The following is a 972,975-nucleotide window of genomic DNA, read 5'->3' as shown; positions in this document are numbered from 1 at the left end:
GAAGATGTCGTCAATGTACCTTTTATAAAAAAGTGGCGTTAATGTTTGACTACTCAAGAATTCTTTCTCCAGCACACCCATGAAGATATTAGCGTAATTGGGGCCAATTTTAGTCCCCATGGAAGTCCCGTTCACTTGTACGAAATGGTCATCGTTGAATTCAAAGTTATTGTATTGAAGAATTAATTTCAATAATGTTGCTAATGTTGCGCCATCTATAGAATGGTCGGAGGCCGAACGCTCGTATTCCTGACGAACAGCTTCGATTCCGTCCTTGTGTGGAATGTTTGTATATAGGGAACAAACATCCAGAGTAACCAAGAGGGATCCTTCAGGAATAATTAAATCGGCAATGTCGCTCAAGAATTGGCCTGAGTCTTTGATGTAGGACGGGTAAGTTTGCGGAATATGGCTAATGAGGGTGTCAACAAAACTGGAAATCTTCTCAGTTACGGAACCGATAGCCGAAACTATTGGTCTGCCGGGGTTGCCTGTCTTATGAATTTTGGGTAGTAGATAAAACCTTCCTGCTGAAGGACTTAGCGGGAGCAAGAAAGATAGGTCCTTGACTGTTAACTTTTTATCTGCCACGAGTTGTTCTAATTCTTTTTTGATGACACATTTAAAATCGTTAGTGGGGTCCATTTCCAAGCGTCTGTAGAAGGTGTCATTTCGTAACTGTCTGTAAGCCTCTGAAATATAGTCAACTCGATTCATAAGAACAATGGCGCCTCCTTTGTCTGCTTGCTTGATGACAATGTCGGTATTGTTAGCCAAGCTCTTTATTGCCTCCTTTTCCTTAATAGAAATGTTGCTCTTAAATGGTTGTTGTTTTTGATATGCTTCGAGTAGATCTCGCTGGACCGCTTCAATGTAAAGATCTAGGCATTTCTCGCGTTGAATTGGAGGTGTCCATCGCTTATTCGAAAACAAAGGAGCAGTAGAAGTACTCGACGTAGGCATATTATAGAAAAATTCTCGAAGCCTCATGTTGCGGGCGAAGTTGTCTAAATCTTGTAGGAACTGAAATTCGTTATACCCACCGGAAGCGGGGCAAAAATTGAGGCCACGTGATAATACAGACTTCTCGTCATCTGACAAACAGTGATTGGAAAGGTTTACTATGTTATCATGCTCGGATGTTCTACAGGAAGTTCTTGACGTAGCCCGTGACGCGACAGTCGTCAGAGAGGCCGGTATAGGTACATTATCACGCGCAAGTTTGCTCATCTTAATCTTGACAATCTCATCTCGTTTCTTAAGCCGATACTCATCGAGAAGTATTACTTGTTCTGATGATAACCTTGATTGGGAAAGCAGTTGTCGTACAGTGTTCGACAAAGATTTTGCTGAGTGTTCATAGTGATTTAGGATGATACGGGTCAAATTCAAGGACGCATTCTTTAGTGCATCGTCCCATTTTGCTTGGTGAGTGGGCGACAATTTAACGGCTGGATGATGCACAATCATGAGACCTTTAGGAACCACTGATTCTGACACGTAAGCATTCAATGCGGAAACATGCAACTCTGATCGTATCGTTTTTTCAACTACCTTTCTAGTGCGCAAAAAATAGGTATTGTTGGAGGCAGAATACGTACCATTGCTAACATGTAGTCATTCGGGCTGTAACGTAGTGGCATCAGAGTTTCTGCACTGAACGAATGGGTTGCCAAGAAAACCAGAGGATGCAGCGCTTGGGGGAGAAGCGGTGGCCCGATGGCCACTAGGTGGAGAGGAGGTCAGGTTAGGTCGGACAGGTGGGGGGCTTGGAGAACCAGAGTCAGAAGGACGTCGAAGACGCTTGTTGGTCCTCGCGGGAGGGGCACAACTAGAAGGGCCAGGAAGCGAAGAGGATTGACGGTGTGCACCAAGAGACCCAAATGTTGGTGTACCAACAGATACACGGGAAGAGTTCAGAGTAGAACCGGAAGGAAGTCTGGAAGAGGTCATTGACGCAGGCGCTGTAGTGGAAGGAAGGGTGGAAGACTGGGTAGAGGCGGGCACGAAGGTGTCGACTGGAAGCCGCAGCAAAGGACTTGGCGATGGGTGCGCATTTGACACGGCAGGTAGAGCAGGGAATTCGGAAGTGAAATCGGCATTTGGTAAAGCGTCAACCGAAGAGGAATCGCGCCATGAAGAGGGCGTGCTTCTAGGAAAAGGACCGCACAGCCTGCGAATATGGCTGGCGATTAAAGCGACTCCTTCAAAACTTGGATGTAATCCATCCATGCATAGTGTGCGGCTGGGGGGAAGCCATTCCAACCCATGATCAATGAAGAACACTTGTCGGGAGAATCGGCAATGGTTGCGTAGCAAAAAATTCAAGTGACATGCTTCTCGATTGCAACGGCGAATGAATGCTCTATTCCTAAACTTTCTTCGACGACTTTCGGAACGTGGAAGAATAAGGCTTACGTAAATGCGCCTGACATTAGGGTGCTGTGCAATCACCGCTTCTAGTAGCGAGCAGTACTTTTTGAAGGCGAAGCGACCTGAAGAGGACGCAAGGTCATTTGTGCCGACATGGATAATCACAGTCTGTGCCGTATCCGGGATGAAGTCGAGCAAGTTGTGAACGTCATCAATGAGAGCACCGCACAACGAAACAAATGCAGGTGTGCCGGGAACAACGGGATCGAAATGTTGATGCAAATACTTGGTCTGCGAATCACCCAACACGATTGTGGAAACCTGGCATCTTGGAAACATCCATGATATTCTTTTCACTGTGGGTCGACCGGAATCCAGAGTAAGAGACATTGGAGGAGCGTTTGTCGCCGGATCCGGGAATAATAGGAGAATAAAAGGAGTTTGACTCACAAGTGAAAAGATTTTTTACTTGACGTTTCGACCGTGGGCCCGGCCTTCGTCAGAATGAAACAAAACACAGCAATGGTAACCACTTATATGCCAGTTGGTCACATGGATTGTAGATAGGTACAATCAATACACGTGGAAAAAATGCGTTCAAAATGTATCAACATACTGTTCGTCAGTAACATACTCGCGTAACAAGAAGATTCAACAGCAATTGACAGCTCATGTGGTGACGAAAAAAAAAAAACACCGATAACAGAAAATTAACACGTGAAAAACAGCACCTACACTGTTACGGACAATTTTCAAGGATATAATAATAAAAGGTGATCAATGCGCATGACATATTACTGGCGCAAGAACGTTAAGGTGCCGGGATTTTCGTTGAGACCGAAAGCAATGGTACTGAATTTGTGGATGAGATATGATTCCCGGACTTCTCTGTCACGATGGGAGCTAAAGCCTGACTCTAGAATTGTAGCTTTTATCTTGCTGAAGGAATGACCTGGAAGCGCAACGTGTTTCGATAACGGTAAGTTAGGAAGGGAAATCGCGTGTGCTTTATGATTATTAAAACGTAGACGAAAGCTGGTCTCGGTTTGTCCAATGTATTGCATACCACATACAGAGCACTCCAGAAGATAGATTACGTTCGATGTGTAACAGCAAAAGTTACCCTTTATTTTAAGACTGAAACCGGAGGCGGTACTCTGAGCTGAAAGTGATGTTGTCATATGTGCACAAATTTTGCAGCGTGATTTATTGCATGGATGGCAACCCGAATATTGCGGTTTAGTAACTTTAGAGGATGTGACTAAGTCGTGTAAATTTTTAGAGCGTCTGTAGATTACTTTAGGTGGAATCGGGAAGATTGTTCGGAGACGTTGGCTTTGCAAGAGGATATTATGATGCTTTTGAAGAATACAGTTTACTCTGGGAGCCGAAGCTGAATGAGTGAGGACCAGGTTGGTTAGGCGTGAGGTGGCAGTCTTTTTCGGTGCCTTTAATAAGGTCTTGCGTTCGACGAGGTCAGCCTTTTTGAAAGCGTCTTCTACGAGACGGACAGGATAATTCTGTTTAACTAAAGATTCCCTCAGGGAAGTGCAGTTCTGGTGATAATCAGACTCATGTGTACAAACGCGTTTGAAACGGAGTGCCTGACTGTATGGAATGCTGGTCTTCCAGTGCTTTAAATGACTACTGTGAAAATGAAGATATTGGTGCCTGTCTGTGGGCTTCTTGAAAAGCGTGGTGCTTAGTCTGCCGTTCCGCAAAAAAACAGTAATGTCAAGAAAATCTGCGCGCTTGTCCGAGAATGAATGGGAGAATGATATGGAACTGTGAACATTGTTGAACGCTGTTATAAATGAAAGTAATGCAGGCTCCCCGTGTTCCCAAATCAGGAAGATGTCGTCAATGTACCTTTTATAAAAAAGTGGCGTTAATGTTTGACTACTCAAGAATTCTTTCTCCAGCACACCCATGAAGATATTAGCGTAATTGGGGCCAATTTTAGTCCCCATGGAAGTCCCGTTCACTTGTACGAAATGGTCATCGTTGAATTCAAAGTTATTGTATTGAAGAATTAATTTCAATAATGTTGCTAATGTTGCGCCATCTATAGAATGGTCGGAGGCCGAACGCTCGTATTCCTGACGAACAGCTTCGATTCCGTCCTTGTGTGGAATGTTTGTATATAGGGAACAAACATCCAGAGTAACCAAGAGGGATCCTTCAGGAATAATTAAATCGGCAATGTCGCTCAAGAATTGGCCTGAGTCTTTGATGTAGGACGGGTAAGTTTGCGGAATATGGCTAATGAGGGTGTCAACAAAACTGGAAATCTTCTCAGTTACGGAACCGATAGCCGAAACTATTGGTCTGCCGGGGTTGCCTGTCTTATGAATTTTGGGTAGTAGATAAAACCTTCCTGCTGAAGGACTTAGCGGGAGCAAGAAAGATAGGTCCTTGACTGTTAACTTTTTATCTGCCACGAGTTGTTCTAATTCTTTTTTGATGACACATTTAAAATCGTTAGTGGGGTCCATTTCCAAGCGTCTGTAGAAGGTGTCATTTCGTAACTGTCTGTAAGCCTCTGAAATATAGTCAACTCGATTCATAAGAACAATGGCGCCTCCTTTGTCTGCTTGCTTGATGACAATGTCGGTATTGTTAGCCAAGCTCTTTATTGCCTCCTTTTCCTTAATAGAAATGTTGCTCTTAAATGGTTGTTGTTTTTGATATGCTTCGAGTAGATCTCGCTGGACCGCTTCAATGTAAAGATCTAGGCATTTCTCGCGTTGAATTGGAGGTGTCCATCGCTTATTCGAAAACAAAGGAGCAGTAGAAGTACTCGACGTAGGCATATTATAGAAAAATTCTCGAAGCCTCATGTTGCGGGCGAAGTTGTCTAAATCTTGTAGGAACTGAAATTCGTTATACCCACCGGAAGCGGGGCAAAAATTGAGGCCACGTGATAATACAGACTTCTCGTCATCTGACAAACAGTGATTGGAAAGGTTTACTATGTTATCATGCTCGGATGTTCTACAGGAAGTTCTTGACGTAGCCCGTGACGCGACAGTCGTCAGAGAGGCCGGTATAGGTACATTATCACGCGCAAGTTTGCTCATCTTAATCTTGACAATCTCATCTCGTTTCTTAAGCCGATACTCATCGAGAAGTATTACTTGTTCTGATGATAACCTTGATTGGGAAAGCAGTTGTCGTACAGTGTTCGACAAAGATTTTGCTGAGTGTTCATAGTGATTTAGGATGATACGGGTCAAATTCAAGGACGCATTCTTTAGTGCATCGTCCCATTTTGCTTGGTGAGTGGGCGACAATTTAACGGCTGGATGATGCACAATCATGAGACCTTTAGGAACCACTGATTCTGACACGTAAGCATTCAATGCGGAAACATGCAACTCTGATCGTATCGTTTTTTCAACTACCTTTCTAGTGCGCAAAAAATAGGTATTGTTGGAGGCAGAATACGTACCATTGCTAACATGTAGTCATTCGGGCTGTAACGTAGTGGCATCAGAGTTTCTGCACTGAACGAATGGGTTGCCAAGAAAACCAGAGGATGCAGCGCTTGGGGGAGAAGCGGTGGCCCGATGGCCACTAGGTGGAGAGGAGGTCAGGTTAGGTCGGACAGGTGGGGGGCTTGGAGAACCAGAGTTCCACGCTTTTCAAGAAGCCCACACCAAGCACCACGCTTTTCAAGAAGCCCACAGACAGGCACCAATATCTTCATTTTCACAGTAGTCATTTAAAGCACTGGAAGACCAGCATTCCATACAGTCAGGCACTCCGTTTCAAACGCGTTTGTACACATGAGTCTGATTATCACCAGAACTGCACTTCCCTGAGGGAATCTTTAGTTAAACAGAATTATCCTGTCCGTCTCGTAGAAGACGCTTTCAAAAAGGCTGACCTCGTCGAACGCAAGACCTTATTAAAGGCACCGAAAAAGACTGCCACCTCACGCCTAACCAACCTGGTCCTCACTCATTCAGCTTCGGCTCCCAGAGTAAACTGTATTCTTCAAAAGCATCATAATATCCTCTTGCAAAGCCAACGTCTCCGAACAATCTTCCCGATTCCACCTAAAGTAATCTACAGACGCTCTAAAAATTTACACGACTTAGTCACATCCTCTAAAGTTACTAAACCGCAATATTCGGGTTGCCATCCATGCAATAAATCACGCTGCAAAATTTGTGCACATATGACAACATCACTTTCAGCTCAGAGTACCGCCTCCGGTTTCAGTCTTAAAATAAAGGGTAACTTTTGCTGTTACACATCGAACGTAATCTATCTTCTGGAGTGCTCTGTATGTGGTATGCAATACATTGGACAAACCGAGACCAGCTTTCGTCTACGTTTTAATAATCATAAAGCACACGCGATTTCCCTTCCTAACTTACCGTTATCGAAACACGTTGCGCTTCCAGGTCATTCCTTCAGCAAGATAAAAGCTACAATTCTAGAGTCAGGCTTTAGCTCCCATCGTGACAGAGAAGTCCGGGAATCATATCTCATCCACAAATTCAGTACCATTGCTTTCGGTCTCAACGAAAATCCCGGCACCTTAACGTTCTTGCGCCAGTAATATGTCATGCGCATTGATCACCTTTTATTATTATATCCTTGAAAATTGTCCGTAACAGTGTAGGTGCTGTTTTTCACGTGTTAATTTTCTGTTATCGGTGTTTTTTTTTTTTCGTCACCACATGAGCTGTCAATTGCTGTTGAATCTTCTTGTTACGCGAGTATGTTACTGACGAACAGTATGTTGATACATTTTGAACGCATTTTTTCCACGTGTATTGATTGTACCTATCTACAATCCATGTGACCAACTGGCATATAAGTGGTTACCATTGCTGTGTTTTGTTTCATTCTGACGAAGGCCGGGCCCACGGTCGAAACGTCAAGTAAAAAATCTTTTCACTTGTGAGTCAAACTCCTTTTATTCTCCTATTATTCCCGGATCCGGCGACAAACGCTCCTCCAATGTCTCTTACTCTGGATTCCGGTCGACCCACAGTGAAAAGAATATCATGGATGTTTCCAAGATGCCAGGTTTCCACAATCGTGTTGGGTGATTCGCAGACCAAGTATTTGCATCAACATTTCGATCCCGTTGTTCCCGGCACACCTGCATTTGTTTCGTTGTGCGGTGCTCTCATTGATGACGTTCACAACTTGCTCGACTTCATCCCGGATACGGCACAGACTGTGATTATCCATGTCGGCACAAATGACCTTGCGTCCTCTTCAGGTCGCTTCGCCTTCAAAAAGTACTGCTCGCTACTAGAAGCGGTGATTGCACAGCACCCTAATGTCAGGCGCATTTACGTAAGCCTTATTCTTCCACGTTCCGAAAGTCGTCGAAGAAAGTTTAGGAATAGAGCATTCATTCGCCGTTGCAATCGAGAAGCATGTCACTTGAATTTTTTGCTACGCAACCATTGCCGATTCTCCCGACAAGTGTTCTTCATTGATCATGGGTTGGAATGGCTTCCCCCCAGCCGCACACTATGCATGGATGGATTACATCCAAGTTTTGAAGGAGTCGCTTTAATCGCCAGCCATATTCGCAGGCTGTGCGGTCCTTTTCCTAGAAGCACGCCCTCTTCATGGCGCGATTCCTCTTCGGTTGACGCTTTACCAAATGCCGATTTCACTTCCGAATTCCCTGCTCTACCTGCCGTGTCAAATGCGCACCCATCGCCAAGTCCTTTGCTGCGGCTTCCAGTCGACACCTTCGTGCCCGCCTCTACCCAGTCTTCCACCCTTCCTTCCACTACAGCGCCTGCGTCAATGACCTCTTCCAGACTTCCTTCCGGTTCTACTCTGAACTCTTCCCGTGTATCTGTTGGTACACCAACATTTGGGTCTCTTGGTGCACACCGTCAATCCTCTTCGCTTCCTGGCCCTTCTAGTTGTGCCCCTCCCGCGAGGACCAACAAGCGTCTTCGACGTCCTTCTGACTCTGGTTCTCCAAGCCCCCCACCTGTCCGACCTAACCTGACCTCCTCTCCACCTAGTGGCCATCGGGCCACCGCTTCTCCCCCAAGCGCTGCATCCTCTGGTTTTCTTGGCAACCCATTCGTTCAGTGCAGAAACTCTGATGCCACTACGTTACAGCCCGAATGACTACATGTTAGCAATGGTACGTATTCTGCCTCCAACAATACCTATTTTTTGCGCACTAGAAAGGTAGTTGAAAAAACGATACGATCAGAGTTGCATGTTTCCGCATTGAATGCTTACGTGTCAGAATCAGTGGTTCCTAAAGGTCTCATGATTGTGCATCATCCAGCCGTTAAATTGTCGCCCACTCACCAAGCAAAATGGGACGATGCACTAAAGAATGCGTCCTTGAATTTGACCCGTATCATCCTAAATCACTATGAACACTCAGCAAAATCTTTGTCGAACACTGTACGACAACTGCTTTCCCAATCAAGGTTATCATCAGAACAAGTAATACTTCTCGATGAGTATCGGCTTAAGAAACGAGATGAGATTGTCAAGATTAAGATGAGCAAACTTGCGCGTGATAATGTACCTATACCGGCCTCTCTGACGACTGTCGCGTCACGGGCTACGTCAAGAACTTCCTGTAGAACATCCGAGCATGATAACATAGTAAACCTTTCCAATCACTGTTTGTCAGATGACGAGAAGTCTGTATTATCACGTGGCCTCAATTTTTGCCCCGCTTCCGGTGGGTATAACGAATTTCAGTTCCTACAAGATTTAGACAACTTCGCCCGCAACATGAGGCTTCGAGAATTTTTCTATAATATGCCTACGTCGAGTACTTCTACTGCTCCTTTGTTTTCGAATAAGCGATGGACACCTCCAATTCAACGCGAGAAATGCCTAGATCTTTACATTGAAGCGGTCCAGCGAGATCTACTCGAAGCATATCAAAAACAACAACCATTTAAGAGCAACATTTCTATTAAGGAAAAGGAGGCAATAAAGAGCTTGGCTAACAATACCGACATTGTCATCAAGCAAGCAGACAAAGGAGGCGCCATTGTTCTTATGAATCGAGTTGACTATATTTCAGAGGCTTACAGACAGTTACGAAATGACACCTTCTACAGACGCTTGGAAATGGACCCCACTAACGATTTTAAATGTGTCATCAAAAAAGAATTAGAACAACTCGTGGCAGATAAAAAGTTAACAGTCAAGGACCTATCTTTCTTGCTCCCGCTAAGTCCTTCAGCAGGAAGGTTTTATCTACTACCCAAAATTCATAAGACAGGCAACCCCGGCAGACCAATAGTTTCGGCTATCGGTTCCGTAACTGAGAAGATTTCCAGTTTTGTTGACACCCTCATTAGCCATATTCCGCAAACTTACCCGTCCTACATCAAAGACTCAGGCCAATTCTTGAGCGACATTGCCGATTTAATTATTCCTGAAGGATCCCTCTTGGTTACTCTGGATGTTTGTTCCCTATATACAAACATTCCACACAAGGACGGAATCGAAGCTGTTCGTCAGGAATACGAGCGTTCGGCCTCCGACCATTCTATAGATGGCGCAACATTAGCAACATTATTGAAATTAATTCTTCAATACAATAACTTTGAATTCAACGATGACCATTTCGTACAAGTGAACGGGACTTCCATGGGGACTAAAATTGGCCCCAATTACGCTAATATCTTCATGGGTGTGCTGGAGAAAGAATTCTTGAGTAGTCAAACATTAACGCCACTTTTTTATAAAAGGTACATTGACGACATCTTCCTGATTTGGGAACACGGGGAGCCTGCATTACTTTCATTTATAACAGCGTTCAACAATGTTCACAGTTCCATATCATTCTCCCATTCATTCTCGGACAAGCGCGCAGATTTTCTTGACATTACTGTTTTTTTGCGGAACGGCAGACTAAGCACCACGCTTTTCAAGAAGCCCACAGACAGGCACCAATATCTTCATTTTCACAGTAGTCATTTAAAGCACTGGAAGACCAGCATTCCATACAGTCAGGCACTCCGTTTCAAACGCGTTTGTACACATGAGTCTGATTATCACCAGAACTGCACTTCCCTGAGGGAATCTTTAGTTAAACAGAATTATCCTGTCCGTCTCGTAGAAGACGCTTTCAAAAAGGCTGACCTCGTCGAACGCAAGACCTTATTAAAGGCACCGAAAAAGACTGCCACCTCACGCCTAACCAACCTGGTCCTCACTCATTCAGCTTCGGCTCCCAGAGTAAACTGTATTCTTCAAAAGCATCATAATATCCTCTTGCAAAGCCAACGTCTCCGAACAATCTTCCCGATTCCACCTAAAGTAATCTACAGACGCTCTAAAAATTTACACGACTTAGTCACATCCTCTAAAGTTACTAAACCGCAATATTCGGGTTGCCATCCATGCAATAAATCACGCTGCAAAATTTGTGCACATATGACAACATCACTTTCAGCTCAGAGTACCGCCTCCGGTTTCAGTCTTAAAATAAAGGGTAACTTTTGCTGTTACACATCGAACGTAATCTATCTTCTGGAGTGCTCTGTATGTGGTATGCAATACATTGGACAAACCGAGACCAGCTTTCGTCTACGTTTTAATAATCATAAAGCACACGCGATTTCCCTTCCTAACTTACCGTTATCGAAACACGTTGCGCTTCCAGGTCATTCCTTCAGCAAGATAAAAGCTACAATTCTAGAGTCAGGCTTTAGCTCCCATCGTGACAGAGAAGTCCGGGAATCATATCTCATCCACAAATTCAGTACCATTGCTTTCGGTCTCAACGAAAATCCCGGCACCTTAACGTTCTTGCGCCAGTAATATGTCATGCGCATTGATCACCTTTTATTATTATATCCTTGAAAATTGTCCGTAACAGTGTAGGTGCTGTTTTTCACGTGTTAATTTTCTGTTATCGGTGTTTTTTTTTTTTTCGTCACCACATGAGCTGTCAATTGCTGTTGAATCTTCTTGTTACGCGAGTATGTTACTGACGAACAGTATGTTGATACATTTTGAACGCATTTTTTCCACGTGTATTGATTGTACCTATCTACAATCCATGTGACCAACTGGCATATAAGTGGTTACCATTGCTGTGTTTTGTTTCATTCTGACGAAGGCCGGGCCCACGGTCGAAACGTCAAGTAAAAAATCTTTTCACTTGTGAGTCAAACTCCTTTTATTCTCCTATTATTCCCGGATCCGGCGACAAACGCTCCTCCAATATATATATATATATATATATATATATATATATATATATATATATATATATATATATATATATATATATATATATATATATATATATATATATATATATATATTTATTTATTTATAATCAGGTTGGCCAATTTTTGATTTTGAGATATGAATGTTAAAGTAGATCTTGCTTGTCATCCAGAATTAACTCGACAAGAAAGTAAAAACAACTTCCTCGGCCGCCCCAGTTACACCCCATGCTTCGACAGGCATTGTTTCGTTTCATTCTTGCACATTCATCGCACAAAGGTATTTATTACCCGCGCCACACTTTAGCAAATTGTGTGCAGGAACAGATGACGTATACTGTCAAAACTTACCTTTCCAGCAAAAAGTGCACTCACACTGACGACGCCTGCGGCGTTCAGCACAGCAGAGCCCAGTGCCGTGCTTACGCCCATTTCTCCCTGTAAGCATGAATATAATCATTGGAGTACGACATGCTTTTTGGATGTGACTTCAACATAAACTTCCTAAATGCAAATAAGCATTCCCTTGAAAGGCTAAGTAGGATCCGAGCTAGTGGTCTCTAAACAGTCGCTGCCTTACCAACGGGCATAACAGAACATAGCCAATCTGGGCTCGATAACTTCATAGTAAATTTAGACATTTGTGTTCACTGTGTGAGTACAATAACCGCAGACGTAAGTGATCACCATCCTATTGTTCTTACATATTCAAGCCCAAAAATGCAAGATGATGTTCCTGAACCGTTTGTAAGATACAGGTTCATGACATCTCAAAATATGGACTTATTTAAGGAGCGCATCATTAAAGCAGATTGGTCTGTAGTATACACAAAAACTAATCCTTCTGATGCCTATGTAGAATTCTTATCCGCAAGTAACCAACATTTCATTTCCATATAAATGCCTCAAAAACAAAAAAAAAACATTGGGAAACCGTCGGTTAGACCGGAGTACATTAAAATGATCGACAAAAACATCAACTTTCTAAACAGGTCTTGTCATTGAGATATCCTTGCTAGTTGGAAGCTTTTAAAACGTACCGAAACAAGTCAAACTTGAAGAAAAAAAGCAAATGCGTTGTATTACAGGAACCATTTTCGTGATTTATTGCATAAACATACCGGCAGAGCGTAGAAAGTTATCAACGAAGTCTCGAAACGCGGAAACACATATAATATCAGAACTAACCATTGATAACAAATGGCTATCTGGGTCAGCTTTGGCCGAACATTTCAACTTCCACTTTGTAAATATGTTGAAGCCATCACATTTTTTATTACGTGGGCCTGACAAATTCTTACAATAAAGTATTTTTAAGACCACAATTCTGCTCAAAATTTGTGAATTAATTATGTACCTAAAGGACAGTCGGGCTGTGTATACGTTGATGATGTACAGATTTACTGGTGAAGTATGTGATTGATGTAATTTCCCTTCCTCTCATGCACGTATTTAATCTGGCATTAGAACCTGGTTGTTTAACAAGTGCTATAAAATGTGCCACGGTCACTGTTATTTATAAGGGTGGTGGAACGAATCTTGTGACCAAGTATAGACCCCTATCTACACTCCCTGTACTTTCTAAGTGTCTCGGAAAAGTCATTCTTAACCATTTAAACAACTTCTTCATGAAACACAACATAATTTCCGATTGTCAGCATGGGTTTCACAAGGGAAATTCGACGTAAACAGCCTTACTAAAAAGAATCATTCCTAATAACGTCGAGAAAAAAAACCAAGCGACTCTTGGTGTGTTTATAGACTGCACAAAATTCTTTTTCTGTCTAAACCACAATACTCTACTAAAGCAATTGTATTGCTATGGCGTACATGCTGTAGCTCATTCCTTGCTTGATGAGTACTTCAGTCATCGTCAGCAGTGCATTTCAAATAATAACTGCCGGTCCTCTTTTAAAAATATTACCTCTGGTGTTACACAGGGAAGCGTCACGGGGCCATTTCACGATTTAATGTATAAGGTAAACGATTGGACAAAAATAAACAATGACATTCTGATTGTAATGTACGCATATGACACAAGACTGTTCGTAACCGCCATGATATAAATAAAGATTTTACAAAGTCTCAAAAATCACTTTCATATCTACCGCAGTAGTCGAGCAATACACTACCTTGAAATCGATGCTGGTAAAACAAAAGCAACCTTATTCAAGCCCAGAAGCAAACTTGTCCGCCTGCCAGCAGACTTGTGTCTTGGTGGGTGTCAAATTGGGCTAGTAGAAACGCATAAATCACTAGGTGTCATCCTTTCTGCTGACATGACGAGGACGGCTCCTATTGACTATCTTGCAAGATCACTGTCTTCAGCTACGGCGACGCTATCATTGTGCCGCCATTTCTTTTTCAGCCGCCGCAGCCAGAATTCAATTCCACGACCTGGGTGTCAGCAGCCGAGTACCTTAGTCATTAGACTACCACTCTGTGGCTTTTGCACACTTGTGTGGGGAATAATAACGCTGACAAATCTGCACACAATCCTCGTGCTACACAAAAACGCATTGCGATGCGTTGACAACGTCTCCTATGCTCATCCCACTCGACAATTCTTTCTTCACTATCACATAATAAACACCACTTTGATTTATCAATACCACCTATTATACTCGTTCTTCTTCTGAGATGATATTACAAAGAGTGTTTTAAAGAAATTCCAATGCATGCAAAAAATAAAGTTCAGAGATCGAATACAGGCAGCCTACGTGTCAGTGAAGTGTTCTACCACAGGGCCACGCCACTGTTTAAAACCTCTTTTGGAAAAATGCCTCTATAGAGATATTGATATGGGAGAGAGAGAGACGAAATGATGTCACATCAGGCGTCAAAGCATGCGGGCTGCTTAACAAGTGAGCGCTTCAACGCTGCCCCCCCATTTGAAAGAGCTCTGCTATAATTCATCACCACCCGAAGAGTGCGAAGCTACGTAGGTGCCCGTATTGACTTACTGGCGCGTATGCTGGCAAAACAAATTATGCCGTACTTCGTAACTGTAGCTGCAGTGGGTGCCCTTGGAGAGTTTACAACGGGAAATATCACCCTCAGAGGCATTCGTTTCTCCGTCGCATGGTTGAGGTGTCAAGAAAAGCGAAGCATGCTAGGCGATGCAAACCACGTTATTGACCCTTCGAGGAGTTTGGGATAAACTGTTGCCTTTCTTCTGACGCAATTTTTTTTGTAATTTCTCTCTCTCTTAGCAACATTTCTTTTTACCATATTTCATTCCCCTCACCCCTTTCTCCAGCACAGGGTAGCCAGCCGGTTTAAGAACTGGCTAACCTCCCTGTCTTTCCGCTTAAACTTTCTTCCTCTTCCTGTTGGGATGGACTTGCTAGGACCATTTCCGACGTCCACATCTGACAACTGTTGGGTCGTAGTTTATCTACGGAATAATAGCGAAAGTTGGGCTAGTTAGTGGCTCACGCTTTGGATGTAAAAACAGCGCAAAAAATATAGACAAGGACAGAGGAATAGAATCAGCGTGGGGTCGTCTCTTCCTCTGTCCTTGTCTATATTTTTGCGCTGTTTTTACATCCCAAGTGTCTACGAAAAACCTAGGCCGAAACTATAGAGGAAGGCCAGTGTAGGGGCATGTTGGTTTTACGTGGTTGACACTCGCGACGCGCTGAATCCTACACGAAAAGACACACGGGAAGGCAAAGGAAGGATACACATGAACGATTGTGTGTGTCCTACCTGTGCCTTTTGTGTGTCTCTTTTTTTTAGTGTGCAATTCAGCGCGTCGCGAGTGTCAACCACAAAACTATAGGGCCTTGCTTGAAGGCAATATTCGTCGAGAACGTCCTCCCGCGTCACGGCAACCCTCCACATCGATAGGTACGGCAGACCTGACGCAACTGATAATTGTCGCAATGTTGTACTCCAGCAGGTAAGGATGCGTGCCCAGAAACGGAAGAAGCGACACAAACATTGGCGTCGTGGCGGCCCTCATGACTTCGAATCGTCTGCGCTGCCACTGTGATGACGTTACATCATCGAGTAGGACCTCGTAATCCAGTTCGCCACAACATCGTATTATCTTATCGGGTCCGAGGTATCACCGCAGAAAATTTCCGCTCTGCTCACCTCATTGAATTCGTGTCCAGACCAAGACACGGTTGCGAGGTTGGAAGTCCATGCTCTGTGGTCGAATGTCACAGTAACTGCTGCCAACCCTCTGCTGGTCTTGATTCGCAGGCAGGCGAGCTGTAGAGCTTTTTTCGGTGCACTGCACGTAGGTAGCGACGTCGCAATTTTCCTCGTTGGTGATGGTCCGCAGCATACCGTCGAGCTTCGCTGCTGTCCTTCCGTAGACCAACTTGTATGGCGCTATCTCCGTCGTTTCTTGCATGACCGTATTGAAAGCGAAGATTAGGTACGGAAGGATGACATTTCACGTCTTGTATTCGACGTCGACGTACATGGCCAGCATGTACGTGATGGCCTTATTTAGTCTGTGGCCATTGGTCTGTGGGCGGTCTGGTCGTTGCTTGTCTTGCTGTATCTCAGGAAGTGAGGTACACAGTATCGGTGATAAGGACCTCTGGGACGCCATGAGACAAAACGGTGTTCTAAGCAAGGAACACGGCTACGGCACTGAATTGAGCATGGCCCTTAATTGTTTTGGCGTAGCGGGTGACTTAATCGGTAGTAACTACTACTAAATTACTTGCGGAATTCGACGTTGCGAACAGTCCCAGTGGCTCCATAGCAATTTGCAGGAACGATCGCCGAGGTAGGTTCATATACTGCCGAAGTCCTGCTGACTACCACTTCAGCGATGGTGTGTACGTATCAACTACAGAGGCGCATCACGCGCGGTGTGTTTCTTCAAACAGTTTGAAACGCAGTGTGCACATTAGTACAGGCTCACTGAGTGGACAAATAGCGGTCATATAACTTCATTGTGCTGAGTAATGATGAATACGTTCCTGCAGGCGCTACCACGTCCGACGATCGTTCAACGTGCTGCGTTGCGGGATTAACCTCAGTAGTATTATTGATATTTGATGAAAAAATTTGGCATGAATTTCGAGCCTATTATTTAATTTTGTTTCTTGCAAGAATTGAAACTGACTGATTGCAGAATATTTAGATAGTTGTTACTCAATAAATATTATTGATTACTGAAAGCTTCTCAAAAGGCACACTTTCTCATTTTCTTTATTGAGATGTATTATTGACTGCCTTCGAATAATGGTGTGTATATAACACATTTCTGGACAGTTCAAGGTATCTAGCCATCGGGTCGTCATGCAAAACTTCCAAAACCTTTGGACGTAATGCTGACAGTACAAAGAGGAGGTAGTGGGCCCTGAATTTCTGCATGGGAGAGCTCATGTCGCTCGAAAAGAGACGCCAGCCCTGGCTTGAATGCCTTCCGAACAATGCTGGTCTTGCCCTCGAGGTAGTGTAAACGGCACCAATGTTGAATTCTTGAATTGCTGCTGATAATTACGATTAACTATGTCTGTGCGGATTGTAACTGGTTGGCCTTTAGACCAGCCATTCCTTCCGCGATTCACATATTTTGATATCTGATGCAATTCTACACTTCTGCCACGCAAAGCGTAAAAATTTACTGGCACGTTTTCTTTCTTAGACACAGTAATAAGGAGAACTGACAGACGACAGTGAAAGCTTGTAACCGGAAAGGATCAAACCTGTGACCTTTGATTGACGCGTCCGATGCTCCGCTGAGCTACGGTGGCGGTCATTCCTCCGTCCACTTTTATTGGATATATATGTACAGTTTCACAAGGGAACGTCAGTCCTCGACGCCAGTAGAGACTGCGGCGGGTGTGGAACACCAGTTTTGCCTGTTGGCGTAACGCCGCACGTAATCTTATGATGAGCTGGCAGCTGACCGATAACCCCTCGCATACCTGAAGGTATCAGGTCTGTCAGAAGGAGACCCCTGTTACGTATCATAGAAATAAGTGTGAAAATTCAAGGTCTCGCAAAATAATAATTTTAACTGATAAACAACAATGCCGAGGAAATCATAGACTTTTTAACCGTGGCAGCCGGCATATTGCCTAGCTGGACACGCCGTACCTGGTCTGGCGACTTCCTGGAGCATGCCAGAATTGTGCGAAGCTCCGCGTTTTTATGGAAGGTATTCGTACTGTTGCACTTCCACTCGGTTTTTTTTTTTCGCGTCCTGAATTTCTTCTCAAATGGTGCAATATCGATGGGAAATGAGTCTGTGAGATTTCCTGAGAGGTTTTGACCTGTGCGGCGTCAAATATTGTGTGCGACGGCCCAAACGTGTCGCAAGTGGTCGGTGTCGTACGTTTTTGCACCCATTCTGTAGGAAAAACGTAAAAATATTTCTACTAGTTCAAGCAGGGCAACCAAGTGCTGATACCTTTTGAAGATACAATGAAATGTTTTCCCGAACTGTAACATTTAAGTTTATTTTTTCACGCGTGATTTGCTTGTGCTGTCACAGCGACTACCACCCGTACATGCGATCGTGCGTGAGCGTGCAGTTGCGATTTCTGGTCGATCATGGCATTTCTTTCTTGCTCACTAACTGTTGTCTATCTCTCGCTGGACATTTATTGAACCCTTATTACTCGCTCATTCATTGCCCACTGGAGTAGATGAAATTATAACTGGCAGTGCTGCACAAAAATCGATGCTGCAATTTACATGCCAGTACGTTTTTTTTTTTCTATTTAGGGGTGAAGCTCCTTATAGCCTAACCATGTGACAAGTCACGCATAACCGAGAAAAGAACATACTCGAAAGCAAAGGAGACAAAAGAAATGGATAACCATTTTTCGTCTCATTTCCTAGATGGCGTTACTCTGCCACTACTCTCTGATTGGCTGCTGCGCGCACTTTGCCAACGAGTGCCTCTCTCAGTCGACTCTCCTGGATAGTCGCCACACGTGGCAAATCGTTGGTGGGCCATAGACGGAGCAGAGCAACGGGCGCGTCGAAGACGCTTGCGCTCGGCTTTCTTGGCTCGCGTCTTGTCGGTGTTACCCGCGCGCCATCTGCATTCTCGAACGTGATCGGACGCATAGATGCATGCACGAACAGATGGACGGATGGACGCTTTACCCCACTCATCATTAATAACTATATGGATATGCCGTGATTTTTTTTCTTTTTAAAGTAGTGACGTTTGATTCGATTGAGGCGGCAATAAAGTGAAGATGGTTAAAGTTTTCTCCGCCGATGAGGCACCAAGTGCAGCCGGCGGGCTCGAGCCTACGATCGGCACAAGAGCGGTTTTGAGTTTACTTTTTAAAAATAATTTTGTCGACCAGATGGTACGGCTTTTGCGAAATCTCGGTTGTCATTCGCGAAGCTAAGGAGCGAACTTGACATTTGTAAAAACAATAGACAACCGCAACAACGTGGTTGAAATTTGTTTTGCTTTCAGCAAGACTTGTCACGCATGGTTTTTAACTACACAAAAAAATGTCATCCTGAAACAGTTATTCCAAACACGAATTGAGAGAACTCCTCTGGTGCAATTTTTTTTCTTTTTTGCTACTCGAATTTCATATCGCACAGTGGGCACGATACATACCACCATTTTACGTAAGTTGTACACTCACGACAAGGATTCCGCCACGTCATTGCCATGTAAAATTCAGTGAATATCCGGGTTGCACAAGCACGGGGCGGCCAACAAATTAAATGTATCATGCCGGTTACCCCGCTGCAATGTTAGGGGTTTTTGTCCGTGTTAATACAGCCACATCAACTGCATTGATCACCATGCTGAGCTGGGTTACGGGGCTAATTGTTTTGGCCAAACCCATCATACTTAAATATAATATTACGAAGCGAAAATGACGTGTGGCTACATGAGTGGTGCTTAGATGTTTTGTAATGGCCATATGCATGGCTGTACATCACCGCTCATGTTTGGTCGCCGATCTAACCACGTCCAATTGTTATTAGGCCGAGTGGAACACTGCGCATTCCGGGTATTTTGCAGCAATTGCCGATAAAGAACTTGTCACGTAACGCAAACGATGTGTACCGTGAAGCAACCGCAAAAGCTGAGCATTTGGTGATGTGTGCTGCATATATTAGTACAGAGTTTCCTTTTGTTTCTGTGTTTTTTAGAACAACTAAAGAGACACGTTGGCTTCCCGTTTACCTTTAACTAGCTGACATCGCTACAAAAAAGAAAAAAGTCCGCAGTTCGGCTTAAAACTTGCTAAATTGTTCGACAACGCCACTGATCCAAACACCAGACAGTACACTCCGCGCCGTCGGCACGCTCCAGAAAGGAGAAAAGTGCTGGTTGCCAGTCCGGTCCTTCTCGCCGGTGGAATGCTTTATATAGGGGATGTATTAACCCGATAGCGTCAGAGAGCTCGTGTCGCCGAAATTCCGCCGTCGGCGTCGGCACCATTGGTTGGGAACAAAAAATCGAGAACGAAGCAAATACAATAAAGAATGAAATTTTCGGTCCCATCGAGGATCAACCCCGGGCCGTTCGCGTGGCAAGCAGGTGTCCTACCACAAAGCGAAGATGTTACTTGCAGCTGCTTCGGAAAAAAAAAAAAAACACTACATAAATGTCATCTAGAGGAAGGAGTCTCCTTAACGCATTTTGTTCGACTGGTGTCACGACGAAAGCGAGCCCATTCGGCCAATTGTAAGCGAATGTGGGAGACCATCAAAATACGTGAAAAAGGCTGGGATAGTGCAGCCTTCGCCGCTAAAAGCACACAAGAACTTTCAAACAGCTCTAAAAGTGGACAACTATGTCCATCTAGGGGAAAACATATCATGCCTTTCCAGAGGCATTGATGAAGCGAACAGCAAGCGCTAGATAACGTGCTGCCATCTGTAAAGCTCTTTATGGCCTCCAATAGTTTAGGCGCGTGGCGCGTATCTTGGAGGCCATGCGACTCTTGCTTCAGATCAAAAACCATTCGCGCGCGCGCGCGTGTGTGTGTGTCTGTGTGCCATCTGTGAGAAATTGTGAAAAACGTCTCTCGACTACAGCAGAGCGCTGTTCTAGCAGAGGGAAGTCGCCACACCGCACAGTCTTGCTCATCAATGAGTGCCTGTAAGACATTCATGTCAAGTAGCGTCCACAACAAGCGAGCTATGAATTTGTAATAAAAGGGCTGTTAAATAGATCTAAAACCTGTACCATTACTCTAAATCCGTTGCGCTTGCTCTCGCTCTCTCTCCTCGCGCGCAGGCGCACGCGTGTGTGTGCGTGTGTGTGCGTGTGTGCGTGCGTGCGTGCGTGCGTGCATGCGTGTGTGCGTGCGTGCGTGTGTGCGAGTGTGTGTGTGTGTGTGTGTGTGTGTGTGTGTGCGTGCGTGCGTGTGTGCGTGTGTGTGCGTGCGTGTGTGCGTGTGCGTGTGTGCGTGTGCGTGTGTGCGTGTGTGCGTGCGTGCGTGTGTGCGTGTGTGCGTGTGCGTGTGTGCGTGTGCGTGCGTGTGTGTGTGTGTGTGTGTGTGTGTGTCAAAACATTTAATACGTGTGCATTAGTTGTTGAATGGCGCACTACAGGAGCCGGAGTTCGCTATCGCGTTCAACGCTTAAAGGCGAAGCTTATAGGTCTCCCAATTCTTAGAAGTGGTTATCGGTCGCCTGGCAGCTCGTAATAAGATTACGTGCAACGCCATGCCAACGGGAAAAAAAATGTGTTTTTTGACACTTGGCACACTCGCTACTGGTGGCGCTGACTGACGCTCCCACGTTTAAATGCTCACATAATATAAATGTGAATGGAGGTATGGTTGCCACCATCGCGCAGTAGTAGGTCATCGGACGCTTTATTTGAAGGTGGCAGGTTTGCTCCCTGCCGGCAAAAATTTATCTTTTTGTGAAGTTTTCTTCTTCATATTTACACTAGTATTACTTCTTAAACCCTTAAACTTTCTTTTGGATCATTGTCTGTTAGTTCTCAGCAATATTATTACATGCTCAGCATCCTGGCACTACATGACACTCGTATACACAAAATTCATAAGGAAGCTGCCATTTTAGCCGCTGAAGCACCGTCTAGTGTATGCGATGTTTCGCAGCCTAGCCCGTGTGTGGGTTCCGCTGCGATTTATGCAGCGTGTACACCCATTCACAGTTAGGTGTGTTTCTCAATCCCCTTAAAAAACAGACTGGTATCATCTGCGCATACAACAGATTTCACTGTATCATCGATTGTAGAAATTTCGTTAATTTAAAGTAAAAATTAAAACGTTAAGTGTAATAAATAAATGTTTAAGTGTGATGTAAAAGAGGTACATATCTTTTTTCCCTGATCAATTTTCGATGTTCTTCGTGGTACACTGGCAAAACACCACAACGCTTCGCAAGTGCAAAAGGTGGTATAGTAAGTAATCGCTAAGCTGTCCGCTTCAAAATGACTGGCACGAAAAGCCGTGGAAACCCACGAAACGTTCCAGCAGTGGGGCCGACAATAGACATACATAGGAGGTGAGTATAAAATTTCAGTGCAGTTCCTAAGCAGCCCTTGTAAACAGGTGATTGGTTAGTATATGTTTTATTATAGCTCGCCTTTACGGGTTCTTGGAGTATGTACTACATGCGCATTCGGTGTTTGTAAACAAACTGGCTCGCACCGAACGCTGCCTGCCCAAGAAGACTTCCGGAGCACCACTTTCGGCAATGCTTTACCAATGATTCTGATGTTTTTGTGGGGTCTGAGTTTGCTGCTTTGTTATTTCTGGCGCATTCCTTAGGATATATTTAGAGCAACTTAGCGGATAAATGTAGGGGATCAACGTTGCGTACGAGAGAGGTACAGACAGAAAATGCATTAACTGCAGGAGAAGATTTTCAGCCCCTAATTGGTCCACTTGGTTCTTCCTGTCGACGATGTGGGTGCGCTTTGAAGATGCGGACAAGGAAGCCACCGGACACACCTGTCTTTTCCATGTTCTCGTCTACAAGTGCACCCACATTGTTGACATGCAGAAGAAAATTGCCAGACTCATAGTGAAGTTGCACACTTCAGCTTTTCGACTAGAGCTGAAAACTAGTCTCTTGCCAAATCACGACCATATTTTTGTTTTCGTCTAAGCACACAGCCTGGGGTAAAATGCTTATGTCTGCGCCTGTGTCACTCCGGGCACTTTTTATAGAGATCAGCAGCGATCGGAATTGATCGCGATCCAAAGTGTGCAGTGTGGCTGAGAAATTATAAAATCTGCTCACTATGCCATGACATCAACTGCTGCTGGGTCACGTGAACTATTATGGTTTACTGACAAGTAAACTGAATCAAACCTACGCGCTCTTTGTGCGAATCGGGTTTTCTTGCGCGATCACTGCAATGCAGACGTTTTTTTTTTTTCTATCTGCGTCGGTTCTCTGGAGAACAGAACGTTTTAACTAGCACATAAAATTAGTTAAACTGACACACTGCATGCTGGCTTGACACAGCTGTGCCCGAGTTGCAAGCGCTTCATCGGAACAATTCTATCCGCATAAAACATCGACACACAAGCACCCGCAGCCAGCAACAAAGGTTAAAGGAACGCAAAAACAAGCCAAACAGGAAGTTTCTAAGGGCATGGGATTGGCAAAGCGATTGGCTTCGACTGGCTACGCCTTTTCAAGTGACTTTGAGCTCACGTGAGTGAGTGAGTGAGTGAGTGAACTTTATTTGGTCCGGCAAAAAGCGACAAAACGCGCACCTGGCTAATCCCACGACGGAACAGGTCTAGCCTGCCGGCTCCATCACGGGCACGTTGGACGGCCAGAAGCTCACGTGACAAATAAAAAAAAAAGAAGGTGCGTCTTGGTGAAATCATGGTGACACTGTTTAAGGTTATCTTGCATTCTTGTGGTCCTCATCAAAATAATTTAAAAACGTTGGTCGTCATCCCCACTGTGTACATATAGTTCGTTCACTTGGCAGCTTGATGACAATTTGCTCCGTTGCGCCACGATACCCTGGATACCCTGTTTTCTTCCACGTTGCACCAATTCATGCCGCGTCGCAACTCGACCGAAGGGTAATATTTATGTGTACCTAGAGTTCAGCATACGGATCTCAAACATATTTTTCTCCGTCGAAAATGCTGCTGTCGTGGATTCCGTCCTGCAACCTTCGGATCACCTAGGCAGGAACCAGAGCCGTCTTACTGTCGAGCATGGTGTGTTGCCGTGTGAGTTCGTAACGTGGTACAGTGCAGGTCACTGGTCAACACGTTGGTCTATAACACTGAACAGGCGCGCTGCACTTATGACGTTTGATGCCTGCCACTGCTTTGAAAGAGCCCAAATTCTCGCATGCAAAGCCGATAAGGTTAAATGCTTAAGTGTGGGCTATCGACAACTAGATATCGGTATACATAGCACCCGACAGTGCGGGGTCATGCCTTTCCGGCGTTCTAGACACGTTTCCTGACCTCTGTAGGTTGTCCACTGCTCACTAGTTACTTCTTCAGATAAATGAGAAGCGGCTATCTGTGTAACGCCACGAGGCTCAACCGAATGGCTATCGGGAGGGCTTGGGGCTGCACCTGTAGACTTCCGTAGATTCCTTCGATGTAAATCATGTGGCGTTAACGGCCGTATCAGCAAATACCGGCAAACATACCTGTTTCTAGGTTTCCTAGGTATGCTTGCCGCCACACAAGTAGCCTACATGACCAGTCGTTCGTGTAGACTTCCTACACACAACACCCTTGGAGCATTGTCAAGCTGAAGCCACTTATTACCCCGTCCCAAGCCCTTACTTGTAACTGAATGCAGTAAATTAAAATTCAAACTGAAGTTTGGTTCTCCTCTCGTCAACACTTATTACCTACGCAACTACACATGACACGTCCATGAGCGCCACAGCAGTTTTTTCGACTACGCGGGCTTCCTTTGCGGGGCTCTTTAATCCGTCATGGCACGCAGTGTGGAAGCGTGTTGATGGCAACAACAACGACTGGTGAAAACCAAAGCCTGCCCCATCCTCGGTTAGTTGAGGTAGTATTCTTACACAATCACTTCGGAAGATATCGCCATAATATCGCTTTCAATGCGCACAGATTGACTGCGCTGAAGAGAGCCGGGCAGGTAGTGACACCGATACGTGGACACGCGAGCCTACTTTATTTGATTTAATGCCAGTGCAAATTTGCGCTCTTCATGGGGAACCATCCGTCCGCCGTAGTTAAAGGGGTGGTCCTACTGCAAAGGTGCATGAGAGGTTGCACTGCTTGCGTCACGCGTGATTCCGAGCGTTTTTCCATGGAGACGCGCTAGACGTGTTTCTCTCCAATATCATGCGTGTGTCAGATTTGTTCCTTCATGATCCTTCTTTGTTGCTGGAAGCAATGCCGCCATGACTTCCCAGCGCTAGTTATGCAGCGGTGTCACGGTGACGTGTCCCCATTGGTTTAGGGTTCCTCGATACGCGCGTCCCATCTGCCGCCTTGGAGGGTGGCGGCAAGCGCGTCGTCTGCTACGGTGTTCGTCATTACGATTCCCTCTCCGCATGCCACCTATAGCCGTGATTGCCAGCCAAAGAGTATCGCGCGGCTGCAAAAACTTACGAACAGCCAAAAAACCTGGACAACTATGTCCATTTAGCGGATATATACTAAGCAACAGGCAAACACTAGACAATGTCAAAAATAAACATTTTCTAGGCAGCTGGCGATTTCCGATCAAAGCGCTTTCGGCCTCGACAACCCGGCCGGCCGATCGCTGGCCAGCGGACTGCTGCAGGCGAAGCCTAAGGGTTAATAAGAAAAAAAAGTGAAAGATTGTCGGTTTATTTTAAAAACAGGGACAATTAAAAATGATTCTTTAACAATGAACTGATGGGATACGTGCTTTCAATATAGTGTTACAAAAACAAACACTTGAAGGCGCCGGTATCAACAAGCGCACATTACGTAGGCGCACATCTACATGCAATCGCAGCCTCTGTAAAACAAGCGATTAAGAACAAAGCATTCGGTGCTGCCCGAAATGAACGAGTTAAATAAGCATGTACACAGTATCCAAATGAATGTGTATTGCATCCGGCTGCACTAGTGATCGCGATTAGCCACCATCAGGATCAAATTTCTAAACAGTGCACGATTGGCGTATTTCTGCAGCTGGCGTAAGAGAGTCAGACGCATAAGGCTCGATCGCGCTCAAAAGTGCCCGAGTGACAGCGCTTTCGGTTATAACTCTCAAAATGCTGAAATTGCATAACGTACGCTGCACAAACACGAACGGTCCGTCGGTTCAAGTGTCACTCCTCACGCTTGATCTTTACCACACAAGAGTCACCTTTTCGAATCTTTCGGAAATCTGAACATCCCATTTCGCGAGTGGTTTGTGCACTGTGGCCGGCAACACCCGGGCATTTTGCCCGAGAAATGTCGCGCACGTGTCTCACTTAGAGTTACTGTATATGCTACCTGGAGCATATACATTAACTCTAGTCTTACTCAACCAGCCGCGACGATAAGAGAGGAGCCGAATGCCGGCCGCTGATCGGAAGGTGGCACTCACCCCTTCAAAAAGTGAGTCCACCCTGCAAAGGGGCGCGTGCATCGAGGAACCCTACATTAGTTTCCCGCATCGCGCCCCGATAGGTGACACGCTATCTCAAAACACCGCATCTCTTACAGAGCCAGCGTAACCACCAACATGGTGATCCCGAAGAATGCAAGACGCTGCCCCGTGGATCCGTACGCAACAAAACAAAAGATACTTCATGTTGTTCCCGTCGTGAAGCACTGCATGAGGGGCTTTCTTTCCCATGACCGCAAAACACACGTGAATGCTAGGCGATAGGCAAGAGCAGGAAAGGACTGGAAGAAACGGAGATGAACGGCTGGATCGGGTGCATCTGGCTGGCATTGACAAACTAGAGGAGGCACCGACTCAATCATATTGTTCATTCCTTACTTTTTGTTACGTTTTTTTGATGTAGTTAGTTGTATTTATTCTTCTGCCTCATTCAGTTTTTTTGCTATGTTTGGATTGTATTATCCTTTTTATTCCTTGTTTTTTATGTTGTACACTGCCCGTTCCCCTCTGAAATGTACTGTGTACCCTGAGGGTAAAATAAATAAAAAAAGTGATCGCCCCAGAAACGGACCACTGGCACTTGCTGCTGAGGCATGCGCCTTACGGGTGACCAGAGTAATTGCTGTTAGGAAATGTGCATAATCCATATCGTTGACGGCTGACCATATCTACGCCGGCGGTAACATGACACCGTCCTGCATGATGCCACGGGAATGCACACTTCCTATTATCTTCACTCAGAACAAGATTTACGTGCTGATGGGCAAAGTCAATGAAAGGTCTCAACGCATGCACAGTAACAAAAGTCTCAATTAAAACCGAAATCTACACGCAGCACCTGCCTTGGCCACCATGATGGCGATGATCGAGGCAGCGATGGCTGGGACCGAGCTGGCCGCTGCCATGAACGTCGCACCAGCCACATCTGGGTCCACATGCAACACTGAAATGAAGTGATCATCATGCAAAGCCACGAATTATTACTTCTGCGAAAAATTATCTAGCTCATGCAAAACACGTCTCACCTGCAGTCTTCTCAATCAGTAAACTAGAATTGAAGTGTCATTAATTGGTCTCCCATTGTCCACTGCTCACATTTAGACATGCATGCATGCTATACTCTCGTGCAAATGCCAGTTTATTTTTCTTCCTTTTTTTCGGGTGTCCAACGCATGCGCACGTTACATAAAATGCGCCAGTTTCTATTACTTGTGAACTAGGAAATGAAACAATAGAGAGGCGAGCTTTGGCGTTTCTCACCGTGCTTGAACAAATGGCCTACAAAAAGTTTCCCGAAAGCTAATTACCAAGCACCATGTGTACTACGAGATCTCACTCGATCACGCGATGAACGCCCAAGTTAGCATGCCGTTGCCTCAATGCGTTTCTTCAACGGACGCGATATCCGACGAGAAGATACCGCCCACCAAGCCTCCGCCCCAGCAGCGGCATCGTGTAAGAGAACAGACAGGCAGGCCCCGGAAACAGAGGATTTCAAGTAACATGTGCACTCGTTGCGGTTGCCGGTTGTCCTAAGATCATGGTTGAACGAAGCGACGTTGATGTGTATGTTTGCTTTTGTGGTCTCACACGAGTTTTTGCCAATGAATAAGTTTTATGGAATGGTAAATAACTCTTGTTTATTTACCCTTTTTCTTATTTTGTGAATAATTAATCGGTGAATTGGCTGGTAGACTTGCGTTCTTACCGCTTTTCTTCGCTCATTCCTGGCACTCGCTCAGTGATATCACAAGTTGCATCCCGCTCGGTGGACGTGGGAGAACGATGTGCAACCATTTTGAACAATACGCTCATCTAGTCATTGCCTCTTCGAGGCCCAGCAATGAACTACCACATGTGACCCCTTATGATCTTTCTCCAATGAGCCCTATTATTTTTGAGTCTGCTGGCTTTAAAAAATTAAGAACTTAATGGGGCCCTAAAACATTTTTTTCAAGTAACCATGGAATGGACTCTCTCAAAGAGCTTATTGCCTCACCAATCAAACAGCGCAAAAATTTTTGAAATCCGTCCAGTGGAAGTGGAGTTACAAAGGCTTGTCGCATTCTGCAATTGCATTCTCGCTTCTCTCGTCCCGACGAAATCGCTGCAAGATAAGCATAGAGGTATGGCAGGTGCAAAGAAAAATGTCACGCACACCTCGTGATCTTGAGCACTTTTCTTCTTTCTTTTCTTCGATTGCGTGGCTTCAGTGTTATCGTGCGTGTATGCGTTGACAAGTCGTGGCCTCCCGCGGCAATCTCTGTAACGACTGAGCGCGCCATGTTCAAATCCGCCAATGGCTCATAGAAGGAGCTACTACGAGTGATTTTCGGGCTTATTCCGTGTGTGTCGAGAAAAGAGGAAGCAGTTTTTAGCTCTCTTTGATAATTTATTGGGAATTCCAGGTCACGTGCTGCGCTATATTTGGCTCGCATGTTGTCAGGAGCCTTTACACTACCGATAGGCAGCGCTTTCTGAGAATGCTCAAAAGGTGTTGCAGGACCCCTTTAAAGCTTAGCTCGTCTTGTAGAGCCGATGGTATCACCTCAAAAGTTTTGAAAAATACCATTGAGTATTGCTCCGTCGTCTTAGAATACATCTTTTCAAAATCATTGCAGTCTGCCTCATTACCCCAGGACGGGAAGATAGGAAAGGCTGTGCCAATCTTTAAACCCGGTGAAACTCATAGTCCTCTTAACCATCTACCAATATCTTTAACTTCAATATCATGCAAAATGATGGAACATGTCATTTTCACTCATGTAGTTAAGTTTTTTTGAAAACAATAATTTCTTCTCAAACTTTCAACGTGGGTTTCGCAAATCTTTCTCTTGCGAAACACAGCTGCTTTCATTTACTCATGACCTGCACACTTACCTTGACTTTGGCTTTCCCATTGACTGCGTATTTCTTGACTTTTGTAAAGCCTTTGACAAAGTAAACCATCTGCTCTCTTGTGTAAACTAAGCGTACTAAATATATACCCTGCAATCGTTAACTAGATTCGAGCGTTTCTTGTGTCTCGACTTCACTTTGTCGCCACCAATCATAGCATGTCTGATATGGCCCCTGTTGAATCCAGCGTTCCTCAGGGGTGCTTTCCGGGTCCTCTTCTGTTTTAATATATATAAATGAACTACCCGATAACATATCCTCCCAAATTTGTTTATCTGCAGGCAACTGTGTGATATATCGATGGATAACTACTACCTCTGACGTCACTAATCTACAGTTCAATCGGAAGCACGTCCACAACTGCATGGTGCGTCACTTGGCGCATGGAGCTCAATGCTAAGAAATACAAATACATGCGAGTTTCGCGGTCTAACGCAGTATGTCCAACATATGTGAATAAGAACTCCATTCTCGAATCTATCAAATTATACCGTTACCTTGGCGTCCACATAAATAATGATTTGTCATGGAAACATCACGTCGAACACATAATATTCAAAAGTAACCGTACTCTGGGACACCTAAAAAGAAATCCTTTTCTCGCTTCACCTTCACTAAAATTACTGCTGTACACCCTGTATATTCGTCTTCAGCATGAGTATGGATAATAGGTTTGGGATCCGCATCAACTCTAATTAATTGACGCAACCAGGGGCGTAGCCAGAAATTTCTTTCGGGTGGTGGGGTTCACACCAACCCGACTGGGGGGAAGGGGGGACGCAGGCATTCGCTTTCCTCTGTGACCTGGCCATCGGCAGTAGTTTGGGCAGATTGTGTACATGTATATCAAAGTCGTGAGATTTTTTCATGTTTGTGAAGAAAGTAGGTAAAAGTAAAGTCATCATCATCATCAACTTGACTACGCCCACTGCAGGGCAAAGGCCTCTCGCTTGATCCACCAATCAACCCTGTCTTATGCTTTCTGCTGCCGCGTTGTACCTGCGAATTTCTTAATCTTATTGGCCCACCTAACTTTCTGTCTCCCCTTCCTGCGTTTCCCTTCCCTGGGAATCCAGTCAGTTATCCTTAAATGACCATCAGCTATCTGCCTACGCGCTATATGGCCGGCTCATGTACCTTTCTTCTTCTCGATTTCAACTATGATACCCGGAACCCCGGTTGGTCCCCTGACTCGCTTTGCTCTCTTCTTGTCTCTTAAGGTTACACTTACCATTTTTCTGTCCACCAGTCGCTGCGTTGTCCTCATGAAGCTGGACCCTCTATGTGCGCCTCCAAATTTCTGCTTCGTAGGTAAGTACCAGCAAGATGCAGATTTTATATATCCCCCCCCTCTCTTACATACGTCAGACTGTCCAAGCGGCGCAGCGTAAAACGCCGCCACCAACGCGGCGCCGGCTCTAACTGGATAGTGCAAAGAGAGCCGTCCGCAAGAGAACGTGCATAGACCCTTCTCTTTCTTCGGTGTTGACGCACGGTTCCCTTTAATCAAGGACCTGGCAAGCTACCTCCTTCAGTCTAACCTCGCTTCGGAAAATAATGAAGCTCATCAAGACGAACTGCGGGTACAATGCAATAGATGTTTCGGATATTTCGGCGTGCTGCAGCTCGCAATTCAAGTGCAAGCGAGCATCGCATAACATCGAGTTCGAGGCAATTAATCACTTCAACGTGCTTTTTGTAACGCCTAATTGCATTAAACTTAAGCATAGACATGACGTGAAAGCAATGAGGTGCATGTACGATCAACTTATCTTAAGGTCAGTGGTATGAAGCTCGCTTTATCCGGCGCGAATGGTCCTGGCGATTTTCATATTTGCAGTTGCCTTATCCATCGATCTCTCGCTCCCTAGCTGTTAAACTGCTTTATTACGCACGCTAGAATGTTCTGTTGCCCCACCGCGGTGGTCTAGTGGCTAAGGTACTCGGCTGCTGACCTGCAGGCCGCGGAATCGAATCCCGGCTGCGGCGGCTGCATTTCCGACGGAGGCGGAAATGTAGGCCCGTGTGCTCAGATTTGGGTGCACGTTAAAAAAAACACCAGGTGGTCGAAATTTCCGGAGCCCTCCACTACGGCATCTCTCATAATCATATGGTGGTTTTGGGACGTTAAAGCCCCACATATCAATCAATCAGAATGTTCTGTTTGCAGTTGTCTCCAGTTTGTATATACTACAAGTGGGGATACATGCGTGTACACTTCCTTGATGTACAACGACAGGCAAAACCGAGGCTTCCGAGATAGCTCCGGCAATTGCGTGGACCAACAGCAAGAAAAACCTGATTGTGCTCGCGATAGTTCTGCTATTTAACTGTATGACGCAAGTGCTCGCATTTCCTAGTTAAAGTCAGAACTTAGAGCCTTCAAAGCCCTACGTGCGTAATAATGCGTTGTGGCGACAGCTTCAGATTATCGGGGGTCGCGGCGTGTGCGCTGTTTATCGCGCGCGTCACCTGTCATACTGTTGCGCGGCGCGCACCGCGGTCAGAGGCTCTGTTAAGCTTCATTATCAAACTTACCACGGTTCTCTGTCAAGGATACAAAAACTATAACAGGAGACCTACATTATCACACTTTCTCGTGCGACCGGCTGCAGAGAACGCGACTAATATGCTTACCTAACACGTTCGCAACCACCCGTATCCAGCACTCTCACCGTTCTTCGATTGATTGATTGATTGATTGATTGAATAAAATTTAAAGTTCAACGTCCCAAAGACACCATTTGACTATGAGAGACGCCGTAGTGGAGGACTCTGGTAATTTAGAACACCTGTGGTTCTTTAAAGGGCTCCGAAATTTGAGCACACGGGCCTAAGGACTTTCTCCTCCATCGAAAATGCAGCCGCCGCAAACGGGATTCGATGCCGCGACCTGCGGGTCTACAGTCGAGTACCTTAGCCACTAAACCACCGCGGCGGGGCCTCTCGCCGCTTCGCAAAAGCTGCAGAAATCAGTAAAACAGAAGTCATTTACGTCCGTGGCGATTCACAACGCAACAGTAGAGCGTCGACTAAGGTCTTTTTTTTCGTAGAGCGCGGATCTGTTGCGTCTTCTCTTGTTGTCACCGTCGTTCTGGTACTCGAGTGAACAAGCAAGCATTTCATGGAGGTTCAGGGACACGTCCAACTAGTGGAGTGGTCAATGCGCAAATACACCTAATATTTTGCTAAATCGTTTCGTACGCTGTAGTTGCACCTGATTGCGCCGCAAACTGTGCAATGGAGTCGGGCTTTGCACTACTCAAAACTGTGTCGACTGGTGACACGTCCGCAAATATATACCTAGGCGAGAACACGACATACGTGTTCACCCATTACAAAGGGCGAAGCCAGCAATCAGCATCATCATCACTCCAGAGTCTGACGTCTATACTCTCCACCTATGACCGGAACAGAGTGCGATCGCCAGAGTACATGTTCAGATTTGACCAAGATGTACGAGTATATCGTGAGTAAGCCTGCACCGCAATGACATGCCGTTCGCTTCGGCTACTGTTTACATATGCCGCGTGTAAAAACTGATGGAAAAAACAACGGTCCAAACACGCAGCATTGCTGCGACCACTTATTTAATTATGTTCAGCATAGAAAGTCCTGCCTGCGCGCATGCTAGCAAAAAAAAACTGGCAGATCCCGCGTACTGTGGGAATCGACTATATGCGAAGCACGAATGAGTAAAGTTGATACGTCACTTTAAAATGAGCAGAGCGTTTCGAGGCAGACGTAAATTATGCCGTACATGACTTCCATACCATGATTATTAAGTTTGGATGTGTCATTTACCTTCATCGTCTATTCACGTCGCTTAATACTAAATTTCATATATATGGAGCTGGCGAAACAGCCGCACGCGTACTATGAGTGTAGCATGAAGTCATGTTTTACATGACACGCATGTCATGATTATCATGTTTGCACCAGTCGTGTATCTTCGTCGTCCATTCTCGTCCCGTAATACCAAATTTGGTATATGTGAAGCTAGCGAAACAACCGCAAGCGCACAATGAGCATGACGTGTAGTCATGACTAGTCATAACATAAAAATCATGACATGTATGTCAAATTTTTGCGTTAGGATGTTGTCCTCCGTGCAATCATGTCATACCATACCAGTTTTGCAAAATGTCATGTGAACGAAACCACTGCAAGAGCAGCAAGACCATGAAATGTAAATCATGACATTCATGATATACACGTCATGATTTTCATCGCTAGTCAGTTATGCTCGCCATACAGTCATGTTGTGCCATACATATTTTGGTATCGATACCATTATTGAAACGGCCAGGAGTGCTAAAAGTCGTAGGCGGCTAAATAGATAGATAGATAGATAGATAGATAGATAGATAGATAGATAGATAGATAGATAGATAGATAGATAGATAGATAGATAGATAGATAGATAGATAGATAGATAGATAGATAGATAGATAGATAGATAGATAGATAGATAGATAGATAGATAGATAGATAGATAGATAGATAGATAGATAGATAGATAGATACGCTTAAAGTCGCCGAGTTCGCTAAGAAACGTTTCGCACTTAAAAATCTGCATGCTTTACAAATTCCACTGTGGAAAGTAACACTTGCTCGCGAATGCATGCAGCGACCGACGCCCGTATGCCAAGCTCGCTTGTCAACCTGGCACGCTTGAAATAAAGGTGCGTATAATTGTCGAAGGCCGTTTGCACCGCCTGCCAGAACACCCGAGGTGGTTGGCATTTGGGTTCGCCCTGTTTTCGACGCTTTCTTCGTCGCTTGGGCTGGTGGTGATGGGGCCGAAGTCGAAAAGTGCGGTGTACGCACAGTGTCAATTTTTATGAAAGGAAACACGCCGACGCATGGCCTGCGCTCTCCGGCGGCAGCTGGCAGCGCGTTCAAGCGGGAGCGATAGCAGCCACAGTTTCTCTTCGCGTCATCTCGCGGCGAGCAAAACAACCATTCGTTGCTGATATGGAACCAGCGGCAAAATTTAGATCCCCTCCCTCTTCAAGGCGATTACGCGAGAACCGCTAATCACCTTGAAGGGTGAGGGGTTGCAATCTTGAGGGGTTGCAATCAGCAACGAATGCTTGTTTTGCACAACACGAGATGACGCGAAAAGAGACTGTGGCTGCTCTCGCTCCCGCTTGAACGCGCTGCCAGCTGCCGCCGGAGAGCGCAGGCCATGCGTCGCCGTGTTCCCTTTCATAAGAATTGACACTGTACATGACCTCATGCTTTTTTTTAAAGAACACTAAGCCTGCAGCACATTTCAATTTTTAAGGCAAAAATAAGGAAAATTATAACAAAAGTTAATAAACCATCATAATAATTAAAGAGTAGTGCCTTGAGCTTAAGGTTAGAACTTCTTTCGTATAATATAGTTGCTCTGACGACTGATAATAGAAAAATCATTCAGCGCAATAGATAAATCACACGTATATATATATATATATATATATATATATATATATATATATATATATATATATATATATATATATATATATATATATATATATATATATATAATGACACGGGGTCTTGACGTGGCATAGGGCAGGACACTGGATTTTCAGATCAAACTGTTTATCACAGGTGAACCTGTTCCCGGTAAATGAAAAGTCGGGTTACAGTAGCAGACTTGCACTGATCGCGGCGAACGGAGCGTCGGCCGTCGATCAACTAACTGACAAGCGCCGAAGCGTGTTGGCATGTATACCCTTGCCATTGAATGTTCTAACGTTATCGCGAGCGGTAACCTATGTTTCAGAATAATTTGTATAGTTCGCGGAGTGGAAGTAATCTTATCAAAATGATCTACTACAGTCCTGAAGCTTCTCGAAGACTGCTGGCGTGGTTTGCGCTGAAAGTTGAGTAGTGTGTTGGGGCGATAACAAAACTTGAGAAAAGTAGCATGGCATTGCCCTCCTCTGAAAAAGGTATTGTCCCAATGCTTTAACGTAAGATGAAAGTACAACAATAATGCAAGAAAGTACAAGGAATAAATTACAATACAGCAATAACACAACAAAAAACACTGTTTCCGTTCGTTAACGCGCATGAAACAGCTTGACGCGCGTGACATGGACGACTTCCGGTCACGATTGGCGTCGTTGAGAGTTCGTGATACCATCGGGGACAACCTCGGGATTGGCCCCGCCGCGGTGGTCTAGTGGCTAAGGTACTCGGCTGCTGACCTTCAGATCGCGGGTTCGAATTCCGGCTGCAGCGGCTGCATTTCCGATGGAGGCGGAAATGTTGTAGGCCCGTGTGCTCAGATTTGGGTGCACGTTAAAGAACCCCAGGTGATCGAAATTTCCGGAGCCCTCCACTACGGCGTCTCTCATAATCATATGGTGGTTTTGAGACGTTAAACCCCACATATCAATCATTGACCTCGTAATTGAGTCGGCCGAGACGTCGAACCACCCTGTACGGTCCGAAGTACCACTGCAGATGCTTTTCGCTGAGTCCACGTCGGCCTCGCCATCATCTGGGCTATGTCGAAATTTCCTGCTACCTCTATGGCAGGCCGTTCAAAGTTGTGAGCGACCACCACGCCTTGTGTTGGCTAGCTACATTAAAGGACCCTTCAGGTCGCCTTGCTCGATGGAGCCTGAGACTCCAAGAATATCCCATTACAGTCGTTTACAAGTCCGGCAAGAAACACTCCGACGCCGACTGTCTCTCTCGTGCGCCTGTCGACCAACCACCGCCCGACGACATGGATGATGACTACTTCTTGGGAACGGTAACTGCCGACGACTTCGCTGAACGACAGCGGGCCGACCCGGAACTTAGGGCCCTAATAGAATACCGCTATGATAGGATCGCCGAAGCGCGCACTAGCGTCGTTCTTCCTGCTGAACGGTCTTCTCCAAAAGAAAAACTTCTCACCGCTTCGAGCCAAGTACCTCCTTGTGGTGCCTTCAGCTCTGCGGCCAGAACTCCTGCAGGCCCTGCACGATGATCCGATGGCAGGACACCTTGGTGTTTCCCGCACGCTCGCGAGGATACAAGAAAGTTACTACTGGCCACGTCTTCCCGCCGACGTCGCTCGTTATGTGAGATTTATTGATGTGTGGGGTTTAACGTTTCAAAACCACCATATGATCATGAGAGACGCCGTAGTGGAGGGCTCCGGAAATTTCGACCACCTGGGGTTCTTTAACGTGCACCCAAATCTGAGGACACGGGCCTACAACATTTCCACCTCGATCGGAAATGCAGCCGCCACAGCCGGAATCCGAACCCACGACCTGCGGGTCAGCAGCCGAGTACCTTGGCCACTAGACCACCGCGGCCTCGTTATGTGCGAACATGCCGGGACTGCCAGCGACGGAAGACACCACCGACAAGGCCAGCGGGATTTCCGCAGCCCATTGAACCACCTCGCCGACCATTCCAGCAGATTGAATATGGACCTACTCGGGCCGTTCCCGACGTTGGCTTTCGGAAACAAGTGGATCGTGGTAGCTAACAGCTACCCAGCACCTCCACCAGACGTCACGGGGTTGTGACGTGCCTGAAGGCAGGAGAATGGATTGTCAGGTCAAACGGTTTATTTGGGCGAAGCTGTGCCCGGTAAACGAAAAGTTGAGTTACAGTAGCAGACTACAGTCCTGTGCTTCTCGATTACTGCAGGCACGGTTTGCGCTGAGAATTGCGTAAGGTATTGGGGTAATAATAAAACTTGAGAAAAAAACGTGGTAATATATATATATATATATATATATATATATATATATATATATATATATATACGGAGCAAAACAAAGCTTTCGCGAACGTGCGCATAATTGAGCGAATGCACCCATCAACCAAATTCCAAATTTCAACAACACTGATAGACAAAGCAGCCGCAGTCTACATCAGTGAGCGCCTGTGACCGTGTGGCGCTTGACAAGACAAAGCCGAGCCCTGTGGCTCGCAGAGCCTACCGTCGCAGATGACTTCCAGTGAAGGTACGAAGTAGTCTTCGCAGATGATTGACAGCGCGGCAAACATGTAGAGAGCGGCCAGCAGGTGCACCCCGATGGCTCCCCGCTGGCGCAGTTCGGGGCTCATCAGGGGCCGCGGGAACTGCTCGATGGCGGCCACGGTGCAGTTGGGCTGCGCCGCCGCCACGACGCATGCCGCCAGAGCCGGGAACAAGAAGCGCACGACCACCATGTCCACATCGAGCTTCACGAGTGAGCTTATCTCTGCTTCAGTGATGGCAATCCGTTACGCGCGTGACAACCCCGCAATTACGTCCAAACGACACCTTATCGCTCAGCTTCGTGGATTAAAACGGAGATGAGCTGTGTGCACCGTTGTAACGCCTTCAAATCGCACAAAAAATGCAACAGCTTTGTGGCACAGAGCATTGCTTTTATCTTTATATTTACGAGAAGATGTAAGAACAGTTATACTATGTATTCGGAGTGTATCTGTGATTGGAAAATCATTGACAGACTCATAGGCATATCATTAGAGGGGGGGGGGGCATCCGCCCCCCACTGAGAAAGGTGGGGCGAAGCCCCCTTCGCACTTTCGACAGTGGTCACTCTTGGCTGCACTATGGGGAAACCAACAAGTCAGGCAAAGTTTTCCGAAACAACAGTAATCACTCAATTATGTTGTTATGGAAGAATATAGCCCCGCCGCGGTGGTCTAGTGGCTAAGGTACTCGTCTCCTGACCCGCAGGTCGTGGGATCGAATCCCGGCTGCAGCGGCTGCATTTCCGATGGAGGCGGGAATGTAGGCCCGTGTGCTCAGGCTTAGGCGCACGTTAAAAAATCCAAGGTGGTTTAAATTTCCGGAGCCCTACACTACGGCGTCTCTCATAATCATATGGTGGTTTTGGGACTTTAAACCCCACATATCAATCAATCTTATGGAAGAATAAAAAATGTTACAAGGCAATGTCACAACGTATCGAAATTTCACCAATATTTTCACTGTGATAATTTTTCCTGTAAGCTCTTTGCAGTGCGGGTCGCCTATGCGACGCTTTCGCGTCTTGTGCTGTAGTATTGCAGAGCAGGCGAGCACTTAACAGGGTCCCTATATTATCACATCACTTGTTCATGCTTTTCTTGTATTTTGACATGTCGATGCAGTTACGGTTGGGATGGAGCACACTTTTTATGGACCGGTCAAAGCATTTGCTGCTTGCGGAAAACCATTTTCTTCGGAAAGGACATATCATCACCGCTGCCCTGTCGAAGTGGTTGCGAGCCGATAGGTGTGACGAATCATTTTTTTTATTTTTAAGTTTTTCTGTACGTAAACGCTAAAATTGTTTTCGGTTTAGTCTCTGATAAACCTGATTAGCCTTGCTTGTGGTGACTTGGAGCTATAGCGGCAGCTTGCAAAGTGGCCACGAATAATTCAGTGGACTCGAGCTCAGTAGGAAGCTCAGCTTTTAAGCTTGTCCCACAACTTCACCCACCGGGCCAGGAAAAAGGTGAAAGACCGTGGTTTTTAGCACTATGGAGGCTTGGTTAAGAACGGGCTAGTTGGTTTTCATTCAACTTGAATTGTCTTTTACAGCTCAACAGACATCTCGGAAAGCAAAGAAGCACACACGTGCAGTGCTGCCTGTTTCTCTCTATTCCTCTTTCCCTCAGCAAGTGTGAGCTCGCAGAGATGTATACACGCACAAACTACTCAGCATCACTATGCCGCTATGCCGCAAGTGGAAATATTTCATTAAATTTATAATTCATGTAGCCAGCTGCTATATATAGCCGCTGCTTGTGTGGTTGGTAGCTAGCCTACTTGAATTACATTTAGAATGCTCTCCGGCCTCATTACGTCTTGTGACAAGCAGGCGATATTGTGGCACACATTAAATTAAAAATGGCGAAAAGCTAATGGCCGAAAATCTATCGTATTGAAAATAGTTTGTTCTCTTATTTTTTACGTGGTCGTGCATAAGTGGTCATTTCCCAATGAATCACTTTCACTTCATTTATTGCCTCGCATAACAAGCTGATGCTGTGTACATGACAAGTTTACACCAATCATATACAGCTGACAACCATTTCAAGAGAAAGCAACGAGGGGTAGTTCAACGTTATAATCGCCCACATTTTGCTCTTTCAGAGAAAAGTTTTGTTTACCCCGTTGGTATTGGCGTAATTATTAAGGTGCCTGGGGGCCCGTTAAGGAATTTCAGGACAATTACAACAAGACTGAACAATAGTGTGAAAGCCCCGAACATCTCCAGTTATACAGTTAAAAGAAAATGGTTGAAAGTTGATAATAAGTTAACAACATTAATATAACAATAGCAATAATAATAATTGAACGCTCCAAAAACAGTGTTCAGTCTATTAGCAAATAAGGCAATTTATAATACGCAAACACAAAAAACTAATACTTCTTATGAAAAAATATAACACAAATCATTCGTTGAAAAAACATGGTTGATCCTTCCGTCATATAAATATGCATAAAACACGAAAGTAAAACTTGCCTTTACGAGGGTAATTACATGTTTACTGTGGATGGATAACGGAGGGTTTGCCAAATGTATGTTTCGGTGTTTGGCAGCTGTTGCCCCTTTCAACGCTGATGTATTCTCGCTGATGCTTGGTACGTCTTCATCCCGACAACTAACATCCATGATAAATTTATTAAACAAACTATTGTGGTATTTGTATATGCTGAACGCCAAAGTATAATTAGAGAAAAAGGCGTGATAGCGAGATGAGCGTCGAATATTGGACGCGGAAATAGGGCTAAGGGCGCCATTCCTCGGCCTGTTAAAGTGTAAATGCAAATTCATATCAAAGTGCCAGCGCGTCGATGACGTTCGCTCTCTATTCCACACGCACAAACACACACACACACACACACACACACACACACACACACACATATATATATATATATATATATATATATATATATATATATATATATATATATATATATATATATATATATATATATATATATATATATATTGTTACGGATGTGATGGGTTTATTTTCAATGAAAAATGTCAGCGCTCTACCGTCACTGCCGAATCACCATCGCTCGAGCGCGTCCGATCTCTTCTTCTTCCTCGCTCTTTCAGTCCGCGTTACATTTCCCTCCGGGCCAGACGAAGCTCACCGAGCGAGTAGAAGCGATCGGTTGTTGTAGGGCTTCAATCGGGCAATGTGCACAATTTGCGTCTTGCGCGAACGCCGGTTCTGAGCTGTCACTCTCGCGACAGCGTAAGTGATGTCACTTAAGCACTGAGTAATCACAAACGGTCCTGAGTACTTAGAAAGAAACTTCTGGCAAAGTCCCTTTTTTCGAACAGGCGTCCACAGCCAGACCAAATCACCTGTAGCGAAAGTCACGGGCGGGTGTTTTGCGTCGTAACGGTCTTTCGCGCGAGCGTGAGCGGAAAGAGTTCGGAGCTGAGCAAGTCGACGAGCTTCTTCGGCGCGACACAAAGTCTGCGCGACACTGGCATTTTCGTTCGTCGAAAATGTAAGTATGGTGTCAAGGAAACTTTGCGGATGACGAGCATAGAGAAGAAAGAAAGGCGTATAACCTGTGACTTCGTGTTTCGCGGTATTAAAGGCGTATGTAACAAAAGGTAATACGGCATCCCAGTTCTTGTGATCCGCTGCGACGTACATTGAAAGCATGTTGATGATGGTACGATTGGTGCGCTCAGTGAGGCCGTTGGTCTGAGGGTGGTATGGCGTAGAATGGCGATACTGACACCCACAAAGCCGTAGCAACTCTTCGACAACGTCAGCGGTAAACTGACGGCCGCGATCACTTATCACCACACGAGGAGCCCCGTGACGAAGTATGATCGAGTGTAGAAGAAACCATGACACATCAGATGATGTGGCTGAAGCAACCGCCATCGTTTCAGTATACCGCGTCAGGTAATCTACGCACACAATAATCCAGCGGCGGCCGGTGGTATACTTGGGGAAAGGGCCCAGTAAATCTATGCCGACTTTTTCGAATGGTGATGTCGGTGGCTTAACCGGCTGCAGTGGGCCGGCCGATGGTGTGGTAGGTTGTTTGTGGCGTTGGCAGACATCACAACTTGCGACGTAGTGCTTGGTGGTCTTCCAGAGTCGAGGCCAGTAAAAACGTTGGCGGATACGGTGAAGCGTTCGGGCAAATTCAAGGTGCCCAGACGTGATGTCATCGTGCATGGCTTGGAATACCGCAAGACGCAGGCATTCTGGCACGACGAGTAGTAGTGTGGAACCATGGCTGGAGTAATTCTTGCGATATAGTAGGGCGTCATGAATCACGAATGGCGTGGCGCGTTTAGAGCTACGAGCCACATCAATCATTGGTTTCAGCGAAGGGTCACGCTGTTGTTCGTGACGAAAGACATCCAAACTTGGGAAGTTGGATGAGATTGCGGCCAGGTAGTTGTCAAAATCATCATCATCAGCATCCACAGTTGGAGATGGAAGACGAGATAAGCAGTCGACATCTGCGTGACATCGACCGCTCTTGTAGGTCACAGAATAATTATATTCTTGAAGCCGTAAGGCCCAGCGAGCCAACCGACCAGCTGGGTCACGTAGTCCGACAAGCCAACAAAGCGAATGATGATCTGTGACGATCTTGAACTGCCGGCCGTACAAATAAGGTCTGAACTTTTGGATGGCGAAAACAACTGCAAGACATTCCAGTTCGGTGACCGTATAATTCCTCTCCGCCTTAGTCAAAGTACGACTTGCATACGCCACGACGTGCTGCCGGCTATCGTGATATTGAACTAGCACGGCACCAACTCCGATACCACTAGCATCTGTATGCAGTTCCGTGAGTGCCTCCGGGTCGAAATGGCGCAAGAGGGGCCCGGAAGTAAGCAAATACTTCAGCTGCTCGAAAGCAGCCTCACACTCAATGGTCCATCGAAATGGAGTGTTTTTGCGGAGCAACTCTGTCAGGGGATGAGCAAGCTGGGCGAAGTCTTTGATAAACCGACGAAAATAAGAACACAGGCCCACGAAGCTACGGAGATCCTTCAAAGACGTCGGTTGCTTGAAGTCTCGGACAGCACTGATTTTGTTAGGGTCTGGTCGTATACCGTCCTTGTCAACTAGATATCCAAGCACAAGGGCTTGACGCTCACCAAAATGACACTTCTTTGCGTTTAAAACGAGACCAGCTTGTTTGACGCAGTCTAGAACAACGCTAAGCCGATGGTTGTGTTCGTGGAATGTCTTGCCAAAAATAATTACATCATCGAGATAACACATACATATCTCCCATTTGAGACCGCGAAGGATTGAGTCCATGAATCGCTCGAAGGTAGCTGGGGCATTGCATAAGCCAAACGGCATAACGTTGAATTCAAATAATCCATCAGGCGTGACAAAAGCAGTCTTCTCTTTGTCAGACGGATGCATTGGTATTTGCCAGTATCCAGACCTTAGGTCGACAGACGAAAAGTATGCGACCGAGTGCAGACAATCAACAGCATCGTCGATGCGTGGTAGCGGATACACGTCTTTCTTTGTGACGGCGTTGAGACGGCGGTAGTCTACACAGAATCGCCAAGAGTTGTCTTTCTTTTTTACCAATATAACAGGAGCTGCCCAGGGACTGCTTGACTTTTGAATAACGCCTTTCTGCAGCATGTCGTTGACCTGATCGGCGATCACTTGCCTCTCTGACGGGGATACGCGATAGGGTTTCTGGCGTATCGGTGTAGCATCTCCCGTGTTGATGCGGTGGTGCATACGGGATTCGGGCAACATGGAACAACGCTTGTTTTGAGCGAAATCAAAGACTCCCGCGTAGCGTGTAAGTACCTCCTCAAGGACATTCTGCTCGGAAGAAGGCAACGACTTGTTGATCATACGTTTAATCTCGGCTGAGTAGTTGGGCGCAGTCTGACTGATAGCTGGAGACTCTGAGACCATTCTCACGTCAATTGTGGCCTGCTCCTCGAACGTACCCAGTTTGAATCCGGCTGGTAGAACAACAGGCTCTGAGGCTGCGTTGAGTGCCCACAAGCAAGCATGTCCGTCGATGGCTGTAAGGACAGACCGTGGGACCAGCACATTCTTCTTAATGGCGTTTGCATGATCAGGCTCCACAAGTCCAGTGCAGGGTCCTGAGCGGACATGAGAAGAGCATACGGGTACAAACACTGCTGTCCGACCAGGGATCGTCACATCTTCAGACAACGAAAGAGCATCGATGGGCAGAGTCGGAAAATCGTCAACTATTGCAGCGGGCAACGTATTTTGTAGAAGAATCTCTCCAGTTCCACAGTCAAGCGTAGCGCCGCATTCATGAAGGAGGTCTATCCCTAAAATGATGTCATGAGTTGCGCGAGCCAGTACGGTGAATTCAACTCGGAAATTTTGTCCACCAATCGTGAGTACAACTGAACAAATACCAACAGGGCATAACGTTTCGCCTCCAACTCCACGAAAAGTTTCTTTACGATTCCACGCGAACATAACTTTGTGACCCAAGAAACGATGTTTGAAACGAAGGCTCATAACCGAAACAGCAGCACCAGTGTCTACAAGAGCAAGAGTATCTACACCGTCTATACACACACGCACTTTGTTCATCAACATCACAGCAGAAGGAGGAATTGGCGAAACTGACCGTTCCGCGACCGCACCTCCATCGGTCGCACCAGTTAGTTTCCCAGCTGATGCGGGGAAGGTGACCGACGACGCGGAGACGGCGACCGGCGGGACCGTGTCGGAGGCGGGGTCAGGCTTCTCTCGGAGGCAGGGGACTCGCTGCGAAATTCGTTAGGCCATTGCTGTCGGGGACGGTGGTCGGCCGAGTGAGAGGTCCAGGTTTCGTGCATACGAGGCGGGTGCGTCGAAAAACGTGGCGGCACAGGCGTTTCGTACATACGAGCCGGATACGTCGAAAAACGTGGCGGTGCAGGCGGCCGTCTGGGACAGAAGCGCGAAATATGCCCTGGGAGACCACATGTGTATCAAACGGGGACTTGTCGACTTACGTTAGCCGGAGCAGAGGTGGCAGAAGTACGCGGAGACGGGTCGTGCTCCGCAGGAACATTTTGTGATGAAGCATAGTAATCTTCTGGTAGAGGCCTGGTTGACGACGGTCGGGGGTCCGCAGCGGCACGTCGAGATGATGACATCCGGTGGTGGCCACGACCCGTCGGGGAAAACGGAAGCCGCGGGGTAAAATCTGCAGTTTCTGTGCGTGGTCGGTTTTCGACGTGACGCTCTCGCATCCAGTAGGGAGGCGGTTCGGGGCACGCGGCGAACGAGCATTGGTGGTGAACGTCACCTGCTTGAAGTCGTACGAGCTCTTCTCGAACTACCCGACGTACGAGGTAGGAAATGTCTTCGCAGGTGGCGACGTCCATACTTGCGACAGTGGGAACATTGTCCAAGCGCCCGAACTTGGGTAAAATTCTTCGGGTCTTCAACGCCTCAAATGCGCGACACTGCTGCCTGAAAATCGAAGGAGTGTTCAAGTTTTCTTTTGCTATCAAAAAATTGTACACGTCCTCGGCGATGCCTTTCAACAAATGACCGACTTTGTCTTCGTCAGACATATTTGCGTTGACAATTCCGCAAAGCTTCAACACTTCTTCAATGTAGGTTGTGCACGTCTCGCCGGGCAACTGAGCCCTACGTGACAGCGTTTGCTCAGCTTTCTTTTTCATGGAACTCGTGTCCCCAAAGCAGGCCTTCAGTTCCTTAACAAATATATCCCAAGTGGGGAGGACATGTTCATGGTTCTCAAACCAAAGCAGGGCTGTCCCGGCAAGGAAGAATACTACGTTCACGAGCTTCGCCGGTGCGCCCCATTCGTAGTAGCGGCTCACTCTCTCGAAGTGTTTTAGCCAAGCGTCCACGTCTTCGTCAGTTTTACCTGAGAAAATTCGTGGCTCAGGTGCCCAGTAGTCTGGTTGTCGAGGTCGACGGCCACCTTGTGCCGTGTCGGTGGCACTGGTGGATGCAGCAGCATAGTACGTCAATGGGATTGCTGTGTCGTCGTTCATGGTGATGTTGTCCGGAGGTAGGCCAGCTAAGCGTCTGCTTCTTCGAAGAACTTCTGCTGCGGGGTCCAGGATGGCAAGTTACCCAGCACCGCTCCACCAAAGCTGTTACGGATGTGATGGGTTTATTTTCAATGAAAAATGTCAGCGCTCTACCGTCACTGCCGAATCACCATCGCTCGAGCGCGTCCGATCTCTTCTTCTTCCTCGCTCTTTCAGTCCACGTTACAATATATATATATATATATATATATATATATATATATATATATATATATATATATATATATATATATATATATATATATATATATATATATATATATATTCTAATGAATCTTAATAACGGACGCTCTGCTGGTAATGAAGACGACGATGATGATCGGTGGCTGCAGTAGTAGCTCGCGCACGCCGCTCGCCATTAGCCAGACCTGCCTGATAAAGGACATTTTGCCAAGCTACGTCTGAACCTTTCTCGACGTACAACATCTCTATTTTAAGTGGTGGAGGAGCCGGGGTTCCCATCAACCTGGAACTTCGCAATCGGACGCTACCCTCACCGTTCACCATGACTGCTCCTGGCCCTTCTCAAGCTGCCTTACCAACGACAGTCTACTGTACTGGCGCGCCTCGGCAACGCGACCCACCAATTTTTCGTGGCATTGACGAACAAGACGTCGAGGACTGGTTCGTCGAGTACGAAATCGTAAGCGCTTCCAACAAGTGGAACGCCTGCGACCAGCTCACAAACGTGCGCTTTTACCTCGCTGATGTGGCCAGCCTCTGGTTCAAGAACCACGAAGGCGAAATTACCAACTGGTCCGCCTTCAAGACCACCATCGCCGCGGTCTTCGGTCGTCCCGCCGTGCGCCGGCTTCGCGCGGAACAGCGTCTCCGTAGTCGAGTCCAGCGCAGGGACGAGACCTTTACGAGTTACATTGAAGATGTCTTGTCTCTTTGCAAGCGCGTCGATGAATCTCTAACCGAACGCGACAAAATCAAGCACATCATCAAAGGAGTTGACGACGACACCTTCCAGAAGCTCGTCGCTAGGAATCCACAGACCGTCACCGATGTTGTCCAGCTCTGTCAGGAGTACGACGAGTTGCGTAAGCAGCATGTCTCGACGCGCAGGGCCGCAGAAGATACGGCTGAAGTTTCCGCCCTCGTACACGACGTCGCTGCTGATCACACCGTCTTACTGCCCCAAATCAAACAATTCATTCGTGAGGAAGTTGCGCGTCAGCTTTCTCTTGTGGCCGAAGCATCCGCGCCAGTGACCTCGTTAGACCCACGTCTACGCCAGGTCATCGAGACACAGGTCACGCAGGCACTGCCTCCATCGCCATCTGTCCCTACGCCGCTAACCTACGCTGCCGTCGTTGCTAGACCCCCAGCCCCACCTATCTCTGGCGCATACCGGGGCACCGGGTCCTCCTACCCTACGACGCTGCCTACATACACGGCACCCCATCCCGTTTCGCCCCCTGCAGCTTCTGTCGTTAACCCATGGCGCACCTTGGATAATCGACCCATCTGTTTCCCATGCGGTTTCGTGGGACATATAGCACGCTACTGTCGCCGTCGCAACTTCCAGCCTCCAGACCATGGGAATTCCGCAAATTACCAGGCTGCCCAGAATCCCCAGCGACCATCTTCTCCTATCACCGACTCATTGTCCCCTCGACGCCCCGTCGATTCTCGCCGGTCATTACCACCCCGTCGTCGATCTGTCTCCCCGATGCTTCGGCGCACGAGCCCCGCTCGAGAGGAAAACTGACAGCCGCAGTTCCGGAGGCAAGAACTGCGTCGTCGTCGAGCTTTCTAAGACCTCCTTTTTGTCCGACCAACGAAATTGATGTGCTAGTAGAAGGTGTTGCTGTACGTGCACTTGTCGACACTGGCGCTGTCGTTTCTGTAGTTATTGAAAAACTGTGTCGCGATTTGAGAAAAGTTACAACGCCGCTTACGAATCTTGCTCTGCGCACAGCCACCTCCCATCTCATCGCGCCGACAGCTCAGTGCACAGCACGCGTTCTTATTCAAGATGTTCGGTACGCCGTCAAGATTGTTGTTCTCCCACGTTCATCTTACGACGTCATACTAGGATGGGACTTCCTTTCTACCCATCAGGCCCTCGTCGACTGCGCTCGTGCAGAACTCACGTTGACGAATCCGTGCCTTGATATCGACCACCACAGTCGCTCGAAAGTGTTTGCCGCAGCTGACGTCCGCATCGCGCCGTTGTCCGCCGTCCTAGTGCCTGTGTTTTCCCCTGCTGCCACTAACTCGACGCTCCTGTTCCAACCAACTATAGCTAGTGTGCAACACCGAACCATCGTCCTCCCGTTTGCCGTCATCAACTTTTCCAATGGTTCGGCGGTACTTTATGCGTGCAACGTTTCTGCTTGTCCGTACATCCTGCTACGCGGTGAGTGTCTGGGAAGCCTCGAGACCTTAAATTGTATTTTCGAAGATCCGATCTATTCAGACAAGCCATTTTTACCGACTTGTGCCATTACACCCACAACTGACGCCAATGAACCTATGGATGTATCCCGCAAGTCCATTGATTGTAACCTCATTCCTGGGCAGCAGAAACAGCTGATCAAGCTCCTACAGCGTTTTCGAGCCTCGTTTGACCGCAATCAGCCTTCCTTAGGTCGAGCGTCATCTGTTGTTCACCGTATAGATACCGGCCAAGAGACGCCATTACGGCAGCGTCCATATCGTGTGTCAACTACCGAATTCCGTGCCATCAATGAACAGGTTGACGACATGTTGACACGTGGCATATTCGAACCGCCAAGCAGTCCCTGGGCCTCTCCAGTTGCGTTGGTGAAGAAGGACGGATCCATCAGGTTTTGCGTGGACTACCGGCGTCTCAACCGAATCACGCGCAAGGATGTCTATCCGCTGCCACGCATTGACGATGCCTTGGACTGCCTACAGGGAGCCGAATTTTTCTCTTCTTTAGATCTGCGCTCTGGATACTGGCAGGTACCCATGGCAGAGGCCGATCGTGAAAAAACTGCTTTCATCACGCCCGACGGCCTTTATGAATTCACAGTCATGCCCTTCGGCCTCTGCAACGCGCCAGCTACTTTCGAGCGGATGATGGACTCTATCCTTCGAGGCCTCAAATGGAACGTTTGCCTTTGTTATTTAGATGATATTGTCGTCTTTTCAACTGATTTCGCAACCCATTTAACCCGCCTCGAGAATGTCCTCTTGTGTATTTCTGCCGCGAGGCTGCAACTGAATCTGAAGAAGTGCAATTTCGCCGCTCGAAAGCTTACGATCCTTGGCCACGTGGTTTCAAAAGACGGCATTCTTCTTGAACCTGCCAAACTTACAACCGTTTCAGCGTTTCCCAAACCAACCACCATGAAAGAGCTCCGAAGCTTCATAGGCCTTTGCTCTTACTTCCGGCGCTTCGTCCACAATTTCGCGAGGATTATCGCTCCTTTGACCAAGCTCCTCACCGGCTCTAGAGACCTTTCAGCCTGGTCTGCCACCTGTGACGACTCTTTCAATGAACTGCGCCGCCTCCTCACGTCGCCGCCTATTCTGCGACACTACGACCCATCGGCACCCACAGAGATCCACACTGACGCTAGTGGTGTCGGGCTAGGCGCTATTCTTGCACAGAAGAAAGACGGCTTCCAAGAGTACGTGGTTGCCTACGCAAGCCGAACTCTTAGCGAAGCCGAAACCAACTATTCTGTCACTGAAAAGGAATGTCTCGCCATTATTCGGGCGATAGAGAAATTTCGACCTCACGTGTACGGGCGCCCTTTTGACGTCGTGACTGACCACCACACCCTCTGCTGGTTGTCGTCACTTAAGGATCCAAGCGGTCGCCTCTCCCGATGGGCATTACGCCTCCAAGAATATAATATTCGCGTGGTCAACATTCAGACGCAGACGCCCTATCCCGTTCGCCTCTACCCCCTGACCCGGACTGCTGCGAAAGTCTAACCTGTGATGCCACTGCCGTCACAATCGCCGACATGCCATCTGAGCAACGCAAGGACCCTTGGGTTGCTTCGATTCTAGACGTCCTGGCTGGGCGGACGGCTTCCCCCCCTTCTCGCACGTTGCGTCGGCAAGTCGAGCATTTCGCCACTCGCGACGACGTGCTGTACTGACGCAACTACGCACCCGGTGGACTTCAGTGGCTACTCGTGATTCCACGTCATCTGCGCTCAGAAATTTGTTCCACGTTTCATGACGACCCCCAATGTGGCCACGCAGGTTTCCTGAAGACTTATTCTCGCATACATCTCCGATATTACTGGCGTGGCATGTACCGTTTTATACGACAATACGTTCGGGCCTGCTCGACGTGCCAGAGACGAAAAACTCCCCCTTGTCACGCCAGCGGTACCTTGCTACCCTTACCATGCCCATCCCGACCATTCGACCGCGTCGGCATCGATATCTATGGTCCCCTTCCCAACACTGCTGACGGTAACCGCTGGATCATAGTTGCCGTCAACCATCTCACGCGGTATGCCGAAACTTCATCCCTTCCCTCGTCTACAGCAAAAGACGTTGCTACTTTCGTTCTTCACAACATCGTATTACGTCATGGAGCACCTCGGGAGTTACTGAGCGATCGTGGTCGCGTATTCTTGTCAGACGTCATCACAGCATTGCTGCGTGAGTGCCACGTCGTTCACCGCACTAAAAGCGCCTATCATCCCCAGACCAATGGAATGACAGAGCGCTTCAACCACACCCTTGGTGACATGCTGTCTACGTATATCTCGTCAGACCACTCCAATCGGGACCGAGTGCTCCCGTTTATCACGTTCGCTTATAATACCGCCATTCAAAGCACTACTGGGTTCTCTCCTTTTTTCCTCCTTTACGGTCGCGAACCTTCTTGCACTATGGACACCATTCTTTTGTACAAACCTGACTCCTCAGAGTCCACGACTTTGTCTCAAGCCACTACATACGCTGAAGAATGCCGCCAACTGGCAAGATCATTCACAACCCAAAACCAAGGACACCAAAAGCACCACCATGACGCATCAAATAACACTACTTACTATGATCCAGGTTCACTCGTCTGGCTGCATGTCCCTTCAGCTACACCTGGCCTTTCTACCAAGTTGGTTCCCAAGTATCACGGCCCATATCGTGTGCTACAAAAAACGTCACCGGTGAATTACCTCATCGAGCCACTGGAACCATCTTCTGACCAACGTCGTCGTGGCCAGGAAATCGTGACCAAGTGCTCAGATTTGTGTGCACGTTAAAGAACCCCAGGAGGTCGAAATTTCCGTAACCCTCCACTACGGCGTCACTCATAATCATATGGTGGTTTTGGGACGTTAAACCTTACATATTAATCAATTATCAATAACTGTTGCAGATATAAGAACCTCACAACAAGGATGTCCTATTTACAAGTTTTAATAGGGGCAAACTTGTGTGCCAAAGCCAAAGGCATGACACAGCAGCTGGGAAAAGGAACCGAACGTCCGTAGTCCTCGCGAACCTCTGCCTCGAGCACCACTGTTTTCGTCTTCACGCGCGCTGGCCGCTCAGGTCAAGCTCGTGCGCATGCAGGACCCGCTCACCCATTGCGGCTGGCTTCTTCGCTTGTAGCGGTGCCGTCAGCGCTTCTCTTCTTCGCGATGGCTGCCTTACACAGAGCGTTGGCAGTTTCCCGTGGCATCATCCCCCGTCTCAAGAGGCATCGCCCCGATGCGTGCAATGCGGTTGTAGCATAGCAAGCGTTTGGTGTGCTAGTCTTCGTATCGGTCGTAGTAGGGCTTCATGCGTGCAATGCGTACGCGCTCCATGGGATTTCGTCGTCTCGAATGGACGTGGCCTGCAGGCTTGACTTCATAAACGAGGTCACTGAGTCGGTGTACTATCTCATATGGGCCAAAATATCGGCAAATGAGTTTTTCAGACAGGCCTCGTCGGCGTACTGGAGTCCATCTTCACACTTTGTCGCCCACATCATACCGCGTTTCACGTCTTTCACGGTTGTAGCGGTCTGTGTCGAGCCATTGTTGGCGACATATTCGGTCCCTTGCTAACTGGTGGGCCTCTTCCACTCTTTGTATAAAGTCGTCCAGATCAGGGGGAGAGTCGTCTTGGTCTATCGGTAACATGGCGTCCAGTGCGCGACCATAAACAAGTTGGAACGGGGTAATCTAGGTGGTCTGTTGTACGGCGGTGTTGTAGGCAAAGGTGGCATATGGTAAAATTTCATCACCGTTTTTGTGCTCGACATCCACATACATGGATATCATGTGCGCAAGAGCTCTGTTAAGACGCGTCGTCAGGCCATTGCTTCGAGGATGACATGTGGTTGTTTTTCTGTGAATAGTGTGAGTCATATTGAGGAGACACTTCATAAGTTCCGCTGTGAAAGCCGTTCCGCGATCGGTGATTACAACTGTTGGAGCGCCATGGCGGAGAACGATGTTGTGTACAAAAAAATTGACCACTTCATCCGCCGTACCCTGTTCCAAGGAGTCTGTTTCAGCGTATCTTGTTAAGTTAAGTAATCGGTCACGACCACGATCCATTTCCTGCCGAATGAAGACGTCGGGAAGGGTTCAAGGAGGGCCATTCCAACTTATTGGAAAGGCGCTTTCGGTGGGTCTATAGGTTGTAGAAGGCCCACCAGTTTAGCACTAGGTGTTTTCCGTCTTTGGCATTCGTGGCATGTCTTAACATAGCGCTATACTGAAGCTAAGAGCTTGGGCTGATAGCAGTGCAGACTGATCCTTGCAAGCGTTTGAGTCACGCCTAAATGTCTAGACGTAGGCTTATCGTAGCACGCTCGTATCATTTCTTGTCGCACAGATGTTGGAACGACAAGCAGGAACTTTTCGTTGTTGCGTCTTAAAATGTTTTTTTGTAGAGAACATTTTTCCGGAGGCAGAACGATGTGAGGCTTCGGGATTATATACGCGGCACTTGTACGTCGACTCCTTCCAGGTGTTTGATGACGGGGAGCAATTATTCGTCAGCACGTTGAAATTCGGCTATTTGAGTAGTTTTCGCAATGCCTACGAATGGAAAGTCCTCGTCTATTGATAGTGCTGTGTCTACAGGCACCCTTGACAGTCAGCATCGGTGTGCTTCCTCCCAGATTGGTATTCGTCCAGATGGATCCTTGATGTTCGCCAGCCAGCAAAGGGCATGATTATCGCTGACTGCCTTGAATGGCCTACAATATAGGTGAGGCCGAAATTTACTCATGGCCCAGATAGCTGCAAGAGATTCTTTCTCTGTGGCCGAATAGCTGGTCTCTGCTTTTGTTAGAGTCTGGCTGGCGTAAGCTATGACTTTTTCTTCACCAATCTGCCTCTGCATTAGAACGCATCCAAGCCCTATGTTACTCGCATCTGTGTGTATTTCCGTGTCAGTCGTCTCGTCAAAATGAGAAAGAATTGGGGGCTTTTCCAACCGTTTTCGTAATTCGTTGAAGGCTCTCTGTTGCTCATTTTGCCACTGAAAAAGCTGATCTTCCCTCGCGAGTTTCTTTAAAGGCTCTGCGATTTTCGAGAAATTTCGCACAAGCCGTCTGTAGTACGCACACAGACCTAAAAATCTCCGTACTGACTTTCTGTCTGTTGGCACTGCAAACCTTGCGACGATGGCTGTATTTTCGGGATCAGGTCGAACACCTTGGGCGCTAACAACGTGCCCGAAAAATCGAAGTTCTTCGAAGCCGAACTGTTATTTCTCTGGCTTGATAGTCAACTCTGCCAAACGGATTGCCTATAACACAGACCGAAGGCACTTCATGTGCTGCTAGAATGTTGCGGCGAAGATAACCACATTGTTAAGGTACACTAAGCAATACTACCACTTTAATCCAGAAAGTACAGTGTCCATCATGCTTTAGAACGCTGCCGGCGCGCCACAGAGTCCAAAAGAGAGAGCCTTAAATTCAAACAGTTCACCAGGGGTAATAAACGCAGTCTTCTCGCGATCACGTTCATAAACTTCGATTTGCCAGTATCCACTTTTGAGATCTAGTGATGAAAAGAACTTTGCACACCGAAGTTGATCTAACGTGTCCTCGATGCGCGGAAGGAGGTATACATCCCGTTTAGTCACAGCGTTCAATTTTCTGTAGTTGACACAAAACCGTAGCCTGTTATCCTTCTTCTTGACAAGCACCACGGGAGATGCCCACGGACTGTTAGAAGGCTGGATAACATCATCTTGAAGCATCTTTCGTACCTGATTCTTTATAACTTCCCTTTCCTTCGGTGAAACGCGATACGGGTGCTGGCATACTCACCTGGTTGTCGCGTCCGTTATAATCCTGTGTTTCGTAATCCTCGTGCGCCGTACCTTTGAACTATAGGAGAAACAGCTGCGGAATTACCGTACTAGGTCACATAACTGTCGACGTTGAATCGATGAAAGGTTAGGATTGACAGATATGACGTCGCAGATGTCAGATGTTAGTTTCGTATCGGTTGGTGTATTTTCGAGACTGGCTATTTCGGTCACTTCGCGGAACTCGTCAAGAAAGGCTATGGTTGTTCCTTTTGCAATATTTTGGAATTCGTTCCCACAGTTTGTGAGGAGGATGTCTGCACACCCGTTCCGCAGCTTGATAATCCCCCGTGCCACACAAACACCTTTCTTCAGGAAAGCATCCATCTTGTAGTCTGCCACACCTTCATAGTCGCTAAATGTATCATTTTTGACAAGAACCATTACACTCTTTCGTAATGGTACCCTTACATCATCATGGACGACCCGTAGTGGAGTGCTGTATCACTCCTCTGCTCGTGCTGCTCCTATAGCGTGTTCCGTCGAAAATTACACGCTTGACCTCTGCAAATTAATAATGATACCATTAGCTTTTAGTAAATCAATTTCAAGTATGACCTCCCTCGAACACACGGGCAGGACGACAAAGTCACCGACGTAAATGAAGCCCCGTATGACGACCCTTGCGGCACATCGGCCGAAAGGGGTTATGAGATGACCGCCTGCAGTATGTACTTTAGCTCTATTCCATTCGGTCAGAACTTTCCCGAATCGCTTCGCTAATTTGTAACTTATCACAGAATAATCCGCACCAGTATCGATCAAAGCATTGAGCTCCGTCAATCACCAATGGCAAGTCTGATGTAATTTTCCCTCTACTGCACTCATTTACCTGGAAACAGTCGTCGTCGTCACGCACGTATCGCAGTGGAGGATCTTCATACCTCAGGTCGCCAGCGGTCTCGCCTCCATTGGTCGCCCTCTTCAGTTTCCCGGATTTGGGTTAGGCGAACGATGCCTAGACGTGTTTGGGAAGGGGTGTGGGCTGGACGAGCGGTAGCGCATAGGGGATGGTGAGCGTGGTTGAGGACGACGAGGCAGCTTGAAGTTCTGACTAGCAGCATAGGTATTCTTCAATATTGGAAGGTCTTTAGCCATTTCACGGACACGGTGCGTTGATAGCGAATCCCCTAAGACCAACTTGACGATATCGGCTGAATCAGTACAGGTAGCCAGCTTCGCCGCAGTAGAAGCACAAGGGCCTACGTGCGGCATCTCGCCATACATCGCTCTTCCGTGGCATTGTCTCTGTCGCGCGAGGTGGAGTGCGTGCTGCTTCTACGATTTCAGGTGGGCTGCGCATTGTCTGCACATATGTACTTGGTGTCTCGATCGGTGCACAGTGCAAAGCAGGTCGCCTAAGCACCTCAGAGTACGTCGACGCCTGTAGTGTCCCTGGCACATCACTCCGCGGCTCCCGCATAGCCTGCCGAATTTATTCTCGGACAACTTCAGGAAGAGACAGCTCGGGGGGGGGGGGGACATCAGGTGACTACAATTTCTTTAATTCCTCCCTGACGACAGACCGGACAAGCTCTCTAAATGCGTCAAGATTATCCACTACGCCTGCCGAGTAAACTCCTGCTGATGCACCGGGTACGTCGTGGTTGTACTGTCGGGCTCTCTGATGCAGCGTCGTTTTGATGGTTGTTGCTTCAGACCGAAACTCAGCAACCATACGGGGCGGATTGCGGACGAGTCCCGCGAACAACTCTTGCTTTACCCCGTGCATGAGGTGGCGCACCTTTTTGTCCTCCGTCACGCCGGGAGCAGCTCGCTTGAAAAGGCGGGACATATTTTCGATGTACATCGCGACTGTTTCGTTCATTCGTTGATTTCGTGTGCAAAAAACTGCTTCCGTCTTTTCCCGGCGATCACTGTAGTCGAACGTACTCCGTAGCTGCCGCCGAAACTCTTTCCACGACGTCAGAGATGCCTCGTGTTTTTCGTACCACACTCACGCAGAGTCTTCCAGCACAATGCAGACGTTGCGCAGCTTGCCCTCCTCGTTCCTCTGATTTAGATTGCCCACTCTCTCGAAATGCTCTAACCAGTCTTCCGCGTTCTCATATGGGTCACCGTGAAACGTCTTTGGAATGACCGGTTGGCTTACAATTAGTTGTCCCGGCGTAATTTGGCTCGTCATAGGGGTGGTGTCACTTGCCTCCCTCACTGATGTCCTTGAGACAGAAGGAAGTGGTCCGAATTCTGGCGATTCTCCTCGGATACGACGGCTGACTCGTTGGTGTACCGGTGTAAGCTCCACAGGATGCGGCTGTTCAGTGCTTGGACTTCGCTTTCGTGTGGGGCTCAGAATCATTTACCCCGCCTCTCCAGCAGAAAATGTAGCGGATATAAGAACCTCACCGCAGGGATATCCTGTTTACAAGTTTTAATAAGGGCGAACTTGTGCCCAAGCTAAAGGAATGACATAGCAGATGGGAAAGGGAACCGAACGACCGTAGTCCTCGCGAACCTCTGCCTCGACCACGGTTGTTTTCGTCTTCACGCGCGCTGGCCGCTCGGTCGAAGCTCGTGCGAATGCAGGACCCACTCGCCCATTGCGGCTGGCTTCGTCTCTTGCAGCAGTGCCGTCAGCGCTTCTCTTTTCATTTCATCTCATTTCATTTATTTACTCTCAAGGCACTGGGTAGTACATAGAGGAGTGGGACAACCAATATCAATAAGAAGTAAAACAAAACAACAGGTTAGAATAAATTATAATGCACTTTCAAAAATGATTGATTTGAATGCGTTGGCGTCTGTGATTGAAGCGATCGATGCGGGAAGGCGGTTCCAGTCAGTACATGTTCTAGGGTTGGAAGAGTTGAAGTGCTGGTTCGTATGGCAGAAGGGAACCCCAACCTTGTATTGATGGTCATTGCGTGCTGATATGTAGGCTGGTGGAAAAAACAGTAAATCAGAGAGGGTTCTGTTAGTGTGATAGATCTTATGAAAGAGACAAAGACGTAAATTTTTGGGTCGTATTGAGAGGTTATACAAATTTATTTGAGCCTTCATTAATGTGACACTTGCAGTTCGAGAGTAATTGGACAATATGAAACGTGCTGAGCGATTCTGAATGGATTCAATGTTGTCTATGAGCATATGAATATGAGGATCCCAGATAGACGACGCATATTCGAGTTTTCGCCGTACTAATGATTTATACAGGAGAAGCTTTATGTTAATTGGAGCAAGAGAAAACTTTCGACGTAAATAGCCAAGAGTTCGATTAGCGTTGCATGTTATGTAGTCAACGTGAGCGTGCCATGACAGGTTGTTAGAAATGTTAACACCGAGGTACTTGTGAGAAGAAACGTTGCTTAGGGGAGTATTATTAAGTAGGTACGAGTGGGACGCAACGTTTGAAGGTTTACAAGCTATCCTCATTGATGTGCATTTATTTGTGTTAAGTTTCATTAGCCAATTATTACACCACGAAGAAATATTGTCTAGGTCAGATATTGTCTAGGTGTCAGTGTCGTTAGAGGTGAAAATTTCACGGTAAATAACACAATCGTCAGCTAATAACCTAATGGGGGAGAAAATGTTATGAGGCAAATCATTAATATATATTAAAAAAAGTAAGGGACCCGAAACAGAGCCTTGAGGCACACCAGAGGTTACGGCAGTAGGAGGAGAGTTACATTCATTAGCAGTCACAAATTGCTTGCTGTTACGTAAGAAGCACTCGATCCATTTTAAGATGTGTGGGTCAATATTTAGTTTACTTAATTTAAAAGTAGTAATTTGTGCCATACTGTGTCAAATGCTTTAGAAAAGTCGATAAATACACAATCAATAAAAGTACCACGATCAATAGCAGAGAACAAATCATTAGTAAAGCATAAGAACTGAGTTTCACACGAGTAACTTTTTCTAATGCCATGTTGAAAGTTAGTAAAAAAAGAATTATTCTCAAGAAAGTTGACTAACTTGGAGTAAATGACATGTTCTAATAGCTTACATGGCACACTAGTTAGTGAGATGGGTCTATAATTGTGGGGATCGTTGGTGTTACCTAACTTGTGAAGAGGAACCACCTTCCCCACTTTCCAGCCGTTTGGCAGGGTACTGGATTCCAAAGACTGTGAAAAAATTCTGCACAGTATTAAGGACGAAAACAATGCGGTGTTTTTGAGAAACTTGGCGTTAATTCCGTCATCTCCGGGGGAAGAAGAAGGCTTGAGATTTTCAATTAATTTCTTTATGCCCTCCCAATCAAGGTGTACTGGCTCCATTTGATGGTAGTTGTGAATAGACAAGTTAGGAACAGTGGTAGGCGCCACGTTTACAAATGAAGATGCGAATACACTGTCAAGAGCTAGGCAACAATTTTCCCTTGGAATAAATGATTCGCTCCCTGAAACTAGGTCAATTTGTTTTTTGTTATTTCCCCCAATTACCTGCCAAAATCTACGAGGGTTAGTTACTAACAAAGAAGGCAACGTTTGTTCAAAATATGAGTGCTTGACAAGTGAGATTGCGCGTGCGTACTCGTCGGCTATACTACGATAATCATCCCATCTTTTGATGTTGCCCGAGAGCTTTGCACTTCGAAAGATGCGCTTCTTTTTATTAATTAGCCGCCTTAAAGTAAGCGTGAACCAAGCAGACCGATTGTTATCGGTTATTTTACGGCGTGGTATGAAGCGGTTGGTAAGTTCTTCGATTTTAGCTCTAAAACGTAGCCAGTTTTCGTTTACCGAGTGTTCAGAAAAGCTAGAAAAAAATTCCTGTGAAAATGTCTCCAGTTCAGCATTAATTAACGTGTAGTCAGCTCTCCCATAATCTCTGATTATTTTTGTAGTTTTACTAATTTTTGACGGCATGTTTGGTACGAGAAAGTGAATAGCAGAGTGATCGCTGAGACCTGGCACGATTGACAGAAACTGGATGAAATCAGGGTTATTTGTGAACACCAGGTCTAATATGGTAGAACTAGTAGACGTGATACGGGTTGGGGAGTTAACCAACTGGCTAAGGTTAAACTCTAAGCATGTATTAATAAAAAAGGTGGATTCGGAATTATGGAGCCAGGTAAGGTACAAGGCAAATTCCAATGGATGTCGGGGAAATTAAAATCGCCTAAAAGAATAATATGCGAGGTTGAAAACCAAACATGAAGCATGTTAAGGGCATCCTACGAATCTGAAGAAAAACCAGCAGGTACATTAGGAGGCCGATAGCACACACAAACGAGAGCGTCTTTATTGTGTAGGCGAACATTAACGCACACTAATTCTAGAGGGCAAACTAGAGCTACGTGCGATGAAACCAGATCGTCTGCAACAGCTATGAGGACACCACCTCCGGAACACAATCCACGATCGCATCGATAAAACTTGTATTTTTTTTCACAATTTAGAATTTTTGAGCTATCTACTTCCGCGGAAAGCCACGTCTGTGTCAATACGACGACGTCTGCAAGACTGGTGTCAACAATCAGAGATGACAGGGCGTCTCGCTTGCCCTTCTCACATTACTAAGCAGAAAGGAACAATTGCGTTTGATAGTACCACGTCGTGGATTTGTTTTTTGCTACGAAGACGCTTGGACCGACAAGCTAGGAGGATTTAGGTTAGTGTCGTTTTTGTTGTTATCGTCAACTGGAACAACAGACAAGGCAAGATCAGTGACTGGGCAGTACACATAACTTTTCTTGCTAATAACAACCTTGTTGTATTTTACTGAATACTTTTGACCGCTGGCTTTACCGAAATCAGTTAGTTTTTTCCTGGCTGTCCGTGTGGCTTTACAGAAATCTTCGTTAATGATAATGTTCGTACCGCGCAACTTTGCTTTTTGGGAGAAGATGTTATCCCTAACTTTGAATGACGCAAACCGTACAACAGGGCGGCACTTGTTTGTTACAAATGCTCCTAGTCTGTGGGCTCGAGATATCGCGTCATCTGAAAGCTGCATCTCGAAAGAACTTCAAAGAATTTTCCTAACCTTTACTTCTGTGTCTGACCATGTTTCGGCTGCAGCATCAGTAATTACGCGGAAGATTAAATTGTCTCGACAAGATCGGTCTTCGTAATCGTCAAGTCGTGCGCGAAGAGTAGCATTCTCATTACGAACCACTGACGCAATCCAAACAGAACAATCAGAACGCGATCCCTCGGATACGTTTTCCAACGCCTTTACCTTTTCTTCAAGGTTTGCTGAACGTGTTGTAAGGTCGGACGCTTTGTTATCAAGAACCTTTTGGTTATATTTGACTATTTCAATGGATGCTAGAAGATTGTCGTGCCGCTTATCGAGATGCTCTGTTAGGCGACCTATAGCTAATAGGACTGCATTATCCTGTACTTTGGGGTGTGGCTTTGGGGGACCAGGATTTATTTCAACGTCACCTCCTAACAAAAGAAATTTCAAAACATGAACACATTCACCAGCAGTAACCATTAAAACGTGTGGGCATGGGAATAGCAGCAAACATACGTTATTGATATATAGGGTTTAACGTCCCAAAACCACCATATGATTATGAGAGACGCCGTAGTGGAGGGCTCCGGAAATTTCGACCACCTGGGGTTCTTTAACGTGCACCCAAATCTGAGCACACGGGCCTACAACATTTCCGCCTCCATCGGAAATGCAGCCGCCGCAGCCGGGATTCGAACCCGCGACCAGCGGAAACATACGTTATTACATCTTCTACAGTAAATAGAATAACAACCAACCTGGGTGAAAAGACAGAAGTGGTTTTTAGGACCATTGTCGCTGCTGCCCTCCCATGCCCACTGAACGGGTGATGCTTCGAGGACGACCTTAGACCTTATGTAGTCCACCGTTGTCGCTGTCGATGTCGTTGCGGCCTTCCTTAAACGCTCCGGTGTCAAATCACACAGTTTGCAATGTCTGCCTTACACAGAGCATTGTCAGTTTCTCTTGGCAATATATATATATATATATATATATATATATATATATATATATATATATATATATATATATATATATATATATATATAGCCACAAAGCAGTAATGGGATTGGGGCATAAAGCGGTAGAGGGTCCCTGCCTGAAAGAAAAGACTACGAAGTGGATAGAGACTGGTCCCAGCCCGCCAGCGTGTCAACCATTGCCATCGCATGTAAACATCGTAAACATCGTATTATACCTTTCCTTGTAAGATTGTCCTACACTGTGCACCTTGGAAGTAGGCAGTATACATGAGCTTCTTAGTCGTGTTAGCATTTTAATGATGATATCTCATCTCAGTGGTGCATTTTATGTCAACATTTCATTCTGTGCGTTTAAGTTAAGGTTGTCATTTTTATTCGAAGATGTGAGCAAATTGTTTTTATCGAGGACGTTGACTGGAACGAGTTCCAAGTGTATAGGGAATGAGACAGATTTATAATTCGGGAAATCAATTCTGTGGCTTCAAAGCCGGCACACACACGATTAAAAGGCACGCCATAAAATGAGACTATAAATATTTGTAACCAAACATCAGAAAAATAAAAAATGCCCTCAATAAATAAGTATTTTTTTTTCGCATAGGACTCCCAAGGACCCAGACTAACCAAAATTTTGCTGAACCGAACTAAGAACTCGCTCGAACTCAGACTCACCATAGTAAAACTCAGCCGCGCCCACTCGTAATGAGGCTTACCTAAGTATAACTCAGCCGGACTCACTCGGACTCTGACTCACGCCTCAATCTGAGTCTTTCAATTCCTCTGATAGACTCATCAGTCAGTTTGCCTAGTTATAATCGAAACACATTTCTCGTTCACGTCACTAGTTCATGAAGAGCTTTTGTGTGCGTTACGAAAGAGAAATATGGGAGAATGAGGAAGGGGGTTGCTATGCCCACATGACGATAATAGGGATGATATTTACCGATCTACATAAGAAGAAATCTACAAAAAACATGAATTCAGCGTAGTAACCAGAGAAGACAAGTGCTGGACTTGAAACGAAATGTTATTAAAGAAAGGCCCTACAAAAATGAATCAGAAGCGCATACTTAAAAAGGCTATCTAAAGCACAGTTGCACAAATAACCATACATTTTTTAACAAATGTTTCAAGGTGGTGGTATGAAGCAGCCGATATCCATGGAACACCAAAATATCAACGCCAAGTTATTTGTGAGGAAAGCTGGGGGATCACTCATACATGACACTTCGCTCTGTTTTTATTTCGAAGGCTTCACGAGTTTCACGTTTAATCTTTTTTTTTTCCTTTAAAAATGACATTCAATGATTTGAAAGAAATTCCTTTGTCATGCGGCCGTGTCTGGAGAGATCAGACCGGTCGAAACCTAGTGACACCTATAGGCAGTGTGAACATCTTTTAGGCACAAAACTGACCTCTTCGCTAGTCTCTGCGTCCCCAATTTATCAGTGTCATCGGCAAAGGAAGAAATAGATTGAACGTGAAGATATTGAAACCTTAAACAAACCAAAATGATCAATGTGCAACGCATGTATAAGTGATCCTTCAGTTGTCCTTACAGCTAGATAAGGGAATCGCGTTGCTGGATAGCGGGTGCACGTGGCATTGATCATGGAAGTGTGCGGTTTGTACCATTTTTACACGCTTCTTGCCTTTGTAGTGTTAGGTGTTCAGCTGTAGAACGCCTCAGCCTATTTTTCATGAATGCGCTTCGTGTATATCGCTTTGCGGAGTTTTCGCCATAAACATTTCGCTCGATGTCCTGTCAGGTTGAGCTCCTTAGTTTGTTCTAAAAAATAATATTAACAAACTCACCGAGCACGCTACATCTGTGGTGTTCTTTTTGAAACACTGTTGAGACAAACCGGCATCTGTAGTTAGTTGAATTTATACCGAGATGAAAATTGGTGAAGGAAACGCAGATTACTTCGTCTGTTAGCACGGCGTGGAGCATGGCATGGTGGGCAAGACAAAGCGCGTTGGCAATGCAAGCCCGCGCTTCAGTGTATAGTTCGCTTTCATCTTCTGTGCGTTACTTCACAGTTTACACAAACTTAATTACTTATGATCACCATTTCGTCATATATTGTTGATCTTGCTCAACCTGTAGATGCAATGGGGATCGTTTCTGTTTGATAGAACATTTCGTATATTAATTGTTATTCTACCGTTCTTTGTTCAATAAAGGCCTTGCGTGTGGTCCAGTATCCTAACTGATTTTTTGTAAGTATGCCCTAAATAACTATAGCCCTTCCTCAGTAATAACAATATCTTCCATAAACATCGTGCTTCTACCTTGCCCGTCCCCAGTTCTGGCCCCCACCTTTCGCATTTGAACTCCCTTTGTTCTTCGACTCACTTGCACAGTCATAATTATGAATATTTCAGTACCCACTTTCCACACTTTTCATCAATGTTGAAATCCCGCCTCACGTATTACATGTTCTCGTCAGCTAGAATTTGTCGAAAGTCATCGCCAAACACCCCCGTTGGCGCTGTCACTGACCGCGATTCGCTGAAATATAGTGAACTCAAAAATATCTTAAAATTCTCGTTTAAATGTAATCCAACATTATCAGGAGCACTCTACAAGTTTTCTTTTGTTATAGTTGACTTATTTAACTTGAAATGGCGGGTGAACCAATTTCGATGCGTTTGCAAAGTGGACAGAATGAAGGCCGGACTGGTTACAGAAGGTGCAAAATAAAGGTAGGAAAGCTGAAACAAAAAACAAAATCCTATTTAAATGGCGCGCCGAAAAAACACGTCGGCGGCAGCGGCGCGCCAATCGGTTGGCGTCGGTGGTGGCGGCGTACCAAAAATTGTTGGCGGCGGCGCGCTGACCCCTTGGCGCACACCTCTAGTGGCTCGTGCGCTTGAAGGAAGTATAGTGGCTATAAAGGTTTTCCTAGTGTCGTGGACAAGGCGGAGAAGCTGAAAGATTTTACAATACAGACGCCAGAGGACGAAACCGCTCGCTGGCACGCGGCATTTACGTGTCTGAGTAAATGCCGCGTTAAACTCCACAAATGAATCATAAACCAAACTTCGTGATTCATATGTGAAGTTTAACATCCCAAAATCGCCATATGATTGTGAAAGACGCCGTAGTGGAGGGCTCCGGAAATTTCGACCACCTGGGGTTCTTTAACGTGCCCCCAAATCTGAGCACACGGCTCTACAACATTTCCGCCTCCATCGAAAATGCAGCCGCCACAGCCAGGATTTGATCCCGCGGCCTGCGGGTCACCAGCCAAGTACTTTAGCCACTAGACCACCACGGTGGGGTGCCAGACTTTGTGGTAACGGTACAAACTCGCTGTGCTCGTCACAGATAGTGCCAATAAATTGTAAACGAAAGAAAAAAAAAAACAGACTTTCGGAGTATGCTGCCAGGTTATCTTCATCTGAACAGCTCATACAAGCTGGATATATAGCGCGTATGGAACGAAGATTAAGGAGATTCAGGCCTTCAGTCCCAGTTTATTATCATTCTTTTCCACACAGTTGCGTTTGAGCATAAAGACATCAATATCTATATACATTTACAGCGCTTTCCTAAAAAACAAAAAACAACAACCAGATAAAAAAACGCGAAGACAAGTGTTTTTATGCAGAATGTGGGTGAACACTGAAAAAAAAAGAAAGATGGGCATAGCTCAGTGAAATGAACACCAAGTCATAAATAATAATTAAAAATGAGCATATGCCCGCAATAAATTGAAATTCATGCACTCATGAGGAATACATATTACACATATTGGGGAAACTGCGGCAAGCCAAATGTACATACATTAAGATGAAAAAGGAAAAGCAATAATTAAAAGTCAAACAACAGCTGGATGCAAACTTCGATTTCCCAGTGCCCCTGTTTGCACTGACACATAGCAAAAAGAAAAATCAAAATTGTTGCGTGAAGTTTAAGTAGTGGTTACTGGCACCACCACATTTTCAGGTGTTTTTCTTTGTCCAGTTTTGAGGCTACGTTCTTATTCAGTGACTTCGTGAAAAAGTGCAGCCTGCAGGTGAGTGCATAAAACTTTATCACGTCCCCAGTGAGCCACCGCTTATGTATTGTGCAGCCGAATTGTTCGAGTTCACAACCTTGAAGAAAAATCAAAATGCAAGTCGTTCGCGAAAAATTCCTACCTACAACATCGCCGTTGATCACGTGCTTGAATACTGACATAGCGGTCATAAAAATGCCGTGAACACACCACACACGTCTCGCCAAGCTTCTTGTCTATTTTCTTGATGTTTCGTGTCCATTCTTGCAGGCATGCTGGGTCCATGGGAGCTCTGAATAAGGATACCTTTTCTTCGCAGGACTTGAATCCGCCTTTGCATAATGGCACGAGACAAGTTCCCTTCTTCTTTTTAGCCATATGGTACGTTGGAGTGGCTAGACAGATTCGCAGTTGCAGGCGCGCACAGCACGAACCTCTCAAGACGCAGCTCAAAATAAAATTGTAGAAACCACCGAAGCTCTACTGCTAAATTCCAACAGGACCCTCTCCCCCCCCTCCCTCCAACTAGTGATGGCGGCTTTCCCACTCCCCTTCCACGTACGATCTAGACAAGACATACTGGTCGTCAAAGTAATTGACACGCTCATTTTCAAGTAACTTTTCCGCGGCTGCTTTCTGCGTGCGTAGAAAAGCGCAATAAAGCGGGTACAGTTCCCAAATTAAGAATTCGTACAGACAGCTCCAAGTAGAAAAAAAACAGGTGCGTCCCAGATCTGTTCCATACTTTTTTCATCAGTCTGGCAGTCAGTAGTTGACCATTACAGCCTTTTTAAGCTGAAACATCCACTACAATTGGGGTGCGGTGGGGGGCAGAGAGCACAGGTAAAATTGCATTTTGAGGAAGATGTCTTGCTAAGACAATTAAATTGTTTGCGCGGGGCAACAATATGTCGAACTGCTAGTTCTTGCACCTGTAGAAGGCTATGTGGTTAGTAGAAATTATATTTGTTTTCTTCTATCCCTGCTGCGAAGCCACTAAGCGATAATGTCTACGGTTGAAATGAATGTTTTGGGAAGTAGTTTTGCGACAGGGACGCAGTTTCGATGCCACCAGCTGCAGGCCATCGTCAACCTTCACAACCCCTCACCAGCACGGATGGATGGATGGATTGATTGATATGACTGTACCCTTTCGATCGGACGGTTGCTAACGCCACCAAGCCGTGATACTAAATGAATCAAAAATTAGATTTCTTTTTTTTTTCTTTAAATACAGAGGTTGAGGACTCGTACTTTGCAGTGAAGGGTGTAATGTTCACTCATGCATTGACTTTAGCCACCAATCAGATAACCTCCTTCTAGTTAATTCTACCCGCTCAAACTCTATTTTGCCCTCCCTGTCCCTACACCCCAGTGCTTTGAAAAACTCTGCGCCATCATCCTGAACTACAGGGTGAAGCCTTTTACAGAACATTATCAAGTGTTCGGCAGTTTCTTCCTCTCCACACGCACTGCATACCGTGTCTACCCCTTCGTATTTGGCCCGATATGTCTTTGTTCGCAATACTCCCGTCCTGGCCTCAAACAGTAGAGAACTACCCCGATTATTATAACAAATCCTTTCCTTGGCAATTCCCTGCTTTAAAGTTTGATATATCTCAAATTGGGACTTCTTAATCTTGCAAATTCTCCACGTATCGGTCTCAGCTTCGTTCACCTTCTTCTTAACCGATAAATATGTTTGGTTTGGCCCCCTTCTGTTTTCTGAGTATTCACCAGTCAATTTTCTAGTTCGCTTACTCCATTTTGTATCGACATTCTTCATGTACAAGTAGCTGAATACCTTCCTAGCCCAACGCTCCTTCCCCATTTCTCTAAGTCGCTTCTCAAATTTTATCTTGCTGCTAGCTTCTATGACCTCAAATGATGTCCATCCCATATCACCTTGTACTCCCTGATTTGGTGTATTCCCGTGAGCCCCTAAGGCAAGCCTACCTATTCCACGTTGCTTAATTTCTAATCTTGCTTGAACTTCTGATCTCATTCACAAGACCGCATTGCCGAACGTCATACCAGGAACCATGACCCCTTTCCATATTCCTCTCACAACATTATACCTATTGTATTTCCACAGTGCCCTGTTATTCATAACCGCTGCATTCCCGTTACCTTTAGTCGTCACGTATATTTCGTGTTCCCTTAGGTAGTCGGTCCAATTGCTTATCCACACACCCTGATATTTGTATTTATCTGTTATCGCACGTCAGCAACAGACAGCGCCGCGTCGCGATGCATAGAATTTGGTGGCATAGAATTTGGTACCACTCCTACGCCTGCGGTGAGAGGAGCGGTACGGACGGAAGGACAGCGTTACACGGGCTAGTCAAAGAGCTGCTTCGCATCTAAAACGGAGACAAGCCTTGCAAAGTGGTCTCCGTCCATGCATATGGCATCAAAGGCACAATGCTGTGCCATGATAGTGACTCCCTCGTCTTCATTTTCTGGCTGCGTGTTGGGTGTTGTATTAAGCTAGTGCAGGCTGACATGGCCCCATCCTTAAGTCTGTACTGCTACGATGCCACGCAGCCCACATCTGTACTAAAACAAAACAAATAAAAACAGATTCAGTGGTATCTGCGTCGATTTTCTTTCCTGGCATCGTATGTACGCCCTGTCCGTGGTAAGTATTCACAGGACGTTGATCAAGCAAGCCACCGCGACAGCATATTGCATGTGTGGTGTCACGCTGCTAAGCTTGAAGGTGTGGGTTACATTACCGACCACCGCAGCTGAAATCCGATTGGGGTGAAATACAAGAAACACATGAGAACCAAGATATATAGGTGCATTGGAGAACCTAGAAAGGTCAAAATTAATCCTGATAGCCCATACTACCACGTGCCTCAAAATGATATCTTGTTTGGCACATGAAAGGCTAGCTAATATTGATGTTGAACAGACACCTTTCTTATAAGCCGACACATGCAAGCGGAAAAACTGAAAGTGTACGTTAGGTGAACTAAACGACGAGGAAAAATTGAACACATTCGATATTTCTCTAGCTAGGCATGAATTCTGTGGTTACTTAGTCAGGGCAGCCACAGAAAAAGAAGCTTACCGCATCGGCTGACTCCATAAAGCTAACCTTCGAGTACTCCGCTGCTTTGTTCGTAACAAGAGCCCTGTTTTTGGCACAAACTAATTTAAACAGAGCCATCTCAGCATGAATTATTTTCCGCGAGAGTATATTTTAAAACAGTTCAGAGGCTTAGGTGAATGTGCCCCACAAAAAGCTTGTCGATAAGACAGCTTGCCTTTATACGTAACTCTTTGCAGAAAATGTACGCTACTGGCTGTATTATTCGCTTCACGCGATAGCATCAGATGGAGTTTTGAGATCGTGATCATATGGTTGGATGTATAATAATACATACATGAGTGGGAGCGGCGGCACTACAGCAGCAATGTCGCTGAAACATGCCTGGCTTATCTTGCAGATGGTGCCGCTCGTGCTCAGTGCTCCAACATCGACCGACAAAGTCCCGGCCCTGCCCAGATTATCCCCGACAGCATCCCGTGGCGTCATCGGGGCCAACCTATGGAACTGGAAGACTTCGGTGACGTCACCACGCGAAGAAGACATAAAACCTCGTCCGCTTCAGCGGCACCTCAGTGGGAGCGGCGGCACTACAGCAGCAATGTCGCTGAAACATGCGTGGCTTATCTTGCAGGTTGGTTATTATGCTCCTGCATCTTCCTATCGTTCCTGCAATCTTTTTTTGATTGTGCTGCCGCTCCCAGTGAATTGTTTTGACGTTTTGTTCAAGTTGTGGTCAGAATTGGTGCTAATGCTTTCCGGGGACATTGAACTCAATCCCGGACCAACTGTTGAGGAAATGCTAGAGACAATCTTAAAGACACAAACTCAAATACAAGCTAGGCTAACTCAGATAGAAGAAAAATTGGAACCTTTGTCTGAATATGCTACTAAGATAAATAACCTTGACATTGCTGTTGAAAGCCTCCAGCGCACGATTGAACAACAGCAAGAAAGGTTAATCGAATTGGAAGACAGGGCTAGAAGAAATAATCTTCTTGTTTTTGGTGTCACTGAGACTGATAAGGAAACACGACAGGACATTGAAGAGAAAGTATTAAAAAAACATATTCTCAACGCGCCTTGGTGTTACAGTGTCCTCAGTAGAAAGAATTCACCGCATTGGTCAGAAGAAAAGCAAACAGGACAGACCAGTAATTGTAAGATTTTATGACTACAATGAAAAGATGGCCATATTTAGGAGCTGCAAAAAATTGAGAGGTACTAATATTGCAGTCTCGGACGACTACTCAAAAGAAACATTAGAAAAAAGGAAGTCCCTTTGGCGCTCTGCTCTTGATGATAGGCGCAATGGTGCGAAGGTGAGGCTTGTTCGAGATAAGCTTTACATCGACGACGCTGCTTATACGTGGGATTCCCGTTCCCATACACGCGTGAAAGTTAAGAACGCTCAAAGCGAAGCACGCAGCCCGGTCTGACAAAAGAAGCAGTGCGACATAAAGCTGATAAACGTGAATGCACGAAGCGTTTTGAAAAAAACAGAAGAACTAGAATCGTTGACACTAATTTATGACCCTGACCTCGTGGCTGTAACAGAAACTTGGCTAACAGAGGATGTTGCAGATACGGATGTTTTTCCCATTTCATTTCATGTACTGCGTAATGACAGACTAACCCGAGGCGGAGGCGTTGCTTTACTGATTAAGAAAACTCTTCGGTACGAATTATTGCCGCCCATTAAAGACTGTGAAAACGTGTGGTGCAAATTATTTATGGGAGATATCACGTTACTTATAGGGGTTCTCTATAGGCCCCCCGGAACTTCAGTTGATATTTTTGAGAAATTGGATGACTACTTGCTAACAATGACAAACAAACGAAGCAGAGTAATAATCACAGGCGATTTTAATTTACCAGGTGTTGACTGGAATGCACGAGTTGCTGGGCCGCTTAACAGGCCTCTTGCAGAAAATCTGCTTGACATCATGATCAAGTACGATTTGGTTCAGGTAGTTGACAAGCCCACTCGAGTTCAAGGAGAAACCGAGACATTGTTGGACTTACTATTTTTGTCACAGGAAGTGTTTGATTATGAAATAAGTATCGAGGATGGAATCTCGGATCATAAGGTGGTTGCAGCAACTCTTAAACCAAATAAAAAATTAGAAAAAATAACCAGAGTAAAGGTGTACAATTTTCAGGCCGCAGATGATACCTCAATTCTTGATTACTTAGAAATGGCTTTTGACGCTATCCCGCCTACAGATGATGTAAATGACCTCTGGGAATACTTTAAGAAGGTAGTAAACGACTGTTTGTCACGTTTTGTTCCCCAAAGAGAAAAAAGAACTGCAAAAGCTAACCCATGGATTACCAGAAGCATCATTCACCTAAAACGACGACTATGTCGCGCCCGTCAGAAAATACCAAGAAACTCGTCTGTTATTGCTCACATTAGTGCTCAGGTACGAAGAGAAGTCAAGCAATCTAAAAGTAATTTTCTAACTAATATATTGTCTGAATACATATCCAACTCTCCCCAGAAATTTTGGCGGTACCTGTCCAGTTCGCAGTCTGAAATAACTGGGCTTTCTATAGACGGGACCTCCTATAGTGAACCGATTCAGATTGCCGAAGCATTCAATCATTACTTCAGTACCGTTTTTTCTCCAAGTATTGATCATTCAAAAAAAGGCTGTACGTTCGATGATACTAGTTCCAATCTTCTTACCGTATCTAAAGAGGGCGTAATGGCTTTACTGCTTGAATTGGATCATAAAAAATCACCTGGTCCGGATATGATTCCCAACGAATTTTTGAGGCGCTACTCTGATTGGGTTTCTAGTTTCTTAGTTAAAATTTTTAATTTATCTTTGTGTACTGCCGCTGTTCCGATTGATTGGTTATTAGCAAGAGTTGTGCCCATTTTCAAAGCTGGTGACCGCCTTAATGTTTGTAATTACCGTCCAATTTCTATCACATGCACGGCATGCAAAGTAATAGAACATATAATTTCAAAATATATATTTCAATATATAGAAAACAATAATCTGTTTTATAATAAGCAACACGGTTTTAGAAAAGGCCTTTCAACCGTCACTCAGCTTTTTTAATCTGTTCATGCTTTCGCTACAGCGATAAACTCAAAAGAACAAGTCGATGTCATAGCAATTGATTTATCTAAGGCCTTTGATAGAGTATGTCATCAGAAACTTATTCAAAAAATGTTAATACTTGGTATTGATCCCGCAATTGTAAGATGGGTTGAAGCGTACTTGCGCAATAGGTTGCAGTTTGTTGAAATAAGTGGCGCACGTTCGTCTCTTTTACGCGTATCCTCAGGTGTGCCACAAGGCTCCGTGTTGGGACCTCTACTCTTTTTAATTTATGTGAATGATATTGCAACGGTTGTGCCTCCTTTTGTTGATGTAAGGTTATATGCAGATGATTGTCTCTTGTTTTGTCATGTGAAAAGTGTTTCTGATCAAATGCTCCTCAATGATGCTCTTCGATGTATTGACAACTGGTGTGAAAAATGGGACATGAAAATTAATTTTGATAAAACTGTGTGCATGACAATTTCAAATAAAAAAAACCCCCTTAACTATAAATACACAATAAACAATAGAGAAATTAAGAGTTCTAATGAGCTTAAATACTTAGGTGTTACTATATCCAGCAGTTTAAAGTGGGACAAGCATATTGACAATATTACAGGACTGGCGAAACGAAAGCTGGGTTTTCTGAGAAGGAAACTCCGTAATGCACCGCCCTCTGTTAAATTGTTGGCGTATAAGACTATTGTTAGACCAACGCTGGAGTACGCAGCTATCATCTGGGATCCGCATACTAAAACTGAAATTAACAAACTTGAACGAGTACAAAGATTGGCCGCGAGGTTTATTTATTCAAATTACATGAGAACACAGTCTGTATCACTTTTGCTTGCTAGGGCTGACCTTCAATCGTTAGCTACACGTAGAAAAATAGCTCGCTTAAAATTTATTTATGACCTGTATCATAAAAACTACAAGCTGGATCCCAGTATATACCTGCGCCCCCCAGGACGAGTATCGGCTCGTACCAATCACTCATTTTCTGTCCAAGCTTATGTACCGCGGGTGGATGTATTTAAGTTTTCGTTTCTGGTGCGATCTATTGTTGACTGGAATGCGCTTCCTCCCGAGGTACTTACAGGATGTAGATCCTCACAGGATTTTCAACGACGGCTGGACTTGTTTTTTGCCTAACATTGTTTGTGTATTGTTAACCTGTTCACCTCCCACCCCTGCTACAGCCCGCAAGGGCTAGCAGTATTGTAAATAAATAAAATAAAATAAATAAAATAATATTTTTTTTAATCCTGAGGTGCACTACTCTACGCTCTGCAGTCTAGATAAAAAGAAAATTACATAAGCCGTATCCAAAACTATTACGCTCGTTAAATTCGACTGTTTCGCCCTGGTTTTCACTGGTGGCCGCCTTCAATATCGAGAGAATATAGCAGACACGCATCATTCGGCTTAGAAACCAGCCCGACACAACTTGACAGGAGAGCGAGAGGAGACCACACCTTGCTCGCCTGCCCTCGTGGATGCAATGCCTGCTTCTTTCCTATTGATATCAATAAGGAGAAACTTCATATTGTTTCATTTGAATTCGCAGCAGTACCGCAAGCGCCCTTTGGTTTTGTTGTGACGATGCGCTCCTCCACCGGCTCTATTATTAGCCACTGTCGTTTGCGGGAGCGGCTGAGAAGTGCGCGCTTTGACCACCAGCGCGGTCGTGAAAACTACAGCAATGGTTCCCAATAGACGAGTTGGGAGACATCCAGCAGCTACGGGCGCAAAACAGTTTCATACAAACTGCCTACACGTAAAAAGCAGAAAGAAGGAGGGAGCGCGAAACCTCCTCTCTCACTTGTAGTATTTTCCTCTATGGATATTGAAAATGCAATTAACACGCAACTCAGCGGTTCACCGTAAACCGGAAAACCGTTGAAATAAACCATGAGGCGTCGCTCGCTGACATAAGCTGCTTCTCCCATAGTTACTTTGCCTCTTTTTCTCCGTTTTCGCACCCCGACTGCTCCTGCTACAAGCAGGAATTTCGGAGGCGCTGTGCACTGCCTTTATATAGCAATGGGAGCCCCCCGGCCGTCCCAGACAAGTGTGTTTTGGTGACGTGTCTAACAATTTAGAGTACGTGGTACTCTACAATGGGAGAGCATGAAGCCGTCCCGTAAGCCTCAAACTTGCTGAGGCCGTGCCGGCAATATTTACGCCGTGCACGAGCTCATGGCACCTCCTTAACTACATTTTTACGACATCGGTACCACTAGGAATGCACCTACGTGGCGCGAAAGACACAGTAGAGAACCTCTATGCTGGGAAGAGCTTTCAATGTTGAATTCTGCTTATCACTGCACAAATATTTGCTCCAACCTGAACAAAACAAGCACCACAAGTTGATGATTCATGATGACATTCAATCCTTTAACTAAGCAAATCACTTCAGCCTTTCTCAGTCCTGCCAGAAACAGACGCTCAAGTATGTTGTCACTATTCTACGAAGAAACGGGGACACCGTGTTCTATGAAACGTACCATCAAAAAATATGACATTTGTGGCTTTCGTGTGGTAGATACAGGTCATGCATGTGTGCGTGGGCAATAGTTTTTATTTACGTATAAATTATTAGTGCCTATAGGGAGCCAAAGCTCAAATTTGCGCAGCGACGACAACGCCGCGCCTGGCTCTGGAATCAAGCTGCGGGGAATTTGAGGATAGCGACGGCCGGGCCATGCAACGCTGCACCAGCGCGCGCTCCTTACGGCCTTCTCACCGATTGTAAAAGCAATAGGAGATTTTTCGGGTACGTTTCGCCACCCGTCGGTGACAGGGGCGCCGCGACCCTGATCTCGCATCTCCTGCACCGCGTACGCGGCACGAGAGTGTTACTCGACGTGCAACCACGGGATTGGGGTTCATGATGGAGAGGGGGAAAAGTATTATTTAGGATGTGGGGGAGGTAGGGCAGAGTGACGATCGTCTCCTTTGAAATAAACAAGAAAACTAAAGCTATCAGACTGCTCATCGCATAATGTAGGTATATGCATGTGCTCGTAGATATTACCCGCTGAAACAATAAAAACACGGAAGAATCGGTTGACGAGGCATAATGCATGAAGCCTAAAACAACCGGGAACGATCAGAGAGAGAGAGAGAGACAAGCAACACTGCATCTGTTCTGCCAGCAGAGAGTACCAAATACCTTTGGCCTTTGGATTCGTTTGACAATGAGGCCACAATTAAGAGAGTTCGCTTACAGAAAAGTTGAGTAGCATTCTATTTGATAGCTATTTTCTATTTATTTATTTTCGCAAATGCAACAGAAGTGGTTTTGAGGGCTAAAAGCTGTGGTCTGCTTCTTGACAGCCCTTTGAAACACCTACGTCAGTTGTATCTCTAATGGTTGAAAACAACTGTGTATAGGAGAAAGAAGGTAAAGAGGAGAGAGAGAGGACTGTTGCTGCTGAATAACCCCTTGTGATCGCATGCCCTAAGAGCAGTCGTGTGGATTGTGAAGGTGTTAGCACCACCTGGAAGCACAAATTCTGCGGACCCCAAGCTCTATTGCGTTCCTTCGTACTGCAGCCACATCAATAAAGAATGCGAAGCACGCCAGCTAACGCTCGCCAGCCGCTTGGCCTAAAACTAAAGCTCTCTGGCGCAAAGCTGTTCTGCGCTTTCCTTCGAGTTCATGGAAGAAAATGTTTAGCAAGAGAAACTGACAACGTTCCAACTTTTCGGCAAATAAGCAGCTTTTTTCCCCCAAGAATTCCGCATGAAATATCTCGTGGCTTAGTGCTATACTAGCAGGTTGTTGTCAATTTCTCTTTCTGACTAGCGTGGCTTGCTTTTTTGTGCGATTTTCCCACTGCGGCTGCATTTTGTTCGGTTTTTCTCTAGTGTTAACTATGCAGTGATTTCTCGACTCGAGAATATGGCCGTGCAACCTTCAGGACACACTGTACGCACGTGTATATATATTAGCTGTGTGATAGTGCATTGTTGTGTTCCGTATTGCTAGTGCCGTTTGGGCAAAACGCCCGGTGTTTATTTTTACCTATTTCCAAGCAATGTTGAGATATGCGCTTAATGGTCGAAGAATATTGCGAGAGGCAAGCTTATCATCAGTGACAAGTCCGCATCGACTGTCTCATGCAGCCGACATTTCGGCAATGAAGACTATGCGCCTGCGTGTAGTATCAGAAAACTTCTCCCCGACTCCACGCTACTCTCTTGAAGGACTTTCTTTCCTACTTGATTCCATGTGCAAAGAAGCCTCGCATATATAATATTTCTTGAGCTTTGCTCCCGTGTCAAACATCATGAAAGCGAACTTCCGTCCATGCGTCCGTCCATCCACACGCTTCGCCCCTCTTGTCATCATTCAGCTCGTGGATATGCTGTGATTTTTTTCTCGGCTATTTGTGTGTTGCTTCAAACAGGCGTTGTCATCAATATGCCAAATTTCTTAGCTAGAAATAATAGAAAGTTGAATCGTCTAAGTTTTTATACAAAATTATGTCAGGGAAAGTTACCTTAAATGTACCTTGTTGCGTTCAGCCAGCCACTGCCAGGAATACCCGCCGTAAACAACATGATGATCGATCCTTGGCACCCATATCTGCACGAACGAATGCTTACAAATAGTTATTTTCCCAGAACAGTTGATGACGGCAACTGACTGCCTCACGAGATTTTTTTGGCTGACAATTTTGCTGGAACGTCTACATCGCTGGAACGTTATTTACTTGGTAATTAGAGTGTTCGAATGTGTTATCAATTTCGTTGCTGTTTCACAGACATGTGACCTTTGTTAGCGTATGAATACACGTTTTCTTTTTTTTTTTTTTTTTGCTGTTACGAATCACTTGGTGCTTCATATACCCCTCCTGCCTGGACCGAAATGCTAGTCTGCAGTATGTTTAAATAAATAAATGAAATATTTAAAATATAAGCTCCCACTTCATCACCTCGCACGCACCTCGGCAATCGTCAAAAATGCACAACTCTAGTCTGCTTTCGCTGCGAACAATCACGTGGGATGACAGCTTCTCGATCGCGCTTTTTGTCATTGTTAGGATTCGTTTTTTGTTCGAGAAAACAAATAAATGGATGAATATAAATGACACTAATTGGCGCTTGTTTCCACAGGGGCATTTATTTATTTATTTATTTATTTATTTATTTATTTATTTATTTAATTATTTATTTATTAGGAGGAGAATAAGCACAAAAATTATAAAAGGAAAGTGGTTCATCGAAAGAAGGAAAAAAATACAGAGGCGTAACGAAAAAAGAAAGCTATAACCCGGTGATAGTGAAAGTGAGCCGTTTTTTAGGAGACCGTGACCGCAATTGTTTTGGTCACCCCTGCATTAGCATGTCTTGCATTCTCCCAATAAGAAAACTATATTATCTTTTATAGCAGTGTCACATGGGTTCTTATGACCGCGGTCAGTCAGTCCGGATAGGATTTTTCGGTCACTATAAACGCGCAGATTATGATTACATTCCTTCTGAAGAGTTTCTCCTCTCACAGGTAACCCCATCGCTAGTTTTTTTGGACATCAACGTCAACACACAGTTCTAATAAATTATTTTCTGATATTGTGGTAGATAAGTCACTTTTGAGGACACTTAATCGTATTGGCATTTATCAAAAGTCTTCTTCAGTTTGGAGTTTAATGCTAGAATCTTATCTAGTGAGGCAACTCTAGCTGTACTATTCGAGGAGCTAGAGGGTGCTAAATTGGATATAATAGGGCTCAATGAGGTTAGGATGACAGATGAGGCCTATACGGTACTACAGAATGGGCACGTCTTTTGCTATCAAGTATTGGCTGACAGAGGAGAACGGGGAGTGGGGTTCCTAATTCACAGAAGCATAGCTGGCAACATAGAAGAATACTATAGCATTAATGAAAGGGTGGTAGGTATCGTAATTAAACTCAATAAGAGATACAAGATGAAATTCGTTCGGGCTTACGCGCCTACATTCAGCCATGATGACGCTTCAGTTGAAAGGTTCAATGAAGACGTAAAAACGGCAATGAGTAAGGTAAAATCACAGTATATATACTATACTGATGGGAGACTTTAATGCAAAGGTAGGGAAAAGGTAGGCTGGAGACCAGGCAGTAGGAGATTATGACATCGGTACTAGAAATGCCAGAAGAGACCTACTAGTAGAATTCGCAGAACGCAATAATTTACGGATTTTGAATACCTTCTACCGAAAACTAGGAAACTGCAAGTGGACATGGAGGAGCCCTAATGGCGAAAATAAGAACGAAATAGACTTTCTAATGAGTGCACACCCAGGAATCGTGAAGGATGTGGAAGGGCTTGGCAAGGTACGATGCAGTGACCATAGAATAGTACGGTCTCAAATTCGCCTAGACTTGAAGAAGGAACGACAGAAATTGATACGCAAGAAGCCAGTCAATGAGAGGAAAAGTACAGGAATTCCGAGTACTGAGAGGAAAAGCACTGAGAGGAAAAGTACAGGAATTCCGAGTCTCGCTTCAGAACAGGTATTCGGCTCTTATTGAGAAAACCAACCTTAGCATAGATACAATGAATGATAATATGACAAGTATCAGTATGGAGTGTGCAGCGGAAGTTGGTGGCAGGGTAGTTAGACAGGACCCCGGAAAGCTTTTCCAGGAAACGAAGAATCTCATTAAGAAGCGTCAAAGCATAAAAGTCTCAACTACAACAGACAAAATGGAACTGTCAGAGTTTTCGAAGTTGATTAATAAGCGTAAGGTATCCGACGTAAGAAGGTATCACATGGAGAGATTTTAACACGCTCTGAAAAACGAAGGAAGCGTCAAAGCAGTAAAGAGGAAACTTGCGATAGGGAAAAGACGTATTTATGCACTATGGGACAAAGAAGGCAAAATAAGTACCAATATGGATACGATATTAAAAATAGCGGAGGAGTTTTACAGTGATCTGTACAGTAGCCGTCACAAACACAACCTTAATACTATAAGATCTAGCAGTAACCCAGATCACACCCCACCAGTAATGATAGAAGAAGTCAGAAAAGCCTTGGAGAGCATGCAAAGAGGCAAAGCTGCTGCTGAGGCTCAGGTAACTTCACATCCGCTGAAAAATGGAGCACAGATTGTGTTATAAATACTAGCCACCCTGTTGACAAGGTGTCTCCTGACGGAAAGAGTACCGGAGTCTTGGAAGAATGCTAACATCATCTGAATACATAAGAAAGGAATTGACAAGAACGTAAAAAATTACAGGCCGATCAGCTTGCTCTCCATAGTATACAAGCTATTTACAAAGGTAATTGCTAACAGAGTTCAGAAAACATCAGAATTCAATCAACCAAAGAAAAAGCATAATTTAAAACAGGCTACTCAACAATCGACCACATTCATACTATCAATCAGGTAATAGAGAAATGCTCAAAATATAACCAACCACTAACATAGCCTTCATAGATTACAAGAAGGCGTTTGATTCAGTAGAAATGTCAGCAGTCATGCAGACACTGAGGAATCAGGGCATGGATGAAGCATATATAATCATCCTGGAAGAATGCTACAGGGGATCAACTGCTACCATAATACTTCATAAAGAAAGCAAAAGAATACCAATCAAGAAGGGTCTAACGCAGAGGGATACAATGTCCCCAATGCTATTTAGCGCGTGCTTACAGGAGGTTTTCAGAGGCCTAGAATGAGAACATTTAGGGATAAGAGTTAATGGAGAGTACCTTAGTAGCCTGCGCTTTGCCGATGACATCGCATTGCTCAGTAACTCAGGGGACGAATTGCAATTCATGATTACGGAGTTAGACATGGAGAGCAGAGAGGTGGGTCTTAAATTTAATCTGCAGATAACGAAAGTAATGTACAACAACCTCGGAAGAGAACAGCGCTTTGAGATAGGTAATAGTCAACTTCAATTTGTAAAAGACTATGCCTACTTAGGGCAGGTAATAACCGCGGAGCCGAACAACGATATTGAAGTAACTATAAGAATAAGAAGGCGGTGGAACACATTTGGCAAGCACTTTCAAATTGTGACAGGTAGATTGCCACTATCCATCAAAAGGACGGTATATAACAGCTGTATCTTGCCGGTACTTAGCTATGGAGCTGAAACCTGGAGAATTACAAAAAGGGTCCAGCTTAAACTGAGGACGACGCATCGGGCAATGGAAAGAAAATGGTAAGTGTAACCTTAAGAGACAATAAGAAAGCAGAGTGGATTAGGGAAGAAACGGGGGTTAAGGACATAATAGTTGAAATCAAGAAGAGGAAATGGACATGGGCCGTGCATGTAGCGCGTAGACAGGACAACCACTGGCCATTAAGGGTAAGCAACTGGATTACCAGAGAAGGCAAGAGCGTTATGGGGTGACAGAAGGTTAGGTGGGGAGATGAGATTAAGACGTTTGCGGGCATGAATTGGCAGCAGCAAGCACAACACCGAGTTAACTGGCGGAAAATGGGAGAGGCCTTTGTCCTGTAGTGGACGTGGTCAGGCTGATGATGATGATGATGACCCCACATATCTATCTATCTGAGACTGTGGCTCGTGGGATCGCCAGTGTCTCAGCGTAGCGTGTTTTTTTATTCCCACGTACAGTGAGAATCCATCATATGCGAAGGACAAATGAGAAATCTTGATGTCACTTTATTATCAACGCAACGTTACGAGGGGGACGTGAATTATGCCACACGTGACTTCCATGTCATAATTACCATGTTTTGACGTGTCATTTTCCTTAGCCGTCTATTCACGCCATGTTATACCAAATTTAGTACATGTGGAGCTAGCGAAATGGCCGCAAACACACTATGAGAGTAGCATGTAGTCAAGTTTTACATGACACGCATGTCGTAATTGTTATGTTTGGACGTGATATTTACCTTTGTAGTCTACTCACGTCACGTGATTCCAAATTTGGTATGTGTGAATCTAGCAAAATGGCCACAAGCACGATAAGAGCATAGCATGTAATCATTTTTTACATGAAACGCATATCATGATTATCATGTTCGGGCGTGTCATTTACTTTCGTCATCCATTCACGTCACGTAATACCAACTTGGGTGTATGGGGAGCCAGCGAAACGGATGAGGCGCCACGCCGGCCTTCATCGAACGTACCTCCAGTATGGTTGGTGTTGAACCCGTGACCTGGGATCAGCAGCCCATCACAGCGGTGGACGTAAATCGATCATTAAACTGTTTCGTGTAAACTTCGTGAAGTCTTTTTGATGAAGCTGAGTCTTGATGCAGCTTGATACTCATATTTAGGTTAGGCAACACAAACTACGTGACATTACCACCTACGTTTTCTCAGGTGGTTTCGATAAAGACATTGCCACTTGCCCACTAGGTACGGCGAGCGCGAGCCATGGCTTCCCGATAGAATGGAAGAAGATGTTATGTGGCAGCACGCGCTCTGGCTAGTTGTTGTTGTTGAGTCAGCCTTCTTGCATTTTTTTCTGTACGTCTTCCTGCCGGCTCAGTTCTTCTGAGTTAAAGACCTTTCTTAGCACATGACAACTGGTGTAGATGTAGGGTAGCTCCCAGCCGATGTTCCAAACGCCTTCAGATATCCCTGTACCTTTAGTGACAAGACCTGTTCACCGCACAAGCCGAAGACTCTGAGGGCTACCTTCTGAGCTCGGACCTCGGCCCGGGTGAAGTCAGTGACATCCCCGAGTGCTGTGGAAGGCGCTGCAGCCTCCAATGCTCTGGAAGGCGCTGCCGCCGCGCCTCCTATGCTGCGGAAGCCACGTGTGCCAAAGGTGTTCCACGGTTCCGTCTTAGAGGATGTCGAAGACTGGCTAGCTCAGTTCGAACGCGTCTCAGATTACAATGGTTGGACCGACTTCGAAAAGATGACAAACGTGTATTTTGGCTTGGAGTACGGCACCCGTACTTGGTACGAAAACCGTGAGCCCTTTTCCACGTGGAGCGCCTTTAGCCGTCAGTTGCTCGCAAGCTGGGCCAATGACAATCACCGTCAACGAGCCTAGCAAACGATTCAGTCACGCATACAGATGCCGAACAAGCGCGTCATGATGTACGTCGAGGACATGACAAGCCTCTTTCATCGAGCTGATCCCGACATGGCAGAAGAAAAGGAGCTCCGCCATTTAATGCGAGGAGTAAAGGAGCAACGTTTTGCTGGCCTCGTTCACTGTCCCCTAAAAACCGTGGAGGAATTTCTGACCGAATCCACAACTATGGAAGGAGTGTTGCAGCAGTGCTCTACTATGTACGACCGGCAAGTGAGTGCAATTGCTTCGTCAGTAGGCCAAATTTCAGGTGTGGGAAGCAGCATCAACATCGAATCAGGAAGCAGCATTAACATCGAATCTCTCTGCGACCTCATTCGATCGGTGGTGCGCGACGAGCTACAAAAGATTCAGTGCCAGTCCCAACATACTGCGGCGACCATCTGCAGCATCATCCGAAGCGAAGTACAAGCTCTACAAGTGTCGTTTTCCACACTCTAAGGGAAAAGGGTACTAAAAAGTGCGTGGTTCGTCTTTTTGGGAACTAATGGGGCTGCCACAACCATTAATCTCTTTAAGGACTAACGCCACCGGGTCTAACAGTTAGTCCCCACAGACGAACATAAGGGACAAACATTTAGCCCTCGCATTCACACCTTAGTGGGTAACCGTTAGTCCCAAAATTTACTTCAAAGGACTAATATTGAGTCCTCACATTGGCACCTTATACCGCAACTGTTATTCCCCACATTTACATCTTACCGGGCAACCGTTAGTCCTTACAGTTGCACCTTGCCGGACGAACGGTTGATCCACTCAAATACTTCAATCGGATGACCTTTTTATCCCCAGTTCAAACATAGTTTTTTATTTGTTTTTCGCCAGGCCTAATACTTATTTCGCTTGTTTTTCTCCACAGTGGGCAGCAAATAGCGCAGAAAAGAACACGCGAAAAATTAGTTAGCCACCTATGTGTAACTGCTTTCACAGTCACGGCAGCAACGAAAGGCAAAAGTGAGACATCGAAATCTTTTATTTTCCTAGGTACACATGGAGTTTTTACATTCTTTTCAGTGAAGTCATAGTGAAATGTACAAGTCCAGTCTCGTTGTCGCGTCTTGTTCACTCCTTGTGGAGCTCCTCCGACGTAAGCGATAAATGACAGGCATTGCACACGCAAGCGCACGCCTGTTGTGTTACCACGGCTGTACGTACAATAAGATAGTAAAAATAGTTAGACACACGTGACAGAAGATGAAAATGCACGCATATGACAAGTATACGTGCAAGGTAATATAAAAACACGCGTGTAAAATATGACAGAAAAATAACTTTACCTTCACATCTCGCACAGTACTTCTGAAACTGCTCTGACGAAAGAGATGGATGAGAGGCATCGCCGAGTTCAGCGCACACAGCCTTCAGCACGGTGTGTGCCCACGGCTTCTCAATAAGTATGTAAAATAGTGAGTCACACGTGACAGAGGATGAATATGAATGCATATGAGAAATACGTGCAACTTGAAATAAAAACATACTTGAGATATGACATGCTAATATTTTCAACGTGATGTCACAAATCGTCAAACTCATTTCGATTCCCGTAGCGCAAAAGCTTAGGAGCAGCGGCCGCAGCCACAACTGCGCGAACCATCATGCCGCCAACATGTCGGCGAGTTCTAAGCGAGCGACGTCGTTCAGCTCGAGCAAGCGAGCGCGAGACCAAACACGGCGCTGCTCGCGGAATGTCAGCCGCCAGCGAACTTTGAACAGGAGAGCAAACGTACGCTTGACCGCCGCCACGAACATCGCCGAGCTGGTTTGGAGCTAGCGCCGAAGAATTCGACGAAAATGCGGCCCTTTTCCACAAACTCCAGCGAGTGCAGCGCGCAAGCGCGAGTCCGCCGCCGCGGCCAACGGACGGTGCCGAGCTGCCTGCCACCTACTGACGGGGAAGCCCACTGTAATGGTGACCAGTTTTAACTGAGTTCCGACGCTAGCGAAAGCCCCGCCAGCCCGGGCTGGTGCACTTTCAGCGCGCGACATACTACAACCAAGCTCGTTACGACAACCCACAACGTGTTTTCGATGACTCCCAACACAGCGACGAGGTCTGTCTCAGCCCAATATCGTGAGCCCGGAGCTCATTGCGGCGGCGAAGACAGGCGAGCACTCGATGAGCGAGCGTATGGGAGGCCGGTGGCAATGGCGGCCAATTTCCAGGTGGTCGCAAAGCACAGGCGAACTGCAGACGCCCAAGCTGACCTTGGAGGTGCATTTCATGCTTGCGATATACAACACGACCGAGCCCGTTGCCGGCAAGCGCGATCCGTATCACACACGCGACAAGTTGAGTAGAATAAAGAATGATCACCTATTTGCGAAAGAACCCAGCCCTGTTTTCTGCCCTGAGTCGAACTGAAGTATATATCCGATAAGCCTGGTCTTCTCGGCCGCCATATTTGCCTTCCCAACTGCTGCTGTCGTGTGCTGGTCATGACTATCTTGAAGCCAGAGATATACAGCGTGGCGTGGTGACCTGTCGAGGCTTCCTCCAGACTTAATGGGTGCAGCAAAACGCTAAAGCAGCAGCCCACGCTCATACAGGCATACACACAAGCACCACGTCGTAATTCTTAGATCGTCTAATCCAGGCGGCCGTGGTCGAGCACTCCTAGCGCGATGCTATGCAACCACCACCGGCAAAATACGAGGAAAGACTGAGCCAGCAGAGGAAGAGAAGGGCATATGTTCTGTGGAGAAGGAGGGTTGGTCACCTCGGCAACGCTTTTCGCGCTGCCTGCAATGCCTGGGCGGTTCATCCCTATTGGATACTAAATGGTTTCGCGTGACACCCTTCCCTTTGTGGTTGCTCCTCAACGGTCTATCCGTTCATCGCGCGCGCCTATTGGGCTACGTTGCTCCTTTTTCGGGTAATTTTCCCTTAGAGTGCAGGAAACGAAGAGTCTCACTAAGAAGCGTCAAAGCATGAAAGCCTCAAGTACAACAGACAAAATATTTTTACGGCGTAAAGGCGACGGAGAAATATGTTTACTATCGAGAAAACAAGCAGGCATACAAGATGGAAGTCAGTCTGCACTATAGCTCCCACATCGTCTTCTTCCTTACCGAGTTTCGAGTTATCCGTGGTGCCACGTAGCATCACCCCCCGGCGGCGAAGGCACCGTCTCGGTGCTCGGTTGGTCCGAGTGGCATCGCTTCAGCCGAGAGACGTGCACAACGTCAGAACACAGGTGAGTGCTGGTGCTGTGAAATAGTTCAATTTCATATGTCACGTCGGTAACTTGGCTCACGATACGTTGCGGATCAAAGTATGGCGAAGTCAGGTTTTCGCACAGGCCAACTCGCCTTGATGGCGTGCTGAGAAGGATTGTGTCACCACGCTGGAAGCTAACATCGTGGTGGCGGGCTTTGTACAGCAGTCGTTGGCGGTCTTGCACTGAGATGCAGGCGAGCAATTTCACGTGCCTGTAGAACTTTAGAAATAGCATTGCGGGCGTAGTCCGATGTGTGGGTAACGGTTGGGAGGAGCGTGCCAAAAGGTAGCGTGGGTTCTCGTCCATACATGAAACAAATGGCGAGAAACATGCAGTATAACGCCGGGACGTATTATAGGGAAATGTCACAAATGGCAGTACCGCGTCCCAGTCACGATGGTCGGTGTAAACGTTTATGGCGAGCATTTCTGTGATAGATCAATATAGCCGTTAGGTGAGCCCGTTGGTTTGAAGGTGATAGGCTGTTGTGCACTTGTGTCTTGTATACAAGAGTGCAATATGTCTTGTATAACCTGGGATAGGAAGTAGCGACCCCAATCGGTAAGTAGTTGTCGAGGGGCGCCGTGGTGTAGTATGACGTCGTCTAGGAGAAAGTCGGCGACGTCGGTTGCACAACTGGTAGGAAGGGCCCGCCTGATGGCACACCGAGTGGCGTAGTCCGTGGCGACTGCTATCCACTTGTTCCCACTCACCGATAAAGGGAAAGGTCCAAGTAGGTCAAGACCTACCCTATAAAATGGTTCCGATGGTATCTGAATGGGCTAAAGGCGTTCTGCTGGAGGGGTTGTTGGCTTTTTGCGGTGTTGACAAGATTTACAAGAAGTGACGTAGCGATGAAAGGATCGGTACATACCAGGCCAGAAGAAGCGACTTCAAACACAATCATAAGTTCTTGAGACTACTAAGTTACCAACCATTGGGATGTCATGTAACTGCGCGAGGACAGTCTGGCGCATATGATGGGGTATGACCAGTAGCAGCTCAGGTCCGTCAGGATGCATGCTGTAGCGGTATAATACACCGTCTTGTAGCAGGAACATACGTAGAGACGGAGGAGTTGTGGGACAAGTCAGCCGAAGGTTGATATCTCTCAAGTGAGGATCACGACGTTGCTCATCTCCGATGTTGCCGAAGGCGGAAAGTGCCAGCACACAAATAGACTCGCCACTCTCAAGAACGTCCGGTGGGTCGACTGGATGACGCGACAAGCAGTCGGCATCTTCATGGTGGCGGCCCGATTTGTAAACTACTGTGTACAAATATTCTTGTAGCCATAGAGCCCACCGGCTGAGACGTCCACTAGGATCTTTTAAGGACGACAGCTAGCATAAGACGTGATGGTCAGTGACAACTGTGAATGCCCGTCCATACAAATATGGCCGAAATTTACCCACTGCCCAAACGAGCGCAAGACATTAACGTTCAGTGATTGAGTAATTTGGTTCTGCTGGCGATAAGACACGGCTAGCGTATGCAATGACGCGCTCGTAGCCATGCTGTCTTTGTGCCAAAACTGCTCTGATTCCATGGCCACTTGTGTCGGTGCGCACTTCGGTTGGAGCGGACATATCAAAGTGTCCGAGAATCGGTGGCGTCGTAAGTCTGGCGGTCAGCTCAGCGAATGCTCTTGCTTGTTCAGGTCCCCACACAAAAGTCACATCTTTATTCAGTAGTTCCGCGAGTGGGCGCACGACGTGAGCGAAATTCTGCACAAATCTGCGAAAGTAGGAGCAGAGGCCCAGAAAGCTTTGAACGTCGTTCGTGGAGGTCGGCAAAAGGAAATCTTTGACTGCGCGGATTTTCTCGGGGTCGGAACGAACGCCAGAAGAATCAACAAGGTGACTGAGTACAGTGAGTTGGCGGCGGCCGAAGTGACATTTGGACGAGTTAAACTGAAGCCCTGCCTTGCGGAAAGCGGAAATAATAGTCGAGAGACGCTTGTGGTGTGTTTCAAAAGTCGGTGAGAAGACAATGATGGCATCAAGGTAACACAAGCAGATTGACCATTTAAAACTGTGAAGGATAGCGCCCATCATTCGTTCGAATGTAGCTGGGGCATAACATAACCCGAACGGCATTACATTAAACTGATAGAGTTTGTCGGGAGTTATGAATGCTGTCTTTTCACGCTCCATGTCATCAACTGCTATCTGCCAGTAGCCGGAACGGAGGTCGATGGAAGAAAAATAATTTGCTCCACTAAGGCAGTCAAGGGCGTCATCTTTCCGCGGCAGGGGATACACGTCTTTTTTCGTCACCTTGTTAAGATTCCGAGTTCCGGTAACGTGTACGGTTGTACGGATCGCAGGGCATATCAGGTACACTAGGTAATTGGTCAGGTCTGTTGACTAGGCAGAGCGTCTGTAGTCCGGTGTTGGCCAGTTTCTGGTGGACAACGCTCTGTAGGTAAGAAATTGTTGCACGAGAATCGTCTGTGGCCCGGGCATGATCAAAAATAGGAGATGTTGCCTCGATTTCATGGCGGACGATGCGCACAATGTTGTCGGTAATAGCAGCGGCTGAACGGAGATGAGCGTCTTCGCAGGTAGACGTGGCGGCCGTGTTGGGAAGACGCGAAAATTGGGGAGTAATACGACGACTTTTCGCTTCTTTAAAGCGTCGGCATTCGTTAATGACGTCGTCCACTGTCGAAGAGTTGTGGAACACAAGGAAAGTGAAGGCATCATCCGCGATTCCTTTGAGGATGTGCGCGACCTTTTCGGATTCCGGCATTTTGTCGTCAACCGTGCGGCAGAGGGCGAGCACATCCTGAATGTATGTCACGTATGACTCGGTGCAGGACTACAGTCAGCACGCCAGTTCTTTCTGCACCGAACGACGACATCCAATGGGCTTGCCAAAGAGGTCGATGAGCTTGTGTTTGCAAATATCCCAACTCGTGATTTCTTCCTCATGGTTGGAAAACCAGACTTTGGCCGTGCCTTCAAGGTAAAATAGAAGATTGGCCGACATGAGCGTCGGGTCCCAGTTGTATAGTGCACTGACCCGTTCGTATAGTTGAAGCCATTTTTCGGCATCCTTGTCGTCGTTGCCGGAAAAGGTGCCTGGGTCATGTGGAGTCATCAGAACGACGGTGCGGTTAGTGACGGCTGGATGCGACGCTGTTGGACGCTGCGCGGTCTGACGAGGCACGCTTGGGGAAGGTACTGACGAATCCTCGTTCTCGTCGTGATCAGCCATCGTAGAGGCAGTCAAGGAACGCCCGCTTCGAAGAATCGTCGTGGATGTTGATTCTGGGAGGACCCGCACTCAGCACCAAAATGTTACGGGGAAAAGGCGTCGGAGAAATATGTTTACTATCGAGAAAACAAGCAGGCATACAAGATGGAAGTCAGTCTGCATTGCTTGCTTGCTTGTTCCTTTCTTTTGTGGCTCTCACCCACTAAGGGGGATTGGCCAAGAAGCCGGTGGTTAATGCAAGTAAATACCTGTACATTTTCTAGATTAGGGGAATACGAATACTGTGTTTTGACTGTGAAATTAATTTGGCGCAATGTTAAAAAAAAGAAAAAAAGGGGGGGGGGGAAGAAATAATAGAATTTGTTAAATATCTGTGGTGAAATCGTTATATGAAATTCTCCTGAAAGTTGAATCATTGCAGTGTATCAGCTAAATAGTAAGTGGTAGTGTGACTAGTAAAATTCGAGAGCTGATGGCTGACTCAGCAAGGTAATCTTCTTCACTAGAGCTCCCACATCGTCTTCTTCCTTATCGAGTTTCGAGTTATATTCGTGGCGCCACGTAGCAATATAGTTGGTAGAGCTTTGCAAGTTCATTATTAAGCGTAAGATATCCGATGTAAGAAGGTATAACATGGAGAAAATTGAACATGCTCTGTAGTTTGAAGGAAGCGTCAAAGCAGTGAAGTGAAAACTTGGGACAGGCGAAAATCGGATATATGCGCTAAAGGACAAGCAAGGCAAAATAATTAAAAATATGGATAGGATAGTTAAATTAGCAGAAGAGTTTTTTAGGGACATGTAAAGAAGCCTGGACAACCATGACTTTAATGTAAGAACTAGCAGTAACCCAGATGACACCCCAACCAGTAATGATAGAAGAAGTCAGAAAAGCCTTAGAGTGTATGCAAAGAGGCAAAGCTGCTGGTGAGGATCAGGTAACACCAGATCTACTGAAAGATGGAGGACAGATTGTTTTAGAAAAACTAGTAACCCTGTTTACGAGGTGTCTCCTGACGGGAAGAGTACCAGAATCTTGGAAGAATGCTAACATCATCTTTTGGCATAAGAAAAGAGATGACAAGTACTTGAAGAATTAAAGGCCGATGAGCTTGCTCTCCATAGCATAAAAGCTATTTACAAAGGTAATTGCTAACAAAATTAAGAAAACATTACAATTCAACCAACCAAAGGAACAAGCAGGATTTTGAACAGGCTACTCAACAATCGACCATGTTCACACTATTAATCAGGTAATAGAAAAAAAATGCTCAGAATATAGCCAACTATATTACAGAGCCTTTATAGATTATGAGAAGGCGTTAAGTAGATACATCGGCAGTCATGTAGACACTGCGGAATCAGGGCGCCGACGAAGCATATATAAATATCTTTGAAGAAATCTACATGGGATCAACTGCTACATAGTGCTCCATAAAGAAAGCAACAGAATACCAATCAAGGAAGGTGTAAGGCAGGGGGATACAATCTCCCCAATGCTATTTACCGCGTGCTTACGGGAGGTTGTCAGGGACATAGAATGGGAGCAGTTAGGTATAACAGTTAATGGAGAGTACCTTAATAACCTGCACTTCGCCGAGGACATTGCATTGCTGAGTAACTCAGGGGACTAATTGCAACTCATGATTACAGAGTTGGACAAGGATAGCAGAAAGGTAAGTCTTAAAATTAATGTGCAGAAAACGAAAGTAATGTACAACAACCTCGGAAGAGAGCAGCGCTTCGAGATAGGAAATAATGCAGTTGAAGTTTTAAAAGACTATGTCTACCTATAGAAGAGGTAATAACCGCCGATCCGCACCACGAGGTTGAAGTAACTAAAAGAATAAGAATGGGGTGGAGTACATTTGGCAAGCACTCTCAAATCATGACAGGTAGACTGCCACTATCACTCAAGAGGAAGGCATATAACAGCGGCATCTTGCTGGTACTTAGCTATGGAGCGGAAATCTGGAGACTTGCAAAGAGGGTTCAGCTTAAATTGAGGACGACGCAGCGAGCAATGGAAAGGAAAATGGTAGGTGTAACCTTAAGAGAGACGAGAAGAAAGCAGAGTGAATTAGGAAAGAAACTGGGGTTAAGGATATCATAGTTGAAATCAAGACTAATTTACATATACACAATCTGCTCAAACTACCGCCAATAGTCACGTAACAGAGGAAAGCTGATGCCTGTGACCCCCTTCCCCCTCAGGCGGGTCGGCGCGACCTCCCCTCTCCCCCGAAAAAAATATACTAGCTAAATCCCTGGTTCTCTGTACCCCATGACCGCAAAGCACACGCGAAGGTTAGTTTACAGTGTACTTCTAGTACACTATAGCTAGGTGATGTGCGAAAACAGGATAGGGCTGGAGGAGAGGGTGGCGAACGGCTGCATGGATCGAGCGCATCTGTCTGGCATTGGTGAAATAGGAAGGTGTAGGCACTTCACGCTGCTGGCAAGCCTACCACATTGGCTTTGCGGAGTTACCCTTTAGGATCCGCAACCCAGCCATGGTAGCCGCTCTGTGTTGTATATATTGGGTTAATAAACCCGAGTCTGTTGACAAACTGCCTCGAGTGTCTTTTCGGCACCGTGTTGAAGAGTCGACTAACAACGCCGCCGCGTCTCTCTACCGGGCGGTAGAGTACGTCACGACCCTTCCCGGTCTTCCCGGTCGGTGGAGTCCTTCAGCGCTACAACCCATCTGAGGAAATTCTCCAGGAGTGTTTCAAGGTGAAGGTACACCGCAGTCTCCGGAGAGCCACCTTATGATTTTTACGGCGCGCTCGCTTTCTTTACGCCCAGCGCACTGATGGCACTATTTCCGCAGTCGGGGGGGGGGGGGGGGCGCTTTGAGCCAACTCGCCGCCAGCCGTTGCGGAGACAAGCGCGCGCAATTAGGCAAAAAAAATGACAGAAAACGTCTTCTTTTCAGATAATAACTCTGAATTATGTCAGACTCACTGTACGTCGTTTGCTTACCGTTTACTGAATTTATGTTTGACTTTCCCTACCAAAGACTCCAAAACGGCTGCTCGGTATCTTAAGCCTGGCTATGCCTTTCGGTTGTCGGCTTGCTTGAAAGAGAAGAGTTTGGAGCTTTTCATTCTTTGCATGGTTTCTTTTATAGGGCACAAGGTACAACGGGTATCCTCGAAATACCGTAGGCACCATAGTGCGGGTACGTTTTTCTTTAATTTTGCGTCCGCTGACCTAGTCAATCTCAAGAAAATGCTTGCTGCAAACGACGGTGGAAGCAGACTTGTTATTATACACGAGATTTTCCCGGGGAACGTTTTTTTTTGCCACTTCGCACATAGTTTCTCATTCGCATGAAATTAGTCAAATGAGACGCCGGCAGTCTTTCCAGCCCGCGACTTCCAAAACAGCACACAGTGCTTGCACGCGCTGTGCGAACGCTCCACCAGAGCATCAAGCACACATTAAACTCACTTCATAAAATCAGGCAGGCAAGAACGCAAAAAAACACACTTTGGAAACCCACTGCAACTCACACACACACACACATATATTATATATATATATATATATATATATATATATATATATATATATATATATATATATATATATATATATATATATATATATATATACCCTCTTGGAAAAAAAACGAATGGTGGGCATGGTGTAAACCACCAACCACCATTATAGTGGATTAATGGGAAACGCCCACCATGGCGCATGGTGGGATGTGGTGGGCGCTGCTGTGCCGGCAACGCTTGAGCGCGAAATGGCGTCAGAATCACCATGATCGCCACAAAAATAAAAAAGAATTCTATAAAAACGGTCTAAAAAAACACCCGCCCCATTTAAAAAAAAACAAGCTGCCCCGGAGGATCGACCAAGAAACCTGCGGATTCCCATTCGGAGACACTAACCACTGCGCCATGCCAACATGAGGTTGGTAGTGTGTTAAATAGTTAGTTGCCATACAAACTTACGGTTCAACTTCAGTTATGTTTGTCGTGTACACGAAATAGACGAGATCTGCATTTGCTACTAAAGATTGCACATTTATTAAACAGAAGCAACTGCTACCTGTAACGATTGCCACTGTGTTAATGGCACCAGTGCTATTTTTTTACAATTAACAACTGCAAGAAAAAAAAACCAAGTGGACTGGGGAGCAGCAACAGTTTACCGGCGGGGTCTGCCAAGTTTAATATCCGTTTCTCGCTCGTTCAAAAGGGCGACATCCGCTCACGCTTTATGACGCCTCTAGGCTCATTTTATCTATACGCCCTCCTAAGTTAATTGATTGTGTATTGGGATGCTTTTCGCACAACGAAGAGTGCAGTCGTGCCAGCGCAATGCTGTAGCCCTACCACTATAGCAACAACCACATAACGGCTTGGCCAAAACAAATGCAGCGTGCCGGAAACATTATGCTATCATATTGGTTCCCGAAGCATACCAATCGCCCAGCCTGTTTTCTCGCATGTAAGCTAGAGAACTGCCGGCGAGTATGACCTGGAATCGCGTCGCATTGATGTTTGTTGTTTTTTCGTGTAATACAATGAAAAATGTTTCATTTAGGTTACTTGATGCTGTATTGTCATTCTTACTCGTCGAAATTGTGTATTCTGAAACCCAGAAGCGCAGATAACACAATTGTACGGGCTTCGTCGGTAGGCCTAAGCTTTGGTAGAAATCATGGTGGTAGAAGATGTGTACAGATCCCAGCTTGGTACACTATATATATTGCCCACCATTATAAGCACACCTATCATCTACTTACTGCTTCCCAGCATTATCACAATGGTGGGCCGAGCTTCTCAGCTTGGTACACCATGTGGCCCGCCATAATAAGCACCACCCATCATCTGCTTAGTGCTTCCCAGCATTATTGCAATGGTGGGAAGAGCTTCTCAGCTTGGTATACCATGTGCCCCACCATAATAAGCACCACCAACCATCTGCTTAGTGCTTCCCAGCATTATTGCAGTGGTGGTCAGAGCCTCCCAGGATTGCCCACTATGTAGCCTCTACGTTCCACGATCGTTTTCACTTTACCCATCTTCTCTGCGCCATGCCACTCAGTATCTCCCGGCATATCCACCATAATTTCCACTACGTCCCACCATATGCACCACAATTTCCACCATACCCACTATTATTTCCACTACGCACACCGTGTTTTCCAGTATCCACCATTGTAGTTTTTCTGATAGGGATATATATATATATATATATATATATATATATATATATATATATATATATATATATATATATATATATATATATATATATATATATATATATATATATATATATATATATATATATATATTGTGGCCATTTAGTACACTTCTCGCCGACCAGCAATGGGCTGTCCAGCAGGCCCACGAAGCGGCCGCCAGGTACTCCCTGTCGGTCCCTACGTGGGAGACGCCCGCTACGCACTAAGCGCGTCCTGCAGGACCGAAAAAAAGTTTTTTCATTCCATTCCATTATACGCATCCTCTTCACCGGTACATTATCATCATTATCATGTGTGGCTCATGCATCCTCATCGTTGTCGTATAGCATCGTCCTCTTGGCTCATTCATCGTAGCTGTCGGCTGCCGGCTCCTCGGGCCTAATAAAGGTAATCCAAACCAAGACTTCATACGTGGTGGAGCATGCTGTTAGATCCCCCGCCATCCTCTCGACCACTCTACCCCCTAGAGCTACGTTCAGGTCGCCGCTTGGGCCAGGTGTCCGGAAATATGTCGCACCAAGATGAGGCCGGTGCTGCAGCCGTTCCCACTCCACCACCGCGTGCCGGCGCCTACTCACGTCATCAACAGCCTCCAGCGTGAGCCCCATCCTTTCGCTGGAATGCGCGGGGACGATGTGGAGGAATGGCTGGACGATTTCGAACGTGTCGGTGCTGCTAACCAGTGGGATAACACCTACAAACTCGCACACGTGTGATTATACCTCACGGGTGTCGCCAAGACGTGGTTCCTCAACCACTTCATCGACATCCCCGACTGGTCAGCCTTCAAAGATCAGCTTCGCCATGTCTTTGCCACACCGGCTGTTCGTTCGGCTCTCGCAAAAAAAGCTCTCGCGACTCGGAAACAGCACATCGGGGAGTCGTATACATCCTACATCGAGGGTGTTCTTTCACTTTGCCGCCGGGTTGACACACCAATGACAGAATCAGACAAGGTGCGCCAGCTTCTTAAGGGAATTGCACCCGTCGCATTCAATGCCCTTGCAATCCAGAATCCGGCTACTGTTGCTGACGTTGCGACAACCTGTCAGCGCCTCGAAGAACTTGAGTCTATGCGCCTACAACTAGACAGTGACGCGGCCCGTATTACGACAGATCCAAACCTGCGAGACACGATAAGGGCGATTATACGCGAAGAATTAGAATCAATAGGATTCACACTACCTTCAGTGTGTCCCATTGAGTCTTCTTCAACGTCATTGCGGGATGTCATCAGGGAAGAGCTCACGTCTATGACCCACATGGCCAACCTGCAGCCCACTGTCTCTCGTACTTTCCCATCGTTCTCACACACCGCCGCCGCGCCACCAGGCACCGTCAGCTCGACGTCCCCGCCACGAACGTACGCGTCGGTTGCGGCCGCACCTCCCACAAGCTTTCCCACGAGCTTTTCATCACCACCGCCTGAGCCGTCATCTGTCCCTCTGACTGCTCTCTCTCCCAGTGCAGTTAGCGCAAGCTACTACCCTCCTTATCGATCGACTCGGCCTACGTGCTATTATTGCGGCTATCGTGGTCACATTTCACGCTTTTGCCGCAAGCGCCAGCAAGACGAGCGCTGAGGGTATGACATACGCGAACGGGACTATACCACAAGAGCCTTGTACCAGGGCCGCCGTTATTCGTCACCGCCGCGTCGGTCTCCATCTCCGCCATCATCGGGTGAACTGCGCAGTAGTCACCGATCAAACCAACGCCGTTCACCGTCGCCCTACCGTCGCTCCCCTATCGGAAAAAAACGAATGGTGGGCATGGTGTAAACTAGTGGATTATTGTAGTGGGTGAATGGTGGGACACGCCCACCATGGCGCATGGTGGGATATATGGTGGGTGCTGCAGTGCCGGCAAAGCTTGAGCGCGAAATGACGTCAGAATCACCGTGACGAGCTGCCACAAAAAATAAAAAAGAATTCTATAAAAACGGTATAAAAAACACCCGTCCCGTAAAAAAAATGTGCCACGGAGCATCGAACGTGCAACCTGCGGATTCCCATTCGAAGACGCTAACCACTGCGCCACACCATTTTTTTTCTTTATTTCCGGTACTCTTCACAAACGGGTTCCTACGCCTAATATATTACAATTCACAACGAACAATACAAAAAACTTGAAAATAACTAAGCCCGTCAAGCATTACTATAACACATCACGTTCTAGAATTCCTTCATGGTCAGTAGGGCTTCTACCCTTTCTACCCATAAAGGTACACATTCGTCTGTTCTTACTACCTCGAGTAATCTTGAGATGCTTTCTTTAAAATACTCTCTTGCTGGTCTTCTGTCTGGGTCACAATGAAATCCAGCCATTATAGAGCGCCATATACTGTGCAAGGCAGTCATCATAATAAAATCGAAAGGTAATCCATCCTCATTCTCTATATCCAAATACCTGATCCCATGAGGATCTAACGGGAACTCTTTTTTGATTGTCCTTTGTAATACGTCCCAAAAATAAACTCCTTCCCAACAGTGCAGAAAAACATGGTCAATAGTTTCCGGTTTCTTACAGATTAGACAGTGAGATCCCCAAGGCATATAAAACCCACGCTCCTCTAGGAAGGTTCTTACAGGAAGTGTTCCAGTGTGTAATTTGAAAAAGAACGTTTTCGCACTTCGAGCTGCTGGCATTTTTTTAACTCGTTTAAGTACATTCTGACCATCGCGTGCTGTATATAGCGCTCTGTACAATGGGATGGGGAGCATCGTGTCACATAAATCTTTGTACAGTTTTTTCTTTCCAACAGACCACAGGTAGTCAGTTAGGTAGCCACAGGTAGCCACAAGTAGAACACACAAAAACCGCACGCTGGCCACAACTTCCTTCATGTATCCTTGCACAGCCCCTGTGGTAACATGAGTGCTCACAACAAACTCGGGCAACACTCTACTTAGTCTTGTTTGACACACTGTTAGTAGGAAAGAATCTCTTGTCTCGCGAAAAAAGAAAAACCTATTTACTAACTGCTTGATAAACAGATGTCCTAGCCCAAGGCCTCCACACTTCACTCATCTAAACAAATTCGTGCGACTGCACATTTCCCAGTTAGAACCCCACACAAATACTGCAAACACCCGACGTAATTTTTGCACATTGACCCGGGAACAGTACAGCACTTGCATCACATACCACAGCTTAGACACAAAAAACCAGTTGCATGCAGTAGCCCTAGCAAACATGGACAGATAGGTTGCATTCCACCTATTCGCTTTCTCTTTAATTTCTTTCGTTTGCTGTGTCCAATATTCATCAGTACTTTTGTATGACTCGAGCGGTACACCGAGATATTTAACTGGCGTTTTTGTCCATTTAATGGCTGCAAAAAATTCTGGTGTTGAAGGCCAATATCCATGCCATAAACCGAGGCATTTACCCCAGTTTATGTGGCTTCCTGTAACTTCGGCGAAAGATTTAGAAACTCTGATTGATCACTGCGCCACACCAACATGACGTTGATTTTGTGTTAAATACTTAGTTGGCATACAAACTTACGGTTCAACTTAAGGTATGTTTGTCGTGTACACAACATGGACAAGATCTACACCTGCTACTAAAAATTGCACATTTATTAAACACAAGCAACTGCGGCCTGTAACGATTGCCACTATGTTAATGGCACTAGTGCTATATTTTTTTAGAATTCACAACTTCAAGAAAAAAAAAACCAAGTGCACTGAGGAGCAGCAACAGTTTGCCGGCGGGGTCTGACAAGTTTAATATCCGTGTCGCGCTCGTTCTAAAGGGCGACATCTGCTCACGCTCTATGACGCTTCTAGGCTCATTCCATAGATACGCCCGCCTAATTTATTTGATTGAGTATTGGGATGCTTTTCGCGTAATGTAGAGGGCGGTTGCGCCAGCGCAATGCTGTAGCTCTTTCGCTAAAGCAACAACTACATAACGGCTTGACCGAAACAAATGCAGTGTGCCGGAAACATTACGCCATCATATTGGTTCACGAAGCATGCGAATTGCCACGTCTGAGTTCTCGTACAAAAGCTAGAGAAGTGCCGGCGAGTGCGACCGGCGGCTGTCAGTGAGAAGACACGTTCTCTGGGAGTGCTTTATTCGCGTCGCATCGATGTTTGTTGCTTCTTGAGCGGATACCATACACAATGAAAAATGCTTCATTTAGGTTAATTGATGCCATGGCTGCGCTGTATTGTCATACTTAATCGTGAAAATCGTGTATTCTGAAACCCGGAAGCCCGGATAAACCAATTTTACGGGCTCGGTTGGTAGGCCTGACCTTTGGTGGAAATCATGGTGGTATAACATGTAGTGTACAGCTCCCAGCTTGGTACACTATATAAATTGCCCGCCATTATAGGCCCACCCATCATCTGCTTACTGCTTCCCAGCATTATCGCGATGGTGGGCAGAGCTTCTCAGCTTGGTACACAATGTGGCCCACCATAACAAGCAGCGCCCATCATCTCCTTAGTGCTTCCCAGCATTATCGCAATGGTGGGAAGAGTTTCTCAGCTTGGTACACCATGTAGCCCACATAATGAGCACCACCCACCATATGCTTAGAGCTTCCCAGCATTATCGCAATGGTGGGCAGAGTGTCCCATTATTGCCCACTATCTAGCCTCTGCTTTCCACCATCACTTCCACTTTACCCATCATCTGTACACCATACCACCCAGTATGTCCCGGCATAACCACCATATTTTCCACTACGTCCCACCATAGCCATCATAATTTCCCCCACGCCCACTATTATTTCCACTACGCCCACCATGTTTTCCAGTATCCATCATGGCAATTTTTCCGTTAGGGTCCTCTTCTCCTCTTCAGCCTGCTTCCCTTACTTCTGATCGGCGTCCGGAAAACTAAGCGATGCAGTTTTTGGAGGACAAACTGCATTCCAACACAGGACTCCAATTCCTCCAGCACGCACCTACAATATGATTGCGGTCACAGTTGAGGGAGTGGACGTTGATGCTTTGGTGGACACTGGGGCTGCGTTTTCTGCTATTCGTGCTGATTTGTGTGCCCTTCTTCAAAAAGTCACGACGCCTTATGATGGACGGACACTGGTTACAGCCCAGGGAACAATGATTCGCCCTTCCGCTCTCTGTACTGCCCGTGTACTAATCGACGAAATTCTTCATCATATAGAATTTGCTGTGCTATCCCCGTGCTCCCATGAACTCATTTTATGCTGGGACTTTCTTTCCTCTGCTTCTGCGGCTATTTGTTGTGCACAACGTGTCGTCCATCTTACTGACACGGACCACTTGCTCAACAACCAAACCTACAGGCCACTTCGACTCATCGCTGCTGTAGACATCGAGTTACCACCAAACGAACATCAATTAGTCACAGTTTTGTCCAACGACGTCGACTCTGGTGACATTTTAGTCACTCCGTCACCGCGTTGCCTTAATAAAGGCATAGCTCTCGCATCAGGTGTGGCTCGCTTCAACAATGGATCTACTGTCCTCGCTGCTACCAACACCACACAAGATAAAAATTTTTTGCCACGGGGCACTACTGTCACCTGCGTTGCCGATCTGGAGCCTGTGTACGTTGTGCCTCTTACCCCTGTCTCCTCTAAAGGCCATCCTGCAGATCATGCTGCTTCCTCGGCCTTTACAGCAGCCATCAACAAAGACTTGACAGACTCACAGAAGCAGCAGCTGCTTGATTTGTTGGAAAAGCATGCAAACTCCTTTGACGTTTATTCATCCACCCTGGGTCAGACAACCGCTACAGCACATCGTGTTCAGACCGACGGATCATCCATTGTGCACCGCCGTCCGTACCGCGTCTCTCTAGCCGAACGAAAAATCATTGAAGAAAACGTAGACGATATGCTCCAACGGGAGATAATCCGATCCTCAACCAGTCCTTGGTCGTCGCCCATCGTTCTGGTGCGTAAAAAAGACGGTTCCGTATGATTTTGTGTCGATTACCGAGCACTCAATAAGATCACTAGGAAGGACGTATACCCCATGCCACGCATCAATGACGCCCTAGATTCCTTACAGGGTGCTGAATACTTTTCAAGCCTCGACTTGCGTTCCGGCCATTGGCAAATCCCCATGCACGAAGATGATAAAGAAAAAACTGCGTTTGCAACCCCGGACGGCCTATACGAATTCAATGTTATGCCGTTCGGTCTATGCAATGCGCCCGCAACTTTTGAGCGCATGATTGACACCGTGCTGCGTGGCCTGAAATGAAAGACTTGCCTATGTTACCTCAATGACATTGTTGTCTTTTCATCGGTGTTTCCTCAACATCTGCAATGCTTGGGCGAGGTCCTGACTTGTCTTGCGGGCGCTGGTCTTCAAATTAACACCAAAAAGTACCATTTCGCCAGCAGATCAATCAAGGTACTCGGTCATGTTGTGAGCAAGGACGGAATTCGTCCAGACCCTGGTAAAACTGCTGCAGTGCTTCGCTTTCCTCGCCCTGACAAACAAAGATTTACGAAGTTTCCTTGGTCTCGCCTCTTACTTTCGGCGATTCATACAAAACTTTGCCTCCATAGCCGCACCACTTCGGTATGCCCTTTCAGTGGCCTCAGGAATGTGAATTGGCTTTCGACAGGTTGAAGAGTGCCCTCACGATTGCCCCTGTACTTTCTTATTTTCGCGATAATGCACCGACCTTCCTGCACACAGACGCTAGCGGCCTCGGTTTAGGAGCCGTGCTCCTGCAACGCGACAATTCTTCGCGAGAGCGAGTCGTTCATACGCCAGCCGCGTCCTCTGCGCATCCGAGAGGAACTACACGATCACCGAGCAGGAATGCCTCGCCATCGTTTGGTCAGTACAGAAATTTCTTCCATATCTGCATGGCCGCCATTTCACCATTGTGACCGACCGCCACGCTTTATGTTGGCTTTCGACACTCAAGAACTTGTCGGGACTCCTCGGACGCTGGATTCTACGCCTCCAAGAATATGATTTTGAGATCGTATACAAGTGTGGCAGGAAGCATAGTGACGCCGACGCTCTTTCTCGCTGCCCACTACCATGCGACTCCACTCGGGGTTTCCGCAATCAATTTGCACAACACGCCCTCGGAGTCCACGTCTACGGCGGTTTCCTCTCTCGCCTCTATGGACCAGCTGCCTTCGGACGACCTCCACGATTTTCCTTCTCGACAGTTGGCTGAACCATATTGTCGACGTATTATATGTTACCTCACTGGCAGTTCCCGTCCACCTAATGCAAGGCTCCGTCGCCAACTCTCGCAATTTAAGCTGGACAACTCGGTGCTGTACCGCAAAATTTGCCATCCTGACGGTCAGCGCTGGGTTCCCGTCCTACCCCGATCACTTCGGTCCGAAGTCCTCAGAGTGCTTCATGACCATTGGACTGCTGGTGACCTTGGTTACCATAAAACCTACGATCGCCTTCGAAGTCGGTTTTATTGACCAATCATTACCACTAGTGTAGCTTGGTACGTCGGGTCCTGCACTACTCGTCAATGTAGAAAACTACCAACATCTGCTCCCGCCGGTACACTACAGCCTCTTCCGTGCCCAGCCACACCATTCGAAGTTGTAGGCGTCGATCGTTATGGCCCCCTCCCAGTTAGTGCTGCTGGAAACCGGTGGATAGTAACAGCCGTTGATCATTTGACGCGCTACGCCGAGACGGCATCCATTACTAGTGGTTCAGCTTCTGAAATTGCCGATTTCATCCTCCGAGCCATTATACTGCGTCATGGTGCTCCACATGTGTTGCTCAGTGACCGTGGAAGGCTCTTTCTTTCACAGCTAGTGAACGAACTTCTTCACGCCCCCGGCACAACTCACAAGACTGCCTCTAGTTATCATCCCCAGAACGGCCTCACTGAGCGATTCCACCGCACTCTTGCTGACATGATCGCCGCCTATATTCAACCAGATCACAAAAACTGGGACGTAGTTCTACCATTCGTCACTTTCGCCTACAATACGGCCATTCAGCGGACAACCGGCTACTCGCCATTTTACCTAGTTTATGGGCGCTCCCCTACTTCTTTCCTGGACGTCTCTTTCTTTACCTGCCAAGCGAATTCGTCTCCATCCTCTTCAGAGGAATACGTTTCACGACTCGCACAGTGCCGCCAACGTGCTCGTATAAACGTGCTCGTATATAAAGTGGGCATGGCGGCAACGCCATGATACGGACTTCAAACCCGATCATGTTTTTCGTACAGGTTCTGCTTGGATTGCTGTTTGTCCCAGCGTGGCTATCACCGATGAACAACGCCCCTTCATCGCCAGCTATGTTCTCGGTAACCGATCAAGAAAAGCCGATGCCCGTGGTCTTTCATCGGCTAAACATCGTTCCCGGAGGAGCACAGATGACGTCATCGGATCCACCAGGGGCGTTAACGGATGCATTCGTCAACGGGACTATAAAACGGCTCTTCACCGCGGCACCTGACAGTGGGCATGGCGGCAACGCCATGATACGGACTTCAAACCCGATCATGTTTTTCGTACAGGTTCTGCTTGGATTGCTGTTTGTCCCAGCGTGGCTATCACCGATGAACAACGCCCCTTCATCGCCAGCTATGTTCTCGGTAACCGATCAAGAAAAGCCGATGCCCGTGGTCTTTCATCGGCTAAACATCGTTCCCGGAGGAGCACAGATGACGTCATCGGATCCACCAGGGGCGTTAACGGATGCATTCGTCAACGGGACTATAAAACGGCTCTTCACCGCGGCACCTGACAGTGGGCATGGCGGCAACGCCATGATACGGACTTCAAACCCGATCATGTTTTTCGTACAGGTTCTGCTTGGATTGCTGTTTGTCCCAGCGTGGCTATCACCGATGAACAACGCCCCTTCATCGCCAGCTATGTTCTCGGTAACCGATCAAGAAAAGCCGATGCCCGTGGTCTTTCATCGGCTAAACATCGTTCCCGGAGGAGCACAGATGACGTCATCGGATCCACCAGGGGCGTTAACGGATGCATTCGTCAACGGGACTATAAAACGGCTCTTCACCGCGGCACCTGACAGTGGGCATGGCGGCAACGCCATGATACGGACTTCAAACCCGATCATGTTTTTCGTACAGGTGAGCAAACGATACGGAAAGTGTCACCGTAGCAATAACGTTTGCTTATTCTTGCTGCCATGCCCATGGTCAATGTGCGAAATGCTTACTAACGTGACTGATTCTCTTCGCTACCTGTTGTTACTTAGTGGCGACGTAGAAACTAATCCAGGGCCTACAGAGGGCGATTGGTCAAAGCAACTAAAGGCAATCGCAGACGACATAAAGGAAATCAAGAAAGAAAAATCCGTCACAAATCAGAAACTAACTGCAATCGATAAGAAACTTGAAAAAATTAGTGGACTGGAAAAGCAGGTTTCTGATTGCGTAAAGCGAATAGTGGAACTAGAAAATAACATCAAAGGCATGAATAGGAAAATCGAAGAACTAGAGAACAGAAGTCGGAGGTCCAACCTGATTGTGTACGGAGTTGAGGAACAACAAAACGAGTCCTTTCAAGAGCTTCATAACCTCGTATCAAAGGAAATATTTGAAGATATACTAGACGTAAAGAGTGCAGGCATTGAACGTATCCACCGACTTGGTAGAACTAGAGAAGGCGATCCGAAAAACAGGCCAATAATTCTCAAGTTGCTCGATTATCGCGACAAAGTTAAAATACTCCAGTCCTGTTCCAAACTGAAAGGGAGCGGTTACTCAATAAGCGAGGATTACTCGTTTGGCGTGCGTGAAACTAGAAGAAAACTGTGGAAAATCACGAAAGAAAACCGCGATAGAGGGGAAAGGGTAAGGCTTATTTTTGACAAAGTTCAGATAAACGGTCGTCTTTTTACTTGGGACGAAGACAGTAAAAATATCGCACAAGTAAATAAAAAAAACGAAGAGCAACTACCAACGGCGCAGTCTTCTCGACGACAACGCCCATAACCCTTCTAAATGTAAACGCGCGAAGTCTTGTGAACAAGGCAGAACAATTTGAAGCTGTTTTATTGGCCCAAAAACCTGATATTGTTACTGTGAGTGAAACGTGGCTACATTCAAATATATATGACCATGAAATTGTGCCACCGAGCTACACAATTGTCCGCAAAGATAGGGACACTAGAGGCGGAGGAGTAGCAATTGTTTTACGGCAGGGAATCGCTTACACGGTCATGCCAGAGGTGAACAGTGTCGAAGCGGTTTGGTGTAAGCTTCTCCTGAAAGACGGCTACGTGTATGTTGGCGCCGTTTATAGGCCCCCGAACGCCGATGCGTCGTACCTAAACCCCCTTCTGGATTATATGAATTTACATATGCTCGGTGGCAGGATTATCATGGCAGGTGACTTCAACCTACCTGATGTAAATTGGTCCTCATTAAGTCCAGGTCCCCTGTCGAATAATATAGTCATCGACTTCTTATTTGCTTTTAACCTAACTCAGCTTGTTGTCGAAAATACACGAACACAAGGACAGTCGCACTCAGTGTTAGACCTTGTATTTGCAAGTGATCACTTTTCCACCGACAGTGCAAGTGTTGAAACAATTAATGGCATATCGGATCATAAAATAGTTTTGTGTACTTTGCCTTTAGCAACTCCAATACGGCAATCTGGCCCAGTGCAATATGTGCCCTCCTTCAATAAAGCTAATGATGCGGCGATAATGAGTTACCTGTCGCACGAGTATCCCGAGTTTTCTGAGCTATGTGCAGATAACACGAGCATAGATGAAGTGTGGGCACAGTTTAAGCATCATATCATGCATTGTATTTCTAACTTTATTCCCAAACGAAAACTGGTTACAAGAAAGCACAACCCATGGGTTACCCGCGACATAATTCACCTTAAGCGCAAAATCAAGCGTGTAAGGAAGGCAAAAAAAACGCTAGGAAGTGCTAGCTCACAAATAGCAACGCTGACATCGACCTTAAAAGGAAAGATACGAGACGCAAAACGGCATTTTTATGGATACACCCTACAAAAGTTTATTAAAAGCGCACCCGATAAATTCTGGCGCTACATAAGCGTAAAACGGTCGACATTATCGGTGTTTCCAGCTGAAGAGGGCAAGAAAAAGGCGAATAATTTCAATTCTTACTTTCACTCTGTTTTTAGCACTGATAACCTCCGAAAGATTACACCGGGTTCCCGTCACGATGACCAAGGCAGATCACTTCCGTCGTTAAATATGACAGTACCTGGCATTCTTTCACTGCTATTAGACCTTGATGAAAAGAAAAGTAGTGGCCCAGACGAAATACCAAACACCTTCCTTAAACGCTATGCTGAACCCATTAGCAAGTACCTCCATCTCATATTTACAAAGTCAATTAGCGATTGCCGTCTTCCGGCGGAGTGGAAAATCGCGAAAGTTGTGCCAGTGCACAAATCTGGTGATACTTCTATCCCAACGAACTACCGGCCAATTTCTTTAACTTGCACTAGTTGCAAAATTCTCGAGCACATTATCTTAAAGTTATTAACCAAGCATGTAGAAGAAAACAACCTCATCTCTCTTTCTCAGCATGGGTTCAGAAGTGGGCTATCTACTGTCACTCAACTTGCAGAGGCTATACATGACTTCGGGCTGGCAATAAATGAACAATCACAAATCGATGTAATTTTTTTAGATTTCTCTAAGGCCTTCGACCGCGTGTCCCACTCTAAACTCATCACTAAACTCATAGACAAACTAGGCAATGGTCCAATAGTTGAATGGATTAGTGATTACCTTTCAGACCGCTACCAGTTTGTGCACTATAATGGACAAAATTCTGACACTGTTAAAGTTCTTTCGGGCGTTCCGCAGGGATCCGTTCTCGCTCCGCTCTTGTTCCTGTTATTCATAGATGACATTGTTGAATCAGTAAACGTTAAAATTAGACTGTTTGCAGATGACTGCATGATTTACAGTGAAATCAAACACATTGACGATCAGGTTGCCCTTAACGATTCCCTAAACAACGTAGCCCAGTGGTGCCATGATTGGCAGATGGTTATTAATTCCGAAAAAACGGTCGTGATGAACATAAGCAGAAAGAAAAACAAACTATTATTTCCATACTCACTTAATGGTGTCACCCTTCGCACAGCAACTCAGTATAAATATTTAGGGCTTCTAATATCATCTGACCTCAAATGGACTGCGCATATACATCAGGTGACGAAAAAGGCAATAAACAAGTTGATTTTTCTAAAACGGACCCTACGCTACGCTACCACAGATACCAAGCGCTTATCTTACATTTCCTTTATAAGACCTATGCTAGAATATGCGAATATAGTGTGGTTTCCTTCAACAAATACTGACATAGCTTTGCTCGAGAGCGTACAGCGCAAGGCGGTAAGATTTATCTTTAACCGCTATAGGCGAACGGATTCCCCTTCCGAGCTTCTGCTCCGAGCAGAGCTACCTACGCTTCGCGATAGAGCAAAAATACATCGGTTGAAGTTCTTTTATCAACTGTTGCACGGCCACTTTAAAACTAATGCCTCCGTCTTCACTACTATAAAAGAAAAAGGGAAAGTGCGCCAAAAACACGACCTCATCTTCAAAGAATATTTCTGCAGTAACAATACCTTCAGGTTTTCATTTTTCCCTCGCGTAATAAGAGAATGGAATGCGCTTGATCCAGATACTGTAGCACAGCCAACACTTCAAAAATTTTTAGAAAGCGTTGAAAAACTCATGTCTGTGCTCCCAAGTTCCAGGTGTTAACCTAATTGCGTTCGGGAGAAAGCATCCACACTGTAACATTTTATTTTATTTTTCTTCATCATTTGGTTCAAGGCAACTATGCCTGTATGATGTATACATTACTTATTATCATGATCGCGCGTTTCTTATGTACTCTTCTTGTATTGCCACTATATTGCCTTGCTTGTATAATGTTTGTATCCTTTCCACTCCTGTAATAACCCTCAAGGAGGGTTGACAGTATTTTGTAAATAAATAAAAATAAATAAACACTGAAGCCCGACAGCAAGACAGAAAGCTAGTTTATGACGAATCGCATCGCGCTGTATCCTTCCAACCTGGAGACGAAGTGCTCCTTTTGACGCCTGTTCGCACACCTGGTTTGTGTGAAAAATTTCAGCCTCGGTTTATCGGGCGTACACAGTTCTTGAAGAGACTTCACCAGTGAATTATCGCGTGACGCCACTTGTAGCAGATCGCCTATATATAGATATATCTAGATATATCTCACACACACACACACACACACACACACACACACACACACACACACACACACATATATATATATATATATATATATATATGAGATATAACAGACAATAATGCCAAGGAATGTAAGGGGAAGTTATTACACCCAATTGTAATGTAAATGTGAAGAAAGAAAAGTGGGTGCAAAGATAACTTCCCATGAGCAGGAACTGAACCTCCGACCTTCGAATAACTTTTATTTCTTCACACTTACACTGAACCCACACCAGCACAGGTCGAAGTTTTTGACTAGACAATAGACAGTTGTATACCGGGCGTACCGTGATGGCGAGTGGTATCGAAGTACGCATGCACAGATACGTACGTTACCCATACCGCTTACCTTACGTTACCCATACCGCTTACCGTACGGGCGCTGTGCTTCTAGTAGTTACCCGAAAGAGTGTTTAGAAAAGGCTCTGACAGGCCGCTCTTCCAGTCTTCGCCGTGAATATGTTGCGTGTTCCGCGCAGATCTGGTGGCTGTAATGGAAGTGCTGCTCCGATTCGTCTAAACTGCTCCAAATATTAATTTACCTTAGGAATCGCTCGGAACCTGCTCCGAAATAACACCTATAGAATGAGAATGACGAATTTTTGTGTTTGACCGACTAGAAAAACTGAAAAGAATATGTGTACTATCATCCCAGTGTGCTACATGTGTGCAGCATTATCAGCTCTGATCTCATTTGCGTGACAAAAACTGGCATATTAAGCATATATCTCATTTGGCTGTTCTTTCTTTTTCTCTGTTAGACATGCAGGCTAGTGTGGTAAAATGTGAAAATTAGCAGGATTGTGTTTACCTCGTACTGATTTTCTACTGCTGTTTTGGCAACACTTATATGGGACTGTGGTTACTTCTAAAATATGGCACTCAGCTTTTTTTGGTTTGATTTGATTTCTGCCACAAATACTAGTATTTCGAATTGTGGCTTATTTCGGGGCACATTTTTGACCACCTGCGATTATATCCTTCATGAAATTTAGCTTTATTATTGCCTCTTGAATATATTAGCATTTACGAGATGCTTCGACAATGCTCTCAACTTCTTTATAGTGTGGGCGATTTTCTCCTGCTAAAATACCAGTGGCTACTCTTAGTTAGCATTTTCTTCTGCTCCGCAATGGCTGCTCCAAATTATTACCCTTCCTGTAAAATGTTAAAAGTTACTTCCATCACTACAATGACGCATGCCTTCGAACTTTCAGAATAAAGTTTTCCGACAACAAACTTCCATCTCTGTGGTATTTTTTTATTTTTTTTTCAATGACCGGGAATACTTGAAGCATATGTTTAAAGCACAAAGAGATCTCCTGAAGATTATTCAGCAATAGGTAAAGAGTTTTTTTGTGTGTGTGTAATAGTTCACTTGAGTGAATTTCGCCCTGAAGGGACAGACAAAATCAGTTGGTATATCCCGTAGGTTAAAGGGGAGAACGTACATCGCTTACTCATTTAGCAGCATTTGCCCTAGTTGTAGCGTGTCCTTCATATATTATGTGTTGAAAGGGTGAAAATTGAATTTTACTGTCTAAACTTAGCAGACAAACATCCCTTTTCAAGCAGGAAATACACTATTCCATCTTTACTTCTGGTAATAAAAAAATATGAAGCCAGAAAACAATAAACTTTTCATTTGATGTTACGCAACCCTCTTATGCAGCACTTTAGCACTATAAAGAAGAAAATATGTCCTGCATACAACTGCCAGCGCACTTACTGTCCTCCATTGATCGAAGGACTTCTCAGTAACCTCGAATGGGATGTTGACACATATCATATGAACCACTGCCTGTCTGTCCTGCTATACATGTGATTCTGTGTAATGCTGAGAATATATGTCAAGCAGCTTCTTGCCACTAGTTCAACAAGTAATAAAAATTTTCGCTTGCAGGTGCACTCTTGATTAGACTTACAGTGGTGTGTCATTGTTTTCATTTGCTTTAACTTGCCCTATGTGGTCGCCATCTTTTTACGCCGATGGTGCTAAACATTAGTAAGATTGGTCCCGACTAGGTTACTGTGAACGCTGCTTTTGTATTGTTTGTTTTATCTCAAATTGCGCAGCCTAAGGTGTGTTTGAACAAATGTTACCTAAAAAGAAAAGAAAAGAAGGCATGCTTTATAATGGGACAAAACCTGTCATTATTTCATGTGAGCATATTCGTTATTGTACTAAAATCTACCTCGGGCAGGTAAAAAGAAAGCGATTGCAGATGATGTGTGATTAATGCATTCACTGTTCGTCAAGCAGCTGGTTGCAGTGCAAACTTAGCACAAAGACAAAAGGAGGCACGAAGAACACGTGCACACCTACGGTAAATGCAGGAGAGTTGGATGCTGCTGCTACTATCAGAACCATCGTTTAAACCCCTATAGTTACCGGTAAAATAGGCAATCGCTGGGAACTGTGGGATACAACGGCTTCCGGTTCGACGCACTACGCGGGCGGCACGGCCTTATTTTTGTACCCCCCCCCCCCCCCCCCCCATTGAAAACAGCACCTCTCCATGCAATGTCAGTGCTTCAGAAGTTGTCTTTTTTTTTTTGTTTCTGCAAACCGTGACTGCGACAATGACAAGCTACGAAAGCCATGAACGGTTAGGAAATTTTTTATCCCACCAAAATGTTCTGCAATGCTTTTATGCTGCTCGGGGGTACTGTCAGTTTGGCTATCAGTCGATACAGAAGACAGCTTTCATTGTATGATATACGTTACTCCAGATAAAAAGTCACCATTTTAAAAATCTCAGGGGATAGGGATGACTGTAGCAGTGTGCTAAGAGTTCATTTCGGGATCGCTGCTTCGGCCGACATCGTCGGTCGATCGGCATGAAGCACAGCACTTATCGAGCGCGTTGAGATATCTTTTTTTTTTAAATCATCAGCGCGCGATAAGATGCATTTCTTAGTCGAAACCCTATGATTAGTTGAACGCTGATCTTGCTCAAGCTGCGTGACATGGCGGCAAATAAACAATACAATCAGACATAGACGGCGCCGAAGAATCCAAACCCTGCGCTTGTTTAACGCACTTCTTCCTTTGGGATCCATCCTGGCGCACAGTTTGACCAAGATAAGCACGAATGAACCCGTCCAGTGCTTTGTGTAAACTTGATTGATGATTGATTGATTTGTGCGGTTTAACGTCCCAAAGCCACCATATGATTATGAGAGACGCCGTAGTGGAGGGCTCCGGAAATTTCGACCACCTGGGGTTCTTTAACGTGCACCCAAATCTGAGCACACGGGCCTACAACATTTCCGCCTCCATCGGAAATGCAGCCGCCGTAGCCGGTATTCGATCCCGCAACCTGCGGGTCAGCAGCCGAGTACCTTAGCTACTAGACCACCGCGGCGGGGCTGCTTTGTGTAAACTTACTCTTGAGTGAAGTTTTCGCATTTTTTTTGTCATGTATATGGAAGGCCCCGCCGCGGTGGTCTAGTGGCTAAGGTACTCGGCTGCTGACCCGCAGGTCGCGGGTTCGATTCCCGGCTGCGGCGGCTGCATTTTCGATGGAGGCGGAAATGTTGTAGGCCCGTGTACTCAGATTTGGGTGCACGTTAAAGAACCCCAGGTGCTCAAAATTTCCGGAGCCCTCCACTACGGCGTCTCTCATAATCAAATGGTGGTTTTGGGACGTTAAACCCCACAAATCAATCATGTATATGGAAGCAATGCTCCGCGCTCATCTCATATGACAGGTAGATTTCATCCGTGCATTCCCATAATATAGAGTCATAGTATACCAGGTTTACCGTGATACCGGGCGTACCGTGATACCGGAATCGAAGTGCGCATGCGCAGATACGTACGTTACGCGTACCGCTGACCGTACGCACGGTATTTTTTCAGATTTAAGGTAGCGTAGGTGGACGTAGTGTAGGTAAACATGGCGGTGCTCTCGGACGCCCGCTTCGAAGTGATTTTGGCGTAGTTGTTGAAAAATTCACCTTGTTCGCAGCAAACGACTGTTCAAAGTAGCTTCGCTTGCCTTCAGTTAGCTTCGATGACTGAGTATTACGAATAAGTTGACGTAGTTTTTTTGAGATAGCTTCCCATTTCGAACGTGCCTAGGCCTAACTACAAGATCAATGTAAACAAATCGGCAACGTAGATGTTTTCGCGTTTTGTACGTGGTTCATAATTATTTACTTTTATTATCACAAAAATAAACTTCTAACAATGCTTCGCGCGGTGGCATAGGCAAACATTCTCGTTTTATTTTCATTTTCACTGTTTAACTTATTAACCATCTAATAGGTGGCGTAACCATCCCACTTGGGGGCACGTAAACCATGTAAGAACTATTTCGCTAAACTATAAGACGCTGCCTACAACGAACGTTTGCTGCACGGTAGCGTCATTCCCTTAAACTACGCTATCACGCTAACGCTAAACTATAACTGTCTAATATCTTTGCTAGGCGCACCTGCGTGACTATTTATTTTTCAACATAGCATTCGCATCAAATTAATGCGCAAGGTTTTTATTATTGTGGAATACACACATATCTGTGATAAAATTGTTTTCGCACACTCTATTCAACGTTCCGTATTCAAAGGCTGCCGCTGTGGCTCTCTTCACAGCTGCGGTCCACCGCATTTTTCCATCTCCGTTCCATGGGAATCCAAACATGCGTTTGCCTTTCACGCTCGAGTTGGAACAGCCAACGACTGAACAACCGACCATAATTTAGCAGGACAAAGATAAAGAGGCGACCGCGAGCGCGAATTCTGAACAATGTGAGGCTTGCGGTGGAGCGTTTCGCCGTCGTCTACTCTCCTCGAACCGGAAGCCGGCAGCAGACGATGCATCCCACAATCTTTCGCTTTTTTACTGGTAACCTCTTGAGGTCGGGCACATGCTAGAGGACCAGCCAAGTTCAAATTATATTGCAGAGTATATTTTAAGGTCAAAATAATATAACTTTTGTCCTATAAAAATGTATTTGCTGGGATTCAGGATTTGCTATTTTATTCGACCAGTATTGTGTCTATTTGCTATGAAAATAGTCACTGAACAAGTTTTTCCAGATTGCTCAACATCATTACATTATATCTGCATCATCAATTGAGATAGAGAGTGCTCCTAAAATTGTTTGGTTCCATCAGGATGGCCATCTACGAGCTCCGAGAAAACGCAGCGGTAGGTTAAAGGCAGTAAACACGTAAAAAATAAAAAAGTTCCAGTTTCACCGCAAGGGCGAAGCAATAAATGCGGCAGCAACAACTTGGAATGTAACGCTGAAAACGGCAAGCAGATCGAAACGTGCATCGTGCTGCTCACACAAAAATGACGCACGAAAACGATACTCGCAGGACGAGAACGAACTAAGAACGTTTAACGCTCGACACATAACACGCTGTTTAAACAAAAACGATGCACGATGCGTAATCACAGGTACAGATGCGTACAAACTAACAAGTGTCTCAGTTTTTACACCTCATTGTGTATGAAAAGCGCGCTGTTTTCTCAATAGGGGCCTGTGCAAAGACCAAAGTGACCTTTGTGGGCCGGCAACCACCGCTTTCGTTCTAGTGAAAGCCGATGGCACACGATTCCCCCACCAAAGCATAAGCGCTCGCGCACAGGCATCCATCCATGGGGCAAAGTACATACACGTGCATGCGAGATAAGCACGCGTCGGCGCATCGCGATGAGCTGAGCGCCGAGTGTGGGCGGCTTTTTTTTTTCATTGAGTGTTCGTTATATAGATACGTTCACATATACGGTGAATGACGGCGGCGGTGGCGGCGGCAAAAAAAAAAAAACCTGGATTGTTCATGTGCCATAAATACCCGCGTATATGACGATGTTTTTTTTTAATATTAGTGTTCCAAATGTTCGCTTCGTACTATGTGCGGATCCGAACGAAAACTTGCCCAAAAAACAAAAATTGTGCTTCAAGTTTTGGTTTCGTAACTGCCGTTTGGCTACGGCTTCGTTTTGTCTACGAGTGGCAACGACTTGGATGGATGGATGGATGGATGCTATGAGCGTCCCCTTTATAACGGGGTGGTGACAAGTATGCCACCAGGCTCGACAAAAAAAAAAAAAAAACCTTTTTTCTTTTTTTTATGTTGGCCTAATGCCTCTACTTCGATAAATTCTATCTTAATGGAAAAAAGGGTAAATTTTCAGCTTAAGTTCTCTGCCATTTACGGCACACTGTCCATATTTTATTTTTCCAATATTTATTTTTGTCCTTTCTCTCTAATTATCTGCCACCAATACTCTAACCGTCTCTTACTTATTTCAATCGCGGGTGTGTTCAGCTTTCCATTGTTGTCCCTAAAACCCAAGGCTTCCTGTAGGCTCGTGCCCAAACGTACACCTGGGTGGATATCTCCACATTCAATCAGAACATGCTCCGCCGTTTCCTTATCTTTCCCGCAGCATGTGCATTGTTCTTCTTCTTTACTGAATCTTGCTTTATAACTACGCGTTCTAAGGCAACCCGATCTCGCTTCAAACAGTAAAGCGCTTCCCCTTGAATTATCGTAAAATGCCTCCCTCCTTATTTCATTTTTGCCCTTTCGGTAGTTACTCAAAGCCGGTTTTTTCTCCATAGCTGCCATCCAGTAAATCCTCTCCGCCTCCCTGACTTTTCCCTTAACGCTCTTTGTTGACATATGGCTCACAATACCAGCCGTATATTTACTAGTGAGTCTTCTAGTTCTTTTTCTCCACTGTGTGTCCACGCTCTTCCTATACAAATAACGGAACACCTTCTCTGCCCATCTACTCTCCTTCATATTTCTTAGCCTTTCTTCGAACCTTATTTTGCTCTGCGCTTCCCTCGCCTCAAAACCTGCCCACCCCATATCGCCCTTTACAGCCTCGTTTGTCGTCTTCCCGTGAGCACCCAACGCGAGGCGTCCCACAGTCCTTTGATTTGACTTTGACTTGACTTTTTATCTTCGCGCCCTCGCGTGTCAAAAGTGAGCGCTAGCGCCATTTCTCTCTTTGTTGTTGAGTTTTTGGGCGCTTGGACAGCGTACGGGCGGACGTATGAACCTCGCTGTGGTCTGTGCATCATTTCGCAAAGGTGCAACATGCCAGGGCATCGCAACCAGTACTCGGCTGCATTCAAAAGAAAGGTCATCGAAGCTGCCGAGGAAATCGGCAACAGTGCGGCCGGACGACAATTCGGAGTCACCGAGGGAAATGTCCACGGACGGACGGACGGACGGACGGATGGATGGATAGATGGATGGATGGATGGACGGACGGACGGATGGATGGACGGATGGACGGATGGATGGATGGATGGATGGATGGATGGATGGATGGATGGATGGATGGATGGATGGATGGATGGATGGACGGATGGATCGACGGATGGACGGTTGGACAGATGGATGGATGGATGGACGGACGGACGGACGGACGGACGGACGGATGGATGGATGGATGTGGCTGTACCCTTTAGATCGGGCGGCGGCTAAAGCCACCTAGCCGTAATACTCAGTGAACCACTAACAAGACAACAAGATTTATCTTTTCCTTTTCTCTAAATGAAGTATAGGACTAGTACTTCGCAGTGAATGGTTTAATTTACACTCGTGCCTTGATTTTAGCCACCAATCATATTGTCACGGGCTAAGTAGATGCCTGAGGATGACGACGACGAAGTGCTGAACGGGAACGTGCTCGGACTGCAGCAGCGTCGTACGCATTAGCTCGCCAGTATATTCGCCAGTACACATTTGTTCATCAGTGTATACTTTATTCCCCGTAACATCATAGGTGGAAGGTGCGGGGTACCACTCGCTATACAGCCCAACGAGCTGGATCTTCGCAGCGGACGGCGCATTGCAGCTACCACGATGACTGACCAGGCTACTCAATGTCAACAAGATCCGTCAGCCCCGCAGCCGATCGTTGTGGTGCAACCTCGTGACCCAGGTCCATTCAACGGCACAAGTGGCATAGACGTCGATGACTGGCTTGTTCAATATGAGCGCGTCAGCAGCAGCAACCATTGGGGTCCAACGCTTATGCTGGCGAACATCATCTTCTACTTGCATGGCACGGCAAAACTCTGGTACGAGACACATCAAGAAGAGTTGACTAGCTGGGACGTCTGTAAGCAGAAATTGCGCTATCTATTTGGGAAACCCATCGGACGTCAAGTGGCCGCAAAGAAAGAGCTTGCGACTCGTGCCCAGACATCCACGGAGCCGTACATCGCGTACATCCAGGACGTGTTGGCTTTGTGCCGCAAGGTCGACAAGGACATGCTCGACGAGGACAAAGTCGGACACATCCTGAAAGGAATTGCGGATGATGCCTTCAATTTTCTCCTGTGCAAGGACTGCTCGACGGTGGAGTCGGTCATCGAAGCATGTCGTCGCTTCGAACAGGCAAAAAGTAGGCGCATAGTTCACCGATTTGACCGCCTTCCCAACACGGCGGCTACGTCCTCTTGCGAAGATTTGCCCACACTACACCAACCACCAGCGCCAGAAAACGTCACCAGAATAGTCCGTCGGGAACTCGAGGCCATGGCTCCCGCTATGTCTAGCGTCAGCGCGCCAGGACACAACCTCGGTGCTGTTTCAATGATACAGGCCGTGGTTCGCCAAGAGATCGCGAATATGGGCATTTCGCCACCTCATCAAAATGCCTCTGCTACTTCCAGCTCGGCTCCAGTCGTTGCGGCTGCCACTCCGAACCGCACGTTCGCGCCACGACGAAACCCAGCTGAATGGCGCACTCATGATGATCGGCCCATATGTTTTACGTGCCATCGGATAGGACACATCGCTCGCCATTGCCGCAGCCGGTGGACCTCATCACCTCGACCGAGCTTCTATGATTGGCGGCCTCGCTCTGAACGTGCACCTTATGCCCCGTCCTACCGTGCTGAGACAGGTGCAGAGTATAATCCAGAACGCCGGACCAGCCGCTCGCCATCGCCCGTGCGTCGTCAGTCCCGCTCGCCCCAACCCCGCCGTTCTCGGTCTCCTTACGACCGTCGCTCGGAAAACTAGCCGGTGCAGCCCCCGGAGGTGACGCTGCATACACGACTTGGACTGCAAATCCTCTGATTACTCCCGACCAGCGGTGCAACCTCCTAACAATTCTCGTTGATGATTTACCTATAACGGCTCTTATTGATACCGGTGCACAAATATCTGTGATGAGCTCAGACCTCCGCCGCCGCCTCAAAAAAGTTCTGACGCCTGCGATTGCACCTACCGTTCGTACCGCGGATGGGAGTACTCCTGCTGTGCTTGGAATGTGCACTGCGCGATTAACAATTTCTAAGCATCAAACTTCAGTTTTGTTCGCTGTACTGGAAAATTGCCCTCATGACCTAATCCTTGGACTCGACTTTCTGACTTCACACGCTGCGCTCATTGACTGTTCCAAAGGTCTTCTTCAGCTCGAACTACCATCCTTTTCGGAGACCGTCTCTACCAGCCCACCTCGTCTACGCTCTGTCGATTTCCTTAGACTTCCGCCGCAAGCCGCAGTCCAAGTCCAACTCTCGCCATATCCTGCAGTACCCGATGGTGATTATGTTGCTGCCCCGATTTCTGACGTCGCCATGACACGCAATGTTGCACTCCCCAACACGGTGGTTACCGTTAAGGACAACCGAACTTCGTTTCCCGTCCTCAATTTCGGCCTCTCAGCGCAAGTTATTCCTCGCGGCATGTCACTTGCGCATCTTACACCACTGGTCGACCACACAGTTTCCGCTCTAACCACCAATTCGCCACCCGATTTTTCATCAACGTCGTTCTCGTCACGTTCCTGTTCCGACCTTTTCAAGCCAATGCTATCTGACAAGCTCACCTCTGAACAAGTCTCTGCTTTCTGCCGTGTGCTTGCTCCTTATCAGGACATCTTTGACTTCGGCTACCGTAATTTGGGCCAGACATCTGTAGTAACCCATCGCATCGACACCGGTGACGCTCGACCCATTCGCCGACGACCCTACCGTGTGTCAGCCCCGGAGCGTGCTATTATACAGCGAGAAGTCGATAAAATGCTTGATAAGGGCATAATCGAACCCTCATCTAGTCCCTGGTCCTCACCCGTTGTACTTGTTAAAAAGAAGGACAATTGCTGGAGATTCTGTGTTGATTACCGCCATCTCAACCATATTACCAAGAAAGATGTCTATCCCCTACCGCGCATAGATGATGCACTCGATTGCTTGCACGGTGCCAAATATTTCTCTTCAATAGACCTTCGCACAGGCTACTGGCAGATCGCTGTGGACGACAAAGACAGAGAGAAGACGGCCTTCGTGACTCCTGATGGTCTTTATCAGTTCAAGATGATGCCTTTTGGATTATGCAATGCCCCCGCGACATTTGAGCGCATGATGGGCTCTCTCCTTCGAGGCATGAAGTGGACCATCTGCCTCTGCTATCTTGACGACGTTATTGTTTTTTCGACTACTTTCGACGACCATCTTACCCGTCTGTCCGCAGTGCTTGATGTTTTTCGACGTGCCAACTTGCAACTTAACTCGTCCAAATGCCGCTTTGGGCAACGCCAAATTTGCGTACTCGGCCATCTTGTTAACGCTGCGGGCGTTCAACCAGACCCTGCGAAAGTCCGAGCAGTTCGCCACTTCCCCACACCCCGCTCAGTCAAGGACGTCCGAAGTTTTCTGGGACTGTGCTCCTATTTCCGTCGTTTTGTCGAGAAGTTCGCTGAAGTAGCCCGTCCTCTAACCTGCCTCCTCAAAACGGATGTCGCATTCACCTGGGGCCAACAGCAAGCAAACGCCTTCTCGTCGCTCGTCGACATTCTCACCAATCCACCAGTCCTAGCACACTTCGACCCATCTGCTGCTACGGAGCTTCGTACTGACGCCAGTGGCCACGGCATAGGCGCAGTGCTCGCGCAGCGGCAACAAGGAATGCACCGCGTCGTCGCGTATGCAAGCCGTCTGTTGTCGCGCTCGGAACAAAATTATTCCATCACAGAACGCGAGTGCTTAGCTCTCGTCTGGGCCATTGCGAAATTCCGACCGTACCTGTATGGCCGACCATTCTCAGTTATTACGGACCACCATGCGCTTTGCTGGCTCTCCTCGCTCAAGGACCCTACGGGACGCCTTGGTCGCTGGGCGCTGCGCTTACAAGAGTACACTTTTTCCGTATCCTATAAATCCGGACAACTTCACAAGGATGCCGACTGCTTGTCCCGTTACCCAGTCGATCCCCCTGACACGAGGGAAGATGAGCAAGAGGCCCTCGTTCTTTCAATTACCGACTTCACCGACATAGCTGCTGAACAACGCCGCGACCCCTCTTTGCGTGCTATTATCAATGGTCTGCACTCTCCCCACCCTGACCACTCCTTACAACTGTTCGTTCTTCACAACGACATCTTGCACCGCTACAACACCCGCCCTGATGGTGCTGTGCTTTTACTCGTTGTTCCTGTGCATCTTCGCTCAGACGTTTTGGCCCAGCTGCATGATGCCCCCTCCGCTGGACACCTAGGGGTGTCACGCACGTATGACCGCATTCGCCGCCGATTCTTTTGGCCTGGCCTCTACCGTTCTGTGCGACAGTACGTTGCGGCATGCGACCTCTGCCAGCGCCGCAAGACACCTGCTCTGAGACCTGCTGGTACCCTCCAGCCCATTGAAGTACCAGATGAGCCATTTTTCCGAGTCGGCCTCGATCTTCTAGGACCCTTTCCCGTGTCGGCCACCGGTAATAAGTGGATTGCTATTGCTACCGACTACGCAACGCGGTATGCCGTTACACGCGCCCTCCCCACCAGCTGCGCTACTGATGTAGCCGATTTCCTTCTTCATGACATCATTCTGCGTCATGGTGCTCCTCGTCAGTTGATCACCGACCGCGGCAGCTGTATTCTATCTAAAGTAGTCGACGAGCTCCTGCGATCCTACTCTACCCACCACAAGTTCACTACAGCGTACCATCCGCAAACCAACGGCCTCACGGAACGCCTCAACCGTACCTTGACGAATATGTTAGCGATGTACGTTTCCAAGGATCACAAAGATTGGGACATCCACTTACCTTTCGTTACCTTCGCATACAACAGTTCACGTCATGATACAGCTGGATTTTCCCCTTTTTACCTACTGTTCGGTTATGACCCGCCTTTGCCCATGGACACCATGCTCCAATCTGACGCCGCCTCATCGACTGCTTATGCTCGTGATGCCCTGGCCCGAGCTGACATCGCCCGCCAAGTCGCCTGGGATCGTTTATGTGCCTCGCAGCTTAACCAAAAGAGTGCTTACGATCGCCGGCACCGCGACGTACAGTACTCTCCGGGGTCACTCGTCTTGCTGTGGTTACCATCACGTCGTGTTGGTCTCAGCGAAAAACTGATGTCCCGTTACGTTGGCCCCTACCGCGTCATACGCAAGGTCACCAGCGTGACCTATGAGATAGCTCCACTCCATACCACGTCAGTACCAGCTTCAGTTCCGACCGATATAGTGCACGTCTCACGGCTCAAGCCATACTTCTCACGCCCCGAGAATTGATCGCACCGGGACGGTGCTTCTGCCGCCGGCGGGTAATGTCACGGGCTAAGTAGATGCCTGAGGATGACGACGACGAAGTGCTGAACGGGAACGTGCTCGGACTGCAGCAGCGTCGTACGCATTAGCTCGCCAGTATATTCGCCAGTACACATTTGTTCATCAGTGTATACTTTATTCCCCGTAACATCATAGCCTCCTTCTAGATACCCGCCTAAAGGGGTCGTGAAACGGTTGCTTTACAACGACAATGCAACACCATCGGCAGACACATGTGCTGACTATATCATCAGTCCGAGTGGACCTGCATAGACGCTTTGCCTATCTCGGTACGCGGAACTATATTGGGCATATCGAGCGCGCGGAAGAGGCGCTCATCGGCGTCTGCCATGCACGATCCGCGTCCCACAAGAACGCTGCCTAATATGACGTCAGAGTTCAAGGTAGTGCAGATTGCGTATGGCAAAGACGCTGATGGGTGTTCCGGTTTCACACACTCGCAAGTTCCGAAGAGTCCCGTGTTCCTAGATAGGCAAATCATTACTTATGATGACGTCACCAAGTTAGTGCGTGTGGATGCCGGTGGCTTCGCATTGTCGCTTTAGAGCGAGCGTTTAACGACCCCTTTTTTAGGGGGACCCACAGCCCTGAGGCCAACAGGGCTCTGGGCCAACAGCTTTTGGCCCCCAGACCTGAGGCCAACAGCTTTTTTAGGGGGACCCAGAGCCCTGAGGCCAACAGCGTAACCAAAGACGGTTCTAAAGGGGCACAAATATTCAAGCCACACAGAGTCCATGAGAGAAGAAATTGGCGTAAGCACAAGGGCCGAGCTAAGTTAGATGTAGGTTGCCCCGCCGCGGTGGTCTAGTGGCTCAGATACTCGGCTGCTGACCCGCAGGTCGCGGGTTCGATTCCCGGCTGCGGCGGCTGCATTTCCGATGGAGGCGGAAATGTTGTAGGCCCGTGTACTCAGATTTGGGTGCACGTTAAAGAACCCCAGGTGGTCAAAATTTCCGGAGCCCTCCACTACGGCGTCTCTCATAATCGAATAGTCGTTTTGGGACGTTAAACCCCACAAATCAATCAATCAAATCAATCAAGTTAGATGTAGTCTATATTAACATGCAGCGTGGCAGGAATAGGTTAAAGTGGGAGAAAGTGGTTAAAGTGGAAGAAAGTGGGAAGAGCAGTTGAGGCAGGAGGAGCTGATGGTATATGGGGTTGTGGGGATACATCTTCGGGACATGGAGCAACCACCTTGCAATCCGGACTACGTAGGGGAATATTGAAATATTGGGAACAGAAGACAGCAAAAAGGGGGGTGGAATTGGTGCATTCATAGATAAAAGTATGGATTGGCATGGAGTCAAGCAGTGATGCATGGAACATTTATGGTTAAGAGGGAAAGTAGCTGAGCAGATGACACTCTTTGGTTTGGTGTACTTGTTGACGGGAGCAAAGGCCAGAGAGGAAAACCAGGCAATGGTGGAGTGTATATCAGAGGACATTGAGGAATTAGGAGGAGAGTGCGAGATAATTATACTAGGAGATACGAATGCGCACATAGAAGATATAGATGGGTATACTGACCCAACAGGCAAATTGATCATGGCTATGTGTGAAAGGCATGATTTCATCATTTGCAACAGTACTGAGAAGTGTGAAGGGCAAATAAAATGGGAGGTAGGAAGGCTGTAGTCGACGATAGATTGCGCACTGATGTCACATAGGATATATGATAAGCTAGGGGGAATGCACATAGATGGAGGTGGCTCCAGAAGTCTGGGTAGTGATCAGGAACATATCAAGCTAAGTTTTGGAAGAGCAGTGAAAGTGGGAAGGAGACAAGATGAGCAACCACAGGAAAATTTTTATTCAGAAAGGCAAAATGAAAGAGCCACTAGACAAATTGAGAAAGTAATCACTGAGGATAATAAAGCAGTGTGGACATACACCAATCTAATTAGACTGAGCTGGAGCTTGCTGAGGCTTGTGACAAGTCCCCTCGGAAAAGAAGACACAAACCCAAGCTTTGGCGGGATGAGGAAGTTAAGAGAGCCATCGCAAAAATGTCAGGAAGCCTCTAGGAAACATAGACATGCTAAGCAGAGTGGTGAAGCAAGGGGTTATGTTGAAAGAAAATGGGACATCTTTCCAAGCTGAAGAAGGGAAGCATCCCTTCTGATAATGAAAAGATTAGAAGAAAGGGGGTGCAGTGGCTGGCAGAAGTACATAAAAAGGATAGAAAGGCAGCTGCGAAATTTTGGAACCATCTAAACTTCCTGAGAAAAGAGACAAGCCTAGAACAATGGCTTATAAGTACAGCTCAAGGTGCTAGGCTAGAAGAGCACAAAGCTATAGAACATATAAGAACAAGAGTGACAGAAAAATTTCAACAAAGAAGTGCCTTATGCACCACAATAGACAAGGATGGATCAAGTGGCGCAATGGCTCCATTTTCACAACGAGAGTGGGAAAAGGCTGAAAAGAGGGTTCCTAGTAGTACATCAACAGGCCCAGATACCATTCCAATTATGCTGATAAAGACACTGGGTCCGAAGACTAAACAGACTTTGAGAGAGGCAGGGAGCAAAACAATAATCGATGGTGAAGTCCCCGATGGATGGAAACTTAGCAGGATGAGCATGATCTATAAAGGAATGGGGGACAAAGCTGACATAAACAACTACCGTCCTATAACAGTGACATCAGTGGTCTTTGTCATCGGCCCTTCTCATTCCTGACGGTGATTATACCATTACGCCGATTACTGACGTTCGGCTGACACGCAATGTTACTGTACCCCATACCATCACGACCATAGTGGATAACTGTGTGTTCCTTCCACTCCTTAACTTTGGTTTCACCCCTCAAGTGTTGCCCTGCCAGATGTCGCTAGCCCAGCTAACTGCCATAACAGACGACGATGTCAGTATTGTCGCTGTATCTGCTTCTGATCGAAGTGCAGTCTCGCGGTCACCCAGCTCAGACTATGCTATTTTTCGAAAGACGATTGGATCGGAGCTTTCGCCTCACCAGACCGATGCTCTCTGCCAGGTTTTGACCTCATACAATGACTTTTTCGACACCCACGATTGTCTCTTGGGCCAGACTAAAATTGTCACTCACCAACCCAGACAACGCTCCGACAACCTGAGGTTGTCCTGAGGATGACCTACACCGTACGAAAGTATGACCTGAGGAAGCCCTCAAATGAACCTCAAGTGGTCCTAAACCAGTCCGTTTGTCCGGCCTCAGATCGTCCTCAGGGCATCCAGAAAAGAGCACATTATGATGAGTCTAGTACTTTTTGAGGACGAAGCATACAAGACCTAGGCACTCATCAGACCTTACGAAAAGTTGCTCTAATTCTTCTTTTGGAGCGCTGAAATGACAACTGATCAATCAAAAGTGCCTGAACATGCACACTCTTTAAAGCACTGCCTGTGAGGTTTCAGTAACAATTTCTTCAAGTATAGCAATAAAAACAGCAATGCACAGAAAACATGTTTATTTTCAGGAATGAAACTTGGCAGTTTTCACTAGATGAGACTTCTTGCCCTGTGCCTTCAGAGGTCTTCATCCGATGGGCTTGACAACGCGACACTTTGAAGACATTCTGTAGTAATAGAAAGCAGCATATCTTGAAGCACAAGTGAATTTAGAGTATCAATAAGAATATTAAGACAATAACAGCATGCCAGATTTGAAAGCATAAAATGAAAATTATATTACCATAATGTGCAGGTACGAACTAGCCATTATATAATGGTGAAAATGATTTATATAGTTCATGCTTGCATACACATCAAAATTCGAGTAAGGCAAGAAAATTATTTAAACTATAACAGCAAAAGTATCATATGTTATGATAGCTTCAACAGCACAGATAATAAAACTCACCCTCATGGTGAGTGCGAGAAGTTCTTAAGCGCTGCTTCTGGAGCTTTTCCCCAGCATGCCGAAGCCACACTTTAATCACACACTCGATGTCATTTTTTTTTGTTTCCGGAAAATTTCGCCTCACGGCCTCTGAAAAAGTACAAAGTTCATAAAACAGGAATTACACAAACATAATACATTAATATAATGCTACATAGGTTGTTTGAAGAAGTACCTCTAGTCAGCATGATCGACATTTTGATAGGTGGGCACATCATCATTAAAGGTCCTTGCCATCCTTCCCCATGTTAATTTCAAGAGTACTGACATTGACACTATGTGTTGCATTACAAGAAGAACACCACGAAGAAGACATCATTGTAACTTTTTTGAAACCTAGCATGCAAAGAATGATGAGGCGCCTTTGACGAAAATACGTCCATGTATGAAAATGTTGACCAGCTTGTCTTAGGTACTTATTCCTGTTTAGAGATCCTCAGTGATCACTATGAGCTTCCATCTGTTAGTTTTCATCTGTACATAAGATTTCCACTACAGTTAAGAATGCCTAGTAGTGCTACCTGATAATAACTTCTGCAAGTAGTGAATGCTTGCGTATGTGTGCCATGCAAGTATACTAGTGTGCTTGAAGAAGCTGCAGGGTTTCTTACTGACAACAGATATTTCATGCTAAAAATTTTCCACGTTTAAGCACATAATTTTAATTAGCAAGCATCCTAAAAAATTTAATGCTTTCATGAAAAGATTGTTCTTTTGCTATTGACTTCAAATGAAAGATAATGTGGATAACAGACTTAGAAATGTCTGTACTCAAACACGGCTCTTGCAGCACATGGTGTTGTGAAACAAATTACTCACTGCAAATGACATCTGTGACACCTAGATCCACAAACTTCCTTTTGCCTTTTTGGCCTGCCCAGCTGAACTGCACAGCAACCTCAAGGCTTAGCAGAAGCTCCAGCATCCTCCTGGCTGCTGCCCCAAAAGTTGAGCCACCAAGGCCAGCAAGCTGCTGTATCTGTACAGTTTTGAGGTCATTATTTTTTTTAGAAGAGTAGCTTAATGCAGTGACTAGAAAAAAAAATTATAGAAAAATATAATGAATGACGTACAAGCTTTAGCTTAATGTTGCCATCAGCAGCAAGTCTCCCCTCAAGACTTAGAAATTGGTCAATATCCTTGACCGGTGTCAAAACCACATCATCATTTGTCTCATCTTGAAGCCTCACTGTTGTGTTGAAAAGGTGCTGCTGCATGGCATCAACCTGTCGTCCCAGCTGCTCTAGCCTCATCAGGATAGTTTGCGAAATTCGCATGAGTTGACGCACGTATTCTGTAAAGACGTGTTCATGAAGTAATAGCGCTGAATTGCAACATATAAAATGGCAAAAGCTGAGATAACATTGAAAATGAGAAGTGCTACTAAACACAGCAAAACAAGCACACAGTTGTTTATGGCTTCTCTGCACATTATTGTCGGTTTTAGAAATTTGTGCCTACATGGCTTCAGTTATTTTGTTAGCATGCTCAGTGATGCCTTTTTAGGACCTGAATACGCATGCAGAGTTGACACTGAGATGAAGCACCTTCATTGCGTGCTGTGATTCAGTGTACCCATATATTTACAACCTAGTTTTCAACAAAAACTTGGAATAAGTTCAGAAAAATTGTTGAAAGTTAGGTTATTAAGTGAATTTGTGAAAAATAGAATAAGCAGAAACAGATACTTTAATGTTTTAAGCACTGAAACAATGTGTGACCAGACCATACATATAACAGTTGCCATAGTTTTTGCAGCAAAGTGATGCCACTATCACTTTCCCAACGAAAGCAAAAAAAAAATGTTTAAAATATAACTCTTCATTTATGGGGTAAAAGCGTGCTCATCGCCATCAAAGTGACACACAGTCCTCATTTCCACTGTGATCAAGAGGCATGTTCTCTACACTAAATAGGCGACAACAGTTGTTTATGAATTAAAAGTATTAATTGTGGCACCTTCGCTTCAATTTTTCTGAGACATCAGGTATTTACACTTGATAAAGCAACTACAGTTAGTACATTGTTCCGAAATTGCAAATAAGCAATTATGCTGCTTACGACTGGCACAGCTATAAGACAAAACGTTTTGCTTAGCACTTGCAAAGATTTTAATCTAAAGAGAAAAAAAACTGTATTCCCTAGACAATAAATACAAAGATTGTCTTCACCTCTGAAGTGGCACCCGGGTAAGAAAGCTTTAATGTTACTTACCAGGAGGTGAGCTTCTATTGCTAGAGGGGAAGCCTAATGAAGACCCATGGGTATTATTGTGTGCAGTCCCTACAGAAGCATAGATGAAGGTTTTAAGATGCACTTCTAAAAACTAGCTCTGAACATTTCATCGAAAGTATTCTTACATGAAGGGCCTTGCTGACTACTGTTATGTTGCTGCAACACTTGCCTTTCAAGGTTGTCTGCATGCTCTGTAAGTGACAGTTCCTACAAGTGACAGTTGCCATTGTTTTTGCTACAAAGTGATGCCACTGTCATTTCTGTCTACTGAAAAAAAAATATTTTTTTTTTGATTATGGGGTAAAAGCGTGCTCATTGCCATCGAAGTGACACGCAGTTTTCTCATTTCCACTGCGATCAAGAGGCATGTTCTGTACACCAAAAAGGTGATAACAGTTGTTTATGTATTAAAGCTTTAATTACTGGCACCTTAGCTTCAATTTTTCTGAGACAACAGGCATTTACACTTGATAAAGCAACTACATTTGGTACATTGTTCCGAAATTGCAAATAAGCACCCTATGTTGTTTACCACTGGTGCAGCTATCAGACGAAACGTGTTGCTTAGCACTTGCAAACCTTTATAACGTACAGGCAAAAACACTTTGTATTCCCCAAACAATGAATATAAAGGTAGTCTGCATCACAATAGGTGCCGATCTAAGGAAGCTCTAATGTTACTTACCAAAAGGTATGCTTCTAGTGCTAGGGGAATTGGAAGGTGTGTGTCTACTGGTAGGAGAATTCCTGATGACATTTTGCCCCTCATTATATCCTGCTCTCTGAGCAGGCATAGATGATGTTGAGGGAAAGCCTAAGCCAGGCTCGTGGCAATTATTGGGTGCAGTCCCTGCAGAAGCATAGATGAGCCTTTTAAGCTGCACAATTCTAAAAACAGCCCCTGAGCATTTTATCAAAAATACCGTCTTACATGAAGCCCCTTGCTGACTGCTGTAATGCTGCTGAAATGGTGGCCCTTCAAGATTGTCTGCATAAAAAAGAAAAGGGACAAGAATCAGAGTGATGGGACAGTTATTTTGGCCAGTTACGCGAAGCTCCCACCATCTTTCCATCAACACTTGCTGCAAAGCTTTAGTTGCAAAGTGATGCAAAGCTTTAGTTGTTCCAGAGTTTAGAAGGCTGGAACTACATTTACACTTGACACACCAACTACAGTTAGTAAGTTGCTCCAAAACTGAAAAGAAGCATCCATGCCATTTAGCTCTACCATAGCTTTAGACTAAACATATTGCTTAGCATATGGAAAACTTGGTGCCTAAAGTAAAATAACAACTTGCATACATAACACACAATAAATATGAAGGTAGACTTCACACGTAAAGTGACACCCATGGAAGGCAGCTTTTGTATCACTTACCCAGAGGTCTGCAGTTGTTGCTGTATGAACCTCTGTAAACATTTTGACCCTCAGGTGATGCCATTCTCGGTGAAGGGGCTCTTTGTGATGGCCTAATGCCTGCTGGTGAACTGGAGTCGAACGCAGGCACTTCACTGATATTGGATCTAGTCACTGCAGAAACATAAGTGAAGCTTTGAAATGTAATTCTACACATGCACTTTGAGCTGTTCATCAAACATAGTCTTACATAAAGCCCCTTCCTGGCCTGTGGTGCGATGCTGCTGCAGTGGTTGCCGCCCTGCCTTGTCTGCATACCCTGTTAGAAAACAGAGGCAAGAAAAAATCAGCGGGTAATGGGACAGTAGAATAGTCATGTGAAGATTAGACAAATTTTCCATTGTTTCTTCATGGCTCCTGAAAACCTGCAAACCTTGCATGAAATCAGCTCCGTCTACAACATAATCAAAGTTACAAATCTGTGCAGTGAGAATGATATAAAAAATGAATTTCAAGCGCTAGCATCACTCTGTCGTGGAATACTCAACACCAAGCAAAGGGCAAGTGTCCAAATTCGATACGACCCTGGGTATTTCTCTTCTCAGTTTTAATTTTTTGTGTCTATCAGTTACTTTTTCATGTCCATCAGGCCACTGATGGCCATGGCGACCCCACTCAATGCAAGAACGGGTGTTCAAGAGCTGCTCTAAAACTGATGTGCATGGTTTACGTACAATATCCCCTTTGGCAAAAACTCTTGGTTGGAAGCGAGTACTTAAATGCGTGCTGACATTCTCAGTTATCGCAGGTCAGAAGCATGTCATATGCTATTTGACATGACATTTTGGAAAGGAAAATGAAAAGTAAATAGAGGTTAACATGGAGTTATTAACCAGTTTGCCACCCTGCATAGGGGTGTAGAAAAAGGGGTTGTAAAGAGGAGAGATAAATAAAATAGCAAGAAAAAAAAACAGGATTTTATCCCAGAAGCATATCACCTTCATGTTCCAATGACCGTGGCTGGGTGGGCAGTGGCCGATTCTCTAAATTTCTTGGTCGCTTGTGTTTTCTCCCTAAGAAAGCAAGCCAGAATCAGCATTTCACAGCCCTAAAGCCAGATAACCCAGTGTTACTTTTGGCGGTAGATAACAGAAAACAGTGTGAGCAATTCCGTGGGGCTATCATTGTAAAATAGGCATTGCAGGATGTAAAAAGATTCAATACTATTAAAAAACATAAGTACAAGCAGTTCACTTTACGTAAAGTTCAAAAATGGTGTTATACGTCTTATCATTGAAGCTGGAGGTGATGGTGCCCCTTCATCATCTTCAGACTCATAGGATCTCTTATTTTTTTTTCTTCTGCCTTTCCCAAGTTCTGCCTCGCCGTCCAAGTTGGATCCATTTTCTACCCTTGGCAGATTTGCCCGTGCTTCGGCATATGTATCTGCAGAAAGAAGGGCAACAACTACTAATTAAATGATAAGCATGATCATTTCTCAGATCTGTCACACATAACAAGTAGAACTCCAATTCCTTTGCATAAGTCATTACCAAGCAGGTACTAAGAGTCACCCATGATATTAAAATGGATCATTTAAATTTTGCTGCAATGACAGCTGACATGCAAGTATTCACAAAATATGAGATACTTGATTTCGCATAATTGTTCTTTTTTTCCTGATATTCTCGAAGCTATCTTCTGATATTCTTCGAAGCCATCTTCTGATATCTTTTCCTGATATTCTCGAACCCATCTAAACTTTTAAGAAGTTACTTTGATCTAAAGTGGCAATTAGAGTTACAATGCTGAAATTGCAGTTTATTACATACCTTTTACTTCATTGCTGACCAAATCGCTGAAAAACGTGCAGTAAAACAGCATAAATAAGGAATAATTTACCAAATTCTCGGACAACAGTGCAAGGCACTTCTATCCAGTCAGCCCCTGGAGTCGCTTTCGCCTTCAACAAACTATGTACATATTTAGTTTGTCGAGGCCACAGGCAGCCGTCGCCTTTCAGCCAACTTTTGAGGATGATCCCAGATGTATCATCCTCTTCTGGGAAGAGAACGACAACGTATTGACCTTGCAAAAGAAAGAGAAGCCAAATTCAAATTCTGTATACATTCTGACACAGTTGTGAAAGTTTATTACATGTGCACTGTAGCATGCAAAAGAGGGAAAACAATGCTTTTCCTTTTCAAATACACTTTCAGGCATTTCTGTGAGATGTTCTTCAGAGGCCAATACCGCAGACTAGAAGGCTGAGACACTGAGTAAATTCCCAGTATGGAGGAAGGGCATGGCAGAGAATAAAAATCTTCACACTTGAGGAACTTCCTTCCAATTATGCATGGCTCACCGCACGGGAGATGAGCAAAATTGTCAATAACGACGATTGACCCATCACTTAGCCTACAGCACCCATTTCTCTTTTCAGCTCTAAGAATGACATTGCCAGGCAATGTTACTTTTTTAAACTCGGGGCCTCGGCATGGAGCAACAAGTGGCCCGTCAGCATGCTCTGCAGCAAATACGACATGGCTTTCAGTTTTCTTATGCCTCAGAGGACGGTGTGCCTGCTCAGCAAGCCTGTTGCAAAGTTGCTCCAAGGGAAGGTCTGGCTTTCTCAGCATTCTCTTTAACGAGGACATATGGTTTTCAAATGGGAAGGCACTCCATGAGTCCAAGGGGCCAAGGTGTGTAACATCATCTGCCAAATGACACAGGCCATGCACATTGTGTGAAACATGCTCTTTGCCATAAATGCTTATGAATGTCCGGATAAAAAACTTGAGCATGTTTCCGGCATACTCTATCTCACTTGCAGGTGCAGCTGGTGTGGAAAGAACAGAGATCCCCACATGTAAAGCTAAGAAGTTCTTGTACATGTGTGCAGGAATCAGTGATGACAAAACAACGGGTCCTCCATATAAAAGAAAAAAGCGAAACTCAGTCGCTTTCCACCGATCAAGTTCAGCAATGCTCCTCGGCTTTCGGCTAAAATCACATGGAACACACCGTGCAATTTGAGAATTTTTTTCCGACATCTCAAGACGCACTTTGCTTCCAAGTCTGGTCACTTTTGGGCCACGTACCCACAGTGTCAAGAGCTTGTTCATGACACCCAAGCACACAAGGTGCATGTAATCTAATGGTATATCTTTCACTAGGTCAAAAGGAAGTTCCTCAAGAATACTTTCGCCTGTGTGATGCTCCTCCTGGACTTTTAAGCGAAAGCTGTCATCTGTTCGCTTGCGAGCATTGACGTTTGGGAAGCACACCCTGCCCTCACAGTAGACACCTTTTACGTCACATTTGGTGCAGCTGTAATAGCCTGTGTGGCTTCTGACATATAATACAAATGCCTTTGCTGGTGCATCACATATGAGGGCATACAAGCTAACAGGAATTGCAGTTTCTCCAATGGTAATCCCTGTTGTGATAGCAGCATTTATGTCACAAACAAATGGTCGCAAAAAATCATTCGCGTTGTTGGGCTTGCTGCTTCCGAAAAAAACACCCACTATAAATGGTGCTTTGTCCTCCAAATTACTTATGCGTCCCAGTATGCACCAAAATTGGCCCCGTGAACTTTTTGAAACCGGCAGACCGTCAATGTTGAAGCTAAGCTTCAAAATTCTTGGTAGTTCTGCACAATCTTGCAGCACTCGCTGTAGGCCTGCACTGAGGCCGAAATGATGGTATTTCCCGCCGGCCAGCTGCAACACTTCCAGGCACTTCTTGGGCGTCTGTAACAATGCCCTTGCAGTTGAAGGGAGCGCGCTGAAGCATTCGTGGGACTGTAGTACTCTCAAGAGCGATGTAACTGAAGTGTGCGATGCGCGAGATTGTAAGGCCCACGCTTGCAGTCTCTCACGAAAGGCCAGCAAGCTGTCCACACTGCCGCGTTCACAAACTTGCTCTTCGTTACTCCCAGTCGGTGCCAATTCGAAAGAATCCCTCTGCCTCACCTGCGAGGTCGCCGAAGTCGAAGCCGCAGCGCTGCTGTCATGGAAGGCACGCCGTTCGAAGTCTGTGTGATCGTGAGGCACAGAAACACTGCAGCCGCTGGGGTAGCACGCGTCGCCAGAAATCAAAACGTGTCCTTGGGGCACATCCGTTTCTGGAACGATCGAGGAGTGTGCCGAAGGCCGTTCTCTGTCATGAACACAAAGGCGACGATGGCCGTCTTCGAGGTCGACCGCACAAGCCTCGGAGGGCAAGTCGCTCTCTCTTTCGGCGTTGCGGGAATCTCGGTCAACGTACCGCGTGTCATTTATGACATCGGCCTCACTGTCAATAAGCTGAAAACTAGCATTGACGCGCCGATTAATTTCACGCCGAAATTTGCGATCCGCGCTCTCAGCCATCTTGAACAGCACAGAGCACAGTAGAATGGTGGCTAGACCAAAGAACACCCACCACCAGAACACGTTGTTAGGCTAGTCAGTTGGTTTGTACATACATACATGAATAAGCAGTAAAGATATACAGCGCGAGGCTGAAAATCAACTGTCCTCTCTTTTTTTATTTATTTACCTTTGCGGCTTACAACTTCAATATGAAAATTTAACAGAAGACACTCACCTGGCATGCTTACGATTCTTTGAGGGCTTCTGCGAGAAGCTTCCTCTATGGCGAGAAGTGTTGTATTGGAATGTTGACTCGACCAATGACTCGACTTGACTTACTGCAGGCCCATAATGATGATGATGATAGTTGCGTCACTTTAAAATGGGTAAACAGTGTCGTAGACATCCAGATTTAAAAGCACCTTGACTGCGCATGGTGACCGCATTAAGGTACTGCTTTTTTTTTGTTAGCACCACCACAACTTCAGTCGCCCATTCGTTTTCCCACAGCGTTCTAGTTCCAATGCTGCTCTATTCACGATAACCTAGGCCAGCCCAGTCGTCAGCATGGTCAGTTGTCGTCTGCTCGATGGGACCGTGCGGCATTGCAACACTGGACACTCGAGAATAACGTGCTCGCTATTCACAGTTTTCACGCCTGCATTCATTTTGGAGCCGACACCGTTTATACTCGCACCAAACTTGGTCTGCCGCACGTGCGTTCATTGGGGAAACGGGTCAGACCACAGTCAGTGCGATATAATTCCGTATGCACGTCGGCGGTAGATCACGACCAACGAAAACGTGCAGGCAGAAAGTTTGGCCTACGATCACTTACAAAGTAAATAAATAAATAATAAATAAAAGAACACGTCTTTCTCGTGTTGGCTTGAAGTGCTTCCTCGTGTAACTATCTCATTTTAATGATCGAGAAGTACTTTACTATTATGACTCGAAAGTAGGCATACGAAATCCCGTGGACTTATTCGTTAACAGCCAGAAAATTAACCAAACACGAATTGCGAAAGCTGCATGCACCTACGAAACATGCATATCCTCAAAACGTCCTCGAGCAGACGATATCAGGACAATTCTTCGTCCTTAAAAAGGTCTCAAAGGGGCATTTTGGGGATAATCCTGCAAGTGTCGACTAGAGGACCAAATGAGGACGTCCTGAAACTGCCGAGGACGTTTGTACCATATGAGGACGACCTCAGGTCGTCGAGTGTTGTCTGGGAAACCAACACTGGTGACTGCGCCCATTCACCGTCAGCCGTACCGCGTGTCGGCGCCCGAGTGAGAAGTGATTTAAAAAGAAGTGGCCAAAATGCTTACCGAAAACGTAATTCAATTATCATCAAGCCCTTTGGCATCTCCCGTGGTATTAGTAAAAAAAGAAAGACGGCTCATGGCGTTTTTGCGTTGATTATCGCCACCTCAACAAAACTACCAAAAAAGGCGTGTAGCACATACCACGCATTGACGTTGCCCTCGATTGCCTTCATGGCGCCACCTTCTTTTCATCTCTCGACCTCCGATCTAGCTACTGACAAATTGCTGTAGATGACATGGACCGAGAAAAGACCACCTTCCTTACTCCTGACGGTCTTTACCAATTCAAGGTCACGCCCTTCGGTCTCTGCAACACTCCAGCGACCTTCGAGAGAAAGATGGACGCTCTCCTACAAGAATTTAAATGGTCGACATGTTTGTGTTACCTGGACGACATGATCATTTTCTCCCCTACCTTCGCAACCCACCTTGAACACCTTTCGACCATTCTATCCATATTTCGGCGGGCCGGCCTGCAGCTCAATTCCTCCAAGTGCCACTTCGGTCTTCGTCAGATTACCATGTTGGGTCACCTTGTTGACGACGCTGCCGGCATACGACCAGACCCGGCGAAAGTACGCGCTGTAAGAAACTTCCCAATTCCATGCTCTGTCCTTGATGTTCACAGTTTCGTGGGCCTCTGCTGCTACTTTCGACGGTTCATAAAAAACTTTGCGGCACTCGCACGGCCACTCACCGACCTTCTCAAACAAGACGTCCCGTTTTGTTGGGGCCCTCTTCAATATGACGCCTTCTCTCAGCTAACCACTGCTCTAACGACACCTATTCTTGCACATTTTGACCGCGATGCTCCTACAGAAAGCGAACAGACGCGAGTGGTCATAAAATTGGTACAGTTTTGGGACAAATTCAGCGGGGCAACGACAGTGTAATCGCGTATGCAAGCCGTCTGCTTTCAAAGTCTGAATGCAATTACTCTATAACAGAACGGGAATGTCTCGCCTTTGTCTGGGCGGTTTCGAAATTCCTTCCTTACTTGTATGGCTGCCCTTTCCGTGTCATCACAGATCATCACATGCTGTGTTGGCTTTCTTCTCTGAAGGACCACACTGGATGACTTGGCCGTTGGGCATTATGCCTATAGGAGTATTCCTACTCAGTTTCTCACAAGTCTGGATGTCTCCATCTGGACGCCGATTGCTTGTCCCGCTATCCTGTTGATCAGCTTGACAAATCAGACATCTAGCCGAGCCTCAGCATCATGTCAATGTCCCAGTTTCTTCAGATTGGTGATGAACAATGCGCATTTTTGTCCCGAGTGATAGACGATCTTTTGCGCTATTCTTCGACGCAGCACAAGTTGACCCCTTCCTACCATCCCCGAACAAATGACCTTACCGAACGCCTAAATCACACCCTCACAGACATGCTCGCGATGTATGTGTCCTCCGACCACCATGACGCGCCACGATACCAGTGGTTATTCACTCTTTTATTTGCTCTATGGCCGTGATCTGAAGTTACCACTCAACACCCTACTTCCAAACACTGCAACGCCATCAACTGAGAAGTTGTTCTCTCGCTACATGGGTCTTTACCGTATCATCCGCCAGGTAACCGACGTCACCTATAAGATCATTCCTGCATCACAGACCACAAGCCTGCCTGCAACCACACCCAGTGATGTTGCGCACGTCAGCAGGCTAAAACCTTACCACCTGCCTTCTGAAGACCATAATTAATGTGCACCGAGACGGCGCTTTTACCGCCGGGGGTAATGCTACGTAGCCGACATATCAGCGGTCAGAAGACGACAACGAGGAAGTGGTCTGTCGGTAGTGCGTGCTGTCCTCCATCTTAGTTGATGCTATACGCATCAGTGTCAATATTGATTCTAAACAGACACGCCTCGTGTCATTTTTACGTAACAATATTTTTATAGTACACTTCCCATGTAGCTACTTTAGCTTTTTGTTTCATTTCCGATCATGCAGCTTCGAAAAAAAGCAGCAAATCACCGTGTGAACCTGTTCTAAGGCTTCAAAGCAGTGTTCCATGCCCGGGTACAAATAAGATAAGAAGTGGCTCCTACAATGCATCATTTTAAAGATGAAAAGCCCACACTTATATGAGCATCTAAGGTGTCACAATGTCCTTGCCGTGCCAAGTTGCGTATGCCTGCAGAAACATATGAATGTTTGTATCCACTGCATCGTACCACACACATGCCAGTGCATTGCCACGGAAAAAGCTGGCAGCGCCTCCGACAACAGTGCCACCACTGCGTATCGCAAATGAGGTCAACTTGGAGCGGCCGGTTTTCACACCTCCCAATTCTAGCTACCCTACTCATGGTGCACTCGCAGCGGCCGTATCGCTAGCTTCATATAAATGAAGATAGGTATTGTGGGATGTAATTGTGTAAGGATAAGGAACATGAATGACAGGTGGTAGCATGTAGATCATAACGCACGTCATGTAAGGCACGATTTGCATGCTACGCTCATAGCGACTGTATGGGGAATAAAAATAACTGGTGTTAAAAGAATGACATACATGGCGTGACCTTCATGCTAGGCTCATTGTTTGCTCACGGTCAATTTGCTAGTTTGGTATACACCATAACTAGCATATATTGCCCGACGTGACTGTACAATGAACGTTATTATCAGTTCCCGAAATTAAAATGCTAGCACCACACATATACTATACGGCATGATTTACATGCCATGCTCACTGTGCACTTGCCACCAGTTTGCTAGGTTTACGTACCACAAAAATTGGTACTGCGAGATGTGACTGAATGATGAAAATAAGTTACATGTGGTAACACAAATAAAAGAATGGTAGTTTTAAAGACTTTTTTTTTGTGTTACACACAATATGAATGAGATTTTAACAGACAGTATAAGGGATGCTAGTAGTAGGAATTGTAATGTAAATGTAAATCAAGTGGATGGAATGATAACTTGCCGCCGGCAGGAACCGTACCTTAACAACTCGTCCGCAGCAGTCGCATTTTGACAGAGGCAAAATGGTACAGGCCCACGTATTGTACATGTCAGGGCACACGTTAAGGCACACCAGATGGTCAAAACTTCCGGAGCCCTCCACTATGGCATCTCTCTTAAGTTGTCCCTTTGAGACGCAAAACCCCACATATCGTCACATAACTTGATTATAAAAAAAAAAACGCATCCGATGATGCTATATGATGAGCACAAATGGTAGATCCCAACATGCAAATCCCGACATGCGCGTCACAATGCATATTACACCAGCTAAACTGGCATGGCATGAGTGCGTGACAATTATAAATGACAGGTCATGCATTGTGTATACCAGAATATAAATTCATATAGTTATGGTATATACCCTATCATACATGCATGCAAGGTAAACATGTTATATTATAATGAAGTAGACATCCCAACATGAATTCATTCATTAGCCTTTAAGACAAACAAGGCCATGTATCTAGCTCGTTGCTGGCTGCTTCACATTACATTGATTCCCACCAATGCGTTGGATCTGCTGGATCTTCTGGTGGTTAATTTTGCTCTAGTTCTCTTCAGATTAAAGGCAATCCTAGTCCTCTCTAATCTGTGATCTGAATGCTGACGCGTGCCTATTATATTCCACTGACACACACTTTCGATGCTCATTGAAACATCGAAAACCATGAGCATCATTGGCTCTTTTTTGCACTGTCACGGAAATAAGAAAATGAGGTTTATGTACTTTTACTGGTTCTTTGATGTGAGCATGTCCACAAGTCACTATTATTCAGTGTTGGCACTGAAGCCGAACAGCACATTTGGAATGGTGACAACAAACCTTTCCTGGTATTTCTTATCGGCAAACTGTATCTGTTTACAGACACATAAGAAGTATGTAACCACAATACCAAGGCACAATCTCTTTATTGGAAAAAATTTTCACACGATTTTGCAAACTCCTTTTATCACTGTCTATAACTTTGATTTGGCTCCAGATAGAGATGGCTGCACATTGACACATGCCTTTGGTAATGGGTACAAGCCCAGGCTCCTTTTGAACTCTGTGATGTTCGTTATCCACATGGGTCCCTGCAACAGGTAACACAGCACAAGCTACCGTAACTTGCTTATAACCATGTGGTATGCTCACGAATTGATGATGCATAAAGACTATCACTTCCAAATGTCAAAAGTGACCCCGGTACCTGTGGTCAACAATGGTACGTATCTATGGAATCTATTGCTCAGTTAAAGGAAGTGAATTCATTAACCAGGCAGTACAGACTACCGTTTCTAAACTGCCTACAAGCAGTATAATCAGATTTTTAACAACCATTCAAGAGCTTAGGAATATTCATGAGGTATTAGACATTCTTAGTCTAAGTGAAGGTACCTGCATCAATGTAAACTAGTTAAGGCCATGCTTTTGAACCTCCACAGAATGGCTGCTCCCCAAATTGTACACAACCTACCAATCAAGCGCTCGTTTCAATCATCTATTCCCCTCACAGAAAAAAAATTTGCACTGCCAGCACAGACACACTGCTGCAGAAATGCAGTTACAAAGATTGGCGGCAAGGTGCTGTGGTAGTTACCGAGCTACGGAGCAGCATGAAATTCCACCCTCTGTTCAGTCTTTGTTCTGGGATGTGCCACTCTAATTGGTCTCCTCAGACGGGGGGGGGGGGGGGGGGGGGTGTACTTTGTATGCATTCTATGGGGAAATGAAATTAAACATTACAAGAGATTGAGAGAGAGCTGCACAAAGTTGGTTGCGGCCTCTCTGATGGTAAGGCACGAGAATAGCGACCGGGAGTAAGTGCTGTCAAACATTTTCGCACAAAAAGGATGGAGACCCAATTCCAACCAATAGAAAGGATGTAAAACAGTCTCCGGATGACTTTCATTGGATTGAAACGTAAATGCTGGAGCTCGAAATCATGTTAGCCTGATTTGAGTCTGGCTCACTTCAATCATGTGCCCATGGAAGAAAAAAAAAGGAAGCAGCACACCTAGCGTCCACAAGCCAACTTTCTCTGAAGCCCCTTGCTTTTTGCGTTCGTTTCCCATGATGCTCCTGTTCCATCTCCTGTTCTGGTGAGTTCATGAACCAAAACAAACATTGAAGAGAGCATATACCTATCATCCACAAACCAACGTCCTCGGATGCTGCTTCTCCCCTTGTTTACAGGGCTCAATTCTAGCATGCTCCTGTTTCATTTTTTATGGCCTTACTTTAAAATTTTCACCTGATGCTCCCTTTTAGTTTTTTTTTTCTACATGCCCACACTGATACTTTGCAAAATTGCAAGCATCCATACACCCTCACGCCCCCCCCCTGCAAACGACTCGTCAAATTGCAAAAACACCTAGCATCCACTTTAGAGACTAACACGAATAAATTGTTGATCATCACATTCTTCAATTTCAAGCTTTGACAAGCAGTGCCTGCCAATATTGATGTTCAGCTATAATATATATTTCTTCATGCGTTAAAAGCACTTCTGAATTCCTCAGCTCGCCTGTTCGCTTCTCGTGACATTTCGTTTTGTTCTGCCACGGAACACGTACAAAAAGCCACCCTCGACCTGCGCTGCGGGAAACTGCATGTAGACCCAATCTTCTTGCTACATGACCATGCTGCCCCGTGGTAGTTATGAACGTTCTCATTTTTCTCCTAGTGTGTTCCAACCTTTCTTCACCACCTATACTAATTTCCTCTGGTGGCAAAGTAAAGCTGTTTCCACTTTTGTCCCCTTATTCGGGTGGAGAAAGCTATCCTTGGGAGCCAGTGGCCTAAGGTGTGCACTCGCTTTCACCTATTTGCAAGGCCCACTAACTATAGGTGGCATGCTGTATGATTTAAGATGGCGCCCGGAGGAGGGTCACTTGTTTGTTAGCATAGAAATAGATAGGTCGCACGGACATATGGACTGTGTCACTTTCACTGAATAAAGTCATGAGCTGCACTGAAATGTATGAGACCAAGATACTTTCTGAAACCACAGAAGCTCGCCACCTGGATATTTTCCATGGTGTAAGAGGCTATATTTAAGCTCCATTATCGTGCATGAATGATGCTTTGTGAAATCCTATGCCTGCTACAGAAAACTGTATTAACTAGAATTGACGTATGAACTGAATGGCCCCCCAAGGTCGTATGTACCGAGCCTTCCTTACAGATTTGCGGCAGTTGTAGGCCACTAGCAAATAGTGTCATCTCTACAGCATGGGACTGGTAGGAGTCTGAACGACAGGCTTAGGGAGCACAAGAACATTGTTGGAAAAACTGCCATTTCAGGCCACTTGTCGTTACACTATTGGGCAGAGTGAGACAGTGTTGGGTGATCAGGAAAGAGAAGGATAACATAACCTAAAAGGTAACAGAAGCATATGAAATTGATAATCACAAAGAAAATTGCATGAGCACTTCATCAGCGACAGTCCCAAAAATGGAGATAGAATTTTCGAGTGCTGATTGGCCATAGGCAGAGTGCAAAATGATGAGTGTTCAATTCTAACTTTATTCCCTGTTAAAAGATAATGTGCGTTATTTCTTCAGCATATTAGGTGAAGCTGCACATCTCTGTTCAGTTTCTTGAGCTTATTTTAACTGTCCAACTAATTTTATGCAGGCCAATTATTTTCTGAGATATTTAGTAACTACATTACATTGTTTGCTTAAACCATGAAAATTTATGTACATAAAATTACACCGTCATCAACTCATATATGGATACTAGAAAGCCTAAGGAAGGCAACACTGCAAGCTGATCAAAAATTGAAGTACATCTCAAATTTCAGCACAATAAAGTTCATTGTCTGCATGTAACCAAACACATTTTTTTTTACATTTAAAACGAAAATGGAGCTGCACATTAAAAATCAGATCTCAGCATTGCTGGCGACCACTCAGTTGACCGCCATGAGTTCATTATTCTCATTGTCCTGAGCCATATTGGGGCTCTTTCTGAATTTCTTGGCAAGCGATCCTCGCACAGGCTTCATAAACTTGTGCAGCGCGGACCATCTCGCAAGCAGCAGGCAGTTGACAGCACTACGACAAAATCGCACATGCCCGTGCACGTCTCGACGATGAACCAAATGCCAGAAATGCCACTGGTATTGTCATGTGTGCCAAGAAGCCAATAGAATTGCGCGTTGGTGCTTCTTAATGACGCGTTTTTGCTGAAAAGCCAATGAGCAAGATGAGCCAGCGGCAGGGGGAAACTGAAGATCAAGAAAGACCCTTCCAAGCTAGACTAAGATGGCCACGAAAGCTCATGCATAATGGCAACAGTTCGGCGCAGACAAAGCGCGATTTTAGCTTTTATTTGCACTGACCTTCAAAAAGTCACTTTTTTCGTGATTTTCGGCTTTCTAAGATCCGTGTTCCCCCTTGAGACGCTGTCACTGGCTTGTTAAGCCCATACAAGTGTGTTCAATTAGAAATAAAGTATCACCAGTAGTTCAGCGCTATGTCTTTTGTGTTCTTCCTTTGTCTTTGTCTATGTGCCATATGACTTTTAAAAATGCAGTGAACTCTCATTAAACTGAACCTGAAGGGACGAGAATGTTCCATTTAATGGGAGTTCCATTTACTGAAAGATGAACACGGATGGAGAATACAAGCCCGAAACCAATCTTACCACAAGCACTTGTTTCATTTAAACAGCAGTTCCGTTTAACAGATTTCTGTTCACTGAGAATCGACTGCAGTTTAATTCAGGGTTTGAAATTCGAGTTAAGACAAAATTTACCAGAATGGCTTGAAATTCCAATGCAATTTCCTTTAAAAAATTATTGTTTATTGTACACTGCAGCAAGTTTACTTATCAATGACAATTACTTATCAATGACAATTACTAGTTTGGCAAACAATTTTTAAAATTTTGAGAATCATTTTACATACATAACTTTTCACACAATAAAGTATGGGCAGAAAGAAGCTATGGCACTGTTTCCACCTCAGCACATATAGTTTTTTTTAAACAGATCTTTTATAAAAAAGCCCAGGACAGTAAGGCTCCTTTTGTTTTTTTTCACAGTAAATCTACATCAAAGCGGACATATTTTCTCCAGCTGACATGACACTGTTCAACAAAAGTGAGTTTGGACATACCCAGTTTGGACACTGAAAAGTGACTAGCCGGGTGCATAAATTTTGTTGAGATTGCCATGTCTGCAAAGTAATACACTATGTATGAACCATAAAAACAAAAGGAAATTGAAACACAGGCCAACATTTCTTGGATGAGCCACTCGGCCTGCAAGCAAATTAAAATTGTTATATACATATAGAACAACATTAAGTAAGATGGAAAACTGGGTGACTTTGAACTGGTGGAGTGGGTGGATGGATGAGTCACGAGGTGTTTTGTTTGTATGCTATATATGTTCCTGTTTTTCAATAAACATTCAGTTGAAAGTGAGCGCTGTGCTATGTGCACTTCTAGTCTATATCTGTGCTTTTGTGCTGTTAGCCACAGTGGATCTATGGAATGTCTGGTTCACAGAAAACCCCTATGTCATGACATCAGTGGAGTAACTTCATAGAGCTAAACTTATCAAAAAGCCTGATTACCAAAACTACATACATTAGTTGGGCTTGTTTCTTCAGACGTGTCACCCTGTCCACTGCACTTGATGTGTACAGAGAGTTTCTTTCTATACGGTGCTCCAGCAGCAATGTGCTCCTTGTTTAAAGAAAAAAAAGAAAAGCAAGGTTGTATTAGTTGCATACTACACACACTTGTTGTTAAACAATTGACAGGCCTTAAAAATCAATGACTGAAATATTTAGGCTTAACAGTAATAAGAAAAGTAACAAATACAAAATCTATACAGAAACTTCTACTCAAAACTCGAGGGCAATTCAAATATGTATAAAGAATGCTGCAGGTAAAAATTGTCCAGAAGCGACAATCCTTACCACACAAACCTCTCAGTTTTCAAAAGTCTTCTCAGTTGCAATTCTGTGCAGTTATGAAACAATTCAGCTGCCCACATACTTAAAGCTCTTCAGATGCTAGGTGTAATGATATCAATCACTTTCAAGCCTGAACTAAATGGTGGCAGTAGTAGGATGTAGCTTAGCAGCATTTGGAAACTAGCAGTGTGTCTTTGCTCCTATTAACAATACTCATCACATTAAAGGGAAATAGATGAAACAAGATTTATTCCTAGAGAAAGGAAAGGTTAACAGAAAGAGAGGGAGAAATAACGTTTACTTGCATCCGTCGAGTGACGGATGCAAATGAATGAGTGATTTGCATCCTCCTAGCCGTTGACCGGAATCTCTTGGGACTCGGCGGCGGTCAGGGCAAGACCGATTACTATACGTTTTTCTGCAAGCTAGCCTGGCATCACTGGAGAATACGTGCACAAGTCACACATTGTTTTTCATAAAGAAGCACTGGGGCTGGTGGTGAAAATGTATGCATTTGCATAGCAACCATACCATTTAAGCTCTCATGATAAATGACTTCAATAAAATGGTAAATTAATTTTCAATCACGTCTTTCCCATAGCACATTCCATTGACATTAACAGTCGGGTTGGGCCGGTCAGTCAGTGCAACTGCCTAAGACTGTGCTCCCCTGACCATTAGGTTACCGTATTTACTCGCATAATCCTCGCATTCGCATAATTCTCGCACCCCCCACATTGGCCAAGAAAAATACGGAAAAAATTTTTCCTCCGAGTAATTATCGCACCCCCGAAAACTGCCGCAATAATGTCGTCTGCTCGTTCCAGCCACTGATGATAATAGCGCGCGCCATTTGGCGCCATCTCTTAAGCATCAAGCGTACTATTGCACAGAGATTCAATTCAATCCAAGCCAAGCCGAAGTGGCCAGTGCGCGTTGCGGTGTGTTTTGTATGTTGTGTTGGTTATCTTGGCACGTTATGGGGCGATACTGAAGCCACACGGCTGCTTCAAGTTGCAAGCGATAGATCATACGCTAAACAACGGCAACAGGGATGCCGGTAGGCCCTTCGGAGCCTACGAGTTTTGTGTTCGCTACTGCTGACGGCAGCTGAAAGCCACCAAGACAAGTTGGGCCTGCCGTGTGCCTAAAACTGGGATTGATGGTAAACTTTATTTCTTCAGAAGGAAACTGCGGACGATTCTGTTAAATAGCCATCAGCCCAATACTGACGACCTACGCTTACCTTTTGAGGGCTCCTGTTGAGCGCCGACCGCTACCGCTACGCCCACAACGCCCACAAGCTTCGCGTATGGTATTCTAATTCTCGACTATTTGCTTCCAATTTTTATGTCTCAAATAAATCTTGCCTTGTGTTGAACCTCTGCTTTTATTGTTGAGGTAAGTTCTAATTAGTACTTTGTAAAGCTTACTGTAAGTTGCTGGTGTGAGAATCCCGATTTGCGGCCACTTCGTTTTTTTTTTTTTTCGCTCTCTGCGTTTTCGTGGAAAGTTTTCCCCGCGTAATTCTCGCACCCCCTAACTTTGCAACAGGTTTCCGGCAAAAAAAGTGCGAGGATTATGCGAGTAAATACGGTATATGAATGCATACAGTTTGTATGAAATGACATGACTATATGACAAACATAAATGACAGGTCCTAAGAAGAAAATCAAGACATGCATGTCATAGAAAACATGATTAACATACCACAATCTTGGTGTTTTGGTGGCCACATCGTTAGCTGGATATGTATAATTTATCGTGTGATAGAGTGTATGACGAACATAACTGCCAGGTTTTAACAGGCATATGATGTACAGCACATTTTTCATGATGTGACCTCGGAAGGCTTGTGGCCGTTTAATTAAGTGCATATATACAGTAATAGCTTGTTTATTCGAACTCTCTTAATTTGAAACCTACAGTTGATTCGAAGTGACGCCTTGGCCCCAACACAACCCTGTGTATTTTTATAAGATAAAATGCCTAATAATTCATACTGAAGCTTGAGCACGCGCACACGAGGACACAATCGAAAGGGACACAAGAACCTTTTTCATTTGTGTCCTCGTGTGTGCATACTAAAGTTTCAGTAAGCAGCAATACCAACTAGCCCGACTCTTCATATTACTTTAGCCCAATAATTCATAACCAATTTACTAAAGATGCAAAACAAAATAGCAGCATGTCTCTAGAGATGAGAACTCGAATGCTGTGCTGAAGCCAAGTCTTGGGCAAGGTGCAAATGATGTCTATCGAGCCGTAATTTCCACTGAAGCTTAGAGAACAGCACGTAAAGCATATAGATGATCCCCAGCAGCGTCCAAGCTAAACAGGCGCTGTTGTTTACTTCCTCTTGTTGTTGGTGGCCATGTTATGTCTTTTGGCAGTTTTAGATTTTTTTTAAGGCAAGGATGAAAGTGGTGGATATGCGTTTACAATTACGAAAACTGTTTCTACGGCAATCACTACATGCAAACCTGCATCTGCACTGCAACATGCTCATCAAAGTGCATTCCCATGTCACAATTTCTACAGTTCTGCATGTTTTTCAAACCTGTTTGCAAATAGCAACAGATGTAGCTGTGGTTAAAAGACAAGAGAATACGCTACTGCAGCAACATGATTTTCCACAGAGACCACCACTGTGAGAGGAGTGTGTACACGCTTCGTCACTACCGGAGGCCTCTATTGCCAGTAGATGGCCTCCACTTCCGCCCCAGTAGAAGCTAGTATGAGGAACTTTGACTAGCCGCAGCCCAAGCACCTGGCGCATTTGCTCCAGCTTATCCTCACCCGCCAACTTGGTGCTTCACTGTGTGGACACCATGTGAGACCAAGAATCTTGGTCATCCGGGGAGAGGTGATTGATTGATATGTGGGGTTTAGCGTCCCAAAACCACCATATGATTATGAAACGCCGTAGTGGAGGGCTCCAGAAATTTCGACCACCTGGGGTTCTTTAACGTGCACCCAAATCTGAGCACACGGGCCTACATTTCCGCCTCCATCGGAAATGCAGCCGCCGCAGCCGGGATTCGACACCCGCGACCTGCGGGTCAGCAGCCGAGTACCTTAGCCACTAAACCACCGCGGCGGGGCCGGGGAGAGGTGAAATGTGAGCAATGTAATAACGCGCTTAGTGGGAACCATTTAAACAGTTGGTCACAGTGGCCCCCGCTTGTGAGATCAATGTGGGCGAGCAGTGAAGCCATTGATGCTGAGGCTTGAAAACGTGCCTAGCCATGTACAGTAAAACCTCATTGATACGTTCTTGCCCAATAAAATTTCCTGGCTGCTACACTCGGAAACGTACAAATTAAATTAACCCCATTCCAATACAAGTCGGATCGTACATTTTCCAAATCATACGGTTATTTTGCGCATTTTTTTTTTGAAAACATATTCATGAGGTTTTGCTGTATATCTAAGCCATGTGTTTCATTAAAATAGTTTAAGCTGAGAGCTTTCCTTGGACTAGCACAAGCCTCATATTGCATCAGCGAACAATCCAGACCCTCTGTGATGGGATAAATCTGATTAGTTTTAGCGTTATGCGAAATTTTCATGAAAATAACTGGCAACTCGCACTTTTGATGATAACCCACCGAGTACAAATATCAGCTTTGGGAGGATTTCTGTAGCCACGCAGGTTAATTAAATGTTATTGCCCGACTTCTTCAGTTGACACTCGCCTTATTTTGCTTACATATAGCATTCGTCTGTGCTTTGGTAGTGCATGAATCCCATAACATTGTACGAAGAAAGTCATGTGGGCTTGCGATTTGCTCTCTTATAACTGAGTAATATTGAAGTAAGCCAGTGCTGCACCGCTTGGTTTTGTATATTCGTTGATAGATGGCAGCACACCACAACCAGATTGCTTGATGGGTTTTACAGCGAAATTGGCAAAATGTTCACCTCACCCAACTGAACATGGTGATGTGGTGTTGATTGTTTTGTCAATGTGCTTCGGCGGAGGGAATTTCTCCGATTGCTTTCAGCAGTGATGTTCAAAGAAGCTATCATGACGACGAAGATTTTTTACTGGATGTAGAAGGCTGTGAATGCATCAAGAGTGACAGCGACAATGAACAATCAGCTGCTAACTCACAAGGAGCGAGTTGCACGTCACGTCCCCTCGAGCCTTAATGTTTTTTAGTGTTCGAAAGTCACTTTAATTGTATTTAATGCATAGTTTCCTTCAGCGAGGTCAAAATGAAAGCATAGTTTTTCTTGTGCATTGCATGTGGCATAATTACTGTAGGTATTATGGAGCGCAGCATACCGTCAACACGCTCAAGCTCAACCAGCAAGGCGAAATGGTTACAGCGATGAAACACGTAGTTACAGCTACAATCCATGCCTCTCTGCTAACTTCCGTACTACCGGTACCTTCTGAATGGTGCTGTTCATTGAATTTTTTCAATTTCTATGTTCCAAAGTGTATACATGTGTATTCTTTTCAGTATTCACATTTCCAACCTGTTGATCGAACCTGCAACATCAGAGTGCAGTGAATGGTGTACAGCTAGAGTCTGAGCATGGCTTAGACAAGCGCGACTCAATAGAATGTTAAATAATTAGTTCCGCTGACGAAGCAACTCCGTGTCCTGACAGCCCAAGTAATGGCGATGGCATGCGTTTGCACGCTATCACCGTGTTAATCATTCAGTCTCCGTGCGGTAGCGAGTTGACGCTATTCGCTAGCAGTATACTAATGCGGAAAATCTGTCAGGTAGGCTCGATACATACTATTTCTGAATGCCATTCAGTCCTTACGTCACTTCTAGTTGATGCAGTTTTCTGTAGCACGCACAGGATTTTGCGAAGCATCGTTTAAGCATACACTCCAACCTCATTATCACAAAGTTGCATATTACAAGAAAATAAGCTCATTATATACAAAATTAGTAAGAAACCTTATTCTTAACACTGTATCTATTGCAAGACTGTTTTTCATTTACTTCGTTATAACCAATATTTCCTTATATTCGTGTTTCTTATACAGTTAAACCCCTTTAATTGAGGCCTACTCCGGGCTGCAGTTCTTGTCTTTTATACGAGATGTCTCTTATAAGCAGGGGACCTTGCATGCATTTTCCTATCCCCCGTATTTCAGTATAGGCACACTGGTGCCTCTTGTAGAAAACAGATGGAAGATGGAGCTCGGAGGCGAGGAAGAAGAAGCAGCCAGGGTCACGCTCTGCATTTTTTTTCCTGTTCTGTCAACAATAAACCGAAGACGTATCGGTTCTGCGGTCTCTCTGGTCCTTCTGAAACATGGTGCCGTGACCAGGAGGATCTGAAGACAGACGCACAGACTTCAACCCCATTCGCAACAACGGGTTGAAGAACGAAGCAGCGGCGTCTGGCTCAAGGACGAACCGTCGAGAGAAGGACCACGACCGACGACTGTTGGAGACGCACATAAAAGGCAAGAGCTCTTTCAACACATTTTAGCATGAATAAAGAGGTCCTATTGAAGAAGCGGAAGACGCTTCGAGCAAATGTGACGACGCTTACGAGCGAAATCGATAAGAAGATAGAAAAAGACGCCGATCGAGCGCAACTTATGACGCTTCTGAACCAGATGAAGAGCGTATCACAGACGCAAAGACAAGTTAACGAACAGATAGAACCGTTCATTGAAGAAGACGACGCGGAGGCAGAACTTGAAAGAGTTTTGCATTATGAGATGAAGATCGTCGCTGCAACGACCAAAATAGAGGAGCGATTACGCGAGTTAGAACAAGCGACGCAACTGACTACGAGAATAGTCACAGAACAAGCGAGTTCAGTGCAAGGTACTGACCAAATCTCGGAGACGCAAGAGCTTGTTAAGTTGCCACGTCTTGAGATGATCAAGTTTGATGGGAAAAAAACAGCATGGCCAAGGTTTTGGCATCAGTTCGAGACATCGGTGCATAACAGAGTGAACATGCCGAAGAATCAAAAATTTAATTACCTTCTGGCGTCTCTGAGCGGGCAGGCTGCGTCCCTTATAGAAGGTTTGCAGTTTTTTGAACAGAATTACGAGCATGCAGTCGCTCTTCTGAAAGAAACCTTCGGACGAGAAGATAATTTGAAAGAAACCTACATAAAAGAGCTTGCAAACTTGGAAGCAGTGAAGAGTCCTAAAGATGTAGATGGGTTGAAGAAACTCTTCCAAAAGTTGCAAGTGAACACACGAGCACTGCAGTCGTTAGGAGTGGAAATGGATAGTTACGCCACAGTGATAGCTCCTGTTGTAAAATCTGCGCTACCGGTGAATATGAGGATTGAGATGAAGATGAAGAAGTTAAAGAAAGGTGACAACAGACCAGCAACTACGGAATCAGACTCAGCGTCAAGAGACAGCACGAGCAGTTTGAAAGAAATTATGGAGTTTTTAAACATATATATACGCAGCAGAGAAGAAACTCGAGAGGAAAAATACGACGTGACCCAGTCACCGCACAGTATAAGGCGGACTAGAACATCTACGCTTCAAAGCATATCGATTAAGAAATGCATCTTCTGTGAGATGACTGGACACTACACGGAAGATTGCAGAAGAAGCATTAGTATGCAACAGAAGAAAGAAGCCTTACAACGGGAACGAAGGTGCTTCAGATGCACCAGACCTCACCACACGGCGAAGATATGCCGTGCTAACGTACGCTGCAAAACATGCAAGGGAAGGCACGCGACATCCATGTGTCGACCACGTATGCCTGCAGGAAAGTCAGCACAGCAGCAAAGCGGGGATGTTGAGCAAGTGCTTAAAAGCGCGCAACCTGACCGGTTAGACACCAGCAAGTCCTGCAACATGCACGCACAGCAGCCTGATGAACACAAGTGCATACTACTGCAGACAGCCTTTTCGTGGACGGAGGGAGAAGACAGCGGGTGCTACGCACGGATTCTGCTGGACAACGGGAGCCAGAGGAAATTCATCCTCAAAAGATTGGCAAGAAAACTAGCGTGCAAGGTAAAAAGATGTGAAAGGATTACTGTAGGATCATTTGGAGGAGGAGAGATGGAACTAGACATGAAAGTCGTCGAGGTCAGCGTGAGGAAGGATCCCACATCAGAGCCAGTCACGATTGAGGCACTGGAGATAGAAGTTATATCCTGTGACGTGCTACCATTGCCACCATTGACAATACACGAAAGAGCAAGATCGATGGGAATTCGTTTGGCTGATGACAACCAGAAGACGGACAAAGAAAGAAAAAATATGGAAACTTCTATATTAATTGGAGCAGATTATTACTGGACTGTCGTCACTGGTCGCATTTGCGAGATTCATCCAAAAGTAATGGCAATAGAAACAATATTGGGATGGACGGTCCAAGGTCCTGTAGGACTTCAATGTGTGCCAATGAAATCATCGATGGTTATGGTACTCAAGGTCAGTGCCAAGTCGGACACGACTGCGAACGAACTGCAGAGATTCTGGGACTTGGAAAACATGGGCATCAAGGAGAACCCAGAAACAAAGATGAGCGATGAACATGTGCTAGAGTACGTCCGACAAACAATGGAGTTCAAGGCAGGAAGATACCAAGTGCGGCTGCCATTTAAGGAAAATGTGACATTGGACGACAACAACACCATTGCAGAGAAGAGGCTTATCGAGGTGACCAAGAAATTATGCAAGGATAAAGATGAGTTCCTAGCCTATGACAAAGCTATTCGAGAGTACTTTGAGCAAGAAATAGCAGAAAACGTCGAAGAAAATGCTGGATCCGATATACAGAACAAATTTATATACTACATGCCGCATCAAGCAGTAATTAAGAAGGACCGAACAACGACAGAAATACGGATCGTCTTTGATGCATCGTCAGGCCAGAATCCAGGTGAATCCTTGAATGACAACTTGGAAAAGGGGCCAAACCTAAACCCCGACATCACAAGCTTGCTGATGAACTTTCGACATCACAAGATCGCTATGTCAGCCGACGTGGAAAAAGCATTCTTGCAGATCAAGATACATGAAAATGACCGAGACGCACTGCGATTCATGTGGTGGGAAAGAATACCCAGCGAAGATATGCCAACCCCGAAGATAAAAACTTTGATGACAAGGGGGATGAAGGTGAAACGTTTGCTGGAAAGTGAATTATGGTGGAAAGGCCCCACGTGGATCAAGAATGAAAAACAAAGACCTGATTATGACATAACGCAAGAATTTTATGAAAGACTGATCAGAAGCTTTAAGACATCCATGGCAAAAACTATAGGTGCTCGACTTTTGGATGAAGAAGAACTACGGACTGTGGTTGTTGAAGCAGAAGGAGTACTTAACAACCCGCCTCTTACTTATGTGTATGACGATCCTAACGAGCCACAACCCATCACACAGGCGGACATTATAGGAGGCAGGCAAGCAAGGAACAAGCAGGAAGAAAACAGACTCGGTGAATACAGTTTGTTGAATTACTGGAGTGCGAGAAAACAGGCAATGATAACATGGTGGATCAGGTGGAAAAAGAAGTACCTGAGGAAGCTTAAGTGTGCCAGCAGAAAAATAGAGGGTCACACAAATATCCAAGAAGGAGATGTACTTCTGCTTGAAGAAGCACGAAAAAGAACACGGTGGAAACTCTGCAAGGTTAAAAAGATTTTCCCAGGCAAGGATGGACTAGTAAGAACATGCTTGCTTCGTACACCTGAAGGAAAATTAGTCAAGAGGCCGATTCAACTGTTGTATTCGCTCGAAGGTTGCTTCGGTTGAATCTGGCCGGCGGGAAGATGTAGAAAACAGATGGAAAATGGAGCTCGGAGGCGAGGAAGAAGAAGCAGCCAGGGTCACGCTCTGCATTTTTTTTTCCTGTTCTGTCAACAATAAACTGAAGACATATCGGTTCTGTGGTGTCTCTGGTCCTTCTGAAACACCTCTTATACCCATTTGTCTCTTATAAAGGGGTTGGTTCAACTGTATTGAGGTTTGAGTGTAGTATTACAGCTGAAATATAAACTTTCACACCATGGTAAATATTCAGGTTGCAAGCTTCCATGGTTTTAGAAAGTACCTTGGTCTTCTGTTCCTATGCTAGCACACGAGTTAACCCTCCTCGGGGCGCCATCTTGAATCGTGCAGCACGCCACCTATAATTTGCGGGCATTGCGAATAGAGTTGCCTTGTTGGTCCCGCTCTTAAAGGTGCTGCTTATCAGCTCTTCAGACCTTTTGACGAAAACCACCACAGGACAACTCTTCACACTCGTGATCAAGCATGAAGTATTTTGAATCATCGGGCATCGTGGTTACGCACATTGCAACTGAGCTTTTTGCTTGAAGTCGTGGCTAGGCTCCGAAATTCGTGGACAACGCCATCGCGCTAGCGGACATGCGAAAGCGAAGAAGTCATAAGGTGCTTCATCGAAAGCAATGAATTATATTGCTCATGGGTCCCTCAAAACTGCAGATGGCCATTTGCACATTGGCAGCAGCGAAGCTCACCATGCAGCGACCACTCGGAGCAGCGGTGGCCACGGCAAGCAAGTCGCGTGTCAGCGCCCAAGAACGCAAGACCAAGCATGCTGCATTTTTCATCATCGTAGTTAGCCATAACTGATTATTAACGAACCAGGAATTGGTGGCCTTCATTTTTAAATTGGTACGTCAATACCCACAGCGCGGTGTTTCCATACCGAAAGTATAAAAAGCAATGTTTGAAGTTATTGAATTTATAATGCCCATGGTAGAAAAGTCTCCTGTAATGGTGTCTTGATTACCTTGCTCGCCTAACCATTCAGTCACTTATATGCGAACGGCTGTTGTACCAGTATCTGTAGTAGATGAAGTTCAATCAATGGAACAAATAGAGAGGCCAGCATAACGATGCCAATTGGTATGTAATGTTTGAATGTCTATTGTAAGCAAATCCACTGTAACCAGGTTAAACAGTTAAACCTGCATACAACAAAATTGACAAATTCCCGGAACAATTTGTTATAAAGAGGATTTCGTTACATGCAGGTTTGGTACGAAAATTCGGAAAATAATTGTGCAAATTAAGCAAAAGGGGGCTGAAGGCAGAGCTAACACAAAACACTTATTTCACAGTAAGAATTACGTAATTATTGCGATAGCGATTGCACGGACAGTCTCAGCGGGTTTTTGCCGTCGCCGCCATGTTCAGTAACAAGTCGAAATTGATAACATGCCCCCGCGCATCGTAACTTTTACGAGCGGGTAAAGGCGCGCGAGCACTGCTGAAGCCGAAATCAAACGACTCAGCCCATCTCTATGGCCTGAAAAGTGCATAGTATAACATCTCGCGCATGTCAGAACTGCCGTAGAATGCTCAAAGTAAAGCACCTGTCTTGAACAAGCATGAAATAACACGGCGAGGGGGGGATCGCTCGAGTAGAAATAATAAACTTGGATTTTAAGGGGAGACGCTCCTCGAAAAAGTTTTTATTTTATTTCTAGTAATAGAGACTTGAAAAGTTTGTTATTAGTATAGTTTTTCATGCAGATTTCAAATATGCAATCATTTTTTGTGTAGCTGCTATAATTATTGAGTTATGCCATAAACAATAACAAAATGTTACATTTTTTGCGGGCACTCTTTTCTGTACTAAACTTTCAGTAAAAGCAATGTGTCTGATCTTATTTGACTCTTGGTAGATTGAAAAGTGCAAATATCTATATAGATATGTCACAGAAATATTGGAACCAAGAAAAAAAATTGTATTGAATGACTTATTTTCAATCTCCCTTGAAACAATAAGCTAATATTTTCACAACTAATGCTGGTAGGCATTGCAATTTAGAGTAGATATTTGCATTCTGCATGTGTTGAAGAATATGTGTGCCAAGTTTCGTTACTATACAATGAATATAAGTTTCTAAAAGGCTGCCCGGAAAACGTGAAACTGTCAGAAAAAATGAAAATGAGAAAAACAAGTTTGAAAGTTCGCAAAGTTGGCATTTATTAGGAAATCATTCTTTTTGCATCAAATTGGGGCACAATGAAAAGTACCTTGCCTTGAATGCACTGCAAGTGTCTAGAAGTCCCCTGCACCATAGCTTGGTCCTTCACGGCTCTTGCGGTCAGTGTCCTCAACACAAGCTCTCTTCGCTGTGTTGTGACGGTGTGCCCTCGCTTCTGCAGTTTGCTTCAGGTTCATCTTCCTGATGCGCATGACGTCACAGTGGTCACCATGTGTGGCCAGATCTTGTGAGGGGAGAATTCCAATGCCTTCGAGCACTTCTTCAAAGCCCCTGTGGCCTTTGTTGTACCAGAGTACAGCAAGAGCGGTGGCTGTCTCCACAGTTGTTCTGGAGGCGAACTTTGTTTTTGGACATAGCAGCCATATCTTGCTGTTCAGCGATTCGGCTGCATTCTGTGTCTTGCCATGAAGGCACCGAATAAGGAGTTTCTCCTCTGTAAGGCGCTTGTAGATAGGCATAATTGCCAATCCTTGAGCCTTCCTCAACAGTGGGGTGTGGCGTGGTGCAGGCTCCCCCAGTGTTCCGCACGCTTGTGCTTGCACCACGAATTTGGTCCCGTGGGGCAAAAGTTGTGGCTACTGGCACCATCACTGGAGCAGCAATGAAAATACGATGCCCATATGGCAGTGTACATATTTCGGACACTGTCCTTGTTGCTCGTGATGGCGATCTTGTAATATGTTTGTAGTTTTATTATTGTCGCATCTTTCAGTTTTTCGCCTCGTGGCAGTGGCGTTGCCAATTTCCGTAGGGCAGTTCCCAAGCGCTTTGCAACGTGGTTCGTGCACTCTTCTTTGTCAATGGGGGTGTCACAGTATACATTTGCCTCGCAGACTGCAGTGTAGGCCTTGCTGTCACCATCACTTAGGAAGCTGGTGAATCGCAGTGGAGTTTCATAAGACAAGGTCCTCTGCCATATATTGACAGCTGCCGCAGGTTCCATTGCATGGGATGAGCAGTCAGTGTTTTTTTGGCAAACTGGAAGATGAAAAGCTCGCCATATCTCTTCATCCTCCCCAAGGTCCCTGTGTATACTGCAAGCATGGCAGTAGTTCGAAAGAACTTCAAAATCGAGGCAGAGCCTTGTGTCCAGGGACACGACTGTGCCCACTCCATTGTGGCTTTTATGACCTCTTTTCTGCCAGGTGCCATCAAACATGACTGGCACATCTCTGCCGCCGACTGCGTCCTTCGTGATGTTTCGTGCCTGGTGCAAGTTTTTGCTCACTGCCGTCATCGCCGCACCATGGAGCTTCTTGCAAATGCCGTTGAATGTCTTGTGATGCATCGGGCTCGGAAGACCGAGAATCGCACAAAATCGTGAAAGTTGGTCGTGGCCTGCGCCTATAGCGCGTGCTGCCAGAACTGCCTTCACGTTTACAGCAAAGCTGTCACGCGAGCTGCCGCTGTCAAAACGAGCGCTCGTTCCTTGGTCCCCGGCCCAAGCAGTACGTCTCGACGTGTGCGTGAACGAAAGTGCAGATTCAGGGCAATCAGAATTTTGACAGCACAGTTCGAGGAATGCCGAAAGTCCTTTGCGCTTTCCAGCTGCCTCTCGCACGCCGAGCTTCCGTTCGCGGCAGGTTGGGCATTGCGCACCCGCCACAAGGGCCGTCAGCGCATCGATTTCGCAAAGCAGCATGTTCGCAGTAGCAGCATCTACCGGTCTACGTTCACTCTCGAAGAATCCAATCTTCCTTTGGGATGCACTGACGAATTCCACGGCAGCGGCTATTTCACAACCACTGTCGCAGGGTTCGGTGACGGTGTTAGGCCTATCCGACTGCGCGAAAAGAGCACTTCTCCCTGGCGAAGCCGTATTTGCTCACACCAGCGTTTTGTAGGAGTTCCGCGATATCAGATAAACACCCGCGAATGCACCCGCGGCGGCGAGAGCGGCAGCAACGCCGGCTCATGGGGTGCAGATTGTGCAGGCCCGCCTCGTGCTCACCCACGTGAACAAGCGCTCGCTCTCGCCTGGTGCGCCGTGAGCGCCGCTTCGCGCTTCGTCGGCAGCGGGGCCGCCGCCGAAGACGCATGCTCGTACCAAAATGCGGAACGACATTTCTAGATTGTCCACGGGCAAAATTCATTGTATTGCCGCATTCAACCTGCAGAGGGGAGCTCGCACAGCCAGAGAAGAAGACGAAGCTCTTGCCCGGTCCTTTTTCCGAGCGCCTTTCATTTTTAATTAAAGTGAGCTCTTCTATATCGAACTCCTGCTGTGTCTGCGTCGTGACACTGGTGGAGGAGCTGGGTACATGTCCAGGACACCTTCCAACAGCCCGGGATCTAGTCCACAAAGACTTCCGCTCGTCGAAACACCCGTTCACCGCGCCAGCCGCCGCCTGTTAGGCCTGAGCCCAGAGTTCGGTCCTTGGACGGAAAACATGACCGCGCCGGGAAGCAGTTGCCCCACCATGACGAGCCCAAGCACGACACAGGTGACTGTTTTCACCCCTAAAACTCCTGTGGACTTTCATGGCAACACATATGAGGACGCAGATGACTGGCTTGAGGAGTTCGAGCGCACAGCCAACGTTAACGGGTGGAACGCCGCACAGAAGTTGGGGTACGTGTATTTCCCTCTTCAAGACGGGGCTCGCACGTGGTTCACGAATCGCGTGTGGTCAACGTGGGACGAGTTCCGGCGGAAGTTCCTGGACACCTTCGCAAACACCGAAAGGCGGGAGCAGGCACAACGACTCCTTGAATCACGGATACAAAAGCCCAACGAGTCTGTTGCAATGTTTGTTGAGGACATGGCTCGTCTCTTTCATCGAGCCGATCCCGATATGTCCGAGAACAGAAAGATCAGCCACCTCATGCGTGGTGTTAAAGAGCAGCTGTTTGCTGGTCTCGTACGAAACCCACCTTCAAGCGTCGACGAATTTTCGAAGGAGGCGACCGCCATAGAACGCGCACTACAGCTACGGTACCGCCAGTACGACCGTCCAAACAACAGCGGACAAATCAGCGCAACCGCCGTGACCACCGTGACACCTGACGAGCGTTCTTTGCGTGACCTGATACGCGAAATTGTACAAGAAGAGGTGAAGAAGCTCGCTGCCACACCGAATGACTGCGCGATTGCGTCGGTCACAGAAGTTGTTCCCAAGAAATAAGGCAAGTGCTTTCACTTCCCGAGCCGAACACTGAAATAGTTAGGCCAACATATGCAGATCTTCTCCGTCGACAGCCTAGATCTAACGTGCCGCCACCTCAACAGTACCACCAGCAACAGCCACCGACAGTGCCTTGGTACTACAGGGAAACGTCGACGCCGATGCGACCCCCACTCCGCAAAACCGACATATGGCGTACCCCTGACTACAGGCCCCTGTGCTTCCATTGTGAGGAAGCAGGCCACATCGTGCGGTATTGTCCTCATCGCGTTGCCGGGTATCAAGGATTTCCGTCCACTACCCCTCGGCGCTATTTTGACGGAAGACGCAACGTTGAAACGAGCGCGAATATCCCGCGAGACGTTTCTCCTGGGTTCCGGTCACGCTCGCCCTCCCCAGGTCATTTTCCCCGATCTAATAGGGGTAGCACTACGGACATGGCGAGAGGAAGGTCTCCCAGTCCACGCCGGGGAAACTAAAAGCAGCGACCTTAGGGGGGAAGGTTGCGAATTGCCGAAGATTTGAAAATCCCCCATTACCGCCGCATGAAGTGCCGCACATTTCGAATGAACCGACGAAAGACGAGATTGTCACCGCCGACATTATACTTTCAATTGACGGTCACGACGTGACTGCACTGGTCGACACTGGTGCGGACTTTTCAATAATGAGTGCGAATCTGGCCGACCAACTCAAGAAGGTAAAAATGGAATGGACGGGGCCGCAAATTAGAGGAGCCGGAGGCCAGCTGCTGACACCTACCGGAAAGTGCACCGCACGAATCAAGATTGGGGATTCATCATTCGTGGCAACCTTCGTTATTCTTGCTGAGTGTTGTAAACAGGCCATCTTGGGTATGGATTTCCTGCGGGAGTACGGTGCCATTATAAATATACCGGACGGTGTACTGACCTTCTCAGCGGACTATAGCGCAGTGCTGCAGCGCAAGCCCATGCGCGTGATTGACGACGTGACCATGCCACCGTTGTCATGCCGCCTCGTCTCTGTCACGTGTAACACGCAGCATAGTGGAGAAGGTGTCGCGGAACAAATATCGACGCTTTTACTCTCTCGAGGAATCGCTATTGCCAGAAGTCTCGTCAGTGTAGTGTCTGGGCAAGCAGAGGTCCTGTTGACAAACTTCAGCAACGAGCGTCGACACATTGCAGAGGGTACCAAAGTTGCATACTTCGAAGAAATTGTAGAATTCCGGGAGTGCTTCGCAGTACAACAGGCAGAGACACCGGCCGCTTCAACACCACTGCCTGTCGACGTGAGCACAGATTTATCGCCAGCGCAGAGGCACAGTCTTCTAGATATTCTCGGCCAGTTTGAAGATTGTTTTTCGTCGAACTCGAGGGTAAATCAAACGCCACTGACAAAGCACCGAATTATAACGGAAGAGACGGCAAGACCAATTCGACAAAACCCATACCGCGTGGCACCGAAAGAACGCGAAGCAATCCAAGAACAAGTCCAGGAAATGCTCAATGATGACATCATTCAGCCGTCAAAAAGCCCTTGGGCATCACCGGTAGTGCTAGTTAAGAAGAAAGACGGCAGCTTACGCTTCTGTGTGGACTACCGCAAGCTGAACCGCGTGACAAAGAAAGACGTATATCCACTACCGCGTATTGACGATTCACTTGACAGGCTGAGGCATGCACGCTTCTTCTCGTCAATGAACCTGAAAAGCGGTTATTGGCGAATCGAGGTTGATGAGCGGGACAGAGAAAAGACTGCTTTTGTTACGCCTGACGGGCTTTACGAGTTTAAAGTCTTGCCCTTCGGATTGTGCTCAGCCCCAGCAACATTTCAGAGACTGATGGATACTGTCCTATCAGGCCTTAAGTGGCAGACGTGTCTGGTATACCTCGACGACGTCATTGTTTTCTCACCAACATTCGAGGAACATCTAAGACGGCTGCTTTTAGTATTTCGAGCAATACGGTCCGCTGGCTTATCGCTGAAACCTGAGAAATGTCATTTCGGTTTCAAGGAACTCCGATTCTTAGGACATGTGGTGAACCATGAAGGTGTTCGTCCGGACCCCGACAAGATCGACGCCGTCCGAAAATTTCCGGTGCCAACGGAAAAGAAGGCCGTAAGACGTTTTCTTGGCCTTTGCGCCTACTACCGCAGATTTATCGCCAATTTCTCGCACATAGCGTCGCCCTTAACACGCATAACGAGAGACGATGTTCGATTTTTATGAGGCGAAGAGGAACAAGCAGCATTTGACGGTCTACGACAGCGCCTGCAGACACCCCCTGTGCTTGCTCACTTTGACGAGGACGCTCCAACCATGATCCGCACTGATGCCAGCAACGTAGGTTTAGGCGCTGTACTCGTCCAGTGGCAAGACTAAGCCGAAAGAGTGATTGCATATGCAAGTAGGACGCTTTCCCGTGCCGAGTCCCATTATTCCACAACGGAAAAGGAATGTCTTGCTGTAGTATGGGCAGTTCTGAAGTTTCGCCCATACCTCTACGGCCGTCCCTTCCACGTAGTCAGCGACCACCACTCTCTTTGCTGGCTGACCAACTTGAAGGACCCATCCGGTCGGCTAGCGCGCTGGAGCTTACGCCTACAAGAATTCGATATGACGGTCGTCTATAAGTCGGGACGACAGCACTCTGATGCTGATTGCTTATCCAGGTCGCCTATAAAGCAAGATGATGTCTCAGAAGATGATGACATGGCATTTTTAGAAGTGGTCGACACGGTCACCATTTCGTCTAAGCAGAAAGAAGACAGTGAGTTGCTCCATCTTATTAATTTTCTTAACGGCCAGTCTACAAGCGTTCCCAAGATATTTGCAAGGAGCCTGCCATCATTCTGCTTGCGCAGTGGTGTCCTATACAAGAAGAACTTTGCCCCCAGCGGAAATGCCCACTTACTTGTCGTCCCGACATCCATTCGCGATGAGATCCTGAGCGCTTGCCACGATGAGCCAACCTCTGGCCACCTTGGCACATTGGCCAGAATCCAACAAAAGTACTACTGGCCGAAGCTTCCAGGCACTGTAAAGCATTACGTCCGCACGTGCCTCGATTGTCAACGACGAAAATCACCACCTTTAAAACCAGCCGGATTGTTGCAACCCGTTCAAGTGCCCACCATGCCTTTTGCACAAATCGGAATGGATCTCCTTGGACCATTTCCGACTTCGCATACTGGAAATAAGTGGGTAATTGTCGCTACGGACTATCTTACTCGCTACGCAGAAACAAAGGCTTTATCAAGTGGAACCGCAGTAGAAGCGGCACGATTTTTCATTGAAAATATCGTTCTGAGGCATGGCGCTCCTAGAATTATAATAACAGACAGAGGTACCGCTTTCACGGCTATGCTCCTCAAGTCAGTGCTTGAGTTTAGTGGAACAGCGCATCGAAAAACTACCTCCTACCACCCACAAACCAACGGCTTAACAGAACGCCTCAACAAGACAATTGCTGATATGCTTAGTATGTACATCGATGTGGATCATAAAAATTGGGACGACGTTCTACCATACGTGACGTTTGCCTATAATACGGCGCAGCAGGAAACTACACGAAGCACGCCATTTAGTCTTCTTTATGGCCGTGAAGTGACGACATTGCTTGATGCCATGCTGCTGCACGACTGCGAGGATACAGACACGGATGTTCAAGCCTTTACCCAACGAGCTGAAGAGGCACGGCAGCTAGCACGCGTGCGAATCGCCCGACAGCAGAGTTACGACGCACAACGTTATAACCTGCGACACCGATACGTCACTTATCAACCAGGCGAGAAACTGTGGGTCTGGAGCCCTATTCCCCGACGCGGCCTTTGTGAAAAGTTACTGAAGAAGTACTTTGGTCCCTACAATGTTATACGGCGCCTAAGTGACGTGAATTATGAGGTCATCCCTGACAGTTCTTCGCGAGCTCAAAAATCTGAAATCGTACACGTTGTGCGGATGAAGCCATATTGCACTGAGCTAGTTGCGTAATACGTAAACTATAGATACACCGCGTATTCTGTAGCCGAGCATCGGGTCGATGCTCTTCCTAGAGGGAGGCAAATGTCGCATTCAACCTGCAGAGGGGAGCTCGCACAGCCAGAGAAGAAGACGAAGCTCTTGCCTGGTCCTCTTTCCGAGCGCCTTTCATTTTTAATTAAAGTGAGCTCTTCTATATCGAACTCCTGCTGTGTCTGCGTCGTGACAGTATAAAGTTTGCCTCCCGCTGTTACTTTGTTACATAGAGGTCACAAATACATATGCTTCTATGGAGCAATGGCAGGGAATAGAAAAACGTTATATCGAAGAGTTCGTTATAAGCAGGTTTAACTGTACTGTATGACATGCAGTTAATGATATTCATGTTACCACCTGTCACTTATGCTCGCCATACGGTCAGGTCATGAAACACGAATCTTGGCGTACCTCAAGCCATTTGATTGCTTGCGAGCATACAATGTGAGTATGGCATGCTATATATGACCCGTGTCATCGTTTTCACGTTACCACTTGTAATTCATTATGTTCGTCTACAGTCACATTTCACAATACAGCGAAAACCCGTTAATACGTATCTGCGGGGTACGGCGGCATAAATACGCACTAAATGTACTACACAATCACCAGCTACAAGTTTGCCTCTCCTGACGTGCACAAATTCGCATATTCTGACATGCGCCATTGCCCCCGCCGCGATGTTCTAGTGGCTCAAGTACTCGGCTGCTGACCCACAGGTCGCGGGATCAAAACCTGGCTGCGGCGGCTGCATTTCCGATGGAGGCGGAAATGTTGTAGGTCCGTGTGCTCAGATTTGGGTGCACGTTAAACAACCCCAGGTGGTCCAAATTGCCGGAGCCCTCCACTACGGCGTCTCTCATACTCATATCGTTGTTTTGGGACGTCAAAGCCCACATATCAATCAATCAATGCGTCATTGCCGTCAACAAAAGAAACAACTCAGTGCCAAAGAAAATATTACCTGAAGTGCCCACCGCAAAGCCATTTATTTCTTTTTGCCAAAGTACAGAAAAGTTTCCGACTCTCGCACTACCGCCCAATAGCACGCGGTGACGATGCCGATGAACATTTTGAAACTACAGCGGGATCCGGGATAGGCAGCGTCGTACAGCCCCAAAACGGACACGATCAGCTGTCCGTGATAGTTTTTTCGCGGTCTGCATATTAGCAGAAACTGAAGCAGCTTTCTTTTTTTTTTTCGCGGTACAGTCGCAGAGAGCCAAATCGTTTACTTAGTCGCAGAAAGCCAATCGCGCAGAGTGAGCGTGTAGTCCTTCGCTCACTCTGCGCCCACCGTGACTGCCGATCCGCTAGCTGTATACACCATCTCCGCTTCTGGCCACGCACATATTCGGTGAGTAAACGCGACAATGTACCGTGAACGGTTTTCCATCATGTTGATAAGTGAGGAGGTCCGCCGATAAGTTGTTCCAACTTCCGCGCGATTGCAGCGATGACGTTGCCAGGAATCATTCGGAAAAAAACGAAGGCAAGGTAGCGACCACCGAAAAACGTGCCGGTAAGACTTATCGCCGCCAAAAAGCTTTATCACAGTAAGAATCCCTGGTTATCTGCTCGGGCACGTGTGTGGTTTAGCGCCACTTTAAGCCTACTGCTACTACCTGAACGCGCTGGGCCGCCGATTACTGCCACTTTGTTTTCCGGGACCGTGTTCAAGCGTGCAAGGTTTTACACACAGCAGCGCACTGTCACGGAGTTCGCGAAGTCGCGGACACGACAAACCTTGCTGTATTATGCCAACAGGTGCACCGCACAGTGCGTAGCGCCGTTGTTACCATGCTGTACGCTTTTATTTAGTGACAGCTCAAATGCGCCTCTCCGCTGCCAGAACTGCTACAGCATCGCGGAGAGCGCATTGCTTGCGGAAAGCTCATCGCCGCCGCGCAGTTAGTGCGCACTAACCGGTAGGCATAAGCCGAACACTACGGGTAGAGTGTCTAGAAATATATTTCTAGGCACTATACTACAGGTGCGTTCACACTTGGCCTTGAAGAGAGCGAAAGTGGCGAAACCCTCCGGCAACTGGCTTGCTTCGCTGCCCAAGCAGCCAGAAAACTACGCCGCGCATTCGACGCGCAAGAATCGGTCCGAGACCAATTTTCCCGCCACGCGAAAGCGCATCTTGTTTCCACTTCACGGCTTTGGCTGCGCTAGATCAAACCACACGATCTAACCAGCCCGTGATTGGGCGTTCTCTGACGCAGATTCAACATGGCGGCAAAGGCGTCGGCGGTGACTTGCATCGGCTCAAATCGCAAAACGACGAAGCTTGACGGCCTCAACGAGGACGCCTTCATCGAGAGTTGGATTACGATCGCCGAGAACTCTGGAATTAGATGGTGTAGCAGCAGTGAGATGGCATGCCCCAACGTAGATCGATTTTGTGTACAGCCGGTTGAATTCGCCGCTACGGTTGCCAGTGCGTTTGCTTGCGTCGTTTCTGCTGACATGTCTTCCTAAGCAACGTTTGAAAAGGTGCGAGCTGTTTCTTTTCAGTACTTTACGTGAATAACTAGAATTTGGTACGAACTTTAGTTATCAGAAAGTAGGCAAAATCGAATTAATTGTCAAGGTAGCGACGGCGGCGGGATGGGGCAGTACGAATGTGAACCTCGACACGCGCGGTTGTTTTTCAGGCTACTTTGGCGTTTTCGTTTTCACTTCACTTCTCAAGTGTGAACGCGCCCTACGGCTTAAGCGGTCCGCGAATGCCGCAACTACATTTTAACCGTTAGCATGTTTAAAGCGGGTACGCACCAACGAGGTTTGACAGCACGTGCGGCGGTCGCACGCTTACTTCCGAAGCTTTGAGCACGCTGCTCTCGATCGGCCTTTGTTTGACGGTTTCAGTACTCTAAAGTTCGTATCACACGTCGCAACCAGGAAAAAACTTCGGAACATTTGAATTTCGGACTAATAGGCACATGACATTGGCTGGGGAATTTCACGAAAATCGTACTGCCGCTGCTTCGCATAACAAACTCTACTGTACGTTTAGATTAACGCCTCTAAAATTCGTTTATAATAAAATGTGGTTGGCTCGCAGAAAGCCCGAAACAGATTGACCTGCATTTTTGTCGAAGCGGCCAGATCTCACACACAAAATACGATTTCCGGGAGATTTTCATAACAACCGGACAAACTGAAAAAATGATAGAAATCCGGGAATCACCTCGTCAATGCGGGAGACTTGGCAGATGATGATAATACCAATACATGTTGTTCTCTCCTGGTGGCATCCTTTTTGTCGCCTTCGGGAATAGCTACGGCAATGCACTGTAGCCAATCACGGAGACTACGCTATTTTACTAGTTTTATTTTTTATCAGAAATGAAATGTTTTTCCTAATATTTCAGGCAAGATTCGTAAAATCGTAAGCGCGGTCAAAATTTGTACATTTTACGGAAAAATCGGAAGAGTTGGCAGGCATGCATGTGGTACATGACATGCATGTATGATTTTCAGGTTACCATCTGTCAATTCTGTTCCTCATAATTCTGTACGTCACGTAATACTCATTCTCTTGTATATCAGGCTAGTAAAATCGCCGCAAGCGTTAGATGAGAATGGCAAGTAAGTCATGCGGCACAGGACATGCATGTAATCATCTTTGTCACCACTTATCATTTATGTTCATCATACAGAAATGTCCCATCATACGAATTTTGGTATATATACATGGTCTTGGGCCACAAGTGCCCCAAGACCATGTCATGAAAATCACACCGTATGTACGGCATGAGTGTCATGATGTTCACATTAGGACCTGTCACTTACGTTCGTCAAACAATTTAACGCGATAGCAATGAGGAGCTCATTTCGCAGAAATTCCGGCGTCAGAGTCGTTGGTTGTGAGCTAAAAATCATTATCTTATGCGTGACCGAAAAATCGAGAACGATGCATATAAAATAAATATATGATAAAAATCCTGGAGCAGAGTGGGGACCGAACCAGGGTTGCTTGGGTTCAAGTGGGGATTGAACCCAGGTCGTTTGCGTTGCAAGCGGATGTTCTACCACACGGCCACGCCTCTGCTTGTGAAAAGAGTGAAAATAACTTCCTCCGCTTGGAAATGCAGTTAAAGTAGCTTTCATGCTTCACAAACGCACATGTCCTGTATAAGTGCTTCACAATGCAACATGAAATATTGCAGTAATAATATGTGGTACGAGCGTCCATTGCCAACAGGCGTCAAAATATGTGATTTATTCACATTATAATAATGGCTCTGTGGCTGAATGCTGGTACCTCACTACAAAAGGCTCACACGCTACTGCGCCTATCCTCTTAAAGCCACGTAGTGGGTGCATAGCAAATTCGAAAAGGTTTCATGCACTAATTGTTTGAAGTACGCACTAGGAACATGATGTCGCTATCGCGTTCAACTAATAAAGGCAGAGCTTTAGTAGGGTGGCTAGAATGAGAAGGTGTGAAAAGGGGAAGCCAAAACTGGTCCCAAAAGCACGCCGATGCCGCTTCGCGTACTGCCCGCACTGGCACAGGTAGTCTCGAGCAGGTGACATATGAGTGATATTCGCAGTAGAGCAGCAGGTGTGTTAAAGGACGTTAAATCACTGGAAGGCTTCATTTTAATTTGAACATGCTAAACTCATTCAACCAAGAGCAGAAATTTCTGTACCACAGCCCAGTTTTGATGACCGTAGACATAGTCATGTGTAAGCCGCAACTTGAATATTCAGCTAGCATTAAATTATAGTTTTCCGAGTATAGCAATTTTAGCGGCGTACAGTTACTCATCAACTCATATGAGCGCAATAACCATGTCCCCTTCAGGAGACATTGAGCAAACAGTTTTGTACAAAAACACTTCATTTACATGCATAGGTGTTCGTGCAATACAGCACACGCAGGTTTACTCTTCACCCTTTTTTTTTTATCTTGTGTTTGGTTCATGCCTTTCAAAACAAAAGTGGACCCCAGTGATGTATTAATATTTCACCACACTTTATGTCAAGGCAGAAGCATTTTTTGGACAGTCAATTTGTTGCGTCTCGCATATCCCTTTCAGCATTTCTATGGTCGATTTTGCGTGAAGTCGGGATGTGCTAAATAAACGAGCAATATTGTGTTCTCAAGGCTCGGGATGAGGCTATATTCGACAGATACGAAATTTCACAAGATAATACTGTTGTCTGCGCTGGAAGATTTCTTGGCGCATTTACTTAGTAACCAAAAAAAAAGTAAAAGATACATTACTCATTAGGCTAACAAAAAGTAATCGGATAACTACCCTACGTTACCTAATAAAAAAATAGGGCTTTGCCATTACCGAAAGAAAAGTAGCGCACGTTACTTCTGTTATTACTCCAATATCAGAAGTTTGAATCAGTGCACCCTCACTGTGGGAGCCAGAATAACCATCCCATATTTATAATTCACATAAAGCCTCTGACCAAAACAACTATTTTAGGCGAATTACTGATATAACTAGGAAACTTAACAAAAGACGTTAGACATATTATAAATGAGAGGTGTAATATTTATCGTACAGTTTTATGTCATGGCTCATAACATCGTGGGACATGTTAAATCGATTTTTCCTTGTCAAACCAAGCAGAAAATGTGATTTTATCGTCAGCACTCTCCGAAAAGAAATCACCACGGATCTCTTAATGAATTTACAGTAATTCTGGCTGCGTGCATCTACGAGCAGACAAGACATAAGCGCAGTTATTGTTTGAATAAAGATATCCCTAACTTATCTAGCCACACGCAAAAAGATATTTGCAGCATAAATAATTTTTGCGCCTTTAATTCAGGTAATGTATGAATTAACACCATTTATGCGAAAGTGTTCAAGGCGAGCCTCGCTTTCCTAAGTGTTCAACAACTTTTCCGTGACCTGTAGGCAGCAGCAGAAGCAAATTTTATTTTAAAAACAGGACTCATAAATAGGGCTACCGTATACGTATTGATGTGACGACTTTCTGAAAACTTCAACTTGCAGATTTTAGGCAACACCTCTGTATCTGTAACGAGTACTTTAGTAGCTAAATTACCAAAAAAAGTAACATGCTATACAATAATGGTGGTACTTGTAATGAGTTACCGCAGACACTGAGAACAAGGTGGGCCTTCTTTCTCTGATCCCAATTATTACTAATTAGTACAAGCTTTCTCGCAGCATAGTCTGTCACATAATACCGTATTTATTCGCGTAATGAACCCACTTTTTTTTTTTCAGAAAAGTTGACTCCAGTTTGGGGGAGGGTTCATTACGCAGGATAAAAAGTCATGGGAGTTATAACAGCGAAATATTTGCATGGCGGTCTTGCTTGTCTTGGTCCACAAAATGCGTGGCAAATAGTTTTCGTAGCTCGAAGCTCCTCTTATTTTTTATCATAATGAACAGATCGTTTAAAACCAGCCACGCAGATAGTGTACCAGCCAAACGCGCTTTGCGCAGTAGGTGTCCATTTAAATTCACTACAACAAACCGGACAACGAAAACGCAGCCTTGGACGGCAGCGCACTAACGTTGTGGGAGCACAACATGCCATCAGCACGGTTGTGCGTTGCATAGCCTTTAAAATGGAGGGCACAAGGCGTGAACTCTATGGTGGCGTGTTTCTATGCAGCAAAAACGCCGTCAAGGAGATCATGCGCTTTGTTTTTTGCTTTGTTTTCTTGCCGCTGTGCTTGCTTGGCGTTGTAAGCAAAGATGTTTTTCCTGCGTAGGATAGATGCGCTTTGCCGCAAAAGGCGCAACTTTTAAGTTTTGATTGACGTCGTCCGAAATTGCGCTGCTCGTAAATGTTTAGCATGGTTGTTAAACTATCTTTTGACTTTCATTGCATCATTATTTTATGATACAATGGCTTGATTTAACGTTGTTTCAACCGTCAACAGCACCTGGTTATCATATCGAAATAACATGAGAAGATAAATTAAAAATTTTTTTTCTTTTTCCAGGGATCAAGTTGGGGGGGTGGGTTCATTATGCGAGTGGGTTCATTACACGAGTAAATGCGGTATACAAGGCGACCGTTCCCCGTTCAGCAGTCCACGATCATCATATGAAAGTCTTTTGTTGTCTTTGTCGCTATATTCCGTATTATGCCATATTTCTTCTACAGACAAAAGACTCCACCGCTATGGCCGCTACATTGCCACCCTTGGGACTCTTAGCCAGGTTGAGCTGAGGCATCAAATGTCGCACACAGGCACAATGCATTGACGCCGTTTTTTTTTTTTTTTTTTTTTGTCGTTGAAAATTTTATGCATTTCAGAGAAACACAGCAGCGCAAGCACTGATTTACTAAATGCTTGCAAAGCAGCGAATGCCTGTAAAGAAAATAACAGGGCACCGGACAAAAACGCAGCGAAGTGTGCCGCTCACTACCCGCGTCACTGCTATCCGCGCCCTAGCGACATTGACGCGATGAAGGGCCCTCACCGCACCTCCCCATTCTAGCCACCCTAGCTTTAGGGTCCCCTAATTTTTGTCACCCGACACCAGTTGTGGTATATATGACATGGGTGCCAGAGCACCAAGATGGCATGTATATCATGTTTTCATGACATTCATGTCATGATATCAGGAGTTAAGTGCTACACCAATTTGACCTGCTGTGCCTAAATGGCAATTTGCATGTGCAATGCCAACTTTAGTCTAGTTTTATCATCGACCGAGCAACACGCGTGTGCTACACAAAGGACACAACCGTGTCTGAATGAAATCAGTTCGGTCACGTCTATTGATTCTAGTTCGCTATAGTCCCATCGTATTTCAATTCATGCATGAATCTTGTTAAGGTGGTGTTTGTGTGCATACCTCCTTATGCGACTCTATATATGTTTTAACAACAAAGCTGTTAGCCGAACTATATAAAGTAAAAAAAAATTTAAATCAGTTTCACCGGCGAAGCGATGACTGTAATAGCAACAATTTGTAATGGTAATGCCGCAGGCGCTCCTTTCTAATTTTGCTACCGCACTATTATGTGTGCTATCCTGCCTTGCGCAAACCGCGCCCAAATGAGTGGGAGCAATCTAGATAATCTTAGAACTTTCCGATAAGATTATGCGCACATGTACATTAGAGTTTGTTCTGGAACTTACGCTGCCTCTAGCGATAACGCTGGAATCTTCGATGAAACATGTATAAATGCCGGCGCACTTTGCTGCTTGGCAGATTATCGATGAAACTGAGAAACCAACTTAGGGACGCGTACACAAGAACAGAAGACGACACACACACGCTTCTTCTGTATGCGTCCCTAAGCTAGTTTCTCTGTTTCTTCAAGTATGTACCAACAGGCCCAGCAACAGATTCTCCCGCAATTATCGATGGCCGTCGCTCTCGTTTGCTGCTATCAGTATCAGTATTGCTGGTAGAGTGACCTTTTCAGGGCGCAGGTTCGCCCAAACGAAAAGTTCACCCATGGAAACAGCGGCTGCTGCCTTCATCAAGATCACCATCCCGTGACAATGCGAAGACTGGAAACTAATTCTTTGGTTCTGACATCGCGATACTCTACAAAACGCTCGTGTAAGAGAATAAGTGTGGCCACTCCAGGGAGAAATGCTCTTATCGCACAATCTCTTCCCGTTGAGAGTGCACAACGTAGAACGGTTTACGAGTCGCGCACATCAGCTTATCGCAACCACACCCTTAGAATCAAAGTTCACCGCTGCTGCTTGAGTACCCCCGCCTTTCCCCTGTGTCTTTTTTCATTCTCGTTCAAGACGGGTGGCGTGTTTCATCCCTGCTTGAGCCTTCGACCGCAGGTCTAACATGCAGTGGGATGGTATCGTGTACATCCCCCCAAGCGATGAAGATCATCAGCCGCCTCATTTAATCTCTGTTTGAGCAGTGCTCACCACCCCAGCTTGCGTGATCTCACGCGCGGGTAGAAAGTACGATGTGCGGTGATGTTACCAACTTGTAGTTTATATAGAACAAGGCGGCGAAGGCGAAAATTCGTCGAGTGTCCATAGAGTTCTTATCGCAATAAAAAAGTTTCATTTAATTGCCTAGCAGTAGCGAGGTGAGCTGATATAAATTTTTTCGCGGTTCTCATGACGACTGTGGCACTTCAATGACTGGAACATAAGTTTTTTACATTTATTTTTATAGAGTCCTAATGTTTATTAAAATAACATTTATTATATTAGTTCATGTCTAGTCTAATTGAGTTGCTGTTCATGTTGGATGCGGTGTTTTATTCACATTTTGAGCATTGCTACATTTTAACATCAAATGTTTTTACTCGTATGAGGTCTAGTAGCTGTCAGAGTGCCGCTTATGTTTTTTTCTTTGAGTTTCTATACTTTCAGCTTTGATGTTGGAAGGTTTATTATATATATATATATAAATTTGGGTTAAGTCTGGTCACTTGATCAGCATCGAATGCTTAGTAAAAACCACTGAAATTTTTTTGTTTATGAGAAAGCGAAAATTCTAATTAACAGTGATGAGTGACTTGAGAAATCTGCTCCAAAGCTGCTCTAAAACTCCTTTTTTACTGCTCTAAGTCTGCTCCAAAACTAATATTCCTGCTCCCAAAGCTGCTCCAAACGACTGAAGTCCACTTCCACCCCCGTGATTTTCATGCTATGACCCATCATTTATGTATGTCATACAGTTATGTCGTGCTATACCAAATGGCCAAGAGAGCACAAAGTCATAGGTGGCTGGATAGATACAGTTAAACCAGCCTATAACAAGCCTCCATATAATGAATTTCTCGATATTACGAAGTTTTTCTATTCCCCACCATTACTCCACAGAAGTTATGTATTTACAACTTCTATGTAACAAAGTAACAGAGGGACACACCCATGATATAATGAATTTTCGTCATGGACGATCCAAGAAATTTCCCAGGATTTTGCCATTTGGGGACAAGCATGCATCTTCCGTAATTGCCCCGCTGTCGACAAAGGGCAAAGTGGTGTTGTCATGCACGATGTGCTTGATCGTCGACTACAAGTCGAGAGTGAGCGCTCGTTACCATAGATCAGCAAAACTTGTGGAGCTTACTCAGGCACACTCATGAAATATATTTTGAGCTTTAGACTTACTCAGATTCACATTCACGAAAATTTTATTCAGTCAGACTCACTCAGACTCAAACTCACAAGGACATTACTCACCAGGACTCACTCAGACTCTCGGCTCAATTTGAGTCTGAGTGAATTCGTCAGCCTAGAATTAGCTTGCTCGACCATGGTGTCAATTCTCTTTAATACAAATATCTCATGCAATCGGTGCTCTTCTTGGTGCTGCTTAAAATTGTATCTGCGAAAACAAATTCTGAATGCTTCCAAACCACTAAGGCAATTTTTCTCGGAAGAGATGACAGAGCAAGATATAATAATCAAAAAACTCCCAGGAAGAGTTGGATGGGAAGATCAAAGCATCCCCCTACGTAATTCACACCTCTAATTAATAAATATTGCGACAGTGTATGAACGACACTGCTTTGTTAAATACCTGCGAGTAGACGCGAGTATAAATGTGAATCCAAGTAAGGCTAATAGCAATGCAAAAAACGACTAGATAGGACCGTAGATCGGCAAAAGAAAGTGGAACTCACTCAGACTACCTAGAGAAGTATATTTTGCACTTTGGACTCGCTTGAACTCAGGCTCACCAAAAATTTCCTCAGCCAAACTCACTCCGACTCACGAAAATATTACTCACCCGGACTCACTCAGACTCGTACTCACGACTCGATCTGATACCGAGTGAGTTGACTTGTGAGTGAGTTCGCCGACCTATGCTCGTTGCTGCACGTGGGTGCACGCGAGGCGGCCAGGTGGGCCTGCGCTTCTCAAGCCGGCATTGCCGCCATTTTTCCCACCACGGGCGCATGCGCGAATGTGCCCTCTCCTCCCTCCAAACAAAAAAGTAACAAATAAAAAAGAAAATGACTTTTGCGTTGGCAGTGACTTCTTTGATTACTGCAGATGTTTGAACTGCACTTGTTAAACACGCGATGCCACTTAACTCTTTAATTACCGCATGAAAATGCGATGCCACTTAACTCTTTAATTACCGCATGAAAACGGTTATTTTTGCATGCCTCAGGAAGATGGTTTTTACCAGTTTGAAAAGAACTTCAGCCCGCATTGCAGCATACTAAATTTCGCACAATGAAATGCTCTCTTCAAAAAATATATGTTGTAGAGAAACAAAGATATTTTGAGATAATAATAACGTGAAAAGTGTGTGACTTTTGGTTGCCAGCTGGTAAACAGTGCAATAAAAAATACTATACATGGAAAAATATTTAAAACAAACAATATTCATAATGTACATGTTGAAATAAATAACCCCGGAACAGTACAAAAAATAATGAATGTTGTATGTACAAAATGTTTCTATTCACATAGACATAGAAAATTGATTGATATGTGGGGTTTAACGTCCCAAAACCACCATATGATTATGAGAGATGCCGTAGTGGAGGGCTCCGGCAATTTGGACCACCTGGGGTTGTTTAACGTGCACCCAAATCTGAGCACACGGACCTACAACATTTCCGCCTCCATCAAAAATGCAGCCGCCGCAGCCGGGATTTGATCCCGCGACCTGCGGGTCAACAGCCGAGTACCTTAGCCACTAGACCACCGCGGCGGGGCCAGACATAGAAAATTGGAACCAATATGACGCTTCATTGTTTGTGCTATGAGGTGAAGCATTGCTTGGCTTTTCGAGAGACACAAATGAACTTGTACATTTTTCTCAGAAAATTCAGTTTTTTTTTTTTTTTTTTAGATAAGAGCCTGCCGGCATTTCAGTATATATAGATGCCCATGGTGTGCATAATCTCTCTATGAATCAGATATCCAATGAACTTCGCTATTTTGTCTAGCATCACCTCCTTCCATTAGCAACCTCACTCCGCATAAGTCGGCGTTTCAATACATGCATCAAAGCATATTTCTTTGCATTTTTGCACATATAGTATTGAAAAAAAAGAACAATCTCATGCACTGTTCTAAAATGTTTCACACTGCTCTGTAGTCAGGGCCGAGTGCAAAACATGTGCTCTGTGGGCCTTCTTGTCATTAGGAGAAGCTCAGCAGTCAGCGCCAGGACACCGCGCTACTTAGAGCTACTCTTGGAGCGACTCTGGCTAAGTGTGTCTCAGCGAACGTAACCAGAGTAGCTCTAAGATTGTGCACAAAGGTCAGAAGCTATACGCACTTGCGGTGGAGGAGACAACTTGAGGCCGTAAACAAAACAAACCTGTGAACGACTGAAGATGACTCGGGCTGACGCAAAACAATGTTGCCATAAAACTTGAAGCCCAGGTACTGTCATCCTCGGACCCTAAGCCCATCCTCACTCAATTCAGGTGCGGTTGCAAGACAGTTTTGAGCAGCGCATGTTTTTTGCAGTGCAGGTGTTCACCCATGCATGCTCGATAATGTTGCCATAGAAGTGTCTAGTGACACTAGATGAGACCCTGTGTCTGATATAGCAATACAAGCGAAACCAAAGGTGCTGGAAACTGGCTGAGAAGGCCACCTCTACACTATATATACGGTGGACCTTTGAAAATATTTTTTTGTAGAACAAATTTTCCTGACTCCTAGTAACAGCTCTCTATTGAATAGCTGGCACATATTTCTGGAATTTATTACTGTTTAGCACAGTCAGATTGCGAATCTGACACCTTAATTTGATATTTGACTTGCAAAGGTTCTTTTTATTACCGAATTTGATGTTATATGATAGCATAATGACGAGGAGCGCACACTTCTTTAAAGTTTTTTGCGAGCCAAGTGCATTTTCTCAACAACACATGCACATTGGTTTGCGCATAGATCTGTCAAAAATCACTATGTAGGCTAAACGGGCAAATTCAAATTGATTCTGAAAGTTGAGTGGCTGGACTAATTACTTGAAAGTGCTGGGTGCATGAGAAACAAATTCAACACGCCAAAATTGATGATACAAAGCGTCGATGAAGGGTGATCGACTCGAATAGGCATGGTAACAAAAGAGCTTTTAAAAAAATCTTGTCTCGCTTCATTACGTTTTTAGTCACCATCACATGTGGGGCTGTGCTGCCTATAAAGCACGCCTTACTGAATAATATTCCACGATGTCCGTGTTCTTTGCTCTTCATTTACGATGCCATGCCCGCGTGCATGGTTTCAGTTTGTGCGCATAGAGTGGTCCCCGACGATGTTTAGAGTTTTTTTTTTTAATTTTCAGAAATTTTTTAATGCGGACAATCATGTCATTTCTACCGAGGAGTTGTCAGTTTAGGCGCTGATGGGCACTCTCCGATACCACGGTGACGACGAATCTTCGGAGGTCAACTCGTCACACGCTTTGCTGTCTTGCACCGTGCCGTGAGTTTGCTAGACCATAGCCTTCGCGATTAGCCGACTGGCTTTGGCAACACATTGGCGCGATGAATGCAATGCAATGAATGCGGTGGCAACAAAATGCCATGTTATACGAAGTAAGGCTCACAGCCAACTGTTTTGGATCTGATATTGCGTAACGGCGCAAAATGCTGACGTATGGCTGCTCGAGGGAGAAGTAATCTTTTCACACAGTGTTTTCGCATTGAAAGAGCACTAATGTCTTTCGAGACTGTACGCGCGCCAGTGATCGTGCCCTTGAAATCAAAGTTCATTGTTGCTACCCGAGCGACCCCCCTTTTCCACACTTTTTCATGCTCGTTCAAGACGAGTGAGGTGTTTCTTCTCTGAGAGTTTGATGGCAGGTCTAACTTACGGGGTGATGTTGTTGCATGCACCCTGCAGGGGATAGAGATAGGGTAGCTCATTTGATCTTTGCTTCAGGAGCACTCGTCCCCCGAACTCGCAATGCACGAGGGTATGTTATCAATTTAAACTTGTTACAGAACATAATGGTTATGGCAAAAACCAGTCAAGAGTTTCCATATAATTGCTATAGCAATAATAACACACTTTTCTACAGCTAAATAAGTGTTCTCGGCTAGCTATGCTTCAGCTGTCCTTTTGTTCAATCTGTGCATTTTTTAAATTTTTGTGCTGAAACTCCATATAACGAAAACTTGTTAGTAGTGATTTTTTTCCAGCAATTTGTCGATTTCGTTATATCCAGGTTTAACTGCATACAGATAGACAAGTACGCTCAAAGTCGCCGAGGTTAGCTAAGAAATACTTTGCTTTCTAAGAACACCATAGCTCTCAAGGTTAGGCGATAGTATTTATCATCAGATACAACTTTAGAAATATGCGGCATTTGCTTCTCAAATGCAGATTCTGACAAGCCTGCACCCTTGGCGCGTACTCCAGACTGACGTCAAGAGTTGGACGGCCTGTGACCCCCCTTCGATGAACATTGCCGAGTGCACGAGTGGTACCACTTTTTTTCTCTTTTTGTTAGTCACGGAGGCAATCGGCTGCCGTGCTTTGTTCGTCTGAGCAGGGCCTTTTTGGACTTCTAGTATATTTTGAAGTTACCTATACACTTCTTTTCCCAGGCAAGTTGTGCCTAATTGTGTGAATCTGTAGGAATGATGATACCTGCAGCACAGATTTCAACCCAAGCCACACAGCATTGACATGACACACAGTGCCCACCCAATTGCTGTGCGCACTTAAGCATGATAGCTGCAAATCTAGGATGCAATGCTTGACCTCACCTACTACTAGCTTTTGCGGCAGTTTTATGAGCTTCTGGTCGGCAAAATGTGGGGGAATGCCACTTTATGGCCATCACAGATGGCTACATGCCATTTCCGATTTGTCGCAATATTAATTAGAACTAACAGACAATGATGCCAAGGAAAGTATAGAGAATGTCATTAGTATAGTAGACTCATGATAATTTCAACTCTGATAATTCATACTTTCAGTTAATTCAAATAAAATTCAATTTTTTGGTTGGTCCTCAATTCTTTCAATGTATTTAAAAGCCTCTTAATTTAAACCCCATCATTTGGTAAATTCATAATTTTTGCAGGCCCATACCAGAAAATATCTGCTGCTTTCCCACTACTATTTAAAAATTTGTGTGCTTATATAATCCTAACAGTCCTAAAAATGAAATCCTATAATCCTAAAAATGAAAAATAGCACCTGAGGCCTTAAGGAAAAAAAATTTGCAAGTAAACAAATGTTTCAAACGAAGCACACGCATGGCAAACCATGATGCTCCTCAACTGGTATAGAGAGCTTTGTGCTGAAGGCATATACCTATAACAATTAAGCAGTTGGCATTTCAAGATTTCTCTCAATGGTCTGATCAGCAGTAAATTTCCAATAAACTTGGGGGCTTTACACCTCAGCTTTCCGTTCACTGTGTGCAGTTAGGGCTTAAAAACATTTAAGAAATTTTCAAATGTGATAAAATTGATGCCTAATCATAATGTGTCGTGTCACTACACCCAGAGTCATTCGAGAACTGACAATTCAAACAAAATTCGGAGGTCCCTTCGAGTTTCAATTAACGGAAGTCGACTGTAGTAGGTAACTGTAATGTTATTGTGAAGAATGAAAAGTGGACGAAAAGATAACTTGCCGCCGGCAGGGATTGAACCTGTGAACTTCGAATAACGTGTCCGATTCTTTACCAACTGGGCTACCATGGCGGCTATCTTCCCACCTACTTTATCGGGTATATATGTGCATTTAAACGTGGGAGTGTTAGACAGCACCAGCAGTAGCCATGACTGCAAGTGTGGAACCACCTTTTCTTGTATGTTCGCGTCCTGCAGCATGTGATCTCATTACAATCTGGCAGCTGATTGATAATCCCTCAAATACTACTTGAAGGCATCAAGTAGGCCAAATGGAGACCTTTGCTATAAATAAAGGAAAGAAGTGTAAAGTTAACCCTTTCAAATGCCAACTACGAAGAACTATCTGTAAATGCATCAATTTGACACAGCATGATCTCAAGGCACTTGATAGTCTACAGCAACAACTACAATTTTTATAATACATTAATTTATGCATTTTATAACAGTTAATCAAAATGAAGGTTGGATTAAATATCTACTTATTCTGCAGACATTCATGCTGTGTTCTTGCATATATAGAATCAAATCTCAGGCAAGAAACATAACGTAAATTGGTTTCTGGTTTTGTTGATTTTGAGAAAAGAAAAAATGTATTTCCAGGTGGCTACAGAGAAGTGCCAAGTCGAACGACTCATCGACCATGGTATAGTGCCTTGATTGGTTGATTGATATGTGGAGTTTAACATTCCAAATCACCATAAGATTATTTATTTATTTATTTATTAGAATACCCTCAGGGCCCGTAGGGCATTACAGAGGGGGTGGGTACAACATATATAACACACAAGAAAAAAAAAAGACAAAATAAAGAAACAAGTATCAGATGCGCAAATCAGGAAGGCAACATAAGTCAACTAAAAATGTATAAGAATTCAAGCACATACAAGACAAAGATAGATAATAGAAACTGCGTATAGTTACAAGCATTGCTGAGAAATTGCAGTCTTGAATAACAAAGGGTCTGTTATTGATACAACGGAAGAGGGAAGGTGGTTCCAATCGGCGGCTGTTTTCAGTAAGAAGGCTGCTAAAAATAATTTGGTGCGGCAAAACGGAATGGCAACCTTATGCTGATGATCAATGCGCGATGAGTGGTATGACGGTTGTGAAATGAGGTCTCGCTTCATTGATGGATTGTGAAAAAATATCTTATGAAAAAAATGCAGTCGCGCCAGTTTCCTCCGGACTGTTAAATTGGGTAGGTCAAGGTTAGATTTCATTTCTGATATGCTAGCAGTACGGGAATAATTAGAACAAATGAGAGACACTGTAGTGGAGGGCTCCGGAAATTTCGACCACCTAGAGTTCTTTAGAGGCAAACTGAAGAAATTTTAGAATTCAATGAAACTTCATGTTTAGGAAGGACTGACATTATTATTTACGATGTCACAATTGTTTTTGCGGTTGTAGCGGCAAGAGTTTTAGAACAGGTGAAATAAAAGCTTGTCTTGCTCCGCCCCTGCGAGTGCGCTGAAAGTCTGGGCGTGGAAACATACATCGTCTTCATTTCCTCTGGCCTAGAGCAAGTGTTCTTTCTTATCTTCAACCACGGCCTACGTGACTAAACCATGATATGCCGTTGCCGGAGCTAATCAAAGAGGCCACACTTAAGCTGTGCTACTGTTGCAGATGACGCGGAATCCGAAAATGACGTCACTGTGTTAGCTCAGCGTCTAAAGAAGCCCGGCGGCCACAGCCATTGTTTTTTCATCAAAAAGTGCTGTTAGCATTCACTTTTGAGAACTCTCACATTGTTTTTCGAGATCAGCAGGGACCAAACTGTCCTCACCTTCTCCTAAGTAACTTTTTTTAGAAGAAAAGTGCTTCAGCTTCCCTGTAATGTGCACCCAAATCCGAGCACACGTGCCTACAACATTTTCGCCTCCATCGAAAATGCAGCCGCCGCAGCCGGGATTCGATCCTGCAACCTGCGGGTCAGCAGCTGAGTACTTTAGCCACTAGACCACTACGGTGGAGCGGCGGTCTACTGTTGCATATCATCACTTTGCTGAAGGTATAGTGCTGTCAGCAAAGTGATGATATGCAACAGTACGATGAAAACTGAAGTTAAATGAAACAAGTTTATTAGACAGGAGGTTCGTTTCATCTAAACCTCATTGTATCTTGCACTTTTTTTAGCCCCTAGTCGACACAAGCAAAAACAAGTGATGCACAAAAGTGTGTACAAAGCATCTGAAAGGGGTGAAGGCTCGTTTAATTTGTTAGGCACAAGTTTCTTGTTTGCGTAATTTTATTCACAAGACATGCACGGCAGCTTCTTTGCTGCTCGAACGTTTCATGCAAAAGGACATGTACAGGTGACATTGGAATCAGCCCAATTTATCCAGATTTTTGCTTAGTTTACTAGCCCCAGAGGCTCCAAGTGTAAATGGCTGAAACAGCTGAAAACTTTGTTAAATTGACAATATTTGGTGACATTGCTTTGTTAAATGGTGGAGAAAAGCACATTTTTCAATGAAACAAAAATTGACGATTAAATATATTTCATTGAATACATAATTTCGTTAAACCAAGGCTTTTGATATTGAGGTGTGAATGCAGTCACATTGCCCTGAAATGGTGAGTTGATGCAATCCTGACAACAGAAGGTGGGAATGGAAACACAGACCTAGGAGAGGAGAACGAAACAGCACAAGCACGGCTTTTGTTGTCTTGTTCTCTCCTTCTGCATTTGTGTTTGCATGCACACTCGCTTTCATAATGAATACTTAGAAACTAACACAACTTCCTGTCATTCTAATATTAAATGCAAGTTGAGAAAAGTTGCAGAAAAAGGAGAAGAGTGAAAATATACCTTGAAGAATGTGAGCAAATCGTCTTTTGTCAAAGCTTCTAGGCAGGCAACTTCAATCTTGTCTGCAAGAGTTGAAAAATTCAAATAGTGAAACACTGTCCTTATACACAATTTCTAATGATTTTGCTTAACACACATGTGCTGTGAATATGCTGTGAATGTTTTGTGTTTTGTCAGAGTTTTCAGGGCTTTTACCATGCTTAGTGAGTCAGTGTATATGTTACTGCACTTTGCAGATTTATCATGTAATATGTTCGACGGCCGCAAATATCGCATAGGCCACTGCCGTGAAGGTGCTTGTATTGAGGGGCACAACGCTGACAACTGAAAAAGATGGACTGATCACTGCATAGGACATAGAAGTGTGTGACTTCGAAGCATCCGTAAAAAGTTCTAGACCAAGCGTATTTGTGCTGGAGTTTAAGAAAGCATGTATGGATACAGTTGAACCCCTTTATAAAAGACCTTAATATAAGAGACAAATAGGTATAACAGGCACCACTGTGCTTACAGTAAAATACGGGTTGATAAGAAAATGCATACATAGTACTCTGCTTATAAGAGAAGTATTGTTGCCCAGAGTATGCTTCTTTAAAGGGGTTTAACTAGTGCGAGCTTTATCATAGCCTGTAAGCTGCAACTGCCATGGCAGGAGATGTGCAGCGGGAGCCATTGGTGTTCATGTAGTGACTAATCCCATTCTTCAGCTAATTGATATGTGATTGATATGCGGGGTTCAATGTCCCAAAACCACCATATGATTACGAGAGACGCCGTAGTGGAGGGCCCCAGAAATTTCGACCACCTGGGGTTCTTTAACGTGCACCCAAATCTGAGCACATGGGCCTACAGCATTTTCGCCTCCATCAAAAATGCAGCCGCCGCATCCGGGATTAGATCCCGCGACCTGCGGGTCAGCACCCCATTCCACAGCTAGACTTCTCAAACGAAGTGAGTAGGGTTGTCTCAACAAAGGATGGTCGTCAAACAGGGCTGAACAGGGCAGATAATTGATTGTGGAGTGTGAGGGGTGTTCCTTGTCAGCATTCACTTTAACATAATAAAGAAAGAGCATGTAAGATCTCTGCAGGTGTATCATCAACCACTCGTTCAACTAAACGTCAAGGCTTTGTACGGGGCTGGTACGAAAAGCACCCACAGAAAGACTAATGCCTAAACAGGGTCAAGTGTCTTCAAGGGGTTTATTGCCGCAGACTAGTAGACTATAACCCCATAATCAATTGGGGGTGTGTATGAGGCTTTTATAGGGATACTTAAGACCTTCACTATCACTACTCCATGATGTAAATGACAAAACCTGTATTCATAGCTTTCAGGAGCTTGTTTTTGAGATTTTTCTACTTTATGTCTGGGTTTTAGCGCTGCGAGCCACAATGAGGTAAAAATATCATGACAAAACCTATATTCATAATAGCTTTCAGGAGCTTGTTTTTGAGATTTTTCTGTTTTTTTGAGATTTTTCTATTTTATGTCTGGGTTTTAGCGCTGTGAGCGACAATGAGGTAAAAATATCAATTTCGTGCCTAAAGTCATGCCTAAAAATTTGTGTTCAGTTTTGACAGGTAGCCGCTGGCCCTTCACGTCAATCTTCATATCAAGGTGGGAGCCTCTCTTTCTGGAGAATAACCACACTTTTTTGGAGATTAACTTTTTGTGGTTGAAAATCCCACACGGCCGTAGCGGTCCATTGTCGAGCAATGCCCGACGAGCGTGTTCCTCGTTTAAATTTCGAGATTTTCTCACTGCAAGTCGCGCACATTTTTAAAAATACATGAAGCGCCATCTCTCGAGAAATTAGTGAGCTTTGTTGATGTTTACTTTATTTACACTATGATGCAGCACTATGTTTAGCATGGAACCTAGAGCATATCCACTCGCACATGGTTCGTTGAGAAGCATGGCCACATTTTCACCGTGTGCATTTTACGATGGCGTTTTTAGCGAAAGCGAAGATGACTTTAGTGAGGAAGAGAATTACGTGCCCCCATCAGACAGTGATTCGACCGAAGTGAGTGACAAAGACGACGACGACGGTGGTGGAGACAACACGTCTGTTGACATACAGGGGAACAGTGCGCGACCACGTGCTGCGGACTGGAAGGTTTACTTGAGTAATTCACTGTTTCATTTCACTCGTTTTCCCTTCACTGTCACGAACCCAGGATCACAAGTGCTTACAATCACACCAATGAACTGGATTATTTTCACCTGTTTTTTACCGACCAGCTGATGGACAATATTGTGCGCGAAACAAACCGCTATGCGTGTGAAAAAATTTCGAGTGCCGGTGAGCTTCCAAAGTAGTCAGTTTGGAAGCACTGAGAAAATCTGACTGACAGAATTCAAAGCCTTTCTTGGTGTAATTATAAACATGGCCTTGATTCCAAAAGCGGTGCTGAAGGAGTATTTTAGCCAAGATATTGTAAACAAGACACCTCTCTTCCTGCACGTTTTTTGCCAAAAGCGATTTCTGCAAATTTATTGACTGTTGCACGTTGCCCCATGCCATGATGCTTTTCAAATCAGCTGCCAACTCGTGGAAGCAAAATCAGAGACATTGTGCAATACATTGACGCGAAATACCGAGAGCATTTGAGAGCCGGCCCCAAGATTTGCATTGACGAGAGTATCGTTGAATTAAAGAGTCGTGTCTCTTTCAAATGCTACAATCCAGAGAAGCCGACCAAATGGGGCATGCGTATTTACGCACCTGCCGACTGCCAAACGGGGTATACTGCGGCATTTGAGTCCTACTATGGCAGCATAACAACTGACAGTCTCAGCTGCCCCGAGCTGCCCTTGACCTGCCAGATTGTTTTGCACCTGCTCCAGAATGTGCAGCAAGATAAACCGGGGAGTGGCTACCACCTCTCCATCGACAGATTTTACACTTCGTTAATGCTTGCCGAGGAGTTACCAAGACAGAAAATATTTTTGACAGCTACCGTGATGCCGAATCAAATGCAAATGATATGCAAATGCAAATGCGAAGCAAATGCCACAGCAGGTCAGGAAGAAGCTAAAGAAAGGTAAAGTGGCGGCTTACAGGAAAGGAGACTCCTACATGGTGCTTGCTTGGAGAGACAAACGTCATGTCACCATGCTTAGTTCTGCCCACAATGTATCTATGATAGAAGTCACAAGGACACAAGCAGGAGGAAAGAAAGTGTCGAAAAAACCGGTGGTTATATGCGACTACACAAAAAACATGGGTGCAGTTGACCGTGGAGATCATCACTGTGCCAGCTACGCATTTTGTCGCAAGACGATGAAATGATGGTGCAAGCTTTTTTTTTTGGATTCTGGAAGTTTCTATTGTCAACAGTTCTACTTTGAGGTGCACACAGTTGCAGATACATGGCCAGCACGAACAGCAACACCTGCAGTACCGCCACAACCTCATCAGCTTGTGAGTGACGTGAGGGCTGGAGCCCGACAGCGGGGCCTGTCTGCACGGAACGATTGTTAAGAAAGGCTAAATGGAAGGAGCTACTTCATCTACAAGCTCCCAGGGCAAAGCAGCAAGGACTGCGCTGTTTGTAGCGATAGGCAAACTAAAGAAGACAGGAGGAAAACACTGCTTTTTTGCAAAACCTGCAGTAACAACCCTGGCTGCACCCAGGAGAATGCTTTGAGCAGTATTACACGCTGCTTAAATGTCGCTAAAGGAGTTGCCAGCAGAATGCAAAAGCAAAAATAAATATCCTGCGAGTTTTTCTTTCGCAGTTTGTTTTTCTTCGCGGTGCCAGAAACTGGCAAAATAGTTTCGGACCGGTAGAGATGGAAAGTGCGTAAAAGTTTAGGACCGCAAAGAGTGAAGATTAAACCCAATCTCATCTGCCCATTTGGTTACCTTATCAAAAAAAACTGTTTTGGACAAAAAATGGCACCACTGCAGTGTAGAGAACCTTGATATAGGTGGTGCAAGCTGTATAGAAATGGTTACAGCAAGGCACAAAAAATTTCACAAGCCCCACAATGGGGCCACCACTGCATGCACTTTTCCCTGTACATGAAATAACATTGTACTTTGAGTTCTATCACTCCTCTCTACACTAAGGTTCCCTCAAGTGTGCTGTATGTACTGTGAAGAAGTGAAGCAAGTAAATGCAGAAAATAAGTTTATTGCAGTGCAGACACAGGAGTCAATTGCAGTATGCAATAATAAAAAAAAGTTTGAAAGCTATTATTACAGTGCTACAGCCATAAAAAAAATACCATAAAAAATACCAGACGATTCCAGCAGCAATAACATTTAAGAGGAGCTCAGACAGCAGCATTGCTCAATTTGAGTTTGAGTTTATTCAACCACGTGACAAGTACACAAAAATACGCTGTATACGTGGTTTGGTGTGAAGAGAAAAAAGCTGCATTTCACAGCTTGACTGGCCCCTTTACCCAGAAAAAAAATCTAAACTACAAATTTACAAAAAGTTACAAAAATTACAGGCAGCGTAAAGCAACAATACAAAAAGAAACACGCATGTGGCCCATGACAGCAAATAATAGAATCACAACTCTAAAATACACACAAAAATATTCATAACAAAGCAATGCAGGAAAGAATAAAAACTGAATAACCATTAGAGAAATCACCCAAAACATTCATTTACAACACAATCAGCACATCCGATTTAACATTTCAGTTTTAGACAATATACGCAGATTATCAGTTGTTATTTCAAATGAAATAGCACACTGATATATTCCCCCATGTTCTGTAGAATTCGCAAGGTTTATTAACTCAAGCAGGGCTGGTTTATCTAATGAAGACTTCATACAGTAACCATGAATGCACTTACGTCACACCCCACATGAAAGCATATCATGTGAAGGGAGGCTAATTTCAATGAGTATTAACACGATTATAAGTCGGCTCGGATGTAGGTCAACCCCCCTAATGGCATCTTGGCCTGGCGGCACCGGTGGCATTTTCAGTGCACTCGTGCGGTTCTGTATGTTCATTTGGGCACCACGAATGCGGTGCCGCACGTTCGGCTGGCCTGGCCAAGACCTGAGTGCACACCATCGCGGAACCGCGGAGGTCGACAGCGGAGCGTGGGGCTATCCCATCAGCCCGCCAGACGTTCCATCATTGCAGGCGTAATTTGCAGCTGGTGCTGCTGCAGAACACAGTCGGACAAGAAGGAAAACATGCATGAGCCTACATCGTCCGACTGTACTCTCAGATGGTTGCCGTATTTACTCGCGTAATGAACGCACTCGCTTAAGAAATGCACCTCGAACTTCAATCATAAAAATATGGATCCCCCCCCCCCCCGCATAATAATTGCACCCCCTACATTCATCCCCTGCAGTCCCAGACACCTGGCGCCTCCTCACTCGTTGGCTCTCTTCTGTTTTTTATTACTTTGCTGTCCTCCCTCAACTACATGGGCTCGCTTCTGCCCCCTCGCCCATTGCCCCATGCCTATTGCTTTTAGTGCTTTTCTTTCTATCTGTGCGTCACAGCACGGTTCAGGAGCAGTGCATGTGTAGAGACATCGCAGCTCATAAGCACACAGCCAGTGAAGGTCGTCAAACTGCCCACCCCAACCCACGTCGTCCATCGCTTCCTGTGAACCCCCTACCCCCCCTGTTTTTTGGCCTACTTTTTTTTTTCTTTACTCTGTCCTTTCATTCCCCGTTCCCTCATGAGTGCACGCTTTTGGGTGCCCCTAGAGATCACAAGCAGATACCACTGTTGTGGTTAAACGATTGCGAGAAGAGATAGTCACAAAGTGTTTTTATGGCGGGGGCTGGCCCGGGACAGCTTACAGAAGATAGGGCCATCAGCCATCAACCACCGAAGATGAGTAAAGTGCAACAAAGAATCTGTTTACAAACAGTGTACGCGCATGTAAATTGCGAAAGGCTAAGCGACCCAATTTTTTTTTTGCATTACCGCACTCTTTTCTTCTCCCGAAAAAGTTTTCATAAAATTTACCCCGCGTAATAAATGCCCCCCCCCCCCCAACTTTGCTCCGATTTTTCGAGAAAGGAAGTGCATTCATTACTCGAGTAAATGCCTTACTTTTGCCTCCGGGATTGCACTGAAGATTGAAGGCGATGTGAAATTACCGTAACCATCTTCCAGTTGGAACAGAACTGATGTAGCTGAACCACCTGGAGAACAGACGTGCATCCACTGGACACGTAGCATCTCGCAAGTATGTCTCATTGTTTGGTTTTGCATTGATTGCGCTCTTATTCCCTGTGCAAACAGAATGCTGGAAATTGTCTGCTTAATGGCATCTCTCACAGATGGCACTGCTGTCATGGATTCGCGTTTTGTGGTTCACAGGTTTATCTGGCTAGTAGCAGGCGTGAAACTTGAGCAGCGTTTGACTTGACTTCCCTTCGACCGGCACGGTGCTAATGCACCTCAGCCGGAGACTCCATAAAATAACACAACAAAAGAGGAGACCACAAGCACATTTCACACAAAAAAAATTATTTACGATGTCTCCGAAGAAAAAAATCGAACTCCAGTGTGCCAAGGTGGCTTCACGATAGTGCTTGAAGCTGCGCAGAAAAGCTAACTTCGCAGAAATATGCAGCAATCATTTTCAAAAAGACTTTCGCACAGACACTAGTTTTCGATACTAGGTCAAGCCCCCAACTTCAGATTTCAAATAAGAAAAAATGTGTTAACCTACAATTGTGTAAATACGGTATGCTGTATCCTGATATATGCTGTGTTTGTAGCATTGCCCACTTTATTTTGCAGTGGTTTTCTAATATATTTTTTCTGGGTTTGTCTTGAAACACCATTAGCATGTGTAGTTTTCTTTCTGAGCATACCACAATACCAATGTATATAAAGGGAGCATTTTCCAGTCGCGATTGAGTCTCTTCTCCTTAGCTATGTATTTGTGCATGCATGTGTGGAATAAAATCTCAGAAGACTGCCACTCACCTCTGTCAAAGTTGTACTGTTGAGACAATATCTCCATCCAGTACTTGCTGGCCAACTGAGCTAGTTTCTTGGGTTTCTCAAGGCGCCGTGCTGCTAGGGCAGTTTTGTTAGACTCAAACTCTGCGTCACTCATTTCTTGAATGTAATTCTGCAGAAATTATGATTGACTTAACATCAACGAAACAAGATTACCAGCAACAACATACTTTTAATCTATATTGAGTGCTAAAGTGCTTGCAACACACTCTTACTGATGATAAATAAACGTGTCTGAGAAGTTCTTCAAATTCTATGACAGGTAATTATACAATTGTATTGTGACAATCAATCAACCTACCTGAATATACACAAGGAACGCTTCTATACGGCTATCCAAAAAGAGGGGTGGTCTGTCTGATTGGACGATGATACGTATGCCTTGAACACCATTCGATCGACGCGGTCCACTTGCAACCAAGTAGCCTTGGACAAAAGGGGACAAGTGAAACGTAAATCAGACATAATAATTCATTGTTGCTGATGAGTATACCTTCTAATACAAAAGAATTTAGTACTTATAGGATGACAGTTTTACAACCCACATACTGTTTCACAGTGAATGAGCTCACTGTTAGGTGCTTACAACCCACACACTGTTTCACATCAGTGAATAAGCTCACTGTTAGGTGCGACAGCTTGAGTGTATAGTGGAAAAAATTTATAGCTGCAAGCTGACCATGATGAAATGTTGCACAGATGAGTGCAAGATGAGCTCTGAAACCTGAACTTCTGATAAGATTTGTTTTGCCATATGTGTCTATACCTACAGTGAATCCCTTTTGCTCATTATTGTTCATATGGCTTTTCTTGTGAGCATAAAGGGAATGCATTTTCAGTTGCCCCTTTTCTGATGGACTTACACTCACGTCAAGCCAGGTGAATATTCCTCAAAAATTTTTCTAGTGGACTCAAACCTTTTTATAAGCACTACCAAATGTTTATAAATATGGACAATTTGCATCAGACTCAGTGAAGTTCATCATAAACAAAAAGAAGGAAGACTTTGCATTAACAAAAGGGGCACAACAGGGAGAAATTTATATAAGATGTATTAATAAATTATTGTCCTTTCTACAACACAAAAGAAAAACTCTTGTACTATCAAAAAAAGCAAGGTAAGTCTCTCTTTCCCACACACACACGCACATGCACGCACACACACATATAGAAAGAGGATCAGAAATGAAAGACAGAGAGAATCGCCACCGATTTATTGATATGTGGGGTTTTAAGTCCCAAAACCACCATATGATTATGAGATACGCTGTAGTGGAGGGTTCTGAAAATTTCGACCACCTAGGGTTCTTTACCGTACACCCAAATTTGAGGACACGGGCCTACAGCATTTTCGCCTCCATCAGAAATGCAGCCGCCGCAGCCGGGATTCGATCCCACGACCTGCGGGTCGGCAGCCAAGTAGACCATCGCGACAGGGCTGCCACCATAAAGTTGCTGCACTGGCTCATATAGAGACATGATAAAATTTTGATGACAAGTGCTCTGCCATAATTAATATTTTGATAGTAAGCAAGAACCAAATAAGAATTGAAAAGAGCCAATTGAAAAGAGCCCAAGACTGAACTTGCAAATTTAATTAACTATGACAAATCACACAGCAGCCCACATGTAAAACAAATACTATCTCTGGTGCTCCTCCACAATTCCTGGCCTCTGAACCACTAACCGGAACCCAACCAGAAGTGTGCCATATGGCAGGTGAGAAGGCATTCCTCCCCCCGCTCCCCCCCCCAAAAAACCCACACTGGCTGTCTTTAAAACATAGATGGCCAGAAAGACAAAAAAAAAATATCCCGTAATTATTTCGAATTGTGACATCTATTAATCAAACTAATATTTTTTCATGAAATCCACAGAACAACATTTAGGATGATTTAAGAAAATGCTTCACACTTTTCTCAAAAAAGACTGCAGAATAGATTTTGAGAAGTAATACATACATGTATCGCAGTCTTCATAGCATGGCATACACAAAACTGGAATATAGATTGACCCTCCAAACTTTGAATCTCCCAAAAATAAATTTTTAAAAACCACAGAGTATCACAGTGCACCCTTATCTTGGTAAATACGCAACACAACCAGCTGCACTGTGGTGACATTTCTTTTTATTTGGACACTGATCTTATGTAGTTAAGCGCCAGAAGGCCACAAAGTGCTGTCACTCAGACTTGCCTGAACTTGAGCCCGATGACTGTTTTTCACTAGTAACGTCCCAGAGTGCACTGTACTCCGTTACATCTAATGCATTACTGATGCAGCATTTGCGGAAAGACAGAAGTATGCCTCCTCAGGCCCTGCGTCCCATTGTCAACAGAGGTGTGCTACAAAGAATGTGGCCAGAGTGTGACACATTCCTTTTCTTCCGCATTTCGGGTCGCGGTGTTGTGTCAGGGCAGAGGTGATCTCAGTCATACTTTTTGTACGCTCGCATGTGTGTTTGTACGTGTGCACGTATGTATGCACATGCAGAACTGCAATATACCTCGACTGCCGGGTGGAGTTAAGCAGCTGCTCCCTCTTTCCTGGATACGCCGCTGGTGAGGACTCCCACATGAGCCATCAAGTTGTTAAAAAGTATACAGCATAATATAATATGTTACTCACAACATAAAGACTGTCGACTCGACTACCAGTTTATTAAGTGTATAAAAGACACTGCATTTGCAGAACTCCCCAGAAAAGTAGAATTTGTGAATTTATATCTCTAAAGCTGAATAGTTCATTTGCAAGTCGCCACACTGACTCCATTCCTTGTGGCGCACCTCTGTTTGCAATGGAACCTAGATGATGGCCCAATTTCCTTTTCGGTTGCCTTATAGCTAGCACCAAGTCTGCTGTCTGCATACCAGGTTAGTGGGCTTCTGCTGAAGATTGCTCTTGTGAGTGCATCATGCCACTAGGGTTACGTAGGCAAAAAACTGGTGGAAATATATAATTTCAAAAACAAGCTTAAAAAATAATACCCTCTAGTAACCTCACTTATTTTTAGTTTAATACGTTGGGCTTTCAAATGAGATATTGAGCATACTTTTAGTCTTACCACCAAGGCAAGTTTTTTCACGCTGAATGCAAAGATTTCTCCCAGAAATGTGATATTCACAATTTTTTTTCAGGCTATATGCTGTAACTTCAGCGTCTAAAATTATTTTTAATTTGCAGCATGTTAAACAGGTAACCAGCACATATTTCATTTGTGTCCTTTGAGCTTGCCAATTTTTTGAAAAAAATCTCAAATTTGCCAATTTTATTCAATATTGCTCATGCGAAAAGCCCTCGAAAAATTGATATATACAAGTAAGTCATTATTTTTACAGTAAGATCTTTTCATTACCTTACCGCAAATACTATTTTATCAAGTGCTTTTGTAAAACATCTTTTGAAAAAAAAATTGTTGTTTGACGCCCTCTGGCTCAGCCAGCACCATACTACGGACTCTCATAAATAGAGAGGAAAATTTTCGGCAACAGAAATAAACGACCAGGATGAGTTTCCAACTTCGAGAAACATGTGGAAATTTTTTCAGCCATATTCGTGATGGTCGGAACAACGCTGGATGATTCGGCATGGAATGACCCATATGTACCGCTGTCCTCCAGCGGTGCCAACTACAAACAAATTTCTGAATAGGAACATTGTTTATAAATTTAATGAAGCTGTTTACTTTTCGAGTTGCTTCGAGAATTCAATGCACAGCAAAACTTGGTATTTTCTGCACAAATAGCTGCTGTGCATTTATGCCGAGGACACACAGGCGACCTGCAGCATGCATACATCCGCCCACGTGATTGAAGACTACAGTGATTAGATACACCTAAAACAGACTGCAATTGATGCCACTTGTTCAAATAAAAGTTCCGCTGCAAATACATAAATGTGCTGCCCATGCGCAAATGTACCAGTGCAATAACTGTTGTTTTAGGGCTAAAGCCATCAGCCAAAATAAAGCGAAAAAACGGTTAGTTGAAGAAAAGTGAATAACAACAACAAAAAACTCTGTGCTGGAAGTGAATCTTTAGGTTCTGTATAGTAAATGGGTAGAATGAGATTTTTCGCAGACACGTTGAAGAGACATTTTCAAGGTGCTCATTTAGCCCACAGCAGTAGAGAGCTAGAAGTATTGAAGGCATGCACAAGTACAAAATCCAGTTTGCCATCCATGTGCCACGTTGTCACAAAAGAAAAATTTATAACACCCTTAATCTATACCTTCGTAGATAGTACTACAATGAAGAGCGGCGACAATTTCCACTATTTTATTTATTATGGGCATTTCAAGTGCACTGAGAAAGTGGTAAACATTTGTACCACTGTCCTAGAAAGAATTAATGCCACCTGAGCGAAAATTTCACATGTGTGAGCAGCATACATGTGAATCGAAGCCTGATCGTATTTACCGTACTTATTTGAATCTAGGCCAACAGTTTTTTTTTTTTTCAAGTTTATTTTTATCAAACACTAGGGTATGCTTAGATTCGAGGATTTTGAAAAACATGCCATTTTTCAATGAGAAAAGTAGTGCATAACTAGCGCCACCTACATGGTAGTGTAGCCATTCATAGCCAAGCCAACACGTGGCTTAAGTACACACGTGAGGCCGTCATTTTCACCTTTGTACCGAAAGTTCAGGTGAGCTGTTTGTCATTTCGAGTCGCATTTCGAGTGGTCTCTGTGTGGCGTAGCTCAATGGCACCAAAAAGGTGGTGTCATTAGAGTGCCGTGTACAAAAGAAAAGTTGTCCTAGCTGCGGAGTCACCGTCCAACGCTTAAGCCAAGAGAGATTTCGGAGTGAACGAAAAAAAAAAAAATATGTGCGTCGCTGGAGGGGCTGCAGCGTGGGACGTCATCCGAGGAAAATTGATTGCGTGCTTTTTTTATGCCCTTGATGGCACCGAGAATTACGCACTGTTTGATTGATTTGTGGGGTTTAACGTACCAAAACCACCATATGATTATGAGAGTCGCCGTAGTGGAGGGCTCCAGAAATTTCGACCACCTGGGGTTCTTTATCGTGCACCCAAACCTGAGCACATGGGCCTACAACATTTCCACCTCCATCGGAAATGCAGCGACCGCTGCCGGGATTCGATCCCGCGACTTGCGGGTCAGCAGCTGATTACCTTAGCCACTAGACCACCGTGGCGGGGCAATTACTCACTGTTTGAAGACCACGAAAAAGAAGTCAGTGACGAGAGAAGCAGATATTACGACTTGGAATTAGATCTTTACGATTCAAATAACTAGACGCAGCACGAACAAAGCAACAAAGAAACACACACAACAGGACTAGCGGCTGTATGTTCCTCGAGTTATTTGCATTAGGAACCAACTACTTTGTTTCATCTTTATGTTCAATAAATGTTTTCTCTTTGTGAAGGCTGTCTTCTTTGTTTCGTTTGGCCTATATTCGCAGTAAGCTTTTTTTTTCCTTCCTGGGCTTAGGCCTTTTGGGGGTCGGCCTAGACTCGCGTAAATACGATACTTTATTCACAAGCTGTCTTTATAATTAAAAAGCACCCCCTCCCCACCACCACTACCATCTTAAACAAAAATATAAAACATCAAAAGCCCCACCGAGTTGCTCTTGAGTGCGCAGGATGTTGTAGCAAGGTTCTGTAATCAGCTGGCAAAGCAGTTCCACCAGCATGTTAGCACGTGTCTCCTGGGGTCCACACTGGAAATACGTCTGAATTGATGATGTGTGGTGGACTTCATTCACCTGCTCGTAGACGTACTCGCCCCCTGCAACATCATAAACATGCAGGAGCTTAAGTCTAGCTTGCTTTTTTTAATTAATTAGATTTGAGGAGTGCCAAAAAGAACTTGGACAGAAAGCTATTTAGAATCATGACAAAAACTAACAGATTGCTTCACTGATGCATAATATACATTAAGTGTGCTTTGACTGCTCAGTACATGTCCGGCCAATTTAGGATTTGAAGCAATAATTGGAAAACTGTTTTGGAGGTTATCCTGAGCAGTAAAAATTGTGCTTTAGAGAAGTATAACAACAGTAAGTGCATGACTACACTGTGTAGGTACATCCATTGCAGTGAAAACAGGAAATGTTGCTCTATGTAAACAAAGAAACAAGCCAGAGAGCAGCCTATAATGAGCTTCTTCTCTACACAGCACAATGCTATATGCTGCTAAGGCACGTTGCCGGGCCAGTTGGTTGGGGTTCATCATTTATAAGGGTATACGCTGGCTTCACCACAATGTGTAAAATGTGCATTTCGATGAGGCATTATATATGGTCGCAAGTTACAGGTATCAAAACAATACTATTAATAAAGGATGTTATTGGAAGTAATAGCAATGGTAAAATAGATTAATGATTAATCGATTAAGGGTGCACAGTTAATGAAATAATTGTAATTGATTTCTGTCTTTCAATTGATCGATTAAAACATTTTGATTAATTGATAAAGGCAAGCACCGCCCCCCCCCCCAATACCACTTTTGGCCGGTGCGCGCGAGTCCAAGGCAATCAATGCCAGGATGCAGAAGTCGAGCACGCCCAATCTTTTCCTCTACAGTGGATACTTGTATGCTAGTAGAAGGAGCCCAGAGCCGTCTACGACCCTACTTCATAGAGACAGAAATGAATTTGCCCTAGTCTCCGTTGCTTATGGCATTCAAGCCATACTTCAAATCACGCTGATGATTTAAATGCTGGAAATCTAATATGGTCGTGAATGACCGTGCGGCAAAATCATCTAACAATTTTTCTCCTAAATCTAGCACCTATAATGAATTTGGTTGCTGCCAAAACCTGAATTACCGGGCCATTCAAAGATGACATAGCTGGAGCATCTGTCATTTTTTTCATAATTTAAGCCCTTGCACCCTGGAACTCAAGCTAACTTGATTAAGTTTATGTGCAGTAGAACCAATAAAAACAAATTAATTTAACCAGCGAACTCGACGAAAACGCCTCCGATTTCGGTGTGGTCGAGTAGGCAGGCTTCGAAAAAATAGGACCAGCTGCCGAATTGTCCATGGATAATGACTGTAGATCCTTTATTCTGCGACGACAGTTCACCTGTGTCCACTAGGAGAAAGTGCAAATTTTCACTAAGGCGTAAATGTGCACATGTTAAGTTTAGTGCTTCTGATAGACATCGGTCGAGATCAAACAAATAACAACTTGTGCTTCGTTTATTGCTCTGTTTCGGTTTTGTTTGAAAGGAAAGAACAAATTCTTTTGAACTTCGTGAGTTGATTTGAAATAGTAAGCCTGAAAGATTAAGGTGGTGAAGCGCAACTGCTGAACATTTGCTGATTTTTGTTTCATGACAAAACAGCTTCAAGCAACGCGAACCCAAATAAAGCCGGAAGTATGAAGATTAGAGAGATCTGTGTACTAAGCATCATTTCCATGCTCAATGAAGTGCGTTGCAGCTCCCACAGACACTAGCGCCAGAGTTCCCTCCAGTGTATTTATAGAAAACTCTATGGTTCAAACAAAGGCTCATCTGCCGGATATAAGAACTTCCACATAATATCGGGATCTCATACTCCACTCTGCATCTGAATGAGACATAGTTGTCAAGTGCTTGTTTACACCACGCTTGCTGTCTGTATTCTTCTAACCTTCTTGCAAAGGGAACTCGGTTTGTTGGGAGCTGAGAGTACAATATGAACTCCTGCCTGCCCAGTGATCTTCTCAATGTAGTGGGAGACACTATGCAAGCAAAGAATAACCACAAAGTTGTAATGTTTCAGGCTTGGCCAACAACATTCTTTCGGTGACTATCATCATCATCATCAGCCTGACTGTGCCCGCTGCAGAGCAAAGGCCTCTCCCATGATCGGCCAACCAACCTGCTCTTGTGCTTTCTGCTTCCACAATATACCTGCAAACTTTTTAATTTCATCGGCCCACCTTACATTGTCTCCCCCCTTGCGCGTTTGCCTTCTCTGGGAATCTAGTCAGTTACCCTTGATAACCACCGGTTATCCTGCCTACGTGCTACGTGCATGGCCCATGTCGATTTATTCTTCTTGATTTCAACTCTCTTCTTGTCTCTTAAGGTTACTCCTATAATTTTCCTTTTCATTGCTCGCTGCGTCGTCCTCAATTTAAGCTGAACCCTTTTTGTAAGCCTTGGGGTTTCTGCACCATAGATACATAAGTACAGGCAAGATGCAGCTGTTATATACCTTCTTCTTGAGGGTTAGTGGTAGATTACCATTCATGATTTGAGAATGCTTGCCAAATGTGATCCACCTCATGCCTATTTAGTTATTTCACTCTCATAGTTCCGCTCAGCGGTTACTACCTGTCTTAGGTAGACATATTCCTTTACCACTTCCAACAACTCTCCACTTATCTCAAAACACTGTTTTCTGGCGAGAATGTTGCACATAACTTTAGTTCTATGCATATTAATTTTCAGGCCTACTCTTCTGCTTTCCGTGACCAGTTCTGTAATCATAAGCTCTAATTTGTCCTATGAGTTCCTTATCAAAGCAATGCCATCAACGAATTGCATGTTGCTAAGATACTCTCCATTAACTCTTATCCCCAACTCTTCCCGATCTAGGGCCCTGAAAACCTCCTGTAAACATGCAGCGAATAGCATTGGAGAGATTGTGTCTCTCTTCCTTACACCCTTCTTTAGTATTAGGATTCTGTCGCTTTCTTTGTGGAGAACTGTGGTAGCTGTAGATCCGCCGTAAACTTCTTCAATATGTTTATGTAGGGTTCGTCGATGCCCAGATTTCGTAGTGCCTGGATTACTGCTGCAATAATAGCATTGGAGAGATTGTGTCTCTCTTCCTTACACCCTTCTTTAGTATTGGGATTCTGTCGCTTTCTTTGTGGAGAACTATGGTAGCTGTGGATCCACTGTAAATTTCTTCTAATATGTTTATGTAGAGTTCGTCGATGCCCAGATTACGTAGTGCCTGGATTACTGCTGATGTCTCGAATCTATGAAGGCTATGCATCGGGGTTGGTTGTATTCCGCACAATTCTCTATCACCCGATTGATAGTATGAATATGGTCTATTGTGGAGTAGCTCATACAAAATCCTCCTTGTTCTTTTGGTTGATTGAATTTTTATGTCGCCCTAATTTTATTAGCTATTATTTTTGTAAGTAGTTTGTAAAGAATAGAGAGTAAGCTTTTCGGCCTGTAATTTTTCAAGTTCTTGACGTCTCCTTACTTATGAATTAAGATGATGTTGGCGTTTTTCCAAGATTGGGGTACTCTTCTCGTCAAGAGGCACTTCGTATATAAGGTGCCCAGTTTTTCTAACACAATCTCTCCGCCATCTTTCAGCAGGTCCGTTCTTACGTTATCCTCACCCGCGGCTTGGTCTCTTTGCATTCCTTCAAGGGATTTCCTCACTTTCCCTGTCGGTACTGATAGAATGTCGAATTTTTTTGGGCTATTATTGCTTCTTTATTATCATCTTGGTTGTTTTGGCTTCTGCACAGCTCTCTGTGGAACTCCTCCACGACCTCGACTATCCTATCCATATTGGTTATGACATTGACATCCTTGCTCCTTAACGCATACATCCGATTTTTGCCTATACGCAAGCTTGCCTTCGCAGCTTTCAGGCTTTTTCCGCTTTTTACTGCATGTACGATTCTCTCCATGTTTTACCTTCTTACGTCGGCTACCTTAGGCCTATAGATTGACTTCGAAAGCTTTTTTTTTTTTTATCAAGTGTATTGATTATTTTTTCTTGCATTTTCATAGGTTGTTCACTGTGTACTTATCTGTATTCCAATGATTTGTTGCCTATTCTTTTCTCTATTTTTGCTGTCTTTACCAATTACTTGTTATAATATATATCTGAACCTTAGTCTGTATTTAATTTGAATTTTTGACCTTTTTTTCATTTTTGACGTTTATTGTTTGTAATTTTGCTCATGTAACCCCCCCTATGTAATACCCTCTCACGAGGGCCTTTAGGGGTATTATGAATAAATAAATAAATAATACTAGTTGTATTATGTCTGCTGTTTGAGTTTTTTTGATGGCTTGACATTTCTTGACAAGATTTTTCGTCTCCAGGGATAGTTTGCCAGTGTCCTGTCTAGTGAATGCACCACCGACTTTCATTGCACACTCTTTGATTATGCTAGTCAGATTATCGTTCATTGTGTCGATAGTAACATCAGTTGCCTCGTTTAGAGCTGCGAATCTATTTTGAAGCGAAACTCTGAATTCCTGTACTTTCCCTCTCAACATTAGCTCATTAATAGGCTGTTTGCTAATCAGTTTATGCTTTTGCTTTTTTAGGTCTAGGTGAATTAGAGCTATTACCATTCTATGATCACTGCATCAGATCTTGCCAACTACTTCTACATCCTGTAAAATCTCTGAGTGGGCGCACAGAATGAAGTCAATTTCATTTTTAGTTTCACCATTAGGACTTCGCCACGTCCACTTACGGTTAGCCCGTTTTCTGAAGAAGGATTTCATAATTCGTAAATTATTACGTTCTGCGAACTCTACTAATAACTCCCCTTTGGCATTTCTAGAGCCGATGCCATATTCCCCCACTGCATGGTCTCCGGCCTGTTTCTTGCCTTCTTTGGCATTAAAGTCGCCCATCAGAATAGTATACTGTGTCTTTACTTTATTAATGGCTGACTCTACGTCTTCATAAAAGCGTTCAACCAAATGATCATCATGGCTCAATGTATAGGCACATAAACCTGTACCACCTTCACCCTGTACCTTTTGTTAAACTTAATTATGATACTTGCAACCCTCTCACTGATGCTATAATATTCCTCTATATTGCCAGCGATATTCTTGTGTACAAGAAAACCCACCCCTAGTTCTTTTCTGTCAACTAATCCACGGTAACATAGGACGTTTCCATTCTTCAGCTCTGTATAAGCCTCACTTGTCCTCCTAACTTCACTGAGCCCTATTAGATCCCATTGAACACCCTCTAGTTCCTCGAATAGCACAGCTAGACTAGCCTCACTAGATAGCATTCTAGCGTTGAACGTAGCCAAGTTCAGATTCTAATGGCGGCCTGTCCAGATCTAGGTTTTCTTAGCACCCTTCACTGTGTCGCAGGTCTGACTGCCGCCTTACAGTTTGTTCGACTTAAAGCTAAGGGCTAATCGGTAATTTTATCAGAGGTAGTGGCCAAGTACTGCACCAGGGTGGCCAATCCTGCTCTGGTGAGGGAGTGCATTGCTTGCAGGTGATCGCAGTGAGGCCGCACTCCAGGCCCCCTATTTTTTTTTTTTCTTTTAACGGTTCCGTCATCACACGTTGTGATTGAATATATGGTTGGGAATTGTCTAGCACCGGCATTCGAACCACAAACCTCTTGCATGCTAGGCTAATGCGCTATATCTTAGTTTGGGTTCCGTTGTACTATCTTAGCACTGTAGAATACTACATAACTGCTTATTAGTCCTCAATTTCACATTACTCGTAGCTCTCTCAAAAGAGCTGTCGTCAATGCAAACAGCAGACACTCCAGGTAGACCCTCTTCTTCAGCCTTAGAACTTGAGACCCATAGCTGGTTGAAGTTGATTTTCGTGGTGACCAAGAAGTCACCACAAACGCCAACAATCTGAAGACAGGCAGCAGCAGCAATTGGCCATCTACAGTTCGAAGTGTGGCTGTATACCACATTTTGAAGAGATCCGGGTTCTGTGCTAATACGAAAACCAGAAAGCATGTAAATTGTTCAAAGCCTCTAGGATGCAAGTGTAAAGACACAGCAAGTGTTAGTGTGCCCTTGAATAATATGACAAGGAGTGCGGCTATCCGTACCCTAATCTCTGTTAACTGAACAATTTTGTGCCACTGGATGCATGGGCCAGTTCTACTAGAACCTTTATGAATTTCCCCTCCCCCTTGTACCCCATTTCAATGTACTGTACATCTACACGTTTCACAATAAACCAAACACTTGGCAGTCAGCGCTAGTACTGTGAGCTTCTTGTCAGCGTTTACCTTGTGGTGTCTTTTTTAACTATGGATAGGTCAACTGGCGTGCATCCACACACTGTTCGGTCTGCCGTAACGAGGCCCTTCCTATGAATAAGCGAAGAAAGGGCATTTTATGGGCTTGTTTATTTGTTTGGTATGCCCTAATGAGAACTAAAAGACAATGAAGCCAAGGAAGGTATAGGAACAATATTTGCATGGGTTTAAGTTTTATAGTAGTAATTATGATATAGACATGAAGCAAGTAGAGTGGACAAAGATACAACATGCCATAGGCAGGGAGCGAACATTTAGGCACACTAGTTGCAGCCCTAGCTTTAGTTTAGCTAGGCTGTATGCTACTCCCATGCACGAAACAAAGTACTCTTCGGGAGTTGGTAGTGTTCTTTCATGCCGGATGGTGCTTGAGGTGGTAGATGTTGCTTTAGTAACTTTATTTCACAGTTTATGTGACACACAGCACTGATCACCTGAACATTCTTTATCACTCGACCAGCTCGCACAATCACTGCATATTCGTTCTCTGCATCATTGCATACTGGTAATCTGTCTGTCAGGTAATAGCTTCACATGACTGTCTACCTTGCTTATCTAAAACATTTTCAGCCACTTCCTTCGGACTGTCCACAGCTTGGAAGACAAGAAAACAAGGGGGGGCGGCGGCTGTTGAACAGAACGGTATTAAGCCTTATCTCTGCATTTAGCAGTGTCACTGGAAGCATCGATAGAAATTAAGAAAAGCAGCTCTACACAGAATGACACTAGTAGAGTGTATATGTGGCTTTCGATGTTTGATGACGATTGATATGTGGGGTTTAACGTCCCAAAACCACCATATGATTATGAGAGACGCCGTAGTGGAGGGCTCCGGAAATTTCGACCACCTGAGGTTCCTTAACGTGCGCCCAAATCTGAGCACACGGGCCTACAACATTTCCGCCTCCATCGGAAATGCAGCCGCCGCAGCCGGGATTTGATCCCGCGACCTGTGGGTCAGCAGCCGAGTACCTTAGCCACTAGACCACCGCGGCGGGGCGGCTTTTGAGGTTTGATTACAACTCTGTGCTTCAAAGGAGCACTGACACGAAATTTTGAAGGTGAGATTAATCAGCGAAATAGATTATTCTAGAGGCATACACACCATCTTCGAAAATTCAAGGGCAAATAGAGCCTAGAACATAATTAAAATCGATTAGTGCATGCCACGTGACTGAGTGAGATGTGGAGGCTCTCGCGACACCAACATCAAAGTGGGGGAGGGTAAACAGATTGATGCGATGTGCTTGTGTTGGCTGTTTGCTTGGCCCGTGCCCTGTGGTTTTCTACTCCATGTCCATGGCTTTGTGCGTGCTTGCTGTGGTAGCTGTCAATGTGGGGCCCACTTGCACGTGGCTCCCATGTCACAGTTTTGCGCAGTTACATTGCCAGCTGTGTTTACCTTGCTACCATAACTGCTCCTGCTTAGCTCTTCTCCTTAAAACAGAAACTACCTATGGGCACTCTAAAAAACGACTGTAAGTAAATAACAGCTACGCACTCGTGCACACAAGGCTTCCAGCCGTGGTTAGAGGGTTATAAGCTACCTATTGCAACAAGACAAACAAGGTACAAAGTTTTTCTGTCAGTGTTCCTTTAGGTTAAATGTCAGGCGTTGCTCAAACAAAAAGGGATATACGTACTCTCTAGTAACTGGTGCTCCCTGTGTCCCACCAGTTCACTTGGAAGAAGAGACCTCCTACCCATAGAGGCCTGCAGGCTTCTTTCCACAATACTGACCAGCTCCAAGGCATGCTGCACAATGCCAAACTTCACAGTGAGAAAAAAATTCAAACAGGTGTAGGGACATACTCAAGCTTGTGGCAGCAGTGGCCTACAGCTCTCAAAAAATGCTGACAAAGCCAAGGAAGTAATACGCACAACCAAGAGCACTGCGGAATGCTGCACCATTTCTGCCAGTCTGTGCCTAAACGGCCATTTGTGTGTGCAACGCCAAATTTAGTAGAGTTTTATCATCGACAGTGGAACACGTGTGAGCTACACAAAGGACGCAATTGCGTCCATATCAAATTAGTTCAGTCACACTGCATTTCCATTCTTGCATAGATCTTGTTAAGGTGGCATTTGCATGCATACCTCATTATGCGACCCTATACATGTTTTCAAAGCAAAGCTGTTAGCCGAACTGTCTAAACATTTTTTATTGTGAGGTAAAAAAAGTAAAACATTTTCAGCCCGCACTATAAACTTATAGCAGGCAGAACCATCTAAACAGAAAAAAAAATGAAAATCAGTTTCAACAGCGAAGCGATGACTGCAATAGCAAGAATTTCTTATGCCGCTGCGCTCCTTCCTTTCTATTTGTGCTAGCGCACCATTATGCGTGTAATGCTGCCTTGGGCAAACCACTCCCAAATGACTGGGAACCATCTAGATGATGACTGGGAACCATCTAGACGCCGTGGATATAGGGAATAACGACGAAGTTTCGTTTCCCACGTCCCTTATCCTTTGTATGGTTCTGAGCATTATTTTCTGGGCTCGTTCTGATTTCTTTGAGTAGACACTCAGCAACGGCGGTCAAAACGTACATCGGGAAACCAGCTTCTGTAAGGCGTTTAGTTTGCTTATTAAAGCTGGACAGAATTGTGTGATAGCAGGACTTTCGCAAAGCGTTTGTGTAGCAAGTATTAGCTACAGAGAAATCAGAACGAGCCCAGAAAATAATGCTCAGAACCGTACAAAGGATAAGGGACGTGGGAAACGAAACTTCATCGTTATTCCCTATATCCACGGCGTCACCCACAATCTCAAAAAAGTAGCCAGCAGGTGCGACGTAGACCTGGTTTTTTCTGCCCCAGAAAAACTGGCTAGGTTGTGCAGAGCCGTGAATCCTGGTTCGAGGGGCGAGCGAGGCTGCAAAGTCAAGCATCGAAAGAAGTACGTTCCATGCATTGAAGGAGTGGTGTACTCACTACCCCTGTCTTGCGGCAAGTGGTACATCGGCCAAACAGGCAGGTGTTTAAATGAGCGGCTGAAAGAGCACGCTCACAACGTCTCCTCTACAGTTTCGGGCCACCTCGGCATTCATTGCCGAGACTGCGGCTGTGTCCCTGATTTTCAGCTTTGTACCGTCATTAGGCGGCATCGGGACCAGTTGATACGTGAAATTTATGAGGCTTCAGATATAGAAAGGCTGGGCAGTGCATGTGTCAGCAGGCCTTCGATTGCGCTATCATTAAAAGAAATAGATTTCCTTCGGCACGTTAGCACACCTGCTGCTCATGGTGCGTTGTGAAGATGACTATGTGGTGGTTAGGTGGATTCTGTTTTGTTTGTTTTGTATTTTCTTTTTTTGTTAGATACTGCCCAAGTATATATTGTGCGGTTCTGGCAAATAAATCTTGTTGTAAGTTCAGTGCCGCTGTCTGTCTCCTTCTTTTTCTCGTCTCTCGTTATTGGCGCTGTTTTTTATGTGAATCATGTCGTACCAACTCGCCCAAGCAACCACGTTAGCTGTGAAGTGAACGCTGTTCCTCTGTCGGTTATCACTGTAGATGATAGCCGTCGTCAAGCATTTCTCGAACTTGCGTACGAATGGCTTCTCGTTCCTTCGCTGACACACGGTAAGGCTGTTGGTGTACTGGGCGGGCGTCTTCGTAAGTGATGATTCTGTGCCTAGTGATCGAAGTCTGGCGCACCTTAGAGGAAGTAGCGAAGCATGACTTGAATTCAAGCAAGAGTTTTCGCAGTGCTGTCTGGTTTTCTGGTGTGAGGTTAGAATTAATATCGATATTGTTTAGAGACGTATCGGCGGCCTCCACGGCATCCGACGAGAAGCAGATGGGAACGGTACCTAATTCGTCTGCAAACGCTAACGAAGTGCCACGGAAAAGGTGTCGGTGTTCGTTACTGAAATTTGTAACGAGCAGTTGAGATCGGCCATCACGTAGCTGTATGATACTCCTAGCCACACAAACACCTTGAGTCAGCAGGTGTTCAAAATTACTTTCTGGAATCGCTTCACCATTTCGCAATCCACAGCATGTGACGTCGACAATAACACTGGCTCTTGGAAGAAGCGTTATACTTTCAGCAGAAACACGAAGAATGTCGGCACGTTGTTGGTCGTCCTGCTTGTCGATCGCTCGGTCGGCTGAGAAGGTGATGCGACTCTCTTGAAGGTCAATGACAGTTCCATACTCCTGCAGGAAGTCAACACCAAGAATAACGTCGCGTGAACATTCACGGAGCACAAGGAAACTTGCTACAAAAGTATAACCACAGACCCGAACTCTACTCGTGCAGGTTCCAAGCGGAGAGACGGTGTGGCCACCAGCCGTTCGAATCACAGAGCCATGCCAGGGCGTGATTACCTTCTTTAGTAGTCTGGTCATTTTCCCGCTTAGTATAGAGTAGTCAGCCCCGGTATCAACTAAAGCACCTACTGCATAGCCGTCTATCAGCACCGGTATATCCAGAGAAAGCCGCACATATCGCTCAGTCGAATCCACACCCTTTACTGTTAGCGTCGATCGGAGGTCTTCAGCACGTCGACTGCCAGCGACCTCGCCTCCAAGGGTCGCTTGCGTTAGTTTTCCCGGCGGGGACTGGGGGACCGTGAGCCAGCATGGCGCTGTGGCGAAGATGAAAAGCGCCTCGGCGACGGTGAGCGTGGCTGCCGTCCAGAAGGCGGTGGCATGCGCTGTTGAGCCAGGTAATCCTCAATGTCCCGGGGTCGCTGGCCATACCGAGGAGGCGCTGAATATACTGAAAAGCCGCGCAGCCCGAGGCACCGGTATGGACACTGGCGGTACAAATGGTCCGCTTCACCGCAGTGGAAGCACAAAGGTCGGCGATCAGGAGTGCGCCAAACATCCGATTTCCGAGGCAAAGCACGTCTGTCGTCAAGGTAGTGTGCTGGTTGTTCCGCAAGATGCACAGGGTTGGCGTAAACGAGGGGTGAGGGCGTGCGTGTGTTCTCGTAGTACCGTAGAGGCTGCGCCGACTGAAGTGAAACTGTAGGAGGTGCCTGAACAAACAGCGGGGAAGAGGAAGCTGGGCACTTGAAGGCTTCCGCATAAGTCGCACGGTGGTAGTCGGCCAGGGTGGGTGTGGCGTTATCCAGACTCACAGCGTCACGCAAGGCATGATGCAGCTCGTCTTTGACGATACTTGCAATAGAACTCACTGTAGGTAGTGGTGGTGTGGCAGCCTTTTGCAGCTCCTCACGTACTATAGAGCGAATAAGGTCGCGCAGACACTCGGTGTTGCTCCCAAAAGTCGTGAGAACTTGAGCAGTGGACGTGTTCACTTGCCGCTCATACAGGGTGGATCGATGCTGAAGCATCTTTTCCATCGTGACGGCTTCAGACAAAAACTCGGCGACCGTGTTCGGAGGGCTCCGTACAAGGCCAGCGAAAAGCTGCTCCTTAACTCCCCGCATTAGGTGACGCAACTTCTTCTCTTCTGTCATACTTGGATCAGCCCGTCGGAACAGACGCGTCATATCTTCCACATAGGTCATGACAGTTTCGTTGGGCATCTGGATGCGGGCCTGGATCGCTCGCTCCGCTCGTTCGTGGCGATCAGCACTTCTGTAAGTGTCCAACAGCCGGCGGAGGAATTCGGGCCACGATGTCATCTGTTCCTCGTGATTCATGTACCAAGTACGTGCTCCATCCTCCAAATAGAAGTAAACACGCCGTAGTTTGGCCGCGTCGTTCCAGTCGTTCAAAGCAGCCACGCGTTCAAAGCCGACCAACCAGTCCTCGACGTCTTCGAGCTCGGTCCCATGAAACGGTGTCGGAACCTGTGGACTTTCGAGGGTGTACCGAGTCACCGGGGGGTTTTTCGTACCTGTTAGAGTGGTTTGATCGGACGTGCTCATCATACTTGTGTGAACTGTAGGGTCAGCTTCAAGTGGCAATCCCCTGATCCTGCGGCTTGTCCGATGAACGGGAGTGTGGACTCGCACTGGGCTTGTGGTGCCGCTTCCAGGAGGGGTCTGAAACATCCGTGAGGGGCTACCCCGCACCTCCACCAATTGTCACGTCGCTCCAGGGGGTGTCGACAACAAGGTTTATTGATGTCCGAGCAACAGGGCTCTAACCAAGCGCGTCGGTTGGGTTAGTTTGCCAGAGCAGGGGGGGGGGGGGGGGGGGTCCATGCGCATTTCTTTCTTCTCTGTGGTGTGTGCCTTCACCTTGGCATACGACCCACTACAAGCAAGAAGTAGGTGGCAATATCTTCGATGGCACATGTAACATGTATAAATGCCGACACACTTTGCTGCTTGGCAGATTATTGACGGCCGATGCTTTGGTTTGCTACTATCAGTCTACAGCTTGTATTGCTTGTAGAGCGACGTTTTGTTTTCCGGGCACAGGTTCGCCCAAATAAGGTTCCCTCATGAAAACAGCGGCTGCTGCCTTCGTCAACCTCATGAGCCCGTGGCAATACGAAGGTTGAAAGCTAACGCTTTTGAATTTGACATCCCGACACTCTGCAAAACGCTGGTGTAAGAAAATAAGTACGGCTACTCTAGGGAGAAATGCTGTTATCGCACAATCTCTTCTCGTTAAGAGCGCACCACGTAAAGCGGCTTATGAGCCATATGCTGATGCTTGCCGATAGCGCGAGCGCCAGCTTATTGCAACGACACCCTTAGTATTAATGTTCATCGCTGCTTCTCGCGCGACATCCCCTTTCCCTCGCGTCTTTTTACATTCTCGTTCAAGACGAGCAGCATGTTTCATCTCTGCTTGAGCATTCGACGGCAGGTCTAACACGCGGTGGGATGCTATCATGTGCGCCGTCCGAGTGACGGAAATTGGCCGCCTCATTTAATCTCTGCTTGAGCAGCACTCACCACACTAGCTTGCCCAATCTTACGTGCGGATAGAACGTACGATGCGCGGAGAATGTTACCAACTTGTAGTTTATGTAGAACATGGCGGCGACGGCAAAAATTCGTTGAGTGTCCATAGAGTTCTTATCGCAATAAAAAAAAGATTCACTTATTTACCAGGTGGCAGCTACAATGCATGCACTGGCCTTGCTGTTTTTTCAAAAATAAGTACTGCCATTATGCTTGCGACCCTTTCCATCATTCTAAAGAGACAAGGCATGCAAATACGGACACATGAAGGAAGTTGGGAAGTACCCGTGTTTGCATGCCCTGTCTCTTTAGAACGAAAACCTACAAACTAGCTCAGCTCTCCCTTATTCCTTGCCATCATTTTTAGGCGCTTGGTCATCAAGCAGGGTGCACGTCTCGAGAAAGCATGCTTACAGCAACAGCAGAGCAGCATCCTCTGCAATTGTTTATTGTGCTGACTTAGCAGCAACGGCTACTCTTGCTCCAATGTGCGCACAACATCGTGCAACAGTCTGCCAACACCACTGATGCAGCCTCATCATGCATTAACCAAATGAGCAGTCATTAACACCTTTGAGATCCCAGTGTCATTAAGAAATCCAAATGAAAGTATATAAGGTCATTCTGCATCAATGGTCCCAATGTTGGTGCACAGCCACCTGAGACTTATTTTTAAAAATTTTCAGTGCTTTTGTAGAGCCCAGAATGTTACTTGGCATAACCTACCTCACACACACAAAAAAAGCTATACCGGTTCAAGCGCTACCTGTCATTTTACGTCCCACAAAAAAATATGATTTAGAATGGCACTGTCAGGAACTTCTTTCCATCCTTAAAAAGGCAAAACCAAGTTTGTTTGTTTGTTTGTTTGTTCAGAAAAGTAGAGAGGCTATACATCCAGATCTAAAGCTATGAATTATTAGCATTTTTTCATCTTTATATAGATCTTTAAAAATTAGCAAAACAGAATACATCAGATAATTGTACAGATGCTATGTCAGTCTAAGTGAAATCAGTGGTTGAGCACAGAGGAAGATGGGACAAAAGAAGGCACGATGGACAAAGAAATGCCCAAGTTCCCAGTGTGTCGTCCACTTTACCACCCTTGACGACTTTACTCAAGAGCTTCAAATGCACACAAGCAAAGCTTTCAGGGCTTGTACTTTGCAGGGAAAATGCTTTCAGATGGATGTGCTATGCATACAAGGTGTGTTAGAAAAGTAATGAGACCGAGTTTGTACTAGCTAAAGTCTTCAGTTTTTTTTTTTTTTTTGCTATCAAACAACGATACTATCCCCTTCAAAGTAGCTCTGTTGGGAAGCTATACACACCGGCGGAGTTGTTCCCACTCTTGGTAGCAGCACTGAAAGTCTACAACTCATATGGCTTTGAACTGGTCGATCACAGTCTGTTGAATGTTCTCCAGAGTTACGAAATGACGTCCCCTTAGGACATGTCAGGAAAAGAAAAGCCGCAAAGACTCAAATCAGGTGAATAGAGGTTTGGGAATAACAGTAATCGGCTTTGATATAAAAAATCCAGCAATGAAAAGGGCCATGCAACACGGTGCATCATCATGATGAAGCATCCACTTGTTTGCATTGTCTCCTTGAGCAACAGAGGCATAGGCAGAAATATTTTTTTGAGGGGGGAGGGGCACACCTTTAATTTGGTCATTTTTCACTCTGTATAACATGGAGAAAAACAGGGCGAGGGACGCAGCTTGATGTTCCAACCCCTGGCTACTAGCACCTGCTGAGCGAAAGTTTGTCTTCAATATGTTCAACAAGTGGCGTTAAGCTGACGCGATGCCTGCATCACAAGAGTACATATGCAATGTTTTCAAAATCAGATAGTAGCCAGCACTGCAACCACAATTGATGTGTCACCAACATTATGCCTGCATAGGGTCTTTTAGGGGCGAAGCTCCTTAGGGCGTGGGCTGTGCGTCCCCTGTAGCCTGTATGTAGCCACCTCTAGTTTAGTTCTTGCAGTGTTCACTAGATGGCGGTACCGTCCCCTGTATGTAGCCACCTCTAGTTTAGTTCTTGCAGTGTTCACTAGATGGCGGTACCGTCTCCTGTATGTAGCCACCTCTCGTTTAGTTCTTGTAGTGTTTACTAGATGGTGGTACTTGTAGCTGATGATGAAAAGATGCAAGATATTATAAACTAGAAAGCGGTACTTGTAGTTTATGAAAGACGCGAGATCTTATAAAATAGGAATGATGTCACATATGGCGCGTGTCATTGGTTGAAGGCAATCGTTCGATTTACTGCGGCGACGTACGCTAGGGGGAGCGATGTAATAAAATCGAGTGGGCAAAATGTACAGAGGATTCATGGTTTACCAGGTTTACCTCCGGAGCTTCGCCCACTCATCATCATTCACTTCGTGGATATGGCGGAATTTTTTTCCAAAGTGGTTCTGAGAGCTGGTGTGGCTCTGTAGCAGAATACTTCACCACCACACAGAATGCTTGGGTTCAATTCCTGCTGAGACCCTGATATTTAATCTTCTCATTCATCGGGTCAACGCTGTAGATGTCAGTTTTAACACTAGTGTATTTAAATTACCAATGTCTGTTCCAATCGTTCCTGGGTAGATATAAACTGTTAAACTCCACAGCCAATCATCGCACTTGTTTTTAATTTCAAATAAATGTCAGTCAGTATACCAAGTGAGTCTTTAGGCACTCAGCAAGGCACTTCGCTGGTGCCTTGCAGTGCAAGCTGATCGAGCCAGAGGCTACATTTTTGGCTCAACCAGCTTCGACCTACACACCCCCATATCATCCATGACAGCCTGTGTTTAGTTTTCAGGTAATGGAAACAGTCATGCATGCCTTTCTGTGGACTCAAGGACTGTGGATTAACCACAGTCCACGAAACGATGGTGCACTGCGCCATAGTCCTCTGTTCAGTGCAGTGTCACAATGGTGTCACTGCAGTGCAATGAACTTGTGTGCCTTCTTGTGTAGTGGTACCGTCAAGATGTAGCTTGAAAGCAGGCGATATGGGGATTATGGTGTTTATCCTGAATTACTTCCCGTGGTGGAGTAGAATGATGCACTGATTGCAGATGGCAGAGCAAAACTTACAATGGCTAGTGAGTGACTGAGTCACTTGGTGCATCAACGGTGAATTGTGATGGTAAACTTGTGTTTATCGTATTTAGGTATATAAGAGCATGCAGTGGACAAAGCATAGGAGTCCCAGAACAAAGGTTGGTGCAATCAAAAGTAGCAGCAGTTGCAGTGCCATCAACTGTTGCCTCAAATTTCATGCCCACTGCTCCCATGTTGTTGTAGCAGTTACAAATCCTGTTTGGTTCATGTGAACATGACAAACGCCGACTTAACACAACATAATGTATAACGCATAATCTCTTCGTTTTCCCTCTCCGAGTTAACAAGCTGATTGATTGTTAGGGTTTACCGTCTCAAAACCACCAGATCATTACGAGAGACACCTTAGAGGAAGGCTCCGAATATTTGGACCACCATTTGGACCACAAGTGCAACCGGGCGCAGCAGGTCATGTTGCCGCAGAATGGCGCAATTGGCACAGCACTTCCACCCCTGTTTACAGCACCAGTTCAGTGCACAACACAGAAATCGAACGCACGATATTACAAGCCTAAGGAACTCAAGTGCAAATGAAGACTGTTATTTGAAGCTGAGCACATGCTTTTAAAGCTTTCTGATTATGCATGGAATTCAGTGTAGTAAACATACATGAACTATGTAAAAGTCAGTTCTTTTTTTTTTTGCGATTTTTGTCTCGATCCCTTGCAAGATTGCCAACTTTGGCATTTCTGCACCAGGCACTTTGTGGCCTAACAGTGTGCGGGTACATACTAGTTGTTTAATCATAATCAGCATATTAACTGCAAAATTACAAGGGACACAATACAACATTGCTTTGTTTAATCTTTTTCTGTGCCTTGTGTGCGCTTGCGGTTACCTTTGGTGGCGGTGGTGGTAGTGATTCTATTATTTCCCCTCCCCCCCCTCCAAATTTTTTTAAATGTAGGGGACCAGTACAGAGACTGGTCGCGCTATTTCAGAGAAGGTCGGCCAGGATCCATTGGGATACTGCAGCCTCTACCGCGTGCTGTATGAGCAGCTGTTGGTCTTCTGGCTCATCCAGCGCGCGATCTTCTGGTATGTGTTGTGTGTGTTGTAATGCATGCACGTTCACACCATAAGTGTGACTGTCGCCGGATATGAGCAATGTTTGTACCTTGGCACTATCTGTTTATGTGGCCCTTAAGATTAAAAACATCTACCCTTCAAGCAGAACTAATGAATCAGGATAAACAAACAATACACAGCAAAATAAGTGCAGTTAAAACTCAATATAACGAAACCCTTTGCAAAGCTCCAAATCTGATGAGATAATTTCCATTTCCTGGCAAATACCCATGGAGTTAAGAGTTATGTGCTGCAATCAAGCCGCAGGAACGAATTAAAGAGGGGGAAAAGTGAGCAAACCCCCCCCCCCCCCCCCGGCCCTAGAAGTTATCCCCCTCCCTAAAGCGTGAGACTGAGTGTGAGTTAACATTATGATGTGATAAGATTTTGTGAATCCATTAACTACTTAAAACAAAAAACCAAGAGCCCCCCCCCCCCCCCCCTTTCTAATATATAACAAAATGAGTGGCTGGATCCACCTCTGATTATGTCGGAAGATCTAGATGACCTAGTCACGATACCAGCATTGTTTTCACAAGGCTGCATATCATGCCAACACAACACACGAAAAATGAACCTAGCAGCCTTTTCATTTTCTACTATACAGCCAGCAAAGAGCACAATTAGGCCTAAATTCACCATACCTGTTGACTGAAATTTCCATGCACAAGGCACTCAATATGCATCCTAGACAGCAGCTTCGGAATCATGTCTTGGACACTCTCTCTGGTGAGCTCTGAAAAAAAAAAGAAGAAGAGAGACACCGATGCCACACGATAAGCAAGAACTAACCAGAGGATACTCGCCAGCGTTTATTCGTAAAGTGAGGCACATAAAAATAAGAACAAATTGAGAAATGCAAACAAGAGAATATGCAGTGATTAATATCCACAGTTGCAGCTATTTATGAAAAATTACTGAGGGCATGAAATCAACCACTGTGCTAAGAAAACAAAAATAACTTCCAAAAACGAAGTATTTGGGTATATTGCACTAATCAATAATGCCTCTCTCTCTCAAAACTGGTATAGCAAAATGACCGAACATGCAACTGCTCAGATCAGTGAAATGAGCACAACTCCCTCGGAATGTATTTGTTGCCCAGAGCTTTAAACTCTATATAGTTAAGTATTTTGAAAGCCTTGCTGAGATTTGTCAAAATTCTACTCAGCCAAAGCTCACTAGTCAGAGTTGTCAGAATCAGACTCAGGCAGGCTCACCTACACTCTACCTTAACCTCAAATTCACTGGGCTTTAAAGTTTATAACTATATATGATCTGACTGTATTCTCGTACTTCACTTCTGCAGGGGCCCGAAGAGGGCCTGCATTATCTGTAAATAAAAAACTGCACATATATGCTAAGCCAGTGGTTCTCAGCCACGGATGTGTCGGGGACCCCTTGTGAACTGGTGGAAGTGATGGGGGACCCTTTGCAATGGAGGGTAGGCAGGGGAGTACGTAGATAAATTAACACAACTGAAGCGTGAAACAGGGGCCTTTTATTGCTGCCGAAAACATCAATAAACGTGCCACATCGCTTCATTTTGGACAGTTCATCAATACCTGGCAAAGTCACGCTTAAGGAAAAGTGAGTGTATCACGTATCATAAAATAGCTTCGCGGACCCGCGTACCCCCATTTGAGAACCACTGTGCTAAGCAATACGATTAATAATTTTTGCAATTTTCATGCCAAAACCATAACATTATTACGAGGCACCCACAGTGAAAGAAGACCAATAGCAAACACACATCTTCAAGGTCAGCACCCAAGCACCACCAGGGCACGTTATTTAAGAACAGAATAATGGGCTCAGAGAACACTGAAACTCATACTTATGTGTGCTCCAGAATACTCTCACACTTGAATATTGGAGCACTTTCTCAACACCGTGGCCTATTAGCTACTGTGAAACTTTGATTGCGATAGCATTAAAACACCCCTGTCGCAGAAATTTTGGTGTTGGCGTCTGCGTCAGCAGCGTTGTCCGTTGATGAGAAATCATGGCTGATGCTAAGAATAAAAATCGGAGGTTCGAGGCGGCATTGAACCCAATCATTCTGCATGGCAGTCAGGCATTATGCCTGACTGCTACAAAACTACACTGATGCTTCAAATGAAATAAAACTATTTCGTCCACAAGTTTGTGTGTTGTAGAACACGAGGGCTCGAGAAAAAGTGAAACTATCCACTTGAGAAGCTTTAAACCCCCGTTTTACAGGGCATACAGTGAAAGCGCACAATACATATAAAGTTTTTATGGAACATAACACGTATACTAATGCTAGAGAACAATACAATAGTTGCAAGGAATACCATATAATACGATATTTATACAATGATAAATCCTTCGAAAATTATGACAACAAAATGAGCTTTCCTTTACACGATTTTCAGGTGAACGAAAAGAAAAAAAAAAACAGTAAAATTTGGAAGTGTATCGAACAGAGGCTGTACCCTTTACAAAAAGGAAATGCATTAATCCTTGGTGACAAAAAACACTTTGATTGCATGGTTTGCAGTCGTTTTTAAATGAATACCACATTTATGGAGTTCATTTAACAGTTTTGGAAGTGCATGACGAAGCATTTGTTCTGTTAACATGATGCGTGAAAATGGCATTTTCCAGATATCACCATTGCCGGAATCGTAAGCCCTTGTAAGCGGTGTCAATTTGGATAATGTACAAAGTAGTCCTTCTGTATCATGCTTATACTTCCTGGCTAGATTTAATAGGTGCAAGTTATGAACTGACGTAATATTGTATTCGATATACAAGGGTTTTGTGTGCGCAGTTTTTTCAATACTCGCAGTGTGAAGTAGTGCTTTTTCAGTAATATAATCAGCTGGTTGAGGTTCGTTCACATTGTTGTGCCCAAAACTAGACAGCAATAGTTTAAATTTTAAAAAAAAATTGTGCATTGTAAATATGAACCTTGACGGCTATCGGCAAGTAGAATTCAAATTTCACCAATAATCCTACTACCTTAGCTACCTGTGCAACAATATGATCAATCTGATTGTCCCAATATACATTCTTTTGAAAAAATACGCCGAGTGATTTTAATGAGTCAACAATTTCTATACGTGAGTTTCCTTAAGTAAGATTCAAAATGTGTGGTTCAGGTTGTCGGGAGGTGAAGATAATGGCTTCTGTTTTGGTGTGTTGATATCAAGAGAATTGATTACGCTCCGCTTGTGCAAGTCACCGAAAGCTATGTTAATGATACTTTGAAGAGTATCATAAAAATTTCTGCGACAGAAATTGGTTGTATCATCTGCATAAGTGATGTATTTTGCTCCGTGGTCAGTTTGTGAAATGTCATCTATGTAAAAGGTAAATAGCAGTAGTCTGAGGATGCTTTCTTGAGGTACACCTGAGGCAATTGCTTTGTGCAGAGATAAATTGCCTTGAATGCAAATTGCATTCTATGTTGCAGATAGGACGTTATAAGTTCAACTGGTGTTCCTCTGATTCCATATAATTCAAGTTTTTTTTTTTTTTTTTCCCAGTGTCAAGTGATTTAGACGGTCGAATGCCTTAAAAAAATCAATATACATACCTAAACTGTTTTCGTCAAATGCTTTTAGAATGATTTCTTTTTGCATGACAAGGGCAAAAGTTCTGTTGATCTACCTTTTCTGAATTCGAATTGGGTAGGGCTGACTGATTAAGTTGTACTTGTTTGCAAACCCGATTTGATTGGCTGATTTGTGTATTTGTAACGTTTAACATCCGACAACTATGATATGATTATGAGATAAGATACGCCATAGTGGAGGCCTCCGGAAATTTCTACCACTTCGGGGTTCTTTAACGTGAACCCAAATCTGAGCACACAGGTCTACAGCATTTTCTCCTCCATCGAAAATGCAGCCGCTGCAGCCGGGATTCGATCCCGTGACCTGCGGGTCAGCAGCCGAGTGCCTTAAGCACTAGACCACCGCGGCGGGGCTTGTTTGCAAGCCCAATTATTCTGGTATAAATGACCTTTTCTAAGCCTTTAGAAAACGTGGGAAGTATAGAAATTGGTCCATAATTTGATAAATTGTTCACGTCTCCACCTTTAAATAATGTAACTTTTGCTATTTTCATTTTCTTCAGAAATACACCTGTAGAGAGAGCAAGATTATAAATATGCATGAGTTGAGATAGTATGATGTCAAGAACATACTTGACTGGCCCGATTTGAATGTTGTCAATCTTAAATTATCTATTTCACTTTCAGTTGTTGGATTCAATACATGCTTGCTGAGTTTCTGCAAATGCCATTTATTGCCTCTGGGGAATGAGATTGAAACTAGACTCACAAAATAATTATTTAAGTCTTCTGCGAACTTGGCTCCTTGTTTAACTTCATTGTTCAGTGTTAGTTGATGAACCTCTCATTTCTTGATACTCTATTTAGTAGTTTATTGATTTTCTTCCACATTAGATCCATTTTTTAATTCCCAATTTCGAAGTACCTAGTTGTACAGATAGTTTCATTTAGCATTACGCAGAAATGCATTAGTTTGTATCTATGCAGCTAAAATGTATCCAAGTCAGCCGCACTACGCATTTTCAGGAATCTATTAAAAAGTTTATCTTTCTTTTTAATCATCTGAAGGCACTCTTTATTTACCCAGGGCTTACGCACATTTAAAATTTTTTTATGCATGATTAATGGAAACGATTTCAAATATGATTCAGGAAATAGGTGCAGAAATTCATCATATCCACTGTCAGAGGTGTTAGATTCGTACACAGTATCCCATTCTATTTCTGTAAAGCTATTGCGAAACTTCTGCAAGGTTTTTTCGCTGATGTCCTGAATTTTTTTCTTCAGTATAACTGTATATGCATGTGCATTAGGGGAGTGGATGCAGAGTGGATTAGGGGACAAACGGGGGTTAAGGATATCATAGTTGAAATAAAGAAGAGGAAATGAACATGGGCCGGGCATGTAGCGCGTAGACAGGATAACCGCTGGTCATTAAGGGTAACTACCCTTAATAACCCGCTTCCCTTTCTGGATTCCCAGAGAAGGGAAGCGGGTTAGGGGGAGACAGAAGGTTAGGTGGGCAGATGAGATTAAGAAGTTTGCGGGTATAACTTGGCAGCAGCAAGCACAGGACCGGGTTAACTGGCGGAACATGGGAGAGGCCTTTGTCCTGCAGTGGACGTAGTCAGGCTGATGATGATGATGATGAATGATAGCTGTATAGTTAGAATTAGGTGTTTTCATCAACAAACAAATAGATAAGTGATCACCAATGCTTGATGCCAATACACCACTGATAACTTTGTGCTCTGATAGGTTTGTTAAAAATAATTCAATAATTTCGTTGTCTTTGTCATTTGAGTGCATTCCCTAATCACAATATTTGCGCAGGATGAAGATAACATGGTGTATAACTTGTGCTTAGAATTTGAGTAACATAACATGTCTATGTTAAAATCTCCACCTAGTATTAGCACTAGGTCGTTTTCGCTTGCATAGTTCTATAGACCTTCCAAAAAATACAATGAATTCATCGACGATTCCATCTGGAGGGTAGTATGTACATGACAGCTATGATATATTTTTGTGATACAATTGCAAGACACTCTGCATCCAGCATTATAATACAATATTCAGGAAGTAGGTCACATGCGGTGCACTTTTTGATATTTAGCAGCACCACACCATCACTCTTCTCCTTGCGGTTTAGATGAAAAGTGTGGTAACTGTCATATACTATAGCCTCGCAGTCCGAATTCATCCATGTTTCAGTTAGCATAATTATGTCAAATTCAAAACAAAATTGGTCTAAGAAAGTGTTTAGCAAGTCCTGTTTATGACAAGCAGATCTGATGTTTAGATGGAAGCACAATAGTCCACCAATAACTTTGGAAGCTGTGAGTCTGTTTGTTTACATCTTCGGGTTGCAGTGCCATTTTGGGTAAAAGTCGTGGTCAAAGGCATATTACCATTTTTGCAATGTCACTCTCACTGTTCACGCAAAGTACCCTGGACTGTTCGTCCTTACAAGCGAAAATCTTCCTATCCCTTGACCAAAACGAATTTCCACTCGCATGCCTTTTTCTTGCCGATTGCCATACCAAGAAACCTTTTGAGCATAGGACAGAGATGCTCGTTAAGAAATACTGACTTATTTGTTGAGTGACTAATGTCATTTGTTGATAGCCTAGTTTTCCTTTTCTTGCGCAAGAAGGCGTCACGCTTTGAGCAACTCTTAAATTGCACTATGATGTTCGAGCAGGAAGCATCGTTTTTGGTTTTAACTCTATGGCAAACATCAATGTCACTTGCTGTTATTGGCTCATTCAGAACTGAACCCATTTGAAAGAGCATTGTATGCAGATTCTCATTACTCCCCTCTTCAATTCCCTCAACGGCTTTAGGAAAAGCCTTATGCAGGTGCCATGTAGGGTGAGAACTCTCATTAAAGGGGTACTGACACAAGAATTGGCCTCAAATTTCTTTTTACTGCAATGTTTACCTTTAGAATGACTGCCAGTTGGTCATGTTGGTACGAGTTCATGATGAAACAAGCGTCAAATAGTACAAACACTCAGAAAAGACACAGAACGAGCGCTTACTAGCAACTGAAAATTTTTATTTCGAAACAAACACTTATAGAAGCATAATATGCATGTGCAAAAACTGTTGCAGGGACCTTTAATTAAAAATAAAAGATAATCGTGAACCCACTCCACCCGTAGGTTCTACTTCAAGCAACAGCCTCCCTTAAAATGACTGGCTTATTCCACTACTGATGGATGCTGTCATATCTCACATGCTACTTGTCAACTCACGAGTATTGAACTGAACGAGTGTTGCAGCTCTAGTGACGGGCAAGGAGATCCACAAACGCAAGGGTATCTTTCTTCCATCTACCCTTGCATGTCACACGCGGGTTCACAATGTTGTGCAAATAAAAATCAGTATCATGACTTTTTATTATTATCATTATTACTACATGGTACCTGCCTAATCGTTTTTATGGCCACTGTGCAATTGTCCCACAATGCATCATTAAAAAAGTGTTAGACTACACTCCTCATCCTTGCTGAACACATAAGATGCAGAGATTGGCTGAAAAAAATCCTCCGATCAGTCAGTGCACGTATAGAAGTATAACAAAACTTGCTGCTGTGCTAGTTGGTTCATAATATAACACTGTATAGTGCAGACTTGACACAGAAAAGAGAAAGAACACTAAACACTTGAACGTGTCCTGCACATTGTTCTTTCTCCGCACTGTGTCGAATCTGCACTATTCAGTATGTTCAGTCCTGGTCAAAAGTTCCCAGGCCACGCTTCCATAGAAATACATGGGATAGTAACCTGGGATCTTTTGACTACCCCCCATACTTATGACAAAAGCTCTGAACTTTTTTTTCCAAAACACTATAGCAACACGAATTTACCTTCTGTGGCTTCCAGCATTTCACTGTGTGACCACACTTTTTGGGCCAGGAGCATGTAAGTATAATAGACTGCATGCTGATGAGGCTGTTCAGCACTGAAGTTCTTGAGACCACGGATGTACTGCATCACAAAGTAATCTTTGCATTATGGCATTCAATAGGTAGCTCAACACAAGAATTTGATATGGCAAAGCAGCACTATTGAAAGTGCCTAAAATGGGCTACCTGTGCAGTGTTCTACTTGTTTCAGCATATTTACACACACAGTCCTCTAGCAACAGCATGCATCTAGAGAATGCTATGCCCTTATTAATGATGCGCCATCTGTCTATCCCAATCGCCCACTGCAATGGCATGGTGTGCACTCCTAGGTGAAACATTAATAGTATAACTAACTGTGGGGGTTGCATGCCCCAAAAGCACTATGTGATTATGAGGGACGGCATAATAAAGGGCTCCAGAAATGTTGACAACATGGGGTTCTTTATTGTGCACCAAAATTGAAGTAAATGAACCTCAAGAATTTTCACCACTATCAAAAATGCAGCTGCAGTGGTAGTTATTGACTCAACAACCACTGGGTGAGCAGTCAAGTACTATAACCACTACACCACCGTGATGGGACAACTGCAGTGGTGCTGCTGCTGCAGAACAAGACCACGCGGATGACGACGTTCCTTTGGCTATGTTCTATGGCTCTGTTCCAATTCTCCGCAGCATCATAGACAGTCTATGCAGACAGCTTAGAAGACAGCACCAAGTCCATGTTGTCCAAATAAAACGCGTCTAAAAGATGTCTACGCAATGTGATGCCACCTCGCGTCAAGAAGAGAAAGCTAAGAGAAGCAAGCATAATTGCTATTTCTTTAGTTTTTTCTTCAAATCTACAAAAAATTTAGCACTATTCCCATTGAGTGCCTGGAAAAGCATGTGCTTGCGTGCCGACGACCATACCGGTGAGATCAGAGCTATCCGACGGCTTTGCTGAGCCGCCATGCTGTTTGTACAGTCAAGTAGCCTGCATCATTTTTGTCTATGATGTAGTATTATTGAAGCTATGGTGGATAGAAGGGGCAGTGCGACGGGCAGGGGCCAGCAGGTGTACATACGAGCAATTAAAAATGGTGGTGAGCTTAGGTGGTGCTGCGCGCATTGGGAGCGCGTTCAGAGGGGTTGTTAGAGCGCTGGTGCAGCTAGTATATTTTGAAATTTTGCTGGTGGAGTGGCATGCATTCGTTGCCTATTTAATTCCTCATATGTTACGCAAAGGAGAAACTTTATCGAGTTACCAGGGGAAGAGCGGGTGACAGAAGCCATTGTTTCTTATGCCAATTTCTGTGTTGGGCGTCCGTCCTAGATACAACATTCTGAACTTTTTTTTTTTGCTGTTGTTGCCTCGTTCACTTGCCACAGTAATCTTGTGGTTAAGGCAGTCGGCTGCTGACCCGCAGGTCACAGGATCGAATCCCGGCTGCGATGGCTGCATTTTCGATGGAGGCAAAAATGCTTGAGGCCCCTGTGCTGACACTTATGTGCACGTTAAAGAACCCCGGGTGGTCGAAATTCTTGGAGCCCTCGACTATGGCATCTCTCATAATCATATGGTGGTTTCGGGACATTAAACCCTAACAGTTCTTATTAACTTGAATGTTTCGAATGGGGCTACATTCCCGTAACATTTATATATGGTGCATGTCACGACACTACATTTTGGTCATTCTACAACCACTAAGTATATCCGAAAAGAGTTTCTGGCTGTTTAAAAAAAAAATGCTTGTACGATGCATCTAGCCGGTTCTGCAAATACATTTTATTTTTTCTACATGATCATGCATAGGTTGAACACGGCAAGAAAAAGTTCGACACTGGGCAAAAAAAAAAAAAAAAAACTATCAGCAGCTATCAGGTGGCGGCGAGTGTTTGCATGCCTTGTAAAGCGCTTAACTGAAACGGCACGCTTCCTCGCTGAATTCCGTGCCGACCGGTTGTGCCCTCGCGATTTTCGGCGTCAGCGTAGCTCTGGTCGACTAGGCTCGCCCTACGCCATCTCCTGACGCCGACAAGAACTCTCTCAAGTGGCGCCCCGTCCTCGGACTTCTGTGATCGTGTTTTCATCTTTCCTATCTCTCCTATCCCCTCGATATGTCGTCACTCTCACGCTTTCACGCTTACCTCATATCTCTCTCTCTCTCTCTACACCTTTATTCCTATCCTTTTAATCCCTCCTCACCCCCATCCCTTGTGAGCTACTGTTGTGGTGTCGCTCCCTGAAGCAGACAGTTACAGGGCTCACTTTTCTTTTCCTTCTTACAACATAACCACTCCCCCCCCCCCCTTCATGACTACTGATTTTGCAAAAGCTTTCATAGATACTTGCAGTGCATGCGAGGACCCTTGCTTACACTGCGCTTAGATGAAAAGTACGAGCCAGCAAAAGACTCACATTTTTCAAGTGTTCGGTTTTATACCACAGCCAGCACATAAAATCAGAGAATGTCTTCTCCTAAAATCAGAGAATATCTTCACAACACTTCAAAATAACAAATAGCGATTGTAAAAAGTTACTCGTGGCTGTAAAAATAATGCCTAGCTCTATACCCGCCACTAACATCATCATCAGAATGCCTGCATATACCTCTATTTTCCCACCTTATTCAAACGTGCGATAGTCCCATCACCATCGTCATCGCCTGTTACTTGTTTTGCGCAATCAGGTTTCGCCCCGTTGCCTTTGCTTTCGTCGGGCAGTTTTATCTGTGCGATTGTTACAAGGCTATGTTCTAGCCTTTTGGTTGGAGCTTGAATGTTCAAGATGAGCTCCCGAAGCAGCATGAAAGGAATGCTACGTCAGTGAAAAATGCAATGCAAGTGACCTATGGGATGAAGTCATCCATGATTACCCGTGCATGCTTCACTAATGCTCGAACACTACGCGCAGTGCGATGACAAAGCATGCTCGTGAGCGTAGCTTATGACCGATATGATCCATACTATATGATGTGGTAAGGAAACGGCGACGAGTGCAAAGACGACATTGAAACGGCGCATGCGAAGCAACGTGAAGAATCGGTATTCAACACCGATGCTTTTCAGTGCATAAGAACGATGCGCATGCTTAAGGGTTCATCTTTTCAGCAGTCACGCTGCCCACATCTGAATAGATCGCGCTCTTCCTCAAATAAATGTGTACTGGTACCGTAGTATTTTCGTGTTTTTTTGGGGGGGGCTTTATTAGGGCTAACGTGGTCGCGAGTGTATACACAGTACAGGTAGGCGACTCACATGTTCACATTTAAAATTTTTGCGTAAATGTTTAACACTTCCACTACGACTTTTCAATATGACGAATAATTTTTAGAGGTCCTTTGAGATTCGCTGTACCGAAATTTCACTATAACTAACTTTTATGCTGACATACATGTAGGGCAACCACAACACCTTCAACCTAATTTATCAGCTTTTTCCCTTGGTCTCCTGCAACACCATTGGCCTAAATAAATCAAGAAATGAAATGAAAAATGAAAATCTCAACGCTTGAACACTACCACATGTGTGCACGAAAGGCGTGCAGGGGGAAGCGAGATTTCTCCAACACATTCACAGAAACATTGTTTGCTACCGAATCGTGCCAGCTTCCCGAGAGAGAGCAGTCCCATACTATATTAGCGCCCCCACCATAAAGCGGCAGCCACTGTTAACTTTTTTTTTTCACAGCTGGCTACATGCAGGCCACATGCGTGTGAAGCAGGCCACATGCGTGTGTGTTCCATTAAGTGGCTGTGGCTAGAGTAGCAAATGGTGCTAGCCATATCCAGTTCACTATTTGATTCTATAATTACCTGGACAAAGCTACTTATTTACTGCAATTTTATAATTTACTCATAACAATTACCACTCACCGATTCCTTGAGAATGTCAAAGCGCTGCTGGTCAACTACGAAGTTTGTCAACTTGTCCATAATCTTGGACAAAAGTACATGCTGCTTATCATTGTAGCCCCTAATACTCAGCTGAAAAACAAAAAGTACAGCGATCAATATTTAAACAACTTGGTTTATTGCAACAATGTTGTGAAGATACATTCAGAGAAAACATAAGCATGGACCCACATGAACTGTGACCATGACAAAAGCTTCTGACTAAATGTTCTTTAGCTTGCTTTTTATCTCAAGATAATTTTCTGCACAGCCATTTTTCTATTTATCCACTCGCAACACAGGATAAAAAAAAAAGCAATGGTAACTATGGGTTCATTAAGTTTGCACAAGTGAAACACCAAATCTTCATGAACCAAATGGGCTTCTCACAAATATTCTGACCTATTTTACACCCACTGTATTTCATTATGTCCAAAATAAGTATCTTAAACACTTTATTTTTTAATATAATTAAAATTAGCAAACAATTACAATAACAAAAAAGCGTTATGCATTTTTAAATGGCACTAATATCTATTATTATCTGGCTCACCAGCAAAGTTTAGCAACAACTTCAAATTTTGCTATCACAGCACCAAAGAAAATTAAATCAAGTTGAGATTTGGTAGGGCAAACAAAGTATATAGAAATATAAAAAAAACCAGGTACCTTGAGACGGTTTTCGCAGACTACCAAATCCCCATTTTTAATAGCCCCCAAAGACCACCTTGCCCTTGCTGCTCTACAAAAACAATTAGAACTAATTACCATTCAATACCCTCATTGTGAGATGTGCAAAAATGTCAAGAATGGAACACTGCAATACTATATTTGCATAATTCAGAGTTATTAAGGTTAAAGCCTTATATGTCATACAAGATGAAAAATTTGGCATCAAGTGTTAACAACATGAACAATATCAAAATTATGTCACATGATGTCATCAGTGATGCCAGCAACAACGATACAGATGGCCAGAATTCGCTTCATCATTACGCTAGTGAAAATATTTAAAAGCTTCAAATGTTCCAACAATTCGTAGAGTATTTGAATTTGCTTCGAGTGGAATTTAAATTATTGGAAATTTCTAAGTATTCGCAGTGAACGAATAGATGTACATTATTCTGCATGTAACCTCTTGTAAAGGTGGTTTCACTGCAGTGTAGAGATGCTAAGCAGTAAAAACACCTACCAAAGAAAAATCCGCTTTGTCACGATGCCTCCCATCAAACTTAAAGGGGCCCTGCAACACTTACTCAGCATGGTCATAAACGCTGTCGATCGGTAGTCGAGGCTACCGAGAACACGCGAGCAAAATAATATAGCACAGCACGCTGCCTGCAATTCTTATTACTCAAAGTCAGCTGAAAATTGCTCTCTTCTCTCAACAAATGACACTACAAGCTCAAAAAACACTTGTCACAGCCATTAGCCGATTTGAGCATCGCGCACTCGGTCGTTACTGAAGCTACTGAGGGAGGCCGCCGACGATTACAAGAAAAAAATAAAAGAGAAAGTGCTTAAGGTCTCGACGTGCACGTGACGATTTTTTTTCTTTATGCCATCACTCCCTGCATAGCTTCCAGCTCTTTCGTCGGGATGAGAAGAGAGAATGCAATTGCAATGTACAACAAATCTTTGGAACTCCACTCATACTGGACTGACTCTAAAAATCAATTCATCACTTTATTAAGCTCAAAAGCTTGTTATGATGACTTACATGCTCCAAGTATAGTAAATTTTAAGATGTTACGTTGTTGATCATTTTTCACGTTCCGGGATGGGACAAGGAAATGAGGAAGAAGAGCGCGAGCAAAAGAGAAACGCGGGGACGCTCAAGCGACAGCGGAGCGCTTCAGAACGCAGTTAAATAAACAAGTATTTTTTGCCTTATATCTTAAAGACGGAGTTGAGTCTGATCACAGTGTCTGGAACGCCATCGTCTTAATATTTGGTGCCGAAGAACTGGGACTGAAAACCAGGACCCTACGGACGACTACCAGTCATCTGCAGCGGCATGGACCAACTGAAGTCGAAGTGGACGTCATGGCGAGCACAGAACACGAGGATTATAAACGAGGCAAATGCTCTCCTCACTAACAACTCTGCCTCCTATGACCAGCTCAATTCTATATATGAGAGGCTGAAGGCTAATAACGAAGAGGTTAAAAACTTGAACAACGAGTTTGAGCAGCATATACCTGACGAGGAGTTTGAAGTCGGGTATAACGCTGTTTTAAAATACAAGGACAGTGCTACGCGCATTCTCGCAGAGATTCTCAGCAAGAAAGATCGCATGCTAAGGACATCGACCGGAACTCAAGAAACAGTTGCCCAGACAGTCACAGCACCATCAGACAGAACTGGAGTTAAATTGCCTAAACTGACAATAGCTCCTTTCTCTGGGGACCAAAGCAAGTGGACCGCATTTCGGGAACAATGTGACCGAATTGTTCATAGTAACACTCGCACCACTGCCACAAAGAAGTTTCATTACCTGCGACTGTATCTGAAAGGAGACGATGCATCAGTAATTGCGGGCCTTCCGACGACAGAAAGTTGCTGCAGCGACACCATCAACATGCTACAGAAGTGATTTGGGGACAAGATGTGCCTGGAGCAAGAATATTTTACCAAGCTACGGATGTTAAGCCCTCTCCGCTCATCGACTGACACTAAAGCGCTACGCAGCTTGTACGACCAAGTTCTCGTTAATATCCGAGGCTTAGAGACTTTGGGTGTGCACAAGTCGTCCTTTTCGTCAATGCTCTGCGACATCCTACTGCGTGATCTTCCACGGGATAGAGTCGTGCAGTATCATCGATCGTGTGCCGTCCAGTTGGCAAATGACTCGAGAGCTGAAGCTACACCCGTGGGACTGGACCGTGTGCTCAACCTCCTGTGTATCGAGCTGGAAAGCCTGGAGAAGAGTGATTTTAAGGATGCCAGAGGACGAGAACATGGAGCACTCCCCGTGGCCAGTCAGTCGACGTACTCTCGGCGTGGGAAACCGACGTCATCTGTGCTTCACAGCAACTCAGTATGAGAAAAAAAGTACAACTGCGTATTCTGCTCGTCCAGTCATCACGGATCGGAAGCCTGCACAGCTGACTTGTCACTGACGCAGAAGAAGGAACTGCTTTCCAACGACAAAAGGTGTTTCTGCTGCACCACCAAAGGACATAGGGCACGGGACTGCAAAAAGAAGATTTCCTGCTCCAGATGCCAAGCTCGACACGCTACAAGCATGTGCGATCCCGATAGATGTTCGCGGAAGTCAGACTATGCTAACAAGAACAATGAAAAAACTACGACAGTCTGCGCATCACTTAGAAGAAGACCCATCAAGGAAGACTCTACCAGTTCCGTTTTTCTTCAGACTTTCAGAGCATGGGCCATGAATGATGACACCTGCCGCTACATACGAGGCGTTTTCGATGGTGGCAGTCAGAGGACTTTCGTAACAGAAGATCTGTCCAAGCACCTCCAGCTGAAAAGTGTGGGAACAACTCGAATAGCCTTCAATACTTTCGCAAGTGCATCGGACCAAGAGGCTAAGAGGCGTCGCATCGTAGACCTACAACTGCGAAGTCAGTTTTCCGACACGGAAATAGTCTTGACTGCAATAGAGATCCCAAGCATCTGCCAGGACATCGCAGAGACTGCAATGAACGTAGCCTTCGTCGCGTCTTTCAAGAAGCTGGGAAAGGATGTCGCCAATGAGCTCAAACACCCATCTATCATCACTAAGAGTGGCATCAGCGTACTTATTGGGTCAGATCAGATGTGGAAAGTGTTGACCGGCGAAGTTTCACAATGCGAAGACAAGGAATCATTGATCGCACTGAATTCCAAGCTTTGATGGACCTTCCAGGGAAGCACATCGCACTTGGTGTCCCGACCAACTACTTCACAAATGATGGTGTGCGTGCTAAAAGCTCAAGCTACTGCTTCCGACGAGATCGTGCACTCCTTTTGGGAACTTGAAAACATAGGAATTACGGACACGATAAACAAGGCACCTGAAATGAGCAACACCATGATGCATTTTGAACAAACGATTAGCTTTATGAACGGAAGATATGAAGTGGCCCTCCCTTGGAAGAATAATTTCGAGCTTGCAAGCAACAAGCAAGTCGCCGTTACTCAACTGGACAAGCTTGATGATTAGTGGAGTTTATTGGCGCAAGGGCCACATGTGGCCAAAGAGCGCCAGAGCGATGATAATAAACTGTGCGATGTTCAATGTAGATAAAACAGATGTGACGTGGCTGTAAATGGGCCTAAAAACAGTCGCTATGGGTGCGTAAAAATATATACATAGTAAAATTATGGCAATGACAAATGATGTGTGCTATAGAGACATGAAATGGTTTAAAATTGATATGTATGTGAAATAAAAACTTTGCATGGAGCACCAGTGCCTCGACAGAGCCCTTAAAACAAGAGCATGGAGGCCTGGGCTTATTGAAAGCTGCTATCGCAGCGGCATCCTCTGAACAGAGGATGCGCTATGAACCTGTTGGGCTAAAAACATTCAATACTACATCCTTTAAAAAGCTTAAAACTGATTTTGCATCAAAAAGCGGTTCTTCACCGAGAAACATCATCGGATGTAAAGGAAGATTACAGCGGTATGCTAAAGCAAAATATTTCTTTCTCTCACTTTCAGCTTCCGGACAATCCAGGAGGACGTGGAGGACGGTTAGCCTCTCACCACATCTACCACAAGTAGGAGGTTTATCGCCAGTCAGCAGAAAGCTATGGGTACCATAAGTGTGCCCTATTCTGAGGCGACAGAATAGGACATCAGTTCGCCGTGTTCTTGTAGCAGAGGGCCAGTAACCCAACCGCGGCTTAATCAAGTGAAGCTTATTATTTATTTCTGTGTCCCACAAGCGTTGCCAGTGGTTTCGCAGTTTCTTACGTAGGAAGGGTTTTAAATCTGTTGCAGGGACAGTAGCTGTGGGGTTAATAGCGCGCAATATAACTGACGTGGCCATTTGGTCAGCTAACACATTGCCCTTGACGTTTCTATGGCCAGGAACCCAGCAAATAGTAACATGCTGATTGGACATATACGCTGTACACAGAACGGAATACAGCTCAATTATTACCGGATTTCTGTATCTGAAAGGGCATCTTAATGCATTTACGACGCTTAACGAGTCTGTGAATATAATTGATTTTTGTATGTTTGATTTCCGTATATGCTTCACAGCCGACAATAGTGCATAACCCTCAGCCGTAAATATACTTGTTTCCGGGTGCAACACACCGGATTCCGAGAAGGATGGTCCGACGGCTGCATAAGCCACCCCTGCATGCGACTTAGAAGCGTCATTATAAAACTCAATGCATGACTAGTTGGACTGGAGTTGTCGGAAATGCATTTTAATATGTGCTTCTGGTGCATGTTTAGTGATCTCGGTAAAGGAAGTGTCACAATGTATTAGCTGCCACTGCCACGGCGGTAAATGTTTTGTTGTGGGCATAGGACAAAGTTCTAGCAGCGAAACACCCATTTCCTCACTTAAGCTTCTCACACGCAAAGAGAACGGCTTTCTCGCTGCGGGTCGATTATGGTAGAGGGTGGCAGCGGTCATATCGTTTATAGCTGAATAAGAAGGATGCTTTATGTTTGCACATACCTTTATAAAATAAGTAAAACTGCTATAGGATCGCTGCAGGTGAAGTGACCACTGATTCGACTCTACATAGAGACTCTGGATCGGACTTGTCCTGAAAGCACCGGTTGCAAGTCGGATACCCAGATGGTGAACGGAGTCTAGGATTTTCAAAGCACTTGGCGTTGCAGAATGATAAATTATAGAGGCGTAATCAAGGCGTGACAAAACAAGGCTTTTGTACAAGTTCAAGAGACACTTCCGATTACTACCCCATGTTGTACGTGATAGGAGCTTTAGGAGGTTCATCTCTTTCAGACATTTCATTTTTAAATGTTTAATATGGGGAATAAACGTGAGCTTAGAATCTAAAGTGGTTCCTAGGAATTTATGCTCGCTGCTCACAGAGAGTTGGTCTCCCTTGATCACAATACTTGGTACTGGCATTACCCCTCGTTTGTTGCCGAAGAGTACGCAAGTACTTTTCTGGGTGTTTATTTTAAAACCATTCTCATCCGCCCATTTAGAAAATTTATTCATTCCAAGCTGCACTTGTCGATCGCAGATAGACATATTGCATGATTTGAAACTCATCTGCCCATCATCAACATACACACAATAAAACATCGCGCTTGGAATGGCAGGGAGTTCATTTTTACAAGAAAGAGTGTGCAACTAAGCACGCCCCCTTGCGAAACACCAGTCTCTTGGGTGAATGATCTAGAGAGAGCATTTCCCACTTTTACGCGAAAGGTTCGGTTGGACAGATAACTTTTAATTGTGTTTAGCATATTTCCATGGATGCCCATGGCGGCAAGATCGCGTAGGATCCCGAATCGCCATGTGGTATCGTACGCTTTCTCCAGGTCTAAGAATACCGAAAGTACAAACTGCCTATGAATAAATGCATCTCTGATGTATGTGTCTATGCGAACAAGGTGGTCTATTGTCGACCTCCCCTCTCTGAAACCACACTGAAGGGGGTCTAGTATACTGTTACTTTCTAGGAAGTGGGTTAAGCGCCGGTTTAACATTTTCTCATATAGTTTGCATAAACAGCTCGTTAACGCTATTGGCCTGTAGCTGGCGGCCAAGGACGGGTCTTTGCCTTGTTTAAGTACCGAGATGACTATCGCTTCTTTCCATGACAATGGAATATATCCAGCTTCCCACATTGTATTGAAGAGGGTTAGGAGCGTTTTCAGTGCTTCTGGGTGAACATACTTGATCATTTCGTACGTTATACGATCGCCACCTGGCGCTCAATTGTTGCAGTACACAAGAGACGCCTTAAGTTCAGCTAATGAAAATGGGCAGTTGTAAGCCTCCCTGGATGGACGTTTACATTTAAGGGATTGCCGCTCTTTGCGTTCTTTGAATCTTAAGAACGTTTCTGTGTAGTGCGATGCACTTGAGACGTATTCAAAGTGTTCGCCTAGGCAGTCCGCCTGCTCCTCAAGGCTCTCCCCTCGGCTACTTACCAAAGGTAGGGGGTGCGTCTCCCGACCCATTAACTTGTTTACCCTATTCCAAACCTTCGTTTCGTCGGTGTAAGAATTTATACCGGAGATGTACCTATTCCAACTTTCTTTCTTTGCAAGACGACGCGTTCTTCTGGCTTGGGACTTAACCTGTTTGAAATTGTTGAGGTTTTCAGCTGTTGGGTAATTTCGGAGTAGTCGCCAAGCTTTATTTTGTCTATTGCGCGCTTTCCGACAATCGTCGTTCCACCATGGAATGCGACGTTTATTGGTCATTCCGTTGGTTTGCTTGATACATTTCACTGCAGCGTCAATAATAAAACCTGTTAGGAATGCTACAGCATCGTCTATATTAAAATCAGCAATCTCATCTCCGTCTAAAAATGTAATTTCTCGAAACAGTTCCCAGTTGGCTGACTTGGTGTTCCAGCGAGGAAAGTCAGGCGAGCATGTATCTTCTTTTGTTAACTTTAACATTATCGGGAAGTGGTCACTCCCAAAGGGATTCTTGAGAACAGACCACTCCAGATAAGGAATTAGTGTACTCGAGACAATACTCAGGTCTATAGAAGAGTATGTGTTGTGCGTAGTGCTATAATATGTTGATTCTTTTTTGTTAAGTAAACACGCACCTGCCGAAAACAGAAAGTGTTCTATTAGGCGTCCTCGTGCATCCAAACGGGAGTCGCCCCATAAAGGATTATGTGCATTTAGATCAACAACGACTATATATGGCGGAGGAAGTTCATCAATGAAGCTTTGAAATTCTGTCTTCGAAAGTTGATAGCACGGAGGAATGTTAATAGAAGTAATTGTTAGTAGCTTCCCGAACAGCACTGCTCGGACAGCAACTGCCTCAAGAGAAGTTCGGAGGTTTAATTGCTTACAGGCAACACCTTTATCAACTATTATAGCGACACCGCCCGACGAGGCGGCAGCGTCGTCACGGTCTTTGCGGAAGATGGCACATTGTTTTAGAAAATTTGTTTGAGTGGACTTAAGATGTGTTTCCTGAACACACAGCACCTTTGGAGTATGTTTATTAAGGAGTTCTCTAATATCATCGAGGTTATGGAGAAGTCCTCTCACATTCCACTGTAAAATCTGCGTGTCCATTTTAGATGTGTTTTGTGCTGTGTGCTCAAGGATGAAAAATTAGCTCACGGACTCTTTCCAGGGGCCGTGACACGAGATTTTTCTTTTTTGGATCGGTCGACGGAGTCACGCCGATCCTTAGGCGCTTGCTGCGCCCTCACGCTCGGAGTTGTGTCCATTACCTCTAGCGAAGCACTGGACAAGCGCTCTTGCGAGCGCTGCAGTTGTTTTGAGGGCCTCGCCTCTAAAGACAAGGCCTTCGCGGCCCCCAGCTCGGAGGTTGGTGGGTCCTTCTTCGATGGCGGAGCAGCACCGGCTGCAACCGCCGAGGGGGCGGATGGCGTCACGGCTGGCTCGCTACGCGTGTGCCAGACAGGCGCCGAGGGCCGTCGTGGCGCTGCCCCCTGACGCGCCACTTCGGCAAAGCTGGTTTCTGGCAGGTAGGACACCTGCCTTCGTGCCTCCCTAAATGAAATGTTTTGTTTTACTTTAATCGTGACAATTTCCTTTTCTTTTTTCCAGCTGGGGCATGACCGTAAGTATGCGGCATGCTCCCTGTTACAGTTCGCACAGTGAGGAGAGTTTTCACAAGCATCAGATGTGTGTTCATCAGCACTGCATTTCGCACAAGTTAGGCGGCCTCGGCAGTTCTGAGAACTGTGGCCGAACCGCTGGCATTTGAAACATCTGAGAGGGTTCGGTATATATGGCCTCACTCGAAGCTTGATGTACCCTGCCTCAACGGAGTCGGGCAGTACACTTGAATTGAAAGTAAGCATCAGGTGCTTAGACTGGATTTCTTTGCCATCGCGCCTCATCCTAATTCGTTTCACGTTGATGACATTCTGTTCGCTAAAACCCTCCAGGAGTTCAGCCTCCGTCAGCCCTAACAGGTCGTCATCAGAAACAACGCCACGGGTGGTGTTCATGGTTCGGTGTGGGGTTACTATTAATTTGGTATCTCCAAATTTCCCTAGATTAGACAATTTTTCATACTGTTTCTGGTCGCGGAGCTCCAACAGGAGGTCACCACTTGCCATTCTCGATGCTTTATATCCTGGGCCAAAGATTTCTGTCAAAGACTTCGAAACAAGAAAAGGTGAAATAGTTCTCTCTGGTTTGCCGGGTGTGTCAGCGTGGATAACGTGGAATCGGGGAAAGGATACTCTCTGGTGACCAAAAAACTGGAATACTTCATCGGTGCGCCCTCTTTTCTGAGGGCGATCAGGGAGTGGGGGGAAGGAACAAGCCATAAGAAAAGGTTTATTTTCGGCAGCGGCGCCAGCCACCCACCATGGAGTCCTACAAGGGGACGCTGCAGGGTCTGTAAGCACGGGACCTGCAGACGCAAGCTGTGCACCACCACTATAACCGAATATGGTATATCCAAGGTAGGATAGCCACACAGGGTTAACCCTTGCCGCCAGGAAACACGGAAGTCAACGGAAGAGAGTAGAGGACAGGACAGATTTAAAGTAAGAGAAAAGACGAAGATGTGAAGGCGAGACAGGAAAAGGCGACTGCCGATTCCCCCCGGGCGGGTCAATCCGGGGGTGACGTCTACGTGAAGCCGGGGCCAAAGGGGTGTGTTGCCTCTTCCGGGGGGCCTTAAAGGTCCAATCACCCAGCGCCGGCTCAACCCCCAGGATCCCCTTTTCCCCGGACACGGCGCAGCCATGCACGGCTAGGCGTGGGAGGGAGCCAAAACTCCCCCATTAGCTCGGGTCCGTGGTGTCGCTACACACCAAACGCCTACTTGTGCAGGCACCCCTGCGGGGAACTGGACAAGCTTGTCAACCGTCTCGACTCCAAGAAAGGACTGCTCGAAACCTATGATCGTACCATAGGAGAGTACTTGAGGGCAGGACATGCCGAAGTAGTCAGTAATGTACATGCAGAGGTAACGAAGTTATATTACATGCCGCACAAGGAAGTCATGCTTGAACAAGCACTGACGACGAAAATGAGAGTGGTGTTTGACGCTTCGACACATGCCAAAGAATGCAAGTCCCTTAATGACTGCCTTGAAAAAGGTGACAACTTATACCAAGACCTCAGCAAATTCTGCTATGCTTCAGAACGCACCCGGTGGCAGTTGTTGCGGACATAGAAAAGACATTCTTTCAGATTGCGATTCGGAAGGACGGCAGAGACGCTTTCCGCTTTCTCTGGTTTGCAGAAGGAGATTTATCCAAGGGCAAGCCGCAAGAGTGGAGGATGACACGAGTGCCTTTTGGAGCTACATGTAGCCCATTTTCGCTCACAGCAACTATTCTATACCACGTGAAAAGAGCACCGGCTGTCATAGCACAAACAGCGCAAACTCTTGCCGAGTCGTTTTACGTGGGTGACTTAGTCACTGATGCCGACACAGAAAAGGAAGCCGCTAAACTTTGCCAAGAAGTGCGCACAATAATTAAATCGGCTGGCATGACATTGCGGAAATGGACAACAAATTCAGGAAATTTGATGCGCACGCTTGAAAATCAAGTAGAATCTACTAGTAATGAGATGGTCGTTCTTCACAAAATGGCAGCCAAGGTCCTGGGTTTGGTTTGGAATCCTGCAAAGGACGAATTCAACTTTTCAGTTGAAAATCTACTTCGGTTTTTGACAGCACAGACGAACACAAAACGATTTGTCTTGCAGTCAGCATCAAGAATATTTGACCCGTTAGGACTTGTAGGAACATAATGATGATGATGTTTGATGTTCTGTGGCGCAAGGACCATTTTACGGCCAAAGAGCGCCAGTTCATCTTACTAAAGATATGGACAAGCAGCTGTATAAGGGCCATAAAATTCCTCGCGGTAAGGCGGGTAAAAACATACAAGTAATAAAATCATGACCATGCCGTGAAAGATGTGTGCGGTGTGAATAGATGACAAAAGTTGGTGATAATAGAAAACGATGGTGGACATGTATGGCATTAGCACAAGTGCCTCACTCGTTTATACCCTTGCGTCCAAGGGCCGTGAGGCAAGTGCTTTGTTTTGTAGCCACCACAGCGAAAACCTCTCTAGAGAGGTCGTGCTACGGAACGCTCGGGTATATGATATGAAAACTACGAATTTCTTTCAAAAATGCTAACAATGATTATGACTAAAAAGCGGTTCCCTACCGACGAACATTGCAGGGTGTAAAGGTATATGTTGTCGGTAGGGTAATGGAAAGTGTTGTTTTCTTAGAGTTTCTAACTGTTTGCACTGGATTAACATGAGAAGAACTATTAATGCTTCACCACATCTGTCACACAATGGTGGATCGCCACCGGGCAAAAGATATGTGTGTGTCGTGTATGTGTGTCCTATCCTGAGCCTCGTTAGTATTACCTCTGTATGACGCGATTTTGATACTGGCAGCCAATGGCCAAGGTGTGGCTTAATAATGTGTAGTTTGTTTTGTGTGTGCATCCTACTTTCTCTGCCAGTAGTCCCTGAGGTTTCGTTTGAGAGACGGCTTAAGATCAAGGGCCGGGATTTATATGGGTGTAGTGGCAGTGCTTTCGTGGACGGATGCAGCAAGCTGATCCGCCCTCACTTTGCCTTGGATCTCACGGTGCCCTGGCACCAAGCACACTACAACATGTTGTTTGAGTGTGTAGAGTGCATAAAATGGAGTAAAGTGAGACGAGGACAGGGTGTTCTTGTTTTTTAAGGGTTTGCAGAGCCATTACCACACTGAGGGAGTCTGTATATATTACTGCTTTTTGTATTTGTAATTGCTTGATGTGTTTAGCCGCCACAAGTATCACATAAGCTTCCGCTGTGAAGTTACTTGTGCCTGGATGTAGAGGGCCAGCATCCGAAAAGGATGGGCCGACAGCAGCCTAGGACGCAGAGGAGTTAGACTTGGAGGCATTTGTAAAGAACTCAGGACGTGTGTATTTGTGTTGAAGTTCCGGGAAGTATGTTCGGATATGGGCAATAGGCGCATGTTTTGTAACTTCCAGAAAAGACACATCGCAGTCTATAGTCTGCCACTGCCACGATGGTGGGTATGCTACAGGAGCCATTAAACTGCGTTCAAGTGACACTCCAGTTTCCTCAGCTAGACCCTTCAGGCGAACTGGGAAGGGCTGCCTCATCGAAGGCCTGTTTTGAAACAGAATGGAGCTCGACAAATCATTAATAGTAAAGTATGAGGGGTGCTTCTTGTCTGCTTTCACCTTAAGGAAATATACAAAGGACATGTAAGTTCTCTGCAGATGAAGTGACCACTCATTTGACTCAACGTAAAGGCTTTTTACGGGGCTGGTGCAAAAAGCACCCGTAGAAAGGCGGATGCCCAAATGGTGCACGGGGTCCAGCATTTCCAAAGCACTTTGAGTCGCAGACTGATAAACAACGACCCCATAATCTAAGCTGGTGCGAACGAGGCTTCTATACAGATTCATGAGACATTGCCTGTCACTACCCCACGTAGTACGTGACAACACTTTTAAAACAAACATTCATGGCTTTTAAACATCTTGTTTTTAAATACTTGATGTGCAGTACGAAGGTCAACTTGTCCAAGATTAAGCCTAAGAATTCATGCTCCGCATTAACAGACAGATGTTGACCGTTCAGTTCAATGTCCGGTTCCAAGTGCATGCCTCTGTTTCGGGAGAAGAAGACACACATGCTTTTTTGTGGGTTCAGTCGGAATACGTTTTCCTCTGCCCATTTGGAGGCCTTGTTTAAACCTAACTGAACCTGCCGCTCACATATTGCCAGATTGCAAGATTTAAAGCCAAGCTGGACGTCATCGACATATGTACAATAAAACATATTGCGAGAGATGGACAAGCGCAAGGAATTCATTTTGATGAAAAAAAGTGTGCAGCTAAGTACACCACCATGCGGCACGCCTGTTTCCTGTACAAATGTTTGGGAAAGAACGCTGCCCACTCGGACAGGAAATGTCTGGTTTGACAGGTAAAGTTCGATTATGTGAAACATTCTTCCGCGCAAGGCAAGGTGCAACAGGTCTCTTAGAATTCAAAAGCGCCATGTTGTATATATAATAAGCCTTTTCGATATCGAGGAACACAGAGAGAAAATATTGTTTATGGACGAAAGCGTCTGTGATCTGTGCCTCGATACGAACAAGGTGGTCTGTGGTGGATCTACTCTCTCGAAACCCGCACTGAAATGGGTCGAGCAAATCGTTTGTTTCAAAGAAATGTACAAGTCGGCAGTTTATCATTTTTTCGAAGACTTTGCACAAGCAGCTTGTAAGTGCAATAGGCCTATAACTCGAAGCTAAAGAAGGGTCCTTGCCCTCTTTCAAAATGGGAATAATAATAGCCTCTTTCCAGGAGGTAGGGATAGTCCCAGAAAACCAGATAGCATTGTACAAACAAAGTAAGGTTTTTGGCGTTTCGATGGGTAGGTTTTTTAACATTTTATACACCACACGGTCAGAACCTGGGGCGGAAGTACTGCAGGAGTTAAGAGATGTTCGGAGCTCAGCTAGACTGAAAGCTTGGTTATATGCCTCGTATATAGTGCATTTGTGTTCGAGTTTCTGCTTTTCTATTCTTGTTCTGTATTTTTGGAAATTGTCAGTATAGTGGGACGAGCTGGACACCCGTTCGAAGTGTGCATCGAGGAAGTTTGCCTGATCTTTCAAGGTATCACCCTGAGTGTTTACGAGTGGAAGTGTGTGTACTTGTTTTCCTGCTATCCTACCGACCATGTTCCAGACTTTATCCTCCTGTGTGTATGAATTGATCCCTGACAAAAACTTCTGCCAGCTTTCTCTTCTGGCCTGCCGACGCGTTCTCCTGCCTTGAGACCTCATTTTCTTGAAGGTATCAAGATTTTCGGCTGTCGGTGAGTTCCAAAGCAACCTCCATGCTCTGTTTTGCTGTTTGTATGCGTTTCGGCATTCAGAGTTCCACCATGACACATGCCGTTTTTCAGGGTGTCCATTTGTTTGTGGGATGCATTTTGTTGCAACATCAATCAAAAACACTGAAGTAGTTGACACCAACATCAATGTTCAAAGTACATATGTCACTCCAACCTAGACGAGCGATGGTATAAAACTGTTCCCAATCGGCTCTGTTTATGAGCCACTTGGGAACACGTAGTGGAGACTCAGTTACTGTATTTGTGCTCAAAACTACGGGGAAGTGGTCACTTCCGTACAGATTGCTGACGACTTTCCACTGGAGTAGAGACACAAGAGATGGAGATACTATGCTTAGGTCTATGGAGGAATAGGTGTTATTGGCGAGATTATAATAGGTTGGTTCTTTTCGATTTAGGAGACACGCGCTCGACGAGAGAAGAAACTGTTCGATCAGTCGACCTCGCGCGTCATATCGAGAGTCACCCCATAGCTTGCTGTGCGCATTAAAGTCTCCAAGGAGAACATAAGGTTCCGGAAGTTGATCAATTAAGAAGTGTAAATCACGTTTTTGCAGCTGATAGCTAGGAGGAATGTAAATAGTGCAGATTGTGATCAGTTTATCAAAAAGAAGTGCTCGAACAGCCACTGCCTCAAGGGAAGTTTGTATTTGTAAGTGTGTGCATGCAGTTCCTTGTTTCACTATGATGGCAACACCTCCGGATGATGTCATGGCATCATCACGGTCCTTTCGAAAAATAACGTATTTACAAAGAAAATTTGTGTTTTTTGAATTAAGGTGTGTTTCTTGTACACACAGCACTTTTGGTGAATGTTCGTGTAAAGGTTCTTGAATGTCGTCAAGGTTTCTGAGAAGGCCCCTGACGTTCCATTGTATAATTTGAGTGTTCATGGTGAATGTAAAATAGCACTGTGTGTATGAAAAGTGAGTGGCTATTTAGACAGGGAGTTTGAGTTCACGTAACAGGGCCATCACCAGGCCCTGTTATCTGCTTTTTTGTTTTCTTGGCGCTCCAAGGAGCCACGCCGCTCTTTCGGCACCAAGGGTATTGACGTAGCCATTGCCTCCTCGAGGCACTGGATGCCCGCACGTATGGGCTGTTAGTTCGAATTTCGGGCCTCGCCTGGCGAGGCCCAAAACTACAGCCGCCTTGGGGGCAGGTGCCACAACCGCCGGCTCGGTATGCGCGGGCCAAAGGAGTGGCGAGGGCTGGTGCGGCATTGCCTCCTGACATGCTGAATCAGCGTATGTAGGTCCATAGTATGGTGCTACTCTTCGCCGTGCTTCCTTAAATGAAATGTTCTCCTTCACCTTCAATGTAATTATTTCTTTTTCTTTTTTCCAGTATGTGCAGGAGCGTGAATATGCGGTATGGTTTCCTTCGCAGTTTATACAGTGTGGCGGTTGTTTGCAGTTCTCAGACAAGTGGCCTAGGACTCCACATTGTGCACAAGTCTGGCGACCACGACAGGTTTTAAAGTCATGGCCGTACTTCTGGCATTGGAAGCAACGACGAGGGTTTGGTATGTACGGCCTGATAGATGTCTTCGTGTACCCTGTTTGAATAGATTCTGGTAGTTTACTGGATGCAAACGTGTGTATTAAGTATTTCGTCGGTGTTTCCTTTTTATCTCTTTTGATGATAATTCTCTGTACATTAGTGACATTTTGGTTCTTCCACCCCTCCAAAAGTTCAGTTTCGGTCAGGTCAAGTAAGTCTGCATCAGATACCACTCCGCGAGTGATTTTCATAGATCTGTGTGGTGTTACGGTGATCGGTACGTCACCAAACGTTGAGAGGCTGTCTAGCTTTACAAATTGTGCTTTGTCCCGAATTTCGAGGAGAAGGTCTCCACTAGCCATTTTGGTTACTTTGTATCCAGCCTCGGGAGTTTCAGTAAGACGCCTGGCAACTACGAAAAGAGATACGGTCCTGGCTTGCTTTCCGGTTTTTTCACAGTGATTGATGTGAAAATGGGGAAATTTTTCTATTGGCTGGTTAAAGAAATTAATGTCATCCGTGCGTACCCGCTTTAGGCCGGTACGATCAGACAGTAGGGGGAATGCTCCATGCATGCCGGTCTTATTTATGTTCAGCAGCATTGGCGGCCACCCACCACAGAGCCGAACAAGGGGACGCTGCAAGTTTGCAGGTGCTGAAAGCTTGCAGACGTCAGCCGTACAACACTGCCATAACCCAATGCGCCTAGACGAAGGTAGGCTATTTGCACAGGGTTAACCCTTGCCGCCAGGAAAATTGGAAGTAAACAGAAGAGATAAGTAGACAGGACAGACTAAAAGTGAGAGATAAAGACGAAGTTGTAAGGGAGAGAGATAGGAAAAGGCGACAGCCGATTTCCCCTGGGTGGGTCAGCCCAGGGGTGCCGTCTACGTGAAGCCGGGGCCAAAGGGGTGTGTTGCCTCTGCCGGGGGGCCTTAAAGGTCCAATCACACGGCGTCGGCTCAACCTCCAGGATTCCCTTTTCCCCAGACATGGCAAAGCCCCGCACGGCTAGGCGTGGGAGGGAGTCGAAACTCCCCCATTAGCTCGGGTCCGTGGTGTCGCTACGCACCAAGCGCCTACTTATGCAGATGCCCCTGAGGGGATCTGTAGGACCATATACTATTGCCATACGAATGTTGTTTCAGAAGCTGTGAATACGAGGGATTGGCTGGGATGAAGTACTACCCAATGACCTGAAAAAAGAATGGAATGATTGGGTCATCCAGCTGCCGCAACTGCAAGATGTCATCGTTCCTCGCTATCTGGGCGGCGGAGCAAAGAAGCCCAATCTGCTTCAAGTACATGTTTTCTGCGATGCCAGTCCAGCGACATACGGAACAGCGATATACGCCGTGTTAAGTCCTGAGGAGCCGAAATTGTTGATTGCAAAGTCCCGTGTAACACCCATTAAGGAGACAATGCTGCCGCGATTGGAGCTGCTGGCTGCCTCAATCGGCTCAAGAATCTTGGCATACGTGAAAAGCACTTTGAGGAATGTTCAAGTTGACTACACGATGTGGACAGATTCCGCCATTGTGTTGCATTGGATAAAAGGTGATGTCAAAAAGTGGAAACAGTTCGTAGCCAACAGAACCATGAAAGTGGAGATACTGTCCTGGAATGGACGACCCGGCTGACCTACTCACGCGTGGCGCAACGCTAGAGAGACTGCTGTGCAGCTCTAAATGGTGGCATGGTCCCGAGTGGCTAACTAAACCGATGTCTGGATGGCCCCTACAGTTCAGTGAACTAGACATAGCAGAAGCCACCCAAGCTGAAGTTACAACAGTCCACGTCGCACGAATGACACGCTTCTTAGTTCCGATAATCGACATTTATTGGTACAGCAGGCTTCAGCACCTACTCAGAGTCAATGCGTGGGTTTTCAGATTTACTGACCGATGCAGAAAAAAGACGGATCATACAGGAAGGACATCTCGTGGCAACAGAAATCCTGAAGGCTGAACAGTATTGGATAAGATGCACACAAGAGCAAGGCTTTCTTGAAGAACTCACCGCTTTGACCAACAACCAACCAGTCGAGTCTACATCACGAATCGCTGAACTACGCCTTTACATAGACAAAGACGGAATTTTTTGGGTTGGAGGCCGTTTATACCTCATGCATTCCACACAAGATGTCAAGCACCCAATCATAATGCCGTCAAGCCACCACTTTCCGGCACCTATGGCAAACGGAGCCCATCTTCAAGTCCTACATGAAGGAGTTAGAGATACACTTACGCAGCTTCGGGAATGCTACTGGATTTGTCGAGTTTGCTCTTTGGTACAGAGAGTACTGCAGGGCTGTAATATGTGCAAGCATTTCAGTGCGGGCCCAGGAAGTGCAGAGACAGCTCCGTTAACAAGTCATCGAGTGTCACCAACGAACCCATTCGAAGTTGTAGGAGTCGACTTTGTGGGCCCTCTGTATGCATGCACGGAGAAAGGGGACACGAAATGCTACGTTGCACTTTTTACGTGCGCCGTATCTAGAGCCGTGAATCTCGAGCTTGTCTTGGAAATGACATCCAAGGCTTTACCGCTGTGCCTATGACGATTTGCAGCTCGGAGAGGACTACCTAGGGTGATCTATTCTGACAACGCACGAAGCTTTCACAAGACATCGGCAGACATAAAGCGACTACACCGAATGTTCTCTGAAGAGGACGTCGCTGTTCACCTCAGCACCAACGGCATTTCGTGGAAGTTTATTGCACCAAATGCTCCTTCGTGGGGTGGATGGTGGGAGCGCCTCGTACGATCAATGAAGCTTCCGCTGCGAAACATTATCGACAAAGCTCGTCTGAACTACGAAGAAATATCGACAGTGCTGGCAAAAGTTGAAGCAGTCGTAAACTCTAGGCCCTCGACTTTCATCGAGACAGATGCAGGAGAACCTTGCACTTTGACACCAGCCGAACTTCTCCTTGGACGAAGGTCGACTTCCATACCGTATGCGACCGCTGACAAAGTCAACAGTAACTCCAAGCAAGCAGACGCCATACGCAGACACAACTACAGAAAGCTGCTGGTTGAAAGTTTTTGGAAGCGTTGGCAAAAAGAATACCTGTTGCAATTATGATCGGCACACTTTGCCGACACGAAATCAACTGCAGCATTGAAGCAAGGGGACATCGTTCTCGTGCATGCGGACAACATGCCACGCCAGCTATGGAAGCTTGCAAGGGTCACAGAAGTGTACCGCAGTGCCGACGGTCTCATTCGTTCCTGCAAGATCAAGTTTCAAGGCGGTCACCTTGCGATCAGGCCGATACAAAGACTGTACCCACTTGAACTATGTGTTTAACTTTGTGCGGCCGGGAATGTTGATTATTTTTCACGTTCCGGGCTGGGACAAGGAAACGAGGAAGAAGAAGAGCGCGAGCAAAAGAGAGATGCGGGGATGCTCAAGTGACAGCAGAGCGCTTCAGAGCGCAGTTAAACAAACAAGTATTTTTTGCCTTATACCCTTAAAGACGGAGTTGAGTCTGATTGCAGTGTCTGAAGCGCCATCGTCTTAACAACGTATTTTACACGTTATCACTCGCATCCTACTGAAACTCAAATCCCGCTACTACTCAAGGTTGTTGTGACTTCCTTTGAACGAAAAAAAAAAAAAAGATTCGCATAGAGCCCCTACTTATACTTAAAAAAAGGTATTGTGCAGGTTAGTTGGGTCATGACAAATAATCCCATTTTTTCTTATGTAATACATTCTATCTGAATTTGACTCAAAATCATTCGACCAAAATCACTATACGCATCGAACCTGAAATTCACTACTCGCACAAGCCTAAATATCATCCATGACAACATGACATGACACCATCCCTTGGCCAAAGGGGGTAAGTTCTGGGAGGGGCAGAAGGCCTCAGGTGCGAAGATACAATGTGTAACTAAAAGACTATGTCGAAGTAATTTACAAAGTATCCCGTCAAACATAATGCTTATGCATATGCTTCCCTTAGCATAGCCTAAAAAGAGCGACTTTTTTTGCTGTACCGTGATCTATATACTTAGCGAAACTTGACCTTTCAAAAAATATTTTTTCTTTACCACAATAAGGTTGCATGCAGTGGATCATTAACTGGCTATACTTCAGCGCAGCGCTTAGCCCATTTGACATTTGCAGTGACTGGCCATTTGCAGTGACTGGAGAGTGACTGGCGAGATGCACGTATCTGGCGAGTAACCTGTTGGATTAATGTGGCGGCGATGAGCCTCGATGGCAGGTGGAGGCACATTTGGGCTGTCACCTAATGAAAGCGTGAAACATGATTACAACAACCCTACACTTGTGTTGCACGCGTGTGCTTAGCGCAATACTGTCAATACAGCGGAGTTTCTTAGTGCCTGCGACTTGCAACGCTCGACGAGTTGCTTTCGTTTCTGCAAACGGGGTGAGTGCAATACGATCCCGCACAAAAAGGCTGCAGCGATAGGCAGTCCAATGCGTTCTGGTAGTCTCCTAATAAAACATGCAGTAGGCTTAAAGTAGCGCTACGCCACACGCGTGCCCCAGCGGACAGCTGAGAATACATTGTGTCATAAGACTTTTCGTCAGCAATAAATCATACCAGAGCGTTTGTCCGTGGTCGTCACCATGCCTTCTTTCTCTCCCGGTGATCACCCGCAAAAGCACCATCACAATTGAGCGGAAGTCGGAATGACTGATCGACCAATCTCCACATGTTTCGAAACGACCAAAAACCATTTGTGACACATTGTGGCGTCAGAAGTTCAGCGGCGCAGTAAACCTTTATGACAGAAAAAGTGATCGCTGTGTGCAGCTGGTATGCACTAAATGGTAGGCATAGGATGAATCGCTACGGCTTAAGCGGTCTCGGAATGTACTGACCTCTATGGGACTTTATTGGTGGTTTGTCGCAACTACGTTTTAACCGTCAGTGCATTTAAAGCGGGTACATATTAACGAGGTTTGACTATAATAGCTTTGCTGAGATAATGTCCACGCATATACACGAACAAAAGCTCACCTACAGGTGAAAGGCTAGTTGAAGTTAAAAGTGTTACAAAATCACTTACTTTGCATGCTGGGTGTTTTCTGAGCAACACTCTTCATTGCAACCGATTTTGTAGGCCATACCTACATTCCTTAGTGCCATGTTTCGGTCATCGTGAGGAAAAATCTTTTTCTGTATTTTGCGCAGTGAATTAACTAAAGGTGTTGAGACCTAGCATACTAGCCCGTGAAGCTCCAAACATTCATTTCAGCACAAAATTCGCACGTCCACTCAACTTCAAACACATAAAACACTTCTAGATTGCAACATTAATAGGACAAAGATGCCTGCAGTTCTCTCTGAGTGCTAAAATTGTTCAACTCCATACTTGAAAATGCAGTCATCTGTACCCCCTGCAACTAGCAGTTCAAAACGAAAAGTAACATGAAAATTGTTTGGATTAACATTAGCACTGTAGTAGCCAGCACACAGTGATGAAAAAAAAAATGCAGGACCCCTCCTACCACCTAAATTTTTGGTAAGATTTCACGTTGCTGACTAAGTTCTGACATAAACTTTCAAAACAGTGATGTGCCCTTCATTCGATTGCTCAGTGTGCGTAAATACTCTTTGCCAAATTTGAATCGCATCCGTTGCATGGAAGTTATTTTATTTTAATGGCAAACAGCATACGAGAGTTTAACAGAAAATGGAGTGCCTTTATGACATCGACACTAGCGCTATGTGTTCGGTGTGATACATTCCATGTATACCATCCTGAGTGACGATGCGCTAGTAGCGATGACGACTACGATCCGAGTGTTCTTATCCTCGCGCTGAAGCCTAGAAACGCACTTTTCCGTCATGTCAGATGATTACGCTGAAGATCGGCAAAGGAAAAAAGCACGATTCAACATGTGCTCGTCAGTCAGGGCATCAGGGAACCATTGTCAGTTGCAGTCGTCTGGTTCAAAGCGCGGAAAAAGCATAATGAGGGTGTCTTTTCATTACGAGTATGTTACATACCAACACGACCACAGGCTATCGAAGTGGAGTAACGTACAGACAGATATCATCGCTAACAACTAACACGCAGGTATCGTTAACAGTAAATTTTAGTTCATCCGTAGACGTCTTTGCGTCCGCGTAATACTGGGTTACTGCCGCCGCCACCGTGAGAGGCTGAAATAGGTGGGGCCATCTGAAAGCGCAAAGAAGGACCTGGCAGTAGGTAACGTATTCCATTTCTCCGCTGGTGCGCTTCCCCTATACTGTTATATTTATTAACCCTTGTGTGTATACCTGAATGCTGTGCACACCACACACACAAATATAGTTAATTTAGACGCACGAGCGAGCATGGCCAAAGCATGCATCCTCGGGCACATTCTCGCTGCTGCTTGGAACAGCGCCCATCTTTGAATCTCTGTCCTACAAAGGGTCGATCGAAGCAAAAATTATTCACGCCGCCGCGGCAGTTCCCTGCTTCAAACTGTCGTATTCAACCCTAGTCGACATTTCATACGGCAATGACAGCAATCCAGGTGACAAGACAAGACTGAATGTGTGTACCTAGCAGCCGAAATGTTTTCGGAGCAGTATGGCACGACGTCACTCTTTTCTGTGCAGAAGTGGTCAGCCGTGGCGCGGTCTGAAGGTGACCACACAGTAGTGTCACTAGTAGCGCTCCCAGAGCTAAAAATGGCAGCATCACCAGTCATTTTGAATTGTGCTAGATACCAGTGACATAAATCAATAAAACTGATTGTTATTTGTCCCTCAGTTGCGTTATAGGTCGTGAATCGCTACGAAGGGGTTGATAGCTACTCATTGACGCAAAAATATTGACATAAATAAATTTGATGTTAGTGCTCCTTTAAGTGTTAGGGCGCTTTTTCTGTTGTTGGCGTCCCATTCCTGACTTCAAGTATGTTTTAGGCATGAAAAAAAAAAGGAGGAAAATTCAAGGGCTGATTTTTCTAAGACCTAATCGAAGTGACAACAAAAAGACAATCAAGCCTAGGAAAGTATACAGGACAATAATTGTAATAACCATGATAAACCTGAAAAAATGAGTGTTGACAAAAAGACAACTTGCCAACCGCAGGTACCAAAGCTGCACCTTCAAATAATGCATCTGATACTCTAGCAATTAAGCTACGAAGGCAGTCATCCTCCTGTTTACTTTACTGGGTGTACATAATGGTGCATTTAAACCTGGGTGTGTTAGTCAGCTCTGCTCTCATCCAGGAAGGCGAATGTGGAATGTTCTTTTTTTTTTTTTTGCCTGCTGGCGTCACATAGCACATGATATTTTTATGAGCTGGCAGTGCCAGCCCAAAACAACGAGGCCACTGAAACTATAGGTGCCGTAATGTAGACTGTCACCTAATTTCTGTGCTATTTTTAGAGCAAGGCTATCCTATGTGGCTTTTGCAGCACCCAACAGGTTTTGATGCTGTGTTCATCAGAAACGGGTTAACCGTGCCTATGAGATCTGTCATACGTGTCACAATTGAAGTGCATGTATCAATGCATGTGTGTTCCAAACACTAAGAGGTTTTGCTTTCTTTAAACCTCATGAGCTTAGTCCATGGCAGAAGTATGTGTAAAATTTAGACTATGGTTCCAAATATATAGCAATGAATCATACAGACATAGATATAAATAACGGCTGGCTTTCTGATAATCAGGAGTAGATGCTAGCATGATATGGCTACCAGCAAAGCTGATTGGTAGGAGAAAATACTAGCCAGTATGGCACTATGGTGCATGCCACACAGTGCCATTTCTCACAGGAGGCTGTAATCCCCACCACGAAACAGTTGCCTTCCTGATTAGCTCTGGCTAGGTGCAGCCAGCAGTGTTTATAAAAACACAAGCATAGCGCTCTGTTTGAAAAGGGGCGAATCCGCCTTTTGAACACTACTGCTCAAAAGTGCAAATGAAATTTCAGCACACTAGATGTTGCACCTTCAGTGACAGTGTGAACAAACAGTGAGGAGCACTCAGAAGCACTATTTTTCGTAACCTGTTTAAGAAGTAACCAGTGTACGTCATGCAGTCCTTCATAAAGGGTTACCAACCAGAGACTACATTTCTATTTTTTATTTTGACCGAGTGCCCAAACATTCAAACTTTGTTCTCGCGACGATTCCCGAATGTCTCATCTGTGTGCCCAAATAACGGCAGTGTCTTTACACACAAGTTCACTTGACAGCCACCTAAAATGGGAGCTTGAAACATTTGATTGAGTTGGTGTAAATATTCGAGCAGTTTGAAACGAAAGGACAACTACTGCATTGACAACTAGTCTATTTCATGGTCAGATGTGATACGCTTTCATACATATATTATTAACCATGTTTGCCTTCTAAATAAAGTAGTTGCAAGTGCAGCGGTTGTCCTGTCATTTTGTTTTTTTCTGTGCCTTGTCTTCGTGCACTCCTTCACACCTAAACATGAACTATCACCATCTCGCCTAACTGTCAACTTTACTGATATTATACAGGTTATCCTAGCATTCTATCTTAAGTCAAATGCAGCTTACTATTCCATGTTGCTTCCACTACCTTGAAACCAAAAAGAACGGCATTTGTACACGGTTGCCTTAATTTTTCAAAGAGACAGTAAGCAGGTTCCAACTTTTTTTAACATCTTGTTACAGTAGAATGCAGCGGTAATATTGTTACGCACATATCTTGAAAATATTACAGCACTGCATATCGCGCAGATCCTCCATTTTGAAAAACGATCCCCGCGCTTCTTTCCTTCGACCGACCAATCGTCCTTGCACGTGCAGTGACAAAAACTTGCCCATGGGCACTTCACACACCCCTGCGCTTGTCAAAAGGTCATTTGCCCTACGAAATGGCACATTGGCTCTGTGGTGATGCAGTTCTGGCTGCCCAGTCCGCGTTTTCATTTTCCTGTGCTGCCCTCTGCCGCTTTGTAGAGCCCAGGACTATAGGGAAAAGCGGTATTGCCAGAACGAAAGCCTCCTAGGTAAAGAGATGTCTCGATACTTTACGACTAGGGGAAGCGTCCTCCTTGCATCAGGCTTCCTCCCACACCGCTATAACTTGTGCTTATGTGAAGAAACCTCTGTTCTGTCGCTAGCTGCCTGCTGTTGTTGTATGGCTGACCTCGTGTTTCATTGACAAAGTGGGCGTAGTCACAACAACGGTCTATGCCTACTCCTCTGCACTGGAAGAAAAGGTGGGAAGGACGAGCGAGACCCCGAAACTAGCCAAAGCGGGTCATTCCATGCCCTGTAACCTCCTTATTACAGCACATAGTATTCACAAAGTTCTTTCAGCAGCATATTCACATTGTGCATATTCACTGGCGCAGCAACTTCTACATTCGAAATTTTGAACCCACTAGTTGTTTACAGGCCCATAAAAATATTGAGGAGGTTAGTTGGGAAATGACAAGTATGCTTATTTTTCTACATAATGTATATACAGTGCAGACCACTTATAATGTAACTACTTATAGTGCAGGACCGGTTACAACATGGTCTTTTTTTGACTCCCATTTCCTTTTTCATAGAACACCGTGTATACGCATACCACTTAATTTGCAGTCCCCAAAGATGAATGCGTAAGGTTATAGCGTAGGTCTGTTTGAGCATGAAGAAAAAGAAGCCAGTAAAGGAGGAAAATACATACGACAGAATGAGTGCTGAACTTCCAACTTTTGTTTATTGTATGACACCATAGCACATTATATAGCTAACCTGGTTGAACACGTATACCGTACACATTACCATACTTTTGTAATGTGTACCGTACCGTACACATTACAAAAACCTTAAGCGTGTGGTGCAGCACATGTGACAGAAAATATAGCTTTAAGTTTAAACGGATGGCGTAATCACACACAGCTTCGCACATTTTGCGATAGAGTTTGCTTCAATTATTTCTAGTGTCAACTGGTTATGGCTGCGGCCCAAAATAATACATTGGCCAAGCAATGGAGTGCATGCACACATCTTACAATGTATTGCCAAAAAACTAACAGATGACACCTTGTTGTTTACCTTGTTACAGTTGCGCAGTCTATCCTTGACACGCCTACCAGTCTGTCCTATGTAAACAGTGTCGTGCGACAGAGAGAACATGTACACGACAGTTAGAGCACATTCAACAAATCTAGACACATACTTCTTCCCACAGGCGCGTTGCGACTCCTTCTTAGGATTCGTAAACTTGCATAGTCGACTTGATTTTTCAGAAGTCGAGAACACTATGCAAACATTTTCTCTCAGGGCTATCTTTTTCAAACTTTCTTCACACTCAGACAGAGCTGTGCTATAACCTTACAATTTCATCATGCACCAACTCACCTAATCTGCAGTACTTGTCAAGATGAAAGACCAGTTATAATGCGAATGCCGGAAAAACTTTGACACAAACGCAGTAGCGAGTGCGTTTCAGAAAGGAGGTGTGCTGGGTGTACTGCTTGGGAATGAGTAATGAGGTTGTTACGGAGGAGTGGGAGACGGGGAGTGAACAAACAAACGGCAGAGGTAGGAAAAAAGGACTGTGGCACGCTGCCCGGGTTTGCCAAGTAACGAAGCAGGGCGGTTGCCTCGGCGACGAACAAGCCTTTGTGCCTGCACTGCTACAGTGTACTAGCATGGCTCTAGCCGCTTGCTGCCAGGCACGCGTGGCTCAACATGGCATGTGCGATACAATTCTTATCAAGCTTGCAATAGATATCGCGTTTTTACCTTGTCTGTAAACTTAAAACTTTTATGATGTTAGGACGAGAGCTTTTGCCTTTGCTACCAGTGCGCGGCTTACATACGCTTGGAAGGTTTTTGTCATCGGTGATCTCCCGGCCGCAAACGCAAACTTCGTATGATGAAAGCTCTTCTTGGTTCAGTGCTTGAGTGCGATCTTTTCGACACCCGATCTTCATGTCTTCGGCAAACTTCCCACAACAACATGCCTAACAGCAGCTTAAAGCTCATCAGTGTTGGTTGCATTTCGGCAGCAGTCGTGTGCAACCTAAGTTGAGCGTTGGTACGGAATCAAAGTAACTCCTTGTGATGGCTGCACTTGAAGGGAAGGAAGATATAGTTATAATGAAAACAAAGGTGGCACATGTAGCACTTCAATGGTGGTTCGTGATTCGATGGCGATTTCTTGAAATCTGGAGCGTGGCCGTGAAACCGTACAATCAGAGTCTGTCAGCGCATAAAATTTCAAATGTGATTCAACATAGTTTCTGTGTAATGTGCGTAATCAAGGCGATCTGAGAAGTAGTCGGCGAATTTCCGCGATTGTGCTTTCTTTTGTTAGGCACTCCCCCACCATTTTGCATTTATGTTATCTGCTCGTGTGATGAACACACTCGCATAATAAACGCACCCCTAACTTCAGTCATCAAAATTTAGATTTTTTTCCCCCCGCGTAATAATCACACCCCCTACATTCATCCACTGCAGTCCCGCTAACCGACACCTAGCGCTCCCTGACCCGTTGGATTTCTTCCGTTTTTAATTATTTTGCCGACCCCCTCCCCCGACCACCTTGGCTCGGCTCCCTCCCTCTCTCATCCCCTCCCCCCCTGTCGCCCGCTACCGTGCGCCGTATAGTTTCTTCTATCCATGCGTGGTATGTCCCCCATCTTATCTATGCCCCCCAGGGGGGTTCACAAACAGTGTCAGTGTGGAGGCATCGCAGCTGATAAGCACACAGAGAGCGAAGGTCACGAAACTGCCCATGACAACCGATCAAAGGTCGCTTTCTGTGACTATGAAAAAGCCCAACCACGTGCACGCCATTTTTCACCGACGACGACAGGAATGGCTGTCGCGAAGGGTCATTCGTCGCTTTCGCGTCACAGGTTTTTGGAAAAGCAGAAGAAAATGATTGTCGTTTAGAAAAGATCGTGACGATTTCCGCAACATGGTAGCACCCCCCAATTTCTCCCTTCGCTTGTTATCCATGCGTAGAGGAACTTCTCATATAAGCGAAGTGGCTGTCGTATTTTGTCGTTAATCTTGTTATTGACGGTTTGTTTTTCTGCTTTGGGAGTAGCTTGCAACAATGTTTCTTACTTGCTACAATGTTAACGGTGTCGTCACGGTCTTCATGCGAGATTGCCGCGAAGTTGGCAAAGTGCGTCGTAGCACACGTTTTTGGGCGCCCCTCGAGATTACAGCAGATACCACTGTTGCGGTTAAATGATTGCAAGAAAAGATAGCTGCAAAACGCTTTTATGGCGTGTGTAGGTGGCCCAGGGACAGCTTGCAGAAGATAGCGCCATCAACCACGATAAGTAAAGTGCAACAAAGAAGTTGTTTCCAAACAGTGTACGCATATGTCAATTGCGAAATGCTAAACGACCAAACTTTTTTTTTTTGCATTACCGCATTTTTCGCTCCCCCCATAAAAGTTTTCATTAAGTTTACCCCGCGTAACAAATGCACCCCCCAACTTTGCTCAGGTTTTTTTAGAAAAAAGTGCGTCCATTACGCGAGTGAATACGATATTTCGTTCGCAATGTGGGAATTCGGATGTGATATTTTTATCATATTCAGAAATTTAAATGGTTTTGAACACTATGCAATGCATGCTTCAATTCTCGGCCTCAAGAGACTGCATGCTTGACAGAATTTTCGCAACTACTGCCCTTGAAAAAGGTTGTTTTTCTTTTATTGTGATACAGCTTATAGTGTGGACATTCGTGATTCCTATGACTCTGTTAAAAGTAATCTACACTGTATATACTATTTGTATTCGATTTGAAATTATTCGAGCAAATCACTATTTGCTTTGAAATTGCTTCAAACCTAAAATTTAATATTCAAAAAAGCCTACCTTTCATGCTTAAAAAGAAACTGATATTTCCCTTGTGCAAAAGCCACACTCCATGCCTACTCCATCTTCTATCAACTGGACTTGACATTTTAATAAACACACAATGCCACGACAAACATGACATGCTCACTAATGCACTCACCACGATCCCATATATGGTGTTGTCAAGGGAGTAGCTGAGGCCAGCCTGCATAGCTGCATACGTGTACTCATTTAGTGCATCAGTGAAAAGCCGCACAAACATGTGGGTCATATTGGTGTGGTGAGGATCTTGGTATGCAACAGGGCTGAAAAGAGAGAATATCGATATTATTTACAGGCACAATTGCTCAACACAAATAATGAACACACAACACAATATAAGACATGACATCATTCATAATTCCTCTTAGGAAAGTGTACCACTGTAAGCAAGCAGAGACAATATATGTCAAGAGCTCTAACACACCCATATTTCACCAGATTTACACAGGGTTTCCGGCACTGTGTTCCTTAGTATAGGAGAAAATTCTGCAGACAATTTTTTTATTCGGGCTTTCATTTTTTAAAAACCAGATGCAAATATCCAGAAATAGTCTATTTTTCAACATTCTGCTATTCTGTGTCATCTTCTGAATAAATTAGCTAATCATCTTAATTTAGCCCACAACATTCATATTCTCCTACTTTCCATATTTTTTTGTCTTAATTGTCATGTATATCAAGCCTCCAGTTTGCACGTTCCAGGCTCCGAAAACGTTTTGCAGGCTTCAAAAGACCTTGGCTAGGTCTACAAAAATATAAAATTACTGGCCTACAAGACATACATACAACCGCTCCTAGAATACGCCACTGCTGTCTGGGGCCCTTAGACCCAATCAAACATAAGCAATATCGAAAACATACAGCGAAAAGACAGCTTTATCTCCTGTGTTTTCGCATAGCGTCAAGATTCTTAAATACTGTTATTAGATAGATTTCACAGATTTGTTTTTAATTAGGTTCAGAGATTGTTCAACATTTTCTTTTGTACAATTCACTCCTGCCTATGGCTTGTAATACAAGCTGGCAATATGAAATAAATAAATATAATAAAATAAAAACCAGCTGTGTAGCTAGCATACTGGCCGAACAGGCATTGCGCAGCAGGTGTCCTCAACTAAGTTCACTACGACAAACCCGACAACAAAAACGCAGCGTTGGATGGCGGCGCACAAACGTTGCAGGCGAGGCGCTGTCAGTGTGGTGGGCTCTTTGCATGGCCTCCGAGATGGCGGGTGCGTTGCATGTTTCTACGCTGCACGCCCGCCATCTCGAAGGCCATGCGTTTGTTTTTTGCTTTGTTTTCGTGCCGCTGTGCTTGTATGGTGCTGCACTCAAACCTCGTTATAACAAAGTTGAAGGGAAGCCGTAATTATTTTGTTATATCCATTATTTCGTTATATCGATTATAACAGTTTGTGGCAATGCATGCTCAGATGGGTGCACACCTATAAGCATGCAAAGAAGGAAACCGCCTCGCGGCCCCATGTACTGCTACGCGACCATGCATGCATCAAAAAGTAAACACAGTCGAACCTCATTAATTGGAACACGCTTAACTCGAACTTCGAGTTAATTTGAACTCGCACCGAGGTCCCGTCAAAGCTTTCCAATGGGCCAAAACGCCCTGTAGTTCGAACGTTGAAGCACTTGCGATGATTCAATTCGAACATACCGCGCTCGGAAAAATGCTTTCAGCACCATGCCCGATCCCGCGGCGGCACCTCTCAACGGTGCTCGCGAAGAAGGAAAAGAAGAAAAAAAACTGTGACGGATTGTTTGCTCCCTCTCAAATGCTGATCTCAAATGCTGATCTGCGACGTGCCTGTGCCACACTTCTCCCTTTTCCGTCTCTGCACCTAGAGACCCTTCTCCTTTTAAGGCCCCATCCGGAGAGAGAGAGGGAAAAAAAAAGTCCCGGAGAGTCCTCTTTTCTCGGTGCAGAGGGTAGCAGCGGAGACGCAGTCGTTGCCGTCGTCTTTTAGGAACGGAGATGGAAATCGCTTTGCAACACAGCGCCTCTTCTAGGTCACGTGATCCGCTGAGCGCTTCCTCAATCCTCTCTGCTGGCTGCGCGAGGAGGGGGGCTCTCTCGGCCGCACGTGGCATGGAGGTCGGCGCGGTAGTTTTAAAATAGCCGCTTCGAACAAGCGTCAAACTCCGCAGAAAACGGTATGCTTAACACACTACGGTCGGTTTTTTTAACAGATTTGATAGAGTAATTTAGTTCATTATGTCCATTTAACTGTCAATTTTACTTTGTTATGACGAGGTTTAAATGCATGGTTCTCAATGGAGCTTTCCAGGAGAATTTTATTTACTTCATTATATCCATTATTCCATTATATCCCATTAAGTTATAACGAGGTTTGAATGTATAAGCAAAAAGGTTTCTCCTGTATTCGGGAGATGACGCTATGGCACAAACAGTGTGACTCTGAAATTTTGATTGATGCCGCCTGCGTTCGCGCTGCTCGTAAGTCTTAGAATGGTTGCGAAACCATGCTTTGATTACTATTGTGTCATTTTGTGATATAATCATTTGATTTATAGTTTTTTCAATCATCCACGGCACTGGCTATCGCACAGAAATAAAATGAACAGATACATTAAAATTCTTAATTTTTTTTTTTTTTTAAGAGTAAGGTGGGGGTGGGTTCATTATGCAAGTAAACATGGTAGATTCAGGTCGCATTTGTGGCTGGCGTTTTACAGATGCCACCTGTGCGTTTTTATCAGTGAAATTAGGAGTCAAATTGTGTTACGATTATGTGTCAAGACTCCTCTCAGGCAAGCATCCTGGGCTTTCCATTTCTTTAAAGCCCATCATTATGCTCTTTCTTCGCCAAATTTTCTTTGTAGAGCTGCCATCTTTGTCTACTAGTTATCCACAACAAATAATGCTTCGCAAAACCCATTACACTTTATCTGAATTGTCTGTTCTCCACCAGTTGCCAGAAGTTTTGTCTTGTTGATGATTAGAAAGAGACCAGCCTTCTTTCACTTTCATAACGATTAGGATAAGTAACAGAAGTGTCTTCACCATACCTTTTGAACTCAAAATGAAGCACAGCTTTGGGCAGGTTGTATGTGTGATCCTGAACAAACCACACACGAGTACCTTGAGTGTTCTGAAATTAAAGTAAGCATTAAAGTCTGAATAATTTAAAGCCATTAAAGCCACAAGACCCTGATGTGGGATTTATACATACCTTGATTATCACAGGCAGTTGTTCACCCTGCATAAAAAAATGGTATGCTATGCACATTACTGCTCAAATAGAAATGTGTATACAATCAAATCCACTTCGAAAAGTACTAAACGTGCCCTGAAATTTTCATTGTTATAACTGATTATTGCTACAGATGGGCTGCCCGAAAAAAAAAAAAAAAAGCAATGCAAGAGACAGCAGGCTGTTGCGAGAAAACTAATATCATGTGGCATATGCCAAGAAACATCAGTGATAAGAATGACGAAGCTGCAGTTTTTTTTTACCATGTCTGAAAATTCTGACACTTTCAAGAAACAAGCCTTATGGAGCCAATCTATAACAATGCCTGAAGTTTCAGACACAGAACTTTCCCAAGTGTGAACTTTTTGCTGAAATTACATGTCTGAAAATGCATTAACAGAAGCCACCTCTGCAACCACGCAGTAGCGAATTTCCAAAACTCACTTTCGTAACAATGCTACCACGCTGTGGGATGAACCACAACGTGAATCCAAAGGGCGCTGGGGGGTGTTGGGGTTGAGGGCAGAGGTTCAGTCGCTAGAATTTTTTTTGTTCTCTTTTCTTTTCATTGATTTTGCACTCCATTACCTTTTAGCACTATAAGCAATAATGTAGCAAACAGGCATATTGCTGTAAGTGGGTTATTTTACCATAGAAAACATACAAAACTTGATGGTCCAGCAGCTTTTATTGGTTATAAGCTATACAGGATGTTTTTTTTTTAAACACAGATTAAAAAAATATATTTGTGACAGTAAAGATCCTGTCATTTCCCCACAGGCACTCCACGCCAAGCCGGAAATACTTTGTCATAGTTAACATAGACACTGTTGTGAGTAATTAGCGAAAATTCATTACCTTTTTTATTATTGACCTCAGTGCAGGTGTTTATATTACAAAGTTGTGTGCAGGAATTTCTGGTCTACCTATTTTTTATAAATCGAAAAAGTTGCACGTAGTTCGAGATATTTGGCCTCGAACTTGAAGGGTGAAATCAAAACTAATCATGCAAAATTCACTCGAAGTGTGACAGCTCTGCTACGTCAGACCATAACTACCAGTCCCATGAGAGCAACAAAATTCAAATGAAGGTGCGCTGTGGCTACACTTTTTGATGAAGATGAACAAGTCATTTTGATTGGGCTGGCGCATCGCCTTATTTTTGTGCTTATCTGTTTTTGTAGAACTGTTTCGTGCTTATCTATTTAGTAGAAATGTGCTCAAGAAAACCGGCATAGCAACTTTTTCTTTGTCTGGGAAGCATAAACCTCTGGGAGCAGCCACTGCAGCGTTTACAGCCAAAGTATGTTTTCACGCCTCTTTATAGTATAAGTAAGAAACATATCCACAACCCACCACACGCAGACATAAAGCATTCTGCCAGCATACTTCAGCAGAATGCTTGCCGATTCTGACCAGATCTTCCTTTGGGATGCCTTCATTAAAATTTCGCCACTTCCCTGTCGCATGTCACGCTCGTGTTCTGTCGTCCTTTGTGCGCGCCAGTTTGATCAGTTTTGGTTTCGCCCGCCAAGTTCGTTGATGAATATCTCGAACTATATGCAAATTCTCTTATTTCTAAAAAAAAAAAGAAAGAGGTATACCATAAACTGGCATGCCCAACAACTTTGCATAGAACACCTTCCTTCATGGCAATACGGTAAGTTAAAAGCTAATTAACGAATTTTGTTAATTAATCACAGTCATATTGCAACCACAAAGTAATTTCATCTGAACGTGGAGTTGCTGAGCAAAAACGACAGAAGCCTCGCTCTCGTAGGGTCTTTATAAAAAATCTGTAAAACTTGAAAACACACCCTATATATTATTATTATTATTATTTATTTAAAAATACTGCCAATCCCTTGTCGGGATTTTCGCAGAAAGGACATCGGGAAAACACACAATAAAAGCACACAATAAAAACATCCGTAAGTTATACATCGTTTAGAATACGCGTTACATTGATGCTACCAAGTTCTCACAATTTCTAACAATCAAATTCAAACAAATTCTAACCGAATTCTAACAACAAAGTTCTAACAGTAATTGTACTATATCCAAATGATTAAAGTGTGGAAGAGTCAAAATAACACAGTCTAAAACAATGGATTTTGCAAAGATGACCACAATAGCGCATTATTAGGGTTCCAAGCGCAAATGTTCTTCAACAAGACGTGAAAAAATATTTAAAGAATTGCTGCTAGTAATCATAGCTGCTAAGCTGTTCCATTCCCTTATTGATGCTGGGAAGAATGAGTGTTTGAAACATTCCGTACGGAATGCGTATTCTTGTAGCATTTCGGGGTGCTTCTTACGGGTGGGTCGTGATTGTTGAAGTGTAATGTACCTGGAGGCATCGATGTTGGTTTGCTTATGGCGTAGCTGGTACATGAATCGTAGGCGTGCTAGTCTTGCTCGTTTTTGCAGCGTTAGCATGCCCGCTTCTTCGAGCATTTCAGTTGGTGAGTCTGTTTGCCTAAACTTGTTAAAGATAAATCGAACAGCTTTTCTTTGCACGCCTTCTAGCTTCGCAATATGTTTTTTTGTGTACGGGAACCAAACAATGTTCGCATATTCAAGAACAGATCTCACGTACGTGTTGTAGGCTAACAGTTTAATTTCAGAAGGTGCTAGTCGAAGGCATCGTCTCAGAAAAAAAAGTCGTTTCAGTGCGGTAGCTGTAACGTTAGAAACGTGGGCATCCCATCTCAGATCGCTAGTAAAGGTGAGGCCAAGGTACTTATGATGACTTGTTCTAGGAAGTGGGATACTATTGATGGTATATGAGAACTCTGACCATTCCCTTTTTCTTGTTACTGTCATTATAGCTGATTTTTTAACATTAAGTATCATTTGCCAATCTGAACACCAGTTTGATACTATTTCGAGGGCTTTGTTTAAGGCAAGATGATCTTCTGCAGAGTTTATTTCATGATAAATTATACAATCATCCGCGCAAAGTCTGACGTGGACGGGAATTTGACAGGGTAGGTCATTGATAAAAATTAGGAATAAGGTCGGAGCAAGAACACAACCCTGGGGAACACCGGATTTGACGGGAACTGTTGTGGATACTTGTCCATTGAAATCAACAAATTGTGTGCGACCGGTAAGATAGTTTTTTATCCATTTCGTAACGGAGCCATTGCCTAAGGTACATTCTAGCTTTTGTACTAGTTTTTTATGCGAAGCCTTATCAAAGGCTTTTGCAAAGTCCAATAGGATAAGGTCCACCTGTTTTTGGTTGTCCACACTTAAGGATAAATCATGGGTTAGTTCTGTTAGTTGCGTGACTGTAGAAAGCCCCCTACGGAAACCGTGTTGAGAAGGCGACAGGATGCGTTCGTTTTCAAGATATATATTGATATGTTTTAAGATAATATGTTTAAGAAGTTTGCTGCAAGTGCAAGTAAGAGATATAGGCCTGAAGTTATTTACGTCATCTTTTGGGCCTGATTTGTGTATCGGTTTAACTTTCGCTTTTTTCCAATCATCCGGTATGGTGCATGTTGCTAGGGATTTATCAAATACTATGATGCACAGATATTTTGCCATCCACTCCGCATATCGGTTGAGAAACAAATTTGGAATGTTATCTGGTCCTGAGGCTTTTTTTGTGTCAAGTTGGAGGAGCAGATGAAAGATACCTTGTTCGGTTATCCCGGGCAGTTCCAATGGTTCTTTGTTCAAAATGTCGATTGGTGGTTGATTGCCGTCATCGGCCGTGAAAACTGATTGGAAGTGCTCATTGAGCGAAGAAGGGGTAATAAGGCCATCTTGAGGATGACTAGCGTTTTCGCTAGACTTTGAATTTTTAAGAAAGCCCCAAAATTTTTGCGGCGAGTTTTTGATGAAACTAGGAAGGGTGTTAGTGAAATAGTTCTTTTTTGCGGTTCTTATTTTTAATTTCATGTCGGTGATGGCAGTTGTGAGAGCAGTCTTAGAATTGCTTTTACTTAGTTTTAGGGATTTCCTGAGTCTTTTAACTTTGCGTTTCGCGTGAATGATATCACGATTAATCCAGGGATTATATTTCTTTGATCTTTTTGTTTTATTTGGTACATATAATTTCATACAGTGCGTTATGGTATGTTTAAATTTTAACCACAATTCATCGACACTTATGGATGCGCGTTTCGAATCTTCTTCAAACGGTGCTAATTCCATTGATAGATGATCAATTATGCTGGTGTCATCTGCATTCTGAAAATCTGGAACGTTTTTTTGCGAGTGGCAGTGGCTTTTTTTGGCACAAATTGATGCGCTGCACACGATTAGCTTGTGGTCCGATATCCCATCGAGAATTTCTACACTGTGTTTGTCACTTGGAAAATGGTCGCTTAAGAATACCAGGTCAAGTATACTGGAGCTCTCCGCCTGCACCCGTGTTGGCTCCATTATTATCTGATTGAGGTTAAAAGATAGCATTGCATCAAAAAGGGTTTCTGAGTTTAAGCACTCGTGCTGCATGGTCCGCCAGTTTATGTCGGGCAGATTAAAGTCCCCCAAGAGGATTAGTCTCTTGCCTTTCACATTGCACTGCATGTATGCGTGCAGTGATTGCATAGCGATATGGTCTGACCTTGGACTGCGATAAACACAACCAACTACGATTGAAAATGAGCCGCACAATAAATTGCAGAACACCGCTTCAGCACCCTCAACAACAGGCATCTGTGTGAATCGAATACGTTTGTTAATAAGAATGGCAACTCCACCACCGCGTGTTGCTCGGTCCTTTCTCACAATGCAGTAGTTTGGAGGTGCTATTTCGGCGTCTCCAATCTCGTTTGAAAGCCACGTTTCCGTCACAGCCAAGAAGTCAGGGTCGACAGTAAGAAGTACTGATTCTAGCGAGTCGGAGTTTGTTCAGTATGCTGCGTGCATTCACATTGACAAAAACTATTTTGGACGTGGTTGATGGCGGCGAGTGCGCATGGGTGGTGTTCCTTCTTGGTTTTTTGGGTTCTTTTGATTGGAGGGAGCATTGCGTTCTGTTTTGATCTCAACCTTATCGCCCGCGGTATCATTCCAGCGGTAAAGTACTCGATTGATACTAATCTTGTCGTATACCAACCATACTTTGTCACCAGATTCTTTGTTAGATTTGGCGCTATCCCACAGCTTTTTCATTATGCTACGAACACGAGCTGAAAAGTCTTCACTAATCGCTAATTTAGTTCCTTTGAGCTTTTGGCAGTTTTTTAGGATTTTGATTTTGTCACGCGTGTCGAGAAGTTTTAAAATAACTGGCCTGGTTTTATTAGCGTCTGGCTTTCCGAGCCTGTTAATTCTTTCGATTGCTACAGGCTCTAGTTCCAGTGTTTTCTTAATAATCGTGTTGTTAACAGTTTGTTCGAGTGAGACATCATCCTCATCGTGCTTTTCGGGAATGCCGTACACAATCAGGTTCCCTCTTCTAGAACGATTTTCCAGGTCGTCAAGCTTTAGTTCAAGGTCTGAAACTACTTTTTGCAGGTGCGTTACTTGATCCGTGCAGATTGTTATTTTGCTATGAAGCGAGTCCAGCAATTCTAGTTTCTTATCTATGGCGGTTAGCCTCTCCTCTTTTATTTCTTTTAAGTCATCTGCAATTACCTGCAGTTGTTTCGCGATGTGCGCTAAGTCTGGACCGGGATTTGTCTCTACATCGCCAGCAAGCAACAATACGTTCACAATATGAGATGACAAGTCATACAAAAATAAACATAGCAGCCTTGGGCACGGCAGCACAAGTAGGCACAAATCGTTCGATCGATAGCACTTTCCATAACGTTTTCTTACCTGCGCAAGAAAGACGAAAGGGTTAGACTTCATTTCTGCGGTGCCACCGTGCCCAATGTCCAGCAGTGATCCTCCGGCGGCGTATATGTTGGGCGCGAGGTGCGCCCCCTGGGCTCTGCCGCATAATTCGTCAACGCTGATGGTCGCCGCTGTAGGGCTTCCGTGCCGATATCCGCTGTGATGGCACATGTGCTGCGCGGACGACACACCAAAACTGGATTCGGCGACGAGCTGCGTTGTGTTGCCTCGTTGTGGTTCGCTTCTTCCATCCTGCGCAGCCGGTATCAGCAGCAGTGTGGTGAGCAACTGCGCAAGAAAGACGAAAGGGTTAGACTTCATTTCTGCGGTGCCACCGTGCCCAATGTCCAGCAGTGATCCTCCGGCGGCGTATATGTTGGGCGCGAGGTGCGCCCCCTGGGCTCTGCCGCATACTGCGTCGAAGCTGATGGTCGCCGCTGTAGGGCTTCCGTGCCGATATCCGCTGTGATGGCACATGTGCTGCGCGGACGACACACCAAAACTGGATTCGGCGACGAGCTGCGTTGTGTTGCCTCGTTGTGGTTCGCTTCTTCCATCCTGCGCAGCCGTTATCAGCAGCAGTGTGGTGAGCAACTGCGCAAGAAAGAAGAAAGGGTTAGACTTCATTTCTGCGGTGCCACCGTGCCCAATGTCCAGCAGTGATCCTCCGGCGGCGTATATGTTGGGCGCGAGGTGCGCCCCCTGGGCTCTGCCGCATACTGCGTCGACGCTGATGGTCGCCGCTGTAGGGCTTCCGTGCCGATATCCGCTGTGATGGCACATGTGCTGCGCGGACGACACACCAAAACTGGATTCGGCGACGAGCTGCGTTGTGTTGCCTCGTTGTGGTTCGCTTCTTCCATCCTGCGCAGCCGGTATCAGCAGCAGTGTGGTGAGCAACTGCGCAAGAAAGACGAAAGGGTTAGACTTCATTTCTGCGGTGCCACCGTGCCCAATGTCCACCGTGCCACCGTGCAGGTGGTATATTGTTAAAGCACTAAACATTATAAGTGATTTGAAAAATTTAATGTCCCCAAACCACCATATGATTATGAGAGACGCTGTAGTGAAGGGCTCCCAAAGTTTCAACCACCTGCGCTTCTTTAATGTGCATCCCAATCTGAGCGCACAGGTTTACAGCATTTTCGCCTCCATCAAAAATGCAGCCACTACAGTTGTCGTTTGTTACAAGTGGGTTCGACTGTGTTACCAACTACAAACAGCCACATTGCCAACGCCACGGACTACAGGTTTCCATGTATAAAGAACACAATAAAAATGTATATGAATTAAGGAAGGCAGGTAACAAAATCTGGTGATTTAGAAATCTGAGTACAAGCCCCATTACAGTAAAACCCCTATAATTCGGACTTCACGGGACCGCAGAAAATGTACGAATTAACCGAGGGTACGAATTATTGCGAGTCGAACAAACCACTCGAAAAATGTCTCCTACACTATCAGACTTATTTTTTTAAAAATTCTGGGATCGCGGTTTGCTTCACGGACGCAATGTGCGACGATGTCACAATTTTGCGAAGTTCCTGCAGGTGGCTTAGGCCGCGCACACTGTCCAAGGAAAGCATGCATATGTCCTCCAAAACGGGCAACGCATGCACAGCCTCTGTCATAGTGTGGTGTGGACGCTCGTCAGCATCACTTAGGTCCTCGTCAGCCAATTCCCCTTCGCCGTCCAAGACTTCGGGGACGATATCCCTGTCGGTCACTGTGCTAGTCACGGCAACATCGCTGTCAATTGGGAAGCAATCGCTCAGGGGCACATCAGCTGGCATGATGCTCGAATAGCGGCCATCTTTCTTTCTGCCGGTTTCCTCATCGGCCACCATTCCCGGATCAGCAGCGTCGTGCACGAAGCCACTATGCCTAAAGCAGTTTGCAACTACTGCAGGCTGAGTGTCGTTCCACACGTATGCCGCATAATGATTGCGCTTAGCAGGCTTACTTTGTACTGCTTGCCTGACTCCATGCAGAGCAACATCCGCACGAGTACCTGTCGTCGATAGTGGCTTTTCACAAACTGTACGATTCCCTGGTTCATCCGCTGCAGGGAAGCCGTTGTGCTCGGAGGCAGGAATAGCAGTTCAATTTTCTCGACCCCGGACACCTTCGTTTGTGCCCTACAGTTGTCTAGCGGGAACAACACCTTCTGAGCCTTGGCCGCAAAGCGGCGGTCGAGCTGACGCAGCCAGGCTTGAAAGCGTTCGGCAGTCATCCAAGCCTTTCTATTGAACCAGTAGTCGACAGACAACTGCTTAATATTCTTAAAACATCTTGGCTTCGCGGCCTTCCTGATCACCAGCAGTGGCAGTCGCTCTGTGCTGGTCATGTTAGCAGCCAGAACTGTTACACGCTCTTTACTTTGTTTTCCACTGACGCACTGGTCCCCCTTAAACGTGATTGTCTTGTCAGGATGAGGCTTATAGAACAGTGCTGTATCATCAGCGTTGAAAATGTTGTACAACTCGTATGTATAAAGGCACACGAATAGTCCGGACCGCCAGTCCTGCACAACACTTTCGTCAACCGCACCTCTTTCACCACACACATTACGGAACACCAGCCCGTGTCGCATCTTGAAGCGGTTGAACCAGCCTTCCGACGCATTGAAGGAGTCAATGTTCATGGTCACTGTGAACTTCTCTGCTTGTTCGCAGATAATGGGGCCGCTCAAGGGCAAACCCGCATCGTGCGAAATGGCAATCCAGCGCAACAGCGCTTCTTCTAGCTTGGGATGCGCTGGTCTTCAAAGCCTCTTCCTTTGGCTGCCAAACATGTCCCCATCATACGCTTGCATAATTTGCTTTTCGTTCTTCATGTAAGTGCTCAGCGTGCTTCTCATCACATTGAACTTTTTCATCACTTCTTTTCGAGATGCTCCCGCTTGCAATACCTTCAATATTTTCACTTTCGCAGCGAAATCCTTTGCTTCGTACTTCGCCCTTTTTGCTGTGGGAGTTATGGCGGTTGGAGCCGCAGGAGACAGAGGGGAAGCCATCCCGGCATCGGGTGGGAAGTCATTTTGATTGGGCTGGCGCATCGCCTTATTTTTGTGCTTATCTGTTTTTGTAGAACTGTTTCGTGCTTATCTATTTAGTAGAAATGTGCTCAAGAAAACCGGCATAGCAACTTTTTCTTTGTCTGGGAAGCATAAACCTCTGGGAGCAGCCACTGCAGCGTTTACAGCCAAAGTATGTTTTCACGCCTCTTTATAGTATAAGTAAGAAACATATCCACAACCCACCACACGCAGACATAAAGCATTCTGCCAGCATACTTCAGCAGAATGCTTGCCGATTCTGACCAGATCTTCCTTTGGGATGCCTTCATTAAAATTTCGCCACTTCCCTGTCGCATGTCACGCTCGTGTTCTGTCGTCCTTTGTGCGCGCCAGTTTGATCAGTTTTGGTTTCGCCCGCCAAGTTCGTTGATGAATATCTCGAACTATATGCAAATTCTCTTATTTCTAAAAAAAAAAAGAAAGAGGTATACCATAAACTGGCATGCCCAACAACTTTGCATAGAACACCTTCCTTCATGGCAATACGGTAAGTTAAAAGCTAATTAACGAATTTTGTTAATTAATCACAGTCATATTGCAACCACAAAGTAATTTCATCTGAACGTGGAGTTACTGAGCAAAAACGACAGAAGCCTCGCTCTCGTAGGGTCTTTATAAAAAATCTGTAAAACTTGAAAACACACCCTATATATTATTATTATTATTATTTATTTAAAAATACTGCCAATCCCTTGTCGGGATTTTCGCAGAAAGGACATCGGGAAAACACACAATAAAAGCACACAATAAAAACATCCGTAAGTTATACATCGTTTAGGATACGCGTTACATTGATGCTACCAAGTTCTCACAATTTCTAACAATCAAATTCAAACAAATTCTAACCAAATTCTAACAACAAAGTTCTAACAGTAATTGTACTATATCCAAATGATTAAAGTGTGGAAGAGTCAAAATAACACAGTCTAAAACAATGGATTTTGCAAAGATGACCACAATAGCGCATTATTAGGGTTCCAAGCGCAAATGTTCTTCAACAAGACGTGAAAAAATATTTAAAGAATTGCTGCTAGTAATCATAGCTGCTAAGCTGTTCCATTCCCTTATTGATGCTGGGAAGAATGAGTGTTTGAAACATTCCGTACGGAATGCGTATTCTTGTAGCATTTCGGGGTGCTTCTTACGGGTGGGTCGTGATTGTTGAAGTGTAATGTACCTGGAGGCATCGATGTTGGTTTGCTTATGGCGTAGCTGGTACATGAATCGTAGGCGTGCTAGTCTTGCTCGTTTTTGCAGCGTTAGCATGCCCGCTTCTTCGAGCATTTCAGTTGGTGAGTCTGTTTGCCTAAACTTGTTAAAGATAAATCGAACAGCTTTTCTTTGCACGCCTTCTAGCTTCGCAATATGTTTTTTTGTGTACGGGAACCAAACAATGTTCGCATATTCAAGAACAGATCTCACGTACGTGTTGTAGGCTAACAGTTTAATTTCAGAAGGTGCTAGTCGAAGGCATCGTCTCAGAAAAAAAAAGTCGTTTCAGTGCGGTAGCTGTAACGTTAGAAACGTGGGCATCCCATCTCAGATCGCTAGTAAAGGTGAGGCCAAGGTACTTATGATGACTTGTTCTAGGAAGTGGGATGCTATTGATGGTATATGAGAACTCTGACCATTCCCTTTTTCTTGTTACTGTCATTATAGCTGATTTTTTAACATTAAGTATCATTTGCCAATCTGAACACCAGTTTGATACTATTTCGAGGGCTTTGTTTAAGGCAAGATGATCTTCTGCAGAGTTTATTTCATGATAAATTATACAATCATCCGCGAAAAGTCTGACGTGGACGGGAATTTGACAGGGTAGGTCATTGATAAAAATTAGGAATAAGGTCGGAGCAAGAACACAACCCTAAGGGAACACCGGATTTGACGGGAACTGTTCTGGATACTTGTCCATTGAAATCAACAAATTGTGTGCGACCGGTAAGATAGTTTTTTATCCATTTCGTAACAGAGCCATTGCCTAAGGTACATTCTAGCTTTTGTACTAGTTTTTTATGCGAAGCCTTATCAAAGGCTTTTGCAAAGTCCAATAGGATAAGGTCCACCTGTTTTTGGTTGTCCACACTTAAGGATAAATCATGGGTTAGTTCTGTTAGTTGCGTGACTGTAGAAAGCCCCCTACGGAAACCGTGTTGAGAAGGCGACAGGATGCGTTCGTTTTCAAGATATATATTGATATGTTTTAAGATAATATGTTCAAGAAGTTTGCTGCAAGTGCAAGTAAGAGATATAGGCCTGAAGTTATTTACGTCATCTTTTGGGCCTGATTTGTGTATCGGTTTAACTTTCGCTTTTTTCCAATCATCCGGTATGGTGCATGTTGCTAGGGATTTATCAAATACTATGATGCACAGATATTTTGCCATCCACTCCGCATATCGGTTGAGAAACAAATTTGGAATGTTATCTGGTCCTGAGGCTTTTTTTGTGTCAAGTTGGAGGAGCAGATGAAAGATACCTTGTTCGGTTATCACGGGCAGTTCCAATGGTTCTTTGTTCAAAATGTCGATTGGTGGTTGATTGCCGTCATCGGCCGTGAAAACTGATTGGAAGTGCTCATTGAGCGAAGAAGGGGTAATAAGGCCATCTTGAGGATGACTAGCGTTTTCGCTAGACTTTGAATTTTTAAGAAAGCCCCAAAATTTTTGCGGCGAGTTTTTGATGAAACTAGGAAGGGTGTTAGTGAAATAGTTCTTTTTTGCGGTTCTTATTTTTAATTTCATGTCGGTGATGGCAGTTGTGAGAGCAGTCTTAGAATTGCTTTTACTTAGTTTTAGGGATTTCCTGAGTCTTTTAACTTTGCGTTTCGCGTGAATGATATCACGATTAATCCAGGGATTATATTTCTTTGATCTTTTTGTTTTATTTGGTACATATAATTTCATACAGTGCGTTATGGTATGTTTAAATTTTAACCGCAATTCATCGACACTTATGGATGCGCGTTTCGAATCTTCTTCAAACGGTGCTAATTCCATTGATAGATGATCAATTATGCTGGTGTCATCTGCATTCTGAAAATCTGGAACGTTTTTTTGCGAGTGGCAGTGGCTTTTTTTGGCACAAATTGATGCGCTGCACACGATTAGCTTGTGGTCCGATATCCCATCGAGAATTTCTACACTGTGTTTGTCACTTGGAAAATGGTCGCTTAAGAATAACAGGTCAAGTATATTGGAGCTCTCCGCCTGCACCCGTGTTGGCTCCATTATTATCTGATTGAGGTTAAAAGATAGCATTGCATCAAAAAGGGTTTCTGAGTTTAAGCACTCGTGCTGCATGGTCCGCCAGTTTATGTCGGGCAGATTAAAGTCCCCCAAGAGGATTAGTCTCTTGCCTTTCACATTGCACTGCATGTATGCGTGCAGTGATTGCATAGCGATATGGTCTGACCTTGGACTGCGATAAACACAACCAACTACGATTGAAAATGAGCCGCACAATAAATTGCAGAACACCGCTTCAGCACCCTCAACAACAGGCATCTGTGTGAATCGAATACGTTTGTTAATAAGAATGGCAACTCCACCACCGCGTGTTGCTCGGTCCTTTCTCACAATGCAGTAGTTTGGAGGTGCTATTTCGGCGTCTCCAATCTCGTTTGAAAGCCACGTTTCCGTCACAGCCAAGAAGTCAGGGTCGACAGTAAGAAGTACTGATTCTAGCGAGTCGGAGTTTGTTCAGTATGCTGCGTGCATTCACATTGACAAAAACTATTTTGGACGTGGTTGATGGCGGCGAGTGCACATGGGTGGTGTTCCTTCTTGGTTTTTTGGGTTCTTTTGATTGGAGGGAGCATTGCGTTCTGTTTTGATCTCAACCTTATCGCCCGCGGTATCATCCCAGCGGTAAAGTACTCGATTGATACTAATCTTGTCGTATACCAACCATACTTTGTCACCAGATTCTTTGTTAGATTTGGCGCTATCCCACAGCTTTTTCCTTATGCTACGAACACGAGCTGAAAAGTCTTCACTAATCGCTAATTTAGTTCCTTTGAGCTTTTGGCAGTTTTTTAGGATTTTGATTTTGTCACGCGTGTCGAGAAGTTTTAAAATAACTGGCCTGGTTTTATTAGCGTCTGGCTTTCCGAGCCTGTGAATTCTTTCGATTGCTACAGGCTCTAGTTCCAGTGTTTTCTTAATAATCGTGTTGTTAACAGTTTGTTCGAGTGAGACATCATCCTCATCGTGCTTTTCGGGAATGCCGTACACAATCAGGTTCCCTCTTCTAGAACGATTTTCCAGGTCGTCAAGCTTTAGTTCAAGGTCTGAAACTACTTTTTGCAGGTGCGTTACTTGATCCGTGCAGATTGTTATTTTGCTATGAAGCGAGTCCAGCAATTCTAGTTTCTTATCTATGGCGGTTAGCCTCTCCTCTTTTATTTCTTTTAAGTCATCTGCAATTACCTGCAGTTGTTTCGCGATGTGCGCTAAGTCTGGACCGGGATTTGTCTCTACATCGCCAGCAAGCAACAATACGTTCACAATATGAGATGACAAGTCATACAAAAATAAACATAGCAGCCTTGGGCACGGCAGCACAAGTAGGCACAAATCGTTCGATCGATAGCACTTTCCATAACGTTTTCTTACCTGCGCAAGAAAGACGAAAGGGTTAGACTTCATTTCTGCGGTGCCACCGTGCCCAATGTCCAGCAGTGATCCTCCGGCGGCGTATATGTTGGGCGCGAGGTGCGCCCCCTGGGCTCTGCCGCATAATTCGTCAACGCTGATGGTCGCCGCTGTAGGGCTTCCGTGCCGATATCCGCTGTGATGGCACATGTGCTGCGCGGACGACACACCAAAACTGGATTCGGCGACGAGCTGCGTTGTGTTGCCTCGTTGTGGTTCGCTTCTTCCATCCTGCGCAGCCGGTATCAGCAGCAGTGTGGTGAGCAACTGCGCAAGAAAGACGAAAGGGTTAGACTTCATTTCTGCGGTGCCACCGTGCCCAATGTCCAGCAGTGATCCTCCGGCGGCGTATATGTTGGGCGCGAGGTGCGCCCCCTGGGCTCTGCCACATACTGCGTCGACGCTGATGGTCGCCGCTGTAGGGCTTCCGTGCCGATATCCGCTGTGATGGCACATGTGCTGCGCGGACGACACACCAAAACTGGATTCGGCGACGAGCTGCGTTGTGTTGCCTCGTTGTGGTTCGCTTCTTCCATCCTGCGCAGCCGTTATCAGCAGCAGTGTGGTGAGCAACTGCGCAAGAAAGAAGAAAGGGTTAGACTTCATTTCTGCGGTGCCACCGTGCCCAATGTCCAGCAGTGATCCTCCGGCGGCGTATATGTTGGGCGCGAGGTGCGCCCCCTGGGCTCTGCCACATACTGCGTCGACGCTGATGGTCGCCGCTGTAGGGCTTCCATGCCGATATCCGCTGTGATGGCACATGTGCTGCGCGGACGACACACCAAAACTGGATTCGGCGACGAGCTGCGTTGTGTTGCCTCGTTGTGGTTCGCTTCTTCCATCCTGCGCAGCCGGTATCAGCAGCAGTGTGGTGAGCAACTGCGCAAGAAAGACGAAAGGGTTAGACTTCATTTCTGCGGTGCCACCGTGCCCAATGTCCACCGTGCCACCGTGCAGGTGGTATATTGTTAAAGCACTAAACATTATAAGTGATTTGAAAAATTTAATGTCCCCAAACCACCATATGATTATGAGAGACGCTGTAGTGAAGGGCTCCCAAAGTTTCAACCACCTGCGCTTCTTTAATGTGCATCCCAATCTGAGCGCACAGGTTTACAGCATTTTCGCCTCCATCAAAAATGCAGCCACTACAGTTGTCGTTTGTTACAAGTGGGTTCGACTGTGTTACCAACTACAAACAGCCACATTGCCAACGCCACGGACTACAGGTTTCCATGTATAAAGAACACAATAAAAATGTATATGAATTAAGGAAGGCAGGTAACAAAATCTGGTGATTTAGAAATCTGAGTACAAGCCCCATTACAGTAAAACCCCTATAATTCGGACTTCACGGGACCGCAGAAAATGTACGAATTAACCGAGGGTACGAATTATTGCGAGTCGAACAAACCACTCGAAAAATGTCTCCTACACTATCAGACTTATTTTTTTAAAAATTCTGGGATCGCGGTTTGCTTCACGGACGCAATGTGCGACGATGTCACAATTTTGCGAAGTTCCTGCAGGTGGCTTAGGCCGCGCACACTGTCCAAGGAAAGCATGCATATGTCCTCCAAAACGGGCAACGCATGCACAGCCTCTGTCATAGTGTGGTGTGGACGCTCGTCAGCATCACTTAGGTCCTCGTCAGCCAATTCCCCTTCGCCGTCCAAGACTTCGGGGACGATATCCCTGTCGGTCACTGTGCTAGTCACGGCAACATCGCTGTCAATTGGGAAGCAATCGCTCAGGGGCACATCAGCTGGCATGATGCTCGAATAGCGGCCATCTTTCTTTCTGCCGGTTTCCTCATCGGCCACCATTCCCGGATCAGCAGCGTCGTGCACGAAGCCACTATGCCTAAAGCAGTTTGCAACTACTGCAGGCTGAGTGTCGTTCCACACGTATGCCGCATAATGATTGCGCTTAGCAGGCTTACTTTGTACTGCTTGCCTGACTCCATGCAGAGCAACATCCGCACGAGTACCTGTCGTCGATAGTGGCTTTTCACAAACTGTACGATTCCCTGGTTCATCCGCTGCAGGGAAGCCGTTGTGCTCGGAGGCAGGAATAGCAGTTCAATTTTCTCGACCCCGGACACCTTCGTTTGTGCCCTACAGTTGTCTAGCGGGAACAACACCTTCTGAGCCTTGGCCGCAAAGCGGCGGTCGAGCTGACGCAGCCAGGCTTGAAAGCGTTCGGCAGTCATCCAAGCCTTTCTATTGAACCACTAGTCGACAGACAACTGCTTAATATTCTTAAAACATCTTGGCTTCGCGGCCTTCCTGATCACCAGCAGTGGCAGTCGCTCTGTGCTGGTCATGTTAGCAGCCAGAACTGTTACACGCTCTTTACTTTGTTTTCCACTGACGCACTGGTCCCCCTTAAACGTGATTGTCTTGTCAGGCAGAGCCTTATAGAACAGTGCTGTATCATCAGCGTTGAAAATGTTGTACAACTCGTATGTATAAAGGCACACGAATAGTCCGGACCGCCAGTCCTGCACAACACTTTCGTCAACCGCACCTCTTTCACCACACACATTACGGAACACCAGCCCGTGTCGCATCTTGAAGCGGTTGAACCAGCCTTCCGACGCATTGAAGGAGTCAATGTTCATGGTCACTGTGAACTTCTCTGCTTGTTCGCAGATAATGGGGCCGCTCAAGGGCAAACCCGCATCGTGCGAAATGGCAATCCAGCGCAACAGCGCTTCTTCTAGCTTGGGATGCGCTGGTCTTCAAAGCCTCTTCCTTTGGCTGCCAAACATGTCCCCATCATACGCTTGCATAATTTGCTTTTCGTTCTTCATGTAAGTGCTCAGCGTGCTTCTCATCACATTGAACTTTTTCATCACTTCTTTTCGAGATGCTCCCGCTTGCAATACCTTCAATATTTTCACTTTCGCAGCGAAATCCTTTGCTTCGTACTTCGCCCTTTTTGCTGTGGGAGTTATGGCGGTTGGAGCCGCAGGAGACAGAGGGGAAGCCATCCCGGCATCGGGCGGGAAGCCATCCCGGCATGCGCGGTGGTCACGCGCATCCGCGCCCGCGCACGCACACACACACACACACCCACACACAAACACACAAATGCACGGTGATAAAAACAAAATAAAAATTGGCAAACTTTTCAAAAAACAGCAGGCAGTAAGACTGCAGATTGCACTGATCACGTAAATAATTTAAAGCACACTAGAGGTGAGCAATTCAACTCAATCGTCACGCAAACGTGTTCGACGCGCAAGAATAAAAAAAAGGAAAATCCGGAGGTTGCCCTTTGCTGATAGCAGTAGCAATGCACTGTTTTCTACTTTGGTTGTTTAAACCGCCATGTGTTTTTTTTGGGGGGGGGTGCCTCTGAAATGTACTATCCATGGACGAAGTTGTGAATCTCGGAGGCCGCAATCCGACACCAAAGTTGTTTAGGTGCGCCGTCGATTTGGCCGGAATTTCGCTGCTGCTTAAACTATTTAGCGAGAATATTTAGCAAAATCTTAGTGCGTGTATCATGCTTCTTCGATCTATAGAAATACTTATAGCAAAGAACATGCAAGCCACAAATATGATGGTACCACCCCTTTAAAATATTTTTTTTTTAATTTCTTAATTGATTTTGATTAGGGTGTGTGCATATTCAAACTTTCATATATTTTTCAAATAATGTTTGCTATTAGATTCAATTCCCACCAGTATTTTACTATTTGATGCGTTCAAACTTCTAGAAGAGTGTATAACAATTTATGATAAGGCAAAATAAATATACAAGGATAACAGTGTGCAGTGTGCTTGGTCTTCAATTCAGCAAAATCACTGAAACACCAGTGGAAGCGGCCAGCAAAATCGCTGGCCGCTTCCACCGGTGCTTTGAGCGGTCGCTACGCAATGAGCTTCGCTGCCAATGCTTACGATGCCTATTCACAGTTCCGAGGAGCTAGCCGGCAATACTATTTGTTGCTTGCGACGAAGCACTTTGCGGATTCTTTGCTTTTGCATGTTTTGTGGTGCACTGTTCTTGCCTGCAAAGTTCGGATTAGTCTCATACATCAGCGTAATAAGCAGAGTTTGGCCTAGCCACAACTCCGAACAGTAAGCTCAGTCGTGGTGTGCCTTGCCACGGTGCCCGGTATTTCAAAGTATGTCATGCTCGGTCACGAGTACAAAGAGCCATCCCGCAATGGTCTCCATCATGATATCCGAAGTGCTGATAAGCAAAACATCTTACTGCAGATACCATGTGTTAGCATTAGATAAAGTTATTACAAGACACGCGTCTGCAATGTTCACAATATGCAAAGTGCCCTGTCATAATCCGATGAGTGAGCTTTTGCTTGGAGTTGCCAAGCTAAACTTATATTTTTTCCAAATCTATAACCAAGGGGCCCAGAAGTCTTTATTTTGTCCTCGCAAATACTTGGTCAGCATTATATTCAAGGAAAAAGGGCAATTTTTTTTTTCCTAGGGGGTATCAGAAAGTAGTCGTAAAATTCGGTCATATAATTTAGGTTTTTCATCCATTATTTCTACAGTGGTCTTGAAACAACCAAAGGAATTTGATGGGAAACATGCGTCGCAAAACTGAAGGAATAATTGAGGTTCCACTTTATTTTTCTAGTGTAATGAGTAGTTTTAAGATACAAATATGTTATGTACCTTTTTTTTGAAGAGCACAGTTTTTTTAAACTATGAGAATGACAAAGTAAATCAGCATATTACAATAATCTCAATTCATGAATGTGTGCAATGCAAAAAATGGATGTTTCTAAACCCATCTAAAATTTTAAAAAAATTATGGTATGTTGAATATTCATGAGTGAAATCGCAGCTCAAAATGGACTCCCTCACGAATGCTCAATGTATCGTAATTTTTGTTCCAGTAGGTTTATAACATTCATTCTTGTTGCCCATTCAAGGGCAACAGAATGGATCACAAGTTTTACCAATAAAGTAACTTGCACTTGTACTCAAAAGATATAAAGTAGTCAGGGTGTAGAATAGAGTTTCGAGTAAGTAGGCTTCCTGACTAGCACAAACAACTTTACAAGCAGACCGCACAATAAAAGAAAATCAAGTTACCTCTCCTTCACGTGGACACTGGTCAAAGTTGCTTGGAATGAACTCATTATGAGGTGGCAACTTGAGGTTCTCATTTATACCAGCATCACGCCACATCTGTTCAAACAAAAATGCAGTCAAAGCAAAATAATGAAACTTTATTACAAACTTAAAAAAATCTCACAAAATATTGAACAGTCACCCAGGCAATTAAAACAAAACAGTTTAATGATATTCACAAACAATATTACTTGGCTGGCTCAACTATTTAATGACTAAATTATGAAACTGCTGAACAAAATAAAAATTGTTTTCATTTTCAGCTTTAAATAGCAACTTTTAACTGGTTCTACAGTTAAATCGTATAAATTGCAACTTTAATACATACTTTTATGTATTTCATGAATTCTCCATTCGCCACAAAAGTGAAGGACCTTACAACAAAAAACCTTCAGAACTACATAACATGTCATGTGCCATCTCTTAGGTTCATACACACCAAATAAACAAAATTATTGAAGATAAAATTCATGTCTAACAGGCGAGAAATAATGAAGACGTGAGGGATGTTACACGCGCTTTGCGCTCTCCGCCATCAGCTATAAAACAATTGCTTCTAGCATAAAATACTTCAGATGAGACTGCGCTAGATTTTTTTCATGCTGAAAGTTGCGATCCCCGCGAGTACTTGACCGCTGCTATTAAAGGTGGTATGCATTTTGTGACTTGCTTGCTCGAAGTTTTTCGGTATATCACGAATTTGTGACACTCGGCATTAAAGGTTGCTGTATCCACAGGTTGGCAAAGCATAGCAACTCCCTTCATTGAAAATTATATTTTTTGGTTAAGGGCCATTTGGACATAAGACTTTATACAGTTACGCTCGATTAGACCTCAGGCTCAGATCCAACAAAAACTTGGGAGGATGCTTGAGTATCACCTTCAACAGTAGCAAGCGGCGATATACTGTATTTATTCGCGAAATAAGCCCACTCATATAATTAACCCACCCTCCACCTTGGTCATTGAAAAAGAAAATTTTTAATGTATCAGTTTATTTTACTTCGATATGATAGCCAGTGCCCTTGATAGAAAAAGCGTTAAATGAAGCCAAGACAAGCAAAACTGTCATGCAAAATTTTCACTGTTATAACTTCTGCAACTTTTTTCTTATGCGTAATGAACCCTCCTCCCAAATTGGCGGCAACATTTTTTAAAATAAAAAGTGGGTTCGTTGTGCGAGCAAATATGGTAATTGGGCCCCGTTTGCATTGCCTTCAACATGCTGCAAGCAAAGGAACATTTGTGCACATAACATTGGTCATTTCAAGCTATCTTAGAATGCCTACTCGATGTACAGTTGGAAAGTGCCCATTATATCATAATTCTTCCTTTTGCCAACTGACAAAGCACTCACTGCGTGTCCGCAAGGTGCCACGCGCACCAGCACATTTGGTAATTGTGGGTTCCAAGGCACCAGATCCATATTACATCCCAATAAAGAAAATGCAGCAACACATTGTTTTGTGCAACATTAGATAATTAATGCTAATAAGTACATAATCATCTGATTCTGCCATCGCACAACCTCAATTCTTACATTTAAAAAATCCAATATTAGAGTCAAAATTCATGCAGTTTACTTTCTGGGTACATTCATTTTAAGCAAAGAAAATTAACACCCTTGACATTGGTCCTGAAACGCGGTACCTCGAATGATCATCGAACATCAGAGTGTCTCCAGCAAAGTGTCCCCTGGAGCAATATGCAGTACAATGAACTTAATTGATTGCTAGTTGTCTACTCCGGAAGCCTGTGCAAGTGTGCACCCTGTCTTAATGTAGGAACAGCGCAACCTGGAAGTAGTTACTTTGTAACTACAAAAGCGAAAAAAACAAGGACAGAAAAAAGCGCGTAGGCAAGACCTTGACACGGATGCAGTAGGCGAAGGACCTAGCTTGCCAGGGCGATACGACTTATTAAAACACTGAGAGGAACAAAACAACAAAGGAGCCCATTGTACTAGAAATGAAGTTATGAAGCGTGGAAACTTGGGCAAGTTGGTAGGATATAACTGAATGGAGGAACAGCGCAATCTAGAAGTAGCTACTTCGTAACTACGGAAGCAAAAAAACAAGGACAGAACAAGGACAGGTTACCGTAGTTACGAAGTAACTACTTCTAGGTTGCGCTGTTCCTACATTCAGTTATGTCCTACCAACTTGCCCAAGTTTCCACGCTTCATAATGTGCACCCTGTATTTCAAGCCATTCAAAGAAACACGCAGTGTGTGAAGCACTTCCGAAGTTGATGTGTACACTTGTACACCTCCACCGCTGAAGGATTTAAACCACCCACTATTGTGCAATTTACATGTTTTTACATCATCATGCCATTCTACAATTCTTTCATGTGATAATACATGCACTAAGGAGACTCCATTCACTACATGACATTCTTACACTGTTCTTTCATTCACAAAGCACTTTCAAGCACTGACGAGGGTTTGTGGTAAAACAGCTGCTCGCCGCATAAAAGGCCTGGGTTCCATTCTTGCCAAGACCGAACATTGCTATCTTTTATTTATCTGCATTAATCACAAATTTTCACTCAAGGACAGCAATGATTTTTGGTTCACAACCAATGATGCCAACGCGGACAAAGACACCAAAATTACTGGGGAACGAGCTCTTTAACACTGCTGCATTGGAATTCTACTCTGCTTGGTTCATTCTGATATTACTAGGCTAGAAGACTTATCCAAACAAGGACACTGAAGAGTCTGATTATGAGCTTGTCTCCTTGAAGGCAAATAAATTGTGCATCACAATGTTTTTGCCTTATGCACCAACAAAATGAAAGGTGGAGACAGTAATCTAGTGGCATGTAATACCTACAACCAAACACCCATCAAAGTTACACCCCTGACATTCTCAAGATGTATATGTGTTGTTTTATTGACCAGTGTACGTGAGTCTATTGACCAATTATTAATGGCAAACATTGCTTTTAAGACCCTTTAATGTGGTTTAAAGTAAGCATGAGTGCTGTATTCAAATGGCAGTACCTCGTGACATTCCTATCAGTATGATGTAGAGATGTCTGTTGTGCTAAGTGGGCAAAGCAAGTGTGTATTGCCAATGCCACAGAAAAGTGAGTATCTTGTGCAAAGGACTGGCGACGTGGAAAAGGTCATCAGTTGTGCTAGCCGGTCGCTATCCAAGACCGAGGCCAACTATTTCACAACAGAAAAGGAGTGCCTTGCCATCATCTGGGCAGCGTCAAAGTTTCGCCCCTACGGCAGGCCTTTCAAAGTTGTGAGCGACCACCACACCTTTTGTTGGCTAGCTTAACTTGAAAGACCCTTCGGGTCGCCTTGCAGGATGGAGCCTCAGACTTCAAGAACTCGACGTGATCGTCATTTACAAGTCTGGAAGAACACACTCTGACGCCGACTGCTTGTCTCGTGCTCCCGTCGAACCACCGCTGCTCAACGGCCTGGATGAGCACAGCTTCTTTGGAACAATGACTGTCGATGACTTCACTGAGCAACAGCGAGCTGACCAGGAACTCTGAAGCCTTGTGGAATACCTCGAGGGTAGCAGCACGACTGTTCCGAATGTTTTAAAAAGAGGACTGAACTCGTCGCTCTTGCGAAAAGGAATTATTTTAAAGAAGAACTTCCCACCCCTTCGAGCCAACCACCTTCTCGTGGTTCCTTCAGCATTGAGACCAGAAGTACTCGAGGCCCTACACGACCCAACGGCTGGACACCTCGGCGTTTCCCATATGCTTGCAAGAATACAAGAAATTTACTACTGGCCACGACTTTCCGCCGACGTCACTCGCTACATCAGGACCTGCTGCGGCTGTCCACGACGAAAGACACCGCCGACTAGGCCAGCCGGACTTCTCCAGCCCATCGAGCTACCTCGCCAGCCGTTCCAGCAAATCGACATGGACTTATGGGGCCGTTCTCGACGTCAAATCCTGAAAACAAATAGATCGTCGTAGCTACTGACTACCTCACACACTACGCCGAAACAAAGGCCCTCCCCAAAGGCAGTGCCTCCAAGGTAGCAAAGTTCTTCGTCGAGAACATTGTTCTGTGTCATGGAGCTCCACAGGTCCTCATTACTGATAGAAGTAGTACAGCGTTTACGGCGGACCTAACTCAAGCAATCCTGATGTACAGCCAGACAAATCACCGCTGCACCACCGCCTACCATCGACAGACCAACGGCCTCACCGAACGTCTTAAGACCATCGCTATTATGCTGGCTATGTACGTCCTTCCTTCCGTACGTGACCTTTGCGTACGATACGGCCGTCCAAGAAACGACACAGATGACTTCGTATAAGTTGGTCTATGAAAGGAGCCTGGTAACGACACTTGACGCTATGCTTCCTAACGTCGCTGATGAAGAAAACCTTGACATCACCACCTACCTTCAGCACGCGGAAGAAGCTCATCAATTCGCTCGCCTGCACACCAAGAATCTGCAAGCGACCGACAGTTGCCGTTACAATCTTCAACAAAGCTTCATTGAGTACCAGCTCAGGAACCGAGTCTTGGTATGGACGCCAATACGCCAACGTGGACTCGGTGAAAAACTTCTGCAATGGTACTTCAGACCGTACAGAGTAGTTCGACGTCTGGGCCCACTCGACTACGAGGTTGTTCCCGACAGCATACGAACTCTGAACGACACTGTGCTCGACCTGAAGTCGTCCATGTCGTACGCCTCAAGGGATTCCATGCGCGAACCTGACGACTGTATTTTGTTGTTGTTGCTGTACTTATTGTTTATTGTCTCTATTATTTTACCTTCGTCTTTTGTTAAAGCGTCGGGACGATGGCTTTTTCGCAGGGGGGCAATGCCACAGTCCTTTCCTCAAGTTTTGTTATGATCACATTACACTACATTCAGCGCAAACCGCGCCTACGATGTTCGAGAAGCTTCGAGGCTTTAGTAAATCATTTTGTTAAGACTACACCCACTTCGGGAAAATCGCAGATTATTTGGGACCCTAAGTCGGCGCTAACGTTAACGCTGGAATATTCGATGGCAAGGGTATAAATGCCGACGCGCTTCACCGCTTGTCAGTTGATCGACGACCAACGCTACATTCGCTGCTATCAGTGCAAGTGTGCTACTGTAACCCGACTTTCCAATTACCAGGCACAGGTTTGCTCAAATAAACAGTTTCACCTGACCATCCTGCCTTCAACACCATCACGACCCCGTGACAATAGCAACCAGGGTGTAAGCTTGGGTAGAGTATGAGGTTAGGCTTCTTATTGACACAAGTTGTAGATTTGTCTATATGTGGACAATAAAGCATTGCCGTGATCAAAAACGGTTCGATATAAAAGACAATTCGATTTACCCGGGTTATATAGAGTTTAGAGTTTAGCCCTTTTAAAAAACCTGGTACACTAGATGCTAAACTATCAAAATTGAAAGTTTACCTGCATTACAGAGTCGGGAATAGGTTCCAAATGGTACTGCGTGCCATACCACTTCTCCACAGAATCTGCCTCCCCCACGAAGCGTTTGGCAACCACAGTAATCCTAAAAAACAAATTTGCAGCCATGTCTTCAATACGGCCATCCATCCATCCCATCAGCGCCTATTTTTCCACTGCTGCTGGGTAAAAATTAGCACACATGCAGGAACAGCCTTCACATTTTTACAGTAGAGTAAATCACCAAATAGTATATATAGTATTTACAATCAGTATAAGTAGCATTACGCAGTAAGCTTGTGCCATATTCTGTGATTATGAATGTGATAACATACAAGCTACTGTTACATACTATATTCACCCGTGTAATGTACACACTCGCATAATAAACGCACCTCCAACTTCAGTCGTCAGAATTTGGAATATTGTTTTCTCTGGCCTAAAAAATGCACCCCCTGCATTCATCTGCAGTTTCGCTAACCGACAGCTTCAGTTTTTTTGCTCCCCCCCCCCCCCCACTGCTGCGCACCATATTATTTTTCTTTCTATCTTTGGCAGCACGTTCCCTGTCTTTTTAATTAACGATGCGAGTGTAGAGACATCGCTGTTGATAAGCACACAGCGAGTGAAAGTCACGAAACTGCTCGCGTAACGGACAGTTGCTTCCTGTAAATACAATACTTAAAGACCCAACTACATGCAGGCAATTTTCGAGCGATGATTTCAGGCCCATAGCTGTTGCGAAGGGCCACTCACCACTATCATGTCGTATGTTTCTGGAAAACTAGAAAAAAAAATAACACTTGTCACCCAGTAAAGATCGTGACGATTTCCTCAACAAGGTAGCTACCCTTTCTACACCAACTTCTCACAGCGAGGTGGCGGTTGTATTTTGTCGTTAATCTTGTTATCAGCAGTTTGTTTTGATGCTTCGGTGGTAGCTTGCTGCAATGTCAATGGCGTCATCGCGGTCGTCGTACGAGGTTGCCACGAAAATGGTTAAGTGGGTCGTATGCATGCTTTTGGGCGCCCCTCGAGATCACAGCAGATACCACTGTTGCAGTTAAACAATTGCGAGAAACGAAAGCCTTGACATGCTTTTATGGAGTGCGCAGGCGGTGCAGGGACAGCTGCAAAAAGATACCACCTTCCAACCACCAAAGGTGAGTGAAGTGCAACGAAAAAAAGCCGTTTCCAAACAGTGTTCATGCATGTCAATCGCGAAAGATTAAGCAACCTAACTTGTTTTCTTTTTTTTGCATTATTGCAATTTTCGCTCATCCTACAGAAGTTTTCATAAAATTTGCCCCATATAATAAATCCACCCCAACTTCGCTCCAATTTTTAAAGAAAAAAAGTGCGTTCATTACGCGAGTAACTACATTCCAAAACAAATAAGAACTTGAAGCTGAGAAGTTTGAATAAAATATAATCAAACTTTCACACAAACTGTCTGTCGATGCAGAGTAAATACACACAGCTGTCTTATCACTACTGAAATGACTAATTATTTATGGCCACAGTGATGTGTCTTATTCTTAGTTCGTTACTACTATGCTTTATTACAGTGAGTATGTTACTACTTGTATAATAATCACCACTTAAGGGGGCACATGGTACTTTAAAAAAACTTCTTTATTTCTAGATAAATTTTGATGAAACTTAGCAAGTGTATGTATATGTGTGTGCTGATATCAAATGTGAAATTATTTTTTTTGTCAAGAAGAGTTTTTAAATACTAAATATTTCATGTGCCTTTTGGGAAGCAAGTTTTTGCCTATACTAAGAAAGTTACAAAGTAAATAAGCATATCAAAATAATTTGGAATCAAAGCTGGTTGAAATGCAACAAAAAATTAATGTTTAATGTTTTAAACCAACTAGAAGGAAAGTTACGGTATCTCGAACCCTTGCCAGTGAAATTCTAGCTTGAAACCTACTCGGACACAAATGTTCAATGTACCATAACTTTTGTTCAAATTTATTTAGAACATCCATTTTCGTGGCATTGCACACGGTTCCGATTTCAGATTATTGCGATATGTCAGCTTACTTTGTAGCTCTCTTAGTTAAAAAAAAATCTTGCTCCCCAAAGGCACATTGAATATTTTGTATTTTAAAACTACACCTTATACAAGAGAAATAATTGTATATTTAAAATCAGCACACATATATATACATAAGCACACCATGTCTCATCAAAATCAATCAAAAAAGAAAAAACATTTTAAAAGAGTAGTGTCTCCCCTTAAGCATTTTGAACCGAGTTCATGGTACTGGAGTCTCTCATTCACAATGGTATTGAAAGGTAACCATGAAATGCAGGGAAATAAATCGCACAGATGATGTGACTCGACAATTCTAATAGCCTGAAAAACTCACTGAACAAGATCATTGTTTAACACGCACCTCCTCCCCTGTCTGCCTCCATTCTGAACATCCTGCTCTGAATTTCGTACAGCAATGCAGCACCTTACTATCACTCGTGAACGTTGCGCCATACACATTACTCATCCGTTGATGAACTCGAACTTCCACTGCACTGTACCCCTTAGAATGCAGAAGTCTAATTACTGCAAACACTTCACTCTTCATGGCAAACTCGGTTATTCGAGGCATGTTTGCAGGCCCACTGTGTGCTCAGAACACAAGCTGCGGCCGACCTCATGCAGAGGGTGGGTATAGCAAGGAGATGGTGCAAAATGTATACACGTTGCATCATCATACTTCCCTGGTTTTTATTTAGTGGCCAATAGGATATAGCAAAAAAAAAAGCTGTGTTCTTCCATATATCTATAGATATACACACTGAACTAGTATTCAGGACACCTAGAAAAGATCTACACTTCACAGAGAACATACTACACCAAAACCCAGAAAGTGAGAGTCAAGATTCTAATGAATAAAGAAACAAAATGACAGTTAGAACTTACCGCACATTGTCAGGCCTGAGGTAATTCAGCAAATCATTAATCAAATCTGGTCGGTACTCTTCTAATAAATATGGCCCTGCAAGAACGTCTTGGAATGGAAAAAGCTGAACAAGAAAGTAAAAGTTGATTAGAATCACACACAAAGAATATATATGTACACAAATACTCTGCAGCAGCCACATGGTCTCAGACAGTATAGTAAATACCGCAGCAGGCGTAAATTATAAACATGACATCTGAAGCAGGCGACACCCCAGAAAAAGAGCGCTGGGCACATGGTGTGATCAGTGCATTCAGCAACAGTCCTATAGCCCAGGTCCACAGACCACAAAGTACTGCAACTTTTTGTCATGGTAGACTATTCAATCAAGTGGCTGAGCTATACTTCTTTTGTGCACAGTGGATAGTCTTGGAAGTGTTTAATAGAGGTACAGTATAGACTGCTGATAAGTCACCAGAGTAGTGAATATCCGCACTATAAGCGATACCATACTATAACTAAAACAATACTTTTGACAAGCTGCACGTGTGCAAGAGACAGTCACGGAATCTTACTATAGGGGCATACAACTGAGACACAAGTTTGCATTTGCAGGGACACTACAGAGAAAAACAATTTGTAGTGTATTAGTAAAATACGATTTCACAATCTTGAAAACACCACTCTCACCACGAGATTATGCTTGGTAATCGAGAAAACTTGTGAGAAGAAAATGCCAGTGGTGAGACCACCTTGAGATTCACGCACCAAACACAGTGACGTTAGATTCTCAAGGCATCTACTGGGTCCTTTGTAGCTTGTAATTGATAAAAATGAAGTAAATTGCCATCTTTGGGTGTTATGGACCTAGCGTACGAAGTTTCAGAAAATTTCATCAGGCCCATGTTGCGAAAATATGAAAAATACATTTCAATATTAGTGATCTGACGCCCAGAGATTTCGGCACAAAATTTAAAAATGAAACTTGAACCTTGATTTTCTCCGCAAATAACGGGCTGATGATAGTGAAACATATAGTGTTCTAGTTCGCGGAGTGCAGTTCATCAATTTAAACCAAGTTACTGTTGCTCTTTAGTGTCCCTTTAAATTTGAAAATGCTGAATGGTTTGCGTTCGCGGACATGCGGTGCCGACATAACAAATGCAAAAAAAAGGTGCCACAAAGAAATGACGCTAACTAACCTTCCGGATCCCCTTATTAATGTAGACTTCACCACAGCACCACAATGCACAGAAACTGTGTGTCAAATGGCAACTGAAATTTCTACACTTCTTCGATTTTTCAGATGCGTGCCCTGTGTCAAAAACAGTGGCAACCACAAACTGCCTCTCAAGTGCTACATACACAGACCCTAATTTTCGTTGAAAATGCAACAAGTGTGAAATGACTCCGTTGACTCGGCACCACATCTCAAATTAGATAGTTTGCAGCCATTATGAATGAAGCAGCTATCGTTCGTTAAGCTTAGAGCATGGATTGCAATGTGGGATGCCGTGACGAAAGGTTTGCCAAGAAAACACTAAGATCGGGCTTAGAAAATATTGCACTCACGAGCTAAACCGAGGGAAGCACGCATGAAACAAAGCTTCAGTTTGCAATCGGGAGAACTGCCGCCCAGCTATCCTGCGAAAAATCTTCTGAACTTGGAAGTTTGCGTGTTGGTGGTCAAAAGTGAAAGCTTGATGACACCTCAAAGCATTGTCACTAGTGCAAGAATCGAAATCGCATGCACAAAATCTACACTCTACGATGATGCAACTATTTTCTCGATAGAAAAAACGAAGAAAAAATGTGCTGGACGCGGGTGCCCGTTCGCAGCAGGGCGCGCATGACAGGCACCCAAAGCAGAAGCGGTAAAGGCTTCCCTGTCGCCAATGCAACCACTCCCTTTCTTCACAACCTGCACCTTCGCAGCTGCACCTCCATCACCACCCTTTTTTGCTTTACCCCCCCCCCCCCCCCTGTTACAGGATCGCTCTTTTTACATCCCCTCTTTCGTAAAGTCATCGTCACTCTGTCCCTGGCTAGCACACCTGCACTGATTGATTGATTGATTGATTGATTGATTGATTGATTGATATGTGGGGTTTAACGTCCGAAAACCACCATATGATTATGAGAGATGCCGTAGTGGAGAGCTCCAGAAATTTTAACCACCTGGGGTTCTTTAACGTGCACCCAAATCTGAGCACACGGGCCTACAACATTTCCGCCTCCATCGGAAATGCAGCCGCCACAGATGGAATTCGATCCCACGACTTGCGGGTCAGCAGCCAAGTACCTTAGCCACTAGACCACCGCGGCGGGTTAGCACACCTGCCCTGAGAAGCATGCTCTCTCCTTTGCTTCTCTGAGAATTTTCAGACCACTGCATTGTAACCAGTCTTTCATCGCGGGGGGGATTGCACAATAAGCAGTAATCATACATAGAGTCCTATGGGAGGGTAAACAGGAGTCAGAAAAAAATGCATTTTAGCCGGTACTGCACTGTAAGCAGTTACGTTAGAAATGGTCTGCACTGTATTTAAAACATTTGACTTTCCTTCAAAGTTGGTTACAAACAATGCTATTTATTGTAGCAGCAGCCTACTCTAAGAAACTGGTCTTGCTGCTGGTATAAGCAGATGGCAACTTGCAGTTTAGCAGATAAATGAAAAAAGAGTCAATTACAGTCTGAAAGCAATGCTGATTGCACACACAAAGTGGCATATAGCCTATGTTACCAAGCTTACACGAGACAGTGTTTTTTGCGACAGCAGCTGTTCATCATTACACTGACTTCATAACTCCCACAATGTTTAATTTCAGATGCAGGCTACTTATGTCACCAATATTATACATCTTCCTTTGGTAGTTCTAGTATACTAAATCGTGTTATGCTAGCGTACGTTTTTTTCAGCTCCACTTAACCTGCTGCACATGACAGAATAGATTTTTTCGGGGTAAAAATGCAAATTCTAAGTTTAGTTAACCGCATTTCACTTAGCAGGCTTTCATCAGATGGGTGCACCTTCTAGTGTGTCAGTGCCAACTGTGGCTGTTTTTCGATGCCAAAGGATCTCTCTCAAATTTGATGGGTGCATTGCCGTGCACACTCTTATTTATGCAAAACAACAGGCGCATTGAAAGATGTGCAGATTTTCTACAAATGAGTCTTAGTTATTACCTTGAGCCCCCACTAGGCATCTCACAATTACTGAACACATTATGCATGAAGTCTATTGATGCACAAACAAGGCATGCCAAGGGTTATAAACAGACAGCGAACATAAAACAAAACTTTATGGATACAGTTCACTAATGCACCTAGTGTGTCTTCATTAGTTTCCCCCATAGTTCTCGTCTGGTTCTGTGCTTCAAGGTTATCAGACATGGCTATACTTACGTGAAGCATGCCAGCCAAATCCCGCACGTAGCTCTGTGGTGTGTCTTTACCCTTGAAGCGAAAGGCCATGCGCCACAGTTCCTGTAGCTCCTGGAAAATCCAACGCTGGGGACCTTCAGCGCGCAGCATGTTCAGGTACTGAAACACTAGATGAACTATGTCGTCTGTGTGGTCTGGCACCAGCATGCAAATAGAACAATAATATTACAATTAACAAAAGGAGATAGAGCACTAGCAATACGATTTGTAAATTTTCACATCGTGACCATAAAAGCCACAAAACTCATAATACAAAAATGCTCACACAGAATTCAATGGGCAAATGCCATTATTTGTAGCAGCAACAAAACTAACATTACCAAGCTAATCCCATTCACTGCTAATCACATTACACGTGCCGCGTGACAGGGAACAGCATTGCGGAAGACAAATGAGCATGCAACTGTTGGGTTGGTGCGTACAATGTTTCAGGGCCGTTGCGATATACAGAACAAGAAAACACCGGCTTAACAGTCAAAAATGGCAGCACCCATATATGTAATTATCACCTTTTTTTTATTTCTTTTCAGTCTAGGTACATAAGTGATCTCTATTTGAACCATTTTTTAAATAATACACTTTCACATTTGTAAACTTCCAGCAATTTTGTTTAGGCAGCTATTCAACTTGTACAGCAAGAATAGGGGCATTTGTGAGTTCAATTTCATAATATTGTCCCATTATAATGAGCAGAAACTCGTAACTGGAGGTTGGCCGAACGTCAGCCTGGTCCGCTCACTGGCAAAGCGAAGCCATTATCTTCATTCGCGCACTATTCTTCCTCGTCTTTTCTATAGCGGCACATACAATTCCGCCAGAAATGATACTACGTAATACATGCCTGTCGCGAGCATTATCGCTATGCAGATGCATGAATACAAGAGAAAGCTGTGGGGGAGCCCGAACCCGTGTAGCTGCAGTGAGACGAGCTACGGATAGGGGACGTTAATCGTGCACGGTATGACTGTGTGCGGCTGAGGCTTTAGTTAGGCTTCTGCATCAGTCGTACGTAGGACGGACCCCTACAAAGTGCATAGACACACAAGCTGACGATGACTGAGGGTTTCCATTGATTGACATATGTGGGGTTGAACGTCCCGAAACCACCATATGATTATGAGAGACGCCATAGTGGAGGGCTCCGGAAATTTCGACCACCTGGTGTTCTTTAACGTGCACCCAAATCTGAGCACACGGGCCTACAACATTTCCACCTCCACCGGAAATGCAGCCGGGATTCGATCCCACGACCTGCGGGTCAGCAGCGGAGTACCTTATGATGATGATATATGGTGTTTTTTGGCGCAAGGGCCATTTGATGGCCAAAGAGCGCCAGTTCATGAGACAGGAATGTGGACAATGGTTGTGATTAGCGGCTGTATAAGGGCCATAAAATTCCTCGCAGTAAAGCGGGTAAAAACATACAAATAATTAAATCATGACCATGCCGTGAAAGGTGTGTGTGGTGTGAATAGGTGACAAAAGTTGGTGATAATGAAAAATGATGGTGGACATGTATGGCATTAGCACAAGTACCTCACACGTTAGTACCCTTGCGTGCAAGGGCCGTGAGGCAAGTGCTTTCCTGTGTAGCCACCGCAGCAAAAACCTCTCTAGAGAGGTCGTGCTACGGTATGCCCGGGTATATGATATGAAAATTATGAATTTCCTTTAAAAACGCTAATAATGATTTGTGACTAAAAAGCGGTTCCCTACCGACGAACATTGCAGGGTGTAAAGGTATATGTTGTCGGTAGGATAGTGGGAAGTGTTGTCTTTTTAGAGTGTCTAAATGTTTACATTGAATTAAAACGTGAAGCAACTGTTAATGCCTCACCACATTTATCACACAATGGTGGATCACCACCGGACAAAAGATGTGTGTGTGTCGTGTATATGTGTCCTATCCTGAGTCTTGTTAGTGTTACCTCTGTTAGACGTGATTTTGATACTGGTGGCCAATGGCCAAGGTGTGGCTTGATAATGTGTAGTTTGTTTTGTGTGTGTGTATCCCACTTGCTCTGCCAGTAGTCCCTGAGTTTTCGTTTGAGAGACGACTTAAGATCAAGGGCCGGGATTGATGTCGGTGTAATGGCGCTGCTTTCGTGGGCGGATGCAGCAAGCTGATCCGCCATCACGTTGCCTTGAATCTCACGGTGCCCTGGCACCCAGCACACAACATGTCTGTTGAGTGTGTAGAGGGTGCATAAAATGGAGTAAAGTGAAACGAAGACAGGGTTTTTTTGTTTTTTAAGACTGTGCAGAGCCGTTACCACACTGAGGGAGCCTGTATAAATTACTGCTTTTTGTATTTGTGATTGTTTGATGTGTTTAGCTGCCACAAGTATCGCGTAAGCTTCCGCTGTGAAGATACTTGTGCCTGGATGTAGAGGGCCAGCATCCGAAAACGAAGGGCCAACAGCAGCGTAGGACACAGAGGAGTTAGACTTAGAGGCATCTGTAAAAAACTCAGGACGTGTGTATTTGTGTTGAAGTTCCAAGAAGTATGTTCGAATATGGGCAATAGGCGCATGTTTAGTAACTTCTAGAAAAGACACATCGCAATCTATAGTCTGCCACTGCCACGGTGGCGGGTATGCTACAGGAGCCATTAAACTGCGTTCGAGTGACACTCCAGCGTCCTCAGCTAGACCCTTCAGGCGAACTGAGAAGGGCTGCCTCATTGAAGGCCTGTTTTGAAAAAGAATGGAGTTCGACAAGTCATTAATAGTAGAGTATGAGGGGTGCCTCTTGTCTGCTTTCACCTTAAGGAAATATACAAAGGACATGTAGGTTCTTTGCAGATGAAGCGACCACTCATTTGACTCAACGTAAAGGCTTTTTACGGGGCTGGTGCGAAAAGCACCCGTAGAAAGGCGGATGCCCGAATGGTGCACGGGATCCAGCATCTTCAAGGCACTTTGAGTAGCTGACTGATAGACAACGGCCCCATAATCTACGCGGGTGCGAATAAGGCTTCTATGCAGGTTCATGAGGCATTTCCTGTCACTACCCCACGTAGTACGTGACAACACTTTTATAACATTCATGGCTTTTAAACATTTTGTTTTTAAATACTTTATGGGGGGTACGAAGGTCAGCTTGTTGTCCAAGATTAAGCCTAAGAATTTATGCTCGGCTTTGACGGACAGTTGTTGCCCGTTCAGTTGAATGTCGGGTTCCGAGTGCATGCCTCTCTGTCGAGAGAACAAGACACACGTACTTTTTTGTGGGTTAAGTCGAAATCCGTTTTCATCTGCCCATTTGGAGATCTTATTTAAACCCAGCTGAACCTGCCGCTCACACATGGCCAAGTTGCATGACTTGAAGCCAAGCTGAACGTCGCCGACATATGTACAATAGAACATATTGCGGGGAATGGACAAGTGCAAAGAATTCATTTTAATAATAAAAAGTGTGCAACTAAGCACACCACCTTGTGGCACGCCTGTTTCCTGGACAAATGTTTGGGAGAGCACACTGCCCAGACGGACACGGAATGTCCGGTTTGACAGGTAACTTTCGATTATATGAAACATTCTTCCGCGCACACCAACGTGGGACAGGTCTCTTAGAATTCCGTAACGCCATGTAGTATCATAAGCCTTTTCGATATCGAGGAACACAGAGAGAAAATATTGTTTATGGACGAACGCGTCTCTGATCTGTGCCTCGATATGAACAAGGTGGTCTGTGGTGGATCTACTTTCTCGAAACCCGCACTGAAATGGGTCGAGCAAATTATTTGTTTCAAGAAAATGTACAAGTCGGCAGTTTATCATTTTTTCGAAGACTTTGCACAAGCAGCTTGTAAGTGCTATAGGCCCATAACTCGAGGGTAAAAAAGGGTCCTTGCCCTCTTTCAAAATGGGAATAACAATAGCCTCTTTCCAGGAGGTAGGAATAGTGCCAGAAGACCAAATAGCATTGTACAAACAAAGTAAGGTTTTTCGGGTTTCGTTTGGTAGGTTTTTTAACATTTCATACATCACACGGTCAGGACCTGGGTGCAGAAGTACTGCAGGAGTTTAGAGATGTTCGGAGCTCCGCTAGACTGAAAGCTTGGTTATATGTCTCGTATCTAGTGGATTTGTGTTCGAGTTTTTGCTTTTCTAATCTTGTTCTGTATTTTTGGAAAGTGTCAGTATAGTGGGACGAGCTGGATACCCGTTCAAAATGTGCCCCGAGGAAGTTTGCCTGATCTTCCAAGGTATCACCTTGAGTGTTTACGAGTGGAAGTGTGTGTACTTGTTTCCCTGCTATCCTACCGACCATGTTCCAGACTTTGGCCTGTTGTGTGTAAGAATTGATCCCTGACAAAAACTTCTGCCAGCTTTCTCTTCTGGCCTGCCGACGCGTTCTCCTAGCTTGAGACTTTATTTTCTTGAAGGTGTCAAGATTTTCGGCTGTCGGTGAGTTCCGAAGCAGCCTCCAAGCTCTGTTTTGCTGTTTGCGCGCGTTTCGGCATTCAGAGTTCCACCATGGCACACGCCGTTTTCCAGGGTGTCCATTTGTTTGTGGGATGCATTTTGTTGCAGCATCAATTAAAAACGCTGTGAAAAAGTTGACAGCAACATCAATGTTCAAAGTACATATGTCATTCCAACCTAGACGAGCGATGGTATAAAACTGTTCCCAATCGGCTCTGTTTATGAGCCACTTGGGAACACGTAGTGGAGACTCAGTTACTGTATTTGTGCTCAAAACTACGGGGAAGTGGTCACTTCCGTACAGATTGCTGACGACTTTCCACTGGAGTAGAGACACAAGAGATGGAGATACTATGCTTAGGTCTATGGAGGAATAGGTGTTATTGGCGAGATTATAATAGGTTGGTTCTTTTCGATTTAGGAGACACGCGCTCGACGAGAGAAGAAACTGTTCGATCAGTCGACCTCCCGCGTCATATCGAGAGTCACCCCATAGCTTGCTGTGCGCATTAAAGTCTCCAAGAAGAACATAAGGTTCCGGAAGTTGATCAATTAAGGAGTGTAAATCACGTTTTTGCAGCTGATAGCTAGGAGGAATGTAAATAGTGCAGATTGTGATCAGTTTATCAAAAAGAAGTGCTCGAACAGCCACTGCCTCAAGGGAAGTTTGTATTTGTAAGTGTGTGCATGCAGTTCCTTGTTTCACTATGATGGCAACACCTCCGGATGATGTCATGGCATCATCACGGTCCTTTCGAAAAATAACGTGTTTACGAAGAAAATTTGTGTGTTTTGAATTAAGGTGTGTTTCTTGTACACACAGCACTTTTGGTGAGTGTTCGTGTAAGAGTTCTTGGATGTCGTCAAGGTTTCTGAGAAGGCCCCTGACGTTCCATTGTATAATTTGAGTGTTCATGGTGAATGTAAAATAATGCTGTGTGTACGAAAAGCGAGTGGCTGTTTAGACGGGGGAGTTTGAGTTCACTTAACAGGGCCACCACCAGGCCCTGTTATTTGCTTTTTTGTTTTCTTGGCGCGCTCCAAGGAGCCACGCCGCTCTTTCGGCACCAAGGGTGCCGACGTATCCATTGCCTCCTCGGAGGCACTGGATGCCCGCACGTGCGGGCTGTTAGTTCGGATTACGGGCCTCGCCTGGTGAGGGGAGGCCTTGAGACCCGAGGACTCTGGAGTCTCCGGTCTCTGTTTGGGAGTAGGCGGTGTAGCCTGGGCTACAGCCACCTTGGGGGCAGGTGCCACAACCACCGGATCGGTATGCGCAGGCCGAAGGAGTGGCGAGGGCTGGTGCGGCGGTGCCCCCTGACGCGCCGCATCAGCATATGTTGCGCCGTAAAATGGCGACACTCTTCGTCTTGCTTCTTTGAATGTGATGTTTTCTTTGACTTTAAGAGTGATTATTTCTTTTTCTTTCTTCCAGTTAGGACACGAACGCGAATACGCGGCGTGTTCCCCGTCACAATTCACGCAGTGAGGCGTATAACACAGTTATCAGATGGGTGGCCGTGGCTACCACATCTTGCACAAGTTTCCTTACCCCGGCAGTTCTGCGAGCCATGACCAAATCGTTGACATTTGAAACACCGTCTTGGATTGGGAATGTAGGGACGGACAGATAGTTTGATGTAGCCTGTGTCTACAGATGAAGGCAGTGTGCTAGCTGCGAAGGTGAGTATTAAATGTTTGGTAGGTATTTCTTTGTTTTCTCGTCTGATGACGATTCGTTCCACATCTGTGACATTTTGCTCTTTCCACCCTTCAAGCAGTTCCTGTTCAGACATTTCAAGAAGGTCTGCTTCTGAAACAACTCCGCGTGAGGTGTTCATTGATCTATGAGGTGAAACAGATACTGGGATATTACCAAATGCTACGAGACTGCCAATTTTTTCATAGTGGTGTTTTTCAGGCAGCTCAAGGAGAAGGTCTCCGCTAGCCATTTTTGTAACCTTGTATCCTGGGCCAAAGACCTCAGTCAGAGATTAAGCAACAAGAAATGGAGATATGGCTCTGGCTTGTTTTGTTGGGTTTTCGCTGTGCACAACATGGAATTTGGGAAAACACTGTCTGGGTTGGCTGAAAATTGAGATGTCATCGGTGCGTCCCCTCTTAGGTGGAGGACGATCTAGTAGACGGGGAAATGCAGGTGTTCCCATAGTAGTGTACTTTTTTTTCGGCAGCAATGGCGACCTCTCACCATGGAGTCCAACCAGGGGACGCTGAAGCACTTAATTGCATAAGGATGCAGACGCCAGCCGTACATTGCCACTATAACCAAATATAACTACTCAAGGTTGAGTAATTACACAAGGTTAACCCTTGCCGCCAGGAAAAATCGGAAGTAAATGGAAGAGAGAAGAAGACAGGATAGATTTAAAGACGAGAGAAGACTAAGATGTAGGAAGAGAGAGATAGGAAAAGGCGACTGCCAATTTCCCCTGGGTGGGTCAGCCCAGGGGTGCCGTCTACGTGAAGCCGGGGCCAAAGGGGTGTGTTGCCTCTGCCGGGGGGCCTTAAAGGTCCAATCACCCAGCATTGGCTCAACCCCCAGGATCCCCTTTTCCCCGGACACAGCAAAGCCATGCACGGCTAGGCGTGGGAGGGAGCCGAAACTCCCTCGTTAGCTCGGGTCCGTGGTGTCGCTACACACCAAACGCCTACTTGCGCAGGCCCCCCTGCGGGGAGCCGAGTACCTTAGCCACTTGACCACCCATCGGGGCGACTGAGCGTTCCCAAAGTCACGCATAGGTTTAACGGGTAGTCACTGTTGGTAGAATGGTTTCATCCTGGAAATGTGGATGATGTCTGGCTGCGGTAAGCGACAGGATCGACGTGCTGTATCTTTGGAAATAATTTCATAGTTCATTTCACTGCGACGCAGGAGAACTCTATAGGAACCAAAGTAGCAGCGCAATAGCTTTTCTGAACAGCCCCGTTGGTGAATGGGGGGTCCACAGCCAGACTTGATGGCCGGGTTAGTAAATAACCATGGCAATGATGATCCTTGTACCGCTGGGAGTCGACGCATTAGTGGTTATAGATTCTTTCAAGTACGAGCTTGCAAGCTGCGCACGCGAGTCAGATGAGTGTTCGTTTGTGTTGACATTAACGATGCACCTGTCAGGTAGGAGCATGACATCCAGCATAGTGGCTGCCTCCTTGTCATGAAGCAAACGGAACAGTGTGAACCCCATAGTTTCTTGAACAGCAGTGTTGTATGTGAACGTGATGTATGGCAAAATGTCACCCCAGTTCTTATGGCCGCAATCAATGTACATGGAAAGCATGTCAGTAATCGTCTTGTTTAGCCTCTCTGTAAGGCTGTTGCTTTGCGAGTGATATGCAGCTGTTTTCCTAGGTGCGGCTCCACTTAGCTGCAGGACATCCTCCATCATCTGGGCAGTAAAGGCTGTTCCCCAATCAGTTATGACTGATGGCGCTCCGTGGCGGAGAACGATGTTTTTCATGAAAAAGTGTGCAATCTCACTGACGATGTCTCATGGTAGTGCTTTGGTTTCACAATATTGTGTCATATAATCAGTGGAAAAGCTGATTCAGCGGTTTCCATCGTGAGCCTTGGGGAAAGGTCCGAGCGGGTCCATACCAATCTGTTGGAATGGTTGTGCTGGCGGGACAATAGGCCTTAGAAAACCGGCTGGGCGCTGAGGTGGTGCTTTACGGCGCTGGCACTCAGGACACGTCCTAACATAATGCTGCACATCCTGTGCGAGTTTTAGCCAGCAGTAGTGCTGCCGAATCTGAGCCAAGGTGCGTGTGAATCCAAAGTGGCCGGACGAAGAATCATCATGACGGGTCGATAAAATATCTGCATGTAGCACGGATGGAACAATGAGCAGGTGTTCAGTCACGTAGTGGTTGAAGTTCTGATAAAGAACATTGCTGCGCAGACAAAAGGACAATGGCAAACGCTGTTGGAGGGCACGAATCACACCCTTGAAGATAGTCGATAAATAGTTGATATGCGAAATGCGCGGTGCCATCTCGTGCACAAATTTAGAGTTAGGTCTGCCATCTTGATAGCGCCAACGAAGCGGAGACTCCGCTCAGTCCTCTGCCATACGGCGTACACGACGAAACCCGCACGGATTCAGAAAGCGCGAAAGAGTGTTCTCTTGCACAAATCGACCAACATCGGAAATGCCAACACACTGTTGTGTACCCTGTTGTAAACAGTGAGGACCTAAGCATCCTGGCGAGAATAAGGTGCGTGTATGTTGCTTCACACGCATCGTTGCTGTGTTGTTTATACGCAAGCAGACGACAAAGCGAACGAACGCCTTTCCCTGAAAGACGTGCAACGGTGTGGAGAAAAAAAAACAACGAAAGGGCAACTTTCTTTTCTTTCTTTTTGTTGAAACGCCGACGCTGCAGGTTTACAAGCATGCCCAGAGGCGAGGGCAACACGGGAGGGCAAGGTCAGCGAGGCAGAGTGGGAGTTGCGAGGCAGGAAGCATGGGTGCGGAAAACCTGAGACAGCGAGAGAGCAGAAAACAAAACGTGAGGAATTTTCTTTTTTAGAACTTTTTTTTCTTCGAAAGAGGCGATGACAGCCGAGAGACGCTTGGGGTTTTTCTTTGGAGGCCTTGTTTTTTCAGTCGTGTTCATCTCTTTTCAGTGATTACTTATCGTGTCCGCAAAGCAAGTCGGCGTTCGCACTGCGGTGATACTACAAATGAGTTCATCTCTGCTTGCGACGAAGAAGCGAAAGCAGTTTTCGCTAAGTGAGACAATGGATATTCTTCGGCAACTGGAAGGCAAAAAGCAGGCTGTTGTGACCAAAGAACCGAATCGCACCACTGAAAAGTGGATGAGCTGGGGGTCTTCGCGCTGCAAAGTTCGTGCTGCTTGCTTTAAAAAAAAAAAAAGTCACATACTTCTTTAATGTAAACGAACATTTTTTGGTGTTTACTTGTGCATTTGTTTTTTTTTCTCTTGAAGAATGAGTTCAAAGACCCACCGTTGTAAAGGTAAGTCGTTTCGGTGAGTGAAAAATAAGTATTTATGGTTAATTTACGAGCTTTCTCTATAACGACCTTTCAATATAACGAACAAATTTCCGCGGTCTCCTGAAGTTCATTATACCGAAATTTCACTGTATATAGGTAGTCTAGCTAGAGGTATTGCTGCTTGCCAAACGTCGCCTTCAAAATACAAGTGCTTACCTTAGAAAAAACCTTACAAACGACGGTATTTTTGATACCGAAACTAGAAAAAAACCGACGCATTTATGGGTAACTGAAAGTGACATGAATGACAGAGGAATCGTCTGCTTCGCGCTCCTCTAGCACGCACATCGCGGCCACACCTTAGTTTTTTTTTTTTTTTAATGTCAACCAAACAAAGCTGCTTGAACATGCACTGTGAGGGAAAGATTGTGATGGAAGTGTGTCAATGCCTGAATAGACTACGACAACCCGCCTGGCCCGTCTCGAGGGCCGAGGAACAGCAACGCAGCAACGACATCCGGCCAAGCCCGAAACGCGTGAGCGTGTTGGTTCTCTGAACTCACTCCTAAAGACGCTTGTAGTGTTCATTACCTTTCTATGCTTTGTATCTTGTGTTGTTTGCCTAATTCTGTGTTCTGATAGTTCTTTCTCCGTGGCTCTAATATATGTTTGTGTGCCATGCCACTTGCGTCCTGTTCCTTGCAGCCCTAACAAGCTTGCTCCTCGAACTTGTTTCATAACAAGCATGGATAGACGCATGCTCCTAGAGGTTATTCGATATTGTTTTTCTTGCAGGACACAGCTGGCGGCCTTTTGCTTGCGGCACATATACAAACTTACAGGCTGTAGTGACAATCGGTACAACTAGGTTAAATGCTCTGTGCATGAAGTCGTCATCTTTGAAGTGCGTTGAGTGAAGTGCAGCTCCCTTGGATGGCTTCCAAACCTTTCGCGTGACTGCGATAGTCCACAGGTTCCAGATCTTTACGCCTTTAGGAAAAATGTGAAAGCTGATCCCCGCCGTGGCATACATGCTCAAGCAGCCTACGACCACGCATTGCATTGGCATCGTACTTCAGAATTTTCCGAGTCAACCGCTCGCGGACGGGCGTCCCACAGAAAAGAGATTCAGCGGCAGGGAGGATGGCTCGCAAGGAGCGATGCTCTTCAGTTTTCGTCATGCTCGGTTCTGTACAATTTGACTGGGCACACCGCTAAAGCTTCGTGTCGTCTGCTTGCTGGCAATTAGAACAATTATAATTTAAATATGTGACAGCTAGATTTTTCACTGTCATTATCATAACTTACCTTCAATGTACTACGCATTTCTGACCGATTTCACTCAAGTCAAATTTCGTTGCAGTTGGCTTTTAACTATGTAATTTGGTTCAAAGCAAACAGTGGTATATACATGGGCGTTGCAATGTTGATTTATAACCAGTTACGGGTGGTTACCGATACAAAAATACAAGAAATAAGACGTAAATGTGATGAAGAATAAACACATTACTTGTTGATGTGAAGTAGCAGATGCTCAACAAGGGCGAATGCCTGAACTTTGCTCACTGTAAAATAATTATATCTGGAACTGTGTTTTGCTCAGCAAGCATGTGGGTTGCCTACACCCTATAGCTTTGGTAGTGCTCAACGGTACTGGTGAGATGGAGGATAGGTAAACTTATGTACTTCACTAACATTGGTCCCAAGTTAGCCGACCGTATTCAAGCTACTGAAAGCAATGTCGATTGCCCAGTCATTCATGCGAGGTTTTGCTTGGATCAAATAGGGGAACATACCATAACCTCAATTATATCAGGTATGCCTTGTTACAGAGCTACTGGCCACGATGGCATTACCGCGAAAGCATTGAGCATATGAATGTTCTAGCCATGAGCACTAAAAGTCATCAAAACCTGTTATTTACGCCGATGACACCGCGCTATTATTCTCAGGGAAAACCCTTTGTGAACTGCAGAGCACAATAAATAGAGAGTTATCAAATGTATCCCCTTGGTTTGCAAGTAATAAATTAACCTTAAGGGGGGAGGTGGCTTTGAAAAAAAACTTTTTTATTTGTTGACCTACAGCAATGAAATTTGGCATGCATACTCATAAGTGTCTAGAATAGGGAAATATGCAGTTTCATCATGATAGCTTCAGTAGTTCTCAAGTTACATAATGCTACACGATCCAATTACATGGTCTGCTCGTGGAAAGCCTAGCGCTGCAACAAAACATGCCAGGAAGCTGCGAATGATGTTGATCTTTACTCAAAAGAAAGCTACAGGGTATGACACTCTCGGAATTTTTAAATAAGTTCTCGTTTTTTTTTTAGAGATCATCATGGCTGCCGACACACATTGTCAGAAACAATGGCACGGACAAATCATCGTCTAGAAAAATAACACGGCCACGAAACAGAAATTGAAGATTGCTGTACCCACAAGCAGTGTTCAGGGATTCAGGGAAAAAAAAAACAGAATCAAAATCGGTCCAGTCATTCTCGTGCTACTCTTTCCACGAGCGATGCACAATGTCCAAAACACACTTGTGAGAAAAAGCCTGTCGAAGTTTTCGACAGGCTTTTTTTCAATGAACTTTTTTGTTTCTCGTTGAATATTGATGAAAATTGGCACAGACACTAAGAATAACCTCACAGTGCTTTCATAAAAATTTTGAAGCGATACTACAAATACTTTACGAGAAACAAATTATTTTTTCACTGAACCATGTGAAGGGGCTGAGCATAATGTCAAAAAAAAAAAAACAGTATTGAGAAAGCTGCGTTTAAAGTTTCAACTTTTCTTTACGTCTCTAAGACACCTAAAAATTGTGATCTCAGGTTTGTCTTGTGATATTTGACTTCTTTTCATGATTTACTCCTTTTCATGAGTTACAAAGAACAAGTATGAATTTCAAACCAAGTTCTTTGTATGAAGGAGTGGTGTGATAAGTATGACAGAAAAGATTGTAATTGAATGAAACCATATACTGAAATTATTAAACATACTTTTTTGTGCTGAAGTTGTAATTAGCGTAATTAAGTACTTGATTACAAATATTCACTGAACTTTTTTTTATTTGGAGAGAAGTTTATTGCATCAGAAAAATGGATCACACCATGACGGCCTATGCCTTCTTTCCAAATAACAAAGTTATGGGCAGGAGACTGGTGGCACGGGAATTTCTAGCAGTATAATTAATGACACGAAACGGGCATATAAAAATTCGTGCCCCTGATTCACACATGCTCTTTCGCCGCTCTAGCCGTGAAACGCATCATCATACAGCCGGTCGCGGAAATTCTAATCTACAGCAATTCATTAACCTCGGAACATTCATAGACGTTCGTGGAGATATCAAGCACGGCTCCAAGCACGTCTGAATCGCATTACAAAAGCTTACTGACGGCACTCCATATGACCGTGGGGTGCGCGGCCGCGTGGACAGTGCAGCCGGCGCGTAATGCACTTGCCGGCGGCGTTCGATGACGATCCGCGAAATGAGTAACTACGAAGACAAAAGATCGGCACGCACTGCACTTGGCATCGCATTTTCGAATGACGACGCGCGAAACTGCTAGCCGCTGTTCCGAGCGATCCTTGGCAGTGAAGGGGGGGGGGGGGGAGGGGGGGGTGACGAGCTTGACTGTGTTGTCCGCTGCCGATGCGTAAAATGCCCGTACAATATTCGGAGGAGCTAGCGAGTGATGTGGTACATTCCTTGCGAAGAAGCGCGTCACCAAGAGTGCGCTTGCGCGTCGTTCCTGCCCGCAGTCTCGCTGTCAGCGGAGTTAGGCCTAAAGGCGACTCCGATGACGCGCCGCACTCGTAGACCGCCGCGCGCCCGCTCGTAGTCATCTGATCGTGCATCCGGTGCGGCCACTCGTAGTAATCAGATCGTGCCGCCGCTTACAGCTTCGTTGCTTGCGAAGAAACACGTCGCCACGAATGCGCTAGCGGGTCGTTCCTGCCCGCAGTCGGCGGAGTTAAGCCCAAACTCCATACGCGCGAAAATGCACGCGACAGCGACGAGCGACGCTATGAGCGACGAAACATGGCGTTCGCGCGACGTGTCGCGTGCTCGTTTTCGCGCGATCGCTCGGTTCTCCAGATTTGGAAACCGTCGCTCATCGCCCGGAAGTGCTGGGCTCAAGCAGCCAATAGCGAAAAACCGGAAAAGACGAAGACTACATAGGTGCACGTGACCCTGCCCGAGTCACGTATGCGCAACAAGAAATAACGCAATGTTTATTACGCATGCGCATATAAAAAATGCTGCAAGGCAATAATAAACACTTTCCGTTTCATTACACAACAATATATCTTATTTTTAAATTGGAAACCGCTCGCTACGCGGTTTTCTTGGTGCTAGTTGACGGCCTCATGCCAGCAACAGTGGAATTCGCTCGCCGAAGCCGTCGCGTGAATGGAGTTTGCCTGCGCGAGCGACTGATCGCGCGACGCCGATCTACGTCGCGTCGCTCGTCGCTGTCGCGTGCATTTTCGCGCTTATGGAGTTTGGGCTTTAGGGCTAAAAACGACTTCAATGACGCGCGGCGCTCGTAGACCGCGCTGACGCTCGTAGTAACCTGATTGCGCATCCGCTTACTGCTCGTAACTAAAGCGTAGTTATATCTTAAGTGATTATCAAGCCGTGAACACGTCACGAAGTGGCGATTTTCGAGAGCCATGTCCTCGCGACGCACAAGCAGCAGACGACGATCTCCCGGAGCGAGCATCGGGCCAATGGCGAGGCGAGCTGAGGCAACATGGCGGCCACGGCCAATCAAGGGCCTCAAAACGACCTTCAAACATTTGCTTTTTGCTCGCTTGTTGTTAAAGGGAGGAGCCAGCTGAGGCGGGAAAGTTAAACACAGAAAAATGCTCTTTCCTATGAGCCCAAGAAGCCGGCTCCCGGCCCAAGCATAGCGAAGCTATTTTTTGAAAATCGCCGTTTTCTCGCCATTTCCAGAAATATTTTTCCTACCTAGGTGGGTGAAACGAATTTCCCGAAGCACTTCTGCGCGGTTTTCAGTGTAGATATTTTGGAACCAGATAGAAAAAGGGTTCCAAAAACTGAAAACTTGAGTTTCAAAAAATCGATTTTTTTGCCATTTTTCGCGATCCCAAAGCCGCGTCCCCCCTTAAATGAAGACAAGACAAAGTACAGAGTTCCACTTCTGTTATGCTAAGTGTGACAGAATAGACATGCAAATTCAGTTTGTAGGTGGAACCATAGAACAAGTACAGATTATAAAATATTTAGGGGTATTATTGGACTCTTACCTTGAACTGGAGACCACACATATCTAGTACTATATGCACCAAATTAGCTTCAGCCTGCTTTTTGCTAATGAAAAGCAGAGATTGTCTTAATCTTAACATACTGAAAATTGTTTACTTATCAATATTTCACTGCCACATCATATACTATTCTGAATCATGCATGGTCTGGCACATGTAAACATACTTAGATCCCAACATTCGCCTACAGAAAAGGGCCTTACGCATTACAACATAGACAAGACCGCACGATGATAATAGCTTGCCTTTCACAACTCGGTATACTACCATTCTCTATAGCATGCGAAATGAAAGTGGCCATTCTGGTGAACAATATTTTACGTGGGAATCACTTGCTATCACCAAGCCTGTTCATTGTGCCTAATCACAATGCAACGCAAGGAACGCAACAAATAGAAATATCAATCTACCAGCTACTCGCAACTCGTACGGCCGACTGCTCGAGTTTCATGGCGCCAAAATTTGGAACGCAGTGCCCACTAGAGTGAAAATGGCTAGTCATTTCAAACCTGCTGTGAAAAAGCTGTACCTCTCAAAACTTAAGTGATTTACCCCCAACTTCCTTGAGTCTCAAATGTTTCACACTGTGGTAATTATTTCTTTTTGGAGCTATTGTACAATGCACTCCTTCCTTTTGTTTGATGTTTGAGTTTATGTATTTTGCCTCACTATTAGTATTCTATTACTGATAATTAGATATTGACATGACGTTGTAGCTGCTATGTTTATATAGACTATGGGCCTACACTAGCCTTTGGCTACTGGCCCAACAGTTCTTTGTACAAGAATACTGTATGAATAAAAAATTGTATTGAATGTGAAGCCATTGCCCTTCCAAGTAATAATTCCCTGCGACTCAAACTTCAAGGCGAGTCAAGATTTATGCTCACCAATCAAGCAGATTGCCTGGCTCTCATTTGATGGGCATAACAGTTTATTTCTGTACTATGAATTGAGAAGTGTGGCTATACTTGTATATAGTCTGCCTGTTTTATGCAATAAACTACAGATAATAAACTACTAAAGCTAGCATTGGCATTCATTGAGTATACAACACTATGCTTCATCAACAAGCCCAAAAAACAACTATTGCATTCTATAAAACAAAGCCTGCCAAACTAGAGCAATGAGTAGCTGATCTAGCATAAAAGTGCGGCCTGTGGGTCCTGTGGATGTGGCACTTAGATTCATTGTGAACTTGATTAGAGAGAGAGGCATCAAAAACATAAAACATGTGTAGAGTGACAAAAATGTGGGCTTGCTAAGACGGCGAAGAAGACGTTTGTTGTGGCAGAGGCTCATGCTGCTGCAGCTGCTGTTGAAACCGCTGGCTGCTGTCTCGCTGCTGTTCGGCCCATTAAACGGTTGCATCACCCCGGCGTGGCGTCTAACAGTATTCTTACATTTGGTGGAGAGTGCTGGTTGTCTCAAACTGGAACTCCGTTCCCGGACTCTACCTCAACCACCCGCTTCGCCAATGCCTGACGACATGACCCAGCCATCTGCAGTCATAATCCCATCCGTCACCTGTTTTGGAATGCCAAGACAGCGAGATCCAGTAATTTTTAACGCGACAGACGACCAAGATGCCGAAGACAGGCTGTCCCAGTATGAAGCGGTAAGCGCCCACAATAAGTGGGATGACACCGACAAGCTCGCTTACCTTCATTTCTATCTGGTGGATGTGGCAGAACTGTGGTTTCACAACCACAAAGTGGAAATACCCTTTTGGTCAACCTTCAAGACGTGCTTTGCAGAAGTCTTTGGCCGACCCGCTGTTTGCAAGCTCTGCGCCGAACAGCGCTTGCGCGGCCGCGCACAGCGCTCTGGCGAGACCTTTACCTCGTATATTGAGGATATTCTGGACCTATGCCGTCGTATCGATTCCCACATGTCTGACACTGACAAAGTTCGGCACATCATGAAAGGTATCGAGGACGACGCCTTCCACATGCTCGTTGCAAAAAACCCGCAAACCATCGTCCAGCCTATTCAACACTGTCAGAGTTTCGACGAGCTGCAGAGAGAGCGCATTTCTACTCGACGTCCAAACCTCGACACGAGCTCTACATCTGCGTTGACCATTGGCGCTGTTTCATCAGAACAAAGCACCGTAATGCAGCAAATTCAGCAGTTCGTCCGAGAAGAAGTGGAGCGCCAATTGTCTCTTGTGCCGCATTTTCCGACCAGTGTGCACACACTGACCCCAACGCTCCGCAAGACAATCGAAGAGCAAGTTTCTGATGCCGTCTCCTACATACCTTCCTTCGCCTATCTCCGCCCCTCTCACTTACGCTGAGGCCGCCAGACGATCGCCCCCGTCGCTACCAAACGCCACGGATCTTGCTAGACAGCCCCGTCCCATCTACGCTGTAAGTCCCCCTATCCATCCCCACCCACCTCCTGTTCGCCACGCTGCGCTACCAACTAACCCTTGGCGCACTCCGGACAACAGGCCGATTTGCTACTTCTGCCATCTTCCCAGTCATGTAGCACGCTATTGCCGCCGTCGGAATTATAACCCAACTGCTGGTGAGGCGACTTACGGCTATCGTCCAGAGCCACCACAGTCGTCTTCGTTCCACTTCACGTCGGAACAGTCGCTGCCACGTCGCCGCGGCTTCGACAGGGATCGGTCGCCCTCACCACGGCGCCGTTCAATTTCTCCTATGCTTCCTCGATCAGCCCCCATCCAAACGGAAAACTGACCATCGCAGTTCCCGAGGCAAGAGCTGCACATATATCGAAACTTTTAAGGCCTCCGTTTCTACCTGCTAATGAAATAACTGAGCATATTGATGGTGTACCGGTGCAAGCGCTCGCTGATACTGGTGCTGCCGTGTCTGTGCCAAGTGGTGAACTGTGCTGCAAGTTGAAGCTTACACTGCCACTTTCCGATGTCTCTCTCCGCACGGCCACTGCGAATCACATCCAACCTTTTGCAGCGTGCACAGCTCGACTGGTCATCCAAAATATTTTGTACGTAGTCGAATTCATTGTGTTTTCCCCATGTTCGCATGATATCATCTTAGGCTAGGACTTCCTCTGCGCTCATCATGCCGTCGTTCACTGTGCGCGTGCCGAACTAGAGTTGTCGACGATGTCTGAACTGCCCCTGTGTGAAGCGCCGACGTCTGAAAGACCTTTGTGAGGGTGCCGACACCTCCCCCCCTGTAAAGTTGTCTGCGCCGCGTGACGCACGTGTCTCGCCCCAAGGCTTTGTTTCGGTGGTGACCACCACCGGGCGATAGATGGCGTTGTGTTCGCTTTGAGTACCACTGTTGGTAGAGTGGTAGCGCCGGCGGTGGCCCCTGGCGGAAGGCAGGCCTTGGTGGTGGGCGAGAGTTGAGCGAGCCTCTTCTGCGCGTGGCGGCTGCCGCGAACGGTTGTCTGTAGCGTGGGTCCCCGGTGCTCGGCACCGCGAGCTTCCCGCCGGGGTCCCACGTGGAAAGTCAGGCGTTGGCGCCGCCGCCTTGGGTATGTGTTAGTGTGTTGGGTGTGTTTATCATGTTATTGTGTGTTTAGAGTGTCACTGCATTATGTTGTTTGTATGGTAGCGTGTCAGTTGAAATTGGTGTAACATTCGGCGGATGATATCGTCATCTAAATTAGTTAATAAATGTATGTATGGGTGTGCTTTGTACCGACCGCGTCTGCTGTGTCCGTTCACTCCAAGAGCGTGGCGTGGCGATGCGCTCGTTCGCTTCGCCGAGACCCCACACCTTTCAAGCCGCTATCTTCCCGAGTCACCGTGGCCGCGGACACTCACATCCCTCCTCTATCCTGTGTTCTTGTGCCACTCTTCTGCGACGACGCGCCCTCTGTCACCGCCCTCTTTTACCCCTCCGACGCCTTTGGCTCTCGCAAAAGCTTCCTTCTCCCGTTCGCAGTTGTCACCGTAGAAAACTCCCGTGGCTCCATTTATATAACGAACTCGCTTCCTTCCCCAGCCATATTATTCCGTGGCGAAGTCCTCGGTCACCTTGAGGAAATTGATTCTGTTTCGTCCAGTCACCTACCTGACGACTTGCCATTATCTCACTTAAACACCATTACCTCTGATACCACTCCCACTTCATCTCCGGAGGCTTTTTTCCCAGCGATTGACCCTCAACTTCCCGCTGCTCAGCGCACCCAACTCCTGGCTCTCCTAGATCGCTTCAAGATGTCATTTGACCATAGCCAACCTTCTTTGGGTCGCACATTTGCAATCGTTCACCAAATCGACACCAGTAGCCGTGCACCTTTGCACCAGCGCCCATATCGAGTTTCTCACGCTGAACGCCGTGCCATTGATGATCAGGTGAACGATATGCTTCGACGTGGCGTAATACAACCTTCAAGCAGCCCTTGGGCCTCTCCGGTTGTACTGGTAAAAAAGAAGGATGGTAGCATCAGATTTTGCGTTGATTACAGGTGTCTTAATAAGATCACGAGAAAAGATGTTTATCTGCTGCCAAGAATCGATGACACCCTCGATTGCCTACAAGGAGCAGAGTTCTTTTCTTCTTTAGACCTTCGATCGGGCTACTGGCAGGTTTCTATGAATGAAGCCGACCGCCCCAAGACTGCGTTTGTAACGCCTGACGGATTGTATGAATTTAACGTGATGCCATTCGGCCTCCGTAATGCGCCTGTCCCCTTCGAGCGTCTCATGGACAACATCCTTAGAGGCTTTAAATAGAACACATGCCTGTGCTATTTGGATGACGTCGTCGTTTGCTCGAAGGACTTCGACTCCCACCTCAGCCGCCTCGCAAGTGTCCAGACTTGTTTTTTGGACGCTGGACTGCAGCTGAATTTGAAGAAATGCCACTTCGCTGCCCGCCAGCTTACCATATTAGGGCATGTTGTTAGCAAGCATGGTGTTCGTCCTGATCCAGCCAAGCTTAGCGCTGTCGCCGACTTTCTCAGGCCAGCTACACTAACCCCCGAATGCAGAGATGTTACTTGACTCGTACTTGACTCGTTCTTGACTCAAGACAGTCTTGCCGGTCGCCATAAATCGTTCTCGAACTTGCGGATGACTTGAAGGCGACTTAGCTCGGTCGAAGTCAGGACAAGTTTCAAGTCAGCTGCGGGGCTTGCTTGAAAGAGACTTCACGCGTTATTCCAATATGGCCACCTCTCGAATGGACGTCGCGTGAAAGGTGGCCGCTTTTGAGTTTGATTGCCTCGCCATAAGCGTAGCATTTTTTGAGGCGCACTGCCTGCCGAAGATTCTTGGAACCGCTTTACGTGACCAAGGAAATCCGATGGAGTTGTACGACGAGCAACAATTCCACGCTAGGTACAGATTCATGAATGCCGTGGGACAGCTGCTCGTTATGTTGCCGCTCCGTGAAAGTGGGGACAACCGAAGACAGCCCGTGCATCCAGTGTTACAGCTACTGATGGCTCTCAGGTTTTACAGCGCTGGCACATACCAACCAGTCACCGGAAATTTCGTCCGCATTCCGCAGTCGACAGTGTGCCGTGCAGTCGGAAAAGTTACGCTACTCATCGCAAAGCACTTGTACGCGACCCTGGTGCGCTTTCCGCAGCCGGCGGACTGTTATGAAGTGGCTGAGTTCCCTTGCGTTAGAGGTTGTGTCGACTACACACACCTGCGTATTAATAGCCCCGGTGTCGACAACGCCAAAGTGTTCCATAACCGCAAAGGCTATTTCTGTTTTTCTATAACACGACGACACTTTCCGTCTCTTTCGGTAAAAAAAAAAAATTGACTTAGTGCTGTGTCCGTGTGCCTCGTCTATCCTTTCGTCCCGTCTAGGGCGCTGTTTCTCGCTCAGAAAGGCATCCCTTGTAACACAACGCTACGTAAAATTACACACACACAAAAAAGAGGTGCCCCTATCACAGGTTTTTTTATCCGCGTCACCATCATGCAGCGATACATTGCTGCACCCCGCGAGACAGAATTCTGCTGAGGCAATGTCCTGGCCCCCGCTTTTTCTCTTGTTTACCAAGCTCAACAAAAGGATATGAATCACATTTGTTCCCAGAACTTGTTTTTTTTTTTTTTTTTCGTAATAACTGCGACCTAGCCCATTACAGGCATGCACACAGGCGAACAGAAAGGCAAATACCGTGAAAATCGCGTCACCTCGTGAGCCAGGTCAGCACAAATACATGCCATGGCGTTCGATTGAGAAAAAAAAAACGACAAAAGAACCCAACGCGATGCTTGTTTCTCCTCCAAACAAGCAACCGTGGAGAAACGCACCGCATTTGGGTGGCCACTAAAACCAGCGGGCAACAAACGCTTTACAGAATCAACACTGCGTATCGCTGTGGTGGCAGGCACCACGTGCCGCTCGTTAGCCGTAAAATGGCAAGAATATGCTTGTGGCCCTTCGTTTTTATAGTTATTTTAAAATGCAGGGTCTTTTTTTGGTGTAATGCATGCCTTACGCGAAGAACTTCATTATTACCCTCGTTAGCAGGCGTGCAGCGTGTTTCTGCTTTGAAGCTCGTTCTTGACTTGACCAAGCAAGACAGCCTGAGCATCTATGAAACGCGAAGGCTGACTGGGGCGTTTTGAAATCCGTTGCTTGCTTCGCGCCGACTTGCTCAAGTTAAGTTGAAGTCGCGAGCCAAGTAACATCTCTGCATTGGGGGTAAAAGAACTCCGCAGCTTCATCGGCCTCTACTCATACTTTCGCCGTTTCGTGCGCAATTTCACCACCATAATTGCACCCCTGACGCAGCTACTTGCCGAAAACCAAGACATTTCGGCGTGGTCCCCAGCATGCGATGAAGCATTCGCCTCGTTACGGCATCTTCTGACATCACCACCTATCTTACGCCACTTTGATCCAGACACTCCAACCGAAATCCATACGGACGCCAGTGGAGTAGGCCTCGGCGCTATTCTTGCTCAGCGTAAATGTGGCTTCGATGAGTATGTTGTATCTTACGCTAGTCGCACCCTTACTAAAGCGGAAAAGAACTATTCAGTCACTGAGAAAGAATGCCTTGCCATTGTTTGGGCAATCTGAAATTCCGACCTTACGTATATGGCCGCCCATTTGACGTCGTGACTGATCACCACGCATTGTGTTGGTTGTCGTCATTAAAAGACCCATCTGGTCGCCTAGCTCGCTGGGCACTACGTCTCCAAGATTATGACATTCGTGTAATTTATCGGTCAGGCCGCAAGCATTCGGACACCGGCGCTCTTTCTCGCTCGCCATTTCCCCACGATTATGCTACAGCGTGTTTCCCGCTACGAATGTTCTTCACTTGAACATGTCGACATGTCCTTTGAGCAACACCAGGACCCATGGATAGCGTCTCTCTTAGAGTACCTGCCTCAGACGTCTTCAAGTACCGACAACCGTTTACTTCAACGAACTGCTCGCCATTTTACCATCCGTGACGGTCTTCTGTATCGGCGAAACTACCTATCTGATGGCCGCAAATGGTTGCTGGTGATACCTCGCCACTTACGTTCTGACGTCTGTGCCTCCTTCCACGCAGATCCGCAATGCGCCCACGCAGGTGTAGTGAAGACGTATGCTCGCCTACGAATTCGATATTACTGGCGCGGAATGTACCGCTTTATTAGGCAGTACGTCCATTCATGTACCTTGTGCCAACGCCGGAAGAGCTCCCCTCACACAATCACAGGACCGCTCCAGCCACTGCCGTGTCCTTCTCGGCCTTTCGGCCGCATCGGAATCGACTTGTACGGTCCCCTACCATACACACCAAATGAAAACCGCCGGGTCATCGTAGCCGTGGACCACCTTACGCGCTACGCCGAAACTTCGGCGCTTCCCGAGGCCACTGCGCGTGAAGTCGGCTTGTTCATTCTGCACAACCTCGTCCTCCGGCATGGTGCGCCCAGTGAGCTTCTTAGTGACCGTGGGCGTTCCTTCTTGTCGGAAGCTGTAGAAGCCCTCCTACGCGAATGCAACATTGTGCATCGAACAACCACCGCATATCACCACCAAACCAGCGGGATGACCGAGCGATTTAATCGCACGCTGGGTGACATGCAGTCCATGTATGTTTCCGATGACCATACGAACTAGGACCGCGTACTGCCATTCGTTACATACGCTTACAACAGCGCAATTCAATCTACAACTGGATTTTCCCCGTTCTTTCTTCTTTATGGTCGGGAACCTTCATCGTTCTTGGACACTATCCTTCTGTACCACCCAGACCCTTCAGAATCGACGACTTTGGCCGAAGCCGCCACATATGCCGAAGAATGTCGGCAGCTCGCACGTGCGCTTACTACGCCCGATCAGGCTCGCCAGAAGGACTACCATGACCAACGCTCATCTCCATCGTCATACGCGCCTGGAACAATCGTGTGGCTCCGTGTGCCATCGTCTGCCCCAGGCCTTTGCTCAAAGTTCACACCCAAGTATGACGGTCCGTACAGGATCTTGCGCCAGACATCACCAGTCAACTACATGGTTGAACCTATTCAGCCACCTACAGATCAACGGCGCCGCGGGCGAGAACCTGTGCACGTCGACCGTCTACAACTTCACTACGACCCACCAGTCGTGTCTGTGCCATAGGTCGCCAGGATGGCTCTTTTTGCACCGGGGAGTCAATGTAGTGACAAAAATATGGGCTTGCTAGAGACGACGAAGAAGACGTTTGTTGTGGCAGAGGCTCGTGCTGCTGTAGCTGCTGCTGCTGAAACCGCTGGCTGCTTTCTCGCTGCTGTTCGGCCCATTGAACGGTTGCATCACCCCGGCGTGGCGTCTAACAGTATTCTTACACATGTTTCATGTACAATTCAATGACCACTGAATAATACACGAAAACAAGTGAAGTTAATATCTCGACTTATGAAAATTGTGTATTTTTGTATGGACTTAAACACGCTCAGCATCCTTGCAGGTGGCAATGCAATCTTGAAATGCCTGCCCCAGCCAGCTGTGATATATTTTGACTGCATCTATTAAAGTTTTTTATCGAAGAAAATGAGGCACCTTGCCCTTTGAAAAGGTCAGAGGCTTAATTCACAGTTCCTGAAAATTTAATCAAATAGGGGCTAAAATGATAGCAAAATGCTTCGAAAAATTTCAAACATAGTGCTCACGTTCATATGCATAGACTATGGCGTGGATTCTTAAAAATGGCACTGCCAACTTTATTTTCTGTTCTAATAATGAAGTTATGGCAAAATTAACGGCAGTGAAGTTTTCGTTAATGACTTTTTCAATAAAACATATTCATTGCTTCACTTTAATGTCTCTTCAAACCAGATGGTTATCATTACTGTGCCGAAGGCACAGTTAAGCATGGGTCTCGAAACTCCTTGCAGTGCAGTGTAGCCATCTAAAATGGCGGTGTGTGGTAAATAAACGTGCTGGTTAGCAGTACATATGTCCATCTGCTCCTAACCAGTAACATTTGTAAACTAAAGCCACACTGGTACCGAAATATGCTTATTTCACTCATGAAAGTACAACCTTGAAAATGACCTTCATGCTTCTGAGAGTAGAAAATGTTTCCATTACAACAAAGGCACATGGTTCGAAGAAGCTCTTGTGTCATGTGCAAAGTATCAAACCACTTTGAGAAAGTCAAATAAACATTTTTATTATTTACCACATATTGTACTGACTGAATAAACTAACACCACTAATACCCCTGTGACACGGGCAGCCTTAACTGCAGTTAAGCTAACTGTGGTTACAGTTAACCGTGGTTAGAGGTAGCTACACTGCAGGAGTAACCACAGTTAGTCTCCTAATCATAGTTATCGCAAACTGAGCTAGGCAAGCACGACTTACTCTCACAAAACGAGGAGCTGCTGGTGCACCAGCCGTGAACCGGCGCAAGTCAATCCACAGCTTCATGGAGGGTATTCACAGAACGTGATTACAGTCGGTGAACAACAGCCAAAGAAAACTCGTCGAAAACGAGGCTCGCCGTGGAAAGGCCATCAAAGGTGCTGTCGAAGGCAAGGTTCTGAGAGGGTATTGTATTATTGCTGCTGGTTTCTTGGGGGGGAAATGTAGTCGAAGGTGACAAAACACCCACTAGATGACCAGCACGTGATTTCGTTGGCTTGCCCAACTGAGCTAATTGAGCCCATGTAGCAACGGCAAACTCACGTTTCCGTTAACTGCGGTTAGTCTCATGAACCACGCTTATTAAGCATAACCACAGTTACAGCTGCCTGTGTGGCAAAGGTACTACACATTTCAGAATACCCAACTTCTTTTCACTGCATTAGTGCAGTGATCTGCCACATCACATGGCTTTATAAAACATGAGCTGATTTGAACATATTAATGGAACAAATGCGCAGTGCCCATCACAGCAAAAACAACATAAGCCAAATGTATTTCCTACAGTCCTATTAAGTGCCTTCATTACGTAGTATATATGGTATATCTGCTTTGAATATCTGAATATCAAGTGTTGACAACACGAATAAGCGAGTGTTCCGAAGCACACGAGCTTTTCTACTAGAAACCTAATAAGATAGATTGGCAAACGAAAAAAAAAAAGAAGCACTTAAATTAAAAATTTAAACTACGATTTCCCTCACCTCAATATAAACCAGCGCAGGCATAGTTCAGTTCTGTAATCAAGTGAATGGCATGCGTACTCAACTTTTGACGGGACCACGGAACTCAATGGAATACATGCAGTCCGCAGCACGAGTCTCAGCATAGTGACCTCGACAAGCGTTAAGGCCTTGCCTGTACCAGTGCAGAAACACAGCGCAAAAGTGCTAGCACCTTTCGGAGAGGCCTGCTACATGTGAGCAGTTGCCTTCGTCAACCTCGGGCTCGCTTGACAGGTTCTTCAACAAGTAAATCTGATGCGGTTTGCCAAAAAGGTTTGATGTTTGCATGCACAGCGGGTCTATTTCCACTGTTTCGCCAGTGAAATCCATTAAGCCACTGTGAACGAGGTGGTCCAGGGCCAGCACTCTTCAGTCTTTGATGAAGCAACGAGGTGCGACGCAATAAGCAAAAAAACTTCAGCACAGCACCAAGAAAAAATGCCACGTTAACACTTCTAAGCGTAGCCACCTTTTTTTTTTCAACCAGTGTGGCCAGCACACGGAGCACTTCATGGAGCTGTGAATAGTTGCGCGTCCAGGAGGGAGGGACAATAGGCTGGTTGGTGCAAATTCCAGTAGACAGCAGTCATGGCATTGCTGCGCATTTTTCTAATGGGAGTGCCCATACGGGCAGGTTCAGACACAATTTGCATTTGCTTGCTGCGTGCATGTATCTCTTGCAACGCTTCTTCCACTGCAGTTTATCTCTTGAACAAAACCTATTTAGCAGCCATGATAAAAAGTTGCAGAACCTTTTTTTTTTTTCAACATTGCCATGTAATGTGCCACAAAGAAAAACGGAGCCTCGATGCTTTGCTTTAGGCTGCCACAGGCGCTAGGCATCGAAATATATCTAGCTTAGTATGTGTACCTAAATCTCCGTGTTACAAGCTGCTTTAGATAGGAGTGCTGGAAGTACTGTATTGACTGTGATTGTATGTTTAGCGTGTATTTTTTAGTGTGTACTAAAAAAAATACGCCAATGCAGCTCGCTCCGAGCGTCATGCCCGACTGTATGAGTTGAAGATGTGGCACATATAATTGTTTTGCTATTAATATCTCAGCTCAAATTTTCAGAACAGCTTGTACTCATCAGGAAAGCCGTGAAATCAGGTAAGGGACTGCCGGAATTATTTGGTTTAGGTGCGGTTGTATAAGTGACAATAATGCAAAAAAATTTTACAACCATCAAGATGCATCTATCAAGGCTATTATTTAATTGTACGCCTTCTCGCATATGACTGAGTGCAGACGTCGCTGTGCACTCTTGTGTAGCTTGTGAAAACACGCAATTTAAACGTTGTACTAGATATTGCACCACAGAAGCGAAACGTGAACAGATAAGTTGAGTTTGCGCAAAAGGTCATAAAAAAAATTCAAATAACCACTGCCGCAGGCAATGTCACAAACTGTACAGTCGACGAGTTCGTAGGTCTGAGGCAATTCATCTAGCAGACAATGTTTTGTTAATACAGTGGAGTCCCATTAAATTAAACTCGGTTAAACCGAAAAGCCACACAAACGAAACTATCCAGGCGCATTTGGTTGGTTTCCTATATATATAATGATAAAAAGTTTTGGCTAATCAGAACATTATTTTTTCGCTTATGTGGGTTAAATGGAACTAAAACGAGCAAACTCTATAAACGGTAGAAGTGGCCATGGCAGTCTACCAACCATGAAACAAATGCCAAAGTTAGCCTAGCCTAGCCTAGCCAATCCAGCGATTGCACAAGTCCGTGCGCACTGAGCAGCAATCGACGTCTCGTCGTGAACTTGAGGACAGCCTTAGGACCTACAGCTGAAGTTCAAGATGAGGACCTGTGCTCAAATGGCGATGAGATGGTGTGTGATCCTGAGCTCATTTCAGTGGCTGACAGTACAGCAAGAGATGCTGTCATCCTGTTGCAGCCCTACTTTGAACACAATGGTGGCACAGAGTTCCTGCCCTGCCTTTCAGCAATGCACTCCTATGTGAGAAAGTGCTTGAATAAGGCCGAGCAAATTGTTATCACCTCTTTTTTTTTCCAGAGTCGGCAATATTAGCAACATTTTTCTTTCTAATCAACTATAGTGAGTTGTATACTTCCAAATCTTTTTGTTCATTCAGCGACAGTTGATGCTTTTGAAATAGTCATATTTAATTCATTTTGTGGGCCTTGCTTAAGTGAAACTTCTTATAAATAAAACAAATTTTCTTGCCCCTTAGAGTTCCATTTAAGAGGAGTCCACTGTAGTAGTGTGTTGATACAGTTTTCAGACATTTTCTAAAATGAAATATTTTTGTACAGAAATCTAAGAACCTACGGTATAAGAACGTGTAGAAACGCCGACAGTGTTCAACACAAGGGCGGAGAGTGTGGCTGGTTGACTAGAAAAAAGCACAGCAGCGGCACCTGACGGAGTCTACACAAACGGGAACACACACTCTTTTCCAGATGCATGCGCACTATAGTCTGAACCATGCCGCCTACGCCATTTTGCAAGGCAGCAAATGAGAAAGAAAGAAATCATAGTCCAAACAAAAAGATAGCGAGGGACAACCACATGGTCTCAGAATGGTATGCGCGCAAAGTTTTTTGATTTCGGCATTTGGGCCCGTTTTGAAAGCCGCAGCAACCTAAAAAATGACATTTTTTCTTTCTTTTTTTTTTTGCACTTTGCAGCTGAATTAGGTGCTGATAATTACAGAATGGTCAGTTGGTAAGAAATACAACTCAAAAATATGATTTTTCAGAGCTCGACTTTTTTTGCAATTTTTTTTTTGTTTTTTGAGGGCAGTGTCACCCTTTCACCTTTATTGGTTTTCATTGTGTATGTACCATATCGAATGAATTCAAGAGCCCCCTTAGATTATACCTGCTTACAGAGTTATAACCTTATACATAACTATAGAGTAAATATGGTACACAAACTTGACTTATGGGATACCTTATAAACGAACGGTGATGTCTGTTTGCATAAAGCCCCGTGTCATTTTTTATTCTTGGTGACATGAGGATACATCAGCCAGCTCATAAAGTAAGCTGTCATACAATCTACCATGACTTATAGTAAGACAGAAGAACTAAACTAACTTGCTTTATCAACACATTTTACATTTTTTTTGTCCGAGATTTGGGACTTTATGAGTGCAAACGAATGTGACAAAGCCGGCTCATAAAGTAAGCTGTCATACAATCTGCTATGACTTACAATAAGACATCAGAAGAACTAAGCTAACTTGCTTTATCAACACATTTTACATTTTTCTGCCCGAGATTTGGGATTTCTATGAGTGCGAACGAATGTGGCAAAGGTTTTCCTCTAGAGAGAGAGAGACGGTAACCAGCCGCTAGCTGGAGCTGTTGTAAATCAATGGGGTCCACCGTAAGATAAGAGTGTGTTTGCTTACCTAGGCCTTCTTCAGTGAGGTCAACATTCACAATGGTAAAACTGAAGCCCCGTGCCCCGTCTTTCTCTCCACCTACCAAAGAATTGACCCAGCCTGCAAAAACAAATTTCAGTCCATGTTCACCAAACAAGCTTTTAGTAATAAAAATATCTGAAAATGAGTTTTCACATAACGTAAACATGTAATGCCTTTGTGGCATTAAGGGAATGAAATGAACACTCACTCAAAAAGCTCTGAACATCATTCTTCCTTTTCATTATACGTCATAGTATAGCATGGGGCAAATATTTGAGTGCTTCAAGTATTCAAATGATTATTACAGCATTTGCATTTACTTTGACAAGAATGTGAAATTTCAGAAGTTTTAAAAGTATTCAACATGAACAAATAGATGTGCATTTTACTCGCAACGCCCTGCCGTTCATGGGTTCGCTGCAGTCTGAGGCTGCTATGTTACAAACTGCCTTTTTGAGTGGAATAATGCAATGTTACGAAACCACACTTAAGTGTACAAATTGCCAGCATCTCGAATATTGTTTTTCTTTCAAACGTGAAGGTGTTTTATGCCGGGATCTACTATGGCTCTGCTGACATATTTTCACCATGGGTATGACTGTGTAAAATATAGACTAACAACTTGCAAAAAAAAGAAGAAAAAAAGGCACAGGTTTGCCGCAAAGGTGAAGCGTCGTGAAAGCTTCACCTTTGCGGCAAACGCGATAGCAACAATTTGAAAGGTCACGCACAGAATGAAAAGCAGATCGAAACGTGCCCCGCATTTCTCGTGCACAAATTATGCACGAAATGTACTCACAAGTACGGATACACGCGAATAGGCGTCTCATTTGTTACTTCGCCGAGTCTGAAAAGCACGTGCTTTTCGCAAACGGAGGCTGCAATGATTGCAGTGACCTTTGCGCACCCGGTAACTACAGCAGAATCGTTCCACGTAAAGCCCGAGGCCAGCCAAGGCATACAATCCTCCCCTCCTCGCCAGAACAAGATAAGAGCACGTGAGGGAGCGTCGCTCCCTTTTTCTAAGCCGGAAAAAGTACGCGTAGGAAATTAGAGCGGGCACCGCAACACGATGCGGGGACGTGCGCTCATTGCATCATCTTTCTGGTATTGCCGAAAACACAGCAGCAGTAAGTGCTAGATATAAACAGCTTGCCATTTGAACGGTGAAGAACGTTCTCCGGAGTGGTTCAGTGGTTAACGCCTCGCTTTCACGACGCAGAGGTGCCACGTTCGATTCCGCGCACCAGAGTGCCTTTTTTCTGAATTTTTTTTCTTGCGTTTTCATGTATATAGATACGTATACATATACGGTGCATGACATCGATGCCGGCGTCGACGCCGGTGGCAAAATCCAGCCGAGAGTGTCCATATGATTGCTATCGCAATATAAGTTCCACAGCTGGACGTCGAACTTATGGCCACTCTCTCTGCAGCACGTGGTGCTACCACTAGGCAACGAAGCCTATGTTGTCCAGCTTGCTAAGGGCGAGCTATTTACATACACCTTATACCATTGGCAGTCCTCATAGCTTAGTAGCTTTAGCTTGTTTACTTTAATAGTAGCAAAATAGCACCATGTTGGGCTATCACCGAAGCTCGTCGCCCAGTACGCTGCGATGCGCACGCACGCACCTTAACAGGGCAGCGTTCCTTGTGCGGGCTTATCTCTTGATGAGGGTGGTTTGTATGTGTTGTGTTTTCCACGCAACTTCGAGAAGTTAGAGACAGTAAGAAGGTCACTTTGTTCAAAGCAACGCCCACTATTACGAAAGGAGCGTGCTGCTCACACATGTAGAGGAATTGTGACAGTTCACGTTCATCCTGTGTATACTTATGCGTTCATTTTGTGCATGCATTTGTTTGAGCAGTGTGCTTTAAAGGGTCACTCACCAGGTTTGACAATTTTGAGCTGACAAGCGCAATGCGTACACGAGGCGTTCATGATCACATCTGCCAAAATTTGCAACGCTACGCGCCGCATAAATGGGTCAAATTTCAAGATGAATGCTGCTCCCCCTCCCCTGCCGGCGCACGCCTAGAGAATGAGGGCATGACGTGGCCGTATGAATGGCCCTACGTACACGGCAATGCAATGATGTTGGTCCTTTACATACATGACTGCTCTGACATTGTCAATAGTATACCACGTGACATGGCAAAAAGTATTTCACACATGCGTAGTTTATGTATTTGTTGCTTTAAGAGAATAATAAAACGTGAAATAAATAATGAGACGCAATAAAAAATTGTGCGCGTTTTTCTTTCATTTTTTCCCGTGAAATGCTACGAGATGCGGGGCTAATGTGCCAGCGTTTCGCATGCATTCATGTCCCCGCGGTCAGCGCATGGAGCAGACGACTGCCATGGAACACTCCTACGCGTTCACGCACTCATTGTGATCATCTACTCTATCGTGTCTAAGCCAGCGTTTTCAGCGTTTCCAAACCATCCCCCAGAAACAGGCACAAGACCAAAAAATAACGCTGGTCGACAAAGCAACGCTGCTCACGTGTTCGGGGGTTGGACTTGTTTGGGTATGTCATGCGCAAGTCACCTCATGGTCGGATGCTTGAGAGGGTGGGGAAGAGATTTGGCTTGCAAAGGCTACACAGAGGAGTGGCAAAGGTTTCGAGACGCCTCCTTTCAGCCTCATTTCGCGCCGCTTCAAAAAACCTGTTTTCTCCGCTCGTGATGAACCGATTTGAAACATTTTTGAGGCAAAATGTCCCTCATCGGACACCCAACAACTTCCACTGTCTAACTGAAATTCGGTATAGGGCCTGGTGAGTGGCCCTTTAAAGGGGTACTGACACAAAAACTTTGGCCTCGCGTTTTTCTGCTGCAATGTGTTGCTGGGGGCCAGTTAGTCATGACACGACACATGGTTTGCAGCAGAACCAGACAGATAATTAACTACAGGCCCCTTATTAACGATCAGTTTCAGTTTTAGTTTGAGAGAGCTCCGAAAACTGGGTGCAACTGTCGCCACCTAGCGTGTGCAGATCTTGACCACGTCACCACACAGAACTATGACACACTTCCGCACGGTCCGCATCATGAATTACTTTCGAATAGGAAATTGTACTGCAGTGTCGCCAAACACAAATCTTTCTAAGTGTGTGCCATGGCCACGCACTCGCAACCACCTGCCAAAAAGTATAGACTGCGAGAACAAACGCGGCAAAAAAAAAAAAAAAAGGTGGCTATGATGTCATCATAACTCGTTGTGTTGACTGCAGCGGGGTGACGTGGGGTAAGTAGGAAGTCACCTCAGGGTCCCCTTCGATGGTGTCAATAGCGCGATGGAGTCAAAGCTCACGCAAACTTCAAAATTCTTTTAAAATAATTTCCCAGCTATATTGGCTGTTGATACTTTGCAGATGATATACGAATGTTCTTGGGAATCGACCCCACAGGCTATCTCGGCCGCGAAATTTTGTGTCAGTGCTCCTTTAAGTGTGGAGCTGTGACAGTTATTCCGCACTCGTTCTGTGAATGCTCATTACATGCGTGCTTTCTTCTTGAGGTGCACAGTGCAAGCTTCGAGCTGCTTGGTGTTCTTCGTATGGAATTACAATATGTTGCTGTGCATTTATTCTTTTGCCCTTGTGGGAAAACCATGCACAATAAACATTCAATTGCCACTGTGAAGACAAGTTTCACTTCCGTGCTACGTATACCGATTTCAAGACGGAGAGATCAGCCACGTTTTTAAAATTTAACAGCATGTTTTATAGCCTTGCATGCACTCGCTATAGCAAAACTTAAAATTTAATCCACTTTATTATTAACTTGCAATCACTGCCATCCAAATCCTGCTAATATTGTTCTAAAGAGCCTTGTTCTAATTTTTAAAATACTGCAGAAGTAAGTTAGGTCATGACAATATGCTCATTTTTCTTTACAATGTATGATATATACTATTAAAATTACTGTATTCAAAATCATTCAATTAAATCACTAGTTGCTTCAAATTCACTTCAAACCTCAAATTTACAGTTCACCCATTTACAACTGTAACCCTAATTTCAAGAACTTTTATGGTATTTTTATCCTATAAATAATTGCAATAGAAGCTTAATTAACTTACCCCGAGACTTCAGCTCAGAAAGCAAGCTCCCTGGGCCTTCATGTCCGATAAGGTGAGCGACATAATCTCCAGGCTACAAAGACAAAAAAATGTACAATGTAACATCCACACACAAACATCACTATCATCAGTATCGAAGACTGATGATAACTGACGACTGACAATGTCTGCTGATACAAAAGCAAATGGCAAAAACTGTACACTGAGGAAGACAGGGAACTGCTGAAACCGCAGCTTAATGTCAGTCAACACCTTGCAGAAAAAATTTTACAATTGCAGTCCAAAAGTTGCAATTATACTTTTTGCTTATTTGGTAGTTTGAAAGTTAGAAGTGTAAAAAAAGAGCACCAGCAGTCATAACCATAAAAAGGTTGGTGTGATTCAAGTGCCACTTGCCATTTAGGTAAAAAGGACTATAACATTCAAGCCAAGGTGCTTTATCGTAAATTAAGATGATATCCAGCAGGTTTGATTTTCACACAGTTGGACATAACACAAAAGTTTCGGCTCCTTTTTTAGTCATTCTGCTTGAGTGCACAGTTCCGTATGTAACAAAATATTGTGAGAAACTTGAATTGCCAGTAAATAAATATGCACTGAGGTGTTCACTACTTCAAGACATTCAAGAAACGTTTGGAGCTGCAAATGCTTGACTGGTATACTTTTATGGATTATGATAGTTACACCACCAGATGATTTAGTAGCATGCTCACTACAATTATGGTAAATGATGCACTACTGGAGAAAGTTTGTGAGGATTGGACTTTGGAGCGTTTCTTGCACACACAGCCCTTTTTGCTCAAATTTTTTTACAAGTTCTTGAATGTCATCAAGGTTGTGCAATAAGCCAATATTGCATTAAATTTAAGTATCCATGTTGAAGTTAACCTGTTCTGTGGATGGGCGACTCAGAAAGACTGTTGACTCAATTATAGAACCTTTTCGGGCCTTATAATTGGGGTTTGCTCTTTCTTCAAGCAGTAAAGAGAGGCTTGCCACTTCTTGGTTGTTGTCTGCCATTCGACTAGGTACGGTACCCACAGCTTCAGACGAAGCGTTGGACATTGCTCTAGCAGTGCTTTCTAGGCTTCGCTTCTAAAGACGAGGCCTTTAACTACATTGTGCCGGGTGTCAATAAGACATCCTTGGTTCCTACACTGCCCTGGCTGTTGCCACACGTTGCAGAGGCCTCCAGTGCAGTCAGTTTTGGGGGAGATAGGGCTGCTCCCACCAGGTGGTGTTAGCTTTGGAATGCTGTGCATGGTCCAGGCAACCTTCAAAGGTTTTAGTAGTGCCACTCCTCATTGCACCACACTGCACAACATTAGCGAAAGATGTTCCATTAGGAAATGCCAACAAAATATGCTGTCACATCTCATAGACCAATATTGACATGCTGGCTTCTACATCAACATTGAGCACGAGATGTGGGATGCAATCTTTCTGTAAGTGACTTTTCGATACAACATGGCCATCTAAGAAACGACGCAGATGACGACATACATGTTGGTCTACGAAAAGAATCCGGCAACGACGCTCGACACTATACTGCCCAATGTCGCCGATAAAGAAAACATCGACGTAACTGTCTACCTTCTGCCGATGAAGCTCGACAACTCATCCGCTCATACCAAATTAAAAATAATCAGACGACCGACAGTAGTCGCAGTTACAATATTCGACAACGCTTCGTGGAATACTATCCTGGTGAATGTTAGGGGTGGACGCCAATACGCCTATGTAGACTCCATAAAAAGCTTCTGCAACGGTACTGTGAACTGTACAGGGTATTTCGAGGTCTTAGCACACTTGACTATAAGGTTGTTCCCAACAGCATTATGAATTCTCAACAACGGCGTGCATGGCCTGATGTTGTCCATGTTGGGCGCGCTAACAAATCAAAAGAGCGTATTTTTTGTTTTATCACTTTATTATTATGCATTTCTTCTTGGAAACGTTTCGATGCACACACAATAGATTAAAAAACGAAAAGCAAGAAGACAAATGACCGCAAACTCACTTCAGTTTATTGAAGGAAGTACACGAAATATATACCCCACGGTAGCTTAAGACCATGTGCATTAAAAAGAATGAAACAAGTAAAAAAAGAAAACACCATGACAGTAATTATTTGATATGTGGAGTTTAACGTCCCAAAACCACCATATGATTATGAGAGACGCCGTAGTGGAGGGCTTCGAAAATTTCGACCACCTGGGGTTCTTTAACGTGCACCCAAATCTGAGCACACGGGCTTACGACATTTCCTTCTCCATCAGAAATGCAGCCGCCGCAGCCGAGATATGACAGTAATTATTTACAGAAGTGGCATCTACAATGTGCAGAAGTATGTAAAAATCAAGTATGGCTCAAGAAGAACTCCACGTCAGAACAATTCATGGGCTGCTTATGCATTTATCAACACACCTTCCGATATGAAAGGCTTCTGCTATTTCGCGAGTTAGCTTGTCTTGGTGATGAAAAAAAAAATATTTGTGTCACACCAAACAGGATAATATTACCAGCTGCTGTAATGCTAGGACAGGTAAATTGCATATGTTCATTAAATAGGTCAGACTGGCCGGTGCTTAACAGTCGCCGAGCATATGAAATCTTTGGAAAATAGCAATTGCTCCCATCTAGCCGAGCATTGCAGCAGCTGCCAATGTTATCTTGTTTGATATGACACAAACATTTTCTTTTATCACGAAAACAAGCTAACTCGGGAAATAGTAGGAGCCTTGCATTTCAGAAGATATGCTAATAAATGCGTAAGCAGCCTATCGTTTGTTATAATTGACAAGAAGTTCACCTTTTTTTTAGCCATACTTGACTTTTACATACTGCTGCTTGTTGTATATGCCACTTAAGTAAAAAATTACTGTCATGGTGTTTTTGTTTGTTTTTTTTTTTCTTGCTTGTTTCCATTTAATGCACATGGGCTCTTGAGCTAACCTGGGATATATGTTTTGTGTTTTTCCTTCAATAAACTGAATTGTGAGTTCCAAGCCCATTTGTATTCTCCAATTCGGTTTTTTTTTTCTATTGTGTGTGTATCAAAATGTTTCCAAGAATGTCCTGACACCAACTTGGCCAACTTTCCGTACTAGTGCACTTATTGTTTGCACTTTCTTTGTCATTGTACTTCCACCTTCTGTTGGAGTATCAGGATGATGTATTTTCAGAGGGGGAAATGCCACACACTCCTTTTTGTGTCTTACGTTTCCGGTGTATTGCACGTGTAGATTTTACCTAGCACATCCCGCACCAGAATGTCTGAAAGTATTCTAGATAGTTTTTGAATAATCTGTTCGACTTGAGTGTGCAAACACGAACAGCTGAGTTTATTCTAGAACAAACTCAGCTACCAGCAATAATGCTCGAATGTTCAACGTCCCATGTATAAATGCCGATGTGCATTGCCATGTATCAAATTCGACGGGCAACACTCTGTTGGCCGAGGTCAGTGTACAGCGTGCATTGCTTGCTGAAATTTTGAATTTCAGTTTTTTCGCAACAAGTTCCGCCAAATAAAGAGTTTCACTTAGGACATGCCGACAGCTACCTTTGCCAATGTCACGACCCTGTGACAATATGATCGGCGTGTACTGCTTCTAGGCCCCATAACCCTCCCATTAAATTGAAGGCCAGCAGCGTCATGTGTTTCTTAATACTGTCATGAGAAGTTTTCACTCTTATAACTACAGTGACCTTTTTTCTCTTGAGTAATTAATCCTACTCCCAAATCGGCATCGACATTTCTGAAAAAAAAAAAATAAAATTCGGTTAATTGCAGGTAGTAAATATGGTATCATGAGCTTCTGATCAAGAATGACAACTTTCTAGATTAAGGATGAAACAGCAAACTACAAATAATGTCGGTCACATAAAACAAGCCAGAACTGCTACATTACGCCCTATCAGCACTCGCTGGAACACAATTTTCTTTCTTTGCCTCACTTTCTCCGCTTTATATAAGCTGCACTGAGTCTATACACTCCATACCTGCCAAGTTCAAGAAATCTGAATGCTGGAGATTTTTGCAACGGGAAGGTGGGGGTGGTGGCGGGGGGTCTGTAAACATCAAGTTGCAGTGTTATTATGGCTTGGAGTGGCCAAACACACATGGGTAGAGTTTCCCAACTATAGTAGAAGGATCCTATCTCAAAGGCAGTGCGCAAGTATTCGTATCTCTCAAAATTTCGCGTCATCAAAACAACTAGCAAGGTCTATTTCTGTGAAAAGACCATGTGTATGTCTTCTTGGGAAACATGTGAACGGACAAGACAGCGCAGCCGGCTGCAGGAAAAGTGCGGGTCGAAGCTTCGCTTAAGGCCAACAGAAAACTGAATGTCAAAGTATAGCCAAAGCACACAGATCGACCAAAACAAAGTTGCGAGATTCTTTGGACAGGAACCCCAAAATGCTTCTAGCTTTTTTTAAGTTTTTATTGCATTTTATCTACCGCTGCATGAGCTGTGTGCTCTCGAACCTCATAGTTCACTGCGGCTTTGTGCGAGGCTGTTGTGAAAAATGGTAATTCCATTTTCAATCAGCATGCGCTGACTGCGCGCTTGCTTTCAAAACAACGTCGTTTTTTTTTTTTTTTTTGCTATTTATGATTGCATCTCTCGCGGTTTTGTCCCTAGCGTTAGTGGAAAGTAATGTCACTTTGACTGGTCGAGCATTGGATGCGTGTGAACTTTCAGAGTTCTGTCAGTTACGTCGTCGCCATACATGATCGTGTCAAGAGCGACCCGGTTTCGTTCATAGCAGTTATGGCAAATGATAACCACAATTCTGACAGTGCATGCTCTGGCCCCGCGCATCTTTCTGAAGCTTCGAGGACGCTGCCCTCGGCCTTCGTTCGACGGTTTTGGTACTGAAGTTCATACGACCCGCCACGATGAGGAAGTGTTCAAAACATCCGAATTTTGACCCAATGACCCAGTGCATTTGGCTGGGGAATTTCACGAGTTCGTATCTGCAGGTTTTGCACCATTGAGAATCTACTGTATGTTTAGATGAACGTCTCCTAAATTCGTTTACAATACAACGCAATGGGTTCAAAAAAAGCCTGGATCAGATTGGGCTGCATTTTTGTCAATGCAGCCAGACTACGCACAGAAATTTTCCTGCCAACCGTACAACCCTAAAAACTGGTCGAAACCCACACTAATGCCCTCGGAAAACAGCCGTGAGTGCATGTTATCTAGTTAGGCTAAATAAGATATTGCTTCATCTTTTGTCAAGTGCACTTCCAACATGATTTTAGCACGATATATTTCTCCAATTTTGAAAGAACACCCCTAGCTGCATGCTAAAGCTTCTTCAAGATTCAGAAAAGGGGAAAGATACCATAAATCTAAAACTTTAGCTATCTTGCACGCAATGTAACACCACTTGTATAGAAAAGTTAAACAGCACAAAACAAAACTAACCTGAGCGTATCACCAAATACCATGCATCGCAAATGTGCCAAACATGTTTTTGTGGTTTCTTAATAATTTGTAATACGTATACTGTAGCGGAAAAGAATTGAGCTGATGGCAACACAAAGCGGTGGAGAAAGCTTTTACTGAAAAAGAAAAAGTGGGACACATTCGTCCCATTATCCCTCAAAGGGTCAAAACAACACTTTCAGTTGCGATGTAGAGAAAGTGGCTTGTCAGTGATGGTGTCATGGCAGTGCGAGTCATGGGGAGGCAGTAACTTGCGATGTACTAGCAGTGGATCTGTCATCTCCTCAAGGCACACAAACAACTATGAGCAAATGGTCGTCAGGTGACCCCGACAATCACTTCAGCGATCGAGGCTGCACGCAAGATGCAGTGTTCGCAAACTCAGTTGAACTGTGTTGACTTGGTGAAATAATGTTCACTGCAGTGTGGCTGGTTGGCTGATGCTTTGCTATGAAAACTTTGACATTAAAATAAAATATTCTATACATGTTGTCCGACTCCAGCATACAGACAGTGTTGTCTCAAAATGTGTAAGTCATCCTTGAATGGCTGATAACCATAAATGCTTAATGGGAAAGAACATACATGCAAAAAAACTATTTTACACATTGTCATGGTACAAAACGAAAACTAAACTATGCAACTTACTTATGAAACTAACTACATATATGAAATCGGCATAAAAACTTGCGTAAATAAAAATATCTTATTACCCTAAGCTACAGATTGAAGGTAATTTTTTTAGAGTAGCATTTACTGTTAAATGGAACAAATTTTCCTGCTCCCTTTAGGTTCTCTTAAATGAAAGTGTACTATAATTGTCTGCACAAAAGCACACTGACTTAAAAGAAACGAGTGGAATGAGAAGCACCCTGAGGTTTCTTCAAGGAGAGAAAATTTGAGGGTCCTGCGTGTGATAAGGGTAAGAGTTGAAAAACTGTAATAGCATAAAAATAGCTGTAGTTTCAGGCAAAACCATTTCCCAAAAGCCCCAAAGGTATGCGTCACACTTTGATAACTACTTCCACATCTTGCTAACTTATAGAGGTTAAATAAAAAATGGTTACTATTAAGCAAAAAAACATACACACAGTTGTGAAGCAAGAGCTTACAGCCCAGTCATGGCTGTTTTGCCTTTACTGTACAGTATTGATGGTGTCATAGCATCATCGGGAAATAAAATTATATATGACATAGCAACTTCTGCCATAGATAAGTGTTAGATAAACACGCTCTTTTTAAAATGCATCTTAGGAACTGCAACGCAACCAAAAGAGCTCTTACCCCAGCTTTGTAGAATTTCCTCAGGTCTGGTGTGGGAAATGTAATGTACAGGAACCGGTTGTCCTTGACAGGCACCACATGGGCTTGCAAGCCGAGCTGTTCAGGTCCATACGGATGTTGTGGCCATGTTGGTCGCACTACACCCTTGTTGGGCACAGCTGAGAACAGCGGCACTACCATACGCGCTAATTCATCCAAGGACTCTGCAAGGGGTCATCATACATGCTGAAAAACAATGCATCTTCAAAGGTCTCAAATGCTTTTATCATAAAAGGCGAGACACGGCTTGATACCTCATTATAACCGATTGATTGATTGATTGATTGATATGTGGGGTTTGACGTCCCAAAACAACCATATGGTTATTAGAGACGTCGTAGTGGAGGGCTCCGAAAATTTCGACCACCTGGGGTTCTTTAGTGTGCACCCAAATGTGAGCACCCGTGCCTACAGCATTTTCACCTCCATCGTAAATGCATCTGCCGCAGCCGGGATTTGATCCCGCGACCTGCTGGTCAGCAGCCAAGTCCCTTAGCCACTATACCACCGTGGCGGGGCTACCTCATTGTAACTGATGGCATACATATGTCAAGAAAAGACACTACAGCTCAAGCATAAGGCATTAGTTTAAACCCTGCAACATGAACTGAATTTCTGACAGGAACACTACAAGTAGCATTAATCAGTTTATCCTTTACCCTATTAAACGATTATTTATCCCACATAAGAGCACTAATTACTAGCAAAGAAAATAAAGGTCAATCTTTCCGTTAGGCACAACAGTTCTCGAACCTCTTTGGTTCTTTGGAGAACAATGCAGTCATTCACACTAATACTGAACTCGGCTGAAGCAGACAATGACAATATTTATGTCATCATAGCATGCTGGCGCAGAAATTTCAGAGTTGCAACAACGCTATGCTTTCACTTATGCATCTTTTTAGCATATCAGGTCACCTACTTTGTTGAGAGCTGTTGCCTTGCCATTGTTACCTTGCCATCCTACTACAGTTAAGCCCGGTCCTGATGAACAGCAATTTGTTCCATATAACAAGCATTTTGATATAACAGCTGATCAAATTCCAGCTTTTTATGCTGGAATTCGATCAGCTCTTAGTTCATTAAACAGAATACTGTGAAGTCAGACAAAAATACACAATCAAAATCAATGCCACGGCCATCATGAAGTAAAATATGCACAAAGCACTATTTATTGCCCCATAATCTGCACTTACTTGCATAAGAAAGTGATCTTGGCTTATACCGTGCACCAGCCAGATCAACGTAGGCTATATTTTTAAATCATGAAATAATGCCAACCAATTAAAGTCTGCTCCCACAGATATCATCCCACTAGCACTGCAGCACACCTGTCAAGAATACTACTTCAGCAAATGTTGAGCATAGCTAATCATCCTCCAGCAGCATCCCCTCTTCTCCGTTTTCTATGTAACCAGAAGCTACGAAATCTACAACACTTTTTGCATTCAGGGAGCTTGCCATGACTGCTACTACATCATCAACCATGGCAAAATATTCAAAGCCAACTTCCTGGGACATGGTGCCTTGAGGCTCCCTGTCGAGAAGGCAGGCAAGTTCCCACAAACAGCAATAAACTCGCTATTTTGAGCTGCACTTGTGACCTCGGTATCCACCCAATACGATAAAGGTGAACACATTCAACAAAGATTTGTCCGGCTGAGTGACAATTCCTACGAATAAAATAAACTTTGCACAGCAAGCCGAAAACAGTTCTTGATAGTAGCACATGTTACATTTGCCAAGTGCCACTGATCATCGGAATCGTGGCTAGCAAAGTTATCTTAAATTTTTGCTTATCCACAACTTCACGAATCCTACAATGTCCACAGGTTTGTCCTGAGATTGTTTTAACTGTAGACCAGCTTTTATACGCAAAGGCCATTGGTGTTTGGTTGTTTTTAGTGCATTGAATTGCCTTGAATGGTCACCTTGTTTTTGAGGATCATGTTCAACGTGACTTTCGCAGTCCTAAAATGTGTTGCTGCGGTAAATCGGTGATTAATGCCAGGCACTGTTTCCCACGCCCTGCTTATCCGTTATCTCACTCACCACTTGAAGAATTCATAAGCTGCTCTGACGACCTTTATTTGTTCACCAGCAGCCAGGTTCCAGAACGGTTACTTTGGTATGTAATAAAGGCATACTGCTCAACTGGCTGGCTTTCTAAATGCGGTGTGGGTCACCCACAACATAAAATGGTGGCAAAGATAGAATTTTGGAAGAAGTATTCTGGCTGAGGACTTCAGGGCATCTGCGGTAACAAGGATTGCGGAGCTAACAAGCACGCCCACGGAAAGAGCCCAGCCGAGGCAATGATGCAGTGGAGTGCAAAAACACATCATGGCTGAGCAGCTCGGGCAAGTAGAACCTTTCGAAAAAGCCTCTTCCAGTGATTTGCCAAGTTATGAAGAGCATTCAGGCATTTTTGCGAACTAACAAGATTGACAAGAAGCTTAAAGTGGACGTTTTCATAAGCACGATAGGGCCACAGATGTATACCTCATTAAAGTCTCTAACTGTCTCTGTGGCACGGTCCAATAAATGTTTGTAGAACTGCTAACAGAGCTGCGCAATCACCTGTTGCTGAAGCTATCAGTTATCGAAGAAATAGTGAAGTTTCATTGCCTCTCTCAGCAAGAACAAAAAACAATGGTGCAATTAGTTGCTGACCTTAGGTTCTTAGCACAAACTTGTGAGTTTGCCGCATTTTTGGATAAAGCATTAAGAGCCCAGTTGGAGAACCCACACGCTAGAGCTTCCACAAGACTCGTCGCATGCAGGGGGATGAGTCCACATCCACGCAACAAGGTACTCGCTCATGGCGAAATGCACGCGCATGTTTAGGTCACCGCACACAGTAGTGTTGACATGATTCACATGAAAACAGCAGCGACCTGAGAAATGCACTACGCACAAAGAACCTCAGAGTCAACCATGCTACGCATGGCACTCAGTTTTTGTGGCTAAGTCGGTGGTTCTCGCTAAGCGACAGTGGTGCCAAAACACGCAGCCTAGCTAGCAGAAGCAGCATGCTCAATGCGCAGCAGGACATTTTTACTGGGTCATGCATATCTACAACAGTCCAGAGGAGATTATTTATAACAGTCCAGAAGAGATTATGGCGGCACCATGAGAGCCTTAGTCAGCAGAAAGGTGCCAAGTAAAAAACATGCTTGAGCACGTTTTATTTTTTTGGTATTCCTGGTGCTGCTCTGAAAATAATATAGTCAACTAAGCCTTTTTTCCCCACTGAAGCTGAGGTTGTCATCAAAATTCTTGCTTTTGAGGCTGTTTCGGAGCAGTTTGGTGCAATTTTCTGACTTTTTATGCTTTTGGAACAGCTTGGCGCAAGAAAATAAGAACTCATCAAGAATGTGCAATATGCGCAGCTGCCTCACCCCTAGTAATGGTATGCTTTTTTTGTTCATCAATCAGGACCACAGCAGCACGGCCCGGGTGGCACAATGCATCATTGACCGAGGATGTATATCAATCGTGAGCACTAAAGCTGTATTTTCAATGACATTCAACAGATAGAGCAGTGCAGAAACCAGTTCAGCAAGATCCACCGACAGCCTTCTCCATGCCAATCGATCCTGGACGAATTTTAGTGGCAGTTGCCAATGGATTCCCTTGTGGCAGACTAATCTGAGCACGTCTCCAATTTGAAAAACCATTTTCTATGATTAATGCGCTTGAAGAAGTCTGCTTTTGTAAGAACCTGTACTTTTCCACAAGTGCCACTAAAAGCACAAAAATTGTTGTCAAAAGCAACACTCTATCTTAACTTACTGATTTTTGTTATACTAGACATTGCATCCTCGGAGAAGGGTTACTAGTTTCTCAATGGCCAAGCTTCTTGCGCTCTTGCCGAGCAAGACAAATGCGTCCTGTCGCTCATGGAACCCATTTTGGGAACCCATGTGCATGCACCAGAGCATGCAGGAGACGCGTCACATTCAAGTAAATTACTCCACGTTTACAGTTACTCGCTCACGGCAAACCCGTATGCGTAGCAGCATCAGCATGATAACCGCAGCCACCGAAGGTATGCGCTACGCACAACAAAGAACCTGCTTTGATGGAAGCAACTTTTTACTTTTTGGAGCAGATTCTGGAGCAGAAAAAATGGTGCTTTGGAACAGCCTTACGTGTTTTAGGAGCAGAAAAAATTCTATACCTTAGAGTTGCAATTGGTGTTTTCGGAGCAGATGCATGCTCTTAATGACACCTAAGTCTAAAACATCGCTTCGGCATCTAATAAATACTTATATTTCTTAGTAAACATGCCGTATGCCAGTATCTCAACAATCGAGCCCATTTATACAAACAATCAGGTAATAAAGAAATGCACAGAATACAGCCAACCACAATACATAGCCTTCATAGATTACGAGAAGGCATTTGATTCAGTAGAAATATCAGCGGTCATGCAGACACTGCGAAATCAGGGCGTTGACGAAGCATATATAAACATCCTGGAAGAAATCTACAGGGAATCAACTATAACCATAGTGCTCTATAAGGAAAGCGACAAAATACCAATCAAGAAGGGTGTAAGGCAGGGGGATACAATCTCCCCAATGCTATTTACCGCGTGCTTACAGGAGGTTTTCAGAGGCCTAGAATGGGAAGAGTTGGGGATAAGAGTTAATAGAGAGTAGTACCTTAGTAACCTGCACTTCACCGATGACATTGCATTGCTGAGTAACTCAGGGGATGAATTGCAACTCATAATTACGGAGTTGAACAAGGAGAGCAGAAAGGCAGGTCTAAAAATTAATCTGCAGAAAATGAAAGTAATGTACAACAATCTCGGAAGAAAACAGCGCTTCGAGACAGGTAATACTGCATAGTGCACTAGAAGTTGTAAAGAACTATGTCACTTAAGACAGGTAATAACCGCGGAACCGGACCACGAAATCGCAGTAACTAAGAGAATAAGAATGGGGTGGAGCACATTTGGCAAGCATTCTCAAATCATGAATGGTAGATTGCCACTATCTCTCAAGAGTAGTAACATGTATAACAGCTGCATCTTGCCGGTACTTAGCTATGGAGCAGAAACTTGGAGACTTACAAAGAGGGTTCAGCTTATAAAGACGTAGCGAACAATGAAGAGGAAAATGATAGGTGTAATAACAGACAAGAAAAGAGCAGAGTAGATCAGGGAACAAACCGGGGTTAGGGATATCATAGTTGAAATCAAGAAGAGGAAATGAACATGGGCCGGGCATGTAGCGCGTAGACAGGATAACCGCTGGTCATTAAGGGTAACTAACTAGATTCCTAGAGAAGGCAAGCGAGTTCGGGGGAGACAGAAAGTTGGGTGGGCAGATGAGATTATGAAGTTTGCAGGTATAAAGTGGCAGCAGCAGGCACAGGACTGAGTTGACTGGCGGAACAAGGGAGAGGCATTTGTCCTGCAGTAGATGTAGTCAGGCTGATAACGATGCTAATATGCAGCTAGTATACACACAGTGTAGCAACATCACAGGCGTAAATCATGAAGGGGGTGGGGTCATGGGAGTCGGGACTTTTCTTCTATTCAGACTGTGGAGGACAGCCCTTGCAAGTGTCCCCCTTGAGATTTAGATTTATCACGTGATATAATTGAGTTAACAGTTAAGTATAGCACAATTAACTTTTTAAAAGGCATTTATCTTTTACTGCATACCTGTGTTAAATGCCCCTCAGCTGCACGAAATATGAAAATTGCAAAAGGTGAAAAAAAAAGACTAACCGAACAATGCAATAGCTTGAGCTTGGACTCTATACTCGTTTTTGAATTGTCTATTTGAAAGCATAATTTATTTCTTATATAAATAAAAATACAACCCAAATTAAAAATACAAATGGACCATGTGTGTCACCTCTTGCAATTTTTCTGGATTTTCACCACTGAGTAGCATACCAGAATAATACTGTATACAGCTTGCTTTTGGTTTCGCTTACGGTCACTGAATGGTCCAATGGTTCAACTTCATTCTTTTTAGTTTGACAACACCATTTTGGAGAAAGTTTGGAGCAGTTACTAGCAAACATTGCACTTTGGAGCAACATGGAGCAGAATTTCCTTATGGAGAAGTTGGGAGCAATTGGAGCAGCACTTCCATCACTGAACCTGCGAGTCAACCCCGCTATGCTTGCCACTCGACTCTGGTTTGCATAAGACAACCGTGGCACCATAATACACAGCCTAGCTTGTAGAAGCAGCCCGCTTGATGCACGGCAGCACATTTTTGCTGGGTCACATATATTTACAACAGTTTAGAGGAGATTTTGGCGGCACCTTGGAAGCCTTCGTCACCAGAAAATCGGAAAGCAAAAAAAAAAAAAAAAAAAGATTGGGCCTGTCTTATTAGTCAACTCAGCCCTTTTTCCCTATGAAGCTGAGGTTGGCATCAAAATTCTAGCTTTCGAGGCTGTTTTGGAGCAGCTCCGCGCAAAAAAACGGAAATGTATGAAAAATGCGCAATATGCGCAGCCGTCTCACCCCTGCAAGTGGCACAGTGTTACTTTTAACAGCGCAGTAGGCGAGCTTGTGCAATCAATGAGGAATTTCGTCAGCAAAATTCCACTTATCGCAGACGGTGGATTTCCCAAAATAAACAGGTTTTCTATATTTAACGTACAGCTCAATATAGAAATTACATTTTTACAAGAATAATGCTGAGGCGGGTTCCACTTATTTGACAGAAATCACAATGAACTGCACCTGTGTTCGTTATAAATGGGTTTGACTATACTAAATCTAAACTTAACATATTGCTTTTTAGTGTTCTATAGTTCACGTCCATGCAGGAACACGCAGCAATTAATGACTCTGCTACTGAAACAAGTAGTACCAATAGCATTAGATGCTTAGTAAAATGAATGATATGCAATAGGGACATGCTTTACATAGTGCATATGATTTTAATTAGTGTTCTCACCTTTGGGCAAAAACATCATGCGGATAACCTAAGTCTACAATGTGCTTAACCTGGTGCCTCGAAGATTGCTGTTCGCAGAAATTACTGCATATTAACAAGATCAACAGCGTACTTGTAGTGTCCTGGTAGGAGTAAATGCCATGCATTCACAGTGTGGGTATTATTACAAGACTAGTTCTTTTAACAATTTGAACATGCAGGTCCTAACAAAAAACACACCACACTTAATGAAGACACACTGAAATCACAAAAAATAAATCAGTATGACTTCACAAAATTGACAACCTATGACAACCTCACCTTTGCCAAGAACCACGAGTGACATGATGTTGGAGGAGTACAACAGCTGGTGGAACTTGAGAAGCTGGTCTCGCACCATCAGCCCTTTTGATTTGGGAATTGTGTCAAGTGTAGTCAAGTTCCCTATAAAGGACAGGGCAGTTGATGGACCTTTTTGATTATCTCCTCTCCAATCTACATGCCAAAATTACTGCAGTGATGCTACCGAGATTTTCTAATTTGGAGCATTTTTAGGGCAGCAATTTCATTTTGGAGCACTTTGGAGCAGCAAAATTTTCTATTTTGGAGCACTTTGAAGCAAAGAAATTTTCCATTTGAAGCAATTGGGAGCACCTAACTTCACACACTGGAGGAGAAGCAAGTTGCATTTACATTTAAGGACGTGAATAAGTATTTTGGGGCTCTTGTGAAGAGCTAGAAATATTTCGATTCATTGCAAATCTCATGAAATCAAGTATCTTAGGAGCATTCCCTATTTCAGTTGATAATGCATCAATAATGGCATCCTGCTGTTGAGAATTCTGAAAAAACATGTTCAGTGATTATCTCTGCAGCAAATAAACAGAATAATGGCTGAATAAATTCTACTTTATGAAATAACATTCTAAATTGTGGGGTCTAAGAATGGAGCCCTATGCTCTCAGAGCAAGCGAACACAATAAACGCAGTTGAAACAAACCAAACAACACATGTTTACTGAACTACTTTTGAATTGACGATCTAGTCAGCCAAATTAAATACATCACTAGTGATCAACCCCCTAAAATGCATACACTCAATCAGCATAACAATAAACAATGTAACACGAAGGTGCCATCACCAACACTCATCTCACCATGAGGACCCATGAGTGACCACCCGCAGTGCAGTCCCTATGAACCCACCGCGAGAGACAACCGTTCAGACCAACCGCCACACGCCAAAGAGACTCGCCAGTCTTTTCTGTTTGCCCATCTAACCTCGTCGCCAAGTATCACCGCTAGCGCTACCGCGCTAACCATAATAATGATGAAGGTGATAAACGCTTGCGAGCACAACGCCACCTACCTGTAGATGGTTGCGAACAATAAATGTGGCCTATGCGCGAAACACGTGTGCACCACGACGTGCAAACAGCTTTACAGGGGGTGTTAACACCCCCACAATATACACCTACGCAGTTATCGGCAAATACGGTAGACAAACACTGTGCTGTACAATGCTAGAGACTCCCACAGTCTCAATGTGCAATTGCATTTCCCTAGAATGACTTCAAGGATAAGGAAAGGCTCTTTTTTTTCTTCACAACTTATTACAGTGCTGAGCATAACACGATATTTAGCTAGTCTAGTAGAGCCAATCTCATCCGGCACTAACTCTCTGTCCTGAAACTACACGATTTAACAAACTTCATTTTCCTTTTGCAGGGATATTTTATGTGGCTAGGGCATATCCTCTAGAAACCAGTGAATAATAATACAAAAAAAAAACTCGCAGGGTACCTTGTGCATGCATACGCCTAAGACGACTTGATGGCGAGAGCTGTTTTGTTTTTATTGTGATAGCAATTAAACGGACATTTTCGACTGGTTTTTGCCATTGCCAGGGGCATAGACAGGATTTTTTCTGGGGGGGGGGGGGGGGGGGAAGATGGGGTGTGCACCTTGATCTGCAGGGGGGGGGGAAGGAGGCAAATGTTCATTTTAATACCATGGCGAAAAACTTGGGGGGGGGGGGGGGGGCAGGTTCTAGATGTCCCCTCCTGGCTACGCCACTATCTCTTCCAGTTATGTTTTGTGTAATGTCCCAATCAATAACATCCCCCTACGCATTGCGTTTTATGCGCGGGTAAAAGAGTGCGAGTGGGGCGATGAACGCAGCTAAAATAGAGCTAACAAGAGTAGACCTATCTCCTTTGCACAGGGGGCGGATGCAATAACATCACCTCACGTGCCAGGCCTGCCATCAAATGTTCCTTAAGCAAACGCGTCACCCGTCTTCAAGGAGCAGGAAGGAACTAGGAATGCAGGGCGGAGGAGGGAGGTTGTTGTGAAATTTTACTTGAAAGATGTGATCACTGGCACGCGCGCTATTTCGACAGGCATCAAAGACAGTGGTATATTCTGCTACCTTGTACTCTCAATGCAAACAGACTGTGCGAAAAGTACTTCACTTTCTACAGTGACCATCGAAGGGTATACACTGAGCCTTGATCTCAAGGCAGCCACACCATCGTCATGCCATTTTGGAGGTCCATTTGTACGTGCCGTTCGTGCTGTACAGATAGAATCACACTTATTTAGAGCAGCGGAGGCATTCCTGTTGACAATGTTGTTGGCCATGGCTTCTATCTTACGTTGGCTACAAGCTTCCGTTGATTCTTACATTATAGCACAAGGACCTAACAAGCAGTGTAACCATGTTTGGTATCATAACGAGGTTTCTCTTTACATACTTCTAAAGAAAACAGCAGCTGCAGTGGCCGGCTGGGCGCTCTAGACAAGTCTGATTCCATCTGTACGAGCATCAGCGTGCACAAGGTGTTCCAGGGTCTCTAGTGATCCAAGTCGCTGTAAGGATATCGAACACTGCACGTGCAGCAAGTTTTTGCGAGTGCGGCCAGTGTGCAGACCTTCAAAATGGCAACCCCATCGCTATCACTCATCGCGGATGACATCAAGCCGTATCGTTTGGTATAACAATACAATCTGTTGGTATCGCGTTCATTGCTAAGAGCTTGAGTGAAACTAACAAATTGTATCTTTTGGACCCGATATCGCGTAACTGAAAAGAACACTGGCTAAAGGGACTATGATCACTACAGTTGCCGAAGCGGTTTTCATGCTGTCAGTTATTTAAACGCAAAGCAGAGGTTGGTAGAACAGAATGTTTGCGAGCAGTCTCATTATGCCTCAAGATAGCGAGCGCCAGGGACTCTGCCCTTCAAGCGACGCAGCCTCCCCCCCCCCCCCCCCAAAAAAACACAAAGTAATGAATGCGATGCTGTTATGTCAATTTTTTTTAACTGTCAGTTATTGTACCCATAAAGGGACAGGCGAACGTGTAACAAGGCATAGCTAAAGTCCCTGAAAAAAAAAAAAAAAACTAACGTAGCCCCATTCATGTCAATGTGCAGGCTCCTCTCCTCTCGCATGCATAGCATATAGTAAACGACGCTAGTTGAGGGGCTGTATGGCTCCTGGCCGTAAATATGGGAGAGAACTAATCTTTCCATTAGAGCTCATTTAGGCGCTGCGGTTGTAGGCAATACACCGAAAGAGTGCTTGAGAAGGAAAAAAAATATGATAAGTAACGTTAAATATAACGATGTGACGTGTATATAAGCAAGTGGCATGCAGTGGCAAAAAATCACAGCACATCCACATAGTGAATGATTATGAGTGGACCAAAGCGTCCGTCAGTCTGTCCGTTCATTCTTGCCTCCGTCCATCCGTGCGTCCATCCATCTGTGAATTTGTTTGTCCATGCGTCCGTCTGTTCATTCGTGCGTTCATCCGTGCGTTCATCCGTGCATTCGTTCGTCTGCCCACCCGTGCGTCCATCTGTCCACCCCTGCTTTCATCCTTGTCTTCGTTCATCCTTCGATGCATCGATCTATCTGTCCATGCTTGCGTCCTTCCATGCGTCCATCCTGTCGTGCGTGCATCCATTCGTGCATGCATTCGTCCGTGCATCTGTCTTTTTTTTTCATTCGTCCACCTGTCCGTGCGTGCATCCGTCCATCCGTGCGTCTGCTTGTCTGTCCATCCATACGTCCATCTAGTGAACACTACAAGTACCGCTATCGTATCTTTTCATCATGTATTCATTATATAGAAGTACCACCATCCAGCGGACATTCCAAGGTATAAATAAAGGGTGGCTACCTACTACAACTACTACTACTACTACATACATCGCAGACGCATGACCCACATCTTAAGGAGCTTCGCCCCTTAAAACATCACCACAAGTACGCAATACTCAATGTGATAGCCCACCGCTTGCGTGCAGACGGGCTCAGCGGTGACGCTCTTGATGGCAGCGCCACTGGTTTCAGTGTAAAGTCGGCAGTGCTAAAAATCTGCAGCATGACACACTAGCTTTTGTGAAGGTATCACAAATGCCATATTGTTTGTCCACTTCCGCGAGTGTGCGGTCCACGAACAGACGCCACGGGCGTACCTTTTCAGCATACCCGACGCAGGGCCGCTCGATGAATATACGGTGAAGCAGTGCCAGAGCTGCCCAAGCATCTGGCACATCTAGTGTATCTGCGTGCTTTCGCGTTCGTAGTTTTCTGGTGGACACACAAGATGTGCTGCTGTGGTTGCTGGGAGAAGAGGCCGAGGTGAAAGGGGAGCCGTTGGCGCTACTTTTTTTGTTTTTGTTTTTTCAGTGACTTTAGTCGTAGCCGCTTCATATTATACCTTCGCAGTGGCACTAGCGATGGCCTCACTACTGAAAGCTGCATGTATTAAAACCGAACTTCAGTTGCTTTGACAAGGAAGCATACTTTTATTTATGAGATGAGATTTTGAAAAAGGACAAAAAAATTTCGAATTCGGACTTTAGCAATTTCGAGTTCAAGAGGGCAGGGGTTTTTAGGGGCTTTTACTGCAACAGTGATTACAAATGCAAATGTGCTGGTGGAAGTAATTAAGAAATAGCACTTCTGGATGAAGATACATGAATAAAGTACATGAAATGAAAATTTCAATGTGTTCCCACAGTTCACATGTTCTTCTGTGAACGCGAAGCAAGGAAAATTGTGTCCAGAATTTATTGATTGATTTGTGGGGTTTAACGTCCCAAAACCACCATTTGATTATGAGAGGCGCCGTAGTGGAGGGCTTCGGAAATTTTGACCACCTGGGGTTCTTTAACCCAAATCTGAGCACACAGGCCTACAACATTTCCGCCTCCATCGGAAATGCAGTCGCCGCAGCCGGGAATCGAACCCGCGACCTGTGGGTCAGCAGCCGAGTACCTTAGCCACTAGACCACCGCGGCGGGGCTATGTCCAGAAGTACATGTGACAGACATTCTGGTGGCACGCATGTAGTTATTAGTGAAAATTGCTTTAATTACTGCTGTGCAACTCTTCAAACTAGCTATCAGCAGTATTCCTATAACAGGCGACGTCTGACGACGTATCGCTGCCACAGTTTCATGCTACAGATTGAACTAGCCAACACGAGCCCCTTCGGAGAGCGCGCTTGGCCATTAAGCGGACTTGCACAAAAGTAGTGCCGGCATCAAACATAGCATCGTGGATTACTTAGAACGCATGCGCCACCACTGTTTATTCAGCAGAATTATTTTGTGTACGCGATTGTGACTTAGGTGGCATCGAGAAGAAATGTGCACGTTTTGATGCGCGGGCGTAGCTACTGCTGGTGATAAACGCTCCCGAATCCTACTTTGGCACAATTTCTGTTGATATTATAAGGATGACGCAGTAAATCTGATTTGGTGCACTTTGGCGTAGTTGGCGCACGAATGGAATGCCTGTTACTGCCAATTATTTAAAACAATCTCTTACGTTGACAATGGTTATGTATACAATATATAAAAAATTGTTCTGCAAAGAACAATAAACACAGGGGCATCTAGTTCTAATCAACCGTTGTGGATACAAACGCCTTTGAATTATCGGGTGTTTTTTCCCACAGATGTACACGGGGTAGATTGATTCATTGATTTGTGGGGTTTAACGTCCCAAAACCACCATATGATTATGAGAGACGCCGTAGTGGAGGGCTCCAGAAATTTCGACCACCTGGGGTTCTTTAACGTGCACCCAAATCTGAGTACACGGGCCTACAACATTTCCGCCTCCATCGGAAATGCAGCCGCCACAGCCGGGATTTGATCCCGCGACCTGCGGGTCAGTAGCCGAGTACCATAGCCACTAGACCACCGTGGCGGAGCGTACACAGGGTAGAGCCGAAACCAGCAATGAACTGCGAGATCAAATGAACAGAGTTTAAATTAACAAGCTTTTATTGCACTGTTTCAATTTTTAGCACCCTATCTTTTATAATGTCATCCCCTACAGTTCAGTCAAATTACAAAAATTATTTTTGATGCCAAGGGTTGTGTTGTTCTATTATGGATCTTCATCTTTATATCACTGTTAGGTACTCCATACATATGCTTTAACAAGATGAAATGAGTGATGCAAAACATGATTACACCTCATTACCTGTGCCAAATTTGCAGAAGTCATGTTGAGGGTCTGCAGTTGACATTTCAAGTTGTTTTAAACGCCAGGAGTCATTCTGTATATTCTTGGCATGTTCAGAGTGAATGGCATTCACCTCTCGGTCAGTTGCATCTTCGTTGAACAACGGGCACACAAAGAATGCAGCAAACCTGCATTAACAACCGCCATGAGCATCCCACTACATCAGCTACAGCACCAGATGTGGCCCACTTGGTTTAGTGGCCCCTAAATAAGAAAGCTAAGAGTAGGTACATGGCAGTTTCATTCCAAAATACAGTGGACTCTCATTAAATGGAACTAGAAGTGACCACAAAATGTGTTCGGTTTAACAGGAGTTTCATTTACTGAGAGGTGAACTGGGGTGCAGTATGCAGGGATGAAACTGATCATATCAGAGGCAGTTGTTCCGATTAGGCAACAGTTCCATTTAACAGATTTCCGTTTACCAAGAGTCCACTATAATAATAATAAAATAATAATAATAATACTCATAAATATGTGGGCTTTAAAGTCCCGAAACCATTATATGATTATGAGAGACATAGTGGAGGGCTCCAGAAATTTTGACCACATGGGGTTCTTCAACGTATAAACAAATCTGAGCACACGGGCCTACCGCATTTTCGCCTTCATCGAAAATGCAGCGACTGCAGCCAGGAATCCAGAAACCTTCAGGTTAGCAGTTAGCACCATAACCTATACACCACCGCGGCTGGGTGGCTGTTTCATTCAAAATTGTCATGCACTTGAAATCAATACCACTACACTTTGTAAGGCACTTTTTTTTTCCCAAATTCCCCCTGTAGCATCTAGCATCTTTCAAGTTTGCATTTAACAAATCACAACTGAATAATGTTCCCAAATTAATTAATATTAACCAACTTTTTCTTACAACCCACTGACAGGAGTGGTTGCCACAATCACAATCTTATGATAACGTTGTAGAGAAATTTTTGTTCTGAAGTTACCGCTATGATTAGTCACTCTAATGATGTGGATGGACCAAAGCAGTCATAGCAAACATTCTGTAGCAGCAAATACGTCCCTTTGAAGCAGCAACTTAACCTTTTGGAGCACATTTTTTAAAGCATATATTGAAGTCTCTAAGTTGCAGTCACAGTACCCAGTTCAACAAACTGACATATGAACACATGTGTGCATGTTTACTTACATCATGAAATTTACAAGATGACATTAACTTACTACTGCTCCCTGTTTTCCTAGACAGTATTAAGTTTCATTAGTTGTCAAAATTCTATGATTGCATACTTATAATTCAATGAGGCTTTCTCTTATGCTTTAGCTACACTACTGGAAGCGCGAGATGCCGATGTTTTTAAAGTATTCTTTTTACTATTAAAAAGCCATTAACTTATACGGCTCTTAACGCATATAGATAGAAGCTACTACAGGCGGACTGGTAGAGGACTCTAAGTTTAAATGATACTGACAGTTTTAAATATATTTACAAAAATGTTAACAAATTTCACTTTCCTGTTAAATATGCAAAAGAGAAAAATTAGGAGCCCATAGATGATGCACAAGCTTTACCAACAAATGAGAACAAAGGACAAGCTCTATGGATAAATTCTCAAATTAACAATCTTTATGACCTGACCAATTAAAAAAAAGAATTACAGTATATTAATACAGAACCTACGTATCGCATGAAGAATACTTGTTTTTCGTAGATGTAAAAAACACGCCAAGCAAGCTGCTTTGGACAGCTTAACGTGCTCTGCATCATGGTAATAATCCTAACAGCCTAAGCAAATATACAACTAAAGGAAGAGACTTGTATGTGGGGGGGGGGGGGGGGGGGGAATCTGCTGATGCTTTTTAACAATCTTTTCTTACAAAGATGAGTACTTTAGTAAGTCCCGCAGATGCATGTCAATATATCAACATAAGGAGTCATAAAACTTTATTTCTGCAGGCAGTCACAGAGCAGGAAGTGATTTCAACAATGATAGATTAAATAAAAAAAACAGCAGCAGTAGTAATATGGACAAAATTCAAATAAAACCCGTGAAATTTCTTGGAGACAATCGCACCAGTTTTTGCAAACATATTCCATACACTTTTAACTGCATCAAGATTTCCAATAAAGATGCAAATAAGCAGTGCTATTAAAAAAGGTAAAAAGAGGAATACAGTAGAATCTCGGTGATACGAATTCGAAGGGAACACAAAATATTCGTATCATTCTGAATTCTGATCAACCAAAAACAAGTTAAAGCTGAATATGAAGATGAACAATAACTTTATTGGGTCCACCCACTTCTTGCTGAAAAAAGTCTATGATGTTCTTTTGAACTTTCCTACTTTCACCATCTCTCAATAAAGTGTCTTGCTTTTCTCACTCATACTGCTGGCGCTATAAGGCGCGTTCATGTTTGGCATCAAAGGGAGTTAAAGCGGAAAAAATTCACTCACTTCGCCACATACGCGGCCAGAAAAACGCACCACAAAGACGATAAGAAAAAAATAAGTTCAAGAGAATTTACATTCGAGAATTAAAGCGAGAACGCAAGAGCAGCCACAAAACCACGTCCGTGCCCATCGAAAATGTTCACATTCGTTCTGCCCCTCGTATACATGCCACCGCCACCATCTTCACCACTTCATTATTTATTCCTGAGCTTATTAATCCCCACTGCGTTCTAGTTATGCATGCAAAGCACTAAAAAGAGCAGTTCACACTTTTACAAATGTTCTTTCAGGAAGAACCCCAAAAGAATTGACACGAGAAAACGCACCGGCAGCAGCAGCAACAAATTCAGTCGGCAGCGCAAAAGAGAGACACGTTAGGGCATGCCAACTTGGCTGCTGCATCATCTTCTACTTCCGGTGTTCGCAGAAATCGTAATCCAAACCAGGCTCTTGATAAACGCGTCTTTTTCAAGGTCATGAGCTTTGTTGTGCTGCGCGGAAATTCGTGACTGCGTCGACGTGAGCCACCACACCCGCTGACGCCTTCGCTGCCATCTTGAATATAAGGCTGGTTGTTTACATCACGTGCTTTGAGACCTAGCGCAGCCGGTGTAGCCAAAACCATAGTAGAAAGGCAATCCGCTATCATGTGGTTACAAGATTCGTCTCGGACCAATTTTTTCTCGGCATCGTTTTTCGGCGACTTTTTTGGTGGCGAAGCAAATGAAATTTCGGCGACTTTTCTGGTGGCGAAGCAAGGGAAATTATAGGGAGTTTTGCAACATTCGCTCCTTTCGAGGCAAAGTGTGAACAGGCCTTCCTCCCACAGACAAGCCGCATTGTGCCGCTCGCGTGCAGAGGTCAATTGCGCGTTCATAACATCCGTGGTTGAAGGGGAAACTGTTTATAACACCCGAATCACGGTGTATGTTATATAATGTAATCTATTCATAGCAATTTTAAAATTTGCATCTTCATAAAATTTGCAGCAACCATAATTGTATCATCAAGATTCCATTATAGAAATTAATTCGATGAATGCCAACCTGTATCCTTTAGACTTTTTTTTTTCACAGCATCTAGAAGAAATAATTCATGCAGGCTATCTATTTTTGTCAGAAGCTCTAGTATATCATCACATTATTTGGGTTCCAGAAAAATAGGTTAACAAAATTAATTAGCTTTGCCTTCCCTGAGAGAATATGATTTACCAAAATTTGAAAGCAAGAGAACAGTAGGTAATTGGATTATACTTTAGGAATGGGCAAATATCCAAAATTTTGAATCATTTTCCAACAGTATTTCTTATTCGATTCAATTTGCAGTAAAATTTTTACTATTCAAGCTTCACAAAAAAAAATGCAGTCAACATCGAATTGAACCTGATTGATGATTGATTGATTGATATGTGGGGTTTAACGCCCCAAAACCACCATATGATTATGAGAGACGCTGTAGTGGATTGAGCGATTGATATGCGAGGTTTAACGTCCGAAAACCACCATATGGTTATGAGAGACGCCGTAGTGGAGAGCTCCGGAAATTTCGGCCACCTAGGGTTCTTTAACGTGCACTCAAATCTGAGCACACGGGCCTACAGCATTTGCGCCTCCATCAGAAATGTAGCCGCCGCAGCCGGGATACAATCCCACAACCTGCAGGTCAGCAGCCGAGTACCTTAGCCACTAGACTACCACGGCGGGGCGCCATAGTGAAGGGCTTCGGAAATTTCGGCCCCCTGGGGTTGTTTAACGTGCACCCAAATCTGCCAATTGGCAGATTTGACCCCTTACTGACCCCTTACGATTTTAAATATGCTTTACCTCATCACATTCTCTTATTGCGGCAAAGTTGCCCTTCATATTCCACTACGTTTGAACTCGCAAATAGAACGTCGAATTGAAATAATCTTTTCAATTTTTTTTTCTATGCTTCACCTCATCACACTCCCGTGTTTTGGCAAAGCTGCCTTTTAAGCTCCACGACAATCACAAATGTATGGACTCAAGAAAGAACTGGTTTCAACATGGAGATGATATATGTGGCACAAGTAGGGGCTCAACTAATGCCATCTCCGACCTGAAATTTCGACATGAAGTCTCAAAAGTAGGTCGCTGATGATTTTTAGCATCCAAAATTTCAAATGTTCTTGTATGTTGATATCTACAAAGCAGATTTGGAACTCCTCTAACTCGAAGGGAGCACCACCTTGACTGCCACATCAGTAGGGCTTCCACAGAAGTTGGAAGAGGAAGAGAGGCTCAGCAAAATAATAGTGTGGCCTTTCACGTATGAAGTCTTGTCAGCAACACTTTGATTGCACCAAATCAAGTACTAATACCACTCTGCCTCTTATTGCATCACTCTTGATGAGACAACTATAAAATACCATGCCACGTTTCATCAACCTTGCGAAAAGAAACACTTTCAAGTTGGTGTATCTTGTGAAAACATGGTTAAGAATCCTCTAAAACTTTTTCCCCATAATTTGCTTTGAACTAGCCGAAAGAATTTCTTGAATTATCGAGAAATAATTGAGAAATATTCATTTCGCACTGACACTTCAACATTTGAATTTGCTTTGCACCCAAACTTTTGCTATTCACACAGGTCTAGTTTATTTGTTGATTTCTCCAGACTTCGTAAATCATGAGGTCTAGTTAGGTAAGTTATATATTTATTATATGTGGTTGTGGGTTATATTTACTACGTTCATGCTAATTCCATTGGTGACCAATTGTTCAAATAAATAACTTGCAATAGCGAGTCCTGCCACTGCTTTGTGGTGTTCTACAGGGAAGTATTTGCTATTCAATCTATACAAAAATGACATTGTCAACATTAATAATAACGCCCCGTTTATCATATATGCAGATGACACAACCATATTTTTCTCTAGCAATAACATTGACTACCTTATTTCTAATTTAATGCCACATTAGTTCAAATGCAATAATGGTGATCGTTCAAATAAATAAGACTAACGAAAATAAAATAAAGGCAGTTATATTTCGTGCCAAAAATAAACCGATTCCTCCTCATGCAGATATCATTTTCGATTTCCTTCTAGTTGATACTGTTGACCAAATTAAGTTCATTGGCATTGTATTTAGTGCGCACATGTAGTGGGAGTCTCAGATAAATTTGGCACCAACAAAAGTAGCTTGAATAACTCGAATAGTCGGTCAAATCAGACACATTCTACCTCGAAAACTTAAAATATTAATAATTCCTTTTTTTATTCACATGTTACCTAATGCAAACTTCTCTGGAGGTACAACTAGATTTTCTAGTCTACAAAAAATTTATGTTTTGCTGATATGATATGTACATAATGTTTACCATACCGAGTACTATAATGCAACAAATACAGGCTTCTGTCATAAATCCTATATTATAACAGCTCATAATCTGCTACAAAACAAGACATAAAAAGCATTGGAATGTTTTCAAACCCTGTTTGAATACTACTATAGAGCTTTTATGTTATTCTTTACTGTTATTGTTACACTGTTTGCAGTTTTGATTTGTTTGATCGCTCCTGAGCACAACTTAGATCTATGTTTGTAGAAGAAAATTAATACCATTTATCCTGGTGTCCTATTTTTGTATGCTTTCTTTATCAGACTATTGTGTATTACTTTTATTTTGCACAAATCAAATGTTTTTGCTTGTTAATTGGCCATTTTTCTTTGCAGTTGGCCACTTGCTATACATTACGTTGGACTGCTAAATGGTGAAGCTGCCTATAGGCAGCTTTTTTTTCATTAGCTTTCATCAGTGAGATGCACAGTGAGAACAAAAATTTCATAGATTACTGTTGATGCTCATGTTATTCAATTAACAATGCTTCTCCGTCGGAATAAACATGTTCTTGAACTATAACTAGAAGCATGCTACCAGCTGTATAACAAATTCACTGCAAAGTGGGAACAGAGAAGGGGAGCTTATAATAAAGTATGTACACAAGAGCTCTTACCGATCCAAAACTGGTTCCAAGTTTTCAGGTGCAACATCGAAGAAATAACATGTGTGGTCACTGGCAGTGAATGCATTACTGCTACCCGCATGTTGGCACAAGTACTGTAACAAGAGAAATCAGATAAGAGCAGGACATCCACTAGAAGAGTCTTAAAGGTTAAAATTACCATACTTGCACAAATTTATTGCAACTTTTTTTTTGCTTGGTTCCTGGCCTGGTGCGCTCAAGGCAAGCTCAACCACCTGATAACTAAGCTCTTCACAAAAGAAAACTTCTTTCCAGAAAAAGGCTCTGTATTCATGCATGGCTAGTGCAGCGAAAATGATCTGGGGTCACTGAGGTTACAGTTCAAGTAGTCCAATTATTGTGGTCCAATTATTTTTTTTTTTACAGATACAGCAATGCACATCCATCTTGCATCAAAGACAAAGCTTCTACTGCAGCAAGTGCTTGCCATTCACATCGGTGCTTCAAATATGGTGCAACTGTTGCATGGTAACAGAAAGCACAATGAAAAGTGCCACCGTTTGCACTAATTTTGTTTGTGGCATGTGTAGCAGAAATTACAAGAGCCATTCTATGCAAAGTTGCCAATCAGAACTTTTTGCCTAGGTTTAAATATATAAAGTGACTTGCAGCCTATAATAAAATATGCAGGGCTATTTGTGTCCTCCCAAAATTAGGCCACACTGTGAAAGTCATTGAATACCATGGCAAGCTGGGAATATCAAAGCAATTCAGTGCAACTCTCAACTAGACACACAGCACCCTCCGTCTCAACTATGTTGGCTTCTTCAGTGTATTGTAGGCTTCACCAGTAATGCTCCAGCCGTTTTATTTGGCTGTTGTGCATGCATTGTCAGCATATCTTGATCCTTGCTCATCTTGTCACAAGATGATTGCAAGGGTACTGAAGACTATGACTTCACATTACAGGCAAGAACAGTGTGCCACACTTTGAATATAAGGCGAAACTTAAAACATGTGATGATATGCAATGTTGTGGAAAGCATAAACTGCATTCATTTTTGCAAATGGCTCCAGCAGCAAGACTGCGAGACAGAGCATCAATAAGCATAATACAGTAAAACCTCAGTGATACAAACCTCACAGGGGAACAAAAAATATACATATCATCCCAAACTTTTATCACCACAAAACATGAAAAATCAGTCTGAGGTGCCATCCGCGGCTGCGCGGGCAGCACCTGTCCGCACATATGTGATAGTGCACAATCACTTCAAATTTCACGTGGGTGAAAAATGGTTCGCAACAACCGTACTTCCTTACACTTCAGGCTAATGGGCCTTGCTCGTGACTACAGAAAAATTCCTATTACCCCGAAATTCGTACAAGTCATAATCATATCACCAAGGTTCCACTGCAGATGTGAGAGGATGTGGCTGACATTCCTTAAACTTAATGAAGCAGGTCACGCTTTCATAAATACAGGAAGCGTTGATCTGGGGCACTGTCCTGCACTATGAGGAGAATGGCCATGGTTATGAGACTGCCAATAACTGAGGCAGAAGTTCACAAAAAAACAAGCAGTTCACAGGAAAAATAGGAGGCTGAACCAAAAAGTGACCAAGTACAGTAGACTCTCAGTAAATGGAACTGCTGCTTGAACGAACAACTGCCTTTGATATGATTGGTTTCATACCTGGATGCTGCAACCCAGTGTACCTCTCTATAAACAGAACTCCTGTTGAATAGAACACATTTTCACGGTTCTTTCAGGTTCCGTTTATTGATAGTCAACTGTAGATGAACAACAGCAATATTCTGACAATAGGCATGTCAGATTTAGAGCACAACAATACCTCAGTACATGCACATCAATGAAGAAGCAACAATGTGATCTTATTGTAAAAGTTAACTTGTGTAAACAAGGTCTTGTTTTGTTCCAAATCCCCATAGGACCCCCATCATTTTCTATTTGTGCAAATATGGTATGCAGGAGCCCATTTCGATGCACCATACCTTGTGGTATTCATTTTCAGTCGGGTACTGCAAGAAAAAGGATAATAGTGATGTAATGCACTTTAAACAAACCTCAAAAGCCCACAAAACACTCAATTAAATGAACTGAGCCCACCTTTTCTGTACCCAAGAACAGCATGTGCTCACAGAAGTGAGCTAATCCGGGCAGATCCCAAGGGTCCGACATGTAGCCTAGATAACAATCATTGAGTGTCATGCTCATTTGCAAAAGTAATGTTTCCATATAAATACATCATACACAAATTACTAACTTTAAGGGACGCCATAGTAAAGCAATAGGTTAGATTAGACTGATAAATTATATTCTAAAAACCTCAGTTTCATTAATTTCACAATCATAGGTTCATCCTTATATGAGAGTCAACTTGAAAAGATGATCGTTTCAATTACTCACCACAATTTTCTTATGAAGACATCAAGGGCTTCGACAGAGAACAAACCTAGCAAGGGGTTTTGTTCTAACTGGTGAACATTAGAAGCTTTAAAGGAGGTTGTACATTATTCCCTCATTACCCGACTTTGGGCCACACTAGAGCAAAGCAGACATGCAAACTGGCTTCCTGGTCCCTTATTAAGAGCAAAGCAGACATGCAAACTGGCTTCCTGGTCCCTTATTAGTAGATGATGTTAAGACAGGAATGCAACTACTCAAGCAAAGAGACTTGATTATCATTAATGTCATCATAAACATCATTAATACACAGAATGACATGGCCAGAAATTTTTTAGGCAGACAACAGACATATTTAAGAGCGGGCCTCTGTAAAACATTGATATCAATCAAGACATAGCTTTAGGCTAGGTGGTTCATAATGGCAGCAAAGCAGCACCACCGAACACCAGAAAAAGTGAATGAAAATTCAACCCCCATAAGAACATAAACAAGGGCCACTGACCCACTTGGACATTCAGTGCAGCAGCAGACTTGTCTGTGGTTGGGTCACTTATCAGAAGCACTTTCATGCCATTGCTAAGCTCAAGACCTCGGTAGAGGTTTTTGTCCGATTCAGACTGTATGATATGATCATACACACGAGCTCCATGGTCAGCATCAAGAGATGGCATAGTGAAGACTTTTGAGGAGGCTTTTCTGATAGGCGAAAACCTGAAAAAGGCAGTGGTTGGTGCTTTAGCAAGTACAGTGAATTATTGATTGCATCACATGCTTCATACACTCTGTAATTATGAATGAAGAAGGCACACAAAAAGCAAAAGCATAGCACTTTATGTCAGATCCAAGATTTTCGCCGATCCAATGACTTTGGGGGAAAGAAATCATTACATGGCAAATGTTATATTGCTTCCACATTAGAAACGAGTAGGGAAGAAGAGTGCCCTTCATCGAAGGAGACAGTCGGAAACACATCATTCTTCCGAAGTCATAGCAGAGACAAGCCCTCATGCCAGCCCTCATGCACTGTCGACGGGTTGAAGCACGTAGAGCGCACTCTGTAATCGCACATCGAAAGTCACTTTCTAACAGTTAAGCTTAGCAGAGCGCACTCTGTGGCTAGAGCCCTCTTGAGCTCCTTAAAAGAACCCTGAAACGATTTTGACGACTTCATACAAACACATTGGACCGTCAGACTATTAATTTACAGGTCGATTCAAGCTCTCTGGAAAAACTGTGTCATTTGTTACAACACTTCAAAGCTGCGCAATGCTGCAGGTCACTGCCGGCTCATCCTAACACATTTTCAACAGTCCCTTCAGAACATGACATCCTTTGTAGCATCATGTCACCCAGGCTGCTGATATGATTGGTTGTGAAATGCGTAGATCTACTGGTAGGGTGGCGGCACTGTTGGAGCAGATACGAACTACTCTGTGATTTTCATCTGTTGCTAGATGACGTGTGTGCTGCCGAGTGCACGGGGTGATGGCCTCCACTCCAAGACTGCATGCAACCTGTTAGAATGTGATCTCAAAGGTCTAAACTAGGCAAAGCTCAAATCGAGTACGCTCGATGGCAGCTCTGCGATCATTTGCTATGCCAGCGTGTCTCATGAGTTGAGGAGATGCAGCAGGGGTGAGACGGAAGGTATGATGGCAAGGTTCTGTTTAGTGTCAAATAAGTCGGTTGGCAAACTTGAGGGTATTTGCCCCTGGAGTTCGGGCTTTCCCATATGATTACTGTGTCATGTGTCATCTATTGTGCCTGCTGTGCGGTCTATTGACATCAGCCATTTTACTTAGCGGCCCTGTGTGTTGCAGAAGTTTGAGCCCCCTTTTCTTACTGTACATTCCATTCCCAAACAACCAGATCGGACTCAAGCGTGCCTCGGAAGTAGGCAATTTAGGTGTTCAAACTCCAGGGTGTCTCAAAAGTGGGAAGTATACGGGCATGACGAATTTACTGGAGAAACTGAACAGTGTTGCAAAAAGTGCACACAGAGCGTGGGCAGCATTCCAATACATCATTGGTGCCAAAGTACGGAATACCTTGCGTTCTGGCTCCCCAGTGACCCAGGCGACATGGGCTCATCACAAACACTGGTAAAATACTAAGAAACTGGAAGTGGCACGTAGCTTACGGGTGCCCCAGTGACACCAGCACATCACGTACACTTGAAAAACAGCCAGAGCCAATGAGAAAACATTACAGAAAAGCTGGAACTGTACGAGCAAATATAGCCACCAGATTCGGTGGCAGTGTGACAACACTAGCCCCCAAATCTGGCAACTGACTTCTGCGACACCAAATAGAACCTTGCCAGACCATAGACTGTCGCGCCGCCGAGCCGAATTCAGGGGCATCCTCTCAAGGATGGTCAGTAGGCAAATGCTCCTTTGTTGGGCTGTAGTAGCCTCAGCGCCAACACACTAGCAAGAAACGAACACTACACTATCCACTTTGCATATTTCGTGCATCAGCTAATAAATAAGACCTTCCGTGAGACAATAAATCTGATTCACTTTTGCAAGATGTGAAGTTGTCGTGAAGTGAAAAACATGGTAACTCGCACTTTCGATTATAACCTGCAGTGTACACATATCAGCTTCCCGAAATTTTCTGGGGCCACATAGTTACTTAGATGTCATCGTCAGATCTTTGAAGATGAAACTTGCCTTGTTTTACTTGCATATAGCATCATCAGTGCTTTTGTAGTGCATGAATCCCACAACACTCATTGTATGCGAATAGTCGCGCGCGGGCTCATGACTTGCTCTCAAGAACATTGCCAACGCTGTGCCACTTTTTTTGTGTGTTTGTTGATACATCACAGCACACTGCCAGCAATTCGCTTGTGAACGGGTTTTAGAGTGAAAAGTGGTAGGTGTTCTTTGGCGAAATGTTCTTCGTGCCCAGATAAGTGTGGTTAGTGACACGGTGTTGGCATAGTCGAAGTCATTCGGCGAAGGGAATTCCTCAGATTGCTTTCAGCAGTGATGTTGACAGAAACCATCGTGACGACAATTTTTTTACTGGACACAGAAGATTGTGAACACACTGATAGTGACAGCAAAGATGAACGGTTGATCAGCTGCTAACTCACGAGGAGCGAGTTGAACTTCACATCCCCTAATGCGTTGATGTTTTTTCACGTTAAAATTCACTTTGATAGTATTTAATGTATATTATCCCTCAGCAAAGCCAAAATAAAAGCAGTTTTTCTTGTGCATTGCATGTAGCTCTATTACAGAGTATTTTATGGAGCGCTGCATATCGCCAACATGCTTGAGCTTAACCAGCGAAGCAAATGGTCAGAGCGATGAAATGTGCAGTTACGACTACAATTCACCCCTCTCTGTTAACTTCTCCAGCACTTAACCAGTACCTTCTAAACTGCGTTGATCAACAAATTTCCGCAGTCTTGATGTTGTGAAAAGCATACGTGTGTATTTTTTTCGATAACCTTGTTTCGATCACACTGATGGAATCTGCAATATCTGAGTGCAGTGAATTGCACATGGTAAGAGTCTGAGCATGGCTGTGACACAAGGGCTACTTAATGGGAAGTTAAATGCTTGTGTTCCATTGAAGATGCTACTTTATGTTGCGGACAATGCACAATAGCGATTGCATAATATGTTTGCAAACAATTGCCATGTTAAACATTGAGTCCCACGCAGCCGCGATGCCACGCTACTCGCCAGTGACCTACTACTGCGGTAAATCCATTAGGCAGGCTCGGTACCAATTAACTCAGAGTGCCGTTCAGCTCATACGTCAATTCCAGTTTGCCCAGTTTTCTGTAGCACGCACAGGCTTATGCAAGGCATCGTTGATGCATGGTAAGTCAAGCGTTGCAAGAATACCCATACGACGGCCCGGTATCTCGAACCGAAAGTCAATGCAGACGAGTGCCGTAGCCCGAAATCCGTTGAGTGGGCCACGATTTTGCTATCCACGTATTGACTGTAGTGGCCTTGGTACAGGCTGTTTCATACTTAAGGTAAAACTCTGAGTGCCTGGAATCGCGATGCGACTAGCGTTGCAATCGCACGCCGGCAGAAGCTCAGGCATGCGCAGTCGTCGCTTCAAAGGTGTAGAGTTGAATCGCCTCGTCTGCTACGGCAAGGTGCGAGCCGCATTGTTTGCCAGGGCACGGATATCATTTTTAATGCGGCAACTAGGCTGATACTCTGCACTAATCATTTTCAGAAATGTCTGCACCGCATGATAAAATACGGAGAAACAAGAAGCTACAAACTCACGCTTGATTTCCTACTTCGTGGCCCCTCTACCCCCCCCCCCCCCCCTCCTGCACAGTTTTTTTTTTTTTTTCAGGTGTTCCATCACCAACTTGCTCAAATTTCAATGCTTGTCAGCACTAGACGTTGTGCAATACCGATCCCTCTGCCTTTATTCGTGATAATGGGACAAGAAACAGTATCTGACCGCATACCTTCTTGGCTATACCGAAACATCGTGGCACTGTGTGCGTTCACAAATGTTTCTTCATTGTGTGCGCCCTGCAGTAAGCTTGGATGAGGAAGACACGATAATGAGCATGTACCGTGCGTGGTCTCTATTTGACTTGAAGTAAAACAAAACACTCAGTGGTGACTGCTGAGCAACTGAGCGGGCTTAACACAACAAAACGAATGGAAATGAATTCAGGAATGATTTAGGATAGAACAACCATCTGAACGAGCTTATTCTTGATATTTCACAACAGAAAGGTCTAGCTCCTGGCGCCGAAATGCACTCGTGACGCTTCCAAGTTGATGTCCCTAGCGGCAGTGATGATAGCGCTCATTCTAGACGGCAGTGAATGCACGGTGTCAGCGATGTGTTTCGCGGCAGCATGCCCCATTCATTGAAGATGGGGACGTGGCATCACAAGATTCAGATTGAGCTGAATTAAACAGGTGCTCGTCTGCCATACGTTTTCCCATTTTTTCTTGTCTGAAAAGAGCAGTACTACATTCTTTGCCAGATTTATCAAGTCCCGTATACCAGAAAAACAGCGACTTAAGATTATTGAAGTATGCTCTAAAACTGCACAGCGCGAGCTGCTGACGGCGCGTGGTTGCAGCGCTGGCCCCATCACGATGCCACGCGCTTCGAGATTTCCTCTAAGCGCGAAACAGCCTGTACATGACATGCTAAATTTGTGGTGCGAATGGTTTGATGATGCCGTAGCCTAAACGTTAACAAAACTTCAAAAAGTGTTTCAGGGTTTTTTCAACTTAACGCGCCTAATCACACCATGTCCTGTCACAACTGAAATGATTAAAATAAAACTAATAAGGTTAGATTTACTAATTTCTAAGTTGAAAAACACTGAAAATAGTGGTGCGAAACTACAGATCGCGGAATGCGCGCCCCTGAACTTCTCCGAAGCTGCCACAGGGGCACTGGTCATTGCTTCGTGCGACGCCCATATCGCACGATGCATTTTCTGTCGTACTGACCCACCAGGACATAAAAGTCTCTTGCGATTAGCACACTTGCGCAGGCTACAGAAAGTGCACAACAGTGGTCGAGCCAAATGAAAAATGCATCACGCGACACTTAGAATCGGCAGAGAAGCGACATGTATAAAATTACAGCTCAAATAATTCCATTGCTTATCAAAAGTTGTGGCACTGTACCTCCGTTCACGCAGTACACAACTGCTGTAGAGTCTTCGTAACGGCGAAGCTGCGCTGGCTGTGCGTCGACTTAAGAAGCTCCAGCCACAGCAAACGAACATTACAGGGGAGCCCGCTTAAAGAAAGAACGGGCCGACCACCTGCTTCCCGTTCATTTATCACTGTCGAAATGCCGAAGCCTAAAAGCAGCGGCCGGTCTGCTTTTACAAGTAGATCATGTACCCACCGCAAGCGTACACGCACTGCATAGCACAGTAACCACAGCCAACACGCCTAGAGCACAGGACAAATCCTATCCTAAACCCACGTAGAAAAAGAAAAAGCGCACGCTTTCAGTGTTGCTGAATGACTGAAAAAAAAAAGTCAATTGTGTGACTTTTCAAAAATTGTTTCCAGAATGTTTGTAAATCAAATATTTATTTTCACCATGTATAAAATTTTAAATAAAAACAGGTGTCTAATGGCAGCTTCACTACTATGTAGTTGTTTTTTTTTTATATGGTCGTTAAAACGGAGATTTTCTCCATGATGGTAAACACCCATTCTGCAGCATTTACAGTCGATCCAATCCAATTTAAAACAGCAGTCAACAGTTCAAAGTTTCTATATACTTTTCTTCATTACGAAATAAGTAATTATGAACAGCGGTGCGACAGAACAAGCCGTAGTTAAAGCTGTACACTGAAGATTTCAACTTGGTTATTGACTAGGTTAGGAAGCACATACTTTATTTCATGTTTTTCATTTGTTTTCCTACGGAACTATGTCATCGTTAAAGCACCCCTCTTTAGAGAAGCGCATTGATGATTCCGCAGCTAATCCTGTAATTAAAAAGATTTCTTCGAGAATTTTGCCTGGTGCCTTAGCACCTGCAAATAAAGATGCTGTTGACTGGTAAGCTCACGCCAATATTTATATCTTTTGATCGGACACTGCTTGCGGCTTAAAAGGGATGTTGGGTCATTTGGGATAACTACCACATTTCACTTACAATACTTTTAAGTGATTGATCGAACTAATTATTTGCTTTCAGGAATTTCGAGTCGCTTCTTGCGTATGGTTGTCACAAGCACGTAGTTGTTATCGACACAAAGTATGCACAGGTGAGCACGACAGCTGGTAATGACGATTGTATTTTGTGATAGCACCGCGGCCTGACTGTTGCCTGCAAATATTTACAGGTCTTCCAGACTTTGACTGAGCACCAGCACAATGTGACCAAGGTATGGCCTAGTGAAATATGACAAAGTTTCGCTGAAATGTGCAGGTTCGAAAAAGATCGAGGCATTTCTTGCCTACACACTCCTATATATCCCTACACTTTTTAAATGCTGGAACACTAGTTCATAGAATAATCTGTGTGGTACCATAATGTAAAGGATCTTAATTATTCAGTGATTACGGTGGTGTCAAACTATGCACTAGTCGGATCAGTACGTACGAAAGAATGCCATTGTGATTTTCTATGTAGCCTTGAAAAATTTCAAACAATAACTGCCCTGTCAAGTGCCTTTGATGCTACGGGAACATTATATTTAACTACGAAATGATTTGTTAAGCAGGGGGGCTTCACCGCATTGGGAAACCTTGTTGCTCCATTGCTCAGTGCCCTGTGGAAACATATTATTAGACGTTAATTAGAAAAATATTAGCACGGAATTGTTTCAGTGGAAAGGCATATCTTGGGGTTGCCAGTACTGCTACTTACACACACGAACAAAAGGCTTCAGAACAGGGAACATGATACAACTATTTTAGTGAGCGAAAAAAAATGATGCGGGCATGCAGACATGAACACAATTAGAAGACAAATGTTCACTGTCAACTAAAGGGGCACACTGAGGTGTAAAAAAATAGTTTGACAGGTCATGTTGCAGTGGTCTAGTGGTTAAGGTACTCGGCTGCTGACTCGCAGCCAAGTACCGAGGAATCAAATCCCGGCTGCAGCGGCTGCATTTTTGATGGAGCGAAAATGCTGTAGGCCCGTGTGCTCAGATTTGGGTGCACGTTAACGAACCCCAGGTTGTTGAAATTTCCGGAGCCCTCCACTTTGGTGTCTCTCATAATCATATGGTGGTTTTGGGATGTTAAACCCCACATATCGATCAATCAAGAATAGATTGAGAGAGAACTGAGCTTTTTGATTGAGAGAACCAACAGAGAACTGAGCTCATTCAAAAATAGAAACATGTACACAAGAAGGAAATTAAGACCATATATAAGCGTAAGATTTGTAACTCACTCAAGAAATTTATTTTACACTTAGAGACTCACTGAAGTCTTCCTCAATGGGACTGGCTCGCACTTGGATTCAACAAACTTTTTGCTCACCCAAGCTCACTCCCCCTTGCCTCACTCATGGCTTGACCCAAGTCTGAGTTAGCATCGAGTTAGTTGACTCATAAGTCCGCTGACATAAAATTAGCTTTTCCAGTCATGGTGTGAATTCTCTTTAATGCCAATAGGAAATTTAGCTTGGATGTATACTGAACCGTTTTACCGGATTGTGTTCACCGTGCTACTGAAATGCGTGCTTTTCAATGTTCTGGCTTTCCATACGTAAAAGTTTGTGTACGTATGTAAACTTATGCATTTATGTGAATCATAAATGTTCATGGTAACTGCATTTAAACTATATTCAACTTAGATAAGATTGAATCACCATTGCTGCAAAATCACGAGAAATGTTCTGCCAGTACAGTATTCTCGTATGCTCAAAGGGGTGAAAAAGTACAAGGTTATTGGATCGTGATGTCGACATCTTGTGACACTTCATGCAATTACAGTCATGAACACATTCGTTTTGGCCCTAATGATTTTTAGGTGAAACATGAATAAAAAGGTAACTCATTCACAAAAATATGGACCATCTCCCCAAAAGGAACCCCAATGGGATGTGAAGCAGCAGCGGTGCGCATGGCGTTGACCCCATTGAAACGGGCATCGACGCGGGTGCTGGAAGCGAAACTCGGTGTAGTGTTTACTTTGGTATACGTTTGTTTGAAATGGAAAGACACAGGAAGTGGTTTGGGTTTCGTGTAAGTTTCATCGCAAATAAATGAGCCGAAAGAGTAGACAGAATTAGTCACATGTCCGCAGCAGTGGTACGGATGCAGCCTGCTAGCCATTTGTAATAACAGGCCACGTCCGTACGGCTGCTGGGGACGCGCAAATAAATCTGTCTAGTGTTTCTAGTCGACGTTCGGTTGAGCATTGCGGCCGGTGGAGAGGGCACCCCTTAATTACTTAATGCCGCTGATCAATAAATATTTAAATCATGTATGAATGATACTGCTTTACAATACATCTGAGTAGATGTGAGTATACACATGAATACAGGCCAGGCCGATAGTAATGCTGAAGATGAGTGTATAGGAATCCCATAAACCAGCAATAAAAAAGTGGAACTCACTTGGAACTCAGACTTGCCAAAATTTTCGTGAGCAGCACTCACTTGGACTCACACTCATGAAAATTTTCTTCTATCCGACTCACTTGGACTCAAATCACCGAAATCTTCGGAACTCACTCAGACTTACCCCCGTATTCAAAAACACTCCTCGACTAGACTTTCACCCTTCACTTGACAGAGTGGAGCGCTGCGCCACTTCTCGGCTGAAAATGACGCTGTGCTGCTCGAGAATCGAACCACATTATTGCTGATATGCAGTGACTTGCCGTACCAAGAGAGGGTGCTTCCATTGGCTTTCTCAAGTGAAGGTGAAGCGTTGAGTGAAGGGACGTTCTAGAATACGGGGGTTAGACTTACGGCTGGATCTTAGTCTGAGTGAGTCAACTCATAACTGAGTTCACCGACCTGTACTTCACTGTCTCTTGCTTGTTATGCTAGCATGTGCTTCTCCTGACTTGTGAACAAATTTACGAACAAAGAATACAAGTTCAACAATATCTAGTCCAGAAAAGTAGTGAGTTTTTTTACTAGCTTATGACTCTTTTTGGCTTACTAATGGAAGTAAGCATACACAATTGTTTTTTACATATATGCAGGTTAGCTGGTCCCGCAACTTGCATTACCATGACCTGGTGAACCCATATCACCTGAAGCTGGCCAGTGCAGATACTTCTGGCACAGTGCTGGTGTGGGATGTCACCCAGGCTACAGTTCGTAGTACCCTCACGGAGCCGGATCGAACAATTCTCGGCAAGTACTTGGGGAAGTTTTAAGATAGTCAGACATTTTTTTTTTTTTCCAATTCTAGATGACTTAATATAGCCATTAGCATAGAAAGAAACAAAGACTTCCTATTTTTTTAATTAAGAAAATTAGTTAACTTTTGAAAGGTTTATAGTGAAGTGCCTAAATAGGAAATAACTGTAGTAGTACTTGCTGTTGGGCTAGTTGGTGCATGTCTTAATTCAATAGTCAATCTAATGGTAATATCACGACCTTGCTGAAATATGCAAAAACACATACACAGGACGGGGGCTTACTTCTAGCTGCTTAATGTTGGAGGAATACAAGCTAATAAATCCACTTCTCGCCAATGCAAGCGCAACGTGTTTGGGCCATCGTCTACCCAATCACTATCTGACACTTTCCGGGTACCGCACTTTCAACTTGGACAGATTGATTGAAGTCTCGCTTACACATTACTACCCTACTTCTGTAGGAAAAATGACTCCGAAATTTGCCGTGCTGCCTTGTTCTTTATTTGTCCCTAAATGCAAACCTCCTTGAAGTGTGGCATGTATCCACATGATGTCACATGTGTGCTGAAACGCGCACTGTCCTTATTTCTTACAGTGAGAGTGTTCTCTTGCTCGTTTATTTACACAGCGCCCTGTCTGGTGAACATAGCTCTTTCCGCGCATTAGAGGTATTTCACAAACCACTTAAGTGAAAGAGGGTGAACTTCATCGCCGAATAAAGCAGCTGCTCGAAGACAACGAAAGATCTGTCGAGGGCGCGCTGTTATGTGAGTTGTTTTTACGACGACTACTGGGTAACGTGCTGATGGTTCTGGTGACAGCTTCTACCATGGACTTCACTAGACTTACTGTGTTGGCAAACATGATGAGGGAAGTAGCCACTATAGCCCCAACCATCACAGCCACAACAGCCTCAACTGGTGAAAGTACAACCATGTTGTGAACTCTGGCCTCTTCTGCGACAGTACAATAACCACTCTACGACCTGTGTGAGCATCTCGTACTCATTATCTCTGCAGCATAAAAACACCACGCCTCACCCTGCTGTTCATGCATCCGAAATTTGTGGGGAAGCGCACGTGCCCATGCTTCCTTTTACTTTACGGCAGCCCGGCTAGTAGAGCTGCGAAGACACATCGATCCCTTTGAGATACAGAGATGAAGTCTTTTCCGGAGGGTCATTCACCTCGCGGCCAGCACGCGCTATCTCCCTTCTCGGCTTGCGGAATGAGTTATTCTTCCTCGATATGGGGAAGCAACCCTCGCTGGTGAAATGAAAACGGGACAGTGAGCAAAACAAGCAAGCATAGATGAGAAGAGCTCTCTCTTGCACCAGTGATGGTACAAGGACGACCGACCGGGAAACCCTGCGAGCCACGGCGATCGGCCAAAGGTGTAAGCCTACTTTTTTTTATCTTCATAGAGCACTACCTCTACGCAACATTCATGCGTTATTGCTAACATAGCAATAAATTGCTGTTTTGTTGAACTAGCCTGTTGCCTTATTCGCCCAAACCTGTCATAGCTATGATAACTCGAGCTACGGGAAGAAGATGTTAATCGTGCACGATACTACTGTGTGTGGCTGGAACATTAGCTAGGCTTCCGCACCAGCCGTGCATAGGCCAGACCCCTTCAAATTCCAGCCAGCCGAGTATGCATATGAGGTCTGTTAAAAAAGTATCTGATTTTTGGTGAAAGAAAAAGAAATTGGCATGCATAATTAGTGTGTGGGAAACCAAATTGAGTTATTTCTGTTATGGCTACAAGAATGATGATTGCTTTGTCGTTGTGCTGCAGTGCCCCAAAGTGACTTTTTCTGGCTTTACCTCGTTGTGTCTACTGCTTTCCGGCGATGTAGATGAACCCAGGACCTGTGGGGTCTCGAAATGGTCAGCGCCACGCCACGCTCTTGGAGTGAACAGACACAGCAGACACGGTCAGGACAAACCAAACAATACACACATTTATGTACCTGCTTTTAGAGCGATGATATCGTCAGCCGAAATATAACATCAGTTATGATCCACACGCTAAACAACCTTACACAATATTACCATACACTCAACAACATAACATATACAAGGCGACGAATGCTTGACTGACCACGTGGGCCCACCGCAGATGGCCGGCAGTGCCGTCCACGGCAGACCCACCGCTGGAGGCAATCGTCTGCACTACCGCCCAACACCACTAGAGACCAGCCTATTTCTTGCAGCTTATCTGTTGCGCGCCACCACCAAGGCATCCCGCCAGGCGTCGCCGCCAGTGCTAACGTTTTCTAACCATGATGATGATGGTGGCGATCACCGCACGTGAAGCTAACGTTTTCTAACCATGATGATGATGGTGGCGATCACCGCTCGTGAACACAATGCCACCTACCAGCCGTGACCCCGAAATACGGCTTCTGCGCGAGACACATGCGCCATGCGGCGCAAACAACTTTACAGGGGGTGTCAGCAACCCCACAGGCCAGAAACGAAAACAATGTTAAATTGATTGATTTGTGGGGTTTAACGTCCCAAAACCACCATATGATTATGAGAGACGCCGTAGTAGAGGGCTCCGGAAATTTTGACCACCTGGGGTTCTTTAACGTGCACCCAAATCTGAGCACACGGGTCTGAAAACAATGTTAAAGGAGTTGTGTGATAGGCAAAAGGCGATACAAGCCGATCTAGAAAGCTTGAGCAAGCGGCTGAAGCAGCCTTAAAGCGATTAAAAAACAAGCGAGTATGATAGCTCAATTTTAAAAAACAGTTAAGCAATTATAGACTACGCTTCGTAAGTAGCAAGAAAGAATACGACAGCTTCGAGGGCAGAAGTAGGTGGAATAACCTAATGGTATTTGGAGTACCAGAAACCGACAAGGAATTTGTCGCCGACCCTGAAGCGAAGGGGCTAGTAAACGTATTCCAGAAAAGGCTTGGTGTCAACCTGAGTACCGTGGATCAAATACCCAGGATAGGAAAGAAAAGTGCGAGGCGTTGACCTGTCATTCTCAGGTTGTACGACTACAGAGAAAAAGCTGAAGTTTACAAGCAGTGTAGAAAGCTGAAAGGCAGTGGCATGTCTATATCGGATAACTTTTCGAAAGAAACATTGGCAAAACGTAAGATGCTCTGGGGTTCTGTGGAACAAGAAAGGGACAGTGGGCATCATGTGCACTTGAATTATGACAAACTTCACATGGACTTGGACATGTACACATGGAATCATTCAAAGAACAGCCGCGTGAAGGTTCAGCGTCTGAAAAGACATGATGCTTCTGTCAAGGATGACTGACAGGAATAAAAATGTGATCTGAGTACATTATGCTTGATTAATTTGAATGCAAGAAGTCTGGCTAACAAGGTTGGACACCTGGAATACATCCTGGCTTACTATTATCCTCATGTCATCACGATTACTGAAACTTAGCTGCGGCCCAAAATAAAAGACCAAGAGCTTGTACCAGCGAACTATGAATTCATTCGCAGGGACCGTGATGCAAGTGGTGGCGGAGTTGCTCTAGTGATCAAAGCTGATATAGACTGTGTACAAATGCCTGGTATTTGAACACACGAAAGTGTTTGGTGCCAAATTAAAGTAGGAAAAACAACGATAATTCTTGGCACAGTATATAGACCACCTAACTCCCCTATTTTGTATCTCGAAAACATACAGCTTTACTTGAAAGGCCTATAGATTCGCAGCTCTAGAATTATTATTTCTGGGGATTTCAACTTACCAGACATCGACTAGTCTAAGCTTGGCGCGGAGCCTTGCGAAAAAAAAAAAAAAATGGAAACTGTTCCTAAAAATAGCCTTCAGTCATTATTTACAACAGGTAGTTGAAGAGTGCACACTTTTAATTGGGAAATCGGGGTTGATTTTGGATCTGGTGTTCCTGGACGGATGATTTGAAGAATATGATGCATTAGCATAGGCTGGCATTTCAGATCATAAGTTAGTTTGTTTGGAGATAAAGCATACCACCTTGTGCTCAACGACTGACAGCACAAATATGCATGTCCTAAATTTTGTCAGACGTGATTATACAAGCATTATTGATCACCTTTCGCTATGTTTAGTTAGCTTCAGTCAAACGAATGACATCAATGCAATGTGGGCTGAATTTAAAAATGTTGTATTTCACGGCATCGGTAGATTTGTACCAATGAGAAAAAAGAAAAAACATAATCAGCTATGAACAGAAATTAGCCATGAACGATAAAAGTTAAGAAAAAATCACAATCAAATTTTGGCACTTAGCACTGCATTGCGCACGAAGCTGACTGCTGCTAAGAAAACCTTCTATGATGTTACATTGACTGGTTTTATGAAGGACGATTCACACTGTTTCTGGTGCTATGTGTCAGTGGATAATGAGGGTCCTAAGAACATTGTCATTAATGATAACTTGTGACTAAATGCTCTCGTGTTGCAACTTGTTTTAATGATTTTTTTCTAATCTGTCTTTACTGATAGTTCTGAAAATTATTTTTTATTCTTTGCACTACAATCCCTATACATTTCACCAGTGTCTGAGGTAAATGTGTCCTATGAAGGTATTGTAGCACTTGTGCTTGATATTGAAGATAAGAAATCCATAGGTCCTGATGGTATACCATATGCGTTTTTACGCAGGTATTCCGAATAGGTAGGCCGCTATAATGAGATTATATTTGAGGCATCGCTAGCACAGAAACGAATCTCAGATGTGTCGCAAAAGTTTTGTTCCGGTCCACAAATCAAGTGGAAATCAAGACATAGTAAACTATGGGCCCATTCATTTTGGTGGGTGTTCTGCAAGCTTCTTGAGCACATAATATCAAAATCAATCCATGGTTACCTTGAAAATAAGAAGGCGTTTTTTTCTGATCAGCACGGCTTTCGACAGAACCTATCCACTGTTACACAATTGATAGAAACAATTAACAGGGTGTCTACAAACCTGGAAAAGCTGGAAAAGTCAGGGAATTTAGACCCTTCTAGAAAAGTAGTGGAAAAGTTGGGGAATTCCTGAAAAATCTGGCCTGGTCATGGAAACTGACTGTAGCCTGTGCGACCGTTAGAAAAATAAGCATTACCATAGATCAAAGCTTGAAAAGCCACTCTTTTGGCTGCAACTATAGTGAACAGCTAAAAGTTGTGTGAAAAAAAAAAAGCGCAGTGCGCAACTGTTGCTTCTTAGTGAACACGCGAAAGGATACACCTATTAAAAGAATACAAATGAATGAATGAATGAATACAAAGTTTACTGACATTATGGCACCCGCTACGAAAAAGCCATAAGAAAAGCACAGCATCCCACTACAGTTTTTTCTTTACTTTGGGACCCTTGCCTGCATATTTGTTGATCTTATAACATTTTTTTTAAACAATAAACTGAAAATGAAAAAAATGAAATGAAGTACGCCTAAGTACAAAACGTAAGCAACGGAAGTACTTTGTTGGAAGTGTCCAATCACTCCTGTTTAGCATATGTGCAATTGTCTGCATGTGCTGGTATTTCAGGTGCAGGCATGATGCAAGCTTTCCTTTGGCCAGAACACGCACACTTGAACCAGTCAGTTTGGTGGCCTGTAGAATCCACATGTTTAGCAAGGGCATATGAGGTCACGTAGTTTCCAGACATTATATTCGTGTTTTTTTTTAACAGCAAGGAACATAAACTTTTGGTAGTTGGTCGATACTGGGTGATAATGAATGAGGAGGGGTTTTAGCTCTTACCTTGAAATCAGTGGTCTGACCGATGTACTGGTTGTCACAATTGTGGCAGCCTAAAGCAACAAAGACAGTGGAAATTTTTGCTTGGCAACTTGTCCTTCATGTTGTCTAAAGTGTTCCCTAGCTTCCATGTTTGTTCATACACTATGTGAATGCCTGTTACTTCTACATATCATGCAGCATATTTGACTTTCCAACCACAACATAATTCACGTAGTCAAATTTGTGCATGTTTGTCTTGACCATGATTAGGCTCGGCTTGAAGCCGAAATTGACATTAGCAGAGGCTTGCCGGGCTATATTATGCCTTTTGTTATTATTAATATTACTATCATCATTATTATTGGCGATACAACAGCAAACGTCCTCAGCTACACACTTATTGCTGGTAGCTCATGTTTTAAAAGTAGAGTTTGGTAACTTCATCTAAATTTCTCATTTCAGTTTCTTGAGATGGTATTATTAAATCTGTGATTACTTTTTAGCGTTATATCCATAAGAAAGCATTATATCTATAAGAAAATACACAAATTAAGGAAACCCACCTGAATCTGTGAAAAATCTATGGAATTGAGGAAGTTATTGTGCCCTCACAAATTCCTTCTTGCCAGCACATGTTCAAACTTTATATCGCTTTAAACGCTACCCCTAGCTTTCATAGGAGGTATTTCAGTGTTTTGTTGAACTCTAAGTGTCTGAGCTCAGAGAAATAAAACATCAAAATGCATGTGCTCGTCGTGGAAAAGAAAAGAATGAAAAAAAGAAAATCATGCAGTAAAGCTCTGTTCTTGTGACGTTAGTCATTCTTCAATGCAAGGTGCACAGAATACCCAAGTAGTAGTGTTTTTGTTTTTTTTCCTGAAAAGTATGTACAGAAGATGTGCAATTTCTTTGGGGATGCAAGCCAATAGTAAATGCAGTAATCCATGTTCGATCAGATCCCATCCAATCCACATCTTAAGACAGTAAATACAGGTCAGTCTAGTCCAATCCACATTCAAAGCAGCCTGGGCTGTAACCATTGTAGTGAACTAGAATATATTCCAGTGGTGGAACCTACCGGGCTTCGACGGTTTTTTTTTCCACAGATGCCACAAGATGGTGCCATTTCTCTGTTTTCTAGCAGCTTTAGTTGCATTGTAGGACTGTCGTGGGCTCCCTTAAACATTTAGCTGCTGTTAATTTTAACTCGTGTGTTTGCTTTCTAGTTCTTTCAAACATTAAACAGCCAACTTGCTTACTCTCTCACTTGGAGATTTCATTTTGGCGACATGTACATATTTTTTATGTTTACAGCATGTGCTCAGAACATTCTTAGTATTTGTAGTACATTTATGTACTTATTTTATGGGAGTGCCTGATTTTTTTCCATCACACGAGGGTCTGTTTCCAGTTCACAGAGTTTTCCAAGCAGCAGACGTAAGGGTCATGCAATTTGCTTCAAATCATCATGGTAAACCTCGAAAAGTCAGGGAATTTTGAGAAAGCAAATTGGTAGACACCCTGGCTGGGTGTCTACTAACCTGGAAAACCTGGAAAAGTCATGGAATTTGAACCCGTCTGGAAAAGTCAGGGAATTTCTGAAAAACCTGGCCAGGTCATGGGAACTGATGGCAGTTCTGTGCGACCATCACAAAAATAAGCATCACCATTGATCAAAGCATAAAAACTCGCTCTTTCAGCTGCAACTACAGTGAGCTGCTAAAAGGCGCGTGGAAAAAAAAATACGGTTCACAACTTTTGCTTCGTAGTGTAAACCCTTAAGGATACACCGACCCATAGAACACTGAGATGTTTACTGAGATGTTTCAGCACCCGATATAGGAGGGAGCCTTGTTCACAATAAAAGCTTTAAGTTTAAGTACGCCTAAATATGTGACGTAAGCAGTGAGAGTACATTGTCATAAGTGTCCCATCACTGCTGTTCAGCATATGTACAGTCATCTGTATCTGGATTCCAGGTGCAGGCATGATGCAAGCTTCTTTAAATGCGAACTATTTTATAGTGGCATCTACTTGCAAATCTGGTGTCGGCCGTGGTGTCTACACCCCTACTGCGCATGCTGTCGCCTCGTGTCTCGTGCCAACTGTCGCTCCTTTTCCCCTCTCTCGCTTCGCAAGGCTGATGCAGGCAGCATCTGCTAGTAAAAACTGACTGCTTGCGTTGCAAAACCCGTCACTGACCACCCCGTATATTAAGGCACTGGATCGCGTGTTCGGTCGCAATTCAGGCAAGTGCGTCTTTACATGGCTTTCGCTTGACTTGATGTTTTGCTTGACTCAAGTAGATGCGATGGTAGCGACAGGACCTTCAACTAGTAGTGGGGCACAACCCAGTAGTGTCTCAACACTCATTAAAGGCAACACTTCTCCTTTATTCAATAAATACAAATAATGAGGATGAAAAACAATTAAGCATTCCCAAACCATACCCAATTATACAATATTTACTCAATACCCCCCCCCCCCCCTCTTATGGGAAGATGTGGGTTTTTTCTTTGTTCACAATACACACGTTCTACAAGTCTGTTTGGCCGTCTGTAGATTCCGCGTGTTCAGCAAGGGCAGTTGAGACCACGCGTCATTTCGTGGCGTCAAGTTTGTGTTGGTTAACTGTTTTCTTAAAATCACTTTCACCGATGTACTGGTTGTCACAATTGTGACAGCCTATGGCATAAGCACCAGCGTTCCGCTCACACCAGCGTTCCGCTCGTGGGGAACGAGGCGGTTTACGCTGCGGCTCGAGGTCTCACTCGCCGAGCCGCAGCTCACTATGTGGCCGCCGCCTCTGACTCCGAGAGCGGGGCGATGCATCTGCTGGATCAAGGCACTTTGATAGGCACGCAGCAACAAGATTCAGAATGGTCATGGGGTGATCGTCTTACAACGTTCCGTGACATCACCCAACACTACAAGTTTGAAAGGCTTAGGTTCCCGCCACCGTACGAGAAATCAAACAGGCGCGATGCCGTAAGCTTTCGCTTACTCCAAGCCCATTCCTACCCTAGCCCGGTTGTTCTACGCCATCTATACCCGAACATATACCCCACCAATATGTGTAAAGCATGCGGGTACAGAGCAACGCTGAGCCACATGCTCTGGGAATGTGCTGGCAAGGACAGTCGTGAAAACGCCACCAATCGCGATGCGCCTATAGCGGCCGTCAATACCAAATCACAAAGAGCCTCGAGCTCACTCGTTCCGGCCACCGCCCCGGCTGTGGGAGCTGCGGGGGACCTTCTTCATCGGCGTCGCCGCCGCTGGGAGGCGGCCCTCCAAAGCCCAGAGCTGAACGACCAACTCTGGGCCGTCCGGCAGGCCGAGGATGCCGCCCGTGCCCAGGGACAACGAGCCGCCACCTAAACCCACTGAGACCAAATTGCCGGTCCATTGTGTCTAATAGAAGAGCAGCGATGGCGTGAAGAGCAGCGATGGCGTAGTGGTTAGAGCATCCGCCTCGCATCCAAAAGGTCCGTGGTTCAAATCCCGGTGCCGCGCAGAAACTGATACGCAAGAAGCCAATCAATGAGCTAGCACTGAGAGGGAAAGTACAGGAATTCAGAGTGTCGCTGCAGAACAAGTACTCGGATCTTAGTGAGGAAACCAACCTTAGCGTAGATACAATGAATGATAATCTGACGAGTATCATTACGGAGTGTGCAGTGGAAGTTGGAGGCAGGGTAGGTAGACAGGACACTGGCAAGCTTTCCCAGGAAAGGAAGAACCTAATTAAGAAGCGTAAAATCATGAAAGTGCCAAGTACAACAGACAAAATAGAACTGGCAGAGCTTTCGAAGTTGATTAATAGGCGTAAGGTATCCGACGTAAGAAGGTATAACATGGAGAGAATTGAACACGCTCTGAAAAACGGAGGAAGCGTCAAAGCAGTGAAGAGGAAACTTGGGATAGGCGAAAATCGGATGTATGCACTAAGGGACAAACAAGGCAAAATAACTACCAATATGGATAGGATAGTTAAAATAGTGGAGGAGTTTTACGGAGATCTGTACAGTAGCCGGGACAATCACGACTTTCATACTATAAGAACTAGCAGTAACCCAGATGACACACCACCAGTAATGATAGAAGAAGTCAGAAAAGCTTCGGAGAGCATGCAAAGAGGCAAAGCTGCTGGTGAAGATAGGTAACATCAGATCTGCTGAAAGATGGAGGACAGATTGTGTTAGAAAACTAGCAACCCTGTTTACGAGGTGTCTCCTGACGGAAAGAGTACCAGAGTCTTGCAAGAACGCTAACATCATCTTAATACATAAGAAAGGAGATGACAAGGACTTGAAGAATTACAGGCCGATCAGCTTGCTTTCTGTAGTATACAAGCTATTTACAAAGGTAATTGCTAACAGAGTAAAGAAAACATTAGAATTCAATCAACCAAAGGAACAAGCAGGATTTCGAACAGGCTACTCAACAATCGACCACATTCATACTATCAATCAGGTAATAGAGAAATGCTCAGAATATAACCAACCACTATACATAGCCTTCATAGATTATGAGAAAGCGTTTGATTCAGTAGAAATATCAGCCGTCATGCAGACGCTGCGGAATCAGGGCGTCGATGAAGTATATATAAACATCCTGGAAGAAATCTACAGGGGATCAACTGCTACCATAGTGCTTCATAAAGAAAGCAACAGAATACCAATCAAGAAGGGTGTAAGGCAGGGGGACACAATCTCCCCAATGCTATTTACCGCGTGCTTACAAGAGGTTTTCAGAAGCCTAGAATGGGAACAGTTAGGGATAAGAGTTAATGGAGAGTACCTTAGTAATTTGCGCTTCGCCGATGACATTGCATTGCTGAGTAACTCAGGGGACAAATTGCAACTCATGATTACGGAGTTAGACAAGGAGAGCAGAAAGGTGGGTCTTAAAATGAATCTGCAGAAAACGAAAGTAATGTACAACAACCTCGAAAAAGAGCAGCACTTCGAGATAGGTAATAGTGCACTTCAAGTTGTAAAAGACTATGTCTACTTAGGGCAGGTAATAACCGCGGAGCCGAACCACGAGATTGAAGTAACTTGAAGAATAAGAATGGGGTGGAGCACATTTGGCAAGCACTCTCAAATTATGACATGTAGATTGCCGCTATCCCTCAAGAGAAAGGTATATAACAGCTGTATCTTGCCGGTACTTAGCTACGGAGCAGAAACCTGGAGACTTACAAAGAGGGTTCAGCTTAAATTGAGGATGACGCAGCGAGCAATGGAGAGAAAAATGGTAGGTGTAACCTTAAGAGACAAGGAGAGAGCAGAGTGGATTAGGGAACAAACGGAGTTAAGGATATCATAGCTGAAATCAAGAAGAAGAAATGGACATGGGCCGGGCATGTAGCGCGTAGATGGGATAACCGCTGGTCGTTAAGGGTAACTAACTGGATTACCAGAGAAGGCAAGCGGGTTAGGGGGAGACAGAAGGTTAGGTGGGCAGATGAGATTAAGAAGCTTGCGGGTATAAATTGGCAGCAGCAAGCACAGGACTGGGTTAACTGGCCTTTGTCCTGCAGTGGACGTAGTTAGGCTGATGATGATGATGATGGCATAAGCAAGACCAAGGAAATTTCTGCTTGGCTACTTGTCCTTCACATTGGCTAAAGTATTCCTTAGCTTCCATGTTGGTATATCCATTATTTTGATGTCTGTTGCTTATCTATATCCGACTTTCGAACCACAACATTGCTCACGTCTGTAAATTGATGCATGTTTGTCTAGGCCACGATTTCGGCTTGGCTTGAAGGCCGTCTGGTTTGTCTAGCCTAGAACTGCCATCAGCAGAAGCTTGCCGGGCTACTCATGTCTATTATTATTATTATTATTATTATTATTATTATTATTATTATTATTATTATTATTATTGGTGATGCAACAGCAAACGTTCTCAGCTATACACTTCACTTATTGTTGGTAGCACGTTTCAAGGCAGCACTTGGGTAATTTTAGCTAAATTTCTCATTTCAGTTTCATGAGATTTTAAATCTGCAATCTTTTTTCAGCATCATGTGGAATCATGGAAGCTGTTGCACCTTGACAGATTCCTTCTTGCAACCACATATTCAAATGCCGGCACTTTAGAAACGCTTTCCCCAGCTTTCATTGCAGCCGTCTGAAGACTTCTGTTGCACTTCAAAAGAGTCAAAGCCCAGTGGCATAAAATACAAATATATACGTGCTCGTTGGAAAAAAGAGAGAAAAAGAAAAAAATTGCAGTACGTCTCTGTTTTTGCAATGTTGCCATTACTCGTTGCTAAGGCAAGGTACACAGAATACCTCAGTAGTAATTATTATTTTTTTGTTTGCTGAAAAGTATATTGTAGAGGTGCGCAAATTAGGCGGGGAGGCAAATCAGTAGTAAATACTGCCATATAGGTCGAATCAGGTCTAATATAATTCACATCATAAATAGTTGAGTCAGTAAATACAGCAGTTCAGGTCGATCTAATATAATTTGATCTACATCCTAAGCGGCGTGGGCTACAGCCATTACAGTAAACTAGATTATACTCCAGTGGCAGAACCGGGCAGGCTCCTGTGTCCTCATTTTACACGGATGCCACGAGATGGCACCATTTCTACGTTTCCTAGCTGCTTTGACCAGGCCCCGGAAACTCGGTGTTAGTTTCGGTTTCAAGGAACATGCACACTCGGAGCAGTTGCGGCATCCTAAGGTCTGGTTGAACGGAGTGAAGTTAATGTGAATGTTCGCATTTAGTGGCTTTCACAAGTTTTTACAAACAAAAAATTTGATACGCCCGTAAAAAAAGTTTTCTTTTATTTATGTCTGTTTTATTTCTTATTTCATGAATTTTAATTCAGGCGAAGTGTGGGAAGTGACTGGCTTGCATTCGTAGCGCTTGCCTCTGCTCTTTGTAGCCCCTCGCTCAGCAATATTAGTAGTTGGATTGTGCTAGGTTATCTCACATGGTTGGCGTGTCACCTATGGGAAAGATGAAGACAGCAAGTTTGGGCGAGTGTGGCTAAGGTACTCGGCTGCTGACCCGCAGGTCGCGGGATCAAATCCCGGCTGTGGCGGCTGCATTTCCGATGGAGGCGGAAATGTTGTAGGACCGTGTACTCAGATTTGGGTGCACGTTAAAAGAACCCCAGGTGGTCAAAATTTCCAGAGCCCTCCACTACGGTGTCTCTCATAATCATATGGTGGTTTTGGGACGTTAAACCCCACAAATCAATCAAGTTTGGGTGATCAGAGAACGGAAGCTGCAGTGAGCTACGCCGAACGAGTCAACCATGCATTCATCCAAGAAGGCTTAATCGGGCAACACATGTTTTGCATGGCTTTGCTGAGTGCTAACCAGGGGATTTCTAGCTCCGCGAAGGTTTTTCAGCATTTCCTAAAGGCAACGGGTGAGCACAAGAATTTGGACCCATTTTTCGAGCAAGTGTTGATTTTACATCAGTACATGTGAGTAAATCCAGTTCTCTGAAAAGCCTGACTGGACTAACAGAAATGCAATGTCGCTTGACTAATTGGTGAAGACGGCATCTAAGCTCCTGTCGGAAAAATGCATTTACATATTGAAAGGCTAGAATTCGAGTTGACTTGGCTACATAGTTTTAGTCTATTTTACTTTTGGCGTGTAGTTCATATGTCAAGTAATTATAGGCTGCTTCCTGCTCATGAAATTCTTGTAGCCATTGTTTGAAAATTTGGGAGTCTTTAGTTCTAATAGTGTCACTCGAATACTTGTGATGGACTAAATGCTTCTAAAAATTATTACAGGTAATGTCGATGAAGCCAACGTTTTGACAAGTGAACTTCTTCGTCAAGGCAACGCTGTTGCCCTGACCAAGACAAGTCAACTTGAAAAAACACTGTTTGCAGCGACATTGTTTCTCCAAAAACTTTTGATTCCTTCCAGCTTCTTTGTGCCTCTGAACTTCAGTATCGCTTGGTACACAAATTCTGTAAGAAAGCTATGTGCGCTGTCGTAACAAACGTGATCGAGTCAAATAGGACGTGTCCTACTCATGATTGTTGAAAATTTTCACATTGGCTCAGGTATTCTGGGTTCAACGTATGCTCCTAATGTTCATATGTCAGTTGTAAATTAAAGCTGCGTTTATAGATTGACACCTATACACTGCGTGTATGTATGTTTTTTTTATACAGAACATTCGAGTTTGTCCGTCTTGCTGAGAAATCAGTCAGCTTAACTATCACCTCATTATAAAACATGAACAAAATTGAAAAAAAGAATAACAAGATTTTATGGCCGCATTGCCCAAGCGGCCAGCGGACTTAAAAAAAGGCAAGAGTGCATTCCACTTGCGGTGCAAAGTGGGAAAAAGGGGCTTCCGTGGCAACCCTCCTCCTCCCAATTTTTCCTCCTTTCCCTCTGTTTGGGAACCTCACCTAGTTACGTCACAATAGAAATTTTCTTTTTGTGATTTATTTGTAGTAGAATGCCCAGCAACAGCAAGTGGTAAAAACGGCGCTACCGCTGCCGAGAGCGAACACATGGGAGGTATAGGGAAGTTCCGTCCCTTGCTTTGACTGCGATGTCAGACTATCGCACGCTCCTTCAAACTTTCATCTGCGGTTACTTTTAACTTGTGCGCTTGCTTCCTGGCTCTTCCGAACATCAAACAGCTGACTTGCTCACTGCCTGTCTCAGGGGTTTTATTTTGGCCAGATATACATATTTTTTCACATTTACCGCACGGGCCCACAACATTCTGAGTGCGTCTGGTAAATATTTTTAATTATATGGAGCACCTGATTTTTTTTTACTACTCGAGGGTTTATTTCTAGTGCACAGTTTTCCATGCAGACGTGGCGGTCATGTGATTTGCTTTTAATCATTATGAAAAACCTGGAAAAGTAAAGTCAAAGAATTCAGAAATATCAAATTGGTAGACACCCTGGGTCGAGGAAGTAGCACTCGTCTTTCATGTGTACAGTGTTGTCGGCAACACTTTGCTTGCACCAAATTGTGTACAATAATAGAATTGTCCTCTGCATTGTCTCATTCTTTATAATTAGAAAACACCACCTCGCCAGCACTTCGGCAACTTAGCCAAAAGAAATGCTTTCGTGGTGCTATCTCATCAGAATATGTTTAGGAATTCTCACCAACATTTTTTTTTTTGCAATTTCACTTTGGAGTATTCGAAAAATAGTTCAGAAATATTCTAAAAATAATCCATTCGATTGGCACTCAAGCTTCAATATTGAAATTTGCTTCCCCTTCAAAATTTTCTTATTTGCACAGCTCTAATATTAAGCGCTCGACCAAATGTACTGTAATTTTGCTAGCTTGTTAGTAAAGACCCAAGGATTAACTTGCATAACACAGATTATTGCTGAAAATTAGGTGTCCTTAAAAAAATTAGGCTCCTTTAAAACCCAAACAGAAGTGCTTAGAGAGCTTAGGCTGCTAAGCTATTCTTGCAAATTGTTTTCCCTTAGTTCTGCCGCTGTAGGGTGATTGCAGAAAAAAAAATTATGCAGTGTAAGTAAGCTTTTATTTTTTGTGCTTAAAAGTTAGCATAAAGCGTAGTTGTGACCTCACAGATTTCAAAGCCTTTTTTTTTTCTTGAATAGATGCAAAGAGCTGTTCAAAGTATTAGTAGTATCATGCTTGAGCCTTATGAAGTGTTTAAATTTATTGTGTCAATCAAGAAGAAACTTTTCCCCTGCAGAGCTTGGTTGGCTTCTGGGAGGCGATAGCAACCACCACCTGCTGCTTGTTCTGTACTCCTTGGGAACACTGGTTCTCTGGCATGCGGACACAGGTGCCCAACTCTGGAGGAAGTGCTACCCTGAGCCCCTCCTTGCATTCTCTTTGGACCCATTCTGTGAAAGTACAGTTTTATGTAAGTGGGTTTTATACTGATCACACTTATTTTCCTCTCTTATTTTAGTAGTTAAAACTGTAGAGGGGGATAATGAGATGATCTGGTGGCAACATTGTCACAGTTCATGCAGGAGAAAAAAATAAAAATTGACAAGCCCTACAAGCTGAGATCGTCTTACAGGCTGAAACTACTAATTTTTGTTAGCTTATTATTCAGAGAAACAAAAAAATGTCGAAGTTACAAAAGGCAGATGTGCTCGCACATGTGGGGACCCCAGCAGCCAAATGCACAAGAAAAAAAATTTTATTCACTATCAAGCATGCATATGATCGTACATGGCATTGTTCTATTCTTTGCTGGTGTGTTTTTTTAAATGCTTTATTGTTTTCATTGTGCTATTGCTTTCATGCAATATTGATTGGCTGTATCAGAAACTTTACAAGCACTGTCATCACTCCTTTATTTCACATTCCTTCTTCTGGGAAAGGAAAGGGGCAAATGTTTGGAGAACACAAAGCTGCTAAAAAGTAGGCTGCCGCCTATGTCTAGGCACAGAAGGGAGTAAAGTTAATCATACAATTATACAGTGAACATAATGAATTCACATAAAGCAACACATGTGAATATGTAGTGATATAGATTTGTACGAAAGGAACACTGCGTGGAAAACGCAGTGTTCTCTTTATCGTACTCGTGCATTAGAATCTGCCGTTAACCAGAGCGCAAGTCGAAACTCTGGAAGTACTCTGCAACAGAATAGAAAGTTGGGCGAGTTGGTGTATATTCATATTAAAAGAAAAGCGGCGCACAAAAAGACGGAGACAAAGAAGAGAACCACACGCAGCGCTGTGTGTGGTTCTCTTCTTTGTCTCCGTCTTTTTTTGCGCCGCTTTTCTTTTAATATGAAAGTACTCTGCACCTTGTAAAGTATCAAGAGCTTCGTTCATGCGAAGCATGGGATAAATGTTTTTAACAGTAATTTTGTTCGGTGCTCTTTAATCAATGCAAAATCGCACTGATCTATCCTTTTTTTAACGAGCACAACAGGATTAGACTATGGGCTTGCCGAAGGCCTGATGACGTTGTGTGCAAGCAGGTTCATTTGTTTCTTTATGAACTTGCGTTCAGAAGTTTACAGACCGTAAGGGCGGCAGCGAATGACACAGGATCCGTTCGTGCCTGTTCATGACGATACGATGAGCGGCCACCGTTGGTTGACCCAGGCCATCAGAACAAACGTCAAAGCAAGTTTTGTGTCTCATTAATAAGGTTAGCGAGGCACTAGTCTGTGTTAGAATGAAATGTTCACACGAAGTGGCCTTGAGAGCAGAAGGTGAATCTTTCGAGGGCATCGAGGGCATACACTTTGAGAATGATTAAGCAGACGAAACAGTGATGACACGTACTGGTGCCTCTTTGGTAAGGCTGGCAACAGTGGTCCCCTCTGGCAGCAGTAGTGGTTCTGGCATTCTGTTGTAAGCAGTGATGCTTGCGTAATGATGTGAGAACCGCACTAGACAAAATGCGATTGGGATGCGAACGGGGAGATGGATGGGGCGGTGAACGGGAAGGATGAGGGACAGTTTTGGATCGTAAAGGGGAGGGTGACCGACGGGAGGAGGATAGATACGCTGAAGGAACATAGGCATCAGGTCTGGGGACAAAGTTTCTTTCATGAGCAGAATAGCCACGTCATTCATCCGGCTGATGGTGGCGACAAAAACGTGATATATGGCCTCGTATGCCACTGTAGAAGCAAACGGTGCATGACAGATTCCAGGTAGAGATTGGCACCTGTGCTGCCATCGAAGCCCAATGATCGCATTCTACGGCCACCGGAACAGTTGGAACAGGTGCATGGGCCTATGAAGCAACTTCTGCGTACAAGTGCGCAGGAGAGGGTAAAGGAGATTGGGCATGTGCGACGCTTGTCATCGATGCCAGTTCGTTCTTGATAATTTCACACAGCAGTGATGCTACCACTTTGCCAATCACGCCAAACTGCGTCGAAGTGCCCTGGCTGCTACATCCTGCTACATTTCCTCAAAACTTTACGAGTGTGCTCCCAACTTGTGCGAAAGTGTGTTTTCAGACTTTCAGCAACAAAACTAATTACTAACGGTGTCTCTTTAAAAGCGACGTCACGATGGACCCTGCGTATGACGCAACATGAGCTAAGCCAAGTTAAACTGAACAAAAGGTCACTGTCGCAATATGGCCAATGTCCGATTTCTTGAACTACCTAGGGACCACGAAATCATCCGAAAAAATTAATTTGTGTTGTGTTTATTCCGCTCAATCTCAAGTGGTCAGATCACCGAAGCCACGGCCAAAATAGTTTCAGTGACTTCCAGTAGACTTATCAGGCACTCTTGTGCACGGCCAGGCTCTCGTAAATGCATTTGGGACTTGCCGCGAACCCCTACCACGTCGCAACCATAACTTGGGAATTTGCATCTTGTGATGAGTGCTGCCGATACCAGCAAAGCGCGAATGATATTATGGCCTTCGCACATAGAGCGCCTCGAAACTATGGCTGGCATACTAAGACAGAAAAGTGCACTACCCGTTCGAATTGTTTAGACTTCCCAGATGTGAGTTAGCATGCAAAATCTCCGCTGACAATTTGCATTTGCTGCCGCGTGAAGCCGATTGTTTCCAGTTGTGTGCAGCACATCCCAAACTCCTTTGGCGCCGTTATTGCCAGGGTGCTTTCTGGGCCGTAAGCTTGATTTTGTCATAAAGGTGTCCTTTATGCCCATTCTATTTCTAATATCTCACGGATGTCGCGATGAAGATCTTCTTTTGCTAGGGAAGTGGTGTTGCACAAAGAGGCAGCGTGAACTGCCATGCGGCGCTTTTGGGTTCTCTCTTATTAAAAAGCATGCAGTATGCTTACAACTGCACCAAGCCACATGCACTACCGAGCAGCTAGCTGAAGATATTTATCACAAAGGGGTTTTGCCTATTAAATCGTACTGGCGCGTTTCCTGCGTTGCCGCCACTTGCCTCTGTGCGACTTCTGTGCGTGCTTAACAGTAAGTATGTATATCGCCGCGCTGCGCTGTGGTAGTGGCCCCTTTTGATTTTTGGTCTGTTTTTCCCCATACCACCTAAGCTTAGCGGCAAAGCTGACTTTCGAACATTGCTGTGGTGGCAGGAAAGGGCTGATTCAAGCCCATGAAATGGTAGGCGTAGCAGAGGTGGGGCTTTAAGTAATGCCATTTTGGACCTGAAATGTGAGTGGACTGTATGAAAAATTGGGCACCGAAGAGCTTTGGCATCCGAAATTTCAGAAGTTCTTGTACATTGCTGTGTGTGGGTGCTGAGACTTAAAAATCTAAATTTTTAAGTCGACTTCTGGAAAATCGACACTTGGCTGTATTTGCTAATATATACGTGGCCAGCATGCGCATTTCTGAATGCACATCGAGACGGCTACTAGATGTCACCAAAGCTCTTCACGAGTGTGGCGATCCAAGTCAACCAAGCCAACTTTGGAATTTACTTAATCAGGAAGCTTCCTGCTTGGTGCTCATGCGTCAAATACAGGGACTCTTTTTGTGTTTGGGGGCATGCTTAAAGGCGTTCCTTACTTTTGGATTGATACAGTAACTGCCCTGTGTCTGAAAATATTTACTCTCAAAAGATCATTCAAAAAAATCTAAAACACCCTACACAGTTTCTGATAGTCTTAGGCTCCAGCTTAAGAAGTGTGTGGTCAATGAACTTAAAGGAACACTAAAGAGCAATACAATTCTTACAGATTAGTAAAGTACAATTTGACAATCCTGAAAACACCACTTTTACCGCGACACGATACTTGGTAAGCGAGAAAACTGGCCAAGAAAAATGCGGGCGGAGATGCCACCTTGAGATTCCCGCAGCAAACACCATGGCTTCATAAATCTTGAAGGTGTCTACTGGGCCCTACATAGCTTCTAATCAATAAAAATGAAGTACATTGTTACCTGTGGGTGCCATAGACCTAGCATACGAAGTTTCAGAAAATTCAATCTAGCAGATGTCATGAAAATACGATAGATACATTTCTAAATTTCCAACGTCAGGCACATAGATTTTGACACGAAATTTAAAATGAAACTTCAGCCTTGATTTTTTCAGTTAATAATGAACCTATTATAATAAAACATAGCACATTAGTGTTCTCGGAATGCAGTTTGTCGGTCTAAACCAAGTCATTGTTTCCCTTTCACAAGCTATATGTGTCTTCTATTGCTATTGATAAAACACACATATGTCACCACAGATGTTTTTATGATATTTGAATGTACAAGCTAATCTGTAATAATTAGGTAACTTTTATCCATTTTATAACAAGGTGCTATGATTTTATATTTCACCGTTAGCTTTCTTTACTAGGTCAGGTTAGCCATGGATGACATTGATAATTCCGTGCATTTTATATTTTTATTATGCTTGAATAGCGCGCAGCAAATCGCACTTTAATTGGTCATCTGTCATGGACGCAATACATGTCTTAAAACTGATTCTTGCAACATGTGTTCCTATAGTCAATTTTGCTTCTCCAAAACAACCTGAGCCAGTAGCATCACCAACACAGGTTTGGAGGAGGAGTGCGGACAGGTGAAATGGCCGGGTTAGATGCAACAAGGCTGTGGAGTTCCTCTCTGGCAATGGTGCAGATTAGGGCTCGCAATTCATGCTCTCCAGTAAAGCGAGCATAGCAGGAGGTGTGTGGAACGCTCATAGAATAGAGTGCGTCCAGATGCTAACATGTGGTGATGATGTCCTGAACTGTATTTGGGCTTTGGATGACAAGCATTGAAGGCCACAGAGTTGACACCTTTCAATATGTGATGGATGCGATCGGCGTCTATCATGTCACTTGGGCATGGCAACAGCGAGCCAGAACGTCTTCAGTGTACGGAATGTATAATTCGTTGGGCCCTTGGATGCGGGTAGCAATCTTCTGTTTCACCTTTCGGAGCACCCTGCAGACATGCCAAATATCTGATGAAATTGCGCTGTGAAGGCCGCCCAATCAGAAGAGTCACTTTCGTGGATGTGGAACCACGTTTTAGTGACCTCTTTGAGGTAAAAAAAAAAAGTCTAGCGCAGTTTGTGTGCCTCATCCCAATGAAAACACTGGTTCAGAAATAATTTTCTAGCCATTTTTTGACGTCCTCACGGCGAAGGCCAGAAAATACCGGAGGGTATCGTTGCGATGTACTCACGGATTAGTTGGCCCAACTGACTGAGAAGAGGCGGTTGCAGCTGCCGATGCATTGGGTTCTGCCATCTCTCTTGCTCGTCAACAATCATCAACCAGACCCGAGCTCTAGGGGTCACCGGTAGAGCAAGAGGATGTGGTAATGAAAGCACGCTCCCCCATTTATGAGACTACGTCCGGTACGGCAGTAGCAAAGTTGCATCCCTTTCCTACTCAAATTTTTTCTAGGCCAGAAAAAAAGTTTTAATGTTCTTTTCGCGCTAAAAGGCCATTGAGAAGCATGCAAAAAACTAAAAAAGGCTGTAAGTACTACGGTCTTCACAGGAGAAGCATGTCCAGTATACTGGACACTGGGATTAATTTGTTGCACATATGGGTACACACACTCTGCTATTTTCCTTTAGAGAGTGCCCCGTCACGGTGGTCTAGTGGCTAAGGTACTCGGCGGCTAACCCGTAGGTCGCGGGATCGAATCCCGGCTGCGGCGGCTGCATTTCTGATGGAGGCGGAAATGATGTAGGCCCATGTGCTCAGATTTGGGCACACCAAGTGTTTCAAATAAAATAACACCAAGTGGTTCAAATTTCCGGAGCCCTCCACTACGGCGTCTCTCGTAATCATATGGTGGTTTTGGGATGTTAAACCCAACATATCAATCAATCAATCAATCAATCCTTTAGAGTGTGCTGTTATTGGCCATGTCAGAAGGTTAACCATCTTATAAAACACAAGCAGGTTCGTTTTAACCTGTGAACAAGTTTCTCATAGTTAGCTGTTGCACATAGCACTCAGCACTGCAAAGGGGAAAAAAAATACCTAAAGGGCCTTGCGTCCACTAGCCTACTTTATCAGACGCCGCTCCCTCCTAGTGCTTCATGCTCTTGATAGATTCTCAGCGTGCCCCAGTTTTATTTTTTATGACTGGGCTTCAAGATTGACATGTGATGCCCCTTCTTGTTTTCTTTTCCCCCTCTATGTTTAGCACGATGTACGCCAATGGCATCATGGGGTTCAGTGTACTAGACATAAATAAATTCTCGCATTACCTGCAAACTCCAGCTACCTTTTTGCAACACTGTTTCAAGAAGACATAACACAGCTCGTCGCATGATTTAAATAATTTGAATTGTGCAAAGGTAGCTCCTGAAGTAATTAAAGATACTTGGCCACATCATGCACGCGTGTTCCCGCGCGGATGGCGCCATTACTTTTAGGTGCCCACATATGAAAATGGGGCTGAAGGAGGAACTACATTTAAAAACATATTGCTCAAGTCTTTGCTAAAATGTTTTATGTTGCTGTGCTTATTTTCTGCATCGCTATTATTTGTCATGTTCAGTACACTGGTCGCAGAGTTGGAAAAGTGTATCGCAATGCAGTCGTGCGAGGCAAAAGCGGGGCTAGCCAGCGTGACGAACGATGATGATTATTACAATGTTCTTGAATATAGATGAAGATGATGAAGTACATTGTCAGTGCTCATAATATTAATAGCCTTTCAACATTCAGTGTATGAATTGAATTGTTTAAGCACGCACTATTTAAGTTATATTCGTCTATGCAATTATTTGGGCCCCGCCGTGGTGGTCTAGTGGCTAAGGTACTCGGCTGCTGACCCGCAGGTTGCGGGTTCGAATCCCGGCTGCGGCGGCTGCATTTCCGATGGAGGCGGAAATGTTGTAGGCCCGTGTGCTCAGATTTGGGTGCACATTAAAGAACCCCAGGTGGTCGAAATTTTTGGAGCCCTCCACTAACGGCGTCTCTCATAATCGTATGGTGGTTTTGGGACGTTAAACCCCACAAATCAAATCAGCAATTATTGGGGCACCCTGATTTTCGTATACGCGGCAGTTGGGTAAACAAATATCTTTAGAAAACATTTAGCAGTTGCTGTTTTGCATCAGTGTCAATTTGCCTGAGCATGCTGGACAGCAAGATGCCCTTTGTGTATTTTGGCTGAGCTGGCATGTTGAATGGAGGAAGAATTGAATTGCAGTGTGAAACAGTGGTTGTCCTTCAGTCCTGCCGAGTTGTAAAGTGATAGTTGATGCTCCTAAGGAACAAACTCTAATGTGATATCGCATCTATTATTTAGGCACGCATCAGAAAATGGGTGCATAGGGAGTTAAAGATCTTTATTTTGTAGCAGTATTTGCCTCCTTGAAGGTGATATTTATTTTCTCTTTGCAGTTTTGATTCACCACATCATTTGAAAAAAAGAAAGATGTTTGAGAAGCTTTCTAGATTTCTGCAGAACTTTTGCAGAAATGTTGAGCGCAACTTTGCTTGTCTCTTGCAGTTTTGGCAGCCGACCATCTTCTCCTTGTGGATGACCTAAATGGACAGCAGGCACCTGCAGGTAATGGCCAGAAGTGGTCTCTGGCAAGTGTTGCTTACAGTACGAGTGATGCTACTGCCGAAGAGAGGAGCAAGTCTAGGAGCCGGCTCATCAGCGGGGTCAAATCGCTCATTCGAACAGGAGACAACCAAACAGGGTCAGCACATAACTTGGAAAATTAAATGTTTTTCATGTCGGAGGTGGCTCGTAACATTGATGCAATGTCTACACTTTGTTTCTTGCTTAGTAGGCAATACCGCCGAAGCAGCATAAACCAGTTTTCTATGTAAGGCCAGGTTGTTAATGGCTGGGTTTGTTAACATTCAATATGTATTATTTTTTGCAGTGCACCTAGAAAGCCCCAGCGAATATTTTAGCGATATGCAGCTTTTCTTCAAAAAGAAAATAAAGTTTGCTTTATGTTGTGTCTTCGTTAATTGCAATTTAAGACACTTTTGCAGATGCTCAGCTTTAGGCAAATCTCGATCTTTCAGGCAACCCAACGCATGCGCAAGCGATACCGTAGAAGCAGTGCAACAATGTTCTTACTTCAGCACAGAGAGGCCTCAGAAGGAGGGACAGGAGTGGAGAAAAAAGTTGGCTTTGTTAGCCTATTTAAGCAATGTCATGCTGCAGCCAACAATATAATCGATTGAGGATGGTAAAAAACGTGGCTTTCGCCTTTGAGTCCTGTCAGCGGAATGCATTGCCCATCATCATTGAGGCAGTCTTGTATGTCATGGTGTTCGTCTGCCACTGTTGCTGTTAACTACTTAGACTGTTACTTCATGAAATACAATTTCGAAAAAAAAAATTTTTAATTGCTGAAGAGGTTATTTCAGAACACTTAACTGCATGACACCCTCTTTTTTGCATTATTGAGTAAAATATAGAGTGCTCCTGGGAAGATTTTCTCTGTGGGATTTGTGATAAATCGACAAATAATTATTATTCATCTGCCTGAATGTAGATGCAACTTGCTTCTCGAGTCTACTTCACTACTCCACAGTGTGAAATTAGCTGCTCAAAAGTGCTCCAAGATGAAACTTTTTGCTGCTCCTAAATGCTCCAAAACAAAAATTTTGCTGCTCTAAAAATTGCTCCAAATCAGAAGTACTCAGTAGCATCACTGCAGGGTTCAGCGTCTATGTGATCATGTTCTTGTTTCAAGTGTATTGTACTTGTTCTCAATTGAAATCCTGAATTTCTCTGCCTTTAAAGTGGCCATGACATCCAATTTTCGCTCATAATATGTGTTATGAGGGCTAATCCTTAGGTTTTCACAAACAAGCTTGCAAAATTTCAGCGCATTTGGTCTAGAACTTACTATGTAATGAGCATTTTTAAAACACTCGAGCAGCCCAACAGTCTGGCAACACTGGTGCACTCACGTGCTGTGACATAACAAGCTGCTTACTTGCAAGCGTCTGTATTCCAACCAACAATCTTGTTTTCTGGTCAGCGGTGCGTACAGAGGAGCTATTAGAGCTTGTTTGAATTGTGATTCAGAAGTGAACGATTTGCAGCGGCTCAAATTTAGGTAAAGGACTATGGCTTCACTCAATGATGCACATGATGTCACACACGTCATGTCAAAATGGTGGTCGTTGGCAATGGTTGGGGCTTATGGCCGTCGAATTCTAGGTGTCATGACTCATTTCCCAATGAAATATTTTTTAAAAGTCCATTTTTCATATATGTAGAATAGACCGTCTACTTCTATTTTTTGCTGAAAACAGAAATTTGATGGCTAATCGTGTCATGGCCCCCTTAACTTGTATAAATCTAAGTTGGCCTATTTTTAGCAAATAATTTTGTTCTGTCTCTCAATAGGATGTGTGTGATCTTTGCCTTCACCAGCTTGTAATCAAACGCTCCTCTCTTGCTTACTGCTTCTATATGCTGTATTACACTTGGATCCCTGCACATAATATATTTAAAGCTGTTCTGTATGTGAAGACTGTTTCGTTTTGTGAATTACAGTAACATCTCTCCTCTACTAAGCCTAAAATCTATATCACATTTCCTGATTGCTTCTCTTTTCTGCTTTGTTCCTACATTGAAATCACCCATTACTATAATGTTCTGGGTTTTTGTCTTTTTCATCGCTAATTCTGCTTAATATTACTCAATATTCTTGTCAATATTATACTTTCTTGTCATCAAGGCTGGACGTTGGAGAGCAACTTTTATTTACTTTCAGTTTATATTTCCTGTTTAGCTTTAACTTGACGTCTGCTGCCCTTTCATTGAGGCTGTAGTATTCCTCAACGTTGTCATTTCATACCATTGAAAAGATACAAAAGTTGATGGTGCAGCAGCTTCTCATTGTTATAACCGATATATTGTTAGAACTGGTAAAATGTGTGTTTGTGTGTGTTTAGTACTACTAGTAGTTGTAGTAGTAGTACATAGCATAAACACATACTAGTACTAGTAGTAGTAGTAGTACGTGGCATAAATACACACTACTAGTATTAGTAGTATTCTTCATCTTAGTCTTAATAAAGAGACCAGGAAACTGAGAGATGAACTGACTGAAAGTTTACTGCGAGATGAACATAACTGAAGAATTCAAGTAGGAAACCAATCATGCTTGAGAAAGTTGTTCTGTTAAAGCAGTAGTTTCACTTAAGAGATTTCAGTTTACTGAGAGTCTACCATGTGTGTGTATGTACACACGCATGCACGCACACCGTATATACTCGCATAATAGGCGCACTTTTTAATCCGTCTCGAAGTTAGGGGTGCGCCGATTACGCAGAGTAAACTTTTCGAAAATCTGCACATTTGTCAAGTAAAAGGTGACTTTATTGTTTAGCAATTAATTCAGCATGAAACAAACACACCTACGTACCTTTTAATGAACAAGCAAGAGCCGTCAACTGCACACACACACGTAAAATTTATTTACACAAAAGTCGTAGGTGTTCCTCCTTTTCTCTATTCGGAGTCAGAGTCGGAGAGCACACATTCATACTCGCCGAGCGGGGATTCGTTTTCAGTGTCTGAATCATCCGCAACCTACAACATGTCATCCTCACACTCGCATCCAGTGTGTTCGAGATACCTGTCTTCTTGAAACTTTTCCTGACGACTTCGTCGGAAATCGCGTGCCACGCTTCCACGATCCAAGCACACAGCATTTCCACTCGCAGCCTCTTAATCCTACCTGATGGAGCCAGCTGATGTTGTCCTCCAGCCATCCTGGTGGTGTACAGTCTTCGAACATGGTCCTTGAAAGGCTTATTCAAGGACACGTCCAAAGGCTGCAGTATCGATGTGAGGCCGCCCGGAATCATTGCCAGATCTATGTGCAGCTCCTTTAGCTCATCTCGTACGCGGTCTACTAGGTGCCCACGAAAACTGTGCAAAACAAGCATGGACGGCAACAACAGACCACCCGACCACCGACCCCAGACTGTTTTCACCCAATGTACCATAAGTTCTATGCTCATCCAGCCTTTTTACTGGACTCTGACATAGATGCCTTGAAGGAAGTTTGCCTTTGGGAGCGTCTTAGGTTTAAAGATAACGTAAGGCGGTAGCTTGCGCCCATCCGCTGTCACCGCCAGCATTACGGTGCATTGTTGTTTATTGGCGCTAAACGTTCTGATGATGACGCTCCGTGCACCTTTCTCCTTCACTGTCGTGTTCTGCGGCATATTAAAGCAAAGGGGGGGTTTGATAATCGTTGCCGATCTGGTACAAAATGAAGTCCTGTCGTCGGATCTTTATAACGAAACGGTGGAAGTCCACCATTTAGTCCTCATATGCTGCGGGCAAGCTATGGCACAAGGTGGTCCACCTTCGCAGTGCAAAGCCATGGCGCTGCATGAAATGAGTTGTCCGTCTGGAGCTGGCTTCGAGCTCTTTTGCTTCGATGTGCTGCGCTCGGGCTATTCTGCGCGCCTCAGTCTGCACAATATCCAATGACACAGCACAGCCGTCTTCTCGTAGCTCCCGTATATGTCGGACCAGTTGCTCTTCAACGTTTGGATACCTGGCAGTCTTGGCACCGCAGAAAGCCCGTCCTGTCTTCTTCGTTGCCTTAAGTTTTCCTTCTTGATCCCTCCAGTACCGAATACTGGTTTCTCCAACACCGAATGCCTGCTTGCAGCCCGGTTGCTGTGCTTCAGTGCATACTGCACTGCCTTCAGGTTAAATCCAGCCGTGTAGCTTATGTACTTCCCTATGGTGGAACCAAAGAATACACAATCACAACGTACGCACAGCACTTGCAAAATGGCATTTCTTTTTCTCTGATGGTGGTGATGGCGATCGAGCCCCCGGCATTGTACACGTGACCTCCAAGGAGAGCGGCGATTTGGGAGTATCAATAATTGATGGTACAGCATTTATTTTATTTTTTTTGCTCATGGACGTTTTTTTTTTTTTCCAAGTTTCATTTCGACAAAGACGTTGGTTAGAGCGTTGCACTTCGAATTTTTTTTTATTTGCTCGTCGATTTGCCTTCTTTTTTTCTTCAGGGTACGGGGACCACCACGTTACCGCTGGGGGGCAGAATCATTTCTGATCATGGCCAAGTTCGGGGGGCGTCTATTATGCGCAGAATTGAAACAATCGAATTTTTCGTGACCAAACTACGGGTGCGCCTATTATGTGAGTGCGCCGATTATGCGAGTAAATAGGGTATATATATATATAGGGTATCATTATCATCAGCCTGACTGCGGTGCTCACTGCAAGGCAAAAGCCTCTCCCATGATCTGTGAACCAGGTCTTGTGCTTTCTGTTTCTATTTTGTACCTGCAAACATTTTAATCTCATTGGCCTACCTAACTTTTTCTCTCCCCCTCGCATGTTTGCCTTCTCTGGGAATCCAGTCAGCTACCCTTAATGACCAGCGGTTATCTTGCCTACGTGCTACGTGCCCGGCCCATGTCCATTTCTTCTTCAATTGAATATGATATTCTTAACCCGGGTTTGTTCTCTGACCCACTGTGCTCTCTTCTGGTCTCTTAAGGTTACTCCTATCATTTCCTTTCCATCGCTCGCTGCGTCGTTCTCAATTTAAACTGAACCCTCTTTGTAAGCCTCCAGGTTTTTGTACCGTAAGTATCTACGGTATAGTGCCTAGAATATACTGGCTAGTGAGCCGTCCGCGGCCTTCTAGCTGGCACCAGATTGGATGAATGCCAGTACTGCCGCGGCGTCGCCCGCTTCTCGTAGCCCACCGTGTTTTTCCAGCATTGGCGAGCATGCCATTGCAGGTTTCGTTTTTATCAAATCGCACCGGTTATTCTGTTCTCCTGTTAAAGCGTGACCAGTGGTTTAAGCCTTTGTTTTAATAAAAATACGCTTACTGAGAGTTTTGCCCTTCGGTGCAAAGCGTGAAGTTGTCAGGCTCATCGAGCGTCGAACTGCGGCAGCTGGTTTAACGCAAGCAAAGGGAAAATTTTACTTGTATTGTAATGCCGCGTGCAGCATTTTTTTGTGAAACGAACTTATGCTGTTTTGTTTCAATGAAATACATTAATGCGGGTGTATGTATAAGCGCGCCGGTAAGATTTTGTCTAGAGCAGTATGTGGGGCAGTAGCCGTTAACACCAATGCACTAAAGACTTCTAGTCACCTTACCCCAGCTTGTGTGATTAGGCGCTTAGCCATGTCGCTGATGACGGAGACTGAAAGAAGTGAGACAGCCCCCCTTTTCCTCTTCTACTAAATAGCCACTTATATATTTATTTATTTCTTTTATTTATTACATACTGCAGACCCTTAGGTCCAAGCAGGTGGGCAGTTACAAGGGGACATAGTCGAACAATAAGTGGCATAAAGATTGTTTGGGGTGAGTGTTTCATACACTCATAGTGAACACAAGGAGCGACATAGCAAATTATTTCATAATAACGCATGTACCGGACAAAGGAAAAAAAAACACCACAAATTCATACTTCATATGATGTGCGATTAAAGTAAAAATAAATACATAACAAATACAAAACAATAAACACAATTATTTTCACCGTTCAAGCCAAGAAAGCAATGAATACATAAGTATGCAATAAGTACAGCACATACAAGATGAAAAAGAAAATGAAAAGAAAATAAAAACGCTGTAATAAAAGATCGGAAACCTGAATTTTCAGGACAATGCTATTTAGAGCGAAGGAGAAATAGATTCTCTGAGGATGCCTGAGTTGTTCCATTCCAATCTGAGACCGTGCGTGGAAAATATGAGAACTTATAAGCATCTGTCCTGCAGAAATAGGGTGTTAGAGATTTGGCGTGATGATGCCTTGTGGGTCTGATTGATAACGATTTCAGGTACGGCGATGGGTCAATCGCAAGTTTGTGGTTCAGAAGAAGAGAAAGAAGGTCAAGTCTTATCTGTTTTCGACGTGTGCTAAGAAGGGAAATGCCATTGACCTTCATTAATTCAGAAGGAGAGTCGACTCGTGAGAACTTGTTAAAAATGAACCGGACGGCTTTCCTTTGTATTCTTTCCAGGCAGTTGATGTTAGTTTGAGTGTATGGGTCCCATACTGCACTCGCGTATTCTAATTTAGGTCTTATTAAAGAATAATAGGCCAGTAATTTAACATTGCTGGGGCATTACGAATCTTATGTTTTACAAAGCAAAGTTTTCTGAATGCAGAGGAGGAAATAATATTTATATGTTTATTGCATGATAAGGTAGTTGTTATTGTAACACCTAAGTATTTAAAGCTATCGACTTGCCTAAGTGGCGAAGAACCAAGCTGGTAAGTAAAAGACAGGGGTGCCTTTTTACGCGTTATAGGGAGCAGTATGGTTTTATCGGCGTTCAAAACCATGCCCCATTTTTCGCACCACTGCAATACGTTATTTAAATTGCTATTTAACTCAACCTGATCATCAAGATGAAAAATTTCTTTGAATAATACGCAGTCATCTGCAAATAATCGAATTTGAACACCAAGGCTTACTACGCTAACAATATCATTAATATAAACCAAGAAAAGCAGGGGGCCAGGGACACTGCCTTGTGGCACCCCTGAAGTGACTGCCAAACTTTCAGAACGTTCACCTCCAATGTCAATATATTGGTTCCTGTTAGTCAGGTAAGCAGAAATCCATCTGATGAAGTGTTCAGGGACGCCAAGAATTCTTAACTTTATGATTAGTTTATTGTGCGGAACTTTGTCAAAAGCTTTACTAAAATCAAGAAATATTACATCTACTTGGCCATTAGAATCAAGAGATGAAGCGAATGAGTGAACTACTGTTATTAGTTGGGTTATCGTTGAATACCCTTTTCGAAAGCCATGCTGATGTTCTGTTAGTGCAGCATTATTTTCTAGAAATCCACGAACACAGTTGGCTATAATATGTCCCACAAGTTTGCAGCATTGAAATGTCAGTGAAATAGGACAATAATTTTGTATAAGTGTCCTGTCACCTTTCTTGAACACAGGAACAACCCGGGCTGTTTTCCAATCAATAGGCAGTTGTGCAGTGATGACTGAGACACGAAACAAGATTACAAAAAACTTTGCAAGAAGCTCGGCATATCGTTTGAGAAATATGTTAGGGATTTCATCGGGACCAGAAGAACTCTTAGTTTTCAAGTTAAGAAGCATATTAAATACCCCAGCATACGATACAAAACTCATATTTAATTGTTTGGAGAATGTGCCGTCACACGCGCATACAGTTGCGCTAGAGAATACATCTTGAAAATAGTTGTTGAAGTGTTGAGCAATCTCACTCTTATCTGTCACCGGCTTCCCGTCAACTGATATTTGAGTAACTGGTTTCTTGCTATCTTTTATGTAGTGCCAAAACTTATCAGGCTCATTTTTTATGAAGTTAGGAAGCGATATTTCGAAATAATAATCTTTTGCTGTGCGAAGTGCACAAGCGAGGTCATCTTGCATCTGCCTTATTTTGTCATTCTGCACATGTTTCTTTTTATATCTATTTATTCTGCGTTTTAGTTGAATGATTTTCCGATTCATCCAAGGCGTTTATTTTTTTAACTTTCTTCAGTTTATTAGGGACGAAATTATCCAGGCAATAGTGACACGTGTCTTTGAACTTGTTCCAAAGTAATTGAGCGTTGTTGCCCTCGAAATCAATCAAACAGTTTTGCAAGTAATTGATAATGCTTGGGTCATTGGTGTCGTGTTGCGCCCTAGCGAAAGGCCATGCGCATCCGGGCCGGCCGCAGGAGCTGAGAAAGGGACAGAGCCGCTTCCGATGCACGCGAGATAACGTCCAACCTTTATTCCATGCAACCAGCATACATATATAGCAGACACTCATGTGACCAATGACGTCACGTACAAACGACACTTTACAATTGCGGGCGACAGCGCCAGATAACGCGGACACTTGATGCGCCTGGGCGCTATCACCACATCTCCCCTTCTTTAACAATACGCTGACAGTATCAACAAACTTCGCAGCACTGCCAGCGAAAGAACACTTTGCAGAAACAAAAAATGCGCAAGAACAATACAGTCAATTACTGAACCCGTAGCGGTCCGGCCGTCGAACAAGACGACCAGATCGCGTTCGGTATTCAGGAAGGTCAGTTCCCGGCAAGGAAGGGCTAGATAGATCGTCAGGCGCCATGCTGTCTGTAACGCGATTAGAATTCTGTTCCGTTTCTACCCGACTATCATCTGCCTGAGGAAAATCATCGCTATCTCCCTCATCCTCACCTTCTTTTGGCTGTGAAACAAAGCGCACCAAGGATTTCCTGTTTCTTTCTAGAACTACACCAGAGGAAGTTCTAACCACATACGACCTCGGCCGCTCAGCAAGTCGCAAGACTTGCGCTTTTGCTTTGCAGTCCGTCACCCAGACTTCCGCGCCCGGTTCGAGTGCTCGCAACGAAGTAGCCCTACGACGAAGGTTGAAGTTCCTATGCTGCCGCTGTCGGGCGGTCGTATCATGGCTTCTGAACTTTCTCAGGTTCACCGTCTGAGGCAGAAGGCTTGTGGGATGGACAGGCACCGTTGTGCGTAGCCGCCTGCCCATTAGAAGTTCTGCAGGGCTTTTCCCAAGTGGCCCCGGAGTGTCCCTGTACGCTAGGAGAGAAAGATATGGGTCCTTCGCTTTTGTAATGAGACCTTTGATTGTCTGGATCATCCTCTCTACTTCACCATTTGCCTGGGGGTACCTTGGGCTAGACGTCACAGCGCGAAACCCGTAGTTGCGAGCGAACAACTTGTATTCCTGCGACACAAACTGCGCTCCATTATCAGACATAACTTCTGGTACGCCATGTCTTGCAAAGAAACTTTTAAGGTGCGTAATGATAGTGGCACTCGTTGTAGATGATAACAAAGCAATCTCTGGATACCTAGAAAAATAATCTACGACTACCAAATACCATTTTCCTTGAACATGGCAGAGATCAGCTCCTAGTTTTTGCCAAGGACGCTGTGGAGTGGTTGTCGGGATCATTGGTTCTGGCTTTTGGTGTCTGTGCTCGGCGCATACGCGGCAATCGGTAACCAAAGCTTTCAGCTGGTAACTCAACCCCGGCCACCATACCGACTCTTTGGTTCGAGCTCTGCATTTTTCGATTCCCAGGTGACTCTCATGCAAGCGTATCAAGACCTCTGCGCGTAATTTTCGAGGAATCACTAACCTCATACCTTTAAGTAGCACGCCTTCAGCAACTGTAAGCGTGGCTCTTTCCTGCCAATATGGACGCAAGACCATCGGAAGAGATGAGAATTTTGGCCACCCTTTCCGGCTGAATTTTACGAGTGCTTGACAAACTTCGTCAGCGGCTTGTTCTGCTTTCACTCTCTCAAAGAGGCTGGCCTCAACCGCGTTTGACAAGCATCCTGAAACGTGCTTGCTGACGTCACTAATAGACAGTGCATTATCAGTTTCTTTTCCCCGAATCGGGGCCCTCGACAACACATCTGCAGTAACTAAGCTCTTGCCCGGGACATGCACGACTTCATAGCTGAACCGCATGAGCCTCATGCGAAAACGCTGAATGCGAGGTGGTAAAACATCTAAAGGAGATTTTCCCAGCAAGGTTACAAGAGGTTTGTGGTCGGTTTCACACACAATTTCAAGACCTTTGATGTACCCTTTGAATCGTTCTGCCGCCCACGTCATTGCTAGTGCTTCTTTTTCAATCTGGGAATATCTGGTTTCGGCAGGCGTCAACGATCGCGATGCAAAGGCAACGGGTCGTTTTTCGTTGTTTGGTTGAACTTGCATCAGTACCGCCCCCAAACCGAATGATGACGCATCGGCGGAAAGAATCGTAGGGTACTTTGCATCATAGTTAGCCATGACACGCGCCGAACCGATAACGTCTTTAACATATGACAGCGCTTGCTCTTGGGCTGGTGCCCACGTCCATTCGGAACTCTTCAAAAGCAAGTGACGTAACGGCGCCGTTTTTGAAGCCAAATCTGGTATGAATCTTGCCAGATGATTAGTCATACCGAGCAGCCGTCGAACGTCAGACACGTTATTTGGCGTCGGCAGTTCTTTGATGGCCCGGACCTTTTCAGGGTCCGGCCTGATTCCATCTCGACTTAGAACACAACCAAGAAACTTTATCTCGGTTACTCCAAAACAACACTTTTCTTTGTTTAGCGTAACACCAGCACTCATGAGACGGTCTAAAGTAAGACGCAGACGCTCATCATGTTGAGCTTTGTTGCAGCCATAAATGAGCACATCATCCATCATGTTTACCACGCCTGGGATTCCTTGCAGAGTCTGCGACATTTTCTTTTGAAAAAACTCAGGTGCTGACGTTATTCCAAACGGTAGCCTCTGAAAACAGTATCGCCCAAATGGCGTAATGAAGGTAGTCAACAATTGGCTTTCCGGCGACAACTTGATCTGATAAAATCCAGAATTAGCGTCTAGCTTCGAAAAAACCGATGTTCCACTTAACAGACCAAGGCTATCTTCAACCGTTGGCATAACATAGCGCTCGCGAAGTACACTTTTATTTAGTTGCGTCAAGTCAACGCAAATACTAACGTCTCCAGAAGGTTTGAGTACTGGTGCAATACCTGCGCACCATTCTGTTGGTTCGTCTACTTTGCGGATTACGTCATCTCGCTCCATACGCTCGAGCTCCTGCTTCACTCGGTCCCGCAGGGGTAAGGCAATGCGACGCGCAACCGGAATAGCAAAGGGTACCGAGTTCGGCTTCAGTCTGATATTGTATTCCCCTTTCATAGCTCCCAGACTACCGAAAAGCTGAGGGTAGGAAGCTTCGATGGCTGTTGCGCTACTGACCGAGTCAGCGAACTTGATCAGCTCAAGGGCTTCGAGCGCTGCGAGACCCAAAAGTATCGAGCGACAAGCCCAACAGTTTGTCGGACAATGCGTTGTCTCCACTGTATAGTGGCAAGAAATTTTCCGAGAACATGCAGTGGCTCATTCGCAGGGCCTGTTAAGGTTATGTCGCACTTGTCTAATTTGGTAGGCAATCCCGGAAATGTTGAGGGTACAACGGACACTTCTGCACCCGAGTCAAGTTTAGCGAACACCGGAGTGCCGTTAATGATAACTTGAGCATACCGAGAATTGGAGTGCTCCCCATTTACCGCGCCTACGAAATACGCCCCTTTTTCCATATGGAGAGAAGAAATCTGTACCTTCTTTCGCTCGCCTGCAGCCTTTTTCCGACACACCACTGCAAAATGTCTGGAACAACCGCAGTAGTTGCATTTCGCAGCTCGTGCCGGGCAGGAGGTCCTCGGGTGCTCTCCTTGACCGCAGTTCGGGCATGAACTGGATGTGAGAGGTCGGTAGGACTGTGGTCTAGTGCGTTGACCTTGTGTGACCGGTGCACTGGTCCTTGACGAGGTGCCGGAACGCTGTCCTGAAGAATTCTTTCGGGGCTCCCGTTGTTTGTTGACCGCGTCCAGGTTGCTGGCTGGCACTGCCGAAGGTTCGTCGCTGGTTTCTCGTAGCTGTTGCTGCTGTCGTTGGACGGTCTCCTTCAAGCGAGCTTTTGCCAAAGCGCTGGCGAGTGTAAGATTTGCATCCATTTTCAGAGACTCCGAGAGCTTGGCATTACTGAGGCCGACTACAAACCGGTCGCGGATCATGGGTTCCTTTTCCTTGTAGTCGCACCAGTCCGCCAGTGTATGCAACGCGGTGATGAATTGGTCGACTGACTCGCCTGGTTGTTGTATGCGTCGGTGAAAACATGCGCTCTCGTAAACGAGGTTCCGTGCGGCCATGAAGTGATCGTCGAACTTTTTTCTGACGACTTCATACTGCTTCTGCTGTTGTTCAGATAGTGTGAAGGTCGAAAAGATCTCTCTCGCTTGCCTGCCCATTGTGTAGAGTAGAGTCCGGACTTGCGCTTCTTCACTTCGCTCATTTAAGCCAGAGGCAAAGCGGTAGTCGTCGAATAGTTGGATCCAGGAGGGCCATTCGGACGCTCGGTCGAAGTCAAACGCTGGCGGAGCTGGAACCGCGAACATGCCGTGAACTGGCTTGACTTCTTTGTCTTCTGACATGGCGCCACTTGACGAAGACTGGTGCAACGCCCCTCGAATATCAGAAGAATCCCACTTCTGACACCATGTCGTGTTGCGCCCTAGCAAAAGGCCATGCGCATCCGGGCCGGCCGCAGGAGCTGAGAAAGGGACAGAGCCGCTTCCGATGCGCGCGAGATAACGTCCAACCTTTATTCCATGCAACCAGCATACATATATAGCAGACACTCATGTGACCAATGACGTCACGTACAAACGACACTTTACAATTACGGGCGACAGCGCCAGATAACGCGGACACTTGACGGGCCTGGGCGCTATCACCACAATTGGCATGAGAAAAGTCCTTAAAAGAACGTGCAGGGACGTGTTTATACTTTTTAAGTGGTTGAAGGGGTAATGATATGCTTACGAGATGGTGATCAGAGAGCCCTGGCTCCACTTCTACAGTGCAATCAGAAAAATCACGACTGATAAACGCCAGGTCTAACACAGAGCTAGATGAAATCTGTACACGAGTTGGTTCATGGACTACCTGCATTAAATTATACCTTAACATAATATCGAACATAATTCTAACGTGTTTATTATATGAGCTACTGGCAGCAATGCCTTGCCAATCTACTCCCGGCAGGTTAAAGTCACCGAGAAGAACAATTTTCTTGACAGTTTTCTGTTCACTTCTCTATCCTTCGTCTCATTCTGCGAGATGTGCTTCGTGTGATGGTGTCATGAATAACCATATTCGCTATTAGTTTGAATGGTATAACCAGTAGTACAGAGCGGTACGAAGCAGGTCCTTTTCGTCGATCGCTCTGGATTTCACACTCCATGTAGAAACACGACAGCCGCTCACTCACCCTTTGTCGACATGAACAACAAACGCAACCCGGTAATAACACTGAAAATACGAACACGAAAATCCACACAGCCACTACAAATCGGCTGTGCAGAGCAGACGACATACACTGTCGGCACCCTCCCACTTTGCAGCGCTTCCCGCGGCCACCATGGGCATCTATCCAAATTGGTGCCACCTTTTTCCATTGAAAAGAGCTGGCAAACGGCACACCAGCCAGTATATTCTAGGCACTATAGTATTGGCGAAATGCAGCTGTTTTATACCTTCCTTTTGAGGGCTAGTTGTGGATTACCATTCACGATTTGAGAATGCTTGCCGAATGAGACCCACCCAATTCTTATTCTTGTAGTTACTTCGCTCTGATGGTTCGGCTCCACTGTTACTACCTGTAATAAATAGACATATTCCTTTACGGCTTCCAACGACTCTCCACTTATCACAAAGTGCTGTTTTCTGGCAAGACTTGCACATCACTTTAGTTTTATGCGTATCAATTTTCAGGCCTACTTTTCTGTTTTGCTTGTTCAGTTTTCATGAGCTGTAATTCGTCCCTTGAGTTACTCATCAAAGCAATGTGATGATATCAAGTCACAGCTTTGTCGCAAAGGCGAAGCAATGAACGCGACAGCAACAAATTGGAAAGTCGTGTGCAGAATGGCCAGCAGATCAAAATGTGCTCCACATTTCTCACGCACAAATAACGCAGGAAATGTATTCACAGGTACAGATGTACGCGAATAAGCGCCTCAGTTGTTACTTCACTCTGTCTGAAAAGCGCACCCTTTTCTTAAACGGAGACTGTGCAACGATTGCAGTGACCTTTGTGCGCCCGGTAACTATAACAGAATTGTTCTGGTGAAATCTAAAGGCCAGTCAAGGCGTACGATTCTACCTACCGCGAGATAAGGGCGCGTGAGTGAGCATCCATCCTTCTCCGCACCGCGAGGCAAAGTACGCGTGGAAGATGAGAGCGCTCGTGGCCTCGTCATGACGATTTGGCGATGCGCGCTGATTGCGCCATTTTGCTGGTTATGCTGCAAACACGATAGTTCCTCCCAAAATGGTCTTGAACAGCGGCAAGTGGTAGATATAGATAGCTTGCCGTTTGAACGTTCAAGGAGGTGCTCTGGCTCAATAGTTAACACCTCGCATTCACGACGCAGAGGTCCCACGTTCTGTTCTGCGCGCCAGAGTCTTTATTTTTCGATTATTTTTCTTTCTTGTATCTACATATATATATATATACGTATACATATATGGTGAGTGATGCCGACGTCGGCGGCAAAATTTCGCGGAGAGTGTCTATATAATTGCTATCGCAATAATACATACTGCGGACACATGGTCCATGCAGGGTAAGTAAAACATATCAAAAAGTAAAACAATCTTGTTTAGTTGAACTATACAGTCTTTAGCATACAACTAAAAAAAGAACCAGAAAAATAAAACACATTTTAAGTCACCCGCCTATATATATAAATTCTTGGTGTGTGGTTGCCTATCAGCATTCCATATTAACTGCAAACAACAGGAACTCCATACTTACTACAAATTAAAAAAAAATTGAATTAACAGTTGTGTCTGAATTCAAAAATCTGCTCCGAAACTCCCCTTTTATTGGTCCAAAGCTACTTATTACTTCTCGTTGAGCTGCTTCAAAAGACTGAAGCCCGCTTTTACCCCTGAGCAGCTCATAAGGTAGATTGACAAAATAAATTTTTCAAGCCTGTGAAATAGATAAAATCAATGTTAAGTTTGTCAGCACGTTATCCTTGTCACAGCCAGATAAGGAAATTAGATTTCTCGATTCTTTAGCCTAGTTAGGTGTCAATTGGTTGTGATTGCGGCAAAACGTGTGCGTTTAGGTTCAGGTTTTTGTTTCTTGTTTTGTTTTCACCTACTCGCACGGGGGAAGGGGTCAAAAGTTCCCCAGCCACTATCCCGAGTATTTTTGTGAAAGCGTGGCTTTGGAACTTTTGACCAGAACTGTATATATACGTGTCATGGGCTCATAAAAATAAATGCTTCCAGTCGAAAATCAGTGCTGTGTGCATGCATGTGTTGGTCCGTGTTTTTCTCCGTGTTCAATCGTGCTACTCAAGCTTATTATGATAAACCAACGCGCCAATACATTTTAGCCATCTTTCTTATGTTTGAAGCTAACTGTAGGTTTTTTCAATTGGTGTAATATTTTAAATACTAAGGATTAACATTTTAAAAGTGTCTTTTAAAGTGTTTTAAATAATTCTTTTTTGACGTGCACTGGTTTCTCATTGGTTTTTTGAACATGTGTTAAGAGGTTGCTCCTTTTTATTTAAAAAAATTTCTGAGTTTTTGTGACTCTAAGGCCTAAAAGTTTGAGAAATTTGTTGGTAATCGAGAAAGAAGCTGTATTAATTGTGCTTTTTAATGATAATTACTGACACCAATATGCGTGGATGACATTTACTCAATACCTGGGGCTACCTTACATCTAGTAGCCTTTCCTTTTTTTTTTTTTTGTGACAAACTGTTGGATGCAGAAGGAAGTGAAAAATGTTTGTGTTGAAAAACCAACACCTTTTTTTTAAAGACCATTGTTTTGTTCTTTCAACAGTATTGAAGAAGCACTTCTACTCAACGAGTGTTTGCAGCTGTGTTACCATCGAGCCGTACGGCATCAGCTCTTCCTAGTTTACCCAAAAAGGATATTTATAGTGGACACTGAAGTGCAACAGGTTTGTAGTCACTGTATTTTGACTTTCAGAAAAACTCCAAGATTGTGTAAATTCAGGGGTGCAACATCTACGCCACTTTGATACATTACCCCATTGTTGGGCCAAGCTGTGCCAAAATCACGAAATTTTCTGAAATTGTGCCACATTGCACCATAATGCCCAACCAGTCTCAATATTATCTCAGGTGCACTGATTTTGGCGAGAAATGCAGGCCACATTGGCCACCTGCTCTTTGCGTCGTCAATCAAACCAAGCGTGCAGACGGTATATACTTGTTAGGTGAGGAGACTCACGAGATGCGATCAATCTGGCAAAGTACTGCAGTAAAAAACGCCGCGCTTTCATCGGTCTGTTGACCACTGTCGATACATGGCAGGACAATGGAAGTTCAAACTAAAAAAGAAGAAATGCGTTGCCATAGCCATCAACGCAGAATATGAATATGAATTTTCTTCAAACACTGTTATGGCATGTTAGAGAATGTATGCTACATTTTCTGCACGAACGACGTCAACGTGCTGCGAGCGCTTTCATTGCCAGCCACCACGTTGGTTGCCATAGCAGCGGCACATGAAAGAAACATTTTTCTGGCTTGAAGTTGTGTCGTCCGGATAATAGATATCCCGCGCTGGGACAACAGGCACGTACCATTGTTACTTTATCTGGTCGCACGTGTCTTGCAAGCGAGCCAAAAAGTTATGCCTTAAACCTAACCCCACTGTGGAAAAAAAAAAAAAAAACGTGTGGGCGGAATTCTGAAGAGGTGAGGGGAAGTGTCGCAGTTCGAATTCGAATATTGCTTGGCCATGTTCTAATCGACGCAGAATGCTGCTTAGAGGGGCCGTGAAACATTTTTTTGAGTAACCATTGTAAGTAACCACTTTTTCAGTAACCAGCTTATTGCCTCATGAACTCGATGCCGCAAAAATTTGAAGAATCCATCCAGTGCGAGTGGAGTTCTAAATATTTGTCGGATGCTGGCATTCTCTCTTCTCTTGTCCCAACGAAAGCGCTGGAAGCTAAGCAGGGAGGGATGGCAGGGCAATGAAAATACGTCACCCACGCCTTGTGACCTTGAGCACTTTGTTTTCTTTCTTTTTTTCTTCGAACGTGCGGCTTCTTCAGTGTGATTGCGTGCGTACGCATAGACAAGTCGTGGCCTCCCGTGGCGGTCTCTCTAACGACTAAGCGCGCTATGTTCTAACGAGCCAATGGCTAATAGGTGGGCTTTTTACGAGTGATTCTTGAGCGCCTTCCGTCACTTGTCAAGTGAAGAGAAAGCAATTTTTAGCTGACTTTGATAATTTATTGTGAACTCCAGGCCATGTGCTGTGATATAATGTTTGGCTCGCGCTTTGTCGGGAGCCTCTACTACCAATTGCGTTTTTTGACCATGCTTAAAAAGTGTTGCAGGGCCCCTTTAAGCCACCTTCGCCAAAGTACACTGGTGTCCCGCAAAAAAGTGTATTTTAATTTGAAAGGGGCTGTTAGCGCTAGTCACGGGACACAGCACAATTACTCATGCCTGTACGCGCCGCATAATTGTGAGTACTAGTATCATCACTGGCATCTAAAAACAGTTACTGGCAATCATTTGGAGTAGCGAATGACATTTCTATTGCTCTAAATAATAAAAAAAAACTTTTTAATCGCAAGGTTGCTAGCTTGGCAAAGCCACATTTGAATTCGCAGAATCTGTCAAAGGATTCGACAGGTGTGGCAAATGCTAATGTGGATTTTATTTTTTGCTCAGTGGGATGACTCAGAATACTACTTCAATTGAAATAACACAGCTCATATTCACTTTGCACGATCTGGGTGGGTTGAATGCTTTGTACATATATTTTTTCTCTAAATGTATGTCATCTTTTTTTTATACTGCTCCAAACTAAGTTTTTCATGATGAACATTTTCTCTTTTTTTTTGTGTAACCTGCTCCAAATTGGGATTTTAGTGCTCCAGGAGTGACATTTTGTTGGTCTATAAGTTGCTCCAAATTATATTTTGGCTGTTGCACTCTGTAAGTGTTACTACCTAAAAGCATTACAGTAGATCCCTGTTAATTTGATCATTTTCAGTTACCATATATATTTGCCTAATGAATACACTTTTTTTTTCAGAAAAAACCAAAGCAATGTTGGGGGGCACGTTTAATATGCGGGGCAAATTTTGTGAAAACTTTTTTGGGGTGCATAGAAACACAGTAATACAAAACAAAAGTTTGGTCGCTTAACCTTTTGCAATTCGCATGCATGTACACTGTGTGTAGACAGCTTCTTTGTTGCACATCACTCATCTTCGGTGGTTGATGGCACAATTTTCTGCAAGCTGTCCCTGTGCTGCCCGCACACTCCACAAAAGCGTTTCGCGGCTTTCTTTTCCCGCAATCATTTAAATGCAACAGTGGTATCTGCTGTGATCCCGAGGGGTGCTCAGATGTGCGTGCTATGACACACTTTGCCAATTTCGCAGCAACCTCACATGATGATCGCGACAACGCTGTTGACATTGCAGCAAGTAACCAACATTGCAGCAAGCTACCATTAAAGCATCGAAATAAACCACCTATTACAAGGTCAACGACAAAATACGGCCGTTGCATAGCTGTCTTCATGAAAAGTGGCTGTAGAAGAAGTAGCCTATCCATAGTGTTCATGTGACGTCAGAGACAGGTTCTCGATGCTGGTTACTCAGACATAGTGACCATGACTTTTTATCTCATTAGAGTGTGTTGGTGCATTGGAGGACATGCAGTCATTCAGCCCCTCCTTTCTTCTGTTCACCAGCCGTGCCAAGGGTGAACACAAGGGAACACGAGGGGCACCGGCACTAATCCGATGTCACAGTTTCTTGCTCTATGTGTTCGAGTAAGAGTGCACTTGGTGTCTCGACACCCAGTCATGGTGTGGCCACAGTGACATGTCTAGGTCACCATGGCCGCCATAAAGATGGGTTATTTGAAAGTGTGCACAGATTTTTAATTTTTTTATTTATCATATACTGCGGAAATGTATCCAAGCAGGGAGAGCAATAAAATGGTACAACAGGGAACATCTTTAGGAGAAGAAAATAAAATAACAAACAAAACAAGAAGAATAATACAGAACTAGTGGCAATATGTTTGGCAAAATGCTGTAAAACAAAGCAGTAATAGTCAGTATTATGATGTATAATAAAAAAAAGAATTCTTAAATGTGTTTGTTCTCGGTGTTAATTCATCTTGTCTACGGTGACGCGTGGTTCGAATTAATAGGGGTGATAGGTATAGAGATGAGTCAAGTGATGAATTGTTCACGTATTTCAAGAATTCCAGTCTCTGCTTCGGTCTTCTCATCTTGGCGGGTTCAGTATGGTTAGCTTTCATAAGTTAACAGCCTTTCGCTGCACTCTCTCGAGGTTATTGATAATAGTTTAACCCCAATATTCTAGAACGTCCCTCCACTCAACGCTTCACCTTCACTTGAGAAGGCCGATGGGAGCGCCATCTCTAAACAGGGAAAGTCGCTGCATATCAGCGATAATCTGCGGTGATTCTTGAGTAGCGTAGCGTCACTTTCAGCCGAGCAGCGGCGCAGTGCTCAACTCTGTCAAGTGAAGGGTGAAAGTCGAGTCCAAGAACGTTTGTGAATACGGGGGTTAGTATACGGATCCAAAACGATACATGCTTATTCTAGTTTAGTTCTAATTAAGGTGTTATAGCATTGCAGTTTTACATCGGAAGGTGATTTTTTTTAAGTTTGTGCCTCAGGAGACCTAATTTTCTGAAGGTTGAGGTGCTAATATTACTTATGTGGTCATTCTATGTTAAGATGTGATTAAAGGTGGCTTTGACCACGTTTGACTATTTTTGACCACGTTAACAATGTCGTTAATATATATAATAAAAAGAAGAGGGCTGAAGACACTGCCCTTCGACACGCCTGATGGGACTGGAAGGGAGCTCGATTTTCCTCTGGTTTGACTAATATGCAACAACCCAACAAATAAACAATTCTGGAATTCCGGCATTTTTAAATTTTAGAATTAATTTATTCTGAGAGACGGTATCGAAAGCTTTTCGAAAAAAGTTATGTCGATTTGTTCATTTTTTGTCAGGAGTTGACACAAAGGAATGAACTACAGTGATCATCTGTTGGACAGTGGAATGCCCCCTCATAACAAGCATGAAGAGCTATTGCAACTGAAGCAAGAATCGGGGGTGCTATATTGCTATAATAAGGGGTGCTATGAGCGATTTTTTCTGGTTTTTCAGAAAGCTGTGACACGATGGCGACAACAAATCCTGTCATTTTCGCTCGAAAATCGTGTCTTTGGAGTTGGGCCTTAAAGTTTCATATTTGTAGGAAGCAACTGTTGGTTGGTGCGAGCAGTTTCACCACCTTCGCTCACTGTGTGCTTGTCAGCTGCGATGTCTCTACACTCGTGCCATTCCTGAACCTCGCTGTGGCGCACAGATAATTACGACGAGGGACGTACCATACAAATATAGAAATAAAAACAGCGAGGGGGAGGGTGGGAGAGAGCAAGCTGAGGGGGTCGGCATAATAAAAACGGAAAAGATCCAACGGGCAAGGAGGTGCCATGTGTCCAAGATAATTATTCATGTTCTTGAATGTAAATGCTATTCGCTTCTCCTTCAGGATGTAAAGTTAGCTGCTCGAAATTGTGCCAAAATGGAAAATTTTGCTGCTTCAAAGTGCTCTAAAATAGAAAATTCTACTGCTCCAAAGTGCTCCAAAATGCAAATTTTGCTGCTCAAAATTTTTGCTCCAAATCAGCAGACCTCCGTAGCATTGCATGAAAGACTGAATGGAGTTGTCCCAAATGAAAATAAGTACCAGTACGTTTGATTTTGTTGCTGCTGAGGATGATGCCTGAGAATACAGGGAATGTCAAGCACATAGTCGAGTGAAAAAGCTATATGAAAGCTTGTCGCATTCACACTATAGCGGCCGAATAATTTTATCTAAATGTAGCTGTTTCTTTGTCTAACAAAGAGGCTCTCATCATTCTGGACTGCAAGGATACCTTTTGTCATTATTTTTCATTGTCACATGTCTAGGGCAGTGGTTGTTTACACTTGCAGATAGATGTCGGTGCACTAAAGGCCACACGAGCCAAGGGTGTCGTTACAGAGCACACAGATATACTTGCAAAAAAGTAAGTGTGGCGGGACATAGTACACACGAAAAGAAGCTGAGCCTTGATTGCCATGATTGACATGATTGAAACCTTCATAAAAAGTTGTGAACATCCACAGTCCTTGCTTGCAACAGCTACCTTGCATGCTAAACCCTGAAACTGACATGTTATACAAGTCAATAAAAGGGCAATGTTCTCATGGTGCTATTGATCTATCAGGGTTCAACTGGCAGGCTTTGTGAAGTCAGTGCTGTTAGCTCTTTCTGGTGGAAGCTGGGAGGGCATGAAGAGGTGTGGTTGACAAATAGCTGAGGCTGGATCGAAACTGGGCCAAGGGCCAGGAGATAGGACTGTCTGGTAGGTCATCTAGACAGTCTTTCATACCCTGACCTGTAGTTCAAGAGTTGTTTTTTCTATCAACCACCCCTAACCTTGGCTGTGCCAGAATGCCAAGTGACCCTAAGCCCTACTCTTACTCACCAGTGGCCAGTTTACTGTCATGAAGACTGGCTCTGAGTCTTTAGAGAACATAGGGGTCTCTGTTAGAAGAGATATCTGGCAGATGGCTACCCCCTGCCGTCTTATTATCCCTGCCATCACAACTATTGCCCAGCAAATGCAAATATCACTGGGTCTTTACTCATTGGTCCATGTTGCATAAGCATACGGCCCAATCACAGCGCCACATGCCACCTAACCTACTTTGCCATATTTCGTTTCACAGAATTTTTTTTTTTTTGCATGCTATATATACAGCACTTCATCTTTCATGCAGGACTGTAAATAGTCTATTGGGTACTCATGTCCTGTTTGAACTGAGATGGAGTTTGGTGGCAACAGTAGCATCAAGCGGAGTTGGAGTAGTCTTCGAATGTAATGATAGCTACTTTTGTTCTGCCTGCATAAGTATGCATGTGTCATAAAATCTTCCCGGTTACAGTTTTGGGTGAAATGTAGATTTTAGCACATGCCACAATCGGTTACTGACTTGCCTTAAAACTCGTGCATGACGAGCTCATATTTCAGAATAGCACTACTACTGCACTACTACATTAATGAATCATAGATTGCCTCATAGTACGAGCATTCCATGTTGCGACTGTAAAAACAGGGTAAATCTGTGTAGCTGACACAAATGTAGCTCTTGTGTCATTATAAGGAATTGCTGAGAATATTAAAAAAACTATAATGTAGTCCATAAATTTTGTGCCAAGTGACAACTACAAGTGTGGAAATTCGGGCTAGTTGGTAGTTCATGACGATTATTATAGTGCAAGCTCAGGACGACGACAAAGGGACAAGAAAGGGCCAAAATGGGCAATCTACTGCAGAAAAAGTTAGAAGGCATGCATGGCAACAAAGTATTTAGATAGGTAGATGATTTTTACAGCGAAAACTGTTAGGAGATCACAACAAGGGTCACGTGTGTCGTAGTTGTCTGCTGCCATCCGTAGCCACTATCGCGCGAAAGTAAGAAAAAAAAAAGTATGTAAAAACATCAAAAACAGGATAGGATTCGAACCAGGGTTCACTGCGTACCAGCCCAGCATTCTACAAGCTTGTGCTTGAAACTCCGTTCCAAACTGACCTTAGGCAAGCTTGATGTGGGTAAAGGAATTGCGTTAATATGAGTAATAAGGCGTTTTAGAACAACCAAGGCACAACCAGCCATCACACAATGTGAATTGTGTGATGGCTGGTTGTGCCTTGGTTGTTCTACACAAGCGTGTCATCGAATGCTCCAATCGTTACTAAAGCTTGTTTGTGTTAACCTATTAACTGTGGCACATACTCACCCCACCTGTGGAGGAAAGCTTCTCGCATAATTCTTCATCGTCGTCAGCCACAGCATAAAAAATTGCAACAAAATATCTTGCAAGTGTGTAGTGGTATGGGGCTTCTTCAAAGAATGATGAAGGACGGTATAGTAAATGTCTGCCTACTACATGAAAATTTAGATGATTGATGGTGTAGTGGGTACACTGCAAGTGCGGTTGTGGCAGTTACCCAAAGAGTGTTTAAAAAGAGCTTTTAAAGGACGCTTTTCCAGCTTTCGGTGCAACTGTGCTGCACGTTGCACGCAGACCTGGCAGTTTATTTGGTTGTTCTGAAGTGTAATGCTTCTATGTTCCACTCGCTATTGGCCCAAACGATAAGCATGTTTGAAGATTGTTTCAAGCCTCTTGTGCTGACACAAGAGATGCCTGATAATCACGCTTTATGCTTTTAGATTTAATAACATGGGGACAATTTTGTGCGTGAAATTTTAGGCTTACTTCAGTCAGTGTAGAATACTTAAATGATGCAGTGAGAGCATCATAATCTAGCAACCAAATAGTTCATTCCTTGTTAAAAAAAGTATTGTAGCTATCCCCTAAAGGCCTTTCTTTTCATGGCTTTACAGGTGTTCGGGGTTATGTCTCTGGAGCGTAATGGTTCACCATTTGTGCGCTGTCATCCATGCTGGGAATGCGACTTCCTCTTGTGCCTGCATGAGTCTGGTTCTGTCAGTGCTCGCTTTCGACACGAAGACAATGAGTCGCTAGCTGGAGGTACGTGTGCTTGTCAACCCTGTGGGCAGTTTACAGAGGCTGGCATAGGAGTTCGGATGGAGTTAGGAAAAGTAGTGATGGATGGGAAATTCTGTTATCATTTGTGTAATAATATTACGTCACATCATTTTCTTGGCCTATTTGAATATTGAGCAAAAGCATTTTTCAGTTGGCCATTAATGAAATCAATGCTGGATAATCACCTAAGTTTATTATTTATCCTAAAGATCATCGAAACTCGAGAGTAACAAAGCTTTTCTGCTCCTTTTTCTTTGCATTATTTGTGAATTTTCGTTAAAGAGACTGTCTACCACTCAGAAACCTTTTTCTTATTGTGGCGAAAATGAGAAGATTGTTCACCATATCAGCGGCAACGAACACGCTATTGTACTTTAAAAAATAAATTATAATTTTAATTTGTTGTTGAAAGTTGACAAACAATAACCGCTAGGCGTCCCCAAACAGCAATATAGTTCAATCTAATGGTAGGACAAGAAATTCTCGCTGGTAGACTCATTTTGCTCAAAAACAAGCATGTATAACTACTCTTGAAATCGTATTTTACACACTTAAGGTTGCTTTATCTTGCGCAAGAGAGTAATTTTTCCTTTTTATCAGATGTGTTCGAAGTGGCATCCTTAGTGAAGCCTGCAACAACTGCAGGTGGTATCAATTTTCGACTTTCGCCGGCACTACATTCATCATTGGCTCCACCGACCAGTGTGGTGTTCATTCACCATACCATTAGAAGAAGACCAAGCAAAGAATAAAAAATTCTGTTCTAAAAAAATTTTATTATCTCCCGCTAAAGGAAACCCTGTGTAGATGCGAACAGGGATGCAACAGCTGCGTCAATTGAGCCAATTCGATACAATTTCTGATTGTTGCACCCAGCTGCTCCTAAATCGTGAAATTTGCTGAAATTATGCCACGCTGCGCCAAAATGCTCAGCCAACCTCAAATTTTCTCAGGTACGCTAATTTTGGCGACAAATGCAGGCTATGTTGGCCACCTGCAGTTTGCACAGTTGGTCAAAGCTCGCAGATCCTAGCGATTTTGCCAAGAATATTAACGTGAGCATAGGGCAGGCTACGCTCGCAAGACGCGGTAGACCAGATAGAGTTACAACCCTGTGCGCCCATTGGTCCGCCGACAGCAGCTGATACCTATCGGCAAGACGACGGAATTTCAAGATTGAAATGCGTTGCTGTGGCCGATAACACTTTGGGGGCCTGAAAACGCAGCTCTGCTTGCTAGGAACTAAAGCTGGAAGCGTACGCTGCGTCTTCCTTGGGCGAGCAAGCTCGACGTGCTGCGAACGCCGGCATTGCCGGTGACCACGTCGATTGCCTTAGCAATGGCACACAATTCTTTGTCTTGAAGTTGCGTTGTTCCAGCCAAGGTCGTGGCGATAGATATCAGGTAGCGTCGCCAGACAAATGGGCATGTGCCGTAGTTCCTTTACGTGGTGAAACGTGCCTTGCAAGTGAGCTAAAGTGGCACCGAACCCCATGGTGAAAGAAAAAAAAAGGGGGGGGGGGGGGTGGCGGAAGTAGTGAAGCCCCTGAATATAATAAAAGTAAAGACATGTATTGTTGTTTTCACCTGCTCTCCTCTCCTGCACTTTTTCTCGACGCTCGGTGCTCCCATTGGCTGAATGCCATCACATGCTCCTCACGTGTCTTCTATTGCTTGTTTTTTGTTCCTTTTGGGCTCGAGCTCCATAGCGGTTGCCAACACGACGAGCTTTACATACATGCAGCGTCTCTCGCGCCTCTTTTTCGAACTTCTGCTGCATGGTTTCTGGCCGTGTGTGTTTTCAGGGGTGCAACAGCTGCGCCAATTGTGCCACTTTAATACGATTCCCCATTTTTGTGCCGAGCTGTACCAAAACCATGAAATTCGCTGATGCTTTGCCAAAATGCCCATTGTGCTTCGAAATTTTCTCAGTTGCGCTAATTTCAGCAAGAAATGGAGGCCGTGTACGTTGCCCACCTGCAGTTTGAGTCATCAATCAATCCAAGCGCACAGACTTTAACCTTAAACCACAATAACCTAACCACACTAACCTTAATCCCATTAGGTCAGGGCACTAAGGTCAGGGACCAGATTCCATTAGGTCAAGGACCAGATAAAGTAACAAAGCCGTGTGCCCATCGGCCTACTGACCACAACAGATACCATCGGCAAGACGACGCAACTTCAAGACAAAAATTCGTTGCCGTAGCCACAAACATTTCGCGGAAAATATGAACTTCCTAGTCAGCAAAAGTGGCTATGTTGGCAACTAGAGCTCGGAGCGCATACCGCATTTTTCGCGCTCGAACAGAATCACCATGCTGCGAACGCCAGCGTTGCCGGCGACCACGTTGGTCGCTTAGCAACGGCACATGAAACATTTTTTTTGTCCTAAAGTTACGTTAGTTGCGGCATCTTGACGCTACCCGGTGCTGTCACCGGACCAGTGGTGTGCGTCACTGTTATTTTGTCTGGTAGAATGTGCCTTGCAACGAGCCGAAATATTAGGCCCTAAACCTAATACTTATCATAGAAAAAAAAAAGGATGGTGGGGGGAAACATAGCAGTGTTTTAAAAAGAATTTCTTGGTCTTGTTGTAACTCTTGCAAAACACTGCTTGAACTACCTTCTTCGCAATACACCGGTGCCCTGCAAAAAAAGCATATTACAATTTTCAAGGGGCTGTTGGCACTTCTCACGGGACGGCAAATTTTGTTCAATTACCGTAAAAACCCGCGTATAGTTGGGACCCGCGTATAGTTCGAGGTGTAACTCGGGGATAGCAAACGCGAGAAAAAACATTTTCACGCGAATATTGTTCGAGGAAAACAGAAAAAATGCATTTATTTGCCTACAGCAGCTCGATGTGCCCAGCTAGTTGTGCAGCTCGTTGCTCCCGAACAAAGTCCGTCAGTTCTCGTTCCACGTCTGGAAATGCTCCATTTTTCGGTCCCCGGAAACTTTTTCTCTTGCCGCAGCATGCAAAAAGGGCTTCCTTCTGCTTCCGCCAACCGCGAATGCTCCGCTCATTCACGCCGAACTGCCGAAAGCAGAAATAACTTTCCTCTTAAAGGCAGCCGAGTACTGCCTGCGCGGTCCCGACATGGCTTAAAATCACGGAAGTAAAATCGTGGCCGTCGTGATGTGCGCCAAGTGATTGCAATGGCCACTGTTGCTCGCCTGATGCACGCCTGTACCTGTAGGTCTCTAGGACTAACGCCGCTCACGCTACCACGCCACCTAACGTAGAAGTGCGCAGACACCTGATAATGATGATAGCACCAACCAATGCCGAAACCAAAACTGAATTCGGGCCGGAACTTTTTTGGGATCCGCATATAGTACGGGGCTGAAATTTCGCACCCTAAATTTTAGAAAAAAACCCCGGGCTATACGCGGGTTTTTACGGTACTTATGCGTGTATACTAACGCATAATTGTGAGCACTAGTACGATCCCTGACGTCTGAAAAAGTTACTGGCAATCATTTGGAGCAGTGTATGACACTTCCGTCGCCCTAAAAAAACTGCTTAAGTTTTTTTGATTTTTTTTCGCCACCCCGACTCCTCAATTTTACGAATTCTTTGAATTTCAAGGTACCCTGCTTCACAGGCCTACATCATAATTCATGGATTCAGTCAAAAGATTTGAAAGGTGCGGCAAATGGTAATGTGAACTTTATCATTGCTTGCTCAGTGGGGTAGATTGAATACTAGTTTTATTGAAACGACAGTGCTCATGCTTACTCTGCAAGATTTAGGTGCAGTTGAATCCCTTGAACATACTTTTTTTTTTAATGTAAGTCTTCTCTGCTCCAGATTTGGTCTTTTTGTAATAAAAAATAGATGTCCTGTTTCCCGCAACCTGCTCCGAATTTGCATTTTAGTGCTCTAAAAGTAAAATTCTGCTTTTCCAAAAATTTCTTCAAATTCTATTTTGGTTGTTGCCCTCCTGTGTTTGCAATTTTTCTTTAGTGTACTTGCAGTTATTGCATACGTTAAAGTGATGGCAAGCTACTTTTGGATTACGTTTGAGAAACGAGAAGCGCCACGGTGGAAGATCTGGCTGCATAGAGTCTGTTGGGATGACTTCAAACCGTGTTGACTCTGTAAGGTAGGCGGGCGTTTCTTCGCTTTTGACTAACATCGTTAGGTTTTCTTCCTTCTAAGAGCCATATATTAATTTTTGTGTTTATTTTTAATGCTTGTCCATGGCTTCCTTGAAGTAGTTCTCAAACACGTTTCTGTTAACCATAGTGAAGGATGCATGCTTTTTAGAAGACTCTTCTTGGCTTGCACACAAGGCGCGTTCCATGGCAACACCGACGTCCACTGCATGTGGCATTTTTTTCATGTGGAAAACGTCGCATGCGTTTTCAACTGCAGGTGCTGGTGTGTAATTGCCGTATTCTTTACTAATAAATTCAGATTTTTTTCACAGCGCCAGTTGCTTCGACGAAGCGTTTTTTCTCGGCGTGTCATCCCGCCGATAGTTATCCACAGCCGTCAACAGTCCAATAAAAGCTGCTGTGACGCACGGTTGTATCTCACCTCCACCCAAGCGCAACATTTTGATGTCCTCTCACCCTGCATTGCAGCTTGCTGCGGTGTCTCGGGCTGCCGATGTCATCTCCGCGAAAGGCTTGCATGGCCGTGTAAATGTGGGGGCATGAGACTGCACGGTGGTCCAAAGACTTGAGGAAGTCGAAACACACTTTCCAATAAATTTTTTCAGTCTGTCTATCTGTTGATGTCCTCTCATTGTGTTTTGGCAGTCTTCACATAACTTCACATAAAAGAAATTTCACCGAAATACCAGCTGACGAGCGCGAACGCTTCCTGGCAATAGCGTTGGACGGGCAGAGCGTCTGCTAGCTATGCACCGCGCAGGCGGAGCCATGGTCAAAAAAAGAGAGTGCGAATGCTGGCGCAGGAGGAGGAAAGAGAAGTTGTCGTTACTTTTATTTTATTCAGGGGCTTTAGGAAGTGGGGGTGTTAGGGGTGTGGCAGTTTAAAAATTTCTTGCCTTGACGAAATTACCAAGCACTACAGATTAGGGAGGCAGCATTACCCGCCACCACACTCCTCATTAAATAAGCAGCAGGCGACAGCGTGGCGCCTATTACAAACAAACACGTTCCCAAACCCAATCGCTTATAATCATTGTTACCCGGACCTCTACTCAGACAGATGTAAACACTGCAATCAGCGGGCGGACCTCAAACACATTATCTGGGCTTGCCCCAACATCGTGAAGGGGCCAAACTCATACATGAATACGGAGCAGTGGGAGACCGCGCTGCTAAGCTCAAGCATCGAGGACCAACTACAGGTCATCAGGCAAGCCGAAGATGCCGCTAGGGCCCAAGGACTCCTAGCTGCCATCTAAGGGAGGGGAGTCAACTCCTCTAACACTTGCCGTTTCAATAAAAGTTGTTTCTCTCTCTCCTTGGCTCTAACCATGCAGAGAATGCTGCTTAAGCCACCTTTGCTGCAGTACACCAGTTATTAGCAGAAAAGCATATTGAGATTTGAAAGGGTTCGCTAGCGCGAGTCACCGGACACTGGACGTTTTGTTGAGTTACTCATGAATTTGTATGCCGCATATTTTTGACTACCAGTATAATCACTGACATCTAAATAGGTTACTGGCAATCATTTGGAGCAGTGTATGACATTTCTGCTTGCCTAAAAAACAAACTAAATTCTTGACCAATTTGTTTTTTCGCCACCGCTACTTCTCGGTTTTACAAATCTCCCGAATTTCAAAGTCGCAAGCTTGGCAGATTTGTATTTAAATTCGCAGCGTTCGTCAAATGATTTGAGAGGCACAGCAAATGCTAATATGGACTTTATCATTGTTTGCTGAGAGGGGGGGGTGGTTCAAAATGTGACTTTCATTGTAATAGCTGTACTCATGTTCACACTGCACGATTTAGGTGATGTTGAATGGGTTATACACACTTTTTTTTCTAAATGTAAGCCTTCTATCTTATATTGCTTCAAATTTGTGTTTCATCATAAAAAATTCATGTTTTTTCCCCTCAATCTACTCCAAATTTGCTTTTTAGTGCTCCAATAATAGAATTTTGCTTCTTCGAAAATTGCTCCAAATCGTATTTCGGTAGTTGCATCCCTGTGCAAAAGAGCAGGCGCTAAAGCTTACACTGGCGGCGACATTGATGCTGGCTCTCATCAGGGCGTAGCGCAGGAGAGAAACCTGGCAAGGCGCAAAGCACGTAGTGATGGATCGGTGTTTCCTACTGGAAAATGCCAATCACTGCTAAAGGGTTTCGAGAGATGGAAAGCTCCGATTGGACTGCTTTTATGTGTATTTTTACTCTTCAACAATGCGCATAAAAAAAATTTGTCAAAACTTTTGTCATGTTTGCCAGCCAAGTGCATTTGGCCAACAACACACGCCCATTGGTTCGCGCAAAGGTCTGTGAAAAATTACTGTGTTGCCAAAACCGGTGAATTCATATTGATTCTGAAAGTTGAGTGGCTGGACTAACTAGGAAGTGCTGGGTGCATGAGAAACAAATTGAACATGCCAAAATTGACGATCCAAAGCATCGATCACTGGTGATCCACTTGAATAGGCAAGTTAATATAAGGACGGTATCTCAAGCAAACGTGTTTTATTGAAGGTACTTATAGCATTAATATTACTTAATTGCAGATAGCATTAACATTACTTAATTTCAAATGTTCACTAATATACGTTAGTTCATGCTTCTGTTTGCTGAGAGTGGCTTTGAGCAGCCTGTACACGTTTATATTGTAATTCGTCCCAAAAGTAAATAAGCATGTCTACCTTAAGCTTGTCGTGTGTAAGTGACACCTTCTTTCCTTGAAGTTTATCATTTTTTTTGCACTTTCCCACAAAAGCTTGCGCTTCTTTAATGTGGATTACGAATAGTCATTTTGAGTGGAAATGCTAGTTCTCTTTAATTCTTTAGCATTCTGAAGTATTTCTTTCTCTTCATTGAAGTTCTAAAGGTATAAAATTATCAGTCGCCTGTCTCCTTGGCTGTCGAACCTATGAATACGACCGAGTGATTGACACTCTTCATTTAGTTTATCATTAAATACACCCTTGACTACTTACGTTATTTTTTAGTTTATCTTCTGTCTTGTTTTAAATTTCGGGCATCCCACAGCTTATTATGAACCTCGAGATCTGTCTGCTTCTTAGCCTGGAATGTTATAATATGTTCAATGAATTGTAAGCTATTGTTACTTGCTGCTGGATTATCTGTTGTCTCAGTTATCTGGGTCTGCATTTTGCCAAACATAACGCAAAACTCTATAACCAGTTTCTACGTTTTCAGCAAATGGGTTTGAAGCTTCTGTACCGCATTACGAAGTTCAGTCTGCCCATCAGCTAACTGCTTAAGCATTTCGGACTGAATAGCACCAAGATTAACATCAACGTTGCTGCAAAGTGGCAGTTTACACACAAATAGACACTCATAAGTCGTAGCAAAACATCGCCTTGAGCACGGCAGGACCGTGGGCACAGCAAAAATTAACAACTGTTACAGCAGAAGGTCTCTTCAGGCGGGCAATTCAAATGGGTGATGGTGTGCAGACCCATAAACTTTATTTTCTTTCAAATTACGCATTTATTTAGCACAAAACAAACACTATGAGGTTTTCGAAATGTTTTTTTCAACTATCCAAATTGACTTGACATTTGCCCTCTATGTCCCTTTTTTGATACGCTAAAAGACTGGGAACATTTAACGTGTTGACATGACATCCACCCGACTGCATGCTCTACTCTTGCCCTCTCCCAATTGTACTGGCTGTGCACCAGTTTAGACAGCATGCTCCGCACTTACTTTACAGGACAGCACTTGCATAAGGTACACTTGCTCCAGTGCTCCACAGTCGTCGTGTGCCTCATCCTTCCTCCTTTCCTCCCGCATATAAAAGCGTTCACCTGTTTACGTCAGCAGTTGCTCTTCTGGGTGCGCTGTACAGGGAACTAGAAAAGGGGTAGTGAGCTCATTGGCGTCAAACGCTTGACGCGCTGTCTCCTTGAGGAAAGCGTTAGTCAGAGACACTGCATTGATCTCGATGATTGTGACAAGTGGTTGGCTGCAGTGTAAGCACCCTTTGTTTTCTTTGGGTTTTGTCTCTCCTCTAACACTGTTGCATACCAAGTGTAGCAACAGTATAGTTTTAATGATCAGTGTCAACATCAGTGGCCTCAACTCTCCCATAGCCGCTGCCGCATAGCGAGCCTGCTACCCCTCTTCTAGTCCATTGTAGTTGCGGAAAAGACGACTGTGCGCATGCTTTTTCTATTTCTCTGCAACGTCGATTTGTCTGCTTGCATCACGAGTTGCTTTTCTAAGTGTGCTTGGTATAGTAGTGAAGTAGAAGGGGTGGGGGGGCTCACTGGCATCAAACGCTTGCTGCCACCGATGTCTCCTTGGGGGCAACCATTGGTCACAGATGCTACATTGATCTTAACAATCGTGGGTAGTGATGAGCCCCAATGTAAGCACCCTTTGTTGGTTCCCGCTGTGTCTCCTTCTAGAACTGCTGCACTCCAGCTGTCGTGACCATCGATGTCAATGTAGCTTCTGTGACCATGGGTAACAGGCCTGATGAGCCAGCACTACTACCAGACACCTAAGGCAAGGGTTAGGGTGGCCTCCAAATTTTTTGCTTTACCAAACATTGCAGCAACATCGCAGTCCACTTATGTTTTTAAGCAATGAATGCGATAGCAACGAAATGGAAGGTCACGCGCAGAATGGCAAGCAGAATGAAACATGCCCCGCATTTCTCACACACAAATGACGCTGAAACGTACTCACAGGTACAGATAAATGGGAATAAGTGTCTCAGTTACTTTGCTGGGTCGGAAAAACGCGCTCTTTTTGCAAACGGAGACTGTGCAACGATTGCAGTGACCTTTGTGTCCCCAGTAGCTACAATAAAATTGTTCCGGTGAAAGCCCAAGGCCAGCCAAAACATACGATCCTTCCTACCGCAAGATAAGGGTACGCGAGTGAGCGTCCACCCCCTCCACTCCACGCGTCGTGACGATGTGGCGACGCCCACTCATTGCGCCATTTTGCTGGTAATGCTGAAAACACTATAGCTTCCCCCCTCCCCCAAGATGCCCATCACCAGCATTAAGTGGTAGATATGAATAGCTTGCCGTTTGAATGTTGAAGGACGTGCTCCTTCGTGGCTCAGTGGTTAACGCCTTGCATTCACTATTCGGAGATCCCACGTTTGATTTCGCCCGCCGCAGTCGTTTTCTGGATTATATTTTCTTGCATTTTCATATCTAACGTATACATACACAGTGAGTTACGGCCATGCCCACATCGACGCCGCCGGCAAAAATCAGCCGAGAGTGTCCATACAATTTCTATCACAATAAAAGAGTAGGGTAACAGATGCACGATCGGTGGGGCAGAGAAGGCCAAAACTGGCTGTCTTGCATAAGCACACAGCATGCGGTATGCAAATGTGTACAGCAGCTCGTGCATGTATTATTTTTTTTTTTCAGAGATTTTATGTTCATTTTCTTATCCACTTATACACCCGATTACACCAAGTCACCATAACGTGTTTTTGCAGCCGATGATGGTGCCTGAGAACATGTTTTTATTTCACGTCGGAACACATGAGCAACTCGTCATTGCATTGGGCATTTTTTATTATACCCAATATTTTGTTCTAAATGGTACTGTTACCAATGGGCTCCACTGTGTCTTTTGCGTGACAATATTAATTTGTAAGAGCTAAGATTCACTTTTTTTGTATTTTTATATTCATGTCCTAGGACTCGAGGCCATCACCTAGGCTGATGTGTTTGTGGCCCCACCCCGCTAAATATAACCAGACATTAACAAAGTTTTTACTCGCTTTTATATTGAGGTTGTACTGCATTTCAAAATTAGTTCAATTGAAATTAACTAGCCAACCAATATGCATATGAAAACATGAAAATATTTTCAGGACAAGTACATATATTATGCTATCATCGGTTGTGATTGCATAAGATTTACAACATTTATTGCAATAGCAATTATATGAACACCCTTGGCTGGTTTTTGCCTTCGGTTTTATTGTTGCCATCATGCCTTGTATATGTATATTTATGTATTACAGTGGCATCCCATTGATACATTTTCATGGGAACGGGAAAATAAAAATTAAAGTGCAAAATTTTGTTAACCAAAGACATTGGCAGAACAAAAATATAAACGTACAAGGCTGAGAAACATATGCAGAATTTCAGGTGCACGTTAGAGAACCCATGGTTGTCGAAATCTGGAGCCCTCCACTACGGCATCTCTCATAATCATATAGTGGTTTTGGGTTGTTAAACCCTAATTAATAATCAATCAAATCATATTATGCAGAATTGTAATAACAGTATATTATTGTACATATGAAAGCCACAAAGAAAAATAATTCAGATAAATGTATTTCGGACTGCATGGCAATGGATTTAAATTTGCGACCCCTCACTCTGCAGGGCACAGCATTAAACGACTTAGGCATGGAGTGCACGTCCCTCAGCATACTTACTGTGAGCTATTCATATACATCATTTACCGCTGGTGGCACTCAAAGCTCGCATGCACTTCCACTCTATATCATCGCATCTCTCAGAATAATATGATGGTTTTGGGACGTTAAACCCCACGTATCAATTATCAACTCTATATCATCAGTGAAATGGCTTGAAGGGCTCGCTAAGAAAAGATGAGGGTCTTAAAAAAAGTCTTTTTATTTATAATGCTATCTCAAAGGGAGATGCGAGTCGAAAAATGCGAGTTTTTTTTTTTTTTTTTCAAAATTACTGATTCTTTATTTTTGCCTGTTTTGACAAGATTAGTACCTCTACTGTTATGAAAAAAATATAACAGGTCGAGACTTAACTGAAAATGCTTTAAAATTGCATCTAAAAAGCACAAGGTGCCTGTTAAAAGGTCCAAAGTGTGCAGTCTTCAAGCACCTTGCCGCCGATAATGCGCCGTTGCTCGCCATTGTTGATCGCATGAGTTGAAGAGTCGAGCCTCACTCTTCAAATAACAACAGTTTCTCTCGCTGATGCAGCGCAAGAAATAATAAAAAGAAGCACTCTTTTGCGCGTTTTTCAAGCGCCATGACTGGCTTATCACATGGTACGAATTGGGGACCGCCATTGGTCGCTGCGCGCCTGCATGTGCTGTAAAACCTATTTGCGGGGTCCATGTCTTGTCGATCAGCGCAACTGAACAATGCTTTTCTCTCTTGTAATTATCTCTGTTATGAATGAAAAAAGGCATTGCTCGCAAGTGAAAGCCGTTGTACGGCGCGCTCTGTAGGAGTAGGCTACGAGCAGCTGGTCCGATTTGCGGCAGTTGTTGGCTTGTAAAAGCCAATGCATCAAAAGTCGTTCTCACCCATCGATTGATTGATTTATTGATCTCTAGAATTTAACGTCCCAAAACCACCATATGATTATGAGAGACGCTGTAGTGGAGGGCTCCGGAAATTTCGACCACGTGGGGTTCTTTAACGTGCACCCAAATCTGAGCACACGGGCCTACAACATTTCCGCCTCCATTGGAAATGCAGCCGCCGCAGCCGGGATTCGATCCCGCGACCTGCGGGTCAGCAGCCGAGTCATTCACACCCGTCAGCCGGAAAGTTCGTGATGCGGCAATGGATGACGTCAGCGCCAATGTTGAGAGGTCGAAAGAGCTTGCAGTAAGAGAACTAAGCAGGGACGACATTGCCATTATGTACGATGGTATGTGGCACAAACATGGCTGCAAAATGGCATGACCCTGGACTTAGTTTGGATTTCGCAGTCTTGTTGAACTTCTTCCTAGCTTGCAGTTGGCCCAAGGCTGCCAGAGGGAGTGGAAGTTTGGCAAGCATTTCATGGCCCTGTCTGTGAGCGAAATGTCTGTGAGGAGTCGACTCGAAAAAGGCGAGAGGGACAAACTCATAGTGCTAGCGTATTTTAGTCGCAGTGGCCACTACAAGAAAGATTTTTCTTTTTGGTGTGCGAATTTCATCTGATTTAATGATATCTATCATAAATAAAAACTCAATTTTAACTTTAAAACTCGTTTTTCTCAAAACACAAATTTCGCCATTTTTTCCAATGTGCCCCTCTTTTTTCGGGCACTTCTAGTGCTCGGATCTGCATGAAATTTTACCCAAGTTTTTTTCCAAAGTATGACAAATGCAATTATCTAGTTTAAATTTCACTATTTTATTGTATAATAAAAAATTGTATGTATACCTTTACTGGGGTAGGTGAAATATGGACTTTTTACGTCTATTATTTTTCACGCGTACTACATATTTTGTATGTGCTTCCTAGTTAGTTATTTGCACTCTACGCTTTATTTGAAACATTATGAACTATGAATGGTAAAAAAATTACAGAAGTTTAGGGATGAAAAGAGAGTGGGCAAAAGGGTTAAGGTTCTCACTTTGTCATGTCGCAGAGCTAAAAGTGTGTAACTTGCAAGAAAACTAATTATATATTTGAAATCAGCATAAAAAGTTTCATAAACAGCTCAAGTTTCATTGCTCTAGGGTGAACATTAAAAAAAAAGTGTCTTCGAGTAGCATCTTCTTTTAATAAAAATAACTATACATGTGTATTTTTGAATGGAAATTTCGAATTTGCAAGCAGATTTCAAATATCTCATTCGTAAAGTAAGTAATTTCAAATTTTCTTTTCATAATTAGGTAATTTCTCATGGTTTTTATGGCGTCTTGCCATACAAAAAGTTAGTTTTCTAAACTACACGGTTCTTCTGAGGGGTCTATCCCACAGGCTAAAGCAAACTATATGTGAAAACAGCAGTTTCCTTGAACAGAAATACTTTCCAAACTTGCAAGGGAAAAATGAGCATCCATTGATTAGCTGGTATTTATCAAATAATTACAATGCCATCAAAGTTGAGAGAAATGGAAAAGCCTTAGCCTATAGTTCAAGTGCTGCTGAAAAAAATGAAAACAAGTTTGTTTAAATATGTTCACAGAAATTTTCTCAAACTTCCATTAGACAGATTCACGAAAAAAAAAAGAAATAATAAAGCGAAGAAAATTATGTTCCAAGTTTTTAAAATACCTGTAACTAAATCTATTGAGCCTTTAACAAAAGGGATGGTATTTTGCCAATATTTTTTCAAAATATATGCTCGTGGCAATGCACACACTCCTTCTATATCTACCACCGGTACATTGCCTTACAGGGTGTGGTCACCCGTACACATGCACTTATGTCGTGATGAGCGAGTGGTTTGCATTGTGCTTTCTCTGTAAAGTTTGCATTAAAATAACAAAGTACAAGTAAGTCGTTTGACTCCTTGCAGCGACCACATTTGTAAAAGGAGCATGTTTTTAAACATGAAGCATTGTGACAGTTGTTACTTTGCACTCATCCTGTGTATACCTGAACGTTTGTTTCATGTGTCCTTTTTTGTGTTTGAGCAGTGTGCTTTAAGCGTTGAGCTGTGACAGTTGTTAGTTTGTGCTTTGCCCATGTGTGTGTTTTTTTTTTTTGTGCATCTTTTCTGCTTAAGCAGCACGCTGCAAGTTCCAATCTGTTTGTCATTCCTTATGTGACATTTCATTTTTTTCCAGTTGTATTCATTGTTTTACCCTTTCAGTGAAACTGACGTTTTACCAAAGCTTGGTTATATAGCTGCATAAAATTCCCACTGGGACAGTTCATGAATGGGAAAGTGGGCAACAACTTGGAAGTATCAAGTAGTTGTAAATGATTCTAAGTGTGTTTCAGTTGTAGCTGCATAGCTATTTTCAGATAGATGCCAATCAGCCATTACATAAATTTCACTAAACTTTTGCAGAACTTCTTTGCTCAATACAGCTTGAGTTAACTTTTTGCTTCAGTGAATGTCAAACATTTTTGTGAATTCTTCTTTGCATCTCCCACCACCAGAGTTGGACCATGCATCAGGATTGATTACATATGACACAGTCTGCATATCTGAAGCTCTGCGATTAAGTAAGCATTCCAAAGTGAATGGCATGGCAGTGTGCCAAAGCAGCCAGTGCAAGGTGGCTCTCCTTCTGGGCGATGGTCGCATTGTGTTCCTCAAACTGGCTTCAAATAAGAAGGTGTGTGCATCTTTTTCTTTTGCGGTGTAATGTGGTGATGCTATTATGGTTATATAGGCAAACGCTTCTTAAAGTTTATAATGAGCCAATGTAGAATAGAAAGACTTGTCTATAAATGTGCTCTTTTTTTTTTATTACAAAAGCCATGTCTTTCGAACATATTTTTTTATACAGTTGAGCCCCTTTATAAAAGACATGCATTGGCGATGCGAGGTGTCTCTTATAAGCAGAGTACCATGTAAGCATTTTTATTAACCCCATTCCAATGTGGGCACACTAGTGTCTCTTATACCCAATGGTCCGTTACATCAGTGTCTCTTATAAAGGGCTTCGACTGTACCTCACATTGCACAAGCCTATTCATTGCTGGCTGCTATGTTTCAAGCTCTTACATTTCTTTTTGTTATGAGCTTTTCGGCAAAGTATTTGCCTAAAAGATGGTCGGCTAGCAAACACACGAACAAAAAAAATATCCTTTCTGGCTAGGTATTTTTGCATGTCACTGATGGGCTCATATTATTGTACAAATAAAAATATTATTTCATTAATAATAATAATAATAATATTTATTTATTTATTTATATGTGAGAAACATCCATATATTACTCTGTAAAGTTTTTTTAAGTCACGTGCATTTTACTGCGAGAAAAAGTATACATATACCGTGAGTGATGCTGACGTCGGCGCCAAAACCCAACCGAGAGTGTCCATATAATTGCTATTGCAATAAAACGCAGCATCGAATGGCAACGCACAAGCGTTATGGGTGCACAACGTGCCATTGGGGCGATGGGTGCTGTTGCGCTTTGCATGGCTTTCGAGATGGCAAGTGTGCAGCGTGTTTCTACGCTACGCGCGTGCGCACCAGTTTGTAGGCCACGCACTTTGTTTTTGTGCCTTTGTGCTTGTGTGGCACTATCAGCAAAGAGTTCTCTCCAGCATTCGACAGATAGCGCTTTGGTGTTAAAGGCGCGACTTTCAAATTTTGATTGATGTTGTTCGCGCTCGCGCTGCTCACAACTGTTTAGCATGGTTGCAAAACTATGTTATGACTTTTATTGCATTGTTATTTTGTGATATAATGGCTTGATTTAATGTTGTTTTGATCGTCAACTGCACTGGCTATCATACCGAAATAAAATGAACAGGTACATTACAAAAAAGTTTTCTTTTTCTTTTTTTTAACGCCAAGGTGGGGGTAGGTTCATTATGCGAGGGGGTTGATTACGCGAGCAAATACGGTATTTGTAAATGGGGTGTTCATCGCATCCGATAATCTAGTGCTTTGCAGGACCGTGTCATGAAAGACTCTGTCAAAAGCCTTATTAATTTCTAGCGCTAGTAGGATTGAGGACGTCTCTTCACCAAGCTCTTCACAAAGCATGGGGAAGACACATTGAGTGGAAATGCCTTTATGAAAACCCACCATAGAGTCTCGCAGGAGGTCTTGTGGCTCTATGTGGTATTCCAGGTGCGTGAGGAGGACTTTTTCAAAAAAGATTTCCTAGACACGATGTAAGAGATATTGGCCTTATATTGTTCAAGTCCCAGGGCCTGCCTGGTTTTGGAATGAGAACAATAGTTCTCTCCTTCCAGTGTTGCGGTATGCTTCCTTCTGGTGACCAGACTTGTTCGTTTAATAAGTCTGTGAGCTGTTGGAAGATTGGGTCGCTTAAATTTCGCAGCATTGCGTTAATTATCCTGTCCAGTTCTACAGCTGTGTTTATATTCTAAAAGCTTGTGCAGCGGCATAAAGTTCCAAAGTACTGATGTCGGTGTACAAGGCAGGTTTTCTAGGACCTTGATATCGACCGACGGATTTTATCCCGACGTGCGCCACATTATTGGTACCAGTGTAGTCTCGTTTTAACGGCATAATCAACTCTTCCTGCAAACTATCGTACTTTTCCACAAGTTTGGTGGCATGATGTGCGATTGCTGTGCACGTTTCGATGTAGTGGGCAAGATTGTTCCAGTGCCCAAAAAAGGTCCTTCATCTCTTTGCAGCAGTTATCGCCCCATTTCCCTTACTAGCGTTTGCTCCAAACTAATGGAGCATGTTATTTACTCTAACATCGTCAAGTTCTTAGTCAGCAATAACTATTTTCATTCCAGTCGGCACGGCTTTCGCTCAGGATTTTCATGTGACACACAACTAGCTTTATTTTATCGTGATATCAGTTCCAGGCTCGACATAAATATACCTGTTGACGCCCTCTTTTTAGACTTTGAATAAGCATTCGACAAAGTCCCGCATTAACGGCTACTACTAAAGCTTTCTCGTCTAAACATTAATACAAATGTATTTAATTGGATTCGCAGTTTCCTTACCAATCGCCAACAGTTTGTGCATGCTAACTCCGTCTCATCTAGCCGTTCCTCTGTTATCTCTGGTGTGCCGCAAGGTACAGTGCTCGGACCATTACTTTTTCTCATTTACATCAATGACCTTCCATCAAACATCTCTTCGAGCATTCGCCTCTTTGCAGACGACTGCGTCGTATACCGTCCCATAGCAAACAGCGCTGACACTACTACACTTCAAAATGACCTCAATCTAATTGTATCCTGGTGTGATAAGCGGTTAATGTCTTTAAACATAAAGAAAACTTCATTGGTATCTTTTCATCGCAGGCCCCATCACCAGTCAGCAGAATACACCATTTCCGGCACTGCAGTCTCACCCGCTGAATCATACAATATCTTGTTGTCACATTTTCAAGTAACATTTCCTGGTCAGCCCACGTGACTAACATAACCAACTCCGCGAATCACACTCTGGGTTTTCTACGTAGACACTTAAGACTTGCATCAGTTAAACTAATATTGTATGTCACACTTGTTCGTCCAAAATTAGAGTATGCATATTCTGTCTGGGATCCCCACCAATCTCACTTATCCAACATTCTCTAATCGATTCAAAACCGTGCTGTGCGTTTTATCTACTATGAATATACCTATCATTCCAGTGTTTCCAAACTTAAAACTCGTGCTCATCTTTCTAATCTAGAATTACGACGTCACATATCTCTACTATGCCTTTTTCACAAATTTTATCATGCCCCCATCGAAGTTCCAGCCATCCTGCCAGTCCATCGCTCATCAAGCCGCACGAACCATTCAAGCGCAGTGTATCCTCCACCAGCCCAAAGCACCGCACATCTTCACTCCTTTTTTGTGACAACCGCACGGGACTGGAATCGTCTGCCTACAACTACCGTGCACCACTCCGACCCACATCAATTCAAGATTGCCCTCGAATCACTTTTTTTATTCTGTAATTAATACCCATCCCTCATGTAATACCTCAGCTGGGGCCTTTGAGGTATTCAAAATAAATAAATAAATAAATAAATAGTCTAACATTCTGCGTAAAATATTCCATGTCTTTTCAGTCTCAAGGGTACCCCGCAGCGAGTTGCAAAAGCTATGCTAGTTATTTGTATATAAAGTACTCGCGTGTACGACTGTGGCATCTGTCACTTCTTGAATCCGTTTGCGCTCCGGAGCATCCTGTTTTGATTCTGCTATCCAACGTTTTATGATGCTGCGACGGGCATCCCACAAGTGCAGGAGGTGTGGGTTGATCGCAGGTGTTCACTGTGTCATCTGGACGGTCTTGGTGATTTTCTTTGAGATAGATTTTATTAGGTGCGCAGTTTCCTTGATACCTGTTGCCGATTTTGGAACTTATTTCAATTTGTAATTCTTGCTTTGCCCAGAGGTCTGCACATTTTGCTTGTAAAAATTCCAGTACTGATTATATATTGAATCGCTTGCCAGGGTCTCTTCAAGTCTTTGCCAGGTGGTGTGCCGGTCAGCGTTAGTGAAGGTGAGATATGGTGTTATGTCGCATTCCACGCTGTTTCTTATTCTAGTGGGAGAGTTCAAGAGGTTTATGATTGTCAGGTTGTGTTGCTCTGTGGCATGGAGGAGCCATTTTCTTTTAGCAGTATTCTTTAGGTATCCCCATTCTGTGTGAGCAACGTGTAAGTCACCTAGACGAAGAAAGGAGCAAATCTCTGTGCGGTGCTGTGGCCGTTGGTGCGTACGTGGGCTATAAAAATATGTCGCTCTGTGCCTCGGTGGACTGTAGACAATTAAAAATGCATTTTGGTCTACCTCTTTTGACGGGCCATTTTAGGATGAGTTGCGCAAAATATTCATCCCGGGAATTTCGCTAGTACTAATCACAAGATCCTTTCATCCGTAACTTACCACGAAGCTATGGGTTTCGCTGGTGTAGCGCGTAGATTCTGAAAGGTTTTGACTGTTTTTTTCCACCTTCCTCCAGGCATAGGATGTGCACAGGAACCAGGGCCACCTGCATGAATTGTACGAGTGTTGCATGTTTGTTACAAAAGGTCTGACAGTTCCACTGCCATATAGTAAGACTCTCTTCATGTCCAGTTTTTGGTTAGACAGAATAGGTAGAGTTATTGGCATCTGCTGTGTCTGTCCTGAGGCCTACACTTGGTTCCCTTTCATCAGAGGAGTCAGGGTTCATGCTGGTCTTTGAAATCTTTGAAAACACTTGAATTTGAAAAGCTTGTTTTCAAGGCCTTGAAAGGGCTGGAATTCTCACGAATCCTTTAAAATTCTTAAATTTCCTTTCTGTTTTTTTTTTATGAACAGTGTCGCACAATTCATAGTGCATTATTTAAGATGCTGTAAATGTAGCAGGTGGCACATGTAATGTGTCCACTTCAAAAGAAATGAGAACGTCAGTAGCTTCGGCACGCAACCAACACTGTCCATTTCTGGAAACTCAGAAAGGCATCTCACACTCAAAAAAGGCAGGAGCAAGAGGATGAGAAATAGAAAAAAAAATGTTGCGGTGACGAGGAGATCGTAATGCTTACAAAAAAAGAAAAGGCAACTGGAAGCCGCTGTTAAGGCACAGCTACAGCAGACTGATATGCAAAAAAGGGAGAGACTATGAGTGACCTCGCGTACATCAAGTCCAGTAGCCTTAGGAAGACACAAAGACTAGGCTTGTGCGAATAATTGAGCACAAGTAGTAGAATATTCGAACGAATAGTAGAATATTCGAATTTGTTTCAATCAGAATTTAAGTTATCGAATATTTCAAAGTATTCGACATGAACGAATTGATGTATACTAAACCACATGTAAACGCTTGTAAAAATGTTTTCACTACAGTATAGGGGTGCTAAGCTGTGAAAGCATCTTTCCAGGAGAAATTTGCTCTGCCGCGAAGTCTTGCTTCAAATTTAAAGGGGCCCTCCAACACTTTTTGACCATGGTCGGCACACGCTGCCAATCGGTAGTTGAGGCTACCGAGAACACGCGAGCTAAATATTATAGTGCATCAAGAGACCTGTAATTCACAATAAATCTTCAAAGTCAGATAAAAATTGCTCTCTTGGTATATCACGCCGCAATGCCAAAAATCGCTAGTCACAGCCATTGTACCAGCCATTGGCTGATTTGAGCATGGGGTGCTTGGTCGTTACTGGGGCGGCTGCGGGCGGCTACGACATGTCCATGCGTACATGCGCGGTCGCACTGAAAAGTCGAAAATTCAATTAAAAGAGGAGAAAGAAAGAGTGCTCAAGGTCACGACATGCATGTGACGTATTTTCTTCCCTATGCATGCCATCTCTCCCAGCTTTGCTTCATTTTATTGGGACGAGAAGAGGGAATGCAATTGCAGCATGTGGCAAATCTTTGCGACTTCACTCATGCCGGACAGTATCTAAAAATATTTATGGCAGTTAATTCATCAGGAAATAAGCTTTTTTAATGAATTCACTCTATCAATACTTGAAAAACTGCTGCAGGGTTCCTCTAAATGAACATATTATCCTCAAATCGACTTATTTTTTTAAGCTTAAAAGCTTGTTTTGCCAGCTTATACACTCTAACTGCCATGAATAATGTTATGTATTTTACAGGTTATCACTTGCATCCTACTGAAAGTCAAATTCTGCTACTTCTCAAAGTTGTTTCGACTTCCTTTGAATGAAAAAAAAATGAACGTGCTTTTATAGAGGCCATGTTTCAAAAAAAGAATTGTGCAGGTTATGATAAATAAGTCCATTTTTCTTTATACGGAATATATTCTATTCAAATTCGATTCGAAATTATTCGACCAAAATCACTATTCGCTTCGAACCTAAAATTCACTATTCGCACAAGCCTAATCAAGACCAAGCAGCAGGAGACAGTGGATAATGATATGAAAATTCAGAAAAACCAACAAGCCTTGCATAATAACTGCTCCTTAGTTTTTTCTATCTGAATAATTGTTTGCAACATGGGTCATACTGAAAGTAATTACCTATGCAACTTTAAGAAATTATGATTGAAAGTTTGGTAGAAAGAAAGAAGATGCCACTGGACTTATGTTTTTGGGGTCTGCTTCAGTGGTGTTATCCTTTTATCCTTTTTCGATGAAATCATTATTTTAAGCCTTTATCTTCTGCTGAGCATGTGTTAATTGGGTTTCTAACAGACAATGTGGTCCTCAAAAATTCGTACACATAGCCTTGAAACTTGAAAACCCTTGAATTTTGGTCGTGTAAACAAGCATGAACCCTGAGAGTGGTGGCCGATAGAGCGTTTGTATTTGTGGCGAGAGTTTGTGTCTGCGCCAGTTGTCTCTATGGTACATTTGAGATGTTGAATATCGAGAGCGAAAAGCTGAAATTGCTGATTCATGTGGGTGATTCCACGAGAGATCGACACGGGTCCAAAAGTTGATATTTTAGATTTCATTGAGTATTTTATATTTCGTGCACCTCTCACCAGGTAGCCCGAAAGTCAACTTCGTTTTATGATTATTGGCATAACTTACGAGAAAAAAAATATCAAACTTCACCAACACGGAGGCACCAACTTCGTCACCTGTCATTTTAGAAAATTGCAGATGCTATAAAAAGACAAATATTTTTGTTTCAAGGAAGATATTTTTACCTGAAATGTATGTCTAATGAAGAATGAATTCATACGGTTTCAAGTTTGCAGACCTTAAGAAAATAGCTTTTAAAAATGTCTAATTTTGCGACAGTTTAAAATAAGTTCCGTATTCCCCTTTTTCTTTTCTCCAAAAATGCAAGCAGCATTTTCAAACTTGACACGTTTTAAGGATATAGTGTGTTCATTAGGTACATAAATTATTGCTGCCGTAGGGCAAATGCAAATTTTGATATATTGCCTCAAAGTTCTCATATTGGCAAAAGTGTACTCCACTGAAATTTGAATAATAAAAAAAACCCATCTTCGATTTTTCTTAAAATCTCGTAAATAGACAACCGAAGGCCATCATACAGTAATATAGAAAAACATGTTGCATTATTTTGTTTTTAGCGACAATATTCGTGGTACAAATCAGAGCTTTTCGAGAATGCGCTGATAAGTTGAGAAATCTAGAAATCGGAATGGAAAAGCGACAATAAGCTTCAAACGCGAGTAAACGTGGCCGCATTTGGTGAAGAAAGGCTGTTTTAGCACTGTGACAAATACGTACCCATGAAGGCGCACTTATGCTCCTGATAACACAGCTCTAATGGAGGAAATCTTCAATAATGTACCTCAGTTGCAAAACATCTGTCTATATTTGCAGATAAACTCAAACATGAAAATGTTCCTATGCAAGTGTTGGGTCTTGCTAGAAAAAGCATATGCGCTTGATGTACCCTCACTGGTATTTTGGTTGTGACTGCGTGTGAAACAAGAGATGCGCTCAAAATGGCTCCATCTTTTGCAGATCACATTTAGCAGTACGTGACGCTAACAAAACACGACCACGATCAGTGCCCTCAGATGTGCTTAGCCAAACATGCCAAGAACATATGCCTGGAACATGTGGCAATAATTTCCACGGGCTCTTCTTAAACTGACGGAATGTTTCTAGCTCGTCTGCATTTGCACACAGCAGCTTGACATTCTTGAGCTTCGCACTCATTTGCGCCACCATTTGGGATGCTAACATAATCACAGCTGAGCTTGCCGCTCTGAGGTTGTAGAGCGTAGCCTGATGCTTTAGTAGGCCACCAACGCCGTCACAAAAGCTCTTGCCATGTCCTGTGGCCGAAAAAATCCACTTTGTTGATATATGATCTTTCTGACATAACTCGAACAACTGGTACTTGTTTTTGAAGTGACTGCATGCACCATCAGAAACATAAGTAACATGCGTGTCAGGCTTAAGTTGTTCCTTCATATAGTTGTGGATTATTTGTAGAGCTAAACAGGCATGTGCAGCATCATGGCATGTGTCATCACTGATGACGGCAAAACTTTGAATTGATTGCTTCCTTGTGACGACACACATGAATATAGACACCTGTCTTTTGTGCCAGTGGTACCACTTTACCTCATTCGGTAAAATGGCTGTCCAATTTTCAGCGAAATCAAAGTGAAAAATGCAAGATTCTTTTTCTTGGTTCTCTTTCACCTGGCGTATTGCTGATTCTTGAATGTATCTTATGTAATCATGGGTAATCCACTTCACGAACCATACACTTAGCTCTCGCAGAAAGCACTTGCCTGGGCTGTTTTTTTTTTACTAGATCGCCATTTTCTCATACTGCATAGGCTACCTCAATATCTTCAGGTTTTCCTAAACATGTGGCTGTCAGAGCGTCCTCCTTAGCACAATAGTCACAATGGCCTAAAAACAATCACTTGTAGGGGAGCTGCAAAGACATAGTTCTTTCAAGAAGTCCGCCGTGTAGGCACCATCGGTGATGTCTTGTAAGGCAGAAACACACTCCGTGGCATTAGCACAGTATATACAAAGGCACACTTCTTGGTGTGGTGCAAGAAAAACTCACTTCGGTCTCAGTTAATAAAACTTTGAGAGCCCAATAGACGTGTTCGGATTAGCTTCTCTAAAGAGACGGTAAGCCTCTCGCACCGAATGGGTCATAAACCTTTTCGAAACAAGCTCCTTTTTTCCGTCAATGATAACAGATACTACATCTTTTTTATTGGGACTCTACTGAGAGCAGCTATACTCATCTTTGGAGTAGTAAGCCATAGCTGCCTGGACGTCCATTGGGTTCAGCCGTGTCCTTTTTACCACATTTGGTGCTAACCATATCCCGTGTTTTGCGCGCCAGCTTCGGGATCTGTATATCGTGTAAGCTGATAAGTTTGGTATAAGCACTTGGAGTTTTCGGCACTCTATATCGCTCGGCAACAGCGTCAACAAACGCATGCGCTCTTGATACAAAGAACACCCTTCATAGGCTTGCTTGAAGTTCTTGAACCACTGGGCACACACACTGCATTTTAGATCTGATTGCTGAAAGTGGCGGTTGCACACGTTACGGTGGCATTTCACGGTTACTGTGGAATTGCTGCTAAGTTGTCTTGGCTCTGCATGAACTTTGCTATTTTGCGCATGCAGCTTCTCCAGTCGCATATGTGACAATGCTTCAGGCGTGTTAACGCACTGCTCTTGGCTTCTGCCTTTTTCTTCTTCCGGCAAAAACTCATCAGCTGTTTCAGCTGAGGAGCCATTAGACGAAGACAGCATATCTCTGAGGCATCTGAAGCAGTTCTGGCAGACGTGGTCGTTGTTATGTGCATGGCGGGCAGCTTTCGGCAAAAGCTTCTGGAGGGCAAACGGGCCGATGTCTTCGACCTTGCGGAAGTTTCTTTGATAAGGTATTTTCTTTTTATGTAACATGAGGTAATCTGAACAAAAAACTCTATCCCGGCTGAAGTGGTCAGCCATTGCCACGCTCCTTGAGGCTCAAATTACTGGCAATGCAACTATGCGTGAAACCAGCAGCACGAATGTGATCTATCTGTCGTCTGTTCCTATGTCTCTCACCTTTAATGAGAGCAGGCATAAAACAGTGTGCGCAAGTATCCGCAGTGCGAATGCAAAACTGAAGTATAGTACGTTAAAATGAATTTCACAGTGTTTTTGTCGATAAAATTACGGGAGGCGTAATCTTTGTCCCTACTTTGAACCATATGATCTAAAAGCATTGCCTCCGAGATGCTGCGCACAGCAATTCATCTGTAGAGCAGACGACAGATGACAACTTGCCCTAAAGCGTGTTCTTCAGTCTAATGCGGCAGTGTCTGTGCCCCAAATGATAAAAATTTGTTATGAATCATTTATGAACTCATTCAACATTCAATTCTCTTACCCAACGTGTTGCAAACGCATGGCCGTCACAGCGGCTCTATCTGTGCGTCAGTAATGGAGAGGCATCACATATTAGAAGTCTCAGTGCTCTACGTATAAGAGTGAATTCAGATACTGTAGAATATTGTGTTCAAAATAGTTATCCTATCTGCTAACACAGCCTTTCTTCACCAAATGCGGTCACGTTTACTCGCGTTTGAAGCTCATTGCCACTTTTCCGTTCCGATTTCTAGATTTCTCAACTTATCAGCGCTTTCTCGAAAAGCTCGGATTTGTACCACGAATATTGTCGCTAAAAACAAAATAATGCAACATGTTTTTCTATATTACTGTATGATGGCCTTCGGTTGTCTATTTACGAGATTTTAAGAAAAATCGAAGATGGGGATTTTTATTATTCAAATTTCAGTGAAGTACACTTTTGCCAATATGAGAACTTTGAAGCAATATATCAAAATTTACATTTGCCCTACGGCAGCAATAATTTATGTACCTAATGAACACACTATATCTTTAAAATGTGTCAAGTTTGAAAATGCTGCTTGCATTACTTTTGGAGAAAAAAAGGGGGAATACGTAACTTATTTTAAACTGTCGCAAAATTAGACATTTTTAAAAGCTATTTTCTTAAGGTCTACAAACTTTAAACCGTATGAATTCATTCTTCATTAGACATGCATTTTAGGTAAAAATATCTTCCTTGAAACAAAAATATTTGTCTTTTCATAGCATCTGCAATTTTCGAAAATGACAAGTGACGAAATTGGTGCCTCCGTGTTGGTGAAGTTTGATATTTTTTTTTCTCGTAAGTTATGCCATTAATCATAAAACGAAGTTGACTTTCGGGCTAACTGGTGAGAGGTGCACGAAATATAGAATACTCAATGAAATCTAAAATATCAACTTTTGGACCGTGTCGATCTCTCGTGGAATCACCCATGTATATGGTTAATGTGTCTAACTTAGTGTGTAGTTACTACACTGACTGCAATGAGCTCGCTATTTCAAAGTGTTCGATGTCTCTTTCCGCATTCATTGTTGCGTTAGCATCGCCATTCGCTGGTGCAGTAGTGCAAGTTTGCTTTTTAGGTTATCAAGCATTTCACAAAGCTGTTTATTTTCAGCAATGACTTTTTTGTATTCTACATGTTGTGTTATTGGTGCGTTATGGCTGGTCATGCCAGACGCGACCCTCACCTTGCTTACCTGTGGCATGGCTGTGCTCGAAGTCCTTCCTTTCGTGTTTTTTTTCCTTTGCAATCTGTTAGTATATGTTTTATGTCATATCTTGGATGGAAGTACGTCAACGGAGCTATGGTGAATCGCGGCATAAAATGCTTTTGAGTTTTTTGTGTAGAAAAAAATAGCCGCTATTTTTTCGCTCTTGAGTTGTACACTGTGCAAGAACAGCAAGTGCAGATTCAGCTTTCAAGTACATCTGGGCTTAGTTCACTCACTGCAGCATTCCTACTTTTTTCTTACTTTCTGCATTAGATTGTGTTTCATGGTGTGTTTTGGGTGGCGTAGTCCTTACTATGCCAGCCGTGTGCATCGTCAGACAGTGCTGCATGACTTATCAAAATGGAAACATCTTTAAGGGGCCACAATTGGGACAGTATGATGCTACAAACCTTGGTCAACTATGGTTCAGCAAACATCACTGTGTCACCATGTTTTTTCAATGACAAGAGCTGTTCATTGGCTGGCTTAAAGTGATGTCAGCTGTACAGTTGTGGGGGACATGAGTAGGGGAATCAAACTTGTGTATTTATAGGTATTAAGTGAACATGGACGATGACATGAGTCGAGATGTAGTATTAAATCGGTGGTGAGGATTCTAAATACACACTTGAATATTTACAAAAAAAAATGTCTTACGACCCTTTTAATCTCCAGAAAATCTTTTTTTCAGGAGTAGACTCTCTTCCTATTGATTTAGTTAAATACACCCATCCTTGTCTGAATGCTTAAGACTGGTTGCCAATTTTAAATTCTTGTTCTCTTACCAGGTAACTTTGTTTGGGTGCCTTTCATATATGAGTACTACTTTTACTTGCATAGTGCTTGCTCACTCTGTTGAGAGAAGAACATGCCTTGCAGGTTTCACTAGTTGAGAAGAGGGAAAATCTGGCCTCTATGATGGAAAGCAGCAACACTGGCACTTTACGCCTCATAACTACTGGACTTCTAGAAGCCTTGGCTCCTGGTCCACACCTGTGTCGCATGTGCCCACCAGTTACATTTGGCAACTGGAGCAGCTACAGGCCTTTGCTGGCTGTTGGTACGTAATGTTAGTTTGAATGGTTGGATCAGGTATTTTTTCTATTCTCCTACAGTGTTAATAAAGAAATAATCTGAGGGGGCCAGAGTGATATCTCATAAGTGGCACGATATTTTGCATGGAGAAAGGATAATTTAGGAGGCAGAACTCGTCCAGTCTCCACTTGACCTCAAATGAAGTGAACACTGCAAAACTCATGGTAATTTTCTTGCTTCGCCGCCAAAATGGCTGGAAAACCAGGCTGAGGGGTTGGCGGGAAAAAAATCAGTCAGAGACACATTTTTTCGCCACGCGATAGCAAATCGCCTTTTTGCTTTACGACTTTTGGTACATCGGCTGCACTAGCTCTCAAACCACGTGATGCGAGCCGCAAATTCAACATGACGGCATAGGCGTTGGCGGTGGGTTGTGTCGGTGCAATCGCGAACTACCCCTGCAGCACGATAAATAAAGCTCACAGCCTTGGTAAAGACACATTCATCGAGAGCCTGGTTTGGATTACGATCGCTGTGAACACCAGAAGTAGTAAATGCAGCAGCACTGAGTCGGCATACCCTAACGTGTCTCACTTTTGCACTGCCCGCTGAATCCGTTGCTGCCGCTGCTGATACGTTCGCTCGAGTTGTTTCTGCTAGCGTATCTCCTGAAACGTTTGTACAGGTGTGAAATGTTTCTTTTCAGTGCTTTGCATGCATAACTAGAACTCTGTACGAAATTTAATGCACAGGAAACAGGCAAAATGAAATTAATTTTCAAGTGGCGGCGGTAAGTGTGAACACTTTCGAGAAGCTTTGCGACCACTCCTATATTTTGGCTTGAATTTTACTCTGTGAGCGATTTTTACGGCCAGTGTGGCATTTTTTTTTAATTCTCTTCTGTGAGTGATTTTTTTCGTGTCGGCCATGGGGTGCGTTTTCCCAGCTGCTTAAACGGCGAAGCGAGTTAATTTCCAGTAAGGTTTATCTCTTTCCCTCTCTTTGCTGCCAAGTGTGAACGAGCTTTAAATGACTGCATCATGAGTGAGGAAACCGTGGCACTTTATAGAGAAGGGTTGAAAGCAGGAAAGTTCAAAAGAACATCATGGACTCTTTTTCAGAAAGAAGTAGTTGACCCCAATAAAGTTCTTGTACATCTTCATGATCAGCTTTAACTTGTTTTTTATTCATACAAATTTGGGATGATACGAACATTTTGCGTGCTCCCTTCAAATTTTTATCATGGAGATTGTACTGTAATATGTTCATTAATCTCTGTGGACAAGAGCTATGAGTTACAAAAGCATATAATTGACTGACTTAATTTTCAGGAAACACAACAGGCAGTGTTCAAGTGTTTGACTTGTCTTCGGGTACCTTAGAGAAAGAGCTCAATCTGCATGCTACACCTGTGAGGTGAGTTTTCCACCCAGGCTCTCAATTCAAACGAGAAATGCAGCAAATATAGGCAAATCATAGAGTAACCTTCTGTTGTTTTTTTTTTTTTCTAAATATGCATATTCATCAGCTGAATGTGACAGCTTGCGATTTTTATGTACTCTTACTAATTGGTAATGTCTTTGTGTGTCCCGAGCACTTCTACAGAGGGAAATCGCAGACATGCAGGTAATTATGGAAGTGCAGCTTAGCTAAAAAAAAGCAAATTTGTGGCAATAGTTTTTATATTTTAAACACTGTAGAAAGACCCTTCACATTAATAGAGACAATTCTCATTATTTTCTATCTAAACACTGTAGAGGCCATTGTGGATGTAAAGCATGCATTACTCCAGTGATTGGTCAGGGTGAACTTTTCTTCTGTGCATCTGTGATGTATGTTTTTGGGAATTGAGCTGTAGCCATGTTTTTTATGATTATATTCTTTCTTTCTTTTCATTTCAATCTATTGTTATGTAGCACATTAAATGGCAATGCAGTAACAGGCCGACTGACTCATTAGAAGAGGGAAAATCTGGCCTCTGTGATGGAAAGCAGCAGCACTGGCACCTTGCGCCTCCTAACCACTGACATTAGCTCATTAGCTATTGACTCATTAGCTATTGAGTTGTAAAATAAATACAGGAAAATTCACAGAATTTGTGCTATACCTTACTAATATTTATATGACCAAGGTTATTTAGAAGCCAAACATTTTTTGTAACATTCCTTGTTGGGCATTGCACTTTTCCACTAAGCCCTACACTGCAAGAGGTGCACTGTACGATAAATTTATATTATGACTATACCATTCGATCACTCAGCAGCACTAGGCAAAGTGAAATTTTTCTTCACTTTTCTACACTGGTGTCTAATCTAGGTTCACCAGGCTGAAACATTATGATCCACTTGTAAAGCACTGTAGAAATTTTAATATAAAAAGTTAGCACATAGGTTTCTTGGTATTGGGTAAAGAATAAAGAGCTGGGTGAAAATTTAATACAATGGAATCCCATTTTTATCCAGGCTCACATCTGGTTGGACCTGATACTCTAATCACAAAGCACATTGTAATGCTATTCGGAATGAACCAGATTGTGTGTTCATGCTCTTTTAATGGCTGCTGCATAAGCACAACGAATGACATCCGCAGCTAGTGACATTCACCCATTAAATGTGTTTGCTGAACTCATGCATGTGTATCTTGTGCAATTCATCAAAGTGGGAAGTTTGACAACTCGGTAATTAATCGCTACATCCTGTGGCTGAAGCATTGAACTGACAAGGATTAAGTAGAAGGACACGACACTCGCTGACTGTCGAGTTTTCGCGTGTACGGTAGACTCCCTTTAAGATGAACTCCAAGGGACCTCGATCATTTGGTCGTCTTATCAGAAGTACCCCCAAAAACCAAATGCTAACATGCCAAGTATACCTAAATATGTTGCTTGAAAACACGGAATGATGTATACTTACAAGAGGGAGGAAAGGAAAAAGAATGAGTCCCGGTCTTTCTGTCCGCATCTAAGTAGTGCGCTCTCATTTCAAAACAATCATGTATCACCAACTCGCCCAATCAATCATATTGAACAAGAAAAAGCATTTATTTGGCTCAGATTGATGGAAACTATGCTTTCAAGTAGAGTATTTAGATTAATCTAACGAGTACTCGTTTTCACGATTTTATAATAAGTATGTCCATGAATAAATTGCTACTACATTTTAACAATAAAACTGTAGAACGACCATGTAGCACGACCATTTCTTCACTTACAGGCTCGGGGTCAGGAAGATACCAGCTCTATGGGCTGACCTTTCTTTTCTACTTTTTTCGCTTTTTTGATCCACGTCACAATTAGCTTTGATATGCTTTGAGTCTTGGTGCCAAATGTCCTCCCTCTCTTTTTTTTTTCATTTTGCTTTGTTAGTTCTCCTGAATGCCCCCATTAAGACTATATAGTTCATTGCGTAGAATCTTCGTCATTGTTGGTCGCTGTGAGAGTTCGTCTTAACAAAAGAGGTGTGTTACGCAGTTCGTCTTAAAGCAGATTTTTTTGCATTGAGTCTATGGGAAACCAAACAAACACTCCCATGCTGTTAGTCTTAAGCAAGAATTCGTCTTGGTTGCTAGCTAAACTATTCTTCTATGTTGCTAATGGCTCCTGTCGGCCATGTTTCTTTACAAACTGTTCTCTGTGTCAGTGAAGTAATGGTGGCTTTATGTCTTTTGGTGGATATGCCTTTATAGACATAATCAAATGAAACCAACAAACAGTGAAGCAAAAGAAAGTATAGGGGACTATATTTTATAGAGGAAGAGAGGGTAGAGACAACACCAGTACACTAGGCTAGTCATTCTTTTTCTCTGACTTTGTCCTTCTCTTTGTCGCACTGACTGAACTTGAAGGGCCCTAGCTCAATTGCCAATTTTCGTGATTTCACTCAGTGATGGCCGTGAGCACGTCAAGCTGCCGAAATCGACAGTGGGAGGCGACACTGGCTGTGTTGTGGTGGTTGGTCATATGTATGCCACAGCTTGTCCTGCTGAACTGCCTAAAATTTTGGTGGATGACACTGTCTTTGTCAGGAGGTTCTTCCAGGTCTTTTCCATTTTGTGAATTATTGTGGTAAGTTGTAGCATGTTGTGTTGGCAGTTGGTACTGACTGATGCAGTGTGGCAGTTCTGATAGCTGTGTGAGGGCATGCAAGAGCTGAGTGACACTGTCAGGGGAGGCACCCAATGAGCGAGAATTGCATCCATGATGTATGCGACAGTCGCAGCACTCATGAAAACAAGATCCTCTGCCGAGGAAGTTTAGATGGCACCCCTTGGTGGCTGAGATGATGGTAGAGTCTTGGTCATTGAAAGTCCTGGCCACAAGAACAGTGATTGATGTCCCAAAGCAAGAGGAGTCAATGCACATTCTTGGCGCAACATAGCATGGTGCCCATAAAATAATTCCGTGGAACCACTGAAGATATCTGGACACCGTAGGATATCTGGACACCGTCCGCTGGTGCTGGGGTCGACACTTGCGTTTGTGATTGACTTGTGGGTTCCATCACAGTAAAGATGGCAGTTCCACTTGTGGAAGAGCATATGCTAGGCAAGCGCAAAATAGGAAGACGAGGCCAGAATAAAACAGCCAGCCGACAGCGAGAGTGCTGCATCTATGTCACTTCCTTTAAAATGGCACGGTTATCCAAAAGCTTTTTCGAATCCCAACTTCTAGTTCGAGATAGCGTGTCTTCCTCAGGGAAGCCATCATGATCCCATGGTGGTGGAAGTCGCAAGTCAACAATCACTGTAAGTATCTATCTCACCAATCACAGTCCTCCTCAATGGCTCCAGGGAAGTACTTGACCAGAGCCGCACGACTTTGCTTCAGGAATATGCTGATCCTCTCGGCTGGGGACGTCGTTCACACTTTCCGTGGCCAGTATATCATGACGAAGACTCTACTGTCATTCAAGTCACTGAATGGCACCTATCACACTTCCTTGGCCATGTATTTCACCGTCATCAGTGCGGTGACCACTGCGTACTACGTGGACGTTATCCCTGGCTTATCTTGTGCCTCATCTGACAGCGGCATGCAACTCTTGCTTACCCTTTGGCACGACCACTTGGTGACGTTGGGCGCTGGCTTCTGGCCAGATGTGTTACCAGCTCCGGCTCTCTCGGAGCTAGCAGAATTCCACCATCAATGCTCATCAGCCCCGCCACGGTGGTCTAGTGGCTAAGGTACTCGGCTGCTGAGCCGCATGTCGCAGGATCAAATCCCGGCTGCAGCGGCTACATTTTTGATGGAGGCAAAAATGCTGCAGGCCTGTGTGCTCAGGTTTGGGTGCACGTTAAAGAACCCCAGGTGGTCGAAATTTCTGGAGCCCTCCACTATGGCATCTCTCATAATTATATGGTGGTTTTGGGATGTTAAACCCCACATATAAATCAATCAACCATCAATACTCTAGACTCTTGCCACACCCGGCTGGAAATTCAAAAATGGTTCGTGGCTATCTTCCACCTGCATCATGCTGCAGAGGCATGGCACAAGCAGATGGGACTAAAGCATTGGTCCTGGAGGGAAAAGAGTGGCAGGCTCATTGCTCTGTTTGGCTAGGTTTTGCATTGCTGCAATCGCGTCTCCATGGCCAAAGAGGCTCAAAAAGGGAACCACGCCAACAGATTAGTTCTATACTGCCTTGCTCAGCCATCTTTTAGCAAGCAACCTAGCTTGGGTATGACATTGTCATGACAGTGCAATAACATCTGCTGCTGGGCTAATTGGTGCATAGCTGAGATGGAATTCATAGGTGCAGAACTAAGAAAACAAAAAAAAGTGAAAAAGAGACATGAACAAGTGCACTTGTTCATGTTTTTTTTTTTTTCATTCTTAGTTGTGCACCTACGAATTCCATCTTGACAGTGCAGCTGTGCACTGTGCCACCAGCCCTCTTTCGGATATAGAACTTGTGGGCAGCACCTCGATTGTCCATAGGTTCTCTAGAGCACCTGCGCAGGTAGCATGGCATACTGCCCACAAGACACTGCAGTTCGCAATGTGGCCTCCATTCTCACCAGCGCTTGAGCTTGTGCACGTTACAGATCTTTCAGTGTCTGACACATTCAAAGTAAAGGAACCAGGCAAGCCCATGTCAACCATCAATATGCTCTCAGGCACACCAGGGCATCTACCGCAGATTCAAGAGCAGTCACTGCACCATTGCGCAGTGGTCATTCTGTGCGGGTCAGGATCGAGGAATATAATACGACAAGCATGACTAAAAACATCGGAGACTTGTACATGTCTTTTATGTCTTTCTGTGTGTTAAGATCACAAGCATTGGGGCACACACACCTGTCCCCATTGTAGAATCCTGAAATAATGGATGCCCCGTTTCGGCAGCGCCGCACATTCCATCCAGGTTATGCAATTGGGGCGCCGAACGTATTTCTTCAAAGCTGCACAGACATGCCTGACTACTGACCGCTGGATCAATCTGCAGCCACCCCACATCGATTTGGTCGCCTACCATTCGTTGTAACATGGCATCCACGATGGCAGGCGCATGGTGTGTTTCTCTCCAGCTGATTTAATCAGCTCGCTCCCTAGCGAAAGCAGTGGTTATTGCATCACGCGCCCGGCTACCGCGGGAGGGCACATTGAGTGAGGGTGCTGGTAGTGGCCGAGACCATGACATACAGCTGAGCGCACATGATTATAGCGTGCGAGCTGTAACCATCCTCAATGAGCAAGAATCACCGCCAGAATCTTCTGGCTGAACTGAAGGAAAGTATTTTTTTCCTGGTACTGCGCTTATTTTGGTCCACTTTGCAAAGGAAAGCATGGCAACTGCTGCATTTTCCTGGTAGTTAATTGTAAAGAGTTATCAATTTGTCTTTGGCAATACTATGTTTCTTTTTTTTTTACGGTTTGTTTTGTCTAGATGCTAAATACCTCCTTTGAGAAATATAAAAGCACTCTAGTATTCCTCTTTTTCTCTGGAGGCTTGTATGGGAAAAAAGTGGACTAATTATCGTCGTTGAATCGTAATGCTCTTCTATCCTGAAAAGGAAGGAGGAAATAACTTTATTAAAAAAAAAACGGCTAGATGTGGAAGAATTGTCTCCTTCCCGTAGGTGGCAGCCATGAGTCCTTGAGCTCTGGCAGCATCCTCGGCTTGCCAAAGGACGTCGAGTTGCACTTCTGGGTCTGCGCTTAGCAGTGCGGTCTCCCACTGCTCTCCATTGCTGCATTTTTTTATATTGCCCTGTCACTGATGGGCAAGCCCACACTATATGATTGAGATCCGCCCTTTGATTGCAGAACTTACACAAATCTGAGTATATCTCTGGGTAGATGTAGTGAAAAGTTACTGGGTTCGGGAACGTGTTGGTTTGTAAGAGGCACCATGCCGTTGCCTGCTGCTTGTTGAGCGAGGTATGTGCCGGCGGTAATCGGACCCTTCCTAGCCTGTAGTGTTTTGTTATCTCTTCATAACTAATCTTGTGGTCCCTCTCCACCCCCAGACTTTGCGCTGCGCCTGCACGGCCGGCCAGTTTTCAAGCCAGGTCGTGCGCGATTACGTTTTCGGGGAGGGAGGAGTGAGCAGGTGCCCATATAATATGAACTACCCGCTCGTCGCAAAAGTTAGCCGAGCGGGTAGTTCATATTATATGGGAACCTGCTCACTCCTCCCTCTTCAAAAACGAAATCGCGCACAACCTGGCTAGAGAACTGGCCGACCGAACAGGCGCAGCGGGAAGTCCGGGGGCAGAGAGGGACTGCATGATTAGTTATGACTCATAATTTTACTATTATATTGCGTACAAATATTTGTGAGGTGGTCAATTGAAGCACAGTTAAAAAACGATCAATTTGTCTCTGCTATTTAATACCGCGCTATTTCATATCAGGTAAATCAAACTCTAAATGCGTGTTGTGTACTTGTTGAACAAGCGAAACATTTTAATGTTCGTTATTACATTGCCCAACACATATCCACTGACTACCATTAAACTCACAGTGCGAATGTGTGACCATAACTGTCCAAAACGTTCCTGTAACCAGCCCGTGGTTGTCGCAGAACCAGCGAAGTTCAGTCTAGACATGGTCTAGACGCATGGCGACCGCCTGCACCCTCCTCCCTGTATCCTGATTCTCGAAATGGCTTTAAAATGAAAAGCAGCGCTAGTTCCATGAAAGGGAAGAAAAAACAACCCTTTTAATTGAGTCTCGCCCGTGAACGTAGAACACGGCACTCTTCTGATTTCGCTTGTTGATCCGGCTGTTTTTTTTTTTTTCTTTGCCAGTGCCCTCCATACTATACCGCCTGCAAACTTCGAAGTGGAGTAAGTTTCCAGCACATGCGGATCTCTTGCAGAGGCATCACAATTATAAGTGCTCTAATATGGGCGGCACAAATATAAAGCAAAAAAAAAGGTTCATTTGAGAATATATACGCCCAAGCGTATATATTCTTTGCCTCACGTACACCTTGGCCTGACATACAAATGAGTGCGAAGTTATATAAAAGCTCAAAACCATTTTTTTATCGCCACATGCAAGCTTTGCCAACAGTGCTGCAGTCTTTCCTGCCATACAAAGAAGTGCCGCGGTGCGGAAAAAAGAGTGGGCCAGGCCCACCTCTGGAAACATGCACTCTCCGTGCAATTGGGATGGCCGGAGAAAAACCCGCCGCACACATGTCAGCTCGGAAGCCATGGTTCTAAATTCCCTGCCATGCATTCATAAATGCGACAGGCAAAGTGATAGTGGCAGCTTAGCTCTTCCTACAATAGCAAGCACCATCTGCCTGAAACATCTGCACTTCACCAAACACAGCCACACAAGGACCGGGGCCTGCAAAGAGTTACTTGGAAAAGCTCATTCCACCCATCAGAAACATTTTAGATAGAATTTGATCATCATGCAGTGCTTTAGCATGGCCAAGTGTGAGGAAGGCAGCAGCACTCATGCAAGGGTACATGCTAGGCATGTGCAAAGCAGAGAAAGGCGAGGCCGGAGTAGAAAGCCAGGACATAGCAAGAGCGCTGGGTGCAATGGACAGGCGCATGTACTCTGACAGGGCTCTCTTACCTCTCGTTTCTTTCTTTAACCCCCTCACCCCTTACTCCTAGTGCAGGGTAGCAAACTGGACGTGCGTCTCGTTGATCTCCTTGCTTTTCACGTCTTCCCTTCCTTCTCCTCTTAACTGCAGCGTAGTAATTATGACATGAATGGAAACAAAGTAGACAACAAATCATCTTTGGCACTCATGGGTACCGAACTTACAACCTTAAGATAATGTGTTCAATGCTTTACCAATCGAAAAATGGTGCCAGTTGCCCTCCTGTCCACTTTGTGAAATATATCCGTTTGTGTAAACCTGAAAGTGCTAGCCAGCGTCACATAGCCTGTGACCCCAGCTCTGCAGAAATGTGGTGGTTAGTGTTAGATGGTTAAAGCATATGCATCTTGGTAGTGAGTATAAACCATTACATCTTGGTTCTTAATTTAGCATGTTAAACTTGCATGCATCTTGGACAGCTTCCGTAGTGGGTGTGAACCATTCCCTCGCTGCCTTTAGTGGGAAATTGTAAAAGCACCTGCACCTTTAGAAATATTTCACAGGGCTGAACGTGATAGTGTTGTGCAAAGACTAGCCCGACTAGCCCAACAACAACTCTTCCCCTGTAGAGCGGGTTAACCGTTTCTTTGTCGGGGAGGCTAAAAACTGCGACGCTTTACTTAAAGGAAAGAAATGAAAATTTAAGCACTTTTTTATGTGTTAGACACAATGTTAATGACAACTAAGAGACCCTGATGCCAAAGAAAGTATAGGGGATGCTATTTGTAGTAATTATGACATAAATGTGAAGAAAGAAAAGTGAATGAAACGATCACTTTCTACTGGCAGGCACTGAGCCTGCAACCTTCGAATAACAAGTCCGGTGCTCTATTAACTGAGCTACTGCGACAATCATCCCCCTTGTTCACTTCATGGTGCATATATGTTCATTTAAACCTGAGAATGTTTGTCAGTACCACTAGTAGACACGACGGCAAGGCTACTAGTATCTTGGAGTCATGGCTACTAAAGGCGCATTCCTGTTTATAGTCAAACCAGGGTGGTGTTCAGAAATAAAAATATTTTAACTAGAGAGATCTAGAGGCAGTCAAATCGCTTCTTTTGGGGGGAAGCATGCTTCAGCAAGCCTTCCATCAATTTATAAAGAAAGGAAGTTTATTATTTTTTCTATGCAGGTGCACTTGTAAGATAACATTTGCAACTGTCTAACTTTGTCACTTGATTGAGTTTATGTGCAAGGCTTGTCTCATGTTTTTTTCTTTAGTTTTATAGTTTCTTTATTACATATATGTGTCTTTTCCGAATGAAAAATTTTAGTGGGAAGTCAGGGCTAAGCCATGTAATCTTCCTTCATGTGTTTTTTCATGCTGTAGAACATTTCTTTTTTTTGACGATCTATGACCAAATCGCCCAAATACTTGCATTAATTGGTCACACACCTTAGTAAAGTGGATTAGCCCGCAATTTTTTTCTCCACCTAGTTGATGCAACTTAACGGTTCATCCATAACTCACAGAGTTTGGCACTAGTTTCTGTTTTTGGTATTAGTAGAAATTCAACATTTCACCGAATTAAAGGAGTATTGACACGATTTTCAGTGATCGAAAAAGGAACATTTTTCGTTTCCTTGGTATGCAGTGTTGACACTCTCCACACACTGCAGTCTACTAGCACATATAAAATATTTTTAAAAAAGTTTTTTAAAGGCTTTGGTGCTGAGGATCAGCAAGCCAGCCACATTGCGATGAACATTATTCTAACAAGTCAACTCAGCTCCACTGAGTTTGTGAATTATATGTCCTGCAAGCAGTCTGAACCTCGGAAATCACTATTGGAGTCTCTACAGACAGTGTATTTATCATTGTTTACGTGTACCACAAGCAGATTCACGAGCCCCGCCGCAGTGGTCTAGTGGCTAAGGTACTCTGCTGCTGGCCCGCAGGTCGCGGGATCGAGTCCCAGCTGCGGCGGCTGCATTACCGATGGTGGCGGAAATTTTGTAGGCCCGTGTGTTCAAATTTTGGTGCACGTTAAAGAACCTCAGGTGGTCGAAATTTCCGGAGCCCTCCACTACGGCGTCTCTCATAAACATATGGTGATTTTGGGACGTTAAACCCCACATATCAATCAAGCAGATTCACGTAACGTCTCACTGACATGGCACTTCACGGAGAACCCAGCCCCTCGATATCGAAACTTGAATTGTCTTCTTAAAGAAGTGGTATTAAATATATGTACGATGCATTCCAAGGCACCCCGGTACCCCTTTTGGGTTTCTCGAAACCAATGTTCTTATTTAGAACAATAACCCCAAGATATTTAATAATATTCATGTCAGTATCCCTTTAAGAGCTATGCTGTCAAGGCTCCGCCGCGGTGGTCTAGTGGCTAAGGTACTTGGCTGCTGACCCGTTGGTTGCGGGATCAAATCCCGGTTACTGCGGCTGCATTTTCAATGGAGGCGAAAATGCTGTAGGCCTGTGTGCTCAGATTTGGGTGCACGTTAAAGAACCCCAGGTTGGGGAAATTTCTGTAGCCCTACACTACAGCGTCTCTCATAATCTTATGGTGGTTTTGGGACGTTAAACCCCACATATAAATCAAATCTTCAGCTATGCTGCCAAGTGCATTTGAGAGCCACCACATGCCTGAATGGTACTGAGTAATCATCATCATTAGCCTATGTCCACTGCAGGACAAAGGCCTCTCCCATGTTCCGCCAGTCAACTCGGACCTGTGCTTGATGCTGAATATTTAGGGTTTTTTTAATTTTAAACTTTGTGGCCACTTCTTTTTGTGTTGTGCAGCATTTTCATACTTCCCCATGCACCGGCTGTTTTGCAGAGGAATTGAATGGGTGAGCCTTACCTCATTCCTGTCCTTTGCCTATGCCAATCTTGTAACGGTTGGCAGCAAAGTGCGAAATGAGATCGTCCTGACCAGCATCACGTCAGGCCGAGTGCAGCAGGTTCGTGCAGACACCAATGAAGAGTCGCCAGTTACCTGCATTAAGGTGTCCCACTTAAAGTAAGTCTTCATTACAAGTGGTCATTTTATCAAGCTTGTCATGTTTGTTACTAATGGGCCCCGCCACACACTTTTTGAGGATAATCAGAAAGGGTTGCTGATCTATATTAAGGCCCCTATAAGCATATGACTTAAATGTTATTGCGCTGCATAAAGTAGGGATTATGCAACATCATGTCAAAGAGAGCCAAAGCTTGCTTGCTTTTTCCTCGGACAAATACAATGCAGGCAGGCCGACTACTCAGTAGGCGGGACAGAAATGTGCTTTTTTTTTTCCGTGATTGTGAGGTCATCATTATAATACTCCTCTTGTCAATTTTGACTTTAATAAATAAGAAACTATACATGTCTGTACATTTAAAAACACAGAGTATCTCTTCTTTCCACTTATGGTCTCAAGCAATGGATGTCTTAATGTTTTCTTCCCTTCTACATTCGTGTGAGGTGGCAACCAGTATACTACATGCAGGCTTCTGTACTATGTGCCTGTGTTAGTCACATGTCTCATACTGAACCGATTCGAATAATAAGTGGGCAAATAATAAAGTAGTGTCTCCAAAGTAATACCTTTATTTCTGTCTAACAGATAGCACTGATAGACGTACCAGCCTATTAGTGATAGAGGTATCAATGACATACACTGTCAGCTACAAGTGATGGTATCGTTTTTCAACTTACCTAGTTATCAGTATGGTAAATGTACTCACGTCAACGCAAAACAAGCTTTTTCATGCTGCCGGCAAAGAATTGTGGCAGCTGCTGGTCATACCACTACCGCACTTCTGCTTCCACCTCTATGTCACAACTGAAGCAATGGCCCCTAAGGTCATCCTTACCAAGGTGGTAATGTAAGCAAGTTAAGAATGGTAAAAGCACACTATAGACAATCACACAAGGAAGAAACACTTATACACACACATAATATCATCTGTGTGCAGGTTGTGGCAGCCTCGATACTATAAATCACCGCGGGTTGAGGCTTTGAGTGTCACAAGGCCACATATACTGTCGCCTGCTCACGTGTAGTGCACAGCTTCACACGGGAAGAACTAGCAAAGTGTTTAGCGCCGCACAGCAAAATAGAGAGTGTTTAAACACTTGATTGCCTTTGGCGCACCTCAAACACAGTACAACGTCTGCACCAGAGATGCGGCCAGCGAAGGGCTCCTGCATGCGGACAAACACAAAAAGGGAAAACTGCGAGCACATCAGCTGGCAATGGCGAGCTTTGACATGTTGGTCAGAAAAAGGTCCCTCGCAGCTATGCTGCAAACTCGCGCGATGGCCACTAAGCTTGGTTGTGAGAGCTAGGGCAAATCTCGTACACATAGGCCTCCGAAAAGTGCGGCTGTGCATGGTAGGCCCACACACGAGCACTAGGCACCGCTGTTTGGCTTACCGAATGGAAGCGGAGCTAGCACAAAGGTGTCCACCAAGAATGCCGTGGCACCCAAGCAGGTTACAATGCGGTGATTCTCAAGGAAGATGCAGAGGAAGGGAAAAAACAGGCTTACTCAATACCTCTTCTAGAAAGATGCCTGGCATGTCACTTGCTTTCCTATGGGGATGGGAGTTTTCTCATGGTTCAGTGCTTTCTCCGGGAGGAGTGCTCGCAGCTGACACTACTACTTCCTCTGAATTCAGAAGTGACACCATCACAGAGGCATGACTGTGTTGTTTCCAAGACGGCAGTTGACATTGCTTTAATCTCAGAATACGCGAGGTTTAATCCGGCCACCGCAGTGAACGCTTGCAGCCGACACTGCTTGAGGGAGTGGAGGAGAAAACAAGAGAGGGCCAAGAACCAGCTCTTCGGCTCACGTCGCAGGCATCTTTCTAGAGGAGGCATTGGCTTACCGTGCACTGCCCGAGGAGAGAGAGAGCTCTAGAGCTGACTCTAGAGAAAAAGCCCCCCTTAGGGCCTATGCATTAAAACCTATAACCACTCTGGTGCCGTCATACAGGAACGATACTCAGCTTTCGGGTGAGGTCGACTCACACTTCCCACAGTCATTTTGTTCTGTTTCATGGCACTCTGTTGCATCGCAAGAAAAGACTGTCACATGAAGTCGAGTTGACTCATGGCAATAAAAGATACTGATGACAAGGCTCTGTACACGACTCGCCCTGTGCACAAGCAAGCCAGCACTATCGGCCGCACGACTACGCTCTCAAATAATGATACGGTACAAGGATGGTGGTGCCATCTCGTGAAGAAACCTGCAAATGCTCCTTTTTGCATGCAGTAAATTGCATAAGTGGTCAATGTATCTTTTTAAAATTTAGTTTATGTTAAGCACACACAGTTTCTGTCCATTTATAATATGTGAACATGCTTGTTTATGAGTTATACTGCGAGAATTTCAGTGTTTTTAATTCCTATATATAGTGCTTCTTTAAAGTATTGTAAAACATTCCAACATGTCCGCACATTGGTGGTTATAGTTTTTCCAGCCCATCTTTTCCTCTAGAGTCTGTATGTTAACTCTATGAAGAGAGCGTCCCGGCTCGCACCTGACTCGGTCTCACGGACAGTGATGCCAACCAAAAACAACATTTTACCTCTAGATTGAGCCTTGAAAATTCTCTACATTACAATAAATATCCCTAGATCATATTTCTATGTTATTATTCAGGCTAATTGGCTTAACCAAGTATTTAGACAGTGTGCTCTGTGGCCAAGTTTTTTTCAACCTTGTTGAAAGTAAAAAGAACCGTATTAACCACATTCAAGGTCTTTCCTCACGTTCTGTGAAGTTGTATATAAAGTTCTTGCAGATGGCACCATTTGCCACAGAAACAAATTAGTCTGTCAGGTTCACTTTGCACACACATTGAAGGCACTTTGCGCACACATTGAAGGCATAGATGTGACCATTTAGGTCAACTGCAAGTCTGTAGTACCTTTTTTATACCTGCAGGTGACATGTGACTGACCATAGTTAATTTTCCACATTTGTAATCACTGTTGCATTATTTTCAGTTGACGTAATGACATGGGCCTTTTTTAACTGGCTGATAGCTATGCCTTTCCACTGCACTTTCAATCAGGTCCTCGTTTAACAAAATATTTTCATCACCTTTGCACTCTCATTTAAAGGTCACGATGGAAAGACTAAGAACACTCGAACAAATCTCCTTGTCTCTTTTCATCATGCTGTTTCCACAATAATGAACCTTACCACCTTATTCATTCTTAGTTTTGCTCTGTTATTCTCTCAGCTTCATGATTAAGTTGTCTCACATGAACACATTGCTCAGCCAAGGGATCCAGTAAGCGTAAACACGTGTTTGTGTATGGTACAACACAAAGTTTATTATTGTTTCACAGAGCAGCAATCGCTCAAAGCACTAATGATATCCATGTGCATCCTTAACTCTTAACGACAACAGAGTCTCATTTCCCACCGCATTCAGACAATAATAGTCTCACTTTATAGAGCTGCTATTCCCTTCACTCAGGCTGGCAGAACACCAAGACTGTCTTAAATAAACAGAACATAAAATAGCCAACGGTATCGTCTTTTACAGCCATTTTAGTTGAAAGAGCATGATTACTAATTTATACCTTTATGAGGGCAGTAATGTGTCATTTCCAGAGCCTTATAAAAATCCCTAGATTAAACAAAAAAATATGCAAAATTCTTAAGAGAGGTAGAAAATCCTTAAATGTAGAGTGAATTCATAGGGTTGGCATCACTGCTGAGTCATCGACTCTCGCAGCTTGAAGTAAAGCCCCTATATCTTCGGAAAAGTACAGCGTTCTTTTGAGCTGCGCCGCTTCCTCTTCTCCCAGCCGGAGCTTCTTTTCTCTTCGGGTGGATGCGGCCAAGAACCGGTTTTCGCCGCTTGGTGCCATTTTGGATGTGCCAAAGCACCACTGTTTTGCTTGTTCGCCGCATGCAAAGTAAGACGTGAGAGAGCCTTTCTCTCAAAAGTGGTTAATGTTTCGAGTTTTATGATTATCGCGGCTGTTCTCAAGCGCAGCCCGTGTCTGCAACAGTGTGCACGTCGCGTGTACTCTTTATAAAATTAACGGCTGGTACTTGCAAAAATAATGAAAAAAAAAAGCTTTGTTGCAATACTTATGCCGAACTTTTTCAATGCTTTGAGGTGATACTGTGTGTTGAGTTTAGAGAATATATCGCTAGACATGGGCAAGTGGTAATTTTGACAGCGATGACGCGACTGCGTTTTTAGACCTTACATCACAGCCTCATCTTGGCCGTCCAGCAATTTGAAATAGTTTCCGTGCGCAAGAGCGACCTTTATTACCTACATTATCTACAATGCCCATGAAGACATGTAAAACCTCGAGACAATGCTTGCAAACTGCACCGCAGATGACAAACATCCCAGAACGGCGTACTGCGTGCACAAGTCATTGGACAGGCAGAGGAAAGATAGCATGTGAAATATCACAAAGTTCTGAGCGAGCACTTCTATGGGCATTGTTTACATTGCTGCAGTTAAAAAATATCAAGATAGTTTGTACACACGGGAACTATTCCTTCCCAAACGGCATGGCTCAAGACACTGCAGCTGTAATTTAAATATTTCTAACCGGTTCAATAATTACCGTGCCGTGTTTCATTATCATCATCATCATCATCAGCCTGACTACGTCCACTGCAGGACAAAGGCCTCTCCCATGTTCCGCCAGTTAACCCGGTCCTGTGCTTGCTGCTGCCAATTTATACCCGCAAACTTCTTAATCTCATCTGCCCACCTAACCTTCTGTCTCCCCCTAACCCGCTTGCCTTCTCTGGGAATCCAGTCAGTTACCCGTAACGACCAGCGGTTATCCTGTCTACGCGCTACATGCCCGGCCCACATCCATTTCTTCTTCTTGATTTCAGCTATGATATCCTTGACCCCCGTTTGTTCCCTAATTCACTCGGCTCTTTGACATTGCTGCAGTTATAAAATATCTGTACACACGGGAACTATTCCTTCCCAAACGGCATGGCTCAAGACACCGCAGCTGTAATTTAAATATTTCTTACCGGTTAAATAGTTAGCGTGCCGAGTTTACTGAATTTAAGTTCAACCTGTTCTCAATAAACCCAGTTATGTGTATCAAGGCCAGATACACAAGGAAACACTACGCTGCGAAAAGTTTAAATGACGTGCAATTCGCTACAGCTTGTGCATAACTTGCAGCAGCTCTTCTGCCATAATATTGATGGTGAATGCACCCAGTCTTGCTGAGAAAATCAATGCAGAAGAATTATTACATAAAGCCGTATGCGAGGCATGGCCATGGCTGTACAGGAGCGGCTGTAACTATTGCAGCAGCGATAGCACGCCATCGGCTCGAAAGCAAACTGCATGCTCGTGGCGCATTACAGGGGGCGCCAGTGTCACAAGTGAAAAAAGAAAATCACAGCATATGCACGGAGTCAATGATGATGAGTGAGGCAAAGCCATCGTCAGCCCGTCCGTGCTTTCGTCTGTTCGTTCTTGCTTTCATCCGTCCACGCGACCATCCGTGCTTTCATCCATGCGTCCATCCGTCTGTCCGTGCATCCATCCATCCGTACGTCCGCGTGTCCGTCCATCTGTTCATCCGTCTTTTAGTCTGTCTGTCCATCCGTACGTGCGTCCATCTAGTGAACACTCCAAGTACCACATTCTCACATCCCCTGTGGCACATACCTGCTCCGCGCGTCCGTCCATCCGTCCGTCCGTCTGCTAGTCTGTCTGTTTGTCTGTCCATGCTTCCGTCCGTGCATCCATCTAGTGAACACTCCAACTACCGCCATCTCCCATCTCGAATCCCAGTAGCTACGTACGACAACGACAAAGGATGGACAGACCCACGCCTTAAGGAGCTTCACCCATAAAAAGCAATGCGCCAGAGAGGAGGCCGTGTGGGGGAGAACAGATGGCGGTACTTTTACGAAGTATTGGGGTTTTAGCCTGAAACCAAACGCGGTGCCATCTATTGCCACGTGCTATCACGAGAGCACGGGAAGAGGCAAGGGGATCGGCAGTATGGCGAAAATGCCTGGCAAATGGTCGCGGGTGCACAGGAGCTAGCACAAAAGTAAACATGCCCACCAAGGCACCCAGGCAGGCTACAGTCCGGTGATTTCCAAAGGGTACACGTACGAAGGGAAAACACATGCTTACTGTGCACTGCCTGCCCCGCCGCGGCGGTCTAGTGGCTAAGGTACTCGGCTGCTGACCCGCAGGTTGCGGGATCAAATCCCAGCTGCGGCGGCTGCATTTTCGATGGTGGCGGAAATGTTGTAGGCCCGTGTGCAGAGATTTGGGCGCACATTAAAGAACCCCAGGTGGTCGAAATTTCTGGAGCCCTCCACTATGGCGTCTCTCATAATTATATGGTGGTTTTGGGATGTTAAACCCCACATATCATCATCATGCCGTGCGCTGCCTGAGGAGAGAGAGAGCGTCCCCAGCGTGCATGAGACTTGGTCTTGCCGACTCTCGCAGCCCGAGACTATGCACCCGCGTGTAGCGCCATCTATCACCATGCACCGTCACGAGTACGCGTGAGGAGGCAAGGGGAGTGGCACTACGGCAAAAATGCCTGCAAAGTGGTCATGGGGGAACCGGAGCTAGCACAAAGTTAAAAAACATGCCCGCGGAGAATGCTAAGGCACCCAGGCAGGTAGGCTACAGTCCAGCGATTGTTAAAGAGGACGCGGATGAAGGGGAGAGAGAGAGCGGCCCTGGCGTGCATGTAGCTCGGTCTCACCGGCTCTCGTGGCCTGAGACCACGAACTATGCTTGAATGCCTCGATGTCCTCCTCGACCTCAGGTCATCAGGTGAGGAGGATATCGAGGCACCCGACGCTTGTGCGGCGTCATCTATCGCCACGCACTGTCACAAAAACGCGGGAGAAGGCAAGGGGAGCGGCAGTACGGCGGAAATGCCCGCGAAATGGTTGCAAGCACACCTCAGATTCCCACGAGGTGTGTGCTTTCTAGAGCACCTTTACTGTTCTTAAAAAAGAAATCCCTAAGTTTGAGGAAGAGCCAGAAGTCGTAGGGTGCAAGAACTGGACTATTGGCAGGATGAGGCAGAATGTATATTAACCTAAGTTTGTGGCTTGTGTGCAGACTAGCATTGCAGCAATATTGGCTGAATGAGATTGCGTGTAAATCTGACCTGCAGTCACTCTCGGGTGCCAGCTTATCAGCCTGACTTTATTGTCTCAGCATTTTTCAAAACTTCACTATGCTCGTTGTTTAAAGGGGCCCTGCAACACTTTTTGAGCATGGTCAGGAAGCGCTGCCGATCAGTAGTACAGGCTCCCAAGAACACGCAAGCAAAATGTTATATCGCAGCACGCAGCCTGCAATTCACAATAAATCATCAAAGTCAGCTAAAGATTACTTTCTCTTCGCTCAACGAATCACGGAATAAGCCCAAAAATCACTCTTAGTAAGCCCATCTATCAGCCATTGGCTTATTCGAACATGGCGCGCTCGGTTGTTGCAGAGATCACCGCGAGAGGCCGTCACTTGTCCATGCATGCCCGCGATCGCACTGAAAAAGCCGCATATTAGAAGAAAAAAAAAAAGGAAAAAGTGCTTAAGGTCACAAGGCGCGCAGGACGTTTTTTTTTTTTTTTTTTTTTTTTTGCCCCTCCCATCCCTCCCTGCTTAGCTTACAGCGCTTTTGTCGGGACGAGAGAAAAGAGAATGCCATTGCAGTGTATGACAAATCTTTGTAACTCTGCTCGTACTGAACGGATTTTTAATATTTTTGCAGCATGGGATTTGTGAAGTAGTACGCTTTTCCAGTGAATTAATTCTATGCTTACTCAAAAAAGTGTTTCAGGGCCCCTTTAAAGGGACCTTGACAATTTTGTACAAACACATTTGGGCTTGTAGACCGAGGGTTGTTTAGAGACACATTTGAGCTCTCTGTGTAAACTGTGTAATTTGTTACGTTTCTGAGAGACTTGCGCTACCACAACCGCTATCTTGGAATCACTGTTAAAAATCACTGCCACTCAGGGGAAAAACACTAACTACGCTAGAAACTACACATTAGTGCTTACAGAATGTGCTAGGTGGTGCAACTAGTTCATAAGAACACCAGTATTTTTATTTTTTTCTCTTGGCGTGTTCAAGGTACCGCTGACTTATGTTCTATAGGTGTGATAACGAAAGAGTTGATGGTATTGCACTGTATATTGAACTTGTGTAGCGAAAAATGTCTTTCTTTTATATCAGTAAATGGTCTAATAAGTGGGTAGGTTTGACTGTTTATTAACCCTAATCCTGCTTCATTTTCAAAAAAAAGTGCATGAAGTAATAGTATGACTTTTATTAAACTTTTTGACGTGGGCGCCGTCATAGTGCCTAGCGGGCGGCTCCGTCCCTGGTCTGGCAACTCACTGGAGCATGCGAAGCTCCATGTTTCTATGGAAGGTATGCATACAATTGCAGTTGCAGTCATTTTTTTTTTTTTTTCGTTCAGGCATGCTGAATTCCGTCACAAATGGTACAGCATATGTAGAAAATGAGTCTGTGAGACATCCTGGAAGTTTTCATTCATTTAGGGGTCAAATATGATAATGGTTGCCAGTCCGGCCCTCTTCGCCCGATGGAATGGTCTATATAACCAATCGCTGAATGCACTAAGCATTCTTCATAATGCATCCTCAATCGCCACAAATATTTTCTACTTCTTGTTCTTTTGGTGTATATAATATAACATGGGAAGCTTTGATATATGCTGACCTTTTCTAGTCTTTTACAAAGTTTTGAATTTTCCACTTTTTTTATGTGCAACACTATTTCAGGCAGTACTTCGTAGTGCTCTTCAAAGATCAGCCTTTTGAACTGTGGGATTTACGAAGCCTGACCCTTCTACGAACCATGCCAGACAGCTTTCCCTGTGTAACAGCATTAGTAAGTTTTGGTGAACTTATTCTGGCCTGCTATTCTTTATGTACATGTAATGTGTGTCTTCACATTTTGCATACACACGGTCATGGCACTGAATGACAACATTGAGGTGAGCACCAGAATGTGTGTGGGCTGCCACAGGGACGTAGGCAGATTTTTTTTGTGTGTGTGGGGGAGAGGAGGTTAGACCACTACAATTTGAAGTGGTGCCTGGTCCGTAGATGTGATCGAGCGTCATTCTGTGCTTTGTATAATATGGGGGGGGGGTGAATTTGAGAAGGGGGGGAGGGGCATGGGCCCGGTGTGCCAACCCCTGACTACACCACTGGGCTGCAGCAACGTTGTATGCCTAGCCCTACTAAGTGTAAGCTGTGTATACATAGCATCTATCCAATGACAGCAGCATGATGAACATGTTGTGATATGTGGAGTTGAGGTGGGGCATTGGCATGCTAATGTTTTTGTCATATTAGCACAAAATTAAATATCAGTCATACTTTACTAGCCCATTGAGCCATTTCTTTCCTTCACCTGTGGTAGTAATGTAAATGTAGCAGGTAGATCAATACAGTATAGACCGCTTCTAACGGAAGTTGTGGGAGTTGTGAATATCGACACTATAAGCGATATCGCACTTTAATCAAAACAACCTTCTTCAAGGGCCGCACTTGTGAAAAATGTGTTGAGCATGCAGCTTCGCGTGTCCAAGAATTGAAGCATTCGATGCGTGGTGCTTACAACCATCTAAATTTTGAAATCTTAAAAAAAATAGTGTCCAAAGACACACGTTGCCAACAAAGTGAATGTGAAAAGGGGGGTGTCTAACAAAAGAAAACATAGTTGTAGGTATTTGTTGACTACTTCTCAGATCGCCTCGACTATGTGCATTGCGCATAAACTACGTCGCATCAAGTTCGAAATTTCGAGTGCTGAAAGACGCCGATTGTTTGATTTCACAGGTGCGCAGCCGATTTCAAGTAATCACAAATCACTACTCAAGTGCTACACGTGCCACTCTCGTTTTTATTAGCAATATGCATCCCTTCTCTTGAAATGCAGCCACCTCAAAAAGTTTTGTTAATTCTGTACCAACCTCAACATATAAATAGCACATCACTGCAACCGTCACCAAAACTCAACCAACACTGATTAGGCCTAGCCTGCCGTTCAGTATGCTGTCGCGGGAAGTTTGTCCAAAACATGATGAAGAGCTGGAGTAAAAAAAATCGCACTCAAGCACTGAACCATGAACAGCATGCTACGAAGTTTGAGTTAGCGGCTGAGAGATCAAGGACGATGAAAACTCGCCAAGCTTACATAAGACCGCATTCTGGCAGCAAAGGCAAAAGCTTGTGTCACAAAGCGGTAAAAGGTTTTAAATTTACAGACGAGGTAGCAAATGCAGTATCTGTAGCAAGCTTGATAACGACGACACTTTTACTAACAGGAAACTGTTAAATGCCAACTGCAACGAAGCTGTGCACCCTCCAAAAAGCCGATTCATAAGCAGTCTAGCTGGAGACAATGCTGCTTGTCAAATTTCACTATCGAAATGCAAGTAGTTTACCCAAGAAAAACACTTGTTACCAACGCAATTTCCGATACCGGAAATGACACCATTACAGTTGACCGGAAGTGAGGTAGACAGCAGCTCAACAGATCAACAGATGCAGGCGAATTGTCTGCTCTGCATTCTGAAGTATTCACTTCGCAGCCGTGTCCCAGAGTTTTCTCTTTAAGTAGTAACCAAAAAACCAAAAATGTCAACATGCACTGTGAAGAATACATTATCAAAAAAGCTCATTAAGGCACGTAACAAAATAACGGCTGCCCGCTTCGTGCCTACCGACTTGTCCTGCTGTTTTGGTGAAGTCGCTGGTTCACAATGAATGATGTCAATCGCTTACACTTCGAATATTCTCACTTCATTAATAGGCTACGAATGATAAGACGGCGTTGTTTCTTATACTGGTGCTCGGTTTGACGCACTCTCATGTCTACCAAAAGCATCCCTTCATTTCTGAAAACACTTGTCTGACTGCACCAAAAAACTTTACATTAAACCTATTGTCGCAGTTCAACATAAGCAGTGCACCGAGACGTTGAGTCCGAGAACCGACGGCGTGTGTTTTTATGCAGGAGGCAAGAGCAGGCGAGCAAAACAAAAGCACGTCGTCTTCTTCAGTCCCCCTTTTCACGAGGCTGTTGGTGCGCACATCGTCTTCGTTCTTTGTTTCGGGCGCGGCATTTGCCTCCCCTTAAAAGAGCATCGCCCCAATGCTATAGCTGAGACAGTAATTTGCGCATGAAGTCACTTTGTAGAAGCGACGGTGCCTCACAGAGTCACTCGCTGACGTATGGCTTAATGCGCACTACGTGCACAAGCTCAGGTCGGTGCTGGCGACGCCTTGAACATTTTGGGCTATCCGGGACGACTTCATAGGTAACGTCACTTAGTACCTTCTGAGCAATTTTTCGGATAGTCCCCATCTTCATACAGGCGTCCACACCCATACCCTGCCCCGGTTTCGTATGTTACAGGTGTGGGACGTTGGTTATAGCGGCCTGCGTCGTACTCTTGCTGTTGGTATATTCGCAGACGTGTGAGCTGCCTGGCTTCCTCTGCGCATTGAGTAAACGCGTCAGCACTCGTTTCGTTGTCATCGCATTCGTGTGGCAGCATCGCGTCTAACATCGTTCTTACTTCTCGTCCGTGAACAAGGCTGAATGGGGTCATCCGTGTGGTTTCTTGTTTCGCATTATTGTATGCGAACGTTATGTAAAGGAGAATCTCGTCCCAGTTTTTGTGTTCGAAGTCCACATACATTGAAAGAATGTCTTCCAGAGTTTTGTTAAGTCGCTCGGTCAACCCGTTGGTTTGTGGATTGTAAGCTGTCGACTTGCGATGAATAGTACCGCTGAGCACCAACACATGATCTAAAAGCGCGGCCGTGAATGCGGTTCCGTGATCTGTTATAATGATAGATGGCGCACCGTGTCTCGGCACAATGTTCTCTATGAAGAACCGGGCTACCTCCTCTGCTGTGCCTCTCTGAGTGGCTTTTGTCTCGGCGTAGCGAGTAAGGTAGTCGGTCGCCACTATAACCCAGCGGTTACCAACACTAGAGGTGGGAAGTGGGCCCAAAAGGTCCATTCCGATCTGGTCAAATGGCGTTGTCGGGATCTGGACAGGGTGTAGCAAACTGGCTCGTTTCCTTGGAGGTGACTTGCGCCGCTGGCAATTGAGGCAGGTCCGAACATGATGCTTCACCGTAGCGGTGAGTCTAGGCCAGTAATATCTCCCTCGAACTCTGCTTAGTGTGCGCGTGTAGCCTAAATGTCCAGATGTTACCTCATTGTGGCACGCTTGCAACACCTCAGAACGAAGAGTGGTAGGGACGACAAGCAGGTAGGTGGACCCGTCTGACGAGAAGTTCATTTTGTAAAGGACATTGTTTTGCAGACAGAACGACGATAGTCCTCTTGTAAAGGCTGTGGGTGCATTCTGGCTTCGTCCTTCTAAATAATTAATCAAGCCAAGTAGCTCAGGATCGTCATGCTGGTGATCTGCGATGGTTGACGTGTCGAGGATTCCGAGGAACGCTGTCTCTTCATCAAAAGCAGCAGCCTATTGGTGATCGAGATAGGCAGTCGGCGTCCGTGTGTCGTTTTCCCGACTTTGCCGTCCTTCTTTTTCACTAGAACAACAGGTGATGCCCAGGGGCTTTTTGACGGTTAAATGACGTCATCTTCAAGCATTTTTGTTACCTGCTGTTCTATTGCTTCTCGTTCTTTTGAAGCCACACGGTACGGATTTTCATGGATTGGTCTAGCCGTGTCCTCTGTGATGATTCGGTGCTTGGTCAAGGACGTCCGGCCAACTTTCGAGGTCGACGCAAAACAGTCATGGAACTCGTCTAGCAGCACAAGCAGGCGTTCCCGCTGTTGCTGAGTTAAAGTAGGGCTGATTTCAAGGTTAGGTGCTAGGTCACGTGGGTCTTGTGCAGGTATTGCTTCGAGTGCTGAAAAGCAGTCACAAACATCTGCGATCTCGTCGAAATGTGGCAACGTTGTGCGTTTTGGAAGGTGCCGTCGCTCGGAGGTGAAATTGGTCAACAGCAAGTTCGTTCGGCCGTCGGTGACATTGAATATTCCTCTTGCTACGGAAATCCCGTGTGTGAAAAGCAGCGAGGTTAGTTGGTCGGCGACTCCTTCACCGTCGAACGGTACGTCACATGCTACTGAAACGAGGATACATGATCGAGGCGGCACGACTATATTGTGGTCTTTGAGACGAAAGGATTTGTGCTCTGGTGACGTAGGATCAGTCAGACGAGCACTCTCGTAAAATGAAACCACGCGGTCCGGGATGTTGATTATTGCGCCATGCTCCCTGAGAAAGTCCATTCCTATAATTAAATCTTTGCAGCACTCTGGGAGAACAATGAAAGTCGCGACGAAAGAAGAATCTCCTATGCTGATTCTTGCTGTGCATCTTTCAGTAGGGAGCAGCAATTGACCACCCGCTGTTCTTATATGTGGTCCTGTCCATGGCGTTCTTACTTTTCTAAGATGATCAGCCAGCTTGCGACTTATTATGGAAAAATCAGCACCCGTATCGACTAAGGCCGTCACTTGCTCTCCGTCAATAATTACATTGAGGTCGGCGCTCACCATTTCGTCGTTGTTAATATTCGTCGGCGTCAAGTCGTTCTGTAGCGGCAGTACTGGGTACTTTTTATCGTCTTGTGGTCGGGCTGCGACCTTACCCCGAGAGGTCGCCGCCTTTAGTTTCCCCCTGTAAGGGCTGAGCGACCTTGTTCCCCGAAGGTCAGCAAAAGTACGTCGATTCGGTGACGATGCCTGGGCAGGGGATGGAGAGCGTGACCTGTGGGCGGAATTGGGCTGGCGATTAGGAGGCGACTCGTGATAGGGAGACCACGTTGTTGTAGGTCCTCGAAAACCAGGGTCGTCATGGCGAACAATGTAGTCGTCATTGGTCGGCGACCGTCGTACCCTGGACGAGACGGGCGAAGCGATGTGTCGCGGTACCAACAATAGCGAGCTATATGGCCGGCAGCACCACAGTTGAAGCAGAGAGGGCGCCGATCGACGGTGCGCCAAGCGTCCGTTCTGCGGAATTGTGGGCGTCTTATGTCCTCTCGTGGTGGTGAGTAAGGCGCGGCAAGTGGTGGCTGGTAGCATGGAGACATCGGAGACATGGGCTGACGTCTGAAAGCCTCCTGCAATGGTTGCGACGAAGGTGCGGCTGTAGGTGGCTGGTAGTATGATGTAATAGGTGGGACGGGTGGTGGTCGGCGGACAGCGTCGGCGTAACTCAGTTGACACTGATCACGACCAAGATCAGCTGCTGAAAAAGCGTGCCTAAGTTCGTCACAAACGACTGCGGCAACGGCGATCACTGGTGTATCCACTGGAGGAGTCCAAAGCTTCTGAATTTCTTCGCGGACAATATCTCTGATAAGGTCACGTAGGGAGCCCTGATTGTCCAGAGTCAATGAAGCGGCGTTGATTGGGGTGGTAGTGGACGAGTGATCATATTGCCTCGATCTTTGGTGCAGAGCATGCTCAATGGCAGTGGCTTCTCTTATAAAATCGGCCACGGTAGTTGGGGCATTGCGCACAAGTCCAGCGAACAGTTGTTCTTTCACGCCGCGCATAAGGTAGCGCAACTTCTTCTCCTCGGACATGTTGGGATCAGCCCGACGACAGAGGCGCGTCACGTCTTCAGCAAACATTGCCACAGTTTCGTTAGGTTTTTGAAGCCTTAACTCGAGCAACTGCTGAGCCCGCTCTCGACGGTCGACGCTAGCAAAGGTGTCAATCAGCTGCTGACGAAAGTCATCCCATGTATATATACGGCCTTCTCGATTCTCAAGCCACGTGTGAGCGCCGTCATCAAGAGTGAAATACGTGCGGGCGAGCTTCTGTTGAGCATTCCACTGGTTGATGTCGGCAACGCGTTCGTAATGCTCAAGCCAATCTTCAACATCTTCGTGTGGGGCACCACTGAAGCGATCAGGCACAAGTGGCTGAAGAAGTGTTACCTGGGCTGGATTGGAAACGGGGCTGCCTTGTATCCCTTGGACCAACTGTGGCTGGCTAGCGGAGGCCATTGGTAGAGGTACGTAATGCCTGGTAGAATGTTCGTCGAAGGAGGTCAGCTCAGGAGATAGGCCTAGCAACCGCTGACTGAAGCGGTGCACTGGTGTCGTAACAGGTGGCTGCGTGTCGGGATTTGATGAACGGCTCCCAGATGGGGTGTTGAGCATCGGCAGGCTTGCTACCCAGCGCCTCCACCAGTGTCGCGGTTCAACGTAAGCAGTGCACCGAGACGTTGAGTCCGACAACCGACAGCGTGTGTTTTTATGCAGGAGCCAAGAGCAGGCGAGCAAAACAAAAGCACGTCGTCTTCTTCAGTCCCCCTTTTCACGAGGCTGTTGGCGCACCCATCGTCTTCATTCTTTGTTTCGGGTGCGGCACTATTGTAGCTTAATTCATTTTTTTATAATACATTTATGGGCTTAAACTGCTTTGAACTGAGCAAAATAACATTTCTCTGCTTTGACTACTTTCAACTAGAAGCGGCGAGCCGATCAGTTTTTGGAGCTTCGATTACACGATCATGGATGGCACAGCTAGTCTAGCACTTCGCGGGGCATTGTTTTATCTTCTTTTTTTAGTAGCATTACGCTGTAATTTAGCGAACATAACTAGCTAACACAGGCATTTTGTGCTAGACTGAAGCTGTCTAATATGAATACATGTCGTCGTTGGCGCTTCTCCAAACTCCGGTCGGGGCTTCTCGCTGTTGTGTAGGTCATGGTTCAATGTTGAAGGCACTGCTTCAGGATCAACGTTCTTTTCAGTTTCTATAGTATTTGGGTGGAGAGGCATCGGTAGTGTTTACATTCGTCATCTTCGAAGTGCGCCACGTAAAGCACCACGCTCTTCAACACATCCCATTTTTTTCTCCAATTCCCTCCCCCCTCCAGCTTTTGGAGCTTCATGTTTCCCGAAAAAGTGTGAAAGCTGGTCCCCAGCTGTAACATATGTTCCAGCAGTCTACGGCCCCGCATTTCGTACTACAAAAGAGTTAAATCCTCTGAATTATCTACTTGTAGAGGTGCATCACGCATAAAAGGAAAAAATGCGGCTGCAGGGAGGTCTGCTCACGAGCGATGGTCAGCTGTTACTGACATCATTTCTTTTTTTGCTCTATTTGTCTTGGCATACCGCTAGAGCTCCGCGTCATCTGCTAGCTGACCATTAGAGCCTGACTATAAATTAAGTATGTGATTGCAAGCTTCTTCACTCATTGTCATTGTTTACCCAACATATACTACGTATTCTGGGCCAATTCTGCCCTGGTAAAATTTCATTGCAGTTGGCCTCTAAGCGCAGTTGATAAGAATGGGATAGCACGTGCCCTGTTGAGCTGCACATGACCAGTACAAACGCTTATCCTACGCAGAGGAAACTACCCTCCTGGCCAGAAATGAACGCAGAATTGAAAGTCTTCATTATGAGATGCAAAATATGCTAAAAGTATGCCAAGCTCAGCAAACAGAAACTCTCTGGCTACATCCAGAACCAAGCTATCCATGGGAATGGGTTAAATGTGACATCTTCGAATTCAAATGAAAGAATTTTCTGGTTAAAGTCAATTATTACTGCAACTATTGGGAAGTGAACCAAATGAAATCATGGCCTCAAACTAAGTGATACTGAAACTAAGGACCCACTTTGCAATGTGCTGGGTATCAAGAATCCTGATAAGCATGAATGACCTGCCATTCAGCAGCAAAGAATTCAAAAACGACGTCAAGAGCTGGAACTTCGAACACAAAACGTGAAGCTCAGGTTACCCACGGGAAAATGCAAGGGCTGAATCAGCCATCATGAGGGCGAAAATGCTTCCTACAAAAAGCACATGGAAGCCACTCAGACCCACGAATGGCATTTGTTGATTAACTAAACACACCACTGCAAAAATAGAATGGTAGTCCAGCACAACTGTCAATGAATTGCCACACTAAAGATAGTGTAGCAACAGCTTTACAGCTACTGCTACCCGAAACAGTTGATGTGAGTTAAATAAGAATGCAGAAGAGGTGAACTACCATGATAGAAGGATACAACTACCATGAAGCGAAGGATTCACCAAGCCTTAAGAAAAGGTCAGTGGATGTCTTAGTTCAAACACTGAAAACAGGAGCGTGGGTCAAAGACACAATAATTAAGAGAATTTATGACAGGTCGTATGAAGTTCAGACAGAAGACAGCATCCTGGCAAGAAACCGAGTATTCATTAAAGCAAGCCCTTCCTCAGACAAACACAATGAAGTGAGTCAGCCAACTAGAGAGACAGATCAATCGAAGCACACTAAAACCTATGCCGAACCTCGAATAACCGTATAGCCGCCAAAGAGGCTCGTGTATTTCACCATAAGTTGAAGGATTTACTTCAGAAAAGAATGGATATAACAAGAAAAATCGACAGATGACACAACCATTGTTTTTAGTGTCTTACACAAGCCACATGCTCTTTTGGAATTCTCCACTTCCTCCTTCTCTAAGCAGGCACTGGGTTCAGTCTAGTTAGTACTGATCCATAACTTTTGTAAGTGCTAAATGCACGTATGTAAAACGATCGAAGCACTTGTTCTGTGTCCTTCACTCAGCTTACAGTTTATGTATGCGCATCTAGCACTTACAAAAGTTATGGACCCCCCTTCTCTGTCCATTTTCACCTCCTTCTTTTTGAGCTCACGAAGTATCAAGTGTCTGCTCCTCTGACTCGGCTTGTGGGTGGCCCTCTCACCTGAACTCTCCAGTCTGCATTCCTGCCTTCATATAGCCATACCTATACTTGAACTTCAATGCTTATTTAACGGCATCTTGCTTAATTAACGGCACCGTGACGATGAAAGGGAAATTAGTAAAGCACCACCCGAGTTTCACGTCTTGCTACGGGTCAGACGAATCTGTGAACCACAAAACTCGAATCCGCCTACTGCAGTGCTGTAAGCGAGAGACGCCATTCAGATGACAATTTCCAGCATCCTGTTTGTACTGGTAATAATAGAGGAAACAACATAAAATCAAACAATGAGAGACACTTGCGAGATGCTACGTGTCCAGTGGTTGCACGTCTGTTCTCCTGGTGGTTGTTGCTGCACCGATTGTGTACTAACTAGATAAGCGTTACGGTAATTTTCGCATTGCCGTCGGTGGCAATGCGAAAATTACTGGCAGCAAAAGTAGCCTTGTCCGAGCACAGTCGGACGATATAAGCTCACGCACGTTTCCCATCTCGTCCAGCCGTGTTCTGGTGCAGCGCCAGCTGTAAATTATACTTGCAATGATGGAACGCCACCACGTCGTCTGCCAGCACGGGTGGCCTGACGGGATGGCAGCACGCTCCATGGTCGACCTCCGCGGTCCCGCTGTGGCGTGCACTCGTGTCGTGGCCGGCCCAGCCGAACATAAGGCACCGCACGTGTGGTGCCTAGACGAACATACGACACCACACGAGAGCACAGAAAACGCCACCAATTTGAGCACGTAGGCTTGTACCACCTTCATCTTGTACCTTTTGTTAACCTAATTATGCTACTTGCCACCCTCTCACTGATGCTATAATATTCCTCTATGTTGCCAGCGATATTCTTGTGTACAAGAAAACTTGGTAGCATAGGACGTGTCCATTCTATGGCACTGTATAAGCCTCACTTGTCCTCCTAACTACGCTGAGCAGTATTAGATCCCATTTAACACCCTCTAGTTCCTCGAATAGCTCAGCTAGACTAGCCTTCCTAGATAGCATTCTAGGGTTGAAAGTAGCCAGGTTCAGGTTCTAATTGCAGCCTGTCCGGACCCAGAGATTCCTAGCACCCTCCGCTGCATCGCAGGTCTGACCGCCGCCTTGGACAGTTGCTTCGCAGCCGCTGGGGACTGATAATGAAGGGTTAATTCGTACTTTCATAAGGGAGGTAGTGGCCAAGTTCTGCATCAGGGTGGCCAATCTTGCTCTGGTGAGGAACTGCATTACTGCCAAGTGATCACCAGTAAGGTTGCACTCCAGACCTCTTCTTTTTTTTCTTTTTAATGATTCCTTTATCATGCTTTTTAAGTAAATGTACTATTGGGAATAGTCCAGTATCTGCATTCAAACCGAATTTCGTCATTACATGCTAAGCTGCTGCGCTAGCTCTAATTAGAGAGCTCTGATGCACTTTCTTAGCACTGTAGAATACCACCTGACAGCCTAGCAGCTCTCAGCTTTGTGGGGGTGCTAACACTTCTTGTAAAGTTGGTTGCGTTTTGTGGCGCACGTGTCTCGCGCAGAAGTCGCATTCTGTGGTCGCAATTATCGAGTTGTAGGTGGCGTGCTCACGAGCGTTTATCACCACCATCTCATCATCATGGTTAGATCGGTAATGCCGGCGGTGATGCCTGGTGGCAAGCCTGGGTGGCGGCACATCAGAAAGGAGCGGCGATTTTTGCGCGTGGCATTTGGCGTGAACGGTTGGTTGTCTTTCGCAGTGGGTCCCCGGCGCACGGCACCGTGGGTCGCCTGCCGGGGGCCCTCATGGTGAGTCAAGTGTTCACTGCCTTGTGTACGATATGTTTTTGAGTGTATAGTAATATTGTGCAAGGTTGTTTTAGCGTGTATAGTAATATTGTGTAAGGTTGTTTTAGCGTGTTGGTCACAATTGATGTATATTGATTCGGCTGACGATATCGTCGATCTAAAATCAGTTAAATAAATGTGTGTTGTTTGGTTCATTTTGACCACATCTACTGTGTCCGCTCACTCCGAAAGCGTGGTGCTCTCTTCATGTCGAGACCCCACAACTTCACATGAGTCATAGCTCGCCTGGCCTTTTCCTAACTGTTTGAAAGTCTATATTCCTGCATTCCCATCAGGAGTTATGTGTTTCGAAGAGAAGCAACTTGCCTTTCAGGGACAGCACCATATTATGTAGCAACAAAATAAGAAAAGATAACATGCTTAAAAAAATGGAAGTTTGGTTTTCTGCCTGTTTGAAATGATAAGTACTTTCTTAACAAGATTCAGTGCCCTACACATTTTTGCACCCTTTGATTGAGCCAAAAATACCAGGTTTTTGAGACCAGCTGACAAGAAGCCTAGCCCTTTTTTTGTTTCATATGGTGTACAACCTGAGCTTACTGCCTCAAGTGATTTTTTAAGATCAAATTTGGCAGTTTTTTAAGCTTCGCAGGTTTAAAAATAAGGTATTCTGGCTGCTTCGAAGCACACGGTGCAGCTTTATTTAACATACGGGCCGGTTACCAAGTCGAGTTACCTTATGTGTGGGAAACTCGCACGTAGACATGGTTTTGGGCGTTTATTATGAGTTCAGCTGTGCCTTTGTTGATTTTGTTGCGATTGCAAAGATATTCTCGTGTTGAAAAATAAAGTAAACTGTTTACAAAGTGCAGAATAAGTGGAAATCGACAAGCTTCGGCTACTAACAGAAACAAGACCAGGAGCACGCAAGCTGTGCTGTTACTGCTTGCCCATGTTCGGCATGTGAGGTCACAACGGATAGCTGGGCGACAACGGTGTGTGCGAACCTACCCTTACCATGTGAGGTCTCCTGGAATATGTGTTATCAACTGGCACAATGAAGAAGGGTTTTTTTTTTCATTTGTGTGACCTTGAGCATAGCTTGTCTATTGTTTATTGATACACGCATACACGTTGCGCTCGTATGCAGTGTCACGACATGGTGTCAGAAGTGTTGACTGGCCAACTATTTCACTGAGGCAGTGGACGGCAGATTTCCCTCAAGATGTCAGACAAACCTGTAATGGTGATCCCAAGGCTCCAGCAGCCACCACCGCGGGATTTCGACAGAACGTCGGAGAGGCCGACGTGGATCTACCACTCCAATGACCACCGCTTTGCAACAGTTCTCAACGGATGGTCAGGAGAGGCCCAGGTACACACGCTACTTTAGACAATGGGCCGGCAAGTTCGCGAAGTATTCGCAACATTTAAACTGACCGGCAAAGAACCAAAAAGTTATGACGTCGTCAAGCAAGAGTTGGACAGTCATTTCATCAAAAAAGGGAACATTTTTCATGAAGGTGCCTGCTTCCACATATGCAAGCAACAGCAGAAGAATCAGTGGATCAGTTCATAACCACACTTCACGTGCTGGCAGACCACTGCGACTTCACGGATATGAAGAAGAGACTCACTTGAGACTGGTTTTTTGACGGGCTCCGAAATTTTCAACTATCCGAGGCCTTGCAGATGGATCTGCAGCTGACATTGGCTACGGCGCTGGCCAAGCCCCACCTCAAGAAAATCGTTCAGCAGCAGCAGCAGAACCTTCGACCGGAAGGGATCGATAGCCTGCCTGAACTTTAGGACCAAAGCGCCATCGTGGGCGCCATCAGCCGCAAGAAACACTCGCAACACAATAAGGGTCACGGTGTCCATACTGCGCCGGCAACAAGCATTCGAGGTCGACGTGCCTAGCCAGAGCTTCCAAGTGCCACTACGGTAATGACAAACGACATTTTTCGAGAGCCTGCCTCGAGAAAGCCAAGCCAGTAGATCGATCGAAAGGTACGCGTCTGGGCTGTCGAATGTGACTCTAGAGAAACTTTCATTGGCGCGGCCAGAAAAGCGTGCTATGTGCATGTTCTGATAAACTCTGTGCCTATCCTTGCTAAAGTTGATTCAGGTGCCGAAGTGTCGGTTCCGCCTTCTACATTTCCGGGGTTGTCCACCCACCTGGATAACACAGACCAGATGCTATGGTGGCTGGCGGCAACATGCTCAATGTTCTAGGCAAAACGCTACGGGGGCTGGAAGCAACATACTCAATGTTCTAGGCAAAATGGTGAGGCGAGCGAGTTAGTACTGATCTCTAACATAAGCGCTTGTGGTGTGCCCTTTCTTGTCTGTGTTTTTTTGCGCTACATTTACGGTGTTATGGTTCTAGGAAAATTTGTCGCAGAGATTGCGTGGAAAACGAGGAGTGTCCGTTAAACGTACTATGTCATTAGCCCTCTTCGTGACATATTTCTCGGGCTGCCAGCCTTAGTGGCTTTAGGCGTCAAATTTGCCGACGCGCTTAGTGCAGACGAGCAATGGTGTCCCAGGAGAGTACACTATTGGGCTGAAACCAGGCTCCATTCTGCATATCGTAACGGTTTCACGATAAGTGCCGATTCTACTCATAGGGAAGCTAAAGCATGAAATCGGGAAACTCGTGCACACGGTTATAATTAGAAGAGTAGACAGCTCTACCGATTGGTGCACAGGAATAGTCCTGGTTATGAAACAGTCTGGGGAGCTGACCCCGCAGGGGCGCCTGCGCAAGTAGGCGCTTGGTGTGTAGCGACACCACGAACCCGAGCTAATGGGGGAGTTTTGGCTCCCTCCCACGCCTAGTCGTGCGTGGCTTTGCCGTGTCCAGGGAAAAGGGGATCCTGGGGGTTGAGCCGACGCTGGGTGATTGGACCGTTAAGGCCCCCCGGCAGAGGCAACACACCCCTTTGGCCCCGGCTTCACGTAGACGGCACCCCTGGGCTGACCCACCCAGGGGAAATCGGCAGTCGCCTTTTCCTATCTCTCTCTCTCTACATCTTCGTCTTTATTTCTTACTATCTATCTGTCCTGTCTTCTACTCTCTTCTGTTTACTTCCAAACTTCCTGGCGGCTAGGGTTAACCCTGTGCAAATAGCCTACCTTGGTCTAGGCGCATTGGGTTATAGTGGCGTTGTACGGCTGGCGTCTGCAGGTTTCAGCATCCGCAAACTTGCAGCGTCCCCTCGTTGGGCTCCGTGGTGGGTGGCCGCCAACGCTGCTGAACAAAAATAAGACAGGCATGCATAGAGCATTCCCCCTACTGTCTGATCGTACCGGCTTAAAGCGGGTACGCACCGATGATATAAATTTTTTCAACCAGCCAAAAGAAACATATCCTCACTTTCATGTTATCCACTGTAAAAAAACTGAAAAACAAGCCAGGACCGTCTCTCCTTTCCTAGTTTCTAGATGTCTTACCGAAACTCTTTTTTTGGCACAGGATACAAGCTAACCAAAATGGCTAGTGGAGACCTTCTCCTCGAAATCCGTGACAAAGAACAATTTCAAAAGCTAGACCATCTTTCAGATTTTGGTGGCATACCAATAACCATAACACCACATAGATCAATGAACACAACTCGCGGAGTGGTATCTAAAATGGACTTACTTGACTTGACTGAGACTGAACTTTTGGAGGGGTGGAAGAGCGAAAATGTCACTAATGTACAGAGAATCATCATCAGAAGAGATCATAAGGAAACACCGACGAAACACCTAATACGTTTGCATCCAGTAAACTACCGGAATCTATTCAAACAGGGTACACGAAGACATCTATCAGGCCGTACATACCAAACCCTCGTCGTTGCTTCCAATGCCAGAGGTATGGCCATGGCTCTAAAACCTGTCATGGTTGCCAGACTTGTGCACAATGTGGAGTCATAGGCCACGTATCTGAGAACTGCAAACAACCGCCACACTGTGTAAACTGCGAAGGAAACCATGCCGCATATTCACGCTCCTGCACATACTGAAAAAAAGAAAAAGAAATAATTACGTTGAAGGTGAAGGAGAACATTACATTTAAGGAAGCACGGCGAAGAGTCGCTTCATTCTATGGACCTACATATGCTTATGCGGCGCGTCAGGGGGCACCGCTGCACCAGCCCTCGCCACTTTTCCGGCCCGCGCATACCGAGCCGGTGGTTGTGGCACCTGCCCCCAAGGCGGCTGTAGCCCAGGCTACACCGCCTACTCCCAAACAGAGATCGGAGACTCTAGAGTCCTTGGGTCTCAAGGCCTCACCTCATCAGGCGAGGCCCGAAATTCGAACTAACAGCCCGCATGTGCGGGCATCCAGTGCCTCCGAGGAGGCAATGGATACGTCGGTACCCTTGGTGCCGAAAGAGCGGCGTGGCTCCTTGGATCGCGCCAAGAAAACAAAAAAGCGGATAACAGGGCCTTGTGACGGCCCTGTTAAGTGAACTCAAACTCCCTGTCTAAACAGCCACTCGCTTTTCGTACACACAGCACTATTTTACGTTCCCCATGAACACTCAAATTATACAATGGAACGTCAGGGGCCTTCTCAGAAACCTTGACGACATCCAAGAACTCTTACACGAACACTCACCAAAAGTGCTGTGTGTACAAGAAACACACCTTAATTCAAAACACACAAATTTTCTTCGTAAATACGTTATTTTCCGAAAGGACCGTGTTGATCCCATGACATCATCCGGAGGTGTTGCCATCATAGTGAATCAAGGAATTGCATGCACACCCTTACAACTCCAAACATCTCTTGAGGAAGTGGCTGTTCGAGCAGTTCTTTTTGATAAACTGATCACAATCTGCACTATTTACATTCCTCCTAGCTATTAGCTGCAAAAACGTGATTTACACTCGCTAATTGATGAACTTCCGGAGCCTTCTGTTCTCCTTGGAGAATTCGATGCGCATAGCAGGCTATGGGGTGACTCTCGGTATGACGCGCGAGGTCGACTGATCGAACAGTTCTTTCTCTCGTCGAACGTGTGTCTCCTAAATCGAAAAGAACCAACCTATTATAATCTCGCTAATAACACCTACTCCTCCATAGACCTAAGCTCAGTATCTCCATCTCTTGTGCCTCTACTCCAGTGGAAAGTCGTCAGTAATCTGTACGGAAGTGACCACTTCCCCGTAGTTTTGAGCACAACTATAGTAACTGAGTGCCCACCACGTGTTCCCAAGTGGCTCATAAATGGAGCCGACTGGGAACAGTTTTATACCATCGCTCGTCTAGGTTGGAATGACATATGTACTTTGAACATTGATGTTGCTGTCAACTACTTCGCAGCGTTTTTGATTGATGCTGCAACAAAATGCATCCCGCAAACAAATGGACACCCTGGAAAACAGTGTGTGCCATGGTGGAACTCTGAATGCCGAAACGCGCACAAACAGCAAAACAGAGCTTGGAAGCTGCTTCGGAACTCACCGACAGCCGAAAATCTTGACACCTTCAAGAAAATAAAGTCTCAAGGCAGGAGAACGCGTCGGCAGGCCAGAAGAGAAAGCTGGCAGAAGTTTTTGTCAGGGATCAATTCATACACACAGGAGGCTAAAGTCTGGAACATGGTCGGTAGGATAGCAGGAAAACAAGTACACACACTTCCACTCGTAAACACTCAGGGTGATACCTTGGAAGATCAGGCAAACTTCCTCGGTGCACACTTCGAACAGGTGTCCAGCTCATCCCACTATACTGACACTTTCCAAAAATACAGAACAAGAATAGAAAAGCAGAAACTCGAACACAAATGCACTAGATACGAGGCATATAACCAAGCTTTCAATCTAGCTGAGCTGCAAACGTCTCTAAACTCCTGCAGTACTTCTGCCCCAGGTTCTGACCGTGTGGTGTATGAAATGTTAAAAAACCTACCAATCAAAACACGAAAAACCTTACTTTGTACAATGCTATCTGGTTTTCTGGCACTATCTCTACTTCCTGGAAAGAGGCTATTATTATTCTCATTTTGAAAGAGGGCAAGGACCCTTCTTTACCTTCGAGTTATAGGCCTATTGAACTTACAAGCTGCTTGTGCTAAGTCTTCGAAAAAAAGATAAACTGCCGACTTGTACATATCCTTGAAACAAACAATTTGCTCGACCCATTTCAGTGCGGGTTTCGAGAAAGTAGATCCACCACAGACCACCTTGTTCGTATCGAGGCACAGATCAGGGACGCCTTCGTCCATAAACAATATTTTCTCTCTGTATTCCTCGATATCGAAAAGGCTTATGATACTACATGGCGTTTCGGAATTCTAAGAGACCTGTCCCACCTTGGCGTGCGCGGAAGAATGTTTCACATAATCGAAAGTTACCTTTCAAACCGGACATTCCGTGTCCGAGTGGGCACAGCTCTTTCCCAAACATTCGTCCAGGAAACAGGCGTGCCACAAGGTGGTGTACTTAGCTGCACACTTTTTCTCATCAAGATGAATTCCTTGCACTTGTCCATTCCTTGCAATATGTTTTATTGTACATATGTCGATGACGTCCAGCTTGGCTTTAGATCTTGCAATCTGGCAATGTGTGAGCGGCAGGTTCAGTCATGTTTAAACAAGATCTCCAAATGGGCAGAGGAAAACGGATTCCGACTGAACCCACAAAAAAGCACGTGTGTGTTGTTCTCCCGAAAAAGAGGCATGCACTCAGAACCCGACATTTAACTGAACGGTCAACGTCTGTCTGTTAATACGGAGCATAAATTCTTAGGATTAATCTTGGACAACAAGTTGACCTTCGTACCGCACGTCAAGTCTCTAAAAACAAAATGTTTAAAAGCCATGAATGTTTTAAAAGTGTTGTCACGTACTAGGTGGGGTAGTGACAGACAATGTCTCATAAACCTATATAGAAGCCTCATTCGCAGCCGCTGAGATTATGGGGCCGTTGTTTATCAGTCTGTGACTCAAAGTGCTTTGAAGATGCTGGGCCCCGTGCACCATTTGGGCATCCGCCTTTCTACGGGTGCTTTTCGCGCCAGCCCCGTAGAAAGCCTTTATGTTGAGTCAAATGAGTGGTAACTTCGTCTGCAGAGAACTTACAGGTCCTTTGTTTATTTCCTTAAGGTGAAAGCAGACAAGAAGCACCCCTCATACCCTACTATGAATGATTTGTCGAGCTCAATTCTGTTTCAAAACAGGCCTTCGATGAGGCAGCCCTTCTCAGTTCGCCTGAAGAGTCTAGCTGAGGAAACTGGAGTCTCACTTGAACACAGTTTAATGGCTCCTGTAGCATACCCACCACCGTGGCAATGGCAGACTATAGACTGCGATAGGTCTTTTTTAGAAGTTACAAAACATGCGCCTATTGCCCATATCCGAACATATTTCCTGGAACTTCAACACAAATACACACGTCCTGAGTTCTTTGCAGATGCCTCTAAGACCAACTCCTCTGTGTCCTACGCTGCTGTTGGCCCTTCCTTTTCGGATGCTGACCCTCTACATCCAGGCACAAGTATCTTCACAGCGGAAGCTTACGCGATACTTGTGGCAGCAAAACACATCAAACAATTACAAATACAAAAATCAGTAATTTATACGGACTCCCTCAGTGTGGTAACGGCTCTGCACACTCTTAAAAAACACAAAAACCCAGTCCTTGTCTCACTTTACTCCATTTTGTGCACACTCTACACCCTCAAACAACATGTTGTAGTGTGCTGGGTGCCAGGGCATCGTGAGATTCAAGGCAACGTGAGGGCGGATCAGCTCGCTGCATCCGTCCACAAAAGCACTGCCCCTACACCCATATCAATCCCGGCCCTTGATCTTAAGTCGTCTCTCAAACGAAACCTCAGGGTATACTGGCAGAGCAAGTGGGATACACACACACAAAACAAACTACACGTTTTTAAGTCACACCTTGGTCATTGGCCTCCCGTATCGAAATCGCGTCATACAGAGGTAATACTAACGAGACTCAGGATAGGATACACATACGTGACACACACTTATCTTTTGTCAGGTGACGATCCACCATTGTGTGACAGATGTGGTGAAGCATTAACAGTCCTTCACATGTTAATCCAGTGCAAACACTTAGAAACTCTAAGAAAACAACATTTTCCATTACCCTACCGACAACTTATACCTTTACACCCTGCAATGTTCGTCGGTAGGGAACCTCTTTTTAGTCATAAATCATTGTTAGCGTTTTTAAAAGAAATTCATAGTTTTCATATCATATACCCGGGTATTCCGTAGCACGACCTCTCCAGAGAGGTTTTTGCTGCAGTGGCTACACAAGAAAGCACTTGCCTCACGGCCCTTGGACGCAAGGGTATGAACGAGTGAGGCACTTGTGCTAATGCCATACATATCCACCATCGTCTTTTATTATCACCAACTTTTGTCATCTATTCACACCACACACACCTTTCACGGCATGGTCATGATTTTATTACTTGTATGTTCTTATCCGCCTTACCGCGAGGAATTTTATGGCCCTTATACAGCCACTTATCACAATCATTGTCCATATTTTTAGTAAGATGAACTGGTGCTCTTTGGCCGGGAAATGGCCCTTGCGCCACAAAACATCAAACATCATCATCAGTCTGGGGAACTGAGAGTATGCGTTGACTTTACAAAGTTAAATAAGGGCGTCGTTTGTGAGCGTTTCACGCTACCAACGGTGGATCATTAGGCTGTCTGGCCAGTGTGAAATGGTTTTCGAAGCTCGACACCTGCTTGGGATTCCACCAAGTCCAATTAAGCAAGAACTGTGAAGAACTAACTACGTTCTTGGCTTCATTCCGGAGGTACTGTTTTACCAGACTACCGTTTGGAATTACGTTTGCTCCGGAGTATTTCCAGAAAAGGATGTCTGAAATTTTGTGTAATCTGCCACGTATTTTCAACGTCCTGGATGACATCCTAATGTCATACCTACAAAATGAAAACGTGACTCTGAACAGGGAAAAGTTCCAGTTTGGTGTTAACAAAGTGAAATTTCTGGGCCATATCCTGAATGAGAATGGAATGAGATAACCATGCCAAGGCAAGTGTTGGGGATGGTATATGAGGTAATTGTAATGTAAATCTGAAGAAATAAAAGTGGATGCGGCCTTCGTATAATGCGTCCGATACTCTACCAACTGAGCTATCATACCGGCTATCCCTCCATCCAATTTATTTTCTATATAAATGATTCAAACGTGATGTGTCAGATAGCGCTGCCTGTAGCCATGACGGCGCATTTGGAACACTCTTTTCCGCCTGGTTGGCAGGTTCGGTCCCTGTCCACGGAAAGTTATCTTTTCATCCACTTTTCTTTCTTCATATTTACATTATAATTATCTCATATAACATCGCAAATACTTTCTTTGGTATAATTGTCTGTCAGTTCTCATTATTATTGTTTATGACAAAATAACGAGCCTTTAAGTTTGTCGTGTACAGCGTACCCCAAAGGAGTATGACCACTGGCATGAATTCAGTTTTAGCGAGCGGCAGGGCCATGTTCACCATCGCCTCGTGTGACTAACGCCGCTGCACACACGCGTTTGGACAGCCAAGGCGCCGAGCGCAGCGTGGCAAGTCACAGTACTGCTCTCCAACAAGTTGGAACACTTTATTGCCTGCAGCAACACCAAAAGCGCAGTATAGCACCCGTTGCAAAAGGGGACGAGACAGTGAATGAGGCTTATCCACGCCACGGGCAAAAAATACAACTCAAAGGGTGTCGCGAGCACGTCTCCGTGGGAAAAAGGGATTCGCGGTGACACGCTGCTGAGAAAAATGGGTCCGCGTGACTATACCGCGTGCTCTCATGATCTGCGACTGCAGGGCCAGGTCGCTCGAGCGAGGGCAAACTCAGCTCGCGTTGGCTTCAAGAGGTACGGGTTGGTGCAGTACGACTACGCGCGAGGACACTGCACCGCTCTTCGGCCTAGCGTTCGGAAGGGGCAACGAAACATAAGCATTCGCAGCAGGTGCAAAGCGACGTTGACAAGTTCGAGCAAGCTCCAAACAAAGGGAGGCGACAGGCGGAAAGAAAACGTGTGCTCACCATTCGATGTCCACAGAGGTCTCTAACTGACTCCCGAAACACGCGCGCGAAACGTCCGGAGAGACTGTAGCACAGTGCCACGGTCGGCATCCGAGTGAGAGGGGTCAACATCACTCCCGCTTCCCCAGCGCCGACGGACCGTGGAGGAGGGACAAGTCCTGTTAGAACACGGGAACGGCTACAAAACCCGCACAATGGCGGCAGGCTAGCCTCAATCTCCACAAGTTTACCCTTCTTTCCTTCATTCATACCAAGGGTCTTGTTCTGGCAGACTTAGTGCCTTCAGGTGGTATGTGAGGGATTATTGGTCGGCTGCCAGTTTGTAATAAGATCACGTGCTACGTGACGCCAATAAGCAAAAAAAAAATGATTGTCTCACACTCGTCGCAATGGCCACAGGCAGTGTTATCTGATACTCCCATGTTTAATGCACATACATACCCCATAAAGTGGAGGGGGGATAGCCGCCGTGGTAGCTCAGTTAGTAAAGCATGGTATGAATTATTTGAAGGCCGCAGGTTCGCTCCCTGCCCACAGCAAGTCATCTTTTTATTCACTTTTCTTTCTTCACATATACATTATAATTATCTCATATAGCATCCGTTATATTTGTCTGGGCATGCTTGTCTGTTAGATCTTATTAATATTGATGTCTAACAAAGAGAACGAGCCTTTAAAGGGATACAGACACAAAAACTTTGGCCTCGCGTTTTTCTGCTGCAATGCGATGCTGTAGGGCTGTTAGTCATAGCACACGACAGATAACTAATTACAGGCCCCTCATTATCGATCAGTTTCAGTTTCGGTTTGAGAGAGTTCCAAAAACTGGGTGCAACTGTCGCCACCTAGCGTGTACAACTCTTGACTAGGTCAGCACACAGAACTGTGACGCACTTTTGCACAATTACTTTCAAATAAGAAATGGTACTGGAATGTCGCCAAACACAAAACTTTCTAAGCGTGCGCCATGGCCACGCACTCGTAACCAGCTGCCGAGAAATATAGACTTCGGGCACTAACGCGGTAAAAGCAAAATGGCAGCTATGACGTCATCATAACTTGTTTTGTTGACCGTAGCGTGGTGACATCAGGGAAGTAGAGGGTCCCCTAAGGGTCAACTCCATTGGTGTCTGTAGCACTTTGTAGTCGGTCGCTCACGCAAACTTCAAAATTAATTTAAAATACCTTCCAAACTATATTCGCTCTTGATATCTTGCAGATGATATACTAATGTTCACGAGAATCGACCCCGCAGGTGATCTTTGTTCAAAATTTTGTGTCAGTACCACTTTAAGTGAACACTTCTTTTCTTCAAATATAAATCTAGTTCATAGCAAGAAGTGACACCTACAAATAAAATAAAAGAAATCTGAATGTTCTACGTATATTAGTTTTAGAAAAATTGAGTCTTAAAGAAGCCTCAAAATACATAGGAGGTATAGGGCCCGCCTTGTGCCCTTACACTCAGTCACTCTTTTATTACCGCGCGAAAATGATTGTTTTTCACATGTGTCGGGAAGATCGTTTTTGCCAGTTTTAAAAGTACTCCAGCCACATAGCAGCATGCCAAACTTCACACAAGGAAATGCTCTTTTCTAAAAATATATGTTGTAGAGCAATGACATTATTTTAGAAAGAATAAAAATGTAAAAAGTGTGGAATTTTTGTCATCAGCTGGTTAACAGTGCAATAAGAAACACTATATATGCAAAACATTCAAAACAATAAAAATTCAGAATATATATTTTGTAGATAAATGGCCCAGGAACAGTATAAAAAAGAATGAATGTTTGCAAAATGTTTCTCTTCACATAGAGTAAAAAAACCAGAACCGAGATGCTGCTTTGATGCTCGTGCCATGCAGTGAAGCATTGCATGGTTTTTTGTGAAGCATAAGTGCACTCGTACACTTGTCTCAGTGAATTTTTGTTGTCTTGCAATAAGTCTCCAGGTCTTCCAACATAGATGAACACCCGTGATGTGAATGATCCGTCTATAAAAGAGATGTCCTATGAGCTTTGCTATTTCACCTCTTCCCATGAGCCACCTCACTCTGCATAGATTGGCGTTCCAATATATGCATCCAAGCATATTTTGCATGTTTGCGCATATTGTAATAAAAAAATCGGCCCTGTATCTGCATGTTACACAGCAAATGTCGTCGAAAGACGTTAGTCTTGTGTTTGGAGAGAGTGAACAAAACGTTTATTTGACGTTCTGTGCAGGAAAATAGGTGAATGGTGAATAGGTGAATGGGGGGAAATAGGGGAATGGCGCTGGGTTAGAGTGCCTTGAGCGTGCAGCGGAGGCGGACGAGCACATCAAGTCATGTCACATGTGAGACATGAGCGCTAACTGGCAGTTATCTTGGAAAACAAAGCACAGGGCATGCGCGCCTGTTTTGAGGTGATAATGTGTAGAACGCAAGGTGACGGGTAGGTGCCACCATCGTGTCGTCTTAGCAAAGCGTTGGAAAAACTTGCCTTTTTGTGCATGCGTTGCATGGTCGGCACAGCGTGAAGAACGCTAAGGTCCTTAGAATTACTTATGTATACCTTTTCTAGTAAAAGACACACAGAGTATTGACGTGTTGTTATGGTGCCTCAGATATGCGCAATAATTGTTTTTTAATTGACAATGGCACAAATATAAATGCTGAATCTTGAGCAATATTGGTGGGCGCTGCGGATGGGGTCAGCTGTTTGGGATATTGTCTGGGGCTGTTTAGGGGCGGACAAACAGACAAATGTACAAACAGACAGACCAAAATTTTTGCGTCGAAGGTCCCCAAGAGAGACTATCGTAAAGACAATATTGTGTGCAGTTCTAAAACATTTCGGACAGCTCCGTAGTCAGGGCCAAGATGTGCTCCTGGGGCCTTTTTTTCGTTAGGAGGAGCTCTGCCACCAGCACCAACACACCGTACCCCAGCAAAGTTTGTACTACATACGTAACCAGAGTTTGTGCACAAAGGTGCTCGGCTGCTGACCCGCAGGTCGCGGGATCGAATCCCGGCTGCAGCGGCAGCATTTTTGATGGAGGCGAAAATGTTGTAGGCCCGTGTGCTCAGATTTGTGTGCACGTTAAGTAACCCCAGTTGGTCGAAATTTCCGGAGCCCTCCACTACGGCGTCTCTCATAATCATATGATGGTTTTGAGATGTTAAATCCCACATACTTATCAATCAATCAATCAGAAGCTATAGGCACTTGCGTCGAAGAAGACAACTTGAGTATGTAAACAAAACAAACCTATTAACGACTGCGGATGTCTCAGGCTGATGCAAAACACCATCGCCATAAGATTTGAAGCTGAGGTTCTGTCATCTTCAAATTCTAGCTCGTCCTCACTCAGCTCAGGTGGGGTGCAGGACAGTTTCAAGCAGCGCATGTGTTTTGCAGCGCTGGTGAGCACTCATGCATGCATGACGACGATGTCATAGAGTGACACCTGATGCAACAACACTAGATGTCTGATATAACGATGCAAGCGAAATCAAAGCTGTGGTAAACTATCGTAGAAGGCCTCTTTGACACTTTAAACATGCAGCAGGCCTTCGTAAATATTTTTTTTAGAACAATTTTTTTCTTGCTTCTAGGGACAGCTCCCTATTGAATTACTGGCGTGAATTTCTGGCAATTATTACTGCTCAATATAATCAAATTGTGAAGCTGACACTTTAATTCAATGTTTCGCTTGCAAAGGTTCTTTTCACAACACAACTTTGATGTTACTGTAGCATAATTACAAGGGGCGTGCACTCCTGTAAAGTGTGCCAGCCTAGCACACTTTTCCAACAATACACGCTTGTTGGTTTGTGCAAAGGTCTGTAAAAAATCACTATGTGGCCAAAATGGGCAAATTCAAACTTATTCTGAAAGTTGAGTGGCTGGACTAACTACTACGAAATGCTAGGTGCACGAGAAGCAAATTTAACACGCCAAAATCGATGATTCAAAAGCGTCGATCATCGGTGATAGATTTGAATAGGCGTGGTAACGAAAGAGTTAAACCGAACTTGAAGGAACAAGAAAATTGTCTTCTGTTTAACAAAATTTTGTCTACTGAGAAATGAACAGGGGTGTGGAAGTCCAGTACAAAACTTATCATTTTACAACTAGTGGTTTCATTTAAATGGCAGTTTCTTTTCAAGGGACCTTGAAGTTTTTTTGACGAATTCTTATAAAAGCTTTGGGCTGCGTGAAAGGCCCGTAGTTTGGGGGAGGGGCATGCCCTTCCTGTCCAAACGTGGGTGTGGCCTGCAGCTGACCCGCCCTTTTGAGGGGGTTACGTTTGACCCTGCACTTCATTGTGGCAGACGCCATTGTGCGTGAGCCTGTCTGCAAGAACGCTTTCAGCTCGATATTGGCGCCTGGTCAGAAGCATAAAGTATGACATTGTCCTGCAGGTGGACTAGGCAGTTCTCTGTGGTCGGGTTACATGGAATCCAACGGAGGTGTCGGGAACAATCCTTTGTTGAGTGTGGTCGAATAGTGTGAGACAGCATGGCTGTTGCTCTTCTCGTGGAGTCAATATCTCAACCCAGTCATTGTCGCCTACACTGGTCGTGACAGAACACTGACAGTTCGGCAGCATGGGACGGCGTCGCTGTAGCAGTTTTTCACACCTTGCTGAGCTCCCCTCCGCCAAACTGACAGAAGCAGGCCGGAATCGCAAATGTGGCGGGACTGCGGAGTTCAGCTGGTAGGTTGTGCACGTTGTAGTCTCGGGCAGACTGCGATGGCCATGGGTATGATCGAAGAGTGAAGGACAGCTGTAAACTGGACAGTGTAACACAGGAATTTTTTAAGGGCATTTTCGTTTATTTTTGTTTTTAAATAATATACCTACGTTATCTCCTCGGTTAGTTTTTTTAGCTATGCAGTTTTGGGTTTTAAAGACGATAGTCTTTCTTGGCGACCTTCGACTCAAAAATTTTGGTCTGTCTGTCTGTCTGTCTGTCTCTCTGTACACTTGTCTGTTTGTCCACTCTTAACGGCACGGGGTACTTGAAACGGCCGACCCTATTTGCAGCAACCACCAATGTTGCTCAAGGTTTAGCGTTCATACTTGTGCAATTGTCAAATAATAAGCAATTATTGCACAAGTCTGCGGCACCATAACAACACGTATATATTCTGCATGTGCATCTTTTACTAGAAAATGCATACATAAGTAATTTTAAGGACCGTAGCGCTTATCACGATTGCTTTGCTAAGACGTGATAGTCGTGGCTCCTACCCATTCCCTTGCGTTCCTCACCTTATCACCTCTGAGACGGGCGCACACACCCGTCTCAATGCCACGCACTTCGTTTTCCAAGAAGACTGCTAGGTGGCGCTCATGTCTCACGTGTGACGTGACATGATGCGCTCGTTCGCCTCCACTGCACGCTCGAGGCACTCTAACGAACACCTCCAAAATACCATTCACCAATTTTTTGCGCAGGACATCAATTTGTTATAAGAGTTTCAGTTGAGTTGTTCAGCGTTATGCGGAAGCAGTAACCCACAACAGTCAGCCGACTGCTTGAAATTAGTTTTCTTGGATGTAAGAGCATGTTAGTCGTGAATGAAGACTTTTACGGCCTCTAATTTTGAAAGCATGGTAGCGTTTGTCAAGCGCAGCCGAAGTTTGCGTGCTTTGTGCCCTTTTTGTGTAGCACGAAGTTGTATACCATCTTGATGGAGTAAATTAGCATTGTTAAGGAAAGTTTTAGAATAAAACCAATAGCGGATTTTGAAATGCTCATCTTTGAGAAACATTTGGTACAGGATTTCACCACAAAATTAACCCAGATTTTGTCAGGTGCTTCTGATGTGTTCAGCATCAAGCATTTCTTTCATTGCATGTTGTTCTTTAAGAACATTTAAGTTCAGACATGTGTTAAGTTGAGCTTAGCTTATAGGAATATGGCCTATGGTTAAATGTGTGTTAGTATGTTAGTATTCTATGAATGGGAGTATGATGTTGAGCTAGGGCAGATATATGAGTCCTGTGCATTCTTTAAAAACATAGGCTAACATGAGGCTGCATTCATCAAACGAGCGTGTTAGTACGCGAGGTTCATTATCTTTACATTGTTATTTTAGTGTGTGCTTATGGATTGTGTGGTTACCTGAGCTGAGCTTTATGCTTACCGAATGTTGAGATTAGGGATACATTTCAGGTATTTATAAGTCGCAGTTCGATTTGTTGTGAGAGTTTGAGTTTGTGTCAGGGTGTCCCACAAGTAGGTAATAGGGACTATGTTTTGAGAGAATAAAAAATGCACACAGACATCTTGTGTAGGTTTCAGGCTGCATTCATGTGGAAACCTTGTAGTTGGTTGTATTTCATTAAGTTAGTGATGAGTTAGCAAATGTGAGTACAAATGTGAGGAGCAGACTAGTTTTGAAAGGGGTTGTTTTCAGTGATTTGGGGTGAAATTATATTTGCTTTTGTGTGCTTTTCTTGAATAGACAATTGATCCGTCTTCAATAAACATTTCCACATCCATGAATGTTGTAGCTTTTGCGGCACGACATTCCATCAAAATTTGACGGTAGCGTATTTTTTCTTATTTCATTTGTATATGTATCTTGGCGAGCCTGGAGTATTTTAAACGAGTTCAAGGCACTTGACTGTGGCATGGCATTGTGTTGTGTAGTTCGCTTTGCTGTTGTCAATCATTGAGAGGCGGTTTGGTAGTTGGTTACGAGTTCACAGCTGGAGGTTTGAAATCAGGCCATCGTCCTCCTTACCAGCCATTCGCTTCATGCCCAGCGGTTGGGAGTGCTGGCCAACCGAGATTTTTTGGGTGATGGAGGAGCTGTTGCGTTTGGCCTTGCAGTTCGTCATGGCAGACATCATTGTGCGTAAACCTGCCTGCAAGAATGCTTTCACCCCGATATTGGCGCTTGGTCGGAAGCACGAAGTGTGACATTGTCCTGCAGGTGGACCAGGCAGTTCGCTGTGGTCGGGTTGCATGGAACCCGACGTAGGTGTCGCAATCAACCCTTTGTTGAGTGGGAGTGAACAGTGCGAGACAGGATCGCTATTGCAATTTTTATCGAGTCAACATCTCAACTAAGCTATTGTCGCTTACGTGTGGTTGTGACGAAGCTCCAACAGTTAGGTAGTGTGGGACAACGCCGCTGTAGCTGTTCTCAGGGATACAGCAACTGAACGCAGCCATGGAATGCTGCTGACGTTCCTGTCAGCGGCCGTCTTCTCCACAAGGAAGCTCAACTCCCCCCTTTTCCCCCCCGCTCTATCGAACTCGCGCCCTCACACTGCTTTGAGTCTTCAAGGCGTGGGCCGGGTGTGTCATTGTGTGGCGCACTCGTGCTACCCATTGGACCTTTTCGCCCATGTTACTCTTCAAATGAGTGGCCCATGCTTTCTGCATGCTTTCGTGGGTGGACAACTGAGACGTCAAGTCACTTGATTCGCAACAGCAATGGTCCTTCTTCAGACCTCCGTGTTGTAAAAACAACGGGCCATAAAAAGCCGAAGACATTTGTACAGAATAGCTATACAGTTCTTTTTCTCATGCATCATGTAAATAAACCTACATTCTGTCTGTAAGAATGTGTCTCCTCACTGGTGAACATTGGCTATGTGGACAACGGCGGGGAGCCAGCTACCCTAAAGAGACCCTTAGTCTTTATAAGGGGCATCAGCTCTTCAGAACTATTTATGAATAAAGTTCATTGACTGACTGACTGACTGACTGACTTACTTACTTACTTACTTACTTACTTACTTACTTACTTACTTACTTACTTACTTACTTACTTACTTACTTACTTACTTACTTACTTACTCACTCACTCACTCACTCACTTACTCACTTACTTACTTTACTTTACTTTACTTATTTACTTTACTTTACTTTACTTTAGTTACTTACTTACTTTGCTTACTTTACTTTACTTACTTTACTTTACTTTACTTTACTTACTTACTTTACTTTACTTTACTTACTTACTTACTTACTTACTTACTTACTTACTTACTCACTTACTTACTTACTTTACCTACTTTACTTTACTTTACCTCACTTACTTACTTTACTTACTTACTTACTTACTTACTTACTTTACTTTACTTACTTTACTTACTTACTTTACTTACCTACTTACTTACTTTACTTTACTTTACTTACTTGCTTACTTACTTACTTACTTACTTACAGCTAGAAAAGTAAGTCCTAAGGATAATTTGAAAACTTATTTAAGCTCTCTGTGTAAATAGTGTAATTTATTGCAAGACTTTAAACATGTTAATTGCTGCTAACTGCAGCTGCTCAGCTGAACGAGTTTTTAAATTTGGACGCCTTTGTAGAAATCTTCCAGTCCATGTAGCACACGGTCGCTGATCTTGTTGGATATTTCAGTCTACTTCACGGAACTTCCTGTGGGCAGCAAGCATCGTCTGCTTATGTTACAACCTGCTGTACATCGACATGAGCTGAGTGACAATGTGTATCTCGTGGTTTCTTTTCGGGGTCACAATGAGTTACCCTAGCTGTGTTGTGTTTCACATCTCCAGCAATCAGTGACTTGTGAAGCTGTGACATTGCTTAATATTGTGAAGTATCTGGTGAATGCATTCGCTTTAGCTTGTCGATGCAATGAGTGTCGCGCTCTCGCTATCCGGTCAACGCTACAATCTATGTGTCTGCGGTTGTAACTTCATTCCTCAAGGCACAACCACATTGCTCGAGTTAACGCTTATCGGTGATCGTTCTCGAATTTTTTTTGTTTGTTCGCATGCCTTTGCAGGTTGTCGCCGTACAGGAGTATACGATAAGATGGTCTGCTAGTGTGGCAGCACTTGTCGAAGCGGATATCAACCACTCTGTGATCTTCGTCTCTGTTACCAGATGTGCGTGCTGCTGGGCGCACTGGGCTATGGCCTCCAAGATAGCGCACGAACTGTCGGCGCTCACTCTCGGAAGCCATGACTGGGTGAAGCTCAAGCGTCGAGTGCGCTCATGAAAGTTCTGCGAACACTAGCGGTGCCAGCTTGTCTCATGAGTTGAGGAGGCAAGGCAGGGGTGAGAATGAGGGTAGAGATATAATTGTTCGTAGCAGCCTTGGTACACGGCGTGTCGATAAATTTGTTGTGCAAACAATTTGATGATGCTGTAGCCTTAACGCTGATGAAACTATAAAAAGTTGTTTTAGGGTCCCTTTATTGAAAGAATTTTGTTTACTGAGAGTGCTGTATAAAAGCAATCTACCAATGTGCGCACAAGTGGTAACGAGAAAAGGGTGTTCGTCAGAGCAGCCGCCAACGTTACTAGATACTTTTTTCAGTTTGCAAACTGCGGCGCCGCGAGTGTCACCCTTCCCTGTACCGGTCAAAAAGCCGCAAGCGCACCCCCTCTCGGCGGTGCCCAGACCCACGCCGGCGGAGTTACTGCAGTTGTGTTCTTATGCCGGGTGCTGCTTTGTTGCTTTCAAGTGTGCTTCGTAGTCATCACTGTCACTGAGTCCCAGCAAGATTTATTTCGACGTAACTCGCGTAGTGTGTGCTCTGGCTGCAACTTACTACGGTAGCGATCAACGTGGTGCCCGGCGTGGCACCGACGCTGTCAGCGTTGGCGTGATCTGCATGGTGCCGGGTGTTTTTTAATGTCTTCAACTCAGTCATCGCTTTCCCTGTGAGCTACACAGCTCACATGTGTCATGTGACAGTTCTTGAATGTGAGAAAACATGCCTCGCTGCTTTGTGACTGGTTGCCGAAGTGGGTACGATTCGACGAAATCCGCGGCCGAAAAGAGACATTTTTTCAAACCTCCCGCTGACGAGGTGCGCCTTCAACTGTGGCGACGGGCTATACCGAGATCGAATAAGGAACTGACAAGCTCTTGCGCTGTTTGTGACCTTCACTTCCGAGAGGAAGATATTGCGAAGGACTACGTGCACCACGTTCTTGGTGACGTAGTTCTCATTCCGCGTGGTAAGTGGGCTCTTAATGAAGATGCTGTGCAGCGCATTTTTCTGGGCTTTACACTTTAACATATCCGGCGTCATTAGATGGCTGTAGTGCGTGGCTCATCGTACAATAATATCGAAGGTTCTACGGGCCAAAACCACGATATGATTATGAGGCACGTCGTAGTGAAGGGCTTTGGAAATTTTAACCACCTGGGGTTTCTCTAACGTGCACCTGAATCGAAGTGCATAGCCCTCTAGCATTTAGACTTAATGCTGTGGCCCACTGTCAATGGTTTTTTTTTTTACATAGGCAATCGAATTTTAAAGAACAGGAACGCAAAAGAGCTGTATGAACAGAAGTCCCGCAAGATTCGGGCATCGCGCTCACGTCTCTGCCGTGTGGCATCGCCTTAGCGGCTCAACTGGTGATTTACTTGCACACTCGTAATAACCTTCGCTCACCCTCTCGGGAAATAACTCCCATTACACAAAATTAACCGCGTAAATTCCGTTTAACATTGCGCGAAGGCTCCGTTACGATGCTGCGACCGGTCAAATGGCGTCGGAAGCGCCACCTAGAGAGCGGGAAACGAAGGGGGCCGCGTTTCGCCGCCGCATCCCGGCGGAGTTTGTAAACTGAGGTAATCTAGTAACGTTGGCAGCCGCCACAACGAGAGCGCAGGCTTCCCATGCTTTACCTTTCCACTTGTGTCATTCCAGGACTTCTTAGACGCACTGGATTTCACAAGACGCAACATATATTACTCTGTCATTCAATCACGAACATCAGTGTTCAGCTGCGAAAGCCTCTTGATGATTTCCATCGGTCCCACTGTAGTATCAGCTGAGCGACTCAGAAGTGTCATTTTTTTTTTTTGCCAGTGCGTTACGGCAAAAATGAAAAAATATATACATATACAACTCAATTGCCTATGAGATGAACGAGTAGTCTTAGATTTGTGGAAGCATTTGGAACCAAAGTCCTTTGACACTGTCGATCAGTACAATGGGAGGTTCTAATTTTTAAAGAGTACTAGAAAGTATAGTTGGCATTTATTAAAATAAGATACATTCTCTGAACAGCATTTGCATTGCTCGCATCATATATGTAACAAATGATAAATATCTGCTAACCTTTATTGGCATTATAACTGTAGGTTGGAATTGTACTTAGAGCAAAAAGAAAAAATTCAGAACAAGAAAGCCATTACACACACCATGTAGCGCTCAATCACAACTAAAAGTTTATTACAGGCGGGAACAAAAATTTTAAAAATTTGGGGTGCAGCGTGTATGTCGTAAAGAGGCACAGCAAGTCAAGCAATGAAGACGGGTGCTTACTGATGAATTACTTGTCTTGTAACAACTAGGAAGGTCAACTTACACGAAGTGCGGCATTATTTGTGACACGAATGAAATTCGATGTTCGCTGGGCACTTATCGACCAGTCTGGCCGATGTACATTTGGACAAAAAGAAAAAGTGGAGAAATTTGGGTTGAACTTTTACACAATAACTTCGTAAACAAGTGACCTGACTCTGACCACATTTTTCTTTGCCCACTGCATACTCTTGAACTCTTGCAACCTTTTGTGCACTGCAGAACAAATGCGACTCATCTTATTTATGATGGCAAACACAACCCTCACCCGACGTCGCTTCCTTACATTGTTCAGGCCTTGTGACTTTTTATACATATGTGAAATAATTACAATATTTCTAGCTCATTCATTATTTACGAGTGAAGTACATTCGTATCTATCGTTGTGTGCCATGCGAACCGATTTTTGCAAACGAATGCAACGATACGCAAGATACCCCACTTCTTTGAGGCGATCTATTTGCAGCTGGAAACTACTGCTCATCTTATGTGCGCAAGTTTTGTTTTGATGCCGTGCGTAGCATAACATCAAATTGCTTCATTTAAAAATATTTGAATGAGCCTATGCAAAATTAAACACTGGTTTCACTCAACCCACAGTGAAACTTTAAACCTTGTGCCAATAAACTGCAAATTATCAGAGCAAGGAACTTCACAAATGAATGCTAGTTCTATTCTTTTTGTTGAAACACATTTAGAATGTGATCACTTCTTTGTACAGCGCATGACTTGGGAATTCAGATGAAACAGTATTCATTATACCAGAACACTGTAAAACCTCTCTGCAGCTTGGTTACACCCGATCATAGACAATTAATTGTTCATCTTGTGAACAAGTAATTGTTCAATAGTTATGACTTCAGTGTTCCAGCTCACATTGCTTATGATAGCATGTTTCGACTGCGTGTATCGGAACTCCCCAATGGATGCAGTAGAGAAAATAGGAGGAGGGAAGGTAACAGGTCAGAACGCAGCTCTGTATTTGGTGACAATCTACCTTTTCATTTTCTTGTGCTACACTCTGCCATTTTGATAGAATGTTGATAGGGCTCTGGACCACCGGTATCGACAGATCAAAAGTCTCCAAGATCTAGAGATGTTACATGACTTTTCCACTAGGAGAAGCGTGCATTCACCGTAGCATCATTAAAAAGGCAGGTTGTCAAGAGATTGGGTATAGCTGGCATCAGTGCGATACCCCTGGGTCAGCTCACTAAAGGAGTGCATGTGCTTGTGGGAAGAGCTTGGCTCCAGTTCTACTGGCACTCAGTAAGAACTTGCACATGGTCATTGGCGACTTCGTTGGCCAGAATGCACAAGCACCCAGAACAAGCAACCAGATCTGCTTCACATTGGCAGAATGGTTTTTTCGGAGAAGAGCTAGTGTCCTGTGGCCTCAAGAGTGTTGAAAGAGTGTTGGTTGTTAGACACGTTGGTACATACTTGAAGAAAGCCACTGAAACGTTAAAAAAAAAAGAAAAGAAAACCTGGGAGGCAAAAGCAGAGGCAGTGAGCACAGAGGTGGCCACTAACAACTGATGTTTATTTTTAAAAAATTCCTCCTCTTAAGTACGTACAGAGCATGTACAAAGCATTATACTAGACCACTGTGTCTATCTTAACCATGCAATTCACCACTGTTCAAAAATGTCACACTGTTTCCGGCTCTAAAACACAGAAGCTGCACTTCCACATTTTTCGGGACCAAATTTCCAAATATGGTACACCTTAAGTAATCCTGTTTCACGTTGTGGACTTGTTCTCATGCAAAATTGAGGAGTCCAGTTTTTGAGCCAATAAGGATGTACCCGGCAATAGCATATGTGATGGCAGACATGAATGCTGTCTAGTTGCCCTCTAGTCCATAATTATTCTCAAGTATGTGTAATTTGTCTTGTTAATATTATTTTAGTTGCAGCAAAGCATTTGCATCCCAACTTAAAATACAAATGGGAAGGCAACTGGAGTGTGATGGTTGCAGGACTCTTAATTAAAAATCTGCATTGACTAAGAAAAAAAAAACACACACTGCGTACCCCAACCTCTTAAGACCCTGCACCTTCTATTACAGAAAGTATATAATGAGGCTGAATATTCTCTCCTAATACCTCTTCATACATGTCTTATATTTTTCCACTGTAATGAAGACCCTTTTCTTCTGGTAATTTTTGCTAAAAGGATGTTTCAGTATTGTGCTTACAGTCATCATCATCATCAGCCCAACTATGCTCATGCAAGGCAAAAACCTCTACCATGTTCTGCCAATCAACCCTGTCCTGTGCTTTTTGCTACCACGTTACACCTGTGAACTTCTCAATTTAATCTGTCCGCCTAATTTTCTGTCTCCCTTTCACACGTTTGCCTTCTCTTGGAATCGAGTTATAACCAGTGCTTATCCTTCCTACATGCTACGTACCTCTCCCATATTCATTTCTTCTTGATTTCTACTATAATATGCTTAACCCCCATTTGTTCTTTGACCCACTCTGCTATTTTCTTGGATCTTAAGGGTACAGCTATAATTTTCCTTTCCATCACTGGCTGTGTCGTCCTCACTTGCTCGCAGTTGTGTGTTCAAAGAAGAGCATTATGCCACCAGAATTTTTTTCAATTTATTCATTATGAGCTGAGGAAACGAGTGTTTTGAAGCGGCACTAAACTATGATGAGAGGAGGCAAGCTCGAAACCCTTACTGCTCACCCCTTTGCAAGCCAAGTTTCTTCCCTTTCCTCTCTGGCATCCAAGCAAATGGTCATGTGCACATGACGTCCCCGAGCACGCGAGTGGCGTTGTTTTGTTGACCAGCGTTATTTTGTGGTCTACTACCTGTTTTGCAGGATGGATACCTCGGTGTGCACTCGTTTGGAAGCACTGGCTTACATTGAATGCTCGAATATGCACGACCATTCAATTTCGTTTGCAAGGCTGGCATCTGCTCGGTGCGCTAACCGCGAGGGCATGAACGCATGTGAAATGCAGGCACATTAGCCCTACATCTCATTACAATTCACAAGGGGAAAATGAAAAAACGCCCACATTCCCTTTCTATTTAAAAGAAATATTTTTGTTCACTGTAAGTTTTATTTATCTATTCAAGCAACAAATTACACAAGCTTACATGTGTGAAATAGTTTTTGCCCTGTCACATGCTACTTGTTGGCGTCGTCAAAGCACAGTCGTCTACATAGAGGACCGACGTCATAGCACTACCGTCTACGTAGGGTAATTCTTACGTCTGAATCATGCTCTCATTCTCTGGGTGCGCGCCTGTGAAAGGAAGGGCAAGCAGCGTTCATCTTGAAATTTGACTTATTTCCACGGCACGCACATTGCAAATTTTGGCAGACGTGATCGAGAATGCCCCATGTATGCATTGCACTCGTCGCCTCAAAATTGTCAAATCAGGTGAGCCGCCCTTTAAAGGTGAAGCTTAAGGGCCCCCCAATTTTTCATTTGACTTCATTGCAGGATGTTTTCAAATAGTCTGGAACAGTAAGTGTTTTAAATGTGTTTAGCATGAGTGAGTGAACTTCAGGTCTTTTCAGTTGATTTGGATCAGTGAGGTCAATATAAGTCGGGAAGCAAATTAAGTTTTGTTTGGTCAGTAGAGGTCTACTATATCACTGTGATGATCTGCTGGCTGTGGCTTTGTAGAGTTACTGGGAGGATAGCAAAACAGTCAGAGTGGACAGTAGATGCTACAGTCATATTGAGTGTGCACCTCTTGTCAAAGCTGCAGTAGTTCTTCACAATGCTATAGCATGCTTTTTTTTTTTTTTTTTTTGTAGGAGTGGTCACCCTTGGTTAGCAGTAAAGCTCAACTTCGGGCACGTCATCTGGCTAATCCCAAGGATGTCGAGCCCATTTTTGCCAACTCTGCCACCGAGCAACTTGAGAGGCAATTGTAAGCAGGCTAATATCAAATTTTTGCTTTCCAGATCTTAGTTTATGTCACTAGTAAATTACTGCGAACTCTTATGGAATACTGGCACGCACACAGCCTTGCAAAAGCTCTGTCTTTCAAAAGAAAGATTCCTGTATCATTTACAACATAGCCATATATCATCTTTCTACATAGTTCTAGAACTTCAAACTGCTGATATTCCAATGGTTTTTAATACTTATGACTTATGCCTAGTTCTTGGATATAAATACAAAATAAAGAACAATATGTCAATGCTAACAGATATAGCAGAGTTAGCCAAATACTTTTCTGTGTATTACATATAGCTTGTGGATAAATTTGAAACCAGAACACCATATACAAATTACAGGGCCGAGATACTGAGAATATATTTACCCTCTGTAGTAAATTTTTTAAAACAAAATGGTTTAGATAGATCGTGTCACAGGTTTGTGCTTCTTGCTTTCTTCATGAGCTCATATCAAAAAATGTCAGATGTGAAGTTTGTCTTTAATGTAATGTGTTTTAATTTTTCTCGCGCTTTTTTCTCTAAATGTTGTGTGCTTGTCGCATACTATATATTTTTTTTATGATCATGTACAAGGATGATGTATGCTCTCTTAGTGCTTATGCTTATGTGTGTCAATTTATGTATGCCATCACTGCATGCTGCTGAACTGTAATCAGCTGGGAAGCTTGGCAAAGCTAGAAGGAACTTTGTTTCTCCTGGCCTCCACTTCCTGAGGTAGTAAAAGTGACTGACCTCGGAAGTAGTGATGTGCACAGCCACAGGGACCTTTGCATACAGGGGTCAGCAGGGAGCCAGCCCACTGCTGCGGGAGCAGCTGGTGTTTACCGACACGGAGGCCCAGCTATATTATTTCAGCGTTGAAGGAAATGTCGTTCGAGACTGCACTCGAAATCCGCCTGAGGTACATGCTATTTTTATTTCTTTTTTTATTATTTTTACTGACTTGTTTTTCTTTTTACATGTGACAGGATTTCACTGAGTAAAACTGTCACGTCTGATATATATTACGTTCTAAACAAGCTGAACCTGACCGTATCGGAATGTTGCAGAATGTTTTCAGTTCTTCTAATCAGACTGCATACACGGTCTATGCAGCAGTCATTTCCTGATGATACATAAGCAATACCATCTTTATTGGAATGAACCTTGACTTGCATAAATAGTTGACACAAGTTATTCACTGATCAGATTGTCAATGACTGACTATAATGCTTGCCATTGTCATTGTATTAAGGGTTTCATTTTGCTGGGTACAGGTTCGCTCAATAAAAGGCTAAATTTTTATTAATTTGACTACTTTGTTCTTCGCTCTCAAGACCATGTTGTGATATAAATTGCATTTCTTGGGCTAATGTGACTCATATCGAATGGGCAGACAATCTTTTTTTTTACTGTGACATTGCCCCCACACAAGTATGCACGTGCGTGCGAGTGTTCTCACACAGATGCGCGCAGCCACTGCAACACATATATTCAATGAATAAATGTGAGTAAACATAACTTAATATGTTACAACAGTAGGATTGTGGGCCTCTAGTACTGAAGCTCGATGTTCGAGCCACAATGCCACAGATGCGTGCCTCGTCAGGCATATTGAATGGCTTTAAAAGTGTTGGACATGCGAGCGCGCAAGTTCGTACGCTTGCCATGTATTCAAAAACGCTCGGGATTTCCTCAAGAATTCCTGCGGGCTAACTGAAGCGTTAATATGCTTTCAGAATTTTCCCAACTCTTACAGAATATTATTGAGCTACTGTTATATAGTTCATGTAAGATTTTTACTAGCATAGTATAATGATATCCGTCACTTTCTCAGACATATTGAAATTACCTTTATTGCTGTTATCCTCACCTGATAACTATTGCACCCAATGAGTTTATGAGATGGAGTAACGATGAGCTGATGTAAAATTCATGTATCTAGCATTTTGTTGTTGCCCGGCCATTACTATTACATCTTCTGCCAGCTGTGTGCACACGGCTGTCTGTGTTATGAATATAGGCTGAATTACGTTTATTCAAACTTTTGGTACATTTTGTAGGTCATTCAGTAAGCACCTGGTTGAGGTAAACTGTTGTTCTTCTTCAAGAGCTTAAATTTAGCATCTGCTCTACGTATACAGTAGAATCTCGATAATACGAATTTGTAGAGAGCACGCAAAATATTTATATCATTTCAAATTTGTATGAACCAAAAACAAGTTAAAGCTGATCATGAAGATGAACAAGAACATTATTCACTACTCGCTGAAAAAATTTCGTGATGTCTTTTGAACATTCCCGCTTTCATCATCATCATCATCAGCCTGACTACGTCCACTGCAGGACAAAGGCCTCTCCCATGTTCCGCCAGTTAACCCGGTCCTGTGCTTGCTGCTGCCTCTCAAAAAAGTGCCACTGGTTGCTGACTCATGCTTCTGGCGCTATAAGGTGCATTCACACTTGGCATCAAAGGGAGCAAAAGTGGCAAAACACATTGAAAATTCACTCGCTTCACAGCTTAATTGGTTGGAAAAACGCACTGCGAAGTTGAAAAAAATCAGTCCAAGATTCACACGCGAGAATTCAAGGGAAAACGCCAAAGCAGCCGCGAAACTACGTCCGCGCCTGTTGGAAATCTTCACATTCGTTCTGACCCTCGTGTACAGTATGTTCTACTGTTAGGGCAAACAAACCAACACATAGCTGCGGCCCGCGTGGCACGAATTGGTGGCGAGATTTGCAAACGTGGCGCACGCGCATAAAAGTGCGAAGGTGGCGCTTGTAGGATTTCGTCTGCTACTTTCCGCTCCTGCGCTTGCCGAGCCCTTTCGTTTTTCCGCGGAGCGATTCATGCCGCCGCCGGTTTGTCGGCACCCCTTCAGGTAGTCAGCAGGCACATAAAAAGTCCCGCTTGCTTCTTGTGTGGTATCTCGCCAGTTTTGAAACCATGTGATTAACAACCACAGCGGTTGAATTTTGATTAAAGGTGATATACAATGAAATGCCAAGTGATTATATCTAGAAGCACGTAATAATCACTTAATAATAATAAATGTTGGAATTTAACATTACAGAACAGAGGTTCGATTCTGAGCGACGAAGTGCAAGGTACCAGAAATTTCAACCACCTGGTGTTGCAATCAAAGTACACGGGCCTCGAATATTTCCACCTTCATTGATAATGCGGCTGCCACGGCTGGAATTTGATCCAGTGACCTCAGGCCAGCTGTCGGGTACCATAACCCCTATACCATCGTGGCGAGTTAAGAGAACACTTGAGGATGAAATCTCTTCGAAGAATCAATATGGCGTGATTCCTATGTTCTGGCTCTGGCTTGCTATATCCCAGCAAATATTAGTATTAACGTTCTAAATCTTGCGAGTTTTTTTATTAAAGATGCAACATTTGAAGAAGCTCCATATTTCGAATTGCGATAACATGCACTTTTATGAAAAGTATGGCGCTTCCGCAAATGTGTGCGCATGAGAAATGAAGTGCCTAAAAAGCGAAAGAAAAAATTTATTCATGATATTTTTGTGACAAAAGATGGAGCAGGCCAAATCTACGGCATCTTAACGTTAAAAGAATGAAAAGCTTCGTTCAGTATCGGGTGATGTCACCTCCAGCGTCGAGTACGGCCTTCATCCCTCCAGGCGGAGACACGTAAAGAGCTATCGTGAAGGATGAATCGCGTTTCAGCCGCCCACACTCTTCATTTACGGAAGCCCAGAGGTCATTCATAAATCTGACGTGGAGAGTTTAGCTCAAGAGAGAGAGATGATGCCATTCTGTCCCGCACAATTTCAATTAAGTTCAATCAGGTGACTGGGGGGAAGGGGGCACATAAGCACCGTCACGGTCTTCAGTGGCCTGCTTACTACAGCACACTGATGGTATTCTTTAGTGTAGAGCTCGACTATGAGAAGCCTTTCATCTTCAGGTGGTCTGGCCGTACCACATATAAAAGCTGGCACCGCCGAAAATTTGTTCAGCAAGGAATTACGCGCGCAGCTGTAGAATTCTGTGAAAGTGATAATGAAGCTCATCACTAGCGCAATCTATAGTGTCAATGCTCACGAAAATGTTAGTCGTAAGCTTAAATCTTCACAACGCTCGAACCAGCTTTTGATAACAGACAAGGAAATCGGTGCTTCATGCAATGAGCATAGCTGGCTTCTTCCAACCACTGAAACACAGTATGGCGTTAGCGTGCGCCGAGCGCTAGCGTGGGGAAGTAGCAGATGACGCAGGGCACGAACCACTCTTGCGATTCTGTGCGCATGCTCTGCGTTTCCAAATCTCGACAGCAGTTAACAGAACGCCCCACGGACCGCCGGCTGCGTGCTCGCGTGTTCCCCCTAACAGTGGATCGCACTGTACATGCCACCGCCACCGTCTTCGCCGCTTGAAAAATCATTTTTAAGCATTAAAATCTCTATCGAGTTATAGTAATGTGTGCGAAGCACTAAAAAAAAGTGCATATCTTTACAAACTTGTTTCGGGAGATATGTCAGAATAAATGAAATGAGCAGACCCAGCCGGCAGTGCAAAAGAGAGACACGAAAGGGCATGCCGACTCACTGCTTCTGCACCTTCGTCTACTTCCGGTGTTTGCAGTGATCGTAATCCATCTTGATGAATGCGTCTTTTTCAAGGCTGTGAGCTTTGTCGAGTTGCACAGATAATTTGCGATTGCACCGAGTCATCGACGCGAGCCACTGCATTCGCCGACACCTCGGCCGCCATCTTGAATGTAGGGCTGGTTGTTTACATTACGTGGTTTGAGATCTAGTGCAGCCGATGTAGCCAAAGCCGTAGCAGAAGGGCAATTCACTATCGCACGATGGCAAAATCGGTCGCGGATCAGTTTTTTTCGCCACGTTCACCTTACGTCATGTTTTTCTGGCCACTCTTCCAGCAATGAGACAACGAAAATTACGATGCGTTTTGCTGTATTCGCAACCTTCGAGCCAAAGTGTGAATGGGCCTTTCTCTCACAGAAAAGCCACGTTGCGCCGCTCGCGTGCAATGGTCAATCGCACATTTGTATCACCCGCAATTGCTGGGAAAACCGTTCGCATAACGCCGAATCACGGCGTATTTATATATTATATATTGTAGTTAATCTAAAGGAACCTTATAATTTGTATCATCGTGAAAATCTCTTTAACCATAATCGTTTCATCGAGACTCTACTGTAATGCGAATTTGATGCGCACAGCAAAGTGAGGTCGCATGTGAATAAAAAAGTTGCAAAAGTGGTCATGGTGCTTGCACATTTCACTGAGTCAGGTTCTTTCTCCGTGCAAAAGTTGGGCATTTATTTTAAATCTGTGTCGAAAAGTTCAATTTTTGCTTTTGGGTATTATGCCATTCCATCGAAATAATTTTCAAGTGAAAATTTTAACAATCAAAATATTATGAAGTAATAATTAATTAATAGATTTTGTGACTGATAACTCTTGATTGAAAGTTGCCTAATTATAGTAGAAAACAGCACGATACAACAAAGACAAAAAAAATGAAACAAGTCTGTTGTGCTGTTTTCTAGTGTAACATTGTACCAACATGCTCAAGGGCATACACTTGAGAAGTATGAGCACAGGCTTTTTTCATCTCTTTGGACTACCAGGATCATGTGCATCTCAAATAGGGAAAAACCAGTTGCTTATACTGAAAAAAATATATATATAAGTTGGGACTTGAAGGTCTTCACTAGCATTGTCTTTTCACATATTTTGGTGGCTTCTAAGGTTCTGGAAAATAGTATAGATTTCTTAAAGCACTTCATTTCAGTAGTTTGTAGCGGCAATGCGGAAGCTGCATGCTCTGCTGCTAGGCAGGAAGGTGAGCACATCCTTAGGTTTGTCTCTTTGCAGTTTGTTATATGTAGTACTCTCTGTCTTCTTGCTCACTCAGTGAGTTTATGAATGTTCAGCAAGCCAATGAAAACAGCAAAGTAGGATACCTGCTAATCTACCAGCGCTAGCAAAAATGCAGTCATGATAGTCATGCATCTTTCCTTCTTTCCTTTGACATCTGGCATGTCTTTGCCAAGCCAACACCCTGCTTTTTTTAGACTGTGAGACTGACTTTTTATTATTGTTATTTATTTTAAAAGTGATAGTCTTTCTTGGCATACTTTGACGCAAAAATTTTGGTCTGTCTGTCTGTACATTTTTCTGTTTGGCCGCCGTAACGATGCCTCAAACGGCACCAAACGAGATACCCCAAACGGCCTAACTCATCCGTAGCACCCACCAATAATCCTCAAGTTTCAGCATTCATACTTTTGCGCTGGTCAACTACAAAGCAATTATTGCGCATATCGGAGGCACCATAAGAACGCGTCAATATTTTGTATGTGTGTCCTTGCTAGAGAAGGCATACATAAGTAATTCTAAGAACTGTAGCGTTTATCACGCTGCGCTGACAATGCAACGCGATGCTCAAAAAGGCAAGTGTTTCCAACACTTTGCCAAGACGACATGGTGGTGGCACCTGCCCGTCGCTTTGCGTTCTACACCTTATCGCCTTCGAGACAGGTGCACACGTCTTCTTTCGTTTTTGAAGATAACTGCCAGATAGCGCTCATATCTAACGTGCCTCGATGCACTCGTTTACCTTCGCTGCATGGATCGAGACTCTCTAGCGCAGCACCTCCAGAATACAATTAACCAATTTTCTTGCCCAGAACATCAAAGAAATGTTTTCTTCACTCTCTCCAGCCGCAAGACTATCGTATTTTGACGACATTGCTGTTAAACATGCAAATAGGAGGCCAATTTTTCAATTTTATTTTTGTTTTAAAAATACATATGTGTTATAGTGCACAAATATGTGTTATATTCAATACAAACTGCATAACCTTTGAAATTACTGTGCCTCTAAAGCCTGAAAAGTGCTGTCAGTATGTTGCATGAATTTTATTATGTCTCATTGTGCATTCATCACTGAAACGCCTGTCCATGCAAGTACTGTATCTGAGCGCACTAGGATGTGCACCTGCAGGCCTTGTAGCTTTGGCTGTTCAATGCGAAACTATTGGAATTGAGTGTAGAGCCTAGGAATGTCGGGTACTCAGTCATATTACATGAGCCTTTGTCATATGTGCAGGCAGGAATGGCCAGTGTTACAAGCATTGCCTGGAAGAGTGACCACATTGTGCTTGGTGATGCTGAGGGTACACTTACAGTTTGGGATCTCAAAGGCAAAGTACTGAGGTACTAATCCAGTGTTCACCGATTGCTGGCAAAGTGCAGTATTTAGCTGCACTTTCACTAAGAATTTTGCAAGCAGAAGTAAACCTGTTTTGTAAATAGCCCTTATGATTACTTCATTGATCGAAGTGGTTTTCGTTGTTTTGGAACAACAAAAAAAGTAGTTTAAAGCAGAATTGTATTGGTTTTGAGTAGGAAAAGTTTACGTTCAGAGCATTGCAGTGTTCACATTCAGTAGTACGCGGTGTATGCAAATGATATGGCACAAGTCAACTTTTTCGTTACCGCTCCTACTCAAATCGATCACTGGTGATCGACATTTTGGATCGATTTTGACAGGTTGAATTTCTTTTTCGCGCACCAAGCACTTTCTAGTAGTTAGTCGAGCCACTCAGCCCTCAGAAGCAATTTAAATATTTATGTTTTGGCGAAATAGTGTTTTTTGATATACCTTTGCGCTAACACTGTGCCGTGTGGTTGGGAGAATTCACTTGGCTGGCAAACTTGACAGAAGTACATGTCCCTCGTGGGTATGCTACAGTAACATCAAAGTCCTGGAAGAATCTTTACAAGTAAAATATCAAATTAAGCTGTCAGCTTCACAATCTGACAGTATTGAGCAGTAATAATTGCCAGGAATTATGCCAGCTATTCAATAGCGAGCTGTTGCTAGGAGTCAGGGAAAATTTATTCTACAAAAAAAATATTTCCAAAGTTCTGCTGCATGTATAAAGTGGGGAGGTGGCCTTCTCAGCCAGTTTCCAGCAGCATTTGTTTCGCTGGTATCATTATATCGAGCACAGGACTGCATCTAGTGTCCCTAGTCGCTCCTGTTGGCATCGTCGTCACGAGCGCATGGGTGTACACCTGCACTGCAAAAAAACATGTGTTGCTGGAAACTGTCTTGCGACTGCACCTGAATTGAGTGAAGACAGACTTAGAGTTCGAGGACGACTGCACCTCAGCTTCAAAATTGATAGCGATGATGTTGTGCATCAGCCTCAGGGATCCGCAGTCGCTCATGGGTTTGTTTTGTCTATGGCCTCATGTTGTCTTCTTCACAAGTGTGTAGCTGCTGACCTTTGTGCACACTCCGATAGCTACTCTGGTTCCATGTGCGAGGTTTTCACGTCGCTAGGGCGCAGTATACTGGTGCCAATAGCAGAACTTCTCTTCCCGACATGAAGGCCATCTGAGCGCATCTGTGCCCTGACTACGGAGCAGCGTGAAACATTTTAGAACTGTGCGTGATATGTTTGCCTCGGTTTTGAGAGTGGAATCACGTATTCTGTATTTTTGCAAACATTTTTTTTCTAGCATTGCATACTAAAGAATATGATGTTATTGATGCTTTTGTCCCCCTTTACATAATAATGACCATGCTTTGATGCTTGTGTCCCCCCCCCCCTTATATAATACCCTGGAAAAGGCCTTTAAGGGTAAAATAAATGATGAAATGATGACTATGTTTGGTGCATATGACATGTTACATATTAGAGCTGTGCGAAGTGAATTCAAATATTAAAGTTTGGGTGCAAGTCAAATAGGATATTTTTGTGAATACTTTTGGAATATTTTGGAGAGAAATTACAGATATGGTTGGAAGGAATCTCCTAGCGTGATTTTAGGCGATAGCCATATGAAAGTTTTTCTTTTGGCTCAGTTGGTGAAGCGCTGCAGGGGTCCTAGTTGTTGATATTTGTCAAGACTGAGGCCAGATTGTGTTTTTTTACTGATGTGCAACTAATAATGTGTAGAGAACAGATCACACGTTAAAGGAAAAGATGCTACGTTCTTAACCTCTGTAGAGGCCCAATGATGCGGCAGACAAGGGCATGCTTTCTTCTTATTCTGCCCTGTAGATATCAATGTATCGTTAAGTTTCTGGCAAAATTTTATGCAGTAGCGCTGCTCCAGTCACTCCATCATTTGCCTTGCAATGAAAAACAGACGAGAGCACTGCACACTACCTCACTTAAACGCTGTGTCGCAGTGGCTGATGCTATTGGCAGGCGGGAAAAAATTCACGATTGCGCATGAAGGTTCAAGGTTAGCTGATGCAAGCGTGCTTGTTTCAAATCCATCAAGTGCTCATAAAAAAAAATGGCAGATACTTTTCCAACAGACGTCGTAATTGCCCAAAATGTTAATTGCTATTTAGGTTGTCTGTGTATGGTGCCATTTAGTCAAATACGTACTAGATCAAAAATGTTTAAAAAAGCGAGCATCCCAAGGCTAATTTTTAACTGGTTTTTAATGGTTTGTTTTGTATCTAATCCTATTTCTGTCTCCGATAGTATCTTCTATTCTATTTAAAATAATGATTATAGTAAAATATTTGTGGTTGAAGTTATGTATGGGAATACTATGGTAATTATGACAACATAAGGATAGATCACCTTAATCTTGGTGATAAGAGTGTTATAACTCCAACTATTATTCAGTTGAATTTACAATCAGTGAATAATATACAGTAATGTCAACTTATGCCTTTGAAAAACTTCCTGTGATTGGGAATTGAGGTGTTTCTTTTCAGTTCTGTTGTTTTCTTTTTAGTGTTTTTTTATTGAGTACTATGTATACAGACTACTCATGATACCTTCATTTGTGTTCTTGGTGCAAAACTTTTAACAGAAAATTTTCATAATCAAATATCATACACATTGCAGTAAAAATGGAATGTTTCCATTTATATTTACATTGGAATATTGATTTCTCAAAAGATTTTGGTGCAACCTATTTACTTCTTTCAAGGCTATTCACAAAAGTGGGAACTTGTGCAGGGCTCTCCCCACACAGCGTGGGCATGTCAAGAAGCTGAAGTTTGCTCCAGGCAAGGGGAATATGAAAATATTGGCTCTTTTCACGGATGGCATCAGTGCCTGGGACGCTCAAGATGTAAGTAGTTTCATGGACTTCCCTTTGTAGGAGCAATATTAATAGAATTTGTTTAATCATCATCATCACTGAAGTGGATTCCATCTATTGAGGAAGTTCCCGAGCCTTGTAAAAATCACTCTTGTGCCAACTAGCACTGTATATACGATCTTCGTCAAATAAAACCCAAACAGCGGCAAGCTTTCATGATTTTGTAGTGGGTGCCATCTACTTATCACTATGGACAGGCACGCATATATATGCGCAGAGCTGCCCAATAGAATGCGCGGACCTGTCAATCATGATAACTGGACGGCGCACACTATACCATTGCGAAAGCTTGCCTTCGCGATGTTCGGGTTTCACTTGACGCTGATAGTACATTGTCAATTTCAAAATGGTTGTGGTTGTAATCATGTCGCTATGATCACGCCCCGCCGTCCAACCGAGGCTCGCGCACTGTGTTCGACGGGAGTCGTCGAACGCACGACCACATCTGTCTGACGCCAATGAAGAAAGAGTGCGAGGCACTTCGTTTTTTATTCTTCTTCATTTTTCAAATACATTATGTTGTTGGCTGAATAGCCTGTTTTACTACTCTGAAATCAGTTAACAGACGTTCTATGGATTACCACCAGATGACCTCACTTGACTTCATCACATCATCCCCTCCTTGAAGATAAGCTCTTTATTAATGAAATCAAAATAACACTGTTACATTATAAACAACAAACATGTCTGAAAATGTGGCATTCCCACACACAAAGTAGAAAAATCTTGATAAAAACAAAAAAGTCTAAAATAATGAAATGAAAAAAAAATACTACACGACAGACACATTAATACACAGCACAGAAAAACTACAAGACCTTGCATCAAGAGGCTAAAAACTACATATTGTAGCCCTTCTTTCATTTTTGAGGGTGGCGCTTGTGTACTGATCGTCCAGTTCCAGCGTTTGAATTCGTCTGTTCACTGCCACTGTCAGCTGATGAGGGCGTTGTGTTACCTTCCTCCTCCTCGTTGCAGAAGTCTGCTGTGGTAGATGGGAGGTATTCAGGCGTCGGCACATCCATCTCAGTAAGAGTATTGTTGTGGGATATAATTGTGGCATTATCAGTTCCACCAAAGTGTTGTTCTGCAAGTGAAAGCTATAGCGAGCTAGTCCGGCATATGAATAATCAGTTAGTGAAAGGCATTCATCATTCTCTGAACGGGTGGAATTTGCACAAATTTTGAAATGTTCCAAGTCTTACCATCATTAATCAAAAGTAAGTTTTTACCACTCCTCTGCATGACTTCATGGGGTCAAAAACCTGCTTGTACCTGTGTGTTATGACTGAACTTTAAAGGGCCAGTAAACAGGCCCCGACTTTTTTTTTACACCCCCCATACAAGCTCGGCAATTCGTAGATTAGGCCGCAGCGATCACGTAGCGGCTCTGGACGCCACGCAGAGCCGCTATTTTGAAAAACAATTCTCGCGCATCTTTCTTACGCCTGACTGACCTCCTTGCACGCGCAGTGACGTCAATTCGGCGATCGGCGACGTGACGTAGCACGCAGCTCACCAATTGCGCTAAATCAGGTGTGAAAAAACAGTAGTGAACGTCAGTTCCTGTTTCCACCCACACCTACGAAACTGACTCTTGTTTCTTGGCACTGCGTCCAATAACCAGCCTCGAAGTTCTCGCGTGCACGTGTACACTCCTCGCTCCACTACAGCGCCTGTGCACACGTATGAACCTACTTCGCCCTTGACGTGAGCAACATGGATAAAAAGCGTTGCTCTGTCGTCAGCTGCAAATCGAGCAACTGGGCAGCTAAGAAACATCGGCACCGGGTGCCTCACGATAGGGTCTTGCGCGCTGCATGGCTGAAGCGAATCGGCCATCCAGCAACGTACGTCGGGGACCTGATCGTTTGTGGTCGACACTTCGCACCTGACGCTTACACGGTTGACACACGGCTGGTGCGGCAAACAGTAAACAAACAACCACGCTTCGCAGCAAGCGGAAGTGCGTTGCGACTGATCGAATTCGCTGATGAAGTCAATCGCTGACGTGGTGTCACGTTGCCAAAGTGGGTGGAGTCACGACCATGGGCTACATCTTCCCCTTTCATCGAAGGCAGAAGGGGGGCAAGGCCGCGCCAAAATTTGAAACCAGCTAAGACTGATGTTGTAACCTGTGTATCTTCCTTAATATAGCACATATTCGCAAAATTTTTGCAGCAGCATGTGTCGTGTTGCGCCCTAGCGAAAGGGCATGCGCGTCCGGGCCGGCCGCAGGAGCTGAGAGAGAGACTGAGCCGCTTCCGATGGGCGCGAGATAACGTCCAACAACAACCTTTATTCCATGCAACCAGCATACATATATAGCAGACACTCATGTGACCAATGACGTCACGTACAAACGACACTTTACAATTGTGGGCGACAGCGCCAGATAACGCGGACACTTGACGCGCCTGGGCGCTATCACCACATCTCCCCTTCTTTAACAATACGCTGACAGTTGCAACAAACTTCGCAGCACTGCCAGCGAAAAAACACTTTGCAGAAAACAAAAAATGCACAAGAACAATACAGTCAATTACTGAACCCGTAGCGGTCCGGCCGTCGAACAAGACGACCAGATCGCGTTTGGTATTCAGGAAGGTCAGTTCCCGGCAAGGAAGGGCTGATAGATCGTCAGGCGCCATGCTGTCTGTAACGCGATTAGAATTCTGTTCCGTTTCTACCCGACTATCATCTGCCTGAGGAAAATCATCGCTATCTGCCTCATCCTCACCTTCTTTTGGCTGTGAAACAAAGCGCACCAAGGATTTCCTGTTTCTTTCTAGAACTACACCAGTGGAAGTTCTAACCACATACGACCTCGGCCGCTCAGCAAGTCGCAAGACTCGCGCTTTTGCTTTGCAGTCCGTCACCCAGACTTCCGCGCCCGGTTCGAGTGCTCGCAACGAAGTAGCCCTATGACGAAGGTTGAAGTTCCTACGCTGCCGCTGTCGGGCGGTCGTATCGTGGCTTCTGAACTCTCTCAGGTTCACCGTCTGAGGCAGAAGGCTTGTGGGATGGACAGGCACCGTTGTGCGTAGCCGCCTGCCCATTAGAAGTTCTGCAGGGCTTTTCCCAAGTGGCCCCGGAGTGTCCCTGTACGCTAGGAGAGAAAGATATGGGTCCTTCGCTTTTGTAATGAGACCTTTGATTGTCTGGACCATCCTCTCTACTTCACCATTTGCCTGGGGGTACCTTGGGCTAGACGTCACAGCGCGAAACCCGTAGTTGCGAGCGAACAACTTGTATTCCTGCGACACAAATTGCGCTCCGTTATCAGACATAACAACTTCTGGTATGCCATGTCTTGCAAAGAAACTTTTAAGGTGCGTAATGACAGTGGCACTCGTTGTAGATGATAACAAAGCAATCTCTGGGTACCTAGAAAAATAATCTACGACTACCAAATACCATTTTCCTTGAACATGGCAGAGATCAGCTCCTAGTTTTTGCCAAGGACGCTGTGGAGTGGTTGTCGGGATCATTGGTTCTGGCTTTTGGTGTCTGTGCTCGGCGCATACGCGGCAATCGGTAACCAAAGCTTTCAGCTGATAACTCAACCCTGGCCACCATACCGACTCTTTGGCTCGAGCTCTGCATTTTTCGATTCCCAGGTGACTCTCGTGCAAGGGTATCAAGACCTCTGCGCGCAATTTTCGAGGAATGACCAACCTCGTACCTTTAAGTAGCACGCCTTCAGCAACTGTAAGCGTGGCTCTTTCCTGCCAATATGGACGCAAGACCATCGGAAGAGATGAGAATTTTGGCCACCCTTTCCGGCTGAATTTTACGAGTGCTTGACAAACTTCGTCAGCGGCTTGTTCTGCTTTCACTCTTTCGAAGAGGCTGGCCTCGACCGCGTTTGACAAGCATCCTGAAACGTGCGTGCTGACGTCACTAATAGACAGTGCATTATCAGTTTCTTTTCCCCGAATCGGGGCCCTCGACAACACATCTGCAGTAACTAAGCTCTTGCCCGGGACATGCACAACTTCATAGCTGAACCGCATGAGCCTCATGCGAAAACGCTGAATGCGAGGTGGTAAAACATCTAAAGGAGATTTTCCCAGCAAGGTTACAAGAGGTTTGTGGTCGGTTTCGCACACAATTTCAAGACCTTTAATGTACCCTTCGAATCGTTCTGCCGCCCACGTCATTGCCAGTGCTTCTTTTTCAATTTGGGAATATCTGGTTTCGGCAGGCGTCAACGATCGTGATGCAAAGGCAACGGGTCGTTTTTCGTTGTTTGGTTGGACTTGCATCAGTACCGCCCCCAAACCGAATGACGACGCATCGGCGGAAAGAATCGTAGGGTACTTTGCATCATAGTTGGCCATGACGCGCGCCGAACCGATAACGTCTTTAACGTATGACAGCGCTTGCTCTTGGGCTGGTCCCCACGTTCATTCAGAACTCTTCAAAAGCAAGTGACGTAACGGCGCCGTTTTTGAAGCCAAATCTGGTATGAATCTTGCCAAATGATTAGTCATACCGAGCAGCCGTCGAACGTCAGACACGTTATTTGGCGTCGGCAGTTCTTTGATGGCCCGGACCTTTTCAGGGTCCGGCCTGATTCCATCTCGACTTAGAACACAACCAAGAAACTTTATCTCGGTTACTCCAAAACAACACTTTTCTTTGTTTAGCGTAACACCAGCACTCATGAGACGGTCTAAAGTAAGACGCAGACGCTCATCATGTTGAGCTTTGTTGCAGCCATAAATGAGCACATCATCCATCATGTTTACCACGCCTGGGATTCCTTGCAGAGTCTGCGACATTTTCTTTTGAAAAAACTCAGGTGCTGACGTTATTCCAAACGGTAGCCTCTGAAAGCAGTATCGCCCAAATGGTGTAATGAAGGTAGTCAACAATTGGCTTTCCGGCGACAACTTTATCTGATAAAATCCAGAATTAGCGTCCAGCTTCGAAAAAACCGATGCCCCACTTAACAGACCAAGGCTATCTTCAACCGTTGGCATAACATAGCGCTCGCGAAGTACACTTTTATTTAGTTGCGTCAAGTCAACGCAAATACGAACGTCTCCAGAAGGTTTGAGTACTGGTACAATACCTGCGCACCATTCTGTTGGTTCGTCTACTTTGCGGATTACGTCATCTCGCTCCATACGCTCGAGCTCCTGCTTCACTCGGTCCCGCAGGGGTAAGGCAATGCGACGCGCAACCGGAATAGCAAAGGGTACCGAGTTCGGCTTCAGTCTGATATTGTATTCCCCTTTCATAGCTCCCAGACTACCAAAAAGCTGAGGGTAGGAAGCTTCGATGGCTGTTGCGCTACTGACCGAGTCAGCAAACTTGATCAGCTCAAGGGCTTCGAGCGCTGGGAGACCCAAAAGTATCGAGCGTAAAGGCGAGACTACGTACACAGTTTGTCGGACAATGCGTTGTCTCCACTGTATAGTGGCAAGAAATTTTCCGAGAACATGCAGTGGCTCATTCGCAGGGCCTGTTAAGGTTAAGTCGCACTTGTCTAATTTGGTAGGCAATCCCGGAAATGTTGAGGGTACAACGGACACTTCTGCACCCGAGTCAAGTTTAGCGAACACCGGAGTGCCGTTAATGATAACTTGAGCATACCGAGAATTGGACTGCTCCCCATTTACCGCGCCTACGAAATATGCCCCTTTTTCCATATGGAGAGAAGAAATCGGTACCTTCTTTCGCTCGCCTGCAGACTTTTTCCGACACACCACTGCAAAATGTCCGGAACAACCGCAGTAGTTGCATTTCGCAGCTCGTGCTGGGCAGGAGGTCCTCGGGTGCTCTCCTTGACCGCAGTTGGGGCACGAACTGGATGTGAGAGGTCGGTAGGACTGTGGTCTGGTGCGTTGACCTTGTGTGACCGGTGCACTGGTCCTTGACGAGGTGCCGGAACGCTGTCCTGAAGAATTCTTTCGGGGCTGCCGTTGTTTGTTGACCGCGTCCAGGTTGCTGGCTGGCGCTGCCGAAGGTTCGTCGCTGGTTTCTCGCAGCTGTTGCTGCTGTCGTTGGACGATCTCCTTCAAGCGAGCTTTTGCCAAAGCGCTGACGAGTGTAAGATTTGCATCCATTTGCAGAGACTCCGAGAGCTTGGCATCACTGAGGCCGACTACAAACCGGTCGCGGATCATGCGTTCCTTTTCCTTGTAGTCGCACTGGTCCGCCAGTGTGTGCAACGCGGTGATGAATTGGTCGACTGACTCGCCTGGTTGTTGTATGCGTCGGTGAAAACATGCACTCTCGTAAACGAGGTTCCGTGCGGCCACGAAGTGATCGTCGAACTTTTTTCTGACGGTTTCATACTGCTTCTGCTGTTGTTCAGATAGTGTGAAGGTCGAAAAGATCTCTCTCGCTTGCCTGCCCATTGTGTAGAGTAGAGTCCGGACTTGCGCTTCTTCACTTCGCTCATTTAAGCCAGAGGCAAAGCGGTAGTCGTCGATTAGTTGGATCCAGGAAGGCCATTCGGACGTTCGGTCGAAGTCAAACGCTGGCGGAGCTGGAACCGCGAACATGCCGTGAACTGGCTTGACTTCTTTGTCTTCTGACATGGCGCTGCTTGACGAAGAAAGGTGCAACGCCCCTCGAATATCAGAAGGATCCCACTTGTGACACCATGTCGTGTTGCGCCCTAGCGAAAGGGCATGCGCGTCCGGGCCGGCCGCAGGAGCTGAGAGAGAGACTGAGCCGCTTCCGATGGGCGCGAGATAACGTCCAACAACCACCTTTATTCCATGCAACCAGCATACATATATAGCAGACACTCATGTGACCAATGACGTCACGTACAAACGACACTTTACAATTGTGGGCGACAGCGCCAGATAACGTGGACACTTGACGCGCCTGGGCGCTATCACCACAGCATGTTCGAAAAGAAAAACTGCTCATATATTTCTTTTTTAAAATTTTTCGACCTCAGGGCTGTTTACTGGCCCTTTAATGAAATCTCTAACTTTCACTGCGGGGTACTTGGCGCCTCTACGTTTATCGACATAGGCTTTCATCTGCTGTGAGTTTGCAATTTCAAAAATATACCGTATATACTCGCATAATGATTGCACTTTTTTTTATATTGACTTCAACTTAGGGATGCGATCATTATGCACGGTAAATTTTCCGTGAAAAAATATTCCGAGCACCGAAATGGAAAAAAGTCACAACGACGTTCGCTGCCTCAGCGACAGTCCATTCTGCCGCATGAAGCGTGTCGTCCAGCCGGAACTGGCGTGGAAGTCCTTTGTGGCCAGCCTTCAGGAAACTGTGTGCGCCTGCGTCTGTATCATGTCTTACGACACTGCACAACCGTCCTTGCGCATGTCCTTCACATATTCGAGGACTGCCATTTCAATGTCAGAGAACTTGCCAGATTTGGGTCCGCGGAAAGCCCGTCGCGTGCTGTTAGTAGCCATGAGCTTGTCACGCTGTTTTTTGCAATATCGTATCCGGATTTCGTCGACGTCAAAATGTCTGCCGGCAGCGCGGTTGCCGTGCTCTAGCGCGTAGTCAAGCGCCTTCTGCTTGAACCCGACAGTAAAGCTCGCATACCGCCCCATGGTGAAACGGCGCTTCAACAGACGATCACAAAGCACACAAAAAAAAAATGTGGTCTCAGGAAAAAAAACATTGCTGTAGGATAAACACAGGTCGACCAACAAGCGGCCGCCGCTGTAACAGTGCGGGATGTCAAAACAAACATGGTGGCTGACGGAGGGCAGAGACCGCATTTTTTTTTTCTTCTTTTCATCACTTATGGAGGTTGTGAGTACATCACCCGCGTCAAAACAGTTTCTTCGATCTAAATAAGGAATGCTTTCATTTAAATCAGTAAATTTATGGCATTATCATAGTGGTGCCTGCTTTCAGATCACAGAAACAATGATCAGATCACAGAAAGAAATGGCACGTTTCTGCCAACGGTAGGCAAAAATTAAGAATATGTTTCGTGCGTGCAGTTTGCGAGTTTCATTCGACAGATAATAAAGGCGATGATCATCGGCTAGACTTGGCACATGACATATTGATGCGGCAAGTTCGGGGTGCGATCATTACGCGGGGGGGAAAAAATCGAATTTAGACGACAAAATTTAGGGGTGCGATCATTACGCATGTAAATGCGGTATTGTCCTCTGATTTCTCTCCATGATGTCTATGTTACTCAAATCTAATTTTGTTCAAAGTTGTCTGCCATGTAAAAATACTGCAGGCAAAACTTCCATTGTGGCATGCGGGAAAAATAGATACGACACTAGATACTCGAGAATATTCTGTTTCACTGCTTTGCCCTCCAGCTGTGATATATGTATTGCTTCCTTCAGTACTCAATTAAACTATTCGGTTAAGCTAATGGATTTTGGATAATAATTCGATGGCTTGCAATGCTGAATGCCTCTTTCCTTTAGAAAATTTTGAAACGTTTTAAAAATGAATTGGGGGCAATTGTTGGTAACGATTTGACTGGCAATCCCTCTTATCTGAAGAGAGATTCAAGAAAATCTATGATGTCGTGCGATGTCATGGAGGAAGTGAAACATACTTCTGGCCATCGAGACTAATAATCCATAACAGTTACCGTATTTACTCGATTCTACCGCGTCCTTGATTGTAACACACACCGGGTTTCCACAACGAAAAAAAAAAGTAAGACATCGATTGCAACGTGCACCCATTTTTCTCGTTGGCCCGCACGATCACACCACTCGGGAAAACGACTCCTTTTCGCGAGCGTCTTCCGTTTAAATATGAGGTACGGGGGAAGCTTGGGCCTATATGACGTGCAAGGGAACATTGCCGTCACTCTAGTTTTACCGTGGCCCGATGTCAGCACGCGAACTTGCTTCACCCCCTTCTTCTCGACGGTTGTGGTGCCAGGCATGTCGAAGTAAAGAGGCGTCTGATTGGCATTCCCGATTTGCCCAAGCAGGTAGCCGTTGTTGTGCCGCAACTTTTGGCATATGCCCGTTCGCCTTCGGAGGGAAAAGCCTTTCCTCTTCATAAATTTAGTTAGCCAGCTCTTGCTCGTATTAAACTGGCTCTGCATTAGCCTTTTTGTAAGGCTAACTGCGTAGCCTCTACTTGGAGCAGTTCTGTCGTCACGGGCCGCTGGCTGCTCAAGCACATACTCGCCGAGTAGCTCTTCAATTTGCGGAAACCGACCCTGCTGTGGTCCACTGAAGCCTTTGTGTGAATGTTTGCTGTCGACAATATTCTGCTTTTGTTTCCGCCAGTCCCGCACACACGTTTCAGGAACTCCGAACGACCGCGATGCGGCCCGATTTCCGCCCGTTTCGGCACACGCGATGACATTTCTTTTAAAAGCGGCATCGTGGTTCACTTGTCGAGTTTTTGGAGTCGGCCCTTCCATGCCGTCGATGCTAATGCGCTACAAGATGATGAACTCCTCAGCACACGTACGAAGTACCGCGCATGGGAAACACATAGGCAGAAATGGCCGACGCGCCATGCAGACGCACGTAGGGGGCGGCCATTTTGGAAATCCCGATGGCAATAGAATGACCGTATTCATTTTTTTTCATACTCGATTCTAACGCGCATGCGATTTATGAACTCGCTTAACCGAAAAAAGGTGCACGTTAGATTCGAGTAATTACGGTATTGCATAAGTTGGGCTTCGAAGTTGGGCTAGGTTGGTACCTGATGTACCAACGAAGCCCAACTGATGCAATAACTGTCTTGTTTAAGGGTTCAACTTTATCCATGGCTAACTCTTTCCAGGGCTGATCTGGCGAAGAAACAGGTTGTAAAGGCGCAAAGACCGGTTTGGCCAACTTATTTTAACACGAAATTTTAACACGAAAATGTTTTATGCCAGGGTCCACCAAGACTTCAGTGACGTATTTCTGTCACAAAAATACAAATAAATAAAATGCAAAAAGAAATACAAATCAGTTCACCGCAAGGGCACAACAATGAATGCAGTGGCACTTAATTTTAATTTTATACGAATTAAGACTGGCAGCTAACTTTTGGATCCGGTATCGTGTAACTCTACAAAATGCCGTAAGAGAATATGGCTGCTCCAAGGAGAATTGATCGTTTTGCAAACACTCTTTGTGTTCAGGATGCAGCACATAGAAGGGTATGTATATGAGCCCTGCATTGATGCTTGCCGAGATAGCGCGCGAGCCAGCAATCGTGACCGTGCCCTTGGAATAAAAAGTTCACAGCTGCTGCTTCAGCAAACCCCCCTCCTTTCGCCGTGTCTTTACACACTTGTTGATGCGATAACATCCCACCGTCTTAATGGCGGACTGTTACCGCATTTGTTCTTTGAACAACGAAAATGGGCCAGCTCTTTTGACCTTTGTTTGAGCAGTGCTCATCACCCACGCTCGCACACTTTTACTCGCGGGTAAGAACATACAATGTGCGAGGAAATGTCAACTTCCAGTTTACATGAAAAGTGACGACGACAGCAAAAACCCGTCGAGATCGCATCAAATAAAAATTGCCGTGCCATCGCCTAGCAACGGCGCAACGAGCATATTGCTTATCTATGTTTTCCTCGTGGTTCTCATTTCAGTCGTGGCCTTTTAGTGTCTCGAGCATAAGTTTTTATAATTGATATTTACAATGTGGTAGTTGGAACATAGAATGATAGGAATACTAACATTGAGAGATCTGAGGTTGGCAGAAAGGGTAAGAAAACAGACAGGAGTTGCAGATATTCTAGCCGACATCAATTGAAAAAATGGACTTGGGCTGGTCTCGTAATGCATAGAACATACAACCAGTGGGCAGTAAGAGCAACAGATTGGTTACCAAGGGATGAGAAACGTAGTAGGAGAAAGCAGAGGGTCAGATCGAATGATGAAACTACGAAGTTCGAACGGATAAAATGAGATCAACTTGCACACGATAGGGTAAACTGGAGATAATTGGGAGAGACCTCTGTTCAGCAGTGGACTAACACAGGCTGAAAATGATGATAATCATGATTTAGCATTATTGGGTTTACAATGAGAATAATTTTTTTAGCTCATCTCTGGTCATCAGTTGCTGTTCATGTGTGATGCGGTGTATTATTCAACAGTTCGACATTTTAACATTTACATTTTTCATTCGCCTGAGATCTATAGATGATTTTCCTCAACCTCGTAAAGGCACTGCTATGTTCTATCACCTGATCATAACTGGCCTTCTTCCAGCCAGTTGCCCCAGCCCCATTCAACGCATTGGGCCAGCGAAGTGGCTGTGGCCATAAGTGCCAGTGGGGTTAGAAGCCAACATGGCAGCTCCCATGTAGACGCGATGACCCGCTTCGATTCCAACTCGCGCTTGCTACTCGCCCACTACTTGTCATCAAGACAATAAATAAATGAAATTAGTGATCGCGTTGAGTCATCTCACACTGAGGACAAAGCATCAGGTGTGTTGAGTCGTTATTGCTGAGATTAGTAGAGTTTATTCGGCCATGCCTGCTAAGCCTTGCCTCCAAGAATTTGAGTATGAATTTCGGAAACACTGCAAAATACTGACGTGTACATTGCTCTCGAAGCTCTAGAACGTAAATAAAAAGCCAATAAATCATTGTTTGCGAACTTACGGGCCACACAGCGCAGGCCGACGACGTGATGAATACGAGGCAGAGGGAAACTACATCTACAGGTGCCGCCATGTTGACTTTCCCTGCGCTGCCATCTGCTTGCTTTTACTCTGATGTGCAGACAACACTACGCGAATGGAGACATATTGAGCAGCACTTCCATAAGCTACGGTAGGGAGACGGCCACAGTGTGGTGTATTATCTAGTTTGGATTCAACAAACCAGCTGCAGAAAAGCGTCTGTAATAGCTGTAGCATCGCTTACGTCTTGTTCTTTATTTTTTAAATTCTTAGCTTTCAGCTTTAACATTTTAATGTTTTAACCACTCAAATTTTTCATATGTGAAGCAGTTTTTTAACTATCCTGTGCAATGCTGTTCCTCTGTCCGCACTGCTCCCCTCGCCGCAAGTGTTGGAGCGATGCCATGTAGCTCACACCCTTCTAGCAGTGCGTGATGACGTCTCTCTCTCTCGCCTGCCGCCCGCTCACTGGGTGCCACCTCTCTCTCACTTCATCCTCTCCATCACTCGCAACGCTAGAGTCCACTCCCCACGTGGGCATTATCCCATCTGCGCCGCCTCTTTCTATCTGTCGGCGAAAAGCCACGAGCTGGCGTGTGCACGCGATGCGTACGCCTCGAGGGTCTCGCGGTGCCGACAATGTGGACAGCGCGCCACTGCTTGCCGCGCGATCGCACGGACAGGTGGGACGCCCTCGCAGCATGCTTCGCGCTAGTGTGGCGTACCTTATCTGGCTGTCGCAGACGTTGCGAGGGTTAGCAAAGCCAATCACAGTCACGAATGGCGACATCAACACTGACAAAGCATGAGCCAGGGAAGCCAAACGCCAGCATCAGCAGTCGAAGACCAGCGACACCGACGAGGTGAGACTCAAGAGCACCGATCACGCTCGAGATTACAGATGACGCGCGGGTAACAGCGATGAGGTGGAAGCCAAGGAAGCCGAGTGCAAGCGTCTTCAACGCATCCCACCTACTTTGTCTTTGCGTTTCAAACAAACGTTTACTCAAGTAAACACTACACCGTGTTTCGCTTCAAACCATTTTTCCAGCGGCCGCATCGACACTCGTTTCAATCGGGTCAACGCCGTGTGCACCACTGCTGCTTTGCATCTTATCAGGGTTCCCTTCGAGGAGGTGGGCCCTTGGTTTTTTGTGTTTACCAGATAGAAAAACACTTCTTAAACACTGATGTGTGACCCTAGATATTCGTTTTGAAGCTAACTTGCATTGCTCCAAAACAGCATTATTCCTGCTCTCTGAGCTGCTCCACACGACTAAAGCCTGCTTCCACCTTTGTGTAAACGTTTAATGTTTCTATCAGCTACAAAGAGATGCCCAAGTATATTGAATTTCTGGACAAACCTCATGTGTATTTGTTTCAAATGAAGGGCAGTGAAATGAAAACTTTGTTTCTTTAATTTGCCTTGTTAGCTAATTGTTATGTTTGTAATTTTGGTAGGAATCTTTAATTCCTGATGCACCTGGCAAATAGTTCATTGTGTGATGTTTTTACAACCTTTTTAAAACATATTCTGTACATGGCTTTTACCGTGAAAAATGGTGTGCATTACATCGTAGATATCAGCTGGGGAATTTGGTAGTGTGCAACCACTGGGCCTTTTGGAACACAGAGCACCCTTCTCATCTCCTTTTTCTTTCTCAACACAAGCTCATACACTCTTGTTGTGATCATAGGGTGGTTGAATGCGTTGCAACAGGCTTACCATGCTGTTGCTACAAACTCAAATGCAGTCGAACCCTGCTACAACAAACGCCGCTTCACGAAATTTCCACTACAACCAAAAATTCACGATTCTCCGTCAACAGTCCATAAGAGTCAATGCATAAATATTGTTGCCACAACGAACACTTTTTTTTTTTTTTCTGCCGTCCTGCTTCAACGAAATTTCACGATGCAATTTCAGGCTCGGATATTTATTGCTATACAGAAAACCCAATCTTTAACATTTTGATGCACTTTCAGAACCTGAAAATACGCCAATGAAGTTTATAAAACACGCGTTGGCACCACCAGAAACCGCTGCTGTTCAGCAAGCATAGGCGCCGCCATTGCTTGATAGCGATGGCAATGATACTGCTCTGCCAGGCCCTGCTTTTGCCACTGGTTTGCTTTCGAGCCGCAGATGATCCGAAGCTAAAGCTCAGTCGCTCAGTTCATGGTTTCCTTCATGTAGCTGCTGGGTGCAACCGCATAGCAATGCTTTTTCCGATTCCAATGCTTATCATTTTATTTGAGCTTGGCCAGTGTGGTACCAAATCAGAGCGGCTGTTCATCCGTATTATCAACCAAATCGGCTAGCTGTTAGTGATGGATAACAGTCACTGCTTCATGATAACCTGCCCCCATCTAGGCGTTGTCAGATAAACTTTGACGGCGGACAGGACAGCGGTTGGTGTTAACGTGTTAATGCAACTGTTTGGTACGTTTACGAAAGCGGTTGTAAGCATTGTTTCAGCATCATCTTCACCATGGCCTTGCTATGCATGACTGTGAATCACATCATGACGCTGCTGGGGAAGAATAGGAAGCAGTGGACACTTTTTTGATTTTAAGAATAAACGTTCTTTTGTTTTGCTAGTTCAGATCAGCTATATTTTTTCGATTTTACTACGATGAAATTCTCGCTTCAACTAAAAATTTTCGGTGCCCGGTGAGTTTCGTTGTAGCAGGGTTCGACTGTAGCTCTGCTCCTGCAGCCTGCTTCGTGCATGAGCGCAACACACACCTTGCCTTGTGCTTATTTTTAATTCACTGCATGCAGTGCTGTCGTAATACGTTATTTCCCTTATTCCCAAGCTGGCAATAATTGCCACCTAATAAAGAATGTTGAAATTTTTTTGCTGTAATTTTGCAGTTGGCTTCCATAATTAAAAAAAGAGAAAAGATTGTCATCTTGCTTGCTCATCGAATCATTCTACGTACAATCTACTACTAACACGATAAATTAGACACGGGGTTCACGCCCATAGGTACACACAAGCGTATTGCATCTTTCGACGCATATAAAATAAAATACCACGATGCATTCAGTCATTGTGAACAAGGCACCTCTATCGGGTGCCAAAACGTCGATTCTGTTCTTTCGTGTTCTTTTTAATTGGCAAGTGTACATTTTGTTGAACCATGATCTTTTCTTGCCAGATGAATTTTCGTCAAACCTTAGACTACAATTTTGCAGTAGTGTATCACAATATTTTGATAATTAATGGTTATTTTGCATCTTACTTTTTATTATTATATTGTTGCACAAAACTTGTTACAGCTGTACAAAATTGTCATAATATTGTTACACGACATCGGCAACGAAAGAGCATCATAGACGACGAAGACGATAAAAGCGACTGTGCTCAAGTTTTTGTTGCTGCTATTCTTCCATCTTGGCTGCAGCTGCCTCTGACTCTCCCTGTATGTTTTGTAAATATATTTATATTATTCATTCTCTCACCCCCGTAATATTTGGTGGTGGTGCGGGGTACAACACGATATAACGGAGCTCCGCAGTGGCTGACGCTTGGATTTTTCCACCATGGCAAACCAGAGACCGACTCCCGCCGAGGCGACTACAACAACAACTGTTGTCCTTCCACAGCTAAAAGATCCTGGCACGTTCTGTGGCACGGATGATGTCGACATCGAGGAATGGTTGCCGTTGTACAAACGTACAAGTAAGAATTACCGCTGGGATGAAACTTATGTTACCCAATATCTTGTTCTACTTGAAAGGAACAGCAAAAGTGTGGTAACCACGAAGATGAAATTGGAAGCTGTGGGATGTGTGCAAAGAAAAGATGCGCGCCCTTTTCGGCAAGTCTGTGGGTAGAAAGGCAGCGGCCAAGAAGGAGTTGGCATCTCGTGCGCAAACGTCATCAGAGTCCTACGTGACTTACATACAGGACGTGCTTGCCCTTTGCCGAAAAGCGGACAACGGTATTGAAGAAACCGAAAAAGTAGCTCACATATTGAAAGGCATTGCAGATGATGCATTCAACTTTCTCATATGCAAGGTCTGCAACACGGTCGATGCCTTCATCATGGAGTGCCAGCGTTTTGAGGCCGCAAAAAGTCGACGTATCGCCCATAATTTCGCTCGACTACCAAACACAGCGGCAACCTGGTCGTGCAAAGACAGGCCTGCGCTATAGACGCCGTTAACTGCTGAGCATGTGACCAAGATCATCAGACGTGAACTTGAAGCTCTGTCGCCTGCGTCCACGTGCTCCCATGCCTGTGACTCTAGCCCTCAGATGGTGCCACTGGTACATGCCATTGTGCGACAAGAGCTTTCCAATGCTGGACTGGCCTCCGAGTGCACTACATCTCCCTCTCAGCCGATCAACCGTCATCGACCCCATGTTTCGTATGCCCAAGGCCAAAACCTTCCGGCGCGCCCTCGCAATCCAGCCTAGTGGAGGACTGCTGACGATCGCCCGATTTGTTTCAACAGCCACCGTATCGGATACGTGGCCCGCCATTGTAACACGCGGTGGTATTGGCATCAGGCATTCTATGGGTACCCCCATCGGCCAGAGAGGGATCATGGACGCTTTCAAACTTACTGGGAGTCACCTCAGGTCACCAGTGAAGACGTTCCTTCTATGCCGCCATATCGTCGTCGCTCTCCATCTCCGCATGCTCACCAGTCCCGTTCACCGCTCTCCCGTCGCCCATCGTCTGACCACCTGCCGCGGGAAAACTAGATGATGCAGCTCCCGGAGGTGATGCTGCATCGACCACTTGCCCGCCAAATTCTCTGACCATGCTGCCGACTCAACGCAACCTTATTGACGTTGAAGTAGATGACGCACCCGTTGTTGCACTGGTGGACACAGGGGCTCACATATCAGTGATGAATTCAGAACTTCGTTGCCGCCTTAGGAAAGTTTTAACGCCACCCACAGTGCCACTCATCCAGGTCGCCGACGGCGGCACATTTCCCGTGCTTGGAATGTGCTCCGCGCGTATAAGTGTGGCTGATCGCTCCACAACAGTGCTATTTGCTGTGCTCGAGAAATGTTCCCATGAACTTATCCTCGGCATGGACTTTTTATCCGCCCACTCTGCCCTTATTGATTGTGGAACCGGCATGCTTCAACTTGATTTACCGTGTTACCATGACGATCCAACACCAGCTCAACCCCGTCTGTGTTCTGCAGATCACGTTCGCCTAGCACCTCAAGCCGTTCCTTACGTGAACCTGAGATCTGTCCCTCCTGTTCCCAATGGTGACTATATGTTGACACCTATTGCTGACGTTCTGCTGGCCAAAAATGTTGCCGTGCCTCACACACTTTTGACAGTCACGGGAAATACAGCATCGCTTCCGATCCTAAACTTCAGCTGGTGCGCTCAAGTTATCCCAGATGGTATGACTTTGGCAAAAGTTTTTTTTATGATGCTGCCATTTCGGCGTTCGTTGCCAAATCTTCTTCATCCTCTGCTCCGTTTTTATCCTGGAAGAGCGCAGCGGATGCCACCATCGACAAGATGATCGCTCCGGACCTTCTTCCAGCGCAGACAGCTGACATCCGGCACCTGCTGAAATGCTACCGCGACATCTTTGATTTTGATGACCGCCCTTTGCGTCAGACACCCTTTGTAACTCATAGGATTAACACTGGAGACGCCAGCCCTATCCGACGACGTCCTTATCGCGTGTCTAATGCGGAGCGACAAGTTATCTAGCACGAAGTTGAAGAAAGGCTCACAAAAGACGTCATTGAACCTTCCTGCAGTCCATGGGCATCGCCGGTCGTGCTAGTCAAGAAGAAGGATGGCAGCTGGCGCTTCTGCGTAGACTACTGTCACTTAAACAAAGTAACACGTAAGGACGTGTATCCACTGCCGCGGATTGACGATGCTCTCGACTGCCTACATGGGTCTGCCTACTTTTCATCTATCGACTTGCGATCAGGATACTGGCAGATTTTTGTCGATCATCGAGACCGTGAGAAAACCGCATTCATCACACCGGATGGACTTTTCCAGTTCAAGGTTATGCCATTCGGATTGTGTAATGCGCCAGCTACATTTGAAAGAATGATGGATTCTCTCCTGCGTGGATACAAATGGACCACGTGCCTGTGCTATCTCGATGACGTCATCGTATTTTCACCTACATTCGAAAGCCACCTTAGCTGCCTAACGGCTGTTCTTGAGGTTTTCCGGAAAGCAGGACTTGAGCTCAACTCTTCCAAATGTCGCTTTGGCCGTCGGAAAATCACTGTGCTCGGCCACCTTGTCAGTGCTCGAGGCGTGCAACCAGATTCTGACAAAACTCGAGTTGTCAAAGATTTTCCCATACCACGTTCCGCAAAAGATGTACGGAGTTTTATCGGCCTTTGTTCTTACTTTCGACGTTTCGTGAAGAATTTTCCTGACATTGCTCGACCATTTACGGAGCTACTGAAAAAGGACATGCCTTTTTATTGGGGTACTGATCGAGCAACTGCTTTCAGCACCCTCACAACATTACTTACTTCTCCACCCATCTTGGCCCATTTCGACTCGTCAGCCCATATTGAAGTTCACACCGATGCCAGCGGACATGGAAATGGTGCTGTTCTCGCCCAGCGGCAACGAGGACAAGATCGCGTCATTGCTTATGCCAGTCGCCTCCTTTCTCCTTCAGAGAGCAAGTTTTCCATTACAGAGCGTGAGTGCCTCGCACTAGTCTGGGCAGTCGGAAAATTTCGACCATACTTGTTTGGCCACACCTTTTCGGTAATTACAGATCACCATGCCTTGTGCTGGCTGTCGTCCCTTAAAGATCCAACAGGACGACTTGGCCGTTGGGCCTTGAAACTACAAGAATACAGCTTCGACGTGGCATACAAATCTGGCCTAATGCACCAGGATGCCGACTGTCTATCCCGTCACCCCGTGGAACCACCTGGCCTTTCAGCACATGATTCTGACCCTTGTGTCTTCGCTGTCGGCTTTCGCCAACATACGCAAGGAACAGCTCAGCGATGTCCACTTGCGGTCTATCATGCAGTCTACGCTTGCCCCACGTAGACCCGTCGCTACACTTGTTCGTTCTACACGATGGCATGCTTTACCGACGCAACACCAGCGCCGAAGGACCAGAGCTACTACTCGTAGTTCCTACGACACTCCGTTCTGCTGTACTTGAACAGCTTCACGACGCCCCAACCGCGGGACATCTCGGGGTCACGCGCACGTACGATCGCGTGAGGCGTAGATTCTTTTGGCCAGGCCTTTACCGTTCTGTGCGCCGATACGTTGCTGCATGTGAGTCCGGCCAGCGCTCCAAACATTCCACCTTTCCACCAGCTGGTCCGCTCCAACCAATAGACATACCCACCGTTCCCTTCTACCGCGTCGGTCTTGATCTCGTTGGACCATTTCCTACTTCTCTCACTGGAAACAAGTGGATAGCCGTAGCCACTGATTACGCCACGAGATACGCTATCGCACAAGCGCTACCGACAAGCTGTGCCACTGACGTCGCGGACTTCTTGCTTCATGACGTAATTCTTCACCATGGCGCTCCTCGACAGCTGCTGACTGATCGTGGTCGCTCATTTCTTTCAAAAGTAGTAAGTGACATCGTTCGCTCGTGTTTGACGCGTCACAAGCTCACTACGGCCTATCACCTACAAACAAATGGTCTTACCGAGCGCCTAAATCGAACATTGACAACAATGCTCTCCATGTACGTTTCCAAAGATCACCTTGATTGGGATAGTACTTTGCCTTATGTGACATTCGCGTACAATTCGTCACGCCACGACACCGCTGGCTTCTCCCCCTTCTATTTATTGTTCGGCCGCCATCCAGCGTTACCCTTCGAGACTGTTCTCCCATCAACTACGCAAACGGTTAGAGAGCACGCCCGGGATGCCACTGCTCGGGCTCAAGTGGCCCGCCAAATCGCAAGGGAACATCTTTTTGGCTCGCAGCTCTCTCAGAAGCCCCGCTACGATAGCCATCACAGAGTAGTTTCCTACTCTACAGGTTTATTGGTCTTCTTCTGAACACCGTGCCGCCACGTTGGCCTCTCTTCAAAGCTTACCGATGTCACATACGAGATTGCTTCGTTGGACAGTCAATCATCATCGTCCGCACCCGCTACTGACGTCGTCCACGTGACCCGCCTCAAACCGTACATATCCGCATATGACCCTACTCTCCTTTAGGCACCGAGACGGCGCTATCAGCAGCGGGGGGTTATATGTTACACGACATCGGCAACGAAAGAGCATCATAGACGACGAAGAGGATGAAAGCGACCGTGCTCGTGTTGTTGTTGCTGCTGTTCTTCCGTCTTTGCTGCAGCTGCTTCTGACTCTCCATGTATATTTTGTAAATATATTTATTTCATTCATTCTCTTACTCCCGTAACAATACGTTCGAGCACAACTTATTAAATCATCGAATTCTGCATTTGAAATTTTGCTTACACTTCATCTGCGCTACCCCCACCCCTCCCTACATCTTCTGTAATTCCCAGCCCACAATTTAGGTTGTTTGGCTGTGTAGAAACATTTCAGCTGTTGTAGTTTTGGCATTGATCCTTATACGTACCTTTTGTGGGGTAGAATCGTGTGGCTTCCTAATTCACCTTGCCACTGTAAAATTTCAGCAGCAGGTTTTTCAAGGTCTGTATGCATGCAATGTTTTAACCATGTACACCAAGCAGTTCTTTTAAGATATTAATGCACTTTCAAGATGTATTTTTGAACAAGTGAGGTCAGAAAGCGTTTGATGAAATGCTATAGCTTTTTACCCAAAGTGTAAGGGTCTAAATTGAGCATGCTTGCGTGCAGGTGCAGCTGTTTGTGCAAGCGCGTTGTCCTCAAGATTTGCCTGGTATAACTGATGTTGACTGGGCCAAGTCTGACAAGCTGGTTGTGGCTACTTCTGATGGCTGCATACGTGTCATGGACATGGAAATGAAAAGCTGCTCATCACCCATTTCCAATCACCTGCAAACCAACCGTGAGTTGCTACTTTTTATGCAAGAAAAGTATACAAGTAAGTTTTATCTCAACTGCACAAAAGTGATTTGTGATAGGCCTTAATCAAAAATCAATGGGTAGAAATTAAGCATGAAATTTTTTGTGCTTGAAAATTTTCTTACAATGTGCAGTAGCAGAGAGCTGCAGTGGCGATTTTGACTAGGAAAAAAAAAAACGTCCCAGTCAAAAACTAAGAGCAGTATCAGCAGGATGTTTTATTTTTGTGCACATCCAACTATTTGGTTGACACATAACCAAAACATCTTATAATATTCAGCATCAGAACAAGTATGCTTTGAAGTAGGAAATGTAAAAAGAAACATTGTCAAGAAAACACAAAAGTAGTGGCAGTGTATTTATTGTACTAAAACAAGTCGTTTCGGTGCAGCACTTATTTAAGAAATAGTATGTACCATCATGACAAGTGAACGAGGGACAGCCGAGCAAGCGCAAGTGTCCCGATGCACCAACACCGAACATTATTTTCTTTCTGCCTGAGAGTGACACCTGCTGCCTATCAAAATGGTGCCGGTATTCGTTATTTCATATCCCCTCCAAAAAAAGCCATTTTGAGGACTTAGGGGCAGGAGACTACAATAGGGTCGTAATTAGGATTCAGCCAGTCTAGATGCACAGTCACACATCCACGAGGTCGTTGATCAGGAGACAGTGCTGGCGGCTCAGTGATAAGGTTATGGGTGGTGATGGCTGGATGACACGGTAAGGGCCGTGGTACTTCTGGAGAAGTTTCAATGATGGTGTGGAAAGGACCCAGAGCCACACAAGAAAACCAGAAATATAAGATGCTGGAGCCTTCAAGCCGTCGCAGTGATGTTTGAGGCTTTGTTGATCTTAGTGGTGAGGGATCGAGGAAACTGGCAACACTCTTCTGCATATTTAGCTGCTTGGGGAATGGTTGTCAACTCAGTTATGTCAAGAAAGCAGGGAACGATGTTGTCTAACGTGCAATAAGTCTCATTTCTGTAAAGTATAGAGACGGGGAATATCCTCTGGTTTTTGTAGTCGCAGTATTGTGCACGTTCATCACAAAGGTGAACACGGTCTAGGTTTGAGTGAGCAGAATCCAACCCACATTGACAGCATGTCACTCAATGTTCGGTTAAATCGTTCTGTCAGGCCATTAGTCTAATGATGGTATGCATTGGTGGTGCGGTGAATGATGTGACATTTTTTTAGAAGTGATTCGACGGCTTTGGACAGAAATATGTGCCCTCGTTCACTGAGCAGCTCATGGAGTGCGCCATCACGTAGAACAAGGTAATGTAAAATAAAAGAACCGACATCACTCGCCGATGCAGATGGCAGTTGGGAATTTTCTGCGTAGCGGATGAGATATCACTTGCAACAATTATATAGCGGTTTCCAGTAGGAGTGATGGCAGAGGTCCATACACACAAATGCTGACACTTTCAAAAGATAAGGTGGAGACTGCAGAGGAGCTGAAGAATGGGGAGGCGTATTCTTGTGCCATTTGCAAGCGAGACAGGAGTGCAGTTAGGGGTGGACAATGTGGTACATTCCGTGCCAATGGTAGCAAGCGGCGCAGGCTTGTGTACATTTTCAGTACTCTCACATGCGCTCAGTGTGAATTGGCGTGAAAGGAGGCGCATATACCTGATCAAAAATGTTGGAGAATGACCATGAGTCATTTGTGCCCTTTTTAAAGGTAATTTTGACAATACAGCAAACCATCTTGATTACGAAAGTGATGTATTTGTTGCCATAGTTCTCTAAAGGTGAGGTGTGGTGAACATCTACATAACAGATACATAAAAGAAGCAACCCAGGTATCTTTCTTTTGCTCCAGACGCATGTCGTGGACAGAGGGGGAAGATGTGTCGTAAAAGGATGCAGACGGGGACAAATCATCAGATGGAAGAGGTGACTGGGGCAGAGCATTGGCATCATAATGTTTACGTCCAGATCGGTAAACGACGTTGAAGTCCTACTCCCAGAGATGTAGTGCCCAACGGGCGAGTTGGCTGTATGGCCAGCAAAAAGCCAGCATAATGCGTGGTGACCTGCAACCACTCTAAATGGGCATTCGTAAAGGTAGTGTCAAAACTTTTCTATGACCCATATGATGGCTAGGCATCCCTTTTTGGTCACAGAATAATTGGTTTCAGTTCTAGTGAGTGCACGGTTGCTGTATGAGACGATTATTTTTGGAACATTGTTATGGCACTTTCCATATAATAAAGAAGATTTCTTCAGTGACCAAGTGACTATATTTTATGTAAAGGCCAAATTTATATGTCATGAAATTTCACTTTAAGGGGAGATGCGAGTCGAAAAATCGCGTTTTTAGCGAAATTTCTCGTATTTCTGATTTTTATTGCATTGTAATCTTCAAACCTTCTTCTTTCATCTGTGAAAATTTCAAAACTAAATTCGAACCGCAAAATGCAAAAAGATGTGTATGAAGGCATCGCGGTGGCTCAAAATTTCGTGAATTTGCGCCGATATTGGCCATCTTTGACTGCGCGCTGCTCCCCGTTGCAGTGCCGCCCGCCATCGCGATCGGTTGGGAAAGTTGCGTCCGGCCTTCTTCTTACAGCTCCGACGACCGCCAGTTTCGTACGTGGGCAAAAAAAAAAAAAAAACGAGGCCTTTTTATCACGTGGTTTGAGCGGTTTGAAACGCGCGGCACCCTAAGCTGCATCGCCATTGGCTACCGAGTCATTGTCAGCTGTGTTGGTGGCGGCCATCGGCATTTGGCCCGTCTGCTTTTCTGCGCGTCTACGCATATTTTTGCGATGACAAGCCCGAAAAAGTGCAACGTGAGACCGCAGAAGTTTCGAACGAAGCACAAGTTCAAGGGAAGGCGGTGTAAAGCGACCCGAACGACGGCGACGAACGAGAACGCGCCTACGTGTGCTAGGCCTGACGACGGCATCGACGAGTGCGCGAGCGACAGTGGCTGCGATGAAGGGACTGACGCTGCGCTTTCTTTCGTCAGTGCTTCGGAAAAGAAGCTCGGCTTCTTCGAAAAAGACGAAAGACAGCGCGATGAGGTTTGTGCAACGACAGTTTTGTGCGACACCCTCTGGCTGACGGCACTTGTGGCAGGTGCGGCATGCCCTGCTTGCGGTATTCAAAAACTTGCCGTTCGGGAGCCGGCAGAAAAGCGCAAGGGACTTTCGTCGCTCCTCGAACTTCATTGCGAAAACAGCGAATGCTCAGCGACTGTTCTTTCGTGCGCCTATGCGTCACTGCGTGTTACGGCGGACGGCAGCAGCCGAGTGAGCCAACGGTACGACAGTGGAAGCTCCCGAGATATTTTCGCTGTAAATGTGAAGGCGGTGGTGGCTGCACTCGCTGTCGGCATTGGGCATGAGCAATTGTCGAGATTTTGCTCCATTATTGGACTCCCAAAACCAATGCACCACCGAGGATTTTTTTCGATAGCAAAGAAGGTGCACACCGCTGCCATGGCAGCTGTGAGTGAAAACTTGCGCCGATCCAGAGAGTTGACGAAAGAAGTAGCAGGCGAAACTGATGTGGCTGTTATGTTCGACGGCACTTGGCTGAAGAGGGGCCACAAAAGCCACAACGGGATTGGCGCAGTTATCTCCTTAGATACTGGCCTCTGCTTAGACTTCAAGGTCATATCAAATTACTGCCTGACATGCAGTAGGCACAAGGATATGGGCCCAGACGAGGTGGCAGGCATCCATGGCCCAGTCTGTGAAAAAAATGCTGACTGTTCCTCCCATGCCATGGAAACGGAGGCTGCAATGCGCATTTGGCAGAGAACATTGACTTATGACACCCCACTGCATTTCATGACATTCTTGAGTGACGGTGACAGCAAAGCATATAGTGCAGTTGCAGAGTCAAAAGTCTATGTTGCTGTCAATATAGAAAAAGAAGACTGCACTAATCATGTGGCCAAGAGACTTGGCACCGCGCTACGGAAGCTGCATGTGCCATTACCACGAGGGCAGAAAATGAAAGAGCCAGCCATTCAGAAGCTCCAAACATACTATCAGATTGCCATAACAAGCAACAGGGGGAGTGTATGGGATATGTACACTGCAGTATGGGCTTCGTACTTCCACTCATGCTCTACTGACAGTGCTGGCAGCCACAAGTTTTGCCCTGCAAGAACAGAGTCGTGGTGCAAACATCATTGCGCTGAAGCACTTGGTGAACCTGCACCACGCCACACACCTCTCCTGACAAAAGCACAGGAATTGGCTGTTTTGCCCATTTATAAGCGGCTAACGGATGAGAAGCTCCTTGCTCGATGCATCAAAGGGAAAACCCAGAACGCATCGGAATCCCTGAACAGCAAAATTTGGCTACTTTGCGCCAAGACTAAGTTTGTCTCCCGAACGCTGAAGCACTTGGTGAACCTGCACCACGCCACACACCTCTCCTGACAAAAGCACAGGAATTGGCTGTTTTGCCCATTTATAAGCGGCTAACGGATGAGAAGCTCCTTGCTCGATGCATCAAAGGGAAAACCCAGAACGCATCGGAATCCCTGAACAGCAAAATTTGGCTACTTTGCACCAAGACTAAGTTTGTCTCCCGAACGGTTGTCGAGACTGCCGGAGCTATGGCGATCCTGTGGTTCAACAAGGGTCATGCTACTTTCGAGCACATCCTGGAAGAGCTGAACATACTGCCATCTAGAGATCTAGTTACTTTCAGTGATTCCCGCCATGCGAGGCGCATCAAGAGAATGTCCGAGCGTCTGACAGCAGAAGCAAGGGCCCACCGTCGTCGTGGAGTGAAAAGGGCACGGCTAGAAGAGAGTGCTCGCAAGGACCGTGAGGGCACAACCTATGCTGCAGGACACTTCTAGTAACTTGCAGTGCTTTTCAAAGTTCTGTTGAACATTATGGCCAAAGGTTATGCATTTCTAACAACTCTGTGATAAAAAAAAAAGGTCTCAAACTTTCAAATGCGTTTTTCTCCTTTTGCAGTTTTGTGTGATCTGTGCTTCTTATACACGCTAGTTCGTATACTTAGAATTGTCATACCTCTATGAAATTTTGCACATAGCATGATGAAGGCCCACAGAGTGCAAGTATCTATTCAGATTGTCAGTGCTGCTTGATTATGTTTTTCAAAAATTACATAACATTCAAAGCCCTTGGCAACTAGAGCCATAGTAAACGTTTCTATTTTATTATTGTATTTCACCTTTTTACACACAAAATTTATATAGTTTTTTGCACTCTACAGTTCCAAAGGATCATAGTCAGCTATATCTGCATGCTTTATCTCAAATTTTTATAGGTCATAATTGTTGCATAACAATGGCCATAATTTTGCAGTATCTGACCTACAGAAAGAAAACCAAGCAATCTACATGAAAATAAATGACATATTTGAAAAGAGGAGAAAAAACTCTATTAGCATGCCAATTTGTGTTAAATTCAGACTCTTACTAAAGAAAATCGTTTTTCGAGTAGCATCTCTCCTTAACAAACCAAGTTTCTGATTTTACCAAATTTATTATACCGAGGTTTTTGTTTCATTAACATGAGTGCAGGTAAGCTGCTGGCTCCTATTAGATTGAGATCTCAGCTGGCCTGGTTGGCTCTTTGCAGGTTTGCCATTCATTCCTCAGTTGCTACCACCCAAAGCTGCCCTGCAACTCAAGTCATTGCTCCAACACCCTGATATGGGCTTTGCTACAGTTGCTGCACCACTGTCTGAAGCTAGCCTGCAAGAGCGTTTACAGCAAGCTAGCTTCCAGTACAAGGTTCCGAGCAAGGCCGGCGTCATCGAGAGAAGTGCAGCTGTGGCCAGGTCTGAATGAATCTTAACTACTTGGTGATACTTGATATGTGGGGATTTAACGTACCAAAAACACCCTATGATTATGAGAGGTGCCGTAGTGGAGGGCTCTGGAAATTTCGACCATTTGGGGTTCTTTAATGTGCACCCAAATCTGAGCACACGGAATCTTAACTGCTTGACTAGGGCAATATTGTAAAGGGAAAGCGCTGGTATGTCCTATACGTGTTGCAGAATGGTTTTTAAAAAATTCAGCGTGTTCATACATTTCCTAACCTTTTAGAAGGAGCACTCAATGAAGAAGCAGTGTTTCTTCAAATAAGTTCCAAGTATTATTACACAGCACTAACTTTATGGTAAGATAAGAGAAACAAGATGTGCATACGCTATGCAAATTACCTTAAGCGCAACTTATTGATTGAAAAATTTTATATTCTAAAATATTTTCATTTTCCTACAACGCTTTCATAAAATTCACAATGAAAAAACTTGTGCAAGGGACAGCAGTGTGCAAAGTGGAGAAGAAATGAGCACACTTGCTTGCACATGCCTTCTCATAAATCATGCACCAAAGAACGCAACAAGATACTTGCAGTACTATGCATTATTATTCTCTATTTGCCAGAAGTAGATTTCTGTTGCATAAAACTTAAGCTTGGCAAAGCCTTTGCACATTATTATGAGCCCACTCACACACACAAAAAAAGCAGCACCCTCAAACAGACTCACTGGTGACAGAAATAGGGGATAGGCTATGATTTGATTTTTCATGCCCCTCCCGTGACGTCATGTCCTTGCCATGTTAGTGCAGCATATCTGTCATGGTGATCTAGTGATAATGGTGGTGCACTGCTGACCTGCAAGTCACAGAATCGAATCCTGGCCATGGTGCCCGCAGTATCGATAGAGACAAAAATGTTTGAGGTCCGTGTGCTTAAATGTAGGCTCATGTTAAAGAATAACAGATGGTCAAAATTTTCCTCTTATTATATTGTGGTTTTGGGACATTAAGCCCCAATAATTATTATGTTAGTACAGAGTAAGCACTAATCATTGTTGAAGTTGATGCATCATTGAAAAAGCGTCCATACACTCTTTTTTTTAGCAGTGCGCCTAGCTGTTGTTGTGAGCACTTGCCAATGAACCTTTTATTCGGCAGTGCTTTCTGGTGCAAGTAGGTACATAGTTGCATGATTATACAGTGAAACCTCATTAATACTAAACCTACTACACATTAATCTCCAGCTACAAATTCGCATCACCTGACGTGCACCATTCTCACCACCAAAGGAATAAGTACAGAGCCAAAGCAAATGTTGCCTGAAATGCCCACCGCAAAGCAATTTCTTTTGTTTTGCCAAAGTGCAGAAAAGATTCTGTCACTCTCGTGCATTCTTCTGATAACACGCAGGGGCGACGCCAAGGACCATTTCAAAACTACTTTGGGGTCTGGGATACGCCGCATGGTATAGTGACAGAATGAGCATAATCATCTGTCCAGGGTATATGTGTTCTGTGGTGTGCTTGTGAGCAAGAACTGACGCAGTTTTTTAAAACACGGTACGATCGCAGAGAGCCAAATCGTCTGCTGGCTAATTGCAGGCAGGGATCGCCTACTAGGCGCACATTTTGACTGCCAATCTGCTTGCTATAGCAAGTACAGATACGGTGAGTAGCCTGCTGGGTTAATTTTTTTTTTTTTTTTTATTTATTTTACCCTCAGGGCCAAATGGCATTACAGAGGGGGGTGGGTTATTTACAATAAAATATTGAATTTAACAAAAAAAGCAGTGAATACGGTTAAATCGTACAAATAAATTTGGAAGAGCACAATGTTTGTTAATATGCTGTATAATAATACATGTTAGGTAATACAACAACAAGCCTAAATATACAATGTTAGCTGTTGCAACAAAACACAAAAAAAAGAACTTATTACACAATGTTAGCTAAAGCATCACGGAACAAATTGTTATCAGTAATAGCAACAATGTCACCGGGAAGTCTGTTCCACTCCTTTGATGTGCGAGGCAAAAAAGAATTGAAAAAAGTTTTTGTGTTGCATGAAGGGATGCCTACTTTGTGATGGTGGTCAATGCGGTGGGAAATGTGCTGTGGGCGAAGTAGTAGTTGGGCATGCAAGATGGGATGATGGTAGATCTTGTGAAATAGAGTTAGACGGGAGACTTTTCTGCGAGATGCTAAGGAAGGAAGTGCAAGTGAAGTTTTCATGGTTGAAATGCTAGCGGTTCTGTTATAATTGGACAATATAAAACGAACGGAGTTATTCTGAACAAGTTCAAGGGAAGTTACCAGGTTATTATAGGTAGGGTCCCACACGGTTGTAGCATATTCTAGTTTAGAGCGTATTAGTGTTTTATAAAGTAGCAGTTTTAAACCATGTGGAGCGTTAAAAAAGTTACGTCGTAAATAGCCAAGCATGCGGTTAGCATTGATAATGATGTATTCAATATGAGTTGTCCAGTTGAGGTTAGTTGTTATGTGAACTCCAAGATACTTATAAGAGTTAACAGAATCCAAAGGAATGTTATTAAGATAGTAAATAGGTGAAGTAGTGCAACTTCTTGATACACGCATGATTTTACACTTTTTAATGTTTAGGTCCATTAGCCATTTATCACACCAGTTAGATATAGCGTTAAGGTCAGACTGCAATATATTAATGTCATTATCGGTAGTAATTTCTCGAAAAATAACACAGTCGTCAGCAAATAGATGAATTTTTGATGATACAACTGATGACAGGTCATTAATATAAATGAGAAACAACAAGGGACCTAAGACGGACCCTTGCGGAACGCCAGAATGAACTTCGCGAAATGGAGAATTATGACAGTTGGCAGTAACGAATTGTGATCTGTTAGTGAGAAAGCATTCAATCCACATTAGTAGGTTACCGTCAAGGTTTAGTTGGTGTAGTTTGTAAAGTAGAAGTCTATGGCAAACCTTGTCAAAAGCTTTTGAAAAATCTAAAAAAATACAGTCAGCATGGGATGATTTATCAAGGATCTGATGTAAGTGATGAGTGAATGATATTAGCTGTGTTTCACATGAATATGTTTTACGGAAGCCATGTTGTGCTGACGTGAAAAATGAATTTGATTCTAAAAAATTGACTATGTTTGTAAATATTATATGCTCGAGCATTTTACAACAAATACTGGTTAAAGAAATGGGACGATAATTATTCGAAGAGTGTTTATTACCAGATTTATGGAGTGGAACGACTTTTCCGATTTTCCATTGACTAGGAATAGTAGAAGTATCTAGTGACTGTTGAAAAATTTTAGTAACTATAATGGAACTATAAGCGCTAGTATTTTTTAAAAATTTTGTGTTAATACCATCATAACCAGGAGATAACGTGGCAATGAAGAGTTTTCTGCAAGCCATGCGCACTCCGTGATGCTCCAGCTGTTCTGGTTGAGGACAGAGATATGTTTGGGCTGGTGCTTAAGAAAAACGTGCGGTATTTTTACAGTGTACTAAAAGGGGGCAGTGGGATGAACGAGGCAGCCGCACCGCATCTCGGCTGATTCTCCGGTGGGTGACAGTAGCGACGGCACTGTAGTTCCATGGTACTGAAGATCTCAGGAGTGTCTGCATTGGTAGCGCGTGTGCCGTAGCTTGCCAAAGTGTGTAATTGCTCGTTTTTAGCACGTTTAATGTGTTTCTGAGTCTTTATCGGTGTATGCTCACCTACTAAGCACCACGGTGCACGAGTGAATATGCAGGTGTGCCAAAACTGTGTCGATACATTCACTGTTTCAAGAGCCTGCCGACCCACAAGAAAGAAAAAAAAAATGTCAACCGGACTTTGCATGGATCCACCTAGCTTCTCACTCGAAAGTGTGGCAGCATGGGCTACTTGGTATGGCATGACGATAGTTATAGCGCGAGAACAAAACGACGACAAAGAGACAAGAAGGAGTGTCTTTCGTGTCCTTCTTGTCTCTTTGTCGTCATTTTGTTCTCGCGCTATAACTATCGTCGTTCTCACTCAAGCAACGCTTTGAGCTGCGCTACATCAAAGGTGGCTACTGGTGAACTACAAAGAGAGGAGAAGTATCAAAACTGCGATTAAATCATACGCTCATTTTGTTGGCAGTCTCTACAATATCCACAGCATAGTGTTCCTCATATGAACTTGCATGCACTCGATTTTTTCACGAGAAAATCGAGTATAAGTAACATTGTCACAACATTTATATCAGTGACGACTCAGTTTTATCATGCCAGTTTTGCAGATGATAATAATTATTGCTTTCCGAAAGGCCTATTACATATTAAACACATTAAAAACAACACACAAACATATTAAAAAGTGCCGATTGTATATAAAGCCCGTCTGTTAATCTGAGTGAATTCATTGTAACCAGTTCTCATTTTGTACCGGTAGCTCAAATTGTGCTGCTTTCGAAACATTCTATTGGCGTAAGGCCATTGCAAGCCAGCAAATTTATGAAAATGTTGTGTATTATAAGCGTAGTTCTATTATTAAGTGTCAAAAGTGTAGGCAGGTAGTGGTGCATCTTGTTTTGAGAAATTTAACTTGTATATGTACAGAGTAAACACACACACACACGCACGCACACACACACACACACACACACACACACACACACACACACACACACACACACACACACACACACACAGAGAGAGAGAGAGATCCACAAGTGCACGCATTTAAGTAGCGCGTCACCGTCCCATTAACAATATCCATGAAATGCCCAGCTACTATTTTTAGGTGGTGCATTTCTTGTCCGACTACGTTAGACTTGAACTAGTTTTAAGATGCCATACTGTCGAAAAGGTAAAATATACAGTGTGCACTTGTACAGGGACATGCTATATTCAGCTTCGCCAACTGTAAACGTTCGGCGCAAGGCTACCCAGAATTTTCTTTTCTTTTTTTTCTTTTTTTTTTTTGAGGGGAAGGGGTTGTAGCAGGACAACTAACTTAGGCAATCAGTGGTCGCTGTGAATGCGTGTAAATATTTTATTATACCCTGAAAAGTTACATCACGAAAACATTTCATGGTGCAGGGAGTTCAGATTCCCTTCCTCTCCCCTCTTTAGTTATGGCTTCCTGGTACTGCGTGCGTTTGACACAGTATTTGTTTTTATTCAGTTTTTTAATTCGTTTTTTAGTGGAAGCTAGCACAGCTAATTTTCTCTATATCGGTTCAGTCTTTCTGAATATTTTAGATGCCTAACCAACGAAGAAAGAGTTAAGGCAGAAGAAATCAGTATAAGACACGCCCTTTCTGAATTATTTTCGATCTCTCGCAAGAGCTTTAATGGAGCTCAAATTCAGTAGGCTGGCGTGTCTTATTTCTAAGGCTATGACATCATGTGCTAGACATGAATAATGGGCAGGCACGAAGAAATCTACATCAAGAAAGCACTATGGAGGAGCTGAAGCGCATAGCAGTTCCTGCATGCGGTGCGCGGCTCTTCGAGTAATATTTAACTGCAGCGCCGTTGCTGCAGGCAATGCGGAAAGGATCAGGCGGCGACGCACGGTCACACCACTCAAAACTTCTTGTACACTCTAGTATAGTTACAACCATAGGCATGCGCACGCCTATGGTTGTCATCTGTAGGGGGGGGGGTGAAAATTCAGCCCAGTACATTGACATAATAGAGGAAGCACTGTGATCACCCCCCCCCCCTTGTGAAGAATAACCCTGCACACGCCTATGGTTACAGCAGTGCTTGCACATGTTAGCATCAATACAGCATGGTTTCTCGATGCCCATGACCTGCAACGCTAAACTCCGGGACAGTGAGCCGCTTTGCGTTTCTGCAAAGTGGTTCACGCTTGAACACGGACCCACAACGAGGCAGCAGAGATCAGCGGCCTAGCGCGTTCAAGTAGTTGCCTGTCGAAAGCGTGCCTGAGTAGATAACTGGAGATGGTTACTGTGACAAGTCTTTTCCTAGGCACAAAGTCATACCGGCGTTTTTGTCAGTGGTTGCCACCTTCCTTCATTTTATCTTTATCATTACCCGCAAGGGCATCTCCGCAATTGTGCAGAACTCTGAATACTTGATCCGCCGACGTTCGCACTTGTAAAATGATGAAAGGCTGCTTGCGGTACATTGTGGCATCTGCAAGTTCAGCGGGGCACTAAACCTTTACGGCACAAAATGTCATCGCGGTACGGAGTTGGTACGCAATAAACGGTAGGCATCAGAAAACCACTACGGCTTAAGTGGTCCATAAATGCATTAGTCTCTATGAGACTCAGTCAGGGACTCATTGCAACTACATTTTAACCGTTAGTATGTTTAAAGCGGGTACATACTATTGAGGTTTGCCTGTAGAAAGGTTTTAACCTGAGCTTGTTGGCACTGCTTCATTAAGGGGGAAGGCTATCCGGAAACCGAACTTTTTCATTTTTTAAGATATCTTCAAGAAACTTTCAGGGTATGCTCACTACATTAAATCTTGAAAAACTGCAAGGTTTCATGAAATTGTATTCAGGGATTCTAGGAGTTACTGAGGTCTAACTGGGTGGTTCACTTGTGTGCCTAGGAAAAGCTGGAATAAATCTGAGGACATACCGGAAGGCTGAAATTTTTTGTGGTCATCCCTGGAGAGATATCCTAAGGCGCTAAAGAGCCGTATTTTTCAATATCCCCTCCAAAAAAATTTTATGCAACTTTGAATTTGATGTAGCCAGTAAGTATGATATTTATCAAAAAATAATTGTTTATTAATAATTAATGGCACCAATTTTTAAAAAAAAGCTTGTTACACCCTGACAAGATCACCCAGGAGCAGAATAAGAGAAACGGCAAGCAAATCTGATAAGCAGTTCTTGAGAAATCCCTTTCCTCAGCACCACAACTAGCTAAAAATTTCATTTTGAGATGGATGGATGGAAAGTCGTTTATTAAAAAAAAAAGAAAAAAGAAGGGGAGGCACAGGACCTCTGTGGGGATAAGCAGGACTTTCTAACTACACTATTAGTTCAGTGTCACGGGTTTTATGCTTATTGTTTTCACCATTACTGGTACTGAGGCGGTATAGGGTCAGTACTGTGGTTTGTCAGACCCCCTAAACCACTCTGATCAGGCCGCTCTGACTTCCATATTAGGCAAATAATAACTGTGTGTCCGGGTTCGTAAAGAGCGCTTCACGATAATTTGTCGTTTGTAAAGCTTGTATGGCCATTCGCCCTTTTTCAATTGCGAAACACTGCCACAGTAAGTGGTGAAGGTCTGCGCGGCAGCGCCGCCCGCAGTGATTGCACGTCACTGTCGCAATGTCCGGTAGTCGCCATTTTGCTAAAGAGTATGGTGTGTATGCCGAATTCGCGTAGACCTTATTAATGAAGACTTCTTGGAAGCCTGAAAGCATACATTTGCTGGAAAATAGGACTGGTGGGGTAACCTGCGGATGTTTCCAGGCGGATGTGGTGTCGAGTGTTGGCTTCACGGATGACGTCTTGCAGAGGGGGCAAGCCCCCTGCGCTTTTAAGGGCGGATATCTTAGTGTGTTTAGGGAGCCTCGTGATGGTACGGAGAGTAGCTCGATGAAGGCGTTCCAAATTTTGGATGTTCGTTAGAGAGAATGTGTATATGGGTGTGCCGTTTGATTGTATAGTGTGTGATCCAATATGGTGTGAGATACACATTTTCGGGTTGGTGCGATTCTTGCCGTCTATGCTTATAAGTTCTGTCTTATGTGGAGCCAGCTGCAGGCCTACTTCCTTAAGAGTGGACTCTAAACTAAGGAGGGCTGCCTGCAGCTCGGTCTGCATTGATTCTTTGTCAGAATAATCCACTGCCTCTGTCCTTATAGTAATATCATTGGCATAGATGGCGAATCTAGCCAAGGTGTCCCATTCAAGGTTTTCTGCTACCCTGCTCATGGCCAGATTAAACAGCGTCAGTCCTAAAATAGATCCCTGTGGAACACCTCTGTTTAAGTAGTAAGTCTTTGGGCTCCATCCAGGTGGTGCACCGCTTAAACGAATGGGCCGAGTGGCAAGGAAATTTTTAATTCATGTCTGCGCACGCTGACTTGGGTAGCGCTTAGCTAGTTCTTCAAGAATAGCGTTATGGTGAAAATTATTGAATGCTTTCTGCATGTCGACGGCCAGCAAGTAGTCAGGTAACATCTTCGTTGAGGTACGATTGATAACGCGCCGTGGCAGCCAAAGGCAGTCATGGGTGCCGAGGTTAAGACGACAACTCGCCTGGGCTGGATGGTATCCCGGCCAGGTTATCTCGAGGTAATGGGACATGCATGTGCGAATCATGCGTTCAATGAGCTTACATAAAGTAGACGTTAAAGATATTAGCCGGAGGTTCTTGCAGAGGGTCTTCTCTTTTTTTTCATGTTTCGGAATAGGATAAATGAGAGACAGCTTAAGGTTCTCTGGAACATTTCCTGAGGCCTAGAGGTCATTGATTACCGCCAAAAGTTCGTCCTGGGCTTCATCTCCGAGGTTGTGGAGTTCTTGCCATGTGATTCGGTCGTGGCCAGGCGCCGATCGAGGAAGCCCGTGTTTGATGGCTGCTAGCATTTCTTCCATGCTAAATGGGTGATATAGATCCGGATCAGGTTGCGTTAACTTATGGTGCAGGCTTTCGGAGATGTAGGCGGAGTGAGTGAAGCGTGAGGAAAGAAAGTGGTAATAACTTCGTCTTCCACAACTGATGAGGAATAGCTCGGCCAGAGGAAAGTTGGCCTTTCCTTTCCCGCTGAGGCTAGGAAAATGTGCCATAGACCTTGGAGGCCCGGTGCACGGCCAAGGCATTCGCAAGTGGATTGCCAGGCTTCACTTTGAAGTTGGAGCTGATATTCATTGATAAGTTTAAGTTGGCGCTTAATTTTCATGAGGTCAGAGTGTCGTTTGCCGTGCGAGCGGTATCTTCTGACTAAATAGTCTGCAGTTTTCCATAAATTGCCTAAATGGTTATCCATCGGTTGAGTATGGTCTTCGCATGGCACTGTTTCGTGTGCCAGCTCACATGCTGTTGAACAATGTCCAGAAGGCCCTCAACTGCTGAGAAGAATTCAGTAACATTACTACGAAAAGTATTCCAATTAGTCATCGTTGTTGTTGTTTTGATCCGGAGGCGTTTTAGATGAAGTGCGACGAATATCAGGAGATACCACTGCCCCATGACTGGCTGGAGACTGTCCAGTGCCGTACAAATTGGGGGCTAGCGAGGGTAAGATCTGAGGTCGTGTCTTTCTGCGCTCTATGTAGTCCTATTCTTGTAGGGGTGTCGGGGACGTTATAAATTTCTACAGAAGAGAGTTCAATAGCATCATAAAGATATTTTCCGTGTTTTTTCGTCTTTCGGGCACCCCCGGCAGAGTGATGAGCATTAAAATTACCTCCAATGAGCAGAGGGAGGTTCTTAGATGCTTGCCTTAGCGTCTCCAGCCATGTGTATGGTCGAACTGAAATATTTCCTGGGTGAAAATACGCAGAAACAGCCACGAAGGGCTTTTGGCCAGGAGGACAAATTTTAACAGCTACTATTTCGCGAGCATTAGAACTGAGATCAGGCATGTCTAATTGAGTGGCAGGGCAGTCATTACGCACCAGAAGCGCTGCCTGGCCTTTGGGAAGCTGCCGCTTATGTTTTATGGTTGGTGTCTGAAAAGCACGGTAACCAGGTAGCGAGCACGTGCCGCGCGTCTCTTGAGAAGAAGGAACAGGGAGCGATGCCTTTGAACATAATTATGTATAGTGGAGCACGTTTGGTTAAAACTACGACAATTCCACTGGACCCCCTGAGCGAAAGAGCTCATGAGGAAGCCCCTGGTTTGCGGCGCTTATTGTCATCAGCGAGGACATTGCGCTGCAGTTCATCAAACATATTTTGAAACCGAGTTTGCATGGTATCAAGGGCTTGTGTTAGAGTGTTAACCATCTCCGACCGAATCGAATACTCCAGCCTACTATGAAAACGACCACGGCATGCAGAAGCGTTCCAGTGAACTCAAACGATTTCCCAACGCTATCTGACGAAAGATTCTTGAGCCCATTCTTGTCGCAGAAGCCAAATAATGTGAGAATAGGCGGAGTCTTTGTCTGTGACGGGTTTAGAACGACGTGTCGGAGAACGGCTCTTTCTTTTATTTCGAGACCGACTGCAGCTTGGCGTTGGGGACCGATTCCCTTTCTTTTGGTCCAGCATGAGGTCGCGAAGTCTCTGATTTTCCTGCCATAATTCCTGTACTTCTTGGTGAAGGCTGTTGATAAGCTGAGTCAAATCGGAAGAAGCGGCTGTTTAAACCCTGGTTACTTTCCGAGGCGTTGGAGGGGTAGGCTGTGTGGCAGATGTCGTAGATGATGAATCATTAGTGTTGCGAGGAAGGGCTGATTCAGATATATTTCGTTCAGGACAATGAGGGCTGAGTGAAATGTGTGTGGACGCTCCACAAGCCACGCAATGAGGAAACTGCTTACTGTTTGGGTCGACCTCATGCGGAGCTGGGCCACAGTCATGGCATACTGGCGGGAAGGAACAGTATTTGGCAACATGGCCCAAACGATGACAGTTGTAGTATGAGACCGGGCGAGGCCGATATTCGTGAACACAGATAACTTCATATTCAAACACCAAGCATTTCTGTAAGGAGTCTGTATCAAATGTCAAAAGCAGCAGCTGTGTTTTACCGAACATGTGCACATAGGTGATTGTTGGCTGTTCACAGCACAGATGCGCTTTGATGTACTCAATTGTTAGGCCGGGTCTGATCTTTATTACCTCATGAGAGCTGCCGACTGCGTGTGGCTGAAGAGGCGATGTGTCGACAACAATTACTCGCATGCTATCATTGACTGTTGCCACTAAGCCCGAGAGTGTACATAGTTTGCGAAAATGACCTTCGTCACGAAGTGTGATCCGTACGCAGTTACTGGTTATGTCAAAGCGGAGAATTGACATTTCTGCAATAAAGGTTGACAGAGCGCTTTGCTCTATGGCATCTGTATGGGCTTGTTTCGGAATGTCTGTCATATGCACTTTGTTTAGCGGCCTGATCAAAACAGTATGGCGAGGCCGACTCACCTGTTCGGTGACACTTGGCGTCGGTAGTACAAGGGGTTATTCTTTTGTACCCCGTTGTCGAGAAGTTCGGTGGTGCCGGTAGAAGAGCCCGCTGCCGTGTTGTGCACACGAGGTCCGGTAGACAATTCTGATGACAACGTAGACTGCGTTGCACCATTATCTCATTTTCGTCAGATAGCGTTGGGAAATCGCTTGAGTTGGAACGCTTGAGCATACCGTGGTCGTTTTCATAATAGGAGTCTTGAGATTCTGAGTGAAACGCGCCGGGCATAACAGGTTCACCAGGCACGGCACGGTCGCGCGAACGCGGTGCAAACGCAGTGCGAACGCAGCCGCTGGCAGCTATGCCCTAGGCCAGTCCGAAGCTTAGGGTGGTCAGTTCACAAAACACAGAGAAAAAGAGAAAAAGGTTCTCCAAAAGCGCTGTCTGTGCCACACAGACTCACCGTGTAACTGGCATTCATTTCTGCGGCAACGAACCGTGGTGTATCAGCTGAAAAAACTAGTCAAACTGCCAAGAAAACAAGGAGCCGAGGTCAGGCACGTCTGCCATCGTGGGCGCTCAGCAGCGCCCCCCTCTCATTTTGAGAAAACGGGCTTTGAAAGTTCAGCACATGTGTTTTCCTCAAAAAGCTCCAGCAGAGTAGCTTGAAGTGTCCTTGTGCTTTTTTTTCTTCTTTTGTCTTTCCTCCATGTTCTCTAAGTGCCGTTCAGAATTTTTTTCAGACGTAGGGCATCTTTTTGAAGAGCCGGCTGCATCAGTTGAAATTTTTTCTGCATCGCTGGCGTAGATTCAAGTTCAGCGCGAACGGCGTCTGGACGTCTCGAAATCGCACCGATTTCTTCCTTAGTTAAGAAATGCGTCCTTAGATGATGAGTCAACGGCCCATGCACGCTATTAGCCCCAATGCAGACGAAGTGCTGGGTCTGGCGATCTTAGCAATACTCGGTGTCAAGCTCGTCGGTACCAATTCAGAGCACGTGCTGGTTCCGGCGATGGCGGATACGCTTGATGCATTCGCGGTTCCAGGTACACACGATTTGTCGGATTCTGGACTGGTGGCAGCACAGTTTCACCGGTGCAAGCATATATGCACTGGGTCTTTGCAGCAGAAAAGTGGAATTTCTATTCTCGTGGAATCCGCATTACGCTTTTCCGCGCTCCGAACTAGCACACTGTCTTCGGCTTCGTTGCCGGCATCACGCACAGCAACAAAAATAAAGGGCACAGAACTTGTGCAAAAAGAAAAAAAAAGAAGAGAAACTGATCTAAACTACAGCGCAAGGCAAAAAGCGGCCTGTAAGCAAACGTCTATCGAAGCGGACAGAGCAGAGAGCTACAGCGAGACGAGGGTGCCGAACGTGATATCGCCAAAAGGGACCCCCCCCCCCCCCCCCCCCCGTTTCCAGTGCAGCAGCCAATGGCTGCCGCGCTTTCGCCCGCGAGATATAAATGAGCTGCTCTGGCCAATGAGCGCTCCGCATCGCATCCTGTAGAAACACGAATTGCATCTCAACCGCACTGTTGATGCCATTTTGAAAGGCAGCAAACGAGAGAGAAAGAATTCACAGTCAAAACAAGACCAAGATGGCGCGGGGCAGCCGCATGGTCTTGGAATGGCGCACGAGCGAAGTTTGGTTTGATTTTGGCTTTTGCGCGTGTTTTGGGCGCTGCGGCGGCCTCGAAAATAGCATCTTTTTTGCACTTATGGGGTTGAATTAGGCACTGATATTTACAGAATAGGTAGTTTATGTGACATACAAACCATTAAATATGGTTTTTCAAAAATACTTTTTTGCGATTTTTCAGTTTTCAAGGGCCACGTCCCCCTTAAATAAAACAGTGCAACAAAGACTGGACACAAGAAAAGACAAAACAAGCATTCATTCTTCTCTTTTCTGTGTCCTGTCATATGTTGCTCTCCTTTTCATTATTATTATTATTATTATTATTATTATTATTATTATTATTATTATTATTATTATTAACGCAACAGCACAGAAGAGCTTGTTTCCCAGAAGTTCCGGTGTCGGTGTTGGCATCGGTGTAGGCATCGGTGTAATTGGTTGTGAGGGAAAAATCATCATTTTATGTGTACCTGAAAAATCGAGAACGATGCAAATCAAATAAATAAATGATAGAAAATTCTGGAGCAGAGTGGGGGTGGAACCAGGCTCTTTTGGGTCCAAGTGGGAATAGAACCCAGGTCATTTGCGTAGCAAGCAGATGTTCTACCACACGGGCACGCCTCTGCTTGTGAAAACAGTGAAAAGAGCTTCCTGTGCTTGGAATTGCAGTGAAAGCAGCTTTCACGCTTCACAAACACATGCGTCCTGTATACGTGCTTCACAATGCAACATAAAATATTGCAGTAATAATTTGTGTTAAAAGCGTCCATTGCCAACAGGCATGAAATTATGTGATTATCATAGTGCCGGTACCCCGCTACAAAAGGCACACAGGCTACTGCGCCTATTCGCTTAAAGCCACGCTGTGGGTGCATGGCGAATTTGAAAAGGTTTCAGGCACTATGTGTTTGAAGTATGCACTACGAACAAGATGTCGCTGTCGCGTACAGCTCCTAAAGGCCGGGCTTTAAGGTCCCCTAATTATTATAATTATTATTATTATTATATCACATATTTTTCACTATCGATTTTTCTTGGGAAATACACAATCGGTCAGTTGGCTAAACGGCAGATTATTAAACAAGAGAGAGGGCCTGTGAGAAAAATAACTTCTCAAACTTGTTCAACCATTTTATATACGCTCTTCTCTACATCACACTCACTTCACCAGATGGTCAAAAATTCGCCCTCTGCCTATTCATATGAACATCTTCAGAATGGTTTCTTGTCACCTGGCTCCATAACACGGTCTCGAAGTTGATGGGAGCCCACCCAAATGTATAGTATATTAGAGGCTCCAAAAATCCTCGACCAGAAGATGCATATTTACTAAGCTTAAGGTTAACCCTTTCATCCAACCTAAACAAGCTTTCTCTGCTGAGGTAGCCAAGTGATGTATATGGCAGCTTCTCCACAATATAACCACATGTGGAGAGTGGCTTGTGCACAAGTGCGGCACCACCACTACAATAATCTAGCTGGCACACTTTACATAGATGGCACAGCATACCCCTAACGGCAACATAATTTCGTTCCCACCACAGTCACACTAGAAGGAGAGTCGACGGCTGTAGCCTCTATACACTTGCAGTTGTCAGAGGAGGTAGTCGGAGGTAGTCATAGGATCTGCTCTCACTATACCTCCACTCACCAGTGTCATCAGTAATTCCAATTCAGCCATACATGACTACATAGCCAGATGCATTGGGGTACTGGCATGAATAATTGCCTGCAAATCCACAATTCAGTTGGACATTACACTTGTTTGGACTGTTGTGCACAAATGTCTTATCAGACAACAAAGCTGCTTTGCCTGTGCCTGAGGACACCGACACTACTAGGAAAAGTTGAGGTGAGCGCTTTGCGTGGTAGGCTCATTACATATCGCAACATCTTAAAGCACAGTGAGTCATCTCTGCATACTTTACCCCTCTCACTCATTCCCATGTGAGGGAGTTGGAATCCTGTGAAGACAGTGTAGACATATATACCATCACTACTTCAATCCTTCATGAGTTAAACTTAGGTCAGTTTCTGAATTCCAGCTGTACAGCTCCTTATACAAACTATACTTACACAAGCTGGTCTATCTTGTTATTCGGAAAGCTCCGATTAACGTCAAAATCTGGTTGGGGACCTCGATTTCTCAAAGCAGGTTTGGCAGCATTGATATGGGCAAAAGCATTGCTGGCCTCTACAAATTCATCCATGTAAGTGACCGTTATACCAATGTTGAGGTGCCTTGTCATGAGTAAAGGATAAGCACGAGGCGCATGCTGATGCACGAAAAGAAAAAGAGCCACTCGAGAGCATGCGCACTAGCCGCTTAAACGCAAGAGATTGGTCAGAAAAATTCTCATGGCATGCGACCCGGGCCGTGAAGAAAAATTCCAGAGGATGAGCTGGTACTGCGCGTTGTGACGCCGAGCTGTGAAGACATGGAAAACAAGCGTCACTACATTCACGAAAACAGTATAGCCGCCCGGTGAGAGCGAATGTGGCCACTGACGGTCACTGCTGTGCGCTATCACTTGTCTATTACAGCAAACACCAATCCAGGCCACAGTGACTTGTGCTGGTCTGTTGATCTTCCTCAAAGTATGCAAATTTTTTTCAAAACTACACATTCTTGTTTTTAATTGCTTTACAAGTTTAATTTCTCTACTTCTAAGACAAAAAAAATAAAGGTTGTAGTTAAACTCAAAGTAGGTTGAAATCACCTATTTAACGAGCACAACTTGACTATAAAAAAAACTAAAAAGACCTTATTGTCACCTGGCTGCTTGCCATTGCATTTCACATGAGGAGTTCACTGAAGCTCTTTTAAAGCATAGTATCAATAATATAATTATTATAAACTTAAAGTAAGCATTTAAGATGGGCTGAACATTTAATACTTCTCACATTATGATTTTTCTTGTTAATTTAAATGTTTTGTATGCACTTTCTCAATAGTTATTTGCATTCTACAGTTAATGCTGGACAATAAAAACCATTAATGACTCATAATTATAAAGTTTAGTGGCGGGAAGCGTCTGCCCAAAGAAAGCTATATTTTATGAATTGTCATGGTTCAAAACGAAAACTGTGCAACTTCCATTATAATTGAATGCATATTTGAAATCAGTATATAAACCTATGCAAACAGCAAGAACTTTATTGCCTTAGGCTACAGATTCAAGAAACTTTTTACTTTTCTTTTCACTGCTTATCTCCCTTTAATAACTGTAGCAGTGCTTTCATTGTTTTTAGCTGTGATGACTTATGATGTATGATAGAGATCATAGATCAAAGCAAGCTAGGGCAGTGGAGGTACAAGTGAGCATCCTTGTACATTATAATGAGGTCGAATGTGTTTAAAAAATTTGCTTGTGACCACAGTACTAGTCATAGGTACTAGTTGCAGGCATTAACTGGTGCCAATTTCAGTTTTATACAATTTAGGATTTGAGGCTGAAATTTTTTAAATGTGTTGATGTCACACTCTTGTTAAACTGACTACTCATGAAAGCACAGCATGTGTGGTGATCATCAAAAAGTTGCTTGCGGTGTTTTGGAAGCTAGCATGTCACAAGAATTCTCACAAACATTGAGCAAAGCCAGTGTTTGTCGCCCTGCTGCGTCTTCTGCCATTGTCATTCAGTTCAGTTGCCCCATCAGAATGTTTTGCGGTTACTGAAATTGTCAAATGTAACATCTTTCAACAGAATCTCTAATGGGTCTTCACACTGCATTCTGCTATCCAAAAGGGGATGAGAAAAGTTTGTATTGCTTGATCTTTATATGTGTTGTCTAGACAGATGAGTACATGTCAACATATGGTATACAACAAAAATAAATGGTAAGCTTCACTGAGGTAGATGTTAATTAATTGCACAAATATTGCTTTATTAAAAATGCTCATACACACGCATTATAGTATGGCAGTGAAGGAAATTAGAGTTGAAGCCAAAGTTGTGTCTACTTTCATAAAAGTATAGCATGTTGAAGTTTCCAGGGTCTATGCTTGCAGTTCCTGTGCTAAAATTGATTTTTTTTATTTGTTGATTTAAATTTCAAGCGAGCCAGCAAAAGGTGCAGTATGACCGTAGAGTTTGGGCGAAAACTAGTATTCTGTTCAGTTTTCTTAGGCCACTCTGCACTTATCATTGACATGCAGCACGAACTAACCAAGTTCGACATCACTTTCATGCATACTATATAGCTGGTTTGGAGATGAAGAAGGATTCCACTTCTGGAGTGTGACTTGCTACTATCTCACAAAAAAACAGCGAAGCCTCAATGCTGCTGATAAAACGTCGCTGCCACTGTGCTATGATATGCTGTGCCCTGATGCTGAGTATAAGGTGAGTTAGCTGTCTGGATGCTTCATCACTTTTCATGACATTTCAAGATTTTCACTCAGTATACAATATTTCTGGTTGGACAGAGTGATGGCAGGCAGATTTTTCAAATTACAGGGCAGCAGTTTCACCTCAGAATAATGTGGGTCAGTTTAGAAACTGTATTATGGTGAAGCTTTCTGCATCTCACTGATTTGTCTGGAAGGACTGAAATGCTCTGTTAGAAAGCCAACTTACACAAGGAAACTGTCTGCGCATCTGTATACATATTGACTATGGCACATGACATACATATCAGAATGCTACGGTTTATGTTTGCAGTTGTAGCAGTAAGAACAACTACAACAGCAACGTCACACAATAGGTTGCGGGCCATCACCATGGGTAGGCCGTAGGTGTGGCCCACAGCAGAAGAGGCTGCCGTACACTAACTCAAGTGCGAGCGCAATTGTGCCCGTAACTAGGCCATGCTAGGTCACTACTCATGCTAGATCATGCTAGATTGCTACTCATTGAAGCCCAAGACGCTACACAGACCCATGACGCGACACAGCTTTTGCATTGATCTCATGCTTGCAACCAGGCTGTGTCACGTTACAATAGGAGGGCCTCTGACCGTCTAGCACTGCAGTCACAAGGCAATACTGTGCAAGTGTATAGTTCGTGAAAGTGTGACTACATACATGTAATCAATAGCTAGATTATCTAAAAAATAAAGTCTATGCAACTTAATAAAATGTGTCTTCATTCAACATCAAAGTTAAAAAACTACAAGTTTAACCCTTCGTGGGGCATCAGGAGTCATATGTCCCACTTTTTTCAGGATGTTCTAATATATTTTTTTTAGATCAAAACCACTAAATCGGTTGGTTGCTTTCAAACTTCTATTTCAACTGTGTTGATGTTCTAGAAATCGGTTTTGATAGTTGTTTCGATGGTATTCACAAGGCGGAAGCACACACACATTACAAGCAAACCATTTTGTCTGTATGCACTGAATCCCTTTCATCTGATTTTGGCATGCTTTTCACCCAATTTGGCATAAAAGTCAAGCTTTGAAAGTTTATTTATTACTCACAAGTTCCTAAATGTGCTATTACCGTACTTTCCTTTGTTTCTGCCCATACATTTTCCAGAATTATGTGTGCAATGTGAAATTGACAACCATTCAATGATATATTTCTGAAAGTGTAGCCAGTCTAACATTTTGTACAGCTGATTGCAGTATTCAATTTTCATTCATCTTCATGCAGGGAAGTGACTTTCTATGAAAAAAGCAGTTGAGCTTTCTCCATGGACAAAAATTAGACTGTTGCAAGCATGCCCAGTACCTGCTCAAGTGCTGTTATAATGAGTCGATGTACAGTAGACATTTAGTAAACATTTCTGGGATAGGGAATCAGTGCTTGTAGGCTCTGTTCATTTTTGATTGTAAGGCAACACCAAGTTCGCATAAAAAAAATAAAAGCACTTTTTTAATCTCTGAAACTACTGTCTTCCAGTGGGCAGTGGGAGACATATGTCCCACCTTTTTATATACACTCAACAGCAGTTGGAAAAGCCTTCATAATAGAGAGCTCAAATTTTGTACATATTTGTAAGAAGGTAATACAAACGAAAATGCCAACCTCAATAGTTGGTGTGCATTGTTCATTAGGCCTGATAAAGGGTTGAACAAATCATATATGAATCAAATCATATATGCATCGCATCATGTCACTCAGCATTTCCTGGCTTCGTTGCATACTAAATGGCTTTATGCTTTGACATTTATTCAGTATGCATGGGAAAAAGCTTTGCATTCAATCATCTTTGTTTAAGAAAAGGGCTCTGAATTTACCTATTATCTCATTTGAATTGACTTACTCGATAATGATTGCATCATTGTCATGGTTGTATCGCAAAAAGCCGCAGTAAGTCACCTTACTAAGCCTCTAGCACCACCCATGTAACATTTGTCATTCTAAGCTCATTAAAGTGCTTAACCATACTTAAAACACATGAAGACTCCTAGGTCTCAATAGGGATTGCTAATAAAGCTTGTGGATTGGGTAAATGATTTATCACAATCAATACATGACACCAAAAAAATTAAAAATGAAGTATTAGTACACAGTTAGGAATGTGCAAATGTTCGACAGTAATTTATCCTGCTGAAATCTCCCTTGAGTTTTACAGGACCTGAAAAAAATTTCTACTAATTTAGATTGTATAATATAACAAAGAAAGAGTTAGGCTTCAACAGATCTATATTTAGCAAAAAAAGGTTTGCTTCTCTAGTTTGTTTTTTCTTTGAATCATCATCATCATCAGCCTGACTACGTCTGCTGCAGGACAAAGGCCTTTCCCATGTTCCGCCAGTTAACCTGGTCCTGTGCTTGCTGCTGCCAATTTATACCCTCAAACTTATTGATCTCATCTGCCCACCTAACCTTCTGTCTCCCCCTAACTTACTTGCCTTCTCTGGGAATCCAGTTAGTTACCCTTAATGACCAGCGGTTATCCTGTCTACGCGCTACATGCCCGGCCCATGTCCATTTTCTCTTCTTGATTTCAACTATGATATCCTTAACCCCCGTTTGTTCCCTAATCCACTCTGCTCTCTTCTTGTCTCTTAAGGTTACACCTACCACTTTTCTTTCCATTGCTCATTGCGTCGTCCTCAATATAAGCTGAACCCTCTTTGTGAGTCTCCAGGTTTCTGCTTCGTAGCTAAGTACCGGCAAGATACAGCTGTTATATACCTTCCTGTTGAGGGATAGTGGCAATCTACCTGTCATAATTTGAGAGTCCTGGCCAAATGTGCTCCACCCCATTCTTATTCTTCTAGTTACTTCAATCTCGTGGTTCGGCTCCGTGGTTATTACCTGTCCTAAGTAGACATAGTCTTTTACAACTTGAAGTGCACTATTACCTATCACGAAGCGCTGCTCTCTTCCGTTTCTGCACATTAGTTTTAAGACCCACCTTTCTGCTCTTTTTGTCTAACTCCGTAATCATGAGTTGCAATTCGTCCCCTGAGTTACTCAGCAATGCAATGTAATCGGCGAAGCGCAGGTTACTAAGGTACTCTCCATTAACTCTTATCCCTAACTGTTCCCATTCTAGGCTTCTGAAAACCTCCTGTAGGCACACGGTAATTAGCATTGGCGAGATTGTGTTCCCCTGCCTTACACCCTTCTTGATTGGTATTCTGTTGGTTTCTTTATGAAGCACTATGGTAGCAGTTGATCCCCTGTAGATTTCTTCCAGGATGTTTATATATACTTTATAAACACCCTGATTCCGCAGTGTCTGCATGACTGCTAATATTTCGACTGAATCAAACGCCTTCTCGTAACCAATGAAGGCTATGTATAGTGGTTGGCTGTATTCTGAGCATTTCTCTATTACCTGATTGATAGTATGAATGCGGTCGATGGTTGAGTAGCCTGTTCTAAACCCTGCTTGTTACTTTGGCTGATTGAATTTTAATGTTTTCTTAACTCTGTTAGCAATTACCTTTGTAAATAGCTCTATATACTACAGAGAGCGAGCTGATCGGCCTGTAATTCTTCAAGTCCTTGTCTTCTCCTTTCTTATGTATTAAGATGATGTTAGCATTCTTCCAGACTCTGGTACTCTTCCTGTCAGGAGACACCTCTTAAACAGGGTGGCTAGTTTTTCTAACACAATCTGTCCTCCATCTTTCAGCAGATCTGATGTTACCTGACCCTCGCCAGCAGCTTTGTCTCTTTGCAGGCTCTCCAAAGCTTTTCTTACTTCTATCATTACTGGTGGGGTGTCATCTGGGTTACTGCTAGTTCTTATAGTATTAAAGTCGTGGTTGTCCCGGCTACTGTACAGATCTCTGTAAAACTCCTCCGCTATTTTAACTATCCTATCCATATTTGCAGTTATTTTGCCTTCTTTGTCCCTTAGTGCCTACATCCAATTTTTGCCTATCCCAAGTTTCCTTTTCACTGCTTTGACGCTTCCTCCGTTTTTCAAAGCGTGTTCAATTCTCTCCATGTTATACCTTCTTACATCGCATACCTTACGCCTATTAATCAACTTTGAAAGCTCTGCCGGTTCTATTTTGTCTGTTGTACTTGAGACTTTCATGATTCGACGCTTCTTAATGAGATTCTTCATTTCCTGGGAAAGCTTGCCAGTGTCCTGTCTATCTACCCTGCCTCCTACTTTCACTGCACACTCCGTAATGATACTCGTCAGATTATCATTCATTGTATCTACGCTCAGGTTGGTTTTCTCACTAAGAGCCGAGTACCTGTTCTTAAGCAAGACTCTGAATTCCTCTACTTTCTCTCTCAGTGCTAGCTCATTGATTGGCTTCTTGCGTATCAGTTTCTGTTGTTCCTTCTTCAAGTCTAGGCGAACTCGAGACCGTACCATTCTATGGTTACTGCATCGTACCTTGCTAACCACTTCCACATCCTGCACGATGCCTGGGTGTGCACTCATTATAATGTCTATTTTGTTCTTATTTTCGACATTAGGGCTCCTTCATGTCCACTTGCAGTTTCCTCGTTTTTCGGTAGAAGGTATTCAAAATCCGTAAATTATTGCATTCTGCAAATTCTACTAGTAGCTCTCCTCTGGCGTTTCTAGTACCGATGCCATAATCTCCTACTGCCTGGTCTCCAGCCTGCTTCTTCCCTACTTTTGCATTAAAGTCTCCCATCAGTATAGTATACTGTGTTTTTACCTTACTCATTGCCGATTCTATGTCTTCATAGAAGCTTTCAACAGAAGCGTCATCATTGCTGGATGTAGGCACGTAAGCCTGTATCACCTTTATCTTGTATCTCTTATTCAGTTTAATTACGATACCTACCACCCTTTTACTAATGCTATAGTATTCCTCTATGTTGCCAGCTATGTTTCAGCGAATTAGGAACCCCACTTCCAGTTCTCTTCTGTCAGCCAAGCCCCGATAGCAAAGGACGTGCCCATTTTGTAGCACCATATATGCCTCATCTGTCCTCCTAACATCACTGAGCTCTATTATATCCCATTTAACACCCTCTAGCTCCTCGAATAGTACAGCTAGACTTTCCTCACTAGATGAAGTTCTAGCATTAAACGTTGCCAAGTTCAGGTTTGGGCTACACCTTCCCCCTCCCTATAGTAGAGATGGGTGGCAAGGCCGCGCGAAAATTTGAAACCAGCTGAAATGAATGTTCTATGAATACTGTGCTTTATTACAGTTCTCAGGCTATGCCAGTACCAATAAGTTTAGGAATTCTTTCTTTCTTGGAACACCAACATAAATTAACAGACTAAAACATGTATCTCATAAGCATGCACCAAACAGTCACCTTGAGTAGCCTGTTTGGGATGGTATACCTATTTTTCGTTTTGCCGTGCCGAAATTATGTACAATTTCCATTTTTTCTTTTCTTTTATTTGCCTTCCGTGCCTGGACACAGACACTATACATGCAGGCAATTTCTCTTGGCTACTAAAGGGCCAGTGAACCGGCTCCGATTTTTTTTGACACTCCTCTAACAAGCTCGACAATTCTTTCAGTATATCGTGTCGATCACATTTTCTGAAAACATATTACGTCCATGCATGCCGCACTAACCCTCCTTTTCGAAAAACAATTTCTGCACTCATATCGTTCACCTGACCAATCCTCCTTGTACGTGCAGCGACGCAAACATGCCCATGGCCAACTTGACAAACACTGAGTGCATTGGCCCTTTGCCCTACAAAACAGTGCCTTGGCCGTGCGGTGATGCAGTTTTGGTTGTGCAGTCTGCATTTTCATTTTCCTGTGCTGCCCTCTGCCATAGAAGCAGTATTGCCAGAATGAAAGCCTTTAGCGCTATGGGATGGATGCTCTTTGCACCGCGCTTCTTCCCGACGTCAATGACATATTTCTGACGTCGTGTCACGTTGCCCAAGTGGGCATAGTCACGACGACGGTCTACACCTTTCTCCTCCCTATTGTAGAGATGGGTGGCAAGGCCACCCATCTCTACAGTAGGGAGGAGGAAGGTGTAGACCGTCGGGAGGAGGGAGGAGGAAGGGAGGAAATTTGAAACAAGCTCGAATGAATGTTCTAACCCCTCTAGCTTCCTTATTAAATCATGTACTCACAAAATTTTTTTGGCATCATGTTCACATAATAAAAGTGCTTGTATTTCTCTTCATTGCAATTTTTGGACCTTGTGGTTGTTTACTGACCCTCTAAGGGAAATATAGGGGAGGTGCTCATGTACATGTACTCCAACGGGAAGTAATCTGGTCGACATGTGCATTTTTTTTTCACTTCAGTTTTTCTGCCTTGCCTAGCTTTTTTGCTTGTATTCGGGTAGACAGTTCAGCATAATTTTAATAATGAATGGATGATTATAGACATTCCTATCCTTGAGGGCTCAAGTAACTAAATTTGTCATTGAGGTGCATAAAATATATATACACTCAAACCTTGCTATAACAAAGTTGCATCTTAAAATGAAAATAAGTGTTATGTATCTGAAAATTCGTCATAAAGGTTTATTCCTAACACTATATCTATTGGAAGACTATTTTTCATTTGCTTCGTTATAACCGATATTTTGTTATATTTGGTTTTATTATACAGAGGTTTGTGTGTATTTCATCACACTGTTCAGAAATTATGTGGCATGTGCCGCATTTTAATGTTCATTTCTTTCAGTTACAATGTTTTATTTTAATATGAGATGCAACTAATACACTCATATTATTTCCTATTAATTTTTTGGGTTCAGTTTGCTGATGATAACATGAAAATATTATGATAGAGCTAATGTTTTTAAAACTGGGGACATCACAAACTTTAGAGTACAAACCACTGAGCTTTACATTTAAGTTCTCGGAGGAGGGGTAGCTTCACTTAAAGCAACAAGCTTAACTGCAACAGTGGGCAACAATGGTGACAAAAAGAACACTGACCTATAAACAAAAGTGTTTTGGCTTCATCAGCAGCAATAAACGTTCCCTGACAGGCTTTGCTGCACAGCTATTGCCTTTTCTGGCTAAGAGATGTTGCAGATGTGGAGATGGGCTTTGGTGAGGCTCATCTTGCCTGTGCAACTAGAAAGGGACACAGTGCTCTTCCACCCCACTGCGCTCTAAGATGCTGCAACCAGTTCATTGGCTCTCTGACGTATTACATAAAAGGCAATCAAGCCAAGAAGTAAAAAAAAAATGTGGCTTTAGTCATGGATAATGTGGCACTGTGCAACAATCAATGATTGCAGGCGAAGCAAGGTAACCCTGTGAGACCGATCAAGTATGTGTGCTTGCGGCGCTATTGGTCACCACACATCGGAGACCACTAAGCACTCAAATGAGAAGTCACCTGCTAAGGGGTTTTGTGATCCTCTCATTACGGGTGTGAGAAAATTATAGTCGGGAGTGAACTAGTGCCAACCAGGAAAGAGCTCAGGTCCGAAGAGGAGACCCGTTGGTGATTGGAGGTCACTGAGGTAGGCTGCAGAGACAGTGCTGGGATGTCTCAATGCCAAGAGCATGACTTGCGTGGAAACAAAGCTGGTGCCGGGGCCTCCATGTTGCCATTAAACAGCAGTTCCCAGTCATCAAGCCATACTGGGCTGCACAGTGTGATAGAGGAAGGCACTCTCAATCCCCATGATGTATGCAATCGTACATGACACCTACTCTCCCTTACACTGTTAATTGCTGTGTGAGTATATGAAAGGGAAAAGCCTGTCTGTTTTAAACATCTTTGACCTTCTCAATTGCTTCAGCCCTGTGGATTGGGGCTTATAAATAGTCACACTCTTATTGATGATTTAGATATTGGGACATAGATATGGTGCTCCTGACATTTTACAGCAAAGCTGTCTCGGTCTACCTGTGCCATTGTCCTCATAGTAGCAATAGTGGGTATTGCACAGCTCACATGACCTCAGTGGTGAGAGTGGGTCTTGGCAGAAAGGGGGAAAGAGTTGTGCCTCCTCTTGAGTGGTGAGAGGCCAGAGAGGATTCAGCACTCCTGCATATCATACTTGTGCTTGTGACATGCTTGCAGTGCTTCATCATTTGCTGTCTCACACGACATAACAAGAGTGGTGTCACCAGTGAAACACTACCAGCATGAGCAGGCTTTTCATGCAAGCAGTAGCAGCGCTTGCAATGCTGTTTGCATTCCAGCACAACCGTAATTGTAATACGGGGTCTATTATAAAAGTAATGCAATTTTTTTAGGAAAAATATGTTTATTCATGGGACATGTTCAAATTGTTGAAATGCTTCAGTATACTCTCCCCTTACATCAGTAAACTTGCAGAAACCACGCCTGCAAGACATCCTGAAAGTCCTCAGCAGGAATGTCTTCAGGAACGTGGTAACATGCTTTTAGATGTTTTCCATGATCTCCTATTGCTTTCCTTTGAACTCTCTCTTCAGTTAGAAAAAAAAAGTCACACACAGCCAAATCAGGACTGTAGGAGAAATGGGGGACTACCGGGGGGTTGGTAACTATGAAGTACATGTGGCTGGGGGCAGTGGCGGGGTCGAGCTTGACCGTTTTTTTTTATGTTAGCCCTCACGTATGTGACCCGACGATTCAGTTTTTTTTTTTACCTTCTCCAGATAAAAGGTTTCGTTGACAGTTGCTCCTTGTGTCAAAAACTTAATTTGTTAGATGCTTAATGAACTGTGAGAACAAAAAGCTTCAAGCACACAATCTACATTTTTGTTGTTTCTGGTCGTCAAGCATACAGAAAGGGGTTCGTCATAACCTCCTTCTGGCCCTCCTTGAATGCCTTGTGCTGTCTCCTGGACTGTATGTAACCTTGAAATTTAATAATACTTCTAGGCCTCTTGAAGCATCTACAATGTTTCAGTTGCATTCTTTTAAGCGTCATGAAAATTTTGCTAGCATATCACTGCTGATGTGAACATTCTATCTCACCGTGCTACAAAGTCAAAAACAATGTTTTGCATGGGGGCACATCTTTCCACTCACGGCTTGGAGTAAACTGGCGACCAACTCTGTTGGAAGGGCAGACCCCTTCCACATTGCCCAAGCTGTTTTACCATGCTGCCACGGATAATCTCGTCACAATAAAATTATGCACATTATTTCGTAACGGATGCTGTGCATGTTTTGTGTGAGGGGACTGATGGAATGAGCCACAGCTGCAATGGAACGGTAACTTAGCATTAAAGTGCAGGCATGAATGAGCATATCATCACTGGTATCCGCATAGCTTAATCTGAAGAACTAAGAAACAACAAAGAAGTCCTTGGTGAAAACTTTGCTGTCTGATAGCTTACATGACGTCCAGCAGGCTGAAATATTTTTTTTTCTTTGTTTATTGCATGTCTACTTACACAATGTGTGGATAGTTAGTCTGGGGTAAGATCAACATTGAAAACTCAGTGAGGCGATTTTTCCTGCCCCCTGCCTTCCGTGTATGAAGCGCCACGCGCTTCCCTTGCAAGAAATGGTTCCCCTGCGTGCCGATGCCGTTAGGAGTGCTGCATGGCACAGTCACCGCCGTCGCAAATTACCCGAAAGAAGCCTAGCACTTGACAGCGCATTTGTCTTTTTTTTTCCTTTCACGAGGTTTTTATTGCATGTGGCTTATACATTTTTGAGCAGTGAGGACAATGCCTTATGAAACGATAAAGAAAGCTTAACGTTCTTGCTTCATTACTGACAGAAACTTTGGGTGCAGGTAGGGGTCTGTGAAAAGTTCTATAAGCTCAAATAACGAACTAAATGGTGTTTATTCAAATCAGTTTTTGCAAATCGAATAGCACATGTTCAAAATGCCGAGTATTTTTTCAATTATTGAGCACTGGTGGAAAAACCCCAGAGGAGCAACACTTATTAGAATGAGACAGCACTTATTTGCTTTAATTGATGGATTACCATGATACAGACCAATCGTTTAAAGAACTATGGATTCCGTGCTGCTCACAAATGAAAGTGCATATATTTGAAACTTAATTGTCGCCAAGCGATAGTGTCATCCTCAATCCGCTATGCATAAAATTCATGATGTTGATTCAGCAAACATCTTGTTGATTTTTGTGCTTCAGTTTTATTTGAAAGGTGGCGACGAAGTGCCTCTTCGAAGTCTGTATTAACCACTGTATTTCAACGAATAGTTGAAAAAATTTCATTGGCTGTCACTGCCTATAACAGTTTACCCAAGTTAACTTAACAATGGCATTTTTTGACACTTAAAATTAATTGTACTGATCATTCTGGTATTATTTCTGGCTATTAATTCCAAGTCATTGTTGAAGCATATAACTGTTCTGAAAATTGTTTCCTTACTATTCGAAAAATATTCTATTTGTATTCGATTCGTTGCCATTTATACTATTTAATTCTTATTCAATCCGGTTCTAAAATTGGCTATTCACACAGCCCCATAGGTATAGGTTGTCAATAGAAAAAGCATCTGTTCGCGGCACTGGCATGTAGAGAGCTGTTTGTGACGTGGCCTCATGTGATACCGAGAGTAGATGCTGAATAAGTACTGCCCACCTTGTCTGTTGCATTGCGCACAACGCAGTATGTTCATTGCATCAACTGGGAACTAAGCAAAACAGTTTGCCTCAACATCAAAGGAAATTGCACCTCAATTCTGCTGACGGAGACAGTGGGTCAGTACACCCTGTCAGGCAGGGTGTACATGCCACTTCACTCACTCGCTTGAGCACAAGCTGCCCATTTTAACGCGATAGCAATAGAGAGATCGTGTCGCAAAAGTTCTGCTGTCGACATTGGCACCATTGGTTGTGGGTGAAAATTTGACAAAGAAGCAAATAAAATAAAGAATGAAATTTTCAATCTCTTTGAGGATTGAACCCGGGCCATTCACGTGACAAGCAAGTGTCCTACCACAAAGCCACAATGTTACTTGCAGCTGCATTGGGAAAAAACACTACATAAATGCCATGTAGTGGAAGGAGTTCCCTTAACGCATTTTGTTTGACAGGTGTCACAACGAAAGCGAGCTCATTCAGCGATTTGTAGGCGCATTTGGGAGGCCATCAAACTTTGTCGAAAAAGGCCGGGATAGTGCATCTATCGCCGTTAAAACTGGACAACTATGTCCATCTAGCAGAAGACATATCATGCCTTTCCAGAGGTGTTGATCAAGCAAACAAACGCTAGATAATGTGCTGCTATCTGTGAGACATTGTGACACTCTTTATGGCCTGCGAGATGGCAAGCGCGCGGCGTGTATTTTGGAGGCCATGCCACTCTTTCTTTAGATCAAAAACCTGTATGTACCATTTGCACGTGCTCGCTGGTACAATCTACTGTGTGCTTGTGTGTGTGTGCATGTTTATGTGTGTGTAACAAAACATATTAATAAGTATGCACTGAGCGGTTGAAAGGCACACCAGGAACCTGATTTTGCAATTGCGTTCAACTATAAGGCGAAGCTTAAGGGTCGCCTAATTTTCTTTAGACCGTGTGCATTCACACAGCCTCTTGCAGACATGTATCAAAAGATTGGGCAAATGTCGCAGGTCAGCTGCTGTGAGCATATAGTTATGTTAACGTTGTGGCGAAGCCTTCGAACAGTCGGTCGTCCTCTCCAGCGCCTTCTAGTGGGTCGCCCTTTTAGCAAAAAGAAGAGCAGCTCGTGTAGCCACTACTGCGTGTAGTTGACGCGATTGACAGCCTGCATTCTTTTCATCTCTCGATTTGCGCTCAGGGTACTGACAAGTGCCTATGGCTGAGGGCGCTCGACCGAAGACCGCTTTTGTCACTCCGGACGGCTTGTACGAATTCAACGTCATGCCGTTTGGGCTGTGCAATGCGCCCGCCACCTTTCAGCGCATAATGTATACCGTTCTGCGTGACCTGAAATGGCACACGTGCCTGTGCTAGCTCGATGACGTCGTCGTTTTCGCTCCGGATTTCTCCACGCATCTTCAACGCCTGCGACATGTTTTAACGCGTCTGAGTGACGCCAGTCACTCAGACGCGTTAAAACATGTAAGCTCTGTAAGGTAGTAGAAAAGTAAGATGGTGTAATATATATGCTGTATCTTTTGTGACTATTCTTTAAGCTTTGATATTGTACCGTTCACTTAAAAACCAAAATCAGCCTTCATGACTGCTTGTCTGGCTTCTGTCATCCTTGCTGACCTTCAAATGAGAGATCATAAATTGACGACAACAAGCAAAAATTAAACTTAACTGTATGTTTCACAAGCATAGAACTTACCAATCGTAAAATGCCGAGCAAGCATCTTCACCAAAGCAAGTGCCCCCCCCCCCCCCCCTTCTTTTTTTTTTTTACAGAGATCTGAAATAAGCGCCAATGATCGGTTTGGGACCGAGGAAGTGCCCCCTTCCGAAATCTGGTCCGATTATCCTTCACCAAAAGGGGGGGGGGGCACTTGCTTGGCATTTTATGGTAATCTGCACAAAACTACAGATTATAAAGATTGAAATAATGCCATTGTAGCTGTTGTTTTTATGGAAGAGAAACTTAAATAAAAAGAGTGAGGTTTTCTTTTACAATTTTTTATAAGCTTTGATAAGAATTTTATGAAACCATTTTGAAGGCAGTCTAGCCTGGTTCGTGCATCTCGTTAGGAGATGAGTTTTATATATCATGTGCATTGCATTCTGTGCAGGCCTTACAGCTCAAGCGGCTGCTTTTTCATGAGCGACAGCGCGCGGTACACAGCCACACACAGCGATGCGTGTGCCGTTTGCTCCTGCTGGGTCAGGCTGACCAGGCAGTGCAGCTGCTGCTTGAAACTGAGCCAGCTAGTGAGCACTTCTACAGTGATTCACTGCGGTAAGTATTGTTTCGGATCCTCATTCGGGTGTGCCATACTTGCCCCCTCCCTTCTTCCTCAAGGGCATTTGCGCAAGCAGGCGTTTTGTGTGTAGAAACACCACAGACCCGAGCTAACAGGGACATTTGGACCCCTCCCACGCCCAGCCGTGCAGGGCATTGCCGTGTGCTAGGAAAAGGGTATTCTGGGGGTTGAGCTGACGCCCAGTGATTGAACTGTTAAGGCCCCCAACAGAAGCAACACACACCTGTGGCCCCGGCTTCAAGTAGATGGCACCCCTGGGCTAACCCACCCAGGGGATATGGGCAGTTGCCTTTTCCTTTTTCTCTCTGTCCTTACATCTTCGTCTTTTTCTTCTTATTAATCTTACCTGTTCTTTCGTCACTTCTATTTACTTCAAGTTTTTCCAGCGGCAAGGATTAACCCTGTGTTAGATAACCAACCTAACTAGGTTATATCATATGTGGTTATAGTGACAATGTACGGGTGGCATGTTAGGGCTCACTTTACACCCCTGTCACACGTGGCTACTTTAGGTATCAGGCCAAGTGAAAAAAGTGATTTTTTGCTAAAAATGTCATTATCGGATTTTTGGTTATGTTAAATGCCCAATTTATTGCCCATCATTTTGCTGCATAAAACTTCCATTTAAGCAGTTTCTTTCCAAAGATTCGAGCAAAAATGTTCAGCACCCATCACCTATGAAATCGAAACTGAAAGCGCCAATTATGTGTCAATCATAGGATTATTGATATGTAGTATTTGGTTGGTTATTTAGCACTTATATCAAGAGCGAACTTTTAATAATGTTCTGAAAACGCGGTCAACGCATAATTTTTAGTCGTAAAAGTCAAAATCTTATCAGGGGAACACGTAGCGTAATAATTGGGTTTTTCATGGTCAAAGACACCTATGTGAGCTTGTAAACTATCAAACTTGCTTTGTCTAACAATTTTCATGATTTTAATAATGGCAACAGAAGCACATTTGATATTTTAAGGCTAATTGGGATCGATCCTGACTCTCTACATTGAAAGAGCGTGCCTCATGGACAATCGACATCGTAGCGTGAGAGCACCTCGTCATGCTACTGTTGCTGCAAAACAAGCTAAAAAAAAAATTAGACTTCCCGCTAGAGAAAATACATGTGTGAAGAAGAAGATGTGCCTGCAGCAAGCAGCATCGCCAACGCCCGGCTCTCTCGGGTCGTGCTTCGGTTCATTGCTGTGCCGATCGCTGGACGGTTCTTCACGCTGTGTCGTCGCTGTCTTTGACGGCTAATAAACCTCCGCACATTTGGTGGAAGGTGCTGTTAATCCCCGTTGCTACACTCTGGAGCTGCGAAGCCGCACGCTACCACCTGTCATGACTACCAACGCCACTACATCGACGCCTTCTCTCCAGTTCAACTGCCCTGGCCATCCTAGGCTACGGGAGCCGAAGGTCTTCAGCGGTGCGGATGGGACCAACGTCGAAGACTGGCTCGAGCTCTACGAACTGGTGAGCGCCAACAATAAGTGGGATGAAGCCGACAAGCTGGGCCACGTGATATTTTATCTGACTGGCGTCGCCGAATTGTGGTTTAATAACCACAAACACAACATCCCCACATGGAGCGTCTTCAAGACGTCATGTGCTGAAGTGTTCGGTCGGCCGGCTGTCCGCAAGCAGAGGGCAGAACAGCGCTTGCGCGTCTGCTCTCAGCAGACTGGCGAGACCTTTACCAGCTATATCGAGGACGTCGTCGACCTTTGTCGACGTGTGAATGACACCATGCCCGAATCTGACAAGGTCAAAAACATCCTGAAGGGCATCGACGACGGCGCATTTCAAATGCTCTTGGCAAGAAATCCGAGCACAGTTTCCGAAGTCGTCAGCTTGTGTCAGAGCTACGACGAGTTGAATAAGCAACGCACTCTGACTCGGCAGCCTCAGCATGGTGGTGAGTCACTGTCCAGTTTCGACACCCTGCCGGACAATTCACCGCTGCTTCAGCAAGTTCGAGCCTTTGTCCGTGAGGAAGTCGCCCGCCAACTTTTCCTAGTGCCTTTCACTCACGAGACCATCACCCGTCTACCTGCCCCGCTTCGCACTGCTATTTCGGAAGAGGTTGCCCAAGCTGTTCCTGTTGCGCACCACGAGCCGCCTCTATCCAGCCTTGCCCACTGCCAGCGTGCCGCGCAGCCGGTAGGCCCTCCTGTCGGCTATCCGCCAGCTGTGCAGCCTGTGGCCGCGCCCCTAACGTATACAGCGCAGTCTGTGGCTCCTCCTGTCGCCTGCTCGCAAGTGATGCAGCCTGTAGCAGCACCGTTCACATATGCAGACGCTGTGCGTAGGCTTCCGCAACCACCCTACACCTCGCGCTCACAGCCCGCACACCCGGCTGCTTATACTGCACCTTGGGCGGCACCACCAGTAGCCAATTCTTGGAGGACGCCCGATAACCGACCGATATGCTACGCCTGCTTTACTCCCGGACACGTTGCCCGCTACTGCCGCGTCGACCTCAGATGTTCGGCGACTATGTCCGATCGTCGCAACCCGGCAGCCAACCCTTCGCGCAATACGGGCCGGTCTCGTCACCTCGCTATGCCCCTCCTAACGACCCCGACTTCGTGACGCCGCACGCACCCTCTCCTCGTCGGCGATCGCCCTCCCCAATGCGTCGCCGGCCCAGACCTTCTGACCAGGAAAACTAAGCACCGCAGTTCAAGAGGCAAGAACTGCACCATTTTCGAACTGTCTAAGCCCTCGCCCCTCTCCTGCTAACGTGGTCGCAGTAACTGTTGAAGGTTATTCTACTTTCGCCCTTGTAGACACCGGCGCCGCTGTTTCTGTTATTACCGCTAATGTCTGCCGTGTATTACGTAAAGTCACGACGCCGCTTTCGGGACTGTAACTCCACACCGCAAGTGCACAGCAAGTAACGCCTCTCGCAGCCTGCACTGCAAGAGTGTCCATCGAAGGCATTGTTTACACTGTGGAGTTTATTGTTCTCGCTGTCTGCTCGCATGATGTCATCCTCGGATGGGACTTCCTATCCCGCCATAATGCCGTCATCGACTGCGCACGCGCTGAAGTTGAGTTTTCACCCTTTTGTGATGTCCCATTACTTGGCGCTCTTCATCAGCCGCCGAAGTTGTTCGTGCATGAAGACACCGATATTCCACCCGAAAACTTCGCACTTGTTCCAGTTTCATGCAACGCCTACACTGACGCTACAGTCTTTTTTATGCCTTCCGATATCTTCACGAGTCGTCAAGCTCTGCCGCTGCCTTTCGCAACGATTGATCTTGCCGCCGGAAGAAGCAATATGTTCATACTCAACCCGCTTTCCACACCTGTCACTTTGCTTGCGGGGGAATGTCTCGGCCGCGTGCAGGATCTCGACCCTTCGTCTTTGGTTGATGTCCCGGATGACTACTGCGACCACCCAAAATCACTGTCGGCCCTCGAGGAGTCGTCCAAGGATACGTTTTTCAGCGCCATCGCCAACACCCTCACTCCCACCGAACATGCCGACCTGCTCGATCTTCTGCATGAGTTCCGGAATTCCTTCGATGTGTCCCAACCTCAACTAGGCCGCACGTCGCAAGTCAAGCATCATGTTGACACCGGCCTACACCAGCCACTGCATCAAAGACCATACCGTGTCTCCACTGAAGAGCGCCGCGTCATCAACGATCAAGTCGAAGATATGCTTCGTAGAGACGTCATTCGACCATCTCACAGTCCCTGGGCGTCTCCTGTCGTCCTGGTGTGTAAGAAAGATGGATCTATCCGATTTTGCGTAGACTATCGTCGTTTGAATAAGATAACCCGCAAGGACGTATATCCTTTGCCGCGCATTGATGACGCCATTGACACCCTTCACGGAGCGGAATTCTTCTCCTCGCTGGATTTGCGGTCTGGCTACTGGCAAGTTCCAATGGCTGAAGCCGATCGCCAAAAAACTGCATTTATTACACCTGACGGACTATACGAGTTTAACGTCATGCCCTTTGGGCTTTGTAACATGCCCGCCACGTTTGAACAACTTATGGATAATATGCTACGTGGCCTCAAGTGGAATATGTGCCTCTGCTACCTCGACGATGTCGTGGTTTTCTCGCATGACTTTTCTACGCACCTCCTTCGCCTCAGGCAGGTTTTGACTTGTCTGACCAACGCTGGCCTGCAGCTTAACCTGAAAAAATGCCGCTTCGCTGCACGCGAGCTCGTCATCCTAGGCCACATCGTGTCGAAGCACGGCGTATTACCTGACCCAGCAAAACTTCGAGCAGTCGCAGAATTTTCCAAGCCGACGACCATGAAGGAACTTCGCAGTTTTGTAGGCCTATGCTCATATTTTCGGCGCTTTGTTCGCAATTTTGCATCTATCATGTCACCATTAACTCAGCTTCTTTGCGGTGACGTGAACCTCTCCTCCTGGTCCCCTGCATGTGACGTTGCCTTCACTACTCTGCGCCGTCTGCTCACCTCGCCACCTATTCTTCGCCACTTCGACCCGACGACTCCTACCGAAGTGCACACCGACGCCAGCAACGTCGGGCTAGGTGCTGTCCTCGCCCAACGAAAACCCGGCTATTCAGAAAACGTTGTAGCCTACGCTAGCCGCACTCTGACGAAAGCCGAAACTAATTACAGCATGACAGAAACAGAGTGTTTGGCTCTGGTGTGGGCGCTTGGAAAGTTCCGGTCGTACTTATACGGCCGCCCGTTCGATCTAGTAACTGATCACCACGCGCTTTGCTAGCTCTCCACGCTGAAAGACCCTTCTGGCCGCCTTGCGCGATGGGCACTCCACATCCAGGAGTACGACATTCGCGTCGTATACCGCTGTGGACGCAAACACTCTGACGCTGACGCCCTGTCCCGCTCATCTTTGCCACCAGATCCGACGTGCGGAAACACGTGCCTCCAGTACTTGTCATCATTAAATCTTGACTCAATTGCCACCGAACAACGTCGTGACCCGTGGATCGCATCTCTTCTCGAATATCTATCCGGTACGCCCAACCTTCCGGTATCTCGATCCCTCCGACGTCAAGCTTTCCATATTGCCATCCGCGATCAACTTCTCTATCGACGCAATTACTCTCCTGGTGGCCGCCGGTGGCTACTGGTCATTCCACGCACTTTGCGATCGCAGGTATGCGCTTCTCTTCACGACGATCCACACTGTGGCCACGCTGGGGTGTTCAAAACATATGAACGCCTTCGCCATCGCTATTACTGGCGCGGCATGTACAATTTCGTGCGCAAATTTGTGCAGTGCTATCCTGACTGCCAGCGACGCAAATCAACACCGCTACGTGCTACTGGCGAACTGCAGCCACTTCCGTGCGCTGCCGAGCCTCTTGATCGCGTTGGCGTTGACCTCTACGGCCCCCTTCCATTGACATCAGATGGCAATCGGTGGATTATAGTGGCGGTCGACCATCTAACACGCTATGCCGAAGCAGCCGCTTTACCGAGCGCTACCGCTCAGGATGTCGCCTCTTTCATTTTACGTCAATTTATCCTTCGACATGGCGCACCTCGAGAGCTCCTTAGTGACAGAGGCCGCGCTTTTCTCTCCAAGGTCGTCGAAGCTCTGCTTTCGGCATGCCACGTCATTCATCGGAAAACGACAGCATACCACCCGCAGACTAATGGGCTAACGGAACGGTTTAACCGCACGCTGGGTGATATGCTCTCGATGTACGTGGCATCTAATCATAGCAACTGGGACCGTGTTCTTCCATACGTGACATTTGCATACAATACTGCAATACAAACAACCACGGGATTTTCACCTTTCTTTCTTCTTTATGGACGTGACCCTTCCCATACAATTGATACTCTACTTCCCTACCGTCCTGATGCTTCCGAATGTCCATTTATCTCCGATGCTGCTCGACAAGTCGAAGATTGCCGCCAGCTCGCCCGTGCGTTCACCTCGGACGAGCAGCAACGCCAGAAAGAAAACCGTTGCACCTCTCTTCCGGATCCCAACTATGCCCCAGGGTCTCTCGTGTGGCTTGCCATCCCATACCAAACTCCGGGACTTTCATCAAAACTTGTCCCCCGGTACGAGGGGCCTTACACTGTTTTAGAGAAAACCTCTCCGGTTAATTACCTAATTGAGCCAGTTTCCCGATCGGATGACATGCGCCGGCGTGCACGTGACATCGTCCATGTTTCCCGCCTAAAACCGTATCATGAGCCTCTCCCTGAAACTTCTTAGGTCGCCAGGATGGCTCTTTTTTCAGCGGGGGCGATTGTGAAGAAGAAGATGTGCCTGCAGCAAGCAGCATCGCCAACGCCCGGCTCTCTCGGCTCGTGCTTCGGTTCGTTGCTGTGCCGATCGCAGGACGGTTCTTCACGCTGTCTCGTCGCTGTCTTTAACGGCTAATAAACCTCCGCACACATGCAATAGTAAGGTCTATGATGGAACTGGCTACAAATATTGAGAATTATAGCCCTCCCGAGTATTTTGTGTAAGCAGTGCACCTGTTTCAAATCTGTTTTGTTATTTTTCTCAAATCTTACATTTCTTACATTTTCTCGTGTGCGAACAGTCATAGCGCTTTTGCTAATCAAGATATTTCATTAAAAATTTGCACACTTCTTTGTCGCATTATGAGGTACGCAATGAACCTAAATGAGCAAAATCCTGCCACAAGATTTATTATGGCTGCCTATTATATGAAGGTGCCCTTAGTGTTAGTGCATACTTATTTGGCTATTTATTTACTATGATTTTACTATTCATCAAATCCTGTTTCTTTTGGTTTATTGCACAGGCCAAAGCATTTTATATATGCCTGTAAAAAACTAAAAAATTTTCTAATGAGCAGAGCTTGTGTTAGGAGTGTTTCAGTAAGGCGTACTTTAAATGAAATTTTTAATTATGAGAAATTATTATATAATATTACTGTGTTTATAACACTCATATGTGCCTAAAAAAATGTGCTTTATTTTGCAGACTAATAGTTTCTAGTTATTACTGCTTTCTGAAAAAAAATTTTCGTCACTTGGCCTCATACCTTGAATGCACTTTGAGCGAGTACACATTGCTGTGAGTGTCTTTTGCGGGCTGTCACACGAGAATGTTATGTGTCACTTGCTGCAAAGTAGACTTGTTGGCAAGTGTGTTCCCCAAATCACTTTGCTGCAACGAAGTGTGCAGCCTCAGTACCAGTGACTTGCAAATTAATTCACTGTTGCCTAAAGCAGTGGTCATACTATTTTTGAACTATTGTTTTCATTATAAGGGATACTGCTATGTATTGAAACAAGTCACAAATCAACAAAAATCCTCACTACTCTCGCCCTCGGGCAGTTTGCGGCAACATCTGCTAGAGGGATGCGACAGCACATGCTGTGCAATGTCTGCATCTCTCGCATTGTTTACTTCCAGGCACACTTGCACATTTGTAGGCGAGTCGTTTTCTAGTCGTTTACAATGGCATGTGCCACTGGTGCTATCATTCTTATGGGTATAGCGCCCTACAACAAGGATGCAGAAGAGACACACACACACAGCGTTAACTTGCAACTAATGTTTTATTTCAAAGTACTTTATACAAATCACCAAGAAAGAAGGAATCATTTCATCTAAACACAATCATACATCATTTCAAAGATCAGTAGATATATTACAAAGCGTTGCATATAGGCCGAAGAAGGGATAAATTATCAAAATACTATTCAAGAACAATGCTTGCTATTCAATGCAAAACACGGAAATCTTACACGACGATGGCGTGCACTTGTAATCGCATGCATGTGACATAATAATAATAAGAAGAAGAAGAAGAAGAACGAGCATACAAAGCATTGTATGCTCGTTACTCTAAACCATATATCAGTGTTACTCTAAATAGCAGTCCTTACATATAAGTTCTCCCCGGTAGTGCTGCATAAAGTACGGGTTTTTGATTTAAGCTCTGATCTTTGTATTACTGAAGTGCCTGTGAAATTTTTTTCAATTTAATAGTGAGTGCTTGCAATTTATACAACTGTCTTTCCTGATTGCCTAGGGCTTGTTTAGTGGCGTCACTCAAAACTGAAAGCAATCCGCAGTCAGTCGTGAAGCTGGTTGCCACAAACCTGATTGCGAATGGTCGCACATGGGATGGTGTTCAGCTGCTTTGTCTCATTGGCAAAGGCCTTGATGCCTGTCGTTACCTTCAGGCAGCTGGCCAATGGGAGGATTCCGTCTGGCTAGCAAAAGTAAGTATCTGTTGGATCATAGAGATTCATGATGTATGTACTTTGCCACAATGAAAACCAGCTGATAATGATGTCAAGGAAGGTATAAAGAATAATAATTGTACAATTTCAAGAGTATTCTTATAATTGTGATATAAGTACAAAAAATGTAAAGTAGATGAGAATACGAACTTGCCGCTAGCGGATACCATACCTGTAACCTTTAGTTTAGTATTACACACCCTAAGCTCCTAGCAACTAAGTAACAGCAGTTGTCGTCCTCTAGTCCACTTATTGAGTATTTATATGCATGAAAACCTTGGCAGTGTTAGCATCACTCATAGAGTGGTGCCGACTAACACTACCAAGGTTTACATGCATATTCATTTCCTGCATACCTTTAACAGTTTTTGATGGGCAAAGAGAGAGTTGAAAAATTGAAAGATTTTTTATGTACTGATGGCACCATAACTATGCCACATTGACTATTTGGGACAATTTTGAAGTATTACTTTTAAGAACTAGTAGGGTGGGGGGGAAGTTGCAATAGAGAAGCCTGGTTTTGTTGTTAGTATCAAATTGAGAATGCTACTACAACTAATGTATATCATGATCGGCAGCGTTACTGAGTCAGAGAGGAAGCTGATCATTAGTCAACAGTGTCTAACATAAGTAAAGAAATTCACCAGACTGTGACAAAGACTGTAATAATAAAGGTGGCTTTACATTTTATAATTATAACTAGGAATGTGGAGATCTCCTAGTTGAAACAAAGCATATGAAAGAAATCGTGTACAAACTACAGTAAACTCTTAGTAAGATGAACTCTGTTAAGCCGAATTCTTGTTTGTTTGATTTCCCATGGACTCGATGCAAAAAAATATGCTTAAGATAAACCACGTAACAGGCCTCCTCTGTTAAGGCAAACTATCGCAGTTACCAACAACAATGGTGATTCTGTTCAATGAACATTTAAGTCCTTATGGGGGCATTCAGGCGAACAAGAGAAAGCAAAACAACAAAAAAAAAGCTTCCTGGCACAACGACTCAAAGGAAATAGAAAGTAAATTGCGACATGGAAGAAGAAAGTGAGATGGGTGAAAAAGAAAGGTCAGTGCATATAGCTGGTATCTCCCTCACCTCTAGTCTGTAAGTGGAGAAAAGGCTGGCTTTATCAGTAAAAAAAAGCAACAAAACGCATTCGTCCTTTCGCATTCTCCTCGTCTTCTTTAGTTCCCCAATAAGAGTGCAGCAGACAACATCTCCCTCACCTCTAGCCTGTAAGTAGAGAAAAGGCTGGCTTTATCAATAAAAAAAGCAACAAAATGCATTCGTCCTTTCGCATTCCCCTTGTCTTCTTCAGTTCCCCAATAAGAGTGCAGCAGACAACAGAAGAACACAAAAGCTTGGCTTGAGGGAAAAATGCAATTGAAGGGGTGTAAAAAAAGCCAAATGAAAGTGAAAACGCAAACAAATATGGTGTGTATATTGTAATCACGGGAAACAGAAACCACATATGCAGCACTAGCACTCCCATCAGAGGAGTCAGATACATTGTCATCCTCATCACACAATAGTACTAGAGCACATATTGTGGTCAGTTTGCATTGTTTTGCATAGGGCCTCTGTGCATTGTATCTGTTCCCAGTGAAATACAGCAAATTGTGATGCATCATTTTCATTATGAAAGTGCATGACAAAGAAAGCTTGTCATTTTGCACACTGAATATAGCTGCGTCGTGTCTTTTTTGTGTGCCCGAGGCCTGTGATTGTGAGTAGCATAAACGGTGATCTTCAGCTGCAGGTCGTTCAGTAAATGTTACTGCGGGCTGAAAATAAGAAAATATTCCAATCCCATGAAAACCTTGCAGACTTTTATTAGCAATTTGACGTGTATATTGGCTTTGTCAAGCTAGCGAGTGGTATACAATGGAGGTTGTTCCAGAAGTGATAGCAAAACCAGTAAAACAGCTTTTTAGAAGGTGAACAGCCAGAAGAATAAATCTTCTATTCTTTGGAATAAAATGTGCTTGTCTTTCCATTTTCATCTTTTTCTAATAATGAAAATAGGGTTGTGCAACAGTTTTATCATTAAATTGTGATAGCAATTTATTATAAGCATTATTATATGAACACGCAAAATAGAGTACTCATTAGATTAGTCTAAATACTCTTACTTGAAAGCATAATTTTTATCAAGCTGGGCCAAATAAATGCTTTTTTTTTATTTTTCCTCTGCATTATAACTATATTTCATTCAGTGTTCTCAAGCAACATATTTTGGCGTACTTGGCATGTTAGCATTTAGTTTCTAGGGGCACTTATGATTAGACAAACTTCTGACAAGACGAACAAACGATTGTGATCGCCCTGCCACGGTGGTCTAGTGGCTAAGGTACTCGGCTGCTGACCGACAGGTCGCGGGATCGAATCGCGGCTGTGGCGGCTGCATTTCCGATGGAGGCGGAAATGTTGTAGGCCCGTGTGCTCAGATTTGGGTGCACATTAAAGAACTCCTGGGGTTCGAAATTTCCGGAGCCCTCCACTACGATGTCTCTCATAATTATATGGTGGTTTTGGGACGTTGAACCCCACATATCAATCAAACGATTGTGGTCCCTTCAAGTTCATCTTGAAGGAAGTCTACTGTACGTAGATTGCGTCATGCAGTTCATTGACATCGGTGGATGTTCTTCCTAGCCACCACTCGTGCACCTACAAAGCAATAACAAAGCTTTCGAACATCTAGCAAGCATCTTCAACCTGTCCTAGAAGTGTTTGCTCTCAATTTCAAAGCAGGTCCCCGCTGCATTAGTGAAATCGAAATAACAGCAAAGGTTCTCCGCTCAGAGGTAGTTGAACTAAGACAGCACAGCAACCATTTCAAGCAGGAGTTTCAAATCAGTGCTTAGCAGTTAGTGTTAGTGCCACTTATGATGGACTTACCAGCATTCTCACAGCAAAATACTGCTGCCGAGACGTGGGCCACAGCAACAGCATCTTCTTGCCACATTACTGCAGTAGCTCAAGGTGAACTATGCACCTCTTTCAAAGAAAATGTTAACCCCACTCACTGAGGTACAGGTTTTCCATGTAAGAGGGAGGAGGAGCGCATGTTTTTTAGAATTTTGTTCAGCCAATTTTACTGCATATGGCAGGTAAGGTACATGCGACCTTGTCAGCAGTGATAAAGCAGGAGTGGAAGTGCTGTGCCATTTGCACCATTCTGCGCCAATCTGACCTGCTGCGCCTAAACGACAGTTTGCATGTGCAACGCCAAATGTAGCCGAGTTTTACCATTAACCTAGCAACACGCGTGGGCTGAAGGGCGCAACCACGTCCATATCAAATTAGTTCGGTGACGTCGTATTTCGGTTCATGCATAAATCTTGTTAAGGTGGTGTTTGTTTGCAAAGCTCATTATGCGACTCTATATATGTTTTAGCAGCAAAGCTGTTAGCCAAACCATATAAACTGAAAAAAAAATCAGTTTCACCAGTGAAGTGAGGATGGCAATAGCAAACATTTGTAATGGTAATGTCACACGCGCTTTGTATTTTTGCTACCGCACCATTACGCGTGTAACACTGCCTTGCACAATCTGCTCCCAGATGACTGGGAACAATCTAGATAATCTTAAAACTTCGCGATGAGATTACATGCATAACATGTATATTAGAGTTTGTTCTGGAACTTACACAGCAGCTATCGATAACAGTAACGCGGGAATCTTCGATGGCACATGTATAAATGCCAATGCACTTTTCTGCTTGGCAGATTATCGACGGCCGGCACTCTGGTTTGCAGCTATCAGTCTACAGCTTATATTGCTTGTAGAGTGACGTTTTGTTTTCTGGGCACAAGTTTGCCCATACAAGGTTCACTCATGAAAGCAGCGGCTGCTGCCTTCGTCAACCTCACGAAAGATCACCGATGCCGCTAGAGTGACCCCTCCCCGTCCCCCCTTTCCGCCGCGTATTTTTTCATGCTTGTTCAAGATGGGCGGCCTGTTTCCTCCATACTTGAGCATTTGACGGCGTAGTATCGCGTGCACCATCCAAGCGATGCGACGGAGATCGGCTGCCTCGTTTAATATCTGCTTGGGCAGCGCTCACCACCCTGGCTAGCACAATTTTACGTGCAGGTAGAACGTATACGCGGGGAATGTTACCAACTTGTAGTTTACACGGGACATGGCGATGACGGTGAAAACCCGTTAAATGCCCATGTAGTTCCTATCCTAATAAAAAGAAGAACGAGGTTATATGCACTACAGGGTGCGGTGGCACCAGAAATGGTTATATTGTAGCGATGTTGAAGGACTCGGGTGTATAATAAAACGTATTTATTGAAAGGGCGAACCTGTGCCCACAACTTGAAGTGACTATGGCCGTAGAACTACGTGTCAGTTGCACACCAAAGATGTCCTTCAGCTGCCTTCTTTCTTTTTCATCAGAAGTCCCGAGCACGTGGCGCACATCAGGCGGGTCCAGCTGGGTGCTCATGCCATCGTCGTCTCTGCCCAACACAAGACTGCGCACAAGTGTGCCCCTGTGCGTGCGGTGATGGGCGCGTTGTTTGAATGCAGGCAAGATGTCGCGGCATAATTTTCCTCCTCATGCGCATCGTCCCGATGCATCAGGCAATGAATATATTATCGGTATGCGTCACTGGTTTTTCGATGGTCTTTCATAGTAAGGCTTCATCCGGGCTACATGTACAACCTCTGTAGGGTTGTGGCGTTCTGAGCTCCCGTGTATAGCGGATTTCACTTGGTACGTTACATTGCTTACATGATGAAGTACTTTGTGAGGTCCGAAGTATCGGCGGAGAAGTTTTTCAGAAAGTTCACGGCGATGCACTGGGGTCCATATCCATACTTTGTCGCCGGGCTGATAATGCACTACGGGACGATGCTGATTGTACCAATAGTAATCGATATGCTGTTGGCTGCGTATTCTGTATCTCGCCATCTGTCGTGCTTCCTCGGTTCTTTGCAAGAAGTAGTCTAGGTCAGGTGGATTGCTGCTTTCATCATTCAGTGGTAACATGGCATCCAGTGGAGTGGTGACTGTTCGGCCGAATACAAGTTCAAATGGTGTCACTCGCGTTGTTTCTTGAACAGCTGTATTATATGCGAACATGATGTAGGGCAATATTTCATCCCACAGTTTATGTTCGACGTCGACATACATTGAAAGCATATCAGTCAGAGTTCTGTTCAGGCGCTTCGTTAGGACATTTCTTTGAGCATGGTATGCCATAGTTATTCTCTGGTCTGTATGGGTCATTCGCATCAGACATCTCATTAGGTCTGCAGTAAAAGCTGTTCCACAATCTGTAATTACGACGCCGGGTGCACCATGCCTGAGGACTATGTTGTTGATGAAGAACTTGGCAACTTTAAGAGCTGTTCAACTGTACAGCAAGTCAGTCTCAGCGTAACGAGTGAGATAGTCCGTGGCTACGACTATCCACTTCTTGCATGCAGTCGATGTCAGAAACGGGCCTAGGATATCCATACCGACTTATTGGAATGGGGCATCCGGCGGTTCTATTGGCTGGAGGAGGCCTGCTGGTTTCGCGGATGGAGTTTTGCGTCTTTGACACTCACGGCAAGTTTTCACATAGTGCTGAACTGATGCTAACAGCTTCGTCCAGTAGTATTTTAGATGAATTCTGGCGATTGTACAGCTGACACCCATATGTCCAAATGTTGGCTCATCATGACATGCATGCAGAATCTCGTCTCATAAAGATGCAGATAAAACCAGTAAAAACTTGTCACTATTGGGCTCGAAGTTGCTCTTGTAAAGGACCCCTTCTCGAAGACAGAACGAAGGGAGTCCTCTGGATAAAGTGGGCGGTACTTTAATGTTGAGTTCTTGGAAACGCTATATAAAAGGCAGCAAATCGGTGTCATTTTGTTGTTGTTGAGCGATTTCTGATGCCTGGACGACGCCTAGAAAGGGGAAGTCTTCTTCTTTCGGCTCACTTGTCTCCACTGGTGCGCGTGACAGGCAGTCAGCATCGCTGTGCTTTTTCCCAGATTTGTACACCACGGTAATATCGTACTCTTGTAGCCTAATGCTCCATCTTGCTAGTTGACCAGAGGAATAGTTAAGATTCGCCAGCCAACACAGGCGATGGTGGTCACTGACTGCTCGGAATGGTCTACCATAGAGGTATGGCCAAAACTTACTTATGGCCCAGATGACTGCGAGACACTCTTCTTCGGTTGCAAAATAGTTTGTCTCAGCTTTCGAAAGCTTGCGGCTGGCATACGTTAGCACTTTTTCTTGGCCATTTCGCCACTGGACTAGAATGGCTCCGAGGCCGACGTTACTCGCATCAGCATGAACTTCAGTTTAGGCAGTCTCATCGAAGCGGGCAAGGATTGGAGAAGCTTGTAGGCGTGTTTTTAACTCATCAAATGCTTCCTGTTGTTCACTTTCTCACATAAAGGGCACGTCGTCTTTTGTTAGATTAGTAAGTGGTTTAGCAATGTTCGAAAAATTTTTCAGAAATCGCCGATAGTATGCGCATAAACCCAGGAAGCAACGTACTGACTTCTTGTCTCTGTGTGTTGGGAACTTCGCGATAGCAGCTGTCTTTTCGGGATCTGGACGAACGCTTTCGGAGCTGACGACGTGTCCGAGGAACCGCAGCTCTTCAAAACCGAAGTGGCATTTTTCTGGCTTGATGGTCAAGTCTGCTGAACGAATGGCTTCTAATACTGTGCAGAGTCCTTTTCAAAAACGCCCCCCTGGGTGCCGCCATAGTCCTCTTTGGGCTGCGCAAATTGGCGTGACCCCTCAAAAATGCACTGACAAGGCTGCGCTCTAAGCCTTTGTACTCCTGCGCGCAGCCCATTATGGCGGTGTTTTTTTTTTTTACCCTCCTGTGAAAAGGTGAATATGTTGGTCAAATGTAGCGGAAAATACGAAACATCCAAGTACACCAAGTAGGACTGCCGTGTCAATCCCACGAGGACAGCGTTCATCATTCTCTGAAACGTAGCTGGCACTGTGCACAGGCTGAATGGAAGTGCTTTAAATTCATAGAGGCCGTCTGGGGTTATGAATGCCGTCTTTTCACGGTCGCGCTCATCCACCTTAATTTGCCAATATCTGCTCTTGAGATCAAGGGAGGAGAAGTATTTTGCACTCTGTAGTCGATCGAGTGTATCGTCAATACGTGGCAGAGGGTATACATCCCGTTTCGTTATGCTGTTCAATTTCTGATAGTCGACGCAGAATCGAAGGCTGTTATCTTTCTTTTTAACAAGCACTACGGGAGACGCCCATAGACTGCTGGAAAGCTGGATCACGTCATCTGAAAGCATTTCCTTCACTTGTTTCTTGATGAAATCTCTTTCCTTTTGTGATACTTGATATGGGTTCTGGCAAATCGGTCTCGTGGCTTCTTCTGTTATAATCCTGTGCTTTGCAATAGCCGTGCATCGCACCTTAGAGGAGATTTAAAAGCAGTCTGAAATTTTTTTTATAAGGGCAAACAATCATTTCTTTGACATTTTGGGAGCCTATGTTTGATGTTAACTGATGCGTCGACGTTGCAGGTCTCTTGTGGAGTGGTCAGCATTTTTGCTAAGCTTCATAGTTCGGTCGCCATGCCGAACTCGTGGAAATAGGCGATAGCCATACCTTGCATGATGTGCTGTCATTCATTTCCGAAATTCGTAAGTAGGACAACTGAGCGGCCATTCGTTAAGTGAATGAGACCCCTCGCCACGCATATTCCTATGTTTAAAAAGAGCTCAACATTTCCATCCGCTATTCCTTCGTGCGTGGTCACAAAATGCCTTATTTTCGACAAGCACCATTACACTACAGCGTGGTGGCACTGTGACGTCATCAACAACAACGCGCAGAGCAGTAAGACGTCGGTTTTTCGATTCCTCTACCGACATAGCTTGTTCGGTCAAAAATGTTACACTGGATCGGCGCAGAATAACTATGGCTCCATTGGCTTGCAGAAAATCCATTCCTTATATAAGCTCCCTTGAACATTCCGGCAGTGAGATGAAGTCAGCAACGTAAGTAAAGCCTCTTATTTCGAGCCTTGAGGTGCATCTGCCAAGCGACGTAATAGTGTGGCCACCTGCCGTGTGTATCTGTGCCACACTCCATTTCGTCACAACCTTTTCCAGTTTCTTTGCCAATTTGGGACTCATTATTGAATAATCAGCGCTGGTGTCAACTAAAGCATTCAGCTCGTATCCGTCTATTTTTAACGGCAAATCTCAAGTAGTCTTCGCACTGCTGCGCTTATCCTCTGCAAACAAAGCATCGTCATCTTGAAACCGTGATGGAGGATTTTCGCAACTCTAGTTATCAGCCGCCTCACCTTCTCAGGCCGCTCGCTTCAGTTTTCCGAGTGTGGGCTTGTAGAACGGTGCCCAGGCCGTGCGAAAGAAGCACGTGGGCTGGGTGATCAGTAACGCCTGGGCGAAGGCGGCGTTGGCTGATGTTTGCCTGGAGTAAGTGGACTCTGGCACAAGGACAGGTACTCTTCGATCTCCGCTGGCTGTTCACCGTTTCGAGGGCATGGTGCGTATAACGAAAAGCCCCTTAATCCTGCCTGACGATAAGGGCAGAACATATACAAGGGACGTGCTTCCCCGCAATGGAAACACGAAGGCCTGCGCTCATGGTCACGTCACATGTCCCTTTTCCGGGGCCTTTGATCCACATAGCGAGCTACATTATGGGCTCGTGGCAGGTAGGTAGCCCTCGGTTCCAGTGGACGAGGTGCACTGCGTACCGTCTGTGGGCAAGGAAAAGCCATCGCAACTGCTGCATTGGTGTGCGCCGCGAGTTGTCTAAGTATTTCAGAGTACGTTGGGATGCATTGGATCAGCTGTGGCGCACGCTCCGGCTCACGCGTAATCTGCCTCAGTTCATCTCGTACTACGTTGACGACAGACAGTGTTGCTCTAGTATGAGGTGCTTGCACCTTGCTGAGCTCTTCCCTGATCACCGACCTGATGAGTTCTCGCAGGGCGTCCATGTCACTTTGCTAGCCTCGAGAGAAGTCATCGGCAGGTGCGTAGTTTGTCTCGATTGTACTGTCGAGCCTGCTGTTCTAGCGTTTTCTCGATGGCTGTCGCTCTCGTATGAAACTCCGCAACTGTTAACTGTTCGTGGTGGGTTGCGGACGAGAACAGCGAATAGCTCTTGCTTCACCCCACGCATGAAGTGACGCAGCTTCTTATCTTCAGTCATATGGGAATCTGCGCGCTTGAACAGGCGGATCATGTCCTTGATGTACATTGCGACATTTTCGTTGGTGAGTTGGTTTCTGGTTTCAAGCGCAGCCTGCGCCTTTTTTTTGTGATCCGTGCTAGCATAAGTAGCCAGAGCTTGTCGCCGAAATTCATCCCAGGTGGTAAATGAGGTTTCATGGTTCTCATCCCAGGTCTTTGCAAAGTCCTCCAAAGCAAAGTATATGCGGTGGAGCTTCTCTCTCTCTCGTCCCAACCGTTCAAACTTCAAATGTTCAAACACTTTCTCAAAGAGGTTCAGCCAATCTTCTACGTCTTCATACGAGCCGCCATGAAATACTGGTGGCTGGTGAGGCTGATTGATCACCACGTGTGCCGGTGTTACCTGGCTTGTCACAGTGGTGGCGTTCATTGACTGAGTTCCCCTCGGCATGAAGTGGAGTGGACTGAATTCCGGTAAGTCACCTCGAAGACGGCGACTGGTCCTCTGATGAACAGGTGTTAGCTCCATAGGATCAATTCGCTGGTTGTCGGGGCTATGCTGTCTTGCATTCGTAGGGCTTCAATTCATTACCCAGTAGCTCCACCAGAAATATAGTGATGTTGAAGGACTCGGGGGTATAATAAAACGTATTTATTAAACGGGCGAACCTGTGCCTACAACTGAAAGTGATTGTGGTCGTAGAACTACAAGTCAGTCGCACACCAAAGATGTCCTTCAGTTGCCTTCTTCTTCCTTGTTCATCAGAAGTCCCGAGCATGTGGCCCACATCAGCCGAGTCCAGCTGGGTGCTCGTGCCATCATCGTCTCTGCGCAGCACAAAACGGCGCGCATGTGTGCCCCTGTGCACGTGGTGATGGGCCTGTCGTTTGAATGCAGGCAAGATGTCACGGCAATGTCATAGCCTCCTAGATTTCCTTTGCCTGTCGGATGAGCGCAATACGCCCATCATCTATGGCGGCGCTACCTACGTAAGGGTAAGGGTCTTTGTACTTGGCCTTTAAGATCGGCAATTTTGGAGTTAGCTCATTTCAGAGGCTACGCCTTGTATTGAAGGGGTTGCCTGCTGAATGAGCGCAAAATGCCTGTCATCTATGGCGGCGTCACTTACGTAGGGTTAATTATAGTTGCATTTACGCCTTTTTCAAACTTTTTTACGTTTTTTTTTGTCGCATATAAGCTCCAAAAGCATAAAAACTTATTTGAAAACACCCCTACTTAAGTGGCGCCACTACCATAGTTCTGACAACAGCCGCTTCCCAAGTGACCGCCGATAATCTGACAGGCAAGGGAAGTCTGGGAGGCTATGGTTATATGCACTACGATGCATGCAGCGCCACGTCGAGAAAGCGGTTGCAATCGGAAACATCCGCCAAAGCACGCTGAGGCTGCTGACAAGGCACGATGCGCATGTGGATATTTAGAAATTTAGACACTCTGTAAGGGGTGTTTAAAGCTATGAAGCGAGTGCTTGTCTTCGTGTGCCTTTTTTCTTTGTCCCGAGTTCCTAAACGTCGAAAATCGACGAATGCGGCTCGACTTCCTCGGCGATATAGACTAGGGCGCCTGTAACCCGGCCGTTCGCTCGGAGCGACCTGCAAGCTCGCCGTAAGCAGAATGTAGCTCCGGTACCGCTAATTACGCTAGTAACGTTAGTGTTGCAAGTTTTACTCACGTAGCTATCTTAGATTATAAGAACGATTAACTTAAACCCAGTAATTTACACGATAAATTGCTCTATTTATCTTGCAGGTGTGTAACACGACCGTGACCTTCAAATTTCCCAGTAATATAAGGTTAACAGCCCAGCAAGCTCGCAATAAATTGACAATCTGTGGAATTACACTTCAGGAAGTGTAAGTCGCGTTAGCGAACTCACGCTTCAAGTTCGCCGCTGTCGATGAGAGATGCGCATTGACCACGTCGACTGACTTGCTTTATTTCTTAACAAAGTATTTATGGTCACTTCAAACGAAGAAACTGATTTTCAGGAGCTGCAAAAGACTGAAATCTCTCTCACATTTTCATCGTCATGGTTTTACTACGAGCAACCGTATGGGCGCTTGAAATCACAGCCAGGCGACGTTTCCACGAGCGAAGGCCAGAACAAAATGCAGGCTAATGCACGCGGTGGCAAGCTATCACATGTGCTGGTAACCTGAAAAACTTTTCCCGTAGTGTGCTAGGTTGCGTTCTTGTACTCGCGCCAACATAAGATCTCCGGATAATTATGCGGGTACATTACACCGCCACGTCGATTTAGGTGGTGGTGGCCGGACGGCTGAAGCCAGTGGCCGGGTTCTCGTAGTCGTCGTCACAACGCCTCGCTGAGCAAGTATAGCCCCGTTTGTCGATTTGTTTGCGTTTGGGAACACGTCGGGCGAAAACTTGGCGCGCGCAAGGCTGAATGTAAAAGTATGCAAGCGTTAAGTTTATGCGGCCTGATGAATGTGCGAACTCAGGACAAACAAACAAAGATGAGCACTCGCATACGTAGCTTCAAGTACCAGTTACAGTAGCGAGGTGTTGTTCTCTGGTGGTGCGTGTAAATATCCACGTGCGCATCGTCTGCTGTCGGCTGTCTCGACACGCTTCGGAGAAGGTTTCCGACTGCAACCACTTTCTCGACATTGCACTGCGTGCATTGTTGTGCATATAACCACTTCCGGCACCACCGCACTCCGTAGTGCATATAACATCATTCTAAAAAAAAAAAATCACTCGATTCCCTAGCAGTGGCGTGGCGAGCCCATCTAAATTTCTTCGCGGTTCTCATGTCCACTATGGCACTTCAATGACTGGAACATAAGTTTTTTTTACATTTATTTTTTAGAGCCCTATTGGTTTAGTATGAAGATAACTTTTATTATAGAAGTTCATCTCTAGTCTTGAGTTGCTTTTCATGTTATATGCGGTGTTTTAATTACATTTTGAACATTGCAACATTCTAACATTAAATTTTTTTATTCATCTGAGTAGCTTCAGAGCGCCACTTATGTTTTTTTCTTTGAGTTGCTGTGCTTTGAACTTTATTGTTGTAAGGTATATATATGTATGTATATATATATATATCTATATATATATATTAAGTATGGTCACTTGATCAGCATTAAATGCTTAGTAAAAACTGCTGAATTTTTTCGTGTTGATAAGAAAGCAAAGAGAAAATATTATTCCAATTAACAGTGATGTGTGACTCAAGAAATATGCTCCAAAATGCCCCTTTTACTGCTCGAAAGCTACTCTAAAACCGTGTTATTCCTGCTTCCAAAAGCTTTTCCTAAAGACTTAAGCCCGCTTCCACCCCTGTAAAGGGAAGGGAGTGGCTGGTTAGTACCAAAATTATGGGCACTAAGGCAGCTGCTTGTGGTTTCATGAATGAGTGCAGCATTATTTAATCTATAGTTTTTTTGAGTGTGACTAGCAATCTAATTTGGTTTACAGAATGAGCTATTGTGAGCTCACAAAAGCAGCTAATTTTAGAGGAAATGTTGAAGGCCACCCCCGATGTCTGTTGTAGCTATTTAGATAAAAAAAAAGGAAGGGGGGGAGGGGGGGGGGTTGAATCAAATTTCCACCCTGGCATTCTGCGTTATAGTTAAGTATTCTACCACAGCACTCCACCAGTGCTTTTATGTTCTCAGACATAAAAAAAGAACTTATACAAGTGCCAGTAATGTTGAGCGAAAATTCATGTTAATAATAGTGTGTGGAAGAAGAGTAGAATTGTACTAGGCATCATGCCGTGTGAATTGCATAAATAGGGGGGGGGGGGGGGGGAGAGCTTAAAGCTGCCCACCTTTTGCAAAGGGCGGATGTAATTCATCATTATTACTATCAGTTATACCATCCACAGAATGTGCAGCCACATAGGTGCTCACATTGCCTCACGGATTTTGTGGTCTATGTCCACCCATGACCTCGTTGCTTGCCGTGTGTTAGGGAGGCTTGCGTTCTGCTCTAGTGAAAAACGTCACCTTTCTCTTTTGTCGAGCCTGCACTCATCATTAAGATTAATAAATATTGAATTGAATACAAAAAACCCATTTTCTTCAGCATACAAAAATTTAACCCTTGAAGGTGCGCCAGTCACACGCATGTGACTGGTGCACCTCTTGAGATTCTGAACTTGTTGGCAGTCAGCTGCCAGCATTTTTTTAAGATTAATAAAAGCGTAGTAGGCACGCCCCCATGCCACACCTGCAACCAATCGCAGCTGTAACCAATTACAGCCGTTTTCGCTTTCTTTGGTGCTAGAAAGACAAAAAACAAAAGCACAGTAGGTCAGGCTCATGCACTTCAAGCATCTTTTTTCCTATTTTTGTTTATAGGGAAAAGGCCCGGAAAAATTTTTATGCAAAGCTTTCATAGCTCAGAGATTACGGTGGTGGTGTACTCGAATAACCCGGCACCAGCAAATGTACATAAATGTGGCCCTCAAACGTATGCTGGTCACATGTGTATCTGTTTGCACCACTTTCCTTTAATTGATGCTCTCTCAATCATGGGCTTGTCAGTGCTCAGCTGTTTTTGAATTATTGCAGCTTGGTGTCTTATTGAGGTGATTTGTGATTTTTTTGTTTGCCATAGAGTTTGATGTTTCCCTACACATGACCATCATTATAGCCGGTAACAACCAGAGCCATATATATCCTTTGGGAAAGTCTGATGGTTCTGTCATTTTACCACTCTTCGAACCCTGCCCTAACGCCACCTACTTTTCAGGACATATATCCACTCTCTTTCCCAACCACAGCAGTGCTCTGCATAGTGACAGAAACGAGCTGCCATATTTGTGCCACTTTAGAGCAGCACGTTGAGAAAATGTATGGTATTCACGGCAACTGATCCTGGTATTCACATGTGAACTCGTTGTGTGAATTGATTGCTTTATCTGTAACCATAAAGGAGTCCATTTGGTTAAGCATAAAAAAAATTAAAAATAAGTGGAGGCTCTTTTGAATTTAATATATTTGTTGCAACAGAGCCAAGCTAATCATCCCAAATGTGCTGCTCCAAGGTAATTGTGCATTTCGTTTCGATATTGCTGACAAGGGGATATTGAAGCACTGCACCATTGCCCAAAAGTATGATTCGTTGTGTGGTGCAGTCATATTTTGCTCAGAAGCATTGAAAGTTATTTGTATATGCTAAAAATATGGGTTGTAGAATTCCCATATCGAAAAAAATGAAATAAAATTGTGCAGCATTCACTAGTGATGCAAGGCTAGAACCATCTAGGCATGTGAGTAAGGGTATGTGACTTTGGCGAGAGCATGTCACGTGATTAGTGTTATGTAAGCCTGGCGGGGAGATGTACATGACTAGTGCTATGGGATTTCACGTCATGTGATCAGTACTGTTAAGTGATTTAGTCAGAAACATGTCAGACGACTAGTATTTCATGATTGAATGCCACGTGATCAACGTGACATGTTTACGTCACGTGACTAGTGTTATGTGATTTCGGCAGGACCATGTCGAGTGCTTAGTGTTGGGACGCTGTGCGACTTGGCACTCTTGATTGGATAAACTGCCCATTTGGATGACAGATAGTTCTCGCAATCCCCACATCGTCCAACAAAAATACGATTTCTTTTTTTCCTCTAGTAATTATCGCTAGTAATTATCGCACCCCTGAAAGCACGCAATAATGTCGTGTGCTTGTTCCAGCCACTGATGATATCATGCACCATCTGGTGCCATCTCTTAAGCATCAAGCGTACTATTATGGCCCGGAGATTCAATCCACTCCAAGCCAAGGCAAAGTGGCAAGTGCGCGTTGTGGCGTGTTTTGTATGTTGTGTTGGTAATCGTGTCAAGTTATGGGGCAATACTGAAGCTTCACGGCTGCTTTCAAGTTAAAAGCGATAGATCATGCACTAAGCAACGGCAACAGGGCCGCTGGTAGGCCCTTCGGAGTCTACAAGTTTTGTGTTCGCTACTGGTTACGGCAGCTGAAAGCTACAAGACGCGTTGGGCCTGCCGTGTGCCTTAAACTGGGATTGATGGTAAACTTTATTTCTTCAGAAGGAAACTGCACACAATTCTGTTAAATAGCCATCGACCCAATACTGACGTCCTACGCTTACCTTTTGAGGGCTCCTGTTGAAAGATGAACGCTACCGCTACGCCCACAAGCTTTGCGTATGATATAGAATAACGTTTGCAGGGGCTAGGGGCATGGCTGGCGCTATATGAGCTTTAGAATAGCGTTCGCTCCCCCTAGAGAAAAGTCTAGAGACTTTCACCCCGACTGCAAACCCAAATGCACGGAAGCTACTCACAGCACTTTACGGGTCACAATCGTCGCACGCTATTTCGGATTTTCTGTGTGCGGGCCGCAAACGCAGGCGGCCACTCGCGTTACGACGCGTGCGCAGTTGCAGTGACCACACCGCAAGGGCTCGCGGTGCGCTATTCTAAAACCCCCTACTCTAATTCTCGGCTATTTGTTTACACTTTTTGTGCCTCAATTAAATCTTGCCTTGTGTTAAACCTGTGCTTTTATTGTTTAGGTAAGTTTTAATTAGTACTTCTAAAAGCTTGCTGTTAGTTGCTGGTGTAAGAATCCTGATTTGTGGTCACTTCGTTTTCCTTTTTGCTCTGTACGTTTTTGTGGAAAGTTTTCCCTGCGTAATTCTCGCACCACTCCAACTTTGCATCGGTTTTCCGCCAGAAAAAGTGCGAGGATTATGCGAGTAAATACGGTACTTATTGCATGCTTCTGTAATACTAGCAAATACACACATTGACTGCACGGATTGACTCAGTGCAACGGCAGTTGTTCTTCTAGTGTGTAGCCTTTTTGCGTATTCGCTACTACTGCTATAGAATCATTCAGAAGACAGTCTGGCATGATCTCTCCAAAAATCAGATGTTTTAAAGCATCAGCAGCTTATTTGTGCACATCTTTTTGGATATCAGATTTACAGGTGGGCTTCTGCACACATCTAAGTACAGACGAATTGAAGAGGCTTACATTCATAGCACGAAAAGTGCCACATATTTTATGAAATGTAGTTGACTAGGAATTCATGTATACAACTTTAGAAGTCAATATTTTTATGATCTGAATATTATTGCACACCTGATCCTGTTCATACTCCGCATTAATGCTGTATATTGCAATGTTCCTGCACTATCTTGCTTTCAGAATTTGTTGATCAGCACTACAGTTCCAACGTAAACAGCTCACGAATAAGCTTGGCTCTGAGGCCATCGTGCAGGTGGCATAAATATGTCGAATGTCACCGAAATGGGGTTCCTTGGAGGTGCAATGATGATGTGGCCAGTGTCATTAGTGCACCATGTCTCCATACATGGCTTCTGTAGCAGCTGAAGTATTCCACTGGCAAAGGACGTGGATAAAGATTCAATTCCCGGCACAAAGGAAGCGAAGAGTTAGGAGGGAGTATTGCTCAATGGTGATGAATAGAAAGAAAGAAAAATAGTACCTGAGGCATACAGATACAAAGCTTCACTTGCCACCATTTTTTCTATGGAACAAGGGCTTCTAAATTTTTATTTATTTTACACACTTTGTGGGCAAATTTCTATGTTCATTACTGCACAGAACTCACGAGAGCTTCGGCATCAGCATACAGAGTGAAGCTGATCACTCATAATACTCTGCTAAAGTATGTCAACATGGCAAGCAGAGGTGCCAGTTGTAGAAAAGTCAGGAGGAGGCCTCGCATCCTCCAAACCTCATGCCTCAGCATCCTTAAAGGCCCACAGACCACCTTCAATAATTTTTAAACATTTTATGCATAAAGTTCAGAATCCCGTCACTACCAGCAATACCAAATGCAGCAGTTGCAGCAGTGCTACGAGCCATAGGCATATACAGTCGATCCCGGATATGCCGAACCTGGATATATCGAATTATTGTATATATTGAACAGTCTAAACATCCCCTTGGAAATCCCATGCAAAAGTATAGCGCGTGTGTTGTAGGCGTGTATCGAAGTCCCAGTCACCGCCACATGCGATATTTCAAACACTCCCGCGCGTCAAGCGCCCCTGCAAGTGCGCTTCGCCGCTCCTCCTGGGAAGGTTCCGGCGACGAGTTCTCGTGCGCGCTCCCACGCTCGGTGAGAGAGAGGCTCCGTCGCGTCGCTAGAGTGACCTTGGACGCCTCAGCCGCGTGATAAAGAATGCGGGCGAGAGACAGTTGAGGAGGAAGGAAAATCCAGTTTCTGCGCACTTGAGCCTGTTTGCTTGAGAGGCGGAGTGGTCCGCTCTCGCCGCTTGGCCAGTGGCAGTGGTTGCTCCGTCGGCAAACTCGTGAAGTGTGGTGCGTGTTCGTTTTGTTTTTGCGGCGCCAGGTCACGCATTTCGGAGCTATGGACGCAAAAAAACGTAAGAAGTTATATTTCTCAACGAAGGCAGATATCATTGAACGGGTGGAAGCTGGCGAAAAGAAGTCGTCAGTTGCCAAGGAATTCGGAATTTTTCAGAGCGCCTTAAGCACAATACTGCGCCACAAAGCAGATGTGAAGGCGAAGGCAGCGCAGTGCGGCCGTTCTGGAGCGTGTCGTGTGCGTGCACCGGAATACGATAAGGTTGAGAAAGCCCTGTACACCTGATTCTTGGAGTCTTGGGCAAAAAACATTCCTGTTGACGGCCCAATGCTCATGGAAAAGGCAAAGTGGTTTGCAACTGCGCTAGGTGAAGACAACTTCACTGGTGGCACAGGATGGAAGCAACGCTTTAAAAATCGCTACGGCATCGTCGGGAAGACCCTCTCGGGTGAAAGCAGGGCAACCAGCCGCAGCAACAGCAACAGCATTGAGAAGTGGCTGTCCGATTAATGGCCAGACATTTGCAATAGCTTTTCGCCGTCGCAAATATTTAATGCCGACAAAACTGTCCTGTTTTGGCAGATGCTGCCAAGCAAGACGTTGGACTTCAAGGGCGGCAAATGTCATGGCGAAAAAATGAGCAAGGTGCGCATCTACATTTTGCTCGCTGCAAATATGGACGGCTCGTGCAAACTTCAGCCGTTCGTTATCGGCAAGAGCAGATCGCCACGCTGCTTCAAGAATGCAAGAGGTCTCTCGGTGCGCTACGCATCCAGGAAAAAAGCGTGGATGACACGCGATCTGTTCACGGAGTGGCTCCGGGCATGGGATACCGAGCTAGAGAAGTCCGGCCACCAAATCTGTCTCCTTGTCGACAATTGTTCGGCCCACAACGTCACCATTCCACTGAAAAACATCACCGTGAAATTTTTGCCGGCCTACACTACGGCGAAGCTGCAGCCTCTCGACCAAGGCATTATCAAAGCCTTCAAGGTTGGGTACTGGCGAGGACTAGTGCAGAGACCCCTAACGAACTTTCGTTTGGGAATCGAACTCAAAGTTGACCTTCTTGGAGCTACACAGATTCTGACAGGCGCTTGGAATGACGTGAAACAAACCACAGTCATAAATTGCTTCCGCAAAGCGGGCTGTGTGGCGACTCCTGACGAGGCGTGTTTGGATACCGAAGACGACGGCGTTGAGTGCTTCGACAGTGAATTTTAGGTGCTGGCAGCAACAGCGCGGGATTTTTTAAGTGCTGACGATGACGCACAGGCTGTGGCGGATCTTAACGATGCCGAGATCGTGGCGGACATGGCAATTGCCGCCGCCGAAGAAGGGGCAACAAGCGACTCCGATGAAGATATCTACCCGCCTACTGCAGCTGAGCTTGCGTCGGCGTTCAGCGTGATTCGCCGCTGTTGCGGCGCAATGGAAGGCGCCGGGCTTTCGCATTTGGACAGCGTCAGCAAACTTGAAGACAGTTTAATGAACTTCATGGCGCAAAAGAAGAAGCAGTCCAAGCTCACGGACTTTTTTCATGCCAAATAAAGGGCCATGGTAGTTGCGCTGTGTTTCGTATTTTCCGTGCTTTGGAGAACAAGTCAGTTACAAACCGCTTGTCGCAATCTCCGAAAGCTCTCAGTGATGTGCGGAGTATTCAGGTAAGCTTCAGGTAGGCATATTTTATGTTTCGAATCATCGATATATCGAACTTTACAATCCCCTTGGAGTTCGATATATCCAGGATTGACTGTACTACCATTTTCCAACAAACAATACTCTTCAGGCTTTTTGGCATATCTCATCTCCTCAATGCTCGCCGTAATGTCATCATGCCATCTGCCCGTCATCCTTAACAGCTGTTTGTCTACTCACAAATATGCACGCTTGCTGCTCTTCCTCCTCGCATCGTAGAGAGGAAGACTTGGCCAGGACGAGCCGATTAACAGATCACAGCGAAGGACAAAGTGGAACAAGCGATGGTTGCTCATATCCTCAAACTCCACTATTACAGCATTGTTACGAAAATTTTTTTCCGTTACATGCTTATTGTAGACTTGCACAACTGCAACACCACAACTAAATTTTGACCTCTCAGTGATTTAGGGGCCCTTAAATTAGTGCCTGCATCTTGTTTTAGACATGTAATATGCATTAAAATGAACCTTGCACAAATGAATTCTAAATTGCAGTGACTACAGAGCCAGGTTTTTTTTTTTGCACACTCCACTCTCAATGCGGTCCAGCTTGACCTCCGCTCTCTTCCCCAGGCTAATCAGAAACCTATGACTCTGTTGGCAGCCATTGGTTCATTATCCTAAAGTTTAGACTGGGGATTGCTGTGAACAGTAGAAACAAATGCTTTCTGTACAATAAGAACATTCTCATGTTCAGATTTTTGAGGTGATGTATTTTTGCGTGTATTGTGGGCTTTGTGGGAAAGGCATGTCTTTTCGAATGATCACGAATATTGCTTCGCAAAACAATATTCTTGAACAAATTTTGGGTGTATTCTTGACCAAAATTTTGAGTGTAAAGCAAAATTGTAAAGAAGAAAGTCACAGCTTTGCCACAAAAGCGAAGAAATGAACGCGATAGCAAGAAGTTGGAAGGTCATGCGCAGAATGGCAAGCAGATCGAAACGTGCCCTGCGTTTCTCACACACAAATAACGCACAAAACATACTCACAGGTACAGATGAACGCGAATGAGCGTCTCAGTTGTTACTTCGGTGTGTCCGAAAAGCGTGCCTTTTTCCCAGAGGCTGTGCAATAATTTCAGTGACCTTAGTGCACCCCGTAACTACAACCGAATCGTTTCAGTGCAAGCCCAACGCCAACCAAGACGTATGATCCTCGCCACCGGGATATAAGGGCTTGCGGAAGATTGTCCACTCTCCTCCTCTCCACAGCCAAAGTACGCGTGAGAGAGGAAAGCTGCCGTGCACTCATTGTGCCATCTTCCTGATAGTGCTGAAAACCCCCTGCCCCTTGAGATGCCCGCCAAGGGTGGTAAATGGTAGATATAAATAGTTTGCTGTTTGAACGTAGAAGGATGTACCCCTCGGTGACTCGGTGATTAACTCCTCGCATTCATGAGGCGGAGGTCCCACATTCGATTCTGCACACCCGAGTTTTCTTTCTGGATTTTTTTTCTTTCTGGCGCTTTCATATATATAAATACATATACGATGCATGACATCGACGCCGATACCGGTGACAAAATCCAGCCGCGAGTGTCCATATAATTACTTCGCAATAAAAGTCGGAGAGGATTTCTAAGCATATTCTTGTGAGATGGCAACATCAAAGCGTTTCCTTTGGCTAAGTTGATGAAGTGGTGGCGGTGTGGTGTTTCATTGTTGTCTTAAGCAGAGGCTAAATTGTATTTATATATACAGGATTTGGTGCAAGAAAGGGGTTGCCGACAACACTTTACAAATGATAGACAAAGATGATATTTCTTCAGCCTCTCCTCCTCTTTCAGCTTGATAGAGGTGAAAATGCTTTAGGTCCGTGTGCGTAGATTTAGGTACACGTTAAAGAACCCCAGATGGTTGAATGTTCCAGAGCCCTCCACTACATTGTCTCTCATATTTATATGGTGGTTTCGGGATGCTAAATCCTAGCAATTATTATTATATTATTATCATCTTTCAACTTCTGTTGTAATTCAACTGATATTGCCAGTCCACCATAATGGATCAGTGGCTACGGTGGCAGTGGTGCTTGGCTGCTGACCTCAAAGTCGTAGGTTCAATCACTGACCTGGCCGTATTTTGATGGAGATGAAATGGTAGAGGCCCATGTACTATGCGATTTCAGTGCATGTTAAAGAACACCAGAGCGTCAAAATTTTTAGAGCCGTTCATTACGAGATCTCTCGTAATCATATCGTGGGTTTGAGATCTAAGCTCCTAATTACTATTATTGTTTCAATTAATGTGCTAAACAAGGGTGTGAATCTTCGAGCCCAGAGTTGCGAATATGCCTCATTGATGTCAAAATGTAAGAAAATATAAAATGTTGCATGCAAAAAATCTTTGGTGGTGTTTGGTTTTCAGACTTTTTGCCCAAATTGCAGGTCCAAAAGAGCATTATTTGAGCCCGCACCTCTGCCACATTTTCATATCTATGTTGGAACCAGCATTTTCTGGAGTCAAAAGATTTGTTATTGTAGTAGAGCCTGAAAGGCAGCTTTGCTGCAATATGATGGCGGGGTGCATATTAAAAATCTGAAGGGGCCATTGCCAATCGGACGTTGGCTGTATTCGTCTTCAGGAAGTCGAAATCATTCAAATAGTAAAATTCTGGAGCGAATCGAATTGAATAGCAAGCCCTATTCAAAATATATTTGAAATTTGGAATATCCGCATACCCCTAATTTTTTACTTGCATTTACATTAGTAACACTCAATTGAAAGTAACTTACTTGTGACAAAAAACATTCTCCTAGAAGTAAACTGCAGAATTTATGAGTGTCATTAGGTGTGTTCAATGCCATATTCTTTTGCAGTGCACTCTCAGTGATACCGCCAACTGCGAGGTGATTAGCAAGTGGGCAGAACATCTGATCCAGCTGAATCAGAAGGTAAAAAGAGTCAATGATAGGGCCCTTTCAGCTTGTCAACGTGGCATCTATAATTTTGCAACAGGGCAAAGCGGTGCTGGTGTTGCTGAGTGTGGGCCAGTTCACTCGTTGCCTCCAGACACTCCATGCTGCACGAATGGTTGAAAGGGCTGCCCTCTTCCTTGATGCCTGTTTAGAGCATGGTGCACTGCTCCAGGAACACTGTATCCTTTATTTTTTTTGCTTGTGTGTATTTTTATAATTCTTGCAGTGATATAAAAATGCCATGACTAAATTGTTGGCAGCTGATGCTCATCCAGCATTGATCTACTTTATAAAACTATATTCGATAGGAGCACCAGGAGTACCCTGCAGTCAGCTACAATAATATTTGTAGCACCTCACTCTTTTAAGTGTGTTTTATTCATGTATAATAATTCCAAACATCTAAACATAGCACAAAAACTTGATAGACCAACTGATGACTCATTCCCAGCTTAACTGATAGACAAGGGGGGCAGTACAGTTTCTGATGTTCCATTGTCCGCAAACCATCACTTTGTAGTGGTGGTTTCTCAAACTGGTTAAAATAACTTAATTATTATTGAAATGAGCATTATAAGCACATCGAAACACTGCTTTACAGAGTCAACAAAAGAAGAGCAATAAGTCCATTTCTTTTGAAACCACTTACAGTCAAAGCAATACAATCTTGTGGCACTGTGCATGCACAAGGTATATTTTGCATTGCCACCACTCCTTGGTAGTAGCAATTTTGATCAAGTAATCTTTCTGAAACGGCACTATCCTTCAGGTCTGCCAAAATTCATCATTTAAAAAAAAGCTGTATAATGTTTATTGTGAATAGCAGCACAAAAAAATACAAGCAGAGGCACAGAAAATGGACTCAAAAGAGGACTGACTGCAAACGGAAGCTTTTTGGTCAAAACACACATGTATAATACCTCTGTCACAATGTACCTTTTAATGTCATATGAATGTACTGATGAAAGCTTCTATGAAGACGTGGATTTGGCAATGAGTAAGGTAAAAACACAGTATACTATACTGATGGGAGACTTTAATGCAAAGGTAGGGAAGAAGCAGGCTGGAGACTCGGCAGTAGGAGATTATGGTATCGGTACTAGAAATGCCAGAGGAGAGCTACTAGTAGAATTCGCAGAACACAATAATTTACGGATATTGAATTCCTTCTACCGAAAACGAGGAAACTGTAAGTGGACATGGAGGAGCCCTAATGACGAAAATAAGAACGAAATAGACTTTATAATGAGTGCACACCCAGGCATCGTGCAGGATGTGGAAGTGGTTGGAAAGGTACGATGCAGTGACTATAAAATGGTACGGTTTCGAATTCGCCTAGACTTGAAGAAGAAACAGCAGAAACTGACACGCAAGAAGCCAATCAATGAGCTAGCACTGGGAGGAAAAGTACAGGAATGCAGAGTCTCGCTTCAGAACAGGTACTCGGCTTTTATAATAAAGCAACCTTAGCGTAGATGCAATGAATAATAGTCTGACAAGTATGATTACGGAGTGTGCAGTGGAAGTTGGAGGCACGGTAGTTAGGCGGGACACTGGCAAGCTTTCCCAGGAAACGAAAAATCTCGTTAAGAAGTGTTAAAGCATGAAAGTCCCAAGTACAACAGACAAAATAGAACTGGCAGAGCTTTCGAAGTTGATTAATAAGCGTAAGGTATCCGATGTAAAAAAGTATAACCTGGAGAGAATTGAACTAGCTCTGAAAAACGGAGGAAGCGTTAAAGCAGTGAAGACGAAACTTGGGATAGACAAAAATCGGTTGTATGCACCAAGAGACAAAGAAGGCAAAATAACTGCCAATATGGATACGATAGTTAAAATAGCAGAGAATTTTTACAGAGATCTGTACAGTAGCCAGGACCACCACAACCTTAATACTATAAGAACTAGGAGTAACCCAGATGACACATCACCAGTAATGATAGAAGAAGTCAGAAAAGCCTTGCAGGGCATGCAAAGAGAAAAAGCTGCTCGTGAGGATCGGGTAACATCAGATCTGCTGAAAGATGGAGGACAGATCGTGTTAGAAAAACTAGCAACCCTGTTTACGAGGTGTCTCTTGACGGGAAGAGTACCAGAGGCTTGGAGGAATGCTAACATCATCTTAATATATAAGAAAGAAAATCACAAGGACTTGAAGAATTACAGGCCGATCAGCTTGCTGTTCATAGTATACGAGCTATTTACAAAGGTAATTGCTAACAGAGTTAAGAAAACATTAGAATTCAATCAGCCAAAGTAACAAGCAGGGTTTAGAACAGGCTACTCAACCATTGACCGCATTCATACTATCAATCAGGTAATAGAGAAATGCTCAGAATATAGCCAACCACTATACATAGCCTTCATTGGTTACGAGAAGGCGTTTGATTCAGTCGAAATATTAGCAGTCATGCAGACACTGCGGAATCAGGGCGTCGATGAAGCATATATAAACATCCTGGAAGAAATCTACAGGGGATCAACTGCTACCATAATGCTTCATAAAGAAAGCAACAGAATATCAATCAAGAAGGGTGTAAGGCAGGGGGACACAATCTCCCCAATGCTATTTACCATGTGCTTACAGGAGCTAGGTTTTCAGACGCCTAGAATGGGAACAGTTAGGGATAAGAGTTATTGGAGAGTACCTTAGTAACCTGCGCTTCGCCGATGACATTGCATTGCTGAATAACTCAGGGGACAAATTGCAACTCATGATTACAGAGTTAGACAAAGAGAGCAGAAAAGTAGGTCTTAAAATTATTCTGCAGGAAACAAAAGTAATGTAGAACTACCTGGGAACAGAACAGCACTTCGAGATAGGTAATATTGCACTTGAAGCTGTAAAAGACTGTCTACTTAAAACAGGTAATAACCGCGGAGCCAAACCACGAGATTGAAGTAACTAGAAGAATAAGAATGGGGTGGAGCACATTTGGCAAGCACTCTTAAATTATGACAGGTAGATTGCCACTATCCCTCAAGAGAAATGTATATAACAGCTGTATCTTGCCGGTACTTAGCTACGGAGCAGAAACCTGGAGACTTACAAGGAGGGTTTCAGCATAAATTGAGGACGATGCAGCGAGCAATGGAAAGAAAAATCGTAGGTGTAACCTTAAGAGACAAGAAGAGAGCAGAGTGATTTGAGAAAAAATGGGGTTAAGGATATCATAGCTGAAATCAAGAAGAGGAAATGGGCATGGACCGCACATGTAGCGCGTAGACAGGATAACCGCTGGTCATTAAGGGTAACTAGCTGGATTCCCAGAGAAGGCAAGCGGGTTAGGGGGAGACAGAAGGTTAGGTGGGCAGATGATACTAAGAAGTTTGCGAGTATAAATTGGCAGAAGCAAGCACAGGACCGAGTTAACTGGCGGAACATGGGAGAGGCCTTTGTCCTGCAGTGGACGTAGTCAGCTGCCTGATGATGATGATGATGAATGTACTGATATTCGTATCTAATGACATTATGCAGCTACTACACAAAGATATGTAATGTCATTAGAATCATATGATTTAAGCGATCGAATGAATTCCAGAAACGCATTCACTGTCGCAGTCGAACAGAAGCAATACCTTCTACCCAGAGACTACTTAAAAGGTGGCATTCAGCAATGACCCGCATTCAAGCAAACAGGCTATTGATGTTGTTTTTTAGGGCATCTATCATTTCAACCAAAACAGGTGTGCGGAATTGTGTCATAAAATGTCCTTGCTCTCCATCTCAGTGGTGTCTGGCTGCCGGCACTGTCAGCCATGATGGTAGCCATGGCAGTCGTCCCTGCGCATGTGTATGCATGTACCTGCAGTGATGGCATCAGCTGCACGAGCGGGAACGAACCCAGGCGAGAAGTTTGCTTTTGTAAGGCTACGACAGTTCCGTTGCGAACTGTTTACCCACATGGACGTGCACAAGACCGTGTTTTAAAGCGAACAAATGCGGAAATAAGTGTGCTGTTGCACTGCCAACTGTACCATGTGCGCATCTGCTTCTTCGCATTTTAGGAAACCTAAATAAGCCACGCACGTCATGCTAGTTGTATTCATTATATCAGCCATGGCTACTGGCTAAGCAGATTGTCTTGGCTTATGGTAGCCGTATATTCTGCTATATAAAATTTCTGTGCACATTTATTGAACGAAGTGACTTTCCATCTTTTAAAATAAATAACATAGCTCTTTACCGCTCAACAGTCACCTTTTTGGTCTGGTTTGGTTTGCTTTATTCAAGGCAAAATTGAACAAGATTGCCTTGGGGGACACGACTAAAGGCTAAGTAAAAGCCTGACTTGGTCGTGCCACACTGGCAGCAAAGCAGAAACATACCGCAAGTACAGTACTCAGAAAATCACAACATCACGTGTTATCTTACACGGGTACCATAGTTGAACAGGAACTGCCAGAAGTGTGAATAAAAGAATAGAAATATAAACAGTCCTTATTCGAGTGGTGGCAAATACAAACAAATGCATGTTTTCTATCAAATAAATTAACAAGAGACATCTTGACTAGGAAATCGAGTTGCTCTACAAGACAAATTAGAGTATAATAAACAACAGGCAAAGGGACAATAATGAACAAGGTGCAACGAATACAAAAACATCATTAACTACAAATTTCAAAAATCAAGAAAAGCATCGCTTTCATCCACTAGGAACTCTTTCGTTATTTTTTTTTTAATGATCTAGCTGAAATTCCGTCTTCCAGTAAATGTAATATAGTTGGGTGTTTGTTTAGAATATTTGGAATTTGTGACGCTAATCGTTGGTCACTGTAGTTCGTGCGTGATCTATATTTGTATATTGGGCTCTTTCTCAGCTCGTATGGTGTTTGTTTCACATAATATGTGTCCAAGAATAGTGATGTATTTAGTTTATACTGGTGTAATATCTCTAGACATAGCTTATGTCTGTATAACAGTTTTATAGGCAATACTTTGTACATTTTAAAATATGGTCGAGCACTTTCGTAAAGGGGAGTGTTAGATATAGCACGTATAGCACGCTTTTGTAATATCAACAGAGAATTAAGGTTTGTGGTGGTCGTTGTTAGCCACACCAAGGAGCAGTTTGTTAGTCGTGAATGTACTAGTGCGTAGTAAATTTACAGCTTGACATTTGATGAGACGTAGTATCTCAGTCTATTTAAAATGCCGATTCTCCTGGAAAAATCTTTTTTTATCGCGTCAATGTGAGGAGACCAAGAAAGTTGTTCTTGGAATAGAACTCCTAGAAATTTTATTGTTGTTGTGCACTGAATCTCGGTGCTCTGGAAGTAAATTGGAGTGCATGGTGTATGAGCTACTCCTTTAGGCTTGAAAAACATGTACTTTGTTTTGGCGATATTCAATTGAAGTTTATTTGCGTTTAACCATAAATTTAGTTTCTCCATTCAAATGTTGGCTTCTTTATATAGTTCACATACGTTTGAACCTGCAAAAAATACATTTGTGTCATCAGCGTACAATATTATTTTCTTGTGTCCCTCGATATTTACGATATCATTAATGAACAGCAGGAATAGAATAGGTCCAAGAATCGATCCCTGGGGGACACCATACTTAATGTGTTCAACTTGAGAGTGTGTATTATTTACAATGCTATATTGTTTTCTAGACGCGAGATAACTTTGTATTAATTGAGCTGTGGTACCCCGAATGCCATAATACGGTAGTTTTCGTAAAAGTAGATCGTGTTGTATACTGTCGAATGCCTTTCTAAATTCCAGAAATATTCCTAGTGTAAATATTTTGTTTTCAATGTTGTCTAGAATGTATTCTTTGATGCTGAGTAGAGCCGACTCAGCAGACTTGTTTTTGCAAAATCCATACTGGTCTTTTGCTATCATATTGTTTGCGTTTAGAAAGCCCGTAATCCTCTTATATATAACTCGTTCAGCCATTTTCGTGAACAGAGAGAGTACAGATATAGGTCTGTAATTGTTAAGCTCATCAAATGACCCACCTTTATGGATGGCAGTTACTTTCGCAAGTTTCATTTGATCGGGAAAAACACCTGAAGATAGCGTCAAGTTATAAATGTGCGTTAGTGGTGTAGCGATAATGTGACTTATAGCCTTTAACGGCTTTGGCTTAATGTCATCTGGGCTGCGAGCACAGTTATCCTTTAATGACGTGATTAGCTTTACCACTTCTTGTTGATCAGTAGAAAACAGGAATACACTAGACGGGTAATTTGATGCTATATAGTTCTCGCAACACGTTTCCGTGCTGTCTGTTGTAAACTCACCAACTGTTAAAAAGTATTTGTTAAAGGTGTCAGCGATTTCTAATTTACTCATGCCTAGTTTATCAAATTTTATTCGTCTGGATATCTCCTTTTTTGTTAATGAGCTGATTTATTGTGTCCCACAGCAGGCGGGCGCCTCCTGCATGAGTGGTAAATTTACTAATGTAGTATTCCGTCTTGGCTATCTTCAAATCTTTGTTCAGTGTATTACGAAATTTTTTGAAATTATGTAAATCGTTTTCGTCTCTGGAAGATAGGAAAACTTGAAAAAGGTTGTTTTTGACTTTAATTCTGTTGTATATTTTACACTGTCACCCATGGTTTTCTGCATTTTCTGTGTTTTTTGCAGGGCTTAAGAGGGAAGCACGCGTCATATAAAGATGTCAAGTGTTTTAAAAATATGTTGTATAATTTATTAGGATCTCTTTCTTCTATAACCGTGCTCCAGTCAATTCCAGAGATAAGGTTCTCAAAAAGTTTGATGTTGCGGCTAGAATAACTCCTAAAGAGCATTTCATCCTTCTGCAACTTTTCCAGCCATTTTTTTTTCTGAGTTATCGACATTGATATCATGAATGGATGTCATTACTTTGTCCTGTGTAGCACCACCACGGATCGAATGACATTTGATGCTTGGAATGACATTTGAACTTGATGACATTAACACATTCAGTTTGACAGGGGTATAACACGTACAAAAATGACTGAACCCAGCTCTAGGTGAAAAAAAAAACAGATTATCAAGAGGACTACAAAATTTTAATATGCACAACTAATGTGGAAAACTATGACAAAGCCAATCGTCAAGGGAAATTCAGATACTAAGAAACCAAGGACAAATGTTATATTGCAAATTTCGCACATTCGCGCATTGCCTTGTACTTTTTGTGTTTGCCGTTTTATATAGTACAACCATGCTCTTCAGACATGAGAAGCTATCACAAGAATTAATTGAGGCGTACCACATAAGAAAGAAAGGAACAGATTGAGTGAGCTAGCCCTCCATTTTTTTACTTGATAGGAAAATTGCCTCATTATGGGTAAACAGCACATATTGTGTCATGCCAGTGAATTTATTTCTGTTGTGCCTGTAAAATGTAAATGCTTAATAATTATTATTGAGGATGGTGGGAAGTTCGCACCAAGGAAACTTTCAAATAGAGCAGGGAGAGATAGTAAAAAGAACGAATATTTCTGTTTTAAAGGACCCTGGAAGTGATAGTTTTGTTTGCAACTTTTTACAGTAATCTGTAGCTTTACATCTGGTAATGGCGAAGTTGAATCAAATTCCCTAATGAATCATATAATTAATGTTAGCATCGTTAATTCTGAATGATTTTGTGTCAGAAACTAGTGTCCCACAGCAGGGCAGTGCCTGAGATTACAAGCACTCAAGCTTCAGTGGCGCTAAACACGCTATTTTCAAATAGAATGACCCACGGGCGGTGAAGAAGGAAACGATGTGGGTGCTTTGAGCGCGTCTCTTTCAGAAAAAAGAAAAGCATTCCTGGCATAAGCAGCCTAAACCACAGTGAGAGCAGCTAACTATAAGAGCAAGAGAGGTGACGAACAATAGTCTTAGTCGGGTACCAGGCAGGGTATTGTGCGGGCCCTGCAAATACTCTCTGATGCCGGCAATACTTCCTTGACCTCTGCAATGTCACCAGGGGGCCTCTGTTTACGTCAAACCACAAAAGATGTCGATCTGACTTGAATACTCGGATGAGTACGCACCCTTTCTATATCGCTGCTCTTCCCGAACATTGATGTGACCGCCACTGCCAGAAGTTTTTTGTAGTAGGGTAGGCACAATTTATATGTGGCTTGTTTTTTAAACCTGAAAGGTATTTAACATTGAAAGAAGTTTATTGGATATCATATTTGTGGGGGGTGCCATTGCAATCCTGACAAATCCTGTCTCACAGTGTTCAATTCTTCTATGTTCTTGTGCTCTAGGATACGGGCAAAGCATTATACTTATTCGATGGTGCCAGTTTATAAATTTGGCAATGCCCAGAGCACGAAAGTGCGTCTTTTAAAACAAAGTGTATTTGCATGCGCCGATTTCTAGTAACTGGTGCCCTTTCAATCGTGGGATAGTCGGTGATCAGCCGTTTGCTATAGAGTGATCTGTTGTTTTACCGAGGCGAATTCTTATGTCATGTATACTTCCACAGAAAACATGGAGATGGGCGATAAGAAAGGCACCTTTGTGATGTTATCGTGGGTTCAGGATTCGCTCCAGAAAGAACGTAGCACGCAGGTGGACGAACACGCGTAAGACACCTTTACAGACACGACAGGACTCAACGAATAGGGAAAAACAGTTAAATTTGACATGAGGGCTGTTACGCGAAATAGTCAAGCAGTAGCGTACAGTTTGTTGTCGGAGCCGATGAAGTTGCCGAGTTGAAGGCGCGGTGCGTAAACCATCTGTCCGATGTTGTAGCTCGGTGTTTGGTTTGCCCGCGTGAAGTTCAAGAAGGTCTACTCTGTGGACTCTGCGCCCAAGGGACCCGCTCCACGGTGGACGCTCTCGGCCTGTGCGTGCTCGTAGGCCGAACCCTGAGTGTGCCCATCTGCCCACAGCGTCGAGACCTTGGCCCGGCCTCGTGCACGTTCCCTGGCCCGATCTCCTCGTAGTGGAACAGGCGGGAGCGCTCTAAGTCGAGGCAGCAGGAGGTAGGGCTCCGGGTTCTCCCATGGACCAGACGCCCAGCGAAGGAGAGCCCAGCCTTGCAATTCCGACTCTCCTGCACGGCCCACGCTGTCTCGAGACACGCCGTGCACACGATCGCTGTCCTCTTCGCCATCACATGGCACATACACGATTTGCCCCCGCACGGCGCACACATTCAAAAGGCCACACAAGTCGCCTCCGCACGGCACATACGCGATTCGCGATTCGCCCCGCACGGCGCACACATTCAAAAGGTCACACAAGTCGCCACCGCACGGCGTACTGTTTTGTTTTTGCACATTTCAACCCGCGCGCACCATATAATATGACAACCTTTAATTTACTTTGACCTGGCTACGATTGATGCGTCACCAGCAGGGCGAGCTTGGGCCCCTAGCGTTATCTCGCCCAAGACAATTATCGATCTCTTTCTTTTTTTCCTTCGCCAGCATCCTCATACTATACAGCCCGTAAACATCATGGTATAGTGCGTTTCCAGCACATGCGGATCTCTTAGCTCATTATCTACATAAAAAAAAGTTCATTAGAGCATAAATATGGCCCAGCATAAACTTTGGTTGTCGTTCATCTTGACTTGACATTTCCAATTCAGTGGGAGGTTATAGACTGTTCAATCGGGCGAGGAGGACAGGACTGGTAACAAGCGTTTTCTTCCTTTCTGGAGCGTGCCGGCAGTGCGGAGCGTACTGGCTGGTGCTTGGATGAGCGGCGTTGCCTTACAATTTAGCATGTTTTAGATCGAACTGCGGTTTTCTTTCTCTTTTATGGCGATGTCAGCGAGTGAAGGGTCAACAGGAAGCCACCGTGCCTCTTTGGTTGTTCTAAGAAATGCAGAAAAAAAAGTTGCGGTTTCGCCGCTAGAGGGGAGCAATAAGTGCGGTAGCTACAACTTGGAATGTATCGTTGAGAACGCCATGCAGATCGAAACGTGCAGTGCGTTTCTGATGCTCAAAATGACAAAAAAAAAGGGCTCATTGCAGCATCTCACTGGTAATGCTGAAAACACTCTATTTCCCCTGTAATAGATATAAATAGCTTGCTCTTTCAGCGTTCAAGGAGGTGCTCTTTCATGGCTCAGTGGCTAATGCTGCGCACTCACGAACGAAAAGTCAGGCCTTTGATTCCATATGCCGTAGTCTTTTTCTGGATTATTTTTCTTTCTTGCGTTTTCATATATATAAATACGTATACATATACGGTGCGTGATGGGGACGCCGGTGGCAAAAACCAGCCAATAGTGTCCATATGATTGCTAACGCTATAAAAAAGGAAACTGCCATCTGAATAGTATGCGGCACGCATCACCAAACACGCAGCGTTTGTGGTTGCTTCATGGTACACATCGCTTGTGTTACGTGACAAGTTCTGTATCGACAAGTGCCGCAATATACCTGGATTGCCTAGTGTTCCACTCGGCCAAATGACAATCGGACATGGTTAGATTGACGATCAAACATAAGGGGTGAAGTACAGCCCTGTCCGTTACAAAACATCTAAGCACCACTCGTGTAGCCACTCGTATTGTTTTCGCTTTGTTTTATTAATATATTTTAGAATGCTGGGTTTGGTCAAAACGATTAGCCCCGTAGCTCGGCTCAAAACTGTGGTCAATGTAGTTAATGTGGCTGTATTAACACCGACGAGAAGCTCCTTACTTCGTAAAGAGGTAAACGGCATGAGACTTTTAATTTGTTCTGTGCACCGACCTCGTGCAACCTGCACATTCACTGAATTTTAGATGAAAATTGTATACGTGGCGGATTCCTTGTCGTGAGTGTAAAACTTGCGTAATACAGCGGGATGTATCGTGCACGCTGTGCGATATGAAAGCCGATTCGTGAAAAAAAAAAAGAGTCTGACACTTTGTGTTTGGAATAACTGCCTCAGGAAGACAATTTTTCGCGCGGTCAAATACCCCGTCTGACAAGTGGCGCGATGATATACAACACAGTTATTTCTCTTCTAAGAACAAAACAAAATAAACCACGTGTTGCGGTTGTATATTGTTTCTATAACTGTCAATTTCACTGCTTAGCTTTCGGAATGACAACGACGATTTTGGAAATGCCGTACAACTGGTAGAGAAAATTTTTTTTAAGTAAACATAAAATCGCTCTTATGCCGACCATAGACACGAGCCTGCTGGGTACGCTTGGTGGCTCATCTGCAGAAGAAACTTTAACTATCTTCACTTTATTGCCACAGTGTTTCCTGACGTTTTCATAAATTTGAAGTTAGCGACGCAAAGTGATGTTGCATAAATTGTGATCACTGCTTACGCATAAAATATTAAGTTTGTGAATTCTGTGACAACATACAATCAATTTTACACTGCGTATCATGTAGATTTTGAGTATCACCAGTGAATATGTATGGCTAATAAATCACAGAGAGGCTTAAAATTGTCAACATAGTCAACTTTGTAAAGCAGCTTTGTAGGTGTTGATTTATTTCTTTTTATTTTTCATGTGCAGATATGGTTTCTAATGCCTTGTGTCAGGATTAGGCAGGGTCTACGTTGATGAACTTACAGGTTACAATTTGTGGTTTAGCCAAAGTTAGTGACTAAAATAGAAGTGAGAAAGGCGAGATCGGGTGGCCCTGCTCTCAGTGCTCTGTCCCCCGCTTCTCGCAGCACGACGCCCCTACTTAGGACTGTCCTCCCATAGAATTTTTCATGAGAGGTGGCTGGAGTATTGGGGGCAGAAAGCTAGAGACAAGAGACAATAAAGGAAAAAAAAAACTTAGACATTTTGTCGTTAAGGGGTAGAGATGAAGGGGTAAGGGGTGACGTTTTTTAGTATATATATTTTATTAGTTTTTCTGGGACCTCGTGACACACGTCATGCCCCCGTAGTACAAAGGATGCTCATAGCATCCATCCTTCATCCATTCCTGTGCTGGCTTAAGCACCATGCATTGCAGGCTTGCAGCTCTCACAGACACTAGTGACAGATTATCCAATAGTGTATTATTAGAAAACTCTATGCAGCTAAATATCCGGCTACGCTAAGCGTTTAACAACATGCGTGCACCCGAAGTGCTTGTAAAAGATATGGCAGGCAATGAGAGGGCATGTGAAGCGAGTAAGCCAATCGGAGGTGCTGCGCAGAAAAGAGATGTGATGCTCTAAATTTTTCCTGCAATTTTATAGCGAAGTATAAAGTATATTTCCTCTTGTCTGATTAAGAGTATGAAGCATCCACTGGAGAAAAGGTTCTAAAAGAAAGTGAAATGACAAGGATGTTTCAGTGTTTATTATTGCAATCGCAGAATTCCTATGGTAAATCTACAGTGAAGTGCAGCTATTCACATTTTTTTTTTCCTGGCAGCTGAAAACCTGATGTCCTCTGTCTTCCTTAATGTATGTTCAGCGAGCCTCTTTCAAACTGTGTGGCTGGATTACGCTAGGTATCTACACTCCTTGGGAAACAAAAGAGCCAGCTTGCGCTACTGCTCTCTAGCTGGAGAAGCAGCGGCAGACCTGCGCAGAGAAGTGGAAATGCTGCTCGATGAAGAAGGTCTTGCCCTTTCTGAACAAGCACAATAAATATGATAGCGTTGTCTTCTCTCACTGCAGTTCAGAAAGTTGATGAATAAATAAAGCATATATACAAGGTGTTTCTTTGTCTCCCATACAACTTGGCATCTCTGTTTTGTTAGTGTCTCAATGCAGTGCGGTTGTTAAGATGTTCTAGTGTCAGGCTGCGCCCTAATTTGTTTATTTTTTTTTGTGTGATCGTAGTTCACCCACAAACACTGTTATCACCGCTCGTCGAACGCCGGGCCACCATGTTTAGAAACATCTGCAGTTTAGACTGGTAAGGTAATGCAGAGGTCAGGAGTGTGCAAGCTTTTTCTAGGCCTTACGTCTGCACCAGAAATAATGCTGGAAGATTCGATAAGGCATGCATAAAACTGATGCTTTTCACAGGTCGCGTCAGAGCCAAGAGTTGATGACAGAAAAGTATATTCTGAGCTCCTCCTCGGGACTTTAATAATTAAATTCGTCATACTGACTGACTGACTCAACCAACAAAAAACATCCTACATGCATGCACACTTTGCTTGGTCAAGTCACAATACAACTTCCATGGCCATAACAACAATGGTGTCACAACCCCGGGAATGAGGAGGCGATCCCCATGAAACACAAAGTTATTTTACGTCTAAAGAACATCTTGAACGACTAGCCGTAGACAACTATCCGACCGTTGGATAGCCCTGCTATTGTGTGATGCTAAAAGTTGTCCATAAAGTGTCTTTATAAGGTCAAGCCAACAGTATGGTTTTTGTAATTTCTTACATCTGGAAATATAAAACAAGCTCATATAATTCTCTTTGTAGCATGTTTTGTCAACAGCTAGGGATTCAAATAATGCAGGGACTGAAAAGAGCTGCCGCGAAAGCTCATTCACATTTCTGCCATTTCCTGTCAGCCATCGTGCAGGTGACAAAACAATCGAGAAACATTGACATACCTGTTCGTTCACCCATATGTCCTCACTGTTGCATCTATAAATATTCGAGGTAGGGTTTACTCACGTCTTTTGTGGACTGATTGAAGTTCTTCCACTCGTATAACGGTGTCGTGTGCCGGGAATAACGGCTAAACTTCACATTGAACACATCGATTTATTATCTAACAAATAATAAATCTAAGCATGTAGAATATTCATTCACATGCACTTCGTGAATGACATTCAGTGTATGACACGCAAAAATAATCATCTTTATCAGCAGCAGTTATCCCACTATCTTATAAGAGCAGGTTTAATAATGAAAATAGCAGAACGGAATACTTTGACACAAGGTGAGTACGTGAGGTAACGCTGATAGCTACTTCAACATAAATTCAAGTTTTGCATGAATCTACTCCATGTGCCGTCAAAAAAGCTGAACTAACTTGCGCATTCACTGCCGTGGTCTCGCGCGCGATGCCTTGTAATAACAGCAGCAAAAAAAGCTGTGTTCAAGGAAAAGCAAGTGAGCTAGGTGATCGAGTTTCAATTTATTCCAGGTCACTGCAGCGGATGACAGCTAACCTGTAATGTCGCCAAAGACAAATGGTTCGACGAAAAATTTAAAAGTTCAGACTTATACTTAATCTACCCTTGCATAAAACTAAGCATCCCATCAGAGTTAAGAGAAAATAGAAGATTTGAAACATTCGTTCACTGCCTATGGCTTGGTATAGCATTTACGCGACACTTCCTACACAGGATAAAGCATGCGCCTTGTACAGAGCGCTCCTGCGGACACCCTGACGAAGATTTACTTCACCTGCTTCTGGAGTGCCTGAAATATGAAATACTACAGGCAAGTATTACGAGGAAATTTGCAACTTTTAGATAGGAGACCCTTGACAATGACAAAAATACTAGGTCTATGGCCAACTGCAGGTCTTCAGAAAAGAGCACTTGTTGCCTTCAAGACGTTTCTTGAGGAATCAAATATTTTATGGAAATATTGACCTACCGTATGCGATGTCATCTTCATGTAAAAAGAAGTATGTAATATTTATATAGTATGTCTCATATGTATAATTGTCTGTCTCAGTGTGAAGTGACCTTTTATGTGAAAATTGTGTACATATGTATCTAGCGTGAAGTGACCTTGTATGAGGATATTTGTACATATGTATCTATTAGGCGAATCTGAACTGTCATGTGAGGTTAACTATCTTTGTGTGTGGAACATATATATGAACCTACTAATGAACTGACCTGTGAAGTTTTATTAATGTGTACTTTCACATCGCATGTTGCACAGACTGGTATTTTGTGCCCTTCTAGTTGACATAACGACATATCTTGTCTACAAAAAAAGAGGAGTAGCCGGTGCCACCATAATGGCACCTACCTCTCTTATTTCATCATTCTAGGTAAAGCTAGGTATGGTTTACAACAAATATCATCGTCATTCTAAAGACAGATACCAGTTACAGTGTGACGAAATGATTTGTATTTATTTATTATCGACAATCAATCATTGCTGCACTCAAGCGAGACAGCTATTGTTACAATTAAGTAGTGTGCATTGAGGGGGCAGGGGCTAATTGGCACGACATTAAAACACAAATAAAACTGCAAATGAGTTCTGCGGAAACCCGCATAAATGAGAAAGAGAAACCCACTCATTTGTAGCACGAAGCCACGAGGAAATCTGTACGGATTTCTCGGAAAAAAAGCTCTCCTTAGTTGCCGAAAAATTCGTCTTGGCCCGGGGTTCAAATCCGGGACCGTCACCTATTCAAAGCGGTCGCTCTAGAGTTACTGTATATGCTACCTTTAGGTAGCAGAGTTGCGCCACTGTTTTCCGGGCGCCGCTCGCTCCGCCTGCAGGAGTTCAGTGCTGCTATTCGCCGAGTGCCATTACGTGGTCATAGGTGGTTCATTTGCACTGCGGAGAAGCCAACGCTACGCAGATTCCGGGCAGATCAAGTGGGGTTGACAGCAGCTGTTGTCATTCTCGCCGTGCTTCTTCGGTAATGTAGCCATGCTGCCTGTCGGTTACGAGAAATGCGGCAGCAAATGCATTCTGTGTTGAATCGTACTACGTAGAGCCTATGCGATTAGACGCTGGTGGAGCAGGTGTTGCTATTGAAAGATTAGTGTTCAGTCGGAAGGAATAAACCCTTGGCCGTTGTCGTCTGCAGGATTTTCTCTTGGAGGATGCAAACCATTGTTGCATCGCGGTTTAAGGAGAATGATTCACAGGTCTAGCTTGGGTGAGGGCAAGTGCTAACGTGGCTTGAGGGGGGCAAGTGCCCTTCTTCCACTTCTCTGCTGATACCCATGCGCTTGGCTTTTTTTTTTTTTTTTAATCTGTCCACAGCACCGCAAAACTTGCTCTATTTGTATTAAGCACAGATGCAGTAGTGAATATGTTATACATGCAGAGTTGACCAGCGTGTGCCAGCTGCATGCGTCCAAATTGGTCTGGCGGTTGACACGCTAAAAAATAAAGGAAGAATTCAAACTAGTATAACTATTTGAATCGGCAAGGTGTTGCTGCTAGTTCGTGAATTGAATGCGGCTTTGAAACCTTAAGTGAAAAGAATGTTGCACACGACAGGGTTGTTGAACAACGATTCACATTAATTGTCGTGAGCTGTGATTGTGATACAAGCGCAATACGAGAGCCACACGAAATGCAGGCGTCGCCTGGCCACTCTCAATCGCTATTCAGCTCGATTCAGTTGAAGACTACAAGTATTTAGCTCGTTAACTCACACAGTTAACGAATGAGCCTAACGCAATGAAAATATTCTATCCCTAACTTCCTTGATAGCGATCAAGTGTGAAAAATAATTTTATACGTGTAAATGGGAAAAACAACGCAAAATATTTCGAAGCTCATGTGTGGCTTACTATAAATATACATAAGTATCACTGGTTCAACGAGCTGATGCACGTTTTTTCCTTGTTACATACCAAAAACGTAAACATAAAATCAAGGCTTCCAGGCATGACTAGAGCAACTGAGTTTTTCTGGTACTTTCATAAAAAAAGAAGAGTAAAGAAAGCGAAAAAATAAATAAAGCAACGCTATAATACTCTCAAGTGCGAGCGCTGCTCCTACGCGGGTGATAAGTGGCTTTCCCGCAAGACATTTGAACCCAAGATGGCGTACCTTGGCGCAATAATTCTACCTCTTTTCCCTAAAGGGGAGACGTTGAATTCACAACTCGAACGTCTAGGGCGGGGCCCTTGCATCGGCAGTTTCGGCTGCGTCACCCATCACGTGTGCAGCAGTACTTTTTTTTTTTCCTGTTTTTGTTGGACTAGGCGGCTCTGTGCAAACCACAGCGAAAAACCCCTGTTGTGTGGAAAAATTGCACAGGATCGATGCGTCATCCCACGTCTGACATGGTATGAAATTTATCGCATTGTTTTTTTGCCAGGTATGGTCTATCGTAAAGGTCTTTGCGATCAATGTGAAGGAACTACATCTAGATAGAATGAGGGGAGCTTGGTGTTCAGCAAGTTTTCACGCTTGACTGTCTCTATTAACAACTAGTTCTCGCCAATGTAGATTTTGGAGTATTGATTATTTATTTTGCAGAAGCTGAGAAACTCACCCAGCCACAGCAGTGGAAACAAACAAAATGGCTTGACTAAAACTAAATAGAATTGAAGCAGATTAGCAAAATATCAAAAGTGAAGATGTCATTCGAAATTATAATTTGTTGTCATTGCTCTTGTCGTATTTTCTATGGTTAATCCGGCCTTAGACTGCTTTATACTTGCACTAGGCAGAAAAGGCATTGCAAAACGGTGCTGCAATCTTGCGAAATGGGGTTCTATTTTCAGAATGCGATTGAACAAGTGTTGAAGCCTTCTGCTGATTGCTGCACTCATTGGCTATGTGTAGTAATTGATTGATAATGGGGTTTAATGCGCCAAAACTACACATGTCATGAGGTGTGCGCTGTAGTGGAGGGCTCCGGATTAATTTCGCCCAACTGGAGATCGTTATCGTGCGCCGAAATCTCGAACACACTGGCATTTCTACTTTTCGCCTCCATCAGAAAATTGGCCGCCGCGGCCAGGAATCTAACGCTTGTCCTTGGGTTCTTATGTGCAGCAATTTATGTGGCATGAAAACTACATTTTCAGCTCTCAACGCACCTCTACATAAAAAAAAACTCGGATGTCCTTCTTGAAGCTTAGCGCCTGCTACATTGCTCGCCGCTTTGAACTGGGGTATCCCCGCTTGCACCAGTCTGTGTTCTTATGGGGACTAAAAGTTGAAAGAATAGACAAGTCACACCTATGTTTTGCCGGATGGGAAACTAGATAAATGGGAAGGATGGTATGTTAAAGAAATTGCTGACATTTGTGCTGGGCAAGTGCTGAATAGAATTGACGTCAACACCAATGCTGACAATTTCTGTGCTTCGCAGCAAATAAAAAGACGGCATAATTGCAGCACAACTGACATTTATTTAAGTGACACACATTCTCCTGCATACATATTCTATTTCTTGTCATGGAGCTTCCAAGTGTGCTGAATGTTCAGGATAAAGTTGACTGAGCTCGATAAAACTGTTCACACAATAAGGCCATTTAACAATAAACCAAATACGTAAATGATTGCACTGGAATAATATTCTCAAACAAAGGAGAGCTTAACAATACACCAAATACATAACATATTGTGCTAGAACAATATTCTGAAACAAAAAAGAGCAATTGTGCAAGTGCAATAAACTGACAAGTATAAAAAGGAAAAAAAATAATGTCTACACTCGCACAAACAAATATACTTTGTTGGTTATTGCACTGCACTATGGAAACAATGATGCAGGCACATTTAATATAAATACATGAACATGTGGCCATAAATACTTATAGAAGTCACGAAATTTTATGGCACTCGAGGAATATTGCGAAACCAAGGACCGATAGCACAAGTGCCGTAAACTAAGAAATGCAAGAAAAGTACTGTGTTTATACAAACAAAAGCATCTTATTTGTGGCGACATTTGCGGTACAAGAGCGCTTGGACATAAATACCATTGAAAATTCTGATTTTTTTGCCATTCTATTGAATCCAGCAATCTTGGCTCAAGCTACCTTCTGAGAACTTAGCAACGCCGTCTTCGCTTTGGCAAGGCTTTAAGGACGAACAACCTTTTGTTGGAGAGCCCCTAACTTGCAGGCCAGAAGACTGTGGCGCAGCCTTTGCCATAACACTAAAACTGGACTCAAGGAAACTTTGCACTACGCAATACTTGAACAGCATCACAGTAATGAAGAACTGAGTGACATTTAACCCACTGTGCAATAATTTCCTTACGCAGTGTTGAGACACCTGCATGCGTTACACTTGTTTGTGTAATTGCAGGCTCGGAAAGCACTTCTGCAGAGATGACTTCATTGTCGCTATGTTCAATATGTGGGTCCATATCTGAAGAGTGCAATGTCACCTGTGGCCCCTCAAGGTACCCTTGCGGCACGGAAAGAAAGGGCCACCCTTCAATGTGGTCAAAAATAGCACAGAAGTGCTTGCACGGATATTTGCTCTTTTCAAAATCAAAGCAAGTGCACGATGGTGTGTTGAAATCAACTGTGTTTTTCCTTAGTGTTCTTTTCAGAGCGAACAGCAAATGTACCTTAAACGCCGAGCTCCTCTATGTAGTCAAGGGTACATTCAACTGCATTCATATGTCGTCTCAACATGTGCTTGACAAAACTGTGGGGCCTGCCATATAGATATGTGGGAACATTTTCATTCCACTGTCTATACAGTGCCGACTGTTTCATTGTTACTTGATGATATCTTTTTTTCATTCTGAGGTAGATAGCTAAACACAAGAACACTTATCAGAGAATGCAGTGATCGTTTCCCACTAGCACTCTTTGTGTGTTGTGCTTTCAGCACTTTGTTTTGAGCCTCTATGCCGTTGTTGGTGCTCAAAACTACATCAAAACCTAGACGGTAGTAGACCACCTAGAGCTCTTTGGCAGGCAGCCACACAGTTTCAAAATAGTTCTGAAGCTTCTCATTCTTCCAATGGAGAGAACTGAGAAGATCCTCTTTAGCCTTTTCAAAGCTCTTCTCACTTTGAGAGTTGGCAATCTGCTTCATCAGATGCAGGACGACGCTTAGATGTTCAACATTATTCTCTTTTCGACAAAGCCACCTATTCCAGGCTTGAAGTCAGTGCAAGTCACATAAAGATATGTGACTGCTGGGAAATGCCTCTCGAATTTCACTTATTTCAGCTTGACTGAAATCTACCATGAAGTACTGAGGAGAAATGCCAGACGAATGAAGATGAAAGAAAATTAAGCGAAATGAGATTAAATCACACCGTAGCAGCGACTGGCCCGAATTTCTATGATGTAACAACTGCGACAGCAGTATGTATCACCGCCTTCACCGATGTTCGCTCACCTGGCTTCCTTCTAGACGAACGCACAGAAAATTTTACATGGCAGCAGAGAGGGATCTTTCCAGTTGTTTGACGTCGTCTTCCGTCGTTAGGTACCCAGACCAAACACTGTCTTGAAGTTTCAACTCCTGCAGGTGCCTCCTAAGGATAGGCCCCTGAACATCAGTGACGTCGCTCATAGCGTCAATAAGACTTCGCTCATTGCATCGAGTCAACGCATCGAGTGTTCCAACATACGTGAATACACGAATGGACTCAACGGTGGACCACAGAACAGGAAGTTAACTAACCGCGCCACCACGCCAACCACGCGCTTTTCTCACGCGCCGTGCTCGCCGACCGCACACGTGACGCGTGACGTATACGAAGCTGCTGGTCCACAAGCCCCGCCCTAGACGTCCGAGTTGTAAATTCAACGTCTCCCTACCTAAAGATAGCATATACAGTAGTAACTCTAAATATACTTGCGCTACAGTGTACTAGAGTCCAACTCGCTTGCTGGATTCTGTGCCGAATGGTTGTGCCCTCGCGATCTCCGTCGTCAGTGTAGCTCTGGCCGACTGGGCTCGCCCTACGTCATCTCCTGACGCCGACGACCTTCGACGACAGTGTAGCTCTGACTGACTGGACTTGCTCTGCGCTATCTACTGACACCGACAAAAGCTCTCCCAAGTGGTGCCCCGTCCTCAGACTCCTGTGACCGTGTTTCCATCATTCCTATCTTCTCGATTTGTCGTCGCTCTCTTTGGCTTACCACCTTACACCTCTTCCTCTTTTCTACACCTTTACTCCTACCCTTTTAATCCCTCCTCACCCCGATCCCTTGTGAGCTACTGTTGAGGTGTCGCTCGCTGAAGCAGACAGTTACGGGGCTCACTTTTCTCTTCCTTTTTCTCTTAAAGACCACGTATTAGTAGTGTACTAGAAGGGGGCAGTGGAGTGAACGAGGCGGCCGCGCGGTATCTCGGCTGATTCTCCGGCGGGTGACAGTAGCGACGGCGCTGTAGACTCATGGTACTGAAGATCTCTGGAGCCTCTGCATTGGGAGCGCGCATGCCGTAGCCTGCGAAAGCGTGTATTTGCTCGTTTTTAGCACGTTTATTGCGTTTCCGAGTCTTTATCAGTGGTCGCACACCTGCTAAGCGCTATGGTGCACGAGTGAATAAGCAGGCACGCCAAAATTGCGTCGACATATTCACTGTTTCAAAAGCCTACCGAGAAAAAAAAATGTACAATCGGAATTCGCACGGATCCGCCTAGCTTCTCACTCAAGCAGCGTGTTGACTTCGCTACATCATAAGTGGCTACTGGCGAACTACAAAGAGATAAGTATTAAAACCTCGATTAAGTCAAGCGCTCGTTTTCTCGGCAGTTTCAATATCAAGAGCACTGTTTCTCATATAAGTCCACATGCTCTCGATTGTTTCATGAGGAACCCGAGTATATAAGTAACGTTTCCACAACACTTACATCGGTGACGACTCAATTATATTATGCCACTTTTGCGGAAGATAATAATGCTTTCTGGAAGGCTTTCTTGTTCTAACCGCATGCTTTCGTGCTCACTTTGCTTTTTTTGTGCAAACTTCAGGAGACCGAGCCAGGGAGCTGAGCTGAAGGAATTCCTGTACTTTCTAATCAAGAACTCTATGTGAAAGTGGTGATCCTAAATATATTAAAAAGTGCCAGTTGTATATATATTGCCCGCTTGTTAATTTGCGTGAATTCAATGAAACCAATTCTCATTTTGTATCGACAGCTTAAATTGTGCTGCTTTCCAAATATTCTATTGGCGTAACTCCATTGCAAGCCACCAAATTTATGATGATGTTTAGTATAATGGGTATAGTTTTTATTAAGTGTCAAAAGTGTAGGCAGGTAGTGGTGCATTTTGTTTTGAGAAATTTAGCTTGTATCGTGGAAACAGTAAACACACACACACACACACGCATATATATATATATATATATATATATATATATATATATATATATATATATATATATATATATATATATATATATATATATATATATATATATATATATATATATATATATATATAGTCCAGTAGATCCTCCGTGAGTGGTCACAACGTGGTTTATTTCGACGTTTATTTATTTATTTATCATATACTGCGAACCATTTAAGGTCCAAGAAGGAAGGGTACAGCAAGTTCAAAGGTAAAATAAAGGTACAACAAAGTTACAACAAAATTGATACTGGTATACACGAAATGTAAGAAAAACATAGCAATCACCATCAAATTATACTCGTTTCCAGAGGGCTGAGTACACCCACTGCAACACAATCCATAAGCAAAGCACCACACTCTTAGGCACACAACAAGTTGTTAAATCAATCAAGTATTGTGAAAGCCAGGAAACACAAGGCGCATTTCATGGTGAAGAGGAAAGAAGAGTAGAGTTTCGGGGCAACAAGTTCCACTCAGAGATTGATTTCGGGAAAAAAGAGTGTTTGTATAAATTAGTTCTTGCGAAAATTGGCTTGATGCTACAGCTGTGTTTGTGACGGGAAGGCCTGGAAGAATCATTTGCCATGTAGTTTTCTGGCTTTATTTCGAGTTTAGAAAAATATATTAGACGGAGTAAGTTAAGTCGAGCAGCTCGTCGTCTGTCCTCAAGAGGTTCAAGGTTTGCCAACTGCAACATCGCAGAGGGGCAATCGCGGCGTCTATACCTACTGTAAATAAAACGGGCTGCTAGGCGCTGAATTTTTTCTATCCTTTGTATATTGCTTTTTGTGTGAGGGTCCCATACTACGGAGGCGTACTCCAAGGAAGGCCTTACCATTGTTTTGTAAGCTTTAAGCTTTAAGGAACTGGGGGCATTAGCTAATCGATGCTTTAGAAACCCTAGTTTTTTACGTGCGGAAGAGCATGTATTTACTATATGGGTTGTCCAGTTGAGGCTTGAGGTTATTGTAACACCCAAATATTTATATTATTCGACTTGTGTAATCTGTGACCCTTTTATATCATATTTAAAGTGAAACTTGTTGATTTTGTTGGTGATACACAAGTGAGCAGTTTTTTCTAGATTAATTACCATGTTCCACTCGGAACACCAAGTTTCCAAGTTACCGATGTTTCTGTTTAAAACTTGTTGATCTGCCGTTGAGTTTATGACTTTGAAAAGAATGCAGTCGTCTGCGAACAGTTTAACTGATACGCTGGTATCTATTGCTTGAACCAAATCATTAATATAAATGTTAAATAAAACAGGACCGAGTACGGACCCCTGCGGTACTCCGGAAAAAACGTCTAAAAAACGCGAGCGCGAACCCTCAATCTCTACGTATTGTTTACGGTTTAGTAGGTAAGATGTGACCCATTTTGTTATATCTGAAGGAACGTCAATTGACTTCAGTTTATTTATTAATTTTTTATGGGGAACTTTGTCGAACGCCTTCGAGAGGTCAAAAAAGATCACGTCAACCTGGCTACCAGCATCTAGGGCCTTCGCAAATTCATTAATTGTAGTTAATAACTGCGTAGTAGTAGAAAGACCTCGTCGGAAACCGTGTTGGTGCTCAGTGAGAATATTTTGGGATTGAAGAAAGTTATTGAGGTATTTTGCGATAATATGTTCCAGCAGTTTACAACAATGACAGGTGAGAGAGATGGGCCGATAGTTACAAAAATTGAGACGGTTACCCTTCTTATACACAGGAGTCACACGTGCAATACGCCAATCATCAGGTATCGCACCAGACGAAACGGATTTCTGCAAAATGACTACAAGGAACCTGGCTAACAGTGTAGCATAGCGTCTGAGAAATGCGGAAGGGATATCGTCAGGGCCTGTCGATTTTTTCGGATCCAATCGCAAAAGCAATTCTGTGACACCTTCCAAAGAAATCTGAATGACATCACAATCACCATTTTCACAAACAGCCCCGTTTAAAGGATCTGACGTTGAAAACACACTTTGGAAATACTCGTTAAACACCTGCGCCACTTCTCTTGGATAAGTAAGTACCCGATCACCCTTGGCGATTTGATCAAGCCTCGTGCCACCCTTATTTGATAAAAATTGCCAAAATTTAGAGGGACTTTCGGATACAAAACGACTGAGTGTCACATTAAAGTAGTGATCCCTAGAAGTAGCTAATTTGGACTTTAATGTAGCCTGTAAATCAAAAAATGTCTGCTTGAGCAGCATTGGAACGTTTCCGCAAGCGTTTTAATTTGCGCTTCACATGAATTATTTCTCTATTTATCCACGGATTCGTCCTGCCAACTTTTTTCACTTTATCTGGAATAAAATGCTGGATACAGAAATGACAGTGCGCTTTGAACTTTGTCCATAATGTATTGATGTCATTACTATCATCAAACAAAACAATGGCTTCCTCGAGATAATTAGTTATATTTGCATCATCTGCAGATGTGTACTGCTTTATAGTAATAGGTTTGTATTGGGGTGGGTTGGATTGACGTGGGAGCAATGACGTAAAGTATACCAATTTATGATCTGAAATTCCCTCACAAATATCGGTAGTAATGTCAGTTATAGTTGAGGAGCACAAGACGAGATCTAGAATCGAAGGCGTACAGCTTGTCACCCGAGTGGGAAGTAAAACGGTTTGGGTCAGATTAAACGCCAAGAGCATGTCCAGAAAAATTTCAGAATTCGGTATGTCTGTTGGGCCGCACTTTAGCGTTTCCCAATCAATACAAGGCAGATTGAAATCCCCAACAACTAAAAGAATTTGGTTGCGATACTGATTTAGCTTGTCGTAAAGTTTTAACAAGAAATCTGGCTCAGCATTGGGTGGTCTGTACAGACCTACGACGATGATTTGGTTTCCTAAAAATTCACATCTGCAAAGCACACTTTCGTGGTCGACATCAATCTCGGGCAATTGATATGACGGCACACCACTTTTGACAAGAACTGCAGTGCCACCGCCCCTTGTTTTGCGATCCTTACGATAGCACGTATATGAAGGCGGAAACACGCAACTATCTCGATCGTCAGGGTGCAACCAGGTTTCTGAAATGACGGCTATGTGAGGGTCATAGGATAGCAGAACATGTTCAAACTGTTCTTGTTTGTTCCGCAGGCTCTGTGCATTGAGGTTTATCAAACTGTTGTAGCACCGAAAGGCGGGCGAGTTGGAACTTATCCATAGTGGGCAGCGCACAAAAGGAAACACACAAGAGAAGCGCTTCCAGCGCTTGTCCTGATTCCTTCTCTTGTGTGTTTCCTTTTGTGCGCTGCCCACTATGGGTTTATCAAACGAAGCCGTTTGTGCGCTAAGGTTTGCTCGTCACCGTGATGTCAATCTTCTGAGCGCGCAGCGCTGCGCAACAGTTTCCTACGGTTTTGATGCTCGTCCCATACGTAGACGTCACCATTGATGTAAAGCTTATCATAAACTAAGTACGCCTTATCTCCCTGACTTCTGTTGTCCTTTACTGTTTTTCAGAGCTTTTTTCGTAGCTGAAGTGTTGCTTGCGAGTAGTCGTGAGATATTGATACACCCGAATCTTTTAGTATGCTACACTTCTTGAAAAGCAAAAAGTTTTTCGTTGTAGTTGTACAACCGCACAATGACCGGCCTTGGGCGTTGTTCATTCACCCGTCCAATTCTATGAATGCGCTCCACGGAAGTAACTGTGACCTTTAGGGTGTCTTGGAAAACTTTAGAAACAACTTTGTCTTCCAAAATTTCTCTGTTTTCGTCTGGTCCTTCCGGTATGCCGAATACGACCAAATTATTCCTTCTTGAACGATCTTCGTAATCGACAAGCTTTTTGTCTTGTCCTGTCAGGGCTTTTTCTACGCGCTCTATTCTTCCCTCCAGTTTCTTTATTTTTTCTTCGTTCGCCTTTCATACCTTTAATACTTCGTCTAGTTTGGAAAGTTTTTTGTTAATATCTGAAAGTATGGTGTCGCGTTTCTTTTGTTCCTCTTTAGATTATTTTAGTTCAGCTAGTATACTATTTATAAGTTCCTCAAGATCTGGACCAGGGTTGCTCTCCACATCACCACACAGCAAAATCGTTAAGACAGACCAGCAATCGTCAAGAATTTGGGCACATTGCCGAGGGCACGGCAGAATCAAAAGCGCGTAGCAACTAGTACGGACAGATGAATTAGGGGTGTGAAAACTGACCTGCACGACAATCCAAGCAAGCTTAGACATGTTGTTTTGAAGAACGTTGCCGTGCCCTCTGAGGCGGAAGGCGAAATCTTGGTGCTTTATACTCGGCTCCACTGACGTCACCGATGACTGAAGCCAACGGCGTGGTTCACTGGAGACGAGGGTGCGTAGCTGCGATGTCGACGGTGCTTTCCACATGCCTGGAGCGCGATCCAGCGGCGCATAAAGGTGTGCGCCGAGGCGATTTCGACCGGCGGCGGCGTGGGGGTCGTTCAGAGTCGGCGGCGGCGGCGTCGTCGGCGCACGCCGGTTATTTCATCGGCGGCGGCGCGCGGCCAATTTTCATCGGCGGCGGTGGCGCCGGCGGCGCGGAAACCGAAACTAAAAATTCAAAAGGTTCTTCTGCCACAGGTTACTGAATTAGTTGAAATTCAAGGATTTTCATCGAAATAGCACTAATGACACTACACAGATGTGTCTACATCACGATGAATGCAAAGCGTTTTATAAAATAGTTTTTATTTCGCTTTCATAATAAAATACGCGTATTTCAATATATGTCGATGTTCTACCACGAATGTGCAGCACTTTGCTTGTTTTTTTTTTAATTTAAGATGCAGCAGTTTGTTTCTTTTGTTGGCTACGTCATACTTCATGAAACCTTCTTTCATTGAACATTGAGCAAGCACCGACGCACGTCACTCAGTTCGCTTTTTCCGAATCAGATCTCACTTTTACTCTGTACGCTGCACACACACAAAAAAAGAAGCACCTCTGCCACGAGTTTTCTTAATGCGATTGCAGAAAACCGCTCTTTTGAGTATCTGTCATGCTTTCAATGTTACTTTCCTTCAAACAAATCGACTTACCTACTTTTCACAATATGAGAATGTTTTATGTAGTGGTATAAGATGCGGAATAAAACAAATCTGCGCATTTAGTCAACTAGTCCTCACCGCAGCGTTAAATGAATGAATTGTAGACATGGGCGTGGGAGAGGCTGGTGGTGCAAAAGGGGCACTTGACCCCTTCAAGCCGCACCAGCACTTGCTACCCACTCTAGCGACTTCAACACGACCCCCTCCCTCAGCCATGATGCAAGTTGAAAAAAGGGTTTGCTTACCCCCAAGACAAAAACCTGTCGATGGCCATATGTGCAGATGAGAGCAAATGCAATATTTGCTCAGATACACAGTCCATACTGGTCACGACCTTGAGGGCCGTTGACCACGCCTGCAGAGAACGTTGACTCCCGACCCCTTTGTGCTCGGTCAGGGGAGGGGAACACCCCTTGCAAGTGGGCCCCATTAAAATTTCTCTTAAAAACGTCACAAATAAGAATGCTTGATAAGTATGTATAAAACATTCAACTTTTAATGCTTTTTTGTAACGTGTACACGTGCTCAATACCCATCAGGTGTATGAGACAATTAAAATCGCAACTGCCACTCTCGAGTGGTTCCGGAAAAGACTCAATAGAAGAATGCAATTACGAGTGCTGGGAACCTACGTTCGTTTGTCAATTTGATTTCTCGGCATGATTTTAATTGTTTTATAAACAAAAATAAAACCTGCAAAATATTAAAACAAAATGGCTGCTATTGCAAGATGTGTGTCCCCCTTCGTGATTTTTCTAGACTTACGCGTCCGCAAGCCTCATCTGGTGTCACAAACTTGCAAGTGCCCCCCCCCCCCCTTCTCCCCACGACATCTCCCAATACCCCCTCCCAAATAAAAAGGCATCAATGTAGGCCTCCGTAGGCCTCCGTGATTGCCTACCGGCGCACGGTGGGCCATTTCGGTTGCTAGGACGAACAGTACCGATTTCGACATGCTTTATTGAAGGTGCTGAAGGATCAAGAAAAGGCCGATTGTTGTAAATTTCTTGAGAGTTCGATGATAGCTTCTTTGTGAATACCGTAGATTATTGAACCTCACTTAGCGTATAATGCTCCAAGGAAAAAAAAATGGTTTCACCCTGTGTCACTGCAGAGCCAGAAGCCATCACATGGGCAGGCGTCATTATGCCTCTATATAACATTGCTAAGGTTCAGCACATTTGTACAAATAATTCTCGTCAATTGAACATTGAGTATAATCCTTGCTTGGGTTAGTATGTGTGAAACATAAATTTGAAATTTAAAAATTCTCATTGTGGGTTTCTGCGGCAAAGACACATTGAATAAAACTGATGATTACGGAGCTACAGCAGAGGTAACATTCGTTATGTTTTTTTTTGTTACGGTAATGGTAATGCGTTACCTTTTATATATATATATATATATATATATATATATATATATATATATATATATATATAAATATATATATATATATATATATATATATATATATATATATATATATATATATATATATATATATATATATATATATATATATATATATATATATATATATATATATATATATATATATATATATAAATATATATATATATATCTATATATATATATATATATATATAACGTGAAGCCGTGAAACGTTCCCTTTCTTTTATTAGAGTAACGAGTAACGTATTTAGTTACTTTTTACTGTAACGGATACAACCCTAAATATATAGACTTACAGGAGTGATGTCGGCCCACACCGTCAGTTGTGGTTGCAGTCTATAGGCTGGCTGTACACATTACATAAATATATTCCTTTCATCTAGCACGTGATAGTGATGGTTTGCTCGACCATTGATTATCTCGACCTTTGAGGAATACACAACAGCTTCTTAATAATATGCATATCATCCAACAGAAGCGTGCACTTCGTTTCGCTAAAGTTTACAGTCAACGTGAGTGCTGTCGTCACGCCGTATGTTTCAGGTAGAAACTTAGCCTACTCAAAATACCCAAAGATGTCGATCCACCTAGCAACGCGTGGCTACCCGCTGACGGTTCTGTATGAAAATAGCATCCACAGTGGAGCTTGTCGCATCTGCTGAAATTTTATCGCAACGTTATTATACTGCCACTTCGCTTGTATTTTTATGTCACGGCCTAGCGCAAAGGCACCGCCATTGTGGTTCAGTAGCTAAGGTACTCGGCTGCCGACCTGCAGGTCGCACGATCGAATCCCGCCTGTGGCGGCTGCATTTTCAATAGAGGCGAAAAGGCTGTAGGCCCATGTGTTCAGATTTGGGTGCATGTTAAAGAACCCCAGGTTGTGATAATTTCTGGAGTCCTCCACTTCGGCATCTCTCATAATCATATGGTGGTTTTGAAACGTTAAACACCACATATTAATCAATTGCCATGTGCAAAGCACGCTTGGCTGTCTGCGATAATTCTAGATCATTTTAGAATCTTCTGATAAGCTTGAGACACCTACAATACTGATGATGTTCGGTGCCACGGGTATATATAGCGACGTACCTTCACGCAGATCATAGTACCGACGACCAATGCTCTAATTACCGCTATCCGCGTAAAGCGTGAATTTCTAGTACTTTGTACTTTTCTAGGCACACGTTCACGAAATAAAAAGTGTCGTCTTGAGGAACCCAAGTACCATATTCTTTGCCGTCGCAACCACGTGGCAATATGGTGAGATGAGAATGGTGAAATGATTGATACAAAACAGTGAGATGGGGCGTAAGTACACGGCCAAGTTTTATTTAAGATGCATATACCACAAGCTATCTTCTTCTATAGAACCAATATAATGCGAATTTGTTAAATTACTGTGAAGTCGAATGTCAAGAAAGGAAGAACACGAACTTGGAAAGAGACAGTGGAGACGAAAAGTGCTAGGTATCGACGTAAAGTTTGATCGGTCATTCCACGCCGAACGTCCAAGGCGTTTTGGTGACTACCTCAGGTGTATTCGAAAAATGTCGGGCTGATTTACTCCATGAAAGCAGTCTATTGTGAAAATGTTTTGCAGAGAAAAATGGTTTTGGTCATTTATATATGTGACAAAATACCGGCTATAGGCTGGGCCCTATATCGAGTCCTAAGATAAAAGCACATTTACTGAGCGAGTCTATATAGGCTCCATTTATTTTGCCAACCTATGGTTCCGAATATTTAAAACCTCCTACTATGGCGTGCCTTGTTGCCGTATTGACGTTCCGGCTTGTAAAGCCGAAAAATTTATTTTTCAAATGATAAAACTGTTCATATCTCCCCCTCCCCGGAACTCATTCTAGGTCCTTTGATAAACGCCAGTCATCTATCTTTTAAAAATGCTTGGATATCAACTATTCATAACTCTCATTTAAGGATGTGGAAATGAAATGACCTTCACTAAATGACCGATGAGGTGAAATATTAACATTTGCGTGCTTATGTGCGTGTGTCTGTAGATGTTAAGATCGGCCTCCCTGGCTGGGCGCCGCTTTGACGCGGGGGATGATTGCAGCTAAGCCTACCCTGATTTGTTCCGGGTCCACGCTCTCGAGGTGCGCCCAAAGTGGGGACAACACGAAAGTCATACTTCGAATTCTTTAGGGCTGTTGGCTCCCCTCGTCAAAAACTCTTTGGACACGCCTGACTGACGACGGCCTAGGAAGAGCTGTTTGAAATCGAGGCTGCTTGATTTTTTCGACGTGCCACGAGACGCGCTTGGGATCCGTCGTCAGGTATGTTTCCCACACTCTGTGGTGCTTGGAAGTCTTCCATTCCCTCAAGCCCTAGCCTGCCTAGCACTACAGACCCTATTCTGCACGTGCGATGCAATGTTATTCCACTGTGCTGCGTTGTGCGTATTATTGCACTGTGACTTACGTTGTGTTTCTCTCTCACCGTGTGGCGAACTGAACGTGCATTCTCTCTCTTTCCTGGGTTGAAAAGAAGGCAGTGTTTGACTTTTTCTCGCTTTCTCCCTCTCTCGTTCTTTTATCCTTATTCGCTGCGCCTTGCGCTCCCTGCTGGGCTGCAGAAATTAGGCGGACTCGCTCGCAGGATTTCAAGCTGGACGGTTGTGCCCTCGCGATCTCCGACTTCAGCGTAGCTCCCGCCGACTGGTTCGCCCTCCGCGGTCTCCTGAAGCCGTGCAGCTCTCGCATTGTGGTGCCCCGCCCTTGGACTGCTTCGACCGGATCCCCACTTTCCTATCTCCTTCTTTTTCCTCTCGTTGGCTGTCTTCTTCTCCGTCTATTTTCCTTCTATTCTTTTTATCCCTCCTTCCCCCCAACCCTACAAGGCACTGCGCCGTGTTGCCTGAAGGCAGACAGAAATTAGGTGCCTTTTTCCTCTTCATAGTAACCACTACCACCACCAAATTATCCGCCTTCTTCTAACCGCTACCCCCCCCCCGCCCCCAGTTCGGCGGACGGAGATGAAGACGACAATAGACCTCCACCGGGGTACGTCACCGCGTGACGTCACCGGTGCACATGCAAAGCGGTGGTCGGCAAAACACTCCTGCCGGTGCCTGTGTGGGTGCAGTCGCTCGGTGCTTGGGGCAATTTTTTCTTCCTTTTGAAAGCGTAATCTTCATCTCACAGTGGCAACATTAGCTGTGGCATGTGTCAGAGAACATCTAGGTGTGTGATAAAGTGCGTGATGAAATGTTCGCTACGCTGGCCGGCTGGCTGTTTGTTTATCTACGAGAAGTGAACACACGTGGCGGTCTGTGCGAGGAACAGCGGCATCTTCTTTGAAAATGTGCAGTGTTGACGGTGACGTGTAGTGTGCGTTAAAAGGCATCGACAATATTGGTTCATCTTTACAGACGGTAAAATTGGGAATATTGTGCATGGTGTGTGCAGTGTGAATAATGCGATGCGTCCTGTTTGCGAAAACACTGGTATTCGTTGTGGGCCGGTTTCAGTATCAGATTATCGTTATAACTTTACGATCTAACATTTTAGTCAAGGTAAAAATGCATTTGACGCGATTATCCGCGAGTGGGTACATCTCAACGTATGCGTGGCTTGCAGAAAAATAAAAGTACATGATCTCCTGGTGATATATACGACTACGCATGAGCTATAAGCATGTTGTAGCGTTGCCGAATCTGAATATATGCTTCACCACGGCTATAACTCGTAATATCGGATACCTGATATTTGTTAATGGAAACAGCGAAGATTTTGGTTTCTCATCTACTTTGTACTTTTACGACTCGATCCTTATGAAGTGAAAATTCGCGTTAGAAATTTGTGTATCAGGCCTAAAGGAGCGATAGGTACGAAAACACGTTATAGGTGTCAAATGCAGCAAGATAACTGTGCCAGATAATATTATATATAATATCAAGATGTCGGGTTTTACATAACATGAATTTTTACTAGGTTATTGAGAAACGCAGCGGCAGAACTTCACTTTAATTTTCACGAGGATATGTTAACCTCAGTCTAACCAACGGAAAGAAGTGGTGTTTTTTTCATTCATCTCCGATGAGACTTTTGGGCAATGAGTGAGAATCTTATCCGTGACTTTGCGCACAGCAGTTCAAAACCATGCTGCCGCCAATGCTGTACCTCGTATTGCACATGCCACGATGGAAATAGAGTAAGTTTACAGCCATGCCATGCAAATATTTCTCAAAGAGCCAGTAATCGTGTACATTCAAAAGGTTCGCTTTCAAAAAAGATCACACTTTTTTATGGCTATCATCTACGTGGGTGAAGCCCACTGCATGTTAGTCGCGTCTCTCAGTACTCTAAACAGTTTCTCCGTCCATCCAACTGCGATGAGCAAATTTGCACACTATGGGCAGTAACCCTTCAGTGACGCCCTTCTTTCAAAAGCTGTAACTTTAGAACATAGCAATGTAGAAATTTCTGTCGAAAGAATGCAGACAAGCCGCTCTGCTATGCACAAAGATGCCACCGGAGGAACTTTCTTGCCAACCAGCACCTGTTTCGAGAGAGGGTGTAGGGGGCGGGGTGCCCGCAGTGACGTCACACTGTTTACAAAAAGGGAGAGGTCTATTCCTTTGGACTGCCCTGAACTGAATGGACATGCAGTCTGTCAGTTTACAGTGATCTGCACGGTGGCTCTCCTGTAAGGTTTGTTTTTCAACAAAAACTCTCGTTTACAGACTGCTTTTCTTTCTCATTTTGAGCCCACGAGTACAACAAAATATCACCTCTCCAAATTCTAGCGAAGGCACGCGAGTACAACAAGATCTCAAAAAGGGGAATGGCAAAATGAAATGAGCGAGAAAAGCAGTCTGTGAACGAGAGTTTTGAAAAACTAACCTTGCAGAAAAGCTGCCTTGCAGATTATTGCAAACTGTCCATTGTTTTCTCCTGCAGAGAACTTTAGGAAGACCAGGGCTTAAAACGCGAGCACAGAGACGCTCTGATACAGCTCTCAAAAGCTCCCATCAAGCTTCCATGATGCTACCATCAACATAAAGTGTTACGCTACCTTTAGTCTGTAAATAGTGTATATAAACGCTCCTCTTATCAGCCCCGGCTACTCTGCTCGACTTCTACCCGAGACTTGGCTAGCTCCTTCGAATGCATCACGAGCAAGCGAAAGGACACGGAGTTGTGGAGGCGAAAATGTGCAACATCACATCGCTTTTATTACGTGACGTATTCGTTCTCCGCTGCATTCCCCCACTCGCGTCCGCAGATAACGTTCCAGTTTTCATAGCGAAGACAAACCGTTGATTGCGGTCACGTCATTGAATATCAATTAAACAGCAGTTGCATTATTTATTTGCAAATTACTTCACCATAAAGTATGGTGAAGTAATTTATTACTTGGCCACCTGAGGAGCTTTCTAACTTTACTTACTGTTTATCAAGACCTGAATATAATGTTAAGATTTATTTTGTTGATTCTGAGCATTACCTTCGCAACAGAAGTACATCACCACTGCCCGCAACAATTATTATTCATCTTTCCCAGTGCCTGTAGGTCCGTTGAAGTTACGTGATGAAAATATGTTTGCTGGACTACGTTATATATGACATGCCGCTTAAGTGTCTGTCTCCGCATTATTGACGAATCCAGCCGTCTCTTGTAAACTTTCTGCTGGCAAGTTTTTAAAATTTTATTTTGTTATTTTTAAAACTGGTGGCCTCAGACAAGCTTAATACGCCTCTGCTCACCACTGGATAGCGTTATTACGCGCGGCGCCTGGGCTGACGGGGGAGAGAGGCGTTCTTTGTTCATCAAGCAAGTCACCAAAGGGCTGCCAGCCTGCTGTCCGCCGTGTTTTGTCCATCTTAGCCGGGAATTGAGGTGGCATTCCGACACCATAAGACGTTCGACGAGACGACCACAATGGTTTCTTGGCGTCACAGGTCCAATGTGGTGACCACGCCCCAATCAAAGACGTTGACTTGAGCGAGTGTGAGCGGCACCGTCAGAAATGGTGTGTATGTCCCATGATTCAACAGCACATTCTGGACCCATTACATGATTAAGTCAAAACGTACACTTTATAGTGAGCCACCCAGCTCATTCGCAAGAGATCTCTCACCCTGTCTATACAGAACGTAATAAATCCTCTGTTAAGTTTGCCATCTTACTCCTGAGTGCACATGCGTTTTCTTTTCTGTTTCTCTACACCCCCTTTCTTGCCCCTATTTCTCCACCCCCAGTACTGGGCAGCAAACCGGATGCCAAGATCTGGTTGATCTCCCAGCCTTCCTTTCTCTCTCTTGCCATCTTACTGCCTTGGCATCTTCATCCCGGATATCTGATGTCTGAAAAGGCCGGTACCAACGGAGGTTAAAGAATAAAACAGATGGTGAATATTTCCGCAGCATGTTGAGATGCTGCATATGAGTGGTCATCCTCGAAAATCATCAACTTTAACACTACGGACAGGTGATGATATACCCTGAATAGGTTCGAGCATGTATTATGCCTCGATGCTTTTAATCTCCATTAAACTTCTCCCTTTCGATTTCATCCTTCGGGGCTTTGTGTAGTCCTTCACCTAACGCACTGCATTTGTGCTGCACTGCTACTACTTCATTTCTTCTGTATATACGCCCTGTTCCGGGCACGATCACAGACTGCCATCTTGGACTGACAATGACGCCGTTTTGCATCCATATAAACATTCGAATAGTGCTACGGTGAACTCGCATGCATCAACACGCTGGGCCAATACATTCAACGTCATATGACCATAATCATTGCTAATTACGACATATAAAACCAGCAAAAATTGCTTTTAAGCCTAAGATGGCAGCGTCTATGCTTTACTGTAACTGTTACATTTATTTTTTGTCAATTTGTCCAATATATCATTTCATGCAGCGGCCGCAGAACTTGTGCAGCTGTTCATAGTGGTACTCTCGGTCTCTCAAGCTGGATGAAGATAACTAAGAAGCCTGGTTTATACTGGCTACATAAAATGCGAAACGAAGCTATATATTAAGATGAAAAAGAAAAATGTGTGAAAAGTCAGTATTGGCGCATAAATGGCGCGCCGATTGCGCCGATGAAAATCATCGGCGGCGGCGGCGGCGGCGGCGCGCCGATCAGTTCGCGTTGGTGGCGGCGACGCGGTGAAAACTCTTGGCGGCGGCGCGCCGACCAGTCGGCGCACACCTCTAGCGGCGCATGCTCAGAGTGGGATGGCCGTCCAGTATCAGGCAGCTGACCAGGCTTGACAAGAAGAAACACCTGCACGACAAACCATGCAAGCTTAGACATGTTCTGAAGAACGTTGCCGTGCCCTCTGAGGTGGAAGGCGAAATCTTGGTGCTTTATACTCGGCTCCACTGACGTCACCGATGACTGAAGCCAACGGCGTGGTTCACTGGAGACGAGGGTGCGTAGCTGCGATGTCGACGGTGGTTTCCACGTGCCTGGAGCGCGATCCAGCGGCGCATGCCCAGAGTGTGATGGCCGTCCAGTATCAGGCAGCGGACCAGGCTTGACAAGAAGAAACACCTGCACGACAATCCATGCAAGCTTAGACATGTTGTTCTGAAGAACGTTGCCGTGCCCTCGGCAACGTTTGATTGATTGATTTGCGGGGTTTAACGTCCCAAAACCACCATTTGATTATGAGAGACGCCGTAGTGGAGGGCTCTGGAAATTTTGACCACCTGGGGTTCTTTAACGTGCACCCAAATCTGAGTACACGGGCCTACAACATTTCCGCCTCCATCGGAAATGCGGCCGCCGCAGCCGGGAATCGAACCCGCGACCTGCGGGTCAGCAGCCGAGGTGCCCTCGGCAACGTTTCGGCCTAGAGTCTGGCCTTCATCAGGATTAAAGGTACAGTTTGTTGTTGCTCAGCTTTATACAATCTCAAATGAGACGGAAAGGAAAGAGAAAAAAGACAGAAAAAAAGAAGAGAAAGGAAAAAAAGATAAAAAGAATATAAGGTAGACTCCCCTCGGGTGCCCCCCTTCCTGCACTTCCCCCTTCATCTCTCTCCCCTTTCTCCCCCTCACCTTTCTGATGTCAGCGGTCTGTGTATGCTTCCTTTCACTAACGCATTCTTACCGACCAACGCATGTGCCACTTCGTCTTGAGGCCCTTGTCGATTCGCGCAGGACTTTCGAATGCTTGAGGACTGCTTAGGAAATTGACGATAGTGTGCAGTTGTCTCTTGATGGTTGGCAATGAGTAGGTCTTGGTCATAGTCGTTAAAACGGGTAATCATCTCCTCTTTGTTTTTTTGCCATGACTCGTCGTTCTCGAATATGTGAATTGGGTAAAATTTAAATGCCTCACCGGTGACGTAATCGCTGAAGTTCGAAACCATCTCCCGTTCCAACCAAGATGCAGCGGTAGCGTGGAGTTCTAACAGGTTGAACCAGTCCTGTACCGGTCCGTCGTCAGCTGATCCGGTGTACTTGGGGATGTCGAGGTCGTCTGGTGGTGCTGTCATGATGCTGGTCTTGGTGTGGAGTTGGGACCTACTTTTGTGGTCCACGTTCGGTCACTGCGTCTTGCTGAGACGTTCGAAGATGGTAAGCGGTTGATGAAGTGGCCGCCAGGTCTTCATCCTGTCGACTCGTGTGACGCTATGATGAATGGCAGACGTGGCCTGGCTCATACACCATTTTTATTCTAATGTCACTTCTTCTTCCTCTTCAGCTTCTACCAACCATCGCTTCATATGTCATATATATATATATATATATATATATATATATATATATATATATATATATATATATATATTGTAGGCATCTATTATGCGCTTCATCCTCATCTGAATAGCAGTCAATCATCATCATATGTTCTGGCTGACAATCATCATCTGCTTGACACGAGCGCTTCTTTGTCGGGTCCGTTGCGCTTGTTCGTTCTCGAGTTCACGACGAATAAACCTCGTTACAACCGAGTCGTCATACGTGGTGGAGGTGGATTGACGTTCCCAGTACCTCTCCTTACAACGCCTACTCGCTGGAGCTCCGTTCAGGCCGCCGCTTGGACCCTCAGTCCGCCAACATGTCTCAGAGTGAGTGGGTGGATGCCTTTTCTGCTCCCGTCTCTGCGCCGCAAGCCCCTCCTCTTTACATCGTAAACCACCAGCGTGACCCTCCGATCTTCGCTGGTCTCCGTGGCGAAGATGTGGAGGACTGGCTCGATAACTACGAGCGAGTAAGCGCAACTAATCACTGGGACGACTCTAACAAGCTCCGCCGAGTATCGCTTTATCTCACGGGCGTTGCCAAGACATGGTTCTTGAACCATGAGATCGACCTCACCGACTGGCCTGCCTTCAAGCAGCAGCTTCGCCAAGTATTCGGCACGCCAGCCGTTCGATCCGCTCTAGCTAGGAGGGCCCTAGATACTCGCCAACAACATCCCGGCGAGTCATACACATCTTATATCGAGGATGTACTTGCGCTTTGCCGGCGCGTCAATTCTTCGATGTCCGAGTCAGACAAACTGCGCCACATCCTGAAGGGCATCGGAAGCATTGCCTACAATTCCCTTGTTGTCCAGAATCCTTCCACTGTCACTGACGTCGTCTCTACGTGTCAGCGTCTCGACGAACTTGATTCTGTTCGCCTTCAGTAGGGCAATAGTGAACACCGTACAGCAGACCGGGACCTGCGTGACATGATACGGGAGATCATACGAGAAGAACTTCAATCAATGGGCATCTCACAACCTTCTCCATCTGTCACACAGCCTTCAAGCATGGCCCTCCGTGACATCGTAAGGGAGGAACTAACATAATTCACCGGTCCAGCCTACGTCCAGCCACCTCCGCCTAGCCCTCCAACGTACGCGCAAGTTGCGGCCGCGCCTCCTCGCAACGTAAACTCTACTTCACCGCTGCCATCATTCACGCCGGTTGCTGCTGCACCACCGGTCCACTTCCGGCCAATCCCACCCGACCCTCCGTCAGTCCACTTGAGTGCGCTATCTCCCGGTGCGCCGAACGCCCTCTATTACCCGCCTTGGCGCCCGTCCCGCCCAACATGCTTTTACTGTGGATATCGTGGCCATATATCTCGCTTCTGCCGCAAGCGCCAGCAGGACGAGCGTCGCGGGTACGACATGCGCGAACGGGACTTTTCCCGAGGGGATTCTTACGCTCCGCGTTATTCATCTGGACAGCAGCGGTCTCCATCTCCGCCCGCGTCGACTGAGACGCGGAACACTTACCGTTCAAGCCGACGCCGATCACCTTCGCCCTTCCGTCGCTCCTCCTCTCCTCTTCGGCCAGCCTCGTTTACTACTGACAACTGGTCGGAAAACTAAATGATGCAGTTTTCGGAGGAGAAACTGCATGTAACAGTAGGACTCATGTTCCTCCAACACGCCCGTTCAACATGGTTTCTGTTACGGTGGAAGGAGTTCTCGTGGACGCTTTGGTGGACACCGGTGCTACAGTTTCTGTGATTAGGTATGATTTGTGCAAACGCCTGAAAAAAGTAATGACACCTTATAATGGACCCAATCTGGTCGAAGCCCAGGGGAACGCTATTCGCCCTTTTGCTCTTTGTACTGCTCGTGTGTTTATTGATGACATTTTGCATTACATCGAGTTCACTGTGCTTACCCGGTGCTCTCACCAGCTAATTCTAGGGTGGGACTTCCTATCTTCTTCTTCAGCCGCTATATGTTGTGGTGAACGGATTCTGCACCTAACTAATACGGACTCCATGTTCGACGAAGGCGTCTACAAGCCTCTACGCCTGTTCGCTCGCGAAGATCTCGAACTACCGCCACATCAAGAACGAATTGTGACCCTGATCTCTAAGGACATTGACCACGGTGACGTCTTGGTGTCCCCTTCGTCGACTTGCGTCGCAAAAGGCATAGCCCTTGCATCAGGTGTCGTACGCTTTCACCATGGCTCCGCGCTCGTCATTGCTACGAATGAAACGCCAGAGAAAGTTCTCCTGCAGTTGCCTGTTTTGTGGATGCTGAGCCTGTCAGCGTCACGCCACTTAACCCTGCCTCTACCAACGACCGTTCTATGAGTAAGCCTGTCTCATCCTCTCCCTTCACAGCTCTTATCAGTGATGACTTAACAGCTATGCAGGCGCAGCAGTTGCTTGCGTTATTAACGAAACACGCCGATTCTTTCGACACCTGCTCCTCAACGTTGGGCCGAACTACCACTGCAGCGCATCGCATTCAGACGGAGGGAACATCTATTGTACATCGCCGCCCGTACCGCTTGTCTCTCGCTGAGCGAAAAATCATCGAGGAAAACGTCGCTCACATGCTCCAACGAGAAATAATTCGTCCATCAACTAGCCCTTGGTCATCCCCTGTTGTTTTGGTACGAAAAAAAGATGGCTCCGTGCGCTTTTGCGTTGATTACCGGCACTTAACAACATCACACGCAAGGACCTATACCCCATGCCACACATCGATGACGCCCTTGATTCACTGCAAGGCGCCGAATACTTTTCAAGCCTTGATTTGCGTTCGGGATATTGTCAAATCATGCACGATGACGACAAAGAAAAAACGGCATTTGCAACCCCCGATGGCCTATACGAATTTAACGTGATGCCTTTCGGGCTCTGCAATGCGCCCGCGACGTTTGAACGCATGATCGACACCGTCCTGCGTGGTCTGAAATGGAAGACGTGTCTCTGCTACCTTGATGACATTATCATCTTTTCATCAACGTTTTCTCAGCACCTTAGCCGCTTAGATGACGTCCTAACATGCCTCGCCGGTGCGGGTCTGCAGCTCAACACTAAGAAGTGCCGTTTCGCCACCAAATCCATCAAGGTTCTCGGTCATGTCGTCAGCAAGGACGGTATTCGCCCTGACCCTGCAAGGACGGTATTCGCCCTGAAAAGATCGCTGCCGTCCTTCGATTTCCATGCCCCACAAGACTTAAGGATTTGCGAAGTTTTCTTGGCCTCGCATCATATTTTCGTCGCTTCATACGAAATTTCGCTTCAATAGCTGCGCCACTTCACAAACTACTTGCATCTAATGCACCCTTTGTGTGGTCCGAGGAATGTCAGTCGGCGTTTCACCTATTGAAGAAAGCTTTGACGTCAGAGCCTGTACTCTGCCATTTTGATGACACCGCCCCAACACTCCTGCATACCGACGCCAGCGGCTGCGGTATAGGTGCTGTTCTCCTCTAACGCGATAACTCTGGACGGGAAAGGGTCATCGCATATGCTAGCCGAGTGCTAACTTCTACCGAAAAAAACTATACCATCACTGAGCAGGAGTGCCTCGCTGTGGTTTGGTCCATACAAAAGTTCCGTCCTTATCTGTACGGCCGTCAATTCCCCATTGTAACGGACCACCACGCCTTATGCTGGCTTTCTACAATGAAGAACTTGTCCGGACGCTTGGGTCGTTGGATTTTACGCCTACAGGAGTATCAGTTTGAGATTATTTATAAATCGGGCAAAAAACACCAAGACGCCGACGCTCTTTCTCGTTGCCCACTACCTACGGCGTCGTTCGACACTCCAGCTGCCACCTCCAACGACACCAGTGCGGACGTGACTCCCACTTCTGTTGCCTTGCTCGCCTCGCTGCACCAACCGCCAATCGACGATGAACAACCCTTCAGTTCTCGCCAGCAGGCTGACCCGTATTGTCGGCGCATTATAGACCACCTTTCAGGAGCTACGCGTCGACAACTCGAGCACTTCAAGTTTCAGGACGGTGTGCTATATCGTCACATATATCATCCTGACGGCCAACGCTGGGTACCTGTTCTGCCACGTGCTCTTCAACATCATGTACTTAACGCCTTTCATGACGATTTGACTGCTGGCCACTTAGGCTTTCAGAAAACCTACGACCGCATTCGAAGCCGCTTTTATTGGCCTGGGATTTCTACCAGCGTAGCAAAGTACGTGGGTTCCTGCTCTCCATGCCAACTTCGCAAACTTCCGACATCTCCCCCGGCTGGTCAGTTACAGCCAATGACGTGCCCTACAACACCTTTCGAGGTCGTCGGTGTCGATCTTTATGGACCCCTTCCTGTTACTGGTGCTGGAAATAGATGGATAGTCACCGCCGTAGACCATATGACACGCTACGCCGAGACAACTTCAGTAGCTACTGGTTCAGCATCGGAAGTGGCTGACTTCGTCCTTCAGGCCATAATACTACGTCATGGTGCTCCTCGTGTACTTCTGAGTGACCGTGGAAAGGTGTTCTTATCACAGCTTTTAGGTGAAGTTCTTCGCGTTTCTGGTACCACACACAAGATGGCGTCTAGCTACCATCCTCAAACAAACGGTCTGACCGAGAGATTCCATCGAACCCTTGCCGACATGATCGCCGTATACATTCAACCGGATCACAGAAACTGGGATAAACTTCTACCGTTCCTCACTTTCGCCTACAACACCGCTGTTCAGCGCACAACCGGCTACTCACCGTTTTATCTCGTTTACGGACGTTCACCTACTTTCTTTATCGATGTTTCCTTCTTCACCAGCAATGGCCCTTCATCACCATCTTCTTGCGAAGAATATATTTCTCGCCTTGCCCAGTGCCGCGAGCGCGCTTGTATGAACACGGAAGCTACGCAACAAGCAAGGAAGGCCGTCTACGACACCTCTCATCGTGTGGTATCATTCCGACCGGGTGACGAGGTGCTGCTGTTGACACCAATTCGCACACCTGGTCTCTGCGACAAGTTCCAGCCTCGATTCATCGGCCCATATGTTGTTTTAGAGCAGACTTCACCTGTCAACTATCGTGTGACGCCTCTTGTCGTGCCAACTGACCGCCGTTACCGCAGCACCGAAATTGTACACGTTTCCCGCATGAAGCTTTTCACACGACGTTCCTCGTCACCTTGACTACCCGCCCGCAGCGGCCAGGCTGGCCGCTTCCACGGGGGGGGGGGGGGGGGGGGGGAATCACTGTAGGCATCTATTATGCGCTTCATCCTCATCTGAACAGCAGTCAATCATCATCATATGTTCTGGCTGACAATCATCATCTTCTTGACACGAGCGCTTCTTTGTCGGGTCCGTTGCGCTTGTTCGTTCTCGAGTTCACGACGAATAAACCTCGTTACAACCGAGTCGTCATAATATATATATATATATATATATATATATATATATATATATATATATATATATATATATATATATATATATATAAGGGAAAGAAGTGTATACCTAAGGGCTCGTTTTTCCGTGTTTTAACACAATATTAATGAGATCTAACAGACAGTAATGCCAAGGAATGTACAGGGAAAGTTATTAGAACCAATAAAATGTGAATAAGAAGACAGAAAAGTGGATGAAAAATTAACCAGCCGTGAGCAGGAATCGAACCTAGTACCTTCGAATAACGCGTTCAATGCTCTAACCACTGAGCTACCACAGCGGCCTTCTCTCCATCCACTTTTTTTTTTGGGGGGGGGGGGGGGGGGTTATATGTGAATTTAGAAGTAGGAGTGACAGTCAGCGCCATCTATAAGCCAAACGACGAGTGTGAAAACACTCTTACGCGCATGTTTGGCGTCACGTAGCACGTGAACTTATTATGAGCAGGCAGCTGATTAATTGTCCCTCTTATACAACCTAAACACACCAAGTCTGCCAGTACGAGACCCTCGTGCAATGAAAATAAGGGAAAGAAGTGTATACTTAAGGGCTCATTTTTCCGTGTTTTAACACAATATTAATGAGATCTAACAGACAGTAATGCCAAGGAATGTACAGGGGAAGTTATTAGAACCAATGGAATGTAAATAAGAAGAAAGAAAAGTGGATGAAAAAATTACCAGCCGTGAGCAGGAACCGAACCTATATATATATATATATATATATATATATATATATATATATATATATATATATATATATATATATATATATATATATATATATATATATAAATTCATGCAATGGCTCTTAGAACACCCGCTATTTTTACGCGGTGCATTTCTCGTCCGGTTACGTTAGACTGGAACTAGTTTTGAGCCCTCATAGTGTTGAAAAAGTGAAACTTACGGTGCGCATTTGTACAGAGGCACGCTATATTCAGCTTCACCAACTGGAAACGTTCGGTGCAGGGCTACCCAGGATTTTTTTAGGCGGGGGTGCAGCAGAACGACTAACTTTGGCAATTGACACTCGTTGTGAATACGTGTGAATATCTTAGTATACCCTGAAAAATTAAATCACGAAAAAAAAATTTGGTTGTGTAGGGGGTCCAGATTCCCTTCCACTTCCTTCTTTTTTTACGGCCTCCTGGTTCTCCGTGCGTTTGACATGGTATATCTTTTTTTTTTTATCTCACAGCTTTCCGAGCACAGCTAACTTCCAATAAATAAGCTCAGTGATTCCTAATATTGTAGACACCTGCCCAACGAAGAAAGAGTTAAGACAGAAGAAATCACAATAATACACGCCCTTTCTAAATAAATTTCGATCTCTCACAAGGACTTTTATGGAGCTCAAACTCAGCAGATTGGCGTGTCATACTTCAAGGGTTATCACAACATGCGCTAGACATGAATCGTGGGCAGGTAGGAAGATATCTCCATCAAAAAAGCTCACCGGAGAAGCCGAAGCCCATAGCAGTTCCTGCATGCACCGCGTGGCTCTTTCAGTACTACTCGACTGCAGCGCCGCCGCTACGGGCAACGTGGAAGGTACTTAGGTACCACGCGGCGAGGTGCGGTCACGCCACTGAACAGTTCTAGTTACATTCTAGTACACTGTAGTTCTAGTACACTCTAGTTGCGCTACACTCGAAGAGGAAAGTGTGATGAGCGGCAAGCGGTGCCTACGGAGCGCACTAAAGTCTCCGAGGAGGAGCCGCGTGGGGGCACACGCAATCGTTTATACGTTGTTTGCACGTTTCAGACAGTTTCGTTGGGCGCGTTCGTCCTCGTTTTTTTTTTTTTTTTAATTGCGGTGGCACTCTGACACCAATGCTTCTGTATGCACTCTCATGGCGCGAAAACAAAGCCATTGCTTCGTCCCGGGGTTCACTACAGGCTACAAGTCAGCTAAAAAGAAGCACGCGTTGTTCGGCGTACCGATGAACGAAGCTCTGTTAGCGCAGTGGTGGAGAGCGATCCCGCGCGTTGACAAGTCAAGCTGCTTCAAGAAAACTCGGCTGTGTGCGAGCTGCACTTAGATGAGAGGTATATCTCCCGGCATTTCGAGCGCACTGTGATTGGCGAAATGGTCCACATTGAAGGGGACTGGTAGACCCATGGGCGCGCTTGCCGATCAGGGGGGGGGGGGGGGGGCGAAGGTTTATTGCGGGGCACCTTCTTCCTATTAAATCAGTGTATGAGGCAGATTTTACGCCCCCCTTTTAGAAAACTAAAAGAGTGACCCACTGCCTAGTCAATGTATAGACCAGAATTAGTGCCCTCCTCCCAGGTGGCCAGCCGCTTTTGTCCCTCTCGTGCGGGCGTCTATGGGTAGGCCTTTCGGAGAAGCTGTTCGCGTTTGTAGACGCCTTTGAAACCACTTTTTCAAAGGGCTTTAGCTACAACGATCTTCACATTGACAGCTTGCAAAAGCTTGTTTCCTGCATGAAAAAAAAAAATGTCACACTGGACTGCGAACAACATGGTCCGAGCCTTGCCAATCAAGTAAAGTTTTTTTCTGCTCACCCATTGCATTTTTACACAAAGGTACTCCACAAGGAGCGAGCATCTTTTCGTGAAAAGAGGAAGTACCTGACGCTCAGGCGCATTCCCTAGGCTTGCAGCCCAATGTTCTGTGAGGCGCTTGTGAACTATAAAACTTTTTTTTCTTGGGGATGAAAAAGGACGTGCGACAAATTATTGAGAATGCATTGTTGTAAACAGATAGTGAGTCACTACTCGGAAATGCGTTGTATGACGTGTGTGCAGAAAATAAAAGAATTCCATTTAGATGCCCCGCAGGTCGCGGGTTCGAATCCCGGCTGCGGCGCCTGCATTTCCGATGGAGGCGGAAATGTTGTAGGCCCGTGTACTCAGATTTGGGTGCACGTTAAAGAACCCCAGCTGGTCAAAATTTCCGGAGCCCTCCACTATGGCATCTCTCATAATCATCAGTGGTTTTGGGACGTTAAACCCCACATATAAATCAATCCATTTAGATGCCACTCGTGATTATTGTCTCTTAGTATGACGTTTTGAATTATGGGCTTTATTTACAGAGTAGTGCTTGATTAAATGTTGGTTCGCCGTGGAAAGTGTCGCAAGCAATGGATCACAACTGAGTTCATCGTTCACTCTTCTACCACTTCACATCGACAAAGTGTTTCAGTGCCGCCACACGCTCACTTTCGGCATCTTGTCAACCTGACGATATTACAGTTTAGTCGCGCGCCTGCGTAGGCATCCTGTTTTTCAGAAGCTAACGAACATATTTTCTTGGTCGCCATTTGAGGCCATGCACGAGCAAAAAAAAATATTTTTTAAATGTTTCACATTGGCCGCGCGCGCGGTTGATTGCGGTCTCTGTGCAGCGCATCGCCGCCTTGGGTGACGTGTAAACGTGTGCCAGCGTCATCTTTTGGTTTCCTTTCAAGGCGTTACGCACTAGCCGGCGCGTTCATCACACTTTTCTATTCTAGCCACTGCACCCCCACACAGAAACGCCTGCTGCGCCGCACGGAAGTGACGTCATGCACTTTTTCGGTTAGGCGTTTTGTTTGAATAGTCGGAGTGTTTAGCGGTACGTCTAGACGTAATGATAGAAGGAGTAGAAGTTACGTCGAAACGTAAAAGTAAAAAAAAATGTTAGGTCCAGCATGACAAGAATACAAAACCGTCTTGTTAATCGTTCCGAACCGATAGGCAGCTGCGGGGTAGTAGGTTGAAGCGCCACAATTAGAACTGGTGAGGTCGGTGGTTCGAGCCTTACTGCAGTCTTTGTTACTACTTTTTTTTGTTCACGCATGTATTGTTTTAACATATGCGCATCCTCATCGGCCTCCCGTCAGCCTGACTTGCTGCTGGTGGTGGTGGTCCTATCCACATGCCCTTTAATATTGGACGTTTGATGACTCTCGATGAATCGGGTATATTTACTATGATTAAGTGTTTTGAAAAATTATTGCTCTTAATCGGCGAGACGCAAATGGACACGCCCTTATCACTATCTCGGCTAGTGATAAGGTATCCCATGCCTTACTATAAAAGTTTGTTAAGACTTTCGCCTAACTCAGTTTATTACGAAGCCTATACAAATTGTAGGTTCTGATTTTGATGAGATAAACCTTGAAACTTCTTTTTCTGAGAGCCTTTTAGCTCTATGTTCTCCCCATTTTTTTTAACAAAATTAGACGCCGCTCAAAACTACCCGAACTCATGATATGACACATACCTGTTACAAAAGTACGGTGTAGTAAATGTGCATTTTGGCCTCAAAGAGCCAATAAAAAGAAGAAACAAAAATGTCTGTGTAGGTCTACACTGTACCCTATTAATCCTTGGGAATTCAACAGCAAGGGATATGGATTACAGAAAAATGCTCAAAGCCTCAAGCCGTCAGTTGAGGTGCTGTCCACTATCATCATCAGCCTGACTACGTCCACTGCAGGACAAAGGCCTCTCCCATGTTCCGCCAGTTAACTCGATCCTGTGCTTGCTGCTGCCACTTTACACACACAAACTTCTTGATCTCATCTGCCCACCTAACCTTCTGTCTCCCCCTAACTCTCATGCCTTCTCTGGGAATCCAGTTAGTTACCCTTAATGACCAGCAATTGTCCTGTCTATGCACTACATGCCCAGCCCATGTCCATTTCCTCTTCTTGATTTCAACTATGATATGCTTAACCCCGTTTTGTTCCCTGATCCACTCTGCTCTCTTTTTGTCTCATAAAGTTACACCTAGCATTTTTCTTTCTATTGCTCGCTGCGTCATCCTCTATTCAAGCTGAACCCTCTATGTAAGTCTTCAGGTTCCTGCTCCATAGCTAAGTACCAGCAAGATACAGCTGTTATATATCTTCTTCTTGAGGGATAGTGGCAATCTACCTGTCATAACTTGAGAGTGCTTGCCAAATGTGCTCCACCCCATTCTTATTCTTTTAGTTACTTCAATCTCTTGGTTCGGCTCCGTGGTTATTACCTGCACTAAGTAGACATAGTCTTTTACAAAAAACTCGCGCTCAGCTTGACGACTTAACTCAACGCCGCAGAACTGCCCGCCTTTCGCTTCTCCACAAGCTCTATCATCACCCATACCTTCACCGCATTTTCGAAGCACCAACAGTCATCTTTCCACGCACAGACCATATCTTCAAGATAAAATGTATAACTTGTCGCTCAGCTCATTACGCTAATTCCTTCATTCCCCGAACAATAGTTGCATGGAATAGCTTGCCATCCCACATTGCCACTCAAGCAGATTTCCCAACATTTAACGAACTTTTACACAACATTTCCGACTAGATATCCACCGCGCGTACTCTCATTAAGCTTCTTCATATGTACATCAGTGTTTATTTTTCTTGTTATCATGTGTTAATGTTTTTCACGACCATTGTACACGCTTGATTTGTATTATTTATGTGTTCATTGCGAACTTTTGTATCTTAAGATCATGCCATCATTTTAGTTTTTTTTCCTTGTATACTGTATTTGTTTGTGCCCTTAATTTATGTTTCCAGTATTCAATATTTCATCTCTACTTAATTTTTCTTTTTTTCATAGTATCTGATTTTGGTTGTTGTTGTTGCTTTTTATATTTAGCTCGCTTTCATTATTTTGTTTAATCTTGTTTTTAGACTGTATAAGCGTACAAAAATTTGTTTCATGTGTCCGTTCCCCTATGTAATACCCCTTCGGGGGCCTTTAGGGGTATTATGAAATAAAAATAAATAAACAACTTGAAGTGCACTATTAACTATCTTGAAGCACTGCTCTCTTCCGAGGTTGTTGTACATTACTTTCGTTTTCTGCAGATCAATTCTAAGACCCACCTTTCTGCTCTCCTTGTCTAATTCTTTAATCATGAGTTGGAATTAGTCCCCTGAGTTACTCAGCAATGAAATGTCATCGGCAAAGCGCAGGTTACTAAGGTATTCTCTATTAACTCTTATCCCTAACTGTTCCCATTCCAGGCCTCTGAAAACCTCCTGTAAGCACGTGGTAAATAGCATCGGGGAGATTTTATCCCCCTGCCTTACACCCTTCTTGATTGGTATTCTGTTGCTTTCTTTATGAAGCATTAGGACAGCAGTTGATCCCCTGTAGATGTATTCCAGGATCTTTGTATATGCTTCATCGACGCTCTGATTCCGCAGTGTCTGCATGACTGATGATATTTCTACTGAATAAAACGCCTTCTCGTAATCTATGAAGGGTATGAATAGTGGTTGGTTATATTCTGAGCATTTCTCTATTATTTGATTGATAGTATGAATGTGGTCGATTGTTGAGTATCCTGTTCGAAATCCTAGCTGCTTGTTCCTTTGGTTGATCGAACTCTAATGTTTTAATAACTCTGTTAGCAAGTACCTTTGTAAATAACTTGTACACTATGGACAGCAACCTGGTCGGCCTGTAATTCTTTTAGTCCTTGTCATCTCCTTTCTTATGTATTAAGATGATGTTAGCATTCTTCCAAGACTCTGGTACCCTTCCCGCCAGGAGACACCTCGTAAATAGGGTGGCTAGTTTTTCTAACACAATTTGTTCTCCATCTTTCAGCAGATCTGATGTTACCTAATCCTCACCAGCAGCTTTGCCTCTTTGCATGCTCTCTAAAGCTTTTCTGACTCCTTCTATCATTACTGGTGGGGTGTAATCTGGGTTACTGCAAGTTCTTATAGTATTAAGGTCGTGGTTGTCCTGGCTACTGTACAGATCTCTGTAAAACTCCTCCGTTATTTTAACTATCCTATCAATATTGGTAGTTATTTTGCCTTCTTTGTCCCTTAGTGCATATATCCAATTTTTCCCTATTCCAAGTTTCCCCTTCACTGTTTTGACGCTTCCTCCATTTTTCAGAACATGTTCAAATCCCTCCATGTTATACCTTCTTACATCGAATACCTTACGCCTATTAATCAACTTCGAAAGTTCTGCCAGTTCTATTTTGTCTGTTGTACTTGAGACTTTCATGCTTTGACGCTCTTTAATAAGGTTATTCGTCTCCTGGGACAGCTTGGCAGTGTCCTGTCTAAGTACCGTACCTCCAACTTCCACTGCACACTCCATAGTGATACTCTTCAGATTATTATTCATTGCGTCAACGCTAAGGCGGGTTTCCTCGATAAGAGCCGAGCACCTGTTCTGAAGGGAGACTCTCAATTCCTCTACTTTCCCTCACAGTGCTAGCTAATTGATTGGCTTCTTGCGTTTCAGTTTCTGTCGTTCCTTCTTCAAGTCTAGGTGAAATCGAGACCGTACCATTCTATGGTCACTGCAACACACCCTGCCAACCACTTCCACATCCTGCACGATGCCTGGGTGTGCACTCATTATAAAGTATATTCCGTTCTTACTTTCCCCATTAGGGCTCCTCCATGTCCACTTACGGTTTCCTCGTTTTTGGTAGAAGGTATTCAAAATACGTAAATTATTGCGTTCTGCAAATTCTACTAGTAGCTCTCCTTCGGCATTTCTAGTACCGATGCCATAATCTCCTACTGCCTGGTCTCCAGCCTATCTTTGCATTAAAGTCTGCCATCAGTATAGTATAGTGTGTTTTTACCTTACTCATTGCTGATTCCACGTCCGTCTTCATAGAAGCTTTCAACTGATGCGTCATCGTGGCTGGATGTAGGCGCGTAAGGTTGTATCCTTCATCTTGTATCTCTTATTGAGTTTAATTACGATACCTACCACCCTTTCATTAATGCTATAGTATTCCTATGTGTTGCCAGCTATGTTTCTGTCAATTAGGAACCCCACTCCCAGTTCTCTTCTGTCAGCCAAGCCTCGATAGCAAAGGAGGTGCCCATTCTATAGCACCGTATAGGCCTCATCTGTCCTCCTAACCTCACTGAGTTTTATTATATCCCATTTAACACCCTCTGGCTCCTCGAGTAGTACAGCTAGACTTCCCTCACTAGATAAGGTTCTAGTGTTAAACGTTGCCAAGTTCAGGTTCCAATGGTGGCCTGTCTGGATCCAGAGATTCTTAGCACCCTCTGCTGCATTGCAGATCTGACCGCCGCCGGGGTCAGTTGCTTCGCAGCTGCTGGGGACTGAGGGCCGTGAGTTATTTGACGTATGCATGTGGGAGGTAGTGGCCAGATACTGCACCAGGGTGGCCAATCCATCTCTGGTGAGAACCCCCCCCCCCCCCCCTTAGCTCGGGTCCGTGGTGTCACTACACACTAAACACCTGCTTATGCAGACGCCCCTGCGTGTCCACTGTGCTATGTAATAAACCCTGGTGATTTTGGAATGTAATATAAGCCGCATTTATATCCTGATCCATCTGAACATTGACTAGCTGAATGGCGTCTATTCTGCCTATCTTATTATAAAAGCGTTCTCATCTGTTTTCACTCTTGAAATGGTTACTCCTTTTCGAATCTTTAGTTCATTTCATGATTTCTCTATTCTATGCAATAAGTTTGTAGTCGTCAGTAAAGATGGTATTTTTTCTTTATTTAGAAACAATAAAAATGCTGCAAGTATAGATCTCCTTGTTTTTAGGCCCCGCCACGGTGGTCTAGTGGCTAAGGTACTCGGCTGCTGACCCGCAGGTCGCGGGATCAAATCCCGGCTGTGGCGGCTGCATTTCCGATGGAGGCGGAAATGTTGTAGGCCCATGTGCTCAGATTTGGGTGCACGTTAAAGAACCCCAGGTGGTCGAAATTTCCGGAGCCCTCCACTACGGCGTCTCTCATAATCATATGGTGGTTTTGGGACGTTAAACCCCACAAATCAACCAATCAATCCTTGTTTTTAGCCACGATATATTAAAATATATTTGGAAGCATTTTTGAAGCCTTTACTGCACTTTTTTTATTGATCATTATCCTTTTGCTGCATTCCTCATCACTGGTGTGAAGCCAAGTTATGAAATGTTCTAATCAGGCACCTGCCCTGATTCTCTAAACTACAGACTCATTTCTTTCACTTACACTTTTTCCAAGCTCCTCGAAGGCATCATTCAAACTCAAATAAATAATTATTTCAAAGATTACATCATGTTTAATTAGCACAGTTTCTGTAAGAAATTTCCTTGTGATCATCAGCTGACATAATTTACTCATGGCTTATTAATAGACACTGGCTTTCAAGTAGAAACCTTGTTTCCCAGTTTTTTCGGTGCACTGATTGGGTCTCCGACCATAGGCCTGTATTCACTAACCATCCTCGGTGTTACCTCAAGTTTTTGTTATCGGTTGTAAGCCTTTATTGCCCTTGATGTACAATGTTGGCCAGTATTCGTGAACCAGTCTTGTTGTAGTTTTTTACCTCCTTACCATTTTTGTGCCTTTATAACACAAGTAGAGGGTAAGAAAGCTTGAGGAGAACTCGAGGAAAGGCCAAGGTTGGTTTGTGAATACGGGCCATAGACTCTGTAGTTAACACAACTGAACATTCACACACACATCTTAGTATACAAGGGTTCCTCTGATATCACAGTCAATTCACCTCTGTTAATGGCTCTTACTCTTCGACAGCTCAAGTAACATTCGGCACTCCGCAGGGAAGTTTCCTTGGTCCCCTGTTCTTTTCTAATATTTGTTAATGATTTGCCTGAATGTATTTTTTCTCAAACTAGACTTTTTCACTGATGACCTCATTTGTAGTGTACTGAGCCATGAGAAGTAACTCTGGCTATCAGTTATTATAAAGCAACCTCTGTTCAATTACAACTTGGTGCTCATCATGGCTACATTTCTAAATAAGTGTATAAGGCTCAACTTGTCACGTTTACAAAAAGTTTTATGCTGCTTTCTGAACTTCACATACTCCAAATACATAAATGTTGATTCAGCTTGCACTGACAACTATTTAAATGTTCATTCTATGTTTGACCTGACATGGAGCCGTCATACCTATTTCGCTTTGTAGTTGCCACTACCTCTCTGCCTCTCAAATTGTAATCTACAACATGCTCCTGCACAGGTGCTTAATCTCACCCACTTTACTTTAATTCATCCTAAAATATAGAGTATACTTCGTAGATGTGGCACCTGAATTAGGCCTACATCATAGGTAACATCGATCTCTCCAAAAAAATGTAACATATTTTTTTTTTTTTCTGATTACTACCATTTCATTGGTGTGTCAGTCCTAAAGGCTTGTGCTGGTCTTGATAACCTTTACCATCATTGTACACTAGTTTGTTTACCTCTTTTTTATAAAATATACTGCCACTCATTACTTCATTTTTTTTCCAATCATATTTCCACATCACCATCGTCCTTTCAAAATTAAACACATAGCTTGCAGTACTTCCATCTTTGCTAAATCATTCATCCCTAAAACCATTATCGAGTTGAACTGGCTGCCTCCTTATATTACAACTAAAATTAATACACTTAAATTTAATAAACTTATTAAAAATATTACCCATTTGTAGGCTGTCTCACTAGAGCTTTTCTATTTTCAGAATTGCATTTTTGTATATTTTGTTTGTTATGTCACACTTTTTTAGGTGTTTGTTTGATGAGTATTGTTGTTCTGCTGTTTATTGATGCTATAGCCTATCTGTTTTTCCCTCCTCTTTATGTAATATATCCCTACAAGTAAGGGCCTTGAGGCATTTCTTGCAAGAAAATCAGTAAATGACAATTCTAATGTACCAAAGTCTCCTTCCCTTTTAAATGAAACCGCTTTATGAATTTTTAGGCTGGTTAGTCATTATCAATAAAGTTTGTGAATGTCTTTTTTATGCCATTTCTAAGCCTGAAGAAAAAAATAGCGAGAAAATACTTTAGCCACAAAAAAATCATTTTTTATTCAAGAGAAGCATTTGCATGTATAGGCTGGTGCACATGTATGCACTTATATTTTCAGAGGTGGTGCCGCTTCAGTGGCTCATACAGTACTCGCCTACTCACCCAATAGATGCAGCTTTGATTAATCCAGGCACCATGGTTGCATTTCTGTAGAAGTGAAATCCTAGAGAACCACGTCAGGTGGAATACTAGGGCACAATAAAGAACCCAATGGGGTTCAAATTGTCTGGAGCCTTCCAATACACTGTCTCGAAAAGGTCGTACTACTTTGTTAAAGTCTGTAACCTAAATTTAGAGGCAAAACTCTAAAGTAAATGATAACAGTACACTGATGAAGTCATGCAATAAAAGTTTGGACACAGCATGGTAGAGTTGACGTGTCAGAATTAATGGTGTGAAAGTATTTGAAAAGTGCAAGTAATATTGTGCAGTACCATTCAATTTGGTCTTTTGTTTGAATAACTCTAGGGGAATATTTTTTGATTGTTTAAAATTACATCAAAATCTCAATAGTATCAAACAAACACGAGATAAAGGTATGATAAATATAATCCAAAAGGCCAGAATTTGTTAGATATAGACAGCAATCACTTATACTTTTTAAGGAGAGTCACCAGATATTTTAGGCCCATGGCAAAGTAGCTCCAGTGCGTTACATGCCACAAAAGTGCTACTGACATTCTTTTGGGCCCCAAATCTGAATGAAACATCGTAAATAGTGTAGTGCACATGTGTGAGTGTATGTGTTATGTGTTTATCACTGCATATATCATAGTTATCACCCAGTATCTGGAGTAACATGTCAGGCGAAAAGCCAGACAAACATCTACAACTCTCCACTAAAATGATACTCACTCTTCAACAGCTTTTTGCAAAATCTGGCTAAAAAATCACCAAATTTTTCTTTGTGTTTAAAACTTGCTCTGCTTGCTAATTTCTGTAGACGAAAATTTTCTTGCCTGTTCGTGCTAGTTTACAGCTTTTCACCGACTCAGCTAGAGAGTATCAAACAACAATTTTCATTCAAAGGATGTCTATAGGATGCACTCGATAAAATGGTGTTTATGGCAAGCTAATGAGATAATGTAACTGTAAATAAATTACTTTTTTATGTATATAAACTCATTAAGATATTTTGGCACGAGCCAAATTGAATAAATTTGTGAAATTCGATATTCACTGTAGAAGCATGTCAAAATAAAACGGCACAAATAATATGTCATAGCAGCCTGTTCAACATGCTATGAAGTAAAAACGATTAAGGTGCTCAAGATATATCGACTGAAAAATAAATTCCAATTTCGCTTTTTTTTTAGAAGAAAGCTCAGTGTCACTTAGTGGACTAAAAGTATTCATAAAGTTATATATATTACCTAAAAATATGTGAAGTTACAGGGAAGTATTGTTTTTTGAACTCGAGAAATACTTTATTTTTTTTCTATTTTGTAACACTGTAAACTTTTTGACGATGTAATGCAAGTGGCAACACGCGTTCGCAACAGCAGCCTTCAGCCCCAGCCCACTGATCTGGGATGTAGGCAGTAAGCTTGGCATGTCTATGAACGAAATGGGGTTGTCATTGGCGTTTTATTGCCAACAGAGGCAATACAAGCAATGTGGTAAGAGAGTGACAACATCTCAATGAGCCATCCAGCCATTACAGATTTACGATCATAACATGCTACTTTCTTCAGAGGGTTCTGCAAATGAACTGGGTGTGTTTTTTATATTTATATAACAATAAATTAAATAATATGCATTTAATAAGCCAGATAGAGCACTGGTGCCATTCACGCAATATACTAATAAAAGCTGACCTTTTACAATTGTTTAACTTCAAGTGCAATGCGTTTCTTAGTGAACTTCTGTGACTTTGAATCAATCAATCATACAATCAAACGATCTCTCTCTCTCTCTCTCTCAATATATATATATATATATATATATATATATATATATATATATATATATATATATATACCTATCTATCTAGCCGCCTACGACCTTGTGCACTCCTTAGCATGTCATTAAAAGAATGTACACAACAAAATTGGTATACATACCGTTATACATTGATTGGTACACTCGCAGCCGTTTCATTACATAGATATATGCCAAATATGATATGACGAGATATTTTTGTGCAAATAACATAAATTAATGGTGTGGTAATGGAAAAACCATGACATGCATGTCACGAATGGGCTCACATGCATGTCACGTTCATGGTGTGCTTGCGGTTATTTTGCTATAGCTTGGTTTATACCAAAATTAATATGACGTGACCATAGGTCAGCAAAACTTATGCAGCTCATTCAGACTGAGGCTCACAGCTTGATCTGAGTTTGATTGAGTCGACTCGTGGGTGAGTTCGTCAACCTATGGACGTGACTGCATGATGAACATAAGGAGGAAATGGTAACATGTAAATTATGAAATACAATCATGCACCACGTGATTTACATGCCGGGCTCTTGGTGTGCTTGCGGCAATTTCGCTAACTTAATATACAGTGAAATTTGCATTGCATACCACTGTATGATGACCATAAATGACATTTCCTAACATGCAAATCATAATATCCACGTCTTAATTGTACAGCATGGTTTCCTCCTTCCTGGCTGCTTCGCATTATGCATCGATTCCTGTATACTGTGCATGGGATCTGCCTTTTCTTTTTCTTTTCAAGAAAAGCATCCTGCTCCTTGGGAGCCAAAGAATGTCATAAAACTAAAATATAGTCTAGCCTTATGACGCTGTTTATATTACAGTAACATGATGCACTGCGAGTGTCAAGGAAAGCTACTGTGCATGCTCCTCACAGCAGCCAACCCATGAGTGGGGCCATGTGTATATGTCAGGTTGTTAGAATGGCGTGTATGAATTGCTGTGTGAATATATATATATATATATATATATATATATATATATATATATATATATATATATATATATATATATATATATATATATATATATATATATATATATATATATATATATATATATATATATATATATATATATATATATATATATATGTAACGTAAGAAGGTAGCGATAGTTAGGAGTTAGTAGTAGAGGTCGAGAAGGAAGAAGTGAAAATGGAATAAACACGGAGTATGAGCCAGGCCACGTCTCCGATTCATCATAGCGTCACACAAGTCGACAGGACGCTATGATGAATCGGAGACGTGGCCTGGCTCATACTCCGTGTTTATTCCATTTTCACTTCTTCCTTCTCGACCTCCACTACTAACTCCTAACTATCGCTACCTTCTTACGTTACAGAATTCCCCCTCCCCCGAAAGAAGTCGCGTCAGATGAACACGAATGAAAACTGAACATGCACGGCTTAGAACTGAACACTGTCAAAAAGAGAAGATCATTCCAAGTCCGAGGAAGTTTCCGTTAACACACTATAGCTTCACAGGAGAGGACAGCAATCCTGGGTATCAAGTACAGCTCTGGAGGGCGAGGCTGGCTGCTGCGCTCTGGACAACATAAGCATGCTTTGAGCGTGAAATCAGATGGAAACACAGCTGGTATTCTTGCGATGAATGAACGTGGTGTGATGGCTTTGAAGCATTGGCTGGATGATTTGCGCAGGTGTCGTGCTATTTGTCTTGATTGGAACCCATGCATCGCCACTCGTTTGCGTGCTTGTTGACCGAGGCTAGTGCGGTGATTTCTGCGTCCTTGCGGAATACAGGGTAGGGTTCGGCGCCTTTCTCGACGTTGTATGTCGTGTTGCCTGAGTCTTGATCTCGACTGAAGAAAGCTTACTCGACGTTCCTTGGGAAAATATCTTGGATTCGATGCTTTCTTTGTTTCGAGTGAGAAATCTTGAATATGTCGTTGGCTTGGTTGACACGTTTGTAAACGGCTTTCCATAAACCGCGTGTGTTCTTCCGAAGATGATTCCATTCGTCGTCGTCCTTGTTGGTATAGCCCTTGGAATCTCTGTTGTTCTTGGACTTGCTGGAATTGATGATGTTGCTGCGAAAAGACTTGAGGTGGCAGCCCTTTTTTACCATGACACTGACTTTCTGGGCAATTGAATGTGGTGTCGAGTGGGCAGGTAGTAGTCTCTAGGCTGTTGTGCTGCATTTCGGGTAATGAAGGTAATGCTTCAGAGTTGATAGATACATCATCAGGGGCTTCTTCACTGTTCGCTGCGAGTGGTTCTTGCAAGTCTGAATCTGGATGGTAGGTTCAGGGCTTGGCTGAGTATTCTCCGAGCTCCACAGCTCTATCCCGACCATTGTGAGCGTGCTAGATGTGAGGTGGGCGTTGTGAGCGACGAAAGAGCCAAGTGGCGGAAAACCAGGAGGTAGCCCAATTGTGCTGGATGGAAAATAAGCTGATCCAATGTGTGAAGACTGATTTTCACTCTTTGAGTCGTCATGGCGTTGTTCGGCATTTTCCTCATGTGTCAGCTGGTCTACCATGAACAAGGCGTCCTTATGACACGAATAGTGACCGTTAGGAGCCTTTGAAGAGCTGCGTCATAGAAAACCAGGTGGTGGACCATGTATGCCAGACGAAGCATGAAAGGCATCAGTAGGGTGAGCGACGTCTCGTGTCGTATGTTGAAGCGATGACTTCGGAAATGCTGACTTTCGCGCAGAAGGGATGCGTGCTTGACGGTTAGGTTTTTCCGAATATACGCATGGCCTTCTGTAAGTAAACGCATGTGCCACTTCGTCTTGAGGCACTTGTCGATTCGCGCTGGACTTTCGAATGCATGAGGACTGCTTAGGAAATTGACGATAGTGTGCAGTTGTCTCTAGATGGTTGCCAATGAGTAAGTCTTGGTCATAATCATTAAAACGGGTAATCATCTCCTCTTTGATTTTTTGCCATGACTCGTCGTTCTCGAAAATGTGAATCAGGTAAAATTTGAATGCCTCACCAGTGACGTAGTCGCTGAAGTTCGTAACCATCTCCCGTTCCGACCAGGATGCAGCGGCGGCGTGGACCTCGAATAGGTTGAACCAGTCCTGTACGGGTCCGTCGTCCGCTGATCCGGTGTACTTGGGGATGTCGAGGTCAGCCGATGGTTTTGTCATGGTGCTGGTCGTTGTCCTTCTAGGCGATGATTCGGTAGTCAATGTATGGGCAGGGTGTCTTCTGTAGAACTGCGTCGATGCTGAGCGACTGATGAAGGGGCAGGCAGGTCTCCATCCTGTCGACTTGTGTGACGCTATGATGAATCGGAGACGTGGCCTGGCTCATACTCCGTGTTTATTCCATTTTCACTTCTTCCTTCTCGACCTCTACTACTAACTCCTAACTATCGCTACCTTCTTACGTTACATATATATATGCACCTGCAGCAATGTTTTTCAGTGTTCTGCTGTAACAATGCTTCAGAAACAGGCGGGAACTCTGGATTAGTGTCCACCGTGTAAATTTACAGGTGATTTTGCGGGTACATTTATAAAGTACATGTAGCTATAGTTCGTAGTATGCTCCATGTAAATTAACTGATACTTTTAATGTGCTGAACCAAATGGCAGCCGGTAATGTGATCTAGAGTCTGCAGCCTACATTTCCTTGGCGGAAAATCTTCGACTGCAGATCCAGCAATTTTCTCTCGTACACTGGGGCCACTTTAGATGCCAAGCGTGTTATGGTCGAGTTCAATGCTGTGTGCGGCGTGACCACCCTTGCTGCGCATGCGCGTCCCCTCCCCGTCTCTCTTTTCTCCTACACTCCCCCTTCTCTCGACTCGCACCATCGACGCAAGCAGCATCTGATAGCGAGTTCCTTGATAAAAAAAAAAAAAATGACTGCTAGCACTGCACAACCGTTCACTGGCCATCCCGCTTTAGGCACTGGATATTGACCTCCAAGGTAGTGCTGGTGATAGATTTCTCTTGTGCGTTGTTGAACAATGAAAATGAGCAGAGTGCGCGTTATACTTAGTTAAAAATGTACTGAGGGTCTCTGCATTTAATAAGAGTCTTGTGTCTCTCACCCATTAGCAGTGATTGGCATGTTACAGAAAGAAACACCGGTCCATCACTGCGTGCTTAGCGCCTCGTCCCCAGGTTGATCTCCTGCGCAACGCCACGATGAGAGCCAGCGTCCACGGCGCCGCCTGTGTAAGCGTTAGCGCCCGCTGTTCACACGTATGCATGGTTCCCTTTAGTGGGAGAGAGCAATTTTTCTTCCACCATCAGTTTGTCTATCGGCGCAGATCACAGACTGCGCAGCTCGTAAGCAGGAGCCGTACATTAGGAATAAGCCCTGCATGCCTTACCAAATGCATCGCGTACCACGAGATTTTAAATATTTATTCCCCATCTGCAGCAGTTAACCTAAACAGCACTGCGCGCGCAATCAAAGCCACGCCACGTCAATGTATCTATATAACTCGGTGACAGCTAAGACTTCATGTGCGAAGATGGCACGTGGCTAAGTTACTCAAGGACTCATGCAAATTCAACTTGCGATCAACCAGCTATAGTTCCCAAAGTGAGCAATTAAAGAAATGTAACAACTATTATCACATCAGGTATTGCCTCTCACTCACATGATAGCCTGTCAAATGTGAGCAGCTTTAATACACCAACAGGTGCGTACGACGAATAAGGCATATATCCTTTGATTGCTGCACATCATTTACTTATAGGCTTTACCGCAACGCTTTCGCAATGCAGTGAAGCTTATTCATCTTTTGGTAATTGTCTTTTTGTCTGTTTGAAAAGGACTCGCCAAGATGCATACTTGGCCTGAGCAGTCGCAAATGCTTATTTTTATTTGATGCACAAGTGGCCTGTGCATGCGTTCATTTCGTATCATGTAATGCTCTTCTGCTCACGCTGGCTTTACCACAGTGCTTTTTCCATGCAGTGAAGCTTAATCATCTTTTGGTAATTGTCTTTTTGTCTGTTTGAAAAGGACTCGCCAAGATGCATACTTGGCCTGAGCAGTCGCAAATGCTTATATTTGTTTGATGCACAAGTGGCTTGTGCATGCGTTCATTTCGTATCATGTAATGTTCTTTTGCTCACGCTGGCTTTACCGCAATGCTTTCGCAATGCAGTGAAGCTTAATCATCTTTTGGTAATTGTCTTTTTGTCTGTTTGAAAAGGACTCGCCAAGATGCATACTTGGCCTGAGCAGTCGCAAATGCTTATTTTTGTTTGATGCACAAGTGGCCTGTACATGCGTTCATTTCGTATCATGTAATGCTCTTCTGCTCACGCTGGCTCTACCGCAGTGCTTTTTCCATGCGGTGAAGCTTGATCATAGTTTGGTATTTGTCCTTTTGTTTGCCTGAAACGGACGTGCCAAGATGCATATTTGGCCTGAGCAGTCGCAAATGCTTATATTTGTTTGATGCACAAGTGACTTGTGCATGCGTTCATTTCGTATCATGTAATGTTCTTTTGCTCACGCTGGCTTTACCGCAATGCTTTCGCAATGCAGTGAAGCTTAATCATCTTTTGGTAATTGTCTTTTTGTCTGTTTGAAAAGGACTCGCCAAGATGCATACTTGGCCTGAGCAGTCGCAAATGCTTATTTTTGTTTGATGCACAAGTGGCCTGTACATGCGTTCATTTCGTATCATGTAATGCTCTTCTGCTCACGCTGGCTTTACCGCAGTGCTTTTTCTATGCAGTGAAGCTTGATCATAGTTTGGTATTTGTCCTTTTGTTTGCCTGAAACGGACGTGCCAAGATGCATATTTGGCCTGAGCAGTCGCAAATGCTTATATTTGTTTGATGCACAAGTGGCCTGTGCGTGCGTTCATTTCGTATCATGTAATGCTCTTCTGCTCACGCTGGCTTTACCACAGTGCTTTTTCCATGCAGTGAAGCTTAATCATCTTTTGGTAATTGTCTTTTTGTCTGTTTGAAAAGGACTCGCCAAGATGCATACTTGGCCTGAGCAGTCGCAAATGCTTATATTTGTTTGATGCACAAGTGGCTTGTGCATGCGTTCATTTCGTATCATGTAATGTTCTTTTGCTCACGCTGGCTTTACCGCAATGCTTTCGCAATGCAGTGAAGCTTAATCATCTTTTGGTAATTGTCTTTTTGTCTGTTTGAAAAGGACTCGCCAAGATGCATACTTGGCCTGAGCAGTCGCAAATGCTTATTTTTGTTTGATGCACAAGTGGCCTGTACATGCGTTCATTTCGTATCATGTAATGCTCTTCTGCTCACGCTGGCTTTACCGCAGTGCTTTTTCTATGCAGTGAAGCTTGATCATAGTTTGGTATTTGTCCTTTTGTTTGCCTGAAACGGACGTGCCAAGATGCATATTTGGCCTGAGCAGTCGCAAATGCTTATATTTGTTTGATGCACAAGTGGCCTGTGCATGCGTTCATTTCGTATCATGTAATGCTCTTCTGCTCACGCTGGCTTTACCGCAGTGCTTTCACAAGGCAGTGAAGCTTGACCATACTTGCTTTTACGTGCCTTGCGACTTATCAAAGTTTTGTAATAGCTCAACTGTTGACGCTAGAAGTGATGCATTCTATGTGAAAGTTTTATACTTAACTTCGGGGATTCATGTTTTCATAAAGTTTTCACAATATATCAGTAAGGTCGAGTTGGAAACTATGCATTTTTGGAAAACGCCCACGAACACGACGGAGACACGAGATTAGAAAGACTCAGTACTTCGCCTTTGTCTTGTCCCTCCGTCGTTTTCACGTTCATTTTCAAAGTATCTATCAAAATGCTGACAACGCTGTTTCACTGCCAGCAACCTTTGGCGTGTAAGAAAGGGAGCTAAATTTTCTCTCAGCCTGTAAACCAAGCAATTGCGGCTACTTGATGTGCGATAAATAAAAGACCAAAATTAAGAATGACCAGCTGATGTTGATAACAGGTGCTCATAGCAGCACTTTTTTTCTGTGCACTTGAATTCCTGTCTTATGTAATGTTATGGTCCGTGAGTACACAATGACACTACTACAACCAAGAAAAATTTTACTATTTATTTGTAAAATAACTGCTACAAAATAGAATTCTGATCCCCTTCTTAGTAGTTGCATAATTTAGCTAGAAGAAGACAGCATCATCCAACTTCCTGATGACTTGACAACAGGGTGAGTCCACAATGTACTGGACCTGTACAAGATGAAGAAAACAGACGAAAAAAACAACAGATAAATCAAAGAGTTTAAAAAATGGCACCTGAAACTTTCAACTTGCCCACCACAGCAGTGAAAAGACTCCTGTTGTCATATGTATTTTCTGCCTGTTGGTCCGCGGGCACAAGTGCCAGTCTTGTTTATTAATAGAAGCTGCTTAGCATCACTTCATTGCAAGACTTTTCTCTATCCGCCACCCGAGAACGCGCTCTGTAGCGGTCAGGCTCCGCCTAGAGACTTGTGGCAGTGTGACGTTAATGTGGGCAATATATACACAGACTTTGGTTGCTTAATTTGTAGCAAACTCATTGTGAGCAAATTTCATAGTTGCATTCATAAAATATTTGAATGTTATATTGTAATATAACACTAAAATGCTGAGGCTTTAGAGCATTACAAACTCAGCCTGCCTACATTAACAATCCCAGTGCCACAGGCATGCAAGAACTGCTTGCATAATCATGAATCAACTAAACCATTTTGATATATTGACAGGTTTTCAAAAATGACTATTTTTGAAAATTTTATATTCATATTTTTCTCTTAAAGGGCAAGTTACTGTTGCTGAAAAGAAAAAAAAGCAAATCGTATACAATATCTGATACTTTTTGTTTGCAGTTTACAGCTGCACATGGTAAAAGGCTGCATGCATGAGTATTTGCTGTGTGCCATTCATGGTAGTATTTCCGAAATCCTTATTCAATTGACATTTAGTGATCAGCCTATAAATTTTCTTGTTTTTTATTTTTTATTCCGTGCATTAGATATGAATATATTTTAGTTCAGAAAAATTTGCTCAACAAAGGGAAGTTTTCTACTTTTGGCAAAAAAACAAAACAAAGCAAGAACTAGTTCTAGAAGTTTTATGAAAGAGACAGGTGTGAGGTTTGACGTGATGAGAAGTCAATAAAGAAGGAATGCCACAGAAAGGATTGCCTCAACAAAGGAATTTGGTTCGTTGGGGTAACATACATTTGGCAATGTTTTTATGTACTTCTAGTTAACGCTCCACCACTAGCTTACAACAAGGAAAAAAAATAAGGTGGTGCATGCAGAAAGTTAACTCATCACATAATGTGAAAATTTGACCCAGAACAAGAGAAGGAACAAAGACGAGTGCTCACCTCCAACAAGATTTATCTTGAAGAGCAAACATATATACTCTTGAAATGCAAAAAATAGACAAATCATTCAAAAAGCCCACAACTGCCATGCACGAAAACCTTACATCCTCAGCAAAGACAATTCGTTTTGACAAATCCCTAGAGACAGAGTGAGAGAAAGTACTGATGCAGTTCAGCTCTAGTCTACAAATCTTTTTCGCCACGACAATTTCTCTTGTAGTTTTTTTTTTCCCAATGATAATGGTGTCACACAAAAGTGGTTTGGAGCCACACCTGCTACAGTGCAAGGCCAAGAAACGATTGCGACCATTCTTGAGGTTACAAGGGTGTTTATTGCAGCACGTGTGGCTGCAAAATGATTTTGCGGGACATCATTATTGCTGGAAGAAAAAACAACAAATAAAATGACAAGAGAAATTGTCGAGGCAAAGAGGATTTGTAGACTAGAGCTGAACTGCATCAGCACTATGTCTCGGGCTTTGTCAAATTGTCTTTTTTGAAAATGTAAGATATTTATTTGCGCATGGCAGTTGTGGGCGTCTTGAATGATTTGCCTGATTTTCACATTTCAGGAGTATATATGTGTTTGCTCTTCAAGATAAATCTTCTTGGAAGTGAGCACTCGTGTTTGTTCCTTCTCTTGTCCTGGGTCAAATTTTTGTGCTATGTGATCCGTTATGCATTACCAATATGCCTAACTTCATACTTTCGATCCCTGAAGTCAGTCCCTAAAGGGCCACTCACCAGGTCCCATAACAAACTGTGGAAGTTGTGTATCTAACGGAGAGCATTATACCACAAAAAGTTTTTCAATCGGTTCATTACGAGCTGAGAAAACAGTTTCTTCTTTTTTTAACAGCAGGAAACAAGGATGAAAGGAGGCAAGCTCAAAACCCTTGCCACTCCCCCGTGTAGCCTTCACAAGCCAAATCTCTTTCCTACCCTCTCCAGCATCCAACCAAGAGGTCACGTGCACATGACGTGCTCAAACAAGCCCAACCCTCGAACGCGCGAGCGGTGTTTTTTTGTTGACCAGCATTGTATTGTGTCTACTGCCTGTTTTTGCGACATTGTTTGGAAACGCTGGCTTTGATGCGGTTGAAAAGATGAGCATAATGAGTGCTCGAATGCGCAGGACCATTAATTTCTTTTCCAGGACAGGAGTCTGCTTGATGCAGTAACCGCGGAGACACAAACGCATGCGAAACGCCAGCACATTAGCTCGGCATCTCGTTGGAATTCACGGGGAAAAAATGCAAAAGACAAACGCATTCTTCTATTGCGTCTCAATATGTATCCCAAGTTTTATTAATCTCTTCAAGCAACAAATTACATTAACTACGCATGTCACGTTAAATAATTTCCGTCATGTCACGTGCCACTGTTGGCAGCGTCAGAGCACAGTCGTATACATATAGGACCAACGTCACTGCACTGCTGTGTATGTAGGGCGATTCATACTTGCACATCATAACCTCCTTCTCTGGGGGCGCGACCCAAAAAAAAGGGGGAGAAGCGTTCGTTTTGAAATTTGACCCATTTCCACGTCGCATAGAGTTGCAATGTTTGGCAGACGTGACCATAAACTCCCGATGTACGCATTGCACTTGTCAGCTCAAAATCGCCAAACCCGGTGAGTGGCCCTTTAAAGAAAAGCAAAAATTAGACGAGGAGACATGAAGAATGCTTAGAAATTTTGCCATATGTCTACACCAAAATGGAATGCTATTATTAATTAGAAGAATGTATCTTTTCCTTGGCAACCAGCAAACATGACTGAGAACAGACGAATACTTTTTTGTCCAAGTTAGCTGCTAAAGAGCCGAGACAAGCTCCGTGAAATCCTCTTGAACAACTTGCACAAGTAATGTCCAATACTACCCCACTATATTGTGGTTGCCGGCAGACACAATGTAACTTGTAAATACTATCTCTTGGCTGTACGCGAGCAGCCATGGAGTTTATGAGGGGAAAGTCTTCGATCATACCATTCTGTATGCATTGCAGCAAATGTTTGCGTAGCATAACTTGGTTAAGGTTCAAAGTTTCTGGTTTTCTGCCTGACGCTATATAATACATGTTGGCAATTGCAAACAAGCCACAGTCAAGTGTGTTGCACTGGTTTTGTGCCTTCATTGTTTGAATGGTTAATGTTGGCGATTGTAATTTTAGAATATGACAGATTTGCCTAACAGCGTCAGGAGGGGTATCTTGATCAATTGAATCATATATGAAGACTGTGTTTTTGTCCGCACCAACATTTGTTACTGTAAGCCAATGATTGGGGTTCTGAACATGCAAGATTTGAACGAAAGGGCCTTTGATTTGAGTGAATTGTAAACATCGGCCCAGTAAGACATCTTGAAAGCCAACACAAGTAGGATACTTTTTCTGAATTAAATACTGTGCGACATTGATTACGCTATCTGATATGGAGGTGCCCTGTACCAGAACATTTAAATCTGCATCTGAAAGAGAATACCGTTTGTAGACATTTAGCATGTCTACTTTAACAGTTGCAAGGCCTACCTTTTTTACTTGATTTGGGAAAAATTTACGCTTGACAGCTCTCACTTTTTTTGGCCGCCCCCTTCTTGCTTTAACCAAAGGTACCACAAGTTTTGTACTGTTAGAATGCCCAAGATAACTTGTGGCAGTAGTTTGCGCTAACTGAGCTGGTGCAGTCTTTATGGCTGCTGAAGTTTGGTTACGAGGAAATGTGGTTAAATTTCTGAAGAAAGCCTCGCAGGACGAAAGTTTTTCCATTAACTCCTTCTCACCACAATTAGATAATACGTTAGCCACGGTTTTTGACATTTCGCAAAGACTCTTATAAGCATAAGTATACTTCTCTTATGCAGTGTCAAGCTTCACACAGGGTGTTGACTGAATGCTGCTTGTTACCACTGGTGTGGCACTAGTGGTTGTGCAGCTGTCACTCAGGAAATGATCCTTGCACCACCTGTCTGGTATGCAAGCCTTGTCGAAAAGATCTTGCTTAGTAAAGTCACGCACTGCTAAAATATGTGCACAAGGCAGAGTGTACTGGTTATAAAAAGCACATGTGCAAGAAGCCAAGCACAATGAAACACTGTACTGTGATCTTGGTGAACTACAACATAAGAATTAGGAGTGGAAGTGACTTGATAACTTACATTTTTAAACTTCTCATACTGCTCTAGTACTTTACTTGTAGCCTCAGAAGTGCAATTACGGGACAATTCTAGCTGAAATGGGTCATTGAAATCATTTATGTTTAGGTTCAGCTTCATTTCTTTATGCTTAGAGAACTGTAGAGATAAAGAATCATTATCAATGTAACCTACCAATGCTTCTATTGCTTGAACCAAATGCATGCTTGAAGAGAGATAATTTTTAATCTTTTGATTGTGGCACTCAATGCGATTATTAGTATTATTACCAAATGTAGGAAGGGCTTGCCGATATGCATGTACCCACATTTCCTTACACAAGTGCCAGTTATGCATATAGTAAGAAATGAAATCTGTGCAAGTCATAGCTTGGAGGTTAGCAAGCTTATCGAAGTAGTCTTGCTCAGTGGGGGAATAAACTAAGCTTTTTAAGAGAGGAAGCAACTGATCACGTTGCTGTCTAGCTTTTTCATTAACCTTTTGCTGGAAACAATGCAACACATGCCACGTACACAAAAGTATGTTAGAATTAGGAAGAATATTGGTTAAAATGCGCAGTTCATTGAGATCTTTATCAATCATCACTACTTTGCAAGCAGACACAACAAATGGGTTGAAATCTACAAACTTTGTGAACATGGGCTCAACAATTTCAGTTGTCTCATTTCGTAAGAAGGCATAACACACAGGTCTTCCACGACCACGACCATCTTGAACTAATATAGAGTAAAGAATATAACCCTCAATATTCACTTTATACGTTCCATCAATAAATAGAATCTCTGGATACTTTTCCAAAATCTCACGCATGTGCGTTGTTTGAAGAAGTATGAATTGCAGGTTATTATTTTGATTCATTTCATAGTGAATAACCCAGTTTGGATTATTTTTTAGCAAGGTCTTTACCTTCTCTAAAACCATTTCACCATGAGCCTGCTCATTGCGGATAGGAATAGAAAATCGTTGCTTGTAATTATTAATGTCCTTTGTAGTTAACTTCTTACCAGTTTTTTGCTCGACCAAGTTTTTAAAATCCTTTGCGCCAATATTACATTCAGCTAAGTCAAAGAATTCTTCTTTTTCTCCATGATTCAGGAGCCTCTTCTGAGGATACAAATCATAATATTCTGTGGGATGGTTATGCTTAGCTTGTAGTTTAGTTATCTTGTAGTGCAGAGTAGGCGATTTACATAGGCTTACCGATACTGTCATTTCACAGCCAGTACCATTGTAAGCTTGCTTTGGTCGCTTTCCTATCCCCCTGGGCTTTATTGTGCGACCGTGAATGCAGCTATATTTAATCCTAATATACTCGAAGTCCTTATCTTCTGATGTGAATGGACTTTTATTACTCTTATTTATCATGACTACATGCCTGCCCTCCCTGCACCACTCATCAAAGCTTTTCTTAAAAGAAGGAAAGTTATCAAATGTTGCATTTAAATAAACTTTGCTACCCCCACCATATAGTGTATTTACTGGGTTATTGAGGACGGTTGGGTTGGCACCAGTGTTTACACAAATAGCCTGGGCACCAAGGCTGACAGGCCTGCTTCTGGATGTCAAAGCAGCCTCACAATACTTGTACTGCACAGCTGCAGTGCACCCAGCTTCCATAGGGTCACCAGCCTCTGTGCCAGGATCGCGCTCAATTCGCATGCAATCCCGAGTCAGTGCTGGTAGATGGCTTTTGCAGACAGAAACCTCGTTCACAGCGTCATTCGTGACAGATTCACAGTGAGTCGCGGAACTAACTGAGCAGTCTTTCAACTGCTTGCTAGGAACACGCTGCACCTTTTTAAAACTATCACGAATGACGTTGTGCGAGACACTGGCTCGTCCTTCAGGCTTTCTACCACAGACAGCGGAAGAAGCAGACTGAATCTGTTTCTGGCTCACAACTGCTGTCATAGGTGAAGTGGACCTGATGGACTTGGCAGCTGTCACAGCAAGAACTTTGCCTTCACTGTCTGCACACAGTTTAGAGCTCTGTTCTTGCTTGTGCAGTGCCGCAGCCTTCCGCCGGCTCTTCTTTGACTGCACCAGTTTCCACTCACTGTCGCCACACTGGCCGACAGCCTGTGGCACAGCTGCTTTTCCAGCACTGGCCTCCTCTTCCCCCACAGAAGAGCGCACAAGAGCACTCTCATGCTCCTGTGAGGCTCTCCTTATTTTCCTGTCACAAGTGGTGCTTGCACCTCGACTAGGGATCATTGGCTGAATAGGCCTCTCCCCAGTGTTTCCCTTGCATGGTACACTTGTGCCATGGAAAATGGGGGAAGGCAGGCTGTCCCAGGTCCACCAAGCCTTGCTTCCCTTGCAGCGAACGCGGACACCGCCAACGAGCGTAAAGCCAATACCATGAATGGTACTGGCCAGTTGGTCAGTGTCGTGTCTCTGCATGAGAGCACTGCTGGTTTTCCAGACAGGAGCTGGTGCAGCGGAAGGTCCACCTGCTGCTGGAGAATATTGAACTGCATGCATACCAAGTGCTGGAAAATTGACTTCCAAGTTGATGGAAAAGTGCTCCTGCCGAGCCCACCCACTCCATGCAGATGCCTTGGACTCCTTGTAGGACTGTTGGATGTGTCTCCTCTCTAGTTGGGTGGACAAGGCACAGGCCTCACGGTACAGGAAGTCTGCCAGCACCTTGTTGCCAAGCCGGCTGGGGTGGACACCATCCCTGCTCAGGAATCCAGGCCAGCTGTCCACAAGACTATCCAGGATAGTGAAGCCCCTCTCCAGGCAAAGTTGTGCGAGTGCGGCATTCACATTCCTGTAGTGGTCATTCAAATGACAAACATCACACAACTGTTCTTCTCCTTGGCGGTACCGATTCTGCCCCCGAGGAAGAATGGCAGAAAAAGCTACATGCAATGTGGGATTGCTTTCGATGATTCCCTGAGCGAGCTGGCGATATTTGTCCATGCACATGTTGACACTGTCAACAGTGTTGTTCGTGCCAACATGTACAATGACAACATCAAAACTGGCCAGCTTGTCAGCAATCATTGAGAGCAAGTGCTCAATCCTTATTCCTCTGTGTGCGGCAACGCTAACAGACAAGCCACGGCGCGATGGGAAATACTGGTCGACGTATTTCACCATTGAATCGCCCGCTACTAACACACGCGTCATGTTGCGCACACTTTCAATTCAGAATTACACCATGAAAAAAAAAAAAGAAACAAGAAAGTGAATATTTAGTCTAAAACACGGCTGTCAACTACGCAAATGCACTACGACACAGATACGAAGCACGTTAACACGGATGACCAAAGAAAGGGCCACGCACAGATACTGCTAAATCAGCCTATACGCGAAAAATCACAAAAATACGTATTGGGATGGTTATAAACAACGTTAGTAAATATAAAATAGCAGTGAAAATAAGCGGTTGAGCTTAGATGAAGATGATGTTCGAGGCTTGCGAATATGTAGCAGAACAAGGCCTGTAGACAGCTCGCAGAAGCAGCAACCAGCCGTACTCCAGCAGCAGCAGCAGCAAGTGAGCGTCTGCTGGCCAGCTGAGCCACGTTCCGATTCGGTAAATTCGAACAACGCGCTAAATCGGAAACGACGTATGTCATGACAATTTTTGTGACGTCACTTTCGTGCGGCGCAGCAGCCAGTTCTGTGTGGGGATGGCTGGAGCGCCGCGCTTAGAAAAAACCATTGACTTTATTGGGACCTTCGCAGCTTACTAAGTTTAGTGTCCTCGCAAAGGGACATTGGGTTCATGTGCGTGTTTATATTGAAGTCAGATGGCCGACTAGCACATTCTTTCTTATGAAAGTTTACCAGTAAGAATTCAAGTCTAGCTTCCCGTTGCTTTTGTAATTTCAGGCTTATCCATCAAAAAGGTTCCTTTTGGCGTTGCATAAGTGGTTGCCAGACTGGAAAGATGGTTGTCCAGAATGCCGCTAAATTTGGCTAAAAATATTTTCCTGTAGTTGTGTCTTTTTTGTAAGAGTTTGGTGCTTCCCGCGGTGCATTTCTTGGCTGAAAATTTTTCTCCTGTAGTTATGGCTTCTCCGTAAGAGTTTGGTGCTATCCGCGGTGCATTTCTTGGCTGAAAACTTTTCTCTTGTAGTTGTGGCTTCTCCGTAAGAGTTTGGTGCTATCCGCGGTGCATTTCGCGAGTGCATGGGCGACGCTGGCCGTTTTAATTAACGGAATGAACCGAGCCTAGCAGAAGTCGAGCGCGGCGCTGCTGCGCAATTAAGAGGCCGTTGTAATTAACGGAATGAACCGCGCCTAGCCGAAGTCGAGCGCGGCGCTGCTGCGCAATTAAGAGGCCATTTTAATTAACGGAATGAACCGCCCATTACAGAAGTCGAGGCGCGTTCTCTTGCTGTGTGTGCAGCTGTGCGATTGAGATATCGTATCTCAGTATTAGGGATTACGGGAAAAACTGAATAGAGTCCCAGGAGGTGATGCGCTGCCCACCTCCCCCCTTACTTTTCTTTTTTTTTTTCCTCTCTCAGCTGATCCTGTCACGTCGACCGCGCGCTACCACGGGGGACGCTACGCTTCCCCTAGCTGTGTCAGTACAAGACATATCGTTCGGACTCGTATATACATGTGATGAATAAGCGTTCCAAGGCTGGTTAATTGGGGTACGTCGGATATGCTACAGCTATGTACGCCTGGAAGGCTGCTTTATCGAAGCAGATGGAGTGAATTAAGCGCGACTTGCGCGTACCTGTAAATGGGACCCGGCCGCCGAGCCGCCGTCGTTTACAGGGCCCCACCCACAATAAGCACAAATCGTCTCTCAGCTCAAGAGCGCAGTATAAAACAATAGGGTGGGTACATAAGAATAAAATGGCATAATATGTCTCAGTACACGCTCATCACTCACGATATGGCAGGGATCCCTAAACGGGATATTGGTGAGCAATCACCTTCATTAATCGAAGGAAAGGGTTTTTCACGTTGAGACGTGCAACGACCAAGTACGTCTCGAGAGGCAAAAAAAAAGGAGCTTTGCCCCTGTCTACCTTGCATCGTGAGTGTCCCGCGGAGCTGGGACAGCTAACTGTTTCCTGCAACCATTGTACCTGCATGAAGTGTGGGTCTGCTCGTTTTTTTGCCGGGGCGATTGTACGTGATGACTTACTGCATCCTGGGTCACCATAATTAAGCCGAGTTCCTTGCGAATTCCCCATCACTCGATGTCAGCGGCCGCTTCTGTGCTGTTCCCGACTATCTGCAGGTCGAACTGCCGCTCGAAGCGATGGCGTCTTCGACAGTTTGATAACGCGACGGCTCCTGCTATGGTGACAATGTACTTTGCACAACTAACGTTACGGCAATTCGTAAGGATCACGATCCTAAAGCTTAGGGATTGCGACCGAGATAGGGAGCATCAAATAAGGAAATTTAAGAGGTTTACGTGAGCAAGTTTGGCCATGTATCGACGCCCAATGCACCGAGGTGGAGTACGTGCCCTGGGTGGTGTACTGTTTATGTGATACGTCGGTCACATCACGTAGCATCACGTAACGTCGTTCGCACTCCCGCTCAAGTCACCGTTGCTGTGGAGAAGGAGGGGCACCGAAGTGGAGTACATAACCTAGGTGTTGTACGATTCGAGGCGTCTTCGCCTATCCCGTATTTTCACACATATGCTCGCGTCGCGTTGGCGCCGTGACCCGCCCCTCTTTCTCCGCAGACACTCGCGTCACGTCGGGTCGGCGCCATGTCAACCAAAGTTAGAGGTACAAAAAGGTTTTTTATGTTTTTTTATTCCAGGCGTCTTTGCCAACCCACTCTTTCTTCGCAGACACTCGCGTCGGGTCGGCGCCATGTCAACCAACGTTAGAGGTCCAAAAAGGTTTTTTGTGTTTTTTTTTAATTCCAGGTGTCTTTGCCCATCCCATCTTTCTCCGCAGGTGCTCGCGTGGCGTTAGGGCCGTGGCCCATCCACTCTTTCTCCGCAGATGCTCGCGCCACGTCGACCCACCCCCTCTTTCCCCGCTGATGCTGCATCACGTAGGCGCCCTGTCAACGTTAGAGCGCTCTATCCCCCTTTCACCTCATGACCCTTATAAAATGCCGTAACGTTAGCCTGCAAGCTACACTGTTACCAGTTCAGGAAGCGTCTCGTCATGGCCACGCCACAGATAGACCCCAGCATTGTCGAAATCGCCAGCATCATAAGGTACCCTGCCTCGGAAGAGGCCTTTCTTCGTGAAATCGGACTGTCGCCTGTGCCATCGCTTCGACCGGTAGCACATTCTTCCCGGGACGACGGTGTACAGCGACGAGTGGGCCGCGTACCAGTGCATACCCAGACTTGTGGATGCCAACGGAACACCGCTAAACTTGGACTGGCACACTGTGAACCACAGTGTCAACTTTGTTGATCCTACGACAGGCGCCAACATGCAAAGGATTGAAAGTGAATGGCAAAAGGCCAAGCGCCGTCTCGTTCGCAACAGCAACAAGACGACTACCTTACTTATGCCGTCTCACCTCGCCTGGCTTTGGTGGAGATCAATTAACGCATGTCCCAACGTGAAAGACCCTTTTCTTCTATTAATAGAGGTAAGTGCTAGCTGGTATCCAGTTTAATTGTGATTAGCACGTAGTGAGACATATTGTCATTTTATTCTTATGTTTATGTTGTCATTATATTGTATTATTATTATTGTCATTATTATGTTTATTATGTCATTTTATTCTTATTGTTGTATACTAAGCTCTTGAGCTGAGAAACAATACACAATCATTATTTGGAATTTTGGTAGTTTGTGCTTATTGTGGGTGGGGCCTTGTAAGCGACGGTGGCTCGTCGGCTGGGTCCCATTTACAGGTACGCGCAAGTCGCGCTTAATTCGCTCCATCTGCTTCGATAAAGCAGCCTTCCAGGCGTACATAGGTGTAGCATATCCGACATACCCCGATTAACCAGCCTTGGAACGCTTATTCATCACATGTATATACGAGTCCGAACGATATGTCTTGTGCTGACACAGCTAGGGGAAGCGTAGCGTCCCCCATGGTAGCACACGGTCGACGCGACACGATCAGCTGAGAGGAAAAAAAAGTAAGGAGGGAAGGGGGCAGCGAATCACCTCCTGCGACTCTTATCAGTTTTGCCCGTAATCCCTAACACTGAGACGCGATATCTTAATTGCACAGCTGCGCACACAGCAAAAGAACGCGCCCCGACTTCTGCTAGGCGCTGTTCATTGCGTTAATTAAAACGGCCTCTGAATTGCACAGCAGCCCCACGCTCGTCTTCTGCTAGGCTCGGTTCATTCCGTAAATAAAACGAATTCTGTAATGCGAGGTTCATTCCGTAAATAAAACGGAATTGAAACGGCCTCTTAATTGCACGGCAGCACCTCGCTTGACTTCTGCAAGGCTCGGTTCATTCCGTTAATAAAAACGGCCAGCGTCGCTCATGCACTCGCGAAATGCACCGCGGATAGCACCAAACACTTACGAAGAAGCCACAACTACAGGAAAAAAATTTTCAGCCAAGCATATCACCGCGGATAGCACAAAACTCTTACGAAAAAGCCACAACTACAAGAAAATACTTTTTAGCCAAATTTAGCGGCAGTCTGGCAACAACCACCGCAAAGTCTGGCAACAAATTTATGCAACGCCAAAAAGAACCTTGCCGGCAGACGAAGTATTGCAATCAATTTGCGACCGGGAAACTTCCGATATTTCTGACTCCGAGAATGAAGACGACGTTGACGCCGTGAGTGCCGCGTATGATTCCGACACTGAGGAGTATGCTGGTTCATCTTCTGATAGTGACGACGACGGCTCCAGCGGCGTAGGAATTTCGCAAAGGCGTCCTCTGTGGAAGGCAGCGAATTCTTCACCAGCAAATAATGTGCCTGTTCTCGAGACGGGGTGTGTTTTTTTCGGAAGCTAGATTGGAGTTCTCGCCTGCCACTACTACAAGCATTATGTAGATGACATGCTCGAAAAAATGGCCAAGAAAACAATCCAGAGAATTCTGAGAAAGCGTGGAATCATATCTAAAATCACAGGTCAGGAAGTTAAACAGTTTCTGGGTTGTTCCATGCTGATGGGAGTGATTGGCTATCCAAGAATACGATTTTTTTGGAAGAAGGGCCTGGCTGTTAGCTCAGTAGCCGACACCATGCCACGAGATCGTTTCTTCTTACTGCGATCTAACCTGTGCTGCCAACTTGACGACGACATCAGTGATGACGACAAGAAGAGCGAGAGACTTTGGAAGGTTGCGCCTTTCGTTGAGATGGTGCGAAAGGGCTGCTTGGGCTTGGAAAGATCCAACTGCTTCTGTGTGGATGAACAAGTCATCCCATTTTCCGGGCGCTGTCCTATGAAGCAGTATATCCCTAACAAACCAAATCCTGTGGGCCTGAAAAACTTTGTTATCGCAAGAAAGGACGGGTTGATTTATGATTTTGCAATTTACAAAGGCAAAGAGACGTTTCCAGACTTTGGCCTTGGCATATCGGGCAACTCAGTCTTGAAGCTGGTTGAGACAGTGCCTGCATGCTCCACGCTTTACTGTGACCGTTGGTTTTCTTCGGTCAGTTTGATAGATGAGCTCATGAAGAAGGGCATTTTTGGCACCGGCACTCTGATGAAGAACAGAATGCCAAAAGAGGCCCATTTCACAAATGACAAGGATTTGGTGAAGAAATCTCGGGGCACTTCGGAGCAGCGACTGCAACAAGACAGCAGGCTTGCTTGCACAAAATGGGTCGACAAAAAGCCCATTGTGATGCTGTCGGCTGCCTTTGGAGTGGAGCCTGAAGATAAGTGCAAAAGATTGTGCAAGAAAGACAAAAAGTTTCTGGATGTCCCGCACCTATCCGTCCCAAAAGTGATTTTTTGTGCTCTAAATGTGTCACCGAAACTAATAAAAATGAATTTATTCTTTCTTTCTCTAAAGTCCATCCTCGAAACAGTTATTTGCGGCCCTTTCCAAATACACAAAAATGCATACGTATTCCTAGCAATGCCTAAGGATAGACCCAGTGTCCCTGCAGGGGGACAAACAATTACTTGTTGTTAGGCTCTGTGCACATTCAAAATAATTTTTGGGGGGGTTCTATGTAACACAAAAATAAGTATAAGAACTTGGTCAAAGTTATTTCTCTGTGCCATTACTCTCAGGTCTGAGGAGGTTAATGAGAAAATTGGAACGGCGTTATGTAATCCTCAAGGTAATGCGGTCCGTGGCTGTTGCGGGTATTGTACGTGATATATGCGCTCACAGAGCAACGTAGTTGCGCACAGGAGGGTTATGTGTTGCGATCATGCGTGGTACAGATCTCGTGTCGTGCAGCCCCGATTGCGAAACTTCGCAGGGTCACACGTGTCTTGAGTATCGGTGTTAATGAAAGGTAGGTGTTTTTTTTTTCTCATAAAGATATGTAAAAAAATGTACGCAGACATGTTCAACGGTCAAATGTTTACTGTTGCGTAATGAAGCCAACAGTGACATGGATGTCATCAACACCAGAAGCGGGAAGCTGATATGTAGCGCTTGTGCCGGCGCGGACGGCGGCTCTGTGCCAGAATACTTGGTTGCAACGCAGAACGATGAGGTTAATTGGATTCGTGCAGGCCCCGACATTTTTCCTCTACACATTCGTCCACTCGACGCAGCTGGCGTAAGCTGGGTGATTCCACGTAAGATCGAACACAGCATGGCTGGTCGACCTCTTAAATTTCATTCAAAATATTATATATTGCTGCCTAATCTGTGTAAAGAAGAGATTCGCAATTTGTTTTGCCATAAAAATTTTCTTTGAAGCACAGTAAATCAATGAATGACAGAGATGTGGAGTGCCAAGTTTAATTATCTACTCTGTGGCGTTTTTTGAATTTGCCGTTTAAATAATTACACAAAATATTATAATAATTGGTACCTCAAATTTGTTTGGCTACATATAGACGTACTGGTCCTTACGCTCAATCACATTTCGAGTGTCAGCGTAATGTAGATTTTGTTATAAAAATTCCCAAATTTAACATAAGAAGTTTTTCTGCAGAGTTTGCAGGCCTTTATTTCACAAAGGGCGCATAGCAGATGGGTGAAAATTTAGCATCACTTTCTCAGCATGCCTATTTGTAAAACTGATAAACGTTATATTAATATCACTTTTCAATAAAAAGGTATAATCGCGCTAACTTCAAGAGAACAGCATGCAAGAGAAACTTCTGACGACGATTAAAATATCATTTTTGATATTTTTTATACTTTCCCCACTTAATTCACTGCACTTCAGTATTCACAATCAATAAAAACTTGTTGCATTATATGATTTTGCTTCCATTTACGGCCCGTCAAAAATGCCCTTGAGCAAGGATGGGCAATGGTAGATGAAAGTGGTAGGTGTTCTCTGCATATTAACAATGGTTCTCTGGCCGCATCGCATCTCGACTGATTCTCCGGAGGGTAACAGAAGCGGCGGTGCTGTAGTCTCATGGTGCTGAAGATCTCAGGAGCGTCTGTCATTGAAGCTGATCGGTTCTTCTGACCTTTGTAGACACGGCTACATCACAAGGAATTTCGAAACTCGCGTACGTCTGCACTGCAAAGGATGTAGCTGCACGCCCCTGATTTCAAGTCAGGGTTCCATAAAAAAAGGAATTGAGAATTAACATTTAATATGAAAGTCGCGAAGCCTATTGATATAATAAAAAAGGCAACGTGATATGTGTGATGCGAACCCTTAGTTTTTAGTCAACGGGTGCACGTGGCATTGATATTTTGGCTTTGTGGAAATGCGCTGTTTGCGCCACCTTCACATGCCTAATTCTTGGCTTTGTATTGTTAAATGTGCACATAATAGGCTCAGATAGCTCATTTACGGATGCGCTGATGGTTCATGCGTGTGGGAGCTTTGTTTAATAAATATTTCGTTGTTAGTCCAGCACTTGTCCTGTCTGGTTCCTTCGCTGTTTCCGTGCTTTTTGATGGTTTCTTATAAAGTATAGTTCGCTAAAGAATATCACTTTTATCGTCATGCGAGTGATGTAATAACTGTCCTCACACACTTTTTCTTTTCTCCTGATAACTTCCCATCATGCGCATACCCGAATAGACTTCATCAACACACGAGGTGATCTGTTTCACCATTCATCCACAAGCTATACAGACCGATCGCACTCCTTTTAGCATGTTGCACGAGATATTCAGATAAATAATTTGAATTGTGCATAGTGTTTGTTTGAATTGTGCATAGATTATCGCCATGCGAGTAATTGAATAATTGATAAAACTGCCAAATGGAAAAAGAACCCTCTATAGGACATATTCCGAAACGGCATTAAACTCTGCAGAGATATCAGCGGTTCTGGAGGTTGTTGAAGTGTTGTGTCTGATTGTTCTGGCACAGCAGAATTGCAAAGACGGGGTCGAGGCAGCTTGAAGATACTAAATTTCCTTCAGTAGAAGGAAACTTGACGTTTATTTAAAATAATCTCAGGACAAGCATTTTGCCGCGTGATGGGCATATCGTGAAACCGGACGAAGATGTCCCCACTGAGCCCACGCCCGCCTGCAGGTTGACGTTTTTTACTAGGCATTGCCACCACAGTTTAACGTGTCCCTTTTTTGATGTGAGAAGGGCTGGTGCATAGGTCTCACGCTCGTGCAATGAAACAAGAAAAGGACAGGAGGCTGAGGCGCCTCGCAGAGGTATTGAGAACGAGGCGTGCTACAGAGCGCGAGAAGACGATGCGCACAGTACTGCACTGAAAGCTGAGCCGAGTCGTAAAGAGGTTGAGAACGACGCGTGCTGAAGAGTGCGAGAAGACGAGGCGCACCGAAATGCACTGGAGGCTGAGGCACGTCATAAAGATATTGAGAAAGAGGCATGCTACAGAGCACGAGAAGACGATGCGCACCGCAATGCACGGGAGGCTGAGGCACGTCATAAACAAGTTCAGAACCCCACGTGCCACCCGCAGAGCGCGAGAAGGCAAGGAGCACCCTAATGTGCTAGAGGCTGAGGCACGTCGTAAGGAGGTTGAGAACAATGCGTGCCGCAGAGCGCGAGAAGACGATGCGCACCGTAACGCACGGGAGGCTGAGTCGCGTTGTAAAGATTTACTAAACGATGCGTGCCGCAGAGCGCGAGAAGACGATGCACACCGCAATGCACGGGAGGCTGAGGCGCGTCATAAACAGGTTCAGAACCTCACGTGCCACCCGCAGAGCGCGAGAAGGCAAGGAGCACCGTAATGCGCTGGAGGCTGAGACGCGTCGTAAGGAGGTAGAGAACAATGTGTGCCGCAGAGCGCGGAAGACGATGCGCACCGTAATGCACGGGAGGCTGAAGCACGTCATAAACAGGTTCACAATGACACGTGCCGCCCACAGAGCGCGAGAAGGCAAGGAGCACCGTAATGCGCTGGAGGCTGAGGCGCGTCGTAAAGAGGTTGAGAACAATGTGTGCCGCAGAGCACGAGAAGACGATGCGCACCGTAATGCACGGGAGGTTGAATCGCGTCGTAAAGATTTTGTAAACGACGCGTGCCGCAGAGCGCGAGAAGGCAAGGTGCATCGTAATGCACTTGAGGCTGAGGCACGTCGTAAAGATTTTGTAAACTATGCGTGCCGCAGAGTGCGCGAAGGCGAGGTGCATCCTAATGCACTGGAGGTTGAGGCACTTTGCGAAGAGTTTGAGAACGATGCGTGCCGCAGAGCGCGAGAAGACGATGCGCACTGCAATGCACGGGAGGCTGAAGCACGTCATAAACAGGTTCACAATGACACGTGCCGCCCACAGAGCGCGAGAAGGCAAGGAGCACCGTAATGCGCTGGAGGCTGAGGCGCGTCGTAAAGAGGTTGAGAACAATGTGTGCCGCAGAGCACGAGAAGACGATGCGCACCGTAATGCACGGGAGGTTGAATCGCGTCGTAAAGATTTTGTAAACGACGCGTGCCGCAGAGCGCGAGAAGGCAAGGTGCATCGTAATGCACTTGAGGCTGAGGCACGTCGTAAAGATTTTGTAAACTATGCGTGCCGCAGAGTGCGCGAAGGCGAGGTGCATCCTAATGCACTGGAGGTTGAGGCACTTTGCGAAGAGTTTGAGAACGATGCGTGCCGCAGAGCGCGAGAAGACGATGCGCACTGCAATGCACGGGAGGCTGAGGCACGTCATAAACAAGTTCAGAACCCCACGTGCCACCCGCAGAGTGCGAGAAGGCAAGGAGCACCCTAATGCGCTAGAGGCTGAGGCGCGTCGTAAGGAGGTTGAGAACAATGCGTGCCGCAGAGCGTGAGAAGACGATGCGCACCGTAACGCACGAAAGGCTGAGTCGCGTCGTAAAGATTTACTAAACGATGTGTGCCGCAGAGCGCGAGAAGACGATGCACACCGCAATGCACGGGAGGCTAAAGCAAGTCATAAACAGGTTCACAACGACACGTGCTGCCCGCAGAGCGCGAGAAGGCAAGGTGCACCGTAATGCGCTGGAGGCTGAGGCACGTCGTAAGGAGGTTGAGAACAATGGGCGCCGCAGAGCGCGAGAAGACGATGCTTACCGTAGCGTACAGGAGGCTGAGGCGCGTCTTAAAAAGGTTGAGTACAACGCTAGCCTCAGAGCGTGAGAATACGAGGCGCACCGTAGTGCACTTGAGGCTGAAGCGCGTCGTAAAGGTGTTGAGAACAAGGCGTGCTACAGAGCATGAGAAGATGAGGCGCACTGTAATGCACTGGTGGCTGTGGCGTATCATAAAGCAAGGTGTTCAGAATAGAGCGCTCGACACTGTCCAACGCTTTATCTATGTCAAGAGTTACTAATGCGTCGTATTGTTTCCTTTAACGAGCAAGCTGTATTCGACTCTCTAAATCCGCATGGGCGCACCAAATTGAGCATTCACTGCGAAAAACAATTTGGTTTGGCTTTAATATTAACCCATTTGTCATCCACAAGTTCATTCGGCCATTTAGAACCCTCTCTACGAGTTTCGCCATGTTAGAAGTTATCAAGATGGGTCTGATATTTTCAATGCTAAAACCTGATCCTTGCTTTTTTATTACTGGGATTGCCTTAGCTATTTTCCTGTGATACGGTATCCAGGCGTTCTTTAACGAGTAGTTTATAAGATTGAGGACGTCGCCGTGGGATAGCTTGAATAAAATTGTAATCAGGAACTGTGATTCCATCTGGAGCAGGAGCTGACGGGGGTAGATCTCTAATTACTTTTGATGCTTCAGACAGCGTTACGTTTTCGAAGTCAGTGTTACCCTAGACTTTTGCCAGTTGAAAGCCATAGTCGAAGAAACTCTAATTTCTAGACCTCTGCCAATCGACTCTTAAGAGTTCTTTGTTTATTCCAATGATAGTTTTTCATATTCAGTATTTACTGTAGACGGCAGGATTTTACGAGATCGCATATATCAAAATAAAGCTTTCTTATCTTTAGCTTTCGAGAGAAAATCGAAAAGTCTTTTATCACATTTTTATTTAGCTTGGGCCACCGTGGGTTTATATACAGCGACAAGAAATTTATAATTTCACCAGTTCTTAGAGGACTGATTATGTATTAGCTTCTTCCAATCTGCCTGTCGTCGTCCGTGATCTCCTGAACAGTCGGAATTCCACCAGGGGCTATAGGGTACTCTCTTTGCTGATTGAACAGCAAATTAAGCGTTTTTGTATGCCCTCCTAATTACTGCGCTTAATTTGATAGCTTTAGTATCATCACCATCTTGAGAGCGAGAGTCTAAAGCAACATTTAGGTTATGTTGAAATTTTGGATAATATATATATATTATAGATCCGGGCATGGAAGCATGATGGTTTAACGGGGCAAGCAATCTCTAACATAATAGGAAAGTGGTCACTGTTAGAGGCGCAATCAAGGGTTGGCCATGATGTACTAGCAATAGTCGAGCTTACAAAGCTTAAATCTAAACGGGGCGTGAATGACCTCGAATAAATGTGGGTGTTCTAGCATTAAGGCACAATAAATTGTTGTCTACCGACCAGTCCCACAACCGTTGTCCACATTGATCCGTTCTAAAACCCCAGCATTTATGGTGAGAATTGAAGTCGCCAACTATATATTTTTTCTTTGCAGCCTGAATCAGCAGCCATATCTCACAATCTTGTGTCTTGAACGCCTGCAGGAAAGTGGACGTTTATTAGCGGGAAAGGCAAGTATCCTGGCAAGGTAATATCCAACGTGAAAATTTCGCATTCAGAAGACATACATTTGTATGAAATTTTAACTTTTAAACGAATTAGCTTATAAAGAACGCTAAACCACCGCCTTTGAATGGGCGGTCTAGACGAAAAGCTTGGAAGCTGGGTAGGTGAAACAAGTGATGTGTGGAAAGCAAAGTTTCTTGTAATGCAATACTAGCCGGATCGAATTTGGAAGACAGGTATAAGAGATCTGTTATGGCTGAGTGAAGAGATCGGCAATTCCAATGTATAATATTAAGAGGCCCTATTATTTCGTTAGAATGGTTTTGGAAACTACCTTATCTAATATACTTTCTTTTAGAAAATCGGTTTTTGAGAGGTTGTCCTTCTGGTATTTTTTGCTTTTTAATTGGTTCGGCGAGGCAGGTTTTTTCGATACAGGTACTCTAGAATGCTTCAAGCATTTGACATCCGTGTCTACATCTTGTGTATCCTGAGAAGCTTCCTGTGCACCATCGCTTTGTCTCTGAACGCCTTCTCCAGAGGGCTCTGCAGACTGTGCATCTGACGGAGTCATCTCAGATTCTGCCTCACTTGTCAGGTGTGCAGACTCGGTGTTTTCTGAAGCCGTACTTATATCTGTCTGCGCTCCATAGACTGGTGCAATTTGGTTATTTATCATATGTGACAGCGACTTACACAGGGTAGTAGCAAGGCGTTGCATAGCCTTATGCACAGCCTTCTCGATCATGTCCGCAATCGGTAGGAAAAATGATGCTTTCATTGCTATGTTATGACAGGCAGCTACTCCTGCGTACCCTTGAGTTCTGGCCTGAATTTCAGCAATGGTATCCTTTCGGGAGCATCGTCTTCCGTCTACAATTTCAAGAATTTGGATTTCACGTGCCTTGGCTGAGCAATTTGGGTTATCACCACAGTGTGCTTCAAGGCAAAGACAGCACTTTTCTTCATTACTTTTACAAATGTTTGAGTTGTGCGTCTGACCACAAATTCTGCATCTACGTAATGACCTGCATCCTTTCACCGTGTGCCCATAACGGCAACACTTAATACACTGTAGTGGACAAGGTGATAGCGGCTCTTCTTTTCCTTCGTCTTTCTCCTCATCTAGACGGGTATGACCTGTGCCTGAGCATTGCTTTTTTATTGTTACACCTGGTAATTTTACGTTTGCGCAAACAAGCAAGCAAATGTGCGTTAGAAGTAATCACATCCGCCGCTCTGAAAGAGTCCGTGACGCCCCAACAGAAGCTGGCATGGATGGATGTATGGATTGATATGGCTGTACCCTTTAGATCGGGCAGTGGTTAACACCACCAAGCTGTAATACTTGGTGAATCAAAAACTATATTTATTTTTTCCCTTTAAATAGCGAGGTTGAGGACTCGTACTTTGCTGTGAAGGGTTTAATTTTCACTCATGCCTTGACTTTAGCCACCAATCAGGTAACCTCCTTCTAGTTAATTTTACCAGCTTGAAGTCTATTTTGCCCTGCCTGTCCCTAAACCCCAGTGCTCTGAAAAACACTGTGCCATCACCCTAAACTAAAGGGTGAAGTGAAGCCCTTTACAGAACATTATCAAATGTTCGGCAGTTTTCTCCTCCTCTCCACACACACTGCATACTGTGTCTACCCCTTCGTATTTGGCCCGATATGTCTTGGTTCGCAATACTCCCGCCCTTGCTTCAAACAGTAGAGAACTACCCGGAGTATTATCATAGATCCCTTCCTTGGCAATTTCCTGCTTAAGAGTTTGATAGATCTCTAGTGCGGACTTCTTAATCATGCCAATTCTCCACATATGCGTCTCAGCTTCCTTCACCTTCTTCTTAACCGATAATTCTTTTTGGTTTGGTCTCCTGTTGTTTTCCAAGTATTTACCAGTCAACTTCCTGGTTCGCTTCCTCCATTTTGTATAGACATTCTTCATGTACAAGTAGCTGAAAACCTTCCTAGCCCAACGCTCCTCCTTCATTTCTCTCAATCACTTCTGAAATTTTATCTTGCTGCTAGCTTCCCTGCCCTCAAACGATGTCCATCCTATATCACCTCGTACTCCCTTAGTTGGTGTATTCCCGTGAACTCCTAAGGCAAGCCTACCTATTTTTTGTTGCTTAATTTCTAACCTTGCTTGAACTTCTGATCTCATGCAAAAGACCGCATTGCCGAACGTCAGACCAGGAATCATGATCGCTTTCCATATTCCTCTCACAACATCATACCTTTTGTGATTTCACAGTGTTCCATTTTTCATCACTGGTGCATTCCTGTCACGTTTAGTCCTCACATATATTTTGTGTTTTCTTAGGTACTCGGTCTCATTGCTTATACATATGCCCAGATATTTGTATTTATCTGTCATCTCTAGTGCAACCTCCTGTATTCTAAGCTCAGTATCTTCATTATCATTAAAAATCATGACTGCCGATTTTTCTTTACTGAATTTGAAATCTAAAATATCTCCCTCATTATCGCAGATGTCCATCAATCTCTGCAAATCTTCCTTGTTGTCGGTTATTAGCACTATATCATCTGCGTACATATGCTGGTAGTGCTTGGCATGGCATGAATGGATGGATGGATGGATGAATATGGCTGTACCCTTTAAATCGGGCGGTGGCTAGCGCCGCCAAGCCGTAATAATTAATGAACCCAAAACTATATTTTTTTCCCTTAAAAAGAGAGTTTGAGGACTCGTACTTTGCTGTGAAGGGTTTAATTTTCACTCATGCCTTGACTTTAGCCACCAATCAGGTAACCTCCTTCTAGTTAAGTCTGCTTGCTTAAAGTCTATTTTGCCCTCCCGGTCCCTAAACTCCAGTGCTTTGAAAAACTCTGCGCCATCATCTTGAACTATAGGGTGAAGCCCTTTACAGAACATTATCAAGTGTTCGGCAGTTTGTTCTTCCCCTCCACACGCACTGCATACTATGTCTCTCCTTCGTATTTGGCCCGATATGTCTTGGTTCACACTACTCCCGTCCTTGCCTCAAACAGTGGAGAACTACCCCGAGTATCATCGTAGATCTGTTCCTTGGCAATTTCCTGCTTAAAAGTTCGATAGATCTCTAGTGCGGACTTCTTAATCATGCCCATTTTCCACATGTCAGTCTTAGTTTCCTTCACTTTCTTCTTAACCGATAGTTCTTTTTGGTTTGGCCACCTGCTGTTTTCTAAGTATTTACCAGTCAACTTCCTGGTTCGCTTCCTCCATTTTGTATCGACATTCTTCATGTACAAGTAGCTGAAAACCTTCCTAGCCCAACGCTCCTCCTTCATTCCTCTCAATCGCTTCTCAAATTTTATCTTGCTGCTAGCTTCCCTGCCATCAAACGATGGCATGAAAAGTAGCAGCAGCGCCACCTGGCAGCATCCGCGTAAAAGGTGACATTTGATCTCGGTCGGTCGCACCACTCGAGCATATTCTAGTTCACTATAGTTCTGGCTTTGCAGTAACCGTTAGCCCAGCCTATAAGAATGAAATAATCAAAAAGCAAAGAATTGGGTGAAATACACTTCACATATACTCACAGTTTTGGCTTTCCAATATGGCTTTCCAGCAGCTATTTCTTACCACTACTCACCTGTATAAGACTCGGGATAGCGAATCTTATGCCACATGCAGCTCAACGTTTCAAGAACAATTGAAGAGTGAGCAAAAGATTGCGTAAGTCAAGACTAGTCCAGAATGGGTTGGAGTCTACAGATGTCCTTTATTAAAAGGCACCATCAGATGCAAGCATGGAAGAAATGAAGGATGGCATAGACAGCTTTAAAAGAAAATGGTGGCAACAGCAGCTACTTGGAGCGCCGAGTGGGCTCAGATGCTGTGGGTGGAGGTGGTGGTCCCCTGCGGTCAAGATCTTCAACATATGCCATTAAGAGCTTGCGCCGCTCATCAGGTATGCAGCCGAGCACAAGGTATCGTTTGTCTTTCTGTAAAGCACACAAAGAAACCAATTAGCACCTATTTTTTCTTTTCATATGAGTGTCTCAATTCTTCTATATGCTTAAAAAAAAAAGAATGGCTACCAAAGAATAGAAAATGCAGCTGAGAACAGGAGAAGGAAGGTTAAATGGTGAAATTAATGAATTTACAGGCACAAATGGAATCTGCTCCCGCAGGTCAGGATAAGTTAGAGATGTGAAGGAGGCCTTTACCCTGCAGAGCACACAGAATAGGCGAATGATGATAAACCAAATTTTACCTTCATTTAATTTTATCTGACAAACTCACTATATCTGCTCTCATTAGACAAATGGTTTGGCTGTTTTAAATGTACGCAACAAACTGCCTTTTACATATACCAATAACCTTTGCAAAATCACATTCCTAGTTAAAAAAAACAATTGCCTATACCTTTTCAATAGAGAATAGTGATTACTTTTTTCGCAAAAGATTTTGAAGCTATGCAGATATTAAAGAGCAATGTTTTAAATGGTGACATCGTACATCAGGTACATACCTCAAGGACCTTTTGAATATCTAACAAATGCTGCTCAGACTCCTCAATCTGCTTTTTGGACCTGCACAACAAAAATAACCATGAGCTCCAAGCTACTATGAAGACACCAAAATTGTTACTAACTTGTAAGTTATTGTCTTGGTTTCTTTTAGCAGTTCACGAAAATCAGACTTGGCAGCAGTCATTTTATCCTTGAGGTACTCTTTGAACTCCTTTTCACACTTCCGTTCACTCGATGAAAACTTGGCATACCGTGGGTCCTCACGTATCACTTTTTTAACCTGCAAAGAAATTAAGATGAAAGAGCTTGTAAGAATGCACTAGTTCCTTACAGTAGCTTTGAAAAACCTGTCGAAGGCAAGATGTAAATCAACAGCTCCTGCTATGTATTTTACTCAGTACACCGAGCTGTGAATGTGGTACTTTATTGCGCATCACTTTACATGAAAACAACAGATCTAACCACTAGGTCTCATTCTGCCAGTACAGTCTACACTCATTATAACAAACCCACATAAAGTTTGATCTCTGTGTTAAATTAATGAGGCAAACTTAGCTTTTCACGGACCACAACACAATGAACTATCAGCTACAATAGACAAAATGAGAGTAAATTTTCGTTGATATTTGACACATAAAGCATACTTTTGCCGTGTTGACACAGGCTGACAACTGACTTGACCATGCCGCCACGCTGGCTACATTGGTAGCTTCCGGTCAAGCCAAGCCTCGAGCCAAGCCAGTTTTATTTATTTATTTTTAATTTACAAATACTGTTGGCTGTCATGGCCGTAACAGGGTGTGCACAGTAAATTTTATCATACAACAAAAACAAGTACAACATTTAGTAATGAAGACGTAACTAGAAAAATACATTTTTTTTCAAAACAAAAAAACATTTAAAAACGCTGTAGAAAGGCGTAACGTACATACAGACATTGCAATGGTATGTAATATGAAGTAATTACACGATGTATTTCTGAACAACATGGCAATGTATGTGTATCACTAGCATTAGTCAATGTTACGATATATTTTTAATGCACTCTTCAAAGCTTTCAATGCTCTTCGAATTCAGTACAGATACTGGCATCCGATTTTCCACTGTTATTGTTAGTAGAAAAAAACAAATACGCGTACACATCAGGATTAGACACGACGTTGGTCACACCAATTATTCAAATGTTGCAGTTGACTGAAATGCCGCACAGAGTGATAGCATCATTGTTCAAGGGTGCTTACCAGTCTCTTATCCCAACTGTCTTTTCAAGCTAAGTGTAAATAAGAAGCTTTTGTTTGTCTTTTGCACTAAATGTGTGTCGTTCATTACAGTAACATTGTTAGGCATTGGGACAAAAGCTTTAAAAGTAAGACATTCTGGTGCTCTAAGCAGATGAGTTCTACTGTCAAATTAGAGTAATAACGTGAGAAGTGTTTCAGTGCTGCTCAGCTCAGAACTCTCATACCAACTTCGGAGCATCCAGCGAGCCGTTGACACTGCGAAAAAGCAACAGCTCTCAGCGCCGAATTTAAGGTGTGTTGCCATACTTGAAAATGTTTCTTCAAAAAAAAACTCAACCTTTTTTAATATTTTAAGAATGTACAGAAATTCTGAGTTGAGCTGCAGTAAAAATGAAGTTTCTATCTACTTCCGATAGAGAGTTGTGCTCATTTTTATAGGTACTGGTAGACCTCTGGGCAACCAAAACTGATATTTTGTGAAAATTCACAGGATACATGTAAATTAGTTCATGGTGTGAAGCATACTAAAGCCTAATAAATTTAAGCAATGGGAGCAATGGCAACTGCGATTAATTTTTATTCAAATTGCGTCAATTGCCATGCAGAGGCACATGAGGTGTCACAGTGTTTACACTGCACCGGCATGTCGTACTGACATTTTGAAAGCTATTTTTTCGTCACTTCAGCATCCTAGGTTGCTGCCTTACAGAATATAACAAGAAATGGCTAAGGTCTGAGTGAAAGAAAGGCAGAAACTCAAAGTGTGGAAAATTGATGTGAACACAACCACAGACTTAATACTATACTGACTTTAGAGGAAAAGCTCCCCATAGAGCGCATGCATTTAAACTTATAACAACACAGATATTGCCATGACAGAATGATTCTCTGATTTCGGGCGATGTCTCACTCCCACTCGCTACTGCATGCTACGTTCACACCAGGAATTTACCGTATTTACTGGTGTAATGAACGCATTTTGTTTTATAAAAAAATCTGAGCAAAGTTGGGAGTGTATTTAATATGCGGGGCAATTTTTATAAAAACCTTTTCAAGATGAGCAAAAAATACCATCATAGAAAAAGAAAAGAAGCTTTGTTGCTTAGCTTTCCGGAACTGCCATTTGAGTACGCTGTTTCGATATAGCTTTTTTGTTACCCTTGGCTTATCTTCGGTGGCTTATGGTGCTATTGTCTGCAAGCTGTCTCTGCGCTGCCCGCGCACACCATAGAAGCGTTTTGCGGCTATCTTTTCTCACAACCATTTAAACACAACAGTGGTATCTGCTGTGATTTATGACGCACTTGCTATGACGCACTTTGCCAACTTCGTAGTAAACTCGCTCAACGACCGCGACAACACCATTGACATTGTAGCAAGTAACCCAAATTGCAGCAAGCTATCACTAAAGCATCAAAATAAACCGTCGATAAGAAAATAAACGACAAAATACAGCCGCCGCCTTGCTACCCCTATGAGATGTTACGGGTGGATAACAAGCACGAAAAGCAAATTGCAACTAAAGCGAGAATCAGGGGTGCTACACCATGTTGCGGAAATAGTTGCAATCTTTTTTGGGTGACGAGCGTTTTTTTTTTCTTCTTGTTTTCCAGAAACCTGTGGTGCAAGAATGACGAATGGGTCTTCACGATAGCCATGGCGACCGCAAATCCTGTCATCGTTGCTCGAAAATCTCGTGCATGTGCCTGGGCCTTGAAGTTTTGCAATCGCAGGAAGCAACTGACAGTTGGCGCGGTCAGTTTTGCTACCTTCACTCTCTGTGTGCTTGTCAGTTGCAATGCCTCTACACTCGCACTGTTTGTAAACGTGGCGTGCACATATAGAAAGAAAAACAATACGACAGTGGGCGAGGGGAGAGCGAGCCGAGGCAGGTTGTCATAAAAATTTAAAAACGGAAGAAATCCAATGGGCAAGGAGGCGCAAAGTGTCAGCGGGACTGCAGAGGAAGAATGCTGGGGGTGTGTTTATTATGCGAGTGTGTTCATTACGCGAATAAATACAGTATCCTGCTTTACGACTTTTAGCTTGATCACAGTTCAAGACTGTCACATAAGGTTGAGTTGGCTATTGGCAACGAAATACGTGGACAACGAGAGACTACGATTCTCACAATGCGCAAGCAAGCCAGTGCAATCGGTCGCACAACCATGACTTCAAACGTTGATAAGGATAATGGCGCCATCTAGCATGCAAGCCTGCAAACACACTTTTTCCACGAGCAATAAATTGCATAAATAGCTATTTAATTTTTTAAAATATAGTCAATATAAACATCAAACAATTTCTGTCAGTTTATAACACGTGAACACACTTGTTGATGATTTATGTTTTGCAAAAATATGTTTTTGAAGCACTATATTTAGCACTTCTGTAAATTACTGTAATGGCAACCAGGACAATGTAATAACATGTCGCTGCTCTTATAGTTATAGCTTTATTGGCCCAGATTTTTTTCTATAGTCTGTTAAGTTAACTCTATGGGTGCAACCAAGTGCAAGCTCTAGGTAAACGACAAAACAGGCACAGGAGAGGTATTTACAAATACGTCTTGAACAAAGGCAAGGCTGCTTATGCTGACATCTGTTTAGATGATAAATTTCATGGAATATGTATGACGGGAAACCCATAATGCTAATGAATGCTTCCATGAGATGCGTTGGCAGCGTGTGCTTAAAGATGTTAATGTACGCCCGTGCACTGTTTTGTTTGTGGTACAGTCGACAACTGACTTCCTCGACCCTCAAGAAACAGTGAAAACGTCCAGAAAACTGAGCAGCCTGGAAAAACAATTGCAAGAGAAAACACTTTTTAATAGGTATTTTTTGCTGACGGAGTGGGAAAAAGGCAAACATTTTTTTTTACATGGCACTTCACTTGCCTACGATGATGTTTGCCTTAATTTCAGTTCACGTAATGCTGTCACTGTACACCAATGACAGTGTCAGTGGTTGCGTCATCACTGAGCATGTTGGCTGTATAGACACTGCCTCTTCTATTTCGGCGTCGGAGTTGTCAGAATCCTCCGTAACTTGACGAATGATTTTGTCATCGGTAAATTCTGCTCACAGCTCGAGGTTTTTGCCAGCGTCGGCGAAGCCCTTCGGCTGGGATCGAAACACCGGCAATGTCCGCAAGTGGTAGATCATCGCTCACGCTGTCCACTCCGGGCGAAATGGCCATCTTGGCAACCAGTATGAAGCTTGCGTGGCAAAAACAGTACCGAAGGGTCTTCCTTGCCTTTCTGTATCGAAGGGTCTGTGGCGTAACCCACTTCCACGATTCTGCATGTGTGCCAATGGTAGACCATAGTTAAACAGCATAGCTTGTCTTGCTGTCGGAGCCCAGCCTGCACAGCACCATGAAGCTACGACTGGCAACGAATTAGCCCCTGCACTGGATTGCAGCCTTTTTATTTTCGAGGGTACGACAGCCACCAATGTTATTAGATCCTGTCAGTTGTAAAACTGCGCCTGGGAGCAGGGTGAAAATGTGGCTCTCTGCCGTCTTCTCTCACGAGGTGGCGCCACCGCCGCGATCAGCCCAGTTGCTACGAAAGTTTCGCAAAACAGCAGCGCGCCACCATATGAACATTCCTTCTCTTTATCCCATTCACTTATCGTATTTAATCGATTCTACCGCGCCCTCGATTGTTACGCGCGCCCGGTTTCCACAAGCAAAAAACACACACATCGATTGCAACGCGCACCCATTTTTCTCGGTGACCCGCTTGATCACACCACTCGGGAAAACGACTCCTTTTGAGAGCGTCTTCCGTTTAAATATGAGGTATGGGGGAAGCTTGTGCCTATCTGACGTGCAACGGAGCACTGCTGTCACTCTAGTTTTACCGTGGCCTGATGTCAGCACACAAACTTGCTTCGCCCCCTGTTGCTGTGCCGCAAGCCGTTGTTGTGCCGCAAGTTTAGGAGGAACCTCTGAAGACTGACGCTTTTCTTCGTACTCCTCCAGCAACTTCCGGCATATGCCCGTTCGCCTTCGGAGGGAAAAGCCTTTCCTCTTCATAAAGTTAGTTAGCCAGCACCTGCTCGCTTTAAACTGGCTCCGCATTAGCCCTTTTTCTAAGGCTAAGCGCATAGCCCGCACTTGGAGCAGTTCTGTCGTCACGGGCCGCTGTGCCGCTCACTGCTTAATCACATACTCGCCGAGCAGCTCTTCAATTTGTGGAAACCGACCCTGCTGTGGTCCACTGAAGCCTTTGCGTGAATCTTTGCTGTCGACAATATTCTGCTTTTGTTTCCGCCAGTCCCGCACGCACGTTTCGGGAACTCCGAACGACCGCGATGACTTTTCTTTTAAAAACAGCACTGTGGTACACTTGTTGAGTTTTTGGAGTCGGCCCTACCACGCCGTCGATGCTAATGTACTACAAGATGACGAACTCCTCAGCACACGTACGAAGTGCCGCACATGGGAAACACATAGGCAGAAATGGCCGACGCGCCATGCCGACGCACATAGGGGGCGGCCATTTTGAAAGTGCCGATGGCAATAGAATGACCATATTAATTTTTTTTTTCGTACTCGCTTCTAACGCACATGCGATTTATGAACTCGCTTAACCGGAAAAAAGGTGCGCGTTAGATTCAAGTAATTACGGTATGTTTCACTGCTCTTCTTAGCATTAGGTATATAAGAAATATCCTTCTTTGTGCACTCTGTAAAAAACAGCTAATGGGTGAATGAACAAGACACTAAGACTTTTTGTGCAAGGTATATTATTTTATGCGCACGTAAAACGGCCCGGTGACATAAAAATACAAAAGTTCGTTTGGCAATATTCACAAAAGACGCGCTTTCTTGTTTGCTACAGTTACCTTGTGACTGTTTTCTAGATGAAAATTCGTATCCGTCACGTAAAAATGCATACACATCACAATAAATAAATTCACTTCGTGCATTAATGCGAGCATATGGTCTGCGCAGCCACCCAGTGGGAGGCAGTACCTCTCTAGATTATCTAAAACCTTCCCGAATATGTCTCCGCATTCTTTCTTTCTGTCTTGCACTCTTTCAGTCACTCTAGCGATGGTCGAAAGCTCGTCGAAGAGTGATGCAGGGTTTTATATGGCAATCGCGTCGTCTGTGGAGCACACTTGTTCACCATGGTCATAATCAGTGGGCACTGCGTTTACATTTTCACCTTCATTTCGATTCTTGCTGCGCTTAACATCAAGGGCTGGCTGCACGATAGGAAGCCTGCACTTCTTGTGGGCTTTGATAAATATTTCAGGCAACTATGAACAAAACATACAGCATCTTAGCGTCCACTTATCACGTGGTATGATGACCACTTTATTCATTTATTTATTTATGTATTTATCTATTCATAATACCTCAAAGGTCTTGCACGGGACAATGCATCAGGGACATGTGGTGACATTACACTTCACCATTAGCGCTGTGGACAAAATACCCAACGAGGTCTTCTGACTGGAAGTGCAAGTTACACACGCCACAAGAGCTGGTAAGTATTTTGTCGAGCCCCAGAATGGTGCACTGCCATTTGCTAAGACATGAAAAAGTCTTCGGCGGCCTAAAAAGGTGAATCTTCTTGCTAGAAGATCACAATAAGTTGTAGCCACTTCTACAGCTGGTCACAAAACACCAGGAGCATAGCCAGGGGGTGCCTTCCCCAAAATAAAGGAGATTCTCCCCCCCCCCCCCCCCCACCTGAAAAAATTTCTGGCTACACGCACCGAGGCATATTAGACGCAAAGCATCTTAGAGCGGGGTTACATCTGATGCTCGGCGTGACCAACCCTACTGCTCATGAGCAAAAGCTGGCCCAAGCACAGGCAGAACGCGCTACCGCGTCCGGCCTGTGTAAGGGGCTAGGGAAGGCCCTGTGGCCTGACCTAAAACCTCACCCCCTAACACCCCCTCAGCAAACAAGTGATGGCGTTGGGGAACAAAATTATGGAGACACAGGATGAAGCAACGCCAAGTCAGAACGCACTGAACTGTCTAGCCTATTCGAACCTGCGTAAGTAGCTGTGTGTAAGAGGCTGTGGCCTCTCTCCCTTACGCTCTAGCTCTCAGCATTTGATGCCTGGCGAGATTGCGGAGAAACGGAAGGCTCGACGTGCTGAAGCGCAACCTAAACATTGGCAAGCGGACCCCGAGCTCCGGTCTAAGGAAACACAGCGCAAACAGACACAGCGGAAAACTGCTACGAATGAAACACGGGCTCGACATGCCAAAACACAACAGCAGCGTCAGCAAGCAACCCCGTGGTACGCAACACCGACGTTGAAGCCAAGCAACACCGTCAAGCCCACCCGTGGTCTGTCCACAGCCAACGCGAGTCCAATGGCCATGCAGAATGCCTCGCTAGACAACTTTAACACCGGGGCTTCAATGGTGCCAATGCCACTAAATAACACCGAATACGGCAGTAACATATAACGAAAACACTCAGTCAAACCGATGCAAATGCGGCGTACACCACCGGTGCTGCTTCGCATCGCCTCTGGTCCCTTTTAGCGGGTGTTGGTGGTTTTTTTATCACAAAGTCCGCCGCATTGTCCTGGCGCATAGATAACTAATGTGAGAAAAAAAGTGTGCATTTCGGCACCGCTCCACGGGCGCGACAAAAAGGGTTCAGGCGCCGCGGCGGAGTTTACAACTTAAAGTATTTAGCAACATTGGCAGCCGCGGCGTGGTGGGTTCGAGGGTTGGAAAACAACCAAAATGACTGTGTCGATAGAGACTTCAAGTCTGCGGTTAGTGGAAAAAGTCCGGAAATTCGCATGGTGAAGGCTATAAATGTCCGGAATTTCGGGCATCTGAGAAATCGGGCGTTGACTGTATAGGATTGTATATGAGAGTCAGTTGTACTTGTTACAACGAGGCTTAAAATGCATGGTTCTTAATAGAGATTGATTGATTGATATGTGGGGTTTAACGTCCCAAAACCACCATATGATTATGAGAGACGCCGTAGTGGAGGGCTCCGGGAATTTCGACCACCTGGGGTTCTTTAACGTGCGCCCAAATCTGAGCACACGGGCCTACAACATTTCCGCCTCCATCGGAAATGCAGCCGCCGCAGCCGGGATGCTCTCAATAGAGATTTCAAGGAGAATTTGATTTACTTTGTTATATCCATTATTTTGTTATTTCCCGTTACGTTATAACGAGGTTTGAGTGTAGCTGCTGCAGCTGGAAACACAGCCATCCACATGAGAAAGAGTTGGCAAAAGTAAATTAAAGACTATTTTTCTTCGAAGTGATCTACCAGCTGGTGTGCTGAATTTGGTGGAAATAAGTGCATTGTTCTTTATTATTTTGCCTTTTTTTGCCTTTCAACGGCCGTTTTTCTCTGCACCTGCAACGATATTTGTTGGTGAGTAGATTCTCTCTTGCTGGCTAATTGTCGGTAGAAATGCATATTGGCTATGACAAACTAATGTTTAAAACAAAGTAGTTAGGACTCCCCCTTCAACTTCGTTGTAACGAGGCTTGACTGTAGCAACCTCCCATGGCTTCCACCAAATGCTTCTGTAAAATTGAAGCTGCACGCTAAGTATGAATGAACAATTCCATACATTTTTTATCGGGCTTAACCAAGACCCACCTGTTTCCAAGTGGAGCTGAGCGTGATGCTTGGCGTTTCATCAAGCAGATCTCGATACTTGTCCTTTTTTTTGCGCTGCAGCTGCTCCAGGTGCTCAGCAAACAGCTTGTCACGTTCTTCCCGCTCCAGTGATTCCACTAGATCCCAACGGTGGTCTTTACGCAAAGTGCGTTTAGCCTCACGCCATGAGGAATCTGGATTTCGGACCTGCAAAAATAATGCGTGCCTGTACTTTTCCAGCAGGATCACACAATATTGTAACAATGAACCTGCACTGTGGATCGGTGATAAGAATAGCAGTAATGACAATTATGTTGTGATAAACTTGCTAATAATTTGTGTATTCATCTACCAGATTGACTGGGTAAACTAGAGTATATAAAATATCCTAGACAATCTGCTGCTCATATACACAGCAGATGAGGCATTCATTTCCCAAACTATAGACGGTTTTCAAGACTATAGACGTGGAAACATGCCGCGCGCCAGCCATCTTGTACATCTTCATGTGGCTGAACATGCCCTTTTTACACCACGCACTGCCAATAGCTGTTGCTGCATGACTGGAGTGGACAATTAACATGCAGTGACTCAAACAAAAAACACTCCTCTACGTGTTATTGCCACTTCTCCATCAAGAAAAACTAGCTTCCAGAATATTGACGCTGTACTTAACTTCCAACAATGGAGGTACATGCGGTGCCACAGAGGCTCAATATAATGACAAAAGATACATCACTGAAATACTAAGAAAAGGTGGCAATATGGAAAAGCTCTTGGTGTGTTTAGTGCCAGACCCAGAATATTTTGGGCCAGAAATACTGCTTGACAATATCTCCAAAGGTTGTACAAGGACTAAATTGATTTGTCATCAAATTCAGGTCATGTCATGACTGGTGAATACATAAGCAAGATTCCACTGTACTGTATTATGGTGCTCAGACGTGCTCAAGAAATATATTTGGAGCTTAGGGATCACTTGTACATTATTCTAAATTTTTTTTCAACTGGATTCACTTGGGCTCAAGCTCAACAAAATATTACTCATTCGATTTCACTCAGACTCAGTGACACAGCTCGAACCGAGTCTGAGTGAGTCAGACCCAGGGCGTTAACTTCGATTGTGGTGTCATTGCTTTTTACCGCTAATATCTCACGTAATTGGTTCTCTACATGGTGCCTCTTATGACTTTATTATCCTTGGCAGAACTTATCAGTACTTGCAATTTAGTTGGAAATTGTCCATGAGGGAACATGAGATGTTTTTATTAATAATTTATTGTGAAAGAGTTGGAGAGTTCATAGTTCGCACCTCTGATCAATTGCACCAAACGAACGCTAGTGCGCTATTAGACGTGAGCGAGTAGACATGAGCATAAACAAGAGCCGACATAAGACTAACAATATTGCCTAAAATGAGAAGACAGGAGAGTATAGGTCGGGGAAAAAAAGGGGGATCTCACTAAGACTCACTCAAGAAATGCATAAATCTTGCGCGCTCGGTGCTCCCTTAGACTCTAATAAACTTTCCAAGCTAGACTCACTCAGACTAAGACTCCCGAGCTAGTATGCTCGGCTAAGCTATCCTGGAGTTGCACTGTTATGTCCTTGTGGCTACGCAAGTATTATAGACAATTCCTTACCAAGTCAGTGAGCAAGGCGATGAAATGCTGAACAGCCTCATCATGCTTATGTTGCTCGCGTTCCTTGTCGCGCTCACGCAAATGCGTGGACAATGTCCTTTGCACCTCCTTTTCCCTCTCACGCAAGCTTGCTTCAATTCGTTCCTGCTTTTCTCGTTCCCGCGCGCTCTCATCTTCATCCTCATGGCCTTGCTGAAAACAAAGAACACAAAACGTGCCTCGAATCAGTTTACTGCCACCTTCTCATCCAAAACCACTAGATAATTGCAGAGAAACATTGCATGCAGAAAGCTACAGCTGTCGCTGCGTTGACGCAACAATTTACCCACTTTACCTATGCACGGATTTAATGGTATGAACACTCTCATAAGAAATGCACGTAGGGTGACTGCATGCAGCAGCATCGATGCTAAAGCTGTAGTGACCAAAGGAACGCACTATGCACAATGACAAAGAACCGGAGAGTTATCTTCACTACGCATACCACTTGATAGTTTGGGCTAAGAGACAGTGCCAGAACACACAGCCTAGGGAACAGAAGCAGCACGCTCGGAGCATGGTAGCACATTTTTTTTTTTTTGGGGGGGGGGGGGGGGCACACATATTTACAACAACATAGAGGAGATTATGGCGGCAAGTCTCATGAAGGCTTGGGCAAGTCTGTGTTCTCCAAACATACCATTTTCTAGGAACTCCTGACGCTGCTTGGAATATCATGTAGTCAACTCAGTCTTTCTTTCCCCACAGAAACTCATGTGGTCATCAAAACTTTTGCCATTGAGGCTCTTATAGAGCAGTTTGGCACAATTACAGTAAACGTTATTTTTTGAACTCAGTTCATTCAAACTGACGGCCTGGTCCTGAATAAAACACAATGGTGGGCTACGTTCGCATCCATGAATTGTGAGTAAGCGTGAACAGACAAGGACGTAGAAGAGAACTGACACGGACAGAGCGCTATTTCGACTGATCTTTTATTTTTGCACGAACCGAGCAGGTGTACAATGCATTATCACAACATAGCAAAAAATATTTCATGTCACTGCATCAAATCAAGGTAATGAAGTTATTTTTTAGAAAGCGATACTGAAGGTTGGCTAATGCACATATGTGATAATCTCCCAATTTCATACGCCTCCATAATCTTCCTCATCATCTTGCCAGGTGCCTTACATAAGATTGCCATGTGTTTTAACAAGAGCTTGCATTCACAATCTCGGTAATGAACGTTCAAATGACTTAAGATTGCTTTCGTGACATTATAATGATGCTCTTTCAATCTGATTGATACATAGGCCGGTCTGAACAACAGAGGTTCTTGAACAGGAAAGCAGAACAGCATAAAAAACATTACAAGCACACTTTACAAAATGTGTCCTATGAATAACGAGACAAGCATTTACACTGTTACATTCTGGTTTAACGTGTTGACGTAACTTTTGTAGGTGTCCGACAGCGGGAAAGAGCACGTCCACCCCTGACTTTGCAGCGATTCTTCTGAGATTGTGTGAAAGGCCATGCATGTATAGCACGACGGCTACTTTTTTGCTGTCACCACTTTTGCATTTAGATGGGTGTTTTAGCTTTCTGCTCATGCCCTCTGTGACCGAGCTCAGCACACATACTGGGTAACTTGACTTTGCTAAGCGCTTGGTTTGGTTCAGAAAACTGCCTTCCACTTTCGGGTTACAGAACTTCATAAGGGACTTACTAAAACAGGTTTGTACAATGGCATTTTGAACGAGCTTTGAATGGGCGCAGGAAAACGGCAGTACGAGCTTTATTGACTCTTGGCTCATTACTCCAGCAAACTTTCTGTGATGAAAAGTGGAGTCCGAGGTTTAAAACCTAATGGAAATTGCCCTCGGGCACTTGATGCATCAACACCGATGGGGACAGGGCCTCCGTGAATGTGGTTGCGATTTTTGAGACCTCGCAGTCAAAACTACTTCATTCATTATTTAAAACAACTAAGAAATCATCCGCAAATCTTAATACAAGCACAAAGTCGGGGTAATCATTGAGGCGACCGTGAAGAGCCAGGTCACGATTGCCTAAGTGCAAGTCACTTGAGCAGTTAAGCAGGGAGCAATACAAGACCCAATACAGATTCTATTCTTTTCTTTAACAACAGTGTCATCCCATGTCACGTGAGTAGAATTAACGTGCAAATAAAGAAGCTCCAGAAATGAATCGCATGTCAGACCAGAAGTGCTTTGAAAAGCTACTACTCTACACTTATCTAAGCAATGGCCTACACATTTCATCAAGTCACCTTGAGGTAGAGATTAGTGAAGATCTTTCAGATCAATAGAGGAGGCCGCAAGGTTTCTGTCTTGATTGTTTTTAATTAAATCAACAACATGTTTATAGTTGCGTACTAGAAACGGGCCTTCGACTGACAAAATTTTCAAGGACTCTTTTAAGAGAACAGGATAAGCAAATATATTTTTAAAAAAAGTTTTGCCTTATTTGAAATTTGTAGCCTTTTCTGAACCAGAATCAGTCATTTGTCTGTCTTAGTACGACTTTTTTCCACTAAAATGACATATTTAAAAACATGTGTGGTAGCCTGCCTAGCCCCCATACTTATGTAGCAAGAGATTCCTTGCCGTTCAAGCATCATAGCCTTATGAAGAAGTTACAGTTTGCAAGCTGGAGTGCATTTGGCATGTTCAGAAAAAAATGGGCCCAGAATTGCGGAAACGAAAGAAATCAGAGGCATCAAGCTTTTTGTCAGAAATATATATCTGGTTGGCGATGTCTTAGTGGTGTCGTCATTGGCAGGCACCAAAATTATTATCGTTAGGCCATTCAAACAAATAGACCCAGCTTTGAGGACATGTGAAAAGCTGTCCGATCCACATACACATATTTCCATGGGACCAAAAAATATCAATCAATCCACCAACAGAATTTGCTCGAAGGACTCCGAAAATTTGTGTAAAATCAACAAAGCCCAGTTGAATGGTGAATCATACGTTCATAAAGAACACCTTCCAGCATCTGTTATTGAGGCTGTTGTGCCATATTATCTGGAACTAGCTAATCCAGAATTACTTCCTAAATGACTCCGAGGGAAAACTCAAAACCACAACGATTCGTTGGACTGTCGTGTGCGAGCGTGTTCCTAAAAATGTTTTCGTGAAGCTCCAAAGACTGTAACTATGCATTCTTGATGCTGTGTTCACTTTTAATGATGCCAATATAGCCCGTGTGAATGTGCTGAACTATTTTAGAATTTTACCAGGGCACTTCACAGTTCCGGGCCTCCGCACCATCGAACTGCGTCGACAGTACTATGCTGGCATGGCTCCATAGCAAGTGACAAATGAAGCCCGTCAGGAAAGACGTTTCAATACAAAAAACAAAAACAATAATATTGGTGATAAGTATTTGGCTGGTGCCTATTTAACAAGTCCGTCAATTTACTGTTATCTCGTTGTAACTGAAGTAATGCAGATTTTGAACATTAAATGCGATTATCTCAGAACATGCCTTTTCTGTTTTTATGTTCCTTTTTCTCAGCAACCACAGTATCTGGAATCATAGTTTTCGGCCAGTATTTAAATGACATAATGGGCAATAAAACAGAATTAATGTTGTGTGAGAAAGTGCTATTTTGCAACATGACATCTAATCTTATAGCTAATATTGAGTGGTAATTAGATACCTGAAGTATATAATTTACAAAAAATTAGCATTACAATTTTCAGAGGAATGACTCATGATTACAATATTAGTAAAATAATTACTGTATCTTTTATGATTAGGGAGAAAAAGACACTTAAACTTCAACTAAAATACCACGCTGGTATAGGGCTTACCCTGTTCCCTTAAAAAAGTTGCTACATGTTTCTGCCAGCTTGGATTATCAGACACTATCACACAGAACGGAAAATAAGGCTTGTGCGTCTTTGCAGAAATAAACACATCATGGGGATTTTTCGTGCTCTTTTTCAACTTATCGAGACAAATGATTCAGTTTGAAGCTTCTGCACAGCTTTTGGGGGTCATTTTGAACTTTCTTAAGGGCTAAGTCTTTATGAACCTGAAAAATAGACGAAATGACTTCATGAGCTTTTGAATTATAAGTAGCCTTATCTAACACAATAAAAAACCACCTTCCTTATCTGCGAGAACAAGTGTGAGCGAGGAAAACTTTCCTACGAGGGGACCTAAATGCATAACCACATCCACTCCTTCCGATAAACACTTTTCTGACTCGGCGTTATGCAAAAGCTTCAAACTGGACCATTTATTTCGGTCGATTGAAAAGAGCACAAAAAAATCACCTTGATTTGTTTTTTCTGCAAAAACTCACAAATCTGATTGCACGTTCTATGTGATGGTGTCTGAAAATGCAAGTTCGCAGAAATATGAAGTAACTTTAAAAAAAAGTACCGTAATTACTCGAATCTAACGCGCACCTTTTTTCCGGTTAAGGGAGTTCATAAATCGCATGCGCGTTAGAATTGAGTACGAAAAAAAAAATGAATATGGTCATTCTATTGCCATCGGCATTTCCAAAATGACCGCCCCCTACGTGCGTCGGCATGGCGCGTTGGCCATTTCTGCCTATGTGTTTCCCATGTGCGGCACTTCGTACGTGTGCTGAGGAGTTCATCATCTTGTAGTGCATTAGCATCGACAGCATGGAAGGGCCGACTCCAAAAAACTCGAGTGCACCACAATGCTGCTTTTAAAAGAACAGTCATCGCGTGTGCAGAAACGGACGAAAATCGGGCCGCATCGCGGTCGTTCGGAGTTCCCGAAACGTGCGTGCGGGACTGGCGGAAACAAAAGCAGAAGATTGTCGACAGAAAAGATTCACGCAAAGGTTTCAGTGGACTACAGCAGGGTCGGTTTCCGCACATTGAAGAGCTGCTCGGCGAGTACCGTAATTACTCGAATCTAACGCGCACCTTTTTTCCGGTTAAGCGAGTTCATAAATCGCATGCGCGTTAGAATCGAGTACGAACAAAAAATTACGGTCAATCTATTGCCATCGGCAAATTCAAATGGCCGCCCCCTACGTGCGTCGGCATGGCACGTCGGCCATTTCTGCCTATGTGTTTCCCATGTGCGGCACTTCGTACATGTGCTGAGGAGTTCGTCATCTAGTAGTGCATTAGCATCGACGGCGTGGAAGGGCCGACTCCAAAAACCCGAGTGCACCACGATGCCGCTTTTAAAAGAAAAGTCATCGCGTGTGCAGAAACGGACGGAAATTGGGCCGCATCGCGGTCGTTCGGAGTTCTCGAAACGTCCGTGCGGGACCGGCGGAAACAAAAGCAGAAGATTGTCGACAGCAAAGCTTCACGCAAAGGCTTCAGTGGACCACAGCAGGGTCGGTTTCCGCAAATTAAAGAGCTGCTCGGCGAGTATGTGCTTGAGCAGCAAGGCGAGTATGTGCTTGAGCAGCAAGCGGCACAGCAGCCCGTGACGACAGAACTCCAAGTGCGGGCTACGCAATTAGCCTTAGAAAAAGGTCTAATGCGGAGCCAGTTTAAAGCGAGCAGGTACTGGCTAACTAACTTTATGAAGAGAAAAGGCATTTCCCTTCGAAGGGCAATGGGCATATGCGAAAAGTTTTGCGGAGGAGTACGATGAAATGCTTCACAGTTTTCAGAGGTTCGTCCTAAACTTGTGGCTCTTTACTTCGACATGCCTGGCACCACAATCGTCGAGAAGAAGGGGGCGAAGCAAGTTTGCGTGCTGACATCGGTCCACGGTAAAACTACAGTGACGGCAATGCTCTGTTACACGTCAGATGGGCACAAGTTTCGCCCGTACCTCATATTTAAATGGAAGACACTCTCGAAAGGAGTCGTTTTTTCGAGTGGTGTGATCGCGCGGGCCAGAGAGAAAAATGGGTGCGCGTTGCAATCGATGCCTTACTTTTTTTTTTCGCCTTGGAAATCGGGTGCGCGTTACAATCGAGGGCGCGGTAGAATCGAGTAAATACGGTACTTGAAAATCTTGTCAGTCGAAGACCCGTTTAAAGTAAGCAACTCTGAACATGTTGTTCATTTCTTCAAAAACAATCAAGACAGAAACTTTGCGGATCTGAAGGATCTTCACTAATCTCTACCTCAAGATGATTGGATGAAATGTGTAGGCCATTGCTCAGATAAGTTTGGAATAGTAGCTTATCAAAACGCTTCTGGTTTGATATGCAATCCATTTCTGGAGCTTCTTTATTTGTACACTAATTCTACTTATGCAACATGGGATAGCACTGTTGTTAAACAAGAGAATAAAACCTGTATTGGGGCTTTTATTGCTCCCTGCTTAACTGCTTAAGTGACTTACTTATGCAATACTGACCAGGCTCTTCACGATCACCTCAAAAATTACCCTGACGTTGTGCTTGTATTCAGATTTCTGGACGATTTCTTAGTTGTTTTAAACAATGAATCATGTAGTTTCAACTGCGAGGTCTCAAAAATCATAACCATATTCACGGAGGCCCTGTTCCCATCGGTGTTGACACATCAAGTGCCCAAGGGCAATTTCATTAGGTTTTTAGACCTGGGACTCTACATTTCATCACAGAAAGTTGCTGGAGTTATGAGCCAAGAGGCAGCAAGCTTGTCCTGCCGTTTTCCTTCGCTCATTCAAAGCTCGTTCAACTAGCCATTCTACAATCCTGTTTTAATAAGTTCGTTATGAAGTCCTGTAACCCCAAGATGGAAAGCAGTTTTCTGAACAAAGCCAAGCGCTTAGCAGAGTCAGGTTACTTGGTATGCGTGCTGAGCTTGGTCGCAGAGGGCTACAGCAGAAAGCTAAAACACCCATCTAAAGGCAAAAGTGGTCACACAGCAAAGAAAGTGACCAACATGCCATACATGCATGGTGTTTCAGACAATCTCAGAAGAATCGCGAAAAAGTTAGGGGTAGACGTGATATTTTCCGCTCCCGAACGTCTACAAAAGTTATGTAGACGCGTTAATTCAGAATGCAGTGATGCCACCGAGGTCTCTTATATTGGAGCAATTTTTGGGCACATTGGAGCAGCAAAATTTTCATTTTGAAGCACTTTGGCGCAGCAAAGTTTTCCATTTTGGTGCAATCTGACGCAGCTAATATAGTCAAGAGTCTGTTGGAATCCTGTCTGGTCGGGGACAAACATAGTGCAAAATTACAAAAACGCCGACCAAGGTGAACTACACAAAACTTAAAAACACATTTTGGCTCCCCACACGGGAGCCTTGTTCACAGTGACCGCAAATGGCGTAGTGCACTTTTCTTCTTCTTACGAAAGTAGCTTCGCAAGTAGAGAAGCTACTTTCGTAAGAAGAAGAAAAGCGCACTACGCCATTTGCGGTCACTGTGAACAAGGCTCCCGTGTGGGGAGCCGAAAGGTCTTTTTAAGTTTTGTGTATTTCACCTTGGTCGGCGTTTTTGTAATTTTGCACTGACGCAGCTAACTTCACATCCTGAAGGAAAAGCACGTCGCACTTTCATTCAGGGGCATGAATATTATTTTGGGGCTCTTCTCTCCTGTGAAGAGCTAGAATATTTCCATTCCTTTCGAATCTCATGAAGGCAGTTATTTTATAGGAGCACTCCCTATTTTAGTAGATTCACACTCAGCTCAGCATGCCCTCGGCTCAGCAATTCGCACTCGGCTCTGCATGCCCTCCGCACGCGTGCGGAAGCGCGAAAACGGCTGTTATTTGCGCGAAACGAATCACGAAATATGAAGTTCATGAGGCCACGCAAACCTGCCGGCGCAACAAAACGGTTTTTTTTTACCACGGCCGTCGATTCTTTGAACACTGCGCGCGCACCGATTCAGGCAGCCATGCACTCTTTCAAAGTTTTTCTACGTGGGAGTTTCGCGGCCCTCTCAAGCAAGCTACCCAACCTGCCTCCTTCCCGTATGTTTTGGTTTTCAAGGTCGCCCTCCTGCCACATCCTCCCCTGTCTTTATCGCAACTCCTTGCCCTTCTCTCACAAGTCTGCTCTCCCCTCAGTGCATACCAACTATATGCTTCTACATGCGGCGCTCTCATTGTGAGGAGAATGAACTAAAAGGGTAGCTTTCCCAGAAGCGGAACTATTATTTGCACCAGCTTTTTGTAGAGTTACACGAGATGTGATCCAAGAGAGTTTAGCTGACAGCCTCACTTCAGTAACGTTACAATTTCTTGCTATTGCATTCATTTCTTAACCCTCATGCGGAAACCAACTTTATCAGTTATGAACAGCAGCCCCCCTTTTCCTTTTTAAGTGAATCTGCGAGCGTCAACCGCGAGTCCATAAGTGCCGTATAGTGGAGCACAGTAGTGAAATGAATGAAAATACACAGGTGCACTCGATAAGCAGTCTCGCATCATTTCTAGGCTGTTCTGGCAAAAAGTACACCAAACCCCTTGTTTTGAGTACTGTTACAGTCATCCTTTTTGCTTTTCTAAATGCTGGCATGTAGTTAAAAACAGAATCACTGCAAGGTCGAAGCAATCAATGTGATAGCAACAAACTGTAATGTTACACGAAGTAAACCTGGCAGCTATTTTGAAACCGATATCGCATAACTCTACAAAACTCTGCTACAAGAAAATACAGCCAAGCGAGGGAGAGATGCTCTTTCCCGATTGCCTCTCCGCGTTGACAGAGCAGCACATTGAAGGCTTTAGGAGCCATTCGAGCTGACAATTGCCAAAACAGCGTGGGCGCCAGCGATCGCGAGTGCACCTTTAGAATCAAGGTTCACAGCTGCTGCTTGCGCGATCACAGCCTTGATGAAAACGAAACTGTAACCATTTCGATGAAACCGGAAGCAAGATGTTTCAGCCACATTTTTCGGGTATTGGCCTTTATGGGTGTTGCACCTTGAGAGTGAATTCGAGCGCTGAGGTGTAACAGGGATGGTTCGGCGCAGGCAAAACAAGTTTGGCACACATTGGCGCAAATAGAGCAGCTGTTCTACCCATGCATCTAGAGCAATTGTAGCATCGCCTTAAGACTTTGTAATGCCCTAACCAAAGCATTAATTGATTGATATGTGGGGTTCACCGTCCCAAAACCACCATATGATTATGAGATGCGCCGTAATAGAGGCCTCCGGAAATTTCGACCACCTGGGGTTCTTTAACGTGCACCCAAATCTGAGCACACAGGCCTACAACATTTCCGCCTCTATCGGAAATGCAGCTGCTGCAGCCGGGATTCGATCCCGCGACCAGCGAATCAGCAGCCGAGTACCTTAGCCACTAGACCCTCGGGGCAGGACCGTAACCACAGCATTACGCAGAAGTTTCCCATCCAAAAAAAAGCCCTGTGACCCCCTTAAGACATTGCAAGGGTACTTGTTCTTTACTGCAAGCACAAAAAGAAAAGATCATAAAAGCAGCCTTGCTGCAGCCTACCCAAGTGAAAAATTTAATAAGCTTTCAATGCTGCTGGCATAGCATTTTATTTCTTTCAGCCTGGCCAAGTGCTGAAGCAACTATGCAGTGAATATGATCAAGAAATTACTCACCGGTGTCGGCAGTTTAGACACATACTCCTTGAACCACTCTTCACGCTGGGTGCTGCTTTCCACTGCTCGGTATCGAGCATCTTCAGCCACATTCTTCTTAACATCACCCCATCGGGAGTGTTTGTCCAATGTTTTCTGCTCTTTAAGCAGCTCAAGAAAATCTTTTTTCATCTACATGAAGAAAAAAAAAAGTACAAAGATAAGCAGTGAAATCAAGATGGCGATTAAAAGGAAAGTGGTTCGTAAATATTAGGCCTTCTTAGGCACAGCTTACACCTATCTAGACACACAGGTACTATACAAGAGGATAATCACAAAGAAAATATATATTTTTGAATCGAGTTTCGAATTCATGTAAAGTAATCTGAAAAACAAAAAAGTTATAAAACACTATATAACTTGCTCCTAATGTCTGTACTGGAATATCTAACCCTTTGCAATCAACAGCCGACAAGCACCAATAAAATCTTGAATTTATTCACATAAAGCTACAAATCAGCATAAAAAGAGAATGCAGAAATCCCAGCTTGGACGAACATAAACAGACAAATGTGGCTAGTGCACTAACTTTGCATATTGAATTTTCAAGACAAAAAATTTTCTGGATGGTTGCAAAATGCCATGCTCTAAATGCATTCAACAGCTGTTTTGATTCTCTTCAAGATCATGACAAAAAAAAAAAGAGAAAGCAGAAAACCAAATGGGTGCTGATGCCCCATTTTCATAAAACTGCTCATGTTCCTTTGTTTTGGTCATTCTAAACAATGTTTTAACATGGAAAACTTATAGGCCACTGCGCCACCGTCAATGCAAGACCTCTGTGCTATTCAGCAATTTCAAGTTCCTTTTCTAGTGCCTGAAATCTTGAGTTACAGCACATAGGAATGCTACCCAGTGAACTGATGGCAATACATTAAAATTAAATGCATTCCCTTGTGAAGAAAAAATATGCATACATATACCTGCTGGTTACAGGTTGAAACAATGCCTAAGGAGTGCCAATTCATGACATGATGCTAGTATATTTAAGCCTTATGTGATAGCTCCCACATTTCTGCTTGTACAAGTACTCTCGTGCTATTGTAGCAAATAGCAATATCTTGCGACCAAATTAACATTATATTTGGGCTTCCGTCAGTGCCATACTTTGTTGCATGCGCATAATTGCAATAACTGGATTTGTAGAGCGCAGGGGTCTTTCTCAGCAAAAGGTGCACCATTGCAGTTGTCGCCAGTGCACCAACTTTTTTTTCACCAAAAACTGAAAAATTCCAATACACAAAGTTCTAGGCCTTTGCAATCTGCTGCTGTAATGAATACAGGTGCCATAAAAGGGGGTTTCGGTATCATGAAGACATCATCGACATACAAACGCCACTGCTCAGAATTCAAACTTTAGGAAGCATTGCCAAAATTTTGAAAAATAAATTTCAGAAAAGCCATTTACGAAACTACAATTAAATGCTCCCATTACTTGTGAGGAGTGATTAACAGCGTACGGCTTCTTCGACACCACCCCCTTACATTATAATAACTGCCTACTGTGTTTTGAGACACTCCAAGGACTTGAGTGCATAATAGTAATAATAATACTAACTTAACTAATACTATCACTAATAATATTATCTATGCTTTCACATTTAAAGATCATGATATGATTGAGAGGGCTAAAGAAAATTTGACCACCTGGTGTTTTTCTAACGTGCACAGAACATGGGCCTTAAACATTTCGCCTCCATCACAATGCGACCACCGCAGCCGGAACCAAACCTGGGACCCTAGGTCGCAGATACAGCAGCCATGCTCCATAACTACTGTTTCGATACATGCATTGTCGACTGAGAGGCCATTGAAAAGCTGCTATGATATGCTTACCATCTGTGCTATTTTGTCAAGCCATATACACTCAAACCTCGACACAACGAACCTGGATATAATGAAATATTGGTTACGATAAAATAAATGAAGAACAGTCTTGTAATATATATAGTGTTAGGAATACACGCTTAAAACACCTCGCCGCGGTGGTCTAGTGGCTAAGGTGCTCGGCTGCTGACCTGCAGGTCGCCGGATCGAATCCTGGCTGCGGCGGCTGCATTTCCGATGGAGGCGGAAATGTTGTAGGTCCGTGTGCTCAGATTTGGGTGCACGTTTAAGAGCCCCAGGTGGTCAAAATTTCCGGATCCCTCCACTACGGCGTCTCTCACAATCATATGAAGGTTTTGGGACGTTAAACCCCACATATCAATGAATCAATCACCTTTATAAGGAACTTTCAAATATAATGCACTTATGTTTGTGTGAGATACAACTTCGTTATAATGAGGTTTGAGTGTACACTACTTCAAGAATTTAGCCTAGGTGAAATAAATTCCACTGTAGTTTAGGTTTAATGCATTGCATTTCATGCTTCTCCTTTTACCTTTCAAGTGCAAATGCCAACGTCACAACTCTAAAACCTATGTGTAAACAAGTGGTTGAATTCAAACTGTCCTGATGTGAATTGAAATTATACAAGCAGAACATCTACAAATGAGCATACTAAATTAAGCTTCGGTGTCCTTTCTAAACTAATCATTTGTTGAGAGCCCAATAGTGGCCCCTGCTTGATGCAAACTTGCATGTTTAGCCAGAGAGATAGTTACCTGGTTTGTAAATAAATGTTAATAGTCAGAAAGCAAGCTGCTGAACTTTGTATACAAACTGCACAAGTAAGACTGTCAGACCATAATCAACAAACTTAGCAATCTACATGACCGCTCTCCCTCATTCACTGGGCACATTCTCATGCGCTGTGTTATCAATCATAACAGGAAAAACAAGCTATCAAGTCTTTTTACAAAAAACATATAAATACATAACATTAAAAAACTATACCCAGTACTATCATAAGTTCCACTGTTGCTGCTGCTGCTGCTACACACTTCGATACTAGCGTAATACAAAATAAAACAACTATACAAAGACAAGTCGCAAGCACAGCAGCACAAATTCCAGAGTGTGCAATGGGGCTGCTGCTTATAGAGCATGATATCAATGTTGTCACAGTGGTCCCTATTATAGATGTACAGATGTCCGCAATGTGCCTCACACTTACAATCTGAAGAAAGTAAGTCGAAACACCAAAGAGGAGCAGGCTCCTCAGCAGAAGCAATAGTCTAAGGCTTCAACATCTGATTGGCTAGTGAATAAAGTGTACATAGATATGAGCTTTGTAAATACAGTTATACGTAGCATTCCAATTGAATAATTCCAAAAAACAACACCCAAAATAGCTTTGAACTTAATAGATGCTGCTAACATACACGATGCACACTTACCATATTTCTGCACGAACTAGCAACTACTTTATCAGCAGCATGCTTCCACAATGACACAAGTATTCTTTGTAATGCAACCATAAATCTGCACACTGCTGACATTACCTACACAGACCAAGAGAGCAGTATGAGAAAAGCCAAAACAACTGATGAAGAGGACTTGAGTGACTGCCAACACCACCGAGAAGCAGGACCAGTTTTTCTTACCATGCCACGGGTTCATCCTGCACCTAATCAAAAAAATTGCATTAGCCAGGTCCCATCATAGTTTGGGCAGGCTAAGTCCCCCAATGTTTCGCAGTAACAAATACACCATTATAAACAAAAATATTAACAGACCCATTAGCCACTACACAGAGGTGTAGTGACCCCTATTGGACTGAAATGTGCAAAAATGATGGAAACAGAGGTTTGCAAATGCTTGAATTTTAAATAACTGATCAGTAAAATACCTTAACTCAGTTTCAGTACACCCAATACTCCAGTTCACAAATTATTCAAGCGTAGTCAACCAAGTCCCACAACAGCAGGTCTCTAAAGTTACAGCACCACAACATTGTTGACTTGCAGCACATTGACCTTTGACATTAAAACCAGCAGGACTCGGAGCCGCCAGAGAGCGCAGGGTTTCTAGTGGAATACCTGTCACATATTCTGCTAGCCAGTAGCGAGCGAAAAGGTGACTCCGTGGAAATGAATCGTTACCACATATAGCTGTTACTGACCTGTATCCCAAGCAGATATGCTGAAGTTTTAGGCTCAAATATGGATGTGGTTAGAGTAAAGAACACTATTCCAAACACCACTGTGTGTGTAGTAAAGCGTATCAACCTTGATAATAACACAGGCCTTATGCTTTAATTTTCTTTTCCTACATCATAAAACTGAGCTAGGTGACATGCAAATGCATAAAATTTATCTGTAACTTCAAAGTAGATTAGCTTTGATCCTTTTTAATTATTTTATCTACAAGCTACATACATTAGGCTGGCACAGAAGTTTTCGATTACTTGGTAAAAAGCCTTGCATGAGAAATTAGTGTTAGAAATAAAGATTTTTTAAAATTTGAATTATGAGTTTGCAGTGCATATTTGTGACCAAAAAAGTAAGTGATCCAGGGGTTCTGGAAAGAGGAATCTGGAGATTTTTCTCATTGTGTAGCTTACAAGCACTTGGCATGGCATAAATTACTGAGAATTTGTGACTCTCAAACATGCCAAAATGATTTTTGCTAATGAACTCTGGGTGCTCATGGGCGCAATGGGGAAACTGGCTCCGGAAGAGGGTTCTTTTTTTCAGCGCACAGTCATGTAGCTTGGATGCAAAGATTTGGCATTGAAGCCCTCACAAAGCATTTGCGAATTTTTAGTTCTCTGTCAAAGTTGCTTGAAAATCTTTTTTCCCCTGCTGTACTTTGGGTGCATGTACTGTTGATCATAGATGTACAATGAAACTTACACAATGCTCTTCCTAGTATTAACGTCATTTTCGATGAATATTTTTGCAGGACTTATGCCCGAGACATCCAGCGTAAAATCAGGTGATTAATCCTCTCCCTACCTAGTTGCTTGGAGGAAAACGATACAAAAATAGTTAAGTTAGCCTATTTGATTGTACATACTTTGAAACCAGTCAGAAAAACCATTTAAAAGTGGTTTGTTCACAAGACACAAGTAGAAAAGGACTTGCTTTGCTGTAGTGCACCAGCGAACATGCCCTAGTCTCCCTGGTCATCAGCACACAAAAAAATCACCTTGAAATTAAAAATAAAATAATAAAGCGCTGGCTCAAGCGGGTCCATGAAAAACAAGAAAATCTATGCATCTGAACGCAGTGAATCATGACGAGTGGGCGAAGCTAGGTCCTAAGGTCCATAATGTCTATGTTGAAGTCGCGAACTAGTAAAAGACTGTTTTGTACATGTTTTATATTGTTCCATCACAATTATGATTGATAATAAGTCTATGTGAAACCTTTTTTGTGTGTGTGTGTCTCACATAAGTTACCCAAGCATTGCCTGATATAATGTAAATTGAGTGACATAAAGTGACACAAAAGTCAACCAACCACAAAGCTAGGTTCTAAGGTTCATAATGTCCACATTGAAGTCACATACTAGTATAAAGGGTTTGTTGTGGTGTTTTATATCATTCCATTTGATATTAGGCTATTGTTATTGTTAAAGCTTTTTTTTTGTTCCACACGTGCGTTTCAACTATAGCTATGACAAGGGACACCATGGACAGACAAGCTAAGTCTTAAGGTGCTTCGACCCTTAAATAAAATGCTTTGGAAGCACCAGTATAGGTTTTGTTTACATCTATCGACATTCACTGTAGATATATCGGTCGAGCCACAGCCATCGTCCAAATTTGATGGTTTATATAAAATGTGATGCTCTGCGTAGTTGCTGCCATACTTGCAAAATTGATATCCCACACATTCCACAAAACTTCTAAATAGAACTGTTGCTGGCACACTCGCACCATGCCTAAAAAAAGGAGGATGCCCTCTTCAGATTCTGGTTACCAGTGTCAAGTCCTTTCTCAACCAGAATGCATGTTCTGAGCAAGTTAAAAAAAAAAAAATTTGTTACTGCACCACCTATTCAAGTAAAAAAGAACTCAGCAGAATGCACCACAATAGCTTAACTGCGGCACCCCCAAATGCTTCTATTGACACAGACTAGCTAATCTTCTGTGGTATACATACCATGCGGATAAGTTCAGCTCATTTTCGATAGGAAAAGGGTTAACATAACGATTACATAAGAAGTGCTGTGCAAGCCAAGAGTCAGAAAATCAAGGGTAAGAGCTGCACTTATGAAAGATGCTACCGATCCAGCAGCCAGCTTAATCTAAAAAGTTAGCAAGCTTTGTAAGAGGCTAAAGTGAGTCCTCTCCCAAAACTTAGGTGCCATGCGGAGATATAGGAAATGTCGTGTTTATCAATATATGTCTCCATAACATATATTGAAATGAAAAGTGGGCAAAACATGACCTTTTTCGAGGTTGGGGTCTAGGCCAACAACCTACGAATAGACTCTCAGTAAACGTAACCTGATGGGACCAGAAAAATATGTTTTATTTAGCAGGAGTTCTGTTTACTGAGAGGGGAAAATGGGTGCAGAATACAAGCCCGAAACCAAGCATTACAGAGGCAATAGTTCCTTTTAAGCAGTAGTTCCGTATAACAGATTTCCGTTTACTGAGAGTTTACTTACATACCTAAAGCTCTACTACCTGAACTACCATGGAAGGTGCTTCCCCGTCCACTTTGTCATGTGCTTCTGTATCTGTAATCCCTGGGAGCTCATTGGCCAATTCTGCTCCTACCAAAGGCACCGAGTGCGGAACACTCTTTTTGCCAGAGGGCGTCAGGTGGCTTGTGAGGCAGCAGCTGACCAATGAAACCACCTCATGCTCGCTGTGAATGAACCCCAAGGGTTCTGCTAAACGCATATATTTGTCACTAAAAAAGACATGAGAATGAAGGAGGGGTGCTGCAATGTTTTAAGCATTTTAGTGCCCAGCCTTCAAGCGACCTAGAGAGCAGTTATTCTGGCACTTCAAACGAGACAACCTGGCATTAAGATGAGGCAATATGGGCATCTTCTACAGGCATCCAGGAAAATCTTTTGCAGTCGTCCCCTTCTTACAGGACTACATTACACACCATGGCAGCAGTCTAACCAAGTTAGAAAGTACATTGCCTCACAGTTCTTCCAGTGTTTGTTTGCTCACCAAGCAATGAAGCTTTCATAATTTCTAGACTGTAACTTTATAAACATGTTACAACAGCAACGTTCCAAGGGCAGATTGGGCACCATACACTAGCTCTTTTAAGTGCCAGCACCTAGCATGCGTGCTTTTAAATGGAGCAGTGATCAGGTAAATAGTTGTGCGATGCCAAGTTTTCATACTCTTCTGACACATGGCACCAAGGTGCATGCAGCCCACCAGATTGTGGCAAGCTGGTGAACCGCATGCATCCTGGCACACGTGGCCACATACGTTACGCAAAGCCCAGTAGTTTTATGGCGCAAGATACCACATTCTTCCGAGAACTGGCATCACAATGAGTGTGGCACTCCAGCCTGCTGTCACGCTGTGGCTGCATGGCCACACCAGCTCTATACCCTAGGCAAAGCTTAAAAGAGCACAGACATCAAATTTCAAGATCGAGATGTGCCCATCATTCAATAACTTGGTATGCATAGGTCTTCTCGGCCAAATTTGAATGGCGTCCGTTGCGTCGAAGTTATTTTATTTCAACGTCAAACAGTGTATAAAAGCTAAGGAGAAAAAACTAAAAATACACTGCCCTACGACATTGACACTAGTGCTACATGTTCGGTGTGATGCATTCCACAAATACCTTCCTGAGTGACGATACGCTAGTAACGATGATGTCGACAATCTCAGAGTGTGTTTGTAGCCGACTCCCGGCCATGCTCTCACTAGTGGCTCTCCTTGCTGTGTTAAAGTGTGCATGCGATTCATTGTGTCGCATCGACAGATTTGCGTTGTGCTCCACTGCGTGTGACTACGATCATTCAGGGCGATAATAGATGCCAGAATGTCGGGGAACCACTGCGTAGTGAGAACCTGCACGTCGAGGCACGAAAAAAGCGGAAAGTGCGTGGGATTTCATGCATTTGCAAGCCACGAACCTAAAGGCAGCCAGTGGGTTGACTTCGTACGCGCTGTGCCGATGGACAGAGGGACTGGACGCCTGTGAAGAACAGCCACATTTGCTCCCTTCACTTTGCGGCGAGCTGCTACAGGGTAAAGTCTGTGTTGGCGAACCAGTTGGGTTTCACTGGCAGTACTAGGCCTCTTCTCGAGGCCGGGGCTATTCCTACCGTGGGGCTTGCTGCAGCTGAAAGCAACGATTCACTCGCCAAACGTCAGCAACCCGAGGTGCATAGTTGGTGTTCCTGAGCTCTAACAGCACGGCCGGGACTGACAAATACATTGCATATAACGCGGAGCTTGTCAAGCAAAGATCGCCGCGAATCGTGTCGATACCCGATTCCAGGTCAGCACTGGCAGCGGCCTCAACGTGGCCGCTGCCAGCACTACAATTTGGTGGGCAACAGAAATGTCATAAACAAATTAGTTCCAGTAAGGTTTGTATACATCAGCAGTCATACTGCTACTTGTAATTAGGCAGTGCATGTATGCATGAACAGTTAACAAGACACAGTCTGCTGTGTCTTGTTACAACTTGTATGCCCTTGCCACACTTTAAACGCTCTTCTGCATGACACCCGTGTACTGCAGTGAAAGTGACTTCAGCATTCAACATGCGATTACAAACCTGTAGAACTGATATCTAGTGTAATTTTCTTTTCAAGGTGGCACTGGCGTTGTTTTCTAGTAGCTTTATGCCCATGCCCGTACAATTGGAAGAATCGCTCAAAATTCTGGAGTTTCCTAAACAAATCTGATGGGGTGGCAAGTACGCAAATATTTCATTTATACAATGAAACCTGGAGGGGGGGGGGGGGGGGGCAAGCATGATAAAAACTATTTCTGGCTCCATATCTGTATGGCTCATCAATTGTCCATAGTACAAAGTGCCATTTTCCAGAGATTGCATTGCCGTAAGTTGCAGTGGCACTTGTCAATGATAAGTGCTAATTGATGCAGTCATGCGTTTGTCTCCCATACCACCTTGCTGCAATCAATAGGTCAAGGACACGAAGGTTATAGGCAGAAATAGAAGCCTGTGTGAAGGACAGCTGGCCCACAGTATGGCCCTGTTAAGCCCTTCGGAAAGATACTGGCATGAGCTTAAGACTGAACCAAGACTGTCAGCGAAGATAAATACAGCTCTTTATGACTCGGAAAGTGCCTTGTCATGAACTTTTGTGTATTGAAGACATTAGTATCAAATATTTAGTTGTATTATCTAGTTAGTCTCGTTGAGTAGTTTGTCTTCAAGCAAAGGAAGAGAATGTAAAATGTGCAGTGAAACCTGCACCATTTTCCTTTTCTTTATTTTCCTTTTACCTGAGCTACTGTTGCCTTGCCTCTTGCTCTATCCCAATCTCAGCATGGACTTGAGATTTTCATCGAAATGTCCAGTGGTAGCGACTCGTTAATGACTGTTAATGTCAGCCTGAACACCGGGTCATCTCATACGCTTTCAGTAAAATCATATTTACAGTAAATTCAGTCAAAAAATTACAGTAAAATCAGTCATATTTTGGCGATGTTGAATCAGAGTGAGCTTGGTTTAAAAAAAAGTTTCGAGAGCGGGAGTCCGAGTGAGTCTGGCTTACGAAAATTTTGGTGAGCCCGAGTCCGAGTGCGTAAAAGTGCCAATTGTATTTCATGAGTGAGTCCGAGTGAGCTCCACAGGTTTTGCTAACCCACGATTGACACAACAATGGCACGCCCACTTCATTGAATTACAGCTATGTCGGACCTTTCTACTGGCCCATTTATAAAGCCATAACCACGGTTTACTGTATGTCCCATTTTGGGAATAGTCTAGAAAATTGTGACTTTTACATCTAGATGTCTACAGCATAATGATGCCATTTATTAATTCAAACTACATTTGCTGAAAAACTCCACTATTTGCACACCTGTAAAGTAGTCAGCCAGCTTAACAAACCCCTACGTGCAGTTCTATAGGCCAGTTCAATAAAGTTGCATTCATTCAGATATAACAAACTTGGGAAAAGTGCCAGGGTTGAGTATAGTACCGCTATTTTCATGCCACCTTTTTTTTTTAAAATAAAAGTCACAACCTATCTTGCTTGCACTAATCACAAGTATACTTGTACCTGTGACTACTTCGTAAGCACCACCTAACTGGTTTCGAACATGACCTGTTTTGCACAAAAATGAGCACTCTAACCGCAGATGTTTGGTCTTTCACATCGAATGGTAACTAGAGCTACTTGGTGATTGAGCATCAACATGTTTGCACAGTGCACAGTGCATCAACAAAGACAGATGAGAGGACAGAACAGATGCACTGTATTGTGTCCCCTTTTTGCATAGTACAAATATATCATCTCTCCTGTGCTGGTGTATCTGGTTGATTCTCCGGATTGGGGTACATTTAGTGTAACAGCTGCAAAGGCTATTCAATCATTAAAAAATGTTTTCCACAAAAACGATAAGCCTGAAACATGAGGAATTACAAATTTAGGTTTTACAAGTGTTGATGTTTGCAAATGCTTTTCAACAAGTATGCTAGCTGAACCATGCTTGAGTGCACACTCAGTGGGCATTTGATATAGGGCCGGCAAAGAACATGTGGCATTCATTCGTGACTATCATCAACAGCTTCAATCTGATAACAAAAAATAAAGGCAGAGGAAGTGATGAGGACAACTAAATAAAAAGAGTTATAGTCTGCTAGTGCTTGCATTTGCTTGCACAAAACTATTACTGCACTTTGACACCTGAGTTAGAAACTGCAAGCCTTTGTAGAAGGCTTTTACCCCTCAATAGATCTGGGAAATAATGTCCTTTAGGTGAATAATAAGCATATATGTAGTTTCCAAAGAAGAAGGTCAACGGCATGAAATATGAATAATTACAAAAGAGTACACTAATGAATGCTGGCGACCAGCATATTTTGTTTATTGAAAATTATAGCAGCTGCTCCTCATTTCATGCTTCTAAAATTAGTAGTTCTTTAATCGTATAAGCGAGTCTGCAGACATGACACGCTATTTACAAAAACAAGGCAGAATCAATTCACTACTAACCTGTGAAAGTGCACACCAAGAGAGGTAAAAATATCTTGGGGTAATGAAAGGCAAGCATGTAGCACAAGGCTATTGACACACAATGCTGCCTCAAATAGTTAAATAGTTATTCTCAAAATACCCTCTCTGTTTGAGGCACACATGAGCACTTCAAAACAGACACACCTCAGAGCAGCAGCAACAGCAGCATCTCAGCAGAGCCAACTATTTCACATAAATTATGCTTTGTGCATATATAAAAATAGCTCGGGCTTCACACTTATAGCCTGCATCTTTTGTTGATCTATTCATGTCTGTCATGACTGAAGCTTATTTCTTTCTTTAATGTAGTGCATATTTGCCTACAGAGGCATCAAATTTGAAAAAAAGAAAAGACACCACAAAGTGGAAAAAAAGTGAATTAGAAAAAGAAAAGCCTCTTTTTAAAAATATTTCTTGCGACAGTGCTGTAGCTCACATTATGCATTACCAAGGCAATCAGCAAATTTATATGCCCTCTATCATGCAGATGTTACTTGACTTCTATGCCTTATGCTCATTTATTATGAATGCCTTGATAGCCTATTTCACAGCAGTGCACATTTCAAAGCTGGAATATTCGTACTAAATGCCTTCCATGCTTTCAGAGAATGTTCCCTCTAACACTTCCTTTTTAAGGTGGACAGCCATTATAAAAAGAGAGCAAATGGCACAATAGTTAGAGAAGCTTTTAATGGCAAAACTTCCTTTCAGCAACAAAAGATACCTAGCAGAAAGCTAAATCTTCTACTTATTCGCAGTGTGGTGACTCAATGCAAGTGAAAGCAAATAAATAGCATAAACGTGTGGAACATCCTTGTACTGACTCTCCAACTACACGCAGAGTTTGGCTGACATAGATGCCCATTAAGTGACATCACGAGCACAGAAAGAAAAACGGCTATAAATACGATACTAGATGGTAACTAAACGTACAATGAATGACTATGAGACACACTGCCATTTATTACCTAAAATTTCTTGCACAAATAAACTGTATCAGAAAAAAGGTTAATCTCTACTGATGAGACTACATGTATACTTACAAATAAGTGTTATTAAACATAATTAACTTTGCCAGGTAATGCTGCCCATAATGAAGCCATGGTGAACAATCCCTGCATAAACTGCTCGACAGATTGACAGACCGAAAAAAAATTGTATATTAGATGGTATACACAACCCGCACTTTGTCATAAATAACACTCGTGCTTCACCCCTGCTTAAACACCCAAGGAGCGTTAATGTTATCTGAAGGAGGTCCACACGTCAACATGTTTTGCTTTTAAGATCAATTATGCACAGAGAGTAAAAAACTACAGACACAATGGGCTTACACAATATCATGATCAATCATGCCATGTAATCCCGTCCCCTAGAGACAAGCATCAGAACAATACGGGTCGGGAACAGCCCATGCTGTCCTGTATGAAGAACAATGGGCGACCTGATCAAGGCAAGCCACAGGTTACTCTCCGTGCATCACAAAATCACCATCAACGACACTGCAAGGCCTCAGCTAGCACTGGAAAAATGGGGCTACTTCTAGCAAGTCTGTAAAGGAAGGGAAAGCTGTCAGAATAAAAGCAGTGTACCCCAATGGCACCAGCACTGCCAACAACCCAATTGCTCAGGAGGCCACACTTTTCAGGTAGCAACAATATTTGAAAAATACCAGAAAAGGCCTCATGCTTTTCCCTATATTAGCCATAGTTTTTATAGATAAGGTCAAGGCTGTCATTGCATCAATGAAGGCGTTTAAAAAAGCGCAGAAAATCATATGCTTAATGCAAAAAACATGATACAGTGGAATTCCGATAATTCAAAATGATACAATTTGCACGAACAAACTTACATTAATCTTATCTAATCATAAAACACCTCAATAACAATTCTAATGAATATGACTATGCATGACAAGCAAATTCAAACCGCACCTGTCACTATTAATATGCACAGAGAAGCACATTATGATTGTCTTACTCTGCAGCCTCTGAAGAAACCCATATTTTTTACACACCCCCATATTGAACAGGCACTCATATTTTATAGCCTCCAAGTTAAAAATAATTTTCCATATGACAATGAAAAGTCTACACTACGCTAAAGATGAATGCACACCCAATTTTAACAGTTGATATGCAACTTATGATCACAAAACTTATCTAAATACAATTAAACCTCAGCAAAACTAATCCTGAAGTAAAAATATGGAATTTATAGCGAAAGATAGTGTGGGTAACAATGGTTAAGTGGTTGAACTGCCCACAGCTGTATGTATGGCAATGACAGCCCAAATTAGGATAGTGCATAATGAAGTGTTTGCAAATCATGACCAGTTTTTTACAGAGTATCTCTAGCCAAACTTCATATAAAACTGTAATGCTTATGTGTGAGCTCTGAAAGAGGGCAAGCACTGTGGTATGGGACATTGCAGGGCACACAGGAGGACCCTTTCCCCTCAGTTCACATACTACACCGAACACACCCAAGCATTTATCCCGATACATAGCATAAGCCTTAGTATATATATGGTTCTGTAGCAGTATTGACCTCCGGTAGTGTATTTCTTAGCCAAACGCTCTTCTTTTTAGATGCGAAGCAGCACTTTGGCTCACGTGTGTAACGTTGTATGAACACGCCGCAACGCGTTCCCTTTATTCTTTATTCAATGATTACCCCGCTTAGCCCGAAGGCGCTGCAGCAGGGGTGTTACAATGTCGAGAAAAACACATCTTCATTAATACAGCACACTTGTTCATTTGATAAGTGATTCCATTCTCTAATGGAACGAACAAAAAATGAATTAGCATACAAATTAGATCTGGTACGGTACTCTAAAATCTTGAAACAATGATCATTTCGTGAAGAGATATAATGAGAACTGTGAAGGTACTTTTCTTTTCGAATGCCGGTTTTACCATGAAATATTTGGTACAGGAGCTTTAGCTGCAGTTTCTTTCGACGCGATGAGAGTAATTCCCACCCTAGTTCATTTTTCATACTGGTGCAACTGTCATTTCTTGAGTACCGGCTTAGGACAAACCTTGCAGCTCTATTTTGTATTTTTTCAAGTTTGTAACTTAAAGTACTTTGCCAGGGGTCCCACACGGCCGAGGGTTTCAGCTGAACGTTGACGTGGCGCTACCCTCGAACACTTCCTCACAGGTGCACTCCGCCATCACTCTCTCCCTCACCCACAACATGCTCGCCGCAGCTGCCGGCTCCTCCGCCCGCCCACAACACACTTCTCTCTCACTTCACCCTCTCCACCACCCGCAACACTCAACCACACGTTGAGTGAAAACACTCTTTCAGTTCGTTTATCTGTGATAAAACTTACACAAAAGCCAACCCGCCTCCCGTGTTTTTGAGTTTCAAACAAACGTTTACTTAAGTAAACGCTACACCAAGTTTCGCTTAAACTGCTCTTCCAGCACACGCATCAACACCCGTTTCAACTGGGTGAATGCCGAGTGCACCGCTGCTGCTTCGCAACCCATCAGGGTTCCCTTCGGGGAGATGGTCCATGATTTTTTTTTAAAGAAATGTGGCCCTTTCCTAAAATTTGTCTGAGTAAGGAAAAATACACTACCTTGCATGAAATGACATGCAACAACATGACGTTAGCAAGTTTTCCATTTCATTTCACTTACACAGAAAAACATACTCATTTAAAAAAAGAGTGATAAAGAAAAGTTCAGTGGCTTTCTGCTGTATCTGTACCAGCTTGTAACAAATTGTGTAAGTAATGTGAGATCAACGAATTTTTGTAAAACTAAATCTGTGTAGGCTGTGTTGTGAACACCACAGCCATTAATGCAATTTTTACTGTTTGAGTTACCTCAGACATTTTTATAACCAAGAATAAGAAGAAGACGGTGTTTAATGAAAAGAAGGGGGAGAGGTCAACCTGGAAAGCGGGTTTGTAGCTTGCCATTCCTCAAGGGGATAAGAGATAGAGGAGGCCATGATGAGGGGCGATTGAACTATAGCAGAATGAGCCACTTCCCACACTGTCCAGTTCGGTGTAGTACACGCACAGAAGTATCTGCATTAGCTATAATAGCAGGTGCTCTAAAATGGGAACAACTAAAATGTGGCATGTGGTGACCAAGGAAGACTGAACTTGACACTTTACATCCCTGAACTATGTTCTGTGGAGTTAAAGGTCAGATGTGGGGCAGCATGGTCATACAGAAAATGAATTAACCAAGAAAATGAATTAACCAGAGTGATAAATGAAATTTGCATTACTTGAATGACGAATGTAGTTATCATAAGAGATTTGTGATCAAGAAGTTTCACAAGCGCAATCAAGACGTTTGTTGCATTGCCACACTAGACAGTTTTACAACAACTTAAGATCAATAATACGAGTTTCACTGAAACCCTCGACTCACCGACGCCACAATTCACCGTAAAAAAATCTCCCATCTTTTTGGCCATAGCAAAGCAAGGTCAATAAATAACAATGACTTCCGGTGCTTTCATGACGATGCTTTCATGGATAAACATCACAAATGAGCGAAGGTGAGGTGGCAGCTGGCGATGAACGTGCCATTATGACTGATCGTTGATGACCTTATTGCAGCAATCTGAAACTATATGCTTAACGGCGCATGTGGTATAAACCATGCGGATTGATGGCAATACAAACGCACCATGCCACCGCTTGCAAGATTGCTGCCACCACGTTGTGCAAGATCTCTTACACATTGTTTCCAAGATGCTCATCTTCATCGCGTAGACTGAACAGGCAACTCGCAGCACCATGCACATCCCAGAGTGAAGCATGCACGAATGCAGAAACGCGCACGTACATTAGACAGTAAACGGTCCGGCGATTACGGCATAAGCCAAGTACACTCTGAAAAAATATAGAGTAAAAAGGGTGTCTTTTTGTCCCACAACAATAATCGTCATCAGGCTTGCGTGCGCTTCCTTTCTTGAAAACTCGGCGCTGGCCACTTTCCTATCGAGAATGCAATGTAACCCTGATAATGGGCATGTCGATCGTGACCGGAATGTACCGGGCGCGGGGCGATAGCGCAAGGATGGAACGCAATATAAATGACGATTATTGTAGTGGGACAAAAAGACACCCTTTTTACTCGCTCTATTTTTAGAGCGTAGGCAACGGCTGCACGCAACTCACCAGGGCTGATCGGCTATATGTGGCAGTATCACATTTCAGTGAAACGGTGTCAGTTCATTGAAAAGGCAGTTGAACTAGCTTTTGAGCTCATAGCAGGTGTCACTTTATGCGCGAAAAGGCCCAACTTGTCAATGAAGGGGTTACTAGCACTTTTTAATAAAAATGCGCACAGGAGGAAAAATAATAAAAAAAAGGCTTGGTCACTAACCACTGTATTCACAAACTAACTTTCACTTATCGCAGTAAGGCTACTAACAAAAGGATGAGAAAAGTATAAGAAAAATACAAGGTGCATCCTGTCATAAAGGCGCCTTATGAAAGACGTCCTTAACTCTTTAAGCATAGGCTCTGGGTGCAAGGGTAGGTAAATTTTTGCTACAAAATCATCACCTCGAGCAGTAATAAACTAGCTTTACTGCAAGAAATCAATAACAGTATGCACAGAAGCAGCCAAACCTAAACAGTAGCAATATTTGTTTAGGCACTGGCAGTTTTCAGCGAAATACACGTTTTTCGTGTGGCCACTTTTTTGCAACTGCCGTCGAGCAGGGGGCTGGTCAGGTCACTTTTGTCATTTCGACGTCTTCTATGTTTTTGCTGTGTTCGGTGGTGTTATGATGCTGGCTTCAACGTTTGCTGTTTTCTTTCTTGTTTTCTTAAAATTTCGTTGGATTTATTTAAAAGTTCGAGGAGGTTTACAGCATTTTTTTTACAAAGTTGCATTTACTGTGGAACAGTGCACTGAAGTGAACTTCACCGACAAAGTGGCTGCATCCTGACAGATTTTGTGAAGAAGTACCAAGATGGACGCAGTGTGCCTTCAGAGAAAATGAAAAACGTGGAAGCAGCTCGCGACATAATTCCACAGCGAACATAATGTGCATCCGTGAACAGCCGACCAAACAACTAGAAAATTGTTTGCGCCACTTTGGGAAGTTTTACCAGTATGGGAAAAAGTGTTTTTGCAACCATAGCAGATATCCGATGGACTGTATACTCGTGACACAGTCGACTATGAGACATTGACAAGGCCGTCGCTGCCAAGTTGAAACATGCCAACTCCATGAAAGTGCAATGCGATGAGCAGCTGCATGAGATGGGGTACAACGAACCCTCGACCATGGATATTTTCCTGCAGAAACAGCACAGCGAGGAGGTTCTTCACAACACTTTTTGTAAAGCAAGGGCAGCACGAAAATTCCTGCTTAGTGTAGGTTCCAACCAGGTTCCGCCAATCGTTGAGGACTCGCCGTGGCGGTGACATGTATTGTACACTGTGCCGTTTCAATATTTCTTCTTTGCGGTCCACATAATAGACAAAATATGCAAAGTTGTCTTTCCCCGCCATGTTGTTTAAGGAAGCCTTAAGGTAGGTCATAAGCTACCTGAACCAAGCCTTAATTAAGTGTGAGGAAAGCTCGGTGATAAGTACAAGGTAGGTTCTTGAAATGCGTTAAGGGCGAACTTATGGCTAAGGTTGGCCTAAGTCATAAGAATATGATAAGGTTAGATTTGTGAATACAGGGAAAGTGCCCATTTTTAAGGGCAAAGCCATATGCAAGGAACTACTTATATGACGACAATTTTTCTGGCATTTTTGAGTAAGTTTTAAACAGTTTAGACTGTATAGGTGCAAAGAATAAATGGAATCCTAATTGCACATAGTCCTTGAGGAATTTGATTGTTGCGATCAGTGTGTGCCGACATGACGTACGCTAGATGACAAGTTTAATGCGTGTAACGCATGCACAGTTTAAAATATATAGTGTACTTCTGTGCACAAAAGTACACTACATAAGTATCTTGCAAGCTTAACAGTTAGGTAGCGTTAAAACTGGATATAACAAAATATTCCCCAAAAAAATTCGTTATAAAAAGGATTTTGCTGTACAAAGGTTCCGTACCAAAATTCGAAAAAAAAAAAACACAAATTAGACAAAAGGGGAACCGAAAACAGAGCTCACTCAAAACATATATTTAGCGGTAAAAACCTGCGTTATTATTGCGATGGTAATCATAAGGACCCTCGAGTATTTGCCGTCGCCGCAATGGTTTGTCACAAGTCTAAATTAATAACATGCCCCCGTGCATCATAACTTTTATGAGTGGGTAGAAGTGCGCGAGCGCTGCTGAAGGGGAGATCGAATGAGCCGGCTCATTTCTATCGCCTGGAAGGCCCATGCGATAATATCTACCCACGTGTTGGAACTGCCATCGAATGCTCAAACAAAAAGGAAATCACTTGTCTTGAACGAGCATGAAAAAACCGCAGTGGGGGGGGGGGGGGGGGGGTAGCTCGAGTACTAACAGTGAACTTTGATTTTAAGGGCGCGGTCACGATCGCTGGTGCACCTGCTATCTCGGCAAGCATCAGTGCTCACACATGCTTCCACTCAAGGAACATACACCACAGAAAGCACTGTGTGTGGTCAGCGTTTTTTGAGTGGCAGCATGTGTGAGTGTGAGAGTGCTCCGAAGAAGTACCAGGCTGAGCTAAGTACTCATAATCTTATTCTGTCGAGATGTGCCCTTTGTGTCTGAGTTTGGAATTTGAGGACAAGATGGCGGATGATGTTTGCGACATTGTCGACAGATGGCAGAAGCATGTTTGAATGTGAGAGTGCTTAGAAAGAATTACCAAGTTGCGCTAAATACATAAAGTATCAAGTGTTACCGACTACTAGCCGAACAACAAGTTTTGATAAGGAGAAGGTTAGACTTAATTATGTTGCACCATGGCAATCCTTTTGTAGCACAGCACCTGTTCTCAATTTCAAAGAGCGTAGTAAGGTTTGCTAACCCCTTCCCAGTGGATGACAAAGACATTTTCGGCAACCACTACCTTTCAGCTAAACCTTAGTGCTATCTGTGCTCCTACTTCATGTGTTAGCAGATGACTCTGCAACAGCAAAACTCAAAATGGCAGACATGCTGAGTGTAGAAGATACCAAAAGCGTTATAAATATCCTCTATCGTGATTGTTAAGATCCAATGCATACCAAGAAAATGGACAGAACTTGATCATCTAAACTTCTCAAAATAGCTCTGTCTGAATTTGCATGTCTGCATAGTACCTTTTTTCATTTTAACACCTGCTATTCCACTTCATTTCTGGGCTAATCCAACACCTCCTAGACACGTTTTAAGGCCTGCGCATAAGAATTTGATGTCACAAGCCGCCGGTCATCCAACCGGTCCGACCAGTTCGTCTACCTTGCCTTTCAATCCCCAGTCTCCCCAGTGACCCTGCATGTGTGTCCGCGTCGTTGCTGAGGGCATGTTTCATGTGTTTCTGCCTTCGCTGACTTGATTTTGATAACATCGAGCAGAAGATGACAGTGTCAAAATTCCGAACAAGTGTTGTGTCCCTGAATGTTCCGGGAACTATGCCAGGAAGAAAAAGTTCCACGTATTCTCTTTTCCGAAGAACGAAAACATGCGGCAGAAATGAATCCGTGCTATCACGAAGAAGAAGTTTGTGCCGACTATATATATAAAGGTATGATGCTTTTTACGGCTCGATATCTCTACTTATTCATTTTTCGTACGAGTTTTGAATTTATAACCCAGAGGCAATAATTAAAACGTTAATGCTCAAAGTATTTAGTGCTAACATACATGTCGGGTTTTGTGAACTGCAAGCAGGATTTTTTTTTTTCTTTATTATGGTCACCGTGCCACTAAGGGCATACTTCCGTTTGTGCAGGTATGTGCAGATTATTTTCTACCGTCTTGCTTTCGCGATCCCCTTCGAGTTCGATATATCCGGGATCGACTGTATTGTCTTTGTACCTCTTTCGTTTTTGTACCGCTATATTGAATGTGTGTGTCTGTGTGTGCAGATAATCTACTGCATCGTTTCGCAGGGGCAATGTCAAGTGCACTGTTTATTCGATGTTTCTGTAAGGAATAAAAACCCGCTTTCGCCAAGCAATTTACCTGTGTTAACAGAAACTGAAAACTCGGCGAGAGCCTCACTGCCGACCTCTCGAGCGAGAGTGAGCGAGTGGGTAGTGCACAGTCTACGTCACCTCATGTGACGCGCAGGCCTGAAAACCTATAAGAGGTGTTGGCTAATTCCATCGGCCAGTGACATGACATTGTGTGGCAAAAAAACTTTCAAAGCTATGACTAGGATGCCGTGAACCTAATGATGTAACTTTGTCCAAACTCATGGCTTACTATTATTTTGCTTTGAAGGAGGTCCCACTTGTCTCAACTATACTTTATCCTCATGCATTATTGATATCACTCAAGCTAGAATTAACGAAATTCCACTGTAACACCCTTCTTAGCATCCTTTAAATTTCAGAAGCACGACATAGAGGTAAGTTAAGAAATGTTCAAGGCTGTTTACCTAATGTATAGGCTCATGAGTGAGTAAAATGGTCCTATGAAAGAAATAAGAGTCTGTTCTCGTTCTGAAGCTTTTCACATGCATTCTGAAAACAACACAATTGTAAGCACTTTCCCTAAAAGTACCGACATGACATGTAGAACATCACTTTTCTAATCACAAGTTTTAAAAGTCTCAACACTTACGGCTTTAACAACAGCAAAAATACAAGCAGTAAGAAGTAAAAAGCTCTTAAATTACTGGTATTCAGTGTAAAGAACAATGTCAGAGATAGTCTTGTACAACTTTAGAAGGCAGCAGCATTTGGACTGGCAATTACCCTGCTGAGGAAGAATGTGGCTTAGAACCTTGAACTCACCAAATATAAGTCAAGACCACATTTAACGGCCCCACTTAAAATGAACTTGCATTCAAGGAGAGATGTGGGTCAAAAAACGAGATTTTTCTTGCAGATTTTTTTGTTTTCACCTGTTTTGATAAGATTAGTACCTATACTATTCTGGAAAAAAAAAACATCTTGAGACTCAACTGGAAATGCTTTAAAATTGCATCTAAAGAGTACAAGGTGGCTATTCAAAGGCTGACAAAGTGCAGTCTTAGAGCACGTTGCCGCTGGTAATACGCCACCACTCGCCATTGTCTATCGCATGAGACGAAGAGCCGAGCCTCACTCTTCAAATAACGACCGTTTCTCGTGCTACTGTGGTGCAAGAAATAATAAAAAAAGAGCATGCTTTTACTGCGCTTTTAGTGCCGCAATCGGTTTTTAAACCACGTGGTACAGATCTGGGACCGCCATTGTACACTGTGTGCCTGTATGTACTGTTTAGCCTATTTGCGGGGTCCATACCTTGTCGCGTAGCACAGCTGAACAACTCTTTTCTCGTGTGTTTATCTCCATTATGGATGAAGCAAGCCGTAGCTTGCGCGATAGCTACACTGTCAACGTGAAAGCTGTTGTGGTGGCACGTTATCTAGGAATGGGCTACGAGCAGTTGGTCCGATCTGCAGCAATTGTTGGCTTGCAAAAGCCAATGCATCAAAAGTCAATCACAGCCATTAGCCGGAAAGTCCACGATGCGGCAATGGATGCCATCTGCACCAATCTTGCAAGGTCTAAGAAGCTGACTTGACAGCGAAATAAGTCAACGGTGACGACATTTTGCGTTATGTATGACGATAGGTGGCACAAATGCAGCCACAAAATAGTATCGGCATTATTGTGTTCCTCGACACTAGACTTTGTTTAGATTTCAAAGTCCTGTCGAACTTCTTCCTAGCGTGCAGTCGGCACAAGGCTCTGCCAGATGGAGCAGAAGAAGTTTGGCAAGCGTTTTATGGCGCTGTCTGTGAGTGAAATGTATGCGAGGAGTCGGCTAAAAAGAGCCGTGAGGGACAAACTTACAGTGTCGGTGGATTTTAGTGGCAGTGGCCACTACAACAAGGATTCTTCTTTTTTGTGTGCAAATTTCATTGCATTTAATGGCATCTTTCATAAAAGAAACATACAACTTTACAACTCTTTTTTTTTGCAAACACAGATAATGCCATTTTTTTTTTCTATGTGCCCCTCTTTTTTCGGGTACTTCTGGTGCTCAGATCTGCATGAAATTTTACCCAAATTTTTTCCAAAGTATGAGAAATGCAATTATCATGTTTAAAATTTAATATTTTTTAAAACATTCTAAGTAAACCTTTAATAGGGTAGTAGAAATATGGACTTTTTCCCATCTATCGCATATTTTGTATGCACCTCCTAATTAGTTTTTTTTTAGCCTTAATACTTTATTTAAAATATTATGAACTATCAGAGGTAAAAAATTATGAAAATTTAGTAAGGTGGAAAGAGCAGAGGGCAAGAGGATTAAGGTTTTGACTTTGTCATGTTGCAGAACTAAAGGTATACAACTTGCAAAAAACCTAAAAGCTCAATAACAGCAAAAGTTCCACTGCTCCAGAATGGATATTAAAAAAAAGTGTCTTCAAGTAGCATCTCCCCCTAAAACGAATAATACCCGCGTGACGGTACTAATGTTGGGCGCGAGGCCCACCACTGGAGGCACGAGCGCTGCAATCGCTGTGACGTTCAGTGTTGGATCCCGTGATCTTGCCTCGCTCTGGCGAGGGAAAGCTGGCGGTTGGATGCGTTGCTTTTAACCGCGATTTTGCAGTGTTTTCATTTTTGAACAGCGTTGTATTGCTCTGGCTTAAGGTGCGCAGACTTCTGCAGACTACGTGATGCGAAAAGTCGCCGTAAAGGTTACCGGCGGTGTGCCACAGTTCGCTACGTATGCGATGCCACTGTCACGGCCGCTGGCAGTGCTACTGTCCCCTCTCTCTTTCTTTGTTGTGGTTGTTAGTTCAAGCTCAAAGGGTTAAAATGAGCGCAGACCATGAATGTTCACGTAAAAGCACATCGCTTCAGTTTCTGCATGGAAGCCTCGTTCAGAACGAAAAATGAATGTGCAAACGGCTCGATTATCTATATTTAAAAATAGGATGTAGGAGCGTACATGTGGAGGAAGCTGCCGTTATTATATTAAAGATGTGCGTCGTCTGAACTTTCAGAAAGGCAAAATATCCCGGAAGCCCAATTCTTCTCTCTTTATTTTTCGCTATTTTCACCGTATCTATTTCATGGTCGGGTTTCTATCTGCCATTGGTATAGCCAGGGGGTAGCAATACAAGCTTATGCCCCCCCCCCCCCCCCAAAATTCCCATGGTATATGCACACAAAATAATGGTGTACCACCTTTGCCTGCCCGGGCCCAAATCTAATCAAGGTGGTACCCCGTCCGAAAAAAAAAAAAAGTTTCTGCCAATGCCCCTGCCGTCCGCGACTTCAGCTTGCAAATTTAATTCCTTGCTTATAGACAACGTCTGTAGAATGGGCACATAGCCACTGTCACTTCCTCTGTATGTTGTTTTGATCAACAGGCGAAAACGCAGTCAGCTTCGAGAACTGATTCATCTTCTAGGAGCTGCGTGAAATATAACACAGCTTATGAATGAAGCTGTAAAAAAATGAACATTGGCAATTTTACTGAAACATGAAATTACCGTTTAGATCACGATACGCAAGACCTAGAAGCATGCACATTCAAGCACGCAAAATGATACGGCTGGCTGATCGCATATCATAATTTACCCCTTTATAGAAGCTCTTGAACTGAACCAATCATTCATAATTTTGACCCATGTGTGGCTTGATGGTGATCGAATGTGCTAGGCGTGACCACAATAGAAATTTCGAGCGTTAAGTATTAGAATCATGCCGCGGAGAAAAGTTACAACTCTGAACGAGGCCCGCAAAATTTCCATGGTGTGACCACCATGAAAATTTTCTGCAACAAATATTAAAATTGTGCTGCAGAGGAAAGTTACAATCCTGACTAAGGCATGTGTGTGCGTGATTCTCACATTTGCTTGCAATGATAACAGAAACGCTGCGGCTGCATGAGGCCGTAAGAATGCAGTGCTGCTTCACACAAAACGGCGAATCTGCTTGCGCTGTGCTTTGTAGGGCTATGTGTTCTAAACAAAAATTTAATTTGCGCATGCCTGTCATGTCAACCGCGGCTCCTCTTTAAACGCAAGCCTACAATGAATGAAGTAGCGTGGTTGCGCATATTTCTTGCAGTAAAGGTAAGCTGTTTTACTTTTAATACCCATTTGATACTTCAGTTTGGAACGAAATGAGTTGCCCCTTCTTACAGAGGCGGCGCGCTCGACCCTCGTTTTCATTCAGGTGGCCATAGCAGATGAAGCCGGAAGTCAGGCATTATGAGAGACGTAGAACTTCTCCAGGGCAGTTATTTAGCACTTCGTACAGTCAGGGAAGAAGCTGCAGCAGTTTTTTTCTGATTTGTTTGAGTCAAGTATAAGAAGATATTATTAAAAAAAAAAAGACGCGAAAGCAGCTGGGGGCAGCATGCAAGAGGGCGGCGGAGCAATCCAACCACGTACGTCACAGGGACACCTTCGCATGGTGGCGCCACGGTATGTCCTCGGGCTCAATACATTGTTTCAGTAGCACAAAATGACACTTAAAATAAATGCCTCTGAGCGCCGCCGATTGGTTACAAGAAATAGAGTCTGCACTCCTGCGATTTCCCGGGACACCACTTTTGACCACCGATAAGCAATCAGGGAAGTGCCCATAGATTCTTATTGTTATACCTGTATCACAAGTGGCAACTTAAGTGCACTTTGAGTGAGTGCACATCACTGCGAGTGTCAATTGTGCCTTGTCACGCGAGAAAGTTTAGTGGCACTCGCTGCAAAGTACACTTGCTAGTATGTGCATCCGCCAACCTGACTTCACTGCGCAGAGTGTGTAGCGCAGAGTGGCTTGCACCTAAATGCGCTGTTTGCATAAAACGGCACTCGTATTTTTAAACCATTGTTATCAATATTAGGAATACTGCTGTGTATTAAAACAAGCCATACTAAAACAAGAAATCTCTATACTCTCACCCTCAGGCAGTTAGTTTGCGGCCACTTCTGCTAGAGGATAGCAAAACAACATACCGTGTAATGGCCGCCTGCGTGGTGTTGTGCACGTGTGCCCATCAGTCGTTTTCTAGTCATTACAATGATGTGTGCCACTGGTGCTACTACCACGAAGAGAATGCGGCCTGACGCAGAGACACAGGCGCAAAAGTAACAAATATATGCTGCACTAGTAATCTGCCAATTGCCACTGCCATCATTTCCTACTACACTTCGCTTTCTCGTGCAGTAGCGCACTGCCGATGTGACGCTTAGCGAGTGCAAGTGTACTCGCTCCGAGTGCACTTGTGTTGGCAAGTGTGACGAGGTTACTAAATGCCAACCCTGCCTCGCTTCTGCAGCCCTCCAGTTATTGCTCTCTCTGACAATTTTTTGCTGCACATCCCTCTGTCCTTTGTCCGCCTGCTACTCTGACAAGTCCGCATAGCCAGACAAAGCCTATGTTTTCACACTGCCACTGCTTTTTCGAAGACTGGTTGGCTGACTAGACTTCCCAGAGTTTTTTGATCGCTGGTGTAGCAAGTGAGCAGCCTAGAGTGACGAGATCAGCTGCAACATTGTCAGCAGCTGAATGAACCCGATCATCTGTGTCTGCGTCTTGTCTAGATCAGTATTGTATTATCACAGTACACACACTTGTACTACCCAACTGACCGGGATATTTCGCCATTTGTTTTGTGTTAATAAGGACCTGTTCTCGCTGACTTCGCACTCCGTTCAGAAAGTGTTAGAATGGCTGTTACACGATATGAATCACAAATAATCAGGTCGGTGGGACCGCACAAGACTGCTGGCACCGCAATGAGGTTCTTTGACCTCTGCACGAGCAGGTGACTCACCCCTACACGTTGGTTGCGTGTTTCGTGGACCTTTCAAGCAAGCTACTCGACTTGCCTTCTCGTGTATTTTGGTTTTCAAGGTCGCCTTCCCTCCATATGCTCCCCTATTTTTACTACATCACAACTTATTCGCTTGTCTCTCGCACAAGTCTGCTCTACTTTCCACATTACAACTCCTTCAATCGCCTTTACTGTTCCACGACGTCAGCCACGCTGGCTTGAATTAAGAAGTTTCTTTTTTTTGGCTAGAAACTATCCCAGAAAAGGTCCATGCTTCCTGGCTTGTATGTCGCATCTTGCTCACTGTTGGTGTGCATGTGTGGTCAGGATGGTGAACAGGAGGCCTTCGTGCCTATTCCTGCCATTCAACACAATGCCAAAGTACAACCGCTTGGCTTGATGTAAGCCGTACGTTAAGACGGTGCTGCATTGTGAAGCACTTGCTCATAGCTGTTGACCGCGTGACACCCAACTGGCTGCTTCTGGTGTGCCAGTATTCATCTGTGGAGATGGTGAAGGCTGCGTGAGTGGAGGTGACGGCAACTTGTGCGCGGAACTGTTCTCGCGAGGCCGACATTGTCGGCGTCTGACTCGATGCCAAGCCTGAAGCTTTCGAACAGGCCCACTCCGGCGGCAATTTGTGGCAGCGCGTCATCGACTCGGACATTTGAGGGTCGGACATCCGTTGTGATGATTTCATATTGCCATGATGATGCCGATACTGTGGAACCGTGCACAGATGAGAGCATTGTGAATGAAGGGCACCGCCAGGGTGATTTGGAGAAATCAAATGATGACGAAACGCAACGAAACTTTGAAGCCAGTGCCCACAAGCGTGCCTTTAGCAATTGGCCACATTATAAGTCTCGCGCAGCTTGTACATGCTAAGGGCCTTCAAATAAACTCAAGACCACCCCAATCACTTCTACTCTTTGAAACACAAGTTTCCAGACTTCTTTGCAAAAAGAAAAAATTATTTCACTTAGAACGGTTTTAAAGCTGTTTCATTTACTACGATCCTCGGAATACAACTAACGGATGCCGCATCACACTCAGGTTCCTTACAAGCAGGCTGAAGTGTATGCGTGTTTCGTGGCAGGGGAAATCTGTTGCCACATTTTAGTAATCTATGTGGAGCCTCTCCTGCCTTCTAAAGCTGTACCTGACTATAGCTGATATGCACACACACAGTAAACGCAAGCAGTCAAAAGGCACTAGATATCTATTGAGGTGGACCTGAAATAAATAAATGTTAGCAGCAGAAACAGAAAATGTACAGAATCTCTATTGTACACAAAGGCCATAAAATGAAAATGAAGACCTGTGGAAGTTAATTCAATCAGCGACAGATTAGCAACATTCAAGCGACAACACAACAAAGAAGGTCAATGGACAAACTGTAAGGCATGCATGTAAATAAAGTGCTTTTTAATCTATGCAATAAACTTGGCTGGAACGACCACTAGCAAGATTGATCGTAACGACACACATTCATCTAACATAAACAAACTTCAATCTATCTCAAATGGACAGGTGCCATCAGCTTTGTAAAAAATAGGTTCATTCAAAGAAAGTTACGTCCTACAAACAACTAACCACAAGTTCCGACTATTAACACTTTTCTGATGACACAAAAGACTGAAGCTGATTAGCGACATTTGACAGCCTGTCTTTTATATACCCTTCCGAAATATTGGTGCATGTTTGGCCCCAGAAATGTTGGGTATTGCAGTGAAAGCAATGGGACACCAGCAACTTGGCAGCGCAAACAAACGGGACAAAGTAAGAAGGTACACAATCAAGCGTACACTAAAGCTTGTATTTAACTGCAGCAGAAATACGTGCAAGAAAAGATGATGGGGAAAAAGGGTTACAGGGGGAAGGATCATCAGGTACAGTCAAGAAACGCAATCTCACCATTTAAAAGTGACACAGATGGTGTACTGACACAATTATTAGTGTTCTTTATAAAAAGGGCTTCAGCTATGTCCTTAGTTCTCTTGTCATGGTGGATGTACAAAACAAAGGTGCGTGGAAATTCTGGTGTGCAACCACACTTTTGTGCAATGTGCAGACCAGTGCGAACCAGGTGCAGACTTTAGCATGTGACATTGCTTTCACAAGCGCATTAACTGTCAAACAAACCTGGTTTACAGCATTCCATTTTTTTGCAGCAAGGTATATAGCGGGCAGCCTGGACGCTGCCTAAATGTGCGCTTGCAAGAGCACTGCCACATGCTAAAGTCTGCAGCTGGTTTGCACTGGTCTGCACATTGTGCAAAGTGTGTTTGCGCACCAGATTTTCCATGCACCTCTGTCTTGAATGCCCATCATGATGCGAGGAATAGGGAGATAGCTGAAGCCATTTTTATCAAGAAAAACAGTAATAAGTGTGTCAGTACACCATCTGTATCAGCATTAAATGGTGAGATTGCGTTTCTTGACTGCACCTGATGTTGATCCTTCCCCCTGTAACCCTCTTTTCCCCCATCCTTTTTTGCGTGTGGACCTTTCTAGCAAACTACCCGATCTGCCTTCTCACAAGTTCTGCTTTTTAAGGTCGTCTTCTTTCCGTATGCTCCCCTCTCTTCGCTCTATCGTAACTCTTTTGCCAGTTTCTCGCAAGTCTGCCTTTTATCACAACTGCACCACCTGTTTCTGCAGCTCTAAGACACGGTCTGTTTGTGCAAGGTTCATTCCGCCCTTCTACTGCATCTCCCACTAGCATTGACACAAATACAAAAAAAGTGAGTAAACTAAATAGGTCATTATTTTCACTGTATATGAAAATGAAAGTAAAGAACTAATGTTGATTTGCTGACAATTTATCTTCCAAATTCAATTACAAGTGCTCTAGAATAAAAGCTACAGAAGCAGTAATATCCCTACACTTTTTTTGAAGCCCTTCATGACCTCTCTGTTCAACGTCCACAAATACTCCTGTTTAACTGTCTTTGGACACACGATGCCATATAAATTAAAAAAAAAACAGCAAAACATCATTATTCCACTCAGTGATGCTAAGAGCAGGTGTGGCTCTGGTCATTCAAGTTATCTAAGGAAGTGGAACACACCACTTGAAATAATTTGACAACTAAATCATTCCAATAAGACATTAGATGAGAAGACACACACAAAAATAGAGAGAAATATACTTAGCAAGAAGCCACAGATAATTCACCAAAAAAGAAATTCTGTCAAATTCATGCAAATGGAATGAAAAGATGACACGACCGACAATGACGCAAAGAAGTGGTGCCCATGTAACTGTTTTAAGGTATAAAGTTTATCATAAATGTAACAATAGTGGAAGTTTTTTTCAGACTTCCTGATATTTAGATAGCAGTATTTTCTCATTAGATGCTAAGGCCAGTAACGCAAGCCAGACTAGAGAAAGACATTTAAATGCAGCTTTACATTTCTTGGAACAAAAATAAACTATCTGAGGCACTCAACAGATTAAAGTAACACCCCAAACAAGAATGGACGGCACATATTAAAGAAAACGCCTCAGCAAGAGATAAGTGACAGAAGAGATTACAGCACTTCAATTGTAAAGATGACATGATAGTCCTACAAATGCATGTGCCTCATGTAATAGAAAAAGTGTTCAGCATTAAAAAGACTCATAAAATGAAGTCACAAAAGCTTTGCTTATCCAGACATAAAACATTATGCCCCAGATATTTTTTTTTCTATTTCTTCTTTCGAGCCGTAGAAATGACCTTCCTGTATTTATGACATACACACATATATGCATGTAGCTTGTTTATCCTGATGCCTAAATAGATGAATAAGCCTGACTAAGAATCACAAAGTTAGCAACTAGGCATTACTGACATTAATGCTATCACCATAGACACCGTCTTACCATAATAAAAATATTGTGTGATCCGACATATGCTGCTAATTCTTTATGCAAAATTGACGTATAGCTAATTTATTAAATAATTGCTCAAATGACAATCCATTTGCATTTGCTAGCCTACACACTATCCTAAGCAATGTAAAGTGGAAATAAAAGGAGTGAAAGAAGAGAGCCTTAATTTTCATTTAGGAAATGATAGTAGTGAGAATATGTAAGGTAACTTCAGGTGCCTTGTTGGAGAAATAATTATGAATGTTAAAAAGTATATATGCAAGACAGCATACATACTGCGCTGCATAAAGCTGCAACTGGTGGTACATTTTATCAATTCCCTGCTTTATTGACAAAAATAATAAAAACATCAGAATACTAAGTAAGTTGAGAATAAGAATGAAAATCAGGCCTCTCAGTTTCACGAGTTGGACAGTTGTGCAATGTATTTATCCATTCTAATTGGCAATAGTGCGAAAACAAACTCAAATAAAACTCAGCCACGAAGTGATTAACACTGCAATTGTGCATCTGTGTAAAAAAAGATGTTGCAAGTAAGCAGTACAACAAGAGAGAATGCATGCCTGAGATATTGATAGACTACCCTCGAGAGCACTGCCTGAAGTAGTATAGGCTTGCATACCCACCTTTTCTCTCTGGCTCAATCTCTCTTCTCGTTCCAGCTTTCGAAGCTCCTGGACAAAGTCGTTGAACATGCTTTCTCGCTCCCGCATCTTCTCTATATTCTTGAACCTCTCATCCTTACCATATTTTTGTGCAAAGTCACTGAATGTCGACCTGTAAGTATAAACAAGGCACACAACGTAAGAAAGCTCAGCATAAATAGTTCTAAGAAATTCCAGTCAAAGGTACAGGCATACTTCACCACTACACACCTAAAAACTGTGGCATATGCAGTTAAACCTTGAAATAACAAAGGCTGTAGAATCGGCACCAAAAGTAGAGCCCACAAAAGATCCATTTTTACATGAAAAGTGCCACAAGAATGTACAAATAATACTGCAGCAAGAAAATATTTTCAATATTATACAAAAAATAAATTTGATTGAACCAGAGATCCAGGCAACATGGTTTAACGCCACAGTGGCAAAGTTCTTTTCATAGCATTTGTACATACTATCTAGCACAAGGCGAGAGAAATGAGCCAGCAAGGCTGCGAATTGTTTGCTGGCATAGCTGAGCTGTTGGTTCAAAGAACCAGGTCTCTCACTTTGTAGTGGACTATCTGATGCCAGTGGTTGCAGTGTGCCTTGTGGGGGAGCACACGTTTCATTGATGGAGGCACGACCTGTTTAGCAGGCGAGGACAGCCCGATCCCTCAGACTGAGACACTAGAGCTTTTCTGCCAACCCCTTCAAACACACAGCCAGCGCATGCCATTCCTCACATTCCTTATTCGTGGGAAAGAGTGCTCTTCCTCATTGAGGGAAACAACCTTCACAGGGGAGAGGTAAACCAGTATTGCGGACAAAACCAACAAGCAGACAGGGGTACGCTCGTAGTTGTACCAGCCAGCAGCCATGAATGCTTCACCTCCAAAACCCCTGCCAGCCGGCCATCACCTAAAGAACCAAGCCTTACCCTTTCCTCTAATCATAGAGAGGACTATCTCTCTACACAACATTTACACATTATTGGTAATGTAGCGACTAAGCGTTGTTTTGTTGATCTAGCCTGTTGCCTTACTCGTCCCAACCTGGTCTAGCTGTGATGACTCGAGTTACAGGGAGGGGTCGCTGATATGCACACAGTGTGACTGTGTAAGGCTGAAACCGAAGCTGGGCTTCTACACAAGCCATGCATAGAGCAGACCTTTTCAGCCTTCCGACCTGTATAGGCTCCTTCCATGTATAACTTCAGGAAATTGCTGGGTAGTCATCATCACAAACCATTTGACATGATGCAGTGAAACCTGTTTAATATGTACCTGTCGGTAGTGGCGGCCTAGCTATACACTAAACTTACTGTGTATTAACCACCAGCTACAACATGAAGATAAAACAAAGCAGTTGGTTCATGATGCAAATAACTCAAGAAACGTACAGCCTCAAGTCCTATTGCGTGTTTCTTTGTCATTTTTTTTCACCCTGCGTCCAGTTGCATCATAAAGATGCCGCGCTTTCCAATGCCCCGCTTGCCAATGCCACGCTCATTCTGAGCTGTCACTGCTTCCCTCGTCAGTGGCTTATCTGCCACTGTCTTGAAATAGTGCGCGATTCTCGCTGCCATCAAGCATATTGGATAGATATGCCGACACTTTTTAAAGGAGCGCACAAGTTCCCGGGTCGTCGTTCCCCGCTGCAGCTCCTCCAACAATGTTTAAAGTACCGCCCGGCTTGAACCTTGAATGATGACTACGTGGCTAAGACAAGGTTCCTTTTATAAGCGGCACTGTAATGACACTGGCTGTTTGGTGCGAATAAGCTATGCCCCACACAGATCACTCGAGGCGCAACTCGAAATGACGAACGCTCGCCCCAACGCTCGCCACAATGATCAAAATGGCAACCTCACGTGCATACCATGGATGGCTTGGCTACTAACGGACTTTGATGCCAAGAAATTAAAAAAAAAAACTTTAAGCCAAGACTAAATAAATATGGTATTTGAAGCCGTGAACACCATGCCAATGTTTGCCCGAGCACCCACTTTTTTTAGGTTGCCCAAGGAATGCTTGGCTGCAGTAAGAATCACAGAGCATTCTAGCACTTTGCTGTGATTGGCACAGCTGCACCACCCATGAGAGTCACTTCACTCAAATATGCAGCTCAAAGTATTTTCCCAGAGAAGCTTCTTGTCATGAATAATTAAGAAGAAAGCTTCTAGCCACTGGAAGGAACTTGTAGCACACATTACAGCACATAATCGCACAGTCAGTTGGAATTTTTAAAAAATTGCAACATATCCAAGAGTGAATGACGGTGACTGGGTGCAGCTTTGGAAGAACAGTGGTTAACCATGAAGCCTTCGTAAATATTGCCAACTTAATTGTCATGTAAAGACGTGACAAACACTTTGTGCGCTTTTCACCGCCACTCTGTGGGCTCTCAGCTTAGGATCGTCTTGCTGACACTCTCATGCGCCTTCGGCTTCGCGGGCTCTCACTGCAGCACGTGCTGCAGCCACTGCAGACAAAGACGGCGGAGGGTTTGTCGCTCATACGTGAAGCACACAGACTGCCAGAAAACAGGAGTGAGCGCCGCAGCACCTTCTAGCGGGCTAACCGAGTACTAGCGGTGTGAGCGCCACAGAGCCATCGCTATGGCAGTGGCTACTGCAACTACTACGACGCCGGATAAGCCTATGCCTTAAAGCTATGCTCCTAAAAATTGAGCATGTCACTTACTTGCTGTTGAGGCCAGCTGTTTCAAGCAGCTGCTGGAACTGGTCCTTGCGTTCACGCATCTTGTTTCGCTTCTCCCGTCGTTCCTCCTCGGCACGCTCCTTCACATATTTTTCAAATACCTGTTTGCGCTCCTTAGACGTCAACAGCAGGTACCGACTGTCGAATACAATCTTGTGCAGCTCCTTTTCCCAAGTTGAAAATGCCGACACCTGCACCAATAATTATAGGCACTTAGCAATTAAAAAGGTGAACTTCTTCAAGGGAAAACTTTACTGTAATACGCTAATTCTGCCCTCACATTGAGCTGGGTTTTAGCCAGTGAGCTTTGCTTCAATTTAATCAAGATGAACACAAGTTGCCCAGCTCAATCAGGGCTTCACGCGTTTCACTCTTTGACGCAGCTCAGGAAACAGGAATTATGCTATTTTCGAGCAGCTTTGAAGCACCAAAAGTTCTGTATATTGAAGAAGCAACCAGACATGAGAGCAAGTCTGGTTCGGTTGCTTCATCAGTATTCAATATTTAGTAAAAACCACTGCAATTTACAAACACACACACAGCACACGCTGAACATTATGACATCAAAGCTGAATGTGCACCAACTCCAAGTCAACAAAACATAAGCAACACTTTATTCTTTATTCGAAGTATACCTGCAGCACCCTAAGGCGTTATAGCAGGGGAGTTACAGATTCGGAAAAAAAAAAAAAAACAAATTTTCATTTACAGCAGACACTTGTACACTTGTGAGCCCATTCCACTCATGTATTGTTCTGACAAAAAAAGAATTTGCAAAAATTCCAGTCCTGGGACGGTATTCCCTTAGTTTAAAAGGATGATCAATTCGATTTGACAAATAATACGGCGTCTGTAAATACATATCCTTATTGATTCCAGTTTTATTATTAAATATTAGATATAAAAGTTTTAATTGCAATTTTCTTCTACGCGATGAAAGCAGCTCCCAATTCAATTCTTGTTTCATAGCTATTAGACCTCAGACTAATGAAACTAATGAAAAATGTCCACGACTGAGCCACCTAAAAGTTTGTGGTTTTCAACAAAAACTAGTTGTAAAGATTTATTTTGCCAATACAGACTAGAAAAGTGGGCTGTAAAATAATATTCAAGTGCAAAATAAGGCTTAGAAGTCATCAGTTCTAAGCCCCGGCGACCACCATTTTACCATGGCGCATGTGGCGTGATGTGCTAGATGGAGCACAGCCGTCGTCTTCTACCAAAGTTTCAGCCACTGAAAAATGTTCAATTTCAGTGCCAAGCTGAAGAAGGCTACATTATCTTAATTCCACATGCATCTCACCATAGAACAATATCGGTCGCTAAAAAGCAAACGCTCGCATGGCTAGGTGCTTGTTACATTACAGAAAGTTAATGAGTGGTCTCATTATGCCTCGAGATAGCGCGCGCCAGCAACTTCAAGCGACGTAGCAGCCTCAACTCCACCCCTCCCTTCAAAACAAAGCAACAAATGCGATGCCGTGATGTTAATTTTTTTAACAGTCAGCTATCGACCCTGGAAAGCGAGAGGCGGACGTGTAACAAGGCATAGACACTTCAAAGGCTTTCCGACACCAGAGCCGTCAGCGATGGCTTTATGCTTTTATAAATGAGATGACATTTAAAAAGAAAGCATGCGAGAATTTTCCATTCAAACCCTAGCAACCTCGAGTTCGAAAGGGTAGGGTCTTTTAGGGGCTTTTATCGCCGCAGTGATTATAAACACGGATGTGCTGGTGAAAGGACTTACAAAAAAGCTCTTCTGTAAGATGATTCATCGATAAAGTATATTAGAAAAAAAGTGTCAACGTGTTCGCACAATTTACATGTATTCTGCATACACAAAGCACGAAAAATTAGATAGAGATGTACAGACATATATGTGACAGATATTCTGGCGATACGCGCGCAGTTATTAGTGAAAATTGCTTTATTACACGTTGCGCAACTCTTCAAACACACTACCAGCAGCATTCCTGGAACGGACGACAAATCGCCTTCATGTTACCACTTGGACTAGACGTCACGAGCCCCTGCGGAGAGCGCGTTTTGCCATTAAGCGGACTTGTAAAACAGAGTTGTGTGGGCACCACAGCTAATTCAACGAAATAAAATAAGAACATAATTGTGACTTTGGTGACCCCAAGAACAAGGTGCTCATGTACTGACGCGCCGGCGTGGCTATTGCTGGTGATAGATGCTCCCAAATGTGACTATCGTAGCTTATCGCAATTTCCGTTGATATTATCAGGATGGCACAGTAAATCTGATTTGGCGTACTTTGGCACAGTAGGTGTAGGAGCGTGATCACTAGAAAGTGCATTGTGCTGCTGTTTTTTAGGAGCAAAGCTCCTCACAGGGTCGATGCTCGTTTAAATGAGAAAAATTCAACGGTTTTCAAGTACTTTCAGGTCAAAGCGAGTGAATTTGCCATTGTCTGTTAGAAACCTAAATAACGCATGTTCGGGGGAGGATAAAAACTTGAAATAACTATAATTTAAAAAAAAAAGAGGGTAACATCACTTGAGCAGATGTCCAACATGGCTCCAATTTTTATTCAGATAGGAAAAAATAAGGAACAGTCATTATGCAATGCCCTTTTGCTTTTTCTGAATTTTGATATCAACATCCACTATCTCCTGCTGCATGGTCTTCGCAGTCTTCCTAAGGCTGTTTGACTTGATGATGCACGTGAGATCCCCAATTGTCTCTGCCTTTTCAGCATATGAGTCTGCTGTAGCTGTTAATTCCTTAATGGCGGCTGCTAGTTTCTTTTTCTTTTTTGTAAGCATTTTGACCACCTCCTCAATTCAACATTTCTTTTTCTGTTTCTCATCCTCCTACTCCTGCTTTTTCTGAGTGTCCAGAAATGCACGGTGTTGGTTCCGTGCAGAAGCTACTGATGTTCTCAATTCTTTTGTGATAGGCCCATTACATATGCCACCTGCTACATTTATGGCGTCACAAATAATCAGCCGTGAAATCTGCAGTTTATTTAAAAAAGAAAAAAAGCAAATTCAAGGATTTTCAAAGATATGCGAAAATTCCAGCACTTTCAAGGCCTTGAAACAAACTTTTCAAATTCAAGGGTCTTCAAGGGTTTCAAGGATGCACATGAACCCTGTCCTTAGGCCCACACTCTGCATTCGGAGCTCCCTGCATTGGGCAAGCATGCCTAGCAAAACCACAGGTGCACGTTTCGGGAACAGAGAAAGCACAGGCACAGCGGCAGATGGCTTGCGCTGCGCGCGATGTACACTTACTCGTTCAGTCATTCCTGCCACTGAAACCAGCTGACACTCTAGCCTGCCCCTCCCTACCTACTGCCTTCATAAAGGCCAGCAGCGAGATCAGGCACATAGTCGTTTGTGTCCCATTTCTAACGAGCTTCGCTCAGCGGTTGTATTCAAACATGAAACAACTGCTAGTTTCTTCTTTTTTCCCTTTCAAATTTATGACAAGCAGTCAGTTGTTGCGTGGTGTGCGTGAGCATGTGTGATTGCTGGATTGGCTTGGCTAGCTTTCGTACTTGTTTCATATTGCTAGACTACCATGGTCATTTCCAATGTTCATTTCACTCATTTCAGTTACATTTAACTGATTTAAACAAAAGGAATATTCAGATAACTCGAAACTTTATAGCATTAAATATATTTTTCATATAACTGTGTTTTGTTTAATGGGAGTGCACTGTATGTCACTCAGTGGGTGCATGCGATAACTTCCCACGTGTTTGACCCCGCCAAATGCAGACGTGGCGGAAGAAGGCAACAAGAGGGGGGGGGGGGGGGTGAGTCGCTTGAGCAGCAGCTGTGAACTTGGATTCTAAGGGCACATTCGCTATCACTCAACGTTACTAGAATAAATTCAGTTTCAAAGCTCCGTATCACCGCCAGTGGAGGAAAATGAGCCGAACGGCAGTCGCGAGAACTAGTGGCGCTGCAGTTTGATCTTGCGCAACTCTTGGTGCATCGTCTATCATCTGGTACGGCGGCATACTGCGGCAGTTCGCTGCGCTGTTCCTTGCAATGGCTTTCCTATTGTGCCGTTATCGAACTTAACCACTCATTATGCGCTTCCAGTCGACATTCTTGCGTTGCATTTGTGGACTAGACAAGGTCTCCTGTATATATTGGCACAGACGTCTTGCTCATTGCAAGTTGACTAATAATCGACGTCCCGCCTATATTTGCGCTGTCTGCATTCGGTTTAACCTCCAAGTATGGGAAATTCTACGTGAATGAACATTTTCGTAAAAATTCTATGACGACTGCTAGCATTTTAACTACTGTCATCTTGCCTAGACGAAAAACAACCCAATACATCTGTAAAAGCCTCTAACAAGTTAACTTACTGAAATACAAAAATTCTCTATAAACATAGTACTCCTGTTTTCTACTAGTTACAAGAAATAAAATACTTTCTTTAAGAATTCACACTGTTCATTGGACAAGTCTTCGCGACGGCTACCAATCGAGGGCAGAGTGCAAAGTGTTGCAGCAACTTCCCCTCCTTTCTCGCATTTCCTTCCTTTCCAGAAAGCTCCTGATTGGTTTTCTTGTAAAAAAAAAAAAAAAACAAACAAACATTCACGAACAATGTAAAACATAACCCTCACATTCTCATGAAAAGGATTATAACTCAAAAGATGCAGTGGCAGCCACTCCAACTTTTCAAGCACAATACAGAAGAGGTCATCAACCAGGGGGTTTTAGTGAAAAGCCTCCCAACAGTTTTTTCAATTGCTTTTAAAGTAGAAAAAAGGCCGTGTAAGGCATGATCTAGACAGCCTTGTTGAAAACACCTCATTTGAATGAGTGCACTTTCGTTTGGTTTGGGCCCACCTGCTGCAGGGGTACTTGTGAAAAATACTAGAGGCCCTCTTTGCATGTTGTCACTTATTCAATTTTTTATAAAGGTACCCACAGATGTAGTACACTCATGGTGAGCTACTTCCAGGTGCGCTTCGCTGCACTGAGAAGTGACACCGACGTGTGCCACCGTTACCTGCTCTAAGATCCAGAAACGAGAACACTGCGATTGAGAGAAATATCTACTGCTGTATTATGAAGGAAATGTAACAAAACCTGGTCACTGGCAGAACACCATCACTTGCATACGTTTGTATTGCTTGATAAGAGAAACATATAATAAAGCAAAAATATCCTCTGCTTTTAAGGCAGCGGGATAGTTGGGAATTGCTCGAACGTAAGTATCGACAGCGTTACTCGTCGAGTGCCTTTCGTCTTGCTGTTTTATTTCTGGCGGCTCCTCCAAACTGGGCCCTGAGCATTCAAGGGGTGCCATGTATTTTGAGGAGGGGGTGGGGGGTGGGGGTGTTGGTTATGAACATTTCGGCTTCAATATATGGGGTGGAATCGCTCACAAGCGCGAATGGGACACCGAGTGCGAGCTCCCACTTTCCACGTGTGATCAAGACAGACTACTTCTCGAGCAAGACATGACGGTTGTGCGTTACGATGCCGTCATTCTCACACTGCGCATCATAGACTTTGCGTTTGCCAGTGAGCTTTCTATCTTTGCGACGCAAAGCTTGGTACCACCTTCTGAACTGTGCCGGATTTTTTTGGAGGTCTGTCACGGTCAACATCAATTGGTTTACACCCCAATTAAGACAAAATGTTGGCATGCAACTGATTCACTTTGCTACACCTGATTTAAAAGTTCTACTACAGTAACATGGTCTTAAACTGTTTCGATCTTCTGGGAACTCTCCCGGGTCATTTTTGTTGGAGGTTGGAACTGCCTTTAAGTCTGTGCTTTGATCATGCTCTCAAATTAAGTTGTAGAATAAATGACAGTCTCTTTCCCTATACTAATATTTATAATTTTTATGCATTGTATATTATTTGAACACGATAGCTTTATTGAGCTCGTATCGCAGAAATTCCGGTGTTGGCGTCGCCATCAGCGCCTCCGGTTGTGAGTGAGAAGAAATCATCTTGCCCGTGACAAAAAAAAAAAAAAAAAAGCCAATAAAAAAAACAATAAAAACAATAAGACAATAAAGCGAGCTCTTATGTTTACAATTATATTGCTCATTTAGTAGAAGGAATTTTTTCAATCCACGCAGTATTAACTGGTACAAGCATAGAATTGCGCCAGGCGTCTTAAACATGTGAAATGGGCAACGAGTGAGTGTTAGAAAATCCCAGCCCTTACAGGGCGCTCAAACTTATGTTCACGTGTTGCTTTACGCATGCGTAAAGGCCCCTTAGCCGATTCGCAAAAGGAACAATTATGGCGCTATGGGCACTTCACAACTATACATGCAGTAGACATTCTACGATAGTTTGAGGCGGCCAGTGTTGCACGCTGTGGGAATTGAGGCTCACCTGCTGCCTTTGCGCGGGCTTTGCCGCCTTTTCTGCCGTTCTTACGTACCGACATGTCTCCCCTTCTCCGCTGTCTGCCGCGCTGAGAGAGCGAGTGACGTTTAACCCCCTCACCTGGTAGCGGATGTTGACTGTGGCGCCGCGCGCAGAGTCTCCCGAGAGGTATTGCGCGCGAGCGTCGGCAGTACAGAGAGGCCTCTTCAGGGACGACATGGGGGTAAGCACGCTTTTCTTTCCCGTCCGTCAGCTCCCTGTGGGGCTCGTTCAGACTTCGCCAACAGCGCCCTGCGCCCGCGGCGAACGCTTACCTTTTTTCGCCACCCCCCCCCCCCCACACTCCCGAATGCTAGGCCAAAGAGTGGTGCGGGTTCCTAGTGCGTGGTGTTATGCCAGCGAGTCCTCGTCAAACGACCGTGCCTCTGAAAAAGGCAATCTGGGTCAAGGCCAGCCCGCAGTCTGCCTGGCGCGATCACCTCGACGGCGTGAACACGCGCGGCGCTCCTCTGGCCCACGTGCAGTGAGTCAGTTGCGCACGTGACAGCGAGCCGGCGTCCTCGTGTCAGGTGGTCTGACGCATGGCGCGGCGGCCCCATTGGTGGAATCTGCTCGGACGACCAGCGGCGCTTCTGATTGGACATTTTGGTTGGACCCGGTGTAAATAAAAGAAGCCCTGCGGCGCGTCGCGATCGGAGGTCCTACGAGAGAGGAGTCCCCGTGTCGGAGTGCCGACATGTGTGTGAGTCAGCGGTCTTAGGCGAAAGGCTGACCTATGTGTTAGAGAGGAGAGTTCGGCTCTTCGAGTCTCTGTCGGCCCCAGTGCCGAAATTGTAACGCCTCTGTAAATATGCTGTACATAAACCTTGTTTAACTCACCGTCGTCTCGTCCGCTCGTCTTATCAGCTCTGCAGTCGCGAGCTGATAAACATACGCTACCAAACGGCTGGTGACCTTCCCGGCGGAGTTGAAAGCAGTGGCGCCTCCGGAGCCGTGTTGGCGTCGCCGTCTTTCTCAACAGTGGTGGCTTCGGCGGGATCGGTCCGTCGTTCTCAACAGTGGAGGTCAGCGGCGGGATTTCGGAGGTGGCTTCGCAACAGTGGTTGGCAGCTGCGGGATCGGCCGGCGTCAGCGACATCGATGCGGTGAGTGCCTGATGTTTTCCCCTCAGTTCACCAGACTACTCTAGCTCAGGTTGTAGTAGTTTAGAGAAAGGGCTGTGTGAAGCATTGAAGTGAGCTTTGATCGTTTCAAGCCAAGTTGAAGTGCTTTGAAACCAAAGTTAATGCGGAGGGGGTAAACACGGGAGTGTGAAAAATTGCTTCGCGTCTTGCTAGTAGGCTTATAGTGGGTACGGCAAGTAGATTCTTAACAGGGGCAAACAGCAAGAGGCTAGTGTGAACGATGGAGAACCTTAAAGTGAAGGAACTCATCGAAATTTGTGAGGAACTCGGCATTACTTTGGGCCGTGCGAAACGAAAGCAAGTGATCCTTGAGATCATGAAGGATGAGGGAGTGTCGGCTGAGGAAGTCGATGAGGCCTGGGTGGATATCAAAGCACGCCGTGAGGAGGCTGAAAGGCGAGAAGTAGAAGCTCGCGAACGTGAGGAGGCTGAAAGGCGAGAAGCTCGCGAACGTGAAGAAGCTGAAAGGCGCGAACGTCGCGAGCGCGAGGAGGCCGAGAGACAGGAGCGCCTCGAGATGAAACGAATAGAATTGGCAATCCTACAGTGTTCGCAGGCGCCTAGCGTAGCTTCTCCAACAGTTCAGGTTAGCGGTTTTAGAATTCGGGACCAACTGCCACCGTTCGTAGTAGGCGAGGACATGGCTAAGTATCTCGTCAAGTTTGAACACGTCTGTGAGCGAAACGCTTTGGAGCGGTCTCTTTGGGCGCAGTACCTGTTAGCTCTTCTTCCCGACGAAGTGTCCGACGCATTAACTTGCTTGTCTAGGGAAGCGTTTGAGAGCTATGACGAGGTTAAGGAAGTGCTCTTGAGACGTTATAAGTTGTCACCCGAGGCTTTCAGGCAAAGGTTCCGGTATGCTGAAAAGGGGAATGAGTCACACGTTGACTTCGCGTTTCGTCTTAAAGCCGATTTAATTGAATGGCTCAAGGGCGAAGGTGTTTATGACGACCGCGATAAAGTGGTGGAATGCGTTGCATTGGAGCAATTCTACCGCTGCATCGAGGATAATGTCAGGCTTTGGCTGCAGGACAGACTTGGGGAAGTACAGTTAAATAAGGCAGCTGAGTTAGCTGAGGAGTATTATACTCGCCGAAAGTTGCATAGCAGGGCAGTGCGCGTTGAAAAGGATGAAAGGAAAGAGGGCTTTTCAAGGAAACCTGATCAACGGAAACCCGCTCCGCACCGTAATTTCAAGAAGGACCCGTCTCTTACGAAGGACAGTGTAGGGGAAGGGCAAACAGAAGCGGAGAAATCGAGTGAGGTTTCTACCACACAGGCATTAGAACCGGAGAACAAACGGAAGCCGCTAATCTGCTACAACTGTAAAAAGGAAGGGCACATCGCGAGAAACTGTCAGGAAAAGTTTGCCTTCGCAACGATCCGAGAATCAGAAAAAACATGCGGTTGTTGGAGCCGTATCTCCAAGAAATTAGGGTCAATGAGAAAACGTGCCGAGCACTTAGAGACTCAGCGGCAACCATGGACGTTGTCCATCCTTCATTGGTGTCTCCGGATGACTTCACAGGAGAATGCGTGTGGATCAGGCAAGTCGCCGAGGAGCAGAGTGTTCGCTTACCAATCGCCACCGTTGTCATTGAAGGCCCGTTCGGTAAGCTTTGCACCGAAGCGGCTGTGTCTGCCGCGCTGAATGGTCGTTTTTCTTATCTTTTCTCCAACAACTCGGAGCAGCTTCTCAAAGAGCAGGGCAAATCGTTCTTCCCCAACTTAGCGTGCATGGCCCTCACGCGATCGCAAGCGCGAAAGCTTTCGCGGAAGCTGGACCTGGTTCCATGCGGTGAACTCTCAAGTGACCTTGTCGGCGGGTCGACGGAACCCCAGAAAGGAAAGTTTCCGCATGAGTCATGTGAGCAGTCACGCGAGCGGCCCGTCGCCGACACGACCGGCGCGGTTTCCGGAGAAAGGGGAGACGACATGGCGCCATTGGATCAGAGAGAGAGGGCTGCAATGCTCTCGCCTGTAGCGGAAAGTTGGAGCGAGCTGCCGAGAGTTGATCGAGAAACGCTCATTCGAGAGCAGAGTGAGGATCTCTCGATTGATGCGCTAGCGGAAAGCCAAATTGAAGCGCTAGTGGAAAGCCAGAAAAACGCGGCAAAAGTGCTGTCGAAGGAGCACTACGGGGAATCGGTGAAGAAGCGTGCTTTTGAAGTAGGGAGTCAGGTAATGCTGCTGCAGCCGTTCAAAAGGAACAAGCTTGAGGTTGATTGGGAAGGGCCCGCCGAAGTATTATCGAAGCCTTGCGATACAAATTATGAGGTGCAAGTAGGAAGGCGGCAGAACAAAATTTACAACTTGAAAGCAGTCGTCAATCAGCTGTTGAATGCTTCAGAGGAAGAGGGAGCAGAAATTTGGAGTTCTACTGATATATTCGAAGGGGGATCGAAAGTAATCTGGGAGGAGTTGAACCTAAAGCCTAGGTTAAGTGAAGTCCAGGAGGAGGACCTGAAAAGGATTGTTTCCGAGTTTGGATATGTGTCCTCGGACCGTCCCGGAGACACGACGGTGATCGAACACGAAATAGAGCTAACTTGTGAGGAACCAATCCCTAGCAAGCCGGATCGTTGTTCTCCTGTGGAACGTCGCAAGTGTGAGCCGCTCTTGGTGCCGCATAGGTATCGTCGCCTAAAAGTGGCCAGTTACTGAAGTGGGGCATGTTGCTCCACAGCGCAACTTTGACGTTCGCTAAAGAAAAAAAAAAGGGAAAAGGTAAACGCTAATGCAGGTGCATTGAGCAGTGCGTTCCAGCTAGTAACTTCTCAACCCTTCGGTTTCTGGCTGGCGATTCGGGGCAAAATTTTGACCTCATCACGACCTGGGCTGAGCGCTCTCGTTCAGAGTGATCTCAAGGGGCCAACTTTATGTGGTATTCTAATTCGTTACGTTGTTGTACGTGGAAAAAAAAAATTGAGTTGTCATTTTAAGAGTCTTGTGTCCCACATGTGCCTCTTGATGTAGAGGGAACAAAATTCCGATAGACACGTAGATAGGTATATGTTGTACTATACTTTGTCTGGTGTTCTGTCGGGTGACCGAAGGCACTTGCGTGTGTCGTGTGTTGTCTGTTGTCGATCCGTTCTTGGCAAGTTGCAGAACCATCGACAAGTGCTGAAACCGAAGATGGTCAGAAGAGACGAGTGAAGCTGGTCAGCAAGTTGTGGCGACAAGCCAGTGGGGCTGGGATCCGTCGTCAAAATGGGATGTGTTCCCGGAACAGTCTGGAGCTGTAGTCTCCCCATGGCCCTGGAGGCGAACCTGGAGGGACCTGGCGAACGAGCGCACCTGACATCCGAGCCCCGTGGAAGCAGCTCGTCTTTCCGGTGCATTGTCTGGCGGCGGGGGTGCTGTTATGCCAGCGAGTCCTCGTCAAACGACCGTGCCTCTGAAAAAGGCAATCTGGGTCAAGGCCAGCCCGCAGTCTGCCTGGCGCGATCACCTCGACGGCGTGAACACGCGCGGCGCTCCTCTGGCCCACGTGCAGTGAGTCAGTTGCGCACGTGACAGCGAGCCGGCGTCCTCGTGTCAGGTGGTCTGACGCATGGCGCGGCGGCCCCATTGGCGGAATCTGCTCGGACGACCAGCGGCGCTTCTGATTGGACATTTTGGTTGGACCCGGTGTAAATAAAAGAAGCCCTGCGGCGCGTCGCGATCGGAGGTCCTACGAGAGAGGAGTCCCCGTGTCGGAGTGCCGACATGAGTGTGAGTCAGCGGTCTTAGGCGAAAGGCTGACCTATGTGTTAGAGAGGAGAGTTCGGCTCTTCGAGTCTCTGTCGGCCCCAGTGCCGAAATTGTAACGCCTCTGTAAATATGCTGTACATAAACCTTGTTTAACTCACCGTCGTCTCGTCCGCTCGTCTTATCAGCTCTGCGCAGAAGCAGTCGCGAGCTGATAAACATACGCTACCAAACGGCTGGTGACCTTCCCGGCGGAGTTGAAAGCAGTGGCGCCTCCGGAGCCGTGTTGGCGTCGCCGTCTTTCTCAACAGTGGTGGCTTCGGCGGGATCGGTCCGCCGTTCGCAACAGTGGCCAGGCAAAGCCGACCCGTATCGCTCCGAAGCCAACGGGAGCGCCTTTGCCCTCGCTCGAGCAACCGGGCCTTGGTCCCGGTGTCTCTGTGAATCACTTTTACCATGGAGACGTGCTCGTGGCACCCTGTGTACTTTGCGCCCGTGGCGTGGGTAAGCCCATTTGCTTTCCCGCCGCGCCTTTGCAACGGGCTGTACTGCGTTTTAGTGTTGCCACAGACAATAAAGTGTTGCGACTTTAAGCAGTATCGTGTTCTCGCCATGGCGACGGTTAACGCGTGCCCTGCGGCTCGCTAAGACCGGACCCACGCTAGTGGCCGTACTCCTTCATTCCCTCACAGCACGGTTGAGGCATACACCGAGACAGAAGCTCGGCTAGTAATTGAGAAGGTGGTTGGCGCAGGGCCCGGTTACGCTATTGCAGTCTACTCTTGAAGGTGAAGCTCAAGCGTCCCCCAAGTTTCGTAATTGTTGTGATAGTGTTGTGTAATTGTTGTCGCACAATATACATAATACCATGGTCCTTCAATATTTTTCTGGTCATGAAACTCCCGCGTCACTCAATGGGAGAGCTTCATATACCGCCCGCACTTTCCGCGCCGCGGCGCTGGCGTAGCTAGACGGGGGACGAGGAAGCCGGCCCGGCCGGCTGCTCTGTTGGCCGCCATTAGCGGACTGTTGGCGCGGAGTTGTGGTGGTCGTGCTGATCGCCCCCCTTTTTAGCTTTTCGCGGTCGCATCGTGTTGACAGCGATGCCCAACACCTGCTGCGTGCCGGGCTGTCATTCTGGATACAAGGGCACCGTCGAAAAAGTTTCCCTGTTCTGTTTACCAGCCAACGCAGAACAACGCGTCAGGTGGAAACGTGCGATCCCGCGACAGGAGACTGCCGGATTTTCGTTCGAATCAAAGTACGCTCGCGTGTGTGAAAAACATTTCGACGCCAGTGACATTGTACGTGCGGACGTGTGCACTGTGAACGGAGACATCGTTTCGCTGCCCCGAGAACGACCGAGACTGGTGGAAGACGCCGTACCAAGGATTTTTGAAGGTTTGCCTTCCTACCTCTCGAAACCAAAGCAGCGTTCGCGTGCAACGAAGGGCCCACCTCTAAAAAGGCCGCGAGAGCTTTCTCCGGATTGTGATGCGACAGTCGCGAATGCAGACGTCTCCAGTGCAGCCGACAAAGAAATCGAAGGTAAGTCTGGCACAAAGTTTGCAAGTATCCTACCCGCTCACCACGCTAACAAAATTCGCTCACTACGCTAACCAAATTGGTTCCTTCCCTTATAAATATTGCCCTTTCTCACTCTTTGCAGATGTTGTGAGAACTGAGAATCGCAATGGCTACGCTGATGCAGAGTGTCAAACAGAGGTCACCGTTTGTTCAGCGTCGGAGCTACAGAGAGTGAAGGCCCAACTTCGCAGCGTGAAGCAACAGCTTCAGTCATGTCAGCGGAAACTCACAAAAGCGGAGGCGCACGCGAATAGAAAGAATGGAGTGTATGCAGATATTCACAAGCTTTCAGACCGCGAGAAGCTCATTATAGACCAGTGCATCATGAAAGCAAATATGAAGTCTGCGAAAGCAGCACGGTAAGATCCGGTTTGTAAAGTTTGTGTGTGTGTGCAATTTTATGTGAAGTGCGATGTTCGGTGCGCATTCGTTTGCTTTCTGGATATTGACAGAAACTACTAAGTGAAGCCGTGGGACAAAACGCAATATTTTGTTTTACTTTGATGGTGCTGTTTGCTTGAGCTGTAGCAGAATCGTGACCACAAAAATTGCATTTTATTTATTGCAGGTATAAAAAGGAATGGCTTTACGATTGTTTACTGCTGAAAATCAAATCCACAGCAGTTTATACATTTCTTCACGAGAATAATTTTCTGCCTCTACCACACCCTCGCACACTCTACTCCTATCTGAAAAATCTGAAGGCCGGCTTCGGATTTGATGAAAATTTATTTGACATCCTCAAAGACAAAGTGGAAAAGATTCCAAAGAGAGAACGGCGAGGTTTTTATCTTTTTTTTTCTTTTGCATTTGATTTTTCTGGACTCTAGGTAAAGAGCTGAAATATTTTTTTTTCTTTAGGTGTCCTCATGTTTGATGAGATGAGCGTGAGAAAGAGCCTTCACGTCAGGGAATCGGATATGGCACTGCTTGGAAAGGTGGACTTAGCAGAGCACACGAAGCCGACTGACCAAGTGAAAGATGGGGACCACGTGTTGGTGTTCCTTTTCCGACCATTCCTTGGTGGCTGGTCGCAGACTGTCGGAGCGTTTTGCACGTCCGGGGCTGCACCAGGATCCACTGTTGCCAAACTGATCCTGCAGTGCATTGTACTCCTATCGAATGCCGGCGTCATTGTGGAGGCAGTCACTTGCGATAACTCAACTTCGAACCGATCAGCACTGAACTCCTTGGGTAAATATTTGCAGTCATTATTTATTTTCAAGGTATTTAGTAAGTGATTTTAATAATAGAAATGCCTTTCTTTTAGGTGTCAGTGGTGATGTCACAAGAGTATCAACATCGTTTGAGCATCCATGTGACTCCTCCAAAGTCATTCAGGCTATAATTGACCCGCCGCACATCTTCAAGTGCATCAGGAATAACCTTTTGAAGGCCGGAAAGTTCCTGGTGCGTAAAACAGTTTAAGATAAGTCATCACAGTGCTCTGGCTAACTTTGTCTCACAGCCTTTTTATAAATGTAACAGTTGCCTGGTGACAAAGAAGTACAGCATTCCCACTTTGAAGCTCTGCTGGACTACGAGGAGCAGCAAGCTGGACTTCGGGCTGTGCCAAAGCTTACGAAAGCTCACATCAGCCCCAACGCTTTCCAAAAACTGAGTGTGAGACTTGCTGTCCAGGTAAGACATAACAGCTGCTCTAGCATGAGTCATTAATCAGTATGTGTAACAAAAAGTGGTGTTGCTTCATCAGAATACAACACTCTGCCATATAACTTCTCTAAAACATTTCAGCTCTTCAGTGAAAGCACTGCTTCAGCAATGGACTTCTATCGCAGTAGAGAAGAATGTGTGAAACTTCGTGGCTCCAAAGCAACTTCGGATTTTGCGAGGCGAATGAATAGTCTATTCGACTGCTTCAATTCTAAAAGGCCACAAGATGTGCAGTACAATGAAGCGGAACACATTTCTGTAAGCCCTAATATTTCAAACCTACTGTCACATCCTTTGAAGTTCCACTTAAATCAGATTGTTTTTCAGACGCTGAAGGAGAACATCGAATGGCTTGACAGGTGGCACACTTACAACCAGAGTTTACCAAAGCAAAAGCAACTCTTCTTTCTCAGCAAGCCAACATGCAATGCTTTGAGAATGACTTTGCACAGCACAGTGACGCTTGTTGAAAAGCTGCTGAATTGTGGCTTTCGCTATGTTTTAGTTGGCAACTTTGGACAAGACCACCTCGAGGTACATTTAAACGTTTTTGCTCGTTGAAGACGTTTTCTTCACACTTTTATATTTTTCAGAGATTTTTTGGCATCGCAAGACATGTCGCTGGAGCAGGGGGACAGCCAACTGTTCAGCAATTTTTGTTCATTTACCGGTTGCTCTCGGTGAACAACTTGATCCGTCCTCCACAGAGAGCCTCGGTTGAAGGGGATGGTCCGCGTCTCCTCTTGAAAATGCAGGATCTCTTTCAACATAAAGAGCCTACTGTTAATCAGGTAAACATTTGAATAGCACCCACCAATGCTGCTTGTAGGGTGTTTGTGCATCGTAAACGTGCTGAATGTCGTCTAGCTTTTTGATGCTAATGACATGCACGTCTGGTCGTATGATATAGAACAGACTTTTATTCTGCTTAAGTAAAGTGTGGGATTGGGCTAGTTGGTAATCCATATAAAACTTCTAGGCGCGTAAAACTTCAGACAACTAACATAAGAGACGAGGACGAGCGCAGACTTTCAACTGATTTATTACTACTACGACACACATATATATATTAGAAAGAAGATAAGATCACTTGCTTAAGCAAAAAAAAAAAAAAAAAAAAAAAAAATTTTTTTTTTTTTTTTTTTTTTTTTGCTTAAGCGCCTAGAAGTTTTATTCTGCATTTTTATATTTTACTTTACAAATTTCTCACTCTGGCCATTGTGATAACGCAAAATATGTTTCAGATTGATACCTTGGCAGTTCTTTTTGACGATATACTGCTGGAGCCTGCTGAATGCATGCAAGACATGATTCATCCCGAGTCAACGAGGGACTGTATTTTGGATTACCTTGGTGGGTATGTAGCAAAAAAGTTTGCTAAAATAAGCTGCAAGGACTGCCTCCAAACACTCAGAAGCAACTCCCGAGAGCCAACTGCATTGACTCAAATCAAGACAAGAGGATTTTTGCAAGTGCCATCGGAGAAATTACTGCGGCTCTTGCAAATTGTGGAAGAACATGTGGAAATGTGCACGGTGGACAAAATAGCCTGTGCCAGTGTTTACATGAACATTGTTGAGAACATCCTGCTGGACGACCGCACTTCTTCGGCCAGTGTTGGCTGTGGCTCACATTTCGTGAGCACTACGGCAGAAGTTGTGCACTTTTTTATTAAGTGCCGTCTGCATTTTTTTACGCGTGAGCAGAACAAACTGTTTCGTGCTGGCGGACGTCGTTTATCCTGCCCGGCCAAAGGAGGGAGGAAACCAGGGACATAAATTTTTTCAATGATTTTTGTTGTGTCATCCACTCCGTCTCCCAACTTTCATCCACAGTTTTGAAACGCAGATTTGAATAAACTATGTGCCTGTGCTCATGGCAGTTTCGAATTCTCGACGATTGCCGCGTAGCGTAGTTGCCAAATTCAAAATGTTACCCCCTGCTAGGTAAGTGGCACACAGATTTGCTTTCGTTAGGCAGAAATATCTCGCACATAAAAAGCTCAAGTTGGATTGAAAGAGATATCTAAGTGCATAAAGAAAATCTCTAGAAATATTCAAAAAGAGCAATGCAGTTTCATGTACAACTGATTCGTTTAAACTGAATAACTGGGTTGAAGGAAGATCCTGGTTGATTTCTATGTGCGCGTAGAAGGAACAGGGTGGCTAATTAGAACGCGGACTTAGAAGTCGTGGTCATTGGGAGAGTACATGGGAATGGATAAAAAAAAAGCCGCGTATATCAAAACTCGGCTGCGTTATCAAATCTGCATGCGTAAAAACAAAAGCTCTCGCTTCGAAATAGCACGTAGTGCCTATATCTAGCAGCTCACAACAGTTTCATCTCATTTTTTAATCTTTAAAATCAGGGGCGCTAATTATGACATCAAAGAAAAAAAAGAAAAGAGCACAACTTGAGCATCCCTCTCTGTCTTGTGGTGTCTCATTCTGAGCTTTTAATTTTTCAGCTATGTTTCACTAACGATATCCCTCAAGAGGTACTTCAAGGCTATTAATGTCAAGTCACCCTGATACACAGATTTGTTTATTGGCACGCGAACTTCTATTGGCTGCTTCGTGATGCCATATGGAATAAAGTGATAGTTATTCCGAAAATGAACGTTACGTGCAGCCAGAGCACGGCTGCTCCGCAATCTCTAGCGCAAAATATGTTAACCTTTCAGTCATCTAGAACCAGTCACAGTGTTCGGTTTAAGCCCCAAAAGCGGCTATGCAGGAATCGAGAAATTTAGGAACGCTACGAATGCGCGTCACTTGACAGACGAACTCAGTTAAAACATTGCCAGCAGTCAAAGACTTAGGCAATTTGACAACGCGCATCATGGACCACTTTGACAATACTAATAGCTGCTATGATTTGTTAGCGATAACACGGAGAAGGAAAATATCTGAAGAAGTGTATTTGATGGGAAACGCTTCCGCGAACGCGCTACAGCCCTGCCAAGCGCGGCCGATCGATGCCCTCCTGTTTACGGTGGCGCCTCTGGTGGCCACTTGTGTCCCTATATGAAACTTTCGCGGGAGTTTCATGACCAGAAAAAAGTATTGAAGGACCATGATAATACTCAACAGCGTCACCTCTGCCATATCGGCCAAGTGCTAGAAGAAGAAGAATTTTTATTTTCGCTACAATATGAATTCTCTCGTGTAACGTACAAGGCTAGACAGCAAATTTGTTTACGATCGTTCGTCTGCATGCCCGTCACTGCTGGGTGAAAGAAATTGGATGCTACATAAAAGCTTCTCAAGCTGCTTATAGCAGCTTTTATGTTGGCCCACGCCATTGTGTAACCATGTTTACACAAAAAATAAATTCATTAATAAACAAATGAATAAACAAGTTGCATGAAGCGGCGTCATTGCGGTTGTCGCTGTTGGAGCCTGGCGAAAGTTAGTCTGTGTACCTCAATGTAGATAAATCTGCTCCTGCTCGCTACGCCTCGTACATGACAAACACGTTTTCGTACAAGAAACTATGCAGTGCCAATAACAGCCCGAGAAGTGATGTGGGAATACAACACACCATTCGTGGTAGCCGCTTGCAGGTCGCCACCGCCGATCACAACACGCACGCCCCGCATCGCTGCAGCAAAATCGTACTGCAGCGCCATTAGTTTTCATGACCGCCACGCGACCCACTTCTCCAGCGGAGCTTTCAAACTGAGTTTATTCTAGTAACGTTGGCTATCACTAGAATCAACGTTGTCTTGGGAAGCAACAGAGCATGGCTCGTATAACCTTCTAAGTGCTGCGCTGCGAACATGGTGAAACCGTGCGAAAACAGCATTTCTCCCTGGAGCGGCCATATTCTCTTGCACCAGTATTTCGTAGATTTACACAATATTGGATCCAGAAGAGTTAGCTGCCAGCTTTACGTCGAATAATGTTCAATTTGTTGCTATTGCATTCGTAGCTTCACCCTTGCCCCCTTCATCGCAGAGCGCATGCTGTCATCAGCGGTTGCTTGGCAATGACGTGGCGAGTTTTTTGCAACACCACTGTCATCTTTAGAGTTTGACTAACAGTTTCACAGTTAAAAAATAGAGTTGCATAATGAGGTCTGCTCAGAAACGTCACATTAACAAGATTAACGCATTTGGTTCAAATGGCGCAAGATTCATGCTTGGTGTTTAGTTTACACGTCGTGCAAGCACTATACCTCAACCGAAATACGACGTGAATGACGTGGTATATGGACGCAATTGCGTCCTTTGTGTATTCCGAAATACGACGTGAATGACGTGGTATATAGACGCAATTGCGTCCTTTGTGTATTCAATGTGTGTTGCTCCGTCAACGATAAGACTCTGCTAAATTTGTTGCTGTACATGCTTAGTGCCATCTCTGCACAGCTTGGCACAGCAGGTCAGATGGGTGCAACATAGTGGAATTGGCACAGCACTTACAGCCCTGCTCAATCGCAAATCCTTGTACTGACAGTGTAACTAGAACAAAATAGAACCTACCTCTTTTTCAACCAGCATGTCTCGGAAGCGCTGCATGCGCAAATCCAATGGAATGGCCGCTCGTTCCTTGGCTGCCCGCAGTTCTGCTTCCATGGCAGACTCCTTACCCTGTGCCCGCAGAGCTGTCAATAAGGGCTCCTCTGTCTTGGTCTCAGTGGCACCATTCTGGGCTTCTGTCCCTTCAGCAGCACCTTCTTCCCCTTCTTCAAGCCTTAGAACACAAAGCATTCCATGCTTAAAAGTAGGTTTCCTAGAAGATAGTGTCAGCTTATACCAATCTTCTGAATTTTACCCCACAAAAGGATAGTAAACATGTTTTTTCACCAAGACCTTTAGTCCAAAAGAGAGCTAAGGCAACTAAAGTGCTAATACAATACTGTTTTTTAACAGAAATTATGGGGAATTGTCTTTTTTTTCTAACACTAGCGACCATGCATCAAAATGAGGTTGTGACCTGAACGCTACCGAATACCACATTATTTAAGACTTCAGACTATGCAAATAGCAAAATTTTTGGGTGCCAATCAATTACAATATTTTCTGAATATTGCAAGAATACTTTCCGAATTCTTCGAAGTGAATTGCAAAAGAAAAGTTGCAGAAGATCCCTCAGCATATCCTTACAAGATAGGAACATGAAAGCGTTTCGTTTGGCTACGTTGGTGAAGTGCTCGATGGGTGCTCATAGGTGGTTATTTAGTTAGTTCAGCTTTTATGGCGCAAAAGCAGGCGAGGATATGCTGTGCCAGGCACAAGGTGATAGGTAATTAAAGCTGAACTAATGTTATTTAAAGCTTACTTAAAAAGTCACATTCTTTTAAAAAGTTCAGCACAGAACTTGAAGGTACATCTCTGACAGAGTAGAGTAAACAGGCGTGTGTTTGTATGTCTGGCCAAAAAATTTTCGTCTGTGGGTTGCAGTGTTGGGACATGTGATCAGTACGTGTACAACTGTTAAGTACTTGACACTTTTCACCTGTTGGTTGTTGTTCATTTGTAAGCAAAAAGTAGTGAGTCAGGTGTGTGTGCCGAACACTGAGCTGGAATAAAATTACTTTATGAACCATTCTTGGTGACGACAAGTCTTCCATTCTCCAAGTACGTGCTTCACTTGATGAATCTCATTTGTGTGTGTGTCCCACTCTTACTGCTATTTAGCTAACAATGACGTGTGAACTGTTCGCTGGCTGCCCTTAAAGGCCAACTCCAGTGGTTTTTCGACCATGTCATGGCAATGGTGTTTCTATGTTCCTGAAACACTCTTGTCACGAGCCCACTAGCTGAAATGCTTAGGAAATTTGAAAATATTTTTTAATAAGCAAAAAAGATGCAATACCAAAACCGAAACCTAACCGGGTGCCCTGTCTGCATATGATGTATGATTTGATGAGAGCTGGAGGCCGTATACTGGTCTCGCCGACGCGGAGTATAAAAACTATAAAAGCCAGACCGGCAAAGCGCCGGCCTAACACCACAGAGGAAGGAAGAAAGTTTTTTCGTGCTATACCCGTAAGAAACACCGCCGCCGCCGCCTTTTGGCCAGCACAATAAAGACTGTAGCGGCCAAAGTAACTATGCGTCACTTCTGTTGGCATGTCAAACATGTCACACAGACAGAGCAGCTAATAACTCCGGAAAACGAGGCGAGCTTTTCGAGGCAATCTTTAAAATTAATTTGCAAGCAATCAGCACATCTCTCAAGCCTGTAATTCGGCATACATGACGGAAATGTGCAAGGGAGCGTACCCAGTGAATTTCATTGAGATCCATTAATCTCGAAAAATCGCTGGAGTCGACCTTTAAGGAGAATTTGTTTCTTCCGTTACTGTTCGGCACGCTGCCAAAGAAGCAGATATTTAATGGCTGCTAACAGTGCTACCAGCGTTATGGAGCACCATCAAATAAATGCTTGAGCGCAGCGGGATCATGGGGGACCCAGGAGCCTGCATGTTCCAAACTCCTCTGTTCAAATAAAGTTTTCTTCCTCTTCCTACTTTCTTATATCTAGATATTCTCATATCTAGGTGATTCAGCAGCGCCCATCGGCAGGGCTCGTTGCTCCCGCTTACGCACTTTAACCAGAGAGCAGAATTTTTTTATGCGTGAGGATGTTATAAATTTCGACTTTAATAGAACATGGCTACGAAAATTTGTTGAGAGTGTCCACATAATTGCTCTCACAATAATACAGCTGTTTATGCCATTAAATATTTTATGCGAGCTCTATCTTCAGTTCCACTTTTGTTTATTTGTGCTTTCCTCATCCAAATTTTCGCACTGAAACTGCATGAAGCAAAAACATGTTTATATTAAAATTTTTTTCAGGAATTTGTCAATTTCATTATACCCAGGTTTAACTGTATATACTCTGCCAACAACTCTACCAGTAGACACACCAACGAAAAAATAAAAATAAAGGGGGGGGGGAGCAAAACGTGCAAATCTGCAGCATATGACAGATCAACCCTTATACCCCAAACCACTCTTGTGCTGCATGATCGCTTCACCCGTGAGAGCAGCATGTGTAGAGCAGCCTTATTCCTCAGCAAAGAGGGGTAAACACTGTCGCTCCATACCCTTCAATACATACACCAACACGGCAAGGAGTGAAAACATGTGCTTCTAGGAAGGTTCGACTGATAGCATAACCTGTCAAAGCACACAAGATACACTAGTTTTGCACTCTGGCATGAATCCTTGAATGAAAAACAAAGATCATACTAAAGTGTCAGTGACACTGTGGGAAAGAAACGAGAGAACATACCAGTATGCCAAAGACAACAAAAGGGTTCAACACCAGAACTATCTAAATAACAAAAGTTTGGATGCGAAGTGAATTCGTACATTGAAGTGTGAGTGCAAATTGTGGGAATCACGGCTAGTCTGCCATTGTAGTGCGGGCTTTGACACCGTTCTCGTGACTTAACATGACTCCCCTTCTTCGCGGTCCGTCGGCGCTGGGGAAGCAGGAATGACGTAGACCCCTCTCACCTGGATGTAGAATGTGGAGCTGCACTCGAGTCTCTCGGGACGTATCGCGCACACGCACGTCTGGAGTCAGTCGGAGAGACCTTTTGGACATCGAAGGGTGAGCAGACGTTTTCTTTGCGTCCGTCGGCTCCCTTTCTTTGGAGCTCACTCGAACTCGTGAACGGCGCCTTGCGCCCATGGCAAATGCTATCAGTGTCCCTGCGTTGCTGTAATCTGACCTTCAGTTTCATGGCCACATGTTCGGCCGAATAAAAAGTCTCATCTGAGCATTCAATCGTTTGCCTCAGTCCACGTGACACTTAACCACGTTTATTCTGAGCTTTACAACTATTTTTGAAAATAACAAGCCATTACAATGAGACGATGTGGCTTTATACAGTTTCCCTGTATTTCTACCGCGTTGCGTAAGCGTGCGCCCAAGGTTGATGTGCCTGTTTCATGGATGGCTTGACCTGTCGTTACTCTCTCGACACACGGGCCAAGTCAAGTCATCAAAAACGTCACTTTATGTCATTACTGAGACAAAGTGTAGGTAAGAAAACCACATCACTCTAAAATCTTAGCGACCTTGACACTTTGTGCATGCTTTCATCATGTAGAAAAGTTGCTCAATAGTGCTGAGAAGCGCGGGATCATCATGTCATGCGGAGGCAGCGCCAATTTATTGCGCGTACTTACTCAGGCCTATAAGTACATTTTTATTTATGGAGTAATATCTTTTACTATAAAGAAGCAAACAATATTTCAACACTAACCAGAATATTGTTGACCGCTTACACTCGTTTACAACCGCGTGACAGGCCAGCTCGAATAATTGAAGTTTCTGTCTCCAGGTAGCGCCACAGGCTATTTTTTGGATTTTCAATGAAAAAATTAAAATATAAATTCACTTCTTACGAGAAAAACAAGCTTGGTTTTAGTCACTATAAAGGACAATCTTTCCATCCATGCAGTCATCTCATCTTCTGGGCAGTTGACAGTCCCTTTAAAGCGTTGCCATCCCAAACGCAACTTGCTCGTATCGGTCTATTTATTCTAAATGTAGTGAATAAGAAAGACGTTGATACCATCAGGTCAGCTATCATCAGCACAAGAAAAAGGCACGAGATCGGCGATCAAGCACCGTCATCTGGGTTCGCCTGCCTTCCTTTAGAGCTACGACCTACTTGCTGAGTCCTTCAGTAAACCCCCTTTACATTTGGTGGATCGTGCTGGGTAACTGCATCACCTACACCCTGGAACTCCGATCCCGCACCCTGCCGTCGACCATGCAAGTTGACACTGCCCAACAGACAGCACCTCTCGCGGCTCCTACTTGCCCCGGCCCGGTTCACTAGCGAGACCCCCCGATCTTTTTGGGCGCCGAAGACCAGGACGTCGAGGACTGGCTGTCGTCCTACGAAAAAGTCAGTGGACCAAACAGGTGGGATGACGCTGCTAAGTTGAGCACCGTCAACTTTTACTTGGCTAATGTGGCGAAACTGTGGTACACAAACCACGAATCCGAGTTCGAGAACTGGGCCACTTTCAAGCAGGCAATATCCTCGGTTTTCGGTCGCCCTGCCGTGCGGAAGTTGCGCGCCGAACAACGCCTGCGCTCACGGGCACAAGAACCTGGCGAAACGTTTACCGCATATATCGAAGATATACTCGATCTCTGCAAGCGCGTCGATGCCGCAATGAGCGAAAGTGCCAAGATCCCGCACATTATGAAAGGTGTTGATGACGACGTCTTTCAAATGCTCTTGGCGAAGTCTCCTGGCTCGGTGTCTGAAGTGGTGAATCTGTGCCAGAACTACGACGAATTGCGACGGCAACGAGCTCTCACCCGTCGTCCATTTCAGCCTAACCAACCACTCGCTGCACTGGACATCGTACCTGACCACTCCCGCCTTCTAGCACAAATGAAAGACTTTGCATGTGAGGAGGTCGCACGTCAGCTTTCCCTCCTGCCGTTTGGTCAGCGCCAAGAGCTCCCGCAGCAGCAGCAAGAGCAACCACCGACACCGTTAGCTCCCATGCTCCGACATGCACTTCAGGACCAGATTGCCGAGGCTATGCCAGTGCCCTTTCAGCAGCAAGTTGTCGCCGCGCCTCTTACTTATGCTGACGCATTAAAGAGGCAGCAGCCACACCAGCCCTCGCCGTTCAATGGACTGCCGCATATCACCGCTCCTACTCAGTTTTCCGTCGCATGGGCTCCTCCCCTCACTACCACAGCCTCAACTCAGCCGTATGCCGCGTGGGCGGCGCCCCTTGCTGCAAATGCCTGGCGAACGCGCGATAACCGGCCGATCTGTTTTGCGTGTGGCGGACCTGGCCACATCTCCCGATACTGCCGTCGTCGCATGCCCGCCTACACAGACGTCCGACCACGAAGCAACTACATGGACCGACCACCTTTTTGGTTATGAAAGTTCGGATCGTCAGTCAAACACGTCTTCCCGTGACTATCCAGCAACATCGTCTCGTCGCTCACCTTCACCCAATCGACGCTCCTTGTCACCCATGCGTCCACGACCTGCCCCTCAAAATGAAGCAAAATAGCCGTCGCGGTTCAAGGGGCAAGAACTGCGCTATCGAAATCTTCAAGTCCTCGCACCTTGCCGTCAAATATCGTCGAAGTTTTTGTAGACGGCGCCCATGCATACGCTCTTGTGGATACCGGTGCCGCTGTGTCTGTTATAGATGCCAAACTTTGCCGCAAGCTCCGAAAGGTGACCACGCCGCTTGATATGTTCTTACGTGCAGCAAATGGAGAAGCTGTTCGACCTATAGCCGCCTGCACTGCCCGACTCCGAATTGCGGAGGACCACTACATTGTTGAGTTTATCGTCCTTTCCTCGTGCTCTCATGACATCATACTTGGCTGGGATTTCCTATCGGGTAATCGTGCCGTTATAGATTGTGCCCGTTCCGAACTTGAACTGCTTCCGTTGTTTGACCAGCCCTACGACCACACTAATCAAGCCGTGCACAAGCTAGTTGTCAAAGAGGACACTGACATTCCACCGACAACAGCTGTTTTGCTCCCTGTGGTCTCCGACGGCATGCGTGATGAAGTAGCACTTTTTGAGCCATCAAGCCTCTTTCTAAGTCGGAAACCACTTCTTCTCCCTTATTCAGCCCTCTCAATTTCTAATGGAGCCAGTGCTTTCTGCCTTACCAATCCCTTTCCGCATACCATCAAACTGTTTAAAGGCGAGTCTCTTGGATGCGTACAGCCCATTGATAACGGACAAATTTTTACCGTGCCGCAAGAATCATCCCAAAGTGACCTCGCCGCCGTCAGTGCTCTTAACCACTCTCATCTACAGGCTTCAAAAGTGTTCGATTCGGCGATCGCAGACGGACTGTCACCATCTGAACGATCTGAACTCCTACAACTGCTGTACCAGTACCACGAATCTTTCGATGTTGTTCAACCTTCACTTGGCCGCACTTCTACCACTCTACATTACATCGATACCGGCTCCCATGCGCCACTACGACAGCGACCATATCGTGTTTCTGCGGCGGAACGCCAAGTTATTACCGAACAGGTGAACGATATGCTCCAACGTGGCGTCATTCAACCTTCACAAAGTCCATGGGCGTCACCTGTAGTGCTCGTTAAAAAAAAAAAGGATGGTTCCGTTCGCTTCTGCGTGGATTACCGGCGCCTAAATAAGATCACTCGAAGAGACGTGTATCCTTTACCCAGGATTGACGATGCCCTTGATACTTTACAAGGTGCCGAGTTTTTTTCATCATTAGATTTGCGCTCAGGGTACTGGCAGGTCCCCCTTGCAGATGCTGATCGACCAAAAACAGCCTTCGTGACACCGGACGGTCTGTATGAGTTTAATGTCATGCCCTTCGGCCTCTGCAATGCGCCTGCCACCTTTGAGCGCATGATGGACTCGGTTCTTCAAGGTTTTAAGCGACGAACACTTCTCTGCTATCTCGACAATATTGTCGTTTTTGCGCCAGACTTTGCAACACATCTCGAGCACCTGAAACATGTCCTCACGTGCCTGAAGAATGCTCAGCTCCAAGTCAACCTCAAGAAGTGCCACTTCGCTGCTCGGAGACTTACACGATTCTCGGTCACGTCGTATCAAAGGACAATATACTTCCAGACCCGGCTAAATTACGTGCTGTCGCCAACTTCCCCAAACCAACGACTGTGAAGCAGTTACATAGTTTCGTGGGGTTATGCTCCTCCTTTCGCCAATTCGTGCGCAACTTCGCCTCTATCATTGTGCCTCTGACCGAACTTCTAGGCAGTGCCACTGATATTTCGTCATAGTCTTCCGAGTGTGACCAAGCCTTCTCCACCCTTCGTTGTCTCTTCACTTCACCACCACTATTGCGTCACTACGATCCTACGGTGGCAACTGAGGTCCACACAGATGCCAAAAAGTCGGCCTCGGTGCGGTTCTTGTGCAACGCAAGCCTGGATTCACCGAGTATGTCGTCGCCTAAGCCAGCAGAACTCTTACCAAGGCTGAATCAAACTACAGCGTCACTGAGAAGGAATGCTTGGCGATCATTTGAGCGCTTGTCAAGTTCCGCCCATACCTTTATGGCCGTGCTTTTAATGTAGTAACGGACCACCACGCATTATGCTGGTTATCTTCGCTTAAGGACCCATCGGGTCGTCTTGCCCGTTGGGCTCTTCGGGTTCAAGAATATGACATTCGCGTGGTATATCGTTCCGGCCACAAGCATGCCGATGCTGATGCACTGTCAAGATCTCCCTTATCCCCGGACATCGCATCTGTTTCCCCGGACAACACGTTGTCAGCGCTTGACGAGGACACCATCTCTTCTGCACAACGCAATGACCCATGGATCGCTTCGCTTCTTGACGCGTTATCCGAGGCACCGACACTTCCAACCACTCGAACCCTGCGCCGCCAGGCTCCGCATTTCAGTATTCGGGATGGCCTTTTGCACCGGCGCAACTATTCAGCAGATGGTAGGAAATGGCTACTAGTCATTCCCCGAACGCTGCGCTCTACCATCTGCGCGTCGTTTCATTCCGACCCGCAATGTGCTCACGCCGGTGTTTTCAAGACCTACGAGCGCCTATGAAAAAGGTATTACTGGCACGGAATGTTTACCTTCGTCCGCGGCGGAAAAGCCCGCCACATCCTGCAGCAGGTTCATTGCAGCCACTTCCATGCCCAGACCGCCCATTCGACCGAGTAGGAATTGACCTCTACGGACCACTACCATTAATAACGGCAGGCAACCGATGGGCTATCGTGGCAGTGGATAATCTAACACGGTACGCTGAAACTGCTGCTCTCCCCACAGCTGCAGCACAAGACGTCGCAACTTTCATACTCAATCGTTTTGTGCTTCGTCATGGTCCTCCTCGAGAACTCCTCAGTGACCGAGGGCATGTTTTCCTCTCCGATGTAATACAAGCACTTCTTCAACAGTGCCATATGGTTCACCGGAAGAGTACAGCCTACCACCCATAGACGAACGGCTTGACTGAGCGGTTTAATCATACTCTGGGGGACATGCTCGCTACGCATGTCGCTTCTGATCAAACAAACTGGGACCTCGTTCTCCCATTTGTTACATACGCGTATAACACCGCTACGCAAGTCACTACCGGGTTTTCCCCATTTTTTCTCCTGTACGGTCGCGAACCATCACACACCATCGACACTTTACTGCCATACTCGCCAGATCCCTCGAATACAAGCCTGTCTCGGAAGCCGCTCGTTACGTAGAAGAGTGCCGCAAGCTAGCCAAGCGGCTTACTACATCTGACCAACAGCGCCAGAAGGAGATCCGTGACAATGACCATCGTTCTGCACCAACGTTCGTTCCTGGAGCACTTGTATGGCTTCATGTACCGCCCTGCGCCCCTGGTGTATCACCCAAGCTACTCTCCAATTATCATGGTCCCTACCGCGTGGTCGAGCGCACTTCACCCGTGAACTACGCCATTCAACCCCTCACGCCACCGAGCGACCGTCGTCGGCGTGGACGTGATATCGTTCACGTAAACTGTCTGAAGCCGTACTTTGACCCGCTTGTCCCCACGTGTTAGATCGCCAGGATGGCTTCAGCTTTTTCGCCGGGGGTAATTGTAGTGGATAAGAAAGACGTTGATACCATCAGGTCAGCTATCATCAGCACAAGAAAAAGGCACGAGATCGGCGATCAAGCACCGTCATCTGGGTTCGCCTGCCTTCCTTTAGAGCTACCACCCGCTTGCTGAGTCCTTCAATAAACCCCCTTTACATAAAGAACTTCATTACAACCAGACCCCTCCTCCCTTGGGAGAATGGGAATCTCTTTCAGCAACGGAGAGCTAGTGAAGGCTCAGCAAGGTGATCCGTTTCAGGTCTCGGAGAGATGGACTGCCGTTACGCTGCTTGCTCTACAGTAGGCGCGGAGCCCCGTAACGCTGCTTGCTCTGCAGCGGACATGGATAAGGGGCTGAAACCAGCATGTGTCTCTGAGTCCTCAGCAGATTCATTTTGGTGGACCATGACGGGCTCTTGCTGAAGTATATAGCAACCGACAAAAAGTCTGCAGATCCACTTAAAGTGGTTTTGCCCAAAAGTCTTAGAGCTGCACTGTTGCGATCCTTTCATGACAAACCCATGGCCGGTCACCCGAGCGGCTCGAAGGTTTTTCCGCAAAACTGAGCAACATGGTGACCTGGCCAGGCATGAAGTGAGACATTTATCGCTATTGCCGTGCCTGCTACGTCTGACAAACGGTGGAACCAAAGGGTGGCAAGCCGCTCGGGTCTTATGAAACCGATTTTTAGTGAGCAATCGTGGCATGTACTTGCTGAAGAATCGTCTTTTTGGGAAAACTCAGCCGTGCCCCTATCACAGACTTAAAACTCTTTGTATCACGATTTGATGAGCTCGCGCCAGCACCCAGTGGCACTTCGCGCAAGCAACAGGGCACACCTGAAGCGGCAAACAGCATTCGAACCACGCACCAGTATAATATGAGAAAGCGTTCACCTTTGTGATTTCGCGCCACGCTATTTTTTTTCATACCCGAAGGCACTCAGTTTACTGTCTAGCCTCAGTATAAGTTAGCTTTTTTATGGCTTGTTCTCGTAAAGGAGCCGGCCCCGCCCAGCATCTGCCAATGTTTCTGTTTAAATATTCATTTGTATTTTATGTTTTCATGTTCTTTGACCAAATACTAAGTGTCATTGTTGCTTGGTTTAACATTTTCTCCTGTTTTATTACTTTTGTCAGCGAAGGTAGTTGTGAATACTGGTGCTTATGGAGTGGAGAGAGGGACGAAGAATGCTTTGCACCTTCACTCGTGCACAATCATTGGAAGTGCGTGCGTGCGTGTGTGATGTTTCTGTGCGTGCCCAGAAGAGTGCACGTCGTGGCCTTATTCCATCGACGTGGACATGCAAGATGCTCGGGGCCCTGACCCACTGACAACAGAAAGTCCGACTATGTCCTGCTCTCGGCCGTCGCCGAGAAGCCTTGCTGCCCCTCCACTATGGCTCCTGCGCGAGGCCAGTGGACATAGTCGCCATTCATGCTGTCTTCCAACACCAAGACGCCTCGCAGCCAATTTCGGTTGGGCCTCCCTGATACTTGGAGAGGCCCAACTTCCACGCTAAGTTCCCCCACCATGCAGCCAGGAATTCAGGACGTCTGAACCACCACCGAAGCGGCATTCCTTGGACTTGCTGACAAATAAACAATAGCAGTAACGAGCTATCAGAGAGCTCCTTCCGTGGTTCTTACCTGGCAACCTGGCACCCGGATATCGCACCCAGCGGACATTATTACGATCTAACCCGCTCGAGCAATCGGGCCCTGCAGTCACAAATCGCGAGACCACGCAGCATAGTCGCAAGGGCATGTTTCCCTCAGTGGCAAGCCACTGTAAATCCCTTTTGCCCACGAAGATGTGCTCGTGACACCCTTTGTGTTGTACTTTTCACCCGTGGCGTGGATAAGCCTCGTTTGCTTTCCCACTACCCTTTTTGCAATGAGCGCTGTACTGCGTTTTTGGTGTTGCCACCGGCAATAAAGTGTTGCAACTTGTTTGAGAGCAGCACTGTGTACTTAAGACGCTGCAATTGGGGCCTTGGCTGTCTGAACGGGCGTGCAGCGGCATTAGTCAGGTGAGGCGACGTTGAAAGCCGCCCTGCGGCTCGCTACGACATAACCCACGCTAGTGGCCGTACTCCATCATAATACGCTGTACACTACAGAATCGAATGAATTATTTTTGTAATATTTTTAAACCTCGAAGCAAAACTGTAGAGAGAAAGTTAGATCCTAAGCATATTATTATGAGATGGCAACATGAAAGTATTTCGTTTGGCTGGTTGGATGAAGCCCTGGCAGGGTGGTGTTTCATAGTTGTCATCGAAAATGAAGCAATGCACATGCTGAATTGTATTTACGTACATGATTTGACACAACAAAAGTGTTGCTGTTGCCAACAACCCTTAACACACATAAGGCAAATAATACTATTTCCTCAGCCTCTCCACCTCTTTTAAGAGCATGCTCACTTTCAGTCAAATGTTCCAAATATGCCTCATAGATGTCAACACCGAACATTTTTTATACTAAATATCTTCGGCATTTAATTTTTCTGACTTCCTTGTTAAATTTTAGGTCTAAAACAGTATTAATTGAGCCCCCACTTTTGCCCCATCTATCATCTTTATGTTGGAAGCAACATTTTCATGAGTCAATATATTTGCCATTGTAACAGAGCTTAAAGGACCCCACACACCAAACTTGGAAACTCGAGATGCTTGTGTTGTGTCATAGTCCTACACGCGACGCCACCTCTGACCGATTATTAGTGGCGAGCATACCCTAGATAATACCAGAGTCCTTCAATGCTTTTCTGGTCACGAAACTCCGCCCGAAGGTTGATATAGGGACAAAATCTGTCGCTAGAGGCGCCACCCGTCGTATGGGGGCCACAAGCCGCCGCCACTGCTGGGCTTGTATGCGTACTGCGGCCGACGTTTCGACGCGAATATGTGCGTGCTGTTCTTCCTGTTACCTTTTTTAAACGTCTCTGAACGCATCAATGCCACCAGATAAATAAGTTGAAACGGGATCCAGTGTCGTCGACGAATGAGAGCTGTTTACTTTGGAACGCACGCGTAGTTTACTTGGAAGTGCGGGCCCACCTTATAAACAGCAGCGCATTAAAAGTGTTCTCACACCGCGCGATAACGCATTGTGTCAATAATTGTCTCATAGGCCAATCATATGCATACTTACGATGCCTCGAAGTGGTACTTGCGAGCTATAGCTCGCAAGTGTTGAAAGATGATGCTTATGCTCCATGCTCTTGATGCGAGCAGCTACTGCTTGATCTGCTCGACAACATGTTTGTATTTGCGCCCGGCCAAAGGGCGATTATGTTTATGCAGTAGGTGAGCTTTATATTCTGGTAGGGCCGCTAATAGGGGGAGGAAGGTGAACGAAATGAAACACGACCGGGTAGTACAGGAGCAATCACATTGGTTTATATCCGGCTCGCCTCTCGCGCGCTACTACCCAAGTATTCAAATGAACTGAATGGTTCAGCCAGAAGTTTTATTCCAGACCTTTCAGTTGAGTTTATACCCAAATGCGCAGTTGTTTTGGACACACGTTTGTGAGCGCCGATCGCTTTTTTGACGCGGGGACTTTCGATGCCGAGGGCTTTCGCGACCGCTCTAAACGTGCCCAACATTTGATTGATCACTTCTTTCCACGCAGTTTGCACGGGACATCCGCCGCTTGACGTTTCCTTGTGTTTACTGTTTAGGGCATTATTATTTACCGGCCGACAACCCATGATTTCTTTGGGAACGGAAGTACAGCAGCCTAATCTGGAAGTTCCTTTTGATGCCAGTGCTAGCCGCTTGGCCGCCTCTGCCACTACCGAGGTACCTCATCACACATTTGTTTATATTTTTTGGGTGGGAGGGGGGTAAGGGCGGTTATCATGCAATAAATCTTAAATTTGGTGCTAATGATACGCCGCCTAGTAGTCAGGTGTGTACTTATGAATGGGAGTTTAACATATGGTGCATGTAATGGGGAGAAAGTTGGAAAACATTTATTTACACAAAATACACTGAGAACAACACTTTGGAGAAGAAAAGCACTAGAAACTATTGCAGCTGTTCTGAGCAATGTTACACAATCTGTGACTCTACTGTACAATGTGTATTTCGTTTCATTAACAGCTGCACTCTGCCTTAGCTCACTGCCTAAATATACTGTATTTGAATATACACTATTTACACTATATGCAGATAAATATGAATAGTACGAAAATATTACAGTGTAATGTATACAAGACATACAACACTATATACAAATGGGAAGGCGTGCGCACATACACAGCCATTATGCTTAACACTGTGGCTTCCACCCACCACTTGCAGGGCATGAACTGCGCACAGTTGCCCGCGAGGCTTTGTTTTTTTCTCGAGTGAAGAAATGTAATCTACATCTCAAAAAAAAAGTGTACAACCTCAGCTGTTGTCCCTAAAAAGTGCAACAGACAACCTACACTTGCTGACGCTGTGCGGCTGTCGAGCAAAATGCCCTCAACAATCCTCGCGTACACGTCACCGCATGCAATGTTTTGCACCGTGTACGTCTCTACATGTTCTTCAACAATTTTCAGGAGAGCAAGAAGACGGCTGCTTGGTACTTTCAAATAGCCCCTCGATTCTTGGAAAAATTCTTGGAATGGCGTTCGTGCGAAGCCTCGGTCTCTCTCGCTGAAGCGACACGACCACCCCGTTCACGATGTGCTCGTCGGTTCTCACAACGTCGCTAGCATCAAAATGCTTTTCGCACACCCGAAAGTTCTTACTTTCGAAGCTGAAACCGCCAGTTTCAAACCGCGGTATAGCTCGCTTCCATTTCTCTCGGAGTTCGGCGCTACTTGGGAAACAGAAGAGCGACGCCTTTTCTTTGTTGCTTCGGTATCCGGAGCTGCAACCCGTCACACAGCATGTCTTAGGCATTGTTCATTCAAATTTTCCTGCCGTCCACCTTGAGCACGGTGCACTGGCACATGAAGTTCGCGTTTCGCTGATGCAGAAACCGCGAGCTGCCACCACACAACGCCTTCGGGATGCCGCCGCGGCCAGTGCGTTCCGCCGGGCGCAGCGTGGCGATGGCCCCCCTAGGACGGCTTGCGCCGCGTAGCGGCCGCTCTTGGCACCATATCAAGCTCTCCCATAGAGTGACGGAGAAGTTTCGTGACCAGAACGGTATTAAGGGACTGTGATAATACTTTAATTTGGTTTTAAAGTAAGGGTGCACGCTCTTTCGACTATTCAGGTGCAATTGACATTTTCTGTGGTTCCATGTAGACCGAGACTTCTCTTGTGACGTTGCAAAGGTCAACATCGGCGGGGCGCGCACAATGCCTCGACTAACACCAGGCGAGGAATATTGCTCGTCACCCCTCTCGCTCTGTTCTCGGGCTGCTCTCAAGGTGTTAGGCTGCTTACGCCAAGAATGCTTTTCTTTTTTTCTGGGAGGACAAGCTCAAAGCACCCAGATCGTTTCATTCTTCACCGCATGCAGTTCCACCTATTTGAAAACAGCGCATTTCAGCGTCACCAAAGATTGAGTGCACTGTCTCAGACACTGCTCCGCTGTGGGGTGATGGTGGAAATTTGGAACTGACGTAATATCCTTTTGAATTAATGTCGCCAGCATTAATTAAATGGTATGTTAGGAAATTTGCGACATAATTTCGGCATTACCTGACGCAGGGCTACAAATTACTGTAAAAAATTCGCAAACAAAACTTTTGCTGTCAGGAGTTTTTTTTTTTTTTTTTTTAAATGCAGCTTTTCCACAATCCTAGAATGTGATGAGGTGAAGCATACTTAAAATCTAAAGGGAAAACTGCCAATTTGATGTTGACTGTGTTGTTCAGTTCTATCATAATGAAGCCTGAAGGCTTGCTCACACCTAAGGCGAGGCAGCCAAAGCGGCTAGGCGGCAAAGCGGAAAGCAAGAAAAGCCTTCTCTCCAGATGGCCACAGCGGGTGGAAAATGGGGTGGAGAGTGCGATTGCTTCCGGAGCAATTTTTTGCTGCCCGCCAAAGCTCGCCACTTTGCCACAGCCAATCAGAGTTCTACACAGTGGAGGCGGGGTGGTGTCGCACATGTATATTAGAGAAAAGCAATGCCACATGATAGCGACACAGGCACACAAGCGCAAGATGGCCACCCCTTCTGCCGCACAGCCAGCCAAAAGAGGTGTGTCGTCCGAACAGATGCACGCACTTTCTGCCTCAACACTTCGAAAAGCCCACTCCCCCTTTTTGCCATGCCACCTCCAGTGTGAACGAGCCTTGAAAGGCAGCTTTGCTCCAATATTTGAATGTAATGAGGTGAAGCATACTGAAAAACTGAAGCGGTCACTTTTAATTTGACGACTGTATTTGTCTTCGGGGAAGCTCGAATAGCCAAATTCCAGTGCGAATCGAATTACAGAGACTATTAAAATATTTAAAATTTCGAGTATTTCCACACTACTATTCTATTCAACACTTTTTGAAACCCCTATTCAACATTTTCCACAAGAGAGCCAACATGTGGGAGAAACCTTCAGAATCTTCCTCACCTCGACGTCATGCATTTGCAGCAACTCTTTGAGTCCATCTTTTCTATTCGCACTTTTTTCTAGGTAAAAAAATAGCAATCAGTCTCATTAACCTTTACAGGACGACATGACACTCCTTTTTGAGCAGTCAAGTTGATCAAATGGCAAGGACAACTACACCCCCATCAAAGCAGGTTGAGCTTCTCTCGACACCATTGGCAAGCTGTTCTTCTTTACAACCATAACATTGGCATTGTCTCAAGACATGGCCTACAAGTTCTTGATAGGTAAATTTTGGGACCTCATCGCATCCAAACTTAGATGCCCAATGTTTTGAGAAATCGTTTCGCCTAGAATTGTGCCAAAACAAGCACAACCCTGTTCTCATTGACAAAATATGTCGCAACAATGGAGTACAGCTGCATATCTCTATTATTGCTGCCATCCACAGGGATTTAAAGTATATTTACTGTTAAATGGTGCATTCAGACAACGAAACCAATCCAGATTTGGAGGTGCGGACACACATGACCTTCCATTTGATATCGTTCTCCTACGTGCCTCGTCCTCATGGCTCGCGGACCGATTTGCCCAACCTGTTTTTCACATCAGGTTTCTTGCGGCGGAAAGCCGCAGCTTCAGCAGGCACACAAGCTAGCAAGCAGTACACTTTTCTTGTGCTCAAGCTATATGGCTGTCCTCGAGGTTGATTTCAGCTATGCTGGTGCTTTGTTCAAGTTATTTCTGGGGCAGTATTCTATGATCTCGTTTGAGATATCTATCACTTTAAATGCACGCTTATGGGCAGATTGGAAGGTAAGTTGCGGCTTTAACCAATGGGCATGCAAGATTCCATGAAAGGCAAAGCGGCGATGTCGGCACATGTTTTTGAACACTGATTTTAAGGTCAAGATGTGAATTAACGGAAGGCAACATATTGTGCAACAAACAGTGCAATGTCCACTGTCACTACCAGTTATCCATAAAAGATAAAAAGAGTGCCGACATCAGCACATCACTGTATCCTCCCTTTGTATGCGGCGCCCCATGCACAGCAGCAGCGATGTCATTCTTCAACAGAACTCTGCGAAGAAAAATTGTCTTCCCATTTTGCCATTCCGCCAACAAAACTGTTTTCCCCAAAACAAATTACACTCCTCGACAACGCTCTAAGCTCGAAAAAGCTCGGTGAGCTTTGCATTCTGTTGGCCTTCATGTTGTTGAATACACTTAAACCGATCTACTGGCAGGTGAGCACAAAGGCTGCAGTCGAGAATAATCTGGCTGTTCTTTTCTGTGACACCATCTGTCGTGCGAATGGGCCTGCAGGTGGATCGTACTCAGTTTCGCAGTCCACATCCATGACAACGAGAATGCAGTCCGTCATCTGAACGTAACATTAAGGGTATACAGCAAAGGAGTCTGTGTTGGCAGCCATGTCCCCATGATTGCCGCTGTCTTTGTCGCCCACAGGCGTAGCATTTCCATGCTCCACACTTGCAAAATATATTTTGGAAAGGTGGCCTAGTGTGATCGCCAACACTACATGCGATCCCATGTTCAACTCAAATGCCATGAACAAACACTCTGCGTGAATAACATTTAAATCACAGTCAATGCACACAATACAATAGACTGTCAGTAAACACAAATCTGTTACACGGAACTACTGCTTGAACAGAACTATTGCCTCTGCAACGATTGGTTTCGGGCTTGTATTCTGCACCCATGTTCACCTCTCAGTAAACAGAACTCCTGTTAAATGGAACATATTTTCCCGGTCCCTTCAGGTTTCATTTACTGAGAGTCTACTGTACTTGCCAGACTTTGCTAGTTGTCTGCGTCTTGCATGTATGCCTAATAATTTTTCAAAGCAATGTGGATCTTGATATTGGACTTGCCACCATGCTAAATCTTCATGTCACTGGCACATATAGTGTAAGAACCAAACTTCTTCCATTTTTTCAGCAACGCAATGCACAGAAACTCTATGTACAATTTCAAGAACACTTCGTAATGTTGTCTTGGCTTTGAACCTGCCATTGCACTGCGAAGCCACTATGGCTAAAACCCTGCGGTGCCACTGCATTACATGCAGCAGCTGGTAACACGTAAAGCGACACAAACAGTGAAGCACGAACCGACAGCCCATGGAAAAACCACTGCCACATGTTTGTGGAAGCGCTGATGCAGTGTTGATTTGTTGCCGCCCTCAGAAAAGACGACAAAAGTCACTAAATGTTGAAGCGGCTGCTGCTACTGATAATAATTACAAGAGTACATATCCTCTCGTAGCGACAGAAGGTACCACAATGCAGTTTTCGCCAGCATGTTGCCGTAGCTAATAACAGAGGCCACGTTTTAAGGTTTTCAGCTTTATTTTTTGAAAATAAAATATTTCTCCCAAAATTTCTGAAATTGCAGACAAGATGGAAATTTGTACATTTTACAGAAAAATTCAAAACATTTCACAGTATAACTGTGTATGTCCAAATTGTTAACCAGCGACTGCCGTGCTTCAATCAACAGGAGGCAAGCTTGTCTTTTGAAAGGTTCGAGCTACTCACTTTGTCTTCTTAGCCAGTGGTTCTCCATCATTAGACGCCTCTGCAAAAAAAAAAAAAAGAAAAAAAAGGAAACAGGCATTATTTCTAATTTATTTCACATTATTCGAAAGTCAGCGTTCTTTGGCTGCATGAACTGTTCTACAGTTAACAAATCACTCACAGAAACGTCTGCGACGCCACACAGTTTCCACAGTAAGCCCATTTTTGTGCATGGATTCTCAACTTGAGAGACACGATAAAGTCTGATCTCCACTGTACAACGACACATAAATGAAAGGTGTGGGAATCTAAGGTACGCTGGAGCCATTTCTCTGGTATTTCGCCAGTTCGTCGGCCCCCTCCCTTTCACATGCTCTCGTGATGGCACAGTGTCTTTGCACTTGAGATGTAACCAAGCATACGATTTGCAGCCGGTCAACCACAATTATAATTTTGGCAGTTTATAAATGTGCCAAGACATTTGATTGATATATGGGGTTTAACGTCCCAAAACCACTATATGATTATGAGAGACGCCGTAGTGGAGGGCTCCGGAAATTTAGACCACCTGGGGTTCTTTAACGTGCACCTAAATCTGAGCACACGGGCCTACAACATTTCCGCCTCCATCAGAAATGCAGCCGCCGCAGCCGGGATTCGAACCCGCGACCTGCGGGTCAGCAGCCGAGTACCTTAGCCACTAGACCACCACGACGGGGCCATACGCTCATGCATATGTATGTAGGTGGGTGCCTTTAATGCGTGTTCATGCGCAAGAGTACCTATGTGCGTGTCTATTTGTGTTGCGCGTGCATGTATGCGCCTCATGTGCCTGTGTACATGCATATGTATCACATGTGTACGTGCATATGCATTATGTATGTATTATGTATTTGCACCCTGTGAATGTAACTGACAGCGGCGTCAGTACAGAAAGGCATCAGGCCTGCTCATGTCGGCCCCTACATTTTTTCTTGGCTACCTTTTTTGAGCTCACTGATTGACCACAATTATAGAAGAAATTTTCACCTATGCGCTTAATAATTGCAATAGTGACATACCAATAAAATAATAATTGATGGGCTTTAATGTCCTAATACCATGATATGATTAGGACACCGCTGGGCGTCAACTGGCTGAAGCACACAAGTGTGGATTACTCCATCGTACGTCTGCTATATAGCCACGTTGTACTTTTATGTGCGCATATGCCATGCACGTTTTGAAAGGGTGGTTTGTCCAGTTACTTCAGTGCGAGTGTAACTGCTTGCACGTATGCCTGAAACGACATATGAAGGCATTTGTCCTTTCTTAGCTGCTAATGCATCGTAAAAAGATCGGCGAGTGCAACTTTCCAGAGTGCTGTTTATTGTCATCGTACCCTCCACACACCACACAAACCCAGGGCAAGCATCCCTTTGAGAGGCAGAATGCCCTTTACCCTCTGGTAATGGTAACATTGCATGAGCTTCGTGCACAGATTCAGAAAGAGCGCAGATATTGCTACATGCATGCACATTAATATTCTAGGGGGCGACGCGCGTGGGTGCCTGACGAGGAAAACGAAGGGTTGTCTCCGCTCGATCGCTGGTGAACCGGTCACGCCATTACCGCCGGTTTTAAATACATCTAATCCCCAGCCTCGTCGATACGGCGTCTCTTCTTTTTCGTAACATATTCGGTGGAGGTGGAATGTCCCTTGTCTTTACCACGAAGCTTGGCAGTGGCCGCACCATTCAGTCTCCGGCCATGGCTACCAATGACAACCCGTCAGCATCTCCATCTATAGCTCCAGCCACTACATACCTGACGATGCCCTACCCCCGTGATCCCGGTACATTCTCCGCACAACCTGAGCTTAACAGTGACTACTGGCTCTGTATGCACAAGCGTGTTAGCCAGACACCCCAATGGGACCCTACCCTGATGTTCGCCAATGTAATATTTTACTTGGACAGCACCCCACGTGCCTGGTTCGATGCCCATGAGTCCGAGCTCACCAGCTGGGATATCTTCAAGGAGCGACTACGCGACCTTTGCGGACCTGTCCGGTCGCCAAATGGAAGCGCGAAAAGAACTCGCCACTCTTGTGCAGTCCTCAACTGAGTCGTATGCCTCATACATACAGGACGTGCTCGTGTTGTGCCGGAAAGTGGAGGAGCAAATGACAGGGAGTGACAAGGTGGGCCACATACTCAAGGGCATCACGGATGATGCCTTCAACTTGCTCATGTACACTAACATCACGACCGTAGATATTACTCAGGAATGTCGCCGCTTCGAAATGGCCAAAAGCCGCCATGTTCTGCCTCAATTTACGCGGCAACCTGTAGATATTACTCAGGAATGTCGCCGCTTCGAAATGGCCAAAAGCCGCCATGTGCTGCCTCAATTTACGCGGCAACCTAACACGGCTGTTACATAAACCTGCACTGATCTCGGTGCCGCACCATCCATGCAAGAAAGCGTGACACGTATAGTCCGACAGGAGCTTGAGGCGTCAAGTCCGGCACCATTTCTTCCACTTTCACTTGACCATGGCGCCGCACAAATGCCTCCGGCGGTCTCTGTTATTCAAGCCAGTGTGAGGCAGGAAATTGCAAAGCTCAGTTTTCCTGTGGCCTGCTCTGTCTCCCGACCCAACTCCAGACCAATGACAATAAATGCACCATGCCATGACACATCTTTTTCCGCGGTCCCGCAATCGGACAGAATGAAGAACTGCAGACGACAAATCAATCTGCTTCCGCTGCCACCGAGTTGGCCATATCTCTCGCTACTGCCACAGCACTTGGACACCCTCAAACTGGAGCCCATTTTCCTCTTCTCGCCCATACGAGGACTCCCGTCGGTATTCGCCCAGTCATGTGTACCCTTCTTCTGACGTCGCTCACAGCCACTCCACCGCTTGTTCGTCGTCACCTCAACGCCGCCGTTCCCCATCGCCTCAACCACGCCGCTATCCGTCGCCGGTCAACTATGGATCCTCTCGGACGGAAAGCTAGACCATGCAGCTCCGGGAAATAGTGCTGCATCAATTGCGACTGATCGAAATCCTCGACGCTTCTCACTAATACGAACCAGATTGAGGTGTATGAGGACGGTATTTCTTTGACGGTGTTAGTTGATCCCGGAGCTCAAGTGTCCATAATGAGTGCTCATCTGTGTCGCCTACTCAAAAAAGTCTTCATGTCTGCAGCAACTAAAGCCCTCCATGTCACTGATGGTGGAACTGTGGCCATCACTCGAATGTGTACCGCTCGTGTTAGCATTGCAGGCCGCCATGTTCTCGTTTTATTTACGGTGCTTGAAAATTTCCCTCACGACCTAATATTCGGCATGGACTTCCTATTGACGCATTTTGCCCTGATCGATTGTGCCGCCGGTGCTCTCTGCCTAGAACTTCCTCTTCTCCCGGATTCTCACCCTGAACTCCCGAACAGCCTGTGCAACACTGACTTCTTCCGGATACCACCTAAAGCTCTCACATTCGTTCAATTGGCATCTCTCCCGTGCTCAACTGCGATTATATTGTGACGCCGATTCCTGATCTTCTCCTGGCACGTGACACTACACTCCGTCGTAATCATGGCCTCTGATAATTAATTGATATGTGGGGTTTAATGTCCCAAAACCACCATATGATTATGAGAGACGCCGTAGTGGAGGGCTCCAGAAATTTCGACCACCTGGGGTTCTTTGACGTGCACCCAAATCTGAGCACACAGGCCTACAACATTTCCGCCTCAATCGGAAATGCAGCCGTCGCAGCTGGGATTCAAACCCGCGACCTGCGGGTCAGCAGCCGAGTACTTTAGCCACTAGACCACCGCGGCAGGGCAATATGCAACGCCCCAGCCACATTCGAGCGCATGATGCACTTTCTGCTACAAGTGTTCAAATGGTCAACATGTCTGTTATCTTGACAACGTTGTATACCCCCCAACATTTGAAACCCACCTTCAGCGTTAGTCAGCTATTCTTGACATATTCTGCACTGCAGGCTTTCAATCACACTCGTTGAAGTGCCACTTCGAACGCTGACAAATTTCAGTGTTGGGCCACCTTGTCGACGTCTCTGGTGTGCAGCCGGACCCCAAGAAAATTCGTGCAGCCACCAGTTTTCCTGTACCCCAGTCAGTAAAAGACGTCCGGAGTTTTGTAGGACTTTGTTCCTATTTTAGAAGGTTTGTGAAAGATTTCGCAACCATCGCTCGACTCCTCACTGAGCTTCTAAAGAAAGACGTCACACTTACGTGGGGGTACCGACCAAGCTGCTGCTTTTTCTCACTTAATTACCCTACTGACGACTCCACCTATATTGGCTCGCTTTGACCCATACACCCCGACAGAAGTCCGAACCGATGCTAGTGGTCACGAAATTGGAACCGTCCTAGCTCAACGCCAACGGGGACACAACCGAGTTGTCGCCTATGCTAGCCGCCTCCTCACAGCTGCTCAGCGCAACTATTCCATTACAGAGCGTGAATGTCTTGCTCTTGTTTGGGCAGTCTCAAAGTTCCGCACATATTTATACAGCACAAATTTCTCTGTGATAACTGACCATCATGCGCTATGTTGGCTTACGTCACTGAATCCTACTGGCCGGCTCGGGCGCTGGGTTCTGCGACTGTAAGAGTATACCTACACGGTGACGTACAAGCCCAAGCGCCTACATCAGGACGCAGACTGCCTGTCCCGCTACCCGATTGCCGAGTTGAGCACTCTGACTGACACCGACACCGAGCCTTGCGTCATTTCCCTTTCGCAAATGACATGCATCGGTGACGAGCAGCGCCATGATCCGGCCTTGCATGTCATCATTGAGCGCCTCAATTCACCATCTTCCAATCAGTCCCATTGCTCATTCATGCTCCACGATGCTGTATTATACAGCCAAAATTTCGAGCCACATGGACCGGCCCAGCTGCTTGTCATTCCGAAACACCTTCGCTCGGAAGTTCTACATGAACTTCATGACCTTCCGACTGTTGGTCACCTTGGTGTGTCACGCATTTACGACCGAATACGCCGACGCTTCTACTGGCCAGGGCTTGCACGCTCAGTCAGAAGATACGTTGCGGCTTGTGAGAAATGTCAGCGCCGCAAAACGCCATCGACACTTCCCGCCGGACGCTTTCAACGACTTGATATTCCGTCAGAACCGTTTTTCCACGTTGGCTTGGACCTACTTGGCCCTTTCCCCTTGTCTTCCTCAGGTAACAAGTGGATAGCCGTGGCCACCGACTACGCCACGCGTTATGCCATCACACGAGCTCTCTCAATAAGCTGCGCCACAAATGTCGCCGACTTCCTCCTCAAGAACGTGATTTTGCAACACGGAGCCCCACGGCAGCTGCTTACAGATCGTGGCCGCACCTTTTTGTCAAAGGTCATAGCCGACATCTTGCAGCCCTGTAAAACGAGACACAAGCTGACTACGTCATACCACCCGCAAAACAATGGACTCGCGGAGCGTCTAAATCGAACTCTTACAGACATGCTCGCTAAGTATGTTTCTACCAACCACACCGACTGGGATCTCGCGTTGCCGTGCGTCACATTTGCCTACAATTCTTCGCGCCATGACACTGCCGGTTACTCTCCATTTTTTCTGCTGTTTGGCCGAGAACCAACATTGCCTCTAGACACCGTCATACCATCCCCTGCAGTACCAACCAGTGAATATGTCATAGATGCTATCACTCGGGCCGCTCACACACACGAAATCACCTGTACTCGCCTTCTGACCTCTCAAGAGAAGCAACGGCGTTTGTATGACCAACGACATCGCGACGTACACTTTCTGCCCTGCTCTTTGGTGCTGCTGTTGTCTCCGACCCGTCAAGTTGGCTTGTAATAAAAACTGCTTACTCGCTCCACAGGTCCATACCGAGTCCTTCCTATGGTTACTCCTGTAACATATGAAATTGGTAATGCCACCCCGTCGCCTTCATGTGCTCAACAGGCTACCGATACTGTACATGTTGTGCGCTTGAAGCCCTACCACTCTCCAAGTGACGTTGACATTTAGATGCACCGCCGGGGGTTATGCTACATGCATGCATATTAATATTTTAGGGGGCGACGCGCGTGGGTGCCTGACGAGGAAGACGAAGGGTTGTCTCTGCGATCGCTTGTGAACCAGTCACGCCATTACCGCTGGTTTGAAATACATCTGATCCCCAGCCTCGTCAATACGGCGTCTTTTCTTTTCTGTAACAATATTAACAGTAAACTGCAGTCAACGCATTTTATTCACTGACAATCAGCTCAGACCACACACAACGAAGCGCCGCAGCGTATATTTGGATATGCGCCGCCAACCACATATCCACACTTCCGCGGAGATGGGGCTGCCACCTACAACCCGATCTCACCGCGAATATAGTTGCTCCCATTCGTATTTTGTGAAGCATCTTTAAAAATGCGTTTTTTCCTATGTTCTGCAAGAAGCCTACTTTCAGCACAACTGTTTTAAAGGTAAGAATTCTTAATTTATACATCCAGTAGCGGATGAAGCAAACACGCAAAATGATTCCGAATGCGGCTTCAATGAGCTGCTGGAGGGTTCACTGTGCCGTGCGCACTGCACCGGCCAGGCAAGGGCAGAAATTTCAGAATGATTAATGAGGAAACGCGCGTGGGGAAGAGGGTGTCGCTACTTTTCAGATCAAGGGGCTTAAGTAATTGTGGTGCTGCTACACCTTGTCTCAGGCTGCGAGGCAGAGTCACGTGCATGCCGGGAACGTTTCATTTTTTTGGCAGCGCACAGTAAGCCTGTGTTTTCGTTTTGTCTACACCCCCTTTAGGAATCTCCAGATTCTAGCATACTCGGCGGGTGTCTTAACGTATGTGATAGCTCCGGTTCCATATGATAAGTCAAAGAGTGGTGCCTAGTGCTCATGCGTGGTCGTACTACGCTGAGCCGTGCTCATCAGAGGCCTAGGGATACGAGATTTGCCCTAGCTCTCGCGACCAAGCCCAGAAGTCATCGCGGTAGTGCGAAGCGTAACCGCGGGGCACCTTTTTCTGAGTGGCGTGTCAAAATTCACCATTGCTAGCTGCGGCGAGCTCGTGATATGCCCTTCGGTGTACGTCCGCATACGGGGGTCCTCTGCTCGCCACATCACAGGAGCAGACGTTGACTGTGTTTTGGGTGCTGCCAAAGGAAATGAAGTGTTGGTGCTAGATCGAAAAAAGTATGTTTTGCCACGCGGGGCTACATGTTTTGCTAGTTGAGCATTGGCAGAACCAATATGGCTGTCTTTGTGGTGATCACCTGCATGCACGGAGCCTTCCTTGATTGTGTGGTCACATCATGGTTGCTGCCGCTTGCGGTAAAAGCATCACTGCATTGAGTTTCCTTTGAAGAAAGCAGCTCATGGCTGAGTGCATAAAGTGCGAGACGCACACTACAATCTTGCCTTGGATTCGACAGTATGATGGTGATGATCCATCGTACTGAGACGCCTGACCGGGCATGAAGTGTGCGTCAAACTTGGTTGAGTTTTGTCATCCGCTCGGTCAGAACAGCATACAAGTAACGAAGAGCCACTTGGGTTGCCGATCATTTTTTTTTGCAACTTCGATGATCTTGACCGACCGAAGATACCGAGGCATTTACCGGTAGTGCCACTATCGCTGGCATGAAAAAGATGGGTTACAATTATTTTATTATGCAAATGAATTGCAAATCCAAAGCAGTGCTCTAGTGTGTCACTTATTCAAAACTGTCCAGGCTTACAAGCTACGGGCCAGATTAGGAACCACAATGCTAAGGCACTACGCAAGTGAACGACAAGATTGCCAGCCATCTCAGCCAACCAGGTTATTTTGCTTCCACTTTCCTTCTTCATATCAATGTTGTCGCAAAAAACTGCTTCTGTATGCCAAAGCAATCCTAAAACTATAATCTCACTCATATTCGCAAAATTTTAGCGCCCTAGACAATAAGCTTACGGGCAATCGCGAATGGCGGCAGCGTCTGCCCAGCTGCCACTCATAAGTGTCAGCTGCGACGGGCTGTTGTCCCACGTTTTTCGCTCATGAATAGTTGTGTTCATTGTCATATTGTAAACCGGACCGAACAGCAAGAGCACTCGCCTGATGTATAAGATTCAGTCACTGCACGCACAAGAAGTAGTGGGACAAAACGACGATGAAGCATGGCTCGCACATTGTCCCCAGGCAGTTGTGGCCTTTGAGAAGCGACATGAGTTTGATATTTAAAATCTTGCTTGTATTGACTGCCCTCTGGCTATATTGAGAGTATATGTTGCTGTTGGTCTGTCTTTTTTTTCCCCCCATTTTTTTTTTTTTTGTGGAAGATTTTGCTGAAAGTCAGTTTAATGACAGCTATGGCAGCCTATGCAGTTTTTTTTTTCTTATGCTTTTTTAATTATTTTTTAATGCAATGAAGTTACTACTCTTCTTTAAATTTTGGCGCATTTGAGTTCATTGCATATCTTGACAAGCATTATATTTGTTTAGGGCACATTGTATTTTCCCCTATACAGTAACTCATGGAAAAGGACTATGTAACCTTCAAAACTTATACGGTTTTATGTGGCAACCAAAAATTAATTTTACGTTGAGTAGGACTAATATAGAATGATACTGTACAAAGATCATGCCTAAACGTTGCCTCCTACCAAATAATCAGAAAACAGAGCATGCCCCCTTTAGCCAAGCTTTAAGGGACACCAGTGATGCTACCAAGGTCTTCCAATTTGGAGCAATTTTGGAGCAGCAAAATTTTCCACTTAGGAGCAATCTGGAGCAGCTAACTTCACATACTGGAAAAGAGGCAAGTTGCATTTACATTCAAGAGCATGAATAATTATTTTAGGGCTCTCGTCTTCTGTGAAGAGCTATAAATATTTAAAATCATTGGAAATCTCATGAAGCCAATCATTCTAGGAGCACTCCCTATTTCAGTTGATGATGCAAAAATAGTGGCATCATTATTTTGAGCCAGCACATCCTCCATTTTATCAATGCCAGCCAGATGCGCCCGATCCATTCGTTCACTGCCCTCTCCTCTAGCCCTTTCCTGCTCTCGCTTATTACCTAGTCTTCACCTGTGCTTTGCGGTTATGCGGGAAAGAGTCCCTCATTCAGTGCCTCACAACAGAAATGAAATGACGTGATTTTCTGTTCAGTAGTATACAGATCCGTGGGGTGGCGTCTTGCATTTCTCGTTATCACAACGTTGGCAGTCACGCTGGCTCCGCAAGCGATACAGTGTTTTAAGATAGCGTGTTACCGTTCACGGCGCTATGCGCGCAATTAATGGGGACGTGTCAGGGTGATGCCGCTGCATAACTGGCGTCGTGAGGTGGCAGCGACATTGCCTCCAGCGTCAAAGAAGGAGCATGAAGGAAGAAATTTGACAGACGTATGATATTGGAGTGGGACACACGTCTATCGTGCCTCCGTGGGAAAGTGCTAGGAAACACATGTAGTGCAAGCAGCCCTGCCCCTCATGTGGCGTCGCCTCATGATGACTCTCTGAACTAAGGTGGACCGACGGCTCTTGAAGAGCGTGTTTGCACTGGCATTGAATGAAATAAAGGAGGCACATTGGTTGAGCATTCTTGCAAAAACTTGTTCGGTGATTATTTCCGTAGCAAATAAACAGAATACTAGTTGAATAAAATTGTGCTTAATGAAATTACATTTTCAAAACACCTATATGGTTATCAGCAGATATGACAGACAAACGCTCTGACGTACAACGCCAAAGACATGCAAAATCCCAACTGCATTTCTCTGAGATGACTTTAAGGATAAATAAAGGTTCTTTTTCTTCACAACCGATTATACTACTGGGCGTAACATGACATCATTTAACTAGTCTCATGAAGCCAACCTCCTCCAGTACTCATCTCTCTGCACTGAAACTACATGATTTAACAAACTTCATTTTCCTTTTGCGGCGATGTTTTATGTGGCCAGGGTGTTCTGTCTATACTCCAAAATTCTTCTGTAGTGCCCTCTAGAAAGCAGAGCATAATAGAAAAAAAAAAAAAAAACCTCAGAAGGTACCTTATGCATACGCCTAAGACCACTCAAAGGCGAGAGTAATTTTGTTTTTATTGCCATAGCAATTATATGGATATTCTCTACAGGTCTTCGCCATCACCAGGGGCGTAGGTAAAATTTAAGGGGTGGGAAAGTGCACCATGATCTGATGGGTTAGGGGGGGGGGGGGGGGGGGCACGTTTTGGATGTGAGTTCCCGCAACCCCCCGACTACACCACTGACTGTCACAGTCATGTTTTGCAATGTGCCAATTTATAACATTCCCCCGCACTTCATATGTTTTACTAGTGGGTAAAAGCACACGAAGGGGGGCAACGAACGCGGCTAAAGCAGAGATACCTATAGCCGTCCTATCTCCTTTGCAAGGAGTGCAAGTGTGATAACATCATCCCGTGTGCCAGGCCTGCCATCATTTGTTACTGAGACGGAGAGGAAAGGCGCCACCCATCTTCAAAAAGCAGCAAGGAACTAGAAACGCAAGGGGAGGGAGCCATTATGAACTTTGACGTTATCACTGGTGCACACATTATTTTGGCAGGCATTATAAAGACGGCTGTTATACCCTTCTATCTTGTACAACATAAACAGACTGTTGGTATCACATTCAATGCTAAGAACTTCAGTGAAACTAAAATATTGCATCTTTTGGACAAGATATCACATAGCTCAAAAGAACGCTGGCTAAAGGGACAATGATTACCCCGGTTGCCAAAGCCTTTCTCATGCTGTCAGTTATCGAAATACGAAGCAGAGGTTAGTAGCACAGAAAAAAAGTTTGCAAGAATGCCTCATTTCGCCTCGAGATAGCGTGCGCTTGCCACTGAGCCCTTGAAGTGACGCAGCTTCCACCCCCCTCTCACTCTGAAAAAACCGAAGCAATGAATGTGATGATATGATGTTTAATTTTTTTTAACCGCCAGCTATTGATCCTGGAAAGCGAGAGGCGAACGTGTAACAAGGCGTATCCGCTTCACCCTGGGCCTTTTGACCATAGAGCTGCAAGTGATAGCCTCCCTATTGAAAACTGCACGTATTGAAACTGAATTGCAGCTGCTCTAACCAGGCAGCATTCTTTTATTATAGGGATGACATTTACAGGAGCGAAACGGCTGAAACTAAATTGGGAGCTGTTTTTGGATCAGCAAAATTTCAGTTTCGGAGCAGGGAAATGTTGCTTCGAAGCAGTTAGCGGCATTTAACATGTCCTGGAAACTTGAAAATACAAATTTTAGCAACATGGGGCACCAGTACATATTTTAATTGGCTTATAATACACATAACACTGAAAGAGATTTTGAAGAAAGTTTTCAAATAGATTGTCGCCAGGTATGAACTGCACTACCTTTTTACATACCACGTGACCTATCTAGCTCTCTTAACAAACATGTGAATCAGCATTTCAAAAAAAAAAAAAGTTTTGTTGAAAACTAGATTCCCTGGAAACAAAAAGAATAAGGCATCACACTTTAAAAAATTCAAAAAGTGTGATTGCACAAGAATCTTTTTTAGGTAACAATAGTCCTTTGCTTCAAGGAAAACCTGATAAGATAGCCTCAAGAGCTTTTAACAGACAAAAAAAGTGCGCTGCACCACCCTTAGTGGGGCCACCTTGTGGGGGGGGGGGGGGGGGGGGGGCAAAAGCCTAGCTGCATTGGCTGCATGGACTATTTCCTACAGCACATGGGTATGGCACTAAGCGATAAGTGATAAGGTACTGATAACACCTTTCCAGACAAGCAATGTGTTATCAATAGAGCACACATTGACCAGTTCTATTTTCTTTCAATATCATAGGTTATCACCTTCAATGCAGAACTCCCAATAATACATCAAACTGTGAATGCTGCACACCCCACGACTGCCATAAAGCCGTCACACCGCATGGCGCAGGTTAGAAATTCGTCCATGTAAACGAAGCACCGAACGTACAGAGGCCGGTTTTATTGCAAAGGAAGAATGAAAGGAAAAAAACAAAGTCCCATAGCAAAACGGCCGCCGATCGAAACACCGATCGAACATAAAGCTAAGCCTAAAAGCTCGTGTAGACCAGAGCCGGCACGCAGCGACGCCTCTTAAAGCACTAGTTGCGAGTTTGGATAACAAAACAGACCAGTGGCAAATCACAGTTCATGAAAACAGCGCCATCTGATTGCCTACACATCACAAGTCACGAATAAAATGCCGAGGTGCCCGTTAATATCGTTTAAAATGGTTTGAACACGCATTCTGTCGCCACGGCTTCTCAAATAACCAAACCTCTATCTGCAGACATCGATGTGCAGATTTTGGCTGCAATGGCTCTTTTAAATGCAATAGGAACTCACATTTTTAAATAAATTAGTAGCTAATGGGCATAAACCGGAAATGGGTTCCGCACGTTCTGTCGCTCACGGAATCCATTTTGAGAACGTGCACGCGCCAGAGCATCCAGGAGACGCGTAACATGCAGGGAAATGGCTCCACATTTACAGTTACTCGCTCACGGCAAACGCGCACGTGTTGGTGACCACACGGAGCAGCGTTGACATGAAAACTGTAGTGACCGCAGCAATGCACTACGCACAACAAAGAACCTGCGAGTCAGCTCCACTACATTTGCCACTAGGCACAGTGGTTTTCGCTAGGCGACAGAGGCACCAAAACACACAGCCTAGCTTGTAGAAGCAGCACGCTCGATGCACGGCAGGACATTTTTGCGGGATCATGCATATTTGCAAGAGTTAAGAGGAGATTTTAGGGCAGTGACATGCATGGGAGCTTCATCACCAGAAAGGTGCAAAATAAAAAAACACAATGGGGCACTTCTTATTAGTCAACTCGGCTTTTTTTTTGCCACTGAAGCTGAGGTTTGCATCAAAATTCTAGCTTTCAGGGCTGTTTTGAAGTATTTCGGCGCAATTTTCGCTATTTTTATGCTTTTGGAGCAGCTTGGCACAAGAAAACGGAAATGCATCAAAAATGTGCAATATGCGCAGCTGTCTCACCCCTGCATTAAAAAAAAAAGTCACAGCTTTGCCACAAAGGCGAAGCAATGACCGCAACAAATAGCAACAAATTGGAATGTCGCGCAAAGAATAGCCAGGAGATTTAAATGTGCCTCGCATTTCTCACGCACAAATGACACACAAAACGTACAAGTTCAGATGAACGTGAATAAGAGTCTCTGCTGTTATTTCGCTGTGTCTGAAAAGTGCACTCTTTTTGCAAACGGAGACTTTGCAATGATTGCAGTGACCTTTGTGCGCCCGGTAACTACAACAGAATCATTCTGGTGAAAGCCCAAGGCCAGCCAAGGCGACCAATCCTCCCCACCGTAAGATAAGGGTGCGCGAGTGAATGTCCACCCCCTCCTCTTCGCGGGGCAAAGTACACGTGGGAAATGAGAGCGCGCGCTGCCGCCTCATGACAATGTGGCGTCACGCGCTCATTGCGCTATCTTGCTGGTAATGCTGAACCCAGGATAGTTCCCCCCGAAATGCCCGTCACCAGAGGTAAGTGGTAGATATAAATAGCTTGCTGTTTAAACCTTGAAGGACATGCCCCTCCGTGGCTCAGTGGTTAACGCCACGTTAGCGGTGGTGCCAAAAACCAGTTGAGAATGTCCATATAATTGCTATCGCAATAAAAAAGCACTAAAAAATTTTGAATTCAGATCCTAGCAAACTTGAGTTCGAAAGGGCAGAGTGTTTTAGGGGCTTTTACCGCAACAGCGATTACAAACGCGGATGTGCTAGTGGAAGGAATTAAGAAAATGAACTTCCGAATGGATATTCGCAAATAAGGTATATTAAATGTAAAGTATCAACGCGCTCCCACCGTTCACTTGTTCTTCTATGGAAGTGAAGCGCAGAAAACGAGACCGCAATGTCAAGAAGTAGACGTGACAGATATCCTGGCAGCACGCATGCAGTTATTAGTGAAAATTGCTCTAATAACGTGCTCCACAACCCTTCAACTGAGCTATCAGTAGTATTCCTGGTACAGACGGTGTCCACCAACAAACCGTAGTTTTCACATGAACAGCTCTCAGGAAGGTTTTGGGCAGGTTTCAGGCTAGCAGATGCCGAAAAGATACTATACGCGCTCATCGCCATCTTTGTGAGGACTCAATGGATTGCAATGCAGGCACTTGGGGACTGCGCCTTACCTTGTCATTATGCGTGGCGTTATCTTCTAAAGCCTGTTCCGCCATGCGGGATGGAGTGATTACGAGTGGCGGCGAGTGTTAGAAGCTACTGTTCATCACTTTTCTTATGTTTCCCGTGAAGCTTCCTTCTGGGAACAATGTGGTGAACTATTGCCTGTTAACTGCAACATGCACATGTTTCAAAAGACGGGATCTTTGATTTTCAGCCTTCTAGCAGCTCTCTGGTAGCCAGAGCTAGCCAGAGGGTCAGCCAGCTAGTTCTGGTCAGGACAGAAAACAACGTCGTGGTCACATGTGGGGGAACTCGAGACAACCTGAAGCTGCCTGAAGATTGCAAAATCGAACGCTGAGTGTCTAGACGTCACGAGCCCCTGCGGAGAGCTCGCTTCACCGTTAAGCAGGCTTGTACAGCAGAAGATACGTCGGCACAAAACACAGCATCGTGGATTACTTTAGGACACACGTGTGACCGATGTTTATTCAGCGAAATAATTTTAAGCATAGGATCGTGACTTTAGTGGCCCCGAGAACAAGACGCACATGTTTTGGTGCGCCTGTGCGGCTATTGCCGGTGATAAATGCCCCCAAATCCAACCTAGGTGTAATTTCCATTGATATCAGGATGGCGCAGTGAATCTGATTTGGCGCAGTTGATTCAGGAGTGAAATCACTGGGACACTAAAGATCAAAATGATGTTTTACGTAATAGTAAAGTACAATTTTACAATACCAAAAACACCACTCTTTCTATGACATGACGTTCATTAAACGAGAAAACACACAAAAAAAAAAATGCTGGTGGCGAAGCCACCTTGAGATTCCCACTCGAAACACGGTGACACAAGTAATTTCAAAGCTGTCTACTAGATTATACGTAGCTCCCGATCGATAAAAATCAATTACATTGTGATTTGTGAGTGCCAGAGACTTAGCTTAGAAGATTCAGAAAACTTCACTGAGCCGATGTCATGAAAATACTGAAAATGAATTTCTAAATTTCGTAAGTCATGTGTGGAGATTCTGACTCGAAATTTAATATTGAAACTTCTAACTTAATTTTTTGCGATAATAATGAACTTATGATAGTAAAACATGACATCAGAGTTCGCAGTTTGTCAATCTAAACTAGCTCGATGTTCATCTCTGATGTCCCTTTAAGCGTGCAGGTGAACATATTCAACAGAGATCTGTCTGAGTGGGTGAGAATTCATCTGACTAAAATAAACGCTCCAGCCACTTTAGTGCAAAGTTTGCAAACTTAAAATCAGGAACTATAATCTTACCAGAAGGTCAAGACCAATCGGCCCCTTCTTTAGGGGTGGCTGTTGGTGACCTTACCAAGTTTATATGTGAAAACACAACAGCAACAAGAACGGTGGGAAGTAGGATGATGGAGAGGGGGACACCGCCAAGAAAAGTCGTACCTTGTTGTACCTGCCCTAGCTACAGAGATATTGAGGCCTTGAAATTGAACAGTCGTAAATTTAATTTTTTGAGAAAAATGGAAAAAACTGAGAGCACACAGCTTTTTCAAAAAGCGACAATCATGGTGCGCATATTTTGCATACCTCATGAATGTGCTCATAAATTCATTGCAGAGCTTCTAACATAAGTCTTGGCAAATTATAAAGAAGCCTTCAAGTCAGTTCCCCATTTTTTTGCAGGTTTTGCATGTTAACAACACCAAGAATCTGGGCAGTTAGAATGACATTACAAAAAAATTACCACTTCCTGGTGTGTCAGAATTTGCAGAGAGATAGTAAAATACTTGCAGAAACCAAATATGTAAATTTTTAAAAATTAATTTTTTGTCACTTTATGGTCCTAAAGACCAGTCAGCCCTCTTAAGGAAATCATAGTTGAAATCAAGAAGAAAAAATGTACATGACCCAAGCACATAGCACGTAGGCAGGATAACTGCTGGTCATTATTTGTAACTGGCTGGATTTCCAGAGAAGGTAAACGCACGAGGGGGAGACAAAAATTCTGGTGGGCCAGTGAGTTTAAAAGTTCGCAGGTATAACGTGGCCGCAGAAAGCACCAGACCGGATTGATTGGCATATCATCGGAGAGGTTTATGCCATGCAGTGGGCGATGTCAGGCTAGTGATGATGATGGCAATGCCCCTTTGAAGCAGCATCCACATAGCGAACATTTTTCAAAGCCTCCTACTTTTACACCAAACAAACACGACAAGGTCACGGCGCATACATATGTCGCATACAAAGCGAAAAACAGGTTAAAAATGACGGGCATTCCAAGGCATGCGATAGGCACACACTCGGGCATGCCCTGCTGCATGTTTACTCGTGACCAAGATATCGCAGACCAAGACGAGCATCGCAAACAGATTTCAAGCGCTGCGAGCGAAGTTCCTCACTTTCCAGGTGTTTTTTTCTCAGCAAAGTAGAAGTGAGGAAAATAGAAAAGAAACAAGAAAGCTGCTTTCGCACGACAAGCGTTTCTGACGCCTTACTTGGCACCTACGACCACCAACGATTAAGAAAACAATACCTTCGAATGCAAGAAGCTATCAATGCAAAAAACGATAACTTTTTGTGGCATAGAAGTTCACTGCAATGTTCAACTAGCTGACACCAGGATGTGCTGCAAAAGGTTTTCCACCTTTCGGTAACGGCAGAGACCAGTCATCAAGCGACTTCCGTGCTGTTACAGCGGTGCCTTAACAGATAATCATACTTTAAGCGTGAAGGCGAGATGGCTGGTGGCGATGAACGTGCCATTTTGACTCATTGCCGACAACCTTATCACACTCACCTGTAGCTATCTGCTGGGCTGCAAGTGTTTAAACCACGCAGAGTGAGAGCGGTACAACGTATCAAGCAGGACTCACATGATGCGAATTTGGATGCGATTTGCCATACGGCTGCTCGTGCCAACAGCCGCATCGGACCACAGTTGAACTAGACTGCACGTGCGTGCTCGCTTCTTAGGGCCTTCGCATCGGGAGTAGTACATTCCTTTCGCCGCCGATTTGAAGGGGGCCGCTGCGACCCTGACCCTCCTCTGCTGCTCCGTGCAGTGAGCGCAATGTCGGCACACGAGTTCGAGCGTGGTATCGGCCAACACGATGAGCGTCACTGTTCATTGTTTGCGTGAAAACACTTACTGCTTGTTGTTTAGTGAAAGCATCTTGTGAAGTTGCAACATCCAGATCCGGTTTGTTGGTCCCCATTTTTCGGCTTCTTGATGTATGAGGCAGAGAAGCTTGTGAAGCAGGATCGTTGCGAGGCTTTTTTGCACTTAGAATCAAGTATGAAGGGTAGTCCTTGATGAGAGTAAGCGCTAAGCCAGGAGGAAGCTTTCCGATGCGGCACGCACGCAAATACTCTTCATCGCTGAAGTGTCTGCTGCATATGACAGTCGATACAGACTTGTCATTGATGATGAGCTTGTCTCTCGCAATATTCTTTTGTCATTTAGCAAACAGCTCAGCATGGCTTGGGAATTGGTGAAAAAAAAAAAAAAAAAAAAAACACTGGATGTTTTCCTGAACGGGACTTGCAATACAGAGCACAGCAATACACTATTACACAGCTAATATACATACATGTATGTACAGTGCATAATGAAGGTTGTACGACCGTCTTCTCTATTGATAAATCACTGCAGACTGAACACTGAGAAAGCACCGAACTAAATTCAGCCACGATAGGCAAATCCCAGAATAAAGCAAGCCACACTAGAGAGGAAGAGAAATTGACAGCAACCTGCTTGTAGCACTCCCCACAAGAGAATTCATGCAGATTTCTTAGAAAAAAAAGGTTATTTGCTAAGAAGTTGAAGTTTCTCAGTTTCTATTACTAAACATGTTCTTCCACTGACTCAAAAAATAGTGCAGGACTAATTTGGACCAGAGAGATTTAGTTCCAGGGCAAACCGCTTGCGAGCGTAAGCAGCTGCATTCTTCACAATATTCATTGATGTGGCTTGCAGTACAAGGGATTGCAAGAAGCTTGGGGTACCCCCCAGAATTAATGTTTCCAGGTGGTATTAACACCTTTACAATGCACACCACCACTCTCAGGGAGTACCATCCGATGGGGTTATTCATCAGCAAGACCTCTCTCTCTCTTTTTTAATTTCATCCTGTACGCAGTCATTTTTAACCATTAGAGATACAACTCACATACATGTTTCAAAGAGCTGTCAAGCTGCAGACTACAGCTTTTAGCCCTGAAAATCACTCCAAATGTATTTGAAAAAATAAAGAAGTAGAAAGTAGTAAAAAAAGAGAAAGCGTGCTCATCGTTGCTGTAAACAACCTCTCTTAATTGCGGCCGGAGTGAAGCATGCAAGAAAAACGGACAAACACGTGCATACATTGGACTAAAAACAGCCCGACATGCGATGGAAAAGCCAGGGATAATTAGTTCAATGTGGCAGTACCGTGTCTCAGTGGAGCGGCACAAGTTCATTGCAAATGTGGTTGAATTCACAGGTGTCACTTAACACGTAAAAAGGCCTCACGCGTCAGTGGAGGGGTTGTCAGCTCTTTTTAATAAATATAAACAGAAAAAAATGCTTTGACCGCTAAGTGACGTCCACTTAGCACCCAAACTTCCAACAAAATGGCGTGACACAACAGCCACTATAGTACGTAGCTCAGTTGGTAGAGCATCGTACGCATTATTCGAAAGTCGCACGTTCTGTCCCTGCCGACGATAAGTCATCTTTTCATTCCACTTTCTTTTCTTCACATTTACATTACAATTACTTCATATAACATCCCCTATACTTTCCTAGGCATGATTTTCTGTTAGATCTCATTAATATTGTGTCTGACAAAGAACAACAAGGGCTGAAGTGTACATTTCTTGCCTTCATCCAGCACACATTGCAGCACACCAAATTTACCACAGTGAAATGCTCTTTCCAAAAAATATGTTTTAAAGGAATTAGGAAATTCTGGAATGAATAAAAATGTTAAAAGTGTGTAACTTCTGATTGGCAGCTGGTAAACAGTGCAATAAAAAACACTTATACAGTTAAACCTGCTTATAACGAACCTCTATATAGCAAATTCCTCGATATAACGAAGTTTTTCTATTCCCCGCCGTCGCTTCATAAAAGCACAAGTATTTGCGACCTCTACGTAACAAAGTAACAGCGGGAGACAACCTTGATATAACGAATTTTTCTCACGGACAATCCAAGATGTTGATTCACATTTTGGCACGAGCATGGATCTTGCGTGGCTGCCCCACCGCTGACTAAGCACGAAGCGGTGGCGGAGGGCATGCGGGCCGCGTCCGCGTGAGGTGGGCCTGCACCCCACAAGCCGACTTTGCCGCCGCGATCGCATGCACAGGTGTGTGTCCCCCCCCCCCCTCAAAACCAAAATGAAAAAAAAAAAAAAAACAAAAAAAACTACTCTTGCGCAGTTGGCAGTGCCACGCTTTTAGTAAGCGTCACATATGTGGGGCCGCACTGCATATGGAGCGCATTTCACCAAATAGTTTTTCACCGTATCCGCATCTGTGTCCGTGTCGTTCAGTCTTCATTTTCGACGCCAGGTGCGCGTGCATCGTTTCACTGCGCGAATGGTGTCTTCATGCGACGTCATTCTTATTTACTCGCGCGCTTGCACATTGGGATTCCATCTTCGAGCGCGAGCCACCGCTGCCTTGCGCGAATCATACTTTTTATCAGCAAACCATGAATCATTCGTCCGTCTTCTGTCTGTCTGTCTGTTTGACACGAGTATGAACGGAAGCAAGAACAAACGGTGCTTGTGCCCGCTTATCCTTGGGTGGTGAGAATCACGCGCCTTCGACTTTGACCGGCACGATTGCGTTTACCGGACGCACAAAGATCACTTCGCTCCCTGAACAGGATCCGTTTGGGAAAAGAGTGCACTTTTCAAACACAGCGAAGTAACAACTGGGGCACTTTTCAGTTTGCACTCATATCTGTTTCTGTGATTACGTTTCCTTAATCGTTTTTGTTTGAGCAGCGCGTTAAATGTCGAGCGGTAAATGTTGTTAGTTCGCTCTCGTCCTGTGTATGTTGTTTTCGTGTGTCATTAGTGTGTGAGCAGCATGCTACACGTTTTGATCTGCTTGCCATTCTCAGCGCTACATTCCAAGTTGTTCTTATCGCATTCATTGCTTCGCCCTTGCGGCGAAACTGACGTTTCTTAATTTTGAACAACCGTGTCGTCACCACTGAGGGGATCTCTCATTAGGCGCTGATGGAAACTCCCCGAGACCACGGTGACAACGGAGTCTACGTATCTTCGGAGGTCGACTCGTCACGAGCTTCCGTGATGCACCGTGCCGTGAGCTCGCAAGCTGGCAGCTTTGGCGATTAGCCGATTAGTTATATCAACACGACGACAAGTTCAATGCAATGCAATGAACGCAATAGCAAGGAATTGTAATGTTATAAGAATTGGCAGGCAGCCAACTGTTTTATTTGGATTCGATATCGCCGAACTCCAACATAACGCTGGTGTGAACAAATATGGCCACCCCAGGGAGAAGTGCTCTTTTCCCACAATCCCTTCGCACTGAAACCGCACTGACAGTCGCCAAGATTGCAAGTGTGGCAGCGATAGCAACTGCCCTTAAAATCCAAGTTCATTATAGCTACTCGAGAAATCTGCCCTTAAAATCCAAGTTCATTATAGCTACTCGAGCAATCCCCACCCCCCCTTCCCCAATGTTTCATGCTTGTTCAAGACGTGGTGTACTTTCTGTTTGAACATTCGACGGCAGTTCAATCATGTGGGAAATGTTATGCACCTTCCAGGCGATAGGGATGGGCCGACTCATTTGATCTCTGCTTCAGCAGCGCTCACGCTCTTTTACCCGCTCAAAAAAGTTACAATGCGCAGGGGCATGTCATCAGTTTGGACTTGTTACGGAACATAGCGGCGATGGCAAAACCCACCGAGAGTGTCCATATAATTGCTATTACAATAATAACGCATTTTCTTACTCTAAATTAGGTGTTGTGGGTTAGCTCTGCCTTTTGTTTCATTTGTCCCCCTTTTGTTTCATTTGTGCGTTTATTTTACGAATTTTCGTACTGAACCTGCATATAACGAAATCCTCTTTATAATAAATTTTTCTGGGAATTTATCAATTTCGTTATATCCAGGTTTAACTGTATACAAAAATATTCAAAACAAAGAAAATTCTAAATTTATATTATAGACATATTGAATAAAGAAAATTCTAAATTTATATTATAAACATAAATGACCCAGGAACAGAATAAGAAGTAATAAATATTGTACAAAATTTTTTGATTCACATAGAAAAACAAAACTGGAACCGAGGTGCTGCTTCATTGCTCGTGCCATACGGTAAGCATTGCTTGGTTTTTCGTGAGACACAAGTGAACTCGTACACTTTTTTCAGTATTTTTTTTTTAAACAAGCCTGCAGGTGTTCCAATATAAATGGATGCCCGTGATGTGCACAATCCCTCTATAAATCAGACGTTCCATGAGCTTCGCTATTTCGTCCAGTGTCACCTCTGTCCATGAATTACCTCACTCCGCATAGGCTGGCATTTCAATACAGTAGACTCTCAGTAAACAGAACCTGAAGGGACCAGGAAAACATGTTCCGCTTAACAAGAGTTCCGTTTAGGGAGAGGTAAACATGAGCGCAGGATAACGTATTTACTCGTATGAAACACGAGTATTTTTCAAAATTTTTCTGAAGTGATTCGGGGGTCCACGATATAATCGAAGCACCTCAAATCGTGCCTTGGCAGTGCCGCCCGATTGGTTCCTTAAAATGGCTACGCCAAACCTAGCAATCTTTCAACATTGTGTTGGCAACATATGCACACTGGCGAAATCGAATTGAATCCGATCCAATCCTATTGTTTGCGACGTGCACATGGCGACGTGTTTTGCGGGCAGTTCATTTCCTTTGTGCTTCCGCGACTTCGGCTCGAGCAAATGGCAGCGCGATGATTTCAGTACGAAGCCCGCTTTAAGAGAAGTGCATTACTGATGGCTGAGGAAATCGGGCTTCAAGAGAAGTGCATTACTGATGGCTGAGGAAATCGGGAACTCAGCCGCGGCTCAACGGCTAGATGTGGCGGAATCTACTATCCATGGGTGGAGGCTCCAGCGTGAAGCGCTCTTCAAGAGTGAGGCCAACCGAAAAGGCTTCCATGGACCTCGTTGTGGCCGTCACACAAAACTCGAAAAAAAAAAAGTGGCTGAGTTTGTGATTGAGCAGCGCAATCACCTATTGGGGGTCAGTGTTGACCTGATTCAGTGGAAAGCCCCTGACGTAGTTTGAGAGATGAGAATCCCGCGGGAGAACTTCAAGGATTCACGTGGATGGGCACAAAAGTTCATGCGAAGAAAGAAATTTTCCCTCCCGCGAACAACGACGATAAAGCAGAAGCAGATTGCGAAACGAAGCTAGTGGAGTTTCAGCGCTATGTGCTCAACCTGCGCCGCTCATCGCAAATGCCATTGGGGCACAATGGCAAGGCAGACCAGACTCCCGTTTTCTTGGACATGCCTGTATCAAGGACTGTCAGCAAAACAGGTGCCCCCCCAAGTTCGCATAAGGACAACACGCAACGAGAAGACGCGGCTAACCGTGATGCTAGCCTGCTTGGAGGATGCGCGCAAGCTGCCGCCATACATAATTTTCTGGCACAAAACCATCCCGAAGGAGCAGTTTCCCAGGGATGTGATTGTCCGCTGCCAAGAAAAAGGTTGGATGGACACTCCGCTTATGCTTGACTGGGTCAAGACTGAGTGGTGCCGACGACCATGTGCGCTCCTCCATCTCGCCTCCATTTTAGTTCTTGACTCATTACACGGTCACCTGACACCCGAAGTGAAGAAGCTGATGCGGGAAACTCAGATGCAGCTCGCCGTTATTCCCGAAGGTATGACGTCCGTGCTGCAGCCATTAGACGTCTGCCTGAACAAACCATTTGAGGACAGAATGCGGACTGTACGGAAAATGAATGCGAGAAAATCTGGCTTTGACACTTACGGGTAAAATAAAGCGACCTAGCGTCGCGAAGATTGCCGAGTTGGTGTCCGCAGCTTGGTACTGCCTGCCCGCTGACACGACAGTTCGTGCGTTTAAGAGGTGCTGCATATCGAACTACAGTATAGATTGCTTATAACATAAGTCGCGGGAGTCTGAATATCGGCAGTATAAGTGATACCGCACTATAATCAAAACAACCTTTTTCAAGGGCCACACTTGTGCAAAACGTATTGACGATGCAGCTTCGCGTGTCTGAGAATCGAAACATGCAATGCGTGCTTGCTAACATTTAAATTTCTGAATGTTAAAAGAATCTGACGCCCAAAGACACACGTTGTGAATGAAATGAACGCGAAAGGGGGGATAAAAGCACCATTGAGGAAATTCCGCGACAACCAGAACAGGCCGCCTCGATGATACGCATTACACAAAAACTATGTCGAATCACGTCCAGAATTTGACGCGTTGCAAGATGCCAACCATTCGATTTCACGAGCGTCCAACCTATTTAACATATCGCAATAGAATCGCGAACTAGTATTTGTGGACTACACCATATGTATTCCTTCTCGTCAAGTGCGGCCACTGCAAAGAGTTTCGCAGATTCGGTACCAAACCGCAACATAGATTCACGCGACTGCTACCGATCGAAGCCTAGCTTGCCATTTGGTATGTTGTCGCAAAAAGCATGTCCAAACATGAAGATTCAGCGTCAAAAAGATCGCACTAGCATGAACCTAAAATCGCTTGCATGATATGAAGTTCACGTTCGCAGCCGGGAGATCAGCAATGATGGTCGACAACTCGCCACGCTTTTACGTACGACAGCGTACTGGCAGCAAAAGTGAAAGCTCGCGTCATAAAACCGTAAAAGGTTTTAAATTTACGGACGAGGAAGCGAACCCAACACTATGGAGCTTTAAAATAGCGCACCGCGAGCCCTTGCGATGTGGTCAGTGCAACTGCGCACGCGTCGTAACGCGAGTCGCCGCCCGCATTTGCGGCCAGCACACAGAAAATCCGAAATAGCGTGCGGCGATCGCGACCCACGAGGCCCGCAAAGTGCTGTGAGTAGCTTCTGTACATTTAGGTTTTGCTAGGGAGAATTTTTCCTAGGGAGAGCAAACGTTATTCTAAAGCTCATATGGCGCCTGCTATGCCCAAAACGCCCGCAGCCCCTGCAAACGTTATTCTATTTGTTGCAAGCGTGATAACGACGACGTCTTTCCCGACAGGAAACTGTTAAGCGCATATGCAGTTGATAAGAACGAGATCGCACGTGCCACGTTAAGCGGCGCGCGGCTGTAGCCATGCTAGCAATGTAGTATGCTGTAGCAACGTCGGCACCGGTGCAAAGGCTTATCGGTCCCCGAGGCAACTGTCTTCCTCCCTTACTCGGCGAGCCCGCGCAGTGTCCCGCGGTCTCTGTTTGTTGTTTTTTCATTATATTTTTCTTCCCTACACCCCCCCCCCCTTAGTTCGTTCACTTCGTGTCCCCTCCTCCTCCGTAACAACCTCGTCGTTCGCTCCTCAGCGCTACTCGCTACCGCGTTTGTCTAGCAGTGGCAGGCGCTCGGTGCCCAACATATTTGAAGCGAAAAGCACAGTGATCCTTTCTTTGCTCCTCTTCCCTCCAACACATGGGTTGCCCTTGAACGTGATCTATTTGTCCGGCAAGGCTTTTAAAAACAGAGCCGTTTCATCAACATTAAAGACGTTGGCAGGTTCATAACAGGCCAGGTACTGGGGAAGCTCAGTTGTTTTCCAGTCAGCAATACGCCGTTCATCCACTGCCACTTTTTCCCCGCACACGTTTCGAAAGACCAACCCATGCCTTTCTCTAAAGCGGGCAAACCAGCCTTCAGACGCACTGAAAGATTCGATGTTCATTCTCAGTGCGTACCTTTCAGCTTGCTGACAGATCAACGGTCCCCTCAAGGAAAGCTGGCTGTTTCGCATGTCTGTTATCCACCGCAGCGGTGCGTCTTCCACCTTCGTGTGTGCTGCCGTCTTTAGTCGTTTTCGTTTTCCGATGAATTTGCCGCTGTCAAATGCCTCGAAAAATTTTTCTTTGTTCTTCACGTAGTCACTCAAGGTGCTTCTCTTAACATCAAACTTTTTCATTATCTCCTGTCGAAAAACACCTGCGTTCACGTCTTTCAATATCACAACCTTTCTTTCAAGATCATTTGCTAGCTGCTGTGGCCGCTTAACTCCTGTGATGGTCGCCATGAAGCGCAACGGTAGCGGCAACACGCACAAACACAGCCGCAACACGCGAAGTCACAACACAAAGAACCAAGACACGAAGTACACCAGTAGGCATAGCATGGGCGTAGCGAGCAGCTGTTAGTAGACACTGGATGCGTGGTTGCCCAAGTGCTTCCGCCGGGTGGTGACTAGCGCCACCTAGGCACTTCCCCCTCATTCACTATCATCATGGTCATATTCTGCTGCAGTTCACTTGGTTTTGGTTCTGCCATTCCAGTTCTGCCGTCGGTTACGGCAAGCGGTGCTTGAGCCTCCAAGCCGCCGAGATCGCGCGACTCTGGAGTCCCGATAGCCCTCTCCGTAGTTGTCCGAGATAACCGGTGCGCGGCTAAATCTCTTCGAATTATTGAGTATTTGACCTCATTGAAATATACACAGTTTTGTCGCGACCGCGCCGCGAGCCCGAGTTAACGGAATTTCCGAGTTAACGAGGTCCGGATAAACGAGCTTTTACTGTATATGGATGCCACGAAGGATGACCTCACCTGGGAGGAAGAAAGTGACAAAGAAAGCTCGACCACCGGCGATGATGGCGATGAAAGTAACAAATGAAGAAAACTCACTTCATATCTAGAAACTGGGATGTCTTTGCCACTACCATGTGCAGCAAATAAAGGTACTTTTTCCGCCCTTTACTCACATTACATTCATGTTTTATTTTTATTTTTTCGGCACTGAAAAGTCACCCCTCGCGTTACGATCGTGGTAGCATTACATTCGAGGAAATACGTTACAAGCCCAAAACCAAGGATTGCCGAGGCAATAGTTCAGTTTAAGCAGTAGTTCTGTTTAAGGGGGGAGGCTACCCTGGAGACCGAACTTTTTTTATTTTTTAAGATATCTGGATGAAACTTTCAGGGGTTGTTCACTACAATAAAACTAGCCCAACTGCTAAGTTTCACGAAGCTGTGTTTCTTAGTTCCAGAGTTATTGAGGTTTAAGTGGGTGCTTCACATGGGTGCCTGAGGAAGAGTCGTTAGAAATCCCAGGACATAGTAGAAAGCTGAAATTCATTGTGGTCATTCCTTGATAGCTATCCCAGGGCGCTACAAAGCCGTTTTTTTTTAACCCCCCCCCCCCCCCCCCCCAAAAAAAATTTTCACGCAACTTTGAATTTGATGTAACCAGTAATGACCACATTTATCAAAAATTAATTGTTTATTATAAATTAACAGCACCAATTTTCAAAAAAAGGAGCTTGTTACGCCCTTGCAAGGTCATTCAGGAACAGAATAAAAAAAAAAACGGCACACAAATCTGATGAACGGTTTTCGAGTTCTTGCTTTCCTCAGCACCACAACTAGCAAAAAAAGCCGTTCTGAGAAAACAGGCCGAGAAAGTTCAAAACACGTTTTCTTCAAAAAGCTGTTCTGGCGCACTCTTTTCTTCTTTTGCCTGGCCTCCATCTTCTCTTGGTGTCTTTTAGATTTCTTTTTTAGGCGTAAAGCGTCTTTTTCACGAGCTAGCTGGATGGCCAGATGACCTGGTTGAAGTCCAATGGAGTCCGATATCACTTGGGTTGCTTTGCAGCAGCCGGCATTGTAGCGCAGCACTGCTTCATGCAGTGCTGTTTCTACCGCGATCAAGGATGAGTGTTGTTCCTTCGGCATCAGAGACCACAGAATGGAGTGGAATGATTCTGATGCATTTTGCGTCTTCGCTGCCAGGCATCGCTGAAGAAGCGGCTTTTGTGACAGTCTTTCGTAGATGGGCAGCATAGCTGCAGCGACATAGTCCGGTAGGCTGTGTTTATGTTTTGGCTGTGGCTCACGCTTTGCCTCTGCAGCTCTATGGCGGCACCACGATTGAGCCCCCTCTGGGCAAAGTTCATGGAGAGGGTCCTGGTCAGTCGATGTGACGTGGTGATATGTTGCCATCACTGCACGCTGCATGGCTGTTAGGTCAGTTGAATTGTTTCTCAGGGCCCAATCATAATATCCTGTCAGCTTTTCAATGAGGGCTTTAGTCAGCTTCCCCTTCCCACTCAGTGGCTTATCACTTTTCTGCACAATGTTTCGAAGAGCACTTCCAATCCTTTTCTGAACATGGTTCAGACATTCTTCTTTTACAATTGGCACTAGCCCATACACATTCTCTTCTGTGAGGGCAGCGAAGGTACGGCTGTCTCCGTCGGACACAAGAGTGGTGTACCGCTGCCCATGCTTGGATACAGACCGCCCAAAGAGAGTCAAGCCTGCCTCCACTTCCATGCTTCCCGATTTTGCGTCTGTGTTTTTCTGGCAAATGTGGTGCTTCTGCCAGCTTTCGTATGCTGCATCTCCAGGTTTGGGCCCTGTTTGGCATCCAAGGCAGTGGTTTGAAAGAACTACAGCATCCAAGATGAGACCTGTAAAGAAGTCAATTACCGATCCCACTCCGATGTGTGATGTGTGACCCCGCTTATGCCATGTGCCATCGTACACTACGGTGATGTCCTTGCAGAAGCTGGGGTCCATTTCTTTAGATGTTTTGATCACTGCTGTGGCAGAATCAGCATAAAACTTCTCCAAAGCGGTGGCCTCTGGCTTTCTGAACGTCTCTTTCAAGTGCTTTTGAAACGTCTTGTGGTGAAGACCTCTGTAAGAGACGTTCATGGCAGCCCAAAAGTCATTAAGAGCAAGCTGTTTGCCCCTTGCCTATTTGCTTTATAGCCATTATGGCGCGGACATTTACATCAAAGGCCTGCGTGTCCTTTTTGCGGGGTGATGTCCATAATTTATTGACGGTGCCACAAGAGGCACACACGACTTCAAGTTTTGTTGCAAGTCCAAGCTTGGTGCTCTCTCGGACAGTCATAGCACCTTTCAAACATTCTTTGCACACTGTGCGGCTGAGCACGACGTTAAAGATGTTCATTTGAACGAGCGAAAAATGTTCGCCCTCACTTGTCACTGCAGGTGCAAGAGCCGGCTGCATCAGTTGAAATTTCTTCTGCGTCGCCGGCGTAGACTCGAGTTCAGCGCGAATGGCGTCACGACGTTTCGCATTCGCATCGATTTCTTCCTTCGTTAGGAAACGCGTCCGCAGATGAAGCGACGGTCCACTCACGCTCGATGGCGGCACCGATTCAGACGTAGTGCTGGGTCCGGCAATATCAGAAGCACTCGGTGTCACGCTCGGTGGCACCGATTCAGACGAAGTGCTGGGTCCGGCGATATCAGAAGCACTCGGTGTCACACTGGATGGCATCGATTCAGAGCACGTGTCGAGCCCGGCGATCTCGGAAACACTCGGTGCATTTGCGGCTCCAGCCACACTCAATGTGTCGGATTCTCGACTGGCGACAGCCGACAATACAGTTCCGTCGCTGCAAGCATCTACGCAGTCGGCACCCGTAGCAGAATAGCGGAATTTCGATGATCGTACAAGCCGCATAGCGCGCCTCCGCGCACCGGACTTCCGCATTGACTTCGGCTTCGTTGCCGGCATCGCCCGCAACAACAAAGACGAAAGGCACAGAACTAGTGCAAAAAGAAAAAAAAAAAAAACAAGAGAAAATGATCGAAAAGATAGCACAAGGCGAAGAGCGGCTCGTAAGCAGACGTCTGTCGAGGCGGACGGAGCCGAGAGCAACAACGAAGCGAGCGCGCTGGACGCGCCATTGAGAGGAGCGACCGCCCCCACTGCTGCACAGCAGCCAATGGCGGGCACGTTTTCTCCCGCGAGATATGAATGCGCTGCTCTAGCCAATCAGCGCTCCGCATCGCATCGCGGGAAAACGCCAATAGCGTCTCAACTGTGCTGCCGATGCCATTTTGCAAGGCGGCGAACGAGAGAGAAAGAATTCACGGTCAAAACAACACCAAGATGGCGCGGGACGACCGCATGGTCCGGGAATGGCGCGCGCGCGAAGTTTGGTTTGATTTCGGGATTTGCGCCTGTTTTGGACGCCGCGGCGGCCCCGAAAATAGTATTTTTTTTGCACTTTGCGGTTGAATTAGGTGCTGATAATTACAGAATAGGTAGTTTATGAGACATACAACCCAAAAATGTGGTTTTTCAAAAACCGACTTTTTCGCGATTTTTCGGTTTTCAAGGGCCGCGTCCCCCCTTAAGAAATTTCCATTTACTGAGAGTCTATTGTATATGCATCCAAGCAAATTTTTTTGCGTTTTTGTTTGCAAATTGCATTAAAAAAAGAACAAGACTGCACACAGTTCTAAAACGTTTTGCACTGCTGTGTAGTCAGGGCCAAGAAGCCTTCTGGGGCCTTTTTGTTGTGAGAAGCTTTGCTGCCAGCGCCAGCACACTACACCCCAGCGACGTGTGAACCTCGCATGTAACCAGAGTAGCTATGAGATTGTGCACAAAGGACAGCAGCTATGCACTTGCAGCAGAGGAGACAACTTGAGGCCCTAAACAAAACAAAAACCCATGAACGGCTGCAGACCTTACCGGCTGACTAAAAATGTTGTCGCCATAACACTTGAAGCTGAGGTGATGTCTTCCTCAAACTCTAAGCTCCTCCTCATTCAATTTAGGTGTGGTTGCAAGACGTGGTTGAAGCAGTTTGGAACGGCATGTGCTTTTTGAAGTGCAGGTGCGCACCTATCCGCTCGTGACGATATCATAGGATCGACTAATGACACTAGCATGGTTTGTACAAGTTTCCAAAGCGAAAGTTCAAGAATATTCAAGGACTTTCCAGGACCTGTTGGAAGTTTTTCAAGGACTCAAAGTGGAAATTCCTGACTTAAAAATTTTTAAAAATGATCAATTTTATTGCACTTGCAATAAATATATAGATATTACAATTATAAAAAACAGCATAGTTTTAATAACATCGCACACCCTCTCCCACAGTCTTCATAGGGAGAGGGCACGATGCTATGTCGGAAAGTTATATGTCGATGGGCTTTAAAGCAGATGTGTAGTCAGGCCTTAAAGAGGTCGTTCCACACAACTTGTGGCTTGCGCACTCTTTGCTGCAAGCTTTAATTATAGCTCCAATAAGCACGATACACGCACCAAGATTCATTTATTCACTTTATATAATTTGTCACCTTTTTGATATGAACAATTTTCAATTCCTGGTTGTCGGGACTGAGTTGGGTTGGTACATAGGAGAGTAACCAACTTAAGTCACGTAATCACAAAGCTTCACACGTGTCATGCTCAGTATGGTCAGCTTTCGCAAACATGTTCCACACAAGCACCTGAAAAACAAACTCACCGCTATCTGCAGCAGCCACGATGCTTTGCTGGTTATGTACAAGACGGAAGTCCGGAGGTCACTCAACTGACTAGAGATATGGTGTGAAGTCACTAGAACTTTCATCGCCCTTCCTATAGAGCTACGTCAGTGTTGGACACCCTTGCGATAAGCCTCGACTAAAAGAGTTGAAGTAATTGGTGATGTGCGTCTGCACACGTTTGCCTTGCAGCGAGTCAATCAATTTCGCACGCAGCTCGCAAAACATGTCTACTTCGGCTTTAGCATTCTCCTGGCAATAGAAGTTGCGCCCAGCAATGTCTACCACCGGCACTCTTTAAAGTGACGACTGCATCTCCGCTACCACAGCCGCTGGATGAAGAAAGAGCACTCTTTCATCCAGCGGTGGTGGTAGTGGTTAGGAGAGGAGAAAGGCGCCTAATTTCTGCAACCCGGTCGGGAGCAAGGCGCAGTGCCTAATCCAGCGGCCGTGCCGCTACTACCCTCTGCGCCAAAGCCGCAGCATGGCCAGCACGTGACAAGAAAGGAGGAGCGTCTCCATGTCGAGACAAGCAGATTGGCATTTGAGATAAACCAACACTCCACGGCAGCTCTTTTTTTTTTTTTTTTGCACTCTTCGCGCGCGTCGTTGAAAGAAGAAGGGTTAAGTGGCAGGGATGAGAAAAAGAGAAGCGTGGCACAGGCGGCTGAGAGAGAGCCACACTCTGCGACAGCTTTTTTTTTTCTCTCTCTCTCTTTGCGCACGGTATTGGAAGGAGAAGGGTCCTTACGTGGCAGGGTGGTGGTGGTAGTGGTTAGAAGAGGAAAAAAGGCACCTAATTTCTGCAGCTCGGTCGGGAGCACGGTGGAGTGCCTCGTGGAAGGGGCAGAAAAGGGGGAAGCGTGGCAAAGGCACGTCACAGATCAGTATTTGAGGGAAAGCAAAAATTCCACCACAGCCTTTTTTCTTCTTCTTTTTCTCTTTCGCGCAGCGTTGCGTCGGAGGTGCCGCCACGGGATTGGGCGAGGTGCTGAGAGCATTTTCCGAGCACGTTATGTTCGAATTAACCGTCGCAAGTGCTTGCCCGTTTGAATTACCGGGCATTTTCGCCCATTGAAATACACAGCTTTGATGGGACCTCATCATGAGTTCGAACTAAGCGTGTTAGAATTAATGAGATTCGACTGTACTTGTATTCTTTGATGCAACAAAAAGCTGCCAGTGTCCTGGTCATGTCCTGGTAATGCTAAAAATGGCCGCAGATATTTATAATCGCATTTTTCTATGTGCGGCACCTATACAGACGTATATCTACGAAAATTCGCAGTTGAGTGTGACAGCGGTACTGCAGTTTGTTGCGCATGTGCCACGGCTTGACATGTTCCACTACCTGTCATGAAGGCAGCACCACTTCACAGCGTCAACTCCTTTTACCTTGTAGGTAGCACAGGGTAAAGGGCACATGAATATTATGATACACATAAAAGCATCAGATATAGTACAGCAAATATAATGATTAAACAGCGCAGCATCAAGGCACTTCCACTAGGCTCTATATGACATGCTGGCTTTTTGCAACTCTTAAACTCAATTTAAAAACTGAATCCTACTCAGATCACAAAAAACATGCTTGATCTGTCACCTTTATTCAAAATCTCTTCATTTTTGCCACAATCTAATTGCATGTTCAAAACAGATGTTAGTCCTTTCTTATAAAACACAAGCAATCTTATGAAACCAAACTCTGTTTACCTTGACCCTTTGTATCCGGTTGAACGGGAGGCGTCTGAACCATTTTGTCAACATCAGTTCGCTTCTTTAACTCTGCTGGCCGCTCCCACACAGAAGTGCGAGTGCTTGGGTTGAAGAAAAACACACGACTATCTCCAGTCCACACTACACACCATGGGGTACCTGGAACCGGTGTGCTTGACACTGGCTTCGTCTTGTCTTGAGGTTTGGCCGGTGGTCGTTTCACAGGAGCTGCAGTCTGCGAACTCTCTGCACTCTGTTAAAAAAAAAACATTCTGTAGTGCACACATACATATAGGACATGTAAAATTCAGCAACTAAATGGGGTTGAGCGGCACTAATTCAACCTGAAACCACCCATTCAATAATGTCTGGAAAATTTTAAACTTAGTCTTAATTAACCTGCCCAAACTTATTTGGGTATAACCCTTTGTAGGTTCATCAACATTTTTCACATGATAATCGAAACTATGGCTGAAGGATTTCTAAATAACATGCTTAGAAGTGGTTTGAAGCAAGTTTCATCAAAATACGAGCATTATTTTCCGAGAAAAAAAAGCGGGACATATTTGTCCCATTTACCCATGGGGTGTCTTTAAAAATGTAGGACAACACCTGTCCCATTGTCTCATGAGAGCACCAAGCTGCAATCCTTTTGGCAAATCTTTAGAACGAAAAGGCCCGATGTAAATGGTAAGAGGCACACTTCAAAAACTGTGCTAAGAAAAATCGGTGAGACACCTTATTTCCAGATGTGGTACACAAATGTGCCTCTGCCTGTTGTGTTCAGCCCAGTGACTCTGTCTGAAGTCTTTGCATACATCAACCGTTTTAGATTCTTTCTGTATTTTTGGTAGGTGTAGATAAGGACAAACACCTCACTTATGCCTGAATTTCTGCCCATATGTAAAATTGTGGTCATGAATGCACTGAATCTTGTTAGCGCATTTACAACTGCTACATCAAATTCGTGAACTCATTCTGGCCTGAGATATTAAGCTTTCCTCATAGATCTTGTGCATTTGTCGTCTATTTCGCTTATTTCACTTCCTGTCTGTCTAAAGCATCAATTTGTCATTATTTTCCGTTGACCTCAATTCAAAAGCAGCATTATAGCCACAGCTTTTGGTCAAACTGCCCCTTCTCTTATAGTGGTAAAAAAGAATAGAAAAGAACTTTAGGGCCTTTTTTATAACAAGTTGCTGTTGTTACACAATAATGCCCTTCTAACTTGAAGAAAACACCTGTGCGTGCATGTTATGTTGTCAGGCTAAGTAAGAAATCGCTTCATCTTTTGTCAAGAGCACTACCAACATAATTTTTGGTCAATATACTGCTCTGATTTCAAAAGAAAATCCATAATTGCATGCTAAAGCTAGTACTCTCAAGATTCAGAAAAGGAGAAAGGTACCATAAACTTCGAACTTTAGCCATCTTGCACCCAATGTGACACCATTTTAAAGAAAAAATTCAACAGCACAAAACGAATTTAAACAATGTATCACCAATACCATGCATCAGAAATGGGCCAAATATATTTTTTTGGTTTCGTAAACGTTCCTTATACACTGTAACGGAAAAGCATTGAGGTGATGGCAACACAAAACGGCAGAGAAGGCTTTTACTGGGAAAGTGGGGAACATTCATACCATTAGCCCTCAAAAGTGGGGGTACTGCAAAAAAATTGCACATTTTAAAAAGAGGGATGCGTAAGTATTTGATATTTTGAATACAAATCATATGCAGACTTGGTTTTGCTCTACTACATGTAAAAAGATTATAATAAACAGCAAACTTTTTCCCTTTAAGGAACTCATAAATTAGAAGACTGTGATAACCGGATAGTCTTGGCCCATGCCGGTCGCTGGACCGAATCACACACACGTATGTTGGTGGGTTCCACACTGACTGGCTGGTCATGTGCGCCGTATTTGTTTCCTTGCAACATCGACGCCCCCGGGCGCCGGAACGGCAAACTAATCTTATCACATCCCTCCCCCCTTTATTAATGGTTACAAACAATTGTTTAAGGTGCGTAGCGCGATACTGGTCGTCGAATTCTGGTACTTCAACGCAGGACAGGAGTACTGGGTGCTGTGACAGCAAGTTCCGGTTCCCTCGCCACGTCTTCCCTGGGATCTTGCCTAGACTCTGTGTCGTGAAGACGATCCGGAGATCGCCTCTGACCTACGTCCAAGCCTGGAGCAAGACCAGTTAGCTGCGTCTGACCCACATCCAAGCTTGGAGCAAGACCGGTAGATACTGGGCTGCCTGATTTTTGGTTGTCTGCACTCAGTTCCTCAGGGGCCTGGCGGATGTGATCCAGATGTCGAGTTAACCGTCGTCCGTCTTCCAGTAGAACATCCATGGACGAAGTGCGTTGTACGATGACGACTGCAGGGAGCCACGCAGGTCCTGGACGGAAGTTCCTTGCGAACACCTGGTCACGCGGGTGGCCCAAAACCCTGGATCTTGTTCCTTGGTCGCATCTGATTTTCTGCTTAAGTTGCTTCTGTAGCACCTTGGTCCTGAGGTCTGGGTGTAGCAGGTCCAACGCAGTCCTCAGCTTCCGCCCCAACAACAGCTCCGACGGACAGCAACCCGTGACCTCGTGAGGCGTTGACCTGTATGTCAGGAGCATGCGGGCAATTTGAGTGCGAATATCTCCAGGGCCAGCCTTCTGCAACTTGTTTTTGACAGTCTGCACGGCCCGCTCTGCAGCACCGTTTGACGCTGGATGATACGGCGGCACCAGCATTCGCCTCACCCCGTTTTTCTTAAGGAATGTGGAGTAAAGCTCACTGGTAAATGCTGGCCCATTATCCGACACGACCACATCTGGAAGGCCTTGGTTTGCGAACATACTGTGCATGCAGGAAATAGTTGCTTCAGCCGAGAGTGTAAAGATTGGGAACACTTCAATCCACTTCGAAAACGCATCGACTGCGATAAAAAAATAGGTGTTCCTGTGGGGACCGGCATAGTCCACATGCAGCCGTGACCACAGTTTCTCCGGGAACGGCCAGGGCATGACAGACACTGGTCGTGACACTCTTTGATGCTCCTGGCAAATACGGCACCTTTGAATGGTTCTCGCTATATCGTTATCCAGGCTAGGCCACCACACATGGCTACGTGCAAATGCCTTCATTTTGGACAGTCCTGGATGACTCTCATGCAGCAGCTGGAGGACTTCCTTTTGCAAGAATTTTGGAACAATGACTCTGTTGCCCCACAATAGACAGTTCCCTTGCACGCTCATCTCATGAAAGCGCGCCTCGTAGGGTCTTCCCTCTGACTCTAGGTTTATCTGGCAGCCTGACCACAACGCTGCTCTTACTTGTGACAGCACCGGGTCTCTGGAGGTGGCTGCCGCAACAGCGTTTGACGACAGCACCCCTGGGTATACTCCTTCTAGCATTAACACTTCGGCAGGGCAGTCAACAACAAATTCGGCAGTTGGCAGAGGTAGCCGGCTTAACCCATCGGCATGTGCAATTTGTGAACCCGGCCTATACTTCAGGTCGTAACTGTACCCCGACAACAGCAAGGCCCACCCACCTTAGCACTCTCGGAGAACAGGATTCGGGAACTGGCTTGTCTGCTGCGAGCAAGCCGAGCAGCGGTTTGTGATCTGTGACGGCTTCGAATTGCCGGCCCCATAAGTACTGCCTGAACTTTGTAACGCCAAATACAAGGCTCAATGCCTCCTTATCTAATTGGCTGTAGTTTTTCTCTGCGGTTGCCAGGCTGCGGGAGGCAAAACCAATGGGGCGCTCTTCTCCAGATGACTCTCGTTGCGCCAGTATTGCTCCAATCCCGAAGGGAGATGCATCAGTGACAAGCACAGTTGGCTTTCCTGGGTCAAAGTGTGCCAATATAGCAGCACAGGCCAATAGCTCCTTGCTTCTCCAAAACGCCTGCTTTTCATCAGTTTCCCAGCGCCATGGTGTTCCCGACGCCAACAAACTATTGAGCGGCTGTAATACGGCAGAAAGGTTCGGCAAAAACCTTCTGTAAAAATTAACCAACCCGAGGTAATTCTGAAGTTCCTTGACCGCTTGGGGTGTGGGGGCTTCCAGCACTGCTTCAGTCTTGGCCGGGTTTGGACGCAGCCCAGCCGCACTAATGATATGGCCCAAGTACTGGACTTCTGGTTTCATGAATTCGCATTTGGATAACTTCAGTCGCAGTCCCGCGGTCTTCAGGCGATCCAACACTCGGCCCAAATTTTCCCAATGCTCTTTGTCACTGGTTCCTGTGACCAGAATATCATCAAAGTACACTACGACATGGTCAGAACGTGCAACAGATTTTCCATCTCTCGCTGAAATATAGCCGGAGCTGATGAAACCCCGAGTGGCAGCCTTGTAAAGTGGTATAACCCCTTCGGAGTGTTAATGGTGACTAGCTCTTGGCACTCCTCATCGAGTGGAACCTGCTGGTAGGCTTCTTGCAAGTCAAGCTTTGTGAACTTCTTGCCCCCTGTAAGTCGCGCAAAAAGTTCCTCAATCCTAGGAATAGGGTAGGACTCAACGATTGTCACCGCGTTTATGGTAGTCTTAAAATCGCCGCAGACCCGAACCCGGCCGTCGTGCTTCAATACAGGAACGATGGGCGCGGCCCACTGGGAAGTTTTCACCGGTTTGATAACGCCTTCCCGTTCCATCCTCTGTAGTTCTTCAAAAACCCTATCGCGCAAAGCAAATGGTATCGGACGTGCCTTGACAAAACGTGGCTTCGCCCCCTTTTGTACGGATATAGACGCTGTAACGCCGTGAAACGTGCCAAGCTGCTCCGAAAAAACTTCGTGATATTGGCTTACCAGGTCTTCCGTAGACTTCACGACGTTGACTCCCTCCGTCTGAGCGATGCCTAGCTTGAAGGCCTTCATCCAGCTTCGTCCAAACAGTGTAGGACACGCCCCTTTCACGACAAATAGTGGTAGCTGGCGCTCCTTGTCGCCAAGTTTGACCATTGCTTCCGGCTTTCCCTGGACGCGTTTCATGTCATCGAAAAAACTTCTCAGCTGCACGCTCGATGGCTCCAACGGCACCGACGGAAAGAGCTCGGCAAACTTGCCATCATCAATGGTCGACACACTAGCGCCGGTGTCCAACTCCATATCGAGCATTATGCCATTAACTTCAACCGCTATGCGCATTGGTTCCGAACTAGCCGTGTGAAGCGTCCACAAGTCGAAAACTTCGGGCTCTTCAGCAGAGACGGGCAGGTCGCCCAGGTTGTTCACACGACTAGACTGGCTACGGTCGAAATTTCTACTTCCCGGCTGAACTCTGCAAACTCTTGCAAGGTGCCCTTTTTGGCGGCAGTTGTGACAGATCGTGCTGCCGTGCTTACACCGAGGCGCAGAATGACCTCCCCCGCAACGGAAGCAACAGCTATCATTTTTCCCCGAGGTGACAACGTTCACTTGCTCCGGAGCTTTGTGAGATAGTAGCTGTGCTTGCTGACAGCTCAATGTGCGTGAATCTTTACGCGCAACCTCCATAGCTACGACGGTGTCCTTTGCAGTTTCGAAAGTTAAACACGTCGTTTCCAGCAGCCGTGTTTGCATGGTTACGTCATTGATTCCGCTGACTATCTGGTCGCGCAACATGCGCTCTCGAAATGTTGCAAAATTACAGTCTTCGGCTAATTTCTTCAACGAGGCAATGTAGTCACTTACGGTCTCCCCCTCTTTTCGATGTCTTGAGAAAAACTTGAAACTTGCCACTACTTCTGATACGCGAGGGGCGTAGTGCTTGCCAAGTGTGGTAAAAATTTCAGCCAGTCCTGCTTGGGCGGGCCTGCTTGGTGCTAGGAGGCCTCGTAACAGAGATAAGTCTCTGGACCGCAGCATGTCAAAAATACGGCTGTCTGCTTGTCGCTTGGGATGTCGTTCGCGATGAAGTACAGCTCGGCCCGCTCATGGTATTTCGCCCACTCCGATGTACTCGGGTCGAACGGATCCAGCTTCCCGATGACAGGCATGACGACGTGTGATTGTGCTGTGCCCGTCCGGTTCGTCAGTCGACCTCGTCGCCACTTGTGATAACCGGATAGTCCTGAGCCATGCCGGTCGCTGGACCGAATCACACACACGTACGTTGGCAGGTTCCACACTGACTGGCTGGTCATGTGCGCCGTATTTATTTCCTTGCAACATCGACGCCCCCGGGCACCGGAACGGCAAACTAATCTTATCACAAAGACTTCTATGGACAGCCACATACTCAATAGAGTGAATGTGCAAGGAAGCCTCAAATTTTAGATGTAGAAGCACTTTGCCATTTTATTTTGCTACTTTCTGCCACAACTGCTTATTCAACACTTTATTAAAGGGACACCAAAGAGCAAAACAATTTTTCCCCATATTTAATAAAGTACAGTTTCACAATTCTGAAAACAGTACTCTTACTGTGACAGCGCTTCGAAAGCGAAAAAACCGCTGGAAAGAAAATGCGAGTAGAGATGCCAACATGAAATTCTCACACCAAACACTACTGAATCATATATTTTTAAGGTGTCTACTACGCTCTATGTAGCTTTCAGTTCATAAAATTGAATCACATTGTCATCTGTGGGTGCCTGTGACAGGAATTTTAAACGACTAAATTGAGGGAAACTGCTGTGAGTGGGGGCAATGGCACGAAAAACAGGACTTTAATGAGCAGAGCTCGTGCTAGAAGATTTGCCATGGTGCTACACTGAGTTGCCTGGGCGGGATGCACGTTACCGGTAAAGCCAGCTGTGCGGCCACCCAAGCCTCATGTTCCTGGTATAAAACTATTCACCCGGCATCAGAGTGTTCCAGCCCAGCTGAGCCATGCTCTCGGTCTGTCCTGCGCTTGGTAACGCCCCAGACTCAATCTACAGTGCCAGACCTCTGTCCCAATTGATACCAGGACTTGCCACGTCAACGTCGTCGCGCTGCCCAATATGCAGTGCGTGTACAGCCGCCGCGACGCTAGACGCTACCGGCAAGACGCTAGACCCAAGCGTTTGTTTTCTGCTTGTGTAACGTACCCGTCAACCCTGTCCTGTGTAAAGATTGAAGCCTTCTATGTGTGCGTCAAGCCATCCTTGTGTGTGAGAGGCCCGAGCCCACAACATCATCCCAATTTTGACGACCCTGCCAGGATCTTCAAGACCACAAAAGGGAACCATGGAGTTCGAAAGGCTTTACGCTATAGCCAAGGGCCTTGGAATGGCGGGAGGGGAACTCAAGTGATGCGCTGATGCGGAAACCACAAGGGAACATGACTTGCATGCCCAAAATCGCGCGGACGGGAAAGAGCAAACAGAGCGAGATCATCTGAGGTTGAAAGCCAAAGAAAACATTCTCGAAGCTCAAGATCGATCTTCAGGAAAAAACTGGCAGTATGCAAGGCACGTCGACTGATTCAAATGTGGGACAGGTACTTACCAGGGCAGCTCCATAAGTACTTAGCTCCCCATAAGCTGATTCTACCGTTCAATGAGAAACATGAAGATCCGGATACCTACTTGAAGCCTTGTGAGCGAGTTGAGACAAGCCATGAATGGCCGCATTCGAAATAGGCACTCTCCCTCAGCCTGTGTTTGACACAGGCTTGATGGTCATAGGGCAGCAGCTACGGACTACGATCAATTGAAGGCTACCCGACTTCAGTGTTTCCGGTACACCTCTGAAGGGTACTGGGAAATGCTTCGTACCGTGAGACCGAAAAAGGAGACCGGCCTATAGAAAACTAGAAGACGCCTTGGACACTTTGACTGCTGGCTTGAAATGTTTGAAATAGAGAATACTTCTAATTCTATCCGAGATGCCATGACTGCGGTGCAGTTTCTGACAAGGCTGTGACAAGGCTGGCCATCACACTGCAAAGTGCCAGCCAGTTCCAAATGAAAGAAAATCATGCAGGGTACGAATGGTTCCGCAGAAGTGGTCAAGGAGGAGGACCTTCAAGATCAGAAACAGCACAAGTTTTATGCATGCTGGCACCGTCCCTGCCACAAAATCTGAAGGAAAGCGACGGATATGCCACACTACGAAGCAATGAGGCAATACCAATAGTCAGCACGATACTAATGAGTTCCAGACCTGAAAGTGAAGACACAAATGTGCCAGTGGCAAAAGAAGTCCTAGAATTGAAAGCGGTGTTCGTTTTAAGGCTGCAATACTATAATCCAAGGCATGCTTTAGTTCCAATGAGAATGAATGAGCCCAGTACTCTTGTTGAATCGAACAATTCATTATTTACCCAAAGCCATCATGTTCCTAGAATGCTGTTCTTTATGGGCATCACTCAAGTGAAATGTACGAAAGATTCCCTCTACAATGTGCTCAGAAATATCAAAGGTGGCCGTGACCTGACCATTTCAGAGGAAAGCAAGAGCATTAAGATAATTTAGCCCACCATGAGGGTACCATCTACCTTGCAATACAGCCTAACAGAAATGAAAAACCGGCTGATATTTGCTGCTAAAAATTCAGCCACGAACCACACAGACAATTTGGATGCGTCAACTGCCAAGATTATCCCCGTGACAGAGAAAATGGAGACCGGGTCACGGCCAACACTGCTGGTGCTGCAACCCGTAATCACAACCATCAAGCAAGGCAAATTAAAAGAATTACAAAAGAGCGACAAATCTCTGAGGCAGTACTTCAAAAAGGTCAGCAAGTGCTGATACCGAACCGCTGCAAAAAGTAATATTACCTGCATGATGACATTCTCTACAGAAAGCACAGAACCAAAAGTAAAAAGGTACTTAAACAATAATTGGTGGAGCCCAAGAATCTTCGGGAGGACGTGTTGAAACTGGCGCATGAAGATCGGCAATGGACACCGAAGTACACAACGCGGATGGTCGAACTCTTAAGGGAAGACGTGGGTCTTGAAAACAATTTTTATATTATTTGTCTGAATTGAATGGATCTTATTACACTTATTCAGTTTCTTCTGCCGATTCCAAATTTCTTAGTAGATATTCAATAGCTGCATCAGAACAAAATATATTGAATGTTTAAAATATGCAAGTAGCATATTTCTTGCGTGGCTTTTAGGCAATATCACTTTGTCAAGCACAAAAACAAGTATATATCCGGATTCCCAGAGAGCTGGTCTAGCCGATGATGCTAATGTCCTTGTTCGCAACAAACTTCAAATGTGAAATAAATGGATACAGCCATGAGGGAAAAATTTCTGCCACACATTGTTTACAATCGTCATGAATTAGATTTTGATGAGCAAGGTATAGAAGAAAATGAATAGCATTATCAGCCAGATCTATTTAATACAAACACATTGGTATCAAACTTGTTATTGTGAGTCAATAAAAACATGTCGAAATGCCCCGTAAGGCTACATGTTTAAAAACATGAAACTGAGAAAAATGCATTTGAAGTTTAGTTTCCCATTAATTGATGTGGCACAGCAACATAACTGTAAAATGGCATCATTATGTAGCTTTTCCCTTCAGGAACAAGATAATGCCATATATGTTATAACAATGTCCTATAAACCATGCAAAATATGCTGTATTAGCATGCACAGTCCTTGTAAATAGTGCAAGAAAGCTGCTACCGAACAATTCCCTATTGTACTATTTCAGCTTGTATGTGTACACTGTGTATAAAAATGACATGCCTATGTGGTTTGTGCTGCCACTATTTGCACCTTGGTCAGGGCCACAAAAATAAGAAAGGGAAAAAATAACATTATTTGAATTCTCGCAACATGTGCTTGAATCTACACTTTACAGCTGACCAGGACTGTAGGCAGTGTCCACTGTTGGCTTCTGTCTATTCACGAGCTTGTTTTTTGTGGAATTCCTGGCTGCATTGTCCTTGTTGCATATATATATGACGTTTTTGATGAATCTCCGTGAAGCGAATCGTGCATGCCGCACACTGAGCATGCTATCACGAGTTTCACACTTAAGTCCTCTTTTCTTTGCTCCTTAGACACTGTCACCGAAGTCGGCGAAAATCACAAGTCAAGAAGGTAATTAAACTCGCTAAAATGTACAGTCAATAATTGCATTCCACTGTCACTTGAGTTCCCCTGTTCCGTGTCGACGCCGAGAAGTTGAATTTTCATTCCGTTTCCAACTTGACTCCAAGTTCTTTTTCACGTCGGCCGCATTTGCTGCACGCAGGCTATTTTCTTCAGCCGATATTGAAGCGTTATTGACACGTTCCGTGATAACACTCAAGACTTGGGCCGACAAAATATACAGACAACACGTACCAAGTTGCGTTTCTGTACACAAACTGCCAACTGACGATCCTCGACGTGTTCCGCTGCAGCACTCGATGCATGGTTGAACGAGGCGCACGCGCTCGATGTAGTGGGCTGCAGCAGTGTATTTGATGCGTCAACAGGCAATTCCGCACTTATGAAGAGTTCCGTGCTGGCATTTGAGGCGTCCACGCTGGATGCAGCTGCGTGTTCAATCCGTCAAGTGGCTATTGCGAGACATGCCTCGCCAAATTTCATCACTATCGCTGCACTGGTGCCATTTTGAAAATACGGAAATTATGCACAAAGAAGGCCACTTCAAAACAACACCAAGATGACAGCGCCCGGTCGCAACATTCAGGAGTTATGAGTGCGTGAACTTCGAACACATTTAGCCAATTTTAGTTTATTTCGCCTCCACCTAGTCATGTAAAGCGCTGTTTTTTTTTTTTAATTTCTCGACTGAATACAGCTTTCAGATTTCACCGGTAGATTATTAAATATTTGAACTTTGCGATACTGCACTTTTTCAAAAATCCACTTTTTTACAACTTTTCACTATTTCAAGACCCGCGTCTCCCCTTAAGTGAGTTACATTGGCAAAGAGTGCAGTTTGAGGCCACACGATTTGTAAGGATGCGTGACGTGTGCCAATATCATCAGTGCAAACTGTAAAAGCAATAGAAAGTATTTAGGAGTGATGTTAGATTATGTTGATAATGTTCCTTTGTTGTGTGCACATTGCTTTAACATTGTTGTGTGATTGTTTGCGAGAGTGAAGGTTGCACTAAATTCTTACAATATGACAAATAACTTAAAAATTGTTGTTATGTTGTGTGAATATTGAATATTGCTTCCTTACACTTTTCGAGATGTTCAAGGTGTTATTACTTTTGAGCTATGCGGTACTAATTAGACCCTGTCTTTCTTTTGTTTATTTTTCCTTTCAAAGCACTGTGTGTAAATCTCTAGCCTTAAAAAATACACTTTTGCCCCTCCTGCTAGGGCCAATGACAGGCCTGCAGTATCTGTAAATAAATAAAAAATAAATAAATAAAGGCTCCTATCCTGATCGGATGCGCCCTGCCAGATAAAGGGCCCAGACTTGAATGAATCAGTTGTGCTACAAATGGAACCTCATCGAGAAGTCTCGATGAGTCAAAAGCTGTACTGTTGCAGAAACATATAGGAACCGGACTGACAGCATAATCTGCAAGGAATAATGGGCGTCGCCTTTGTGCAATAAGAGCCAGTATTGAACAATCTCTTGTTTGCCTCAACTTTTTGAAATTGGGGGTGGTAGCAATTCAGACTATTTTAAAGTGTGCAGGCAATTGCACGTGAGGGTGAGATGATAGCCCGAAGAAGAGGACGTAGATGAGTGGAGCTCAACGCTTAGAGGATCGGCCATGGCGCGAGATGAGCCGTCTGAGCGTGAGCCATGTTCCCAGAAAAGCCAGCTGTGCCATCGCCTAAGGCTCATGTTCCTGGGACAACTATTCACCCCGGTGTGGCTGAGCCATGTCCTCGGTCTGTCCTGTGCTGGGCGACGTCTTAGACTCTACAGTCTGGGGCATCGCCTCTACCCGATCATACCACATCAACGTCTTATTATTAAAACTTGTTATTAAGCTAGTTGGTTATTTGTCATATTGTAAGAATTTAGCGCAACCTTGGCTCACGCAAACAATCACACAAACATTCACACATCCACCCGAGTAACACACATGACACGCAGTGCTCACTACCAAGTTTATTGCTCCTAAATGACCTTCTTATGTACGTACAGATGAATGCACAAAGGCGATAATTAACAATGCTGCCCATGTGGAGAGTCTACAGCGCGTGAGGTACGTTATGGCGCCGCCACAAAATAAAGAAAAAAAAAGGTAAACACCAAAAGCTAATAAACCAGCTAGAATGACTAAATCCTTGACTCACGCAAAGATATTTCCTGTTGATGCAACACCAAAACCGGCTCGCTGACACAGATATCCTTATTTTTTTCAATAAAACATGCTTCCAACAGCAGACGTGCAGATAAACTCAAGCTTTTTCCAAGAACCTTCATTATCTGTGAATTGTGGTTCACACCCACATGCGGCAATATGTGACACAAGATGTGCGTACTTATCCTCTTTTTTTCTTGACCTTTACGCATGCTCCCTAAGCCGGTCATGAGGCATCTCTCGGCAATGCCAATGTACAAAGGGGTCCACTGTTAAAGGGAACACCGAAGCGCGTGTCGTCTGCTTGGCGCTACTGCAGGCTGGCCGAGGAAAGTAGTTTCGCGCAGGAGCAGTGAGCGCAGTGGGCGGCGCTCATTTGTCCTCTGCCACAGTTGCGGCCTCGCTTCAGCTCGCCGCGAAGTCTGGCACTGCGCTTAGAAATTTGTCCGCAGGCTGAATGGTGAGCTCAGATGAAAAGTGGGAAAGCTGCAAGGAAATTAGATTATCTAACACACTACCTCACTGATATTTTTGGTGCTCAAAGAAGCAAGACTTCTTTACAATCGTATTTTTCCTAGCATAGCTTTATAAAGAACATTTTTTCTTGTGAAGCAAGGCCCCGCCGCAGTGGTCTAGCGGTGAAGGTACAAAACTGCTGACCCGCAAGTCGCGAGATCGAATCCCGGGTGCGGCAGCTGCATTTACGATAGAGGCTAAATTGCTCTAGGCCCATCTGTTTAAATTCGGTTGCACGTTAAGGAACCCCAGGTGGTCTAACTTCCGGAACCCTCTACTGTGGCATCTCTCGTAATCATATGGTGGATTTGGGACAATAAACCCCACATACCATCAATCAATTATCCTTTTGGAGCGCGCATTTCATGTGCACTAATTCAGATTTGGTCTGCTGCAGTGTGTAAGCTGAACAAAGAATTTACAAGCGCCTAACACTGGCTACAACAAAAATCTTTTTTGAAGCGGGCAATTCCTTATCCAACGACAAGGAGAATGAAAGACGGCAATCCGGCTGATGGGCCACGGGATAGCCATCTGATTATAGATCATTCAAGACATTTTCATTCTAGCTTGAAGGAAAGCGACTAAAGATTCCGCGACCACAACCGTGCTCCACGACGAGCTGAAGCGTGGCCGCAACTGTAGCAGACGACAAATGAGCGCCGCCCACTGCGCTCACTGCTCCTGCATTAAACTAGTTGCCGCTGCCGGCCGGTTTGGCACCGCGTAGACGGCACGCGCTCCGGTGTTCCCTTCAACAGTGGACCCCTCTGTACATGTTACCGCAAGATAAAGGAATGGAGTATACAACTCCCATGAAACATTTAACGAAGGTGTTCTCATGTTTTTTCAGGCAACTGCAATCTCTTGCCATTGCAAATGCATGGACACAACTTGGCGAGCTTATCTGGCGCTGACTACAGACTACAGCCACACCAGACTACAGCCAAAAGACTACAGCCACACCATGCCTAGCAGCAACCTTCTTAATGGGGGACATGGGTTCTAACATTTTTTTTTTAATTTTGTTTTGCTCAATCTTAACCAAACTTCACTACCTAAGCTAGTTTTTCATGCTGATTTCAAATCGCTAATTTGTTTCTTGATATTTCAAGTGGTTTAGAAAATATGAAGGTCTAAATCTTAATTAATTGCATACTTCTTACAGGACTTCTTAGCAATTTATTCTTGCTAAATCCAAAAAGTGAATGCATAATCCCAATGCTGGAGACTTGCTGTAGGGGGTGATGCTGTTTTTATCTATTGAAGGCATTTTATAAGCAAGAAAATGGCGAACTCTTATGGTCACTGTATTACAATAAATTTCTCTCACTAAAATCTTCAATGGTAATTTTTGAAGTGATGCTAGAGAAATAGAAATAACATCACCCCTAGATCATGTCAAAACGAATAAAATTATACCAACTTTGTCGCATTCACTCAAGTTTAACATAGGAAAAACCCCCGTAAGGCCGAGTGCAATGTGCAAAAACATCGAACTGAGAAAAACGAGTTAGAAGTTTCTAGGAACTTCAACTTTTGCTAAAGTGAAGCTACAGCGATATTAATGACATCATTCTGTAGCTCTATATTATAGGATAAATGGCCATGCTAAATTTCACTGTAGCCACCCAGAATACTGCTCACAGCTTGTTCTAGAACTATAAAATAGTCATTGACTCAGCATGAGAATTATTACTTTTTTACTTTGTGGTCGTTCCAGTGCCTTGCAAGTAAAAGGAACAGAAAAAAATCATGCAATAATGTTGTCCTTCGATAGACAATAGATTTACACAATGTTTAGGTCTAAAACCACAAATATTTATTTTTGCAAAAATTCTCACTATTTGCCATCATGACTGTTTACAGCAGACCAGGGCTGTAAGCAGAGTCCCCTGCTGGCTTGTGATGCTTTGAAAGTCTTTCCTTTATTGAACTGCTGTCGAGATGCTCTCCGCAATTTTTGCAGCCTGCCCTTGTCCTTCTCAAGGCTGCGACGCACCAAGTTATTGCCAGCGCTGTAGCCCAGCTTCTCAGCAATTTCCACGTTGCTCTTGGTTGTGCCTTGGTTTAAGCGGCTGATGGCTTCGGCAACTGCCCTTTCAATGCTCCGCAAGGATGCATGCTGAGTTTTGGGGGCCTGCTGCCAAATCATAGCGTGCAGGCTCTCACTTGGGTTCTGGGTGATCCCATCGCTGCACCTTTCCAAGAGGGCATTGTCGCTCAGCCGCCTAAACACAGGCTCCAATGCCCCAGTTACGAAATCAGGCAGGCTGTTCTTAGGTGGTGGCGGCTTCTCATTTTTCGCAAGAGCTCTCTGAAATTTGCACCAGGATTCAGGGCCTTCAGGGCAAAGGTCATGCTATGGTGCCTCGTCAATTGAAGACGTGTGGTTCAAAGTTGCTAGAACAGCCTTCTGCATACCTAAAACATCGTTCCTGTGGCTTCTCAATGCGTAGCCATAGTATGAGGTGATCTTCTTCATCTTTTGTTGCTTAAGTCTGCCCTTTCCACCAAGTGAGCCACCTTGAGCTTTTTTTTTTTTCTCTACAAGGGTACGTAAGGCAGCTCCCATACACTTTTGTAAATGATTTATGCAGTCCTTTTCGGCCACCTTTATGAAGCCGTACACCTGTATTTCTGTGAGTGCATGGAATGTCCTGCTGTCGCCGTCCGACAGCATTGTTGTATAACGAAGCTTGTGCTTTTCAAGTGACCGCTCAAACAAGCGTAATGCTGCCTCCACTTCCATCTGGCCAGCATTACAATGAACATTCTTCTGGCACAGAGGGGCATGCTGAATGAGCCAGGCAGAATGTCCTGCTTCTCCTTCCTTGGGTCCTGTGGTGCAAGCCAGGCAAAAGTTCGATAGCACGATATGGTCTATCACGAGGCCACTATACATCTCAACAATGCAACCAACACATATATGCGAGCTACGTCCATGCGTAAGCCAGGGGCCGTCATAAATGACGTCGACGTTTCCGGGCGCGTTGCCAATTTCCGCATAGAGCTCCTTGACGCTAGCAACGCTCGCCGCTTCGCATTCGGCAGCAGTCGCACAGCAGGCTTCTTCCATTATATTCATGTGGCTTTGGTAACTCTTGTGGTGAAGCCCTCGATGCGAAATATTCATCCCGGCGAAGAAGCCCAACAGAGCCGTTGCCCCCTTGCCGATGCTGTTGATAGCCTTCATGGCACGCATATAAACTTCAAACGACCTTATTTTGGCGTCGGTCTCGTCGGCTATACGTGGCGACGAAAAACGCTCTTTGCAAAAGTCACAACTCCCGCACGTGACTATGAGCTTCGAACACAGCCCGTACTCTTTCTTGGCCTTTGAAATAGTGACACTTCTTACACCGCATTCTGGGCATGCGACAAGTCCAAATAACGAGCGTATCGCCGCCAGATCAACAATAACAAATTCTGTCCTGTTTTCTTTGCCACCATCCTCCAGATCAATATCTAGTAACTCGAACTTACGTTCTGTCGCGCACTGCGATGCGAGTGATGCCTTCAAGCCCGCTGCATTTCTCGCGCACTCAGCAAACTCGTCCACCGAATAAAACGCTATGTCGATGAGGTCTAGGATGCTGCTGGAAGTGCAAGATGACGATCCGACGACGACTAATCCAATGAGGTGCTGCTGCAAGGCACAGGAGAGTGCACCGCTTCGGACACAACCGTCCGCGGCTGCGTGCCGTCGTCGGAATGCGCCGCTTCGGCGGCATCGGGCGAAATCGGCTGCATGTTGTCGGCTGCTTTCTTCTGGCGGGCGTTCCACGGGCGCTTCCGTTTCTCGCCGTACGTTTGGCACGTCTTCTTCTTTAGACGAGCGTGTCCAATCATGCCGGCAAAAGACAGAAAGTCTGTGCGTCGGTCGCGTAGCACAAGCAGGCACGTGTGGGAAGCAGACGAACAACGTGCGCGAACGGGAACCGGCGGCCGACGAACAATATTAAAAAAAAAAAGCACGGGCAACTTTGGCCGCATCAGCCAACAGGAAGCGAGGAACAGGGGGCTCGCCTGGTGCGCGCGCGCTCCGGCCAATCAGCGGCCCGGAAGGGGGCTCCGAAAAAGGGGCGAGAGCAGCCGTTCTGTTTAAGCGACGCCATTTTGAAGGGTGGCAAAATGCGCACAAAGGAATCAGCTTCAAAACAAGCCCAAGATGGCAGCGATCGGCCGACTGCCTCGCCGGCGGCGCACGCGGGAAGTTTGAACGAATTTGACCTGCCGTGGGTTGTTTTGCGGCTCCCGTGGCGACTTCATAATCAATTTTAATCCATTTACTGATCGAATTCAGCGTTCACAATTTGAGGACACGTGCTTATAGGTCTAAAAATTTCAAATATCGCATTTTCTCAAAATCAACTTTTTGGCCATTTTTCACCATTCTAAGACCCGCATCCCCCCTTAAAGGTTATGAGAGAGCTTGTGCAAGTACGGCATTGCTTGAGGCTTGGAACTCGATGGATCCCAAGCAGCTCCATCCTTTTGTGTTCCACATTTCATCTTCTGAAGTAGTGAATTGGCGACGGAATTTATGACCAACGAAGGGAAGCCCGCCGCCATCAATCGGCTGATCTGATCATAAAAACTAGTACGCATGTGGTGTGGACACTACTTGGTCAACGAGGATTCCAGGCAAAGTGAAGCAATCCTCTTATAACTATGTTTGAGTGCACAGAATCATACGGCAGCAGCCCCTTTTTCACTCAGAATGGTAATACCAACAAAAGTGGTCGCTGTCCCACAGTAGCTTGAGATAAAAAAAAACTGTAAACAGGTCTCTGTTGGTACCTCAATAGTGAAACTAAGTCCATGTCCATAATCTTTACAAACACTAAGCACATCCTCACAATAAGAACGCTCAACTTCATATGAGACCTCTTTGGCACACACACTCATTGAAGTACAACCATCCTCTTGAAAATCTAAAAAGTAATCGGGGGGGGGGGGGGGGGGGTGTATTGGGCACTCGTTTGTTTACAGGAATTAAAAAATTGTCAACATATCTAAAAACCTTCCCTCATTGTTATCAAACGTCCTATCAACATCAGCTAAAAAAAATAGATAACCGAGGCGACACAGGATTCTACACAGATTCCTTGTTGTTGTAGATAGGGCCTGCCGTCAAAAGTAATAAGGTGACGTTAAGATAAAATTCTAAAAGCGCTAAAAAGTTTTTAATGAACACGCTAGCATTGTTCATAAAATAAACGTCACCGTTACCTTCTATGCACTTTTGAACCAACGTCAAAAGCTTATCGTGAAGAACAGAATAGAACAAGTCTTCAACATCTACTGAAAAAAGCAAAGCAAATCTGCTGGTTAGTCCTCAAGAAATCACCGAAATCACTAGAATTTTTGGTACAGAAAGGATCTTTTTGGTACACAAAGCGTCTTTAGTTTGCTTAAGAGAAATTTACTAATGTTGCCCTGCCATGAACCATTTTCACATAACAGTGGTTCTGATGATGGTCCTGAAAGGTATGTCCACTTTGTGGGTTTTGGCGAAAAAAAAAAAGGCGTTCCAAGTTAATGCTTTTGCCGCTTGCTAGGTGTAATGGACCTCGAGGTCCGCCGGCTACCTGACTGTCATGCAGGAACGAGAGAGGGCAGGTTCGAAACGAACGCCATTTAATAGAACAATGAATAGAAAAAGAAATGATGGCTTCGTGCCCTCGAGCAAGCTGAGCAGCAGTCGCGATGATGATGAACGTCGTCTGCTCCGTTGGTAAAGACGAAGTTACAACACTAGGGTCCTAGCTAGCGTAGGTAGTCCTACTTTTTTACAGAACGCGGTGAACTTCGATTTAACGCATACAGCGCTAAGCGCCTTCACATTGTATAAACCCCGAAGCTGTTGGAAGAATATTTTATTGAAAAAAATAAGGATACCTGAGTCAGCGAGCAGTCTTTGGTGTTGCATCAACAGGAACAGGAAATATCTTTTCTCGAGGCAAGGATTTAGTGATTCAAGCTGGTTTATCTGCTTTTTGTGCTTACCCTTTTTTTTGTTCCTTATTGTGTGGCGCCGCTATATACCTCACGCGCTGTAAGCTTTCCACATGCGCAGCTCCAATCAATATCGCCTTTTCACATTCATCTGCACGTATATATGAAGGTCATTTAGGAGCAACAAACAGTAGGTAGTGAGCGCTGTGTGTTGTGTGTGTTACTGAGGTGGATGTGTGAGCGTTTGTGCAAGTGTTTGAGAGAGTCAAGGTTGCGCTAGATTTTTACAATATCGCGTCGACGTCGTCGTGCTGCCTAATGTGTAGTGAGTGTAACGTCACCGTGATGATTGACGCCACCGGCAAAACTCAAAGCTCGAGGGTATTCATTTGTTTTGTGCTTCTAATATGTCAATCAGCCCCGCCTTGTGTAAAAGTTGAAGCCTTCTTATGGGTTCATTGAGCCATCCTAGAGTGTAAGAAGCCTGAGCCCACATCATCAAAGTGCCGTAGACCTGGCATACAATCTCCTAGGAAGTTTCATCGAGCCAATGTTGCACAAATACAAAAATTTTGAAATTTGTGATGTCATGCACGGAGATTTCATGCACGGAGATTGAAATTTGTGATGTCATGCACGAAAATTTAAAAATGAAACAATTAAGCTTGACTTTTTCCGCTAAGAATGAACTTAGGATAGTGAAACAAAGGCCATTAGAGTTCTCAGAGTGCAATTGGTCAATCTAAACCATGTGATTGTTTCTCTTTAGTGTCCTTTTAATTGAAGCTACCACTGCAACCATGTTGGTTATCTTGCATTTTTGAATCATTGCTTAGATGTGAGATCGTGCAAACTGTCAATCTAAAGTTATACTCTACACTTTTCTGGCTGAAATACCAGTATTCAAATTTTCGAAGCCGCCGGCACGATGTGAGGAAGCCAAGATCACGAAGAGATTCATGGCTACTTGTTGGCAACTTTCCCTTTCTCCCAAGGCCACCTACACATGTGCGCGCACAACATGCAAGTGAGGAGCGTGTACACGTCCTGCGGCATACATCGTCTGCTCAAGGACCATTATTAGCTCGTTTCAAGCGCTCTACGACCTAAAATTCTGGCAGTACCAATTAGTAACTGTAGCCAAAGTATCGGTTACGTCTACCGATTGATGTCACAAAGAGAAATCTGAAAAGCTTGATAATGTACAGTAGAATCTTGATGATACGACTACGGCTAATGCGAATTTTAAGTTTGCCTTGGATGGACTACATTATATAGAATACGCCGTGATTCGGTGTTATACCAACGATTTCCCCAGCAACCACGGATGATATGAATGCGCAATTGACCGCTGCGCGCGAGCAGCGCAACGCGGCTTGTCTTTGGGAGTAAAGCCCATTCACACTTGGCCTCAAAGAGAAAAAATGCGGCAAAACTCACTGAAATTTCCCTCACTTTGCCGCTAGAAAAGTGGCCGGAAAACCATGCCACAAGAGCAATGCGAAAATATCAGTACGAGACCACTTTTGCCACCATGAGATAACGGATTGCCTTTTTATAACGGCATTAACTACACCGGCTGCGCTAGCTCTCAAATCACATTATTTAAACCAGTTTAAACAACCAGTCACACATTCAACATGAAGGGAGAGGCATTGGCGGTGGCTCGCATCGGCGCAATCACAAGCTACCCATGCAGCACAACAAAGCTCATGACCTTGAAAAAGACGCATTCATCGAGAGCCTGGTTTGAATTACAATCGCTGTGAACACCGAAAGTAGAAGGTGCGGCAGCAGCGAGTCGGCATGCCCTAGCGTGTCTCTCTTTTGCACTGCCGGCTGAATCTGCTGCCGCAGCTACCAGTGCGTCTGCTCGTGTCACTTCTTCTGACGTACCTCCCGAAACAACGCTTGTATAGGTGTAAACTGTTTCTTTTCAGTGCTTTGCATGCATAACTAGTACATGGTAGAAATTTTAATCCTCAGGAATAAATTCTGAAGTGGCAAAGATGGAGGCGGTGGCATGTATACGAGGGGCACAACGAATGTGAACATTTTCGACATATGCAGACGTGGTGTTGTGGCTGCTCTGGCATTCTCGCTTGAATTCTCGAGTGTGAATTCTCTTAAGACTGATTTTTTTCGTATCAACATCGTGGCGCGTTTTTCCGGCCTCGTAAGCGGCGAAGCGTGTGAATTTTCACTAAGTTTTGCCGCTTTCACTTCCTTTGATGCTAAGTGTGAATCTGCCTGATAGCACCAGCAGCATGAGTGAGAAAACCGCGGCACTTTATTGAGACGCGGTGAAAGCAGGAAAGTTCAATAAAACATTATGAACTTCTTTCAGCAAGAAGTAGTTGACCCCAATAAAGTTATTGTTCATCTTCATGATCAGCCTCGACTTGTTTTTGGCTCATACGAATTAGGGATGATAAGAATATATTTTGCGTGCTCCCTTCAAATTACCCCAAGTGTGAAGTATTTGTTGCTCAGTGCACTGACATGGCGGCGGAACGATACGCTTTGGAAGAAGCGGTGCAGCATGAACCACTCACGCCGATAATGTACAGGTAGTGATTCGTATTATCGAGATTTTACTCTACAAAACAATATCGCGATTTATGTGTTGCGTCTATACAAGTGCATATAAAATACTGCAACACGCTGAAAACGTCACATGCCTAGCTTCAGTATAAAATAAATTCCTCCGTGACACTATCGCAATGCCCTTGCGCTGCCGCGGCCTGGAAATTTTTCCTCCTCAAATATTCTTGCTCCATGCGCTACTCTGTGCGAACCAATTTCAATTTATCCTTGCGAACTTCTAAATTTCATCCTTCCGTCTAACTCCTTGTCTTCCCCGACTGTGTTTTCTATCCTTTTATAACCATTCTGTAGCACTTACTGTCAACCAGTTGTCTGTTCTATGCATTACGTGACCCAGGTCCGTTGTTTTATTTTTCCGCTTGATTTAAGCTAAAATTCCTGCAACTCCTGTCTGTTCTCCTACTATTTCTGCCATACTCTGATCTTTTAATCTTATTTGTATAAATTTTGCGTTCCATTGCACGCTGGGTGGTCCTCAGATTTTGCTCTAATTGTTTTGATATTGCCATTCACTTTTTGAAAAACGCCCTTTACACCTACAAAAAACGGATCAACGACTGTTACCTTAGAGGCAGCAGATTTTTCTGACGGTTTAGTTTCAGCAGCACCAGAGTCCGCTGTGATTCGAGGTTCCCCAGTTGCAGAGTTGGATCCACACTTTGCAGCATCTGCACTTCCAGAGCCACTGCCATCTGACGCTGTGCCAGCAGCTGCAAGAGCCTCTGCAAAGAAAGCATCACAACATGTCACTCCTAACTGTGCTCTAATAACCAACTTACTGCATTTACTTACTAACTTACAACTCATTGTGCAAGCCATGCTTACTGATTAGTGATTGCATTATTGAATCATATGGGCCCTGAATATCTGGTGCATTGGTTTTTGCATCTTTTTATAACCCTTCTCTGGTAAAAGTGTGGCATGCAACCACACTTAGCACAATACAGCAAGATTACTCATTGCCTGTTATATGACATGCCACAAGATAGCGGTATGTCAAACTCTGCTTCGAATGGGCATTTAATTAAACATCGTGCATGCTTTTTAGAGCAAAATTTTACAGCAGCTTTGACCCACCTTGACGGGTGTGCTAAAAACAGCCGAGACTCCTACACGTGCTGCAACCCCCCCCCCCCCTTTTTTAATCAATGCAGGGGCGCTACAGCCCAAAGAATTCGGAACAATTTTCAGAGCAGCAGAACGTTATTTTTTGAGCACTAAAATCCAAATTTGGAGCAGTATAAAAAAGGTTTGCATTTAGGGGAAAAAAACTATGTACAAAACATTCAACCTCATTTAAACCGTGCAGAGTGATCATGAGCACTGCTATTTAAATAAAAGTAGTATTCTGAATTACCCCACTGAGCAAACAATGATGAAGTTCACATTAGCATTGCAGCACCTGTCAATGCCTTTGACAGACCCTGTGAATTTAAATGCCGTTCTACCAAGCTGGCGAGCTTGAAATTCATTGATTTGATTGATTTGTGGGGTTTAACGTCCCAAAACCACCATTTGATTATGAGAGACGCCGTAGTGGTGGGCTCCGGCAATTTTGACCACCTGGGGTTCTTTAACGTGCACCCAAATCTGAGTACACGGGCGAGCTTGAAATTCAGGCGATACATAAAACCGCGCAGTAGACATGGCGATAAAAAAAAAAAAAAACTGACGCACAACAACTCGGTTTGCTTGTATCAGATAAAGTAATAACGTGCACCCGATGGCGCTACGATGGCATCGAAGATCTATCGCTGGGACAACACAAATTCACAACAGAAAAATTTTCTTGTGCTGTTGCTGTTGAAACCAACACGGTGGCTAGCAAAGCGGGCATTCTACGTACGTAGAGTTTGTTTCCTCGCGAAAAATGTGGCATACGCTTCCATCACCGTGAAGTTTTGTGTACTATCCAAATCGATAACATCCTCCCGGGCATCGTGCTTTACACGGGGGTAAAAACACACAAGTGGGGGCAACAAACATGGCTAAAACAGAGATAAGCAGAGCCAACCTATCTTTTTTGCAAGGAGGATGGATGCGATAACATCACCCCGCGTGTCAGGCCTGCCATCAATTGTTACTAAAGCAGAGAGGAAAGCTTTGCAAGTCTTGAAGGAGCAGGAAGGAACTAGGACCGTAAGGGGGGGGGGGGGGGCGTTGTTATATGATCTTTGACTAAAGGTGTGATCGCTGGTGCGCTCGCTATTTCGGCAGGCATTAAAGACAGCTTGTATACCCTTCTGCATTTTACTTTCAATGTAAACTGACTAGGCAAAAATGCTTCGCTTTTTGGAATGGCCATATAGGGGTGTGCACTGAGCCTTGATCACAAGGTGGCCCCACCAGTCGCGCCATAATAAAGGTCCCTTTCGTATGCATTGTTCATGGTTCACAAAATCACACTTTATCTAGACCAGCGGAGCGTGTGCCTGTCGACACTTTTGTTGGTTGCAGCTTGTATCTCACGTTAGCTACAAGCTTCCGTTGATGCTTACATTATAGCACAAGGATTTAACACGCAGCGTGACCATGTTCAGTATCATTACGGCATCTCCCTTTTACTAGGCTCGTGCAAATTGTGCATTTTAGATTCAAAGTGAATTTGATGCAAATAGTGATTTTGATCGAATAATTTCGAATCAAATTCTAATGGTATGTATCAGATATTTTAAAAATGGCAATATTTATTATGACCTAAGTAACCAGCACAATACATGTATCAGATATTTTAAAAATGGCAATATTTATTATGACTCAAGTAACCAGCACAATACATATTTTTTTCAAATTGAAATAAGGGCTCTTGCAAACGTCTTTTTTTGTTGTTCAAAGGAAGTCTAAACAATCTTGAGTGGTATTGGGATTTGAGTTGAGGGTTTGGGATGCAGCGGGGCATGCTCAAGTGTGCGCATATCGCATGCCTTGGAATGCCTGTTGTTTTTAACCTTTTTTTTTTTCACTTTGTATGCACCATATATATGCGCCATGACCGTGTCAGAAGTGTTTGTTTTAAAAGTAGAAGCTTTGAAAAATGTTTGCTATGTGAACGCAGCTTCAATGGGTCATCACCATCATCATCAGCCTGACTTCGCCCACTGCAGGGCAAAGGCCTCTTCGATGATCCGCCAATCAATCCGGTCTTGTGCTTTCCGTTGCCACGTTATACCCGCAAACTCTTTAATCTCATCAGCCCACCTAACTCTGTCTCCCCTTTGTGCATTTGCCTTTTCTGGGAATCCAGTTAGTTACCCTTAATGACCACCAGTTATCCTGTCTACGTGCTACGTGTCCAACCTATGTCCATTTTTCTTTTTATTTCAACTATGATATCCTTAACCCCGGTTTGCTCCCTGACCCACTCTGCTCTCTTCTTGTCTCTTAAGGTTACACCTGTCTTTTTTTTTTTTTTTTTGCATTTCTCGCTGCGACGTCCTCAATTTAAGCTGAACCCTCTTTGTAAGCCTCCAGGTTTCTGCTCCGTAGGTAAGTGCTGGCAAAATGCAGCTGTTGTATACATTCCTCTTAAAGGATAGTGGCAATCTACCAGTCATGATTCGAAAGTGCTTGCCAACTCGCTCTACCCCATTCTTATTCTAGTTACTTCAATCTCCTGGTTCGGCTCCACGGTTATTACCTGTCCTAAGAAGACCTATTCCTTAACAACTTCCAGCGCCTCTCCACATATCACAAAGTGCTGCTTTCTGCCGAAATTGTTACACTTTAGTTTCGTGCATATTAATTTTAAGACCTACTTTTCTGCTTTCAGTGTCCAGTTCAGTAATCATGAACTATAATTCGTCCCCTGAGTTACTCATCAAGGCAATGTCATCAGCGAATCACAGGTTACGAAGGTACTCTCCATTAACTCTTATCCCTAACTCTTCCCAGTCTAGGGTCCTGAATACCTGCTGTAAACACGCGGTGAATAGCATTGGAGAGATCGTGTATCCCTGCCTTAGACCCTTCATTAATGGGATTTTTTCACTTTCTTTATGGAGATATATGGTGGCTGTGGATCCTTTGTAGATTTCTTCCAGTATATTTATGGAGGGTTCTTCTTTGCCCAAACTCCATAGATTCTGCATTACTGCTGATGTCTCGACTGGGTCAAAAAGCCTTCTCGTACAAAAACAAGCGTCTTTATTAGGGCGAACTTGTGCTTACGAGTCTAATGACTATAGTCGTCGAGTCCGAGTAGACGAGTGGCACAGATTAAACTATCTTCCTCTTCCACGTAGGCCAAGCACAGGAACGCGTGGCGCATGCCAGCCGGGTCTTGCTGGTGCTGTTGCCATGATGATTGCGGCGGGCTACTTGAACATGGCCAACCTGTCGCGGCAATATTTTCTCACAATGCCATCTTGGTTCTTTTGACTTCTGTACAGCTCTCTGTAGAACTCTTCCGCCATCTCGACTATACCATCCATATTGGCTATGACATTGCCTTGATTGTTTCTCAATGCATACATACGATTTTTGCCAATGCATAAGTCTGCCTTCGCAGCTTTTAGGCTTCTCCCACTTTTTACAGCCACATGCAGACTAATATAGACCTATTCGTGAATTGCAAATACAGTTGAACACGGATATATCGAAAAAATACAGTCCCCGTCCCCGAGAGCTTACCTGTAGCGGACCATCACCTACAATAGGCGCATTCAAGAATGACAACTAATTCTGCACACTCGGCACAACAGAATGATTGATTTGCGAGAAAAATATCGTTTATCTTGGCGTGTTTCTTCGTTTTTGAAATGAAGTTGAAGATGCTAGTCTAGATCTTATCAATACTGCCCAGGTGTGACAGCCTAGTTCCCTTAATGTGGCCAATACAACCGCATATGACGCCGAACGCTGCCGCCACTTCAGCAGCGAAGTATGCACGTGTAGGCAGCAACTCGTCCGGACGATCCTCCTCGTCACATGAGCTGTCGGCCTGAGCATCCTGCGTCCCTGCGACACCAGCCACTATGTCCTCATCAGTGAGGCTTGCAACGGCCTGGACACTGCAGTCTGCTTCTACGAAATCGTCCGCAGACACTTCGTTTAGAACTCCTGCGGAGAAGAGGGAAGACAACTCGCAAAACATGTCGCCTACGCACTCGTCGTCGCAGTCTTCACTGGTTTCCCCAAGTCTGACTATCTCGAAGCCTGCCTTGCGGAAGCGGTTGATCACTGTGTCCGTCTTCACGTCTTGCCAGGCGTTGAAGGTCTCCGCAGGAAAAAACTTCACGGAGGTTTCCGGCCACTCCGTAATCCACTGCTGGATGTCCTGGCTGCTGACAGCTTTGCTTTCGCCAGAAATGGTTTTGCAACGATGTTGTAGCGCTGCTTATATCGGCGAACCCACCCGGTGTTGTCGGCAAAGTTGTCTTCCCCGAGTTCAGCAGCAAACCATTTGGCCTTGGCCATCAGCATCAAGTCGTCCACTGTAATGTTCTTCGCGCGCACTTCTAAAAACCTGGCATAGAGTGCCTTTCCTACATTCCCGTGCACATGACAGGCTCTTGACGCTCACTGCTCCGCCGCCTTTGCCTTGATATCTGCTTTGTTCTAAGGTACTCAGAGTGCTCCATGGTATCCCGAAGTCGTCCGCGACCGTCGAATATTTCTCACCCACCTCAACACACTGCATAGCCTTCAATTTTGTCGCAGTCAAGGGTCTTGCGCTCCTTGAAGCTAAACCAGAAACCAACAATTCAAGGAGTCCACAGTGGCTTTGCACACCACACACACACAAAAGAGAAATGCTGCACATGCGGTGGTACGTAAGTGATGCAACAACGGAAGCAACATAGCGCTCGCGAGGCGATGGCCGCCTGCGTGGGCAACAGCGAAAAGCGCGAGCTGTGGTTGGCTGATCAAAACTCTCAAAACAGCAACAAAAAATAAAAGAAAAGGCGAAAGGAGGAGGGCATCAGCTCATTCGTTCCTGCTCTTCGAGCCGACGGGTACGCGAGAAAGCATGAGAGAGAGACTGAGAAAAAAAAAAAAAAGTCGTTCCAGGAGTTAAAGACTGTGCAGTCCGAGCCCTCTCGCGCTTACATTATTTTTTAGAGCGTTTCGGGTTTCGCCGGAGGCGTGGTGCCGTGCAGAGGTCGCCAGGCGCTGCTAGTGCCAAAGCGAGCCTTTCGACTCGCGCGGCGTTCGATATATCCGAAAAAGGGTAAAAACATTGTTCGATATAAATGTGCAAACTTCTATACTTCTACAAAGGACTTTCAAGGGGATAACTCAAGAGCTCGATATACCAGAAAATCCGTTAGATGTGGGTTCGATATACTTGTGTTTGACTATACTTTGAAATTTTAAACAACTTTAATTGGAATCAAACCGAATTCGAATACTCTACTACAGTCAAGCCCGCTTATAATGAACCTGAGCGCGACGCGGCATCCATTCGCTGTATCCTGAAGTTTGTAGTAAATGAAACATAGCTTTTAAAAAAAGTTACGAGTGAGAACACAAACTTTTTTTGCCCCACAAAGTCCGTGATGCACACATTTCGAAGAGCAGAAGCGATAAGGGCGGTCTCAAGTTCATTTAAAACGGCAGGGTGCTCGTTCACCGAGGCCCGTGGCATAAGCTGCATGAGGCACTGAATCCAAAGTTTCGTTGTTCTCGCAATCCGATTTCTCCAAATCGCTCTCGCCACGTACTTCATTCACAATGCCCTAATCTGTGCACGGTTCCGCAGTGTTGGCATCATCATCGGCCGTAATTAAACCATTGCAACAGATGTCCCAGCCGCTCTCCCAGGTCAGAGTCGTCGAAGCACTGCCAAAAATCGCCGCCACAGTGGTCCTGTTCGGAAGCTTCAGGCTCGGCATCATCCCCGACGTCGACGAAGTCGACCTCGCGAAAACAGTTTCGCACGCATGTAGCCGCCACCGCCACCCACGAAACATTCACCATCTCCACAGCTGAATACCGGAAGGGGGGGTGTTGCCGTATATCTGTAGTCGTTTTAGACACCACCAATCAGCTGTTTTGGTAGCGCAGTGGGTTGACACACAGTTGGGGATGCGATTGTGCTGCAGGTCATCAGTTGAAACCCCGTTTTGTTATTTTTTTTTATTTTTTATGATAACGCGTCAATATTGACATTACTGCTTTCAAGTAGTTGTAATTTTGCTTTTTTTTTTAAGAAAACCACATCGCTGTTCATGCCGGTTGTTAGCCCAACCGTGTTTTTCGAGGCGCAGTGGGTACATTGTTGGTGCGCAACATGATGCATTGTTAGTGTGCGACTTCAGTCCTAGTTGCGCTGACCAACTGAAATTTTTTTTTTCTTTTCTGCTTTCAATATTGTTTCGAGTAATGTTGCCTATTTTAAAGGTAGCATATTATAGTGGTCTGATGGGAGGAGCCACTGGCCAGCGAGAACCTGCACGATCATCTGAGTAGAGGTTCTCGCTGACGGACCAGGCTCGCTCAGTGGCAGCTGCCACAGAGCCCTGGTCTGAGCTCCCCCCACAGCGAAATCCACTGCAGCACTGCAATTGTTTTCACCACCACTGATAAAAGCGCGTGCACATACACTACCGCAGAGAGATAATTAAATTTAATACAGCACTGTAATGATGTAATATTGAGGTGGTCCGTTTTGACAACGTTGCCTATAGTGACGGGCCTCGACATAGTACTGCTGTTTGTGCTCTTACTGAAGTGATTGAAGATGTTTTAGGGGCAAAGCTCCTTACGCTGTGGCTATAGCTGCATCGCTATTATGACGGGCCCCATCACTGTTACGATTTCACTATGATGACAGGCCTCTCACTTTAACGATACTTTTATAATTAAGCTAACGCTGACCCTTCACTATGACTATAGTACTGAGTTGACGGGCCCCATCACCGTAGTCACTGCCAATCAGCCAATGGCCGATACAATCGCTGTGTGAAATGATTTTCAGGTTCAATTTATTCAATTCATTCAATTTTTTTGTTTTGTTTTTAAATAACAGTTATTGACCTTAAAAAGCGAAGGGCGTACGTCTAACATGGCGTAGCCATTTCACAGTGAGCCTTCTGACTAGAGCCACAAGCGATGGTCCCACGACTGAGAGCTGTGCGCACATATAGTATTAAGGCTGAATTGCGGCTGTTTTGATTAGGAGGTATACTTTCATTTACAAGATGACGTTTTAAAATAAAGCACATGAGAAGTTTGTATTCAAACCCTAGCAATCTCTATTTCGAAAGGCCAGGGTCTTTTGGGGGCTTTTACCACGATAGCGATTACAAACACGGATGTGTTGATTGAAGGCATTACGAAAAAGCTCTTTTGAATGAATATCCAGGAATAAAGTATATTAGAGAAAAAGTGTCAATGCGTCCCCACCGTTCATGTGTTCTTCTGTGGGCGTGAAGCACAGAAATTGGATTGCGATGTTCAGAAGTAGACGTGACAGACATTCTGGCAGCACACGAGGAGTTATTAGTCCGCAACTTTTCAAATGAGCTATCAGCAGCATTCCTGGAACCGACGTCTGCCGATGAATTGCCACCACAGTTTCATGCTACCAATTGCACTGGCCATCACGAACCATAGTGGAGAGCACGTTTCGCCGCTGAGTGGACTTGCACGATACAAGTTGCGTCGGTACCAAACATAGCATGGTGGATTACTTAGGATGCACGCGCGACAGCTGTTTATTCAGTGAAATAATTCCAGGCACGTGATTATGACTTTGGTGGCCCCGACAAAAAAGGCGCAGATGTTTTGACGCACATGCATGGCTGTTGCTGGTGATAGACGCTTTCAAATCAGGCTTTGGCACAGTTCGGTGCAATTTCCGTTGATATTATCAAGATGGCACAGTCAATCTGATTTGGCGCAGTTGGCATAAGAGTGGGATCACTGGTGAATATTAAAAATTTTAAACATTTTTATAATAGTGTTTGCTATTCAATTCGACTCACACTACAATATTTAGCATTCAAACTTCCCAAGGACAAAGTCCATTAAAGTCTGAAAGTGACACGTTAAGATCTTTATTAAACTTCACCCCAACACATTCTCGTATTGCGGCAAATCTTTCTTTCAGGTTCCGCTACGGCCGAATTCCTGAGACAGCGTATGATTGAAAGAGGCCCCTTCAAATTTACTAATACTTCCCTCATCACCCTACCGTATTGAGTTAAAGCTGCTTTTCAGGTTCTGCTACAATTGCAAACGTATTGAATCAAGAAAATGCTGGTTCCAACATGGAGATGACACATGTGGCAAAGGTGGAGGAGGTTCAATTAATGTCGTTTCGGGCCTGAAATGCTGGCAGGAAATCTGAAAAATTGGATGCCAAAGGTATTAGTGTACACGTATCCTGAAGAAGTATGGCCACCAGCGTGAGTCCGGTCTTAGCAAGCTGCAGGGCATGCGTTAACCGTCGCCGTGGCGAGAACACGATGCTGCTTTAGACCACAACCCTTTATTCTCTGCGGCAACACCAAAAACGCAGTACAGAGCACGTTGAAAAGACGCGGCAGTAAAGCAAATCGGCTTATCCACGCCACGGGCGAGAAGTACTACACAAGGGTGCCGCGAGCACGTCTCCGTATAGTAGATGTGATTCATCGCGGAGACACCGGGACAAAGGCCAGCTTGCTCGAGCGAGGGCAAAGGCGCTCGCATTGGCTTCGGAGAGATACGAGTCGGCGTAGCTTGGCAACGCACTAGGACACCGCACCGCTCTTCGGCCTAGCGTTAGGAAGGAGGGGCGACAAAAGGTAAGCGTTTGCCCAAGGCGTTGTTGGCGAAGTCCGAAAGAGCCCCAAACAAAGGGAGCCGACGGACGGAAAAAAAATACATGCTTACTCCGTGTCGTCCCCGGAGAAGCCTGACACTTCTTACGCGGGCGCCCAAAACGTCCCCAGGAGCCTTTGTGCGCGGCGCCACAGTCGACATCCGCTACCGGGTAAGAGGGGTTAAACTTCACTTGTCGCTCTCCCAGCGTGGTAGACCACAGAGAAGGGGAGTCATGTCGGGACATGAGAACGCAGAAAGAGGCGGCAAAGCCCACGCAAAGGCGGCGGGCTAGCCTCGATTCCCACAGTATTTAGCATCCGAAATTTCAAATGTGCTTGCATATTGACATTAACCAACCAGATTTGGAACATTTAACTCGAAGAGAGCACAACCTTGTATGCCACATCACTTCTGCTTCCACAAAAGTTGAAAGAGCAGGAGTGGCTGTGGAAATAGCATCTGTGCATTTCCAGTGTAAAGTGCTGTCGAAAACACTTTGGTTGCACCAAATCATGCACGAATGCAATTTGGCCTTTGCATTGCCTCATTCTTGATAAGACAATTATAAAACACCACTAAGCCAGTACTTCATCAACCTAGTGAAATGAAACCCTTTTATGTTGCTATATCTCCTAAAAATACGCTTAGGAGTCCCTTCCATTTTTTTTTTTTCTTCGAAATTTCGCTTCAAACTATTCTAAAATATTCTAAAAATATTCTAGAAATATTCGAAACCCATTTGATTCAATTTTTTCACAGACTTTGATACTTGAATTCATTTTGCACCCAAAATTTTGCTATTGGCACAGCTCTAAAAAAAGGAATCCCGAGTGTATAATACTGTATTTACTCACATAATTGGCGCACCCCGAGTTTGGTCGCATGAAATCATATTTTCTAATTTCCACGCGTAATAGATGCACCCAGAACTTGGCCATCATCAGTAAGTCTGTACCATATTTGCACAGCTGCATTAGACGCCCTTTTATGTTAACCGAAGTGAACAAAAATAAACAACAAAATGACCACGGCAGCGATGCGTCGGCTCCGCAAGCTCGCCGAGTGGAAGAAGGGCGGGTTGCCAGGGCGTCAGAGTAACTTTGGACCGACGTGCGGGCGTAGCTTTGGCCACTAACGGGCCGCGTGCACTCCGTATGGAACGCACGACCACGTCCTCGTGAAGTTTGCCTTGGGTGTCCTGTCAGAAAAAATGTCGCCGTTATCACGTTTGCTACCTCATCCGCAAATTTTAAAAGCTTTTCGGCTCTCCAACACAAGCTTTCACCTTTGCTGCCACTACACGAACTTGCACAAGTTCGGCGGACTTTTGTCGTTGTTGATTTCCTTACCATAAACCTAAACATTGTATCAGGTGCCCTGCTATTGGATCAGTGCTTGATTGCCATCTTTTGGACACCCAATCTTCACGTCTTGTACAAACTTTCCGCGATAATATGCCAAACCATAGGTTAGGCCTAATCACTGTGCTTTTCGGTGGCCATCGCGGGCAATCTTATTGTGCTTTTGTACGGAATCAACATAACTCTTTCAGTGGCTCTATATATTTGAAGGAAAAAGTGCTTCGGTGGCACTTGTAACACTTTAATGGAGGTTCACGATTCGATTTATGCGTCTTGGATATTAAGTGCAGGCCCGTACATGTGCCCGGTGTGCCACCCCCTGGCTACGCCCCTGATTGGATGCGAGCCCATGAAATCGAACAATAGGTACCGTTCAGGGCACATATAATCTATGTGGCCTGAAACGTAATCGGCGAACATCTGCAATGGCACTTTCTTTTTGCTGTTTTTTTCCTTTTCCCTCATTCATTTCATTGGCAACGTGGTTCTTCCAATGTTAATTTTTGGAAATTTGAATGCATCGCCTGCCTTGATTCTCAGACACGTGGGACTGCATGCTCAACACGTTTGGCGCTAATGTAGCCAATGAAGAAGGTTGTTTTGGCTGTAGCGTGGATATTCATGACTACGACGTCATATACGTTATCAGCGGTCTATGCTGTAGTCGGAAATAAAGTTTTAGAAAATTTTACCTCGCGTAATAGGCGCACCCGGAACTTGAAGCTGAATTTTCTGGAAAAAAAGTGCACATATAATGCGAGTAAACACAGTCATTTGCACACTTCTTTTCATGGTTTTGGAGCTCTGAAAAGGGAGTGTGCAAATTACGCAGAGATTTTACAAATGCACCCGAAATAACGTGGAATAGTATATAGTCCTAACGCCCTGGTATGTACATTCAAGAAATAACTGGAACACACACGAAGTTAACTTTTTTACTTGCCTGTATTAGCATGTGCTTTAACCAGCCAGATACAGTCATGCATAGTCTAGTCAGAATCACAGGCCGAAAGGTCCAGTTCGGAACCATCGTCATGGCCGCTTTTCGCACCCTCGCAGAATGTATAGTCCTAGCTTCCGCTAGGTTCCTTGAGCGCATTCGAATTCGCCATTTTTTTTTTGGAAATTCAGGTATGGTAGTCTAAGGACCATGGTTCGAAGGAAGTCCTTGGAAGAAAAGGCTTCACACTCACAGCCTGTTTTATGTACGACTGCGCTAGCCTGCTCGAAAAGGGGAGCGCCCATCCAAAGCATCCAAAGTTTGTGCTTGGCCGACAAGCTAGCTTGGGCATGTCCGGGAACGCAAAATATGCAAGTAAACTTTTTTTCTTTTTCTTTTAGGGTAGCTAAGTAGTAGGGGTATGCCAATTACGTGAATAAATACGGTAATAAATGGTGATGGCTTAGTATTGTACTTGCTTTTTTTTGTTGCTTTTTATTACAACTAGCCTAGATGCAAACACAAGAAAGTTTCTCTATACTTCAGAATTGTGTCACTCACTGTCTAGCTCAATGAGAGCCTCTGGACGGTCCCATGTGGACTGCTGTGTGCGTGTGTTGTGGTAGTAGCTCTTTCCATCAGCTGTCTTATGCTCCGTCCACTGACTCGCTCGTTCTCTCAAGTCCGCATCCACTGCGGCTGTGGCTGTTGGTACAGCAGGTGCTGCTGCTGCCATCTGCAAGCTTGGCATTACTGAGGGTGCTGCGACGGGGGCCACAAATGGCGGCAGGCCGAGTGGTGGGCCAAATGGTGGAGGTGGCAAACCAAGGTTGGGAAATCCAGGTGGCCCTACCCCTGCAACTACAAAATCAGGAACTGCATCAAAGAAATGTGAAAGCAAACCTGCATATAGCCACATTAATAGTGTGATTTGATAGTCAGCAGACTATAGGTCATTCATGCTCTAGATCAAACACCATCACTAATAAATAAGTAAACACAGAAGTATAAAGCACAATACAGTCTACACTCATAATAATGGGCCCACGTAAACAGACTTTCAGACAATGGATGATTATTCAGCCTAAGCTTTATTTGTGCATTAAATTAATAGAGCAACGTTTGCTTTTAAAGAGCAGGGACACGAAATTTCGGAGGCGAGATGATGAGCGAGAGAGATTTATCTAGAGACATACACAACAGCTTCTAAACATCAAGGGCAAATATAGCCTAGAATGAGTGAGAGGCAGAGCCCCTCGCGACGTCGACATCAACGCAGCTGGAGTGTAAAGAAACCTACACCACAGTTTCTGTTGGCTGTTTGCTTGCATGTGCCTTTAGCTTGAGCTACATGCGATTTCTTCCTTCGCACCTGCGGCTTTGCCAGTGCTGGCCGAGCTGGCTGTCAAAGCGACACCCACTCACACATGCTCTCACCCCCCCCCCCCCCCCCCCCCCTTCACAGTTTTGCATGGTCACGTGGCCAGCTGTGTTTACCTTGCTACTGGAACTGCTCCTGCCCAGATCAGTGCTCTTTGAAACTGAAACAGTGACTGGGCACTCTAAAAACAACGTTAAATAAATAACCGTCGCACACTCGTGCAAACGAGATTTCCAGTAGTGAGAGGTGGGTGAAAAGCTACCTATTGAAAAAAAAAAAAAAAAAGGTGCAAAATTTAGTGTCAATGCTTTTTTAACAGACCAGGATGCAACGGACAATCGGCTACCAGTGGACAAAATCAGCTACATTTTTTCTTGAAATCGGGCACGTAAAGCTTACTTTCGCCGTGTTAATGTGGGCCAACAGCAGACCACACTGCTCTCTGCAGGCTAAAATAACAGTAATTTTAAATTGCAACTGGCAAAATGGCTCCATAGGTGGCTTCCAACCAAGCCAATCCTCAAGCCAGTCTGGTTGCAGAGTCGTGGTTGCAGGCTGCGCCCACGTTGGGGCCGGAAGTCCATGGTCCTTCGCCCGTTCGCGGGCCCTTTGGACAGCCCTTAGTTGCTTATGGAGATCACCGCTTGTGGGGGTTCCTCCCAGTCCTCTTGTTTATTAAAAGAGGCATTTTATAGCACTGAACATAGCCAAAGCATGTAAACTAACAAGCAATACTCTTCATGGCACTCAGGGCAACGTGGATCGATCTCCAGAGCAAAGCGAATGAACCTTCCTCTCGACGGGAAAGATCTCGTTTGTAACATTCTAAGGGTGGAAGATTGAGGTCTAGTCAGCTTTGGGTGTGGGAGCGGGAATTTCCTGCGCCCAAGCTGATAGCGTTCTACTATTTGGTGAAAAGGGAGTAAAGGGTCAAAGTTACGCTCCCAACCCAGATTATCTAGCGTATTGGGACCGTTACAGAATGTTAGACCTCGCACTTGGTCATGAACTAGTTCATTCGGGTTAAGTTTGCTGGGATGTACATTGATTCCTATGAGTGCTGGGAACTATATGATAGTGTGAAAGGTGTGAGGCAGTCCTTGCCCGATTATAGCCGCCGCTTCTTTCGAGATGAGACCAGATAGAAAGGCTCGGATGGCTGATCTGGAGTCAGTGTAGATGTAAAGCCTGAAGGGGTCATTCATAGCTAGTGTGTTGGTGTCCTGCGATAGATGGTCTTAGTAACGTTGTAAGGCATCGAGACAAAAATTTTGAAACTAAGCCATTCTGGTGCACTAAGCAGGCGAGTTCCACTGCCAAATTAGAATATTAACCACCGAGGTGCCTTGGTGCTGCTCAATTCGAAACTCTCAGACGAACTTCAGACTGTCCAGCGAGCTGTGAGGGAGCAACAGCTCTCACACGGTCACAACGTGGCCCTGTTTAAGCAGATGTGCCTTTCTGTTCGCACAAATAAGAAAGAATTCAATCACAACAGAAGTGGCTGAAAAAGCCTGCATAAGCGCTTCATTATCAGATTAAGCTTTGTTGCTAGGCGGAACCCACATGGCACTCCTGTAACTACTAAAACGGCACTTGCTCATTAATTGCAATTTGTGCTGCAATTTTGTTAATAACTGGTGCTGGTGATGAAAGCCTTTTGTAACGATGCTGTCGAATACATTCATCATTTATCAGCAGAACTAGCCTGCCCCATACTGCTGAGCAAAATCAAAAACTATCGTCACAGGACCCCCCCCCCCCCCCCCCATCCCGCAAAGTTTGGCTATTACGGACTTCGGATAATAACAACTCATTCTGCTGAATTATGACGGTGGGTCATTGTAATGAGTGTAGACTGTGTGACTAACGTAGTTCTCCTACATAGACCAATTCACATGACTACCATTAAAATATTTCACTCCTAGTTTCCAATTTCCACGCCAATCTGAAAAAGCAACTTCAAACCCCAGCACTGCACCCCAATTATGCATCACACCTATGCAACACTGGCCAAACTGAACCCCATATCCAACCCCGCTTACCAGCCTGATGTCATGCACTTGCACCTGAAATTGGTCCTAGTAATTTCCTTTTTTTTTCCTTGCACATAGTGATGGCAACCCTAACTAGGCACGCTTTTGATAGGTGACTACCTGAACGCGCTGGGCAACTGATTCCTGCCACCTTATTGTGTGGCACCGTGTTCAAGCACGCACTGACGCCTCTTAGAACTTGTCAAGCATGCATGTCACGTGTCATTATGTCAGTTATGGCCATCCGACTGGTCGAACACCACCGCACTGCTTCAAACATGTTTTCTACTAAACCTGTCCATCTGCTGTATCTACAGCTCATGTGTAGTTCAATGCAATCCCCGCCAAGGAATCTATATTAGCTCATCTGCAGCTGCTTGACTTGTTGCCCGCAATTGCTGCTTAGTCACAAAATACGCTTCGATTACGATACAAATTGCCCCGTGTACTTGATGGCATAAGTTTACTATGTATGTAGCGTGGCACAATTTCAGCAAATTTCATGGTTTTGGCACAGCTCGGCACATAAATGGGGAATTGTATCAAATTGGTGCAATTGGTGCAGCTGTAGCACTCCTGATATATAAATAACAGACCCATTCAGTGTTTCTATAAAAGTCTGTTGTAACAGTACTTGGATTCTACAGCATACCAAAATCCATTATGATATGGAGGTCTGTTGTAATGAGGTTATACTGTAGCTTCACATTTTGAGTTTTTAATCTATTCGGATTGAGGGTCTTTGAAAATAGCCGGTAGTTGTACTTCAACAGCTGAGAAGCTTAAAGTTTGTGGAATTCTCTTAGCTTTTTAAATGGTGTCCATTGTAGGATGACAGGATAGACATAATTGTCGGTGCTGTCAAACTTGGGAAAATGATAGTGGGTTCCATGGTTTCTTTAGTTAGGCCATTCATTTCTAACACATTTTAACAGATGGACAATGTAAACACAATGTATTCACAATGTAAAACAAAGGCCGCGTCGCATCAGCTGAATGTGGGTAAATAATTATTGCTTTTGGCAGGTTAGAAAACATGCCTAATGCCTCCTGTCGAAGAAGTTGTTATCTGTTCCGACAGCTATAATTATAAACCCTATTTTTCCCAGCTCAAGAATCACTTTTTTTTTTCAAGACAGCATGAAATGACTCTGCATTTCACGTTCACACAGAAAGAATGTCGACAAGCTCGCGAAATGAGCTCAACATACTTTGAACCACGAACACATTTGCAGCCATTGCAGCCTTATCACTGTTCACTGCTGCTACCACAGTTTTCCTTTTTTTGCAGTCCTTGAAGGGCTGAATGTGAATTTCATCTACCAGTAAAGTGACTGCACTATCATGCTACTTTAGTTTCTGAAATTTCTGGCCAGTGTATTACCCGATTCATTCTCAGGTGATTCATTCTCAGATCATGCTTTGTCGCAAGTAATCTGCCGCAACTTAATCAGTATGTCAAATACTGTACAGTAGACTCCTAACAAACGAAATTCTCTTAAATTATATTGCTGCTTAAATGAAACAGCTGCGACTAATATGTTTGGTTTCGTACTTGAATATTATACCCCTGTTTACCTTTCAGTAAATGAAACTTCTTAGAGAAAACACATTTTCGTGGTCCCTTCAAATTTTGTTTAAAAGGAGTCTACTTTATTTATTCGTATAATGAACACACTTTTCTTCTGAAAGAATCCCCGCAAAGTTGAGGGCACATTTATTATGCGGGGCGAATTTTATGAAAACTTTTTGAGGATGAGCAAGAAATGTGGTAATGAAAAAAAAAAAGGTAGTTTAGCTTTGCGCAATTGACACACGCATACACTGTTTGGAAACAGCTTCTTTGCTGCCTTTCGCACATCATCCATGGTTCATGGCGCTATCTTTTGCAAGTTGTCCTCGCACCACCCCCGCACGCCATAAAAGCGTTTCCGGCTATCTTTTCTAGCAATCGTTTAACCCCAACAGTGGTATTTGCTGTGACCTCGAGGGGCGCCCGAAGCATGCGCTACAACGCACTTTGCCAACTACACGGAAACCTCGCACGATGTCCGAATTGACGCTGTTCCCATTGTAGCAAGTAACCAACACTCCGGTAAGCGACCCCCGAAGCCTCAAAACAAACTGTCAATAACAAGATTAACGACATTATGCGGCCACCCCCTCGCTTCCCCAAGAGAAGTTCCTGTACGCGCGGAGAACAAGTGAAGCGAGAATCGGGAGTGCTACCATGTTGCAGAAATCGTCACAATCTTTTCTGGGCCACAAGTGACTTTTCTGCTTGTCCAGAAACCTGCGTCGCGATAGCCAGGAATGACCCTTCGCGACAGCAAATCCTGGCGTTGGTCAAAGATAGCGTGCACGTCGATGAGCCTTAAAGTTTCGTATTTGTGGGAAGCGACTGTCGGTTGGCGCGGTCAGTTTCGCGAGCTTCGCTCGCTGTATGCTTATCAGCTGCGACGTCTTTACACTCGCACAATTCGTGAACTCTGCTGTGGCGCACCAGATAAAGAAGTCGGAGGACGTATCGCGCACAGATAGTGAGAAAAAAATATGGCACGCTGCAACGGGCAGAGGGGGGGGGGGGGAAGCGAGTCGACGTTGGTCTGCATAATAATAAAAAAAACGGTAGAGATCCAACGAATAAAAAGGAGTCAGGTGTCGGTTAGCGGGACTGCAGCGGAACTTTGCGGTGACATCGCACGACGACCGCGGTGACGCCGTCGATATTGTAGCAAGTGACCAACATTGCAGCAAGCTACCACCGAAGCATCAAAACAAATGGTCGATAACAAAATTAACAACAAAATAAGGCCGCCACCTCGCTGTCCAAATGAGAAGTTGCTATAGGAAAGGCAGTCTATATCTAGTGTTCCTTGAAGTATGCATGGCCAATAAACATCAACAGCAAATTGCAACCAAAGCGAGCATCGGGGGTGTTACCATGTTGCAGAAATCATCACAATATTTACCGTAATTACTCGAATCTAACGCGCACCTCTTTTCCGATTAAGCGAGTTCATAAATCGCATGCGCGTTAGAATCGAGTACGATAAAAAATATGAATGCCGTCATTCTATTGCCATCGGCATTTCCAAAATGGCCGCCCCCTACGTGCATCGGCATGGCGCGTCGGCCATTTCTACCTATGTGTTTCCCATGTGCGGCACTTCGTACGTGTACTCAGGAGTTCGTCATCTTGTAGTGCATTAGCATCGACGGCGTGGAAGGGCCGACTCCAAAAACTCGAGTGCACCACGATGCCGCTTTTAAAAGAAAAGTCATCGCATGTGCAGAAACGAACAGAAATCGGGCCGCATCGCGGTCGTTCCGAGTTCCCGAAACGTGCGTGCGGGACTGGCGGAAACAAAAGCAGAAGATTGTCGACAGAAAAGATTCACGCAAAGGTTTCAGTGGACCACAGCAGGGTCGGTTTCTGCAAATTGAAGAGCTGCTCGCCGAGTATGTGCTTGAGCAGCGAGCGGCACAGTGGTTCGTGACGACAAAACTGCTCCAAGTGCAGGCTATGCAATTAGCCTTAGAAAAAGGTCTAACGCGGAGCCAGTTTAAAGCGAGCAGGTGCTGGCTAACTAACTTTAAGACGAGGAAAGGTGAACGGGCATCTGCAAAAAGTTTTGCGGAGGAGTGCGATGAAAAGCTGCACAGTTTTCAGTGGTTCGTCCTAAACTTGCGGCCCAACAACGGCTACCTGCTTGGGCAAATCCGGAATGCCAATCAGACACCTCTTTACTTCGACATGCTTGGCACCACAACCGTCGAGAAGGGGGCGAAGCAAGTTCGCGTGCTGACATCGGTCCACGGTAAAACTACAGTGACGGCAATGCTTTGTTACACGTCAATGTGGGGACAAGCTTCCCCCGTACTTCATATATGGAAGACGCTCCCGAAAGGAGTCCTTTTTTCGAGTGGTTTGATCGTGCGGGCGAGCGAGAAAAATGGGTGCACGTTGCATTTGATGTCTTACTTTTTTTTTCGTTGTGGAAATCGGGTGCGCGTTACAATCGAGGGCGCGGTAGAATCGAGTAAATACGGTACTGGACAAGCGATTTTTTTCTGGCTTTCCAGAAACCTGCGATGCGATGACGACGAATGACCCTTCGCGACGACCATAGCAAAAGCAAATCCTGTCATCATCGCCTGAAAGTTCCGTGCATGTGGTTGGGCCTTAAAGTATCATATTTGCAGGAAGCGACCGTCGGGTGGCGCGGGCAGTTCCGTGACTGTGTGCTTATCAGCTTATCACTGTGTGCTTATCAGCTGCGATGTCAACACTCCCACCATTTGTGAAGCCTGCTGTGGAGCATAGATAATTAAATATGTCTGGGGACGTGCTGCGCACAGGTAGAAAGAAAAACAATACAGCGCGCGGCAGTGGGTGAAGGGGGGGAGGGGGAAGCGAGTGAGCGAGCCATGCAAGACACTGACCTCCATTCCCCCCCCCCCCCCCCCAGTAGAGATCATTGTAGCATATTCAAAGAAAAGCGGCGCACAAAAAAGACGCAGACAAAGAAGAGAACCACATACAGCGCTGTATGTGGTTCCCTTCTTTGTCTCCGTCTTTTTTGTGCGCCGCTTTTCTTTGAATATGAATACACACCAACTCACCCAACTTTCTATTCTGTTTCAGTGTAGCAAGGTGGCCAGAGGGGACAGCATAAAAATAAAAATTAAAAAACGGAAGAGATCCAACAGGCAAGGAGGGGGCCAGGTGGCAGTTAGTGAGACTGCGGAGGATAAATGTACGGAGTGCGTTTATTAGGTGGAGGGAAAAACTCCAAATTCAGACGACTAAAGTTGGGGGTGCGTTTATCATGCTAGTGCGTTCATTACGCGAGTAAATACAGTAGACCACTGATGTCATCTTACACAACAGTCGCCTACGTGCTCCACGAACTCACCGTGTAAAGACTACTATATGTTGCCACGCAAGCACTTCCCTACCGTGAAGGATAGTCCAACCAGATTTGGGAGGATGCACGCTTGCTTGGTCCCGGACCAAAACTCAAGATGGTGGCAGGGGAGCTGCTAAATATTTAAAAAGTTTCGCACCCACCCAACAATCCACATCTCTAATGAAATGATTTATTTATAAAGCAGGTGATGGGGCGCAGGGCTTGCTTGGTCACTGATACTGATTTCAGATCTTCCAAAAAAGGGAGAAAAGCACTTGCTAGGAATCTTACGATATATCTATCACACTTGATGCCCTCAGGTAGTATGCGAGGGACTGTTGGTCAGCTGCCAGCTTGTAATAAAATCACGTGCCACATGACACCCACAGGTAAAAAAAATGAAAAGTATGCTACACACTCGTCGTAATGGCGACCGGATAAATGCACGTGCAATTCACTGTGGAGTGGACTGAGGGACGACCGCCACTGCAGCTCAGTGATTTAGCATTGGACACATCATTTGAAGGTCGCAGGTTTGGATCCTGCCGACGGCAAGTTATCTTTTCGTCCACTTTTCTTCCTTTTTCACATTGCAATTACTTCCAACATCCCCTATACTTCTCTTGGCATCATTGTCTGTTAGTTCTCATTAATATTGATGATATATGGTGTTTTTCGGCGCAAGGGCCATTTGATGGCCAAAGAGCGCCAGTTCATGGGACAAGAGATGTGGACGATGATTGTGATTAGCGGCTGTATAAGGGCCATAAAATTCCTCGCGGTAAGGCGGGTAAAAACATACAAGTAATAAAATCATGACCATGCCGTGAAAGGTGTGTGTGGTGCGAACAGATGAACAAAGTTGGTGATAATAAAAGACGATGGTGGATATGTATGGCATTAGCACAAGTGCCTCACTCGTTCATACCCTTGCGTCCAAGGGCCGTGAGGAAAGTGCTTTCTTGTGCAGCCACCGCAGCGAAAACCTCTCATTAGAGGCCGTGCTACGGAATGCCCGGGTATATGATATGAAAACTATGAATTTCTTTTAAAAACGCTAGCAATGATTTATAACTAAAAAGCGGTTCCCTACCGACGAACATTGCAGGGTGTAAAGGTATATGTTGTCGGTAGGGTAATGAAAAGTGTTGTTTTCTTATAGTGTCCAAATGTTTGCACTAATTAAAATGTGAAGAACTGTTAGTGCTTCACCACATCTGTCACACAATAGTGGGTCGCCACCGGACAAAAGATATGAGTGTGTCATGTATGCGTGTCCTATCCTGAGTCTCGTTAGTATTACCTCTGTATGACGCGATTTTGATACTGGCAGCCAATGTCCAAGGTGTGGCTTAATAATGTGTAGTTTGTTTTGTGTGTGTGTATCCCCCTTGCTCTGCCAGTAGTCCCTGAGGTTTCGTTTGAGAGAAAGCTTAAGATCAAGGGCCGGGATTAATATGGGTGTAGGGGCAGTGCTTTTCTGGACGGATGCAGCGAGCTGATCCGCCCTCACGTTGCCTTCGATATCACGGTGCCCTGGCACCCAGCACACTACAACATGTTGTTTGAGTGTGTAGAGTGTGCACAAAATGGAGTAAAGTGAGACAAGGACCGGGTTTTTTTGTTTTTTAAGACTGAACAGAGCCGTTACCACACTGAGGGAGTCTGTGTAAATTACTGCTTTTTGTATTTGTAAATGTTTGATGTGTTTAGCTGCCACAAGTATCGCGTAAGCTTCTGCTGTCAAGATACTTGTGCCTGGATGTAGAGGGCCAGCATCCGAAAAGGATGGGCCGACAGCAGCGTAGGACACAGAGGAGTCGGACTTGGAGGCATCTGTAAAGAACTCAGGACGTATGTATTTGTGTTGAACTTCCAGGAAGTATGTTCAGATATAGGCAATAGGCGCATGTTTTGTAACTTCTAGAAAGGACACATCACAGTCTATAGTCTGCCATTGCCACGGTGGCGGATATGCTACAGGAGCCATTAAACTGTGTTCAAGTGAGACTCCAGTTTCCTTAGCAAGACTTTTCAGGCGAACTGAGAAGGGCTGCCTCATCGACGGCCTGTTTTGAAACAGAATTGAGCTCGACAAATCATTAAGAACACAGTATGAGGGGTGCTTCTTATCCGCTTTCACCTTAAGGAAATAAACAAAGGACATGTAAGTTCTCTGCAGATGAAGTGACCACTCATTTGACTCAACATAAAGGCTTTCTATGGGGCTGGTGCAAAAAGCACCCGTAGAAAGGCGGATGCCGAAATGGTGCACGGGGTCCAGCATCTTCAAAGCACTTTTAGTTGCAGACTGATAAACAACAACCCCATATTCTAAGCGGGTGCGAACGAGGCTTCGATACAGATTCATGAGGCAATGCCTGTCACTACCCCAAGTAGTACATGACAACACTTTTATAACATTCATGGCTTTTAAACATTTTGTTTTTATATACTTTATGTGTGGTACCAAGGTCAACTTGTTGTCCAAGATTAAGCCTAAGAATTTATGCTCGGCTTTGACGGACAGATGTTGCCCATTCAGTCGTGTCAGGTTCCGAGTGCATGCCTCTCTTTCGAGAGAACAAGACACGCGTGCTTTTTTGTGGGTTAAGTCGAAATCCGTTTTCATCTGCCCATTTGGAGACCTTGTTTAAACCCAGCTGAACCTGCTGCTCACACATTGCCAAGTTGCATGACTTGCAGCCAAGCTGGACGTCGTCGACATATGTACAATAGAACATATTGCGGGGGATGGACAAGTGCAAGGAATTCATTTTGATGAGAAAAAGTGTGCAGCTAAGTACACCACCTTGTGGCACGCCTGTTTCCTGGACAAATGTTTGGGAAAGAACCGTGCCTACTCGGACACGGAATGTCCGGTTTGACAGGTAACTTTCGATTATGTGAAACATTCTTCCGCGCACGCCAAGGTGGGACAGGTCTCTTAGAATTCCAAAACGCCATGTTGTATCATAAGCCTTTTCGATATCGAGGAACACAGAGAGAAAATATTGTTTATGGACGAAGGCGTCTCTGATCTGTGCCTCGATACGAACAAGGTGGTCTGTGGTGGATCTACTTTCTCGAAACCCGCACTGAAATGGGTCGAGCAAATCGTTTGTTTCAAGGATATGTACAAGTCGGCAGTTTATCATTTTTTCGAAGACTTTGCACAAGCAGCTTGTAAGTGCAATAGGTCTATAGCTTGAAGCTAAAGAAGGGTCCTTGCCCTCTTTCAAAATGGGAATAATAATAGCCTCTCTCCAGGAGGTAGGGATAGTGCCAGAAAACCAAATAGCATTGTATAAACAAAGTAAGGTTTTTCGTGTTTCGGCTGGTAGGTTTTTTAACATTTCATGCACCACGCGGTCAGAACCTGGGGCAGAAGTACTGCAGGAGTTTAGAGATGTTCGGAGCTCAGCTAGACTGAAAGCTTGGTTATACGCCTCGTATCTAGTGGATTTGTGTTCGAGTTTCTGCTTTTGTATTCTTTTTCTGTATTTTTGGAAAGTGTCGGTATAGTGGGTCGAGCTGGATATCTGTTCGAAGTGTACACCGAGGAAGTTTGCCTGATCCTCCAAGGTATCACCCTGAGTGTTTACGAGTGGAAGTGTGTGTACTTGTTTTCCTGCTATCCTACCGACCATGTTCCAGACTTTAGCCTCCTGTGTGTATGAATTGATCCCTGACAGAAACTTCTGCCAGCTTTCTCTTCTGGCCTGCCGACGCGTTCTCCTGCCTTGAGACTTTATTTTCTTAAAGCTCTCAAGGTTTTCCGCTGTCAGCGAGTTTCGCAGCAACCTCCATGCCCTGTTCTGTTCCTTTCGCGCATTACGACACTGTGTGTTCCACCATGGAACGTGTCGCTTGCCGGGCTGTCCAGATGTTTTTGGGATGCATTTGGCTGCTGCGTTAATAAGGAGAGCTGTGAAGTACTGCACATCTTCATCTACGCTTAGCCCACATATGTCAGTCCAACATAACTGAGCATTGTTTTGAAACTGTTCCCAGTCGGCTTTGTGTATAAGCCATTTGGGAACTCGTGGAGGACATTCGTATGATGTTTGTGTACTCAAAATAACAGAAAAATGGTCACTTCCGTAGGGATTATTTAGAACTTTCCATTGAAGTAATGATACAAGTGAAGGAGATGCGATGCTGAGATCTATGGAAGAGTAGGTTTTGTTGGCAAGGTTATAATATGTTGCCTCTTTCCTATTCAACAGACAGGCGCCGGAGGAAAAAAGGAACTGTTCAATGAGACGACCTCGTCCATCGCAGCGAGAATCACCCCATAGACTGCTATGAGCATTCAGGTCACCAAGGACCAAATAAGGTTCGGGTAGTTGATCTATTAAGGACTCGAATTCTAGTTTTCCAAGACGGTGGTGTGGGGGTATGTACAGAGAGCAGATGGTGACGAGCTTGTTGAAAAGAACTGCTCGAACAGCCACTGCCTCTAGTGTTGTTTGCAGTGATAAATGTGTGCATGCTACTTTTTGATTAACAATAATGGCTACACCGCCGGATGATGCCGCAGCATCATCTCTGTCCTTTCGGAAGAGAGCATACCGACGCAAAAAATTCGTGTTTTTAGATTTTAAATGAGTTTCCTGTACACACAGCACTTTCGGCGAATATTTGCAAAAGAGCTCTTGAACATCATCGAGGTTTCTAAGGAGTTCTCTGACGTTCCAATGTATTATTTGTGTTGCCATATTGGAGGTAACGTAGTGCTGTGTGTAAGGAAAAATGGGTGTGTCTGCTTCTTAAGCTAAGCGTTAAGACTCAAAGAACAGGGCCGTCGCCGGGCCCCGTTATTGGCTTTTTATTTCTTTTGGCGCGCTCCAGGGAGCTACGCCGATCTTTCTGCACCAGGGGTACCGTGGTGTCCATTGCCTCCTCAGAGGCACTGCGTGCCCGCATTTGCGAGCTGATGCTTTGGGTTTGGGACCTCGCCTGATGAGACGAGGCCTTCATATAGGCCGACCCTGGGGTCTCCTTCACCTCGGGGGGCGAAACCTTCAGTCCTCTTGGGCTAGAGGTCGAAGGAACCTCCTTTGGTGCTGGGATACCCTGGCCGCTGCAAGAGCTTGCAGCGGCCGTGGTTGTCGCCGTGGGGACTAGTGGCAGGGCAGCCTTGGCTGTTCCCGCCGTGGGTGGGGGCATTGGCGACCGCCTGGGCACACTGTGCCTGGCATGGGCAGTTGCAGCAGGCCGTTGTAGTGCTGCCCCCTCTTGCACTACATCGGCGAACGATGGTTTGTTTGTGAAAAGACCAGATACTTGTTGACGGGCTTCTCGGAAAGTAATGTTTTGTGTGATTTTGATTGTAACAATTTCTTTTTCCTTTTTCCATGTTGGACAGGTTCAGGAGTATGCGGGATGGGCACCATCGCAGTTTGCGCAGTGGGCCCCATCCTCCACCTTACACTCGTCCGTAGCATGTCCTGCGGTGGCACACTTTCCGCAGGTGAGTTGGCCGCGGCAACTCTGGGAGCCGTGACCAAAACGCTGGCATTTGAAGCAACGTTGTGGGTTGGGAATGTAGGGTCTTACATTCAACTTCAAGTATCCTGTTTCGAGATGTTCAGGCAGAGTACTGGTGCAAAATGTCACAATTATGTGTTTTGTTGGAATTTCCTTCTTATCACGCCTAATTTTGATTCTTTGTACTTGTGTCACTTGCTGGTCCTTCCAGCCGTCGAGGAGCTCATCTTCAGTTAGGTCAAGCAAGTCTTGATCAGATACAACGCCTCGGGAAGTGTTGAGTGAGCGGTGTGGTGTAATTGAGATAGGTATGTTTCCAAACGATTCTAGTTTTGAGAGGTTTTCATACTGGCTCTGACTTTCTACCTCGAGGAGGAGATCCCCACTGGCCATTCTTGTAGCCTGGTAACCTGGTCCAAGTGTAGTGGTGAGGCTTTTGAAAATAACGAAAGGCGAAATAGTTCTGGCGTTCTTTTCAGCGGTTTCACAATGGATTAGATTACATGGTAGCGGGGAAAGGTTTCTTTCGGTTTGCTGAAATAATTGCAAAAGTCTTCGGTGCGCCCTCTCTTCGAGAGAGGACGATCGTGCAATGAAGGGAGAGAAGAAAAAGCCATAAACTAAATACGAGTTCGGCAGCCATGCCAGCCGCCCACCATGGAGCCCAACACGGGGACATGACAAGTCCTAAACTTATACGAGGCATGTCAACGTCAGCTGTACACAGCCGCTATAACCAAATATATTGTGCCCAAGACAGAGCACATACACAAGGTTAACCCTTGCCGCCAAGAAAAATTGGAAGTAAAATGAAGTGAGGAGAAGACAGGAAAGATGTAAAGTGAGAACAAAAGACGAAGATGTAGGGAGAGAGAGATAGGAAAAGGCGACTGCCGATTTCCCCTGGGTGGGTCAGCCCAGGGGTGCCGTCTACGTGAAGCCGGGGCCAAAGGGGTGTGTTGCCTCTGCCGGGGGGCCTTAACGGTCCAATCACCCAGCGTCGGCTCAACCCCCAGGATCCCCTCTTCCCCAGACACGGCAAAGCCACGCACGGCTAGGCGTGGGAGGGAGTAGAAACTCCCCCGTTAGCTCGGGTCCGTGGTGTCGCTACACACCAAACGTCTACTTGCGCAGGCGCCCCTGCGGGGAGTTCTCATTAATATTGTGTCTAACAAAAAAAAAATAAACCCTTAAATTTACACTTTTTTCCTTCTGTACAACACAGCGATATGAAGATTTTTGAACACAGTAACAGAGGACTGGAGAACAGGCATACCCTCGTTCACAATGTTCAGAAACATGTTACACTTTGGGCGATAAATAATGGTTCATTCATCTGGAGTGCTTTTTTTCTGTTAGGCGCTTCATCCTTTCAGGAAGGAACAAAAATTTGCTCTACCTTTGTGCTTCACAAAAGAAGGTTGCGAATTCTTCACTAGCATAGCAAGGCCTTCTGCCTCCGGGCGCACTTTCTTGGCATCTCAAGATTCCCTTGTTGAGAGGGCTTCTTGTTTCAACAAATATGAAAGGCAGCCGCAAAATTGAGATGGCACTCATCCAAGGCGCAGACGGGGCCTTGGATGAGTGGAACTTCTAGCACTTTTCCTGTCCGGGGATTGGTGTACAATGATGTATGGTTTACGCACGACGCGTGGAAATGCAAGGCGCACAGCTACATGCAATCCTGATGGATGTGTAAGGCACAAGGCTGCAATCCTGTGCTCGGAATGTTCACTGCTATAGCAGCGAATATGCTCTTGCGATACGATCCAGGATTGCTCTTGCGATACGATCCAATGTCATAAACACTTGTCATGACTCCCTGATAAACCGCCCATTTGTGGTAACAGTAGTGAAAATTTGATTCCTAGCTTGTTGTTGACAGTAGGCACGAAATCCCGTCTAAGAATCACACTAATCCATACTCGTACATTGTTTCATCCTTTGAAACTAAAAACAGTTGCATTTTGTTTCCCGTCTTGTAGTTGCTTGAACACATAGGCACACAACAGTTATCTGGCATGTGTGGCCCAAGAAAAACAGGACAGAAGTGACTGGCTCGACGGTACGCACACAGAAAGAATGGAAAAGTGCGATTGGGAGCAGACGGGACAGATGGGCCAGTATGAGGAACTGGCTTAGGTGGTCGGGTGGCTGAATGGCCAAGTAGAATGGCCGTTGCTGACGTCATGTGAGAGGGCACAAGACTTGAAAGTATTGTCGAGGACTTCACGTCGAGGATGACGTGAAGACATACTGCGAGTTTTTGCGAGAGGTACGGGGACGAAATCTTGCCTTATGTGACCTTCGCCTATAATACCGCCCGCCAGGAAATTACCGGAATGACGTCGTTAGTTTAATACACGGGCGCGAAGTCACTACAACGTTGGACGCTATGTTGCCGCAGGAGTGTGACGACACTCACGCTGACGCCGAAGAATTTGGTCAGCGCACTGAAGAAGCCCGACAGCTAGCCCGCGTGCGTATTTGTCACCAGCAACACAATGATGCGAAACGATACTACCTACGACATAAATTGGTAACCTACAAACCAGGCGAGAAGGTATGGGTCTCGATCCCAATACGTCGACGCGGACTTTCAGAGAAGCTATTACGACGATACTTCGGCCCATATCGAGTCACCTGACGATTGAACGATATCAACTACGAAGTTATTCCCGACGGTGATTGCAGTTCCAGTCGCCGAAACCGCTCACCTGAGATCGTGCATGTAATCCGGATGAAACCCTACTTGTCCAGCTAACTCTCAAGCAGAGCGCCTCGGCTGCGCATCGGGACGATGCCATTTTTGGAGGGAGGCAAATGTCACGTGCGTCCCAAGAAAAAGACGAAGGCGACAGCGCATATGCGCATCTGCACGTTTTTATGCAGAACGCAAACACGAGAAAGACGAAGAACTCTCTGGCGCGCGGGTAATAAGAAGACCAACCCGCTGCTGTTTTCTCAGTGTCTTCAAATACGACCTCTGTTTTCACGTCGCGACAGTATTTAGAAGCCATAGGCACTGAGAAGCCACACCGTTTTGACATTACCATGCCCAATGCATGCGTACGGAGCAGCAAGCTTAGCGTCACTGTAACCATACTGCATGTTTTCATTAGGCGAGAGTCCAAACGTGTCCTAGAAGTAGACGTTGTGATGGTGGTATCGAATCTTGGTGATACGTCCGAGTGTTTTTTGTATGCTTGTACAAGTGTACGTATTTGATGCAATTCGCAAATAAAGCTTGCTTAGAAGTTAGCGCTCTGTCCTCTTCTGTCAGTCTGCGCGGCCATTTCTTCTTTACCATATGTGCTATAGCAGTTTAAGTATGACGAACCAACTTGCCCTATCTTCAGCACTTGAACAACAGAAAAACAACCAATTCTCAATGGGCCTAGCATGCAGTTCGGCATGTTTTCCCGGCAAGTTTGTCAAAGACAACACAACAATCGAGCATCGAGAAGAGCACACTCAAGCACAGCCGTGAATCAAAACTTCGTATCATACAGTTTGGGTTCGCGGTCTGGATATCGATGATGACAAAAGTTTAACAAGCTTGTACAAGTCCGCACACTCGCAGCAAAAGCGGAGGCTCAGGAAATAAAGTCGTCTTTTGAATTTATGGATGAGGTAGCCAATGTGATATCTATAGTAAGCGCAATAAAGACAACAATTTCCCTGACAACAAACTCAAGGCGCACGTGGTTAAGGGGGGACACGGGTCTTAGAATGGTAAATAATGGCCAAAAAGTCGATTTTGAGAAAATGCGATATTTGAAAATTTTAGACCTGAAAATTTTAGAAACACGTGTCTTCAAATTGAAAACGCTGAATTCGATCAGTATATGGATTAAAATTGATTTTGAAGTCGCCACGGGAGCCGCAAAACAACCCACGGCAGGTCAAATTTGTTCAAACTTCCCGCACGCGCCGCCGGCGAGGCAGTCGGCCGATCGCCACCATCTTGGGCTTGTTTTGAAGCCGATTCCTTTGTGCGCATTTTGCCACCCTTCAAAATGGCGTCGCTTAAACAGAACGGCTGCCCTCGCCCCTTTTCCGGAGCCCCCTTCCGTGCCGCTGATTGTCCGGAGCGCGCGCGCACCAGGCGAGCCCCCTGTTTTTTCGCTTCCCATTGGCTGATGTGGTCAAAGTTGCCCGCGCTTTTTTTTTTATATTGTTCGTCGGCCGCCGGTTCCCGTTCACGCACGTTGTTCATCTGATTCCCGCACGTGCCTGCTTGTGCTACGCGACCGACGCACCGACTTTCTGTCTTTTGCCGGCATGATTGGAGACGCTTGCTAAAGAAGAAGACGCGCCAAGCGTACGGCAAGAAACGGAGGCGCCCGTGAAACACCCGCCAGAAGAAAGCAGCCGACAACGTGCAGCCAATTTCGCCCCACGCCACCGAAGCGGCGCATTCTGACGACGGCGCACAGCCGCGGCTGCTTGTGACCGAAGCGTTGCACAGTGCTTTGCAGCAGCACCTCATCGGATTGTGTCGTCATCGGATCGTCATCTTGCACTTCCAGCAGCATCCTAGACCGCATTGAAACGGAGTTTTATCCGGCAGAGTTTGCTGAGTGCGCGAGAAATGCAGCATGCTTGGAGGCATCACTCGCATCGCAGTGCGTGACGGAACGCAAGTTCGAGTTACTAGATATTGATCTGGAGGGTGGTGGCAAAGAAAACGGGACAGAATTTGTTATTGTTGATCTGGTGGCGATACGCTCGTTATTTGGACTTGTCGCGTGCCCAGAATGCGGTGAAAGAAGCGTCACTATTTCAAAGGCCAAGAAAGAGTATGGGCTGTGTTCGAAGCTCATAGTCACGTGCGGCAGTTGTGACTTTCGCGAAGAGCGTTTTTCGTCCCCACGTATAGCCGACGAGACCGACGCCAAAATAAGGCCGTTTGAAGTTAATATGCATGCCATGAAAGCCATCAACAGTATCGGCAAGGGTAAAACGGCTCTGTCGGACTTCTTCGCCGGGATGAATATTTCGCATCGAGGGCTTCACCACAAGAGTTACCAAAGCCACATGAATATAATGAAAGAAGCCTGCAGTTCAACTGCAGCCAAATGCGAAGCGGTGAGCGTTGCTCGCGTCAAGGAGTTCTATGCGGAGTTCGGCAACGCGTCCGGAAACGTCGACGTCATTTATGACGGCACCTGGCTTACGCGTGGACATAGCGCGCATATATGTGTTGGCTGCATTGTTGAGATGTATAGTGGCCTCGTGCTATACCATATCGTGCTATTGGCGCCAGTGCAAAGGCTCTTAGGGTCACCTAGGCAACCGATTCCTCACTTGGCGAGCCCACACAGTGGGGCCGCAGTGTTTTTTTCTTCTCTTCCTTCCTTTCCTTTTCTTCTTTCCTTTGCCCCTCGCTCGTTTACTCCACATCCTCACACATCTTAACCTTGTCACTATCTCCCCAGCCGCATAACATCGTTTGAGAAGCGCACTTGCTCCTTATTGCTACCACCTTTGTCAGGAATATTTTCCAAGGCAACTGCATTATGATTGGTCTTTCACCTTTGAGGGCAACACAATAAGCGGTATGCATATACAAGGCATTCTATGGAAGGGGAAAGTCGAAAAAAAACAGCACTGTAACCGGTCCTGCCCTGCCTTATAAGCGGTTATCACTAGTCTGCACTCTACTAACAAAGGGTCTCACCAGGGGGCAGTCCAAATGGTGGTGGGGGTAGGCCAAATGGAGGTGGCAAGCCAAATGCTGGCGCAGGCATTGTTAAGGGTTGCTGTACCAATGTGGACAGAGAACCAGCGTTTGGAGGTGGCACCGCTTTGGAAGGCTCTTGCGGCATGGGCTTCTGCTGCTGCTGTAAGGGCTGGTGCTGTGTGGGCGGCTGCTGCTCCTGCTGCTGCTGCTGCTGCTGTGTGGTTGATGCATGTAGCATAGATAATGGCTGTTGCTGCAGCTGGTGTTGTGCATGCATGTCAGTGCTGCCGGCTGCCACTGCAGCCCCGGAGGGAGTCGCAGTAGTAGATATGGGTGTCATAGTGGAATCCCCTGCAGAGACACACGAGAATGCAAAGATCATTCATTACAGAAAGATCACTGTCATATGGGCAAGACAATTTAGAGCTTAGATCTTGAAACTTTTAACGCAAAGATAAACTACTATTATGGTGAAGCCATATGTCTTCGTTGAACGCAGAAAGTTGCACCATAAAAGCACAACTGATTTTTGTTCACATGGTCAGTGGTGGTCCAGGACTGGAAGGGAGCACACCTTGTCCACCACATCAGCTCGGCTGTCACCGAAGTTAGTGATTAGTGGAGTTTATTGGAGCAAGGGCCAGATGTGACCAAAGAGCACCAGAGCGATCATAATGAACTGTGCGATGTGCAATGTAGATAAAACAGATGTGACGTGGCTGTAAATGGGCCTAAAAACAGTCGCTATGAATGCGTAAAAATATATACATAGTAAAATTATGGCAATGACAAATGATGTGTGCTATGGAGACATAAAATGGTTTAAAAGTGATATGTATGTGAAATAAAAACTTCGCATGGAACACCAGTGCCTCGACAGAGCCCTTAAAAGAAGAGCATGGAGGCCTGGGCTTATTGAAAGCTGCTATCACAGCGGCATCCTCTGAACAGAGGATGCGCTATGAACCTGTTGGGCTAAAAACATTCAATGTTGGGCTAAAAACATTCAATACTACATCCTTTAAAAAGCTTAAAACTGATTTTGCATCAAAAAGCGGTTCTTCACCGAGAAACATCATCGGATGTAAAGAAAGATTATAGCGGTATGCTAAAGCAAAATATTTCTTTCTCTCACTTTCAGCTTCCGGACACTCCAGGAGGACATGGAGGACGGTTAGCCTCTCACCACATCTACCACAAGTAGAAGGTTCATCGCCAGTCAGCAGAAAGCTATGGGTACCATAAGTGTGTCCTATTCTGAGGCGACAGAATAGGACATCAGTTCGCCGTGTTCTTGTAGCGGAGGGCCAGTAACCCAACTGCGGCTTAATCAACTGAACCTTATTACAGTGAAAGCTCGTTAATTCACACCTCATTAATTTGAAATTTTGGATAATTCGAAATGGTCGCCGCAGTCCAGTCCGCAGTGAATAGGAGACCATGCGTAAAACAATTCGTTAATTCGAACAGAAATTGCTGCCTCTACGGATAATTCGAAGCGCGCGCCGCCGAGCGGCATCATCGTCAAACACTAGTGGAAGCTTTTACGGTCGAACGATAGGTGGCACGACCAGTTTTTTCGAGCTTCAAGTGGCCTCCGAGCAAATGCCGAGCAAAGTATGGCCTCCAAAATCCAAGGAGCAATTTTTTTTTTTCGTAGCCCTCCCGCTATCTCAGCACCTGGCGCCACTTGTACGCAGGACCCACGGGACGCTGAGGAGTCGGCAGAGTAGTCCTAGCAGTCCTAGGCCGCTCCCGGCAGCGTCACTTTGTTCCTCGAGCACGTTGTTCGTTCACGAATGATTTTGTGCGCCGGCGACAGGAAGGACTTCGGCATTACACTGCTCACTGCCATGCACATGTTGGTGCGCGCATGGGAACAGGTGACCGCGACCACAATCGCAAACTGTTTCTGCCACAGTGGATTTGCAGCTGGAAGTGCGCAGGATAGTTGTGACGTCGACGTGGATGGGGCTGAGGAGCTCATGCCAGTGGCATTGCGCGACACTCTTCGGGGCGTACGTTTTGCCGATTATGTTGAAGTTGACACCGGTGCATCGGTGTGTGGTGCCCTGACTGATGAGGACATTATGGCTCAAGTAGCCGGTGCGCAGCCTGATGCTGAAGAGCCAGAAGGTGAGGAAGACGAAAATGAAGCGCCTGTGCGCCCGTCAGCTTCTTCGGTGATGGAGGCGACAGTGACAAGCGACGCGACGTAGATCGGCTTCGCGCGATCAGTCGCTAGCGCAGGCAAACCTCATTCAAGCGACGGCTTCGGCGAGCGAATTCCACTGTTGGGGGCATGAGGCCGTCTACTCGCACCAAGAAAACCGCGTAGCGAGCGGTATGCAATTTAAAAATAAGATATATTGTTGTGTAATGAAACGGAAAGTGTTTATTATTGCCTTGCAGCCCTTTTTTATAGGCACATGCATAATAAACATTGCGTTATTTCTTGTTGCGCATACGTGACTCGGGCAGGGTCATTGGCACCTATGTAGTCTTTGTCTTTTCCGGTATTTCGCTATTGGCTGCTTGAGCCCAGCACTTCCGGGCGATGAGCGACGGTATCCAAATCTGGAGAACCGAGCGATCGCGCGAAAACGAGCACGCGACACGTCGCGCGAACGCCCTGTTTCGTCGCTCATAGCGTCGCTCGTCGCTGTCGCGTGCATTTTCGCGCTTATGAGGTTTGGCCCTTAATGTGGTGCGTCTCTTTTTCAGCTTTGAAGAGGGTGAAGAGGATTCCCTGCGCTGCGTCCGCGCGCTCTAACAGGGAGCCGCAGCTGTGGCATTCAGAGAAAAGAAGCAGATGGTCATCACCGACTTTTTTTGGCCAATAAATATTTTTCGTGCCCCAACCCCCGAAATCCACCCATTTTTGCTCACTTTCATTATTTCGAATTTTGTTTAATTCGAAATTGCTCAGCGTTCCCGTGGAATTCGAATTAACGAGCTTTTACTGTATTTATTTCTGTGTCCCACAAGCATTGCCAGTGGTTTCGCAGTTTCTTACGTAGGAAGGGTTTTAAATCTGTTGCAGGGACAGTAGCTGTGGGGTTAGTAGCGCGCAATATAATTGACGTGGCCATTTGGTCAGCTAACACATTGCCCTCGATACTTCTATGGCCAGGAACCCAGCAAATAGTAACATGCTAGTTGGACATATACGATGTACACAGAACGGAATACAGCTCAATTATTACCGGATTCCTGTATCTGAAAAGGGATCTTAATGCATTGACGACGCTTAACGAGTCTGTGAATATAATTTATTTTTGTATGTTTGATTTCTGTATATGCTTCACAGCCGACAATAGTGCATAACCCTCAGCCGTAAATAAACTTGTTTCCGGGTGCAACACACCGGATTCCGAGAAGGATGGTCCGACGGCTGCATAAGCCACCCCTGCAAGCGACTTAGAAGCGTCAGTATAAAACTCTACGCATGAGTAGTTGGACTGGAGTTGTCGGAAATGCATTTTAATATGTGCTTCCAGTGCATGTTTAGTGATCTCGGCAAAGGAAGTGTCACAATGTATGAGCTGCCACTGCCACAGCGGTAAATGTTTTGTTGTGGGCATAGGACAAAGTTCTAGCAGCGGAACACCCATTTCCTCACTTAAGCTTCTCACACGCAAAGAGAACGGCTTTCTCGCTGCGGGTCGATTATGGTAGAAGGTGGCAGCGGTAATATCGTTTATAGCTGAATAAGAAGGATGCTTTATGTTTGCACGTACCTTTATAAAATAAGTGAAACTGCTATAGGATCGCTGCAGGTGAAGTGTCCACTGATTCGACTCTACATAGAGACTCTGGACCGGACTTGTCCTGAAAGCACCGGTTGCCAGTCGGATACCCAGATGGTGAACGGGGTCACCGAAGTTGAAAGAGGAGGAAATAGCATCTTTGCCTTTCACATGTAAAGTGTTGTCGACAACACTTTGGTTGAACCAAATCATGTACATGAATACAATTCGGCCTCTGCATTGCCTCATTCATGATAAGACGACATTGAAACACAACCCCACCAGCATTTAGTCAACCTAGCCAAGAAAAACACTTTCACGCTGCTATCTCGTAAGAATATGCCTAGAAACCGTCCTCTCCCCAGATTTTTTTTTCTCAATTTCACTTTGAAGTATTTGAAAAACTTGGATTCAATTCGCACTCGGACTTCAATATACAAAGTCGCTTCCCGCCCGAAGTTTTGCTATTCCTACAGCTCTAGTGTTATCTCTAGTTCCCTAACAGATAAGAGAGGCTATCAATGGCATGCTAGACTTTCAACAACAGAGACATATGCGCCGCCGCGGAAACTTTGGTTAGGCCGAACATAACGACAAAAAGCACATCACACAAATGGCAGCATTATGGAACAGCTGTAGTTCTGTTTATTGTGACCAAGAATAGTTATATGGGCCATAAACGGTACGATTCCACTTAAACTGGTGAACTCGTGAACTTTGGTGCAGTTGACACAAGCTGTACTCGAATGTGTACGGCAAGGTGCAGGGATATGGAATTATAGCAACAAGGCACTATTGGCACAATTGGACACCCACTGCATGGTCGCGCACAATGATGCAAGTTATACGGTGACTTGATGGTCAAGTTCTGTAGCATCCACAACATTACAACAAGAATGCTACAATACATGACACAGCCATTGAGATCAAGCATGCAATCATAACTCTACAATGCCATGTCGCACAACTAAGTTTCCAAGGAGAAAAAATTCAAAGATGTTCAAGGACTTTTCAAGCACTGTCACAAGGTTTTCAAGAACTCAGAGTGGCATGCAAAGTATCGATTCCCCCCTATAAAATTATCAAACATGACTCATTGCACTTAAAATAAATAAATTGATATCGCAATTATAACCAAAATCTCTAGTCTTAATAACGTCTCAATATACCGTAATTACTCGAATCTAACGCGCACCTCTTTTCCGGTTAAGCGAGTTCATAAATCGCAGGCGCGTTAGAATCGAGTACAATAAAAAATATGAATGCGGTCATTCTATTGCCATCGGCATTTCCAAAATGGCCGCCCCCTACGGGCGTCGGCATGGCGCGTCAGCCATTTCTGCCTATGTGTTTCCCATGTGCAGCACTTCGTACGTGTACTGAGGAGTTCGTAATCTTGTAGTGTATTAGCATCGACGGCATGGAAGGGCCAACTCCAAAAACTCGAGTGCACCACGATGCCGCTTTTAAAAGGGAAGTCATCGTGTGTGCAGAAACGGACGGAAATTGGGCCGCATCGCGGTCGTTTGGAGTTCCCGAAACGTGCGTGTGGGACTCGCGGAAACAAAAGCAGAAGATTGTCGACAGAAAAGATTCACGCAAAGGTTTCAGTGGACCACAGCAGGGTCGGTTTTCCGCACATTGAAGAGCTGCTCGGCGAGTATGTGCCTGAGCAGCGAGCGGCACGGCGGTCCGTGACGACAGAACTGCTCCAAGTGCAGGCTATGCAATTAGCCTTAGAAAAAGGTCTAATGCGAAGCCAGTTTAAAGCGAGCAGGTGCTGGCTAACTAACTTTATGAAGAGGAAAGGCTTTTCCCTCCGAAGGGGAACGGGCATATGCGGAAAGTTTTGCGGAGGAGTACGATGAAAAGCTTCACAGTTTTCAGAGGTTCGTCCTAAACTTGCGGCCCAACAACGGCTACCTGCTTGGGCAAATCAGGAATGCCAATCAGACACCTCTTTACTTCGACATGCTTGGCACCACAACCGTCGAGAAGAAGGTGGCGAAGCAAGTTCGCGTGCTGACATCGGTCCACGGTAAAACTACAATGATGGCAATGCTCTGTTACACGTCAGATGGGCACAAGCTTCGCCCGTACCTCTTATTTAAATGAAAGACGCTCCCGAAAGGAGCCGTTTTTTTCAAGTGGTATGATCGTGCTGGCCAGCGAGAAAAATGGGTGCGCATTGCAATCGATGTCTTACGTTTTTTTTTTTTGTCGTGGAAATCGGGTGCGCGTTACAATCGAGGGCGCGGTAGAATCGAGTAAATACGATAACAACCCACAACTAGATCTCCCAAAAGCGGTCAGGATTTTTTCAGCACAGGCTTGAAACTACTTAAGTACATTCAAAATGTTCTGTGTAAGGTTATTTCACTTATACAAGGATAAATAAATGTACCTCTTAATATTATAGCAATTAGTAGCCCAGATCACTTTGCAAGACCTAAAGAGCTACAAAAAAAGAAAGCTCACAACACAGTCTACTCTTACAACAGTGGTTGAGACGTCTCCACTGTATGCTCTGAAAAGTTTACCAAACATATTTAAAACATTCAGCCTAATGTTATTTGACTTATGCAGTCGAGACCGCTTATAACGAACCTGAGCGTGACGTAGCATCCGTTCGTTATATCCCGAAGTTCATTGTAAATGATACACGACCTTTAAAATTTTGCAAGTGAAAACCAAAAATTTATTTTTTTTTGCGAAAAAATCCATAATGCACGTCTGTTTCGGCAGTGCAGATGCGATAAGTACCGTTTCGAGTTTATTTAAGGTGGCAGCGTGTTCTTCGTCGAGGCCCTTGGCATATACAAGCTGCCTGAGGCTATCTTGTAGCCAATCGCTATATAGATAGTTTTGTCGCGAAGTTTTGTCGTAATCGTAATCTGATTCCTCCGCATCGCTCTTGCCGTGCACTTCATTCACTATGCCCGCCTCCTTGCACGGCTCCGCAGTGTCGGCATCATCATCGGCCCTAATGAAGTCATCCCAGCAGATTTCCCGCTCTCCCAAGTCGGAGTCGACGATGCGCTGCCACAAATCGGCGGATTGGTCCTCTTCAGGGGCTTCAGACTCGGCATTGGGTCTGGTGCCAGCGAAGCCGGCCTTGCGGAAACAGTTTTGCACGGATGTAGCCATCAGTTCAGTCCACGAAGCCTTCAGCATCTCTAAAGCTGAGTACAAGGTGACCGAGCGGTCAACAGCTATGAGCAATCGCTCCACAACGCGGCGCCTATAATAACTCTTGAGCACGCGAATGATGCCCAAGTCCAGCAGTTGTACCCAGGATGTTGTGTTGGGCGGCAGGAAAAGTAGGGTTACTGCCGTCAGCGAGGCTTGTACGTGGTGCCCAGAGCAGTTGTCGACCACGAGCAGCACGGGCCTGCCTTGCTTGAGCATGTCTTGGTCAAACTCGTGCAGCCACTCTACAAATAAATTGCGCATCATCCACGCTTTGGCATTATGTCTGTAACGAACAGGCAAATATCCCCGGAAGCGATGCGGCTTCTTCGATTTGCCGATTACAAAGGGCACACGCCGGTCGCTGCCATCCATATTAGTGCACAAAAGTACTATGATGCGCAATTTGCTATGTTTGCCACCAGCACATGTGTTGCCTTTCATGGCGCGAGTTTTTTCCGGTAGCATCTGATAAACTCGCACAGTTTCCTCTGTGTTATAAACATCTCGCTCCGCATAGCTGGAAATGGTGTCTCGATTTGTTTCCAGCCACGAGGCAACGTCTTGGTCGCTTGCCCAGGCCGCCTCACCAACTATCGATTTGAACACAATGCCATGGTCCACTTTAAACCGATGTAGCCAGCCATTTTCAGGGCAGAAGTCAGGAAAGTCCAAAAGGAATGCAAAGTCTTTCGCTTTGGCCAGCATCATAGAACCGCTTACCGGAATGTTCCGAGCCCACGCGTCGACGAACCATTTCAGCAGCGCGTCCTCCACGTCCGTGCATGTAGCCCTCCGCAAGCGCTTTCTCTTCGTCGTGTTGGTATCGGCACTGATGATCTTTTCCTTTTTTTCAGGATGTCGATATGGTTGACTTGCTCACGCCATACTTTTAAACCAACTCGCAGTTTTTTATGCCTTGAGAAAGCTCTGTTAAAATGGCTCGTTTGGTAGCAATGTCCAGCACTTTTTGCTTCATGCCACCGTCCGCCATTGTGGCTGCATGCCACCACAAAACACCTGAACACCACGAAGATAGATTCTTGGGGAGAAAGAGGGTTAAAAGAATGTGGTTGAGTGGTGCAATGGAGACTGGCAAAGGAGCTGCAAGGGAGGGTAGCTCGGGTAGCTTTCTTCAAAGCATGCACGCGAAACAAATTGCTAATTGTCGTGCATTACAAAACAGCAGTCGGGGAGAGCTACAACTAGACAGTGGTGAGGCAGGGTCGACAACAGCAGTCGGGAAGAGCTAGACGATTGCGAGGCAGGGTCGTTTAACAATAGGAATCTATGGGCACCTCGCCAATGACTTATCGCTGGTCGAAAGTGGTGTCCACTCCACTCCGTTTGCTATAACCGGCAGGGCTCAGAGACGTTCGTTGCGAGTGTGATATTGCGCCATAGAGATAATGGATATTTCCACGGTCACGAGATAGTTTGTTTTAAGCAAAAGTTCGTTTTAAGTGGGGCCATAATATGTGGATTCCGTACAAAGATTAACAAATGTCTCCGTGCCCACGATCCACAAGGCTCAACTCTGTAACAACAAGATGCTTTTGTTTCTGCAAAGCGGTGCACGAAGAACATGGTCTTGCACAGCGATTGAGGCGGCAGCGATGGGTGCCTCGACACTCTCAGGGACTCGCCGGCTATTAAAAGTGTGCAGTGGGCTGAAAGTGGCGCTATGCCACACCTGCAGGCTTTTTATCCGCGATAAGCCATACTGGTGCAGTTTTTGGTAGTCGCCACATTGCCATCATTCTTTGCCAATGGTTACCACAAAATTCACCGCCGGAATCGCGCGAAAGTCGTAATAGGTAATCGGCCAATTCAATGCTTTTGCAGCAGCGCAAGTATACAAGATAGTGAGCATCACCTAATGTCGGCTCACGATGCATGCTGCCAACATACTTACGGTTGTGAAACCGCCTTGCGGCACAGCAATGGCACAAATTAGACAAAAAAGAACCTCTTGGAGCATCTGTAAAACTCGCGTTGGGTCTAGTTGCCACATAGCACAATAAGAATTATATCTTCAAGTGACATTTATTGTTTTTAATGACCATCCTTTCATTCAGCGAGATGACATTTGCAAAGGGTCCTGGGTTGCTACTGTACTTGTCAACAATTTTTTAGCTCATGTTTATAGGCCTCTACAAAATGTTCTTAAAGATTTGAAGGTTTTAAGAGTTTTTAAATGTATTGATTTTTTTTTTAAATGTGGCCTCTGATTATCGGAAGACGGTGATTGACATTTTAAATGTTTTCAAGCAACACAGACAAGGGCTTACTTTCACGCATGAGCTGCGCCAGAATAATGTTCGACATGTTCTTGACCTGAATCTCGATGTATGTGACTGGCATGTGCATTGGGCTTACAGTGCCCGCATACAAACAGAGCTGGTACATTTAAGGTCAGCCCACTCGAAAGTGGTTTAAAGAGGAATAGTATCAACTTGTATAGATTCGGCTTTCAAAAAAGTCGTGTGCACATAAAATGCAGAAGAGTTTTTAATATCAGGTATGCCGTAGATTGGGTGCAGAATATCCTATGATGCTCCTCACGGACGTAACCAAAGCGCTGCTTCAGAAAAAGGAAGACCAGTAGTAAGGCGACTTGTGAACGTGAACCGTACAGGCCTGCTGTGATGTCTCATTTACTGTCACACACGACGATACACTTGACGACAGGCAAGCACGCTCACACAATCATTTACTCTACGTGCCACATTCCGACCGCCGCATCCCGCTTTCTACTCTTCCGGCGCGCCCCTTCAGTGTTCATGTGACACTCCCGTGCCACCTCGTTCCTCGATCCTCAATCACTCACAGCCGCAGAGGTCCACACAACCCACACTCACGCGCCACCTCGTTCCTCGACCGTCAACCACAAACTGCCTTAGAGATCCACACTCAACCTACCGGCACTCCTTCTTATTCCTCACATTACATAAGGTCACACATCAACTCAAGGTTGCTAACAGGCATGGGGTCCCTGTTTTCTGCGCCCAACAAGCTCTCGAAGTTGTGCTCCCCACACTTGCAGTAGTAGCAATCATGGGTGCCACATAAAACATGCCGTCTGCTTTATTTCTTGCATCACCTGTGTGGTATATGCCACACCTCTGGTATTTGGCAGGTTCTATATCGGGCAAACGGGACGATGAATAAACGAGTGTCTAAAGGAACATGCGCAAAAAATAGCTAAAAAGTAGACAAAGGGGCACATCTTGTTGCTCATTTGAACTCCTGCATGGGCTGTTCACCATGGTTTCATGATACAGTGAAACCTCATTACAATGAACACCACATTAACGAACATTTCTGATTAACAAACTTAAGAAATCCCGTGCCAACTGCTTATAGTTTCAATGTAAAAATATATCACTACTACGAACTTCAGAATAACGAACATTTCAGAGTAACAATCGTTACTTAATTCCTTTGTCATCTTAATAACATCTCAGTACTACTAACTTATAAGCCAAAATGCGAAAATTCTCAGATTTCAGTCTTTGTACGGGTCATCACAGTCGGAGCTCTAAGCTAGCAAACGACGCAGCGCGAGCAGATGCGCTACCGCAAAAACTCGAGATGACACCGGAACAGAAAAACGCGAGCGTAGGACTTTTTTTTTTTCCCCCTTCTTTGCGGAGGCGACGACGCATCAGATTTTGTAAGTGGAGTGCGAACATAGGTTGGAAAAACCCGAGACGGTGCAGGAGAAAAAAAAAACAAGTTTTTTTATCATGTGGAGGCAACGACGACACATCGCATTTTTTTCTTTTTCCACGCTTTTTATCAGTTCTTCACGTGCTGTCACCCATTTCAGGCCTCTCGCTCTTGATTTTCTTTGCGTATTTTGTGTTAAAGTGCCCTGAACTGAACAACCTGTCCAACGGCGAAAAGTGGAAGCAGTTTTTGATGAGCGACAAAGTAGACATTCTTCGAGAAATAGAAGGCGGAAAGAAACAAGCCGTCATGGCTAAAGAACATGGAGTGGCGCGGTCAACAATCACCACGATTTTAAAAGACAAAGAGAAGATCTTTAAGCACCAGCAAGAATCTCTGCTTGCCCCATCAAGGAAGCGACTGCGGCTCGGCGACTTCCAAAATATTAACGCAGCTGTGCTCACTTGGTTTAAGGGGGGACACGGGTCTTAGAAGGCAAAAAATCGCAAAAAAAATCGACCTCTGGAAGCTGACATTTTCGGAATCTGTACCTATTTCTGCACCTATCTGAGAAGTTTCTAGCTTGTCGCGACAATATTTCTGGCACAAAACTAATTTATAACATCCCTGTGAGATGAATGTGAGCGCAAACTAACGCTAAAATTGCACTTTTTTCGCACCGAACTGTTGCCGTTACACACGAGCTATCGTGTTTATCTTGGTCTCGTTTGGAAGGGTCGTTCTTCATCTTCAATTTCTCGCCACCGCTGGCTCGCCTTGCTCATTGATTTTTTAGCAAAAACATGTCATCGAGAAGCACTAGTGCGCGATTCAATTGGCTGCTTGGGGCACATGGCAAAACCTAGGCATCCGATTGGCCAAGGGGCACTTTCGGCGTCTGCTTCACCATCGGACGCGCACGGATATGCACCATTTTGTCATAGTGCTACTGGCTGCCTGCGGCAGTAAAGAAGTTCCGTGCTATAGTAAATTCTGAAGCAGGTGCGGGGGTCGTTCGTTCACTGTGAACTTCAGAAAGAGCCCCGCTATGGCTCAGGACAACGTGGATAACAAACTCGACACGGTCAACGGCAGTCGCCGAGTCACCGATGTAAGCCTAACTCAAGTATGAGCCCGTTGGTTGCCGACAACGTTACTGAGAACGGCTGTGTTTTACAGCCTCATCAGTTAGAGGACGGCAAGTAAAAAGCAGAAGTGAAGCTAGAAGAGATATCAATCTTTGTAGTGACGGAACGGAAGCGCAGTCTTATCGCTAAACGCACCGATGCCGTGGTTCCCCCCGCCTGACGAAAGGACCTTGAACTGCGCGACGGGTCGTCAGAGTGGAGTACGCCGCGCGTCGACGAACAACAGAAAGTCAATCTATTTGCAGTGAAAATGCTCGCCACCCCCGCAATAGAGGCTACTGGCAACTGGTAGACTGCTTTTAATGACGTGTTCGCAACGTTGTCGCGATCTCCGCCCGAAAATGCGGCAGTCTTACGTGAAAAGGAAACTAGCACCTCGGCACTCGCGTAGTCTCGAAATTGATGGGCGAGGGAGCAACTTTGGTTCGGGACATTTACAGGTAACTCATTCTGGGCAAGCCGGAAAACATCGCCGTGTTATTCGATATATCGCGGATGACGCACGCACATTTGTTGAGCGTCGCCGTCAGTACAGTTACTGAACTGATAAGCGGCCTCGCGGCAGACGAACACACGGCGACAACTTGCTACAGGACTAGAAGAAACCACACGCTCGTGCAAACAATCAGTCCTATTACATTCCCGGTGCTTATCAGCTGACTAAAAGTATGTGCACCATGATATTTTTTTTATTTCGGAACGGCGAAATAAAGTTTCAACAGCATTATTCTTGAAGCACAGATTTTGATTACTTTCTTTTGCTTGTTCGTAAAAGTGGACCTAGAACAGCTAGAACTGTAATTGTTTTTGTACAATGTAGCTAAATGTGCACAAAAAAACAATGCTGGAAGCCTATTATTGATGGGCAGCTTCCTTTTTTTATTTTATTATAAAAATTTCTGTATTTAGTTACATGCAATGAACTGTGCTGTAATGCAATGCAATGAACTGTGCTGTAATTCGAGAAGTACTCGTTCAATTTTCAATCAGCTTGCAGCGTTGCAGTCCTTAGGCTTTCTAACATTCATTTATATGTCAATGGCCATGTAATTCTAAGTCCATACATTTTTACAATTAAAAATGATAGAATTCTATGTTTTCTTCATTTTCTCAAAATGGCAATTTTGCCCACCCTGCGTGAAAATTACTGCAATATATCGGAAACTATTACAAATAGCAGAATATTTCTTTTTTGCAGCATGAAGCTATATGTTTGGAGCACACAACATAGGAAGCAGATTTTCATTTATCTTGATGCAAGCTTTTTAAACAAGTCTTTTGTATGACCACACAACGGCCGCATTCAGAGCTGTGAAGTTTAGTGTACTGTAAAGTAAGAAATAATGCCCCAATCAAAAAAGTGCTTCCTATGTTGTATGTCTTATGCTTTCTACTGTCAATCCCTATGTCATTTATAAATTTTTGACGGGTGGTCAATTTTCCATTGTGGTAAGAACAATAGAAATGGTTATCTTGATTATTTAATTAACTAATGAAGCTACAGAAAAAATCACATTTTTAGAATCAGGAGAACAAACTAAGTAAGCATTCCAACTTTTATCACATTTGGTTCATAAAATTAATGAGAGAGCCCTAAGACCCAAGTCCCCTTTTAAAGACATGAGAGCACAGAATGTACCCATGTCAGGCCCAATGCTGCAGGAAAAGGCGTGGCAGTACGCTACTTCAGTCGAGCCCGCTTATAACGAACCTGAGCGTGACGCGGCATCTGTTCGCTGTATCCAGAAGTTTGTAGTAAATGAAACACAGCTTTTAAAAAAGTTGCAAGTGAAAACAAACTTTTTTTGCAAAAAAAAAAGTCTGTAATGCACGTGTTTCGAAGAGCAGAAGCGATAAGGGCAGTCGCTAGTTGAGACCGATAAGGGCGGTCTCTAGATGAAACAGCAGCGTGCTTGTTCGCTGAGGCCTGTGGCATATGCTGCATGAGGAACTGGCTCCAAAGTTTCGTCGTGCTCGCAATTCGATTCCTTCAAATCACTCTTGCCACGCACTTCAATCAGAATGCCCTAATCCGTTCACGGTTCCGCAGTGTCAGCATCATCATTGGCCGAATTAAACTATCGCAACAAACATTTTACCTGCTCTCCCATCTCGGAGTTGACGGCGCGCTGCCACAAATAGCCACCAAAGTGATCCTGTTTGGAAGCTTCAGGCTCAGCATCGGGCCCAATGTCGACAAAGTCGGCCTCGTGAAAACAGTTTCACACGCATGTAACCAAACACCGAGACGCCCGAAGCGACAAGTTGGCTTCCAGGTGGTCAACAGCTATGAACAAGTGCTCTGCAACGCGGCACTTAACGCGCGGATTACGCTCAAGCCAATTAAGAGGTCAGTCACACTTTCGACATTTTGTTGAGCAGCAGGAAAAAGCGTGCAAGTCCTCCAGTCTGCCATCCTGATCACACATGCACACCAAGAGCGAGCGAGCAAGACAAGCACATGCGACACACACGCCAGAACGTGCGGAACAACTCTGGGCCCGTTTCTAGTCAGAGAACGAAACTAACTCGAGCCAGCGTGGGTGGCGTCGCGGAGCGGTGGAAACGGGCGAAGGGGTTGTGATCAAGAGAGGACAGCAGATTTGCAAGAGAACAAGGGCAAGGAGTTGCGATAAGTGAAGAGAGGGGAGGACACGACGGGAGGGCGACCTTGAAAACTAAAACACGCGGGAACGAGGTAGGTCGGGTAGCTTGCTTGAAAGGTCCGCGAAATGTGCAATTCGCGTGTAGAAATACTTGAAAGAAAGAGTGCCTCCGCGCACAAAAGTCAAAGCATGGCTGCCTGGATCGGCGCGTGCGGAAGTGTTCAAAGAATCCGTGGTCGTAGTCAAAAAATCGTTTTGTTGTGTCGGCGGGTTTGCGTGGCCTCACAGACTTCGATATTTCGCGATTTGTTCCGCACAAATTAACAGCTGTTTTCACGCTTCCACACACGTGCAGAGGGCATGCTGAGCAGAGTGCGATGTGAGCGAGAAAAGGTCCTGAACACAAAGCGAATCGCGAATTATCAGAGTCGGTCGGGTAGCGTACGCGCGTGCACTAGACATAGACCATTGGATACAGTCGGTGGCTGGCGATGTTGGCAAATGGTCTGATCATGATCACTCCAGGCCGGCGACGCCAAAGACAGTATCAGCGATCAAAAACAGGGACCGGCCGACCGATCTTTGAAAGATCAGTGGCAGTGTGAAAACATGGGCCTCGTCTGGCGATGCGGGGTGCTCAGAGTAGCAGGGGGACAAAGCACGGAGGGGAGCGTAACAAAAAGCGGTCGGGGAGAGCGGCAACTAAAGAGGCTATGAGGCAGGGTCAGCATTTAGCAATAAGAATGTATGGGCACCTCGCCGATGCCTGATCGGCGGTTGAAAGTGGTTTTCCGGGAAGTCGGCCAAGCGCTGACCCCGTTCACTGTAACGGATCAGTGGCGCTCAGAGACATTCGTTGTAAGTGCGATTTTGTGCGATTGAAGCAACGTATGTTTTCATGGTCACGCAGATATTGTTCGTTTTAAGGGGAGACACGGGTATGGGAGGCCGAAAATTTTCTGAAAAACCGATTTTTTTAAGTATTTTTTTTTTTCATAATCATTAAGGTCTAAGGAAGCTGTTCCTAAAATATTATAGCCCTGTAATGCGTATTTGTCGAGTTATTGGGTCGCAAAGTCAGTTTGATGACCATTTTCGCTTCCGAAACGACCTCAAAAACGGTCGTATTCAACGCCGCAGCGCGCGAGAACCGCACTAAGTAGCGCGGCCATTTTGGTCTCATTTTAAAGATGCATTTTTCTATTATCTGTTCCTAGCAGAAGAACGTTTTTCGACTAGCAACAACGCAGCTATCGCGCATAAAGAAAAACTGAATACTCGCACATCATTGGTGCGTTTTTGTCACGTGGGGCAGTTCCCGGTTTCCTATTGGACGCGAAGGGATTGGTCTGCTAGACAGCGGCGTGCAAGCCGCCATTTTGCCTAGAGGCCTAACAACGGCTGTGCATTCGGTGCAATGGCAGGCGGTCATCGGAAGTTCCGGAGTGCTCATGCGTTCGGAAAAAGGCGAAAATGGCGTCCGAGAGCCCGCACCTTATCACCAGCGAGACCTTCTGCCGCCGAGAACTCAGAAGAAGCAGGCTGTGCCAGCGCTATCACCGCCGCGGCACCCGCGATCGCGGACGCGATAGCCGCGTCTCAAGATCACACGAGAGCTGTGCGCGTCGACACTCCCCTGGTTTCCAACGCTGAAAAAGTGGCCATCGAGTGTTGTGCGAGCGATGTTCTGCAAGATCTTTCATCGAAGTCTGCCACAAAACGCAAGCGGTCTTTTTTTCGAGAGTCGGATGGAGCCGCAACGCCTGGTACACCGTTCACCGTCGTTAGCTTAGAGTTGGTCAACGAACTTCTTCAGTGTATGAAGTGCGGTGTGTGTGGCGGGCCTGGCAGAATCTCCAAGGAAGACCGCGAATATGGCATAGCCGCGAAACTTGTTCTCACATGTGACGAGTGCGGTAAACTGAGGACCGTATGGAGCTCGCCGAGAGCAGGGGGGACGCAGCGCACGGCCCCTTCGAAATTAACATGCTCGCGGTTCGCGCGACAATGAGCACAGGAAACGGGCAAACGATATTTTTTCCGCCCTAAATATTTCACGGAGAGGCCTGCACACCAACGCCCTAAATATTTCACGGAGAGGCCTGCACACCAAGACATACCAGGATTATGTGAAATTGAAAATGAACCCTGCCGCGCAGAAGGCTGCCGCGCGCGTTATTGACGACTGCGCGAGTACCGTGAAAACGGTGTATTCCGAACTCAACTATGGAAATCCTGGAAATATCGCCGTTTCCTTTGATGGGACTTGGCTGACCCGGGGCCACTCATCCCATATTTGTGTAGGGACTGTGATTGAACTATTCACGGGTTATGTGCTCGACTTCGTCGTCCTATCGAACTTTTGTTTGGGCTGCCAGCTAGGGCCGAAGAAGGACAACCCAAGGTATGCCGAGTGGCTAGCTGGTCACACTTGCCACTTGCCAAAAGAATACCTCCAGTAAGCCAAGACAAATGGAGGTGGAAGCAGCATAAATTTTATTTGGCCGCTCATTGGAGAGACATGGGCTCCGCTACACAACCATGTTGTGTGATGGAGACAGCCGGGCCTTCAACAGTTTGCAGGAGGCACAGGTATATGGCTTCGTGACAATAGAAAAAGAGGACTGTGTCAACCATGTGCATAAGCGCATGGGCACAGCACTTCGAAACCTCCTGCAAAAACAAAGAGACGAAGGAAAGCAAAGCCTTGGCGGCAAGGACAATCTGACAGACGAGCTGGTCACAAAGCTCACGTCATATTATGGATGGGCTTTACAAAGCAACCAAGGAAGCATTGAGGCCATGAATAATGCTGTCTGGGCAACCTTTTATCACGTAGCATCTACTGATGCAAGCCCTCAGCACTCTCACTGCCCAACTGGTGAAGAGTCATGGTGCAAGTACAAACTCTCACTGCCCAACTGGTGAAGAGTCATGGTGCAAGTATAACAAGCCTGTTGCCAAGCAGGAGACTCCTCCGAATCAACGCTACAACCTGCCGGAGTATGTGGTTGATGCCTTGCGGCCTATTTACACGCGCCCCTCTGACAAGAAATTGCTGAAGCGTTGTCAGCGAGGCAAAACACAAAACCCAAACGAGAGCCTGCACTCTGTCATCTGGTCGCTCCGGTCCAAAAACCAACACGCGTCACTTTTCACCGTTGAAGCTGCTGTGGCCGAAGCTGTGGCAAGGTTCAACGCTGGCAAAGGGAGAGCAGATGCTGCCATATTGAAGGAGCTGCACCTGCAGCAGAGTGTTGTGGCCGCTGAAAGATGCCCAGAAAAAGACAGTCGCCGACTAGTGGCATCGGAGAAGAAGCATGAGCATGCTGAAAACTTCAAGCATGCTATGAAAAGAAAGCGCACCAAGGAGAATGATGATGACTACATTCCTGGTGGCTTCTAAGATGGTTAATACACCGATTCGCCCTAAGCCATTGCCCACAGTATCTTTTGATGTAGCAGTCAGAATTTGATAATTCTTGCAGCATTTGAAAGCTTATACATTGATTAGTGCAAGAAAACAAAAAAATGTAATATCTTTATTTACAATAGTGATTTAATTAGCAACAAACTTAAGCAACAGTTTCAGATTTCTAATGAGTATACTTGTTAAGGCCATAACTCTGGTACCAATGAAACTAAAAATAAAATTATGGTTTTGTTGCACTCCATGGCCTTCACGGAATGCTGTCATATCAAATTTGTAGCAATATTTTATGAGGAAGATGTCAAAAGGCTGGGCAGAATGCAAGTTTATGTAACAGTCAATATTTAAAAATCTAAAAGTGATAGCAAAAAACTAATTGCATATTTGTTTTCAGCTGTGAAAAATGCATATTGTATTAAAATTTCAGCTGGAAATACTGAAAATTAAAAAAAAAATTTCAGACCAGTGTCTCCCCTTAAGCGAAAGTACATTTTAAGTGGGGCTGTTATATGTGGGCTGGACTGTATTCTCGAAGTCACCAACTTCGAAGTGTCTTCTGGCTGGCTCCACCGTTTTTGCCAACAAAACGGCGTAACCTAGCAGACCGTGTCTGGCGAGGAAAATGCAGCCGATGAATCAGCAGCAGCCAAGTGGAGAGAGAAAAGTTTCCACAAAATGGTGAAATTCTACGCGGGTGATATTTTCAATGCAGACGAGATAGCTTGCCTTTATCAGCTGCTTCCGGACAAGATAATGCATTTAAATGAGAACACTGCAAAGGCAGCAGGAAGTCGAAGTTTCGAGTCACCGTGCTGTATTGCTGCAATGCAGATGCACTGAGAAGCTGAAGCCTCTTGTGATCGGGAGTTTTTCGAAGCACCAGTGCACGAAAAACGTAGTGTCGCTGCCGTGCCAGTTTCAGGCAAATCAGCGTGCCAGGATGACCCGCGAGCTGTTTACAGAGAGGCTGCTGTCGGTAGACAAAAAGATGAGGAAGGAGGGGCGGCACATTCACAAGATCCTTGACAACTGCTTGGCACACAATGTCAACATTCGGCTAACGAATGTGCATCTTGAGTTCCTGCCGCCGAACTGCACGTCGATACTTCAGCCACTAAACCAAGGCATAATAAGGAGCATGAAGTTGCACTTCCGGAATCACCTTGTTCAGCGGGTGCTCATAAACCTGCACGTACAGCACCCGACAGCCATCAACGTCCAAGAGGCTGCGGAAATGCTTACAGGCGTATGGTGGAGGGCCACATCCACCACCATTCAAAATCGCTAGAGGAAGGCCGGCTTGATGACAACAAATGGCCAACTACAAAGTGTTGAACCGGCAGCGGAGGGAAGCTCTTGAGAGCTCTGAAGCGAGGTGGCCAAGCAGATAGCCGTCGATCCCTCAGCCGCATATCACGACTATGTCGAGTCTGACGAGGCGACATGAACATCAGCGGAACTTATGACTAATGACATCCTGCAGAGCCTCCAGGGTACAGAGACTCAGCATGAGGATGCAGCAATGACATGGACGACGATGTCACGGCAGCACCTGAAGATCACGACAAATCCGACAAGTCTGTGTCGGTCACAAATGCAGTCGAATACTTGAGAAAACTCCGCATATTCGTAGAAAAAAGCAGCACAGACACCAAAGCAGTGCATAAAAATGCGGACAGTCTAGAATCGTTCGTGATGCACAGTTCGTGCTCCACCCATCAAAAAAAAAAAAAAAAAAGATCACAATCCGCGGAAAAAACGTTCACGTGTGCATTGTTGTGAGAAACGACTTAAATGACGTACCGTTGCAAAGGTAGGACGTTTGCATTACTGAAATGTAATTTTTATGGTGAATTTTTGGACTTTCACAATAATTACCTATCAGAATAACGAACATTTTTCCACGGTCTCCTGAAGTTCGTTATACCGAGATTTCACTGTACGCTGATTCTAGGCAGAAGCACGAATTAAGGGGAGATGCGAGTCGAAAAATCGCGTTTTTAGCGAAATTTCTCGTATTTCTGATTTTTATTGCATTGTAATTTTCAAACCTTCTTCTTTCATCTGTGAAAATTTCAAAACTAAATTCGAACCGCAAAATGCAAAAAAATGTGTATGAAGGCATCGCGGTGCCTCAAAATTTCGTGAATTTGCGCCGATATTGGCCATCTTTGACTGCGCGCCGCTCCTCGTCGCAGTGGCGCCCGCCATCGCGATCGGTTGGGAAAGTTGCGTCCGGCCTTCTTACAGCTCCGACGACCGCCAGTTTCGTACGTGGGCAAAAAAATAAAATAAAAAATGAGGCCTTTTTATCACGTGGTTTGAGCGGTTTGAAACGCGCGGCACCCTAAGCCGCATCGCCATTGGCTACAGAGTCATTTTCAGCTGTGTTGGTGGTGGCCATTGGCATTTGGTCCGTCTGCTTTTCTGCGCGTCTACGCATATTTCCGCAATGACAAGCCCGAAAAAGTGCAACGTGAGACCGCAGAAGTTTCGAACGAAGCACAAGTTCAAGGGAAGGCGGCGTGTAAAGCGCCCCGAACGACGGCGACGAACGAGAACGCGCCTACGTGCGCTAGGCCTGACGGCGGCATCGACGAGTGCGCAAGCGACAGTGGCTGCGATGAAGGGATTGACGCTGCGCTTTCTTTCGTCAGTGCTTCTGAAAAGAAACTCGGCTTCTTCGAAAAAGACGCTCCTATACGTCACTGCTCCTGTACGTGCTCCTATACGTCACTGCGTGTTACGGTGAATGGCAGCAGCCGAGTGAGCCAACGGTACGACAGTGGGAGCTCCCGAGATAGTTTCGCTGTAAATGTGAAGGCGGTGGTGGCTGCACGCGCTGTCGGCATTGGGCATGAGCAATTGTCGAGATTTTGCTCCATTATTGGACTCCCAAAGCCAATGCACCACCGAGGATTTTTTTCGATAGCAAAGAAGGTGCACACCGCTGCCATGGCAGCTGTGAGTGAAAACTTGCGCCAATCCAGAGAGTTGATGAAAGAAGTAGCAGGCGAAACTAATGTGGCTGTTATGTTCGACGGCACTTGGCAGAAGAGGGGCCACAAAATCCACAACGGGATTGGCGCAGTTATCTCCTTAGATACTGGCCTCTGCTTAGACTTTGAGATCATATCAAATTACTGCCTGACATGCAGTAGGCACAAGGATATGGGCCCAGACGAGGAAGTGTGGCAGGCCTTCCATGGCCCAGTCTGTGAAAAAAATGCAGACTGTTCCTCCCATGCCATGGAAACGGAGGCTGCAATGCGCATTTGGCCGAGAACATTAACTTATGACACCCCACTGCATTTCATGACATTCTTGAGTGACGGTGACAGCAAAGCATATAGTGCAGTTGCAGAGTCAAAAATCTATGGTGCTGTCAATATATAAAAAGAAGACTGCACTAATCATGTGGCCAAGAGACTTGGCACCGCGCAACGGAAGCTGCATGTGCCATTACCACGAGGGCAGAAAATGAAAGAGCCAGTCATTCAGAAGCTCCAAACATACTATCAGATTGCCATAACAAGCAACAGGGGAAGTGTACGGGATATGTACACTGCAGTATGGGCTTCGTACTTCCACTCATGCTCTACTGACAATGCTGGCAGCCACAAGTTTTGCCCTGCAGGAACAGAGTCGTGGTGCAAACATCATTGCGGTGAAGCACTTGGCGAACCTGCACCACGCCACACACCTCTCCTGACAAAAGCACAGGGATTGGCTGTTTTGCCCATTTATAAGCGGCTAACGGATGAGAAGCTCCTTGCTCGATGCATCAAAGGGAAAACCCAGAACGCATCGGAATCCCTGAACAGCAAAATTTGGCTACTTTGCCCCAAGACTAAGTTTGTCTCCCGAACGGTTGTCGAGACTGCCGCAGCTATGGCAATCCTGTGGTTCAACAAGGGTCATACTACTTTCGAGCAAATCCTGGAAGAGCTCAACATAATGCCGTCTAGAGATCTAGTTACTTTCAGTGATTCCTGCGATGCGAGGCGCATCAAGAGAATGTTCGAGCGTCTGACAGCAGAAGCAAGGGCCCACCGTCGTCGTGGAGTGAAAAGGGCACGGCTAGAAGAGAGTGCTCGCAAGGACCGTGAGGGCACAACCTATGCTGCAGGACAGTTCTAGTAACTTGCAGTGCTTTTCAAAGTTCTGTTGAACATTATGGCCAAAGATTATGCATTTCTAACAACTCTATGATAAAAAAAAAGGTTTCAAACTTTCAAATGCGTTTTTCTCCTTTTGCAGTTTTGTGTGATCTGTGCTTCTTATACACGCTAGTTCGTATACTTAGAATTGTCATACCTCTATGAAATTTTGCACATAGCATGATGAAGGCCCATAGAATGCAAGTATCTATTCAGATTGTCAGTGCTGCTTGATTATGTTTTTCAAAAATTACATAACATTGAAAGCATTTGGCAACTAGAGCCATAGTAAATTTTTCCATTTTATTATTGTATTTCACCTTTTTACACACAAAATTTATATAGTTTTTTGCACATTACAGTTCCAAAGGATCATAGTCAGCTATATCTGCATGCTTTATCTCAAATTTTTATAGGTCAGAATTGTTGCATAACAATGGCGATATTTTTACAGTATCTGACCTGCAGAAAGAAAACCAAGCCATCTACATGAAAATAAATGACATATTTGAAAAGAGGAGAAAAAACTCAATTAGCATGCCAATTTGTGTTAAATTCAGAAGAATGGTAAGTTGGGCTAGTTGGTACTGATCCATAAGGTATGTAACTGCGCAAAAAACTGACGGAAACAAGAAGGAGAGAAAAAGGACAGACAAGCGCAGACTATCAACTGACGCTTTATTGCAAGAACGAGGCAATATATATAATAGGCAGAAAAAAGGAAGAGGGGGCAAAGGGGGAGGAGAAAAAAACACGAGGGACCAAATCACCAAACTTAGGCACATCAAGCATAGCACACCCGTCATACAAAACCAAGATAGCTTAACTCCTTATCATGTATGGCCACAGAGGGAACACTAACACAAGACACAGATTTCTTGTGAATATGCGCAGCCTCAATAAGTTCGCGCACTCTTTGGTTCTTATGCCGGAACAACACAGAAGTATCACCGAACAGCGGAGCGCAGCCGCATTTCTTACAGTGGGCTGCCAGATGAAGGCCGGAGTGGCCTTTTAAAGAATTAAAATGTTCTCGAAGTCTAACATTTAGACAGCGACCTGTTTGTCCCACGTACACACGACCGCATGACAAGGGTATGGAGTAGACAACACCGGTGATACAAGATACATAATTATGAATATGACTAACATTGCATGTGTGTTGCTGGACATTTCGCTGATTCGCGACTCGTCTATCTACTTTGGCACATAAAGTGGATAACTTGTTCCTGGCAGAAATAACCACTTGGACATCATATCTTGATGCAACCTTTTTCAGGCGGTGGGTAAAACCATGAATATAAGGAAGAACAGCAAAAATTTTATGCTGCGCCTTCTCATCCAGGTCACAACCATTACCTGGACCTCCTTTATACTTCTTAATCAACTTCTCGCAGACCTTTACCAATAAGTCCCGTGGATATCCTGCCTGTCTCAGTTTTTGCACCTGCCCAGAAAAACTGTTACCGACTAAATGAGTGCAGGATTTCTTCAGTGCAGAGCTAAAACATGAGAGTGCAATGGCATTTTTAACCAGTTTCGTATGGCCGGATTTGTAGTTCAGCACAGGTTTTACGGACCTAGGGGCATAGCACCAACACACATGGGTGGGCGAGAACTGCAGCTGCAGATCCAAAAATTGGATACACTGGTCCTTTAGGTATTCTGAAGTAAACTTCAGGCCAAGACCACACTGCTCAAACCTCTTTAGAATACCTGCCGACATATCTTCAGTTCCCTTACGGAAAAACACAATGTAGTCATCGACATAACGAAAAACTCTGATTACAAGCTGTGCAAAAGAATTTCCGGACCACGTCAGTCAAGCCAGCGGAAAGGAAAAAACAAGCTGTAGCCTTGTTGCTCGATATGAACCTGCAGAAACTTGCGCAGTCTGTAAAAAAGGCGGATAAATTGCAGCTTGAAGTATTTTACACTGCAAAAACGCATAAGATTGGGATGCCTTTTCGCGCAATAATCACGGAACGCGACACGTGGCAGTATTGTGTGTCTGGTTTCTTGCAAACATGCTTAACGTCTCTATATATAGACGACCCGTACATTGCACCTAACTCGGAAACGATTGTCCAGTTCCTACGTGATGACAACCCCGTTGATTGTGACGCTGTGAGCATTGACGTAGAGGACCTTTTTTATTCTCTACCCCATAATCACCTTTTGACCGCAGTGAAAGAATGCATTACGTATCACAATGATGAACCTGCCTTCATAGGTTTAAGTGGTATGTCAGTTGAATCTTTCACGGAACTTTTGTTCTTTTACCTGGGGTCTTTATTCATTTTTTTCCAAGGTGAGGTGTACCTGCAGAGGAAGGGTGTTTGTATAGGGTCTAGGGTGGCACCGGTTTTAAGTGATATTTTTCTAAGTAGAGTTGATCGGGCGCTCCAACCGGTCTTGCAGGCTTCTGTAATCAGAGTTTTTCGTTATGTCGATGACTACATTGTGTTTTTCCGTAAGGGAACTGAAGATATGTCGGCAGGTATTCTAAAGAGGTTTGAGCAGTGTGGTCTTGGCCTGAAGTTTACTTCAGAATACCTAAAGGACCAGTGTATCCAATTTTTGGATCTGCAGCTGCAGTTCTCGCCCACCCATGTGTGTTGGTGCTATGCCCCTAGGTCCGTAAAACCTGTGCTGAACTACAAATCCGGCCATACGAAACTGGTTAAAAATGCCATTGCACTCTCATGTTTTAGCTCTGCACTGAAGAAATCCTGCACTCATTTAGTCGGTAACAGTTTTTCTGGGCAGGTGCAAAAACTGAGACAGGCAGGATATCCACGGGACTTATTGGTAAAGGTCTGCGAGAAGTTGATTAAGAAGTATAAAGGAGGTCCAGGTAATGGTTGTGACCTGGATGAGAAGGCGCAGCATAAAATTTTTGCTGTTCTTCCTTATATTCATGGTTTTACCCACCGCCTGAAAAAGGTTGCATCAAGATATGATGTCCAAGTGGTTATTTCTGCCAGGAACAAGTTATCCACTTTATGTGCCAAAGTAGATAGACGAGTCGCGAATCAGCGAAATGTCCAGCAACACACATGCAATGTTAGTCATAGTCATAATTATGTATCTTGTATCACCGGTGTTGTCTACTCCATACCCTTGTCATGCGGTCGTGTGTACGTGGGACAAACAGGTCGCTGTCTAAATGTTAGACTTCGAGAACATTTTAATTCTTTAAAAGGCCACTCCGGCCTTCATCTGGCAGCCCACTGTAAGAAATGCGGCTGCGCTCCGCTGTTCGGTGATACTTCTGTGTTGTTCCGGCATAAGAACCAAAGAGTGCGCGAACTTATTGAGGCTGCGCATATTCACAAGAAATCTGTGTCTTGTGTTAGTGTTCCCTCTGTGGCCATACATGATAAGGAGTTAAGCTATCTTGGTTTTGTATGACGGGTGTGCTATGCTTGATGTGCCTAAGTTTGGTGATTTGGTCCCTCGTGTTTTTTTCTCCTCCCCCTTTGCCCCCTCTTCCTTTTTTCTGCCTATTATATATATTGCCTCGTTCTTGCAATAAAGCGTCAGTTGATAGTCTGCGCTTGTCTGTCCTTTTTCTCTCCTTCTTGTTTCCGTCAGTTTTTTGCGCAGTTACATACCTTATGGTTAAATTCAGACTCTTATTAAAGAAAATCGTTTTTCGAGTAGCATCTCCCCTTAAGATGCACGGCTTGCTTTGGAAGCATAGTACATTAAGAAAAGCGGAGCTGATTGTATCAGCGATACGTCTATTTCTTTGCATGCCGTAGAATATAAATTTTTGCGTGCACATCTTGGTTAGGATATTGTGTTTTACATGTGGAACATGACATCACGCATGTACATTCAGGTGTTGTGGTGCGATGTATTATGGAATTTTATCTGTTACAGACCAACCCCCCTACAACGAATGCCACTTCAATGAAATTTCAGCTGCAACGAAAAATTCACGGTTCCCTATCTACAGTCCATACGAGTCAATGCACAAATATTTTCGCCACAAGGAACATTTTTTTTTTTTCTTCTGCCGTCCCGCTTCAACGAAATTTCATGATGCAATTCCAGGCTCAGATATTTATTGCTATACAGTAAACTCAATCTTTAACATCTTGATGCATTTTCTGAGCCTGAAAATACGTCAACGAAGTCTAAAACACGCATTGGCACCACGAAAAACCGCCGATGTGCAGCAAGCATAGGCATTGCTCGATAGCGATCGCAATGAGACTGGCCTGCTTTTGCCACTGGCTTGCTTTAATGCCGCAGAGGATCCGAAGCTGAAGCTCAGTCGCTCAGTTCATGGTTTGCTTCACACAGCTGCAGGGTGGAACTGTGAACGATGTCTTTTCTGATTTCAATGCTTATAATTTTATACGCGCTTGGCCAGCATGGTACATAATCAGAGTGGATGTTTGTCAGCATTATCAACAAAATCAACTAGCCACGAGTGATGATAAGAATCGCATAAAATAATGCAAAATTCACCGCTCTATGATACCCTGCCTCCATCTCGGCATTGTCGGATACACTTTGATGGCGGACAGCAATGCAACTGTTTGGCTCATTCACGAAGGCGGTTTCAAGCGTTGTTTCAGCGTGCTTTTCACCATGGCCTCGCTGTGCATGACTGAGAATCGCTTCGAGACGCTGCTGGGAAAGAATAGGAAGCAGCTGACACTTTTTCAATTTTTTACAATAAATATTCCTTTGTTTTGCTAGCTCAGATAAGCTATATTTTTTCGATTTCTCTACAACTAAATTTTCGCTTGAACGAAATATTTTCCACACCCCGTGAGTTTCGCTGTAGCGGGGTTCGACCGTAGTATACATACAATACGAAGCTGTGCGTGTGTATGCAATGTATGTAGTTTTTGGCATGTACATGCGATGCTGTGAGAGAAATAAAGCAGTTAGCTTGGCGTCAATCTGTTTCTTTCCTCACCTTCTTTTTCTTTTTTTCACTTTTCTGTACTGTTTGCACCAAAGAAGTTGTTTTCTTATTGTGCTTTTCAAGCTTTTCAAGCAGTATGGCGCAGTAATTTCCAGTTAGTGCAAGTTGGCACAAATTGCGCAACTTTCACACCACTGGCATTTTGAAAAGGCAGCGCAAAGACACAGGGGAAAAAGAAAAACAGTAGATTTTGTCTCCACTGTAAAGACAGTGAAGTTTGTCTTTACTGCTTTTCTCTTTCCCAGTGTCTTTGCGCTGCCCTTTCAAAATGAGAATGAGCACAAATCGCGTAATAGCCCCATCGGTCGCAGCTGCATATGTGCCGTTTGGTGCCGAGTCAACAAAACGCTCTGGAGCGGGTTATGGAGACAACTTTCCGATTATGAAAGCAACGAATCACGTTGTTTACAAAAATGAGGGCGTGCATGGTGCATGTGCAACATTCGAGTTGTGGTTCGCAGTCATCAGTGCTTCGGACATCGCACTTAAAGCAAGAGGAAATTCGGTTGCTGTTAATTCGGGGAATTCCGACACATCAACGAGAAGCTCTGAAAAGTTAGTAGGCGACTTTCTGCAACAGCGCTTCTCTTTCGGCATTCGTTTTTTCGGCACAGCAGCCTTGCAAACGTTAACTTTTGAACATTTGCAAATTTAAGGGAATAAGAATTTACATCCCTGCTGCACGACTCAATTCTCCGAATGGCACGGCTGCCGGTCCGACCAACCTTGCACATCTGTAGCCTCTGGAGAACAGTGTTTTTACTTAAATAGTGCATATGCATTCCTTAGGTGACTTACGTCATAGAAGCGGTCTATGCTGTGATAAAAAGGTAATCCAGCCAGTACTCCTACCCATGGTAGCATGGGGTGTGCACGTAAGGATAGACTGATGCTATAGGAAGTTTAAACTTTGAGAGGTTGTAGTTTCATTTACAAAATATGCCAACCCTACGTTTGTCGCAGCTTTGGCACAGAATAGTGGAAATGTAGCCGCATGTAGCAGAATTGGTCCTTGAACGCAGTTTGGCGCAATTGGCACAGCTGTCACACCACTGACTTAGCATAGGCACGACTTGGTGCAACGTATCCAGAAAGGAAAGATGGCATATTATGTCTATTGCCACCGTCTTACTGTTTTAAATGCTCTGACAAATGGAGGCAGGCAATTGGCTATAATTCTGGCTTTTTTTTTTTTTAATATTTGAGCACAACTACGCCGCTAGATTTAGCAAAGCCAGCTAATATTTCCTCCCAAAACACACACAAAGTATGAACCAACAAAGTTACCCATGATGCAGTTCCAGACAAATCGAAAACATAGGCCAAACAAAAATTGGAAATTTGAATCAACCAAGAGCACGAAATATCAAAGTCTGAATTGCAAACAGTCCACTGCATGCGTCGGTGCAGTGTGAGTGTCAAGGAGTTTTGAGAAAGGCAGAACAAAAAATGGTGCTCTTCACACTAGATAGTGACATCTGGCATTGGTCCCAAGTTCCCTTGGCTTTCAAGGTAGCAAAGGACAATTTTGTGCATCCCACAAAATATTGAAAGCCATAATTGCAGCAGCGTCGGAAAAGTTCTCCGATACGTAGCATGCACATAGTAGCCTTAATGAAATGTAGCAGATCAGAACAAATGCGGCAGCATTCTCATAACTGTACTGGTCTCCTCATTTTTCTAATCGCCAACTTTAGAGTGGTATCAGTTTTATATACATTCAGGTGCATTATTGCACCAAAAAAGTTCATTGTTGAGCATTTCAATGGTGAAAAATGTGTAAAAATGTGCATGCAAATAGCCTGCTGTCTTGGACGACGACATAGGTATAATCATGCAGGCACACCACTGTGCTAGTCATGATCCAACGTGTTGCCAAAGGAATTTAGCAGCAACCCTATGCAGAAACACTTGCAAATAGAGTCAACGTGCGATTATCTGGACCCTCAAGGGACCGCGAAAGTGTCCTAAAAATCGGGCAGTCCGGAAAAACGAATGCACGTGAAAAACGCACCTTCTTTTGTAGGTATTTTTCGCTGACGGAGAGGGGTAACGACCAGAGTACAAGATTCCCATTGCAATTCAGGCAACTAATCGTCTAGGTGGCTCTGAAAAGAGCCATTTATATTTATATAAACAGAAACCCGACGTGGCCGGCGCTACCTATTGGTTTGCACTTGGGCACCAAGAAGTCACCTATTTTCTTTTGCACGGCATTCCACTTGCCCGCGATCATGTCTGCCTCAATTTCAGTCGTCATGTTGCCACTGTGTCATCAGTGCTCGCCTCAACTCCGAGCTCGTTGGCGTAGGAGATGGCTCTTCATTCTCGGTGTCGCGGAATCCTCCGTAACTTGACGAATGATTTCGTTATCAGTCAAATCCGCACATAGCTTGAGGTTTTTGTCAGCATCAGCGAAGCCCTCAAAGGTTATCCCAGCTGGAATCGACGCGCCGGCAGCGCGCAGATACTCGAAGGAAACATGCGCGGGTGGCAGTTCGTCACACATGCTGTCCACTTGGGGTGAGACTGCCGTCTCGGCGTCGAGTGTGAAGGCCCCGTGGCGAAAACACTTCCGCAGAGTATCTTGCGTAACCGGCTTCCACGATTCCGTTAGCATACCGACGGGAGACCCGAGGTCAACAGTGTAGCTTTTCCCATCGTGAGCCTACGAGGGGGCTTTGTGCTCTTCGAAGGCATGGACGAAGGCTTTCAACTTTATTTCAGACAAAGACAAATAATGAGTGAAGACGAAGGAGCAGTCGGTGCCATCACTGTAAACGGCGAATCCACTCGACGAAAAGCGCAGTACGAAACTGCTAGAAACTCGGTGGATGCTGAAGGTCGGGAAACGTGATCACTGCAGATAGCACGTAGCAGCAAACGATCAACCGTACACACAACCACGGAGTTTGCAAAACAACACATGGACCATGCTGGATGGAACGAACACAGTGAGGTTTGGCTTGGCAAAGCCGCTAAACTACAGCTGTCAACGAATTGACACATGCAATTTCGAGGTTAAGGCAGCCGCAGCGCGATGCGGCGGTTGGCGGCGCGAGGATATGAAACTAACCAAAATGGCGGCGTCAGTGGTGATGTTGGGTCGGCGATTAACAGTAAAAAGTTAGGGAAATCGGATGCCAAAGCCTATAAGCGTCTGGAATTTCCGCCTTTTTAATACATTGACTTTAAGGGGAACTTGACGGTGCCACAGGTGAGTCTGGGAAATTAGGCATGTCCGGAATTTTGGGCATCCGGGAAATCGGACGTTGACTGTACAGTCGAACTCCGCTACAACGAAACTGACGGGGCAGGGGAAAAATTTTGTACAAGCGGAAATTTCATTGTAGTGAAGTAAAAAATATATAGCTGATCTGAGCTAGCAAAATAAAGAAACGTGTACTCTCAAAATTAAAAAAATGTCAGCTGCTTCCTATTCTTTACCAGCAGCGTCACAACGGGATTCTCACTCATGCATAGCGAGGCCATGGTAAAAAGCACGCTGAAACAATGCCTAAAACCGCTTTCATAAAAGAACCGAATAGTTGCATCAACCCGTTAATACCAGTAGTCCGCCGTCAAAAGTATCCGACAACGCCGAGATTGAGGTAGGGTATTCTAGAGTGGCGACTTTTGCATTATTCTATGCCATTCTTATCATCCGTAACTCGCGGCTAGCTGATTTTGTTGATAATGCGGACGAACAGCCGCTCTGATTATGTACCACACTGGCCAAGCGCGAATAAAATGATAAGCATTGGAATCAAAAAAGACATCATTCGCAGTTCCACCCAGCAGCTGCGTGAAGAAAACCATGAACTGAGCGACTGAGCTTCAGCTTCGGATCGTCTGCGGCTCGAAAGCAAGCCAGCAGAACAGTCTCATTGCCATCGCTATCGAGCAATGGCGGCGCCCATGCTTGCTCAACAGCGGTGGTTTCTGGTGGTGCCAACGCAGAAACATTCGTTGACACATTTTCAAGCTCTGAAAATGCATCGAAATGTTCAAGATTGGGTTTAATGCATAGCAATAAGTATCTGAGCCTGGAATTGCATCGTAAAATTTCATTGAAGCGGGATGATTGAAGAGAAAGTGTTCATTGTGGCGACAATACTTATGCATTGACTCCTATAGACGACTGCTGACGGGGAATCGTGAATTTTTCGTTGCAGCGAAAATTTCGTTGAAGTGGCGTCGCAGAATTAGACTGAACTGTACATCTGCGCAATAACTGCTTCTATCTGTCATCACCCAAGCTTTCAAGCGGTGACACTTACCACCCTGTGTCGTCATGGTGCGTGCTTTTTCGGTCAGATTTTCTGCAACCATACTCGACTGTGGAGCAGTTACTGCACTACCGCTTGTCGCCACTGGAGTTGGTGTCATGGTGCTGATGGTCGATGTAACCGCTGCAGCTCCCATTGGCAGCGTGGACACTAAAAGAGAATAAGCAAATTATGAGCAAGCAATAATAAGAAAAAATCAAGTTGTACAGCTTCATCATAAGAAATGCTGATTAAACAAAGCACCAGGCCTGAATTCCTTTTCGAGCCATATAAATGACTTGTTCATCGCACTAAATTTTCCCCTAAGCTGTATCACATACTGCAAGCAGCTATGACAATGCCAGTATCCCCCTGACTTCCAGCCAGTGGGTGGGAAAGAAGTTGGTCACAATGTAAAAAAAAAAAGAATTTCTTACATCCTGGTGCCAGCTGTACCAGCAACGAATGCAATCAAAAATGTTTGGAGATTTCCAACTGAGACCCCCAAGCCATTGCATCCTTTTATAATCCCTCCTCCACTGACCCTGTTTTTTGGTTTCCTAGTTGGAGTATTGGGCACGAGGACATACCATGGCCGAAGGCATCCCTGTGACGTACCTGGTGGGATTGCTTCGCCACCCCCTCGCGCTCAGCCTGCAGCCGCTTTCACGTCTCCTTTAAATATTATTGTTATTATTATTATTATTATTATTATTATTATTATTGTTGTTGTTGTACTTCACCCAAAGAAATCGGTGAAATACTGCTGCAGATTTTTCAATGGCTGTACGAAGTGCTAAGTAACTGCTACGAAAAAGTGTTACGCTTTTCATAAAGCCTGACCGCCGGCGTCCTCTGCTATGGCAACCTATATGAAAACCACGTAGGCCGAGCATGCTGCTTCTGTAAAAGGTAACGACTCATTCCGTGTTGAATTCAAGGATCAAATGGGTATCAATGGTAAGCAAACTTATCTTTGCTACAAGAAGTGCGCGCAACCACGCTACTTCTTTCATTGTAGGTTTGAATCTAAAGACGGGCCACGAATGACATGACAAGCATGCGCAAATTTACATTTTTCATTAGCACACTTAGCCCTACAAAGCACAGTGCAAGCGGATTTCCCACTTTGTTGACATTTACTCCCGCTTTGCGGGAAGCAACACAGCATTTTTACAGCCACATCAAGCTCTAACCTTTCTGTTATGATTGCGGGCAAACGCGAGACAACCTTGAGAGTTATAACTTTTCTCCGTGACGCAATCCTAACATTTATTCCGCAAAATTTCAACGGTGGCCAGACGTTGCACATTTGATTGTCGTGAAGCCACCACACAAGGGTGAAAATTACGAGTATTGGTGAACAGTCCCAGAACTTCCACAAAGGGGTAAATCATGATAGTAAAAACAAAATGCGATCAGCCAGCCGTATCCTTTTCCACCCTTGAATGAGCAAGAAATGAGCAAGCTGCGAGGTCTTGAGTATACCATGATCTAAAAGGCAATTTCATGTCTCAGCGAAATTGCCAGTGCCCACTTCATTTTTTTCTACAGCTTCATTCATAAGCTGTGTGATATTTCATGGCAGCTTTTAGAAGACGAATCAGTTTTCGAAGCTGACCACACTTTCGCCTGTGGATGACAACAACATTGACAGGAAGTGGCAGTGGCTATGGGCCCATTCTACAGACGTAATCTATAAGTGAGGAACCCAGTGAGCTGAAGTCGCAGACGGCAGGGGCCATAGGCAGAATTTTAGTTTTCTTTTTTTTTTGGAGGGAGGCACCACCTTGATTAGAATTGAGCCGGCCAGGCATATGTGGTAGACCATTATTTTGTGCGCCATATACCATGTAAAAAATTGAGGGGGCCGAGGGGGGGGGGGGGGGAGTATGGGCTTGGTGTGCCATCCTCTCCCTACGTTACTGGCGGATGGAAACCCATGGTCAGGTAGGTACACATATGGTGACGGGCACCTGAGGAAGAAGATTGTGGGTGGCGCAGACTGCGGTAGATGTTACCTTGGCGAGAAAAGTAAACTTTAACAAAAATGGAGCGGCACATGTATGATGTAAGAAGAAGGTTTCGTCGAACGTGCTGGCCGAACATGCAGAAGCAACTGGCTACGAGATAGACCTCAAAAGAGAAAATTAACAACAAAAATAAAGGGAAAAGTACTATACTTCTGGGCTATATATTGACTCTCTGACAATTTAGAAAACGGCACCCATTCTTGAATGTAAAGAAGGCAACTTCCCTCACATGTTCACACTTACGTCCTATTTTAAAATAATTGGACTGTTCGTACATTCATTTTTCGTTGAAAACAAGGCTCCCATGTGGAAACAGAAAGGTTCTGCTTTTATGTGAACATTCATGAGCGGCGCTCATTTTAACCCCATAAGCTCGAAATAACTACAACAACAAAGAAAGAGGGAGGTGACAGAGGCACTGTCAGCGGCCGTGACAGTGGTATTGCGTACGTAGTGCACTGTGGCACGCCGCCAGCAACATTTATTGCAACTTTCAGGATTGTGTAGTCTGCAGATTGAAGTCTGCACGTTGAAGTCAGAGCAACACAACACTGTTCAGGAATGAAAACACTGTGAAGTCACGGTAAAAACAACGCATCCAACCGCCAGCTTTCCTTCACCAGGGCGAAGCGAGATCACGTGATCCAACCCTGCACGTCACAGCGATTGCAGCGCCCGCGCCTCAAATGGTGGTCCTCGCGCCCGATAATTGAGAACTGAACAACAAGAGCTTGCGGACCCTCCACCATGGTCAAAGAGGCAAGCACAAAGAGCAAACGCTGAGAAAAAAATACAAACCAAGGTGACAACAGGAACAAAAATTAATTTAGCATTAAAATCAAATCCAAAATCAGAACCATGTTTCACATTCGAGGTGCTAGCTTTTTTAGCTAGATTGGTTAGGTGCACTCTCATCGCCATCACACAACGGCGGCTGAGCAGATTTTGTGACCAGTTCACAATGGTTGACTATGACTTCGTCGTTCAAAAATCGTTCGGCGTCACAGCAATGTCTCCTTTGCCACAATACATACACGCATTAGAGTGAAGCAGTTAAAAGAAAAAGAGCACTTAAAAAAAAAAACGGCACGATAATGTGATATCAAACGAATAAGCACCGGAAATGCTCAGAGGCATGATGGCGGCAATGTGGCGAACGCGCCAATAAGACTTAAAAGAAGTTTGAATTAATGAAAGCTAAGTAAACGGAGGGCTCCCCATGCGGTGGCGCATGTGCATTGAGCTAATACACGAGAAAGAAGTTTCAGAAGATTTACATTTATTCAAATATCACAGGACATCCGTCATTAAGGGGGCACACTGGTCTTAGAAACTTTTTTTTTGCTTTCCAACCAATTTTAATGAAACTCCATGGGCTTGTTCAGTTTTTTTAGCTGATTTCAAATATCCGATTAGTTTTGTAGAAGCTAATTCGTTCCTGAGATAATTAAAAAACTTTCGTGATTGTTCTTGAGAACAATAGACAAAAAACTAGTCAACAAAAAATTACCAGCATGGCATGAATAGATACTAGAAGTTGTGGAGAATGAAATGACGGAAGCAGTTTTTTTGTCTGGCACTCACACATGCAAGTTTACATCAATTCTAATTTCTCGGTTTAAAGTATGCCTGCTAACCAGTTATTTAAACAATTATTTAAACGTGAAATGCAAAATCTGTTTCCCTTACTTCAAGGTTTAAACATTCAGCTTGACAATGCAAAAGAAATTATCTTTCTAGCTGCATCGCATGCCGAGATGTACCTCTAAAGAATTTCCTAAACGTCAAAAATATGCATTTTGAGAAAATGGCAAAAAACACAACGGCGCCATGTTTAATGTAAACGATAAAACATTCTGTACATTTTTGGAGCGAAATGACTAGTAGGCCCCAGTAGCATAGTCCCCTTGACTGCTGGCCTCCAGGTGCCGCTTCTTGAGCGTCCGCTGCACATTTTCTGCAAACGCACGCCTGAGGGTAGAGTCCCTAGTTCGGCGGCGGTCTTTTTCAGCCATGCGTTTGCTACTCAGTAGGCCGGGGTTCAGGCACAGCTCTTTGAGAATCTTGGATGATGTTACTTGACTTCCGGCATTAAACCTCATCACTGCCGCGGCGACCGCAGCTTCTACACTGTGCAGTGATGCATGGCGCTCCTTCGGGGCCAGCGACCAAATCACAGAGTGGAGACTTTCATTACTGTTCTAAGTCTTGCCTCGCTGGCAGCGCTCCAGCAGCTTCTTGTCCGCCAAGCGTTCGTACACTGGAAGCTAGGCCTCAAAGACATGCGGCGGCAGATTGTAGCGGTGTTTGGGGGCTGGCTCACCCCTGGCCTTGGCAGCGTTCTGGCGGCACCACGAGTCAGGACCTGTAGGGCACAGGCTGTGGTTGGACACGGCATCGTTGGACGTCACATGGTGGTATGTGGCCATGTGGTTGGACACGGCATCGTTGGACGTCACATGGTGGTATGTGGCCATCACAGCATTGTGCATGGCTGGCACGTCCCCTTTGTGAGATTTGATAGCCCAGCCATAGTAAGAGGTCAATTTGTTAACCAGTTCACCAGTCAGCCGCCCCCTACCACTGAGGCTCTCAGAGCCAGCTGGCCTCTGCTTGGGGAGATTGCGCAGTTGCGTGCCCATCCTCTTCTGGACGTGGTTCACACATTCCTCTTTGGTTACCTTTATAAAACCATACACATCTGCTTCCTTCAAAGCAGGGTAGGTGCGGCAGTCGCCATTAGAAAGAACTGTAGTGTATCTCAGCTTATGACGCTCCCACGACCTCTGAAACAGAATGAGGGCAGCTTCCACTTCCATCTCTCCAGCTTTTTTTGTGCTGTTTTTCTGGCAGTGGTGGTTCGCTTTCCACTCGTCGTAGGACGGGTCACTTTCTTTAGGCGCCCGCTCGCAGCCGGCACAAAAATTGCAGAGCACGACATAATCGAGCACAAGCCCCGTAAACAACTCGATAACTGTGCCGACTCCGATGTGCGACGAGTGTCCCCTCGTCATCCAGGAACCGTCGTACGACACAGCGATGTTGCCCGGGTTGCCGAGGTCCAGTTCCGCGTACAGTTCCCGAACCGATCGCGCGCACTCCGCGGTCAGCTTTTCCGACGCACGAACAGCTGCGGGCGTCAGTTTCGTCTTCACGTAGCTCTGCCACGTTTTGTTGTGCAGGCCGCGCGAAGAAATGTTCATCGATGAAAAAACGTCGTTGAATGCCGTTTGCTGATTGCCAGTAGACTGCATAGCGCGCGCGCCCAAAACATTGATGGCAAACGGCTTTGCCTTGCTCTCGCCGTCAACGCGCGGCGAGCTCCATGCCACCGACACATCGCCGCAGGTCGCGCACATAAGCACTAGCTTTACGGCAAGGCCGTACTCCCTGTCCTCTTTGCCGATGTTTACATCACCGGAGCACAATTTTCACTTCACTGCACGCATCAGTTCGTTCACCTGGTCCAAACTCACGATCAAAAACCGTGTTTCGTCCAGCTGCGTGGCTGCGGCATCGTCGATATCGGCTAACAGGCCGCACTTGCGTTGTGTTGCTCCAGTTGAAGCGAGTTTTTGCAGCTTGTTTTCGACGTTGCGACGCACCTCTGCCACTTCTAACGGGTGCAGCACTGCTGTGTCAAGACGAACGCGGCCGCTGCCGGATGCGTTATCTTGAGCGGGCGGCGGCGGAGGTGCTAGGCCTATGTCATCAGGGGCCTCGCCGCTGGCCACGGAAGGTGGGTCGCTTGCTCGTTCAGCGCTCCTCGCTGACGCGGAACGGCCTTTGAAGTTCTCGAAGAGCGACTTCTTTCTTTTTTTGCCGTACTGATTCCTTGTGTGGAATTTCCTTCCGGCTTTCCACATCGCGCGCGATCCTTGGCTAATCCGTCGCTCTCAGTCTGAGCAATATGGCGCCTGACTGCGCCGCCGACGGCGCGAAGCAGACGACACACGCCGCTTGCGGCCAATCGCGTTGCGCTGTTCAGTCACGTGCGCTCGCCGGCGAATAGGAACGCGTATTTTTGCTTTTTTTGGCACGTGTTTTCTACTCTACCAATGAGCGGACAGGAGCCAGAGTGGCGGGAAATTGAAGACCGAAGACGCGCTTTCAAATGAGACCTAGATCACTGCGATACTGCCCGTGGCGCAGCTGCGGGGAATTATTGAAAAATTGCCAGAGTGGCGGGAAATCGAAGACCGAAGACCGCACTTTCAAATGAGACCTAGATCACTGCGATACTGCCGGTGGCGCAGCTGCGGGGAATTATTGAAAAATTGCCATTTTGGCGTCAGAATCTCGCCAAATCGGGCCCGTACGGCTTTTATAAGTAGCTGTTACTGTTCAAGTACCAACTTTTTGGAGGAAAAACTGAGCAAACTAATAGAAAAATACCTGTAGATTTCAAAAATGACATCTAAAAAAAAAATGCGTTTTTGGGCAATTTTTCGGCCCCAAAGACCCGTGTGCCCCCTTAAGTGAAGTAATCGGTGATGCACGTCTGCACACGTTTGCCTTGCAGCGAGTCAATCAATTTGGCACGCAGCTTGTAAAGCATGTCTACTTCAGCTGCAGCATTCTCCTGGCAAGAGAAGTTGCGTGCGGCAGTGTCCAGCCGCTGACACTCTCTGAAGACGACAACAACAACTGCAACTCCACTACTGCTCTCTGTGCCAAAGCTGCAGCGTGGCCAGCATGTAACAAGAAAGGAGCGTCTCCACGCGGAGAGAAGTAGATCGGCATTTGAGATAAACCAACTCTCCCAGGCTGCTTTTTTTTTCTTTCTTGCTCTCTTCGCGCGCGTCGTTAAAAGGAGAAGGGTTACGCACCAGGGACGAAAAAGGGGAAAGCATGGCACCAGCACATGAGAGAGAGCCACACTCAGGGACAGTTTTTTTCTCTCTCTCTCTTTGCGCATGACGTTGGAATGAGAAGGGTCTTCACGTGGCAGGGGTGGAAAAGGGAAAAGCGTGGCACAGGCGCGTCGCAGATCGGCATTTGACAGAAAGCAAACATTCCACCACAACCTTTTCTTTCCTTTTCCTTTCTTTCGCGCGCAGCGTTGAGGTGTCGGAGGGGCCGCCGCGGGATTGGGCATGGTGCTGAGAGCATTTAGCATTTTCGGAGCACGATATGTTCGAATTAACCGTCGCAAGTGTTTGCGCGTTCGAATTACTGGGCGTTTTCGCCCATTAAAATACACATAGCTTTGACGGGAGATCATCGTGAGTTCGAATTAACCCAAAGTTCAAATTAAGCGTGTTCAAATTAATGAGATTCGACTGTACGGAGACGGCAAATCCGTGTACTACCCATCGTTCCGTGGTCGCTGAACGACTGCAGTGCCAGAGTCCCTTCTAATTAATTTTAGGAAACTCTATGCCTTAAGTAGTTTCGTTTCTAAAAGTCGGAGCGCACCCTTTGGTGCAGGTTTGGCACAGGCTCGCCAAATTTTGAGGAAATGTAGCAGGATGTAGCAGCCAGAACAATTTGGCCCAGTTTGTCGCAATTGGCAAAGTGGTAGAACACTGCAAGTATGCAGTTTTCGCAGGGCAGGGTGTGGCTCTGACGAGAAAAAATGAAGAGCCTGATGATGATTTGCACATCAAAAGTTGGAAGAACCTTGAAACTCGAGCATCAGCATGAGACTTTGTCACCACAAACGACAAAGTCCCGACCTGTGGGCTGGGATCTACCGTAATTACTCGAATCTAACGCGCACCTTTTTTCCGGTTAAGCGAGCTCATAAATCGCATGCGCGTTAGAATCGAGTACGAACAAAAAAATTACGGTCAATCTAGTGCCATCGCAAATCCAAAATGGCCGCCCTCTACGTGCGTCGGCGTGGTGCGTCGGCTATTTCTGCCTATGTGTTTACCATGTGCGGCACTTCGTACGTGTGCTGAGGAGTTCGTCATCTAGTAGTGCATTAGCATCGACGACGTGAAAGGGCCGACTCCAAAAACTCGAGTGCACCACGATGCCGCTTTTAAAAGAAAAGTCATCGCGTGTGCAGAAACGGACGGAAATCGGGCCGCATCGCGGTCCTTCTCGAAACGTGCGTGCGGGACCGGCGGAAACAAAAGCAGAAGATTGTCGACAGCAAAGCTTCACGCAAAGGCTTCAGTGAACCACAGCAGGGTCGGTTTCCGCAAATTGAAGAGCTACTCCGCGAGTATGTGCTTGAGGAGCGAGCGGCACAGCGGCCCATGACGACAGAACTGCTCCAAGTGCGGGCTATGCAATTAGTCTTAGAAAAAAGTCTAATGCGGAGCCTGTTTAAAGCGAGCAGGTGCTGGCTAATTAACTATATGAAGAGGAAAGGCTCTTCCCTCGGAAGGGGAACATGCATATGCGAAAACTTTTGCGGAGAAGTACGATGAAAAGCTTTACAGTTTTCAGAGGTTCGTCCTAAACTTGCGGCGCAACAACGGCTACCTGCTTGGGCAAATCTGGAATGCCGATCAGACGCCTCTTTACTTCGACATGCCTGGCACCACAACTGTCGAGAAGAAGGGGGCGAAGCAAGTTCGCGTGCTGACATCGGTCCACGGTAAAACTACAGTGACGGCAATGCTCTTTTACACGTCAGATGGGCACAAGCTTCGCCCGTACCTCATATTTAAATGGAAGACAATCCCGAAAGGAATCGTTTTTTCGAGTGGTGTGATCGTGCGGGCCAGCAAAAAAAAAGGGTGCGCGTTGCAATCGATGTCTTACGTTTTTTTTTTTTTTTTTTCGCGGTGGAAATCGGGTGCGCGTTACAATCGAGGGCGCGGTAGAATCGAGTAAATACGGTACCTAAGAATTGGTCAACAAGACAAAGGAGCTTGGGCCTAACAGGGAAGGTGAAGGCGCAGACGTGTGTGACCTCCTGCGGTCGATGTAAGAAAACCACGTCGACTCATACGAACTCGAAATACGAATATTTTACGCGCTCCGTACCAATTCGCATCATCAAGATTCCACTGTTGTCTATGCAAAACCACCCCATTCTTTCAGTCATTTTCCCATAGAGACCAAAAGTACCTACTCACATTACATTTTTACAGCAGTGTTCTTAGCATGAAAATGCCACATCAGCCTTCCATTGCGGTAAGAAAGGCCGTGCACTGGCACTGTGCAAGAAACGATCATGACTTATAAAACCGAATGAGCAAAAACTATCACAGAAGAAAGGAGGAATGGAGGGGCATCAGTCGAGCTGTCATTAAAACAATAGCTCTGCCATCCCCGCCCCTTTATTTTGCTTTTACCTTCTTCCTGTTAAATGCAATCATTATAAAAAAAACCCTTCACGGCACTTGAATGATCTTTATAAGCGTCCAACAAACGTGATCAGAAGCAAGATGACCAATGGGAAGACAGAAGTAGCCCTTACCTGGCACAGCATTAGTAACAAGGCCTCCGCCAGGAGCAACTCCTGCAGCAGCTGCCATGCTTTCAATCTGCTCCTGACTTAGCACTTTGATACCAGGTCCTTCTGGTTTATTCCAAGCCGACTCTCGAGTACGGGCATTATAGTAGTATGCCTGCACAAATTTAGCAGCTCTAAGTTCATGCTCAATAAAACAACACAGAAAGAAGATCATAATATATGAGGTTTAATGCCCCGAAACCACCATATGATTATTAGAGATGCTATAGTGGAGGGTTCCAGAAATTTTGACCACCTGGAGTTCTTTAACGGGCACCCAAATCCGAGCACACGGGCCTAGAGCCACCTCCATCGAAAATGCAGCCACCGCAGCCAGGATTCAATCCTGCAACCTGCTGGTTAGCAGCAGAGGGCCTTAGCCACTAAACCACCACGGTGGGAGGCAGATCATGCAACGAAACCCAGATACAAACACAACACTTCTTTTAGATCAGCAGATCACTCGTCTAGCAAGTGATTAAAAAGCCTTTTGACAGATATCACTTACACACCAGCAAGTGCTTAATGTACACGTATAAATGATCAAGAGAGATGGAAGTGGCAGAATGTGTTCTGGATAAAGCAGGGCACAGTTAAATTACCATTTAAATTAGATAGATGAGGCATTAGACTTTATTTTGCATTAGAAGAGAATGCTATTAAGGGGGCAGACTGGTGGTCTTTGGGACCAAAAAAGTGACAAAAAAATTCATTTTTTAAAATTTACATATTTGGTTTTTCCAAGCATTTTTTTATCTCTCTGCCAATTTTCACACACCAGGAAGTGGTAATATTTTTGTAATGTCATTCTAACTGTCCAGATTCTCGGTGCTGTTAACGTGCGGAACCTGCCAAAAAAATGGGGAACCGACTTCAAGGCTTCTTTATGATTTGCCGGCACTTGTGTTATAAGCTCTGCTACGAATTTATGAGCACCTTTATGAGGATTGCAAAACATGCACACCATGATTGTTGCTTTTTGAAGAAGCTGTGTGTTTTCAGTTTTTTTTTTTCATTTTTCACAAAAAAGTAAATTTACGACTGTTCAATTTTAAGGCCTCAATATATCTGCAACTAGGGAAAATACAACAATCCTTTTTGCAATGGAAATCTGTATGTGTGCAGAATGCAAATATAGGAGCAGAATTCAAAGCACAAGCCTTTTTAATTATTACTCATCAAAATTGTAACACAATTCCAACTGCTTTTGAAAATGGATAGTTCATTTTGCTGTAAAATAACCAAAAAAGGCCTAAAAACAAAAAACTCTTTGCATACTTTCAATTTATAGTCATTAGTCTATGTTGGCATTTCTTAAATATCACCTTTATCTGAACACTTTTTTTCTACGACTGCCTTAAACAACAGAGAATGAATTTAAGTTATCTCAGCAACAAGAAGAGTTATAGAAAAACTAATTAAATCAGCAACAAGAAGAGTTATAGAAAAACTAATTAAATATTTGAAATCAGCAGGAAAAAAAGCATAATCCAGTGCAGTTTGATCAATTTCACTGAAGAAATTAACAAAAAAATGTCTAAGACCCCTTAAAACAGTGATGAGTATTACAATACTGTTAAAAAAAAAGAGCCCAAATCGGCGTGCTAGGCTCAAGCAGACAGAAGGAGCAAGTTTAGTATGAAGGCCAACTCTGGCAACTTTTTTTGCCATGTCAAAGTAATGGTGTTCTTATGCTCCTGTCATGGATAGCAGGAACGCATGGCAAAGTTAAGGATACTTTTAAATTAGCAAAAAAGTGCAACACCGGATCTAAAACCCAACTGCAGTACCATCTTCGTGTGTTGTGACCGTTGGCAAAAGCCATGCCAACCGGAAACCGTGCAAGGCATGCTCGTCTCGCCAGCGCTGAGTATGACAGCAGCAGAGTGGAAAAGAGCACACACTCAGGAGAAAGGGGACCCCATTGCAACAGCCGCACCATGTCTGTTACTGACCGTACTATGTGCAGAAGCTCCTCAGAGATGTCCTAAAATGATAGCTCCGATTCGGCCGCATATGGAGTAAGAAAAATTTACAGAGGAATGGCAGTTTATGGTTGTCCATTTCACTGTCAGATGGCACTACTTGTCCAGGCCATTTGTGGGGCCGTGATCGGTAAAATGCTATTGCGGAGAAGTTCGCGGACGAACTGAAGCTTCTTAATATAGCTATAAGAAGAGTGCCTATGTTTGGCAATATCAGAGTTTAAAATCGCGCTGGCAAAGCTGAAGAAATTTAAGTCAAGTATGCGCCGCCTTTTGCACGAATAAGTGTTTCAATATGGTAGTGCACTCGCTTAGTACACTCATAATGCTCACGCATGGGCCCTTTTCAGTCAGTATGCTATTACCGTACTTACTCGCGTAATCCTCGCACTCGCATATTTCTTGCACTCTTCACATTGCTCAACAAAAAAGCGATTTCTTTTTTCCTCGAGTAATTATTGCACCCCCGAAAACTGCCGCAATAATGTCGTCTGCTCGTTCCAGTCACTGATAATGATGGCACACGCCATCTAGCGCCATCTCTTAAGCATTAAGCGAGCTATTATTGCACGGAAATTCAATCCAAGCCAAGCCAAAGTGGCAGTGCGCGTTGCGGCGTGTTTTGTATGTTGTGTCGGTAATCTTGTCACGTTATGGGGCGATACTGAAGCCACACGGCTGCTTTCAAGTTGAAAGTGATGGATTATGCACTAAAGAACAGCAACAGTGCCGCCGGTAGGCCCTTCAGAGTCTATGAGTTTTGTGTTCGCTACTGGTCACCAAGACGCACCCAAGATAAAGATAAAGCCACCAAGACGCATTGGGCCTGCCGTGTGCCTAAAACTAGGATTCATGATAAACTTTATTTCTTCAGAAGCAAACTGCGGACGACTCTGTTAAATGGCCATCAGCCCAATACTGTCGTCTTACGCTTACCTTCTGAAGGCTCCTGTTGAGCAACGAACGCTACCACTACGCCCGCAACGCACACAAGCGTTGCGTATGGTATTCTAATTCTCGACTATTTGCTTGCACTTTTTGTGTCTCAAATAAATCTGTAAGTTTTAATTAGTACTCCTCAAAGCTTGCTATTAGTTCCTGGTGTGAGAATCCCGATTTGCGGCCACTTCGTTTTCTTTTTCACTCTGTACGTTTTCGTGGAAAGATTTTACCGCGTAATTTTCACAAACCCCAACTTTGCATAGGTTTTCGGCCAAGAAAAGTGCGAGGATTATGCGAGTAAATACGGTAACACAGTTTCCTTGAGGTGAGCCAGCACTGCTAGCTAAAGAACATAATATCGAGAGGAAGGGTAATCATTACCTCCGAGTCTATCTTGAGGGTCTCAAGTAATTATACGGCGAATTTTTGGCAACCACAATGCAACGCCTCTTGCCACCCATCACACGCAGGCCTAAAACAAATTCGGGCGCCGAACCAACAAAACATTGGCTAAGCAACACGCATGATCTTGGCCTTGTGAACAGTAGAAGATGCAGTAGCACCTCGGTTCCGTCACTTCTGTCGCAATGTTGTAAACGTTGGCACACACAATGTTGCCAATTGTGGGAAGCCAGTTCACCTCGGTTCCGCCACTTCTGTCGCATTGTTGTAAATGTTGGCACACACAATGTTGCCAATTGTGGGAAGCCAGTTGTGAGAGTCGGGGCAATATATAACATTCATTTGTATCGCTAGTCTGTAATTCGAAACAAATGATGGAAATATGCAAAAAAAGATACCTAGCGAATTTCATAGAGATCCATTGTCCTCAAAAATCGCCAGAGTTGACCTTTAAAGAACCCCTGCAGCACTTTTCCAAGTAAAGATCAATCGGCTCCATAAAACGTGCATATTGCCCCCGAATAAACTGCCACAAAATTTTTAGAATCCATCAAGTAAGTCCTTCCTTTCAGTATGATCGTGCACAGGCACGTGGCAGCATCCTGTGGCGGCCGTGGTAACTGTGGAACTCATGATGTTCAATTCGCCCAAGGTCTGTGGCCTTTAGGTTTATGGAGCGCTCACTTGGGTTTATGGCATGATTTACAGTGAGAAGAGGGAACTATTTTAAGCTGACCTTGAGAATTAATTTTAAATTCCAGGCTGCCTGCTGCGTTATAATGTTTCGCTCACATGTTTCCGAGAGTCTGACTGTTTTCCGACGATGCTGAAAAAGTGTTGCAGGGCCCTTTCAACACAAGTACAGTGAAACCTCAAAGATACGATCACAGGTCGTACGGATTTCAAGGTTACATGAATTTTTTTTCGGTCCCGTCCGAGGTCCATCCGAGGCCCATTGGCCCACAATGCAATGAAGTACGGTTGTTGCGAACAGGTTCGCCCCCCCCCCCCCCCCTTGCGTTTGATACAAATGTACACTACAGTGCAGGTATAAAGAGGTGCTGCCCGTGCTGTCGTGTAAAATGCGCCAAGAAGCAGGCATGGGCACAAGTAATGCAACTGAGTGCAGGCATGCGCACCACGCTGCCTATTCGTCGGCTCAAGTTTGTCACGAATAAAATACAGTGTTTACTCGAATCTAGGCTAACCTAGATTCTAAGCCGATCCCCTAAAGTCCGAAGCCCGGAAAAAAAAAAGCTTACTTCTAATGTAGGCCCAACGAAATAGCGAAGAGAGCGTTCACAAAGAGAAAACATTTATTAAACATGAGGATGAAACAAAGCAGTTGGTTCCTGATGCAAATAACTCAAGAAACATGCAGCCTCTAGTCCTGTTGTGTGGCTTTCTTTGACATCATTTTTATTTCGTGCCGCTTGTAGTCCAATGCAGCACCCATTCCGAGTCGTCGTCGCTGCTTCTCTCGTCAATGACTTCTTTGTCAATGTCTTTAAACTAGATGCGATCCTCAGTGCCATCAAGCACATTGGATATGCTGCACTTCTTAAAAGAGCACACGATCAAATTTTCAGGGTTGTCCCACGTTGCGACTCCTCCAGTGGCACACATTTTTTTTTATCTGCTGCAAAATGCCGCCCAGCTTGAACAGCGACAACTCCGCAGCAAGGACAACTTTATTTTTATAAGCGGCACCGCCTGTTTGTTGCCATTTAGCTATGCCACACACAGACCACTCTGAAGCATGACTAAATATGACAAATGGCTCGCCTCAACTGTACTGTACTAGAAAGAGGCAGTGTGCTCACTGCCGTATCCCTGTGCTGTGCTGTCAGTTTCTCCTGAAAACTTCTCTCGCAGTGTGTGAAGCGCGCCCCCCCAACGCTCGCGGGGTTATGCTGCAGTTCGGGGGTTATTAAACGCAGAGTTAACACGCGAGGGTAGTGCCACAACAATCAGACAAGAGAAAAATAAATAAAGCATCAAGCCTGCAGCACAGTCACCACGAAAGCTGGAAGAGCGGTCTTTCGGAGCCTCTTCTAGACTCTGAGTAACTGCTGCCACTTGCTGTGAACCCACTATGCCATAAATAATAATAATATTTGAGCAGTAGGCTTGATTACCTGTTACCATAATTACTCGAATCTAACATGCACCTTTTTTCCGGTTAAGCGAGTTCACAAATTGCATGCGTGTTAGAATCGAGTACGAAAAAAAAAAAAAACTGAATACGGTCATTCTATTGCCATCGGCATATCCAAAATGGCTGCCCCCTACGTGCGTCGGCATGGCGCGTCGGCCATTTCTGCCTATGTGTTTCCCATGTGCGGCACTTCGTACGTGTGCTGAGGAGTTTGTCATCTTGTAGTGCATTAGCATCGACGGCATGGAAGGGCCGACTCCAAAAACTCGAGTGCACCACGATGCCGCTTTTAAAAGAAAAGTCATCGCATGTGCAGAAACGGATGGAAATCGGGCCGCATCGCGGTCGTTCAGAGTTCCTGAAACGTGCGTGCGGGACTGGCGGAAACAAAAGCAGAAGATTGTCGACAGAAAAGATTCACGCAAAGGTTTCAGTGGACTACAGCAGGGTCGGTTTCCGCACATTGAAGAGCTGCTCGGCGAGTACCGTAATTACTCGAATCTAACGCGCACCTTTTTTCCGGTTAAGCGAGTTCATAAATCGCATGCGCGTTAGAATCGAGTACGAACAAAAAATTACGGTCAATCTATTGCCATCGGCAAATTCAAATGGCCGCCCCCTACGTGCGTCGGCATGGCACGTCGGCCATTTCTGCCTATGTGTTTCCCATGTGCGGCACTTCGTACATGTGCTGAGGAGTTCGTCATCTAGTAGTGCATTAGCATCGACGGCGTGGAAGGGCCGACTCCAAAAACCCGAGTGCACCACGATGCCGCTTTTAAAAGAAAAGTCATCGCGTGTGCAGAAACGGACGGAAATCGGGCCGCATCGCGGTCGTTCGGAGTTCCCGAAACATCCGTGCGGGACCGGCGGAAACAAAAGCAGAAGATTGTCGACAGCAAAGCTTCACGCAAAGGCTTCAGTGGACCACAGCAGGGTCGGTTTCCGCAAATTAAAGAGCTGCTCGGCGAGTATGTGCTTGAGCAGCGAGCGGCACAGCGGCCCGTGACGACAGAACTGCTCCAAGTGCTGGCTATGCAATTAGTCTTAGAAAAAGGTCTAATGCGGAGCCAGTTTAAAGCGAGCAGGTGCTGGCTAACTAACTTTATGTAGAGGAAAGGCTTTCCTTTCCGAAGGGGAAAATGCATATGCGAAAACTTTTGCGGAGGAGTACGATGAAAAGCTTCACAGTTTTCAGAGGTTCGTCCTAAACTTGCGGCGCAACAACGGCTACCTGCTTGGGCAAATCGGGAATGCCAATCAGACGCCTCTTTACTTCGACATGCCTGGCACCACAACCGTCGAGAAGAAGGAGGCGAAGCAAGTTCGCGTGCTGACATCGGTCCACGGTAAAACAACAGTGACGGCAATGCTCTGTTACAAGTCAGATGGGCACAAGCTTCGCCCGTACCTCATATATAAACGCAAGACGCTCCCGAAAGGAGTCGTTTTTTCGAGTGGTGTGATCGTGCGGGCCAGCGAGAAAAATGGGTGCGCGTTGCAATCAATGTCTTACGTTTTTTTTTTTTTTTCGTGGTGGAAATCGGGTGCGCGTTACAATCGAGGGCGCGGTAGAATCGAGTAAATACGGTATGTGCTTGAGCAGCGAGCGGCACGGCGGCCAGTGTTGACAGAACTGCTCCAAGTTCAGGCTATGCAATTAGCCTTGGAAAAAGGGCTAATGCGGAGCCAGTTTAAAGCGAGCAGGTGCCGGCTAACTAACTTTATGACGAGGAAAGGCTTTTTCCCTCCGAAGGTGAACGGGCATCTGCGAAAAGTTTTGCGGAGGAGTGCGATGAAAAGCTGCACAGTTTTCAGAAATTCATCCTAAACTTGTGGCACAACGGCTACCTGCTTGGGCAAATCGGGAATGCCGATTAGACGCCTGTTTACTTCGACATGCCTGGCACAACCATCGAGAAGGGGGCGAAGCAAGTTCGCGTGCTGACATCAGTCCACGGCAAAACTACAGTGACGGCAATGCTCTGTTACACGTCAATGTGGGCACAAGCTTACCCCATACCTCATATTTAAATGGAAGACGCTCCCGAAAGGAGTCCTTTTTTCGAGTGGTGTGATCGTGCGGGCCAGCGAGAAAAATGGGTGCGCGTTGCAATTGATGTCTTATTTTTTTTTTTTTTTTTCGTCGTGGAAATCGGGTGCGCGTTACAATCGAGGGCGCGGTAGAATCGAGTAAATACGGTAACTGTGGAGCACATCCACTTCAGGCATAATTCTTCATCAACGTCAGCCAGTACAAGAAAAAAGTGCGTGATATTCCTAGCAAGTGTATAGCGGATACCACGCCTCTCCAAAGAATGACGAAGGACAGCAGGGCACTGACAGCGGTGAACAGAGCGTCAGCCCTCGATCAACTGACAAGGGGTGAACCATGTCGGCATCTATACAGATGCCATCGAATAATCCAGTCTTATCACTGGGTGTCGAGCAAGCTCTGGAATGATCTCGAGTGCTCGCGTTTTACGCACAAAATTAACAGAACGATCCACAATGATCGCGAACATTCTCGAACACCGAAGCGCAGTTTGCGCTGAGCATTCCCGACAGGCTTTGTGGGCGAAAACCGAATTAAACAAAAGTAAAAATAGCAAACGAACGTGGCAGTATTGCATTTTCAGAGACATGCCCTCAGTTAAAGGGAGACACGGCCTTGAAGGCCAAAAAATTTCTGAAAAAACCTTTTTTGAAGTATTTTTTTTTTTATATAATATATAGAGCCTGAAGAAGGTGTTCCTAAAATGCTATTGCCATGTACAGTAGACTCCTTTTAATTGAAACCTGAAGGGAACAGGAAAATGGGTTTCATTTAGGAGGAGTTTCGTTTACAGAGATAAACAGGGGTACAATATTCAAATACGAAACCAATCATATTAGAGACAGTCATTCCATTTAAGCAGCAATTTTGTTTAGGAGAGTTTCGTTTAATGGGAGTTTACTATAATGTGTATTTATTTAGTAATTCGATCTCAAAGTCGGTTTCGTGACTATTTCCCCTCACTAAACCAGCTCAAAAGCAATCACATTCGACGCCGCGGCGCTTGAGAACCACGCCAAGTAAAGCGGCCATTTTGGTTTTACTTGAAAGCCGTATTCTTCTTTTGTTTGTTCCTAGCAGAAGAACGCTTTTCGTCTAGCAACAACACAGCTGTTGCGACTAAGGAAAAATCAAACACTTGCACATCATTGGTACGTTTCTATCACATGGGGCCATTCCCGGTTCCCTATTGAATATCAAGGGATTCGTCTGCTAGACAGCGGTGCACAATCGGCCATTTTGTGACAAGGCCTAAGCGACGGCTGTGCGACCGGTGCGATGGCAGGCGGTCATCGAATGTTCCATACTGCTCATGCGTTCGAAAAGAGAAATTGACGTCTGAGAGCATGCAGCGTCTTATCAGCGAAACCCTCTGCTGCCGAGAACATGGAAAAAGCTGGCTGTGCCAACACTATCATGAACACGGCCCCCGTAATCACAGACGCAATAGCCGGGGTCAACGATCACATGCGAGGTTTGCGCGCCGGCACTCCCCTGGTTTCCGACGCTGAAAAAGTGGCCCTTGCGCGTCGTGCAAGTGACATCCAAAGAGACCTTTCGTCGACGTCAGCCTCACAACACGAGCGGTCTGCTCTTCAAGACTCGAAGCGACCACGACTACTGGAATGCCGTTCACCGTCGTAAGCTGCTTCAGTGTATGAAGTGCGGTGTGTGGCGGGCCTGGCAGCATTTCCGAGAAAGATCCAGGAATATAACATTGCTACAAAACTTGTGCTGATGTGTGATGAGTGCGGGGAACTGAAATTTGTACGTCGAGAGTGAGGGGGGATGCATTATGTGGCGTGTGGCCTGTGAGATCAGCGTGCTCGCGGTTCGCGCGGCACAGCAAAGAAACAAATTGCGTTGAATTGCATTTTTTTTTTACCATGAATGTTTCATGCAGATGCAAAGACAAATATTACGTGAAACAAGGAAATGATTCCTGCCTCGTAAAAGGTTGCCGCGCATGTTCCAGTCGACTGTGCGAGCACCGTCATAGAGCAGTATGCCGATCTGAACTACAGAAACCCTGGAAACATCTGGCGTGCAATGAAAAGAAAGCGCACGGTGAATGATGATGACTGCACTCCCGGTGGCTTCTAGCATCGTTACTACACTGATTTACACCCCTACCTGTTAAATATACATGCTCACCGTGTGTGTCCCCCTCCCCTAAACTTCTTTTCTTGTTTTCTCAAAACAACATTTTTCATCAAGTCCGAGGCGATTGTCCACAGTATCTTTTGATATAGTCGTTAGATTTTGATAATTTTAGCAGCATTTGATAATTTTGCAGATTTTGATAATTTTTGCAGCAGTGATCTTGGTCAAACTACTGATTTCAAATATTTATTAGTTTTCCTTTAACTTATCTTGTTCCTGAGATAAGTTCACCCCCTATTGTTTAAGGCCGCCATAGAAAAAAGAACTTAATTAAAAGTGATATTTAAGATATTCCCACATAGACTAATGACTATAGAGTGAAAGTATGCAAGAGTTTTTGTTCTTAGGCATTTCTTGGTTATTTTACAGCAAAATTAACTATCAATTTTCGAAAGCAGTTGGAATTGTGTTACAATTTTGATGAGTAATTAATTAAAAAAGCTTGTGCTCTGAATTCTGCTCCCATACTTGCAAAAATAATTATTGTTGTACCCGCCCTAGCTCCAGAGATATTGAGGCCTCAAAATTGAACAGTCGTAAATTTACTTTTTTGAGAAAAATGGAAAAAACTGAAAACACGCAGCTTCTTCAAAAAAGCAACAATCATGGTGCGCATGTTTTGCAATCCACATAAAAGTGCTCATAAATTCGTAGCAGAGCTAACACTGGTGCCGGCCAAACATAAAGAAGCTTCGAAGTCGGTTTCCCATTTTTTCGCAGGTTCTGCATGTTACCAGCACCAAGAATCTAGTCAGTTAGAATAACATTTACAAAAATATTACTACTTCCTGGTGTGTGAAAATTTGCAGAGAGATAGAAAAAATACTTGCAGAAACCAAATATGTCAATTTTAAAAAATAAAATTTTTTCGTCACTTTTTACTCCCAAAGACCAGTCTGCCCACTTAAGAACAGTGATTTAATTAGTGGTATAATTGATTGATTGATTGATTGATTGATTGATTGATGTGGGGTTTAACGTCCCAAAACCACCATATGATTATGAGAGACGCTGTAGTGGAGGGCTCTGGAAATTTTGACCACCTGGGGTTCTTTAACGTGCACCCAAATCTGAGCACACGGGCCTACAACTTTCCGCCTCCATCAAAAATGCAGCCGCCGCAGCCGGGATTTGATCCTGCGACCTGCGGGTCAGCAGCCGAGTACCTTAGCCACTAGACCACCGCGGCGGGGCTTAATTAGTGATATAATTAAGCAACAGTTTCAGATTTCCAATGAGTCTACTTGTTAAGGCCATAACTCTCGAACCAATGAAGCTAAAAATAAAATTATGGTTTCCTTGCACTTCCTGTTCTTCACATAACATTGCCATATCTAATTTGCAGCAATCTTTTATAAGAAAGCTGTCTAAACAGTGGGCAAAATGTAAGTTTATGAACCAGTCAATATTTTAAAATCTGGAACTGACAGCTGAGAACTAATTGAATATTTGTTTTCAGCTGTGAGAAATGCATATCACATAAAATTTTCAGCTCTAAATACCCAAACTAAAGAAAAATATTCAAAACCGGTGTCTCTCCTTAAATATTTCTCCTTAACGTTTGACGTTACCCTCAGTAACGACGTTTTGCAAGTTCGTTAACCTATGTGGCAACACTCTCAAAACATTCGGGAAGTCCGACATTCATACGCGCGGAGAAAAGAAATATAAAATTTAAGCAATATTGAGCTATATAACGATTTCGCAACTTTTTTGCTTGAAAGAACAGCGCCATAACTGCAAAGTAATGACGGATTATCAAAGAAAAGCATTTTTAGTATCTGGCCTAAACTTTTAAGACCTAAAGCTACAACAATTATTTTACGGGATCTTGCCGAAATCCCATTTTTACAAAATTCGAAATAGGCGGTTGCAGCTCAGTGGACACTTCTGAATTTTTTTTAAGGTAAAATTTGTTCTCGCAGAACCAAAAGTGGTTTTGTGGTCCTGAGAACTCAGAAAACAAAATTTATTTTTTCTGACGAAATTAAAGGCGTCGGCGAACATGCACCGACGTTCTTATCTGAATACAGCCATGAATACTTGGTCTATGTTTGATTCGAGTAAAGGTGGTTTTTTTTTTCTTTCGGACACAATCTAAAAGTTGTCATAAGACGCGGGGTCGACGTAAACTGCATTGTGCAACAAAGGTTTTTGATACATTATTTTTATGAGGATTTTGCTGGGACTAAACCGATTCGTAGCAAACGCATTGTGGGTCATTGCAAAACCAGGGGACGTATAATAGAAGTTCCACTGTATATGTACCCGCGTTACTGTGGCGATCCTGCACGATGAGACGTAACGCGTTTGGGTTGTCACCTAATAAAGCCCATTATATGCTGGCTCTCGGCGTCATTTCTTGGTAGCCGCGCCACTCAACATCACCGAACTACGTTCGTTTCTGAAAATCAATGCACACAGCGCAGTAGCAGCAAACTTGCCAACTGCAGCATCGCACACTTGTGCAGCTTGTACCACCAACAACTCGAACAGTTTATGCCACACATGCTGCCAAGTACACAGCTGCTGATGACTGTGATAAGGCTGTCGGCGATAAGTCATAATGGCACGTTTATCACCAGCCGCCACGTCGTCTTCATTCTTTTCTAGTTCGTATCCGCGAAGGACTCTCAGCAATCAAACAGAAGTCGTGATCAGTTATCGACTGGCCTCTGCCATGACTGAAAAGACGAAGTATGCTTTGCTACATGTTGCAGCGTTAACGCAGAGAACTTTTACGAAAAGAACAGTTATCGCGGTCATCACTTTCAGCAAGCATGCAAGAACCCTTTTATGGCTTCTTGCATTTTAAGGCATGATTCATTGTAGAAAGAAAATGTTGCCATGCAAAAGCTGACTGCAAGTCTTCATACTGCCTCCTATTTGTTTTTACCTCACTGCCATTCTGTCACTAAAGAAATGCTTACAAAGTGAGCAACCTCACTCGCAGAATTCGCAGCAAGCGTACAACGCACACAGATTTCGGGTATCTTCGAGGTGAGTTCACTATCGGGGCACACGTGAAACTCTCTCTACTACCGGGATGCAAAGGCAAACAGGCGCACACCTCTTTAGTCCGGCCGTGCTCTCTCATGCTTCAGAAGGTCTGTTTTTGCCACATTTTTACCCAACCATGTCTGAAGCATTCTTGGCCAATGTAGGAGGCTTTAAAATGTTCGCTATATGAGAAAAGTTTCAATTGGCAACATAGAAAACCGTAAATGCACCAAAATATGGTCGCTCTAACTGAGAGATTATTAAATCTCAGATTTTCATAAGTGGGTTCAACTGTAGTAAGAAATTTTTTTTACCCTGGATAACTTAGAGGCTTACCTTTCCTTGGGGATTTTTCGTCTCCACCCATATCTCGCCAGAGAGGTCAAGGCAAGGTTGCTGTGGCGGAGGTGGCATGACCCCTGTTGAAGATGGTGCATGCATAGAAGTTAGTGGTGGCAAACCCGGGGGTGGTCCCAAGGCTGGAGGTGGCCCCCCCATAGGTGGCGGGGGCCCGCTCATTGGGGGTGGCTGCTGGGCGGGGTGCTGCTGCTGGTGTGGAGGCGGTCCCATGCCAAACCCTGGTGGGGGCATCATGGGGGGCCGTGGGGGTGGCATTCCTCCGTAAGTGTCACCACCATTCTGAAAGTTTGGTGGTGGCGGTGGCCCACCCTGTCGAATGAGCAGCACTTGCCATTACACACACTTTCTAGTAACCTAGTAACCGTAGTGTTTGCAAGACAAATGCAATATTGATATTAAATATAACTTGAAAATAACTGCCTTTCTCAAAGTTGACTGGGTTTTTATTGATGCCTAGCTAAAGAATAATAACTGAATGGTACCATGATTACTGCAACTCCAAATGCAACTTCAAAAAAATGAAACCAGGATCATTACAACAAATGAAACCAAACAGGCTTCTTCAGCCACATCATGATATGGGCCGGTGACGTTGTTTTTCCAATGCTTTCCGATAACCAACTATACTATATTTTCCTTCATGATCGTAGTACCTTCAAGTCTAAGTTAAAATTGTCGTTAAAGTTGGCTATTAATTCTGCACACTGGCCAGAAAAGCACTATCTAGCTCTCTATCAGTACAGTTTTGACGACATGGCCGATATGGGTACGAGGAAAGTGAAACAATACAAAAAAGATGCAAGCACACTTAGCAATTTACAGAGCAGGGGAATTTATAGTTTATTATTGGCAATTTATTATTTATCACACACATGCAGTCAGTTCTTAAAAGTGATATACAGTGGTGGGTAAGAGTACATGGGTTTGGGAGATGTCCAGGGAGCAGGCGAAAATGCCTTTTCGGGCAGCTCCTTTTATAAACTTGAGGCATTTCTTAGCAAACTTCTATGACTTTGAACACATTTATTTATTCATCTAGCTGCCTACGACTTTGTGCCCCCCGACCATTTCATTAATGGGATGCATACCAAAATTGGTATGGCACAACATGACTACGTGGTGAACATGATTGACAAGACACAACATAAAAATCATAAAAGCAGGAACTTTCGGCCTTCAATGCATACGTGCATAGTGCTGTGTGGTGACGACCAGTTCATATAGTGGGTAGTCTTGACTCATGGAATGCGCGATGTTCATTGCAAGCGTCACCAGTCTGCATTTAAATGTTGCACCCCTTGCACCGCAGCCAGAGCTTCATGGTAAAAGTTGCCACGGTTCTCCGTCAAGGATACTGAAAACAGTAGCAGGAGACCTACTTTACCACACTTTCTCATATGACTGGCTATGAAGAACGCAAGTAATTCGCTTATCCAACATGTTTGAACAGCCTGTATCCAACGCTCTCGCCATTCTGGTGCGTGCGACAGCTATGGAAATCTCTAAAACTGAAGTGCTTTACGTCCGTGGCCGTTATTCACAGCATGCGGGGCTGTTGCGTCTGCTCTTCTTTTTGCCGTCGTTCTGGCGAGCGATTCAACAAGCACTTCAAAACGGTTCAGTTGTGCATCCGTCTGACTCGTGGAGAGTAATTCGAACCTCTCTTTAAGAGTGTTACATGCACCAACACCTAATATTTGGCTAAATCATTGCTTCGTGGTCACTTGTTGTGCCTAATTGCGCAGTAAACTGTGCAAGAGAGTCAGACTTTGCACTACCCAAAACTGCTCCGGCAGGTGGCGCTACTGTCTGCAAAACTCCAGTGTCGGACGTCTGACTCTACAAGAGTGTATAAAAACATAAGACAGATCCTAATGAGCAAACATGACGAACTTGTCATGTACAACATGACTTACATGTCATGGTCTCAAGAGCGTTTGCGGCCACTTAGTATGTTGAATTCCAATCGCAGATCTAGAGCGCTCGACCAGATCCCAAATGAAGCGCGTAGATCCGGACGGGATCGCTCTTGCCTAATCTGCAGGGGTGAGACGGCTGAGACTGAATTGGAAGCAGTTTTTGGGGCAGCAAAATTTCAATTTTGGAGCAGATGAACCTTGCTTTGGAGCAGTTAACAGCATTTAATATGTCGTCCTAGGAGCTTGAAAAAAACAAATCTTTAGCAACGTGGGGGCACACGTGCATATTTTAATTGGCTAATGGCGAATTCCACTGGTAGATCAGGAGTGGCCGCCGAAATATTGGAGCAAGCACTCGGAGTGTGCCAAACGAGATCTCCAAGTGGGACACGCAACGCCTGCGTGAGGTCTCTGGAAGTTTTTTACGCATACATTAGTGAAGCTGTACCTGAAACTATTTTCTTTTCTGCTCTCGATGTTTCAATGACAACTGTATCGCCACTGCAAAGCACGCATTCCGACCACGCAGTGTTGCGGAAAGCAGGGAGCTTTCCAGTTTTAGGAATGTAAACAGAAGCACGGGCTTACTAGACCACCTCAAAAAATGCTGAGGGTAACCCAGCTGTCCGACTGTACCAGAAATGACGGCAACGCATACTCAAAGTTCCGGCGAAATCTGTCTCTGCAAGACGGAGCACGCAGAACGCTCTGTCGCAGAGTGGATTGCTCGGAATCTACCAGTGTAAAATGCGAACTTGCTCCGAATCTACCAGTAAAACGCGGATTGTCAGCTTTGGAGCAAGAAAACTCGCTCCCGCTCGACGGGTGGAATTCGCCATTATAATACACACATCACTTGAACGGACTTCGAAGAAAGCATGTGAAAATATTATCGCCAGGTATGAAGTACACTACCTTTTTATATACCATGTGGCTTATCCAGCCCTTGTAAAAAACATGTGAAACAATATTAAAAAAAGAAAAGGTTTTGAGAACTAGGTTCACCGGAAACAATTGAAAAAAAAAAAAAACGATCACACTCATGACGAATAAAAAAAACAATTTAGCATATTACTACTGTGACTTTTTGTACTACGTCTGCTTCTTTATCTGCTCAGCTGCGCGGTTGGCATAGCGTAAAGTGTATTCCAAGCTTTTAAGAGACAACAAAAACGCGCTGCGCCACCGTTTGCGACCACCTTATGAGGCACCCCTTACAAGAGTGTGGCGTAGGAGCCAAGAAACCTCTCCGCACCACCTATCTTGTAAAGCCTGTGCATATGGCACTAAGTGATACGTGAATGGTACTAAGTGATAACACCTCTCGACGCACGCAACCACGCATCATTGTCACCATAGCCTGTTGTATAAAAAGCTTGACGAACCTCTTCCCGGATTTCAGTGACAAAAGACGACATTGGCTTTAGTTCTGGTGGTGGAATCAAACCGAGCTGACGAAGCTCCTTTCACAGAATCTCTCGGATCACTTCCCACAAATACTTGTCATTACTTGCAGCCATAAGAGGAGTATCACTACAGAGTTGAACATGTTATGCTGGTGGTAGCGTTACCGTAGCTGTGGGTTTTCTGGTGAACTCAGCTACTTTTGTTGGTGGATGTCTCAAAAGCTCAGCAAACAGCTGCTCCTTCATCCTCGCATGAAATACCATAACTTCCCGTCTTCTGGCATCTCAGGATCTGCCCTGAGAAAAAGACGGGCCATGTACTCGGCCAACATATAAACACTCGCTTGGTTTTTGTATTTGAGCTTCCACTAAAGGTTGCGTTTTTTTCTTTTCTGTTAAACTAGTAAATGTTTTAAGAGGCTGGGTGAGGAAATCATCCCGCATAACCAAGCTTCTTTCCTGATTCATGAAGCATGTCTGGGCATTGTCTTGCAGATAGATAAACAATAGAAATTATGGCATCTGAGGTGGCCCACTGATTATACTTCACAGAGCATCTGAACCAGTTCAGCAAATTTTTGAGGATCTTCATAGGCTTCACCATGACAGCGTTCAGGAATCATAGGATTCTACATTCCTAAGTGTTATAGAGCTGCAGTGGCCATGGTGGTTCAAGGACGATGGCTGGAACCTGCCGGCAGGAGATTGAGCTCAGGCGCCAGGCCTAGTAGACGTCAACTGAAATAGTGGACCAGTGTTTCGACGCGTGGCGAGGATTCCAGAATCAATGGTTGGCTCCGCGAAGGTGTGCCAAGCATGAAGCTTACCCAGCACTTCGACCAGTGTGACGACATGGGTTCGACGATCAAACGGAGATCGACCAACAATTCAGCTTTGTCAGTACAGTTGAATCCCGCTACAACGAAATTGACGGGGCGGGCGCGAAATTTCGTTATTGCGGAAATTCGTTGTCGCGATATGATGAAATACATACGTGACACGGGACTTGCTGAAGCAAAAGAACAAGCTTTAATGCCAAAAATCGCTCAACTTCGCCTGTTTCCGCTTCTTGCCAAGCGATGGCACAACACGACTTTCGCACGCTGCCAGTAGAGCCATTGCTTCATCGTCGTCCTGCAACCCGATGCAACGCCTGATGATATCGAATGCGTCCAGCACCTGTGAAGTCAGTGGTAGTGCGGGATCACGTTGCGCGATTGTGTCATCATCGTCCGACGAAACACCATCTTCCTGGACGCTCTTTATGATGTCTGCGTCCGTCATTTCTTCGCGCACCATCAAGCAAGAGTCGGCTTGCAAGAACTCGCTGATATGTACGTCGGCGGGCACATCACTTTCCTGCAGGTCTGCCCAAGCGACTGCGATTTCTTCGTCCTGGTCCAGCAACCTGTCCTCATCGCGGTCTGCGTCGCCATCGTAAGCTTCAATCGCAGAATCGGAAGTCTCGGCGCACTGTACTGCGAATCCGGCATGGCGAAAGCAGTTTGCGACTACGGCGCTCCCCGTCTCGCACCACGAAGCAGCGATAATTTGGAGCGCCATGAACAAGTCGATTTTCGTTTCGCGACCCAACCGAGTGTTCAAAATCAGCCTTTGGATAAGGCGCTTGCGGTACGCGCACTTGACGCTTTGGATGACCCCTTGGTCGAGCGGTTGAATGATGGACGTGCAGTTCGGTGGCAAAAACTTGAGCTGCACGTTCTCGAGCTCCGTGTCCTCAATGGAATGTGCGGAACAATTGTCTAAAAGCAGACAAACCTTGCGGCCTTGCCTGCCCATGTGCCGGTCGAATTCCTCGACCCACTCTCCAAAAATTGCACGGGTCATCCACGCCCGGCTGTTGGCCACGTACTTCACTGGAAGGCGCCGATTTCCTTTGAAGCAGCGCGGTTTTGCGCTTTTGCCAATGACCAAAAGCGGTCGCTAATCTGATCCGTCCATATTGGCGCACAGTAGCACGGTGATCCTTTTCTTGCTGTGTTTACCTCCTTGACAGCGCAGCCCCTTAAAATCCAGGGTCTTGTTCGGTAACATGTCGTAGAATAGACCGGTCTCATCGGCATTGTATATGTCCGATGATGCGTAGTCCTTAAGGATGCTTCCAAGGCTGGCCGACATCCACGCGGCGGCACCGTCTTTATCCGTCGAAGCGGCTTCACCACACAACACTTTGCCGATGATGCTGTGGCGGGATTTAAGTCTGTTTAGCCAACCTACGCTGGCCTTGAAATCATCAATGACGAGCATGCAGGCAAAATCCAGCGCCTTCTGCCGCACAATATCGCCGCTAAGGGCAATTTTCTTGGCCCGCGTCTCCACGAACCAGGTGTAAACAGCCTTGTCTAAGGCTTCGTGCACTGGCTGGGTCACCTTCTTATGCTTAGCGGACGTCCCTGAAGCTAGAGCTTTGCCTATCGCGTCCTTGCTTTTCAATACGGTTGACAGAGAGCTCGCCGCAATCCCGAACTCTTCAGCGATGAGTGCCTTCTTCTTTCCAGCTTCAGCCTGTGCGATGATGCGAGCCTTGTCTTCGAGCGACAAAAACTTGCGCTTTTTCGCCGGCTGGGCCATCGTCGATCGCGTTACTGCACCTTCGGGAAACAATCAAACAATGACCAAAGTGTGCGATCGCTCGTTGTGAAGAAGCTAGCCCTAGTCAAGCCGCCGGAAGCGGAAGCCGTCGTCCGAACGCAGAAGCCGTCGTCCGAACGCATCGTCGCACTCTACCAGGATTTGCCTCGCATATCCAATTTTGTACGTACGTACGTACACATAAATTGGAAATTCCTGACATTGAAACCATTCTCACAAACGTTATAAAAATGATTAAAAATACTATAAAAATCAAATTAATGCGTGTTGTTTGTACACAGACACGATTCAAAACGTTTCCGACGTTTCTTCTGAATCTACATGAGAGCGCGTTGCATTGATTGCATCGCCATCACTATCGCAGTATGTATGGCGGCTTTGTGTTGTTTACATTGCGCAGCGAGTCACCGTCGCGCCCAGTATGCACGCTCTGAGCAAGATCTTGTGTGTGTGTTTTTTTAAATGTTATTAAGGTCCATGGTTTGTCAAGGCATTAAAACACTTTTGAGAATTTCAATAAGCTGTAATTTGAATAATTTTGCTCGTGCCTGTCCCGCAAAAAACTTCGTTGAAGTGGAAATGCTGCCGTGAAGTAGTTCGTATTGGAGGGAATTTCGAAGCATTATACCCTATGGGACATCGACGGGGAATGGAAAAACCTTCGTTGTGGCGGAAATTTCGTTGAAGCGGACTTCGTTGTGCCGGGATTTGACTGTAGCTGCAAAAAGAATGTCTTTTTCGTCCTTGTCCAGGCCAAGTGTCCTTGCACCGATTCATTGTCATCGCCACAGGCAGATATGTGCGGCAAGATGCTTCAGCCCATTGTATTCTCGTATTGCGACAAAGCCGCCTTACAGGCTCTGCAATGATCTCAAATTTATTGACTCAAGAAAATACTGGTTTCAACATGGCGATGACAGATGTGGCCGAGGTGGGGGCTCAATCAATGCCGTTTTGGACCCGAAATTCTGGCCAGAAATCCGAAAGCTTAGACGCCGAAGGTTTTTAGCATAAAAAATTTCAGATATTCTTATTTATTGACATTTACGAAACAATTTCGAATTGGGCAGTTGAAGTAAGCCCACCCCAGTCTATGTCAGTTGGGCTTGCACAGATGTTGGACGAGGAGAAGAGCCTGAGAAAATAACGACTCTGCCTTTCATGAGTAAAGTGTTGTCAGCAACACTTCTCTTGCACCAAATCATGTACAGACGGGGCCACTGGTAAAGGGAACACTTCCGTGCACAACATGTTTAGATTTCACTCTCTTGCAGAAGCATAATGACTTTAGATTTACATAAATCTGCCGATGAATGACAGTTCTGACTTCTTTTGTCACACCAGTGCCATGTATCAACATTGTTTCCTTGTCCACTTGCTGTTAGGGGGCCTGCAATATGAACGTTGTTAATTGTAGTGTTCCCTTTAACAGTAGACCGTACTGTACATAAACACAATTCGGCCTCTGCACCGACTCATTCTTGATATAACCACTATGAAACACCTCTCCTACCATGCTTATCAACCTAGCCAAAGGAAACATTTTCATATTGCTATTTTATAAAAAAATATCCTTAGGAATCACTGCCAATATTTTTTTCTGCAATTTCACTTTGAAGTATTGAAAAATTATTCGATTCAATTCGCACTCACACTTCATATACGAGAGTGGAAGCTTAGGCTAGTTGGTGCGTTGTCAGATTTGCAGTTTTTTCAGCGCGCGAACATAGAAAAAAAGGACAGGGTAGACAGAAAGAGCGCCGACTTTCAGATAACTTTATTTCACAGAGGGGCAAAGGTTGATTACAGAACATTAAGATAAAATACAAGCCTAATCAATGTGTCAGTATCAAAGCACGTGTGAGGGGTCCTTTATTGCCTCAAAGCCCAGCCAGGTAATCACGTTCTGCCTGTGGTAAAGCAACCAGTGAGGTGCTTACGCATTTATCACCTAGCGAGTGTACTTTTTCAGCTTCAATAATTTTTCGGGTAAGCTGATTCCTATGCCTTGCCAATATAGAGCACTGATCAAAGAGGGAGGTGCACCCACAATTTGGGCAATGAATGCTAAGGTGCTCTTGTACCACACTGTGCACATTGTTTCGGTGTTTTCGGAGGCAGTCATTTATGCACCTGCCGGTTTGGCCGACGTAGATGCACCCACACGTCAGTGGAATCAAGTATACGACTCCCACTGCGCATGGAACGTAGCGTGTCTTGTGCACGACAGAGCACAAGGCAGAATTTGCACGAGGTGCATTGACCCGTTCGCAAAGCCTCTGCAATTTTTCCGATGCAGAAAAAACCACAAGAACGTTGGCGTCTCGAGCAATCTTTTTTTAGCCTGTGTGAGACGTCGTGCACGTAAGGTCGGCTCTTTCTGACACTGTTTCGCTTATCCGGTTTGTCGCCTTGCTTCACGACAGTGACCAGCTTTTCTGCCACCGAAACGAGAACATGCACGGGGTAACCAGCTTTGGTGTACCATGTGGGGGCAGGACTTCTTTAAGGCGTTGGCAAGGCAGAGGTTATCAATGCTCCGCTTGACCAATTTTTAGTGAGCTGAGCTGAAAGGCAAAAGTGGCTTGCCGCTTCTTGGTTCATACATTCAGCAAACATGCGAGGACCCTAGCAAAAGCTTGAAATCTAAATATTTCAGGTTGTTATCAGTGGGTGATTCATACGTTCGAACAAGTGGTTTCAGGCACTAGGCACTCTCGGAAAACAGTTAAAACGTCAGAAGAAAAGGCCTGGAATATTCAACTATCTCATTTCAGCAACACCAAATAATTGTCAACAAAATTGTCAAGCTTGTTTGACAAGACACGATCATGATATGCTAGAAATATGTCACTGAGAATGAGTGCCAAACATCAATCAATACATACTCCACTTTTTTGTAGGTAGTTTTTTTCATCCCGTGATACAAAGGTGGCCTTCAAATAAAAACTAATTCTAACAGGCTGCTGTTATGGATTCCGGTACGCGTTTGAAACGCTGATGATTCGAAGCTTTCTATGGATTCCTCTACACATTTAAGTAGTTGGTCATGCGGTAAAGAGTGAAATAAGTCCTTTATATCCACAGACACTGCCTATAGAGTGTTAGTTTGCCCAAGAGTGTCAATGACAGCGCCAGAGTTTTTGACCAAAAAAGGGGTCGTCTATTCTTATATTTTTGAGCTTTTCCTGCAAGAAAAGTGCTACCGACTTTTGCCAGGTCCCCCTTTCTGTTACTATGACCCACAATGGGCTGTCAATTTTGTGGGTTTTCGCTGAAAAAAACAGGTCAAGGCTAAGCTTTTTGGAACTATCTATCGCCTCTGAAAGCTTTTGAAATCCCAGGGCCCCGGTAAGAGTTTTCGCAGGCTTCTTAAGCTTAACCAGACAAATCTTATCTTTCTGATTGAAAACAGACTTCATTGTCTGTACAGCTTTCACCTTGAACATTGAACGACGAAGAACCGCAAGTCCACCTTCTCTGTCAGCCGGCAGAAGTGACAAGGAATGTGCCTTTAGGTACACGACAGTGCTTCCTGTATTGATAACTTTGTTCGAAGGCTTACATCTCGAAAGCACTGGAATCCATAACAGCAGCCTGGTAGAATTACTCAGTTTTTATTTGAAGGCCACCTTTGTACCATGGGATGACAAAAACTACCTACAAAAAAAGTGGAGTACATAATGGTTCATGTTTTCTCAGTGACATATTTCTAGCACATCATGATCGTGTCTTGTCAAACAAGCTTGACAACTCTATAGTTTTTATAGTTTGCCGTTTTGTTGACAATTATTTAGTGTTGCTGAAATGTGATAGTCGAAAATTCGAGCCCTTTACTTCTGACGTTTTGACTGGTTTCCGAGAGTGCCTGAAACCACTCGTTCGAACGTATGAATCACCCACTGATAACGACCTGAAATTTTTAGATTTGAAGCTTTTGATAGGATCCTCGCACGTTTGCTGGATGTATGAACCAAGAAGCGGCAAGCCACTTTTGCCTTTTAGCTCAGCTCACTAAAAATTGGTCAAGCGGAGCATTGATAACCTCTGCCTTGCCAACGCCGTAAAGAAGTCCTGCCCCCACATGGTACACCTCAGTTTTGCTCTACAAGTGGAGCATCTGACCCCGCACATCTTCTCGTTTCGGTGGCAGAAAAGCTGGTTACTGTCGTGAAGCGAGGCGACAAACCGGATAAGCGCAACAGAGCCAAAAAGAGTTGGCCTGTCGTACTGTTTTATGTGCCCGATGTCTCACACAGGCTAAAAAAGATTGCTCGAGCCGCCAACGTTCTTGTGGTTTTTTCTGCACCGGAACAATTGCAGAAACTTTGCAAATGGGTTACTACACCTCGTGCAAACTTTGCCCCGTGCTCTGTTGCGCACAGGTTACATTACGTCGCACGCGCAGTGGGAGTCGTCTACTGGATTCCACTGACATGTGAGTGCGTCTATGTCGGCCAAATCGGCAGGTGCATAAATGACCGCCCCTGAGAACACCGAAACAATGTGCACAATGTGGTACAAGGGCACCCTGGCATCCATTGCCAAGATTGTCGGTGCACCCCCCTCTTTGATCAGTGCTCTATATTGGCAAGGCATAGGAATCAGCTTACCCGAGAAATTATTGAAGCCAAAAAAGTACACTCGCTAGGTGATGAATGCGTAGGCACCTCATCTCTTGCTTCATCACAGGCAGAACGTGATTACAGTAAAGGCTCGTTAATTCGAATTCCACGGGAACGCTGAGCAATTTCGAATTAAACAAAATTCAAAATAATGAAAGTGAGCAAAAATGGGTGGATTTCGGGGGTGGGGGCACGAAAAATATTTATTGGCCAAAAAAGTCAGTGATGACCATCTGCTTCTTTTCTCTGAATGCCACAGCTGCGGCTCTCTGTTCCAGCGCGCGGACGCTGCGCAGAGAATCCTCTTCACCCTCTTCAAAGCTGAAGAAGAGACGCGCCACATTAAGTGCCTCCATCACCGCAGAAGCTGACGGGCGCACAGGCACTTCGTCATTTTCGTCTTCCTCACTTTCTGGCTCTTCAGCATCAGGCTGCGCACCGGCTACTTGAGCGATAATGTCCTCATCAGTCAGGGCACCACACACCGATGCACCGGTGTCAACTTCAACATAATCGGCAAAACGTACGCCCCGAAGAGTGTCGCGCAATGCCACTGGCATGAGCTCCTATCCCGCGCCACTGGCACGTCACAACTATCCTGCGCACTTCCAGCCGGCACAGCTGTCTCCCTTGTAGGTGATCGTCTTGTCTGGCTGCAACTTGAAAAAGAACGCTGTCTCGCCAGCGTTAAACACATCCTGTGGTGAGTAGCTCTCCAAGTACTGCTGCAGGTTGTCGCTTCTCCAAGTAGCGCATGTTTCGGCGTCCACTTCCTTTGACTCGCCGGATAACGTGCGGAATACGGGATTGTGCCGCTCCCTGAAACGATGAAACCATCCCTCGGAGGCGACAAAGTCTTCAATGTTCAAGCACAGGGCGAAATCGGCTGCCTTGGCCACGATGATAGGGCCGCTCAATGCGATACTCTGGGCTCTCATTTCTTTAACCCAGATAATCAAAGCCGACTCCAGTTCCGGGAACTTCGCTGTCGTTAGCCTTTTTCGACTGGCGCCAAAGTCCTCAGCTTCATAGGTGTTTTCAATGGCCGTCCTGTTGCAAATGTAGGTTGACAACGTGCTCGGAGGTATGCCGTGCTTCCTCGCAATTTCCTATTTGCTCGAGTTCCCTCGGTCAACCTTTCGCAAAATCTCCACCTTCTCCTTGACAGTCTTCGCGCAGTAGTTTCCCCGCGGCATCTTGCAACTTCGATGCGGAATAAGACGACTTGACGGCGTGAACGAACGTGCTTGAGGAACAAAGTGACGCTGCGAGGAGCGGCCTAGGACTGCTAGGACTACTCCGCCGACTCCTCAGCGTCCCGTGGGTCCCGCGTACAAGTGGCGCCAGGCGCTAAGATAGCGGGAGGGCTACGGAAAAAAAAAAAAAAAATTGCTCCCTGGATTTGGGGGGCCACACTTTGCTTGGAGGCCACTTGAAGCTCGAAAAAACTGGTCGTGCCACCTATCGTTCGACCGTAAAAGCTTCCACTAGTGTTTGACGATGATGACGCTCGGCGGCGCGCGCTTCGAATTATCCGTAGAGGCAGCAATTTCTGTTCGAATTAACGAATCGTTTTACACATGGTCTCCTATGCACTGCGGACCGGACTGCGACGACCATTTCAAATTATCCAAAATTTCGAATTAATGAGGTGTGAATTAACGAGCTTTCACTGTACCCGGCTGGGCTCTGAGGCAATAGAGGACCCGTCACACGTGCTTTGATACTGGCGCATTAATTAAGCTTGTATTTTATCTTCGTGTTCTGTAATCAACCTTTTTTAGGCATACATATTCTTGCTAGTCTGTGAAATAAAGTTATTTGGAAGTCAGCGCTTTTTTTGTCTACCCTGTCCTTTCTTTCTATGTTCGCGCGCTGAAAAAACTTGCAAACTTTCCTATACGAATTCGCTCCGCAACCAAAATGTTGCTATTCGCACAGCTCTATTACAAACTACTTCGGAGTATTGTAGCAAAACTATTTAGGCCAGACGGTAATGATTAATTTTAAATGCAAAAGGTGGGGTGCAGTACAATACACGGTCTAGAAAAGAGAATGTGTGCCAGTGTCATCATTCTCTTGTCTGGTCCCGTTTCGCAGTGCCCCACTTTTTGCCTTTAGAATCCTTCAGTCCTCGAATGAGCCTTTATTGTACAAAGAACTAAATGGAAAGATCAATAGGAGTCACAAGACAACGCGCTATAGCCAGTCCTGCAATAAAGGTACTTAAGTTGTAATGCCCTGATCAGGACACACACACTCACCATGCCTGGTGGTGGTCCCATGCTCATTGGTGGAGGTGGACCCATGTTGGGTGGCGGTGGGAAGCTCGGGTCAAAAGGGGGCCGGTAACCAGGTGGAGGAGGCCTCCCCATCATAGGCCGCATCATTGGGGGTGGACCCCGACGCCCCATCATGCCTGGCGGAGGTGGACCCCGAAATCGTGGTGGTGGGCCCCGAGGACCAAAGCTGTAATGGCAAGACAGATTGCTTAACCCCTACAACACTTTTAACCAGCAGAGCTGTTTAATCTTGGCAAAACTCCATTGTGTCACATTAAATGGTTCAGCGAGGAGGATCCACGTTAACAGAGGGGGATCACACCCTTGCCATGTCACCGCATGTAATTCCAACAGGAACAAGAGGGGAAAGAAAGGCAGGGATATTAACCAATCTAAGGGACTGCTAAACTCTCTACCTTCCTGGTATTCTCTTTCTTTCTCTCTCTCTCTCTCTAGAGAGACTGGTATGCTACCCAACACTGGAGACAGGGATTAGGGAGTTTGAAAGATGGAGAGAGGAAGAGAGGAAATCATGTAAATCATGGCATAAATGTCATGATTTACATTTCATGGTCTTGCTGCTCTTGCATTGGTTTCATTAACGTGACATGTCGCAAAACTGGTATGGTATGACACGACTGCATGGCAAACATAATTGACAGACCCACACATGGAAATTATGACATGCATGACATGTAAGCCATGACTACATGCCACGCTCAATCATGAGATGCATGTCATGCAAGAACATGACTACATGCCACGCTCATGATGCACTCGCGGCCATTTCGCTAGTTCCACATATACCAAATTTGGTATTACGCGAGGTGAATGAATGGCAAAGCTAAATGGCGCGTCCAAAGAAGATAATCATAACAAGCATGTCATGTAAAACATGACTACATTCCAGGCTCATAGCATGCTCGCGGCCGCTTCGCTATCTTCACATTTACCAAATATGATATCACGTCACGTGAATAGACAACGAAGGTAAACGACACGTCCAAAAATGATAATCATGACATGGAAATCATGTCCGGTATAATTTACGTCTGCCTTATAACATTGTGCTGATTTCGGAGTGACATATCAACCGTCCTCATTCGTGCTTCGCATATCGATTCATACCATACGTGGGATCAGCCAAATTTTCGCCATTGCCGTCATGTCCCGTATAAATACTTCAAATTGATAACATACCCCAACGCATCGCATCTTCTATCCACGAATAAAAGCACGCGAGCGGGGGTGACGAATGCAGTTGAAGCAGAGATGAAACAGTGGGGCCCATCTCCGCCGCTCGGAGGGTGTGTGCAATAACATCCAATGAGCCCGACCAAGAGGCCTGTAGTTTAAGCAGAAAGGAAGAACTCCACCCGTCTTGCAAAGAGAATTAAAAAAAAAACGAGGGAGGGGGACAGGTGTCGTTTGAGCAAAAACTACGAATTTGTTTCTAAGGGCATGGTCGAGATCACTAGCGCGCACGCTAAATCGGCAGCCATCAACGGCGACTCGTATTGTATACACTTCCACGTGCTGCACAATGATCACAAAGAAACTACACAAAAAGTGTTGCTCTCCTCGAAGCAGCCGTATTCTCGTACCCCAGAGTTTCATACAGTTACATCAGATCGAATCAAAAGAGTTAGCTGCCAGCCTCACCTTTTTATACCATTACAATTTATGCTATCGCATTCATTGTTTCACCCTTTATTGTGCGATTGTGACATGTTTGGTTATGTGCAGCCACCCACGTTTTTTTTCCTTTTTTTTTACCTTAACGCGCGAGAGTGAACCATCTAGTCAATAAGCGTGAATCACAGCAGCCAAATCAACGAGCATACATACATACGCTCAATAAGCAGTCATGTGCACCTGTTTTTGCTAGGCTTTTCCAGGAACCGGACACCACCCCCCTTTGTTTGAGCACTGTTGCTGCCATGATGGTGATGATGAAACTTTATTACCCAAAACGGGGTCCTGAAAGACACTCAGCTCCTTGATATCTTTTGCGGACGCTGCCATCATGTTATAAAAAAAAACACCATAATGGCTAAGCAATGAGTATAATAGCAACAAATTGTAAGGCTCAAATGATAAGTAGCAACAAATTGTAACTCTCTCAGATCTGATATCGTGTTACACTACACAACGCTGGTGTAAGATAATAGAGCCTTGCCTGAGAGAAGAAATGGTCTTCTCCCAGTCTCTTCGCATTGAGAGCGCAGCACTGTAGAAGAGTTTCTGAGATATTCACGTTGATGCCTGCCATGATCGCGCACGCATAGAGATCACGACCACACCTTAGAATCAAAGTGCAAGGCTGCTCCTGGAGCGATCATAGCCTTTATAAAACGAAAACTATAACTGTTTCTATGAAACCAAGAAGACAATGTTTCAGCCACATTTCCGGGCACGACGCTTGATGGCTTTCGCACTTCGTGGCTAAATTCTGGTGCTACGGCGCAGTACGGCACTGATAGGTGAGTTTGACGTGGCAGTGGTAGTTTGGCGTAGGATGGCACTGGTAAACAAATTTGGCGCACAGTGGTACAAATGGCGCGGCTGTTCCACCCCTGCAGCTCACCAATAATCGCTTGCATACTACCTGAAGGCCTCACGCCTACCAGAATGTGACCCTCGCTACGAATAAATGAAGGGAACTTTACGGGCTCATTTATTAAGGCTCACTTACAAAATGGAAACTAATCCAAGTATAAAACTGGCCTGGAGTGGTTATGGCAGACATTCCCAAATCATGATGCGCTATTCACCACTGTCCCTAAAGCAAAAGTGCACAACCACAATACACTGCAAGTATTAACATATCAAGCAAAAACGTGGCAAAGAACCTCGAGAAGAACCACACAGTGCGCAATGAAACAAAAATGGCAGGAGTAAAATGAAGAAATTGGAAGGCAGGGAATAAATGCCGTCGCCAAAATTCCAGCATTAAGAGCAGATATGGGCAGGTTACATAATATGAAAGATAGATAACTGATGGTAGCAATAATAACTGACGGGGTTCGACGTCCCAAAACCACATGAGAGACGCCATAGTGGAGGGCTCCAGAAATTCTGACCAGCTGGAGTTTTCTCACATGCACCTAAATCTAGTTACACGGGCCTCACATATTTTGGCTTCCATAGAAAATGATACCATTGTGGGCAGAATTTGATTTCATGACCAACGGGGTCAGCAGTTGAGCACCATAACCGCTAGACCACCATGGCGGATCAGCTGTGGCAACGGAATAGATACCAGAGATGGGAAATGTAGCCAAAAATTAGGCTCTCAGGCATAAAATGGAAACCACAGATACGGTAAATTGGAGAAAGGCCTGCAGAGGGCGTACAAGAGGCTGATGACGAATGTGCTGCTTTTGAGAACTCAAACCCGAGGTGTTCCGAGAACAAAATGGCATCCTCACTGCAGCTACACAATGTTGCTCTTTTTTACACAATGTGAAGGGTTCAGGTAATAGGAAGCTTTTTATTCAAGTGTAGTATGCAGCCTATTTCCGAGACACTCCTATACAATTTGAATGCTCCTGTTAATGAAACCAGGTAGTAAAAACAGTTCAGGTAACATTGCTAGGGTTTGGGATAAGAGAGACGCCATAGTGGAGAACTGCACCAAATTTCAACGATCCGGGGATCTTTAACGTGCCCTCACATCGCACCATATACTGGCTCCAAGCATTTTAAAATCTGACTGCCGCTGAAGGGATCGAACTCATATTTTTTGTGCCAGCAGCTGAGCACCATAGCTACTAAGCTTCTCAAGGCAGCAAATCGAGAAAGTCTGTCATGAAAATCTTATGGGAGTCATGTACCTATGACAGGCGAGGTAAAAAAAAAAAAAACAGATTGCACTATGTGCCATAGAACTCGACACCGTCTCGGTCTGCGAAAAGGGACTTAGTTGGGATCTTTAGTAAGTCCACTTGCTTTTCAAAATGTATGTGCCCACTTGTGACTCTCTCATTTAGACGAAAACAGCTTCAGCTAATTAGGCACTTTCATAAAACTGCTAGAAGTAACTATGGGCACTCTGCAACTAATACGAATGCAATAGCCTTAAAGGGCCACTCACCAGGCCTCATACCAAATTTTAGTTACACAGTGAAAGTTGTTGGGTGCTCGATGAGGAACGTTTTGCCACAAAAATTTCTCGAATCGGCTCATTACGAGCGGAGAAAACAGAATTTTTGAAGTGGCACGAAACGAGGGTGAGAGGAGACGAGTTCAAAACCCTCTCCGCTCCTCCGCGTAACCTTCGCAAGCCAAACCTCTTCACCACCCTCTTTGGCAACCGACCAAGAGGTGACGTTCACATGACGTGCCCGAACAAGCCCAGCCCCCGTGCACGCGAGCGGTGTTGCTTTGTTGACCAGCTTTATTTTGTGGCCTTCTGCCTGTTTCTGCGGGATTGTTTAAAAACGCTGGCTTAGACGCGCTGGAGTAGATGAGCACAATGACTGCGCAAACGCGTAGGAGCGTTCCACAGCGGTCGTCTGCTCAATTGACCGTGGGAACCCGAACGCATGAGAAACGCTGGCACATTAGCCCCGCATCTCGTATCATTTCACGGGGAAAAAAAATTTAAGAAAAACGTGCACAATTTTCATTGCGTCTCATTATTTATTTCAAGTTTTACTCATCTCTTAAAGCAACAAATACATAAACTACGCATGTTGTGTAAAATAATTTTTGCCATGTCACGTGGTATACTGTTGACAACGTCAGAGCAGAGTCGTCTACGTAGAGGACCAACGTGACCGCAGTGCTGTGTACATAGGCCCATTCCTACACCCACGTCATGCCCTCATTCGCTACGCGTGTGCAGGTAGAGAGGAGGGCAAGCAGCTTTCATCTTGAAAATTTGACCCATTTCCGCGGCGCATAGCGTTGCAAATTTTGGCAGACATGATCATGAACGCCTCGTCTACGCATTGCGCTTGTTAGCTCAAAATTATCAAACCTGGTGAGTGGCCCTTTAAAGAGCTGGGTGTCAGAATATGTGATTATCATAATGGCTCCGTAGTTGAAAGCCAATACCCCACTACAAAAGGCACACACGCTACTGTGCCTATTCCCTTAAGGCCACGTAGTGGGTGCATAGCAAATTCGAGAAGGTTTCATGTAATAAGTGTTGGAAGTACGCACTAAGAAGAGGATGTTGCTAAAGACGTCAGACTCTGGAGTTCTACAGCCACGTAGCACCACCTGTTGTCACAGTTTTGGATAGTGCAAAGCTCCACTCCTTTGCACAGTTTGCTACGCAGCCAGGGGCAACAACAATTAAGCTAAATATTACGTGTTTGTGCACTGAACACTCCGAAAAAGAGCTACTTTTTCTCCGCAAGTCAGACACGCGGCCGAACCATCATGTAGTGGTTGCTGGTTCACTCACCAATGACGGTAAGAAAAGAGCAGACGCGACAGCTCCCTGCTCTACAAAGAAAGAGCTTAGTCTCGCTACTGTTGCATTGCCACGAACGTAAGACTTCATTTTTACAGATACCCATAGCCGTCGCAAAGCATAAAGCCCAAAACATATACAGCGTTTTGGTTAGCGTTTTCTCGACGTCGCTTCCCTCGGCGTCATTGAGTCAACGCCACCAGAGAGGGTGGCAAACCATACGAGGAGTGCCAAGGCTAGCGCTAGCTCAGCGTCGCACATTGTATCGATGAGAATGAACCCAAGACCTCGCAAAGCAGTGTGCAGTGTCCGTCAATGCAGCAACAACAAATAATCCTGAAATTCGGTTTCATGTCTTATTTGCAATTCTAAGGCCAGAAAAACAAATCATAGTAACACGGAAAGGTTTTTTTTTTTCCCTTCTAGTGCCAGCTGTTCAGAATAAGAAGAACCAGAAACGCTATATATACTGCCCCTGAACTTGGAAGTTATACATCTTTGAGGCCACGTATTCAGCCAATACACTCAGGACTGCTAACCCTATCGACGAACTTGAGTATGGCACTCGAAAACGGTTCTAAGAAATCCCGACCGCTTTCGGTCGAAGCTTCTGAGGAACAAGCTAAGTCAAATACAAGCATCAGTTGAAAATTTTCGGGTCGCAGAGTACGGCGACGACTTAATAGATCCAAGACTGGTGGCAGCCATTGTGGCAGCAGCAATGCTGCTATAGTGGCTATAATGCTGCTGTTACGTAGCAGAAGTCCCCGGTAGCCGTGCGCTGATTGGCTCTATCCATCGACTTGCTTCTGATGTCTGCGCCGACGCTGCAGATATCTGAATCCCCCAGAAGTGAACGTTCCGGCCACCATCACCGGTAGCGTTGGGGCTGAGTGACGCCAGCACACTAAATGCCGGGAAAACATAAAAAAAATGCTCCATATGTTTCGGGCTTAACTGTGAGAGAAATCGATACAGGCCGTTGCGAATGTGTCGGTAAGCGAATTAATCGTGTTCTTCACGGCCAGTCAGATGAGAAAGTTTGGTCATGTAGATCTCCAATTACTAGAAATCCTTGACGGAAAGATGTGGCAACTTTTAATATGAAGTTCAACAAAGCCTCTGAACGTGGTACGCACCGTGTTAAATGCAGACTAGTGATGCAGGTGATAAACATCGCACAAGCCATGACCACCGATTACCTAAAGTGTTCACCACTACACAGCGTCGCGCACGCAGGCTTTGAAGGCTCTAAATTTCGGCCTTAACTAGCAAATGCTAACATGTACATGACACAGATAAATCGCAAAATGTTGGTCGCGACCACATAATAAGGTTTTTCGTGGCGTTGGTCACTGCGACTGCTGAAGCCAATCTCGAAGGCCTCTGTTTTGCCTTTCATTGTGCACCGAGAAAGTAGACATGCATGTATCCCCATTCACAGTATGTACCAACGAAAGGTAACGGTCAACAGCTAAGATGCGTAATAGAACGGTCAACGCACAAGAAGAGAGAGATAGATGGAGAATGCCATTGCAAAGGCGATAATCCCCGGGGCCATCTGATAAAGCGAGTTCACTGATAGTAAGATACATTGCTCACATATGTGCTTCATCCAGTTGGCATCATGTGTATGCTCAAAACGCATTTAGGCATTAGAGAATGCACGTCTGAGCGCTTGCCTCGAACTTTATATCATGCGACACTCGCTTGCACTTAAACTGCGAGCTGCAGCGCACCGAAATAAAATAAAAAACATTTTTTGCATTGGACCCACAGTTCTCTTTGATGAGCTGCCCACTTTTCTGAAGCGACGTTCAATTGACGTTAGAAGCTTGCCAGATCCTTCATTATCAGGGAACCACGCCTCAACACCAGCGAAAGAGGAGGGCCTATGCACGTTCGCTTGCGAACGGCTATTTTTGCACTACCCAATTCTGGCCAGGGCGGCGATGGGGGCGCTGGTAACGACGTTTTTCGCAGCGTCGCCTGACCATAGTCTGACGTCTAACGCGGTCAACTCCTAAAGGTAAAGCTTTAGGGTCCCCTAATCTTTTGGTAAGAAAGATTACTACAACTGTATGTGAACCTGGTTAGTACGCATTCTTTCATAAGATGCTCCAAAAACAACCAATGTATTACACCCAATGGTGCTCAGAAGATCCTGGCAATTAAGTTGACGGCCCTCACAGATTGAATAAAAGCCATTTAAACAAAAAACTTGAGATATTTCTGTTTCAACCCCTTTGAGTCATTTTCGGAACTTTCAGCGACTATAAGGCGGGGCACAAGAAAACCAAAATGGCTGTTATTGCAGTGATCACTCGCATGCACGGAGCCTTTGCCGCAGGTGTTTTTACTGCATGGTTCCTGCTGCTTGCAGCTCATAACCGAGTGCATAAAGTGCGGGACACGCGGTATGACCTTGCTCTGGATTCAACTTCCTATGCGCTTGTGCAGCAGCGGGTTCGGTGATGTTCTGTCATACTGGGCTGCCAGATCGGGCATCCAGCGTACCTCAAATTCGGCAGATTTTTTTCATCCGCTCGGTCCGACGATCGCGTGGCTAACTATATTCCCAACGGTAAACAGCACCCCAGCCAGGTAAGGCGGAGCCGCCTGTGCTGTCGATTGTTTATTTAGCACTCCCATCATTTTAATCGAGAATTCCAAGACATTTACCGGTAGTGGCGTTGTTTCATTGTCCAAACTAATTCCTAATCAAATAAAGCCATGCTCCGATGTGCCACTTATTCAAAATAGCGTCGACTTACAAGCTACGAGCGAGATTGGAAACCACGTATGATGCTAGGACATTTAACAGGAATATGCAACGCTGCAGGCCATCTCGGCCAACCAGTTTACTATGCTTCCATCTTCGCATCAATGTTGTCGAGAAAACTTGCGTATGTTGACGCAGACACAAGAGTACAAATATCAATCATGTTGTTGAAATTTGAGCACCCCAGACAAGCTTGCGCTCGATCACGGCATAACGAGAATTACGCGGATTAACCGCGTTATTGTAGACCAAACAAAAAACAAGAGCACTCACTCGACTGTTTGTCTGAGCATTAATATTAATATTAATAGTTGGGGTTAAACATATTTAAACCATCATATGCTTACAAGAGACGACGTAGTGGAGGGCTCCGGAAATTTTGACTACCTGGGGTTCCTTAACGTGCACCTAAATCTTAGCACACTGGCCTCAAGCATTTTTGCCTCCATCAAAAATGCGGCCGGGAATCGATCCTGTGACGTGCGGCTTTACATCCGAGTGCCTTAGCCCCTAGAGCACCATAGCGGGTGTCTTTTCACTCGAGGTTACCAATCATGGTAGCACAGTACGCTAAGTGCCGTGATGCTGAGTTCGATGGGCTCGATTGCCGGCCACGGTGGGGAAATTTCGATAGGGCTAATTGCAAAGCAAAAACCATAAGCTTAAATTTAAGAGCACTTTAAGGAACCCTAAGTTGCGAAAATTAATCCCGAGGTCCTCGCGCTACAGCATGTTTCATCATGTCGTGGTTTTGGTAAATAAAATTCAAGCAATTCGGTTCCACCCAAAGTCAGCCGATTTCAAGTGCACGCTGGTAACCACAATTGTGACAAGTTTCACAATGTACAGTTTGATAGCCCATTGCTTTTTTCGTCGCCAGCCGAAAAGAAAACCGAGCACGCTTGTGACGCCTTTCATGTTGAAGTTTTAGCGTTGCAGCCCACAGCACATGTAATTTCTCTTGTATTATTCGCCCATTGTTGAAGCAAAAGGTTCTACAGCCTTGCACCAACAAAATCTATCATACTCCAGGTTTCGTAAACGCAAGAAGTTGTGGGACACGAGGACGACGAAGCAGGGCTCACACGTCGTCAGGAAAGTTTTCCTTCTGTAACCGCACCATGCCTTTTGCTGGTTGCTGTGTGGCAGCCCCACCGTAGCTGAAAGTTGCAGATAGGCGCAACTTTGACACTACATCAAATCCAACATGACCTCTAGTGGGCCAATTCATAGTGAAATCATGCATTTATCCTGAGTGATTGCACATCCTAATATCAACTAAAAGTGCCACTGTGGCGTTTCAATCCATGAGCATTGCATATTCATTATCATGGGATGACATATGCGGAAAAAACAACAGGCATATGATGCCCACAAACACTATGTATGGGTAGTGTGTGTGTGATCCAATGCATGACTCTAGGCTTGTCTGTTGTCTATAAGCCCGACAGCTTTAACAACTACTTTTCTTTACCCAGAATTTAGGATGAAGCATTAACCCCCGTATACAGATACGCTGCTTGACTTGAACTTGACTTGCAACCGCCTTCAATGCAGCGCGTTTGGAACGCGTCTTTGCGTTTGTGCAACCTTGGCATCGCCTAAAGACAGCACGTCCGAAATGCGTTTGTGCTGCATCGAAGTCGATGTCAAGTTCAAGCCAAGCAGCGTTTCTGAAAAGACAGCACGTTCTAAATGTGTTTGTGCTGCATCGAAGTCGATGTCAAATCAAGTTGGAGTCAAGCAGCGTTTCTGAATACGGGGGTAAGAATTTCGGATATCCTTACTACTCAACATGTACACTAGTTAATCCCTACAATCATTACACTACTGTTCGAGACAGCAATTCTGTAAATAACGCTGGTTACAGCATGTTTGAAAAGCTGCATCACCACCTATCAGCTTAAATGAAGCGGAAATGGCCGTGCTTTTGAAAAATTGCTGGTTTTCTCGACATAGTCACCAATTTAAAAAATTACAAAGATAAAATTGTGCCATCGCTTTCAAGAGACAACTAGAACAGCTTCGCAAACAGTTTTCAAAAGAAGGGACATTCTCTTTCAGACTTAAATAAATACTCTAAACGACAGACGAGCAAGAGACCACGTTTTTGGCTTGGGGAATGCGCGCGTCCGCTCATTTCCTTCGAAACGAGCACCTTCAAGCCACAAAGCAGTAAGCAATCGGTGAATAGCAGCTAGTTCCCTGGCTCAGCTACAAGTGTACCAGAGAACAGCTAAAATTCAATCGGGCGAGAGTCCGCCATTAAAAAAAAAAAAAAAATCAGTTTGCTTAAATGATCTCCGACGCGGCATTACCTCGGAGGACCTCTTGGGGGAAAGCCATCGGTGCCTCGGTTACGATGCATGAAAGCGCCCTTGACAACTTCATTTGAGCCGTCACTATCGCTCATTTCAAAAGTATTGTCGCCCATCAGGAAATACTCTTGGTAGGCAGTACAAAGGACCGGCACAAGGAGCTTGGCCGACGCGGGCCGGGGCTATCGTAAGTATTCTAGACCTAGACAAAAGCTGTTTTATTCACGTGTAAAGAAGGCGCTACTAATAAGCTTACTCCTACTAAATAAGCACACAAATTTTCTTTATTTTATTTGTTTTATTGTTTTAAAATTAGTAGTCGAACATAGCGTTTCATAAGTACTCATTAACGTTTAGAGGTGTGTGCCTCAGCGACCAGGGGAATGAAGGGTAGTACACGATGGGGCCGCCGCCAAAAGGAACAAGTGAAGCCGCCGGCGGCCATATTGCTAGAGGAAAAACAGGGCGGAACCGCCATGGACCGCAATAAAAAACGCGTGTTGCGAGTATCGGTTTGCAGTTCCACGATAAAAAAAAATTAGACGGAAAGCACTTTTAGGTTACACCAACGAATAAATGCCTCTTCTTGTTTATGAAACAAATGATTTCATGCACACATATAGCTGCACGCTTTCAGATCTATCTGTTGTCAAGGGATGCTTCGCATATCAAGCTTGCTGGCACACTATTGCGGTACAAAAGTGTTGTAGTATATATTGGGTGTTTTAAGAAATGCGCCTGCAGATACTCAAGATCAAGGATAACGCGACATTTGCTCGCCTCTTTCATACGTGTGCTTGTGTGTGTGTCGGCAGGTTACCAGAGAATATATATAAGGAAGTTGAAATTATTGAAGATAAAGTTAGAAAAAAGAGGTAATTAAGTAAACTGGGAGTCACCAGTAATTTTTCTAGAATTATCGAATTCTAACCATTTAACAGGCAGAACCACAATCGAAGCACCGATGTCGCGTGCAACCGACAAACTTTAGGAAACACACCCCAAATAAACCATTCATAAGAACGATTGCAGTGGCGTTACTTCTGCATAATATTGTTGCGTAAAAAGACACGAGGTGTGTCTATTCAGAATATATATGGACACTGATGCATATAACATCGACTAAGATGGAGGGTAACACGCACAACCGGCAGACCACTTCCTCGTTGTCGTCTTCTGACCGCTGATATGTCAGCTACGTAGCAATATTTATCAACTTTCGTTGGCGACGTGTGTTGTCATGGCAAGCGCAGCCTTCAGAGCCTAGAAACGAGGTAGCTCGATGTGTTATATAACACCACTCACTCATTTTGGCAACTTCGTCTATCAGAGTTTTGGTTTCGGTTTCGTCGGCAAGATAAAACGGATTACAAAGGTGTCTCATTTCGTTTCAGATGCAATTGCTTACTTTCGTGACTACATTCTATTGAAGCTACATCAAGGAGGAGAAACTAACAGGTTTTTTGCAGATGCGCTCGAAAAGCAGGAAAAATTGAAATTGCACTGCCAGTCCGTATGTGGTCTGGTTGTCTGCCCCGTTCTGTCGAAGCAGCATGCTTCGAAGTGAATGGTGCAGAGGTGATCACCGTCCGTAGCTTTTCAATTAATTCTTCGAACAGCACATTCCCAGGCAGAACGCAGCTCACTGTTCTTCGAAAACCTGTAAAACGGATAATCACGCCATGGGATATTCTCTATGTTTGCGAATTCCTCAATAAACATGCACTAAATTTGATATTCACCCGCCAAAAAAAAAAAGTATGCATGCATGCCGTCAGTCTTGCCTTCTAAGACAACACCAGAAAACTCGGAATTCAAAGAGCATTCAGACGCCCTACTCGTTCCAATGTTTGATACGTGCAGCCATAGACCGCAAGTGCTTCATCCATAAACATTAAATCTCATGAACAACTTAGAAGTGTGGCAGCTTGGGCTAGTGGTATGGCATGACAGTAGTTATAGCGCGAGAACGTTTTGTTCTCGCGCAATAACTATCGTCATCCCATGAACAACGTTTTGATTTTTTCGCCCCCTACAGGTAATGACTTGAACTTGAGAGTTTCCGCAGTGTAAAGGTGGTCTGTGGTTCTCGGGCACCCGTTCAAAAACTTTCCTAGCCACTATAGCGTGCGCAACACTTGTGTTCATAACTTTATGCACAGATAGCAAAGAAATGTGCTGACAAGTTACCTAGATAAAAGATAGAATTTTCATATAAAAAATCGCTGACCAACTGCAAATACATGGTCCGAGAATTTATCAATAATTAGAAAACGGTGCTCAGAACTACGCTTCAACCTAGAGTTTCTTTGAGCGCCGCATTTTCATAGTGTGCTCGCTCAGAGTAGGCTTCCGTGGTCATCTTACTGTAGCGACTGGTTTGTACTTTATACTTACCGACGCGGTGATAAGCAGCCGCGCCCATTGAGTGTATATATGTGTAATTCCACGTGATACCAAACGTGCTCCATTGTATCGTTGTACCATTGTATCATGATATCACATTGAGTTCTTGTGTACATCTAAGCCAGCATTGTCATGTATTTGAAAGCAATGGTGTCTTATCTACAACGTAGTGATGTTGGTCGAGATGCATAGATGCGCCGAAGCGTATGGCACCTATTTTTGGAATGTTATGAAGCCTTTGTGGTCTGTACATACTGTAAATAAAATTTTTTGTAAACCAAGCATCAATATGAAACGTCGGCTCGTCATCAGTCGCCTGCTCCGAGGCTGCACGATGTTTGGGATTGACCAACACCACCTAGACTATTCACAAGGCCCGTTCATACCCCTCTCTCCAGACGGCATACGTCACGCTAGTTGTCCGATGTTATGACCGGCACAGCAAGGAGGTGGCTTGCAAGGGACGCTCATCGGCGTAACGGTCAAACGCTGTCCGCGTCCTGCACGAACGCGGGAGGTGTCTGTGTGCGCCGCAGGAAATGCACATCAGCGTCGCTGGGACACACAGTCGGTGTCTAGCGCGTGCACGGACGGCTATAAAAGGAGCGTGTCGGGAGTGCGCTGTGCTCTCTCTCTGGACTTCGCTGGCCCGCTCGTCTCAAGTGCGATGGGCCCTTGTGATGGAAAGGCGCGTCTGTACGCTCTCGTTGCAATGTACTTCTTTTGCAAATATGTAAATTAAATGCATCTTCTACTTGTTCGTGAGACGCGTCGCAAGAGTCGTCCTTCGCCGGATCCTGGGTGGCAGCCTCAACCCCTCCCCGGGCATATCACCGACTGTCCACTGGCCGAGGACGCGTCGCTCAGGTGGTGGTGTTGGTCACCCCGCGCACTTTTTTACCCCGAACGGCGGACAAGCCACGACAGGTTTGCCTTTCATCGCTACCTGCTTCGCTGGTTAGACTGCGTTACGCTTGGTGCTGCATCGCACTGCTCTGAGTCTTCATCCGTTCCCACGTGTCCTATTTTATTGGTGTTGTATTTGTGAGTATGTGATTACACATCGATCAGTGCGACATGGGACGTTGTTGTGTTCCCGGGTGCCGCGGCAATTATGACAGTGGTCCCAAAGCGCGTGTTTTCGCATTCCCCAAGGATGAAGCTCGGAAGAAGTCTTGGATAAAAGCCATTCCGCGAAAGGATTTCACACCAAGCATACACTCCAAGGTGAGAAAATGCTGAAGTTTGTTGTCTTACTGGCTCTATCGCATTACTGGCGTTCTCGCTCTGTTACTGTTGAACGGAGCGAGTATCGTGAGTGGTGATGGTAGTTTTGTCGCACTTCAGGTAGGGCAGTGCGGTAAAATAGAACAAATACTCAGGCTCGTGTCAAAGTTCCCATTAGTCCATTTCGTATGAAAGTAATAAAGTCACTGTTATGCTTGGCGCAGGTCTGTCAACTCCACTTCCTCGAGGCTGACTTCATCACAAAGCTGTCACATTTCGACACAGCGTCGGGACGGACATTGACAGTCGACAGCGAGAGGGTGCGCCTAGTGTCAGATGCTATACCATCGGTGTTTCCGAACTGTCCGTCCTACCTGAGCACGAATCGCTATTGTCGAGAATCTCCTGTCTCGAAACGAGCTCAAATGGAAGACGAGGCCTTGAGCAAAGCGATTATGGACTCTATATGCGCAAAAAAAAGCGAAGAGGAGAGAAATGCTGTGTCCTCTTTCGAACACTTAAGAGGCAAGCTTTCTGCTGTATGCAGTAATGATTTCTGGACCATCAAGGCCAACGATCGTTGTGTGATGTTTCTCCGCATCTAAGATAATCCTTCACCGCACGTGAGGTTTCCCGTCACTGTTCTTGCTGATCTCTCACTTGCAGTCTCAGCAGGTATGATCAAGCTGGTTTCATTACCTTGCGGAGGCGCAGTTCCAGACACAGTGCGCGACATCCGGACGTTGTCCTCACTGCTCCAGCAGCTGGAAAACCACATGACTGAGACGCCTGAAGTTGCAAGTCCGTCGAAAACAGCGTCAGTGTTGCAGCATATCGGCTCGTTATTGAATGAACTGTTCCCAAGACAGTGACACGACCGAAGAACACAGTGCTTTGATTCGTTTGCTAAATGAGCAAATAGCTCTCGCACTAGCTGCCCCCATTCGTTGCTACAGTGCTGAAACATTAGTGTTTTCTAGCATCCTGCAACTCCATATCTCCGCACGCCTATAACTTTGGCAGATCAGCGTCGACGTTGACTTTATCCCATCCTTCAACCCTGCGTCGCGTTTGTTCCAAGTATGGAGGCGATCCACCGAAGGAGCAAAACAAAGCGAACTTCCTCTCCTACATTCGAGAAAGAGTGAAGTGCATGCAGCCGCACGAAACGACGGTGACACTAATGGTTGATGAAATTCATATCAAGCCATACTTCGATTATAAAGGGGGCAGCATAGTCGGATCTGCAGCCAATTCTCAAGAGGCAGCCACAACCGCTCATGTTTTCATGCTTCAGTCGCTCTTGTCATCAAACAAAGATGTGCTTCACATTCTTCCTGTTGCTAAAATGACCACCAAAATTCTACATGAGTTCTGCAAGAAAGTTTTTTTAGAAGTGGAATCTACGGGCCTCAGGGTCATTGCTGTAATTACCGACAATTCCCTCAACCGGAAAATGATGTCGTTTTTCTCAGAGAAACAGGAAGTAAGCATTGTATATCCTCATCCAGCCGACAACAATCGGCCTCTGTTTTATGTCGTAGACCCTGTGCACATACTGAAATGCATCAGGAACAACTGGATGAATCGAAAAAACGAAGCAATATGCTTTTACTTTCCTGAAGTGAGCCTGTCAGGAATATTGCCCAACGGGCCGCCCAGAATGAAAGCAGCATCATTCGAAGCCATACGGCAGCTGTATGCACTGGAGCAGACATCGCTTCTCAAGCTTGGCTAGAAGCTAAATTCCAAGGCAATCAATCCAACACTTATCGAGAGACAAAATGTAAAGTTGGTGTTAAACGTCATTAATCCGTTTGTATCAAACGCACTTGAGACGCGTGGCGATGCCCTTGAAACCACATGTGCCAGTTCAACAGCTCTCTTCATAAACATCATATCGACGTGGTGAAAAATCGTCAACGTGAAGACCCCTTCGAAAGGTCGCCGACTGAACGACACCCTTCAAAATCCAGTGAATTCTACGGTGGATCAACAGCTGGTTTTTCTTAGTAGCAAGGTAGACTGGCTGGATGCTTGGAGCAGCGTCAACATGAGCCGTGGCTGCTTGACAAGGGAAACACATTCTGCGTTGAGACTCACTTGCTACTCCCTTGTTGAGCTGTCGCGGTACTGTTTAGAACTGAAGTTCAAGTATGTCTTGCTGGGAAAATTTCAAACTGACACTCTTGAAGATCGCTTCGGTCGCTACCGTCAGCTTGCTGGTGCACAGTATCATGTTTCCGTGAGGCAGCTTCTGGAGTCTGAAAAGAAAATTTGTCTGCAAAAGCTGCTGATGCTTCCGCAGCCAGACATCAGCAGCGAAAGTGACACAGAAGTATCGCAACATAACTTCTCTGTTCACATCTCAAATGATGAAATTTCCAACCCAAAGCATGACATGGAGGTCGTTGCTTATATCGCTGGATATTGTGCTCATTCAGCTCTGAAGAAGCTGTCATGCGCATTTTGCAGCAGCGTGCTCGTCCTGGAGAGCAGGAACATAGATGTGGAAGGTAACACAATGATTGACAACTTGTGAAGAGGAAGCTTAAAGTTTCCGCAGCCATGTACTGTGCACATGGTGCTGGTGACAACGCTTGTTGTCGAGAAGCTCACCAAGGAGGAAAATGCAAAGGCGTTCCTCGCATCGAACAACCAACGTGGCATTGTAAGCTCCATTACCACATCACTGCTAGGAGATGTTGAGCTAGAGACTTGTGAAAATGGCCATACCTCTGAGACTATCGTGCGGCATGTAGTGCGTGTTGCAACAAATGTCGCTCTGAACAACTTTTGTAGACTTCGAAATGACACCATCCAAAGCACCGCACAAAAAAAGGCAGCTGACAGAAAAATCAAAACCTTGAACAAGAAATGAGGTAGGATGGTTTTAGCCTTTCGTCCTAATAAAATCACTTCTACAAACGCATTTCTGACTATTACAGTTTGATCACTAAAGTGTAAAGGCAGGCATAAACAAATTCAGACTGCGCAGGAACAAAAAAAGAACAAAAAAAAAGAAACACCGGCTTTCAATAAGTGCCCACAGCAGATATAACGAGAACGAGTGGCGACGACGGCCGGGGTGGGGGTGGGCAACTAGCGTGACGTCACGCTCTCCCTGGAGGGGCCTTGTCAATAGTCTAGGTGGTGTTGGATTGACGCGTGGCTCACGCAGGCTGATGAGCCCGATTGCGTGCCGCATGCGGGTTGGCCTCGATTCACCGACGGCTGCAGGTCGCTTGCCAACGTTTTCTTGCTCTGCTTTTCTTTTTTTCTTTGTATCATTGGCCCAGTGCACATGTAGAAATTAAACGCCTCTAAAGTCTGCACTTGTTAGCGTGCAAGTACGCACCACGCAAGTACGCACCACTTTTATATCTTTAGTTCGCAGCTGTAATACACTATTATTTTTTTATCCAACATTGACCGCATAAAATGATTTGCAGCAGGCCTTCTGCAACCCGTGGTGTTCCTGCTTGATCAGTTCTCTATTTCCCATAGAGTTAAACGGTCCTTGAAACGGTTTTTTCACATTCATGATATGTGAGGTTTAACATCCGAAAATCACGATATGATTATGAGAGACGCCGTATAATGAGGGCTCCGGAAATTTTGTCCACCTGGGGTTCTTCAACGTGCACGCAAATTTGAGCAAAAGGGCCTACAGCATTTTCGCCTCCACTGGTTCGCAAGTTCCAGATCCGAATGACAGACTGCTTGTGAATCCAAAACTATTCTTTTGAAACGACTGCACAAATGTATAAACGTCGTAGGGTGAGCTGAATAATGCAGATTAAAGTGTACGGCATGCATGTTACCTATACGATGAGCTCGAATAAACCCCCGCAATAATGCAACACGTGTGCCACGGCGTTGATAGGATACAGCCCGATTGTTGGTCTGCCGAATAAATATAGCACGGCGCCCTAGAAAATCGTCTCGCAGTGTCGGCGTCCAAAGTGCATTGAAGCTTATGGTTCAACAGTAGCGCATATGCTTTTGTGTTTTATTTGTTCATTTATTTGCCGGTGCGATTGCACTTTTATGTATGTGTGAAGGCAGTCTTGCAAGAGAAAGCGTGCCGATTGATGGTTGATTTAATTCATCGACTGTGCTTGGGGAAATTCATTCAAACGAAAAGCTTATGGCTGCTTACGGTGGCGATTATGAGCATTCTGCTCTACGTTGTAGTATATCACGCGGGAAAATAAAGAAGCCGAGAGAAATTTGTGGCCCTTAATTATAAAATTAATTGTATAACTGCAATACTTTATTTGCTTATGTCATAATGCATGATCACCAAATCACAGGAATGCAATGAAATGCTGGCTTCGCATCTAACAAGGAGAACTTAGCAGCTCATCAAAGAAAGAAAAAAAGAACTGCTAATTAGTACTGCATGCATAGTTAATGTGCTTACATAGTTAATGTGCTTAAACTGCCGAAGTAGCCTTTATCCTAATACAATCAACTCTCCAGCCTCTTTAAGTATTATACAAGATTTCTTGGCAGTGTGTTTTTAGTAGACACACAAGACTGTGCAGTATGTGGCACAGTCTTGGAACCTTCTGTTAGCCAGGTTAGTCCTGTTTTGTTTGTGTACATTTGCACTGCACAAAAGTTGGAATGTATATGTGTTGCATAGAATTGCTGCATGTTATGGAAAATAGCTCAGTAACATATGCAGCCACACACTGTGCAACTAGCTGATGTTGGATAAGGCAGCTCGATTTCCGCAGCTCCCAGATGTGAAATTATTTTGTGTTCTTTGAAACATTACTTGGCACTTGGGAAGTCATCGTAAAAACCAGAAGCATTTTAATATTTGTAAGCGTGTTTGATGTTTAAAACAAACACAAGCTTTTTAATGTAAAGTGATTTTGATGCCACATGACCACAAAGACAGTGTGATCCACAAAATATACAGTTTAGCAAAAGTGCAGGTGTAGCATAATATGCTTATTCTAACCACCTCATATCCAGAAAATCTCACAGAAAACTGTGTGCATGGCAACCACCAGTACAGTGGCAACTCGGAAGACAGTAGAATGCCGGTCCGTTGGTAAGTTGACCTACAGGTTGAAAAATGCATGTATAAGGCATAAAATGTACAGTAGCTGTTCAGTTACAATATTCACACCTGAGCTCCTATAAACAAAAAAAAAAAACTAGCAGGGAATAATGCATGATGATAAACAACTAGGCATGACACCAATCGAAGAAGTTTTGTTCATTTGAGTGTATTATAACCATCTCAGCTACTCATGTGGACATGACCCCGAAGGTGCTCGTTTTGGCCAATTCACAGACAGCAGCTGCTTTCACCACAGAAGCTGCAGTGTACAGTGTGGTGCTTCATCACATGAAGCAGCAGTAGCAGCTTCAGCCGATGTTGCTTCAGTGCCACAGCTCCCAGCAGGTTTCAGGCCTCTCGGTGGCTCAATACTTGTCCAAATAAATGAATGAATGAATGAATATTCCCTCGCTGAGAAAGAAAAGCTAGCTGCTGAAACATCTGTCCAAATAGACGTTTCTTTCCCTGCTGAGGAACTAAAGCCAGCTGCTGAAGTTGACGTCACATACTTGCCCTTGTACAGCGATAGTTTTTGCAGGTATTACAAGCATTAGTCTTTGGTAGACTAACAACAAAGTTTAAATTTTTAGCAATATGTGATGCTTAGCAATTCAGTAATCTTCAACATGTGATGGGCATGTAGTCACAAACTAGTTCACATACTGAAACCACCACTTGAGACAGTTATTCTCTGGCGTTGTGTCTACCCTTTCATGTTTGCAACAAAGGTAGCTGAGCCCCTTAGTTTTCTGAAACATTTTACCTCAGAGTAGTAGTTCATTGCAGTTCACGTATCTTTGCCAAAACACAAATGGTCCATTCTGCAGTGCATACTAATTTTCTCCACCTGAACTTGAAAAGGCAGTTCCATTGCTGTGAGAAGTCTGCCGAGACACTTTCATGCATTACAGGGTAACCAGCACGTTTTATAATGATGTAGATAATAGCTTGTACAATTGAATGCAGGACCGTTGCCATATTTTTTCAGGGGTGTCCCCCCAGTTGCAGGCCTTGAAAAACTCGTATTTTCATTATTAATTTTCAGTAGAACACAACCCTCCTTCCGAATTTCAAGGAGGGTGGGGTGGGCCCCTCGTGCACCCTTCATTTTGGCCACACAGGTTGAACACCTGTATAAGACACATGCACTGGGGAGCAATCGAACAATTGAAGAACCATGTTAAATTTCTTATCAGCCTTATTTCAATCTAGGCACACTGGTATCTCTTATGCCACTTTGTCTCTTATATGTGTGTATCTTATATAGAAGTTTTACTCTATAAGCAGCATTTATAAAGCCTTTTTATTGACATTAGCTAGACAAGAGGATTTCTAAGCGAAGAATGTTGGTACTCATTTGCAATCATGATGCTCTATAATACAGCAGTGTTTTTAGATATTGCCACAACCTCTAACAAGATAATGAAGAGCATAGGAGGCCACGTTCCCCTGCAGTTAGTACGCTTAGGTCCAGCGGCAAGACTAGTACAGCAATTATGCTGATGCCTGACTTGAACGCAGCCCTTTTGAAAGCAGTAAGACTTATTCAACATGAAAGCACAGGGTGGTTCGTGATGAACATTTTCTTTTAATAGAAGCACATATTGCACAGGTTTTCAGATGTTCTCCCAATAAGAAGGGGCACTTGACACATGTGTACAACTACATTCTGCGCAGCATCTACAATGGGCTGCCACCTACCAAAGCAGTTGCACAGTGCACGCAAAGAAACAGCAAAATGATTTCATGTGACACTATTTACACATTATTTATGGGCCAATACATCAACCTATTTCGTATAAGACATTCCCAGTTACATTATATAAGACTTCAAAACAATGCCAGACTCGGCTCAAGGAGCGACTGTTTTGTGAAAGGACACTTGTGCCGCATTTCCGGCTATTATTAAAATATAGTGCGCAAATTACATTTTCTCATCTGGTTGCGAAGAAATGCACCTAAAGGCTCCCTGCAATGGTTAACTGAAGCTGTGTTAGCATTTCTGCTATAGCACAATGTGTCCCCTATACATTTTTATGGCATTATGATAGGTTAGTTCTCATTAATATTATGTCTATCAAAGGAAAATGAAGCCTTAAAATTTTCACTTCTTTCTTTCAACCAAGCCATGTGACTTGTCCATTGTGCAATACTGAGCAACACACAAGCACTAACATGTTTTGTGGGGTCATTCATCTGCAGTACTCATCAAGACAACAGCACTGGAGGTCTAACGGTAGAAGAGCCTCTTCCCAGGGAACGAAAGTTCATTGTGTTTGAGAGCTCCCTTTGTGAACTGCTCGCTAACTGCTCCATATCTGGCCAAGCAGATGGCAACCTGAACTTCATCGTCATGGGAACTCTGGTCATTGTAAAGGGGGTGTGCGAGTGACTGCACAAGCTCCGGCGGAGAAGCCAGCCACTTGTTCGAGGTAGTCGAGTTGGAGCCGGCAACTTACTCCTGGTGGCTGGCATGCTCTACTCGGGCTGCGTGGTGGCTACAACCGTCCAATGCCTCAAGTCCATTGGTGCTCAGATCATCACGGAGTGTGCTTTCTGCAACTACCAGAGGGCCTACTTGCTCCCTGCAGTTAAACAGGTGCACTTATTGTTCAACATCTAAATATAACTATAGCAAAACTTGTAGACATAATAGGCAGCGTGAACACAAATGCTTATACTGCTCTTGCATTACAAGTGAATCTTATTTTTTAACATAATTTTTCCATAGATTTACACATTGCAAAGCAAAGCGTTTGCTTCCTTCTGTATATCTTTGTTAATGTTATGTAAATTCAGAACATGAAGTCATTTGGTATAAAACTTGTACAAAACTAGCCCATCTGATTTTGTGGTTGTGATGCAAAAAAAAAAAAAAAGCTTGATATATTTGCGTGCTGATGTTTAAATTTAGAAACCAGTCATCTAGAAAAATCATAGTTCTACAAACAGTTTTAGCATACTACCTTATTTATCCTACTTTGTAGTGCAAATACTCATGAGTGAACTGAGTTTGAGTAGATGAATTGGTACAGTGATAAAAATCTAGCAGTGGTGTAATACTCGGCGGCATGTTGGCATGAAACATCATTGCTATAATACCAGGCCCTGGAAACTTGGTGCTAGTTTCAGTTTCAAAAACATGCACGCTCATAGCGGTTGCTGGGCATCCTGAGATTTGGTTGAACGGAGTGAGGTTGATGTGAATTTTCGCGTTTATATGCTTTCACACATTTTAACAAATAAAAGAATTCGATGCCCCGTAAAGAACTTCTCTTATGTTTATATGTTTTTTCTTTTTCCTTATTTCGTGAATTTTAAATCAGGTGAAGCGCAGAAAGTGATTGACTTGCATTCGTAGTGCTTGCCTCCGCTCCTTTTTGCCTCCCGCTCAGCGATATTAGAAGCCGAATCTCAGTCGGTTGCCGTGTCAACCACGAGAAAGATAAATACAGCAAGTTGGGGCGAACAGAAAACGGAACGCAGTGAGCTATGCCAAACTAGTAAACCATGCATTTGTCAAAGACAGCTTAATGGGCAACAGAAGTTTTTCATGGCTCTGCGGTGTGCTAACCTAGGGATTTTTAGTTCCCCTAAGGTTTTTCAGCGTTTCTTAAAAACTGATGGGAGAGCACAGAAACTTAGATCAATTATTGGAGCAAGTATTGATTTTGCATGAGTACATATGAATAAACCCAGTTCCCCACAAGTCTGACTGAACTGAGAAAGAGGAGTGTCGCTTGACTAATGTGAAGACGGCAGCCAAGCTCCTGTCTGGAAAATGCGTTTTTTGAAAGACTTCAATTTGAGTTGGCTCAGCTACATACATTTAGCTTCTTCTACTTTTGGTGACTAGTTGAAATGATGTCAAATATTTATAGCCCACTTCCTACTAATGAAATTCTTGTAAACACGGTTTAAAATTTTGCAAGTCCTTATTTTTAATAGTGTAAATCGAATACACGTGATGGACTAAATGCTTATAAGTAGTATTACAGAGAATGTCAATGGAGCCAACGTTTTGACAAGTGAACTTTACTTCGTCAAACAAGGACTAGTCAACTTGCCGCAACACTGTTTCCAGCGACATTTTTTCTCAAAGAACTTCTGATTGCTTCAAGCCTCTTCGTGCCTCTGAACTTCAGTCTCGTTTAGTACTCAAGTTGTATGCCCGTCAACATAACAAACATGATTGAGTCAAATACAACTAGTCTTACTCACGATTGTTGATAATTTTCACATTGGTTCGGATATTGGGTTAAACGTTTGCTCATTATGTCCATATGTAAGTTGTAAATTGAAGCTGCATTTATAGATTGACACTTTCACACTACCTGTATGTACCTGTCTTTTTATACAAAACGTCCAATAAAAAGTGCATATCATTCGTGTCGATCGAGTTTCCGCTTACTGTGAAATCAGTCAGCTTAACTTTCGCCTCTTACAAAACACGAACGAAATTTAAAACAAGATTATTAAAATTTTATGGCCGCATCGCCCAAGCGGCCAATGAACCTACAAGAAGGCACAAACGCATACCGGTTGCATGCGAAGTGGGAAAGGAAGGCTTCTGCTGCAAGCCTCCTCCTCTCAATTTTTGTCCTTTCTGTTTACTTGGGGACCTCAACAGTGAGGTCATTAAAGAAATTTTTTGTTTGTGATTTATTTCTACTAGGATGCCCGGCAACTACTAGTGGTAAAAGTGGTGCTGTCTCTGCCGAGAGTGCATACATGGGAGTTACAGGGAGTTTCCGCCCCCTGATTATATTGTGGAATACTAAAAGAACCTATGCATCGTGCAACCCGTCTTCCCAGCTCTTCCTCAAAAAACAAGCAGCCATGGGGGATGCACTTGGTGACTTGCTAATTGACCTAACAGGTGATGGGCAATGTGACTCTCCTGGCTACTGGGCCAAGTATATCACGTGCATTGTGCTTGCCAGGCATAATGGTTGCATTTTAAACACTGATCTGGTGCAAGTCGGAGAGGTAAACTTGCAGTGCTACTTGTATACTGTTCAAGTGCTAACAAGAATTTTGCTACACTTTTGTTCACAGTCAACCGAAGTTCCCTACAGTGTCTCCACAGAAAAGAAAGGACTTGCTAAGAGCCTGACTGCTGTGGGGAATCTAGGCATCCACATAAGCTCATTCACAACAGGTACCATATGCTTGTGCAAAGGTTGCCAGTGATTCTAAGAAACATCAAGTTAATAAAAATATATCTTTACGTGAAATCGTTGAGAAATTGCTGTTTTAAGAAGGAATGTTGAATGCAAAAGGAGGAGGGGAGTTTCATCACTCTTGTAGAAAGCACTGTGTGTGCCCACGAGGGTAGGTCCAAGGGACTTACTTGGCATAATTATGCCGAGTAAGTCCTTGCACCTACCCTCATGGGCACATACAGGTCGACATCCTGGTGTCAAACTATACTGCCACAAGCACAAGCCAAATATGCCACACTGGTATAATCCTTGGCCCGTTGGTAAAGGTAAGCATGTACAGTGATTCGGCCCATTCTGATAAATTACCTAAGAAGGCCGATGTTAACACATGAGTAACATCCTAAAAACAGGCTTGTTAACTGGTAATCATGGTAGACGCACTTGCAACTTGCAAGTCAGCAAGTTTCCTCTTGCATGCATGATCTAATTACAATACTGAAGACAACCAGCAATAAAATACTAGCTTATGAGAAATGCTTGGACTAGTGTAGCTTTTGAGAAACTTGTAGCGAACATTTACTGAAACATTTGTGTTGGATTCATATATGTAGCGAAAAAAAAAAACAGGCGCAGACACAATAAAGAAACTCGTACACAGTATGAGAACTGGTTCTACGTATGTGTTCCTGATGTCTGCGTCTGCTTTTTCTTTTCTACGAATCAAATGACTCAAACCAACTAGCCCTCATCACCGCTTTGGCTGCTCAAACATGTTTTGACATTACGAGCAAGCGCATCCCCGAATACTTTAGGTAGAGACATTGCTCTCGGAAAAACTTTTCAATTTAACAGTTCACTATAACAAACTATTCTTCAAGAGGAAGGTATATAACAGTTTCATCTTGCCGGTACTTAGCTACGGAGCAGGAACCTGGAGACTTACTAAGAGGGTTCAGCTTAAATTGAGGACGATGCAGCGATCAATGTAAAGAAAAGTGGTAAGTGTAACCTTAAGAGACAAGAAGAGAGCAGAGTGGATCAGGGAACAAACCGGGGTTAAGGATATCATAGTTGAAATTAAGAAGAGGAAATGGTCATAGGCCGAGCAGGTAGCACGTAGGCAGAATAACCCCTGGTCATTAAGGGTAACTAACTGGATTTTCAAAGAAGGCAAGTAGATTAGGGGGAGACAGAAAGTTAGGCATGCAGATGAGATTAAGAAGTTTGCGGGTGTAAAATGGCAGCAGCAAGCACAGGACCGATTTGACTGGTAAAACATGGGAGAGACCTTTGTCCTGCAGTCGACGTAGTCAGGCTGATGATGACAAACGGAGCTGACACTAAATTTCTGTAAACTCAGCTCTGTTATACTATCACATTAAAAGAAAGTACCTGTACCCTACATGAAAATCCAATACCTGGCAGAGTAGCTAAAGTAAGCTAAATGATCGGGCATGTAATCTAAAGGGTGTAGGTTTGGCTACTGCAGGTACAAAGCTGTATTTTTGTCTTTGTTTTGTTTTTGTCACACTTATTTCCCAATTACTACTACAGTACCAATAAAAGAGTACAATTAACATCCTCTATACCTTCCTTGGCTTCTGTATCAGCTCGTTTTCAATAATTTCGTATAAGGAGACTTGAAGGTAACCCATACTTTCTGTAATGTCACCATTGCAGAGGAGCTTTCAGCTGGTTCAGCTAGTAATGACAGTTCAAAAAAGGAGTGCACATCTGGTAAGAACTGTTGGCTGTAAGTAAAGAGATGCGCTTCTAACAAACTGTGGCACTCCAGATGGAAAGCAACGGCAAAATAATGTTTAAAGGGAAAAAAAATTCTCCTAAATAAGCATACAGTAAGTATATGATAAAAGCAGAGCCTCAAGGAAAATATAATGTTGTAACCATGCCACAGCATGCGTGCTTCTTGTGTTAATAGCGGTCACCAGCTGCACTAGATTAATTTTTTTATCGTCACACGAACGCCCCCTCCCCCCCCCCCCCCCAAATGTGGATTTATTTATTTATTTATTTTCATGCTCTCAGGGCCTGAAGTCCTTACAGAGAAGAGTGGTTGAACAATATGTTAATATTGAAGCTTTGAAGGGGGCAGGTTCTTTGATCGTAGCTACGGAGGCAGGAACGTGGTTCCAGTCACTGCTTGTTAGTGGCAGAAAAGAAGCATAACAAGTGTTAGTGCGGCATAAGGGAACTTTTACTTATGATCCAATCATGAAGATACGTAGTCCGGGGGAAGGAAAAGGTCATTTTTGAGTGTTGGGTTTTCATAAAAAAAATTTATGAAGAATGGTTTAAGCGGAAGTACTGACGAGGTGACTTTGTTGGTAGACCTATATTAGCTTTCAGTGCAGATACGCTGGCATAAAGGGAGTAATTGCAAAGCACAAAACGATCGGCACGGTTAACAGATTGAACAGCTGCACATATTACGGAGATAGATGGGTCCCAAATAGAACAAGAGTATTCCAATTTGGATCTAATGAGCGTGGTGTAGAGTCTAAGTGTTAAGTCTGATGGAGCAGATGAAAAATTACGTCGAAGAAAACTAAGCGTGGAATTTGCGTTAATAACTACTTTTTCAACGTGGATACTCTACGAAAGATTGTGAGTTAAATGTACGCCAAGATAGCGGTAGCTACTAACAGGGTTTAAAGTGAGGCTGTTAAGGGTATAGGAAAAGTTGTTGCTAATTTTATTGGGATGCATTGCTCTCATAGTTTAACATTTGGCAGTGTTTAATTTCATGAGCCACTTGTCGCACCAGTTTGAAATGGTGTCAATGTCAATGATTGCAAAGCAGAAACGTCATGCGGGTTATGAATGACACGATAGAGCACGCAATTGTCAGCTAAGAGCCTATTTCTTGAGTTTGTACCCACACATAAATAATTAATATAAATACGAAAAAGTAAAGGGCCTCAAACCGAACCCTGCGGTACACCTGATATAACAGCAACAGTAGGAAAGTTGTAGTTGTTAGCATGAACGTACTGAAGTTGGTTCGTTAGAAAACACTGAATCCAGTCTAGGACGCTTGGATCTATATTGAGCTTGCTCATGTTAAGGAGAAGGAGAGTATGTAAAACAGAATCGAAGGCTTTGGCATAATCTAAAAATATGCAGTCGGTTATGAAATTGTCGTTGGAAGCACGAAAAAGATCGTTTGTAGAAAAAAAATAACTGCATTCAACAAGAGAAGTGCTTCCTAAATCTGTGTTGACAAGGGGAAAAAACGAGTTGGATTCAAGATATTAAGTTCGAATAGATGACATGCTCGAGAAGTTTGCGGGGTAAACTGGTTAAAGATATTGGCCTGTAATATCGGGAGGAATGGGTTTTACCTGATTTGTGAAGTGGAGCCACCTTACCCACCTTCCAATCATCTGGCAAAGTGGCAGACTGCAAAGACTGCGAAAAAAGTTCAGCGAGCAAAACAGACGAATAAAGCTTTGTATTTTTTGAAACTTTGAATTATTGTTGTTGCCCGCAGGGCTAGACAATGTCAATTTTTCTATTAGACTGCACACCCCAGACGAATCAACAGAGATGAATTTCACAGGGCAAAAAGAAGAGTCTTTGACAACAGGTAATGAAGAGATCATTGCGCCAGAAAAACAAAAACATCATTGAGCACACTGCAGCAGTAACGACAAAAAACAGGATCACCGTTGCTATCGAGTCAGTAAAGCGTTGTAGATCTCCTGCCACAAACTATACCATTCATAAGGTAGGTTGACCTACAATCAAGTAAATATGGTATAATTACTTTCATCTTGTAATGTGTCCTGGCATGATAGTGACTTTGTCTGTCTACACAATGCAGAATGCGTCGAAGAGCTGCTGAAAAATGCCATGGACCTCCGCAAACTCTCATCATATAAGGAGAGATTGACAAGCAATAAGGCAGCAAAGCCATGGCATATATCCCTCATCTATGACCATCCATCTAAGGAGGAGCTCATTCCTCAGAAGCGCACGCGCTTTCCAACACCATCGACCTTGAATAAGTGATGTGCATTTATTCTGATGACGTTGGTTTGGGTTCAATGACCCAAAACCAGTGATGCAATAATGAGGTATGCTATAGTGGAGGGTGCCAAGAATTTCGGTCGCATGGTGTTCTTCAACATGTACCTAAATCTAAGTACAGGGCCTCAACCATTTTCGTCTCTACTGAGAATGCAGCCGCCACGGTCGGGATTCAATACAGCGTCCTTGAGGCTATCAGTTCAGTACCATAACAACTAGACCCTTGTGGCAGGTAGTCACCAATACTTAGCACAGCATCAAAATCTTACTGTCAAACTGGCATCAAATCTATTTTCACGTGTGTGTGCTCTGGCTGGCGGCACACAGACAGCCACAGTGTGAATTGAGCGAGAGAGCTACACTGGATTGAAGCAACATCGAAAGCTTCGTGAAGCAGAGAGAATGCAACCATAGAGACGACACAGCTAAAGTCTTCTGACATGTACCATGCAACGAACTTCTTGGCAGTTGGGCAACCATGAAACCATGACTGATTTGTGGAAAGTGCCGTCAAATGTTATTTTCACGAGACTCACCTACACAAGAAACGAGGGGCATTTCCCATATACTCCCATCTGGTCATTCTGTCAAACTTGTGGTGCCATCTCAAGTAGGTCTAGCTCTTCTTGGGCTGCCTCCCATAGCACCCAGACGCGAAAATAAGATGTAGCTCTCTCGCTCGATTCACACAGCGGCTCCTGTGTACTGCCAGCCAATTGTGATATAAGTTTGACAAAAAAAAAACAAAGATGAAAAGACAGCTTCGTACCTGCAGTAACCAAACTTACAATCTTCAGATTACATGCCCGATCATTTAACTTATTTTAAGCTACACTCCCAGGTGTGGGATTTTCACGTACAGTACAGGGACTTTCTTTCAATGTGATGGCACAACAGAGATCAATTGACCGAAATTTGGTGTCAGCTCCATTTGTTATCATCATCAGCCTGACTACGTCTACTGCAGGACAAAGACCTCTCCCATGTTTCGCCAGTCAACTTGGTCCTGTGCTTGCTGCTGCCATTTTACACCCGCAACTTCTTAATCTCATCTGCATACCTAACTTTCTGTCTCCCCCTAATCCACTTGCCTTCTTTGAGAATCCAGTCAGTTACCCTTAATGACCGGCGGTTATCCTGCCTACGTGCTACCTGCCCGGCCTATGTCAATTTCTTCTTCTTCATTTCAACTATGCTATCCTTAACTCCGGTTTGTTTCCTGATCCACTCTGCTCTCTTCTTGTCTCTTAAGGTTACGCTTACCACTTTTTTTTACATAGCTCGCTGCATCGTCCTCAATTTAAGCTGAACTCTCTTTGTAAGTCTCCAGGTTTCTGCTCCGTAGCTAAGTACCGGCAAGATGCAACTGTTATATACCTTCCTCTTGAAGAATAGTTTGTTATAGTGAACTGTTAAATTGAAAAGTTTTTCTGAGAGCAATATCTCTACCTAAAGCAATCAAGGATGCGCTTGCACGTAATGTCAAAACATGTTTGAACAGCCAAAGCGGCGGTGGGGGCTAGTTGGTTTGAGTCACTTGATTCGTAGAAAATAAAAAAGCAGATGCAGACACCAGGAACACATACAGAGAACCAGTTCTCATACTGTGTACGAGTTTCTTAATTGTGTCTGCACCTGGTTTTTTTTTTTTTGCTACATAGTATATGAATGCAATACAAATGTTTCAGTAAATGTTCGCTACAAGTTTCTCAAAATCTACACTAGTCCAAGCATTTCTCATAAGCTAGTATTTTATTGCTGGTTGTCTTCAATATTGTAATTAGATCATGCATGCAAGAGGAAACTTGCTGACTTGCAAGTTGCAAGTGCGTCTACCACGATTACCAGTTAACAAGCCTGTTTTTAAGATGTTACTCATGTGTAAACATCGGCCTTCTTAGGTAATTTATCAGAATGGGCCGAATCACTGTACATGCTTACCTTTACCAACGGGCCAAGCATCATACCAGTGTGGCATGTTTGGCTTGTACTTGTGGCAGTATAGTTTGACATCAGGATGTCGACCTGGGGAAAAATTATGCCTAGTAAGTCCCTTGGACCTGCTCTCATGGGCACACACAGTGCTTTCTACAAAAGTGATAAAACTCCCATCCTCCGCTTGCATCCACCATTCCTTCTTAAAACAGCAATTTTTTAACGATTTCACATAAAGATATATTTTTATTAACTTGATGTTTCTTAGATTCACTTGCAGATTGCATAGAGGCTTGTATGACATATACCTAGTATATTTCTGTCATGTCTCATTCATTCGATGTTTATCAATGTTTAAAAACTAACTAGAAATCCTCACTGCAAATAACACAGTTTGTTACATGCAGCTTGTTGAACACTATTCAAATAATTTTTGCATAATTAAGAGTACATAAAGAATGGCTGTATACTGAAATGTGGGTACTCTCAGTGTTAACAGATTGCTTCTCAGTAAGCTGTATTTTGTGTGAGTCGTTGTGAGGATACCAAAATGTATACGGTCATCAGCTGTAGATTCTCCTACAGAAACAGGCTCAATGTTACCAGAATACAAAGCCGTCGCCTTGTAACAACATTGCTACCATATCTTCAGTGCCTTCTCGATTGCAAATTCATTCTTGCGTGTGGCAGCTGACTAATACTGTTTCACCTTGTCATTTGTGAAACACATTGCAACGAATTGGACAGTAAAACTTGAATTGTATTATTGAACATTATTACGGAAGCCAGATGTAATATGCTATTGCAGCTTATGAAAAAAACCCTAGTAACATTGCTCTTCATATGATTTTGTTGTGTAGTGACATTAATTAATACTAGTACTGTATTGCACTTAACTACGTCCTTGTGACATTTCATCTAAATGGACTCTTTCAGGTCTGAAGACTGCCCCACTGGAGATAGTAGAAAGAAATCGAAGCTGAGAGTCAGTGGCCTCTGAAGTTGTCTGCTGTGCTTCAGTGAACGGTCTTGGGAATCTGCTATTTTTCGTGATACTAATTTGCAAACCTGCGAGGCCAGGTGCCACTCAGTGACCCCCCCCCTCCCCCCCCCAGAAAAACGTCGTGTGTAAGGCGCTGCCGCGCAGGCGCAGACTCGTCTGCTGAAAAAGGCCCACTGACACAAGAAAGCAAAGAATGAATAGTTAAGGTTGTATGAACATAGCTTTGTTTTGTCACATGTGCAGTAATGGAAGTGCTGCTCTAAACTGCTCCAAAGATAAATTCTGCTCCTAAGAGCAATTTTCGTTCATAGTTGCTTCAAACCTGCTCCAAAATGGCACTGAGAGAATGAGAATGATGAACTTTCACTGTTCGACCAGCTGACAGGGCCTAAAGAAAAACTTAAAAGAATCCGTATACTATTATCCCAGTATGCTACAAATGTGCAGCATTATTGGCTTTGATCTCATTTGTGCGACAACTCGCGTATCAAGCATATAGCTCATTTGGCTGTTTTTTTTTTTAGCTAGACTTGCAGGCTAGTGTGATGAAATGGGAAGATGAGCAGGCTTGCCTTTATATCATACTGATTAGCCACTGCTTATTTCGAAATAGTTATGTGGAACTGTGGCTACTTCTAAAATGTGGTGCTCAGTGCTATCAGTTTGATTTGATTGCTGCTACAAATACTAGTATTTTAATTATATAGCGCATTTCAAGGTGCATTTTTGAAAACCAATCATCTTGTCGATTGTTTGCTTCTTGAAATATACATTGATTGTTCTCTGTAAAATATATTTTATAACAAATATTATTATTTAGGAGATGCTTCGACGATGCTTTGAACACATCTTTTTCCACTCGGAAAACACTTATGACTGCTCCAAAGCAATACTTTTCTCACCAAAGTTTGCTCCTATAAGTAAAAAGTCACTTCCATCGCTGCATGGGCAGCAGGGGATGTCATTTACAATTGTAGTTTGCCCATTTTTCTGTTTTGGTTCAAAAGTAACTTTTTCTTATATTTACTATTATATTTGCTATATTCCCAGCTGATATGCTTGAAGCTGCCGTTGAAGAGGAGGTGGCATTTCTGGTAGTCGGTTATCCGTTTGGGTATGTGATTTGGTCCTCCCTAACAACCCGCTTTTTGCAAGGTGGCCCAGTGTAGCTCACTAAAATTGATATTTGGGCTCGTGGGGGTACGCCATTTGTGGGCAGAATGTTTCACTTAAGCGACATAGACTCGAGAAGAAACAAAGCACACAAGGCACTATGCGCTATTTGTCATTTCTTCTGGTGTTCGTGCACATCCTGTACCGAATTATATTCTCTAGTGGCCCACTGTGCATTCGAGCAAATGTTGCAGAGGAGTATTGATCAAAGTTGAAACCTTCTAGATTGGCGACGCTGCTTTCGGAGTGATTGAATGCTTGCTTCTGAGCATAGTACATTTGAAGTATAATATGAAGTCGCAGACAACTTGTCAGCAGAATGTTGCACGTCTGGGTACCAAGCTTTTTTTTTGGCAGCTCCAATGTAATTGTGGAGAAAAAAGATACAGATGCACGAGCGATTGCTGGGTCAATCACCGTCGAAAAGAAAGGCACCACTTGTGTCAGCGCGTCCTTGGTGTCGCCACCTAGATTGATGTGCTTTCAAGTTCTTTTGGTTGAACTGCAATTCTCAGTGCCACCACGCACTCTGACCTGATGCTTTGTGCTCACGAACGAGGTGTCAAGACGCAGGTGTTCACAACGCCTCTATTCTGACAGCAGTCGGCTGCTGCGGCCTTCAGGTGAGGAGCTCCTTGCGTTATGTGCAACTGTGTTAGGCTCGAAATAACATGAGCTTACTGGCATCATGATAGTTATAGCGCGAGAACAGAGCGACGACAAAAAGACAAGTCATTCTGTTCTGTTTTGTTCTCGAAATAACATCGAGAACAAAACATCAGAACAAATCAACAAAAACTCAGAACATCAGAACAAAAACTCGAAATAACATGACCTTACTGGCATCATGATAGTTATAGCGCGAGAACAGAGCGACGACAAAAAGACAAGTCATTCTGTTCTGTTTTGTTCTCGCGCTATAAATATCGTCATTTCATACCAACTAGCCCAAATTGCCACACTTACTGGCATGTTTTGTTGTTTGTGGATGACATCATTGACATAAATTTATTTTGACATCACGGGAGACATTACGAAAGTCGAAACAGTGATGCTGTTAGACGAACGCCATAGGCGTGTGCACTATTTGACAACATAGCAAAAAGCAGCATGAGATCATTAGTTATTAAACAACAAAAACATGGTTTGCAGGATCATGATGATTTGCATTTTAAAACAAGTAGAAAAATGTTTTTACAAAGGAGCAATATAAATGCTGTATCGTAGGAAACCATTTCATGTTAGTGACAGTGAGTAGCTCATCATTTGGCAACCGTAGTTAGCATGTCTGAGAGGGATTTTTCATTCACAAATGGCTGATGTGCTTTTGACAGATGGGAGGAATGTAGCCTCCCACCAGGGCATTTCGTTTCCTTTCCAACCCCACATATCCGGCCGCTTCACCACTACCAGAGCGTGCGAATTCCCACGTTTAGCTTGGCATGGCATGTGAGAGGTCAACGTGTTTCAATTTTTCAACCCGCTGAAGCGATTGTGCGCCGAAAATGAGCAGAATTGTCGGATGTGAACAGGTCAACAGGTTACCACTGCACTCTGTTTGGCTGCAACAACAACTATCGGAAGCATGAAAGACTGGCAGCCAAGACATGCGAAGTGCACCCTATAAAATGACGTCGCATCGCACACATTTTTCTCCTACAAATACTATGATAGGTAGTGTCTGCACCTGGGCCCATTTCTTCATCACACCAGTTGTATTTCTGCTTTGGTACTGGTACTCTTTATCACCAGCATCGAAAAGAAGCAATGTCAAGGCTGCTGATCAACAGAGAGAATCTGTTGCCAAGAATCGTAGTGTAACATCAACATTCCTTGTTCCCATCCTATGCAACAGCACATGAGCTACAACGCCTGCGGCTAGTCAAATCTAAGTAACTGCAATTTCGAGATAATTGAGTGGGCACTTACACTGCTACATGACAGAAAGGCCTGTGTGATAAGTCTTCTTTGGGGAAGGAACATTCCTTTAGTTGCTTCAACAGCACATTGTTTCTCGACTTACCAATTTTGTGACTATAACTGGGGCAGCGTTCTGGCAACCTCGCTTTTTTTTTACACCAACCTGGCTGTTCTGAATAGTCTGCCCACGTTAGTTAAAGATAGGTTGTCACCTAAACACGTGTACTCGTCGTGATGTTTCTTAAAGGGGTACTGATACAAAATGTTTTTTTTATATTTGCCACTGTGTGTTCTTGCATTGCTTTTTCTTTTTTTTTTTTGCTACAATATGTTGCTGGAGGTCTGTTAATCATAACACGTTGCATCGTTTGCTGCAGCATGCAACGGATAATTAGTTACAGGTTCATTACTGACCAGTCTGAGTGTCAGTTTGAGATAGCTCCAAAAACGACCAGCTGACAAGTGCAACTATCACCACCTAGCATGTGCGACTTTCAACCCTATCGGCACACAGAACTGTGAAGTACTTCCTCACAGTCCACATCGAGAAGCGCTTTCGAATAGCAAACGGGACAGCAGTGCCACCAAACACAAAGCTTTAATGTGTGCACCACTGACTCGCCTTTTACATGGCATGTCCTATAAAGTGGACGGAGAGAAGAGCGCCGCTGTAGCTCGGTTGGTAGAGCGTCGGACACGTTATTCAAATGTCGCAGGCTCAGTCTCTTCTAGCGGCGAGTTATTTTTTCATGCACTTTTATTTTTCTGCATTTACGTTACAGTTACTGCTAGTAGCAATTCCTGTACATTGTTTGGCATCACTGTCCCATAGTTCTCATCGCAAGGAAAGGGCGCATTTCATTAATATGACATTGCTAGAGCGATAGTCGTTAAATAATATGAAACATGCTGCATTATCCTGCAAAGCATTCTTTATTAGAACTGGGAGTCTACTTGTTAGGTTTACTAAGAGTCTACTATTTACAATCATCAGTGGAAAAGTTTCATTTTCATCACATATCTCAAGCTTGGCTGGGGATCACACTGTTCATACCTAGGAGGATACCTTCAACTGCTGGCCGTGTTTTTGGGCACGGTGCGTGCGTATGTTTCCTGGCTGTGATGTGCGCTTCCTATTGTCCAGGTTGATCAGCCAAGTGTCCTTATTTTTTTTCTAATCACGACTGCTACCATTTTTACGGTGTGGCTGGCCTTGTGCGTAATGTGCATTGACTAGTAGTCACCTGATTAAAGCACGCGGCAATCTTGCGACGCCTCGTTTGCATTAGATCTGCATAGGGACAAAAGATGTGAGGATGTGGTAGATGACCTGCTCCCAAGGCACTGGTCTGAAATTTTATTAATGCAAAGTTTGAGCCCCGCTGTGACACTAAAACAGGGCATGTAAACAAGTGATTAGAAACTATTAAAAAAACTTTAAATAACAGACATGGAATGTGGATATCAGGCAAAAGACAGTCCATAATTTTGACATGACACAAGACAAGAAAGGAACGACAAGAGCGTTGACTTACAACTCTGATGTTACAACTGTTGCCGTGCCATCTTCATTTTGTGTCCTGTCAGAATAGTGCACTGTTTTTTTTCCTTGTTATGAGCATAGAAGTACCAGCGAAGCTTCAGTCCTAGCAAGAAATGTGAGGTCGCTGTAATGCAATTTCTGTTCCGAAACAGAAGTCTGTTTGATTGATATTAAACAGTAGAAAGCTGCCAGTGTGGATTAGAGATGAACTGTCATTCCTCATATTTCAGTTGGAACATACAGATAGTTGAAATGATTTTCAATACAATTATTGGCTGTAACAAAATGGAAAGGAATAGGTGAGACAACAACATGTGGTGGCTTATGTCTTACTTTGTTAACTGCTTGCAAGGCACTCGGTAATCTCCAAAGAAACAACCTCGAGCATATATATGGTGTTAGGATGTAACTAACTACTTCTATCCATCCAGCTGTACAGCTTTGGTGAGACGGTATCTATCGTCATGTGGACAGACACGTGGCAGCCACACAGCTACTACGACAAGATTGCTTCCACCCCCCAGCGAGGTCTCCACATGCTAAGCCTCCTCGGTGAGAAAAAAATGCCACCTGCATCGAAACTACTGCATGCCAGAGAACTGTGCTGCGTGTCTTGCAGTCATGAGGTCGTATATCTTTAGTGATACTATAGTAGTTGTATACAACCTTCTGGAGAGGCTCCATCCAGATGATCGAATCGTGGCAGCCAACCGCATCCGTGGCTAACGAAGTGGTCCCACGGGTGCACTTGGCAAAATTCTCTAAAGGCAGGGTCACTAACCACTCAACTCATGACATCAGTCTGGAGTGCACGCCTGTTGGTGCAGGTTTGTGTGCACCTGTCTTTGTAAAGAAAATGCCGCGGACCTTCAAAGCTGTACCCAATGCCACTACGTTTACAACTTCCACAGCGCACAGAACTGTGGTGCCACTTCTTGTCACATTCTCCTGCTCACTTATTTGAGAGTTTCAGTGCAGCAGAACCCTAGTTGTTGGGTCTCAATCTTCTAGCAATCTATTGTGCTCACTGCACTTTCTTTTGTTCGCCAACTGCACCCAGGAAGTACTCGACAGCTTGCGTTTGCAAGCCATTTCGGGGCCCCAGTACTAAAGCAGATGCTTAGGATGTAATTAGAGTGTAACAACATGAGAGAGAATAGAAGGTGAGTTGATTAATCACAACATGAGAGAGAATAGAAGGTGAGTTGATTAATCAGCAGTGTTCTTTTAGCAACATAACCAGTGGTACGTTCCTCGGCATTAAAGAGGAACTCTGGTGATTATTCAACCATGCTAAGGTATTGAAGATTCTGTGTTATCAATACCCCTCTGTCATGTAACTGAAGAAAACAAGAAGTGTAAAAACAAAAACAGAATAACCAGGCAGTTGAATAAACACCTTTGTGTGACGTGTATTACTCACTAACAGTGCAGATGCACAAGGCATGTTCGTCTCGTTTTGTCATCCACGCAACAAAGTCAGTGTCTGACCACTGCCATGGGAATCTTTCAGCCCATAAGCAAAGTTGCTGTAGCAAATCGTAAAGATACAGAGGCAGTTGGGTGGCTTTGGAGTTCGAATTTGTGGTCCTTTCTTCCTATTGAAGTTTGTACAAGATTGTCAGGACCAGCCATGCAGTCAGGAAAATTCGGCCTTTTTGAAACGGTTTTAACTTTTGAGATTTTACTGTACTTGTCGCAGGCAGATTCATACTTTAATCACGAATTCCTTTTCTGGTTTTGTAACTTTATCATTCGTCGGTTGAACTGTATGTAATCACTCTGTGTAACCAGTGCATCAGATCCACTAAGTGCAGCTGATGCACTGAGTGCTCTAGTGTGAATTTTACAATTTTACAACATGCTGCGATATGATTGCTACTATTAGTACTAAGCACCTTCATAACAGTCATCACAATTCCATTAGCTTTGTGAAAAACATTTTCTACAACCTTTTTGATTACTCCTAGCATAAACGTGTTTTAGTTTACTGGAGAATTTTGTTAATTATATCACTCCCTGTCATCATCTCTCATGAACTCTATGTCTCTTCACCTTTCACCAGTCTTTGTACGATGTGTGGCCGGTTATCTGCTCAAGGTTTTGCAATATTTGTGTGGTACCACTTTGAAATGTTCACCTAATCCATCTGCACGCGTTTGCTCTCCAATCCATGCTGTTGATGTCAAGAAAATACTTTCACAATCATGGTGCAAGTCTGTGCCACTATAGGCTATTCTTATAGTGAGTTGTAATACAGATGAACTTGTGGTACACATTTTTATTTCACCTTATCAAGTAGTCACTTGACTAATGCTGAGTGCTCTGAGAAACATTGGCATCAGTTGGTGATGTTTTCTTGGCTTTCTGCGCTGTCCATGCAGACATCATAATGAAAGAGAAGTCGATAGAGAACCTCATCAAGTTAGTGTAATGCAACTGTCGTTCCATTTTTTTGTATGTCACGAGCTAAGTGCATATGACCATTCATTGTGATGGTGACGTCATAAACCTCATCACAACAGTCACATCCAGCATGAAAACATTCTTTTTTTTCATATTATAATGAATTTAAGAATATAGCCGCAAGCAATAGCTTTGGTTTTACTTCATTACGTGTCGTGCATTATTTGCACTCGGGTACAGATGCAGCAAATCATGTTTATAACCGAGTTAGTACACCTAGGAGGGGTATAATACTGAAAACATACTTTGTTAAGCAAAAAGTTTTTGAAATGACCTTCAAGCTTTTAAAACAAGCGTTCAATCAAATTAATACCCAATGGTGTTGTGTCCAGGATGGCTAATAATTAACGATGCCTAGAGCTGCCTAGGCCCAGTACAAGACTAGGAATCAATGTAGGCACGCAGTGTTCTAAAGAGCGGGCGTGTAGCGTCCCAGGTACTACATCCTGTGAATGAAGACGAAAGTGAAACTTTGTGTAGACAACCGCAGATCAACACCAGGAGAGCATTTCTCCATCTTCCGACATTGCGGATGTGGGCATAGCAGTGATGAATAATACAGTTACTGATGATGTTCTTGTGATCGTGAATTCGGTCAGTGCCTGTTTATCCTACTTGCTTTCAGTAGCATAATCGTTGGTCGCCACATGACAAAGAAGACAAACAATAAGAGATCTCAACATTTATAAGTGTGCGATATAAATGTTGTTACTAGTATATAAATAATCATTTACAGTAAGCTCTCGTTAAATCAAAACTGAAGAGACCAGGAAGATACTTTCTGCTTAACAGGAGTCTCTTTTTTTTTTTTTATTCAGAGGACTGCCCCCTGGCTAAAGAAATGTCTCATTTACTGAAAGATGAACAGGAGTGCACAGTTCAAGTACAAAATTATTCATGTTAGTGAGTGGTTGTTTCATTAAGTAATGATTCCATTTAAAAGGACTATCAACCAATTTTATGGTACCTTTTCTTTTTCTTTAGCACAATGAAAAGTTTACCTATGAGAGTGTCTAATCACGGAATTATAATGCGGTAAACACGGTGAAAAATTTATAATCAAAGCGTTTCAATCTGTGCCCGCTGTGAAGTTATCACACCTTCACATGTTGCAAACAGCGAGATGCGAGTGTGGTTAATGTATGTGCGTGGCAATTCGCGGCGCATGCTCGTGCTCCACGCGCTCAATAAGTTCTACTAGTTGCCACGAAACCACTTCTCAGCATGCAACTCCTTTTACGTTGTAAGCAGCACAGAGAATATTGCGAGAGAGAGTGAGAAATGAAGAGGAAGGCTATGAGGTTAAATAGATATTAGGATCCAGTTTTCCACCCAGCACTAGAGCAAGGAAATAGGGGCATGAAAGAGGGTGTAGAAAGTGAGAAAAAAAGAGATTGGGAGGGGGGGGGGGGGAATGCACACACAGGAAGGGCGTTCTGGCTGGCGTCGTTAGGAAAGGCCGGTCTATTGCAAAAATCGCACTAAGCGCTTGCAGGGCCTTCTTCTGCGATGTTGTACTTTTTCAGTAGCATAAAATTGGGAATTTATGATGATATACACTCTCTAATTATGGTGTGCATAAAAGCATCAAATTGCAGCAGATTCGTGTTAAACGGATGTTTGTTAAGCGTAACTTTTGCTTAAAGGGACACTAAAGCCAACTATTAAGTTGACGTTGATTGTTGAAATGGCGATCCAGAAACCTCGTAGTGCTACTTTAGTGCCAAGGAAAAGCCTATTTTGAAATAAAATCCCATTTTAGTGCTCCGCATCGGGTTAGCGCACTTCAATTTACCTGCCTCAAGAAGCGGACCGACCGGACCGTCTCACGTCACTGTTGCCGTGCACAACATTGCCATGCACAACGTTGCCCTGCTTTACTGTGCTAGTAGCAGCAGACCGAAAGCAACAAGAGCCATAGCAGCAACAACGGTTATTGATCAATTTCCCGCCATTGGCTTCGAGATTGCAGACGCTTTTGTTTCAACTGCGCCCCGCTAGAAGGCACCGCCTGTCCCATGTAACCAGGCCAAAATTGAATTTCCAAACTGCTTGCGCATTTCCCATAGTAACGTCCGGCGGTTCTTTTTTCCATGAATTAAACAGAAATTAACTAACAGCATTTTATTACGTCTCCTTATGCACAGAAGGTTCTTTAATTAGTGCAGTTAGATCGATTACTACTGATTAATTGTAAACAGTTCATCTGATGTCATAGAGATCATTTTGGAAATGTCCTTCTGCAGCGCTTGTGTTCTTGTGCATTTACCTTAATTTCTCGGTAAGTAGGGCACTGTTCATAATATAGTCATTTCAGATGTTGTCATACATTGAGCTTTCACTCTGACGTAAATTGTTATTTGACTTTAGTGTCCCTTTAAATAAAACCACTGATCAGAATATGATTGGTCCTGTGCTTGGATGCTGCCCCCATATTTATCTCTCAGTAAATGGAACTCCTGTCAAATGGAACACACTTTGCTAATCCCTTCTTGTCCCATTTAATGAGTGCACTGTATAAAGCAAGATGACAGACGATGTGATCCATATTTCAGTGTCTTTCACAGGGCTGTGTGGCATACCGGTTCTCTGATACCTTTAAATGAAAATAAAAAATACAAATCGTATTCAAATCGAGGAAAGGATGCTTGAGTTTGTCATTATAATTCACAGTCTCTTCATCTCATCGTGCATCCCAGCCAGTTGGTCCCTTTCAAGAAATTTCCGTTAACTGAGAGTATATTATGTCTTTGAGTAGGCATGAAAAGTGGTGAAAAATGTGCTTGAAATTGCCTGTAGGTGCTTGCCACAGAAAATGTCCAAGTTTCCAGTGTAATTAGACCTTTGTTTCAATAATATGTACTTAATTACATTGCCCTTCAGTGTCTCAGAAGTTTTCTTCCATGGAGGTTCACACAAAACAGCTGTGCCAAGCAACTTTTCTTCACTAGTGAGGTCTCTGCTATAACAACCATGACATCGCATGTTTTATACTCGCCATCGCGACTGTAAGCAATGCCGACTTACGCTCCCAGGTTTGCATGTGAGCTCGGACAACTGCAGAACTCTGAAAACTGCAGGAGCTCAATTGTTCAAACAGACATGTTATTCAAAGTTTGCAGGTTCTGACCCTGTTGGTGGCAACTTTTCTTTTTTTTTTTTTGTACTTCGATTTTTTTGTTTGTATCATAATTTCTACAGTACAGTAAAAATACTACAAATAACGTCCCCTATACATCCCATGGCTTCATTTTCATTGTCTGTAGGTTCTCCCTAAAGTTGTCTCTCAAAGAAGTACTACGAATGTGTTGTTAAGCAAAGCAGCCTGTGGTGCTCAACATAGCAACATGTTGCCAAGGCAGTCACAATCCACTAGGTGGGCAGCCAAGACATATTCATTGCTCGCCGTCTTTCCAGAGGTCGAGACATCTATGAGCCACCACGCTTCATGACAGTCGCAGAAGCAGCCTCCCAGCTGATCGAGATACTCCAGGTAAAAAAATCTGAAGGCGTTCTTGCATCAAAGTTACGTGAGCCATAGTAGGATGTTCTGACACTGCTAGTTATGCCCAGTTTTACATTAGATTCATGACTGGCACCTTCTCCATCTATTAGGCGAACGATTTCTAAATTTTGTGTCACAACCACAAATTGAGGTCATAAAGCATTGAGTGCGTCCACCTTAGCTGTGCGTATGCGTATCGGTATACTATGGTGACATTTTTTTGCTGTAAATGTAAGATGGCATTGCTGATAGTTCAAGGTGGCAGCACCTAAGCCTGTCTGTGATACAGTCTATTAAATTGTAGCCACATAAGCACATTAATGAAGTGACAATGCCTTAGGTTCAGCTCTGAACAATGGTGATCTGTCACCATCGCTCTTGCTGGACAGATGTTTGTAAATACACCAGGAAGGATTAGGCAGCACCCTAATCCTCTAGGGAACGTGCTGTCTCATCCCCATATCTTTACATATCCAGACCTCTTCTGTAATCGATCGTTCGAAGTACAAGCTTATGAATGTGCCAGTCTTGGACAATAATGAGCAGCCGACGACTTCTGATGTTGCATTCCAGGAACCATGCAGTTCCTGTATTTTATCACAACAAGCTCGCGGCTAAAGGAAGGCCATTTGCGAGAGGCACATCATTTGGACTCGACCAATGAGGAGGAGAGGGGTCTGCGATGAAATTCGGCCTACATTAATGAAGAACGCAGACAGAAGCTTGGAAGTACACAACGTATTTCATTATTCTGCATGCACTGAAATCACCGTGTATGCCAGCTCATTTTCGTCCAGAAGAAAAATTCACAGTATATATCCACGAAGTGAGCGATGATGAGTGGAGCGTCTGTCCGCCCGTCCGCTCCTATCACATTATAACTTGCATCAGACGGACCGACGGATGCATCGCCCTACTCATCATTAATCACTCTGTGGATGTTCTGTGAATTTCTTAATTTTAACAGCACCATTTATCCTCCTTGAACATCAACTATATAAAATCTACTAATGCCATCTAATAAGCAATTCATAAACTAGAGGTGGCTACATAGATACTACATACAAACCAAGGAGGGAACGAGCCACACCCTAAGGAGCTTTGCCCTTAAAAATGAGCAGCATAAATAGCTTTTTTATATTCAACGCACCAACATTTCAATTGCATTCTTGGTTCCAGCCTATGACGAAGACAGTGCCTGTGTCGGTCTGGCTTGTGTTGGTATAGAAACGCAGCAGATCCCACGTCGTTCTCTGAAGGACATGTCAAACTGCGTCCTGGGGAGTCCCCTGCACAGCCTTGCTATTCCTGGCAAGCTTCATCCAATGGAGATCAATATGTTGCGGCTGTTGTTGATGAATCTGATTTGGTCTGAAACTGTCTGCAATGAGGGAAGCTGATGAATTTCACATGTAAAGATGATCTAATGATAACTTGTTCCTGCTTATCTCGTGGTGTTTCGATGAAATGGTCCATTACCAGATGAAGGAGAAGGAGGACGTGCACTCCTGTCCTAGTTCCTTTGTTTACTCACACGCTGTTTATTAAATGTGAGCTTCAAGCAGCTCACACAACTTATTGTCTTGCTTCGGTACATCCCTGGCATCTGATAGCAATCTTCAGAAATAGAACTATGTTCTCTAAGTTGTCTCATTTGTTTTGCGTTAGCTTACTTTGTGATGTATGACCAACACACCCAGGCTTCCACTATAAGATTGCCAAGTGCATCAATTCCCTGTGGCTGTTTTGTGTTGTCTTGTCCTTGCCGTAGATGTCCTCTTGTTGGGCAAACAGCCCCTGCAGCAGTGCAGTAGCACTGCCTCATGAGAGAGTGTTGGAAATGTCTTTATCAGGAACTAAACCGATTAGGGTAGAAATTCCTGAACATTTAAACACTGTGGGAATTGAGGCTAGCCCGCTGCCTTTGCGCGGGCTTTGCCGCCTTTTCTGCTGTTCTCATGTCCCGACATGTCTGCCCTCCTTTGCTGTCAGCCGTGGTGGGAGAGCGGAGTGACGTTTAACTCCCTCACCCGGAAGCGGATGTTGACTGTGGCGCCGCGCGTAGAACTTCCCGAGAGGTTCTCGCGCGCTGCGTCAGGAGCGGACAGTACTCTCCGGGACTTCAAACGGTGAGCCACGCATTCTTTTCCGTCCATCGAGTCCCGTCGCTCGGGGCTCGTCGGACTTTGCCGACGGCGCCTCGCGCCCGAGGCGAACGCTCACCTTTTGTTGCCCCGCTGCGTACTCACGGCCGAAGGGCAGTACGATGTCCTAGTGCGTGGCCTAGCTACGCCGACCCGTCTCCCTCCGAGGCCTACGCGAGCGCCTTTGCCCTCGCTCGAGCAACCGGGCCTTGGTCCCGGTGTCTCCATGGATCACCTTTACCGCGGAGACGTGCTCGTGGCACCCTGTGTAGTACTTTGTGCCCGTGGCGTGGATAAGCCTATTTGCTTTCCCGCCGCGCTTTTTTGCAACGGGCTGTACTGCGATTGGTGTTGCCACAATAAAGTGTTGCGACTTTGAGCAGTATCGTGTTCTTGCCACGGCGACGGTTAACGTGTGCCCTGCGGCTCGCTAAGACCGGGCCCACGCTGGTGGCCGTACTCCTTCGGGATACGTGTACACCACAACACTTAAAAGAAAACGCAGTGCAAAAAACATGAAAAGAAGAGCACAAGTACCACAGACTCGTCTGACACATGCTTCTTTATGTCATCATGTTTATGGGCTCTTTTTTTTCTTCTAGTGTGTCACACCAAATCGCCTACATTTACCATTTACTGCATCAGATGTGAGCTCTCTTTTATGAGTTGTGCATTCAAAAGTGTTAATGACCACTATGCTGCCTAGTGGCTCTTCGAGTTCAGTACTGCAACATCACCAATGTCTTGCGCTACGAGAGACCGACCGAGCGGCTCTGGCTACCGAGACCATAGAGTAAACTGAAATTAACTAAAGGGAACTCTGGCGCTGCGATCGTTCAGTGACAATGGGAATGATGGGTAGTACACGAATTTGCCTAGTTTTCGTACGTGCGGGTGGCAAATTGCACTTGTGACTTCGTTTATTGCTGTTTCAGTTTTGTTTCGAAAGAAAGAACGAACCCTTATGAACTGTGAGCCGATTCGCAATGATAAGCCTAAAAGAATAAGGTGGTGAAGAGCAAAAGCTGACCATTTACTAATTTTTGTTTCGTGAGAAAACAGCTCCAAGCCACACAAGCACACATGGACCCAGAAGTACGAAGATTAGACAAATCCATGTACTACCCATCATTGCCTTGCTCGCTGAAGCGCTGTGCGTTGCAGCTCCCATAGACACTAGCGCCAGAATTCCCTCTAGTGTATATTTAGGAAACTCTATGACCGAGGCTACGGGGCACATGCTGCACCCGAGGCCAGCTGGGTCTGGCGACGGATATACAGACCGAGCGCAGCCTTTATGGATAGTAGGCCTGCACACGCTGCTTTAGCCTATATTGTAGAGAAAAGTACTTTGCCCGGCCTAGCGTGATGAAAGTGGCCGCATGGACATATCGGGACAAATCGCAGGATACGTATAGCAGAGTGAGCGGGCCTGCTGTCTAGGAGGCACTGGCTTAGCTAACTTTATGCGTTATAGCTTGCTACTAGTGCATTACCAAATTAGTCTTCCATGAGCTGCAGTGTGATAGCATGCAGTTTCTTCTCAGATACTTTTTTTGTGGATATACCCAAAGGATCTTTGGGCATTACATAGAGAGGCTTCGAACAGTTATGCAAACAAAGGTGCAAAAAAGTATGTTGCTAATATACAATAAAAATGGTAAGGTAAAATATAGTTCCATGAACAGGATGTTGGGATAAAAGGGAAAAAAAGGGAATGCTGGTAACATACAAATGAAGAAGTAAAAAAAAGTAAAATTGTTATAAATCAAGGTGAACAAAAAAGAGATTTAAAAAATAGAACACTGCTATTACACAACAAATAATAAAAATACAATAAAAAATGGGATGAGACATTTGAATACACACTGGAAAAAAAGGGGGGGAAATGTGTGCACACATATACATATATGTATAAGCAAGTAATATGTAGAAGAAAACATAGTGCTCATTAACAGAGGCATCATGATCAATGACAGAACTATGTCTCTCATTCCAGTGATCTATGGTTAGAAGTAATGGTGAATAATTTGAATGCATTGGCTGGTTCAACTTCTTCACCGAGTAGCGTACTGCGCGAGCACAAAGTAAAAAAAAAGACAGGAAGAAGGTCACATTTCCAAGTGTTCATTTGATCTCGGCAACGAGGCATTCTTTGTTTTTTGAGATCGACACATCAGACGATGCTTTCGGATTCACGATTTTCTACTATGTTTGCATTTTTTGTCAAGGTTTCGATAAGTGGTAGTTGTGAAACTTCCCCTTTGCTGCGCGGTTTTGCACAGGCTTGATTGTTTGCAGCGGTATCCCCAGTCATTGGCCACATTCAAACATTCTGCTTATAAGTACTTCTTTTTTTTTATTTATGCACTGTTTAACACGTTCTGATGATGATGATGATGATGATGTTTGATGTTTTGTGGCGCAAGGGCCATTTCACGGCCAAAGAGCGCCAGTTCATCTTACTAAAAATATGGACAATGATTGTGATAAGCGGCTGTATAAGGGCCATAAAATTCCTCGCTGTAAGGCGGGTAAGAACATACAAGTAATAAAATCATGATCATGCTGTGAAAGGTGCGTGTGGTGTTAATAGATGACAAAAGTTGGTGATAATAAAAGACGATGGTGGATATGTATGGCATTAGCACAAGTGCCTCACTCGTTCATACCCTTGCGTCCAAGGGCCGTGAGGCAAGTGCTTCCTTGTGTAGCCACCGCAGCAAAAACCTCTCTGGAGAGGTCGTGCTACGGAATGCCCGGGTATATGATATGAAAACTATGAATTTCTTTTAAAAACTCTAACAATGATTTATGACTAAAAAGCGGTTCCCTACCGACGAACATTGCAGGGTGTAAAGGTATATGTTGTCACAACATACAATGTTGTAAACAACATTTTCCATTACCCTACGGTAATGGAAAATGTTGTTTTCTTAGAGTTTCTAAGTGTTTGCACTGGATTAGTATGTGAAGGACTGTTAATGCTTCACCACATTTGTCACACAATGGTGGATCGTCACCAGACAAAAGATAAGTGTGTGTCCCGTATGTGTGTCCTATTCTGAGTCTCGTTAGTATTATATCTGTATGACGCGATTTCGATACGGGCAGCTAATGACCAAGGTGTGGCTTAATAACGTGTAGTTTGTTTTGTGTGTGTGTATCCCACTTGCTCTGCCAGTATACCCTGAGGTTTCGTTTGAGAGACGGCTTAAGATCAAGGGCAGGGATTGATATGGGTGTAGGGGCAGTGCTTTTGTGGACGAATGCAGCGAGCTGATCCGCCCTCGCGTTGCCTTGAATCTCACGGTGCCCTGGCACCCAGCACACAACAACATGTTGTTTGAGTGTGTAGAGTGTGCACAAAATGGAGTAAAGTGAGACAAGGACTGGGTTTTTGTGTTTTTTAAGAGTGTGCAGAGCCGTTACCACACTGAGAGAGTCCGTATAAATTACTGCTTTTTGTATTTGTAATTGCTTGATGTGTTTAGCTGCCACAAGTATCGCGTAAGCTTCGGCTGTGAAGATACTTGTGCCTGGATGTAGAGGGCCAGCATCCGAAAAGGAAGCGCCAACAGCAGCGTAGGACACAGAGGAGTTAGACTTAGAGGCATCTGTAAAGAACTCTGGACGTGTGTATTTGTGTTGAAGTTCCAAGAAGTATGTTCGAATATGGGCAATAGGCGCATGTTTAGTAACTTCTAGGAAAGACACATCGCAATCTATAGTCTGCCACTGCCACGGTGGCAGATATGCTACAGGAGCCATTAAACTGTGTTCACACTCCAGTGTCCTCAGCTAGACCCTTCAGGCGAACTGAGAAGGGCTGCCTCATTGAAGGCCTGTTTTGAAACAGAATAGAGCTCGACAAATCATTAATAGTAGAGTATGAGGGGTGCCTCTTTTCTGCTTTCACCTTAAGGAAATATACAAAGGACATGTAAGTTCTTTGCAGATGAAGCAACCACTCATTTGACTCAAGGTAAAGGCTTTCTACGGGGCTGGTGCGAAAAGCACCCGTAGAAAGGCGGATGCCCAAATGGTGCACGGGGTCCAGCATCTTCAACACTTTGAGTCGCAGACTGATAAGCAACGGCCCCATAATCTAAGCGGGTGCGAATGAGGCTTCTATATAGGTTCATGAGACATTGCCTGTCACTACCCCACCTAGTATGTGACAACACTTTTAAAACATTCATGGCTTTTAAACATTTTGTTTTTAGATACTTGATGTGCGGTACGAAGGTCAACTTGTTGTCCAAGATTAATCCTAAGAATTTATGCTCCGTATTAACAGACAGACAATGACCGTTCAGTTCAATGTCGGGTTCTGAGTGCATGCCTCTTTTTCGGGAGAACAAGACACACGTGCTTTTTTGTGGGTTCAGTCGGAATCCGTTTTCCTCTGCCCATTTGGAGACCTTGTTTAAACCTAACTGAACCTGCCGCTCACACATTGCCATATTGCAAGATCTAAAGCCAAGCTGGACGGCATCGACATATGTACAATAAAACATATTGCAAGGAATGGACAAGTGCAAGGAATTCATTTTGATGAGAAAAAGTGTGCAGCTAAGTACACCACCTTGTGGAACGCCTGTTTCCTGGACAAATAATTGGGAAAGAACCGTGCCCACTCGGACACAGAATGTCCGGTTCGACAGGTAATTTTCGATTATGTGAAACATTCTTCCGCGCACGCCAAAGTGGTACAGGTCTCTTAGAATTCCAAAACGCCATGTTGTACCATAAGCCTTTTCGATATCGAGGAATACAGAGAGAAAATATTGTTTATGGACGAAGGCGTCCCTGATGTGTGCCTCAATACGAACAAGGTGGTCTGTGGTGGATCTACTTTGTCGAAACCTGCACTGAAATGGGTCGAGCAAATTGTTTGTTTCAAGGATATGTACAAGTCGGCAGTTTATCATTTTTTCAAAGACTTTGCACAAGCAGCTTGTAAGTGCAATAGGCCTATAACTCGAAGGTAAAGAAGGGTCCTTGCCCTCTTTCAAAATGGGAATAATAATAGCCTCTTTCCAGGAGGTAGGGATAGTGCCAGAAAACCAGATAGCATTGTACAAACGAAGTAAGGTTTTTCGTGTTTCGATTGGTAGGTTTTTTAACATTTCATACACCACACGGTCAGAACCTGGGGCAGAAGTACTGCAGGAGTTTAGAGACATTCGCAGCTCAGCTAGACTGAAAGCTTGGTTATATGCCTCGTATCTAGTGCATTTGTGTTCGAGTTTCTGCTTTTCTATTCTTGTTCTGTATTTTTGGAAAGTGTCAGTATAGTGGGATGAGCTGGACACCTGTTCGAAGTGTACACCGAGGAAGTTTGCCTGATCTTCCAAGGTATCACCCTGAGTGTTTACGAGTGGAAGTGTGTGTACTTGTTTTCCTGCTATCCTACCGACCATGTTCCAGACTTTAGCCTCCTGTGTGTACGAATTGATCCCTGACAAAAACTTCTGCCAGCTTTCCCTTCGGGCCTGCCGACGCGTTCTCCTGCCTTGAGAATTTATTTTCTTGAAAGTGTCGAGATTTTCGGCTGTCGGTGAGTTCCGAAGCAGCCTCCAAGCTCTGTTTTGCTGTTTGCACGCGTTTCGGCATTCAGAGTTCCACCATGGCACACGCCGTTTTCCAGGGTGTCCATTTGTTTGTGGGATGCATTTTGTTGCAGCATCAATCAAAAAGGCTGTGAAGTAGTTGTCAGCAACATCAATGTTCAAAGTACATATGTCATTCTAACCTAGACGAGCGATGGTATAAAACTGTTCCCAGTCGGCTCTCTTTATGAGCCACTTGGGAACACGTGGTGGGCACCCAGTTACTGTAGTTGTGCTCAAAACTACAGGGAAGTGGTCACTTCCGTACAGATTACTGATGACATTCCACTGTAGTAGAGGCACAAGAGATGGAGATGCTATGCTTAGGTCTATGGAGGAGTAGGTGTTATTAGCGAGATTATAATAGGTTGGTTCTTTTCGATTCAGGAGACACGCGCTCGACGAGAGAAGAAACTGTTCGATCAGTCGACCTCGCGCGTGATACCGAGAGTCACCCCATAGCCTGCTATGCGCATTAAAGTCTCCAAGGAGAACATAAGGCTCCAGAAGTTCATCAATTAGAGAGTGTAAATCATGTTTTCGCAGCTGATAATTAGGAGGAATGTAAATAGTGCAGATTGTGATCAGTTTATCAAAAAGAACTGCTCGAACAGCCACTGCCTCAAGGGATGTTTGGAGTTGTAAGTGTGTGCATGCAATTCCTTGATTCACTATGATGGCAACACCTCCGGATGATGTCCTGGCATCAACACGGTCCTTTCGGAAAATAACGTATTTACGAAGAAAATTTGTGTGTTTTGAATTAAGGTGTGTTTCTTGTACACACAGCACTTTTGGTGAGTGTTCGTGTAAGAGTTCTTGGATGTCGTCAAGGTTTCTGAGAAGGCCCCTGACGTTCCAGTGTATAATTTGAGTGTTCATGATGAATGTAAAATAGTGCTGTGTGTACGAAAAGCGAGTGGCTGTTTAGACAGGGAGCTTGAGTTCACTTAACAGGGCCGTCACCAGGCCCTGTTATCTACTTTTTTGTTTTCTTGGCGCGCTCCAAGGAGCCACGCTGCTCTTTCGGCACCAAGGGTACCGATGTATCCATTGCCTCCTCGGAGGCAGTGGATGCCCGCACGTGCGGGCTGTTAGTACGAATTTCGGGCCTCGCCTGGTGAGGTGATGCCTTGAGACCCGAGGACTCTGGAGTCTCCGGTCTATGTTTGGGAGTAGGCGGTGTAGCCTGGGCTACAGCCGCCTTGGGGGCAGGGTCCCACAACCACCGGCTCGGTATGCGCGGGCCGAAGGCGTGGCGAGGGCTGGTGCGGCGGTGCCCCCTGATGCGCCGCATAAGCGTATGTAGGTCCATAGAATGGAGCGACTCTTCGCCGTGCTTCCTTAAATGTAATGTTCTCCTTCACCTTCAATGTAATTATTTCTTTTTCTTTTTTCCAGTATGTGCAGGAGCGTGAATATGCGGCATGGTTTCCTTCGCAGTTTACACAGTGTGGCAGTTGTTTGCAGTTCTCAGACACGTGGCCTAGGACTCCACATTGTGCACAAGTCTGGCGACCACGACAGGTTTTAGAGCCATGGCCATACCTCTGGCATTGGAAGCAACGACGAGGGTTTGATATGTACGGCCTGATAGATGTCTTCGTGTACCCTGTTTGAATAGATTCCGGTAGTTTATTGGATGCAAACGTGAGTATTAAGTGTTTTGTCGGTGTTTCCTTATTATCTCTTCTGATGATGATTCTCTGTACATTAGTGACATTTTGGCTCTTCCACCCCTCCAAAAGTTCAGTCTCAGTCAAGTCAATTAAGTCCATGTCAGATACCATCCCAGAGTTGTGTTCATTGATCTATGTGGTGTTATGGTTATTGGTATGCCACCGAAATCTGAAAGACGGTCTAGCTTTTCAAATTGTTCTTTGTGACAGATTTCGAGGAGAAGGTCTCCACTAGCCATTTTGGTTACCTTGTATCCTGTGCTAAGAGTTTCGGTGAGACATATAGAAACTAGGAAAGGAGAGACGGTCCTGGCTTGCTTTTCAGTTTTTTCACAGCGGATAACATGAAAGTGAGAATATGTTTCTTTTGGCTGGTTGAAAAAATTTATATCATCGGTGCGTACCCGCTTTAAGCCGGTACGATCAGACAGTAGGGGGAATGCTCTATGCATGCCTTTCTTATTTTTGTTCAGCAGCGTTGGCGGCCACCCACCACGGAGCCCAACGAGGGGACGCTACAAGTTTATAGATGCTGAAAACTGCAGACGCCAGCCGTACAATGCCACTATAACCCAATGCGCCTAGACCAAGGTAGGCTATTTGCACAGGGTTAACCCTAGCCGCCAGGAAGTTTGGAAGTAAACGGAAGAGAGTAGAAGACAGGACAGATAAATAGTAAGAGATAAAGACGAAGATGTAGGGAGAGAGAGATAGGAAAAGGCGACTGCCGATTTCCCCTGGGTGAGTCAACCCAGGGGTGCCGTCTACGTGAAGCCGGGGCCAAAGAGGTGTGTTGCCTCTGCCGGGGGGCCTTAACGGTCCAATCACCCAGCGTCGGCTCAACCCCAAGAATCCCCTTTTCCCCGGACATGGCAAAGCCACACACGGCTAGGTGTGGGAGGGAGTAGAAACTCCCCCGTTAGCTCGGGTCCGCGGTGTCGCTACACACCAAACGCATGCTTTCACAGGTACCCCTGCGGGGGTTTAACACGTTTTGTAAGCCACATGTTTCTGTTTGAAGATGAAATGTTAATATTTGGAATATGTATTTCTTTATGTTAACTTAGCATTCTTTGAAGGATTAGCCAATTATAGTTTGTATCACAGTCAGAAAATGTCATGCAATACTGCCCAGAAACTGCTAGTCGGTGATTACATAGACCGGGTACATAGACCCTGTTGTAGTCAATATTCCAGTTGTATAATAATTAAAGGTGAGTGGATATTTGAAATTTCGAGTATTTTTGTAACAGTGTTTGCTATTAAATTCTATTTGCACTGAAATTTTTCCTATTCGAACTTGCCTAAGACATATGCAGTCAACGTGAAACTAAAAGCGATTCTTTCAGATTTTTAGTACGTTTCACCTCATTACTCTCTCGTATTACGAAAAAGCTGCCTTTTAAACTGCGTTACAGTCGCAAATGTATTGACTCAGGAAAACACTGGTTCCAACATGGAATTTATCGATGCAGCAGAGGCGGGTACTAAAGTAAGGCTGTTTAGATCTGAAAATTTGGCAGGATGCCGAAGATTTTTAGCATCCACATTTCGAATTTTTTTGTATGCCAACGCTAGAAGGCAGGTTTGGAACTCCTAACTGGAAGGGAGTATACCCTAGTCTATCGCATCAGTTCGGCTTCCACAGAAGTTAAAAGAGGCGGAGAGCCTGAGAAAACAGCACATTTGCCTTTACCGTGTAAAGTTTTGTCGGCAACATTTTGGCTGCACCAAATCGTGCACCAATACAATGCAGCCTCTGCATTGCCTCATTCTTGATGAGACAGCTATAAAATACCACCCGCCAGCGCTTCATCAACCTAGCAAAAACAAACATTCTCGTGTTGCTGTATTTGATAAGAATATGCTTAAGAATCCTCTGACATTTTTTTTCTGAAAGATTACTTTGAACTATTTAAAAAATATTCCAGAAAAACTCAATAAATATTCAAAGATTATTGGATGTGGTTTGATTCACACTCAAGCTTCAATATTTGAATTTGCTTCGCTCCCAAAATATTGCTATTCGCACAGCTAATATCAATGAAGACTATTCTTACTTCTGCTTTTGCAAGTTTTTAACAATAGGCACAATAGCTATTGTATTCAATATTTAAAGGTATTCGCATGTGAAAATTTTCATACTGTAGAAGAATGAACGTACATAGCGCTACTCTGCGCAGGTAGGACCCAAAGAAACCATCTCTGGGCTTCATGTATATGAGGTGATTGTCTGGGCTACATGTATGGAAGGGATGATTTGGCAAATTAAGTACATGGAGCTCTTGAAATGCCCAGAATTGACCAGTCAGTGATACGCCACACACACGCAGCAACATGTAGTCATGTTAGCTGTGACCTTTAACAAGAAAGATATGATGGTATTTATTCTCCAAAACCCATTTATTTATAGTATAGCAGAGTTGATGCAATCAAAATGATAAGTGATGAGAAATCGGTGCTTGCTTGCTTTTCTGTCGCTGCACCATGAGAATCGTTTGTAACTTGCCCAAGGGGTCCAGTGCCGCGTCTAAATTTTCGTCGTTTAGCACTTCTAGGTTTGCTTTGGCTTCGCAAAACATTGGGATCACATTGGGCAGACTTCTGTGAAAAGTAATGAAAACCAGAGATTGCCAGTTTCAAATAACTGTTGTGGAATCAGACTCGTTCAAGTTATCGGGCGTTTTTCCTCATAGTAATGCGCTGTGCTGTGCCGGAACCAGGGAGTCGGTTCGAATTAACTGTTAGTTTGAGTTAACAAGCTTTTACTGTATTTTTGGGTTTAAGGTTTCTTACATTTTATTGTTTTTCGTTTTCTAGACTATTTTGTCTTAGCATTAAGAGAATGTACATTGGAACAGGCTGGGTATTTTGTTTCATTGGATTAGCTTCCACTGCGTGTCATATCAGTAGTTTCCAGCATCTCCTGCGAATGGCAAGCAATATGAACCACGTAGCATTTGGAAGGCTCAGATACTGAACTCATCATTGTGAAACAGACACAGAGTGTATGATGGTTACTTTATTTTTTAATTTTTATTTATTTAAGACATACTGCAAGCCCATTGAAGGGCCCAAGCAGGAGGGGCATCACGAGAAAAACAAAATTTAGGCACAATACACATGATACACTGGTTAAAAAAGTTTGAACAAATACAGGAATGCATCAAAGTTACAAAAATCCGCAATACACGTGGTACACTGTTGGGAATATATTGTACACATACACAAGAGTACATCGAAGTTGCAAAACAAAGCAATCAGAATTCCAAATGTTCAAAAGAGTGAATATTGGTCACAGCCAATTCAGTTAGTTTATTCCAATCTGTAATAGTACGCGGAAAGAAGGAAAACTTGAAATTATTAGTTCGAGCGCTGTACGGAGTCAGAGATTCGGGGTGTCTATGCCGTGTTTGTCGGGAAGTGAGTGGCTGAAGGAATTCCTCAGGTTTAAGTGAAAGTTTGTTATTTTTAAGCAAGAATAGAAATTTTAACCTTTGAATTTGACGGCATGATTGAAGTGTTGGAATGCCATGCTCTTCCATTAATCTTGTCGGCGAGTCACTGGGACGATAGCTTGAAAAAATGAATCGAACGGATTTACGCTGTATCATTTCAAGAGCATTAATATTACTTTTTGTGTGAGGATCCCAGACAGTGCAGGCATATTCCAGTTGCGGTCTAATTATGGATGTATAGGCGAGTAGCTTAACGTTTGTTGGGGCCTTTCTAAGTTTATGTCTAAGGAAGCAAAGTTTTCGGAATGAAGCTGCACATGTGTCTGTTACGTGTTTGTTCCAGCTCAAGTTATTTGTTATAGTGACGCCAAGATATTTATATTGTCACGGGGTCGTGACGTGGCCGAAGACAGGAGACTTCGTGTTGGGATTTTAACTGTTTATTTGGGCGAACCTGTGCCGGTAAACAGAAAGTCTAATTACAGCAGCAGTCTTGCACAGATAGCAGTCTCGGACTGATAGCGGCGAACGCAGCGTCGGCCTTCGATCAACAACTGACAAGCGGCGAAGGGCGTCGGCATTTATACCCTTGCCGTCGAATGTTCTAGCGTTATCGCTGGCGGTGGCGTAGGTTCCAGAACAATCTGTACCGTTCGCACAGTAGGCGTGATCTTATCGAAATGATCTACTACAGTCCGGAACCTTCTCGAAACCTGCAGGCGCGGTTTGCACCGAGAATCGTGTGGTGTTTCGGAACGATAACAAAAACTTGTGAAATGGAACGTGGCATTGCCCCCCTCTGAAAAAAGGCACCGTCCCGATGCTTTAACTAAAGATGAAGGTACAATAATAATGCAAGAAAGTACAATGAATAAATTACAATACAACAATAATACGAAAAACACTGTTTCAGTTTGTTAACGCGCATGAAACGGCTTTAGGCGTGCGACATGGACGACTTCAGGTCGCGATCGGCGTCGTTGAGAGTTCGTGATGCCGTCGGGGACAACCTCGTAATCAAGTGGGCCGAGACGTCGAACCACCCTGTACGGTCCGAAGTACCGTCGCAGAAGCTTTTCACTTAGTCCACGTCGGCGTATCGGCGTCCACACCCAAACACGTTCACCGGGCTGGTATTCCACGAAGCGTCGTCGAAGGTTGTAACGGTGGCTGTCGGTCGTCTGTTGATTCTTGATACGGAGCCGCGCAAGTTGTCGGGCTTCTTCGGCGCGATGAAGGTACTCGCTCACATCGATGTTTTCTTCGTCGGTGACGTTGGGTAACATGGCATCGAGCGTCGTTGTCGGGCTCCTTCCGTAGACCAATTTGTATGGAGATATCTGCGTCGTCTCCTGCACCGCCGTGTTGTATGCGAAGGTCACATACGGAAGAATGGCGTCCCACGTCTTGTGTTCGACATCGACGTACATTGACAGCATGTCCGCGATCGTCTTGTTAAGCCGCTCGGTGAGGCCGTTGGTCTGTGGGTGGTACGCTGTCGTCCGGCGGTGGTTTGTTTGGCTGTATGCCAAGATCGCTTGAGTTAAGTCGGCAGTGAATGCCGTTCCTCTGTCGGTGATAAGGACCTCCGGGGCGCCGTGACGTAGGACGATATTTTCGACGAAGAACTTAGCTACCTCGGATGCACTGCCTTTTGGCAGGGCTTTTGTCTCGGCGTAGCGGGTGAGGTAGTCGGTAGCTACCACGATCCACTTGTTTCCAAAAGCCGACGTCGGGAACGGCCCCAGTAGGTCCATACCAATCTGCTGGAAAGGTCGGCAAGGTGGATCTATTGGCTGCAGAAGTCCCGCTGGCCTTGTCGGCGGTGTCTTGCATCGCTGACAGTCCCGGCATGTCCTCACATAACGAGTGACGTCGGTGGTAAGACGCGGCCAGTAGTACCTTTCTTGTATCCTCGCGAGCGTGCGAGAAACACCGAGGTGCCCTGCCGTCGGATCGTCGTGGAGGGCCTGCAGGAGTTCTGGTCGCAGAGCTGAAGGCACCACAAGGAGGTACTTAGCCCGAAGCGGTGAAAAGTTTTTCTTTTGTAGAAGACCGTTTCGTAGAAAAAACGACGCAAGTGCGCGCTTGAATACCTTCGGGACTTCGGCGGTCCTGCCTTCGAGGTATTCTATTAGGGCCTTAAGTTCCGGGTCGGCCCGCTGTCGTTCAGCGAAGTCGTCGGTAGTGATCGTTCCCAAGAAGAAGTCGTCATCCGGGTCGTCGGGTAGCGGTTGGTCGACAGGCGCACGAGAGAGACAGTCGGCGTCGGAGTGTTTTTTGCCGGACTTGTAAATGACAGTAATGTCATATTCTTGAAGTCTCAGGCTCCATCGTGCGAGGCGACCTGAAGGGTCCTTCAAAGTGGCTAGCCAACACAAGGCGTGGTGGTCGCTCACAACTTTGAAGGGCCTGCCGTAGAGGTACGGGCGAAATTTCGACGTAGCCCAGATGATGGCGAGGCACTCCTTTTCTGTTGTGGAATAATTTGCTTCTGCTTTGGATAGCGATCGGCTGGCGTAACTAATAACCCTTTCAAGTCCGTCAGCCCTCTGCACAAGAACGGCGCCAAGACCTACGCTGCTTGCGTCAGTATGTATTTCTGTCTCGGCGAATTCGTCGAAATGGGCAAGTAACGGAGGCGTCTGGAGGCGATGTTTAAGCTCCTGGAAAGCGTGTTCCTGTGGCGTTTCCCACTTGAACTCCACGTCGGCCTTGGTAAGGTTAGTGAGAGGATCGGCGATGCGGGCGAAGTTTTTCACAAACCGCCTATAATAGGGGCACAGGCCCAGAAATCGGCGCACGGTTTTCTTGTCAGTGGGCGGCGGGAAGTCGGCGATGGCGGCTGTTTTCCGTAGATCGGGACGAACTCCAGACTTGCCGATAACGTGCCCCAGAAACAAGAGCTCCTCATACGCAAATCTGCACTTTTCTGGCTTCAGTGTGAGTCCGGAAGTCTTGATAGCTTGAAGTACAGCTTCAAGGCGCCGAAGATGCTCGTCGGAACTCGAGGAAAACACGACGACGTCGTCCAAGTACACAAGGCAAGTCTGCCACTTCAATCCTGCCAGTACTGTATCCATAACGCGTTGAAAAGTTGCAGGCGCTGAGCAAAGGCCGAAGGGCATCACTTTAAACTCGAAGAGGCCGTCCGGTGTTATAAACGCCGTCTTCTCTCGGTCTCTTTCGTCGACTTTGATTTGCCAATAGCCAGTCTTGAGGTCCATTGACGAAAAGTACTTGGCGTTATGGAGCCGATCAAGTGCGTCGTCTATTCGTGGGAGAGGATACACGTCCTTTCTTGTGATTTTGTTCAGGCGGCGATAATCGACGCAGAAACGTAGGGTCCCATCCTTTTTCTTCACTAACACCACGGGGGATGCCCATGGACTCTTGGACGGCTGGATAATGTCATCCCGCAGCATTTCATCAACTTGTCTCTTCATGGCCTCACGTTCTCGCGTCGAAACCCTGTACGGGCTCTGACGGAGTGGTCTGGCATTTTCTTCGGTTATGATGCGATGTTTCGTGATTGGGGTCTGCCGAATTTTCGATGACGACGAAAAGCAATCTTCGTATTGCAGGAGCAGGGCCTTGAGCTGTTCTTGCTTATCGTTCGGAAGTCTGGGATTGACGTCAAAAGCTATGGGAGGGGCTTGGTTTCTCTGAGAGTTTTCCGCAGAATCGGCGAGGGCGAAAGCACTGGTGGCTTCGACAATTTCTTCTATGTATGCGACCGTTGTTCCTTTGTTCACATGTTTGTACTCATTGCTGAAATTCGTGAGCATAACCGTTGCTTTGCCTCCCCGCAGCTCTGCGATTCCTCTTGCGACGCAAATATTTCGGGTGACCAACAGATGCTGACTTCCTTCAACGATGCCTTCCAAGTCAGGTGATTTAGGAGCGCCGACTGAAATAATGACGCTTGAGCGAGGCGGAATGGTGACCTGTTCTTCCAGCACATTCAAGACATGGTGTCCTGACGGCGTGCGCGGCGGTAGTGCTTCTTCTGTGGATAACGTTATCGACTTTGTTTTTAGGTTGATGACAGCACCATGGAGGCATAAGAAGTCCATGTTAAGGATGACATCTCTCGAGCAACGCTGTAGGACTACGAAGTCTGTAGGATAAATACGGCCGTTAATGGTGACTCTCGCTGTGCAGATTCCTGCAGGCGTTACAAGATGACCTCCGGCTGTGCGGATCTCAGGGCCTTTCCAAGCTGTCCTAACGTTCTTTAACTTCGCGGCGAACGACCCACTGATGACAGAACAGTCGGCTCCTGTATCGACGAGAGCGGTCACACTGTGGCCGTCGATAAGAACGTCGAGGTCGCTAGTTCGCCGTCTCGCATTACAGTTAGGGCGTGGCGTCGGGTCACGGCTGCGTCGGCTTGTTCCGCTGCTTCCATGTTGCGTCGTCAGGCCACCTTCGGTAAGTGAGCTTTCACCGTCAGGGCTTTGCCTGTTTGGCGTTGTGTTCAGAAAGCTCCGTCGCGGCGTCGTCGTCGTCGGAGGATCTTCGGTAGTTCGTCGCACAGCAACCGCACCTCCACCGGTTGCTGCCCTTAGTTTCCCGGATACGGGCTAGGAGACCGGCCCCGCGTTGGGCCAGAGTACTGCCGGTGGTGCGGTGACGTGCGGCGGCTGGGCGACGGCGAACGCGAACGGCTTCGTGGTGTCCACCGAGCTCCTGTCAGGTAGTCAACGATGTCACGTGGTCGTTCTCCTGGCTGTGGACGTGGTGAATTGACGGCGAAGCCACGAAGTCCCATCTGTCGGTACTGGCAACGGCGGTAGTGTGTCCGGCCTCGCCGCAGTGGTAACAGAGCGGGCGATGGTCAGGGGTGCGCCAGACGTCAGTCTTCCTCGGTGCACTGCGCTGGGCCGCTGGCGAACGGTATGACGTCGGTGGGGGTGGTGGCGGCGGTGGCGTCTGTCGACGGAAGTGCGAAGGGGCGGCGTTTTGGCGTGGACGGGGAGGAGCGTTGTGGCGCAGTGCAGCGGCGTAGCTCATAGCTTCCGGCTCGGGCAGCGGTGCGTGGGGAATTCGAAGCGATTGCCGAACTTCTCGCACAATGTCGGCGATCGAATCCACTTGAGGTTGCGCTGAAGGCAACAGTTTGCGCAGCTCTTCCCGCACGATCGCTCGGATCGTTTCACGCAGGTCTCCGGAGTTACTGGCTTGAGCAACAGCGCTGTCTGCAGTCAGGCGACGATTATACTGTCTGGTGCGCATGTCCAGGGTCTTTTCAATAGTGGTCGCTTCGGCTACAAATTCTTGGACGGTTTTCGTTGGGTTTCTCATCAGTCCCGCGAAGAGCTCCTGTTTGACCCCTCGCATGAAGAAACAAACTTTTTTTTTCCTCAGACATGTCTGGGTCAGCGTGACGGAATAGTCGGGTCATTTCTTCTGTGAAAATGGCGACATTTTCATTTGGTAGCTGAACCCGGGTTTCTAATAAAGCAGCGGCCCTCTCTTTGCGAGTGACGCTCGCGAACGTTTGCAGGAATGCGCCGCAGAAAACATCCCACGTTCGGAGCGTGGACTCCCGATTTTCGAGCCAGGTCCTTGCGGTGTCTTCCAAATAGAAGAACACACGACGCAGCTTTTCGTCATGGTCCCAGTGGTTGAGGGCGGCCACACGGTCGTATGTTTCTAGCCAGGACTCCGGGTCTTCGAACGATGACCCATGGAAAATTGGTGGTTCCCTGGGTTGATGCATGACCATTGTGGGCTGGGACGCTGCGGTTGTCATTGTCACAGCAGTCGCGGTCATGGCCTTGGTCTTCCGCGCCTTGTCTTGTAGAAGCCCGTACTCCAGTGGTAGCCCTTGCTGTCGGCGGCTTGTCCGCTGCTCCTGGTTGGCGTCGGTGTCTTCCCCACGACGTGGGCTGGGTTCACGGCTTGACGGGGGCGTCCGGTACATGAACGAAGCAGCACCTCCACCAGATGTCACGTGGTCGTGACGAGGCCGAGGACAGGAGGCTTCGTGTTGGAATTTAACTGTTTATTTGGGTGAACCTGTGCCCGGTAAAAGGAAAGTCCAATGAGAGAAGCACTCTCGCACAGATAGCAGTCTCGGACTGATAGCGGCGAACGGAGCGTCGGCTTTCGATCAACAACTGACAAGCGGCGAAGCGCGTCGGCATTTATACTCTTGCCGTCGAATGTTCTAGCGTTATCGCTGGCGGTGGCGTAGGTTCCAGAACAATCTGTACCGTTCACACAGTGAGCGTGATCATATCGAAATGATGTACTACAGTCCGGAACCTTCTCGAAAACTGCAGGCGTGGTTTGCGCTGAGAATCGTGTGGTGTTTTGGGACGATAACAAAAACTTGGGAAATGGAACGTGGCAATATTAATGAGAACTAACCTATCATAATGCCAAAAAAAAGTATAGGGGACACATTGTGCTGTAGCAGAAATGCTAACGCAGCTTCAGTTAACCATTGCAGGGAGCCTTTAGGTGCATTTCTTCGCAACCAGCTGAGAAAACGTAATTTGCGCACTCTATTTTACCGTATATACTCGTGTAAGGGCCGCCCTCGTGTAAGGGCCGCACCCCAACTTTGAAAGCGGATATTTCGAAAAAAAAAAACAAAAGTTCAAAATGTCCCGCCAGAAAAGTGTAGTTAGTTCATTTACAGCCAGATAACGCTGCACGCTTTTCCGCTTTTATTCTACTTCCGCCGACGCGCCGACCACGCTGTTGACAGCGCGCCGCCATATTTGCCTTGTGCGGCCTCTTTGTTGGCATCGTTCCTAGCATCGTGTCGATACGTTGGCAGCGCGACTTCAGATCGGTGTCGTCGGTGTCACTTTGTTGGTTGTAGTGAACCCTGCAGAAGCCAGCGCACGTGACGGACGATGGGCCGGCATCTGAGATCATTCACTGCAGCATTTAAGCTGCAAGTGATTGACTATGCCGAGGAGCACGGGAAGCGGGAAGCTGGACGAAAGTACGACGTCGATGAGAAGCGCGTGCGTTACTGGATGAATCAGAAAGATGCCCTCGCCGCTACTAACAGGAGCCGAAAGGCGTTTCGCGGGAAAAAGTGCAAGTACCCGCAACTCGAAAGCGAGCTCGTCAACTACGTCGTCGACACACGAAGGGACGGCTACGCCGTATCGACTGACATGATACGCGTCAAAGCCCTCAGCATCGCTCGCCACATGGAAATACCCCCGGCACAATTCAAGGCAAGTCGGGGCTGGGCTACGCGGTTTATGAACCGTAACCAGCTTTCTATTCGGCGCCGAACGACGATTTGCCAAAAACTGCCGCGCGAGTACGAAGACCACGTCATTAAGTTTCATCGCTTCGTGAATGCTCTCAGGAGGGAGCATGAATACGACCTGTCCCAAATTGGGAATGCGGACCAGACACCTGTGTGGTTCGATGCACCGGAAAGCACCACAGTGGATTTAAAAGGTGCGAAAAGTGTGTCTGTGCGCACGACTGGTGCAGAACGCCAAAGGTGCACTGTGATGTTGTGCATCACGGCAGACGGCAGGAGGCTTCCGCCGTACGTCGTATTTAAAAGGAAGACTCTCCCAAAAGAGAAGTTCCCTCAGGGAATCGTCGTACGTGCGCAAGAGAAGGGCTGGATGTCCGAGGAACTGGTCGTTGACTGGATTAAGACCGTCTGGGCAAACAGACCTGGAGGGCTGTTACAACGGAAAGCCCTCCTTGTTTTGGACAGCTTTAGGGGCCACTTGACCGACCGCGTCAAGAACCGAGTTGCCGCAACTCGTACGGACTTGGCCGTCATTCCCGGTGGCCTGACGAGTGTGCTGCAGCCGCTCGACGTATGCGTCAACAGACCATTCAAAGTGGAATTTCGCCGATGTTACTCTGAATGGATGGCTGGAGGCGTCCACGAGAAGACCCCTACAGGACGGCTGAAGCGGGCGTCGCTCCAACAGGTGTGTGAATGGATTTTGAATGCGTGGCGTGCCATGTCAGTAGAAGTAGTTGCTAAAAGCTTCAAGGTAACGGGAATTTCGAACTCCATGAACGGCACCGAAGATGACCGTCTCTGGGAAGACGCGGACGCCGAGGCGAGCTCCTCCGAGAACGAGGACAGCGAAATGGAATCCGAATAAAAACATTTCTGGCATGTCATTTGTGACTCTTGCACTCTGCTACTGTTGCATAAACAGTACAGACCTTTGGCCTGTACTGCCTGTACTAAATCGGCCTGATTCGTGTAAGGGCCGCACCTAGCAAAATTTTCGAAAAAAAAGTGCGGCCCTTACACGAGTATATACGGTAATAATAGCCGGAAATGCGGCACAAGTGTGCTTTCACAAAACAATTGCTCCATGAGCCGAGTCTGGCATTGTTTGGAAGTCTTATATAAAGTAACTGGCAATGTCTTATACAAAATAGGTTGATGTATTGGCCCATAAATAATGTGTAAATAGTGTCACATGAAATCATTTTGCTGTTTCTTTGCGTGCACTGTGCAACTGCTTTGGTAGGTGGCAGCCCACTGTAGATGCTGCGCAGAATGTAGTTGTACACATGTGTCAAGTGCCCTTTCTTATTGGGAGATCATCTGAAAACCTGTGCAATATGTGCATCTATTAAAAGAAAATGTTCATCACGAACCACCTTGTGCTTTCATGTTGAATAAGTCTTACTGCTTTTGGAAGGGCTGCGTTCAAGTCAGGCATCAGCATAATTGCTGTACTAGTCTTGCCGCTGGACCAAAGCGTACTCACTGCAGGGGAACGTGGCCTCCTATGCTCTTCATTATCTTGTTAGAGGTTGTGGCAATATCTAAAAACACTGCTGTATTATAGAGCATCATGATTGCAAATGAGTACCAACATTCTTCGCTTAGAAATCCTCTTGTCTAGCTAATGTCAATAAAGAGGCTTTATTAATGTTGCTTATAGAGTAAAACTTCTATATAAGATACACACATATAAGAGACAAAGTGGCATAAGAGATACCAGTGTGCATAGATTGAAATAAGGGTGATAAGAAATTTAACATGGTTCTTCAATTGTTCGATTGCTCCCCAGTGCATGCGTCTTATACATGTGTTCAACCTGTGTGGCCAAAATGAAGGGTGCACGAGGGGCCCACCCCACGCTCCTTGAAATTCAGAAGGAGGGTTGTGTTCTACTGAAAATTAGTAATGAAAATACGAGTTTTTCAAGGCCTGCAACTGGGGGGCCACCCCTGAAAAAATATGGCAACGGTCCTGCATTCAATTGTACAAGCTATTATCTACATCATTATAAAACGTGCTGGTTGCCCTGTAATGCATGAAAGTGTCTCGGCAGGCTTCTCACAGCAATGAAACTGCCTTTTCAAGTTCAGGTGGAGAAAATTAGTATGCACTGCAGAATGGACCATCTGTGTTTTGGCAAAGATACGTGAACTGCAATGAACTACTACTCTGAGGTAAAATGTATCAGAAAACTAAGGGACTCAGCTACCTTTGTTGCAAACATGAAAGGGTAGACATAACCCCAGAGAATAACTGTCTCAAGTAATGGTTTCAGCATGTGAACTAGTTTGTGACTACATGCCCATCACATGTTGAAGATTACTGAATTGCTAAGCATCACATATTGTTAAAGATTTAAACCTTGTTGTTAGTCTACCAAAGACTAATGCTTGTAATACCTGCAAAAACTATCGCTGTACGAGGGCAAGTATGTGACATCAACTTCAGCAGCTGGCCTTAGTTCCTCAGCAGGGAAAGATACGTCCATTCGGACAGTTGTTTCAGCAGCTAGCTTTTCTTTCTCAGCGGGGGAATATTCATTCATTCATTCGGACAAGTATTGAGCCACCGAGAGGCCTGAAACTTGCTGGGAGCTGTGGCACTGAAGCAACATCGGCTGAAGCTGCTACTGCTGCTTCATGTGATGAAGCACCACACTGTACACTGCAGCTTCTGTGGTGAAAGCAGCTGCTGTCTGTGAATTGGCCAAAACGAGCACCTTCGGGGTCATGTCCACATGAGTAGCTGAGATGGTTATAATACACTCAAATGAACAAAACTTCTTCGATTGGTGTCATGCCTAGTTGTTTATCATCATGCATAATTCCCTGCTAGTTTTCTTTGTTTAAGAGCTAAGGTGTGAATATTGTAACTGAACAGCTACTGTACATTTTATGCCTGATACATGCATTTTTCAACTTGTAGGTCAACTTACCAACAGACCGGCATTCTACTGTCTTCCGAGTTGCCACTGTACTGGTGGTTGCCACGCACACAGTTTTCTGTGTGGTTGTCTGGATATGAGGTGGTCAGAATAAGCATATTATGCTACACCTGCACTTTTGCTAAACTGTATATTTTGTGCACGACACTGTCTTTGTGGTCATATGGCATCAAAATCACTTTACATAAAATAGCTTGTGTTTGTTTTAAACAGCAAACACGCTTAGAAATATTAAAATGCTTCTGGTTTTTACGATGACTTCCCAGATGCCAAGTAATGTTTCAAAGAACACAAAATAATTTCACATCTGGGAGCTGTGCAAATCAAGCTGCCTTATCCAACATCAGCTAGTTGCACAGTGTGTGGCTGCATAAGAAAGATGTTACTGAGCTATTTTCCATAACATGCAGCAATGCTATGCAACACATATACATTCTAACTTTTGTGCAGTGCAAATATATACAAACAAAACAGGACTAACCTGGCTAACAGAAGGTTCCAAGACTGTGCCACATACTGCACAGTCTTGTGCGTCTACTAAAAACACACTGCCAAGAAATCTTGTATAATACTTTAAGAGGCTGGAGAGTTGATTGTATTAGGATAAAAGCTACTTCGGCATTTTCGTGTTTTTTTTTTTACTTTTTCACATCTCGTATGGAATAAGCACATTAACTATGCATGCAGTACTAATTAGCAGTTCTTTTTTCTTTCTTTGATGAGCTGCTAAGTTCTCCTTGTTAGATGCGAAGCCAGCATTTCATTGCATTCCTTTGATTTGGTGATCATGCATTATGACATAAGCAAATAAAGTATTGCAGTTATACAATTAATTTCATAATTAAGGGCCACTAATTTCTCTCGGCTTCTTTATTTTCCCACATGATATTCTACAACGTAAGGCAGAATGGTCATAATCGCCACCGTAAGCAGCCATAAGCTTTTCGTTTGAATGAATTTCCCCAAGCACAGTCGATGAATTAAATCAACCATCGATCGGCACGCTTTCTCTTGCAAGACTGCCTTCACACATACATAAAAGTGCAATCGCACCAACAAATAATTGAACAAATAAAACACAAAAGCATATGCGCTACTGTTGAACCATAAGCTTCAACGCACTTTGGACGCCGACACCGCGAGACGATTTTCTAGGGCGCCGTGCTATATCTATTCGGCAGACCAGCAATCGGGCCGTATCCTATCAACGCCGTGGCACACGTATTGCATTATTGCGGGGCTTTATTTGAGCTCATCGTGTAGGTAACATGCATGCCATACACTTTAATCTGCATTATTCAGCTCACCCTACGACGTGTATACATTTGTGCAGTCGTTTCAAAAGAATAGTTTTGGATTCACAAGCAGCTCAAGTAGCACAAATACGTTATAATAATGTTACTTTTACGTTCAGCTTTAATGTTGAAACAATATTGTTTGTTGAAAC

At 44.8% G+C, this 972,975-nt stretch overlaps 8 protein-coding genes and 1 pseudogene across 15 annotated transcripts in view; 2 read left to right on the top strand and 7 right to left on the bottom strand.

Moving 5' to 3' along the window:
* Positions 1 to 37,168, bottom strand: part of LOC119175664 (putative sodium/potassium/calcium exchanger CG1090) — a 130,499-nt gene extending 93,331 nt beyond the window's left edge. For all 3 annotated transcript variants that reach the window (XM_075881841.1, XM_075881843.1, XM_075881842.1), the window contains exons 1-3: positions 36,926 to 37,168; positions 26,917 to 27,021; positions 11,931 to 12,013 (exon numbers count right to left, since the gene is read on the bottom strand). In XM_075881841.1, coding sequence (XP_075737956.1) covers positions 11,931 to 12,013; positions 26,917 to 27,021; positions 36,926 to 37,157 — 420 coding nt within the window. In that variant the 5' untranslated portion in view covers positions 37,158 to 37,168. The remainder of the gene's footprint in view (positions 1 to 11,930; positions 12,014 to 26,916; positions 27,022 to 36,925) is intronic.
* An 84,073-nt stretch (positions 37,169 to 121,241) lies between these two features.
* LOC119166715 (uncharacterized) lies at positions 121,242 to 130,021 on the bottom strand. 4 transcript variants are annotated; one of them, XM_075881837.1, is made up of 14 exons: positions 129,875 to 130,021; positions 127,184 to 127,369; positions 126,566 to 126,727; positions 126,280 to 126,354; positions 125,532 to 125,600; positions 125,303 to 125,455; positions 124,856 to 124,912; positions 124,610 to 124,774; positions 124,050 to 124,115; positions 123,904 to 123,972; positions 122,763 to 122,983; positions 122,509 to 122,668; positions 121,651 to 121,779; positions 121,242 to 121,366 (listed from the first exon to the last, which is right to left on the bottom strand). In XM_075881837.1, the coding sequence occupies exons 1-14, from the start codon at positions 129,879 to 129,881 to the stop codon at positions 121,317 to 121,319; spliced, it is 1,569 nt and encodes a 522-aa protein (XP_075737952.1). In that variant the 5' UTR covers positions 129,882 to 130,021; the 3' UTR covers positions 121,242 to 121,316. The 4 variants fall into 4 exon arrangements, with proteins under 4 accessions (XP_075737952.1, XP_075737953.1, XP_075737954.1 ...); XM_075881838.1 differs by lacking the exon at positions 124,050 to 124,115; XM_075881839.1 differs by lacking the exons at positions 123,904 to 123,972; positions 124,050 to 124,115.
* On the bottom strand, positions 127,394 to 129,452 carry LOC142776830 (uncharacterized). The gene is made up of 2 exons (XM_075881188.1): positions 129,403 to 129,452; positions 127,394 to 129,355 (listed from the first exon to the last, which is right to left on the bottom strand). Exons 1-2 carry the CDS (start codon positions 129,450 to 129,452, stop codon positions 127,435 to 127,437), a joined length of 1,971 nt encoding a protein of 656 aa, XP_075737303.1. The 3' UTR covers positions 127,394 to 127,434.
* A 4,815-nt stretch (positions 130,022 to 134,836) lies between the features above and the next one.
* Positions 134,837 to 347,434, bottom strand: Ide (Insulin degrading metalloproteinase). The gene is made up of 27 exons (XM_037426592.2): positions 347,143 to 347,434; positions 341,997 to 342,205; positions 341,195 to 341,271; positions 341,080 to 341,106; positions 339,094 to 339,197; positions 332,661 to 332,830; positions 326,474 to 326,596; positions 319,197 to 319,399; positions 312,451 to 312,523; positions 308,343 to 308,435; positions 279,643 to 279,815; positions 276,257 to 276,360; positions 273,328 to 273,430; positions 267,876 to 267,971; positions 249,238 to 249,264; positions 249,074 to 249,156; positions 246,147 to 246,291; positions 217,618 to 217,728; positions 213,719 to 213,839; positions 206,944 to 207,035; positions 196,907 to 197,018; positions 188,859 to 189,026; positions 183,565 to 183,689; positions 183,228 to 183,375; positions 176,288 to 176,349; positions 139,529 to 139,627; positions 134,837 to 135,020 (listed from the first exon to the last, which is right to left on the bottom strand). The coding sequence occupies exons 1-27, from the start codon at positions 347,241 to 347,243 to the stop codon at positions 134,904 to 134,906; spliced, it is 3,066 nt and encodes a 1,021-aa protein (XP_037282489.2). The 5' UTR covers positions 347,244 to 347,434; the 3' UTR covers positions 134,837 to 134,903.
* LOC142777435 (uncharacterized) lies at positions 254,029 to 263,929 on the bottom strand. The gene is made up of 2 exons (XM_075881836.1): positions 262,759 to 263,929; positions 254,029 to 255,963 (listed from the first exon to the last, which is right to left on the bottom strand). Exons 1-2 carry the CDS (start codon positions 263,779 to 263,781, stop codon positions 254,164 to 254,166), a joined length of 2,823 nt encoding a protein of 940 aa, XP_075737951.1. The 5' UTR covers positions 263,782 to 263,929; the 3' UTR covers positions 254,029 to 254,163.
* Positions 347,435 to 347,712: 278 nt separating the features above from the next.
* Positions 347,713 to 590,807, top strand: LOC119175662 (WD repeat-containing protein 11). The gene is made up of 25 exons (XM_037426591.2): positions 347,713 to 348,036; positions 348,176 to 348,245; positions 348,324 to 348,365; positions 351,151 to 351,304; positions 366,711 to 366,884; positions 374,381 to 374,576; positions 390,330 to 390,450; positions 397,997 to 398,144; positions 412,112 to 412,290; positions 424,523 to 424,703; positions 426,010 to 426,094; positions 436,555 to 436,737; positions 445,521 to 445,629; positions 481,393 to 481,508; positions 482,317 to 482,440; positions 488,639 to 488,745; positions 491,526 to 491,640; positions 512,073 to 512,244; positions 517,850 to 518,051; positions 534,943 to 535,084; positions 547,700 to 547,866; positions 555,895 to 556,087; positions 578,136 to 578,210; positions 578,275 to 578,413; positions 590,561 to 590,807. Exons 1-25 carry the CDS (start codon positions 347,906 to 347,908, stop codon positions 590,734 to 590,736), a joined length of 3,501 nt encoding a protein of 1,166 aa, XP_037282488.2. The 5' UTR covers positions 347,713 to 347,905; the 3' UTR covers positions 590,737 to 590,807.
* On the bottom strand, positions 492,531 to 499,330 carry LOC142776825 (uncharacterized). The gene is made up of 3 exons (XM_075881175.1): positions 496,152 to 499,330; positions 494,411 to 494,927; positions 492,531 to 492,757 (listed from the first exon to the last, which is right to left on the bottom strand). Exons 1-3 carry the CDS (start codon positions 498,222 to 498,224, stop codon positions 492,531 to 492,533), a joined length of 2,817 nt encoding a protein of 938 aa, XP_075737290.1. The 5' UTR covers positions 498,225 to 499,330.
* Positions 590,808 to 663,660: 72,853 nt separating the features above from the next.
* Positions 663,661 to 917,163, bottom strand: LOC119175661 (transcription elongation regulator 1). Of its 3 annotated transcripts, XM_075881832.1 has the most exons (20): positions 916,967 to 917,163; positions 906,424 to 906,628; positions 893,573 to 893,905; positions 880,495 to 880,645; positions 871,093 to 871,251; positions 839,908 to 840,261; positions 820,963 to 821,262; positions 808,915 to 809,072; positions 787,089 to 787,344; positions 754,739 to 754,778; positions 736,584 to 736,794; positions 717,592 to 717,800; positions 714,872 to 715,022; positions 687,747 to 687,851; positions 684,427 to 684,597; positions 674,937 to 675,128; positions 673,294 to 673,500; positions 664,557 to 664,714; positions 664,434 to 664,494; positions 663,661 to 663,903 (listed from the first exon to the last, which is right to left on the bottom strand). In XM_075881832.1, the coding sequence occupies exons 1-20, from the start codon at positions 917,080 to 917,082 to the stop codon at positions 663,766 to 663,768; spliced, it is 3,675 nt and encodes a 1,224-aa protein (XP_075737947.1). In that variant the 5' UTR covers positions 917,083 to 917,163; the 3' UTR covers positions 663,661 to 663,765. The 3 variants fall into 3 exon arrangements, with proteins under 3 accessions (XP_075737947.1, XP_075737949.1, XP_075737948.1); XM_075881834.1 differs by lacking the exon at positions 664,434 to 664,494; XM_075881833.1 differs by lacking the exon at positions 687,747 to 687,851 and having other exon boundaries at positions 916,967 to 917,162.
* Positions 917,164 to 927,294: 10,131 nt separating this feature from the next.
* LOC119175568 (diphthine methyl ester synthase-like) lies at positions 927,295 to 953,159 on the top strand (annotated as a pseudogene).
* The last annotated feature ends 19,816 nt before the right edge of the window (positions 953,160 to 972,975 follow it).

The sequence above is a fragment of the Rhipicephalus microplus genome, chromosome X (genome assembly GCF_043290135.1).
Source record: "Rhipicephalus microplus isolate Deutch F79 chromosome X, USDA_Rmic, whole genome shotgun sequence".
NCBI classification, from domain to species: Eukaryota; Metazoa; Arthropoda; class Arachnida; order Ixodida; family Ixodidae; genus Rhipicephalus; species Rhipicephalus microplus.
Note: the sequence above shows the minus strand (reverse complement) of the source record. Positions and strands in the feature narration are given on the sequence as shown.

Bases quoted from the DNA above. Each gene is read 5' to 3' on its own strand.
- LOC142776825 (XM_075881175.1), bottom strand. From the start codon at position 498,224: ATGTCAGAAGACAAAGAAGTCAAGCCAGTTCACGGCATGTTCGCGGTT. The intron at 494,928-496,151 runs GCAAGATTCATA...TTTGTGTCGCAG, and splicing joins TCGGTATGACTAATCATTTG to GAATACAAGTTGTTCGCTCG. The intron at 492,758-494,410 runs GTGAGGATGAGG...TTTCACTTGCAG, and splicing joins TGTTTCACAGCCAAAAGAAG to AACAACACTTTGGTGGAACT.
- LOC119166715 (XM_075881837.1), bottom strand. The intron at 126,728-127,183 runs GTAAATTATTCC...TTCTTTCTGCAG, and splicing joins CACTGTTGTCCGAGAATTTG to ATACATATGCCGAAGCACGG. The intron at 126,355-126,565 runs GTATAACACCAT...TTGCTTTCTTAG, and splicing joins TCCAGCTTCAATGATAAGAC to GGAGAAAACACAAGCGACCA.
- LOC119175661 (XM_075881832.1), bottom strand. From the start codon at position 917,082: ATGGGCGACAATACTTTTGAAATGAGCGATAGTGACGGCTCAAATGAA. The intron at 754,779-787,088 runs GTAAACAGAGTT...TTTTTTTTGCAG, and splicing joins ACCGGATACAAAGGGTCAAG to AGGCGTCTAATGATGGAGAA. The intron at 663,904-664,433 runs GTATGTACCTGA...TGTGCTTTACAG, and splicing joins ATATTCAAAAGGTCCTTGAG to AAAGACAAACGATACCTTGT.
- Ide (XM_037426592.2), bottom strand. From the start codon at position 347,243: ATGTTCGTTTGCTGTGGCTGGAGCTTCTTAAGTCGACGCACAGCCAGC. The intron at 279,816-308,342 runs GTAAGCAAACAC...TGCTGGTGCCAG, and splicing joins CCTCACTGAAGAAGGCCTAG to ACCACACAGACGACATAGTT. The intron at 217,729-246,146 runs GTGAGTGCATTA...TTTGTTTTTCAG, and splicing joins ACACCATATATGGGATCGTG to CTGAGTATTAGGGGCTACAA.
- LOC142777435 (XM_075881836.1), bottom strand. From the start codon at position 263,781: ATGTTTAGTGCTTTAACAATATACCACCTGCACGGTGGCACGGTGGAC. The intron at 255,964-262,758 runs GTAAGAAAACGT...TTTCTTGCGCAG, and splicing joins CTTTCGTCTTTCTTGCGCAG to TTGCTCACCACACTGCTGCT.
- LOC142776830 (XM_075881188.1), bottom strand. From the start codon at position 129,452: ATGACAGAGAACGGCCTTCGGCACACTCCTCGATCGTTCCAGAAACGG. The intron at 129,356-129,402 runs GTGCCCCAAGGA...GTGCTACCCCAG, and splicing joins CGATCGTTCCAGAAACGGAT to CGGCTGCAGTGTTTCTGTGC.
- LOC119175662 (XM_037426591.2), top strand. From the start codon at position 347,906: ATGTCATCGTTAAAGCACCCCTCTTTAGAGAAGCGCATTGATGATTCC. The intron at 436,738-445,520 runs GTAAGTCTTCAT...ACACTATTTCAG, and splicing joins ATTAAGGTGTCCCACTTAAA to GCAGTACTTCGTAGTGCTCT. The intron at 481,509-482,316 runs GTAAGCAGGCTA...CTTTGCATACAG, and splicing joins GAGCAACTTGAGAGGCAATT to GGGTCAGCAGGGAGCCAGCC.